The 1,081,270-nt window shown below is 45.8% G+C and overlaps 1 protein-coding gene, 2 long non-coding RNA genes and 2 other non-coding genes across 7 annotated transcripts; 4 read left to right on the top strand and 1 right to left on the bottom strand.

Annotated features, from left to right (window-relative positions):
* Positions 1–364,615: 364,615 nt before the first annotated feature.
* Positions 364,616–523,425, top strand: LOC135319740 (uncharacterized). The gene is made up of 3 exons (XR_010378576.1): positions 364,616–364,804; positions 475,072–475,168; positions 523,214–523,425. It is a non-coding gene; the product is annotated as an uncharacterized LOC135319740 (long non-coding RNA).
* TRNAV-CAC (transfer RNA valine (anticodon CAC)) lies at positions 421,094–421,166 on the top strand. Its single transcript has one exon. It is a non-coding gene; the product is annotated as a tRNA-Val (tRNA).
* LOC116150009 (uncharacterized) lies at positions 504,254–989,995 on the bottom strand. Of its 2 annotated transcripts, XR_004133645.2 has the most exons (9): positions 989,932–989,993; positions 983,773–983,881; positions 910,147–910,221; positions 908,397–908,533; positions 813,600–813,757; positions 723,510–723,609; positions 598,137–598,355; positions 515,851–515,979; positions 504,254–504,448 (listed from the first exon to the last, which is right to left on the bottom strand). It is a non-coding gene; the product is annotated as an uncharacterized LOC116150009 (long non-coding RNA). The 2 variants fall into 2 exon arrangements; XR_010378575.1 differs by lacking the exons at positions 504,254–504,448; positions 515,851–515,979; positions 598,137–598,355; ... (3 more) ...; positions 910,147–910,221; positions 983,773–983,881 and adding an exon at positions 986,390–986,650 and having other exon boundaries at positions 989,932–989,995.
* TRNAA-UGC (transfer RNA alanine (anticodon UGC)) lies at positions 965,302–965,374 on the top strand. Its single transcript has one exon. It is a non-coding gene; the product is annotated as a tRNA-Ala (tRNA).
* Positions 989,996–990,118: 123 nt separating the features above from the next.
* Positions 990,119–1,003,599, top strand: TBX3 (T-box transcription factor 3). 2 transcript variants are annotated; one of them, XM_031442849.2, is made up of 8 exons: positions 990,119–991,086; positions 992,682–992,949; positions 993,886–993,945; positions 994,212–994,358; positions 996,357–996,433; positions 997,520–997,677; positions 999,090–999,766; positions 1,001,528–1,003,599. In XM_031442849.2, exons 1-8 carry the CDS (start codon positions 990,698–990,700, stop codon positions 1,001,987–1,001,989), a joined length of 2,238 nt encoding a protein of 745 aa, XP_031298709.1. In that variant the 5' UTR covers positions 990,119–990,697; the 3' UTR covers positions 1,001,990–1,003,599. The 2 variants fall into 2 exon arrangements, with proteins under 2 accessions (XP_031298709.1, XP_064337238.1); XM_064481168.1 differs by lacking the exon at positions 993,886–993,945.
* The last annotated feature ends 77,671 nt before the right edge of the window (positions 1,003,600–1,081,270 follow it).

Raw genomic sequence — 1,081,270 nt, 5'->3', positions numbered from 1 at the left:
CCATTTGCACTGCTCAGATTCCACAACACCAGTTCACCCCCTCCAACGATGCCATCACATAGCTTTATGTTCCTATTTGGGAAGTCATGGAGCCAGGGATTTGATCCCAACAAATCCAACAAAAATCTTTATAAAAAGTACACTTTGCCAATAGAAGTTTTTAAAGGCAGATTTTTCATATTATCTTGTTATGTTATATTGATGTTAAATGATTCACTTGTTTACTCCCCCTTGACAAGAAAAGGTCACTTTAACAGTAATTATTTCGTGTCATTAATACCTAATGAGAGGCCATTAGAAAACTCTGTTGTGCCGGGTAATTGCATGGTTGTTAATGTTTGCCCTGGGCACCTTACTCTGCTTGGAACCAGATTTACCAGCCTCCCACCGCTTCACTTACAATTCTCAGGTCACAGTGAAAAAAAGTTAAAAAATAAAATTCTCAGGTCAACTTTAAAAAGAATTTTTGACATTGAGCACTTCTGGCAAGAACTCCAAAGTAATGAAGCAGGTAAAAAACAGAAGTTGATGAGGAGGAAAGTTTGGATAAGGAGAAAGGTGCTTGGATAAGACTAAAGTGTTGATTTTTCTCTCTAAATGTTATTTTCTCAACGAGCATTAGTTACCAGGGAAATGGGAAGATGCAGACAGACACTGGGGGCAGTCTCTTTTTTTTTTTTCTTTAAACAAGCATGGAAGTAAGAAAAGCACATTTTGTTTTAATAATCTAAAAACAGCATTTGTCTGGGCTGTTGTTACTCAACGCTCTGTTCAGATAGAGGAGTTAGTCTGTTGAAGTGAGCTTAAAATCACCCAAACAGAATCGCCCAGTACTTAGAACAAGCAAACACGCTGAAATTAGCAGCACTTTTCAGCGTTTCTCTGGCTGGCTGCTGCCTATTTTATGCCTTCGTTGCCTTGCTAGCAGGTTAGCCATGTTTCAGTCTACCCATTTCATGAAACCACACGATATTCGAGAAAATTGGCACCGCCAGAGCTCCTATCAGAGCGCTGACAAGGAAATGTTTGCTGTGGGGGTAGTCAGTTTAACATGTAAGAGAGCAATTGTTTCATTTGAGCTGGAATGTGTCTCTGTAAGCATTTACAAGTTAGCTCCTCTTATTTAAATCTTACTTTGTTTACTTAGAGGTCTTGATGTAGCCCTTATTAATTTATATGCACTATTTACATAAATAATTTCCTATCTGCCTCCCTTATTTAAGTATGTGACTTTTAACTGTAGAAGAGGGAATGTACAGTTATACGTGCACACACCAATGTGTTTCTTTCCTGTTGGTATCTCGTATCACCGCAAAGCTTAGGAAGTTAGCGCCCTTATCAGGTCTAGGGATCAAGGTCATTTTTGTTTCACAGCATGAACTGATGACCTTCCAGTCGTTTCTGTGACACAGGAGAGTTAACCCCATGTGACAACGACTTGAGATCGGGCTGACTATGTATCTTGGTGTTGATAAGAGCAGGCGCCCAGGAAATACTTGTTTTACATAGATTGTTGAAAGGGTGGATCGCACCTCAAAAATCTGAAATTTACCAGCAAATTCATGACATTCTGCTGCTTTTGGGGGGAGCAGGAAATCTATATTTTATGTATTAGAAAATATAAGAATTTCTTTATGTTGTTGATTTAGGTTTTCTATTTCTTATGTCAATTTTGGCAATTTGGATTTTTACAGGAAAAAAAATGAGTTTTTCCAGCATATTACTATGCAATTGTGCAGAGTAGTCCCCTAATTCTAAACCTGTTTTTTTTGTTTCTTTTTTTCGGTAATGTATGCTTCTTCTCATTTGTTTCTAACTATTTATGTGTTGGTTGTTTTTTTTTCCTTGATTGATTATTCTAGCAGTTGCTGTTTTTCAGTTTTGTTTGATTTAAAAAAAAAAACAACAGCTCTTGGATTTAACAATTCTGTTGTTTTTATCCTGGCTTTTAATCTTGTTCCTTTTCCTAGTTTCCTTGAGGGTTTTGTTTTATTGTCCTTGAATCTTAATTGCCTGCTTAGTTAATTTATTTTCAGTTTTGATGATCCAGGCATTTATAGCCTGAGGGCTTCTGGATTTGTGCAGCCCTCCTCAAATTATACGCCACATTCTCCAAGTGCTTGCGTTTCTCTGGGGGAGGGGTCTATGTATCAGATTCTCAGAGGTATCTGACCCTAGAAGGGATAGACACCACTGCTCTGGGACTGTGTTCAAGCTGACTGCATCCTACAAGTTTTGATGTTTAATGTTTTCATTTTCATTTTTAGACTCAGTGTTTTCTTTTCTGATCTGCCTTTTTTTTAATAAAGGAAAGTTCTCTTTGGATTTCAAGTCTCTTGGACTGTAATTGTCTCTTACAACATAATCTATTAATGATTGGGTTTTGTAAACATTCTCTAAAACCTTCAAAGCAAGTGTCTTGTTTCTTAGGGCAGTACTGTCCAACAGAAACGTGTGAGCCGTAAATGTAATTTTATATTTTCTAGTAGCCACATTACAAAAGGTAAAAGAAAACATGTGAAATAAGTTAATATTTAACTCTATCCAAATTCTTATATTTCAACATTAATATAAAAATTACTGATGAGATACAGAGCATTCTTATTTTTGCAATGTCTTTAAAATGTAGTATTTATGTTTACAGTATACCTAAATTTGGATGCTAAATTTTCAGTGATTAAAGCAAAATGTAGTTGTCCTGAGACAATTTGGACTTAACAGGAAAAAATATTTTACAGTTTCACATTATAAACAAATTTTAATTAAAATTAAATAAAATTTAAAAGTTAGTTCTTAGAGCTATGCTAACACTTCCAGGTGCTCAACAGCCAGCCACACGGCTATCCTACTGTACAGTGCTAGCTCGTACAATCTGAGATGGATTAATTCTTCCTCGAGTGTATTTTCCGTATCTTCTGTGCCCTGTCTGCTCCTCAACTCTGTCTCGGGCAAACAGTAGGAGTTAACATTTCCCACTCCAGTCTGGGGCTGGCCTTTCTTCTTTTGTCCTATAGTATTGGTGCATAAAGGCTCATGATGTATCCCTGTTATGTAATTTATCTCTATGTAATAGCCCTTTATTCTGCATAATATTCTTGCTTTAAGTTATCCTTGGATGTGAATATTACCACTCCTAAAGCTTTGATTAGAATCCCAGTGTTATCTATAACCAATCATTTACTACCAACCTTTGTCATTTTGTGTTAGATGTTCTTTTTCATACAAATTGTTGCGTTTTACCACTCAGCAGAATTATAATCTTTCAATAGGGTAATTTTTACCATTTGGCATTTTCTGTTCTATGTTACACTTTGACTTGCCAGCCAATTCTTATAAATGCACATATATATTATTTGCTTCCATTTACTTTTCAGTTTTTCCTTTTTGTGTATAAACTCTGCCATTTAATTCTATTACTGATAACGTTCAAACAGTCCACAGACATCCACAGTGCCCTCCATATTTGACATGAACCCATTCTAATAAAAAAAGATCTCCTTATCTGCCAGTCCCACCTCCACCCCATCCTCTCATGACTCACTGTATTCATTTCCTGGCCCGGGGAAAATCTGTGAATCAGAGCAGTATTTTTGTTCATCTTTGTCCTCCTTCTCCTCGGACACCACCCTTCAGTTTTAAGCAGCTCCCTTAGATGCAGGCTAACAAATGCAGAAGCCACTTCACACAGGAACACCTTGCCATCAGCCCCCTCAGAACCACGCGGTCCTGTCACAGAACCGTAACATACTTGAATGTTAAGAATGAATGTGTTGATGCCGCCAGCAGACACTCCGTGTCTCTAAGGTGCCAGGCCCTGTGCTGGGGGAAAAGGCAATAAAACCCCCACTCAGATCCTAAGGGCCGAGGAGGTCGGCTTCTCAAAGAGCCCCGCAGAGGAGCGTGCGTCCCAGCCCAGCCTGGACGATGGGCAAACCCATTCCTGTTTCTAGCCCGAGGCTTCCAGGCTCTGCCCCCCTCAGCTTGCCTCTGTCCTAGGGGCACACTACTCCCCTGTCCAGTTCTGTCACTGCAACTGAGCCAGCCGACCCCTTCAAATCCTCCCCCATGGGTGAGTCTTCATGCTGCTTGGTCAAGTTTCAGTCTTTGATCCGCTAGGAGCTGTTTAACATTCAGGTTCCCATCCAGCCAGTAGGGGCTGGGGCCCAGAAATCTGCATTAAATGCCTTCCCTGCCCCAGGTGACTGACACAGGGGCCAGTGGGCCGCATTTTGAGAAATACTTGTCCAACCCACTTTTACTTTCTACTAGGGCAATATGGCCAGGGAGTTGGCAAAGGATACCTCAGGACATCAAACTGCCATTCCTGTGTTAAGACTGGGAATATTTTTTCTCCTACATATTTGTTAGATATCCTCATTCTGCCCCATGACACCCCAGTCTGTACTGTGGATTCTGTTTCCATCTGCCAACCAGATACCTCCACCAGGAAATCCGGTCACTCCAGAGATGGCCTCAGGGCCATCCTTTCTTCAAACGCTTGTTCTTCTCCTCCTCCTCCATCCTGAAACCTGTGTCATCCTCAGCTTCTCTCTCTGACCCCTCACCCACTATGTCCTGTCGCTCACTGATTCTGCATCCAAGTCACTACGTCTCCTTGGCTGGGCATTGGGATTCTTCAAGAAACAGGACAGACACCATCCCTGGCCTTATGTAGCTCACGGTAGTAAGACAGACGGGAGAAAACAGGCAAACCTACTGTGCTCGCATGTGCAGCATGTGCAGGGAGGCGGTCGTTTCAGTGAGGTCTGCAGAGCCAATGGGAGAGGCCGGTGGAGGGGAGGGGCCGGCGGGGGCCGGCGGGAGGGTGGCCAGGGGACCAGGGAAGTGCAGGATGACGCACAGGTGTGAGCCTGTGCCTGATTCTGAGGTGCCAGGTAGGCTGGGGTCGGTGAAGACTCAGGAAAACGTGGACTCGCTAAGGGGTCGTCAGCAAGTTAAACGCTTGATCAGCTTGACCTTTTAGAACAGAATCGTGGCTCTAAGAGAGTAAACTTGCAGGTAAGGGTGATGGGTTCAGGGCTATTTAAACAGAATCAGAATGGTGACGAGGAGGCAGGCGAGGGGCGTAAAGAGCGGAGTCAAGGACAATGAGGGTTTCCAGCCTCAGCAGTCGGGCAGGGGCAGCCCCAGGGGCTGTGGTGACAAGGGGGCTACTGGTGAGCAGACTGAGAACACCCCGGGTGGAGGGGCAGGGACCACGCTGCGGCGTTGGTGGGAAGGAAGGAGGGAGGACACAGGTGGCTGGGTGGGAAAGAGGGCTGGGTGGGTGGTGGCTCTGTAATTTTGGAGAGTCTTGAGTGTGCTTAGCTGCCAGCACAGAGCAGAGGGCAACTGACAGAGAAGGGTCCAAGAAGCAGAGATCCAGCCTGAGGTTAAGAGAGTGCCTCGGCTGATGGCTTTGCTTTCTTGTGCAAACAAGGGGAACAAGAGCCTGTGCAATGGGAGTGGGGAAGAGAACCAATGAGAACAACAGGAACCAGTCTGAGACCAGGAATTCATGGTGGCACCAATCTGCCGGCTCATACTATGTCCCTCCCCTGCACCAGGATCCATCCCTAGACATCAGTTTGGACACCAAGACTGAGGTGTCTGATTCCAGAGCTAGAAATAGACCTCTGATCTTCTCCCTGTAGCTCAAAATAATTCATCAAGTTCACCCTCAGCATAGCTCTAGGGGATAAGCTAGGAGATGGAAGACATCCCATCTTAAGGGAGGGCAGGAGAACTTCACACAATGATGGAGGAGAGCTGGTAGCCAACATAGGTGGTGATGGGCACATGGGCAAGAGCAGAGACCAACTTTCTCTGCTTCCAACTCCTGTGAAGCTCAGGCCATACTTAAAGTGTCATTGCCCTGACTACTCTTCAGTCACCATTTAGAAACCAAGATGGAGGTGGGGGACATCGTGGAACTGGTTTACCCAACACTCCCGTTCTTTGCTATGCCCTCTCACAGAGGCGTGCATTTGCAATCTGTGCAGGACCCAAACAATTCTTGCCCCAGGCATCCTGTCATCTGAGGTCATCATTCTCCATTGCCAGATTCTGCTGATGCCAAGTCCCTCTCTGATTCCTCGCCTTACCTCTTACCTGGACCTCACCATAGCCTCCCTGCTCATCCCTCTGCCTCCAGGCCCACCCTTTTTAGTTCACTTCCCTAAGTATTTCAATCAACATGATACACCACATCAACAAGAGAAAAGACAAAAATCACATGATCACCTCAATTGAGGCAGAAAAAGCATTTGATAAAATTCAGCACCCATTTATGATAAAAACGCTCACCAAAGTGGGTATAGAGGGAACATATCTCAACATAAAAGCTATTTATGACAAACCTACAGCCAGCATAATACTCAACAGTGAAAAGTTGAAAGTCTTCCCACTAAAATCTGGAACAAGACAAGGATGTCCACTCTCACCACTTCTACTTGCTATAGTATTCAAGTCCTAGCCATAACAATTAGACAAGTAAAAGAAATAAAATGGATCCAAATTGAAATAGAAAACATAAAATTGTCACTATATGCAGATGACATGATACTATATATAGAAAACCCTAAAGGTTCCACACAAAAACTATTAGAGCTGATAAAAGAATTCGGCAAAGTAGCAGGATACAAGATTAACGTAAAGAAATTCGTTGCATTTCTGTATACTAAAAATGAAATATCAGAAAAGAAAAGAAACAATCACTTTTAAAATTGCATCCAAAAAATAAAATACTTAGGAATAAATCTGACCAAGAAAGTGAAAGACTTAACAGACTTACATGGGAAGAACTACAAAACACTGACTAAGGAAATTAAAGATGACCTAAAGAAATGGAAAGATATCCCATGTTCTTGGATTAAAAGAACTAATATTGTTAAAATGGCCACACCACCCAAAGCAATCTACAGATTTAATGTGATCCCTATTAAATTACTCAGGACTTTCTTCACAAAACTAGAACAAATAATCCTAAAATTTATACGGAATCACAAAAGACCCAGGATTGCCAAAGCAATACTGAAGAAAAAGAATAAAGCTGGAGGAATAACCCTCCCAGACTTCAGACAATACTACAGAACTACAGTAATCAAAACAGCATGGTATCAGTACAAAAACAGACATACAGATCAATGGAACAAAATAGAGAGCCCAGAAATAAACTCACAAACTTTTGGGCATTTAACCTTTAACAAACGAGGCAAGAACATACAGTGGAGTAAAGACCATCTCTTCAGCAGGTGGTGGTGGGAAAACTGGGCAGCTGCATGAAGTTAGAATACTCCCTCACACTATACACAAAAATAAACTCAAAATGGCTTAAAGACTTACACATACAACATGACATTACAAACCTCTTAGAAGGAAACATAGCCAAAATATGATCTGACATAAATCTTAGCAATGTTCTCCCAGGGCAGTCTACCCAGGCAATAGAAATAAAAGCAAAAATAAACAAACGGGACCTAATTAAACTGATAGGCTTTGGCACAGCAAAGGAAACCAAAAGCAAAACAAAAACAACCTAAGGAATAGGAGAAAATATTTGCAAAAGATGAGACTGACAAGGGCTTAATTTCCAGAATATATAAACAGCTCATACAAAATAATAATAATAATAATAATAATAATAATAATAATAATAATAATAATAATAATAATAATAATAATAATACCAAAAGTAGGCAGAAAACCTAAACAAGCAATTCTCCAATGAAGACATACAAATGGCTAATAGGCACAGGAAAAAATGCTCAATATCAGAGAAATGCAAATCAAAACTACAATGAGGTATCACCTCACATCGGTCAGAATGACCATCATTAAAAAGCCCACAGACAATAAATGCTGGAGAGGGTGTCGAGAAAAGGGAACCCTCCTATACTGCTGGCAGCCATTATGGAAAACAGTATGGAGATTCCTCAAAAGACCAAAAGTAGACTTACCATATGACCCAGCAATCCCACTCCTGGGCATATACCCAGAAGGAACCTTAATTCAAAAAGATACATGAACTCCAATGTTCATAGCAGCACTATATGCAATAGCCAAGACATGGAAGCAACCTAAATGTCCATCAATAGATGACTGGATAAACAAGTTGTGGTATATTTATACAATGGAATACTACTCAGCCAAAAATAATAAAATAATGCCATTCTCAACAACATGGATGGACCTGGAGATTGTCATTCTAAGTGAAGCCAGAAAGAAAAAGGAAAATACCATATGATATGGCTTATTTACAAAACAAACAGGCTCACAGACATAGAAAACAAACTTATGGTTACCAAGGGGGAAGGGGATAGGAAGGGATAAACTGGGAGTTTGAGATTTGCAGGTGCTAACTACTATATATAAAATAGATAAATAACAAGTTCATACTCTATAGCACAAGGAACTATATTCAGTATCTTGTAGTAACTTATGGTGAAAAAGAATACGAAATGAATATATCTTTGTTCATATATGACTGAAGCATTATGCTGTACAGCATAAATTGATATACTGTAAGCTGACTATACTTCAATAAAAATATTTTTAAAAAATGAACAAAAGGTAAATTTAAATAGCAGTGATTTTAAAATGAGAACTATGAGATATTTTTTCTTTTTAAATAAAGTTAACCATGCCCATTGTCCTTCATTCTGAAACTTTTGCCCACCTTTTTTGGTGTTAAAAATGTACTTTCTTTAAAATGAACAAATGATGATTTTTAAATAGCAGCAATTTTAAATTTTTTTTAATATTGCCAAAACAAAGAGTTGAGAACTTTGTATTAGTCCATCTGAATTTTTCAAAAATTTGCACTCATCTATATAAAATGCCAAAGGCTGGGAACCAGTGTACTGAGATATTATAATAGTGCTGCATTTCACCTCCCTTGCCCACGTCCCAGAAAACTACATTGAGTCAGATTCTAAAGCCCTGTATGATCTCATAGGAAAATGTGCAATGACTGATTAGTGATGTCTGCACGGGTGCAGGAAGTCAGAGTACAACCTGGGCTGCCATGTGCTTGTCATCTTTAATCAGCATTATTATCAGCAAATATGCATTTCCGGGTCTGATCTTGAGATCCAGGTGGTTCCACTACCACAGAGCACACAGCCTGCTTACAAACAAGCCCTAAGGCCACAGGAGAGGGAAACTGGGCACATGCACAAACAAGTGCTGCAGAGCACAGCTTCTTGGAAGGACCTCAGAGATGGCATCAGACAGGAGCAGTCCTGTGATCACACAGTAGATCCTGCTTCCCCACAGGAACAATGTTACCATTGGTGCACCTGGCCAATGACTGCATCCCAATCCCAAGCAAATCAGAACAGGACACAAAGTGGCCCCATGCATACATTTATAAAATGTAAATAGCAACAAAGATCTTGTTAACCCTCACCACCATGCCAGAGAACCAATTTTTGCCACACTGAGGATGGTAACGCCCTTTTTCCATGTGAACACATGAACTAACCAGGTCAGGAATGACTCACGTGAAGCCGCCTCCCTCAGGGAGAGATACTGATCGCTGAGAGTCTGGGGGGGGGGGGGTAGGGAGGTAGATTCACTTCCACCGTTCACCTTTGGAGCCCTTTGAACTCTGTACATTACCTATTCAACAATAAGTTTCAAAAACTTAAAACCATCGCCACTATCGTTTCATAAGAGAAAGGCCATTTGCTAATTACCAATAAAAAATTAAAAGGACACCGTCACAGAATATAAGACTATCTTTCCCCATAGAGAAGAGGTGACTTTATCCTGAATAAGAAACAAATGTATGGTCATATTTTTGTGGGGTCTTTTAATGCAAATATATAAACTTTTATTTTTCAATATTACATTGCATGTAATTGTCTTCTTAATAGAATGTTGTTATTTGGGGGGAACTTGTGGTATAACTTGAATTGTAACTGAGCAGGACCCTATGAGGCCTTCTCGGGACAGACCCCTCCCCCATACCCTCTGCTTTAGCTCCTCTCTGAAGTACCCAGATAATAGTATCTGATGCATATTTCTTGACTTTTTCAGATGCTAAAAACCACCACCAAATGGAAGAAATTTATAGTTTATGATCAGAAGCATGTAGCCCCCAGACCTACTGGAGCATAAGGATTGATAATATTAATCCCTGTGACCCCGCCCTGTTATCTCACCATCTACCAATCAGAGAACTGTGCACGAGCTGATCACAGACCCTGGGATTCCCCTCCCTCACCTTGCATTTAAAAATGCTTTGCTGCAGCCCTTCTAGGAATTCGCTTTTTTTCAACTGTCCCCGATTTCTTGCTTGGTGCCCTGCAGTAAACACTGCACTCCTTCACCGCAACCCAGCGTCAGTAGATCGGCTTTACGGTGTGCAGGCGAGCAGATCCAAGTCTGGTTCGCTAACAGTTTTGGCACCTAACGTGGGCCCCAGGCCCAAGTGGACGTCTCACCCATGGCACACTGTCCCCCAGCCTGTGGCGGCTCCCAGCCTATGCAGGAAGTACCTGAGTGCCTTTGCTTCAGGGCTGGCATCACTGACCCACAGCGCTTTTGATTCTGGTGGTGAAGGAAACAAGGCACTCACATTGGCCAGTTGTATCAGGCCGCCCAAGATGGCTCTTCACTTGCTCTTTGTACACCCCCTGCTGGACCAGTCCCTGCTTCACTTACATCGGACTCGCATGACAGGCCCTCCCCCTTAATTCTAGAGCCTAATCAGGAAATACCTACGCACTTGCCCCTCCCTTTGATAATTTAACAAATGGAAGACCTCTACCCTTGAAGGTACTTGGCACGAGGGGCTAAGAGGACCAAACCCTTCTGCTGCTTTCCCTGGTAATAGCTGGGCCAACCTGACATCAATTTTCCCAACAACGGGTAGCCTCTTCATTGCCCCCTGCAGTGAGGACAGCTTCTGCTGCATCCTGCCTGCAGTCTGCCGTCCAGAGTGGGGTGCTGCTCCAGGACCCTTCCGCTTCAGACATGTAAGGTCTCCCATCTATTAAACTGCTGATGTATCTATCGCTGACTCCGGACTCTTTCTTCAGTCTTTAGGATGGATGAGCACAAGGCCTGCAGGCCTGCGGGGTGCAGTCCAACAGACATCTTTGGTGAGTAATAGAGCTAACGTGTGATGACTTCCCTCCTGCGCTGGTCGAGATTTTCCCTTCTAGCCTTGGTCTTTGATTCCACTTCATCTCTGATGGGGCACTGGTTGGGGTTCTCCCCTTTTTGGACAGATGGGGCATTGGCTGGGAATCTCTTTCTGGGGCTAGGGAACTGTGACCCTGAGAGATGGTTTTGCATTGCATATATTTGATAACACTGGTCGTGAATAACTGGTTATAAGTAATCAGAGCTCTGTTTCATCTTAGAGTTCTGCTACGGTGTATTTTTCAAAACTGGGAGAACTTCAGCTAGGCTCCCATCAATGAAAGAAAATGATATTTTATTGTAACATGGTGTGGCCTCAGTACTCCATGAGATCTAGAGAAGAATGGCCCCGAATGGCTCTGCTATTATATCAAAGCCTTTTGCAATTGCTCTGGGTTTTATCTTGGGGGTGGGGAGTGGTGTGAGTGTGTGTGTCTTGGTACCTGAGTCCAAATTGTGTTCTCTCTTCCTGGTTTTGCTGAAAGTGAGGTATCTAAATGTGAGCCAATGAGATTTATATATATAAAATTGTCTATTACTGTTACTTGTTTAAACTGAATCTACTATTCAGAAACCTGGGGCGGGGGTCATGGTTGGGGGAGGTGTAATTGCTGGAAATGGCCAAGATAGCTGGGTTCTGTATAAGGCAGTTTTCAAGGAAAAATCTGCATTTCTCTTCCATGCATTTGAGATGTAAGGGAACTACCTGGGCTTCCAAGGGAAAAAAAAATAGGCTTTTTTAAACTCAAGCAGAAAAATTAAGATATCTGGTTCTGTCTTACATAAAAATTAACTTGTAAATGAGCTCTATTTAATTGACTTAAAGTGCTTACAAATTAAATACTTCTAAGTAAATGCTAGCCAGAACAAATTTCAGGTTCACATGATTCTAGGAAAAATATTCCATAATAAGTAATATTAAAGCTAGCTGAAGCTTATTGGTTTAATCAATACAGACATGTCCTTTATTGTACCTGAAGTAAACATAAGTTTATGTTATTTCTGTTGTAGAGTCTGCCAGGGAAAAAAAAAAAAAGCAGTAATTTCGTTCCAAAGCTGGTTGTTTCTGGATGGCAAAATAAAAACAAATTAATATGGCTAAAGAAAGTTCTGGAAAGTTTGTAGAAAGGGAGCCCTGAAAAGAGTTTTGTGCATGGTTTGGCTGAAATTAGATTAAAGTTAATTAGGTAAAAGGATTTTGTTATTAAAAGCAGGCTGGTGCAGGACTAGATTTGGTTTCTTTCTGTTAAAAAAAAAACCACATTTACTTAGAATGCTGATAGCAAATTGTGTAAACTTTACCTTTGCTTTTGAAAAGTTTTGTCACTTTGGTTAAGTGAATAAATATTCACAGCTACCTTTGATCTTACCTGACCAAGTTGTTTGGAAATTTTTTGATATTTTTGACAAACTTCCTATCAAATTTTAATTAAAGTTCTTATTTTTTCTTTTTTATTGAAGTATAGCTGATTTACAATGTTGTGTTAGTTTCTGGTGTACAGCATAGTGATTCATACATATATATATTCTTCTCCATTATAGGTTATTACAAGATACTGAATATAGTTCCCTATGCCATACAGTAAGACCTCGTTGTTTATCTATGCTATACACAGCAGCCAGTATCTGCATATCCCAAACCCCTGATTTATCCCTCCCCCTCCTTTCCCCTTCGGTAACTTAGATAACTTTGTTTTCTATGTCTATGAGTCTGTTTGTTTTGTAAATAAGTTGATTTGTGTCATTTTTTTAAGATTTCACATATAAGTGACATGATATTTATCTTTGTCTGACTTACTTCACTTAGTATAATAATCTCTAGGTCCATCCATGTTGCTGCAAATGTCATTATTTTATTCTTTCCTATGGCTGAGTAGTATTCCACTGTACAAATATACCACAACTTTTTTAACCAGTTATCTGTTGATGAACATGCCTTGGCTAGCCATGCCTTGGCTATTGTATATAGTGCTGCTATGAACACTTGGGGTGCATGTATCTTTTCAAATTAGAGCTTCCTCCTGATATATGTACAGGAGTGGAACTGCTGGATCATATGATAAGTCTATTTCTAGTTTTTTAAGGAATCTCCATGCTGTTATCTATAGTGGCTACACCAAATTACATTCCCACCAGCAGTGTAGGAGGGTTCCCTTTTCTCCACACCCTCTCTAGCATTTGTCGTTTGTGGACTTTTTAATGATGGTCATTCTGACCAATGTGAGGTGTTATCTCATTATAGTTTTGATTTGCATTTCTGTGATAATTAGTGCTAGTGAGCATCTTTTCATTTGCCTATTAGCTATTTGTATGTCTTCATTGAAGAAATTTTTTTTTTTTAGGTCTTCTGCCCATTTTTTGACTGAGTTATTTTGTTACTGAGTTGTATGAGCTGTCTGTATATTCTGGAAGTTAAGCCCTTGTCAGTCCCATCATTGGCAAACATTTTTTCCTGTTCCTTAGGTTGTCTTTTTGTTTTGTTTATGATTTCCTTTGCTGTGCAAAATCATGTAAGTTTAATTAGGTTGTATTTATTTATTTTTGCTTTTATTTCTATTGCCTGGGTAAACTGGCCCAGAAAACATCACTATAGTTTATCTCAGAGAATATTTTGCCTATGTTCTCTTCTAGGAGATTTACAGTGTACTGTCTTCCATTGAAGTCTTTGTCAATTTGAATTTATTTTTGTGTATGGTGTGAGGGAGTGTTCTAACTTCACTGATTTACATGTGGCTTTCCAGCTTTCCTAATTAAAGTTCTTTTGATTTCAGCTAACTTTGGAATGCTTCAGAGGGCCCATGAGGCAACTTAGAAATTTTTTAACTAGGATTATTTGGTGTGTTAAATTACACAGGAAGCATTTTCAAATGAGTGATAAGCCTCCTCACATTATATGGTATGGATAAATGTTGTTAGTATAGACACTCTGGAAACTGTATGAAGTTTCTAAAATTTAGGTATGTCCTGGTATAACGCTGTCAATCATAATTCTAGGTGTTATCTTAAAATGTTGTGTCACAGCACCGTGATTAAGCTTCTTGGTCAAATACCTTATACTCAGATCTTTAACCTTGCCTTTTTAAGTCTTTCATCTTTGCTGGACAGGCAAGCTGATGCTTTTGCAAAACTGCTTCATCTTCAAGAAGATTCATAGGAAGGACTTTCTGACAAGTCCAGGTCTCTATTAATTTCAAATAATACTGCTGACCTCCGTAAGAAATTTAAAAATCCTAGGGGAAAGCCTGATGGCTCCATAAACAGTTAACAAAAGGACTGGTTACTGCGAGAACTGATGAATATGATTATAATTTCTTGGTTTTGTCTGAAATGTTACTGGTTTTCAATCTGTCTCTTCCAGATGTAGGGAGACCCTTCCCCTTAAGCTCATTATGATGTGTGCTAACTTGATAAATTATACCTTTGTAAGTAGAATTAAAACATTTATTCTGTCTCTCTACCTGATACCTCCAGAAACTGGAAACTCGTAATTTCCCAGCAGCTATATCAGGTAAATGAGAAAGGCCACCTCCTGACTGGTGATATTTTGGGAACCTCAAAAGGGAGGAATTCACCCAAATCTGTCAGGCAAAATCTGGAACAAGCCTTTGGTGTAGATTTCCTGGCCCTGATAAGTCTTTTTAAAGTTCAATCTGAAATTGCTTATGAAAAGTTTTAGCACAGCTAATTTAAAGGAGCCTATATGGACAAATGGCCAATAGACACATGAAAAAATGCTCAGTCACCAATTATCAGAGAAATGCAAATCAAACCTACAATGAGGTGGCACCTCACACCAGTCAGAATGGTGATCACTAAAAAGCATTTATTCATGAATGATAAATGCTAGAGAGGGTGTGGAGAAAAGGGAACCATTCTACACTGTTGGTGGGAACATAGTTTGGTACAGCCGTTATGGAAAACAGTATGGAGATTCCTCAAAAAACTAAAAATAGACTTATCATATGATCCAGCAATCCAACTCCTGAGCATGTATCTGGAGGGAACCTTTATTCAAAAAGATACATGCACCCCAATATTCATAGCAGCACTATATGCAACAGCCAAGACATGGAAACAACATAAATGTCCATCAACAGATGACTGGATAAAGGAAGCTGTGGTATATTTATACAATGAATACTACTCAGCCATAAAAAAGAATAAAACAATGCCATTTGCAGCAACATAAATGGACCTACAGATTGTCATTCTAAGTGAAGTAAGCCAGAAAGAGAAAGAAAAATACCATATGATATCACTCACTTGTGTAACCTTAAAAAAAAAAAGGACACTATGAACTCATCTACAAAACAGAAACAGATTTGCAGACATAGTAAACAATCTTACGGTTACTGGGGAAAGGGGTGGGTAAGGATAAATTTGAGAGTTTGAAATTTGCAAAAACTAGTATATATAAAAATAGATTTTAAAAAATATTTCTTCTGTGTTGCACAGGGAAATATATTCAATATCTTGTAATAACCTTTAAGAAAAATAACATGAAGACAAATATATGTATGCATATGCATGACTGGGACATTGTGCTGTACACCAGAAACTGACATTGTAACTGACTGCATTTCAATAAAAAAATTAAAAAAATAAACAAGCCTATATGGTACACCAGAAATTGACATAACATTGTAAACTAACTATACTTCATTAAAAACATATATATAAAGGAGCCTATGTAATCAATTAACCAGACTCATGTGGCAAACAAATCAGTCTTACTTTGGCTCTAGTGGAAAAAAAATGAGGGTAATTTCAGAGAGAAAGACTGTTTTAATAGACATTAAATTCTAGTGTTGTTCACTGTGGTCACTATTTACTAAGACTCACTGTCCAGATGGCTCTTTGTTGCTCTGTTATGTTATTGTAAGTTCTGGATAATTTCTGAAGCTTACCAAAGCAATCTACAGCCGGATAAATCTCAGATGCCCCAGGACGTGCAGCCAGGGGATGACGCTTACTGGAAAGGGAATCATTTAAAGACTGGTCTGTCTCCAACCCAGACAACAGGACCCCTGTCAGGTGCTCTTCACTGACTCCTGTGCCGTGAGCCTGAGTGGAAGTGGCTCGTGGACTCTTAACTTCCCACTTGAGCAGGGCCTCTGCATCGGGCTGGTCTGTAAGACCCAGCACGCTAGTCCTGCTGAACTGCTTACCCAACGTGTGTCTCCCCATCAACACTGAAAGTTACTGTTTTATTTCTAGCCACACTGGTGCCCCAGCGTTTAAGACAGAAAGAGAATTCTCTGATGGAGGTGTCACAGGTCTAGCTGCCCACGTGTGTAACACTGCTTGCTTTAAGTCTACTGCTAGAGGCACACTGACGATGCTTGTGTAACAACTGGGTGTAAGTGATAAAATGTGTGGCCTAGAGGTGTTTCCCCATTAAGTGACACCCCTCGCCCTGTTCACGATATGGGATTAGTTCTCCCCCAACATGGATAACCAGGCAAATGAAAAGGAGGCCTCGCTCCGAGGGACATGATCTGAACCTGGGGCAGGAGCCACCACCGCAGCACTGAGGGACAGATATTTTGATCAACAGTGCTTTCTACTGAAAGACTTGCTATCAAAAGGGAAAATGATGGGAATATCTGTACACACTGAGGTATGGGGAAGTCATTCTGGCTTATACATGGTCTAACTTCAACTTTACTGAACAAAGCATCCTGTTCTTTGGCCTTTTGGAAATGCACTGTACATCTGCTTTGGTCTTGAGGAGGAGAATGCATTTGAAAGTCAAAATGGAGTGGCTGTGGTTCAGACATTCAAGGTAAAACTAGGTGGTCCTTGTGGACATGTCTGCAGGCACATTCCTGTATGGTTGAGAACTCGAATTTTCTGAGCTGTGTCCTACTCAGGACACCACCAGCCATTCTCAAAGCAGTGTCTGTTGGCAGATAGCAGCTGCACCCTTATAACCTCAAGGTCTCCTCTAGTAACTAGTAAATTTTTAGACAGTAAAACTGCTTTAGATCATATGCTGGCAGAAGAAAGGAGATGTGTAATGGCCAATAGCTGTTGTTATGTTCATGTTAACACCACATCGTAAGTTAAAACTGACTCAGATAAAAGTAGACAGCTGACCACAAGTCCCCCCAAAGTACCAGTTCCAGGCTGGTTTTCAGGCTTATTCCCCTGAATTCCTCAGGGAATGAGATCTAGTTTGTCTATTAAAATTCCAGTTGCCACTCCTCCGATTACTTCTAACTGGTGGACAAAGGGACTGAGATCTTAATCATACAAGACTCGGATCCAGGACTTGGAACTCGGGAATATCTTAAACTCAGTGTCCATTCCCCAGTTCTAGGAATTGACTATGCCCTGTTTCAGCAGGAAGTAGCCAGAGCGGTCATCACTACAGTCCCTGAAAGATTTGGGGGAGGATGAAACAGGATTGGTGAGTGAAACCGAGCTGCCCTAAAACCGAGCTCCTCTGCTGAGTTGATGATGAACTTCTCCACCCCAAACTTTATTCCCTTCCTTGTCCAACCTCTTATCCTCAAGATCGAGGCATATCAAAGAAAAGGGGTGGATTGTAACCGAGCAGGACCCTATGGGGCCTACTCGGGACAGACCCCCCTCTCCTATGCTCTCTGTTTCACCTCCTCTCTCAAGTACCCAGATAATAGTATCTAATGCATATTTCCTGAGTTTTTAGAGGCTAAAAGCACCGCCAAATGGAGGAAATTAACTACCTGATGACCATATGGACGTAGCCCCCAGACCTTCTGGTCCCTAAGGATTAATCACCATCAACCAGAGAACTGTCAGAAGCTGATCGCAGACCGGAGGACACCTCTACCCACCAGGCCTTTATAAAAGCTCAGCTGAAACCGGTCCAGGAGTTCTGGGTTTCTGATCATGAGCCACTGTTCTCGTAAGCTGTGCTTTCCTTCACCACCACCCCATGTCAGGTCCCAGTTTGGTTTGGTAACAGAAGTAATAGTCATCTAATTTCTTCCAGCCAATTATTTTCATATCATTAACTGAAAATCTGCTTTCCCCTTGATTGTGGGAAACATTCACAACACCTGATCTTTCAGAGTCTTAACTATTCTGGGCTAAGCCTGGAAAATTAGGAACCAAGCCTGTAGTCTCTGGCTACTTCTCCTGCCCTCTCACTCAAGGGCCTTAAAAAGACAAATAGTGACTGAGTTCTAATCAGCAGGTATTACAACAATTACATATTTCTTGAATGAATATATATAAAAAACCTACCACCAGACACTTTAAGAGCCTATTAAGGCCTCAAAACGGCCATGTGAAGTACATACTACATCACCCACTTCAAAGGAGAACACGAAAACTCGGAGCAGTTAAGTGACTCACCCAGGAACACACAGCCGGAAAGCAGTAAAGACAAACTCAAACCCAGCTCAGCCAGGTGGCCAGCCTTACTCACTCAGAATGCACGCACGTGGTGCTCGCCCAGGGCTGGCTGTCTTCCCGAAGGTTTACTCCCGCCGATGGGTCCCGCCAGGAGAACGCCAGCTGAGGGAGAGGGGACAGAGTCAGGAGACACAGGCCTGAAGCTGTCTGGGCTGCGGGTGGGTCAGACACGGGCCTGTCTTTGGACTTGGTGCTGCTTCCAACACACAGCCCGAGTCCAGCTGGGTGTCTCCACAAATACAATCCCCTGTCAGGCACCCTGGTCCAGGCACCAGTGAAATGCAACCTGAAGAAATGACTCAGGGGGACGCCAGGACCCACAGGCCTGAGGAGCACAAGGGGCCCTGGGACCACACACGCGTGCATTCAGAACCCACTAGGCCAGGCCCCGTCTGCAATTCCCTCCACCCGCCCCGAGCCGGGAAACCATTTCTTAAATATTAAAACGTGGCCTCTAAGCTGGGAGATTAACCGAGACGCGGCCTTCTTACCTCAGGCAGGACTTCCAGAGGCCCTCCTGGTGGAACCGTAACAAGATCCCTTCGTGAGGGGAACTAATCACCGTGAAAGCTTTTGAGGGTGGAGGGAAGCGAGGGGCAGACAGAGGTTCCAACCAGCCCAGCCCCACGCCCCACAGTGACCCAAACAAGAGCATAAATCTACCTGCTGCGAGCCCGGGGGCTCAGTCCTCCCCGCAGATGCAGAGCCCAGAGCAGCAGGCGAGGCCACGAGTCATGGCCGGACCCGTTCCACAGATGGGGCTCATTGAGCCGTCCAGGGCCACAGACTCGGGGGTCCCCTTCACTTGTCATAACCAGTGTGGCCAGCCCCTCGTCCATTCTGAAAGGTGACCCAGGGCTGCGCTGGGCGCTGCGGGTGAAGAGTCAGGAGTTCTGGGAGTCGGTTGTGGAGCTGCCCGGAGCCTGCGCTCAGCCTCGTCAACCCTTCTCCAGGCAATTTCTTTTCTGGCCCAGGTTGCCGTCGTCCTTTCCCTGTGAAACCCCGCTGCCCGGGTTATCGAGCTCCGAAAGCAGAACGAGGTCAAGGAAAGAATCCAACCTTCAGAACCCAGAAGACGCAAGACTGTGTCCCTGCACCTCAGCGACTGACGAGCCGCAGGCATGTGCACGAGTCACGTGACTCCTCTGACCAATCAACTTGCGAGCTGCAGGCGCGTGTGCGAGTCATGTGACCCCTCTGACCAACCCCGTGCTCCCGAGCGAGAGGGCGCGCGTGTTCTCCCCGTGAGGCAACGCCGAGGAGTAAACGAAGTAAACATGTGGAAGGCACGCTGCTGCCGCTTGTTAACAGGCCTCACTGGCTGGTAAAATGTCAATTTTCTGGCCTGTCTCCCCACCAGACTGTGAGTCCTGTAAAGGTGGGGTCTGAACGTGGCACACAGTAGGTGCTCAGTGAGTTCTAGCTGAGGGAAATGAGCGCCAAGGGGTTAACAACTGCCTTTCCACCCCCACTCTCGCTGCTCTCCCAACTGGCCAGGTGAGGCCACTGCCTGGGCTCTCAGCTTCCTGGGGGAACCTGGGGAAAGGATTTGCCCTCCTTACAGAGTGAGGGAGTGACAGCCAAGTCTTGAGGACTCCTAGCAGCTGTTATGTGCCAAGGACTGTGCTAAGCATATGGACATAAAAGTAAATGACACATATTCCTTGAGACGCTCCTAGTGTAGTGAGGGCATCTAAACACACTAGGAAAATTGAAGGTTCCCTTTACCCTGCAAAAGACAAACCCACAGGAATGAATCTCTAATGGTGGAAATCTGGGACTAGTAGAGGCCAATGGAGGAGCTATTTCAGCACTCTCCAAAGCATACATAGGAACAAATTATTTTAATCAATCCCTGTCCCCCTCTTTTGCAGAAGTGGAACACTAGGTCACAGGCGATGGAGTCAGGATACTGAGCTGGACCTCTACTAAGGGGCCAGAATCCTGGTGACAGATTAATACCAGAGGATATGTTAGTAATCAAAGTTCAGCCCATTTCCCAGATGAGAGAACTTGTCCTCAGCCTTCTGCAAGAGGGTCCTCAATACACACTGCCCAGGTCAGGCTGATAGGGCTAGTGTGACCCACGGCCACCATCCTCCTCTTCATGACCATCTTCATTTGGAATTAACCTCATTGGCCTTATCCAGAACTCACTCTGAACCAGCCCCAAGTCCTTGATTTCTTAAACCAAAGAAGGATTATTGCTCACCGCCCCTGTCCCAGCATTGCATTTTGGGCTTGGGACATGCTTGCAAAGGTAAAAGCCACCCTTCAACAGCTCACAGAAGAGGCAGGTTGATGTATAAAGCAAACATTTCAACCTGGTGTGATAAAAGTGCCACACTGGCGGTAATTTCCACTTGGGAGGAAGCACAGAGGGACAGGGATTCCTCTTGCCTGGGGAGGTCTTGAGAGAGAAGTCAGATGTGAGCCACAAAACCTTTCACCTGAACCCGCAGCCCCATGGTTCTCAAAGTCTGGTCCTGAAGCAGCAGCATTTTTTCCACTTGGGGACTTGTTAAAAATACAAATGCTGAATCTCAAACCCTGGAGTGGGTCCTGGCAATCTCTGTTTTACCATCCCCTCCAGGTAATTCTGATGCTCGCTGAAGACTGAGAGCCTCTGAGTGAGGCAGGAAAACTCAGAGAAGCCTGTAAATTGATGTTTTCTACAAGCATCCAGTTGATTTTCCGTGATCCACGTGTCTGGAAACAGTACTTAAGCTGAAATTACTGAGTTTTCTTTCCATTCAAATTTTACATTCCCTTTTCCTTTTTTTTGCCTCAGCATAATTATCTCATCTTAATTCCATGAGTGCATTTGTTCTCATAGACTGTCAGAACACACCAAAAAGAATGAATGTGGTTAATTTCATTCTGAAACCAGTGCTCAGTGTCCTCCCCTCTGCCCCCAGGGGAGTGAAAAAATTGGCAGAGTGTGAGATGGTCAATGTGCCCCCTATTGACCAATTGTATCGTATGGAATTACAGAAACGTTTATCTGGTGGGTTTTGATAACAGATTATGGGCCAGGCTGTGCTTGTCCATCAGGAGGGGGCTGTTAGGTGGATTACAGGAGACCCAGGCGTTGAACTGCAAGGCAGCCATTTAAAGAAAGGGCTAGATCTGTGTATTAGCATGGAAGCATGCCTGCGATGCATTGAGGAGCAAAAAAAAAACTGGTCTGTAAATGTGTATGTGAACATGGCTTTTCTATTAAATTTGGGAGGGTTAAACACCAGTCTGTTAAAAATCATAACCTCAAGGATGAATGTGTTACAGAATGCAGACAGTGTCATGTGCAACCTAGACGTCATTGATATTTGACTATATTACAGTGTGCACATGAACATTTTGTAATAAAACTGAGATATTTCCAGTCTGAAAAATGAATGTATGAGATGCACAAATAGCCTTAAGGCCAGTCCAGTCCCCTCTCCCAGCCTCAGTTTTCCCATCTGTAAATGGGGATACCTTCTCTTCCTCATGTTTTATCTATTTAACAAATTACTGTAGAAACTGTCTCTGTACCAGGTAACCATTGTGAGCACTTTATACATATTAAGTCAATGTTTATAACAAGGCTACGATGAGGGACTGTTATTAGCCCCATTTTATAGAGAGGAAAACTGAGGCACAGAGGGGTTGAGCGACTTGGCCAAGTTCAACCAGCTGGTAAGCGGCAGAACTTGGATTCAAACTCAAGTGGTCAGGCTCCAGAGCCTGGATTCTTAAGGTCCACACAGTGTCACAAAGAGTCAATGAGGGTGTTTGTGAAGTGGTTTCCATACAATATGTGGCAGTGATATTTGCTGGAAGGTGAGACTGCCTCTCAGGGTCTTCCTGACAGTGTGTGGTCCTCACAATCACCTAGAGCAGCCCCAGGCCCAGAAAAGCACTCAGGACCCAATGGCTAAATTAATGATTGTGGGAATGAATGAATCCACAGAATCTGGATCACAGCCTTACTTTTCTGAGCAGTTTTTTTTGCATGGCAGCATCTAGCCCAGAAAGTAGCACATACTAGGGCTAAGGGATACAGGGGTGGAGAGAGGGAGGGTGAGAGGAACAGCATTTGGCACACAGCAGGCTGTCAGAAATTACTGATCAGTCATAGCAGGAGGGTTTTTCTTCTGCTTCCTACAGCCTCATTCTGACTCTCCCGCTAAACCGGGAACTCGGAGGGGACAGGGGCCCTGGCAGCCAACCCAGGACCTGGCACACAGTAGGTGCTCACTAAAGGCTGAAGAAGACCTTGCTGATGAGAGTGGGGCCTGAAGGAACAGAGGAGTCAGAGCTAGGGGAGCCTCAGTCCTGAGGCTCAGGAAGGGTGACCCCAGGAAGCCAGCCCCCAGCCCCCATGGGCAGCTCAGAATGGTGCCAGGGGGTGCCCTGAGGGAGAGGCAGCAGGATTGGCCTCTGGGAAGAGAAAGGAGGGGAGGGAGAGTGGTGAGGGACATGGAGAGTCCTGGGTCAGGCCGGGGCTGGGGGTGACATCTGCTGACCGTCACCCATGCGTCTATGGCCAGGAGGAACTTCTCCCACCATGTCTTCTGGGGACACCTCCTCCCAGTTCCCTCCAGGAAAAAAGCATCCTGACCAAAGGAAAAGACTCCTGAAGGAAAATTCATGCAGGCTCCCCTCACAATTCTTCCTCTTCCTCCCCTCAGAATGCTCCAACGCCCACCCTGTAAGTAACCCCACCCCAGGAAGAGTCTCCCCCTGCCTGAAGCCCCAGAAGCAGTATTAAAACCCTGCCTTCCTCCCCCTGTGTGCCTGGACCCCACCCACCCCCCGGAAATCAGTCCCTTTCTGCCTCCTCCTCCGCCCTCCTGGAGAGGAGACACCTATCACAGATTTTCCCAAACGTCCACGTGCTTGCCAAGAACGTGTGGTCTCTAATGGTGCGGTTCTAGGCACGTCCATTAGAGCAGGACTGTTAATGGTGGTGTCCCAGTCTGCTCTGTTCTTACTTGTTACACGGCTCTCAGGACTGGGAGAGGCATGTAAAATCTTCCACTGTCATTGGGAATTGGGGATGTGTTAAGTAGATGCAAGTTTAAAATTATTATAGCTTCTAGTGAATTAAGTCTTTTCGCATTATGTTGTAAGCCTCTTCATTTCTGATGGTGCTCTTTGCCATAGAGAAATTATATTAGGGATAATTAATTGCATTAGGGATATTAATATAGTCATGTAAGCTTGCTCTTACTATTTGCCAGATTTTTCTCTTTTTTTGAGGGGGAGGTAATTAGGTGTATTTATTTATTTTTGGAGGAGGTACTGGGGACTGAACCCAGGACCTCCTGCATGCTAAGCTTACAATCGACCACTTGAGCTATACCCTCCCCACCGACTTTTTTATCCTTGAAATTCAGATCTTTCTGCACCCTCACAGTTTTAGCTGCACCTATTACAATGTACAGCTGATTATTATTTTTATTTTTGTTCTTAATCCATTAAGACACTGCTTCCTATTGCTTACTGGTATACTTAGATGTACTGAGACTGATGATATATGGGAATCTATATCTTACGTCTTCTTTTTACACTGTTAACCTTTGTTTTTCTTCCCTTTTCTGCCTTCTGCTGGATTCCCTGAGTTTTCTCTATTTCCTCTTTTATTTTTTATGTTGGAAGTGGTACATTCTGGTCCAATTGTATTCATGTCGACACTTAACAGATTTTTAATTCTTCCCCTTGGCTTCAAACTAATTGTAGGTAATTGAGTTATTCAGTAGCTATACCTTCCTTTGCAGCAATATGAAAACGCAGAACACTTTTATTCAGATCATCCTGGGACAGGATTTACTTCCACATGGTTTCATAGCCTCAGAAACACTCAGTGTCATTGTTGTTTTATTCAGTTTGTGCATTTTGATTGAGCAGAGAGAAGGAGTCTGGGTGAACTCCTGCTACGTGCCAGGGGCTGGTCCCAGTGCTGAGAGAACAAGGATGTACCAGCTGTGGATCCCACCTCTGGGGAGTTCACAGCCCAACAGGCGACAAGGCCTCCTTCATGAAATGGGGAAACCGAGGCTCCCAGGTGCTCCCTCAGTTGTTAGCAAGCATAACAGGTGCCCTCGTGGGAGGTGCCTGGTGCAGAGGCGGCTTCTCCACACCAACAATGCACACGGGCAACGCTCTTTGTAACTTACACTTTGGTTTCATCCTCACAACAGTCCACTGAGTCCACCCTTTTAAAGAGGGGAAGCTGAGGCTCAGAGGGCAAGGAGTGTAACTTCTCTGTGCCTCAGTTTCTTCATCTGTCCAATGGGGATAATTGTGGTCATTATGTCTTTGGGCTGGTGTGGGAAAGAGATGAGTGGATATATGTGAACTGTGTTCAGCGGTGCGGGAGATAATCATAAGAGAAGATGCCACTCAGTGTGAGTGACTAACATTATCCACACGTCACCCCACAGTCCAAGCCCCCACTGCCCCTCCCCACACTCTACCCCAGTGCCCTGTGTCATTTCCTTACAGCACGTGTCCCTGTTGGAAATCACACATTCACCTCCCTGGGTGCTGGTTCCCGTGTCCCCGCATAGATCACACGTTCCGTGAGGACAGGACCTCGCCTGTTTATTCACCGAGCGCCCCGGACGAGGTGGCACTCCGTAGATCTTTTCTGAGTCTGAGAGTGATGAAGAAACTGATGGAGGCTTGATCTCAAGGAATCCCCTATGTTAACCTCGTCCCAGGCCAGCCACTCGCTCTGAACCATAGAAAACAGCTTCTGAAAGGCCCACACCTGGTCAGTCACAGCCACGCTTAGAGTCAGTGTCGCCACGTCCAGTCCCGCCTCCTCCAACGGCATCCTCATCCCTGGGCTGCGTCTATTTTCTGCTCCTAACACGCTCTGCTTGGACCCCTGTTTGTAACACGTAGTGGCTGTTAGCAATTTCCTGCAGAGCGGGGGAAGGGTCTCCTAGGCAGGGAAGAAACTAGTTACCCCTGAGTCTCCAGCAAGTGCCAGGCATCTGGATGATGTTCTAATGAATAAGTCAATCAGTGAATGAATGTTATATGATGCCAGGATAGGGTTCCCAGACATAATGTAAGACAGCTAGCTAAAACTGAATTTCAGGTAAATAATGGCTATTTTTTAGTATAAGTATGTCCCAAATATGCCATGGGATATACTTATACTGAAATTCATTTCTTGGCTTTCTGAAACTGAAATTTAACTGGACATCCTGTGTTTCTGTTTGCTAAATCTGACAGCCTTAGAGCAGAGGCACCTGCAGTGAGGGACAAGAAAGGGTGACAGAGGTCAGAGGTCACTGTGGGGTGGGGCGGGGTTTGCTGGGGAGACGGTCACAGCGGGCAATGCAGCTGCAAGAACAGTGGGTTCTAGGGTTTGGCCTTGAAGTAGCTGATCCAGGGAAGGTGGCCAAGGGCCTGGGGTCACCCCCTCTGCCCCTGCCCTCGTCCAGGGACAGTCAGGGCATCCTTCGGGAGGACGGCGGCAGGAGGGACAGGGAAATGTCGGGAGGTCACTTTGGAGGAGAGGGACGCTCGCATCTCATTGGCTGCACGCTCAGCATCTAGCATCTAGCAGGTACTCAGGAAAGGCGTGTTCAGCTGAGAACAGCCCCCCCCCGCCCCCTCCCAAAGGCCAGCTGCAGTCTGCCTTCCCCAAGCGAACCAGGAGCTTCAGAGATGAGTGGGGCGCGAGACGTTTTGCTAAAAATCAGGGAACCCCGCTGTCTGCCAAAAGTCATAAACAAGGAAAAAAATGCCCCCACATTCCTACAGAATGTGTTAATTTAACTTTACTATTAGGAAAATTTCAAACATGAACAAAAGTAGAGAGAAGACTGTCACGAACACCACCGTATTGGTGATCCAGATTTAGCAATCAACGTTTTGCCCCCCCCCACTTATTTCCCTGATGAGTATTTTTAAAGCAAATCCCAGACATCATATCGTTTTATGCAACTTTCCAGTTTTAAGGCGTTTACACACCCACCAGCTCCTCTCAAGAGGTGGGTGTTATAATCCCATTTTACAGAGACAGAAAGTAGAATGGTGGTTACCTGGGGCAGGAGGGGGAGGGAGGGTGGGGTAACGGTGTTTAGCAGGGACAGAGTTTCAGTTTTATAAGATGAATAAGTTCTGGAGATCAGTCGTACCAAAATGTGAACATCCTTAACACCAGTTAAAAGTGGTGAAGATGGTAAATTTTATGTTGTCTGTTTTCTCCCACTATTAAAAATTAATATTAAAAAAATGCACCCATTTTACAGGTACAGTTCCTCGAACTTTGCTATATAGAAAATCACCCTAATCAAAACTGCCCAGCCAGGAGTCTGTCCCTATGTGGCGGTTCACCCAAGGTGGAGGGGGGCTCCCCTAGGAAAGTAAACTCAGACCAGCTTTCCTGAACGCATCCCTGCCCCATCTCAGACTTGACCTTTTGCTTTCTCTCAAACTCCCTGACTTTTGCCTGTGAAGATTGGGCGGTGAAGGTCGCCCTCTTGTGGAATACCTGGGACATAACAAAAATGTCTTGCACCTGTGGTATTTTGTTGAATTCATTCAATTCAAAATATTTGGGGAGGGGGGAAATAATGACAGTGGAGCAAGCAGGAAGACACCGCCTTGGCCAAGTGATCAAGGTTAATGTCACCTGGAAGGGAACAGACAGACATCGTGTCCTCTTGACTGAGAAGTAGTAAGGGCCTAGAGCAAAGTAAGGAAGGTGGGTGTTTGATCTTGCTTGGTGCTTTCTTTGGATAAGAAGCCCACCTCCGGACCTTTGCACGCCCTGTTGGCTCCATTGAAAATTTTCATTTCTTCTCCTCCAGGCCTGTGGTCAGTGATCACTTGCCAGAAAGGCCTGTGTTACACGCATGCTCTTTTTAAAAGCACATGCACCCCCCCCCTCTCCCCTGCTTCTCATACAGAGCCCTGGGCCCCATTGGACACCTTCTGTTCCTTATTGACCTCATGCCTCCTCCTCCCTCCTGGAAGGTAAGCACTGCGGGGGACGCAGGAATTTGCTCACTGCTGTGTCCCCAAGCGCCTGGCACACAGCGGGCTCTGGAACAATAGCTGTTAACTTAATGACTGAGTCTGAAGGGCTCCCCCGTCAGCCACTCAGGTCCCTGCTACTGAGTCATCTCAAGGGAAAGCTTGCCCCTGACCCGCCAGCCACCAGCCGAGCCCCCAACACTTTATCCTTCCTTATTTTGTTCCCCAGCCCTTATTCCCGGACAAAGATGCAACTGTTTGGCTGGTTTCTGTGTTTTCTCTCCTATAAGAATACAAGTTCCATGAAGGCCAGCATCCCCCACTTAGAGACCAGTGCCTTTCATATATGCAAGAAAGCCCACAAATACTTTAACTTTTTATTTTGAAATAATTTCGAACATTTTGAAAAGCTTTTGATATTTTAGGCTCACAGAAAACTTGCAGAAGTATTACAGATGTGTGGGTAAGAAAACCTCACAAGGGGAGTGCCCTTCTGAGTGTATCATGTCAGGTCCCCTTCCAGGTGACATTAACCTTCATCACTTGGCCAAGGCGCTGTCTTCCTGCTTGTTCCACTGTCATTATTTCCCCGCTCAAATATTTTGAATTGAATGAATTCAAAGAAATACCAAGGGTGCAAGACATTTTTGTTATGTCCCTGATACTCCACCAGAGGGCGACCTTCACTGCCCAATCTTCACAGGCAAAAAAGTCAGGGAGTTTGAAAATTAAAAGGTCAAGGCTGGGATGGGGAGGGGGTGGCATTCAAGGAAGTTGGTCTGAGTTTACTTTCCCAGGGGAGACCTCCACCTTGGGTGAACAGCCACAGGGGACAGACTCCCAGCTGCGCATTGGGGCCAGGTGTAGGTGTGGTTTTGAAGAGCTATCTGGCTCCTACTTGGCAACTTTAGCGCATAGGGGAGTGAGCAAAGGCTGGGCAGGTGTATGTGTGTGTGTGTGTGTGTGTGTGCACGCGCGCGCCCGCACATGCGCTACTTTCAATACCTGAGCAGCCCATGAGAAATTAAGAAGCCAAAGCCAACATCTTTTCTTTGGTCCCTCCCATCTTCTCCCACAGATGCCTTCCAGGCCCAGGTAGGAAGGAACCCCGGGTGGGAAACAGCTCCTTGCAGCCACAGAGATTTGGGCTTGGCCCAGACCCCAGGGCAGTGGGGGTATAATTCCCAGTTAATTGATTTTTAAATCAGCAGAATATTTAGAACCAGTAGAGACTGCAGCCAGGCACAAGAGGACACACTGGGCTGAGGAACTGTTTCTATTTTGACTAGGGAGATGTTCTATACAGCAAAGTCCAAGGAACTGTACCTGTAAAGTGGGTACATTTTTTTAAATTTTAAGTTTTAATTGTGAGAGAAAACAGACAACATAAAAATTTACCATCTTCACCACTTTAAAGTGGTGTTAGTAAGGATGTTCACATTTTGGTACAACTGATCTCCAGAACTTGTTCATCTTATAAAACTGAAACTCTGTCCCCACTAAAACAACAACACGCCACCCTCCCTCCCTCCCGCTCCTGCCCCGGGTAACCACCATTCTACTTTCTGTCTCTGTGAATACGACTGCTCTGGGAGCCTCACATACGTGGTGGAATCATACAGAATTCGTCTTTCTGTGACTGGCTGATTTCACAGAGCACAATGTCCTCAAGGTTTGCCCAGGTTGTTGTAGCCTGTGTCAGAATCTCCTTTCTTTTTAAGGCTAAATCATATTCCACAGTTAGAATAGGTTTGGTTTGTTCATTCGTGGGCACTTGGGTTGCTTCCACCTTTTGGCTAGTAATGCTGCTTTGAATCTGGCCAGATGACGATCTCTTTGAGACCCTGCTTTCAATTCTTTTGGGTAGGTACCCAGAAGTGGGATTGCTGGACCATATGGTCATTTTAAGTTTTCGAGGAACATAAAGAGTTTTGATGTTTTCCACAGCAGCTGCACCCAAATGGGTGTACTTTTTGAAAATAAATTATACCTCAATAAATCTTTGATTTTCAAAGGAAGATTAAAAGAGGAGGCCACATTAGACAGCGCTTGGAGCAGCAATGGAAGGCATCTTGTTTTCCTCCCCAGTTCACACAGATCTTCCCATGTCCTTGTCACTTCAGACTCACTTCTGGCTCTAATTTTACTCTCTGAGACCAACAGGAAGATTGAAAGGCATTTTTTAATGTCTCCCAGGCCTGTAGGCCCCCAAATAAAAATAAACCTCCCCGTCCTGGGCAAGCCCCTTGCATCTGCTCACTGTCTCCCAACTCTCAGAGCCATTTCCAGGATCGCACACCTTGGTGGGATGTCGCCTTAGAGACAGTTGGCAAGGACACCCCAGCAGGCTGGCGACCCTAACCCCTTCCATTCCAGCCAGGGAAACGGCAAGTTAAAAGAGCAGGGGGGCCTTCCTGTGGAGCTGGCTCAGAGGGACAGGCCTCCAGGGGCCTGAGCTGGTGGCCCTTGGGAGACTTCAGGTCAGGTGGCTGGAGTGACAGCCCTGCTTGCTTCCCTCCGAAGTGGAGAAGCCTCTGTGCTCCGTCCAGCCCCAGGCAAACATCTGGCAGATCACAGGTTCCAGGCTAGCAGCAAAGTTGCTTCCCCAGGGGGAATCCTCGGTCCAGACCCCCGCAAGCTGAGGCTGGCTTCTCCTCTCATCCGCGTTGCTAACTGTCCCATCAGCCTGTGGACTTCCAAGGGTGGAAGGAAAAAACCGGCCCAGTGAAGTGACCCCAAATAACCTCTGTGCTGCTGCAAGTTACTAGCGCGGTGTCTGCAGTGGGAGGAAGGGTCTGTATGGAGGGCGGAGATGGCACGTGGTGGCCCTTGGGCCTAATATGGCCCCTGGCCATGTGAGACAGGCCACACAACGCTTTTCTACAACTTTGCATTTCTAACCAACATTTCAAAATTGGGTCATTCACATATTTTAATGAGCAGATTTCTAGCTTCTTTTGAGTAATCGTTTCTATCTGGGAGCAAGTTGGTTTCCACCTGGCAACAACTGGCTGGAGGAGAGATGACCCCAGCCCATCCCCTTTGAGTCCAGGCAGCACTCTCCGGTTGGCTGCAGTCCCCACCGCTCCCTGGTGTCTTCTGCTGGCTTTTGCTTTGTTCAGTCACATTACCTGCCCGGCCCTCTAAATCGAGGTGTTTGTGAAACCTAATGTCTGACTTGCACATTTTTTAGACTTCAAAGAGCCTTTAGTGACTGACTAGTCCGGGGCTCAGCCACCTACAGCTGGAGGGCCAGATCCACCCCACTGCCTGTTTTTGTAAATAAAGTTTTATCGGAACACAGACACTTCCACTCAATTAGATCTTGTCTACGGCGGCTTTGACGCTTTAGTGGCAGAGTGCGGTAGTTGCAATGGAGATTGTGTGGTTAGCACAGGTGAGGTGTTTACTGTTTGGGCCTTTAACAAAAAACTATGTTGACCCCTGCTCTAATCTGAACTTCTTTGATACTGATGAGCAGACTGAGGCCCAAGGAGGGCAGGATGGAGGGAGATGATTTTCAGTGGCAGACACTGGATCCTGAGTTGAGAGCCCTTCCCACTAGACCCCACGTGGAGGGGGTTCAGGGCACCTGGACACCTTGAGGGCCACCTTGAGATCCTTGAGGAACCAGGAGCACCTGCTCTCACCTGACACATATTCCCGATTGTGTTGGCTGCCCCGGTGTGAGAAGCCCCAGGCCCTGCTCCTGGCCTTGCACCTTCTCCTCCCTCAGCCCAGGGGCCCGAGGTGTCTGGTTCCCATCAGGGCTGACAATCAGCCCTCTGCACCCCAGCTCCGGCCCAGAGCTTGTCTGTAAACCTGACATCACCAACACCCCATCAATCGCCTTGCCTGAGCCTGCAGGCGAGGCCTCCATCTGGAATTCGGCCCTGGAAGAGATCAAAGTCTGGTCCTTGGACCCCTGCCTCGGGGAGAGGAGGAGGGCTGCCCGGGGGCCTCATGGAAGGAGGGGGGTCTTAGGGTCAGGGTCCTGACAGCGTGTGCCAGCCCCACTGTGCACCTCTGTCACTTTGGCCAAGAATGTCACCTCTCTGAGCCTCAGTTTCCACATGTGTAAAATGGGATTACAACACCTACCTCTTGGAGAGGAACTATTGGGTGTGTAAACTCCTTAAAACTGAAAAGTTGCATAAAACGATATGATGTCTGGGATTTGCTTTAAAAATACTCATCAGGGAAATAAGTCTGCATGTGAGGAAGGGGAAGGCAAAACGTTGATTGCTAAATCTGGATCACCAATACGTGGGCGTTCGTGACAGTCTTCTCTCTACTTTTGTGGATGTTTGAAATTTTCCTAATAGTAAAGTTAAATTAACACATTCTGTAGAAATGTGGGGGCATTTTTTTCCTTGTTTATGACTTTTGGCAGACAGCGGGGTTCCCTGATTTTTAGCAAAACGTCTCGCGCCCCACTCATCTCTGAAGCTCCTGGTTCGCTTGGGGAAGGCAGACTGCAGCTGGCCTTTGGGAGGGGGCGGGGGGGGGCTGTTCTCAGCTGAACACGCCTTTCCTGAGTACCTGCTAGATGCTAGATGCTGAGCGTGCAGCCAATGAGATGCGAGCGTCCCTCTCCTCCAAAGTGACCTCCCGACATTTCCCTGTCCCTCCTGCCGCCGTCCTCCCGAAGGATGCCCTGACTGTCCCTGGACGAGGGCAGGGGCAGAGGGGGTGACCCCAGGCCCTTGGCCACCTTCCCTGGATCAGCTACTTCAAGGCCAAACCCTAGAACCCACTGTTCTTGCAGCTGCATTGCCCGCTGTGACCGTCTCCCCAGCAAACCCCGCCCCACCCCACAGTGACCTCTGACCTCTGTCACCCTTTCTTGTCCCTCACTGCAGGTGCCTCTGCTCTAAGGCTGTCAGATTTAGCAAACAGAAACACAGGATGTCCAGTTAAATTTCAGTTTCAGAAAGCCAAGAAATGAATTTCAGTATAAGTATATCCCATGGCATATTTGGGACATACTTATACTAAAAAATAGCCATTATTTACCTGAAATTCAGTTTTAGCTAGCTGTCTTACATTATGTCTGGGAACCCTATCCTGGCATCATATAACATTCATTCACTGATTGACTTATTCATTAGAACATCATCCAGATGCCTGGCACTTGCTGGAGACTCAGGGGTAACTAGTTTCTTCCCTGCCTAGGAGACCCTTCCCCCGCTCTGCAGGAAATTGCTAACAGCCACTACGTGTTACAAACAGGGGTCCAAGCAGAGCGTGTTAGGAGCAGAAAATAGACGCAGCCCAGGGATGAGGATGCCGTTGGAGGAGGCGGGACTGGATGTGGCGACACTGACTCTAAGCGTGGCTGTGACTGACCAGGTGTGGGCCTTTCAGAAGCTGTTTTCTATGGTTCAGAGCGAGTGGCTGGCCTGGGACGAGGTTAACGTAGGGGATTCCTTGAGATCAACCCTCCATCAGTTTCTTCATCACTCTCAGACTCAGAAAAGATCTACGGAGTGCCACCTCGTCCGGGGCGCTCGGTGAATAAACAGGCGAGGTCCTGTCCTCACGGAACGTGTGATCTATGCGGGGACACGGAAACCAGCACCCAGGGAGGTGAATGTGTGATTTCCAACAGGGACACGTGCTGTAAGGAAATGACACAGGGCACTGGGGTAGAGTGTGGGGAGGGGCAGTGGGGGCTTGGACTGTGGGGTGACGTGTGGATAATGTTAGTCACTCACACTGAGTGGCATCTTCTCTTATGATTATCTCCCACACCGCTGAACACAGTTCACATATATCCACTCATCTCTTTCCCACACCAGCCCAAAGACATAATGACCACAATTATCCCCATTGGACAGATGAAGAAACTGAGGCACAGAGAAGTTACACTCCTTGCCCTCTGAGCCTCAGCTTCCCCTCTTTAAAAGGGTGGACTCAGTGGACTGTTGTGAGGATGAAACCAAAGTGTAAGTTACAAAGAGCGTTGCCCGTGTGCATTGTTGGTGTGGAGAAGCCGCCTCTGCACCAAGCACCTCCCACGAGGGCACCTGTTATGCTTGCTAACAACTGAGGGAGCACCTGGGAGCCTCGGTTTCCCCATTTCATGAAGGAGGCCTTGTCGCCTGTTGGGCTGTGAACTCCCCAGAGGTGGGATCCACAGCTGGTACATCCTTGTTCTCTCAGCACTGGGACCAGCCCCTGGCACGTAGCAGGAGTTCATCCATACTCCTTCCTCTCTCTGCTTTCAGCCATGGAAAGTCCCTTCCAAAGGAAACATCTTTGAGTATCTATCAAGTTATCTGAATTATCTGTGCCAGTTATCCCCATCCCAAAGTCCTGCTCAACCAGGGCTAACCGAGAGCCAGGCTCGTTTGGTAGCTGAGGCCTGGGATTTTTCTGACTCCATTCCTGTCCTGCTAGACCTCTCCACCAGCTAGGGGCAGGCAGTGTTGGAGACACACTTGCACCTCCAAGAGTGATTTTGGATTTCCCCCCTTGGCTATCCTGTGAACTTCCAAACCAAAGAACCCTCTGTTTACAAAATACCTAAAAATTTTGGATCATATAGTAAAAACCAAGCAGGATACATAAAAATAAATCCACATCATAATACAACTGCAGAAAACAGAGCCAAAGAAAGTATTATAATCAATTGAAAGGAAATGTTTCCAGGGAAGGCCTGACACCACACTTCTCAACAGCAACAACAGAAGATAAAAGTCACCTTCTTCAAAGTAAGTGACAACCCTGAATTCTATACCCAGTGCAATTATCCGTCAGGAATGAAAGCTCAGGAGACATTTTCAAATGAACAGGAGAAAAGCTCTGCTCATCAGCTGATGGGCTGAAATACCTTATCTTTCAGGGACACAACCTTCAGGAAGGAGGAGACCAAACACAGGAGGAAGTGGGGAGTGTGGGAGGCAGTGGTGAAGAGAAACTGGTGAATATGCGGGCCAATCAAAATGCACAAACTGAATAAGACAATGACAGTGAGTGTTTCTGAGGCTATGAAACCACGTGGAAGTAAATCCTGTCCCAGGATGATCTGAATAAAAGTGTTCTGCATCTTGGTATTGCTGGAGAGGAAGGTATAGATACTGAATGACTCAATTACCTACAATTAGTTTGAAGCCAAGGGGAAGAATTAAAAATCTGTTAAGTGTCGACATGAATACAATTGGACCAGAATGTACCACTTCCAACATAAAAAATAAAAGAGGAAATAGAGAAAACTCAGGGAATCCAGCAGAAGGCAGAAAAGGGAAGAAAAACAAAGGAGTAACAGTGTAAAAAGAAGACGTAAGATATAGATTCCCATGTATCAGCAATCTCAGTACATCTAAGTATACCAGTAAAGCAATAGGAAGCAGTGTCTTATTGGATCAAGAGGAAAAATAAAAATAATAATCAGCTGTACATTGTTGGTAAAAGATGCAGCTAAAACTGTGAGGGTGCAGAAAGATTTGAAGTTCAAGGATAAGAAAATACATATAAGTCTTGGGGAGAGGGTATAGCTCAAGTGGTAGAGCGCATGCTTAGCATGCAGGAGGTCCTGGGTTCAATCCCCAGTACCTCCTCCAAAAATAAATAAATACACCTAATTACCTCCCCCTCAAAAAAAGAGAAAAATCTGGCAAATAGTAAGAGCAAGCTTACATGACTATATTAATATCCCTAATGCAATTAATTATCCCTAATATAATTTCTCTATGGCAAAGAGCACCATCAGAAATGAAGAGGCTTACAACATAATGCGAAAAGACTTAATTCACTAGAAGCTATAATAATTTTAAACTTGCATCTACTTAACACATCCCCAATTCCCAACGACAGTGGAAGATTTTCACATGCCTCTCCCAGTCCTGAGAGCCGTGTAACAAGTAAGAACAGAGCAGACTGGGACACCACCATTAACAGTCCTGCTCTAATGGACGTGCCTAGAACCGCACCATTAGAGACCACACGTTCTTGGCAAGCACGTGGATGCTTGGGAAGATCTGTGATGGCTGTCTCCTCTCCAGGAGGGCGGAGGAGGAAGGAGGCAGAAAGGGACTGATTTCCGGGGGGGGTGGGGGGTGGGGTCCAGGCACACAGGGGGAGGAAGGCAGGGTTTTAATACTGCTTCTGGGGCTTCAGGCAGGGGGAGACTCTTCCTGGGGTGGGGTTACTTACAGGGTGGGCGTTGGAGCATTCTGAGGGGAGGAAGAGGAAGAATTGTGAGGGGAGCCTGCATGAATTTTCCTTCAGGAGTCTTTTCCTTTGGTCAGGATGCTTTTTCCTGGAGGGAACTGGGAGGAGGTGTCCCCAAAAAACATGGTGGGAGAAGTTCTTGGCCACAGACGTACGGGTGATGGCCAGAAGATGTCCCCCCACCACCCTCGCCCCACCTGACCCGGGGTACCCCACCCCCCTCACCACTCTCTTTCCCATCCCCTTCCTTTCCCCTTTTGATAGCAAGTCTTTCAGTAGAAAGCACTGTTGATCAAAATATCTGTCCCTCAGTGCTGCGGTGGTGGCTCCTGCCCCAGGTTCAGATCATGCCCCTCGGAGCGAGGCCTCCTTTTCATTTGCCTGGTCATCCACGTTGGGGGAGAACTAATCCCATGTCGTGAACAGGCCGAAGGGTGTCACTTAATGGGAAACACCTCTAGGCCACACATTTTATCACTTACAACCAGTTGCTACACAAACATTGTCAGTGTGCCTCTAGCAGTAGACTTAAAGCAAGCATGTTACACATTGTGGGCAGCTAGACCTGTGACACCTCCATCAGAGAATTCTCCTTCTGTCCTAAACGCTGGGGCACCAGTGTGGCTAGAAATAAAACAGTAACTTTCAGTGTTGATGGGGAGACACACGTTGGGTAAGCAGTTCAGCAGGACTAGCGTGCTGGGTCTTACAGACCAGCCCGATGCAGAGGCCCTGCTCAAGTGGGAAGAGTCCACGAGCCACTTCCACTCAGGCTCACGGCACAGGAGTCAGTGAAGAGCACCTGACAGGGGTCCTGTTGTCTGGGTTGGAGACAGACCAGTCTTTAAATGATTCCCTTTCCAGTAAGCGTCATCCCCTGGCTGCACGTCCTGGGGCATCTGAGATTTATCCGGCTGTAGATTGCTTTGGTAAGCTTCAGAAATTATCCAGAACTTACAATAATATAACAGAGCAACAAAGAGCCATCTGGACAGTGAGTCTTAGTAAATAGTGACCACAGTGAACAACACTAGAATTTAATGTCTATTAAAACAGTCTTTCTCTCCGATGTTACTCTCATTTTTTTCCACTAGAGCCAAAGTAAGACTAATTTGTTTGCCACATGAGTCTGGTTAATTGATCACATAGGCTCCTATATATGTATATGTATATGTGTATATATATATATACATATATATATATACACACATATATATATATATATTTTTTTTTTTAAAGACGTATAGTCAGTTTACAATCTTATGTCAATTTCTGGTGTGCCATACAGGCTCTTTTAAATTGGCTGTGCTGAAACTTTTCATAAGGAATCTCAGATTGAACTTCTAAAAGGCCTCTCAGATCCAGGAAACTCATACCAAAGGCTTGTCCCAGATTTTGCCTGACAGATTTGGGTGAATTCCTCCCTTTTGAGGAATATCACCAGTTAGGAGGTAGCCTTCCTCATTTATCTGATACAGCTGCTGGGAAACTAAGTTTCCAGCTTCTGGAGGCATCAGGTAGAGAGACAGAATAAATGTTTCAATTCTACTTACAAAGGTATAATTTATCAAGTTAGCACACATCATAATGAGCTTAAGGGGAAAGGTCTCCCTACATCTGGAAGAGACAGACTGAAAACCAGTAATATTCCAGACAAAACAAGGAAATTATAATCATATTCATCAGTTCCCTCAGTAACCAGTCCTTTTGTTAACTGTTCATGGAGCCGTCAGGCTTTCCACTAGGACTTTTAAATTTCTTACCCAGGTCAGCAGTATTATTTGAAATTAATAGAGACCTGGACTTGTCAGAAAGTCCTTCCTATGAATCTTCTTGAAGATGAAGCAGTTTTGCAAAAGCATCAGCTTGCCTGTCCAGCAAAGATGAAAGACTTAAAAAGGCAAGGTTAAAGATCTGAGTATAAGGTTTTTGACCAAGAAGCTTAATCACGGTGCTGTGACACAACATTTTAAGATAACACCTAGAATTATGACTGACAGCGTTATACCAGGACATACCTAAATTTTAGAAACTTCATACAGTTTCCAGAGTGTCAATACTAATAATGTTTATCCACACCATATAATGTGAGGAGGCTTATCACTCATTTGATGACACTTCCTATTCACCATATGGTATGGAATTACCACTACGGTAATTCACCATAGCAAACAATCCTAGTTAGTTTAATATTTCTCTCTTAGATGCCTCAGTGGCCCTCTGAAACATCCCAAAGTAAGCTGAAGTCAAAATAACTTTAATTAAAATTTGATGGGAAGTTTGTCAAAAATATCAAAAGGTTTCCAAACACTCGGTCAGATAGGATCATAGGTCACTAAATATTTATTCACTTAACCTAAGTGACACAAGATTTCAAAAGCAAATGTAGACCACTTAAAGGCAAGGGAATTCACATAATCTGTTATCAAATGCAGTATTCTAAGTAAACTTGTTCTCTTAACAGAGAGGAAGAAACCAGATCTAGTCCTGCACCAGCCTACTTTTAATACCAAAATCCATTTACCTAATCGAGTTTAATCCAATCTCAGCCAAACCATGCACAAACTCCTTTTTACAAACATTCCAGAACTTTCTGTTTCCATATTAGTTTGTCTCTTATTTTTTCCCATCTAGGAACAATCAGCTTTAAAACCAAATCACTCTATTTTCCCTTAACAAAATGCAATTCCATTCCTCATATCTTCTTTTACTCAAAACATATATCCTACTTTCCTGCTGTATACTGAAATGTTTCCTTTATTATTTTTAGTAGCTGTAATTACATATATATATATATCTCATTGGCTCACATTCACATGCCTCACTTTCAGCAAAACCAGGAAGAGAGAACACGATTTGGACTCAGGTACCAACACACACACACACACACACACACACACACACACACACACACACACACACACACACACACCCAAGATAAAAGCCAGAGCAATTGCAAAAGGCTTTGATATAATAGCAGAGCCATTCGGGGGCATTCTTCTCTAGATCTCATTGCAGTACTGAGGCCACACCATGTCACAATAAAATATCATTTTCTTTCATTGATGGGAGCCTAGCTGAAGGTCTCCCAGTTTTGAAAAATACATCCTAGTGGGACTCTAAGATGAAACAGAGCTCTGATTACTTATAACCAGTTATTCACGACCAGTGTTATCAAATATATGCAATGCAAAACCATCTCTCAGGGTCACAGTTCCCTAGCCCCAGAAAGAGATTCCCAGCCAATGCCCCATCTGTCCAAAAAGGGGAGAACCCCAACCAGTGCCCCATCAGAGATGAAGTGGAATCAAAGACCAAGGCTAGAAGGGAAAATCCCGACCAATGCAGGAGGGAAGATACCCTGGTGTCCTCACTTGGGAACCCCATTACTCACCAAAGATGTCTCAACTGGCCAATGAGAGTCCCTTGTTTCTTTCACCACCAAAATTCAAAGTTCCCTGGGCCAGGGACACCCGCCTGTCCCGGAGACAAAGGGGCTCCGAAAGACAGCTGCTGGACAGGCCCTGGGAGCCACCGCCGGCTGGGATCGATGTGTCATGGGCAAGACCTCTACTCAAGACAGCCCCATGTTGAATACCAAAATTGCTAGCAAACCAAACTCGGGTCCGCTCGCCCATGCGCAGCCAATCTACTGACACCGGGTTGCAGCATTTATCAAAAGATGCCAATAGGAGGAAGACAGGTGGCTTGTGCTCAAAAAACCCAGACTCCCCAAGGGGTTAGCAAAGTATTTTCAAAGGCCAGGCCAGGGAAGGGTGCCCCAGGGTATGTGATCAGCTCGCACACAATTCTGATTGGTTGACGGTGATCAATCCTTAGATCTGGGGGCCATGTGCTCATGATCATCAAGTAGTTAATTTCTTCCATTTGGTGGCGGTTTTAGCATCTAAAAAAATCAGGAAAAATGCATCAGATACTATTATCTGGGTACTTCAGAGAGGAGCCACAGCAGAGGATATGAGGAGAGGGTCTGTCCCAGGAATGCCCCTACAGTCCTGTGGAGTTACAACGCGTATAGCTTTGGTTCATTTATTTTTCTGTACCATGTGGTGGTCCATTCTCCTGTGGATAACCTGTCGTTTCCGAATCTCAAGACAAGGAACATCAATGTAGCAATAAACTTTCTCTTAAGAGAGGAATTGCGGGGTCACAGAATGTTCATTTTCGATGTTACAGTCAAGTTTCAATAATACTTGTAAGTCCAACGGCCATGAAAATGAAACCATTTTGCCTATGAGCTTTGCTCATGAAAGTGGATCAGAAATAGGAAACTTTAAAGATGATGATGACGAGGATTACAAAATTTGGGATGGGATCAGGCCTGCTGTGGAAAAGTTGTGGAAATTATAATTTGAAACTTTTCTTCAGCATTTTATGTTTTTAGTCACAGTAAAGCACATAGATAAATGTCCACTTAGGATGACCAAGTCCTAGTTGGCCCCAAACTTAAAGGTTTTTAGGACATGGGACTTTCGGTCTTAAAACAGGACTGTCCCAGGCCAATGAATGGTTGGTCACAATATCCCGTATTTGACCACATTTGTTCTTTCTGGTGTGGTCTTGATGGTCTATGAGAACAAATGCACTCACGGAATTGAGATGAGATAATTATTCTGAGACAAAAGAAGAAAAGGAGAATGTAAAACTTGAGTGGAGAGAAAATGCAGTAATTTCAACCTAAGCACTGTTTCCAGACACGGGGATCACAGAAAATCAACTGGATGCTTGTTGAAAACACGGATTTACAGGCTCCTCTGAGTCTTCCTGCCTCACCCAGAGGCTCTCAGTCTTCAGCGAGCATCAGAATTACCTGGAGGGGATGGTAAAACAGATTGCTGGGACCCACTCCAGAGTTTCAGATTCAGCATTTGAATTTTTAACAAGTCCCCGAGTGGGAAAAAGGCTGCTGCTTTAGGACCAGACTTTGAGAACCATGGGGCTGCGGGTTCAGGTGAAAGGTTTTGTGGCTCACATCTGACTTCTCTCTCAAGACCTCCCCAGGCAAGAGGAATCCCTGTCCCTCTGTGCTTCCTCCCAAGTGGAAATTACCGCCAGTGTGGCACTTTTATCACACCAGGTTGAAATGATTGTTTTATAATCAACCTGCCTCTTCTGTAAGCTGTTCAAGGGTGGCTTTTACCTCTGTAAGCATGTCCCAAGCCCAAAATGCAATGCTGGGACAAGGGTGGTAAGCAATAATCCTTCTTTGGTTTAAGAAATCAAGGACTTGGGGCTGGTTCAGAGTAAGTTCTGAATAAGGCCAATGAGGTTAATTCCAAATGAAGACGGTCATGAAGAGGAGGATGGTGGCCGTGGGTCACACTAGCCCTATCAGCCTGACTTGGGCAGTATGCACTGAGGACCCTCTTGCAGAAGGCGGAGGACAAGTTCTCTCAACTGGGAACTGGGCTGAACTTCGATTACTAACATATCCTCTGGTATCAATCTGTCACCAGGATTCTGGCCCCTTAGTAGAGGTCCAGCTCAGTATCCTGACTCCATCACCTGTGACCTAGTGTTCCACTTCTACAAAAGAGTGGAGACAAGGTTTGATTAAAATAATGTTCCTATGTATGCTTTGGAGAGTGCTGAAATAGCTCCTCTATTGGCCTCTACTAGTCCCAGATTTCCACCATTAGAGATTCATTCCTGTGGGTTTGTCTTTTGCAGGGTAGAGGGAACCTTCTTTAATTTTCTTAGTCTGGTTAGATGCCGTCACTAGATTAGGGGCATCTCCAGGAATATGTCTCATTGACTGTTATGCCTGTATGCTTAGCACAGTCCTTGGCACATAATAGCTGCTAAGAGTTCTCTAGACTTGGCTGTCACTCCCTCACTGTGTAAGGAGGCCAAATCCTTTTCTCAGGTCTTTGTTCTCCCATGGGGAAAGTGAGAGTATAGATAGAGGGTTTTATCTGATCTCTGCCTACTTCATACCACAGCCATTACGTTCCAGCTCCTGGGCCTTTTCCTCTCTTTAGAAAGCCAGGTGCCTTCTTACCTCAGGGCCTTTGAACATGCTGTTATCACTGCCTGGATTACTTTCACCCCCTTTCCATGGGGGATTTTCTTAGTTTCAGTTTTTTAAAATTTTATTTTATATATATATTGTTTCCAGATTATTTTCCATTATTCTTAGTTTAAGTCTTCCCCTTATCTCCTCAGAGAGGATGGTCTGATACCTCCCCAACTAAAGTTATTTTGTATCTGACCAAGGAACTCGCATCTTTTTCTGTCTGCTTGACTTCTCCACATCTGAGTTTTCTGGTAGTCTGCAGATTCCTGAGTGGTATGGGACGGTGCGAATCCCGGACACTTAACACCATACCCAGCACATAATAAGTGCTCTAGAATGAATGGGAATTAATTTGTTGAACTGAGGCAGAGGTCTGAGCAGAGACTGTGAACGTCCGCAGGAGGCCAGCAGGTGTCGCCACAGACCGCGAGGAGGCGAAGCTGCGCGGTGGGCGGGCCTCCCACTGGCGGCCTTACCTGGGGGCGGCCCCACCTGGCGGCAGTCGCACCTGCCCGCCCCGCACCCCGCGGAAGCCGAGAGCCCGGGCACTGGCGTCACCTAGGCAATTGGGGAAAGCAGCGCCCGGAGCCACGGGGAGGGGAGATGAAAGGCAGGTGGCGGGTGTGGGCCGCCTGTAGCGCCAGGTGAGAACCGACAGCCCTGCCCTGCGCCCCGGGGAACAGGTGAGTCAGGCTCTCTGACCCGCGGGTGGAGGGAGGTGGCCAGGCTTGAACCCGGATGCTCGTGCTTCTTGGCTCTCTACCCTACTGGGTAACTCTCCTCAAGTTCTTTCCCTCTCTGGGCCCCAGCGTTTGTGGTCTCCATAAAATCCCTGAGGTTCTCAGTGATAGTAACTTCCACTCCTCAAGCAATGTGTGCATTTCCTATTTGGGGTCAGGATAGCTTGCTGAGGTCGGTAGTTTTCTTACCTCCATTTTGCTGAGGCACGATAGAGGATCAGAGAGGTCAGGTCGATTTCTCAGGGTCACACAGCACCCAGTTAGCAAGTTGCAGACTGAGGATTTGAGTCCAGGTTAGAGGCCGAGCTCTGACCCTGTTCCTCCCTTTGCTTACCCACAAAGTTCTGACCTTTCGAGAGACACCTCCTATTTTTAATTGAATTACTTTTTATTTATTTATTTTCATCTGTTTTTGGTAAAATACACATAACATACAATTTACCATTTTAAAGTGTACAATTCAGTAGCATGTAGTACATTCACAGTGTCATGCAACCGTCACCCCAATCTAAAGGCCAAACATTTTCATGTCTTTTTGGAAACTCTGACCCACTGAACGGTCCCTCCCCATCCCCCCTCCTCCCAGGCCCCAGCACCCACTCATCTGCCTTCTGTCCCTATGGATCTGGCTCTTCTGGATATTTACTTTAATGTTGGATCAATATCTTCATTCTATACCAGGCCACTCTCATGCTATCACAGAAGGCCAGGACATTGCCATCCTTACTCCCAAACTTGGTTGCAAGTAGGAATCACTGGGAGACTTGAAAAACAACAAAACAAACAAACAAAAAAAGCAGATGCCTGGCTCCCATCCCCAGACTTTCTGATTTAATTGGCCTGCAATCTGATGAAGGTATCAGGAGTTCTGGAAGGTCCCCAGGCATTTCCAATGGGCAGCAGTGGCCAAGAACCCTCTGCCCAGAACCTGGTGTTTGGGGGAGCATCAACCCTTACAGGCGGGAAAGCTGAGGCCCAGAGAGGGCCTTGCTCAGGCTCACACAGAGCATTTGTGGCTGAGCCAAGATGCAAACCTAGAATTCTTGCCTCCCACTGACACAGCCCTCCACTCTACTGCTCTTCTATGTATTTAATATCTCATGCCTCAGTTTCCTTGTTTGTGACATGTGGGTTTTAATGGTACCTACGGGTAGGGAGGTTGTACCTGGGATGTGCTCAGTGTAGTGGTTGGCTTACAGCAAACGATATGCATTCACTGTTGCTGTTGTGTGCTCGGGGTACAGAAACAAGCGGGGTGCCCGAAGGTCCGTGAGCTCAGTGAGGGCTGGGGCTGGGGTTCCTCTCTCTGTACCCAGATTTGGGGCAAACACTGACATTTCACAAGTGTTCTCAATGTGGGAAAGAGGCCCTCAGCTAGGATGGCTAACCCCTCTCTGCCTGTGCTCGGGCTGAGCCCCTTGCCTTGAATGCCCTCGCCTGTTCCAGCTTCCCTGGTCTGGCTCCCTCTGCAGGCCAAGGGCACTGAGACCCACAAAATCTGGGCAGCCTGGAGAAGTTGAGGGTCCACTCTTTAGACAGTTGTGTGTCTTGTTTCTACGACTTCATTGTCCTTTAGAGGGCAGGAGCCGGGTCTCCTGTTCCCCGATGGTGTCAGGCACAGGACTGGGAACACAGTAGGCATCTAGTAAGTCCCACCTGAGGCCTTGATTGACCTCAGGTCCTCAGGGCATTGGGGATGGGATCCTCTCTGCCCTGCCTTTGCTCTTCCCATGTGTGTATCCAGGGAAGAAGATCATGGTGGGGGCACACCCAGCCTCCTCCTTGGTGCTCTTGCTAATGAAATATCGTTGTTTGGGGGGAACAATGGGGAGTGTCTCCTCTCCAGGGGAGGTTGGCCCAGCCCCAGGGGATAAATCATTAAGAGTCTCTAAGTCGTGGTAAACCGGCTCCCTTCACCAGGGCTTCTTTGGCTTTTGGGAAGCCATGTGACCCAGCTCTGGCCAGGGGGACCCAATGGCAGCTCTGTGAGGGGTTCTGGGAAATGTCCCACCTCTCCGCCTCTCCCCACTGCTTTTGGAGGCTGAGCAGGTGAGGACCACGGTGGAGTTGGGGCCATGAATTGAGGTCAAGAGAGTTGCAGTGATATCCACCCAGAACCTTGGCCTCCTGAACTCCCAAATCTGGACTTGTTAGGTGGGAAAATTAATCTTAGTTGTTTAAGGTGAGATAGTCTGTTCCTTGCAGCTAAGCACATCTTAACTAACATGCTCTTCCCAGCACGGGTCCTTTCCCCGGTTGAAGACAGAAGGAAGCCCAAACCCCAGGGTTTCTTTCATCACTTTTTTATCCTTTTACTTCAAGGCACCTGATGATAATACCTCCCAGGGTTCATTACCACTAGTAACAATCATATTGCTAAAGACTAACATTTTAAACCCCTCCTCTGTGTCAGTACTTTACGGTAGCTTATTTAATCTGATGCTCACACAATTCCATAACATGGAATCCTAGTACATTTTTACAGATGAGGAAACTTGGGACTCAGGGAAATTCTTTAGCTTGATGGTTTAGAGCTTGGTCCTGTCTCCTCAAGCAGACACATCCTGTTCCCTTTGCAAATCTGCCTCCCTCACATCCAGAACACCCCAGCTCCTCCCTTTATCACTATTTTTCTCAGTATGCGAGTCCTGGACATATTAGGTGTTTGATAGAGACAAAGTGCGCTACTCACCCTCTGCTGTTTTGAGTCACCAGCCATTCCCCCATGCAGTACGTGCTGAGCATCCCATGCATTTAAAGGAGTCTGTGTGTGTGTTGGGGAGTGGGTGGTAGAGTTGGAGAAGAGGCGCCTTGACCTCAGTAAAAATAGCAGCTTCCATTCATCAAGGGCTTGCTAAGTACCAGGTACTGTGCTCTGTGTACTTTTGTTTAAAGCCTGCAATAGCTCTGGGGGTTTTGTCCAAAACTCAAGGCTCTGTAAAATCAAATGATTTGCCCAAAGGCCCCTAGGGTGGATGGGGACCCAGGTCTGTCTGTCTGGAGCCTGGAGCACAGAAGGTAGACGTCCCTGACCAGAGGGCGAGTTAACAAGCCGCAGCTGCATGCCTTCCACACGTTTACTTCATTTACTCCTCAGCGCCGCCTCACGGGGAGAACACGCGCGCCCTCTCGCTCGGGAGCACGGGATTGGTCAGAGGAGTCACATGACTCGCACACGCGCCTGCAGCTCGCAAGTTGATTGGTCAGAGGAGTCCCGTGACTCGCGCACGCGCCTGAGTCTCGTCAGTCGCTGAAGCGAGGGGTCACGGTTCTGCGTCTTCCGCGTTCTAAAGGTCGGATTCTTTCCTTGACCTCATTCTGCCTTGGGATCTCGGTAACTCAGGCAGCGGGGTTTCACAGGGAAAGGACGCCGTCAACCTGGGCCAGAAAAGAAATTGCCGGGAGAAGGGTTGCCGAGGCTGAGCGGAGGCTCCGGGCAACTGCACAACCGACTCCCAGAACTCCTGACTTAACCTGCAGCACCCAGCGCATCCCTGGGTCACCTTTCAGAATGGACGGGGTAGGGGGAGGCCGGCCACGCTGGTTATGACAAGTGAAGGGGACCCCCCGCGTCTACAGCCCTGGACAGCTCGCTGAGCGTTTACTCGATGAGCCCCATCTGTGGAACGGGTCCGGCCATGACTCGTGGCCTCGCCTGCTGCTCTGGGCTCTGCATCTGCGGGGAGGACTGAGCCCCCGGGCTCGCAGCAGGTAGATTTATGCTCTTGTTTGGGTCACTGTGGGGCGTGGGGCTGGGCTGGTTGGAACCTCTGTCTGCCCCTCGCTTCCCTCCACCCTCAAAAGCTTTCACGGTGATTAGTTTCCCTCACGAAGGGATCTTGTTACGGTTCCACCAGGAGGGCCTCTGGAAGTCCTGCCTGAGATAAGAAGGCCGCGTCTCGGTTAATCTCCCAGCTTAGAGGCCACGTTTTAATATTTAAGAAATGGTTTCCCGGCTCGGGGCGGGTGGAGGGAATTGCAGATGGGGCCTGGCCTAGTGGGTTCTGAATGCACGCGTGTGTGGTCCCAGGGCCCCTTGTGCTCCTCAGGCCTGTGGGTCCTGGCGTCCCCCTGAGTCATTTCTTCAGGTTGCATTTCACTGGTGCCTGGACCAGGGTGCCTGACAGGGGATTGTATTTGTGGAGACACCCAGCTGGACTCGGGCTGTGTGTTGGAAGCAGCACCAAGTCCAAAGACAGGCCCGTGTCTGACCCACCCGCAGCCCAGACAGCTTCAGGCCTGTGTCTCCTGACTGTCCCCTCTCCCTCAGCTGGCGTTCTCCTGGCGGGACCCATCGGCGGGAGTAAACCTTCGGGAAGACAGCCAGCCCTGGGCGAGCACCACGTGCGTGCATTCTGAGTGAGTAAGGCTGGCCACCTGGCTGAGCTGGGTTTGAGTTTGTCTTTACTGCTTTCCGGCTGTGTGTTCCTGGGTGAGTCACTTAACTGCTCCGAGTTTTCGTGTTCCCCTTTGAAGTGGGTGATGTAGTATGTACTTCACATGGCCGTTTTGAGGCCTTAATAGGCTCTTAAAGTGTCTGGTAGTAGGTTTTGTTTGTTTGTTTTCTTTTTTTTAAAAATAAATTCATTCAAGAACTATGTAATCATTGTAATACTTGCTGGTTGGAACTCAGACCTGTAGTCATGATATTTTCCTAGGCCCTTCAGTGAGGGGGCAGAAGTAGCCAGAGACTACAGGCTTGGTTACTGAATTTTCCAGGCTTAGCCCAGAATAGTTAAGACACTGAAAGATCAGTCCAGGTGTTGTGAATGTTTCCCACTTTTTGAGGGGGGGAAGTGGACTTTCAGTCAATGATATGAAAATAATTGGCTGGAAGGAATTGGATGAGTTTTACTTCAAGTTCTACCACTTAAGAATTCCCCCCAAATAAGAACCTTCTATTAAAATAACAACATTTTATTTACATGCAATGTAATATTAAAAAAGAAAGTTTTTTTTTTTGCATTTAAGAAAATACAAAAATATGACCATACATTTGTTTCTTATTCAGGGTAAAGTTGCCCCTTCTTCTCTATGGGGAAAGATGGTCTTATATTCTGTGACGGTGTCCTTTTAATTGTCCGTTGGTGATTAGCAAATGGCCTTTCTCTTATGAAACGATAGTGGCGATGGTTTTAAATTTTTGAAACTTGTTGTTGAATAGGTAACGCATGTACAGAGTTTAAAGGGCTCCAGAGGTAAATGGTGGAAGTGAATCTCCCTCCTTTTCTCCCCTAAGTGATCAGTATCTCTCCCTGGAGGAGGCAGCTTCACGTGAATGATTCTTGACCTGGTTAGTTCAAGTGTTCACATGGAAAAAGGGCGCTATCATCCTCAATGTGGCAAAAATTGGTTCTCTGGCATGGTGGTGAGGGTTAAAAAGATCTTCATTGCTATTTACATAAAGAAAAGTTGCTATTTACATTTTATAAATGTATGCGTGGGGCTACTTTGTGTCCTGTTTTGATTCGCTTAGGGCACAGTCATTGGCCAGGTGCACTAATGGTAACATTGTTCCTGTGGGGAAGCAGGATCTACTGTGTGATCAGAGGACTGCTCCTGTTTTTGATGCCATCTCTGAGGTCCTTCCAAGAAGCTGTGTTCTGCAGCGCGTGTTTGCCTGTGCCCAGTTTCCCTCTCCTGTGGCCTTAGGGCTTGTTTGTAAGCAGGCTGTGTGCTCTGTGGTTGTGAAACCACCTGGATCACAAGATCAGAACTGGAAATGTATATTTGCTGATAATCTCATTAAAGATGACAAGTACATGGCAGCCCAGGCTCTACTCTGATTTCCTGCACCTGTGCAGACATCACTAATCAATCATTGCATACGTCCTGTGAGATCAGACAGAACCTCGGCATCCTACTCAATAGTCTTCTGGGATGTGGGCAAGGGAGGTGAAATGCATGGACAGCACTGCTATAATATCTCAGTACATGGGTTCCCAGCCTTTGGTATTTTATAGATGAGTGCAGATTTTTGAAAAATCAGATGGACTAATACAAAGTTCTCAAATCTTTGTTTTGGCAATACTAAAAAAAATTTTAAATTGCTTCTATTTAAAAATCACCATTTGTTCATTTTTAAGACAGTACATTTTTAACACCAAAAACATTAGAAGAAAGTTTCAGAATGAAGGACAATGGGCATGGTTAGCTTTATTTAAAAAGAAAAGCAAATCTCATAGTTCTCATTTTGTTCCACACAAAATCTTCATTATGAATTGACACCAGTTGGTGGCCCAAAGTGGATAAAGAGGGAAGCCCACCTCGGAGACATACAGTGTGTTTAACTTCCTCTCGAGAGAAATCTTTCTTAGAGTTTTGTGAAGATTTGGGTCTGAGGGACCCAAAGATACTTCAGTTAAAAATCAACATCTTTACCTTGGTGGATTGAAAACGTATATATGTCAGTTCCTACTAGACTTTTGCTAAAAAAAAAAAAAGATAGTGAAATAATCTTTAAGAGCACAAACCTACACATTCAAAGAGAACAGGAGAGAAGAGATTAAGTTACACAAGACCATGACTCTTATCTTGTGTTCTTCCTTGCTAACTTCCTCCCCCAGAGACATCCTCAAGGAATTTCAGAAGTCTAGTGGTAAAACAGAATGGAGATCAGCGAACTTTTTCTATAAGGGGCTGGGTTATAAATACTTTAGGCTTTGCAGGCCACACACTCTCTGTTGCAGGTCCTCATCTCTGCCATGGTAGCAGGAAAGCAGCCATAGATGACCTGTGAAAAGTGGGCATGGCTGTGTGCCAGTGAAACTTTAATAGCAAAACCCATCAGTGGCCTCACCAAGGTTGAAGCACTGACTCTCCTGACATGGTATTGTCTAAGCTAGTGGTTCTCAAAGAGTAGTTCCTGGTCCCCTGCCCCCCATCATCAGCATCACCTGGGAACTTGTTAGGAATACAGATTTTGGGGTCCCACCGCAGACTTTCTGAATCAGAAACCCTGGGCTGGGGCCCGGCAATCTGTGTTTTAACAAGCCGTCCAGTTGATTCTGCCGCATGCTCACGTTTGAGAACCACTGATCAAAATTCTTGCTCCAAATGAAACTTGGCCACTCCCTGAGGATACCTTCCCCTTACATCCCTCTTCAGCGAGGCTGTGAGTTCCTCCCAGCTCCCAAAGAATTCAGCACCTGAAGATGGGGTGTATGTTCTCGTTGCTTCCTATTGACAGTTAGAAATGGTCTCTGCTCCTTCCTCCACCAAAACCCTCAGCTAACACGAAGGGCGTGTCAGTCACCTCCAGACTGGCTTGGCAGCTGGATCTTTCTCCCACATACTACCCCTTCTCTTCCTATTGAAGACCAACCCTCAACACTCTTCCCGCTCTGTTCTTAGACCTTCTTGGCTCAGGCGTTTATTTTCCTTGTCCCTCAACAATCCACTTAGTTGTCATTACTGAGAACTTGACTTAAATGTCACTTCCTCAGAAAGGCCTTTTCTGAACTAGCTAGTCCCTTTCCTCAGTATTAGCATATTGATCTTCTTCCCAGCACTGCGTGGCACCTGAAAGTATCTCATTTAACAATTCACTTGCCTGTCTGTTGTCTGTGGTCTTATAGCTAGTTCCGTGAAATCAGAGTCAGTGGTGGGACTGTTACCCAAGTGATTTGTTAAGAGCGTTCTCCCAGGAGATGAAGGGGGAGGCATACACGGTAAGGCAGGGGAAAAAAAATCTAAGCAAGAACATGACCTCCAGGATGGACAGATAGATCAATGCAACAGATTTGCCATATAATTTTGGGCAAATGCCCAGATTCCATTAGGAAAGGGAAGTCTTTTTAACCAGTAGCACTAGAACTGGATACATGTTTGCAAAAATGAATCCTTATCCTTACTTCACATTATACACAGAAACTAATTGGAGAAGGATCATAGATCTCAGTGTGAGAGCTGAACTATAAAACTTCTCTAAGAAAACATTGCGGAGTATCTTAGCAGTCTTGGAGGTGTAGGCAAAAGACTTCTTAGAAGACATAAAATGCACAAACAATAAAAATAAATAGGTAAATTGTACTTCATCAAAAATAAAACCTGCTTACCAAAAGACCCCTTAAAGAAAATGAAAAGGCAAGATTAAGAGAAAATAACACACATATATTTTGTGGATTATATCAAGTATATTGAAAATACTAACAAATCAGTGGTGAAAAGACAACTCAGTAACATGGGCAAAATACTCAAATAGGCATTTTGGAAGAAAAGATACATGAATGGCTTAGAAACACACAAAAAGGTGCTTGACATCATTATCTACTAGGAGTATGCAAATTGAAACCACCATGAGTTATTTCACATCCACTAGAGTGGCTAAAATTAAAAATCTGACCACAATAAATGTTGGCAAGGATATGGAGCAACTCGAACTCTCATACATTATTAGTGTAAAATGGTACAACCACTATGGAAAACTGAAAGGATCTTACAATGTTAAGTTATGTGTGTGTCTTATGACTCAGTTATTCCACTGCTAGGTATTTACCCAAGAGAAATAAAAACATATGCTCATAGAAGATCTTGTGCAAGAATATTTATAGCAGATTTATCCATAATAACTAAAAACCAGGAACCCAAATTTCCACCCACAGAAGAATGGAAAAATAAATTATTGTATGTTCATACAGTTGAATAGTACTCAGCAATAAAAAAAAACCCTTTAATATACACAACACAGATGAATCTCAGAAATATTATGTTGATTGGAATGTGATATATACAAAAGAATCCATACTGCATGGTTCCATATATATGAAGCTCAGGAATAGACAAAGTGATGGTGGTAAAAATTAAAAAAATGGCTGTTAAAAAGGTTGGGATTGATGGGAAGGGAGCAGGAGATAGTGATGGAAATGTTTAATTTTTAATTGGGATGTTACATTGGAAGACATTTGTCAAAACTCATTGAATTTAATATCTGCTTTTTAATCTCAAACACAAAGCATCAAGAAGAAACAGCTGGATACAACTTGCAGTCAATCCCACGGGGGAATTCCGGAACATAAATTATGTTACATAAAAATAAAGCATGGAGTTGGTCCCCCTTTGAGGCTAGGGGGCTGGGCTTTTGTACCCTCATGCTGTTTAGTCAGTCTCCCCCATGAGGAGGCTTGCTTAGCCTCCTGGAGGAGGTGGCTCCAGCTTAGCTTAGGGCAGGTATCTGGAGAAGGGGATCAGCTGTGAGTTGCATTCAGCCAACAACAGTGCAGCTGGACGCAGTCCAGGTAAGAGGATCTGGATGGGACATCAACATCGTCGGCTACAGTCTGCCCCTGGCACAGCCTGGAGCCTCTTGCTTTTCCTGTATGTTCATTTCATCCAGGTGTGGTTTCTGCAGGACTCTGGTCACAATTTCTGAAGAATTTCTAAGAGGAGGGGTAGTGGGTTGAACGAGAGCCCCCACTATTGTAGGTGGTTTCCATGTCATCATGAATGCTCCTCATCTTCCTCCCCGCCAGTGCATTCCAGATTCCCCTCCCCCTCCACTGGTCTGAGCTGCTGGTCTGGTGGGGTGACCGAGACCCTCATCCTGGAGGAATCTGAGTCCCAGTTACCGTGTCCTTCTCGGACTGGGGTGGCTGTACTGCCCATGGACAGTTACTCCCAGGCATGGAGGCACCAAGAGATGCCCCTGCAAACTGCCTGAATAGCAGGCAGTTCCCTCCCTGTCTCCACTGTGTGGCTGCAGCCCTGCTTTCTGGTGACGATCAGGGTCAGCGACCTACGCCAGCACCGTGATGCCTTGCCGTCTCGATGACTAGCATGAGTTATTCAAAGTGATCAGGAGGTGGCCATAGACTTGAGTTTAGTGGAATTATTACTGAGTGCTGTGATGGAAGCATCCTTCCTCTGGGTACTAGGGTCTTGAGACCCACAGGCTTCCAAGTCAATCACATTCCTCAAGCGAGTTCCTGGAGGGCGATGTTGGACAGAGATGCTCTTCCACTTGTCTTCCGGCCATGAAACTGGCAGATCTTTGAAGTCAGTGGCTCTGACTATTCACCACTGTGTCTTCGGAGCCAAGAACAGTGCCTGACACGTGTTTAGCACTTGGTTGATACTTAGACTGAGTGCCAGAAACTGACTTGATGCTTTATGAGGTATGTTTAAGGAATATCAAACAATACCCATTTTCCCTAAGACGTTCAACTTATTTTATGGTTATGGAGTTATAAATGTTCATCAAAGAGAATTTAAAATACAGAAAAATGTGAAAAAAAAATCAAAATCACCCAGAGATAACCTCTGTTAACCAGAACTATGCCATGAACTTGGGCTACACCGTGGCCTTCAAGCAGCTCTCTGGGGCACTGGTGTTTCAGAGCAGGTGTCCCAGGAATTGTCTTGAGAGAAAAGGGGAGAGTGTCTCCCTCAGAACAGGAACCCTTTTCACCATCTGATTGAAATTTTGCTTGAAAAAAAAATTGCAAGAAAAACAATAATAATAATTTTTAAAACGAAACCCGCTAGTCTACACTGTGGAGCTGGTGGTTTTCATTCAGCTGATATCTAATTTCACATCATCATCATGTGATGATCCAGGTTTTCCTATCGTACATGGCAGTTACTGGCATTTGACCAGCCCCTGGTGTAGACTCCTCTCGTCTTAAGAACACTGCAGAGTTATATGACAAAGGGAAACTTTTACTGCAAAAAACCAGATGTTGTCGACTGGAAGCAACCAGGGGTGGTGGAAAACAGAACCATGAATGAGTCATGTTCAATCATCTCAGACAAGCATAAAAGTATATAAAAGATTAGTGCAAAAGAGAATTTAGACCAGGCTCTGTGCTGTCTGGGAACATGATTTAGATTAAAAGAGGGGGAAAATATATCTCTGAGCCACCTGGAGCCCCACAGTCAGAAGGCTGTTAGGATTTGGGTTTCAGTATTCATCATTGTAACCTCTTAGGTTATTTGTATTTTTTGAAAGCCGTTTGGATGCCTATCAAAACAACCAGACCTGCGTTCAGGGAACATGTCAGAGAGAGATGATTGTCCTGGTACCGCCTTGCTCTCCAGACTCGAGATTCAAGTATACAGCTGTGCCCCTTTGGTTTGGTGTGGAGGCCAAAATATATGTCCCTATTCAACTGTACTTAGGTTTATTGCCTTCATGGGGAAAACTAAGCTGGATGAGGGGCTCTGGAGGGGGAGTGGTGAATTTGCGTGGTGTCTGCTCGGTTGATTTGAGGTCTGTAGTCGTCACTGTGGTCCTTGGTTTCCTTTGGTTTTGGTGAACATGGTCAATTTCTCATCCAGTAACCTGACTGCTACACAGCTTGGCTTGATGAGAGAGGGACGCTGTGGTGTGACATTCTCACCAACACTTGGCATTTTCCAACTTTTCATATTAGCCATTCTGGCGGGTATATTGTATCCTATTTTGATTTTAACTAGCATTTCCCTGGTAATTAATGATGTTCAGCATCTTTTCACATGTTTATTAGCCATTTGGAGAAATTCTTTTACGACCTTCTTGTTAACCCAAAAGTCTATTAGAGTCGAATAGAAAATTGGGTATCTTTGTGCTGTGGAATACTATACAGCAATGAAAACACGAGGCCCAGGCCTTTATACTCCGGCATGGATCAGTCATTGAATGTGGGGCACTCTGTATTAAGTATGTCTTTGAATTCTGATGTTTTGGCATCTGGGACCTTGTTGACCTTGCAGGGACTGCCCCTCTCAGGGCTAGCCACTTCCTAGAGATAGTAAATGACCCATCCATCTATGAGCTCATCTTTTATATGCAAACCAATCAGAGTCCATACCCTCCACAGCCTCTTTTCTAGGGCTCTCATAATCTGGGCTACTGTCTATGATAAGCTATCTTTTCAGTGACAGCCGTCTCCTGATCGGTTGGCCTCCCCTTACCTGAACAATAACAAAAATCTATGTTAAAGAGCACACCCTGGGAAGAGGTGGGACCCTGAAGGAGGCAGTTCCCTGCATCTAGGGCCATCCCTAAGGGGGCTGACAGCTGGAGGCCATCCATCAACAGCACTCCCAGTGGCTGGGGCAAAAGGCCTTTCTTTAGGGGGTGGCTGGTGTCCACCCCAGATTTCTCGCATCAAGCTGTAGATGACCCTTCATCTCAGGGCCAGGACTAGGTGAGATGAGCAAGGCACTGAGCACCTCCTTTTTACCTCTTGCCCCCTTGGTGCATCGCTTGCCTCACCCTAGTCCCTATCCGAGTGATTCTGTGTCTCTCCTCTGTCCAAAACCTTCCCAGGGCTCCTCTCTCCCTCAGGGTGGAAACAGGCCTTCCAATCCCTATGAGGCCCTGTGGGATCTGCCCTTGTCTCCCACTGGCCTCTCCCCTTGCCCTGCTGTTGCCACACTGGCCCCCTCCCCCCCTTACTGTTCCTCCCCAGGCACAACCCACCCCAGGACATTTGCACATCCTTGGCCCTCCAGTTGGAATGCTTTTCCTCCAGACCTACCCTTGTCTCACTCCTTCACTTCCTTCAAATCTTTGCTCATCTGTCACCCCCTCCCTGGCCACCTGCTCTAAAATTCCAGTGCTCCCTGCATCCCTGGTGCTTTCCATCCCCTTCTGTGTTTTATTTTTCTCTACACAAGGTACAATGCATTGTACTTACTATTTCATTTAATGTCTGTTTTCCCTACATGAACGTAAGCCTCGGGGGAGGGGAGGGGAGGGATTTTTGTCTCTTTTGTTCATCACTGGATCCCCACTGCTCAAAACCGGGGCGAGCACATAGTATCAAGTGATCTGTTGGTTGAATGCAAAGGCGCACATCCTGGAGAAGGTGTTCAGGTCTGCTCCCGCTGCTCCTTTGGATAAATGCTGATCCAACACCCAGGACGTACAGTTTAACTACAGATGCATCTTAGTCTCACCCTCTCTGCTCTCTCATATTCCTCTTTCATGTCTCTCCCCTCCCTCTCCTCTCCCATACGCACTTTCTTTCTCCCACTCCTTCCCACTTTTTGGTACTTGATGGAATCACATTAAACTAATAAAGCTTTCATTACTGGGTTGGACCCATAATTACGCACACTGAGAGCCGGGTTTGTTTTGATTTTCTGTGGAGTTTTGGTTGCTGATGCTTTTGAACACTTGCTTTTATTCTTCAGTTGCCACTTGACCCACCCCCCCCAACCTCTGTTTTAAAAAGGATGAAAAGCTTATAAAAACATCAGAAATATCCTTTTATTTTTCCTGCAAATTGATTTGGAGGGTTTTGTTTTGATTTCCCTCTTGGAGATGGTGGGTGTTAAGAAAGAATCACATGTTTCGAAACTGGACGCCTAGCTGTGAATTCTGAGATGGGAAGGAGAGAAAGTTTATCATTTACTGGGGTGGGGGGCTCTGAAAAAATCCACACTAAGGGGAGTTTGGAGTAATCCCTACATCTCCATGGAGGCTGGAGGAGGTTGGATTAAAGCAGAGCCTATCCGTCACAGCACTAGTGACATTTGTGCCTGGATCAGTCTTCTGGAGGGGGGATGTCCTGAGCATTGTAGGATGATGATGAATTTTGATAGATGTCTACACCTATAAAACCACCACCACAATCAAGATAGTAACATTTCCATCACTCGCCAAGGAGTGCAAATTTCGAACTCCTAATTTATCCATTCCCCCACCCTTGACTCCCTGGTATCCATAGTTCTCTATGTTTGTGAATCTGTTTCTGTTTTGTAGGTATGTTCATTTGTCTTTTTTTTTTTTTTTGGATTTCACCTGTAAGTGATATCATTTGGTATTTCTCTTTCTGGCTTACTTCACTTAGAATAACAATCTTCAGGTCCATCCATGTTGCTGCAAATGGCATTATTTTATTCTTTTTTATGGCTGAGTAGTATTCCATTGTATAAATGTACCACAACTTCTTTATAGAGTCATCTGTTGATGGACATTTAGGTCGTTTCCATGTCTTGACTATTGTAAATAGTGCTGCTGTGAACATTGGGGTGCATGTGTCTTTTCGAATTATGTTTTTCTCTACGTATATGTCCAGGAGTGGAATTGCTGGATCATATGGTAAGTTTATTTTTAGTTTTTTAAGGAACCTCCATACTGTCCTCCATAGTGGATGCACCAATTTACATTCCCACCAACAGTGTGGGAGGGTTCCTTTTTCTCCACACCCTCTCCAACATTTATTGTTTGTGGACTTTTTAGTGATGGCCATTTTGACTGGTGTGAGGGATATCTCATTATAGTTTTGATTTGAATTTTTCTAACAATTAGTGCTGTTGAGCATTTTTTCATGTGCTTGTTGGACATCCGGATGTCTTCTTTGGAGAGATGCCTAGGTCTTCTGCCCATTTTTTGATTGGATTGATTTTTTTTTATAGTAAGCTGTATGAGCTGTTTATATATTTTGGAAGTTAGTCCCTTTTCGGTTACATCATTTGCAAATATTTTCTCCCATTTTGTAGGTTGTCTTTTCATTTTGTTGATGGTATCCTTAGCTGTGCAAAAACTTAAGTTTAATTAGGTCCCATTTGTTTATTTTTATTTTTATTTCGCTTACTCTAAAAGCTGGTTTGAGAAACATTGCTATGATTTATGTCTGAGAATGTTCTGCCTATGTTTTCCTCCAGGAGTTTTAGAGTATCTGATCTTACGTTTAGGTCTTTAATCCATTTTGAGTTTATTTTTGTATATGGTGTTAGAGAATGTTCTAATTTCAGTCTTTTACAGGTAGCTGTCCAGTTTTCCCAGCACAACTTATTGAAGAGACTGTCTTTTCTCCATTGTATATTCTTGCCTCCCTTGTCATAGGTTAATTGACCATAAGTGAGTGGGTTTATTTCTAGACTTTATATCCTGTTCCATTGATCTGTGTGTCTGTTCTTGTGCCAGTAGCATACTGTTTTGACTACTGTAGCTTTGTAGTATAGTCTGAAGCCAGGGACCCTGATTCCCCCAGCTCTGTTCTCCTTTTTCAAAACTGTTTTGGCTCTTCAGGGTTTTTTGTTTCCATACAAATTTTAACATTTTTTTTTTGCTCCAGCTCTGTGAAAAATGTCATTGGTAATCTGATACAGATTACATTGAGTCTGTATGTTGCCTTGGATAGTATGGCCATTTTAACAATATTGATTCTTCAATCCAAGAACATGGTATATCTTTGTTTATGTCATCTTCTATTTCTTTCATCAGTGTCTTATAGTTTTTGGAGTAGAGGTCCTTTGCCTCCTTGGGTAGGTTTATTCCTAGGTATTTTATTCTTTTTGGTGTGATGGCAAATGGTATTGTTTCATTAATTTCTTTTTCTACTGTTTTGTTTTTAGTGTATAGAAATGCAATTGATTTCTGTATATTAATTTTGTATCCTGCAACTTTACCAAATTCATCGATGAGGTGTAGTGGTTCCTGGTCACTTCTTCAGGGCATCCTTCCTTACCCAGCCTTCATCCCCTCGTGGCTGGTTTTGGCAGTTCATTTCATGATGGAAGTCATCTTGGTCTCAAGAGTGTCTCCTACGAATTTATGTCGGAAGTCAGGGGAAATTGGGACACTGGAATTGCACAAAACTCCAGATGCTTTTCCATCATGGAGACTCTGGAAATTCTAACGGATACTTGGGGACTAACTTTTTCCTCCTAGGCCGTGCAGGGCTCCTCGGAGGGTTGATGATTTCGGGTGAGAATGGGTCTTTGGCCTGCAGTCTCTGGGTTCTCAGCTCTTTGTCCCCGGGACTCCTGCCTCTCCTGCCTCCAACCACCCAGCCACAGGTAGCAAAGTCCTAGGTAACCTCCCCCGTGTTGGCATCTTCCTGGTAGAATTAACAAGGCTATCGAATGAAGTAAGAAGCTACCTTTTCCATTCACGAGCTTCCCATGACAGGAGATGTGAAAGGAAAGGTGTCCCCCATTGAGGAAATCCATTGGTTCACTCAGTAAACACAGGCCAGGCGCTATCCTTCTAGCACTGCGGAGGAAATTGTTTTCATGATTCCTTCTGACCAGTGGAGTCTCTAATTCTAGCTACATTGAGATAACGGTAATGAAAGTAATAGGAAAAGTGACAATATGACAGTTGCAACAAGTGGAGTGAGCATTTGCTAAGTGCCAGCCCATGTGTCAGGCTCTCTTTTAAGCCTCAAGGATATTATGGCATCAGTCGGAAAATAGGTAGTACATTGAAAGGGTTTAGTTGAGGAGAGTTTATTTAATAAAAGATTTCTCTCTCTCTCTTTTATTTTGTACACATATGGCCATTTTTCTTAAAAGAAAGGATGCCATCTTATTTTTATCTTCATGGGACTGTGAGAGGCTCTGCACTGTCCTTAAAGATTTTTTCTGATACTCTTGTGGTGCCTGTCATGGGATCAGCACTGCAGATGCCGGGCCCAGTGGGGGGAGAAGAGTAAATAAAGGCACACGTAAAATCAGACAACATCACTGGCTCGGCTGCCAGCTTCCGTGGCCCCAGGTGCACAGGGTACGGGGCATCATCTTGCCTTTGGACTGCAGTCAATGGAGCAGGCAGGAAATGAGAGGAAATTAATTTTTCCCCCCTCTTCTCTTTTCCTCCCCTGCTGTCCCTCCTGTTTTTAAACAAGGGCCTTTTAAAATGTTGGTTACTCTCTGATTACAGCGCAATAGAGGTTCGAAACAGCCTCTTCTGGACTAAACTCCCTGTGCCCTTAACCAGAATGATTGGCCGGTTGCCTTGGTAATTGTCCTCATTCGCTGTGTAGAAGCCACAATTATGAAGGTTTTTCTGGGTACTGATCCTCTTAGTGCCTTTTTCTTATAAGTTCACAACAAGATGGGACAAAGGAGACCTAATAGATTTTATTGCTCTGGCTCCTTGGGGTACTCAGAGCCCATGACATGCGGACATGGGCTGTGAGTGCCATTTAAATTGGTTGGCTTTGCCCCGGAGATAAAGCTTTACATTCAAGAGAGTGGCTGAGGTTCTATTAGCTGGAGGGTCAGGGCCGGAGAATGAACTCACAGACCCAGTTGCTCTACCTCCGCTCATAATGGAAAACCTAGATAGGCATCTGAGGCTGAGGGCTAGGGCACTTAACCTTTCACTGATAATCGAAGAAAATGGACATGTAACTGCTCTCTCGAAACTCAGGCATGGTTCAGATCCAAGGCAGGAGAGCTCCGTGGGTTGTTGAAGAACCCAAGCTGGAATGTTTTGGGCTGAGACAGCTTTCTAGCCTCTAAAGAGAAGTAGGACTCCATTAGCTGGGGTAATTGGAGAGAAGAGAAAGGGGGAAAGATGATGGTTATGATGATGTGGATAATCACGATCACAATAATCCTATAATTTAGCTGTGCAGGGTACAAGATGCTCACGGTCCTTACCTTAGCTGGTCCTTGTAACAGCCTGGGAATTGTATGCTCCTTTTTGTAGATGGGAAAACGGAGGCACAGGAAGGTAAAAACAACTTGTCCAAGTTGGAAGTTGTGTTCGGAGAGATGGTATTCAAACCCAGAGATATCTGATTGCTGGAAATCTTCCTATGACATAGAACCTCCTTTGACCGAAGTAAACACAATTCCAAGTTTTGCTAGGGATAAAGCATAGAGCCTTCTGAGTGGTAGTTTGTAGACTGTCCCACCTACGTGTTCCAGGGGCTAATGTGCCTTCAGTCGAAAGGCTTTGCATCTTGACGAGTCCCCAGCTGGAACAGAAAAATCTCAGAAAGTGGTCAAGTCTATGGCTATTTCATCTGGAGAATCAACTCGTTTGCTTGATGGTAGCTGTGTTGAGAAGGATTCTGAGGCTGTGTCTGGCTTTGCTGAGAAAGGATGCCATCTTGATTAGTAATGTTTGCTGTGAAAGAAGGATGCAAAATCATGTTTCTTCCTCTGCAGGCTTAACTGCTCATTTCCTACTGGAGATGAGTTCATGAGACTGTATTTCAGGTGAAACAGTTATCTGAAAAGCCAGAACGTGCAGGTGATAAATATAGTTAAAATTTGGTTTCAGGCAGCCTGACTCTAGCAACCAGACTTTCAACCACTACTTTGTTCTGTCTTTGAGACATAAATTGAACAGTGTGGTAGGTAGCAACAGATAGGGTAAATAGCCTATAAATGATTCAGTCATTGATTCACTGATTTGTTGATAAATTCATCAATTTATTCATTGTTTCATTCACTGGTTAATTTATTAATTGATTCACTCAAACATTCATTGATGGAATCCATCCATCCTTCCTTCCTTCCTTCCATTTATTCATGCCTCTTGTGGTCAAGACATTGTGCTAGATTCTAGGAATACAACAGTAAAACAAGCAGATATAGTTTCTGTTCTCATGAAACTTACTGTTGAAGGCAGGAAGACAGATAATAAAGAAGCATAATTAGTGTTATGAGAGTAAAAGTATAAGAAGTAGGAAAATCGAACCTCGTCCAGAGGGTAAGAGAAGGCTCCCCTGACAAAGTGGCATTTAAGCCAAGTCCCACAAGCTGTGCGGAAGTTAGCTCAAAAGAGGGAGGGGTAGCTTCTATGTAGGAAAAAGAAAAGAGAGCTTCCTGGAGGAGGTTGCCTGCCAGCTGGGCTTTAACGTGTGGATGGGATGTGAAGATTCAGAGGTGGGAGAAGCATTTCCCAGGTGAAAGGAACATCAGAAGCAAAGGTGGGGCAGTGGAGAGAGTCCATTAAGGGACTAAATTGACCATTTTGTCAAAATTCTCCTCGCCACACAGATTTCATCAGTGGTCATCCATGTCCCTGGGACCGTTGATGGAGAGGCTGTGAAATAATCATAATGCAAATGAAATACGTTGAGCATCTAGAGCTTTCCTTTTCTTGACTTGGTCCCCCAGATGGGCACCGTGCAGCCCTACCATGCATCTTTTGCATCCAGAGACAATTGCTCCTGAAAGCTTTTCCACCGAAATGTATTGTCCACCACAAAGCAGCTGCTGTTCTAGGTGCTGGGCTTACAGTCGTGAACAAAGCAAAAAAAAAAAAAAATCCTTGGGGTTGTGGAGGTTGCATTCTGCAATTTTAATTTGTAATTTGGACTACAAGCTTATTTATAATTTACAAAAAAGGGGCATTTTGGAATTGACGATCCCTCTGGTTTGAGAACAGTTGTCCATGCAAAGTGGCAGGCAGGTGCTCTACAGTCAAATCCGGAGCAAATCAGCCCCTCCTCTGAGCCTCAGTTTCCTCATTTGTCAGATGAAGTGGCTCGGTGAGACCTTTAAGACCTTGCTAGCCCTGAAATTCGTGGATTCTACAAACCAGAAGAGCAGACGCACCCTGGGAACCGCAGGCGTCTGTGTCTGGGCAAACCTGGCCCTTTACTGCTTTTGTTCCCTGTTTTGACAAGGGGCTCCGGGGGCCTTTCCTGACAGTTCACCCCTCTAGGGCTAATCAGAATTCTCTTTCTGTCTGCCTTGGTTTTCTGCACTTCGACTCGCATCATAAATTATTCTTTCTCTAAATGGCAGGCGTAGGTAAGTTACCAAAAGGTCACTCAGAACCCCAATCAATCCCAGCTGCTTTAATTACTTTAGTGCTGTTTGGACTTTTGTGTGTGTGTGTGTGTGTGTGTGTGTGTGTGTGTGTGTTGTAGCAGCAAGAGAGAATCAAGAACCATTTTTCTCAAAGGCGATGGCATTTCTTTAAGGAAAGTTAATTGGGTTCTCCTGTATGTGTGTTAAGAGAATCCCCATTCGAAGAAGCCTGCGTTATCTACTGTGTTAAAAAAACAAAAGGTAACGTATTTGTGAAGGTGTCACTGGTCTTTGACAAGCTAATGGCAAATTCTGGAGACTGACGGATGGAACAAATATGAAACCAAGATTAAAATCAGATAAAATGACCTATTTATTAAAATAGCCGCCCTCCTTTCCATCCCATAGCTTTGTCTTAGAGTTCTCACAAAGGTTCTAGATGATGTGTTTCATCTCTAGTAGGAATTTAGAGGCAAAGCTAAGTGTGACAAATACATTTCAGCTTCAGACCTTGGTTTCAGTGTGGCTGTCTCCTGGCTGGCCTGTGGGTGCAAAGAAAGACATTTTATATGCAGTGTCTTTGGCGAAAGGCTCAAGTTTTTATAGCATTTGAGACAGGCAAGGCTCTTGGTGGTGTTTTCTTTGCTTGTGAAGGGATTTTTCACTTTTACTCTGTTGATTCAATCTCTTCTCTGGGAGAAACATAATATAATAATAAAACAATAATTATAATTTACTATGACATTATAACAAAAATAATAATTCAGACTAACTTTTGAGTGCTTTTACAGGCATTAGTCTAAGCATTTTGCATTACTTGTCTCATTGAATTCTCACCACTGTTACCATTCCTGTTTGACATGTGGGAAACTCAGGCACAAAGAGGTTACATCACGTGCCCAAGGTCATCCAGCTGGGAAGGGGTGGAGCCATGGTCAGAATCTTGGCAGTCTAGATCAGACAGTAGTAATAGCTGACTTCTACCCTGGTGGACTGAGTTGCAAGAACGCATGAAATAATTTGTATTTAAAATGTGAAGATTCTTACAGAAACATAGTGAAGCTGATGCTATTGTTTTTCTGAATTTTCCCGTGAGGAGACTGAGGCTCAGAAAAGTAAGGTGACTTACGCAAAGACACACAGCACAATGCAGCTGGGGCTTCACGGCTATTCCATCTGGATACGGATCTGGGGTTGGTAAACTTCCTGCCCAGGGGCCAAATCTAGCCCACTGCCTGTTTTTATAAATAAAGTTTTATTGGCACACAGCCATGGTCATTTGTTTCTGTATTACCTGTGGCTGCTTTAGCACCACAGTGATTGTGCGGCCTGAAGAGCTGAAATAGTTACCATTTGGTTCTTTACAGAAGTCTGCCACCCCCTGCCCCAGGCCCAGTGTTCTCAGCTTACCTACATCTCCTGCTTTTCCATGTACCATCAAGGCTGGTGCTTCCAACAAGCTGCTCTGTTACTGGAATGCAGCCTGGTCTTAGCCCAAGATGGCGAAAACCATCCCCTGTGAATTTCTGCCACTACCTGGAGGGGTGTCGAGGTTCTGAGGATTCTAACTGATCAGAGTGTGCATGTTTTAAAGGGTGACTTGAACATGACTTAGTGAGAACAGGAAAAGGGCAGGGATCCTTGGAATTGCTCCAAAAACACTGCTTCTAATTGTAGTTTTACCAGCAGATACTTGTAAAAAGCTCAGTCTCAGGACCTACTGAATCAGACCGTCTATGGGTGGGTCTTCAGCTGCATTTTGACCAGCTCCCTAGGTAGTATGTATTTGCAAAGCAGTCTTCCTTAGTCCCCAGGTGGGCCTGAGGCCCCAGGGGAATCACACAGCGCACTGAGTCATTCTCTGAACAGTGGATAGAGCTGAGCTTCAATAAGCTTATGACTTTTTTTTCTTTTTTAAATTTTATTGGCGTATAGTTGATTTACAGTGTTGTTTCTGGTGTACAGCAAAGTGATTCAGTGATTCATATATATATAAATATATTCTTTTTCATATTGTTTTCCATTATGGTTTATTACAAGATATTGAATATAGTTCTCAAGAAGGTCCTACTGTAGAGCTCACAACTCGCATCCCTTAGTTCTCACTGAAGATTACTCCTACCTCTGCCTTGAGGATTCTGACCCGATGCTCCAAGATCATTCTCAGTTCACTAAACTCTTCTTCTCCCCACAAACGCCCAAAATGAATTTTTTCAAAGAAAGACTAGGGGGCTTTCTTGCTTCCACCAAAACAATGGAGACTCCTACTTTATTTTTTGGGTTTATTGCCTGTCAGGCCTGGTGCTCACTGGTTTACAGGCCTTTGTCTCATTTACTTCTCTCTCCTCCTCTCCGAAGTGTGGTCTGCTGTCAGCTCCATTTTCCAGGTGAAGAAACTGAGGCTCTGAGTTGGGAGTGTCGTGTGTGGGGGCGCGACTGGGTTTAACTTAGTGATCCTTGTGGTTTTGCTCTCAGCCTCCGCTCCACGTCACCACCTGTGGCGCTGGCAGTAGAGACCCTCTCGGCAGGCTTCCCTTGGACATTTCTGAGACCCAGGGCAAGAGGACATGGGGAGACCCACCTACTCAGATCTGAAATTTAAATGTTACAGTGCCAACTAGCAAACTGTTAAAATATGTTCTGGGGTCCAATCTTGACAGAGGCAGCTGGTAACAACAAAGTAAAAAAGAAATTTGTTTGTCCTAATATGGTTTCTAATAACTGAAAACCAGCAAGATAGCAAAGATGACTGAAATTAATTATAATCATGCAAGGTTTGGTGTTCTGTTGATGGTTGGTGATGTTTGAATGAGCAGTGAGGACGTATATAACTTACACATTGCTGTGCATTCATAAGGTAACCATGTATTTTCTTTTATTTGAGAAAATGATGAATTATGTGGTTATAATCAGTATTTTCAGATAACTTGTGATCTATCAATGATACTGCCGAATTAGAAAAATCTTTCTTCAGGCATGGTACTTCTTAGGTAGGTTTTTTTTTTCTGAAATGAATTTTTATTTCTTTTTTTCCGATTAGGGTATAATTTACATGTCATAACACACACACATTCTAAATGTAACATTTCAATGAGTTGTAATAAATGCATGTACTTATCCAATTATCACCTGAAGTAAGATTTCCATAGTTATTTAAAAATTAATTTCATTTTGGAGAAACTGTTCTGCTGAGGAAATAGTTATTGGAATTGTCAATAAACATTTTAAGGTACTTCTCATCTTTGGAAATAAACCATGGATTTCAAATTTTATGTTTAAACTTTATAACTGAATCACATATGATAAATTATTGTATTGCAGAAAGTGTTATATATTTTACTTTCTGCTCTTTCCGTCTCCTCTTTGTTCTGCTGATAAGAGTGTGAGTTTCTTGAGGACAGAGGTTTTGTCTGTTTTTTTTTTTTTTTTTACACTAGGAGTATCTCCAATGTCTAGAACCATGCTGACAGTAAGTAGGCTTAAAGGTGTCCTGAGTTTTATGTGATTCTATCTAATCTCAAACAGGACACCTTCATTTTAGAAAAGTATTTATAAGCAAAGTTCACTCTGCCTTTAGGAGAGAAGACATCACATTAGATCACAAATCACATGCCTATTTGTATTTCAGAATGCAAATCCATGCCTCTGTTCAGTGCTGTTCAAAGACGTTAGGCTTGCTGGTGCTTTCCAGCTGGTGGCCAACCTGGTCCGCCATGTTGGAGGGGATCTTAATGCTACAAGTCTTTTGAGCTCAAAAGCATATGCATCCTCTTTAAGGTGCCAATAGTAGAAGCCTTTGCTGAAGGTGAAAGTTCAGCTAGTGTGACAGACAGTCTCTAAGGGCACCCCCCAGTGACCCCCACCTCCTGGGATTCACACTCTTTTGTAGTTCCCTCCCCTTCAGTGTGGGCAGGACCTATGACTTGCTGCTAACCAAGGGAGTATGGAAAACACAATGGGGTGTTACTTCCATGATTATGTTATATAAGATGATAACCTCTATCTTGCTCAGACTCTCTCCCTTGCTGACTTTGATAAAGCAATGTGTCATGTTGAGAAGGCCCAATGTGACAGGGAACTGAGGGTGGCTGTGGCTGACAGCCAGCTGGGAACTGAGGCTCTCAGCCCAACAGCCCAGAAGGAACTGAATCCTGACAACAACATGAGTGAGCTGGGAAGAAAAACCTTCCCCTGTTGAGCTTTCAGATGGGACTCCAACTCTGGCGAATACTTGGATTTCAGGCTTATGAGACACTCAAAAAGAGGAAACCCAGGTAAGTTACTCCTGGATTCCTAATGTGCAGAAACTGTGAGATAATAAATGTGTGTTATGGGCAGAAGACCTAAACAAGCAATTCTCCAAGGAAGACATACAAATGATCAAAAAGCACATGAAAAAATGCTCAGTATCACTAATTATCAGAGAAATGCAAATCAAAACTAGAATGAGGTATCACCTCACACCAGTCAGAATGGCCGTCGTTCAAAAATCCACAAATGACAAATGCTGGAGAGGCTGTGGAGAAAGGGGAACCCTCCTACACTGCTGGTGGGAATGCAGTTTGGTGCAGCCACTATGGAAAACAGTGTGGAGATTCCTCAAAAGACTAGGAATAGACTTACCATATGACCCAGGAATCCCACTCCTGGGCTTGTATCCAGAAGGAAATCTACTTCAGGATGATACCTGCACCCCAATGTTCATAGCAGCACTATTTACAATAGCCAAAACATGGAAACAGCCTAAATGTCCATCAACAGGTGACTGGATAAAGAAGTAGTGGTATATTTATACAATGGAATACTACTTAGCCATAAAAACCGACAACATAATGCCATTTGCAGCAACATGGATGCTCCTGGAGAATGTCATTCTAAGTGAAGTAAGCCAGAAAGAGAAAGAAAAATACCATATGAGATCGCGCATATGTGGAATCTAAAAAACAAAAACAAAAACAAACAAACAAACAAAAACAAAGCATAAATACAGGACAGAAATAGACTCACAGACAGAGAATACAGACTTGTGGTTACCAGGGGGGTGGAGGGTGGGAAGGGATAGACTGGGATTTCAAAATTGTAGAATAGATAAACAAGATTACACTGTATAGCACAGGGAAATATACACAAAATGTTATGATAACTCAGAGAAAAAAGTGTGACAATGAGTGTGTATATGTCCATGAATGACTGAAAAATTGTGCTGAACACTGGAATTTGACACAACATTGTAAAATGATTATAAATCAATAAAAAATGTTATAAAAAAAAGAAAACCAAAAAAAAAAAAATGTGTGTTGTTTTAAGGGGTTAAATTCATGGTGATATGTTATGCTGCACCATAGATAACTAACACAATCACGGAGAAGGAAGATTTTGTAAAAAGAGGTTCCATTTATATTGATTTAGACCATATACTTTATTGACAGTACTTTATGAAATCCATACAACTCTAAGAACAAGTTGTTTCTATTCACATTTTACAGATGAAAAAAAAAAAGGCTCATAATTTAAGGGACTTGTCCAAAATCATACAGCCAGAAAGTAGCAGAGCTGAGATTTAAACCAAGTCTTGTCTGATTTAAACACTCTACCATGCTCAAACATTTTCTAACATATATTTCATCCGGTTCTGTAAAGACTGGGGACTAATGTCTTTTTCTTGGATTAAGTAGAGACCCAGTGTACTGAGAATACCATGATGCCATTTAAATTCAATTTTTGCTGTTATGATTACTTGGACATTTATTAATGGAGGATATAAAATATGAAATTCCTAAAGAAATTTTTTATTGAAGTATAGTCAATTTATAATATTGTGCTCATTCTGACACTGATAGCATAATGATTTAGTTATACATCTATATATATTTCTTTTCATATTCTTTTTTCATTATAGGTGATTACAAGATATTGAATATTGTTCCCCGTGCTATACAGTGGAACCTTGCTGTTTATCTTTTATATATAGTAGCTTATGTCTGCTAATCCCAAGCTCCCAATTTATCCCTTCACCTCCCCCTTTCCCCCGGTGCTCAAGTTTGTTTTCTATGTCTGAGAATCGGTTTCTGTTCTGTAAATAAGTTCAGTTGTCTCATTTTTTTAGAGTCCACATATAAGTGATCATATGATATTTTTCTTTCTCTTTCTGGCTTACTTCACTTAGAATTACAATCTCCAGGTCCACTCATGTTGCTACACATGACATTGTAAAAGATGAAATTCTTAAAAAAATTTTTTCTCCTTAAGTTTTGATGCACTTGCTTTGCTGATCCTTTAAGTACTATCTTTTTAAACATTGGAATTCACCAGAGCCTATCAATGCCTAGCACATTGCCAGCAGTTAATAAATACTTGTTGAGTGACTGTCTGGGGAACTCTGTGTTCAGGACAGATTCAGGTTGCTGCTACCTATACAAGACTGGGTTATATACAATAAGCCTAGAATTGGTTTTTAGTGAGAGGAGAATCTATTTTGGAAACCAGGTCCAAACTTGGACTTGAAGAACCCCTTCATGGTATGTAGGCTTCCTCAAATGTGTGAGTCCAAAGATAATCTAGAATTTATTTGTAAACCCCCAGAGGGGAAGGACCCTACCTTTAAAACTGAGTGTCCCCTGAAGCTGGTGGTTCTCAATCAGGTTTTGTTGATTTGAACTGCATTATGGGAGGAGGCAGGAGACCATGACTTTGGGGCAACAAAGCTATGAGCCAATGGAAGGTTTGCTTCAGCCTGAAGAATGCTGTCCTGGACGGGTCCTATGCACTCTTGTGGCAGGGTGGTCAGGACCCTCAGCACTGGGGCCGCTTAGCCCATGTTTGCATCTTGGCTCCTCCCATTACCAGTTGGGTGACTTTGAGCAAATCACGTGCCCTTCTACGGAGCTATCTCCCTCAGGGTATGCTGTGAGAATCAAGAGATGTCAAGCACACAGGAAGCATGTTCTAAATGGTAACCTCTGTGACTGTCCACCATTCCTGTTTCTTGAATCTCTCCTTGTCTTTCCCTAATCTCTCTCCTGTCCCCCTTATCCACCTGCTCCCTGAATATCCGACGCCCCCTAGATGTCCACTCGCCCCTGAAGCTCCCCATGTGTAAACCTAACCAAAGCTCATTACTCTGACTCCCTCATGTGTCCCCAAACCTACCTTTAAAAAAATACCCATCTCTGTGAAAGATGCTGACATTTACCTGCTCACCCAGAAATCTCAGCATCATCCAAATTTCTTCCTTGTCCCTTACCTCCCACATCCAGTTGGTATCCAGGCATCCCCACGTTTCCCAGCCCCTCCCTGTATCTCTATAGCAACTGCCTTAATTGGATCAGTAGCCATTTCTTGGCTACCAGCTTCTTAATTGTATTCCTTGCCTTCCCCACTTCTCTGTCCTCCTTTTCAACCCAGAATGATTCTTCTCACACTCAAGCCACGTTGTTGCTCTTCTGTGTAAACATCTCAGTGACGTCCCTCCCATCCTCTAGAGTCCAATTTCCTTAGCAAGGCATACACAGTCCTTCAGATTAAGAGCTCTCACTCTGTCACCTCTTCACTCCTCTCTCTCTCTTCGAATTGTGGTATAATTTACACGTAATAAAATGCACCTATCTTACAAATTTGATTTGATGCATTGACAAATTTACACACCCATGTGACGACTGCAGCAATCAAGATGTAGAACATTTTTCATCACTGTAAAGCTTCCTTTGTTGTCTTTCTACTGACCCTTCCCCCACAGAAGCAACCACTCTTATTTCTCTCATTTTGTTTTCCTGTTCTGGATTTATTTAAATGGACTCATACAGTATATATTTTGTCTGGTTCTGGTTTCTTTCACTCAGCATAATGGTTTGGAGATTCATCCATATTATTGTATATACTATTTGTCTCTCTTTATCACAGCATAATATTCCACTGTTGCAATTCCATTTCCAAATGACACCACAATTTAAAAAAATTGACTTACCTGATGATGTGCATTTGGGCTTTTCCCCTACTTCATAATCTAGCCAAGTAGACTTTTTTGCTGTTTTTTAGAGACACAGCGTGCTTCATAGCTCTCCCCTCATGCTGTTCCCTCTATTGGAAAGCCTTTCCCTGCCTTTGGTAAACTGCTACTCATCTATGAACACACAGCTCAGACAACATCTCTTGATAGTCCTTTTCCAACCCAGGCTGTTCTTTGCTTCCTCCTTCACTAAAGCATTTTCATACTGTATTAAATTCTCTAGGTATGTGTGTTTCTTTGATGAACTGGTGAGTTCATAGAGGGTGGGCAGAACCTCTCATTCACACAGAACCCCATGAGAGCTTCATCAATGTCTGTGAATGAGTGCTATTCTGTAAAGGAAGCAGAGCCTAAGTGTTACAAGCTCAGATTCTGGAGTCAGACTACGTTTTAAAATCTTATTTCCACCATTTACTAACTGTATGATATAGGCAACGGACCCAACCTCTCTGAGCCTTAGAACGTGTCATGAGGCTTTCGTGAAGACTGAACAGTGTTGTATTTATTGATATATAAAATGCTTGGTCTGGAGCTTGACACATACTAAGCACTCAGTAAAATGTTGGCCGCGTTTGTTATTATGGTTGTTACTGTGGTTATTTGAAAAAGAAGTGTTCTAGGAGCCAGGAAGCCAGTAATCCCAGTTCATATTTAGGCAGGATATTTTCCATCTGTGTCTCAGTTTCCACATGTATAAAATGAGAGTTTCTTCTTCTAAGATACTAGCCAGCAAGTTTCCCTCCCTGTGTTTTCTACCAGCTATAAAACATTCAAGTGGTGAGTCATCCTCTACCTTCTGAGTCCATCACAATATTACCCCCAGTCTGACCAGTTCAGCCTGTCAGGGCACCTTCTCCCCACAACTGTGTTGGGAAAAACAAACAGTGAACAAAAATACACTTTCTTTCCAACTTGGACCACACTAAGCTTTCTGCCGCAGCACCTTTATAATTCCCATCTGCTAGATGACATCCATTTCTTCCCTTTTCTGTTAGATGAGGCCAACCTAGATTTAGAGACCTGGGTTCAAATTCCAGCTCCACCACAGAAGTAGCTGAATAACTTTGGGTGAGTGACTTAACCTCTCTGAGCCTCACCTGTAACAGGGGAGGGGTGAAAATAAGTACCTCTTAGGGTTGTATGAAACGAGAGAATGCAGATAGTGTTCAGCAGAAGTGGGGTGCACGCAGGGGATTTTCAGAGGCTCAGCTTGTTAGGTTAATTCCTTATTCCAGCTGTTTGGAATTAGAGAGTCCCTGTAAAGATCATGGGTCCTGGGACTATGCTGGAGTCGCATCTTGTTTTACTGCCTCAGTTTCTCCCAGGCAGTGGTTTTCCCAAGAAAGTTTCTCTAAGGTCTTCTCAGTTTCCCCAAAGTCAAAGGGATTCAGGCAGAGCTTCCGACTAAGGGCAGGTCCCCAAGGGTTATTGGCCACCTTTGGCTGGAGAGAAAGATCATTTCCTAGAGAGGCTCACCTCTGACCCATGGGTCCCCTTCTCCTCTAGGACAAAGCCCATTTTTGGTGCATTTAGAAAACCATGCTCATCCCTGGAAGCTCTGTTGATCAGAATCCCAGCTGATTGCCTTCCCGGGCTCTCAATTCGTGACCTTTTAAATGCCCTGGAGCCAGCCTGTCTGCTGCTAGTGTCCAAAGCTCCACTAATGGGTAAACAAGGCATTCTGATATAAGAAGGATTGGGCTGGATTCCATCCGAAAAGACTCCCAGCCTCCGTGAGCACCTCTGCCCCAAACGACACTGAAGGATCTGCAGTTACCGGGTGGCGGGGGTTGGGGTTGGGGTTGGGGCTATTCGTTCTCACCTCAAGGATATGTAGCTGGAGCTGGAAGAAGATGGAGAGAATGTTTGTTTTCTGAGCAGGGTGGGAAGTTGTGGCCGCTGAAGGCTGGGAGATGAGAATACCTTTCTCCAACTTGGCTGCCTCATCCAGGTGCCACAAAACAGCGACCTGTAGCTGTTAGAAGATCAGGCAGTGATGGGTATCTTTGCGTTATGTGGGGGAAACTGTTTCCTGCCTCAGTCAATGATTAGACCCTCCTAGGGAATTGTCACTTGAATTTTCCCTGTATTTTGTAGAATACATATAGCAGCCTGCTCTGTCTAGCAAGGGCTTAATAAATGCTTTGTGGGTCCGAGTACTCATGTATGGGGCCTGTTACAAAAATTGGGTTTGGAGAAGGCTGTTTAGAAACACATCAGAATAAAGACCAGCTCAGTCTGTTCCAGTGAAGGCATCACACATCTTCAGTACCTTTTAAGATCGGGGGCCAGTTTTCCTAATGATGACCATGGATGCAGGGCACCCTCAAACTGGAGGGTAAAGGGCTAGTAATTTTGGGTTAGAATCTAGTTCTCAGAATCCTGTGTTGGAGTTTGGAGCTCTCTCCCAAGCTGGAAGAATGGCAGTGTGCTCTGAAAGCCATCACCGAGATAGGTGAGCAGAACAGAGCAGTTAAGAATCTGTGCTTCGATGTCCAGAAAAACCTGAGTTCAGTTTCTGCTTTTCTCATTGAATGTTCTCTGAGCCTGTCTACCATCATCTGGAAAAAGAGGATATTACCTTCCTCCAATGGCTGTTGGATGGGTTAGACGAGGTCACGTGTTTGTTAAGTACCTTGCCAAGTACTTGCTGCAAAGTCTGTCCTCAAAAGGTGGTCAATACAGTCATGATATTATAATTTCTATCATTACCACCAATCATTATGAACAATTTATTATTATTATTATAGTTTTCCTAGGGTAAGTGCTGTGGCCATGCCCATCCAAGAAGCAAACCGCAGTCCCCTTCTCTAGGATTCCCTAGGCCAGTGGTTGGATGTCGCAGTGCTGCGTGGACACCAGAAGCCAGGAACACGGTCCTGACATGAATGGAGCACAGTGCCTTTTGCTGGGGCTTAGTCTGGTTACACCTGGCACCTCATGGTTTCCCACCAGTGCCTGCCTACGGTTTCTGTCTTCTGAGTAAGCCGTCTTGTGTCATCTTCTGAGTCCCACTGTGTTCTCATCCCCGCCTCCCATCGCTCCTTCCATCCACTGCATTTTGGCAGCTGGGTGAGCTCTCCCGTGGGCAGGGAGGGATGAGGGGGAGTGCATGGGAGATCGTGGTTCTGGGGGGGAACGGGGAGGGGGGCAGAAGTTGCTGAGCTCCTGGAAACAACCCCTGGATTGGAAATAGAATGATCAGGAATGTTCAGCTGTTTGTGGGTCACTTTGACCTCCTCCCAGGTCAGGTCACATGTGCTTCTCCGGCCACATACGCCGGCAGACATCAGATACCAGACACACTCCTGTTCCTACTGCCAGGACCTGCTCCCTCATCCCTCCCCAGTGTGTGCTCGTCACTCTCCCTCTCTTCTCTCTCCCTTTCCCTCTTTCCTTCCTTCTCCTCCTCTCCTTCCATCTCTTTCCCTCTTTCTGCTAGGTATGGAATAAAATGCCACTCAGCTGCTTAAACCTCCTCCATGGCTCACTATTGCCCCCAGGCTCTTGTTCCAGTTCATCTCCACAGTCTGCAAGGCTCTGCATGACCTAGCCCCAGCCTACCTGTCCAGCCTCCTCTCTCACCACTCACCTCCAGCACCACACTCCAGCCAGCTGAGCTCTTTGAAGCTGTTTGCGTGCCCACGGCCACTTGCTCTCCGGCCCTTCCCACTCGCTCACTGCTTCTTCCTGCTCATGGCAGCTGGGTCTCCCTTTCCCGGGAAGCGTTCCCAAATGCCCCAAAGCTGGGAGCTTTGCCCTTCCCCCAGAGCTTTCTTTGTCGTTGTGACTTTGCCACTGCCTATCTGCTTCTCTGTGTCCTCCAGGACACTTGGAGCTGGGAGGGCTGGGGGCCTTGTGTGGCCGTAGGATTAGCTTATGTGTTCTTGTGTGAAGTCCTTTCACTTTACATGCCTAGTGTTTGCTGTTGTCAGAACTATCACTGTTGGTCACAAACCTGAGAATAGGTCGGGGTGCAGGAATCTCAGGTGTTGGGGTCCCTGAGGAGCCAGGTATCTTCCGTTTGCCCCTCCAGATCTACTGTCCGGGCTTCCCCATCCTGCCTTGTGCTCTGGGGCTGACCTCCATCACGGCACCGGCCAGCTCTGGTGCTGTCTGGCTTCCTGGGGGGTTCCTCCAATGGGACCATCAGCAGGGGATCTGAGGGAGGGAAGAGAGTGGGTTGGGACATTTGTTCGAGGGAGTGGGGGTGACTGTGGGCTGCTGAATCCCTTAGCTTAAGGTGACAGCTCCTGACAAGCAGCCCTTGTCTGGACAGCCCTTGCTTGAGGTCCCAGGAACCACTCCCTCCCCTGGCCTTTCAGGTCTTAGGGTTCGTAACAGCGCTCTCCGGAGCTGGCCCTGTGGTGCTCTCCCATCTTTGTGTTTCCCCCAAACTCTGCCCACAGCTTTGTAAATCATGCCTTCAAGAAATTACCGAGTTCCTGCCTGTTATTTCTTTGTGGCTGGGATGCTGTAATACATGTAATAAAGCTGATAACTTTGATCAAACTTTGACACATCCCTCCCTCCTCATAGTGCTGTTAAAAGCATCAGATAAGAGCAGGTGTGTCATGTGCGTTTGTGTGTCATCTGGCAAACAGGAGATGTCCAATACATGGTGGTATCTTAGTGTCCCAACTCCTTTGCTGATGTTCCTTAGAAGTTTGTAGATTCACAGTTTTTCCCCTGAAGCTAAGAATGAGTTGTGCTTGTCAACCAAGGCTTCTGGAATTTCCAGAACCCTTACAAACCCCTAGAAATGTAGTCATGGGTAGGGACTGAGAAAGCTGAGGTTCACATCCTGATTTTGAAGCTGCTGCTTCAAGGAATGCTGAGCAAGTTTCGTAGCATCTCTGTGCCTCAGTATATTCATCTGTAAAATGGGGCTAATAACAGACTCTACCTCATAAGGTTGTTGAAAGATCTGAGAGTAAATACCGAGGGCTTAGCTCAGTGCCAGGAACAAACTGAGTAAGGAACAGTTGTATCTATAGTCCTTAATATTGCTGTCATTGTTTTTAACCCTCTCAGCTTAACATGTCTCTGATCACTGGACAGGACTACCCGAGTCTATAGACTTTGAAGATAGAATTTGTGGGTGGCTGTCTTGGCTGATCTGGGGCAATTTTAACCTATGTTTGACTTAGTCTCCCAAGTAGTCCTTGCTCTCATCTTCTTAGGTAATAAACAGGGTAAACTGTCTGGCTTTAGCTTTCAGGCTCGAGGGATTTTCTCCTTGCCTCACCCTCTTTATCTGTAAAATGGGAACATTTTCCCATTCCAAGCACCCTCTCCATCAGTGGGAAGCTCTAAAAAAAATAATTAACAACATGGGGGATGAGGAACAGGTAGGGTTAGAGGACAGATTAGCCCCTTAGTAAATATAAAATGCTAAATAATAGCTTTTATCCATTTGCTTAAATAACTCCTCTTATTTGACTTGGCTTAATGAGGCCATTGAGCCTCAAATGAATCAAGACATATGTTCCTAATTCCAAACTGAGAAATTTCTTCATAGTTCAAACCAGACAGAAAGTCTTTGAGTCTGATTTTGAGGCCTCCTCTGACATCTGTGGGTTTTAGGAGACCTGGGAGGTGCTTCGTCTTTCCCTATTTTGAGTTAAACTTCTTATCACTCTTTGAGTCCTTCTCATATAGGTTGTTAGATGTTAGGTACTTCTTGATTTGTGTGGAATGGAAAAAGAAGGCACAAGTGCTCTGACACAATTTGATCTTGGATATCTCAAAGCACCTATAAAGATTAATTGATTAACATGGCTAGGTTCAAAGACTTCCCAGGCCAAGATGACTCAGAGAGACCAAATGAACCTCAGAAGCTCAGAACTAGAATAATAGTCATCTGTCCTAAAGGTCTTTTGCAAGAAATTCTGGGAAAAACTGTTCTCCTAGAAAGAGGGGACAGATGTGGCATGTTCCTCTTTCACTTTTTTTTCTGTCTTAAATTTAGATGTGATGGCTGGAGCTGTGGCAGCTCTTTTGTCAAAACTTTGGTCAGGACATGGTTGAGCTGCTAAGCCAGTACATGTAGCTAACCACCTCCAGAATTCGTATTATGTAAGAAAAATGAATGCCTAACATTTAAGGCACTGCAGTGAGGTATTTTGTTACTTGAAACTGAGTATATTACTAATGGATAAAAGGATATTTCCAAACCTTTCCCTCAAATGCAAAATAAAATCCCAACAGTTATAGGCTTAAACTGACCCAGTCCTCCTACCCTCAAAGACTTTTTAAGACTTTTTATTCTTTGCCACAATAAAACATTGCTGTACCCATCTAAAAGATGATAATGCAGAGGAATGAGGAGCAGAGATTTGCCATTCAAAATTTCAAAGTGGGTCCAAGAGCCTTGAAGTACATGCTGTGGCTTCCATTCAGAGACCACATGCTGTCTCTCGTTGGCTTAACACACTATTCATAACCCTTGGAAGGATGAAAGCTGCCAGAACCCCAGACACTGGTTCCAGGGAGTCTAGAGGGCTGAAACCCAGCACTTAAGGCTTCCATGCTGTTCTTCTGGCTTGGAAATTTATGCCGCAGCTTTGAAATCCTGGGATTCATTGCATGGTGATTTGTGACTGTAAGGCATGCTTAAGCGGTGGAATTGCTTGCATCTTCATGAAGAGGGCAAATACCAATCCGAACCTCCCAACTGCTACCATCCTGAATATTATCTACATACACACGCCCATCAGTGCTCAGGCAGGGCCATTATGCTGATACAGAATGTCATTGAGAGCAAGGGGATAGAAAGGAAGACCTACCAGGAAATGTCAAGATATTTTCTTCCCCAAAGGAAACCACCAAGTCATTAATTCCAAATGTTGAATACAGTGGAGCTTTCTCTAACAAAGAGGCTGACTTATATTCAGGCTTTCAAGCCTAAGTCCTTTATGCATTTTCAGCATCTTTTTACTTAGTCAAACCCATTTTAACCCAATTTTGTTAGCTATAAATATCTTGGTCCAAAATGTAATCGTGTCATCATAAGACCCTTTGCTTTCAGATTTGTGATTTCCCTTTGTTTTTTTCCCCCAAAGCTTTCTTTGCTGTATTTTATTGAAGATGATTCTTACATTGCACTTTCCCCAGGCTCCTTTAGCCATTCCATTTCTATTTTGTGCTATTTCCAGAAATTTCCTGTCCTTTATAGTCATTTTTTAGAAAAAGCTAATTCTTATATAATCTTTGCCATATATTGGGCACTGTTATAATTGCTCTATATGCATTAACTCACTTAATTCTCACAACACCCTATGAGGTAAGTACAATTTTTTATCCTCACTTTACCCGAAGAGGAAACTGAAGCACAGAGAGGTTAACTCACCCAGTGACACACAGCAAGTAGGTAGCCAGGCCAAGAATCAAACTGGGCAGTCTTTGGCACTTCCACTGTCAGTTCACAACTGGAATGCCCTCTCCCCTCCACCCCACCTCTTTGCCTGGGTCATTCCTGCTTATTGCCTTTTCTCTGGATAGCCTTCCGTGTTACCCCCACAGTCTGGTTTAGATGCCCAGCTCTGGGTGTACATTACCATGTACTGTAATAGCTGATTTCCTTATCTGTCTCCCCACCAGACTGTGAATTCTTCATACAATATATATTCATAGTAAAACACATTAAAAACACCAAAAAGTGTATAAACTATAAGGAAGAAAACAAAAAACACCCCAAGTCCCTGGTAACATCTAGACATCTCTTATTTCTTTTAATATATAATATATATATAATAGATAATGTAAAATTTACCATTTTAATCATTTTAAGTGTACAATTCAGTGACATTAAGTACATTTACAATATTGTACAACCATCACCACTATCCATTTTCAGAACCTTTTCATCATCCCAAACAGAAACTCTGTACCTGTTAAATACTAACCCCTACTTCGCCCTAACCCCTGGCAACCTCCATTCTACTTTCTCTCTGAATTTTTCTCTTCTAGGTACCTCATGTAAGTGGGAACACACAGTATTTGTCCTTTTGTGTCTGGGTTCTTTCACTCAGCATCAGGATATTGAGTATACTGTGCTATATAGTAAGACCTCATTGTTCATCTAATTTATATATAGTAGTTTGTATCTGCTAATCCCAAACTCCTAATTTATCCCTCCCCCACCCCGTTTTCTTTTTGGTAACCACAGGTTCGTTTTCTATGTCTGTAAGTCTGTTTCTGTTTCATAAATAAGTTCATTTGTGTCATTTTAGATTCAACATATAAGTGATATCATATGGTACTTATTATCAATATCATCTGGTATTTCCCCCCTGGTAAACATACGTTTGTTTTCTATGTCTATGAGTCTTTCTATTTTGTAAATAAGTTCATTTGTGTCATTTTTAAAAATTCTATATATAAGTGATATCATATGATATTTGTCTTTCTGTGACTTACTTCATGTAGTGTGATAATCTCTAGGTCCATCTATGTTGCTGCAAATGGCATTATTTCATTCTTTTTTATGGCTGAGTAATATTCCATTATAGACATATATACGACATCTTCTTTATCCAGTCATCTATCGATGGACGTTTAGGTTGCATCTGTGTCTTGGCTATTGTAAGTATAATTTAAATATAGTAGAATTTATCCATTTTAGTGAACAGTTCTATGGCACATATGTCTAGTCTGGCAGCCACCCTGTATTAGTTTCCTGTGATGATGTAACAAATTAGTACAAACTTGGTGGCTTACACAACAGCAATGTGTTGCCTCACAGTTCTGGAGGCCGGAAGTCTGAAACCAAGGTGTCAGCAGGGTCTTGCTCCCTCTGGAAGCTCTAGGGAAGGACCCTTCCTTGCCTCTTGTGGCTCCAGGCATTCCTTGGTTTGTGACTGCATCACTCCGATCTCTGCCTCTGCCTTTCCACGGTCTCTTCTGTGTGTACCAGATCTCCCCTGCCTTCTTCTTTTGAGGGCACTCTTGTTGGATTCAGGATCTACCCTAATCCCGGATGATCTCATCTTGATCCTTGTCTTAATCACATCTGCAAAGACCCTGCTTCTAAATAAGGTCATAGTCACAGGTCCCATGGGTTAGGACTTGGCCATATCTTTTTTTGTGGGGGACACAATTCAACCTATGATCCTTGAGGGCACACTCAAGATAGACAACAATTCTATCACCCCCCTCCCTCAAATTCCATAATTTTTTTCTTTCAAAAGCAATGTGGAGCCATGTGTCCTTACTGTTTTACACCCTGCCTCAACCATGCAGTGATGGACTGTCCACACCCTTTGAATGTTAAGCAGTTCAGATCAAAGGGCTCTATCATCATTTAAAATAAATGCATTATTTATAGATGTGAATTTCTCAAAGGACATGTTGTACTGAACTTGAACCCTCAGGGCCTAGCCTAATGCCTAGTGCATAGTTGATGCCTGCTCCATGTTTCTTGAGTGACTCAGTGAAGGAATGACCCTCCAGAAAGTTGTGGGGATGACTCCCGAGGCTGTGGCAGGCCTGGGTTCTCCGCGTCTCCAAGTTCTCCTTGTCCTTTCAAAAGAGGTGAGGCTTGCATTATCCAGTCCCACATCGGACCAAAATGACTTGCTTCCCTTGCCTTCTCTAGAAATTCCCAGAGACTTTGCAGCTGACTGCCTGGGAGATCAGAGGTGTGTTTCTCCCCACTGGGGACACCCCCCACCCCCCCGAGGGTTTTCATTCCAGAGAGGACTAAGTCAACTCTCTCCAGGTTTTATAAGCTGATAGAACAGGGCTGTCAAATGCTTTTTATGGGAGAAGAAACAGGAAGATGGTTTGTTTTGCAGACAGCAGGTTATTGGGTAATTACATTTTTATAGAGCTGTTGTGGGACAAATCACGGCCCTGCTGTCTCCTTTGATGCTAAAAGGCAGACGGCCCCATAAAGATCAGAACAAGAGAAGGTGAAAGGGGTCAGGGACAGAGCTGCCCCTTTGGGGTCAGCTTCTGCCTGGAAGCCCCCCCACCAGGTGCTCCTTTAGAAAATGTCCTCTGCCCACATGTTTTGGTTAGAGTCGTATTTGTGCCAACGTCTCCTGCCTCCTCCTCTGACTATGTATAGAGAAAAGGAGAGACAGAAGAAAGGTGTGACCTGTAGGGCCACCCCCGAAGGAGCCATCCCTGTTCATTCCTAGTGTTTCACTTACTTGTTAACTCAGTCACCCATTCATCCATTCACTCACTCATTCTCTCATTCATTCATTCTTTCATTCACTCACTCACGCGTACAGTAGAGTGGCCACTTGCCTAGGAGCCTGGGGTATACTCACATCTTTCTGAAGTTCCATGTATTCATTCACTGCACACGTATTGGTTGAGGGCCTACTATGTGTTGTGCCCTGTGGCCCTCAGGGTGAGCATGGCCGAAGGAATGGAGAAGGAAGGCTGTGGACCGTCACTCCTGTACCAGGTGTGGAATGCCAGCTGTGATGAGCAGTGTGCCATCTGGAAAGAAGGTGGGTACAGGAGAGCCCATCGCAAGGCATCTGAGCTTGTCCAAGGGATCAGAGGCGGGTTCCTTGGTGGACTGAGCTCTGAAAGATGAGACAGTGGGGATGGTGGGGGATGGTGGGGAGAGAGTGTTCCAGGCAAAGTGAGAAAACCCCACACAGGGTACACGGAAGGAGAGAGCATGAAACTTTCAGGAAAGGAGAGCAACGGGGCCCAAGGCAGCCTGGCTCTTGGAGAAGCCCCATCCTAGATGCACTGCCCAGAGCTGTGGCCAGGAAATCCCTGTTCAGACCCTGTCTTGGCTCCATTCCCAAGACAGCCTCTCTTTGTAGAAACAAAATGCGCTGCTCGGCTACCATCTTAGCCCTAGCCGTAAATTCAGAGGGAGCTGCATGGGGGCAGGTCTGAGGGGGAGCTCAGGCTGTGCAGCCAGCATGGTGGCCTGGAGAGGGCCTTTCTTTCTGCCCTGGAAGGCTCTAGAAAGCGGTTCATTGCTATTCCTTTCCCTGTGTGGTTTGAAACCAGGCCGAGGGCCTGGGTTTTCACTGGTCCCATCTGGAGATGAGTGTTTCAAATCAAGCTTTTCTCCCCCCTCTCTCTTAAAGATGTCTGCCCTCTTCTGGAGGCTCTCCGACCCACATGCTGGTTTCCTGCTGCGGAGACAAGTACCTTAATAACCAACTATTTATTTGGCCGAGTGGCCCTTCTGTGTGTGTGTGGTTTCCTGCTGAGACCTTCAGCCAGAGTCCAGAGGTGTCTTTCTTAAAGGCCTAGAGAGGATGCAGGCCCTTTTCAGGTTTTTTTTTTTCTGTTTATTTGCTGTGAGCTGTCAGTGCCCCACTAGGCAGCTTTGCTCTGGGCAGGCATTCCACCCCCACCCCAAAGTCTTTCCCTCATCTTCTTAGATGTAGGCCCTCCCAGGCCCCCCCCAAGCTGCTGGCTGGGACTGGCTGGCTGGAGCTCTAGCCTTCGGGGATGAACATAAAGGCAGCAGAGGCCCCAGGGAAGGACAAGGGGGTTGAAGAAACGTTTGGATGACTTGTCAGCCCAATGTGTTTTAGCCCAGCTTCTAAGGAGTCAGTGCTTCAGAGTTTTTGGTGATAAGCAGAGGCCGTTTTCAGGCTAATGGAACCACCTGTGGCTCCCTGCTGGGGTCATGCTCTGCTCCCTGCTACCATGCCTTTGCTCAGGCTGTGCCTCTTGCCTAAAACACCCCTCCCTCCCGCCTCTGGGGAGAGCTATCATTTAAGGGGGGCCTGCAGGGTGAGAGGTCCTGTTCTAAGGTTGAAGATGCAGCGATGAACAAAATGGAGCATGTACCTGTTCCCCATTAAGCTGATGTTTAAGGATGAGAAATGAATCCGCAAATAATAGACACAAGGTGGTGACAAGTGACAGTGGGAAACAACCCAACAGGATCAGGATGTGGGCAGATCTTACTCATGCAAGATCTGAAGCAGCAGAGGGAGCCGTGGGGATATCTGTGGGCAGAGCCTTCCTGGCAGAGGGAGCAAAGCATCCAAAAGGCTTGCAGGCAGGGCGGAGTTTGGTAAAGTGTTGGAGGGACTGCTGGAGGCTGGCTGATGGACAAGGAGTGAGTTAAAGGATGAGACCAAAGTAGGAGGTAGCTGGACAATGAGGCCATTGTCAGATCTCATGAGCTCCTCCCTGTAGGATTTTGGTTTTTATTCCAAGTGAGATAAGAGCCAGGGAAAGGGTTTGAGTGATGTGACTTGATTTATGTTTTTAAAAGGCACACTGGCTGCAGCAGTAACACAGATGAGCTCATCTCATCCTTACAGTTTCCTGTTGTCAGATGTTTAGTTTTTCAAAAACTAAAAAAGATGGATAAATTTGACTGTTAAGATCAAGAATTTTGCTCATCAGCAGACACTTAAAAAGATGAAAGACATGTTACCAACTGGGAGAAAATGCAGTACACACAAATAACAAAGACTATTATCAGGCATAAGTAAAAGGTTTTTAGAAATCAATAAGTATAGCTCAGCAACCCAGTAGAAACCTGGGGAAAATACATGGACGTTTCAAATGAGGGAACATATGTGGCTAATAAATACATGAAGAGATGTTGAACATCACTAATCACGAGACACATCAAGACCAGAATGAGATAGTATTTTATACTCATCTGTTTGGCAAAAATTAAAAAAAAAAAATCTGACAAACCAGGATTAGAAAGGGTATGGGGTGCAGAGAAAATGCAGACTGGTGCAAGTGCTTTGGAAAACCAGCTTAATGTTATATTGTCATGTTGAAAATTCATACATCCTCTGATCTAGTAATTCTTCTCCTGCATGTGTATCCAAGAGAAGTAAGAATGTCACCACCCACTGTTCACAAAAATGGCTAGAAACAAACTAAATGCCTATTGGTGATACAGTGATCAAAAAAGTCAGGTATTTTCAAACCATGAAACATAACACAGCAGTCAAAAAAAATGAAGGATGGTGACAATGCAGTGAACTTCAGTGCAAGTGATACTGTGGGCACCTGCTTTACGTGTGACTGTCCTTACATCTTCAGTGCCACCAGCTGAGCCCATTTACTCTGCCACCTCCATTGCAGGCTGGAAGCGCCTGCGAAGTAGCATCCCTTAGGGAGTTCTCAATCGTGGACTGACAGGAGTTGGTGGGTTAACACCTCAGATCCCTCACTGCTTGGGGAAACATAACTCTGAAATGTGTGTACCACAAACCCTGAGTTTCCCCCAAAGATATTAAGGTTCCAGGCAGTTTAAGACATTAAGAGATTAAGTTGTCCTTAGTGTGGTTGGTTTGATAATGCACTTGCAAAATTCATGTAACAAGAACTAACCATTTGAAAGTGAACAGTTTGGTGACATTTAGTGTATTCACAAAGTGGATCAATCACCACCTCTTTCTAGTTTGAAGACATTCTTATTATCCCCAAAGGAAATCTGTATCTACTAAGCTGTCATACTCTGTATGATGTGCTTTTTATTGGCTGTCTTCCCCTCTGCTATGGTCTGAATGTTTGTGTCCCTCCCCAAATTCATATAATGAAACCTATCCACCCCTGACCATCCTCCTTCCCAGCAGATGATGGTATGAGGAGGTGGGGGCTTTGCAGGTGGTTAGTTCAAGAGCGTGGAGCCCTCACAGAAGGGATTAGTACTCTCTCACCAGAATCTGGACCATCCTGGCTCCTTGATCTTGAACTTCCAGCCTCCAGAACTGTGAGACAGAGATTTCTGTTGTTTATAAACCACATAGTTTAAGGTATTTTGTGATAGCAGCCTGAACAGACTAACCTCTCTCTCATTTCTCCATCTAACCCGACAAAATTACTTGCACACAAATCCTGTCCCCACTCTAGGGGAACCCAAGTCAAAGTGCTTGGTAATGTCACATTAGGTTAAAAAAAAGTCCCAAGAAGTTACATACAAATTGGTATTCCTTTTTAAAGTTAAAAAACTAAAGTTAAAGAATACTTTCAAGGAATGCATGTAGATGTAAAAAGACGGCGTAAAAAAATGCAGGCAGGGGGTTGGCTAATTAATCCAGGGTAGTGGTTACATCAAGTGAGAGGAGCAGGAGGGTGGGCTGGGGAGACCACAGGGTTGGATGTGGGTTGTTGCAGGGTCCTAAGTTTTGTTGTTGGTGGTGAGTCCCTATAAGCTAATAATATTAGAAAAACCACTAGAAAAATCATTAAATAAAAGCACGGACCAATGATAAGATTGTGTCATGCCAAGCATGATAAAGAATCCAATTCTGCACCAACATGCAAGGAAAACTGACATCAGTGGAATCCACGTTAGGAGAGGACAGTGTTTAAATTTTCTGAGTTACATGTGGTAGGCTGAAGAAAGAGTTTTAGAAAGTATATTTTATGTTGCTTTTATTTTAGAAGGGATTTAATACACTCTTCCTTTCCCTCCCCTAGAAGGTCATTAAAAAGATCGTAACCCAAGTGCCCATTAATAGGAAATAAATTATGTGGATGAATACTGCTCTTTATGGAATACAATACAGCCATCCAGAAGTCAAGTTAGAGAGAGAGGTGTTGATATACAAAGACGTCCATGAGTCCTTATTAAAGAAGCAAGTCGAAAGATAATGTTTTATATGATCATATTTTTGAAGAATTTTTTGTCATAAAAATGTGACGTGGAATTTATTGTATATGCTACATTGAATTATATGTATATGTGAGTAACCTTTTTACATATGGACAAACATAAATAATTGCATATCTATCTGCACAGAAAAAAAATTGGAAAAGAACTTAACTTGATACTGTTGAAGGTATTTTCTCCATGTTATAGGACAATGAAAAGTTCCTATTTTCTAATTTATGCATGTCTATACAGATTGAATATTTTTAGTCAGTAAAAACAATAAAGATGAAGCGTCAAAAATTATATATTCCTTAAATATATGTAAAAATAGTAGTCGGTTCTTTTATTTGTGCTAAATTCTGCAAAGCATGTCCTCAGTCATTCTCTATTCTGTCTATGAAGGCGGGTAAATCCACCCCTGTCCTTTAAATTATGTTGCTTTCACCCCCCAGAATCCACATTTTATCACCAAGGACTCTTTCCTCCTCATCTTTAAAGCTCTTTGAAAAACATTTCCCTGTCTGCTTGCTTCTTTTTTCCACTCTCTTAGCCAAGTCTATGTCCTTTGGCCTAAAGTTGCATTAAAAAAAAAAAAAAAAAAAAGACCAGTTGCTGTAAAATAATGATGTTCCTCTGTGACGCAGATGAATGTTAATGGCTCTGTTGTCCAGTGTATAATTTGATGGCAGGGTTCTGGGAGATTCTGTATGTGGAGAAAACTTCTGCCTCTAACATTTGAAAACCCAGAGATGTAACAATTTTAGAAAATTGAAAACATGAGTAGCAACAACAGAAGAGAATGAAAATTACTCCATGTCTTGGGCTGAGTGGTCAGTCTTCCCTGCCTCATCCTGCCTGAAATGATGTCTTCTTCACATGTCTTTTTGCCAAACCTTTATTCTTGTACCTTGACATCGAGACTAGGGCTTTTCCAGTGGCTGAATTGGTAAGGAAATTAAACACAACTGTATTTCTTTTTTCAAAAATTACTATTATTCTGCTAAAATATCCGTGGCATAAAACTGAACATTTTTAGTGATTTAAAATATCCGTTCAGTAGCATGGAGTCCATTCACAGTGTTCTACTACCATCATCACCATCTGCCTCCAGAACTCTTTGATCATCTCAAACTGAAACTCTGTACTCTGGGAACACTAGGTCTCCATTCCCCTTTCCAGCCACCCCACCCCACCCAGTCCCAGACAACCACGACTACTTTCTGTCTCCATGAATTTGACTGTTTTGGGTCCCATGTGTGAAATCATACAGTATTTATCCTTTTGTGTCTGGCATATTAGCATAATGTCTTCAAGGTACATCCATGTGGTGATGTGTGGTAGAATTTCCTTCCTTTTTAAGACTGAATAATATTTCACAGTATGTAGATACCACATTTTGTTCATTTCTTCATCATATGAAGAACATTAAGGCTGTTTCCACCTTGTGGCTATTATGAATAATGCTGCTAGGAACATGAATGGACAAATATCTGTTCCAGTCCCTGCTTTCAGTTCGTTTGGGTCTATATGTAGAGGTGGAATTGCTGGATCCTATGGCAATTCTGTGTTTAATTTTTTGACAGACCACCAAACTGTTTTCCACAGTGGCTGTACATTTTACATTCTCACCAGGGGCAATGCATGAGGTTCCAATTTCTCCACATCCTCCCCAGCACTTGTTATTTTCGTTTTTGTTTTTGTTTCTCTGTTTTTATAGTAGCCATCCTGATGGGTGTGAAGTGATACCTCATTGTGGTTTTGGTTTGCATGATACTTATTTTGAATGCAGTTTGAGGACCTTTCTTCCTGTGAGTGTGGTTTTAGGCATCTTACTGGGAACTTGGGAGGTGCTTGTGCTTAGAGAATTGAGTTCAGATAGAGTGTGTTATTAGAACCCTGATACAATGCTGGGGGTATGCAAATTTCTTTTATGACTTAGTTTTGAAATTTTACTCGTTTTGTACCTCTTACTCCCCAACCCTTATTTTGCCCTTTCCTCCCCTCCACTGGTAATCACTGGTATAGTTTGCTCTCTGTAACTCTGAATGTGCTTCTTTTTTGTTATGTTCACTAGTTTTTGTGTTTTTTATATTCTATATATAAGTAATATCATATGGTATTTGTCTTTCTCTGTCTGACTTATTTCACTTAGCATAATATACCTCCAAGTCCACCCATGTTGCTGCAAATGGCAGTTTCATTCTTTTTTTATAGCTGAGTAGTATTTCACTGTGTATATGTACCACATCTGATAAAATGATGGGTGTTCAGTAGACTTATTGTGGTTATCACTTCATGATATATGTAGTCAAATCATTATGCAGGACACCTTAAACTTATACAGTGCTACATGCCAGTTATATCTCAATAATGTTCGAAGAAAAAATGTAAAAAAAAAAAAACCCTTAAAAACTGAAAAGAAAAACCCTATTAATGACATATGAGGTAAGTAGAAACCTGAACACTATGCTGGACATTTGATAGTATGAAAATTATTGTTAAATTGTTAAATTCGGGGCTGTGATAATGGTATTGGGTTATGTTAAAGCAGAAAGTTCTTATCTTTTAGAGATACATTCTGAAATACGTGTGAATGGCTCGGTGACGGATATCATGTTTGGGATTTGCTTCAAGATAATGCAAGAGATGAGGGAGGGAGAAGGGTTGTGTAGATTAACAAGAGTAGCCAGGAGCTGGTAATTGTTGAAGCTGGGAGGTGGGCAGGAGGGGCTCATTATATTGAATGAGGGGCTCACTTGAATTAGGTGATGAGTGTACTACTGAGCAATCGTACTTGAGGACATGGACTTGGGGGTCACATCACCCTGAGTTCGAGTCTGACCCTGACTGATCTCAGATGATCAGTTCCGTGTGGGGCTGGGACAAGTGGGGGGACTGGTGTGTGGGGCTTGGGGAGAATAACTGGGAAGTGCGTAGTGCCAGCAAAAGAAGCTTCGTGAGTCAACATACAGAAGTGACAGTGGGCGGGAAGAACAAGGCTTGCGGCAGAGAGACTAGTTTTGAGGCTGATTCAGCGTTCCTCAGAGAAACAGAGCAAATAGCTTGCACATATATAATTTATGCATATAAATAATCCATATATTTTATTATATATTATTTATATTATATATTATGTATATATAATATGTTATAACTTGTGGATTATAATAATTATATATATTTTGATTGAAGTATAGTCAGTTTACAATGTGTCAATTTCTGGTGTACAGCATGTTTTTGTCACATCAACATACATATATTTTCTTTTTCATAGATTACCTCAAAATAGTGAATATAGTTCCCTGTGCTATGTATATAAACTTGTTTATCTATTTTGTATATATTAGTCATTACTATGCATAACTTGTAATTTATGAATGTGTATATAATTTATATATAATTTACAATTATATCAATATGTGTTTATATAAACATATAAAAATATTTATAAAATGGACAAAAATATCTATGGAGAGAATGAGACAGAGAGAGAGAGAAAGATTTTAAGGAATTGACTCATGTGATTGTGGGTGTTGATAAGTTCAAAATTTTCAGGGCAGGCCAGAAGGCTGACTAGGGACCCAGGGAAGAGTTACTGTTGCAGTTTGAGTCTGAAGACAATCTGGAGCAGAATTTTTCTCTCCCTGAAGGAACCTCATTTTTTTCCCCCTTAAGGCCTTCAACTGCTTGGGTGAGGCCCACCCATATTGTCGAGAGTAACCTGCTTTACTGAAAGCCTACTGATTTAAATGTTAACTCCCATTTTTAAAAAAAGCCTTTATGGTGACATCTGGACTGATGTTTGACCAAGTATCTCGGTACCATGGTCTAGCCATGTTGACACATTAAACTAACCATTGCAGAGGCCATTGCAGTGCTCCAGACAAGATGCACTAAGTCTTAACCAAGATGTGGGCAGGGAACACAGTGAGGAGGGGACAGACGTGAACGATCTTGAGGTGGTAGAATTGACAGCACTGAATAGGGGACACAGGAGTAGACCCACTTTCCAGCATGAGTGCTGGGGTAAATGGTGGTAATGTTTAGCAAGATGGGAAGAAAGAGGATTCTAGGTGATTCAAGGTCATTACTGAGCACCTGGTATGTTCCTGGCACTGTGCTAGTTTCTCAGGATGCTAGGTTCTCAACTCTGAAGGTCAGATGTGGCCTCACTGGGCTAAAATCCAGGAGTCAGCAGGGCTCTGTTCCTTCTGGAGGCTCTAGGGAAGTTTCTTGAGGCTGCCCCGATTTCCTGGCTCAAGCCAGGGTGTCAGTGGGGTTGATTGCTTCTGGCAACCACAGAGGGAGAATCTGTCTCACACCTGTCCTCAGGTTCTGGTGTTGTTGGTGATCTGTGGCATTTCTTGGTTTGTGGCTCCATCACTCCAGTCTCTGGTTCCCTTGTCATACAGCATCATCCCTGTGTGCCTGTCCTTCTGTCTTAGATTTAGGGCTTATATCCAGTAGGACCTCATCTTATCCTGATGATATCTGCAAAGACCCTGTTTCTAAATAAGGTCACATTCATGGGTAACAGGGATTAGGATCTGGACACGTCCTTTTGGGGGACAAAATTCAACCCACACCAGTGCCTACCATATCTGTTTGTCATAAATATTTGATGAATGAATGGCTGCATGGATAAATAAATGGATTGTCTGGGAGTCTCTATTTCTCTAGGAAATGTCAAATCTAAATGGCACGTGAAAGTTGGTATGTAAAAGTTTCTGTGGAGAATGAAGATGAGGAAAAAGAAGTGTTTGAAAGCGTTTGGGTGAAAACATATTCACACACATACACACTCTCAGCTTCCCAGCAGCAGGCTAGGAGTGGTGGCCCTTGGGTGGGACCCTGTCCCCGCCGTCTGTCCCCCAGGGCCACGCTGTGGTGGGGCCCAGGCACCATTTTATTAGTTGTGATCTATTGTGGTTAATTCCCTTAATCTAGACTTGCTTGCCCATAAAGCCCAGACCTCAGGTATTGGATTTCCTTGATCAAAGGGCGGTGTGTGGGGGGCGCTGCCCAGGAGGGCTTGGGGAGGCTCGTAAACACAATCAGCCCAGGACACAACATGCACCCTCCCGAAGATGGACCGATCAATTTCTGAAGCAATCCCATGTGAAATATTACTACTGCTTAAATGCTGCTTCTGGGATTTACGGCTGGGTATTAATCTGCCTTGCTTGATGCATTGACCTTTGCTCTCCAGCAATTCAGGGAATGGTGCTGGTGGGGCCAGAAGCTAATTCCATGGATTGAAGTAGAAAGATCCCCCAGCATTTGGAAGTGTCAGGGACAGTTTAAACCCCAGCAAAATGTCTATGGCTTTCCCCATCACAGCAGCTGGGAGTCGGGGCTTTCTAGCAGGCTACCTGCAAGAGAGAGGAACGTACCTTTTGCTCAGTGCCATCAATTTTTCTGGCTTGTTCAGGCTTACATTTATGTAACCACTCTCCCTTCCTAGCTCCAGGACTTGGCACATCTATTTCCTCCCTCTGCCATGCTGTTTCTTCCATGCATTTTCAGATCTTGCCTTGGATGTCACCTCCTCCAGGAAGCCTTCCTAACCCCCAAGTCTTGTTCATCTCCTCATCAGAATCCTAAGATTGTCTCATCATTGTTATGGTGATTTTTCTAGCCTCAATCGTCCAGCAGACTATAAGTTGCTGGAGGGCAGGAGCTGAGTTGTTACCCACATCTACTAGATACAGAGCCAAGCTCAGAATAGACATGCAATAAGTATTACATGAATGAATCAAAAGAAGCCCAGCAACAGCCAAGGGTGCAGTTGAAAGTTTTTAGTGATGTTGTAATTGCATTTGGTATGTTATGTCTTTTGACTGTACAATTCCTCTCTCCATATCTCAGTTTCCTCTTTACTAAAATGGGATTAAGAAGAGTACAGATTACACAGGACTGTCATTTGTTCACTCATTCAATGAATTTTTGTTGAGCATTCACAATATGCAGGTGTTGATCTAGGCACTTGGGACTTAGCAGTAGACCAAATAGACAAAAATCCCTGCTCTAGTGGGTCAGTGACATTCTGATGGGGGAGACAGATAGAGGAGTTGGTGTTGAGTGGCAAGGAGTGAAAAATAATACAAGTTGGGTATGAAGTGTTTGGATAAGGGTAGGTTTGGAATTTTAGGTAAGGTGGCTGGGTCAGGCCTTATAGACAATGTGGCTTTTGAGGACTAGGAAGCGAGGGAGAGAGACATTGAGGCTATCCAGGCCAAGGGAGCAGTCAGTGCAAAGGCCCTGGGGCAGGAACCTTCTTGGTGTGTTTGAGGAATAGAGTGGGATGTAAGGAAGTGGATCAGGGGGAATGAAGACAGGTAACCGAGGTTAAAATAAGTTAATGCATATCAGTTCTTGGTGCAGGGATGAACTACGCCATGGTCCATTCATACTCGGAAGTTCTATGCAACTGTAAAAAGCAGTGAGGTAGATTTGGATTGCGCCAATATAGGTAGATCTCCAATGGGTAGATCTCTGAGACTTGTTTTTAAGTGGAAAAGCACATTTTAGAAATACACATATGAATGAAAAATACTCTATTTTTATGGTATTAAAAATTGGAATATATGTCTATATATACTCTGTATAAACGCACAAGAGAAAATCTAGAGTAATATGCACTAAAATATTAATGGTATCCGCATCTGGAGAGGAAGTGGGATTGAGGGAGGTGAAGGGGAACCTGAAATATTTCACTCTTTATGCTTCTATTTTTGCTTAAGGCTTTCACAGCAACCACCTACTTGGATGTTTCTTGAATGATACATTTATTTTTTGAAGTTTCATAATCCTTTATGGGAGTGACAAGGCAGAAGAGGGAGAGAGGTTTACATTTTCCTTTTAACCTTATCTTCTTGGATGGGTCAAAAGGACCAGTGACCCACCTACCCATTCTGAAATTCCAACAGAGTGTGCATTCCATGGGGAGCTTGGCAGAGTCATGCAATAATGAATCAGGGCCCTTGGAACTCTTCAAAAGTGCCAGGGTGCTTGGTAAGCCCTGGTGTTTGTGCAATTTGGGTAACTTACCAACTTGTGGTAACTCTTAATAAGTCATCTTGCAGATCATTGAAAGAGTTCTTAGTTTTTGGTGCAAACAAAGGCTGTGGCATTTCATATTTTTGCCCATAAGAACCAAGTAAGTGACTAGAACTTTTTGATCATTCAAGGTCCATCAGAAGCCTAGAGGGACCAGTTCTTGGAGAGCCCACAGGGTTTATCTCCATGAATGTTCTGCCTAGAGATTTAGGCAAACTTATCCTAGGGAGTCAGGCAAAACAGAGCATGCTAACACTTCATTATGATACAGAGAGCTTAATGCTATGTAGACCTTCAGTGTAGTGTTTAGTCTTTGAGGAGGGCTGTGGGATGATCTCGTTGGTGGCTGCCTAGTGTTGGCTTCATCTTTCTTTTGATGTGTAGCAGCCTCCAGAGTGGAAGGACAGAGCCCACCATCTGCTCCAGGGTTGGAGCAGGATCCTGACTGGTCCAGGTCACACTGTGGAATCCCTTTCTTCTTGCTAGTGATTGGATTAGATTGAGTGTATGACTAGAAGTGCCACATCTGAGTTAGGACTCTTTTTGTGACTTCAGGGGTATCTAGCCTTAGGATAAAATTGATACTGGGTAATGCAGAGTCATAGAAAAAAAGAGACTGGATCTTTTACAATGTTGAGTGCCTGGATCAAGCTACACCTGAATCCTTCCCTTCTGTTTTATTTTTAAACAGAGGCCAATACATTCTCTTTATTGTTTAATTTTTTCTTCCTCTTACTTTAAGATTTCTCAGTGATGGATCTGGACAGTGAGGTTCAGAAGGTAGGGTGGTAGCAGTTTTTCTTTTATTTCTTAATTGCTGAGGGAGTTTATGGGAAACCATTCCTGTCCAGGATTCTGGGGCTTCAATTCTTGTCCCACCTGTGTCATCAACTCACCATGTGAGACCACATGTCATTTCTTCTGTGTGACTCTAAAACAGAGGGTTGGGGGAGAGAGGATCCTTACAGAGTTTACCCTTTATGACTTTCTGTTTCTCCAAAGGCATCATTCAGAATGTTGATACACAAACAGGAAAAACTCCTAAGGTCCAGGTTGAACCCAAGATGGGGCCTGGAAGAAGCTATAACTCTGCCGTGATGGTTTGGAGTTTGGATGAACCATTTGGTTTGGCGTTAAGGAGCTGTCTCCTTATGTCTCAGGGTGCTGGGTGGTGGAGGCAAGGCTGGCCAGGCTCTACCAGTGGAGAGGGCTCAGGATGGGATCTGTCCCATTAGTTGGTGAGAAGTGAGTGTCCAAAGAAGGCATAGTTCTTGGATGATCTTCTCTACATGATCCTTGACTTAGAGGAGGAGCTTCCAGGACGTCTGTTGGACTGAGTGGTAGAGAGGCCTTCTGGGAAAGGCTGGATGGGCGCAATGCCTCCTGGGAGGGCAGGGTTGATTTTGGCCAGGGCATGGTGTCTGCTCCCTGGACTGAACACCTGGTCCAGCCCATGAAACTTTAGGACAAAGATAAATGCAATGGACTGAATGTTTGTGCCCTGCCCCAGAGATTCACATGTTGAAGCCCTAACTCCCAATGTGTTGGTATTTGGAGATGGAGACCTTGGGAGATAATTAAGTTTAGACAAGGTCATAAGGATTGGGCCTCATAATGGGAACATTGCCCTTACAAGAAGAGGAAGGGACCCTAGAGCTCTCTCTCCCTGACCTATGAGGACACATCCAGAAGACAGTGCCTGTAAGCTAGGATGAGGGCTCTCACCAGGAACTGAATCTGCTGGCACCTTGACCTTGGACTTCCAGCCTCCAGAACTGTGAGAAATAAATGTCCATTGTTTAAGCCACTCAGTTTATGGTATTTGGTTATAGCAGCCCCAGCTGACCAAGACAACAAGTCTGTAATAAAGAATGACAGAGCAACTGAGATGTCCTTCAACAGGTGAATGGAGAAACAAGCTGTGGTACGTCCAGACATGGAGTATTATTCAACAAGAAAGAGAAATGAGCTATCAAGCCATGAAAAGACATGGACAAAAATGTCCATGTTTCACTAAGTGAAAGAAGCCAATTTGAAAAGTCTGTATACTTTTACCTTTTCCAGAATTTTATCCTTGAAATCGTAAAGTACAGAGACAGTGAAAAGGTCAGTGGTTGCCAAGGGTGGATGAGGGGAGGGAGGGATGAATGGATGGAGCACAGATGACTTTTAGGATGGTGAAACTATTCTGTACGATACTGTAATGGTAGAGATATGCTGTTATACATTTGTCCCTTCTCATCTTACATGGGAAGGCCTCAGGCTTTCAAGCGACAAGGACTGGCATGATGTACCAGCTTTGCCACTTATCAGATTGCTACCCCAGTAAATTAGCTGATCCCTCTGACCCTCTCATCAGTAAATTGTTAGTGGTAATTTTTACTTAACTATATTATGGAGAGGATTAAAAAGAGGTTATATTTATCATATTCCTTCAAAAAGTATCTGAGTGCCAACTATGACCCAGGCACTATTTAGGTGCAGAGGACACAGCAGTAAATGAGGCAGACAAAGCCCCTCATCTCAAGGGGTGTACCTTCTGGTTTGGGTAGCCAGACAAGAAATAAGTGATGGGTACTATAAAATCAATTAAAGTAGAATATGGTTTTTTTTTTTTTTTTTATAAATATGGTAGTCATGGAAGACCTCTCTGATAGTGACATTTGGGTGGACACATGTAGGGAGTGAGGGAGTGAAACATGCAAATATTGGCCTAGAGTGTTTAAGGCAGAGGGATTTGCAAGTGCAAAGGCCCTGGGGTGGCCTATGCTTGATATAGTCAGGGAACAACCAGGAGACCTGTGTGGTTGGAGCAGAGTGATGGAAAAGAGGGGTAGAAGATGAAATCAGAGATGTTGAGGGGGTGTTATCATGTAGGTAGACCATGGTGAGGACTTTGGATTATATGCTGAGTGAAGTGGGAGCTATGAGGTGGGTTTTTCATAGAGGAGGGACCTGACCTGACTTAGCCTTTAGAAGGCCAACTCTGGTGGCTGTGCTTGAGTGGACTGCAAGGTACAAAGTTGGAATCAGGGAGACATGAGATTATTGCAACAATAATATACATTTTTATTAGCAATGTTTTAGAGAAACAAAAGCATCACTATATCAACTGCACACATCAATTTTAATGCATATTAGATTTCAGATTTTTTTTTTGAGAATCAAGAAAATAGGGCACTGAATGTTTTTAATTGAGAGTCTGTACTGGGAACTCAGTGTTTGTTCCCCTTGTTTCCAGGTTTGGTCTCCTTTGGAGCTTCTAGTAGGTTGACAGTAAACATTCTGTTTCTGTAGCATCATTGGAGTTGTATTACATAATACCTGTATTATATATATGTGTTCACATGTATTAACTCAACTGATCTATAAAGAGAAATCTCAAAGCCCAAATTACTAGGGTTTTGTGACTACGTCAGTTGACTGGAAATAGGAGATGTGCTCAGTGATGTAATACTGAATATGGGATTCTGGTTATCCAATGTCCTGATAGACTAAGCTTTATGCTTTACAGTATTTGAAGATGACCCCTTAACTCTAATGATGCTAAAGATGGAGTGGGAATTGGACCTTGAAAACATATCCTTGGTTCTATGACACTCCCTGGATCCTCGCTGCTCTCTGTAAATGTCTGAGTACCACCCGCATTGGTATCGCTTGGGACTTTGTAGGAAATGCAGGCACCAGCCAGGATCTGCATTTTAACAAGATCCCTGGGAGGTTTATATGCTTTTTAAAGCATGAGAAGTAAATGTTTTGTTTGAGGGGTTTGCCTAAATGAATGATTCTCAGCCCTGGCTGGACATCAATATCCCTGTGGTAGACAGATTCTAAGATCCCCACCCCTCCTGCCATGAACCCTGCCTCCTGAAATTTATAACACGGGCAGGACATGAGACTTGCTTCCATCTGCTAGCACATGGCAAAGGGGATGGGATTTCACTTTGGTAATGTGTTACTTAAGTTAGTAACTTCCATCTTGCTAGCAGAGACTCTCTCTTGCTGGCTTTAATGATGCAAGTGGCCACATGGCAAAGAACCAAGGGCAGCCTCCCACCAACAGCCAATAAGGAACCAAGGCTATCAGTCCTACAACCTGCAAGAAACTGGATCCTGCCAATGACACAGGAGTGTGGGACTGGATCCTGCCCCCAGATGAGCCTTCAGATGAGACCTCAGCCCTGATCGACATCTGGATTGTTGCCTTGTGAGATATACTAGAGCAGAGGCTTCAACTGAATCACACCCAGATTCCTGACCCATGGAAACCACGAGATAACACGTGTGTTGTTTTGAGCCCCTACGTTTGTAATAACTAATTATGCTGCAGTGGAGAACCAACACAGTCACCTAAGGAACTTACAAACACAATTACAGCCACGAACATCCAAGTCCGACTTCTGGCCAATTAAATCAATCTCCAGGGGTTTGTCCAAGCAACAGCACTTAAGAAACTCTTCCCATGTGATGTTGATGCACAGTTGAGGCTGAAGAGTCCTGCCCAAGATGCTGCATTTGGAAAATAATCTCCAGTGATTATAGGTTCACTGGACTCTCTGCCCCTACACCCTCATGCCAGTATGTGCCAGTATTTGAGCTTTTTGATTGCTCACCCCTGGGCTAGCAGTTTAATCTTTCCCCCTGTTTTCTTCTGCTTGACTCTGGGGTGAGGGGGTTCTGGTGCCCTTTCTGTCAGAAAGACCTTTTAGAAGATGGTGCCACTGCAGTGATGTGTGAAGTGCCATCCATCCATCCATCCATCCATCTATCTGTCCATGAAAAGGAGCTTAATGAAGAGCCTGGGGCCCAAGAGGCTGGATCCTCCATCCACAGGGGCTTTGAAATTGGAGCATTCATATCATATTCACACACCTGAAGCACATCAGAAGGTGAAGAACAGCCATGGGAAAATGGCTCAGAGGGATCTGGCAAGAATGGGAATAGAGAAGACCTCTAGTGACTTCCCCATGGCATCTCTCTGGGTCAGGCCTTTTTGCAGGAGGAGGGGAGTGTGGGCTGGTCTGCTGCCATCATCCAGCCAGAATGTCAGAAGCATCGCCCGGACACCCGATGTCCCCTGGCCATCTGCTTTATGACTTGGCCTGCCAACCCTCAGCCTTACTCCAGGTCATGTTTTCCAGAGATAATCAGTTAAGGGGCACATCAGAGACGGGGGATTTATGGCTGAGAAACTCAACTTCCCTGGCCTGGCTGTCCCCTGACCCTGCCTGGGGCTGCCAAGACTGACCTATGGAATAGGATTTCCAGGAAGCAGGGCTAAGGGTGGGTCTGCACCTGACAACGGTGCAATGTTTAGATCTAGATGGGGCTGGGGTGTCAGTCAATAGGGTTGCTGAGCCAAATGGTCTAAGAGTCTAGGATCAAACAGCCCATGGTTCAAAACCTGCCTCTACCACTTGAGCAAGTGACTTACCCAACCTCGGTGTTCTTATCTGTAAAATGGGAGTAATAAGAATGTGTGCTTCAGAGGATTGATATGATGCTTAAGTGAGATGTGCTGTGTGTCAATGTGTGTAAACACTAGCATGGGCTCTGGAGAAGAATAAATAATCAATAAAAGGTAGTTGTTAACCCAGTTTTTCTTTTCATAGACAGGGGAGCTGAGGTGTCCAAAGGGATATAGCATTCTTGGGCTATTACTGCAGGGAGGAAGGGGGCACATGAAATATCCCAGCAGAAGTCTGTCTGTCAGCTAGCTTACAATTGTGTGAAGAGGCTGCTCCCCAGATTTAAGTTCATATACACTTTTCCCCCTGATTAATCAATGATCCATCAGATAACTTATTTTCTGTTGTCTTTCCAAAGCTTGTTTGTTAAGGGTCTCTCCAAAATGGCCCGATGCCTTGTCTGGTGACTGCATTTGACTCTTTACAAACTCATTTGTGGCTCTAATCCTCATTAGAGCCATGGTGAAGGTTAGCTCTGCAGAGCACAGTCTACACACCAGGTGTTACATCAGTGTCTTCACCCAAGTTTTTAATGTAATTGTCTACCTGGGGGTCTTTTGACAAAAGGAGGCTCAGAGAGGTAAAGGTAAGCCTAGCCAACATTGCAGATGTGAAAAATATGAGACTGAGGATGAAAATATGGGTCCAGATTTATAAAATGTTACTGAAGAAATGAAATATCTGAGAACTGTTTCTTTTATCCTTTGACACTTGAAGGGAGGGTGTGGAAACCAGATTAGAGTTAATTAAGGCTCCTACTGAAAGCATCCTTTTCCAGGGATGTCCTGTGAGTTTGCAAGGATAGTTTTAGCAGGGGATGGTGTCTGGGATGAGGCAGTTGGGGCAAAGGCACGTAGTTGTCCTGGAGGGGCAGTTGGAAGGAGCTGGAAGGAGCGCTGGTTTAGAGGTCAGAGAAGTGGAGTTCACATCCTGGCTTTAGCACTTATGAGCTCTCTGCTTCATAGCAAGACATTTCACTTTTCATTGCCTAAGTTTCCCCTCTAGGAAAATGGGAATAATACTTACCTTGTAAGTTGAAGGGAATCATAGAGAAACAAAAATGCTGTGTGGATGCAAAGTGATGATAATATTCTGAACCACCTGCCCAGCCTGGGAACTGTGCTTGAGTCCTCCCCCCACTACCTTATTTCAACTGCCTTTCCAAAAACCCTGCTTATCTTCCTTTTGTGTATGGAAGCAAATAAAGAAAACAAGGAGAAGAAGCAAGATGGCAGAGTAGAAGGATGCTTGTAGCTCACCCTGTCCCATAAATACACCAAAACTCACATCTGCCTTGACCAAGTGCAGCATCTGACTGCAGCATCGGGAGGGGGAGTGACCCGCCTGCCTACCGGGTAAGAGCTTAGCACCTGACCCAGTGTTTGGAGGGGGTGCGATCTGCTAGCAACAGCCACTGGGAGCAGCACAGACAAGGGCGCCAACAGAGGACCTCTGGAAACAGCAAGCTGAGTTCGTGAAATAGGGCAAAGACACAAAGACCTCTTGATAAAATCATTAAGAGCACACAGTCTCCAGGAAAACTAGATAACTAATACTCCTTAAGCCACAGTGCCAGAGAGATGTGAGCAATATGAAGAAGCAGAGGAACCACTCCCAATTAAAAGATCAAGAGAAATCCCCTGAAAGTACGATCAAGGAAATAGACATTGATGGCCTACTAGATCAAGATTTCAAAAAAGGAGTGATCAAAGTACTGAAGGAACTAAAAGAGATAGTGTTTAGAGATATAAAATATGTCAAAAATGAAATAGAAGCTATAAAGAAGAACCAAGTAGAATAGTAAACTCATTTGCTGAGATGAGAGCTGACCTAAAGGCTGTACAAAGCAGGCTAGATAATGCAGAGGAATGAATAAGTGACCTAGAAGACAGGACAACAGAAAGCACCCAATCAGAACAGCTGAGAGAAAAACAAATAAAAAACAATGGAAACAGTATAAGGGACCTATGGGATAGTATAAAGTGTGCCAATCTATGCATAATAGGGGTTCCAGAAGGGGAAGAAAGGACAAAGGGGATTGAAAAAGTATTTGAAGAAATCATGACTGAAAACTTCCCAAACCTAAAGAAGGAATCTGATATCCAAGTACAGGAGGCTCAGAGGGTCCCAAACAGGAAGAACCCAAACAGACCCACAGCAAGACATATCATAATCAAGATGACCAGAGTCAAGGATAAAGAAATGTTCCTAAAGGCAGCAAGAGAAAAACAAAGAGTGAGTTACCAGGGAACCCCCATAAGGCTCTCAGCTGATTTCTCGACACAAACACTGCAGGCCAGAAGGGAGTGGCAAGATATATTCAAAGTCCTGAATGAAGAAAAGATGCAGCCTAGGATACTCTATCCAGCAAGGCTATCCTTTAGAATAGAAGGAGAGAGAAAGAACTTCACAGACAAGCAAAAACTGAAGGAGTTTAACAACACTAAATCCATGCTAAAAGGAGTATTGACAGGTCTACTCGAAATAGAAAAGAAGCAGGATGCTACAAAAATGAGAAACTCATAACTGAAAAGGTGATAACTACCATGAACTGCAAGTAGAATAAACACAAAATTGTGAAAGAAGACATCTAAATCATTAAGAGTGGGAGAGGGAAGCAAGGAAAGCCACTGTGGAAAACAGTATGGAGATTCCTCAAAAGACTAGGAATAGACTTACCATATGACCCAGGAATCCTGCTCCTGGCATATTATCAGAAGGAACCCTACTTCAAAATGACACCTGCAACCCAGTGTTCATAGCAGCACTATTTACAATATCCAAGACATGAAAACAGCCTAAATGTCCATCAACAGATGACTAGATAAAGAAGAGGTGGTATATTTATACAATAGAATACTACTCAGCCACAAAAACCGAAAACATAATGCCATTTGCAACAACATAGATGTTCCTGGAGAATGTCATTCTAAGTGAAGTAAGCCAGAAAGAGAAAGAAAAATACCATATGAGATCACTCATGTGGAATCTAAAAACAAACAGACAAACAAATAAATAAATACAAAACAGAAACAGACTCACAGACATAGAATACTAACTTGTGGTTGCCAAGGGGGCGGGGGGTGAGAAGGGACAGACTGGGATTTTAAGAAGTAGAATAGATAAACATGATTATACTGTACAGCGCAGGGAAATATATGCAAGATCTTGTGATAGCTCACAGCGAAAAAAAATGTGACAATGAATATATGTATGTTTATGTATAACTGAAAAATTGTGCTCTACACTGGAATTTGACACAACATTGTAAAATGACTATTACTCAATAAAAAAATGATAAAAAAAGAAAACAAAAAACCAAAGCCTCAAGTTAAAATACATCGAGGGCTTTCTCTGCTGCTTGAGCCAGTGATGAAAGCTCCTTGACCTGGGTTCTCACCTGTGAAATGGAGCTGAGCCTGTTGTGGATACTGGCAGAGTCAGTCCATGCAGAGCACTTGGCATACTGCCTGGCACCCAGGATGTGCTCAATAAATGTTAGCTCTTTTATTAAACATTGGTCTTTTCCAAAGCATAGAAGACCCAGCAAATCTACCCACTGCCCCCTTCCAGCCCTATCTTATTCCTTTTTCTACACAAGCCCTTCTGCCTCTCTGTCCTCCAGCAATACTCCCTGTGACCATAGGGCCTTTGCACCAGCTGTTCTGTTGCCTAGAACCCTTCTCCACTTCCCTCCTGGCCTGCTTAATTTGTGTTCATTATCCTTCAGCTCTTAGCCTTTCCCAGTCAGTCTCTTCTCCTGAACCCCATGGTTAGATCCCTGCATAAACACTTCTCCCAGGGTTACTTGTCTATGGTTTGAAATAATATATTTAATTGTACAATAAACAGAGCTGTTAGCTTTATGATGGGAGGGACATTGTTTATTTTTCCCCTTGATCTTCCCAGAGCCTGGAACATTTCCCAACACACAGAGATGCTCAGTAACTATTTATTGAAAGAGTAAATTAATGAATGAACAAAGGGAGTGGTCTTTCTTCTTGGGTCTGAGGGCACAAGGGAGCTTGTGAAGTCTCTGTCCTGTTTCTCAGCTGAGCAGCATGACTGATGAGCTAGAAGTCACTTGGGAGATTTATGGCTGTGCCACCACTGCTGTTGTATTTCTGGGAAGCCAGGACCATGTCCTCAGGGCAGATTCCCATGGTGCACGTGTGGAACGACTTTGCCCACAGTGGGCTCCTCCCTTGCAGTCCTGAAAAGTCTCTGGAGATGGGTAGATGCCTCTAAGAAGGATGCTAAGGAGAACGTCTGGGAGCTGATTGAGACTGAGGGGGAGGAAAAAGAATGGTCCCTCTGCATCTTTCTACCACAGTCAGGGAAGCCCACAGCTGACACAGATGTTCCTAGTTCACCCAATAATAATAACACAAATGAAAATGATGGGGGAGTGTTTACAGAGTGCTGCTTACATGCTTAGCTTGGTGCCTGGCCCCCAGATGGGTCCAACAGTTATGGGCAGAATGAGTGAATAGATAACAGGCATTTTCTTTTTATTTTGTAGTTCAAATTCTTATTTTCAATTTAATAAATACGTGTTTAAATACAAGTAGATATTCTTATGTAGACTGAAATGCCAGGATATATACTCTATTAGGTTAAATATAATAGTTCTTAAAAATTCTATTTTTATACAATTTTAAAGGTTACTTTTCATTTACAGTTATTACAATATACTGACTATATTCCCTGGGTTGTGCAATACATCCTTGAGTCTGTCATACGTCCAGTAGTTCATACCTCCCACTCTCCCACCCCTATATTGCCTCTTCCCCCATTCCCACTGGAAACCACTGGTTTGTCCTCTATATCTGTGAGTCTGCCAGGCGTTATCCTAAGCGCATTCCACACCAATGTTCATTTTATCCTCAGAACAATTTTGCAGGAGAGATTCTATTATTATCTCCACTTTATGGAAAAACAAACTGAGGCTCAGAAAGATGCAGAGCTGTGTCCCAGGTCCTCTCAGAAGCATCAGAAGGGATATGACTTTTTTTTTTTTTAAGTTCTCTATTTCTCCTGCCTGTCACTGGGGTCCCTTGCCTCTCCATGTCATCTGAGGTCTTCTCTGATTTTATCCTGCCCTTCCTAGCTCCCACCTCTGATGTCTGGGGCTGGCCCACAAGGCCGACGCATTACTCCCTCTTCTTCCCTTTAAGCATGCTAGACAGCTGTCTGAGGGCGTGGGCCTAGTCTGTTCATGGCTCTCCCCTCTGTGCTTGATGGGCTTGTAAGATTTACAATGACTGCAGCTACTATATACGAAGCCCTGTCCTGAAGACAGCCTCTCATCCGGTCTTCCTGCTACCTCTGAGAAGTAGATATTCCTATTGTACCCATTTCAAAGGTAAGAAAACAGAAGCCTAGAGAGCATCTGTTGTTTGTTTCTAGGACTGCCAGACTTGATGGCTTAACACTATTGAAATTTGTTCTCTAAGTTCTGGAGGTGAGAAGAAAAAATCAAGGTGTCAGCAGGGTCACGGTTCCCTCTGAAGGCTCTAGGTGAGCATCCTTCCTTTCCTCTTCAGTTTCTGGTGATGCCTGGCATTCCTTGAATTGCAGACTCATCACACCAGTCCCTGCCTCTGCCTCCACATGGCCTCCTCTGGGTTTCTCTGTGTGCCTTCCCTTTTCCGTCTCTTATAAGGACACCCATCATTGGATATAGGGTTCACCCGAATCCAAGATGGTCTCACCTTGAGATCCTTACCTTAATTACCTCTGCAAAGACCCTTATTCCAAACAAGGTCACACTCTAAGGTCCCAGCTAGACACAGCTTCGGGGGGAACTGTTACTTTACCTACTGTAGCGTCTCTGCCAAGTGCTAGAGCAGGGAATTACTGCCACATGGGACCAACTCCACAGCCTCTGCATTTAAGTGACCCATGATACTAAGATTGTTCCTCACAATGGTAGTAGCTTTCTTTAACTTAATGGAGATCTGGGACCTGTGGCTTTTTTGCCAGCTTCTCTTTTTGCATGAAGTTGTGTCAAACACAGAAGAAAAGAAACTTGACTTTGCATTCGGATTCGCTTTCCCCCGTCGCCACTGGTCGCCCCTGGTCCAGCCACTCACTAGATGCGTGTCTGAGCTATTTCTGCCTCCACGCCCTAACTTCTTCCACATCCGCAGCTGCCTGTTCATCTTACCTCCTGTCCCAGGCAGAAGCCATTATAGTAGCATTTTTTGGCTGGAACAGAGGGGAGGGGAAGGGAGGTGCTGAGGTGACCTGTCTTGAGAATGTTCCATTTACAACAAGCCAATCACATGCAGGAAATCAGAAGAAATCAGTGCCCCCCCCCCATTTCTTCCATAGAAATGTCTATTTGGGTCCTTTGCCAATTTTTAAATCAGAATTTTTTTTTGGTGTTTCTGTGTTTTATGAATTCCTTATATATTTTGGATGTTAACCTCTTATCAGATATGTGGTTTGTAAATAATTTCTCCCCTTCCAGATTTTCACTTACACAAGGTGAGTAAGTTCAGAAGGTCTAATGTATGGCATGATGGTTATAGTTAACAATACTGTATTGTATACTTGAACTTTGCTGAGAGAGTAGATCTTAGGTATTCTCATCACCAAAAAGAAAGAAAGAAAAATGATAACTAGGTGAGGGAGGTGATAGATACCTTAATGAACTTATGATGGTTGTTCAGATCATATACATGCATCAAAACATCATGTTGTGCACCTTAAATATATACAATTTTTATTTGTAAATTATACTTCCATAAAGCTGGGGGAAAAAAGACATTAGATAGTCTAAGAATGAAAGGGAGATTTGTGCTAACCCTGTTTGCCTGGCTGGGTTTGTCAGCTATAAAAATAATTAAAGAGTTGGTGGGGGGTTGGAGGTGGGGGCAGGAGAGACGAAGGAACAGCTGCATCCTCTCCCGACAGATGCTCTTAACACTTGGCCCTGTCCTGGGCGGAAACCGGGGACAAGAGCACGACTGAGGAAAGAGAATGTTGTTAGGAAACACTGAGTTTTGACCCACCAGGAAGATTTCCATATACTTCATTCACTCATTCACCCAGTCCAAGCATTTATGGAGTCTCCAGAAGGAACTGACCCTACTGACATCTTGATTTCTGACTTCTGGCTTCCAGAACTGTGAGAGAATATATTTCTGTTGTTTTAAGTCACCTAGTTTGTGGTCATTCGTTATGACAGTCCCAAGAAATTGTTACAGAGTCTTAAGACACAAACCCCACTCCCATCCTGGTGGGGAGCAGGTTGATACATAAACACTTGAAGGTATAATAAGAACTTCAGTAGGCATGTCAGCCCAGTACTAAGGGAGCACAGAGACAGGATCACAAAATCTTCCTAGAGGCAGGTCAGGAAGGCTTCATGGAGGAGGTGTGCTGCATTCTCAAGGGCTGCTTTTTTTTTTTTTTTTCAGGTAAAGAAGAGGGAGAATGGTAATATAGGCAGATAGGGAGTGACCCTATAAAGAGCATGGTGACTTCTTTGTGACTGGAGAGCAAGACACTTGGAGGGGAAGGTGGGAGTGAGGAGGGGATTTTATTCAAGCTTGGAACATAAATTGGATTTGATCCAGATTTTGAAGAATCTTGTGAAGGAGTTTAGTGTTTCAATGGCAAGAGGGAGCCACAGAAGTTTAAGTAGAGTAGTGCATCAGTCAGAGTTCAGGGTTGCCAGTAAGAGCATCTATTTTATCTAGTTTAGGCAGAAGAAGATTGTGTTGAGGGTACCAGAAAGCTCACTGAACTTATTTCCAGGACAGAAAATAAGGCTTAAAATATGCACAGTTTGACTTGTAGCCTGGGTTGCTCCACCAGATCTGGGCCCTGCAACTTGACCCACTAACACTACTGAAAACACCACCACTAAGATGTTTGTCACTGGTCCCTCTGCAGGCTGGATGTCACCCCACAACAGTGTCAGAGTGCATTCTGGGCCATTCCCTTTCAGCCCAGTGGATGTCACACCTGAACACAGCTGATTGGCTGAACCTGGATCACACAATTGGGTTCTAGCTGCAAGGGAAGCTGGGAGAGTGAGTTTCAGGCTCTACATCTAGGAGACTGACTTCATAAAGTGGGTGTGCCTTTCTTTTTTCCCCATTGGTCCTTCCATATCCTCTTTCTCATCTTGGGAAGCTGTCCCAACTGGACTGCATCAATGGGGTTTTCTGCATTCTGGCTTTGGTTGGATATAGCTTTTGGGAGGAACCAGAGAGGAGATGTGGAGTTGGGTTGCTTTAACCCAGGCTCCTCCTGCCAGGTTGATAATGGCCCTCCATCTAAGCTCAGTGTTCTCATCAAGGCTGCCTCAACCAATTGACTTTCTTCTTTTAGGTTCTAATAACCACCTTCCCCCTTGCCTCTTGAGAACCAGGGTAGTAATGGCTCCCAGCTGTTGCCAGCCCCTGGGTACCGCACTATCCCTTGTTTCCCCTTGACCCTTCGAAACCTTTGTAAATAATCCCCTCAGTAACCCAGATAAAGTGGGTTATCTTTTCCTTCCAGGACTCTGATATATGGTAAGAGTCAATCCATCTGTTTGGGTGATGAATTTATATTGTAGATTGTTTCCGTTTAGGGTTATAGGCTCTTTTCCTGTATCTACCTTCCCAATAGCCAGAAAGGTGACAGAAAAAAAAAATACCAGTGAGGATCAGGAGCATGTGAGGGGTCAAACAGGGTCTTCAGAATGAAGAATAAATTGATGGTTGGCTGATCCTCAAACTTACACATCCTTGACCCAGACTTGTTCTCTCTTGGAAAAAGAGGGTCAAAACTGGTACCCTTTTCTAACTTCTCTGAGGTGGTACAGGGCTGTGGTGAAAAAATCAGGCTCAGGAATCAAACAGATCTGAGTTGGAGTCCAGCCTTCTGCCTTACTGGCTGCGCAATCTTAGGCAAGTGACTTAACGTTTCTGAGGCTTGGTTTTTTTCAACTGTATATAGCAACTGTTACCATCAGGCTGATGGTGGGTATTCAATGATCTGATGGAGATAGAATTATTCAGCACAGTGCCTGGTGCATACCCAGCACTCAAAAAAAAAAAAAAAAAAAAAAAAAAAGATGGCTCTGACTAATTACCATCTCCGTGCCATACACACTTCTTCTCCTAGTCATTGCCATTTCATTTCTCCTTTGAGCTTAGAGTGTGAGTGAGGCCATGATTCATGCTCTTTCTCCCACTCATCCCACTCAAATAGGGCAGCTGGCCCGAGTTCCCAGTACCCTGTGTCCCTGTGCTCTGATCCCATCCTGAGTCTGTGCCACTCGTCCCCATCTCCCTGCGGAGCACACAGCTCTTTCTCTGCTTGTTTGTTCTTTCCTGTTTGCTGAGAGATGATGTCATTAGTTTAATGCATGCAGGCTCCCTGACATCAGGGTCTGCGTCTCTGTAACTTGTTTTGTATTTATACTGCAAGAATGCCTAATAGTGTTTGGCGACGATGGTGTATGACAGCTGAGTCAAGAATGCTCTCCCACTGGCTCGAATCAGCCCAGGGAGGCTTTGAATCATCATTCGCACCACAAACAGATGTTTAGCACATAATAAATGCTAGGTAGGAGGGAGGTGGGAGGGAGGTGGGAGGGAGGTAAAGATGGTTAGGATAGGTCTCTCTCTTGTTTATTCATCTGTATAATCTGAGCTTTTTGAGGTCAGGGACCATGTTTGCTCACTGTCACAAGGTCTAGGGCTTAGCATAGAGTCTGGCACGTAATGAGTGATACATCCATGTTTGTTTTAGCCATTGTTAACTTGAGAATTATTTTTGAACAGTCTACTATAGGTGAAGCTCTGTGCGAGACTTTAGGATATAACAGCAAACAGAAAGAGGTGGGTGACAGATGTTTAAATGAGTAATTAAATTCATAATGAAAAGTTTTGGAGTAGAGGTGAGATGGGACCACAGAGGACAATTAGTCAGCTCTACCTGGAAGAGTTGCAAACTACGAGTATTTGAGTTGGGTCTTGGTGGAGGAGTGAAGAATGGTGACGAAGGTGTTCTGACAGAGGTGACAATGTGTGCAAAGTCATAGAGGTGAAAAAGCGCCTGATATTTTAGGAAATAGCAAATGACTTGTTATGGCTGAAGTGCAAAGGACAAAGAAGGGAATGAATCTGGAAAGATAATTTGAAGGCAGTGGTCAGCTCTGGAAGGATTTACATGGAATGCCTTATTCAGATTTGTGTTTTCTGAAGACTGTTGTGGAGGTAAAATGGAGGATCGATTGGGGAGGGTAAACAGATCCTTCTCTGATCTTCTTGGTGAATATGAAAAAAAAGGTCATAATTTGTAGCTTTTGCCAATTTTCATGTGACTACCCCACTATGGCCGATTTCAGCTCCCAACATGAAGTCACCAAATGCGGAACAGAGGAAGAGATATGTGCCCTCTTAGTAAACATGGTGGGAAATATCAGAGTAAAAAAAAAAAAAAAAAACTTTACTCTGTCCCTTACAGAGCCTTTGTATGGTTACATGGGGATAATGTGTGGGAAAGACCTTTGAAATTGTAAAAAGGTAACCTAAATGTGAGGTGGTGGCATGAAGTGGGTATACCAGCATTCAGTCCACTCCTTCCCTGCTAGCACTACCTAGAGTTTGTCTTTGCAGGGATTGGTCCCTCTTAGCCACAAGGTTTGGGTGGGATGGCCCTGACAAGCAGCTCCCAGGTCAGACCGGTGCAAGCAATGGGTATATTTCTACCCAGACTGCAACCATTGGCTCAGGGATAAATATCTAGTGAATTAGAGCCTGTGCAATGCAGGAAGATATTTGTTTGGGTTTCTGACAGACAAGGTTCCTTCCCCTTCTGAGGGTTCTACCAGTGGAGACCCTCTTACTTCTTCAGAATGGGAGAGGAGCCATTGGCAACCATGCTTCTTGAGCATCAGAGGGTCTTGTCCAGAAGTCCCATGGTGAATGAACACTATCTAAAACCATCACTTTCCAAGACAGAATGGAAAGGTGGAGAGCATCTAGGTGTTTGTTTTAACTCCTAGGTCCTTGTTCTTTTAACTTGCCTGAACTGACATGGAGTTTTTGGTTAGGTGGACCAATACATCCCTCCCCCCTTTTTTGATTAAGCTAATTAGGGTTGGGTTTCTTTTCTTTCTAGCTAATAGTATGATTCCCACTATCACTGGCACCCACCACCACCATCATGACTCAGTTTATGAAACATCCAACCCTGAATGCACAGCCTGTTTAGAAGGCAGATCAAAAGTCTGTAACTTCAAGGAGATTTGTACAATCCACCCCATTATTGGGCAGATAGGGCTGTCTGTCCACTCCAGTGGGATTGTAGAACACATTGCTTGGGTTTTAACTTCATTATTATTTATACAAATATGTATTAGTATCTACTAAGTTTTAGGGTCTGTTCGAGGGATTAGACACACGGCAGAGATAGAAAATAAAGTCTGCCTTTATGAGGTGTACATGGTTCCCCACCTGTTTGCTCATTTGGTCTTCAGGTGACCAGCAGAGGTGAGCAGGGGAAATCAGATGACCCTCTCTTGCAGTAGAGGAGAGTCATGAATTGTAGACAACATGAAGCAATGTAGTATAGTAAGTCTTTGTATCTGAGGAGGAATTGCAGATCTGGACTCTAGAATGTGACATGTGGAGCAGGCCCCATGACCTGGGTGACCACTGGTACAAGGAGGATGAAAGATACTTGAAGTAGATTTGAACTCAATTCACAGCCTGGAGCCCACAGACGGAATCTGGAGACTGAAGTCTGTTCTTAACCTCAGCTGGTTGTACTCAACTCACTGATCTGTGAACATAATACCTGATTGTCCTTACAGTTCATTGCATTTGGGGATATTTTGTTATGCAGCATTGTTGTGGCATGGCTGACTAGTACAGATGGCTTGGGTCACTTGGGCACTGTTGGATCATCACCCCTTGTTGCATTGTGTTTTCTAAATCCGTCAACTCTCCCATTCCAATTTTGCAATCCCGTGCCTGCCCAGAACTCCATGCAGACTTAACTCTGTCGTTTCTTTTCCTGATAACCCCTGTGCTCCGTGGTTGATGGGGTTTGTGAACATACCATGGGAAACAAAACCTATGGGATAATGAATTAGAAAATCAGAAAGTCCTTTCCCTCACCACCTTTCACCACATTTCTGCTGCCCACTAAGCCATGCAATTTAGGATACCTCAGAGCTTTGAGTGACTTACACTTTATTTGGGGGAAGGACACACGGATGGTGACATGTGGAAGAAGTTACTTAACCAGCGTTGATGATGTCATTGAAATGGAGGAAGACAGAAGCCCGCCAAACCAGTGTGGGACATTTCCTCTAGGAAACAGCATGCCTTGATGTATTGAGTGTTTGGCTGTGTTCGGCACGAACACAACTTAGCTTTTCTTTTTATGAAAGCAATAAGCATTTATAAAATTCTACCCCTTCCACCCTTCACCTAACTTAAGAGCCCTTTAGCTATAACCTTCTTATGACCCGCAGCGTATATAGACCCAAGTCATTTAAAACTCCATCCAAAGTGAAACACGTTTCAGCCGTGGTAAAATTAATTCCCTCACTCTTCATTGGTCTGAGACCTCATGGGGGAATCTGTGGCTTAGAGGGGGCTGGGGGAGAAAAGCAAAGAAGGAGAGTTTTGTGAATAGAAAGAGGCTTCTAACAGGAAAGATATTTATAAAGCTGCATTTGGGTACTGTTCAGTTTGGAAGGAATTTGTTATAATGGCAATATATAAATCTTTGAATGGTCTCATAAATCATACCTTCATGCCCAGCCAATCAGAAGCCACGAAAACCTGGCACTTTGGAACACTCAGATCGTTACTAGAGAGATCCTGTGTGGCTCCTTGGAAGTAGAATCGGAAAATCTGGCTACATTTTTGTGTGTGTGTGTGTGTGGGGGATGGAATGTCTTGAATTACTTTTCAAACATTTTAGATTTGATAAAACCCAAGACACGGCTTTTCCAGCCCCATTTCCCTTCGCCCCCACCTCCAATAATTATTAAACCCATGTGTACATCAAGAGAAGCTTAATCCATGTGTTTCTGATTCATTTACACTTAACTCATCACAATATTGTTTTTAAAGGGCTGTTTGTTGTCCAAAAAGCCTTTTCCCCTAAGCTTGAAAGCCTTAACGTCGCAGAAGCAGGAAGCTGCTCTTTGCCAAGAGTAAATGGGTGAGAAGTCCAAGGGATTGGGTTTTTGAAGTCTGTGCAACGAATGTTCAAACAGGTTCTGAACGGAGCCAGATCTACTTTCCTATCTCGGAGCCATCTCGGGAGAGCCATGAGGCGGAAGTTTCAGGGAACATCATTTCTTCCCAAACCGCGTGAAATTGCATTCCAGTGAGGAGCATTGCCAGATCGACTAGAAACACAAAATGTGGGAATGGAAGGAGACCAAGGATGGTGACCTTGTGAAATGACAGAGCCTGGCCTGGATCGTTAGTAAAAGCCACATGTTTTTTGTCACAGCAAAGTCACTCATGTGCTTATTTTGGCCTTCCCTGCCTGAAGAGCTGACCCCATTGTGTTCTTGCCCTGCTCCGGGCACCAGTGTCCGTATTTTCCATGTGTATTAACTTGCCGGATGCCCTGATGAAGGAGGTATTTTATTCCTGTTTTACAGAGGGGAAGACCAAGTTGTGGACCAAGATCATTCTTCTAGGATGGTGTGGAAGTGGGATTCCAATCCAGTTTGTCTGCCTCTGATGCCTCACACTAAACTGTTTGTGGCTAGTTTGTGACTGGTTCATTCATTGAATAAATAGAGTTAGAGGTCTTACTGTGCGCTGGTTGCTGGAAATACTATATAAAGAAGACAGTACAGTCCTTAAGCCATGGAACTTAATCAACATAAAACAGAGAATTGGTGTGAGCTCTGAGGAGGGCTACAAGGAAAAGCACAGGTGTAATGAGTGTAGTGTGGGGAGTGGGGTGACTAGGTCTGGAGAGTCAGGAAAGACTGTGCTGTGTAAGTGACAGTTTAATTTGCAGCTTGAAGGGTGATGTTGTGGGTTGACTTGTGTCCTCCCCCCTCCCCACTCTCCTAATTTATATGTTGAAGTCTTAACCTCCAGTACCTCGGAATGTGACCTTGTTTGGAAATAGGGTCATTGTGGATGTAATTCGATAAGATAACGTCATCCTGTACACCAGAAATTGATGCAACACTGTAAACTGACTATATTTCAATTAAAAAAAAAAAGATAAAGTCACCCTGGAGTAGGGTGAGCCCCTAATGCATCATAACTGGTGTCCTTATGAAAAGGGGAAATTTGGAGGATGCCCTTGTAAACATGAAGGCAGAAATCAGGATGAGGCATCTGCAAGCCAAGGAACTCTGGAGATTGGCAGCAAACCCCCAGAAGCTGGGAGAGGGGCGTGGAACAATCCTTCCCGAACACCTTCAGAAGGAGCATGGCCCTGCCCACCCCTGTTGTTGGGTGTCTAGCATCTAGCATTCTGACAACACCAGAACTATGTTGAGTTTGTGGTGCTTTGCCAAGGAGACCCTAGTGAACTCATACAGGTGGGAAGGTGTTTGCCAGGTGAAGAGGGAGTGAGGAGTAGGAAGGAGGGGAGAGGACAAGAAATCCAGGAAGAAGTGTGGGAGGAGGGAACTTGAGGTATCTGGGGACTTGGAACCAGGGAGCGAGGGAGATAACAGGTGGAAGATGAGGCAGATTGAAACCAGACCCTGGAATCTCTAATACCTAATGTGGCATCTATAGAAGGGACAGTTTGGAACCAGTGAAGGGCTTTACGTAGGGGATGGACATGATTGGAGGTGAATTTTAGAAATAGTACCTGAACTGCTGTCGGGAGATTGAACTTGGGGGTGGTGAGCATGAATGGGTCTAGAAGAACCATTTGGAACCTCCCTGTGTCATGCCCCAGAGTGTCAGCTTAATTGTTCCTTTGTAAAGGCCATTTTCATCAAGTAGTTTCCCCCCTCCCCCGCAGGCATCATGTGCCTGAGGAAGAAGGATAGATCAGGCTATGGAGGGACGGCCAACCATATATTCTGGACACTGTGGCTCCCCTGACTTCAGCTTGGAGCCCTGACACATCCCCTGCAGGGCGGACATCTGCGATTTCCACCTGCTTGGCATCCATTTCCTCTTCTCCCCAGTAACATCAGTCTGGTTGTGCTTTGGGGAAGCCACCCCTCCCCCAAGGTGAGAATGCCAGTCAAAGTTGCATCCTTCCCTAGTCATGGGGTGGTCATGACACTCAGGGAGGCCAGCCGGGTTCTCCAGGAAATTGAAGACTTGAGGGAGGACTAAAAATGGTTGGAGCTGGTCCATCCAGACCATCGTACCTTGAAGAGTGTCACCATTAGTTCCTGCTTTTGGCCACAGTGCTCTGCCTTTCTTTCCTGAGTCCATTCTTTAGGATGTATGAACCACATGGTAGTCTTCCAAGAAGGTCCGGCTTTGCTGTGGAATCCCAAGTTGGCATCTGTTGCTTACAACTGAGAAAACCCTAAATGAACACTCTTGTATATAGTCATGGCTCAAAGATGGATAGAGGGACTTAATCCACATGGGTCATGGAGCCCTCCCCTTGCCAGCTTCAGAAAGTGGTTGTGTTTGAATTGGGTCAGGTCATGGGTGAGTCATGTGATATAGGGCACCGTTCAAAGAGGAGGGAACCATTGAGCTCATGGGGTTTGAGATGTCGCAGCTCTGAGTCCCCAGGCCTAAGAGAGTCTCATGTTTTACTTGTCAGACTCGTAACTCTGAGATGGAGAAAGTTTTCTTTTTTTTTTAAAAAAAAAAAACAAACCTCAGTCCACTCCCTGGAGGCCCATGCCAAATATTTCCCTGCTATGGATTATTTATCTTTAGAAGCTCCTGGGTCTGGATCTTTGTAAAAATTGCCCTCTGCTAATGGTGACATGCTTATTTCTGAACCATCAAAGTCATCCTGCACAGTGAGATCATTAGGCAGACCTCTTAAAAAATTAAACAACTCCAGAATTAGGCTGCTACCTTCCCTTTTCACTTTTCCTAAGATGGGAAGCATCTCTGTGGAGTCTTCCTACCTCCTTCCAGCCACCACCAACACCATTCCATCTTCGGTGCCACAGGCTTTTGAAAAATTCAGACAAATGGCAGCTCATGAGTGGGCTGTGTTCCAAAACTTAATGGTAAGTCAGTGGATGGGAATGAATAAGCATTTTACCATAGAAGCAATGTCACACCTGTGCAGAGTGGTATGCACAGAAGGGTCTCTTTTTTGTTACCCCCCCCCAAAAAAAAACCCCTCATACACACACACACATATTCATATATATATATATACATCCACGTCTATATAGAGATATATGAAAAATAGAATACACACCAGATTGCTAATGTAGATATATTTGAATAATGGGATAATAGGCAATTTCTCTTTTCACCTGTTACTTACATTAAAAAATTTTTTCCTTTGAATGAGCATGATTAGTTGACTAATTAATCAGCAAATAAGTACAGATACCTGTGAAGAGAAAATGTATTTCCAAAGGTAATGCATGCTCTAGATGAGTTCTATTCTAATAATTTGCAGTGGTTTTAGAATATTAATATTTATAAACAAACACAAACATAATGCTGATTCTGTAAGGAAACTTATTTAAAAAATGGTTTCTCAGTAGAGCACTAGGTTGGCGGTTCATGACTGTCAGGACTACGTGTTTGTGTATGGTGTCCCTAGTTACTTAGCACATGTTAAAGGGAAGGCAGACAGGAATGGAGGACGGGGCCATGTGGTATGGTGGAGAGAGTTTAAAAAGATGGGAATCAACATTTTAGGCTTTCAACTTAAGCTGTGTTTTGACTGAGGGGTGTGGCCTTGGGCAAGTCATTTCCTCCCCAGCCTTGGTTTTTCCATCTGTAAAATGATAATTTAGGACTACACTGTTCTAGATCAAGGGCCGGCAAACTCTGGCCCATGGGCCACATGTGGCCCCCCACTTGTTTTTGTCAATAAAGTTTTATTGGAACAGTTCACGCTTATTTCTTTACACATCATCTATGGCTGTTTTCATGCTACACTGGCAGTTGAGTAGTTGCTACAGAGACGTTATGATTTTCAAAGTCTAAAATATTTACTGTCTGGCCGTTTACAGAAAAAGTTTGCTGACCCCTGGTCTAGAGGACTCTGAATTGAATCCATATGGAACTTTGTGTTGCCTAGGTTTTGGTTTTCCACTCCTGTGACCTTGGGGGTAGGGTTTGTATTTTCCTCCCTCATTATTCACCATCTCAATGCAGTGATGGGAAGGGAGTTTGGCAAGGGTGGCCTTTGAACTCCTGTGAGCCATGCTAGTGCAGAGTTCACCCCCTTACTCTCCAGATCTGCTGCTGGAGGGTGGTTGGAATCGCCTGATCTGGGAGGAGGTATTTGAGGGGGTGGGAATGGAAAAGTCTGCCTTTCGGATGACGCTCCTCGAATTCGAAAATTGCCTGAGTAATTGACTGTGCTGTCAGCACCTTTAAACGATCTGTAAAATAGATACTCAGGGCCTTCCCGTCCTGTCTCTTAGGCCAGCTTATGGACGTTTCTGAACAGTGTCCTTCATCGATTCTTGGAAACATTTTCCCTTCCTGTGCAAAATAATCATAATCATTTTTCCTGAAGACGTTCAGGCGACAGAGCCCATCCTGCACGTGCGTGTGCTTTTCCCTCTGATGTAGCTCTCCTGCTCTGGTTGGGCTCGTGAATTATAGATTATATTCTTCTCTTTGCCTTTTAATTTGACCCATGGAAGCTGAAACCATTTCAACTGACCCTGCACTTTCCCCTCTTAGGGCTTTGTAGGCAAGACAGCCCTAATTTTCCGGGCAAATGACCCCTTGCTGCACCAGCTGTGTCTAATCAAATTGCAGGGCCTCCTCCCCACCGAAGATAACACGGATTCAGAAGTATCCACAGTCTGATTCCTCGGGGAAGACAGACCTCTGGGCCCGAAGTCTTGGAGACTCTGAAGCAGCATGTAACCAGCGCTGGTAATTGCTCCCCTTTCTGGGACATTACAAGAGCCTGTTACAAAGAGCCTCCCACTAAAAGCACACTAGTTATGACTCAGTGTGGCTGTTTGGTCCTGGGTTTTCTCAGGGGAATCTGTCCCCATTTGACTCTGATTTCTGGGATAAGCTGAATAGAAAACGAAGACCGAACATTTCTGAGTTTCCTCCCTTCCGAGCCCTTCTGACCGATGAGCCCTTTCCAGATTCAGATCTTTTTTCTGAACTGTGCCTCTGCATCCCACATGGTCATCTGCATTTCTCCAGGGCTATTAAAAGAAGTTATAATGAGTCAAAGATGAGAGAGAGGATAACATAGTTATATTTTGCCTATGGGTCCATATCTTTTAATGTCTTTCTTCCCAAGATGAAATCAAATGATACAGAGTGTTTTGTAGAGCCATGACTCTCAACCTGTAATGTTCACATGAATCTGTTAAAAATGCAGACTCTGACTCTGTAGATCTGAGTGGGGCCAGGGATTTCACATTTCCCACCCAAATGTTGCTGGTCTGAGGACTATACTTTGAATAACAAGGTTGGGTAACATTAAAAGCTTTGAATAAATGGCATCCAATTCAATAAATGAGTTGGATGTACCCTTACAAGTACACTAGACCTCTAGTAGCCCCTTAAAGTAACAAGAGATGGGGCAGGGATCCAAGCCCAGGTTGGCTGAACCAGCCTGCTACCAGGGACTTCTGGTATACCTACATCAGCTTGAGTGGGTAAAGTGAAGATGGCACATGATTGAACAGGTGAGTGGTTCAGCAACAAATAGTTACTGAGCACGTACTTTTTCCTTCAAACCCAGTGATAATTTGAAGTTTTGGCTGGAGGGGCTTTTACACACCCTCCTTTCTGTCTCAGGATGTTTACACTTGTACCCTCTTCTTGAAATGCTCTTCTCTAGGTCTTCCTGTTGGCTGGCCCCTGCAGGTCTTTTAGGTCACAGCTAAAGTGTCACCTCCTCTTAGAGACCTTCCCTGACCTGACCATCCAATCTCCAAAGTACTCCTCCCATCATGCTCCACACTGATTAGTTTCCTTTAGAGTCCTAGTACTCTTTGATACTGTGTCATTCACTTGTTTATTTTTGGTCTCTGTACGTTAGAACATCAGCCCTATGAGAGCAGGATTTGTTATGCTTTGTTTACTGTTGCTTCCCTGGGGCCTGGGACAATACTGGGTACGTGGTTGTTGCTCAGCAAATGTTTGTTGAATGAATGAGTGACTCAGAGGAGAGTTAACAGGGACAGTGCTTAAATTGCTTCCAATAACCCCTTCTGATTATACCCAGCAGGATTTATAGGACATTTACTAATATACTGATGGTGAATTCCTTTTAAAGGGCCAACAACAGCTGCTCCCATCAAGACCTTCGAGGTACATCAATATTAGCAGAGTCTCAGCTAATAAACATAGTTGAAAGCCACGAAACCAGATACGCTTGGTGTATTACTCTGCTTGGATGACTGTAACAAAGTACCACTGACATGGTGGCTTGAAAAACCACCCTGAGGTTTTTTTCTAACCGTTCTGGATGGTAGAAGTCCAAGATCAAAGTACCAGCAGGGCTGGTTCCCATTGAGACCTCTCTCCTTGGTTTGCAGATGGAACCTTCTTGCTATATCTTCACATGACCTTTTCTCTGTGTGCCCACCCAGAGAGAGAGCTCTGGAGTCTCCTCCTTTTCTTATAAAGACACCGGATCTATTGGGTTAAGGCCGCACCCTTATGACCTCATTTAATCTTAATTACTTCTTTAAAGGCCTTATCTCCAAATATAGTCACAGTGGGGGTTAAGGCTTCAAATAGGAATTCGGGGGACAGGAAGACACAATTCAGTCAATAACACTTGAAGAGATTCTGACTTAGACTAACCGAAGATATAAGGGCTCCTGATGGGAACTTAAGGGGTATTCAGGAGGGCTTCTTGGTGGAAGGGGCCCTAGGGTCCTCAGAAGCTAGTCTGTGATTTATGGTCTAGTTTCTGCCATCACGGTGAGCTGGCTCTTTACTGAGCATCTGCAGTGAGCATCCACTTCTTTCCATCTCACTTCTTTGCTTAAACCACTTTATTCAGGTTGGGTTGATATGCACAAAGCTGTACATATTTATTGTACAACTTGATGAGTTTGGAGGTAAGTATGCACCTGTGAAACTGTCACCACCATCAATGACATGGTCATATCCATCACCTTCAGAAGTTTCCAGTGCTTAACATAGCTCTGTCCTCTTAGTGAAATTTTAATTGTATAATACAGTGTTGTTAACTATAACCATTGTGCTTTAAGAGAGAGCTCTAGGACGTAATTGTCTTGTGTAACTGAAGCTTTGTACCATTTGACTATCACCTCTCTGCTTCCCCTCCCTCCAGCCCTGGAAACCACCATTCTACTCTGTTTCTCTGAGTTTGACTACTTTAGATTCTACATATAAGTGAGATCATGTGGTATTTGTTCTTCTGTCTCTGGCTTATTTCACTTACCAAATGTCCTCTGGGTTCATCCATGTTGTTGCAAATGGCAGGATGTCCTTCTTTTCAAAGGCTGAAAATATTGTTGTACGTATATGCCACATTTTCCATTCCTCTGTTGATGGACATTAATGTCCTTCCATGTCCTGGCTATTGTGAATAATGCTGCGATGAACACAGGAATGCAGGTATCTCTTTGAGATCCTGATTTCAATTCCTTTCAATAGATACCCAGAAGAGGGATTGCAGGACCATGTGGTAGCTCTATTTTTAATTTTTAAAGGGACTTCCATACTGTTTCCTGAAGTAGCTGCATCAATTTGCATTCCTACGAACAGTGCCCAACAATTCCCTTTTCTCTGCATCCTTGGCAGCGTTTGTTATCCCATGTCTTTGTGATAGTACTCATCCTGACACGTGTGAGGTGCGATCTCTGTGGTTCTGATTTGCATTTCCCTAATGATTAGTGAAGCTGGACACCTTTTCATGTACCTGTTGGCCATTTGTATGTCTTCTTTAGAGAAATGTCTTTCCAGGCCCTTTGCCCATTTTTTAATTGGATTATTTGATTTTTTTTTTTGAGTTGGGATATTCCCTTGTATATTTTGAATGTTAACTCTTGATCAGTTAAATGGTTTGATATTTTCTCCCATTCCAAGGGTTGTCCTTTTACTTTGTTTATTATTTCTTTTGCTGCATAGAAGCTTTTTTGATGTAGTCCTATTGTCTATTTTCTCTGTTTTTGCTTTTGTAGCCTGTGTTTGTCTCACTTCTAGTAACATCCTTCCTCATCACCAGTAACACTTAAAATACTTTCCCCCTTCACAAGTCATAACACCTTAACTGCTTTTTTTTCTTTTTTTTTTTTTTTTTAATTTCTAAGCTCCCAGGGGCAGGGAGTTTGCACAGGACTATTTCAGCTTTGTTCCTTGCTGTAATTTCAGAGTCTCAAGATGAGCAGTACTTTTTTTTCTGGCTTAAAATGACCATTCGATTTAGTGCTACCATGGAGATTTGCATTGGGACACTCCAGAGCTGAAGGCATTACCTTGATTCTTTCATTTGGGAAACCAGTATTTCTGGAGTGTTTGCTCCATGCCAGGCACTTGCTAGGCTCTGGGGATACTGCAGTGACAAGAAAGCCCTTGTAAGGTTCCTGCCCTCATAATGTTGCATTTTATTAGGAGAAGACAGATAATACACCAGTAAACAAAATAAACAAATTGCAAGATAATTTTAGATAATGACAAGTTCCCTGAAAAAGGTAAAACAGAATCATGTAGAGTAAACATGGTGGGCATACAGGGCTTATTGAATGAGTGAATGAATGAATGAAATAAACTGTACTCAAGGCTTCCTCACTGCTGTTTTCACTTAAGCTATCTGCCAGCGCCCTGCAGTATCATGAGACATACTCATTCGGTTTCAGCAGTCCTGTGCTGCTTTTTAAATGTTTACCTTTTTATCAAAATATAAACATCAGAAAAGTGAACATCCTAAGTGCAAAGCTTGAGAAAATTGCACAGACTGGAACATATCTAGATAAAGAAACAGAACGTTCTCAGCACATCAGGAGCCTCCCTTGCGTTCCCTTCTCATCCTTATGAACACCATCCTGATTTCTAACTTTTGCTGGATTTTAAACCATTAGGGCCCCAAATATTAGAGTTGAATATTAAACTAGTGTGACTTCCTATATGTGACTGGATCCAAACCAGGACATTTCATAGAATAATAGGAGTTGATTCTGTCCCAGAAAGCTTGTTAGTGTGGTCCTGTCCCCTCTCCTCACATCTGCTTCATGAGTCCTACTCTATTTGGTCTTGAGCTGAGCAGACAGGCTTTGACAGATAAGAAATTCCAAGGATACTCTTGAGTGCGAGATGCCTTAGCACTCAGTGTAAACCTTCCCCCGCGTAGCAGGGTGTGCTAGCATCAAAGCTGATGGGGGTTTTGCATTTGGTTGATTTCACTAAACACCCTTTGCCTTATTGCTTTTGTTTTCTTTTTCGTTTTAAATCTTGACTCAACCCAGCTCTGCCAAGATTGGCCAGAAATGCAGAAAGATTTTCAAACCACATTCCCCACCTGTCTGGAATCTAGGAAAAATCCCACAGAATGTTGTATCAAAGGCCATGTGACTAGTTCATTTCTGGGAAGGGTTCGATATATGTGGAGAAGTGCGTTTTCTAGCATCTACCTTACCTCCCAACCAGGGCTTGGAGCCTGCCCTCAAGTCTTAGCCAGAAGCCCCAGGGTTAATCTTCCTAAATGACAATTAACAGGTGGGACGTCTTGAAATCCCTGTGGCGAGACCTCTGGGTCTATAAATCTGCAATGGGACCAATGCTCTGAATTCTTAATCAAGCCTGTTTCCTTTATTAATCTCCAAGAGAGGCAGTGATTTATAAGATGGGCTTCCATTTGGTCCAGAAAATGAAATTCATTTCACAAACCCATAAGTGTGGTCCAAATCAATTGGCCACGAGACTTTCCTATTTCAGGCTCTGCGTCACACTGCTCTTTTAACTTGATTGTTCTATTACCAAGTATTCACTTAAAAGCCTCTGCTGGGTCTCTGTGTCTGACAAAAGTGTCAGCTCCAGTGCAATGATGATTTCGGCTTACTAAGATGGGGCTTTCAGATGACTGCAATTGGAAAGGAACAGGGGGTGAGCTGAGAAAAGGCGGGGAGCTAATGGAGACTTGAATCATCTGGTGCTGATGGAGAAGGGAGTGATCCTGGGGGGCCCATTCAATGAGGGCTTCTGGGTCCCACCCACACCCTGCCAAATCAGAACCTCTGGGAGTGGGAAAAGTTAGCTTGGAAATCCTTCAGGTGAAGCCAAAGATTCTAGGGACACAGGGAGTTTCTCCCTCAATCTAGCAAGACCAGCTTGTTCATTCATTCAACAAATGTTTCTTGAGCACCTACTATGTGTCAGGCACTTTGGTAGATGCCTGGGATACATCAGTGAACAAACAATATAGCGGCCACTTAATTGACTATGGAGAATATAATGATTATTAGCACTTGTTGAATATTCACTAGAATACCTTATTTAATCCCCAGTATAGCTGTAAGAATTGGCAAGTGCTATCCCCTTTTTAGGGATAAGAAAACTAGAAAGGTTGAGTTACCCAAAGTTACTGCCAATAGGTCGTGGTGCGCAGATCTGGACCCAGGTCTGCTGAACCAGCCTGCTGCAGTGCTCTGTGGACTGTATGTCTGCATCTGCTTCAGAGTGTCAAGTGAAGATGGTCTGTGACTGGTTCTTCTGTTCAAGCAAGGGTCACTTACTGAGCATCTGCTTCAAGCAGACCCCTTCCTCAGAGGAGGAGACCCAGAGGTGCATGAGATAGTGTGTCTGGTAAATGGGAGGACTTCATCAAGGCACAGTACAATGTAGGTGGTGAGAGCTGCAGTGGGGTTATGGGCTGCTTACCCAGGGCACACATTGCAGGGGCTCCTGCCCAGAGTTGGGGAGGTCAGAAGAGGATCTGCGGAGGAGATGGACACGTGGGAGCTGGCCTGACCGAGGGAACGGCCTGGGCAGTGGGGAACTGCTTGTCTGATAGCTCTCAAGTTGGCAGAGGGGTTGGTGGGAGATGTAGCTGGTGAGGAAGGCAGAGGCCTAGTCATGGAGAGCCTGGTCGGTGTTCTCACTGAGGAGTTTGGACTTTCCCAGGGGCATTTGGAACACATTGAATAGTTTGATAGCTCTGCACTTAAATTTCAAAAAAGAGACTTTCTGCTGCAGTGGATTTGGGAAATGATTTTAGGTGAAGCGAGGAGCCCACTGAGCCAAGTCAGAGGTAATGGGAGGAGATATTCTCCAAGGAGATCTCAGCCTCGCACGTGTGTGTGTCCATGAGCTGGAAATGTCTGGGAAACTCCTTTCTGGAGGAATGGTGCTAGGGTACCACTCAGTGGGGGCTAGCCATCTGAGAAGGATTAGTTACACTTTGGAATAGCTTCCAGGAGTCAAGAGCCAGGATGAGGCAGGCGCTGGTTAGATGATGTCAATACTGATTGCCTGGAGCCTTGTCAGTTGCTGTTAATAAATCCAGATAATTTGAACCCACACATCACATATTACCCAGGCAATGATCCACTTAGTTTGGGCAAAAGGCCATGAGTGAGGAACACATGGTGTTCATGGGGGCAGTTTGTTGGATTCAGGGAATTTCTGCTGATATCAGGAGGAAGTGAAGAACAGGGACGTGTAAGCAGAACAAGTGTTAGCCCTGCTAATGGGTGCCACCTGGTGACCTTTCGGTGATAATGGTGTCAGGCACATGATAAAGACTTGTGGTGGCAGGAAACACCCTATGTTTACGGAGCAATTTTCTCAGCATGGGTTCAAAGTGCAAATTGCCTGTGTTAATTTGGAAATCCTCAGAACAGCTCAGAAAGGTGAAAGGATGTCTGTGTTAAGCTTGGATGCTGTTGCTGAAGGGCTGGGTGCCACATCATATCTCATCGTTGTCATCATCTTCACCATCACCATCAGCATCTTCACCATCAGTATCAGCATCTTTACCATCATCTTCATCACCACTCTTCCACTTCTTGGAATTGTCTATGGGACATGCTGTGCTAATCATTTTATAGGCTTGTGTCCTTACGGTGGCCTACAGGATCTGACCTTTTGTTTCTTCTCTGTCCATCTCCTTGCTTATTCTTCTCTAACCACAAACGCAGCTTCCTTGCAGTGTTTGACTATACCAGACACATTCTCACCTCAGGACCTTTGCACTGACTATTCTCCATGGCTGGAACACTCTTCCCTCACTCCTTACCCTCTCACTCACTGTCTCCAGATTTCTGCTCAGATATTGCTTTCTCAGTGAGACTCATCCTCACCATCGATTTAATACTGGAACTTTTCTCTCCTCCTCTCCTAGTTTCTACTGCTTTGCTCTACATTTCCAACCTCCTCCCCTATAGAACTTATTTTTTAACACTCAAAATAATTTACTTATTTCTTAATGTCTATTGTCTGTTTCCCCTCCTAGAATATAAGCTCTATAATGGTGGAGAATTTTGTTAATTTTATTTCTTTTTGTATTCCCCATACCTAGCACAGTGCCTGGCAAGTGTAGATGTTCAAATGATGAATGAAAGATTAATCCTCAGAAAAATCCTATATATTAGAGGTTATTTAACCTCATTTTATGGATGAGGATATAGAGGTTCAAAGAGGTTAATTCAGTAGCTCCAGGGGACATGGGAGAGCTGCTAATCTGAACACAGCTTTGACTCCAAAGAAGCTTTTACTCACCATTCTTTGTTGGGTGGAATCAAGTGAGGGGCTTAGAGAGGCCACTGGGTTTGATTAAAACTGCTCCTTGAGATGACGAAAGAAACCCATCTTTCTGGAACCCAACCCCACATGTTCCCAATGGGATCAAGGCTCTTCTCACTAGAAGTTGGTCTTTGATGTAACATTTAAGCCACAGTTAAGCTAAGTTGGAAATCGAAAAGAATCAGCAGACTTTAGAATATCAGGAAATGGGGTTAAACTCCAGAGGGGGACTAACCTGTCCTGATGAGGTCTTATGGGAATCATTTAAATTAGTTCTGCCTCTGTACTCACCTACCACCGGGATCTAGAATTTTCCATGTAAGAATCAAGAACACTTTACTGCACTGTCTGTTTATGAGTCTTGTAGGGACCTTCCTGTTTACCTGCCCAGAATCTCTTCTTCATCTGGAAGCAGCTCTTGGTTTCTCTTTGGAGGACCACCCCCTCCATTTACAGGTCATGTGGCTTGGGTGGGGGAGACCCCCATCATATTCAAAGCTGGGCGTGAGATTTAGTCTGCCAGTCCGGCCCCAGTGATTGGTTGAGGGATGGGTGCAAGATGGAAATGGGTACAATGAGAAACAGCTCTGGGACTTCTGGAGCTCTCAGGAAGGAGTTGTTCTCTTTCCAATGGGTTTCTAAACTGGCAGAATGCAAATCTGGAGCTCCTGGTGGCCTTTTTCAAAACTATATGTGGAAAGCCTGTCTAGGAATGATGTCAACAAGAGGGAGGAGAAAAACTGAGAGCTGGAAAAAGATTGTTGGCCATATCATTTGAGCTTCTGGATCCAGCCATGCCTGAAACGAATCTTCTAAACCTCAAAGCTACATGAGCCAGTAAGTTTTTCTTTTGCTCAGCCTGGTTTCAATTTGATTTCTGTCATTTGCAATCAAGATTTCTGCTTAATACAAACTGGCTTGGGTTTCAAGTTGGAGAAATAAACGAGTGGAATTACTTGTATATCAACACAGTCCTGATAGGAAAGTCCACTAACAGGTAGGGGATGGTTTCAGACCCTCCTTAATAGAAATGAACAATACTGAAGTCACTTTATAGCTACCTATGTGAGCCTGTGCTCGTATTCCTTTAAATAGGGGTTTGAACTGGAAGTTCACATTTTTCTGCATTTGAGATCCCTCTCAGTTAAAAAGCCTGGGGCCTTTTCCCTCCTCCTCGAGTATCTTCCTTCCCTTCCCAGTGAAACCTGCTGTGACCCAACCGTGCAGAGTTAAATGCATGTAGCATTTGACATAGCATCCCTCAGCCCTCCTTCTCTCCAGACACTTTTATCTTCTGAACATACCCTTGTATGTTCTGTTCCCAGAGCCTTAAATAGCGTGGACAGACTAACTCATACTAAAGTGTAAATGGCTAACAACCCAATATTTTAAGTGGGATATTTGGATAGAGCAATACTTTAATCCAAAGATGGAAACAGTAGGAAATGTTAGAGGCTGTTAAACGTGATTCCGTTTGGAAGGAGTGTGGAGATTTCCAGCACGGATGTTCACCTATTCCACCTGTATGGGCATTTAACCCTCTGGTTTTGGAGGATTGTTGGCGGGGGTTGGGGGGGGCGCATTTCCCAAACCTTGTGTGCTGTAAAAAGTCAGCGGTGTAGAGGAGCCATGACAGTCCAGCCTGGGCCTCTGCATTTCTCCCTGCACTCCCATCTGAAGGGGCTGGGCGTTGACACAATGCTGACCAGCGGCCGAGAATAGCCTGGCGCTGGTCCCAGAGGCCCTCCTCCCTCATCAAGGACTCGGAGGACAGAACAATCCATGCCCTATAGCAGTAGGGCTTCCACCTAGCACCTGATAAGCTGGAGCTGAGTTTAAAGAAAGCCCATCAGATGGGACATGTTTTCAGGAATAAGACGCCCCTATCGGTCCCAAGTGGGGGGTGATGGAGACACTGGTGGACTTAATGCATTGCTGGCTCAGACCCAGGCTCTGGCGGCCCATTCCTCTCAAATTCCTCTGTAATCAGCTAAATTAGCCCATTGATAGAACAGCTCATCAAGGGGCAGCTTGGAGGAGGGATTGATGGACGGTCACCTTTTCAAGGAGCTCAGGACTGGGGGATAAATGGCCCATTTACTCATGAGGTTGCAATCGAGTGCTCTCCCTAGGTCAATAATTTTTCCTTTCTTGCCCTCACTCTTCCTGGTCCTGGGCAGAAAGAGGCCCATGCCATGTCAGGTCTGACTCCTTCCCAAACTGGAGTGCAGAGCTCGAGCTTAACCCACTCATTGCCGATAGAACACAGACATCCTTTTAGAGCAGAGGTCTTTCCTTTATATACCCTGCACGTGCCCAGCTGGAACGTGAGAGGCTCCACCCCATAATTATCCAGCAAGAGAAGCAGTCGCAAACTCTTATGTCCCTGTGGGGTGTCTCAGACGATGAGGCGTTCCCACAGTGATTTTCTTTAGACTAGGAAAGTCCTATTTCAGAATGATTTGGATAGCAAATCTAGTTCTCTGGAAGATTCCAGCATTCACCTGTCAGAACCAAAGAGGCTGAATAGTAATTCCAGGAGCCTATGCCTCAGAACTGCCAGTGTTGGATGCCCTGCTGCTAAACAGGCATCCTGAAGCTCACTTTACAAACAGCTCTGTCAGCAGTGGCATTGCCAAGGCCAGGACTAGACACCACCAGGATGAACCAGGGGGAAAACACAACTGTCTTGGCTGTCACCAGGCTATGCATACCACTGCTTGTGGCCTGGAGTAACGTTGCCCCTGATGGCACATTGCAGGGGTTAAAGATGGCGGCATTTTAAAAGGATTTAAGCAGAAGTGAACTTAACATGAGCTGGAACGCCGTGGGAGATGGTACAGAAAGTGGCTTTCTTAAGATAAAGCTGCAGGCAGAGAGTTTGAATTAAGTTGTTTCATGATACATGGGAGTGGGAGAAAGTAGATTTTCTACTTCAGTGTTATTTTATATTGTATGTGGTTTAAAAACACATGTCAGACTCAGTAAGTTACATATAAGTAAACATTTGCCTCCTTCATCTAGTCTCTAAAAGTTTGTAAACTCAAGTTATGTGTGTATATATATATGTACATGAATATACTTACATATATATAATTTAAAAATTATTTTTAGATTTTCCCATTGGGAAGAGCATGGGCTCATCTTATATGTGGGACTTCCTTGTATTTGGAGTTCTCTTATATTCGGGTATATAGTTAAGGATCTTGAGTTTATCTGAAGGCAGAGGGATGCTTTTGGGAGAGACCTGAATAATTTTTCGTGTGGTCTTAGATTTAAATGTGTTTAAATTTTTCTACTGTTTTTAATGTACTTGGAAAAGAAGGTGTGTTTGTTTGGGGATAGTATTTTCCGAAGTGAATTCTGTTCTGGGAGATGCATCATAGAAAAAGGGTTCCATGATCAAATAAGTTTGGGCAACGTTGTACTCAGTAGCATCTTCTTGGGGAGTCAGATGCACTTGGCATATCAAAGGCTCTGACAAGTCTTGCAATTAGGGAACATACTGAATAAAATGAACTTAAAACTCCTTAAAATCACTAGATCTTGTTTTAGAAAACACTTATCACCATCACACAAAACAAAAGACAGTGATATCCCAGAAACAGTTTGGGAAACCATGAGCTTGGACTGTGGTAAAAATTTCAAGGGGGGCATGAATTTGAAATATTTTACATTCCTCTTTGGTATTATTTAGATCATAGAGGGCATCTAGGCATTTAATTGACAACGGTAAGAGTCCATCCCCTTCCCTCTGACAGAGTACACAGGTAGTTATTCTGCACCCCATGGAAGGTTTAGGTTTTGTGGCCAGGCAAGCTTAGAATCAAATTCTGGCTTTGCTGGTATTAGCTGTGTGTCCTGGAGCAAGTGTCTTCACCTCTCTGAGCCTAAGTTGCCTCCTTTGTAAAATAGGGGCCCAATCACTACCCACCTTAGAGGATCCCTATGAGAGATGAAATGAGATGGTACAGAAGTACTAGCATCAAGCCTGATGCTTTTAAGGACCCAGGAAATTATTGCTGCTGTCGATAATTTCCTGAAACCATTGTAGGTTTGCTCACTTGGCCCAGCTTTATCGGGTTAGCATGCTTGACTTGAACTGAAAAAAAGAGGGATTGTAGTGATCAAGTTAGGGCAGGCTTTACTGCCAAGGCATGTATCTTGGGAGTATGCAAATAACCTTGCCTGTTCCCACCGAGAGATTTGGTAAGACTCGCTCTCCTATCCTCCACCCCACAGAGAAGACTGACCCCAGGAGTGCAGCTAGCTCCCTAGAGATGAGGCTGTTGGAAACCTCAGAAGTCATGCAATTTCTTTCAGGAGAGCTGAAATTTTTTTAAAAATTCAATTTTATTGTATTTCAGTGACAAAAGTCAAATACACACATGATGGAAATTCAGATATGACAAATATATGGCATAAACAGTGAGAGCCTTGCTGTCACGGATACTACTCTCCAGTGGTGGACACTGAAAAATTTGCCAGGTTTCCTTATAGACCGTTTTCATATCATCCTCCTCCTCCTCTTACAAGCATTGCTTGAGTGCTTAACATGTGCTAAGCCACTGAATATCCTTTCTATGCATCTTTGTCACCCTCACACCAAATTGTGAATGGGATGGGTACTGGGGTTTCTTCTTCTTTTACAGGTGAGGCAGTTGGGGCTCAGAGAGGTTAAGAAAACCCAAGGTCACACAGCTAGGAAGTAGAGGAGCTGGGATGTGAACTCCAGTTGGTTCGGCCAGGGTCCATATCCTCAGTGATTATAACACACAGACACACACACACTCACAGACACCCCTGCCCCCCCCCGCAATTTTCTATCACCAGATAGGATCATATCATCCCAAGTGGTCTGCAACTTGTCTTTTTTCCTTAGCAGTACATCGTGAACTCCCTTCCTTGACAGGATCTACAGCCCTAGCTCACTCTTTTTAACAGCTGCCTGCATTCCATTATGGGGATGAACATAATTTATTTAACTAGTTTCCCACTGATGGGCATTTGTCCATTTGTGACCGTTCCCTTGTCCCTCCTTGGCCCCAGAAGGGCTGCGCTTCCTCCAGCTCTCTGGCTTTCAGAGAAGAATCGGCGTCGGGTCTCCATCAATCTAAGCTGTGTGGTCTTTAAAAATACATAACCCAAAAAATAAGGCTCCATTAAACAACCTTATAAAATATGAATAGTTTGCTTACCCTGCCCCCTGTCCGAGAGCATAAGGGTCACTCCCCCCACCCCGGAACTTAGGAAAGTAGAGCTTCTCCGCTCTCCCTCCCTGTGTTTCCAAGATGGGTGTCACCCTGTCAGGTATGGGGTCTTGAATCCAATTAAGCTGTGAACCTTAAATGGAAAGGACTTAAGTAACTTGCTGAGCCATGCAGCATGGCTAAATGTGCCTGAGTGAGTGTATGTGTGTGTATGTGTGTTCATGGACGCTATCAAATCATGCACTAAACAAAAAATACGTTCAGATAAACACTTAATAAAGCAGTGAAATGACCAGGTGTCTATGGAGAGGCCGGGTAGCTTTGTGGTTAAGGCCATGGATGTGAAGCCCTGGTTTGGAGGCCTGACTGCCGCGTGCCAGCTTCCACATCTCGGGCGGTCACTTAACCTTGCTGAGCCTTGGTTTCCTCATCTGGAAAATGGGCATAGTAACAGTCCCTGCCTTCTGGGGTGATTGTGAGGATTAAGTGAGTTCAAATAAATAAAACAGTAAGTGCCTGGCACACAGTTAGTACTATGTAAGAGTTAGCTGTTATGATAGCATAAATCTCTTAGAATTGCACATGACTGCTGACAAAGCAGTACTGATCAGCAAGAATTGGGAACCACACTTTTGCTCCCGCAAATCACCTGTACTCCCACCATCTGGAAAGAGCCAGTGTGAACACTTTGGTTTGTAATATAGTCCAAACGTTTTCCTTTGTGGGTGTGCACTCTCTCACACACTGACACACGTACCTCCCCCTCTGCCGCACAGTCACATTAGATGCATGATTTAATCACACGAAGCTCATGTCTTTGTACTCTTTTATAACTTAAGTTTCTCGCCTAACAAATTATCAACATATCCACTGTATTTGTTTATTAGGGTGGTAATAACAAAATACCACATACTGGGTGGCATAAACAACAGATATTTATTTTCTCACAGTTCTGGGGGCCAGAAGTCTGAGATCACGATGTCAGCAAAGTTGGTTTCTTCTGAGGCCTCTCTCCTTGGCTTGTAAACGGCCGTATTCTCCCTGTGTCCTCACACGGTCTTCCTTCTGTGTGTGTCTGTGTCCTGATTTCTTCTTATAACCACACCAGTCATATTAGTTTAGGGCTCACCCTGGTGAACTCATTTTACCTTAATCACCTCTGCAAAGATCCTGTCTCCAAATGCTGTCACATTCCAAGTCACTGGGGCTTAGGACTTCAACATACAAATTTTTGGAGGACACAGCCCAGCTCATAATACTCGTTATGGGAACATCAGGCATTCTCTGAATCAGAGATCACAGATACATTTTATGTTGTATGATGATTCCGGTCAGCTGCTATTGGTAGCCTGGAAGGTTCAGTGTTGTGAAAGATTCCGAGGTCCTATCTGGGTACAGTGAGAAAGATTAAGATGATATGTGCTGTAGGCAAAGGCCTGGGGGGTGGTGATACGCATGCAGTGGGTTGTCCTTTTGGCTGAATCCAGCTTCAGCTGACCTGCTCTGTGATTTGTCTTTAGTCTGCCTCATTACAGACTCGTGTTGTGTGGTAACTACACCTGGAATGTGACTTTGCCCACACTGGTTCCTCCCGTTCTGACCACCAGGGTGGTAATGATGATTGAGGAATGGGTTGAGTGGACACGGTTGAGTCCATGTGGCTGGCACCACTGGCCATGTAACTCTCAGCTCTGGGGAAGTACCTGCAACTGGATTGACTGGATTTTGTCCCCTCTGAAATGACGGCATGCTTTGGATCAGCAGCTGGGGTTTATTCTGCGTGTGGTATTGCTAACTAAGGCCTGATTTGGGGCAAGGAAACAGTCCATGTGTATCCTTCCTTGGCTCACAATTTCTTTTATCAATATATATATTTTTATTACATCCTTCCGGTGATTTGGAGATCAGCAAGGAAAAAAACTTTTGGAAATAGGCTTTCTGTGTCATTGATTCATTCATTCATTTAATGTATTAATTCAGCAGATATTTATTGAGAGCTTAAACATACAAAGCATTATGGCCCATTTAAGAAGTGCAGGAAGTGAAGCAGTGGAAGGGTTAGAAACTCTCTTGTATTTGATGGTTAGTCTATTTTTCTTGACTCCCATCCCATTGTTCTTTCTCTTCCCTCGGGTACAGAAATGCTGTCATGTTAAAGACGCCAAGAAGACCCTTGCACTGAAAAGAGAATAGAACATGTCAGCCTGGGGGTGGGGTGGGGAGCTTTTAGAGATCAAATTTAGCTCCTGTATTACTCATTTGGTTTAATTTTGCGAGAAATTAAATAATTTGTCAAAGTCATGTAGGTTATTGGTGACAGAGCATGGTCCTGGAGCCAGGTACCCTCATCCTTGGCTTGATCTCATTCTTGGGTACCCCAAATTTGACTATTTGGGTATCCAGAAACCCCCAAATGTGTAGAAATCAAGTTCTTGCTTTGTAAACATTTGTAAAGAAGAGTTACATTTGGGACCTCCCCACCAAAGGGAAATTGCTGAACATCCACCTGAAATGTTTCCAAGAAGTCTTTCAACAATTTACATTCCTCTCACCTAGGTCGAAGAGTGCTTGGTCTACCTTATCTCCATCCTCATCAGATGTAGCCATTCACAGTAAGAACAACCACAGAAACAAAACTCTGCTAATCTGACAGTGGGAAAGATGACATCAGGGTCATTTTCATGTTTACTTCTTCGATTTACAGGGTTGTTGGGTATTTTCTGATGTGCTAATTGCCTATAGATATTTATTCTGATCTGAGTTGCCTATTCATGTTCTTTGCTCATTTTTTTTATCATAAGGTTTTTTTCTTATTCATTTGCATGTGTGCTTTATATAGAAATGTTAGTGACTATTTTTATAGTTAAAATGTGAACCTTGTGGATGCTGCGAATATTTCAGCAAACGTTTTTGCACATGATTAAGAGGCTTTGCTGTTTTTAAGCTTTGCCATCTCTGGTTATTCCACCAACTCTCTTCCTTCTAATTATGTGTATCTTGTTTATCTTTTTCTTGATTAAACCCCTTTGGAGTTTTGCATCTTTGCTTTGGATTTTTAAAATCTAAACTCACCTATTTCTCTTCTCTTTGTTAATAGTTCTTTGTTTTTTTTTTCCCCTCTCATTGTTCTGTTTTTCTTTTCTAACTTCCTGAGTTGATACTCAACTCATTTATTTGTCTCCTTTAGAAGACAATAACGGTAGCATTTAATACTATGACTTACACTTCCGATTACAGCTTTGGGCACTACCCATGTGATTTTTCAAATACAGAGTGTTCTCATTATTGTTATTTTCCTTGTTGTAATTGTTGGTTTCAATTTCCTTTTTGTCTAAGTTATTTGGGACTGTGCCTTTACATTTGCAAGTTGCCAAGGTTTTTTAAAAACAAAGTAATTTCTAGTTTTATTACCTGTGGTCAGACAATTCAATTTTGAGCCACTACTCATTGCTTGACATCTTGAGTTCAGAAGCTCATGTACCTGAGACTGGCCTGAGATGGCCTCTGCTCTTTGGGAAGCTTAAGGTCAGAAGATCTGATCTGGAATGGAGTTGAAACTCCAGAGAGTTCCTGTCTGTATCCCTGGTTCAGATAATAGTGATGGTTGTTGAAAAGTCAAGGGTTAGAGGGGCAGCTTCAGAATTTGCTTTTTTTTATCTGCCCGCCACCTGCACTGTACATTTTAAAGCTGAAAGGTACCTGGTAATATCAGAATTTTCTCCTTTTCAGTAGATGAAGGTGTGAAAGATGTAGAGCATAACCATGTTCCTTCACTGCAGAGACTTAGGCTTAGGAGCTGTGTGTGCTGCTTCACCCAGAGAGCCTCCCAGGACTGAGCATGTTTCTTAAGAGCCTTACCAAACCTTGTGCTGGGTTCCCACTCTACCCTCGAAGAACTCTTGGTCTAGCTGATGACTTGCTACCCATAAAGTGGAGCTTTAAGACGGGGGGGCCTAGCCCGTTGGCTGAAACTACCTTCTTGAGTCACTGGAAATGCATGCTGTTGAACCATGGATTTTCATTTGAAGGAAAAAAGTGTCGCCCATTATAGCATCCACTTAAAAAATAGAGCAAGGGAGAGATTTTTATTTCCATATGGATTATGTTAAGGAATGGGTGTGTGTGCGTGTGTGTGTGTGAATGTGTACACATACGTAAGAAAGAGAAATGGCCCTATTATGGGAAGCCTCATTAAAGAGGCCTGGAAAAGGTTAGCCCATTTGCAGACTATACATCTTAATCTCCCCGCGCAGCGCATGAACCTGGAGGGAGGGAGAGAATCGACGGCCAGGGGGACCCTGGCTTCATTCCAAGCCCCAGATCAAGTCGACCTTGCCTTTTCCCGCTGGCCGCTCCCCCTCATTAGCACTATATATTAACCTGGAGAAACTGTTCTCCCAAGGGGCTCCAGGAAATGGGGGGACATGGAAGGCAGTACAGAGTGGGGAGACTGTGGGCTCCCCTCTGGCTGCTGCTCGTTTGCTGGCAGGTGCACCTGGGGATTGGGCCCCTGGAAACTGGGGAGAGGAAACCAGGAACGTGCTGTAGCTTCAAGCCGTGCTGATAGGTTGGGCGGCCTTTCACCTGTTGCTGGCTGGTTCCCATCTGTGTTAACGGCTTCCAACTGGCCTCATTATTGAAGAAGCCGGAGGCTTTTGGACGAGCGCTCTTAAGCTGGTCCTGCACGCACCCCCAGATCGTCTCGGGTCCCCTTTCTAGTTCTATGTTGCAACCCGGAGGAGTGGAAATAGGCAGGCATGGGCTGGCTGCTGGGATTCTGGCTAGACTCTTAACCCAAAGTGTAACCTGTGATGGGTTACTCATCCTTCTGAGCCTCAGTTTCCCTACGTGAAAGCTGTGTGTGTGTGTGTGTGTGTGTGTGTGTGTGTGTATGTTGGGTTGGGTGGGAGGTGGAAACAGCAATCCCACCTACTTCTAACATAGGAGGATTAAGGGGAAAAAGAAAATGGGCACTTTAAATGTATTTTTTTATATCGTGTGTCAGGCTTTAGACTGATGGGTTCGTGCAGATATTCAGAATGTCACTCATTGCCCTTCCTACCCTGTCCTATGCAGTGCAGCTTCCTCTCTCCATAGTACCTAGTTTGTCTGTTATCTAGCCCCATGATCCCTAAAATGAGCCAGCATCTGGGGCATCACCTGGAAGCTTGTTAGAAATGCAGAATCCCTGCCCCACCCCAGATCTATTGAATTAAGCTCTGCAGTTTGACAAGATCCTCAGGTGACTCCTGTGCACCGTAAGGTCATCAGTGCTGCCCAACAGGCTCTTCTCTACTTGTGTGCAAACGTTGGTAACGTTCAGGAGGCTTTCTCTGTAAGTAGCTTCTGTTCCGGGCATCAGCATGAACAAAGGAGGCACTGAATATGCCAATCCTGAAGTGTAGGCACGAAGTGGGCTGTGTTCTGGATACACAATGTTCTCTTTTTGTCAGTGCTCTTCCAAATCTCCTGATTATATCAATAAGGGAGACTCTATCTGGGGCTCATCTGTCCTGGAAGCCTTATATAGGGTTCCTGAATCCACAGGCAAGAGCAGAGACAGCTGCTCAATCAAGGCTAAAGATGTTCTTTGAAACTGAAGACAAACCTGGGAGAAGTGGGCAGGAATCATTGGGAGCATTTGAGGCTAACAGTCTGACATCCAGATGCGTTTCTGAATGTCCCATCTTCCCAGTTAAAAGTAAGCTCCTGTGTTCAAAGCTGTATTTTGTATGCTCTCTTTGAGGTATTTACAAAGTGTGCTCCAAAATTTATTGCCTTGACTTGGATTTTAGTATGTTAGAGCAGGAGGGTGTCATTGAGATGTTCCATAAGACACACATTACAAACATGCTCCTTTCCTCCTTGCCTATAGCCAGAGCAGACATCACCAGTCAGTTATCACAGTCTTCTACACTGAGCTCAGATCTGGACGCAGCATTGTAGACCATCATCAACTGATCAGAAATGATTTGGTCTGCATCAGCGCAGTTGATCTTAGTCCAGATCTCCTCAGTGCCAGAGAAGCTGTCTGGCAGGTCTGTTTCTGAACAACCCAACTGTATACCTCTACGAGCTAAGCATTGGTAATGGTGATGCATTTAATGAGGATGATAAAATTACTCTGATCCTTTGGAGAGAGCAAACGTTCCTTGAATGTGGAATTGGATATCTCAAATAATTGGTTCCTTTAGCAGAAATGGGAAATTCCAGCATCCATCATCTTATTTCCTTCCGGAAACCCCCACTCTTAGTTCTCTTGGTTGAGGTAGGAGGGACATCACCTCCCTGCTCTGGGGGCTTCTATGTGACCAATCAGAGCACTTCATCCCTCTGGCCTCAGTGACCAGTTCCAAGGAGGGCACGCAACCCAAGCCAGGTGTGGTGGAGTAGATCACAAGGTTTAGTTCAGGTTTGAAGGTGGACAAGAGTAAGTCCTTTGGACTTGGTGGCTTTTACTTTTTTGTTTTACTGTTAAAGTGGTTGATAAGCAACATAGAGGATATAAAGGACATAAGCCTGTAGGTGGGGAATGTGGGTCATTATCTCATTGAGGCATCTGTGACCTTTGATGTCTTAGCGCAGTGGGATGTTGGCCCTGTCAAAGATGACAGAACAGGGACTCGTTGCCTTGTATATTGCACCATGTCAGCACCCAGGCACAATATTTATTATATGTAAGGCAATAATGCTCTGACTCAGAAACCACATGTTCAAGCTCTGAGGTCCTAGGCCTTGAACTCAGCACTGGGGCAGTGTTCCCTTATCTGATTCTTTGCTGAAGGCCTAGGAGATTTGCACTTAGGGCTTTTCAGCAGACAGGTCGGGTCATAGCTTGTCATCTCAGGGTACTGAGATTCCATTCCAGGACTTGTTGGACTGTTGGCAAAGAAGTTCTTGCTTTCTACTGGAGTTGGACCTGACAGGAAGTAAGCTTAGAAGTGGAATAAATACTTCAGGGAGAATTTTCCTGAGGTTGAATTAAAGATAGAGCTCCAAGATATGAAGAGAGAGAGAGATATCTCAAGCCCTATTGATTTCATTTGAGCTCCTGGATCCAGCCATGCCTGAAGCTTGTATGCCACTAGATTTTTTTTTTCAGTTAATTGAGCCATTAAGTAACACCCCCCCCCTTTTTTTTCACTTAAACCAGTTTGAGTCAGGTCTCTGTCACTTCCACAAAAACAGTTCTAACTAAGGCAGACAGAAAGTGAGGGTCTATGGAGTGTCCTGTTTGACTTGTGTTGCTATTCAGAACTCATCATTGGGAAAGGTAATAGTATGTGAGCCAGGAAACCTCCACCTTTGATCATCTCCTTACAATTACTCACCTTCTTAGAGTAGCAGCTTCTGTTTTGTGATACAAGAGAGTTTTGCTTGATGGTTGCTTAATGTGTCTTGTAAAGGAGACACCCTAAAGGCAGAGGAGAAATTCCTCAAGAGCAGCCAGGAACAATCAGATAAGCTGCATGACAATAATATTGGTCACTATTGAGCATAGAGCACTTAACTCTGTGCTGGATGTTGTAGTCATCAGCTCACTGAGTCCTACCAACAGCCGTATGAGGTAGGTACTTCTGTTAACCCCACTTTACAGATGGTGAGACTGAGGCACTGATGAGGGGGAAGTAATTTGCTTAGGGTGACCTTGCTAATAAATAGCAGAAAGAAAGGGAAAGAGAGAGAGGAGGAGAGAGAGAGATGGTGGAGTGCTTTGCCTTGCAAGCCCTTTTCCACATGCATGAGCCTGGCAAGTTACTGGCCCTGGAGTAGGTGACTTGTCACCGGGGGTAGGTCACGCAACAGTGCTCATCATAAAGGAAACAACGTCTTCTACGGTGGGTGCATATCCCTGCACCTAGCTGGCTAGTGTAGACCCCAAGTTAATCTACCAGTCTCACTAGCTACTGCCTGTTTAATCAGGTGTGCTTTCTCCACATTTCAAATTATATTTTAAAAGATGCTGCCTCTGACGAGATCCAGGGATGGGTACTGAGACAAACAGGCCAAAGTTTGAGAAGTAGGGTATTTGCCTAATCTAAATGGTAGTATCTCCTCCAAGATCTTTATCAGTTACAAAGGGGGGTAAATCATAACTTTAGAATGGAGAAACCTGGCAGACACTCATATTAACCAAGTGATCAAGGTTAATATCACTAGTAAATAAGACATTACAACATCTTAAACCTCTGACACAATGCACTAAGAAGGAGGCAGCATCATTTCTGTAGCATTCTTGCCCCAAATACAAAATCTCTGTGCAATCATGGGAAAAATCAACAAATCTAAGTCAAGAGACATTCTACCAAATAACTGGCCAGTCCGCTTTAAAAGTGTCATGAAGGGCAAAGAAAGACAGTGGAATTGTTACGTATTGGAGAGAATTAGAGACATGACAACTAGATGTAATGTGGGATCTGGAAACAGAAAAAAGACATCAGTGAAAAACTGGTATTAACCAAATAAAGTCTGTACATTAGTTGGTAACAGTGTACCAATGTTAATTTCCTGGTTTTGATAGTTATACTATGATCATGGAAGATGTGAACATTTGAAGCTGGGTGAAGGGTATATGGGAACTCTCTGTAGTATTTTTGCAACTTTTCTGTGAGGCTGAAGTTATTTAAAAAGTTAAAAAAAAAAAAAAAAAGAAACAACTCCTGATGCTGCTTCTTTACTTACCTGTAAATCAAGGATGTGGAAAAACTGGCATTTTCACACACTGCTGGTGGGTTGACAAACTGAGAAATAGATTTAGAGGCCTGAGAAATACGTATCAAAAGTCTTAAGCATGTGAGTCCCTTTGACCTAGCAATCACACTTCCAGGCATTGACTTTAAAAAAGAAGAAACAAGAAGGTGGTGCAAAAATGTATGGATGAAGATGTTCATTGCTGTGTTGTTTATAATACTGAAAAATTGGAAGCCACCATATCTTATATTTGTTCATAATTTTTTATTGAAATGTAGTCAGTGTACAACATTGTGTCAATTTCTGGTGTATAGCATAATAGTTCAATCATACATATACATGCATATACATACATATATTCATTTTCACATTTTTCACTATAGGTCAGTACAGGATACTGAACATAGTTCTCTGTGCTATACAGTATAAACTTATTGTTTATTTTATATATAGTAGTTAGTATCTACAAATCTCGAACTCCCAACTTAGCCCTTCCTACCCTCTTCCCCTCGGTAACCATACATTTGTTTTCTATGTTTGTGAGTCTGTTTCTGTTTTGTAAATAAGTTCATTTGTCTTATACTATCTTATATTTAAGTGAAAACTGTAAATTACAAAATAATATGTGTAGTATAATCTTTTTTATCTAAAAATATCTTTAAGGTCTGAAAGAACACATCAAACTGATAACTGTAGATATCTGTGGGAAGTGAACTGAAGGAAGCATTGTAATTTTCTTTATACTGGAATTTTAACACACATCAGATATATTATGGGGACAAATGCAGATGTGCACTTTTTGAGAAACAGGCATGAAGGACTGCATCAAAGAAATGAAGTCAGCCCCTCCCTCTGCTCCCTGGCAGTAGGGCTTGCCACGTGTGATTCCTCCCTTATCAAGCTCTTTATCTGCCTCCACCGGCTGGAGCTGTGATTCCGGCCAACCGGAAGTAATATGCCTGTAAGAAAAGCTGCAGAATTGCAGGTGCTTTCTGCTGACTGTGAACTCAGAGCAAAGGTTAAGGCGTGGGTCTGTCTGGGTAGTCTCCTGGCAGGAAGTGGTCTGGTCCGCTTGGATTGGGCTCCCAAAAGTAGTAGACCACTGCTTCCTGGGGACCCCCGGCAGAACTCTCTGCAGGGACTCAAGAACAAGAATGGGGAAGAAGGAGGGAATTTTAGGGGAGAGGGAAGGAAACAGGAGAATTCAGGAGTCTGAATTCCAGGGATGGAGCATCTTTATTTTCATTGTCTACCGGAAGATGGTGAATAGGAACTTTGGGGGACAGGTGAACTGACAGAGGGGAAATTCCGTAGTAAGGGCTAGCATCCACCTGTAGCTAGAGCAGCAGAGGAAGTACTGAGACATAGCTGTGGAGCTTAGCTCCCCTTTGATGTTTGGGGCAAGTCATATAATCTTTCTAAGCCTCAGTTCATCTGCAAAATGGATACAATACTATTCCAGAGTGTGGCTGTAATGATGCAAGATGTAATCATGCAGATACATTTCTCTCATGGCTCCAGTCAACTGGGACACCCCCCTTTCCTTATTAATGGTTTATACCAAGTACTTTGGCTCTCAATTATGTATTATCTCGGATAGTTATTTAACTTTCCTGCATGTGGAGAATCACGTTCATGCTGCTTGTGAGTTCTATCTGAGTTGAGATCCTGTATTGCACTTCTGATAACCAGATATGGTGGCAACCATAAAGCAACAGCCTGGCCAGTAATCATTTGATAAAGTGGTTGAAATTTTTTAGTTTCTGGGCCTCTTGAGGTGGGGTGTCCCAGGTCTGACTTGCAAGCTAAAGCTGAGTGTCTTCTTAAAATGTAGAAGTTTCTTAAATCTCTCTCCAGAACAATCCCTTATGAGTATTGGCAGGTGGAGGAGCCAGATTTTCTGGGGACAAACAGTGTATATAATCTGAGAGGCCCTTTTAAATAATTTGAACACAAGATTATTATTTTTTATTGAAGTAGAGTTGATTTACAATACTGTGTTAGCATAGTGATTCAGTTATACATACATATACACATACTCTTTTCCATTATGGTTTATTACAGGATATTGAATATAGATCCCTGTGCTATACAGCAGGACATTTTTGTTTATCTATTTTATATGTAGTAGCTTGTATCTGCTAATTCCAAACTCCTAATTTATCCCTCCCCCATCAAACACAAAATTATGATTGCAAAATTGCTAGGGCCTTGCAAGTAGTGCATTCGGGCATGTGTGTGTGTCCCCATACACCAGAACCATCCAGAGTTTGTCCAGGGATGAAGTTGGTACAAAAAGAAGCTGCCTCTATGTGTAGGTCTGGATGTATATTCACCCACTCATGAGTGAGTGAAAACTGCTGTCAATTGTGGCTTTGACCCTTCTCTCTGCCTCTTGTTGTTGTTTCCTGGGATCTTCTGTCCACTTCAAAAACCCCATGGGAGGTTTCTCTCTCTGGTACCAGGCTGGGTGCTGAGCACACAGCAGAGAAGGAGGCATCAGTGCCTCAGGCCTCATGAAGCTCATGGGTGGAGGAACCCTTGGGATTGCTGAAATCCCTGGACCCTCTCAGACCTGGGACTTACCAGAGAAATATCTTGAGCATGGGAATTCCCTCCTAAGGCCCAGGATATCGCCAGGTAGACAGAATGTCATCACCTAATCCCTTCATATGACATGAGGCACAGAAGCATGTGGAGGAAGATGGGGGGGGGGGGAGTGATAGAGAGCGGCAGGGAATTCCACCACTTGCTTCACACACCAAGGAAAGGCCGAACCAGTGTGACAAGGATGCCAGTGTGGGAAAGGAAGGGACATTGGTGAGGAGTAGTGACAGTGAACTTGGTTCAAATTCTTGCCGTGTACCAGGCTGATGATTGAACTTGTCTAAGCCTCAGTTTCTGTCTCTGTAAACTGGGTTCAAGAACAGGGAACATCTCATAACTTTCAGGAAATTAACTGAGATAAAATAAGTCTATAGCACAATGCTTGGTGCTTAGTATATACCCATTTATCCCCCCTAAACAGGGGAAGCAATTCTTCCTCCAAGAAAAACACATGAACACCAGACTGTGGTTGGCTGCTAGGTTACATACTGTTGTTGTTAATACTCTATCTCTAAGGATCTTATCCATCTCTATCATTTATGCTTTGGAAAATATATTTTCAGTTGAGACATGGAAGAAGAGCTTCTGTAGTGGTCGAATGTGATTTCAAATTGCATGGATGTGGAATAGAGTTTCCTCGCTGGCAAAGCTCTCCTTGTGGCTCCACTAAAGTTCTTTAGACACTCCTACCAATGTGTTTGTACTGTGCCACCTGCACCTGATACACCTTTTCCTTCTCCTTCAGTCCAAATTCCACTAATCTTTAGGGCCAGCTTTAAATACACCACCTCCCTGAAGCCTTTGAATGTTCTATCTATGTCTTCTTCAAAGCCTTGTATTTCTGTTCTTCTATGCTTTTAATTGCATGTGTCTTACCTCCTCTACCTATCTTTGAGGTCAGAGAGGTGAGTCTTTCCTCATTGCTGCAGAATGGCTGTAGAGGCTCCAGACAGCACATCCTCTAAGGTTAATGTCCAGAGGAAAAGAGAGCTTTGAGCTTCACTGGCCTGACTGGGTCAAATTTTATCTACGGACCAATCGTGGTATCCAGGAAATGGGTAGGGTGATTAGTTCAGACTGGGGACTGGCAAACTTTTTCTTCCAGGGCCAGATGGTAAATATTTTAGGCTGTGAGCCATATGATCTCTATTGCAACTACTCGGCTCTGCTATTATAGCATGGAAGGAGTCATAGACCATATGTAAGTGAATGGGCATGGCTGTATTTGAATACAACAAGTTTTGTTATTTACAAAAGTAGGTGACTGGCCCATGGGCTGTAGTTTGTTGACTCCTGGTTTAGGCCCATTAAAGTCCCATCCCCAGAGCGAGATGGACCCAAACCAGATGGACTGAGTGTGTGGAAATTCTGCAGAGAAATTCAGTGTACTATTTTGCCATGAGAAACATTTAAGGTTGACGGGCAGAACAAAAAGCAAGTTACTGACTGCAAGGTCATTGCCAAATAAGGGTCCCCTGGCCAGCAATCAGTTTTGTGCAGCGTGTTTAAGTAGCAGGAAGAGAACCAGGCTTATCTACTTAGAGAACCTCCTTACTCCCAAGGACTTCTCCCCAGTTCATCGGGAGGAGGGAGTTGGCTAGGAAGCCCTCACATTTATGTACATTGTATATCTCTCCAAAGCACTTTCGGATGTATGATTTCAAACTCTTTCTGTGTATTATCCTCATTTTACAGATGAGGACATTTAACCTCTAAGTATGAAATGGAAGACTTGAAGAAAGAAACAATACACTGGCCACGCAAGAAAGGCATCGTCCCCATCCCAATCTCATGGCAAACCTCAGTAACCCACGAGTGCTTATTATCTCCCAGAATCCATGCGCATCTCATTTATCTTCTGTAGAAGAGTTCTAGGTAGATGTCACAAGTGCCGTGGTTCCCTGTTCCACATCTCCTCCAGTCAATTCTGATTTCAGCCTCTGCAGCGGTGGACAGTTCCCTGTGAACTCAGACACACCTTACATTGACAGTCTCAAGGACTTGTTCCCTGGATTTCTGCATTTGCCCCAGGACCTTCTCTAATGCTCTGAGAGCCTGCTAGGTGGCACTCAAGCTCTGTCTAGAAGTGCAGGGACCTAACCAATGGACAATCCATTGAATAAATACTCTGTGCAAAATCTAAGACCCTGTTGCCTACTGCAGAGACCTTGATAATACACTTATAAAAATGGCTCTCCCCCTCCTCATTTGCTCATTTCTGCTTTTTTGGGATCACTTTCCAAATAAATTACCTGCCTATAAATTCATGACGTGGGGTCTGCTTTCGGGAGAACACTAACTAGAACAAGTAGGGTAACAACCAGGACAACTATGGGTCCCCGCTTTTGCCTGTTAGAAAACTAACTCTAAGAATTCAGGTAACTTCCCCAAGCTGGTCTTTCTGATTCTAGAGTTAATGTTCCTACCCACAAAGTAGTACCATTCTAACAACAGGACTTCAGATCACAGTTGGGCACCAAGCGTTGTTCTGGTGCATTCAGTGCTACATTTTGGTAGGTGAAAGAAGCTAATTTGGATTTGACAGAGAGGAAATGAGCCAGTTTTCTCTCGTATAACTAGCCTTATTTCCAGTCATCCCATTCAGGAATGGCCGTGTTCACCCAAGGAAACACCACTAAGGTCTCAGAGTTTCTAGATAATTGAAGCGCTTCCCTAAATCAAACCCCATGAGAAGAGTATGGCAAAGATAAGCATTTCAAAGCCTACAAAATGGAAATAATGAGCAGGAATCCCTCTGTCCTTTATTGTAGCAGTTTCAATCCAGGTCAGTGCCTAGGTACAGACAAGGGTAGAGGATGTGGCAAAATGACCCTCCTTAAGGCACCATGGGAAATTCCTGGCTAGCTCAGTTGAGGTTGAAAAATGTGCCTTTTGTTGACTGTTTAGTTCACTGCTTGGTCCAGCACACTTGGTCCTGTGTGGTTGGATCTTCTTTCTGATGGTCAGTAGGTACCCAGTTGCAACTCTTCTGCATAGGAAGAGGAACCCTGGGGATGTGGAAGCAGATGTGAGAAAATGTTTCCCAAAGCATTCTCCTCATGTCCCTTGCCAGCAATACCATTCACAGTAGTAACTGGAGCAGCTGTTTAGCAAAGCGCAAAAGCATTCAAGCTCCGGAGTCTGAGAGGCTGGCGTTTACATCCTGATTTTACCATTTACCAACTCTGACTTTGCGTAAGTGATGTTACCCCTGAGATTGAGTTTCCTCATTTGAAAATTGGGAATCACAGATCTGACCTCTTAAGATTGTTGCGCCGATTGAGACACTGTCCATGAAAGTAAACAAGTGCCCGCTGCATGTTAAGGACTTGATGATTCTGAGTACCGTTGTCACTACTGTATACAGGTATACCAGTTGTCCATACAGCTCTGTCTGTCAGAGTGAGCTCCTTGCAATGTATACCTGTCTCATTCATCTTTTTGTCCCCAGTGCCTCAGAAAGTGTCTTGTACTTACTCAATACAGGTGCTCAATACAGACTTGTTGAAATCATGATAATGTAAAGACATTATCACTTGACCACCAAAATCTGCTTCCTTTTCCTCTTGGCACAAAGAGAGACTTTATTTCCCAGCCTTCGCTACCATTGGGGCCATGTCATTGAGTTGTGGCCAGTGGAATGTGGACAAAAGTGATGTGTGCTTCCTTCCAGACTAGGGCATAAAACCCCTTGTGGGATCTTCTAGTTCAAGGGTCAGCAGACTTTTTCTCTGAAGATAAATTTAAGTATTTTTTGCTCTCTGGACCGTGGGATCTATTGTCACAACTACTCAGGTCTTCCTATTGTAACGTCAAAGCAGCCATAGACAATATGTAAACGAATGAGCATGACTAGGCTCCAACAAAACTTTATTTCAAAAAGAGGTGGAAGGCTAGATTTGGCCCATGGGCTGTAGTTGACCTCTGTTCTAGTCTCTCTCCATCTTTCATGGAGATGTTGGAGACCAAGTGTCTTGGCATTGCCACGACTGAAGAGCCTGAGTCTCTGAATGACACTAGGGAGCAGAGTTCCCCGAGCCTGCCACCAGAGTTCACCATGATGTGAGCCAGTGAGTTAGACACTTTCATTGTAAGTTAGACACAATGGTTGTTTGTTACAGCAGAAGACCTATCCTGACTCATACACTGAATGATCCAGAGACCAATTAGACTCACATCCATAGCTGGGAAGAGCAAAATATAAGAATTTAGTTGGGATTGCTGTCAGAATAACAGTAATTACAGTAAAGAAATTTTCATATATTCAGCACATTGTGCTTTTCAAACCCTAACCATCATAAGTTGGTCTCATTTTAATCTTTACCCCATCAGGTAGACTCAGCAGAGGTTATTATCTGTACTTCATGCATGAGGAAGCTGAGACCAGGGAGGTGACTGACTTGCCCAAGGGCTGCTGGGAAATGACAGAGCTAGGAGTCCCACCAGCCTCTACTCCCCTGGTGCGCCTGTTGCCACCCCATGCAGTATCCAGGATGCTGTGTCCTTAGTTTAAATACAATTTCAGAAACCACCAGTGTTGACTGATTCCCACCAAGTGCCAGAGCCTGCCCTGAGCATTTTACAGATATAATCTCCTTTATCCCTCACCATAACCCAATGAAGTAGGTTCATTTTTAATTCTAGTTTAAAGGAGAAAACCAAACCTCAGAGAGGATAAACCACTTACCCAAGACCACAGAGTTCTTAGGTCCCAAAGCTGGGATTTGAACTCAGTTCCCTCTAAATTGAAATTTGGTTCTCTGTGAACAAAAATAAGAATTTTTGGTGGGAGAAAGGTTCAGCTATTTTCCACTTGATCTGTGGGGAAAGCAAGGTTTAAGAGCTCTTCTTTCATCTATTCAAATGTATTTATTGATAATCCACCTGTGGATTGTCCACCTGTTAGGTGCTGAGATCAGAACGGCGAAGCAGACAGATCTGTCCTTCTCTGTTGTGTTTAAGATCAGAATGGCAAAGCAAACAGATGTTTCCGTCCCTGTGGGGTCTCAGTGATAGTCAGCTCAGCCACGTTCCAAGCTCAAGTCACCTGTGGCTGGAGTAGGAGCCCAGGATAGCCCCACCCTATCTCCACTGAATGCGTTCTCCAATGGAGGGAGGATTTTTTGTTACCAGAGAAGAGAATGATAGGAGACCAACAAGACGGCACTGTTATTTATAGATGCTTAACACTGTTGGGGAAGAGGGATCAAGAGAGCTCCCTGAAGAGGTGACATCTGTGCTGAAGGATGAGCGAGAGGGAGGCAACCAGTGAATAGGCAAAAGGACACTGATGGTGTCCAAGAAAGGAGAGGCAGCAGGCTTAAATACCTGGGTGCCAGGGGGCACTGAAAGAATTTTGGTAGAGCCACAGCATGGATTGGAAAGAATGGGGTTGGGGAGCAAATGAGAGAGATGAAATCGAACAGGCTGGACAATGGAATGCTTTGTACACCATATTAAGGGCTTTGGACTTGATCCAGTGGGTAATGAGGAGCCATTGAAGGTTTTAGGCAGGGAGTATGACATGATCAGATCTGTGGTTCAGAAAGATGGTTTTGGGAAAGCTGTCTTGTTCATGGCTGTGCCCTCAGTGCCTAGAACAGAGGTGGGCACATAGTAAGTTTGAATTAGAGAGCCTAGGAACAGCTTGCTATGGGTCATCAGAACCTCTCCCCCCCCACCCCCCGGATGAAAAGTCACTCTGTATACAGATTTAAAAGTGCTTTTGGATTAGGGATTCAAAGCAGTGTGAGTGACAATATTATCTCTCATTTTTCTCATCTTCTCTGCTTTCAAAGGACTCCGTCCTGCTTTATTCCATCCCCATCAGCCACCCTTATTTTCATATCTTCGCTTAACAAGTTGGCAGTCCTAACTGCCTTCCACACACAGAGACACTGATTCCTGGAAGTGGAGGGAGGCTGCTGGATGCTGGCGGCCACTGCCCTGGGGCTATTTCCTCTTAGGATCCAAACTACCTGCAAGCCCTTACGCTGCTGAAAAGAAACATCCCCATGTATCAGGATACGCCTGGTTAATTTCAGGTCTTTGAGGCTCAGGCAATCCCCTTGACATATCAGAGCAGAAAGAAAAGACGGGCAACTCCATTGAAAGTGCCAGCATCCAAACCAATGTGTCATTGATGGAGAAGACAGTTGGCTATAGTTTAAAAAAAGAGAGGGGGATAGACTTTAAAGTTATAGGGTCTTTGTTCAAAACTCCAGGCTCTGTCCTTTATTAATTGTGTGGCAATTTAATTGCTCTATGGCTCAGTTTTCTCCTCTGCAAAATGGGCATCACTTTTCTATTTTGCAGGTTTTCGTGAGGACTAAATGAGCTGATGTAGAACGAAGTGGTAGCTGTTTGGGAAAGAGTAGCTTTGATTTGCTGGGGAAAGTCAAGCCCAGATGCCATCAATGCATGAGCTTTGATATGGGTCAGAGACTGAGCCAGGATTGGATGGGAAGGACACGGTGATTTGGGGTCTGTTTTCTCTCAGTAGTTCTTCCTTGCCTCTTTTTCTCCCTTGCCCTTTTCCAGGTCTGTTTCAAAGTTCTAAGTGTGACGGGGGTATAGCCACAACTCTGCAATGCCAGTCAAAAAATTCTCTTAGTTAGAATTCTGTTGATTTGCAAGTGACAGAAGTGTCACAGTTCACTTACTGGCTCAGTAACTGGGAAGGACAGGTGTGGAGTTGGTTGCAGGAGCCCATCCATGGGGTGACAATTCCTCTCTCCCTCATTCTCATTTTCACTTCTCTGTTGGCCACATTCTTCCCTCTGACAGGGGGCTTCCCTTTCATGGTACGGTGGCTGGGGTGGTGGGGGCGCAAGGTCACAGGAAACTCTAAGCTTTATCATGTCAACTTAACGGCTCTAGAGAAAAGAGCCTCTTGTTCCCTACTTCAGACTAGGGGAGGGCTGTGATTGGCTGTCTTGGGTCACATGTCCACTACTTGAACCAGTCATCAGTCACTGGGACCAGGAGATGGTGTACTCTAGCACTATGATAGGGCAGGCGTGGGTCATGTGACCTAGGTCCCATGTGACTGCTGCCCTTGAGAGGGTTGCGTGATTGGTGGTCCCATCAGAACTACATAGATGGCAGAGAACATCCCCTAGAACTCTGTATATGTGTGAGAGACACCTTTACTAGAAAGAAAAAAAAAAGGAAAAGAGAAAAGGAAAGAGGGAGGCTGGTCAGACAGTAAACATTCCTTTTCCTTTTTTCTCCCTGCCTCCCATGTTAACTAGGGAATCTACATCTGTGCTCAATAAACACCAGCCCTGCCAGGACCTGCTAGATTTGTGAATAACGGAAGGGGAGGGTGGATTTTGGGTTTAGACATGTCTGAGATCAAATTCCAGCTTTTCCCTTTTCTGGCTGTGTTACTTTGGGCAAAGTACATCACTTCTCTGAGCTTCAGTGTCCTTGTGTTAAATGAATATCATAGATCTACCTTATATGACAGTTGCAAAGGTGAAATAAACATGCTTCAATAAGAGGTAGCTCGTATAAGAATAATAATTATTATTATCATAATTATCATTAATATTTTTGGAATTGAGGTAGGTGGATGGGAAGGGATTCCAAGAAGAAAACCTAAGAGAGACACTCACAGTGTTAGAATTGGATTAGATGATTGAACCCAATGACTTCACTTTACAGATGGGGAAACAGAGGCCCCGGCAGAGAGCCTGGCCTGTGTTAGGTACATGAGGGTGAACTGAGGAACTGCAAAGATGAGGGCTTTGCAGGAGACTGTGCCTGGAGTCAGTTAGCCTTGCCAAGAGCTTTCAGAAATTATGAGGCCACAAAAATGCTTTTTGGCTGGAAGCATCCAAATGGGCTCCACCCATCTTGCTTACAGTCAGGCCTCCTTCTCACTACTGGACCCAGTGTTGCCAGACTGGTGAGTCTGGATTTTTTTTTTTAATAATTTATTCTTGAAATAATTTAGAATCTCTGGGGTTTTTTTTTGTATGAGAATTAGAACTTTGAAAATCTTGGTTATGGCATGACCTTTTCTCAGTACTCATGTAAAGTGTTCGTTCGTTCGTTCGTTCCTTCCTTCCTTCCTTCCTTCCTTCCTTTCTCCCTCCCTCCCTCCCTCCTTCTCTCCCTCCCCTTCTCTTCCCTCCCTCCTCTTGCCCAACATTTAAACCTTCAGTGCATTGTGCTGGGCACTGTGCCAAGGGTGGGGTCAAAGAATCACTCATTTGTACATTTACAGTACTTCTCAAGTTCATCTATATGCCTGGCATTACGCCAGGACCCTGAGCACTGGGGATGCAGCAGGAAACAAAACACACGTTGTTCTTGCTCCTATGGAGCTTACATTGTAGTGTTTCCCATTCTAGACACTGGATGTTTAGTCTGGGTTGAGTGTCTTCAGTGAGAACGGCTGGCATGGGGTAAGGTGGCGAGGTGGGCGAGGCCAGAGCATGGTGAGGGGTTTGGAATTCATTGTGAGGGCAAGGGGCAGTCACTGAAGGTTTTTGTTTTGCTGGTGAGGGTCCCACTAAGACTCATGTTTAGGAGGAGGCACTGCATTATCTAGCACCACTCCTTCCCGAATTCTCTGGGCTCTGGTCCCTCTGACCTCTCGTTTTCAGCAATGTGCTGTGCTTCTGCCTCTCCGGGCTCTTTGAGAAGCCATTCCTTCCACCTGGTAGCCCTTTCCCCTCTTTATCTAGTTAACTCCTCATCCTTAGGTGTTCACCTCCAATGTTTCTTCCCCTGGGACATTTTCTTTCATTCTTACCCCACCTTTCCCGACCAGGCTGAGTCCCTAATCTGCGCTCTCAAAACATCTAGGATTTCTCTTTGTTGCAGTGACCACAATTAAAAAAAAATGAATTGTGTGATTGTTAAATTAATTTTTTTCTGTGAGACAGTAAGCTCCATGTAGATAGGGTTGAGTCTGCCTTGTTCATTTTTATAGCTCCAGCATCCAGGACAGTGTTTGGCACATAGGATGCAGAATAAGTATTGGTTAAATTAAAAAATGAATGACAAGGGGAATGAGTGAATGAATGAATGAAGGAGTAAATGTTTGAAGGAATGAATGAATGAGAAAATGAATGAGAGAATGAATGAATAAATGAGTGAGTGAATGCATGGGTGGATGAATAAATGTGTGGATGACTGAATGAATGAAATATCATCCATAATGTTTGTTGTGATTAGACTGGGAGGCCTAAATCTGTCTGTAACCTCTTCCCTGGCCTAGTCACTTTATGGCTTTTTCAGGAGTCGCAAGACCTTATGAATCATTTCCAGTTCTCGCTCCCACATGCTAAGAGGAAATCGTTTTCATCCCTGTATCCACTCTGATCGATTGCTCATGGCTGCCTAGAGCTGTGTGAGAAGCCTTGGGAAGCTGCTTTGGGCTTGGTGGAGGATGCCACTATCTGTTAGTAATATCTGCATGGGTAACTTAAGGAGAACATTGTCATCTATTCTTTCTATTTGTTAGCTTTGGGCTCTTAGGGCAACTGTCCCCTGATAGTAGGGCTCCTTTGAATTTTAAAACTAATTTCTCTCTCATTGGGAAAACTCAGAGATCTTTGAGGATGTGCACTGACCCAAAATATATCAGTTCTGCTAGTATTTGGCATGAAATATGTGATTTTACCTCTTATTTTCTTCTTTCTCTTCAATTCTGGTTTCTCACAGCCTTGATTACAAGCCCCTTGAGGGACCACTTAGCTCCATCTGGAGAATTAAACCGACAAATTCAGTAGGTTGTTTTGTCCCTTGGGTTGAAACCAGAAAGTAAATTAGTTCCCTCCAGGAGAATTTCTCAGAATGCAGTGTTGGACCAGCTGCAATAGAATCACTGGGAGCTACTGGTTAAAACGCAGCTGACTAGACCTCGCCTTCTTCCCTTACCTCTCAGTTAAACATCAGGAGGTGGCATCATCCATGAAAGGCAGTGAATGAGGTCAGGTGAGGACGAACTGATTTCTCTGGCATTGTAAAACGAGCTGGTGGCGGAGGAGAGGCCAAAACCACACTGATTCTCAGCCACGACCTGACCTGCAGTTCTCAGTTTCCTTCAGCCAAATCCTACTCCACTTATTTTTAGCATGGGGCAACAGACGAGGCAGTGGGCCAGCCCTGGGGAGACAGATTTCTACTTTTGGCTAGGCTGGTTATTAGCATATAACTTTGGGGCCTCAATTTCCTCAGCTGCTAACTGAGTGAATTAACATCATCACTGTCATCCCTTTCACTGTTAGAATCATCAGCAACACCATCACTACAGTCGTCAACAGTATCACTGTCTTCATCACCATTTTTACCATACCCACCATCATCATCATCACTATTGGTACCGTCAGCACCCACCGTCATTACCGTTGTTCTTATCAACCATTCACCACCAGCATCATCATCCTTATTCTAGGTAACACTTACCCAGCATCCCCAATGTTCCGGGCACTCTGCCCTTCACTGTATAAAGCATTTTCTTATCTAACCCTCACAACCACCCTAGGGAATATGTGTTTACATGTGTATTATTAATACTATTATTCTAGTTTTGCTGGTGAGGCATCTGGGGCCAACCTTCCTAATGAGTGGTAGAGCACGAATCACATCCAGGCTACTTCTGTTCTTAACAACTTAATGAAGCCTCTCTAAACAATTTCTTAAGGTCCATTCTAGAATTAAATAAAACAGAACAAAACCCTCATGTCTTTTCAAGTTTTGCCATCTCTGGGTACAGACAGAATGTCTGATTTTTTCGAAAACATGTTCCTTAGTAGAGCCAGGAGTTTTGAATGATAAGGTTATTTTATGGAGCTGCTGTTAGAGGACCTCTCTGAATTTGTCCAGAGAAGACTGAGGTCCAGAGGGACATGCCTTGTCTCTGGCCAAATAGCAAATTAGGGCCAGTCTTGGAAGCCATTCAGTTTTCCCCTAGGCAGGAAGAAAATTGGCAACAGGATCTCTGGTTAATTTTCCCAGTGCTTGTCAAGGAGAGGACTAGGAAAGCAGGGTTTGGAATGCATGGGTCTGGGTTCAAAAATCTTTGTTTTCTCCACTATTATATGATCTCGCTCAGTTGGCAGATGATTGGACTCTCTGGGCCTCAGTTTCCTTACCAGAAAAATGGGGCTCATAGTACCTCTTCCACTGTGGGACCAGAGGATTAAATAAGATAATGGATTCAAAGTACTTACTTAACACGTACCTAGGACATAGTTATTGCCTTCAACATCATGATTATAGTGACTAAATTATTATTATATAATACAGTTTATAAACATACAGCATATAGAATATATTTTTACTATATCTTGTATTGAATTAATGCTCACAGCTTTGTTTTCATTCTCTGTATATCATTTCTCTCCACTATACTATTTCATTGAGATGAAAAGGCTTAATACAAATGAACTGAACCTGAAATTCCAGGTTTAACTCAGCCTACAAGATCTTCAAAGCAACAAGGTATTGCTAGAATTATGTAACAAGGAGCCTCGAGATTTCTCCTAACTTACATCTGTGTGCAGCTCTGAAATTGACTTATCCCCCCCACCCCAGTCAAATTATTAATTAGTTGCCTTATTGACTAATTTCTAAGCACTCAGTCAAATTGGGTAACCAATCCAATTAGGACAGGGGAACAGCAAAAAGCTTTAGTTCATCCATTTTTCAATTGGGTGCTTGTCATTGTGTGGAAAAGAGACTTGGAATCAAGGCCTCAAAACGTCACTTGAGGTTAGAAAATCCAGGGACAGTGATTATTGAGCAGTTTTATCTTATCTTCATTTCTTCCTCTGCTTGATTTCCTGTAATAAAAGAAGGGCAGGGGGTAGGGGGGAATCTTTCTAGTTTAAAGGTGGGAAGAAAGAGTTTGAAAGGCTATTATTTCTATTAAAATTAAATCAGAGCTATTGAATGCCTACTCTGTGTTGGGCACTTTTTCTTATTAGTAATAATGATTAGGCACTTTAAATGCTTTCTCTAATACTCTTTGTCATCCTAACCAACAGGATGTCAGAAATAAAATGAAAGGTGCTGTCATAAAGTTAAAAAAAAAAAAAACTCAGTATTTTTATAGAGCTACTAGCTTTTAAGGATCCCCAAATCTTTTGTAAACATCTTCTCCGGCATCTTCCAGATGGAAGGCGGTGGATTTTGCTGCTGTTTTACAAAGGTAAGGGTATTAAGGTGCAGAAAGTCTCGGCTGTTTTCTGAAGAGTAGCAACCGCTTCCACAGCCCTTTGCGTTGGCAGAGATCCTAAAACAGCCTTTGAGAGGGAAACAAAGACAAAAGAGCTACCGGCTTGTCGACCTGATTGAGAGGCAGGTACTTTCTCTTTCCTTTCTGGGTAATACGGGGAGAGGCGTTTGGTCCACCGACAAGAGCCAACACATCCCCCACGTTCCCCCGTGGGAGTCCGACCCAAGTAGGGTGACCCAAACCCTGGCTCCCTCTCTGAAAATCTTTCTCTTGGGGAAACCAAAACAAACAGCATGGAAAACTGGCTTTCTATTTGGAGGTTGTGGTGGGGAGGGCTGGCACCACCTCTACATCCCAAACAGGCTTTGGATTTGGTTTTATTGGCTAGTGAAAAGAATCATTTAATATTCAAGAGCCAAGCAGTGACAAAGAAATTCAGGTAAATTAGTTTCAGTCCTTATGTAGATAATCCTTCTTCTTTGGAATTAGAGCTTTAGAAATTAAAGCCTCCTTCCCACTTATTCCCTCTACCAGCCCTGTCCTCTAAGCTTTAAAAAAAAAAAAACTCTCTCTTCCCTTGCTAAATCTCTTCAAGAAAGAGTTTCTTTTCTTTCATTCAGAAGGGTTGGGGGGAATTTAATTCACCCAAATATCCTACCATCAGGGCACGCAGAAAGTTCAATGAAATCCAAATTAGGTGCATTAAAAAAAAGTTGTTTTTTTGCTGGGACCTTTAAAATATGCAGACATACACCAAGAGAGGGCTTCAAAGCCCATTTTAATAACTAACTACTTACCTGCTCAAAGCACTTACACACAGGTCCCTCTTTCACCCCAGTCCCAAACACTTAAAATGCAGTTAAAGGTTAAGCTTTTAGCCTCGGAAAGTAGCAACAGGCACTTGCACAGAAGCGGTGTCCATGAAATCGACGTGCCGGGGTTTTCCATTACTCCGTTGTAATTAACAATCCAGTAGTAAATTAATGATCTGGAATCCACAAATGGTGTGGAACTTGAGGGCTTAAATATTTAGCAAGGGCCCCTGACAGCATGTTGGGTTCTATAATTTGATTTTGCAACTGAAACTTACACAAAGGCATGAGTCCCTGACGATTAACGATTTTCTAGGCACAGCCCCAAAGAGCGCCATTGACGCAATCTGGGGCCCCCTTAACCCCAGTTCTCCACCTTTTCATTTGATTTGTCTTTTCCTTTTTTATTTGTTCTGGATCCTCAGTTTCTCTTAGCTTGGAAACCCCATGATTCTACGATTCTTCTCCTCTCTTGTTAAATACCCTTCTCACTGAAAAAAAATTCAGTTTCCCCAGAAAGCGTATCAGTCACTGGGGTTAAAATGCAATATACCGTATAAATTTCAGGTGATATGAAACAAGAAAGGATCAGCAAAGATATAAAATATACATGGGGAAATGCAAGAAGCAAAAAAAAAAAAAAAAAAAGCAACCCTTCTAAGGCTGGCTGATGTTTAAATAACAACTTGATATTTAGACATGAGAGGCTGGAAGTCAGGAAATTGGAGGTTCCCCCAGACATTCTGGGCTCTTAAATCTGTTGTCAGTAAAGGGGCACAATGGTGTGAATTTTTAGCTGAGCATCAGTCGGACTTCGAATTTCCTGGGTTTTTGTTGGCTCCTATCATAGTGAAATATTATATTCTTTTTCCCCAAATATATATCTAATTTCCTTTGCAAAGAGCGAAAAAAACTTTTTCCCACCAAGTTATAAGAAAACACATGTTATCTTTCCCAATAAGGCATTATCTATTATTGGAGGTTTTTGTGTTTGTTTGTTTAGAGAGCTAAAAAACATGTACAAAAATAATGTTTCAAACCCATTTATTGTGTTTTGTCAGATTAAAAAAAAAGCTGAGTTTAATTTATTATTTCATGTAGATATTTTGTAGACGTTCATGTTTGACATTTCCTGAGAGATATTTCCGTCTCTGAAGTCTTAAAAAAATGCATATTTTAAAAGAATTTAGTCTTTTTTTTCTATGTGTGTATGTGTGGTGGCAGATGGCAGGGTACTTTTAAGGTTCTTCATGTTTAGGATGTTTATTAACTTAAAAAATTTACTGGGAAATTATAAACTTTATAAAAGACAGACATCTCTTGAGAGTCAATTGCTTCCAACAATCCTTTTTTTTTAAAGAGGCATTTTCTACTCTTTCTTCCTATAATTACAGAATGTTTTAAATGTGAGTAATTATACCTTGACGTATCTCTTGATTTAAAGTGGACCTTTGAGAAGGATAGCAAAGTGGTTTCTGCATTTCATAGTTGAATAAAATCAAAAGCAGTTAAAAAAAAAGTATACAACCGGATTTGTTATTCTTTCAGAATCAGTCGTATATATAGGACTTTTGGGGGGGTGGGTGAGGGTGGGTGAAATTTCAGATCGGAACGAAGTTATAATCCACATCAGGAAAATCAGCCCTTTAATGAAAGAAATGGAAAAGACTTAATCACCAAGACCCCTCCAACGTGACACTTCAAATCACATCAGAACTCTGCCCGGTAATGCAAAATGAGAGCCTTTCATCTGAAAAATGAAATGCTTAATGATTTCAATGAGTTCGTACCTCCCCAAATTCGAGATCTGTATAAAGCCTGGATTCTTTTATATCTGGGAATATGTATGGAAATGATTCTTTCTCTTGTTTTTTCCACTTCCCTTCTTGGCCCCCAACATGAAGGTAATTTGTTTTCTTTGGAAGAAGAGTTGGCGGGTGGAGAAGAGCAGGGTAGTTACAGAAAATACCAAATGGCATTTCCTAGCTATCTGAGAATATTAGTGTTTGCGAGGGTTAGATCTGCCCAGGGCAGAAGGCAAAACTTGAAATCATTTTCTTTCACAGCTGAGTTTTGGTGATTACATGTATTTGTCTGGAATGAAAAAAAAAAAAAAAGGAATGAAAAGAAAAAAAGGAAGACTTAAATTTACAGAGAGTACCTACCTAATGAACTAGTTAACATTCTTACTATCAAGAAAGTCTACCCCATTCATAAATAAACAATTTAAAACCGCCTTTTACCCACATGCACACACTCTTGCTTTGAGCTCCTTTTAGCAATTTGGAGTACAGGAGATTAAAGTCTTTTGGAAACTTCCAAGGTCAGACCTCAACTAAAATAGGATTAAGGGGGTAAGGGGGAAGGAAAAAAAATGAAGAGAAGGAAGGGTTTTATTCCCTCCTTCCCCTTTCCCCGAACTACCTGAAAGAAATCGGAAGTTATTTCTCAAAATCCACCTCTGCCCTGGCCAGTGGCAGCTCTTCAAAAGGTTCTCAGATTGTTTCAGAATTTTCCAATCCTCTTCTCCCTTCTTCCCCTACCCAGGGTAAGAAAAACAAGTGAAGAGAAGTTGAAGGGGGACGTTAGGGTCCCTTCCCCGCTGTACTCCAGGGGGCACTATGACATTAACAACTTTTGCTCAAAGAGGCTGCTAGTTTGATCATTGCTGAAAAGCGAAAAATCCCCCAACTTTGCGACCGTTTTCTCTTGAGATGTTCCAAGCCAGTATTCCAACAAAGGAAATGAAAAGGGGAAGCCAACTATTTTTCCCCTCCTTTTCTCTGTGTTCCATATTTAATGTTTAATTTCTGCACCAAAGACACAGGGCTTTGAATAGGGAAACATTCAAAGAGAAAACAGCTAGGTAAATATTTCTTTCTCTGTCTTCCCCTTCTTCCTTCCTTACTTTCCTCTCTCTTTCCTTCCTTCCTCCCCTCTTCTCTCTTCCTCGCCCCTTCTCTATAAATGTTTTCTTTTTTCATTTTCCTTTCCATCTCCTTCCTCCCCGTTTCCTCTCTCCTTTCCTTCTCTTTCCTACAAGAAAACAACAACAGAAACCACATCTTTCTCTCTACCTTGGTTGCATTTCTCCTGGTCCTTCATTTCCTCCATCCTTAAAGAAAGTCTTCCTAGACGCTGCTTGCTGTTCCTTCACCAGATTTAAGTCAGAAGCGCTGTTCTCTCAGTACATGTTGGGAGATCTTAACAGTAATTATGTAGCAACTTCAAAGCAAAACTATTCATGTGCTTTTCTCTCGTTTTCTGTATCTTTCTCCACACGTACACTCTCAATCCTCACCCCCCTAAACCCAAACAAAAAATCTTTTTCAAACAGGGCAGAAAATTGGGTTGAAGTTAGCAGCTGCTATTCCAAATGTACAATGATTGCAAAAACCTCCCCCAAATTTCTGGGGAAATAATGAAAGGACCCTGAAAAGGAGTAAAACTTGAAAAGGAAAAAAGAAAAGAAATAGAACTTCTTAGTTGACGAATTTCAATTAAAATATTATTTGATTATGTCTTAAATTTTCGTATTTTAGACTGGGGACCATGAATAATACACAATGATAAAAAATAAAACAAAAACAAAAAAATCCACGCTGAGACATACATTTACTTAGAATATGCTGGAAATGAATCTGGTGCTGACATACCCTAGTTCCTCAAGTGACTAATTTGGTCCTAGGAAACCTGTGCCTTTGGAAAGGTAGTTTTACGGCAAAGAGCAAGCATTTTAAATAAGATTTTTGCATCTTTAAAAAAAAAAAAAAACCCTCCACCCAATTCTGCCTTTGTGTCTGCCTTTAAATAATCAGAGCCGAGTTTCCAGGTTTCAAGGGGGAAAAAAAAAACCCTTCATTCAATAAAGTAACAAACAACAAAGCTGGATGTTTCATTGACGAAATGTTTTCCAGGGATTTTGACTTTATTATAAATGAAGTTTTATCTCAGGAACTAAAAATACTAGAAAGGAAGGAAATCAACGAAGGGGCTGAAAATACTAGGAACTATTAACCAAATCCTCCCCTTGCAGTAAGGACTGTGGCTTGTAGGTGCCTCTGGAAGTCTGAGCAGAGCACAAACAAAAGAACTGATTCGAATCCCAATGACTTGTTCGGTGCAGAAAGCTTACACACATCCAGCCAGAGAAGAAGTCTCCAGGGTGGGCATTCCCAGGCGTGGCAGATGGAAACGTGTGTGTGTGACCTGTACTGTTTTCCATATATTTGTCTACACTTATGTAGATGATCATTTAGAAAAACTTGCACATGGTGCAACTGGGAAGAGAATGTCTGATGTTTGTATGTTATTGACACACTTCCTGGCGAATATGACAACTAAAAATGTGTTTCGAGTCCTTGTAAAGAAAGACGCCCCTTTCCCTCCTGTCAGTTTTGCCAGTTCACTGTCTAATTTGAAACCAGAAAGAATAGAAGCAAAAAAAGTAAGCTCTCAAAGGAGCACCTTTAGGCATGAGATTTTCTCTCGAAAGAAGTACATTATTTAAAAGGGAGAACCCTCAGTGTTTTCTCTGGATTTTAGGAGACTACAAAGACTGTAATAGCCTGGAAAAAAGACGTGAGCCTGTTGGATCTTAAATAGAAATGCTTATTTACACATGAAGCATATCGGCCTCCTCACAAAAATATACATTCATTAGCTGTAGTCTTGCTCCTTTGGAAATAGGCTCATTCATTTCAGTGTTACTTTTCTTCTTTTCCTGTATTTTCTTGCCTTTGTTGTATTAAGGTCTCGTAAACTTACGGGGGATCGTAAATCCCTTTGCAAATGGCGATACGCTGATTTAGGGGGTCCTGATTACGAGTGTGTAAAACTGAATTTCCTAAGAGTTTATTATTCTTCACCAATATAACACTCTAACAACAACAAAAACAAACAAAAAAAGCAATTATAAGCAGAGTTGATCTCTCCTGGATTTCTGATTTTGCCTTTGAGTACTTAAACCCTCCTTCTCTTTTACTATTTTTTAAAAATTTCTACATGCCTATTCTCAATAACAGGATATTAGTACAGTAAAAATCATTTGTTCCCATGCCTGAAGCGATCGTCAGATTCTTTCCACAGCTTTGAAATGAAGGAACATTTTCTAGCCTGGGCTGAGCAACGGAAAGCTGTCTTATCAAAATGGCCAGCAGATGGCACTCCACCCCTGGTTACCACTCCTGGATCCTATTTTGGCGCTGTTTCTGTCTTTTGGACAAGGGTGTGGACAGGCACTTGGGGGCTGATTCTGGGTAGTGAGCAATAGCATTGAGAGACCAAGAGCAAGAGGAAAGAGATCAAGCCAAGGAGCTGTATTTGCAGGTTGTGGGGCTGTCTTGCCTTTGAGACACTTGCTAGAGCTAAAAAAGAACCATTTGTCTCCGTGTGGGTGGATTTTGGTCTGGCACCACTGAGCAGAAAGCAAGACTGTGACTTTGTAGGATTATCCAAATCCTTTCAGGTATTCAGGGAAAAAAAATGATTTCTTTGGTTAGTGGTGTAATTATACCACCTTCACACAACCTGTGGTGATGAAAGCCATCTTTGTTTTTTCTCAAACCTCTTCACCAAGATTTTCATTGAGCATAAGTAATGATGAGGATGCCCACCGTGGAGGGAGAGAAGGGAGTGACCGTGTGCGGTGTGTGGGTGCGTGTGTATGTGCATTTGTGTATGTGTGTGTGCCATTGTTGGAAATGGGGAAGGTGACTTACAGATGAAAATAATGGTTGGGTGATGGGGGAAGGAGGTTGGATGGAGGAGAAAGTGAGCTATATCATGAACATGGAGTCAAATAATCTGAATCGAAAGGGGAAATGCTCAGAACCAATGAAGGATTTTTCTGGACCACTTCTCAGTGTGAGAGGCAAGGCAAAGAATTAGAGTTGAGATGCCCAAATGCTATAATTTCAGGGACAACTGATAGTTTCGGAATTGTTGCTACAGAGCATTTGAAATTGTTCAGTCCTCTGCATCTGAGGGGTGTTTGGCCACCACCCTCTGGGGAGAGAGGGGAAGAAAAGGAAGTTTTCATTTTCGTGGAGGCTTCAAGGTTTTCATAACATAGCTTCCAAATGCAGTAAAAACCTCAAGAAACTGGAACTCAGCCAGTCAGCGCCAAAGAGGCAAATAACCAGGAAACAAGTGGCTATCAGGAATGTATTAACAACAGAAATAACAAAACTTCTTCATGATACATCCTGGAGTCAATGCAAACCAGCTCTTTGTCTCGTGTGCATTTTCTGAGGCTCAACATTTATAGAAGACAGAGAAATCTATTTTTGTTTATTCCTTGTGCTTTGTTAGGATTACTGAATCTGAGTTGGAAAAAACAGTGGCCTCATGGAAGTCCTCATTCAAGAAGGGAGTTCACTCCAGTGCAGCAGTAATAATCACCAATGATGGTGCTTTGTGGAAGTCAGGGGCCACGCTTGGTGCCTCTCCTATGTCCTCTCATTTCATCTCCACAAACATTCCTGAGAGAGCTCTATATCACCCCACTTTACAGATGAGTCTCAGAGAAGTTAGGTCACTTGCCCAAGATCACACAGCCTAAATGGTGCAATGATAGAGTTCAAACCCCTGGGAGAGTGTGCCTCAAACTAGAATATTTAAGCATGGCCCTTAAGCACACCTTTTGAGGTAAGAAAAGGTTTTTCCAGAAGCAAGCTAAATGTTCATTGACAGATGATTGGGTAAAGAAGATGTGGTATATATATGTGTGTGTGTGTGTACACACACACACACATATATATACACACACAACTGAATGGTACTCAGCCATAAAAATGAAACAGTGCCATTTTCAGCAACATGAATGGACCTAAAGATGATCATACTAAGTGAAGGAATTCAGACAGAGACAAATACCATAAATCACTTATACGTAAAATCTAAAAAAATGACACAAATGAACTTACTTACAACATAGAAACAGACTCACAGACCTAGGAAACAAACTTAGGGTTACTGGGGAGAATGGTGGGGTAGAGATAAATTAGGCGTTTGGGATTTGCAGATACAAACTACTATACACAGAATGGATAAACAGCAATGTCCTACTGTATAGCACAGGGAACTATATTCAATAGCTCATAAAAACCTATAATGAAAAACTATGAGAAAGTATGTATATATATATGTGTATGACTGAATCACTGTGCTGTGCACCAGAAGCTAACACAACATTGTAAATCAACTACAATTAAAAAAAAAAAAAAAAGAGCTTGTTCAAAAGGAAGACCTATTGAGCCTGGAGTTCTCTTGCAATTTCCTTAGAGTGATGGCCCAGGGAAGAGGGAGATTTGAGGTACTGAGAAATAGAAGTATAAACTTAGTGTCCCAAAGAGATACCATGTAGGTGGAGGCTGAGAGAAGCAAATAATTCTTTTTCCCAGTGGGCTTTGCAGCACCACTCTCCTAGAGCAGAAAAATACCAAAGCCCACTTACTTGACGACGTGCTCTGTGGGACAGAGGAAGTGAAGGGTAAAATGGAGTTTTCCCCGAGACTCCGAAATTTGGAAGGAAAAGACTCTTCCAGTTTTTAAGAGTCTTTGCCACCCATTTTCCACTGTAACTTTATTATTGAGCCCTGGATTTTTGGCAATTGCTGAACAGGAATATAACCAGAACCCAAAGCCAAGCAGAGAGACCATTTCTGTCTAAGAATCTCTGTCTTCCTGGCTCTGCCTTTTCTTCTCATCCCAACCTTCTCCGTGACCTTGAAGGCTCATTCCAAGTGGCTTGTCTGGGAAGCCGAATTCTCTGGTTCAGGCTGTGGGGCAAAGTGAGCTTGCTTGGAGAAGCAGAAGCAGACCTGTTTGGCTAGAATTACCTCCTAGGTCCAAGCTGATTTCTTTGTAGGGACCACGGTAGGGGGGATTTAGTTTTCTGGGCGCCCTGGCGTTGGGGGTAAGGGTTGCCGCCGTCCGGATCATGTACAGCATGCCGCAGCTCAACCATTTTAATGAGAGAAATTCAACTACTTTCTTCCTGATGCTATGCTCCTTCCCTTGCCCTCCCTCCCCCATTTGTGTATTTATCAAGTTCACTCAACTGTTCATTGAAGGCTTAATATATGCCAGATTCTGAGACTCAGCACTTAAGGGATTCAGGTCCAGAGAGTAACAGAAATAAATGGGCATTTATAATGTGGACATCAGTGCTGGAGAGGGTAAGCTGTGATAGTGCTGGAGAGAACACTTGATTCAGTTCTTCCAGTGGTGGGTGGAGGGAAGAAGCAGGGAGGGCTTCCTGGAGGAGGTGACATCAAAGCTGAGACCTGATGCTGAGTAGAATGAACAAGGTAGAGCAGGTGGGACAGGGAGGATGTTTTAGGAAGTGGTAAGAGTACTTGCAGAAGTGGGGGTGGTGAAATGGGGAGACAGGATGCTGGAAACTGCAAGAAAGTTACCTGGCTGGGGTCTGGGAAGGTCAGAGAGCAGAAAGAACTGAGGGCAGTGAGTCATGCTGAGGCATCCATTTCTTATTCAGATGGCAGTAGGGGAGCTATGCAAGAGTTTAGGGCAACGGATTGATTCATCCCACTCCAGCTATACCTCAGGGGATCTCGAGAATCATGTTTTCTTAAGGACCATCATCTTTCTAAAATATTGATGCCATCTGTACTCCATAGACACTGCTGCCCCAGGCTCTGGGATACAGGGACTCAAGAGAAGGCTCAGGGTTTCTATTCAAGCTAAGTTGTTAATGGTCAAACCAAGTCAGACAAAAGAGCCAAAATGCACATCCAGGTAGCCGCAAAAATCAGGAAGAAATAAAACAAACCTACTGAGACCATATCTTATAGGTTGTTCTCGATACTACTTTTGGGAGTGGAAGCTAGATCTCAGTGAGAAATAATTTTTGGTCATTCACAGCGAGCAGCCCTTGTTGACCAAGGAAACATTTTGAAAGATACAGATTAAAAAGGTATAGTTTGTTTTCCCCCCTCCCTCAATAAGACCTTACCTCACAAGCATCTTTTTTACAAAACATCTTGCCTGTTGTGACCGATTTCCTGTCTGCTGGGCTGTCCTTCTCCAATGGAAGTAATTGGGGGAGAAAGGTCTCCGAGCATAAGCTTTGATGTCTGGGGGAAGGGCACCTTTTCAACAAATGTCCGCCGCAGACACAGTGATTGAGAAAGGCACATCCGTTTTGGAAAATGCCTGCTAATTAAATGAATGTTTTCAACTGGAAAGCATGTCTGAGCTGTTAAGATACATCCCCAATGAAGTTGGAAGGAATGCTTTAGATGTTGGTCTGAAACGAGAGTCTTGTATACCTTCCTCAAGTTTCAGATATCCTATCTCATTCATTCATTCATTCATTTGCTCACTCAACAAAAGTTTGGTGAGCCCCTCTGTGCCAGCTGCTGGATCTTTAGTAATGAACAAGGCTCTTTATGGGATCTAATGCAAAAGACAGATCTTTTTAAAGAACTCTTTTGTGTCAAGTGTTCTTACCTCCAAACATGAATAAAGGAGGGATAAAACTGGGTCTTTAGAGACCAACACACATGGGTCCCAGTTCAGTCTCCCCTGTTTATTAGCTGTGTGACCTTGAACAGCTGCTTAGCCTTTCCCAGCCTCAGTCTCCCCATGTACAAGATCGTAATTACAACAGTACCTGCCTTGTAGGGTGAGAGTGAATATTAGTTGAGATAATGCATGGAAAACGCTTAATTTACTGTTTGAGCCACAATGAGAACTTGACACAGGTGAGTTACATTTATTATCAAGGCCAAAGACCAGATTATTTTTGTAAAGTAAATCCATTTTGTAAAGTTTGTGAAAAAAATCAAACAAAAATAGAAGCTCCTGGAATTAAAAGTGGAGGTTGTCCACTTACCCTACCGGCCAGTGCCACCTATGCATTAATGAAGGCTGCAGGTCACTGCCGACCTCACCTGACTGCAGCATGAAAGAGGGATCTATTTACTTACTAGGCTACAAAGTTTAGGGTAGAGATGTCTTCACATGTAGCTAGATCCAGACCTTCGAAGCAGACCATCAGCCATTGTTAATCTTTCAGCTCTGTTTCTTCTGGGTAGGGTTCTGCTTAGATAGCCTCTCCCTCTTGGCCTAAAGGTGGCCCCAAGTTACCTCCAGATTCACTTCTCCCCAGAATAAAGAGAGCTCTTTGCTCATAATTTTAGGCAGGGACCTGGATTGACTTTGATTGGCTGGCCTGGGTCATGTGCCCAACCTGACCAGATTGGGGAATACTGTCCCCTTATTGTCCAGGCCTGGGTCACATGTCCATCACTGGAGCTGGCAAGGGGAAGTACAGTCAACTCCATCCAAAATCATGGACTGAAAGAGGGAGAGCGGAAATCAGGTTGTGGTTCCCTGAAGATGGAGTCCCAGGTTGTCAGGACCAATAGATGTTGATTACATAGTACCCAGAGGATGTCAACCTTGATTACACGTTGGTGTGTACACTTCTAGACTTTGTCTTTGTATCTTTATATGTTAATATCTATTGTGTGTACATCTGCTTATGTATGTGGATAATCTATGTATGTGTATATGTATATAGCCCCCAAATGGGAAACTTACTTTATTCTTTAAACAAGTATATAAATATACTATGGCCACCAGAGTACATATAGATCAGTTGTGTTATTTTAAATAAGAATTTTAAAATTCAAAGGATCCTTGAGCTCATTTACCTAAGATGCTTCCCTTTTCCAAGTGAGAAGTTCACTTGGAAGTTGAGAAGGTCTTGCTCAAGGTCATACACTAAGTTACTCTCTTCTGACATTTGAGCCCTTGGCTTCCCTCCCTCCTTAAGCTCATTTCCAATGACTTCAGTGCAGTCTGGGAAGCTGGGGGTCTATGAGGGAGTCCTGCACATAAAGTATTGAGCGCACAAGATGAGAAAAGCTAAGTTTTTCTTTTAAGAGAGTTTTTTTGGGGGAGCGTCTGTGCCCTGCCTTAGCTGACTTTTGTCTTAAACTAAGAGGTGTAGTACTCTGGGCATGGCAAACATTGAGCAAGAGACTCTTTGACGAGCCTGGAACTAAATAGTAATTACAGGTAAGCTCAGATTAAGAAAAAAAATCTATCAATCATCTATCCACCTGTCTATCTACCTATCTCTAATTATGTGTGTGTGTGTGTATATGTATATATACATATATATATATTTTATAAATAAAACTCCAAACTGATTTAATTGTGGGGGATGAGTAATCACATACACAATAGTGTGTAAGGAGCCAAGAGTTTCCTTAACTAGGAGTTCAATTCCTTGAATTTTATTAATGGAAGAAGGGCATATTTTACCATTAGTACTGTGTGGCTATTTAAATTAGAATTAATTAAAATAAAAAATTCACTTTCTCAGTTCCACTAGCCTCATTGCAAGTGGTGGTAACTATGTGGGTAGTGGCTGCTGTGTTCAGCAGTGCAGATCCAGAACTTTTCTGTGATTGCAGAAAGGGCTATTGTGCTGCCTTAGACCAGCATTTCAAAATAAATAGCATTGGCTCCCTACTTGCATCTTAATCACCTGGAAAGGGAGTGCTTGATAAAATGAAGATTCCTAGGCTCCACACCAGGCAGACTGCAACTGAAGTTACTGGGAGATGGGCTGGGAATCTGTGTTTTTCAAAAATACATTCCCCCGATGTTTTGGATGCACATTTAAGTTTGAGGAGCACAAAGAAGGAGAAGGATAAAAGGATGGGGCGTACCAAGAGGCAGGCTGAGAATATTTGATAGGAATCACTGCTCATTAAAGGGCAGTCAGATATGACATACTCAGTTGGTCTACAAGGTAATGGGTAAATAGTATTTGAGGTCCTAATACTCCACTGCACAGAAGTTTTCAAGGACATACTGACTGTGAAAAGTTCATTTAAAGGATGTGCTACATGGATTTAGGGGAGATAGTGTCGTGAAAAGTTGGAAAGAAGGACCTAGTCAATGGCTTATGATTTTTCACTCAAAAGTTTTCTTGCCAACTGTCACTATTGCTCATGTTTTCGTTCTTGGTATCAAAAAAATGAAAAGAGATTTTTTTTTTCACATTCAATCCATGAGTTATATGTCAAATGTGTTTCAAAGTATAGCATCAAACATTAGTTTATAAAATATTCTACATCTATTATCCTTTACGTATTTCCTGCGAGTTTTGATCCTAAGGATAAATCATCTTTAGATCAATGTTATACTTATCTACCCATCATTTCATCTGCCCGTAAGTTTACCTTTTCATTTTCGTGCCACACCATTCTCCTCCAGGATGTTTTCCCCCTTCTTCAGTGGCTGGAACTCATCCAGTCCTTTGCTGTCTCAGGCGTTTGCACACTCTGTTCCCTCAGCCTGGAAGAGTCATTTCCCAGCCATCCTCTCATGGCTGATCCCTTATCATCTTGCTGGCATCTCCCTTAATAACTTGTCTTCAGAGAAGTTTTCCCCTACCAGCCCATCTAGGTAGGATTTCCCCTGCCTCATTCAGTTTTTTTTTAATTATTTTTAAAAAATTTAAATTCATTTTAGTTTTAAAAATTATAATTTCATTTTTTATTAAAACATTTTAAAAAATTCATTCCATTTTTGTTATTTTCTATCCCTGACCTTGGCTTTTTTTTTTTTTTTTTAATTGAAGTACGGTCAGTTACAATGTATTAGTTTCCATGTACAGCACAATATCCTGGCTCACTTTTGTTGCTTTTGAAATAAGAAAAAAATTTTAAGAGAGACAGATTTAGAGAAATGAAGTCAGAGGCAGAAAGAGAGAGAGCAGGAAGACAGAAACAGAATGAGAAAGAGGGACCGTAAAAGACGCAGAGAGACATCCTCCTCCAGTACTCAAAGCCAGAGTGCCCCAAAGATGAAAAGTGGTACTCCATCCTAGCTTCCTGAATGGTACCTCTCCTCTGAAGCTTAGACTTTTTATTACTCGCAGGGTAATACGATGCAAGTGCCCGGGGGCAATCCCTGAACTGGCATCGTCTAGAGCTATGCATTTCCAATATGGCAGCCACTCATCCTCTGTGGTGATTCACCCCAAAATGACATGTAATGTAGGTGTAAATAAAGCACACACTGGATTTTGAAGACTTACGGTAAAAAGGATGTAAAGTATCTCATTAATAGTTTTTATATTGATTATGTGTTGAAATGTTAGTATTTGGGGGTGTTTTGGATTATATAAAAATACCATCAAAATTAGTATCACCTGTTCCCCCCCCACTTTAATGTGGCTCCTAGAAAGCTGAAAATTATAAATGGGGCTTATGTTATTTTGAGGGGGGGTGCCGACAGAGACCTTCACATGCTCCAGATCTCCATGACTACAGCTGGGCAATTATGCATAAAACGGTAAAAAAAAAAAAAATAGCAACAGGTGTTTGTCCCTCCTCTCTTTCTGGAGAGAAGCCTCAGTTCACCCCCTGGCACCTTGCTGCACCTTCCTGGGTAGAGGAGCCCAATCTGTGGCTCATGACTTACATGGTGCCACCTCCATTAGCACATTAAGTGGCAGTGGGTTCTGAGCCCCTCCAAGGTCACCCTCCATGACACCCAACCTGGTGCCTTAGGTGCCTACTGTCCAGGGCTGGGGCGCCCTCTCTTGGCCTGGAACAGCCGCTTGCCAGGTGATTCTTTGTGGCTCTGAGTTCCTAAGAGCTTCTTTAGAAAAGCAGAAGATGTTTCAAGTGAGTTTGGAGAGATGAGTGTATTTACCGGAACACACATTTTGCTCTTTGTCAGCCGTTGATTATATCTGACTGCTCTTTCCTCTCTGAATGGAGTTGGGGAAAAACAGTTCATTTAAAACTTGAAAATACTCATCTTCTCTTCCATTTTGCACCAGCCTTTCTCTTGCCCTAAACAACAGCAGTTGTGTTTGCCTCCTTTCCCTGGTTTGTTTTCCAGAAAAACATTGCTTCCCTTTGGCCTTTGCTCTTGCCCTGTTTCTGTACATTGGTTTACCTTGCTATAATAATAGTGATCTAGAGTATCAGGGAAATGCTTGCCTAGAGCCTTCACTCATCTGACATGCATGAAATCTTTGTGAGGTGGGCTGGGGAAATGAACTTCACATCTGGTCAACACGGAATGGTGTTGGATGCTACGTGCTGGATGCTGTGTGAGGGTGTTGCTATCATTATCTCACTGAATACTTCCCACAGTTTCTCAAGTACATGCTGTCCCTATTTTACAGATGAGGAAACTGAGGCTCAGGGCAGTAAAGTGATTCACTCGCGACCTTTCAGCTAGCTAGTAAGGGAGCACCAATTTGGATCTAAGTCTCTTGACTCCACAGTCTATGCTTTTAACAATTCATGCCTTCCTCATGTGTTCCTACAGTATGGCAAACAAGGAAACTGAGGCACAAAGCGATTAAGGGGCTGCAGCCATTTGTAACCTTTCAAGTACGAATGTTAGTAGACCAGCTGAGACTGGATTTCACACAAAAGGGAATTTAATGTAATTGAAAGTTTCACTGTAGGGATGACTTCAGGCAAGTCTTGATCTAGGTGCTCAGTGTTTCAAAGAACCTGATTTTACTGTGTTAGTTCTCTGAGTCACTCAGTGAACACTTGTAGCCTTGACTACTAACCCAGTGCTAAATTCTGATTAGGGATAAAGTCTGGTCCCAGTCATAGAGGTGTCAGCTTCCAGGAGAATGGGGGGTGAGGGGTACATTGATAGTTAAAGCAGAAAATCCCAGTAGAGCTTGATATCTGTTCTCTCTCTCACATACTTACTTCAACACAACATTACAGATATGGTTGAGTGTCCATGGGGAACCCTTTCCTAGCACATTCCCCTCCCTTCTTTCCTAATATATAAAAAGATATGGATGGAAGTGCTCTGGATTCACTGTGTTCAGAAGCCTGCAATCTCACTCACCTAGCCTCTGCTCTTCTGCTCTGGGGCCCCTCTCCCTAACATGGTGGTCTTTGAGGAATTCCATGTGGCTCTCTGGAGCCTATGAAACAAAATTTTAAAACTACTCTTTTTCATCATTAAAATCTTTTTCATTGACTATAATATGTATGCAGAAGAAATGCACATATTATAAAAGTAGAGTTCAGTGAATTTTTACAAAGTAAAAATATCCTTGGAAATAATACCCAGATCAGGAAGTAGGGCTTTCCAGCCCATTTCCTAGTCTCCATCACCCCGACAAGGATGGTGTATCCAGATTTTGACACCATAGATTAGTTTTGCTGGTTTTCTACTGTGTACAAACAGAATCACATAAGTGTGTATACTTCTGGGTATAGTGTCTGTTGCTCAATATTATGTTTGTGAGATTTCTACCCTCATTTTAATGGGCACACGATACTCTATTTTATGAATATCCCATGATTCACTTAACTGATCTTATATTTTTATAAGTAATTAGGTTGCTTGTAAATTATGCTTATTTATTTTCTTTTTGGTTTGGTTTTGTTTATTGGGAACTAATGCATTGTCCAAAACAGTGATAAAGAAATTGGTTAGACCATATTGTTTGGATGCAACCGAACCAACTCTGGCTTACTCAGGCAAAGAGAGAGTTCATGGAGATGCTCACAGGACTGAAGGGAGGGGCTGAGAGACCAGGCCAGGAGAGACCACAGGTAGCAGGGCAGTATCTGGAAATATACAAGAATAATTCACTGAAGGGAAATCAGGGTGGGCAGAGGCTGAGCAGTAAAAACCAATGTCCTTTTAGGTGGACTTTTTAGCCCTGGAGGAATCTGAGCTTGAAGGAGATGTTTTGTGGGGGAAAAGTTCTTCCCAGTAAGCAGGAAACACTGTATGGACTGGTTTACCTATTTTGAAGATGGACCCTGTGTTGTCTCATTGAGGCTTGTTCCAGGATTGAGATACTGGGTAGGACAGAAGTTCTCAAACTTTTCTTCTCAAGGAACCTCATGCATATCAGAGAAATGTGGACATGAATCTCTCTGATGGTCCTTGGGATGCAGTTCTATGGGTCTTCAAACCTTGGGATTTATTTTAAAAATTCATGTGAACTTTTCATTCTACTCCTTATATAACCATTTAACATGACACAAAAAATAATTATATTCTCTAAATCCCCAAACAAGTAGATACTCTAGGTGTCTGTTACTTAAGTGTGGTCTGTGGACCAGAAGCATCATTATCACCTGGAGCAAGTTAGAAATGCAGAATCTCAGCATTTTAACACGTTTCATACAATTCTTAGTTGGTTCATATGCATATTAAAACTTGAGTAGCATTGCTCTATCTTTCATCCATCCATCCATCCATCCATCCATGCATTGATCCAAAATGCATGAAGCATCTGCTATATACAAGGTACTGAGTTTACTGCAGTGAACAGAAAAGACAAAGTTCCTGACTTCATGGATGTCCAACCAAGTGGTGAAGACAGACATTGAATACGTACTTCAGAGGAACAAAAGGTACAAGGATCCATGTGAACATATATGTCTGGGAGGATGGGGGAGACCAAGGCAGGGTCCTCGGAACAAAGGGAGTTTCACTGGAGTCCAGGAGGATAGGTATATTGTAGTGAGGCCAAGGGAGGGCGGCAAGGAGTCAGAATAAGAGTGCTAGTGCACTGGGCAGAGGATACATATGTGTCAGGGCCTCAGGAAGGAAAGTCTGGCTTACCAGTGCAAAACTACTTCATTCATTTGTTCATTCATTCATTTGGCAGACTTAGATAAGATGCCTATTACATTTATAGCCAGCACTTTGCTTAATGCTGGGGAGGTGCTGATGAGGGTGATGGAGATGATGACAATAACAAACACTTAAATAGCCAGACATTATTCTAGGCACTTTATGTATATTAACCCATTTAACCATTATCATTAACAGCCTTATGTGACAAATTCTAAGATATTCCCCATTTTACAGGTTAAGATACTGAGGCAGGGAGAGGTTAGTTAACTTACCCAAGAGGATGCAGCAGAGCCTAAATTCAAATCTGTGAAGCCCAGCTCTGAAGTTCCTGGTCGTCATCATTAAATTCTGAATAAGACAAGAGTCTGCCTTCCAAGACCCTGCCTACTGCCATTTTAGGCACACTTTTCCCTACAAAGTTTCTAGGATCTTCCATGCAAAATAAACATCTGGCTGTGAGTTTCTCACATCTAATTGTCCTCTTGACAGATTTGTTGAGGACACTAATAGGCACGACTCTGTGGTTTCAGTCTCTGAGGTTGGCTCTGAGCCCTCCCACCCTCAGTCACTCTCCTCTCTGCTTCCCCACACAAGTGCCTCTTGCCTGGAGAGCCGAGCTCTCCCTCCATCTCTGGTCCCTGTGTCTTTATGCTCATCCTTGTGGCACTGTGTTTCCTGCTCCTTGTCCCTCTCTTCTTGCTTGGCATTTAGTACATTTTTTCAGATTCCATGCTGGCTCAGAAAGCTCTTGCTAACTCACACACACACGTGCACACACTCACTTTCACTCACATGCACACACACCACAGGGACACCCCACACCCATTCATAGCCCCTTACTTATTCACGTACACTCACTCACACACAGCATGTACATACACATATCCAAAATGCACTCACTCACACACACACTTACTCATACACCCACTCAAACATACACACAAACATACTACTTTCCTTCACACACTCATTCAAACATATTAGTACATACACACATACACAAACACCCCCCCACCCTGCACATATGTGCATGCGTGCGTGTACACACACATGTACACACACACACACACACACACACACACACACACACCCCAGCAGATTCTTTATGACAGACACACACTGGGGCCTTGTTGGCTGCCGTGTACCAAAGAACTTTGCAGTCATGTCAGAGAGGAAAAGTTCAAATGAAAATCAGATCCGGTAATTACAGGATTTTCCACACACACGTTTTTTTTTTTTCCAGGCTGGACTTGAAAACGAAAGAGGCCCAGGAGATGAGAGCCTTTCCTGGGGGTTGGGAAGTATGTAAGCAAAACCACATTTAAGGGAGTGAGAAAAGCTCCCTAAACTCTTCTTAAAAGCTGCTGGGTGGAGAAGAGGACTCATGATACAACTTGCTTGTCAGATGTTAGGTCTGACTTTTATATCTTGGTTCAGTGATGTTTGTGGGTTTTTCGAGGACAACATCATGAGGCCTTTCCCATTCAAAACCCCATTCCAATCTAGAGCAGGACATTAAATGTCATCCAGATCAACTCACTTTGGCAAACATGTACTGAGTGTTTAATAGGTGCTGGGCATTGGGTAAGCCACTTGGGGTACACAGATAACTCGGGGGTGTCCAGAATGGTAGGGGAATGAGGTAAGCATTAGCTGGGTGTGAATTCTTTGCAAAGGACAGAAAAGGAACTTAAACATCTAAGGGCAGCTGGCTTCAGACACTGCTGGATCCAGGGGCTCAGACAGACTTTTATCACATAATCACACTAAAGGTGTGACACGGTCAGATGTGGTCACTTGAGCTGCAGGGTGAGTAGAATGGAACAAGAGTAGGAGCTGTAAGGCCAGTTTCAGGGAGCAGAGCATGGCAATAGTCCAGGCAGAAGAGCATGGTGGTTTGAAATAAGCAGATGTGAGTCTGGGAAGAAGTGAATGAGAGAGAAGTTGCAAAGACTTGGGGTTGGAGGATGGAAAGCGTAAGGAAAAGAGTGGTATCAAGTCCTAAGTTTCTGGCTTCTACATCTTCATGGCTGGCTGAGATGGGTTATTTGTCTTACCTTAACCAAGAAATGCGTATAAAAATTCTGACTTAAAAATAATGGTCCTTTTTTCCCCTGGCATGGTTGAGCTATAATTGGCAAATAAGATTGTAATCTATTTAAAGTGTACAATGTGATGATATGACATGTATACACTGTGAAAGGATTTCCACCTTTGAATTAATTAACACATCCATCACCTCACTTTTTATCTTTCCTTTTTTTTTGTGAGGGGGTGAGAACATTTAAGTCCTACTCTCTCAGCAAAATTTAAATTATGTGATATGTTATTATTAACTATAGTCACCATGTTATCCATTATATCCTCAGAGCACATTCAGCTTATAGATGAAAGTTTGTACCTTTTCTCAACCTCTCCCTACTTATCTCACCTCCAGCTCCTGGAAACTACTATTCTACTCTCTGTTTCTAAGAGCTCAACTTTTTTCTTTTAAATTTAGATTCTGCATATAAGTGAAATTGTGCAGTATTTGTCTTTGGCTTATTTCACTCAGCAAGATGTCTTCTGGGTTCATCCATGTTATTGCAAATGGCAAGATTTCTTTTTTTTTAAAGTCTGGATAATATTCCATTGTATGTACATACCACATTTTCTTTATCTGTTCAAATGTTGATGGACATTTATATTTCTGGGCTATTGTGAATAATGCTGTAATGAACATGGAAGGCAGATTTCTCTTTGAGATAGCAATTTTGTTTCCTTTGGATATATACCCAGAAGTGAAATTGCTGGATCATATGGTAGCTCTCTTTTTAATTTTTTGAGGAACCTCCATACTGTTTTCCATACTGGCTCCACCAATTTGAATTCTCACCAACACAACGCTAGGATTCCCTTTTCTCTGTATCCTCACCAGCAGTTTTTATCTCTTGTCTTTCCGATAATCACCATCCTAACAGGTGTGAGGTGATGTCTTATTGTGGTTTTGAGTTGCATTTCCCTGATGATAAGAGATGTCAAGCATGTGTTCATGTACCTGTTGGTCATTTGTATATCTTCTTTGGAAAATATGTCTGTTCAGATCCTTTCCCCATTTTTAATTGGCTTATTTCTATTTATTTTTTGCTATGAAGTTGCATGAGTTCCTTGTGTACTTTGGATATTAGCCCCTTATCAGATATGTGATTTGCAAGTATTTTCTCCCGGCCTGTAAATTGCCTTTTGACTGTTTGACTGTTTTCTGTTTGACTGTTGACTGTTTCTAAGTGTCTATCAAACCAGATAAGCTATGGTAAAACTACATTAGCGAGCAACTTTGCTTTACTTTCTCCCGCACAAGAATCACAAGAGTCAGAAATTATTATTATCATTGCATACTTAAGGAAAACTGGGCTAAGAGAAGGGTATTTATTGGTAGTGGTAGCAATGGTATCCCTAGAAGGCATTATTGCAGAGCTGTTAGGTAGGACAAGATTTGGAGCTAGGCTATCTACTTGGGTACCAGTCTCAGCCCAACTTTTTACTAGCTAGGTGACCTTGGGCAAGTGAATTTACTTTCCTGTTCCTCAGTTTTCATATCTTTAAAGTGGGGTGAAGTTGCTGATCTTCCACAGCTGCCCTAAAGGTTAAGTGAGACAGTATGTGCAAAATGTTTAAAGTCATTTCTGCATATAGGCAGCCATCAGTAAAGATGAACTGTCATCATCATTGTCAGTGATGCTTTCCTCACAGATAGCAGGATGCTGTGATGGCGGAGGTCATCGATGCTGCTGTTTCCTGACCTTGTTTTGGAGGGTTTGCACTTCCCTGAAGCTTGGGGTTGGGACTGGCCATGGCCAAATGACTTACTTTGGCTGTGAAATATAAGTAGAAGTGATATATCACTTTGGGTGGACCTTTTCAGAGCTGACAGGCAATTTACCACATCTGTCTTTCTCTCTGCTGTGGTGCCAGCAAGGTTCCAGATGTTGGATGCTCTGTCAGGCTGGTACCAGAGTAAGGGCATGGGGCAGAGCCCCCAGTTGACCTACAGTAGCAGTGTAGTGTGAATGAGAAATAGAGCTTTGGTGTTTTAAGACCCTAAAACTGAGGGTTATTTGTTACTGCAGCAAAATTCATCGTATCCTGACCGATACAGTGGAGGGCACTAGCAACTGAACCACAGGAATCTTCATTATTCAAATAAATATTTCAGGGGTTCACACTTCTATGACATTGTACAGTAATCCCATTGTGCAGATCCAAGTAAAGTCAGGGGGAGAAAAACTTCTTTTGCTTTTGGAGAGAGATTCTCCTCAGCTCTGAAGTGCGCTGAAATGGATTCTTATTGAAAAAAATCTGGGCTTGATGGGAAGTATAAGCTTTTATATATAATGAAAATGAAAGTGGGTACCACTGTACATGTGAAAAGGAAATCTATGAAAACCACAGAGCTTTTTAAGGGGTTAAAGGTAAAAGCAAATGGGCTTATTATGTATCAGTTAAATAAACAAGGGCTTCTTGGTCCAGAATGGGAGGGTTTCTGGTCACCGTCCAACTTTTCAGAGATGTATTTAAAATATGGCATTAGATGCATGTGGAGTTTTGTTTCCGTTTTTTTGTCGCCATTCTAAACCAAACATATAAGAACAGAGAACTGGATGTAGAAACTGGGAATTTTAGATGTCTCAGAAAACTGCAATAAAACCTAAGTTTCTAGGAGGGTTTGCCGATCTTGGTAAACTAAGGAGGGTTTAACCTCAATAATGATCTATAAGTTTATTTTCTCCCAACTTCAGAAATACATTGAATGCTTCAGACATATTTACTAGGGACCTTAGAAATGATGTTTATGGGGGTGAGACACTCTCAGTCCAATTTCTTGACAGTAGGTATTTTGGGGTGTGTGGTTTACATAGAAATTAACTTCCAAGTTCTTCTGGCTTGGTTGTGGATGTTGTCTGGGAAAGGGGTGGGACAGAATACACAGTCCCCCAGGCTCTCACATGAGCTTGTCTGTGGTTTCATGCTGTGATGTCAGTGGCAATGTGATATGCTGGAGCCCATGGGTGCAGAGCCATGGCCTAAATGACGGTAATGGTAAAGGGCCCATCCTTGGCAATGTGTACACCTCAATTTGTGTCTCATTTCCACCTTGAGCAATTTATCTTCCCTTTCTAAGCCTCAGTTTACTCATCTGCAAAATGGATACACTGGTGCTTTTAAGGGTTGCTGTGAGGATAAACTGAGACAAATGTAAAGTAAGTCTCATCCTAGCACATGGTGTATACTCAGTAAATCTGAGTGATGATGATGAACTGTCATGAGATGGTGACCTGTGATGAGGTCAGCTCAGACCTTGGTCTTTGGTGACATAGTTTCCCTCAGTGGAATACCATATCCAAGAGTGCAGTTGAGGTGATCCAGTGACCATTGGAAGTGGTATCTGGGATTTTATTAGCCAATCCCATAGCTGTGGTAAAGCCAGGTGCTTGCTTACTTCCAACCTGAGCTTTTCTGAGCTTTTTAATTTATTTCTTCTTTTTAAAGCATCATTTTGATATATAAAGATTGGGTCCATGAGAAGGCTGGGTTCAAAAGCTCTTGTGAATGTTCAGGAACCAAATTTCATATAGCTGCCTTCTTGTTACTCTACATACTGTAGTCCCAGTTTTATTTGGAGCCTCTGTTTTTCAATTGCTCTCAGTTGCTCCTCCTTGCGCATTAAATCAAGTCCAAACTCCATGTCCTCACAGAAAATAACTCTCTGTGATACACCCTAAGTTTGCTCTTCAGTCTTCTTGCTTAATCCTTCTTTAATATACTCTGTACTCGGCATCTTAGAAGGGCAAATAAAGGGTACTTGTGCTACTAGGCTCCAATCTAGCATCCATGGCAGACATCACTAAGTGATCTTCACTTTGACTTCTTGCCCAGTCTCATCATTGTCCTCAACATAGTGCCCCAGGCAACCACTCTCAATTGATGAAGCACAGTGTATGAAATAAAGCTGATTCACCACCCCTGACTTAGGCACACTGGCTTTTTTCTCTGAACCTTCTAGGTTTCCCTTATACTTATATCCTTCTAAGTGCTGGCCCTTTTACCCAGAATTCCTTTGTCTCTGCCTAACTAAGCCCCAATTCATCATTCAAGATTAAATGCAGCTCATCAAGTTTTTACAAGCAGCCACAGTATTACAAAATCACAAATACCGTTTCCTGAGTTTATTTGAAATCCTTTATGATAGTTTTTCCTGATGATGCAAACTCAGTTGACCTTACCTTGTCCTGATCTCATATAGCATATATTATCTGAGTATAATCACATCAATTGTATTTTATAGCTTATGATGAATAATGTTTTGCATATCCGGACTCCACAACTAGTTTCTTGAGGGTAGGAGCCATGTGGTTTTTTTTAGAGTAGTCAGATCTGAGTTTAGATCCACTTCCTAGCAAAATGGACTTAACCTCACTGAATGTCAGGTTCCTTAAATGAAAAATGAGCAGGATAATGAAACTTGCCTCCTGAGGTTTGTTGTAAGTCTTCAATGCATGTGAATCCCTCAGCCCAGTTTCTGTTTCTGAGAATAATAAGGGGAACATATAATGTTATCTTTACAGTCTGTGTAAATCACAGTGAGATGCAAAGAGCCTTGGAACAAAAGTCCCAATTTCAAACCCAGGTTTGGCCATTGATTAGCTTGGAGAGGTCACTTCAGAGTCTTACCTTGTTCATCTATCGTATGGCCTTGGTGACCCATTCTTTGGTCTGCTCCTACTTTGTAGTATAAGTGGGATGTTAGAGGCAAAAGCAAAGGTGATATCCAAATTGTTTATCAATCTGTATAGCATGGGGATGGACCAGTTGGAACAGCTGTCAGACAGATGCTGGCTCTAACAAGTAGGCTGGCCACTCTGAACATCCACCCTTGGTGAAGGCATTCTGGAAAGCATGAAGCACTACCCAGATGTGACAACTACCTATTTTCATTGATCTATGGGTAAAGGGAAGATGGAAGTGGTTTCCACAAGTCATAGGTAGTTCAAAATATTGTGGGAACTTCAAAAAAGGCTGGCCCATTCAGGACTCTCAGCTGAAAGCAACAGAATCCCAACTCAGTGAGGTAAGTGAAAAGGTAGATTTTAATTTAGGTGTAGCTGCATCCAAGGGCTCAAATGATGTATTCAAGACAGTTGTATTCTGTTTGCTCTTCATTCGTGCTTTCCTCTGTATGAGCTCCACTCCACTCTTTCATAATAACATGACAAGCTGGCACCAACAGTTCCAGATTTATATACTGTTCTCCCAGCTTGAAGTACACCAGAAAAGGAGCTTCTTTTTTCCCAATCATCCCAACAGAAGGCCTAGAATTATTCATTTCTTTGATTGCCTGTTAGTTGTCCCTTGCCCATCTTTAAATTGATCACTGCCTGTTGGGATGCATTACTCTCACTGGCGGTGTCTGTTTCATATAGGCACTACAGGGACTAGGGGCTTTAACAGCATGAACATCCCCAGTGGGCAGAGGTACATCCTCACTGAAGGGGAAATTGGGTACCAACCAGACTCAAACAACAGTTGTCCATTACCATGATGTCATGCAAACAAGCTAGGGAAGTACAAGATGGTACTGTTCTTACCCAGTCTTGGTCACTTCCCATTCATCATGAATACATGGCTCTCAGATTGAAACAAAGAGTGTTGTGTCTGAATTCCTTCCTCTGAGAATCCAGCTAGTCTGTGAGACTCTGCTTCCACTCATTAATACATGAGAACATGGATCTGTCATCCCACTTCCTTCTTGCCCACAGAGGACAGCGTGGAGAAGATGCTTCAGGGTAGGGTATTAGTGGGATGTGGTGGTTGATGTCACATGGGTTTGGCATGCTCTCTAAGACTACGAATTTGCAAAGTCTTAGAATCATGAAGGAAAGGAAAAACCACAATGTGATCATCCAGGCATTTCTTTCCTTCCTCTGATTTTTCCTCAAAGCCTTGGTGCTTCGAGGGAAATGTAATCCTTATGTTTCTATTTAATTTGTAGTATACTTAGGTCATCAAAATAGAGCCTTTAAAGAGCCATTTGATGTCCAGGAAGAATTATGAGCTTGTATATAAGCCTCTTAAAATGCGTGTGTGCTTGCGCATGTGTGTGTGAGTGAATGTGTGTATGTATGTTAGCACTTGAGATTTACCCCTTCAAAGTTCTGCATTCCATTAAGTTTGAACTCATCAGAAAGTGAAGTTCAAGCCTCTAAGTCAGATAGAAAGTTCTGTTAAGAGACTTTCTTTCCTTTTTCAGAGCCATGCGTGGAATAGTAGTAGCATAATGTATGCTTCCACAGACCCATATAACCCAGGGTATAGGTATCACTCTCAGTGACAGCTTTTGGATAGAATTCTCTATACTTACTGTTTCTATTCTCTCATAATTCCTATTTTGTCTCTTAACCATCCCATTCTGATTTACATCCCCACCTCCCACCTGCCCCTGAATCCCTACAGGTGGACTTTGAGGGTCTCCCTGATGTTGCTAAATCCGATGGGTACGCTCATTTTACTATGCGATGGATATTTTTTGTCACACGGTATGTGATTTCTCAGCAGCATTTGGCACAGTCGAACACACTTCCCTCTTGACACAACCTCCTCACTTGGTTTTGAGTAATTTCATAATCTCCTGATTTATCCTCTCTCTCTGGCTGCTTCCCTTATTGTTGTCCTTATCCTTATCTCAGCCTTATCCCCCTCCTCTACCCAGCCACTAGGATTAGACGTCTTCCATCCAGGCTTAGTCCCTATGTGTTTCCCCCATATTCTTATCCATTCCCATGCATTCAACGCCATCTGGATACTAGCGATTCTCAAATTTATATGTCTCCCAGGCAGCTCCTTTGAGCTCTAGAGCATGTAGCCAGATGCCCTCTAACCATCTCCACTTGGGTATCTCAAAGACACCAAAAATCTAGCAAGTTCTGGGCTGAAGTCATCAACTCCAGTCCCCACCCTCCCAATATGTTTGTTCCCTGGTGTTCTTGCCTTAGTGAAAGTCACATCATAGAATTTCTTTCATTTTTCTATCTTCATCATCCTAGTCCAGATTACTATCATTTATTATCTGGGCCACAACAATGGCCTGGATTCTTCCAGGTTGGAAGTGTTGGTCCCCAAAGGAGACATCTTCTTGGGGCACAGCAAATGTCCCATTGGACTACAGGCTACAGCTCTGGCCAGGGTACTTTTGATTCCTTGGGCCCAGAAATAGGGCAGTGAGAGGAGGAGGTACCATATTAAGAGGAATTGTTGACCCTGAGCTGCAGGAGGAGGTAGGGTTTCTTTACCTGATGGGGACAGGGAACTCAGGAGTGCAGAACTCAGGTGTGTAGAACTCACATAATCTACTTGAGGCCTCTTGGTACTTCCTTGTCCCATTGTAAGTGAGAATGAACATCTACAACAATAGGGCTTGAGAAACACCTCAAATACATATGGAACAAATGAATGAGTAAATAAATCTCAACTTCTGAGACCACATTGTCCACTTGGGTAGCTCCCAAAATGGTTAGGGGTAAACCTTTGGTGAAAATGTTTTGCCACAGTTCCAGGACTCATTGTTGAGTTCTGGAATTCTCTTCATTAACTCCCTTCTCCCAACTCATGGAATCTTGGTGGAAATAAGACTCCAGAAGCCTGCTGCAATTCCATTGCTCCGGATTTTGGCATGCAGATGAAATTTCCCCAAGAACTCTCTCTATAGAATCCAACTTTTAAGCTAAAAGAGACTTTATAAGCCTTCTAGTCCTTTAGACTAGGTGGGAGAATGGAGAACCGGAAAGATTCGGTGATTTGTCAGAAGTCATCGTGAGGTGTTTTAGAACTGATTTTTACTTAAATGTGTTGTAAATCTCAGAGATTGCTCTTTCCTTTACCTGGTTAGTTTAAGTGCTAAAGAGTGGCCCCAGAGTATATAATACTAGTTGTCCAGATTATCAGTATTGTCATCATCATGATCATTATTGGTATTAAAATGGTAACATACTTATTGAAGGATTGGTTTGCGTTAAGCGCCATGATAAGCATTTGAACTCATCTAATGCTTTCAGTAGCCCTGTGAGGTAGATATGAATTCTATTCTCTAATTTCTGAAGTGGAGAGGGAAGGTTGGGGAGGTGAAGTGATTTGCCCTAGTTCCCTGTGTTGGCCAGCAGCAGAAAGAGGATGAAAAGAAAGTCTGTCTCTCCAGGGTGGGAATTCCTAACCACTATGCTGCTTCTATGAACAGGTTGAAGTTTGAATAAAATTACAATATTTAAAATACTCTGTTTTAAAATTAAACTTTGCAAGATAAAAATTACCGAATGCGCCACCTACTGTATGAATACAAAAAACATCAAAGTACCATTGCACACTGTAAGTGTAACCATGATGGCCTCCCAAGTCATCTCGTTTGACCGGCTGGGCCCATCGTCACTCCCATCTTTTCAGTTGGGGAAACTGAGTTTCAGGTCCCTTGAGGAGCCCGTGGGCATTGCCGGGGGCCATCACTCAGGCCTGAGGCGTCTCTGTCAGGGTTTTATTGAGCAGAGCTGCCTGCCGCCATATGCATTTAAATAATGAACAAGGATCAATACCTGTCTCTGTTCTTGTCCACATTCCCTTGGTGATGGCCTAAGAACAGGAGGCCAGATTCACCACGAAACTTCAGCCTGCAGTAGAGCCTCATTATAGCCTTGCTGGGGCTAAATTTTCCTTGTCGAACCACGAGAGATATTGAAAGGGGTGATAGGAAAGGTCAGAGGGAATTCACCGGGATCTAAATCTTGAATGCCAGTGAGCTAATGCGGCTAAGTTTCCATAAACAGACAACCATCCATCAACAAATGTTTATTCAATAGTCCACATAACCCTAGCTGTAAGGCAGGATAGCCCAACAGTTAAAGTGTACTCCGAATCCAGGCAGATCTGGGGTCAAATTCCATTTCTGCTGTTTACTAGCTGTGGGGATTTGTGCAAGTCCCTTGGCTTCCTTCCCTCCCTCCCTTCCTTCTTTGCACGTTTATTTAGGTATAACACAGAAAAAGTAAAGTGAGTAAAGTACACTAATGCCAAGTGATTATTGATATCTATCTATGTATTTACCTAATTATGTGCGTGTGTGTGTGACCACCCCCCAGGTCAGGATAGAGCACCCCATAATGTTCCCTCATGCTGCTTTTCAATCTGTATGCCCATTGGGAGGGCATAATCTATCCTCCATTGATAGGTTCTGCCTGTCTTTGAAATTCACATAAATGGAATCAGACAGAATATACTCTTTTGCATCTGGCTTCCTTCACTCAAAATAGTATCTGAGATTCATCTATATTGCCGTGTGTAGCAATAGTTTATTTCTTATTTTGACATAGTATTCTGATGTATGACTACAGTACCATGTCGTCATCCATTCCTCTCTCGAGAGGTGTTCATACCATTCTGAGTGTTTGGCTGTTATAAATAAAGATGCTGGGAACATTCTTGTGCTTGTTGTCTTGTGACATATGCCATCACTTCTGTTGGGTAGATAGCTAGGAGTGATGGGTCATTTTGCCTCTGTTTTTGGAGCCTCAGTTTCCTTATTTAGTCTGCTTGGATTAAGTAAGGTACATAGTCTAATAGATAATCATCATCCAGTAATCATAGGAGTTACTCCAATTGTGTGTTTTAATGCTGTCTTGACCTAACCTCTTCTCAAAAGCAGTGCCAACTCACCATTCTGTACCTAGTGCAACCATGATGAAGTTGGGTTGAGCATGCAAGGAATTCTCTGTGTGCAAGTTCTGCCTGGAAAGTTGAGGCAGAGTACTTACTTCCCACCTGCCAAAGTTAACAGTGGGTCCCTCCCACCATTATTTATTCAGTGGAACACTTCTTTGCCATTTGCTTTATTTCACTGGACCACAGAGAAAGCCAATAGACCATGACCTCCAAAGAACTTTTTTGTATTTTTGATTTCTTTTTTTTTTTTAAATCATTGCCCTAAAAAATGATATCTCAGTTAACCAGACAAGCTTATGAAAGATGTAGGAAACAAAGCTTGGTGGGAAGGACTCTGAAGACATGTGGAGTGTCCCCCTGGCTTCCAGAGTAGGGCCAGGCTCAGAGCAGGACTTGTGAGAATCCCCAGGACCCTTCTTCCAGTCCATGCCCTTCAATCCACATGAGCAGAAACTTGCGCGGACCCAAACGGATTGTGGTTAGAGCTAGAAGACAGCCTCAGAGATGCAATAAATCAAGGACAATTGTAAAGCTGCTTTGTGTTCTAGGATGTTGAAACCTCTCTCTCTGTCTAACGGAACCTTCCCCAAGGCGCTATTAACTGTAGGCGTAGGATAACATGAAGAGCCTCTCTCTGCCCTATCCCCTTTTTCTTCTGCAAATAATGGGATGATGTTTCATCTCCAAAAATAGCCCGTTGGGCTTGGAACACTTTCCTTCCCCTCTTAGGGCTCCATGGGATTATTGGATTATGAAGCAAAGGGCTTTTTCAGGCTGCCTGGTGTGGCTGACTGGTGTTAGAGGGCAGAAAGCCAGTGTTAGCTGAAGTGCGTGAAATCTTTCAGGTTTAATAATATTAGACACCGATATATTGAGCACTTAACTAAGCTCCAGGCACTGTGCTGGATGTTTGAAGATCACAGCTAATTCTTACAATGATCTTATTATAAAGTAGATTCTTCCTCTCTTGTCTCCCATATTAAGACAAAGAATCAAGCAGGTTATCACCCAAGACCGTGCAGTGAGACAGTAGCAGAGCTGGGATGAGAATTCCATAGCCCATATGTTTAGTCTGGAAAATATGTCATTTGGAAATGGGCATTAGCACGGCTGAGTTTAATTTTCAGATTCCTAGCGTTTCTTACTGATGTCTGTTTATTTTTCTAACAAGAAAATAGAATTAGTTCTGAGAATTTTATTGTTCTCCTTACACCTAACCGAATGCCTGACAAAATCCAACCATAGTAAATTTTGGCCAAACTAACCTTCAACTCATGATCTGCAAAATAAGTAAATAAGATGATACTCGCTAACCTGACTCTGGATGTTCTCTTCCCAGCTGAAGAATCTACTTTACGCCCAGGTTTCCCACTTGCCTTCTAGGTGAAAGTAACTTTTATTTACTAAGTTGCACCTGTAGCTTCTATTGATTGTCCTGTCGTTTGGACTGCTCTTGTCTGCCTCATGTCATTTTAGTGGGACTTCACACCAGGGGTCCCTTTCTCTCCTCCCCGACTACTTAGCCTGACTATTTAGGGGATTTATTTCCATCCCCTTGGATGTGATGGATTAGTTCAAGGTGAACATGTGAGTCCATTGCTGAGGTCAGGGTGGATTCTGGGATAGAGTGGATTTCCCTCTTTGAGAAATTATGAGCTTCTCTAGGAATAATCTAAGCCTGGTGTTGTGTCAGTTGAGCCCAGAAGAGATAGGAGGACATGAAGCCACTGGAGAGAAAAGGAGAGATGAGAGAGAGATGTGTGTGTGTGAGAGAGAGGGAGAGGGAGAGGGAGAGGGAGAGAAATATAATGACATTTTCATAGAACTTTGGATCGAGCTATGCCTGAAGCCTCTCTCTCAGCCTCCTGGGGTACCAAGGGGATTGCCACTGTGAGTAGCAAAGTTGGAAGCCCCCAGTGTTCTGCTGCAGCTTTCACTCTGAAGCCACACTCTTCCTGGGTAGCTCCAGCCAATGAGTGAGCATGGTGGGGACTGGGTAGAGCAGGGCCATTTCTCTTTACACTAGTGCTTCCCATTGGCTTTACTGACGCTTGATTGGGGCTGCACTGTAGCTTGAGGCTCTTTCTACCAAATTCTCCTTCCTTTCCTCCTCTTCTCCTAGGTGTCAGACCAGTGTCACCATCTGAAGCCTCTCCCCCATCTCCTCTTGCCTCCTCTTCCTTTATCCTTAGATGGCATCTCCCCCAATAAATCTCATGACTGTCTAATTCTATCTCGATCTCTGCTTCCTGCAGGAACTGAACTAACATGCTACCCAATACATTCCATTGTTGCTTAAGCTAGTTTGAATTGACTCTCTGTCATCTGCAACCTAAAGAATCTTATTACAGAAGTGAGATCTAGTATGGAAAGCTGCTTTGGAAAGCATAGGTCCTGTAGGGATATTGGTAATAGTGATTATTTTTCTCACAATTGTCTATGGAGAGTTAAATGACAAGAGATCAAGGGTAACCCCTCTGGACGGAGGTGGGGTTTGCATTTTCATAGCAGACCCTTGAAGATGGACATCTTCCAAACATGGACAAGATGTGAAGGTAGTGAGAGGGTGGCTGGGTCTCAGTACAAAGTTAAATATTTTCTGGGACAGCCTGTATGGCTGGTGTTGAAGTCTAAGTCTGTTATTCCATATCTCTCCTGGACTTCAAATCCATCAATCCTAAAACTTCCTGCATATTGGTACTTGCGTATCTCTTAGGCACTGCGGACTCTTTAGGTCTAAAATGCAACTTTTCATTTTTCCCCGTTACTCCTCTAATTTCCTCTTTCTCTAGTGTTCCTTAGGTTACAAAATACCCCACAGCTAACTCAGTGGTTTAGGACAAAAATCTGGGAGTCATTCTTGTTCCCTTCCACTCCTCTCCCCCTATCCCATCAATCACAATTTCTCCCTTATGAAAGGACTCATTACCTCCTTCCCACCCCCTAAATAAGGCACACAAAGTATGTTAACCTGTGCCTGCCCTGTGGAAGTTACTCCCAAACATTAAATGTTAATTTCCATTTCTATTACCTCCAAACCTGGGATCATATAGGCTTTCGTAAGTCAATAATCAGCTTTTTAAAAAGTGTCAAGATCGTTTATTTTCACTGAATTCAGAAGGCAGCTTATCTTCCTATTTTCCTTTTAGAAGAGTCCCCATTATATCCAGAATAAAAGAGACAACCCTTGGAGAAAAATCCACTTCATGTGCCAAAGTAGCACAAACTTTGGAACGTCACAAACAATGAGATTCTAAAACTCGTTGGAGGTTGATCTGGGTTGCCAATATTTTTCTTTTGCCAAGTTAAGTAATATTTTTAAAAATTGCTATCTGAAATTACAGTTTGTCAATGCATAAATCAATTAAAACTCTGACCCCAAAGTTCCATTCTGAAGTGAAGCTGCTTTTAAATAAGTCCAAGTCCAAACTCTCAGCCCCTTCTGCAAGGTTTTAACTTTCTCCCCATCTCTGGTCTGCCCCTTCCCTTCCCACCCTACTCCAGCTCTGTGTCACCCAGATTGACTTAACCTCCGACCCTCTCAGTCCTTTCCACTTTCCATTCTTCTTTCTGGTGGCAGTGTTGTCCTCCCTTTCTCTGACCCAGCATCAGAAAAACCGCCTCTCCCGATTGTCCAGCAAAGGCAGACCGGTTCTCCAGAGACATGGAAGTGGGGGACACTGGGCAGTAATAACCCGAAGCCTTTTTGCTGGGAGGCATTAATCACTTGTGTTCCATTACTAAAGAGAGAGTCTTCTCATAATAAATATGAAGAGAACAGAATCCTTGTATAAAGGGCAGTCCTTGATATTGAATACATCTACCTGTGCAAACAACTGGTGATACTCTCTTTCCTTTTCAGTTTGCCATGGACTAATGGACACTTAGGGGGCACCTAGTTTATCTTCCCTGGGTGGTTTCTGCCTCTTTCTTTCCCCAGTGAGCAAAGCCCTTTCAAAGCAAATGAATGATCTTCCCCTTTGAGGGATGGGGAGGGAGGAAGGGATCGAACTTCAAACCCTGTCTCCATCTTCTTGCTGTATCACCCACCCGTGTTGGAGCTCTGCACTGAGCCCTCCAATTACAGGAAAACAAAGTCGGTGTCACATGGGAATTGTTGAGGAAAACAAGGAGTCCACCTCTCTGATCGTGTAACGGACTTCCTTTCTGATCCAGAGAAGGAAAGACAAATGGAAAAGAAATACAACAAGAATCAAGACTGGAGATGGAAGAGAGCTTTTCACTCTTTCCTGCTCAGACTTGCAGACTCACCTGAATTGCACTGTGAGTACAGCCGTCCTCTGCCACACACAAGGTCCTCTTCTTGGGAAATTACATCTCTAACAAGTGTGTCTTCTTTGTACAGCTGATCATATTAGAACTCAGAGCATTTTTCCCCCACAATGAAAACAAGAGATCTTCATTTTAAAACTTCTTGAATATCTTAATTTCTCCAGAGTTAGCTTCTCCCCTGCTGGCTCAGGGATAGTGAGCTGCTACCTCGCCTCTAACAAAACTGTTTTTTGGTGTGAGTGGTGTAGAGAATAGACCTCTGTAATGGTCTTGGGTTTAATAGTGTGGTGATACATTTACTGAGAGCCTAGCAGTGTTGGCCATTGTACTCACATGATGGCAATTCACCGTCACAATAAATCTGAAAAGCGGGCTTCATTACCTATATTTTTCAGATGAGGAAACTGAGGGTCAGAGAGGTTCAGGTGCCCGGCTGGTGAACGGTAGAGCCAGCTCCAAACCCACGTTTGCCTGATTCTAAGACCCGTTCTCCTCCTGCAGACATCATGCTGTGACCGCCATTCTGAGCAGCACCTGTTACCTCTTGTCTCTGACTTACATCCGGTTTGGCTGGCCCTCTGGCTCAGATGATACGAAGGAAGCTGGGCATTGGAGGGGAAGCTTACTACTTCAGGGGATTACGTATGGAGGTCACACTTTCAGTTTCATCTCTATGACTTTTGCTAAGGCACCCAATTGACTGACATCTTAATTAAACTCTTTCTTGTCTCCATAATTTAGATCTTGCTCAGGTAAGCCCTTCCAGGGTGGTAGGGGTGGTGGAGGAGGTGGTGGTGCTGCTAATGGTGTGGAATTGGTGATGGTGGTGGAGGTGGTAATGGGATGGTGAGAGTGATGGCAGCAGAGGGGGTCTTCGTATTGGTAATGATGATGGTGGGTGACGGTGGTCCAGTTCCTCTGTAGGGGCAACACATCCCAGAAACTTGATTTGATCAGTGTAACCAAAGTGATGAGACTCTGGGAAAGTGACACGTTCTCACCAAATTTCCACCAGACTGAGACAGAGACTGGACTCTAAGAGGGTAATTTCTGGTGCATCTTTATTCTTTCTTATCACATCCCCTTGGCTCTGCTATCATGGACTTCCTAATTCCTGAGATACGGAAACCAAGTTAGGCTCAAGGTTGATCAGAGAGCGTGCAAGGAAAGTTGGTCCTCTGGTAAGCTCTTGTACCTTCTCATCCTAGAGGGAGGCATACTTGACAGGACAGTTTTCTCATCTGACAGATTTGGAATCAGATTTTGAACTAACGCGTTATCTTATCTGAGCCTCAGTTTTCTAATTTTTCAAATAATGCTGAATTTTCTGAATTATTATAAGGATCTAGTAGAATAATGTGTGTAGATGATTCAGCACACTTTCAGGCAAAAAATACACTCAGCTGTTTGAATCTGAGAAATAAAATGTCATTCAGTTAATCTTCATGACAATTCGCCTGAAGATCCGTATTTTAAAGCTGTGTAAACTGAGGCATGGAGGAACTAAGTAACTTGTCATCATAGGTACCATTTATTAGGCACATATAGGTGTCAGTTACTGTCCTAAACATTGCTGCATTCAATCATAATGACCATGTGAGGGTGTGAGGTTGGACCCATATTCCCCCCATTTTATGGGTGAGAAAACTGAGGCACACAAGGTTTGCCCACGTGGAGAGGGGCAGATGCAGGATTTGTATTTGAGTTATTTCCAAATCCTTCTGCTTAACCAGGGGCTGGGATGGTGGGAAGGTTGTGGAGAGTGTTGATCACGCAGGGGGATGGCCCTGCTTGGGGATCAGGAAAGAGGCTCCCACGGATGCAGCCTTCACCTCAACAGCGTGTCCTTTTTGCACCAGGATTTGCACAGCCCACACCTCCTTGCTTCCAGGGGTTGTCCTTGACTGTGTGGAAGTGGGATTCTGGGCCAAGCCCTGCTGCCTGGGCAGGGATGTTTATAGAGGGGACAGCTCCTCCACACTCAGGAGGATGTGCTTCTTACACCCTTTGGGCTCCAAGAACTGGCTCCAAATTCATCAGCCATTAAAAAAAGAAAAACAAAAAAAGTTCATGCTTGCGCTCTTAGTGGGGTGGGAAGCAATGAGAAACCTCTCCCATCCATCTGTAACCAAATGTATTTTGTGCTTGGTTTCCTTGGGCGGCCTTCTCTTAACTGCTTCTAATTCATAGAGACAAAAAACATAAAACAGTTTAAGGCATTGGCACACTGAGCTTGGCGAGGCAGTTTATTCCCCGGGGAGCAGTTTTTGGCAGGGCCCTCCCGAGGTTGGCTTAGCTAGGAGGCAGGGAGGCTCACAGGGTTGGAGGAAGGAAGGTTTTTTGCTTACGCTGTTCCCTGCTTGCCGAGCTGAGAGGGACTTGGGAGAAGTGGGTTGGCCCGGTAATTATCCAGCTGGTAATTACAGCCAGTTGTGCAGGAATACTGTACAGAGCCCCAAACGGTCGCCACAGCAGCTGGGAAGAGCCCTCATCCAGTGATGGATTTACGGCAGCGCAGGGTGTGTGTTTTGGCTTGTGCGTTTGAGCACAGCTTCTCTGTCTTTCTTTGCCTCTCTCCCTCTCTTTAATCTCAACTTCAGAAGGGAAGGAGTCAGTCATTAATTCATACAGATTTAGAACCTGGGCTTTTTCATGTGAAAGAGGCAGATGCCATGAGGATTTTGTGTCACGTATCCTGTGTTCACTTCATATTTACTGAATGAAATACGTGTGTTCATAATGAGTATTATATAATATTTATAGAACACCTTCCGAAATGCCAAAGCCTCATTATAAATACTTTCCAAATGCCTTGTGCAATGGATTCTCATTATGATCCACATTTATTACAGATGAGGAAATTTGCTGGGGCTGAGAGGTGGTTGATTTACTCAAGGTCACACAGCTAGAGGGTTGGAGCAGGTACTTAGGCCTAGGCAGCCAACCATGGTACTATATTGTGGATGAACGAGTAGAAGGCTTGGCACTGGGTTATAGACGGATGACTTGGAGAAATTTAACCCCATCTCATCTGTTTTCAGTGGTTCAGAGAAGCACCCAAAGGAGTCTAGTTTCAAGCAGCGGATTTGTGGCAGAATGAGGTCTCTGACATGTTGGGCAGAGTTCCCGTCTCTCTCCCTGTTGCCTTACAGAAGTTTCTAAGCCCTAGAAGACTGACTAGAGAGAGATTTAAACTTCCGCTCCCTGAGGCTGGGTGCTCTGAAGGAAGCAGGGACACCGCCGTGACCCCAAGGAGGGTGAACCACCATCCCGGTTTGCTTAGGACTGAGAATCTTTCTAGAATGTGGGACTCTTAGTGTGAAAACCGAGAGAGTTCCAGGAAAACTGGGGCAAGCTGGGCCCCCTGTGCCCACATGACTTGGTAAAATCTTATAAATAACACTTATTGAAGTCTGTGTAATGAGGCATCTTAAGAATGCCATCCAGTGTGGGGGCCAAGGCCCTGGGCCCTGGCATCAGGCAGTTGTCATCATCTGTACCACTTCCTTATTAGCAAGTCGTCTTGGGCAAGTTCCTGGCCTCTCAAGCCTCAGTTTTTTCATCTGTCAGATAGGGCCGATGCTTGAATTGACTTCATGGTGGTGTTATGAGTTTGAAATGAGATAATGCATACCAGATACTCAGCAGAGGGCATCTGAAAATGTGACACCAAGTCCCTAAGTAGGTCTCTGGCCACATAATTCTGGTCAAATATCAATGGTAGAGTCTGAAGCGATGCTTGGTTGGCTGACAGCTGATCTTACCAGGTGCTCTTTTCTGTGTTATTTTTCTGGGATTGCAAACTCAAAAACGTAAAGGAGCCAGGAGGATCCACTCTGCTCAGATCCTCCCCATGTGACATTTAGGAATGATGACTCTCATCCCTATTTTCAGACAAGTAAACCAAAAAGAGACTCGCCCAAGGTCACTCACGTAATAAGTGGTAGAGGTGGGATTTGGACCCAGGCAGCCATCTGTCTCCAGGCTCTCGACCACAAAAATGCTCACCTTTTAATGACAGCATTGAATGTTTTTGTGTGGGTTTAACCCACATTATTTAACCCATCCCCCTTTCTTGCATTAAAGTATTTTTCATTCTTCAATTTTTTTTTCAATTTTATTTGACAGCTCCAGAAACAACACGGGATGAATATCCTTTTATCTAAATCAGAGTTTCTCAGGCTTGGCATTCTTGGCATTTTGGGCTAGATCATTCTTTGTTGTGGGGACTGTCCCATACATGGTAGGATGTTCACTACCATCCCTGGCTTCCACCCACTAGATGCCAGTAGCTCCCCTGACCCACAGCTGTGACAGCCAAACAAGTTGCCAGACATTGCCAAGTGTTCTTTGGGTGGGAGGAGCGAAATTGCTCCCAGCTGAGAACCATAGGTCTACATCTTTGTAATCTGATGTGATCATTTCCTGGATCCAAGTGTATGTGCTATTTTTTTTTTTTTTTGAAAGGTTCTTGATACACGTGACCAAACCATCTTCCCCAAGAGTTGTACCAATTCGTTAGACCACCTGCAGGGCACGACAACGCACCTTCCTCACACGCTTGCTAAAGACCACTGTTACCCAGTCAGGTCTTAAGGAGTCCTTGAGTGGTACTTAACCTACTTGTAGATGTGTGGAATGAAGAGGCCCTTATGGGTGACCCAAACCCATCATTTCACAGAGGGAAAACCAAGACTGGAAGGGACAGTGACTTGCCCCAGGTCACACAGTGCGTGAATGACCAAGTTGGGCTTGAGTGTTGATGAATTGCAATCTGTAATTGTAACTGGGTGTCCCCAGTAATAGCCTTGATTGTTCCAAATCAGATTGATTCATTAAAGTGAATCTTACATCCCAGATTTGCTCCCAGATGGTGTGGGGTTCCATAACTTTTCTTTCTTTCTTTCTTTCTTTCTTTTTTTATTGTGCTGGCTATGGATAAAGGCATTGCTTTGGTGGCGAGGCAAGGAGTGCTGTATTCTAGGCAGTTGAGGGGCCGGTAAAAGTTTATGAGCCTGCAGCCTGCCACAGAGTAGGTTTATTGTCTTTGTAAATTCCCCACCATTTTTTCCCCTTTGAAGATGGGAGTGATGGAATCAGTGGGCTAATTGGTACAGGATGGGAAGAGGCTGGTGATGCTCACAGAGATAGGGCCAAATTGCTCCTGCAACTGTCTGCGGTTCAGCTCAAGGGCTCCTCAAAGGAGAATGATGTGTTGGCCCAACTCAAGTTAGAAGAAGCTCAAGCCCCTCCCCAGGGTCTTCATGCTTGACCTGCACCCAGCTCTCTGACTTTGTCTCCCACCTCGCCTTCAGGCTTGCCATACTGCAGCCATGGCTGTCTTCTTTCCTTTTCTTTGAGAGTTATATCTGTCCTACTCCAGGGCCTTAGCATCTGTGGTTCCCTCTGCCTGGGACTCCTTTTCTCGAGTTCTTATGGCTGATTCCTCTGATTGCTTGAGGCTCCTGCTCATGTTCCACCTCCTTAGAGAAGCACCTTTTTCAAGGATGCCCCCCATTCACTGTCTACTATGTTGTGTTCATTCATCTCCTTTCTGGTACCATTCACTATATGAAGTTTTCTTAATTGTTTACTTGTTCATTATATGGTCCCTCTTCTGTGAGCAGGGACTTGGCATATCTTGTCCACAAAGCTTATTTATAGTGACCAAAACAATGCTGGACCCACAACAACTACTTGTGAACTGAGTGAAATAGGTAAGGAGGGTCTACTCCATGTAAGATCTGAGAAGATATAATCAAAGCAGGGAAATAAAATATGGGCACATAAAATCACCACAAGAAAGATGATGTAGGTGGTGGTGTTGAATGTTAGTGGTGTGGTTAATAGACAGAGGTGCTATGACAGTTCTGAGGAGGGACCTCAGGGCCCTGGAAGCTTTCCTACAGGAAAACCGGACTTAACATTTGAGCTAGACCTTCAAGAATGCAGAGGATTTGGGTGGATGGGAAGGAGTGGGCAAAATATTTCCAACTAGGGATTTTCTGGGGACTTAGTGAAAGGCTGAGGTCAAGGAGATAAAGTGAAGCAGATGACACGTGGGACTGAGTGTGTATGTTGGACAAGGTTTTGGGACTTGAATTCACATGAGGATTTGAAAGGTGTGTAAGGAAGGGTTTGAAGAGCAGGAGAGGTCTAGAGTGAGATGGAACTGAGGTTACAGTCGGTGTCCTTGGGCAAGTTACTTATCCTCTCTGGGCCTCACTTTCCTCATCTATAAAAAGGGGCTAAGGAGTATATAACATCTCATAGAGGTTAATCAGAAATTAAATGAGAAATACACATAAAAAACTCAGAATGGTGCCTGGACCAACGGGGCTGAAAAATGGTAGTGATGGTAGTTAATATTAATAATGTTACCTGCATGAATAGGATAGTATCATTATCACTACCGTAATTGCAGGTCTGTGTAGCAAGGGGTGAGCCACCCCATTTTACAGATGGGAAAACCTAGGGCTAAGACAATCAGTGCCTTGCTCAAGGCCCTGGGTTTATTAAATGGCCGAGCAGGGATTTGAACCCCCAGCTCCAGCTCTTGCCCCTCATGGAGTTTTGTTTGAACTCCCGGCACGGCCATCTCCAGTCAACATCTGACCGCTCCATCTTGCTCAGCCACTCTTCTGTCTGGAAGGTGGTCAGTGACCTTTTCATATCTCTCTTGCTGATGCCCCATCCCATCCCCATTCCATTCAGAGAGTTTGGGATTGATTTTGCTTTCATTTCTTGCCACCCTGACCAGGTCCCTCCATGCACCTCACCCTTCCTTGCCTTCCTTTGCCCAGGGGCTGGATACCCCTTCCTTGCTCTTCACTTGGCCGCCTCCTAACCGCTTTTTAAGACTTAGCCCCACTCAGGGCTGCCTTCCAGGCAGAGCTTAGTTCCTCCCTTGGGGGCTCCCGCACTGTGGAACTCACCAACTCTGCTGGCATCACGGACCCACGTGTCTTTCTGTGAGCTCAGGCCAGGGACCATTTCTTATGTGTTTGTTTCTGTATCCGCCATACTCAACCCTGTATCTGTCATAGAATAGGAGCTCAGCATGTTCATAAACAAGTGAATGAATGAACTGAAGATATTGGTAGCTCCTAAAACCACCCAGAAACTGTGAACCTGGGCAAAATCAAAATCTGGATCTAGCTCTGTGTCCTCTCATCTTCCAGCAGCACTTAGCACATTCACTGAACGTAGGTGTGGCCCGCCGCTGGAAGATGCTAACAAATAGAACCTCCAGATAATCGAGAACTTTGAGCTTCTTAAAAGGAGACCAGACCTTTGCTTCTCTTTATTTTCCCTTTTTGGGCGCATAGGAGGTGCCCCGTCAATGTTTGTTGAATGAATGACTAAGCATTTGTGTGAACGAAGATGGCTGTGCAAAAACTGCCCTGGTGCAGTGGAGAGTTGTGAGCTCCTCAAGCGAAGAAACTGATCAGTGGTCCATCTTGTATCCCCAACTCCCGGGACAGTGCCTGGTACATAGTAGGTCCTCAGATTCCAGGAGTCAGGAAAACTGACCATCAGCCCTTGAGCAGATCAACCCACAGCTGTGGCTTGAGCATCAAAAAGAATACAGCTGTCCTTTGTACTCGGGGTATAGGGGGCACTTTTTCTGCCTTTGCAGGGTTCTTTTCACTGCTGTGGTCTGAAGCCAGTTCCTTAACATTGTGTAAACATGGTTTTGTGCGGTCGAAGATGTATTTTAAAAATGTCTCTAATTACCCAATGGCCTGTAACCACTCTTCAGGACCATAATTGGTCTGTCATGTAAATAACCTAATTAGGGGCCTTGGAGAATGAGGTGGATGGGAGGGCCAGTATCCTGAGGCTTCCTGGCTGCTTCTCTCTCTGGAGGCGCAGAGGAGACACTGGGGTCCCATGTGTCAGTGGCCGGCGGAGGGAAGTTCTCAGGCTGCATTAGGAGCTCTGGCCCCCTGCATGGTGCTGGGGCCGGCATGTGATCGCACGCAGGGAATTCTCAAGCTACCAAGTTTAATGGGAACCAACTGCCCCAGCCCCTCCTCCATCCTCCATGCCCGGCAGAATGTGTTCATTTCAACTCAAATGACTCACAGATGTGTCTCCAGTTCCCAACTTTCCTTTTCTCCCCAAGTAGGCCTAGTTGCTAGGGTTCTGTCCTTACTATAGAAAATCTGCTCTCCACCATGAGTTACAGAGTCTAGATGAGGTAGGCAATCTCCCAGTTGAATCTATTTTCAAGGATTGAACATAACAGCTCCCACATCTCACACTTTCCTCATTGATGCCTCAAAGGACAAGGGCAATGTTTTGTTTGTTCTGGGTAAAAACACCTCTTTTAATCCCAGATACAGTTTTGTTTGGGTACCAATTTTTATCTGCTTCCTTGAAGGTCTCATGTTACGACCTCCCATGTGGGAAGGGCAGAACTGCATTGATTGCCTGTGGTCAGACAGTAGCTGTCATTTCAGAGATCTGGCAGAAAAGTGAGCAACGCCCCCTTCCCTTATGCTTGTTCTGCTTCAGGGTTTTCCCTGTAACCAGACTCCGGGCTTGGTGGTAGAGGGGTTTTCGAGAGCCGGGGCTACCCAGGTCTGGGAAGGGCTGGACAGCAGCCCTTTGGACAGCAGACACTTTGTTTCCCCGTACTGGAGGTCATTCTCTGTGCACTTGAGGAGACTTTCTCTGGGAGGTCAGAGCGGATGAGAATGCCCGTGTGACAGCAAGAAGCAGCCAGGTTACGTACCGGAAGATGCTGCCTGGTTAAAAGGGGAGGAATGGCACCATTTATTAGGGGTTTACTAAGTGCCTGTATGATTTAGAGATTTGGGGGTGGGAAGAGAGGGCTGAGTGAGAGTCCTGCCTCTACCTGTGAGCTATTCCAACCCTTTACTCTTCTGAACCTTGGTGTTCTGATCTAGAAAATGGGTATAATAATGAACCAGTTGGGGGAATTGGTGTAAAGATGGAATGAGGCCAGGGTCTAGCTACAAAGTGAGAGTCCCACCCATGGATCACTATGACTTACAGGTCTGTCTTATCTATAAATGTACTGGATCTGGGGAAAAATAGCACTTACTGTATTGGATGGTCTTGAGGTTTAAATGACTTCATGAGTGTCATGCACTTAGCACAATGCCTGACACACCCCAGGCAGTCAGTGCATGTTAAGCATTAATTTGGCTACTCCATTACTACTCTGAATTTGTTGTTGTTATTCTTCATCTTCCCATTTAAGTATCTTGTCTATTATCAGTCTTGGAAACTGCAGCACAGAGGAATGAAGGGACTTGCCCAAGGTCACAGAGCTAGGAAGTGGCAGAGGCAGGATTTAAACACAGGTCTACGTGATTCTGAGTCAGTGGTCCTTGCTTCGCCCCATCGTCCTGTCTGGGTTCACACAGAAAGGACTAAAGTGGTGGGCAAGTGATGGTCACGAAGAAAGATTTTGTGTGGCCAGGAGGGTGATGTTGACAAGAGCAGGGAGAAAATAGACACATAGTAATAGAGCAAATATTTTAATTTATTGTGCTGAAAAGAAGTCAAATGGTGAATTAGGGAGCCTGATATTTTAAATTTTTTTGTGGGCATTTGTTTTGCTTCCATGATGATGAAACAATGATAAATGTATACAATATTTTAATACTTATTATAATAGTACTTGTAAAAACAATACCCAGTGGATTCTTTCTCCTTGATGTCTTTAAAAATGTTTCCTTGCGGTGAGAGAATGCTATTTATTTATTAAACAATGCATTGACTGACTCTTACTTTTTTTAATCAGACTGACTCATAATTTTTTAATTTGGAAATTTAGAAAAATAGAATTTTTAAAAAAATGGCTCATTGTCCTCCTATCCAAAAGTAATCATGCTTAATATTTTAGTGTTCTCATTTTTGGCTTTTTTTCTAATAGTTAAAAAAATCACCTAATTTTAATATTACGGTAACAGTGCTATTGTAGCGTTCATATCTTAACATAGACGTTTCTCCATTACTGTAAAAGTTTCCACGAACAAATTTTTAGCAACCCTTCAAAGTAGGGATGGGCCCAAGTTAATCACTCCTCTAGTGTTGCTGTTCCGCGTTTCTGTATCTATATCAATATAGTGAAATTCTTCACTATTACAAAGGACACGGCAACGAACATCATTTTTTTTTTTTCCATGGAGTTTTTCTTTCCTTTTTCTCTCTCCTTCTCTCCCTTCCCTTCCTCTTTTCAAAACCCAAGCTTTGGACATTTCAAGTTTCTAGATACGTATTAACTTTTTTTTTTTTTTTTTTTTTTTTTTTTTTTTTTGCTGAGACATTACACGTGACATCTTGAGATCCCTCCAGTTTCTCAGTTTCATAACTATGGGGACAGCATATAGTCCTTCATTATTCATTTGACAACACCTCTTGAGCTCTCACTCAGCAGATGGCTCAAGGAGTTGTTGGTGTGCTTCTCAAGGCGTAACTCTTGGGCCTTCCCATCTATGAGTCAGAAGTCACAAAGAATCAAAGATGTGACAGATCTCAGAGTTTTCAACTTTTCCCTGGGAGCTGGCCCTCAGTGGTCTCCAAGGGGACCCGTGACTCTTTAGGGGGTGCCCAGTGGTCCAGAGTCATTCCAGGAATGCTGTCCCGATGTGTTCTAGCACCCAGCTTCTGTGGGACAAAAGCAGCAAATGCTCATTGTTTGAGCTCCTTGGAGCGAATACTTAAGTGTCCCCGTAAGCATGAAAGCACTCTGCTTCCTCCCTACCTCTTCTCTCCGACAAAGCTTTTATATGGAGCACGAGCGCCCATAAATAACAGACTGACCTATAAATAAATACAGCTGGGAGCCCACAAAAGCCCTTGACAAATGCTGTTTATTTAATTCCTCAAGTGTGGTCCATTTGAGATCCAATTGGAAAGGCTCGCTAAGCTTTTAAAAGGCCAGCTTATGTGCTTAATCTTGAGTCCCCCTTTGAGGAGCCATCCTGCCATCTCCCCCACACCTGCTTAGTTCAGAAAAGTAGCACAGTTGTCTACAGGGGCAGGGATTGGGGACAAAGAATGATTTCTCAGGTCCTTCCCAATGAGGGGCACTCCATTCTGGACAGGTCAGAGTCACACCATCAGTATTAATCTTGCTCCAACCTAGCCAGTTTGCTCCATCCTTATTATTCATTTGCTAGGTGGGAAGGCTTGGATCTTCCTTAACTGCCTCCAGAGAAGTGGAGGGAAAAAAAAAAAAAAACAGTGGTAATAGCCATGTGGAGCCAGTGTGGGCCTCTTGCTATGAAGTGTCTGAATCATTAATTATTTCAAAGGCAAGTAAACAGGGCAGACATCACAGAAGCAGAGTGTGTTCTTACGAGCATCTAAATGCCACACTTGCCCCTGTCCGTCCTCTGCTCATGCTCTTCCTTCTGCTTGAGATGCCCATCTCGTCATCCTCACTGGACTAACTTGAGCCCATCGCTCAAGTTACTGAGTATCTGCCACTTCTTCCGAGAAACCTCTCGGATATCTGCTCTCCTTTCCCCAAAGAAACAGACTACCAGTCTCCTTATTATACATTCTGATAGCATCCTGTACCTCTCTTGTATTTCAATGAAATTATTCACCATGCAATTATTTATTATCTGTCTTGCTCACTCGAATATCATGTCTCACTGGTACCCCCAAATCTGTACCACCATTGCCTCTCACCTGAACAAATACAGCAGGTTCCTTGAAGGTCTCCTTGCTTCTCCCATCTCTGCCCCTGTAGTCTCTGCTTCCCGCAGCCCCCAGAAGAACTTTGCTTTGAAAACATGGGTCCTATTAGGTCCTTCTTCTGCTCAGAACCCTCTAGGAGCTTCTGTCTGACCCCAAGGGAAAGCCTGAGCTCTTACAGTGACCTGGTAGCCTCTACAAGATCTGGCCCCTGTGACCTCTCTGGCCTCATTTCTGGCCACTCCCCACGCATTCACTGTTTCAGCCACACTGGTCTCTGTGGGATTCCAGAAGATTCTGAGCACACTTCTGTTATTCCTTCAAATAGCTGCAGGGCTGTCTTCCTCATTGGCAGACTCCTACTCACATGGCTATTATCTGTGAGGTCTTCCCCTCCCCATAATCCCTTTCCTTTTCCTAGCTTCATTTTCCACATAGCATTTATCCACATGTCATGCCTTGTATTAGTTCATCATCGGTCCTCCCCTGCAAAGGATGCAGGCCAAGCCTACTGCTCTACCCCCAGTGCCTGGACCAGCCCCTGACGTGTACGAGGGGCTCCATTAAAATAATTGGCATATATGAGATGTCATATTTTAAATGACACAGGGTCTTGCCTGGGTTTGGCCAACAAGTAAGACAACTGAATTCTTTTATTTTTTTTTCTTACAAAGTCCTTTTTTTCTTTTAACATTTTTTATTGATTTATCATCATTTTACAATGTTGTGTCAAATTCCAGTGTAGAGCACAATTTTTCAGTTATACATGAACATATACATATATATTCATTGTCACATTATTTTCTCCGTGAGCTACCATAAGATCTTGTATACATTTCCCTGTGCTATACAGTGTAATCTTGTTTATCTATTCTACAATTCTGAAATCCCAGTCTATCCCTTCTCACCCCCTGCCCCCTTGGCAACCACAAGTTTGTATTCTATGTCTATGAGTCTATTTTTGTTTTGTATTTATGCTTTTTATTTTTATTTATTTATTTTAGATTCCACATATGAGCAGTCTCATATGGTATTTTTCTTTCTCTTTCTGGCTTACTTCACTTAGAATGACATTCTCCTGGAGCATCCATGTTGCTGCAAATGGCGTTACGTTGTTGGTTTTTATGGCTGAATAGTATTCCATTGTATAGATATACCACATCTTCTTTATCCAGTCATCTGTTGATGGACATTTAGGCTGTTTCCATAAGACAACTGAATTCTTAAAGTGGGACTTTTTGTTCTTGTACAGGGTTTATCAGCAGATGTCAGTGTGTCTTGTTTTTCTTTCCCAGCTATGGGCAATACTTTTGCAACAAAGGTCTTAGAGATTCCCGACAGAATATGGTTAGACGGCAGGGATGCACGACCCAGGGAAGACCCAAGATGGGGAAAGAATGGAGCCATCTGGAAAATAGAGGCCAGTAAGAAGTGGTCATCCCTGGGCAGAGAGCTGGGATGCTGCTTCAGGTCAACTCATCATAAGAATCTAGGGTGTGTGGGCTTGTCTGTTGGCTACTGGGGGAACTGCATGGGGCAGTCAGTTAAGTCAAGTTTAGTTCAGACTGAGCTGGAGCATCCAGTTTTGGCCACCACCATATTCCATGAGGGGCTCTTGAATTAGCCGTTCTGATGGTTGAGGTCTTGTTCACCTATGTGAAAAAGTCCCATTTGGTACTTCTCTCAGGGGGCAGAATGGGACAGTGGAGGGAGTGTGGGCTTTGAATTCAGATGATTGCAGGTCCAAGTCCTGGCTCTACCACTTGCTAGCTAGTTTCATGACTTTTTTGAGTTTTATTTTCCTTAAAAGTAATCATACCTCCCTCCAAGGATTGGCTCACATCCCAGACTTCGTCTGGCACCTCTCTTCCTCTTACTGTGCTCCACTCACACTGGCTTCTCTCTAGTTCTCTAGTCTGGCCTTGGGAACTTTGCACCTGCTCTTCCTCCTGCTAGAGTGTTTTGCTTCCAGTCCTGCATGGCTGGTTCCTCCTCATCTTTCAGGTGTTGGGTCACATATCATCACCTCAAGAGGTCCTCCTTAACTACCTCATTAGAAGTTGCCTCTTGATACCTAGCAGGCAGTCCCTCTGGTATGTTTACCTTAGAACATTTAGCACCATCTAAACGTATCTTGCATATGTCTCCCTTCATTACTGTTTGTCTCTTATCTTCCATGGACATTATGCTTCATGTGAATAAGGACTTTTTCTTGTTCACTACTTGTATCCTCAGCACCTGAAACAGTGCTGGGCACATAGGTACTCAATGAATATTTGTTGGAAGAATGGATAAATGATTTGTTATAAGGAAGAAATGGGTTGTGGTAGCATGATTGCAAAAACGACTGCAATTCTCCACCCTTTCTCTACCTTGTGCAGTGATTTTGCAGCTCCTTCCATCAAAAGTGGGAGTCAATGACCACATCCCTCAGTCTAAGCTGGGCTTGCGACTTCAGGCCAATAAAATGCTGCAGACATGACAGCTTGCCAGCTCTGAGTCTGGGTCTTAGGAGTCTTGCATGCTTCTAACCTATCTCTTGAAACTCTGACTTCGTTATGAGAGAGACATGACCTGGTCCCTCCAGTCACCCTAACTAACAGCTGATCAATGGCCAGACACACGAGTGAGCTCCTACTACACTAGCAGCCCCTAGCCAGCCCACCAGTTCAATATAGTTGCATGAGAGGACCCAGCTAAGATCAGATGAGCCTGGCCCAGATCAGCCACACCAACCAGCTAAGCCATAGACTCATGAAATGCCACTGAGTTTTGGGGTATTTGTTATGTAGCAGTAGCTAACCGATGTATAGAATGCATACACACATACATACAATGTAACATGGCACATCTCAGATGCTCTGTATATGGTGATGTGATGGGTATCTATTGATGTGATGGGTATGCGTTATTTGGTAGTCAAAGGGGCCTTTTCCATCTGGGGAGTTCTAAGTTTAACAATGAGATGTGTTACCATATGACCAGGAGAGTTAGATCCCCACTAGGCCCTGGGCAGCCCGTTCCTGCTCTTAGCAAATATCCGTCCTTGCACTTGGTCCCTTGACCTCAGGGTCAGAAGAACTTTGAGGAGACTTATGTAGATTGGGCTCTTTGTTTGACCTGAATACTACGTGCATTTTCCTTTTCTATGATGTTTTTAGGCCTCTGATTTATGGCCATGAACATGCCCCTCTGTTTGCCCTGGCTTTTGTTAATGACCTATCATGAATTATCCACGGAAGAAATGTTAAACGAGCTAATTAGGCATTAACCTTACATTATAGATCAACTGCACAATTGGATCCTTCACAGCTATGAAAGTGACAGCACAAAGCATTAAGTATTGATGGTCCCAGGAAGGGCCAAGAGGGTGGAGGGGGAGAAGTGAAATCCAGTGGGGGAGGGAAGCAAGGAAGGTGCTGCCTTTTAAGCTTGCCGGTAGGAGGGGAAATCAGAGGGGTGGAATCAAAGGGCCTGGGGATTGAACCCTGATGTATCCACTTACTAACTGTGAGATCTCATAAAATGAGGAATGATAACAACTCTCTCATAAAGCTGTAGAGAGTAAGTGAGGCACTGTATCATAAGGACCTGCCATGGACTTGATCCTTGAAAGATACTCTTTTTCTTCTCTTCCATTTTGGAAAATTTATCTTTTAAATCCTAGAATTAAAGATTAATTAGCCTACATCGGGGGGCCACTTGGTAGAGTGCTTAACTGCTGGTCAGATCAAGTTAGCACCCTGAACAGGAGTGATGCAGACATTAGTCCAGACGAATGAGGGACTGGTATGAGGGGGCTTGAGACATTGACTTTTCAAGTCAGACTCCTGGGTGTCTAGAGCCCTGCATTGTGTGTCCTTGGTGTGCCATGGGGGCAAAAAGGACACATGCAATTTCATTGAAGAATAATACCCAATAGACCTACTGTCCTTTGAATCGGTTGGGTGACAGTGGAAGGGGTCAGGGAGCCTAAGGCAGACTTGCTGGTCCTGCTGGAAGTTATCCATGAACTCATGCCTTTGTCCACCATCATGGAGAGGCAGTCGGGTACCAAAGGGGAAATGGATGGATGATGCCATGGTGAATGGTGGGCTTTACAGGTGGCAGATGCTCCCCACCTGCACTCAAGTGGACGCCAGGCCAGGTCTCCACATCACATGGTGCTAGGTGTCCTTGTAAGATAAAAGGCTAAAAAGGCCCCTCCCTGTTACAGAGATCGGTGCAGAGATCATGTTACCCACCATGTCCCTGGAATCAGACACGTCCTCAGGCCAGATGCCAGAAATCTACATGAGGAAGCAAATCCTAATCAGAATGGTGGGAAATGAGTGCTGTCAAGTGAGATGGGGTTCTCAGTTGGACTCTGTGTGAATCTGTAATTGAGGAGGGTCAGCTTCATTCTGCTCCGTGGACCTGATGATCTGACCATTGTTATTCGAGATTTCCACCGCAAACTCTGGGGCAGGGGTGGGGGTAGGGGACAAAAAGCTTACATTCCAAGAATGGAAACTGTGACACGTCAATAATGCATTCTTGGTCGCTTTTGAATTTTATTAACACTGAAAATAAATTTTGCATTAAGGACAACTGGAGGCTAAATTTCATTTTGCAAACATTCGCTGCAGTTTTTTGTTCTTCTTCAGGTTCTTTTTGGGAAGAAAGCACACTCGAAACCACCAGATTACCCCATCATCTTTTCCTTTTTTGAGGCATTTGAAGCATTAATTAAGTGGGTGTCCTTGTACACTTGCGGGGAAGACAGGAATTCTCACTTCAGGTGTGTGAGAGAGGGGGTTAGCCTGTATCTCACACATGTTTAGAGATGAGAAAGTGGGGACTTCAGCAACTCCAGATTGTTGTGCCTACCTGCCTCCCTAAATACTCTCCCTCCTGGCCTTCCTTCTTCCTAACTCTGTTTCCCCCCAGCCTCTCTTTTCCTTTCCTTCTAGTCTGCTTTGTTGCTCTCCTTCCCTCTCTCCTCGCGTTTTTTTTTTTTTTAATGATAAAAAACAGAAGGCTTCTCATGTTAGCTATTTTCAAGTGTACACTTGTGGCATTAAGTACATCCACACTGTTGTGCAACCATCGCTACCATCCATCTCTAGAACTTTTTCATCACCGAGACTGGAACTCAGACCCAGGAAACGTAACTTCCCCTTTCCCCTCAGACCCTGGTACCCTGTCCCACCATGCGACTTCCTGTCTCTGTGAATTTGACTACTGTAGAGACCTCACATAAATGGAATCATACGGTACTTGTCTTTTGTGACCGTATGTATATATGATTTACTATAAGGAATTGGCTCATGCAATTATGAAGACTGAGAAGTTGTACAAGCTGCAGTTGGCCAACTGGAGACCTAGGAGGGCTGATGGTGCACATTCTAGTCTGAGAGCAGGAGAAGATGAATGTCCCAGCTTAAACAGTCAGGGGTTGAGAGAGAGAGAGAGAGAGTGAATGAATTCTCTTTTCCTCCTGTGGTTTTTTCCTTCTCTATTCAGGTCATAGTGTTTATAAGGTTAATCTATGTTGTATCATGTATCAGAATCTCAACCCTTTCTAAGGTTGAATAATATTCCATTGTATGAACACACCATATTTTGTTTCTCCATCCATCTGCTGATGGGCATTTGGGTTATTTCCACTTCTTGGCTTTCGTGAATAATGCTGCCGTGAACTTTTGTGAGCAAGCATCTCTTCCTGCCTTTGTTGTCTTCTCCAGAGAAGCATTTTAAAGCTCCCACAATGAGTAAGCATCCTTTCTCTGGAACTCACTCAGCTGCCTCTGGCTTTGCTCCTTTAGCCAATGACAAAATTGGCTCAGTCATATCAGTGTTGCCCATCAGCTTGGAATCTGGTTCTAGGGTGGGTGGGACAGGGGAGACAGAATAAGGAAAAGACCAAGTCCCTTCTAACGGTTAGGTGTCAGTCAGAGGTGGTCCCCAGTAGAGCGTGTGAATTCTAAGCATCAGGGAAGGAGACTGTAGAAGAAAGAGCTTGGGCTTGGCATTAAACAAGCTGGGGTCAAATTAGGCCTTACCAGCCTCAGTTGCATCATCTGGAAAATGGGGACAATGCCTCCTATGGTCCAGGGCTGAGGTGAAGGTGAAAGAAAACAACCCGTGTGTGCTAAGGGTCAGGTATGACTCTTCTTAGCGCCTTCTTTCCTTGCGTAGCACAGACCTAACACAGTACAGGCCCGTGAAGACCAAGAGTTCAATGGCTGATTTCCTTGTTACGTTTCAGATAGAGAAGTATTGGTGTCTGAAACTGGGGTTTGCTCCAAGCAGAGGAGGAGGGTGCGGTGACTTCAGGCCTCCAGTGGCCTCCAAGAATGGCTTGCTCGGTGGCTCCCTGCCCTGGGAGATCGTGTCGGCTTCCAGGAAGCTGTGGCTTGAAGTCCCTTCTACATCTTAATGTTCAGATCCTGGCACCGGCATCTTTGAGCTGGAATGCTGCCGTTGAAGCCTTTTGAGCAGAGCTGATCTTTCTCATTGTTTTTGCTCCCTCGCTCCTTTAGTGCACAAAAGGGGGGTCTTTCCTACCCAACACTGGGAAACTGGCCTCTGAATAGGAGTTCCACACAGCAGATGAAGGAGAGAGAAAATTCTGGGTTCCCATCCCCTTGATGACGGTGGGGCTTTCCCAGAGGTCATGGCCTCTACTTTCTTGTGTCCCAGATGGGGGAGCCTGAATCCGTTACGTTTTTCAAGTAGAGGGTGTGGTCCTGTCCCCGTGGTTCACCTGACGAAGGTTTCCTGAGCACTTACTACGTGCCAGGCTTTACATTGTTGTGTGTGTGGATGTAGCAATGTCAGTTTGCAGACCTCATGACACTCAAGAGTCTTGAAGGAATGAGAGAGACAAGTTAAATGACAATGACTCTTCAGTGGGATAAGTGGTGTGATGGTGAGCAGCACCAGGAGCGATGGGACCGGATAAAAGGGACATCTAAGGCAGGGAAGGCTTCCTGGAGGAGGGGATGTGACCTGAGAGAAGTGTCCAGGATGCAGGTGAAGTAGTCATATTAAGAAGTGCAGGGAGGGCATGCCGGGTGGAGGGAAAAGAACATGCAAAGACCTGGATGTGAAAAGGAGCATGGCTTCTTGGGAATTACAGGCAACCTTGGAGACATCGCAGGTTCGGTTCCAGACTGTGGCCATAAAGCGAATTTCACAATAAAGTCAGTCATGTGAACTTTTTGGGTTTCCCAGTGCATTCATATGAAAGTTATGTTTACACAGTCTATTGAGTGTGCAACAGCATTATGTCTTAAAAAAACAACGTACAGAGTGAATTAAAAATACATTGTTGTTTAAAAAAAATGCTGGCCATCCCCTGAGCCTTTGGCGAGGAGTCATCTTTTTGCTGGTAGAGGGTTTGAAATATTGCGAGAATTACCAAAATGTGACACAGGGACACATAGTGAGCAAATGCTGTTGGAGAAACAGCGCCAATAGACTTGCTCATTGTGGGGTTGCCGCAAACCTTCAATTTGTAAAAAAAATGCAGTATCTGAGATGCATCATGAGGCAAAGCACGATAAAAGGAGGGATGCCTGTGTAGGCAGTTACTGTTGTGAGGAGGGGGGCCATCAGGGGTGGGGAATGTGAGAGACAAAGCTGAAAAGGTGAGTAGGAGCGAGGTCAGGAAAGCTCCGAAATGCTGTGTTAAGGAGTTTGGATTTGATTGTAATACCACGGGAGCTGCTGAGAGAATTTTGCAGAAGAGAGAGACACAATCAGATTTGCATTTGGAAAGTTCCCCTAAGCTCCAACAGAGTGGAGGCTGGCTGGAATGGAGAAGGGAGTGCAGACCGAGAAACCATCAAAGGATAAAATCTGTCCTTTACTGGGGACCTCCAATCAGCAACAGAGGCTGGGCTCCATACATGGCTCAATTAACTCACTGCCCTGAACTCTTACTAAACACCAACTGTGTACCCCACACGGTGCCAAGCCACCAGCTGGAATGACAGACATCAGTTCCGAGATGGTTAATGCACGAGAGAGTGCCTATGTGGAGACAGGATGGCCAAGAGGAGAGAAAATAGATTTGAAGATGCAGACGGATGAGGGGGGGCCGCTGGAGGGGACGGGAGGGAAAGGTATAAAGGTCAGCTGGGGCTTCAGCTTGGCACAAAGATTTATAACCTCCCCGGCTCTTGCTCTAGCCCCCTCCCCATCCTCGCCCCCTTTCTCTTTCTGGCGGCATGTTCTAGAGACACACATTATCTCTATTAATACCAGCCACAAGGTCATTACTCAGGCACCAACTTTTCCTCCAGCATAAATATTTATACAGGACTGACCTGTGACTGCTGCGTTTTCCTTTTATTTGATTCCTGCCGCCTTTTGTGTCTTGCGAGTCTGTCGGCTAACGTGTTTAGCCCCTCTGTCTGGAACCTTCGGAGCCAGCCAAGTCTCTGGGAATGGAGCGGGGTGGGGGGGTGAGAAGGAGGAGGAGGAGGCAGGGCGGGTACCACTTGTCCGACACCAGTGAAAACCCAAATGGTAGGGATGTGAGGAACTCTGGATAGGCCGATGCATGACAGGCTGGCCAAGTTCTAAAGGAAAGGACTATAGTGGGGGCTCTTTTCCCCTCTCAACCCTGCAACACCCCGTACACCCCCCACAATCTAGGTCAGAAGCAGGCTTCCTGAAACTCACAAAGCTTATGCATTAGAGCCCTACCTTTCAGAAGAACCTCTTTTCCAAACCTGAGTGGGGACCTAGCAAAATGTTCCTGGGGTCATGGATTCTTACAAAATTGGCAAAAGTCAGATTTAAAACAATTTTTTAAAGGAATATGTGTATGTGTAACTGAAACACTATGTTGTGCACTGGTAATTAGTGCAACATTATAAACTGACTATACTTCAGTAATTTTTTTTCTACTGAATGAAAGATTCTTTAAATTCTATGGTGCTTTATAATTTTCAAAAGTTTCACATACATGATTTCATAGAATTCCATAATAACCCTTTTTCCCCCTTACCCCTATATTGCCCCGGTACCCTCTCCCCACTGGTAACCACTAGTTTGTTCTCTATATCTGCAAGTCTGAAAAGCCAGATACTTTTATATGCTTTCTCTTGAAGTTTCCCCAATTGAAGTGAGCTATAGACTCCACACCCACTGGTCCTGGATCTGCCTCTGTTCGGGGTGATTTGATTTACAAATGGTTCTTTTGGTTTAGAGAGAATATTGAAATGTAAATATTGTGTGAAATAATAATAATAGTAATAACAACAACAGAGTAGCTGCTACTACTTTCACAGTGCCTACTGCTCACCAGGTTCTTTTCATTTCCTTCTTGCTGTGACCTTGAGCCAGGCTTTCTCATCACCAGGACACAGACGAGGAGTTTGGGTCTCAGGGAAGTGAAGTGTCTAGCCCAGTGTCTCACAGTTAGTAAGCGGAGGAGGACGGAGGACCTGGACCCAGGGCTGGCTCTGTTTTCCTCTAAACCTCTAAAAGTGGGAGTAATTGGAATAATGTATAGCATGCCTGCCGCGCCCCAGGCGTTGAGCATACACATATTCATTTCGCTCCCTCTGTCAAACAATCCTGCAAGGTAGGAAGAGAACACTGGTTCTTTTTTTGCCAGCAAGAAACTAGTGGATGGTAACGCTGCTAAATCAATACAGTGACTACATCACGAGTCAGAGTCGGAGACCTGGTGCGCCTGACTATGCCAGCTCCATGATGGCAACCCTGCTGCAAACAAAGGTTGGCAGGGAGCACCCCAAAGTGCAGACGTGTGTGTGGTTGTGCCGTTAAGTGGGGTGTTTCCCTCAACATTTTCTTTTTGACAATTTCCTCAAGAAAGGTTTGTACATATCATAAAAGAAAAAATGGAGATGCCAGAGAATGTGTTCCTTTCCTCTACAGGCGGGCTGGATGTGAGGCTGAGGTGGAGACTGGTGAAACTGTGAAGTGGGGAGGCTGGTCAGGAATGAAGGACTGGTGTTTTAAGGAACTGCCTCTCCGCTCCTGGACTTGCCCCTTCCCCCTCCCACCTTGCAGCCCAGACGTCTGCCTTGCCAAGCCTGCTGAGAAATGCTAAACCACCAGCAGCCTCCTTTAAGACCGAGATGTAACCATTCCAGTCACAACACATCCTTAGCACCTAGCACTCTTCCTGGCAAAGAGTCATTGCATAAATGATTGGGTGAATAAATGACCTGCTACCAGGGACCACCTCTTAGAAGCATTTGACTTAATGAAAGCTCTGAGACTCAAAGAGGTTCTTAATGACCTGAGGAGCCTTGGTAGACTTCAAGGGACACTGACAGAGCACAACAGGAGAGAGCTCCAGATTTAGGGCTATTCAAATGGCCATCTTCCCCAATAACTAGCAGTGAGACTTTGTGAAATCATTTCTTCCCTCTGAGCTCCTGTCTCATCTAGAGATATAAAGGGTGGGCTGTATGAGTTCTAAGTGGCCAGGCAGGGTGGTGCTGTGAAGGGTGGAACACAACAGTGAGGAACAATAGCCAGACTTGCTTGGCTCAGGTCATGCCTTCATCAGCACTAGCTGGTGACTCAGCCTTTCTGTGCTTCAGTTTCCCCATCTGGAAAATGTGAATAGCCACAGTCCCCAACTCTTTGGGGCTGAAAAAGGATTAAATCGGTCAATATATATCAAATGTAAAGCTCTTAGGACAATGGCTGGCATAAAGGAAGTGACTGGTACATGCTGTCCATGAGGACTATCCATATCTATGAATTGGGAGGTATTATATTCAAATTATACTCATAATAGTAACCATAGTAGCCATCATTGATCGAATGCTTACACTATGCAAGACATTATGTCCCTTGCTCCTTGCAAAATTCTATACAGCGTTTACCTTTACTTTCATGGGGTCCATTTTGCAGCTAAGCCACTTGACTGAAGCTACATAGCCTCTTGATATAGGGACAGATATTAACCCAAGTGACACCAGAGTCTGGCTACAAATTCAGATACTTAGCAAGGCCAGGCAAGTAACTCCAAGGGGTGAAGGGGACTTGGCCTAAGGCAAGAGATAAGGATCTGCACGTATTTTGGTCAGGCGTAACACTAGCCTAGTTACATTGTCTTTTGAATTTATACTGATTCTCAAGCTTGGCTGTCATTTGAATCATGTGAAGATTTAAAAAAATAATGGTGTCAGTTGTCATCCCCAGAGACTGACATAATTGGCGTGGGGGGCGACACCTGAGCAGCAGGGCTTTTTTTTTTTTTTTTTTTTTTTTGAAGATCCCCAGTTAATTCTAAGGTAGAGTTAAGATTGAGAGCCCCTGTTAAAGAGTGCTGAGTGAGCCAAATAAAGCGTGCTAGGTGCCATATTCAGCTAGGGAACCGCCAGTCTGCAATCTTACATACAGAGACAGTGCCTTTGATTGAGATGAATCAATCTATCCATCCACTCTGATCTGCGTATCATGAGATAGCTGCCCCCACACACACTCCCACCATTTACCTTTCCAAATGTCCATTCTCCCATTCATTTTTCCTTCCTTCCTTCTTTCTGCCCATCTGTCCATCCACCCATCCATCCATCCTTGCAGTCATCCATTCGTTCATTTGCCTATCTACCAACCCACCTATATATCCACTTACCCACCAACCCACCTACACATTTGTCCATCTACCCACCCACTAATCTATCCTTTAACCCATCTATCTATCCACCCATCTGTCCCTCTCTTCTTTTGTCCCTCCATTTTCATATTTCCTCCCTCCCTCCTTCCCTTTTTTTCCTCCTTCCTTCCTTCTTTCTATGCATCCTGTCTCCTTTCCTTCCTTCCCTTTTTAATTCTGCCTCTTCCTCTCCTAGACCACAGCCTGGACTGACCCTCAGTGCAGGCCTGCTTGCAATGCCATAAACAGCTTCTCTCCTTCTCCTCTTCTCTTTTCCTAAAAGTTTCCCTTCCACGATTTAGGTGCTAGTGAGCTACTTGGAGGTGCATGGTGGAAGTGAGCCAGAGAAAGAAAAGAAATCTGTTTCTGGTTTTCCCTGGATGACCTTTCTTTCCCAAGGAAGTCTCTTATAAACACTTCCAGCACCAGCAGACGCCAAGACTTTTGAACGGCTCCTCCAAGTCGAAAGGCAATCTCGAGTGCATACCTGGTGTGTGATGATCTAAATCCAGGGGGAAGGTTAAGTGAGGCGCTGACCATGCAACCCAGGGCCAGCCCCAGGGGCTCTCCTCTTCCCCGACAGCTGGCAGGCGCAGCGGCAGTGCAAGGACAGGACTACAAAGGCTGTTCCTGAGTTCCCGACATGACTTTCTACTTCAAGAGTTTCTCCGTCGCAGCTCCTAAGTGTGTTTGTTATCCTTGGCACAACTAATTCTCTGGACCAGATAATTCTTTGTTGAGGGGGGTATGTCCTGTGCATTGTAGGAAGTTTAGCAGCAGCTCTGGTCTGTACCCTTTTGATATCAGTTGTACCCTGCCCTCCCCTACTGTCCCTGGGTTGCAGCAACCAAAAAATGTCTCTGGACATAGCCAGATAGCTTCTAGGGGGCAAAACTGCTCCTTATTTAGACCCACTGTTTTAAGCCAGGCTCATGGTAATTGGCAAGATGTCACCCAATGTTCTCTTTGTTAATAATGATTATTTATTGCAGTGCTAGCTACCAAAATCATTATAATACGCTAAGCATTATACATGTCACTCTCTCTAGTAATAACAATAATGATGTAATAATAATAGTAATGACAATGACTGATGGTACTCACCATGTGTTTGGCCTCAAATAGATGAGAGACATATGGTTCTCAACCATGGCTGCAGATCAGAATCACCCAGAGTGTTTTAAAATTCGCAATGCCCATGTATACCCCGGGTCAGCTCTCTGGAGGTAGGGCCCAGGCATCACTATTGCTAGAGTCCCCGGGTGATTCCAAAGTAGAGCTGAGCTGAGAGCCTCTGGCCTAGGGTGACTTTATGTCCAGGGTTACCCAGTACCTTCACCATATACATCTGTTATCCAGATCAGTAATAGCATAGACTCCTCTAAGTGCCCTGGTTTATACAATAAATTATGTAGTCACCCATCCTAATCTCATTTGATCTTCTTACCAGTTCTCACAGATGGGTGCAGTTATTATCCCCAGATATGCCTATGAATATCTGAGACTCAGAGAGAAGAAATTATTGGCTCAAGGTTGCACAGTGTGTAAATGGCAGAGTCAGAATTTGAACCCAGGACTGGTCTCACTCTGGTGCTGGAGGCTGCCGAAATTTACACTATACCATCTCTCGACGGCAGCCTCACCAGAAGGATGACTAGGGTTATTCGCAGAGGAGTATTGATGAAGAGTTGTCTGTGATAAGGGACGTTTTTCCTTTATAATGACAACATTCACAATTTTCAAGATTCTAAAGTGTCTTTAAGATCAGCACATGCCGATTTTTCCCTTGTTGGAATTTTTTTTCTTCTTTTTCTTTTCTTTGCATGTAAAAGCAACATGCTTTTTTTTTTTCTCCCATTAGGGTAAACTATATTAGGATGTGGTAACAAACACTTGCCAAATCTCAGTGGGCTTAAAAGTCAACAAAGTAAAGTATGTTTCTTTTTATGCTACGTATCCATTTTGGATCAGCACATGGAGCTCAGCTGGTCGTGGTCATTCTGTGACCCTGGCTGACAGAGCAGGCACCATCTCATACGTGACTGGTCTCACACTGGCATTTCAGTGCTACAGCTCAGAAGTGGCACATGTCGCTGTGCTGACCACTCCTTGGCCAGGACTAGTCTCATGCTCCTCCTCAAACGGAAGAGAGCCAGGAAATGAAATCTTGTGCCTAGAGGCTGGAGAATGAGACATGGTAATAGCAGAATTGACAATCACTTATATGTTCATTGAAGAACATTTGGAAAATGCAGAAAACTGTAGAGACAATTAAATGCCTGCTATAGACTGACTATTTATGGTTCTCCCCCATTCATATTCCCTCAAGGTGATGGAGCCTTTGGGAGGTTTTAAGGGTGATATTATGTCATGAGAGTGGAATCTTCATGAATGGGATTAGTGCCTTTATAAAAGGGACCCCAGAGAGCTCCTTGCCCCTTCTGCTATGTGAGGACTCAGCGAGCAGATGGCCACCTCTGAACCAGGAAGTGGGTCCTCACCAGGCACTGAATCTACTGGCACCTTGATCTCAGACTTCCCAGCCTCCATTGTTAGAAATAAGTGTCTATTGTTTAAGCCACCCTGTCCATGATATTTTGTTACAGCAAACAGACTAAGACAACACTTAATTCCAACTCTTAGAGGACTACCATTGTTACATTGTTAACATTTTGCTTTATATCATCTTAGTGTCTCTGTCTTTGGCTATACACACACACATTATGGAATTATAATTGTCCTGTGCATCCTGTTTCTCTTTTATATATTCTCATGTAATTTGTTTGATCCTGAAATATTTTTCAAGTAATCTTCACAGTTGAAAAGTATTCCATTGCAAGGCTACCTCTAACTTGATTTAATTGGTTCTCTGCTGCTGGACATTTAAGGTCACTTTAGACATAAACCTCTGTGTGTCCCTGATTATTTCCTTAGAATTAATTACTTGATCGGTAGAAGTATTTTGGGTAGAGTTGCTAAATTGCCTCCTGAGATTGTACCAATTCATACTCCTGCAAGCAGTGCAGAGAATGCCCTTTTCCCTGGCCCTCCCCAGTCTTAGCCATTATCATCTCTTTAAATCTTTGCCAATCTTAAGAAGGAAAAAAATTCTCTATTTTCCTGGCATTTCTTTGTTCATTAGAGCAGGTGAACGTTTTTTCCCCATATGCTTATTAATGTTTTGTAGCTTTTCTTTTATGAATTACTGTACGTTTCTGATTTTTTGTTAGAGCGTCTTATCCTTTTTATTGATGTATAAGAGCTCATTATAGATTAACTGTTATAAGTTAAACCTTTGTTCTCGTAACTTAGAAGTACACCCCTTCAATTTTGTCAATTGTCTTTTTATCCTTTTCCTCCTTTGAATGGTGCTTTTATTTTTGTGGATGATACCATGGGTTTTGATTTCTTCATGGAGTCAGATCCATTCATATTCTGCATTATGGTTCCTGCCACTAACTTGATGCTTTGGAAAGGCCGCCACTCATAGACCAGGAACTTTTTTCAAATTAGATTATTCATGAACTGTTAACTCCATTTAGCTTTGTGATCTTGGGCAAGTCATTTAACCTCTCTGTGCTTCTAATAGTAATCCAGTATCCTAACAACATCTGTTGAACCACCTGGCTTTCTGATTTGTCTCTTTTCTTTCTATTAGTACCACAGTTTATGTTATTATGGCTTTATACTGTTTTTTAACATCAAATGGGATAAGCCCTCACATATTCAGCCCCCAGCTTCAAATCTCTTAGCTGTTTTCATCCTTTTATTTATGTATTCTGGAAGGCAAGAACCCTTTTGTCATACGTACAAAATATCCAATCAGAGAATTAACAAGGATGAGAGGAGCTGGTGGGTTGTGGCTCCTTGGCTGCAGAACCTAAATCTGTGAAGACTAGATATTTTGAGGGAAGTCCTGCACACTTCAGAGTAGTTAACAACCCAAGATGTGAAGGCTCCTAGCAACTTTAAGGATGGTCCCTGGCCTTTCCTTGGGAAGGAAGATACCAGTGGGTGAGAAAGTCATTAATGTCTCCTGATCTACATTCTTGAAGGAACAGCATACTCTCATATGCTTTCCTTTCCACCAGTGTTTAAACCTTCCCTCTGCCTCTGGAAGTATCTTAAATGCACCAGCTTGACCTACGTTCCCTTTGGCAGGAATTGCTTTTGAATGAGAGGAGGCTGATATGGGAAAAATTCTAGGTAATGCTCCAAGATGGGGAGAGATTGAGTCCATATGTGCACAGTTGGACACTTTACTCCCTGCAAATTTCCATACTTAAGTTAGGTGCTGGTGAAAACCATGGGCTTAGAGTCAGGTAGACCTGGTCAGCTCCTGGTTCTACCACTTACTTGCTGTGTGACTTTGGTCAAGTTGCTTAACCTCTCTGTGGCTCCAATTTTCTCATCATTACACAAAGTATAACGATCTGACTCTCCTCACTGTGTTTTTGGGAGGCTTACATGAAGTAACATCCATACTTGGCTATTATTGTTGTTATTATGATCACAATTACCATAATTATTACTGATAATATAAATGATTGCAGTTATGGTTTTTATATTTTCTTAGAGGTCTTTCCTTAGGTGGGGGTCACCTATGAGGGCTATTTTGGAAACTCTGCATTTGTCCTGCAACTTCCTGTGCATCCCAGGGTCTCAGAGCAGCAAGCACTGGAACTGTCATCCATTTATAACTCATCCTAGGCTGACATCTTTTCCATGGGGCTGGGGTATTATAGGGAACTCTTCTGGCTTAGTAGCTGTAGTGGGTTGAATGGTGGCCTCCAAAATGATATCTCTAGATAAGATCACCCTGTATTACCTAGGTGGTCCCTAATTCCCATGATGGGTGTCCCTGTAGAAGTGAGGCAAAGGGAGATTAGACAGATAGAGTGGAGGACAGACAGAGACAGGGAGGAGAAGGCCACTTGAAGACAGAAGCAGAGATCTGAGTGATGCTGTCATAAGCCAAGGAATGCTGGGAGCTTTGGAAGCCGGAAGAGGCAAGCAAGGGTTCCCCCCAGAACCTTCAGAGTGCCACCACCTTGATTTCGTGCTTCTGGCGTCCAGAACTAAGAGAATGAATTCCTGTTGTTTTAAGCCACCTGGTTTGTGGTAACCTGTTACATCAGCCCTGGAAAATTAATTCAGCAGCCTCACCAGGAACAGCACTGTAAGTGCAAACTGGGGAAAGGAGCCTGGATGGAAGCCTAGAGACTGGTTCTAGGCTCAAATCTGTCCTTTGCTTCTAGGTGATTTTGGATAACTCACTTTTAAATGGAACATTGGCTGATTTGTGGGTGGTAAGCTCTTAGACAATTTATAAAAGTAAGTGAAGTAGCCTGGCTGGCAGCACCCTAGGGAGACACAGTGACTGGGTAAACTCAGGGGCCCTTAATCCTTTGAAGGGTGCTGCTGTCACTCAGTTCCTGCAAATTGTTGCCAGACAGGAATGCCGACTTAACGTCGCCAGAGCTTCTTATTTTTCAAGAAAAGAGAGATATCAAGCATTTTACGTAAAAATTTGATTTTTGAATGTTTGCGATTGATTTACATTTCTTACAAGCATGACATGGGCCAAGCAAAGCAATCCTGCCAGCCAAGAGTGACCTCTAATCTAGTTGATCTTCAAGGTCTCTCTCCAGCCCGCAGTGCTGTGATTCTCTGACTTACAGGAATCCCCATGGGTTCCAGAGCCCTGACGTTGGCAAGCCCTGGAGAGTAGACCACAGAGGAAGAGAGCGTATGGTGGGGAGAACTTGGGCTTATCCATTTGGAGCTGGGCAGGGCCCACTGGCAGGGAAACCCAAGTGGCTTGGTCCCTGAGTACCCAGTGGTTCATTTTTCCTTTCTGGCCGAGCTGCCGGGTTTCAGGTAGCAGGCTTGATTTTTATGTGCAAAGCTTAAGCCCCCTATTCAGCCTGGGCCCCTTGGTGCCCCATAAATCATAGGCTGTTTTTATTATTAATAATAAAATCCAGCTGATACTAGACGTGCTGAGGAAATGTGGCGTGGGAGAAGGAAAGGCTGGAAGGTAGATGAAGACTGGTCTTGCTCCCACGAGCAAATGATTTGAGAATTCAGAATTTTCCTTGGGAATGCAGGTTTCTGTTTGTTTTCACCTGTCACGTGTTTATGGAGTACTCCCTCTGTGCCCAGTACTGAGAGGATACTGGAGTGTATAAGACACACACCTTCCTGCTGTCATGGAGTTGAGTCTGCGGGAGGTGAGGCTGGATAATTAGATAAGCTATTCCTCGAAGTGTGGAAAAGACACTAATAGAACAGGGTTTGCCAGAGATCTATGGGAGGGGTCAAAGGATTATTCCCAGTGGGATTGCCATTTCAGCTCTCACCAGAGGGACGTGCGGAAGCCAGTCATACAAAGAGCCATATACACAAGAGCCAGAGTCCAGCCAAGGACAGTGGATCCAGGACTGGACCCCCTGTGTTGAAGAACCAGCGATGTGATTAACTTCTCAGGGCATCGGTATTCCCATCTGAAAAATGAGAGGGCCGTTCTGGACAGTCCCTCGGGCCCTACAAGCTCTGCAAGCACGTACGTCTGGGGTGACAAACTGAAACTGAGATGGATTGGGACATCCCGCCACACCTGTTTGGCCTTTGTCACCCTGAACGGTCATTTAAAGAGCAGCTCTGGAAGCTGTTGAGGGTAGAACAAGACTTCCCAGCTGCAGATTTCATCTCCATTATTGTGGGTGGCACTGACACCATCCACTAAATGTGCCTTGAGATTTGGCGCCAGATTAGAAGGCTTCCCGTTACTAGGAGTGCAAGTCATGAAATGGATATAGTCTATTTACCATGTGTTAATAATAAGCACATGCAGCCTTCATTTACATAACAAATATGTATCAGGTCCCTAGGGACTGGGGATACCATGGTGAATGAGATGGGAAGTTACAGGATGACACAGACCTTAGATGAGCAACAAAGTGAACTAGAAAATGCTGGCCAAGAGTGAGATGATGAAAAATGAGTATGTGTGTATATGCATGAGAGAGAGAGATAAAGAGAGAGAGGGGGAAGGGGAGGGGGCAAAATAAGGGTTATACTTGAGATTATGCAGTCACAGATGACCACCTTGAGCAGCTGACTTCCAAGCAGAGATCTGAAGTTGCCTAGACATCAGTCAGGTAGATCAGGGGAAGGGCATTCCAGGCACAGGCAACAGCAAGTGCAAAGGCACTGGAGTGAGAACATACTTGGTGTGTTCATGAAGAAGTGGGGAAGGACTAAAGCTCAGTGAGCAAGGGAGAAGTTGGAGGGATGTCAGGGCCAGAGCATGAGAGGTCTTCTTTCCAAGCACGAGAGCCTCCTGAAAGGTGTTAAGCAGGGGAATGACATGATCTGATTTATGCTTTGCAGAGACAACCTTGAGTGCTCTGTGGGGCAGCAAGAGTAGAAGCAGAGGGACAAGTTGGGAGCCTATTGAAGTTGTCTGGGCAGTGGTGGCTTGATGGCAGTGGAGACGGAGCAAGGGGTCATCCTCAGGACATCTTTTAGAAGTGAAACTGACACGATTTACTAAGGGATAGGCTACAGGTAAACAGGGAAGGAACCTGGAAGAATCAAAAGAGAGGAATCGAAAACATCCCTATGTTTTTGACTTGCTTGGTCCAGTGGACTTTCATATTTAATCCCCACAACTACCCTTTGAGATGGTTATTATTATCCTCATTTTATGGCTGAGGAAACTGAGGCATCTTTAAAGGTCAGAACTGAAACTCAAACCATGTCTGTTTGCCACGAGAGGCCATTTGAAATCCTCTCAGCTTGTGATTTTCTTTCTCTCCTTGTTCGCGTTGCTCCGTTCCTTCTTCAGGGACTGTCTTGCCACCCAGGATCTAGCCCTTTTCCCCTGGCTTGGGTGAGAGACCTGGTTGGTGTAGCTCAGTCGGGTAACCCCTGAAATGTCAGATCCTGTCAACTCTCCAGAGGCAGAGATCAGCGGGGCAGAAAGTGCCTCTGGAACCCGCTCTGAGAAGTGTGTCTCACCAACCCTTTGAATGCTACCCGGGATCTCTGTGCTCCCCACCCCGTTCCTCCAGTGGCTTCTAGCTTTCCACTGGTGACAGCTTCGATGATCTCCTGTGACAGGGGGAATATGCAGCCACAGGGATGCAGCTCCATGCCCGGGAAATGTCACCTCCAATTGATGTCACAGAGGAGAGAGAAGCAATTAAGGCGCCAGCCAATTCTTGAAGCTCTGGCTCCAGGCGAACCGTGGGGGTTGGAGAGAGAGATGGAGGAGGAAGGAGCAAGGAAGGAATAGCAGCAGGGAGAGGGCAAGTTAGAAAAAGATGCCCTTTTTCTGGCACAGAGTAGGTCCACAGTATCTGTTGAATGGATAAATGAAGACTATAGTGGGTGCTATGCTGTGCCACCCAGATCCCTCCACCATCAGAACCTTGGACTCACCCCTCTAGCTCCAGAGATAATAGATGTTTCTGGCTCACAGCTGAGTCTCTCTGCAGGACTTGCCTTTGTCTGAAGGGAGCTGCTTGCCCACTCTTCAGGGGAAGCCTACACTCAGTGACTGATGAACTGGAGTGTAGAAAGACCCAGCTCCTTTGCATTGATTTAAACCAGCTCTGATGGACCATCCCAGCTCCTGAGCTCCCTGTTAGATTGACTGAGACAACTGCATCATCACTGCCCACGTTCTCCTTCTGCCCAGTCGTGCTTCCTTTGCTTCCATGCAGGTGTTACTCCTGCAAGCAATCCCCCAAGGAACTCTTTGCATGCAAATCTCTGCCTCAGAAGACTCGACCTTAGACAAATACCTTACACGGACAAAAATCACTAGTGTATGGCCGTTTATATGTTCATCCCTCCTTCTAAGTTCTGTGAGGGAAGGATTCTTGCTGGATAGAACCTTGGGCTCCTCTTTGTTGTGGAGAATCTGGATAATGGGTGAAATGGAGAAAAAGATTAAAGAAATCACAGAGGATTTTGTATCTGCATAATAAAAATTCCCAGAGTTTAAGTTGAGGGAGAAAGCTAGAAAATCTGTGAAGGTGGAGTTTCAGAGATGGATATTTTAAGAGAGAGAAAGAGGGTATTTCCAGGTGTAACTAACATCTGAGTGGAGGATACTGAGAGAGGCAGAAGTGACAGTAGAATTTTAAAGATATTTACTGTACATTTACAATGCACCATCCCCTCCTTCCTTGGGGTTTGCTTGAGAGAGTGAGATTTGGAATACTTTCACTTTGTTTTCTGACTTTAGAGACTGGGTTGCATGGGAGGCTGAGTTCATTTGTGTTACAAGTATGACTGAATGGAAGGGGAATAAATGAAAGCAAAGGAAGAGAAGATAACTGCAAGTTAACAGAAGGCCATGACTTAGATCGAAAGGAAGTTGAAAAATACAGTCTTTTTAGCTAAGGTAGCCATGTGTCCAGTTAGACTTTGTGGATTCTATTACTTATGAAATAGTGGATGGATGGCTATTGAGGGGTAACTGGCAGTCTCTAACCTAGAGGTGCATCTGATGGTGAATGAATCATAGGCTGCCTGGGGCTGATGGAGTGACCTGCAGCCATCGCGGCCCATTTCAGACCAAACATGGATGGGGACTGCAGTTGGGGGAGGATTTGTGTAGTTGAGGTGGCCTGAGAATACCTTATCCCTGATACTCAGAGGGCTCAATAAATGCACCAGTAAAAGATTCAAGGCAAGATGCTCCAAAAGGGCTGAAGGAGAAAGGAAAAAAAAAAAAAAAAAAAGAGAGAGAGAAAATTAAAGGAGAGATGTGGCCATACATGCTAGTGAATCTCTAGAATATTGAGAGAAGAAGCTATTGCCAGTGACCTCCAAGGTTGTTCAGGACAGTTTGTGTGATAGAAGACATAGCTCTGACTTTGTCAGAAGATGCTTCAGAGGAAAACCAGGGTCATCCAAGAACATGTTAGGCAGCTTGCAGGTTAGACATCATGAGGGAAAGTAGAGAATGTCTTTTCTGCATGGCCAGAAGGACCATGAATGGGGCAACAACTTGCCATCCTGGAAAGAGCATCCAGCTGATGCCCCAGTTGATGGCTACATCCGGGATGGCACACAGCTGTCACCCCAAGGGCCGCTGTGACTTGTAGTGGCCCGTGGAGCAAACTTCGAGAAGGGCTCAGAATCCCAACCAGTTGAGATCCCCGAGCTACTCAGTCATTATTCCAGAACTTACTTTCTTCATTTTGCTCCCTGCCTCTGAAGAACTATTCCTTGGATGTCACTTCCCTTTCTGGAGTCTTTCTGGAGATGGTCTGCGTGTCTTCCTTGTCCTGTTCCTCTAAGAAGTGTTATGTCAAAAGGACAGAGAATGGTTTCTGAAACGGGGATTTGAACCTCGGGTTTCTCACTCAACCAACTAGGTATCAAAGATACGGTTTTCCTTTCTCTGAGCTCAGTTTCCCATATGTGAAATAAAGAGAATACTGTCTACCTGAGATGTGTGATCCCAGGACCAGATTCAACAGATACAACAGATACAGGATCTTGGATCTACATGCTCTGCATTTTGGTGGAAATCTTGAAAAGTTTTTCACTCTAGTTACTCCTGTCCCCAGGTCACAGACCACCCTTTGTTCTTACAATTTTATTTGTTTGTCTGTTCATTCACAGCTGTAGCTTTCAGCTGTGCTGGGGGGATAAAATTGTCCTCATCTCGATGTTCTGATGCAGATTCACAGCCACCCTTCTGGATGTTCCTGAGTTGGGTTCCTTTCATCCAGGTTTTTGGGAACTTATGCCATCTTCTTCTAAGATGGGTCATATTTGGACACAAGAAATGAATTCATGGCACTTCAAGGGCAGATCTAGGCATTGGCACTGAAAGTAACCCAAAGCGAAAAGTGAAATTAAACTCAGGAATGGCAAGAAGCATGTTTTTGCACCACATTTGAAGATCAAGATGAGGACAATGTTTTGTTTCGTTTTGTTTGTATCAGGCAATAGCTGGCACGGAATATAGAAAGCAGAGAGCAAGGGGGGCATTTGAAATGACTATTCTTTTCAGATTTTATACCCCTATCTAGATATTTCTGCTGAGAAGCAGGCCAGACAGCTAAGTTCTAGAAGTCAGCTCCTGATGGTTTTTTGGCAACGTTGGGCCTCTTTGGGCCAAGGGTTTAGTGCCAAGAGTAATTGTGATTTACGCCCCTAACCTCTTTGGGTGCAAAATGGTTTTGATTAGATGCATACCATGTTTATTAAGCCTTGCACAAAGCAGGCTGGGGGCTCGGCTGGTCTGCTGTAAGAGGGAAGGAGATTTACACGGCTCCCTGCAGGATTCATTTAATCTCTTGGGGATTTACTGACCTTCAATTAGAACTGTTAAGTACTGTTTACACGGTCCCTAATTCATACAAGACCAATGTAAGGCTGAATTTTGCTTTCATTAAGGACCTATGAATCAAGAAAATAAAAAATAAAAAGTCTTTGCCAAGCAAGATGTGTTTGGGTGAAAAACAAAAAAATTGAAAACAAAAAGCCATTAGGAGTTGAAAGCCTTTCTTTGTCATCATTCAAGAGTGGCCTGATACTAAAGAGTTGATACCTTTTTCAGATGAATTTAAAAGAAAACACCTGACTGGAGGTTATTTGAATAAGGGTTACCTTTAGAGTTTTAAAACTGTCTTATAGAGACTTGGGAAAAACTAGATCCTTGAATTCTTTTCTCTTGTTCCAAAATTAGGATTCCCTTTTATTTGCCAGGAGGAAGGGTGCAATTTATTCCTTATCAGGACCAAACATGCACACAGAAATTGCCTTTAGCTATGCCTCTAAACTGCAGTACATGGACTCCCCTGGGGTATACACAGGACACCAGGACCATATAAAACCATGAAACATCATCCATGTACACTATTCAGGGATTTGGGGGGAAAACACACATTTTGAAAGATGTTGGGAAAAGCACAACAGTATTAGATCAGACGTCACAAACCCAAATGTCCACAAGGAACAGGCAGGTGTGAGAATGAGTGAACTAGTCTGGATGGGCACTAGTTGGTAAAGAGCTCATGTCTCATCTAAAAAGATACCCACTGCTCACCTACAAGCTCAGTAAATACTGTTGGGTGCATTGCTCGAAAGTGTCCGCTCTTCCTCCTGGCTTTGGGATGCATTCTGTGCAAATCGTCAGAGCCACGGCCTCATGCCAGGAGAAGTGATTTGAAACCCTTCGCCAGTTATGGGCATTGCTCCATGGGCATCGCTCCAATGTCTGCCTTGCAAGCAGAACCTTTACACTGTGACGGCCTAGGGTTGTGCGAAACAAACTCAACAAGAGGGCAGCATGATAATCACAGTGATCTTGTCTACATCATGTCACTGGATGCTCCCAACGGCCCTGTGAGGCAAGTGTTATTATCCTTGTTTGACAGATGAGGAAACTGAGGCTCCACCCGGTGAAGCCCCCTGCTCAGGTCACATAGCCAGGAAGTGGCACACAAAACCTTATACTCAGTCTCACTGCCCAGAGCCTGTGTTCTTGGCCGTCACGAAACATCATGCAGAGACTGGGATGGAATCCTAGTGCAACCCTTTATTACACAGCTTGGGCTCCGTTTACAGTGAAAGCTGAGAGCAGATCTTCTGTGCACCCTTCCATCCACTAGCGTCTCCTCCTGTGGAATGAATTATTCTCAGAACGATGAGGAGTTTGGGGGCCAGTAATGGAGAAGAAGCCTGACAATTCATCGCAACATTTTCTACATCCTGAGGCCCACTAGTAAGACTGGTGACATGAATTTTTTCTCACTTTCCAGAGAACAGAAGAATTTCAACATTGGTTGAAAGGTTGAGTTAGAACAACACCCACTTGGGTGATCTGTGATGCATTTAGCTCTTGCCCAGATAAACTGCAGAGGGCATTTGATGGAGAAACTGCCATACCTGTACCCTTAGTGGCTTGAAGTCTCCATCATAGGTTGAGTTTTTCCAGAAGTAACTAGGATTAGCAGACAGATGGTATAATTGAGAACTGATTCCAAGAAGCACACACAGAGAAATCAGGAAGTGAAAAGAGGGTATTTATAAGCAAGTTGCAACCATGAGGTAGGGTTGCCAGATAAAATGAAAGACACCCAGTTAAATTTGAATTTCAAATAAACAAGTAATTTTTTAAAACAAGTAATTTTTAAATGTAAGTATATCCCACATAGTACATGGGACATTACCTATGCTATTTTGCAATGTTTTTCTGAAATTCAAAGTTAACTGAGCTTGCTTGCTATATTTTTATTTGCTCAATATGGCAGCCCTACACTTGGGACTTCTGAAAGGCGGTGTAAGCATACTTCAGAGCTGTCCCACCTGAGAAGCAGGGAAGCCAGAACATTCATCCTCTGTCTTACCGTTGTCCTTGGTTGAGGGTTACTGACGAGCTCTTCCACTGCCTGGCGCTGCTGGCCTGCCCGGCACAAGGCTGGACATGCTCCTTCAGGAAGAGAAAGCCCCAGGCTGGAGGATGCAGGTGCTTGCACCTCCGGGACTAGTGTAAGGTGGGTGAGGTGCTGAGGCTACAAAATTTAGGGAGGTGCTCGGTCTGGGAGTGCAGTTTCAGCCTCATTCTCCTCACCCTGGCCTGACCCTGGCTTGCAGGAAGAGGTCTTTGGCAAACGTGGAAGCCTTGAGTGGTGGGGGGCCAGGGGCCAGGCATGAGCAGCATCTGCTGTAGTCTTCCATGAGCCTACAGACGAGTATCTCAAGGTAAAGGATGCCAGGTAGAGATTCTGCTGCCTGCCCGAGTTTTCCTTTTGGTTCAGAGTTCCCAAAATATATGAAGACCTGCCTGTTTTATGTATGAAAAAGAAGATACTCTGCCCCTTGCCACTAGATTCCCAGCTCTCTCTATGACTTACTTATTTTCTCTTCTCTTTCTGTGGCCCAGTGTTACCTAGCACATCACATCTCTTCTATAATAATCATGTAACAACTGTCTGGTCCAGGAAATGGGACTGGCTGCTCTTCAGAGATGCCCACTTTTTTCTTGGAAGAGATGCTACAGATGAAATCCTGCCCATCCTGCTATTCATCAGTTAATGTGTATTGAGTGTCCTTTCAGTTCTGGATGCTACACTTGGTCATTTTATCGACAGCAGAGGTGTCAGCCTATTCTAGGCAACAGAGTGTTTTTGTGTCCTGTTTGCCATTCTCAGGAGAAGGTGTGGTTTTCTTTGAGTAGTGACCTACACTGTCAACAAATTCTTCATGTTGTTTAAAGTCCTCCTGTAACTGATAATTCTTTACTCACGTATCTTTACTTACATACTTTCATCCATATGGTAAAGTGGTTTCGAGCATGACCGTTGGACTTAGAAACGGGTGTGAAGCCTGCCCCCTACACTTGCTAGATGTGAGACCTAGGAGCCAGGCAGATCACTTAACCTTTGTGCTCAAGGTCTATGCCCACCGAGTGGGGATGAGAATAACATTTACCCCATAAGGTTATATAAAATTCAGGAGAGGCTAAGTCTTTTGCTACAGTCGTTATCAATCTCTATATCTCAATGGCTTAAACCAACACAGATTTATTTCTTATTATTTCTTTGTGTTCTTTGCACACCAGCAGGGGCCTCTAGCCTATCATCTCCACCTTTGGACTAAGAGTAACCTGGGAACATTTACAAAAACAGGACATATTTCAGGATAAGCAGGATTAATGGGTTAGATCAACACCCACTTCGTTGACCTGACAGTGAGTTTAGCTCATCTCTAGATAATTCTAAGTGGGATTTGCAAGAGCTAACCTCAGTGGTTTAAGATGGCTATTTCAGAGTGGGTAATCTCCAAAGCAACTAGGATGTGAGGCAAGAACATTTCTGGAGGACGTGATTCCAGGAAGCACTGATAGGGAAGTGAGAAAATCAGGAAAGAAGGGAAAGCAGCCATTAAAGGTTGTATTAGTAGTATGGTGATCTGGGCAACTGACAACTCAAAGCATGTGGTGACCAAGGCCCCAGCTATTGGAGTGGCACTTTTCCTGGTGGCAAAGGAAGATCATGTGCATCAGGGTCATGGACTGGCCATTAAATCCTCCAACCAGGCAGTGACAGGCATAATTGTCTCCCATACTCCCAAGTGGCCAGAATTAGTGACACGGCCCAACCCTAATACAAGAGACAGAGGGAAGTACAGTCGTCCTAAGGGCAGAAAGAGGACCAGGCATGTTATTGAACAGCCCTTACGTCTATCACAGGTTACTGTGGGATTCAGTGAGATGGTATTTGCAAAGCACGTGGTATAGAAGCCGGCACAGAGTGAATACACAATAAATGTTGGTTGCTCTTTTAATTGTGAGGATATATGTCCCGCTACATTGTGAACATGTGAGGGGAGGGACCCTGTCGGACTTCTAATAATCCTATTATTTGTCATTAAATACTTTCCATGTGCTGGATACTTTGCCAAATAGCATCCTCTCAACAACCCCATGAGGCATGTAACAATATTTTTTAATAAAGTTTTTTTATTGAAGTATAGTTGATTTACAATGTTGTGTTAGTTTCAGGTGTACAGCAAAGCGATTCAGTTATATATGTGTGTGTGTATGTATATATATATATATATACACACACACATATATATGCATGTTATAAAAGTGATATATATGTGCATATGATAATATAGTATATTAATACAATATAAAATATATATAAAAAACTGTAAGTCAACTATATATATATGTATGTATACTTTTTTAGATTCGTTTCCATTATAGATTATTAGAAGATATTGGATATGGTTCCTTGTGCTATATAGTAGGTCCTTGTTTATCTATCTTTTATATATGGTAGTGTGTATCTGGATAACTATTACCTTTTTTTTTTTAACATTTTTATTGAAGTATAGTTGGTTTACAATGTTAGTTTGAGGTGTACAGCAAAGTGATTGAGTTATACATATACATACATACATATTTTCTTTTCAGATTCTTTTCCATTATATGTTATTACAAGAAATTGAATATAGTTCCCTGTGCTCTCCAGTAGGTCCTTGTTGTTTATCTATTTTATATATAATAATGTGTGTCTGGGTAACTGTTAATTTCAATGTCATTTTACAGGTGGGGAAACGAAGTCTTAGTGGGATTAAGTAAACTGCTCAGGCTGATCTAGTAAGTAAATGGCAGTGCAAGGATTTAAACCCATGCCAAAGCCCAATCATGTGGCATCACACTCTAGCGCCTTCTGTCTTTGTACTGCTAGCATCTAGCACCAAGCTTTATGCAGAGTAGGGGCTCCATGAATATTTGCAGAATTGGATAAAATAACTTTTTTTGACCTTGTAAGGGCACCACAGACCTTCCACCCACCCCTTCCTCTAGTATGCTTTCTCCCTAAAGATGGCAGTGTGCCCACCTGTTCTACACTCTTGGCCCAAACAACCTTCCTGTTGCCATTTAATTACTGTTTGTAATTCCAAGATTCAGCACGCCTCATCAACTACCCTTTGCCTCCTCTTCTCTCCCTAGTCGACTCCAGAGACTTCTCTGATGCAGGACATGTCTGTGGGTAAGACTGCCATGACTCTTCTTGATATAAAAGGTGGGCAGAACATCCCAGAAATATCCAAGGCTACTACAACAACCTCCTTAAAGTTTTAAGTGCTTACAGTCGCCTAAAATGGCTCTTCCTTTAGGGTTCTGGTCTTTTTCCTATCCTAGTCACCTTAAAAAAGAAATGGAATTTCGTTTGGGGGGCCCTCTGGGAATCTGACAACCTCTCCTTCCTTTTATTCAGCTAAAGGCTGAAAATATCAGCTGGCTCTTATCTGACTCCTTGTCTCTTAACATCATCTTCTGATGAAAACCCCCTCGTGCTCTGCATTTCTTTCTTTTTTTTTTTTTTTTTTTGATGGTGGGGGTCATGGTATACAAGTAAAAATAATTCTGAGGTTATCTGAGAGCTGACATTCCACACAATAGCAATAAGAACATTTTCCAAATTTAAAACTCTGATGGAGGAAGTGGGTTACAATAGGAGCAACCTTTGACCCTGATCAGTCATAATGGTTTCCTGGATTCAGGGATATTATGGGCTGGAGCCAAGGGTTTCAGCAGAGAGAGCACAAGATGTGTTAAACTTAGAACACATTGTGTGAGTTCTGGGTGGGGCTGCTGGAGGGACATCTTTCTTTCTTTCCGGTGAAAGACGATTCCTTTCCAAACAAGGGCCTGAATCTTTCTCACTGTCTGGCTAGTGCCTGTTTATTTCTTTTGCTTCTGGTTTGAAGAATTTTACATTCCTTGAGATAACCAATGAGTCTGGAGGTATTCACTCTAGGGACCATTTTTAGGGATTATTCACCCCTAAATATTTATTGAGTGATGGCTGTGTGCCAGGCACTGATACAGACGTTGGAGTAGGGCAGGGAGAGTTGGGTCTTGGCAGTGGGGTGGGGCTGTGAGATTGCTGTAGTTTAAATGATGTAGTTGGGGAAGTCCTGGTTGAGAAGGTAACATTTGACAAAGACTTGGAGCAAAGAAGGAAGCTCTGTGGCCATGGAGGAAGAACATTCCAGAAGGAGAGACCAGCCAGTGTGAGTGGCTGAGCATGTGCTATGATCTCAGTACCACCAAGGGGATTCATATGACTGGAGTGGAGGGAGCTAGGGGAGAGTGCTCAGAGGGGAGGCCAAGAGGTAAAAGGAGGGGATGTTCAGACTATGCAGTGGGGGCTTTTGTGGCCACTATCAGGTCTTAGCTTTTTTCCAAGAGAAAAAGAAATCACTGTATGATTTTGAACAGAGGCATGATATTATATGTATTTAAATAGGACCACTCTGGCTGCTGCTGGGTTTAGAGCAGACTGTGTGGGGTGGGGTGGCCGGGGTGATGCAAGGAAAGAAGTAGGGCCATGGTAAGTCAAACCTTGTTCCAGGCAACTTACAGGGACGTGTCCCAGTCTGAGCCTGGCTAGACATCTGCAGGCTCCTCTGATCATCTTCCGCTGCTATTAAACATACATACACGGTGGCCCGTTGTAGCTGCCAGATGTGGTAGGTTATTGAGGGTAAATTTGAATTTGCCTTATTTTCCCTCTCCTCTTATCTTGTTAGACTCTGCCCCAGGTAATGTCCTGATTTTCCTTTTGGAAACATCATCTTTCAGGTAGGAGACCAGAGGGCCAAGCCATTACAGATAATTAATAATGTATGATAGAAACAATGAGCTCAAAGTTACCGAGCTCGTCTGATTTGCCAGATGCTGTGCTGTACTCATATTATGCGTTATCTTGTTGAATTTTGGCCACAACCCCTGTGAAGTGGGTACTCATGTCATTGTTCACCCCCCTGCCCTCCGCTGTCCAGATGAGGAACCTGAGGCTCCAAGTGTTTATGTGACTTCCCTAAAGTTTCAGAGCCTCAGACGTCATTGATGCGTGTGTGAGAGGGATATTCAGCTGACTGATGGAGCTTCGTCTTCAAAACTGTTCCCTCTCTGCCCTGAGATTTGTCATAGAGATGTTAGAGAAGAATGACAGAGGAGAATGTAAAAACCCATCTTTCCCAATTCTAAATCTCATCAGCCAGAAGCAGAGATGGTGATTTGTGGGTGAAGACAGTTTGGTGCTACCCCGACTTTGGTGGATGGGGCTGGGGAGCTCAGGCTCTGGCATCTGTAGACCCCGGTTCAACTCCCACACCCAGCACTTAGGAGCTATGTGATCCGGATCGGTTATTTTTCCTCTCTGAATCTCAAATTTCCTCATCTCTAAGTCTGGAATAATAATAGTATCATAGATGCTGTTGGTGTCCAACAATATCTCCTTGCCCCCTGCCACCTCCCAAGCCACCTGTAGCTTAGGTGGGCAGTTCCCAACTTGCTGATGTTCAGTCCCTCTGCTCAAGGGCTTTCTCTGACTTCCCAGGATGGGGCAGAGCAGAAGTACCAGGGAGTTGACACCCCCAGGAGTAACCTCAACCAATGAGGAATGAGATATGGTGGGAGAATTCTGAAGTGTTCTCACAGGCCCTCAGGAGGTCCACAGCTAAATGGTACCCCAGTTAACCTCAGCACTAGCTGCCCATTAATGCATCTTTTATTTCTGCTGTCTTCCCTGTCTCTCCCTCCTTCCTCATGCTTCCTAGGATCACCTCCCAAATAAACTTTTTGCACCCAAATCCTCCTCTCAGTATCTGCTTTGGGGAGGAAACCAAACTCCTTAAGATTTTTGTGATGGTTATGAGAAAGTAAGAGTAAAGTACTTAGCTTAGTGTCAGATGTATAGTAAATGCTGGGAAAAAAGGCAGCTATGCTGATGATGAAGATGAAGGCAATGAAGATTATGATGAGGAGGAAAAAGGAGGAGGAGGAGAAGAAGACAAAGAAGAAGGAGAAGAAAAAGAAGAAAGTGATGTTGATTATAATTAGAATGACAATGACCATGATGAAACTGAATCCCACAAGGGAAGAAGTAAGAGGCGAATTGTGGATTAACAGGGCATAGAGAGCTAAAGCAACTGCTCAGCCAGATCCATAATGTAGTCCTCTCCGTTCATATTCTCTCCCACCACCTGAGTTCATGGAAATTCCTCCCCATGGTCAACCTTCTCTAGAAGATAACCTGTCTCTTGAGTAGTTGACAGCCAATGAGTCAGTGAGTTCTTGCCAAGCACCAATTCTGTATAAGACATGATGGACCCAGAATTATACAGTGTGGTCCTTGTCTAAGCTGTTCCTCCTTCATGAGGAAAGCCAAATCTCCTCCTATTCCCAAAGGTCCTTCTTGCATTTTCATTCTTGGGCTTCACCTCGGATCCTGCTGCTGGACACACAAGCTTGGGACCAGCCTGAATGTATTGTCTTGAAACTGTTACTCAGCTTCCTGTGTGGGTTGGCTTATTTCCTGTCTTGCTCATTCATTTCAGAACGTCCTGTTCTTAGATCAAAAGCCCTGGAAGGTTCCAAGTCAACAAATGCCATTTTGAGTTTCGACTGCAGAAAATTTGCTGAATTCAGCTCTAACACTTCCCTGGCCACTAGGGAAGGGTTTCAAGTTAACTTTTTAGAAGGATGAATAGAGCAATGTTAGCATTTGTGGCTGGTGAGCTCTAGAAGGTCAGAGCTGGGAGACACCTGGGTGGTCATATCTTTGAAGCCTCATCTTATGGTAGGAAAATCGAGAGTCTCCTTTACCAGCAGATGCCACAAGCCTGGGGGTAACAGAGCCCAGGACAAAACACTTCTCTAGACTCTGACTCCATTGTTTTTCTTGCTCTATTATTACCTACTTCTTGTAAATCAAGTTGCCAGAAATGACTAGGGGCATCTCTCGGTCAAGGACAGATCTTTTTGTGCAGGGAACGTTGCTTTGTCATTCAGCTTTCTTAAGTTTTGATTTTCATTTATCAGATTTAAAAAAAAAATCAGAGCAACTCTATGCCTCAAAATAATGAAGCTGTAGAGAATTTCTATTTAACCTCAATGTCACAGAATCATGAAAAGCTGCTGGTTGAAATGAATGGTAGATTTTTCATTCTAAATAAAATGCAATTCACCTAATTGATTGGATTGAATCTGTGCATTCTGAAGCTTTCTTTTTTCCAAGTCAAGTGGCCAACCTGCTGAGCTATGACTGGAGGAAGGCAAGCTGGAGAGAAGAGAAAGGGAAAAAAATCAGAGCATACATGTATCAGAGTGTCCTCTTCAAAACACTAGAGAGAGCTCACAGAGAATTCAAGAAAACCACATTTTTGGCACCCATCTGAACTTCACATCTTACTTCATTTCTCCAGAAAGGATTTGAAGAAACAATGCCCTTCAGATAAGGTTATTACACAGCATTTATTGACCATTTATCATGTGCCAAGAACAAATACATGTTATCCCACTTAACTTGTTTATCACAGTTAAAGCAGCTAGGAAGCAACTTTCTTGTACCCATTTGTAGTTCGTTGATTGCTGCCCCCCCCCCCCCCCAAGATATGTCCACCTGGAAACTGAATGTGAACATCTTTGGAAAAAGAATCTTTACAGATATAATTAAGTTAGGGATCTTGAGATAAGATCATCTTGGATTATCTGGGTAGGGCCTTGAATCTAATGACAAATGCCTTTCCCAGGAAGAGAAGAAGGGACATGGAACTGAAGGCCACAAAAAGATGGAGGCAAGGATTTGAGTCAAGTGTCAAAGAAAGCCAAGGATTGGCCTCAGCCACAGAAGTTAGGAGAGAGGCGTTGAACAGATTCTCCTTCAGAGGCTCCAGAAGGAACACCCTTACCGACATCTTGCTTTAGAGTTTCTGTCCTCCAGAGAACTGAAAGAGAATAGATTTCTGTTTTTTTAAGCTGCCCAGTTGATGGAGATTTGTTACTACCGCCCTAGGGAACAAAGATTCCATTTCATAGATTAAGGTGCCGAGGCCCAGAAAGGTCCAGAAAGGTTCAGTCACTAACCCAGCCGTGAAATCTCAAGTTCTGTAGAGCTGGATTAAAATTCACAACTCTGTAGTTGATTCTGACACTAGGTTGGATTTTAAAAAAGCAACATAAAATGTATCAAGGGATACATGAAAGGGCATTCCCCAGATGTTGATGGTAGCTGTCTTAGGATGCTGGAGTTTCAGGATGCTTTCTTCATTATTCTTTTATATGTACTGTTCAGTTTTTCTACGTAAACAGTCTTGACTAATTTGAAGAAAAAGTGAAAGTGATTTTCCCTGGGGACAATGTACAAACGACAGAATCTGTTCACTGGGAAAGGTAGCACACGCAGTTGTAGGTGGTAAATAACGACTGTGGTTGTGTGTGCTAGTCAGTTCTTACCTCGATCATGTGAGGGAGGTCCTGATACCTCTCCAGTTTACGGAAGAAGAGCCGTGGTATATAAGTCTCCATTAAAGAGAGTATTTCCTTATGCTCCCCATCCCTTTGGACCTTCCTTGGACCTAAGTTAGACTAAAAGCACACCTTTTTGGGTTTCTCTCAGACTAATCAATGTTCAGATCTCCAGCGTGCCCCCAAGTTATGGGGGTGCAGAAGTAGTCATCTGTTTTCTCCACCCCTCCCCCCACCCCAAATCTCTCTAAGTGGAAAATGTGAATGTTCTCCAGTGTTAAAGACTCTCACCTGTATGCGAAGGGTGGGCGATCCCCAGTTCCACTCTTTGGAGAATATCTAGAGGAAACCTATTCTCTTAAGCTCACAAAGGAATACGGATTTTTTCCCCCACTGGCAAGTTTAAACCTATGATAAGCAGTTTAAACCTACAGTCTGGACCTTATGGCTGGAGACCGGCTTCTCCATAGCCCGTATTTTAGCCAAGAATACGGAGGGTTGAATATCTTCTGTTTTTTTAGATTTGAATTACATTGGGAACTCTGAGGATTTGGTTCTAGGACACCAGATGCAGGGAACTGGACTGGAGGGCAGTGCCTCAGCCAAAACCACCACCTTCTGAAATCCTACTCTGTACCCAGCACTTGGCCACACACTTTATATTTATTGTCTCATGGGGGCCTTAGCACAAACCTGAGTGGTAAGCTCTGTCATCTCCAATTTCCAGACAAGGGAACTGAATTTTAGTAGGTCAAGGAGCTTGGATGTGGCAGAACCTGGGGCTGAGCCAGAAATACCTGTCCTCAGGGTTTTTGCCCCTCCATGTGTGGATCTGCCCCTCCAGCCCTGGACATTCAGAGCCTGTGTACATGAATTCAAATCTCAGAGATTAAATATTCCTCTTAGATAGCCAGGAGGTCTGGACTTAAGAATTTGCATTATGTCCAAAGGAATTGGCTGTTTTATGGGGAAAATAATTCAAGGAAAAGTACAAAGGATAATGATACGAACAATCAATGTCAACACTGGATACTTTCTGGACCCCAGAGTACCTCTCAAAACAGAGTGACCCTGAAAAAAGTAGTTTCCTCTCCCCAGGGCCTCAGTTTCCCCATTAATGCATGAGGGTATTGTTCTAGGATCACCTGGACAATCTTTGAGAGATTATAAGTTTCAAGATTTATCTTGGACTTCTAACTCCTTATCTCCTGGGGAGAGCCTCTCTTTATTAGTTCATTAATTTAGCAGGCACTTATTGATGTTTACTGGATGCTTAGCTGCTGGAGATGAAGCGGCGTATCTGTCAGGGTGTCCTTGGGAGAGAGAATAGCCCATAGGCTAAAGAATAGGATAATCTGAGGAGCTTCATAAAGGCACTAAGCCAGGGATGTGGGTGGGATAGAGAGGAGGCATAAAGGACAGTGCAGACCTGGGGCTTTTATAACCCCTAGACCCAGGAACTAGCAGACCTGTATCTGGATGGAGAGAGGTCCTCCTTCGATGAGCTGTCACCTTCATCTAGAACAGGTTTTCTCAACCTTGATACTGTTACTATTTGGAGCTGGATAATTCTTTGTTGTGGGGGGTCTGTTCTGTGCATTGTAGGGTATTTAGCATCATCCCTGACCTCTACCCACTGGCTGCCAGCAGTGCCCTCCAAGTATTCCCGAATGTCCCCTGGGGGCACCATTCCCCACAGTTGAGAACCACTGATACAGAGATGCAGCCACCTTGTAGCAACCTCATGAGATGGAGACGACACCCTAATCTCCCACTCCCCTTTTCTTTCAGTCTCCTGCTAGGGTTTCCCATTGGCCAAAACTCAGAGGCCAGAGGTGAGGAAGGGCACTGATGTTCTCTGATAAGGCAGCTCTGAGGCTGGATAAGACCCTTCTCTGTAGGAGCTTACAGTCTAGGTGGGACCGGAGGAAGAGGCAGAGAATAAACAAATAGATACACAAGATGATTTCTGAGTGTGATTAGCAAGATGAGAACAAACAGCAAAAAAATACGACAAAGAATGGCTGAGCTCTCTGAAGAGGTGACGGTTATGCTAAGATTTGAATGATATGGTGGGGCCAGCCTCACCTGGGAGGGGAGATACTCCAGACAAAGGGAACTCCAGGCAAAGCATGTACAAAGGCCCTAAAATCTCCATTTATTCTTGTATGTGTTTGTTTTTGTGGTACGTTACTGGGATGTAATTTACCCGTACTAAAATATGCAGCTCTTAACTGTACTGGTTGATGAGTTTTTGTAAATGGAACTGCCCTTATAACCATTCTCCAGCTTAAGATACAGAACTTTGCCATCTCCCCAGAAAGTTCCCTTATGCCCCAAATCATGTCCCTGTATCCTGCTACTGTTCTCACTTTTATTGCCATAGATTAGTCTTGCCTGTCTTTGAACTTCATTTAAATGAACTCATGCAGTGTGTTCTCTCCTGTGTCTGGCTTCTTTCGCACAATACTAGATCTATGAGATTCATTCATGTTGCTGCATGTACCAGAATTTTGTTTCTTTTAATGACTGAATAGTATTCCGTTTTATGGATGTACCACAGTATGTCAGCCCATTCTCCTGTTGAAGGATATTTGGATCAGTTTTAGTTTGGAGTAATTATGAATAAAGCAGCTGTGAACATTTATTTGCTGAAATTTTTTTGTGGGTGTATGCATTCATTCTCTTGGATGCAGTTTTTGAGTCCTGGGATAGATGTGTTTTACTAAAGAGTTTTGCATTAGATTTTGATGTGAAGGTAGGCTGGAAAACCATCCTTAAAAAGTTTCCAGTGCTGGCTCCCAGTTTCACCAAACACATAGGTCTGTTACTTGGTCCATCATAGGATCATACCTCACCCTTACCCCTCAAGTACCACGCATCCCAGAGACAGCTGTCCTTGGGCTGGGTACCTGGGCACCCTTTCCCTGCCTGGCCCAGCTTCCCACCTCCTCCAGGGGTGCGTGTGTCTTAAATCACGGTGCAGTGGCTAATTCTTTGCAGCTTGCGGGCTGTTGCCTCCATGAGCAGACAGGAGGGCGCCCTGACACAGTTAAAGATCACAAGCTTTGATAACCTGCCCTTCTGATTTATGATAGTCCAGGTCTCCACGTTCTCCTAATGAGGGGAACTCAGAGTGTCAACCTGTTTATTAAATGCTCAGAACCATGTGTGAGCCGGATTGAGGTAAGAAGTCAATCCTATTTTCATTTATCCTGCATGTCCCCCTCCTGTTCATTCATTCCTCTCTCCCTGAGATTGTCTGCCTGCCAAGCTCTTTCTTTTCATCTCCAAAGGGGAGGACTTTAGGACAGATCATTGGCGGAGACAGCTGGGGTCCACAGTGTTTGCACTTTCCTACTGATTTCATAGGTGTTTGGAAGTTAATGATACTCAACACCTCATGATTCTTTCCTATATGTCAAACAAAGGCATGAAAGGGAAAGTGACCAGAGGCGAGAGGCAGGGGGCACGGGGCAGGGAGACAGCAACATATCAATAGCTTTCTCTTTCCTTCACCCTGACCCTGCAGAGATTGGGGAGTCTTATTGCAAATGGAAGACGGATTAATACTCCTGAAGTTGTCGGGATCTAATGAAGTCTTAATTCATCTCCCTTAATTCCCTTTGAAATAGAAAAAGGCACAAATCAAAATAACGGATGGCCCGGCTGCTTTAATCTCTACTTTTTCTCACCCCTTTCCCCTTTGCATCTTGGTCACTGTCACTTTCTTAATCTCCGGAGATTCCACCCCGATTCCTTTCAAGTGGCATCAGCTCTGTCTCTTAGGTTTGGTCTTCTGGATGTGGCATAAATATCTCTGCCTGTTTGAAGCCCCCGGCTGGATTCTGTCCTTGGACATGGCTGGGGAAGGGGGCCAAGCAGGCGACTCTGAAGTTTACTTGGCGAGAAGAGCTCTGGACAGCTTAGCCTGGGGACCCTCAAAGAGTTCAGAACTTCACATTTGATTGGGGAACTTGGTACAGAAAGCACTATTTGATGGAGATGCTGGTCTGTATTCTTACTTTGTCCACATTTGTGGACTCTTGTGATTGAGTGATACCCCTTGTTTCACTTAAAATAACCTCAGGAGTAAGCTTGGGAACAGTTTGATCTTTTCAATTCTTGTATCATGTATCTTGATGCTAGTGCCTGGCTTAGCATAGATGCTATACAAATGTTTGTCGAATAACTAAACAAGTGGATGAATGAGTAAACAAAATAACCCAATTGTGTGTTGTGTAATCTTTAAGTTTGGTCTTGATTTATTTTTGTGTAAAATGCATAAATATAGTCAGACCTGTGACATCCTGCCTGGAATAGCTGAACTCTATGGCAGAGATTGGTGGTACTTAGACATGCCCATTATTTATTCCTCAGTAATAGAAATTCCATGTTTAGCTGGGCACCAGATGCCTGGAATAAAGACTACTTCCCAGCCTACCTTCCAGCAATGAATGGTCATGTAGGTTCTGATTGTTAAGATTTGAGTAGTAAGGTTGTGTGCTCAATATCCTTAAAAAAAAAAAAAAACAGCCAGAACAAAGCCATTGCCTCTTCTTCCTCCCTTCCTTCTCCTGTATGGCTGGAATGCAGATGTGAGGGATGGAGCTCAAGCAGCCATCTTGGATTTTGAGGCAAGAAGCTAAGAAAGGAGGAACAATACAAGAAAAGCAGCTGGGGTCCCTGTTGATTATACAGCTGCCATGTCAACATGGACTGGTGGCTCCTAGTCTAAATTATGTGACAGAGAAGTGAATTTCTAGTTGGCTTAATCCAATATTTTGGGGTTTTCCTCATATACAACTGAGCCTAATTCTACAGGATTTGGCATAGTTTTGGGGATCTGGAACCTCACTCATTGATATGGTCAGCTGCTACTAGTTAAAACACCATAAAGATAAGATATCCAGAATTTAGGGGTCATAGGAAGATTGGCCTAGTCTGCTGACTGAGAAACAAACAAAAATGCTCAATTAAAAAGAAATTAGTTTGAACCTTCATTGGAACATTTGACACTATTTTCTGAAAAATGTATCAAAGAATAACAAAAAATATTGTCAGCCAGCAATCTAGGATTGATAGATAAGCAAGGGATTTATAGGGGACACACCAGGATGAGTATAAGCCTAGAGCACCTAGCACAGTACCCGGCATGATGCAGTCAGGTGACAGTATCCGTTCCCTTCATTCCAACCTCCTGTACCTTCAGTATCTGCATCCTTGCAAAGTAAGCAGAAACCAGATCTAGCAGGGCATATTATACAATGCTAAGGAGTTTGAATGCTATCCTGAAGCCAATAGGAAGAGCCAAAGAGGATTTAAGATTTTAATTTTAGACGTACATTTAGAAAGATCCCTGGGCTTCTGTTGCAACTATTCCGCTCAGCCACTGTAAGGTGAAAGCCGCCATAGACAATATGTAAATGAATGAACATGTCTATATTCCAATAAAACTTTATTCACACAAACTGGCAGTGGATTGAATCAGCCTATTGGTTCTAGTTTGCTGACCCTGGATCTAGGTAATTCCATGAGTGATAAAAATAGACAAAAAAAAAAAGGACAAGTACAGGGTGCGATGAAACACAGATCCTTTAGGAGGATGGTCAGAGAGGACTCACATGGAGAAGTGACATTTACTGAGAGCTGAGTCAGCACTTAACCTGCTAAGGAGGAGTTGTAGGGTGTTCCAGCCCCAGGGAAGAGAGGGCATCTACTCCAAGGAGCTGAACATGGTCCACATGGCTGCAGCATAAGATGTTGGCAGCTCCCAAGGCCAATGGGGACAGACAGTCCTGGATTCAGGAACTATATGCCAACACTAGGCCTGGTGCAGCCGTGGTGCTCAGACTGTTTCTCTGGAACTGTGTTTGCCTCTCAGAGGAGAATCCAGGGCAGAGAGTTGATGAAGGGAGAAGTGGGAATAGTGGCTTTCGGCTGGAGCTGCTTGCTCCCTCCCACACACCCTGAAGCAGGAGGCAGCCAGAGCTGCCTCTGCCAGGCTGACTGCTGGACAGAAAGGCTGTCAGTTTCTGATGGATCAAAGGAGCCAGAAGGACAGTGTCATTCCTGGTCTCCAGGGCTGAGCTCTCCACACCTCCTCTCCAGAGGCCCCTTTGAAGGGGGGCAGGTCACTTCATCAGTCCTGAGGCTTCTATTTTAAGATGAAAATAAACCCTACCCTTGGCATGCTAGCCTTTTGTAGCTTGGTTTCAGGCAGAATAGAATGTCTAAGCTATCCACCTCCCTTTTTCTCATCTACACCTCCACCCCATCAGTTTTGTATAGTCAAGATTCTATCCAAAAATACAAGATCTCCTGGCTGAGTCTTTTCACTCTCTTCTCACCTGTGTGTTCTGGCCATGTGGGAGAAGAAGGGTTGAGTGATATTTTGGAATCCTGTGTCTGTCTCTCCTCTTCTTGTTAATCAGGACCCTGAAGTTCTCTCCTGTAACAATAGTATCTTGCCTGTGGGTTGTGTGGTTAACAGCAAGCTTGTCCCCGAATCTGCTTCTTCTTCCCCTTCTGTGCTGTACTGTGTATCACAGGAAACTCTGGTTCCCAGCCTCCTGAAAAGAGTTGGCCCACTGGAAAAATGTTGGAGAACTGGAGAGTGACAGAAGGGGAGAAGCCAGGGTATTTCCACCCAACCCTCTGCTTCTGGGGCATCTCCTGCCTCTTCTCCTTGGCTTCATCTCTGCTAGGACAGCTCCTTACTCGCTTATCTCAGCTCCATGGGCAGCCCCTCCTGGGGCTCTAGCACCCACAGGATGCCCCAGCTTCTGATTCTGGCAAAGCTGTCTTCTCTTGTTATCCCTTGAGCCCAAGGGAAGTAGCTGTTCCTTGTTCTTGCCAGCCTCTGGGTTGCTTCCTCATTTCTTGCTGGCTTCTCAGCTCTTCCATCATTGGGGTCATCAGTTCCTTCTATTAAACTCCCTCTGTTTGAAAGACCTTTAGTGGTTTCTGTTTTCTGACTGGATCCTGACGAATAGATATAGCATTTCACAATTAAAAGGCGTTCTCTGTTCCATGATCTCATTTTGACTTTTATATGCACAACTTCAGGGATGACTTCAAGACAGGTACTACTATACCATTAACCAAACAATAAAAAAGATAGAGGGGCAAATATATCACCCAAAGTTCTGGATTAATGCAGCATGACTTGGTGGAGCCTGGTGCACTGTCATTTAAATCCCAGATTCACTGAGTATCTGTAAGTAAGGCTTCTGGTAACTCAGTTCTTAGGGCCTTCGTTTCTTCTTCTCTAAATTGATAATAATAAAAGGGCTGCCATGAAGGTTTTAAAGGATGTATAAAGCATGTAGCACTGTCTGATACATAGTAGAAATTCAACAAATGTTAGCGGTGACAGTAGAAACTCTCTTTACCATCCTCTGGTTAATTGATTCACAAACTTCTGGCCTTCCCCATTCCCTATGCAAGCATACTAACTGTTAGACAATGCTTGTTGTGCACCCACAGGTCTGAGATGCCTGCACATTTCTGCTTTCATCACTCAAGGTGCATATTTACTAAACATCATGTTGATTCCCAGACCTCTTTGCTATTTGACCCAGTTATGCTTGTTCTCAACATATTAGGCTAATGATGCTTAAGCTTCAGGGTCTCTCTTCTGCACAGACCTCTTCCAAGGTCCTGGGAGAAGCCCTAGCAACATGTCCACAGATCACAATTAAAATTTTTTTTAAATTAGTAAACATTTTTAGAGCCATTTTCTGTTCACTGCAAAATTGAGAGGAAAGCACAGAGAGTTCCCACATGCTTCCTGCCCCAACATGTGCACAGTCTTCTCCACCATCAACATCCCCCACCAGAGTGGTACATTTGTTACAACTGATGAACCTGCATTGAAGCATCATTGTCGCCCTGGTTTACATTCAGGTCCACTCTTGGTGTTGTACATTCTAGGGGTTCTGACAAATGTATAATGGCATATATTCACCATTCTGTTATCACACAGAACAGTTTCACTGCCCTCAAAATCCTCTGTGCTCCACCCGTTCATCCCTCCCTCCCCCATAACGTCTGGTAACCACTGATCTTTTTACTTTTCACTATAATGTCATATAGTTGGAATCATGTAGTATGCAGTCTTTTCATCTTGGCTTCTTCCTTATTTTTTATTTTAATTGAAGTACAGTCATTCACAGTGTGTCAGTCTCTGGTGCACAGCACAATGTCCCAGTCACGCACACACATACATATATTTGCTTGTACATTCAGCATGGCTTCTTTCACTTAGTAACATGGTAAAATTTTCCTCCATGTCTTTTTATGCCTCAATAGCTCATATCTTTTAACCTCTGAATAGTATTCCATTATCTGGTTGGACCACAGTTTATTTATCCATCCACTTACTGAAGGACATCTTGGTTGCCTCCAAGTTTTGGCAATTATGAATAAAGCTCCTATAAATGTCTGTGTGCAGGTTTTTGTATGGACATAAAGTTTCAACTCATCTGGGTAAATAGCAAGGAGCATGATTGCTAGATTGTATGGTAAGAGTATGATTAGTTTTGTGAGGAACCTCCAGCTGTCTTCCAAAGTGGCTGTACCATTCTGCCTTCCCACCAACAATGAACGAGAGTTCCTGTTGCTCCACATCCTCACCAGCACTTGATGTTATTAGTATTTTGGACTTTGGCCATTCTAATAGATGTATAGTGGTATCTCATTGTTGCTTTAATTTGCAATTCCCTAATGACATGTGATGGTGAACATCTTTTCATATGCTTATTTTCCATTTGCATATCTTCTTTGATGAGGTGTCTCTTAATGCCTTTGGTCCATTTTTTCATCAAGTTATTTTTTTTTAAATAAGAATAGGATTTTATTACATCAAGAATTCCATTGGCAACCTTCATTTTCTTTCTTCTTGACAGTTCTTTAAAAATCCATGGAGAAGGACAGGGATGAGCAGAAATCAGGAAAGAGGCTCTGAGTTACTATGACAGTGTGACTCTTGACCGTATCTCTATTGTCCATCAGCGCCTAACTCCCTGTTGGATTACTGCAGAGATCTCTGATGTTGGAATTAACACATGCTCCTAAACCTGAGGATGATTTAAAGCTGAGGAATAGCAAAATTTCTAAAAGTCAATGAGCTTATCTTTACTCATTGAGTTCATTTTTCTGGGGAGTTTTAAGGTTCTTTGTGTACTTTGAACAGCAATCCTTTATCAGATTTGTCTCATGATGCTTTTAAACATTTTTTGCAGTAAAATATTTTAATTGTAGTTGGTTAGGACTACTGTCTTTTCCCACTCCCCCAAATGTCAGGGGTCATTGAAGTGACTGCTAAGGGAACATTGATGGAGGGATATATTGAGACGGGATTGAATGGGCTATATTTGTGTGGTTTGGAGTCATTTCTGTGTGAAGGTATATCTAGCCATCCCAAGGTAGAAACGGCTTCCAGAAATGTTCCTACCACCCATTATGTCTACTTACTGATGTTGTGACCTACAGGTGTAGGATCAGAGAGCATATTTCAATATGAGTATGTACTATGATGCCTGATACCAGACGTGTGGGTAGTGGCAGAGAAACGAAGTTTGAAATACACAGAGCCAGGAGCTAGTCAACAGATAATTCTCTCAATTACCCGATGAATAAAACTCTTAGCAGGTGACTCAATTAGAATGACAACTAGTTAAAACAGAAGCTCTTTCCAATTTTGGAATATGCTTGAAAGTGCAGCTTTAACAGAGATACTCACCCCATAACCTCTCCTTTATTTGATGGAAATCATGTAAAATAGAATTTATCAATTCCTGTGAATCCGGGGCGCAAGTAGCAGCACTGTAGATGGTGAGAAGTTGCATATTTTGTGCATTCCACAGTAAAAAATGATTCTAAAGAAAATACTGAATTCAAGTCTTTCCAGAGAAGACATGATTACAAAATGATTGTCATACAAAGAAGTGATTAAGAATCTGTGGCCAGAAGTTATAGGATAAGAATATTTTAGCTATATGAGAGGTAATTAATTTATACAAAGTATTATGATCTCTTTCTCTGAATTTTTCGATATTTATAATGTTTCCACCTTTTTAAAAAGTGGAAAGTGGTGATTTCTCTTCTCATTGTGAATAAATACCGATGTTTGTGTCCAGTCTTCCATTTGTATAAGCTTTAGACCTTACAAAACCAGGATCTGTCCCTCCTTGTTTTTGTAATTATATAATTTAATAACTAAATAGAAGCCAATGAAAAGTGAGTGTGTGGGGGAAGAATTGCACCGATGGAAATGAAATTGCATGCTTCGGAAAAAATATGATTGGATTTGAGTTGCTAAAAACAATTGCCATTGAATTAAGCATGGGTGAGAAAACCAAGTGTTGAGGAAATATTCATCCTGAGAATCTAGACAGATTCTTGCCTTGGACTGCTTTGCAGTGACTTTAATTTCTCACTCCACACCTCAAGCCAAAATTGGACCATGCAGGGAAGACCTTGTGGATATGCATTGTAAGTTCAAGGATATATTGCACAGCACAGGGAATAGAGCCAACATCTTATAGTCACTTTAAATGGAGCATAATCTATAAAAATACTGAATCACTATGTTGTACACCTGAAACTAACATAATACTGTAAATCAACTATACTTCAATAAAAAAAAAAACCCTAAAGGTAGTATCTTCTTATTTAAAAAAAAAGTACCCACAAAAACAAAAACAACAGTCTGGGCCTGGTCTGGGTTACAAGACCTATGGTCTAAGTTACAAGAGTCACCAGCTGGGATGGAATAAAGATTTATTGTGACCCTACTGGAGGAAGCACCCTACTCCCAGTGAGAAATGGTTTCTACTGTTCCATGATTACGAACAGCCTTGGTCTACCAGTGAGAGCAGATCGGCGAGGGCGTGGGGTCGTCACACCCAGGGCTCTGGGGAAGTTGGCTGGGTTGTGTATTTGTGGTGGCATGGACACAGTCACCTGGACTTGATGAATTCTCTATTGCTCCCTTGTGAAGATAACAGGCCTGGGTTCAAAGATCAGGGATCAGGGGGCAACTGGGTGACAGCCTCCTCCTCCCTTCTTCTCCTGGGTGCTGGGAGCCTGAGCAGGTCTGTCTGGGGAACCCACTGTTTTCCTTTTGGAGACTTTGGCTGTGGCGACCTGTGGGGATTGCTGTTCCAGCTGTCTCACATAAAACCCCCAGCTCTGTAAAATCCCCAGTTAAAGCCCGAGCCCCAATAAAAGTTGCCAGGCTGGGTTTGGGACATGAGACCCACACCTTCGGCACAGGCTGAGGATGCTGTAATGGGGCCTTGCTGGGAAGCACAGGCCCTGTGGCTGGACTCCCAGCTCTAACTACACACAGGAAAACAAGCGAGGTGTTAGCTGAGACCCAGAGCATCTGAAAGGCAGGGCCAAGGAGCTGCACTGAGCAGCCATGGAGTCACACAGAGGAGTCTTTAATGGCCCCTTCACAGGAGATGAAATTCCTCAGTGGGAGGAGCTTGGATGCAGTGTGGAGAAGTTACAGTGCAAAGGCTTTAGGAGAAAAGATGAAGATTTCAAGGAGTAGAAGTGACTGCTTTCTGGCAGTTTCCCTGAAATGCATGCCGGTCAGACAAAATTCCTGGCACCTAGTGGGGACTTCACAGATATTTGTGAATTAAGTGAATGAACGGAATATGACTTGGCTTAGCAATGTGTTTCTGGAACTGATGGTCTGGTTGGTGATATGATATATCCTGCGGTGGGCTTGGTAGGCAGGCAGCCGGCACCAGGAAGGAAAGGACAGTTCAGAATACGTCTCGAAGGCTGCCCTTTCTTTGCTCTGAAAGTCCCATTTTGCAGAATATCTTTTAGAGCAGGACTTGAAACTCCCCACCGCCAGGGGCCAGCCAGGTGATGCCTGAGCGAGGTGGGTGAGGACAGAGGATGGATAGGAGTCTGGTGAGCCCTCATCCCCTCCCAAGGGACAGACACTGCCCAGCTCCTGTAACTGTTGCCGTGGAGGATTTTTAGGTCACTGTTTTCAGATCTTCTGGCTTTTCAACAGTTACCAGAATGCCACGGGGTTTTTTTTTTTTTTTTCTTTTAAGTGAAATTACTTACCTTTAAAAATATAGGCAACCAATTTAAAGTTTTAAAAATACCACGTGGCTGAACAAAACTCCTTTGGGGGCTGGATCTGGACCTTAGGATGTCAGTGAGTGAACCTGGGTTTAGCGTTTTGCTTCATCCATCTGTCCAGCATTTGCTGGGGGCCAGGCTCAGCCTGGGTCATGAAAGGCGGGCAGGACTTGGTAAGTGGGCAAAGGCAGACCAAAACAGATGCCAGGCAGAGGGCACAGCCCATGCAGAGGCAGGAAGGGATGCAAAAGCATGACATGCCAAGGAAAGTGAAAAGTGAGTGGGCCTGATCGAAACCTGGGGAGCGGTGTGTGCATGCCTTGGGGTTGGGGGGAGATGGGTGGTGTGATGTGAGCTGTAGGAGGGGTGACAACTCTGGTCGTGGCCTGGCAGGTGTCACTGGTTGCAGGAACCGTTTTACACTCAGTTATTTACCAGGTGAAGAGCAGATTGCTTTGACTGACGAGCAGGGAAGATTTGAAACATCTTCTGAAACATGAAGCTGGATGGGGGCACTTCCTTAAGCTCTAGCTCTGAATCCTGAGTGCCAGGGTTCAGATCCTGGCTGCCCCACTTACCAGCTCCGTTTCCGAGAGCTACATACCATCTCTGTAAGATGGAGATAATCACTGCATGTTGGATTTGAGGACTAAGAGTTAATTCCTGTGACTGGCACAGGATGATGCCCGGTGCATGGTGAGTGCTCAAACAAACACTCTCTCTTTCTGTTAAAATCTCTCTTTTCATTTTCACCTAAAGGGGCCAGACACATCTGTGATGTCTGGTACTGGCCTTGGGAAACCACAGTCCGTGAGTCATGGGTTTAAAAGCTCTTTTCCAGAGCTGAAGATTCTGACTTCTTAGCTGTGCAGAGAGGAAATAAAACCCTGTTCTTCTAAATGGACTGGGAGGAGTATGAAATTACGACTAAGTCGGTTTGGAGCTTTTGTGTAGGGCTTTCACGAAGAGATCAACCATTAATCATGCACAATTACTCTGACCTTGGGTGAACTACAGTCTCTTGAACATGGAAGATTTCACTCCCGGGGGTCCGGAGCTACAAAGATGTCTGCTCACCAGCAGAGCACAGAGAGCCAGGTCTGAAGTGGCTGCAGGTCCAGCAGGCTTGTTTGTCAGCCTTAGAATCTCCCCTCTTTCCAAGGCTCGCTTTCAAACCCAAATGCCATTTCAGAGGGAGCAGCTAGAGTAGGTGAAAATAAAGACAGATGCAGAATCGGGTAAAATTTGTCTTTGTTCAAAGTGTGTGACAGGTGATTTATCCTCCGTTGTTGCCTCGGAGTTTTCATCTTTAAATTGGGGTGAATGATGTCTGTCTCATCAGTTTATTGTATGAACTAAGAGACGTTAAGGGAGGTGCTGATGTGAAAATATCCCCTTGTGCAGAGGAGCCCAAAGGCACTGCAACTGAAGTCACTTGTGCATGGTCAGGATCCAGGCTGCTTAATCTGGGGTCTTGACACACAGTCATTGTTCCCCAGAAGACTGGGGCTATTGTCCAAGGCCAAGAACTTGCCTCCTTCGACAGTCCCACCCCATCCAGGTACTGGGGCAGAAACCTCTAGGCCTATCAAGATGGAAGGCAGATTTTGATTGATAGGTTTCCTCCTTCCCTCCCTCTCTCCGTTCCTTCCTCCGTATCTTTCTCCCTTCCTTCCACTCCTCTTTCTCAAACCCTTAAAGAACACCTGGTGCAAGCCAGGCACTGTGCCGGAACACAGTGTCATGCGAGAGTGTATCTCTCTTCATGTTGCACCAGGGTTTGACATGCATATTAACCATTTAGTACATTGCCTGTCTCTTCCACTGTGGGAATGAATGATCATTGAACTGATTCATCCATGAAAGGTCTTGCATGTTTTAACTCTTATTTTTTTTAAAAAAACAAGATAAGATGAAACATTCCTCCTATGCTAAAACAGATAGATTATACATGGTCCCAACTGAAAATTGGACTGAAAATGCAGAAAAGTTCTGAGAAGAATCTAATAATCACGAATACTACTGCCTGTCAATTTAACCGCGGCTTACATGTTGCTGGATTTCCTTCCAGTCTCTTTCCTGTGCTCAGACATATATTTATTTTCTGTAATCATTGAGTTTTTATTTGCATATTCTGCTTTTATTACAAGCATGCTTTCCCATGAAACCTTTACGTCTTCATTCATTCAAGGAACAAATACTTTTATAGTGCATACTTTGTGCTGGTAATTGTCCTAGGTGCTGGGAACATAGCAGTGAACAACATGGACCAAAACACTTGGCCTCTCAGATCTTGCCTTCTAGTTCAGAGAAATAGTACACTAAACAAATACGTAAAGTGTATATGTGTGAGATGGTAAGAAGTGTTACAGAGAAAGATAAAGCTGGAAAGAGGATAGTATATGTGTGAGTGTTTGTTGTTTCAGTTTTAATTAGGAGGGTTGGGGAAGGCCTTACTGAGATAATGACATCTGGGCCAAGAACTGAAGGAAGTGAGTAAAAAGAACATCCAGACAGAGGGAACTGCATGTGCAAAGGCCCTGGGGTGGATGTGTTTGGATGCATTTGAAGAACCTTGTGGAAGCCGTTGTGACAGGAAGCCAGTGAACACGGGGAAGCTGTTGGAACCCTACCAGATACCCTGGGTTCCCTTTTGCTGGTTGAGGAGGCCCATCTGCCAGCTGCTGTGGACACTGACGTTAATGGCTCATACTTCCAATCCTTCAGAAAATTACTTCTGGGCAACTGAAGCCATCTTGGCTGAAGGTGCCTGAGAGTTTATGTTCCCTTCTCAAGTTATATGTTCCCATAGCCAGAGACTGGCTTGCCTTGGGCTATGAAAGCCGAACCTCCTTGTCTCAAGGTGGAGCAACTCTACAATGCAGTTAACATTTCAGAGCCCTGCCGTGGGATGAGGCTGAAGCTAGACTTCACCTGAAACCACATCCTTGCTTGGCTTCCTCTACTTCCCTGTCTTATTTCTCCCACACTGGTATAGGTTTCTCTGGAGAGCCCTCTTGATCAATCACTTACATCTGAATCCTTGCCTCAGGCTCTGCTTCTGGGGAATCTGAGCTGACCTAAGACAGGGCCATCTGGTCCTATGTAGACTCAACCAACATGGAGTCTATGTGTTCACAATGATAGTGACATACCATTTATTTGTTTCTTTATTTATTTACTTGTCTTAATACCAGTGTGCTCTGATGCAGCTGATTTTCAACTTTATGTGGCACCTGCAGCCAGAATGATGGCCTTCCTAAAGGTAGAACATATGTGTGTAAGCATTAGAAAATGTGGGTTTGTTTGGTCCCTCGTTTCCCTACATGGCTAACTATACACCTGGGCTGTTCCAAAACCTCTTTGAACCTTGGTTTTCTCAGCTGTGAAATGGAGGCAATAGTAATGCCTATCCCAAGACAGGCATATGAAAAATGCTTCACAACTGTGAACAATTATTATTCACCATAAATATTGCAGTTAGTGATCAAAGTTGGAGAGTACTGATCTCAGTTTTTACTGGGTCTCTGAGATATGGTCCCACATGGGCCCTTTGGCCCTGTAAGATTCATCTATGAGGGATCTCTTTCCAATTCATAGGTTTCACCAAAAATTTAGATTTGGGGTAACTCACCATCTTTACTCAGTGGCTCCAGGTACAACATTACCACCAGGTGGTAGTGTGGTCATATGTCCTAAGCAAGGCAGTTTGTCCCCGACCTTCCAAAGCTACTGTAGAAGTTTTGTGGTATGTCCCATTCCTTACACTCCTGCTCTCTGAAAAATCATAATGAAGTCATGTGGCATTCTCCAGTGAATTTTGTGTACTTGCCAAGATATTTTTAAAAATGCGTTTGCAGAGTGACTTAGCAAAACTGTTGGAACAGTTGCAACCAGGCACTCTTGGAGCAAAAGCAATAAAAATATCAACAAAAGTGATAAATCATGGAATGAACGAATTGGGAGGAAGTGTCCCCAGATGATTTTGAGGAAGGTTTAGTGTAGGAAATGAGTGGAATCCAGGATATTGGATCCTTATTGAAATAGGAACATGTCACTTGCCATTCTTGAAATTCCATTCCATGCAGAATCTGGCTTACAGTAGGTGCTCAATAAATGTCCATGGAATCAGCCAATCAATGAACCCATACATGCATGAGTGAATAGTTAAAGGCAGTAATAAGAGAATGCATTTTTCTCTATAGGATGTGGATAAAGAAATTCATTCTGAAACAGACATGCCCTTTACCTTTGAGGGAAATTGGACTGGGTTTAACAAGCAGTGTAAATGGGTTGAAGTGCCCAAAGACCTGTGAACATCCTGTCATAGCTGAGCCGGTTGAGGAAGGAAATTATATAGGAAAGTCTGCTGAGGATTTTGAGGTCTCTCCAGGCCCCTGAATAAAATCAGTCTTTACTCTACCATGGTGTCAGGAAAGGGAGAAGGTCTTGAAGCCATGATTTCCTTTCCCCCAGGCTACCACTTTCCTTGGTCAGTCCACACTATCTACTCAGTGGTCTTACATAAGCAGATTCATAACTCTCCTTCCGATTCCTTGGAGAAAGTCTGGGACCAGGCCAGGCTGTTAAAAACCACTTCACTAATGTCTCTGGGATGGCACAGGTGAGAAACTGAGAACGCACAGAGTCTCATCTTTGTTGTGTTCATCTTGGCTTCAAGCATCTTTTGAGTGTCTTTTAGCCTATTTTCTGGCTGTTGGTAGAGCAGAAGGTCACATTTTCCTGCAAGGTAGACATGCTTGCAGATACCTCTAGGCTGTTTGAAGTTGAGATTCCATAGGGCTGGACCCAAGGATAGGAGGGACTTCTCTCTCTCTTGCATTCGTATGAGTTTGTATTTGTAGGAATGCAGATCTCTACAAATCATAGAAAACTTGACTACAGTGGTCGAAATCACTCCCATCCCAAGAAGTCTGTTAGCGGGTAGTTGTTGGCATTGGTTCAATAAGCCAGTTCTCCTGGGAGCTGTGGTGGTTCCCATGGTCACTTCCTGAACTCTCAGAAAGGGGAGAAGAAAGGATACACTGGGAAAGGCTTCACTAGTTACACCCAACTCTTTTTACCAAAAAACACTTTGCTATAAAGTTTCCAAAGTCCTCCCCAGCAGACTTCTACTTGTGTTGCTGAACCAGGACTAGGCCTATACCTGCAAGGGAGGCTGACAATGTACATGCACAGCTTTCTAGCCTCTACAGTGGGAGGTAGCAGAGAAGAAGGGAGTGGGAGAAACTCTTGGGTCTCCAAGCAACAGCGTCAGCCCACTTTCTACAGCTCACTTCGCATATTCCCATTTTTTATTTGGGGACTTGTGTCTCCTTCAATAATTTGTACCTGGAATGTCCACGTATGTGAGCAGATACCCTCCCACTTTCTATCACAGGCAGTGGCATGATACTAAGAGCCAGCACCACTCATACAAGAGATGCTCAAAGATGGTAGCTCATGTCTGCTAAGGACTCATGAGCCAGGCACTGTGCTAGGCACTTTCCATTTGTTAATTTTTAAAGTCCTTACACTGACTGCAGTGCTTACTGTTAAATCACTTCCATTGTACAAAGAAACCCAGGCTCAGAGTTGCTGGTATTTGTCTAAATAAGAAGAGACGTATTTGGGATCTGAACTGAGGCAATGCCATGCTCTTAGCTGCTACAGGCATGTGCTCAGCTGCGTTCATTCAAGGTTGGCCTCCCTTCGATAACAAGCGACCAGTGACAGCTTTCCCTCCTAGTCACCAGATGTGCCGGGGGTCCCTGCACCCCGCCCCACTTTCAGGGTCTGTTGATGCTATTCTTCTGGGTCGGCAGTAAAATGACATTTATGAGGATTTTCCCCTTTGAAGTGAGAGTGTTTGTGTAGTTCACTTTAAGGCAGGGGAAAAAACAAGAGCTCAAGCAGATAAATAACTAGCCTTGGAGAAAGGACATGACGCCCGTGGACTCACAGTCTCCGCTCGGTCATATCGAGTCATCTTATATGGAAAGATCTTTATTTGTCCCCTTTCAAGTGACTTTTATTAACTCCTTCCCCCTCCTGCTCCCATTTCTTTTACTTACAAAGAAACCAGCTAGGTGGTTTTCTCTTCCTTCTTTCCTTTTCTCTCTCTCTTCTTTTTCAGCCCTCCTTTACAACTAACATTTACTTCCTCTTCCCATTATTTTCTTTGGGGCTGGATAATATTCTTCCCAGTTCTCATATTACAGTATTTGTGCTGACGGGTTGGAATGAATTAGAATTTTGGAATAATAGTGCCACCACTTGCTAGCTGTTTGGCTTTAGTAGCAACTTCTCTGAATCTCAGTTTCCTCCTCTAGAAGTTGGGTATAAAAATACCTACCTTCAGGGTTGTTGAGGGGAGAGAGTCACTCTAGAATGCTGCATTTAATGAGAAAAAGGAGTGCGCTGTGTCTACCTTTTCAAGGTTAAGCTAAGAATCTCACTGGTCCTCCCTCAGGTTTTCATAGGGTAACATATATATTACGGATATCTTACCTTATCCTATCTTATTTTAGTCTACCCTTCCTTCTTTCCATCCATCCATCCATCCATCCTCCATCTACCTGTCCACCCACTCATCCACCAACCTATGCATCTGTGTATCTATCTCCAAAGATGTATGTAGACATACAAGTGTGTGTGTCCAAAATATACAACTTACCCCTTTCACTGCTCTCACTGAGTAAGTCACCACCATCTTCCTTCTGGATTACTCCAGTGGCCTCCTGACAAACCTTTGTGTTCCCATCTGCATCCCCCCCACCCCCACCCCAGGTCTATTCTCAGTATAGAGGCCAGATTTGTTCTGTTAAAACAGAAAAGCATGTCATTTTCTGCTCCAAACCTTCCAGTGGTTCCCGTCTCACCCACAGTAAATGTCAAACTGTTATTGCAATGGAACACCTTATATCTCAGACCTCATCTCATACTTCTCCCTCTGTTCCAGCCACACTGGCTTCTTAGCTCTTCAAACCCTCTGGACACATTCATGCCTCTAAGACTTTGCACTTGGTTTCCCTTTGTCCGGAATGCTCCCCTGTCAGGTATCCTCAGAGATTCCTCATTCCCATCAGGTCTTTGCTTGAAAGACACCATCTCAGGAAGAGCTTCTCTGATAGTCATACTTAATATTGCCACCCCTTTCTTACCCTGGTGATTCGTATCCGTCCCTCATCCTCTTTATTTCTCTGTTACCACTTATTACTGTCTAACCTACTATATATTTTATTTATTGTCTCTCTCTCCTCCACTAGAATATATACTTCATGAAGGCAGGAGTTACTGGGTGGATAGATGGATTGATGGATGAACATCTTCAAAGGTACATAAACGGGATGATTTTTCTGTTTTGTTCTTTGTCACATTACTTTGCTTACATTTCTAGCTCCTCAAAAAAGTGGCACATAGTAGGTCATCAAAAAAGGTTGAATGGTGTCTGTGTGTGTGTAACAGCCACTATTACATAATGCTGGAGGAAATAAATGACTTTTCCCAAGGGCAGTTTTATAATATGTACAAAATTTTTTGTAATATGTATCCATTTGGGGACATGATACTAGGCTTTCAAATATATCCTAAGAAGATTGTCATAGGATGTCTAAGAATTTAGCTCTCAAGATGTTCATCCATGCTTTTTTACAATGGTTAAAAAAAAAATTGGAAAACAATGGAGATGTCCAACAATTAGAGAATAGTTAAATACAGCAAAGAGTTCCATATGAAGGCATTAATGCAATGCTGTAGGAGTCTACTTATTGACATGGAATGTTCTTGTCACATTAGAAAGCACACAAATGCATGGAAAGATATCTAGAAGGCAAGGCACCCAAATATCAAGAGTGATCTATCTTGGGGAAGGAGTCTAATTTTTATCTATTTGCTTTGTTTTATCATCTTTCTATAAGAAATTCATACACGTTTTGTAATTTTAAAAATGAAGTTTTTGAAAAGAAATGTGGAATCATAGAATCCTTTTTAAAAGTGACCTCAGGCAGACGAGGGCCAAACTAGATCTGTGCTTAGAAAAGGGGTCATCATAGACACTGCAGGCTAAAGGATGTGCATTTTACTAGCTTCTCCTCCTATGAACCCAATGTCTGTTCTTCCCTCTTGCTCATATGTGTGTCTCCAGAGGTTAAAATGGAGAGAGCAAAGGCAATTGATGTACTTCATGCACTCAGACAGATTCTCTTTGTGGAGGAAGGGAAAAAAACACACCGTTTGCACACTTGTCTGACCGTAAGTGACTCAGGTTGGAGGTTTCCATGGATATTGTTCACCCCACGGCCGCCACTCAAGGGGTAAGATACAAGGATACTCTAGAGCAGTGCCAGGGGTGGGATAGATGAAGCCTTTCAAGTACTTTGAGTCCCTAAAATAACTCCGTTTTACCTCCTCCTTAGTGTGCAGAAGAAGGTAAGGTAGAGCAGGAGTTGGCAGATGTTTTCTGTAGATATTTTAGATTTTGCAGGTCCTAAGGTCTCTGTCATAAGGACTCAGCTTTGTTATAGCGTGAAAGCAGCCGTAGACAAAATGTAAGTGATGGGTGTGGCTGAGTTCCAACTGGACTTTATCTGTGGACACTGACATTTGAATTTTGTATAGTTTTCAAAGTACTCTTCTGATTTTTTTTCAACCGTTTAACATAGAAAACCGTTCTCATCTAGTAAGTCGTATGAAAGTCAGTGGTGGACTGGACTGGGTCTGTGGGCCATAGTTTCCTGACCTCTGGTGTGAGGAATAGAATGGAGATTTATACTATTGGAGTTATTATTTTTAATGATGTGGAAATCCTGATTTTTGTTTTTTTACTTAAATAACTCTACGCTTTTGATAACGTAGAGTACCAGATGCCGTGGAAATGTCTATTTCTCTGATGCACGACATGTAATTTTAAAACTGGCTAAGATGTTGTGTCAGATCAATTGATAACTGCAATGTATAAAACATATGAAACTAATTCCAGGAAATACTTTATATTTATGTCCTTGGGTCTGAGTTTCTGAGCTCTCTGTGTTTAGGGATGGAATTTGGTTTATTCAAGAAGTAGCAGGTTATATATCTTGATGGCTACATTAGCTCAGTATTTCCTCTCCATTCTGGAGCAGGTAAACTTTGCAGACTGTTTCAGTTTGCAGCAATTACATTTGCTTATCGCTATGAAACGGAATTTCATTTGAAGCCAGTTATTAATGTCTAAAATGCGCTTCCAGGAAATCGTTTTGAACATTTTATTTATTAAAAAGAACTCGATGTTTGTTCAAAGGCATTGATGTAATTTACAAAGTTCAGTATTCGATATTTTATGAGGCAATATAAAAATGCCATTTTCTAAGACCCCCATCGCCTAATTGTGCTGTGTTACAGTCAATGTCAGAATAAGGTGCTATGTTGTACTTGGTGGTTATGCCACTAATCAGTAAGGTTATTAAAGAAGCAAACACACAAATGAAAAAACTTCCACTTTCCCAGCCACAAATTATTCTGACTTGTGGGTTTATTTTTATGAAACATCTTCAAAGGTATACAAATGAAGCCACTTTAAACACTTTTAATGACTCCACTTTATGGAGAAAGAAGACATTTGGGAATTCGGGAACCTATGACAAATCTAGGATGCACACCACTATCACTGACCATCTCAGTGCCCCACCAATATTCCCTCAACACTCACCATTCTAGTACATCCCTATGTTGCCAACTCCAAGCACCCATCACTCTCCACTGCAAGGTTTTCTCTTGGCCTCAGTGAGGGGCAGGCTGAAAATCTAGGGGAATTAATGCCCCAGGAGTAGCCCTCTACCAATGACAGGTGGGTGTTGGAGAAGAAGTACCCCAGCTTTATCTCTCAGAGGGCATAACTCTGAACCATGCTCTGTAGGATTGAGTTCTCCCATGAGAGAACATACAATACTGTGTATCAGTTATACAGGGCTGCATAACAAATGACCCCCTGATTTAGTGGCTTACAGCAATAGATGTCTATTCTGTCACTGTTTCTGTGGGGCAAGATTTCAGGTATGGTTTAGCTGGGTGAATCTGGCTCAGGTTCTCTTACAAGGATGCAGTCAAGGTGTGGGCCAGGGCTGCAGTCATCCACAGCTTGACTGGAGCTGGAGGATCTGCTTCCAAGCATACTCCCATGGCTGTGGGCAGGAGGCCTTGGTTGCTCACTGACTGAGTCTTCCCGTAGGACAGCTTGAGTGTCTCCTAACATGGTTGCTGGATTCCCCTAGAACGAGTGTTCTAAAAGGGACAAAGACCAAGATGGAAGCTGGGGGGCCTTTTCTGAACTAGTCTCAGAGGTGACCCACAGTCACATTCACTAAATTCTCTTCATTAGAAGTGAGTCACTTCATCCTGCCCATTTTCAAGGGGAGGAGAGTTAGGTTTCACTATATGCACCTTAAATTGATTTCTTTCCCCTTTGCTGTCACTTCTTTGCTTCTCTACTGGTGCTTCCCAGAATCACCTCCCAGATAAACTATCCTTACCTCAGGGTTTTCTTTGGGGAAGCTCAACCCAAGACAGCTAACAGCACCACCACCACCAACAGAAACTACTTATTGAATCCTTAGTATATATCAGGCGCTGAATAAACCATCAGAAAAACCTTTGTTTTTCACGATAGTAAGATATTTTTGTCTTTGTTTTATAAATCAAATTCACAAAGATTAAATAACTTGGTACTCGAGGCATTCAGCTAATAAATGTCAAACCTGGCCTTCATTCAGTTATTCAGCCCACTGTCAGTCACAGTTCTGGGTATTATAGACAAAATAGTAAATCACTGCAGCAGATAAAATACTTCATACAAATATTATTTCTGCCTTTCAGCCACTTAACGGTCTGGAGGGAGAGGCAATTAATAAGTTATCAAACAAATAAATATAACATTAGGAATTTCAACAAGTGCTATTATGAAAGAAAAGGACCAAGTCTGTAAGAGATGCTAACCAGAAGATCTATTTTAGCTAGGAGGTCCAGGAGGGTGGTGACAGTTATTCTGATGCCTGAAGGATAACAAAAAGCCAAAAGTTGAAGAGTGTCAGGCAAAGCATTCCCAGGAAGAAGGAACCACATGTTCTCTTAAATCTAGACTCTTCAGCCTCCCATCTGGCCCAAGTGAGGAATACCAGGTCACAGGGGATCCCAAGGAGAAGCTGAAAGCTCAGAGAAGTCTCTGAGGCTGACCTGAGATGGTCCTTCCCATAACTCACCACCCAACAAGGCATTGGGGTCAAGGGGACATGTCCCACAACGCAGGGTGACATCCTTGTTGCAGAAGACAGTTTGGGGTTGGACCATGAGCCAGTATGAGGGTGGAAGCTGCCCTGAAAGAGTAAAGAGCTGCTCCATCTATGGGAAGGATGGACTAGTGGTACACAGCGCTAGTTAAATCTCCAGTGTATTCTAGGCACTGTCACAAATGCACACCCTGGGTAATCCTTGTCACTACCCTTCCAGGAAGATCACGTGTGTCTCTCTTTCCAAGGGAAGAATAGCAGCTCAGGGAGCTTATGCCACTTGATCGAGGTCACACAGGAGATACGTTAACGGACTCCAAAGCGTATGCCATTTCTGCTCTGTGGCCTGATGATCTTCCTAGAATACAGCAACAGCTGCCCGCAGAAACTAACCATTTGTCTTTCCTCCCAGCCTAGGACATTTTTGTCCTCTGTATTAGTCATGGTAGACTGGTTGCTAAAGCAACAACCACCACCCCAAAATGGCTTGACTCAAAACACATTTGTGTCTTGCTCATTTCAGGGCCAGCTGGCGGCAGGGGTCAGGTAGGGAGGACCCCGCTCCATGCCATCATTCAGGGCTCCAGGTGCTTTCTGTCTTGGACCCTGCCTCCTTTTATGCCTTAGCTTCCTCTCCATCCAGAAGGCAAATGGGGAATTGGGGAAGGGTGTGAGGCTTTTAGGAGGGCAGCCAGTCTTGGAAATGGCATGCCACACAGCTGTTCGGGTCCTCAGGCCAGAATTCAATCACGTGCCCCAACCTAACTGCAAAGGAGGCCGGAACTGTGGTCTGGTTGGGCTTCCAGGAGGAGGAGCTAGTGGATTTGGGGAGCAGCCAGTCTCCACTACATCTTTTAACTATCCTCCAAAAGAAACAGCAACAGCTAAAAATAATCTTTATCAAAGTGCTTTTCCATGTTCCGCCTTATTTTCGTCTCGGAACACTCTGACATAGTGACAGGAGCAAATGCATATGGAGCTGGTTATGGTCACTCTGGTAACTTCCTTAAACCTCACAGCACCTCTGTGAAGGGATACTATTATCACCTGCATTTTAGAGATGAGTGAGAAGACTGAGGCACAGAGAGGTTCGGTTGTTTGCTCAGGTCACACAGCTCATCAGTGGTGGAGCTGGGATTTGAACATAGGCTGCCCAGCTCTAGACTCCTTGTTTTTCCCCACAGCCTTAACATGCCTCTGAAAGGGAGACACCCCATCATTGCCGTTTTGCCTATAGGGAAGCTGAAGCCTAGAGAGTTTGAGTTTCTTGCTCAGGATCTCATAGCCAGAGTCTGGATTTGAACCCAGCTCCTTTGTCTTTTCTAAGCCAAGCCTGGAGGGCGACGCCCAGGACAGAGCTGGCCTTGTTTTGATCCTCCTTCAGAAGAGTGAATGTAATTGTGCTGTCCAGTGTGATAAAAATCTTGGAAGCTGCTGGAGCTGCAGGAGGCTCTTCCCAGACACCCCCCTTCCCTTTCCTAATGAGCCCGGAGACGCCGGCAGGATGGCGGGCGGCAGCCAATGGACAATTAACGGAGAGGGCTGTCCCGCTTGGGCTGGTCCCTGCATCAGGGCCCTAAGTGTCTGCTTATTAAATCACAGCTCTGCCTGGAGCCGGCTCCGCTCCCCAGCCTGCCCCTGGGACGTCACACACAGCCCACTGCGAGGCAGCCCCCTGGGATGCACTCAGCTCAGCCCACAGCATCCGGGGAAAACACAAACAGAGAAAGACAGGAAGACATCCCAGCCCAGCACAAAGACCTAGGCGTCAGCGGCTGGACGGGTGGGCACATTCCTCTGCTGGACAACAAAGGGATCACGAGTGCCTCCTGTGTTGTGCACAGGTCAAGCTTCTCACCTCTCTGAGCCTCAGTTTCCTCCTCTGTACAATGGGGCTGGTTCCGGTATCTGACCCACAGGCATGAAATGAAAGGATGCCCATACAGGGCCTAGCACGTGGGCTGCTGTAATCTGAAGAGTGGTCCTTTGTATGTAAAAATTGTTTTTCTCTTGTTGATTTTGAGATTCTCTCCTTGTCTTTAATTTTGGAGACTTCAGTTATACATATCTCGGCATGGGTTTCTCTTTGGGTTTCTCTTTTTTGGAACTTTCTGGGCTTCCTGGATTTTGATATGTTTTCCTCCCTGCTTAGAGAAGTTTTCAGCTGGTATTTCTTTCTTTCTTATTTTTTTTAGTTGAAGTATAGTTGATTTAGAATATTGTGTTAGTTTTATTTTAGGTATACAGCAAAGTGATTCATATACATACATATGTGTATATATTCATATTATTTTCCATTATAGGTTATTATAAGATACTGAGTATAGTTCCCCATGTTGTACAATAAATCCTTGTTGCTTATCTATGTTATGTATAGTAGTTTGTATCTGTTAATTCCAAACTCCTATTATTTTCTCCCACTTTCCCCTTTGGTAACCATACGTTTATTTTCTATGTCTGTGAGTCTATTTCTGTTTTGTATACAGCTCGTTTGTATAATTTTTTATCTTGCCACATATAAGAGATATCATGATATTTATCTTTATCTGTCAGACTTAGAGTGATAATCTCTAGGCCCACTCATATTGCTGCAAATGGCAATATTGCATCCTTTTTTTATGGCTGAGTAATATCCCCATATATATATCTTCTTAAGCAAATCACCTGCTGATGGACTCTTGGGTTGTTTCCATGTCTTGGCTATTGTAAACAGTGCTGCTACAAACATTATGGTGCATGTATATTTTCAAATTAGAGTTTTCATCTTTTCTGGATATAGGCCCAGGAGTAGGATTGCTGGATCACATAGTTTTTGCTATTTTTAGTTTTTCAAGGAGCCTTCGTACTGATTTTCCATGGTGGCTGCACCAGGTTGCATTCCCTGCACCAGTGTAGGAGAGAGGTGGGCAGTATTATTAACTCCCACTTTATAGATGAGGAAACTGAGGCTCAGATACATTACAGTCACCTGCCTCTGTTGGCAGAGCTAGGAGGTGGCAGAACAGGATGTGAACTCAGATCTGTTGGACAGTTGGGCTGTCTGCCCGGCTGAACCCCACTCCCACTGTTCACCACGCCCTGTCATCCTGGCTTACCTGCTGTGAGCGGTGGAAAGCAGGAGTCCCCCCAGATGGAATGGAGCAGCCGACCAACCCAAGGGAGAGCTGGGGCCACTATCAAATGCTGCAGCTCACGGCTGTGTTACCTTGGCCAAGTACTTGCTTTGCTAAACTGGAGATTCCCCATCCGAACAGTTAATCACACCTAATTCACAAATTTCTACTTTTTCTCAGTCTGCTAAAACCAGCCATCTTCGTCAAAGCCACATTCTGGTCCCCTCTCTCCTAAGACTGACTTTTCCCCTTCCTCATGAGCTCCAGTCTTGATCCCCTCAGGGTTATGGCTAGTCTCACTCTGAGCCCTACCTGAGGCCCATCTGCCTCTGGCTAACAGGCCCTGGGTGCGGAAAGAGTCCCATATTCCCTGGTTGCCATGGTATCACACATCACCCCCTGGATGTCAAGTCCCAGAGCCCCCCAATTCCTCCACCACGCAGTTCCACTCCCTGCAGGCAGGCCCTGCCTACCAAGTGCCTCACTAATTAGGAATGTGGATCCTGGCTCTGCCACATACTGGCTGGCTGTGTAACCGCACACAGTCACTTTCCCAGAGCCTTGGTTTGGCCATCTGTAAAGTGTGCATAATAGTGCTTCACTCAGGGGGTTTGTATGAGAACTGGAAACAGTTGCAAAAATGTGCACCAAGCATCATTCCTGGTGCACAGCAGAGACTTGTGCCTGAACTTGGCACCTTCTCTTTAAGCCTTGGAGTCAGAAAGACCTGGGTTTGAACTCTAGCTCTGTTTTCTACTAGCTGTGTGGCTTTGGGCAAGCAGTATCATCTTTCTAAACTTGTTTTCTCTTCTGTTAAATGTGGATAAAATGCCATTCCCTTAATAGGTGTCATGAGGATAATTTGAGATAGTGTCTATGGCGGAGAATGCTTTAGTGCTCATGATGATAGCCTGGATTCTCTTCCAGGACATAACTTCTGGACTACATTTCCCAGCCTCCCTTGCAGTTGTGGGGGGTCATGTGATAGAGTATTGTCCAATGGAAGATGGGCTTGGCCTCTTAAAAACTCTTGCACAGTCCTACACACCCTTTCTTCCCTCAACTGTCAGCTAGATGCAGAAATCTAGGGATTCGGATGCCCGGAAACCATGATTCTCAAAGTACGGTCCCTAGACCAGCAACATCAACATCTCCTGGGAACGTGTTAGAGATGCAAATTTTGGGGAACCACTCCAGACCTACTGAATCTGATACTCTGGAGGTGAACACAGTGATCTGTGTTTTTAAAAGCCCTCCAGAGGATTCTGATGCCTGCTCTGGTTTGAGACCACTGCCCCAGAAGATGGCAAAGACACAAGTGAGAAGGAACCTGGGGCCCCAGTGAAGCAGAGTACTCCCGTGCTGGCCATGGCTAAGCCACTGAGTTTTGAGGATTGCTTGTTACAGCAGCTGGCCTGCCCTGATTAATACTGTTTTTGTAGTAGTTGACATAGACCTGAGACTGAAAAGTAAGACCCTGTTATCCTAACTCCTCCATCCTTTCTCAAGGGTTCAGCCTAGGGGTTTGGGGTGAACATTGAGTGATGAGGCAATGATATAGCAAGGAGATATATACTGGGGACATGGCTGCATTTGCAGTTGGTGAGTGAAACACCTGCAGTTGGGAATGAACTTCTGTCTGCGTGGCAGAGGCTGGAGGTGGGAGATGGAGGGCTGTCGCCCACAGTGACCTCCCCGGGCAAGGCGGCAGGAAGCCGGAGACAGGCATCAGCCCGGCATCCTCCAATTAGCCGCCATCCCTGACCCCATCAGGGCTGGAGGAAATGCTGGTGCTTTCCGGCACTCAGGCCCACCTGCCTGGAGGGCTGGCAGGCTCAGCAGCTGGGGTGGTGACACCTGAATGTCCTGGCCTAACAGAGCCCCACTTATTCCAGAGGTCTGCAAAGGGTTAGTGTGTCAGGCGGGGCTGGGCAGCAGGGAGGAAGTGTCAGGGAGCAATCACATGGGGGTCGGGCTGACCTCTCGCCCACCCTCCGGGACAGACATGCCACGTGTGGGCCAGGCCAGACCTTGCTTTCTTGGAGTTCTGAGGAAGGAATTGCTCTAGCAGTTGGAAAAATCTGCACTTCCCAGGAACCCCAGTCTGTGCAGTTGGAGGCAAGGCTGCGGGGTCCTTGTGGCTACCTCTTATTTGGGCAGGGGAAGGTACGATGGCCTCAGGTGGTCCTCACCGTTCTCCCCACTCCTGGCAGAGCTCGTTTACTGACGGCGCACCAATGCCTTGAATGATGCGAAGCCCTCGTGGCACCTCATTCAGGGGTGTCACTCCTCTGCGTTTTACAGATGAGCGGATGGAGACAGAGTCACTCTGGCCAGTGTGGAGAGCATGCACGGAGAGACTGCAGGGTCTGTTAGGGTTCTGGTGCCTGCAGCTAGTTAAGGGAGCAAGTCCCTGTCAGGAGGCTGCCTTAGGCATCCTGGTGAGAGAGAGCATTGCTTTTGCCTGGAGAGAGTGAGGTGGGATGGAGCAAAAGCAGCAAAGTGAGTGCTGTGTGGGAATTACATTGTGCAGCACTTGATCATAGAGCCTGTGGCGGGGAAGGCGAGGAAAGACAAGGGATTCGAGCAGCCTTGGTTTCTTGGTGGCTTGTGTATTCATCCAAGAAACAACCACTGAGCCCTACTCTTTCTGGGACTATGTGGGATAATGAGATAGAAAGGACATTTCTTTTCAGATGTATAATTTTGCATAGAAATTAAGAAAGGGTCTCAAATTACTGAAAAGGGCAAAGGCAGAAGGTGAAAGTCCTAGTCAATGAGTTTTCCCAAAATGTCCTGAAAACTAGTGATTAAAAAGCTATTTTGATGCTTATAGTTCAGATGCCTGGGAATGAATGCAGAATTTGTTCCCTACTTGCTATGTGACCTTAGACAAGTCACTGCACCTCTCTGAGCCTCAGTTTCCTCATCTGTAATTGGAGGCAATTATGCGTTTTTCCTGGAAATGATGAGAAAAGTAAGATATATGTCTCATACACTTCCAAAGTCTGGAACATGTATTTTGGCTATTTAAAAGCGCATATATATATATATAAATAAAACTATATAGTTTTTTAGTTTTATTGCTATATATAGTAATAATAATTTATACATATATATATTTATACTAGCGTATTTTTTAGAAAAAAAGTGTAAGTAAAGCTAGCATTATAAGTTCTCAGAAGCTATTTGCTTAAAGTGAGATTAAGGAAAAAAATGATATGACTAATAGTCCGGCTGGTACATGAATATTATAAAAATGGGAAGATGGGTCCACAGCCAGCTGAGGTTTGGGAAGCACCCAGAGAGAGGATGCAATTGTGACCAGCCGCTTTGGGTGCATGGTGGGTGCTCTAGAAATGCTGATTGATGGGTGTTTTTGGAGAACGTGCCAGCTGAGGGTCTCTAGCTGCTTTTCTCTTGTCTCCTGCAGTATCTGCCTTTGGCCCCCTCCCTTCCTCTTCCCTCCCCTCCCCTCTATCCAGTCTTTACAAGTTGATGAAGACTGTTCTGCCCCCCTCAGGGCTCTGGGCAGGTCCTTGAAGAAGATTAACCTAGATGAATATTTCATGGCCCTTGACTGACAGCTGCCGAGGACCTGTTGTGGGTCTGGCGCCCACATCTAGTTAAGGAAGTGGGGTGGGCGGAAGATCGGGGGAGGAAGAGCCCACAGGCCGAGCCATTGATCCTCAGGGCCCAATCTGCACTGATGAAACTCTCTGCTCCCAGCTCCTGAGGCAAAGGCAGCAAGTAATGGGCTTTAAGAGGCACAGAGACCAGTGGCAGCCCGGCAACCCAGCCCCCTTGGGGCCGGCAGAGGCTCCACCAGGCCCCCAAAGAACCATTTCCCTGTCTCCAGCTGTGGCCCCCTCTGTCCTCACGGTGCCAGCCCAGCCGTCCTAACGAGCTGAACTCAGGGCTTCTGACGCCTACAATTCATCACCCCATTAAGGCCTGACGCCAAGCTCCCTCCGCCAGGGGACCCGGACGACAGGGTGGCGACGCGCCTGCTGTCCTGGGGACTCTAAGGAGTAGGTGAAGACCCCAGGTAGCCTCAGCCTGACCCCTGGAGATGGCTGTGACACCATGGAATTCTCCCTTCCATCTGCTCCTTGGTTGACGAGCCTTGGGGTAGAAATGGCTCCCTGGCGAGGCTGAGATAGGGATTTATTGCCCATCTGACCCAGCTTTTCCTACATCCAGAGCTGTTCGGACCACTTAACCCCACTTCTCTTCAACAGAGATGATTGCTAGTGAGAATGCCTCCCAGAGACTCACTCTAGCAAGAAGAAAAAGACTTTCTTGGTATTTCAGGCTTCAAAAATTTTCAGCAACAATAAAAAGCAAGCAGAGGCATCATGCATGGTTTGTGTGTTAGGAGTGTGATCGGTATATTAGCTTCCTACTGCTGCTGTAACAGTTACTCCAAACTTGGTGGCTTAAAACAACACACGTTCTGGAAGATACAAGTCCAAAATGGATTTCACTGGATTAACATCCAGGTGTTGGCAGGGCTGTGTTTCCTCTAGAGGCTCCAGCAGATAATCTATTCCTTGCCTTTTCCTGCTGCTAGAGGCTGCCTGTCATTCCTCATCTTCTGGTGCTCTGCTCCATGGTCAAGGCTGGCCATGGAGCATCTCCAACCTCTGACTCTGCTTCCATCGTCACACCTACTTCTCTGACTCTTTTAAGGACCCTTGTGACTGTATCAGGATAATCCAGGATCATCTCCCTATCTCAAGGTCTTTAACTTAGGTTACATGGCAAGAGTGACTTCCCAGATGCAACTAACATATGAACAGGTTGCAGGGATGAGGACACAGATATTTTGTGGTTCTGCCTATGAACAAACTTAGGTACCAACCCAACTCTGTTACTTGCTAGCTGTGACCTTGAGCAAGAACTTCATCTCTCTGAGATTCATCTTCCTCTGCCAACTGGGGACTCTTTGGAAGATGGAACAGTACATATGAAGGGCCTGGCACCTGTCAGTGACTTGTCACTCAATAGATACTTGTATTGATGGGCACTAGTAACTCCAGTGGATCAAGGCAGCCGCTCTCTGCCCTGGGGTGGAGGTGCTGGTTTACAGTCTGATTAAGTGAGCTTTCTAACTTGTAAATTTCAGCCATGCAAGTTTTTATCCATAAAGGTCAGTAGAGTTCATAGGCATTGCTCAGGCTGAAGAGCAGATAGGGGACCTGGTGGCCTGGTATTGCCCCCTTCCCCAGTCCCATGCTCTCTCCAAGCCCTTGGTGGAAGTTTGGAACCACAGGTCTAGAGAGGAGACACTTTTCTGACTCTCAGCTTTCTCATGGATAGATGGGTAAGAGACAGCCTCCGACCTTGTAGAGTATCTGGCAGAGAGTAAGCACATGGTGCCTGGGCATGGGCACCACTGGTACCTTTTCGAGGATTCTGATTCTCCGCTCAAATCCTAATTCTGCCCTTTGTGAATTATGCTCAAACCTGGAATGAATAGATGGTCTGTGGACTGAGCGCAGGGAACCAGAGATCTGGGTTTTTCTCCCAGCTCCAGCTAGGCTTGTTTTAATATAAGCCTGACTCCTTCAGAAACCACCCTTGCTTCCTGCCATAGAACAATGGATGCCACACATCTCCATCCATGAACCTGGGACCCCCCCCCCCAAAAAAAAAGGCTTGGAGAGAAAAGGACTCATCTTCCTGGAGAAGCAGTTCTTTTGTTCAATAGTCAGAGGGCACAGGATTTTCCCTCACTCATCCCTGGAGGAGGGACATGAATGAAAATGAGCACCATGGTCCTCCTCCAACTCTAACTCAAGGTGGTTCAAGGGAAATGGCCTTGAACTGAGAGGCTGACTGCCTGGGTGCAGATCTCTGCTCTGGACTCCTTTGGCTGTGTGTCCTTCTGATCCTCTCTCTGATCCTGAGTTTCCTGGTTGCAATGGGTGGTGAAGATTCCCAGGGACAATGACTGTCAGGGCTTAGCTCAGGGTCTGTCTCCATCGTATATGTTCAATAATTATAACAAATTACTTATTATTAGCTGGTAATGAGTATTATTAGCCATTGAGCAGAGGGAGCATAAAAAGGAAAAATGATTATAAAATGCACTCTGCTAAAGAAATACCAGAGTCTCTTTTCAGTGATACCTTGTGTGTAGAGAGCAAACATCCCAAATTCCACTGGGAGGAGAGAACTCCCATCTTTGCATCTCTGACTCCCCTGGAATCTCCTGAATCTTCAAGTTAGAAACTCTTCCTTAAGGAGGCACAAAAAGAGAAAGCAGGGTCAGTCTTGCCAGACATTCTCTAGGATGCTGCTGGGAACCAGTGACCCTTTGTGTGTGCCTGTCCTCTGGTCCTGAGCTCTTTCTTGTGCCCAGGTGACTCCTGACATAAGTGGGGACTCCCCAGCATTAAAAAAAAGCAGGGAAGAAGAAAAAGAGTAGAATAAAGAATTGGGGAAACTTCCTGTGAATTATGGGGATAACATCGCCTATTTAATGTTAATTAGTGTTTTCAACAACAATTGCTGTGTTGTTAACTTACAGCAGCGATCTTGGGGGCCTGCCAGGCGCTCCAGCAGACTAGATTGGGCAGCCAGTTGGTGCTGGGTGTGCAAAGTGGACTCAGATTGCAGACTGATTGCAAGCTGGCATTGCTTGAGCAGGATATAGGCAGCTGGGCGGTGGGGGTGGGTTGGGGAGAGGGTGCCTGAGGAGCAAGGCATTTCACTAAGTGGATATTTATAGCTGGACTCTTGGAATAAATGATCCACAGAGAGGGCAGGAGGGGTGAGGTTGCTGGAGGTTGGCCAAACCTGGGGTGTTGGTTCTTGCCAAGCTGAAATCTTAGTGGCTTGATCCACCCTAAAATCCTGGCTGCTCAGCAGTAGGGAAGATGGGAGAAGCCTGCTGGAGTATGAGGTTGTGGCAATTTCACTTCTCCACTCTTGCATGCCTAAATGTGGACCTTGAATGGATGGCTTACTCTCTGTGGACTTCATTTTCCCTAACTTTAAAATGGTGTAATGGTCTAACAGATAGTAGCCATCATAAGCATAGTTTTCATGTCTTTGTATTCATCACCTGTGGTCACCCACCTCCAAGACGTTCTGCAGTGACCCCACCTTTGCTATTTGTGCTCGTGTATGGTTCCCTCCCATACAGAACAGGGCTGACCTGGATCATCAACAGACATTGTGGAAATGATGTTGGTGGCTACTGAGGCTGGGCCATGAAAAATACTGTGGCTTCCACCTTGCCCTGTCTTGGGTCATTTGCTCTGGGGGCAGTCGGCTGTCATATTGTGAGGACACTCAAGCAGGCCTATGGAGAGGTCCACTTGTAAGGAACCGAGGCCTCATGCCATTTGCCACAATCAACTTGCCAACTATGGGCATAGACTACAAGCCAACCCTTCAGCTCCAGTCAAACCCTCTGATGACTGTGGCCCCAGCTGACATCTTAAGTGCAACCTCATGAAAGATCCTAAGACAGAACTATTCAGCTAATCCTCTCCTGGGTTCCTGGCCCACAGAAATGGTATAACAATATGTTGTCATTGTTGTTTCAAGCCATTTGGGGTTATCTGTTATACATGAATAGATGACTCATTCACCAACATATTATCAGCTCTTAGGCCAATGTCTGGCACATGGTGGACATCAAATAGCTGTTGGCGAATGGATACATGGTACTGCTTCATCAGGTTGCTTAGCCAGTTAAAGAGATAATGCAAGGGAGTTCTTAGCATGGCGCCTGGCATGGGGAAAGAGCTCAAGAAATAACTACCATTGGCATCCTCGTCATCTTCATCATTACTGATATTATAGTCCATGTAGGTCCAGGGCTGGAGGAAGGTAGGGTCTTTGGGTATGGGACTCCCAAAGAGCAATATCCAGGAGGAAGAATAAAGGGAGAAGCAGAAAATAAGAATGGGAGGGGAGATGAGAGTGAAGGTATGAGAAAGATGGATAGAGTAGAGAAGGAACTACAAGAGTAGTGTCTGCAGATGGTCCTTGGAGTGGAGAAAGCTGGATGGAAGTGCTGACCACGCCGTAACCATGGAGGTCAGGGAGCAAGTCCCATTGCCTCTCTGGACTTCAGTTTCATCACCACTGAATGGGGTCACTGTCCCCTGCTCATCCTCCTGGGCTAGTACAGTAGACAGAAGAGTTAGAACATCAGGTTCTGGCTCTGACTTTGACCTTACTAGGTTTAGGCAAGTCACCTCCCCCTTGGAACCTAGTTAGCATATTGTGAAATGAAAGATTTGGATTAGACAGGCAACAAGGGTCCTTCCAGCTCAGGTGAACTGGTTTCTGCATATGGGATTCCTGTGGGGACCCAAATGTGAGGGCTTTACTTGGGTAGAGGAAGTTAGAGAGAAAATAGACAGAGGTCTCAGCACAATGTCTGGGTACCCCTCAGGGTCTGAAGTCCCTCCTAGTGTTCTGAGACCTCCATATTGGAAGTGAGGCAGGGGGACATGTTTTCCTAGAAACATTTTGTTGGTCATGCTTTTTGTCTGTCGTTAGATTCAGTTCCAGTTCCCGAGTTCCCATGTTCTACTGATCATTAAAGATCTCACTTATCCTTTCTGCCAAGAAGGGATAGTTTAGTCTTCTACATCCTTTGTTGATGCAGCCAGGTCTACAGATTTAGAATTCACTGACTCGAATAATGGTTGTTGAGTGATTACTCTGTGCTGGAACTTGCGAATTTAATGGTGATCAGGATAGGCACAACCAGGGCTCTTTTAAAGCCTGAAATTTTGCAGGGAAGGGTTTTCAGGGATCATGAGTGTTGTAAATGGTGATGGCATGGGAATAGCCATCAGGGGATCTGAAGGTTGGAGGTCAGGAAAAGTCTTCCAGGGAGAAACTGTTGAAGAGCCAGTTCCTAGCACTTGGAGGAAAGTCTGTGTACCAAGAATGGCTTCCTCCAGGGAATCACCCCAGTAGTGATTTATGGTCCAGGACAAGAGAGCATTATGGCAGATCTGCAAGTTATACTGGTGATGTGCCCCAAGTCCCAACAAATTCAAGGTATTAGAGTGAGCTATGTGTTCTGTGAGTCTGTCTGGACTAATTCAGATGCACAAGACACACATCCCCTCAAATTGGCTTGAGCCCCAAGGGGGACTTACTGACACATGTGTCTGAGAGTCCAGAGGTGGGGCTGACCTTAGAAGCTCAAAGGATGGCACACGTCCTTACTGTCTCCCTATCTCTGAACTTGGCTTTGTGTTTGCCCTGGTCTCTTCATCGGTAGATGGGCATCTTGCCCGTCCACGCAGCCAAGAAGAGAGGAGAATGGCTATAGGCTTCATGCAACCCAGCGTACCTGGCCAAAGTGCATGCAAAGTCCTGGGGAAGGACTCTCATTGCCCTGGTTTGAGTCATCGTCCAGTTACTGGCCAAGGGTAGCAGCACCATCAGAATCACTGGGACTGATTGAGCAGGAGTAGCCCCAAAGACAGGGGGCATTTTTTATAGCAATAAGAGGGGAAGTGATGCTGAACTGACACTAAACTGATGAAAACAATTACTGTCTACTCAACCTGAAACTGCTGTGCTTAATACTCACTGTAGTAATAATGCTTGGCTAAGGAACATGAGTCCTTTGACCCTCTGAAATACCAAAACCCCTGATGATCTGCCTGGGTTAAAATGTCATTACTGCGTTTGAGGTGCGTCTGTGTTCATTTTCTGCATAAGACAGATGTTCTAAACAGGAAAATTCTTTTCACTGAGGTATAATTGACATATAACACTGTATTAGTTTCAGGTGTACCACATAATGAGTCAAAATTTGTATATATTGCAAAATATATTTGCATCATATGTATTGATCACCACAGTAAATCTAGGTAACATCCATCACAGTCATACAGAGTTACAAATTTTTTTTCTTGTGGAAAATTATTTTTTAAGCTGGATGATGGCTTCATGGGTGCTTCTCTGTGTACTGTGCACACCACTTATCTAGAGGGGTCTTGTTAAAATGCAGACTCTGACTCAGCAGGTCTAGGGCAGGACCTAAGATTCTGCATTCTAACAAGTCACCAGGTGATGCTGAAGTTGGCAGCCCCTGGACCACCATGCTTTGCATACCGAGGCTTTATATTAATCTTATTTGGGGGCTCGGGAGGGGGAATGGGAGGAAATATGGCTATTTTAATAGAATCAACTTAGAATACAGTCTCAGACTGGATAGACAATGTAGAGATCATTTTTCTCTCCAGAAGCTCTTGTCCAGTTTTTGATGGACAGCAGACACTTTATGTCTACCTGACTATAACGCCCTACGGGCATCTGATCTGTTGACTCCTGATGAATTTGAGAGCAGGACTGCAAAGTGGCAATCAGAGGGTCCCAAGAAAGAGTTAAACCCTTTGCAGAGTCCCACAGTCCCAGGCGAATGCAGAAGGGGTTGACCTGGCTCCAAGGGTTAATACTATTTTGTTTTCCAGGACTATTTGTTATATCGGGTTAGAGCAGGCAGGAGGTCAAGGGGGTCGGCGGCCCCCCTCGCCACCCCCTCCTCTCCCCTTCCCCCTGTCTCCTCCATTTGCAGCCTCACTGCCTCCTTTAATCGGATGACCCCAGACACTGAGCTTTCCTTGGGATTTTCCTGCCAGCGCCCTCAGACACGGTGCAGCCGACGCCAGCCGTCTCTCACCCTGGCCCTCGGAGGGAGGCGTGCAAGCTAAAAGGCACTTTGTGTGAGGGGAAACCGTCCGTTGCAATTTGTGCTGCGGTTTCTCTGGACAGGAGCAGATCAAGAAAAGGGTCCTTTGTCTTCCCTTCTTCATCCTCCCTATTCTTTTTGTCCTTTCTTTTTGTTGAAAATGTTTTTCCTTTCTTCCTTCTTGCAGTTCTCATTTTGCTTTTCCTTCCTGTCTCTCTTATTTGGTGTCTCCCTTATTCCTTCCCTCCCTCCTGCTCCCCTTGTTCCTTTGTTTTAAAAAATTCTATCTCATGGAACTGGACTTCTGATCGGCTTCAGTTCTGAGTTCTGGACCTGCACGAACGAGAACCTGATGCTGGGAGAGTTCCTCAATCTCTCTGAGCCTTGGTTTCTTCATTACAAAAAGAAAGTTAATAATCGCAACCATACGGCTTGATGTTCAGAGTTAATCTGAAAATACATGTAAAATCCAGGGTCTGGTTTACAGTGGGTGCTCAATAAATGTTAGTCTTTCCCCATCCTTAAACCTTTTCTCTTCCTTTTCCTCTCTTGTTCCTTTTCACCCTTTAGCTGAGTTTCTTTTAATAATCTTCTATTGCATTTCTGGAAGATTTGCTACAGGAAGAAAACCTCTATGCAGAAAGCATGGTGACATGATGACAAGGACCTGGGCCTGCCACTTAATAGCTGTGTTGCCTTGGGTGGGTTACTGAAATTCTCTGAGCTTCACTTTCCTCCTCTGCAAAGTGGGGATAAGAGTTCTGAGGTGGTGCTGGGGAGTAAACAAGGTAATGTGAGGGCATCACCTACCAGAGTCTGGTAACTGTTACTTAGTCTCTCTCCCACAACTTCCTCTTTAGCCAGAGAATCTATGCATCACCATTGCTCATATGGACAGGTTAACCTGTTAGAGCTAATCCCTCTCCTGCCACTATGCACCCATCCATCAATCATCCATCCATTCATTTATTTAGAATGGTTGCATAATAAATAATATTGGCCTAAATCATGCATTACCATAAAATTCTATTTGATAGCTCCAGAAATAGAAGGAAGAAATAAAAACAACAGCAACATAATTTTGGAGCCATAAGGTTCTTCCTTTCAGTCCTCTAATAAAGCAGGTCAGGGGGAGGGAAGGGACTTTGACCTTGAGGACAGGACACATGGGGTTGGGTAGCTCAGTGGTTTTCAAACTGGCTTCTAAAAATTCTGTGCTTGTGCCGAAGGGGTTACTGATGGGGGGGGGGGCTGCTGCTTCAAACAGAGCAGCTCTCCATCTTACCTGCCTTTTATATTGGTCTCTGTTTAACATTTAATTTAAGAAAATTCGAATTGTTTAAGAAAAAAATGTTCAGCTGCTAAGCACATTTTAAAAAAAATCGCTTGTATAACATTTTTATACTAAAGAAAACTTGAGAAAGAGCTCTCTTCTATCTTGTTAACCACAGAATAAAGAGGTAATCCCTCACTCGTATAGATTTTGTGGAGTTCGTATCATAAACCAGGCAATTAAATCAAGGAGTTCACTTAACTCAGTAACAACTCTGTGAGGTTAGTACTATTATTATCTTCATTTTTCAGATGAGAAATCTGAGGTTCTGAGACAGCAAGGTACTTGCCCCAGGTCACACAGCATTTAGACCAGTGGAGCTCAAATGTGAACTCAGGAATTATCACTGAAATGCACCCTGCCTGTGATAGGCTACTTACCTAGCAAGTAGTGGCCAAAGGGACATTGGGGAAGAAATACCAACAGGGCTTATGTTCTGGTCTCTTCTTTGGTCAGTTCTGTATTTCGTATTTCAAATTTTACAATGAGCAGCGGAGGGGATTATGGGGCTCAAACATCCAACAACCTGAAATTACAAATTCTTGGATTTAGAAGAAACTGAGGCTGATGCTTTTCAAGTCTCCCAGAGCCCGAAGATTCCCTGAGATTCTTCTGAGGCTTCCACTGGACACGATCAGAGGTCATCACTTCAACTTGGAGGTTAAACAGATCTGGCTTCATGTCCAGGCCTGACCAGGCACTGATAGCATGACCCTGTGGAAGTGACTTTCCTTCTTAGAGACACTGCTTCTTCATCTTTAAGAAGGAACTACTTAAGTCCTGAGGTTACTCTGAGAGCTAAAGAGAAAAATGCATCTAGATTGTTAGGTAGAGTGCCCAGCATATAGGGACCACTCAGAATTATTTGCTGTCATAGCCAAGATATGGAAGCAGCCTAAACGTCCATCAACAGATGACTGGATAAAGAAGTTGTGGTGTATCTATACAATGGAATACTACTCAGCCATAAAAAGAGTAAAATAATGCCATTTGCAGCAGCTTGGATGGACCTGGAGATGGTCATACCAATTGAAGTAAGCCAGAAAGAGAAAGAAAAATACCTTATGATATCACTTATATGTAGAAACAAACAAACAAGACACAAATGAACTTATTTACAAAATAGAAAAAGACTCACAGACACAGAAAACAAAATTATGGTTACTGTGGGGAAAGGGGGAGGGGAGGGATAAATTGGGAGTTGGGGATTTGCAGATACTAACTACTATATATAAAATAGATAAACAAGGTCCTGTGGTACAGCACAAGGAACTATATTCAATACCTTGTAATGACCTATAGTGAAAAAGAATATGAAAAGAAGGAATTGTAAATTAACTATACTTCAGAAAAAATATATTAGCTATCATCATCATCACCACCATCATCCTCCTTATCTGTGGCTTCATATGAGAATCTGCATGAGGAATACCACTAAAGCTGAAGAAACAGTTTGAAAACCAAAGACCCAAGACAACCTGTGTAAGAATCCTTGAGCTTGGGTTGAAGGAAGAGGATGATCAACGGTCCCCACAATTTGTTTATAGGTCTTAAAATCACTTACAAGATTCCCCTGGTGCTGACCCACATTGCTGGTGATAGACTTACAAAATTTCGTAGCTGGAATCTGGAATTGAGTTGGAGTCTTGCTGCTGTTCCTTGTGAGGATGACCTGGAAGCAGAAAACGTGGTGTGTTTATCCTTGCTTTCCTGATTGAGAAGAGTATGTGCATGACAGAGAGAGACAGGGGCAGGGAGAGAGAGACTTGGACAAACTCTCAAACCTCTCTGAGAATCCTTTGCTCACTGTGAAATGAGGCAAATACTTCCAAGTATGGCTCAATCGCAGGAGCTGGAGAGAGACTGAAATTAGAAAAGGCAACATTTGTAAGTGGTTGCTATAGCCCAGCCAGCTGATTTCGTATACATTATATCTCTTTATCATCACCACGCTCCATGAAATAGATAATATTACCCCACCTCACATTTCATGATGAGGAAACTGAGGTTCATGTAGGTACAGTAGTTTGCCCTGGGACAGGCAGTTAGAAAATATTATTCATTTGTTCATTCACCAACAATTTACTGTTAGTAAATTACTAACAATTTACTAGACTCTGCAATTCACACCCCTGTATATTTTAACTTAGGTCCTCAAACAAGCTTATGCAGAAACCAAACACCAATTTGAGATGGGAATGGAATTTCATGTTTGTGACTGTCTTGTTAGATTATTATTACTAGTAGTAGTTTGCAGTGTTACAACACTAGCAGTTTTTATTTCAAGGGTAGAGGTGAGTGAAGATCTCTAAGTTTGTTTTTAGTATTAAATTACACCACTACTGCTGCTCTGAGTAATCAGCATTATTTTATTGAGCATTAATCAGACACCAGTACTTGACTGAAGAGCTTTCCATGACATCTCACAAACACCTCTGTGCATAAGGCACTATTTTATCCTCATTCTATAGATAAGGAAACTTGAAGCAGTGAGTTAATGATTTCTGAAGCACCTACTATGTCCTATTCCAGACATTATGGGTACAGTGGTGACAAGAACAGAGCTTCTGTCCTCAACGGGCTTGGTTCTGTTTGGTGGATAGGTGGATGCAGATTAGGGAGACATAAATGAATGAGATAATTTCCAGCACTGGTAAGTGCTAAAGAAGAAAGAGGATAATACAAGAGAGGGTAGATGTTTAAGGTCAGAGAGGGAGGTGTCTCTGTGAAGGTGACACCTGGGTCAAATCTGAATGATGAAAAGGAGGCAGTGATAAAAAGCATTCTGAGCAGAAGGAGGTGTACATACAAAGGCCCAGGGACAGGCACAGGATGGATGGGAGTGGATTTAAGTACTTATGCCTCATAAACTGTTCTCAGCATTTGAGCAAAGGGCTAGCCCTAGAATGGACATCCTGAATCATCTTTTTCTCCTGCTTCTCTGGATGCTTCATCAACTGGCTAAGGCTGTAGCTGAATTTTGACCAGGATGGATATTGGCAGGAAAAATTGTCCAGAGTTGTCATTTCCCAGGAAGCAAGCACAACCCAGAGGATGCTTGCCCCAAGAAAGAGTTGAAAAACCCAAAACCAGGCCTCAGCTCTTGGTTGGCCAAAGAGTAAAACACCAAGGAGAGACTCATATCCTCAACAAGAAGTATAAACATGAGCTGTGCATCTATTATGCTTAGGTAGGGGGAGGAGGGGCTCTGGAGTGGTACAGCCAGTGCTTCTCAAACTTCTGTCTGTATCTGTACCTCCTGGGGATCCTGGGAAGACACAGACCTGGTTCAGTAGGTCTGAGGCAGGGTCCCAGGTTCTGTATTTCTCAGAAGCTCCCAGGTGAGCCCAGGCTGCTGCTCCATGGAGCATACATCAAATGAGGAAGAATATATGATGTTAAATATTCCAGAACAAAGAAAGAAGGTGACCATGCAATGATTGTAACAGCCACGTGTATAGGGTATTTACCACTCACTGAGTGTCCTTTTTTTTTTTAATTGAAGTATAGTTGATTTACAATATTATGTTAGTTTCAGGTGTACAGCAGTGATTCAGTAGTTTTGTAGATTATGTTCCATTATAGGTTTTTACTAGATATTGGGTATAATTCTCTATGCTATACAGTATATCCTTGTTGCTTATCTATTTTATGTATAGTAGTTTGTATCAGTTAATCCTATACTCCTGTTTTATCCCTCCCCCATCAAGTGTTCTTTCATTTTGCCCTTATAACTCCCACAGGCCAGGCATTTCATCATCCCTGTTTTACAGATAAGTAAACTGAGGTACTAGGAAGGTAAATGTCTTGCCAGTGGCACTGAACTAATGAGAGGTGGACCCCGGGCTGTCTAACTTCAAAGCGCATCCCTCCACTTACATCTCATATCCCTCCCTCCCCTTCCATCTGGAAGATGGAGCTTGGAAGTGGCTCAGAAGCAGCTCTCCCAGACTGGCTGAATTTCACTGTTGCAGTCATAGACTCTGCCCTGTCTCACTTTAGGCAGATGCACACTCAGAGTCGTCAAGGTCACCTGCCAGGTGGGAATGTTTGGGGGCATTAGTTGTCAAGACTTCAGATTCTTCTCCTTTTAAGGAAGTACCCAGTATTATCTTTTAAAGGAATTTTACATGCCAAAGGGGTCCACCCGCTGTCTGTCTTTCGGGAATCTTGAAGTTCTCAGCTAAGCAAACACATCAAACACATCAAAATCTAGTGGCTTGAGTGGATGAGAAGAAGGGTTTTTGGAGCAATGTGTCAGGGTTTGGGTTAAGTTGGCCCAGCGATAGTTCTGACCATCCAGGAACCCCCTGGCCATGAAAAGAGCCAGGTAATTAAAGAAGTACCTGTGATAAAGGGTAGTGGGGTAAGTACAAGGTCTTCTCGAGCACATGCCGGGGACCCCTTTACTAGACCTGGGGTGGGGCTGCTGAGAGGGTTTCATGGCTAAGCAGTGCTCTCCCTGCCCAGGGCTTCGGGCTGTTTGCTCTTCCCATTCACCCTCTCTGCTCCTCTCCATCAGCTGGAGCCTGGTCCAGGGTCGGCCCCTGTGGCTAAACCTTTGCCACTTTTCCAAGGCAGAAAATAATAATAAAATATCAGCAGAGGTTGCCCCACTGCCTCCCCAACAATGGGCACAATTTCCAAACCTAGAAAGATACAGCTGGAGAGGAAACTCAGAAGCATCAAGGATTCCCCTCTCCTCCCCCTCCAACAGCCCCCACCTCTTGGCCCCTCCCTGTCCTTCCTCTCTCCTCCCCTGCCCCCCTCCCCCAGGAGATTGGAGGAACTTGGCAAGCCATCTCGTCGCCAATCAATCTGTGGTGTAACAATTAGCACTTAGGCACCACTCTTGCTAAACACACGCTTAGAAAACACTTAAAAAAAAAAAAAAGGAAGAGGAGTCATCAGGAGCAGAAGCTGGAGCAGCGCGGGGGGAGGGGGCGGGGGATGTCAGGGAGCGGAGCCAGCAAGAGGCTGGGGAGGAAACAGATCGATGTGCTTCGGAATGGGAGGCATCTAATACCCTATTACTGACGAGGCCAAAGCACTTTGAGGCGTGTTTCCACCGTGAGCAATTAGTCTACGAGACCACAGGAGTTAAGCTAACACTGGTAGCCACCCCCCCATCTTCCCTTCCTCCTGGAGAACAGTTGGATGGCAGATTCATTTGGTAGCGAGCCCCCGCAGCAGTGGCGCCAGGCTGCAGCCATAATGGGGCCCATCCAAGGAAGGCCAAATGCTCCAGCCTCCCAGAAGGCCCCCCTCCCGCCCCCCACCTAACCTAGCCCCCTCCCCAGCCTCCCTCACCCCACTCCTGGTAACAGAATCCAGTCGACACAGAGTCTGTCTGCGCGCCTGCGAGCTGCCTAAATTGATTGTAATGGTTTTATCACGCGCAGAGAGAGCTGGCTGTTTTCTCGCCTCTGCTGTCGGCTTTCATAAACGCCCAGGCGGGAGGAAGTGAGTCCTCTTCGGGAGCAGTGGATCAGATGAAAGACAACTTTTGTTTGTGGGCGAGAAACTTGCAGCCTCTGCTGTGGCCTGTCTTCAGCCCCTGCGCAAGGCGGCTGTTTCTCTCTGGGCCTTGTGGCTTGTGTGCACACAGGGGAGGCTCAGCAAACCCCCAGCAAACAGCAGGGGCCAGGGGGAGGGTCCTTCCTGGAGCCAGTTCTGGATTCACCTCTAGTGGCTGGAGCTTTGGGGGAAGAGGGATTTGCTGGAGAGAAGGGTTCTAGAGGTTGACGATATTGATCAATAATAATAATAACAATGAAGATGGTGGTGCTCGGCAGCATCTTTAAGTGCTTGTCAGCACCCAGTTGCTGTAATGAAGCACTTTATGAATGTTTCATTGAATTCCCATGGCAACCTCGAGGTAGGTGTCATTTCCCCCATTTTACAGTTGGGGAAACTGAGGCACAGAGAGGGCATGAGACTTGGTCCAGGTTACACAGGAAACTGCTGGAAGAGCAAGGGGATCTGGAACTGAGTCCTGCTGATTGACATCCTGGTTCATTCTCCATATACCCTATGGCTTCCCTGACTTTGGTAGGATGAGAGTGATAGTGTCGTAACACTTCAAATATTGAGTGTTTCTCAGTTTGCCACCTGTTAAGATGGTCCAGGCAGGCGCCATGAGAACAAGGATTCCTTTGGGGGTGGATAGGGGTGGGGTATACTCTGTTGTTACATTTATCCCTTTTCCTTGCTTTGGGAACACTTCTTTATGTGATAAAAGTGGGCAGGATTATTAAAAGGAGGTGGAATGACAGTTGCACAGAGTAATCATCCATTTTACAGAAAGGACCAAGCCAAAGCAGTTGGATTCAACTGCTTTGGGAATTATCTGTGGATTTCACTATTGAGAGCATCCCTTAACGGCATTAGCACAGATAATCAAGTTGGGGTGTAACCGTGAAATTAGGTGCCTGCTGTGCTCATTTGTGCGATTGTAGGCAATAGATCTGTGTAAAAAAAAAAAAAAAACTAAAGGAACATGTGATTCTTTACATTTTAAAGCCTGCAACTGAACCAGCAGATACATGGAGTTTTCTGTCTGTTCTTAAAGATTTCTTTTCTTGTCTTCTCCCATCTCCTCCCTGCTTTGCTCTGTCCTTATCTCCTATTTCATGTTTTCATGCATCCATGTGTTTCTGTGCGGAGTTTGGGGTAAGGTATCAGCTGTCTTTGGTATACCCAGCACAGTAGGAGGAACTGTGGGAACCAACTGAAGGCAACCTCATAATCCCCACTCAGGGTGCCGACCCCCTGCTTGTCACAAGAAAGTACAATTGCTCCCATTAACCCATTGCTGTTGGTGGGGTCTCTTGCTTACACTGGATAAAATCCTTAAGCCTAGAATCTAGCCACAAACTGTAGAGATGGTATGAAGACCCTAGGGGCTGAGCCTAGGGTCTAGCTGAAAGAGAATGTGATGGTAGATGATGCAATAATAATGCCCTTTCTCCCAGAGAAAAGTGGGAAGGATAGGCTTTGGCAATCCCAAGGGCCGTGTGCTCTGCAGCCTGTCATTATTGTAGACTGGACATTGAATGGGACAATTCGATGTGCCCAAAAGCCAAGGGGAGTGATTGACCCTAAGGGTGACCTTCAACCAATGGGGGAGTCCAGTAGGGGCTGAGGATAAATGCCCTACCTTGATCTCTAGAGAGTCACCTCTGGGATGCATTCTGTACCTTAGAGAGAGAATCCAAGTGGGCTAATTTGTCATCAGCTAACATGGCGCCCCTTTGTAGGACAGAAGCTGTCTCCAAGACAGCTTATAAATGACTGACTCCTATTAGGAACAGAATTTTCTTAATTGCTTTTGGCTTAAATGTCAGTTCTTTGACTCAGGGGCCAGCAAACTTTCTGTAAAGGACCAGACAGTAAATATTTGTGGCTTTGTGCAGTCTGCCACAACTGTTCCATCCTATCATTGGCGTGCAAAAGCTTTCAAAGACACCACGTCAACAAATGAGTCCACTGCGTCTCGATAAAATTTTATTTACAAAAACTGGTGCCTTCAACTAATGGGTTGTGGCCGGGGTAGCAGGCCCACAGAGCACAGTAGTGACATCATTGTGCAAGAGAAACTGTGTCCTTCTCAGGAGAAAACTGTGTGCTTCGCAGATGTTGTGTGGCTCCTGGATCCCCTGGGGTTGAGCTAAAGACAGTAGGTTTGCTTCTCATGTGTAGTTTCTAAAAGATGTCTGGTGGTTTCCAGTGAACCAGGTTGCATTTATCTTTAACACTGTTTTTTTCTGGAGTTTTCCTTCTATTGCCACGTCCTTTTTGTATGTAACAGGTGTGAAAAATATGCCTGCTGTATTCCCCTTGCCTCACCCAGGGCAGATATCACTAATGGATCACAATGTCTGTGCCAGGTCCAGAATCCTTCTTAACATAAAACAGTCACAACCAACCACTCAGAACAACTGGCCCGTAAAATGAAACTATGATAGCTTGCTAATAGTAAGACAGAGAGAGTGGAAACAGAGGAAGGACATAAAAGTTTGAGAATAAAGTCTGAAATGGCATTTAAACTATGATTCCCGACTCCTCCATACCACTGGGCTCAGATCCTGCTTTGACAGACTTACAGTAGACAAACCCCAGGGCAGAGTGAAAAAACTCCTGCCGAGTTGTTCAGCCTTTTCCCTGTGTCAGCAAATGTTCTCACTCTTGTCATTCGAGGGCCCCTGGAAACTGGGTTCCAGCTGCTTCCTGGGGGAGATTTCTTTGCGTGGAGTCTGGCAGAGCTTTCCAGCTGAGCCAGGAGGAGCATTTCAGCCCAGATATTTGCGACCCTTTACGAAAAGTTTGAAGCCAGACCCGGTGGCACGTTCACTGCTCCCACGCACCAGGCCCAGAGCCCGGGTGGCAGCCCCCGCTGACTTTTTCCTGCTGTTTGAAATACGCTCTGCTCCTGGCCCACCCAGTGGAAACAGCACCTGGAAGAACATTGCTCTTAATGTTTCCCCTCTGGTCACCACCTTCCAACTTGCACTGCTCAGAGGAGGAGAAATCGGCTTTTAACACCATCCAGTGACCTTCCGTAAGCACCTTCTGCATTTCATCTAACAAGGTGGGGAGAGGTCGGTTCTGAGCCTTGGAAGAGTGAAAGCCTTGTCAACAGGTGGGAAGGGGGCTCATCAGAGGCCGGGCTGCTTGGGGCCGCCGGAGCGCTCACCTGGGAAATATTTCAGGAGAAGCTGTCACGGGCATTCTGAGTGCCGACAAGACGTGTCGGGGAAATCCACCGAGTGCTTTTAGGAAGCAGTCATTTTCTCTTGCAGAATCGTGCTGGCTTTCTCGTTAGGGGCCCAGAGGGAGTTGGTTGGCATTGAAGAATGAACCAGAAGAATTGCAGTGGCAATGGTGGGGAAATCAGCATCTCTGGGGCTGGAACAGGGTCTTATCCCCTTCTGCTCCCATTCCACCTCCCAACCTCCCCTATGACCTTAGCTAATGATTTGGCATCCGTGTTCCCCATTTACCAAGATGATACAGTGGTTAAGAGCATGAACTTGGAGCCCTACTTCTTGGGATTGAATCACTTATTAGCTGGATGACTTTGGCCAGGTTACTCAACCTCTCTGTGTCTCAGTTTCCTCATATGTGAAATGGTGATAATACTAGGTTACTTGCCTTATAAGGTTGTCATAAGGGTTCAAAGAGGCAATCCCAGGAAAGGGCTTAGAACACATGATAAGTGCTGTGGAATCCCTTTGGTTTATTTTTTTTTTAAAGTCAGATTTATTGAGTCAGATTTATTTAATTTACATCCATTGAAAAACGCCCTTTCACTGATGAGTTCACTGATGAGTTTGATGAGTTCCAGCATATACTTATGATCATGTAATCACCGCAATCAAGATATAGAACACCTCCATCACCCCTAAAAGTTCCTTTGTGCTTCTTTCTCTGCCTCAGGCTCCAAGTCTCTCACAGTCATTGATCTGATTTCTGTCTCTGTATTTTCACCTTTTCCCAAATATCATAGAAAGGAAGTTATTTAGTACCTAGCCTTTCCTTCCCCGTTTCTTTCACTTTCCACAAGGCTTTTGAGGGTCCCCCATGTTGTTGTGTGTACCAGTGTTTTGTTTCTTGTTCGTGGTTGAGTAATATTCCATTGTATAGAAATTCCACTTTTCGTGTATCCATTCATCAGTCGGTAGACAGTTGGGATGATTATGAATGAACTGCTATGAACATCCATGTGTATACATCTTTGTATGGACATTGGTTTTATTTCTCTTGAGTTAATACCTAAGAGTTGTATTACTAGGTAGCATGATAAAAGTACGTTTCACTGCATAAGAACCTGCCAATCTGTTTTCCCAAGTGGCTATGTCGCTTTGCATTCTGATCTGCAGTGGAGGAGGGTTCCATTGGCCCCACATCTTCACCGCTGCTTGATAGTACCAGCTTTTCCAATTTTTTTCATTTTTCATTTGGTCTTTCTGATAGCTGTGCAGTGGCATTTCTTTGGGGTTTTAATTTGACTTTCCGCAGGAATAGTAATTATGAGCATGTTTTCCTGTGCTTATTCAACAAATGTCTGTCGTCTTTGGTGAGTTTTTGGGTTTTTTTTTTTTTTTTTTTTTTTTGGAGTGAGAACAGCCACCCACTTCTCTGTCCTCTGTGATCACATCTATGTGTTTGGAATCTTTCTATTTTGAGAGACTGAGCGGGCCACATAATTGGAGGGTCCAGGTTGGCACTGGCTTCTGCTGTGTCTGTTTTTCCATCTCTGTGTTGGTTTCATTCTCCACGAGTCCCCCCTGGCAGCTCTAAGACCTCTTCTCGTTGAAGGAAGATGGTGTCAGTGCCTCAGGAAGCCCAAGCCCAGCAGGAAGGGGCATTGACTTCTCTGAGCTTTGCCAGCCAGGACCTTCTGTAGCAGATTAGGCATTTGGTCACCAAGAGCCAGTCACTGTGGCCGGGGGCTGGACGTGGAGACTGACTGGCTGACACCTGGGTTACATGCCCATCCGTCGGGCTGGTGAGGGAGCCCATGCTGGCTTCATGGACTGAAGGTGGGAGACACCTGTTTCAATGGGCACAGTGGCCTGCCTGGTCATGCTTTAGAGGGCTCTGCTCTGTCACTCTTTGGGTGGGGCCCCTTCCCATGAGAGGGAAAGTGCATGGAGCCTAGGAGAAGACTTTGCTCCAGAAACCTTAAATTTCATGCTGTAGTCATTCCAGGCCTTCTTCCAGGGTCTAGGCATTCCCTTCTGTGCTGGTCTTCCCACAGGGTGCTGATGCTCCTGTGTATGCCTGAGGGCGGTTGCTAAGGGCTGATGGAGTATGGCTGGAATTTGGATGTATAGACTTAGACTGGGAGGTCCACGTGTGTGCACTGAGGTCCTGGGGTGTTTGAGGGGGAGGGAAGGCAGGATGGGGGTGTCCTAGAATAACGTGCAGTCTAAGGATATTTGACAAGGCTATAAGAAAGTCCTCAAGCCAAAGTTGGCCATCAGTGGTGTCCCTTGCCTTCCAGAATGAACCCACCTTAGTGTCCCAGATATTTTCAGTCATTGGTTGGGGGCAGCCCTTGGGAAATCTGACCTCCAAGCAAACGCACAGATGGGTGTCAGAGTGCAGGGCTGGGGCCCTTGGTCAACTCCATTCTTGTGACGAGAGGTCTTCAAGATGCAGTCTCATGGCCTCCATACCCCAAGGCCCCAAGTGTTACAGGCAGGCCTGCCTTGATCCCCTAATAAGGGGCTGTTACTGGAAAAAAGTGGGAAGTGGATTCTGGGATGTCCTGCAAAGACCTCCCATGACCTAGGACATTGAGAATGTGCAGAACCCAGATGTCCTTGGCCTTGGCAGTGTGCCCAGATCTCCCCGCAGTGAGGCAAATGGGAATTACCAATAGCCTTGACCAGTGAAACCAAGGCAGTGCTTCCTCCCGCACCCCGGTCTCTCTTTCTGACAGATGAATCACCTGGGAATCTTGTTAAAATGCAGGTCTTGAATGGGCAGGTCTGAGGCTTTGGACACTGCAGACGCCTGGGCCACGCCTGCAGCAGTGAGGGTACAAAATCCGGCACCTGGTCAAGGGGGTCTGTGATCACTGCTTTTTTTTCCCCCAGAAGAGGGCTGTGTCGATCTTTCGCTCTGTCTCTCCCAAACATTCCCAAATGGGGTCACTTCTGCAGAGCAGTTGCCAACTCTGGAACAATGGTGACACGAGACCATGGCACATATGGGGTCTGATGGCCGCCACGTGCTTCCCCTGGCAGGTGTGGGGAAAGCAGGGCCAGCTGAAGGGGAAACCTCTAATTGGCGAGGGAAGTCTCCCGGCTTAAACAGGATGCAGGCAGAAGGCCCCATCCACGCTCCACTGTGGCCTTGGGATTGTGCTGACAAGGAGCGAAGGAGAAGGAAAGTGAAGCCAGGAAGTCAGGGCTTTCCTTAGGGCTGAGAAGCTGCCACTGGGCTTTCCATTACAGGAGGGAGGTACTGCATGCAGGGGCTTCTTCTGGAAAGATGCGTGTGCACTGAATCCTTTCTAAATAGCAACTGCTGCTGTACTGTTCATCTATCAGATTAAAAACAAATTATCTGTATTAACTTCCTAGCGCTCCTGGAACAAATCAGCACTAACCTGGCGGCTTCAAATAGCAGATGTTTATTTTTCACAGTTCTGGAGGTCAGAAATGTGAAATCAGTATCACTCAGTCAACATCAAGGTGTCAGTAGGGCGTCCCCTGGAGGATCAAAGGAATGAAGTCTTGCCTCTTCCAGCTTCCATTGCTGCTCGGCTTGGATCCGCATCCCTCCAGTCTTCAAGACCAGCTCTTCACAGCTCTTTGCTCTCTCTTCACATCACTTTCTCTTGACTGTGCATGTAAAATCTCCCTCTGCCTCCCTCTTGTAACTGCTGTGTTTAGAGCCCACCCAGAGAATCCAGGATAATCTCCCCATCTCAAGATTCTTGATTTAATTACATCTGTAAAGATCTCCCCCACTTTCTCATATAAGATAATGTTGCAGGTCCAGGGATGAAGACGTGGACCCTTTGCGGGGGAGTATTTCCCAGCCAATCACATTATCAGTCTCCTTGCTTTAGGATATAAGCCCCGTGAAGGCAGGGATTTTGTCTTCTTTGTTCAAAGTTATGGCTTCAGTGTCTGTAACAATTCCTGGCTTACAGTAGAGGCTTGATACATGTTGGCTGAATGAAATCAGTGACTGCATTTGTAAGCCAAAGGGAAAGGGGGCTGCTGTTTAAATGAACCCTGCTCAGAATCCGTTGTGAAGGGTGGTTTGATAATCTGAATAATTGCCTTCAACTCATGCTCTCAAACAGTGATTTTTTTTTTTTCACCATCACAGTTTCTTCGTGGCACGCTCCCTCCCTATGTATCTTGGGATGTTGTTTATAAGAAAAGCAGCAGTGAATCAGCCATGAGCCTTTTTATTTCAACAAAGTGAAAAATCAAAGCCCTTCACAAATGGCACAGTCCTTGTACTTTTTTCATACCTGAATTTCACTGGACATGTCCAAGTGCAGCCAAATAGACCAAAACACAGCCCTGAGTCCTGGAGATGGTGTTTAGAGCACAGGTCACCTGAGTTCAAATCTTAGGCCCACCGGTGCCAGCTTTGTGACCTTAGGCTGATCCCTTTCCCTCTCTGAGCCTCAGTTTCCTCATCTGTAAAATGGGATTGATCATCATACTTACCTCATTAGGTTGTGGTGAGGATTTACTCACTTGATAAATATTTACTGAGAACTTAGTCTGCGCCAGGCATTGGATCCCCATTGCGGAGACAACACACATAGTCCCTGCATGTCAGGAGCTTCTAGGCTCCCTGGGAGAGCAGGAGTGTGAGGGCTCTTCTAGACTGGCTCACATGATCAATGATCCATTACTGTTTGTGGTTACTATTATTATAAATAAAAATAGTCATCACCATTTTCCTTCCTCATTATTAGGCACCAAATCTGCAACTGGGATCATTTTTCCAATCTGTGACTTTAAGGAGGGTCACTGCACCTTGGAACTGAGGGATAGACCTGGGGATAGAAAGTAGTCTTGTCCTTGCTGGCCAGTATAGAAGTGAGAAGTTGCTGGGACATTAAATTAGAGAGAAGGAAAAAAACGGGACTGGTGACAGAAGTGGACATATGTATCAAAAGTGTGAGCCAACCTAAAATGGGTGATAATCTAGAAATTCTTTCATTGCATATGATCTGAACTCTGGAATTTGTACTAGTAGGAGAGGTGTGGCAGTACACACCAGAGCAGGGACCGTGGGTGGCTTCAGCTGCAGGGAGCTCTGTTAGAGTCAGGGGCTTCTGGATAAAGGAATGAGAAGAACCTTACGGGCAGGGTCTGGGCAGGAAATGTCCTTGTCTCCATTTCCCTGGATGGTGACAACAGAACCGTACGTACATGGCACTTTCTTTTTTTATCACATCTTTTATTTTCTTTCTCACCCCATCTCACTAGATTAGGAGAGGGGAAGGGCTGTCTTGCTCATAATTGTCACTTATATCAGGGGTACATTTGGCTACAATTATGAGAAAAATTCAACTCTTATGTGAGTGAAACAATTGCTTGTTTTCCTTACATAACAAGAAGTCCGGAGGGAGATGGATGTTGGAATCAGTTTAGCGGCTCCAGTATCCTTCTGTGATATTCTTAGCTTGCTTCTCTTCATGCTTAATGCCTCATGATTATAAAATGGCTGCTCTGCCTCCAGGCATTGCATCTGCTTTCCAAACTAGCAGAAGAGTAAAGGGACAAAAAAGCGTCAACTAGATGCACCCACTCATTTGGCTAGAATGGAACCAACAGGGAAGACTGAGAAATAAAGTTTTTTAAAACAAAATTATACTTGTACAGAAATCCCAGTGAAATAGGGGCTTGGAGATAGATCTTGAGAATAAATGAAGGAAGGAAGGAATTGGCAGTTGTCTTGAGGATGAATGAGTGAGCCATTTGGTGACTGAACGAACCCACAGTCCATCTTCTCAGCCCACAATAATGTGTCTTCCTGGTGCCCATGAAAATAATGCAGCTCCCAGAGCAATTAAGATCACTGGGCATTAGTAACTGAGAAGATGAGCATTGGGTGATGTTTGATTTTAACATGTGCACTTGCTCATTCATATTAAATAAGCTCCTCCTCAGGGTGGGTCCCTCATCAACATGGACAGAAAGTCTTACTTTTTGGTTCATCCAGGTCTCTTGAAGATGCCACTGGGGATGTCTGCAAAGAAACAAGTGAAATGTAGAACTATCAGGCGTCTCTGAAGTAAAAGGAGGCAGCGCTCGGGGTCCCTGTCTTGCTTTCAATCTTAATTAGTTCTCTTTTGTCCTTGCCCCGGCTTTAGGAGTTGGCCAGCATTTTGCCCTAGAGCCTTGAGTCCTTGCAAAGGCAGGATGGAAGTTCAACTAGATTGAATTGGGACACCTCTGCCCCCTAGTCCTTCTCTCTGGCCCTTGGGGATGTGTTTAGCCAAGACCTCGTCCAACTGGGGCATCTTGGCCCAACAGGCTTATGTGGGAGGCCCCTGGGGATAAGTGCCTGACCACTTGTCCAGAAGTGGAAACGGGGAGATGTGACCTTGGCCAAGTTACTTAACTTCTCTGAGCCTCAGTTTTCTTTTCTGCATTGGCTTGTTCAGAAATTCAAGTGAGACATGCATTTAAAGCCTCTCTTTGTAGCAGTTCCTGGCACCTAATGAGCGTGAATAAAAACAGCGATCCTCCTCTTCCTTCTTTTTATAATTATTACAGCACTATTAGTTGGGAAGAACTGGGTTTGAATATATGTTGAGTTGCTGATTCTGTAGTGACAGTTGTGGGGAGTTAGAAATGTGGCCAAGCAAAACCCATTGGTGCAGAGAAGATACACACATGGGATGTATGCGTGTGCACGTTAAGTGCTGAGTGAATGTTGGAGTTCAGCTTGAACACAGAGGGCAAGGTCTGCATTTGGACAAGAAGCTCACAGAGGGAGGAGAGGTCAGGTGAGCATTAAGGGAAGGCGGGAAAGATAGAGCAAAAGTTTGGACTTCGAATAATTAAAATATAGGGCAGAGGAGATAAATTCGACCAGGACTTAACAGAAAGATGGGAGCCGGGATGAGCCTGGAGCTTCTGGGGCTCCGGCTGGGGCAGGTGCTGAAAAGTTCCCACCCTGGGTTGGGCCACAGGCGGAGGCATCCGGGGCTGTTTCCCAGGGACAAGGAGGTGCCTGTTCAGCCTGCCCTTCCCTAAGATCAGCTCTCGTAGCTGGAGAATGAGAGGCTCTGGGGAAGGAGAGCACAATGGAAATGGCAGGGTAGCACGGACACCTCCAGGATCCACCTGCAGCCACAAGCTGAGAAGGTCACGTGTGCATGGGCTCCGGCCTGAAATTCCTCTCCAGGTCTCCTCCCTCACTGCCTTTTTGACTTCACGCTATTCACTTAGTCTCTCTGACCTTCTAGTGTCTCCATCTCTTAATGTGGAACGGCAACCATTTTTAAAAGCTCACAGCTACTGGTTCCTTGCATTGTATCTTACGATGCGCATCAGTTCTCTGCGCTTCCTCTGCTCACGTTTAACCCTCAGTGCAGCCCTGTCAGGGAGACACTCTTTTTATCCTCATTTGACAGACGGAGAAACTGAGACGCAGAGAGATTAAGTGACACAGCTGGTGTACCAACTCAGGCAGGGGGAGACCAGAGGTTCAGATCTTTGCCACTCAATTCTTAAATAATTGCACAAATAATTCACTGTCACCAAATGGGATACCGTCTAAGAAAGAGCTGTAAGGGACAACCCAGTCTTCCAGGGTGGAGGCAGGGGTGGAAAGGGAAGTGTTGCCTGTTGACAACGAGTGCTTTCCCTTGGGCACCAGTGCTTTGGGTTTCTGGTTTTGCGACACTCCCATTTTTCAGGTGGAAAAATTGAGCCGTGGAAATAGGTGTGGCTCCTTCATTGCATGATTTATCTGGCCCCAAGTTTTGGAAAGCCGCTGTCGGATAAATGGTCTAAGGGATTAAGTACGGCTTCGCTGGTTGCCTACCTTGCTGATGTGAAGCAGCCTGCTTGAGTCAAGATTGAATTAATTTTAGGAATGGAGCTGGAGGAAAGGAAAGGTTTATCTGTATCAGGAGACGATGCAGTGGTGGCCATGACCTCCCTTCACTGGGCCAGTCTGCTGTAGCCAGGCCAGGAGAACATCGCTGGTTCCTCACATCCCCAGACCTCATGGTGCATCCACAGGGGGCCAGCAGGTGCCTCGGCCCGCAGAGTGCGCCTTGGGGAGGTCCCACTGCAGGAGGCCTTGGCTGCTGCTCTGATGTTCACCTGCCACATTTGCATGGAAACCACTCTTCCCCAGGCTACTCCCAGCCGAGGACCACACACTGCAGGGGTGCTAAGGCAGGCCCATTTCTGGGAGACACAACTGCTCTGACAGCCAACTCTGGCTCAGGAACTTTATGCGTCCTTTGGAAGCTTCCTTAGACTGCATATGAGCTAGAACTCTCCCGCTCAACCTTTCCTCCCTCTCCCCGCCTCTCAAGGGCAGACTTGACTTCCATCTGACAGCTCCCCTTCTTCCATCCCAGTTCCCCTCTGACAGCCCTTTCCCCTCAAGTCCTCGTACGTTGAATCTCTCCTTGGTGCCTGCATCCTGGAGGGCCAGAGCTAATACAGCCAAATGAGATAAAGTGTCCCAGATGGAAGCTAGTTTCCCCCCTGGCTCCCAGTTCCTTGAGAAACACATAGAAGCCTTGAATGACTTTCCCCAAAGTCCACACTTGAAAAAGCAGATGATAAAGTATCACTGATCAGGATGAAGGCTGTGTGTCCAGATCATGAGTAGTCTATCCCAAAGGATTTTGAAAAACTCAGGTGCTTTTGTAGTATTTGGGCATCAGGCATACGTTCTTAGGCTGGTCGCAGCTTTTCCTGGCTGTGTACTCAGCCAGTAACTTGGGCACATCATGTATCCTGCCAAGTCTCAGCTTCTTCATCTGTAAAATGGGGCTGCTATAAGATTCTATGTTGAAAGGTAGCTGAGGGGAGCCAATGGTATAGTTCATGTGAAGTTTAGAGGAGTGCCTGGTTATATAGTAGGTGCTCAAAAATATTGCAATGACTGATTACTCACATTTGTCTTTGTATTTCATTATCCCCTCCAGTGACCCAGAAGGTAGAGATTCTCCTCTCCATTTAATAGATGAAAAGACTGAGGCTTGGGAGGATTGAAGACCCGCCCCTGGGCACTAGGGGGCAACATGACTGTGACGCATGGTGATGAAGGGGGAAGGGACAGTGCCTGGCATGTCAGAGATGCTCAAAGAGTTGATACATAAAGGAATCCTTCAAAACTAAGCCCACGTGTTCTCTCTGGGAAGACGTCACCCACCGTTGTCCTTCCCCGGCCCACTCTATGGACTTGAGAGCCTGCAGGAGCTTTGGGTCTGGCCACCACATTATCTCCACTGCTGAATGACTCAGTGCTGCCCTTTTGCATTGGGCCATCGACCAGCTCCCAGAGTCTGGTTCCAGGCTTGCATGTAAGTCACATCTCCCCTAGTCGGACCCTACGCTCCCCAAGGGCAGGGGCTGTTTCACTCACATTCACCCATCTTGCCATCTGGTCAGGTGCACATGGGGGGTTTGGCGCATGCCCCATTCTACTGAGGCTGCAGGCCAGTGGCAAGGTGACCCAGTGGCAGTTCTTGGGGGAAGGCGCCTGTTGGAGGTGGGCAGGGGGAGGGCTGCCTTTCCAGCAGACACCATCCCCTGCCCCAGATCTGCCAGCTCCTTCAGATTCCAGCTTCCACTTGACAGGGACTTTCTTATAGGCCTCTAGCCTCCACCTGGGATTAGCTTCTAAGTGATCAGAAAGCACTTAAAGGTATAAAACGCTGTGTAAAGTCGTAAATAATCCCCAGTAATTTCACAGGGAATTAACTCTTTCCTTAGGCTGTTGGAACATCCCTGCACGAGTTGCTTTGCTCAGAAGCTGAGTAATCATGGTGTTAGCAAATGTTAGGTCAGAAAGGAACCTGGGAAAGCATCTGGTCCTAGAGCTGCATGAAAAGATGGGGGAGACTGAGGCACAGAGACCGGGAGAGGCTTGTTGAAACACACACACCCCTAAACTGATACTGAAGTTAAAGCGAAAACCAACACGTGGGCTTGGGAAAGGCTTCTCCTGTCTGTTTTAAAGTTTCTTGCTTCAGATGAGGTTTCCAAGCAGTCTGGGCAGAGTCACATAATACTGCAGATTGCAGACTCCTGAGTGGGAAAGACCTATGCCTGCAACTTAACTGCTTGGTGATCTTGGAGAAAGAGTTCACGCCTTTGAGACTCAGTTTCCATGTCTGTGAAATGGGTTGAGACAGGAATGGAGTCAAGCTCTCTGAATACCTTTATGTAAGGCTTAAGCGGAGTGGTTCTTACAGTGCGGAGCACATATTAAATACCCAGTTAAATAACTAGAAAAGAGCTCTTAGGATTATTACCATCCTCACCCGCCCCTCCCTCACCGCATCGCCTCCCACTGTCTTCTCCATTCAGGTGCATCTTGAATCTTATCCTTCTGGTTGTTCAGGCATCCAAATTTGGATTCATCTCTGGCTTTTCTCTCTTTCTTATCCATCCTGAGGTTGACCTCTAGGAAGTCCTGCTGGCTGTACCATAAAATATATCCAGAATCTCCCCACTGCTTTTATGTGTGTTCCTACTCTCATCTTCCCTGTATTACTCAGAAAACTGGGGTTGATGAACTATAGCAACTGGGCCAGATCTGGCCTGCTGCCCTTTTTTTTTTTTTGTATGCTCTGAACTAAGATTGGTTTTTGTATTTTGCAATGGTTGTAGAAGAAAGCAAAAGAAAAATACTATTTCATGGCATGTGATGATTGTAGGAGACTCAAATTTCAGTGTCCATAAAGTTTTACTGGAACACAGCCATGCCCATTTGTTTCAGTATCAAATATGGGTGACTTCATGCTGTAGGGGCAGAACTGAATGGATGTCACAGAAAGCATAGGGCCTAGAGGGTCTACAATACTTGCTCTCTCGCTTTTTCCTGAAAACATTTGCTGACCCCTCGGGTAGACTCTTCACGGGTGCCCAGTGCCCCACCATCCTTTCTTAATTCTTGGGCCTCCATATCCTACTCCCCCTCTTTACTTCACTCTAGCCACCCTGACCTCTTTGCCACTCTTTGAATGTAACAAATATACCTCTGCCACAGGGCCTTTGCACTGGCTGTTCCCTCACCTGGAAGGCTCACTCCCTCACCTCCTTTGACTCTCTGTTCGAATCTCACCATCTTGAGAACTCTCCCAGTGTCCATTTAACCCTGCCCCCTGCTCACTCTTCTTGTCCCTCCTGATCCTTCTCACCATGCTCAATTTTTTTTTCCATTTTCCTACTGTACTTATTACCTTCTAATAAACTTGCTAATTTACTAATCTATTTTGTTTACAATTTTCTTACTGTCTCCCTCCATTAAAACGTGAGGTCCCTGGAAGGCAGTCGTTTTAGTTCAGATTTGTTCACTACCATATCCCAAAACACAGATAGGGCTGACTGCACAGATACACAACTGTGCTGTTGTGTAGGGCCGTGGGCTCAGAAGGTCTCCTGCTAGGAAGGACCCTGCAGTTGATTTAATGCTCTGTGCCATCGTTGTGAAGTTCTTAGTAGTTTTTGAATGAGTCTCATATTTTCATTTTGCATTGAGCAATGCCAATTTTGTGGCTGCTTCTGGCTGTAAAAGCATTCTAGGTACACAGCAGACCCTCCATGAATATTTGCTGAATGAATGAATGAATGAATGATCCACATGAAGATTTAACTCCATGACTTCCTGCTTCTCTGGACACTGCAGCCTCCACCCCATGCCTCCCCCTTTTCCTGCGTTTGGAAGGAGTGTGTATTGATGTAAGTGGACAAGGAGTCAGTCCCAGATCAGGGAGCCAGGGGAAGATCACCTGCAGCACAGAGAAGACACAATTACTCCAGCAACTGTCCATCCCACCAACCGCAGCTTGGAGCCTCCACTTAATGTAATTGAGTGTGAAGGCCGGCTGGAGACACAGGCGCCCCCGCTGCTCTCTCTCCATAATATAGACACTATTGGCTGCTAATTGGCGCCAGTGGGCTGGTGCTAATTGTCCTAATGCACTTGGCTTGATGGAGGAGGAGGCTGCGCAGGATGGGGGGTGGGGGGCTCCTTGGGAAATGGTGGGGGTGGTAGGCGCCCAGCAGTAGCAGACACTGCTACACGGCTCATAAAAGTTGGAACGGGCTTTAATTTTGCATCAAATATTTAAGCGGGTTTGGGGAGGTGTCTTGAGAGGGAGGCAGACCATTGAGCTTTGCTTGCGGTAACCCACAAGGGGCCCGAGGGAACAGGCCCCCTGCCATCCTTATCAATGGCTGTGTCCCCAGCATTGTCTAATTAATTGTGTGAATTTCTAATGACCCTTTTAGCCCCCTCAGCTCCCTCCCTTCCCCCCTCATTCAGGCTGTTCCCTCTTGTTCCAGCTGTTTCTGAATAGTGTACTTAGGGGATGCGACTTGGTACCATCCACAGAGGGAGGCAGCATTGAACAGAGAGATGCAAGTGCTGAGGGCAGAGAGGCAGAAGCTGGAGTTGGCCTTGAATCCCCAGCGTAGTCTCTGTGAACTCACTCACCTCCTCCAGGCCTCACTTTCCCTAATGAGTGACTGGCGGGCTGAGCTAGTGAGGATCAGATCGCTGCACCTCCTCATTGATGGACACCAAGACCTTTTAGGGAGTACAGGAATATATATATATATTCCACACTGGCAGCTGAGTTTGTTTTAGTGTGCATTAGGGGAAATACATTTATATTACATTCATACTAGACACATAATGTGTATTTAATAATTACACAAAGGTATGGCGTGCCGGTGAATATTTAGCCATCAGTCCTCCAGCGGAAGAAAGTGGAGCATTTGCTGGTTTCCGTGGTGTAAATATTCCTAGCTGCCGATCATCAAGCTGCCGATGTGTCATCAAACACAGAGTTGGAAAGAGAGGTACTGGAGTCTGCTATTAATACAGTGTTTACATCACACAGATACAACAGGTGAGAATAACCTCGAGGACACAGATCATAGTGAAATGCAGTAAAATAATTAGGAAGGGATGAGCTCTGGGTATTCATTACCTTTATCTTTGAAAAAACTTAATTGCAAGCTTATATAATTTAATTTTTTCAAATGGGTGCATTTCACAGCTGGCTTGCAAAATCCCTGCAAATTGAACACTGGCCTTTGGGAACCTCCCGGGCCAGCTCCAGAACGGCAGTGTGCACGCGTGTGTCTGTGGGTGTGTGTAGCACATCACCTGTGACCCCCGTGATTTCTCAGAGGGAATTATAGAGGACAAAATTGAGGTTTTTAAAGGATTCCACTTAACGTCAATTTAAAGAAAAAAATATTAAATGGATAATGGCCCAGGTGATTTGCACATAGAGCAAAAGTCACAAAGTTGGTGACTCATGGAACTATAATTTGGAAAGAGGGATCCAGGTTCCTGCCAGCTGTCTGCAGGGCAATTTGCTAGCGATCGTGGAAGCAGTTAGGGCGGCCAGGGTTTGCTGCCCTCTGTCTTGTTTGCTAGGAGGCATGAAATGGCCATTTCACGCTCTTTCCTTTTACCCTGACTTCATTCTTTGTCTCTTTCATCCCAAACCCAAGGCACCTACTCCCATGCCGGTGGCTGACCTGCTCTTGATCTCACGTTTCTAGCCCTTCCTTCAGCTGCCCAGCCTTTTCTCCCTACTCCTTTCTCGGGGCTTGGCTGCATTGCAGAGGACACTCAGTGGCCCTAGACCACCACGTCTTACCTACGATGTGCCTTGGGGAGCAAGTGCGAGATGGGCATGGGGAGAGAGGCCCCTGTCCAAGAGGCCTGGAATAAGGACCCGTTTGTACAAGGTGTAGGGAAATCAGGGGTGTTTTGCATCCCAGGCACCATTCTCCTCTTTGCAGACAAATTACCCCAGTGTGCTTTGCCTTAGATTTGTTTTCTGAAGCTGTCTGTATTTGTTGATTTTCAGTTGTAAATATGGTTTGTGGGATTGCAAACTCAAATGCCCAGAGGGGTTGGGCAGGAGTCATAAATGCAGGAAGCAGGCCAGTAAGGGGCTTTGGCTAACTGGGGAGTCTACCTTCTGCTTATGGGGTTGCCAGTAACCCATCAGCCAACAGGAGCTGTGGATGCACAGAATTCCTCACTGGATCTGAAAAATTCTGATTTGGACATGAACTTTCTTAAGCTTAAAATGACATAAGAGCCAGACAGGGCAGGGCTATGGGCCGGGCATGGCCTGTGAAAATCTTAGAAAACAAAAAATATAAAGAAGGAAAAAACTCAGCTTTCTAGCAACCAGTTATAGCATTTTGGTGTTTGGATCAAGCTATCTATAAAGTTTTTTAGCCAGGTTTTTTTTAACCTCAATCTAGCATAAACATTTATATCTCTTCATTAACATCATTTTTAGTGATGCCCTGACATTGCATCATGCATGACTACAGCATAACTGACTTGGGGGAATGAAAGATGGCTGCAAATTCTTAGATACACTTTCCAGGAAGAGGTGGGGACTATGGCCCATGCCCTGAACAGAGGCATGGTGTTCTGTGACTTCGATCAATAGAAGAGAGCAGAAGTTATGCTGTGCCTGGTTCCTGCCCCAAACCTTAAGAAACTGGCAGATTCTACTTTCTGTCCCTTGGAGTCCTGAGCCATCATTTAAGACATCAGGCTACCTTGAGGTTACCATATTGAAAATACTATGTCAAGAGACCACAGATCCACACTGTCCCAGCCCTTCGCTTTTTTGAGTTAACTCAGCTAAGAACAGACATATAGAACAGAGAGGGGGCACTCTCCCTGCAATCCAGCCTTGTCCACATGGCAGATTCATCAGCAAAGTAAAAAATTGTGGCGAAGTCATTAAGCTTCGGAATTTTTTTTTTAACATAACAAGAGATAACCAGAACACTGAATTAGTAAGACCTGTATGTAGTGATCCAACTGTTTCCTATTCTTAACTGTTAAACTTAAAACTATAATAAAATATTGTTGTGAAATTAGTCACTTTGCCCCCCCCCCCCCCCCATTTCAGAGTATTTGCTTAGGTGAGGTCTTTGCAGGCAGATTTGTTGGATTGAGAAGTTTTGACATTGTTGGGGCTTATGAGAACTACTCTGCCAAATTACTCTCCCCTAAAATTGGACCAGTTTACCCTCCAATGAGAAGTGATGCATTTAAAAAAAAAATCAGTTATGTGAGTGTAGCTTATTCTGAATTGTGGAAGGAAGAAGAGGAATTGGAGCCGGGAGAAAGCCTTAAGATCTCTGGTCCTCTGACCAGACAAACGTCAACTGATCGTGAAAATTTATTCCTCGTTGGGAATCTACCATCATTGCAGCTGAAGTACAGCTTCCGTCTTTACTACAGCCATAAAAAGGATTTGCTGAGTGAATCTCTTACACAAACGAAAGATCAATGCCTGACTCAGGTGGCTGTCTCCCACCTCAATTTATGTGTTCAGATGTAGTTTCGTTATATCTTTTTTGCTTGTAGTAATAATGAAAAAAGAATCGTAAAGCACAGCCACCAGCCTGTCCAGGCGTTTGAGCAAATGTAGGTTTGGTGAATGTCTGGGTTATAAGCAGCCAGGATTTGACTGGCGCAGCTTGGGATAGAAGTGCCCAGACGCACCAGGGCCAGGAAGCTCTGGGGGCAAGGCCTGCTGCCCAGGAGGGGAAGTGACCCAGAAAAGAACAACAAAAAACGTATGAGAGAAAAATAAGGAAGATTTTGCATCCCTCATGAGCAGAAGAACCAATTTACAGGTTCAGCTCAGAGAGGAAACAGTTTTGATCTGGTCGTAGGACTGGACTGTGTAATCAGTGACACCAGATTTGACAGCTGCTGCTGCTTTTCTTCCAGTTTGATTGAGATAAATTGACCTACAACACTGTAGGTTTAAGACGTACAGTACAGCAGAATCATTTGACTTGTACACCGTGGAATGATGACCACGATAAGTTTAGTAAACGTCCATCATCTTATCTAGATTGAAAATAACAGAATTTTAAAGATTAATTTTTCATTGTGATGAGAACTCTTAGGACTCACCTATGAAAGTTATTAAGCAAGTAACATACAGACGTGTTGCTTCTAGTAATCACGTTGTAGGTTACATCCTTAGCACTTGTTTATCTTATAACTGGAAGTCTGTTCTTTTTGACTCCCTTCATTCAATTCCTGCTTCTGCAACACCTGCCTCTGATAACCACGGATCTGATCTCTTTCTCTATGAATTGTTTGTTTTTGATGTATAATTGACCTCCAACACTCTTGTTAGTTCCTGGTGCATGATATAGTGAGTCACTATTTCTATACATTTTAAAATGATCACTATGATAAGTCTAGTTACCGTGTAACTACCATTCTCCTCTTCCTCCTCCTCCTTTTTTTGGGGGTGGTGGTGGTGGTAAGATTGATTGATTGATTGATTGATTTTAATGGAGGTACTGGGGATTGAACCCAGGACCTCGTGCATGCTAAGCGTGTGCTCTACCACTGAGCTATACCCTCCCCCACTTATTCTTATTATTGAAATGCCATCTATTGAGTACTCTCTCAATGCCAAGCACAGAATCAAGTCCAGCACTATCTCAGTTAATCCTTTGAGCATCCCAGATAGGAGACTTTATACCCACCTTACAGATGAGTAAACAGAGCCTCAGAGAGGCAAAGTGATGTGCTCCAGAGTTGGAGTCTGTTTCCCAAGCCAGACTGCAATGGGATGACATGGATGGCGGGGTGAGATTTCCTTCCTTCCTTCATTGCTTTCTCTTATTTTTCTTTTATTTCCCCAATTTGCTTCTACGTGGAAGGGAGTCTTTGTGAACACAGAGAAGAGAGACAGAGGTTCTATTAGCAAAATCACACATCCAAGTAACTTAGGGAGGTGGGTACAGTATCAGCTGTGTACTTCGTAGGGGGTGGGGGCAGGAGGTGGGTGGCACTGGAGCCCAGGATCCAACTCAGTGCATACTCAGTTGTCCACTGGAGTTCACTTACACCACTCAGTTCAGCATAGACCACAGGATGGTGAAACTCAAGCACAAGGCCCTTCTGGGTGTGAGCCCCTGTGCACTGGCCACGTGCCCATGAAATTGGCCCCGAGTGCATGATACAAGTGAGGGAAGTTTGTGTTCCTTAATATTCAGCCCCTTGTAAGATTTTTCCCTCAAGATGCTGTTCTGTACAGTTGACCCTTGAGCAACACAGGTTTGAATCATGTGGGTCCACTTATACATGGATTTTTTCCGATAAATATTTTGGAAAAAATATCGAAGATTTGTGACAATTTGGAAAAACTTGCAGATGAAGTGCCTAGCCTAGAAATAACAAAAGAATTAAGAAAAAGTTAGTAGGTGTGTCATGAAGGCATAGAATATATATAGAGAGATATGAGTCTATTTTATTGTTTGCTACCAAAAATATACACAAATCTATTATAAAAAATTAAGATTTATCAAAACTTATGGCCACATTTAAAGACCATACATGGTGCCTCCAATTATACTAGGCAACTACAGAGCAATCGATGCTTTTTCTTTGTTGTCAGTGCATGAATCATTGTGCCTGTAAATAAATGTGAATTTCTTTTTCACAGTATCTTTTTGTTTTTGATGTCTAGTGTTAGTAATACATACAGTATTTGCAGTGTTTTGAGTCATAAGACAATATTGACTTAGGTACTGACAAATGATACATCTTGTTAACAGATGACATAAACTGATGGCATTGATAAAATGCAGTTCAGTACTGTAAATGTATTTTCCTTATGATTTCTGAGTGAAGTCTTTTTTTCTCCAGCTTACTTTATTGTAAGAATATAATACATGTCACATACAAGATGTGTGTTGATCGACTGTTCATGTTCTCTGTAAGGCTTCTGGTCAACAGTAGGCAATTAGTAGTAGTAAAGTTTTTGGAAAGTCAAAAGTTATACGGGGATTTTTCGACTGTGTGGAGGGTCGGTGCCCCTAACCCCTGCATTTTTCAGGAGTCAACTGTACTTTTGATACAGCCCAGAAACAAGGATGTAATGAAAGGGTTGTTTACCTAAAGTATAAGACAGTCATATTAACATGAATAGTGCTGTGAATAATGATAAGTAACATTTATTGAGCACCTACTAATTGCCAGGGATTATTCTAAGGGTTTTACACCACACTGTGTGGTGAGTATTATTATTAGCCTGTTGCCCAGTGTGGACGCTGGGAGAGGCTAACAAACTTGACACCCAGGTCAGGCAGTTGGTGGGTGGTGAGCTGCAATCGAACCTTGAGTCACCTGACTCCAGAGCACAGGCTCACTGGGGTACCCGGCATCCCTCAGTGTTTGTAAAGTGACTGAATGATGACCTTCATCAGGGCTGGAATCCGAATTAGCATGGGAGGTGGAGAAACACATAATTGATTGTCAGTGCTGGCCTGATTATTCATGGAGCGCTGAGGCTGGGCAGGGCTGCCGGGCTGGGATGCCGAGAGAGAGAATGGTGAGACAATTAGAGGATCTGATGGGCTGAACATCCTGTTTCCCATTGTTCTGGAATAGAGCATGTGACGGAAGAGACCAGCATCACCTCCCCGTCCCCTGTAATAGTACAAGGGCCACAAATAGCCGGGCGAGGAGGGGAGGTGGGAGGAAGCCAGAGGGGCTCTCCCCGGGCTCTGGAGCTTAATGCTGGCAGCTGAGGCCGAGACAGGATTGAGTGGGCGGCACAGATGCCTCCTCACCCCGCCAGGATATCTGGGCGCCTGGGACGGGAGATGACAGCAGCTGGTGTGACCTGAGGGCGACACGGGTTCCCCTTCCCCTGCCTCAGCAGATGTGCCATTTAATCCTTTCTTAACACACCTTCCTGCCTGAGCAGTTCCCACCACGCTCCCTCCAGACTAACCTGTTATTACAATGATGAGGGTGACCATACGATCTAACCAGGGCTGGGCATTCTTCCTGTGCCTGGTCCTGGGCTTGGAAACAAGAAAATGAAGTAGATTGTACCATTCCTATTTTACAGATAAGGAAAACTAAGCTGTACAGACCCTGCGGCTAAGCAAAGGCTGGGCTTGAACCTGGGTCTTGCCCTGACTTCAAAGCTCATGCCCGTAACAGTTACACCCTGCTGCCTTCCAGAGCAGGGTCAGGAACTGGTTAAGAGCATGTCCTTTGCTCCCTACTCCTGGTTAGGGTGACCAACTGACCTGGTTTGCCCCCGTCCGAGAGATTTTCTAGCACACAGCTTTCAGTATTAAAATGGAAACATCCCTGAGCAAACTGGGACAGTTGTTCACCCAGCTCTTAGCTCTGCCACTCCCTAGCTAACCTGAGCAAGTTACTTATACCTCTTTGTGCCTCAGTTTCCTCATCTATAAAATGGGGAGAATGATCGTGACTCCAGTGTGCATAAAGCCTATTATAGGAAGTCTAGGTGTTAGTTATTTTTATTGATTCTGTTATTGCTGTGGTTACCAATTCAAACATGGAGAGGAAGCCTGAACTTGGTGGTTAAAAGCTCAGTCTTTGCAGATGGACCGCAAAGGTGCGCTCCTGCTTCTCCTTGGGCTGGCCCTGTAGTCTTGAGCCATGTTGCCCAGTAGCTTGGCTCTGTCATCAGATGGGGCTAATGGTCCAGGTGAGGCGAGTTGGGTAAAGCCTGGGCAGAGTGCCTGGCACATGGGAGCCCTCAGTCAATAGTGTTAGCTTTGACTGGTCCCAGCTGCCTTGCTGTCAAAGATCTTCCTGTTCCTCATCCCTTTCCATCTCTTACTTTGCCCCAGCATCCTTTCCCAGCAAGACTCTCAGGCCTCCATGCAAAGTCACCATGGACAGCAGAAAGAACAGTCTAAGTCTTGTGTTGCATTGGTTTCTTTCTCCCAGGGAGAGAGGGTTTCCAGAATCCCACCTTAACCATCTCTGCCCGTGCCCTTTTGGGGGCAGGGTTGTTTCTGGCTTGGTTTGTGCTGCTTCAGGGAAGTTGAGGTCTAGGAGCTCTGAGGGAATCCTCTGGCTTTCTCCTGGCCTTTCCTGTTTGAGAAAGTGATTAGGATGCTAAATTCTGGGAGAGGCAATGCCCAGATGAGGATTAAGTGAATTTTCCATTGTTGGCCAAATGGTTGTGGATCTCTTTAATGGCTAGAGTTTGAGTCTTTTTGAGGTGGTGTGCTTAATGGGGAGGGCTTAAATGTTTCGTTCGTTCATTCATTCGTTCATTCATTCATTCATTCACCGACTCTCTCATTCACTCATTTTCTTCATTACTACCCACTGTGTGCCAAGCCCTGCAGCGGCTCTGGAAACAAAGCAGATGATACCAGTTCTGCCTGACCGTAATGTGTACTCCTCTTTCCCCAAGGAGAAATTACCATTTTTTAAACAGCTCAAATGTACCAGCTTTTAAGTATGTGGAGATGAAATAATCAAACGTCTCCTACTATTTGATGTATTAATTGAGTTATAGAAACAATATTTCAAATCACTTACTGTGTTAAAATAATACATTAACTTAGAAATTGATGCCTTCCCCAACCTTCCCATTTAAAAAACTCTTTTCTTTAAACCCTTCCCAAACATCCCACCTGTGTCTCTCTCATCACTGGAGACACTTTCCCTGGCATCATACAGGAGGCTCAGAGCAGATCAGCTTCATTTTCATCTGTGTTATTTGAGACATGGCCCTTTTCCAAATACTGACCTTATGTTAGCACCATAAATTTTATTCTAAGCGATATGTTCCCACCCATTCACTTCCTGTTATGATAGATTTTCATTTGTTCTGTAGATTTATCTTTGCTCTGACCTACGAAGGCTTATTAATTTCTAACGGTTGTAATTGGGGGATCATATTTTTGTGATCAGTAGATATTCATATTCATTACGAATTGCACCATAGCACCTGTATGGTTTGCTGCTGCTCTACAACCTCCCTTCACAAAGACAGATGAATCTTTAAATTTATAAACATCATAGCCTGCACATCAACTCAGTCCAGCACCCACTGCCTGGTTTTATAAATGAAGTTTTATTGGGACACGGCCTTATCCTTTTGTTTACATCTTTTCTGATGGCTGCTTTCACACTATGAGGGACGAGTTGAACAGTCGTGAGAGAGACGGTGTGTTCCGCAAACCCTAAAATGTTTACTCTCCGGCCCTTGCCATAAAATGCTTGCCATGCTTGCATTAGACTCTTAGATGACCCCTTTCTTTCTGAGAGTTAGTTGGATGGATATGGGGCGTGTAGAGGAAGTCGTGGAAGCCCTTAACAGACTGACCGGGCAGACAGGCTGCCGTATCAACACCGCCGTCATTATTATTATTAGTAGTAATAGTAGCAGTAAACTCAGCAATGACAATACCGTAATGAAGACAGGGCTGTTTGGTTTGTATCACTGGGATGTGACATTTTAGGAAGAAGAGGCAGGTAGGATCTCTTCCCAAAATCAGGGTGTGCCCTGGAAAGGCTACTTGGGAAGTTCCTAAATTCCGAACGCCTCTGCCTGAGCTTGCGGGCAACTGGTTCTCTTTTTGCTCTGCCCAGGCGTCCAGCATGAACTGGAATGTTCCAAGGGCAGAACAGTCAGGCGGCGTAAGCCTGGGATCAACCAATGCAGAGGAACTAGCCCCACTTAGAGGCCACTGCAGGCAGGACCTGTGCTGGACCCCTCTGTGGAAGATGACATTTCATGCCCTTGCAGCTCAGGGACAGGTAATGTGCCCCCTTGTTTAAATTACTGGGATTAGGCTCAGAGAGGTGAGGGCTTAGTCCAGTGCCACACAGCTTTCTAAGACCTCCTTCCACCCGCTGGGCATCCCCAAATCTTTCTGTCTCCATCCCTTGTTGGTCTTAAGCACTGTACTCTGTTCTGCGGCAGGAATCACAGTTTGCCATTACGTGCTTAAAAACCAAATCACACCAACCCCTTATGTAGTGACTATCTCCCCCGCCGGATTCTGAGTTCCCCCAGGGAAGAATCTTCCCTCATTTGCTCACCGTGTGCCTGGAACCTTGCTGAAGGCCTGGCACACAGCAGGTGCTCACTAAATAGCTGCTGATGTTGAGTGACTGTCAGATGCTGATTTCTACTGCAGGTTCCAATTGAATGGTCGGGTCTCAGAGGGGATAGTGGTCTTCAGAGTTGAGACTGGGTTCCCTGTGCCCTTATCTGTGGGTGAGCATGGTTCCCCCGTGCCATCACAACTATCAAAACAACAGCAATGATGATGGCAGCAACAACAATAATAGTAATAATAATCCTGCTTTCAGGGAAAGAGTCCTCAAGCTCCCTGACAGCTGTGCTGAGGCTAACCCAGGCAAATGTCCCCTTTGTCTCTGACAGTGAGTTGACCTTCTCAGCCACTGAATCTCAAGTGGAAGGTATTTGAAAGGGTTTTGAATGGACCCTGAGGCTTGTACTTGGGAGATGGGATGCAGCATTTCTCAGTGCTCTGTCCAGAATTCTTGGTCAAATGTCAAAGAAAGGAGCAGAGAAGCCTGGGAGGGGAAAGAAATGCATCACTCTCAAGTACTGGGGACCAAAGATAAAATGATAATAGCCTGGGTGTCAGGCACTGCATTCAGGGCTTTATATCCATTATTTCCAAGCCTTGCGACCAGTCCACATGTATGCTTTTCGTCACTCTTTTTATAAAAGCTCAGAGATGTTGAGAGACTTACCCCAGGTCACACAGCCAGCAACAGGTGCAACAAGGGTTTGAACGGAGCTTGTCCAATTTTACATCTCATTCTCTTTTGGAAACGGGAACTCCACTTGAGCCCAGTCTCTGCTGGAGGCATCGAGGGCCTTCTGCTAGTTGCAGAAAGACAGGAAGTGTGAAAGCTGCCACAAGCCAGCCAGGGCTTCCCTCTGCCTCCCTCTGAGGACTAGGAGGCTGAGAATGACGGGGTGGCTGGTGGAGCCAAGGGGACACTTCCACCCGCCAAAACAGTTCAAATGAGCCCTGTGACATCTGGCAGTTAGGAGTGAAAATCCTTTGACCTGGTGATGGCAGTACTAGAAATTTATCGAACAGAAATACACGTGGAGGAAAACTTATATGTACAAGATGTGCCTGAAACATTGTGTGTTAGAGTTTAAAGTGGACACAGCCTAAGGAGCCAGCAAGAGGGGAGGGATTGAACCTCTCTGGGCACAGATTTGCATGAGAATACACCCAAGTACTAGTTCAAATCCTGACCACCTCTTTTAAATATTTAGAAGAGAGGGGATTTGAGAGGAGAGGAAGTGAAATACTATTTACTGTATATCGAACTAAGCCCTGAGGGTTGCTTACATTTATCACCTTGTCCTCAACACTCCAGAGAGGAGTTACTATCTGTACTGAACAGATGGAGACTGTGAAGTTCAGAGAGGTGAAGCGACTTGCCAGAGATCACACAGCACTTTCCTGGCAGAGCTGGGATGACAGCCAGGTCCCAGGTGCTTAACCACCATGCCCTCCGCCTCTCCTGCAGCTCAGAGTTCCTTGCTTCTGCACGGTGAACTGGAACCTGAGAATCACACTCTGCTCCTGGCTCTCTCAGAGCTGGGAGGAGCCAGAGAGTATAGAAACGCTCTTTGTTGTATCTCAAAGGCAAGTCACTTGGAGTTCCCAAAGTCGGGCCAATAAAGGCCAATTGGCTATGGCCACTTCAGAGGAGGTGCAGCAGGCGTGGACCCCAGCATTGGCTAGAAGAAGCCCAATTACTGTTCTAGGGTGGATTCACACTGTTTTGAAGGGCCAGCAGGCGCAGAGAGGAAACAAAGGAGCATTACAAATTCATTACAGCAGCTAACTGCTTCCATTCGTGTACGTGGCAGAGGGCTCCGTCGCCAAGTGAAATGCATTATTCCTTTGTGCATCGCTCTGCCCTCTGGACACCAGGCCACAGCCAGGCCACAGCTCATGGAAGCAGAGAAGGCGCATTGCTTAAAACTTAGGATCATAATTTGGGGAGGCCAAGGCTATAGTAGTGGTGGGGCCATAGCCTGCCTGCCCTTGAAGGGAGTGTGTCTTACTTAGAGTCCTCGATGCTCTGGGAAGCCATATTCTGTGCCACATAACCCCCACCTTGCTATTAGGGCAGGGTCCCAGGCACCCTGATTCACAGAGTGACCAGCTTGAGCAGATAACTAGATCAATTCGATTCCTGTTTGGGCAAATTGGATTTGGGAAAATGAGACACTGGGCCAGGAGAGCTGTGAAAGCTGAGTTGAAAGACCAAGAAATAGATGCCCAATCGGGCTGGCTGTTTTACACTTACAACTGATGTTATGGAGAAACTGACCTCAGTACAGGGGAAAAATGGCAGAGACACAGAGAGGAGCAAAGATGCCTTGATTGAGAGGCTGAGAAGGGAGTGAAAGAAGAAAGGTTACCTGAAGGGATCCTGGTAACACTTTAAAAAAAATTCCCTTTTCCTAAAGGTCACTTGCATAAGTGTTTTAACCAATGGAATTTTAAGAAAATGGCAGCCATCATTTTTAGCACAGGGCTCTCAACCCCATGCCCTTAGTGGCCAGGAAAATACCGTAAATGCCAGAGATGGGCTGGTCACAGAAGAAGTAGGGGATGATGAAGACTGGGATACCAGGACCACATGTCCTGGACAAGGGGGAAATCCTTAATGAGTTCCAGTCAGTGTTTGCCATGTGAGGATGTGGGCCCAGATGCTGGAAATCTGGAATTTATGTCAACCCTGTAATAATTAAAAAATGATAACTAATTAAAAAATATGATGAGGGCCAATGAACCACATGTGTAGCCATAGCTCACGCTTTGCAGACTTTTCTAGAATCTTCTCTACGGTTGAGTGGAGTTCAGCATGTGGTGCATTATGTGGTGCATGTGTCTGTGAGCTACCCACACGCGTTTGATTACTGAAAATGCAAAAGTCCTTGGTTAGAAAGCATTTTCCCCACTGTATAGACTGCAACTGGTATTAGTATGATTGTTTTTCATTGAATTGCATTTAATTCAGAACTTCATGGGTTTAGAAATGTTACTCACACATAGTGAATAGGATCCTTATGGAGTTTAAAAAAAAAAAAAAAACCCCAAAAACAACAACCAAGTGACTTGTGACTACTTAGAGTCATAAAGCCCAGCCTGGAAACTTACATTTGATGCATTGGTCAGTAAAGCAGCCTGTTATAAATGGTTCCTTTTTTTCGCTATTCCATTTTGCTTATTCCTACTTTTTTTCCCCCTAACAATTTATAAACTTACTGAACTGTATCTGAAAGCAATGAAACTGATTTCTTTCCAAATGCTTTGCTTTTTACTGATTTTTTTTTTCATAACTTCCCTTTTTCCGGATCTGATTTAATTAGATTTTGCTTTATTTCCTTGATTCTGTTGTGTTTTCCCCTTAGAGACTAAAAATTTCATCTTGTTTATTTGCTTACCAAGATGCCTGGGTGATGAACTGAAAGCATCAGTCATGTATGAAAGGCAATCTGCATCATTCTAGCAAAATTATTTAGCAATTAGAGTATACGTTCATCTGATATCTTCCTTCAGAGAGCAGTCCTAGGCTGACTTTGGAGACAAATTTTGAGACTCAAGTTTTGCACTTGGTAGTGGATGAAACTTACTCAGGTCCTTTTGTCTCATTTTTCTTATGTGTAAAACGAGGATATTGATGCCCCACTAGTTATTGTGAAAGTGAAAAAAGATAATGAATGAGAATACGATATGTTAAAGCTCAGTGGAAATATCAGATTCGAGTTCAATATTATCACTATGTAAATTAAAAGCATGACTTCTAGAAACTCAGGACATAGTCAATGTCTACATGATACTGAGTCATGGACTGGAGAAGACAGCTCAGCATGGAGAGGAGAAGACTTTCTATGACCTTCATTCATTCAGGAGATACTTACAACCCATCTTCTATGGCCAGTTCTTTTTTGGGTATAGGGCATCCAAAGTATCATGACAGTCATGATGCTTGTCCTCAGGGAGCTTACTGTCTGGTGTGATCCATGCTGTAATGAGGGAAGTCAGAGAAGGCTTCCTGGAGGAGGTGTCACCTCACTTGAGACCGGAGAATGAAATGGAGTCAGATGACATGGGTGTTCATTGGGAGAAGTAGGAGGAGTGATGCAGGAGTTGGGAACAGCATGTGCAGTTGCTCAGAAATAAGTCTATAGAGGTTTAGTAGTTATCCAGTGCTGTGTAACAGATGACTCCAAAATATCATGGCTCAAAACAACATTTATTATGTCAGTATCTCTGGGTTAGGAATCTGGTGTGGCTTTGCCTGAGTTTCCCACTGACTGCTGGCTGGAGGTATCAATTTCTTGCGACCTGAGCCCCTCCGTAGAGCTACTTGCAATATGGCAGCCTGGGGGCTAGGGAGAGGGAGAGAGAGAAACAGAGGGAGGGAGGGAGAGAGGGGGAACAATGGATGCCAGAATCTTTTTGCAACCTAATCTTGGGAGTGACATCTTACACTTTTGTCATGTTCTTTTCATTGGAAGTGAGTCACTGGGTCCAGCTTATACTTCAGGGAGAGGGATTGTACATGTGCTTCAGTCCTGGAACAGGGGTCATTGGTGTCATTTTAGAGGCTGCCTACCAGAGGCATATTCAAGGACTGAGAATTCAGTCCATGTGGAGTATACCGTGTGAAAGGAAGGTTGGTGCGAGGTCAGTCTGGAGAGGTGGGTGGGTGCCTTATAAGCTTATAGGCCACATTAAGGATTTGAGATTTTTTTCCCGAGAGTAATGGGGAAACTTTGAAGAGATTTAAGGAAAGCTGAAATATGATCAGATTTGAATTTTAGAAGGATGCACCTTGGGAAATAGATTGGAGGGAGGCCTTTGTCGTTGCTAGCAGACTGCTACAGTCATCTAAGCAAGCAAGATGGTAGCCTGAAGTGGGGAAGTGGTGGGGAGGATGAAGACAAGTGGAAGGATTCCAGGGATATTTAGGGTGCCAAGTAAGGAAGACCTGATGAATGGATGTGAGAAGAATAAACGAGGGAAAAGAAGGGGTCAGGGTTGATTCCTAGGATTCTGACTTGGGTTGTTGGATATATAGTGGTACCATTCCCCCTGAGGTGGGGACCAGTTGAGAAGGGGTGGATCTGGGCAAGGAGGTGTCAGGGTTGATTTGGGGGATGCTACATTTGAAGAGCCTGTGTCGTGTACAAATAGAGATGGCCAGTCGGCAGTTGGCCATTGGTCTTCAGGGCAGGAGGGAGATCTGAGCTGGATAGACTGGAGAGTCACCAAGTCAGGAGACCTGGGCTTCCACTAACCTGTGGGCTATTTAGGGCTAATCTCTTTGCCTTTGGGCCCTAGTTTTCCCCTTTGTCAGTTGGTGGAAATTGTTAGATTGGTTTGTGTTCCCCTAAAATGTTTCTAAGATAGTTGTCCTAAAAGATACATCTCAGAAAAAGATTCTATGCTCAAGTCAGCTTGGAAAACATTATCTACCCATCTCCCTTTTGAAATTTACAATGTGCTTTAGCCACTAAAGGCTCTGAAAAGTCCTGTAATGAAAAAAAATCACTTTATTTATGGTAGAATTTCCCATCTCCCTTCTCCCTTCCTTTGCACCATTTTAAATCCAATGCAGCCAGTGTTTTCTTGAACACATTTTTGGGCATGCGAGTGCTTTTCAGTTTTAGTACTCCATGATTCTGGAAATCTATGGAGATATTACTCTGTCCTGGCAGAAACATGTCTCAAAGTAAGTTGACCAAAGGATCGTCTCCTTTCACACGGTAGCTGACAAAAACAGTTATCTTCCCAGAACTTCCCTGCCCTTAAGCACCTGGAACTCTGCTGACAGCGCAGGGGCCTGGCACACATGTCACTCACACGTCTGCCAGGCCCTCCTCCTTCCCGTTTCAGAGAGAACGTTCCAATTTAATACATGTATTTGTGCTCCTCCATGCTTCCATCTTGGACTTCAGATGACGCCTGCTGCTGTCTCTGATCCAGTGGAATATTTGGAGTATTGACCATTAAGAAGGAATGTCTGGAATGTTTCACTTTTCTGATGCTCCTCAAGTGGGTTGAGGTTTCTTTGGTGTGTGTGTCGTATGTCATGATCTGTTTCTGCATGGAGATCTGTCCTTGACAGTGACTTCAGCTGAGTCATGTGTAGATGTTCTCCTGCCACCCCTGAGACTCACTTTAATAATCAGCTTCCCACTCTGGAGGAGGATTAAGGATGGCTGAGGAGGTGGGGAAGTGGTCAGGGACAGAGCGGTTGAAGATGGAGTTTAGAATGAAATGTCAGGGATTGGCTGATGGATCCAGATTGGGGGAGAGTAAGGTATGGGGTTCAGGCAAATTATGCTGGTGGCCTTGGCATGTCAATGCCTGTTGTTACATCCAGTCCCCGAGGAAGGGAACTCAATGCACTTTGGGAGGGGGTGCAGCTGCCTAGAGAAATGTAACCCAGTGTATGTATTGGCATTTCCATGGTCCTTATGGGTCTGGTGCGTGTGCCCAGAATTTTCCACATTTTGATTCTGTTTTCTTCTGTGTCTGCGCACGCGTGCGTGTGTGTGTGAATCCATGTATTCAACCATGTGACTCTTTGGTCCTTCAACTTACTTTTGAACTCTGAAGATGCAGACTTTTCCATGATAAATTTTTACCAGACTTTTCCAACATGCCTACTGTCAGAGGAACACAAGTTGCCTAAGATGCAGGGCCCTCTCATAGAAACATAGCCAGAAATAAAAATCCTTTGGAAAAACACATTCCTAACCAAAACCCACAGTGGTGGCTTTGCAGGTCAGGGGAGTTGGAGGGGAAACATTTCTTCAGAGGAGGTTAGGGTTTTGGACCCAGGGAAGGAGCAGAACTCACTAAGGAAAGTGTCAATGGCAAGACTCAGGGGACATGGAAATGGAAACAGTCTGAGAAGGAGACCAGGAGATGGACCCAAACAACGAGACAAAAAACCCCAACCGTCTCAGGAACCTTCCCCACGTGATGATACGTCAACTTGCAGAATATAGACTCTCAGGGTCCACTCTGGATCTGCTGATCCCAGTCTTCAGGGCTGGACCCAGGAATCTATTCTTTTACCACGTCCCTCCCCAGTGACTTTGTAAAGCCAGCCTGAAATCGTTACAGGTTAGCTCCATGCCAGCAGGATTATCCAGTTAGAGTCTTCTGAACAGCCTCCTCCTTCCCTCCAGGCTCCTAATCAAAACCAGTGGCAAGAAACACTGTCCCCATCACCAGGAGTGATGTGGGTCTGACCAGCGCTATTTCAGGACATTGCTTGGGGTCCATTTTCTAGGGCTGGTCTTTTCAGGGCAGGGCATAATGACTTTGTGTCAGTCGGTCTGTCTTTTGCTCTTCTCTCTTTTCTGGCTTCCTGACCGGATAACATAGAACTCCAGCCTTGCCTCTTAGAGACCGCTCCCTCCCCCTGAATGTCCAGGGTCAGTTTGCAGGTGAGGGAACACAGGGTGAAGGAGAGCTAGAGTCTGGGTTGACTTTGGCCAGAGGCTGTTTAGACTGCACCAACCTTAGAAAAGAGGACTTTCATGCGGTGCAACCCAGCCCAGGTGACTCTCCTGCCCTGCCCTGGGGTTTGGCACCAAAGCCCCAGTTAGTAACACAATGCTGTTTTCCTTTCCACTTGTCTGGCATTTTTCTTTGGTGATACCCCTTCAGAAAACGTAACTGTCCAGTTTAGGTATATCTGGTTCTCTATCCAGAATACTATTTTATTTTTACCCCCAGTTCAACTCAAATTTTTAAGGCACTTATCCAGTAATTGGAGGGAAGAGGGAAGTAACATTTGTTTGAAGTCCATGTGTCAGACGCTTTATAACCATCACCTCCTCTGACTCTCACCATAACCCTAAAAGTTTCGTCTCTTTTTTTTTTTTTTATTGAGGTATGGTCAGTTTACACTGTTGCACCAATTTCTGATGTACAGCATAATGTTTCAGTCATACATATACACACATATATTCCTTTTCATGTTCATTATAGGTTACTACAAGATATTGAACATAGTTGCCTGTGCTCTATACAGTAGGACTTTGTTGTTTATCTGTTTTATATATAGTAGTTACTATCTGTAAATCTCAAACTCCCAATTTATCCCTTCCACTCCCTTTCCCCCCTGGTAACTAGAATTTTGTTTTCTATGTCTGTGAGTCTGTTTCTGTTTTGCAGATAAGTTCATTTGTGTCTTTTTTTCTTTTCTTTTTTTTTCTTTTTTTTAGATTTCATATATAAGTGATATCATATGGTATTTTTCTTTCTCTTTCTGGGTTACTTCACTTAGAATGACAGTCTTCAGGTTCATGCATGTTGCTGCAAATGGCGTTATTTTATTCCTTTTTGGAATGGCTGAGTAGTATTTCATTGTATAAATATACCACAACTTCTTTATCTAGTATCTGTCGATGGACATTTATGTTGTTTCCATGTCTTGGCTGTTGTAAAGAGTGCTGCTGTGAACTTTGGGGTGCCTGTATCTTTTTGAATGAGAGTTCCGTCTGGATATATGCCCAGGAATGGGATTGCTGGATCATAGGGTAAGTCTATTTTTAGGTTTTTGAGGGATCTCCATACTGTTTTCCATAATGGCTGGTCCCTTTTAATTGAGATAGGATCTAAAAGATTAGTGACCTTTCTTTTTTGGAAGGCTGGTAAATGGCAGAGGAGGGATCAAGCCCAGGTCTGGGTCTCCTAAATACATATTCCTTCCTAGACTCCATACTTCTTCTGGAGGGCAGTTTCGTTCTGGCGGCCCTCAGGTTGCCACCCAGCTGAGCATGACGGGAAATGGATAAAAGGAGAGACTCGTGTGCTACCTTAAATATCTCCACGGCTGTTACAACGCCTTTGGGAAGGAACCATGCCCAGTTCCCTAACCCACCAGCATCTCAAAGTCAGATTAACCAGACCACAAACTGACTCATGAGGAATTTTTGCGAGGGTGGAACAATGAAGGTATTTTGGGTTTTCATTGGGGGTTGTACCTTATACCACATTGTCACCCGGTATTGACACAATGTTTTCATGTCATAAATTGGGAAACACATCTTCTGTGGACTGGCAGTTTGGGTGAGAGCTGGGACGAGCTTGGGAATGTGGCCCTGGCAGGGGCTTTGCTGGCTTTGGGTGTGGAGAGACAGGGTAACCACAGTGCAGTTTTGAGCATTTCCCAATTCAAAGTGTGCTACTGAATGGTTGCTTTTCTAGTTCTTCTTCCTCCAGGTCACTCCCAGGAGATGAGAAATGCCTTTCAGTGTCTCCCTTCCACTCTGAGGTGGGTTGTTGAGAAGTTTCTTGGGAAAAAAATTGGGTCTTACATTGTAATAGAGCCTCTTTCTTGAAAGTGGGGTGTAAACAGGTGGGGATCTTCCTGTCTTGGGTGTTGTTGCTTTGGAAACCTGCACAAAGACCACCAGTCCACAGTGTGAGTCGCGTGGATGCGTTTCCATGACGTGGTTAAGATCTTGGGTTCTTGGACGACACTGTCCAATAGAAATTTCTTTGATGATGGAAATGTTCTGTATCTACCATATTATGGCAGCTGCTAGGTTGCGTGTCATTATTAAGTGAGTGCTTGAAATGTGGCAGATGCGACTGAGGGATTGGATTTTTAACTTGAAGTACTTCAAAATTAAAGAGTCACGTGCGGCTAGTGGCTGCTCTGTGGTGGCACGGCCATATAGTCTGTCAGTTGCAAGAGTCCCAAGTCTACCTCATTATAACTGGGTGACCCTAGGAAAGTTGCTTCACCATTTTGAGCCACAGTTTTCTCATCAGTAAATGAGGATTAAAATGGTACCTCCTTGTTATTGTTGATGTGAGGATTAAGCAAGGTAATGTCTTGGAATGCTTTGTGTGGGTGACTGGTACCCAAGCTTTCAGTAAGTGTTAGAGATCAAAACGTGGGGAGGGAGAGGACCATGAGGGTAGAGATATAAGATGCTCTTTGTTGTCTGTTTAACAACCATTCTGTCCATTCTGCCTTGGAAATAGAGCTCTAATGTGTTTCATGAATCACTTGGTCAGTCATGTACTTCTCAAGAAAATGTAAAGCACCCCAGCTCCCATCCCACAAGAAGGTGGGTCCCTGAGTCATGTATGATCTGTGCCAACTGTGGCTGCTCCTTTCTGCTTTCCAGGGATTGGTTTGTGTGAGGTCATGTGATGTGGTTGTGACCAATAAAAAATCAGGGGAAATCTGTTGAGTAGTTCCTGAGATGTTTTCATCTCACTTTTGAAAATAGACACAAGAAATGAATGTCTCTTTTTCTACATCTGGAAATCGCTTTCCATGATGCCTGGATCTGAGCAACCTTTTGGAGCCCTGTTGGGCAGCCCAAGAGGATAGGCTAACCCTCAGGGCGTGGCAGAGCAGAAAGACAGAAAGACCCCGGGTTCCCGCAGATGTGACTGGCCCACTCCCCTTCTTCCTCAGTCTCCTCTTAACCTCTGCCGACTCTTGGTTTCCATCCCTGACTTTGAACCTGAGTTCCAACACCAACTGGATCTTCCCAATTTTGACCTGGATTTTTCTGCACAATTTCTGTAAGGTCATCCCACAGCCTTCTGATTTCCCCAGACTCGGGCAAGGAGGCCAACTATGTCTCGCTGAACTCCAGCCCAGGAGAGGCCACAAAGAGGGAAACATTTCCTACTCCACAGCTCTCTGTGCTGCCTACACCCTGCTGCCTTCCCAAGTGCGGTAGAAAGTGCCTCAGACACCTTCGGTCTAGCCCAGAGCATCTCAGGACTTCCAGAGAGGCCCTACCAGTGGGCACTGTACAGAAACTGATGGATCTGTTTGACCCTTTTCACTTTCATATTGTCCCCTTCCCTCATTAACTGTAACCCTAACGACAGTAACTCAACACCTACTGTGTGCTGCTGAAACACGGCATCTCCTTTGAGCCACACCACCTCCCTGGAGTGGATTTTCTCATGATCCTCATTTTACAAATAAAGCAACTAAGGTTTCCAAAATTCAGAGAACACACTCAAGATTCCACAGCTGTAGATAGTGGTCTAGAATTTAATCCCAGTCTTTCCAGCTCAGAACTCATGCTTACAATCATTGTACTATACTGTCTCGCATCTCCCGTGCTCCTTGGAAGTCTCCAGAATAGTGTGCTAAGTATTCTTCTAGTTACCCACGTTCCAAAGCCACACCAGCAATGATGTTTTGAGGGCAAAGAGGAAAGTATTTTTCCATCAAGCTCTTCTTCCTCTCTTTATCCAAATTCTGGTTCTGCCCTCCCTTCTCCCCCATCTAGTCCTTCCTGTTTTTCCTTCTAACCTCTCGCTTCATTTCCGACCAGATGACTATATCGGAAGTCATTGTGCGTGGATGGCTGGTGACGCCCAGACTCTCTGGGTACCAGGGTATTGGTCGTGGTGTCTGGAAGCAGCTTGGATTGCTAGATGGTTGGAGGCAGCCCATATCCAACTTCCCTCTGCTTTCTTCCTGGAGGAGGTGCAGGCTTTGAGAAGAAAAGGTTTTTAAATGGCCCAAGCACGGCTGAGTTTGTACTCACCAAAATGTGACATAATCATGGTGAAGCTAGCTTCCCAACTGGGCTATCAAGACAGGATCCAAGACAGATAAACTGTTAGGAACTTCCTTTTCTTGCTTTGTCCTGGGAGCCAACATCATGGGTGCCTGTAAGTGGAGGAAGTGAGTTTAAGAAGTGAGAACCCCTGGGAAAAGCTGAGAACTGTTTCATCTGCAATTATTTATCTACAAGTTTATTTGTTTTACATCTCAGAACCACCATTCTTCTCTTCGAATCCCAAATGTGTATAAAAAGTCAGAAGTTCACACTCATTGTAGTATCCGATGATGCTCTGTTCTATTAGTTAGAAACTTTCTCCTCAAAGGGAGGGGATCGTACAGGGTCATGAACACCAGGAGGTGGGGCTCCCTGGGGGTCATCTTAGAGGTCTATGAGCCACAGTTGTCAGGTACGTTGAAGATCACGTCCGCATCTCCCCTGCCAGCTTCTATTAAGGCGGACATTAGGTTTTGTAGACTACTGTATTTCCTATCCTTGGCGCCTGGCACATGGTCGGTACTCCCAGCATTGCTTCCATTCCATTTCTTCCATCACTCTGTCTTGTCTCACGTTCTCATTCCATTTTACATGGCAAATTTAGTGTAGAAACGAATATCTTCTTATGAAACACACTTTCCTGATTCAATCACAGTCAGCTTTGGGGGTCACTCCAGGTTCTGTGGGATCCTCATTGCTGCTGCCCCTTCGATGAAAAGAGTGAAAGCAACAGTCAATTATGAAAAATATTCCCCCCCCCAACCATCAGGTTCCTGGGACTGTAATTCACTGCAATTCCCTCTGCCACAGCCAATGAACTTCCCTAAAAATCCAGCTCATGCCCGCAGATGAATTTACTCACCTGGCACAGTGGTCCCCCAGAGATTTCTATAATTGAAATATAATTTTGCTTATGGAGTTAGTTGGAAGGGACCCCAATGTAAATCCTCAATGATCCAGGAACACGTATTTCCCATCACACCTTTCACTAAATCTCTATATTTGTGTATTAAAACAAAGCAGCCTTGAATATCTATTAAATCGTACAAGAGATCATAACCTAATACTGCAATACAATTTCTCCTAGTACCTTGGGGAGAAATAATTTATTATTATTTTTCTATATAACTCATAAAATGGGGAAATGATTTAATACACAGAGTAGAACTAAATTGTTTCCAAAGTGGCCAATTTTCACAATGTTTAGAACTACACGGTGCTCCCTAGCATGGTTTCAATATCCTTTGACACTTTGAAAAGATTCTGGGGAATGTCACCGAGTGTGGCTTGGGCCCTGGCCTCTCCACGTTTCCCTGCAGAGTTTCCGATGCATCTGGGCCCGGGAGAGAATTGTCAAGCCACCACCTGGAGCCCCGCCGCAAACACGTACTCTGGTGGTTTTGTGACCTGTAATCATTCCTCCAGGAAATCATCTTGCCGCAGCTCAGGTACCAAATTTCACTGAAAGCCTTTCAAAGTCACAAACATTAAATTTGGTTTTGTTTAGCATTTTGAGCCAGTTTCTAAGAGCTCTTGGGGGAATACAGGTGACATTTATAAAATGCCTAGCCTGCAGCCATAGGTAACACTTAAATGCTCCTTTCTATGTGCCTGTTTCAAGTGTTTTTATACAATAACAGCCTCTTTTATGCTTACAAACACCTTATGAGGTAGGAACTATTGTGATCCTCATTTTACAGTTAAGGAAACTGAGGCTGAGGTTCCCCAGCCCATGTTCTAAACCATGATGCAATATAGCTTCTCTAGAAAACTCTCAAGCATCCACAGTCATTCTACTATCTGGATATTTCTTAAGCATTTGGGAAACTCATCCAAGCAAGACAAGCAGGATAATACCCACAGACTCACGGTGGGCCTGTAATGTGTGCACCGGGTTTCCCACTCTGTTCCATCCAGGCACTGCTCAGTGCTAAAAAGAGCTCCGTGGTAAGTTAGTCTTGGGTAGTTCTCTGAATCTTGGACCAAAGTCTCTGGGAAGATTTACAGGAAGGGAACTTGTTTGAATTCAGTTAAAGAAACGTTTCTCAAACTCAGCTGAGCACGGAACGCTTTGGTCTAGCGTCACATCTACTACCTTACCCTCTCACAGGCCAGGGCTCCTCAGAACACGGTCTGGGAAATAGAGGCTCCATCTAGAAGTCAAGGAGATCAAGCCTTTCCAGGGAAAGCACGGAACTCTGGCTCTTCCAGGGTCTTGTAGAATGCAGGTGAATTTCATTGGCCCTATTGCACCTGGAGGCTATGTTAAGGTTCTTAGAACAACAATAAGAGTAACAGCAACCATGTGTAGAGCGCTTTGTAAGGGCTGGGAACCATGCCTAGGACTTTATGCATTTGATCCTTTGGTCCCAAGCAGAAAAGAAAGACACCAACTGGTCTTTGCTTTGTGTCCTTTTTTCCCCGTCTCCTTCAGAGGTAGAGGTGTCAGGCCTGCATGGGAGTATGAAGGCTCTCCCACCTTCTCCTGCCTCTTCCCCTTAACCCTTCACAGGCATCCCCCTCACTAAATCACTGCACATCAAACCCTGTTTGTGGGGACTGCTTTTCAGAGGCTCCTAACATAGCCTAGACATCCTTGGCTTCTGCTGTCACTCAGAGCTTGATGGCTGCATGCCAGGTTGGGGGCCTGCTTTTGTGGTGGGGAGTAGGAGTCGGCCAGCCACAGCCCTCAGGCCAGATCCGCCTCAGTGCTTCTTTTTGCCAATAAAATTTCATCCACACACAGCCAGGACTTTACACGTATGTATCCATGGCTGTTTCCATGCCACAACAATGCCCTTGGTTGGAGACCTTATGGCCCGCAAAGCCTAAACTATTTACTTTCTGGCCCTTTATAGAAAGAGTTGGCCAGGATGTGGTCTGGAATAACATATCTGGAATATGTTGTTGGAATAGAGTTTGAATAAGTAGCATGTTCCCTGACCTGGGTGTGCTTCAGTTTCTTTAAGAAATGAGGAATCTGAGAGTTGGGTGTTATAGTTGATTTTGACAAGTTATTATTGAAGACCCTCAGTGCTATTCAAGGCACTGGCACAGACATATTCATTGGTTCAACAAATGTTTACTGAGCACCTCCTAAGTGCTAGGTGTTCTGGTAAGTTCCAGGTTGGACACATTCTTTCATTCCTTTGACAAAGATTTACGGAGCCCTGACTGTGCCAGATGCGGGAGGAGAGACAAAGAGGATGATTACACGTGGTCCCCAAGGAGCATTTCTATGAGATAGTTGACCTCCTCACCATTTTTTTCTTTTTGCTAATAAAATTCCAGTTTCATTGAGGGTGACAGTGATCACAGTTTAGCTATGTCAATATCAGTCAGCTCCTTCCCCTGGGCCCATGATTGGTCTAGAGTGGACAAGTGACTCAAATCTGGCCAGTATGATGTAAGGCGGTGGCAGGTAGGGGTGCTCTGATACCAAGGCTTTCAGAAAATATTTTCTTCCCTAAAAGAAGAGGTTTGCCAGGAGAGAGTCTTTTTTTCACCAGTCCCCTTTCTATCCACTTTGGGTTTTCTCTTGTGAGGGCTTGATGTCAGCAGTGGCCACAGCCATTTTGTGACCATGAGGGGAAGGCCAAGAGAATCATGGATGTTGATTCTGCCATCATGAGCTACTGCAACAACCCTGGAACTGCCTCAGTCAGACTTCTTGCCATGTGAGAAAAGTAATCTCCCAGCTAAGCCACCGTCAGCTGAATATTCTTTTCCTTGCACCCCCAAAGGATGCTCAGTGATGCATTCTTCCAGGGGAGAAGACATTCAGTCTAATCCCGACAGCCAGTCTAGTTCTTTTCTCTCCATGTTCTCACTGGAATCTCGAAGAATATTGTTTTGTTGGCCAAAGCTTGGCCCAATAATTCAGAATATAAAGCAGACCAACCCAGTAGTCTGCAACCTTGGGAAGCTTCTAAAGAAGAGAAATCTGGTTCCCATTTGCACCTCGACACCTCCTCTTGCTGCTGGTAAGCAGCTCACAGGGCCAGGCAACTTTGCAAGAAAACCTGCTCAGAGTAAAGCCCCTGACAGCACCGTGGAGGCCCTTCAAAGATGAGACAGGATGGGATGTGAAAGATGATTTCAGATCCCTGAGACCTTGGCTGTGGGGCCTTGGGAGTCAGATAAGAGAGATGTGAGTTCTGGGGGCTGGTGGGGCAACAGGCAGTGCCACTGACATTCACCCTTTGAACAAATCACATCGTTTAAAGCGACAAGAACATTAACTGGTATGTAGAGACGTTTTGATTTTATTCTTTGTTTTGCCATCTCTGCAATGAGGAAAATGCCTTGAGCATCATTTTGCAGGTGACAAAACAGATTCAGAAAGGTGAGATGTAACTAGCTGGGCGCAGAGCTGCGGCTCCGATCACCAGGGTTTATATGAAAGCCCACGCTTACTGTACCGCCCATGTGTCCTCATATAATTTCAGAAGCTGCCCGAGTTTTTCTCTTTCATCTGGTTGCTTGAATCACAAGGACCCTGAAACACTGAAACCACCTCCAAACCAATGAGCCCAATGCCAAAATAATAATAATTACACATTAATAATAATAATGACAAAATGTTAATAATAATAACAGGACTGTTATGTAGTGAGTGCTTAGTATGCTCCAAAGTCTGTGCTAAGCCCTTTCTTTCCTTACATTCTCTGATTTAATTCTTATAACAGCCCACGGAAGTGGCAATTAATATTATTGTTTTAAATGAGGAAACTGAAGTTTCGAGAGATTAAGGGACTGACCTGGGGTCCCAGGACTTGTCAGTGGGAGATTCGGGAATAGCTCCAGGTGTGTCTGATGCTGGATCCAGGACATGTCAACTCCACCAGATGCCGCTTCCCTAAGAATGTTTCTCCTTTGTCTCCATCTCTCTTCATAGTGTTGAGCCACCTTTTGGCAATCCGTTATCTCCTCTGCCCCGAATCTCTCCACTGCTCATGCCGCGTCTACTTCCTTTGACCTCAACGACGATGCCAAATGGGCATGTGTCCCTGTGGTCATCGGCCCATTCTGTTTTCCAGGTTCTCTGCGCTTAGCATGCCTTGGGGGTGTTGGAAATAGGAGTGGAGGAAGCAGGGGGTCCCTGGGGAGTGTTGAAGGGGGATGTTATTAACTACAGGGTTTTCTAAGGGAGCCCATGTTAAAGATTATAAGCTGGCAGGTCATATCACTAAGACTGACACATCTGGTCAGCAGCTCACGGCTTGCAATTAGTAGCTGGGATTTTCCCCTCTTCCATGGAAAGGTGATCTGTTGAATCAAGGTTTAAAGGACAAATGACAGAACAGCACACAAAGCTGTGACAAACAGACACGACCTTTTGGACACCCTGGCAAGCCGCAGGTGGGATTGTTAACTTGTCCTCCTCTTCTGCAGAGGTCTGCTCATCCTTCCATCTAGGGGAGGAAGGGTCTGAGTCAAGCAGGCAGCCTCTTGTCTACTTCCACCCTCAGTAAGGCAGGGCTTCCTGGTTACAGACTGGGCTCTGGGGTCAGAAAAATCAATGCTGGAATTGCAACTCCGTCGCTGTGTGTTCTTATAAAAGTAGCTGTGTGTCTCTGAGCCCCAGTTTAGCCAGTTCTGAGATGGGGCGGGGTTGAGGTGGGTGGCGGCAGTGCCCATAAAGGGTAGCAGTGAAGTTTGAATGAAGTCTGGGAGATAAAGGTGTTGGCACAATTTTGGCATGTAGTAGGCACTCAATAAATGGTAGTAGTCATGTAATGGCACATTTTGGAGGAAGAAGAGTTTTCTGGGCATCCCTTGAAATCTTCCACTGTTTGCCCGAGTCCCAGAGGAGTATCTCGTACAAATCAACATTTTACTATTTACAAGATTTTAAATAAATGGACATGTTTGGATTCGTATCAAAGTCACCAAATAGTCATTGTTTAGGGGAAGAAAACAGAAATTGGAAGAAACTTCGAAGAATAAAACAAAAATCCTATGCAGTCTGGCCATCCCACACTGAACTCTTGGGTGTGTGTCCTTCCTAGTTGTCCTTTAGCACCGAGGTCAGCAGACTTTTTCTGCAAAGGGCCAGAGAGCGCTAGGTTTCTGCTTTGCAGCCTTCCGCTTTCTGTTGTAATTGCTCAGCTGCGCCCTTGTAGTGTGAAAGCCATAGGTAATCCGTAAAGGAATGAGCGGGGCAACGTTCCAATCAAACTCAATTTTTGAACACTGAAATTTGAGTTTCACATAATTTCCATGTGCTCTGAAACTTTATTCTTCTTTTGATTTTCTCCCCCTCAATTATTCAAAAATATTTTAAAGAAAAACATTCTTAGCTCACAAGCTAAAAAAAAGAGAAAGACAATGAACTAGACATTGCCTCCTGATGTAGTTCCCCAGTCCCGGAATCTGTGTCTAATATTTGCACATGTGGATGTATATATTATACATTTATACTCTAAGTATATGTACAGTTCAAAGTCCTGCTTGTTACGCTTGTCGATATAAGAATTTTCCCACGTGACCAAATCTATGAAGACCTGAATTTTACTGGCTGTTCAGTGTTCTCGTATATAAATGTTCATGATTCCTTTTAGTTTGCGGTGGAGGTTGTTTGCATTCCTTTGGCTATTATAGACAATGCTGTGATAAAACTTACGCTGTACCTTCTAATTTTTATTTATTTTTTTCATCTTTTTGTGGGGCAGGTAATTATGTTATTCATTTATGCTGTACCTTCTAAATGAAAAAAAAAAAAGTTTCCGTTACAAACCCTGAAGACTCCTGCAACTTTGTCTTTACCCCAGATCCAGGGTAGTCCTCACCCGTGGACAGCAGGGGAAGGGCTGCTCCAGCTGCATCTTCCTCTTTAAGGGATTGAGTCAATTTTAAGATAACTCTGGGATGTGCAGATGGTAATTTAGAAAACTCAGGTCCCCTCCAGTGAATACCTTGGGTCTTGAATTCCATCTTCCTGCTCTCCACCCAAGGAAATTTACAGAGGAAACTGAGGTCCATATTGGGTTAAGAAATTTGTTGAAGGTCACTCAACAAGCTCGTGGTGACATTAGGATTAGAACTCACAACACGTTCATTTCTAGGGCATGTTGGTCAAGTATCTTCAGCAGAGAAGTTTTACTAATAGAAGAATATGAGGAAAAGGAATGGGGACAACACTGCACGCAACACACACACACACACACACACACACACACAAGGAAGGAAAGAAAGGAGGAGAAAGAAAGGAAGGAAGGAAAGGAAGAGAGAAAGAGAAAAAGGAAGGAAGGAAAGGAAGAGAGAAAGAGAAAAAGGAAGGAAGGAAGGAAAGGAAGAAGGAGAAAGAAAGAAAGAAAATAAACACACCCCAGCCCATCCAGCCAGTGCTGATTTCCTCTATTGGGATTTAGCTTAATTCAACCTTTCGACTTGTTTTGCCGTGTACGACAATTTCCTTCTTTCCCAGAAACAAATCAAGGTGTCTCTTGAACTCACGTATACTCTTACTTCCCTTGCCTCCCTGTTTAACATTTTCCATATGTGTATTAGTCTAGCAGGACGCCAGCTCCCTCGTTCCCCGAGATACCTGATGCCTGGGTAATGTTCTCGAGTGTTTAAACCTCAGCACTGTGAAAAGTTGCTCTCTTTTCCTTCTGCCCTTTCATAAACAGGGGCATTTCTTGGGAATCTCATTTCCTTTGTGTGTGAGTCCAGTTCTTTTGTTATTAGTGCACGTATGCTGCCGGCATCTTGTTTCTGAACCCCTGAAATCACTTTGTCCCCACTGTTAAGAGTAAGAAAGGCCTATGGAATACCCTGAGATTCTGTCAATTGATAGAAATCACGGACCTGAGGGTTCCAGTTATTGGAATGGTGGTTTATTGGTTAAAGAAACATTGGAGATGCTTAGCAATTTACAAACTGGGAAACTGAAGCCCTGAGAGGTCACGTGGCTTGTCCAAGGTCACTAGTTTATGAGGGACACACATGGCTTGTCTAAGGTAACCAGTTTATGAGGAGCACACAGCAAACACTCTCAGGTGCCAGGATAAATCTAACTGTGGTTCACCCACACGAAAGAGCCAGCAAGAGGAAAATTTAAACTCATCCCCAGATTCCTGGTATTAATATGAGTAGCTCCAGGTTCAAACTTGCTTATTCGTAATTTCTTAACTGTCATTTGTTGTGAGCAGCTTATGGGAAAAAAATGCATAATGAAGTTATATATCTGTATTAACATCTCTGACACATAATTTATTTAAAAAAAAACAAGCAAAGAGTGAGTTAAAAATCAATGAGCATTTTCTTAAACATTTGAAGTTACAAGTAAATGATTCTTACATTATTTATTGAATGGGCAACAGTGAATTAAATATTTACATTGTTAAAATTCTCACTGATATCATCTTTAGTAGGTATGAAGTGTTTATTTGAGAAAATAATAATACTGGTAATAGAGAAGAGAGCTCACACTTGGTGAATTTCCCAACAGATATCAAGAATTTGAGGATCAGTTCCCCAATCTGTGACCTGTGACCATTAGTCATTGAAATTGAGCCCCATTATTTCTTTCAACCCACTCCAAGACTTTCTCTGCACATGGCATCCTGTTATTCTGTGAGTAGGCTCGAATGTCTAGATGAAAACATTCCTGCACAGAGGTTCACCTATTCCTCAGTCTGTTTATTATTCAACAAATATGTATTGGTCACCTAGAACGTGCTGGTCACTGGGCAAGAAGGCACATGAGCCTTGGCACCCACACTTCTCCACATTCGATCAAGTCTTGGTTTAAAGAAGTCTGTCCTCTTCTCAGTCACACCACTGACCCCAGCTGAGGTTTAGAAAGCATGGTCGGTACAGCTGGGCATGTAAAGTAAAGGAAAGCTGTGGGCTACGATGTACAAGCCAATGACAAAATCTATAGTGCCTTGCTCTTCTTCCGCCATCTGGAAAGTATCCCCAAAGCAAGCCCTTGATGGACTTTGGGACTGGGACGCGACTTCCCTTATGCCCTCATTCCAAGGTGAAGGTCTTTGTTCACTATCCTGAGTTCCACTCGCTGTGTAGATGCGGGGAGAGGAGGAGTTCAGCCCAGCCCCTGCTCTCAGGGAGGTTACAAGCCAGAGAGGAAGTCAGCCGTAGTTCCAGTTGTTACTACCTCTCAGCTCCAAACCCTGTGTTCTGTGCTGGGATGCTGAGGCTGGGACTCTGGGACCTCACTTCTGCCTCGCCCGTGGCCCTGTCTTGGGCTCCACCAGCAGTGAGAGACAGAGGGAGTCTGGAGGAGGTGAGGGGACTTGCTCCTTCTCGTCTACTGGCAGTTCCTGTGAGCATCACCTGGGAGTGTGCCATCCCCGCAGTGGTGATGCCTTCTTGTAGCAACAGCTGAATCCCATTGACACCTTTTCCAGTGGTTGCAGAATGAGCTTCATGACATCCCTCTTAAAAACACCAGCTGACAGTGCTCTTCCTCAGAGCTCAGGGATCTAAGCTGCACAGGGACCCTTCTCTGAGCTCACGGTCACCAGCCAAGGGTCAGTTCCATGGACTCCCTCCTCTAAGCTTCAAAGTTTTAATAATCACAACATTTTCCCTTTATTCCCCAATCCTAGAGATGGTAGCAACTCCTTGCAGTTGGTACCCCTGAGATAAACTTCTTGTCATCTTTTCAGCTGTCTGGTTGGCAATTCTTTATATTAATTCTCTTTGTTAAAATAACTGTGTGAATTTTGACTCCTGATCAACTTCTGACAGATAAAGCCAGTAATCATAAAATCATATCATCTGTCTACCTATTTATCTATCTGTCTGTCTGTCTGTCTATCTACCTATCTACTTATAATATATATAAAAAAATAATAAATGGTGGTTGTGTCATTAAGGGGAGGCTCAGGATGCCATGAGAGCATGTATGGGGAAGCTTAGGGGTCAGGGAAAGCATCCCTGAAGAAGTAGAGTAAGTGGGAGTTAAGTGAGGAAGGTAAGGAACAGTGTTCCAGATTAAGGAACAGCATGACAAGAGCAGAAAGAGAGAACAAGGCACATTGGCCTCGCTGATTAGTGGCTCAAGACAGTGAGTGCAAGGTTGGTGAGTCTGGTGGGGATACCTCTCCAGTGAGAAGAGCGGTGGGAGATATAGATGGAGAGAGGCAGGAGCCTGAGAATGAGATGGTGTCCAGGCCAAGTCATCATCTGGTTTTAGAGGAAAAGACATGGTTGAGCCCTGAGGCCTGGAGGAATGATCTGTTTTGCATTGAGAGAAAACACAGCATGATGGTTAAGACTCTAGCCCAGTGCTAGAGTCTGGTAGAAACAGAGTATGAGTTATGCATGTGATTTAAAATTTTCTAATAGCCACATCAAAGACATAAGAAACAGGATGAATTAATTTTAATGATATATTTATGGAACCCAGTATGTCCAAAGCATTCTCACTTGAGCATGCAATCAACATTAAAAACACAAGTGAGGAAATTTTACATTCTCTTTTTCAAACTTAGTCTTCAGAATCCAGTGGGTATTTTACTCACAGCACATCTCAGTGAGGATGTGAGGATTACACATTTCAAAAGCACAATAGCCACATGTGGCCGGTAGCTGCCACATTAGACAGCCCAGCTATGGGGCAAGACCACCTAGGTTCAAATTCCAGCACTACCACTAATTAGCTGTCGAACTTGGCCAAGTTCTTACATCAGTCTATTTTCTCATCTGTCAAATGGAAGTAACAATAGGGCTCACTTCATAGACCTATTGAGAGGACTGAGTAAGTTGAAACTCTTAAAGAGCCCAAAATATAAAGCAGCAACTATTTGAAAACAACCATCCCCCTGGCAAAGGTATGGAATCAATTGGAAATCCCAGGGTGGCAGTAGATAGACCAGTTAGACATTTGTTGTTGGCATCTTAGCAAAAGAGCTTTGAGGACTAGAAGAGAGGATGTTTGCAAAGATGTGGCTTGGGTCCCAGACCCTATAGGGTTCATGAGGTCTTAGAATACTTCTGAAATCTGGGATGCACTCCTGTCTTCTGTCTCAGCCCCTTTTTGGCATTTTGTGGGGGATCTGAAGCTCATTAAATGGGGAAACCGTAATCAAAACATGAACATCCCTCATTCTGGAACTGAGGCTTAGGAGGAAACATTCTTGGTTTGTAGAAAAATGGTAGTTTGGGAGGGGGTGCATTCCAGTCCACTAAAATCAAAGTGGTCTTTAAGTGGTGAGGATACTGCCAACACACCCAGCCTAATTCCAGCCAAGCTGACTTGCTTCTCTGGGAGCCATATTGACCCCTCCGTTTGAAAACTTGGGCAGCAATGGTACCAATTCCTCCTTGCTTCTAATCGAGGGATGTAGACACACACCCTTTGAGCCAAGGTCTTGGGACTTAAGGAGAACAAGGAATTCACTGGAATTTGGAGGGAAAATAAACTCACTCTCTCCACTTGACCCCATCTGGTCTCCCTCCTCCCTCCCCAGAGGTGATAATTACTGGAGGCTTAACACTTCTCCTGTATCGTTATATACCCACTCCTAGGTGGGAGATGACAAAAATTCCCAACACACTGCAGAGAACTTGTGCCCTGGGGCAGCATGAGGGGCCCCTGGGCAGGATGGAGGAAATTCCTTGAGTTCTGACTCCGTCTGGCTAACTGGAAGGAAGTGGATGAGGGCAGGCCACCTGGGACAGAGCCTGGAATCAAGACTCCCTGCTGATTCAGTCCACACAGTTGGGGATGGGGGAGCTCAGGCCTGGGGTGGGGCTTTTTAGAGAAGGGGAAGTGGGGCTTTTCACTTTAACTCCCTGAAATGAATGCCTGTCAGTGGCTTCTGTGGCTCTGAGGGTGAAGATGGGACTTCTCACCAGAACTAGCAATGCCCATCGGGGCCGGTTAGAACTGCCCATCTCAGACACCATCTGGTGTCCTGCTTTGCTCTGGGCAACTGCCATGCATACTTTCTTTCCAATTCATGGGCCTCAGGACCTTTGCATGTGCTATTTCCTACATCTTGACTCTGTTTTCTTTCCCTCCTCTCCTGACCTTCACTTTCTACCTTATTTTAGGTCTCCGTTCAAGTGTTACCTCCTTTGGGAAGATTTGAAATAACCTTAATATTTACGAATATGGACCAGTGCAATAAGTTAGGGTACAGACAATGGAACATAATGCTATTTTATAAGAGAATGAAAGTCTCTGTCTATATGAATAAGGAATGGTCACCAAGAAAAATTGGGTTAAAAAGGGAGGGAGGGAGAGGGAGACAGAGAAGAAGAAAGAGAGAAAGAAAAATAAAAGAAAGGCATAGAATATTGTGTATAGTAGGCTACCATTTATGTAAAACCAGGAAAAAAATATGGTATGTATGTGTATCTGTGCTAGGTAGTGTGTACATACCTGAATCCTTTTTGACACTTCCAATATATTAAGTGACAAAGCAGGTCACAAAAATGTATGTCAAATATTATCCCATTTTTACATAAAATCACACATACACACAGACTGGGACTGGAGAAATACATAGCAAAGTATCTGAGTGTGGTGCAGTTTCAGATGGTCCCTTTTCCCTTCTTTTTGTACTTTGAGGTTTTTTTTTTTTTTTCCTGATGAACGTATTTTATAATCTGAAAACTGAAACAAGACACAGAGGCAGTGAGGGGCAGAGCCCAGCTTAGAGATTAACTACTCTGATTTCAAGGTATGTTGCTCTAGTCTTGAGTCCTAGTTTGCTGCTCACTGGCTGTAGGACTTTGGGCACATAACTTAACCTCTCTGCGCCTCTGTTCCTTCATCAGTGAAAATGGATCTGATACTAGTGTGTAACTCATAAGGTGGTTGTGAGGGCTACACAAATGTGTGGGTATGTGTAAAAATACATTAGTATAGCTGTACTTGATGTAACTTTTATTATTCTTTAAAAATATTGGGAGATGCAAGTATGTTACCTACTTAAAAATACATAAAATCAAAAATAAACTGCATTTTAAAATATACAGTATTATAGTTAAAAGTATGCATGGTGTGTGTATAATTTTATGTAAAATATTTTTGATATACATTTAAAAAAATAATATTTGGCATATAATTTTACAACTGGCTCTGTCCCTTAATATGTTAAAAATATAAAAAGATATTTTTGGTATTCTCTGCCCCTCGTTTTCTCCTTGGAGGCAATCAGTGTCTATCCTGAAATAGTTTATAAATATACTACCAAACATGCACGCACGCATGCACACTCACATAGATAAGACATCAGTCTCCTCTCCTCTGACCTGGTCCCCAATGGGAATGTCTACTCCCCAAAGCTTGTAATCTCAACTGCTCTGGCACAGTGCTGTAGAAACCCCAGGGACAGATGACGACCTGCCACTGGACACCCCACACACCCCGGAGCTGTGAAATGTCAGGTGCCAGGAGCAAGTGCTCTAAATTCACCAGCGTGGCTGATGCTGTTCGATCTGTTTCTGTGGCGAAGGAGATGGAAGGCTTGGGAGATGTCTGCCCTGGCATCCTTCCACGGAGCCCCAGCCCGCGCCCGAGCGCACACTGACTCGGGGTGACAACTGGCTGAGCAGCTTTGATTAATTAAATATTTCACCCCGAATTTGCAAGACATCATCCCTGGCAAGTCCATGTAACGCCTGTAACACTGGGCTAATTAGCTTAGCAGGTCACCCGGCTGGTTTGCTAATGTCTATGTGACTCTTAGGCAGGCTGAAAAATAGCTGGTTGTAGAAGGGAGGGGACAGCTTTAGGATTTGGCTAGCATGCCATTCTGTATGTTCCTCAATGAAGGATTTCCTCCTAGTCACCTTGAAAATGTAATAATTCTGTGTGTAGGAACCTTACTATGTGTTGAGTACTTTCTGAGCCTTACCGTCTCACTTAATCCTGTAAATAAGAACAGCAGTTAAGACTGTTTTGGTTGCAAAGCTAGAGAACCCAACTCTGGTTGGCTTGTACCCAAAAGGCATAGTTGCAAATTATATACTTAATCAATTATCATTAGCTTCTGGAATTGAATAGCCCTTGGCTAAGCCAGCTTCAGGAATGACTGGATCTAGGACCCACTTGTCCTCCGGACCTGGCTGATACCACCTCTCCTGGGTTGGCACTTATGCATTGTCTCTCTTCAAGGTCACAAAATGGCTGCAACAACTCCAAGCTTTATTTCCTCCCAACGTTGAGCCCCAGAGAGGCTAAGCAAGGATCTCTTTCCCAGAAGCGTTGGCAAAAGTCTCATTATATCTCGTTGTCTCTCAGAGAGGTGATGTGTCCATCTCCAAGTTGAGAAAGAGGAATTAAAAGATGCATACACACACTCACTCACTCACATGCATATTGCCGCCTCTTTTAGTGGTTGAACCGATGACATGTAACCCTGAGCACTGTGGGGTGGCCCACTATGCAGTAGAAGCACCTGGAGTTTGTTTCCAGTTAAAGCGAGAGGAATAAAGCCAGCCTATAGAGAGAGACAGAGACAAGGAGTAAAGAAGGGGTTCCACTGGGTCCCCCCCCTTTTTTTTCCTGTTCTACCCCTTCCACAAGTTCAGCTGCATTCCAATCTTAAGATTCCTCAAGACTCCCTTAGCACTTTATAATACATGCTGCCTGAGAAACCTCGATCAGATTTCTGTCACTTTCAGCCACATAGCTTGGCTTCAAATGCCTGACTTCTCTGCCCAGAACTGGGTCAAGACTATGGGGCAAAGGAATGTTCAGGGGGAATCCCTTCTGAGCAGACCTTCCTTCTAACCCTCAGACTCAGCTGGAGCTGTGGTTTCAGACAGCAGCCCACAAGATGGCCAATCCCATCAGGGCCAGGTGAACCGACATGGATTTCTTCCCCTCCAAGGTCAGCGAAACCTAGCACAGTGATTTCCCTCTGTCAGCAGCCAAATTGATCATTTTCTTGGGCTGCCTGTGTAATGCCGATTCCTGAGCCTCAGATGTTCGCAGTGGAAACCTGTCTCTTCTCCTGGATGCCCTGGGGCCTTGTTAAACCTCTCTCTTTAGCTCCAGAAGTCAATGTCCAGTCTCAGAAATGGCCCCATCTCACAATCCATCGAGGGGAGCGGGCAATACTAAAATCCCTGGTGTCACCGTTGGAGTCTCACTGTCTCTCTTTAGGGTTGATGGTTAAAAATTCATGGTGATTTTCAAAGGAGAAAAAATGCTTAAACTGCTTTCCTATTTGCAGACGTTCCCTTTTTTGATTCAAAATCAAACTTTTGTCTAGACAGGCGAGGGCTTTTTGCTGACATATCTTGCCAGCTCAGAAACCTTGAGGTTTTCCAAATGCAACACCTCCGCCCCTTCCCAGCGGCTGGTCTCCAGCCATGTTCCTTCCAAACACATCCTCTGAGCAGTTCACAGCAAAGCTAACTGGATGGAAAAGCCCAAGATGGACATTGGCAGGTCTTCCTTTGGCTCAGCCATCTTCCTTAACAAGTTATCTACACTGGCAGCTGCTAGGCTAACTCTCTGGTACAGTCTAGCTTTATTTCAATGTTTGAAGCATCTATAAAAGGTCCCCTATTGCCCACAGCTGCTGCTATTTCTCCTTTTCCCCTTCTTTTCGTCTATTCCAAGTAACATGTGTTCGCTGTAGAAAAATTAGAAACTGGATAAACACTACAAGAAAGTAAATACCCCTCCCATAGTCTTAACCTTCTAAAATTTTTCTCTATATACATAGACACATGGATTCCTATATATGACTAAATTAAGAAGCCCCCAAATTATCCAAAATCTTTGCAGCTTAAGCAATACAAATCTATTATCTCATGGTTTCTGTGGGTCAAGACTTTGAGGACAGCTTGTGTGGGCAGTTGTGGGTCAGGATCTCTCATGAAGTTGTGGCCAGATGTTGGCTGGGGCTGCAAGTCTCATCTGAAGGCTCGACTGGGGCTGGAGGATCTGCTACCAAGATGGTGCACTCACATGGCTGGCAGTTTGATGCTTGCTTTTGGCAGGAGACCAGGTAGAACTTTCTTTTCATAGGCTGCTTGAATGTCCTCAAAATATGGCAGCTGGCTTCTCCCCAAAATGAGTGATCCGGGAAGGAGCAAAGCAGAAGCAAGAATGACAATTTTGACTTAGTCTTGAAGTCATACTTTATACTTCTGCCTTATTGATCATTCAAAGCAACGCTGATGCGATGTGAGAGAAAACTACCCAAGGGTGAGGAAGCAGGCTCTTAAGGGCCATGTTGGTGGTTGGCTACCATTATATAAATATATAACATTATAGCATACACATGCCTTTTTTTTTTTTTTGAAAAAAGTGACATTGTAGTATATATACCCACTTACCAGCCATGTGACTGAGTCACCTTGGAGCAGATCCCCCAGCTCCAGTGAAGGCTTCTGATGACATTATAATTCTCAAAATATCTGACTGCAATTCCATGAGAAGTTCTGAGCTACAACTGGTCAGCTGAGCCACCCTCAAATTCCTCACTCACAGAAACTGTGAGATAATAAACTGGTCCTGTTTTAAGCTGCTGAGTTTCCATGACTTTGCTGTTTTCTGAATCGGTGTATTATGACCATCTTTGATTATAAATAAATATAATTTTCTAGCATCTTCTTAGTGGGTCACTAGGGGGGTGGTCGAAGTGTGGTGTGTGTGTGTGTATTTGTGTGTGTGTGTGTGGAAGGTGATATAGGTTGTTACCTAACCTGGCAGATACTCCAGAATTGGGTAGGAGCCAGGTAAGAGCTGCTTTAGACGTTTTTGCTGCCCACCTGTGTTTCCAGTTCTCTTCTTTAGAGCATTTGACGGGGTTACACTTCTCCACTCACCTGAAATTAATGATGAGCATATGACTTGCTTGGCCAGTGAAATGTGAGAGGAAGTGACAGATGTTACTTGCAAGTGGAAGCATATAAATTGCCAGTGCTCAGCTTTTGTTGTTTTTGGCCATTGAGGTGCGAGATGTTTTTGTTCCTGCGGCATAACCTAGCTCACCCTGACGAACACAGAGTTAAAGGCAGAAGGTGGCCCAGATCTCCTTCAAGGTTGGGCCAGGACCTGTCTGCCATCAGATCCCTTTCCTCCCCATCCCTTGCTCTGCCCTGTGTCTCAGGGCTGGGACCTGCCTGCTGTGGTTCCCAGCTTTCTTATCATTCTGTTTCCACTGATGGGACTCATGACCTATTGGAGGTTGGGCAAAAGGGAAAGGCTGAGGTATTTCTTTTCCTCCATTTTTCACTGAGGTGACAACTCCAGCAGAAGCATCATCTTCTCTTTGTCACTGGCTCTTTCCATGAGGCTCGCCATAGTGCCAGCTTCCACCTGGAGACCCCACCCCTGGGCTGCAGTCAGTATCACCTCTTCCATCCTCCTGTGTCCTCCTGACCCCCTGCTATTGGTAATCTCTCCTTTCCTCACCATCTCCTTTGGTTTCTCAGATTTTCCATCCTTTGGGTAACTGATTCCCTGAATGGAAATCCCTTGGTTTCAAATACCCAGAGTGGCTTCTGTTTCCATGACTGGACCCTGTCTGATACCGAGGGCTGATCTGGGCTGGGACCTATAGAAAGACCAGGAATGAAGCAAAGAATGATCTGGATGTGTGTCTGCCCCTTGAGGACCCACACTCTGATGGGGAAGACAGATAGGGTGATGACTCCAGGAAGCAGCATTACAGAGTCCCAGGGGCTCTAACATAGTCTTGGAGGTCTGGAAAGGCCTCCTTAAGTAAGCAGCATTTTTAGACTGAGATCTGAAAGACAAACTGGAGTGAGGCATTGGGGACGCTGCTGACATCCCCAAGCCGGGAGGCAGGGGCCAACGCCTTTGCCAACTACCATCAGCAGCATCAGCCGACAGGGCAGGATTGGGCTGCTCCCTGTCTTCCCTGTTTCCTGGCACTGGTGCTCATTTTGCGTCCAGCGATTGATTGCCAGTTACCCACAATCTGGGTGATCTGGACCCAGCCACAAACATTTCTAAGCACCAGTTGGCTCTGCAGGTAAAGTGGCTGTAACTTCGAGAGGAATGTCATAATCACAGTGGGCTTTCGGCTCTTTAAAGAAGATGCCTAGAGAATCTGGAAAGACTGGCCAGGGAGCCTCCATCCATCTTCTATTTCCTTACACGTGTCCTGGCACCTGATTAGGGCCTGGCACTCTGCCTGGCACTGAGGTGGGAAGCGGCCACACAATCAAGTAAAACATTCTTCCTTTTTGGGAAGTACCCATAGTCTGATGGAGGAGGAAGCACTCAAGGGAAAATAATTACAGTGTATTTCTCAAAGCACATAAGAAATGAATAGGGAATGAGTGACTGCCTAAGTCATCAGAAAAGGTTTCTCAGACAAAGTGACATGGAACTGGGTACTGAGGGATGAGTAGGAGTTTGCCAGGTGGAAGATAAAGTACTCCAAGCAATGGAAATAGCACAAACAAAAGTATAAAGCTGAGAATTTTTTAAAATGGTAAACATGTTATATTCAGAGACTTGTGAACTGAAGTGTAGGGTGCTGAAAGTATAGGGTGCGTGCCTGGAAGCATATGAGAAGAGGGTGAGAGGGTAGGAGAGGGCTGGCTCATGAACAGCCTTAAATAGCAGGCTAAAGAGTTTGGATCTAATTATATTAAGAGATTAGAATAGGGAAGTGCTCTATCCAGATCTGGATTTTACAAAGACCAGTATGGCTGTTTTGTACAGGAAAGATCCATTTATTTGTTGAACAAGTATATATTGAGTACCTACCTACCAAGTGTAAGACATTCTCACCAGGTGTCAGGAACAGCAGTGAACAAGACCAACAAGCACCCTATCCTTCTTGAGTTCAGTCCAGAGTAGGAGACAGATAAGAAGAAAGTACATATATGGTGGTGCTAAGTGCTGTGAAGGAAACCAGAAAGGCAGTATGATTGTGACTGCTGGGCGCCACTTAGGTAGCCCGTATCTCGTCTGGGGGGATCTGGGGACAGGGAGGGTATTCCAGGAAGACGTTCCTTTGTGATCAAGTTGCTGTCTGTGGAAGAAAACGGGATTGAATTGGGGGCGGACTGGAATTAATGGGAACCAAGGTGAATTATGTAAGGGGATGGGAAGGTTTAGGAGGCAGGGGAAGGTGAAGCGCTCAAGGTTTGGCAGATTTAGTTTATGCCACTGAGCTCTGCTTTGTTTTCCTCCTGGACACGCAGCTAGACTACATCTCCCAACCTCCCTCGTAATTAAGTGAGATTGGGTGACTGAGTTTTGTCCAGTGGGATATGGGCCACATAATCCTCTATGCCTTCCCTTCGCTCACCTGGTAGCCAGATGCTCAAGACACAGTAGAGGACTCTGATGCCCTAGAACAGGTTTTCGGAACCATTACAATTGGGGACCAGATAATTCTTTGATGTGGAGGACTGTCCTGTATATCGTAGCATACTTACTAGCATCCCTGGCCTCTACCAATAAGATGCCAGATTTCCCTGCCTCCAGTTTGGACAACCAAAACCATCTCCAGGTGTTGCCAAATGTCCCCATTTGAGAACCTCTGTCCTAGAAGATAAGGCAGAAGCTGCCTGTGTCCCTAAATGCCTCCTGTTGATCCTCATTGGACTGTGACGTGAATGAGAAACCATGACCCTGTTAAGCCACAGAGATTGGGGTGGGGCGTGGGGATTGTTTTTAAAACAGCTTAACCTACCCTAATATGCCATTTGCATCTGGAGTTCAAATAGGTTTGAGCTGGAGTTACAGGCTTAGGGTTTAACATCAAGCAAAGCTGTGAGAGTCTAAGATCACCAAGAAAGTGAGTTGAGAAAGCGCCTGAGGCCTGAATGCTGAGGATTAGGAAGTTTTAAGATACGGCCAAAGGAGGAGGAGAGATCCCTGAAGGAGGCTGATGGCAGGAGGTCAGAGCAGAGTCAAGAAGAGGGTTGATACCATGGATGCTGATGGAGGCAAGATTGGGAGCCCAGCAGGGAAGATGGTCGTAGAAATGTGCTTGGGTGGCTGACTATTAGGTGAATATTAAATCTAGAGACTTAAGAATCAGGGCAAATAAGTAACAATTGACGAGGAACAAAGCCATCACAAGGTCAGGGAGCAAGTTCCAATCTTGGCTCATTTCTTGATTCTGGAGGCAAAGCACTCCACCCTCCAGGCCTTGTATCTTCTTCCATTAAAGGCTGTTATCTCCAACTCTGCAGGATAAATGAAACAACATCTGTATGTGGCTTTAAGCTAACTCCCGCCCCCTTTCAGCCCAGCCCTGGTCCCCAAAGAAAGGTGTTGTATAAATAAAAAATACTGTCATTCCAGTGTGCTGGACAAGTGTTTGATAAAGATCAGAGGAAAGCCGGGACCCTTAATAGCCACTGCAGTTGGAGGGAGGCCTGATTCCATCTTTGTGTTTCAACAAAAGTTTGTAAAGGAAGCCATGTGGCAGAGACTTGCTGGGATGGTTTAAAAAATGAAGGAAATTCCCCATTTCCTGGTTGTAAGAAAATATGGGTGGGACGAGCCTAACATGAGCTGATCACGGTTCCGACTTTGATGTCAGATGAATGACAATGATCCCCAAGGCAGGAACACAATGTAATGAACTCACCCCGCTTTTCCATGAAAAACAAAATCACTGAAGGGGCCTTGAGCTGGAAAACAAAGGCTCTCTGTGTTGGAAGACCTTGGAGAGGAAGACTTAGGGGTGTTCTTGAGCTGTAGCTAATGGGGAATAAAGACACAGAGCTCCTGGGCCAAAGTAGGGGGTCCGTGCTAGAGTTCATAGTGGTGTTTGTTGCTGCTGTTTGATTTAAAAAACACTGATGGATGCCCTCCTGTGTTTCTGGACCTGGATCTGGGTCTGTCAATACAGAAATCAGTAAGAAAGTTGGCAGTCCAGTGGGACAGTCAGAACACTGGATTCCTTTATCCTTTCCTTCCTTCTTTCCTTTCTTCCTTTTTCCCAACAATACTTATTGATGTGCTGGGCAATGGGATATGATGATGAATGTGATGGCATGGTTCTGGGAAGACAGAGCATTAAATGAGCCACATGATAATGTGCATTAAGGGCTATGATGCGGGGAGCACAGAGGATGTGGGTGCTCGCAGTAGAAGCATGGGAAGGGGGTGGCCAGTGAAAGTTGGTCAGTACTTAAGGAGGCAGAAGAAGTCAGGATTGACCCCAGAGAGGAAGTCGGGTTTCAAAGACAGAGGAGGGGATGGTGCTTAAGCTGGACTTTGAGGGTGAAGAGGAGCTCCCAGGTGGACAGGATGAGGGAAGGGCATTCCAGGCGAAGGGAACAGCAATGCAAAGGCATGGAGACTTGAAAGAGTGCCGTTCGTGGCAACTGTAAATAATTCAGGACTGCTGGGGAAGGAAGTTCAGGAAATGATGAGAGAGGACAATAAAAAGGGTCAGATCAGGAAGGGCTTTTTAGACCAAACTGTGAAGTTTGTTTTGAAGGCCACAGGGAGCTGTTGAAGGGTGGTGAGAAGGGAAGTGACGTGATCAGGTTTGGGTTTTGGCAAAAGCACTCTGGTCCCTAAGTAGAAGACAGCCTGGAAGGGGAAGACTAGAGAGATGAGTCCAGAGATGGTAACCCAGACACCTCCAGAGGAGGGTTGTGTGGCTGAGGCTGGGGGTAACTGGGTTTCAGTTTCTGCCATTGCACATAAAAATATGTAACCATGAGTCAGATGGTCAGAGTTACTGCTGGGTGGTTTCCTGGCCATCTGGGATTAGACTGGGGTTGAGAATAAATCTGCTACCCAGTTTCTCTGGTGAGTGATGTGGTTTTGTGTGCACATGTGGGCGTGAGCCTGGGCATTTCTGCCTAGAGGCACACAGAGGAGAAACTGACAACAAAAGTGAAAGTACCTTTAGTGGGTTTTACAAACAGTAGCTTCAAAAGAATGTGGAAGCAAAGCTTACTGGTTAAGAGCATAGGTCTTGATGAGAAATAGATCCAACTCTTGTCTTTTAAAGGTTGTACAACTTTGGGGGAACCTTATTCCTCTTTCTGAGCCTCAGTTTCCCTCCTCTATGTAATGGGCATAAATGTGGCATGAAGTCAGGGCTCATCCAGTATTTCCTGCTATGATGTGATATGTGCAGTCTGGAGAAACAAGATGTCCTTTTGGCTTTGCTTTGAGTTTTTCTTTATTGCACTCCTCAGTTTTCTCATGTCACTATCATTTTTTTCTTTTTTTTTCCTTTATCAAGTCGCACTCTTAAGCAAGTTGTCAACGACGCCTGGGTACATTCCTCTCTTAGAGTGAAGTTCAGCCAGGGCGTTTTCAGTCTGTATCAGCCAAGTTTCTCTAGAGAAGCAAACCAATAGGGTGTGTGTGTGTGTGTGTGTGTGTGTGTGTGTGTGTGTGTATTAAAAGATTTATTTTAAGGCATTGTCTCACACAGTTGTGGGCGCTAGCAAGTCCGTAATCTGTAGAGCAGACTCACAGGCTGGAAACAATCTTAGGCAGGAGTTAATGCTGAAGTCTTGAGGCAGAATTTAGTACAATTTAGTAGAAAGGACTATGGAATTTTAAAAAGGAACTGTGAGCCCACCAATAGCATTCAGCCCTGCCCAGCAGAAACAGGGTCACCTGTGTACTGAAGGACAAGCCGTGGGATGCTCTTAGCAGCAAATGACTTGAAACGACTTAAATACCCCACAACAGCACAGTGGGTAAATTAGTAGTGGCATAATCTCCCAGGGGATACTGTATAGCTGTGAAAATGAAATGCAGCTGCATCAACTTGGATACATCACACAAACACATAATATAGAGAAAAAGTATCCAGACACAAAAGAATAAAGCTCTATGATTCTGTTTATTTAAAGTTCAATGCTACAAACTAAAACTGCGGGGACGTAGGCAGAATAGGGGCCACCTAATGAGCAGGAGGAGGTGGGGCTGAGTGAGGCTGTGGGGACACTTGCAATGTTCCCTGCTTCCATCCTGGTGGTGGTGATAGGGATATGTTCCTTTTGTCACAATGGAGTTGTTCCCATGTTTAAATGCATTCACTTTGCTGTTTGTATGTTTTATTCAATTAAAAGTTTACACGAAGAACATTATTCTGGCGAGCAAAATACACCTGGGGGCCGGGTCTGGTCTCTAGGTGGCTAGTAGGAAACTTTGGTTTGTCATCTCACCTCACCGTTGACTTTATGGCTTCTTCTTCCTCCTCCACTTATACAGGGAAGGGCACGTCCACTTTACAGGTGGGGAAACTGAGGCTTTGGGTGTGTGACTGACTTTCCCAGGGGCCACCCTTAGAGCCGTTGTCAATCGGAGGGCTAAGTGTACCATTCCAGTAGTTTCAGTGTCTCTTCACCTGACGTTTGTTTCAATTCCCATTTAAATATTTTGTCCATTACAAGCTGGATGTATTTAGAAATACCTGATGAGCCAGAAGTTTGATCACCAAGTGGGTTTTGAACCTCTCCTTCACCTGAATCAGGATCTCTCAGCCTCATCGCTCTTGACATTCCGGGCTCGGTAATTCTTTAGGTGGGGGCTGTAGGTGTTCAGCAGCCTTCCTGGCCTCCACTCACTAGATGCCTGGAGCACCCCTACCCACAGCAGGACAAAAATGTCTCCAGATACTGCCACATACCGATGGGGGGCAAAACTGCCCCCTGGGTAAGAGCTACTGACTGAGATAATGGGCTCTTTAAGAGCCTGAACAAGGTTTTTTGTTGTTTTTTCGAGGTAGGGAGGTAATTAGGTTTATTTATTTACATACTGTTTACTTATTTGTTTAGTTGTTTGTTTATTTATTTATTTCAATGGAGGTACTGGGGATTGAACCCAGGACCTCGTGCACACTGAGCATACGCTCTACCACTGAGCTACACCCTCCCTCCTTGAACAAGGTTTGATTCATCTCTCTGTCTGGCATGCAGTAGGTACTCAATAATTTTTAGCTGCATAAAAACCAAAAAACCCCATGTCTTTCCATGGTGTGGGCACAGTCTCTGGAAAGCTGGATGCAGTCACCTCACAGAGGGCCACACACGCACGCGTGGGGCTGGATCCTAGCAAAGCAGCTCTTGTATCTCAGTTTCGCTATTTCAGCCGTTTTTCCTCTTGGGTAACTGAGTGATTAAACATCTCTGAACCTTAGGTTCCTCATTTGTAAAGTTGGCATGAAAACAGTGCCTATCGCTTGTGGTTTCAGTGTGTGGGTTGAGGGAATAAAGCCCGGGCATCCCGCATGTGGATTAATCAGCGAGAGCTGTTGTTACTGGGTACCAGGTGAGTGAGAGCTGAGTGACCAGATGAATTGTGAATGAGACTGTTGTCTCCAAAGAAAAAGGTATCAGTCCAATGCCGAGTGAGACTTTGCACTTTAAAAAAGTCTTTATACTTTGCAAAGGGCTTTTGTATCGTTTAGCTCACTGATGCCCTGAGAGTGGACATTTTTGTCCCACGTGGCGGAGGAAAGAATGGAGGTCCAGGAATTTCAGCGAGTCAGACTGTCAGTGTGTGGTCTTCTGCCCTCTCCCTCTGAACCTGACTGAACACACATGGTGAGACTTTGCAGGGGGACCCTGAGCCATGGCCAGGGAGGAGGAGCCTGACCTGAGTGGCAGACATAACAACGATGTATGCACTTTTAGCACCCACCCTGCCTTCTTCTGGCAGTAGCACCCTGATTTTTCCCATGGGATACTTTCGTCTTTGATGTTCAAGGAGAATGGACCTACTTCCTGTTCCAGATTTGGCCAGTCAGCACATTCCTTTTCCTCGTCCCCAGCAATACGTTCAGGGATGGTCATGTGACCCAAGGCAGTCGAGTGGGGACCAATACTCTTTGGCCTCTGCTGGAGTATTGGAATAGAAGAGCTCTCCTTTACAAAGGAGTTGCTGAACTGATAAAACATCTGTTGGGAGCTGCTAGTGGGCATCTTGCCACCATGAGAGATGCCAACAAAAGAAGCCAATGCAGGCAGGGCTGAGAGATGGAGAGGGGCTGGTCTAAGCCAATCTGAGTTGGTTCTCTATCTGGACTAGGGAGTATCTGTCTGCTCCCACACTCCCATCAGCACCTCGCTGGGTGGGAGCAAGGGAATGAGGATGCTAGGGAGGTGAGTAACAAGAGTTCATTCTAGGTTTCCTGACACTGCCCAGTAAGGACACTCGTAAAAATGACCTGAACTCACTAAATACCACTGAACTTTAGAAAGTGTATCTCACACCCCAGGCCCCACGTTGTCTCTCAGATCTCAGTTTTTCCTCCCACAAAACGGGTATGCCTGTACAGTGCAGCCCATCCCACTTGAGCAGCATGTTAACTTTCATTAATTACTCGTCTATGCTCCTGAACTTCAGTCTCCTAATGGTAATGAAACAGCTAAGGTGTTAGGCACTCGATATACATTAAGCATCATGTGAAGCACTTTGCCAGTGTCACTACCTCCCTGAATTCTCAGCATGCACTCTATGAAGAAGACGCTGTGGCTATGGCCATTTTATATACGGGTAAGCATCACCAAGGTCACTGGGCTGTCCTGTGGGGGTGAGCCTGGTCAAGAGTCTTAGTGAGATCTTGCTTCCAAATGGACATAGCGTCACAGTTTCCAAATGGCTTTCTTCTTCTCATTTGGTCCTTACCTGATTTGTTGAGCTGATTGTTTATTCCTATTGGATAGATGGGAAACTGTTTCCTCAAGGGGCAGGGAACTTGACTAAGGCAGCAGAGAGAAAGCTGATGATGATGGTGGTGATAATTGATACCCTGTAGGGAGTCCTTCACTGTGTCACAGTTAAATACACTGTAGGAGAGGGTGGAGCAATTATTATCTCCATTTTACAGATGAAGAAACTGAGGCCAACAGAATGCAGTCACTCCACCTAAGTTACATAGCTAATTGTGATGGAGCCGAGGTTTGAATGCAGGCAGTTGGATGAGACAGCCCATTCTTTTCAGCACTGTCCTGTGCCATCTTTCCAGAAGCTCCTCTGAGCCCCCTGGACCGCACGCTGTCCCACCATTTGGAAAGGAGCGCACTTAAGAGGAGAGCAGAGGGAGATTGTGTCCCGTGTCCCAACTTCATTGTTTCCCACTTGGCAGCCCCCTCTGGTTCAGGTAAATAGAAGTAATTCCGTCATTGTTTGTCCCTGGTCCTAATGACTTTCGTCTTTGTGTCTTCGGAGCCAGACCTCACCCTTGGGAAGCTGGCCTGGGGCCTGAGAGGCACCAGCCGCCCCTGTGAACAATGGCCTTTGTTCTTCACACTTTCCCTATCAAAGCCTCACAGCAGGGATGGCCTTCAGAGGCGATGGGCGCTGTGATAATTCCTGTGCCAGAGCTGGGGAGGGGGGAGCAGGAAAGGAGGGGTCAGGTGTAACTTTGACCCAGTTAAATTACTCTGGGGTCCGCTGTCATCCTCTGTGGGTGAGAATAAACTCTATGAATAGCTTGGGGTTATTAGCTCATCAAGGCTTGTGTGAATTGTTCTCTTGTTATCTTCTGGGGAGTAGCAAGTCTGGAAATGATATTGGTGAACAGGGAATTTCAATAGCAGCAACAATAGTAATCGTGATGACGGCGATGGTGAGGATGCTGGCTATATTTATCACGCACTTAGTGTGTTCCGGGCACTCTAAGTATCGCATCTACAGTAGCATTTAATTCCAACAGCAACCCTGGAAGGTAAAACAATTATTATGATGCGTATTTTTAGAGGAGGAAAATGAGGCTCCGCGAGAGTAAATAACTCGCCCGAGGTCACAGAGCTGAGCCTTGAACCCATGTCTGTGCGACATCAGAGCCCGAGCTCTTAACCTCTAGGTTCAAGTGGGTCTGTGAGAATGGACAGAGCAGCGGCATTGAGAGCAGCTTCTGTTCTTAGCCAGCCATGCAACCTGGCAGAATCACTCATCACTTCTAATTGCTGAATCACTTTCTCATCATCTGTAAAACAGGGTGTCCTAATGCTTGCACACCATTTAGGGTCTCTGCGGGAAGCAGAATCTAGCTGTGAGAGTTTAATCAAGAGGTGACTGATAGAGGGGTGGGCAGGGCTAAGTGAACAAACTAGGGATGCTGAAGCTCCTAGAGTCTGGCAACAGAGAGGAGCTGTCACCTTGAAGGAGCAAGACATGAGGGAAATGAAGTTTCAGGGGCCCAGGTAGGTCTGGGGTGGCAGTAGATGAGCCATCTGGCAGGAGCTGCAGTGGGGAGGGACAGGACCCCTGCCAGTGATGTGGTCCCAAATTAGGGAGAAAACAGGGAAGAAATACCCCAGCCTCTCTCTCCTTTTACTCACTGATCTCCTGCCACTGCCTCCCATTGGATGATCCCAACCAGAAACCAGGGCACAAGGGATTCTGGGAAGTGTAGTCCATAGGGGCAGGGGTCAGTCTCTGGGGCACAGAGAGGGTGGAGAGTAGGGGGAGAGGGCAAATGGAGAATAACCAAGTCCTGCTTTCCAAGGTCCTCCTGAAAAGGGAAAAGGGTGACTCTTGTAAAGCACCTGTTCTGTGGGAGGCATTCGACAGGTCTGTTTGGTTTGGTTACAGGATGAGGCATAGGGGTCCTTGTTGGTACTCAAAGGTGCTCTCTCTTCATGGGAAGCAAAATTGCATCCTGGAAAGGGATGTGGATTCTGGAGGCAAACGGCTTTGATCCAAATCCTGCTCTCCTGCCTTTGTTGTATGATCCCAGGGAATTCATTTAAACTCTTTGTGTCTCAGTTTCCTTATCTGTAACGAGTAGTACCTGTATCTCATGGTTGCTCGGGAAGGACGAAAGAGTTAAACATGGGACATGATGTCTGGCCACTGGTCAGTCCTTAGTAAATGCTGGCTCTTATGATATTTCTAGATGTTTACTTTCAAGACGGGCTGTCAGACTAATCAGCTAAGAACACAGTGATGTGTTTTCTCAGTCTAAGAAGTGGATATTGATTGGGGAGCAGAGACAGGAAGCCTGTTTCAATCAAGTGGGTCAAGGAAGCCTCCCTGAGGAGGTGATGTTTCAGCTGAGACCCGAAGGATGAGTGAGAAGCCTCCAGGCCTGAAGAAGAGAGGTTCAGCCAGCAGGAATAGCAAGTGCAAAGGCCCTGAGGCAGAAACAACTTGGGATGTTCAAGGGACAACAAGAAGACCATTGAGCCAGTGGGTGAGATGAGAAATCAAGGTCAGAGAGGTAGCAGGGGTCATGGAAGCCAGAGTAAGGAATTTGGATTTTCTTCCAGTGAGACAAGAAACTCTCAGAGGCATGTTATGCTGAGAAGGGATGTGACTCTGTATTAGTCTGGGTCTTCTAAGAAGCAGATACCAATATGGGATTAAATATGTGAGGATTTAATTAGGGGAGGTGCCTGATTGAGAGAAAACAGAGAGAGAGCCAGAACAGGCAGGGAGAGCTGTTGAAGTGCAGTGCAGGCCTAATTGTGAGTGAGGAGATGGGGAGGGAAGGCTGGATGGCAGCACCCCTGGCAGCCACGCAGACTAAGGAAGATTCAGGGATGCCGTGGGGAGGCCTTGAGCTGTCAGAGGAATTCCGTGTCTCCCTGGAACAGACCTGCCTTAGTGTCCTTGTCAGTTTCCAACACTGGCTGAAAGGCGGCCCCCAGGAACCATTGCCCATGGGAAACGTGGCCTCCCAGGGAACACAGGGTGGCTTTCAGGGTCCAGCAGCTGGGGCCCTCTGTCTACTGTGCTCCCTGCAGTTGCTGGTCGTGTGAGCACGACCGTATCCAGCTTGCATTTTAGACTTGTACTGGGACTCTGCCGAGAAGCTGGGAAGGTGTGCGAGGGGCATGCTGAGGACCCTGAAGGTTCAAGCTCCAAAGGCCCGGGCATGGGAGCTGAGTGGGTGACCCCAGATGGAACTCGCTGGGAGGCCAGACAGAGGTGTGCATCTCCCGTTGAGTCAGGCCCCGCCCGGCTCTGTCCCTGCCCACCCAGCCTGCGACACCCCCTGGATCCCCTGTCTCCCCGGAGGAAGTTAGGCCTATAGCCGGGCTTCCTGCTATTATGCCATTTTTACAGCCTGGACTTGATTTAGGTGTTACGCTATTGCTAAGAATATGCCCTGACACTTGAAAGGAACTTTTATTATTGTCCTAATTTGTGAAGAATTAGTTGTTGCCTTTTTTTTTTCCTCTCTCTCTCTTTCCCTTCTCCCCTTTCTTCTCTGCAGGGTCAGGCTGAAGCCCTGTGATTGTTGTTAAATTTAGAGCTGGAACTATATCGGGCCTGGGCTGTTGTCCCTCTGCTTTCACTTCTTAAAACAGGAAGGAAGGCCCCAGCTGGGGACTCTCTGAGAGCCAAGGAGCTGCTCTGAAGGCCTCGGGGAAGTGCGTCTCAGTGGAAACCACTAGATGTGCGTAGGAGGGACCGGATTCGGAGAGGGCCTCTGCGTGGTTGAGTTGAAAGATTTTCGCCCGACCTTGTGGATACCCGCAGGGAGCCAGGTCCACCTTCACGGTGGGTCAGAGTGTGGGAGGTGGGAGCTTTACTGGGTGGGGGGGGGAGGTGTCAGAATCCCAGCCCTGCCACTTCCTAGTTCTATGATTTGGGACAGGTAACATCTGCTCAGCTTCCTCACTGCCTCAGTTTCCTCATCTATACAATGGGCATCAGGATGTTACAATCTGGTTGGCTTGAACAACAGAAACTTAATCTCTCACAGTTCTGGGGGCTAGAAACTGACGCTCAAGGTGCCTGCAGGGCCGTGCTCCCTCTGAAAGCACCAGGGCAGGATGTGCTTCAGGCCTCTCTCTCTCTCTTAGCATCTAGTCGTTTCTTAGCTTGTGGCTACGCAACTTCGATCTTCACATAATGTGGTCCCTGGGTGCATGCCTGTGTCTGAATTTACCCTTTTCATAAGGATGCCAGTCATATTGGATGAGAAGCCCCGCTACTCCTCATCTTAATCAGTTGTATCAGCAATGACCCTATTTCCAAAGAAGGTCATAGTCTGAGGTACTAGGGGTTAGGCCTTCAACCTGTGAAATTTGCAGGGACATCATTCAACAAGAGGAAAGAGGCACCTTGTCATAAGGTGTTTTGTCCAAAGTGAACACAGCTACTAAGTGGTAGAGCCAGGACTTGAACCCCGGACAGTCTGATTCCATAGCTCATACCCTGAACCACAGTGTTGAAGGCCACAGTGGACCTGAGTGCTCAGAACCGGGTCTGAGTGGTGTGTGCTTGCTTCGAGTTGGCCTAGAAGGGAGAGGGTGGTTAAGGGTATTGAAAGAGGAGGCTCTTGGGGAGGCAAGTGACAAACATCCAAAGGGTTGGCTCTTCTTCTGTAGACAAATGGAAGGAGAAAAAAGCTTCCCCTGAGGAGGCAGCAAGAGGAGGTGCAGGGTTGATGGAGATTGGCAGGTGGCACTTCCCCTCCCCCACCCCTCCCCGCCTCCGCCTTCCCTCCCTGCTGCCCTCCACCTGGACAGAGTGTCCTCTGAGGGGGAGCAGAGCTGAAGGAGGATGCTGAGAAAGGAAGAAAATGGTTCCTTTGAGAACTTTATAGATTCCCCCTGCACAGAAAGACCTCCCCGTTCCCTCTGAAGGGTGGGGGTGAGGCCCAAGCAGAGAGATAAAGATCTCTCATCCTTTTTCATAATTCAGGAGCCTGTCAATCACTGGAAGGGACCAAGGCAAGAGGTCTGGTGATGGATGAGGGCAATGCAGAAGGATGTCTGGAAACACAGAAAGGATGCCTTGTAGTCCTGACTCCCTGCTCCACCCAAGTGATGGTACTGATGCCACAGGGAGCTTGGGACACATGGCACTGATACTCTAAACCCTCCTGTCTGAGGGCTGTGTGAAGACAGGCTAAGTGTCCAACATCATTCTAGATTTGGTTGGAATTTCATATTCATCTAGATTTTACTGAGCATTTACTTTACTCAGACATTGTCTCCTTGAATTTAATCCCCATGATTTCTACCTGTCCTGCCTTGGAAGGACCTGAGGCCAGATGCCTTCTGATGGGAAGCTTTGGACTACCTTGACCCCCAACCTCCCTGTCCTGCATCCCCAGGGTGCAGCCCAGCTCGTTAAGGAAATGAGACCAAGTCAGAGATCCTGGGCATTGATGAAGGGCCAAGGTGTCTGAGGCCAGGGATGCTTCTATTCCTGCAGAGGGAGGGGGAGGAGGAAGGACATTCTTATAGCTGCCCTTCTCAGCCCTCTCTGGGTCCTTGCGGTGCCGCCCACCCCCCTGGGAGGCTTCTTTCCGACATCCATCTGCATTTTGGGCTCCCACTGGGCAGGGAGCAACTGCTACCGGGAATCCCTGGGACATCTCAGCTGGCATTGTCATCTAGCCTGATCCTCAAAAGATCCCCAGGGACAGGGAAAGGGGACAGGGGTCTCCTCTGCGTGGCCACGTTGCTTGTGGCCGGGAGAGGCTGAGAGTTCACTCTTAGGAACAGCATCCCCATGGCTTTCTCTCCTTCTCCCCAGGGAGCGAATTTCTGTAAAAGAGAAATAAATCAACAAAAACAGCCAAACAAATGAAACCTCCCTTCTGACTCTAAACGTCTCAAGCCAAATTCAGGCATCCCTCCTCTTGTTGCATTTTGCTTTGTTGTGCTTCACAGATACTTTGTTTTTTACACGTTGAAGGTTGGTGGCAACCCTTGCCAGTCAAGCAAAATCAATTGGTGCCATTTCTCCAACCGGATTCGCTCACTTCCTGTCTCTGTGTCACATTTGGGTAATTCTCACAATGTTTCAAACTTTAATGATATTTGTTATAGTGATCTGTGGTCAGTGATTTGGAGGTGACGATTGCAAGAAGATTACCACTCGCTGAAGGCACAGGCGATGGTTAGCGTTTTTTAGCAATGAAGTATTTTTTAAACTAAGGGATGTACATTGTTTTTTTTTTTGGACAATACTACATTGCACACTTAATATTACAGAGTAAGCATAACTTTTATATGTACTGGAAAACCAAAAAGTGTGTGTGACTCACCTTATTGCGATGTCCGCTTTAATGTAGGGGTCTGGAACTAAACCCGCGGTATCCCGAGGTATGTCTGTACATACGTGCAGAGGCAGCAGGGTTCGTGGATGAGACAGACCTGGGTTGCAGTCTTGATTCTGTAGCTCACCTGCACCTCTCTAAGCCTTCTGTTTGCCCAGTGGTACAATGAGCATAAGAAAGCCTATCCTTGGGCTTGTTATGAAGAATGAGATCATCCACCTCTCTGTTGATTGCTGATAAATGTTTGCCAGTAAGATCTAAGGGAATGGTCTTTCTTTTGGTGCACTGTGATGGACAAGGCACCATTTGTGGACTTCTGGGATAAATTAGACTGAATTCTAAGCTCATTAAGAGGAAGAAGCAAGCACAGGAGAGTGTTTGGAGTGATGGGCTCTGGGATCAGGCAGAATTGGGTTTGAATCTGCTCTGCAACTTACTAGCTGGGTGATTTGGCAGCTGACCAAATCTTTGCGTTTTAGTTTTCTCATCTATCATATAAGGTAACAATGCTTACCTTGGAAGAAAGTCTTTAACACAATGCCTGGCACACTATTCGTGTCCAACATATAATATTTAACCACCTATTTCTGTGTCTTCAACCTCCTCTCTCTCCAGCTTTGGGCCCAGTCTGTGATAAATGATCCAAGGCTAATTCCCCAGAAGGAAGATGTTAGTTCTTTCTGGTGGGTCAGGGAAGATCTATGTGAAGAAGGAAGTTTCTGGCTAGGTAGGGTGTCACTGGGCACTGTAGAGAGTCTGCAGAGAGACTTTATGCCTTGCCAGCCTCCCTTCTATTTCATCTTTTCCACATCTATTTGATTCTTCTTGATAGTATGTTCAAGTCCTAGGTCCAAAGAATGGCTCCTCCACTTTGGCCACAAGAAACTCCAGTCTAGAACTCTCCATTACTGTCCGTACACAGCAATGCAGTTAACACAGTATGATAACTAAGAACACAGACCCCGGGTGCACCTCTGTGCCCCTAAAGGGTATGGTCCTTTGTGTGTAACCCCCCAGAGCTCTGTGTACTTCTCCCTCTTGTGCTCTCCCAAGAAGCCAGGGTTTTTCCACCATCGCACATCCTTAAACTTTTCAAGATGATGCCCACAGGTGAAACCTTCATGATCTAGACCAGAGGTTGGCAGACTTTGCCTTAAAGGGTCAGACAGTATTTTAGGCTTTGCAAGTACGGTCACCATCACAACTACTCACCTCTGCCTTTGTAGAGTCTCAGCACACAATACATACACAAATGCGTGTGATTGTGCTCTAATAAAACTGAATTGGTGGACACTAAAATTTGAATTTCATATAATTTTCATGTGTTATAGAATAGTCTTCTTTAAAAAAAATTTTTGGAGGGGAAATTAGGTTTTTTAATTAATTTATTTATCTTTGATGGAGGTACTGGGGATTGAACCCAGTACTTTATGCATGCTAGGCACACATCCTCCCCCCTAGAATGGTCTTTTTATTGTTTCCAACCATTTAAAAAAATTTTTAAAAATAACATTCTCAGTTCATGAGTCATACAAAAACAGGTAGTGGGCTGCATTTGGCCCACTAGTGACAGTGTGTAGGTCCTGGGTCTCTATACACAGCAAACTGGCTTCCCTCCCGGCCTCCACCTGGCGGGAGAGTCATGTGTTAGGGTGACTGGGCTAGCACTTAGACCTCTGGGCCTCCTCAGGGGGCCAGGAGACCAGCCCTGGATCCCTGCAGGGTTTATTGAGGGGTCCCTTGGCTGGGCTTTGAGGCAGAGATCTTGACAGCCGAAGACCTTGTGTTGAGAGTAGAATGGGGCAGACCCCCTGCACTTGAGTCCCAGCACTGCTGTCTACCAGCTTGACTACTTTGGACAAGCGACATCCCCTTTCTGAGCTTCAGTTTCCTCATCTGTAAAATGTGGGTGTTTATTGAACCTTCTCCCTAGGGCTGCTGTGCAACCTGCAAGACATGATCAGCATACGCTGAGTGTAATTCCCAGTGAATATGGAATGGGCAGGAATTCTGGTCATGTTCGTGATCATTCCCAAGCACATGTGGAGGGGAACAAAAATTTCTGCCAGACTGGTCTGGGCCCTTGTGATTCTACTTTGCTGTGATTGTCAGGTTCTTAGGTTACCTAGAAATGTAACCCCTGGTATTTCTCTTAGATTCCCCAGATAAAAATTCAGGTAATTACTGCCTTTGTCCCTTTAATGAGCTATTTCAGTGGCTGTTGTTTAAATACTGAGCAATTACCCATTAGTAATACTGGCCTCTGGGTTTCCATAGCTCCACTTTTCCAGGGTGGCAAATGGGGGCATCTCTCTGCTCCCCTCATTCCCCAGGAATGAGAGGCAGGGAAGGTCAGGCATCACTGAGGGGTCTTTCTTGGGGAAGATGCAGGCAGGTTGGGGAAATCTCCCTTCAGAGCTTAACCTGCAAGCCTGCTCCTGTGACCATGGCTTCTTCCTGATGGTCCTTCAACCTGACATTGTAACCTGCAGCGTTTCCCATGCCAAGGATTTAATGACATTTCCGCTGAACTCGTGACTTTTTACCTTGGAAATACTATTGCCCACCAGATAGCAGGACAATCATATGGCCTTACTTCATTGGGGCCAATAATAACTTAGAGAATCTGTTTTGTTCAGAAAAAGCTTCCTTTAAATCTTCCTCCATTGTGTCACTATCCTGCTCAATAACCTTTAATGGCTCCTTGCTACCTTGGGAATAAAGGCTAAGTATCTTACCCCAGAATTAAAGGCTTTCCATTACATGGTTTGGACCTACTTTGTCCTGTCCTGTGTCCATCTGTGTACCACCTGCTCCATCCAGCCTTGTTTCCTCACTGCTCCACCATGTCATGCCGTTCCAGCCCCCTGGCCTTTGCTCAGCAGGTCCTTGGTCCCCTTTCTCCTCCATCTGTCATAACTTGTCCTACCTGTTCCACTTGCTCATGGCACAACTTGAGCAAGCTGCTTTGCTTCTTGCATCAAACTTTACATCTGTGAAAGAGGGATCATAAGATGACGTATTCAGAGGGCTATATCCAAGAGTCAATAAGACGTTATGCGTTAAGGGCAGCACGCAGCGCCTAGTACACTGTAAGCTCAGTCAGTTGTCACTGCTCTTGTGATAGTTGAAAACCATTTCTCCCTTTAAGCCTTACCTCAAATACCACGTCCCCAACTACTCAGGCTCCCTTTGATTCCTTACAGCTCGGGGGGTAACCACCTCCCTGAAATTCCATCTAGCACCCAGGCACCATGAACATTTTCATAGCCTGCAAAGCAGACCAGCCAGCCCCCTCTGGTCCTAAATAGCTTTCCTTCTGAGAGCAATGGGGGGGAGTGTTGATTGCAGCTTCTGAAAGCCCTCATTAGTGTGCCTTGTTCCTTGTTCCTGTAAGGTGTCTTTACATGACCCCTGTGCCACCGTCATGATTCAGAGCCTGTGTTGACAGTTCCTGAATTCCATCTTTAAGATCGGCCCCTTAAACAGAAAAGTCATTGAGAGGGTCTTCAGAAGAGAAAGTTGGGAACAGTTGCTTCCAGGAAATATTCCAGTTTTGCCAGATCCTGTGGCATAAAAGGAGGCAGGGAAAATGCTTTATGAAGTACAGTGGTTCTTTATAAAGTATAAAAGCACATAAAGTTTGCCTTTCAGGCATACTCCATTTTAGATTCTGCCAAGCAATTACAGTCAAGTTATATTCCTCAATTAAGACTCCAGCACCACTGTGAAGTGAGTACTACTGGTGCAAACTGCAATTCAGAGAGGTTGAGTGAATTGTCCTAGGTCACACAGCAGGTATGTGACAAAAATGAGGCTTGAGTGGAAATTTTCTTCCTCATTATAAATACTTTCTAAGAGTCTGGACCTCTTGTGGTAGGAACCCCCCGTTTTTAGCTGGGCACATAGTCACCTACATTGCATTGTCCAACTTCTAGCCAGTTATGGGGATCTGACATGCTCTGGCCAATGGAATAAAAGCAGAACTGACATGTGGGACTTGTAGGAAGACTATTTAAAGGGAGGTGACCCAGCTGGGAGAAGCCTGTTTAACTCTCTGACTTCTTTCTTCGTTCTTTGTGGCTACAACTTGAATGTGATGGCTGGAGCTTCAGCAGCCATTCTGAACCATGAAGCAATCATCAGACTTGATCACCTACTAGAAAGTAGAACAAAAATATTGAGTCCTTGGTCCCTGATGTCACCACTCACCTACCATGTCAGCCCTGAACTACTACCTCTCAACTTCTAGAGAAATAAACTTCTACTTTGTTTAAGCCACTTTGATGTTGGGTTTTCTGTCACTTTAGCCTTCTTTCTCCTATATTTGTCCTGATTCAGACTCTTTATACATTCTTATGACATCCTGTATGTTTCTTTCATAGTACTCATCACAGTTGGAATGCATTATTTATTTTATAATTGTTATTTATTTAATCTATGCTCCAATAGTATGCAGCTCCATGAAGGCAAGGACTATATCTTTCCTGTTTGTTGTTACTCCCCAGCATGTGGCAGAGGACCAGGCTAGAGGAGGCACTGATGATTATAGGATGAGCAAGTATTTCTTGCTCTGAGTCCCTCCAGCAGGTTCCAGTCAGTTAATGCAGGGAAAGAGCTGCCTGTCTTTCCCTCTCAGGCTCTCACACTCATACTTTCTCTCTTCGTTAGGTTCCCTTTGCCTGCAAATGCTGGGATTATCAGGATGAGCCAACCCCACTGGGGAAAGCCAAATTCAATACACAGAAAATACATATTTTTCTTTGTCCCCAAGTCTATATCATGTGTCATCTAAGTCACCTCTATGTTCAGCTGTGAGAATAAATCCAAGAAAGATGAGAAAAGACAGAAGGGTCTAAAGGGAGTGATTTCTTTTTCTGATGTACTTTCAGTTCACCACTAAGAAACGAGGTGAAGTTCAGATGGAAAGAGTGTAGACAGAGGAGTGTAGGACTTACTGAGCTCATATTTCTTGCATCATGATTGAGATTCAGTATTTTAAGTCAATACAATCTACCTCTATTTCTTAAATCTGCTACTTTCTACCTGTGTGACCATAGGAATTCTGCTGACCTCTCTGAGCCTCAGTTTTCTCATCTGCAAAATGGGAATGGTTTTAATTCCCACTTCAAATGTTTGCTGAGGGGATTAAATGAGGGAAGTGGAGTGGAGGGCATAGCACTGAGTAAATTCCTTTAAACGGGGAACTATTTTTACATTTATATTTACTATAATCCATTTAGAATGACTTGCTTGTAACTCTGATCCCATTCTGGGGTTTTTGAAACCTTCCAGATGGGCTGCAAATTGACTGTGATGGATGATGGTGCCGAATTGGGAAGAAATAATTCATTCTCTACCATCTGTACAGATGACGTACAATGCAAAGTGCTCACATCCAGCCTTGCTCTCCCTCCCCCAATTAAGTTCTCTTATTCTTTTAGCAGGTGTCCATTACTTCCTTGCTGCACATCCATATAAGCAGGTCTGGCTTTATCAAAGAGCAGGGAGAGTCTGATGCTTGAGCTGCGGTGTGCACACAAGTCTTTTAACAGACAGACTGGCTTTCATGCAGCCTCGTGGGTGGCAAAGGGCTACTCCTTTTACCAGGCTCTAAGTTGAAAGGACTCTGGTGTAGGTTTAGTGTGGGACCCAAACATCTTTCATTTGCCTTGCAGATCCTTTTGTTTCTAAGTGACTCCTGCCTGCATTTTACTAAGAATCAAATCTAAGTGAAGGGTATAGAATAAAGGGCTTGGACACTTTGGTCTTTCTAGAACTCCAAGTCTTCAGCTATGCAGGTTACCCAACAGGAGATAGTGGTACCCAACTGATGCTGGCAAAAGCAAGTTGCATCTAACAAATGTGGTGAAACCCAACAGTTACCTGGCAGTGGCCAGTGGGAGTCCACAGCACTTAGTGAGAAAACCATAGCAGCCAGTAAGCTGAATGTTGGTTTGTTTTTAACGGAGGTGAAATTCACATACCATAATATAGCCCTTTAAAAGCATACAATTCAGAAACATTTAGTACATTCATAATGTTGTGCAACTACAACCCCTATTTAGTTCCAAGACATTTCATCACCCCAAAAGAAAAGCCTTTACCCATCAAGCAGTCATTCCGGTTTCTACTTTGTCTCTAAGGATTTATCTATTCTGGAAATTTCATATAGATGGAATTATACTATATGTGACCTTTTGTATCTGACATGTATCACTTAGCATAATGTTTTCCAGATTTATCTATGTTGTACAATGTATCAGAATTTCATTTTTATGAATGAGTAATATTCCATTGTCTGGAAATCTCACATTTTATCTATCTGTTCATCCGTTAATGGACATGTGAGTTTTTCCCACCTTTTAGCTATGGTGAATAATGTTGCTATGAACATTCATGTATAAGCATTTGTTAAATATCTGTTTTCAGTTTTGGGGGAGATACATCCTCAGGGGTAGAACTGCTGGCTTCTATGATAAATCTGTGTTTAACTTTTTGAGCAACCAGTTGGCATATTTTTGTGCATGTGTAAGACACTCCTGGTGGACTGTCAAAAAAACCTGGGGGCAAGGACAGCTCAATATACAGATAGCTAAGCTCTTGCTTGAGCAAGCGGGAAGCTTAGCCAAGAAAGTTGGGGTTATAATTGTTAATGCAAACTTCTTTGATGTCATAGGTACTAGGAAAGTCTTTACACTAGATTTATAGAATTTTCCATTTGGTACAAAGCTCTTTCTTTACCTCATTCTCATATGATTTCTCTAGAAGTTAATAGTGGGTAGAGAGCTGGAAAGTTTACACTAATTCTCCTGGGAATCTGTAGTTCTGCTGGAATGTCCTAAACATGATCCTGTGTGTTGCTCTACGAAACAAGTGTTTGAGCAAATCTTGGGTGCAGGTAACTTATGGGAACCCTGGCACTCTCTAAGTGAATACTGTTGGAAAAGTTACCATGCATGGCTTGTTAGAGGGTGGGGAAGCCACCTGCTGGGAATATCAAAGTTGGGACCTCTAATTATTGAGCTATGAGTGAATTTCCTGACCTGGGAGGGCTTCCTCAGCCAACATTCGGTACCTTGTCATATTAGCTGAGATTAGAGGAACTCAAACCAAGTTCATGGGTGAGGGTCATAGGAAGGGATAAGATGACCATTTAGTAGCATCTCTTTCTTCCCCATTTCCTCCCCTCAATTCCTATAAGCTCCTTAAAGGCACAGACCATATTTTCACTGTTTTTATCACCAGTGATAAGCATACAGCAGATGTTTAATAAATGGCTAGTGACTAAATGAATGCATGGATTAGTGACTTTTTAAAATCTCCTTCAAAAGCCTTGGAACAGTGAGGGAATAATACAAAATACAGTGAACGTCTATATCTATCAGGAGGAGATTCTGGAAAGCTCTGTGCTTCCAGGGTTTGCTCCTACCATTGGTTGTACAAAACTCCAAGCACTTAGGGTCTTCCCACCTGCTGTTTCCGCTACCTGGATGCTCTTCCTGCAGGAATGGTGCAAGCTCTCTTCTTCCCATCTCTGCTCAGATACCAACTCAACCAGGAGGCTTTCCTGACTACCAATGTAACCCTTTAAAAAGTTTGTCAGTTAATATTTGACATGCCCCAGAGAATATTATAGCACCTATGTAATTATGAAAGCCTGATCATAAAATAAACAGCTGCGAGCCCACCCACCATGTAAGAGCTAAAACACAGCTATGTCTATTGGAGCTGCCTCTGCTCTCTGCCCCAGTCCCATTTTCCTCCCTGACCCACAGTCCACCCATGCGTAACCACTGTGGTGGGTTTTCACCCTTTGCCTGGATTTGTGTATTATGTAGCATTTATCACCACCTCACATATTATATTTCTGTCTGTTTGTGCATTTGCTATCTTTCTTCCCCAAAATCTAGTCTCCAAAAAATTCAAGGATGTTGTCTGGTTCTTTATTATATCTACAGTGCCTGGCACATAGTAAACCCTTAATAAATATTTACTGAGTAAATGAATGAACGAACAAATGAATGTTGGTTGTAGAAATCCTTTCTTATCCATGGTAGTCATTTCAAGGTAGGGGATGAGGAAGAACTATACCCTGACTTTTCTTTAAACCCTGAGCTCTTGACATCTAATGCGAGAGCAATGACTTTGGGAGACGATAGATCTGGTTTGACTTGTACTGGGCCCCTTTGGTGTGATGTTGGGCAAGTCCATTTGGACTCCTTTCTTAGTAAAATGAGAGAAATGATGGTATCTACTGAGTGAGGGCCACATGGTCACTGCACAATAAGCAGTAGTCAGTTTTTATACTCAAGTCTTCCCCCAGAATGTTACTTCAGTGGAAGATGCTATGAGGGGGGTATTTTGAGCAGCACCTATGGCTCACCACTGCTGTGACTCTCTTCTGTAGGGAAGAGCAGTAGAAGGAAGAACTCTTCAGACAGCATCTGACCCCGCCCGACTCCCAGTCCTCCACCCTCCGCCCCTTTCCTGGCATCATGGGGGGTGGTCCACCTCTGGCTCGCAGGTATCTATATTTATTCCATTCTTTTCCTACAAGGTCTTCAAGCTCCCCGTACCTCCTCTTCCCCCAACACATACACCCATTCTTGCTTGGTTACCTCCTCTCCAACCTCCAAGACTCAACTTGGGTACCATTAGAAGCAGTTTCTCCTCACTGTGCCCAGGCTGGGTTAGGTGACTCTTCCGGGCTTCTCTCTCCCTCCCTAACATGACCATCCCTTTTTCACTGCATCATATTTATTATTTTGCTTTGCTCTTCATGCTACAAGCACTTTGTGCCCAGGACTTCCCTCCATCTCTGCATCTCAGCATCCAGGCCGGAGGGAGATGTCCCAAGCAATGTGGGGAGGGAATGGATGGTCAGGTGACTTCTGTTCCCTTTCATCACACAATGAAGAAATAGCTGGGGATCCTAAGAAATAGCAGTTTTCCAGCCTTAATATGAAGAAAAACTGTTCTTCTGAGCAATTGGCTTGGCTTTGTGCAGGCTTGGGAATCACACAACTTTCTGATCTGTCTTTTTTACATTGGCTTCCAGGAAGCTGAGAGCCAGGCAGGAATCACCCAGCAAATGGACAGCTCACCGTAGAGGGACTTCCACCTCTTTCTCTGCTGTTTTAGCCCTCAAACTCAATGGTCCTGTCTGTCTGGGGGGAAAACAAAATCACCCAATCCAGATACACCTTTGGTTATTTTTGTTGCATTTTATGTATCATTGAAAGTGGCTTCAAGACATCCCTAGAAGAAAGGGGAAAAGTGAGCTAAATGTATATATTAGTTTCTTTTTGCTGTTATAACAAATTACCACAAATTTAGTAGCTTAAAATAACATAAATTTACTATCTTACAGTTCAGGAAGTCAGAAGTCCAAACTGGGTCCTATAAGCTCATGTTAAGCTGTCAGCAGAATTGTACTCCTTCTGGAGGCTCAAGGGAGAATCTGTTTCTTGTTTTTTCCAGCTTCCCCCAGGACACCTGAATACCCCAGCTTATAGCCCTGCGTCACTCTGACCTCTGCTTCCATCATCACATCTCTTTCTCTCTCTGACTCTCCTGCCTCCCTCTTAAGAAGGACCTTAATGATTACAGTTAGGGCTCATCTGGATAATCCAGAATGATCTCCTTATCTCAAAATCTTTAATTGTTCTTACAGATCTCTTCTGCTCTGTAACATATTCACAGGTCCCTGGGATTCCAGGGACTAGAAAGTAGATATCTCTGGGGGCAGGGGGCTTTGTTCTACCTCCCACACCATCCAACCAACCACCCAGCTAATTAAGTTATTTCTGATATGAAAGCAATACAGCGTGATCCAGAGGTTTCATCAGGTAGTAATCGTCTTTAAAGAACTTTTAATTGGAAAAATGATGAAAAATGAGATGGAAATTTTACTCTTAAAGCTCAACCTTTCCAGGGAAATTGTGGTGTGATTCTAAGTGAGTTGAAGGAATAAATCCGTTCTGAGTCCATGTCTCAGTGGCCTCTTCCCTTTCTCTTCTCCTCCCTCCCTCCCACCCCTTCTCTCCAGCTTGTTTTACCAGGAGGTGCCTCCAGCCCTTAAGCAACTCTCACCTTAGATCAAAACCTATGAGGTTTCCCAAGCATGCCCTGAAGCTGACACCTCTCCTGGTGATTTCGAAGCATTGCTGACACCCAGTTTTAATTAACCAGCTGAAGCAGTGTTGTCTTGGCAGAAAGTCTAAGATATTTTGAAATAAGGTCTTGACAATTCAGCTCCCAAGGGAAAGCCCAGCTTGCCTTTCTAGTTTCCCGTGTTTAAACCTCCTTTTGATGACTCTGTAAAAGTCTGACCTTCTCGGGCACTGTCAGCCACGGTGCTTGGAACAATTGGCCCTTCTCCCTCATGTCCTGATTTTCTTTATAGTTAATGCTCCCCGGTTGCCCTCAGCAACACTCCTGCCCTCCCTGGCCTGGACTTACTTGCTCTGTTGAATCTAGTCACTCCAATCTATCAAGCAGATATTTCCTGATGTTGCAATCATATTCCAGGCTCCAGTGGGAACATAAAGCATCATACATTGTCTCTAATCCTGTAGTGCTAATTCTGGGCCCCGCTGCGATGGAGAAATCCAGTGGTTCATTTGAAAAACAAAAAGCTTGAAAACTCTGTTTCTCTTAAGCAACTGAACTTTTCCAGACTCTCTTTTGCCCTAAAGAGGGAAGTGTGGGGACAGGTTGATTTGAATCTCTTGCTTCACTTATTGGGTATATAACTTTAGAAAATCACCTGAACTGATAAATTTTCCAATTCCTTTATCTGGAGTTGAGGTGGGATCGCACACACATGCACACACATGCACACACACACACTTGGGCGGGCTACACACCAGGGCAAGTTTCCATGAGAGCAAAAATGCTTTCCTGAAACTTGAAGACTTTAAGTAAGTACATACAGAGAAGTGTGGACAAGTGCGGACAGGGGTGGGGGGAAGATTATAATCAGAATTATTGGGTTTATTTACGAGGTATATATTAGGCTTACCTTTCCTCTACCTTAGTTTCCTCATCAGTAAAATGGCCAGAATAATATTACCTTCAGAGCTAGTTGGGAGTTTGAATTAATTCATATGTGAATTAATTTGTGCCTGCCACATAAACAATAGCTATTATTACCATTGTTATCATTCTGTAAGACAGAGACAATCACTAGAAATCTATGGAAAGGGCTGAGTGCGGAAGGTGTTCAACACGTGAGCTGTTACTGTCCTAGACAATTGTCTGTGCTTTTGGAGATAGATTTAAGAAAATGATACCAGGGTTACTGTGGAAGATTGATACAAAAGACTTAATTTCACTAGTGTAGAGTGGTGGCAATGTTCATAGGAGTTTTCATGTAGGTATAAACCAACTGGTACAAAGTCCTTTAGAACCATGATTAAGGAGGCTCAATTGGATACTGTGGCAGAGATAAAGAATTACATCCGGGCATCTGAACCTCTGCACTGCAGGAGATAAATGATATAAGGAATTAAAGAAAAATTGTGCTAGTATGAACATTTTGCCTTTTAGCTCATCGAAAGCTAGTAGCGCTTTTCGTTGGTCAATATTTACCTCCTGAATTGAGAAATGGGAGTCAATACTTACTTCCTTTGTTAGTACGTCTAGTTTCTGTACACTACACGTAAGCGGCCTATACACACAGGCACCAATACATTAATAGCTATATCAATAGAAAATCAACAATAATCATTTATTTTTAATGGCCATCACCACTGAAACACCAACAGTGCAATCTGCTCAAGACAAAGAGGAACACTTAGCGTGATAGATGTCTGTGGATAATTGATTTAGGTTAACAACTTCCTTTCCTAATGGTGCTAATTGCGTTAATCAACGGGCTGATTTCATCAGAGGCTTTCAAAGGCCCATCCTGGAGGTTGCCGGTTCTCTCTCTGGTTGATGAGTTAGTTCCCCAGGTGAAGACACCCAGGCTGGATTTATAATCGTCAGCAGAACTGTTTTGGTGATGACTTGCAGTCCAGCGCATTAACCCGTTCATCAGCCCATGGCCCTGTTAGAATTCTTGGACCTGGTTAATTGGGTAGATCAGATCTGGTGCAGTGGATAGTTGGTGGTGGTGCTGGTGGTGTGGTTTTGGGCTTCCCAGAATTCTTTTCCTCTTCATGGGCACTAATTCATCTTCATTCTGTGTTGTTTTAGTGGACAATGATCTACACCAATAAACCAATACAGCAATAGACATTCTCTTGGAAATTTTAAATCTTGATCAGAAGGAGTCAAGGACAGAGAATTATGCTTAGAGCATATTAATTTCAGTGGAGGTGTGCAAACAAACCTGTCATACAGATACCTGCTCTCAAGTTCCCCCAGAAAATTCCTGGTTCCTGAACATGCCCTTCAACCATCTTGAGTTCTCCCACATCGTTTTACCAGAGTCCTTTGAAGCTTATGCTACTCAGAGCCATCTTCTGTTGCTTGCAATCAAACTGTACTAACTGGTTCAGTTTTCAGATTGGCTTTGTCACCCTTGCCAGTTCCAACTGATTGGTAGTGGCTGCATGGAGTGTTGTGTTAAGAAGGATTCAGAGGATTCATGCAAGAATTGTGGAAAGAACGTAGCACTCAATTAGCAATACCGGCATAGGATAAGTGGGGGGGGGGGGAGTTGAGGTGGGGTAGAATATTACTGATGCCAAATACATGCCAGGGACCTAAAGACACAGAACACAGTGTTTAAGGGAGGGGGCTCTAGGGCCAACATGCCTGAGTTCACATCCTGGTTCTCCCACTTCCTGGTTGTGTGCTCTTGGGCAAGTCACTTACTCTCTGTCAGTTTCCTCTGGAGCACAATGAGGATATCACGCCCCCTTATTCGGTTGCTATAAGAATGAAATATGTTAGTAACAATTAAAGGACTTAAACCATACTTGGGGCACAGCGAGGGATAAATAAGATCTTATCTGCTGCTATGGGTGTTGTGTCATTGTTACACTTGGAGTGTAGACACTGGATATCTGAGTAGTGAGCACATGCATGAATAAACAGAAGGATGGATAAGTTACAGTTTTGAGGCAAAACAATCAATTCCAGAATAGTTGGCACCTTACAGTCTGTGACCATTGCTCTCATTTCCTTGATTGGGTTCTCTGTGATTGTCATCTTTCTACCAGGCACCTGTGTGCAATTTGGTCTCAAAGTCCCTTTACTAGGTTGTCTGTAGGAGGTAAAATCACATGATCAAATTCTCTCTTTCCACTCCTCACCAGTGTATTTAAAACAACATTCCTGTTTAACATCTGCTATGTATTTTTCTTTAAACAGATTGTTTTGGAAAATATTTATTTCTAGCTACTTCCTTTTGCTTGTTACTAATACACATTATTATTGTTCTTGTTTTAATATCCCATTTTAGTCATCTTTCTGAAGCAAAGGCAGTAAAGTATTTTTTTTTTAAAAAGGACACCATAGAAGCTTAATTTGCCTAATTTTTTTTTCATTTTCATATTCTTTTTCATTAAAGGTTATTACAAGATACTGAATATAGTTCCCTATGCTATACAGAAGAAATTTGTTTTCCTTTAAACCTATCTTTATATATAGTGGCTGACATCGCAAACCTCAAACTCCCAAATTTATCCCTCATCCCTCTTTCCCCCAGGAACCATAAGATTGTTTACTATGCCTGCAAGTCTGTTTCTGTTTTGTAGATGAGTTCATTAGTGTCCTCTTTTTATCTTTTTCCTGGATTCCACATATGAGTGATATCATAGGGTATTTTCCCTTCTCTTTCTGGCTTACTTCACTTAGAATGATGATCTCTAGGTCCACCCATGTTGCTGAAAATGGCATTATTTTATTCTTTTTTATAGCTGAGTAGTATTCCATTGTATAAATGTAAGTGTAAATACAGCTTCTTTATCCAGTCATCTGTCAATGGACATGCCTAATTCTTAATAGGAAGCTTGTTTAACGAATTTTAATTGTGATCCAGGAGATACTTTATATATGCATCTAATACATATAGTATCTACCTGTTATTTACTAATCCCTTTTTCATTATAACAGCTAACATTTTTTCCTCTCCTATTGTGTGCCAGCCACTGTGCTGAACACTTTACAAATGTTTTCATCCCAAAAACCTAAGAGGGAGATTTTCTTTCTGCCCATTTCACATCTGAGGAAACTGAGGCACAGGACAGTGCAGCGACCCCACTGCTAATAGCAGACAGAGTAGCGATTTAGATCCAGGTAGCCTGGCCCTTGGGCTCCTTGATGCCCCACTGTTTCCAAGAACTGCTCATTTTCCAAACGTAACAGACAGACAAGGAGAAAGAAGAAAATAAAAAGCCATTCATAACCCCACCATTTTTTGAGCATAAGTTGAAGAAACCGTATTGCCACCTGTGAAGTTAGTAGTAACCAGAGGTGTTATTTAAGAGTGCCTGGCACAAGAACCATGCCAGACGCTTCATAGCATCATCTCATTTAATTCACATGGAGCGTCTCAAAGGTAGGAGCTATTACTATCTCCATTTTATAAATAAACAGAGGCAGACACGTCAAGTCTTTTTTTGGGGGGGGGGTCCCAGAATTGATCCTCTTACCTGAGACAAGACTTCGTGAAAGTGGTTGATTTGAGAGGCAATCCTAGGGCTCTGGGTGGGTAGTGGGGAGGACAGACGGGAAGGCAGTCGACTTAGAGGATGCAGTAGCAGGTTGTCTCCTTGGGCGACCAGGGTACCATCCCACTTGGGATGCTGAGGTGGTATTTAGCGCACACAGCAGATAAGGGACCACCTCCCACCAGCAGTTGGCAGCCACTGTGTGGGGATCTTCATTCAGGCCACTTCCTTCATGTCTAAGTCCAAGCAAAGCCTTCAGGCTGAGACCAGGTGCTGAGAACTGAAAGTCTGACTATTTGCATTGAAATGGTTGACCAAGGAGAGGTACAGAGAATGCTTGGGCATCTCACAATCAGGGTAGTTAACTTCCTTACTCAAGGTCATGCTACCCGCAGCCAGGTGAAAAAGCCAAGTCCTCAGTTGTTTAAATAATTCCAGAGAAAAGTCATGAAATTCCAATCTCCTTGCCTTACTTTTCTTCCAGCCCACTTCCTACCCTCCACCCGGCTCAGGTCAAATCTCTGGCCCCCGTCAGCTTCAGCAGCCCAGGAGGGCTCGGCTTCCTGGAAGTAGATCCTAAGAGACGGCTGCATCACCATGTTTTTCTTTTACCAATTTGGGGAGACTTGTCTGAGACACTGGCTCCTACTGACTCCTGATTCAAAAACGATTTCAACTCAGTTGCCTCCCTCCTACTGAAGGCGAGTGCATTACTAATAGTAAGAGTATTGATTTTTAAAAATGAGCCTGTGACTGAACCTATTTAACAGCTATTGAACTTCCCATCTTTAAATATTTACTCTGCACCATTCCAACCCGTTGGTCCTTCCTTGAGTCCTTGGTCCCTCCTTGGAACATCCATCTCTGCAGCTCCCTGAATAGAAGACTTCAAACATCACAATATTCGTTGGTATGTTCAGGGAACTGGGTGTTCAGCGAAGGTGATTTTTATGTGCAACTGCGATTTAACACGGCATCTTGATGTCTTGTGTGGGTGATCTTTGTATCTTGTTTCATCCATGGTGGCTATTCCTTCCTTCCTTCTGTGCCAGGCACATTGGAGAGCTGAGCTAGCACAGGGACGATAATTACATATTCCCTTGGTTTGTCTTAAGATCCATCATTTTTAATATCTCTTCTCAGCCGGATTTGAAGATGTAAGACAGTTTCTCAAACACTTGGCAGTCACAGATTCCTTTGAGAATCTGACGGAAGGCCATGAGCTTTCCCATGTGACCCCATCACTTTGCTTTCACTTTCAGTCCTGGGGTTTCTGGGAATCCATGTTTAGAACTTGGAAAATTATTTCTGAAAGCTTTGTCTCTTTGTTTACCAAACTTCTCAGAGAAAATCATTTCTTTTTCCTCCTCATTTGTTTTCTAAAATTTGAGCAGGATAACGGATATGGGTTAATGGAAAGTTCTAGCCACTTGGGAACTTACATTCTACGTGTCAGTTCTTTGTATTATTCAGCCATTCATAAATCCACTTTTAAAAAAAATTGTGAAATTTGAAAGTGTTTAATATCTCTCTTTCTGATGCAACATAGAGTATATTTAAACTGTGGGAAAATTACAAAATTATACACCCATATTGCTTCATCACGAGTATACCCGTATAATAGCTATCATTTATTGAGCATTCATTGTGTATTCTTTGTGTTATTTCTCTTTTTAAAATTATTTATTTATTTTATTTATTTATTTGTTTGTTTGTTTGTTTGTTTGTTTTTAATGGAGGTACTGGGGATTGAACCAGGACCTTGTGCATGCTAAGCATGTGCTCTACCCCTGAGTTATGCCCCCAGACCCTGTGATTTCTCTTAATGCTTACAACAGCTCTATGAGGCAGGTGTTGCTGTGAGCCCCATTTTTCAGAGGAGAGAAAGGTTGAGAGAGACATTTCGTTTTCCCAATTAGAAAGTGGTGAAGCCAGGATTTGATCCCAAGGTCTCTGACGCCAAATCTCATTTGTTGAACCACTATACTGTCACCATTACCCAGAGGCGACTTTTGTTGACATTTTGGTGTCCTTCTTATCCTTAATTTAAAAAAACTATTTAAAATAAAATTTTATTTTGTATTCTGCCTTCTTTCCTAGCATTGGAAACATTTTTTAACCCGTCAGTGAAAGCTTTTTATATATCTTTAATTGCTATTTGTTACTTAACCATTTTCCTATTAATGGACTTTAAAGATATTTCTAATTTCTTGCATTGTAAGTAACCCTATAAGGGATATTTTTAAGCATGAACGTTTATGTGTTATGATTTTGAAAATCAAGTGGTTTTCAGTTTTTTCTTTTCTTCTTTTCTTTCTTTCTCTTCCTTTCTTTTTTGTAAGTCATAGGGAGGCAAGCATTTTTTTTTTTTCAGGTCAAGACGAGTCTTTATATTTAACCATACTTCTATCCTGAACCAATTTCTTGAAGCTGGACCTTTAAACACACCTGACACACTTTCTTTTCTGTGCCTAAATAAGTTTTCATTTTATTTTTGACTCAAATGATATTCTGAAAACTTTTGGAATGTGGGCAATCTCATACCGTCTACATTGGAAGAGAATTGATGAGCAGACCATCCTAAGAAGCAGAAAGTCTAAATATTCTTGATGATTGGCTTTGGAATGTGTTATTACAACACAATTAGAACCACAATTTTACCTTGTAAGTTGGCTTTAGCTAATAAAGAAAAAATTATGCATTCTCCACGGGTGTGCCAGCTCCAAACAGGAGAAGGATGGGAGAGTTATTTGCTGTGTAGCAAAAACAAGCCCATGTGTGGGTTTGTTCAAAACCCCACCAGGATTTGGCTCTCATCACATAATTTATCACAGGATTATTATAGTTTCCTGTAGACTTGTCTTTATCCTCCTCTAGAATTTCAGGAAGCCATGAATATAGATCTGGGACACTGTAGTCTCCCCAGGGCCTTACAGTAATTGGCATTTGCTGGGCATTCAGAAAACTGTGTTAAAAGGAAGCAAACAAGTGAGAAAACTAGCCTTAGACAATCTTGCAAATAAATACTCGGGGAGTGACTGCTCATTAGGAACCATTGCAGACTGGAAGACTTTTGAACCCATTTTTCAAGTTTCCTAAGGGCGGGCCCTTAAGAACCACAAGACTTAAGGAACATGGCTCTAACTGAGGTGGCTCCAGGATGACAGCCTTTGACCGAAGAGGCTGGCATGAGTTCAGTCATGCTTTTAGGTCACTCTTCTATACATTCATTCTAGACCCATTCTGAGAGGGGGGATTTCAGTCTGATTTGAGGAAAACCTCCTCCTTGTTGAAAAAATGAAAGCCACCTATTTATTTCTCATTGGCTGAAAGGTGAACTGTGCGATGCCACGCAGAACAGGTCAGTCCAGCCCTCTTCTGTCCCTTCTCAGACAGGTTTCTTTTTTTTCCTCACAATGCCTGCCATGAATTCACAGAATGTCACAGACCATGCAAGATGGTCCGGGTCAAACCCTTCACTTGGTCGGAGGGGACACTCGAGGGGCTTCCTGCAACTCTGATAGCATCGCTCTGCTCTACCCATGTAGTTGTTGGTCTCTCTTTAGTTTTCACTTTGCCGTTCACCTCCCGCACTCGTCTCGGGCTCTGGAGGACAAGCATTAATTTATGGTGCTGTGAAATGTGCAGGTCTTATCACAGGATTACAGGTCAATACCCTCATGCCTCACCTCCCTTACCTTTGGTCCTGGAGACCATGTTTACAATGCAGGTTTGAACTTGAGGGAGGGGGCTGGGTGAGGAAGAAAGCAATTAAAAGGCTCCCAATTGCCTGCTGACCTGTTTGAAGCAGGTAAGACTCACGCAGGTGTGGACAGGGGGGCCCTTCACCCAGAGCCCTATCTCTCCAGGGAGATGAATTCGCAGTTAATAAAGATAAAGGGCCCCAGAGAAATGCTATGAGCTGGGGCTGCATTGGCTGCTGAGCCTATCAAAGCCAGTCATGACTAATTCTCTCAGTGGGAAGCACTGGGGAACAGAGGAGGTTTGGTGTCATGGAGCTGGGGAGGGAAATGGCTTTGAACCCTGCCTCTGTCACTCAATGGCCACGGGATCTTGGGCTGTTGTCCACCTCTTTAAGCCTCAACCTACTGATCTTTCTTTTCACACATTCCTTGGGAGAATGAACTATAACAATGTGCAAAAAAGTGAGTGGCATCATATTCGGCAAATGAGAATTCCCTCTTTCCCTATTCTTTCCTTTGACTCTCACTTTGAAGGTAAATAGACTAGGGGTGCTTCTATTCATTCATTCATTCATTCATTCCTCAGTCATACCGAGCACTTACTAAGTGCCCGAATCTAGGCTTGGCAAAAGGGTATGGCAGAAAAATATTAGATGCAAAAGTTGCCCTGATGAAGCTGTGTCTACAGAGGGAGAGAAATGTTAACAAGACTGATAGCTGTCACGTACTGTGTTCACACTTGCAACACGCAGCACTTTTCTTCTGTTCGCCGTGGAATCCCCAGAACAACTCTCTGAGATAGACACCATTATTATCCCATTTTTTTAAATGGGAAAACTGAGGCATGTGATTCATTAAGCAGCTTATCCCCAAAACAAGCCATGACTAGTGTCAGAGTGGAAATTGACACTCTGGGTCTTGTGTGGGAAACCACTCAGACGTACAAGAGGGTAATCGTTACCCATCTGCCCTTGGAGATTTACCCATTTGGGGGCTGTTGTTGGATTTGGTGGGTTTGGGTGCTTACACCTTCGCTAGTCTAAAACAGGTGGTCTATGAACTAGCAGCATTGACATTGCCTGGGAGCCGCTTAGAAATACAGATTCTTAGGTCCCGCCTCAGACCTGGTGAATCAGTCTCATTTTGACAAGCTCCCAGGGGATCTGTGTGCCCACTGGAATTTAAGAAATGTTTGTCTGCACATGCACATTAGCCTTTTTATGGCATAATTAACATAACAACTAGATAGAACCCGTATAAACCTAACCCAGTTATTGTATAACATGGACGTAACTGGGTTGTGAGGAAACTGTGGGATACTGACAGGAAGTACTCCCTACATGGTTTTGGCCCCTCATTTCTTTGACCCCTTAGGATTCTTTCACTTGCAGTGTCTTCCCTAAGCTGGTCAGTAGGCATCAAACCCTCCTTGGCATAGAATCTCCTGAGGTGCTTCTCAGGTAGGAAGATTCAGGACCCAACTCACAGAGGTTCATTCCACTGCTCTCCAGCAGGCCTGGGACTCTGCATATTTAATAAGCACCCATGGATTCTGGTGCCAAGGGTTCTTGGATCACATGGTTTGAGATCACTGACCCAGAGCCCTGTTTCTTCCTTTGGCTTGCCTGACCAGTGATGCTGACCTGTAGAGCACACTCTGTTGTGGGCATCAGTAGGGTTAGGGTCAGTTCCTGGTCTAATTCTGCTTTGTTTCTCTTACCCTCAAGGAAGCACCCTGAAATGAAATTGAGAGTGATGTTATTGCATGATAACCATAGATCTTTTTTGAACATCCTATAAAGGATCACTCAGCTCTGTAGAAAACCCTCCAGTGGTTTCCCATTCACTGACACTAAAATCTCCCTCCTTACTGTGGTCTGTAAGACATTTTATGATCTGTCCCTAGTCCCTCTTTGACCTCATTTTCTGCCAGCCTCTCTGGAGTCTCTCAATTTTAGTCTTACTGGTTGCCTTGCTATTCTTCCGGCCTACCAAGTCAGTTCCTACCCTCCGGCTTTCCATGAGGGTCTCCCCGAGGGCTTCACAGGCTTATTTGAGTTCAGATATCACCTCTTCAGAAGACTTCAGTGACCTACTCTTCATCGTCTTTGTGGCCCTCATCACTCTCTGCAGTGATACGAGTCCTTTAGTTGTTCACCCAGTTACCGTGTGTCTCTCTGTTAGACTGTCATTTCCAGGCCTGGACCATTCCCATCTGCATCTCTAAGATTGGGACAAGAGCCTGGAACATAGGAGCTGTTCAATAAATATTTGTTGGATGAATGAATAAATGTACAAGCCTAATTAAAATTTTTGAGTAAATGATTCTCAAACTTCAGCAGTTGAAAGATTATTAGAAATTAATCATGTATGATACTTCCACACTGACCAGCATTTCTGCAAAGTGAGCATGCATGCCTTAGAGGGCTGAGATTGGAGACTGGCCCAACCTTAGCCACGGTATTAGTTTCTGACTGCTGTTGTAACAAATGACCACAGACACAGTGGTTGCAAACAGGGCAAGCTTACTGTCTTACAGTTCTGGAGATCAGAAGTTCCTTCTGCAGGCTGTAGTGAGGATCTGTTTCCTTGCCTTTTCCAACTTCTAGAGGCTGCTCCCATTCCTGGGATCATGGCCCCCTTTCATTCTTCAAAGCCAGCAGTTGCATCACTCTGAGTCTGCTGGTCATCACTCCTTCTCTGACTCTGACCCTTCTGCCTCCTTCTTATAAGGATCTTATGAGTCCACTGGACCCACCCAGATAATCCAGGGTCCTCTCTCCATCTTAACATCCTTAAGTTAATCACACCTGCAAAGTCCCTTTTGCCACATTAGGTAGCACAGTCATGGGTTCTGGGGATTAGGATTAGGACATCTTTGGGGGGACCTGCCTACCATTACCACCTTTACTGGCCAAAAAAAAAAAAAGAGATGGTTTGAGGTGTTCTTTTTGGAGCAGTTGTCTGCTGTCTGGATCCGCCATCGCTCATCCATCCCCAGGTCTCTCTCTTTGTGCCATTTCTCTGTGGGTCTCCTCCATTTCATTTCCTCCTTCCTCCCTCCTATACCACCTTTTTTGGTACCCTAGATTCTCAGGCAGTTCATGCTGGACAAATATGCACTTTTATTATCAAAATTTTTCTTAGGGGAGCGATATCTATCCTTTACAATGTTAGTATTAATCACTGTCCATTTTTTAAAAAAAATTATTTGTTTGTTTAATTGAGGGGTTGGATAGGTAATTAGGTTTGTTTGTTTGCTTGTTTAATGGAGGCACTGAGGACTGAACCCAGGACCTCGTGCGTGCTAAGCATACGCTCTACCACCAAGCTCTGTCCTCCCACCTTGCTGTCCATTTTTGATTTGCCACCTTGACACCAGTAGATTCTCAAAGCACCGTGGGATGCATAGTATTTATTTCTGAAGGAGCCCAGATGGCTTCTTCTCAGGGAAGTTCAGTTCGTGTGACTTTGGCACCACTCACAGAGACATCTGAATACTCTCAGGAGGGTCACCAAACCAGACCAGGGTCTTAGGACGTCAGAGAATAAACACGGAAGCCATTCATCACATCCATTAGCTGAATAAATTGTTCCTTTTGTCCCCAGCCCACAAGGTGAATCCCAGGAGGGAACAGGAAGTGGCTTGAGAAAATAAACCCGGCTCTCTGGTCCTGTGGATAGCGCCTCCCCACGCCAGGAAGTGGCAAGCTGGCTTGGCAGAAACACGTCTTAGTGGACACCATTTTCCCTAGAATCCCAACGGGGCAAAACTGCAGTCCTGACTGGATTCAACGAAGAACGTAGAAGTAAGTAGTGGCACTAAAATCTTGCACTCAGGCCTCACAGGTCCAAAGTTCTGGAACCTTCATTACCTCAGGAGGTGCTGTCAGGCAGAGGCTTTGGAAAAGCCAGGTGAGGCTTTCTGAGAAGGCGTTAATCCTTACTGCTCTCTGGTCATGTCTCTTCATAATTCATGAGATACCTGGCTCCTGAGGACGGTGTCAGAGAGGGTGTGGTGACTGTCTCCTGCCTCCTGCTCGTGGTGCCATTGTACTCCGATTAGTATTAATAATTGATTTATACAGCACCTTTTACAAGCCTGTCTAAGGTTGGCCCCTGTGTGGACACACGCATCACTTCCCTTCACCCTCAGATGATAAGCTTCCACCCAACGGGGTGGGAGGTGGCGGCGGGCGCCAGTCACCTCCGTGGCGCCGATGACGTGACAAGGAGACAGTTTGATGCAGGAAGTAGGCAGAGCCTTATCTCCTCTGGCTGGAGTGGGGGAGTGGGCGGAGGTGATGCCGGGCCTGCTATTAATTAGTTGAAGGATCAACCTCTGAGAAACCCAGGTGACAGAAGTATCTTTTGGCCATGGGGCAGTGTCAGTTTCCCTTTGTGCTGATCTACCCCACTGTATAGATGAGGGGGAAGAAAACAAATCAAAGAACGCCAGCGGCAGAAATGGAGTAAAGCCAGAGCATTTGTGAGTCACATCAGCATGTTACACGCGGCTGCGTGCCAAGATGAAGGTGAAGGTGGAAGTGATTATCTAAGGTGCGAGTTGTTGGCTGCCATATTTGGTGGAGCTTGGGTTGCTTATGTTATGTTTTGAGGCATCCTAGGTTAGTGTTTGGAGCTGAGGTTTTTCAGGGACCCTGTGTGTGATCATTGTGATGTAGTTCTGCGAGTGTAAGTTCACTTAAGATCTCCAATTACTTGTATTTTTGACTGAGTCCACATCATGTACTTTACGGACATGGTTTCTGGATAAAGCCCATCTTATGGTGATCCATACAAATACGGATCCCAAGACTGACTTGCTGGATGGTTGTGGGAAAGTTCTTGACTCTTCTTGAACTTCAATTTCTTCATCTGGGAAATGGGCTACTGAGAGTACCCACTTCCCACAGGCGAAGCACTGTGCTGGCTTTGGTAAGTGCTCTGTAAAGATAAGCTATTTATTATTTTAACATCATGATGATCATCAACGTGTTCCTCATCTTCATCAAATAGCAATCCTCTCCTAGGAGAAATGAAACATCTTGGTAGATCAAAAGGGAAGTCAGTTTCCCAGAAAGGAGGCAGGAGCAGAGAAAGAGTTCTGTGGGTGTTCAGACTCTGGTGCCATGCTTCCTGGAAGGTCAGTGGGGAGGATCCAGACTCACGCAGAGGTAAAGGCCAAGTGCAGGAATGAATCAGAGCTCTTGGGTGGCCACATGGAAGAACTCAGAGACCAGGAATCAAGCCCTAGTTTCAAAGGAAGCCAGGTCATGGGGTGTAGACAGAAATGAAGCAGAAACTAAGGCTTGGTGCTAGATGAGGAATTTCCAACTCTGTCCTACCCAATATCAGTCCACTGGTTCACGCTCCATGAACAAAGGGCACCGTGACCACATGAGTGGGGAGGCTGCAGCACAGCCTTCCCCCCTCATGGGGAGCCACAGAGTTTGTCCATGTAGTAAAAGCTCTGAGAAGTCCTGTAGTAAAGAAATCTCCTTGGTTTAACTCATTATTTTCCAAACCTATTTAACACTTGAACTCCCTCCTCTGATTTGATTTGATTTCATAAAATAACACATACTTTCCCTGATTATGCTTTGGGAGGGATTGATGTAGACAGAATTTGGAAGAACTATCTTCTCCAAGGCTAGAAAGACAAAACATATATTTTTTCTGTGTTTTAAATGCATCCTACCTGAATATCATTTAAAACAAACAAACAAACAAGCAAACAAAAAAACCTTGTAAATAGGTTCACTACCACTTCTGAATTACTGCTAATGGGCCTGGAAGTGTTCATCTGAGATTCTGCAGCTTTTTTAAATGGCTTCCTTGAAGGACGGAGAATGGGAACTAGCTATGTTCACAATATATGAGACTACCAATGCTATTCTTCATAATGTCCATCTGATAGTCACGGTGGTCAGTCATGGCTCCTAGTTATGAAGTCCTGTCTATATGCTCTTCCTTGCACTAAGTAGGAGGCATATACTATCTCCTTTAGTCCTCCAAAGAGGAAACCAAGGCTCAGAGAGGTTCTATAGTTTGCCTAAAGTCATCACTGGAAAGTAGCAGAGCCGACATTTGAATCCAGGATCAACCCTCAGAACAAAGTGAGGGCAGTCCCATGACCACCCTGTGTGGCCTCACTAATCCTTCATTCTTAACAACATTGCGGATGCTCCCAGAGTGACTCAGGGGGTCACACCTCCTGTTGGAGCCAGGGCTGCCCTGAGTAGTTGGGAGCTGAGGCCCAGATCACTTAGAAGTCTCCCCATCCTCCTGCTTGGAAGCCTGAGTCACTGAACGGCTGTGCGTGGCCCAGGCACCGCCAGGGAGGGTGGAAGCAGGTCTCACACCCCTGCTGTATCACAGGACCCTTGTCCTCTGTGTGCCAAACCCAGCTGTGTGCTGTCCGGGAGTCGCTTTCGTTTTCTGAAACTCACACTTGAGCACACACAGAGTTCCATACACATTGATTTGTGTGCTGTATCGTACATGAAGGCCCAGGACGGGGACCAGCTATTCCGGTTTGCAGGAAGCTGTCCTGGTTTTAACACTGGAAGTCCGACATCCTGAGACGTCCCCTAGGCCCTGGCAACCCAGGACAGTTGGTCATTAAATAGGTCCTTTTGCCTAGGGATTGACAGGTAAGCCTTCTCTAACGGCAGGAGGCCCTCCAAAACAACCAGTGTGACTGAAAACTGCACTTGAAGGTAGCAAGGTCCACTCTGACTGCTAAAAACAACAGGGAAAATAACCCTCATTGGAAAAAAACAATCCAACAAAGTCTTCTTTATTAAACCTAGGACTTTCTTAACACAAAAAAAGCGCTTTTAAAATGATATCCTTCTTCTCCACTATTATGCACTATAATAATTGCAGTAAGGAAAGCTGTCATTTGGAAGTGTTTACCAAGCTCCTAGCTGGCCCTGGACAGAGAGCACTTTGAATTTGCGCTGCAAACCCATGAGGTAGGAGCTGCTTTTATGCACAGTTGGACAGATGAGGAAACTGAGGTTCAGGCAAGTTAGGTCACTTGCCCAAGGTCACAGATATTAGGTGCCTGCTGCAGGCAGCTAGGACTCAGGGAATGAGAGCAGATCCCAGGCCCCATCCGCTCGGCCATTGCCCTCCCTGTGACAGAGATGGATACTTTGAGAATGAACATCTTTGGGTCATAATCATGCCCGAGCATCAGCTTCCTGAGGGCAGCTTCTCTTCATCAGTGTATCCTCAGAGTACTGTGCATGGGGCCTTAAGTGTAGTAGATGTTCAGTTAATGTTTGCCAAGCTGCACTGAAGTGAAAAAAAACTGCTTCTCTGCACATAACGAAAAGTATTTTTCAGAAGCCCTAGTCTGTTTCAGATAGGCTGTTTTCTTTATTTCTCCTCTAGAATAAAAGCTATTTTAGTAATGCCTATCTCCCTATTAGATTATAAGCTCATATAGATATGTAATATAATATATAAATAATATATTTAAAATATTTTAAGGAGTGCAAACTATATATTTATACATTATTTATAATATATACTTATATATTATATAAAATATTTACTGTTTATGTATTATATATATTTTTATATTATATATTTATATATTATGTATTATATTTATTTATAACCACATATTTATTATATATAATATTTATATTATATAATTTATATAGTTATGCATTATATATGGTTATATGTTATATATTATATTACATATATATTATTTTTAATATACATAAAATTATAAGGGCAAGCCCATACTGTGTTATTCGCTGCTGGATCCTAGCTACTAGCACAGTGCCTGGCACAGAGTAGGGACTCAATAAATATTTGCTTAATGAAAAGATGAGTAAATGTAGGCTGCCCAACAAGAAAACACTGAATAGAGAGAGCTGTGTTGCTCCTAAGGAAAATTCTCCACCCACTTTTTAAAAAAAATATGGTGGAGTGGAAGCCACCCACCTTTGAAACAACAAATGGGTCTTGTCTAAGACCAGGAATTTTGGTACCAAGGACGGGGCTGCCTTAGCTACAAGGATATTGTCTCTGGGTTCTTGTTTCACAGCAGAAAAAATGTGAACCTATTGTCCAACTTTTCTTTAAGCCAGAGTCACCGGTAGCCTTTCCAGTTGGACCTCCTGGGAAAATGGCAGCTCACAGCCTCATGGGGATTCACGCTTGGGTTGCAGGCAGTATCTACGGGTGAAGAAACCGTCAACTACTACTGGAAATACACGAGCACACAGCACTTTACCATGTGCCTGGCACGCTGCTGAAATGTCATATGTAATTAACCCAATTATACTTCACAACCATTATGGGGTTGGGGCCATTTCATCACTTACAGATGAGAAAATGAAGGTATAAAGGGTTATGTAACTTGCCCAAGGTCACAGATCTTGTAAGTCTGGCTTGAGTCCATGGTCTTAACCCCTCTAAGGCATTTCTCACAACCTGTACAGCAATGAGTGAAGAGGTGCTCAGGTGGTCAGTTCCATAAAACCTACTACATAGTATTTATTGTGCAAAGGGCTGGCATTCCCAATTCCCAAAGAATAAGGAACTACAAATATATTAATATTAAAGAATTAAAATTGTATATTAAATATTAATAACAACAGTGTAGTTAATTGTATTACTATATTTATGATTGTTATTATATAATAGGGATATTAATATAAATATTTAAAAATATTGGATGTTTTATTAAATATTAATGATCAATACTAACAGCTACCACAATCGAGCATTCACTATATGTCAAACACCTAATGAATTACTTGTTTTTACAACAAGGAGGTAGGTGCTTTTACATTAAAATTTAAAAAATTTTTTAAATATTTCAACTTTTCTGAGTTGTAGCAGACAAATAAAATTGTAAGGTATTAAAATTTCATCAGGGTGACTTGACAATATATGTATACGTAATGAAACTCTTCCTCTCATCTAGCTAATTAACACACCCATCACCCCTCATATTTTTTTTGGTTATGAGGTGAGAAATTTAAGATCTACTCTTTTAGAAAATTTCAGCTCTACAGTACATTGTTATTGACTCTAATGACCATGTTTTTCATTAAATCCTCTGACTCTATTTGTCTTATAACAGAGAGTTTGTACCCTTTTACCAACCTCACCCTGTTTCCCCCACCCCCTCAGCCCCTGGCAACCTCTTTTCTATTCTCTGTTTCTGTGAGTTTAACTTTTTTTTTTTTTTTTTTTGGTGATCCCATGCTGTATTGGTCTTTTCTTGTCTGGCTTATCTCACTTAGCATCACGCCCTCAAGCTCCATCCATGTTGTCACAAGTGGCAGAATGCCCTTCTTTTTCATGGCTCAATAATATTCCAGTATATAGGGAAGAGTATTTTGAATGTGAGCTTGGAACGTCTCTCCGCCCACCTAATCTCAACTCTTCTTTGGCAACAGCAGCTTACTTGGGGAGAACATTGTTGTGGTTATTGCTCATGAATCTGCCTCCTCTACCAGATTGTGAGTTCTCTGCCCACATGCTGATTCTTTCTGATCTCTACATTTTTAACATCTGGGTCTGTCAACTTTGCTGAGTTGAATCAAAGAAGTTTCACAGGCAAATCTAAGCAGAGGCAAAGCTACAAAATCCTGGATGCATATACCTCATAGAAGGAACATTAATCCCTTGCTCCACCCTCACTGCCCCACTGGGCATTTGGCAACCATCCCATGATCAAATAATCCTTGCCATCAATCTCCATGGATGTGAGAGCCCCCAGGAGGTGACACTCAGAAGGATCATTGTCAAACCCATTTTAGCCTTTCTTTCTAAATTCCCAGACTTTGTCGTTTTGAGTTGTCTCCAGACCTTCCCAAGGGGGATTTTTCTTGCTCTTGTAAACTAGAGATTTATGTTCCTTATGTGGACTTTTCCCATCTTAGCTGAGTTCTCAGTTGTGGGTGTTTTCCTTCGGGCGGAAGTGCGTGAGGCAGAGGACGTTGGAAAAACTGCTTTGTAGTGAGATTCTTAGACTAGTTCTTACCTGCGAGGGGTAATTTGTGAGTAAATGTAGCGTGGGGTTTCTGGAATCAGAAAAACACATGGGCTTCCCTCTTGGAGCCCTGTGACTTTGGGCAAGCTATCTGCTCTTCCTGAACCTCCCCATGCCCTTATCTGTAAAACAGGAATGATGATCTATGTCTTGGGGGGTGCTGGGAGGGGTATCATGATTATGCTTCGCCTTCTTTTTCAATCCTAATACTTATCTTTGTTGCCATCTGTCTTCCTTCTCACCACCTTTTCAACGATTACCATTATTTCCATCCATTTTTGGTGCTTTTTGTGGATCCCATTCCTCCTTCCACTTGTTCCAGCTTTTTAATCTTACCTTGTTTCTTTCAGCCACTTGCCTTATACGCTGTATAACTTGGGTCTCCTTATGAATCTTTTTTTTTTAAATACCAAGTTTTGTCTATTTTGAAAGACAGTCTTGTAACTGTGGACATGAGTGCGCTTAATTAAAACATAGTCAGTTGAATCAATTCAGCTGTTGGAGTCAGGACTTCTGCTGGAAAATAGATCGTAATGTACATTTCCAACAACTTCCCTCCCCACTTTGGCGTGACTTTGACAGTTAAAATGATGTCAAGCCACAGTATGTGCCCCTGAATGTCAGCCGTGAATGGGTCCTGTTGATTCACACCTAATAGCTTTCTATGAGAGAAGTTAGAAAAAGAACATCAAAACAAACCAAGCAAATGTAGAAAAGAAGCGGTTAACATAAAATCAAGAAGTAAGGATTGAAAAATGACCAGTGTTTGATTAGTAAATTTAAGAGGTTGTTCTTTGAGAAAGAAACATATTTTAAGAGGACAAGTTATTGAAGACTTTAAAGAAGAAAAGGAAATGAGGAAACTTAAATATCCCAAGTTAGCAATGAGAAACAAGATATGAAGGTATAAAGGGGATATTTAGAGTTATAAAAGAGTGCTATATGTAACTCAGTGTCAAGACTTTTCATCTTTGTCACTATTGGGTTGGATGATTCTTTGCTATGTGGGCTGTGCTGGGCATTTCAGGATGTTTAGCAGCATCTCTGGCCTCCACCCACTAGGTGCCAGTATCGCCCCCTGCCCCCAAGTTATAACCACCCCAAAATGTCTCTACATATTACCAGATGTCCCCTGGGGGGCAAATCACCCCAGGTTGAGAAATCATGCTCTCTATTAATCATTTTAGAAAATCTTAGTGACATGGAGAATATTCTAGGGAAATATTAATGATTGCACTAAAAATTAATATATATGTACAGTGTATGTGTCTCTCTGTATGTATGAAAACCAGGAAAAACATTTGCAAAGTTGTCAACAAGTCTTCTCTAGAATACAGAGTTCTGGGTCAAAAGGAATTTTCCAGTGAGTTGTATTCCACACTCAAGAGATAATAAATTTTCATTCCCTGTAAACTGCCAAGGTGACCAACTGTCCTGGTTTCCCCGGGACTGAGTGGTTTCCTGGGATGCAGGACTTTTATTCCTAAAATTTGGAAAGTCTGGGGGAAACTGGGACAAGCTGGTCATTCTAAACCTATCCCATAGGTAATGGGGAAGAATACACCAATTCAGCACTAAAACAAGAAACCACAGGCCACGTTCACTTGTGAATATAATATAGACAAAGAAACATTGAAGTTAAATCAAGTGGTATGTAATAGTAGTATTTTTATTTATTTGCCTGTTTGCTTAAGAAGCTTTGCTAGAGTGAAATCATTTGCGAGGTCTTCATTTGCTGCAGCAAGGGTGGTGTGGGCAGCACCTGCTGGGTCTCTCTCTCTAAACCCCAACCTCTCCTTCTTTCTTCCCTACTTGTTTCCTAAACCCATGCCCACATATTCCCTGGGGGGCTCCCTGGAACCCTCCCAGTTCCCTCCAAAGGACAATTGGAAATTCAAAACTAGAAGAATAACCATCATGGTTAAGTAGGGTCTATACCAGAAATATAAGATGGTCCAACAGGATTATTTTTATATAGATCAAAAGATATTCAATAAATACAAAGTCTGTATGATTTAAAATAAAAATGACAACCAAGATTCATTACTAAACGTAGGCGTATGCTCCTCTAACAAATCTTATGCTTATCTTTTTTCAAATCACTAACAACCTCATTCATAATGGAGGCCTTCCCATTAAAGTCAGGAACAAGGAGTCCTGTACGACCCTTAACTTAATCATTTTTAAGAAGTTTCAGCCAATGCAATAAAGCAGAAAAAACAGATAAGAGGAAGATAAACTAGAAAGAGAGAGATAAAAATGTAATTATTTGCAGGTGACATGATTGAATCAACAGAAAATTTTAAGAAATAATCAGAGCATTTATTTTTTTTTTTTTTGCATTCTTATTTTTATTGAAGTATAGTCAGTTTACAACGTTGTTTCAATTTCTGGTGTATAGCACAATGTTCCAGTCATACATATACATACATATATTTGTTTTCATATTCTTTTTCATTGTAGGTGACTACAAGATATTGAATATAGTTTCCTGTGCTATACAGTATAAACTTGTTGTTTATCTGTGTTCTATGTAGTAGTTAGTATCTGCAAATCTCAAACTCCCAATACTTTTTATTTTTACAAAAGAACCAAAACCTTCTCTAGTTTTTTAAATTAACCTAATAAAATCCCCCCCCAAAAGGGTGTTTAAAAGAACTCATCAAAGTTAAGCAAAAGTGATCTCAAAGTTAAAATTAAGTGAGAGTAGCCATAAATTTTTATGTGAAAAATAAGAGAGGTCTTACACTACCAAATCTAAAACATATAATAAAGCTATAATAATTCAAACAGTATCGGCCTAATGCAAAATAAACAACTAGATACATGGAATTAGATATAAAATCCCTAAATACACCTAATCATGGATAAAAATATAACCCATGATAAAGGTGGAAGTTCAAATCAATGGAGAAATGACCATTAAGTGAAAAATGATGCTGTGACATACGGCAAATTATTTGACAAAATAATGTCAAACACTTACCTTATGTCATATGGCAAAATTAATTAAGTAGATTGAGTCACCTGTCAACAGTAAGACTATAAAAGAATTAGAAAGAAATAATGATAAACTTATATCTGAACCCTGGATGGAGGAGCTTTTTTTCTTCCTTTTAGTCATTAAAAGGGAGACATCATAAAACAGCACAGTAAAAAGGGCAAATTTTTCTGAATGCAAATTATAGCTCAATAAATCTGACTTTTGAAGATAAAAGAATAAAAGGGAGGCAAAACTATAAGTGATATATTATACCAAATAAAAAACCAAAAAGTACCATAAAAATCAAAAGATGACTAGCAGAAAATATACATTATAGGAGTAAAACGATTATTGGTTTTATTATGTGAAGAATTATTTTAAGTGAATAAGAAGATGAATGTATAAACAGGCTGGGGATATGCATGATCAATTTCCAAAGAAGAAATATAAATGGTGCATTACAATTGTGAAAAGCTATTCAATTGCATTATAATAAAATCAATGCAAATTAAAAGAATAAGATACTATGTTTTGCCTATCAAATGGGAAAAAAATAGAGTGACAATTATTGAGGTGGTGGGGATAGTCAGATGATAGACAGATAGGCAGAGATGTCACCAAGATAGATATACAAAGATGATCATAACAACACGATAGGGAAGTTAGCTCCTCAGCAATAGATTCTGTAACACTATACAAAGGGCAACTATATATAGTAGTTAAAACCATGGTCTTAAAGAAGAGGAGGAAATATTAATGATAGGTAAAATTTTTTAAATTATAGAAGAACATGCAGTACACGATACTACTTTTGCCAAAAACCAAAATACATCTGTATCCACACACCAAGAGAGTGTAAGGATGGAAAATATAGTGACAGTAATTCTCTGACTGGTGACTTCTATTTTCTTTCCTTGCATATTTCTATGTTACCCAAAGTCTTCTATGTTATTTCTTTAATCATAAGGAAAAAAGCGTATTAAATACGAAAATAATTTCAATATGGCTGATAAAGAGGCCGACTGTCATTTGACTTCTTTATTTTTAACACATCATCATCTACCAGTTTTCTTTCATGACTTGTCAAACTGTATGACAGGGATAGACAGAACATTCAGTGGGATGATGAGGACTCAGAGAGGTTCCAAATGTTTCCCTTTGGGGGCTTGGCAGGGCATTAAAATTGATTAGTTTAGATTAAGTATTGCCTTTCCCTTTCCTCTTTAAAAATCAGATACCTCTGAATGGGATAACAGGGCCTGAGCCCTTCTAGGGGTGCAATGAATGTTGACTGACATGAATTGAATTGAAGACAGAGGCACTGTAAGATGCCTTTAATTACATCAGATTTTATTCCCTGTAGCACACTCTAAACACAGAGGTCTTTTTAAGATTTGGCTCGTAGGTGTGACTGACTTTATCCCTGAAGTTACTGTCTAACTAGGACATGGGAAACAAGAGGGCACAGCATGTCCAGCATAAAGGCACAGCTACTGAAAAGACAAAGAAAAAGAAAAATGGAATATAGGGTACATAAAGCACATTGCTCTAAACAGATTTCTTTTCAGATCTTAGACTAGCCATACTCTTGGTAGATAGACTCTTGCCTGGTTGTTGGTCCAAGTAAGGCATTTACTCATTCATTTATTCATTCATTCACTCACTAATTACTGTAGGGCATCCATGAGCCTCATGGTTCAGGCTCAGGTCCCCCATCACTGTTAATAAAACACAGACAACCAAAAAATCATTTCCCAGTAACTCAAGCTCTTTATTTGTATCTCTTGGACACTGAAACGGACACAAAACCTGTGGACCCTTTTTATTTATTCCTATTCTCTCTTCTTGTGATTCTGTATAATTGAACCTGAAATCTCAGCAGGGCAACAGTTGAAGGTGAGTAAGGGAAATAAACAGAATAGGCAGACCAGTATTCCCCTTAGTATGTAGGAAGGACAACTTCCTGGCACCTGTGAAACTCTGTTGGACCTACTTCACATCCCTTCTTATTTAATTATCACACCAGTGATCCAGAGTAGGTAATATCATTCCTATTTTGCAGATGAGGAAATGAAAACTTATGTCCAAAAGGTATATAAACTTGAGTCTGAACTTGGATATATCTAATTTAGCTTAAAGATAAATATACTTCCCACTTGGCTTGTTTTAGTCTCAGCTCATGATTGTTGTCTCAGTGTAATTAATAGTGGTTCCTTGCACTCCTCAAAAGCATTCCTGTTTGGATGATAAATTACATTGTCACCTATTAGAACGCTATTGACTTCAAGTAACGAGAAGCCAAGATGCAACAGGTGAAGACAAAGGGGTCTTTATAATCTCACAGGTCAGATGTGCAGTTAGGATAGTACCAGGGTTGAACAACTCAGCACCTCGCCATCATCACTGAAGATGGACATTCCTTCTGTCTTTTCCTTTGCTAGCCTTCCTAGGTTGGTTCTGCTTCTGTTGCCCCTACTGTTTCAGGCAACTTTCTCACACACCAATGGCTAATAAAGGCAGACAAAGGTCCGTTTCTTCCTTATATCTCCTTATAAACTTTTCCAAGTAGCTCCCAGCACATGTCCCCTCATGAGGTCACATGTTCTCTCTTCAACCAATCACCAGCCAGGGAATGGGGGAAAGTCACATGATTAGCTTTGACCAATCAGGGTTTTCTCAGTCAACCTAGGTGGGGCCACTGGACAAGGAAAGAAAAACTGGGCTCTTACAAAAGGGAAGAAGTGGAAAGTGGCTGTTTTGGGTCAGCAAAGAATAGGGATGACTGGCACTAGTAGGTGGAGAGAGGCCAGCCAGTTTGAAGGACCACAGATTGCTATTTCCACTAGCCCAGCCTCCCTCTCTCAGACTGTATCTTCCAAGAGGTTATGTCTGCCAGTCAGAGGTGGGATTATGGCATCACTATTGGAAGAAGATGCAAACCTATAGCTGCAAAAAATGTCATGCATCTTGTAGGATCCTATGATGGCATTTGGGAAAACTTTCAACAAATAGCGGCTTTTGAACTGAATGCTCAAGCATGAAGAGGAGTTTGCTCTGAACTATTGGCAGGGATGGTGAGGGGCATTCCAAGCAGAGGGAACTGCAGATGTGAGCACCTGGGGATGAGAAAAAGCCTAGCACGTTCAAGGAACTGCAACAGCCCCTGGCAATGGCAGTGACAGAAGGTGGGATGAGGAAGGTGAGCCAGGGCCATGTCCCAAAGGGCGGGTGTAACATGCTAAGAGGAGACTTTTCTCTTAGGGAGTCACTGATAGGCTTGACACTTGGAAGTGGTCCGACTTATTGTTGCCCTGAAGAAATTCTATTAGCAGAGTGTCAACACTTCCAAAGTAGGTATTTTTATTTTTATTTATTTATTTATTTTTATTTTTATTTTTATTTTTATTTTTATTTTTATTCAAGGGGTTGGAAATACCAGCTGGCATAATGTAGAGAGGTTACTTAGGGCCAGGGATGAGGTGCACAGCTCTGAAAATGCTTAACTTCAGAATTGTTCCAGAAGAAGAATGTTTCTTTGCTCTATCTATGTATTCCTAATAGTTTGTGACAGCGAATTCACCAAATTCCTCTTTTTTTTCCCCTCCTGGGCGCTAGCTACCCTACATTTCCCAGTGTCTCCACAGGTTGGGTAAGAACATGTGGCTAAGTTATGTCTGTTAGATGGTGGGCATTAGTCATAGTCCCAATCCCCTAGGCCATCCACTATGCATTCTCTTTTCCCATCCACTTGCCAAATTAAGACGACTCCAAGGACATAGAGAAGGGCAGAGCTACCAAATGGAAGGAGCCGGATCTCTGAATGACTGTGTGAACAGAGCCCTCTGCTGACTCTCACTGTACTTAGTATCATAGAGAGTCAATCCTTCATAGTGATAAACCACTAAGACTTGAGAGTGTTGTTTGTTACAGCAGCTAGGCTAACCTAATACATGCCTCACAGGTACCTACACACTCTTGAAATACTAGAAAAACTGACAAAACAGCTCTGTGACAAAGTCAAGGAAAATGTACTGAAGTAGAGGGAGGGGAGCAGCATTAAGAATCCTGAAAGGGAGACCGTCTGTGGAGTGGGGACAGGAAGTCCTATCTTGCCTGGCTAAGGTGAGGACTCCATGACATTGTTTATGGAAATCACCTGGCAGGAGTTGCATCTTAACGGAATAAGTCCGGAAAAGTTTTTTTCAGAGTTGGTAGCTATTCATCTTAGAAATACCTGACAAAGGGAGAGAGTAAGAGTGAGGATGAAATGAGATGATGATTTTCAAGCACTTAGCAAAGGGCCGATCAGATAATATGGAGGCAGCTATAAGAGTAACTAGAGGCTCTTACTGACATTTCTACTGTAAGAAATGACAGGGCTGAGAGAGCACTGGTTTTAGGAGGAGGGGGCATTTCCTGCTGTGGGGAATGACATGAGCAGGAGTGTGGAGGTTGGAATGAGGAGAGGAGCTCCCAGAGACGGCACAGTGATCAAGACTGTGTTGGGATTGGTGTCAGTGGTGGGGCTGGTGTTGGTGATGGGGTCGTGGGGAGGGAGATGAAGGACACCAGGTAGAGGAATTGAAAAGTTCTGTTTATAGCTGGATGACCACGTCTGCCCAAACTGATCATTCCACTTGCCACCGGGCACACTTCTCTGCAGCACGCCGGCGCCTAATCATATCTCAAGTGCTATTTCCAAGAAGCTCAAAGGGCTTTCTGGAAGTTATCTGCTTGCTTGTCCCAACAGCCCTGCGTTATCACTCCCATCTCACAGATGGAAGAATAGGTAACCTACTTACCCAAGGTCAGAGTGTGACTCAGTGGCCCACGTGTAATCAGATTTCAGATTTCTCTGTCTTCAGGCCTCTTCTGTGGCTCCTCCAGGATAGCTTTGGGCCGCCAAGCAGGCGGCATTTCTTCTTCCTCAAAAAGAGCCATTAAACATCCAGATTCCTCATGTAACTCAGTTATTAGCTAGACCCTGATCTGTAACGACACGAAGTTTGGTTTACAAACTAAATAGTCTCTTGGAAGAACGAGAGAGGTGCTGGTTGACATTCTGTGCTTTTGTTACTAGAATTTATGTTCAAGCAAACAGAAAAAAGGAAAGAATTTTACAGTCAGTACCTGTGCACCCAGCAGCTAGATGCTACAATTGACGTTTTGTTCATTTTACTGTATCAGCTGAACTGTTGCTAAAGCGGTGAGGGTGAAGTTCTTTCCAGTGATGTGGAAGTGATGCTATTCAGAATCTTTTAAAATATTTGCAAATGATAAGGAAAAGCTCTTTAAAAACAAAAATCTTTACATCTTTCATCTCCTCACCATAGAATGTAGTATTTGCTACCACAGTGAAATTACAGCAGATTCCAAGACCATTTTCACACTGAGAATAGATCCTTTGAAATAAAATGTCATGCCATTTAACTAGATTTGTCTATTTGAAAAAAAATCCCTTTCCACACCTAAAAAACAAAAACAAAACAAAACAGGGATTTAGAACAGGGAGTGTGGCCTGCAACCCTGGAATAGGTACTTACTTCAGGTCTTTCCTGGGAGAAATGTGTGTAAGGTCAGGAGACAGAAAAGGCCTCGCCAGAGGAGCCGAAGCAATCTTTACATCTTATTATATGGAGGAGGCTCAGAGAGGCTAAATATCTTGCCTGAGGTCACACAGTGAAGGCCTTTCAGTAACAGTATTATACCAGTACCTTTTGATACTGGAGGCAGAGCTGATGGAAAGAACTGAAATGGCCATAACATTTTGTTAGTATCACTATCCACCCCATTCTGACTTTATTTACAGGCAGATATGTGCTTAAACAATAAGCAATCGTTGTGACTGCCACCACCAGAGTACGTGCTAGAAATTTCCCTTTTGGGGGAAAAAATGTTGGGAAAATTGGCTTGAATGTGGATTTAAATTGCCTTCGTAAGGCAGAGTTTTTGCTGCCTCTTAATATGCTTTTGGCATGGCCTTCTCTGCCCAGAGGCTTTGCCCTGGATCCAGTTCCTGAGTTGCCTATGCCTGTAGCTTCTGAGGCCTCTAGCTATTTACTTGCAAGTAATGTTTAGATGTACCGCCTGATCAGAAAAATGAATACCGAATTGAAGCCTGAATTCTGGTCTCCCTGACACTCTTAGTGATTTAGCCAAGAGCAAAGAGTCTGTGGTTTCACTGGGATCTCTGCTTGCCTCTTCCTGGGAGGCAGGAATACCTGCCTGGTAGACCACTGAGGCCAGGACCCATTCTGAGAAATCCAGCCTCCTCTCGACTCCAGGAGCGCTCTTAGAACCAGCAGCCCCTAAGCTCCCAGCAGAGACCCACACTGCAGGAAGGAAGCAGCAGAATCTCATGTCCCTGCTCTATCAGTTTATCATCTTTGTCCTGTGCAACCCAGAGAGACCTTAATCTCTTGGGCGTCAGCCGGGATTCTGTCCCCAGCACTAAACTCATTTAAGGGGGGGGGGGGTTGTATTAATAATGAAGATAACCAAACAACCCAGGCTGTGATACTCCCTGACCTGCCCCCAGGCTGGCCTTAATGACTGTTTGTGAAGTGTGTGGAGAGCCTCAGATGAAAGGCGCCCAGGTGAGCACAGCCCTGCCCACTGATGTCAGGACACCTGCTGAGCCCAGCCCGCCTGGGGTCCAGCTGTTCTGCCCCAGCTGGCTCTGAAGGCCTAGCTCCTGCAGGCAGGCAGGCAGGCAGGCAGGCATTGGTGCAAAGGAGAGAGAGAAGGGAGAGGGACGCTGAGAATGGGGGCGGGGAGAGGCCTGGTATGGGGGCAGGGGACCAGGCAATACAGAGAGAGAAAAGGAATGAGATGGCAGATAAAGGAAAGAGGATGAGAGAGAAGGCGGAGCAGGGATGACTCAGAAACAGGTAAAGGAGATGGGGGGGGGTCAGAGAGAGAGACACTGGGGGGATGACAGAGAGAAGAGGAGGGGACTGATTAAGAGAGCAAGGTAAGGAGAGAGAAAGTGAAGAGGCCACAGGGAGAGAGGGAAAGAGGAGAGAAAGAGAAAAGAGGGATGGAGTGATTCAGCGCTGAGAGAAATTAAAGAGGAGTAAGAGGGTAACAAAGAGAGATGGAGAGGATCAAGACAGTAAGAGAGTAGAGAGACACAGAGAGGGGAGCGTGAGACAGAGCTGGGAGTGATCAGAGACAGTTCTAGGGGGAGAAAGAGACTGGAACCCACACCCAGACGCACATGGTGGGGCGGGGACAGAGGAAATTGAGACGGAGCAGAGGGGCACAGACAGGAGAAAGAGATGAGCAAGGCAATGACTTTGGGGAGAGACATCGCGGGGAGCGCGACCGTGGAAAGGGCCGGCACCTCCCCTGAGCCCCGCGCCCCCCTCCCCGCGTCTTATCAGCGGCAAGCGGGCGGGCGGCCTTGGGCGCGCGGCGGCGGCGGCGGGGCCTTATTGCAGGTGCGCTGGCGCCGCCGAGTCTGCGGCGGCAGCTCCGTGGCCGGCCGGGCAGCGGGCGGGTGGCGGCGGCAGGCACGGCGAGCAGGGGCGCGGGGGTGCGGCCTTGCCTTCGCACGCAGGCCGGTGACCGCCGCTCGGCCGCGCGCCCTGGCCCCGCGCCCCCACCGCCCGGCGCCCTCCCGCCCCATCCTGCCCCAGCCACCTGCCCTGAACCGGAGGCCGGGCTGGCGGCTGGCCGGAGGGTTGTGCTGAGGGCTGCATCTTTCCGAAGCTTCTGCTTTTGAACAATATCTATCTTTTATAGCTCCATAAACCACCATTTTCCAAAGATGCTGGTGTTCACACCATACGTATGTCAGATACATTCACTGTATTTTCTTTGCTGAAGGTAGCAGGGCCTTTCAGAGTAGGGCCTAATGGGCTTCATGTCAGCTTTGCCACTTACGAGCTGTGGCCTTGGGTTGGCATCTTGCCCTCTCTGTGCCTCAATCTTTGTGAAGCGGAGGAATAAAATGGTGCCTTCACTACAGGGCTGCCAGGATTAAGGGAATGCAGAGATGTAATGCTTCAACCGTCCCGGCACATAAAAGTTCTTATTTAGGCTGTAGCTAGTGTTATCATTATTGGAGGCAGGGAGCAGGGGTTGAGGAGCAAGCTGGTGGAAATCTACCTTCTGCTAAGTCCCAGGATTGGTGCTTCTGAATCTCCTTCCTCTGGGCTGCTGAGAGAAGCCAGGAGTCCTGGGAGTGCCTGCTGGCCTCGCTGCGGAATGGACAAGCTAGCTCCCAGCGCAGAGTCTCACATTCCTCCCACAGCAGTGAGTGGGCCTTGGGCCGTCAGCCTCCACTCAGAGCCATCACTGTCTTTCTCCCAGGGTTGCTGAGATCCCTGATTTCCCTGGGGGGGAGTGGCTACACACACACACGCACGCACGCACGCACGCACGCACGCGCAATTGGGAGCCAGCTGATTTGGTATTGATATCTGGTTCCATCTTTAAGAGCTGTGCATGTGACCTTGGGCCATGTCACCCACTTTGCCGAGGCGGTTTCATCCTCTGGTCGATGACCATAGTAACAGTAGCTCTTCAGGTCCTGATGTGAGGATGAATGAAACAGGTGCCGCAGCAGAGGGGCTGGGACACCCAGGCCTCCCAGCCGTGAGGGAAGAGCTGGCTGACCTCTCCCCGCTGGCCCATCTTCAGCATCCCTCCCACCCCCGCACACTATTCACACTGAGGACACACTGTCCCCGGGCTGCTCCCCAGCCAATGACTGCACATGCCTGAGCTGCTAGGGCCAGGCCTCTCCTGCCAGGCTTGGGGCTCCTCTGCTGGGTGGTCCTTGTTGGGCACTCCCTGTCACTGTGGCTGAGACTTCCTGAGAGCTGTGGTCTTAGGCAATTCCTGCCTGTTTCTCTTATCTCCTTCTCTCACTTCTGAGGGGTCAGACCCACACTATGGTCTGTATGCTGTCCCTGCCTCCTCCGGCTCCCTGCCCCTGATCATTCACAGGCATTCCCAGACAGATCTCAGGTGCCAGACTTGAGACTCCATGCTGAGTTTACAGAACTCACTTGCAGCCCCTGCCTGCACAGAGCTCACTGTCCAGCAGGGGAGACAGAGAAGAAACAGACATTTTGAAGTTGGGCACTAAGAGCATGGATGGGGGAAGCAGACTGCTAATGGAAGCACAAAGGAGGGGTGCCTAACCTGTCCTGGAGGGGCAGAAAGGAGGAACAATCTGGGAAGGCTTCATGGAGGAGGTGACATCTGTGCTGCATCATGAAGGATGACTGGAGTTATTTCAGATAACTTGCAGGTATCCCTGAAGTCAGATATACCCAAATGAGTTAAACCTATAATAGGTCCAGGAGGGAAGTTTTCTGTCTGGGAGGGGTGAAGAGTCTTGTATAAAGGGTGACTTTTGACTTGTTACTGTAGAATAAATAAGACAGCAGTGCTGCCTAGGGGTTAAGTGATTGGGGGCGGAGTGTCCCCAACTATCTGCTCACCAGAGCCAGGCATGTCAGAGTGAGTGAGGTGGACAAGGGTGGACCTTCCTCATCTAACTGGGAGACACCAGCCTAGTTGGCTAGATTTTCTGATTCTTCAAGTGGTGCTGGACATTTTTAGGTGAAATTTCCCATTTTCTTTATCTTAAGCAATCAGTAAAAGAGCATTAAAAAAAACAGAAAACCAACAAACACTGGGCAGATTAAATAAAGCATGTCTGAGGTCCAGATTTGGTCCCGGGACCACCAGTTGGAGACCTGGGCAGGAGGCTGGAAGAGAGATGCCACCTAAACGGGACCCCAAATGGCCATTTGGCCTGTAAGCCCTTTCTTCCCCAAGTCTTAACCAGGCCTCCAAGCCCTCAGCCTCCCTTAACTTTGAGTACTTGTAGCGTCTCAGAATTTAGCTTTGAACTTGAACACTTCTTTTAAAGTCAGAGCCTCCAGGGATGGGTCCTGGGCAATGATCATTATAATTCCCAGTTCAAACTGTGAGGCCCAGAGGGTCCAGAGGCTGCAAACATCCAGGTCTGACCTCTTCCCTTCAGCTTTCTTTGCCTCCCAGAGGGCAGAAGGATGCAGAACCTTCTAGAACCTGAGGCATTGCTCCCGTGTCTCCCTCATTCAAATGATGGCTCTCTTTCCTTAATCCTTTCTTGGGTCGCCCCATCTTTTCCAGTTTTCATCATCATTAAAATGGGGGCATGCTGACCCACACGCCGAAATGAAGCAAATCAAATAAAATAGAGAACTGTCGAAGTCTTTGCATGACAGCCGAGGGGAAGTTCCCCCAAATTAAGGCAGCGCCTGTGAGCCCAGCAGTCAGAAAGAAAACCTTTTAGCTGAAACCAAGAACATTCCCGGCTGAGGTATTTCATTATAATAATGGTCTATCTTGGATGGGCAATTTAGGAGAGAGGTTAGCGTCTGAATACCGTTCAGACTAAGAATGCTGGGAGGTGGAAACGGGAACCTATCCATTCTTCAATTTGAGGCAGGGAGTTTGATTCAATCCATGGAGCTTTTAGGTTTATTTCCCTGGTTTTGAGGCCTTTGCATCATAGATAATCTTTGTTTTCAGACTTCCAAGGAAGGATTGGCAGTTCAAATCTGATAGGAGTCTCATTACTTCTAACCACCCATTAGTTAATTGCTCAGAGGAGGAGGAGCTGATTGGGCAGGGCCATGATGGTCCTCAGGGTTCCCTACTCCCGATGGGATTAAGCCAGTTAGATGAGGCAGATCCAAGTTTCCAAGCCCTTCTGAATTCACGGAGTCCTCGCTGTGTGTCCCAGTGAGAGAAGGCTCCAGAAGAATGGGCCCTGTCCGTGGCTGCGTGGTGGTTCTGGGGTAACATAAACAATGACAGGTCTTGATCACATTCAATGATGAAGTAGAAGACCTTGCAATCAAGTTGCATGTAAGGACTATTCATTGAGGGCCCACTGTGTGCTTCCCAAGAGTATGGTAGCAGGCAAGACAGGATTGATGCTCTCATGAGGTTGACACTTACCTGGCAGATGGCCATCAAAGACATACTGTAGCATAGTGTGTGCGTTCATTTCCTGGCTGTCATACCAAAGTACTGCAAACTGGGTGGCTTAAAACAAAGGTTTATTCTCTCACAATTATGGAGGCCAGAAGTCAAAAGTCAATATGTCAGTAGGGCCATCCTTTCTCTGAAGCCTAGATGGTAGAATCCTCCCTTCCAGCTTCTGGTGGCAGTAGATGATCCTTGGCTAGGTCACTGGAAGCTCTGCCTCTGTTGTCACATTTTCCCTGGGTGCCTCTGCTCATCTTCTTACAAGGGCATCAGGTCATCTTGGATTAGGGCCCACCTTAGGACCTCATCTTAATTTGATTACATTTGCAAAGACCCTGTTTCCAAATAAAGTTACATTCACAGGTTCCTAGGGTTAGGACTTCAACCTGCCTATTTTAAGGGACATAATTCAATCCATAACAGGGCATAATGGGGGAACTGATCTAGTATTGAAGGCTTTGTAAGACTTCTCTGAAAAGCTGAAGCTTGGAGCATATATAAGAAAGCAGTGTTTGTCTTTGAGGGCTGGGGAAATATAGTTGGAAAGGGTTTGGACCAAGCAATACAGGAGATTCAGGAACCAGGGGAAGATGCAAGGATTAATCCCAAAGTCTTTGCAACATGTGTCAGTATTTTTGTAACTAAAGTCCATCTTTCTGTATCAAACCGGAACTCCTAAGTGCATGTACTTTTATTTACTCCTAAGAGATTCCTTTATGCTCAGCTTATGTCTCACTTTGTACCCAGGCCCTCGGTAAAGAAATTAAAATCAAATCAAGATATAAAAGTTAAAATCAAGTTGACAGTGTTTTCTGTGTGGCCTGAATGGAAGACATTCAGGTAAAAGTAAGAGATGGGTCAACCAAGGGGGGTAAGAAATGAGGCTTTGGAATGCAGAGAAATGAGTTTGAGTTCTAGCTTTAGCGGCTTCTAAGCCTGTGTGAACTTGGCCAGGTAAGGTAACCTGTCAGTGCCTTAGTTTCCTATCAGCAAAATGAATTACTAATTCCTGTGTTTCCAGCTTATTGTCCAGAAAAGTCTAGTGAGTTTTGGCAGAGGACTAATTACTGGGTCAGACCCATAGAAAATGCCCAATAGATGGTAGTTATGATGAAGACTTGGGAAGTCAACTCAGGAGATTAAGTATCCACACATGAGAAATTAAGTCCTACAAGATTTAAACTAAGTATCAAGATGGGAATAGAAGAAATGTCACAAAGCAGAGGATGATTAATTGCCATTGAAGTTTTACAAATAGTAATTGGCATAAGAAAGAGAGTGAGCTTATAAAGGGGAGACCTATGGGTGAGATGGGCTTGTAGGATCAAGGAGGCAAAATGGGGGCATTCCTTGCAGAGATAATAGGGTGAATGGAGGATTAGAGAGAGCACACGTTGAGTGTGGTTTTAAAATAGAGAGTAGAACAGTTTGACTGGAGGCAGAGAGCCCTCTTGAAAAGCAAAATCCTGCCCCTATTATTTGAAAAGGAGTTCGCGGCTTGCTGTGGTTTTAAAACATGTGTACAAATTCTTTGCCACTCTTCCCATGGGAAGGTGGATATTACTTTCCTCGCCTTGAATGCGGTGATCCTTGTATCTTGCAAAGGAAATGATGATGTGTAACTTCTGAGGCTAGGTCATAAAAGGAGATTCAACTTCTGCCTGGCCCTCCCTCTTGGGTGACTCACCTTTGGAGCTCTGAGCCATCATATAAAATGTCTGTGTATTCTGAAGCTGCCATGCTGGAGGTGGCTCGTGGAGGGACCACAAAGAATGGAGATGCCTAAGGAGCTTGAGCCGTTCCAGCCCCCAGTGTTTAAGTCTCCCCAGCCCAGGTACCACATGCGCATGTGAAGAAGACTTCGAGATGACCCCAGCACCAGCCACTGTCTGCCTCCAAGAACACGAAAGACTCTGTGTTGCCTTGCTGCGTCCAGTTACTTCCCAGGGAGATAAGAATAATACATGATAGTAGTTTTATTTCATTAAGTTTGGGGTGATTTGTTATGCAGTAGTAGATAATAGAGCAGGAACACGCTGTAAAAGTCAGTTTAAAAGGTATGGATTTAAAGCTGTGGCCAGTGGGAGCCATGGGAGGTGTTTGAGCTGTGGGTAACACAATCACAGTAGTGCTTTAGAAAGATTAATCTGGAGGCTCCTGCCAGGTAAGAGTAGAGTAAGGAGAGATGGATGTGGAGAACAGCTGTTGAAAGGTAAATCCTTTGTCTATATTCTTTTTCCCGAATAGTCTGACCTATCCCTGGGAGTTGATGACTTGGCCAGGGCATTTGTCTGTAAGTAGGGCCCTGCCTGTCGCAGGGAAGGGAGAGTTCGAATTGCCCAAGGACAGATGACAAGGAGGAAGTCGAGGTGGGGACAGGGATTCGAGGAGGCATTGTGTGAGGTCCCTAGGCTTACCTGTAACTCTTCTAGCCACTCCCGGACTGGGAGTATGGGCATTAGTGTCTTGAGTGAGTTTAGGATTAAAAGGTAAACCTTGGTGAAGTCTTAAGTGTGTAATTTACCACATGAATCACCTGGTAGAGTATTAACATGAAATTTACAGCCTGGGGTGACAATTAACATAATTAAGCAGCCGAAGATGCTTCATTCGGACTTGGAGGCATCTCTGTACACTTTTCAGACAGAACAAAGAGGCAACCCAGCAGATAAACTGGAGAAACCTGGATGGCTCAAAAGCCTGGGTAATTCACAGGCTGGATTCATTAATAACAGCCACAGGATGTCCATTTGGTCCTTTGGAAGAATGTGGAATCTTTCTGGGGGAGGGATGGGCTCTGATGTCTTAGACTGTCCTTTCAAATGCTGTAGCAATTGGTAGAAGCCGGTTAAAGGGGGCATGTTCTCTAAATGCAGATTCCCAGAACCATCACATAGGAACTGCTGGGGAGGTTGGACCAGCGGATTGGTATTTTTGACAAGCACGCAGGTGGTGCCTACCCACTCTGAAGTTTGAGAAACCTGGCCAAGTGTTTTAGAGGAAAAGCCTTCCTGATTTTTAATCCTAGTCTGCACATGAAAAGAGGTGTTTTTTTTTTTTAATTACAAATGTAACACATGTTCACTGTAACCAATTAGGAGAATCTGTTCTGCTTTTAATAAGTAATTAAAGATGGAACATTCACAGAAAGATTCATGTGGAAATGTTCACTCGGGTGTTTTCCACTTACCAGCTTATATCTCTGGATAGTGATTAACAGCTACTTCAGCTAAAGGAGAGGGAGGGAAGAACACTTCCAGCTGGCCTAAGTGGCCTCGTACAGGGTGGCTGCCACTCCTGAGAACTCCAGCTGGAACCCTTTTCAAAGCTCCTACTACACACCAGGCTGGAACAACAGCAAGGCTATAACAGCAAGGGTGAACAAAGCCTGCCCGGAATGTTCTGAGTTATAGCCAGAAGCTCAGCAGATTTAGCCATGCAACAGTTATTTAATTGATCACCTACTATGTGACAGGCATTTCCTAGACATCAGGGACACAGCCGTGAACAAACCTGCCATTCCAGATCCTGGTGGGGCAAGGTATCCATGTAGTTTCAACCTGGCCCAGGGAAAGGTGGTCATCAGAAGGTTGCAAAGCCATATTCATTCACCCTTTCAGGAAAATCTTCCCCTTAAGAAGGACCTTCTTTCTACCTTGGACAAAAGTTTCATGAAGTGCTGATGCACATATTGGAGGATCTCATATGCTTTATAAAGCAGGGGTTGACAAACTGTGGCTCCCTGGCTAAATTGGGACCACTGCCTATTTTATTGGTATACAAGCCCCACTCATTTATTCGATTGTTTTTCATTCACCCATTCCTGTATTGCCTGTGGCTGCATTTGTGCCATAACAACAGAGTCAAGTAATTGCAACAGAGTTGGAAATCGTTATTATTTGGCTCTCTCCAGGAGAAAAGTTTGCCACCCGTGCTGTGGAGAGTTTCCTGTGGCCCTGGCATCCGGGTATCCTCAGCAGTCCACGTGATTGGGCAAGAGAGTAAAGCACGAGTCAGTGCTGATGCTCTGGAGTTCCGGAAGAGGTGGGACCTCTGTCCGCCTCTGCACCTTGCGTGCATCTGGCCTGCCGAGTGGTGTTCTCTGGGCTTGTTGGGGTCATCTAACAGCCCCATCAGAGGTCACACACCTTCTCTGCTCTGTGGACTTCCCTTCAGGCCCCTATGTAAGGTCTGGGAGTCTTGCCTTAATCCACCAACAAGCCCTGGGTGGGAATTTAAGCCTTGTTTGGTTCTTTAGCTGATCTGCAGATAACAAAACGGAGCAGCTTCCCCTGGAGCCAGGGCTGATAGAGATCAGGCAGAAAGTTGTTTGGAGAGGCCCAAGGTAGGGCCATAAACCATGCTGACAAGACTCCCATGTCAGTTACTGGTCGTATTCTTTCTTCCCCCCATCACCCAGGTTCCTGTTCATTGGGGGCTGTAATTACAGGTAGCAGGAATGCTAAGAGGTTCTTAATCCCCAGATATACGGGATGGATTTATGCCCGAGGTGCCTTTGCTCTTTTATTCTCCAGTCAATTGGCTGACTGTGCAAGAAGTCCAAATCCATGCTGCCTTCTGCCTCCTAGGAGGTGAGCAATGCTTCGTGGAGGCTGCCAGCTCCCATGGGGATGAGTGAACTGCCCTAGAGCTGAGCTTCCAAGAGTTTCCCAAGCTCATGACTCAAAGGGCTCTGACCAAGGACATAGAAAAGGGAAGGGATTTGGGCAGACCACGGCATGAGTTTAAATCTTGCCTCTGTCCTTGGAAACTGGCCGGGTCTGGGCAGGACAATTCCCTTTTAAAGCACAGTTTTCTCATCTAAAAAAACCACCTAAATGGATAGTGAAAGCATTGGATTAAATGCCATACACTGCCTGGCCCATTGTTGGTAGCCAGTTAAGGTGAGTTTCTTTCTCTTGTCCACTCCTCTGTTCCAGAGCCTTGCCTAGCTCCCTGCTACCAGCCCAATCAGAGCTGGGGAGGAGATGGAACCTGTGATGGGGAGGTAGAACAGTGTTTCAGGCAGAGAGGACAAAGAACCATGGGTATTTGTGGCTGTGGGTGTTTGAGAAACAGGTGGAGGGCCCGTGAGGCCAGCAACGGGAAGAAGGGTAGAAGTTTCGGCCGGGTCAAGTCAGAAGGGGCTACGTAAGGAGTTTCGATCTGATACCAAAAAAAAAAAAAAAAAAAAAAAAAAGTGGGGTCTTTTCAGCCGAGGAGGGATTTGATCTTGCAGTTCAAGATGCTGGCTGTGGCTGCTGCAGGGAGAATCTCTGCACGTCCTTCTTGAAAGCACTTGGTGGGTGCCTTTGTCTGTATGACCTTCCTCAGTGCCTGACTTTTCAAAAGAATTTGTAGGTCTGAAAGGGTTGGGGAGTGACTGAAAAGCCGGTTCCTTTTGAGAGTTTCCAAGGTCATGTCACGAACCCCGGGTCCTTGTCTGGTGCTGCATAAAAGCCCTGTTATTTTCCAGGAAAGAAAAGCTGCAGGCACAGGAGCTGCTGTCTTGCCCATGACCCTCATGCTGGTTGCAACTGTCAGGGCTCATTCAGTCCAGCGAGAAAGCAGCCTGCAGTGTGGGCAGGGACAAAATCATGCTGTGTTCCCAGCATCCTCCACTTTGAACTGCTCCTCTGCCATTGCCTAGCTAGAAGGCCTCTCTGAGTCTTGATTTTCTCATCTGCAAAATGGGAATAATAACAGTACGGCCTTTGTAGCGTGGGTCTGAACACTGAGAGAGGTAGGCTATATAATTTATAAGCCCATCACAGTCTCTCAATAAATGGTATGCATCGCTATTATCTTTACTATCTGCAAGACTGCTGACTGATTTTTTTTTGAGAAATAAGAAAAATTAAGTAGAAAGAGAATTATAGTTCCAGCAATTCCAATACCCCAATTTTGAAGAAGTGTTAATAGTGACAGTCTTAAATGTTTGTGTGTGAAGTCTCATGAGCTTGGAAAGGGTGAGCAGGGACAAAACTCAGATTTTATACTTAGATCGAGTTTGAATCCCTGAATCGGCAGCTGCCTTAGCTGTGTGACTTTGAGCAATTTACTGCGCTCCTCTGGGCCTGTTTCCTCATCTGTAAGATGGCAGTACTTCCTTCAGAACAGTGATCATTGGTATTAATAAGGAACTTACTGATGCTAAGTGTGTTTTGTTCAAATTCCTTGAAAAAATGGTCATTTGTGTATCATAGATGGCAAGAAAGTATGCTGTACATTTTAACACGGGGTCCTGTAGGCTGAGTGGCGTGAGCCCCGCCTGGCACATGGTAGATTTCAGGCATGTGGTCCCTTCCTTCCCTTTAGCGCTGTGCATTGAGCCAGGAGAACTCCCACAGTGCCTTGGCGCTGATGTAAAGGCTCGATGTTCTCTCGTTGACACCTAATCCTTGTTGAAAACTGAGCAATCTTTCCAGAAAGGGAAAGGCCCTTTGCTCTGAGTCACGGGGTGGCCAGGATGTCGGTATTGTCTCCTGGAGCCAGCGGACCTGAAAGAGGAACTCCTCCCTGGCTCAGCGCCTGGACCGCTGCCCAGGAGGATGTGTCAGAACGAGGGGCCAGGCCTGGCCTGGGAGGCGCTCCTCTGTCCAGTCCTGGCGCCAAGCAAGGTCCACTGGGGTCACTTGTGGGCCCCAGACTGATTCATCGGGGAAGACCTTCCTTCTGGTCCCCTTCACTCCTCCCATCCAGTCATGGAGGGAACTTTTGAAAACCAAGATCAGATTATGTCACTCACCTACTTTCAAACTTTCAGTGGCTTCAGTGAATCCTGGAATAAGATTCAAGCTCCTACATGGAACTCACACAGCGCAAAGCCACGAACAGAGTTGTCTAGAGCCCTGTCTTCCACATATTCTTTGCACCTCTCTCTAGACAAGTGGCTCTCACGAGGGGGATTGGGGATGGGCAGGGAAGGAAACTGAGGGGAGGGTGATTTTTGTCCCCCAGGGGACAATTTGGCAATGTCCCATTGTCACGACTTTGGGAAGAGGATGCCACTGACTGGCATCTAGTGGGTAGAGGCTAGGGATGCTGTTAAACATCCTGGCAAAGGGTAGCATGGCTCCCATGACACCAAGTTATCCAGTCCAAAATGTTAATAGTGCCTGGGTTGAGAAAGCGGTGTAGACCTCACCTCCTCCGGAAAGCCCTCCTTCAGTCCCTGGATTGAGTAGACGTCCTTTGGCTACCACAGACTTCTGATCTTATCGGTCGTGGCCTCCGTCACTCTGTGTGGCCCTTGGACTCCAGGGGAAGAGTCCGTATATAATTTTACCTATATCTTTGTCCTCCTTTCTCTCTAGCTTGTGAGTCTCTGGAGGTCAGGGACCATGACTTGTCCCCAGTTATGTTTCCAAGATCTGGCAGAGAACCTGAAGCATTGTTAGCACCCAGTAAATATTTGTTAAATATATGAATAAATGAATGAACGAATGGAACTGTAAGCAGAGACTGAAGACAACTGGTTTATCTTCTTCACTGCCCCCATTATGCTCCTGCTGGACGTGTGGCGACACTTGCTCTCAGTTCCAGTCTCTCCTTCCAAATTGGCTTAATCAGTCGACTCCCTGTAGCCTGGTCCTTGTGAAAGGCTTGTGTGGACGGAAGGGTGCTGAGCTCTTTGCAAAAGAGAAGACCCACCCTTTGGAACCAAGAGACTATTATTTTCATGTGTTCCCCTGATAGTATCTGTTATCCCTCCATGCTTAGGAAAGCCCTGGATAAAGGCTTTGTGCTGTGAACAGTAGAGCAACAGTCCCATGGATCGTAATCTCTTATCTATGACTTTATTTTGGAAAATCGTGCTTGCTCCTTGCTCCACCCTTTCCCCCTAGTTCGTGCTAATGCTTTCAGCATAGATCCCCGGAAGGGGAAATAGGATTAAGTTCACCCTAGCCAGGAATCTTCCCCCCCCCCACCAGCCCAACCCTGGAGTGGGTGGAGGGGCTAGTGGGTCCCACCCCCCATTCAATCTTGTTCTATCAGCAACCCACACACCCTTGAGAATCACCAAGTGGAGCTGAAAACAATGGGAGTTTGAAGAGGAAGAAAACAACAATAGATTTGGGGCTCTTCCCCTCAGCCAGAGTTTCCCAACTGCAGCAGTGTTGGCATTTGGGACTGGATAATTCTTTGTGATGGGGGGCTGTCCTGTAGGATGTTTAACGGGATCCTTTCTTTTTACAGTGTCAATGGTTGGCATTGGGAAGGGCATCGATCAAGATTTTCATCTGTGTCAATGACCTAAGGAGGATTAAATGTTGGGGTTGTAAGATGGATCCTGAAGTCTAGCCACAAATTCTTCATAAACCAGCTGAGTGGCCTTAGGGAAGTCAATAGACCTCTCTGAGTCCTACTGTCCAGATGGATAAATGAGATATCCATTCAGTCTCCACTCACTGATTCACTCATTCATTTTCACAGGTTCACCATCTAAAATCTGGTCATTGTATGTCTATTATGAATGTGGCTCATACAATGATATAATCCTCAGGAACAATTTATAAGTTTATCTCTTTGACCTCATCTCCCACTCTGCACCCTTTCACTCCCCCTTCCCAACTCCTGGCTACCCTACTGCTCTTCCAATTCACCAGGCATGCTCCCACCTCAGGGCCTTTACACATGCCGTTTCCTCTGCATGAAACATTCTTGCCCAGGTATCTGCATAGTTTGCTGTCTTACCTCCTTGGATCTTGTCTCAAAAATTACCTTGACAGTGAGACTTTTCTGGATCACTCCACTTAAGCCGCCTTACTCCAACACACACACACACAGAGTCTCACCCAGTTCCCCTTCCCTGCTCTGGTTTTTCTTCATTTAGCTTGCTATATAGTTTTCTTATTTGTTTTGTTCATGATCCCTCATCCTGAGCAAGGATGAGGGTGAGATCTGTGTCTGTTTTGTTCCCTGCTCTGTCTCCAGTGCCTAGGATGCTACCTGGTCCAGAATTACTGCTGGAAAAATATTTAAATAGGTGAGTGGATGAATCATGAAAACAAATCTTGCTATCCTTTGTTTTAACCTCAGAGAGGTTAAATCATTTGTCACAGCTAATAAAACAATTTGATTCTCCCTGTCCCGTGAGCTAGAGGGCCTTGCCGAGGTAACAGGCCCCCTCACCTGGACAGTGAGGAAGGCAGGGCGTAAAACAAGATGATGCATCGGATGACCTCATTGTGATTTTGCAAGACTTGAGGGTAAGTGTAGTTGTTCATAGAGGTTTCCTCAGAGAGCGGATTCAAATACCTAAGGGCTCTCTCTCTTTAATCTTTTTATTTTTATTATTTTTTTTAACAAATAAAGGCCAAAAAATCCTCCCCGGTCTCTACAATAGGCTGACTATGTTCATGGTCGTGCCAGATTTGGGTTTCAACAAAAGTCCAAACGAATGAAGGGAAAAACATCACCAGCAGCATATGTTTATCCTCATTGTTTCACACCGAACCAGTCCCAGCTTTCTGTTTTTTAAATAGACTTTCTGGAGAACAACAATACCCGTGTGCTGCCTGGGCCCTCACTAACTCCTCCAAAACAAAACGGCCAGAAATAGGACTTGGAAAGCAGTGCCTTGCTTGTGCTGAACCAGTATGAACAGTAGAAAGTTCAGCCACATCCCACGATGGCTGGTTCCTGGTGGAGAGCGTGTGTGTGTGTGTGTGTGTGTGTTGGGGCTGGGATGGTTGCTGGAGGCTTTTCAGTTACAGAACGAGTGCCGCCTCCCTTGTTTGTTGCTCGTGGGAGTGAAATGCTGGATTCCGGTGTATGAGGCAGGAGGCTCCAAGGCCATGTCACCAACAGTTATTAAGGGCAGCCTAACAGCTGACACACAGGGCTTTCCCGCCATGGGCACCTGATGCACCAGGCCAGGCCGTCCTTGGAAAACACTTGCATGGTGCGCTCTGAGGTCTTCAGGGTGCCCTCGCGGGGGGCACCTTGCGTTAACGAGGGCAAACCCACACAATGAGCTCCTACTGTTCCAGACACCTGGTACAGTACATTAAATCATTTAATCTTCAGTGCAACCCTTGGAAACAGATCCTTTTCCCATCACCTTTCGACGTTCGGAAAAGTGAGGGTCAAAGACGCAATGTAACTTATCTCTCGGCACAAAACTAGAAGTGGCTGCTCTGGGATTTGAATGCAGAGAGTTGGCTCCAAAGGTGGCGTTCTAAATCTCCATGATGCTCCTGCTCACATCCTTGGGCCACCCCTGACTCTTGTCTTGTGTTTCTAAGGCCCTCACCGTGTAAAAAAAAATGTCAGCACCCTGCTAATTCAAATATTTACTGAGTCCCTACTTGGATGACTAATTTCTGGAAACCTGCACATCAACTTTCAGGGACTTAATTAGCCATTTCCATGCCCTATTTTTCAAGCACAGAATCCACACTAAAGAAAGTTAAGGGACCATGATAGGATTCCATAGCCAGGAAGTGGATAGAATCAAACATTGAACCTCAAAATGTTTAGATTCAACTTATGAATGTCTGGATTGACAGCCTTTGCTCTTACACTATTCAGCAGTTTTACAGTCTCTTGCCTTTTGCCACTCATAACTAGCCCAAGGGCTGCTTTTGGTTTTCTCCAGGTTCTAACTTGTGATCTGAGTCAAATTATTTAATCTCTCCGTGCCTCAGTTTTCTGATCTGTAAAATGGGGCTGATACTATTACCTGCTTCAAAGGATCATTATGACAACTTTATTGAGCTCGCATAAACTTTAAAATGATAACCTGGCATGTGAGCAATTATTGTTGTGGTTATTGTTATCATTATCATTAATTCTTATTAGAAACTGTTTCTCCTTTTGTCTAATGCAGAAAAGTCACTACTGTCTCTGTCATTTCTACCTACCCATCTTTACTACCTGCTTTAAACACCTAATTCTTACTGTCATTTAAGAGCCACCACCTCCATGAAGCCTTCCTTGGTTTCTCCAGGTCTCATGGACTTCTCTCCCCTCTCCAAGTCACTCCAGCCTATATCAGACACCTCAGCACAGAACGTCTAGGACTTTGTTTCCAGAGTGTTTCCTTTTGCAAACAGGTACCATTCTGTACTGCTATGAGTGACCCCTAGTTCTTGAGAAATGGTCCTCTCCTGAATCAGGCTCCGATATCTAGACATTATCTTTTGTTGGCCCAGAAGGCTTAGAAAAATGCTGATGCCACTGTTGGATCTTGGGAAGAGTACCAGGCTTGAGGTCTGTCAAGGAGAGGGTGAGAATCCTGGCTGGATCGCCTAAACCATTATTTCCCTTCTCAGGTTGTGGTTCCTTGTTAGTAGATGGGGGATAATAATCCCTGCCTTTTGAGGGTGGCTAGGAAGCGATCAGTGGGAGAACAGACACACAAGTGCCTGTAACAGGTCCTAGCTCAGAGCTTTCTTACGTTACTAATAGCAGCTCAATATTGACCAGTCCCTTAATACAGGCCAGAGCCTGTGCTGAACATTTTACATGTCTCATTCTCCCGTATCAGTAATTATTCAAGTGACATCAAGAGCACAAGCAACAAAAAGAAAAATAGATAAATGGAGCTTTATCAAAATTAAAACCTTTTCATTTTGGTCACTATCAAGAAAGTGAAATGACAAACCACAGAATAGGAGAAAATATTTGAAATATTTAATATATAAGAACTATCAATATATAATTAATCATAGTTGATAAATACAAGATTATTTGCATATCTGATAAGCAACTGGTATCCAGAATATATAAAGAACTCTTACAACTCAATAAAAGACAAATAAGCCAATTAAGAAAATGGAGAGAGGATCTAAGTAGACATTTCTCCAAGGAAGTGATATGCTAGTAGCCTGTGAACATGGAAAAAGATGCTCGACATTACTAGTGACCAGGGAAATCCAAATCAAAACCATGATGAGATAACGTTTCACACCCGCTAGAAAGACTAGAATCAAAAAAGATAGATAATAACAAGTGTTGGTGAGGTTGGGGAGAAACTGAAATCCTCCTGCACTGCTGATGGGAATGTAAGATAGTGCAGCCCTCTGACAGTTCAGCAGATCATCAAATGATTAAACACAAAGTTACCACATGAGCCAGCAGTTCCACTCCTAGGTATTGGAAGAGAATGAGATGAAATGAGACAACTCAAGAGAAATGATAAGAGAAATCAAAACACATGTCCACACAGAAACTTATACAAATGTTTATAGCAGTATTATTCATAGCAGCCCAAAGGGTCAAACCACCCAAATGTTCCTCAACAGATAAATGGATAAATCAATGTGGTCTATCCATATAATGAAACAGTATTCAGCTATAAAAAAGAATAAAGTACTGGTGCATGCTACAACATGGATGAACCTTGCATACATTACGCTCAGTGAAAGACGCCAGTCAAAAAAAGACCACATATATGATTCCATTCGAACGTAATATCTAGAACAGGGAAATCTATGCAGACAGATAGTACTTAGTGATTGCTTAGGGCTTGGGGAGGGAAGAGGTTAGAGGAGTGACAGCTAAAGGGTACAGACTTTCTTTCTGAGGTGACAAAAATGTTCTAAAGTTGACTGTGATGATGGTTGCACATATCTGTGAATATACTATAAAAACCATGAAATTGTACACTTGAAATGGATACATTTTGTAGTATGTGAATTGTATCTCAATAGCATTGCTATAAAAATAGTTATTCAATGTTTATTCTCTAAGAAGCAGAATCAGAAGGGATACTGCTGTTAAATAGAAGAAGGACTTTCTTGACTCTTGGGGAAGAAGGTGCTGATAATGGCGGGTATCAGTTTCTTACTGCTTCCTACCAAATTCCCACAAACTTAGTGGCTCAGTACACTATAAAATTATCTTTATTTTATAGTTCTTTGGGCCAGAGGTCTGAAATCAGTTTCATTGGGCTGAAATCAAGGTGTCAGCAGGTCTGTATTTATTTTGGAGGCTCCAGGGAAGAATCTATTTTATTTACCTCTTCCCAGCTTCCAGGGTCCATCTGCATCCCTGGGCTTATGGCCCTCGAGTCACTCTGACCTCTACTTCCATCTTCAGATCTCCTTCCCTGACGCTGACCCTCTCTCCTCCCTCTTATAAGGACCTGGGGATTACATTCAGCCCACTGGGATAATCCAGGATAATCTCCCTCCCACTCAAATCCTTAACTTAATCACATTTGCAAAGTCTTTTTTGCCATGACAAGTAACATGTTTACAGGTTCTAGGGATTAGGACACAGACATCTTTCTGGGGAGGGGGAGAGGGGTCATTATTCTACCTCCTACAAGGTGTTAGAATCTCCATTCCTTTAAGAGGGGAATGGTCCCTGATCTGTCCCTTGTGATATAGTTTACCTGCCAAGACAGGAGATCTTCAGCGGTTCCTTCTGGCTTGGGGCTTCTGATGAGTTCTTCAAGTTTCTGACTTTTTTCGCTTTTATTCTTGCTTCCTCTTCTGGAGTGAGTGAATATGGGGAAAGGGGCCTTGGCTCTCAGACGAAGCTGTTGGAGTCTTAGCTGTACTACTTCCCTGCTCAGTGAATATGGGGGAATTAATTAACCTCATTAAGCTTCAGTTTCCTCATCATCAAAATGAGGATTGTAATATGCAGCTTGTAAAATTGATGTGAAGTGTAAGCAATGACCTAGGCGTAAAGAAATGATTTGTTAGTTGGTAGCTGTGATTGCGACATATTTTCCCCCATTCTCACCTCTGTCTCTTTACTTTCTATCGTGAGATTTTGCACAGTATATTGAAAATATCTCTTCTCTTGTCTGTCATTACATAGTGAGCTCCTTAAAGGAATGAATGAGGGTCTTCCGCCTCGAAGACATTGCAAAGGACAGATAGATGGACAGGTGAATGGATAAATGAATGAATGGGTGCATAGATGAATAAGTGATGGATAGGAGGCTGTGTGTATTGTAGGTAGGTAGACATGTAGTTATATATGCATGTATGTGTTCATGAATGAATGGATAAGTGCATGGATGGATGGATGGCTAGATGGATGGAGGAGTATACGTATAAACAGGTGAATGGATATTTGGATGGATGCATGGATGTATAAATGCATGGATGAGAGGATGGATGTATATATGTATGTATGACTTGATCAATGGATGGATGGAAGTTTGGATGAATGAATGAATAGATGGGTGAACACATGTATGTAGATGTATGAATGGGTTCATGTATGGATCCATGGATACAGGAATAAACTGATGAATGGATTTATTAATGAATGAGTGATGGAAGCATTCATGCATAGATGGATAGATGTATGGATGGATGATCGAGTGGTTTTATGGATGCGTGGATAAATGGGTGATCATTTAAGCAATTTCATTCTGGCACTCAGAACAATATTTTCATTCTAAATCTTTATCACCGAGAGTTCTGATTCCTTCCCTGAACCCAAGCATGGGAAAAGAATGTACTAGAACAATCTACTCTTGTGTCCCATAAAAGGAGGCCTGGTGAAACATGCCATTGTATTGAATGGATATGGATCAACATCACTGCAGAAGTGTTAACTCTAATCATCTCTAAATGCCTTCTCAATATGATATCCCAGAGGCTGATTCAAAGCTTGGTCCAGCTTCCTTTAGCATAAAAGGATAAGATTAGAGGGGAGCCTTGAGGCCATTTGTTTTGACCCTTTGATTTTTCTGATGTGGAAATCAAAGCCAGAGAAGGGAAGGGACTTGCCCAAGGTCATACAGCAGATGAGTACTAGACCTGGGACAAGAACTTAGGCGTCCAGACGAGGGCTTCTGCTACAAAGTGCTACCTGGCTTCATTTGTTTTGTCAAACCTCCCTGTCCTCAGATGCCTATCCCAGGCAACCTCTTAGAACATCCCCAAATAAAGACCTTCTCTCTCTTTGGCTCTCACACCCACGAGTCCGAGAGCCAACTCGAACTTGTTCATCTCCTGCGTGACAGTCGTTAACTTAGACGCCAACACCTGGCCCGTGCAGCAGTTGGATTTAGAGAACAAGGAATTTGCCTTGTGTGGGTACATTCCAGAGATGCCCTCTGGGGTTTCACCATTTAATGCTTTCCCCTTGTCTCCTGATTTTCTAAAGGGAAATCTTTCTCCTCTTTGTCTTTCATTAGTAGAATAAAAGGAAGGCAGACAGACACCCAGAACGAGTTTGCCCTAGTTACTCAACAAAGGCACCCCACAAAGATGTGTTTGTTCATCCCTGAGGCCGTGGGGCCCTATTAGTCTTCCTCTAATCTTCAGAGTGGCAGTAATGAGCTCCAGGCCCTTCCTGCTCCCAGGCTGGATCCTCCCTTCCTCCCTCCCTCCTCATCCCACCTTGCCTTTGGAGATGCGCGGGGAAGCCAGGTGACTGGATGTCGGGCAGAGCTCTGTCGTAGTGGTGTTGTAAATCAGCCCCACCTACCTCTGGGTTGCTCACTTCTCCAAACCCCTGTAGGCGGAGCCTGCTCACCTGCAGGGGTCACCTCCTCCTGCCTGAGGGCCCTGTGCTGGAATAACAACAATAGCCGCAACATCAGTAATAATAACCACTGCCTACAAAGAGCTGACCATGTGCCAGTCTCTCTTCTCACTCAGTCCCCACACCTGCTGTGAGAGGTGTGCCATATGCAGCCCCAATTGACCGATAGAGAAACTGAGGCATGGAAAAAGGCCAGCCAGCTTGGGTTCCAGCCCTGTGTTTTATTACTGCATTATACCAGGTGCTGTATATGGATAAACTCATTTAATCTTTTTTGTGGCCTAACCAGGTGATCACTATCCTTATGCCTGTTTACAGAGGTGAAGATACTAGAAACAGAGAGGTTGATTCACTTGCTCGGGGACACACAGCTGGTAGATGCCAGAGCTCTAGGCCGTCTTCCCAGTGGCATGACTTTTGTAAATACTTTATGAAATTATAAAGTCATAACTATTTGGGGCTGGATGGAGCTGTAAGGAGCATCTAGGTGAAATATTATAGATCAGGAAATGAGACCCAGAGAGGCAAAGTGACTCACCAATGATCATAAGGTTGATTAGCTGAAGACTTCCTAGAGTTGTATAATTATTATTATTATTATAACATAATTTTAAATATTTTAAATATTTAAATATACTATTACAATTTTAAGAATTGCAGTGGGCCCTTGGGGATCCTTTTGCAAATGTACAGTCTATTCTGTGAAAATCAAATTGCAAAGTCATTAAAATACTTACTTGTTAAGTAGACTGGCAGGGACATTTGAGAACACCATCCCTCTTAAACACCTACACACACACACACACACACACACACACACACAGCACAGCACATACACCTCGCTTCTTTGGGTGGTGCTTTGGATTTTGATATATGAGATGTGTGTATTTGTTTTTTCCACTTTGATGGCACTCAAGAACGAAGTGGTTGCGAAGGATCTGTTTCCTGGACTCAGAAGAGAGAAATCGTTGAGAAAGGGAATTTGGAGCTGAATAATGAGGGGGGAGGGCAGTGTGCAGCACAGAGACATGAACAGGGGTGATTCTGTCTGGGAAAACTGGGGTAATTGCATCTCAGCTTTGCAACCAAGTTGGGGCAGACCCCTCAGGCTCTGAAAGCTTGCATGACAGGGCCGGTAGAGTTCGGGCAGGATACCCCAAAGGTAAAAGATGAAATGCCAAAGACCCTCCAGATGTCATTGACCCTAACCACATATTTATTACCCAGAAACTGACCACATTCTGTCTTAAGGGATCTCCCAAAACAAAGTTTCTCAGTTTGGGAGGGACTTTCATGAGGTACAAGAACAGGGCATCACGTAACAATAAATCACCCAGTGAAAAACATGTTCCTGTTTCTACTCTTTCTCACTCCTTTGCATTCCTTCAGGTACAAATCCTCCTTTGGTGTTCTTACTGCTTTCCCTCCTGACACTTCCTAACCTCTCTTAAACACAAGGAGAGCTTCCCTCAGGCCCAGAACCCTTCCAGGGTTATCTGACTAGAACTTAGCATCAATAGTGTGTATTCTTCGTGTTTATTTTCGAAGTGACTTTCTATTTGGAGTCAAGGACCTAGGATACCAATGACTGGAATGCTATAATGTTGCCTTTTGAAGTAAATGTGTTTGACAACAAAGTGAGTTGGCATGAAGAACATTGTCAGTATTGTAGTCCAGGCAGTATATAGATGTCGCAAAAGTCATGAAGATAATAAGGAATGACCGGTGTTTGGGGAAATACCAGTCTAGATGAGAAATGGAGAGATGGCAGACAGGGTGAGCCGGGGGAAAGGGTGCCTTTTCTGATTCACACGAAGGTGCCGTACATGTCAGCTGTGGACCTGAAAGTTGGCAGAGGTGTAAGGGGAGGCTGAGCGGTGTAAGGCAGGATGAGCTTGCTGCTGTCACAAATAACCCCCAAACCCCAGGGGCTTCGCCTGGTGGAAGGCCAGTCAGGTGCTCCTCACAGGTGGCATGTCTTCCACCAGTGACCACCAAATGGTCCCTTAGGGACCTGAGTTCCTTCTCGGGCATTAGTCTCTCCATTTAGCTGGCAGACGATCCTCATGGGAGGTGTCTGTGGGCCAGGTCAGGGTGTGCACCTGTCGTTTCTGTCACATCCCATTGGCCACAACTCTGTCATGTGACTACACTAGCTGCAAAGGATTCTGGGGAATGGCATTCCTGTAAAACACTCTCTGTGTAATGCTTTATACATTATAAGTTGTTTAATTATAAAATATTGATAGTCCATAATTCATATAAAACTGCTCTTGAGTAGTGCCTGGCAGTGTTAGTGCTCTGTTAGCATGGGCTGGTGTTCTCATGGCTCTGGTGGAAGGACAGATGGAGATGGTTGGGGCATTGAAATAATTTTACGTGCCTGGGTGAGTGATGGTGCGTTTGGCCCAGATATGAAAGATGGGGCCCCACTGAGGGAAGGTTGAGGAGCTGGGTGTGGCTATTGCTGACTGCTTTTGACCACCCCCCAAGCCACATGTCCCCCACAGTGGGTGAGGGACTTACCTGGTTCCAACAAGTCCAAGGAATGGCTTATCTGGGCTTCTGGATATAGAAGCCTTACCAAGAAGCAAGACCAAGAGACATACACTCCTCTGCCGCCTCTCTGTACCTATTTGAGAAAGATCCCAGGGTCTAGGGTGCATGATGGTGGGGGACCTGGGGCAGCAGAAGGGAAGCATCCATTCCCACTCCTTCTCCTATCCATTTCCACATTGGAAGGTGCAAACGAGGTCATGTCACTCTCCCCTTCAAAGTCTCCTTTGGTGTCTCATTGCTCTCAAAATCTGAGCCCTTTCTACAGCCCCTCCCTGTTGGTTTCCCCTGGCAACAGACTCAGAGATGGAGTCCAGGGCACAGGATGACTTTTCAGGTGTGCCCTTGGGATCGACACCTGTGGAGAGGAGGGAGAGGAGAAAGCAGGAGCAGGTAGAGGGAGAAGTTGAGCTGGAGGCAGGCCTGACAGCAGATTTGGCCAAACCCATGGAGAGTTCTGGAGCTGAAATGGCCCTCAGAGTTGTTTCACATTGTGCTGCTGTGGGCAGACTTTTATGTTCTCTCTGTATGTATTCACATGGACTGGTCACTGGATGTGGGTGCCCCCCGAGAAGGAATGTGACCTTGGGCTGGAGGAATCCTTGAAGGGGCTGATGGCTGAAGGTCAACTCAAGTGCTCCCACTACTCCTGGCAGATGGGGCAACATGTTTTCCCCTAGAGATATCGAGAGAGTATGTCTCTGTGTCTACATCAATGGCCTGCAAGGCCCTGCATGATCTGAGCCTAAAGACCTCCCAAGTCGTCTCTCACTTAACTGCTATTTCAATCTCTGTGCTCCAAACGCACCGACTACCTCTCATTGCCACAAGTGCCAAATACTGTTTTGTGCCTTAGGGCCTTTGCACATTCTCTACTTGAAATGCTCTTTCTACCTGTTTTTATCTGACTGATATATATTTGTGTTATCAATCTCTATTCAAATGTCACTTTCTCCTAAAGCATTCCTTGAAATCCAGATGCATTCAGGATCCCCTGTTCTATACCAGCAGCACCCTGTGAACTTCCCCTCACCATCTGCAATTTCAGATATATTTGCATGAGTCTTTGCCCTCTTCCTTGCTCAACTGAAAGCTCCATGAGAAGCGGGATTTGGGGGAGCTTGGGCTGCCCACGGTGTCCACCTGGTCCGGAGGGGCACTCAAGAATGATCAGTTTCCTTCTCTTTCTTCCCACTGGGCTATAAAAGAACTCCTTTCTGGGCACAGTTTTAATGTTGACCCAAAAAAATGCATTCGTAAGTTCTGATATTTAGGATTTTCCAGGGGACACGTCCCATTGTTTACCCTTTTGGCTACAAGTTGAAACAGATTTTTAAAAATGGCTTCGGAAAAAGGCAAATCTGCCCTCAAGTCTTCATTCTGTCACTTGCTAGCTGTGTTACCTTGGGCAAGCCACTTCACCCCTCTGAGCCTCTCAGCTCTCCCTTTGGAAAATTGCTGTCTATTCCAACAGGATAAAATGGGGGCATTGTACTGAGCCAGTGTAGTAACTGGCACACAGTAGGTACTCAGTGAACACTGCTGGCTCCTCTTTTCTCAGATGCAGGTTAGATTCTTTCACAGTGCTGTCTGTCAAGAACAGCAGTGGGAGACAAGCCACAGACAAAGCCAGTGGCTTAACAGCCTCACCCTCCTGGCTGCTGACCTCACCGGGGCCAAGGCCTGTTTGCCTTGGAAGATGCGCTGATGGTTCCCAAGGTGGTTTGTTTTAACTGATGGCCTTTTAGGGCTGGGGTGAGGGATTGGGAGACCCAGAGGCTCCTGGTCAGCTCAAAGGGGCTCACCAGACAAGCTGGGACAGAAGCCTTGTGATGCATTGATCCAAAGTGGAGTTACTGGTTAATCTCTGTTGCTTTTGGAAAGATGGTTCAGTGTGCCACTTAGGAAGACAGGTGGGGTTTTTAAATTCCTTGGCCGTGGCTTGCGCGTTTAAACACTCCGGACAGGAGGAAGTCTGTTCATGAAGGTGGTGGTTTCAGGCAGTGACTTTCCAAGCCCAAAGGTTTCCTGGCATGTCATCCCCTCTATTCCAGATGTTGGATGGCAGATGTTGGTAATAGGGCTTTGGGTGACACATCTGGCCCTGACAGGCATATAACCACTTCCTTCTTACTCAGCACCTTCATTAATCATTATCTGACTCCCACGGTGCACTAAGCACCAAGATCTGGAAGCAGTGATGGTTGGGTTTACTCGTCACACTTAGTGTGTCCCTCATAGGCAGAGTGACAATTGAATGATAATAGTAGGTGAATCCAAGGAGCGTATTTAAAGGCGTCTTATGGGAGGGGGGAAGTTCTTTAATAACCAACTAATTATTTTGCTAAGTCATCATCTTTATAACTTGTTAATCACGTAAATGTAGCTGTTGCTAATCACCCATCCATCCATTCACCCTTTCATTCATTCATTTATTCATGCATGTATTCCTTTACTTATTTTGCTCATCATCCATTGATTTATTCATTTATTTACCCACTCATCCATCCAGTCATTCATCCATTCCCCCATGTTTTTATGTATCTGTCCACTACCCATCTATCTACCTTTCCATCCATACATCCAGCCAGCTATGCATTTATCCATCCATCCATCCATCTATCCATCTATCCATTCATCCACCCACCTACATATCTGTCTATCCAACCACCCAACATCCATTCAGCCATTCACTCATTTTCTTCTCTATTCTTTAATTAATTATTCCTTCAACGGACTTTTACGAGTACTCATTCTGTCCCTAGTCCTAGTCTGGGCACTGGAAAGGTAAGATCCTGGCTTCTCAAGCACATAGTCTCCTGGCAAAAACCAGCGTATCACTAGATAATTACCACCTAGCAAGATGAGTGGAAATTAGGGTTTCTTAAAGTTGGGTGTAGCTTTATGCCGAGTAACTGTCAGTGAAGTTCCAGCTCCGTGAGCGTCTTAGGACAAATTCCTTCACTTTTAAGGTGAGATGGACAGAGCATGTGACGCTGAGGGAAGAGGCCAAGTTAACTTTTCACTTTTCAGAATCTTTAGCCCCTTTTTCAGTCTGTCAGGTTTTCAACTGTTTTCCTTTTCTAGCAATCTCACTTCTAGAAATCAGCTTGGAAACAACCCAAGTATCCAACTACAGAGAACTGTTTAAATATGTTGTGGGACATCTGAACAATAAGGCACTGTGCAACGTCTCAAATGCAAAGGTTTAGAAGTTTATGGGCTGGTACGAAAAAGAGTTCAAGGTACAGATTTTAACCACAGAGAATTAGGCTGCAGAACAGTGTGTCTAGAATAATCACTGTGTGAGGGTGATGTGAGATCACGCAGACGTGACCACATCTCTCCGCTAATTTATCACAGATCTTTTATTTGGGGCTGCAAAGAGGAACTTTGTAGAAGAACCAGAACCTGCTTTTCCTCACCACTAAATTTCCCTCAAACCCAGAACAGTGTCTGGTACACAGTAGGCGTTCAGTAAATATTTATTGAATGAATAAATGTTTGCATGACAGAACAATAAACTGTCACTATTTACGTTGGGGCGTGGAATGAGAGGCTTTGTTTAGGACTTTTGGCTTTTCTTTTATTATATAAAATACATGAATGTTTTACTGCAAAACTTTCAAAAGTTAAAAACAAATTCCTCAGTGCATTCAGCCTTCCTGCTCTCCGGGAAGGGACTGCACAGTTGGGGTGACATGTCTCCGTGTATCCAAACTGGTTTTCATGTCCAATTAGGGGAGGGGGCTTTCTGTGTTTTCCAGCTTCCCCTCTCCCACAGGGGAAAGCCTGCCTGGTCGGAGAAAACAAACAGCAGTGTGTGTGTGTGTGTGTGTGTGTGTGTGTGTGTGTGTTTGGTATGGGGTGTGTGTGTGTGTGTTTTCCAGCCCAGGCGCTGAAACCCATAAAATCCCCGACCCCATTTCTGGGGTAGGAGCCGACATTAGGGAGCTGTTGACAGTCCCTCCGCGTGACCTCTTGCACAACACCAGGGACAGCTCAGCAGCTTAGAAAAAGGAAGAAAACAAACAAAAAAAGTCGGCGAGTCTGTTTGTTCTGAAGAAACTCAAAGAGGTGTTTGACAGTCAGTAAATGCCAGCTTGGCTGTTGTTTTTAACCTCTAACATGGGCGGTGGGAGGCCGGGGAGGAGGGTGATAAAGGGAGAAATGGGGAGAAGGAAGGGGCCCTGCTGGGGGAGGGGGCAGGAGCTCCTTGCAGAGTGCAGGCAAGGCAGGCTGAGTGGACTGGATAGGGGACCTCCGAGGGGACTAATGTGGGGCCTGCCCTGTGATCTCTTAGGTGTTACTGACTGTATTTCAGTCCTTTATTCACTCACTGATGTATTGATTCATTTATGTCCTCCTCCTTCTCTTCCTCCCTTCCCCTGCTTCCTCCCTTCCCCTCCTTCCTCCCTTCCTCCCTCCCTCCTCTCTACAAATATTGATTGAGTTTCTTCTATGGGCCAAGCATGGCTCTGGGTACTGAGGACCATGGGAGTTAATACATCAAGGAAAGACCTTGTTTTCATGATGCTTCTGTTCACGTTGTGGAGACATGAAACGAACAAATGTGTCAAGTATCCATAAAGACGAAGATGGATAGTAACGTCGGGTAGGGACCAGGAGAGTGATGGGGCCGTTTCCAATAAGGTGGTCGGGGAGGGCCTTTCTGTGGACATGAGAAGGGAGGTCTGGATGAAGTGAACGCGAGAACTATGCAGTTAACTGGGGGAAGAACATTCTAGACAGACTGGAGAGAAAAGGCAAAGTCCCAGAGGGAAGAACTGCCTGGAATGTTTGAGGGACAGCAAGTTGGTGGTGTGGCTGGGGCACCGAGAGCAGGGGGGAGGGTGGGGGTGACAAGGTCAAAGAGGTGAAAGAGATGAGCTGAAGACAGATCATGCAGGGACTGGCCCGCTGTGGTATGGGTTCCATTGTCATCTGATGGACAAGGACAAGGACAAGCAGGACAAGAGTATGACATGGTTAATGTCTTGGTAGGACAGATGTGCTTCTCACAAGGGTTTCATCAGGGCTGGAAGCAGAGCACAGACAAAGTTGTGGAGCAGTGATGGGGCCTGGGGTGCAGTGTTCCAAGCGTGTGGCCTGAGATCATCATGGTGGACCTCAGGCTGCATCAGAGTGAGGATGGGATTGATGGTCCATGAACTTTGGGGCCACCATGGGATGTTCAGGTGGAGACCTGAAGTAGGGTCATCTTTTCGCCTCCGGGTCCAAGTTCCTCTGAAGCCTTGTAGGAAACAGGACTGGAGATACTAGAATCAGACATAACTGCCTTTAAGCCCTGCCAGTCTCTTAGTCAGTCTGAGCTACAGTCTACTCATTTGTAAAATGTGTCAAGCAAGACCTAACTCTCAGGGTGGTTGTAAAGATGAGAGGAGACGCTGTGGTTGATGTGCTCAGTGCAGTTCATTCCCATAGTAAGTTCTCAGTACATGATACGATATTTTTGGTCACATAATAGGACAGTTACTCACAGTTTAATGTATTTTGCAAAAAAATTACCCTTTAAGTCTAACAATGTGTCTGGGTTTGTCATAGCTACCCTCTACACCTCTTTCTTTTGAGTTGTGTGAATTGCCTGAAAATTGGGCCACTTGTGAATGTTGTTGATGTACGTACCCAAGGGTTGGAGGAAATCATTTGACATTCACGTGGCCAGTTCTTCTAATGCAACATGGCACTATATCCCAATCAATTTATGGTAAATTGGAGGGAAAAAAGCCACTGCATCAAAAAACTACCACCACCACTACCACCAATAACAGCAACACCATCAACCCCAGCAGCAGCAGCAACAACGCCACCACTAAACCATCACCACCATCATCATCATCATCACCACCACCACAGCTACCTCCATCGCCACCAGCAGCACCACCGCCAGCACCGCCGCCAGCAGTACCTATCCACACAACACCGTCACCACCAATGCCATCAACACCTTTGCCAGTACCGTCAGCATCATCATCACCCCCATTAAAAGCAATAATACCAACAAAGTTCACAGCAAAGAACACCATGAAAATCTTGCTTCTCTGTCTCTGAAGATAATTCTTAGTCAGACACAAGGCACTGGGTAGAGAAACAAGGATGAGTAGTGAATGGTCATTGTCCACAAGGGTGTCACCCTTACCTGTCCAGTGCATGAAACTAAAACAGGGGCTCTGACAGGGCCAAGTATGAGTAGTGTCCAAATGGAGAAGCAGTATACACCTGATTAAGGACGGGGCTGCATGAAAGTGGTCCATTTTGATAGAGGAGGAAGAATTTGAGAAGGACTCTGCGTGCGTGTCAGATTTCCCCTTGGGGAGGAATGGCAAGTAGAATGTTACAGTCCAGTTCCCCTGCCAATGGTGGACATCCATAATCCACTGCAGGAGACTAGCTGAGCCTGATGCTGACCCTGGATTCCTAGAATCCACTTCATTGGAGGGGGGCTAACAGCCCAACCAGCAGCAGTCAGTTGGAACTGGTTCTCAAGATACACCGACTTTGCCTGCCCTGAAAGAGAGGGTAAGTGCCTCAGGGCAGCCGCCTCTCTTGCTAAGTGTTGTATCTCCGTGGCTGGGCCGTGGGCCTGCCGCAGGGGTGGCTTTGAGTGTCACTGAATGGGTGGATGAGTGAATGGGGAGAAGAGAGTGTCCCACATGGAAAGAAGAGCGGGGACAGAAGTGTGGAAGCAGGAAATGACAGCGTATGTCCCGGATAATACAAATGCAAGAGGGAGAAAAGCTCCTATTCGGGATGCACTTAGAATGCAACCACTGAAGACTTTTGAGAAGGAAAATGGCATGATGTGAGCTGTTTATATGACCTGGATAAAGGGAACGTAATAGTCCAGGGCCAGGTGGTAAAAATAGTCTGGAGATGGTAAAAGTAATAGCAGTTTTTGGATCCCTAACTGTGTTCAGTGATGACTTTTTTTTTTTTTTTTTGGTCCTTGGAGCAATCATTTAGGTGTTATTATTATTGCTATTTTATAGATAAGCAAACTGAGGCATGGGGAAAAGTAACTCACCCAGAGTCAGACATACAGTAACTGGTAATGAATACCTGAATGGGTTAAATCTGTTTCTGAATGAAATTCGGAAAATATCCCTTCCTTGTCCCACAGTGTTTTAGCTAAGTTTTCTTTATTTCCAGTTAGAACCAAAGGATTCGTTCCCTTCTCTCTGTAGCAGTGGGGGGCACGAAACTCATCTTTTATGAGGCTGATGACAGCTGTTCTTCCTCCCACCCAGCTGTCTTTGCCTGAAATAGGATAGGACAAGAATTCAAAATGTTCACAGATACCAGGGAAATAGCCCCGGGGTTGGAGATCTGAGTTTGAATCCCAGCCATCACTCTCTGTCTGGGTAACCCTAGCAACCGACATCACCTCTCAGCTTCAGTTCCTCATCTGTAAATGAAATATATTCTCTCTACTCTTGGTTCACATGATCTTGATAAAATTGGTGAGTTGTCTGCATGCATGAAAGCACCTTGTCTCCTGTGCATGTATGTGGAGCCTGCCAGGTATTTGTCCTTTGTGACAGGTACCATGTTCAGAATAACACAGTTATTTCTCTCATTCTTGTCATCATTTAATATCGGGCTGCTGAGCTCAGTTGGCAAGTCGTTGATGTGGAGACTTCCCGTGCACACTTCCAGTCCCCTGGTTTCACCTGTCTTTGACTCCACCCGCCAACTTGGTGTCCCATTCTGTGCAACGTCTGACCGTATTCCGCAGAGGTGCAATGCACCAGGCTTCACCTCAGCCCCCCTCTGTGTACCTCTGGCTTCTGACCAGGTCTTTTCTTCAAATGTCACAGTACAGGACATAGTGGACAACAACTCATCACTGAACTCGTCATCCTGGAAATGGCAGGAACTGAATGTCTGTTTGGGCAGTCCCTTAATCAGTGGAGGATGCAAACATGGGATGAAGCCTTCTTCCTCCTTGCAGACGGACAGGTCTGAAGCCCACTTTGTGTGGCTTCTCAGACTGTACTGCAGCCTCACCGTGGTCCACTCGATAGTGACGTCTTCTTGTATCGGCTCTCTTTCCTTCCCTGTTTGATTCCTCCACCCCTTACTTGCTCCCTGGGACCACAACTGGCCATCAGAGTACCAATGCAGACATCTCTGTGTCAGCCTGTTTTCTGGGGAACCCAGGCTTTAGATAGTGTTGAGTCTAGAATTTGAAACTTTGATCATTCCCCCATCACTCATGCTTGTACTCCCCGCTAAAGGACCTACCTAGCACAGAGTCTGAGGCATCGTAGGGGCATGACACATTCTTCGTGAGTGCATGAATGCATTAATGGGATGCTTGTATCTCAGGAACATCGTACAAGACAAGGTGGATTTATGGACCTTGGGAGCAATGCATAGTGGTGACGGGTGAGGACTTTAGAACTGATGGGCGAGATTCAAATATCAACCCTGCCATGAATAACTTGTGTTACCTTGCCTGAATTGGCCTCTCTGTACCTCAAGTCTTCTTGCTTGAAAAATGGATGAGAGAGTACATCACATATAGAAGGGTGCAGGGACCTCCTTTATGTAAAGTACTTGGCACACAGCCATAAATCCATCAATGAAATTGTGATTCTTCGAAATAGCAGTAGGGCAGATAGTACATGAGAACAAATATATTAAAAAGCTATAGGATAGGATTCAGAAGTCACACATCTGTGTGACTTCAGACGTATCCCTGAATGTTGCATTTCCGCGCCCCCCCCCCCATTTTAACTTTCTACAGGGTTAGTAATACCTAATCTTGCCACATTTTAGGTGATGATTTTGAGAGCACTTTACAAAGCATAAACAGTTCTAGAAATGGAAGGGACTTCTTTCCCTCTGTGATATCACTGGCCATTGGGACCATCCAGAAAGCATGTCGGATGGCTGGAGAGAGACCTCCACTTTGGGAAGATGGAAATTCATCTGTCATTTCTGAAAGGTGATCTCTCTAGCTGACCACAGGGTGCTCGCCCGCTAAGATGTAAATCCCCCGGACATGTGAAGGGAAACCCGGTTCCCGAAGTCCTGAAAGGTGAAACTAGCGCTATATTTCACATGTGGCTTAAGCCCGTTATTGCTGATGAAAACAGGGTTTTTAAAGGACGTGTTTCTTTCACCCCTCAACCTTGTTCCGTGGACCTTTGGTCAGGAGCTGGAGTGTTGTGTGCAGCGGAAGAATTCCTGGTATTTTCCCGTGATGTCACTGGACTGAAACACAGGAGGGATTTCTTTTTACCCCTTCTGCAGAATAGAAATAATTATGCTCCTCTTTGACAACATCGTATCGACTCAGTCTATGCAAAACATTCCTCTCACTTCATTGTACCGTATTGTGTTGCATCTTATTGTTTTGTGTGCTTTGTCTTCCCTCTTCCTTCCAATCCCCATTCTTGTCTCCCTCTCTCAGTAAAGGCATCTAGAGGTATTCACTTCCATATGTCAAAAATGCATCCGTAAATAGTTTTCCTTTAAAAACATATAGTAAGTTTATATTTTACGTAAGTCAGTAAGCTACAAATCTCATTTTGTTACCTAATGAGTTTATGCAACACCATGTTTTTAAAACCCTCCTTGGTGCTATATGAATATATTAAAATGTGTGCGTCCAAGTTACATGTTTGTATTTGTTTCTAACTAATGCATAGTGCACGCTCCCCACATTTTCTGGATCATTCCCCTAAAGATGGACACCTAGGTTGTTTCCAATTCCTCTCCACCACAACTAGCACTATAAAGATCTGTGTAAGGTTTTTTCCTGGAGGTAGATTCTTGGATCCTAAGATACACCCTGCTTAAATCAAGATAGATTCTATTTAAGCCATGTTGAAATAAAGATGCCAAAGCCACTTGGTGGTCAACTTTGCCCAAGCCCCTTGCTTTCTATGGATATGTATTTCCCTTCGTTTGTATAAAGAGGAGATTTGGATGAGGAAAGCTCTAAGGGCTTTCTTCACATTTAAATTCCACTACTGATTTCCAAGCCAGCTGTGTTTATCAAACAAAGGGAAGAAAATTTGGACAAAATATAGTAGTCCATCATCCAAATATTTGGAAGTAGCCAGATGTTCAGCATCTTGTAGACACCACCTAGAAGGCTTTTGTCAGCATTCTTAGGTGGCTATCTTAAGGGTATTTGTGTTCTTTTAGATTCCCAAGAATTCTTCTCTTTCTCTGAGAGAGCTAACTTAGATTTAGGTTTGCAGGGGTCCTTCAGTCCCTTAGGAATTTTGGTTTCAACTTGCTTCAGCTTAGAGTTGGCATCTATCCATCCATCCATCCATCCATCCATTTATCTATCTGTCTGTGATCCTGTCTACCCACTTATTTACAAGGGATTCAATATTTATGGGGTTAAAGAGAACATTGATTCAAATAAAACAACCTGGTTCATACAGATGTGCGTCCAAATGACTGGCTGTTTGCCCTTGGGCCAGAAACCACTTCTTAACATCTCAGTGTCCTTATCAACATATTATGAAAATGAAGATGATAATGCTTACTTAGCTGGCTTATTGTGAAGAGCAAATGAGACTATGGGTAGTAAGAACCTAGCCTGGGACCTGGCACAGGGTAAACTCAGTGGTAGTTTACCAGAAAAGAGAGGGGGAGCCACAAATATTTTAATACTCTTCTCATGAGGAAATGGGGTCTAAGACTAACCCTTCCAACTGAATCTGGTTGAGCTTGGGACTCTTTGACCAACAGACTATGGCAGAAGTGACACTATGTGACACCCAGAGCTAGGTCATAGAAGGGAACGCAGCTCCCGCCTTCTCCTCTGGGACACGAGCCACTGGGAAGGAAGTCTGACCACGCTGAGGCTGCCACATGGGAAGAGTCACTGGTAGGCGCTGCGGATAACAGTCGTGTCGGAATCCAGCCTTCCAGCCATCCCTGCCAAGGTGCCAGACACTTAGACGCAGGTCCTCTCGTCCCAGCTGTTTGAGTCTTTCCAGCTGACTTTAGACATAGCGAAGCAGAGACCAGTCATGTCTGCGCTCTGTCCAGATTCTTGATGCACAGAATACATTAGCAAAATAAAAGTGGTTGTTTTTTAAGCCACTATGTTTGGAGGAAGATGGTTATACAGTAATAATGGCTAGAACTCCCTGACCTGGTAGTAGTATTACTCCTTCAAGGCAACACTCACAAAGATTATGTCTTCTGAGAAGACATTTTTTTTTAAGCTTTGTTAAAGTATAACTGACTAATAAAATTGTAAGATATTTACAGTGTAAAGTGTGATGATTTGATGTACATACACATTGCAAAAGGGTTCCCTGCATTGAATTAATTAATACGTCCATCACCTCGCGTATCTGTCTTTCCTGTGGGGTGGTTTTTGTTGTTGTTGTTGTTTTGTTTTGTTCTGTTTTTGGTGAGAACATTTAAATTCTGCTCTTTCAAAAGCAAACTTGAGTTATACAATATAGTGTTTGTTATTGACTACAGTCACTATTTTTATACATAAGATCCTCAGACCGTATTCATCTTACAACTGAAAGTTTATGCCCTTTTACCAGCTTCTCCTTATTTCTCCCACCACCGCCCACCCCCAACCTCCAGCAACCACTTTTCTATTCTCTGTTTCTATGTGTTTAACTTTTTTTCTTTTTTTCAAATTCCATGTATAAGTGATACCCTGTGCTATTTTTCTCTGTCTGGCTTATTTCCCTTAGCATAATGCCCTCCAGTTTCATCCACGCTGTTACAAATGACAAAATTTCCTTCTTTTTTTAAGGCTGAATAATATTGCATTATATATATATCTCTCTCACACATTTTCTTGATCCACTCATCTGGTGATGGGCGCTTAGGTTGTTGCCATGCCTTGGCTATTATGAGTAATGCTTCAGTGAACACAGGAGTGCTGATATTTCTTCAAGAGAATGGTTTTGTTGGGAAGAGATGTTCTAACATGGGATCTAACACTTACCCAGTGTCTATTTCTGTGCCTGGTACTATGTTAGGTGCTTTACAGGTATATATTCATTTACTCCTCGCAACAGTGCTGTGAAGTAGGTCCTCTTTTATTTATAGTTTAGAGATGAAGGAACAGAAGCTTAAATAATTTCCCCAAGGGCATGTAACTAACAAGTTGCTAAACTTGAATATGAACTCGGGTCTTTCTGACTCACGTAGTGCATGTTCGCCTAACGATCCCTCTGGACGTTTTAATTGTAGAGACAGTGCTCATTTCTGGTTTCTTGGGAGGGCATTGACCATGACACTTGATCAAAGAACTTTCGTCCTCTACACCCCCCTTTTCCTAGTTCCCATTTGGAAACCAACCGTGTTTTGCCAGAGAAGCCACCTGATATAAGTCTCCCAGAGGTAGGGTTAGGGAGCGACACTTCCTGGAGAAATCCAGGAGAGAGGGAGCTTGAAGCTCCCATCCCTGGGAGGGAAGCCGCTTTGTGAAGGGATAACACAAGGCCTTACGTTTTCCAAAACGGCGAGAGCCCCCTTCCCCCGAACTGAGGGAGCGCCCCCCTCAGATCTGAGGGCACCAACCAGATGCTTTGGTCCGAGCAGGTCCGGAAATGGATGGAAGACCCTTAGGCCTCTTCCCCTGCCTGGTCCCCCGCCTTAAATCCATAACTTAAGTGAATATAACCATAAAGCCACTAATAAAAACATCCTCACCGGCTCTATTTACCCAGCTGCGTATCTCAGGATCTACCGCTGACATTTTTAATACACTTTCATTTCTCTGTCTTCCATGGGATTCATTTGAAGCAGCCCCCAGGGGAGGGTGTCGCTGAGGAAACAAAACCCAGACCCCCCAGGCCTCTGACTGAGGGGGTGGGAGCACGCTGGGAAAACACTTCCACCTGAGAAGCACAAAGGACCCCAGGAGGAGAGGAAGCTGGCCTGTGGCCAACCGGAGGTATCAGAGTGGCTGGGCCCAAAGAGGGAGGTCTGGTGATGGGGCTCAGAGCACTTACACTGCCCCCAGCACGAGGGCAAACCGTGCTCCCAGCTTGGGCTGCAAGGAGGGCGTTGCCCATTATGTCAGATTGCAGCAACGATGGGGGCCTTCTGATTTTTTTAAACGTTTTTAGGAATTATGGGGTGTCTACAGAAAAAAAAAACCAAATACAGAACTTAAACAAAGAACTCAATAAAATCACAAGGTGAACCCTCATCCAGCCACACCCAGGGCAAGAAATACAACATTGCCAGGCCCCCAAGATGTCTCCCTTCTAGGCCCTTCCAATCACCATACGTTACCCCTTCTCCCAAGGTGACCCCGATCTTAACTTTTAACACTTAAAGCTGAGTTTGCCTGCTTCTGGGCTTTATATAAATGAAGCTGTTCTCTTGTAGCGGTTCCTTGCACTCGAAACTGTTTGTGAGCTTCATTTCTGCTGTCTGTGTAGCTGTTTGTTCACTGTTGAGTATTATTCCACTGTATGGCTATAGCATGACTTACTGATTGAGTCTCCTGTTGAGGGGCATTTGCGTTTGAGGTTGTTGTGACGTGTCACCATGAGCCTTCTTCTCCCTGTCTCTTGGTGCATTCATTTTTTTTTTTTTAATTAAAGTATAGTCAGTTTACAATGTTGTGCCAATTTCTGTTGTATAGCATAATAGCTCAGTCATACATATACATACATATGTTCGTTTTCATATTCTTTTTCATTATAGGTAGCTACAAGATATTGAATATAGTTCCTTGTGCTATACAGTATAAAGTTGTTTATCTATTTTATTTATAGCAGTTAGTACCTGCAAATCTCGAACTCCCAATTTATCCCTTTCTGTTAGGTACATACCTAGGAGTGGAATGGCTAGAAACTGTACAATTCCTAGAAGAAAACAGAGGCAAAGCTTCCTGATAATTGTCTTGGCGATGCTTTCTTGGGTAGAACACCAAAAGCACAGCAGCAAAAGGGAGATAGACACGTGGGATTACATCAAACTGAAAACCTTCTTGCACAGCAAAGGAAACAATCAAAGCAGTTAAAGGGAGCCTACACAATGGAAGAAAATATTTGCCAGCCGTGTATGTGATGAAGGGTTCATAGCTAGCATACGTAAGAAACTTCAACAACTCAACAGCAAAAAGCAAATAACCTTTAAAATTATTTTAAAGGGACTGAATAGACATTTCTCCAAAGAGGATATCGAAATGACCGATAGATATATGAAAAAGTGCTCAACGTCTCCTAGAAATGTGCTAAAGGGTTCCTGACTTTCCCAGGTCTTGGCATGGTAGCTGGGATGTATGCACTCAACAAGCCTGGCTTAGCAAACAATGGTTCATCTCCGTTGTGGGGCAGGGATTTTGAATGCTGGTCTCTCAGATCTTTGCAGTGTGAGGGCTTAGGAAAAACCCCCAATGCTAAGATGCTTGCCTGGAAGCCTTATTCCGACAAAGTGAGCCTCTGGGGGAGGGGGGGATAGGGTTTACAACCCAAATGGGGAGTGTTTGATTCTCAGTCTGGTGAAAGAAAACAAGCCCTTTTTCTTGATACTTTCTATCTGGCCTTTGGAACTCTGGGTAAACAGCTCTATTTACTGGAGCTGCTGCTGTTTCTTGGCTTTAAAACAAGTTAGCCCTAAGCCTGGGTGTGTGTTTTTCACTCCTTTAGTCCCTTAATTCTGCCTTTAGCTTTCTCAGGTCAGCCTCAGAGATGCACAGACCAGCCAGGAGGATGAGTTCAGCTCAGCCAGCAGCTGAGCAGAGAGGGAAGGAGCGGTGACGTTGACATTGGTGGGTCAGGGACTTGCTATGCACAGTTAATAAAAGTAGCTGCCAACATTTATGGAGAATTTGTGAGAGCCAGGTACTGTCCTAAGCATCTACATCAGTACTGCCTTATTTAACCCTCTTCCCAGCCCTAGGAGATAGGCACTGATACTAATATTATTTTAGAGATGATGAAACTGAGGCACAGAGAGGTTGAGTAACAGACACAAAGTCATTCAGCTCTATCAGTGGTAGAGCTGGGACTTGAACTCCAAGCCAGTGCTCTTCACCAGCAGGCTGAAGTTGCCCCCCCTGTATCTGCTCCGTGCTTTTCCGGCTCCTGGCCTCATTCCTGCAGGAACCTCTCCCCTAGTTTATTCCCACCGTGCTGTGGCACCTGGGAGAAGAATCCATACCGTCAGAGGGGAACATGCTTAGGCTTGTCCCTTTCCTCCTTCAGATGTATCCCTGTCCTGTGTCTTGGGTTCATGGTCTTGTCTTGCTTCATGTCACACCACCTCACTTGGTGAAGCAGATGCTTCTAAGGTGATTCAGCCCTCCTCAGCTTTGTGAGTTTTCTGAACGCCTCTTCCTGTGAAATCCCTACTCTCCCTTCTCAACTCAGTTCCTCTACCAAGTCTGATAGAATAGTGACTCATAGCTAGGAGCTATCTCCTCCATAGATAATATTCCAACAAACAGGTGTGGCTGTGTTCCGATAACACAGGTAGAGGGTTAGATTTGGTCTGTGGGCTATAGTTTGCTGACCTGTGGTCCAGAATAATCCTTAGCACTTCCCTGCCACTCAGTAAACATCTATTAAATAAATGAATGAATTCTCACTGCCAAAACAAACTCCTGGAGGGTAATCTTCTTTATCTTGTCAGTTCCAGTGCTTAGCTTGGGGTGAGACCTCAATACACGTTTTAATAAATACATGAATAAATTATGAGAGCACACGGGTATTAATGAATGGGTATAGAAGGGAGTAAGTGAATGAATGAATAAGGGAATAAATGCTCTGCAGTCCTGATCATTTAATGTATTTCTCACACTAGCATCCATTTGTCTTCTAATGAGCTGCACTCTGTTCCAGTTACCATTGCTGCGTAACAAAGTACCCCAAAACTTAGTGGCATAAATCAACTGTTTTATTATGGAACAGATTCTTTGGGTCAGGATTTGGACAGGGGAAGTTGCAGCTAGCTTGTCTCTGCCCCATGTCTGAGGTCTTAGCTGGAAGAGTTTAATGGCTGGGAGTGACTGTAGCTGGGGCCTGGGCTTATTTAGAGGTAGCTTCACTCAGGACCCGTATGTGGATTCTCCATGTGATCTGGGCTTCCTCACAGTATGGCAGCCTCAGGATTCTTACATAGTGTTTCAAGATTCTGACGTGAGTGTCCCAATGGACAAGATGAAAGCTGTAACTTCTGAAGTCACACAGTTTCATTTCTGCCATACTCCATTGGACTCTGTTAGCCAAAAACAGTCATAGCCCTTCAAGATTCAGACCTTCTCAATGGGAGGATGGCAAGGTCATATGGCGTAAGAGCATATGGGATGGAAGATGTTGTCAAGGTGATCTTTGGAAAGTATAATCTACTATACAACTTGACCCAAAAAGTTGGTCTACAAAGAAGTTTGTAGCTTTGGAGAAAGATATTTCTCAGCATCCCTGAAATGAAAGTCTTAAGACGACATCCTGGAGAACCTGCCTACACCTCAGTTCTGTCTAGTGTGAAATTATTCCACCTGCATTCACGAATGGATATGAGATATGGTAGGTAGAAAAATGACCAAATAGGTCCCCACTGTAATCCCTGAAACCATGTTACGTTACCTGGCAAAAGGACCTTCATATATGTGATCATCTTGAGATGGGGAGATTAGAGGGCGGCAGGAAGTTCCGAGGTGAAGGAGGTGTGATGACAGAGCAGATCTGAAGATCTCTCTCTTTAACAACTACACATTTGGCTTTGAAGACGGAAGATGGGGCCACAGGCTGAGGAATGCTGGTGGCCTCAAGAAGCTGGGAAAGGCAAAACAATGGATTTTCCCGTAGATCCTGCAGGAGGAACGCAGCTCTTCTGACATCTTGATGTTTAGCCCAGCGAAACCCATTTTCAGACATCTGATTTCCAGAACTGTAAGACAATGAAATTGTGTTGTTTTAAGCTAATCAGTTTGTGGTAGTTTGTTACGACAGCCACAGGGGAAATAATACATAAAGGAAGAGCCATTAGCCTTTGGGCTGCCTTCGCCTCTTTTTTCCATGATGGTGCCCTTAGAACTAAGACAATAGACTCAATGCAGACTAGTTGCTCACTTGGAAGCAGTCTGAGCCAAAAAATCGGCTCCAGTGAATTCTAAAACTTTACCCCAAATACTCTTGATATCCAGGCGATAATATTTCTAATGAGAAGCTATCTGTGAGGGACCTCAAGTTTTCCTCCCAATGTTTCCTCATTGAACTGCTTGAGAATCTTGCTACTCAGTGTGGTCCCCAGACTAGCAGCTGCAGCGACGTCTCGGTAAGCCAGCACAGAAGGTGCGGAATCATAGAGCCTTCCTACAGACCTCCAGAGTCAGAATCTGCACTTTAACAAGATCCACAGGAGATGTCTGTGGGCGTTAAAGTTTGAGATGCACTATTTTAGAGATCTGCAGGGACCCACCTCTCCAGAAGTCCTCAGAGATGCGTGAGGATTGTTTCATTTTTAAAAATAAAACAGAGGAGGGCCTGAATGTGAGCAAGTGTGCAAAAGCAGAACGAGTGTCCCCAGTTACTGATGCTGGGGGTCTGATTCAGGAGACACATGGGGTTTGTCACTGTCACTTGATGCTGTTTCAAAGGCTGAGGGAAAACAGACACCTGTGTGTTTTCTCCAGCAAATACATACAAAGAAAAGTTCATGATGTTCTCGGAAAGGGGCCAGAGGTTTCACCCAGCTGAGGAGCGAGGGTAGAGGAGCAAAAGAATACTCGTGTTTCCTTCAAAATGGTCATAATTTAATTTCTGTCCAGTGTGGCCTGGGTACATTGCAGACTCTCAGAAGCTGTTTTGTTTTTTTTTTTCCCAAGTCATGCAATGGGGCTGTTTCAGTTTACATCCTCACTAAGTGAAGCCATACAAGGGCCACTTTCTAAGTGCACACACCCACAGGAACACACACGTGGTGCATGGCAGGGACATGGTTGTGTAAGAGAAAGAGATGGCAGACAGTGGGCCAGAGAAAGGCAGCCCTGAGACTTTTCAAGTTAAGACACAATTTGTGACTTCGGTTAAATTCTGCTTTGATTCCAGATCCAATGATTCTCCATTTTAGAAATGAATTTGGTGGGGAGTGTATAGCTCAGGGGTAGAGCACATGCTTCACTTGCAAGAGGTCCTGGGTTCAATCCCCAGTACCTCCATTAAAATAAATAAATATATAAGTAAATAAAACCTAATTACCTCTCCCTCCAAAAAAACAAACAAAAAAACCCCCGAACAAACAAACGAATTCAGGTTGAATACTACCTGAGAAGAGAAAGAAAGTATCAGGGAGCTGAAAGGAATTCCAGAGCATGCAAAGATGCCAGCATCAAGAGAAAGAATCATTCTTTTGTCTTTGGAGGGAAATTGCTTTTGTTTTCCATTTTTGTATTTCCTTAGGTGACACTGCCGGGAAGTAAGAGATCTGGATGCTCAGAAGCCAGATCCAAACAGAGTGTCTTCACTAAAGAGCTGTGGAAATTGGATAGCTGAATTTTTCACATTGGGTTTGCTCGTCAAGTTACTACCATTTGGTGGACTGTTATTTCTCACGGTCTGTAAATATTCAGAGTAATGGGAGAAAGATGGTTTGACTTAGGGTTCTTTTTAAAATGGCTTATTTTAGACAATGCCCTGCTAACAATCAATATAGGGTTTTATCTAACCTATTACACAACCAACCATAACCAACTAACTCACCACAAAGCCTGGTATGTAAGTTTACAAACTCTTCAAGATGCCAGAATTATAAATAAGTTGGAAGATACAGACAAATGGCAGATAGAGAAGCTTAGAGATCCTGGTTGTCAGGCAGTGGGCTGAGGGTTTTAGACATACCGTCTCCCATAATCCTCACCACATTCTTACAACATGTGGTGCTGTTTTGTATCAGTTTTATTGACGAACTGAACTGAAATGAACTAAAAAGGAAAAAAAAAAAAAACAATTTTTAAATTAAAAATTTTTTGATTAAAAAAAATGAGAGGAAATGAGATGAAACTCATTTCCCTGTGTTTACAAAAGTGGAGAAGCACAAAATTGGGATTTGAATTCAGATCTGTGACTTGGGCTTTCCGATTTCTGTTGTTTCATTGAATTCCTACCGCACACCCTTGGTTTAGTATTGTCGACCCGTTTTACAGATAAACTATGGATCAGTGATGGAGTCACTCAGCTTTTCAGAAGCAGAGTTGGGCTTTCAATGGAACTTTCAGACTGATTTCAACATTAGACCTTGCAGTGGATTAAAGTTGTCCACGTGAGGGAAGCACTTTGTAGAGATGGAACTCTTCTGTATTTTGACTCTGATGATGGTTACTCAGTTGCAGACATTTGAGAATATTTCATGGAGCTCTGCACACACATAGACACACACACACACACAGGAGTACACATGCAACCTGGTGAAATCTGAATAGGCCCTGTACCTGAATGAATAAACACCACAGTCAATTTCCTGTTCCTGACAATATACTGTGGTCATGTAAGATATTATCACTGGGGGAAGCTGGGTGAAGAGTACAAGGAACTCTCTGTACTATTTTGCAACTTGTGAGTCTTGTTATTTCAAAACATTGTCTTCAGATTCTTTAATGTTTCTCCAGTGGAGAGATGGAATCTCTGTTTCCTCCCACTGAATCTAGGAAGGCCCTGTAACTGTTTGCAGACAGAATACAGTGGGAGAGATGCTCGTGCCAGATTGCAGGCTCAAGTCTCAAGAACTTGGAAGCCTCACTCCCTGGATCTTGTTACACTATCTCTGGAAGCTCTGAGCCACCATGCATGAAATCTGACTCCCCTGAGACTGCCCTGAGGAGAGGCCGTGTGCAGGCATTCGATCACCAATCCCAGATGAACTCAGCATTCCCTTTACCCCTGCTAAATTGCTAGTCACAGATAAGAGATGTTGGCTTGGATTCTCAGACCAGCCTGTTCTCCAGTTGATTAACACCGAGTGACGTCCATCAACATCACAGAGGGCAAAAAAACCACCTAGCTGAGCCCCGCTCAAATTATTGACCCACAGAATCATGAGATGTAATGAGATGGTTGTCATTTGATGCCTCTAAGTTGGGGGTAGTTTGCTACACAACAATAGACTTTTCATTATCTGATAAAGAAAGGCAAGGCTGATGAAAAGGGGCTAGATATGCAGAATCAGATGATGTAACACCATAGGCATGTTCCTTCCCCTCTTTTGGCTTCAGTAAGACAGGCTTCACTTTGAACATCACTTCCTCCAGGAAGCCTTCCCTGATGCTACATATAGCCTGGATTAGATGCCTCTTTCATGTCCCTCCCTTTCTCCCCCTTGGTTAGCAGGCATCAGAAGTATCCTGATGCTATGCTTTGTTTATTTCTCTCTCTCTCCCACCAGACAGCAAACTCCATGAGGTCAAGGGCTAGTTTTGTCTAAATCATCACTGCTACACTCTGCCTACTTTGAAACCTTTAGTAGGTGGTGGTTGAATGGACAAACAGAGACACAGGGTGCTCTCCAAAATCCTGCTCAGCTCTGGCCTCTAGTAGTTCTTTATCTCTGGAGCTTTGGGGTAGGAGAGAAGTATCCAGGTATGCCTCCTGCATCTGTCAGACACCAGCTCTCTCTCTGGGACTCCCAAGATCCTAAGTCCACAAATCCATCTGCTGGGCAACAGCTTCGAAGCAGCTGGAGCTGGAGGGCAGAGAGGGGAGTGGTGTGCCTGCCAGTCCCCCACCGAGCTGGCGTCGCCCTGGTTTGCTTACTTTCCTGTTCAGCTGCTCTAGCCAGAGGAGGGCCACTTCCCTGGGCACCCACCTCGTAGGCTGTCACCATGGGAGCACTCTGGTCCCTCCTGTGTTTGCCTATGCAGCTTCCTCATTTAGACCCCGGCCAGGGGGGTGATCTGGCTCCTTCTGGGCTGCCCTTGAAAATTCCAACCCCCATGACACGACAAATATTTACTGAGAAGTCCCCTCCCACAAGGCTCTAGACTGGAGGGTATAGAGCCTCAGCCACCAGGAACTGAAACTTCCAGTGGTGTTTTTAGCTGGTGGAAACAGAGATGACAGAAAGAAAACCGAACCACTGGCTTGTTCCTGAGGAGGTGCAGTGATGAGCTGGAGCCAGCACTCAGGGGCTTGCAAAAAGCCAACTGCCAAGCACTCAGGAATTTTGTGAGCTAGTTGTTAAACCATTGGTGGCTTGAGACTGGCCACGGTGGGAATCCACACATCAGGAAAATCAGCCCACGCTAGAATCCAGCTCCCTCACACACCCGTGGGACATTCACTGCCCCTGTTCTGAGCCTGTTTCCCTATCTGAAAAATGGGGATATAAATCCTTCCCTTGAAAGATTTCACAAGTACCGGTGTAGTATGATGCTTGGCACAGAGCAGGTGCTCAAGAATTCCTAGCTCCCTCTCCAGCCGGCTCTCTTCTCCTTGAATTAATATTGAAAGTTAACAAGGGGTTCAGTTTCCCTTCAGATTTATGGGTTGATAAACCTCACTGAGTAGGAAAGAATTCACATTTAGGACGGAGCATGGGACTGTTACCCCAGGTGAGCAGTGTTACTTTTAAAAGCCCCTGAAGTTTTTCAGGATCTTTTTCTACCCCAGGATTGATAAGGGGGCAGGGAGAATAAGATCGGGCAGGAGGTGGGTCAACATTTGAGAGTCTGGGTAGTTTTGTAAGTTGCCCAGCTAGGGACAAGTGGGCACTCACAATACTTCTCTTCGGGCATTCATTCATTCAAAAATACATTTATCGAGCATCACAACAGGCCAGCTAAATCTCTGGGCTAGACTCTGTTTATGCAGCTATGAACAGGTATATTTGCTCTGCCTTTGTGGAACTGGACAGGTTAACAGTGAAGACAATCATGAAGCTAGCCCTTAAAAGTAAACAGGTGTAATTTAAAGGATAAATAGGCCACTGCATGGGCATGTATGGAAGGAAGCAATTTTCGTTGGAGGCTAAAGAGGTAACATAAAAGCAAAGATGGGAGGGAAAAATAACCTTTTGTCAGGCTAGATGAGGAATGTGCAGACTGACTCTTGGATCATCCCCCTGAGACCCTTGCCTCCTGCTATTCTTGCCCTGTGTAATCCTCTCCCCTTGAATGTGGGCAGGACCTCTGATTTCCTATGACTAATAGAAGGCAAAGGAGATGCGATGTCACATTCATTATTACTTTATAGAGGACAGTAACTTCTGTCTTGCAAACAGACTCTCTTTTTTGCCTTCTTGGCTTGCATGCATAGATGAAGTGACTATATTTGAAAATGTCCACATGACAGGGAATTGAGAGCACCCTCTAGGCAACAGCCAGCAAGGAACTGAGTCCAGTCAACAGCCCAGTGGTTTTGGAAGTGGATCTTTCCCTCATTGAGCTTTCAGATGAGAACTCAGCTCCAGTCAACAACTTGATTGTAGCCCTATGAGAGACCCATAGCAGAGGACCCCGCTAAGCCAGGCCCAGACTCTTGACCCACAGAGACTGTGAGACATCAAATGTATTTTGTTTTAAGCCACTGAGTTTGTGACCATTTGTTATGCAGCATAGCTAGCTGATACAAAGGGGGATGGGTTGTACAAGAATTTATTCCAGGTAGAGAGAACCATATGTGTGAAGGGGATGGAATAGAGTCTGAACATGAGAAGGACAAGCAGGCCAGTGGCTGCAGTGAGCATGGCATCAAGAGGATGCTGAGAAGTGAGGCAGAAAGGTTCACCCAGGTCACATTCTACAGGCCCACAGGGGCCACAGAACAGATTCTGGCATTTATACTGGGGACTCTGGGACATCAAGGAAAAATGTGAAACAGGGAGTTAGATGAAATTTGCTTTTCAAAATATGTAGGTAGATGTGGGGAGTACCCTTGTGTGGCTAGATGAGGCACCATGGTGGCTCAGACCAAGAGTTGATAAGTGATTTATAGAGAAGTGAATGCTTTCAAGAAATATTTTGGGGGTACGGTGAGCAGGATTTGATGACAAAGAGGATACAGGGAGAGGGAGAAATAGAGTCATGTGTTGAAATGGAAAAAGAGATTTCTGGTTTGAGCTTTTTTGAGGGAGTTAGAACATTCTAGATGAGTCTGGTTAGCTTAAAGGCTGAAGTGGGAATTAGTCTTTTGATCCCAGCTTCTGTCTGGGTTGTTTTGACCCCCTTAGGCAGGACAGTTGAGAATTTGCCTAGTTACTGAGCACAATTAACACACTGTGTAAAGATTTCATTAGCATCTGGAGAAGGCCTGGCTGCCGAATAAATCTCCATGTCATTTTGTTGATGCTAATTTTTTTCATCTGAAAACACTCAAAAATGTGATCAACTGTACACTGATCAGAGGAATTTGTTCATCTCCCCAGGGAGCCAAGTCAGAGCTCAAGATGGTGTGGATTTATTTCGAATGTATGAAGTCCCCTCCCATCATGTTGTAGGATTAATGAGGATGAATTATTGCAAGAAGCGTAGTCATCCCGTTCTATTTAACGAGAGGTGGGACATTCATTCATTCTCCCCTCATTTATGCATTCACACTACTTTTTCTTCTTATGTATAATTCATCTGCAAAGGTTTTGATAGTCACCCCAGAAAGTCGCTTGACTTTTCTGTGCCTTGGTTTTCTCCTGTTTGAAGGTTGGCTCTCCATACTGAAGGTCTAGCCATCTGGACTCAAATCTTGGTGGAGTCAAGTCAGCTTTTTTATTTTTTTACTAGAACGTAAGCCCCATGAAGGCAAGGTTATGTTTGTATTTCCACTGCTGTGTCCCCAGTGCCTTAGGGGACTGCCCAGATCATTAAGTGTTTGCTGAATGAATAAATGACATGGCATGTGTCTAGTACATGACATCTAGAAAGCCCCCAGAAAGTGGCAGCTGTCTTCTCTCTTTTCTTTCTCACTCCTCCTCCCCTGCTCTGTTGCTCTCCTGCTCTCTTTCAGCCTCCTCCTCTATATTCTTCCTCTTGGGTTCAGGATAAAAGAGAGAAAACAAAAAGCATCTCTCACTACTGAGTCTCTGATTTGCTGTTGGCTTCCCCATCATAGATACGATCATGTCTACTTATTTTTCTATTATGATATCAGAGGATTATCTTTCCTGGAGAGAACTGGTTAAACCTCAGCAGTAGGAAGCAGTGCTGTGGGACCCACAGGTCAGTTCCTCCTTGGAAAGGATATTTATATTTGGGGAGGTGTTGGTAAGTATCATAGCTGTTCCTTGATTTAGATGCTGTTTGCCTCAGCTCAGGGAAAATGACAAGTTACCCTGAGAACTGAGAGGATGACCAGGCTAGACGTTAATTCACTGCTTCTCTAAATGGAATAATCATCCTTCATCTGTCCATCCATCCATCCATCTATCCACCCACTCATCTGTATACATCCATCCTGTCACTCACTGACTCACTCACTAGCTCATTCATTTTTCTCTTAGAGATACTTCTTGTGCGTCAGCTATGTGTACCACATCGTGCTAGGAACTGGGGATGCCTTAGTGACCAAAATGGATTTAGGTTTCTGTCCCCAGAGGAACTTGTAGTCTAATGCAGGCAATTCATAGGCTATCAGGGAGTCAGAAATTCTACAGATGACTCAGATTGGAGAGGATGTTTTACCCGCATCCTACAGATGGTGAGTGAGGAAACTTTGGGGTGATAGACAATGAGATAATTCCCTTCCAGACATAGCATAAATAACAAGATACATAATATTCTTCTCTGCTACCCAGTAAACAGCTCCTTCTATTAAATTCTCTCTATTAAAGTAACTGATGGGCTTTCTGTCTCCAGCCTGGATCCTGACTGATAGACACAGCTCTGCAAAGGATAAATAACATGTGGCCATGTTTACATTCTAATATGAAATGGGTTAAAAAAAAAAAAACAGGAAGTAAAACTATCAGAACAATATGATCAGAACCTTAGTATTTTTTCTTAGTTACCTGTCTTTTTAAGTAATATTTTTCATTAAAAGTTAAAAAATTATTGATATATAATTGAGATATAGCATTATATTAGTTTCAGGTGTACAGCATAATGATTCAATGTGCATATACATTGCAAAATGTAGGCTAGTTAAGTCTACAGTTTTAACAAGTAGACAGTAAGTATCTAGTAGACAGTAAGTAACAAGTAACCATCACCACATGTGATGTGATTACAAACTTATTTTCTTGTGATGAAGACTTAATATCTACTCTCTTAGCACCTTTCAAATATGCAATATTATTTTTTTCATTTTAATTTTTGTATTGAAGTATAGTTGATGTACCATATTAGTTTCAGGTGCAGAACGTGGTAATTTGATAGTTTTATAGATTACACTCCATACAGCATTATTATCAAATATTGATTGTATTCCCTGTGCTGTACCTTATGGCCCCGTAACTTACTTACTTTATACCTAGTAGTTTGTGCCTCTTAATCCCCGTCGCCTATTTTGCCCCTCCCCCAACATATAGCCTTGCTAACTATAGTCAGCACCTTTTACATTTCACCCCCAGGGCTTATTCGTTTTATGAGTGGAAGTTTGTTCCTTTTGATCATCTTCACCCATTTTCCTGGCCCTCCACCTCTGGTACCACCAATCTGTTCTCTGTATCTGTGAGTATTTTAATTTTTTTAATGTGTGGAGCCAAAAGAATGAAGAATGTTAAAAATAAAAGTGACCAGTGGCAGCCTCCAATGGCCAGCACACACATCCAGAGTATAGAGAGTCCCTCCCATCCAACTTGGCTGAGTCTTTCTCTGCTGTGTCTCATGCGAGGCTGATGTGTCTAGCTTGAGATGCTGTGGAATTTTTCCTACTGGGTCTGTTTCCCTTCCTCGCCTGCCCTCTTTGGAGGCACTGTGGGGTCCTGGGTGCCATCCATCCCACCAAGGATCATGGAAGGGCTCCCTTTGATGTGGGCATGGTCAGGGAAGGAATCGTTTTAGGAGGACAGCCCGGCTGATCTCGGGTCCCATCTCTATGGCAACGAAGCTGCAAGGACTGAAAATCTGATTTTGTTTTGGGCTGCGGTTCCCGCTAATTATAGGCAGCTCTGTGTCCCTCTGCTCTTCCCTAGAAAGGTCTCTTATTTATTTGTTGGCAAGAGTTACTAACTTTTTTTTTCATTTTGGACTCTCTTCCTCCTCCTCTTCTTCCACTTCACCCATCAGGAAAAAAAAAAAAATCTTTGTTGCATCTGGAGGATGTTTGCTTTCCTGGTTGTTATGGAGATGGAAAGCCAGATGACAGAGCAGGCTTGGGAAGGGAAGAGTGGGCAGAAGGACCCCAGGTAGCCTTGGCCCAGCTGGAGGTGTCTGAAGGACGGAAGGGGCAGATGGGGGCCTAAGGATAACAAAGGAGGAGAAGAGAGAAGCCAAGAGAAGTTGGGGCGGGGTGAGAGGTGGTGGACAGCAGGCGACTCATACTTGAGACCCCAGGAGCTGATTCATCAGAAGAAACACAAGATGGCAAGGGGGTCCTTCTTCTGCTTGTTATCCATACATCTTCAGCACGTGTTATGATTTGCTGTGCTTTCTGCTTCCTTCCTTCCTAAAATTTGACCTGCGTACTTTGCTCCATGGAGGGCTTAAGCAGCCTCCTGGGCTTTGGTGAATCCTTCCAAAGAAAACCCCTGCAGGCCTTCCCGGGGCCACCCACCAGATCCCCTGGTGGGACTGTCCACACACAGGGTGGTGAGGGCAGGACAGGGCCTTACTTCCCCAGGCGCTGTCTGAGTCTGCCCTGCCCGTGAGGGTAGCCACGCACCACGAATGGCTGTTTAAGTGAATCAAACCAAGAGAAAATTGAACATGCAGTCCCTTCTTGGTAGGTTCTGCTCAGCATTTCCGTTCACCTAAAACCACTCTAACAATGAAAGTCTATGAATTAAAAGCAAATACAGTTTCCCAGTTGTGGTAGACACATTTCAAGTGCTCAGTGACCACATGTGGCTGGTGGCTACTGCATTGGACAGGACAGAGGTAGACGGTTGCTGTCATCACAGAAACTTCTGTTGGACAACTTTGGTCTAGGAAATAGTGTACCTTTCTGGGCTATTCCCTGCACATTCCAAAGAGTGAAAGGAAACCACAGCCTGATACTTTTTGTTTCATTCATTCACCCATTCATTCATTCACTGAACAAATATTTACTCCCTTGCAGGCATTGCTCTTGGTGCTGAGAATTCAGTTGAGACAGACAGTTCCTGTCCTGGTGAAGCTTATATGCTGGTATATGCTAGCAGATACTCTATAGATACAAATAGAGTATGCTAGGGAGGGAAATAACGCCGGGTAAGGGAGAATTCTGGGTGCTAGGGAAGTGGAGAGGGTTCAGCTGTATCAAAGGTAAGTCAGTCAGAGAAAGCTCTGGTGTGAGAGGGTGCCACTCGGTTTTGAGTAGATGAATAACACGATCTGGTTTAGGTTTTAACAGGATCCCCTCTGGCTGCTGAGTGGAGAATAAGCCAGAGGGGAGAGACAGGAGGCATCCCAGAGAGAGCCGCTGAAGAGCCTTTTGCCATATCCCGGTGAGAGGTGATGGTGGCTTGGACCAAAGCAGTAGCAGTAGGAGAGGTGAGGAGTCAGAGCCCAGGAGGTGTGTTGAAGGCAGAACAGACAGGATTTTCTGCTGGATTAATGCAGGGTATGAGAGAAAGAGGGGCGTCAAGGATGACACAGAGGTTTGAGAAAGTGGAAAGAGAGGATCTTCATTTATGAAGATGGGGAAGATGGCTGGGGAGCAGCTCTGAGATGGGGCGACCAGGAGTCTAACTGTGGACCTAATAAGTTTAGGATGCCTATTAAATGTCTGAGTGGTGATCTCAGGTTGAATACATGAGTCTATTCATTCAACAGATTGGATTCAAACGTATACCTGGGACTTAGTCATTTTGGGTATGAGAGATTGGCACTCAACTGAATCTTATTTCCAATTTTCTTCAGATGCTCCATTAAACAAAAAGAAGCAGATCATGTTATTTTGTACCAGCTCGCAAATCTGAAATCTGTTCTGAGCAGAGCATCCAGCTAACTGGCTTGGCCCCTTGATTATACCTTTTTTTTTTTTTTTCTTCAGTTCACTCAGTTCACAGCCAGACACTCAGGGATATTAAGATCATAAAATGCTAGCCCAGCCCTTGAGAAGCTGGCAACTACTGGGAGTGGTGAAGGAACAGAACAAAGCACATGGGCTTCGGACCCACCAAACCTGATTCCAGAAACTGGCTCCACCGCTCACCAGCTCCTTGGCCTGGGGCCATGCACTCAGCCTCTCCAAACTTGTTTGCTCATCTGTATAATGGAATGCCTGACACCTCGCTCTCAGGCTGTCGGCAGGATTAGAGAAAATGAGTATAAATCAACCAGCATAGCACCTGACACATATAAGTGCTTCTTTAATAAATGCTTGTTAGGATTAGCTTTATGTGAACGAGCGAAACAGCCATGAAATAGAAAAAAATTAGAATGTAGGGGGTTGGATGCTTTTAAAAACAGAAATGAAGGACGTGATGAGAGAGAAAAGCAGAGAGGCTAACACCACGGGCTTTGGAGATAAACATTGGTTCCAAGCCCAGTGCCTCCACTTATGCACTGGGTTAACCCTGGGCAAGGGCTTTACTATCCCAGGGCCTGGGTTTTCTGATCTGTAAAATGGGAGCAATAAGCCAGAAGTACCAACCCACAGGCTTGCTGTGAATTTAAAAGGGGTGGTATGTGTTCAGGCTTAGCACAGTTACAGGCTCACAAGAGTTGCTCAGTAAACGTCAGTTGCTACTCTTTCCAGGGGACACAGGGAACCGGAGGAAGCTTTCAACAGGAGAAAGTAAATCGGAGGAAACATGCACGTATTAGAAATTAGGAAAAGAAAAAACAAAGCAAAACAAAACAAACCCTTTTCTGGGTACATAGAAAGGCAGCTCAAGCTAATCTACTGTTGCCCTATCAGGTGTTGCCAAATGTCTTGTGTTGCCAAATGTCTTTGATGTTCCGAGACGGAATGCTGAGGCTCTCTAAGTATTTTTTTTTAAATTGAAGTATAGTTAGTTACAATGTGTCAATTTCTAGTATACAACATAATGTCCCAGTCATGCACACATATGCATGTTTGTTTTCATATTCCTCCTTTTTCACAAGAGATTGAATATAGTTCTCTGTGCTATATAAAAAAATTATTTTTTATCTTTTTTTTTTTTTTTTTTTTGCTTTTTTTGGGGGGATGGTGACTAGGTTTATTTCCTTCTTTAGTTAATGTAGATACTGAGAATTGAACCCGGGACCTCGTGCATGGTAAGCACACACTCTACCATGGAGCTATCCCCTCCCCGCCTTTAAGGTTTTAACTTTTCAAAAAAGAATCTTCAAAGTGTCTGCTTTGATCGAAGCAGGAACATGATGGATATGTTTGGAAGGATTTTGAAATGCAAGGGGTGAATGTGTTGAATATGATTTTTTGGAATATCTGGAATGTTAACCTTGTAACACAATTTGTTTAATCCTTCTGCTGTTACCTCGATGAAAACCAGGATCTATTACAAACAAGAAAAGAGCTGGGATATAGCACTGTTAAACAAGTCTATTTCAATTTTGAAAGTAAATTTCAGATAATTTTCTGGTGGGCAACAAAACACACCTCTCTGAATGCCATTTAGATCTGATTCTATGTTTCTTCCTCAATTTATGTAGAGAAAATCATATTAATATATCATCTAACAACAACAACAACAACAAAAAAGGCTGGATTTTTCAGGTGGGATTTTTATCAAGGAACCAGGGCTCCCTCTTCCTAAGCCTGCAGGAGCTCTGACATCCTCCTAGGTGAAAACTGTGGAACATCCATGGGTGGTGTAGGTCGTGGGCACGTGTTAATGTCCTCACCCGGGCAGTGTAACCAGTTTGTAGGAAAAGTTCTTCTGAGCTGATAAGTTGTCCCAACCTTCTCCAGCTGTGCAGTTAGTTATTCCTTGTGCTACCTGCAGGCTTGGCTTGTGGCCTGACCTACTTCACATTTACACAGGCCAGAGCTTACATGCCGATACCACCCGGGAGCCAGAGGTGAAGGGAGTGATTTGTCTCCATTTGACATGATGTGCTTAGAGTAGCTAATTTGCATGGTTGGGGGACCCCCCCCTTTAAGAGTTAAGCAGGCAGGGTGGGCCCTGCTCTACCTGCCCTCAGTGTATCTGTGGCAACCTACTGGGCCAGCTCATTGGCACAGCTTAACCAAGGGAAGCATAATGCAGAGAGCTTGGGTGTCTCAATCACCAATCAGGCAAACCTGGGGTATGAGCTCTGGGTCTGCTACTTACTAGCTGTCACCAAGCTGTTTCTGTCTTTATGCTTCCCTATTTCCTCTCTTGCAAAATAAGTTGTAGATGGGTAACATCTCTGAATAGCAGCATCTATGTCAAAGACTGTGTTGTGACCAGGACTGAAGACGATACTGTATGCCCAGTGCCTGCTCAATGAGTGGTAATACACTAAGACTTGCAGACCAGATGCTAGGTACTATTATTTTCTTTGGGTTTTATTTTTTTATTTTTTTAATGGAAGTATAGTTGATGTTAATAGTATATAAGTTACAGGTGTACAATATAATGATTCACAATTTTTAAAGGTCGTACTCTGTTTATAGTTACTATAAAATATTAGCTATGTTCCCTACATTGTACAATATATCCTTGTAGCTTATTTTATACATAACAGTTTGTACCTCTTAATCTCCTCCTCCTATATTGGCCCTTCCCCCTTCCCTCTCCCCACTGGAAACCACTAGTCTGTTCTCTATGTTTGAGTCCCCTTCTTTTTTGTTATATTCACTTAGTTTGTTGTATTTTTTAGACCCCCACGTAGATGTGATATCATGTGATATTTGTCTTTCTCTGTCTGACTTATTTCACTTAGCATAATGCCCTCCAAGTCCATCCATGTTGTTGCAAATGACAAAATTTCATTTTTTTTTTTGCATGGCTGAATATGCTAGTAAGAATGCTAGGAGCTATTCTTAGCACTGTACATTCATCAACTTATTTAATCTTTCCAAGGGCTCTGTGAGGTATTAACTATTTTGGTCCCCATTTTACAGATGTGGAAACAGACAGAGATATGAGGTCACTTTCCCAAGGTTACAAATTAAGTAGTAAAAGAAACATTCAAAGGATGCCTGACTCCAGATCTTATGTCCTTGACCTCTCAATAAATGATAAATGGTTGGTACTTTATTATTCCAGTCTTTACTGGGTGCCTGTGAGTCGTTTGAATCTCACTGGGAATCCAGAAATAACCACTGGTCTGGTTTTTTTCCCACCATGGAGAACAGTGGCCGGTCTCAGGCCATTGAGATCTGTGCAGTTCCATCTACTTATTTATAGCAAGACATAAGTAAATTCTGCCCATCCAGGCTCTCACTCCCTCTCTCTCTCTCTCTCTGTTACTCTCAGGGGGCCTCTTAGTAGCTTATTTGGAGTGAACACCATCCGGAAAAAAAATTTCGCTAAGAAAAACAGGAATCAAGATGTGAGGACGGGTTGCCGACAGGACCTTTGATCTGGCCAGAAATAAATACAAGAGAAGCTGTCGAGAGCTCTCTTGCCGAATTTCCATCTAAAGCAATAGAAATAGGCCTCAATCACTGAGCACCTGCACTGCCCCCAGGACTGGTGAGGGTGAGAGTGTGTTCTCCACTTTGCATTGGGAATCCAGTGGCTCTAAGAAGCTTTGCTAGTGCGCTCTGCCTTCCAAGGGTGGGTTGGGGAGAAAATACCCATTGCTCATTGCAGCATTGTTCACGATAGCCGAGGTACCTAAGTGTCTGTAGAAGGATGAATGGATAAAGAAATTGTAGGATGGATACATATATAAGATATATAATATACATACTATATAATACAATACTGATATAATACAAATTATATATAATATGTAATATGATGTATATTATATTGTATATTCTATGTAATATATTAGCATTAGTCAACCTTAAAAAAAGGAGATTCTGCCATTTGCAACAACATGAATGAACCTGAAGGACATAACGCTAAGTGAAATAATCCAGACACAAAAAGGAGGATACTGCGTGATCTCACTAACACATGGAATCTCAAAAAGTTGAACTCATAGAAGCAGAGAGGAGAACACTGGTTACCAGGGGTGGGGAGCTGGGGGGAACAGGGAGATGGTAGTTAAAGGGTACAAAGTGGGGGGAGGGTGTAGGATGAATAAGGATCTTACATACAGCCTGGTGACTACAGTTAATAGTACTGTGTCAAAACCTGGAAATTTACCAGGAGAGTAGATTTCAGGTGCTTCCACCACTTCAAAAAAGAGGTAACATGATAAAGAGATGGAGATGCTAATACATACGTATGTGTATGTACATCATGATACATATGGATCTGTTAATTCAGCATATGTATACATATATCATAACATCATGTTGTGCACCTTAAATAGATACAGTTGTATCGAAGAAAAAAAAAAAAAAACTCAGAACAGGAGAGAAGTTCCAGAGATGATCCAGACCTGTGTTCGGTGGGAGATAAAATTACATGGCGACTAGCTTGAACATTTGGGGAATAACAGCAGTTCCAGCAGGTATTTCTTCAGGTTCTTACCTACCAGACACTGCGCTGAGCACTTAAATTGTTACCGAGTCCAAACTCATTTGCACGATAGGCCAATACATCGGGAGGTGCTGGGGCAGGAATAATGACTTTATTCAGAAAGCCGGCAGACCTAGATGATGGCAGACTAATGTCCTGGAGAACCATCTTCTCCAAGTCAGAATTCAGGCTCCTTTTATACTAAAAGGGGGAGGGAGTGTGCCTGTTGCAAACTGCGTGGTGTTGGAATCCGTTGTTTTTGCAACTGTCTGCGTGGGTCAGGTCATGGCATCCCTGTAAACCTCCAACAAAACAAATGCTATCTTTCTATTCTACAACTTTTTGTCTGTACATGAATGCAAAAGTGTTAATGCCTTTAAAGGTCAGCGCCTTGGGAAGGGGCTGTCCTGTATGTTTCAGGCTCTGGGCAACATTCTTTTACAGAAGGTGCAGAACCAGCAAGGCTATGCCTAGGAAACCAAGCACAGGGTTGAAGCCAGAGGAGCAGATCTAATATGGATGCAGATTTGTTCTTTTCAATTACAAAACGTGTGTTATCACCCTTAATGGTCACAACAATTCTATGAAGTACTGTCATTTCCATTTCAAAGATGAGAAAACTGAGGTTCAGAGTGTTTGAGCAGGTTGCCCAAGGCCATGATAGCTAAGGTGTAATGGAACAGGAATCTGAATCCAGGTTCTGTGACTCCAACACTTGGACATTTAACCACTACTCTGTTCTTATGTAATGACTGGGGCTCAGAAAGGTGGTCCTAGAGCTGCAGTATGGTGGGATAGAGACAACAAAGTAAACCTTGGCATTTCCTGAGTACCTGCTGTAAGCTCAGCATTGTGTGAGGGGTTCCAGAGGCTCAAAGAGGGGGTGTGCAGGACAGGAATCAGGGGAAGGAGGGAGAGAGAGGACCCAAGGATGATTTGATTATTAGATGATGGAGATCCATGTATCTGCCTTGGGTGATGGGAGTGGGGGAGATGGTAGAGCCATTCATCAGATTAGGATACCAAAAGAAAAGCTCTGCGGGAGATGGTGAGACAGACATCGTGGTTACCAATCCACCAGCCAGCCCCTTAGCCCCTACAGACATTTTCTTCATGTTTTGGCCCGTGATCTGGAAGTGGGCGTGTGCCCCAATTCTAATCAGTGAGAGTACAGTGAAGGCTATGATGACTCTGGAAACGTTGCTCTGTTATTGCTCAAGAGAGAAACTGATGCCAGAAGAAGGCCTCCCCTCTCTCCTACACTTTTTGCCTTTGGCTGAGGTCATGGTACCTGGCACTGTGGCCGCCATCTTGTGAGCATGAGTTGACAAGCAGGAAGATAAGTGAGTCTAGTGGACCGCCCAGATGGGCGGAGCTTGCCTTGATGCTTGACTGAGTGTCTGCCCCAAACCTGGAAAACAACTACCTGTCTAACAGATGCCCAACTGTATCCAGATGAAGTATCTTTAAGGTTTAATCCACTGTGAACTGGCTTTTCTTGTTCCTTGCAGCTGAAGGAATCTTAGCTGATGTCCATTTTAGTCTTTGGGCTCTTAAACGTCGGAGAGGTCCCTTTGCAAACTTCCTGAGAAGGATAAAAGACGAAAAGAGAGATTTGTTGACAAAGTTGAGGGTGGATGTAACTTTATTCACTGGTACTGGGAGAACAGAGTGAGAGGACATGAACGTGGTTGCTGGAACGGATGCATAAAAGGTCTCTGAACACATGCAGATCTCCCACATGATGGCAGTTTAGATCTCCGTGGTCCACGTGGATGTCTGGCTCTCACACAGACCAGAGCAGGACGGAGCATTTTTCCTGTTATCTCAGGGAGGAATGGGGCCAAGTTATTTGGGGAGCAGAACATTACTCCCTGGGTATCTTCTCTCAAGATCTAATGTTAGGGTGCCAAGCTTGGAGACCTTGAAGAGGAAGGGCTCATGCAGTCATGACCAGCCAGGGCCACTGGGGTTCAGACTAGAAACTTGGGTGTAAGGAGATCTTCCGTTTTCAGAGCCCCTTCCCACCAGCCCGCTGGTGTTAGGATGCTCTCGGTCAAGGAGACTTTGCTGCTCCCGCTTGTTCAAAATCTTCTCCCGGGATTAGTAAATCCAGTTGTCTCTGCGCCTGTGCTTCCAGTCAGCCAGATGCAGTTTGCACAGCGCCAGCCTCTGCATCCCATCTGCAAGCATTTGAGTGTCCCTGCGCTCTGGGGATTGGAGACCTGACCTCTTCCTCCCTCTCCCTTCCTCTTCCCGCCCCCCTCTACTTCCTCCCGTGACATCTGAGAGGGGGCGGGCAGGCTTGTTCATCCCAGTTACCATCTTTGAAAGCCTCCGTCACTGCGTCCTCCTCCATTTCACTCCCCCATCCCCAGCCCGAATGGTCTCCCTGGCGCACTCTTATTTGTCACCAGATGTTAGAGGTTGCAGACCGACCCCCTAGCTTTTACATCTTCCTTTATTTTATTGGCCTCCCCTCTTCCTGTGACTCTGCCCACAACCCCCTATCCTGGCGTGTGCGTGCTGACCTCCGTGCGCTCCTGAGTCAACTGATTGCGCCTGAATCCACTTAAAGGTGAAAGGATAAAGCAATTTTCTTCAAGATGTGGCCTAAACTGTTTAGTCTTGGAGGTCTCCAAAGGGCAGGAATGAAAGGATGTCCCCCACCCCCCACCCCCAGTTCAGTCTCAGAGCACCCAATCTGGGCTGGCCTGGATCTGCGCAATTTGGAATAGCTTAATCTTCTGCCCCCGGGCGGGTGTGTCAGACCTCTGCAGAATTAGGCCCCCGTAATGTATGGACAATGTCAGCGACTGCCTGGTTAGCAGACTTGCAAATAAAAACAGAAGAAAAATTAGAAAGGGTAATAATCAATTGTTCCCACATCAAAAAGTCAGGAGGCATCCATCCAAATGGAGAAAGTTGTAATCCATCAATCCGACATGGGGACAATGGGCTGTGACTTGATGTTTTTAATTGTTAAGTGAGGGGACTGGGAGCCGGAGCTGGACCCAAAACAGCTCTCAGCCCTCTCTCCACCATAAAAGCATATCCCGCCCAGTTTGGCCCTGGAGTATATATATTTTTTCACTGAAGCATAGTTAGTTTATAGTGTGTCAATTTCTGGTGTACAGCATAATGTTTCAGTCATACATGTACATACATATATTTGTTCTCATGTTCTTTTTCATTATAGGTTACTACAAGATATTGAATATAGTTTCCTGTGCTCTTCAGAAGAAACTGGTTGTTTATCTATTTCATATATAGTAGTTAATATTTGCAAATGTCTACTGTTTTTGATCGAGGAAGGTTAGACTGTGTCTGAAGGACAGGAAGGCATGGTCGGGGGTGCTGCCTACTCCGAGGGTCCAGGCTGCACAGTCAGATCCCACTCACCTCCAGGCTCTGCTCCTTATTAACTGTGGCTCTTGAGGAAGTTATGTCTCTCTGAGCCTCAGTTTCCCCAAAGACCTGTTGTGAGGATGGATGAGGCGAAGCAGTTAGCCTGGAATTGACACCTGCCTGTTGCTGTTAGTCTTAACTAGCTAATGGGTCACCTTTTCCTGGCTGGGGTGCCAGCATTTGCTACTGCAGCCTGGAGGGACCAGAGAGACCGAGAGGTTTCATCTTCCTACAACTGATGGTAGGTTCCCCCTTTCTCCAAGTTGCCTTTCTTTTACAGCCTTTGTAAGGAGTCTGTGAAGCACACCTCACTGACTCCAGCACGCAGCTAATCCTAACTGTATGATAAACGCCAGGTGGTTTATTCTGTTTCTATCAGCAATAAGATTTCTGTAGGCAAAAGCCAACTCAAGCTAGCTCCGTGCTAGATCTACTTCTGGTAATTAGCAGAAGTGTGACTCTGGCAAGTGACGTTATCTGAACCTGTTTGTCCAGCTGGAAAATGAGACTCAGAAATCGTACTTTCCCCATAGATGTATGACAAGGATTAAATGGGGCAACCCATGCACAGTGGTTGACACACAGTAAGTCCTCAGCAAATATTTGCTGTGCTATTATCACGATTATTGTCATTATCCTTGAAGGACTGTCCCTTGAGTCTCAGAGATCCCATTTCCAACCAGCCAGACTACAGGTGGACAGTAGATTTGTTCCTTTATGGAATTTCTGGAAAATGTTGCATCCCGAGGGACCAAGGTGCTGGAAAACTATCTGTACGTGGTGCCAAGTGAATTTGGATCATTCTGCCAAATGCCTGCACAGACATTGCAAGCTCTATCCAGGATTCATGGTGGCTTAGACAATCCACCTGACCTCACAAAAACCACTTCAAGGCCAAATGTGTACACCCAGCAATTCCACTGATTTTTCTCCTGGAGAGACACTTGCACATGTTCATTAAGAAGCACATAAAAAGATGGTCATTGCCTCCCTTGTTGCAAGAGCAGAGAACTGGAGACGGCCTCAATGCCCGTCTGGAGAATACTGGTTAAATCAATCATGGCACGTCCTTGCAAGAGAGGAACGTCCAGCAGCTTCATGAGCATGATCTATGGAAGGACCCCCGGGACGCATTGATAAGTGAAAAAAAATGGCCCAGCAGCGGCTTCCATGTAAAAATAACATGAAAAAGCATGTATTCGTACACTGTATACATCTGTGTAGAGATGCCTGGAGAAATATCTGGAATGATGCTTATCAACCCAGTAACAATAGAGCTGAGTAAGTGGGGATGGGAGGAAGAAGAAAGGAAAGCAAAAAGAATGTTCACTGATTTTTTTTTTGTCCTGAAATGTCAGATTTAAGAAAAAAAAGAATATGATGCATGCTGGGGGGCAAGGGAGTAGCTCAGTGGTAGAGCACCTGCTTAGCATGCACGAGGTCCTGGGTTCCATCCCTGGTGTACCATCGTTAAAAAAAATTTTTTTAAAGAAAACTCCTAAAAAAAAGGTTAAATTTAAAAAAAAAGTATGATGCATTCCTATCATAAATTGGAAAGGGAAGCACCCTCAAAGATAGGGAAGGTCAAATTACAACTCTAAAGAGCAGAATTTCAGTCAAAGTCTGTGACAGTGGATGCATGCAAAAATGCCTCAACGCTGGGATGGAAAGAAACCGTGGCATGCTCACACAGTGGAAAACCACATGCTAATGAAAATTTTAAAACTTCAACTACACCAAATGCTGTGGACAAATCTCACAGACGTAATAATGAGTGAAAGACACTAAACACCAAGAGCCGTCTGTATAACCCCGTTGAGGCAAAGAACAGAAGCGGGCAAAATGAATGTAGGCTATGTTAAGTCAGGCTGGTGGCTGAGCTTACTGATGGAAGCTTCCAGCTGCATTCATGCTCTCTTCCGTGACTGGGGCACAGGTTACACCAGTTTGTCCAGTTTGTGAAAACAGCTTACACTGAACACTTAGGATTTGTGCACACTCTTCTGTAGGTAGGTTACATGTCAGTAATAGTTCAAAAAAAAAAAAAAAACATGAAAAAAAATTTTTATATGACAGGGGAAAAAGCCCTTTATCTTCCTAGAAAACCCACCATAAACCAGTCTTAACCATTTTTGGAGGCTTTCACACAAGTAAACAATCATTTATTTAATGGAAGGAGGAGTCCATCGCTTTCATCAGATTTTCAAAGGGAACCTTCACCCTCTAAAAGATTAAGAACAAATGCTATGTGATTTTGCAGGGGATGGAAAGGTGGAGGAGGGAGGTGATTGCAAAAAAAAAAAAAAATTCCCTTGGGAGCTTACTTCCTGCTCAAAAGGTATCAGCTATGAAATGCCACGCTAAAGGCTGCCGCAGGTTGGGGGGGTCAGGATGAGTTCCTCAGACAGCCACCCTTTCCAAGTTCACGGTCCATCCTGCTCTCTCTCTTGCCAGCAGATGCTCGCCTTGCTGTCCCCCGCACATCTGTGGTTTACGGTGGTGTGTGATGCTTGGAGGGAGATTTACAGCTGTAGGCTCAGGCTTGGGGAAAGGTTTCTAAAGGAAGGTCCCCCCTCCCCATTCGTTTGTAATTAAGGGCATTTCTTGAATTCCCCAGGTCATTGGCTGCTGGCAAAAAATAAATGTGGGTCGTTTCTGGGGTAGATGCTCCCCAACATATGTGTCCCGGTGAAGAGAGGTGATTGGTCAGGGGAAGTGGCTTTGCCCCATAAATCACCAAGCATTTGGAATAAAATTGTCTCTCCTTATGAGATATGAGAGAGAGAATCAGGTGGACTCATGTGCAGGGCGCTCTCACAGGAAGTGACAGGTTAGGGGGAGGGGGTGAGACTTTGGGGGCTGCCTGGGAGTTTAAAGCAGCAGTTGAAGCAGTTTAAAGCAGTTTTGTCCTGGAGTTGGCATGACACCACCAGGCCACATGGTGGACCTGTCCTTGCATTTTCAGCGTCTTTATTACCACCTGGTGTTGTGATGCTCTGTCTCTCTGCTCGATTCACTCACTTCCCATCTTTTGTTTGCCCGTCTGAACGGTGTTGGGGAGAGGAGAATGCAGACTTGAGTTCAAGTCCCAGCTCCATCTCTTCCTAGCTGTATGAATGTGGGCGTGTTACTTACACTCTCTAAGACCTAGATGCCTCCTCCAGAAAACAGAAGTTGTAACTCCTCCTGCCTTGGGATCTGGAGAGGGTTAAATGGGATGCTAAATGAAGTTAAAGGGGATTAATGTCTTCTGTGGCATTTAGTTGACTCTAAATTCATAGTAACTGCTAGTTTTTCTACTTTCCTCTACATCCCTGGTTCTCAGTGGAAGGTGCCTTTGCTCCCAAGAGATATTTGGCAATGTCTGGAGACATTTTTGGTTGGTTTTCAGGACTGGGGAAAGGTGGGGCTACTGGCATAGAGTTCAGAGAGGCCGACGGTACTGCTCAGTGTCCTGCAATCCACAGAGCAGCCCCCACTGCAGAGAGGTATCCAGCCGAAGCATCAGTAGTGCTGGGGTTGAGAAACCTTGCTTCAGGCTGTATGTTCTGTTCTTTTCCCTCCCCCCATAGTATACTTGGTTTTCCCATTCCCTTTTGCCTTTGTAGCAGGCTATGTAGCAAAACTGGTTTTCCCATTTCCAACATTATTAGAAATTACAACTGGGTACAGTTCTTGGCTTTGCCACTTACTGGCTCTGTGTCCTTGGATGAGTTCCTTAACCTCTCTGAGCATCAGTGTCCTCATCTCTAAAATCAGAGGTTAGTTATGAGGATTAAATATAGTAATGGCACAGAGTACTGCTCAAAAAAAGATCTGTGTATTCTCACAATCCCCAACAACCCCAAGAAGATGATGAATCTTGAAGCTGTGGCTCATTTCTGTCTAGTATGTATGCACAGGGAAGTGGTTTTCTTTCATCTCTCATCTCTCTCCTGACCATCTCTCCCAGTCCCTTCCTTTTGATTTTATTTCCCCTTTGCTTCTTCTCTTTCATTTTTTTCCCTCCCCCCCACCCCCCAAGCTCATGCCCAGGCAGGAACAGAGGAGGCCCTAACCTTCTCTGCTGTGGTTACACATGCACTATTTCAAAGCTTCCTTCTGAACACAACGTGACCTGTTTAAAGGCGGGTGGTTTGCTAGTCTGGTTTCTTTCTCTTTCACTCCCTGAATCTGGTTATTAAAGTTTGGTTCCTGTAAGAGGAAGGGGTGGACTTCGAAAGCTCGGGAATAAAACGCTCCTCGGGGCCTCCTTATCACGTCACCCTCACCCCCTGCCTTTCCTCCCTTGGTGGCGAGAGTTGAGGATCAGAAACTCCTGGGCGGGCTCCCTTCCTCACTCATCATCTGAGACCCATTCGCCCCGGTCTCCCTGCCAACAAACAGCTGAGAACCAGGTGCAGCCTCACCTGCCCAGTGCATCTGAGTGCCACCCGGCCAGCCTTCCCTGTGGGACCTGAGTGGCGAGTGAGTCTTCTGGCCTCTGCGTGTGCTCCTGCCTCACCTTCCTCCAGGAAGAACCTCAACCTGCTCAAGGGCGCTGTTTTAAACAAGCCTCATTTAAATCCAGGCAGAGGGCCCTAGTCAATGTTAACTGAGCATATTCTAAGCACTAGACATATTGCTAGAGTTTTTCATGCGTTATCTCAGCAAATCCTCACATCAGCCCAAGGAGTGGGCTGTGTCATTGTCCCCATATTAAAGGTGATGACAGAGATTAAGTGACTTGCCCAAAGTCACAAATTTGCTAAATGTCAGAGCTGGGATTAGAACCCATGTTTCTCTGATGCCAGAGTTATGGTGGGTGACCAATTTGTCCCAGTTTGCCCAGGACTTTCTCAGTTTTAGCATGTCAAGTCCCGAGTCCTGGAAGACCTCCTCAGGCCTGTAAAACCCAGGATGGCCTGTCATCAGGGGAAGATACAATGAGAGTGACCTTGATACTAGCAGTTCTGAGTGTCTTTTAAGAACTGTATTCCCTCCTTCCTTCCTTTTCCTTTCCTGTATTGTCTCCTGCAGGAGAGGAGGTTATTTAATTTTTTGGTCTGAGGATTAAGAATTCCTGAAAATTGATAGGGCCTGGATTTGGAGAAAGCCACCTCCTAGTGCTGAGGTTATGCACAAGAGATGACTTATGCCTCATGTGGGCTTAGGGTCTCCCCAGAACCTTCTCTAGCCCTTCCCTGGCAGTCTTTCCACTGTGGTCATGTTTCCATAGATCGCCTTCTGTTTTCCAAAAACGTCTCCTTTCAGGAGGAGCAGTGGGCTCATTCGATGGGATCCAGCCATGCAATATACACATAATATACAGAATTCTGACACTCTGGGCTCACGGAATCTCTTCCAGCCTTATCCATCTGTGCCAGAGTCTGGCCAACTCATCTCCAAATCTGTTTTCTCTTCTTCCTGGTGACCCAGCTAGTCTGCATTTCCTAGCCTGCCTGCAGTTAGGTGGGGTCATGTGAGTTCTGACCAAAGGGAGATAGATATAGATATATATGATGTTTACCACGTGGCCCATAAATGTTGTCCATGTGCAATCCACTGATGTGTAACCACACATACTCCTTTTGCTTCTGGGTGACCTCAGAAGATGAAAGAGACATAGGTTGGGAAAAAAGCGTTTCCAGAATCATTTCTTGACATTGAGCTGCCTGCTGACTAGTAATACCTGTTTTGGACTTTATAAAATATACTTCATTGGTTTGAGCCACTGACATTTGAGGGCTTATTACAGCCATGAGCATTGCCCTAATTAGTGTGGTCTCTAGTCACATTTCTCTCCACTCCAACATACAAAATTATATTTTGTATATTGTGGTCAAAGGAGTTCGTATACTTCTTTCCCCCATCCCTGCTTGGATGTCCTCTGCCTGGAATATTCTCAATTATTTTCTTCCTATTTCAGATGATATTCATCTTTATGGTCCAAGTTAAGTCCCCCCCTCTTTGGTGAAGCCTTCCCATATCATCCACCCTTCAAGAGACACATAGAACCTCCTGACTCTCATTCATTCATTCACTCATGCTCTTACTGTGCTTTGTGGGTACTTTCACGAGTCCCAGAAACGCCGTTCAATGTTGAGAAGAGGACAAATATCCGAGGGCACGTTATCTGAAAGTGTAGTAGGGAAAATAGATGAAACAAAAAACAGACGTCACAATCCGCTGTAATGAGTAAGGCAGTTAACTGGGGGTGGCGGGAGCACAGAGAAAGAATGACTAACCCAGTCTCAGAAGGGCAGTGCTCAGTAAATACTCGATGAACATTCAATAAAATATTAATAGCTATGATTATTTTGGCAAGTCCTGGGTTTATTCTGAAAACGTTAGCAAAAGTGACAGGGCAGTTGATGGTCCTCTGGGTGGCCCATCTTCCTACTGAATCTCTTTCTTTTTTTTACCTCATTTCCCATCACAAGTTACCCGGTAATGACAGTGTGTCACAATCATATCATTCACTGAAAAGCGAACTTGTTCAGAGAAGAGAATCCTTGAAGTGAATGGACATCAGGTTCAGTGAGAAGTTGGTGCTGGGTGTGGGAGGCAGTGGAAGGGAACCGACCTTTGGGTGATTACTTGTGCCATTCACACTATCCCATTTTAATTGGACTTGACCATCCCAGCAACTCTGTAAGTTGGGTATTTTTTGCATGCTTATTTCATAGATGAGGTGATTCCATTTCAAGGATATGAAATCACTTGCTAAGTTCATCTATCAAGGAAAGGGATGGAGCCTCTGAGTTTGAAGGTTTTCTGACTCCAGAAATTCTGCTGTCAACCACAAGGCTGGCATTGGTCAGGGTCCCCACAGGAGAGGAGGCTCACTCAACAGGAGAAACGGAAGTAAATGTACTTAAGGGACCATTTGCAAAAGTGTGGGCCAGGTTATAGGAAGCTATCAAGCCTAGTGAAATACACTGGGATTGGCAGTAGCCCAAGTCTTACCTGACTGAGGCCCGAAGACGCAAGCATGCAGGGGGAGATATTGCTAGAACACAGAGAGAGCTACAGCGCAGGAAGGACCTCCAGGCAGGAGATGCGCCCTTGGTCGGGGAACTCCGTCATCCAAGCCCAAACTTAGCAAGAAAAAACAGAGCGGAGAAATACTCCGGCCCCTCCCTTTTCCCTCCTGCACATCTCTTGCGAATTGGTCAAACCGAACTGGAATCCTGAAGGCAAAGGAGCCTGTTGCTGCTGACACACAGGTCAGCCTTCCAGGGCAGAAGATGGGTTGGAATGTTGGGCTGAAAGGGAAAACCAGGACAGCCAGCCTAATGACCTGCTGCCTCTCACGTGCGCCTCGTTTAAATGAGGGTGGGTTCAGCCTGCACTTCCCAGTTGCCTTCGTTGTTGTTTTGTACTGCCTTCATGCGACTGTATTTTAGTAGCAATAAAAGCATGGGCAAATTTAACAATGTCGCAACCTCAACCCATAAATTCTTGCAGTTTAAGGATTCCTGGAGCAGATCTCTCTGGAAAAATATGACCTGGAGCCAATGTGGTTATGGTGGACCAACCAAACTTCCTAGGCAGAAGGCGCTTCATTACAGTCTTCGTAAATCTAAGCTCTGTCATTTCTTGGATGGATTTAAAAATCCACACGCATCACTGCTGGGATAGGTGGTGCTGAGCACAAGTGTAACTGATTAAACTGGACAGAAGCAAACCTTGGATTAAATGAGAACAAGAAGAAAGCATCCCAAAGATGGCTTCTCCAGGAAGCAGAGAGGAACGAAACAGGCAGCCCGCTAGGATGTGAAGGCAAGAGCCTCAGAGAGAGCCCAGAGCCTTCAGCAGAAAAGGGAAACGGGAAAGAACCAGAAACACACACACACACACACACACAAAACAAAACCATCCATTTCTGATTTCCTGAGCTTTCAATATGGGGATCATTAACAGGAGCATTTCTGGCTAATCTTAATTGCTAGGGCTGAGGAAGGGAATTGCCAGGGTAATCAGACCCCAAAGCACACAGGGCTTTATAGATTAAAGCAAAGTTATCTCCTAATCCCATCAAAACGTCATAATCTTGTGTCACAGCGGCATCTAAACACAGCTGATTGAGATGCCACGAGCGCTGAATCTGGGATCCATCACAGCCCTGCCGTCCGGAAAGCAAATAACCCCAAACGAGAAGATTGGATTTAGTGTGGTCTGGAGATATTTACTACAGAGGCCTAAGCACCGGCTCCATCTCTCCCTCGGGCTTCACATGGGGAAAATTCTGGTGTCCCCAGATGCATTCCCCTTAAAGAAGAATGTCCCCAAATGGAAATAGATTCATCATTTTTTTTTCAGCTGATTGTAAGATTAATACGTGCCAGCTATAAAAATGCAGGAAATATAGAGAAACATGAAGACTAGAAAGCATGCAATTCCAGCAGCCAGAGCAATTTTTGTGATTTTGGTGCGTTCTCTCTCCAGAGCTTTCTTCTATGCAGGCACATATATATGCATTCTCTCTCTCTCCGCCCCCCACCCACCTCCACATACTTTCTCTGACCGTCTCCTCACATCTTCTTTACTACCCGCTCTTCAGCTCCTAAGATCTACTATCACCTTTGCTGGTCTATGGTCACCATGATGAACATGACGAACCCATAGCTCTGTGGTCTCCATCTGCTTGGTTTGACTGACCAGCATCTCTGAACCCCCTTCCAAATCCCGAAGAGAGAGGATCTGATGTGCCTGACTCCAGTCAGTTACAGCATGGCTATGGGGCTGCATATGCAGTGACAACACACATCCAGTAAAGCTCCCTTGTTGGAGGTGGGCAGCAGACAGTGGAGGACTGGTGGCACTTCTCAGGGGAGAGGCCTTCCCTGGCTCTCTGGACAGGATCTAATTCATTTTAATTGGTCCTAGCTCACGTCCTGCTCCCACACAGAGGAAGTGGCTTACAAGGTTCCTTCAATAAACGAGTGATCAAAATCTGAGATCAAGGGCTCTTCTTGCAAATGCTGGGGTCGCCCTGTCTTATCAGCCTCACCGCCATCATGACAGTGTTAGAAAGTCACATTACAAATAAGAAGGTGGAAATATGAAAAAAAAATTTTACATATAATTTCAAAGGGTTCAAAGATCTATTTAACCTTGAAATTCAGTCCATGGAGCCAATATTAGAAGCTTCTTTTCTAGAGGAAAATAAGACCCAGGCAGTTAGAACAGTCATCAGTTTCAAAGTACCTTCTCCTTGCCTTCAGCCGAAGAGAAGATTCTAAGTCTACTTGGAAATTGATGATATTCAGGGATCACAAGCTGAAAGTTTTATATATCTTCTGTTGGTCTTGATGCAGAAGTACCAGCTCCCACATCCCCAGCCATGGATATCTCCAGAAGACAGTGGTCTGTGTATGACTGGACAGGCTTCCAACAGCATCCGAGTTGATAGCTGTCTTTGGATCACTGACCTCATATCCATCTTAACCTTCTCTTCCTCCTCGAGTTTGTCTCTTTCTTACTCTACCCCTCTCCCTTCCTTTTTCCTTCCTTTATGTTTCTGTTATTTTTTTCTCATTTGAACACTCCTAATATAAAATGTATATTTTATACATCTTGTATATTTTATACATCTCTTTATGAATCAGTTTTCCTGACATCAGAAAGAGCTAATCATGTAGACAAAGCTCAATTACAATAATGGATGGAGAATCGACTTAGCCTGCCTTTTGCCGTGAGACCTGAAGTTCAATGTCCCAGGTTCAAGCCCAGCCTCTGACCCTCACGAGCTCTGTGCCTTCACTCATGTTCTTCCCTTTAGACAGACTATTTTCCCATCTATAAAATGGAGGTTAAAAAAATACCTCTACCTCACATGGATGTCAGGAAGCTTCTGAATGAGATAATGCATGACTTAGCTGCCACTAAATATTAGGAACAGGTAAGGCCAAAGCGGCATCTGACTTACTCCAGGTAGATCCAGAAGGAAGGTGAAATTGTGGGTGAAAGTTACAAGCAGGTGTAATTTGGCCCAAAGGAAAGGAACAATTTCCCAGAGCTGTCCAATCATGGGTTGGGTTGTCTCAGGAGATACTGAGTTCTCCCTCACAGAAGGTATCCAAGACAGGGCACAGAAACCAATATTCCTGGGAATTCTAGATGCTGTACAAGTGTGACTTCCAACTCCCTTTTTCTATCTTGTGTTCTTGATGAATCAGCGTTCTTGGATCTTCACATCATGACCTTTATTTTCAGTTTTCTTTTCGAGGATCATAACTGATGCTTAACTTCATGGAACTACAAGGGGAGGCAGGCTGATGTCGAGGTTAAAGACACTACAGTGTCTGACTTAGAAACATTGTTCTGTAGCAGTCAGGAAATTGCCTCACTTCTCTTGGGTTTAATTTACTCAGATTAACAAGAGACAGACAGGCACCACTCAGTTTCTCCACCTCCACCAATCAAGGTAAGGTGGGAATGCTCTTTCCAAGGTGATGTAAAGTTGGCTGAGCGCTGTGGTAGGTATAGCTGTACATACTTGGGAGTGAGTCTAGGACACGGATGAAGTGTACTGTGTAATATGGTGAAGAAGCATCTGATGCAGAAAGCAAAAAAATAATCTAGGATTCACATGGATGATGAGAATGGAGAGGACCTTTCACAGATGGTAGGATATGGAGGAGCCAACTTTAGAGAGAGGACTTGGCTGATGGGAAGTTTTAGGTAGTTTTTCACGAATACATGATATAAACACCCTCCTCCTTTTGCCCTGTGGACTCTTCAGTAAAACCTGGGCAGCTCACTCATGCTTTTGTTGCGAGCAGCTGTCTTCTGAAGCTATACTGGCATCAGCTAAAACAGAGAAACCATATGGGGCCAGCTGCCTTCTGGGTTGCATTTGTCAAATGAGGAAAATAGATGGTGTCTCCCTGGGAGATGGTGAAGACTCAGTGCAGACGACATCTAACACATAGCAGGTGGCGCCCCATAAATGCTCCTTGAATGTGCAGGTTTCCCCTGGAATATGAATGCTGTCTTTTCCCAGCTCAGTTGCATTTTTCTCTCTGAGAAATGCCCAGGCATTTAGGTTTTTCTGGGTTTCACATTGGGTTGGAGAGTGAGTCAGAAATGGTCTCTGCATCCCGGGAGCTCTCTGTGATTTCTCTTGATCTATTATTTTCCCACCCCTACTCCACGAAGACCTCAGGCTAATTTTGGGAACTTGCATTTTTCACTGCCTGAAATCCAAACCTCTAGAGAATTTTCTCGAAGGAGAGAAGCACTCATCAAGCTAGTGAATGGAAATGTCCACCTCTGAGAGGCTTTTTTTTTTTTTTTTTTTAAAGGCAAAAAGGCCATGAAGTCCTTCACTGAGGTGGTTTTTCCTTCCTTCTTTCCAGAAATCCTATGATATCACTGGGTCTCTCTCTCCCCTCACCCTGTCTCAATTTTTCTAAGGCAAAAAAAAAAGGTACATAGAATAGTTGATGACCAAAATGTTGTTTCCTGTTCTAAAGTAGTCTGCTCTGTAAATAGCTTTAGCAAACCTGTTGGACTCTTATAAAACCTTCACAGTTGTTAAGTCATTTAATTCTCACAGCGATCCCATGAGTAGGTACAAGTGATGTCTCTATTTTATAGATGGGAAAACTGAGGCACAGAGAGGCTAAAAAGGAGATATGGCCAATATCTCATGTAGTCATGACTAGGGATCCCTGGCGACAGGTAGCAGAACTCCTGGTTTATACGTGGGGACCCTGAGGCTGGGTCATTTGCTCAAAACTGCACGGCTATGAAGTGACAGAGGTGAGGTTTGAACTCAACACAGAACCATCTTGCCTCCTAGGCTGGCCTGGGGCAGTGGGCCAGCCAGACATGTTATCCATTCTTTAAGCTTCTTGCCATTATACCAGGCTGATCTCGAGAAAACACTTATGGTGTGACTGGAGGGATTTTTAGCACCCTGAGCATCTGCCATCTCCAGTGACCTGGACTTGGTGCTGGCGAAGGTAGCACACAGTCCAGTTTCACCCTCACAGGATTCTCTTCTCCCTTCTCCTTCCTCGCTCTCCCATCTTCCTTCCAGTACCTCTGAAAAGCCTCAGAGAAGGCAGTTTGGAGAGATTTGGGAAAAGATAGGACGGAGGTCAGTGGGGATATGATTAAGGTGGCTTTGGGTGCTAAGGAGGATACCCAAGATCCATGACTGTCCCAGCTTCTTTCCCCTGATCTGTGCCTCCACCTGTAGCAAGAATCAAATCATTGGATAAAGTCTATTTTTGTGCCCATTCTTGACCCCTTCAGGCACGTTCTGTTGACTCTTCCTCCAGTGCACACAATCTGATTACTGTAGCCAGATGACATTATTATCTGGAAAGGCAAATACATTCACCTCTGGAAAGAAATGATTGGTAAATCTCGTGCCTTTAGTCATCCAAACGAACCTGGTGATAGACTCCTTTGGCACACTGCCCTCGCTAACTTGCACCTCACAAAAATAATCACCGGTATTTTGTTTTAGCATCGCACTGCTTCTCAAACAATTGGGAGGAAGTGGCAGCTTTACAATGCTAGACCTCTTCAGTTAATCAAATCATTTTTATATGCCCTTTAGGAATGTGTAGTAGTTTTCTGCATGTGGGTATTACACATTTTATAAAAGTTTTTTTTCTAGGTATTTTAGGAAAATTGTTGCTATTGGGACTGAATCCTTTTTATTTTTCCCACCTCTGTTTGTTGCTGTTTAAGAAGCTATTGATTTGTGAATGTTTTAGTTGGTGTCTGGCACCATAACTGAACTCTTTACTGGGTTTTGACGTTTTTCAATGGTTTCCTTTGTGTTTTCAACATGGAATACTGTATCATCTGCAGAATGACATATTTCTCCTTTTTGTATCTATCTGTCTACTTATTTATTTATATCTCTTTTACAAATTCTTACACTGCCTGGACCTTTCAGGAAAAATGTTAAATGTTGACGGTGATCGTGAATCACTGTCTTATTTCAACTCCAGTAAAAATACTTGTAGTAAGTCACCATTAAATATTACCCTGGATGTGGTTGTGAGATAATCACTAGAATATTTTTAAAAAAAAAACTCAGCTCAGCTATTCTTCTGTTTCAAGTTTTCTGAAAGGTCTTGGTGAATGGATGTTAATTTTTTTTTTCCAAATGCCTTTTGTCTCTCTATTGAGATTATATATTCCTACTTTCACTATTAGACAAGCAATTTTATATTTATTCTTACCACAAGCCTTCCTTGGACATGGTGGATCATTCTTTCAATATTCTATTTAAAATAATTAGTGCGGATTTGAGCACTTATGATTCCAGATGAGATGAGTCTGTAGCTTTGTTTTTTGTGCCATTTATGTTATACATTGTTGTTACCAGGGTTATACTGGCTTCAAAGAGTGAAGTAAGAAGTGATTCACTTTTGCCTAAGTTTAAGAACAAATTATATGGCATGGGAATAATCTCTTTCTTCCTTGTTAAAAAACTGACTGTTAAGACTGGCTCCTGAATCCTTCTTGGAGACAGTGGTTTTGAATATTGTTCTCCATGTCTCCATTGTTATCTTCTAGCCTTCTGCTAAGTCAGTCAGTATTACATGGCCCAGAATGTTAATCATTTTGTTGAGATGTAAATTATAGTTACATATAATATATCTGTATGTATGTGTATATGTATGTTTGTCTAGTATAGTCTATTTTTAAAATAGTCCCCATGGAAGCCATATATCTGATAGAATGAATGTCCAGAATATATAAGCAACTCCTATAACTCAGTAGCAAAAACACAACTGGATTTAAAAACGGGTGGCAGTTGAGGGTGGGTATAGCTCAGTGGTAGAGTGCATGCTTAGTATGCCCGAGGTCTTGAGTTCAATCCCCAGTACTTCCATTAAGAAAGTTTTTTTAAATGGGTAGAGGAACTGAATAGACATTTCTCCAAAACAAAGACATATAAATGGCCAACAGGTACAGGAAATGGCATTAAACGTCACTAATCATCAGGGAAATGCAAATCAGAAACTCAGTGAGGTGTCATTTCACACATGTTAGGATGGCTGTTTTATTTAAATATATATTTATATTATATATATATTATAAAAATATTATGAATATATTTATTTATATATATATATATGTATAACAAATGTGAATGAGAATATGGAGAAAAGGAAAGAAACCCTTGTACACTATTGGTGGGAATGTAAATTGGTGACACCACTATGGAAAACAGTATGGAGGTTCCTCAAAAAATTAGAAAAGGAACTATCATAAAATCCAGAAATCTTACTTCTGGGTGTGTATAACCAAAGAAATGGAAATCAGGATCTTGAAGAAGCATCTGCATTGCCGTGCTCGTTGTAGGACTATTCACAATAGCTGAGACATGGAAGCAACAGGAATGCCCATTGGTGGATGAATGGATGAAGGATGTGTGCTATTTACAAACAATGGAATATTGTTCAGCCCTGAAAAAGAAGGAAATACTGCCATTTTTGACAATATGGATGAATCTGGAGGACATTCTGCTAAGTGAACTAAATCAGACAGAAGAAAAAATACTACGTGATACCACTTATATCAGGAATCTAAAATAGTCAAACTCATAAAAGCAGAAAGAGTGGAATGGTGGTTGCTAGGGGCTTGAGAAGGGATAGTGGAGAGATGTTGCTCAAAGGGTATAAAATTTCAGTTTTGTGAGTTGAATAGGTTCTAGAGATCTATATACATCACAGCGCCCATAGTTAAAAATACTGTATACTTAAAATTGGGCTTAGAGGGTAGAACTTGTATTCTCTCACACACAAATAATAAATAGAGAGGAAGGAAACTTTCAGAGAGGATGGATATGTTAAAGACATAGATTGTTATGATGGTTTCGTGGGTATTTACTTATCTCCACACTCATCAAGTTGTACTCATTAAATATGTGCAGCTTTTTATATGCCAGTCATATCTCAGAAAACAATGAAGTCCTCATTTCTCTATTTCTCCCTTTCACTTTTCTAATATTATTTATAGCTTCTCTATTTTCTCAACTAGACTTACTTAAAAAATATCAACATTGTTCAATACTTATGAATATCAATAACAGCTCCCATTACGCCAAATCCTATTTTCAGTTCTTGAAATATATGAATGCATTTGGATCACAGAACAACCTTATTAATTAGGTGCTATTATTTTCACCATTTTACAAATGAGTAAAAGGAGCCCTGGAGAAGTTAAATGACTTGCCCAAGGTCACTGAGCTAGCAAGTTGATGGAGCTGAAATCCGAGCTCAGATTTCCTGGCTACAGAGCCTGAGGACATAATACTTGATGTACAATGGATCAACGAATGTTTTAAAAGTAGAAGAATTTCATCTTATTGAAAAGGAGAGGGTGGGGGAAACAAAATGATAAGCAGGACTATTAAACAGTTCAGTGCCCTGCCTTCCACATCCTTTAGGGGGGTTGATCCACAGGACACTCACACTTAATCATTCACTCATTCATTCAGTTCATTATCAAGTCTTTATTATGCTTCTCACATGGATTCAGGCACTAACTGCAGGTATTTGAGATACATCAGGTGAACAAAAGAGGCAACAGTCCTGCCCTTGTGAATCTTGCATTTAAGCTAGTGGGATGGGAACAGGGGAAGAGCAGGGATTATAGAACTCCTTGCCACAAAATATAGAGTATAGCATGGCATTTGGATATTGGTTAGTTTCATTCAATTCTATTTTTTGTATTTCTAACCAGCAGTCTTTATTCTGTAGATGCTGTCATTCTATAAATATTTATTAAATAACTATTAGGTACTAGACCCCAGAGTAAGGGACCAGACAAGTGCCAGATGAGGGAATTGAGGCTTGGGGAGTTTCGATTGGTCCAGTGTCCTGTGAGTAGGTGGTAGAACCCTGGAAGTGCATCCTGATGTGATTCTCACGGAGAATTAAAATGTGGGTTCTGATGCATCCATGCAAGGAACCTGCACGGAGGCAGAATCAATCTACATTTGTTGAGTGAATGCATGATAGCCTCTGCACAATCCCAGGGAGGTGAAGAGGGGAACATTGTAGAGAAATGCGATCCTCCAAAAGCTCACTCTGAGAAGATGAAATCGACCTCATCGCCCACAGGAAGCGGGGACATTTAGCTGGTACCAGGAGACCTTTAAATAATGACGTGCACACTCCCAGCGCTCTCAGATTGAAAGAGACAGGCATCCCAGTGGCTTTCCCTGGGCCTCACCTCCCCCTCTGGTCATCAAGGCAAACGCGGGCTGCAGACGGGCCCCGCCGCCTTCAACACGGGCCCCGCATTAGATGTGTGTCAACAGAGATTAGCTCAGCCCCACATGCCGCCATTTGCCATTTATTAGGCCACCTTCACCAACCTCGTAATCTAATCTCGGCTGGAGCAGTGCCTCTTCCAGGTTAAATGTATTAAAGGAGGGGGGGAAGGGGGCTGCTCAAGGCGGGATGGCCTCTTCCTTTCTGACAAGCCTGACCCCAGCTCCAAACCCCTCTCCCCCTAGAGACGCCGGGGTCAGAGCCTCCTTGGTGTAGAAGCGAGCACAAGGCACACAGAGAGAGACGGGAGGATATTGGAAACATACTCTCTGGGCCCCTGTGCTTTAGAAATCCGAGAAGAACACAAGGTGACAAGTTAAAGCTTTCACTGCTGGAAATATTTTTCCCTTTCCAGGTTTCAGCAAGAATTGGATTAAGATATTGGTGGGGATAGAGAGGCGAGGAGGAAGCAGGGACAGTTCCAAAGCAGATGGTACCTGATGGAAGGGGAGGGAAATTTCAAGGAAATTTATGGGGGAACCCGATTCCATGGCCCTGATCTGTTCCTCTTACACGTGTCTTTTTAATAATGGGACATTTTTAAGGTGAATATATGTTTCATAAGCGTATCTCACCTTTCCATGTTCTCGTAGCTCCTCTAAAACCCTGGCTCCATGCGGGATTACATCCGTGTGGCGTGCTGCCATTTTCACTCCACTAGAACAGGGTTGCAATGAATGATGCTCCTTCTCCCTGTGAACATGTTTGTTCTTGTGATGTTTCTCCTGCCTCCAAAGCCCTCCCTCCTTTTGCCCCTGCAGATCCAAGCTTCACAGGTTTTTATCTCTTCCTTAGCATCTCCTAATGTCACTCATTTTAAGACTGATAATGACTGCCCCTGGCCAGCCACCACCATCTCTAATACGGTGCTGAACATGTTGGATTTTTTTTTTTTCCCAGTATGGTATATAACCAGAGCAGAGCAGAGGCTCTAAATGTTCCGCTGGATGAATTGTCACAAACTGGACACATCGTATACTCAGCGCTGATGAGAGATAACACCATCAGCCCGGTGGGCCCCTGCTCTCTTCTAGGGCAGCTGCTGTCTGGACTTCTAACACCATAAATTAGTTTTGGCTATTTCTATTCTTTACCTGAAAGGAGTTTTAAGGTATGCACTCTTTTCTGTCTGTTTGTTACACTCGGTATTATTTTTGTGAGCATCCTCTGTGTTATTGTGGGCAGTTGTGTATCGCTCTTCTTAAATGCTGCATGGGATTCACTGTCTGAATATGTCATGAGTATTTCTCTGCATGACTGTTAATGGCATTCTGTTAGGGGCTCTAATAAATACTACTGCTAGGAACAGTCCAGGTCGAATCTTTTGGTGAACATATGTGTGCACCTGAGAGTTCTTTTTTAAATCAGAAAAAAAAAATCTGATTGTTTTCTTCTTTCAAATGTTTCAAAAGATCCTCAGGGCCTTTAAGATAAAGGCCAGACTCCTTACCACAGCCTTCAAGGGTCTAGGGCATCTGGTCTTTGCTGATTTCTCCATCCATTTCAGAAGCATGGGTGTATGCAGTTAAAGCCTATAAATGAGTGAAGTGGGAGACAATAGGGAGGAGTGGGGACTGTGGCAAACTGGACAGATAAGGAGCAGCCGTTCCTGGGCCCCAGTGCATGGTTGACATATGCACACGTGGGCCCGGTATGATCAGACTTTTCCCACTTTAAAAAGAAGTTGGATATCTTTATGTGAAATCTGCTAATTTTTAAATGTGAACCCTTTCCTAAATGATCTTTACATGAGTCCAAAAAATACATGTGTATGGGTCACATCTGGCCTCTGGATCAGCAGGTTGGAAACCCTGGCACTTACTTACTTCTCTGACTCTTCACTCTTATTACTCCCTGCCCTCTATGCTGAGCTGCTCAGAGTTCCTGAAACATCCCTGTGTTCTCACCCCTGGGCTTTGCAGTCCCCATTTCTTCTGTCTAGAACATTTTACCCCTTGTATATTTTTTAGCTCTTACTCAGTCATCAATTTCCATCAGAAAGCCCATCCGAATCCTCAGATTGAGTAAAAGGATTCTCTGGTGCCTTCCCAGGGCAGCCTGCCTCACCCTCATCATAACCCATACCAGTGCCCGTTACCTAAACAGCACCAGGCACATCCAAGGTGCTCATCAAATATTTGGCAAATGAAGAAATACCACTTAAGTAACTCTATTGGGATTGCACTGACTTATGTAACTCCCCTATAAATGACGGGATGGATTCTGCCACTCCCCTGCTTAAAACCTGCTCCAAACTCCTTAACAATTTCAACAACAGAGATTAAAATCTCAAATGCTTACAGAGTTTGTGAGAGTAAGAAATGAGGGCGATGAGCTAAGGGCATCGGTAGGGAGTGGTGGGGACTGTGGTGACCTGGAGTGTGCCTGAGGGGTCCCTGATGGGAGGGAGAGAGTCTCAGCCTTCATTGCCCATCACAGAGCCTGGAACATGGTAGGTCCTCATTAAATGTATGCTACCATCTTTTTTTTTTTTTTAAAGTAAAGTGTGACCTTTATTTAAGATTTTTCACCTTCTTCCCATTCTTTAAAAAAATTGAGATATAATTGACATATAACATTCTAGTTCAGGTGTACAATGTGGTGATTCGATATCTATGTATATTGTGAACTGATCACCACAGTAAATCTAGTTAACATCCATCACCACCAGCTTTGCTACTTTCTTCTTCTTCTTTTTTCTTTTCTTTTTCCTTTTCTTGACTTAAAACAACAGCCATTTTATTTGTTCCGGATTTTTTAGGTTGGCAATTAGGGCTGAGTTCTGCTGGGCAGTTCTTCTGCTAGTCTCACCTGGAGTCAGTCATGCAGCCCCAGTTACCTGGCAAGCCAACTGGGCTGTAGTCTCAGATGGCCTCACTCGCTGGTCTGGTGGGTTGGTGGTGCTGGCAGCTGGCTGGGTTGTGCACCTCTAGGGAGACCTTCTTTTTATGGCAAGGAGCAAAATCTCACTCTGGGTTTTCAAAGAATCAGTGTAGCAAATTATGTGTGGGGCCCGCCTCCACTCTAGCTTGTTATATACCAGGGCTGGGGGACTCGAAGGGACGTTTGATAGCACAACTAAAGGCAGAGAGAGATGGACACCTGTCCAGTGTAATGACACAGAGTAGACAGGTTAAGAGGGACTGGAAGCCATGCTTTGGGAGGTAATTTGTTGCCACCTCTGTGGTCCCATCCCGAGATGAACGTGGGACAACTTCGCAAGTGACCACCCACAGCAGGGGCTGGGGAGGTGAGAGGGAACCCTGGTAAGGCGAGGAAGAGGATGGAGAGGACAGAGCCATGGGAGAAGGATGGAGGAGAGAGCCCAAAGTTATGGCCATGAGGCACATCTTGTTACAGGGGACCAAGATGGTGCTTTGAAATAGAGGAGCCAGGGAGGGCGTGGCTCTGAGGATGTGACTTTTGAACTGTGTTAAATAAGGAGAGACAGCCATGTCTCAGGTAAGAACATCTCAGCAGAGGGGCTGGAGCGGGGAACAGACCGAGGCTGGGCGGCTGGTGACCAAACCAGCTCTGAGCCCTGCTCCAGGGCGGCGTGGGAGGGAGCCTGGGGCCAGGCGGAGGAGTGCGGGCTCTAGTCTAAGTTAGGCAGGAACTTGCTCGTTTACTCTAGCTCTCCTGTCGTGGGGACTCAGCTGCCCCCTTGGTTGTTCTCTCTGACTCTTGGCTTCTGTTCCCAGAAGCACTGCACCCGCTCTTTCCTTCTACTGCTGGGCCCCACCCAGCGCAACGGAAGCACTTTCGGTGGGGGAGGGGCCGGTGTGCTGGTGACTAGAGCGCTGCCTGGGATTCTGCCGCGCAGTTAATGTGGAGAACGGGTGGGTCAGACCGGTCTATCCTCTGTCTGTCTATCGTCTATCTATTATCTGTCTATCGTCTGTTATGTTTCATGTGTCTAATATCTATTATCATCGTGGATCTATTATCTACTTATTATTTATTTATCCATCTACCCACCCATCACCTATCCTATCTGGTCATCTGTCTGTCTATTTACCTATTTATCCATATACCATTTTTAATTAGAGGGAAAAAAACCCCTGAAGAATATTAAAATGACATCTTCCTCTCTCTCAGTGCAGCAACTGAGACTTAATATTTACCAAAACAATAAAAGAGAAACATAGAGGAAGATTGAATGGGTAAGTCCCATGAAATACAAGAAAGACGTCTTTTTTGTATCATTTGCAACACTGCAAGGAATGACTTGGTACCTAAATATTCGTTTTCACATTCGTGTGAATTCCCTGAGGAAAAATTCCTAGACGTGGAATTGCTTAGTCAAGAAGTAAGAGGTTTTCAAATTTTTGGACACATATTGTCAAATTGCTTCCACAAAATTCCCACCAATTGAGATCTCCCACAGTAATGTTTATTTGCTTGTTTAAGTATATATTTATTTATTTAATTTATAAAGACAACTACAAGACAAGAGACATACTGGGAAGACTTTTAGCTACATATGTGTTAACCCAAGGGCTAAGTGCTCTTTTACATAAAGTCATCACAGAATAAGCAAAGCTCTAAAACTCAAAAGGAAAATAAAATGGAACAGGGACGTGGGCTAATAAGTGAGAGAAGGAAAAATTCACTAATGAATTTTTTTTAAAAAATTCACACACACATTAGTTACCAAAGAAACGCAAAGTTGTAATTGCAATAATATATTTTACTCTCAAATTTGCAATTAGAACCTATTTCCCATTCTTTTGAGGACATTCATACAGTGCCCATGAGATTCTGAATTAGAAGAGCTTTCTGGTGGTATTTCAACACTGTACCTCAACACTCCTGAAAGTATTCATAGTCTTTGGCTCAGGATTCCACTTCTAGGAATTTGTTCTAAAGAAATCAATATGTATGTGCAGAAATATTTGGCCACCTGCTTAGTCATCTGTACTGTTGAAAATAATTGCAAAATATAAAAGTTGAAACCAAACTAAATATTCAGCAGAAATGATTGGTTAAATACAGTGCAGAATATTATAGCCTGAGAAAATGACACAGTCTGTAAAACCCGAGGTGCAGACAACTCTTAGCACACAGATATCTAAAAGAAGAGAAGTACGCAAAACTCTGCGTACAGAATGACCTCCATGTGGAACACAAGGACACTCCCAGTTTATGCAATAGTTTTATTTTGGAAAGTTTTATGCAATTCTCATTTTGCATAAGTCCCAAAGGCTCACTTGTAATCCCTGCATATTTTAAGGTTACAAAACTTTTGATGTGTTTGTGTGTGCGTGTGTGCATGCATGAACTGTCACTTAAATAGTTTCCTTTTTATTGTTGAAGTAACCAGAGTTCACATGAAAGGAAGCAAAGAATTATCATATGCCTCCCATAGTACCTTACTTGGTGTTGGTTGCTTAAGAAGTAACTGGTTAAACACATGATGGATGGTTTTTGTAGGTAGGTCATGATAGTCTTATTGATGCTTACCAAGCATCCTGCCTCCCCATCTTTCCCAAATGCTATGGGCAAGCCCTAGTGCTCCTTGTGATTCGGTGGGATCATGTGACTAATTCCAGCCAACGAGCTTCTAACAGATGTAGCATGCATTGCTTCCTGATGGGAGCATTTGGTTGCTGGGGTGAGACCTCCCCAGAGAGCTTTCTCTCCTGCTGTTGTGAGCGTCCATATTCCAAATGATAGCTCCCCCTTTATCCTTGTTCTTAAAGTGAGGATGAGCCCTCCACTCAACTGTGATGAACAAGAAAGGAGTCTTTGTTGTGTTAACCCACTGAGAGCTGGGAGATGTTTGTTACTGCAGCATAACCTGGTCCCTTCACATTCAGAGGGTCACCTGCAGACTGGCTGCATTCGCCTCACCTGGGAGCTTATTAGACACGCAGAATTCTGTGCTCCGCTCACACCTACTCAGTCAGGTTCTGCATTGTGACAAGATCCTTCAAGGGATCTGTGTGCTGGCCCAGCCCATCCTGACTGATGCTCAGGTGCAGAGAGGCAGTTCTACATAGAAGTCAAGGGCATAATGCCATTTGCAGCAGCATGGATGGACCTGGAGATTGTCATACTAAGTGAAGTAAGCCAGAGAAAGACAAATATATGACATCACTTATATGTGGAATCTTAAAAAAAAAAAAAGGCACAAATGAATGTATTTACAGAACAGAAAGAGACTCACGGTCATAGAAAACAAACTTAGGATTCCCAAAGGGGAAGTGGGGAAGGCTAAATTAGGAACTGGAGAGTAGCAGATCCACACTACTGTATACAAAGTGGACAAACAGCAAGGTCCTACCACGCAGCACAGGAGCTCTATTCAGTATCTTGTAATAACCTATCGTGAAAAAGAATATATATACTGTTGTACACCCAGAAACGAACCCATTGTAAATCAACTATACTTCAATTTTTTAAAAAGGAAATAACAAAACAGAAAAGAACTTGTGCACAGAAGGCTGGGTTCCAGCAGGGAAGTCACTTAGCCTCTCTGAGTCTCAGCTTCCTTGTGGAGACCAACATGGGGCATCAGTGAACAAGTGCACACAGCGTGCCTGGCACCTAGTGAGTGCCCAATAAATAGTAACTGGCATTAACATTTCAGAAAAGGAATACATCGCCACATGCCTGGACTGGACACGTGGCTTTCTAAAGACCTTTTCCATTACTTCTGAAGCAGGAACGACGTCTCCTAAAGACTCAGGATGGCATCCAATATAAGAATTTAGCAAATACTGATGAGTGAACTCACCCACGGCGAGGCTCCTGTCAAATAACTTCGTCTTCCAGTGGTGTGTTTATTGACTTAATTCCTCTTCTGCCCTGTCTCCTGGGGCCACTGACTCTCAGAACTATGGGGAGGTGGTTCAGCAGAAGGGAAAACACACACACACACACACACACACACACACACACACACACACACACACACACACACACACACACACACACACACTTTTCCCATGTCTATCCAAGGCAGAGGGGAGGAAATACCAGAGGGTAAGCACAGTGATGATGACATTCTCTGCCGTGTCCTTTGCCTCTTGGGACTGCTCCACACGGTGTTTGTTCATTCCACCTAAATCTTCCCGTAAGGAAGAAAAAGCAGGGATTATTCATCTTTGTGTTACAAGGAAACACTAAAGTTAAGCAGCTCCCCTAAAGCCATAGAGTGTCAAGGGAGGAAGCGTTTGGTGCCGGGCAAGCCTGGGTATGAGGCTGGGGACCACCGAGGACGATCCCGGGGGCATCGGAACGTGCTGTGTAATAACCTCCCTGTGCCTCCCAGCTGGGAACCCCTCCCTCCTTCCCCGTGTGCACTCAGAAAAGCCAGTCTGAAAGTTTCTAAAATCAGGGGTGTTGGATGCAACCCTCTTTCTGGAACTTTCTAATCATGATAACACAGAGAACAAATTTTTGATTGAATATTATCAGAAGCCGGGCACCATGGATTTGCTCATTGAATCCTCTGGATGAGAGAAACAGACACAGAGGGAAGCAGAGTGGGGAAGAAAGGGTGAGGGAGGGGGGAGTGGAAAAGAGAGGAGCAGAGCCAAAGGGAGGAAAAGGAGACAGAACGAGAGCGAGAAGCAGCAAAGATGGAGAGAAGGAGATTCTGTTCCTGGCGGGGTTTTCTTCCAGCCCCGTCCTTACTTCAGGATGTCTCAGGGCCACGGTTCTTAACCTTTCTGGGTTGCAAACCCCTTTGAGAACCTGTTGAATGTTTGAACCTCTTCTCAGAAAAATATATATGCAATGACTTTCCCTTCCCTTCCCCCGTCTCTCTCTCTCTCTCTCTCTCACACACACATCTCATGCCTACTTCCAGAGGATTCAAAACTGAGTCACTCTTGAGACCACTTACATGTGGAATCTAAAAAATAATACAAATGAATCTATTATACAAAACAGAAATAGACTCACAGACCTAGAAAACAGACTTGTGGTTACCAAAGGGGGACGGGGAGTGAGGGATAAATTAGGAGTGTGGGATTAACAGACACACACTACTATATACAAAGTAGATAAATAACCAGTCTATACTGTGTAGCACAGGGGACTATATTCAATATTTTATAATAACCTATAATGGACAATAATCTGAACATATATCTGTATATGACGGAATCACTTTGTTGTACACTTGAAATTAACACAATATTGTAAATCAGTTGTACTTCAGTTTTAAAACCTGGATGAATCTATCGATAATCTCTAGCCAAAGTCCATCTACTTTAACATATAGTGGGTTATTACTATGTGTGAATGTGTGTGAAAGAGAGACAGACAGACAGAGACAGAGATACAGAGAAAGAGGGAGGGGGAGAATGGGAAAGAGAGAGAGACTTACCAGAAACTATTAGCATTTCATCATTTACCAATAATGAAAATTGTACATGAAGCCAAATTACACCTGGGAAATAGAAGCCCAGTATGAGATGGAAATGATGGTGAATCTCTGAAGTGGTGGCCAACCATCCCCGTATGCCAGGGACTAAGTTGCTTTCCCTGGATGGGGGACTTTTGGTGCTCGAACTAGGAAAGTCCAAGAAAATCTGGGACCCGTTGGTCACCGTTATCTAAGTAGACCACAGATAATACTACCAACTGGCCAGAAAGGGTGACACTTCAGAGGATGAGGGGCAGGTGACAAAAAGGAATTTGGCTAGACATTTCAACAGAGAAATCAGGACCCTCTTGGGGCACCCACCATCCTCCCAACTCATGCTGGGAGTTGCCTGAGCTGAGGTTTTCAAGGACTGGGTTGCTGAGAAAATGGGGGTGGGGGGAGGGTCGATGTTGAGGATGAGAGCACCGTGGGGAGAAAATGTGAGGAACCAAAGCAGATTAATTCCTTTAGGAAATGAGTGTCCAACAGCAGAACTTTTAAAACTAAACTCGAAACGGTAAATAGTGACTGCATCGCAAGATATTTTTGAAGAGAAGGGCATCATGTAATTAGAGAGGAAAAGAGGGCTAGGCCTTCCCTGGCCTTCCCTTCTGGCAGGGAGAAAACCAACAGAGCAACTTCATCACACGGATTCCTTCACGCTCTGGCAGGCAAGTGATAAAATCATCAGATGAGGGTCCCCGATGCCGTCTCCCACAGTCACTTTGGCCAAGTGTGCCGTGTCTGAACTAATGAAGGCAGCTTGATTAAATGTTCGCTGGCTGCAGCTGCCGTGCTAATTTGGAGATGGGTTTATTAGTTTAATGACTGCTCTGAATCATCAGAATTCATTAGCATTAGTGCCGCAACTTCCCTCGACATCAGCCCAAGGCTCCAGGCTGCCACGGTTGCCATTTCTCTATTTATATCACTCTTGTTTCTAGGAGAGGACGCTGTGTGTGTGTCTGTGTGTGTGTGTGCGCGCGCACGCCTTCGTACGTGCACAAGCTGAGATTTCCTATTTGCTTTATCTGCATAATGATTTCAGCTCTCCTCCCCCAAACAAAAAGACGCTGTAGCCCCTTTCTGTGCTCAGCACATCCATAAATGTACAAAGAGGGCTTCTAAAAGTGTTCTGGTGAATATTCTCTGCCGTTAGACCAAAGTATAAAAATCAAATTTTTTGTTATGACCAAAATGCTCTATGTCTTTCCTCACCCTCCACCTGCTGTTCTCTGATTTCATCTCTGACGTCTTTCCTTCCCTCCCTCCCCTCCAGGCACACAGTCCTCTTGGCTGTTTCTCAGACACATGGTTGCCGCCTCAGGGCCTTTGCATAAGCTGTCCTTCTGCCTGTAACACTCTTCCCCAGGATAGCAGCCTGGGACATTCCCTTACCCCCAAATGATTGCTCAAATGTTACCTCACGGAAGCCTATTCTGACCAGCCTGTTTAAAATTCCAACCTCACCAGTACCTCCCACTCCATTCCACCCTGCTTTACTCATCCCTTTCAAATATGCTGCGTAACTCACATAGTCAGTGCCACTATAACGTCATTGCTCTCTGCTTTGTCTGCTGCTACGGCTCCAGGGCCTAAAACTACCAGAGAGTCTATAAATAATTATTGAGTAAATACATAAGTGAACAAATCCATAAATAAATGGAGTCACTCGGCAGGAAATCAGAATCCAAAGGATCCTTAAGGACTCAGGGGGAAGTCATCTCTGTGTGAGGGTGCAATGCAGAAGGTTCTGGATATGACAGTCATGAAGGCAGCCACAGATCCAGGGACTGGCCAGCCCTCAGCCGCCCTCCTGGGCAGCCAGATTGTATACCAGCTGGTGATGTTCCTTGGTGCAGGTGGAGATGAGTTCGGCCAATGTGATGTTCTCTCTCCTTCTGGAACTCAGGTTGGAAAGCTCTGGGGAGGGGAGACTTGGGAACTGAGGCACAGCTGAGGCCACAGAAGCCCAGGCAGGTTGAAGCTGTGAGGACGATGATTCTATGATGGGGAGGGTAGATACAGGAGCAAGAAAGTGAGGAAGACACTCCAAAGAGAAAAGTGAGTGGAGGTGAGTTACATTAAGAAGAAAGGAAAGATTCCAAACCTCTGGACATGGGTATGGCCTCAAGCTGCCCAGTGTCCAGTATCTCCTCCCAAGAACTTTTGCTCTACCCTGTTCTTGTTTGGGGATTTCCTTGAGATTCTCCCGTGTGTCTCTCCATTTACCACCCTCTTCTAGTCATAGAGAGGGTGTCAGGCAGTCAAGACGCTCAAACATAAACGTTGGGAATTCTGAATTGCATTTGACATGATTCCTGGTTTTCTCATCTGTGAAATGGGTTCACTGTAGATAAAATGCTAATGTCTCCAGAAACAGTTTAGCCCTCAAGACTGGGAGGTCTCCAGATCTCCACCCCTAGGGATTCAAGCAGCGTATACTACAAGAAAGAGTGTAATGCAGAAAGATGTTTCAAATGCGTTTACTTTCTTTTAAAAATGAGCTGCTGATTTTCCTTTAATTATGACCAAAGTAGTATATACTTACTGTAGAAAACAGGGGAAATGTGGAGAAAATGAGCCATATTTTGATCCTCGCTTTTACAAAGATAATCTGCCAAAAGTACTTCCTTGATTCTCAGATGCACACACACCTTCCTGATTTCTGAGGTGACGGTGTAGATTAAATCCAACGTACTTACCCTCCCTGTGTCTCAAGGAATTTCTTAAATCCCATGTTTACTAGAATGAGCCCTGTGCTCTTCTCTATATTTACACGTATTTAAAGGACTGCCTCAAAGTGTGAAGGAATGAAGGTATGGACGTCAGAGGCCATTTCATTCTCTGTGGAGCCCGGTTCCCAGCAGAAAAAAGAACTCCATTCAGATGGTTACACTCAGAGACATTTTTAAAGGGGTTATTCACCGAGGTGTGAACCAGAAAGGGGTGGTAAGAGACTCGGGGACTTTGAAGCGCAGGAAGTTATTGCCAACATGGGAATGGAAGGGGCAATGGAAGACAACGGGGGTCTCAAGGTCCAGTGAGAGCTGGAGCCATGGGGGTGGGCCACCCCATAAGAGGTTTAGACACGGAGGGTCACAACCATTCTCAGAATGATGATGCAGAAGCAAGAGGGGATCGAGGCATCAAGACCCTAACCACCATCGTTCAGTCTCCTCCTCATGCTTCCCACTGGGCCAACTCAGCTGAAAGCCAGTGTCAGGGGAATGAGGTCTTACAGTCTGCGTGGTTCAGCCTCTGGGACACAGAGAGGTCAAACAGGGTGGAGAGTTGGTTTTGAGACTGAGGGTGGGCAGCAAAGTTGGAATAACCAACATCCTGGATTCAAGAGGCTAAGAGACAGGAAAATGTAACCTGCTCATTTCCTGAGCAGATTGAGTTGACAGAAAGGAAGTTTGTTGGGTGATACTCCTGTGCAGAGTCAAGGCTGAATCTCCCCATGCTTTGGCGAAACATGTTCCCTTCTTTCTTATCCATCTGAATTTGGTCCAAGTGGTAAATGGGGAGGAAAAATAAACAAAGGATACTGAGCCTTTGGACGTGTCGTAAAGCATAAAGACCTCGAGGATTTTTTAAAACCTTTTTTCATTGGGGGTGCAGGGATTGGGTTTATTTTTTTACTTTTGATTTTTTAAATAGAGGTACTGAGGATTGAACCCAGGACCTCGTGCACGCTAAGCACGTACTCTGCCAATGAGCTCTACCCTCCCCACCAAGACCTTGAAGGATTTTTTTAGTGAAGGGATGCATGTGCTGCTGATGTGGCAGCCAAACTCTTAAGACATCCGCAGCCATTCTCCCCTTCTGTAGTCCCCTCCCACATTGTACCGGTGTTAGTACTGCAGGAGTGATGGTGCATCACTTCTGAGATGAGGTGGTGAAAGGGATTGCAGCTCCTGTCTCTCTGTTTCTTTCTCTCACTTCCTGATGACTTGCTCTGGGAGAAGCCGTTTTGGGGACAGCCCTGTGGAGGGACCTCCATGGTGAAGAGCTAAGCCTCTCACCAATAGCCACACGAGTGAGCTTGGAAGCAAATCCCCCTCCCTAGACAAGCTTTCAAATGAGACTGCAGCCCAGCTGACAGCTTGACTGTAACCTCACAGGAGACCCGGAGCCAGGACCGCCCAGCTACACAGCTCCCAGACTGTTGACCTTCAGAAACTGGGATAATAGACACCTGTAGTTTTTCACCACTGATATTTGGGGTCATTTGTCACGCAGCAGCAGTTAACGAATGCAAACGTGGAGGCCAGAAGCCCTGGCTGCTTTTTAGCCATGACTGTTCCTGTGCATTGAGACTTTTAATTCGGTGCTCATCGCAGTCATTCTCCAGGCCTGCGGGTGGGGCACACTCTCTGCGAAGCAATGTGCTTATTAGTGTCTCTGAGCCTGTTTCCTTCCCTTACAACAAAGATCACAATAATGCCCATCAAAAGGGTTGTCCTAAGGATTCAAAGGAATAACGCATTCTAAGTGCTGGTTGTTAAACAGAGCAGCTACTCATTGTTGTCACGGATAAGGGGGAGAAATGGGTTTTAAACCCTGTGTATGATTAAGAGGATGACCCCAGTGAGACTCGATGTGATAGTTTCCTCTGCTGCACCTTCCGTTTCAGCTGTTACTTCTCTTGCCTTGAAGATGGTTCTGTTCTCTCACAAGTGCTGCAATGTAGAGTTTCCCAAAACAGCAGGCTCTCCTGCCAAGCCCAGTGGCCTGGAGCTTTGCAACATCTCCCTCCTGACCGTGGAGAATTAGCTGTCTCCACTCACGCCTCCTTGGCAGAATGGGGAATCCCTGATTTTCTGGATGTGCTCTGTCACTGCCTGGGTGAAAGCCAGGTTTTGCTCATGATTTCCATTCTCGGATGATTCAGTGATCAGTAGAGGACTGAGTCATAGGGAGCTGAGGGGGAGAGAATGGGGGGATAGTACAGTGATTATGCCGAAATCACACAGGTTTGGGGGGACCTCAGGAAATAACACCAAGCCATTCAGCAAGACTTAACGCTTCGTGGATGCCCTCATCAACAGATTACACTGAATAATGTAATTCAATTCAATAATGTAGTTCAACTGGCAAACTCGACTCCATCTCCATCCCATACCTGGCCATTATATAAAGACTCTAAATTTCAAAGTCAGCTTCAAGGAAGAGGATACAGAACATCAAAAAAAAAAAAAAAAAAAGAATGAGTTTAATTTCTGCCAAAGTAGTAAAGTTGGGCTTCAGATTAGAAGTTAAATTCATGCTATATATAAAAATAGATAAAGAACAAATTTCTTCTGTATAGCACAGGGAACTATATTCAATATCTTGTAATAATCTTTAATGAAAAAGAATATGAAAACGAATATATATGTATGTATATGCATGACTGAGACATTGCTGTACACCAGAAATTGACACATCATAACTGACTATACTTCAGTTGAAAAAAAAAAAAAGAAAAAACATAAACAAAAAAGAAGTTAAATTCAGAAATAAAAATGAAATGATAATTATTGTTCACCTGAAAAAAGAAAAAAGGAAAGAAAAAACAAAGCAGTGGAGAACGCTAGCCCGATCTCTGTCATGATTCCTGCTCAACCTGCGAAGAGTCTCCAGCTTCCTCTGTTTCTGCCAACTTGCCACATCGTTCAATCAGGCAAAGCAACTTCCCTCCCTTTAGAAATGGTGTGACGACCATCATCCCAGAGGGGCCATCTTGAAGCTGAAACTGGCATTCATAACAATCATCTCACCTTGGCGAAAAAAAAAAAAAAGGAAAAAAATTTTATCTCGGTTTTCAACCTTCCTCTGTCCCGGAGAAGCAGGTAGGGAAAACAAAACAAAATGAAACAAACAAAATAACAGAAATGGCAACAAGCAGCTGTAGAAAAATCTGCCAGGAAAAGGATGTGAATCCAGTCATCTAGTGGACAGATGGCAGGATCCCAGCATTTGCTCTTCAAGGCGATCAATCTTTCCAATGAACACATGTTCAAAGGAAGTGCACCTAAAGGAAGTCGAGGGTTCATAATAGTGAAAAACAAAAGGCTACAAAAATCTCCATTGGTTGGAGACTCATTCAGTCAATTATGATACTTCCAAGAGTGGAATATCCTACAGCCATTAGCAAGAAGAAACACGCCACACACACAGATGTATGTACATGAAATCCTGCTAAGCGGGTCACGCCACAGTGCAATAAGACTAATGTAGCCCCATCTCTGTTTCCATCTCTCATCTGAGTGTATATGTGCATATATGTATTCAAATAGGGATTTTAAACGTCTGGAAAGTTACACACCAAACTGTTAACAGTAGTTGAGGGTGGTCTGGATATGGGGAAAAGGGTCAGAAGAAAAACGGCTTTCACTTTTTAAAAATCTGTAGAGTTCTGTAGTGTTTGAAAGTCTAACAATAAATGTACCTGTGGATGACTTGTAATTTTCTTTAATGAAGCAGCTTAAGAACTCAGAGGTAGAAGGCAGGGGACCTGGGATCTTCTGGTTTCTCTGCCAGAAACCAGGCCTCTCTACAACTGGTTAGCTGTATATAGCTAGTTTGTGACAGAGAAACCAGAAGAACCCAAGTGCCTGCCTAGGGTGTGGGGACGAAGGAAGGGAATTTGGCAGTGGGAGAAGAAAGATCTGTGCGATTCTAGTCCAGGGGGAATTCTGGGGGTAATTCCTCAACTCTGGAATCACCTGGGAGTTTGTTAAAAATGCAGCACCTGGGGCTCCCGCTCTGGAGAGCCTGAGTTAGTAGGTCTCAGGGGGGCCAGGAAAACTGTATTTAATGTGTCTCCCAGGTGATTCTGATGAGAAACCCCAACCAGTGGGGTTAAGACCCAGCCCTACCACCACTTCCTGTGCATCCTTGGACGAGCTGCGGGGTCCTCCTCCCCACGGTCTGAGTCACTGGATCTGAGAAGGAGCCTAAGGATCTGTATTTCTAACAAGTTTGAATGCTACAGATCCCAGTGGTCTAGGAGCCACCCTTTTAAGGACCACCACCTGACCCTAAGAAGCCCCGGAGTGCTGTAAGGAGCAAAGGAGGTCATACATGAGAGACTGTTTTGAAATTAGAGAGGCTTGTGACATGGCGGTTAAACACACCATTCAAATCCTACCTCTTCAACTTGCGAATGCTACAATTTGGAGGAAAAAAAAAATCACTAGACCTCCTGAGACCTAGTTTTGACAGCTCTAAATTGGGTATACCATTTTACATACATGAAAACTTCTGTGAAATACACATAAATTATCTCATAGTTACCACAAGGGTGTGAAGATTAAATTATTTTCCGTGAATATAGCGTATTTAGTACAGAAGGTGTCCACCAATGGTAAACCTACAATAAATCTTTGTAAAATACTCAAGAGAGAAAGGAAAATTATTAAGCATTTATTGGATGCCAGCTGTATGCCAAGGGAGAGCCACTCCATGGAACATGAGGTAGCCGGCACCTTTTTGCCAAACCACAGCCAACAGGTTAGGTGTCAGGAGCCTGAATCCTGATGCAAGTGCATTGTGGGTAGAGTGGGCCACGTGACTCGATTCTGAGAACTCTTCCTCCCTCACCTGGAATTGGAACTCTTAGCACTTACCCTAGAGGCTCTTGGGAAATCAGCCAGGCAGCAGAAGCGGGAGCTCTTTGGACAGCCCGGCTTTCCCCTGTGGACACACTTGAGCCTCCGTCAGGTCCTTGTTCAGGTTCTGTGACTAGGTGGCAAGGTTACAAACTGATGCTCAGCTTGCTGGCGTCAGTACACAAGCCCTGCTCCTCCTGTGGCCATTCCAGCATGCAGGAGAGGGACTTAAGAGTTGTTGGGAGACGGGAGTTAACCCATAGGAATCACCTGGCACATAGTAGGTCTTTTCTAATGACATCTGTTGTTCTTAGCACTCAACCATGCTCATATGGTCACAGTCCCTTCCAAGGACACTCACGTGGCTCCAAGGGCTATCCTGCTATGGGTGCCACCTTGTTCCTCTCTGCTTAAAATGCTTGCCAGCCTTCCCTAAGACATCTCTGGCTTTCCAGCCCATGACTCATCAGCAGCATTCTAAACATGGTCCCTCAGCCCCTTCATCAGGGCCCCCTGAGAGTATTCATTTAAATTTCAGCCCATTTGTTTGAGATTCTCGGGGGGTGGGGGGTGTCCCACTGCGTTTTTAACAAGCTCCATAGATTCTCAGGCACAGTTAAGTTTGCTAATCACTGCCCTCCAGGATGTGTTGTCTGCCCCTGATGAATTGGCTCTCGGATGAACAACCCTGTCTTGTCACAGCTATTTTGGTACATGACAACAACAGCAACAGTGATTGTTATTATTACGCATTGGATAACAAGGTGCTGAATGCTGTGGGGGCAAACTGCAGCCTGCAGGCCAAATCCAGCTCATCCCGTTTCTGTAAATGAAGTTTCACTGAGACACAGTCATGCTCACAGGCTGCGTTCACCTGCTGCAAAGGCAGAGCTGAGGAGTTGTGTCAAGACCACAGGTCTGCAAAGTAGGGGGTACTGACTCTCTAGCTTTTTCCAAGAAAAAGTTTGCAGCCCCTGCTGTCAAAGGTACTTTGTCTATCTTTGTAGAAATTGTAGGCAGCCATGAAAAGTGATGTCACAGAAGAGTCATTTCTGCCACTAGAAAACGCTCATATGAGAGAATTAAGTAAAAAACACAGAGATGCTAGATTTTAACCCTGAGCAGTGACCTTCACCTCTCTGTGCTTCACTTTCCTTATCTGAAAAATGGCTATGAACAGAGCACTTCCTTTGGCCTTTGTGAGGATTGAATGAGACTGAAGTAAAGGGCTTGGTCCCCCGTCTAATGCATCACAAATGCTCAAAAAATCCGAGCCCTTTTATCTGCATGGTGAGGTTTGCATTCTCTCCACTTTGCTTGCCTGCCTATTTGAAATATTTTCCACTTTCTAAAAAGTTATGCATGTGTTTGCCTAACTTTACAATAGAAAAAGTAATCCGTTTGTCAATTGCCGTTCGTTTTAAAGATGCATCCTGTCTCAGGTAGGAGCTTTCCTCAGTCACCACGCATTGCTTTGCACCGGCACTTGGTTCTAAAAGCAAACCCCTTGTGAATTGCTCCCTGACACAGTTTCCAGTTGCCACCTGCAGTTGGAATTGTATATGCCTGTGGGTTCAGTTGATAACTAATCCCTTTATAAACCTCTGTGCCATTGTACTAGCTCCTTCTCTGCATCTCATCTGGCCTCAGTTTCTCTGCAGTCAGAGGAAAGGCTCTCCGAGTCCCTTTCCAACTCTCACATTCCTCTGCCCTGGAATTGCAAAGCAGCTTCACTAGTTGAATTCCCACCAGGTCCAGCCTCTGTGCTGGACTCCAGGGAGAACAAAGCCTGTGAAACAGTTTCCCTCTTGCTGGGCTCCTGGGCATGGTGGACTTTCAGCAACCCTGGGATCCAGATTAGGAGTTTGAGCAGTGCCTCTAAACCCTGCACTCTATTTAATTTCCTTGATTTATAGGGAGGATTTCTGACACCTCCAGGGGAGAGAGGCACTGCCATCCCTGCCAGCTTCCCAGGCTGAGCCTACAATCCCTCAGCCTGTTTATCCCACTGTCGCTACAACACAGCCCATCTCCAGGGACCTTTGCGTGTTTTTTAGAACATGGTGACATAGCCAAGCCCCAGGTCCTCTCCGCCCACTAGGACTTCCTCACGTGAAGTGGCCCTGGGTTGTGAGGCTACACATTTCATCACTGAGAAGGCAGCCCTAGGAATATGTGAATTTCATCAGCAGCCCTCGGTGGGGTCTCCTCTGACCCTCAAGACCCCATTTGGTTTGCCTGACCCAGGGGGTGGAGACCAGCATGGCCTCAGAGTGGAGCTCTGAGAAGTCTCGGGCATGAGATGGCTGGGGGATGTGTCCAGGTCGGCAGCGGGGAGCAGAAATGCTTGGAGTGGGAGAGTTGGTCCCAGACTGAGTGGGCAGTTCTTCTTGGTCAGAGGGAGAGTTGGAAAGGGGATCCAGGATCCAGTAATCCCAGGAGTGGGGCAGCAGGATGGGAAAACAAGGCCATTGGAGAGCTCTGTCCTCCTTTTCCATCGCTTTCTTCTTTAACTGGAGACAAATTTGCTTCCAGATTAGCTGGTGTCACCAGCTAGCTGTCACTGGTTTATAAAATAAAAGTTGGGCTGTTTAAAATACAAAAAAAAAAACCAAACCAAAAAACAACTCCTGGGAAACTCCAAACCCAGGTATATCCACCACCAAGTATGGATGGGAAACTCCTAGCTGTCGGGACAGTAGGTGGCCCCACGAACCCCTGAGGCTCAGCTCCCACTGGTCCTTTGCCCAGACTCCAGCACTGACCCCTTGGCAACTGTCATGCATTTTTTCAGGCATCTCCATCTCTCTCCATCCTCATCTCCCTTCTTCTATTGTCATCCGTCTTCCCAACTCTCCTGTCTCAATCTTTCTCTTCCCCTTTTCCCACATCCACCTCTCATTCCCCCCACCTCCCCATCGTCCTCCCCTCCCCTTCTCACTTCTATCTCCTCTCTCCTTTTGGTTCTCTTTCTTCTTTCTCTATCCTTTCCTATCCTCTTCCTCTCTTCTGTTGTTCTAGAACACTCACTCCCAATATGTGGTCCCCAGACCAGCAACAGCACCATGTCCTGAAAACCCATCAGAGACGCAGATTCTCAGATCGCACTCCACACCTATAGCATCAGATGCTCTGGGGTGAGGCCCAGCAATCTGTGTTCTAATAAGCCCTCCAGGGGATTGGATGCACACGAAAGTTTGAGACTCACATTCTTAGAGGAAAATGACAATGGGAAAAAAAAAAGTGTCTTGGAGTGCTGATCCGATAAGCCCTCGTTTCTAAACATGTAAAACCTTCCTCTGCCCATTAGCTAATTAGGACACTGGACCACCAGCCTGGCTGAGATGCTTTCAGGAACAACATAAGCCATTATACTCAAGTTCTCTGATTACTATCATGTTTCTAAATCCCTTCGGCCAAGCTGCATCTTTCCTGTCCTTGCATTCTGCCGCGATTCCTGCCCCTCTCTGGTTGCTCTAAGGAGTAACAGATCAGGGGGACACTGGACACTATGCCTAGCAGTTCACAGTTGGGGTCAGCATTTGCCAAAGTGTATGCCTCTGATATTGACAGAGATATGAACAGGAAAAGGATTCCATAGTCAAATATGGGTTGAGAATGCTAAGTAAACAGATTTCTTTATGGCAGTTCTTTTCAGAGCCCAAGTCCATGGTGGCTCTTAATCTGGGTGTCAGTGTAAGTACCATGTTCTGAACTTGACCACAGAAATCCACTTTCTACTGGGCATTGCATAGGATAACACCCTTGGGACATATTTTCTAAGGAGACAATGACCTTTCTCCCCAGGAACCTTATCTGAGTTGGCAGCATATGGCCTAGAGTGAAGCAGCCAAGATGGTGCTCAGGAGACCACGTTGACCTTGGAAGGACCTCGGCACGAAAGGTAAGAGCATGCTCAGTAGCTCCTGGGCTCCCCGGCATGCCTCCCTGTTGGTGTCTGAAAGGGTGATGAGCACCCTTTAGTCTTCAGACTCTGTGCAGCCAGCTTCCCTCCATGGTGTCAACTGTGATCCCATTTCCCCATAAGGAACAAGAAAGCTGTGAGCACGTTGTTTCTTAAACATGCCCCGAGCTGATCCCCAGAGCTTCTATTTAATAGACCTAGTGTGAGTGCTGGGAATTGAGACTTTTTTTTAAAAGCTCCCAGGAGCTTTGGATGTACAGTGAGGAGTGGAAGCCATTGGTTTACATGAATTCATGCATGGTGTTTATGCAGTGGTATATTCAGAGAAATATGGAAACCAGGGCTTTGTTTGTTTGTTTTAATCTTCGGAATAGACAATAAGGGAAGACAGCCAGCTCCTTTCTATAGGGTCATCCTTCGAGCCCTCAAGGGGGCAAATAGTCTACAGATTTGTCGTTGGGAGGGAGGCGGTGCTGACATGGAGATCAAAGCAGAGACAGAGCTGCTTGTTTGCCTATAAACCTGAGATACAAAACCATGGTTTAGTTCAGTGACAAGTCATTCTCTTTCTTTCTTCACAAGAGATAATTCAGGAAAAATAGAAATGTTTATGGCCTATTTTTTTTCATTAAAATTGAAAATAGTTTTGTTGAGTTCCAGAAGGGGAAATGCCTGTTCTTACTATTGAAATGACCTCTGGTCAGTGGTCTTCAGTCTGCTTTTAGGCATAGAAATCTTTCCTCAAGGGAAGTCTTAGAGTCAAATTCCAACATGTAACATTAAAGAAAGAGCCCTCTGGCTGACGAGTAGATGGAAGATCTGAAGCTTAAATAAGTGGGCCATTTTCCCATTTTCCCATTGATATTCGGAGGCAATAAAGGCATTTCTTGGAAACAGACTGGGAAACTTTTCACTTACTTTCTGGACCCACCCCACCCCCAAAAAATCAATGAGAAAATCGGCACTACTTTCTCCCTTCCAAAATATTACTATTCAAGATTATTTGATTAGTCAAAAAGATGTGGCTACAGCTTTCAAATTTGTCAACGTGATATCAAATCTCAGACTATATTTATTATTATAAATTGAGATTCCTAGAAATTGCACTGAAAGGGTCTCTTTAATTTTTTGAACTCCCTTTAATTTGCGTCGTTTAAACTTCTATGGAGACTTCTTAATTCTTTTATTCTGGATTCTGGTATAGAGTTTATGCCTCCCTTGCCTCATTCCCTAAAGACTACAGCTACCAGGAAGAAGACTTAGAAATCAATTACTCAGGTAGAATTATTTGAGAAAAGTAAATGGCAAAAATAGAAAAAAAAAAAAAAGTACCACCTGATTTCATTACTATAGTAATTTTAGTACTACTAACAGTCAGAATGACCTAGGCTGCCACTTCCTTGGTGTTTTTCTTGCCACGCTGGTCCTTTGAGCTTTCTTGACATGCAATTTGGGAGGGTCAGAGGAAGGCAAGGACATGCCTGTTTCCCCTAAGGCCAAAGAGAGACCTTTTGGGGGGAGTAAGGAGGAGAGAAGTCCCCGAACACATGAGGTGGAAGGGAAGCGAGGGGACGGTAAAAGGTTTACAGGAAGTGACGTCGGGCGAGTGATGAACTGGGTCCTCAGCGTTGCCTTTGGAAAGACTGAGAGAAAGAATGGAATTCCTTTTCATTGCATTGATTGGCTGTTGAAAGATACTTCATTTATTTTTCTCTGTGTGTGTGTGTGTGTATATATATATTTATATTTATTGAAGTATGGTCAGTTTACAGTGTTGTGTCAATTTCTGGTGTACAGCACAGTGCTTCAGTCATACTTCTGGAATGCTGCATCACTCAGATGTGGACATCAAAGGGCAGTACGGTTGTATTTAGAAGCACTAAACCCTTGCTTATCAATGTCTGTGATTTGACATTTTGTTAAATCAGAAATGGGGACGGACCTGCATATTTAGACACTGCTGGCTTTGCCCTACCTTGCTGCTGCTCCCTGTCAGTCCGAATGCTATGCAGCCCTAAGGGCCAAGTGGTCCTGGACCCATCCCCAACCTACCTGGGAGCCTGTTTGAAATGCAGATCCTCAGGCCCTTCCCTGAACTTACTGAATCAGAAGCTCTAGCGGGGGTGGAATCCAGCAATCCTGTTACAACAAACCCTCCAGGACATCCTGACCCTCCCTCAAATTTGAGCATCTGGTCTTTTCTAAGGTTTCAATGGCTGATACTCTGCCACAGACAACCCCCCACCCCAGCCCCTTTTTCTGAATCGCACTCTCTAGCCTTGAGCTCACCCTTAGTTATTTCACATGGAGGTGCTTTGGTGGGTCAGAGCTCAGGTTCAGAAATCAGAGTTCTGGGTTCCAGTTTCAGTCCCATCCCTGAACAGCAGGGCGACCTTATCCAAGTCACATAACTTATTTGTACCTTGGTTTCTTAACCTGTAAAATGGGAATAACAATAATAATAACGTCAGTCTATAATAGTGATTTGAACAATTAGATGACTTATCACTTTAAAGAGCCCGAACAGTGCTAGGCACTTAGGGAGCACTTTAGGCATGTTACTAATCGTGGTGACTCATCTCCCAGCTTTAAGTGGAGATGACACATCAGCTAGGTTGCTTATCCTCCAGGAAGTGCCGAGCAGCAGGTGAGACACCGTGGAGGCATCCCACCGCATCCCCTTGGTTACAGACGATCGTGGCTCAAGTCTAGATCGTGCGCGCTGCACCTGTTAAGTGGACAAGGCACGCTTTTCTTTAACTGAACACCTTATGTGTGCCAGGCCTTGTACAAACATTACCTCACCTAATCCTCACCGCCAGCCTAGGGGGAGGGGAATGTCCTGACGTAACAGAGTGGAGGGCAGACTCAGAGACGTTGGGTTGACTCCCCCAGTGTCAACGGCGGGCAGAGGGCAGACGCAAGTTAGAAAGTAGGTGTGTCCAAATTCAGCATCTAGGTTTCCTCCAGGGGAAAGGAGATCAGCTCTCTGAAGCAGACTGTCTTTCCCTTTCCCGGAAAAGGCTTCATCTTTATGGCCTTTTCTATTATAACATGATCTATATTTGTTTACAAATCCAAACCATACAGACATGTGGCATATCTAGCAACCGGACATTTTTTAGTTATTCTGCCCACCAAGCATAACTGTGTTTAGTAGTCCTGTGAATACTAGTCTGTTCTTTTTTTAATAGACGTACATATACATTCTTTTTTTTTTTTAACAAAACGTCAGATCATACTTTGCATTTCTTAATATCCTGCCATTTAAACTTGATACATTGGAGACATCTGTGTCAACACATATAAATAAATTTGACCCTTCTGAAAGGCTATATGGTATCTCCTCTGTGGATTTACTTTAATTGATTTAACCAGTTTCCTATCAATGAATATTTAGGCCCTTTCCAATATTTTACACTTGCAGACAGCTCTACAGTAAACATTCTCGCATGTAAATGTACATAGCATTTTGGAATATTGTTTAATTATTTCCTTAGGATGAACTGCTAGAGATGGGCACTGATATTTTTTAAGGTTTTAATGTGAGTCTTTCCAAATTTTCCTGAAAATGTGTCATACCCGCCTTACACCCACATCAGCAGTTTAAGTGTCGGTAATTCTATGAGACAGATGTGGGGATATCTCTTCCTCTTTTGAGGCCAGTTTATCAAAAGGATAAACCTCCATGATTCTCCGTGATGACTCTTTATGTGTGTTTGCTAAACATCACATGTATTTAAAACTAGATCTCTCTGCCCCTCCTGGCTTTGCCCCATTCCAAGACCATTTGCTTTATGCCAGTTGCCAATATTTCCCAGGCAAAAGCTGAGATTCTTGGCAGGGTTTTCTGTTTGACCCTGTGTTCCTCCATGTGTAAATAGGTTGTTCTGTAATTATAATTCATGATGTTTGCATGTAATAGAGGTCTTGCCCCAGAAGTGTTAACTTCATTGGATACCAACCACAGGATTTTTTTCTTCTTCCAAATCACCACCCCCTCCCAAAAGTAGAAAAAGGAAAAGAAATTACTGAGGCTACAGACAGACCTTTATTTCTAATATGTTGCCCGAGTACTTGCATTAAGTCATGTTTTCTCTGGCCAGAGCTACCCTTGTATTTTTTTTTTTTTCTGTCAGTTTAGTCTATAAATGAAGTGAAGTTACTGCCCCTATTAAAATGGAACACTGTGCCCTTGGTTTGCTCTTAACGGGTGGGAAAACCCCATTAAGTGTTTGTGAAATATGTCTTAAATACAGGAATTTTAATCTAGCGGTCTAATAAATCCCTCTCCTCTCCTCAAATGAAAGTCTTGGGTTTTCCGGCATCTGTTCAGTTACTTGTTCACCAAAACTTTCTTACACAAACCTGACCCTGAGAACTATGATTTGAAAACATTTCTTCCATTGAGGTTTTTTTTTTTTTTTTTTGGTTTTTTTTTTTTCAAAGAATTAGGAATGACAGGTGTATTTCGTGGTAAGATACTAGTTTAGAAACGTGCCTGGAATTCTTCCTCTTCTAGGGTAAAAGCCATGAAATCTCCATGACTGTCCCAGGATGTGACCACTCATAATATTATCAGACCTAAGACCTCATAATATTCGAAGTCCATTCTTCTGCTGCGAAGTTTGATGGCCATCTAAAAAGTAACCTTTCCTTTTAAAGCATATTTCATGGGAGTTGGAAAGTTTGTCCTTCGCACCAGCCACAGAGAACATCAAGCTGTACCTAAATATATTCATTCAGCTCTCCTACATAATTCTGTTTTCTTTCCTTTTTTCCCTTGCCCAGAGTGTTTATTAGGAAACTCTGGGTATATTTGATGGAGGTAAATTTTATCTTCATATTGGGAGCAACGGGGGAAGATGTTATTTACATTTGTGGACGAGGCAGATTTTTTTTTTTAAGCCCTGACTATTTTATGTTTATTTCCTAAAATCAAAGGCATTTCCCGTCATAGCCAAATTATGACCATCAATATCAGGAAACTAACATTGGTAACACTATTACCGTATGGCTCTCAAATCCCATTCAAGTTCCACCCAGTGATGTGTTTGTAGCCAAAGGATCCAGTTCAGAATTACCTGCTACATTTAGTTTTCCTGTATCTCTTATTTTCCTTCATGCTGGGGCAATTCTTTATTTTAGTCTTTCCTAGATGTCCATATGTGGCCATTCTGGTGCAGCAGAACGGGGCAAAATATTCTTCAAAATAAACAGTTTCAGTGGGGATCCCGCCGACACTGTGACTTTTAACACTGGATGGAAATAGGAATGGAGAGTTTTCGGCAGCCATCTGGGAAGAAGATGACTCTAAAAATTCACTTGCATCCACGGACACGATGTGATTCATTTCCTCTTTCCCCAGTGGTGGGTCTTGTCACTTACGGATGCATTTCTCTTTCTTTTTTGTATGTATTCATTCAAAATATTTCCGTGTCTATTAAGTGTAAGGAGAAGGAAGTCACGTGTGTATGGTCCCACTGAATCTGGACCTCAGAATCCTTCTCAACACAGCGTCATGGGCAGCCCTCACCCACTTCTCTCTTTGGCACTCTAGAGGAAACTGATGAAGAAAGCACATCTCAGGTGGCCAGGGATTCCCACACACCATGTGAGACAGAGCCCTGCATGCAGAAAATAGTTGTTGAATTGATGTAACGTGACGTGAAAATAGTCTTGCCTTTCAAGGTAGGAGTGGAGAGTAGTCAAAGAGGAAAAACAAAACAGAGGAGAATACCACATCCTATGATATTGAGTCAAGTATGTGCTTGTTCCTGTTGTTGCTTATCCTGAGGAGGAAAGATGCCTGGAAAATCTGAGTTGCTAAAAGCTGGGATGGTCCCAGATACTACTGTGTAGATAAAAGAGGAATTGGGACTGAGTTCTTGAATCGTGACTAAGAAAACCCTCAACGCTTTTTTTCAGGTTGTGATTTTAGAGAGCGTCCCTTCAAAACAGTGTGGCTTTGCCAGAAGTTCTCTTTCAGAGGCCGGACACGTCTCCCAAAGATGCTGTCATTATTCAGAGTATTTTTAGAAGTTCTTTTTTGGGGGTTGGGGGTGGGGGAAGAGGAGTATATACTTCAGATTTTTTCTTAAATTTTAGGGGGACAGTTTCTTTCTTGGTGGCCAGATGCGCAAACTTGGAAGGTAGCTTTTACCTTAGGGCAAGAGTCGAATATTATTCAGGGATAAGCATTGAGAATAATACGGGTAATTCACTTTGTTACACTCATTTTGGGTCCAACAATTAAGACGCAAACATGAATTAAAAAAAAAATGAGTGAACAGCAATCACAATACATTTTGTACTTGGCTTTGAAATGTCCATTTAGACATTTCCAAAGGCCATTCCCCACACAAGAGGAACTCCAAGAGCACTTGGGGTGATGGCTCCCTATTTGTTCTGAGAAAATACTCTTTCCGGGGACGTCTCTTGGGAAGTCATCATCCTGTGATGAACCCATTCTGGTAATGGAACTAAAAATCTCTTTGTCACTTTATCATGGCTTTATATCCCCCCTCGGCTTGTGCCTGGAATAGAGAGGCCCAAAAGAGCAAGAGAAGAATCAACAGTGAAGATAATTAATGACAAAAAGATCGGGGAGAGGAAAAGGCAGGAAAGAGAGCAAAAATTGGGTCCCGAGGGTATCTGGGGGAACCTGCCTTGGGCCACGTCCTGTTGCCTTTTGGCTGCGGCAAGCCTGGCGCTCCTGTGCGCGGAGTCATCTGACCTACGGATGGCCGGAAGCTGACCGTGACAGAGCCCTGAGATATTGCAGATCGGGTTGGGAAAGGGTCAAAATCATTAGTCACAGGAGATGAGAGGAGGAGGTGGGGAAGTGGGTGCAACAGAAACAGTTCCAGGGTTCGAGCCGAGAAGGCCAACTCAGAAGAATCTAGACCCTTCTTTCTCAAGTCACCATTCCCTCGGCATCCTCCTCACCTCTGCCCTCTCCACCACCCCCTCCCAGCTCCCTGTATCCTCTGTCTCTGGCCCTGCTGACTACCTCGCTTTCACTAGCTCTGTTTGTTTCTCTGCAAAGGCTTGATGCTTCCAGGCTGGACTTTTTCTCTGATCCTGATTGGGTGGGTTGGGTGGGAGGCAAGCCAAGAAGAAAGGAGGGACTTTTCGAAAGTCTTTTTATTACCTGTGTTGTTGCCCCAAACCTCCCCGATCACTCAGCCTACTTTGAAATTAATTAATGCAAAGTGCGGAGAATGCAGGCTTTATGTAATAAAACCTCTCCCTCGTTCTGCCCTGCCTCTGAACCCTTGCCTGGAGCATATTCGTGAATCTGAGGCTGTTGACAGGGGGTGGATTGACAACCCCTGATTTGGGAGGCCTCCCTCTTTGACTGAAGACAGGTAGAGACAGTGGAGGCAGCTGCACCCAAAACACTCCAGCTTTTTCTGTCCATCTCGGGGCCACACCCAACCTGGGGGGCAGGGCTGGGCTTAAATGCCACCTCCTCTGGGAAACCTTCTTAGAGTCCTGGATGCTGGTGACTCTCAAACTTCCGTGCACATTACAATCATCTGGGGAGTCTTAAAAATTCTGATGTCCAGGCCACACCCGGACCAAGTAAGCTAGAATCTCCAGAGGCAGGACCCACGCAGCAGTAATTTTTAAAACTCTCCAGGGGATTCCAAGGAGCAGCTCAATTTTAACACCACTGGTCTGGATGGAACAGTGCTTCTCAACCTTTAACTTGCAAAAGAATCCCGGGGATGTTGTTCAAATGCAGATTCTGATTCAGTAGGTTGGGGGTGGGATCTGAGCGCCTGCATTGCTCATTTGCTCCCAGGCAATGACGATGGTTCACTGACTGCACGTTGAGACGCAAGGTCCTAGAGCAGTGTGGTGTATCAGAATTGCCCAGAAGGCTTGTTCAAATACAGATTCCTGGGCTCCATTCTCAGAATTCCTGCATCAGTGGGCCTGGATTGGAGGACTGACAATTGGCATGTCCAGCAATTTCCCAGGCCGTACCGCTGCTTCTGGTCTGGGGCCGCACTTTGAGAACCACTGGCCTAGACTGCTCCCATAATGCCCCTCGGCTGGCCTCCCGGAGCTCCTGTGCTCACTTCATTGCAGCAGTTGCTTATCCAGCCAGCCATTCCTTACTGAGGGCGCCCACCATGGTCCGGGGCCGGTACTAGGCACGTAGTAGAGGGCAGTGCTAGGTAGTCATCTGCAGCAGGAGCTTTAAAGACGGAAGATGCGTTGTGAATCCCAGCCTGGACTTTCTAGCTTTTTAACTGGGGCAGATCGTTTTGTTCTCTGAGCCTTGCTTTCCTGACCTGTGCGATGGGAATCCTTGTAGTACTTGCCTCACAGGTTTGTTGTGAGGACGGAGTAAAGGAATGCACGTGAAACCTAAAATGAGTGCCTCGCATAGAATAAGCCCTCATTACGCTGTACCACTTACTGTAATAGTTGTTGTTATTGTTAGCAGCACAGATACGTCTTTAAAACCTTGTGTATATTGCAGTTGCCTGTTTGGGCATCTACCTTCCCAAACTCTGAGGTCAGTGTTCACATCCATATAGTCACCACCTAGTAAATACCTTGCACATAGTAGGAGCTCAGTGAAAAGCTGAGTGAATGATGAGAGAGCTGTCTGGCAGGAGCCTCTGTGTCACGGCTGGTAATCAGCGGGCATTATCAGCCCTCTCTGGGAATTGCTCCTGAGGTAGAAAGAGCCATTGCTATGATCTGAATGTTTGTGTCCCTCCCCAAATTCATATGTCAAAATCCTAAGCCCCAAAGGTGATGGTATTTGATGCATGGCTCCCTGGGTGGCACACATCAGAGAGACAGACAAACACAAGTCATGCGAGCTTTTATAAGCCTCAGCCTAGAAGTGGCACACATCATTTGCCTTCATAGACCATTGGCTGTAACTAGTCATAAGGCCCCACCGTAATTCTGGAGGATTTAAAAACATCATCCTCCCAGGGGCTTAGGAGGGAGAGGAGAGCTGGGGACGTGTGAGCACTAGAAGTCTGCCACATCTACTACTGAATTCTCCTTATGCCTCTCAATATTTGTTTTTTAACTCCAAAGCAAAACTTAAGGTCCAGTGGTAGAGCCACACATGCATTTTTTTCCATCACAAAATAACTATATAAATGCACTGTGGTCAGTGCTACAAAGGTCAATTCTAGGATGACATGAAAGTGTCTGTCAGAGGGTGTTAATTGCAGTAATTTAAAATAGCCAGGATTTTTTTGTCTGTTGTGTTCAGTCGTATCTCTCAAGTACCTAGAAGGGACTCAAAATATTGATGAGTAAATGTAAGAGTGAATGCTCAAAGAACTTGTGGAAAAAGTGAATACATAAACGGATAAATGGCATATTCTTGCAAACCCCATCTTTTGGTTTAAAAAAAAAAGAATGTTGACTCTACCCAGTAGCCATTACCCAATTTCTTTCTAGCTGGCTGTACTAGTGAGGGATCTACTAGAGAGGGAACAGAGTCTATCTATCTTTCTATCCATCCATCCACCTATCCATCTATCTCTTATATTTACACACACATATATTTGAGTATGCCTATCAGGTCCCAAATCTCTAGGGCAGACTGGAAGCCTGGGAACTCAAGGACACGAGCTGATGCTACAGTCTTGAGGCAGAAGTATATAGCACAGGGAACTGTATTCAATATCTTGTAATAACCTATAATGAAAAAGAATATGAAAAGGAATATATGTATGTATATAGATGACTGAAACATTATGCTGTACACCAGAAATTGACATAACATTGTCAACTGACTGTACTTCCGTTAAAAAAAAAAAAGAATGCAAAAAAAAAAAACAACCCCAAAACCTTTATAGCAACACATGGTTTGAGTGACTACCCTGGACTAGGGCTTAGCCAAGCTGACACATAGAACTAATCATCACACTAGCAGGACTCTGTTTACCTTCCCTCCGGCAGCCATGTCCTTCAGGGCATGAGTCACGCAAATTGGGTCCAGCCTGGGCTTGTGGAGAGAACTCCAGGGAAAGGCCTCTAGGGGCTGGTTTCTGGCTCCTGAAGGGAGACACAGGGAAGGAGATGGTCCCTTTTCTGCCTCTGTTCATGACATCTTCATGAGCTGGGAGCTACCTTGGGGCCATAAGGAGGCCTGACCAAGATAAACACGTTGAGAAATGACAGCAGGGAGAGAGAAATAGCACCTAGATGTTTGGTAATGTCATTGAACCACTGAACCCATCAGCCCTGGAGTTTCCCTTCCCCAGTTCCTCTTCTGTGAGGTAATAAATCTCCACAGGGTGGTTCTTATTTGTAGCAGAGGACAGATACCTCTGTTGATATGAGGACCCAAACTACACGTACCTGGCTATCTAATAAGAGCTGGTCACGACTGGATGGATTCTGCCATCTACAGTACTCAGAGGTCATATAAAGACACACACATGTGCACACAATCAGGCAGGTTAATGAACTTTTCCAGCTTGGAAGGGTGAGATCTTGGAATTTTCCACCTTGGTTGCACAGAGGAGGATGTGTGAGCAAGGAACTGTTCCTGTCGCTGAACTCAGTTTCATATCAGCGTTCTGACTCATAGGTCATGGAAGAAGCAGCATCTGATGAAGGCGTCTGGCCTAATCTTTACATGCCAACAACGCAAAGTAAATCAGTGAATGAGCTGTGTTCTGGGCCTGACACCATCACTGACTGGCTGAGCGATCTGATAAACAGTCCTCCCCTTGCTAGACCTCAGTTTTCACATCCACCTAAATGTGTGACTTGGCCTGTATCAGTGATTTCCAAATTCTTCTTAAGTTAAACCTGGTTTGCAAATAAAATCTTACCTCCAGCCCCTCCTTGACACAGCAAATAAAATCAGCGCATCCCAAATGACCTGTCAGTAGGACTAATAATCTCTCCACATGGGGTGGATCTTCACAGGGTCCACTTGGAAAACCCAAGGCTCCATTCAGTAATATTATTTTAAACCTATGGGGCTTTCATTCTTTTTCTTCAAAAAATATCTACTGCACACATGCTATATACCTAGCGCTGTTCTAGACGCTGGTCCTGGAGGAATAAACATGCATAAACACAGTCTAGGGGAGGACACAGAGTGTAAGCAAATGAATAATGTATCAGATGATGGTAAATGCTAAGAAGAAAAATAAAAATAAAGGAGTGGAATGGGCTCAACTGGGCAAGGAGGTTGCTACTTATAAAGGATGAGAGGGGAGGCCTCCATCTCCTTGATAAAGGAATCTTAGCAAAGAAAGCCAGGGTGCTCCCCATGGAAATATCTGGAAAAAGAGCTCTGGGGTGCCCTTGAAGGAGAGAGAGGTCGTATCTTGTCTTACTGATCTGGGACTCAGATGGATCTGGGAGTGTCTGGTAAAGTGTTAGGGCCCGAAGCCCACAGGGGTGATTTTGCTTGTGTTGGTTTGCATGAGAGAAAGGGAAATTTGAGGAGGAAGTGGAACATCATAGGGAAAAGATGAAAGAAGGGCAAAGATGGCAGAAAGCCTATTTCTCAGAAGAGAGAACCTTGGAATCTAGTTCTGCATCCTTGGGGCAGAGGAACAGAGGCAAAAGCTGCAGGAAGTGGTTTCACTAAGGCTTTGCGATCTGCTGGGTACAGACAGTTCTGACTTAGGTCCTAGGTTATGAGATGTGACACCATGTAGGCTGAAGGATCATCTCCTTATTCTTCCTGGAGCTCAACATGGGTCTAGCTTGCAGGAGAGAAAGGGGACAAAGGCACCCACATCGACACTAGCGACGTGTCACCTTTGGAAGATCCAGGAAGTTAGCTCTTGGCATTCGTATCAGTGTTGTCTCAGGAGGGAGGCACTAATGGTGTGCCATGTGAGTTTAGGTTAAGTTCTGCTGCAGTGAGAAGTGCCCCCAATCCCGTGGCCTCACAACAACAAAGGTTTATTTCTTCTCATATTTTATGTCTGTGCAACAAACGGATGGAGCCAGGCCCCCAGTGCTGCCCGATGGGATGTGCCCAGGGGGGCCATGTGCCCCTTCCATGAGAAAGCACTCAGAAAAAGTACGTGTGAGTTCTCCTTGAGACCTCCTCCCCTAGTCTGGTGACCCTAAAGAACTCACGCTGCAAATAATGCAGCTAACAGGTATCAGTGCTGCCCTCAGCCTGGGTCCTGGATGACTGTGCGGAGCAGAGCCCCTTGACAGCCTGCACTGAGCATACCATCTGAGTAAGAAATCAACCTTCATTACACGGAGTCCCTGGGATTCCAGGGAGATTGACTTTGGCACAGCCCGGCCTTGTCTGACCAGTGCATCTCCCAGCACACCAAGCCAGGCCCAGTCTCTCACGAGGATCTTCGTGAAAGCTGCCGTTCTTCCTGAATTGCTTCCCTCCTCTGGCAGTCCAAATCCTCCCCATCTCCCACAACCCATTTAACCTGTAACGCCTTCACTGGTGGCTCTAGCCAGCAGTGATGTTATCCTGTCATTCATTCATTTCACAAATGATTCTTGAGTACTTATATGATGTGCCAAGGGGATTCAGTAACAATTAAAGCACCCAAGTGCCAAGACAGACAAAGTACATGTTTCCTGGCTTCAGTAACTCCCTAGGACTTTTAAGTCTTTGATTACCTTTTTTTCCCCCTCAGCCTGCTTATGTGATCTCCTGTTGTGACAGTTTTACATGTTTTTGGCAGATGCTTCTTGTGCTTAAATAACCTTTCTTTCCCTTCCCTTCCTCCGCTCTCCCCTTCCTCTCTGTGAACTCGTTGCCTTAGGCTGTCAAATAAAACACATTGCTAGGAAGAACCCCCCAACCTGTAGGATCTTCCTCCCTGTCGAGAGGTTGGTTCATTCATCACTGGACATAATCATCGAGGAATGCGAGCGGGTGCTTTGCTCCGCACTCTGACGCCCATGGTGCTTGGACCCGGGCTCGGTCAGCTGCTTGATTTTCAGAAGTGAGGCTGACCCCTTGGGGCAGAGGAAAGCTTGTCCTGACACAGTCATCCCCTCGAGGAAGCAGTGTTTGTGTCAGTACACACAGGATCAAGGTGTTGAGGTGACTGTGTGGATGTGGTCCCCCCCAGGAAGGGCACCAGAGGTTTGGGGAGCCTAGCCTTTCTGTGCCTTGATGCTCTGCTCTAGAGGTAAAGGAACCTGTCACTTCTGAGCTGAGATGCAAACCATGGTGCTCAGAGCCCAGCTCGGGGAAATGACCTGCCCAAGATAACGCAGCCAGTCAGAGTTGGGGCTGGAACCAGAAGCTTGGATTCACGGCTTCTAATGCAATGCTCATCCTTTGATATCCCACTCTGGCTGTGCTTCTGAGGACAAGTTGCTTTTTTATGAGTCAAAATTATCTAAATAATAATAATTAATAGCCATAATTTCTATCTTATCAATAGTCTGCGTCAGTACAGGGAGGATTATGACACATACATTAAGAGTGCACGTGTCCTCGCATGAGCAAGGTATTATTATTACCCCATAATACAGATGAGGAAATTGAGGTTCAGGGAGCTGAAGCAGCTGACCTGGGATATTTAACTAGAAAGTGGCAGACTCAGGATTTAAATCCACGTCCGAGAACTCTCACACTGACCTTCCCTTCTGCTAACCTTGTGACTCTGAGGACTTGTGACTCTTGTATGTTTACAATCCATTTAGAGCTTTGAACTTCTTGCCTGAGTCCAGGGTGACTCAGGGAGAGGACTCAGCTTCCTTATCTCTGAGGAATAACAGGCCCACGGTTACCTTCCAAGTGGAAACAAGGAGTCCCAGTATCCCAGGGCAGGAACTGAGTAGGCACTTAAGAAACATTTGTTGCATGTGTAAGGTCAGTCGAGTCCAGCTTGGAAAGTTCTTTCCAGTCCTTTCTGCTTAACCATGAATTATTTCTTGAATTTTCCTCATTCAAACTGCGTTTTGACTAGGAGGAAATATGGAGAAGCATTCCTTATGGTAAAAAGAAAAGACATCTGGTCAGGAACCAGTTTTAATGAAAAGAAACTACCCACCCGACACTATTCATTGACCATCTCATACGAGCCAAGTTTGCGTCAAGTGCTAAGGATGGTTTCGTGAACTGACCTCTGCTCACCTCTTCAGGCTCATCTGTTGCTGGAACAATCACTCCTATCATCTCCAGCCACTCTGGTTGCCTTGATTTTCCCTAAATATGGCAAGGTCACTCCTGCCTCAGGGCCTTTGCACATCCCCGGTAGGATTTGCTCTGAGATCCTTAAATGAGAACAACTTCCTATGTTTAGATCTCAATATGTCCTCCTCTGAGGGCCCTTCCTTAGCACTCAATTGAGGTGCTCTTCCTCCCTCCCCCCCTCCATTACTCCATATCACATCTCACTCTGCTCCTTCTTTACAGTCCTGACTGCTATCTGGAATCATCAAGTTTGCTTTTCCCTTTTTTATTGTCTGTCTTCCTCGACTAAACTGTAAGTTTCATACAAGCCGGGATCTTCTCTGTCTTGTTCCCAGCTGTGTCCTCAGAATCAGAAACAGTGCACATAGACTACAGTTGGGAGGTCCTCAATGAATCCTAACTGGGCGAGTGAATGAGGGATGGCGATTAAGAGAAGGGGGTGGGATTCAAACTGTGGCTCCTACAGTCGCTAGCTGTCAAGATTTTAGCAAGTTAACCTCTGAGAGCCTCATCGTCCACAACTGTTAAATTGGCATAATAATATTTATAGACACTAAAAGGATCGAGTGAGGTAATGTGGACGAGCTTACTTGGCACGCAGGAGTGGGAAAACCATTATTACACTTACCTCCATCAGCATCAGTATCGTCATCATCATCATCACTCTTGCTTAGAGCAGAGAGAGGACCAGGGAGCCGCTTGTGATGCTGTTGTAATTATCCACTCAATACCTCCTATTACTGAGCTCCGTCTACCCGCCAGACCCTGTGCTAAGTGCCTGATGTGCAGTATCTCAGTTAGCATTGCTCTGAGACGTATGTGTACATCAGACAAAAGTGAAAGCAAGCAGAATTCAGCATCTTTTCCCCCACTTCAGCCAAAAAACCTGCTTCTGTCACTACGTTGAGCCTTATTCTGACACCCCTACCTTGTGGGGGCATTTGCCCAAACAAGAGAAGATTCTGCACCATAGAAACTTGATACGCTACTGTGAGTTTCATGGCCTGGGTCCCGAAAGAGTAGTTCCAGACACCATCTTTCTAGGAGATCATAGTTTTATTGCCTTTGACACTGAGGTTGGTGGACGAAAAACTCAGAGCTGTGTCCTGAGGCCAGGAACAGCTATGCCCAATAACATCAGCACATCAATGGCGGTCAGACCCATATTCTTTTCTCAGCTGGACCAGAACTGCTCTTTGACCAAAGTGGAATTGCTTTAGGGGGACGTCACTCTGCCATATGCCAGCCTCCCTAGGTGAGCCAGGTCCTGGATGGACTTACCATCACTGCTATGGCGTGGTGCAAAAACCTTCTGAGACCTAGCCACAATTTCACATGCTCCTCCTGAGGACTTCTGAGAGGTAGACAAATGCCTTCATCAGCTGTAATCTGAAGGGAAAATGAATCCCTACCAAGCGGGCAGGACTGAGCTTGGGTCTCCGAAGAAACCTCATGTAGGAGGCCAGCGAACCAACCTTCCCTGTGTTCTGATTCTTGGTAGATCTTACGGATCATCCAGAAGCATCTCTGGATCACTTTGAGGTCATCTCCATTAATTCCCCCGTGTCCTTCTGAAGTTTTTATGGGATAAAGGAGTCAACCAATTTTTTTTTTAAACTCGAGTGTAGTTTCTTATTTGGAAATCTTAACTCCTAGTGATACTCTTTTGAAGGCAGCTTACAGAGGGTGTGCCTGGAGGTATGAAAGTAAAAAGTTCCGTTACAAACTTAGAGTGGTGGGGACGTGAGCAGTTGCCCTACGTGAATACGGTGTTTGCACAGCATGAAGGACTTTGAGATCATCTGGTGTAGGAATGACAGAAGTTTCTTCTCAAAGTTTATATCTGATCAACTGGTGGTGGCTCCCTGAAACTGTGGGTTGAAATGGACTCTGAGACCATATCTGGGCTAAACAGGAAAGAATGAAAGGATCAGTTAGTGATGTCTGCTTTGGGTAGGACAGTTGAAAGTTATGACCCGTGAACCAGTCAGACACTCTCCTACCTCCAGTCCAGTTACCACCTTTTCCAGCTGGGTCACCTAAATCCTAAATAAAAGTTACTTGCCCAAATTATATACCATGCTACTATTTAACTCCAGTCCAGTGCCTTTTCCACCGTACCATAAGATTCAGCTCTCATCACCCACGAGAGAAGAAAACAAGCTGGTTGGTAAAGAACATGGGGTATACACTCATGATACGAGTTCACTTATATGGTTTCCACCAACATCTGATGTATCGGTGACTTACACAATGTGGTTTATTTGAAAGCCACCTCCATTTTTTTAAAGTTTGCAAATCGCCACAATTATTTTAATGGCCCACTTTGTACCAGTCTTTTACAAGCTGTGGGAACTTATTTTTTTTTTTTTTTGAATTTACACAGTTGGGTTAAGATTATTGTGAAACAGGGTGGGTGAGGCTTTCAGAGGGGATATCCGAGAGACGGGGGCTGCAGACTCGTTATCTGTTGTGCGATGGGCCTTCACCTCCCCCGCCAGTGCTTTGTTACATGGCCCTGCTGTGTCTTCTTCCATGGTGTCATCTCCCAGACCTGCTGGCACAGCTGACAAGTAGATACTGGGCATCCCTGGAGTATGGCGTGGGCAGTGGGAAGGGAGGAATTTTATTTATTCTCGATGCACCCTGGAGATCTCGACATTAATGTGTGTCTGCCTCTCTTCTCAGTCCCAGGAGGTGATGCTTAACGTGATCTCTGGTTTTTGTGAGGGAGGGGCCAGTGTGAGGGGAAATCGGGGATCCAACCCAGACAAATGGTGGGAAAGCAAATATCCTGACAGAGCAGTACAGGAAATTCTCCCTTCTTTAGAAGACAGATCTGTCCTCCTCCTTTAATCCCCAGCACAGCTGCACCACTCAGGGCACAGAGACACATTAAGTGAAAATGGATTCTGATTTGGGAATCGTAGTGGCAAATCTAATTTCAGATTACTCCTTTTCCACAGTCTTGCCCCACTGGGGGTTTGAGTCAAAACATAGAAAGGGGACGTTACCTGAAGCAGAAATCAGATACCTATATGATGGGACATGCTGGCTGTGGTTGCCTGCACCACCCCTGCCCAGAGTGGACGCCATTCACCCACTGCCTCCTGTATGCCAGGTACCCTGCACATCTTTTCTTTCATCTTCACAGCCACCTTGTGAGTTACCCTTCTCATCTTTCATTTCACGGTCAGGGAAACTGAGGCTCATCGAAGGTATTAAGTCAGAATTTCACTTAGTCGTTCACTTATTAAATATTGTTACACCCTTACTGGTGTACCAAGAATTCCATGTAGGTGGTGAATGAAAGACAACATTTTAAAAGATGAGCTAAAGAAAGAGCCAGCAGGGGCAGAAAGTTGGGAAATTTACGTTCCAGGTGGAGGGAACAGAGCATGCGTCTTTGAAGTTTCCAGTAATGGAATCCAGAAGCTACCTTAAGGGAAAAATAAAGTTCTACATCATCCCCCAAAGGCAAGGATGCAGGTGGGTCTGGGGAAAGGGTGAGAATGAGGAGCTCAAAAATGTGATTTACATTTTTTTCTCTTCTCTCTTAGCTTCATGGTTCTCTTTTCTCCATCCATATAGTGATCAAGGATGACCTCCACCAAACTCTTATATATAGATTAAGACAGTGAGATAATAGTGTCTCTCTCTCTCTCTCAGCCCCTAGTCCAGATTCCTGGGCAAGACGTTTTATTGGCTTAGCTTTAGTCAGTGTTTAACTCCGATCAAACATCAGGGGTTGGCAGTGGATGGACTCATCTTATACAACATGGCTTCTGAGGGTGAATCACTGGGGTGAAGGACTCCATGCAGGTGGTCATTAGAAGGGGGACAGGTAGCTTGAAAGTTACTCTATCCAGTAACAGACAGAGAAAGAAATCAGACCCAAGTGTGCCTAACTCAGAACACAACAGTGGACAACCAGCTTCTCACCCTGTATTGTTTCAAAGTCGCACAGAACTGCGCCCCTGAACTTGGCCATTTGTGCCTTCCGTGTGGTCAGCTCTAATCACCAGGAGGTCTGCTAAGCAGGGGCAGGTGCGTCACCCCCCTGCGGCTGCCACGTTTTGCTTATCTTCATACAGTGGCGTGCTTCAGAGGACGGACCCCAGAGCCAGAATACTTGGATTTGAGGCCCAGCTCTACCACTGTGTGACCTTGAGAAAGCTAACCCTCCCAGTCACGTGTGACAGTTTTCTCCTTTGTAACATGTGGATAATATTAGTGTCCAGCCCATGGGGTTACTGTGAAAGTCAATGAGCTAACACATGTTAAGGACTTACTGAACAATATTCAACAGACTGGTTATTTCAAGCCACCCAAGCCAAACACCAGAGAAGACAATGACTCGAGACCATCCACGTGAGGGATGGTGTGAGGTGGCAGGGCCTGAGGTATTATGGAAACTCAGTTGCCCATCATGAAGTGACAGGCCCAGGCGTGGTGGACAGAGTTCCTTTGCAGTCATGTACCAAATACCACATGGGATCATGGACCCAGATGCTGCCAGAATCTGCTGGCCCAGCTTGGCTTCATTACTCGCTCAAGATCACCCAGAAAGATCAAAGAAAACCCATCCTTGTCCAGCCAGAGATTGCTCAAGAGGCCAGTGCCTGTCCCACCAGGGAATGGAATTCCAGTTTGCCGGCATGCCTTGAAGAGGGAGGACATGGGACTGAATTTTGTCCTCCGACATAGATTAAGGACCAGCAATGCACGAAGGCTGCGAAGAGGTGCCGAGGCTGCAGAAATGAAGACCCAGTCACAGAGTTAAAGAACTAAATGTCCGGTGGGGCAGAGACAAGAACGTCCGCAGACCATTGTGCAGGAATGCAAATTTGTTTATTCTGCTAAGAATTCAGTCGGACTATTAAAAAAAAAAAAAGAACGAGAAAAACAAGAACAATGAAGAGAGAGAAAATGAAATGTAAAAGTAAAAATACATAACTGCAGAAAGAGGAGGAAGCAAGGGGAAAAGGGGAGACTAGAGAATACAATGTATCCTGTCTCCGGGGGTTAAAGCAGTTGCAGGGGGTGGTCAGGAGACTGGCTTTGGGGCTCTGGCCCTGCCCCTTCCAAGCGTCGTGAACTTGAGGAAGAGTCTGCCTTTCTGCGTCTGGTTCCTCGGTGGGAAAACGGAGACAGCAACGAGTGCGTGGGGACTTGGAGACGGATGCTGTACCACACGGCGCCTTCTGGCCCGCAGGTGCTTATTGGAGGTGGGAGTGAGGTTTCCACGGTGCGTGAACGGTGCTCGGCCTGAGCTCACGACGCATTGCCATTTGCCTCTCCTCCCAAGGAGGTTCCCGACAGAGGCAGCTGTTCAGACGAGCAGGAAGGAGGGCGCTGCTTTACTGACAGCTGATACTGACGGGTGACCCGGCCAAGACTCGGTGACACCGAGCGCTGAGTTCTCTGGTAGAGCCCTACTTGGGCTTGGGACACCAGTGAGATTCCTTTTTTTTTTTTAATGGAGGTACTGGGGATTGAACCCAGGACTTCAAGCATGCTAAGCAATGCGCTCTACCGCTGAGCTAGAGCCACGCTGGGACATCAGTGTGCTTCCCGCGCCTAGACCCTGGTAACAAGTTCCAGCCGGACTTGCTTCCTCATTTTGGATAAAGTGGAATCAGAAAAGAAAAAAAAAAAGAAGAGACTTTTTTTCAGGTCACCCCCCAGAGACTGACTCTTCATCTTCTTCTCATATGGAGGCAGGAAGGACAAGAGGCAGCTCACGGGGCTGAGGGGCACCCTACGCTAGTAAAATCTCACCCAAGTAAGAGGTCTGAGGATTCGATTATTTAGATTAGAAACTTCATGCCTGGAGCTTGGGTGAGTGCACCGGAGGAGGTCGTGAGAGTAAAAAGCGTGGAGACACGGGAGGTCTCCTGCCCTAAGAAGAGTCAGGGGAGACAGCTGGCAGCAGTGCGTGGCACCTCTTATTAAAGCCGGCTCAGCAGGTGTTGAAAGGCTGCACCTTTCCTCCAGCTTCCGTTCTCATTTCCATCTACTCGAATCACCTCCCAACAACCCCGCTCCCCCCAACCAAGAGTACATATACACCATTTCAGACATCTAGACAGCAAGAATCAAGACTGCAGCTTCTCTGGGTGTTAGGCTTGGCCATTAGTCTAAGTTTTGGCCAATAGGCTTTAAGAACTTTTCCAGAAAAAACAGCTGGATCAGATCTTGTTTGTTTTATTCATCTGCTTGTTTTCCTTTTTTATTTTTTTGTCTCTTTCTCTTGAATACACTAACTGCCACCGTGGCAGCCAACTTGGACTATGAAAGCATGGGCCACAGCCTCGGGACGGCCTAGCAAAACTCCGAAAGGAGCCTGGGCCTCTGGGGACATGGCGATGCAGAAGCCTCAGATTAGCTCTGGACCTCTTACCCTTGGGTTTATATGGGAAAGAGAAATACAGTTCTGCTTCATGTAGACTGCTGTTAGTTTGAACACTGTTACAACCCAACTTAACGCTACATTGATACATAAGACCGGGAACCATTTTTTAAATGTTAGAATTTAGAATCATCATTCAGTGTCGTGGGCTTTTGACAAATACACAGATAAGTCAGACAGGTTCAAAAAGCTTTCTGCTTGTTATGACCTCAAACCAAGGAGAGTCTCTGAGTCTCCTCTGGGTGTCAGCCACGGCGCTGGATGTTACCAAATCCAGGGACAAGTGAAATGCACACCCTCCTTTTTAAAGATTTGGAGGATAAGGCAAATGCAGAAGGATTTATTCGTGTATCAGATGAGGCTTTCTGCTTCGTGAAGGAAATGACATTTGGAATGGATGTAAGAGTGTGGGGATAATTTCAGAGAGAGAGATGTATTGAGAGAGAGGACACAGACTAAGAAGTATTGTTCCTTGGAGAATTCATAGTAAGACCGAAGGGCATGAGTGAAAAACCACTTTTCTCAATTTCAGTATTTCCTTTAGTAATGTCCTCAGTTAATAAAAGAATCTTCTCGGTTGCTTAATCATGGGGTTTTGATTCCCAATTCCTGTTCTCTATGTGACGCTGGGCAACTCACTTAACATCTCTGAACCTCTGTTTTGAATCTGGAAAATGGGAATAATGAAACCAGCTGAGGCAGAGACTATGATGTGTGTCCTCTTCTTCCTGGGTACGCAGCCGGACTACATTTGCCTGCCTCCCTTTCTGTAAGACAAGGCCATGTGACTGAGGTCTGGCCAATGGAATGTGAGCAGAGTCAATGCGCATCATTTCCAGTACAAGGCTCGTCTAAGCATTTGTGCTGCCATCTGCTTTCTTGTTCTCTTGAGAAAATATTCTGTTGCATAAATTCGGAGTGTGATGAGGCCCCAAGGCATGGAAAAGCTACAACATGAAAGGAGTCTAGGTGGATAAAAAATGGCCAGGATACCTGGTTGAATTCCTGCCTGAGTGAGAAAAAAGTTTGTAGGGTATAGAGCCACTAAGATGTTGGGATTTACTTCAGAGAGCACCTAACACTTTCATAACTGATATACTGGCCTTGCATGAGGTATAATCATCCCTTGGTATCCAGGGGGGGATTGGTTCCAAGACCGCTGGAAATACCAAAATCTGAGGATGCTCAAATCCCTTATATAGAATGGTGTAATATTTGCAAATAACCTACATCCTCCCGTAGACTTTAAATCACCTCTAGATTACTTACAATACCGCATACAACATAAATACTACGTGAATAGTCGCTGGTGCTTGGCAAATTCAAGTTCTGCTCTTTGGAACTTTCTGAAAATTTTTTTTTTGAGTGTTTTCAATCCGAGGTTGGTTGGATCCGTGAATGTGCTGACTGTGATTTATTTTAAAAACCTAATAACACACAGTCTAATGTGTCGTTCCTTCCTGGTAGGTGATGGACGCCGTTCCTACAGTTGTGAAATACTGAGACCAACACAAGCAGGAGAGTAGGGCCCACAAGTTACATCTTTTGTTATTTTTTTTTCCCCCTACTTGCTACATTTTGTCTCCATCTAAGTAGGACCCAACACAATCACCCATCCCCATTCTCCAGAGCTATGCTTATGGTCAAACAGGCTAGGCACTGAATGACTCTGGGCATGGTGGTGTCACATTGACAGCCTGCAGTGTGATTTGTACGCCCTGAGGGTGTGCAGTACACAACTCACGCAACCATCAGCTGACCCTCCACTCAGGGCCTCTGATTAGAGGAAAGCTAGGACACGAAGGGGTAACAAATGCCATTTCATCTGTCATCATTCTTCTGCCCAATCCCTGCATCCCCGTGGAGTGTCACCTCCAAGAGGGCAGGATGCTTGTCTGTTTGATTGACAGCTGTATTCCCAGTGATCAGTAACAGGTGCTCCATAAGCAGAAAGAATCAGTTGCAGAATTACTCATAGAAACACCTTCTTTCTGCCCTGGAAATGCTCTAAACACTTCCATTTCTCAGCCAGTCATTGGCACAGGGTCCTAAAGAAACCAAAGAAACTCTTGAAATGAGCAGAACAGACTTTCCCCTTCCTTAAACCCATTGCTGGTGTCTAGTTCTGTGTCCTCCTGCCATGTGTGCCCCCCCCACCCTGTCTCAGAGGTTTGAAGCATTCAATCATCGCTGGAGCAGGTGAGGACAGCCTGTTAGGACAGAACAAGGACATAGTGCTAACAGACCCACCTCCAGAGAGAACTGCGATCTGGCACCTGGGGACGACATCTTACCATGTCCCTGCAGCCTCAGGGGGACAGCGGCTGGCATGGAAATTGTGGCCCGAGGCTCCAGATTGCTGGGTTTGCTCCAGATTTTATTCTGTCTTGTATCCTCCAACCATCACGGCCAGACGGCTACCCTGAATCATTGATGGAGTGGAGTGTCTTTCTCCCCAGGGATGGAGATTCTTTTATCTTCTGTTAGCTGGTAACGCAGGGACACCCACTGCTCCTTGAAAAAAGTGTTTGCAAGTGAAACTTACACCCACTCACAGGAAAACACGCACTTGACTTTGACAGAACCCCTGTGATATGTCCCAGGTGCCGTGTTATGCACTGAACATGTACCATCCCGTCTATGCCTGGCCACCTGCCTGTGAATCGGGGAGAATTAGCTCCATTGTAGCCTCAGAGACATGAGGAAAACTTTGCAAGATAATACTACCAGCTAATACACACTGAGAACTTACTGTGTGTGGGGCTGGCCCTTTTCAAGATGCTTTTCTGGGCAGACTTGTTTCTTACAATAATCCAGAGTCAGAGGTTGTACTGCTGTGCCCATTTTACAGACTGGGAAAGCTGAGGTGCGGTTCTCCCAAAAGTGATGGAGCTATGATTTGAAGTCAGTCAGACGGCACCAGAGCCCGTGCAGTTAATCCCATCCTGAGACTGAGGTTTGACTCCAGGCCTGCCTGGCCTCCTTCAGGCCCCAGTGCCTGGAGCACAGTCAAACAGGTTTTACAAAGTCAAAACTTTCCAGGGATCTGGCATGCAAATGAGTGACGCAGGCTGAGAGTATGAAAACTTTGTTGTTCCTGAGACAGGAGGCCTGCTCAGTGTTCCTTTAGTTGTTCTCTATTAGTAGAGACATGGGTACCAGAAATGTTTTATGCTCTTCTTCATTCAGCTCTGAGTAGCCAGAAAACGATCAAATGTCTACGACACAGAGGCAGACTTTGAATTCAGGGAGCAGTTCCCTTTCCAAACAGTCTGCTTTTGGGAGCCGCTCGGGGTTTCCAGCATCCCAGTGACCCGTGCATCCAAGGCTGTGAGCGAGCAGGGCCTTTTAACTTCTTCAAGTTTTTGCCTCTTCCATGTAGAAAACGAAAGGAAGAAGATGATAACACAGTTGATGGCTACAGGCCTTTTCCAAACATGGTCTCTCCTTCCAGCAAACGGCCTTCAGGAGGCAGATGGGGTGGCTTGTGTCTCTGGCTGAGGTTCCGAATCCCGGCTGTGGTTCCACAACTGGGATGAAGGAACCAGACAGCATGCCTGAGATTTCTGGATTCCATTGCCCTTTGTGCTGTTTATCCCTCGCCCAACAAGGAACACACATCACAGGGCTGATGAAGGGCTCACCGACTGCCCGGACATGGTCCCGGGGGGACCCGCCCGCGGGGAGAGGCTGTCTCCAGCCGATCCCACAGTCCGCTGGCCTAGAAGCTAGGAGGGAAGGGGGAGACCCCGGCACAGCTTCTGGGAGTCGGTCGTATCTGGCATATTTTCAGCAGCTGTCTTCCAAGGAATAATAATAGAAATAATGATCGAAAAGAGTGGGCCCCAAACTACTATATATACAACATATGAACAGCAAGGTCCTACTGTATAGCAAAGGGAACTACATTTGATATCTTGTAATAATCTATAATGGAAAAGAACGTGTGTATCTGTATAACCGAATCACTATGCTGTACACCAGAAATGAACACAACATTGTAAATCAACTAAACTTCGATTTAAAAAATTAAAAAAAAAAAAGGAGTGGGTCCCACTTGTAGCTCTGCTGATTTGAAATCCAGGTTCCTGGTCCTACTTCCAGAATTCTCAATTAAGGACTATCTGGTGGAATCCTGTAACCTGTGTGTTTAACCATATCTCTGAATAATTCTTCATCAGCCGCCTTGGCAGCTAATGATCAAGTTCAGAAACCACTGATCTGAAAATGACAACGCACTGCAATGCACTGTTCGTTGGCATGTAGGACCGTTCCTGAAATAATAATTCAAGGATTTTCTGTGACAATGACACCTTCAAGAGGGCAACACCAGTGCAAGCAAATGCAAACGTGCTTTCATTTAAAATAGTCTAGTCATTTATTGAACATTAACTATGTGCCAAGCACCAGACAAAGAACTTAAGATGCATGACTTCACTGAATTCTCTAACAAGTCTATGGAGAGAACATTGGAAATGCACTCATTTCATAAAGAACTGTGGCTTGGAGAAAACAATGGCTGCCTGCGATCCCACAGCGAGTGAGCGAGCTGGGATTTGCGTCCGGCTGAATTTGACATCATTTGATGAAAACAGGGCAGGGATGATGATTCTGATTTTCCTGAAAAGGAGACCGAGGCTGAGAAGGGGATGGAGGTCTGTGTTCATCTCCTGTGACGACTCTTAACAGTTTACCACAAGCTTGGAGATTTGCAGCAGCAGAAATTTGTTTTCTCACAGGTTTGGAGGCCGGAAGTCTGAAATCAGCATCACTGGGTCACAATCGGGCTGTCGGCAGGGCATCATCTGCAGGCTGTAGGGGAGAGTCTGTCCCTGGCCTCTTCCAGCCTCTCAGGGCTCCAGGCGTCCCTCGGCTCATGGCTACATCTCTCCAGTCTCTGCCCCTGTCTTCACATCACCTTTTCCTCTGTGTTTCTCAAATCTCCTTTTGCCTTTTGCTTGTAAGGGGACTTGTCATTGAATTTAGGGCCCACCTGGAGAATCCAGGGTGATGTCATCTCAAGATCCCTAATTTAATTACATCTGCAAAGACCTTTGACCAAATGTCACATTTACAGATTCTTGGTGGACATATTTTGCAGGGGAACCAGCATCCAACCCGTGACAGGGTTCCCTAGCCAAGAAGTGGTAGAGGAGGACTTAACACAGATCCAGATCACCTCCTGGGTTCAGGAAAGGCTCACCGTTTGCTGTCAGTGCTGAATCCATAGCTCAGACAGGCTTTCTCCACCCAGCAGATGAGATGGCTGCCAACAGCCCAACACCCACATCCTTCTCTAGTTTGATCCGTGGAAAGTGACTTCCCTTCCCATTAACTCCAGAGAAACTGTCCTGAAACACTCTTACTGGCCTTGCCTTAACCACATGACCATCCCTGAGCCAATCTCTGTGGCCAGAGGGATCATTTATTCCACAGAAATAATAAATATATATATTGAGTAATTTCTATGTGTCAGGAACTCTTTGAAGTATGTGGAAATACACTAGAGAGCAGAAGACAAATTTCTGCCCTCACGGGGCTTATATTCTAGAAGGATATACAGACAACTAACCTATAAACAGATTTTTAAAACTACAGTTTGATTTCAGATAGAGATAAGTGCTAGGGAACAAACTGATTTTGAACAATGTGATAAACATGGCCAGAGGGCTCCTTCGGACAGGATGATCAGTTAAGACCTCTCTGAAGAGGTGTAATGTGAGGTGTAACTCAGATGATGAGAGGGAAGCAGCCATATGGTTGTGGAAGATCCTTCCAAGCAGAAGGCATAGCAGCTGCAAAGGCACTGGGGTAGGAATGAGCCTAGAGGAACAGAAAGATGGGCAGGCCAGCTGGACAGCAGCACACGGGCAGGAAAGAGCGTGAGATGTAGCAGATAAGCAGTGAAGCAGAATCTCCACCCCTAAAAGTTTGATTTGCATGTCCTCTGCTCTCAAATTCATCTCCATCCACCCCTGCTCAGCAGAGACATATCTCTGGTCACCCAGAACAGATCTGTACACTGTGTCACTCCTCTCACTGCATGGATAGGAGATTTTCTTTGAGCAATTGGAATATTTTAAATACCACACCACCTACCTGGTGGGTGCCTTTTGCTCTTCAGTAGGATTCAAGTGTGGAGCTAAATCAAGGGTTAACTGACTCTCTTAAGTTCTCATTGGACCTTCATCCAAACTCAGACTTAGCCTAAGCAAAGCGCTTTGGCAAAGTTTGCTTGGCTAGGATTTGGGGAGTTGATGAACCATGTTTTCTCTTTTCTTTTTCACTTTCATACGCCTCTGGGCTGATGGTTCCTTGCCAAGGTCAGAGGCAGTAAAATACCACAAGAAAGAAGACCTTTGAAGTGATCATCTGTGCAGCCGTTGGGGAGGCGGTATTGCCCAAAGGCTCACCCGGGAATGGAACCTTCTGGAGCTTTAGACTGAGTGCCTGGGAGGCCTCCAGAGACATGTGGAAGCCTCGGAACTGACTTGGCAAAACATCTGAACTTCTGGTTGGGGCTCCGAGCTAAGGCTCTAACCCTCTGGGAGCCTTCATTTGCTCTCAGCCAATCAATGGAAGCCACCTGTTCAAGATCTGAGCTGGCTGAACCACTGCCTTCAATTTCGGGAACCTCAGAGACCAGATGCTGAATGGCTCTTTCAGAATATACCCTGGAATCGCTTGTTCTCCAGTACAATGATTTAGACAGAGTTATTTCACCATGGGAATGACAGGTCTGGGAAAGTGGTGGTTTCATTGGAAGGTTCCACTAAACACTTGCTACTCAAAGTGAGACCCATAGGCCAGAAGCATAAGCATTCCCCTGGGAGAAATGTAGACTCTCCTGAATTAGAACCTGCAGTTCAGCAAGGTCCCAGTTAACTTGCACGTACAGTGAAGTTTGAGAAGGGCAGCGCTAAACAAACTTTGTCATATATGCAGAGTGCTGCCATTGCTCCCTTTGTGTCCTTGGCAGGCATCACTAATTAATCACAGAGTTATTTCCTTCCAAGCTCAGAATCTTTGCAAGTTATGGTTCCAGGTAGTACTGGCCAATCAACAGGAGTTGGCCCCAGATTAAATCTACCTTCTACACTAGCATCAACACTTGAAGATATCATTTTCACGATAGCTTCCCAGTGCTACGTACAGCAACACACACATTGTCAGTGCCTGATCAATGTTTGTGGAACGGCTGTATCTTCTTCTTGGCTTTTTTTTCCCCCGGGGTATTCATTCTACTCCAGCCCCCATCCCCAGAAAATTAGCGTTTCCATTGGACATGTGTGCAGTTCAGCGTATCTTCGAGATGTTGAGTTTTGTTGTTGGCAGTTACCTATTGAAAAGTTGAATGAATTTATAAAGATGGTAGGGTCTGCATGAAGACACATAGGAGCCTGTCTTGATTGCACAAGGACCTCAAACCATGCAAACTTTCCCAGGACATGGCCCCCTGTGACTGAGCCCTGAAAGATGGCAGCCACATGAACTGGGTTGCAGGCAGAGGTGGGTAGAGGGGATCGAGTAGGGAAGACAGAAACAGGCAAGAGGCACAGTTGGACCAACAGGGCTCCAAAGACAGAGCAATAATGATTATAAATAGCATCCTTTTGACGGCCGTTTGATGTACTGTCCAAGGCCAGGTGGAAAATCTTTCCTCCCTTGCCTTTCCCCACTAATCGCCTTCCTCTCATTTTTCAACAAAGATTCTGAGTCCGGTCGGTCGTTTGTCTGGAGCATTTGTTTCCCATTAGAATACCTTTTGCGATTTCAGTGTGTTATGCTAGATAATTGCTTTAATAACAAACCAAGGAAGGACTTTTGAACATTTTAGGAAGTAATTTTTTTTTCCTGCAATGAAAATCTAACAGACAGTGACAGAGGGCTTGGGAATAGTCAAAGAGGAAAAAGTGGTGGTGGGGGAGGCGGGAGAGGTACCAGAATTTATCAGCCAGCAGTCGCAGGTGGAGACCAGCATCCACGCGTCTTCTCCCACCGCAGGGAGAATTGTCAGAGGGCGAAGATGCTTGTGAACAGAGAGAAGGAGCTTAAACACTTGGCAAGCTTGGGGTGGGTAAGCATGGAGCAACATCTTGTGATTAACAAGAGGGAGCTCTAGGGGTACGTGTTAGTTTGGGGATAGAGATGGGACGAGAATGCACTTGGCGGCGGAGGAAGGATGTCTCTATGGAGTTTGCCTAGCGTGCCCAGGAGTACTCAAAAATGTTCTGCATGTGCGTAATTTGTTCAAAAGTGCTACATGGTCTGACCAGGGAAAATAACAAATATATTTGTTCAGAAGCAAGAGTGCAATGTACCTCAAGTAATGTACTTTGTCTTACTTAATTGCCCTCACAACACTTTGCCAGATGAAAACATCAATAATGGATAACACTTATAGAGCGCTCACTGCGTCATGCTTCACACTGTTGTAAACCTTTTCCATATATTAATGGGAATAAACTTTGCCATGAGCCTGTAAGGTAAATAAAAATTTTATCTGTTTTGCAGGTAAGGGCACTGAGGTGCAGAGAGGTTAAGGTTAAGGTTAAGTTTAAGAACGCACAAGGGGTGAGTGGCAAAGACCAACATTTGACGTTGGAAATCTGAATCCGGAGCTTGTGTGTTTAGCTTCTGTACATCCTGTTTCGGTCACAACTGCAGAAATGCCAGTGCTGGGCTACCTTGTATCGGTCCTCGGCTGTCAAAACAAAAACACGATGCAGTGTTTGTCAGTTGTCCCCCAAGTCAGGGTGCTGTGCTCAAGCCATTGGGAGGATAACGAGGGAAGGATGGCAGGAGCAGGGGCTGCGGCAGCTGCCCAGTGAGCACTGATGGTGTTCTGGATTCGGGAGTGGCAATGAGGGAAGGCAACCAGAATAAAATATTATTAGGACGTAAACACAACAGGACTCAGCAATCGATCAGATGCTCAGACCCGGGGTGTGGACAGAGTGTGACCACTGTACAGATAAGAAAAGCAATGGTTGACCCCTGGAGACAAAGTATCTCTGACAGGATCCCTCCTCTGGTTACTCCAGGAAGACCCACGTGGCACATAGGTTTCCTTGCTTCTGCCAATGCCAGTAGAATGTAAGGAGCTGGAGGGTAGAGATTTTGCATGTTATCTGGCTCCACAGTACCCAGCACAGTGCCTGGCACAGTTGAGGACCTTAATTGACAGTTGACAAATGAATGATCGGAAGTGGCTGTCACAAGGATTGGACTGCATCTGGATTTCTAGGGAAAGACTATAGGATTGTGTTCATGTTGGCAGCAGGTGTGAAATGGGGACATATAAGGCACATATTGACTGGTGTCCCCAGGAGACATTGATTCTTTTGTTCATTCATGGGTTTAATTGCTTATTCATTTTTTCAACAAACATTTGAGCACCTACTGTGTGACAGGTCTCTGGGCAATGCTTTGGGCATATGGCATGTAAAGCAACAGACATTGTCTCTGAATTGATGGAGAAGGTTGACCCAACATTTTCCAAGATCCAGCAGGATCTCAGTCTGGAATCCTGGGCCAATTAGCATGAGGTCACTTGATCTTATTAATGCCTAGAAGCCTCACAGTACCTTTCAGGAAGAAGCAGTACTCAGAGCTTCTGGGAGCAAAGGTCCTGGACCCTTCCAGCCCACTTCCCTTTGTTCCCTCCACAAAGGCGTGCTCATTTACATGCAAAACTTTAGAGTCCACGGGCAGGCACCAGGAATCTTATTTGATGTCTTCAACTGGTTCTGCCCTTCGTTCACCCTGTCATGTTGCCAGAGGTCAGAGCGAGTCAGCCTGCCCAGCTGTGGAATGGGCTCGTGCATGAGCACTAGAGGGGCTTGGAACACCTTGGCACGGGCGTCTCGGGGGGCCCGGAAGCTGTGGCGAGAATGATCGTAAAAACCCGTGATGTTTGTACAACCCTTGAGTCTTTTCAAAGAAAGTGGCCGCCCCTCAATTATCTCACCGCCTCCTGGGGAAGATAAAGTAGGGTTATTATCCCAAGTTTATAGCTCCAGAGGCTCGGAGAGGTTCAGGGACACGCCCGGAGCCACCAAGGAAAACAGATAATACTGTTTTGAAAGAACTCGGGAAAATGGATAGAAGAGTTAGGGTGAGATAGCAATGTAAACTTGTGAGTGTGTGTGTGTGTGTACACCAGTCAGGGTTCTTCCAAGAAACAGAACCAATAGGAGGTGGTATATAACAGATAGATAGATACACACATAGGAGATTTATTATAGAAGTTGGTTCACACGACTGTGGAAGCCGGGACCTCCCACTATCTGCTCTCTGCACATAGAGACCCAGGAAAGCTAAGAGTGTAATTCAGTCCAAGTCCGAAGTCCTGATCTGAATCCAGAGTCAAAAGGCCTGAGAACCAGGGGCACCCACATCCGAGGGCAAGAGAAGATGCATGTCCCAATGGCTTCCCTTCTTCTCACTTCCCAAGGTTCTGTGTCAGGGACTTCCAGACTTTGGTGCATCTGAGGACCACTGAGGGAAGTTGTCAGAAAGGCACACTCTAGGGCCCCACCCCATAGACTCAGATTCAGTACGTTGGGGCAGGACCCGGGACTCTGAATTCTAACGAGCAGCTAGTCTACAGATCACACTTTTAGAAAGATTGTGGTATGCTGACACGTGGCCACAAGTCACCAGTGATGGAAAAGTCGAGGTTGAAAAAAGAGAATAAAGAGAAGGCTGAGGTCTCACGCAGAAGAGCCCTGTGTCATGACAGCATCCTAGAGGTGGATATGCCCCCTTTCCATGCTCCCTTGGGTTTGAAAGTCTGCTTTCTACCAGCCAGCAGGGCCTGAGGAGGCCAAGCCAAGGGAGCTTTTTCTCCCCCTTTCTGATGTTGTTCTCCAGTGGGAAGTAGCATTTGGGGAAGGGTGGGGATGGGGAGAAAGCAGGGTCGGGAGGGGGTACACTATAAGAGGTCAAGAGGAAGAGGGAGCCAGCGCCACTGACCTCCCGAGGACCATGAAATTGTACGTATGGCCACAGGTTCAAGGGTCTAATATCTGTAGCTGGATGGTGGGCACAGGCTCTAGAGACAGACAGCTCTGTGTTCTAACCTCACAGGCCCATCCAGGCCCAGGTGACCTTGGACAGAGGATGTAACCATTCTCAGTCTCAGTTTTGACACTGCAATATGGGGAGCATTATAGAACCTACCTCATAGGATTACTATGAGGATTGATTATCCCCCAAAACATTTCACTTCAACAGGCCAGGCATGGCTCTAGGTTCTAGAGACAGAAGCGTGGCCAGCACAAGCAAAATGGCCGCCCTCTAAGGACTTGTGTTCTAGTGGGTGGGTATCATAGTTCCCTTGTCACAGACAAGGACACTGCAGCTCACTCGCTCCTGGCCACACAGCAGGTGAGAGACCAAGCTGGGATTTGATTTTGGTTTCAAGCTCCTTCCCTCCAGATTCTCCTTTGGTCTGGGGGCCGGTGGGGAGATCCAGCTCCCCAGCTGGGGGAGAAGAGTGGACCTCTCTGCGGAGAGGAAGGAGGGTGGTTATTCAAAAGAGTCTTCTCAGAGAGAGAAAACCAGCTGAGGCTGGCTTGGCCCATGGCCTTACTGCTCTAACAAAGCATTCTGTCTCTTCCTTTCCCTGGGAGACTTGAAGTTAATCAAGAAACCCAAACAGGGATGACCCAAGATTGAACTAGTCTGGCAAGGAGCAGTACAAGGAAGAAATGAGCCAAGGGCTGAATCCATTCCAGCAAACAAGGGTATTTCTTGGGCATCGGCCAGGATGGCACCAACTTTGAGAGCTTCTAATATGTAGTCCAGAGGGGGAAGGAGAGGAGCGGGAAACATATTTCTGATCTTGGAGCTCTCAAAGACGAGAAGGAACCTGGCTATTCTTAGCTGTGTCTGGGGGCTCAGCAAAAGCTTTCCTGCTGAATTATAGACAACCAGAGCATTTATTAACTCCCTCCCAGTTGCAGCCTGGCTGCTAAGCAGATTCCAGGAGATGCTATCTGGAAGGTGCATCACTGTGTATAAATATTTCAGAGGTCAGGACCCAATGCAGAGTTTGAACTTTTAAGGGCCTGAGTGTGTTTATCAAAGGATGCGTGTTTAGGCTTCATTTCTGCGTGTTGGGTAACCTTGCAATCACTTTGGATGGCTGCTCAGAGCAAATGCTGATTGTCTTAGGAGGTCGGGATGGGGTCCAGCAGAGCATCAAAAAAAAAAAAAAAAAAAAAAACTGCTTCCACGGGTAGTTGTGGCTTATCACCCTTAGGGCATCTTCAGGCAGGAGTTCTCCAACCAAAAGTTGAGAGGCTCTGTTTTGTGAGAATCTTCTAATAAAATGCTTCTTAAATTTTAGTGGTCATGGGAGGACTATCTGAAGACCTTGTTAAAAAGTGACTTTGATTAGGAGATTGGGGGTGAGTCCTGACTCCTCCCTTGTAAACAAATTCTCATGTGGTGCTGATCCTGTTGGTCCTTGCCCAATCTTTCAGTAGCAAGTTTCTGGAGTCTTCTGACGGGCCTCTTGTAGCCACATTGCTTATTATACGATATGGCTGGAAAATGCATTTGCATCAGAGAGGAATGAGTTCAGCTGCAAGTAACAGAACATCAAACCTCCGTGGCTTAAATTGATAGGGGATTTCAAAGGTAATGTGCACAAAGTCCAGAGGAGGGCAGCTCCTGTTCCTGTTAGTATCAGCGATCCAGCATCTTCCATGTTTTTCTTCTCCTCCATTCGTTTTCATGCTTGCAACCCCCTGGCTGCAAAATACCTGTCGTGCCTTCTGACACGTAGGTCTTTATTCCAGGTAGAGAGGGAACGTCAGGAAGTGGGGGCTAACGAGAAGCTTTTCCAGGGGCCCTCAGTTTATCTCACATTGGTCAGCACTGAGTGCCTAGCTGTCCCTCATTCCTTGGACCCTGAGGTCACAAATACCTTTAACTGCGCCCCTTGCTGTGCTGAGCACTAGGTAAGTTTTGTTTAGCCGAGGAAGAAGGGGTGGGGATGGATTCTGGAGGTACAGCCAGGAGTAGCTGCCTCCCTGCTGCTTAATCCCCTGGGCCTAAAACACAGAGAGCTACCATTTGAAGAAACTGGGCACTGATAACACTTACAAGAGTCTAACTCTCACCGCTGAAGACTTAGTACACGGTAGTGACTGTGTCAAGTGGATATTTACACAGGTTATTCTATTTAGTCCACAAAACTCTTCGAGGTAGAGTCTCTTCATACTCTTTATGGCCTTATTTCAATTTCTCAAATATGGCATGTTATCCTTCACCATGGGTCTCTCCACAAGCTGTTCCTACTGTCTGGAATGTTCTTCCTCAACCTCCCTTTGCCCAGGGGTGTGCTGGTAAATGTTTAACCACTGGCTCTCTGGAGGAGGGGGAAAAAAACCCAAACCTGATCTGTAGCATCTGCCAACTTCTGTGGTGCAAATACTCGATTTCAAACTATTAACATGAAGTCACTGAACACAGAGTCGGGAATAGGACTGCAGCACATCACTAGAGTATTTCCACCGTACAGCTTCAATTAACAGTCATCAATAACCCTGAGCGCACAGAGAACAGTCCCATGCAGTAAGATAATTAGGAAGTGATGAGTTTTGAGAGTGTATTGCTTTTTTAATAGCACATAATTAATTTTATGTTGATATAAATTCTTTTTTCTTTCTTTCCTTTTGAAAAAAAATTTATTGAAGTATAACTGCTGTCTGATATTGTATAAGTTACAGGTGTACAATACAGTGATTCAGTTTTTAAAGGTCCTACTCCATTTATAGTTACTATAAAATATTGGCTATATTCCCCGTGTTGCAGTGTATCCTTGTACCTTATTTTTTAACTAATAGCTTGTACCTTTTACTCCCATTACCCCTATATTGCCCCTGCCTGCTTCCCCCTCCCCAACTGGTAACCACTAGTTTGTTCTCTAGATCTGAGTCTGCTGCTTTTTTGTTATATTCACTAGCTTGTATTTTTTAGATTCTATATATAAGTAATATCATATGGTATTTATCTTCCTCTGACTTATTTTTCTTAGCATAATGCCCTCCAAGTCCATCTGTGTTGCTGCAAATGGCAACATGTTCTTTTTTATGGCTGAGTAGTATTCCTGTGTGTGTGTGTGTGTGTGTGTGTACACCATATCTTCATAGCCATTCGTCTGTTGATGAACTTAGTTTGCTTCCATATCTTGGCTATTGTAAATAATGCTGCTATGAACATTAGGGTGCATCTATCTTTTCAAATTAGTGTTTCTGGGTTTTTTGGATATATTCCCAGGAGTGGATATATAAGTTAACTCTTAATAATGACTGCGCTTAATACACAGCTTGCAAAATTCCTGAAAATCAAATGGTCAGCTCTCATGCAGCCTGTGGGCCAGGACCAGGTCAGCACAGTCACCACCCAGCTGATGTATGTTCTTCCTCCTGGTCCCATTTCAGTCACTTTCCAGGGTTGGGGGCCCTCCACAGAGTCCCCACTGTGCATCTTCACAGCACATAACTCACCTTAATGGGGTCTGTTAGAATCATGGTTTTGTGTTTTTTTGGTATAAGTCTTTGAATGATATCTGTTCTACCTGGGCAGGTTTGTGTTTTTGTGTTTGTTTTTATCATCATTATATTCTGGGCAGCTAAGTGTCTGGCATGTAGCATCTGTAGACAAATCATTGTCAACAGAATGAGGGTAAAGAACCAGACCTGGGTACTCAGGAGGGACATATATACTCAGGACTATTGTGTATACCTGCGTATATGTATGTGTGTGTATTATGGGATGGCAGTTGGAGGTGTAATCTGGCCTACACATTGGAATAAACAGCTACTAATTTTGATTGAGTAACTCAACACCATGGTACAGGAACATGTGTTCCGATTTAACATTTATGACAGTCTTTGGAACTTGATCATTTTTCTCTAAGATTAAGAGACTAGACATCTCGATTTGCTCAAGCCAGTCTCTTGCCTGTGATTGAACAGCTCAAACCAGTCTCTTGCCTGTGATTGATTAATGGAAAGCATGTGACCCTGTTCTAGCCAATAAAACATGAGGTAGAGTCTTGGGTGTTCACAGAAAGGATAATAATGAAGCAATGATTAATAGATTAATGATTAGCTCTCTGGAGGCAAGTGGGAAGGGAGAGAAATGTGATTGGAGGTGGACAGAAAGAGTCAGTAGTTTAATTAAGCCCTGTTTATTACATTGATTAGTTATATGAACATTAATTTTGCTATTCTTTAAACCTAATATATATATATAATATATGAATTACATATAATTCAGTAAAATCACATATGGATGTATATATCTGTATTTGTTTATATGAAATACTTTAATACAAAAATATGAGAAAATCCCAAACACAGGAAAAAATAATCTTTGTTTTACCTGGACATAATTGTGTCCAGATGGGATGCCCAGGAGTATGGCCACCATGGTTTTTGTTTGTTTGTTTTTTAAATTGAAGTATAGTCAGTTACAATGTGTCAATTTCTGATGTACAGCATAATGTCCCAGTCATACGTATACATACATCTGTTCATTTTCATATTTTTTTCCTTATATGTTACTATAAGATATTGAGTACAGTTTCCTGTGCTATACAGAAGAAATTTGGTTTTTTAAAACCTATTTTATATATAGTAAATATTAGCAATTCTTGAACTCCCAATTTATCCCTTCCCACCCTCTTCCCCGCCAGTAATCACAGGTTAGTTTACTATGTCTGTAAGTCTGTTTCTGTTTCATAGATAAGTTCGTTAGTGTCTTCTTTTTTTCTTTCTTTTATATTCCACATATGAGTGATATACGGTAATTTTTTTTCTTTCTCTGGCTTCATTAGAATGATGATCTCTAGAGGTCCATCCATATAGCTGCAAATGGCATTTTTATTTTTTATGGCTGAGTAGTATTCCATTGTGTGTATGTATGTGTGTATATATATATATACCACAACTTCTATATCCAGTCATCTGTTGATGGACAGACATTTAGGTTGTTTCTGTGTCCTGGGTATTGTAAACAGTGCTGCTATGAATATTGGGGAGCATGTATCTTTTCGAATTAAGAGTTCCTTCTGGATATATGCCCAGGAGTGGGACTGCTGGACCATATGGTAAGTCTATTTTTAGTTTTTTGAGGAGTCTCCATTCTGTTTTCCATAATGGCTGCACCAGAATGCATTCCTACCAATAGTGTAGGAGGGTTCCCTTTTCTCCATACTTTTTCCAGAAATTATCATTTTGAACTCTTGAATGATGGCCATTCTGACTGGCGTGAGGTGATACTTCATTGTGGTATTGATTTGCATTTCTCTGATAATCAGTGATATTGAGCATTTTTTTCATGTGCTTATTGCCCATTTGTATGTCTTCGTTGGTGAATTGCTTATGTCCTCTGTCCATTTTTGGATTGGGTTGTTTGTTTTTTGTTATTAAGTTGTATGAGCTGTTCATATATTCTGGAAATTAAGCCTTTGTCAGCTGCATCATTTGCAAATATTTTCTCCCATTCTATAGGTTGTCATATTGTTTTGCTTATGGTTTCTTTTGCTGTGCAAAAGTTTGTAAGTTTAATTAGGTCCCATTTGTTTATTTTTGCTCTTATTTCTATTGCCTGGGTAGACTGCCCTAGGAGAACATTGCTGAGATTTATGTTAGAGAATGTCTTGCCTATGTTTTCTTCTAGGAGGTTAATATTGTCTTGTCTCATAAGTCTTTAAGCCATTTTCAGTTTATTTTTGTGTATGGTGTGAAGGACTGTTCTAGCTTCATTGACTTCCATGCTGCTGTCCCGTTTTCCCAACACCACTTGCTGAAGAGACTGTCTTTTCTCCATTGTATGTTCTTGCCTCCTTTGTTGAAGATTAATTGACTGTAAGTCTGTGGGTTTATTACTGGGCTCTCTATTCTGTTCCATTGATCCGTATGTCTGTTTTTGTCCCAATACTACACTTGTTTTGATACTGTAGCTCTATGGTATTGTTTAAAGTCTGGGAGGATTATTCCTCCAGCTTCATTCTTTTCCTTCAGTACTGCTTTTACAATTCTGGGTCTTTTGTGATTCTATACAAATTTTAGGATTATTTGTTCTAGTTCTGTGAAGTCCTGAGTAATTTGATAGGGATCACATTAAATCTGTAGACTGCTTTGGGTAGTATGGCCATTTTAATTCTCCTAATCTAAGAGCACTGGATATCTTTCCATTTCTTTAAGTCATCTTTAATTTCCTTAATCAGTGTTTTGTAGTTCTCTGCATATGTCTTTCACTGCCTTAGTCAGATTTATTCCTAAGTATTTTATTTTTTTGGATGTGATTTTAAATGGGATTGTTTCTTTCCTTTTCTGATAGTTCATTGTTCGTGCAAAGAAGTGTGACTGATTTCTGTATGTTAATCTTGTATCCTGCTACCTTGCTGAATTATTTTATCAGCTCTAGTAGTTTTTGTGTGGAGCTTTTAGGGTTTTCTATATGTAGTATCATGTCACCTGCATATAGTGACAATTTTACCTCTTCCCTTCCAGTTTGGATCCTTTTTATTTCTTTTGCCTGATTGTAATGGCTAGGACTTCCAAGACTATGTTGAATAGAAGTAGTGAGAGTAGGCATCCTTGTCTTGTTCCAGATTTTAGTGGGAAGGCTTTCAACTTTTCTCTGTTCAGTATTATGCTGGCTGTAGGTTTGTCATAAATAGCTTTTATGTTGAGATATGTTCCCTCTATATGCACTGTGGTGAGAATTTTTATCATAAATGGGTGTTGAATTTTATCCAATGCTCTTTCTGCATCTATTGAGATGATCATATGATTTTTGTCCTTTGTTTTGTTGATGTGGTGTATCACATTTATCGACTTGCTTATGTTGATTATGTTGAATCATCCTTGTGTCCCTGGATGAATCCAACTTGATCATGATGTATGATTTTTTTTTCATATGTTGTTGGACTCTGCTAATATTTTGTTGAGAGTTTTTGCATTGTTCATCAATGATACCTGCAATTTTCTTTTTCTGGCATTGTCTTTGTCTGGTTTTGGTATCAGGGTGATGACAGCATCATAGAGTGAGTTTTGGGGTATTCCCTCCTTCAGTCTTTTGGAAGAGTTTGAGAAGGATCGGTATGAGTTCTCTCTTTGTATGTTTGGTAGAATTCTCCAGTGAAGCCATCTGGTCCTGGACTTCCGTTTGCAGGGAGGCTTTTTATTGCTGATTTGATTTCACTTCTAGGGATCAGTCTATTCAAGTGATCTATTTCTTCTTGATTCAGTCTTGGCAGACTATATATTTCTAGAAACTTGGTTATTTCTTCTAGGTTGTCCAATTTGTTGCCATATATTTGTTCATAGTATTCTCATGGTTTTGTTTTTTTTTTTAATTTCTGTGGTATTGGTTGTAATTTCTTCATTCTCCTTTCTTATTTTATTTATTTGTGTCCTCTTTTCTTCTTGGTGAGCCTGGCCAGAGGTTTGTTGATTTTGTTTACTCTTTTAAAAAAACCCAGCTCTTGGTTTGATTGATTTTTTTCTTTTTTTTAAAATCTCTATTTTATTTATTTCCTCCCTGATCTTTATTACATTTTTCCTTCTGCTGACTTTTAGGTTTTGTTTGTTCTTTTTCTAGCTCTTTTAGATGGTAGGTTATGTTGTTTATTTGAGAATGTTCTTGTTTTTTGATGAAGGCCTGTATCACTATGTCCTTCCCTCTTAGGACTGCTTTTGCTGCATTCCATAGATTTTGTGTGGTTGTGTTTTCATTGTCATTTGTCTCAAAGTAGTTTTTAATTTCTTCTTTGATCTCATCGTTGACCCATTGGTTTTCTTCAGTAGTGTGTTGTTTAGTCTCTATGCTGTCATTTTTTTCTCATGTTTTTCTGTGGTTGATTTCTAGTTTCACGCCATTGTAGTCAGAAAAGATGCTTGGAATAATTTCTATCCTCTTAAATTTGTTGAGGCTTCTTTTGTGCCTGAGTATGTGGTCTATCCTAGAGGATGTTCCATGAGCCCTTGAAAAGAATGCATATTCTGATTTTGGGGGGTGTAATGTCCTAAAAATATAAACCAAGTCCAACTGTTCTTGTGTCATTTAGTATCTCCATTGCCTTATTGATTTTCTGTCAGGAAGACCTGTCCAGTGATGTTAGTGGGGTATCAAAGTCTCCTACTATCATTGTGTTCCCAACAATTTCTCCCTTTATGTCTGTTAGTATTTGTTTTATATATTTAGGTGCTGCATATATGTTAACAAGTGTAGTAGCCTCACCTTGCACTGCTCCTTTGATCATTATATGGTATCCTTCTTTACCTCTATTTATGGTCTTTGTTTTAAAGTCTGTTTTGTCTAATATGAGTATTGCTACTCCTGCTTGCTCATCATTGCCATTTGCATGAAATATCTTTTTCCATCCTCTCACTTTCAGTCTGTGTGCGTCCTTCCCCTAAAGTGGGTCTCTTGTAGGCAGCAGAATCTTCTTCTATTTCAAAGTAAGAGATATTCTGCCAAAGGTCAGTAGGAGTTCTGTGCAAATTAATGGCTCTATATATGTAATTCTCAGTGCATTCGTGGGAGAGGGTGAGCTGTGTGTCCTTCTACTCTGCCATCTTGGCACCCCTCTGGCCACCATCTTGCAAGTACAGGGGAGCACTTGAGCCAGAATCAAATCTACTCTTTGTTTTCTCAGTCTTTGAACAAACTTTCTTTGAGTACCTGTGTGCCCCAGTGATGTGCTGACTGTAAGAGCACAAGAGTGAGTGACATCAGGGCTTCTGATGATTTGGTGAACAACTGGATGAACCAATACTGGGGTTGCTCTTCTGAGTGACTTGCTAGGCCAGATTTTATATCTCATAGATGCATCTGTATGTGAACATTCCAACACTGGGCATCAAGTTTAAGTTGACTTTGTTGCCTACAGCTGAAGTCATCCTAACACACGGGCCTTGGGAATGGAAGGGATCTGCTTAGCTTATGAGGAAATGCCGTCCCCCGTCCCTGACACATAGTTGCACGCCGGCAAGCTGAAGCCTGGTACATGCGCGTGATACACGCGTCCCTGTGGTTTACAGGGTGAAGGGACAGGAGGGCTGTGAAACCACCTACCACAGGCTCCGGGAGAAGCTCTCACAGGTCACGGCACAGAAGCAAATGGATGAGCTCCAGTTGCGTGAGACAGTTCAACACTGCATATGGCTTGATCAAAAGAACACATGCTCTCTTTCTTGGTAGGACCTAAAAAAAAACATTTGTCTGTTAATAAGTTAACAAAATCTGACATGTAAAGCCACTTGAATTGTAAACTACAAAACCGTAAAGTAATGAAGTAAAAAAAAAAAAAAAAAAAAAGCCCAGGCTTCAGACAGAGCCAGCAGGAGGCTCTCAGAATGCCTGTCTAAACTGACAGTGCGGGTTGGGTCACACTTGGCCCAGGCTTTCCTGCTAGTAGGTTTCAGCAGAAACTTCACTTGGCTTCTCCTTATCCAGGCTCCAGGGAAATGAGCTGACAAACCTGACTTTCAACGTTCACCTTTAACTTCCAGCTTGAGTGGGCCCTGGGGAAAACCCATACAGAGTCAGACAGAAACCCTGTGACCACTTTGCTGGGTCAGTTGATAAGCCTCTGCTGAGTACTTACTATGTGTCTGGCCTTGTTCTCAGTGCTAGAGCTACACCAAGAATAAGGCACATTCTCCCCTCCAATGATTGTGGCTAAAATGTCTTGAGTACTTCCTCCGTGTTAGGCACCATTCCAATTGCTTTCCCTTTATACTCCACAAAACCCCTGCAAGGTAGTAGAACTTTTGTCCCCATTTTATAGATGAGAACACTGAGGCCCAGAGAGGTAAAATGACATCCTAACCTCACAAACCAGCATACAGAGAACCAATAAGGGAAGGGGCCGTGTCCAACACAGAATGGTTGATCTTCCCTATGATACACATCTTGCTCCCAGCCCAACCCTGCTTCACCCACCTCACGAGGGTTTCTCAACCTCAGGACTATCGACATTGGGGCTGGATTATTCTTTGTGGTGGGGGGCTCCCCTGGGCAAGGATGTTTAAGTGTTCCTGGCATCCACTCATCACCCCACGTCCCCTCCCATCTCAGTTGTCAGCAGCTGCCGCTCTCCAGCCGCTCATCTCGTAAACCTCAGAGTCATCCCTTTCTCTCTCACCCCCCTCACTCCATCCATTACACGCTGTCAACCTGACAACTGCTCTCTCCTCCATGCTGGCCCAAGCCACTCTCATTTCCCCCCTGCATGATTTCATTCTCCTCCAACTGATCTTCCCACAATTTGTGTTATTCCAAGCAGTCAGTGTTGTTGAAGTATTGTTCTGAGTGTGTCACTTGTCAGCTCAAAACCCTATCCTGGCTCCCCACTTCCCTCTGAGTGAAAGCAAAATCTGTACAACAACCCACAAGGTCCTGGAGGACCTGCTCCCCCCAGCTTATCAGGTCCTCTGCGGAGGCACCTCTCTAACCTCATCACCCAATCTGCCCCAGGTTACACCAGCTTCCTTCCCCTTTTCCCAAAATACCAGATGCGTTAGTCTGCTCGGGCTGCAAAACAAGGGACCACGGGCTAGGAGACTTAAACAACAGAAATGTGTTTTCTCACAGTTCTGGTGGCTGGAAGTCCAAGGTCAAGGTCCCATCAGGATTGGTTTCTGGTGAAGCCTCTCTTCCTGGCTGGTAGATGGCTCCCTTGTCAGGTGCCCGCCCGAGGCCTGCCCTCTGCGTGGACACACTGCTGGGGTCTTTTTCTCTTCTTATAAGGACATCGGCCCTATGGGATCCGGGTCCATTCTTATGACCTCATTGGAACAATTACTTCCTTAAAGGCCTTGTCTCCACATACGGTCACACTGGGGGTTAGGGCTTCAATGTATGGATTTGGGGATCACACTTCAGGCCATAGCACCAGGCAGAGCCCTGCTTTTGTGCTTTTGCACTGACTCTTCCCTGCCCCCGGCAGTGCCCCACCACCAGTGAGCTGCGTGGGTAACACCCCCACTTCATACAAGTTCTTACTCACAAGTTGTCTTCTCTCCAGTGCCCAGACCGACCACGCCCATCCCATCTCACACCTCCTCCCGCACTCTCAGGCCCTCTTACCGTGCTCTGCAGTGTCATCTTTGCACAGCACTTAGACCTTCTAACATACTATTGAGTTTGCTAGTGTGTTATACTCATGGGTTACTGTCTTGGAGCTGCCCGCCAGTGTCTCGCCAACCATGAAGACATGGGCCATTGTCTGGTCTGAACACAAGTGCATCCAGGTGGCCGAGGATGGTGCCTGATCTAGGGTGAATGGTTAATAGTCCATGAACAAATGGGTGAAGTGGTAGGTCCAGAATTAATCTCAGGAATCGTGGTTCCAGGATCCAGTCTTCAGATTAGGGTGGGAAAGAGATAAGTAAACAGATAATTTCAAAACAACGTGATTAATGAAACAACAGAGTTATGTGCAAAATGCAAAGTTAGCAAAATGCGACTGTCTTTGCCTGCCTAGGGCATGTGTGTGGGGGTGCGCATGTATCTTACGGAGCAGGATAAGACTCAAGAAGAGTTCCCAAAAGAGAACATGAAGACACTTGCTCTTTTCAAACATCAAAAGTACCTTTTTATTACGATTACAGAAGAATTCATGTTGGCTGTCAAAATGTCAGAAACCACAGATAAGTGATGGGGACATAGTGATTTATTTTCTTTTTGCTTTTTTAATATGTTAGTATGTATGGTTTCCAGAAATATATTTGTAGTTTTTTCCCTTTAAGGTGGAATTGTACTACAAATGATAGCTTGTGTTCTACTTCCTCAATGGACCTATCTTCCAGGGGCATCTTTTGATGGGTCCTAAGGGATGAAGAGGAGTTCACCAGGCTAGCAGGGTAGAGGGATCTATGAAGAGTTGGAGAAGGATGGGATGACTTGTCATGCTTGAGCCCGATGGAGTATAAGCAGTGGATGAAAGGGGAGAGAGTTCAGGAAGACTGTGTTCCAGTAAGAGTGTGGCTTTGTCCTGCGGACAGACCGATGATTCCTTGGGTGTAGAACACAAACCACCAGTGGGATGGGGAAGGTTTTTAGGAGGTAATAAAATAACACTGAATCACATACAGGGAGTTATTCTCTTTCAGTCCTTCTATTTGAGTAGAGCAGGAATCTCAGTGACTAATATGACTTTAATGCTCCTCGAGAACTTGTGACTTCCCTCCTGCCAACAGGAGAGGAGCTTCAGCCTCAGAGCGTTTAACAAGCAGCTACTTAGAATGTTAGTAAAATAAGTACAATCAAGACAATTATTCCCTATCATCCTATCTGGTACGCAACAAATACTGAACACCCACGGTGTGCCATGCCCTGCTCTGGGTGGTTCTAATGTGTCAAATGAGGGTGGTGATACTGTTATTGTGATATGATTATGATTTGATATTTATCTGGGACATGTTATGGGCTGAACTGAATTCCCCCCAAATTCACATGTTGATGTCTTAACCCTGAGTACCTCAGAATGTAAATGTATTTGGAAATAGTGTCTTCAAAGAGGCTGGCAAGTTTAAAATGAGGTCTTTAGGCTGGGCCCTAATCCAGTATCCTTGGTGTCCTCATGAGCAGTGGAGGTTAGAACACAGACCCATCTTGAAGGAAGACCATGTAAGGACACGGGGACAAGAGAGCCCGCTAGGAGCCCAGAAGGGAGGCTCAGGAGAAACCAACCGTGCTGCCACCTTGATCTTGGGTTCCAGCCTCCAGGACCATGAGAACGTAAATTCACATTTAAGCCACGCAGTGGGTGGAGCTTTGTTACAGCAGCCCTAGCAGACCGACACAAAACATAAATCCAAGTTATACAAGCAAATACCTTTAAATGACTGATGTTAAGCAATCCTATTGGTGGAATGAAGATAAGGCAAAACTCACGAAAGCAATACGTGAAAACACAAGCCTGCCGTAAAATTCTTGGAAGGTGATAATGGAATAATTCAATTTGCAGAACACTCAAGAGGAATGGAGAGCCATGAATGAGTTTAACCCCAGGGGCCCATGATATCCAGCCTAAGGGAACTTGACTGCTGATCTTTTCCAGATGCAGTAAACTGTGCTGTAGTTAAGATGTGTCCCCACTGTCCTAGCCTTCAGTCACTGCCCAGTACGCCCGCTGTCAGGAGTTGTCTCTGACTCACAGTCACATAGCTCTACGTGAACCTTCTCCTCCAGCCAGACTGGTCCCACTGCTCCCTGATTCTGTGTGACATTCACCTACCCTGTCTTTGCTCTTGTAGATTCTTCCATGCGGCACCCATCAGTCCTTCACTGCACCCATTCAATTCCCAGTGTGGTAGAGTTAACATTAAGAAAGATCCCATCAGGAAGAGGACCAAATATATTTAATAAAGGGCCCCTCCATATGGGAGAATTATAAATGCCTTCCCCCAGCGAGTCCATGTGGCTTTCTTTGGCCAGTGAAATTTGAGTGGAAGTGATGCATTCCACTTCTGAGCACAAGCTTTACGAGCTCCTGAGTGGTCCATCACTGCCTGTCTATTATTCCCTTTGCCACAAGATTGAGACTGTCCCAGATAAAGCCTGCTCCTTCAGCCTGAGTCCAGAATAAAAATGGTGTAGAGCTGAGGTGAAGCTGACCCATGGTGGCCACAGCATGTGTGTGCCCCTAAGACGTGGAGATAGCTTAGTTATGCTGTGTAACAAGCAAACTGATACCCATCCTCACTCTGAAAGCCCTCCCTCCTGGATCTTTGATGGGATGAGTACATAATGAACTATTTCTCCATGCCTGGTGCTGAAGTAGTGGCTTTATCCACTTCCTCTGCTGTGATTCTGACAATACCGAAAAAGCCAGTTACCACCCCATCTTCGTTTTATAGACAAAGGCGCCAAGGTCCAGAGAGGTTTAGCAGCTCATCTAAGGTCAAACAGCTAATGAAAGTGGAGTTGGATATTAAGCCTCGGGCCAGGAACATATTCTCCTAGCAAAATGGGCGCTCATTTAGCAAGAGCTGAGCTGGGCAGACAGGCAGGGAAGGAGCTCAGATGGGCCCAGAGCATGTAGCAGGAGGGAGAAGGAGAAGGTGAGCCTTGAGAGGTGATGGGAAAGATCCTGGGCTGGAGATCTGGAGACCCTGACTCTTCCTTTACCAGCTTAATATCTGCCAGCTTCCTGGAGGGGCTAAGAGGCTGTTCCAGAGTCAGACTGCCTGGGTTTGAATCCTGGCTCTGCCACTTAACTAGCAAGTAACTTTACTTCTCTGTGCCTCACTTTCTTTATCTGTGAAATGGGAATCATGTTAATATCTGTCTCACAGAACTCTTGTAAGGAATAAACTCGTTTACACTTAGCGCAAGTAGATCGTACAAACTACTAAATATAAAATAAATTAGCTACAAGGATATATACACAGCACAGGGAAAATAGCCAGTATTCTATTATAACTATGAAAGGAGTATCACCTTGAAAAATTATGAATCACTGTGTTGTACACCTGAAATTTATATACTATTTTAACTCACCTATACCTCAATAAAAATAAATATACAGCAAATAGACAGTGCCCAACACAGAGCCCACAGGTATTATTGTTTTTGTTGCTATTGTTATTATAACTCAAGTAATCATGCTGGTGATGGTGGTGATACCTGAAATGATCTTAGATAAGTCATTTCACTTTTCTGGGACTCAGCTTTCTCATCTGTAAAACATAGGGGGAAATACCCAGCCATCCCAAGGATCTCTGTGATTTAATGGAAAATGCACAAGATGAGGTATTACGAGCTCTGGACTCTGCTCCACTTCTCCCTCTGTGGTACCTGAGGAAGCCCCCAAGCCTTGGGGACCCCAGTCACCATCCATGATACAGGACTAAAGCCAGCCTAGTTTATGTCACCGCACTGGCGAGGATCAAATAAGAAGGGAGGGGTGACAAGGCCAAGAAGTGGGAGTTATCACATGTAACTATAAATCATCATTTGCACAAGGGATCCAAAGTTTTTTTTTTTCCCTCTGCCTCACTCCCTGTCGATAACTCAGTTAAGACGGACACACCTCTGTTGCCAAAGAGAACAATATTACAAAATTGAAAGCAGCTTTAAAAAAAAAATTCCAACCCTATGCACAACCACCAGCCCCCAGCCCAACCCCGTCCCTTCAAGAATGATTTTTTAAGCCTAATTCCTGAGTGGGGAGAACCCTGGGGGTTGAGAAAGGAGATCACAGGTGCTGTTCGCTCTGGGGGCCCAGAAAGAGGAGGCCCCAGCTGCCCCATTTTGGAGAAGGTGCTTACAGTAATTTTGTTCTCTAAGCATCACATCACTGCAAGACACGTGGCCTAATCCCCTGAGATTTTCCACTGTCAGGAAAATAACCAAGTGGGATTTGGAAATTAAAGAAGCACTATTATAAGACATTTACTTCTCTGGGGACTCGGAGATGATGAAGAAGAAATTTTACTGCTACAGCAAATGGCTGGAAGCCATAGACCTTGGGCTTCAGGGCCCCCATTACAACGACCCCCCCAGCCTCCTTCGTTCTTTATTTGCCTTAAATAGCGCTTCCCCCAACGTACACACGTATACATAAATGCCGCATTAACTTCACGCACTGTGAAACCTGGCCCCATCCCTGCTGCCTCTAAAACAAGGGCTGACGTTCCTCAAGCGCTGACATTTCTGCCAGGAACTGCACCTAGAGCTTCACGTGTGTTAGTGTATTTAAGCTTCATCAGATCTCTTGACAGGTGGATATTTATTATTAGAGTCACCGCATGGAAACAAAAGCTCCGAGTGGTTGAGAAAGTTGGCCAGAATCACACAGCCAGTTAGGTGGGGAAGCTAGGATTTGAACCCAGGCAGTACCACTGCTAGGGCTACAATTTTCACCACCAAATTAGATAAAGCATGTCCCAGCGCATAACTCTAGGAGATGCTCACCACAGGACTGTTTCTCCAAAGCAGATGAGAGCAGTTTTTGACTTACTGAATTTCTGTTCAGCCTGGACCTTGGAGCCAGGGATCTTTCCCAGAGGGTCAGGAGGAGGGATCTTTGTACATGCATATATATGCATATATATATATACACACACAAACATACATACATACACATACACACACACATACATACAGAGAGAGCAAGAGAGATTGATTTTAAGGAATTGGCTCACAGGATAATGGAGGCTAGTAAGTCCAAAAAGATGAGTTGGCAATCTGGAGGCCAAGGGAAGAGCTGATGTTACAGTCAAGTCCAAAGGTTATCTGCTAGCAGAATTCCTTCTTGCTTGGGGGAGGTTAGTCTTTGTTCTGTTAAGGCCTTCAACTGTTTAGATGAGGCTCACCCACACTGTAGAGAGTAATGTGCTTTCCTCTACGTGCACTGATTAAAATACTCATTTCATTCAAATATTACCCTCACAGAAACACCTAGATTAATCTTTGACCCAATATCCAGGTGCTGTGGCCCAGATGATGCATCCAATGAACCATCACAGCCTGGCCCACGATGCACAGTGAGTAAGAGGAAACTAGTTTACAAGTGGGACATAGGTTGAGGGGAGTAAAATGCCTCAGTCAAAGGAAGAGCTATGAAGTTCTCTGATTTACCTTTCTGCCTGTCTCTCCCGCCAGAAAGCAGGCTTCACAAGGAATGAAGTTTTTATCTATTTTTTTTTCTCTGCTGAATCTCTACCAAGTAGAACAGTTCCTGGCACATAGTAGGCCTTCAGTCGATGGCTATTGAATGAATGAATGAATAATGAATAGCAAGTATTTAACTTACATCTCTTAAGTTTTTCTCATCTAAAGACCTCAAAACACCTTTAAACAGACAAACAAATGTCTCACTTTTGGCCTCCCATTCCTTGAAACGGGTCTGATGCTCCTATCCCAGGACAAGGAACTAACACCAGAGGCTTAATTTAAGCTCACAGGCACTTCTGATTTCTCCACATGCAGTTTTATGCAGCAGAAGACTTAGTTTAGATGTGGGGTTTAGGTAATTCAAAGTCTGGCCGATCCATGGCCCAGAGTGACTTTGGGGGTGAGCTCTGAAAAGCCTCAGTCATCCTCTGTGGTTTCAATGTGGCAGATCCCAGTGCTCTGAAACCACAGGAATCTCACTGCTTGAGCCGGGGAGGGGGCCGGACCTGTTTGCTAAATCCTCCTTCCCTTTCACACCTGTCTCTTCACCTCCTCCTCCCCGGGTACCCCTCCTACCTCAGCTCTGGGGCTGACGCCTGCCCCTCTGAAGCTGGGTATTAAGAGTGAGTGACAGGCTCCTAACTGGTCTCAGCTCCTGGCTCTCACCACACCTCATACCTCAGAGGCTTAGCACAAGTTCTAAGGTGTTTGTGAAGCTTCTGCAGGTTTGACCCCCACTCTGAATCGCTCCTAAAAACATTCATTGTTGAGTGCAGTAGACATTGTTACCTACCCCCTGATTTTGTGCCCTTCTTCTGTGTCAACATAATCTGATTTTGTAATGGTTGGTGCTCCCTAGATTTGGAGGGCATGTGGGACCCTCCCAGAGCCTCAGGGATGAGTGTAATATGTTCATGCTCCCTGCTTTCCAGTGACTAATTTTGGGGTGACCCTGGAACTCAGTACTGACCAATGAAAGAGGCAGCCAGGTGCAGATAGGAGGCTTCCTTCTCCATTAGGGTGGGGAGGGGGGTGGGGGGAACTCATGAAATGCCTTTGTGGCTCCTGCCCCTGCTTCCTGCAGTTTGCAGATATTATACCTGAAGCAGCTGCAGCCATCTTGTGACCATGAGGCAACAAGTATGAGCATAGAAAACCAGTATCGCAAAGGATGGTTGAGCAAAATGTGAAATCAATCTGGGCCCTAGAGGATGTGGTTGAGACGCTGAGTCAGCCCTAGAACCAATGAAGGGTGCCACAAAAAGCCCCATGCAAGGCACTGTGCGTGACAGTGGATGACCATCTGGATCAGGAGTTGGCAAACTATGGCGCATGGGCCAGACCCAGCCTTCTGCCTATTTTTGTAAACAAAGTTGTATTAGAACACAACCACACACATCCATCTACACATTGTCTATGGCTGCTTTTGCACTACAACCTCAGAGTCGAGTAGCTAGGACAGTGACAGCATGGTTGGCAAAGCCAAAAACAATAAATTTTTTGGCCATTTATGTAAAAAGTTTACCGATCCCTGGGACAAAGAGAGACTGGGGAGCAGTGTTGGCATATTTAAGGGGGATGGGCTCTGGATTTGGACCACTTAAATTCAAGTCCTGATTTCACCTTTCAGCAATATGTGACCTGAACCTCTCTGGGCCTCAGCACCCTTCTCTGCAGAAAGGAGGCATCATGACAGTGGTCCCCCCTCCCCGTTCACAGGTCTCTGGTAGACATTCAAGGAAATCCTGTATGTAAAGAACTCAGCACAGCGGCCGGCACTTTGCAGGTACTCAAGACACTTGGCTCGGTCACTGTGTGAAGACATGCTCAGGAGTCCCCATTTGACATCACATAGGGACGCAGCTGCCCAGCCACACTCTGGATACAACGGAGCACATTCCTATGATTCTGGAGCCCGAGCTCCTTGGCACGCTCAACAAATGAGAATGAACACGAGGCAGGGACACATTCTATCCAATTATCCTTTTCTACACATCTTTTGTCTTCAGGAACTTCCTGGCTTCTGGAAGGATGAAAGCAGTTACTCTGAGGCCAGCCATGGCCTGTGCCTGCCGAGCCCGCAGAGAGAAGGGCTGTCCTCCAGGAAAGCCACCCAAGCTGCTGACCCCTCTGTCTTCCTGTGTCCCCCAAACATCTGGGCAGCAGAGGGCTGCTAATTGGGCACTCTGGCCCCAGACGTCACAAATGATGCAACCCAGAGACTGAGCCCTGGGATTCATCGGCATTTAGTCCCAGGGAAGCCACGGGGAGGAAATCATTCCAAAGCTCTGCCTAATACACCTGCGGCCAGGCCATGTGGCTGGGGTTCCAGGGCCTTCTGTCTTGACAAGAACCATTTCTAGCACATGCCAAGGGTGTGACTTCCACCTCTGGAAGTCCCTCCCTGGAAGGCCCACCAGCTGGGATCTCTAAGTCACATAATATTGAGAACTGTGCTCTTCCAGTGCAGTGCTTCAAGCAGGGTTCTGAGATTGACCCTAAAACCAGTGAACTGCGCACTTACCCTGCAGTGCATACTGTGCTGTGTGAGAGCCCTTCCCCAGACAGCCTCAGCTCCACTCGCCTCCTGCTTCTTCCCCTTCAACCTCAGGGCTCTTGCACTTGCTGTTCCCTCTGCCAGGAATGCTCTTCCCCCCAGATATCCACACAGCCACTCACTTGCTTCCTACAGGTCTCTGCTCAAATGTCATCTGATCAGAAAGACCTTTCCTGACCACTTACTTAAGTCACATCTCCACCTATCTCTCCATCACCTTCCTCCCTACCCTGCAGAGTCTTCCTTCTTAGAGCTGATCATTACCCGATATGGTCAGTATTTACATGCTTCATGGTTTCTCTGTCTATCATTTTGTTCACACTGCCTCAAAATTCTGTGGGGCCAGGGACCTCGTCTGTCATGGTCACTGCTGTGTCCTCAGTTCCTAGATTGGTGTCGGGCACACAACAGGAGGATAAATAATTAGTTTTTGAATAGATAATTGCACAAAGCTGGTGGTTATCTTTTCCTCACACATCTTTTACTCAGATCTTCCACCAAGTCACATCAGAGCTACCTAAATAGCCAAGTGGGCTCTGCCACCATCATGGACGCTAATAATTACAGTTACAATATAGACTTTATATTAATAATGATGACTGTGTCAGCCACCGTTCTGCTCAGGTTCTGTGAAGCACCAGATTATGATTAAGATACAGCATGGCAACGTACAATGTCCTGTTATCTCCATTTCAGACGTAAAACCCGGAATCTGGAGAACGGAAGTTATTTGCGGCGAGCCGGGTCTGAAATGGCCAAGCTGTGCTTCAAACCCAGGCCTGCGTGACTCCAGCTAAGAAAGCATGTGATTTGGGAAGAAGATGGTAAACTGAGGGGTGGAAAGTCAAAGAAACAGAGACGAGAGAGGCGCAGGGAGGGCAAATAGTAGGAGAGGTGGCAAAACGCGAGGCCTGGAGACATGTACTAATTAAGAGCTTCGTCACCAGCTCAGTGATGCGTCAAGATGACAGTCAGTCAAGCAGATAAGGGAGATGAGTTAACATCTCCTGGGGGATGCCCAGGCCTGAGACTGGCTGGCAGACAAGAGCACAGCAGTGAAAAGGAAGCTGCCAGAAGGTTATTTGCATGAAATTGCAGTGAGGGATTTGAACTGTCTGCCGCCCTGACGGCTCTAACCATCTCTCAGTTAAGGCAAGTTCCAGTAGCCCTTGGAATGAATTCCTATCACTGGGCCACATGAGCTGATGTAAGGAGAGTGGGAATGGATATTTGGGGCCATATAGAAAAGCACGGAAAGGAAACATGAAAAGAGCCACAACAAAGACCTTGGAACCCTGGCTCTTACATACTTGGTCTTAGGGCAAATCGGAGGGAAACGCAACCTTCAGGCACTGCTGGATCCAGATGCCTAACATGATGCCGTCAAGAATGTGTATCTCATTCCCTCTCTTTCTCTGCACTAAATCTTCTGTGTTGCCTGAATTCTGAGGCAGACCCTTGCCTGATCGTGCCAACGTGGGTCTCTCTCTCAGAATCAGATTCTGAGGTAGGATTTAAGTGCAGGTGGTTTATTTGGAAAGTGGCTAAATGCACTCTGGTGGAGGAATAGGGAAGGGAGGGAAGGCGCAATCATGAGCAGGCTATCACTGTGGACGATTGACGTTCAGTGCCACTGAGACCTCTGGGAGATAATTCAGTCCACACCCCACTGGGGATAGACCAGAACACGTGTCCCATTCTAGGGATGAGGGAGCCGCGGCACTGATTCTCCGACCCCTGCCCGTGGTTGGCTGAGGGCTGCTCCCAGGGGCATTACCTCCAGCACCTCTGTTCTCCCTGTGCCGGGGCTGACAGCACTAGAGAAAACCCGCAGAGGAGGGTCTCCAGCCCCTGAAGTAGGAGCTGTCAGCAAGAAGGGCCACAATCCCTACTAAGGGAGATACGATGAGACGCCAGCAGGACCCCCTTTCCCTGTCGTTGTAGCAAAAGTCCTGGGACTAAATCTCACTGCACTAACTCAGGTCCTCTGCCCTTCCTTGAATCAAGCACTGTAACTGGGGGGAGACTCAAGCGAAGAGAGTCCACCTTGCCCAAGGCACACAGACTGAGAGCAAGGCAGGGTGAGTCCCCCAGTGAAAAATGAGAAGCCATTACCAAAGAAAGCACAGTGAGTGCTCATCCTATAAAACCAGCAGACAGATGTTGGCTTGTCGCTCAACAAGTGACATCCCTGACTTTGTAGCACTCCACCTCTAGTTTAGACCAAAGCCTTTCCCTTTGGACCATTCCTGGCCCCAGAGCAGCCCTAAGGGGGGTTGGGAGGGCAGATGTAAAAGTGTGTGGTTAGTCACTCTTAATGGCTCCAATTCTCATAAAATATGCACACATATGCTTACACATGCACATGTAGATTTTTTTTAACAGAGGCTTTGAAGACTCAGTACAAGTGTTCACGTGAGCCTAATGGGGCCAAGTCTCATTAATGCCTTTGATGCTGTTTGAGTTGGCTACAGGTTTTGGAGGATGGGTAATAACCACAAGTCATGTGCCCATGTGGCACTGTTCAGCCAAGGGACCTCAACACAGGGGGCTCGGAGTCCTCTTCTTCTCTTTGTAACTTGGCGTGTGACATCTGGGGCTATTTCCTCACATGGCCCTTTTGCATTAAAGTAGTTTAAGTACTTTGGGAAGGTGCCTAAATGATGGCCATTATGCAATTTTCCTTTAAAGGTAGAGGAAATGACAAAGAACCTGGGAAAGGGTGAGGACTTGTGCCTGCTCCGTCCTCCTATGAAAATGTCATAGAGGGCCCCCTTAACCCATGGTAATTGCACAACAAACAGAGCTCAGAGGTCTTACAAAGCGGGGACTGCTCTGGAGAAGGAGCAGGGGCGGCCAGGACGAGCTGGCTGTCTTGCCTACATATTGTTTTTGAAACCCCAGAGAAATGGAAAAATTTACCCCCAACAAGCAGAATATCCTACCTGTAGCTGGGAGAGACCCTGAGAGAGAGGGCTGAAAACTGGTGCTATTGATGGTAACTATGCAGCCTTGGTGCTTCTGGGTCCCATTTGCTTATCTATATAATGCGAATAACCCACATTTTAGAATTATTGTGAGGATTAAGTTAGACACGCTCTAGGTACTGTAGCAGGAGGTGCTAGCTGCTTCCAATACCCATTTTCATCTTCCTGAATAGCTCTGTATTACAAGTTGTACCTAGCACACAACTTCCTAGCATAAATATCATTTTCCAGCTCCCTCTGCAGCTAGATATGGCCATACGACTAAGTTCTGGCCATTGCGGTGTAAAGAAAGTGCCCTGCAGTAGCTTCCAGGACCTACCCTTAAAAGACAGCTGACGCATGGTCTTGGCCCCTTCTTTGTCCTTCCCTGGAACAGAGATGACCCATGAATGAGGTCCCGACATCAGAATGCCCATACCCGTTCTTCTGAATCTCACCCTTTCCTTTTAAAGCCACTAATAACTGGGAGTTTTCTTTCACTAGCAGCCAGTCCCTGACCCTGGGTCATTCACGTAGCATTTGGCCTACTCATCAAAGCTAGATCTTTTAGAAGAGCCACAAACTTAGCTGACACTGAAATTCAGCATTTCTGTTTTGTCTGTTACTAAGATGCCTCTCCCCGTACTAATTCCTCAGGTAGCGTTCAGTTCCTTGGAAAGTAGAATACTCCATCTCTCCCTTCCCGTTTCCATTCCAAGGTGGTCTCGCTGAGGAGGCAGGCGGGTGTGGCTCACAGGACTTCCTGGCGGAAAAGAAAGTCAAAGGCCCAGGCTGGCCTAGGATGACTTGCTTGCTGCGCGCCCTGCTTACCTTGAGATCCGAAGCCTGCCGCCAGCCCTAGCGTGATCTGGGACTGGGTCAGCTCCTGGTCCCTAGACGTGGCCTCACTGCAGACCTCATGAGTCTGCATTCGCCCACTCCCCACCCTCCCCTCGCCAGCAGGCAGTGCTGCCCACTCCACAGGCTCACGATTCATCTGTGTTCTTTGCCCTCAAGTGCTTTGGTCCCAGTCTCTCCACCCTGGAGCCAGGAACACCTCTTGGTCTACATTAGCCCAATTCTACTGGTCACGGAGTCGGCCTAGATGTAGCTTTTTCCCCAGCTGGTCCTGGGTAGCCCCAGAAGCATCTCTTCCTAGAATCCCCAGTGGGAATAATGCCTTTGGGGAACAACGATGAGCTGCTCAGGTTCCCTTCAGGAATTCAGGGTTTATCCCTCCAGTAGTCAAAGGACTGAAAAAATGAACTGCCTGCCCGCCCAAGGTCATGCTTCCCTCCAGGGTCACCTGCAACCAACCGCTGGTCAACTGGGAGTACAAAGGCCCAGGATTCCCATCTTCTCATGGGGTCAGCTGAGACCTATGCAGGGACTGCATCACAGCTCAGCGCTTCCCTCTGCCCGATCCTGCTCCCACCCCTGCCTTCCACAGGTGCTGATTCTAAAGGAACTCCGTAATAAATATCCTCACGCTGAGCTCCAGCTCCGTCTTTGTCGCAGGGAACCCAACTTGCAATAGGGCTGGACATCCCTCTTCCCTTGATCTTCCTTCTCCCCTCTGAATGCTCCTATTCTGGTTACTTCCTTCTCCACTGTCTCTTTCCACTGTCACTCACAATGCCCTGGGGCCGATGGAGTGAATTTTTTCTCCTCTTCTACATCACCTTTCCCTGTCAGCAGCAAGTCACAGCTCAGCTATCAAGAGTCAGATCCAGAACCAGAGCAGGGGCTGCCCGGGGGGGACTAGGACCATGGAGGGAGAGGCTGTCGGTGGGAGCTGCAATCAAGGAGAAGACAAAGCCACTACCTCGGCGAGACGCCTGCCAGAGTGTGGCAGGTCGGGGGAGAAACACCCTGGCCCCTCCCTTATTCTCACACTCTAGTATTTCACTGGTGCCTCCAGTGGCTGAAACTAGCTAGAAACCAAGGGAAGCTGGGAAATGTAGCAAAGGAGACTGAGAAATGTAGTTTGTAGGGACCAGTTCCCTCCAGTATAGAGCAGAGGAGAGGAAGGGTGGGGAATGGATCTGAAGGCAAGCAGGCCAGTGAGTGGCTGACACATTAGCATGGAAATCCCACGTGCAGCCAAGCTAGGACAGACGTATTAGTATTTCCCATACATAGCTGAACACAAAACTTTATGATTTATTTATCTATGTACCAACTTAGGATCTTATTGCATAAGACTTCCAGTGAAACCGTTCAGAGCACATACTGGAGCACACTGACTAAAACGATCCCCCCTTGTTGGGCATTTAGGTTGCTTCTACTTCTCCTCTTTTGTACTTGGCAGGACAGTTGCTGGATTGGTTTACGCAGACTCCCAGTCTCCTGCCCGCAAGCCCCTCTCAGCCTTAGTAGGGCTACTCGATCATTGATCTCCCCCAAGAAATCAATCCCCTGGAAGTGAAAATGTATCACAGGAAATGACTTGGAATAAATCAAAAGCCCAGTGTAGTTCCCCAAACCCAGGCCCATCTGGTACAGGATGATGTAAGGATGTGGTACAGGGTGCGACGTGCAGGCAGTGGGGTTGCTGGGTGGGCGGCCATCATTTTCAGACAAGGCAGACCCCTCTACTGCCTCCTCTCCCGCTGGCCCCTGGTGAGACTTTCAGCCTGCGTGGACTGGTGATGGAAGCCGACTGCACTCAGCCGGGCACTTACTTTTTCATTCCCTTTTCTACCTTCTTGCTCTTTGGAGAAAAACCTGGAGGGCCTAAGATGCCAAGTTCTTTTGCAGTATGAGTCAACAGGAAGAAAATCATTCTTAAATATGATGCAATGGCATTATATTAAAAAGAAAAGAATAAAAGAACTTTTCCTTGTAATGAAAAAGTGGTTCCGTAGATGCTCAGCGTTTGCTGGGGGTGAGTTGGGCCTTCCCTCCAGGTCAGCTGCTTGTTAGCATCTGTGAGTTTTTTGTTTGTTGGATTCTGGTGGTGAGAGTGTTAGGGCCTGTAAAAGGTGTCAAGCCTTTGGGGCTTCCGGGGGGAGGAGGTTAGCACCGGGGGATCTGCAGTCTAAATCCTTCTCTGCATTCTTTGCTAGAGCAGTGACATCTAGTCCTGGCCTCCGCAGGGTCAGTCACTGAAGAAATCTCCACTTGATACCGAACAGCAAGAGCATGAGTGACGGCGATACCGATGGGAGGCCTCGTGCCTGGCTTCGCACGAGGTTCGTTTAACCCTGACCACAAGCCTGGAAGGCAGGCTGCTATTATCATCTTTTCTAGATATTGAAGCTGATGCACAGAGAAGTTAATTCACTTCTCCAAGCTCACCCAGCTTATCATTTGAGAGCCTAAATTTGAACCAAGGCAAGGAGGCTGCAAAGTCCACTCCCAGCTCCTCACCTGCCTCTGTCCACCACTATGCCGTCTGTCTAGTGCAACAGCCTTGGCCGTGGCTTAGCTCTGCACCACTCGGCCTGCTCGCACGTGCTTTTGAAACTCCACACAGCATCGGCAGGCAAGAGAGCTTACAGGGATCACTCTTCTTGCGGTGGAAAGGACACTGGAGCTGGAGTCAGAAACCCCAGAACTGCCTCCCCATCTCTGCCAACCCTTAGTTGCATGGCCCTCAGCAGGCTTTAAACCACTCCAGCCTTGAGCTGAACCTCACCTCCATCCAAAACCCAGCGGAGGGTTTGTGCCAATAAAAATCCACAAAGCTGTAACGGCAGTTTGCCGCCTGGAAGCAGCACCCAGCGCGAGCTGGTGCTCGTTCCCACTTTACAAATGAGAAGAGCGAGGAGAAGGCAGCTCTGGTGACTGCCCCAAGGTCACACTGAAGTCGGGAATTAGGCTGGCGCCAAGAGCCAGGCCTTCGGACACTCTGCCCAGTCGCTTTTCATTATATCAGGATGTCCCAAGAGAAAGCAGAAAGAACACCATTCTCCTAAATGACCACCTCACCCAGGAGCTGCAGTGATGAGAGATCTCTGTCTGCCCTGTGACTCCATCGACGTCAAAACAAGCCAGGAGGCCTGCCCTCCCAGACCTGGCTAGCTCTGGATTCTCCAGAGGTGGGAAATGGGGGAAGCCGCATTTAGCCTCCACCTGCCATGGGTGCTGCTGCGGGATTTGGATAGTCAGAGAAGCGGCACCGCCCTGGTCTGACGTTCCCCTATCTCCGGGGCCCCTGGTCTCCGGAGGGCCTCTTCGTGAGCATGGTTAGCATCCTTAGCAACAAAAAAGAGCACTGTCTGGGCTCCCGTGTTGCGTTTATTTGTAAATGTATCCTGCTTTGTTTTAACCCCAGAGCATCAGTTTTCAAAGAGTGGACCGGGGGGGGGGGGCATGAAGCGTCAAAAGAGAAAGAAAGTTGCCAACGGATTGAGTTTGCAACTGGGTTTGCCGGCATGGTGGTGGCAACGCCCCGCCAAAATGCCTGACACGGCTCCCAACACACACAGGATGCGAGGCACTGGGACTCAAAGCCACCTCGGTCATGGTCCCCACCTGGCTGCTTGTCTGGTTCTAAGTCAGAACGTCAGAAGCTCTGGGCGGCGCGGAGCGTCAGTAGCGAACAGTTCACAGGGAGCAGAACCGGCCCCAGCACATAAAAGGAAGCTAAGCCCGCCTTTCCCCCACCCCTTCTCCAACACCCACCTCTCCTTCCATGTCTCAACTGCATACCTCTGGTCATCAGACATTCCTCTACCTCCACGCTGCAGGGGGTGGGTGGACTAGGGGCCTGAGTCACATCCAGCCTGCTGCCTGTTTCTGTACAGCCAGCAAGCTAAGACTGGTTTTTACATTTTTAATTGATTACTTTTTAAATGGTGATATAAGTCCCACCAGAAGCCTAAAATATTTACTCTTTATCTGCTCTTGGTAGGAAGCGTTCATTGACCCCTGATGTAAGTGAAACAATAGGTCATCAGAGCTGCCACGGGCACACCTCTTGAATTCATTCATGCCTTCAGTCATTCATTCAATCTGTGGAGAAGTTACTTATGATCTCTGAATTTTTGAGTCTTCAACTGTAGAGAGAAATAATCTTACCAAGTATGTAATGTTCATGTGAGAATTAAACGAAATAAGGCATTTGAAGCTGCTAGCATATACCTCCAGGCAAGTATCAGCTACAACTATGCACCGTGGACCGAATGTTTTGTGTCCCTCCAAAACCCACATGTTGAAATCCTAACCCTCAACGTGACGGTATTACAAGATGGGGGCTTTTGGAAGGTATTTAGGTCATGAGGTTGAAGTCCCCCATGAATGAGATTAGTGCCCTTATAAAAAGGACCCCGGAGAGCTCTCTTGCTCTTTCCGTAATGAGACACGAGAAGATGGGCATCTACACCCTGGAATAGGTTCATGATGTTCACAGTATATTTCATCATAAGCCAGGTGATAAAATTATATATTCTAAAGCCCATTTTAAAAATTATGTTTTAAAATACGTCAAAAAAAAAAAAGGGAACAAGAGATTTCACACCATCTAAATTAACTCCCCCTTCCCTCCCTCCTTCTCTTCTTCCCTTCCTCCGTTCTTTTTGTCTGAGATCTGCTTTTAGAAGAAAGATACAATTCAAAGAAAACAAGCTGTCATCTGATAATTTCTTCAACAATGAGAGCTTCCAGGGTGTGATCTCAACTGACTTCACGCACCGTCTACACCTCCGCTCCCAACCCCCTGCTGTCAGCACTGACTGGTGTTCCCCAAAGCTATCCCCAGACCCTGCAGGCTTCTCTGGTGTCCATCAAAGTCCCACTTGGTTGGCAAGATTCTACCCACTAAGACAGAGGAATGGACTTGGGCAACTCGATTCCACAGTGGCCAAGGTCAAGTGGAGTTTCACTCCAACCTTCAAACAACCTGAAAACCAAAGGGACCAATAGAGCCGCCTCACTAATAGGGACAACTGGACTTACTGCAGCAGCTCTCTATCCAGGGCCTCCTCTGGGCCGAGCGGGATTTGGGGAGAAAAGAAACCTGGTGCAACAAGATAGAGAAAGACCAGCTCTCATGGGGCGACGCACTGAGTAGACGGGGCTGCAGACGGAAAACCAGTGGATGGATGAACAGAGCAGTAAGTACAGAGAGTCATGTGTTGCTTTGAAGAAGACAATGCAAGGTGACAGTTCTCAACTGGGGGGAATTTGCCATGCAGGGGACACTGGGCAATGTCTGGGACTTTTTTGGTTGTCACAACTGGGGGCGGGTGCTCCTGGCATGTAGTGGTAGGGGTCTCGGACTCTGCTCAACCTCCTACAGTGCACAGGATGCCCCCTACAAAGACTCTGCCAACCCCAGATGCCAGCAGAGCAGGGGTGTCCTACCCTAGAGGGGGATCGTGGGAAGGGAAGGAATGGAGAGTTCTCCCTGAGCTGAGGCTCGGATGCTGCAGTCACAGGGACAAGCAAGAAGACAAGCTGATTGTGTCAGAGGACAGAAACCAGGGCAACAGACGGGGGAGGACCTGCTGACGGTGGCACCGTTCATCCACGTAGCAGACCCAATCAGTGTCCTCCCGTGTCCCCTTGGCCACAGCGAGGCCACCTGTCGCTTCAGGGGCAACCCCCCCTGTGTGATGGCATCTTCCCTCCAGGGCCTGCCTCTGTGCATTTCACTGACACCTGCTCGGCCCCCTAGAAGTGCCCGCGATGGGCGGAAACTGGAGGGTGAGCGCTGCGGACCATGCCCTGGGCTGGCCGAGCTCCGTGCAGTCTTCCAGGGGCCTCTCGAGGTCCCCTGCTCCAGGATGCCCCTTCTGTTGGTTTTCCTCCCTTTCTGCCTCTGCCCCCCTCACTCATCACTGCTTCCTGGGCTCACCTCCCAAAGAAACTACTTGGCCCCAAATCCCAGTCTTGGGGTCGGCTTCGGGATGAGCCCAGGTCCAGGCAGCACAGACCCCCGGTGACTGGCTCTGACTCTAGCCCCAGTGGGCTCGCAGGCCGGCGGTGGCCTGTTCCTGTCTGTTTTTGTCCAGAGACTGCTCCCTCCAGCTCAGGTCAGCAGCTGTGCAGCCAGTGACGTCACACGCAGAGGGGACAGCCTTGTGTCTCATTTGGACCCTGCCAGGGACCTTCCAGTCCCGTGGGTCCCTCCCCCAAGGCAGATGGAGAAATATCTCACTGCAAGTGGTTCTTGCTTTCTTTGCAAAATGCCCCAGGCTCGGAGTGTTAGTCTGCTAGCCCCACTCTGTCCCCTCCTCGGAGCCTGTGCTCTGGGCCATGTCAGGGGTCAGAGAGCCCATCTGCTTCCTGAATCGATGGTGATGACGTCCCAGAGCTGGTGGATTTTGCTACAAGACTCAGGCTGGTGTCAGGGGATCTGTCACCCAGAGCCCAAGGGACACACTCCATATGCCATGTCCCAGCCCCCTCCTGGCCCCCAGTGTCACCAGACCTCTGGGTCTGCAGTGTGAGTCTCCTGTGGGAATTATCCAAGGGCCCACAGGAAGGTACCGGCTTGGAACCTGGGCAGGGGTGAGAGGCTTGGAGCGAGCGACACAGGCTGTTCAGGGAGGTCACAAATGTCACAGGCCGGGAGACACTGTCCCCACAGACTGTGGGGCTGCGGATGCAGCCCTGTGCTGTGAGGACGGGCAGCTCTGGGTGGAGGAGCAGCAGCAGGCGGGGCGAGGAGAAGGCACTGGCCACCAGCATCACCCAGTAAGGTGGACGCGGGCACCGGTGGTGACGAGGCCACAGGGAGGGGCTGCTGCGAGGGGGACGAGAAAGGAGCCTGGGCCGCCACGCCCACACCCAAGAGGACCAGGGCCGGGAGCCAGGACCAAGCTGCCGTTCTCAGCAAGGATGGATGCTGTACTCGCTCGGTCTCCCTCCATCGGTCACCTGCGTGTTGGGGATGCTGTTTCGGCAAGTCTCTCTCCTGTGCTAACCCTCTTCTCTGTCCTCCAGCCTTCAAGTGCTAAGACACAAACACACGCACACAGACATTCACACACCCTACTGCAGAAAGAAGCACACCCAGAAACACACACACAAACACATATAGACATGCAAACAAAAGACATACACACAGAAACACCCATATAAACACCAACACAGACGCAAACACACACATACACATACAGAAACACAAAACAGACTCACATAAAAATACACAGAGAAACACAAACACAAAAGCCTACAAAGGCACATGCACACACACACGCACACAGACACACAACCACACACACAGAAACGCAGACACACATCCTGCTGTGTGCAGTCAGGCAGAGAACCTGCACCCTCCAAGGATGCCATTGCTACCTTGGTGCAAGTCCTTCCAGGGCTTTAGATCCTGCAGGAAAGACGCGATAACCCACGCCTCCCAGCCCCGTAAGGTGATGCGTGCAGCCGGAGCGCGGAGCGCCGGGATCAGAGCACCTAGGGCGGCCAGGCTGCAAGGGTTCCAGTCCCAGCTCTGCCACTAAGCGGTGCCATGAGTCCCACCTCCACTTCTCGTCCCACAAAACGGGGGTGATAACAACACCCCGCTGGTGGGGATTAAGTGCATCCGGCACAGCTCCCTAGACGGGGGCCCGATGTTTGACTAAGAAGCGCTTAGGGAGTATTCCTTCCCCTGACGCTGATTCTCAAATGCCACCATCCACCGGTTCCTGCCTGCACAGCTTGGGGTCCCCATGTTTAGTTTCTTGCAGATGTTCTGGAACCCCGAGAGGGCGCCTCACAGGTGCTCATGAAGAATAATCTGTTTTCCCAGGAGGATGACCTGCCAGTGAGGGGCTGCCTCCAAGGCCTGGGTCTCCCACCATCAGGAGGTCAGAATCCAATGCAAAGATGCTAATTCTCTGTCAGGACTGTTTCTTGATCCTCCCAAAGCTGCCAGCCCCTCGAAGTGCCAAATGATGCTGCCTCAGCCACGGACCCTCATCATCAGAGCTCTGCTGGGCCGGACAAAGCCAGGAGCAAACCATTCCTGAGTCCCTCTGATGCCTGGACTCCTAGCATAGCTGCAACGGCCCTTCTCTCAAAGTCCTTATGAATACATGGCACCCTCTCTCCCCTCCTGTCCTTGCCTCTCCCCTCCTCTTCCCTCTCTCTCTCTCCCGCTCCTTCTCTCTCTTTCTCACTCTCTCCTTCGGTCTCTGTCTCTTTCCCACCAACTTCCTCTCCTCCCCACCCCCCTCTTTATACTTGACCTAGGGCAGAGACACCCCTGCCTGCCCCTCTCCTCCCCACCTGTTTCTCAGAAGCACCCACCTCAGGCACAACACCACCTCCCAAGAGGAAGCTTCCACAGGGAGCAGAAGAGGGTATAAAACACCAGGGAAGGGGCACGGTGCCACCCAAAAGAAAGAACACTCCGGCTTGGAGCCAGACTGACCTGGAGTTGAGTCCTGAATCTGCCATATATTGGTTCAGAGTAATGTCCTAGGATGTACCACTGTATAAAGGAGGGACACAGCCAGCCATTTGTCCATCCCCATTATCCCCTCGACCTCGATACGGAGCCAGAAGACCCTGCCAGGTACCCTAGGGGGCCACTGTCCCATCCAGAGGCTGTCTGAAGCTGTTTTTACATCCCCCACCTCCACCCTGAAGCCCAGGGAGAGGACGGATGGAGAGACTTAGTAGTGAGGAGCAGGACATTCAGAGTTGGGGTGATAACCCTGCAACCACCACCCACCGGCAACACAAATGTGCCAGGAGTATTACTTGGGTGACCTTTTGGGAAAAAACTATAGAATTCCTCTAAACACTTCCCTGCACCAGGAGCCTGCTGATGTACTAGCTACAGCTTTGGGAGCCAGCCAAAATGACTCTGAGTCCTGGCCCTCGAACTTCCTGTGCAGGGTCTTCAACCTCTCTGAGCTTCAGCTCCTCCAGCTGGAAGATGCGCCTGCCGTGTCTCCTGCCCGGGGTGCTGTCAGGGACTTCACTCAGCACAGACCGGGCTGCTCTCGTGTGCGTGGCGTCGCTGTTACTCTCACAAGCTGACGGGAGGAGGAAGGCTAGCTCGGGGGATGAGAAAGGCCAAGGCAGGAGGGTGGGTGCCGCAAGGACCCGCTGCGTCTCCGTCTCGCTTCTGCACAGAGCTGCTCTTAGAGCTGCGCCTCGGCTCAGCTCCTGCCGCCTCTCTCTGCCCCCCAGCCCCCCTCCCCACCCTCCGAGGGTGCAGTTAGCATACCGCCGGGGTTAGCAGAAGGTACAAACTGGATTAGATGTTAAATCAATTTGGCCTTCCTCCTCAGGGGCGCCGCGGGCAGGTTCCATATGAATAATGATTTGTCTGAGGCAGCAAACTGGATTATTTGATCAAAAAGGGGAAAAAACAACTCATGTTCATTTTTTAATAATGGCTTTTGCATCCAGTCTCGGAGCTTGGCTGAGGGGGTAGGGGGAGGGAGGGGTGGCCTGGAGGACAGACAATAACAAAATCGCTCTTCCCTCCGGGAGCCCCCGCTCCAGCCCTGGACGAGAGCAGCCCGATTCCACCTCCCAGAATGGTCTTAGGTTTTTCAATCTTTGAGTACAAATCGGAAAAAGAATACTATTTACCACGTGTGCTTTACAACCTGGCTTGCCTCGCTCTGTGGCTTTGCATTTATTGCAGCTCATTTAATCTTCCTGTAGAGTTAGGTGGCACAGCCCAACTTAGAGGTGAGGAAGCGGAAGCTTCTAGAATGGGGTTTCTGACACTTGGGGCTGTAACTCTCGGCTGTAGGGGGCCGTCCTGTGCACTATAGGTCTTCTCCCATTACATGCCGGCAGTCTCCCCGGCCCCAAGTTGTGACAACCAGAAAGATCTCCAACCATCCCCTGGGGGACAAAACTCAGCGCTGGTCAACCGCCTCTGTTCTAGATGGATGAAGTAAGTCGTCAACAGTCACACAGCTAACGGCCAGGCCACCTAGAATTCCAAGACCCAGGAAGTCTTAGCCCAATGTCTCGATCCAAATTGCTGCCCCATATAAGAAGTCCCCCGACGACGGAGGTAGAGGGGTGCCAGAGAGAAACCCCACCGGCTGCGTGTTCTGCTGAGTTCCCAGGAGGGAGGAACAATGTTTCAGAGGAGGAAGGGAAAGCTTTGTAGAATGAGGCCATGGTTCTCCCATGGTGGTAGGAAACACGAATGTTGTTCCCCATTTATGCCAAGTGAACCCCCAGAAAAGACCCATTTTTCTCATTATCAGGCCTGTATTCCAAAAAATGCTCTCAGTCAGTACTATTAATTGAAAAGTGTCAATAAAATCATGGTGGAAACTTGTTTTTTCTGTGTACCTACAGCATACGCTCAGCTTGGCCTCTTGTCCACAAAGTCAGATTTACAGAAAGTAAACCTGGCCCTTTATAGAAACTTTGCTCACTCCTGGGCTAGAGGAACAACTGTGGGAACTTTCCCACATCCACTGGCAGGACTATTTGATGAGGCGGAGCCACGGGGTGGCTTTGGTGGCTGAACATAGACTACAGAGCCGGGGCCTGGGTTCAAATCCCAGCCCTGCCTTGTATTGGCTGTGTGGCTTTGGGCAAGTCACTTAACCTCTCTTTGCCATATTTTGCGCATTTGTGAAATGAAAAGAAACGATAATTCTTCCCTTGGCGAACTACAGAGAGTCCGTTCATGTAAGTGAACAGATATAAACATAAAGCCCTCAGAACACCACGCCTGAAAACAGGGCGACTTAAACGTTAACTCCTTCTTTCCTCATCACCGTTGTCATCGTCTTCTGAAAAGCCTGGTCCAAGCGACCTGTCAGGTGGAGCTGAGCCCGCCTGTGCTCCTGCTGGAGCTCTTCCTCCCGCTCTGTGGAGTTAGCCACTATTCACTTCTCTTTCCCAGCTCAGGGTTTGGGGCTTTCTCCTTTCTGCCATTTTTATCACTGGCCTCATCCAAGCCTTTCTAGGAGGGAGGGGATGGCCGGATCGAGCGGTGAGAAATAGTAACCACTGGATTGTATTCGCGAAAGGAACGCCTCTGGGTTGGACCCTCTCTTCGCTGTCAATGCATGAATGAAGTTGCAGTTTATTTTCAATAGGCCTGTTACAAAATGTGATGTCAAGTACATTTTGTGGTCCTCCTCTGACCTCATGCTCTTTGAAACCATCCCCTTCTCCCCTGCTCATCCTCACCGGAGAGCCCTAGAGATGCTCCCATAACAAGGCGGTTCTTCTGCCCCCATTGCAGGGGGTGTCCCTAGGGAAAGTTTTGAGCTGATCTCTCCAAGGGTCACCTGGAAGACAGATGTCTACGCCCCAGAATGAGGGGTTTGGGTCTGGAAACACCAGAGAAATAGTGAAAGGGAAACACTTAATACTTTTCATCTTTGTATTTACTGAGCAGTTACAAAGTCCTGAATGCTGTGCGAACTTCCTGGTATGTATTTTCTCAGTTCTTGCTGCCCAACGATAGGTTCTATCCTCAGTACAATCTTACTGATGAGGAAATTGAGGATCAGAGGAGTTAAGTGACGTGCCCAGGGAAACACAGCTGGAAACAGGCAGAGCAGAGTTTTCTGGCTTTAAGATCTATAGACTAGCTGCTGTGCATTGATTGCACCAATGTGATGTCATGGGTGAAACGGACACAGTGAAGGGAACACGGAACTCTTTGTCCTGCTTTTGCAACTTGTATCATTTTTTCAATACATAAACTTTTTGAGTTGATTAAAAAAAATCAGCTGAACACCTACTGGGTGCCCAGCCCTACACTCCACCTTTAGGAACAGACTCAAAATGAAGCGGTGGTTAACCCTGGCCTCCTGGAGCCTTCATCTCCCTCCAGGGTCAGCCAGCTGCTGCCTGCGGGCCAGCGCCAACCAGCTGCCTGTTTAGTAAGTAAGTTTCGTGGGAACCCAGGCGTGACCGTGAGCTTTCACACTACAGTGGCAGAGCTGAGCAGTTTCAACAGACACCGTGTGGTTGGAGGGCTAAAATTTTTGCTTTCTGGGTCCTTAACCAAAAAAAAAAAAAAAAAAAAAAAAGTTTGCTGAACTCCTTGAATTGGCCCGCTCGGGCTGCCACGCCAAGGGTTGCTCTCTCCGAGTCCTGGAGGCTGGAAGGCTGACATGCCTCTGTGTCCTAATTTCCTCTTCCTATAAGGACACCAGTCACATTGGAGTAAGGCCTACCTCGACGGCCTCATTTTACCTTAATTACCTCTTTAAAGATCCTATGTCCAAATACTCTCACATTCTGAAGGACTGGGGTTAGGATTTCAACATATGAATTTGGGGGAGATACAATTGAGCCCACAGCACCCCCGCTTTAGTGGGAATGGGCACAACGAGAAACAGCGTACAAACCAGGAAAAGTAAGAGGGTGTGCAAAACGCCCCTGGGCGGCTGGGGGATAGAGCCGCATCAGACTTCACGGTGGAGCTGACCTTTCCACTGGCTCTTAGGATGGGCTCATGTTCACCAAACAGAAAGCGGCTGGACATCCTACGGCAGCAGGAGTCAAGCTTGGAAGGCCCGGGACACGTAGGAAGCCACCACAGCTAGACCTACTATGCGCTAAAGTTCAGAACGCTGGTGCGGCAAAAGAACCCGCAGCCTGGATGCTGAGAAGACGCTACCGTCTGTTCTGCATCTAGACTCTCAGTTCCCATCCTGCCTTCTGTGAAGGAAGTGCCCAAGGAAGACCAAGGCGGGGTGGGGGTGGGGGTGGGGTTCAAGGAATTATTTCCCCAGAGGCAAAGACTTTCAAGAGGAGCTGGTCTAAGAGGTGGGGTCAACAGAGGCAGGTCTGAGAATGAGGGAGTCAGAATGTCTCCCCCAGCCCTGCTCCATCAGACAGCCTTGAATCCCAGCCACCTCCCGCTTCTGGGAAGCCCATTATCCTCCCTGGATGTTTAACAGGTCTGCCAGCCCCACGGCCAGGAGCGCAGACCCGGGGAAGCGATGGAACAGGGTCGGTTCTGCCAGCAGAGCTGCTTCCCCTCTGCTCCCAGGAGCCCTTAAACAGCTCAGCTGCCAGCCTCACCTAAGACGAGAGGCTAATGGCAACTTCTCTTCCATGTTCCCAGCCTGGCCTCCCAGAAGCCTACACATCGAGAGGCTCTGCCCAAGCCCCCTTTCACCAGCCCTAAGGAGCCTGGCTATTTGTTCTCTGAGGTGGGGGGTTCTTCCTCCAGTGCCCCTTCCCCCGGCCTCTTACCCTCTGTGCTGGCCTTGGTTCAATGACGGGACTGTAATAGCCTGAGTCCAGATTTTTTTTTTTTGAGCAAACTCAGCCAAGGATTTTGTTGGCTAAGTGGGAAAATATTTCATTCCTACTTTAGAAAGACCAGCAGAGGCCTGACAGCTGATTGGATTCCTTGTGGGAAAATCATGCCCCACTTGATATATTTGATCAAATACATCCCGGACCTGAGAGTATCTCTTTCTGCCATTTGGGGATTAAGGTTTTCTACAGTTCTTTCATTCACAGCGTCTACATCTCATCCAAGCGACGGCACTGCCCCATAAATCAGACCGCAGAGGACAGCCAAGGTCATGAATCTCCTTAAACTTCACCCCGTGCCCCCCCTTCTCAGCCACCACCACCTGGGGCCGCATTCATGGGGCTCACAGGCAGTGGCCCTGGGGGAAGCATCCAGAGGCAGTGAACTTGGTCCTCCTGTTCAGTCAGCCCTGATGGCTTTCTTAACCAGAAACAGAGGAGAATGGGGAACCGGTACTTTGGGAGGACTCACTACCAGGCGCTGAGTTGATCACTTTACATGTGACACAACCATCATGGGAGACCGCTGCCATCCCCCTTTTTACAGATGAGGAACTTGAAGTCAGACAGCTAAACTGAGGATGCTGGAGCTGGCCTCGGCATCCCAAAAGCCGTGATCTCACAGATTCACTCAACCCTCCCTCCCTTCATCCAGTGGAGACATGGTTACTAAGTACGTGCTGTGGCCCAGAAGCCACACTCATGCATGAAGTGACCTCTTAAGAACGGGGTCACGTGTGACTTGCACCTGCCCGGAGCAGACCTCATGGAGGCACCTGTCCTTCCTGGGGGGTTCTGTGAGACTGTGATGCGTGGTCTGGGTATAAAAATAATACCGATGGCGGTAATAATACAGATCACTGTAATCACGTTAATGACAAGGAGGAGGAGGCAATGCCCCATTAGCAAAATGGAAATATTATCTATTGTATTTGATGTTGATATACTCATCTAAAAAAAATCTCCGGATACAGGATGTGTTACAATCAGTGTTGCTTTCTACTTCAAGTGATTCACTTCCTTGCGGGACTGTTAAGAAGATCTGATTGTTTCACGTCTATAAAGAGCACAGAATCCAGTGTGCACTCTGCAAGTACTAACTGATATTTTGTCTGTTGACTTTTGGGGGAGCTGAGGTCTTCCCAGGTCCTGGGGCTGGTGGAGGGTCCTGGACACTTACATTTCTCATTCTTCTTTTCCAAGATGGCTCAAGGTAGACACTGTATCATCCTGGCATGATCCATGGGATCCTCTCACCTCTGTCTCTCTAGCCTGGCTGATGTCAGAGCCCCCCCCCCAAACTGCTCCCACCAGAAAGAGAGGCAGTGTCCACTGGGACCCTCTTGACCAAAGGGCTACTTGCCTATGAGGGCAGAGGGACTGGAGTTCTTGCCTGATTCTCTCATGTGATCTTGGGCAAGTCACATGACATGTCTCAGGGTCCTGGCAAAATGCAAAGAGCACACTCAAGTCAGGATAATCTGGGGAGAATTTAATGAAGAGCCTGTTTGCAAAGGGCAGGCTATAGGGAACAGAGCAAAGGATGGGGCAGAATCCCCGCAGGGAGCTGGTGGGGGTGGGGGCACATTGCCAGGCCCAGACCTGAGGGGCTAAGATGAGGGAGCAGGTGTATTACCTGGAGTCAGATGACTGCACTGAGAGGGTCACCCAACAGGATCTGTGCCCTTTGGTGGAGGGATCAGGGGCCTGCACTGACCCCACAGGAAGGGAGCAGGGGGAATAAACACTCCAGCCGTCCTCTCCTTCCTCCACCCAGCTCTCTCTGACCTGCGAGTGCTCCCACTGGCCAAATCCAGCCAGAAACCAGAAGGCGTGGGGTAGGTGGGGTTACTGATGCGGTTCCCACAAGGATGTTTCTCAGGGCACAAAGCTGGTGGGGAAGAGAGGACCCTGGATTGGGGGGACGAGGGCAGACAGAGATGTCTTACACCCGTCTCCTCTCTGATTGTCAACCCCCACCTCTGACAAATGAAGAGGTTTCAAACCCTTCATCCTAGCATGGAATCTGTCCCCCGTAAAGGGTGAATGTGAACAGTCACGGTGAACATGTAAGAGTGGTTTGCTCTGCTTCAGGTGGGGTGTCAGGACAAGGTCCCCACTTCCTAGCAATCCCCTCACCCCTTGGGGTTAAAAGTTAAAAAGTCCTACAAAAAGAGTTTTCCTGGACACGAACCAAATATTCCCAGGTTATTTTAGGATTTACAGCAGCCGCCCCACCTCAAAAGATTTCCTCTGCTGAACTTGCCAGTATGTCCAGAGTTCCCGAGTCAGTCTCTGACTTTAAAGTCAAGTTCATAATACCCGAGCATCAGTCTCATTCTATTAGCCTCGATCAAGTTTGGGCCCAGAAATCAATGCCCAGGTTAGGCTGTGCTGGGCATAATTGCCACCAAAGGAACATCTGAAATATCGCATTGAGCTGGGGGACACCCATTACTTCTCGCCTTCTGCTTCACCCACTATTTTCTTACTTCTGTTATGCTGTGGCATTTAAACCTGCTCTGTCTCCCCCTCCCTCTCTCCCTCTCATCTGTCTCTCTTTCTCCCTCTCTCTCTGTATTTAGACATGACCATATAAATGTATGTGTTAGAACTCACATCCTCTCTCTCTAGCTGCCATACCACGACTTATTTCTGATCCCAACTGTCCGTGGAATTTTAGCCCCACTTGAAGAATATGGACTCTGACATCAGAATAGCTTTGTCTTAAGAATCAAATAAGATAATGCATGTAAAATACTCGACACGGTTCCTGGCAAGCACTAAGCACTCAGAGCAATTTTAGTATTATTATTTTCCAAAGTGCAATATGCACTCTGTCTCTAGAGCCTCACGTCGCAGTCACTACTGAATTCTAAAATCGAGAGTCCCTTTCCACTAAAATATATAAATGTATTAGATAAAAAATGATCAGATACTTACTATATGCTTGATACAAGAATACAGAGATTTAAAAAAAAAAAAACCCAAAGACTTTGCAGTCTTCATAGGGCGTACTAGAGGAGGAGACAGACACGGTTCCAGGACGCCAGCGGCACTGTGAGCAGGTACAGGGGAGGGTAGTTCTCATTCTTCCTGGGAGAACTGGGAAAGTTCACCAAAGGGTGTCAAAGTGTCAGGTGTTAAGAATGACTGAGAGTGGAAAAACTTACAGGACAGGCAAGAGAACATTCCAGACAGGGGAGAGCAGGCACACAGTACGTACAGACCAGCCTCCCAGGACCTGAAGGTGGGTGGAGAAGGGTGGAGAATGCTCCGAGAGCACCATGTGTTCATGCATTTGTTAAAAAAAAAAAAACCAAGTATATTTTGAGTGATCGCCATGTGCCAGGTACCATGGTAGATGCCTGGTGAGGACGCAGCAATGAACCAACTTGATGCAAAAGCCCTGCCCTCCTGCAGCTTACGTTCCAGTTGGCAGAGGCAGTCATCACAGTGAATGATCAGATTGGACACGCATAGCCCCCAGGGATGTCCACATCCTAATCCTTGGAACCTGTGACCATGTTAAGCTACATGGCAAAGGTGAATTAAGGCTGCAGGTGGAATTGCATTTGCTCAGCAGCTGATCTTACACTAGGGTGATGATTCTGGCTGGATTCTCCGGATGGGGCCCAGTGTATCGACAAGGGTCCTTAAAAGCAGAAGAGGGAGGCAGGAAAAGAGAGTCTGGAGGCAAATGTGATTCCCAGAGAATGGGCAGAGACGGAAGACTGCTTTGAAGATGGAGAAGGGGCCACGAGGAATTTGGGCGGTCTCTAGAACCTGGAAAAGACAAGCGGATGGATTCTCCTCTAGAGTCTTGCTGACGCCTCGACTATACCCCCCCGAGACCTGCGACGGCCTTCTGAACCACAGAACTGCAAGGTGATACACTTGTGTTGTTTGAGCTGCTGCACTTACGGTAATTTGTTAGGGCACTCATAGAAAACGAATACAGGTGACAGCATACACCGATGGAAAAATAAAACCCCAAAGGAAGCTGGCTACCGGGGTACAGCACGTAGGTGGGCAGACAAGAATTCAGTGTTACCAGGCCTCTCGGGGAAGGGGACGTTTGCACAAACACCCGACTGAAGTGATGTAGAACACCACGCTGATGTCTCCGGGAAGAGCCTTTCAGGAAGAAGGACCAGCAAGCACAGTGACACAGGTGGGAGCGTGTCCGCCGTGGGCGAGGACACGGCGGGGAGCCCGGGGCGCTGGGAACAGAGCGGGGAGTGGAGAGAAGCACAGGACGTGGTGCCAGAGCACTCACACGGCGCCCAGGTCGGGAAGCAGTTTTACGCTGAAGGAAGCCACTGGAGAGCTTTGTGCAGACGAGACAGGGTGCGATCTAGTCATTAACAGGGCCTCGTGGGCTGTTCCGTCAAGACTACACTGGAGGAGAAAGCACCATTTGAGGCTACTGCAGTAACAAGGGGAGATGGCCGTGGCTAGCTCCAGATCAGAGCAGCAGAAACTGTAAGAAGTGGCGAGAACCGTGCCGATATTGGCAGGATTGAGTCCTGATGGAGGAAAAAAAAGCTGCTTGGGTTCTTTACGATGGGGGAAACTGAACTAATCTCAAAAGTTCCTTCAGTTCCTTTTCACGGATGATGACTCAACCCCTTTCACCTCTCCTGAAACTTGCGTAGGTTTTCAACCTGCAGCCCATCTCAAGACTCTCAGAGGCTGGCTGCCTTCTGGGGACAGCTGTGTGTCACACCACAGCAAGTGGGGTCCCTGGAGGGTAGAACAGGGGTAGCCAAGCCACATCCTTGCTAGCCGCTGCCTGCTATTACCCCGTAGTAAAATGTGGAGAGGCCCATATATTTATAACTCCCCCAGCTTGCTGGTCAGCATCTTCCGATGGACGCGTTGCTGTCCGCACCCTACACTGCTGGGAGTTGCATCAAGGAAATGCATTAAGGAGAATCAGCAGGAGACAAGGGTACCGCTGGTCAGCCTCCCTCCCTCTCAATTATTTATTGCTCATAATTTCCAGCAAATCGCTGGCTGTTCATTGGTGATCATTCATTATTGAAGTACTTCCTAGGGCCGGGGCCAGGTTTTCGGGAGCTTGAGCTGGGGCGTACTCTTGAAAAGCTGTTAGACAACCCCCAGGGAGACCGGGGTCTCCAGAGTGGCTGGTCATCTGCTGAGGGTACACCTTTTAATTGTTGGCTTTTGTGGGAGCCTGGGATTGGTCGAGCTCCAGCATGTGGTTTACCATCGGTAATTGACAGAGCCCTGACGTTTTGGGAGTATGTGTGTGTGTGTTAAGTTGTCTCGGGTACGGGGATGACGACGGACCCCCGATGGTCGTGAGCCTTTTGCTATTCCCGAGAGCTTGGTAGACCGTCCTTGGCCTGTGTTCCTTCAGATTCAGCTACTACAAATATATCAGTGCTGCTCCTCTCAACACTCTCAGGGCCAACAATTTGGCAATCAAGTCAAAAGGACTGGCAATTATAGGCCAATATATCCACCAGAGAGTTTGCCTCCATCCTAGTGAACAAGACTGTCATCCAGTCGGAAGCCTGGAGGTTATCCTCTCTCTCTTGCTTTTTTTCCTCCCCAGGAATCTAGCCCAGATTCCTCCAACCCATCAACAGGTCCTCGTGGCTCTACCTCTAATATATAACAAATATATGTGTCACACATTCCTGTGTCTCTGTCTTCCTGCCACTATTACTTTGTTATAAGCCACCACCATCATGTCCCCTTTAGCTGACTGCCACATCCTCCTTCCTAATCTTGTTTCTAATCTTGCCCCCTTTTCATCCTTTCTCCACTCAGTAGCCATAGGAGTATTCTAAAATCCTAAATCAGACAGCATTACCTTCATTCTCTAAAAGCCTTGAATGGCTTCCTGCTGCAGCCGGCATAAACTGCTTTGTCTGGTGTACAAACTACCACTTCACCACCCCCACAAGAATGTTCCTCTTCCGTGATTCCAACCTTGGTCTCTGGTCAGCTGCTTGATCAAACTTTTCCTGCACCCAGGATCTTCCCTTGTCTACAGATGCTCTTCTTCCAGACCCTCCTGTGGCTGTTCCCTTCTCATAACTCAAACCTGAGCTTTAAATGTCACTTCTTTGAAGAGTCTTTTCCTGGCCAGCCGATCCGGAGCAGGATGCTTTCCCCCACACCCTGCTGTTCTCCATCACTGGATTCTGGTTTCTTTCTTTGTAACTTTCATGTCATTTGCCAATGGTTTGTTTATTTGTTTACTTGTTTCGTTTTAAAATTCAGACTCCATCACAAATTGTGAACTCTGTAAGATCTTCACTGGGGCCTAGCACAGAGCTTGACACACAGAAAGTGCTCAGTAAATATTAGTTATTACATGCATGAATAAGTAAGGTAACCATTTACAATACCAAACAGTGCCCATGGATCCAGAAAGTGTGTGCCGTCTTCTACTACACTCCCAATCTCTGATGACCAGAGATCCTCTCATCCTTCATGCTAACAAAGATGCTCACATGGTAATAGGATCTTAGGTTGAAGGAGTCCAAGTAACTTTCTCTCCTGGAATAGGGACTCCAATGCAACAAGCCACGCAGACAGTCGCCCCTCCTCTGCTTCAGCACTGCCAAGCCACAGACAACTGCCATCTCAGCATTCAGGACTCCCATTGTTGGACAACCCTGACTATTTGAAAGGTGTTTCTTGTAATAATTCAGAACCTGCCTTCCTGAAGATGTCCATCATTTTATTTTCTTTTGCTTTCACGGTTCAATTAAGAATGTGGACTCCACAGTGTGCTAGACTGGAGTTTGAATCCTGGCGCCACCGCTCACTTAGCTACACAACTTTGGACAAGTGGCTAAACCTCGCCCTAACTCAATGCCATTATTTGTGAAACAGATAACAATATTTTCATCACACCAGGTGTACACACGAGACAGCGCTTATCAAGTGCTTAACACACAGTGCCTGACACATAGTGAGCCCTCAGAACGATTAGTGATTGCTATAAAAGTGAGGCCGAACAGAAAGGAATTAAAAACATACACTCTGGGGCCAGACTGGCGGATTTCAAGTCTAGCCTGTCTGCTCGCTTCCTGAGGGACCTAGGCAAGTGGCTTTAATCTCTCTGAGACTCAGTTTCCCCCTCCCTAACACAGAGATAATAGTAATGCCCATCCAGCTCATCAGACTGTTTTACGAAGTGGTTCAATACACGTGAAATACTTAGGGCCGGGCATGCAGTAAGTACTCCATAAATGTGAGCTGTCATCGGCTTCCCGGTTATAGATCTCCCACAACTTATCTTGAATTTCACTATCCTGGATTTTGCCCTCCCCTTCAGAGGACTCCGAAAGAGCTAGGCATCAGCTAGACAGAAGTCAAGCCTCCCATAACCGGGAGGCACCATCCATGATGCCAGACAGCCGCACCTCTGCTACGTTTTGAAGGCAGAGACCCCGTGGAATACCAATGGAAGCAAAAGAATCTGTGCTCAGAAATGCCTGAATTGCTGTGTTTGATTTTTTTCTGGCCAAGTTCACTGGTTGCTGGTATATTCAGTTCAGCATAATACCTAATTGCATTCTCTGGAAGGAAAACAGGGAAAAATAAAAAGGCTTGTGGATGCAGCGTGGGGTGTGTGTGTGTGTGTGTGTGTGTGTGTGTGTGTGTGTGTGTGTGTGTGTGTGTGTGTGTGTGTGTGTGTGTGTGTGTGTGTGTGTGTGTGTGTGTGTGTGTGTGTATTCACATACCGTCTGAGAACTCTTGGCTTAACCAGCTTAAACAGATGTTTTTATTGCAGGACTTCTTAGGGGCTTTCATACACTAACGTGCACTGAATATCGCCAGAAAGGAGACACGCTGTGCAGGAGTTCCAGACTGATTTGGCCGTGGGACATTTGTGCTTTTGCAACATCTAGTAAATGTCTATTAATGACTCATCAAATTAGACTTTTGCAGGGCAGAGATGAGGAAACTCTGTCCTAGATCAAACCACTGGCTTAAACACCCAGGAGCCAGGAACGCTCGCTTAGTCATTGCCTAATTCAACTCAAGGATGCCTCACAGCTCATCTTAAGTTTTCATGGTAAACAGGCTGCATTCCTCCTAGACCCCAGACTATTTTGGTATCAGATGTCCCTGACTTCACAAGCATGATGGAGCTCTGCTCCCTCACTCCGGGGAGAAGCTCTCACCTACAGGGTCCACGGCACTCAGTAGGACCTCAGAATATACAGAATATGTGGAATAAAGGAATGAAGAAATGATGGAGGGCCGCTGGTACCTCTTCCATGTGTTCTTCCTACCCGCATCATATAGGTTCCTTCTTGGAGAAAATAAAATCTAATCACTTCAGTGTGCTTGTGTTTCAGAAATAAGAAATATTCTCCAAAATAAGAATGTTAAGCAAGATGTTCTCCTGAGAACCTTCCAAACATACTGTTCCAGGAATGTTTCAAAGGCCCAAGTCACAGCTCCTATAATGATAAGTGTTCGCCTTCATTTTTCTTACTCATACCGGAGAGACTCTATGGGGCTTTGCTTAACAGAGCGAGGATGGCAACTCCAAGAGTAATTAACTCCTTGGAACATTTCTATTGTTTTAGAGATCTTTTAAATGTCTGTGTAATTTAATGAAAAAAACACAAACTCCATTAGCCAAATTGCATTCTCCTATGAAGGCCAGGCTCAGAAGAAAACAAATGAAATTTTTCCTTGAAATTCTTCTTTTGATCCCTCCCACGTTTCAGCGAGAATTCACATGTTGACTACAAAGGTTTAGTCTTTAACGTTTTGTTGAGTCTGCATCTACGTGATGCAAAGGTGCCCGTGGACATTCAGATACAGTCTTATTTTATCATTGGGTAAGACAGTTTTACCCTGGATCAGAAAGTACAAACCCCCACCAAAAAAAAAAAAAAATTAGCATTGATAATTGATAGCCAAAGAGAATACTAATTCAAGAATTAACTAATTGCTTTTTTTTCCCAATTAGCTGATCTTTACTCATTGACTAGAATCCTGCTGTTTCCAGTTAATCATGTACTGATGGCTGATGACGGCAGATGAAGTAGCCTAATTTATTGTGAAGAGATCTTTTGATCGGAGCCCTGTCTAAACTCCTGTGAGTCCCAGGGAGAGCCCCCAGTGACGTGAGGAATCTGGGCCAACATAAAAGGAAATGAGCATTTTCCAAACACGCACGAATGAGTGGGGTTTGATCATGCAGCCAGACACGAAAGCGTAAGAACTCCAACCCCAAGTGTTAACACTCTGTCCTCATATCTTCCACTGTGGTTTTGTCATGTTTCTGGGACGAACATTCCCCAGAGTTTATCTCATTTTCTTCAGCATGTTCAGGAAGTGTGTTAGCTCTGACCTATGACTCAGAGCCCTGCTCATTCTCTCCCAAAGCAAGTGCCCTGGGCCGGTCACGGACCTACGGAAGACTAGGAGGGACAGGGCATCCAAAAGCTCGATTGTCCTCAAAGATCCCTCCAAGTCCACTGTTACGAATCAGAAGGTCCAAGACCTGGGCCAGTGGGTTGATGGAAAAACTTGATCGCTCACATCTGAGCATCATTTCTCCATGGTCTTGGTTTCATGCCACCTTGGGCAGGTACCTGCCCATGTGCCTGCGTGGATGTCTCATTCGTTTATTAAGGCTCCATCCCATAATCCATCCATCACCTCTGAGCTCAGTCCTTGACTTAAAACACTCGGGTGGCTCCATCTAGATGCCGTGCGATGATGCATTTGAGAGCCCTGGGTCTGGACTCAGATTCCGTGTTTGGATTTGTTCACCAGCTGTGACGTGCAGTGATTTCCTACGGAAAACCAAACTTGTGCTGACCAAGTATGAGCTGTGGTTTAGGCTAGGAAAGCTGATGGGTTTAGGGGAACAGCTTACCAAGGTTTGCAACTTATATCGAAGTGCATCAAAAAAAAAAAAAAAGCTGGATGGGTGGAGGACTAAAGGTACAGAAATGTGGACAGATGTGTGAAGCTCGTGTAGCAATGCGTCAGCTGTAGCGTCTAGGCAGGGGGTACCCAGATGCTCACTGTAGACTTACTCCAACTTTTCTGTATGTTTGAAGATTCTCATGACAAAATTTTGAGGCTATAAAACCAAACCATGCAACTGATTATGTTGAACTAACTAAACAAACACACACATACACGCATGAGGGAATAAATAAATAATCTGGTACATTCACTTGTCTGCTAAAAATCCTTGCGTGAATCCCAGTCACCTACAGGGCGAATTTTATGCTCCTCCCCGAGCCCTGAACAGGCAGCGATCTTTGTCTCTCTCCCGCATCACCTCTGTTTACTTCCTGCCTCTTGGTACGTCCGTTAACAGCCCCCCGGGGCTTGTAGACCCCCACGCCCCCTCCTTGCACGTTACTTCACACCCACACCAACTGGGCCCTCGTCCCCTTTACCTGGCCCACTTGCTTGCACCCCTGAACGCTACCCCTGACCTTGGGCTTTTGCACCTGACATTCTGAGCAACAAACTTCGCTCAACGTAGGCCACTTAACTCAGTTCATCCTTTCGTCTGTTTGCTATCCTGGTCTGTTTTCCAAACTGCCAGCTAGTTCTTCCAACTGTTGGGCCCCAGGAGATACAACAAAGTGTATTCTGGTTTTAACCAATTCACTGATACCCTGGTGAGCAGGCAAGGCCCCCATGGTCCAGATTCACAATCACCCTCCTGACTGTTTCCGACTCTTTGGTCATTGCCATTGCCTTCGCGTTATTCAACCCACAAGGATGCCTGGGGTCGGTTCAGACAGGTAGCCGCGACCCATCTTTCCCCAAAACACGTTATGAAAACCCATCCACCAGCTCGTCAGAAATCAAAGTGGACAGTCTGCCATCTCCCCCGAGATCCAAAGAGAAAAAATGAGGCCAGTTTAGCAGAATGTAGAAACCCCGCAGGGCCCCTGCTAGCCACTGCTTCATTTGCCAGGACCTGCCTGATCCCACACTATGGCTGCCTCCCGTGTTTTCCCTCCACTCCCCTTCCTCCTCTTTGTCTCGGGAGGCTGACCGCCATGGACCCCATCAGCGCCCCCCTCGCTTCCTGGAATCCGGTTGACGCCGAGCGATGGGAGGCACTGCAGGAGAAGAAGGGGGTCAGGGATTCATTCCCTGGTTTCCTCCCTGCCAGGCTGCTGGGGTTGGTCCGTCCCCCTCTTCCAAAGCCTCTGCTTCCGTCTACTCGGATCTCCCCCTCTGGCTTTCCTCCAGGTTGGAACTGCTTCCCTCTACTCCGTCACACCTTTACAGGTGGCTCCTGTATGAAACTCACCTTAAGTTACCCAATTATGTGGCCCACCTGTGTGCACTGCTAAGCGTCTGACCTACGTTCTGTCCATTTTTCAAACCAGCCTTGGATTAGTCTCTCAGGACTGGGTATATCCTGGAGATGGTCCTTGAGCAGTGTGTGGTTTTGTTTTGTTTTTTCGAAAGTGGGGTGCTGGTCAGCGGTATCATCTCTTTGCTTAAGACCTGATCAAACTTCAAGTCAAAACTCATTCTGCACTTTCTCTTCTAGAGGAATTTTGGAAGTTTCAACAAGGAACTTATGTCGTGCTCTGCTCTGCGGAGTCTTGCAGAAACATTCAGGGTGTTTTATAGAGTAAGGGACCTGTAGAGGCGGCACCAGGAGAAGGCCTTCCTGGGACTGACCTCCTGCTCTTCTTCTTTGGTGCCAGGGGCTGCTGGTTAGGACGCTTGACCAAGGTTAGAGGCTTAAGTTAATTAATGGGTTTCACTTTGGGGCAGGACGGTCCTATAGATGAAGAGTACAACCCGCCCACGTAGCTTTCTCAAGCTAATCAAGTCTTTACTAAAAATTCCCAGGACTCCAAAAGCTGAAGCAGCACTTGTGAACATTAATACCTTTATGTTCCCTTTTGCCTTTATTAATGAGACTGTAAATATGAAAGTATTCTGTAAGCCGGGAAAGATATTTAAATGAAATAACTGTAAAATTAAAAAAAAAAACCAATTCTGAGGGTTCAAGGGCCTCTGTCTTGCTGGATGACTCAGAACCCAGGTGTGATGACAGCGGATGTCCACACACAGTGCACATGCACTCATTCAACAGATATTTCTAGACTTTCTGTGTGCCCAGCAGTACATGAGTCAACATACAGGCTACTGATACGCATCCAGCGTGGTCGGTATCCTAGAAGGATTCACCTCCTTCTGTATGTGACAATAAGGCAATGTATTATGTGCACAAAGAAAAAGAAACAGAGTGCATTGGCAACATAGCAAAGTAAGTTGCTAACTCACTAAAGAGAGGTGGGAATGGAGTGGGAAGCTTAACAGAGATATGGGACATTTGGCCCAGGTTTTGACGGATAAATAGGAGTTTTTCAAGGAGAAGTATTCTATCCAGAGGAAATGACATGTACAGAGGCAAACAGATATGATTCTGCAAGTCCCAGCTAATGGTGCAGAGATGGATACAAGATTAAAAGAGGTCATTAAAAGATTGACTCCCAAGATTTGTATAAGAGCTATCTACAGAGAGCCTCTTTTCTCCTGGATGGTATGGGCTGAAGATGTGAGGTCTAGAATTAACTACAGCTAGTCTATGGGAGATCTAAGATTACCAAGGGGTTGTCACGTGATGTCTGACACACAGAGGAAGGGAAACTGGGCCCTCTTTGCTGTTGTTTGAGCTGCTGGATCAAGCCTTACTTGAAGTCCATGTGTTTCTTGACTTCCCAGTTACATAAGCCAATGTATCCTCCCTGCAGGTTACTGCTATCTACTGTTAAAACATTCTTAATTAATAAGTCAAGCTGGACCCTTCCAGGGATATAGAGGAGAGGTGGAGCTAATATCCTCCTAGGCACAGACAGCAGTGGAATGTGACATACATGGATGATAAAAAGAGAGATGAGAGTTTTGATGAGATCAGAGCTGTGGATGAAAGAAAGGACAAGCAGGAGATTAAAAAAAAAAATGCTTGAGCCAAGTTCTGAAGGGTCTTCTATTCCCTAGGTGGTAACTTGACTTTTCTCCCCTAGGCAGTAGGGAGCCGTAGAAGGTTCTGTACAGAGACTACCAGCAATGGGACTGCATTTCAGCACAAACAGGCACCTGGATGTGAGAGGTGCTCCGGCTGGTTTGGCAGACTTCTTCCTCCTCCCATGTTTTTCTCCCTTCGCTGAGCCACATAACCACCTTACTCACAAGAAAAAGGCTATTAAAAATGTATTTTATCGATTATCCCTGGCCTACAAAACCTTGCTCCAAGGAGAAACACTTTCCCAGCCAAGTCCTCACTGGCTGACATGCCAAGCCTCCCGGTTTTCTCAGGAAGAGTTTGGGGTGACAGCTGGGTATCAAAACGAAGAGTGCCTTCTCCTTTGTGAGGTCAGGACAGAGACAGGAGGCCCCCAGAAGCGCCTCTCCTGAGATGGCTTTTCCCCTCCAGCCGCGGAAGGTGGTTTCCTGTTCTAAATATTTAACGCGCTGCCTTCGGTGTGTCCTCTAGAGGATGAGAGCGTGCAAGGTGATGTTTATGCGGGGGGAGGGCGATGAAGACCAAAAGACACACACTCAGACAAATCCAGCCAAACAACCTTAATCCCACCCCCACTCACAGAACCAGAGGAACGCTCATGATTTATGACCCTGCTTGCAGAAGGGGGAAAAAAGCTCTCCACTTCCCTAAGAGGGGCTGCAGCTAAAAGAAGCAGCTTTGCTCGGGCTCCCTTTGAAACCAGAAACCCCACTCCCTTTGCCCTGACGGCTTCTGAGCGGAGCCAGAAAGAATGCCCCACGTACACTTTTAACCTTCCTCCCCTCCCCGAGAGAGGGTTCTGGAAGTCCTCTCCGTGGACTCGCCTCCTGGAGGGAAGGGGGACCCTGCAATGGGGAAGAGGCGATGGTTGGGTGTCTGCTTTGGGGGAGCCTGGGAGGTGTGTGTGTGTGTGTGTGTGTGTGTGTGTGTTTGAATCTCAAGGTCAAACAGCAATTTCAGAACCCCAGCACTGTGCTGGAACTCGCGGCTCATCACCATCCTCTCCCTTCAGGCACATTTTCTGGGGACAGAGGAGAGATACTGAAGTCACGGACTAATATGAGAAGCGAGCTGACGGCTAGGACAGGGTCTGAGCTGCGTAGAGGGTCCCCTAGAGAAGAGCTGGGCTTCGGCACTGGGAGAAGGACAGTGATGGGTTTCGAGACAGGACAGTCGAGAAATAGGGAGTGGTCAGCAGAAGTGACATTCAAAATATCTAACAACGGCACAGACGCAGGCCGACTGGACAGGTGTCAGCTGTAAACTGTGCCTACTGCCTCCAGCCAGCGCTGCAGGTTGGAAAACGTCTCTTTTCTAAAGGGACAGCAGCACTACTGGCACGCAAAGGAATCTAGACTAATGTCATTTCAGCACGATGGCAAAAAAAATCACTTATGAACTACTAGATGAGAAAACGGTCTAACACCAAAGTCCCCAAGGTGATTCCACAGGGAAAAAACAAAAGCTCAACAAGGCAGTCAAGAGGGGTTTTTGTTTGTTTGTTTTGTTGTTTTGTTTTGCTTTGTTTTTGGCCAAATGAGTTTGGAGAGTCTTGGGTTCAACAAAGACCCAACTTTTTTTTTTTTCTTCTTCCAACTGCAGGACTTCTCAGAGCCTTTGACAGGGCGGCGGGCGTTACAAATATCCCTAAGGAAGGGGAAGATGAGGGCATGTCAAACTCCTTTCTTGAGGAGCATTTTCTGGAAGTAGTGGTACTTGGACAAGACTTTGGGACACACGGCACTGAAGATGACTGCTATTTTTCTAGAAAGGACTGGGCTTCCTCAGGAGCCAGTGAGTTCAGTCAGTGGAGATGGTAAATGGAAGTAGACAGGGCCACCAGGCTTTCTCAGAGGGGGTCTATGCTGAGGGCTGGATGTTGGATTAGGCAAATTCCAAAGCCCATTCCAGCTCTGGGGCTCTGGCATCTGAGACAGACTCAACTGCACGGACAAGGAAAGCCAAACCCCATGCGCTCATGACTATTACACTGTTATTCAACAAAAGGGATTCATTGTCCTTCACAACCCACAGTGGTCTTCTCTTTCAGATACTAGGCAAGGTGACCAGTATTATTACTGGTAGTAGTTAATCTTTATAAAGTGCTTACCACACGGCTGGGCACCATGCCACAAGTATACGTACCCCACTTAATCCTGTCTGCAAAGTGGCAAAGCAAGTGCCTCTTATCTTCATTCTACCCCTGAAGCTCAGAGAGGTCATGAGACCTGATTGATGTTGAACAGTTAATAAGTAGCAGAGCGGACAAGCAAATCTACCTCTGACTCTAGAATCCAAGGTTGGAATGACAATCCTGGAATCAGGGTTGGAATCTGGAATCAGAATAACTTATCACTATGACTCTACCATGAACTTGCTGTGTGACCTTGAGCAAATTACTTAACTTCTCTGGACCTCACTTTTCTTTGTTGTAAGAGGAACCAACCGAAATACGTTTGACGCTCTTGGATTGCATCAGGAGAGGCATAAGGGACTAGGATAAGGGAGATACATTCACTGATTCATTCACCTGTCCAGTCCGTATCCGTCCATGAATGACCGCACCTTAACACTTAATACTTAATCTCGCTATTATTTATAGAAATCCCTGATGCACGTGAGGCACTGCGAGTCTTATTAGGTGACGGGGAGATTTTTTTTTTCTTAGCTGGAAGTTCACACCCAACTCTGCCTTTACTCAAAACTCAGTGCGTGACAAGTCACTTCTTGGAGCTTCAGCTGCCCATCTATAAAATAAGGGCTTCAACTTAACGTGCCTTCCAACTCTAACCTGCTCTAAAGCAGCGTTTCCTAAAGTGGGTGCCATGGAGCAGCCACATCAGAATCACCAGCGATGTTTATTAAATAAATATTTCCTCGAAGACATAATTCAACTTGAACATCTGGGGTGGGAACTTGCATTTTTAACGAGCTCTCTGGTTAATTCCTTACACTCATACTCCGAAAGCATCGTTCAGAATTGGTAATTCAAGGACAGCATTTCTCAAAGCCATTTTGTCTAATAACAATCCCTTTTTTTTTTTTCAAAAGGGAGTCCCAGGGCCCAAATGAGTCGGGAAAGGCTAACATTCTAAACCCCTGTTGGAGATCTGCAATGTGTAGTAGCATACGAAAGGATCTAAAACTGCTATGTCGAAGAAAAATTTAACTGTTTCCCAAGTGTATCTTATATTTGGTGATGAAAAATCTGCAAAGAAGTCCCCATCGCAGCTGCCTGTGAGGCATGCTTGAACATTAGTGTGCTGCAGAGCACCTTCTGAGAAAAAAAATAAATCTAGGTGATGGATAGAAAATGCCTCAGAGTCAGAGCTCAATAAATAGTAATGGGTTGGTTGCCCAATAATGGAAATGAAAAATAAATGGGTTCTAGCTGGGAAGGTGTGTGAGGGAGTTAATGGGAACCCACACACCTCTGCTGGAAGCTCTCCGAGGGAGCTCTTAGGATCTCCCCAAAATAGCACACTTAATCCTTTACGCCTGAGTCAGGCCAGGGGAAGGCGACGGCCTGGGTGATTCAGCCTTCTGCTCCTTTCTGCTCCCTGCTGAAACTGTTGACTTTGCCATATAACCTCTCTGATGGTGCTGGAGTCAGGACTTTGCTCATCTCCGAGAGCGCAGATTAGCTCCATGACTCAGCGGTTTACCCTGCTGCTTGCGGGTGTTATTCCAGAACAGAACCCAGGTTGGCCCCACCACGTGTGAAATTCCTCAGTGCCACCCAGGCCCAGCCCTCAGGCTCAGTGCTTCTCATCCCAACTCTGAAGCTCGCAGCCCAGCTCCAGTGTGGACACCGGCTGGTCTGAGTCACGATGATGCAAACCCCGCTTCCTTGTTCTCCCGTAAGTCCTCCTTCTTTGTCAGTCCCATGGGTCAAGTTCCTAGACTCAGAGCCGATGGTGGGGTGCAGGGAGTGAGGGCTGAGTCAACCGCAAGAGCTCCAGGCAGCATCTAGTTCCCAAACCCCTCCAATGTGCTAGCATCTCAGGGAAAGCAGGGCACGCAAAAGCTGCCTCTTGCTGCTGCAGAATTCCTCCAGTGTCTCCTCGAGGATGAATATCGATGATGAGTGATTAAGGAATGGACTCAGAAAGGACGAATCCAACCTTAATGTCACAGTGAGATTATTTTTTAAGGGGACACAGGCATCAGGTTGGAAGTTAAGAGACTTGACATTCTCACTTTTCCTCTCCAGGACATGAACCCGTGTATTCAAGCCAAAGTGCAGACTCTCACTAGGATGCAGGCTTCATGGAAGCAGAAAGCTTTTCTGGTTTGTTCATCACTCTATCCCCCAGCACCTAGACTAGTGTCTGGTACAAAGCAGATGCTCACAAATAAATATTTGTTGAATGTATTCAGTCAACATTTTGGTAGCCTGAAGGTGATGGTAAACCCTTTACGACACATGTCCCATTAAGAGGTCATGTCTTCATTTGTTCTCCTGAACCTGACCTCTGCAAATAACCAACAGAATATGGTGGTTGGACTTCATATATGGTGGCTCAGGGCTCCAAGAAATCCAGGAAAAAAAAGTAGCAAGGATTCTTATGACCTAGCCTCGGAAATCCTAGGACATTACTTCCACCGTATTTGATCGGCCAGCAAGTCACTGAGGCCATTCCAGATTAACGAGGAGGGGAAACAGGCTTTTCTTCTCAATAACACAAGTAGCATGTGGCCCACTTCCCAAGGACTTGACTGTCTCCACAACAGGAGGACGGGCAGGCTGAGCCAATGGAGAACACTGGCGAGGCACCGTCTGTCGCCATCTTTCATCCACCACAGCCACCTTTCAGGGTTGTTAAGAGGATTACGTATGATGACTTACACGAAGTGCCTGGTGTGGTTTTGCACATAAAGACACCCCTTCCTCTGGGTAGGTACAGCCATCCGGCTGGCAGAGACGGCAGAGACTTAGCTCTCCCCGAACGGGATGCAGCCTGTACCACCGTACAGAGCAGCCCTGCCTGACCCACGGAGAGCTCCAGTCAGTGTCCTCTGTTGTGAAAACACAGCCCATATCGTCACTGCAGCGGGCGTCCCTGCTTTGGCCAACTTGTATCTATTTCTTTTCCCTTCTGCTCTTAGCATTCTGATTTCCCCTTCTGGGAACCACCCCCACCTACTCCCATCACATGCAGTCTCAATGGGACAGTCCATCCGTCACCGCCTGTCCTTGGCCAAGGGGCCATGTGACTCAAGGTAAGAGAATCAGACATTCTCTCTTTGGAATCTGAATCTGAAGCAGAGTTACTCTCAGGCCAAAGATTAGCGGTTTATTCACCCTGAAAGCAGTTCCTGGGAGGGACTGTCTATCACTTCCTGCTACTCAGACAACTTCCCCGTCCCTTCCGACATCTGGCTACACGATACTCTTCCAATGATGCCATTTCCGCATATGTTAGCGGAATAGGTTTCTGTTGCTTGCAGTCAAGTAACCTGACAGAAGCACCTGTCAACGGTGCCTTTGTCCTGACCATAAGGATGTTTCTTCTCCTTCATACTGCCACAACCTTACCACGTGCCTTTTCCCATCACCTCTCTGCAGCCGGTAAAACATTATCACTAGCTCTTGGCTGGTATTTTCTCTTCTGGGTCAAACCATCAGGAAGTGGCTCAGGGTGAAAAAGCACATGTGAGTGTGGGAGTCACTTGGGTCAAAGAAGTTCTAAGTCCACGCTGTGTGACCTTGGTCAAATTCACTCACCACTCAAGTCCCTATTAATTTATCTTCAAAATGAGAATCATACCTGATTCTCGGGTAGGAGGTCAGTGCATATTGGTTTTCTTCCACTTATCATGAAAGTCTCCTTCTGCCCAGCCTGGAGCTAGGCGCTGGGAGGGAGACAGAAATAGAAAAAGCATAAACCTTACCTTTGTGGCATTGAAACTGGGGAGAGTGGACAAAGCCACACAAAGCAGATTGGCAGCCATAATGTGGCCAGTGGGCACTGTGAGCAGAACGGTAACCCTGTATGTCCCGCAATGATATGGGCCAGCTCAGTGCCGAATGCTTTACGTGCAGGCTTCACTCTCACTGCGACAGCGCAAGGGAGATTCGATGCTCATCCCCACGATGCAGATGTGGGGACTGGTTCTCTGCGGTGCAGCTGGGTTCGAATGCAGATTCATCCGACCCTAGACCTGCGCCCCCAGCGGGCACACCACCCTGCTCTGCACTGCGTTGCCTTCATGCTCCATCCCACGCCCTGATGAGCTTAGTCTCCAAGACTATTTCAGCTAGAATGGGCCTGGGTGGTCCTTGTGACAGCGAGTGATCATCTTGTGTGTCAGTTCTCCATAACACATAGTCACCACCTGGACCACCAGCTGGGAAGCTGGCTGGAAGGAGATGGTACTCCTAACCCGGGTAATTCAAGGACAGGCAAGTGCAGGACTAGGTGCAGAGGCATGGGGATGGTTTCGGCGGCCACAAGGGATGGTGCAGTACCGTGAGGCTGGCGAAGTGGGAGCTGTTAACACTCTTGGGCCAGAAGAGGTGAGAGGAGGGAGAGGTTATCCAAACACAGAGACAGTGAGCATCTGGGAGAGGGCTGTTAATAGGAGCCACGGTCCTTGAACAAGAGACACAGCCAACCCACAGCAACCCTGCAGGGAGGGAGCGGGGCGCCCGACACCCTGACCTGGCTCTCTCCCTCTTTCTGGTTTCTCGCCAGTGTTCTCCATTGGCTGAGCCTGCCCAGAACCCACAGGGCATGGAGGTCCATCAGTGCGGACCGTGCAGGTCAGCCTCGCAGAGCACAGAGCACAGGTGGGACCAAGAAAACGCCCAGCACAGCATGCAGCCACTGTTTTCCCCTGCGGGAGCAGAGGGAACGGCATGGGGGGCCGATGGTCAAGCCTGACGCCCTCAGAGAGACGCAAAGCGGAAGGACGTGTTCCAGGTCACAGAGCCAACAGGGAGCAAGTTCTCGTTCCAGAAAGTCCTGGAACCCAGGTCTTCTGACCCCAAACTCTGCATTTGCCACTGCACCCCCTTGTAATCTGTCACCCAGGTGTGAGGGGGACTGAGACCACGGGTAAAGGACTGGTGTCCAAGCTGGGAAAGACAAGACCCCACCAAAGGAGCCTTTGATACAAGACGGCTCATTGCAGTCCCTCCCTGTCTGCAGCATTTACCGAGTACCTACCGGGTAATGATGCATAGAGCACGAACCCCGTCCCCAGGGCTTCGACTCTGGTGGAGGAGACAGACGAGTAGGCACAGGTGTATATTTAAAATGAATAATTCCTATGATACAAGTGTGGACAGTGTCTAGTGGGGGAAGCTCGGAGGAGAGGCAGACACTTCTACCCGGAGGTCAGAAAGGGCTTCCTGGAGGAGACGATGCTAAAGCTGAGTCCAGACACAAGGGGAACTGTCCTCAAGGAGGACTGATTGGGAAGGTCATTCCAGACAGAGAGCGCAGTCCAGGCAGACACGGGGGCTTGCCATGGCTACAACCATCCAGGGCTGCAGCGAGAGTCCAGTGCAGCTGGAGTGGAAGGTGCTCGATGGGAGACAGGGACAGAGAAAGAAATGAGGCTGGAAGCATCGGACGAGGTCACCTCTTGGAGATGCTCTGAGTCATGCTGAGGACTTTGGGATTTATCCTGAGAGTGACAGGAGGCGTGGCGGAAGCCTGTCACACCCTACCCCGCATCCCCGAGATCTGATGTCAGCGCCCCACGTCCATCAGGCATCGCCTTGTCTCTGCTTTGCATTTTCCAAAGCTGCAGAAGGCTTGCCCAGCCATGCACAGGCTCAGCCTAGGAAGGCAGAGAAGTGAACACCCTTGGAGGCGACGCTAAACAGAGGATGGGAGAAATCTACCAGTGAATAAATGCCGTCTCCTCCAGTGGGGAAATTCAGCTGCATGAGGCGTGCTCTACGCAGATCTCCTCAACTCCCCGGGGGACCGCGCCCTGGGTGCCCGCAGGAGTAGCCCGCACTTTCACACACGCTGTTACCTCCCCTCCCTCCTGGGGCTCCCTGTTCTACTCCTCCACTTCGCTTTCCTGCTAGCATCTCTCAGAGAAACTACCTGCATCCAGATCCCTGTCTCCAGATCTGCTTAGACGAGGAAACCAAAGACAAGGAGACACTGGGAGGTTTTAAGGCAGGAACCAGAAATAATGATTCGTATTCGATGATGATCAGATCAGAGGCTCAGAAAGGTCATTCCAGGGGTGGCCGGCGTGGAAGCTGGATTAGAGGGAAGAGGGACGTGGAGTGAGAGGAGGGGACAAGCCCGGGGGCTCTCCGGAGCAACCTGAGGAGGAAGAACCCAGGACAGAGCCAGGGGAGGGGAGACGGGCAGAACAAAGGTATTGAGAGCATCCACGTTTCTGTTCCCAAAACAACAGAAAAACATCCCTCTGGTCCTGAACTGAGCTGGCATGTCTCTCAGCACCCTGGAGCCACAGTAAATCTCAGAGCTACCGTGAGTGCCTTTCTGAGCCCCCGACTCCAGAGGCAGAGCGTGGTAATCCCTTCAGAAAAGTGTTTGGGAGTAAGAGGGTGGAGCACGAGGTGCTTTTTACAAGGCTTAAAAAAAAATTAAATGAAACACACACACGCACATGCATACACCCTCAGCTATGCCCATGGGGGAGAGCACAGCAATTACCATTTATCCCAAAACTCTGGAGCGATTTGTGGGTTGGGGAGGGAGGGAAGTTATTTACAGCGTGGGGTAGGAGGAGCTTTCAGCTCCTGTCTCTCCCCGAGAAGTGACAGCCAGCCTGAGAGAAGTTTTCTCTCCTGGCAATGGACTTGCTTCCACCAAAGAAAGGTATTTGAAGAAAGCAAACTTCACAGACGCAAGAGAAAGGAGATCGATCGATCGATCGATCGATCGATGGATGGGTAGATAAAAAGGAGACGGGGTGAGGGGGAGCGGTCTCCGCTGGTTTTGTGCTGTGTTTTGAAGTCTTAGGACTGGAACCAGTCATAAATTTACTGGTGTGAGAGACAGATAATAAATGCCTCTTCTTATCATGGGGTTTTTTCCTCCAGCTCCTGCGGCATCCATTAGCACCCAGGAAGCTCCCTCCTGGACACCCCCCCAGCCTCCTCTAAGACACCCCGTATTTCCAGAGCAACCTATTCACTGCCATACTTGGCCAGTGGCCCAGAAATATGTTTGCTGAAGCCACTGCCCACTTCTCACTTGCTCCAGGATGTTCTTACAGCCTCTGCGGCCACACACGTCTGGGGACATGTCGAGGGGATACCCTGGGTGGGATTAGCCTCTGCTGTGTGACTCGGAGCTGTAACTCAACCTCTCTGAGTCTCGATGGCCTCATCTAGGCAACGGGAATGCTCCGATGTTGTAAAGATTAAGTGAACTCGCTTACGGGTTGGAAAGGGGCTGGTATACATCAATACACGCTATTAACCCTCTTACCCAAGGAAAACTCAAGGCAGCCTGACTTTTCCCCAACATACTCCCTTGTCCAAACATTGCATTTGCCTCGTAAAGCAACGGCTCCCAACCCAACCTTCTCTTTGAATCAGAATCAACTGAGGACCTTAAAAAACTGCTGATTCCCGCCCCCACTCCCCGATTCTGGTTCACTTGATCTGGAGAAGGACCCAGCCGCTGGAATGTCCTCAGAGCATCCCAGTGATTTTAACACGCAACCAGGGCTGAGAAAGATTTCTTAAGAAGTCATCTAGCCTAGACGTTGCCAAACCTGGCTGTCACCTGGGATAGGTTCGTTCTCCCCACCCTCCACGTCCTGGGCCAGAATCTTTAGAGGAAGTGCCTGGGAGTCTGCATTTTGAGATGTTCTGTGGGTGGTTCTGATTTCAACGGAGGTGTCCCTTGTTCCGGGAAAGTCTCCCTGGAGTTCGGAGACCAGGTTGGGGAGCCCTCTCCTGGGTGTCCATGTTCCTTCTGCGTGGTCCTCTGTCATAGTTTATCATTTACTCTGTGCCCACATACGTATGCATCTCATCACAGCAGCGATGTTCCACATTATTTCCTTGGTTCCTAGCCCAGTGCTGGACACACAGTGGGGCCCCAGTAAGTACTCCTGGAATGAATCAGTGGGTAGGACCCCTTCATCTCTCCACCCCAACTTCCCACAATGCACCCCAGCAACGCCCAGCTACCCCCAGTCTACTTCCGAGTGTTTGCAAAGGCAGCGTCCTCTATTTGAGGTTACTTGGAGGTGATGCTCCCGGGGTTGGCTAATAATGATCATCCCAGGGTGACAGAGTGCAGGAAGGAGCGTTAACTGTGACCTCTAGTCACCCACAGTTCATGCATACCATGGGAGCTATCGTGTCTTTGATCGACAGCTGTCCTGCTCCCCGCCCATCCCCCAGACTGACAGTGATAGAGTGTGCGCTCAGGGAGAGAGCAGAGACAGGAGTCAGGGAGCCCTGAGTTCAAATCCTGTCACTTACTAGCTGTGTGATTTTGGGAAAATCACTTAACCTCTCTGAGCTCTAGTCTACTTTGGGGTTCAAATGGCAGGGCTGCTGTTAGGACTGCCTGAGATAGTAGGGAACACTTCACAAGAGGCTGAGAGTCTGCTTTAGGCGCCCTGTGCTTGAAACTGGAAGACAGTCCTGTAAGGTAGGTGTCAAATGCGCTGCATTTTACAGGAGGAAATAGAAGTTCAGGAAGGTTGAGTCACTTGCCTGTCTCCAGCTACTTATTAGTGGAGCCACCCCAACGCTGCCTCCCAAGTGTTTGCGAAGTCCCCAGTCCGGACACCTGGGGCACCGCAGGTGCTCAGTAGCCGCTTGCCCCACTCCCGCGCCAGGACTCCTCCGCCCATCACTCACATCCCGGCGGGCGGGGCAAAGTGACTTCGAAAAGAAAATCAAATTCCTCAGGCGCTGATAACTAAGAACAGAGGAGTTTCTCATCCCAGGATGAGGAGTTTCTCCTCTCTCTGAGCACTTACCCTGAACACCACCGCGTCTGCGTCTGCATCCCTAAGCGCGGCCAGGAAAGACGCAGAAGAGTTTTGCTGGTCAAGCGGGGACCAGCTAATGGAGAAGGGGCTGTTTCTTCCCCTCCCTCCCCGCCCCGGTCGATCTGCATTGATCCCAGTTCAGCTGAGCGAGAGCCGTCTTTCAAAGTTTATTCTGGTGTCAATTTTTATAGTTCCCCCCACAGATCAATACCACGCAGAAACATTAAGGCAAACTTTGTGAAAGCTGATCGTTCAATATGAGTTTTATGAATGGCTCCCAGCCCCGGCTCTGAGCATTTGGAAGTAAGTGGTACCTTTAATCAGATGAGTGATAGAAGCCACTCAATAAGGGCTGATTTCTCAGCCCTCGGAGGAAGCGGGCCGATGCCTCCAACTCCCTTTATCAAATGCGTTTTTTTTGTTTGTTTTTCTGAGCTGGAGAAGCTGGCTGGGTGCACAGGTAAAGAGCTCAGACCCAAGTATAACCAGACTGATTTTTAAATACGGAACAAGGACCCGAACAGGCGTTTCACAGCAAAAAGGAATCCAAATAGCCAATAAATACACGTAACGATGTCCGTTCTCACCGATAGTCAAGTAAGTGTCCGCGGGAACCCAAAGGAGAGGTGGCTTTCCGTACGCATCTGCTTGGCAGAGGTTGAAAACCAAATGTAGTTGAACAACAGAGGGTGTCGGGCTCTGCTACCCGAAAGCTCAATTTGGAGAGCCCTTTAGAACCGCCATGTGAAGTACCAACATCGGGTAACTCAGCAATCACACTCCTGAGAATATACGCGCAAGGCTCTCACGCACGTGTGCCCGCAGACACAGACGGAGGTGCCCGCTGCAGCATCGGCTCCAGGGCGGAAAACGTGTGCGCAACCCGGGTGTCCGTCACGAAGAGAATGGCTACCTTCATCACCGTGGCATCGTGGGATAAAATCCCGCCCGACAGTGGAGCACAGGGCTGTGTGTATCCACGTGGACGCGTGCAGGACAGAACAGTTTGAAAAGTTGTTGACGAAGGAGATACATATACACACGCATATATATAGATAAGGGCATCGTGTATGAAAAGTTCTAAAACATACAGAGCAACATTATACACGGTGTCAGCGAATAAATGTGAGATAAATGCCGGGAAGTAACTGCAGAAATTAGGGTTATGTTTATGTCCCAACGGGGAGGGAGAGAAATGGGAGAAGCCAGAGCTACATAGGGGGTTTATACTATGTTAGTAATGATGTCGTTCTTAGGGGAGAAAAACGTAACGCAAATACGATAAAGTGGAAGTTCCGCGAAGCCGGCGCTGTCTGTTTGGGCGACTGCTTTACCCTCAATGCCAAGCACAGAGCCTCGTGCACAGAAGGAGCTTAATAAATATTTGTTGAATGAATGAATGATCAGCTTGCAATTTCTGGGTGTCGGATACACGGCGCCCTTATGTTTTTCTCTATAATTTTATTTGCTTGCAATATTTCATTGGGAAAGGCAGGGAAGGGAAGGCAAGGGAGATGAGAGAGATGGGAGACAAACCCGGTTTCAAATCCTAGCCCTTTTAACGAACAGCATCCTGTCCTGAATCTGTTTTTCACTGACTTGTTATGGGTGCGGGAATTTTGGTGGGGGGGATTAAGGGATGAATGTTGGGAAGCAAAAGATAACAGTGACATTGTGTGTTTTTTAAAGCATCTTGCATGCACGAGCTACGCATCATGATCCTAAACCCTGAGGCATCGCAGGGCCACCTGAGCCTTGTCACACATGCCCCCAAGTGGGTCCCACTGCCTGCCAATTACTTCAGACTCTGGAGGGCGGGGGCCCGGCACCAGGATTTTGCCTAATCTCCCTAGGGGATTCTGATGCCCACTAAGGGCTGGGACCTTGTCTTGGTTGCTATGTCCTACGCTGGGACACACTCCGTCTTTTTGTTCATCCCTATATCTCTTGTACCTGGGTTTTAGTAGGTGATGGAGTGAGCATCTGTCAGATAAAAAAAAAGGAAATAAAAGCATAGCTGACCCTCAGGACATGCCTATGACGTGGACATATCTCCATCCCTCAAACAGACAAACAAATTGAGACGCAGTCACCTGTCCTCACGCAGACACATGCTGCAAAAGGAGGGGAGCTCAGGCTGCAGCTAAGCAGAATCTGGGTATTTGACTGCTATTCCAGAACACCGATGTTTTCCTCTCTCCCTGCGTCCACCAGCCCAGGGAACCTCTCAGAATGCGTGGTAGAGTTCCAAAACTCTCCACCACTTCCCTTATCTTGTCCTCGGCACGTTTTCTAGTTTGAGCCGCTGTGATGTGCCAAAGACAGCAGATTAGACAGTCCTCTCCCCGTCTACAGAGGCAGACCTGCAGGAAGACAGGCAGCTGGAATCCAGCATGTGCCCTGGTGGTGGTCTGAGAGTTCTCCTTTGGCGCCTTCTGGTAAGATTAAGAAAGAACTGTCATCCAGACTTGCAGGATGGGTGTCAGAACCGTGGAGGAAAAGACTAGAACTAATGGAGAAGCGCTTTCTTAAGACGTGCTGCAACACCCACGCCCCCGCTGTGCCCATCAAGGATTGAACCCTAAGAAAAATTAGAATGTCAGCAGCTCTGATTTAAAGAGTGATCCGGAAGACTTGGCCTCGGAATTGGAAAAGTCGTAGGAAAGCCCAAATCAATTTATTTTGCTTAGAGATCTCCCTTCTTCAGTTTGTGCCCGAGTGATATGTGATGAAAAGACATGTCAAAATAAGTCTAAAAGAGCTCTTTCGATGAGTCTGAAATAAGAATGCTGAGTGATGGAGGAGGCACGAGTCAGAGCTGAGTGACGGCGTTGTTCCTCTTTCCTTAGTGGGACAGGAAGTAATCTACGGCCAGTGGTGCCTCAGGGTCGGCGGAATATGGTTAACTGACCATCTCCCGGAAGGCGCTGGTCGGCCAGCCTGCTCGTTTAAGGGCTGACTGACACGTGGTCACCAATCCAGGCTCGTCCGTTACAGCATCAGAACAGCAGGTGTTTCAGTTTGCTTTACCGAACACCTACAAGTGCAACCTCAGTTACGGGGAAAACCAAGCCGTGTTGTCTGCCCGCTGGGAGCTCAGAGTCTCCAGAAGACTCTAAAACAAGGCAAAGCGGCTGGGCTTCAAAGCGCAGAGTACAGATAAGGCGCAGAGCGAGGGCAGAGAGGGAGAGAGAATTTCTGACTGGGGAGAAACAGCCCTGAAAGGAGGTGTGGTTTTTTTTATGAAAATAAATAAACATTTATCCATCTCACTAGAGGCTACTGAATGGATGCCAACACCCTCCAGATCTCACCTGGCTCGGGTCCTGTTGGATCTCCAGCAGGTACGCCAGGGCCTTCCACTTGTCTCCAGACAGTATCGAGGGTTTTCAAAAAAATGAGGTGTCATGAGGGGACACTTAGCTAGGCTATCCCAAGCAGGGGATGAGAGTTTCACAGGGACCACGTATCGGGAGACGATTAGGTCCACAAAGATGCTGGGTTTTCCAACCAAATTGAAAAATTCCAGAATTCAAGGCCAACTAAGGGAAGGGGACATAACACGACGCAGCCGTGTGTGTTTGGAGGAGATACGTGTCCATTTCGTATGGGCACACCCGTGTGACGTGTGGCTTCACACGGATAGCCATGCCTGGCAATGCACATGTGTCAAGACATATTTAGACATGCGTGTTCACATGTGCATATGAGTGTGGACGTGTGTGCACGTGTCTGGGTGTGGGGTCCATGCTGCCAGAAATGTGTGCATTTTACACCTGTCTCTGTGTGCAGGGCTGTGTATGTATGTTGTCCTGCAGAGGAGATGCCTGTCTCTCTGCATGGGCCCAGCGTGCCTGTGCATCTGAGTGCAGATGTGTGCAGGTGTGCACGGGTGACGATACGTATGTGAACATCTTTCTCTCTGTCGGGGGTGTGTGGGTGTTTACACATACATATGGCACCAGTGAGGGTGTGCAGTGATGTTTTATACATGTGGACACATGTGCAGGTATGTATGTCTATGTAGGAAATATGTGTGTAAGTTTGCATGACTGTGAAAGTGTTTGGATAAGTCTGTAGGTAGATGAGCTGGGTGTTTATGCCACATTCCATTGCCTGTGGGAGCAGATTCGTGTATGAGCTGCATCAGATTGGAGATGCGTCTGTAATGTGCACCCAAAGCTGTGCTGTGGGGAAACGTGAACATGAGTGCCCATGCACATACAGATGCATTATGTAGGGGTGTGTGAGGAGTGTGTGGATTCGCAGGTGCGTTTGTGTGCAGCCCCCCCACCCGTGCGTGAATGCACCTGGGGGGCAGGAGCCTGGTGTGGGGTGGCCAACCTTTCAGGGAGGGCTGATGGGACTTAGGGGGTCATTGGCCTGAATGCAGATGGGCTGTGTCCTTCCGTAATGGGCTCTGAGGGGGCTGACTTGGCTTCCTTCTGAAGAGTGGTGAGGCCCAGAGGGCAGGATGGGACAGGGACGGTCCATTAGCTGGAAGCCTTTGGTCATGGTAGGAAGTGGGAGCGAAAAAGAGATGGAGAATCAGCCCAGGGTTCACATTCTGACGCTGCCACTACTGGGTCTGTGACCTTGGGCAGCACACATCACCCTCTCAGCAGTGCTGACCTCACCTGTAACGTGAGGACAGTGGGTGTACCTGCTGGGCTACCAGGAGGTGACCAGTAAGCCATCTCTAGCAAAATGCCAGTCCTCCACCAATGGCACTCATGAGAGTATACACCCTCATCTCACCCTCCAAAGAACCTTCACTGCCGGAGCCCATGAATTCCCTAAAGATACCACAGGCAGGCTTTGGATTCAGCCAGAGCTGGGTGCGAAGTTCAACTCTTTCACTTGTGAGCTGTGTGTTCTTGAGTAAATATCTTCACCTCTCTGTGCCTCACTTTCCTAATTCATAAAATGGGTCAGTCATGGTACTTAATCCACAGCAAAATGAGAGAATATATGCAGAGTGCACAGCACCCAGTAAATGAGAGTTACTGTTTGTTTGTTTTATTATTTCTTTCATCTACATGTGCAAATACTTAGAGTAGTTTCTGGTATACAGTAGGGGCTCAATAAATGTTTGAAATTACTATGATTGTTACTTTGAATATCATTATTTCTCCCTTTCCAGATCGTCTAATGAACTCATCCACAAAACAAAAACAAACTTGCAGACATAGTGAAAAAAAAAAATCTTACGGTTACCAGGGGAAAGGGGGTGGGAAGGGATAAATTTGGGAGTTTGAGATTTGTAAATGTTAGCCACTATATATAAAAACAGATTTTAAAAAACAAATTTCCTCTGTATAGCACAGGGAACTATATTCAATATCTTGTAATGACCTTTAATGAAAAGGAATATGGAAACGAATATACGTGTGTGTACGCACGACTGGGACACTGTGCTGTGCACCAGAAACTGACACACTGTAACTGACTAAACTTCAACTAAAAGAAAAACAATTCAGACAAGTGAACATTCCACAGGGGAAGGGAGGAAGGCTGGGAGATGGGACAGGACGGGGGTTAAGAACAAGGTCAGGAAACCCTACAAGCAGTTTCAGGAGTCTGGCCTGAAGGTGGAGGAGATGGGAAGCCAAGGACAGTTTCCAGCAGGGGGGTGGGTTCAGTGTCCCACCTACACACATAATAGAGAAAAGTAAATCCGATAAGTACTCTGCAGAGAATGAAATGGGGGGATATTCAGCATTGACGAGGACACAGCGGTTGAGACTGTCATGCGTGGCAGACAGGAAGGTAAAAACGGGACAGTCACTTTAGAAAACAATTTGGCAGTTCCCTTGAAAGGTACACGTACCGTACGCCCCAGCAGCCCCGCCCTAAGTCTCCATCCAAGAGAAATGAAAGCGTACATCCATACCAAGACCAACCTGCACACAGGTGTTCACAGCAGCTTTGTTCAGAGAAGCCCCAAACTGAGAGCCACCCGAACGTCCATCAGCTGGCGGACAGATAAAGAGGTTGTATAAAGTCACACCACACCACGCCACTCAGCCACAACATGGAACAAACACGTGACCAACCCGAACCCCGACCCCGACCCCAACCCCCAACCACACGGATGCATCTCGAAAACATCACGCTGAAAGGCAAACACAAGAGGTGGATGTACTGCACGACTCCATTTATATGGAATTCTAGAAAAAGCAAAACTCTCTTCACAGAGAGCAGACTGGCAGTTGCCTGGAGCCTGGGGGATGGGGGGGGTAGCTCAGGGTGAGGGAACTATTTGATATTCCTACTGCGGTTGTGGTGAGGTGGCTGGGGCCAGTACCAAAACCCACTCAGCAGTGCACTTTAAATGCGTGGATTTTACCATATAGACATCAAAACTCAATAACGTAAAAAAGAGGGAGCCAGCAGTGTGGTGTGACACAAAGTGACTAGGGCTGTCTCAGCTGGGGGGTCTGGGGAGGCATCTCCAAGGACAAGGGGACACATTCAAGGGTTGGGTTGGCCTCCCCCTCTCTGGCCTGGAGCCCAGCGTGGTTTCCAGGCTCCAGGAGGTCCCTGGACTGCCTTTAACTTCTTCCTGAGATTTTCCTCCTCAGGCAAGATGCTTCGTTTCCTGAATCTCCCACCCACGGGTCACTTAGTCATTTCCCCCAGTCAGGACCCTTCCAGTCCTGCTCTTCCTAATAAATATTTGAGTGCCCGTGGAGATCAATGGTGCATCACCGATGGGAAGTTGAATGTAAATCACCTCGGCTTTGGCGTCACCCCAGAAATCAATGTTCACACATTAGGGCTATTAGTTCATTAGGAAGCCTTTGATGGATGGCAGTGGGAGCCAGGACGTCACACCTGGAGTCCCCCTTCCTCGTCTTCCTGCACTGATGGAGCCAGGTGCCTGGGGAGGGAACATGCTCTCAGAGACTGACTCTCTTCTCAGCATCAGCAGAAGGTGGTCCTCAGTGGGGCATTCTATTCCACATCTTCTTTCCTAAGCCCTGTGACTTCCTTTGAGATTTCCACAGCTAGAAGGAGGGAGATTCTCAATGTGTGGGTGCCCATTGTTCTAGAGCGGGACTGACGATCGATTGGTCACCAGTGCATTCATTCAACAATCATTTATTGAGCACCTATTGTGTGCAAACACAAATGGCGGCTGAAGCCAACAAAATGTGAATTACCCTTTGGCTTATTTATTCCTTCTCTTCCTTCAGGCAAAGAAACATGCATACAACTTTGGCTAAAAGGATGCATATGACAGTTTTGTTTGCGATGGACAAAAAGGATCTGCACGTTCGCCAGTGGGGGATAGGTCAGATGATCCATGGTTTGCCCATACAGTGGAATACTCTGCAGCCAGTGCCAGTGAGTGTTTGAGACTGGAGCTGTTATCTGAAGACAGAGGGAGGGTTTATAATTGATATAGCGAGGGGGAAAAAAGTACAGAACTGTGTGTAATTTATGGCTCTTCTGTGGTAAATTTCTTACTTTGAAAATTTGTACTCCCACTCTGATAAATTTACTTTCGATATTTTGAAATACATTCAAGCATTCGTTTGTAATATGTACTGATGTCATGTCATTATTCAGTCACTCAAATAATACATTATATATCTGCAGATACACATATACACGCATACACGCGGGTATGTGTTCGTGTATTTGCCGGGTACAGAGTTCATGGTGGTGGCTAATACCTAAACCATTCTTGCTCTCGTGAAGCTTATATTTTAGGACACCTGTTTGAATGGGAAAAGACTAGAGAAAAATACACAGTAGATTAACAGCGGTTATCTCTGGGTGATAGGTCCATGCATCATTACATCCATAAAATAATATAGTCCATATATGTGAATTAGATACAAGTGTATTATTACATGTGGTATTATATACTATGATACTATGTTATTATATTATATGTAACCAAGTATATATGTGTAAAGGTTGTGTCTCTGATTTCTAGCTTTTATACAGATACATATTGCTTCTCTCTGATTTCTGGATTTTATAAACAATGAACAAGCATTATGCAAATCCAGGGAAGTAAAGGTTTAAAGATAACAGCCCCCAGACTGATGGAAACAGACACAAATACCACACAGATCAAAGGACTCGTGCTCATCTCCGTGAAAACATAGATACGCCCGTCCACAGCACAGCCACGCGCGCACACGGCCACGCACCATGGCGAGTACAGCTCTCCCAATGTCCACACGGACGCCCAGACCCACCAACCCTCACGCCCACCTGCGTGCGGACACGCAGACACACGACCCTAAGGCCGCTGGCCCACGTGCTACGCTGAGTGTCTGAGCTGGGCTCCCTCCCCACCTGCTAGTTCTCTCCGTGTGGAAAGAGACCGAGGATGTGGTGGGAATTAGGCGGCAGCGGTCACAGAAGGCCAGCTCAGAGTCTGCAGGCTTGCGGGGGGACTGCTGCCCCCGCAGCCGCTCCTTGGCCCTGAGGGCAGCCAGCCTGGGAGCCGGCTGATTCCAGCAGAGATGCGGGTTGCCCCCCGCTGCCGGAGTTGGCTGGAAAAGGGCACCCTGTCCTCCAGTCTGCACATGTCTGGGACACTGAACCCCGGGGCAGCCTCTGTGAATCTCTCCTGCCCTCGGAGCAGGCTGGGAGGCCCAGGGGAACAAGCTCACTGAGATTTCCAGAGCTTCCTAGTTGCCGAAACCAGCCCGTTCCCACAAATCCCAAAATAGAGTCCCTGGCAGAGACGTGAACTCTGAAATGCAGAGACAGCTGCAAAGAAAAATAGTGGAAAGGAGCAGGCAGGAGAGCTGTCTGCCTTCACCAGGAGTCTCAGAAGGATCTCAGGAGTGAGCAAGGCCATCGGGGGTCTCTGTTCTCAGTACCACCCCTAGTCTCCGAACAGACCTAAATTTATGCCTCGTCGAGTGTGTACGCAGAGAACTCTAGGGAAAAGCAGGACATTTCCTTTGGAAAAAATAAAATCACTCTTTCTCTACCGTCCCTGGAAGTTCTTTTCCGAGTCTAACTTACAGCCTTCATGCTACAGCTATATCTCATCCTTCTCTCCTGAGGAAACCAAGTTCACTTTTATTTTCCAGTGCAATGAGTCAAAACAGATTTTCAGTATATATTTGCTAAGCAACTATTCTGGGCAAGGCACTGTGGTGGGCCACCTAGAATAGCCAGACACAGACTCGGCCTTCAAGGAGCCTTCAGCTACCTAGGCGCTGACAGCTATAAACATACAGGCAGGCCTTGCTTTACAGCGCCTCACTTTGCTCCCCTCCCCAGATGCTGTATTTTTCACAAATCGTAGTTTTGTGGCAATCCTTCATCGAGCAAATCTCTCGGTGTCACTTTTTCAACAGTATTTGCTCACTTCATGTCTCTGTGTCAGATTTTGGTAATTGCAATATTTCAAACTTTTTCATTATGACTGTTTTTGTTAGGGTGATCAGTGATCTCTGACATAACTATTGCAAAAAGATTATGACTCACCAAAGGCTCCAGTAATGTTTAGCATTTTTTAGCAAGAAATGATTTTTTAAATTCAGGTACGTTGTTTTTTAGAGATAATGCGACTGAATATTTCATAGACTACCGTATCTATAGTGTAAGCGTAACTTTTATATAAACTGGGAAACCAAAAAAACTTGGGTCTGACTCATTATTGGAAGTTTCACTTTATTGCAATGGTCTGGGACTAAACCTGCAATATTTCTGAGGTCTGCCTGCACCAGGTTATCAGAAACAAGAAAAAGGAAGAAAAGAGAAATGGATTATCTGATATCTTACTGAGTGCTGACTATGAGCCAAGCACTGACCTTAGCAATCTGCAAACATTGTATCAGTCTCCGTGAAATGACCCTGTAACCATAGTAACTGTTACCATCTCTAGTGTATGGATTAGGAAAACTGAGGCACAAAGAGTAAAAGAAACTTTTAAAAGTAAAAGGTCAGATCACCAGTGAAGCCACTGCTCTCCTGGGGGTGTGGTCACTGCCGTGACTGTTACCAGCAGGTACTCAGAGATGCCACGGAACCACAGAGGGGACAGGACCAAAGGGAGCTTCTTGAAGAAAAGATCATTTCATCATCAAGGGGCTGGAAGGCCAAGCAGGATTTTGAATCTAGGTGGGCAGCGATTCATAAAGGGAGGATTTCCAGGTGGAAAGAATAACTTCTGCTAAGACAAGAAGGCAGGGAGAATAGATGTATAGATGGCAGGGGGAGGAAGGAGAGAGGCTCAAAAACAGAAACACAGGCATCAGGAGATAGCACGTGGGTTATCATGGGAGAAGCAAGTGATTAAAAAGAAAAAAAAGTGAGTAAGACCTGAAGAATGTCAGTATACACGAGGATGAAGTGGTCTGGAGAGACCAGACTCAAGGAAGGTAAGGATTGAGGGCAGCATGCGGAGGCCAAAAAATGGAGCACAGACTCCTCTTCGAAGGCACTTAGCAGTGAACGGAAGGCTGTCAGCATGCCCATTTTACAGACGCAAAAACTGAGGCTCAGAGAAATTAACAAACCCAAAGTCCATTACTGAATTAGGCAGTTGAGCTGCAATTCAACCATCACACCCTCCAAAGTGCCCTCAAACTCACTAATGGTTTTCCTTTTGAAAGGAAGGGCCTGGAAGCACAAAGTCACGGTCGCACATGGGAAAGAGCACCGCCGGGTACACAGGGGAAGGGGAGGGGATAGAGGACAATGCAGACAACACCACCACCATGTCCCCAGGAGCCGGAGCCATCTATAGGCTGTCTCGGGCTTTCGGCCACCACCCTCCACTGAGCAGGCCCCAAATGCGGGGCCCTCTTCCCTCTCAGAGGTTTATTGGCAAAACCTGCCCTGGGAATGGCTCCACCCCCTCCCACCCCGCTGTCTGGGGCTCAGTACCCCCTCCTCCAGCCTCCTCCTTGGCTCCACGTCTAATGGATTTCTTTTAAGACAGCATGTAAGCCCAGGAGCCCTGCCTGGGTGGGGTCTGCCCTTTTAGCTGAGACCCCCAGAAGTCTGGCGGCTGTCCGGGGCCAGGGTGGGGCTCAGCAAGGCCTCCTTGAAGCAGCGGCTGCTTCTGCCACTAATTCAGCTGAGAAGGCGGCTCTCAGCAGGTCTGAGGCTTGCTGACAGGGTCACAAAGGAAGGGGAAACTCTGCCAGCAGTTTTGTCTGCCTGGAGTTCTGGTCTGGGGACGGCTTGGCCCCCTGAGCCCAGGGGTGGGGGCGAGGGGGTGACAGAGCATGCCAATGACCAGGGCATGGGACAGGGCAAGAGGGAGTGACAGGAGGAACATAATGCATGCACGATATCTGGTATGCAGTAGGCACTGAGTAAGTGTGTGCTGGCTGAATGAACAGAGGAAGAGAGGAAGGGAGGGAGAGAAGAAAGGAAGGGGGAAAAATGAGGACAGAAAGAAGAGAAGGAAAGAGAAAGAAAAGCTCTCTGGCTGTCAAGTCAGGATCCCTGAGCTGTATCACAGAGAGAGTACGCTTGCATGACCTCAGGGTCTGACGACAGTTGGAATCTGAAAAATCAGGTTCAGAAAACAGCCTTTAAGCAGGCTATCGCAAATATAAAAGTCTTTAAAATACTAAACCTGAAAAATACTAAAGACCAGCAAAGTATAGACTCAGAATCCAGACTGCCTTGGATTGATGGCTCTGCCATGTGTCAGCTGTATGCCTCTGGTCCAGCCGCAGAACCTCTCTGTGCCTTTTCATCTGGAAAATGATGACAATACTCATCCCCACCTCAGTGGCTGGTTGTGAAGATCAAATTTTTCAATGCTTGTGAAGTGCTTAGAATAGAGCCTACCACAAAGTCAGGTTTAATAAATGTTAGTAATGGTTACGATCAGAGAGGGTAAGCAACTTGTCCAAAGCCACACAGCGGGCAGAGGCAGGATTCCAACCTAAGCCTGTTTGATCCCAAAAGCCACACTTTTTCAAAGCACAACCCAAGCAGCAGAGATGGAAAGAGGCCCTTTATTTCTGTGCCCTCTTTCCCCAACCCCAGCCCCCCGCCGGTCTCTCCCAGGCACAACCACCCCACCATGCCACCTCCCTGGTCGGGGCTGAGAAGCCTTCCATCGCTCTGTTCCCAGCTGGGGCATGTTTTCTCTTCAGCCCCCCGCCCCGAGATGGGCCAGAGCCTGTGTGCAGAGGGGGGAGAGCATCTGCAGATGGGCTTGGCCACCCAGCCTTCTACGCTCTGCGAGATTCCTTCCTCTCGGCCTTTCTCTGTATGTCAGGGTGACAGAGACCAGCCCAGGCCTGGCGGACCTGGAGACTGTCTGCCCCAGCCTTGCCCAGAACACCCTCAGGGCAGGCCTCCAACGCCAGAGGCAGAGATCCCAAGCAACAAGCGGACGGGCTAGCCGCCGGTAGGGCAGCTAAGAGTAATCATAATGGATGGTATTGTTTACTACACGTTATGAACTGGGCTCTTTACAAAAAAACACCCTGTTTAGTCCTCACTTCATTCCAACAAGGGCTTTCTCATTGGTTCTTTTTTTTTTTTTTTCTTCAGGAAACTGAGGCTCAGAGAGGTCAAGGTATTTGACCCAAGTCACACAGTTTTGAGGGGCAGAGCCAAGATTCAAAGCCAAAGCCTGGTTGTTAATCCATGCTACAAGGTCTTACCTGCTTGGCTGCTTTGAACACTTTTTTCCTTCTTGTCCTAATACCAAGGGCCAGCTGAGAAAGAAGTCATCACTGAGCAAAGCCACTGAAAGAACACCAAGGCCACCTTGCCCTGCTTCTCACTGGCCCTTGTGTGGGTCAGTATAGTGAATGCAAATCACATGCAAATCACATGCAGAGTGGCCTGTCAGTTTTCCGAACCCCCAAGGGACTTGGAAGACTCTGGACTGGCATTTCCCAAATTTTAGATATTTAAATGCCATTTGTCAATTCATAAAATCCACATTATTACTTGCTAATATTTTTTAAATATTGATTTATTTTTCTTTACTTAAATAAATTTGCTCCAAAAGAGGAAAACTGAAATTAGAACCATAAAGAGGAAACAATTACCACTTGCCACAAATAGAAATAAAACCTAGAGGAAAAAAAACAAAAACAAAAAAACCAATGACCACCCTACGGTGGTACTAAATCCTACCTGGATATTATAACTTGCCCAAAGCTTTTGAGTGGGGAAGGCCTTTCTCACTCACTCTCACTTTTGCTCTCTTTTTTGTTTTATTTGTAAAAAATGGAATACGTGTCAATTAAAACTGTTACATTACAATCTGCAGATCGGAAGTCTCGGGTGGGGCAGGGCTCAGTTCTTTGCTGAAGAATCTGGGGAGAATCACTTCGTTGTTCTTTTGGGTGTTGGCAAAATTCAGTTCCACGTGGTTGGAGGACTGAGGTCTCCATTTCTTTGCTGGTTGCCAGCTGGGGACCACACGTACTTCCAGGAGGCCTCTGTCCGGTCCTCACACATGTCCTCCTCTCTCAGGACTGGCCACAGGTCACTCGCCACCTTTCTGGTTCTCAGCAGCCAAAGCAAGTTCTTGGATTTTTTTTTCTTTACATTAACTTGTTTTAATTATACACATTTCTTTAAAAGGTAACTGTGTAGCTCACCATACAAGTAAACTACTCCACTTGCAAATTCTTGGATTTTAAGGATGCATGAGAGATTAGATTAAAAGTCCCTTTTGCCAGGCAAGGTAACACAGTCACAAGTGTGGACATCTTTGGGCCCATTATTCTGTTTCCCACAGCATACTAGCACCAGAGACGTTCTTCTTCGCTGAGTCAGAGAGGGAAGGAGGGAGGGAGGAAGAGAAGATGGTAGGAGGGAAGGAGGAAGAAAAAGAAGGGAGGGAGCTATTTGCTGAGTGAGTCTGTATAATTTCTAATCCTGTTTATGGGCCACTTAAAATAATTCTGTGCACAATGCCCTGCTTGGTAAGTCTTGCCCGGCCGTTATTACAGCTGATAAGCTTTGGAAGCGCTCCCACAGCCAGCCTGGCTCTGGCCATGCAAGTTTCCATCGGAAGGAAGCAATGAAATGTCTCAGACAGACTCCTCAAGAAGCTCTCACTCAAGGCTCACACCTTCCTTTTAGGCTACCTAGAGATCACCCCGCAAAGCTCTCCTGGCTCAGACTTGGCGCCTTCTGGGTTCACTTCCTGCCTGGTTCCAAAGGAGCCCTTCCAGCACCCTGCTGGGCTGAGATGCACTGCTTCCCCGTGCTGCATGGAGACATTAACAGCAGACCTGGGAAAGACCAGCCGGGCTCGTGGAAGGCTCTGGGTGGCTGGCTTCTTTCTCTAACAGGCCTGGTCTCTCGCCCTTTGCTAATTACTTTGATCCTTTGCACTTTGTATAAAAAGCCCCACAACACCAATTGGTCCCCTCTGGCTTTAACCTTGCAACCCAGTTGGCTCTTGTAAAAGTGGGGGTGGGTGCCAGAGAGAGGCCAGGCAGGGGCGCGCACAGGCTCACCCCTCCACCCCCACCCACCCCCCCCCCAAGATCTGCACGACTGCCTCGGGTCTGTTCCTTTAATGATCACTTCCCAGGGCTCTCACAAAGAAAGGACAAATAAAAGCCTTTTTACAAGATGGCAGGGCTGCGTGCAAGACTGACTCCATCAACAACCAGTTCATTCGTGAGTTTCTTTGCCTGTTAACATACTTCCTTTCCAGTTCGCTCTGCAACTGTCTTGCTCACTCCAGCTTCCCACAGCTCTGGATAGCCTCCTTTCCCATCCTTAGCTCCAGCCTCAGCCCCTGCCCTTGGCAAATCCTCACTGTCATCTATTCTTGCTCCCTTTCCCCATTCCATGATACTACGGGTGAAGCAAAGTGACTTTGCCTTCTGGGGAGACAGGGGGCTGGTTTGCAGGAACTCACGAAGCTGGAAGTGAAAAAGCAGCCCATTGAATGAGACGAGAATTGGGAAGACAGCCCTGTAGGCACGCAGAAGTAGGAAGCAGGGGTTGCTTTTTTTTTTTTTTTTTCTGGAAAAAGCATAGATATGGCCCCAACCCCCTGACTGTGTCTTCGAGAGTAGATTCTCCATCTCAGACTGACTGAAACACACGTGTGTATCAGAATCGTTATCTGAGTCCTAAAAGTTGCAGACTGTTTACTGCTAAAAAATGTAAATTTCTTAATTCAAGGTGATCCCTATTGTAGAGTGTGTACAGGTCAGCTTTTGCTGCGTGACAAGCTACCCTCGGACTCAGTGGCTACCAAAACCACCATTTATTTAGTTTGTGACTCTTCCATCCAGCTTTTGGGCTGGAGTTCAACGGGCAGCACTTCTGGTCTTTGCAGGACTCACAGATGTGTTTGTAGCCAGCTGCCAGGCTGGCTGGGTGACGGCTGATCCAAGGGAGCCTCTGATGGGACTTCCTTGCCAGCCTTTCAGGCGGTCTTTTACTTCCAGCAGGACAGCTCAAGTTCATTTTCATGATGCTGGTAGCCTTCTAAGCGAGAATGAAAGCAAGGCCCCTTGAAGCCAAGGCCCAGAACTGCCACCCTCCTATCTCACTGGCCAAGTCAAAAAGAAATCACAAGAGCAGCTTCGGTTCAAGGATGGGGAAACCCTCCCCAGGGCTCGATGGGAAATGCTGCCGTCACACCACAAAGAGCGTGGGCTCTGGGAAAGGGAAAGAGTGCGGTCATTTCTGCCATCTAACGCAGGTTATTTCCCATTGCCATTCTCTGGAACTCTAGTCCCATGAGAGGATCATGGGGATTACAGGAAATAACAGAATGTGTGATCACAGAGTTTGTGAAAAATTGGTCTCAACAGCTTTAATGCAGGACTTGTCAGAGCCTTTAATCACCAAGGTACCTGGTGAACCTTCAAGAGTGGGAAATGGCAGGCAGTCCCAGTGCTGGCCAGAGTCCCAAATGGGTTGTTCCTTTGGAGGGAACATCTCCCAGAATTCATGTGCTGTAAAAAGTATTTTGGGAACTACTGCTATGATAACGTAACTCATGCTAATTTGCATCAGATACGTCATTCTGTGGGAAAGATAAAAGGGGAGGCTTCCCAGCAAGTTCCTTCTTCCCTGGCCCCGTCTCAGAGGTCAGCTGTCATTAGACAGACTGCGAAGAATCAGAATGATGCTATGACTACAGGGATTTACTCCCAGCATATGTGTGCTGGGAGAAGAGCTGTGCAGTGAAGTTGGTTGGTGATAAATAAAGCAATCGCCAAAGACTCATCCCACCCCAAGGCAAATGCTCTGCAGTGACGACTGGGAGTATTTCCCTCTGGTCATTTCTCCCCCTCGCGCTCTATATTTTTTATGTGATTGACCTCACCCAAGTTTCTGCCATTAAAAAAATAAAATAAGATAACATTATACCAGAAGCATTTTTAAAAAAAACATCAGTTCAATGGTAGTCTAATATTTGGCCATATGGATGTAATATTTTGCCTAATAACAGCCCCTCCCCTATGTTGGCTATTCATTTTCACCCCATATTTCATTATTCGGAATCAGAGCTTCTATACCATAAGAGAATCGAGTTGGTTTCGTTTCATTCTTTTGTTTTGCTTTGAGAGCAGAAGGGGTCACCGGGAAATGGAAGGCATCAGAGTCTTTATTTTCCTGTTTGCTCTTCGTGGCCCGGCAAGCGTGACTGGAAGGGCTGGGAGATCAGGCCGGTTCTCAGCATTTCCATTGCTGGGGTCCCAGTTGGCTGTAGGACGAGGAGGATTCGTCCCGAGTTTTCAGATAAATTGCACTTGTGGTCTCGCCAAACTGCAAGCAGGAGTCTGAGGTCTCACTCAGAGCTGTTAAATCCGCCCCAAACCACAGGCCCAATGATGGCGTGTGGGGGCTCTGAATCATTTATTTCTCTCCTATTTTCTACCTACCTTGCATCCAGAAATCAGAAGAAAATCTATTCTTAGTAAATGAGTTTTCTGGTTTTTCCGAGTTAAGAGAGCTCACAAGAAGGGGGGAAAGAAAAACAAAAAAATATAGCTGGGGTTGAAATTAGCTTGCATAGAGTTATTTTTCCCCCCTTGGACTAGATCTGACTTTTTTCCATAGTTCCTGAAAAGTGTGTTCTGTAGAAGTTTTCCACAAGCCTGATCTGAGGAAATTAGATCTGAGGTCACAAACTGTGAGCCTAACGATTTCTCTCAGCTTGTATCATGTGAAGGCAGGTCTCGGCAATCTCCCAGATTGCTCCTCGGTGCTTAGACGCCTTCAGGATGCAAGGCCAACAAATCTAAGTGCTCTGAGCCTCAGTTTCTTCATCTGTAAAATGGGGATGTGTCATATGTAAACTGGGTTAAGGTGCCAGGCACTGTTCTAAGTGCTTTAACAATGAAAACTCTCACTCTTCACTTGTTATGGAACAAGCCCTATGGTGATCCCCATTTGGCAGATGAGAAAATGTAAGTCACAGAAATTGTAAAAAGTACTATGCATTATAAATCAACTACATTTCCATAAAATACATACATACGTACATACACGCATACATACAAAAAGTATTGTGCACGATTTGTGGCCCCCAGGGAAACTCAGTATATTAGGTCCTCTCTAAGATCCTGAGTTATCCCATTTGTCATGGTGTACTGTCATTGCTTGTTCAACTGCCTGAATCCCCCACCCCACAGGCAGTAAGCTCTGGGAGAACAGGGGTTTCACCCAGTCCCCCATTCACTGGGTCCCCAGAACCCAGTCCAGGTCCTGGCCAGGAATGGATGCTCCAAAAGTGTTTCTTGAATAAAGTGAATGAATGAATGTATTCCAAGGTGGTAGCCACCCGGTTCCCCACCCGCGGCCTGACCAAAATCCCACCTCATCCCGCCAATCCCTCACCTGTCAGGTATTCAGGGCTTTGCAGGAAAAAGAACTCATACAAAGTCCAAAAGAAAAGGGGGAGGCAGTGAGTGAGTGGGAAAGTGGACCCCATTTAGATCTGGGCAGCGAGAAAAGAATTCCCACAGAAACTGCTTCCATGATCACTCTCCAATCTCTCTCTCTATTCTTGCTCTTGAAAGGAAAGAAACTGGATGCAAACTCCCCATAAACCATAAACTCACGGAGCAAGTCGGATCAAATATCAAATAACGAAGGAGCCCGGACTCATGAAATCATTTGTAGAACCAAAGTGATTGTTCACAAAAGCAAGCAGAGGTTTCCGAAGACATTGCAGAAAACACATGTTGAGAAGCACCATTCACTTTTAAGCCGAAAAATTCTAGACCTAAGATGCAGCCAATGAGGAGAGCTAATTTGGTGGTTCTGGTGTAGGGGTGGCATGCAGGAGGGGACCCGAGCTTTAAAGCAGAAAACTCCAGCAGAAGTTGGTGGCAGAACAGGTTGAATTCAACAAATACTGAGTGAGTGTCAACTGTATATATGACAGTCACTGTGTGACAGGCTGAGTTCAGCACAGTAAATAAGACACACGGTCTCCCTTGCTCTTTGAGGGCCTAGATCTGATGGAGAAATTTGGAGGTAACTAGAATTTGGACAACCTTATAGAAAACCTAGGAACATACCTGTTGACATAAGTGAAAAATCTAGCCACAAAGTTCAAAACTGAAGAGACAGTAAAGGATAAGTTTGAAAGTAATCAGTTATTCATTCGACAAACACACGAGTTAAGTCTTAGCCATATTGTGAAGTGGGAAAAGATGGGCCTTGTCTACATCCTCTTTCACCACATTTGTATGGTCTCCTGATTTCTCTCCCTCTCACCTCACCAAGTTCTCAGTTCTTTCTGGCCTCATCTCCCTCGACCACACATCCCACAATCTGAAAGTTCAACCTCAGCTCCTTGTAAGTAGGAAAGGAGTAACTAACTCACAGGAAGGTGCAAATGACTAAAGGCAGCTCAACGCATTCTGCAGCATTAGTCATCAAGCACAAACCAGCATCTGCATTTCATCCCATGTTTGCTTCTCCCAAAGAAACAAACCTTCAATCACGGAATTTCCAAAATAGAGGTTTTGCTGTGGGAAGACACAGGAAATGCAACCTTTTATAGCTACAGATTTCTTTTAAGGCATTTAATTCTGAGTCAACAGTTTCAGCAAACCATTTATTAAGCTCCTAATACATGCCAGGTGCTTGAGTAAGTGCCATTTTTGCGTGTTCCCCGCAGTGATCTCAGCCCCGGCCTTTGAAAAGATAGGAAGGGTGTACAGAGCGGGGAGAGGCACTCTGTGAACAGGCTGCAGTTCTCAGCTAGGAAGGGAGTCACGGGGGGGGGGGAGGGAGTGGGCATGGGGGTTTGGGGCAGGAAGGGGAGAAAATAGTAGCGGAGCATGAAAATAAGAACCAGACAGTGGAAAACAGCGGTCACAGTGACGGACGTGTGTGAATCAGTGAACTGGGGGCCAGGCCCTGACCTACAGCAGCCCCCCTAAGGCGCACGGCAGACATCAGGATGGAGGCACAGCTCTCGTCACCATGCCTGCAGGACAGCGGAAGAGACAGACTCTCAGACATAAGTAACCCAATGCAGGCCAGCAAGCAGGACACCCAGAACTCAGCCCGAGGCTGCCGACTTCGAGCACCCACTCACTGGGCCCCAGGACACTTTGACTTTCTTCTGGAGGGGAGGCAATGGGGAACTCCCAAACGGTATTCAGAAGGTACCCCCAGGTCAGTCTCCTGGCATGAGAACAAATCTCAGAGTATGGTTAGAATGATGCCTCATCTGTAAAGGTCAAGGAAGAAACACTGTCTTTGTCTAACTGACAAAGAAATACTGTACAATGTCCCCCTTAAACCTTCAAAGCAGCTCACGGGCCTTGCCGTGTGGAAAAAGCCCACGGAAGGGAAAAGTCTTGACCAAGGTTTCAAAAAGATCTGGGTGAGACCTCAGCCCTCATTAGTTATCTCCCTCCTCCCACACCAAGAAAAAGTGTTTGGGGGGGGGGGGTGTTTGGTTTTTTCCCCTGAGATTCCAACAGGGCGGGAGGACAGCAGTGGGGGACCCAGGCCCAACGCAGAAACCCTCCACCCAATGTTGTCGGGTCCTGAGCTCCACTACTCACAAGCCGGCTTCACTATTAAGTCTTTGTGAACCTTCAGTCCACACAGAAGTTTCCCAGCCTGGGCGACTCCATCCTGAAATGTTGTCAAACACAAGGAGTCTTAGTTTATTTCCAACCACTTGTGTATGTCAGTGATTATCGTTCGATGCCTTTAACTCCTAACAATGACATCATCCTCTTTCCTAAAGCAGCATCAGGCTCTGAGTTGGAAAAGTGACTTCTCGGGGAAACCTCCGTGGGTTTGGGTAATATTCAAGCTGTTCCCTCGGCCCCCAGGTCTGAGGCCGACTAATCAGGGAGGGTGGATAACCTCTGGTATTGTCGGAGATTCCGATCTCTGAGCGGAGATGAAAAGACCAGACCGGTCTCCATTTCCCTGGCTCAGTGGTCAGTAAGAATGCATCTCATCTCACAGGAGCCATGGGAGCCCCAGGCCTTGGACAAACTCCAATGCGGTGTGTCCTATCTGGGCCCCAGATGGTATCGCAGACTCACCCTAGGACATCAGAGGCCCCTTTGAAATCAAATGGCCCTTGTTCTACATGTGGGATCCCTTCGGCTCCGGGAGGTTAAGAGCAGCATCAGAGGCTAGAGAGTCACTTGTTTGGTTAAGTAACGTGTGCTGAGTTCTTGCTGGGTACCAGGTCCGTGGTGGGCAACGCCCTCGAGGTGATGGACAAGCCTGACCCCGGACCTGCCACCTGGAGCTTACTGGCTGGTAGGAAATGCAGAAATTCAACGAAATATTAAAATAATGAAGTAAATCGATATCCATGTGCACAGGGCAGCCAGGGAGAGGTTGTAGGGGCTGGAAGGGGGGTCTCTGTCTGGGGTGCAGTGGGGCGTCTTTAAGGAAGGCCTTCCTGAAGGAGAGATGCATGAACAGAAACGTGAGGGAGAGGGAGCCAGGTGATGGCGGTATTTGAGGTCAAGGAAATGGTCTGTGCAAAGGTCCAGGGGCAGGAAGGGGTGCCACATAGAGCAACCAGAGAAGGACCTGCATGGTTGGAAGAGAGATGCCAACAGATGAGGCCAGGAGAACTCAAGAGCCATTCGAGAAGTGAAATGCAAGGCCCCTGGCTCCTACCTGGAATACAATTAATGACAGAGGGGAAGCAAATGCAGAGAGAAAACTGAAAGGTGGACCCCATCAATGTGTGAGATGAGAAAGCTTTCCCTGAGGGTCTTCCCACTCCCCTCTTCACCACCAAAGGCACTGATGAGCACACAGTGTTACAAGGGACTGTCAAGGTGATTACAATTCAGGCCACTGGGCATTCCTGAGGCAACGTGCTCCAGGCACTGCCCTTCTCTGGCCTGCGTAGCGCACGTCTGTAGAGAAAACCTGACCCAACTCGTCACCTCTGCACAAAGCCGCGGTGACTACCCTTGCGAGAAACTGTGGCATCCTGGCCACAGTACCTAATCACCTTGGAAGTCAGCTGGATGGACAGACTGCTGCCCTGGGATCAGCGCTCCTCACTGTGTAACAGGGCCAGGACTAGGGTAAAGCAAGTGATGCACTCACCCTGGGTGTGAAATTTAACCTGGGGTGGGGGAAAAAAACCCCACCATAATTGGGAGAAATAATATTTTAACGCAGTATTTCAAAAATCAAAACGGATGCCAAGAGTCCACAATAAAAACAACTTCAAAAGTTTCAGTAAAGACAGGCTTCAACCCTGCCTGTGTACAACTCAGCCTCGCTTGACTCACCCCTATCCTGGCCCTGGTTCCAATAAAACTTTATTGACAAAGTCAGGTGGGCAGCCTACAGGACACAGCTTGTCCATTTCATTTTGCCAAACGATTGCATTAAACTCTTACTTGTCTTGATTACTGAGGTTTTGCGTGCTGCTTACATTTTGCATCTAAGGTAAGCGCCCCCCCTCTTCTCAATGGAGTCCTGGTCCTACTGTGTGAGCTCAGGCAAATAACTTCCATCTCTGAGCCTAAATACACGCGGTAATGGTGGTCCCAACTGACAGAGCTGTAGTAAGGATCACCCTCATAAAATGCCATTTGCACAATTACTAGCGCTTGATATATGGTGATTGCTTTAGTAAATATTGCCTTGGTATTGATGTTGCTTTTATAGGAGTTCTCTCCAACGAGAACAAACTCTGGGCCTTCAGGGGACTTCTGAGGACTTGGCATTCTCTAAGGATGTGGCAACTTTCTGACTTAGGAACAAGCCTCCCTTTGGCAACTTGGAGCTGCCTGAAAAAAAAAAAAAAAAAACGGTTCAGCTGAGGCCAGAACCACTTGCCTCGTGGGCTCCCAGAGTTCAAAACCCCATCATGGGGTGGCCCAGACTCTCGCTATGAATTTGAACTTGTCCTGCAAAACTGAAGTGTTTCAGGACCCAGGCACGCAGCATTGTAAAAAGGGGCAATTAAACCTATAAAACCAAGGTTTACAGGGGGATTTATAGTGTCAGAGGCTTTTTATAGCTTTTTTAGATTAGTTTAAATAGAGGAAAAAAGAACAGGGGAAAGAAAAAGAAAGGACTTGAAACTTGAGGAGACTTGAAAGTTCAGAAAGAAGCTTTTAGGAAGCACAGAGGGGTCATAATCAGAGGCACGTTTTCCCATCTTGGTATCTCTTGAAAATTGAAGCAAAAAAAAGGCAAGAACTGCTGTCTCCCACCACTCCTTTTTCCTCATCCTTAGCAGTCTGAGAAGATTTGCAGGGGCTGGGGAAAGTCCTGCGGAGGGACTGGAGAAAGAATGCAGGATTTTGAGGGAACCAGCAGGTCCCTTGGTCACACGAGCATGTGTCTCCGGACCCCGGGAGGCAACAAGCCTCCCTGTACCAGGCAGGTCCGTGCGCTGAGGAGCTGGTCTGCAGTGGTGGGAGTTTGTCATAGGAGATGGTAATGTCTTCATCAGCCAGAGGGAGACTTTGGGCTTCAGAACACGGACCACATGGCGAATGCAAGTGTGAGTTCAAAGTCCTGCAGAGGGTGGTCTGAGAACCAGAGTTCCCTCTGGCTACCATCTTCCCTCTTCTCTTCCCTCCACCCACAGCAGCCTCCTTCCTCTTTCTTGGAAGCATCCGTGTCCTTTTTGTTTCCTCTGCTAAGACTGTTCCCTCTGCCAGGAATGCCCTTCCACCAACTTACTTCAAGTTCCTCAAACTCATCTCAAAGGTTCACTTCTTAGTAAAAGAGTTCTCCAAGATATTAAACAAAAAGTTCTCTTTTTCCATCTTAAGTTGCCTTAGAATGCCAGTTTATGGTATCTGCATTTTCATCTTTAGATAGTCTTTCCTCGGCCAGAATCTAACACAGAGAAGATACGGGGGAGGAAGAAAAGGTCATAGTGAAATGCAGGCTCCTGGGTCCGTTCCAGCTCTGCTAAGTGTGTGGTCTCAGACAAGTACCTGAACTTCTTTATGCTACCGGTGTTCTCATCTGTAAAATGGGCCCATAACAATGCCTGCCTCATAGGGCTCTGGTGAACTTTAACTGAGTTAACACATGTCAGGAGCTTAGAACCACAGCCTGATATACATTAAGCACTTAAGGAATGTTAGCTCAAAGCACTCTTCAGTAACATTTGAAGAGTCCTGAGGGCATGGTGACTGGCTGACTTTCTTTCCAAAGCTGATCTAACTCCGTTTGAAATTTTGGTTCTGCCACAAAAATCAAATTCAGTTCTCCCAGTGAAGGAGCTTAAACGTTGCTATTTCCTGTCCTAATTACAGGCTTGTTTCAGCTGATGTAACCCTTGTTTTCCATTAAATGTACTCAGGAATGTCTGGGTTGATTATTTCTTTGGCTAGGTCCTTAAAAAGTATTGAATATTTATTGGGTTCCAGGAATTCTACTAAATGCTTAAATACATTATTTTATTTCACCATATTTAATCATAATCCTGATTCTGAAATAATCATTTTTAAAAATGTATCAAGCCACAGTTATTGTGTTAAGTTTCTTAGCTCATTTAACCCTTGGAAGGGCCCCATAAAGTAAGACGTTATTATTACGTATGAGACCGGTTTACTTTTTCAAGATCACAGAGGTGGTCACTGGTGGAACTGTGATCTGAATCCAGGGATGGCTGATGCCAGAGTCTAAAGTGTGCCTCCAGCTCTCCCCTCTCCATCCTGCTTATGTAATCATAATAAAAATGTAAATCCTGATTTATGCAACAGCAATCCATAAACTTCATACTCAAAAGTTATCTATGACTTGCTGGAGAGTGAGGGGACTGACCATCACAACTCAGGCAGATTATACCCCAAAGCGTGTGGGTGTTTCCTTTTTCTCACACATTTGCTATTTCCATGTTATTTTATTCTTAATCAAAGGTTAGACTCAGTTGCTGTGAATCACAGATGCATCTCCACCTTAAATTTCTTTAAAAACTGTGCATTTGGGGGGGGGGAATTAGATTAACATTTTTAAGTAGTGGGTTTAGCTCTTTTAAAAACTGTATTAAAAGAACATGTGTCACTCATTTTTGGAAAAGTAAATGAAAATACAAGTAGAAAGTTCAGCTATTTAAAAAAACGATAGTGAAAAAATTCGTATCACTCACATTTTTTGTAAATTAGGTGAAAATTTAAGTGGAAGATTTAGCTAATTTTTTTTTAAAGTTATAGTGCATTCCTGTGGGGAAAGTAAATTTTTTATAATGTGAATAATCATCTCTGTATGTCACCCCACACATATCTATCTGAGTTTTACATTTGGATTTTCTTGTATTGAGCACACCGTCTACACATCCTGGGAAACAGATGAGTTAGGACGACAGGACTCATTACATATTTTTCTGTACCTCCAGGGCTCTGCAGTATGATGGAATGAAGTTCCGAGTATATATCCTGGTAATTCAGGCCAGCCAAATACACACGTTGATTTTGATTCTTTGTGGTTTCTAATAGCCTTCCCTTCATCCTGCACCTTTTTTTTTTTTTTTTTTTTTCTGGGCAGGAAACCCAAAGGGACAGCAATCAGGAAGAGGATTCCATCCTTGCCTTCTCCCTTTCAGTGGAAGGGGAATAATTCAATCAGTCCACATACACAGGGCCTCATCAGCCAGCAGGGGAAGGCAGTCAGGGTGCCGAGTTGACTCAGTGTTCATTGTTTTCCTCTCTTCCTCTCGTCTTTTCTTCCTTCTAAGCTAAATCTAATGGAAGACGAATCAATCCACACCGAGAAGGGAAAAAAACAAAAAATCAGGCTTTTCCCTTGCACCGCCGCCTCCCCCGAAAAATTTTGTGTGTGTGTGTGTGTATGTGTGTGTGTGTGTGTGTGTGTGTGTGTGTGTGTGTGTGTGTGTTTGGATCAGAAACACAGGACTTCCCAAATCAAGTTAAGTGAGTCCCAGATGTGGGCTCATTTCAAATGAAAAACACATCCCATCATTTCAGGCAGAACTCTGCTTGAGGAGACCGGTGATTGCAGGGCCTGACAAGAGGATTTCTCTAGAGAGTTTGTCCCAGACTGTGGAGAGGAAGAGGGATGAAGGGCCTGCGGAGGAGAGAGGCGGGACTCAGGCTAACGAGCTGGAGGGTCGATGGGAACCAATCAGAAGAGTGGAAGGCATCTTTGGATAGCTCCCAGGATGGCGAGAACTGAAGCTGCCACATGCTGAAGGCTGGGTTTATTAATGAGAAGGCACTAAATCTCTATTACACATCTTGGACATGTACCGCGGGAAACAAACCAACCCAACCCAACGAGACATGACAGTGATGCTCACACTTGTGGTCATTCTGGAGAATTCTTTTTCTGCGGGAGAATGGTAGCTGGCAGCCGGAATGCCAGGAACTGACGTGATGTGCAAATTAATAAATTTCTTTTCCAGGCCAAGAGGAGAAAAGGGCCTTTTGACAGCCTTTGATCCGGCCATTAATTTTCAAAGATTGATCAAGACACTAACAAGTCACATGCACTTTCTTCTAGCATTGCACCAAAAAAAGAATGCTGAACCATGTAACCAAAGACATCTCTTGGTGAAAGGTCTTCCTTTTAGCGACTATAATTCACATTTTCATCAATGTCATGCTGCACGTAGATGAAAACAGTCATTTAAATGTGTTTCTTCTGTCTTCCCCTAATAGGTTTGATTTAACATTTCTTGCCATCTGGTTTGTTGAACAGAAATATGGAAGTACTTTTATTCTCTACATGGTTCTTATGGGGCTTAGTCTAAGATGTGGCCTTTTTCTTTTTCACTCAACTGGACTCTAACCCAGATTTCCACCCCCAAACAGGCCATTTGGGTATTTTGGCAAGGCTCCGGTCCTTCCTTAAGCAGCACCGTTTAACCCAGCATAATTACTTTATGATGAACATCTTGGCCATTTCTTCCAGAGCACATGCAGCATTCCACCTCGCTCTGTATCCCCTCAGCATCACGGCAGAGTTTATTAAACTAAATTGAGTCGGATGAGTTAATGTAGCTTTCCAATAATTGTATTTCTCAAATTGGTCCCATAATAGCAATAATTGCTAGCATGTATTGAACGCCAGCCCTCTGCTCAGAGCTTTACATTCACCGGCCCACAGATGCCTCATCTCAACCCTATGAAGTTAACAATGGGCCCATTTTACAGAAGAGGAGACCAAGATGCAGCCGAGTGGCAGAGCTGGGATTTGAAGCAATTCCCGCTTACAGACTTCCTTGGATTTCGCTTGTATCTTATACTTTGGCCCGGTGCTAGACTTTTAATGGAGCGCTGATCCTGGGCGGGAGTGTGGGCAGACTGTGGAGGGGAAGGCTGGGAAGGGCTTCGTGGTAGCAGGTACCGAGTTCCCGACGAGGTCACTTGACCGTGGGGCCTGGCCTTGGATGGAGGCACAGGACATCAGAACACGGGTGAGCGTGGGGCGAGGGACAGCTAAGGAGGTGGGCAAAGGACTGAAGCTATGACGGTTCCAACTCATACAAAGCCAATGCCCCAAACACACAACTTTCTCACATCTGTGATACGAGCCTATCTTATTAGCTTCCTGGGGCTGCTGTTACAAATTACCACACATTTCGGTGGCTGAAAAACAGCAGGAATGTCTTTTCTCATAGTCTGGAGGCCAGAAGCAGCCCAAGGTCAAGGTGCCAGCAGGGCTGCACTGCCTCCAAACTCTCGAGGAGAGCGCCTGCTTGTCTCCCCAGCTCCCGGCGGTGCTGGCTTCCTTGGCCCGTGGCTGCAAAACTCTGGTCTCTGCCTCCACCTTCCTCTGTGTCTGTGCTCTTCTGTCTCTTGCAAGGATGCTTGTCTTTGGGGTCAGGGCCCAGCTGGGTAACCCAGGACGACTCCGTCTAGAGCTCTTTAACCTAATCACATCCATAAAGACCCTTTTCCCGAGTGAAGTCCCACTCACAGGTTCTGAGGGTTAAGATGGGGATGTACCCTTTGGGGGGGTCCACCATTCAACCCACTACCACCTGTAAATCAAATACTAAATAAATGGAGTCACTGAACCCTTAGACTTGTAAAGTGGAATTTGGCTGAAAAGAAGGCAAAGACCATGAACTGGAGCTTATCTCCTTCCCGTAAGCACTTGGCCCCATGCCCAACACCCAGGTAAACAGCTGGCGTCCGAGGGCCAGCGTGGCCCTCGGTAGGAACAAGAGTTGCAGCAGACCCTGGTTTAAACACAGACTCTGCTGTTTTCCAGTTACGGCTCTGGTAAGTCATTTTACAAAGTCATTTTACATCTCTGAGTCTCAGTCTCCTCCTCTGCAAAATGTGGTGGCAGCTCAAATGAAATAGGAGATTCCAGGAAAAGCAGCCGCCGGCCTTAGCTCCCAGTAGCCCGGCACCCCCTCACCAGTGGGGGGGGGGGGGGGGCTCTGCCACTCCTCCTGCACGCTCTCCCTTCCTTCCCCAACTTCAGCACCCCTTAAATACTCCCTTCATGGGTTTGTGGACTCCCACTGCTGCCAACAAGCCGGAGTGTGGCGGCCAGTGGGCCTGAGGCCCGGGCTGCCGCGAGGCACTTCTGGGGTATTAGCGTTACTCGTCTCTGGGACCGGAACAGACTACAAGTGCATCTGGTGATGGAAACAAAATGCTGGCTGGAGCAAGTTCGGGCGGCTACTTTCATCCTTCCAAACCAGACGTCTGCACACCAAATGCTCCCCGGAGCCAGGCACCTAACCAGAATGAGCGAAGCGGGCCAGGCGGGGCCAGCGGCAAAATCAAGAGTGTACGCCTCTTCTAAAGGGCCAGTACTGCTTGGCCCCGTCGGGCTGGTGCTACCAGATCTTCCAGTTCTGTGCAGAGAAGTTAGATCTCTAAATTCATACAAAATATTTGGTTACAACGTGTTTGCATTTAGTTAAAAACTAGGTAAACACTGTCGTTTTCACGGGTGTTATTTACCAAATATGTCTAGAGCCGCCCCTGCCCAGGAACGAGATGGACATGCACTTTCCTTGTCTCCACTGAAGGTAGTCATGGCCACGTGACTCACTTTGGCCCATGAATGTCAGCAGAGGTGACACACATCACCTCCAGGTAGAAACTGTAAAAGTCAGCACACCATCCCCTCAGACTCTCCTCATTTCCTCAATTACAATGGAAGCACACAAAGAGATAAGGACTCTGCCTTGGTTCTCGAGTTATTATAATAACAAATGAGCAAAGTAACCCCCACGGATCCCACCAGCAGAAACAGGATGAACACGTTGGAAGAGCAAAAAAGGAATGTTTGTTATTTATGCTCCTAAAATATGTGGGGGGCTGTTTGTTACTGCAGCACAATCAAATTTATTGTGACTGATACAAACACGATAGAGATGACACAAAACAAGTCTGTGGCTATTTCTCTGATCTGCAATTTCAGATGAATTGTTTTTCTCCTCTTTTTCACTTCCTTTGTTTCAAACATTTCCTTCTTTCATCATCTCTGTCAGTTCAGCTCATCCAGCAAACATTTATGAAGACTTCTATAAAGGGAAAACTGCTCTAACCATACCATAGCAACCATACCATAGCAACAACAACAATAACAGCAATCATTATAAAATAGAGGCTGCAGTCCTCAGACCACCAGCTCATCCAGTGCAGCTCACCCTTTTTGGTCCAACCGGCAGAGGCAATCCAGACCCCAAAGTAGTCAGACTCCAGAGTATTCCCCAACCCCCAACCCACCCTAACTTCTAAATGCTTCCATGATTTCCAGCAGACTCTGATCTATAAGAATCATGCTTACTCTCAGATCCCAAAAGGATGCTTGCATCTCGTTTTGCAGAACCGGGTGACTCGTGGCAAGCAGGTTGTCTCTGGAATCGGGCTGACCTGATTTTATTCCCTGCTTGGCCACTTATTAGCTGTGTGACTTTATGCCCTGATGTTCTGTTGAACACAGTACAGTACACCTCCAATTTGGCAGAGTTATAAAGAGGATCAAGCATAACATATAGCAAGTAGCCAAGAGGGTGGCCCATAGCTGGTGCTAAGTTAATGGCAACTTTTGGGGGAAGAGATGGACAAAACGAAGCAGAAGGGGTATCTGGAGTCACTTTAAGTTACAAGCTACAACTCAGCGTGCGACAGTGAGTTAAGCCGATGGGCTCTGGAGCGTGGCTGCCTGGGTTCAAATCCTCTCACACCAACTGTGTAACTACGAGTAAGACACTTCCCTGCTCTGAGCCTCAGTTTTCTCAGCTGTAAAATAGGAACGATAACATGACAATAATAATAGCATGTGATTCCTAGAGTTGCTGTGACAAGTGCCAGGCACACAATAAAGAGAAAACACAGATGAGACCTTCATGTCCTTATTATGTAAAAATCTGAGAGCAACACCTCATTTCAAGTCCGGTTTGGCCAGTGGCCCACATCTGGCCTTAGGTGAAACCTCAATCCGTGGGCTTGTGCTGAAGGAGCGTCCCCCAGCCCAGCCCTCTGGAATCCACCTTTCAAAACCAGCAGTTTACAACGTCCCACAAGGCTTCATTGTTTTCCCCTCGGCGGGGAACACGTGTTCCCTCCACGCGCGCGCACTTGACTTTGAAAAACACTTGGTTGCGGTCTCTCTCACAGGCTTTTGGTCTCTGGGACTCTGGACAGCGCAGCAAGGCAGCCTGGGGAAACCCGATCTCCCCAGCCCTCAATTCTAATCGTGCTGTTTCTGAGACTGGGGCTCACCTATAAATCATTTTTAATGACAGTTCGAGAAGCAAGACGTCGCAAAGCAAATCTTACACGACGTTCTCATCACCAACGGCATTTAATATCCTAAATCAAATGCTTTATGGCGTTGCATCGCGGGCCTCCGGCGGAATGAAGGAGGGCTATTATTTTTTGCCTTTTGTGCACCTTTTGTGTGCTTGGGGTCACTCACTTTAGAGAATGCCTGGCTGTTATGCTTGGGGGATTTGTTTTGGGGGGAGTTAGGATGGTTGCAGGGTCCACAGGATTCTTGGGGGACCTTTACACAATGAGGCCGCCTGTGCGGTGGTATCCAGAGCTGGTAATATGAGAAAGTTATGAGAATATAAGCCAGGCCTGATCTGGGGTTCCTCGCCATTCACCTGAGGGGCCCCTTCCCTTGCAGGGAAGTCGATACGGTGAAAATCAAACCAAAGCGACAGCAAATAAAAACAGAGCCTAGCTCTCCTCTCCCCAAACCCCAGCCAGACTTGGGAATTAAATGCGAACATCTATGCACCAATTTGCTTCCATCTGACCAAGGTTTTTGGAGCATTTTCAATGTGCCTACTATGCGCCTGGACAGGAACTCACAGGGGTCAACACCATCCTTCTCAGTGCAACCTGATCATTTTCAACCGTCAGTGTCCAAGCACCGACAGGACGCAGGGAGCCCCACTAGCTGCCGGTGGAGGAGTGGCTGCTCGGGGGTCTGTCCCAGGCAGCAGCCTTCAAACAGTCAAAAGACACACAAACGTGCAAAACGGCGAGATCAAAAGCTGCTGGATGCACGTCGAACAATCCCTGCTCGATGAATGGTTAGTGAGTGAACTGCTTGACCAAAGAACAAGAGAACAAAGCGATCAGAATAACACAACTGTGCGTGACAAGCCTTTGCTTCTTTCTGGCCCCTCCCTTCCCTCCCCGACACACGTGCTGTAGTCAGAGGTCCTGGCGTAACCTCTCATCAGACTCACCCATCGTGAGGGGTCATCCGTGTCTGCAAGGGAGACGTGCTGATGGTTCCCAACGTGACTTCTGGAAGCCTGGAGTTCCCCTCCTGCCTTTGGTTCCCTAGGACTGAGCCACGGGAAGGTTTTCTTCTTGCCTCGCCTGTGTTCCCTGGGCCAGGAGGAAGGTGGCTTAACTCCTGGTGGCAGGATGTACTGTGCCCTCCTGCTCAGATGCAGTGGCTCCTGAAAGAAGGGTCACAAGAAAAAAGCCGACATTAGCTGGGCTTCTACTATGTGCAGACACAGAGCTCAGACCCGTGCGGGCATCAGCACTGAGTAACTCCTGTATCGGAGTGGGGCTGGGAGCAGAAATTCAGACGATGGGGTAGAGTGCTTGGCACAGTGCGGTAACACACTAAATGCTTAAGAAATGGCAGTTTCTTTGTTATAGCCTCCATGATAAGTGAGGAAACTGAGGCTTGGAGAAGGGGAGGGAGGGAAGGAGCTATGAGTGGAGACCAGGGAGGTAACATCATCCAGGGTATGCGAGCTTCCCGATGTGCTAAGGGGCTTATCCTAACACTGGAGCTGGATAGCTGGGGTCAGTTAATTCACCTCTCTGAGATTCCAACAACAACAACAATAATAATAACAACAATAGGTTGAATCCTATGAAGGTGCCAGTTTCACACTTCAGTGATGTTTGAATGTCAGTGATTTCATTAGCTTCAGTTCAATAAAAGCAACTTTCTCATAGAGTTCCTGTGAGAATAATACATTCCGGAAAAGCTGTGCAGAGCACCCGGTAAACACGAGTCTCTCAGTCCGTGGGAGTTAGTTTTTAGTTATCTTCCCCACGGCTTTCTTGGACAAAGGAAGAAGCAAGATCTATTCATATCAGCACTAGAAGTAAAACCGCTACCATGTCTTCCAGCCCTGGGAAGCCCATGTCATGGGGGCCCCATCCCCACCTCCAGGGGAGGGTGATAGGGGATCAGTAATTTCCTTCATCCAGCCACACGGGTAAATGATTTACCAGCTGCCCCTAAGCCCCCTCCCCTTTCCACCGCAGGGCAGAGCTCTCCAAGCCCGAGCACCCTCCTTTGAACCAGAACTCTGGAATTGTTGCTGGGGAGGGTCTCAGTGTCCTTTCTTTTCTTCTTGAGGGAGGGGGGACTGGGCGATGGGGCAGACGGCAGGTGTGTATTATACATACAGCCGGATGGGGGAAAGGAGGCCATTTCCAGAAGTCTGTGTTAATTAGAACGTGGCTTCCCCAGAGCCAAGAGTCCCTCAGAAACATCTCCATCCTCATCCTCATCATTGTCAGCATCACTGATGTATCATCATTGGCCACAGCTTCATCACCCTTTTCTTTTCATCAGCTACTGCTACTGCTTCCTTTTCACGCCTCTCCTCCTCCTCTTCCACTGCCCCCTTCTCCTCCTCTTCCTCCCTCCTTTTTCTCCTTCTTTTTCACCGTCAGCCAAAGCCACTGGATTCCAGGCTCCCTTCTACATTCTGTTGCCGTCTTCCCCTCCTGGGTCCTCATTCTACCCGAGGTTTTGGGTTTCTCCTCTTCCCCCACCTCCATCATGATTCAACAATACTCAAAGCTTCAGACCTTCCCCGATCCTGCTGTCCCTTCACCCCTGCGACCCCTGCCACAAAAACCTACCTATACCTGGATGCAGTGGGCTCAGTGGCACCCCTTAGACTGCAGCTCTCAGTGAGTGGGCTCGAACCTCAAAACCTGCAGCTAGGCAGGCATGCTGAGAGCAGACTGAACCCTTGTTGGGGTCTTCAACAGGTGAGGGGGTGGGTTGAGGAACAGATCAAAGTAGAGCAGAAGAGAACCCTCCACTCTCCTCAGTGCTGTGCCATCAAAACCAAACCAGAGAATACTTCAGAACTCTGGGAGTGTCTGCCTTGCTCATACCCTTAACCACCAATTGCCAACAATCAACAGGGACTGGATCCCAGAAGGTCCACACCTAACACGGCCATGATTAATTAGATCAGAATGAGCCCAATCTGGGCAAATTAGAGTGCTTTTCCATGGAATTTGGATGATGATGATGGTGATGATGATAATGGTGATGAAGATGATGTAGACCAGTGTAATGATGGTGATGACAATGGTGATGGCTGTGGTGTGGTGGTGACAATATCTCTATGTCAGCCACTTGAATGGTTTACCTACATTGCTCCTTACAACCTTATACAGTAAGGAGGTAAGGAAGTAATTAATAATATTCTTATTGTATAGATGAAAAAAGCAAGACAATTTCCCAAATGCACAGAGTTGGTAACTGGTGGAGCAGGGAAAGCCATTCAGCTCAGAAAGAATAATGAAAGTAAGTGTGAGTAACAGAGGTAGAATTCTCTCCAGGGTCCCAGTTCTAGAACTTTCTTCACCCTACTTAAACCCCTGCCCTTGGGTTCTTTGACACCCCATTCCCATTTTTCTTAAGCTTCAGTTGATTTCTATTCATTTCAGTCTGACAAACACTAATAAATAAAGCCACTGAACTTTCTTTGTCTCCACCTAAGGTGTATGGTGATTCTTTTAAAAGTGACTTTGAGTCAGGGCCAAGATTAAGGTGAAACAAATTGTGTCCCTAGGGCACACAATTTAAGGAGGCACTCAGTCTCAGGATCAGGCAAGTGAGGGTGGGGGGCATTCACACAGATCTGAGAGTAAGCGCCTCCTTAACGTTTTGCACCCTAGGCGCCTTGCTTCCTTCACTCTAAACTCAGCCCTGCTTACACAACTCCCTTTCCTTTTCTATCATGGTTTACCCAGCTATAAAATAAGGACACTGAACCTGGAACTGCAAAGAGCCATCTTGGGTGTAATATGCTGATTCTGGCAAATAAATGACATACTTGCTACAAGCCCCACATCCCATGTCTGTGGCAGACATCACTAATCAATCATGGCTTTTCAATGAGCCTGGACATGTCCTCAGAATCCAACTCCACATAAAGCCACGAGGATCTACTACCAAATATTTAGAATTGGCAAGTAAGAGGAAACTTTTCAAGGGCAGGAACAGGGTTTTTTTCTCTCTCTCTTTCTCTATCTCTCCAGCACCTAAAATGGTACCTGATACAAGATGAAGGTCTGCGTATTTTTTTCAAATTCAACTGAAAGTTGATCAAGAATGTGCACAGAGAATTATGTGCACAGGTGGTTACTGTTCAGATGAATACCCAGACAAACATGGATGTTCGCGTGTGCACGCACACACACACACTTCCATGCACCATGTAATACAGCCTATGTATAAATGGGGCCAGCTTAGGCCCCAGACAATGAAAAGATCATGTTCCCTCCAACTCTCTTAAACTTCAAAATAATAATTTTAAATCCAAATAATAAGGGTCCAGAAGTCCAAAAAGTTCTGGCAGTTGTCACAATAATTACCTTAATTTTTCTTCGATATCAAATATCAACATCATTAAAAAAGGAGGAGGGAATTTGGAGTCTATGATTTCCTTGTGCCCCAACATGTCTTGAGACTCTTGGCGGATCAAGTAGCACTGAAAACAATCTCAAATACTCGTGAGTGTGGACATGTACACATAGAAACGTACGCACCGTCACACGTGCACAGATGTTCACAATTACACGTCTAGGCTTGCAATCTCCATGCACTATTTACATATATATACGAACACCCACACTCTAAACACACAGGCACGTGTCCCCTTGTGTTGTATGCGTGTATGCACTTGGCAAAGCACACATACCCACAAATGCACAAGAGGACACCTACATCCACCAGAATATACGTGCACAGATACGCAAGCACACCCTCTGTGGTCCCCACCTGAGTGTATCAGTACACATCCACACACACACACACTCACACCTGCACAAACACGCACGTGTGTGCACGTGTACACACCCCAGCATCTGCACACTGGCTGGGTCCTAAATTCTCCCACATCCTATGCCCTGCACCCACACGCACACACTCAGATGCTCACGTTCTCACACACACACACACTTATACACCCATGTTCATACATTGACACAGACACACGCGGACACACAGTCTCCTGCAGTTCCTCTCTCACACGCACACGCGCACGCACACGCATGGTCTGCCGTCCCTCCAGCCTAAGACCCAGGTCGGCGGGCCTGCGCTGTCAGGGAGCCTGGTAAGAATCAGCAGGGCAGCTCGACAGTGATAACAATTTCCAGAGCCAACAGAAGGGAGCTTAATCCACAGTGAAAAGCTGACAGGGCCGGCGCCTCTGCATGCTTCCTGCCAGCTCCTACTCACTCAGCCCAGCGTGGGGAGGTGGCAGACTCTTGGTGCCCTCAAGCCATGTCATCTCCTCTCTAATGATGCCAACATTTTGACAAAGCTGAGCAACACAGCCGGCAGGTGTGAAGTTGGAATTAATTTCCTTTCAGAAGGTCAAGTGCTTCCAGCCATGAGCATTTGGCTGGCTGGTAGAATCGTTCTTCCTTTTCTCCCTTTTTGCAAAAGGGAAAGAGGAATAAAAGGAGGAAGGGACACTTTCCTGGAGCTGTTTTCTTCTTTTGCTTCTCCTCCCTTCAGAAGACTTGGCCCCTTTTCCAGAACCCAGTAAGGAGACCCCGTGGGCAGACAGATGGGCTCAGACATGGCCTGCTGTGGAGCACTTAATTCCCCCACTGCACCAGGGAATTCTCGGCATTAGACCTGCCTTGAGGGGCAGGGAATAAGCAAAGAAGAACAAAATATATATCTCAGCCTTTAAGGAGTTTCAATGGATACAAAGTTAGGAAAAAAAAAAAAGGGTTTCATTGCACATGCCATTTCTGATTGATTAGTAGTGGCTGCCTGGGGCTGAGAGGGAAAGAAATGAGCAGTGGAGGCATCTTTGGGCTCAAGGGGCAGGAGAGTTGTGATCGATTAGCAATGTCTGCCTGGGGCATCGTATGGTGGCAGTTGCAGCATACACAGAGCTATTAAAAAAAAAAAAAAGAAATACCTAGAATTCAACAGGTTAAGAATAAATAGAAAATAAGTATGCTGAAAACCTAAACAAAGAGAAAGAGCCCATAAGAACGCTTAAGAAGAAGCTACATGTAAATAGGAATTATAAACTCAAATGCTTTTAGGAACCAGGTAGGTGACATAATAATTCATGTGGCCCAGATGCAGCTTCTGCTAAGCTCTAGAGTGTAATTCTCATTCAAAGAGGGGAACTGCTACTTCATTCAACCAATTCCTGCCATAGAAGAAGGTGAGCCAGATGTTATCACATCCACCAATTTTTTTCCAAGAGAAATGAAAAATGTGGGTAATTTTTTAAATGTGAAATTTCCCGGGTTTTACTGTTGCCAAAATTTCTTTTTAAATTAAAAAAACATTATTCTGTAGGCCCCCAAATACCTAAAACAGAGGCCAGTTGGAGCCTCTGTTTTAGAGCAAGATGGGAATATAGGAGAAAGCTCTGGTGGTAATCAGTGTGGTCTCTCATCTGTTTTCCCCACCAGACTTCATACTCACTGAGGGCAGAGAGAACGTGTGTGTGTGTGTGTGTGTGTGTGTGTGTGTGGGTGTGTGCAGACTCATGACTCTGCACCCAGCACCTGCACGCTGGCACACTTTCACACTCAAAAATACATATTAAATGCACTGATAAAAGGATCCAATCCCACTCTGACTTGTGTAGAGCCATTTCAGGGTGTCCAAATGTTTCCCAGTGTTTAATGACACATCACCCTCTCTTCTTTAATTCTTGGAGATACAGAGCATTCTGTAATCCCTTCAATGACAGGGATTCAATCTGTCTGGATTCCAAGTCCAGTTCTGCCTCGTCCTAGCTGTGTGGCTTGAGGCTAGTCACGTCACTTCTCTGAGTCCTACTTCCCTCCCTTGTAACAGGAGGCTGATAGCAGTATCTGCCTCCCAGAGCGGTTGTGAGAAGTCAAGCAGGTGAACCTGAAATTCATCTTGTAAACCAGGAAGACTGTGAGAGTGAAAGGTGACCCTGCAGATAACCGTTCTGGGGCACTGAGTATAACATGGCCCAGTAGCTCGGCCATCTGGTCACCCCGCGCTAAGTAAGCTTATCCGCATAAAGCACTTAGAGCAGTGGCTGGCACTTAGGGCCCAAGACTGACAGGTGACATCATGAGAAAACCACCATCAAGTTTCTGTCTTACCCTCTCTGACTCCTCTGTGGTTAAAGTGACAGAATCAGCTTGAACCTTGACGTTCAAGGTTCTCAGTTCCCCCACCTTTAGTTAAGCACCTGTTCAGAGGAGGCACACGTTGAAGGGGGGTGATGATTCCATCAGGTGACATGTGTAGAGACAGAAAAAAATAAAGAACCTTCAGGCAAAAAAAGAATAGCTTAAACCAAAGTTCGGTGTCCCATTCGTGGGCTCCTGGGTATGATCCAGTTGGAACCACAGCCTCAAGGACCGCAGGTCCACAAGGTTCGTGAGTCTGAGAAATCAAGAGATGGTGTGTGTGGGCTCTGAACACATTTGTTATCTGCTACACCATCTGTAAGAGACCTGCCAAAAGAGGGCTGTGCACCAAGACCCCAACGTTACAACAACTGATTTTCCTGGGAAGAATCTCAAAGACCAGTGACCCAGTTACCAGGTCACATTTTAGAAGGATGTTGTAAAATTCCCCTTAAAAAGGAGGATGGGAGATAGCCCCCACCATTCCCTTTTTTTATTACTATTATTACAGAATGTCATGAGCAGGGAAGGCAAACTTTAAGAAAACAAGCCTCTAAAGAAAAGAAAGCCTTTTTTTTTTTTTAATCGGAGAAAACTCCGTGGGATTTAACTGAGATAAAGTTCCAGGCTCCCATCTCAGTGACCCTCCAGCAATTGCTTTGCAAGCATGACATGTGCTCACGTCCATCCTCCGCATTCCGTTCATCTGTTCTTGTCTCCACAGAACAGGAGGACGCTGACGGGGCAGACCCGCAGCTCACTCATGATCAGAAACAGCTGGGTGCTCCCCAAACCCTGCACCTCCAGAAGAGGATGCCACTGGGGGCTGTCTGACTTGCTTTCTTCCAGGTCACCGTTTTCTCAGCAAGACGCCAGCCCAAGAATCTGGGATCACCATTCTTGCACCTTTTCCCAAAAGACATCTTCTTGCCCCCTTCTTAGTCAGGGCTCGATCTCCCCCTTCTCTCACTGACAGTTGCAGGCTGAACAGCTTACGCTGTACCATGGCTCATTTCAGTTCATTTCTGGCTCACTGACAGCAAGTGTTTGATGAGCACGTACGAAGTGCCAGGCATTGTCCAGGCACTGAGGATGCAGCAGTGAACGTGGCAAAGCCTTAACCTGGTGGAGTGGACCTTCTCAAACGAGATACACATCTCTCTTTATCTGCTTGATGGGTTCTTCCTGTAAGAACCCAAGATCCAGCTCAAAGACCTTGACTGTTCCCCTAATTTATCCCATGATCATCCCCTTTGGGGAAAAGAAAAACACCTCTATTCTTCTTAGCCCTGCTTCCCTGGCCTCTTTCGTGCTCACAACATTCTGCCTTGCAGTACAGTGAGCAGCCAGTGTGCCTGCCCAGTAGGCGGGGTGTGTAACTTGCTACTGAGAGGACAGGCTCTGGGTTTGAAGCCTCGCTTCTCTACTTCTGTCTGTGTAAACTTGGGCAATCGACTTAGCTTCTCTGTGCCTCCAATTGCTGATCTGCAAAACAGGATCCATGACCACGCCAACTCACAGGGTTGCCGTGAGAATGAACAGAGATGGTCGATAAATCATCCATTTTGCACAATGCATGGGGCATAGTAGAGGCTCAAGAATATCTACTAAAAGACTACTTTCAGTCTTTTATGGAGCAAATATTAGTTTACTCCTGTGGCAGGTATGACTATTATCATTGGTGGCTGGTGTTCCTTTAGGCGTCTGTGCTTTCTATCTTCTTTGCAGTTAGGAACAATCTTATGATTAGTTGTGACCAAAGAAGGGGTAGATGTCACCACTAGGAAAATTCCCTGGATGGCACTCCACAGCTAACCTTGCCCTGCCGCAGAAATCAATGAACTCCACGTGGTGAACCTCCTTCAGCTTGGATCCTTGAGTCACTGTATCGATCCCTGAGTCACTATATGGATCCATGAGTCACTGTATGGATCCCTGAGTCACCGTATGGATCACTGAATGACTGCATTGGACAGGAAGTGTGTGTGGAAAATAAGTCTTTGTCAATTTAAGATACAGAGATCAAAGGGTAAGTGTATTTGTGAGGCAGAGCCTAGCTGGCTTTGACTAATACAAGTACCAACTACACTCCAGGCCCCGTGCCAGGCTCAGCAGTCACATTCTTGAGCTGGAATCACACTCAGGGACTTCCAGGACCTTGCATCTTGGGGACTACAAATGCTCATGCTTGGATGAATGAAGACTGACCATGGCTGCTGAAGACTCAACCTTGTGGTTGTCTTCATGCCAGATACTCATCAGCCTGAAGGCAGACTTTCATTACAATCCCGGTGGCCCAGTATATGTCTATGGGCACCTTTTGAGGTTAATGCCAGGCTCCTGGCAGTTCTCTCCTCCCTAGAAACATCTGACATTACATTTAAGATAACGCTAAGTGATGCATCACATGACCCTGCTCATCTGATCACAGCTGATTGGCACCTGTCTAAAGCTGAGCCAATCAGAGTCTTTCTTGGAAACTGGTGACTGAAAAGATGAGAGGCAGGCTTGTTGATGGAAGCATGGTGGATGAAGGATCACGAACCCCTCCTACTGAAGACCCCAGAGCTGCCCTTGTCCCTTCCTTTCTTGAATCTTGGCTGTCCAGCTGTATGTTGACATCCAAGATACCTCCCTGTCATCTCAGTAAATGTCTTTCTTTTTATTTTCCTTAAGCTAGCTGAAACTGAGTTATGTAGTTTGCAACCAAAGGACCTTACCAGCATACTAACACGGCACATTGTAGGGCTTCCATTAATACAATGTGATGAATGAATAATGTGTAAAAGAAAAGAAGCAAGGGGAGGGAAAGGAATCAGGGAGACAGAGAGGAAGAAAGGGAGGAGAGAGAGAGGGAGGAAGGACAGAAACAACTGATTGCAAATTCACAGGATTCATCCATTGGAAATAGAACCTGGGTTTTCATTTCTGGCTTCAGTTTCTTCACCTGTATAATGGGATGGAGGAGGGGAATAGTAAATGACTTAGGTGGTCTGTTCCAGTTCTGTTGTTCTAAGTGTGGCTGGATTTGGTAAATGGCTGGAGGCCCACCCTTGAGGGCACCACAGTGCAGCCCCATGGTATCTGATCCTGGCACTGCAGGAGCCTGAGGAAAGGAGACTCATCTCCTCACACAGCAAACACCTCCAACGTGACTCAGCTTGACCGCTAAAAGCAAGCACATGCTTTCCAGGTGACAGATATCAGAAAGGAATTAAGAAACACAGTCTTTTCTCCTAAGGAAGAGGATAGACCCAAAGGAAAGTGCACAGGTCAACGGGGTTACCACAGCTACTATGTTTTAGTCACTTTTTATGCATCAGGAATATTCGGAAAGTTCTTTACAAACTTTATATTATTTTATTCATTTCTCACAACCACCCTTACAGGCATCAATGTCCTCACTTTGCAGATGTTGGAACAGGCTTGGGTGGAGGAAGTCAGTGGGCCAGGTGGCTGGCAAGTGATGAAAGTGAGTTCAAAACCAGGCTTGTCTGAAGTCCAAGCCCCCTCACCAGTATTTCTTCTCTGGGACCAGCTCCCTAGAAGAGCAGGTGAAGGAGTCCTTTAGGAAACAGATCACGGGGCACACGCAGCTAGGCGTCAGAAAGGAAGGATGCAAGCTCAGACAATGGACAGAGCCTGCTCGGTGCAGCTCAACTGTCCTCACGGTGCAGGGCTGCATCAGGATCGCCAGAGAAGCCGGTTCAAGCTACAGACACTTACCCCAGTGCTTCTGACTCAGTAGGTCTGGCTGGCAAAGTGCTCAGACATACAAATATCAAAAACGCTCCCCAGGTGATTCTGAAGGGCGCCTCTAATTAATGACCACTGGAGGCTTTGGGATCTTAAAAACCTAGGTTCCAATCCTGACACTACCCTTGCCTAGCTGTGTGACCTTGGGCAAGTAGCTTCACCTCTCTGAACCTCTATTTTTTTTCATTTGGCAAATGAGCCCATAAAGCCGTTCCATCTTATTGTGAAGATTTTAGAAAGGATGTCTAGGAAAGCACCCACTATGGTTCCTGGTGTGTACTAATCACCAGGGAGTCATGAGTTCTCGTCTCTCCTCCCATTGGGAGGGAGCACTTTCCACCCTCCCCTTTTGCCTCCCTTGATCTTAAGAAGCCCAGAAAAGGTGACAGAGCTCCTTTTGAAAGGGTCTCCTTTTTGGCAGCCAACTCTGAATTTCTCAGCTATTATTTGGAGCTTGGAGTTCACACATCTGTGATGGATGAGCAGGGAACACAAACACCTCGTTAGTGTTTGAAACCACTGGTTGGAACTGGGAGAGAGGACAGCCCAGGGTCCAGCACCTTAAACAGAGAAATAAGACACGCTTCCCGGAGAATGAAGAAAGGTGGGCGGAAAGGGGGAGCTGCACAAATCATCCCAGGATTCTTTGACCTGCTTGAAAACTGTAATTGCTGGTAATGGCCAACCTGTTGGGTGGTATTTTATTAACACTAATAGATTTTTATAGGATATTTCTCACGTTGCTCTCCGAGAGCCTCGGGAATTCATTAAATATTAAAAGGCAGTGCTCTGGACTGTTCAGTTAAAGATGCCCTCCTGATGAGGTTTCCCGCAAGTTAGAGACCTGGAGAAAGCAGGCAGGCACAGAACGGATGTTTGCTGTCAGCATCAGCAGGACAGATAATGAATAATACTAGCCGTGAATGTTTACTGGGTGCTTACTATGTGCCAGGCACTGAACTAAGCCCTTCACGTGGTTTCTTAAACACATCCTATAAAGAAGGTACTGTTAGCATCCCTGTTTTACAGATGGGGAAACTGAGGCTTCGATTTCAAAGCGAACGTGAACGGGAAGGGAAAGGAGAAATAGTAGCCAAGCTTTGGAGTTGGGCACAGGACGGCTTTTCTAGACGCTCTTGCTACCTGTGTGATCTCGAGCAAGTTACGAAGCCTTTTAGAACCCCAGTTTCCTCTTTTACAAACTGGAAATCATCCCCATTTTTACAGGTGAAGACACTGAGACCCAGGTCACAGAGCTAATAAGTGGTGTGGCCAGAACTTATTTGATAGTCTCGAATTTGGTCCAGTTACTGCATGATCCACTTGCTACATGACGAATAACTCCAGAACTTAGTGGTTTCAAACCGCCACTTCATTTTGCATATGACGAGCAGGGCAAGAATTTGGGAAAGGCTCAGTGCGGTACTTCACCTATGGCCTATGTGGCGTTAGCTAGGGATCCACTTCCAAGATGTCTTTTGCACCCACATACACTTTTACTTTTCTAGATGGCATCTCATCCTCCAGGACCTCTTCATTTGCCTCGGGCTTCCTTACAACATGGTGGCGTAGAGCAGTTGGACTCCTTATATGGTGGTGGGTTTGCCCCAGAATTAATGTTGCAAGAGACCAGAAGGGGAAGCATCACTTCCACCGTAACCTATGAGTCGAGGCAAGAACATACCACCAGTCTCTCCTGATTCGACAGCAGGAGACGTATCCCCCCACCTCACAATGGAAGAAGAACAATCAAAGAATTTGCAGCCACCTTTTATCAGTCTCACAGGCATGTAATAGGAAGCCAATAAATGGTAACTTCTACTTAGAAAAAAATCTGTAAAATGGGGCGGCTAGTACCCACCCCCTCAAGGTTATTAGGAAGATTACGTCAGTGACTGTAGAACACAATGCTGAACACTTGGCAAAAAGCAGATGCAGAATGAGAGTAGGCACCTTCCCTTTAGTGACCCCTGGGACACCCCAGCCAGGGAGGTGGCATTGTCTCAGGTGTAGGGGCACCAGACAGAATACGAGACATCCTGTTAAATTTGTGTTTCAGAAAAACAATGAATAATTTTTTGCACACATATGGCTGCTGCAATACTGAGGACATACTTACACTAAAAAGTTACATGTTGTTTATCTAAAATTCAAATTTAATTGGGCATCCTATGTTTTGTGTGTGTTTGTTTGTTTGTTTGTTTGGATAAATCTACAGTCCTACCAGCACATAGATAGAAGAGCTGAGACCAAGAATTCGGATTTCAGCTTTTGGCCACAGAGCCAGCCGAGGAAGACTGAAACTTGAGTTATGTGCCGTAAGTGGTTTGTCCAGCCTTGCCACTCTCTTTCCTCCAAACATGCCAAGAAAGAAACAGAAGGGGGAAAATAATAACAGAAGTCTAAAGACTTCCCACCTTCCAAACATCAGTAAGGGTGGGTGTCCAATATTTATTATATTTATCCAGTCAGGGAGCTCACTGCCAAGTCATGGAGCCCTGGAGAAGTGGCTTAACTCAGTCTTCACATCTGTGAAATGGGGATGATAATAAAAGCAATTCAATCCAAAGAGATATTGTGAGGAATAAATGAAGCAAAACTATAAAGTGCTTAGACCAGTTCCCGATCCATGGTAATTGCTCAAAATGAGCTCTTATTAATGCCAGTGGAGAGGCAGACATACAGACATACCAAATGTGACAATAACCGAACCATCAGTAGTGGAGAAGTAGTGAAGGACGGAAGAGGGAGACAGTGGGGAGAGCTTTACAGAAGTGACAGCTAAGGAGGGTTGTGACGGATGAAGTGGAGTTTGCTGAACAGATAAGAGGGAAAGGCTTCTAGGCAGAGGAAACTCAGGACATGTCAGGAGATGAAAGAAGCAATGGGGATGGAGAGTGGAACAAAGTTTGAAGTTCTAGGGGCAGAGTGATGGGAGATGAGCCCAGAGAGAAAGCCTCTGAAAGGTTTTGGATACCACATGGGGGGATGGCTCTTTCTGGGACCCTAAAACAAGTCTCAGTAGAGGAAGGAACCAATGAGTTTTGCATGTGGACCAAGTCCAAATGGTTGTAGTAGGGACGATCAGAGGGCAAACTAACATCAACAGATGACTGGATAAAGAAGTTGTGGTGTATTTATACAATGGAATACTACTCTGCCATGAAAAATAATAAAATAATGCCTCTTGCAGCAACATGGATGGACCTGGAGATCATCATTCTAAGTGAAGTAAGCCAGCAAGAGAAAGAAAAATACTATATGAAATCACTTATATGTGGAATCTAAAAAACAAAAAGACAAACAAACTTATTTACAAAACAGAAACAGACTCACAGGCATAGAAGATAAACTTATGGTTACCATGTGGGGAAGGGATAAATTGGGAGGTCGAGATTTGCAGATACTAACTAATATATATATTTACATATAATAGATAAACAGCAAATTCATACTATATAGCATAGGGAACTATATTCAATATCTTATAGTAACCTATGGTGAAAAAGAATATGAAAACGAATATCTGCATGTTCACGTATGACTGAAGCATGGTGCTGTACACCAGAAATTGACACAACATTGTCAACTGATTATACTTCAACAAGAATATATATAGACAAAAAAAAAGACTGAGACAGAAAGACTTCTACATTATTCCAGATGCAAGGCAGGAGAGGTGAGGATACGCATCAGAAAAACTGAGAGAGAGATTTCTGATGTAAAGGGGAGTAGAGACTGGATTTCCGGCTCCTAGATAGAGTGAGAAATTTAACCTACACAGTATAACACGAGAAAAATACATTATGCCCCCATATCTTCTTCATTCACAGCTTGGGTATGAAAATAATGCCTACAATTAAGGAAAAGATCACTTCTCTACCCCTGAGAAGGATGGGAGCAAACATCCCCCTCTAATGCTCCTCTGACTTTCCAGCTGAGGGTGCTATGAGGTCATCCCCAAGGGAAGCAGGAAGAAGTAGCCAAGAAAGTTGTAGTCTGTAGTTGTTGTACTCGTGGTTTCAGGGCTAAGGCTAAAAAGAAAATTTTAATAATTTAACCTCCTGACCATCCTGAATCCAATAAGAACTACCCTGTATTAAGCCATTGGTCTGTGCCAAGCACTGAATTCAAAGTTTTAAATATATTATTTTACTCTCACAGCAATCCACTGAGGATGAGTAAAGTCATATGCATTTTACAAACGAGAAAACTGAGGCTTTAGTTTTCCTACTCAGTCACTCATCCTGTGAGTGGGAGAGACCCAGGAACCCAGGGAACTGTGACCGTTGGCTCCACGCTCTTAAGCACCACGCCAGAATTCAACACTTCCCAGGTGCCCGTGCCCTGTGGGCTCCAACTGGACTACACTTCACTTAATATTATTTTCAATTAAGTCCATTTTGACTTCTCTTGAGTAATACTGTGATAAATATCGAGAAATCCACACACACTAAAACACAGTATAACCATTCAAATACATACTATTCATACAATATGATATACTGAGCAAGAGAAGTCAGCACAAAAGAGGACTTTCTATATGATTCTATTCGTATGAAGTTCAAGATCAGGCAAACTAGCCTATGGAGATAGAAATCAGAATAGTAGTTGCCTTTGGGAAGCAGAAGTGAGTGGACACACAGAAAAAAGACGTGAAGAAACTTTGCAGGGTAATGGCAATGATTTAAACGTTGATTGGGATGTTAGTTACACGGGTGTATACATTTGTCAGAATCATCAAACTGTAAACTTAAGATCTGTGCATTTTATTGGATGTAATTACAGTTCAATCAGAAAAAAAAAAGAGGCCTGAAATGTGGGCTTTTAAAATTTTCTTCAATTGAAGTTCAACATAGACTCACATAGACACACTTCATATAACCTTCAACAGGGGAGCCTCTTCTAAACACTTGCTATACATAAGGATTGGTTATTTTGTATACAGCATGACTGTTTGGTGTTGCATTTTTCTGTAAATATTTTCATGTGCCAGGTGTCAACATTTAAAATAGGCTGCATTTTCTGTTAAAAAGAAATGGTTTGCTAGAATAAGTTCCAGATTCTCCCTTAGAAGCTGCATAACCTTAAGTCAGTCCCATTTCTTCTGTTTGAGTTCCTTTCTCCATCACATGTGTTGATAACAATGAACACATCCCAGGGTGGAGTCACAGCCACATACAAATGTAGGTGATGGTCAAAGCACCTTTTTAGGTAAGAAGATGTTCTAGGGATGTGGTTAATATTATAGCATATAAAGTGCCTTCCTTACTTAAGAGCAATCTGATGATCCCAAACTGTGACCTTTCATTCCTTCACGCATCCAGCTGATACGCATTGAGTGCCCACTCCGTGTCTGGCACTCTGCTAGGTGATAGGTACACTGCAGGAAAAGTGATGAGGGAGGTGAACTGATGATCGTGTACGGAAAATGCTGAGCACTTAGTCTGCGCTCCATCAAGGGTGGTTATTATTATTACTATCAATCATGGTAGGAAGGAAGCAAGTCATCGAAGACAATGAGTCCCACTTCATCTTCCCCTCACTCATTAATCTCAAATACTCCCCCTTTCCCTTAATCTTCCATCCAAGTGTGGAATTATTACATGAGCCAGAGACCTTCCTTGAGGCTCAATCACCATTCTGAACATTTAAAAAATCTCTGCCTTGGTGGATATTACATTAGTGGGAGGAGAGAAATACTAACCAAATACGCAAGCAAGCATGTTGACTGTCCCAGGGTGATAAATGCTATGGAAAAAAAATAAAGAATGGGAAGCTCATATGGAGAGCTTGGGCGAGGGGTGCACGGCAATTTAAAATAGGAGGGTCAAGCAGAGCCTCACTAGTAGATGAGCTTTAAGTCAAAACCTTAAGGAGGTTGGAGAATAAGCCATGTCGATATTTAGGAGAAGAGCGTTCTAGGCAGAGAGAGGAGCAAATGCAAAGGCCACTAGATGCGAGCGTGCCTGGCATATCTGAAGACAGCAAGGAGGACACCGGGGCTGGAGCAGAGTAATCCATCAGAGGAGAGGGGAAAGAAGATGTTGGGAAGTGTCGCCAGCACTGCCCTGCTAGCTGACCACCTACTCTAGTGCCCCACCTCCTCAGCTCCTCCTCATGCTTCCCCAGGAATGGAGACCAACAGAGTCAGCTTATAAGTAAAAACTGTGCAGCTTATTTGGGTCTAGAACTGTGGTTCCCAAACTGTGTTTCAAGGACTTCTGGGATGATTCATAAAATTCACAAGGTTTGCACAACGTATTTTGAATTTTTGATGGAGATACAGAGATGCTTAAAATTTGTCGGATACCACATGACCTGCATCCATCAGAGAAGTACAGTTTTAACGTTAGATTGCACTACATTCACTTTGCTCTGAGGTCTACCTCCTCCAATATTAACATAGTCACTCCTCCTTTTTCTCGATCAGCGTTGTCATGATACTTCTTGTGCCATTTTTTACTTTTAGTCAATCTATCCCATTGTATTTTAAGTCTTTATCTTTTAATGGATGTATCTAGACTATTTACACTTAATGTAATTATTGATATATTACGATTTAAGCCTGTCATCTTACTGTTTTCTGTTTATTGCGTTTTTCACTCCTGTGTTTTCCCTTTCTTATCTTCCTGTAGGACTTAAACATTTTTTGCATTCTACTTTAATTGATCTGTAGTATTTTTTGTATATCTCTTTGTGTAAATTTTTAGTGTTTCCTCTAGGAATTTATATATATACACATATACATATATAATATTCAATATTCACATGTGTTATAATTGTGAATATATTAATAACATATTCATTTAATATATTCATATATTACTGTCATATTCATGTATTAAGTGAATATATTGTTATATAATATATATGTATGTTTAATACTCTACTAGTATGAACATTTTACTGCTTCCAATAAACACAGAACATCAAAATCTTACCAATTATATCCCTTTAACTTTCTCCCTTTACAATATAGTTTTTGTAGATATTACCTCTATATACATTGACAACCACAGTAGATTCTGCTATAATTTTTGCTTTCAATCATTGAACACAGTTTTGAAAACTCAGAGGAGAATAATCTATTATATGTTTCCAGATGCTACCATTTCCGTTGCTATTTCTTCATTGCTGATGCTCCAAGTTTCCTTCTGTCGTTTCTTTTCTATGTAAAGAACTTCTTTTAGCAATTCTTTCAGAGCAGATGTGCCACTGCCACATTTTCTTAGTTTTCCTTCATCTGAGAAGGTCTTATTCAACCTTCATTCTTGAAGGATATTTTCTCTGGACACAGAATTTGGAATTGACGTTTTTTTCCCCCAGCACTTCACAAATACGACACTTCCTTCTGGCCTCCATGATTTCTGATGAGAAATCCACCACCATTTGAATTGTCACCCCCCTATTGATAATGCATCACTTCTCCTGGATTGCTTTTAATTTGCTTAAAAAAAAAAACTCATTAGATTTCATAAAATTAACTACAATGCATCTCAGTTTGTATTTCTTTAGAGTTTTTTCTGTATCGTATTCACTTCGTTCCTTGAATTTGTAGGTTTATGTCTTCTGCAAAACTGGGGAAGTTTTTGTCCATTATTTTCTGAAGTATTTTTTCAGCCCTACACTCCTCTCCTCTGGGACTTTGGTAAAACAAATGTTAGATTTGTTGATGTTCTTGCTGTTATTTCACAGGTCCATGAAGTTCTATTCCTTTTTAATTTTTTCCCAATCTATTTCCCTCTCTGTTCAGATTGGCTAGTTTCTATTGATTTATCTTCCGGTCCACTGAGTCCTTCCTCTGTCTTCTCCATTCTGCTGTTAAGCCCACCCCGTAAGGCTTTCTTGTTTTGTTTTGTTTGGGCTAGTGTGTTTTTCGGTTCCAAAATTTCCCTTTGGTTCTTCTTTATACTTTCTCTTTCTTTGCAGAGACTTTCTATCCGGATTCCTTTTGTTTCAAGGTTGTTTGTAGCTGCTTGTTGCAGCATGTCTTATGCTGACTGCTTTAAAATTCTTGTCAGATAATTCCAGCATCTGTCTCATCCTATTGTTACCATCTCTTGACTGTCCTTTCTCATTTGAGCTGAGATTTTTCTGGCTCTTGGTATGCTAGGTGATTCTGTACTTTATCTTAAACATTTTGAGCTGCCTATGACGCTGATTGCTACTTATATCTTGTACTTTAGCAAGCAGTCAAAATGCTGAGGTTCAGAATGTACATTCTGGTCCACTTTGGGGAGAGGGGCTCTGGTCTGAATATAAATCTAGTTTTCAAAGCCTCTGCAACACCATTCTAGTATGCCACACCTCTGTGCTACCTAGAAGCCATTCTGAAATCTGAGTGGTATTCCCCACTATAGTTTAGTTCTTAAAAGTGCGTATGTGTGTTGATTCTGGTGAGTTTCACGCATGAATTACTTGAGGATATGCCCAGGAATTTACGTACAGATTTAAAGAATCCCTTTCTTCCACTCCCTTCTCTTTGTAATCCTCATTCCTCTTTACTTTAGTTGGGAGAGGATGATGTATCACATCTTTGCCATTATTCGGGGATAACCAACAGGGCGTCACCCACAGTCACCACAACGTTTAACAGGAAGGGGGAAGAAGAGCTTCCACTCTGGTGTGGGATGAGGATGGTCACCAGGGCTCTTCCCTTTCATCTCTGCATCTTCTCCACCTGGTGGGAAAAGGGAGGATGGGGCTTCCTTCAGAGTGTTCACCGAGACTAGAGCAGGTATAGTCAAAAGTGATCTGTCCTGCAGGGCTGTCATCTCCCCAGTCCATTGACTCAAGAGTAGGTTTTTCTTGGGTACCAACATCATCCCAAGGTTTCCGGGCTGTAAGTTACTCTAATACCCAATTGTGAACATATATGAGTCCTCTGTCTTCCCCTACCTTTGAGAATCTTTTGATAGTTGCCTTCTGTACATTTTCCCAGAGATTTTAGTTGTAATTAGCAGGAGGAACAGAGTGGGATGAGATCACCCCATCTTGTCTCACGACATTCATTTCAACAATTCCATGTCTTTGAGAAGCTGGGTTTTTGAGGGTGGGTGTGTTTTAAAAAAACCAAGTATTATCACGAAAATCAACGTGGAAGATGAAATGAAAGTAGCAGCCATCGATCTGATTCCGAGGTTTGAGAAATCACGCAGTGTCCAACAGACACACGTAGCCCATGAGTAAGAAGCTGGGCTTACTTAAGTATGAAATAATACTTTTTTCTTTAAATTTGTTTGTATTATTTTTTTCAAACTTGTTAGGGCACAAATACTAACTTTTTTGAGGCTCATGACTTCATCAACAGAATTGTTAAAGACATAATGAAAAAATGGCTGAGATCCTAAAGTCACCGTGAACTGAGAAAGTTTGGGAGCATCCAGTCTAGAAAAGAAGACCTATTCAAACCCAGAAGCAAACAAACGAATTAACCCGGAGAGAATCTGGAGGGCAAACACAACTTGGCACTTCTCTGGAGTGTAAGGGGGAGAAGAAACACAAAAAACACAAAACAAAGCCAATGTGCTTGTCCATTCAAAAAATAAAAAAATAAAAAAATCCGCTTTGAGCTTTGTTAATGCAAAGCTCTTTAGCTGAGGAGCTCAAAGAGGTTTATTACAGGTAAATATCCTTGTCTCCAGCTGCTAATAGGAGAGGCCAGGCCCTGGGAGATTAGGGGAGAATACCTATTTAAGGTCACATAACAGTCAGTGACAAAGTGGAGACTCACAGAGTGGTCTGTAATGGGATTTGTCTCCAGTCTTTATTGTATCAGCCTAAGACGCTGGGCTCCAATGCAGAAGCCTGCAGGAGACTGGGCATCTTAGAATGGCAGAGTCCCGCTGCAGAAGGGACATTGGGGGTCCTGGTGTACAACCCCCTTTGTTTGCCAGACCCCACCGTGAGGCTCTGAGACGGCCAGCGATTTGCCCAAGTCCGCACAGCCTTGTCAGAGGTAGAATGGAGGACTCCTAACATCCACCTAATTCTCTCTTGGAGTTTTCCTGGCTCTCAAGTGATTTGTCTAGGAAAACCTATTAAGGAAATTCAATTTCTCTAAAGCTGGCTCAGTGGAACTTGAGTTGGATCAAAGCTGGTGTGGATTTGGATGGAATTAGAGAAAAGAGGTGAAGCACACGGTGGGGTCAGAACCCTAGCTCTGCTGAGGACTAGTGTGGGACCAGGGGCAAGTGACTGTCAGTCTCTGAACCTCTGTGATCAATAAGCAATATTGATCCTTAAAATGCTCTAGCCTTAGTAAGATCCACTTATTGGTTGTAAGATATCCAGACCTCAGTTTTCCATTCTGCAAAATGGGACACTGAGAGTGCCCACCTCATGGAGTGGTGGTGAGCCACAGAGTGCCTGCATGTAATGTATTTATCTTGAGACTCATGCCTGGAATGACTCAATCAGTGCTGGCTATTTTTATTCTCAAGGTAGCCACAGGAGAAGTTTGCTCAGACACCTTGAAATATTTGGGCTGGATCTACCCATATTGTATAATTTACCATTCTTTTATAATTTCTTCTAAAGCCACATCCATTGTTCAAACTTTGGGTCCAACTGGGACTGCCAGGTAAACTACAGAACATCCAGCTAAATTTGAATTTTAGATAAATAAAAAATTTCCTAGTACATCAGAAGTATCACATGAGCTACAGTCAGACATCTGATATCATTTATCTGTATTTAAATTTACCTGCTATCTTGTATTTTTATTTGCTAAATCTTTAAATCCTCACACTGAGCCAGATTTGAGTCTCAAAGTTTGGTTCTGGAAAAACAATTTTCCCCATCTTTCATGATCCATCTGGAGAGTTAAAAGCAGTCAGGATTTAATTTGTGGCTCTGAATTTTTTCATGTAGTGGAAACAGGGCCAGTGTCATTCCCTCACAGTAGCCCAGCCATCCTGGGGTTCAGTTTCCCCAAATTTACCAGGGCAACAGGTTTGAAGAAAGGAAGGAAGGGACTTCATAACATAAATGACTCTTTTTGGTTTACAGGCACGATATTTGAGCCCAGTTCCAGAAACTGCTGGGAAGAGAACCCAGATAAAGAGAATCAGAGATGCGATGCCAGAATGATCTGGAATTACAAAGACATTAAGATTCATACTGATAAGACAGCTGAAGAGAAGGTCTGTAGATGTTTGAATTCCAAGAGATGCAGCTAAGTAGCTAGGTCTGGAAGGTGCTCTGGCTTACAAACGGAGGATGCTGAAATCTTTCTGCATCAATATATTGTTCTGTCAAGTTGGGTAGCAATACCTGAACACTTCATCTTTCTCTCCTTAACCTTAAAAAAAAAAAAAAAAAAAAAAAAGGTCTCTAGGCTGGGAGTTAAAATGACTGTCTTCTGGCGCTGGAAACCAGGAGGCACTTGATAACTTTTAGCTGCTATTATACCCAAGTTAACCGCCTGTAATCTTCTGGGCACGCCCCAAAGTCTAACAGTTTGTTGTATCGTGTGGCTTCTTGAACAAAGTGCGGTGAGTTCTTGGGAAAACCACTTGTTCCTCATCCAAGTCTACAGCCTGGCTGTACTCGCCCATCTCTCTCTAACACACTTCCAACTCTCATTTTAGAGAAGAGGAGGATAAGAATATGAGAGGATTCAGACGCAATATACCTGAGGGCAGACAGGATTAAAGCCAAATGGCAGATGGGAAAATGAAGAGGCCGAGAGCCCAAGTGGGAAAATCGCCTCTGTGAGCCTCAGTTTCCTCATCTATAGAATGGGGCTAACTATGCCATTTGCAGGGTTATTCTCAGCCACCTGCCGAGATGCTACATGCATAGCTCTTAAGATGGTGCTTCACTGAGTTAATTAATGACAACTAGTGTACACGTGTAAATAAATAGGTTTCTTAGATCCCTTTAAAAACTAAAGAATCTGTCAAATAAGAGCAAAAACTGAAACTCTATTGTACTATTCCTTATATCGATGTACCATGTATCTATCTGTAGACAGAAAAGGATGAATACATATATTTGCATATATATGTGATATTGCTTTTGTCCTCTTAGGTACACAGTAAATTCAGTAAGTATATTAAATCTACGTATGTTTAAGCACATTGAACAGATCAGTGCATTAAATAGATCAAACAAAAAGAGGCATGCAGATGAACTCCAAGTTCATTCCCTTGGCTTCTCTGGTTCTCATGTCCCTACAGAAGTGCAGTTGGGTACAAAACAGCTGTATTTACTGTCTCTGCGGTTCTCACCTCCCCCCCTCCCTGCCGTCCCTTCGACCTTTGTTTCTTTCAGCTTCTCCTCTCCTGGCAATTGGAGACCATTTTCCCAGCTTGACCCCTGGGGGTTTTCCAGAACCTTTTTACTTAAGCATATATTGACCTAGGCCTTACTTCCCTGGGTGAATTATGCCACAGGCGGCAATCTGCAGGTCATAAATTAGCCTGCAACCCCATGCAACTGTCTGCTAATGATGTGGGCGCTGAAACTGTGTCTTCACAGAACTGGACGGACAAGAGTCCTCTAAATTCTGTTGGCTGACAGTTCCCTCTCTCTTCCTCACCTGGCTGGCTTTTCCATGCCTCTCTGTCTGGTTTCATCTTTTTCTCCCCTCGTGTATTCATGCCAAAGATAAAGGGACTCCATCAGGGTCCAGGAAGCCAGGGAAAGAGCTTGACGTCAGCACCTGACACAGAAGAGGTGCTCTGTACATATTTGTTGAATGAACTGATGCATAAAGAGCAGGGCAGGATGCCTGCTTTGAGGGTTATTACTGTTCTCACGGTTCTGGCATCTTAAAGCGAAGCCGGAGCCTCATCCATCCTGGTTTCCCCAGAGTCTAGGACAGTGCCTGTCATTCAAAAGGCTATCCATCCCCTGGGAGATGGATGGATGCTGGGTGCATTCTGGGGGATCAGAGTTTCTTCTTTCTATGGACCACTTTTTCTTTCTTCATCAGTGCCTTTGCCTGGCAACCTTCTCTCGAGCTGCTTAGGTGTGCTGAGTTGGGGTCAGATACATGGATGGCCTCAAGGAATATTCAAGTCCCTGTCCCTTTCCCCTCTCCTTTGAGATCTGAAGGAATTGCTTTATGTCGGTGTTATCTTCTCCTTCCAGGAAGTCAAGGGAGAGAGTCCTTGAACGTGGGTTTGACTTGATGAATTTTGTGAACCATTAATTAGCACCATACAAATATTTGGGATCAGTAAACCACAAGAAGCTAGTTCTCTTGGTCTCACACTTTCCGGAATTTCAAGGGAGCCCCAGAAGCCTATGGATTTGGAAGCCGTCCAGCTCCAGACCAACAAAACTTTCTGTGTCACGGAACGATAATCAGACCAGAGGCACACATTCATGGCGTCTGCAGTTGACAGGGCCCTCTCCTTTCCCTTAGCTTGGCTGTGCCTCCTGATCATGGCGGTGTGCTGGCAGGACAGGGCTATCTGTCAGGGCTACTTCAGATGAGAAAACTGAGGCCTGAGTCTATGAAGTCTCTCTTCTCCTGGGACTCTTTCCTGGGGCAGGATCAGAAGAGGTTGGAAGTCACGTTGTAATAATGGCCACCAGCCACGGAGCCACTGAACGCTCGAAGTGCTTCAGCTCCTGTAACCCTCGCAACCACGTGGCTGTGGGCTAGAGGCTACCGACAGAGAGACAGGGGTCAGGGTGATTAGGTAATTTGACTGAAGCGGGAAGAAATGGTCATGGCAAGGATTTCAACTCAGATTTGGCTAACTCCCAGAACAGCCAGTATTCTGTTCTGATGGTCTTTAAAGGGTTCTTAACCTGAATCCATGGATCCTCAAGGAACCCAGGGATGGGTGCCGGAGGGCTGGTGAGCCCTTTGACATTGCATTCACAAATTTCCCTGTTTGCACGCAGTATTTTTTTGAGAGTCCATAGCTCTCGACAGAGTATCAGAGGGGTAAATGATACTCAAATGATAAACCACAGGTTAGAGCAGAAACAGAATTGGAACGTCAATGTTAAGAAGCATTCAAACGTCGGAACCGCCCAGCTGATTAAACCGGTTTGTCCTCCACCACTGGGATACAGAGTTCTTTTCGTTTTTTAAAATCTGGTCATTGGCCAGACTCTTGGCCATTTTTCTTTAGACAAGACTGAATATGCAGAGGAGCCATTTGAAGCTGTAAATATTAGCGGAAGCACGAAGCCAAGTCAGTGGGGCCCAGCATTCCTCAGGCCTGGAAGAGCAGGAATCACCCCGCTTGCCCTCGGATCAAAGGGACGAGGGAGAGCCTTCATCACTGGGCTTCCACCCCGGCACGGTTTAGAGCAGGAAGATGTCAAGGGGGAAGGCTTGCTTTGAAGTGTCAAGATAAGAACCGTCTCCACCTCCCTTGAGTGTGAAAGTGATTCCTCCAGGAGCCAGGGGAGGGTGTGAGGGGTCTGGCTGTCTGTACCAGAGCTGGGAGGAACTTATCGACTGAAGCAGACACTTCTGTGGCTCCAGGTTGTGTCTGGACCCAGCCAAAGATCTCCAGTGAGCACCAGTCCTTAAAAATATATGAAATGCTGACCCACGTAGCCCTGTTTCTAACGATACCCCATCTAGGGTTGTGTCTACACTGGTTTTAGCATTAAAAAGTTGAGTGGATAGAGTCCTGCATGCACTCGGACTAGTGAGACTTTGCCCCTTCTGCTGGGTGAGCTTGGGCAAGTTACTTACCCTCTCTGAACTTCGGTTTCAGTGGGCTTTATAATAGCAGTCCCTATATCTAGAGTTAATTTGGGAATGAAGTGCGTTTATACAAACCAACCATTTCCTTTCCATAATACCCAGTACGTAAGCACATTTGAAGAATGTTAGCTGATCTTTTTCTTTCCTGTCTGGCTCAGTACATCTGGTCCAGGTGGACTTGAGACTCGAAATGTCAGATTATGTGATAGTCCTTCCACCAATATTAATTCTGATCAATCTGAAGTGCTGTGAGTTGAAGGATGAGATGTCACTTATCTTCCTTTTCCAACATGGTCGGCATGCTGTGACAGCCGAGAGCAGACGGCCAGCATTCACATCCTAGTCCTACGATGTAGTAACCGTGTGAACATTGAGAAGTTACTTAGTTTCCCTGTGCCCCAGTGTCCTCATCTGTGAAAGGAGGGCGACTTGCAGATGTTTATCATTAGGATTGAGTGAGTTATCATCTTAGCAAATAGAACAATGTTTGGCACTTAGTTAAGTGTTCAGTAAATACTAGTTTTAATTTATGCCTCCTTCCTCCACCAGCTTCCATAGATGCCAAAAACTACTTGTCAAGTGAAATTTATTGAAAAACTGAAGCGTTCCCAGCCTTGGGATCTAGGATTTAGAAGCATCCATTGGCCGGGACCCTAAGATGCTTACATTTTAACTAAGGAATTATATATTCATGCAGTCACTCATTCAATCAGAAAGTGTGAGGGCCAAATACAGGCTGGGCAGTGATTCCCTCGATCACAGGGAAAGCTTTGATGCGCCAACCTTTGGCCTTCATGGGGATTCCTTTCTCTGCCAGGAACATCCTGAGATGCTAACTGCCTGCTAATGTTTTCAAATCCCAGCTCTATCCTGGAATTTGACACGACATTGTAAAATGACTATAACTCAACAAAAAATGTTTTAAAAAAACATAAATACAAAACAGAAACAGAAAAAAAAATGCTACTTCTTCTTGAAAGTCATCTCCAATCCTAGATTAAGTTAGGTCCCCCATCTTATGTCCCAAACACCCCACTTCCTTGTTGATTTAATGCTTGACTTCAACATTCTTCAATTCCTTGAGGGTAAAGTTTCCTATCTGTCTTTCTTTTATATCCCCAACATCTAATGCACTGCCTGGGGCACATACATGTACTCAAAAAATATTTGTGAAAAGACGAATACAAGAGGGAATTTCCGGATGTAGACTTCCCCTGTTTGGAAGGTATTATTCATTGTCTTAGGTCATCCCAACGGTAAATGAGGCCGCCACTTTGTGGAGTTTGGTAACAGAGAGTTCTGAAACTTTCAGAGCTTGCAAGACCCTCGGAGCCCAGTCTCTTTGTGTTTCAGGTGGAGAAACTGAGCCCGGGAGCTGAAGCTTATACACCCTGTGCTTCATGGGCAGACCTGGGACAAGAACTCCGATCTTTGAACTCCCAGACCTTCAAACTCCTTTGCCACAACAGCAACAAAGAAGTAAGTTCAATTCTCTCGTTAAAGTCTCCTATTTGTTTAGTATGCAATAATTAAGACACTTCCATTGGATATGGAGGACTTTGAGACATTCAATTGCACAGAGTAGCTTTCTCATTAAAGGCAGGCATTGGGGGATAGTAAGAAAAAAACATTAAAATATGGGCTAAAGAAAACTCAGGCTCAAGTCCTGCATATCTTAGGATATTCCCTAAGGCCTTCATTTTTAAATGGACACAATGACGTTTCTCATAGGAATTTTGGGTGTTGGGGGTAAGCATAGCTCAGTGGTAGAGCACATGCTTAACATGCATGAAGTCCTGGCTTCAATTCATTTAAAAAAAAAAAGAAATTGTGTATGTTATATGAAATAATCCATGCATTGTATAATAATTAACTTGATAGACCTTTGTCCCTGGGTTTGAGACTCTAAATCTTTGGGATTTCCTGAGTTCTAGGGGTACCTTTACTATTCATGAGTTCCCTAGATGACACCTGAGTTTATGCTGAGTTGAGGTAACTCAGGACAGGAACTGGTCAACCAGAAAGACCATTACAGGAGTAGGGGTTTGAGCCAGGCGGGTCTGACGGAAGAGGGAGGCGGCTGGAGAATGAGTTCAAATACATGTCTGGTGATTTCAATCAATCGATCATGCTTATGTAATGAAACTCCAATAAAAACTGTAGACACCAGAGCTTGGGGGAACTTCCTGTTCGGTGAGCACATCACTGTGCTAGGAGGGTGAACATCCTGATTCCACGGGGAGAGGGCATGAAAGCCCTGCCTCCGGAACCTTCCCAGGTCTCACTCTGTGTGTCTCTTCAGTTGGTTAGTCCTGATTTGTATCCTTTATAATGAAACTGTACTCATGAGCATAACACCTGCCTACGTTCTGTGAATCAGTCCAGAGAACTATCAAACCCAAAGAAAGCAAGGGAGCCCTCAATTGAAAAAAAAAAAAAAAAAAACAGATGATCAGAAGTATGGTGATCTAGGGGACCCCTGGGTTTGTGACTGACATGTGAAATGAGGACAGTTTTGTTGGGGAGTGTGCCCTCAACTCGTGGGGTCCACATTGATTCCAGGTGGTTAGCAGCAGAGTTGCATCTGTAATAATAAGAAGTGCCCATAAGAGGCTGTGGCCACAATGGTCTCGTCTCTGGCAGGCCACCTTCCTTATTCCCCTCCCTCTGGTGGTCTCAGAACCCCTCTTCTCTCCTGGCAACCCACCACAACAGCAGTAGACACTTAATGAAAACCAAATGATTCAAGTTCCTGCAGGACCTTTCCCTAGGAGCTGGAGAGTGTGCACGGTGGGCCTCCATCAGTCTACCATCTAGAGGAGTCGGTCTGAGTGATGGAGAGAAAGAGGGCCTTACGAATCCATGAGACCTGGGTCAAGGAGTACTTTGGGGACTTCCCAGCTACATGGGCCAACAAATTCACTCCTATCATTATGAGGTGGTTTTTTTTTCTTTTGCTCGTTTGAACTGGATTTCTGTCACTTGCAAACAGGATTCCCAATTAATCTAGCACCTACTATCGTGACCTATATTCAGTAAATAGTCACTGATGGTAGCTACATTGTAAGACAGGGAGAGTAGTATTGAAACGCCCCAATTTTTCTTTTTATTTGTAGCCCACAACCACCCACACGGCTCCCTTCAGTGAATAACGAGGCACATGGCCACAGATCCTTTGCTCCTCGTCTTTTGAGGAGTAGGGTCTAATTCCTCTATCCTGGAACCTAAGTTGGCCTGACTGACCTGTTTGACTGACAGAATAAAAAAAATAAAATAAAATAAAAAAAGTTCTGGGACTTCTTAGACGTGACCATAAGAAGCCTTGATCTTCCAGGCCCAGTCCACCGTGACGCAGGAAGTCAGGCTACCTACCCTGAGACCTCTGTGCTGGAGGGACCACCTGGGGAAGCCTGGGGATGACATCAGAAGAAGGCAGTGCCCAACCAGCCCCCCAGCCAATTCAGTCACCCCAGTGGAGACCCCACGTGTGTGAGACAAAGAATGAGCCATCCCACCAAATCCTGCCCAAATAGGAAGCTCATAGGCAGGCTCACATGCCCCTGCGTTTCAGGGAGGTTGGTTATGCAGTAATAGGAAGTGTTTGCTGCTGCTGCTACTAAGCACTGAGTAACACCAGTAAACACCTGCTCCGTGGTTCCTACGCACCAGGTACTTAAGAGGTACCATCACGTTGATTCACCAGAGCAACCCAAGGAGGTATGTACTATTACCGTCCCCATTTCAGAGAAGAGGAAACTGAAGAGCAGAGAGGTGCAGCCACGGGCACAAAGTCACACAGCTAGGATATAACAGAACCAAGAGCTCAACCACTTGGACTCCAGAGCCCGATCTGTTGACCAGCACATTCTATTGCTTCTCGACTATGCTGTGAAAAGCAGCAAGCTGGGCCCCTTCTGGAATTTGGCCACAGCCACAGTTTCTGCCTCAAACAGAGCCCTGGCCGGACCCAGTGTACACCAAAAGGGAGTGTTTAATTCATAACCCTGTGGGCAAAGTTAAGAGAATGGAACCAGCAAGGGTGCAGAACCTTCTGGAAAAATCGGGAAGATGGTATCTATCTATTCCTCTTCTGCCTCCAAGGTTATCAGAACTGGGTGGGGGCTGAAGCTGCAGGAGAGCCACGAGAAGAAATGTGGCTTTTCTTAACCCAAAGCAGCCTCTGCAAAGCTGCCACCTGGAAATGAGGGAGCCACAGGATGAAACACTCCAACCTCTCTCTCCTCCCTCCCTCCACCCTTCCAGCTGGTGCCTCTCATGAGCTCAGCCCAAATGGAAGCCACAGGGCAAGGGGCCCACTGAGGCAGCCCATGCAGGTTAGTTTCCCGGGCACAGAGCAGGGTGGAGAAGGACACGGTTCAGACCTGGGCAGACAGCATAGCTCTTTGCATGTGTTCCCTATTTCCCACGCTTGGTACAGGTGGAAATGAGCCATTCCAAAAGTCAGATGAAAATGCATGAGATATATTGTCCTCCTGGGGTTTCTGGAGTAACTAAACCCCAAACTCAACTCCATTGGCTTCTGTCACCTTCCCCGAGCTCATTTCCAAAAGGAAATAACACCTGCCCCAAAGCTCCACCTGCCGCGGCCACCTCTCTGAACCTCCAGCTGCCAGGGGCTGACAGTAAGTCACAGAAGCAGACTGATTTCTCAGGGGAGAGATGAGCAGAGTGAAGGCAGAATTCCTCCACGCCCGGGATGAAAACCCTTGTGTGGGAAGGCAGATGAGGGAAGCTGGAAAGGGGGTCGGGGAGGGTGGGATAAAACCTTACCTTTTCCAAGAACCGGAAACGATCAAAAGAATGTTCTCTATACTGACCACAGTCAACAGTCAACTAAAGAACTTCTGGGCTTTGCCTCTGCCTTCATTATATGCTTTTCGATTTCCTGGGCTGGCAGACTTCTATTCATTAGTTGTTGTTCAGGTTAATCCAGCTTTTCATTCATGGACTTACCTTCTCCCACTTAGCGTCCAAGTTCAAAATGTCACTAACAACCTAGATAATTTAGGGTCCAAACCCTCAATGGTCAGGGAATTATAACTAATGAATAATATGTTCAACCAATTTAATTCCAGGAGCGGCTCGTTAACATATCAAAAGACTTTAAAATGTGCACCCTCTTTGACCCTAAAATTTCCTGTCTTGCAAATACGAGTTTTTTTTTCTTTTTTGCCCTAAAGAAATAATTATGGACGTGCACAGATATTCAATTAAAAAGCTGCTCACTGAATTATTGTTTAGGTTGGCGGAGACTGAGAACAATGAATATTTAACAAAAAACAATGATAATGACACTTGTAACGATAACAATTAACGTGTTAAATAGTGTTTCCCACGTACCCAGCACCATTTTAAGCACTTTGTCTGTGTTAGCTCATTTCATCCCCCACAACGACCCTATGAGGTTGGTATTATTTGTTTGGTCCATTTTAGAGCTAACACAACTGAGGCACAGAAAGGTTAAGCACCTTATCCAAAGTTACACAGCACGTGAGTACGGAACCACAGAAGCTCATGTGTAACCCTCACTTGTCAGACTTTGGGGCAAGAGGGAAAATGGAGGCTTACAGACCATTTGAAAAGTTTTACATCAAGCTAACCAGCTGTGAAGTCCTGTGTTTCCTATCCTCTGGTCTGGCACGTATACTTTCATTATGACCTAAGAGGTCAACCCAATGTTGAATCCCCAGACTCCCTGGAGTTCTGTGCCTGGATGGGCTGGCATTACTCAGCCCATGGCCAATAGCTGCTCACTTTCTCTTCCCACCCCTGGCTCCATCCCATGACATCAAAGGCCACATACAGATGCATGTGGACGTGATGCCAGCCAGCACATCCAGGCTCCACCAAGACCCCTCCATCTACACAGGGGCCCCCGACACCTCTCAGGTCCAGGGATGCACACACGGGAAGCACTTCCTCAGGAAGATGCCAACACAGGCCCGAGAGGCAGATTCAGGGCCGTGCGAGTAGGAAATTCCAAAGTCCCAGGTATCGGGGGTGTGGTTCGCAAGGGGACATCATGGGTCCCAGAGAAGTATATCTTCTCACTCCACAGACTCCTCACCCATGGCAAGAGATGGGGTGGGAGGAGGATCAGAGCAGAACCCTCTCGAGTGTGGGTCCAGAGGATGGATTTCTTTTCTTTTTTAAATTGAAGCATGGTTGATTTCCTGTGTTGTGTTAGTTTCAGGTGTACAGACTGAATTCTAAGTGAAGTAAGCCAGAAAGAGAAAGAAGAACACCATGGTATCACTCATATGTGGAATCTTGAAAGAAAGAAAGAAAGAAAGAAAGAAAGAAAGAAAGAAAGAAAGAAAGAAAGAAAGAAAGGAAGGAAGGAAGGAAGGAAGGAAGGAAGGAAGGAAGGAAGGAAGGAAGGAAGGAAGGAAGAAGACAAACGAACTTATTTACAAAAGAGAAACAGACTCACAGACAAAGAAAACAAACTTATGGTTACCAGGGTGGGGAAGGAGGTGGGAAGGAATAAACTGGGAGCTCGAGATTTGCAGATACTGGCCACTATATAAGAAATAGATAAACAGGTTTATACTGTATCGCACAGGGAACTATATTCGATATCTTGTAGTAGCTTATGGTGAAAAAGAATATGAAAATGAATATATGTATATTCATGTATGACTGAAGCATGGTGCTGTAAACCAGAAATTAACACAACATTGTAAACTGACTGTACTTCAATAAAATAAATATTTTAAAATTTAAAAAAAATTTTAAAAAGTACAGTTCATGCTTCCCCAGATAACAAAGAGATCATACTGGACTTTCTAGGAAACATCAAATGTGAGAGATAACAGAGTATGGTGGGGGTGCAAACACATTTCCTACGCACATGGGAAAACTGCATTTCCCAGCTTCCCTTGCAGCTAGATTGGAGACAGGTGACTGCATTTTAGCCAATGGAAAGTGAGCAGGTCATATACGCTCTTTGCACACCCAGCCCATAAAACTATTCCATGTGGCTCTCTAGTCCTTTCTCCTCCTGTTATGATCTCAGAAGCCACGTGCTCCAGAAGGCACACCTACATAATGGCAGCAAACTACCCAGTCTTCAGCATCACTGAATGAGCAGGATGAACAACATCCTGGTTTACTTGGGACTCAAGGAGTTCTGAGTCTCAAGATTTTCAGTCCTGAAAACTGACAGCTCTGGGGAGAACTGGGACGAACTGGTCACTTAAGCGAGCGAGAAATAAGCTTGCGTTCTGCTCTGCCTCAGCGATCTTTACATTAACCTGGCACAGCCGCGGAGCCCAGGCTCTCCAAACGACTACAACAGGGAAAATTCAGTGCCTAAAGGTTGGAATGTCCAGCCTAACGCTTCGTTCCAGCGCACTATGCAACCCTATGACTTTTCATAGTTCCCTTTAACTTTCTGGACCACAGTTCTCTGACCCATACAAAAGAGACAAGAGTAGAGCCTGCTCTGGAGTATCACTGTGAGAATTAAATAAAATGCGGTTCTGCAATAGTGAAAAAATCTTTGAAGTTATACATCACTGTGCACACGTGAGCTTTACAATTATTAGGACAGCTCATTGGAAGATAACAGACTTCAGAATTTCCATCACGTGGCATTCACCATGTGCAGGACACCGTCCCAAAACCCTCAAAAGACAAACCAAGTTGGCCTGAAGTGAGCCCTCAGTCCCTCGTCTACCTCACAAATATCTATTTGGCTCTTCCTGTGTGCAAAGCATGCTAGACGCTGGGGATGCAATTATGAACCCAGATGTGCTCACTCATTAAACACACACTCGTTAGGCTCCAATGGCAACGGCATGTCAGATGCTCCACTGGACTGGCATACAGGTGTATCTTATTTTATTGTGCTTTGCAGATACTGAGTTTTTTTGGTTTTTTTTTTTAACAAATGGAAGGTTTGTGGCAATCCTGCATCGAGCAAGTCCATCGGCACCACTGTTCCAACATCTGCTCACCTTGCATCTCTGTGTCACATTTTGGCAATTCATGCAATATTTTGAGTTTCTTCATTCTTACTGTATTTGTTACGGGGATCTCTGATCAGTGATTTTTGATGTTACTATTGCAAAATGATTACAACTTGCTGAAGGCTCAGATGATGGTTAGCATGCTTTTTTTTTTTTTTTTAGCAATAAAGCCCTTTTAATTAAGGTATGAACATTGTTTTTTCAGACACAATTCTATTGCACCCTTAACAGACTAAGCATAATGTAAACATAACTTTTATATGCACCGGGAAACCAAAAAATTTGTGTGACTCACTTTATTGCAGTGTTTTGGCACTGAACCCACAGTATCACTGAAGTCTGTCTGTACAGAGATTAAACATGAGGGAAAGCATCTTAGCCTCATGCAGCTTGTGTTTTTGCAAGAAAGGCAGCTATTGGACAAATTACGACAGAATTAATTCATTAATGCCAACTGGGATGCATGTTATGAAGTTCAGGGGAAGAAATGATCCAGCAGACTTTTCTGCCAGCATCCCCAGGGAGCCTGAAGACTTGTTCCATCTTGTTAGCACTTGAATGGAGACAATTGCACTGAACACATTTTGGCCTTTCACTCCTTAGTCGTCATCCAAAGGCCCTGGAGCTTTCACATTTGTGCCTTTCACACATTCCTTTGTATTAGGATTTTTTCTTCTTAAAGAAGAAAAGCAAGACAACAGGAAACACACACACACACACACACACACACACACACACCCCTTACACCATCCTTTTTTCTTCCAATGATTACATAACTGCAAGAAAGCTTTCCAAGACTTGCCGTGTAACTCTACCAAACCTATAAACTTCTTGAAGCTTAGTTGGCAAAGAAGTCGATGCCAACAGTACATAAAACCCTTCGCGGCTGGGTGTTCCAGCAATCTGAATTCATATAAAAATGTCTGGGCCCTTAAAATCTACTCAACAGAAGCTGCTAGCTTTGACATCGGCTCTCCCCAACAATTACAGATTGCAAATCCTCGCTGGAAGAGTAGGGTCATCGTGGGGAGGGGAAATGGGGAATTAGGTGGAGAGGGACCCAGGGGGACGGGGTGGGAAAAGAAGAGGTGTAAACTCCAGTTGTGAGGATTGCTTGGGGGAGAGAGGGATTATTTCCAGGAAATTGCACCGGAAAATGTAACCTCGAATAGGCGGCTGATGGTAAAATCAGTTTTTAGTGTGGGCAACCAGCTAGACTCAGGAGGCAGAAGACGTGTAAAAAATGAACTCTGAGTCAGAGGCTGCAAGTACCATGCCAGGCATCTTGGGTGGCAGGACAGGGGCGTGAGGTATAAAAACTGGAGGAGGAACAGAGAAGACGTCTGGAGAAGGGAGGGAAGCGCAGTCCGAAGGCACGCCCAGGGAAGCCGCTCTCCTTTGCCGAGACAGCAGCCTGTGGTTGGGGACCTGTGGATGTCAGCTGCCTCCGCCCCTCCCTTTTTCTTAGCCCCACTAAATTCACAGGGTTTGGGGAAGCCACCACGGGAACAAGAGAAAGGAAGGTTCTACCAGACACAGAAAAGGATGGCACCTTACGTGCCTCTCCCCTCAACTCAAGGGGTGTGGATGGAACCATCTGATGGAAAGGAGAGAAAGCTACTGACGTGTCCAGAGACCTCTCAGCTTTCTCACAATCGGACCAGAAAGCAGAAGTGAGATTGCCAATCGACAGGAAAACCAGAGAGAACTTGCAAGGAGAAAGAAAGAGACTGTTAGAATTCCACATGGCGACCCGGAAGCCATTGGGCTTTGATCGAGAGCCTCTGTGTAGTTTCAAATCCCTGAGTCCCCTGTGCGCCGCCCAGACCTACCCGCTGAAATGCACAGAGGTCATGAGTTAGTGCTGCCGACCATGTGCAGAATGTGGAGGTCGGCGGAGCCTTCAGCCCCGCCCTCTGGGGTTTAGGCCAGATCTGTCCAACAGGAGGGGTTCCTGGCTGGGCAGAGGACAGAAGGGACTGGGAACCAGAGCCCAGGGCTGTCCCACGGGGCCTCCTATGTAATGAGAGGGAGAATGCTGACTGTACAGGGATACTGGAAGAAGGGGATCCTTCTTTTCCTCCCAACTTGAATCAGACTCAATAAATAACGACGCTGGGTGTAGAAGGAAAGATAACGGGTAATTTTTAAGATAATCTTGTCAACAGGTTGACTAATAGCTAATAATAATACCAATGATAATAACAGACAGCTAACACTGAAAGCACAGATCAGTACTTCTGGTGCACACCCACGTATATTTAAATAGGAGGAAAGAGACATTTACATATTTCCTCCTACGTGCGTACGATATTGCTAGAAGGAAAGATAAGAAGTCAGTATAACCAAATGGCTCAGAGAAGGGGGGAACTGCGTGGCTGGGGGCCAGGAAGGAAAGACTTTTCACTCTATGCCCCCTTTTACCTTGTGATTTTTTGTTTTTTTTTAGCCAGAGGAATGTTTTTCCTCTTCAAAAATGGGTTTTTTTAAAAAAGTAAGTGCTAATATTTACCAAGATCTACAGTGTGCCAGGCACAGCGCCCAACACTGAGATTTAGAGATGAAAAATATGAAATTACTGCCCATAAATATCTCCCGGGCTGGCAGGGGAGGTGGCTGGCGTACCAGTGGCTGTGAGGCATGGCTAAAGGGCTGAGGGCAGAGGTGCTCGGAGCAGAGTGCTTGGCAGATAAGTTGACAGAGGGAGTTCCCAGAAGCCTGGATCATTAACTTAGTTTGATGCAGGAGCTTAAATAAGTTGTTATACCTCTCAAGACGTCTGTTTCCTTGCTTACAAAGTGAGAATAATGATGATGGTGAAGAAGAAAAAGGAGGAGGAGATGGGGTGAAAATGTGATGCTGATGTGGATGACGTTGGAAGAAAGAGGAGGAGAAGGGAAGATGGAGGAGGAGGAGAGGATTTCAGTGGATTGCTGTGGGTATTAAATGAGATGATGATTCTAAAGTTCTCAGCACAGGATTTGATGCAAACCCTCAAATCACTGAAGGCAATGATTACCAAGAGTAACAGGAGCGGCTACGAGAGTGTTACTAAGGGAAGACTCGAAGAGTGACACATTCTGGTGTGGAGGATTGGGGAACGCTCCATGGGGGTCAGGCATCTGAGCCGGATCTTAACAGGCAGAAGGATGGGTCGAATTTCAGCATCGGTCAGGGGACAGTCAGCAGTCAGAACAGCCCAGGCAAAGGCTTGTAGCTCGGCTGGTGACGCTGAACTCTCTCTGTTGGTGGAGGTCCACAGAGCGAAGCTCTGATTCAGGTGGGAGGAGGGGCAAGGGAAGGGAGATTGAAGTTGGAAATGCCAGATCATGGGGCACCTTGGAGGTTTTGATAACGTCTTCTTGCCTCTCTGTCTCTCCATCTTAACAACCTGGTCGTCCTTTTGTCAAATCAAGTCCATCCACACTTTGGAGGAAGGTTTCATGTATGCAAGACACACGTAAACTCACAATGCAGGAAGCAAATAGGGTGATTTTTTTTTTAAGGACACAAATCATGTTATATTTCTTCTTTCTGCCTTTAAAAATAACGTGTAAGATCATTATATATCTTAATTGCTTGTGCTGCTATTGGTCAGGTTTTCTGCTACTTGAATCAAATGCATCCTCGTGGATAAGTGGTAGTATTAATTCATTTGTGTTCTGTGTGTTTGATTTGTTTTTTTTGGAGTTTCTGCTGTTTTGTTTTGTTTTTATTTTGTGCATAGAGATATCTTTGTGACTAGGATTTGCCTTAAGACACTGAGTGGCAATAAAAACTGAATGTAGACCATATTATGTTGGGATAACATTTCATTATGGGTGTTTATTGCACTGAAAGTAAATTTCGTTACTTCTTAGCTAACTTACACATACAACAAGAAATAGTTACCAAACATTTTAGGGCTGCAACTCTAAAACATGGATTTCTTCTTGTCCTTTCACTCATATGGATCAGACTGACTGAAGAATATCCTGAGATTTTAAAGTACCCTTTTTTTTTTCAATGTTACCATTTGCAGTTACTAAATGTCTCTTAATCCATAGTGTCCTGACATTGTGACAACTAAGAACAAGCTGAATGAAGTTGTACAATGTCATAGCTAATATCTGATTTCACAGTTTACGTTCATCACAATAGCCACATTTTCCCAGTGTCCGATTTTGTTTGGTATATATTAACATTTGAATGTCATAAATTGAACCTGTAAAAAATACTAATTGTTATCTACTTTCTATATGGATGCTCCCCATAAGGTTGGTTTGTTTATTTTTTGAAGAAGGATTTGTTTTTGCTGGATGATGACAATGATGATGATGATAATAAGAAAGTTTGGAAAGAGTGAATATTAACAGGTCTTTCAGGCCTGGGTTCAAATCCTGCGTCTGCCACTTCCCAGCTACATGACCTTGAGTAAGTGAGTTAACCTATCTGAGCCTCAGTCTTCTCATCCTAAAACTGAAGTAATTCCTCCTACGTCTCAAGTTTGTTGGGTGGACGACAAGCGGTCACATCTTTTCATCAACTCTGACTCTTTAGTGGAGGCTTCCTGGAGAATTATCTTTAAGAGGTTTGAGACTTAGTCCAAGCTCACCAGGAAAGAGCTCAGACATCAATTAGTAATGTCTGCTGTGGGTACAAGAGGGAGAAATGGTTTCTCAAAGGCCCCAGATCTACTGAACCTGATGTAGAGAAAGGCAACTCTGAAAGACTAAATAATTCACACATTACTAAATATATATGTTTATATATGTATATACATATATATATTTCACATATACCACACATTCATATATATGCATAAATATGCAAATACATGTATGAATATCTGTATTTATCTCTCTCTTATCTACCTATTCGCTCTCTCTTTCTCTTTCTCTCTCTCTCAATTTCAAAGCAACCTACTAGCATGAAAAGATAAATTTCCACAGAAGCACGGTTCTAAATCCTGTGTTAGCAACTATTTGCCAAGCTGACGTCATCCACATTCTGCTGGCTTCTGGACACCCCCATCCTCAAAGAGTCTTCCTGCATCTTTTTGTCCTGGTCCTACAGTTGTGGTCCTCCCTCTCCCTCCCTCTGAGACGGGGCTATTCTGGCACACAAGCGTTTGGCTGGAAGCCTTTAGCTGGAAAGCAAAATTTCCTTTTGCCAGGTTGATTAGGTGAAGAGATTCATCTGACTTAGTTTCTTTGGTGTTTAGAGATAGTTAATGCTTAGCAAAATGTAGCTTCCTTATTCTTTAGGAGAAGAAACTGTTTTTTGTGTGTGTGTGTGTGTGTGTGTGTGTGTGTGTGTGTGTGTGTGTGTGTGTATACATTTAATTAATATATATTTCAAAAAACCTTTCTGGACATCCAATGACTCTTGCAAAACAACATGTTGATGAGTTAAGTGTAAATGAATCAGAACCATGTGGCTTGAATTTTCTTCAAAATACCCTAGGGTTTAAACTGAAGGGGAAAAGGTACTTGGAGAGAGGAGGAAAAAAAAAAAAGTTTTGGGTCTTGCTGAACCTAAATCATTTGAAAAATAGTTTAAGATGTTCGCTAAATCCAAAAAGCAGCTTTGCTCCCACCACATGGCGATGTCAAAGGGGCTCTTCAGACGAGCTTAAGCCTAATTTTAATTTCTTGCACATGTGGTTAAAAAAGTCTCTGAGGACTCTCTTAAGCCACTGTTCGAGGGAGTGCTCAGCGTTTTTTGTGTGTGTGCATCTCATTTGCATAACAATGGCCTCCGGCCCAGCTTTCTCCCACTCTTGTTGCACAAGACAGGGTCTGGTCTGCTCTATTCCACCCATTTCTTGGGCCCTGGTCCTCTTTTCTCTCCATGCTGAAGGCCTTGAGAGCTGGCCCCTTACCCCCACTCTTACTTGTTTTCACTCGGGGGGGGGGGGCTGGCTTTTGCTTGAGGGTATATATGTGGGCATTTGCAATATTATTCCCAGGTCTTCTCGGAATTTCCTTGGAATCCGCTCCCAAGTAAATCCCTGCAGGACGCTCCTTGTTTAAACAGACTGGGCAAATCCCCAGGAACTGGGGTTATTAGGCATAGCTTCCAGGGGTTCAGAATATCCCACGGCCCTTTGGGGTATCTCTCCAGCTGTACAGACTCAACCAAATAGTCCAGAATGAACCTGAGAAAGGTCCAGAACAGTGGTTTTCAATGACAGTAGCATCACCCACTAAGGGGAGTGTCAGAAATTTGTGGGGACATTCCTTAACTGTCTCAGTGATTGTGAGGTGCACTAATGACATTTAATGAGCAAGGGTCAGGGTGTGAGATGTCCGGTAATAAACAGGACCCTATGAAAGATTGCCCTGTATCTCACAGGACTTTTCAATGCATCACTAGACATTTCTGTAGGTGAGAAATATGTCAATAATTATTGGAGCCCAGAACCTAACCCTGATTTTATATATATAAAAACAGAAGTCGTTTTCCTCAGTTTTGACATACCCTGAATTTTCCAAACATGCCACCTGCCATGCCATCCAAGGGAAAATCGGACTTGGCTGTGTTCATGGCTAGATGGAAAAATGTGTCATTCATGTCAATGCCATTAACAGGATTTGAGTTGCCCACACACTGCACACCCACATCAGCTGCTCCATTCCCAGCAACTGGACACGTAGGGCCGACACAGGACGATCTGTCATGCCTCCTCCTTGTCCTATTTCTCATTTATGCTGCAGTTACATATGTGTGTGTAGGCAGGTTACCTACCTATAAATTATATATGTGGGATTTACAATCTATCATTTTCACTTCAGCATAGTAAAGGGAGGTTACATAACATTTGATACAAAAGGTGGCATTAATTTTGACATGAGAGAGAAATCGATATGATATGGATGAGGAATTAGTGTCAAATAATGAAACACATGGAATCCAGAGTTCAGAACCCTGGGTTCTCATTTGTGTCCACCACTAGCTCATTGTGTGATCCTGGACAAGTCTCATTTTCCCCCTGAGCCTCGGTTTCCTCACCTCGACCATGAGCACATTAGACTTGATCATTGGGTCGCCAACTTCCTCAAATGTCATGAGTAAAAAGTGCTACATGTCTGCTTACTCAACTCAGAAAAAAAAATCCCATTCTTCCTTATATTTCATAGTGAAATGTGCCCTCTATCATTTCTTCACAAAACACGCAACAATTTGAAACAATGTTTAATTTTACCTCTTTGTACAGGGACCTCACCACTGATGAATTTCCCTGGACTTGGAGAGTCCAAGTGCAATGACTCATGACTAAGACTCGGCTTTAATGATGACGAAGGGGGAGAGAGAGAGGTAGAAACTGTGCGAAATACATCAGCTATTTCTTGTCAAAAAAAGAAAAAGGAGGATCCACTGCCCAGCTCCTGCTCAATGGTTACTTAACATGCATGGTTTATGTCCCCAGATCTTCTAATCATCTAAGATCCAACCAAAAGCAAATAACAGTTGAATTTTTCTGCAGGTCTTTAGAAAAAAGTTCAAGATCTCACCCGATAACACATTTGGGTGACTCCTTTTTCCATCCCAAAGAGCAACTGCATTAGTACTACGTCTGTCCATTTCCTTATTTACCCACGGGTTTTATTTTTATTGTTTTTCGAGAACTAGTTGGTAACAAGGAAATATGAAAAGAACAATTTGTAACATATGCTCACACTGGCTAATGGGGACGTGGGAATGCCTGTTTTGCATTTAGATTTCTGATATCATCTCGTTATAGTGTCTGGAATATCCCCTTTGGTCAAGGCAATGCCAGAAGTCTTGTTGGGAAATGGTGAGAAGTCTTGAACCTGCCAGATGCCTGGTTGCTGGATTAGCCAAAGCAGCCCTGGGAAGGGAGACGCCAGGGTGCAAGGCCAGCCTGGTGTCCCAGCCTGGGTATCGCGTCTGCCTCTCTCCCAACAGACGCGTGCCTGGGGCAAGTCACTTAACTTCTTAGCTGTAAAATGAGGACTATGAGCTAATCTATTTCAAAACATCTACAATTGCCTAATTCCTAAAATTCCCCCACCCCGGCCAAGCCCATTGACCCAGAAGAGAATTCGAGAAAAAGTTGTACAGTGATAGGATCCAAGACAGGACTAACTGAATGAGTGGGTAACCCACCTCTGCATTTTTATACACCCACTCTCCACTCCCCTTTCTCTGCATAACAACACCCAGCATTCCCTCTGAACCATCACCTGTCTCCTATGTTCAGGCCACATGGCAACCGTGGGCTGACTCTGGCCATTGTATTCCAGAGAAGGCATGTGACCTAGTTCTGGCCACTCAGAGCATTTCTTCCTCCTGGCTAGTGATTGGCTCAGGAGTGGATATGTGACTCACAACAGATCAATGGGAGTCATCCCTGGGAGGTTTGCTGGAATCATGGGAAAAGTGACTTTCTCTGTCCAGCCTGAATTGATAAACTAGGAAGATATAAAAACTGGAGCTTCTACGTAGCCGTCGTCATCACGGAGTCAAGGTCTGCTTCAGAGTGAAGCCAGCTAACAGAAAGCAGAGCTGAGGGAGGGAGAAGGACTTTTTTCAGACAACACGGCTTCAGCCTCTGAATGCAGTCAATGGCTAGAGCTCATTCTATCGCATGAAGAGCCTTCTTAGTTTATATGAGAAAATATTCCTTAAAAAAAGAAATCCACGTGATCTTGAATAGAATTTTGGGGGTGAGGGGGAAGGGGGCAACCAAAGGAGTCCTGAACTGAGTGTCAAAATAATGACGTGAGCACAAACTGCCATGGATTTCCTCGGCCACCACCTTTAGTGGGACAAAGAGGTCAGGCCACGGGGGACCTTGCCTCTTGTCTCAGCTTTGCAGGACTAACGATGTGATGGAGCAGGGGGTTTACCCACTCTGCGCTTCAGATACTTTTTCTATCAAAGAGTTGAACTTGAGTAAGGTGGTGAAAGCTCAGAGACGATACCTTGCTCGCTTGCTTACAAGAAGCAGAAACCCACTGAAACTAACTGAGGTCAAGGAGGACTTATTGGAAGCCCTCAACTTGCTCCAAGTAAGTAATAAAAGCGGGCCTCACAATCCTCTCTCTTCTGGATGCTCAGGAAATCTCCAGTCACCACGCTTCCTTTCCTCAAGTGTCTCCTTGCTTTCTTTCCCCTCGTTGTAGGGAGTTATTCTTTAATGCTCTCCCCAAACGTGGCCATCCTAGTCTCAGCAAAGCCAAGCCAGTATCTCAGAGTCCCCTATTCCAGATTCCCGGGACAGAGAAATTGGATTGACCCAACCTGGTCTAGGTGTCCAAGATATGCTCAACTAGTGAAGGTATGGCCGTCCTTTCTTCCAACGGAAGAGTAGGTAAGAAAGAGCCTCCCACAATAATTATGGATAGCAGGTACTTAAGAAATACCATTATTTCTTCTCCTCTTCCTCCCCCTCCTCCTCCTCCCTTTCCCTCTCCTCTCTCTCTTCCTCTCTTCCCCACTCTCCTCCTTTTCCTTCTTCACCTGCATATTCGTATCAGTGGTACATAGATTCATTTCACCACTCATCCTTTCCCAGAAATTTCTTCCTCAATTTTCAACGTGAAGAGAAGAGAAAATAATTTACTCTCTAAACATGAATTCTAGAAAAAAGCCCCTTTAATGCTTAGTTTCATCTTTAGAATTAATCTAACGATATCTGACCCACTCACCTAGCAAAGCGGCTGGAAGACAATAATGGATTTAAAAGAGCTCTGACAATGTGAGCATTGTCGTTAACGAGGACATCCCCCTCTGCTCCCCACCTCCGTGAGGTTATTAAAGGCAACACAGTATTCAGTCTGTTTTTCTAGTACCCAGAACAAGAAGGGCTATCACAGAGCTAAATAATTTCTCAAAAGAAACACTGCCGACAAATCCCCCGTTTCTTCAACAAGAGATTTTTCTCCAAAAGATTTAATTTGGTCATGGTTTCGCAGGCCCTAATAAAGGCCCTAAAACTCTGCTCTCGTCCCTTTGGAGTGGCATAATCTGTGAAACCCAAAACAGAGACGTGCTCCTTATGACACTGTTATTTAACCTGGATTCTCTCCAAACTTGGCCCTTCCAGGCAGCAGCCACCGGGTCCAGCAGAGTGGGTGCTGGGAGGCTGGCCTCAGAATAAACACCGTGTGATTCCTGGAATCTGGAGGCAGACTCCACTGCCCTTGGACTCCCTTCGGCGGCAGATCTGGGGTGCCGGGCAGCTTTATTACAACCTGGCGTGGCCGAGGCAGCCACTCAGCCTGTCAACAGCCAGCAGCCAAGAGGTGAGCCTTCCATCAGGGCCGGACACCTCGCCAAATCCCCTGGTGGTTGCGATGGACCGCTTCCCCGGTGAGAACAAGGCCTGAACAATTGTGCTTTTGTGCCGGTGGTGACCTGGGTGCTGCCTGTTCTGGGTTTGACCGGCTGGGGCATGGGAGATGGGTGGAACGTGTTGATGTTCAGAACCCCTGTGCCAAGGGCTTCTTTATGGAGGAAGTTCAGAGTCAGACAGACTGGGTTCAACTGTTCCATGACCTCTGGGGCCGCACTTAACCAACCATTGGATCTTTCTCTGAAAAATGGACACACCACCTACTTCTCAGGGTTTTCTCTGGCTTAGGTACAGTTCTGTATCAAAGCAGCCAGTGAGAGCCGGGGACGTACCAGCAATTCAAAGGTCACCAGCTATCATTCCCATGAGTGAACCCGGGAGGCAGGCCCACTCTTCCTTTTCTGTTTCATCACACTCTATGCTAGTCAGAATTTTGAACTGCACACATCGAGTGCACGTATGGCAAATTTATAGTTAGCCAAAATTCAACTTTTTTAAAACAGTGTAACATACTTTTAGAAGTGTAACATACAAACACAAAATATGCACACATGATCAGTTTAACAGTGAAATCAGAGATACATATGGCGAAAAAAAATAATGCCAACACCCAGAAGCCTCCAATGTCACTTCTTGATTATAAACACCTGCATCCTATCGAGAACTAACCAAGAGTCTGATTTTTATGGCATTTTTCTCTTGCTTTTCTTCATAATTTTGCCACCTATACTTGCATTAGTCAACAATGTAGTTTACTTTGCTTGCTTTTAAATGTCAAAAAATGAATCATATGTTACGTGTCTTTTGTATCATGGTGAGGTTTGGAAGACTTGTCAATGCTTTTGCATATAGCTGCAGTGTCTTCATTTTCATTGCAGTAGACTATTCCATTAACCCGAACTTACATTTGGAAGAGTTGTTATCGGGCAGCCTGCTACCTCTGCGGTACAAAGTCTCCAACAATGGTCGCCATGAATCCTCCCCATCTCTATGAGTTGGACATCTCATCCAAAGGTGGAGTCTGCTTTCCCCCATGTAAACCTGGGTTGGACTTTTGACTTGGCCTGACTGACAGAAGATGGAGAAAATGGGAGTCCTGGGACTTCTGAGTCCAGGCAGCTTCTCAAAAGAAGCCAGCACCAGCTAAGAGGTCCTACGACCCCAAGATCATCATGCTGCGAGAAAGCCCAAGGAACCCAAGAGAAAGTGGGGAGACAGCACGATGGCCAAGGAGACCCCAGCCATTGCAGCCATTCCAGCCAAAGCACAGGTCATGCAAGTTTTCACATTTATCTCAGACATTCCCCCACGGAGCAGAAGAGCTGGACAGCTGAGCACAGCCCAGACTACAGAGCTGTCAGAAAAAGTAAATTGTCCTTTTAAGCCCCTGAATTTGGGAGTGGTTTTTATACAGCAACAGATAACTTGGGAGCAGGCCTTTCTAAGGAGTCAGCTGGGCAGAATGTTTTGCCCTCCCCTTCAGACTTCACGGCCCACATCTTTGCAAGTTTTACCTCTTTGCACTTTGCACATCGTATTATTTACATCTTCATACATTTTAAAATACATCTCGCTTTGCCTCCTTTTTCATCATTCTCTCAGATTCCCCTTTCAGCCATACACACTTGTATGTGCTTGTGAAAACAGTACTGGGTTTAGGTCAATAGATGCCACTATGAAAGAAAAAGACAGGAAAAGGAATAAAAGCTGTTGCTAATTGCAAAGATTTAAGGTCCTGTTTTATTAGTGTGTCTTTTTTCCAATCGATGACTCATGTAGAGCTGTACCAGAATTGCCAGGTAATCCTCTTCCCGTGAAAACATATTTTGAGATTAAAAACATTAATTTATTTGAGTAAGCAAACATGGGTTTGACTTCGAAAAGAGAGGTGTCATCCCGTTACGTGGATAACAGCGGTGGTGGGGATAACCCTGGGGTCTCTTTGCTGCCTAGAACTCTGTGATCTGAAAGTGTTAACAGCCGTCCGTCTAGTTTCTAGCCTCAGAGTGTGGGGTGATCAGAAGAAGCAACACGCTTTTCTGCATTTGCACAAGCGTAATTGCTTCTAATGCTACTTAAGGGTGAAGAAGAAGCCTTAGCATTTTCCTTCCCCTGGAGCTTTCAGGTCTGTTTCTCCTTTCAAAGGCTGCATGTGTTGAATGTTCTATAAGAGGAAGAATGTAGGGGGTGACAAGGGGGAGAGGCTAGGAAAAGTCACAGCTTTGCAACATAAAAATGTTACAGTGTGATAGACTCATCCCTAATACAATGCAAAGAAAGTGGGAGTTGAAGGTGTGTGCAAAGAGGCAGGAGAAGCTGGTTGAAATAAACAGAACTGAGTCTGAATCTGGCTCCACCTACCTACCAGCAGTTGACTCTGGGCGAATAGCCTATACTTCCTGAATTTCAGTTCTCTCACCCATTAAATGGGGCTAAGGAAAACTTCTAGCACTGAAAAATCAAAAAAGAGATAATCTGCGTAAGGGGGTTTAGTCCCATGTCTGGCACAAAATAGATCCCCGATGAATGCTGACTCTCTACCATATAGATAATTTACAGGAGGTGGTTTAGGAAATGTTGGCAGCTCCTGTAGAGGACAGTGGATGGAGGAAATCATTTCATGAAAGAAGTCAGAAAGATCCCAGAGAATTCCTGTAAATCATCATCCTCTGGAAGAAGATATGTTTCATGTCTGCCACAGCCTCAGTGACAGTGCCTGGGGCCTTGGGCATAATCGGATTTTATTGAGCAATCCTGGAAAAGGATTCTGTTGTTTTTGTGGTTCATTTTAACTTCTACCAACTGGAGACAAAGACCTAAGGGGAGAGAGTGAGGGCTTAAGAAACTTAAATGAGAAAAGCTCAGTAACGAGACATTCATTAGGACAGTAGATGAACGAACATAGAGATCATGTCTAGATTTTTTCCCCTGCCTTTCAGATGCAGAATGAGGCTAAGAGAACTGGAGTATATTGAACAGGATCATTCATCTACAAAAATCTCGGGGCCAAGATTTGAATCCAGGCCTAACTCTGAAACCCATGATTTTAACCAAAGTACTCTCTTGCCTCACGGAAGGAAACCAGCTGGATTAAAGACGGGACAAAGTGGGGAGAGGGTAGAGAGAAGTCTGGGAGTTTGTGCTGTGATTAGAATACACGGGTCAAAGTTACACCCAAAGGAAGAGTTCCATTGGGGGATTAAATGAGAAGGAGGGAGGCTGAATCGGAGTGAGGAAGGGGACCCAGGAACTCTTTCTAGGAAGGTCAAGACAAGAAAGCAAGGAGCAGGTTGGGAGCCTTAGAGCTTAACAGCAAATTAAGGCTCGGCGTTCAAGGAAAATCATTCAGGATTAAGACCACGGGGGACTTCATCTTGAATTTGTGCGTTGTGAGGGCAAATATGACCATATAAAGGATCTATGTAGGACCACTGAGAAAGCAGGCAATGGCTCCTGAGGACTCCAAGCACCAAACCAAAACTGAATTTTATGACCCTGTTTTGAGATAGGCACCCAGGAAAGAGGTGAGTGTAAGCCTGGATCACCCCAACAGGGGATCAGAGATACGGATGCCTATGTCAGATGCAAGCAGATTCTTTAGTAGACATTTATGCCACCTGAACTTTCCTAGGTTCTCTTTTTCCAGCTTCTCATACTCCCCTTTTTTTTGGGGGGGGGCAGTGCCTTCAGGCAAAAATAATTAAGTACATATGAGTACGTCAAAGTCAATCACTTTGCTGCACAAAAATTTTTGACAGCTCCCCCACCTGACAGCTCCAAAAAAAAAAAAGTTCAAACTTAAGAGTTTTAGAATTAGTGTGAAAATCAAGACCGAACGTAATCTGATCCAATCACAACTTATCCAGACTCACCGTTCACCCCTCACCCATCCTTTCACACGTCTAAATACATGAATTATTGCCCATTTAGGGAATTCTTGAAGTCTTCTGACCACTCGAGACTTGTCAAAGTTGGCTTTTCATTAGAGTATTAGGTACATATTTGCATCATGTCTGACACAGGTATTGAGATGGCTGGGGGGGGGTCACAATTTACACTGGATTTCATCTCTCCACTCCACCCTTGGCAAAGGTCTTGACACCGAGGAGGAGCCTACAGATTACTGCGTACCCTTAAATGGGGGAAATAAGTAAGTAAAAGATTCCTGGGGCACTTCCATCCGTGGTTTGGATTTAACACCACAATGGTTTCAAACTGAGAACCAAGAACTGACTGATCATCATGCTTCCTGAACTCTGTCTTTACATCTAAAGAGATGCTTCATCCACTCATTTCTCAGGTCAGGCTGAGTTCAAAACACGTTTGCTGACAGGCACTGTACCAGGCTTTGTGCTAGGCACTGGGGATGTAAAAAGGATTAAGGCGCAGTCTTTAACTTGAAGAATCTATAGTCTAGTGAGACAGTTAAGTGTGTAATAAAATATTAAAATAATATATTAATCATTTGCTGTACCCTGAGACTCCATCAGCATTCTGTTATTTCATTCTCAAAACCCTGGGAGACTTTTGATTCCAGCCACGGTGGACTACCTGAGACCAGGCTCACCCTCCCTCATAAAGAAACACATGAAGCAACTGTTTGCAGACACAGGAAAGCAGACAGGGAGGAGCTGTGATCTCTGAGTGGAGGTTAGCACTTCCAGCTCCTGGGGTGGCGTCGCTCATCAGCTGCCCACTCACAGGAGAGAGAGGTGGAGACCAGAGAGACAGCCAGGGTCTTGCTGGGTAGAGCAAACAGATTGGAATTTGGGGTTACTGAGGCAGCTGGAGTTTGTGGGACAGGACAGTGGAAACAAGAAATCGCACTGATGCGAAACAGAAGAAATCTACGTGGAGGTCCCCTTACGTCTTGGCCAAACACTTGTTTGTTATGGACGAGGCAAGACTCTGAAACTTAGCAAAGTTACCAGCAGAGGTGGGGAGGGGGTGCTGTGAGTTGAACAATGATTCCAGAGGTTACACGGGTCTCGGAGACACTGGCGTTCTGGCCAGGAAGAGAGTGCATGGTGTGACCCAAGCTTTCATGTGATACACTCAGAAAGCTTGTGCCTTGTGGATGAAATGATTCCAGCCCTACAGAAAAAGCCCCTCTTTATCTACCATGACAAAGCCTGAGCAAGCCACTAAGGTTCACCTAGGCAGACAGTAAATTAACTACCTGCCGAAACAAAACTCAATTCTCTTTTAAAGAAGATCAAATAATTCATATTTTCCAACAATACAGCCTCCACTGCTTCCAAAATGCAATTTTTAAAAGTTAGTAGCTATACACAGGGTAATATCACCCAGAACCAAAAGGAGACGGACGACAGGGACACACTCAGAGGTGACGTAAATGTTAAAATGAGTACCTGGGACCTTCCAGTATTTATTTTAAATATGTTTAAGAAAATAAAGAAAAGATAAAAATAGTGAGTGAAGGAACAGGGAATCTCAACAGAGGCATGGAAATTTTTTTTAAAGCAAAATGAAATACAAGAACTGAAAAATACAGTGTCTGAACTTAAGGAAAATTCACTGAGTGGGTTTTAACATCAAACTGAACACTCCAGAAAAAAAGATTACTAAACTTGAAGACAGTTCAGTACAAACCATCTAAATTGAAGCACATTAAAAAAAAACAAAAGGCACTGAAAATAGTTAATAGAGCCTTGGTGACCTAAAAATAATATCAAACAGGCTAACATATATGTGATTGGCATCCTAGGAGAAGAGGACAAAGAAGCTGGAGTAGAAACAATACATGAAGAATTAACGACTGAAAATACCCCAGATTTGACTGAAAATACCAACCCACTGATCTAAGGATCTCAACAAACCCAAGGAAAGATGAACAAAGAAAAACAGACCTGGTTACCTAATAGTCAGACGGCTGAACACAAAACATAAAGAAAAAAATTACAAACAACCAGAAGAAAAAGAAATAGGATGTGCTAAGAATAATGTAAGAATTACTGCTTACTTCTCACTGAAAACAGACAGACAATGGAAACCAGAGGCAATGGGTTGACATCTTTAGAGTAGAAAAAAGGGTTAACTTAAAAATGCTATATTAATTGAAAACATCCTTCAAAAATGAAGACTAAGTAAAGACAAAACAAAGATAAACAAACTGAAAGAATTTGTCACCAGCAATCCTGTCTATGAGAAACGTTAAAGGAAGTTCTTTAGACAGAAAATCAGATCAACACAAAAGGATGAAGCATGTCAGAAGTGGTAAATACATGGGCAGATACAAATGACTTAAAAAAAAAACCATATATATATACTTCTTAATTTCTTTAATAGACAACTGATCTACAGTGAAACACATGAATACGTTGTGGGGTAACATGTAGAGTAATATGTAGTGGAGTTTGTAAAATGTATAAAAGTTAAAAAAATACTATTTCTAACACAAAGGACAGGAGGGAAAAATTCAAGGGCATTGTAAGATTCTTATTACATGAGTGGCAGCACTTAAAAATGAATTCAGGCTATGTGGTGGTAAGTAAAATATTACTTTTATGTTACAGATTACATTGTGGTAAGTTAAGGAAGCATATTTTAATCCTCAATGCAAGTGCTAAAAATCCAATAGAGGAAATCAAAATGCTATGCTAAAAATATTCAGTTAGTACAAAAGAATGTAGGAAAGAGGGGGAAGGGGAAAAAAAAAAAAGACAGCTAGGATAAATAGGAAAAAAAAAAAAAAAAGGAACCGAGGTGGTAGACAAACCCAGCCGTATGAATATTTACATTGAAGGTAAATGGAATACTCTGATGATGAGACGGAGAGCATTGGACTGGATAAAAAAGCAAGAGACACTGTGTTACGAAGGACTGTGTTACAAGAGATACACCATCCATGTAAAGACACAGGTAGGTTAAAAGTAAAAAGAAGGAAAAGATATATATCATGCATGTAGATATATTACATCATGCTAGGTAGGCTGTATTCATGTCAGATGAGGCGGCAGTCAAGACAAGGGGTGTACTTAAGAGATAGATGGAAGCATACTATGACGATACAAGGGTCAGAAAAAAGCAATTCGTCAAGACAACATAATAATCCTTAATGCATATTGTGGTAGCATCTCCCAAAAGGGCACCATCAATTCCTCTCTTCCTCATATGTGCACGCCACGCCACATGTCAAGAGATGGAATCTGTGTCTCCTTCCCTTGAATGTGAGCTGCCCAGTGACGTACCCTGAGCAAGTGTCTCTTCTTGGTTCCAATTCCTGCAGAGCAGCCCTGGCCATGGACCGAATTCCTGCCAGCCAGCCCTGACGCTTTCATTAGTTCCTCCAGCCCGAGGATGTGAGCATCTCACTTCTGCTGCTGATCTGTTGCTTTGCCATTGACTGTTTGGCTTCCACACTCTTCCGTCACCTGGGTAATTCATTCTCTATATTAAATTCTCTCCATGTTAGAATGGCTTATATTTTCCTGGCAGGACACAGACTGAAACAAGGAACTAAAGAAGCTTGTTATATCCACTTGCCAGATGAGAAACTGGGGTTCAGCACTGTCCTGAGCTGCTTCTTACCAATCCTGCTCTGGCAGGCTGGACACACATCTCCTTGGCATTCACAGGAACTCACGGTCCAGCAAAATGTGGGCAGAATTTCATCTGCCATTAAAAAATGACTTTTACAAATGGAAAGCCTTTTCCATCTGTATGACTTAAACAGAACAATCAATGTTTAAATAATAAATGTCCTCGTTTTGGGAAATCTGTCCTCCACTGGCAGCTTTCCGGGGCTTGTCTGGGTCAAACTCAGCTGCCTTGGGTCTCTGCCTTTACCACCTCCCAGGCCTTCGGGATAGTGTAAAAGCTACAGCATGATTTACAATGGCCAAGACTTAGAAACAACCTAAGTGTCTGTCCATGGATACATGGACAAAGAGAATAAAATTAAAACATAAAAATTACTTCAAATAGCAGCTATATCACATTATATAATATACATGTATATATTCTTGATACATACTAGAATATTACATATGATTATTATATATAAATTATTACTTATAATATTCATCATGATTAATATAATTACATATAATGAAATAGTATTCAGCCATAAAAAGGGCACAAGTGAAAACATGGATGAAACTTGAGGGCATTATGCTACATGAAATAAATCAGACAGAGACAGATACTATATGATAGCATTTTTATCTGGAATCTAAAAAATCCTGACTGTTAGAAAAAGAGAGTAGATTGGTGTTTGCCAGGGGCAGGGGGCAGGGAAGGGACTGGATAAAAGTGGTCAAAGGATGTGACCTTCCAATTATTAAATGAGTTAAGTTCTGCGGAATCTAATGTACAACATAATGATTATACTTAACAATACTACCTTATACACTTGAAAGTTGATAAGAGACTAGATCTTAAAAAGTCTCATAAAAAAAGTTTCAGTGAGATAATGGATGTGGTAAGTAACCTTGTTGTGGTAATCATTTTGCAATATACGTGTATATCAAATGGTCACATTGTATACTTGAAACTTACACAATGTTGCGTGTCAATTATATCAATAAAGCTGAACAGTAAAGAAATCAATTAAATAGGAACACAGAAATGACACTGTATGTGTACCCATGATATATGATGCCCGTTTTAACAATACATTTTTATCTATTGGTGCATTTTGCTTGCAAATAACTTCTTTACTGATCAATGAAGGCAGCTTGCTAACTGAGCTGGCCTTGATTCTGAGATCACAGGAGACTTATGCAGTATCAAAAGCAGATGATCCTAGTCAACTCAGTGAGACGCATGCTTCCAACACCTTTCCCTGCTCTAGGCTGAAGGAAACCTTGCTTTTGTGGAAAAAAAAAAAATGGTTTTTTTGAGCTAAATTCTTTTCAGTTCACAATAGCTTCTTTCCTTTCTCTCTCCCACTATCAACTTTTGGCTCTCGCAAGCTCATTCGACACCCTTTTCCTTTGACCGAAACTAGCTCAACAGATGCCAAATGCATCTTCACAGCGCTGAGTCGCAGCAAGATGAAGGGAGAAGCTTGCCTGCTTGAAGGTCCATGTATTTTCTTTTTGGTTTTACAAATGAAATACATCTTCTTTTCACACGAAAGGGTAGAAAACAGACTAAACTCCCCGTGTGCTGCACGACTTAGGCACATAAACTTCCATGCTCACAGTAACCCTAGGATTTAGATATTCATGTCTCCACTTTCCAAGGAAGAAACTGAGGCTCAGAAGCCATAATTAATTTGCCTACATTCTTGATCAGCTTACAAGAGGCCGAAGAGCCGGGTGCGAATCAAAGTTCATCCGCCTGAGGAATCCTCATTCTCAACTCCTGTGGGATAGAACCCCCTTTCTCAGAAAAACGAAAACAAAAACAAAAACATTGTCTATTGAAAGCCAACTGTGTACCAGCTGCTTTATGATCTTGCTTATGTCTAACAACAAACCTGAGAGTCTAATATTTATTCCACTCGACTGATGGCGTGAATAATACCAAGAGAAATCATCTATTTAGTGATGTTTCCATGTCAAGCATTGTCCATTATCTCATTGAAATAAAAAAGAACGAAATGAAAACTGATTCCACACCTACCACCTGAAGATAACCACTATTCCTACTCTGGTGTCCATTCTTTGTGGTTTTCCTATGCATTTATTTATTTATTTTTCCAAAATGGGACCATACTCTCTAGAGTGCATTATGGCCTCATTTCCTAACTCAAAAATGCATCATTAACGTCTTCCATGTCATTAGAGTGGTTTTTTTTTTTTATAGCATCAGTTGGTAATGGTTGAACATTCCACTTTCTAGAGATAGCACAATTTACTCAATAATTACGATTGAATTAGACATTTGGTTTTTCCCATTATTATTATTGCAGATATCATGGCACTGAAGATCTCTGTAGCTGTATTTCTGTGTTCTACCCCTAAGAAAATTCCTCGCAGTAAATCTGCTGCTTTGAAGCTCTGGCAAATGCTTGATTCTTTCAGTAAGTAAAGGTTGAGCAATGTTCTCCTTCCCTCACAGCTTATCCTGTGGTCCATTTTCCCAAACCCAGCCCCAAGCCGGACATTTTAATTCGTTAAAAACAAAGAAACAAAAAATCGCTACTTTGCTTGGGGGGAAACATGATAGGTTGTTATGCTGTTTCCATTTTATGGCTGGGGAAGTTGAATATTTCATCATGTGTCTGATTTGCCCATTTGAGATCTGTAATTCTACAGCTAGACTGGCCTCCTAATATAGAGGTGACAATGCATGTTAGGGTAAAGGTTAGGTGGAGCAAAGCTTATCAATTTAATATGAGCAGTAGGACAGAGCAAACTGAAATCTCTCATTGTGAAATTGCATCTTTTCAAACTCTATGTGTATGCAATTCTTGTTCAATGAGCAAGCCATCAACCTACCCAGTGCCATGTTATCTGTTCCTAAGTCAAGAGCAACACCCTCTCTGGAAAGAAACTTACCAAGTTAGCAAATGATATGGTCACAGGCCGTACATGCCAAAGCCACTAAAGTTAATTATTACTGGAAATTCTCAGCCTGCAACTGACAGAAGCTTGCAACGCCAACTCCTTGAAGACATCAGTCAAGTCTTGTTCATCTTTGTGTCCCTGGGTGTATCCCAAAGTATATGACAGGTCATGTTTGTAGCAGAATAAATGAATAATAAATACAACATAGGCAGAGGAAGAAATAGGCATGGATTTTGCAACTGAGAGGAAGAGAGAACAACCCAATGTGCTTAATTAAAAATGTAAAGACTTCGAGTAAGGAAATAAGGGTTCTCACAGGACGCAGCACAGAAAAGCTGGCCAGGTGTTACGGACCGAATCATGTCTCCCTAAAACATTCAGATGTGAAGCCCTAGCCCCCAGTTTCTCAGAATGTCACAGCACTGGGGAATATGATCTTTAAAGAGGTAATTAAGTTAAGGCTATTAAGGTGGGTCCCTGACCTAACCTGACAGTGTCCTTATAGGAAGAGAAGAGGACACCAGAGATGCATGCATGTGGAGAGATGACCACTTGAAGAGACAGTGAGAGGGTGGTCATCTGCACGCCAAGGAGAGAAGCCCATAGAAGAACCTTGGACACTGGACTTCAGAACTGTGCAGATTTTAGCATCTCTTAAATCCCTACTTCAAACTCCCCAGAGGAAAATCCCATCGGCTCTGCTGAGTTGGCTTAGACATGGACACTTGGTCCAAACCATCTTAAAATGAAGGCAGGGTAATATCCAGACTGCTCAGTGCCCTTCAGGACACATCTGCCTACTTGGATGTTTGTTTATCGTGTGCTTACCTACTGTCTCCCTCAACTAGAATGCAGATGCCATAAGGACAGGGAATCTCCCCCTGTCTGTTCCCCACAGTCCCCATAGCATCCAGGGTGGTTCCTGGTACACAGAGGACACCCCGGGAATCCTTGCTGAATGAGAGAGGAGAGTTGCACTCAGGCGAGACAAGCTCTGGAGCTGAGGCACTTCACATTCTGACGTGCGGAGGACCTCAAGAGGAGTATACGTTGCTTACGGAAGAGAAACTCCTAAATTTCCATGACTCAGAATCCTATCCAGACCAAATCTGCATATATTTGTGCTGGTGGGAATAAAATTTAAAAAAAGAAGAAAAAAAAAAGGATGCTGGGGCAGAAGCTACTATGTGCTCACTAAATCCATTTTCCTTTTGTTCTCAGCGCTGTTTGACATTTCCCAGACTCCTCTGTGGCCAAGGAGGGTTCACATGATTTGAGGTCTGGCCAATGGAAAACAGGAAGAGGTGATACCCACCACCTCTAGGTCTGCCCCTCAAGAACACTTCCCTCATGAACCTCCATACTCTCACCATCTGTCACAGAGGAAGCAAAGTATTTCAAGAATTTGGGGGATGGAGGAGGTAAGGAAGGAGGAAGAGAAGGCAAGCAGGCAAGTGGGCACTTGAGTCTCTGAGTTGTTAAGCACGAAGAGTCATGTAGAAGAGCCACTCAATCAAGTTGGACCATTGCATCAGCAGGATATAAGCTGTTACGGTGTTAAACCGCTAACCTCTGGTGCTGTTTGTTACAGGAGCTGGTGTTACTCACCCTGAATAACTCAAGCATCTGGAAGAAAGTCAGTCTGGGCTGGGAAACTGGGCTCCTGCTGGAGCAGTTGGAAGGATCTGGAGACTGTTCGATTGCTGTTTCAACAGCCAGCTCATTCTCACTACTGATAACTATTATAAAGGCACATTTTGAAATTACACAGTTGACAGCTTTCACTCCAGGCTCTGCGAGGAAGGCGGGGCAGGGCTTCTGATGCACAGTTTACAAAGTGGAAATGGATCTCTCTTGGTGTTGGAGTAGTCTTACCCAAGGTTTCCAGCTAGTCACAGACACCTGAGCCTGACATCGCATGACCCGGTGCTCCTTCCCCATGATGATGTGCTGCAGGAAAAGTGCAATGATGTGCGACATTATGTCTGCACAGGGGGCGTGACATGGATCACGGCACACCAGGCTCCTTCACCGCCGCCCTGTTGACATTCTAGAATGGGCTTTGCCGTGGGGGGTGCCCTGCACATTAGAGGATGCTAGCAGCATCCCAAATCCCTACCCACCAGAGGCCAGAAGTACCTCCTCCCCGGTTCTGACAACCAAGAACATCTCCAGACATTGTCAAATGTCCCCCAGATGATAAAAGTCACCCCCGGATAAAAACCACCACTGCAGAGATTCCTGCCTCTGTGCAAACATTTCGCTTGCATGTAGTTCCCCTGGAATGGAAATACGGGCTAGAAAGCAGTTCTCCCCGCCTGTGGAGCTGGGTGACACAGAACAGGAGATGAAACTGAGGTGGAACGTATCACCTTCCCGTGTTCTGTTCACACAAGGAGATCGTATGTGGGAACGGTGTGAATCTCACACCACCATGGTTCTTTCTTTATTTGTTTACAATGGAACTTAATTCCCATGTAGATCCCACTGGGTCACAAAAGCTTTGTTCACTCAGGCCAGTTACAGTCAACGCAGGGTTTTCTTGGGCTGTCTGGAGCCTCCTCACCCCCACGCTTCTCTGGGGTGCTGGCTAAGATTAACAGGCTCTCTGGGCCAAGGCTAGATTGTGGGGGCACCCCGACTGGCTCTCAGCCACTGTCATTCAAGCATCCCAGCAAACGCTGAGTTGATCTCAGTGCCGGACAGGCCTTCTGGATCGGTCCCTAAAAATCACGCCTGCATGGTCCCATCACCAGGGCGTATCTGAGCCCTGCCACCTTCCTTAGGTACTTCCATGCCAGTCTTGAGGCCATGGGAGGGCTCTGGCATTTCCCAGGCCCACCTTCATGATTCTGTGACCTTGGGCCCATTAGCCAAGGTGACCCAGTTAGACTTCTCTTCAGGTCCCTTACCATGCCCAGTTCAGGTGAACTGTGGGAGGCCTGCCACCTGCCTGGGCCCCCCTGCGGAAGGGCCGTGGGCGCCTAGGGTGAAACTCTGAAGGAGTAACTCACTCTCAGATACTCATTCCCATTTGCATGACCTCAAGATTGAGGGCCGTCTTAGGAGTGAAGCACCGAGGAAAATGGATCAGTGACTTAAATAGATGCTCTAAGACCACATGTCTCTTAGAAGACAGCATAGGAGTAAATCTGCCTGACTTCAGATTTGACAATGGATTCTTAAATATGATATCAAAATCATGAGCAATGAGAGAAAAATAAGTAAACAGGACCTTAACAAAATTGAAACTTTCCGCGCATCCGCGGACATTATCAAGAAAGTGAAACGGTAGAAAAGAAAAAGATAAATGAACATAAATACAAAACAGAAACAGACTCATAGACATAGAATACAAACTTGTGGTTGCCAGGGGGGAGGTGGGTGGGAAGGGACAGACTGGGAGTTCGAAATTTGTAGATATTGACAGGTACATATAGAATAGATAAACAAGATTATACTGTATAGCACAGGGAAATGTATACAAGATCTTGTGGTAGCTCACGGTGAAAAAGAATGTGACAATGAATATATGTAAGTTCATGTATAACTGAAAAATTGTGCCCTACACTAGGAACTGACACAACATTATAAACTGACTATAAGTCAATAAATGAAGAAAGGAAGGAAGGAAGGAAGGAAGGAAGGAAGGAAAGAAAAAAAAGAAAAGAAAAACAAAAAGGGCAGCCTATGAAATGGGAGAAAATATTTGCAAATCATATATATGGTAAGGGTTTAATAATTCAGATTAGAAAGAGAACTCCTAAAATGCATTAAAAAGATAAACAACCCAATTTTTAAAGGGACAAAGAATTTGAATAGATGTTTCTCCAAAGAAGATAACAGATGGCCAATAAGCACATGAAAAGATGCTCAGTGCCATTGCTCATCCAGGAAATGCAAATCAAAATCATAATGAGGTACCACCTCGCACCTACCAGGACGGCTATCATTTTCTAAAAATCTGAGGAGAATAACAAGTGTTGGAGGGGATGTGGAGAAAGTGGAACTTTGCACATCGCTGGTGGGGACACAGAACAGTGGAGCTGCTGTGGTTAAAGACTTTGACGCCTCCTCAAAAAGCTAAATACAGAATTACCATGACCACATGACCCAGCATTTCCACTCCATTCCACACAGAAGAACTGAAAATAGAGACACAGACAGACACTTGGGCACCACTGTCCACTGCAGTGTTATTCACAATCTTCAAAAGGTGGTGACAACCTAAGTGTCCGTCAACAAATGCACGGATAAAGAAAGTGTGGTATATACACACACTGGAATATTACTCAGCCATAAAAAGGAATGGAATTCTGATCCATGCAACAACACTGAACCATTTTAATCATTTTTTTAAGGGTGCAATTCAGAAGGATTCAGTTTTTGAAACCAAGAAGCCCAGATTCCTACAAAGCAAGAGCTCTGGGTTTGAAAACTATTTTCTAGCATCCCTAAAATGCCCCTGGGACCACAAATGCTGCCACTGGATGGCAGATGGCTGGCAAGGAGGACTAGGATGCAGAAGAAAGTACCGGTCTACTACATACTGTATCTGGCGGGACGCAAGGACTGACTTCCCCAAATCAGGCCAAACTTGAGCAACCTTTGTTAAACTTATCCCTCCAACACGTACTCAATGGTGAGAGGGAAAGGCGTTAACAGTGATGAATGAGAAGTTGTTACATTAATACGTTTCAGTATCACTTACAATACACCCTCTCCTTCTAAACTAGAAGCTCCCTGAAAGCAAGAACAAATTTTGTCTTGTTCCTCGCCATATTTCCCAGGCCTTTCAAAGGCCTGAAACATCGTTAGGACTCAATAAATAATTGTTGACTGAACAAAAAAGCACATAGGCTTTTTTGTCTGAGCCCCCAGAATAACACTGTTTTATTAAAAAAAAAAAAATCCCTGTTCTATAGAGGCAGTATGAAGGCACACAGCTGGGAAGAGAGCAAATCAGGAGTTGAACTTGTACTTCCCAGCAGCAAGTGACTTGGGACTGTCAACTCACCTGCCAAGCCAAACACCCCACCACGGGGGTGATGTGGAATCCACCGTCCTTCCCTGTAAGTCGTCGGAACCAATATGCCTTATATTTTATTATGAATAATGCTAACAACAAAAAAGGCAAACCTGCAGTGTGTATAAATTATACATACGATTTTAATCATCAGCATAACCATGGGACAGGCAGAACTGGTTCCAGGTGACAGGAGAGGAAGGTGAGGCCAAAGGGGTGTCATTCCGCTCCCACGCAGCACGGCAGAGATTCAAACCCAAAGCACCGTGTGACCCCAAAGTTCATGACACTTCTGAGCCATAAGAGACCTCGATGGGCCTCTAGACCACGTGTGCACCCGACACCGTCCTGGGGCAGCCACCTAACCCTACAATCCATGGGAACCGCTGGCGACTGACTTTGGGAAAACAAGTGTGTGTCTTCAGTGGCAAATGTCCATGACACTTGGGCTCACCCAAGCCGCCGGTGTCTGGGGGAAAGGGAAGAGGGCAGTCAATCATCTTGACATTCCGTCATCTGCTTCTGGGACCTTCGGGATCCCGAACAGCCTGAGTTGGAAAGTGCCATGGTCTTGTTATCCAGATGTTTGAGGCTGCACCGCCCCGCCCCACCCCGCGTCTATCAGAGCTCCTGGCTGACAGACAGCGACACTGATATCATTCTTGCTACTACGCCTAGCAGACTGCCCTCTGCTCTGCGCGCCTTCAGTGTGCTGGGCTTAATGCAGACGGTTTTATGTGCCTTATCTTAGTCTATGAATTGAGGCTCTATCAGCAGCCACGATTTCCAGGTGAGGTCACTGCTAGGGTTCAGCACTGGGTAAGGGACACACCCAAGGATGCTTGGGCAGGACGCGATCATAGTGGGGTGAATGGTGGCTCCCAAAAGACGTCTCCACCCAGAACCTGTGAATGTGGCCTTACTTGGAAACAGGACTTTTGCAACTGTAATTAAGGATTTCAAGATGGGATGACTCTGGATTTGGGGGGCTCTAACGCCAGTGATTGGTGTCATTACAAAGAGACAGGCAGAGGGAGATCCGAGGGGATACAGAGACACAGAGGGGAACACAGATGGAAGCAGAAATTGGAGGAACGTGTCTACAGGCCAGGGAATGCCAAGGATTGCTGGAAATCACCAGACACTAGGTGAGAGGCAGGCACAGATCCACCTGCAGGGCCTCCAGAAGGAACCAACCCCTGCCAACACCTTGATTTCACCCTTCTGCGCTCTAGAACTGCGAGCGAATTTCTGTTGGATTAAAGAAAGCAACCCCACTGGTGGCTGTATGTTCTAAAAGTCCTGGGAAATGAATGGCTGAGATAGAATTTGAACTTAAGCATCAGCCCAAACTCCTTACCGGCAATCTACGAGTCACACATTTTGAACCAGCTCTCAATTTCTTCATGTGCCCAAATTCAGAGAGACCGAGGGCACTCGAACTCTCAGAAAAATTATACAAGGGCACACGCACACTCACACACGCACTTCAAAGAGGTGAAATGACCGAGAAGCCTTCTCAACATTTCCCTGATACAATTACTAACTCTCAAGAAAAGGACAAGAAGAAGACATCCAAATTGCCACTGCAACTCTGATCAAGCAGACTGTGGAGAAAAGAAAAAAAAAATAAAACTTTAGTCACGAAACGTGAAACCAGAGAATTGGTCCTTTTGGGCATTCATCATGATATTTTATTAACATGGAGCCTTTTATCTGTGGATTGCAGACAACTTTAAAAAGTCAGCGAGTGCTGTTCTGGTCCTCACTTGATGTGGCCATGGGGGGGGGGGTGGAGATGGGAGGGAGCACTGAGGTTAAGACACTTGCCCTTGTTTTCCGGAGCCAGCTGACAAACCAGAAATTGTCCAGACTTCTGGACCTCCACGTTAGGGTCTTCTCAAGAGTTCCTCTTACTCCAACTGACTGTTCCTTGATGAAACTGCCTCCCCTCTTTCCAGACAATCCACAGAACTCCTACACATCCTGTAAGCCCCAATTCCCATGAAGCCCTTCCCTGGCCTTCCCAGCTCCATCCTCTGCCACAAAGCAGCGCTGAGTCTCTCGCTCCGTGTACACATATTCTAGTTTGTATGTACCTCAAATACAGCATTCGTGATACGTTATACCTTTGGCTCTTTATGGGTCAGTCTTTCCCTGTAGACAAGGGATTTTTAACCCAAGAGTTTAAGAAAGCCAGTGGAAGGGCTTCAGAGGAAACTGTCCACCCCTTTGGAACTTTCTGCAAAATTTTACATGAATGTGCACCTTAGAGGATAGTTACTCCATAGCTTTCCTGAGTGTTTTTTTTCAAGACTTCAACACATTTCAAACTCACTGCACTAAAATCTAACTTGTCTGAGTTTCTTGTCCCTGTGACCTGGCACAGTACCTCATCCAGCACAGACACAGGAAAAATGTCTGTTGCTGCATCGTGGCGCAAAACTTGGATGGAAATGTAGTCAGAGGGGTTCTGAGTTGCTCTGCCTTTGTGTTGGAATCACCATAGCTCTGAGTGAAGAACTTCAAAAGCTCTGACTCTGACTCACAGCGAGTTCTCTTCTCCAAACCACGAAGGTCAGGTGCCTGGTCCATGCAGGTGCCTACTCTACAGCTTGCTCTCAGAAACTGCCTACTTTCTAGTTGTCTCAGCAATCCAGCACCTACAAACGTATCCTACGGATACACTGGCATCAATGTACGGAAACACACGGATACAGAGGTAATAGCAAAATACATAAGCTACAAGAACGTACAGTTTACTATGTCTGTGATTCCGTTTCTGTTTTGTAGATAAGTTCGTTACTTCAACTAAAAAAAGAATATGTTGTACAACACAGGAAATAGCCAATATTTTATAATAACTACAAATGGAGCATAACCTTTAAAAACTGTGAATCACTATGTTGGACCCATAAAACTTACATAATATTGTAAATCAAGCGTACTTCAATAAAAACAATAAAAAAGTAGACTCAATCTGAATGTGTATTATCAAGAGGTGCTACTATCCTTTAGAAGAAAGGCCAGCAAAATATTTGTAAAGAGCCAGGTAGTAAATATTTTAGGCTTCTGGGGACCTATAGTTTGTGCAAATGTATCTATTCGATGCTGCCACTGTTGCAGCAAGAGACAATGTATAAATGAACAGGTGTGGCTGTGTGCTGATAAAACTTTATTTACAAAAATCAGGCAGGGGGCCGCAGTTAGCCAGCAAGTCTTAATTTGCTGACCCCTGTCTTAGAATACTAAACAGCTGTTAAAAAAAGATTTGTGAAAATGTCCAAAACTGTTGTGATTTACTGAGCAATGCAGCTAGCACAAACATAACATGTCCTCTGGGATTGATTCTGTTTTAAGCACTTTACCTGGGTTATTTTATTTAATCCCCACCCACCTCTATTTACCCGCTGCACCCATTGCTTTGTACAGGGAGTGGCCAGCTCTGAGAACTTGGGCAGGTGGCTCAGTCTCTCTGAGCCTCAGTTTTCCAACCAGTAAAATGGATGCAAGAGAGGGCTGTTGCTATTTGTATAAAGCTTGTCCATTAACATTGGCTGAGTCACTGTCACACAATGGAAACATGATTAAAGTGAGTTCTCCATCTCTTAAACTTTCTTTTTTTTCCCAGTGAGGCGCTGCTCAACTAAAAGAGAACATAAAGAATGTTCTTCATGCTTCCTTTCCATTCTGAACGTTTTCTCTGAGGGTACAGACATCTATTCAGACACAATTAACTTGAGGTTGTTTTTTTTTTTTAACACATGGTGTGGTGGGATGGCAAAGTCTATTATCTTATGTGTGATTAATGAAAGCTGTTAATATAAACAGTGAGAACACAGGCACTCTGATGTTCCCAGTGGCTACTAATTAAGGAGGTGCTGCTCATTCTCAGGCTTAAAAGGGAATGGCTCTGTCTTAGCTGTCTGTAAGAATTTATCAAGAAGTGAGATTTTAAGGACATGACCCAGAAAGAACATGGTAATAAAAAAATCTCTCTTTTCCTTATAATAATATGAATAATTATGACAATAATACTAGAAGGTACTAGAGGCTGCTATGTGCCAGGTACAAGCTAAATGTTTCGGAGATGTACTAAATCATTGAATCCTCCCGTCTTTCCTGGTAAATACGTCCTTGTTCAACTTTCAGATGCGCTAACCAGTCTTACAGCAAACGAGCGATGGGCTGTGGAAATAATGCTAAGCATGACCTAGTTAAGGAGGCAAGTTTGGTGTTTTGGGGAAAGAATTCTGTATTGGGGGTGGTGGTTATGGGACTAAGGATGGAAGGGAAACTTACAAACACACGTGCACATGCACACGCACACACGTATATAATGGTACGCTCAGGAAAGAGTGTGTATTTAATGAAGTGTAAAATCCATGAGCCTGTAGGAATTCTGATTCTGAAGTGTTGCTAGCAGTAGAAGGCAGGTGCAGACACAAGAGCACACGGCTCTGTGTGGTGTGTCTCCACGTGCGCATAGATAAAGAGGAGGCACCCAAGGTACAGCCCGCGACTGGCTTCCAGAAGCCGTCTGCGCGCTGTCATTTACCCGCGCGTGCTGTGCGGGGACGGCGGGCGAGGATGGGCTCGGGGACTGCACGGGAAGGAAAAGTCACAGGACTGAATGACTGATTAGGTGGGGCGAGCGCAGAATGAGATGAAGCTGAACAGGACTCGGAGATTTTTCTAGTCTGATTGAGGGGATGGGTGATCACGCCACAGATGCGCTGGAAAACTGAGGGGCAAAAGCAGGTTTAGCGGGGAGGTGATAAGCTCTGTTTTGGACATTCCAACCTTGAGGTGCCGGGGGGACGTGCAGGAGCAGATGTGAGGAGACAGATACGGGTGTTGATGGGTCTGAAGCTTAGGTAAGAGGCATGTTAAAAGCTGACGGGTGAACCGAGGGTGAGCCCTGGGACATACTCATGCTGAGGAGAAGCGCAGAGGAAGAGAAGTGAGTGGGGAAAGTCTGAGAAGGAAGAAAAAGAAGGGATTTGACAGTTTCACAGAATGATGGCACGATTAAGGGGAAGGAGGGTCTAAATGGGGTGTCTGTAATGGGACACAGCCCATGAAAGACTTCAGGAGCCTTGGAGTTAATTATGGTGGCCAAGGTCACTTCCCATAATCGAGGCTGGAAGACTCCCTTGGGCTTTTTCCCAAGATAGCTCAGTGTTTTGTGAAAGAAGGGCTTTGACTTAGGGAGACCTGTGTTGCAATCTTGGCTGTACAACTTCCTTGCTGTGTGACTTCAGTTAAGCTTCTTACCCTCTCTGAGCTTCAGTATTACGATCCACAAAATAGAACTCACGGTCCACATGTAGCTCAGACAGCTGTTTGACGGGGACATCTTGGCACGTGATACAATCTCAGCGTCTCTTTGCCTTTTCCTCCCCTGTCACTGTACGTGTTTCCACGTGTACGGGGTGGGTGTGTGGTTGCAAGTGACGGAAAACTAAAGACAAAGGGATTTTCTGGGCTCAGGTGACTGAAAATTCCAGGAGAACAGAGAAAGCCTGGACTCCGATGAGGTTGAATCTTGACTCGTTCTTTCTCTGTCCCAGCTCAGCTTCCCCGTTCTGTCCTCAGCTCCTTGCTGAGCAGAATGTCAAAATGGCCACGTGCAGCTCTCAGCTGCCTTCTTAGGCACAGTCACCAGAAAGAGCGTAACTCCCCATCAGGAGTTCAAAGAAGTCTCGGCATCCAGTTTCCTTGGGTTCAACTGTCCTGACTTGTCACATGCTCATCCAGAACCAATCACTGCCAGCAACACTCTGATTGGCTGGGCCCGACTGGGTCACATGACATCCCCTGCACTCAAACCCCCAAGGCCCCAGAGTGGGCAAGGTCTGGCGCTTGCGGGGAAAATCTGGTTCTGTCAGCAGAAGACCCATCGCTGGATATTAGATCTACACCCTCTATAAAGGACAACTCAGTGTGTGTGTGTGTGCACGCATGCATGTGCACACAAATTCATCCCGGTTTTTTAGTACCTAGACATGTTAGGGCTTTTTCCCACCCCATTCTCTCTTTCCCTCGTTTGTGAATTCAGCAGAGACACACGAAGCCTCTATTCTGGGCGGAACACAGCTCTTGCTGGGGCGGGTGCTACCGAATGGCCTCACCCAGGATCCCCAGCTCCAGACTCCCTCCCTGGGAACTTAAGAAGGATGCCTTCAGCCTCTGCTGACTCAGCGGGTCAACAGGGACCTCTGACACCCCCTGGCCTTTCCCGGAACCTTACGAAGGAAGGGGAGAGAGCCTCAGAGGGCAGGTTTAAAATTAGAAGGGAGTGCAGTGCTGCCTGTGGTTCTTGAACGTCAGCCATTCGGGAGGAATGGGAGATAAGGTGGACAAGAGACAGGAAGCATTTATTTAAGATTCCTATCACACTGGGAAGCTGGAGGGGGAGTTTAGTTCAGGGGAAGAACAGGATGTTGCCAGGATCCGGGGCAGGGCCAAGGGCAGGGGGCCATGGAGGGAACGGATATTGGAAGGGGAGAGCGAGGCAGCCAGGCTTTAAGGCGAGAAGGTCTGGAGAGGTCCCAGGGAGGAAGTCAGCCCAGAAAGAGGCCCCTTGGGAGTTCAGGTCTCTTCAGTGGCAGGAGGGAGACAGATCTGCTCTTTGAAGACCTTGGGTCTTTGCAAGGAGGCTGGTGTGCTTCTGGGTGGTCCAGGAGGGGGCCTCATTTAACTCCCGTGCAAGCTCTCGTTCACAGTCGCCCCTGGAGTCTTTCTGCTGGTCCCCTAGCTTGGAGGCCACCATGCTGGCCTTCTCTGAAAAGCACCGCCCTGCAGTCCTGCCCTGACTTAAAAACCAGACTGGCTGATGGGGTGCCTGTGGTCAGTTTCCATCCCATCCTCCTTGGGGGTGGCGGGTCGGGGCGGGGGGGCACGCGGTGCTGCCTCCCAGTAGGCCCCTTGTCCCTCCAGGGACACACACAGTTTCTCCAGTTTTCAAGAAAGGCTCTCTATCAAAATGAAAATCTAGGGAAGGAAGTCCACTAAGGGGCGACTTGCAAAATGGAGAAATACAAATGACCTACGATCACCAAGGACAAAAAAAGTAATCGTAACTCACGTAAGCCGGAACTGTACTGTTGGGGGCAAGCCCGACACTGCCAGGAGTCTCGGACAGCCGCCGCCCTGTTTCAGTCCTTTCTGACAGCTCTAAGAGGAATTCTCTCCGTGCCACAAGAAGCCCAGGCACACAGGGGTTAAGTTCCTTGTCAAAGAGGACGGTGCTGACCGCCTAACTGGCAAAACTGGCCTTGACTAAGTGACTTCACCTCTCTGAGCCTCAGTTTCCCTACTCTGGAAAATGGGGATAAAACAGGACTGATGTGGCAGAGCTGCAGGACATTTTTAGCAAGAAAATACACGTTTAGTACGGTGCGTTAGTATTTATTTAAAGGGCAATAAGAGTAAACTTCTCTTATTGTTGATTTAGAGGCCCCAAGGACCCACCATACTGGCTCTCCCTGCCGACATCTGTCCAGAGTTTTAAACGGTCCACTCGTGACAACAGAGGCCGGAGGCCCCACAGAACAAGGCTGAGATGTGTCCCACCCCCGCCCTCCCCGTCTGGCCGGCTCGGGCAGGCGCAGCTGACAAGCTCCCGAGGGGACCTCCCACTCACGCACATCCAGGCCTCTGGGGAAGCATCTGGACCACAGGGGCTGATCAATGGTGGAGTATTTGCTCAGCTCCACGCCCACGGTCCAGCTGGAGAGACACCCTTGGGTTCAAGGCTAAAAAGGCTTCCAGGAAATGTGGCTGGGGCTTGATGCCATCAGTCACTCAGTAACTGCCCCGCTTTGTCCCCGGGGACAGTCTGGAGCTCCCCCTTCTCACTCCCAGGGAGCCCATCTGCTTCCTCTTGCTCTCTCTCAAGCGGCCGCCGCACACCATCACCATTATGGTTAGCATGTTCGCCGCCGCGGACAGAGCGTTCACAACATTCAGGGCCCTGTTGCTTACGGCTTTACCTCCACTCCCTCATTTCATCCTCACCAGAGCGCTGAATGCTGGGGAGTATTTTTATCCCTATTTTATGCCCCACTCAAAATAGAAGTTCACTTGGCTGAGGTCACACAGCTGGAAGCTGAAAAACCTGGGTTTTCAATCCAAGCCGCCCAGCTCCAGGGTCCATGCTTGAAGCTGTGACCCTTGTGTGCTTTAATGGGGGTTCTCCTGCCCAGGCCTAGTGGCCAAGCCAGAGCAGCCTCCCCTCCCTGGCTCCTCCTTGTAGGAACCAAGGAGTGGACATTGGGTGGTCAGGTTATAGGATTCATCAATATAAGAAGACAGCCACGGTCACACAGATTACAAATGTGGGGGAGTCACGCAGCTTGCAGGATCTCACAAAGGAAGTGGGTGAGAACTATTTCAGCCAGAGGGCACAGCAAGTGCAAAGGTCCTGAGGCAGGAACAGACTCATCTTGTTCACATTTGCTTCTAGGTCTCCTTTGCTGAGATGTTCATCTACCATCCCGTTCTCCACTCACTCATCCTTTGGAACATAGTTACATGTCACCTCCTCCAGGATGCCTTCCTTGAACCTGAGCAGGGCAGAGTCCCCTGTCATTGCTCCCATTGTCCCATTCTTCTTCACAGACTATTGCACATTTATGTTTACCTAACAGCCTGGAGTATTTGCTTACTGTTGGTCTCCCAGGTGAGATGATAAACTCTAAAGAAGGCAGTGAGGGGGGGGGGGTGTTTGTTTTCTATTCTCTACGCCTAGAACAATGGCACATAACCAGGTCTCCAATAACTTTTCATTGACTGGCTACTCCGACAAGACCACATTTAGAAGATTGGATTCAATTCTGGGTACCCTTGTTTATTAGCGAAAAGAGTACACATCACTCCTCAGGGAGGGAGTGGTGTCACCCTTGGAGCAACTCTTATAGTTGTGCACAAGGGGACAGATGTCCATTACTGAATTATTTGTGATAGAAGCAACTGGAATTAACTTAGATGCCCATCAACAGGGGACTGGATATAGGTGACTCCGTGCAGGCACGTGTTTTAAGGCTGGGACCAAAGTAGACGCACCTGAGCTGTTGGCGTTTACAGGGAGATTTCTCAAAAACTTGACATGGAGAGAAAATTCTGGTCACGAAGTGACTGATATCCCATTTAATAAATTAAAAACACCCAAGAGGCCCTCTATATTTTTAAGGATTTGTATGTGAGTATGGAAAAAATCATATGTAAATGGGAGTTTATATTCTAAGTTCACGACCATGTGTGTGTGTGGTGGGGCACAAGGCACCGGGACAGGGTGACAAGGGGAATCTGGCTTGACTGAGATGTTCCAGTTGTATGTAAGAATGATGCATTCATGTATTACTGAGTAATTTAAAAATTCATAAATATTTTTTAAAAAGGGATAGTTAGATAAAAGACCAAAATGTTCGTACGGTCAATTCTCGATGGTAAAAATATGAGTGGATCTTGTTTCCTTCTTTCTATTTTTTTCTAAATTCTTTGATTTCAGAGAGCATGGGGGGAGGGAGGGAGGAGAAACAGGAACACGTACAGTGAGCAACAGGAAGTAGGGAGCCTAGAAACAGGTAAAGGATCAATGGTTATAGGAACGGTGGGTTTTGATCCAGGAAAAATGCAAACTCCACCTTTATATATTTTCAGGGGGAGAAAAAGATAGGGTCAACTGAAGAAGCTTGAGATAGGGCAGATCCCAGTACAATGTAGTAAGAAGAACTTCTCATCAGAGACTTTCAAATAAATGTTAATTACCTAAACTACGTAGTAATACACTGTCCTTAAGAACAACCTTTAATGCTGCAGATAAATTTAGAGCTGCTTTCTCTCCTGTCCCGGCCAGAGATAACCACTGCTGTCAGTGTGTTAATTACCCCTATCACCCCCTTCATATACCTTTGGGTACATATATTTACCATAGAAAATGTACAGCTTGTTTGTGTCGATTTTTTAAAACATGCATAGTATTAGGTACACTGTATGAAACATCCAGCAGCCGGCTCTCTTCATTCACCATGGTGTTTCTGAGATTTATCAGTAGAGATGTTTAGATGGAGTGTATTCTTTTTCATGACTATATAATGTTCCATCAAAGGAACAGAATACATTTTATGCATCTTCTCCCCTACTGGGGGACACAGAAGTTGGCTCAAATGTTTGGCTCTCACAGTGTGGCTGTGGATTCATGTGCACATACTTCTTTGTGCATCTCTGGGCGGTAGAAAGAACACATTTTCTATTTCAACTGATTCTGTCAATTTGCCCAAAAAAGTACTAGATAACTGTGAGCTGTCCTGAGAACAGATTAGGCCCCTTTGCAGGAATAAGTTCCTTGTCTTTGCAAGCGTCTAAGCACTGGCTGGAGAGCCTCTTGGCAAGGCTACAGTGGAAGGGGATGCTGGCCCTAAGTAGCCATTACGTTCCCTTCCAACTGTGCGATCCTATGATCTCTCATCTCCCTGCAGCGGGACCTCCACTTGATACAACTCACGCCAAGAGCCCCAGCTGCAGTGAAGAGAAAAAGTCATCTTTTCTACAGATTTGGAGTAGCTGGAAGGGACATTTTTGCAAAACCCCATGTTTCTTGCTCCGATTGGTGTGTTACCTTTCATTCTAACTGAAGACATCTTAACTAAATCCCTTGTGTTCTGTTGGAGTTTGGAATGAGTAGGTCTGCATCGAAATCCTGGGTGGGTCCCAAGGAGCTGTATGATCTTAGACATGTTGTTTGACTTCTCCATGCCTCAGTTTCCTCGTCTGTAAAACGGGTCAATTCATAGCTTCATACCTCTAGCCCGCTACTGTCTTGATGATCCCTCTGGTTGACGATCTAATGGCTGGGGAGCCGCATGGCTCTCTAAGCGGGGCCAGGAGGAGGAGGGCTCACGGTGCAAACTGGCTGTCCTAGAGATGCAGAGCCTGGGAGCAGTCTTTGCCCTTGGACAGGAAGGAAGTCCAAGGTTTAACCAATCCCGTGGCCAGCACAACCTTTCGTTTGGCGTTTTATCTTTTTCAAAGCATATCCATTATCTCATCTGCTCATCAAAGGCCCCTGCAAGGAAGTCAAGCGGAGGATGGGCCCAAGGAGAGATGACTCAGGAATCTGAAAGTCAAGGCCAGAAGCCTCTCTGACAAGCAGCCCACTGGGCTGAGTTCCTCCACTGATCTTGGCCTGGGAGGAGGGTGAGGCTGTCCAGGTCAGGCCTGAAATACCCACAGAGACATTTCCTTTCCCCTGGCCGCGGACTGGGCTTCTCAGCCCAGCCAGATGGGCTGCAGATGTGAGCTCTGGGCTGCCAGCGAGGCCAGGGGAACAGGCAACACTCATCCCCCTGCGTGGAGTGTTAGGTCCCATGACGCCAAAGAGCACCACGCTGAGGTCCCTGAGCTCAAGTTTATAGTGTTTCGGAAACAAGGAGGTGGTGCTGGAAATACTGTCATGCTTCTGCGATGCTCGTGGCCGTCAGAGAGCGTCTCGGGGACAGCCACCCCATCTCACAGCCTTCAGGTCAGCTTGGACGTAAGCTGCAGCCTCACGCCAGCCCTGCAGCTCCGGCCAGCCCCGCAGAGCCTGCTAGGTTACCGCGCGGCTGCTTCTCTCCAGGAACCGCAGGCCCTCCCTCGCCGCCTGCCTCTTCCGCCTGTTCCAAAATTCAAGGTCTCTTCCCTCGTGCCGTCTCTTCAGAGTAGCCGATATTGACTTGGATCCCAGGGGACCAATTGCCACTGTCAGCCCATTCAGAATGGAACTGGAAGTAATAGTTCCCCGATTCCGAGAGAGACCGCAGGGACTTGGCTTCTGGATACTGGTTGAATGAAGGGCTCCGGCTCAGCCAGACCTGGGTTCTGCCATCCATCGCTGTGTGACTTTGGAAAAGCCACATCACCTCTCTGATCGTAGGCTTCTCATTGGTAGAAAGTGAGGGGGTTATCCTGACCCTGCAGCGCTGTTGGGAAGATTCAGGAAAACACGTGCAAATCCCTGTGCCTGCCGCGGGGTCCAGGCTTCCTAAGGGACTTTGCTGTTATTCTGGTTATTATTATGGTTGCTGTTGTTGGTGTTGCAGGCGCTAAGGAGCTGCCTCCCTTTGGTCCGCAGACCCTCACTGCCTCTGTAGCCAGCATCACCTTATAGCTGTGTGGCTTTGGTCAAGTTACTTAGCTTCTCTGAGCCTGCCTCAGTTTCCCCACCAGTAAAGAGAGGTTTAGAAAGTTTACATGACTTCCCCAAAGTCACCCACCCAGGAAGGAATATCAGCTCAAATCTGCGTTAGTCCAAGAGCCCTGATGGCTTCGCCATTACGCAGCTACATTTTGATCATACTCTGATTTTCCTTAAACAAGGCCACTCACGCCGTTTCTTAAACCTGGCCCGCCACGAGGGCAATCTGAGAAAAAGATCTCTTCCTCAAATTCTAAAGTTCTGTCTGAAAGTCCACGTCCAGCCCACCGGGCCACCAGTTTACCCTGCCCAGAAAACAAAGACAAACAAAAAAAAAAACTAGCCAAAATAGTGTGCAAGAAGTCTTTGGACTGTGTGGGGAATGTTCACCAAGGGAGGGGTTGAAGTGGGCAACTGAGATTTGCCCAACTCCAGGAAGGACCTTGGTGGAATCTGCACATCAAAGGAAGTCCAAGGCTTCAAAGGCAGGCACTCCGTCCGTTCTGCCCTCCTAGTCACCGGTCACGGCTAACTGGTTCACATGGGGACAAAGCCAGAGGAGGCAATGTGAGGAGTCGGGGGTTTTGCGACAAGAACCTCGCAGTGGTCAAGTGTGTCCTGCTCAGCCGGCCGTGCTCCCCTCAAACCACCCCTCACCAGCTCAGGGGGCCTCACTCTGGGGCCCCAGGCCCCCATGCTTCTCTGAACTTGGCCAGGAGGAAAATATACCACATCTTTGTTGTCACCAACCTCCAACTGAAAGTTAGCATCTTCCCATTATGATTGCAGATAATAGATGCGTGGCAGGATCGGCAGTCCCTGCCGCTAGGCCACCCATAGAAGTCACAGATGTTGGCATGTCACCGAGAATTTAGCATCCCTTAGTTTCTGCTGTCAGGGCTCTTATTAGAACGGCCTCGATGACTTGTCATTTCAAGAGTTGATATAGAAGCACAAATGTCACTGTATCTTTTTTCCTATTTGCAGTGGGTGTCATTTGTAATCCTGTGTATGGGTTTTAAAGCATTATTCTGAGAAGGCGTTTCTAGACTTCACCATATTGCCGGAGTCTATGATGTGTGCTCACACATGCGCACAGGCACACACACACACGCGATACTAAGTACCTGTTGTAGCCATTCAGCTCCCTCAGCCTCAGTTTTCCGGTCAATGAAAGGGTCATTAAAATTTCCCCCTTTTAGTGCTTTGGTGAAGATCCCGTATTGCATGCATGGAAGCCCCAGGCATGGAGGGGATGTTCAACCAACATTCCCCTCCCTCCTTCCTCTCGACAGCCACCCTCTTACCACCTGGAGCCAAGCACGGGTGTATTTACCACCTGCCTTTGGTGGCCTCCCACGAGTGGCCTCTCGCCCACCGCACATTGGCTCACACTGATCTCCAGGACTAGAATGCCCCCCCCCCACTCCGCCACGACACACGTCCAGTGAGACGGAGGTTGACAAGGCCACAAATATTTGAACTACCCTTGGGATAACACAGGGCACTGACCCCACGGTATGTGCTACATCGGCCGAAAGTTTATCCTAGAATAACAAACGTGACAGCTAGCAAAGTGAGGGGAAAGGGCCCGATAAGATAAAGGGCACCCATGGAGTCCAAAGGCACCGCCTGGGCAGGGAGGAGGAAATTCAGGACCCAAAGTGGCAGCAGGGGAGTAAGGCCACAGAGTCTAACAGTCCACTTTCTAGAAAGTTCCGAGCGCCTGCACGGGACATGGTGCAGGAGTACGTAGAAATCTCACCTGCTGCTGGGTGACCCTGAGTAGCTGTGACGGCAAGATGCTAACACGACTGTGCGGCTGAGAGGTCCCTGCACAGCCCTCAACAGGTGCTTGGACCAGAGCAAGGTCTCCACAAATACTGCTACTCTCACTACTGACATCATTAGACTGATTCACGGAGTCCAGGGGTTAACCTCCCAGTCTCAGTGCTCAGAGTGTCTGCTCTGACCATTAAAATTAGGTAGCCCTGGGGCTGCTTTGTCCCTTTGTGCTGGCTCCTTCCCCGTGCTGTGGGAGAGTGCTGGGACCTGGGAGGGCAGCCGTGGGAATTCACTGAGATAATACGTGGGAAGGGCTTAGGCCAGAGGCTGACCCAGAAACACACAAAGCATACACATACAATAACCATCAGTATCGTTATCACCATCCTTATGTGACATTACAAGCTGGACAAAGAGAAAGGGAGGCCTTGGAGAGAAACGAATTAAGGTAAGACAGGTATCTAGACCAGGGGTAGGCAAACGAGCTGGTGCGTGTTTTTATAAATAAAGTTTTATTGACACACAGCCACGCCCATTCAGCTATGCATGGTCTACAGCTGCTCTCATACACCAGAGCAGAGCTCAGTGCTTTCCGGAGCTTTGAGAAAAGGTGTGCCATCCCCTGGTGTGGAAGAACGGTGGTATCTTGACAAGATGCCCCAGGATGGGGGTGCAGTGGGGATATGAGCCATTTGACATAAGTTATTATTTTTCTGTGTTGATTGATTCAGCCTGTTAGGAAGAACAGTCCTTTCTTCTATCCATCCATCGGTATGTCCATCCACTCATCTATTTATTCAAGAAACACTTAGATGCTGCACTAAGGGCTCAGGATAGAGAAACGGACTAAGTCTAACAGAAGAGGTGGACAAGTGAATGGATAACTACAATTCAGTGTGGCAGAAACTGGAGAGCAGTCAGGACCAGCCCACACCATGCTTTTTTTTTTTTTTTTTTTTAATTAGAAAAAAGGGCTCCATCTGAGAAGTCAAGGTTGGACAAATCATTGGATCTCAGACCCCGTCTGCCACTTTGGCCAGACCATTTGTGCAGTGCCCAACCTGCACAACCTTGTGTGGCAGCCCTGAGAGCCAGTGTGTAAGTGGAATTGGAGGAAGGCAAGTTAACAGGGAGGAAATTAGTATAGCAGTGTCAGGTGAGGGTTCATGGAAGAGGAACAGGAGCTGAGTCTTGAAAAGGGATCGGGGGAGAGAGAGATAAAAGAGGACAGGGAAAGCCTTCTTAGGTAGAGGGAAGCATGTGAGTGGAGAGGGGGTCGGGATGAGGGTGGTAAGGGTCTGGTGGGTTCTGGTACCAGAAAGAGCCCAGTGTGACTACATCGTAGATTTCTACCAGGGTAATTTCAGACCACCATCATCTTATCAAGTCCCCTCGATTTTATATTCTGACCTAACTCAAATCTGCTCACTCGTCTCCATTCTCACTTCCACCCTCTAGACCAGGCCACCAAGGCCTCCCACGTGGACTACAGCCAAAGCCATCTCAATGGTTCCCCGCAAACATCTTTGGCTCTGCAGCCAGAGGGATCATTCTGAAATCTGTCTGATCATGACACTCCCTGGCTAAACCACCTTCCATGGCTCCTCTGTGCTCAAAGGATGAGTCCAAACTCATTAACATGCGTTCCCAGCACAATCTCTGCTTCCCTTCCCCCGACTCTCCAATGCTTCCCCAGAGACGCTTTTTGTCCCCTCTTATTTTATCTCTTCACACACTGGAATTTCTGCTTCTCTCTCTTTTTTGTTGCGTATATAGATCTATCTACTGAGCTATAAATCTATGTGTCTTTTGGTCTATTAATAGATCAATAGATCGATCTCCAAATAGACACTATATAAATACTTCTCTATATATGTAAAGTCCATCAGCTATCTCTCTACCTATCCACAATATCCATTGCACTAACAATATCCATTGCATACAGTTATATGTAGGTGCATATAAGGAGAAATACAGATAGATGATACACAGATACAGATAAAGATAAAGATATCCTTCAAGCCACCTCACTTTAGGGAAGCCCACCTAGAAACCTCCGAACTGGTCTCCTAGCTCCTGCTTCCACCTCCCACAATCGATTCTCCAAAAAGCAGCCAGAGGGATCCTATTAAAACCTACATCCGATCATTTCACTCCTCTGGTCAAAACCCTCCCACAACTCTCTGTCTCACTCAGAATGGAAGCTAAAGTCTTAAGTCTGCTCCATGGTCCGCAAGGCCCTACAAACCCTGGCCTGCAAGATATCTCCATCTCTCACTGGCCCCTCCCTCTCCCACCTCAGGACCTTTGCACTGGCTGTTCCCTTTGCCTGGAAGGCCCTTCCCACAGATACCTGCACTGTCTCTCTTGCTCCTTCAACTCTTTCAGGACTTTTACTTAAATGTCACCTTCTCTTAGACATCTTTTCTTATACCCCATTTAAAATTGCATACCACTTCCCAACTCCCTAATGCCTTCCTTTCTTTTATTTTTCTTTATTGTACATTTTAAAACACAGTGCAATTTTATCATTCTTTTAAAAATATGTTTCCATTACCCTGAAAACTCCATGACAGCAAGGATTTGTGTTTTTTGGTTTGTTTACTGTACTATCTCCAGCAACTTCAATAATCCATGGCACAGAATAGATGCTCAATTAATACTTGGGAACAGAATGAATCACCTCCTTTACTGCAGTCAGGATAACTTTATTAATGCATCCACAGGTCATTTTGATGTATGTTTTAGCCGTGTCACACTATTAGAGTACAATGAAGTTTCAGTTGTCTCCAACACTGTGGTTTTTGTTTCTCTATGTGTGTTGCATATCATTGTAATGACTCAGAGGAAATTCCTGTACTCCCATAAGCCAACAGTGCAGACAGGGTTAACCCTAGCCCTACCCACCCACTGGGTGTCCCAGAGATCCTCCTCCTGTCCTGACTTGTTGACTTTCTGTCTTTCTTTGGCTTTGCTGCAGTTTAACTTGGACTGTGCTTTCTCTGTTTTCCCCCCTGGGCCTCTGGTTTGAAGTCAGCCGCCCAATGGCCTCGACACTGTCACCTCACCTCCAGCCACCAGCTGTGCCCTATACGCCACCAACACTTTGGCTGGAGGGAGAGGACAGATGGCTCAGTCATCTCATTGCAGGGCAGCACCCAGCCTGGTGGACAGTAGTATTGACAGTGTGCCTGACCCTTGCTCAACAGGCTAACGTTCCCCATGTTTCAAAGACTGACGCTGGAGGCGTATCAAAGAGACTGGGAGGTCACCAAGCAGCTAATTAAAGCAATAAAGAGAGAGGAATAACTAAGTGGTCCCTGTCCCCCTTGGGAGCCTGAGACCCCTTGTAGGAACCCGCATGCTTCCTCTTTCCCTGAAAGTATAGTTCAAGAAGATATTGGACAAGGGTGTTGCCAGGGTCAGAAAAGAGACAAGGATAAATTGCAGACACAGGGTTCATCTGCTGCTCTCGATATAGCCCATCTCCAACATCACTTCAATTCTGGGGGAGTCCAATCTGAGCTGTGCAAGATAAGAGTCCCCAAAGCTCGTTCCTCTGGAGAGGAGTGTTTGGATAGAGGCCACTTGGACTCTGATTGGCACTGATCATGACCAGGCTTACATGACTGAGGGCCATCGGGAGTGAGACTGAAGGTGTCCAGGGGGCCAGCTCACCCTGGCCACCTTGGCTGTAGAAAGAGCGCCGAGTTTGGAATCAGATTTCCCCCAGGCGTGGATCCCAGCTCTGTCACGTGCTAGCTGTGTGGACTTGGCTTCGTTCCTTAGCCACCCTGAACCTTGGTTTCATCACCTCTAAAATGCAGGTGCAAATAGGGTTGCCCTTGGAGAATTATTGCAAAGATGAAACCAGCTGTTTCTTAACTTCAGTCTCACATTAGAGTCACCTGAGATGCTTCTGAAACGCACCTTTGTCAGGGCTCAGCCAAGGCCAACTGATCCAGAGCCTGGGGTTGGGTCCTGGGCCTCCTGCATCTTTTCAAAATCTCCTTGGGTGGTTCTCACAGGCAGGCAGGGCTACACATCACCAGAGTGAATAATATTAAATGACTGCGAAGCTCCCTGCAGGGCTGGCAAGTAGGGGCTTCATGGAGATGATCGCCTTCCCTTCCTGCTGGTATCTGGCCTCTCTCACACCTGCTTTAAGGGAAGCACGTGGGACGTGACATTGAGCAGCCCTCTCCAAACCACCCCATAAAAAAGAGTTCCAGCACAGTCTTACTCCTGAGGGCTGCTACTGGTGTGTTCTGAACGGGGTCTAGACTGTTCCACCATGATCTTTTCCATCATTCTGTGCGGTTCCCTCTCAGCACCATTTTTGGACATAGCCCAAAGAAACTGCTGGCTTCATTTGTCACTTATGGCATCAAGGGTCCCCAATTCCTACTTACTCTGGATGTCACAGTGTCACCACAGCCCTGCCCTAGGAGCCTAAAGCACATGTCCTAGGTGGGCAAGTGGAAACAAGTCCTTATTGGACCAGACTGGAAAAAACGATGGGGACATATTTGCAAATAAGTGTGCATGTGCTCGAGACAGCCCACCAAAGAGACGGGGGCTGACGCCCTGTCTTATTTATCTCACCTTGGAGATTGCCATCTGCTGATCCAGGCTGGGTATTGACCAACCATGAAATGATGGAGCCATCTGTCCCTCCCCCTAGCCAAATACTACATGCTATTTATATATGTATGTGTATGTGTGTTTGCATATGTATACCATCTTATCCAAAGGTATATTCACCTTGCATGCATATATTTATGTGCCTGTATGTTGTTTTTTAAAGCCTAAAAATTTAAAATTACAAAATTGCTAAAAAGGAGATATTATAGCCATTCGTCCAGGATTAACATTTATGGCTTGGGTGGGTTACCGAACCTCTCCAAACCTCAGTTTCTTCATCTGTGAAATGGGCATGTTGATGATACACCTCACATAGTATTGTTGTGAGGATTAAATAATGCATCACACATAAAGTGCTCAGAATCAAGTCTGGTAACTTAGTCAGAGCTCCATAAAGACAGCAATTATTTAACACGTTTTAACTGGATGCTTCCTGCGCATCAGACAGCAGGTAGACCTGAGAAGTACAATGAGGAGGAAGACAGAGGCCCTGCCTTTGCCTTCCTCGAGGTCTAGTTGGGGAGACAGACGCATAGAGAGGCAACAATGATAAAGGGTAACTGATAGGTTTTAAGGGTCCACTGGGTGCTGGCATCATTATGAGCTCTTGAGATGCACCAGCGAGCAAAACAGACAAACTTCCTTGTCCGCCAGGACCTTATATTTGAGCAGGGACAGAGAGAGACATTCAATGAGAAAAATAAAAGAGAGAAAATATAGAGAATGTTGGACAGTGATAAGTGTGATGGGAAAAGGAGGATTCGAAAATGAGAGAGGATAAAAGATTCACTGAGAGGCTAGAGGGTTGAATGGCGGCCCCTCCAAAGATGTGTCTGCCGAGGACCTGTGACCGTGACCTGATTTAGAAGCAAAGGTCTCTGCAGATGGAATTAAGTTCAGGTTCTCCAGATGAGATCATCCTGGGCTATTCAGGTGGGCCCTAAATCCAATAACAGGTATCTTCAGAAGAGAAGGGGAGAAGACACAGAGGGAAGAAGTCCACGTGAAGGCGGGGGGACAGGTTGACGTGACACAGCCACAAATCAAGGGACACCTGGGGCCACCAGAAGCTGGAAGAGACAAGGAAGAATTCTCTCCTGGAGGCTTTAGAGGCAGCATGACCCCGCTGATGCCTTACTTTCAGACGTCTGCCTTGCGGAACCGTGGAAGAATACAATTTTTGTCGTCTTAAGCCACAAGTTTGTGGCCATCTGCTACGGGACCCCTAGGAAGTGAACAGGGAGCAAAGAGAAAAGGCACTGCTCTCCATGGGGGAAGGAGTCAGGAGGTTGTTCCCGGGTCCCTCCCTGGCTCCCCCTCAGCTTCCCGATTCAGAGAAGGAGCAGGAATCCCTCCTCCCAATGCACAGACGGGAAAGCTGAGGAAATGGGCAGGTCATGATTTCATCACGGTCCTCTTGGGGATTTGTTTGTCGACTGATCCAGAAACATAAACTAGATTACGCACCCGAGTTTAGCTCTATCGCTTATCAGCGGCAGCTTGGGGGAAAATCACTCCCCGTGGTGAGTCTCAGTGTGCTCCTCTGTAAAAAGGAGGCGGTAGCACCTTACGTGTACATACACAAGCAGCTAGTGCGGGGGTCTGGCCAGCTCGTGTCTCTGCGGCACTTGGCGGAGGGTCCTGTATGCGGCAAACACTCCAAGGATGACACTTGAATTTATTTTTCAGACTCACTGCCTAGTTCGGACTCTAACAAATGTCCATGTGAAGGGGTGTGTGTGTGTGTGTTTACACATACAATCTCATCTAAAGGTGTTTACTACACACACACACACGGGCACTTGTACATGTATACTGCATACAGATGTATACTGCATGTATATGCACACCGTCTCATCCAAAGAGGATTATATGTGTGTACGTAAATGTGTATACACACGTGCGTATAATGCATGTGTGTGCATGTATATGCACAGGTTGTATTATGTTGCATGTATCTGTGTGGGTGTGTGAGTGCATATATATACATAGTCTATCCAAAGATTATATATGTGTGGGTTGCATGCGTATGTAAATGTGCACACATATGTGTGTATAGACATTTAGTCTCATCCAAAGGTGATGTACGTGTTTGTATACACGTATGTTCCGGTGCATGGACATACTCATCCACATGCCTATATACCGTATACATGCAAGTATAAGTGTGTGTATATATGTGTGCATGCATGTATATGTGTGCACATGTCTGTGTGCATACACACACACACTGAGCACTTTCCCAAGCTGTCTTTCTCTGCAGGAGCAAAGAAGAGAAAGCATCCCACGGCCACTATGATTTCCAACATCCCAGGCATGGCAGATAGTACCTGGTGTGGGCACCCAGCTGTGGCCACCTGCCTGGCTGAACCCCAGAGCCCAGTCGTGTCTGAGGTCAGGCAGAACCCACTGAATCCCACAGCAGGGGACAGAACAGTGAACAACTAGAGTGGAGAAGCCTGAGACAAAAATGGGTTAAAATACTTGATTTTTGCAGCCCCATAAGGTCACACTCAGCTTTCAGTCCTTCTCTCCCTCCCTCGCTCTCTCACCCTCTTTTCCTGCCTCTCGATGAAAAATCTGCTCGGGCTTAATAGAATTACCCCCAGAGCCATCAATGCAAACGCTGTTTCAGGGCAATCTCATTCGAACAAATGTATTTTTATTTGAACAGTGTTACTTGGAAAATTAAATCGCGGTATCTGTCCGTTTCCCCTCCCCCCCTCAACCATCCACACAACCCTCATGAGGGGAAGGCAAGGAGAGCAGAGCCGAACCTTTTTCAACTGAATTTGATCTGATTTAATGATTCCTCTCTGCATTAATTAACAGTGAAACCAGCCAATACGGTGTGTCAATCCCAGATGTATCCACAGGCACCCATATTATTTTTGGAAATGACTGTATTGCTGTTTGAGTTTATTGCCTTTGAACAGTTCACAGCTGGGTTTGAGAGGGGCTGCTGGGGACGTAGGTTCTCAGCAGGGACACGTGGGTGTGGATTTGTGTGGGTTTGGGCATATCTGTGCTCAAGGGAACTGAGGAGAACTGAACTGCCCAGAGGTGGGAACCTGAGAGACCAGGGTTCAAATCCTAGCCTGAACTCTCAGTAACGGCTTGATTTGGGGCAAGTCCTGTCACCTCCTTCTGCCTCGCTGTCTCCCTCTGTAAATCGGGGGATGGTAATTCCAACTCACGAGGAGCTTGTGAGGGTTCAAATGACTGTAGATGCCAGGTGCCAAGTCTGCCAGGGCCAGGAGACCAAAGATGGATCAGCTCCTGCATCTCAGAAGTCAGAGGTTGGCTTCCAGGGAAGTGAGAATGCAGGAAAAGTCAGGGAAAAGCTTCCCCCTGCCAATCCATCCGGGAGGTTTGCCCCTCAGTTATGTCACAGAGTCAGAGCTGGCTTCCCCGGGTATGCAGGCTGCACCAGCCTCACCGGACCTGCACTCCAAAGGGCCCTCCCCTGGCTTAACGAGCTTCTGTCACCACCCGAACACCCCGATAGCTTTATCTGTGTCTTGTAAGTGAAGTCTGACGGGTCAACGAGCAGAAGAAATATATGTGATATTCACAGCCCCCGCCATTTCTTGCTCTCCATTTGCATGTAGCATTTGCAATATCTGGACTGGGTTTTTTTTAAAGTAGAGTTGATACACAATATTATATAAGTTACAGGTGCACAATATCGGGATTCACCATTTTTAAAGGTTATATTCCATTTACAGTTATTATACAATTCTAAAATACTGCCAATATTCCGTGCATTGTACAGTGTATCCTTACAGCTTATTTTACAGCTGACACTTTGTATTTCTTCCTCCCCTCTCTCTACCGGTAACCGCTAGTTTTTTTCTCTAGATCTGTGGGTCTGCTTCTCTTTTTGTTATATTCACTAGTTTGTCGTATTTTTTTAGATTCCACATGTAAGTGATTGATGTCTTACAGTATTTGTCTTCCTCTGTCTGGCTTGTTTCACTTAGCATAATTGGGCTGGTTTTTTTTTTTTTTAAGAACAAGGGACCCCCTCCTTCCCCATTTTCATTTTGCACCAGGCCCTGCAAATTACGCAGCCAGTTCTGCCCAGAGAAACTGCCCTTGGGCGACATTATTTAAAGGAGCTGGGCGCATACTTAAAACATGATTATAAAGAATGCGGGGAAATTGTTGAGTGCCTGCTGCGTGCTGAACCTCATCCTTGGTATCACATCCTGCTCAAGCTTTGCAGGAAGTTTTCTAAAGCAGGTATTTTATTCTCATTTTAAAATGAGGGAACCGAGGTTTGGAAGAATGAAGGCGTGTGCTTAGCATCACACAGCCAGGAAAGGATGGCTCCAGAGGACACTCTGTCCATCCAGGAAACACGTGTTCCCCTCTCTCCTGTGCTGTCTCTTCTCTTCTCTTCCTTCCATCCTCACCCCTGCTTCCCTCCCTTCCTTTCTCTCTGTCTTCCTTCCTACACGCAGGAAGTCTTCGGGGAGTGCCAACCGACCTGAAGGAAGTGGAATGAAGCTAACGGAGGTGTCATGGTTAGTCAGTTAATGTTTGAAACCCCTCTTTCGCAGGCATCTGCACTTCCTGGGGCTGAGATCTGAGCTAAGCGTCAGGCACCAAACACCCATCAAGAATGAAGAAAGAACCAGGTTGGCGGATGAGCAGGAAACTGATGGGTTTCATGCCAAGAGATTCCCTGACAGTTCAGCAGGTAAAAGGAAGCAGACGGTTGTGTTAAAGGCAGGTTTTTTATCTTGATGACTCCAAATCGAGGCGTTGCTTCCACTTAGTGCCTTTTAAATACACAAATGGAAACGCCTTTCTTGAAAATGTATACGGAATCATAGCAGGTTTGTTGTTTGATCTTTCGGATCCCTAGAACAATGCCGCCTCCATAAATGTGGTGGAAATCAAAACATGGATGAGTCCGTTAGAGCGACAACTCTGCTCTGTTTTCCCCATAGAAAGGTATGTTTTTTTTCAGACAATTTTCTGGAGACTGTACCCAGAAAAGACAAAAGAACAGAGCCAGGCAAAGAATTTGCAGTTACGGAGCAGAGTAATAATGAACTCTGTTTAGCATCTAATAGGTGCCAGGCACTTTAAAGACTTTATCTCATTTAATCCCAACAATAGCTGTAAGTAGATACTATAGTTACCCTCATTTACCTGAAAAGAGATGGAAGCTCAGAGAGGGCAAGTAATCTGTCCATCATCACACAGCAGGAAAGGGGACACCTGGAATTCCTAGCCAGGTCTTTTAGATTCCAGAGCCCATTGTCCTCTCCCACTATTCACTCTGAACTTACTCTTTGAAGGGAACGCTGAATGGCTGTTCCTAAGGAATCAGAATTGATGACTGGTAGACAGAACATCCTTAGACGGGAGTAGGACCATCATTCTGGGAAGGGGACTGGGATGTCAAGAGGCTTACTGGGCGTGCTGCCTGGGGGTCACGAGGAGCCAAGCAGAAGGTTCCTAGGAGCATCGTGGAACGAAGGATGCTGCATTGGGGCCAGTTAATGGCTGGACTCGGGTGCTCATCTAAGGGCTCTGACTTTTTCTACACCCCCGGTGAGTTTGGACTAGGGGAGTGCAGTCACACAGCCTTCAGTCAGAAGGCCCGGGGTGTTGTTACCCCAGAGAGCTACTGTGCCAAACACAGGAAAGCACTAAGCTCCCATCTGTCAACGGCCTGGGACCCTCCCGTCTGGTCTGCGGGTCTTGAGTGCCTTCCCGCCAGCTTCTATGCATCTCTGTTTCTAAGAACTGCCCTTTTGACGCTGTGAGCAAGACTGGCCCTCATGTTCTCAGAAGTTCTGTATCCACACTGAGGAGAGAGCGGGACCTGGCTGGGGGCTCTGTCTGTCTGGCACAGCCCTCGGCCGATCCCTCACTCTCTAGAACGGCAATAGAAACATCCTCACCTGGGCAGGAACAAACGCTGACGTGCGCCTTACGCCCCAGAGCCACCCCGGGGGGCCCAGGACGACGCTGCCTCCTGCTGGACTTAGCACGCTGGCTTTCCTTGTGCTGCTTTCCTGGGAGCACTTCCTTCATAAGTTACCTGAACTCAAATTTCATCTCAGGGTCTGCTTCTGGGAAACCTTAACTTAGGTAAGAATGAATCACTGTTTTAGGAAAACAAATCCAGAAACAAAATGAAAGATGGAATCAAGTGAATGGAGTTTTGAGAAATGGAGAGGGGTCTGATCTTATGCAATATTTGGGAGCTGTGGTAGGACCCTGACTCCCCTTGAAAGCAGTCAAGGCTCGGTGTAATTTGACACTCTCTTGGCTTTCCATCCACATCATCTTCCACTTCCCCCGAAAGCTCTGTGTCAGCTTAGGCTGTGCTGGGAGCCTCCCAGTCCCTGTGGATTTGCCCATTCTCTTCAGCCCACTTGGTATTCTATTCTCCTCTTCTGTATCTGGTAAACTCCTATTCATCTTTCAAGACCCAGCTCAAATGTGCCCTTCCCTACAGCGTTCCCTGCAATTCAAGGGAACAATAAGCCACCCACTCCACAGTACTCTCTTATGGCTTGACCTCAAGTCTTCTCATGGTCGGCTGACACCACGGTTTGCTATATGCCGCTTTCTTTTGTCCCCCCAGACTTGTCGATCCCTGAGGGCAGGAGCCGGAATTTACTTATCTCTATAATGGCAAAACTGAGAGTGAACACTTATATTGTGATTAGTACTTGCCAGACACCGTTGCAACTGCTTTGCCCATGAATATATATAACTCATCAAATTCTTACAACTGCCCTTAGGTGAAGAAACATCTCGTTACGACAGAGCTGGGATCTAAATCCAGGCACAGCCAGGGTCCAGAGCCCTCCCCACCCCACGCTCTGGACCAGGGTTTGCAGACCCCAGTGACGCTTGCTTTTTGAAAATAAGGTTGCATCGGTGCTTGATCGGAACACACTCATTCATTTACATATTGTACATGGCTGCTTCCTGCTACAGTGGGTCCAAGTTTAGCCACCAAGGTAATGGCAAAGCAAGGACTTGTTCTCAAGGCAACTGACCCCAGAAAGCATGTCTGTAAACTCTGGGCTTCATCAGTGGGCAAAGAAACACTGGGGCAGCTGAGCAGTTACCTCTCTGAGGAGAGATCCTGTCGGTCTGCAAGGCTGGCTGTTACTGATACAAAGTGGACCAAGCCTCTATTCCCGCCCTGCCCCGCCCCCCACCGCCCACTGGGCTCAGTGGCCACTTAATGCCTAACCCCCCTTCCCTCCCACCGTGGGGTCCCTGATCTCTCTCAGCTGGAGTGCTGTCAAGGAGGGGAAGACCATCCATCTCCCAGGGAAGTTACCCCTCCCAGCAGGACACTGCCTCCCCAGCCTTTGCAGCAATAGGACCCTGACAGGCGTGATGCATTCTCCACGGGTCACTGTCCCTGTCCAGGGCTGGGCTCCTGTGTAGGGAGTCCTGGAATCCAGAGCAGCAGGGACGGGGGAACACCAGGCAGTCGTTTGTAATGAGTGGGACAGGGGCCGGTGCAGTAGGATGGAGACAGAACAGGCTAGCAAAGTGCATCTTCTCTGATAACAACAACAATAATAATAGCAGCAAACTCAGAGTCCTCACTGCGGGTCAGACTCAGTTCTCAGGGCCTCACATGCATTAACACGGATTAACATATATATCGTCTCATAATGACCTTAATGAGGTAGGACTGTCTCTTATTATCCCATTTTACAGATGAGAAATAGAGAGGTTGTCCAAGACCACACAGACAGTAAGGGGCAAAACCAAAATGCAACAAGCTCAGGCAGTCTGACCGTGAGCCTCTCGAAGTGCTGTAGGTTCCTCGGAGACAAAGATGGGCCAAGCACCACGGGCAGGAAACCGCAAGCGCTAACCCGCCTTCACAACTGCTTTTGGTTCTGTCTTTCCTGGAAGCATTCGGATGCTTACAAAAATTTGAAGGGACGATGAAGCACCGGAAAGGGTTATGCCTGTCTGTTCATTCATTTATCCACAAGTATGCATTGAGAACCTCTGATGTACCCAGCACGCTGCTATATTTCCTGGGGAGATGAGGGGAAGACCGAGCGAGCTTCCTGCTCCCAAGGGGCTTAAAATCTAATGATGCAAACAGACATCCATGCAAGGCTCAGTGCATGACTGTAATCTTGACGAGAGGGCAGGGATGCTCAGCGCTCTGAGCACCTGCAGTTGCGAGGGTGGGGTGGGGGTGGTCCGGGGACTTCCCTGCAGGAGCGGTAGTTGCACTGAGATCTGAAAGAGGTGTAGGGGTGAACTCAGGGAAGGAAAAGCAACCCAGGCTGAAGGAACGGCATGAGCAAGGGCCTGGTGACTGAAGGCACATGCTCTTCAAGGAACTGAAAGGCAGTTGGGACGGCTGGAGTCCTGACAGCAAGGAGGCTCAAGGCACAAGATGAGGGCAGAGGGGTGGGTGAGCCCCCCCCCCCACCAGGACCGTGGGGGCTCTGGGAGCAACAGGGAGCCCCCTTGGAGGCTTTGAAGCTGTTTGGTCACAGGCTTGAGCAACAGATCCTGCTGGCTTGTAAGTGAAGCGTTGGTTTGGGTCTCCCTGGCCTAGACAGTCAGCATCCGCAGCCTCTCCCATGGAGGAGACTCAGGACAGCCATCGGGGGAAGGGTCGGAGCCAGAGACAGGCAGGGAGGAGAGGGCCAGGCTGGCAGAGAGAGGGCCCTGGGAACGCCAGGCCGGTCACGTGGCAGATAGAAACCTCAGAACCCACAAGCAGAGTCGGACGCACTCTTCTCGCCCCCTGCCCCAGTCCTCTGCCCCTTCTCCCTAGGGGCCGAGCTGAGCTCCCTGGGGGAGTCTTCAGGGCAAAAGCAAGGCCGGCCACCTTTCCTTGGGTGCGGGCTCAAGTCTGGAGGAGAGGGGTCTGGCAAGAGGGGCAGAGGGCAGCTCAGACCAGCCCAGGGAGAAGCAGCAGATGAGGTCTCGTCCCCTGAAGCTGGCGGGGGCCGGTTAGCAACTGCATCCCCACCCCCACCCCGACCCACCCGCAGAATGTTCCTGTGTAACTGGGACGGCTGCTGGGTTTCCACACAGGAGCTGCCTCTAGCCTCCTCCTGCGACCCTGATCCCAGGGGACAGTGGGGGAGCCTGGGACTGCTCCTTCGTGGGCTGTCCATGCCAAGGGTCAAGACAGCGACTTCCCCCCAAAGCCTCCTCCTACCTCTCGTCCCTGCCGTTGGCCCTTTCTTTCCTAAGATCATCATACATTAGGCTCCTGGGGCACAGAGAGGTTGTATGACTTACCTAAGGTAACACAGGGAACAAAATAGAATTGGAAAAGGAGGGGAAGATGTTTTAGGATAAGAGTCAACTGTGGCTCTCCCTGCTTTCCAAGGGGGTGGTTTTGTTCAACACTTTGTCTCTTGGGATACACAATACATAATGGCAGTTAAGAAGAAGAAGAATTAATCATTGCCCCAGTTGCTACTGAGGGATAACTAATCACACCAAGACTTGTGGCATAAAACAGCCATTTCAATGATGCGCACTCATTCTGCGGGTCAGGGATTTGGACAGCGCACAGTGGGAGCAGCTTGTCTCTGCCTGTGATGTCTGCAGCCCCAGCTGGAAGATGGCTGCGGGCTGGAACCGTCTGGGGGTGTTTTCACCCACATGTCTGGCAGTTGACAGTGGCTGTTGCCTGGGACCACGACTGGGCTGTTGGCCAACAGGAGGCATCTCCACGTGGGCTTTTGGGCTTCCTCACAGTATGGCAGCTCACTCCCAGAGAGAGCCATTCAAGAGGACCAGGAGGAAGGGCAGGGCACTTTTATGAGCTAGCCTCAGAGGTGCCATGTATCACTTCTACACCGTCGGTCAAGGCAGTCACAAAAGCTCACTGGCTTCAGAGAGACGTAGTCCCCACACCTCAATGGGAGGAGTACCGAGGTTACATTATGAGACAAACATGAGGGATGGGAGGGATGGTTGGGCCAGCTTTGGGAAATACAAAACGCCAAAGCAATCGCAGCTAACACCTAATCAACACCAGTGACAGTTCTAACCACTGAAATACATAAAATAACCCTACCGGTAAGATGTCATTATCATCTGTATTTTACAGATCACATGAGACAAAGGGAGGCTTTGTGTGTTTGTGATGGAGCAGAAAGACCCTTTGGGTTGAAGAAGGGGAGGCCACGGTGAGAGGGATGGATGCTTGGGAGAGAGACAAATTGCTCTGCATCTCCCGAAGTGGCTCCCAAAGTGTGGTCCTGGGACCAGCAGCAGCAGCATCCCACGGGAACTTGTGAGAAATGCAAATCCCCAGGCCTGCTGAATCAAGAACTCTGGGGGTGGGTCTCAGCGATCTGTATTTCACAAGGTGAGTCTGATTCTGGTGCAAGTTCAAGTTGAAGAGCCCCCGGATCTACATAATAAAAGAGGGGGCTTTTAGTTTCTGCAGGCAGTTCAGAGATGGGAGGTGAGGACCAAGGATGGCTTGAAAAGATGAGGAGAGGTTGGAAACAAGGGGCCCAGAGGACATGGTTGGATGCAGGAGATAATGGGGAGGTAGGGTGAGAGAGAAGTTTTCTGCAGCAGGCACATTGGTTAGAAGCTTCAAGTTGTTTCCAGCTTCAGGCTTTAATGACTCTTGGTAAAGTCCCGCTACACCGAAAGCCGCCGGTGCTTCTGTTCCCTCCCTTCCAGCCACACGTGCCTTCCTTGCTTTCTTTCACTGGACCTTGCTTCTCTCTTGACTCAGACCCCGGCGTGTGTCACACCCTCGAACTGGAAAACACTCTTCTCAACCCCCGACCCCTGCCCTCGGGCTGGTTGAATCCTGCTCAGCTTTCTAATCTCAGGAAAGAATTAGCTTGTGTGACAGCCAAGTCCCAGAGAGGGGGCTACCTACAGACCTACAGACCTACAGACTTAGAATATTTTTCTCTCTCTCGCAGCAAAACCAAGATTTGCACATTTCTTATATGTTGGCCCATTTTTTTTATCCTGAAAAATAGTTCTCCAAGTGGCTAGAGTCAAGAAGGTCTATGTGCAGACGGACAGTTCCATCCACGTTCACATCCTTCTCCAGGGAGGAACTCCAGTGGGCTCTGTTTGGGTCATGTGCCTGTCCCTTAGCCAATCAGCGCAGCCAGAGGGATGACCAACTATGATTGGCCCGCATGGGTCACATGGCCACCCTTGGGACCACGGACGTAAGGGTGCCAGATACTACCAGCAGGCCTAGCAGGAACCACATGATGTGGAGAAGGGACAGCTCCCCAAAGAACGTGGGGAGCTTTGGGTGGGAGAAATGGGGAGAAAGATATTGAACAACAAAGAGCGAGCAGACATCCATGTCAGGAGCTCTCACATCTATAATTCTCTGTTTGAGTGACTACTTACTTGCCCACTGTCTCCCCCACTTACAGTCCCACACAGAAGACCCATTTTTCAGGAGGAGAAAAATGGAGTCATTCAGTACACAAGAGGGTGGGAGAACCATGATGTGACGGAGGGGAGAGAGAGAGACGCTTCAAGTCCCAGAAGACCAAAGGCAAGTTCCCCAAGCAGGAGAGCCAGGCAGAAGCTGCAGTGCGCTCCTCGCCTACTGGAGAAGTCCAAGAGCATCACTTCTGCCATATTTGATGCACACTAGAAGTGAGTTGTCAAGCCTGGCCTGTATTCGAGGCGGGGGGTGGAATTAGATTCCATCTTCTGATAAGAGGTATGTCATGAAATTTGCGAACATGTTTTAAAATCAGCACACCTCCTGCTGCCCCTTCCTCCTCCCGAGGCCATGTTCCTATACCCTTTCCAAGGCTGATGTACCTTCAGAAGCAGCCAACGTCACAGAATCCAGAGCAGCTGCAAGTCATTCCTGAGAATCTTTTTAGTATTATGCACAGAAACACTACCTAATTCTGACCAGGAGAGAGGGTGAACAGAAACAAGAGATAAGGTCCCTGAAACTCTTTCCGGCTCCTCCCGAGAAAGTGAAAAGAAGTGAGCGGCTACCTCTTCTGTGTGCAGACACACCGTTACAACTGTCATTATCCATCACATCCAAACAGCTCTGTGAGTTGGGCAAGGTAATTGTCCCCATGTCCCAGAGGAGGGAGTGAGGCTCAGAGGGAGAGAATGACCAATGAAGCCTGGATTCCAAGTCCCCAGCACTCTAATTTGGGGGGCGGGAGTTTGGGGGGGGGGTGTCCATCCTCTTGTTTCTAACCTGGTGTTTCTCCATCCTGTGAACTGTTCATGTCTCTTAGTTCAGAGAGGAGAAGTGGGTCCCAGCAGTGAGGTTTACACCCATCTTAACTGCTCAATAAAACCTCATGAGACTTCCTTGAATCCAGAGAAGTTAAGTCCTGACACTTTAACAGCTCGTTGACGATACACAAACCAGATGGACCTGAGCCTTGAATCCATTTCGCACCATGAGGCAGCAATCACGTCACAGGCTCCGTGCCCCGGCCGGGCTTTGTTCCGTCCGCAGACACCCTGGGGCAGGGGCGGAGGGCACCTATTTCCTGTCTCGCATCTGTTTATAAATGTGCCACCAAAGAAGTGGGGCCATTGGTCTTCGCCTCAGGATTTAAAGCGCACTTTCAGCTCTTCATGAACTAAGACAGGTAAGATTTTTAGGTAACTGGCATCCTCTCAAAAAATTAATGAGGAGGTCTCTTTAGTGAGAGATAAAAGTGTGGCCTTTGGTTTTTCCGCTTCGAGGAGAGAAATGGTGTGGTTTAGATCATGGACTCTGGACTCATGAAGACCTTGGCTCGAACCCCAACTCTGCCACTCACTGTTGATTTAACCAGAGACTAACGTCTTAGTCTCCAAGGCTCCCTTTTTTCAAATTGGTGAGATAGGATCGCACAAAGTTGTTGCATCTAGGGTGTTCGAAGGCGTGCTCAGTGTGTGGGTGCAGCTAAAGCTCCAAGAGGCTCAGTGACACAGCGGAGGGGACAGGAGGTGACCTGTTGTTGGGCACTCCACTCAGAGACGCATACAGCTCAGTGCTTCCCAAAAATATGATCCAAGGTGCACTGGTTTCAGGAGATACTCTGAGAAGGAAAATTACATGAACAAGAGGGTCTGTTTTCAATTCCGTTTGGGAAATGTCAGGTAAAACGGAAGCAAACTGGCTTTGGCTAGCCGGGTTTGTATTTGCACCGCCGGGCCTTTAATATGCTAACACGCTCTGTGTCCAAGCACGTTAACTTCCCCAGTGGCCAAGGTGGGGGCTATGTTAGGGGGTGTGTAGGATGGGGAAGTAGGTGGGCTCTCAGCACATTTGATCACAGAAGATAGACGATGGAAAAGTGGATGGATGGACGGACGGATGGATGGATAGGTGAAAAAGATAGGTAGGTAGGTAGGTAGACAGACAGACAGACAGGCAGATGGATAGATACACAGACAGATGGACGGGCGGACGGGTAGACAGGCGGATAGACAGGCAGACAGGCAGATGGATAGATACACAGACAGACGGACGGGCGGACAGGTAGACAGACAGGCGGATGAATGGATACTAACGTTCTCCCTGTCAGAACCTCCTGTGACATGCGCGGGCCACAAGCGTTGCGCAGAAGACAATTTGAGAAAATCTGGCACAAACGATGCCGCGAGGTCCCTATAAAAAGTTGAGAGAGGTGATACAGATGCTCAAGTAAAGGAAGTCCCTGTGTCCTGGAGACGAGACATCCCTTTTATTCTGACAGAAGGAAAGGAGGAGATGCTGGAACTTTAGTTACGGTTGGGGGTAGGATCAAAGTAGAAAAGGGGGAAGGAAGGAGCCAGGAAGTCACAGCTTTTGCTTTCTCCCTGAAGCAAGATGCAAGGTGGCCTCTGAGCACAAGACAAGAGGGGAGAGGGACCTTGGAGCAGAGGAAGGGGTTGGGGGAGCCGCAGAGCAGAGGGAAGGCCAAACACAGTCCCTTGAGTTTTCAGAGAATCGCCATCAATTTTTACCCATAACCAACCCTATATTTTTAGTCCTCTAAGAACTTATTTTGAAAGAACTTTACAAAATTGAGTGGTCTGCATTTTCAAAAATGATAACTTTCTTTTGGCTACAACGTATAAATAGAAGTGCACCGAAGTCTTTCCTATCATAGATACTGAGGTTAATTAGAAGAATCAGAAATGGCGTCTAACCCCAATAATAGCAATTATTTACTTTTAAAAAGATACACCTACAGTAGACTGACGAAAGCCCCTCAAGATATGCACATCCTTGTCCTTGGAACCTGTGTCTGGCAGACCTTATATGCCCAAAGGGGCTTTGCTCGTGTGATTAAATTAAAGCTCTTGCAATGGAGAGATTATTCTGGGTTACCTGCCTGGGCCCTAAATGTCATCACAGTATCTTTATAAGCAGGTGGCAGAGGGTGATTTGACTACAGAAGAGGAGAAAGTGATGTGGTGACTGAAGCAGAGATGGGAGTGATGCAGCCACAAGCCAAGGAACGCCGACAGACAGCAGAAGTTGGGAGCGGCAAGTTGCAGGTTGTCCCCTGGAGCCTCCGGGAGGAACCGTCCCTGCTGACATCTTAATTTTAGCCCCAAATGATTCATTTTGGACTTCCAGCCTTCAGAACCGTAAGAAAACAAGTTTCTGTCATTTTAAGCTACGAAATTCACGGTCATTTGTTACAGCAGCAATGGGAAAAAAATACATTATACCGTACGTATGAATGCACGTGTGTATGTGTTTGCACACAACCCTACGCTGGGGACAATTCTTACTAACTCGACTATGCACGTGAGAAATTAAGAAAAAGGGAGTTTAGCTATTTGGCCTCAGGCCAGAAAGAGGTGGAGCTGGGGACTCATGTCCCAGAGCCTACACTCATCCGCATACGCTGCCCCTCTTGGCTTCTGTGAGTGTTGAGGGAGGTAGGGGAAGGAGGGCTGGACAAGAAGTAGAGAATGGATGAGGTGGTGTGAGGAAGGAATGGAATCACAGGATGCCTGGCATCTCAAGAACTGGCAGGATGGATGGAGTGCTGGACGCAGCCTAAAATACTCAAGAATGGAAGACAGGTTAGGTACCCCGTGGCCCCCGACACTAAGAGGAGGAGCACTGTGAAGCGCCTGGGGGCTGCGTTCGAGCTGAGCTCCCATCTCCACCCAGCTACGAGGCTTGGGGTAAGTGGCTTCACCTTCACCAGAACCTCAGTCTCCTCTTTTGAGAAAGCCGCAACATAGCAGCAAACACCTCACAGGGTTGTTGTAAGGATTAAATGAGATTATACATAAAAAGAGCCCAGCTGAGGGCCTCGCATAGACAAACCCTCCATGATAAGCTGTGGCTAATAATTTTCTTATTATCACATAATACCATCACATAATCATGCCGGCTTTTTATGCTAAAATTAATTATGACATATTAAGTTGAAAAGTAGGTCAGAAATTAGTAAACTCAGTGTAGAGATCAGATGCAGAGAAAAACATCTCCATGGGAAAAAACTGTTTCCTCTGGAAGATGAAATTATGATTTTTCTCTTTTGTAGGTTTTTTTTTTTTTTTTTTGGAATGTGATGAAATGCATGGAATAGAAAATTTACCGTCTTAGCTATTTTTAGGCATAGAATTCAATACTTGACGTAGATTCACATGGTATCTTCTGTCTTTTTTCTTCATTTTAAAAATTGTCTGCGTTTTCCTACAGTGAACACAATTGCTTTAAATTTTAAAAACTTCTCATCTCCTCTAGATTATTTGGATATTGTTTTTAATTTACAGCAAATATACAGTCCTCCTGCAGTACCAAAAAAATTTTTTTAAGTTTTTAAAGCAGAAGAAGTGGCTAATAAAAGAGATACAAAAGAAAATAAAGGAATAAGTTGGGTGAAAATATTTGCAACATATAAGGTAGTCAAAAGGATGCTAGGCATAATCTGTATTTTAAAAAGTTTACAAATCAATTTAAAAAGTCAAAACGCTGATAGAAATAAATGGGTAAGAGATATGAATAGTTAAGAGATAAAAGAAGAGACAGGAATCTAAGTGGACTAGTCCTTGACAAATATTTCAAAGTACTTATAACCACTGGTGGACGTTGAATCATTTTCTGTACCCCTTCACCAAAATTAGGAGCGCTCTCCATCTTTCCAGAGAGCAGGTGCATTCTACCCGAGAACATTTTAAGTTTTCTTCGCGCTGGTGGCTTCACTTCTCAAAGTCTGTTCTAAAGAAACATGCTCACACACACAGAGGGACATAAACCCTCGTGGTTTACAGCAGCACTTTTTGTATGGACAAAATTTAGAAGACAACCTGAAAGTACATCCTTTGAGAACTGGTTAAACACATTATGGCGCATTCAAATTATGGAATATGAATTATGGCCCCAAAAAAATAAAAATGAAATATGTGTACTGACCCGTGATGTTAACGGGAAAAAAATACAAATAATCGGAACAATGAGCGCAGTATGTGCCTGTCTATGCTAAAAAATAAAACTCATACAAGGACTGCTGTGTGTGTATGTGTGCGTGTGAATGCACATTCAAAAACGCCGATCAAGGTTTTCCCCGAATGCTCACAGCAGTTATCCACAGAGAAGGGAGAGGGTTTTGCAGAGTGAAGAGTTGGAAGCTTGCTTTTTATTTCATTCTCATCTAGATTATTTGGATTTTGTTTTTAATTTACAGTGAACATATAGTCCTTCTGCAGTACCAAAAAAAAAAAAGTAAAAACACAAAATCCGCTGTCAAAGGCAAGTTTTATCCTCGCTGAGCATTTGGGAATGACCTCGGAGCAGACGCAGCTGACGCGCCGTCTCCCGGAAGGGGTCAAGGATCCGCGCAGACAGGCTCGCAGACCAGTAACTATCCATCTTGGTCTCCAAATCAGGAAGTCCCTTCCACCACCTCTCTCAATAACTCATCCCAGGGCTTAATAACCTTCCCTTGCAGGAAGTTCTTCCTCTCATCACAGCTAAGTCCTTCCTGCTGCCCTGTCAGCCCTAATGGATGGGTCTCCTTCCCCTCCCCAACTCTTTGGAGCCAGGGGCCAAGAGTGAGGAACAGGACAGGGACCACGTCGATTTTCCACAGGTCACTTCTGCCCCAGGCCGCGGCAGGGCTCTTAGGATCTTGGCACGGCAGTGACCGTGACCGTCCACTGTTACAGCCGAGACTGTCGGAGCTCCTCGCCGCAGCCCAACGGGTCCCCAGGGGCCCCCCGTCTGCCCATCCCCGCCACTGGATGCTCTCTTCTGCATAAACTCTGCCTCCCTGGCCTCTTTCCTGCCATATTTCATGCATCCCGATGGTCACTCAGGCCAAGATTTACGGAATTCATATCCTTTCGAGCTGGAGGAAAATGGGAAACGTAAGATTTACTACCCCCCTAGGAAAAGCTGGAAAAACGTGGACCCAGGAGTTGGAGAGGGGTACGGAGGTGAGCTGGAGAGACAAGCATTTATTTGCTCACAGACTCATCAAGGTGGGGCCTGGGAATCTGCCATCCCTGACAGCAAGCACGTTTCTGCCAGAGCCTCCTCGCCTCTCACAGGCTCCTCTCGGGTATTGGGCACTGGACTAGGGATGACAGATGACAAAAGACCAGTAAGACAGAGCTCCTGCTTTCCAAAAACTTGGGATTTCTGGAAGGGGATACGCAGGTACATCAATAATTCCCATCCAAAGAAAAGACCTCTCCTAGGACAGCGATGAAACATCCATAGCTGGAAATCAGTGGAGTCCTCACTTTGTAGCTTCCTAGCAGAGATATTTAAGCAAGTTATATAGCCTGGTTGCATCTTTGTCTCCTTATCTGTACACTGGGATTGATAACTGTATTTTGCAGGGATTGTGTGTGCATTGAAGGAAATGGAGCATGTGATGGGCTTTAGAGCCAGACCATCCAGGTTTCTTTCACAGCAGCGTGACGCACCTGCTGTATAACCTTAGTTAGGACACCTGATGTCTCTGTGCCTCAGTCTTCACATCTGGAAAATGGGGATGATCATAGGAGTGGCATCAACTTCATCGGGCTAATGTGAACGAGAATATGTGAGATGCTCAGAATAGTGTCTGGACCATAATGAATATCATATGGGTTTGCAATTGGTGTTAACCAACGGGTGAGTATGCGTGGAAGATAAATCTGGAAGTGTAAAACAGCATCAGATCGTTCTGACCACATCAAACTGGGGATTAAATTGGCTTGGCTGAGCGGGTGAACGGCTCAGGTTTGTCTGTCTAGTGGCAGTGCATACACAGGCATGAGACTGCAGCCTGCAACCCATTAACTGCATTAACCCGTTAACACGTGTGCACACTGCTGTGTGTCATACGCTATACCTCGATGAAAAATAAAAACCTCCGTAAGGATATTTTTAAGTGAAAATAAGAACGGCGCAGGCTTTGGAGTCAGATGGCTTAGACGTGAATCACAGATCCACGACCAGCCGGCTCTCTGACCACGGCCGAGTCACATCACCCGTGCGCCTCTCTTTCTGAGTCTGTGAACAGAAATGAAGTTAGTGTCTTCCTCACAGGGTGGTGGGGGTTAAACGAGGTAATACATGTGAAGCCCTGAAAGGGCATCTGACACTGTGCACTCAGTGTGATCCACTTTACTGGAAAAATTAGTGGTTTGAAGCTGGTGTCTTAGGTTTGCAAGAGCTCAGTCTCTCCCTAGTGGGACAGTCACGTCTCCTTTCTTAGCCTCATATTCCTGCATCATCACAGAAGTGGCAAAGTTGGGGGAAGCGTACATATAACCGCACTGACGCGCACCCAGCCCGAGGTAACTGACCCTCATCGTTGTCGCCATCATCTTCTAAACTACACCAACGTCACCATCATCACTATCTTTGGTCGGGAGGGAGTTAGTCCAAGTTCATCAAGAAGGCAGCAGGTGCAGGAAGCAAAAGGAGGGCTGGAGAGGGACTGAAGGACCCGCTCCCCCGAGCTGTGCACTTTTCCCACACCATCCACTGCCACCTCTTTACCCGTCAGTCAAAATTTGACCCAAGGAGGGGAAACCAAGAGCAACAAGTGATGTGAACAGCCCTGGAAACAGGGTGCCATGTGCCTCGCCGCCTGGCTCCTTTATCAGGATCTACAGGACCCACGTACCCGCTCAGCGGTGGAGCTGCCTTCTCCGCCTCTGGGGGAATTCAAGAGTCCCAGACTCCTCTGCTCAGTAACTTGATCACATGCACCTCCTGGACTGAGAACCAACTCAAGTCACCGGACATCTCGGTGAAGTCCAAGGAGACCTGGTCTGCAGGTCCCTATGAGATCAAAACAGTTGGTGCCGGTGTCTCGTGCTAAGAACTGTGCCTGGTCTGCAGCGGGCATTCAGGGAACATTTGGTGAACGAATAAACGGTCCCCTCCTTCATTTAGAGAACACTTTTTAAGTGCCAGGCAACATTCTAAGCCTCTCACACACGTGATCTTAAGTAAGCCACATGGCCACCCCCCGAGCGGCCGCCTATTCCTATCCCGATTTTATAAATCAGCAAGTTCGGTCTCAGAGAGGTGAAGTCACATCCCCATGGTGCCACAGCCAGAGAGTGGCCAAGCCAGACGTCAACCCAAGTGGAGGCTGGTTTCCCAATCGGTGCTCCTCCAATTGGCCTCACTACCTGTGAAGTGGCTCCTGCTTTGTCAATTCACGTGCCGTCCGCCCGCCACCCCTACCCACCAACCCGGTACTCACCCACGTGTCCCGACCCGACCAGAAGCGCAGCGGACTTTCAATAACCGCCTACTGAATGAATGAACAAATGTCACAGACCATCTGCTGAAGCCTCCCCGGGACCATACATCTTTTTCAACTTTCTAACGAGTTGAAGCGTCTTTCCTCCCCGGCTCCCTGGGGCCTCTTAAAACTTTGGGAGGATGCAGCAGCCCTCAAAGCAGACTCTCTGTCCCAGAGCCAACAATCAATGGGAGATTAACATCCATAAGTTACAAGCCACCGTGATTATTTTTCCTATTCCGCTTAAAGCCCCAGGATCCATAATGTTTTCTAGACGTGACCCCAAAACCAAGTCACTTCACGGCCACGGGCTCTATTACTGCACCTGGAAAGGAGCAATGGCACACCTGCCCGCCTCCCTCCCCGGGGTGATGTGAGGCTAAAATGAGAACAGCAGTCACGATCGAGTGAGCCTGGTGTCAGAGGGCCATAGTTCAAACCCCGACTCTGTCCTTGACCTGCCTTCTGACCTTGAGCAAGAGAACCTTCCAGCGTCTGCATTTCTGCATCTCAGCAAAGCAGATAGTCAGCTGTCGATGTGGATAATGTTAGGAACACTGGCTTTGTGGACTGCTGTGACAATTTAGGACACTTGAAAATATTCTATATATTAAATCAATGGAAGCTGTTTCCGCCCTCTGTTTTATTCAAAGACCTGATGGATTTGAAATCTGCTTTTGTTCATTCAGGGAAATAGGAGACGTGGCCACCTTAACTGTGCACTGGGACTGGAAGGCACGTCTTGGTCTCAGAAAAACAGAATCTGAAAGGTGGTGTGCCCTGGCATTTAGGAGAGGGGGCAGTGCTACTAGCACGATGAATAGGAACGCACTTTGCCGACTACAAAAACAGAAAAGCAAGGAGGGCAACGTAACCAACTAAAACAGGAAGGTGAGCCTTCTCACAGCCTTTATGGGTCACGAAACAAAGACTCAGAGAAGTCAGTCACCTGCCTTAGGTCACACAGCAAGTGCCTCCACTCAGGTTTTTATTTCATTGTATTTGACTTGATTTACTTTCTGTTTTGTCTTACTTTGCTTTGTTTCACTTGATTTAACTTTATATTTTATCTTATTTTTTTTTAACCGTGCCTGGTTCTCCAGTTGGGTCTTGGTTAAATCTCCTGCTCTGGAGGAAATGACATCACACCTCCTATTTATTACCTGAGCCAGGGTTGACCTATCGGTCCATGTCCTCGTCTTCATGCCACTGCTAAACAATGGGAAGTGGCTGCCTTGGAGAACTCTGTCGAATATGGTTCTGAACTCACGCCTGGGCTCCCCTATCATTATCAGCTGGTGATGTCTGTCATGGGTGCCCCTTGGGAGCATGACATCGAGTGTGCCACGAATCTGCTGTGTCTGAAGCAGGCAACTGAGATCTCTAGAGAATAGAAAGGGCCTTTGGAGATGGCCTGGCCCATCCCCTACATTTACACGTGAAGAGAAGACCCACAGTAGGTGAGTCCTTAAGAAATACAGAGATGTGTCCAGAATCAGCCAAGCATCCTGCTACTTTGTGACAGATTCACGAAAAGATTACCGATCACAGGTGCTGGCCCATCTAAGGCAGATCCGTCAGCAACAGGCCTTTAACGAAGGCCACCCAGAGAGCCAGGGACCCCGTCGTGGCCTCTGCTTTCCGATGTGGTCACATCACCCCCTCCTCGAACCGTCATGACCACACAGAGGTTCCCGCAGGGGCGGGGAAGTCTCCCCCGACCCCCCACCCCGGGCAGAGGCTCCTGAAGGGAACCTCTTCTCTTCTCCCCTCTTCCAAGCTCTGCCTGTGTTTACTCTGTTCACAAAGTGGCTTCCTGTTTCGAAGAGGAATGAGCTTTTTAAAGGGTTATAAATGTGATTCAAAAAGGCTTTTTGGACATCAAATGGCTCATAAAAAAAGGGGGGGAGGGTAACATTGAGATGATTTCAGCATAAATGAATGAAAAACATACGGTCTGTGCCTCCGACTTTTTTGTTGTACCAAAATGTTCTGGCAAGAGAGAAAAAAGCAGAAGTGGCGAGTGGTTTGGATTTCTCTGTATCTGCGACTGGCGTTTCCTGAGTCCAAAAAAAAAATGCAGTTTTTAATTGCAGACCAGGGCGTATTTGAGTAGAGAGGTTGCCTCGTATTAGTACTAACTACAAATAAAGATAAAATAAGGGAAAGTATTTCCAAAGACATTTTTAAAAGTCTGTTCTGTCTGGCTGACTCCGTTTCGGTCACAGGTACCACCTCAGTCTCCGAAGGCTGCTTTCTCACTGTGCACGCTATTGACATTTGGGCCAGATGATCCTTCATGGTGGGGACTGTCCTGTGCATTGGAGGACGCTATGCAGCATCCTTCATGTCTACTTAGATGCCACTAGTGCCCTTCCCCAAGGTGTGATGATCAGAAGTGCCAAAGGTCCCCTGGCAGGTAAAACTGTCCTCCTTCCACTGGGGGGCAAAAAAACCCCAATACTTCTCTAGAGTTGTAATTTATTTACCTAGAGTGTTCTAAATTCAGTAACGTTGGAGTGAGGATGGAAACAGGTGACTGGATGACCTTCAGGGAAAGAGAAGGAAATTAAATCCTAGTAGGAAAATTAAAATTAGATCATTTAGTTTCCGGATTTCCGTGCAAGTGATGTGCAAATTATCGTTTGCAATGTTGGATCCTTTGCACTAGAGTAATCGTGACGGCCACCGAGCCAGCCCCATAAATGTCTTGAAACACAAGCAAAAGCCTAAGGTCATTGGCTAAACTGCCTTCATGCAGCCATAAGGATGGACAGAAAGTCCAGGCCCTGGAGATCTTCACTCTGCTCTTACTCTGGGTCTAGCTGCATCATGTTTATTTGAAAATTTAATCAGCTTGATGAGCTACTTAGGTCAAAAGCAGTGTGTGTGTGTGTGTATGTGTGTGTGTTGGGGGAGGTGAGAAATTTGAAGGATGGGAGACAGAATGACCAACTCTCCTGGTTATCCTCAGACTATGTGATTTTAGTTCTGAAAAATCCTACGTCCCAGGAAACCCACTGGACTCCAGCAAACCCCGACAGTTGCTCCTCAGGTGGAGAACAACACGGCTTTTAGAGGCAGCCTTTACATAGTACTGTTAAAAAAAAAAAAAAAAAGGGCTATTAACAAAGAGGAAAAAAGTGAACTCTGAAAACCACTCAAAGGACAAAGCTTACCCAACCAGAGACACTGAGTGTAAGAGATGCAGCCCCTGGAATGGACATCCTTGAGTTTATCCCAAAACCAGACAGTAACTGCGGTCCAGGAGGGCCCCTCGGTGCACAGTAAGTATTAAGTATTGGGGAGTGATGTCAACAAAAATGATAAAGCGGGTAGCTCCCAGGACCTGTCACTCCACAGAAACACGGAAAAGCAAGTAAAAACTGGCAGAATCAACTTCTTCTGGACTCTAGGGAAACAGACAAAGGTTGACAACAACTAAGCAAAGACTAATTTTTTTTTTTTTTTAAAGGCAACTTAAAAATGGCAGGAAAGCTTTGCGACTTTTTAGTCCCACTCCCTTCCTCTGCTTGGTGGTGGTCTTGAAAATGGCAGCTGTATCCCCAGCGTAGGACCCTGGTCCCTGGGTCTGGAGGATGCAGCACTGTTTAAGTCAGCTCAGGTCACCCTAACAAAGCACCGTAGACTGGGTGCCTTCAACAACAGGAAGGTATTTCTCACAGTTCTCAGGGCTGGGAAGTTCAAGATCAGGGTTCCATCATGGTCACGTCCTGCTGAGAGCCCTCTTCCCGCCTTGTAAACGTCTGTCTTCCTGCTGTGTCCTCACATGGTAGAGAGAGAGGGGTCTCATCTTTTCTCTTTATGCAGACACTAGGGCTCCATCCTCATGACCTCAGCTAAACCTCATTACCATCCCACTGCCACCGGACACACAAGATCATAGTTGAGGCAAACAACAGAAGTGCTGAAAGCTTGGGGAGACACATTAGAGAGAGAGACTCTTTGGGAAATTAGGGCATTCGAACACCACCACATATACTGGGGATCTAGAAAGACACACACATGCCCAGGGCAGGACGCATGCTCAGAAAAGAGCTGAGATGATTAGAAATTTTTACCTCTTGGTACAAACACAGTGAAAGCCACAGCAAAGTTATAAACAGTTTGCTGTGTATCCAAAGTGCACCCCAATGTAGAGTCAGTCTGCAGGACTGGGAGATTTTTGTTATGTTTGTCTCCCTTTCCTTTTTATTTCCCCCTTTCTTTCCTTCCCTCCTCCCCTCCCTTCTTCCTTCCTTCTTCCCTTCTTCCCTCCCTCCTTCCTTTCTTATCTCCTTTCCTCCTTCCTTCCTTCTCTTTTTCTTTCTCTCTCTCTTTCTGGGAGTCCAAGCATTTAAGGAAATTTCTCTCAAAACACTAACTGAACACAACTTAAACGAACAGTCTTCAGAGACCATACATGATAAAGAAGACAGGATTCACAAACATAGTTTAGAAAAGCCACTGAGCAAACACACAGCTCTAGCCCAAAGCAAGCAACACAAAGAAACACTGAGGGGGAGGAAGAACTTGATTTCTAGAGCTGTCACATTATAATATTCAAAACACCCAGTTTTAAAGCAAAAATATAAGAGCTAAAAAACCATAAAACTCTTAGAATAAAACATAGGGATAAAACTTCATGACCTCTGATTTGGCAATAGGTTCTTAGATACAACACCAAAAACATGAGCAACAAAAGAAAAAAAAAACAGGTAAATTGGAATTTATCAAAATGTAGAACTTTTGTGCATTGAAGAGTATTATCAAGAAAGTAAAAAAAAAAAAAAAAAACCTACAGAATGGGAGAAAAGAGCCACAAATCATGCATATGATAATGCATCTAGAATATATAAAGAACTCTTAAGTCAACAACAAAAAGACAAATAACCCAACTTTTAAATGCGCAAAGAACTTGAATAGATATTTCTCTAAAAAAGATACGCAAATGGCCATTAAGTACATGAAAAGACACTCAATATCATTAGTCATTAGGAAATATAAGTCAAAACCCAAAGATACCACTTCACATCCACTAGGATGGCTGTTTAAAAAAAAAAAAAAAAAGGAGAGAGAGAGAAAGAAAGAAAGAAAGGGAAAGAGAGAGAAAGAAAAAGAGAGAAAGAAAGGAAAGAAAAAGAAAAGGAAAGAAAAGAAAGAAAAGGAAGGAAGGAAGAAAAAAGAAAAGAAAAAAGGAAAAGAAAGAGAAAGAAAAGGAAAGAAAGAAAGAAAAAGAAAAGAAAGAAAAGGAAGGAAGGAAGAAAAGAGGAAGAAGGGAAAAAAGGAAAAGGGGAGAGCAAGGAAGAGAGAAAGGAATAAAGGAAGAGAGAAAAGGAACAAGGGTTGGAAAGGATATGGAGACCCTGGAACCCTTGTACATTGCTGGTGGAGATGTAAAATGGTGCAGCCATTGTGGAAGAAGTTTGCTGGCTCCTCAAAAATTACCATATGACCCAGATATTCTACCCAGAGGTATATATATCCAAAAGAATTGAAAATAGATACTCAAACAAAAATGTTTAAACAACTTTCAAATATGCAATACAGCATTATTAAGTACAGTCGCTGTGCATCCCTGTGCATGACTTATTTTATAACTAGAAGTTTGTACCTTTTGACTCCCTTCACCCATTTTCCCCACTGCCCACACTCACTACCTCTGCCAACCACCAGTCTGTTCTCTGTATCTGTGAGGTTGGTGGCTTTTTTTTTTTTTTTAAAGATTCCACATATAAGTGAGATCATATGTATGTGCTCTTTCTCTGTATGACTTATTTCACTTAGATAATACCTTCAAGGTCCATTCGTGTTGTTGCAAATGGCAAGATTTCATCCTTTTTTATGGCTGAATAATATTTCATTATATATATATATATATATATATATATATATATATATATATATATATATATATATATACACACACACACACACACACACACACACACACACACACACACACACACATTTCCTATCCATTCATCCATCAAAGGACTCTTCAGTTGTAAATAATGTGGCAGTGAACATTGGGGTGCGTACGTCTCTTTGAGTTAGTGTTTTCATTTTCTCTGGAACAATACTCAGAAGTGGAGTTGCTAGATCATATGGTAGCTCTAGGTTTAATTTTTTGCGGAAAATCCCTACTATTCGTTGTCCTACGAAACCCACAAACCTTGGTACGCTTTAAAACTTCAGAACATCTTGGCCAGTAGGCATTGTAATCTGACATTAAACCCATCCCTGCTCCTTTGACAATATCACTGCAGGCAAAAATACCACTTGTTCCAGAGCTTCACTATCTAATACAGTAGCTCCTCACCACATCTGGCTATTTAAATTTGAAATAATTAAAATTAAAAAAAAATTAGTTGCACTTGTCACATTTTAAGAGCCAAAGAGTCACATGTGACTAATGTCTACCATACTGGACCGCTCAGCTAGGGAACATTTCCATCACTGCAGGAAGTTTTAGTGAACAGCATTGCCCAGAAATGTTATGCCTCCAGAATTCTGATGTTAGATTGACGACCATGTGGCTCTTCTCTCCTAGCTACCTTCCCATGTCTCGGTAAATGTGTGTGCGGTTGTCAGTGGTGCAGATCATGCCTGAAAAAGCTGGGTTAACAAACAGAGCTTATCCACAGCAGTTCTGATCAGGGATGGCACAAATACTCCCAGCCCCGAGTTGATTTATCTTGATGTTTGGTTGAATTCCTCGCATTTTGGGTCTCCCTGGCAACCTTTTCACCCCGTTCTTTTCTAAGGTGGCTAGCTGGCTGTTACAATTCATCATGAACGCATCTCACTCCAGCCCTGGCTCCCCTGACAGAAGGAACAGCCGGTCTCCAAGAGGTCAAAGACATTTTTCTCTCTCCGTCTTTCTCAGTTTCCAGCATAGATTTGTCACTCTGAGAAAGCATGAATTCTGGATTTGATGTACTTTAATTGATTTCACCCTCGACAAGTCAGACTGTCCATCAGCTTGTTCCCTGGGCTTCCCTGAACTTTGCTAAAGGCTAAGGTTTTCATCTGTCCCTGGACCCAAGCTGTCACCAAGCAATTTACTCCCCACTCCAGCCCCCAGGAGCCATCTCATTTTCATTCCTGTAACTCTCCTGAGGGAAGAGGAAGAATCGTGGGATGGTACAGGGGAGAGATGGGAAATGAAGGAAAATGAGGACAGGATAAAAGAGAGAAGCGTGGACGGGGAAATCCTTGTCAACTGTCACCTCTTCTGGTGAATTTCTCCGATTGCTTTGTCTGAATTGTTAATGGGGTGAAATCAGGGGGAGAATGGATGTCCAGACGGATGGATGGGTGAACAGAAGGATGTATGTATGGATAGACAGACAAATGGATGAACAAACAAATGGATGGATGGACGGATGACGGATCAGATGGCTGGCTGGCTGGCTGGCTGGCTGGCTGGCTGGCTGGCTGGCTAAATGCACACACTGTGATTAATTTATGGGCAGGCAGACAGACACACAGATGAATGTACAAATTAATGAAAAAAATGGCAGGCTCAATCACTAATAATTTGATACACCCAGTAGATCCAAGTAGTACTTGTGTCTTATCTTGCATATGCTAGAAACTGTGACACATGCTTGAAGGATGAAAAAACACGCGTAGTCCCTGTCACCAAACAGCTTTCACTTAAAAAGGGAAGAAGCAGCCACAAATCAGTTTATATTAAGGGAATTTACAATATAGTAAGAATAAAGGAGGAGGGGTGAGTTTTACAGACACCTCATCGAAGCCCTGTAAATAATCAATTACACTAATACATTAATAAATACAGGACTGTTTTCTGGGAGCAGAAGCCCAAAGAGCCTATTCAGGACTGTCCTTCAGTCTAACTGTGAAGTAAAACATGTGGGTCACCCCTGAATTCCCTCGGTGTCCTCCTCATTCATGCCAAGAGTATGGGTTCATCTTGACCTCTCTCTCTTTTCATGAAGAAACATTAAGGTAGAAGGGATTGATTAATTGTATTACTTCTCTCAGGCATTTGTGTGTTTTGAAAGAGATTTCTTACACCAAAGATTGCTCCTGGTGGAGGACTTAGGGCATCACACAAAGAATTATTGGAGAGACCAGAATCATATATTTAGTTGCACCTTCAGTGTGGTTCTAGCAAACTAAAAACACCCCGTGATCCAGAAGCACAACTGATGATTTGCTTAGATGACGCCTGGTGGAGGTTGACAAACCAAGTCAGTGTCAGGAATCCCATGGTTAGTGATGTAAAGCGGTTACTTCAGCGTAAACCTCCAGAGAGATCAACTCGTTTTCTCACCCACAAAGCCTGGTATGCGATCTTTGGTTTGGTTCATGATGGAAAGACTCTCCACCACCTTATTCCTGAAACCTGGGTGCTGTCCATGGTTCTAGATGAATTCAGGTGTGTTACGGGTTTCTACTGTGAGAAACACAAAGGGCACGATACATGGCAGCGATCTCGCACGAAATTCTTCTAAAGGGACAATTATAGATGGGCTGCCAAGAGTTCCATAAAGGATGATAACTTTGGATACGAAGATAACGTAACTGAAGAGAGATGGAGACTCAATCAAAAATAGGCAGAAGACCTACATAGACATTTCTCCAAAGAAGACATATCGGTACATGAAAACAGGTACGTGAAAAGATGCTCAACATCTTTTGACCTAATTATTAGAGACATGCAAATCAAAACTACAATGAGGTATCACCTCACGCCAATCAGAATGGCCATCACCAAAAAGTCTACAAATAATAAATGCTGGAGAGGGTGTGGAGAAAAGGGAACCCTTCTACACTGTTGGTGGAAATGTAAATTGGTGTGGCCACTCTGTAAAACAGTATAAATGTTCCTTAAAAAACGAAAAATGGAGTTACCATATGATCCAGTAATCCCACTCCTGGGCATATATCCAGAGAAAACTCTAACTGAAAAAGACACATGCACCCCAATGTTCACAGCAGCACTATTTACAACAGCCAAGGCATGGAAGCAACTTAAATGTCCATCAACAGATAAACGGATAAAGATGTGGTGTACACGTATGTACACAATGGAATATATATATATATATTTAGCCATAGAGTGAAATAATGCCATTTGCAGCAACATGGATAGACCTAGAGATTATCATACTAACTGAAGTAAGTCAGACTTACTTTCTCTAAAGATAAACATCATATATCTCTTATATGTGGAATAAAAAAATGACACAAATGAACTTATTCACAAACCAGAAATAGACGCACAGACATAGAAAACAAACTATGGTTACCAGTGGGGAAAGAGGGTTGGGGGGAGGGAGAGGGTAAATTAGGAGTTTGGGATTAACACAGACTCAGCACTATATATGAAACAGATAAACAACAGGACCTGCTGTATAGCACAGAGAACTACATTAAGTATCTTGGAATAACCTACAACGGAAAAGAATAAATACATGTGTATGTATAACTGAATCACTGTGCTGTACACTGGAAACTAACACAACACTGTAAATCAACTGCACTTCAGTTAAAAAAGAAAAAAGAATGGGGATGTGATAATAATATTCCACATTCATCGGTGTACTAGATGAGAATGAGGTAAGTTAGCTCCTGTAAAGCATTTACAGCAGTACTTAGCACATACTGAGCGCTCATTAAGTGTTTGTTGTTGTTTGCTGTATAGGATCATTTCCACATTATGGGTTTGCACGTGACTGGACCCCTTCCTAGGAGATCTGGCTTTATCAACAGTGTTATTCCTTCATTCATTGACTCAATTCAGAAAATATTTACCAGATACACTCATGTCCCTAAATTCTCCAAACAGCAGAAGCAAATATTTATAGGGTAGGACTCCCTGATAAATATCGACCAGATCAACGATTAGACTTCATTAACTTTGAGGACTCTTTCAACTTTGTTTCCACAAAAGGAGTTAAATTGGACTGAACTGAATTAAACTGAATGCGCTAAATGCATCCGCATAGAGTCTGCAAGTTACCTTCAGTTCTGCTCACATTTTTTTTTCTTCTGGTTTTGTTTCCTACGTTCTTGACTTTTTCTTGTGGGTCTCACTTCTAGTAAGATCTTGAGAATTTTAAAACTAAATATCACCCTAGGCGTAAGTTGAGTTTCCTCCCTCTGGTCCTGAAACACAACAGGTGAGCGGCATATACGTTCAGTGCAGACAGGAGCGGAGGATTTTAAATTACACTGTACTTTCTCTAGTGATGTTTATTTCTCAACCATTTTCAGACGCTGGGAGCAGGAGAGCACTGGTGGTTGAGTAACTCAAGAAAATTCCAAGTTGGCTTTTAAAAAGGGCAGGAGGGCAGGGAGCTAATTAATCATACCCCCAAACCCTCCTTCGTTGACTTCATTATTTCTTGAGTCTTCAATTCAGGGAGTAAGCCATCCAGTTTCTTTCCTTTAGGTCAAAAAGCAGCCCCACTTTCCATAGGGACAAAGCTTTGGAATCACTAGAATGAATAGCTCTGGCTAATTGATGAAGCCACAGTCTGTCTGTCTGTGTGTCCCTCAGCAACTCCATCTGTCTGCCTTTGCTTAAAAAGGCACTTCCTTTAACTCATGCCCTTTGTGCCTTTTCCATGAAATGGTTCTATCTTTTGGGGGGAAAACAACCTGGCTGAACATTCCCATCTTCTTTCTTGTTTAAAGAAGAGAAAATCATCTCAGTCAACATGGAGAGAGGTGTCTTTTAGGAAGATCCTACGGACCCACCTTCTGCACCACTGCAAGGCATCCACCGTGGGGTGATCTGCAATTGCTGAGTCTGCAAGATGCTGTCATGGAAGTCGCAGTCTAGGCACTGGTGGCAGTTTTTAATGTGTCTTGATGCTGGGCTGGCGAGCTATTGTTTTTTAAGCAGATTTATGCCACATTTTAAAAATCCATTATGCTACATTATGGGCTTATTGTCAATCCAGATAATGTTGATCAATTTCAGTCCTCCAAAATCTGCATTTATAATTGTGTCATGTAATCAAAATTATTTATGTATGTCTACGTTGAGACATTATACAATTACACATTGGAATTATTTATGTGTCACAAGATACTTGATTATTTTGGATGCCCCATTTATACCAGCACACGTTATTTTTCTCTTCGCAGTCTGTAAGTCCGTCAGGTGACTGCACCTTTCTTTACAGAAAATACTTTTCAGACAACTGAAAATGAATATTTGACAGACTATTTTAATATAACACATTTTATTAGGTATGTTCACAAATGGTAGGGTTTATTAAAGAAATGTTGGCATTTAAAAGAATAGACTAAGGTAAAAAAAAAAGTAATATCAGCCCTAATTGCACCCCTTAGAGATAATCACTGTTATTTGGGTCTGTTTCATTCTTGTCTGTATGTGTATATACAGGGGCTGTGTGTGTATGCGATTTGCCATAACTTGGATGGACTTTGAGGACATTATGCTAAGTGAAATAGGTCACACAAAGAAAGACAAATAAATACTGCATGATCTCACTCATATATGGAATCTTTAAAAAGGCCAAACTCAGGTAAACAGAGAATAGAATAGTAGTCACCCTGGGCTGGGTGGTGGGGGAAGTGGGGAGGGACTGAGCGATGGATACAAACTTCCAGGTAGAAGATTAACAAGTTCTGAGGATCTAAGGCACGGCATGGTGATTATAGCTAATAATACTCCTTTATATACTTGAAAGTTGTTAAAAGAGTAGATCTTAAAATGTTCTTACCACAAAAAAGGAAATGGTAATAATTTGACCAGGCGGTGGTGTTGGTTAATGCAATGATGGTAATCATTTTGCAATACATAAAGGTATCAAATTAAAACACTGTACACCTTAAACTGACACAATGTTATACGTCAATTATATCTCATTAAAGCTGGTGGGCGGGGAAGTATATTGAGCACAAGCAACGCAAAATGCAACATTCGAATGTTTTAATCCATATTTGTTACTCTGTAAATAAGTCCGTCCATTGCTTACTGAGCATTTACAATGAACCAGATCCCTGTTCTGGATACTGAAGAAACAGCAATTGGGCAGGATGGCGAATGCAGCTGACATTGAAGTCAGGGAAGCAGACAGGAAACAAGTACGAAAACAAGAAAGTATTAGTTACTGCTACGTATTAAAGAGAAAATTAAAAGAGGGGGTGTAGTAGGCAGTGATGAGATAATGTGAGTGAACAGCAAGGAATAACTCTGTTTCCTCAGAGCTGTGGTTCTCAGTGTTCATTGGGTCTCCATCACTGCCTTTTAAAAGGTGGTGGATTCTAGAACATCCCCCCCATCCCCCTGAAAAAATACATACACACAAAGCCCACACACCCTGCTCAGATTTTCATGAGCTTCTGCTTTAGGCATTCATCTAAGCCCTGTCCTTGGCACATTCTAGCAGCCAAAACACAAGTGAGAAATATTGTCTATTGTTTTTGTCTGAATAACCAAAGCACATCACCTCTCTGAGCTGGAAAAGCAATCGTCTGAACTTCCAGTGTCAGCATTTTTAGACATAGAAGCAGTATCCCATGTTACCTCTGGCAGAGGCTGTGAGCTGTCCACTAGAATTCACGCTCCCTCTACCACAGTGTAAAGTCATGATTGGGACGTCACTGCCTGGACAAACACTACAGTTCCCAGAAGACCTCATCCCGGTGGTGCCGTCATGTGACTAGTTCTAGCCAATGAAATGTGGGCAGAAACTTCTGGACTAAATCTTTTCAGAAGCCTTTTCTCCTTGCTGTGTTTTCATCTCTGCCATCTGAACCTAGGGTGGGGCAAAGTTACAAGGTGGAAGAAATCTGATTTCCTGGATCACTACTTGAAGGAGAACCACCCACCAAGCAGGGACCTTCACATTTGTTATGTGAGCAAAATATGAACTCACAGTGTGTTAAGCTACAGATATTTAACATTACTCTAAATCAGTGGCACCCAAAGCGTGATTCCTGAACCAGAAGAATCAACGTCAGCTGGGAATTTACAAGAAATGCAAGTTCCTGGACCCATTTTTCAGATGGACTAAATCAGAAACCCTAGAGGTGGAGTAGAGCAATCTTTGTTCTAACCAGCCTTCCAACGGAATCTGGGAACTACCAGATTTAGAATCTGGTTTCCTGGGGTTAGATCACGGCCCTGGAACTCATGAGCTAGGGGGGCCCTGGGAATGTTACTTAACTTCCTAGAGATTCAGTATAATGACAGTGTGGATGCCAAGGGGCGGATAACAGTAGCACTAACTCACAGGCTATGACGTGGGCAGGACAGGAGATCATTTACGTGGTGACCTGAGAACAGCGTCTGGCACACAGCGAGTACTCAGAAAACTTCACCTGTAATTAGTACTTATCCATTTGGAACCAAATCTTGGCCTCAAAGTTTGCAGAGTGGCCTTTCTATGTCTCCCCTCTGCTTAACGCGATTCCCTGACGTGCACAAGTCCGTGGACACATCTACCATGTCAGGCACTCATTTCAGCAGCAAATGATTACTGGGCTCCATCCATGAGCTATGTAATTATGATAGATCTGGACCTGCTGAAAAAAGAAGGTAGACTGAATGCCTGCCCAGGACAGGCCACCGACCTGGCAGACATCAGTGTGGCCAGACCATCAAGGACAGTGAGCAAGCAGGTGGCTGAACTGAGCTCCGAAGGAGTGGGACCAACAAGTGTTTCCACCTTTAGCAAACTTCTGGCTGATCTTTCTTTCACCCTTCTGGGAAGATGCCCTTGCTTTTTCAACAGCCGCCCTGTGTGTGAACTAATCTTTGAATCTATGTTCTCTAAGCTGCTCTAAAATATGAAGCTTGGTGATGAATCCAAAAGCTGTAGAGAGAGCTCTGATGCCAGGTGGACGCATATTTTTTGAAAGGGGGGAGTACTTTGAAAAGTAACCTTGGGGGCAGCCAATTAAATTTCCCCAACAAACAGTGCATGGACAAAGGGCAGGCTGGATGCTTCTGCTTTGATTCTTGCTCAATTCGGATTGGTCACAGGGCTGACAATTTTGTTTCCTTGACCAAATGGTACCTGTCACCTCATTATGAGGACTTGCACTTGCTCTTAAACAGACCAAAGCTGCCAGCTCCCCTCACCCTTTTTGAACATTCCTGATCAGCTTTAATTCTTAAAGCCCCAGATTTTGTCAGCTTAGCTTCCCCACCATTTGGTGGGCAAAGGGGTGTGTGCTCCAAGCAGCTTGCCAGCTTCACCATCACAGCTGCAACTCTCCACAGATGCTCTGCTGAGGAAATGCAAGGAATTTCACAAAATAGTCGCCCTAACCTCCCGTAGTCTGTGAACTCTGTATCCCTCCTGTTCTTTCCTGTTCTTTCACGGAGATCAGATTTCTCTCCGACTCACTCTGTCAGGGTACAAGGACAACAGAATGGCTTCTTACACTCCTAGAATCCCAGATGTATATAGTAGTAGGCAAGGAATGGACACACACACACACACACACACACACACACACACAAATCTGTGCCCATGGCAAACATCAATAATCAATCACAGAATGTTTGTTCCAGGCCAGGATCCATCCTCCAAATTTTGGGGCGTGCTCAAGACAATCATCATGGATAAATCTCAGTGGACCCCTAAGACCTATTTGCCATTCTGATCTAAAGCAGCCCCTTTACATAAAATAAAAGGCCAGAGAGGAGAAATCATCTATCAACCTTCAAATCACACGGGTGAGTCAGAGCTGAGATTAGGACTCAGTATCCCCAATTCCTAGTCATATGCCCTTCCACAGCAAGAGTTCATCATGCCCCTTGATGTCGCTATAGATCCACCCCTCACTCTAGATTAATCAGGTCTAAAAAATGACCTTTGTAATGTTCCAATGGCCAACTTTCATCTCCCACCAGCATGCAAGATAAATGATGTATTAGTCAGCTATTGCCATAGCAATGCTGCCTAACAAGTAACCCCACAATCTAGTGGCTTATAGCAATAGTGTTTATTCTCACATTCACGGATGCACAATCAACTGTGGTTCAGCTAACATAGCCTTGGCTTGGCAGCATGACTCCATGTCTGCTCCACATGTGACTGTCTAGAGTACTGGATAAAAGGACAATAACTAGCTAAATGAAGAGAGCTGACGAGTCAAGCCAATACACGCAAGCATATTTAAGGACTCTGCTTATACCATGTTGTGAGCAACACTGCCGTGACCCAAACAAGTCATGTAACCAAGCCCAAACTCAACAGCAGGGGAAAAATATTCTCTGTCCACAGTAGGAAAGGGAGAGGAGTGTATGTTTGCTGAAAAATAAGATACACTATTTAAAAATGGCTTTCAAAATTATAATGAAATCCTTCAGTGAGGGTTGGGATACACAGAAGCCTTTTTTGACAGCCAGATTTTACCAGGCTCTCACTAGAGAAAGTTGATAAGCTTCCATGCACCACACTTAATTTCTGAGAAAGCTAAATCATGTATTGTGTTAATATTGGCTCACTGGTTTTGTTGCTGATTCTCCTGCTTTGAGAAAAGCCTTATATGGAAATTCTCATCTGATGAAAGACAGATCAGGAACATTTTAATGGCTACACAGTGAATTCCCTAAGAAAAATCTTTGTGTCTCTTTTAATACTGCTTTACCTTTCCTGGAGTTTTTTTAAAATAGTTTGCTTCTGAAAGAAAGTTTTGAGCATCTTTTCTTTAAATGGTGGTGAAGATTATGGACATTGGAGAGAGGGAGAGAGAGAGTCAGGTTCAAAGTTAAAGCCATCACCTATTGGCTGGGTGACCTTAGGGCACTTGTATAATTTTTCCAATCTTCAGTTTTCCACTCTGTGAAATGGGCATAATCATATTTATCTTCCAGGATGCCTATTAAGTACGATAATGTAAACAAAATGCCTGGGCAATGCTAAGCAATAAATATATCCTAGTTTTTTTTTTTTTTTATCCGAAAGATTCTCTTAAATTGCTGAATTTCCTGGGTGCAGTAGCCAACCAACAGGGCTACTCATCAAGTATTTCTAACACTCTACTTTTCAGGCACTTGGAAGAACTGTACTTCCCTGTCCCTTCTGAAGTCCGGCATGGACAAGTAACTTGCTTCAGCCAATGAAATACGTACGAGCAAAAGGGACACATTTCACTTTGAGGCTTTCAGAGCCAGGTAAGCGATTCTCCATGTTCCTTTCCCACTGCTGTAGTGACCATGGAAGCACATGTCAAGACAAACCCTGTATCAGCCCTCTGAAAGATTTCAAGGGACAGAACCTCCATCCCCACCCCCAGGCCAACATGTGTCATACACATAGCATGGGAGAGAAAGAAACTCTTGTTACATAAGCCACTGAGGTTTGGAGGTTAGGGATTGCAGCACAGCCTACCACCACTGCCTCCTCCACTTGATATTATTAAATACGGTCTATTTACAGAATGTGATGGACATCCTTTCAGAAAGACTTATATTGCATAGAATCCAGTTATACTTGCCCATTAACCAGTGCTTCTCCGTATCTGCAGGGTATCTAAATAACTCAAAGGACAGAAAAAGTGGCCTGGGGGTCAGAGAATGAGGGTTCTGACTTTAGAGTGGATTGACATTAGCTTTATGACCTTGGACAAGTCAGTGTCTCTATCAAATCATCCTATAAATACAAGTGTTTTGGTGAGTTGCAGAAGAAGTTGCGGAAGGAGACGGTAAGTAAGGGGCAGAAACTAAAGCTCAAGATTTAGAAGGGCATTGGGAATACTCTACTGTATCAGTTAGCTATTGCTGTGTAACACAAACTCCCAAAGCTTAGTGTCTTAAAATGAAACTATGTATTAGTTTCCAATGAGTCCATGAGAAGGCTGGATGGTCTTGTTATTCTGAGCTGAGTTTGGGTGGTTTAGGCTGGGTTTGCTTTTGTGAATACAGTCAGCTGGGGGCTTGGATGGGGACTGGCTGATCTAGAATGGCCTCAGGTCACCTCCATGCATTAGTCCACAAGGTAACGGCAGGGGCCCACGAGTGGGCAAAATAAGCTGACGTCAGCTAGTGCTTTTCCAAGTCTTGGCTTGTATCACATCTGCTAAGCTTCCGAAGCAAATTACATGGCCAAGCCCAGAACCAAGGTGTGAGGCAAAAGGTCTTTGCTCTAAATTGGAGAATTGAGGGCACCAGTGCAGTAGGTCTCCTGTAAATCCCCATGATGGGTAAGTAAGAAGTAACTCTGTCTATGATCAAGACTAAATGTCTGCTGCTCTTCCTTGGAGAAGGAGAAACAACAGAGGAGGAAAGGGAGAAGCTATCCCCTACGCAGCACGTTAGAGGAGGAGAAACTAGGGTTGTGACTTAAGAGACCTGACCTGGGAACCCTGCTTCTGTCACACACTCATTTTAGGTGATCTTGAAGGGACAGACCACTTCCCTTTCCTGATTTGTAATTCTCTCCCTGGAAAAATGATGGAGACACAATGCTGACTGTCAAAAACAGAGGCTCACAGGCTGGATCAAGCCTACATTTTCTTTTGTTTGGCTTAACTTTTTTTTAATTTAATACACATTTAAAAAATTTTTTTTAACTTGGGGTATTTCAGGGAGAAGTCTGAATTTCCAATTTTGCTCTAAAGATCTACCAAAGTTGGGACAGCACTGCAACATGTCAACAACGGACGCACTGGCTGTGGGTCCTCGTGGGGGAGATGGGTTGTTCTTTTTTTTCCACCTGATGCACTGGTCTCCCCGATGCCCTATGGTCTCCCAGACACTAAGATTTTTCTTTCACTTGGTTGAACTCATATATTCACCTTTGGTCACTGTAGATATTTGAATTGAGACCCTTCGACAAACTAATATGGTGCTTGGGCTTTGAGTCCATGGCATTTTTCCTTGGTGCTTCAGTTTCCCAAGTCAATTCAGAATGTCCCCTTTCAACTCCTCTGACATTAAGCCAGTGTGTCTTCACCTTACGGAGACTCAAATCCATCTGAAATTCCGATGACATCCATGCACCTTCCAGCCAGGAACACGCCCACATGAGCACACACATATATAGCGTAGGCGCACACAGCACGCGCACACACACACACAGAGACACAACATCACATAACGTTTGGCCTGCGAACTTCCGTCCATTTAGTAAGTGCAATTTGTCTGTCCTGCAGTCTGTGGTGAACCCCAAGTGCTCCATCAAAATCCTCCCGCCACAGCCTGGCCTAGACAACTCTGACACCTATTCAGGACTCCAGAAAAACACCCTCTCCAATGAATTTCTTGGAGTCAGCGGTCACCGTCTGGCCTCGGTTCCCTCCCCATCTCCTATTTACGCTTTCAAAGAACAGAAAGGAAAACAAGCAAGCCACAGGCAAGTGACCCACACCGAGAAGAGCGCAGGGGCCAACAGGGCCCTGACCTTCCTGTGTAGGTAACAAATTGGATGCCGTGTTTGCGCCGGGCCCTGGAGGGAGGGAAGGAAGGGGGAAGCGGGGAGGAGGGCAGGGTGGGATGGAATTGGGGTGACAGGGGTCAGCAGACTTTGCTTTAGGCATCCACACAGCAACTCCGTCCACCCCTTCCCAGGAAACGGCCACCGCTGCAGGGCACGTAGAGGGTAGCAGCTGGAGGTCAGCGGGGGCCAAGGCGTGCGCACACAAGCGTGTGTTTGTGTGCTTGTGTGTGTCCATACGCAGCCACGGGCAGGGGGAGTCACTGAACAGGACGCTTTTAAGACATCTCCAAGGACCCTCTGACTCAGTCACCAGTTCTTAAACACATACGGTGTGATGGAATTCTTTTGTTTTTTTCCAGCTATACCAGAAGGCGGTGCCGTTTGGCCTTGAGGTGCATAGTTCCCAGAGCTAAACTCCCTGGGTTCAAATGCGACCTCTGCCACTTAACAGCCATGTGACTTCGGGAGCTCACGTAGCCTTCAGGTGCCCCCAGTTTCTATTTTGAAAGAAAGGAAGATGGTACTCATGACTTCCTCGTGTATTTTTGAGAACTCTGTCAGTTAATGTCCATAAAACACTTAGAAAAATAAGCACAAACTGTACATGATTTGTTCAACAGACACGCACAGAGGACCCTACCTATGATGTATTAATTTTCCTGAACATCTGCTTATGGGCAAAGCAATGTTCATTGTACGTACGTTATATCATTTAATTCTCCCCCAAAACCGTGGCAAGACAAAAGCACTTTATCCCCATTTTACAGAAATGGAGGTTCGGGAGGCTGGGCCTCCTGCCGAGAGTTACCCCAGGGAGGAATAGTGGAACCAGCCATATCCACTTCATCCCAAAGCCCCGGTTGCTAATCAATTCACTATGGTCTCCAGTTTGCCCTTGGATTTCAAACACCGAGGTCAATGTCTCACATATGAATGAATGAATGGCTCCACCCTTTCCTCTCACTTAGAATTTCCACCTGAACCCTCCATCCAGAGACACATCTCTCCCCTCCTTCCTGCTCCCTGGTCCTCTCCCATCAGCCTCCATCTTCACCACTCAACCACCGTCCATCTCTCCTCCTGGCTTCCCCTCTGAATCAAGGCCCCAGATATTTCTCTGGCTCTGGAGGAAACTCATTCTTTCTGGTTTAATTTGCCCCGTCTGGCCTTAATTGCTTTGCCCTGTTGCAAAAAGAGACCTCCCATGGCGACAACCCTGAGGATGGGCTGCAGCCGGGTTGGGGGTCGGGGAGGCGGGGCGTAAGCCAGAGGACTGGGGAGGAAGTCGGGGCGAGCTGCTGAGTGGGGAGTGGATTAGTCAGAGGCCAACGGGGCAACCGAAGTCGGGGTTCTCTGAGCGGGCGGCTCCAGACCCGCCCTCGGCTGTGACGTTTACGATTGAATTTGGGCAGGAGCCTGTGTGTGGGGGCTGCGTCGGCCTCCCTCGCCTCTACCCTGAGTGTTTGGTCCTGCAGCTCATTAAGCAGTGACACTTAACACATCGTCAAACTGCTTTACAGGCCTAGGCCACACAGCTCCTGGCCCCTGGAGTCCCCAGGTAGTGGGGGACGATGACCTCCCAGCGCCTGGAGCTGGGACTCGGTGGACACCCAAGGCGATCAAAGCTCTCATGGGAAAACCAGAGCAAGAGCTGGATTAGGGCGCCAGGACCCTTGACCTTCCACCCTCAGCACCGATAAAAACTGAAGGTGTGTAGAGAACAGGGGGTCCGGGGCTGGTGTCACGGGACAAACATGGCATCTGATGTCATGTGAACAAGGCTCAAATCCGGACTTGTCACTTCCCGGCAGCTGTTGGACATCGGCAAGGTTTTTAACTTCTCTGACCCTCCATTTCCTCCATGAGGCTCAGAACAGCCCCAGAGGGCGGCTGCGAGAAGCACTGGGGAACCTCAGACAAAGTGCTTAGCAGAGGGCGGGCGATAACCAGCACTCATTTGAGTTATCTGCCGTTTCCCCACTCTCTGGGGAGCGAAGGGCTGAGTCGGATCAGGCTGACAATTCTGAGTTTCCTCCACCCAAGCTGTCTTCTAATATGACCAAAAATCACAGTAAGGAAAGCAACAAAGGGGAGGAGAGTCCTGAGTTATTAGCAAGTGCCCACTGTGAACCGAGCTTTAAGTGTGCACATCGCCTTACTGTGCTTTTGCCACACTGTGAGACACTTACAGTCACTACTTTTGTTTTACAGACGTGGACGCTGAGGCTTAGATGGGAGAAGTCATTTGTCTCAGGTCTCCTTGTGGCAGAGCCGGGATGTAAACCTGGATCTGTAGACTGAGACCCGGTTCCTTCCGACACGAGCTAGATCTCAGCAGGGCTGGGAGGAAGGAGCAGGGGGGTTCTCTGGTGCATCCGGGTTGGGGAGCAGGGGGTGTCCCCGGTCCACACCTCCTGCCCTGAGCTCTCAGAGAGGGCCATCGGAAGGGTCCCTGACTTCCAGCCATTCTTCCGGAGTCTCAAATATTTCCTAAATCTCCTGGAAATAGTCCTGGCCAAGAAGGGCCTGCTTTCACAGATGATGTGTAGTAATGAGACAGGGTTAATGCCTCATTAGGTCACGGTGCCATTTTGCATTTCATGGATATTCAATAACACAGGCAACAACAAACAGACGAATTCCTGGGCCCCGCGTTCCGTGGGGGCGGGAAGCACAAGACAAGGCCCCCCCAGACACGGGCACGGGATAAAAGCTGGTGCCTGGTTCTCAAGATGCGTGGAGGAGATGTCTAGCTCCAGGGGTTGGAATCTGGGGTCCCATCCTCCCTCCCACCTCTGAGCCCCTTTTTAACATGTGGGTGAGTTTCCGGCTTCACGCTGTGAGAATGAACATTTCCCTCTGCCTGCCTCAAAAAAGCGCGTGTTTTTTTTTCTGTATGGATGCTGTATTCGTTTGCTAGGACCGGCAGAACAGATTATCACACACCGAGTGACTTAAGCAACAGAAACTTGTCGTCTCGGGGTTTTGGAGTCTAGAAGCCCGAGATGGGGGTTTTAACAGGGCTGGTTCCTCCTGAGAGCTGTTTTAGGGGGGGATCCCATCCACTCCTCTCTCCTAGCTTCTGGGGGTTTTCCGGCCGGCTCTGGGGTTCCTTGTCTTCCAGACGCATCGCCCTGACCTCCGCGCCATGTGCACATGGCCTTCTCCCTGTGTGCATGTCTGCGTCCACATTGCCCCCTTTTTAAAGGACACCAGTCATCCTGGACTAGGGTCCACCCTCATGATCTCATTTTCACTTAATTGCCACTGTCAAGACCCTATCTTCAAATAAGGTCCCATTCTGAGGTCCTGGGAGGAGGATTTCAACATAGGAATTTTGAGGAGACCGAATTCAACTCACAGATAGACACACGACAGCCAGCAGGGCAGGACACCCACAGGAGCCCGGGAACCAGCAAGGTGACAGCAGACACGGACACACACCTGCTCCATTATCCATTCTGCTTTTTTCTTGCGACCAGAATCCCAATTCTGTCCAGCACTTACTACGTCAAAGGATAAATGACTGAAGAGGAAATGTTCTTTGTCCTCATGGAGGGAAGACAGACGATGAGTGATAGTTTAGTAGATTTACAGAAAGGTAGACGGTACACAGTGGTTTTAAAAGTAAATATAAAGAGCAAAGCTGGATGCGTTGACTTGAATGGTGTTCCCCCAAATTCAGGCCCATCAGAATCTCAGAAGGTGACCTTTCAGAAGGAAGGTCTTCCCAGATGTAATCTGAGACCATACTGGATGACGGTAAGCCCTAAGCCAATGACTAGTGTCCTTATACACAGAGGAAAATGTGGACAGAGACACACGGAGGCACATGCAGAAGACCATGTGAAGACGGAGGCAGAGGTTGGAATAATGCATCTATAAGCCAAGGAACACCACAGATTGTCCGAAACCACCAGAAACTGGGAGAGAGGCATGGGGAAAGGGTTCTCCTCAAGCCTCCAGATGGAAACAACTCTGCCAACACCTTGATTCTGGGCTCCAGAATTGTGAGACTATGCAGCTCAGTATTTTAAGTGCCTCAGTTTGTGGTACTTTGTTACAGCAGCCGCCCACCGGAAGCTGATGCATGGGTAGGGGAGACCAGGAATGAGAGGGGTGTTACAGGCTGGCCCGATAGGGAAGGTAACATTTAAACAAAGACATGATGGAGGGGAGGAGACCATGTGGGTGGCGGGGAAGAGCGTTCCATGTAGAGGGAACGGCCGGTGCAAAGGGGCAGGAGGGGGACCCGGGAGGCCAGTGTGGCTGGAATGATAGGAGAGAGGGAGTGAACAGAAAGGGCCTAGGTCAGAAATGACACAGGAGCCAGATCTTGTAGGTCTTGCAGGCCACCATAAAGGATTTAGCTTTTACTCTGAGTGACACAGAGTGACATGGTCTGAGATTTCAGAGGGTGACATGATATGACTGCACTCCAAGCCAGACGGGCCATGATTAAACTAAAAGAGCAAACATGGCAAACTGACCCTTCGCTTTCACAATCTTCCCCGCAGCTAGCCGAAGCTAAGAGATGACCAAGTAAAGACCAATAAGATATGAGTCCATGGAAGGAGGTGGCATTCTCCAGGAAAATGTTTGCTTTTCTAATAATAAGGGACTGACAAGCCGACACAGCCCTTCTTCCATCCCACTTCTTAACCTGCAACTTGGGTGTATGTCTGGTGCTTCAGCATCCATCTTACACCATGAGGCAACAACCTTGGTATAAAAAATATCAACCCATATGATGGGAATGTAAATTGGTGCAGCCCCTGTAGAACACAGTATGGAAGTTTCTCAAAAAACTAAAAATAGAACCCATATGACCCAGCAATTCCACTCCTTGGTATATATCCAAACCAAAAAAAAAAAACCAAAAACAAAAACAAAAAACACTAACTAGAAAAGATACATTCACCCCAGTGTTCACAGCAGCATTATTTACAATAGCCAAGATATGGAAGCAACTGAAGCGTCCATCAACAGATAAATGGATAAAGAAGATATACACAATGGAATATTACTCAGCCATAAAAAAGAACAAAACTTTGCCATTTGCAGCAACATGGATGGACTTGGAGGGCATTATGCTATGAGAAATAAGTCAGACAGAGAAAGAGAAATACTATATGATATATCATTTATATGTAGAATCACAAATGTGAATACAACAAAAAAGAAACAGACTCGCAGGTCTAGAGAACAAACTAGTGGTTACCAGTGGGTAGGCGGGAATGTGGAGAGGTAAGACAGGGGCAAGGAAGTAAGAGGTATGAACTATTAGGTACAAAATAAGCTACAAGGATACACTGTACAACGTGAGAAATACAGCCAGTGTTTTATAATTTTATAACTATAAGTGGAGAGTCGCTATAGTGTACACCTGTAACTCATATAAAATTGTACAGCAATTATATGCCAATAAAAAAATCAACCCATAAAGCAAAGATAAAAAGAGCCTTACCTTCACCGGCATCACCAAGCAGTTGCACCAACATAAACCACCACCTGCCCTCTCATGTCTTGTGATGTAAAGGAAATGTATGTTTAAGGAGCCATGTATTAGGTTCCTTTTTACTTGCAGCTGAACACTCTCCTAATGGCTACAGCAGAAAACCAGACCTCAGAGAGTCAGTAACCAGAAGGTCATTTAGAAGCCAAGGGGATTTTTACTTGGGTCAATCTTTACTCCAATGCTCAAAAGACAAAGTTGAACAATTTCTGGGGAAAAGCTCTCATAGCGGGAAATGATGAAGCCGGTATAATGAAGTGTCATGAATGATCACTCAGACTTGAAAGGGAGTTCAGGATAAGAGGAAGCTGGGTGTAGGAGGAGCGATAGTCACTATTTCCTTTCTCTGATAAGTGTGACCAAGCTCTGTGATAAACAGTCGATAGGAAAACAAAATCAGGCGCTGAGATCTGACTGTCCCTTTGGGCACCTGCCGGAAAAGGTGAGATGCTCATCTCGTGTCTTCTCCAGTGCTGGACTACCTAAAACCAAAATGGGTTCCATTTTAGGGCCTCAGCAACTGGTTCTTAACAGGATTGGCTTTTGGACCCCTAGGTCAGTGTGATGAAATCTGTGGACCCAACACCTCAAGTCAAATCACAGACACACACGCATAAAATGTTACATGATTTCAGGGGGTTCATGGGCTTCGGAAACACAAAGTCCACATCTGTCCAGCTGAACCTCTGGCAGGATGCTCTGAGGTCAAAGAGAGCAAAGTGGGGGGTGGGTATGGTTTGCGAAATAAGAAGGTAAGTTCAGCCTGGGGACCTGAGGAGTTGAAAGTTCAGTATTACCAGATGGCATGTTACCAGGACAACATCCAAGTCCAACCTGCTAGCTTGAGAGGGTATCTGCGGCTTCAAATCCAGACTCCTTTATTTCTTCTTGTACTTCTCTCTTCTTTTTGCCCCTCAAAGATTTCATGCATGCCCAAATACAGCAGTCTCTGCGCTAGGAGCCAAGGACATTAAAAAGAATAGGAACATATGTGTCCTCAAGGAGCTCACGGGCTAGAGAGACCGTCCAAGGTGGGAGGGACGGGGAAAGCCTGAGGTGTAACGCGTTAGGTCACGTATCAGAGGACAGCAGACCAGAGACAAGGAGTCTAGCCATAGGAGTGCGTGTCAGATTCAGTGACGACCGCGTGTAGCACAGAACAGGGAGGATACAATTCATGCTGCAAAGGAGAAGTGAGGATGACAACCGTCTTTCCATTTCTAGCCCAGCCCTCTCCTGTTTTCAGCCGATAATAATTCTGGTCAAACTAAGCCCACTGTTTGAATCAGGAGAGGGTGTGATTCCAGGCCGGCCAATCAGACCATCCGGTGCTTCCGAGACCAGTGACTGGTTCAGGAATGGTCGTGTGACAAGTCAGCTCCTTCGGAGCAGGTGAGGTGGAACTCTGGCACTTTGGTTTGGGCTTCTGGCAAAACAAACTCTGTTCTCTCTGAATGAAACAGAACATGGGACTGGAGCCACCAGAGGAGCTTGTGTCCATGAGGAGATGGGACATTTGAGAGCCAAGGAAACCAAAGGAAGGCAAAGGGAATGATGGATGAGCGAAGACAGAAACCACAGCTAGCTCCTGTCTTAGTTACACGAACACATAAACATATATATATATATATGAACACACATACTAACATACTTATGTAGATATACATGTAAGTATATGTGTGTAGTATATGCACGTGAAGACACTTTTAATTGGGTTTTCTGTCACTTGTTATCACGAAAGTCCTGATGTAGTACCTTCACAAGGTCAAGTGGAAGGCCACCGACTCAGAAAGGGATGCTCAGAAAGCAGGCGAGGGAATGGAGGAGTTACTCAGGAAGAACATACAGAGAAAGGAGGAATCATGCTTGCACAGATGTGCCACGAAGATAAACAGGATTCCTCGACAGAGGCAGAATGGGGGTCACTTACAACCAAACGATTCTAGTTGAAGACAGTGTTGCCACAGCCTTGTGCAGGTGAAGACTCGGGGTCCCAGGTGGATTCAAGTAATTGTTAAATATCTTACAATCAACCAACCAAGCTGAGCCAGTAAGAATACGTTCCATGACTTCTACTGAAATAGTCTGAAAGGGGGAAAAACATACTCTTTTTCACTGCGGTTGCTGAGTTGGATAAAAGCTTAGAATTACTGGCCAGCAATGTACCATCACATGGGAAGCCCCGCCTAACAACAGAGCTAGTGTTGAGGGGGAAAAACCCAGTAATGAAATGTTATAGACCAAGTCCTGATAATGCTCCATTAGCCCCTGGATCTAACTATACCTGAAGCTGGTCCAAACTTAAAACTTTTCAATCAACAAAGTCTATTAGTTCTTACCCTCCTTGGCCACTACTGTGGATGGTGCATCCATATCTCCTTGGCAGTCACCTTTACATGCTGACAATTCTTTACAGAAAACATCTGTGACTCTCTCCCTGAAGGTCCCTCCTCCAGCCCCTGGCCACAGGAGTATCCTTGGCATCGTGCAGGAAAAGCCAGGAAAGCCAGAGAGATAAAACTCCAGCAGCAGTCCTCAACCAATGACTGCAGGATTGAATGGATAACGTCCCCAGCTCCCTTGCCCCTCAGTTGAGATAACCTGAAAAGCTATTCTACGGTATCACCCAGAATTTGGAGCAAATGAGTGAAGCTCCATCCTTTCACACTACAACGAACTTGAAAATGAATCGCCTTTATGAGCTTTCTTCTCCCTGCCTCACGTTAACATCACATAACCACGGTCTCCTGGGATCATCTCCCAAATAAACTATCTGTACTCACGCCTCTTCTCAGTATCTGCTTCAAAATAAGGCCCGTATATTTGAGACCAAATCCAAAATAAGACCCATACTCCGTTAATTTGTTTGTTTGTTTGTTTTTGTTTTGTTTTTCAGTCTTAGGCCAGTGAGAACTCTGCTTCCATATCTCACACACAACAGAGCCCTGGCTTAATATACCAGGTTATGAGTGAAATACCCAAGCACTTGAAGTCACTGGAACCATGTTCCGTGGATAAAAGACCTCAACATCCTTATCATGGACAGAAACTTCTCCATTCACGGGAGAATCCGAGCAGGCACCCCTGATCCACGAAACCCAGTGAGCAGACATGCCACACTCTTCCTTCCGAAGAGGGACTGGCGTGTTAACAGGGAGCGGGGAGGCGCCTGGGTCTCCCCAATGCGTGTCGACCAAGCCTGTGGAGAGCAGAAACCTTGGATCTTGTGAAAGGTCCCATTTTCTTTTCTCATAAATGTTGCAGGCTCCCTGCTCCATATATTGCTGCTAATAAATTATACCCCACCCCTCTTTTAAGGCCCTTTTGTTATAACTCCGGCTCCCAGTTCCATTAACTCTCCATTACTCGAACACTTCATTATGACATTTTTTTTTGCAAGAGCAGGGCTCGTGACACCCTCAGCCTGGCAGGAGGCAGAGATCAAAATGGCCCATTAAGTTCCTGTGGGCAATGCACATTTTTTTTCCAGAGTTTATTTTCTGCTGCTTTTAAAATAATGGATTCAAGTGTTTCCCTTCTCTAGCAAATCCCCCAATCGCGTGCCGAGGACAGAGCCCGAGACAGAGAGGTTAGAGGCCTGAAATGTAACTGTTTCTTCACATCCTTTCAGTTCTCCTACCACAGGGGAAGGTTTAATCCTCCTCAAAGTGAGGCCACACTTTGGGGAAATGTGCAACCCAGGCCATGGTGACTCACGCTTTAAAGCTCTAAGTGTTTGTCTCAAATGTACGATTGCAAGATGTCGAGTAGGAGGAGGTGGGCACTGGAAGGTTGGGAAAGATAATCCCTCAAGGGTCTTCCAAAGCCCAGGGTTGTCCAACGCTATGCTCCCGAGATGCCACCTTCTATTTTTTGTTTCCGGTGGCTGATTCGGGGAATGCAAGCCAAACCACAGGGAACAGAGCAATTTGCCAAATATAGAAGAAACGACAACACGGGCACAGGGCATTTGCACATGCTTTGTACATGAAATACACAGAAACCAGAGAAGCACAGACATCACTGGTCCACAGAGGTCTGTGCTCTATGTGCATTTCCCCCATTCAATCTTCCCATCAACCCTAGGAAGTAAGAATTAATATTATACCCATTTTTCAGAAGGAGAAGTCAAGTCACAGAGAGAAGTGACCCATCCAAGATCACACAGACATTAAGGGTTCAAGTCTGGCTGTGGCTTTGAGCAGCCTTCTCAAGATCACGTGCTTATAAACATATTGCTCTGCTCGTTCTTATGTTTTCACTTAAGCAGAAACTGGAGCACACGGGTACCACCCTCATCAAGGGTTTTCACAAGCATCACACACCCATGACTTCACTGCCCGCACCTCAGATGCACTTTGCCTGTAGCCCAGCTGCAATGCTTTCCACTTCGGCAGCATAAAAATAAGTCCTTTCATTCGGGCAATGCCTTGCCGTTTACAAAGCACTTTCATATACATTAACTCATCAGCGCTGAATTCGCTGACAGGGCCAAGACGAGAAATGGACAAGGGAAGTGTAATACATCATTGGCCAAAATAATAATGTGGCCCTTCAGATAGAGAGGTTTCCATCCAAGGATAAATTACATCTTTTAGCCACATACAAGCAAGATCAATAGCCTTATCATCTTCATCCTGGAAGGGATCTTAGAGATAACTGTCTCCCATAACAAAATACCATAGGTGGGTGCCTAAAACAGTAGAAAGTTACTCCTTACCGTTCTGGAGGCTGGAGGGCTGAGAAGAGGGTGGCAGCTTGATCACGCTCCGGTGAGGGCTTTGCTTACGGCTTGCCTACAGCCACCTCCTCGCCATGTCCTGCCACAGCAGAGAGACAGAGAGAAAAACAGAGGGCTCGTGATCTCCTTCTAAACCTAATGACCCTCCAAAGGCCCCATCTCCAAACACCATGACACTGGGGGTCAGGACTTCAGCGTATCTTTCATTTCGGGGGAAGGGAGGATGATACAATCCATTCCATAACATACTTAACCCATGTTCAACCCATAACTCAACAGAGATATGAAGACAGAGATGCAGTTGGTTTCTAACTCCAAAAGAAATGAGGGGATGAAATCATACAACCGATCAGACTGGCCACCGTGCAATCAACTAACAGGTCACTGGGTTCCTGCTCACCCTACTTGACTGATCATTGAAGTCAGTGGTCATAATCGTACTTGCAATCAGTCCCTCTTTCCGACTTCCCCCACCCGCACCGCCCCCGAACACACACATGCCATTTTCCCCAAGCTTTCTCAAGAGCTGGATCCGACAAGAGAAACGGGGAGGCTGCAGGGTCAGAGCTCAGCTGCTTGGATGGTCCGAGGTACAGCTCATTTCAGTGGTTCTGTGCTGACCACCAAATGTCAAGGCGGGCCACGTCTGTACACAGCCCAAACTGACATGTCTTTGTCTAAGTATTGTGGCGTGATTTTTTTTTGGGGGGGGGGATCAAATTAGCGGTTGCTTTTGGTGCCTTTGATCAGCACGCTTCTGATCTCAATACTGCCCAAGCAACCGACCGGTTTGGTTCCTTCACACAAACAGCCGGTTAAAAATAAGTCAACCACACCATCCATGTGGTATTGTGCAGGCGAAAGAAAATAACAAACCCCTGAATTTTACATGTGGCTTCTTTTTACTCTCCCTCTCCCCTCGCTCAACCAGTTGTGTAGACACAACCGCAGAAGAATTGCCATCCTGGAGGGAAAAAAGACACACACACACACACACACACATACACATGCACGCACGAACACAGGCTACAATTCCATCCAGGCATTCGTGAGACCTTGAAGTTTGTCCCCAGTAAGCAAAAACCTGCTGCCTTCATGATGCACAACACGGTTCAGACCAGTAAGAATGTGTCTGTTCTGTCAGCCTGGGCTGGGGCGACGAAGGGCGAACTTGATTGGGGGCAGTAAATCAGACTGAAACCCGTTTCTCTCCCGGGCTGGGTCCAGCTTCTGAATTCTAGGATTCCTCAAACCTCAAAACTGAAATCACTGTTCTCTCAAGTCTCAGGGTGGCTGGATTCCAAGGTCCTTGCAGCCAAAGCCTAAAACGTGGCTTTACTTTGGAGAATTCAAATGTGGCTTTGCTTTTAAGCATTTGGCCCCAGCGTGATGGGGATCTGGTGAATCACTTGGAAAATCGAAAATTGAAAGGTCTAAGAGGCTTGCACTTCCCACCCAGGCCCCACGGCAAACTGGCCTGAGCGGCCGGCCTGTCTATCCCGAGGGTGTCTGCCTGGCCTTCCAGATGCCTCCCTTTAGGGAAACAGGCATTGCCCACTTTTTGGGGGGCTCATAGGGCCTTTGAACTCCTTCCGTTTCCCCAGTGCAACCTTGAGACGAGGCCACAGCTGTTTATGTGCTTAACTTTACTTGAGATTTTTTTTTCCTGAGGCCCCATTCCTCGCTTGGCCCAACGAGGGGTACTAACCTCTCCAACTTCCCAGTGTCTCTCTGCACATGGGCCATGTACCCACTGTGAGAGTCCAGAACCCCAAGGAAATTAGAAGGCTGGCTGAGAAACGAGGGGCGCAAAGCTTTTACTAAAAATAAAATTAAATTAAAAATTCCAACGATGACTTTGGAAAAAAAAAAAAACAAAACAGCTGCGGGCTTCCTGATCAAAATGTAGCCTTCTGGGGTTATTTCCAGGCCAGGCTGCCTGCCAAAGGCTGTGATGAATTCTAGGCTCCATATGGTGCGTCCCATATTACAGGGACTTGGCACCAATGCGTCCCAAACGCTAACCTGCAGTTCCAAGGCCTGCCCTCCTAGAGCGGTGGCTTGGTTACTAAGGGTTGGATTCCAAGACCGTCTTAGACCAGGCTTCCTTCCTCCATTTTTGAAGGAAGATGCAGACCTCTTACTTCTACTGGGGCCTAGTGAAACATCCTGAGCTTTGGGAGCCATGAGTTGCTGGGTTCAGATCCTCACTTTTTCACTTACTGGCAAAGAATATTCAAGCAAGAAAGTTAACTTCTCTGAACATCAGTTTCTGCATCTACAAAAGCAAAATTATCGAGCGTAAGCCACAGGGTCCCAGGAAGTTACAGACGATCTAATTAAAGTGGGCTGGTGCTGGAGCCGACACATACGAGGCCCTCACAACCTAGTACCTTTCCGTAGGACCACATCCCCTCCACTTTCTCCCAGTGGGACATGAAGCCAGTTGTCAGTACTGGGTGCCTCCTGTGGGTCTCCTGGGGGCCCACGGCAGCATCTGGGAAATCAAGATTCCATTCAAGAAACATTCCTTAAGCATTCCTGTGTGTTGGGCCCCATTCAAGGCCCTGGGGCTACAGAGATGAGTCAGACACAGTCCCCGTTCTCAACGAATCACAGTGAGAAAGAGAAAGGCCAGTGTAACGCCGGGAATATCTGTGGGGGTGCGTGTTTGACAATCTCTTGATGTAGTTCTCCTCTCTCTCTCTCTAATTAATTCCGCTCTATCCCTTCTGCCATTAAGTCAAAGTCATAGAGAGACTGCCCCGAGTATGGGCAGGTGGTCCCCACCTAGAATCAAGAACTCAGTAGAGTAAAAGAGACTGGGGCATGCGGGGAGCCCTCGTTAGACAAGAAAGGGAAAGAGAAAGTTTGCTCAGTGCTGAGCGCTCAGAAGTGGGAGAGTCTTTGGTCAACCCTCAGTAAGCACTCCATGCCCTGCAGGAATCAGGGGAGGCAGAAACGTCCAGATGCTTTTGGGGGAATCTAACCACATCTGGGATTGTGGCTCCAGTTCACTGCAATGGAGACTGAAAGTCACTCAAAGAGCATCCCCTTGCTGGTAGCCTCTGGTTCCCCCGGGTCCAAACGTAGCATCTAAGGAATCTGAAAGTCCCCATGTGTCCCAGTAGGAAGCGCAAAGAGTCTGGAAAACCAGAAAAGAGGCCTGGGATCAGAGGAGGGTAGTGACAAGGGACAAGGCACCCAGGGGACAGGCAAGGCCAGCCAACTACAGCAGAACACAGCGAAGACACAACCGAAGCTGGTCACCCTGTCACTACACCCAGAAGCTGCCTTGGAAATGAGGCAGAGAAGCTGGGACATCTTGAGAAGGAAGACATAACCCTTGCCAGGAGTTTGAATTCTGAATTGGCTGAATGTTTACTAAAGAAATCACTGCCTGTAATTGGAAAATTTGAACTTTTTCTGCCATTCATGGAAATGGAGACTCAAGGGCAAAATGAAACCACTTCTCGAAAATGAAGAAATTTAAATTATTAAATTCATCTGGGCACACCTGAATCGTAGCATGTGACACTGAACCCTCCTACACATGAGTCCCTCACAATACACAGTGACAGGTGCCGCCATGTGAGTAAATAAAGGGGTAAGTGGGAGGAGCTTTTAACCCAGACTTGGGACATTTGCTCTAGGAAAGCCTCCTGGAGGAAAGGGAGATCTGAGTTCAGTCTTGAAGCACTCCTAGGAGTGGGAAGGAGAAGGGGCAGTTAAAGAGTGGGAGAGAATTCAAGCTAAGGAAAACAGTGTGGACGAAAGTTGAAACAGAAATACATGTGAGGGAGACCAGTTGTTCCGTTTGAAATGGGTGGACCCAAAGTGCAATTTTTTTAATGATAACTGATCACCTACTGTGAGCCAGGTGCACAGTAGGAGGACCCAGAGGATACGGACATATGCCAAGGAAGGGAGCCTGGACTGGGGTCTCAGGAGACCCCAGGACCCTTGAGAAATGGAATGGGAAAGTTGTGCTACCCAAAGTCACCTTGAACTCCAGGAATGGGGCAGGAATGCACGATGGAGCATCTTACATCTCCATGTAGAACTTGTGGGTGCCCGGATGTGCATCGTGGTGGGCTGGGCTGACTGGACCGAGGAACATTCCTGTCTCTCGGAGCTGCCCCTGCTGACTCAAACCACCCGTTAAACCTAGGGCACTGGCTCCTTTCTCGACGACATCCTCCTCTTTCCTGGATGGTACCCCTTGCCCACCAAGGCCTGGGTGTCTGCCAAGCCCTGCCTGCCACAGGACAGGTTCAGCCAACCCCACACAGGCACAACTCATGCAGAGCAACCTGGGAGCTGAACTTCAGTCTCTCCTGTGAACGCCCTTCTGCATCCAAGCCTATCCAGGCCCAGATATCGCTTAAGGGCACCACCCTTTATCCATCTAGAGCTGGGAAGCCATGGAACATTTTGACTTGGCCACATTGATATCGTATTTCAACTCAAGAATTTAGATACGACTGAGAAATAATAGTAAAAATAACTCTTTTTAAAATTACTTTCATAGGCAATAAAATGCCTTTAATTGATCTTTGAGCCTCTTACCCGAATTGTCTACACTCCAGGAGTAGGGGTCAGGGATGAGGTGACATTCAGGCAAGAAGTAAGATTAAGGTGAAGGGTGACAGGGGGTGATGGGTCTGAGAACTCATCATGGATGTGTCTCTTTCTGGCTGTGTGGCTTTGGGCAAGTCACATAATCCCTCCATAAGATGAGGACTGGAATGCCCGATGCATAAGGTTACTGTGAAGGGTAAACACACAGCCACTTGGCCCCAGGCTTGACACACAGCGAGTGGGAACGATTATCACCAGCTAAGCTTGTTCCTTTCAAGAGCCACACACCGCCTGAGCCTCCTCCCATCAAGAGATGGGGTCCACACCCTTCTCCCTTGCATCTGGGTAAACTTGTGGGTTCTTTGACCAAAAGAAGATGGCAGAAGTGATGCTGTCTGGTTTCCAAGGCTAGGTCATAAAAGGCCATGCAGCGTCTGCCCGGTTTGCTAGGACACAGGAACGGTAGGTCACGAAGGCAGTATGACTGCCTCGGGGCCGCCATGTTGTGAGGAAGTCCAAGCCCCAGAGAAAGGCCGCGTGGGAGCCCGCTGACAGGAAGCCCCAGGAGAGCCCGGGCATCAGTCACGTGAGTGGAGGACACTCCAGGTGCTTCTAGCCCTCAGCGTCTAAGACTCTCCCCAGCTGAAACCTGGCCATCCCAGAGCAGTGACAGAACAGCTCTACTCTGCTCCATCCACCTCCTGACCCACAGAATCCAATAAACGAGTTCTTACTGGGGGAGACACTAAGTTTAGGGTCGTTGATTAAGCAGCAAAAGATGAGTGGAATTCCAACCATCATCATCACTGCCATCATGGCTCTCTGTTCTGGGCACCATTTGGCAGAGATGTCCATCTGATACATTCTTACCTACCAAGTGGTTGCACCGCGATACAGTATCAAATCTGGAAGTAAGGACTCCCAAGCAAATACCAAGTTTCTTTACCAATATCCACACGTTCACAGAGCCCACAAACAACTGATAAAATGGTAACTTCTGGGGTTGCAGCTGCCAACAAGTTCTTGCAGGATGTCTTTTTATAAGCTATTAGTATAATAACAGGTTTTATAGATATCTGGGGCATATAATTACGACCGTATTGTGTGTCACCAGCTTACTGCCTGAACTTACTGCTCCATTAACAAGAATGCTGTGGATTTTACATTAGTTGTAATGGGGACTAATGACTACTTCTGAGCACTTTTTATCGGCAAAAGGACATCTTAGACCCAATTTTGTTTGCCTGTCAAGGAACAACAATATGAAGCCATGGAGATGACATAAAGGAGGAACTGAGTATTATCTTTCTTTCCCCCTCTCCCAGGGCCTAGCACATAGTAGGTGTGCGTGTAGTAGTCACCAAAATGCGATGCTTAGATCTCCCTTCAAGACAGAATTTACCAGTCAGCTGCTAGTGGTGCCGGTAGCAGACAGCATCCAGCTGTAGTATTTTTGGACTCCATGCCACCTTTTAAGTCAAAGCCACATCCTTCCTGGGAAGCCCCCATCTAAACACAGAGCAGGACCTGGCCATTTCTGCCCAGGGCAGGACTCCTCTGACGGACGATCTTGGCTCTGGACCTCCCTGTTGAGTTAGCGAAGATGTTCTCTGATCTTTCCTTGTGGTCCGAAGCTCTTCCTATCTAATCTCACTTCTTTCCTCCTTCACCTTTCACAGGCATCACCCTCCGATTAATCTCCAGCACTTCTCACTCCATCTTAGCATCTGCTTCCCATAAGACTCAACAGACACCAGTGGGCTGCTCCTCAAGTTGAAACAGATTACCTAAGATGAATATCTATTTGGGGAGATAAAACTGTGGGAAGAGAATCAAATGGCTTTGTCCAGATCCAGGGGATGTACTGCTGGTGGGTATAGAGTTAGATGCCACATGTCTCCTAAAATAACCATCTGTGTTGGGTTTGGGGTGTTGACATGGTTATTGATCTGCCCCCTCAGTGTCTATTCATGTCTATAAAATTATATTGGGAGAGAAAAAGACTCCGGGGGAAGGAAGGAGTGACGCTCTGCAACAATCACTGTTGGTGGCCTAGCCGGCATCCGTCTCCCCCGTTCTTCTCCCTAATAGGGTCTCAATTTCGTCCACGCGTCCGTCCCTCCTCCACACAGCTCGCGTTTCTCAAGGGATGTCAGCACCACCCCCAGCTCCCCGGCTCAACCCCAAGAGTAGCTTGGTTCTACTCTGAGTGATTCCCTCGGGAATGGTCACCTGATCCACTGTGGACGATGCGACGCAAGAGGTTAACTGGGCGGGGGCTTCTAGGAAAGGTCTTTGATCTTTGAGTGGAGTTTCCAGCAGCAGTCCACTCCCTTGTTCCCCCGAGTAAGGCCACGTGTAGACAACAGAGCAGGGGCAACAGCCTTCCTGGCAGCTGAGAAAAATGCTGATTCGTGGAGAAGAGCGAGGTGGAAGCAGCTCAGAAAAGTCAAACCAGAGATGTTGTGGGCATTGTCAATGCATTTCCTTACAGTTCAAGCCTGTTCCCACTGAATTTTCTATATGCATCCTACACTTTAATGGACAGAGAGATGCCTTCCTCCCCTGCTAAGCTGCAAAGACAGTGACAGTACATTCTGGAAGACTGGCGTGGGCTCTAGCAAGGTCAGGTGGTAGGAAAGCACGATCAGCTCCAAAGGAGAACTTGCCACAGGGGAAGGGGAGGTGGTCGGGGCAGTTGCCCCAGCCTCAACCCCATGCCGAGGTCAGTGCAAGGAAGTGCTCTGGGTACCTGTGCACCTGCATTTGGAAACCTCTGATGCAGCCTCGGCGACGATTCAAAGAGCTGTAATGTTGGATGCCCCCGGACTTCTACAGTGGCTGCCTTTAAGTGGCACAAAAGGAAAGCAAACCTTTCCTCTCTCCCTAGAGAACGCAACCTTCCACATCAGGCTCCACCATGAGAAGCCAGAATGAAGCCCCGCGGTGACCAGCAGGCAGAGCTGGGGGTGGAGGGGCAGGGTGGGGGGTCAGGGGTGTCACAGCTCACATTTCCTCTCTCCTCCCCCTGCAAGAGGTAAGAGGCAGAGAAGAAGAGAAAGCAACTCTGAGATTCTTAAGAGTATTTGGGGAGAGGTTCCCCCAACCCTGCCATCAAACTGACAGGAGCTTGTTTCTGTCGGGAGAGGCTGGGTCATGCCAAACGCCCCCCAGATTTCAGTAGCTTAACCTATCACCAAAATATCACCAAAAGATCTCTTTCTCGAAGTTCATATCCACTGTGGGTGGGTTCACTGTAGGATCTGATAGCAAAATCAAGGAAATGGACGATGCTGGGCAGGCAGTTCTCAACATCAGTTACATTTGGAGATGACACCCTTTGCTCAAAGTCAATGACAACATGTTTAGCAAGCCTCCCACCCCTTCTTCTAAAACTCCGGATAAGTTCCTAAACGAGAGCCTTTCTTGTGTAACCAATAGGTGGTAATCCCAGAATCTGAGTTTCCTCCACGTATAAGCTGCCTTGGGAATCGTCTGTTCCATCTTTGATGTGTCAAATGCAAGGAAATTACACAGATAAACCAGGAGAGAAGAGCAGGAGACCTGGAGACCGCTAGACCTGGAGTTCAAATCCTGTCCCCCCAGCTTACGATCAGTAAGATTTGACCAACTTATGATCGATAAGATTTGGCCTTATCTCTCTGTCCCCCAATACTCACCTGGACGGAAGGGGCGACTCAGAATACCACACCGATTTGTTGCAAGAACGGAAAGAGATCATTACGAAGCGCTTAGCACCAAACCTGGCACGTGGCAAACTTTCAACTCACGGTAGCCATAACAAAGAGGAGAAAGAAAGAGGATGAGGAGGAAGGAAAAGGAGGAAGAGGAAGACAAGGATGAGGAGGACGAGGAGGAGGAGGAGAGAAGAGGAAGAGAAGGAGAAAGATGGCCAATGTGGGATGTGGCTTTGCACCAAATAACAAACCAGAGATTCAACTCGGAGAACTGGACTCCCATTGTGCCAAAAGTCTCCTGTATTCCTCTTGGACTGGTGTCTGTTTACTGAATTCCTCCGTGTTCCTATTTCTTTTTTTTTTTTTTTTCTTTTCTGAGAACAGCCATGCTGACCTCTCTGGTGGAGCAGCTCCGGGAAGGCTGTAGGGACACTTTCCACTTCTTAAAGGCTGGGGGGAGTCTTCGTGTCCTCATCTACTGCTGGAGTCTTGAAAGAGGTCTTTGGTAATCATTTGGAAAATGAATGAATGAGTGAATGAGTGAGTGAATGAGCAAGTAAAGCTTTTGCCAGCCACGAAGCAGCCTTCAGCTGTTCAACAACAGCACAGCAATTAGGAACCTTTGGAGGGCCTGCTTCTTGCAAAATCCACGTCTTAGCCACAAGGAAGGACGCCTGGGAGTTATTAGAGAGACTTGTTTGTTTGTTTTGCAAATGAAAATCAGAGTGTAGGAAGCTCTCTGCAGCCAGCTGCAGGGTTCAGTGTTAACCCCTTCAGCCTGGGGGGAGCCAGCGTCTGCTCTTCAGAATTACATCCTGAGGGGGATGGGCCCCAAGCCCTGGGCGAGTGGGAGACTGAATTTTCCGGAGACCTGGCTATGCCTTGAAGTAGCTCTGGGGTCATCAGAAAAATCCCTTAATTTCTCTGCATGTTAGTTTCTCTGCCTAAAAACCAGAAGCTCAGGCCCCTTATGCTCCAAGCACCTCTCACTCTCTCCGCACCAACACCATAATCAATTAGTCCCTGGGGTAGAATGTCTTCTGGCTCAGAGTGAGGGTGGGGGTGGCACCTGTTGATGGTGTCTGCACCACACTAAGAGGTTTTCCTTCTCTATTTAATAATCATCGTAACAGCGATGTTCATGGTGATAACTATTTGTTGAACCTGTGCTGTGCGCCAGACACTATCTTAAACCTGTACCTGGCTTCTGTTTTAATCCTCCCTATGACACCATAAAGTAGATGCTAGTATTCTTCCCATTTTACTGATGAGAAAACTGAGGTACAGGGAAATTAAATAACTTACCCAAGACGTCATGACCCATAAGTGGTGGAGCTGTGATTCAAACCTAGGAGTTTGGTGCAGGATGCTTTAGCCCCCACCCCTTGGGTTCCCAGCTAGCTGTTCTCCCAGGATTGCCCAGGTCTGTTCGGAAGTGCCTCAAGCTTTCAGGGAACTGGAGAGACAGTGGAAAAGGCCAGTCTGAGGAAACACAGCATCCAAACTCCAGTTCTGGCCCTGACCATCCCCACTGCTTTGGGTCCTTCCACTCTTGCGTTTTGGATGTCAAGTTCCCCCATCTGCGAGTTAAGAAAATCATCCATGGATTTATCCAGAGATGTTCCTGTTGTGATTAGCGGACGGAGAGATCTTGAACTAAGCTCAGAAAAGACCTTCAGAGGGTACGTGAACTCCAAGAAATTGCAGGAAAAAATGGGCAGTGTGGGCATTTAGCTTGTGGGGGTTAAGTGGTTCGTTGTTCCCATCAGTTTCTTCAAAAGGACCGTCCAGGGATCTGGAATACAACACAGCCATCAATGAAGACACCCAAGAGCACGTGATCCGAGGCAGGTCACCCCTGTGGTCTTGGTGTCAGGGTCTTCGATGGTGTCCAACAGCTGGCTGTTTCCAAAAAAGCCAAACGATTGGGTTCATTCTGTCTACTTCCAATGTCTAGACATTTCCAGAATGGAGAGAAATAGTCTAGCATCCTTGGGCTCAAACTCTCTCTCTGCACACAGCCTCTTCTTTAACCAGGGAGGAACGTCCCCCTTGCACTCATTCCCTCCAGAGGAAGCCAGAAACACTCTGTCCCCCTCAAGGATTTCCAAGGGGACCCAGCAGAGAAATATCAGTTGGATGAGGTGTGTGAATGTGGGGCCTGCAGACACAGTCAAGATTCAGAATGTTCTCATTCAAATAAACATGCTCCATGTACGCGGCGGCGGCGGCGGCGGCGGTGGTGGTGGGCGAGGGCTTGCGGATAGTTGACACCAGATGGAGAGTCAGCCAGAAGTGGGTGGGAATCCCAGCCCCTCCCCAATCAGATCTGTCACTTTCCACAAGCTCCTAACCTCACTGAGCCTCAGTTTCCTCCCCGTCAAATTCCAGCGATCTCCCAGGGCAGCTGTGAGGACTTCAGACAGTAACTCACGTACCAAAGAATTCACGCATCGCTGCTGCCCCGTGAACAGCAGGAGCTCAACCTACAGCTTATCTGGATGCCCGGAGGACCCTGCACGAATCCTTTTTGTTATTGTTTGTTCCTTTCTAAGCATCAATTTCTTCATCTGTAAGATAGAAGGGGACTAGCCCAGAAGGTTGACTCTTTAAGCTTTCTTTTTGTTATAAAGCTCCCACCCCTCAAAAAACAAAATCTCCTAGGGAAATCCAACACACACAACTGCTCCAGGTTCCAGGAGAAGCAACAGCCTCCAGCAGACAAGAAACTTTTTCAACCACCCTCTTCTTGGTAAATCTCACAGGCGCTGGACTCCTGTGAACAGTCGGAAAACCAGCACACCACACCAGTGACTCCCAGCCGTCCTTTGTCCTTGCAGCAAGCTGACCACGGTCACCACGCCTGGGTACCACCCGTGTTAGTTACTTACTTAGTATTTTTCTCAACTCAACCACTTGTGGTTGGCTTACATTTTCATTCAATCCAGAAGGAAGCTATACATTGTGACCATAAATGAAAGACTAGTATCCATTTTTCATAAATAGAAGGTCACCTGGGTCAGACATGCAGTCAACCATCGGTAGAGCTGCCTGCTGTAGGTTCTGAGCTGGAGGGCTGTCCTCGGCCTTCCTTAAAAAGGACGATTAGCAAGTGGGGAGAAGGTGTTCCAGACACAGTAGCTGCTCTCCTTGCCAACAGTCAGGAGTAAAGAAGTCAAAGGAGAGAGAATCCAGCACAGCATCGCTCCAGCTGTGCCATTTTCGATGGACTTTCCCATGCAACATTGTTGATAAACACTCTATGACCACTGTAATGGATTTAACGACCCTCTCCACCAAAACGAAACAAACAAAAAAAAAAACCAGGTGTGTCCAAGTCCTAATCCCTCATACCTGGAATGAGACCTTATTTGGAAATAGGATCTTTGCAGATATAAGAATCTCAGGGTAAGATTATCCTGGATTTGGGGTGGGGGGACCTAAATCCAATGACAAGTGTCCTTATAAGAAAAAGAAGGATATTTGACACACAAGGATATTTGACCATGTGAAGACAGAGGCAGAGACTGGGTGATGCAGCCATAAGCCAGGGGACGCCTGGGACCACTGGAAGCTGGAAGAGGCCAGGAAGGGTTCTCCCCTAGAGTCTTTGGAGGGGGCGTGGCCCTGCTGACACCTTGATTTCAGACTTCCAGCCTCCAGGACTGTGCGAGGACACACGTGTTGTTTTGAGCCCCCTGGTTGGTGGCGATCTCCCGCGGCAGCCCTGGGAAGCTGATGGCATCACCCAACCCCTTCCCTAGGTGACGCCTGCCAGCAGGACGCAAGGAGTCTTTTCTCCTTCCTCCTTCACCAGGGGTCACGAGGTGCCTTTTCAGAACAGGCTCTCTCTCCTCGAAGAGTTCGCCGCTCCCCAAGCTTGGTTTTCCCTAAGAGGGAGGGGGGAGGACGTTGGACAGGGCCGGCTGGGAGGTGAGCCTGTGTTCTCGGGACTCCCCGCCTTGGGAATCCTTCATCTCCATCCCCATCTGCTTTCCCCGTGTCCCACCTGTAAGAGCAAAGGAAAAGGAAAGATGGGTCGCCATCTTGGGACCAAAGAACCAAAGCTCAACTTTTGGTTGCTATTTAAAAAAAATTTTTTTAACTCATGAATAAACCACGTTTTGCAATTTAAAAAAAAAAAAAAAAAGGTGGGGGGGGCCATAACTCCAGAGCGAATCAATGGTTGGAACTTTCCAGCTTAATGTGAGCCAGACGCCTGCCTCCTTGTTCTCTTTCCCTCTCCCCTGCCCCTCTTTTCTTTCTTTTGCTCGTACCAAAAGCTGTCTGCTAAACTTCTAAAACACCCTTTGCCTTTTTGACCCTTCAACTTGTCTTGAACTTCAGAAAAAATTGGGGAAATGGCACTGAGTGAACTATATATAAGTCCTGGGCGTGTAGGGAGGAGGGGGGTGGGGGGGTATGCGGGGGAGGAGGCTCACCATGAACTTGGGGCCTCAGATACTCGCTTGGGGAAAAGAAAAAAAAAAAAAAACCTTCTTCTGTTAATGGAATTAGTAAATATTTGTTGCTCTGTTCTAGGCCGGTGCCCCAGGGGGATATCTGGAGGAAGGGGAAAAAAAAGAGGGCAAATAAAAATAAAAGACAAGCTACTTTTCTGCTCCTTTCCCCTCTCCAAAGACACTAAACAGACAAGTCGGAGGATTAGAATGAGGCCTTGTGTGGCTGCCGCGAGCAGGAAGTCGTGAGGGGGCTGTGCGGCGGGGCGGGGGCCCTGGTCGGGGAGCAGCAGGCCGGCTATCTGGTAATGGGAACGCCATTCCTGCTTAATGAAATGATTGCTGGCAGGGTTCCTAAGTTACGGCGCAGTCTGCAAAGTCTGAGACCCCCGGCTGGGGCTGGGGCTGGTGTGCAAAGCGGGTTCCGTGAGACAGGGAGAGAGTCAGAAGGAGACAGGGCTGGAGGGGGTGAGGCGGGCAGGACGCTGCAAAGTGGGGCAGAGGAGCAGAGGCCCGGCGCTGAGTCGGGGGCAGAGGCGTGGGCAAGGCAGCGGAGGATGCCAGAGGGAGCAAGTCGGCCGCGGAGAAAATGGCAGCGACAGAGAGAGAGACGGAAGGAAAACGGAGGGAGGCCAACAGAGGAAGAGGCAGGGCAGAGTCTGTCTCAGGTTCGAAGCGGGGGATGGAAGAGAGAGGCCAAAATTAGGAGAGAGAGTCAGAGGTGTGGACGGAGCTGGGGTGAGGCTGCCAGGTGATGAAGACCTGGACACAGAGCGATGGAGAGAAGGGATAGAAACGGAGAGCGAGGAAAATGAAGACACGGAGACACAGAGGGAGAGGTGGACCACGGCACAAGTCCTGTTGCTAGAAAGAGGAGACGAGGAGGAAGGAACCAGGAGGTGGGGGAGACACACCTAGAGACAGAGTTTGAGGCAGAGAAACAGAAGGGGATAAAGGCGCAGAGGAGAAAGACTGGAGGCAGAGAGAGAAGGCAGTACCTCTGTGTACCCCCAGAGTTAAGTTTCAATGAGTCCATCTGACTCCATCACCTTGACACAGAATAAGGTCCAGATAGACACTGATGATGAAATAAAGACCACAGGCAAAGACAGCCAAATAAGGAAGGGACAGGATGGGAGACTGAAAGGAGCCAAGGTCCTCTGGGGCCACTAACTCTCTGACCTTCTCCATCTTCCAGGAGATCTGGGGACCAACACACCAGTGGACCATTTTCATTTCCGTACCTTGTTTCTGGTCATCCAACAACCCTCCAGGGAGGTTTTAGGAAGAATTCGAGAATCAGGGAGGTGAAGTTACTTACAAGGTAACACAGAGAGAAAAGGGACTCTGATCTGGCTGGGACAAAAACAGTATAAACGCCAAAAAGAGTAGAGGGTGGAGGTTAAGAGTTCTGATGGCTTCATTCTGTTCAGGATGAGGCCAGATGAATTATCATGATGATGACAGTGATTAATCAAATGTGTCGTAAGAATTGAACACTGAACATTGAACACAGTTTAAAAAATATAAAACTTCTAAACAAGGAGAGGGGGAAAGGTTGATAGAGAGGATGAGGTAAAGAAAATCCTGTCAATTTAAGACACATGAGAAAAAGGAGAAAGAAAGAAGCAAAGATGAAAAGAAAAAAATATGAAAAATATGATAAGCAGAAATCTTAGATGATAAAGCCCAAACTAATCTGTAATCACATTCATTATAATGGGATTAAACTCTTAGGTTAAAAGACAGAGACCTTCGGAATGGATTATGTTTTTTTCCAAAGATCAGCTGTGTGCTTTTTCCAAGGTATGCATAAATGAAGAGAAGAGGTGAAAATGAAAAAGGGGGGAAAAGAAACTCTAAGCAAACATTACCCAAAAGAAAGCTGGTGGGGGAAATATTAGACAGAATAGAGTCTGGGGCAAGCCGGCTCTCCCTCCGCACCCAAGCACCCATGGGCTCTAACTACCCACCCTCGTGTCCAGGTCCCTAACCACCCTTGAGCCCAGGCGGACTCTCCACAGCCTCGCGGGCAGGCTCTGGACTCAAACGTCACGGCCGGGTTTTTACAAGGCATGTTTTGGGCAGCCACTTTCTTGTACCCTTTGCCTTTCTGGTTTCCCACCCTGAGCTTCAGACATATTTTTCAGTAATGATGTGTCACTGAAGAGACGAATACAGGAAAACCATCCAGTGGGCTGGTGAGTCACAGAGGCAGCAGAGAGAAGCGGGCGGGAACAGGTTTGAGGGGTTCAGGCCAACTTCTCCCCCTCCCCCCTCAACCAGAAGCCTGCTTTTCATGGCAGTGAAACACACCATGCTTTCATGTTTCCCGCCTCTCCTCCTCCAGCGACCTCCTCTTATTTCCTCCATCTGAAAATGTCCAGGCTGCCGTGAGTGTGGGCAGCAGCTTCCTGCTTCTTGTTTTTATTAAGAGGGCAAGAGCCTAGTGTCTTGTAAAAGGTCATTATTTGTGGGTTCTTGTATTCAATCAAGGGCCAAGGAATTGGCAAACGTCAGCCTCCCACCTCTGTACTGTGCACTGTGCCCGAGACGGAGGAGAGCCCTGGAGGGAGCTGGAGAGAGAGCTGTGACTGCTGACAGTCTGTCCCCTGCGTGCATCCCCAGGCTCATACCACCTTCCAGCCTCAACGCCTCTTTCTTCTGCAGCATCGAACAAGAGTCTCCCTCTGCCTGAAACGCCTTCCATGTTCGATGTGTGCCACCCGACTTTGTTCTTTTCATCGCCCCTCTTTTCCTGCCAAGAAGCCTTCCTAACCTCAGAGTCTGAATTAAAAGCCCCTTCTCTCAATGCTCCACGCTCCTTCCTGTGAACATGCTTTTCATTCGGTGTTGTAACTGACCATGACCTTCTCTTCACCTTCCCAATGCCCTTTTCCAGAAAATAAAAAAATCTGAGAGTGGAAAGAGCATCTCTCGTCTCCTTCTATCCCTTGTACTCAACACCAGGCTGGGTACGCAGACAGGGGCCCGACATGCAGCAGGATGAATGATGGAAGAAGTCTGCAGTCAAGGATTTTGCTAACTTGGGCAGCAGCCCCAAGTGTCACTCCTTAATGCACAGAGCTCTGAGGGTTTCCAGGGACTAGATTCTCAAAAACAGCCAACAGCGAAGCTAAAAAGCAACTTGAGTGAAGCTCTTGTCTCTCTGGTTTGTCAATGAGTCCTGAAAGTTCCCAGGAAGTATCTCAAGGAAGCAAATGTTGGCTCTGTGAGCGTGGCCTTGAATCCTCCCCCTTCACTCTGCATCAGCACAGCGATCCCAGTTACCTCTTGTTTACATATCAGGTTTCGTCTGAAGAAAGAGTCCACAATTAAAAACATAAAATCCCTAAACCACCACCAATCTGGACCAAAGCACTCTCTTTATGGGATGGATCATCAAGGTCCAGAGAGAAGAAGGGATTTGTGGCATGTCATTTCTTGCAGCTACATCTCATCCCTGCCACTTACAAGGTGTAAAATCTTGGGGAAGTGTCTTTATCTCTTTAAACCTTAGTTTCCTCATCTGTAGAATGGGGAGAAGAGTGGACCTGTCTCATCCAGGGTTTTTGAGGGGATCAGTGAGGCGAGTTAAGTCAAGAGTAGAAGCACTCAGTGAGTGTCACTGTGAGGATGCTGAAGATGCTTATTGTTAATATCATCCATCATCACCATCATCCATCAACACCATCTTCACCATCATCATCATCACCATCATCATCATCACCATCATCATCATCACCATCACCACCATCATCACCAGCACCATCATCATCACCATCATCATCATTTGGCATCCTTCTTCTCTCTCTATCCAGCGCTTTCTACTCTACACTGCTGGCTCTGAGACATACTATAACGAGCCAGCACCCCAGCCAGAGGGTGAGGAAATGAAACACAACCCTCCTGGCAGCCTGGTTCTCCAAAGACGGCTCCCCCATTAACAGCAGATCCATCTCAGGCTGGACCTTCTCTGTCTCCAGACAGCCAAGCCTCAGACCAGGGACACTTAAAATGCCAAACTGCTCTAGAAGGAAAGATGAACAGAATCTTCCTACAAGCCAGCTGGAGGAAACGAACTCTCTCTTCTCAGTTTGTTTCTCCCCGCCCTGCCTCCTGCCCTCCTCAAGAGCTTGACTCTCACTCTGATCTGAAACCTCCCTTTCTGTAATGAGGTGAGGTGATGGCAGGAGGAGCCCCCAGCTTCCACCCCTCCCGCAGAAGATGGTGAGGACAGAAGAGGCACAAAGGGGCCAAAGAACACCTCTGCTTAAGAGGTGACAGCGGGTCAGTGTAGTGGGACCCAGGCTGAACCCACTCCCTTGCCCAGGCATTAGCCCTCACCAAAAACTTGGACCACCTACCCCGAGGCCTTCAAAGTTGCACCCACAACACAGCAGCACATGGCATGAATGCTGGTGGCAACGGTGGATTTTTTTTGAAAATTACATATTTGTTTTCAGGTGTACTCAAAAACCTATAACCAGCACATTAAATCCTCAGTTTAATAAACTTGATAGCTTTGGACAAGGTTTATGTAAGTTGCAAATGTGTGATGATTTACAAAACAAGTATATAATACATTTGGGCTGTTGACAAATCTGGAAGTGTCTGGGAAACTGTGTTCTCATTTTATAGATGGAGAAAAAGACGCAGAGAGTAGGGAAGACACAACCCGAGGTCATCCTGCAGAACTGGAGCCGAAAGCCAGGTCTGTCTCCAAGCTGAAGTTTGGGGTCCATCTCCCCCTATCCTGACTTCTGTGGGACAAATTCTACTGAGGCAGGATGCAAGTATCTGAGGAGGTGCTGGACAGCCGTGGAAGTGTCTGAGATGTGGGGATGACTGCCCAGAAGGTCTGAGTCTTAGCTCAGTGCTGTCTGCCACCCACAGCTTCATCTTCCTACAGAGTCAGGCTTTCAGCCCAGGTCCTGAGCACACCATGCTCATGCAGGAGCCGTCAATCTAGTGATGGAGAGAGTGGGGATCGGGGCCATGCTTCCTGGGGTCAACACAATGTTCCACCACTTTACTAGGTGTGCAAATTGGACAAGTCACGTTCACTCTCAGTCTCTTTTATCCTCATCTGTGAAATGGGCATAAAATGGAGATGATGACACCCTTTCTCAAACTCCAAGGAAAGACCTAAAATTAATAACAATATGAAACTGCTTTGGAAAGGTTAAAGGAAGAGAGGAAGGAGAGAAGGAAGGATCCTGCAGATGCCATGAGACACCAAGGGGAGGAAGACTCTCTGGTCCCTGCTCAAAGTCTGTCAATAATGAAACTTATGGGACTCGAACACATCCATGGGCTATCCTAATGGAAAGGTCTTGAGAACTTGTTAATAAGCAAGTTCTCAATGCCACCATCACCCAGTGGAGCCCCTTGGAGAATGACTTGGATGAAGGTTTGGCCAATCCGAAAGCCATCCTCTGCAGACCTCAGGGTCCCTCTCCTTGTCTTCAGTGATTTCCTATGGAGAAATTCCAATCTGAAGTTCCTGGGTCATTGCATCAATATTTACATCCACAGGCACTGGCTGGCCAGGGAGGAGTGACTTCTGTCCCAGGCAGGACCACCAGAGCCTGGGGACATGAGAAAAGGCATCTGGACTGTGCAGAGGGTTATCTTGATGGAAAAGAACCCCAGCACGGTCTCAGCGGTTCCACCAGGTTCTCCGCCGGCTGACAAACCATTGTGGAAGAATTAAGGCACCAGATCTCAGATCTGTAAGTTTCTGCTGTCACTTTTCCCAGGCAAATGACATAACCAGGAGGCTTCTGTGTGGGTAAGTTTGTGGCAGGGACTGGCTCCTTTACACAGCAGCGACATTGTTCCCTGGTAACCAAGAAGCCGGTGGCTGTTGGCACCAACACTGGGGCTGCTCCCTGCCTTGTCTACGCTGGCAGTGAGGAGAGTGAACAGATCAAACTATGGGGCAGGGTCTGGGCAGAACAGGCCAGTGAGAGGAGGGAGAGGGAACCACAGATGGTCTGAAAGGATGGCAGAGTCCTCAGGCTCAACTCTCATGTGAATTAGCTTTAATTGATCACTCACTGCGTACCAGGCGCCGGGCAAAGCTCTTTAAGTACTTTACCTTGCTCCCTGCTCATGATCTCGTTTTTCTGATGAGGGAAATGACGCTCAGAGAGGGGAAGTGTCCTCCCCAGCGACTGAGTAATTGCTAAAGAATTTGAACCCAGGTCTCCAAAGCATAAGCTCTTAATCACCAGCTCCGCGGTGTAGCCTGGCCGATTTGCTTAAGTTGAACAAGTTTGAAAGTGACCTCAGCTTGATCTGATGTCCAACTAGGGGTCTGTGTTGCATGATAAGATTATGCAATAAACAAAGCAGCTCAAGAGATTTCCTGTTTCTTCCTCGCCCTCTTTCTTCTAGCTCCTGCTTCCTCCTTGCCTTCCTTTTCTCCTTCGTTCTTTCCCTGCCCATTTACTGAGCCCCTAATGTTGTGATGGACACCGTGGATATTGAGAAGCTTGTACCATCAGTCCTGTCCTCTGTGTACCTTCTGGGAGACGGGCTCTTAGGAAAGCCAGGCACAAACAGCCAATGGTTATCATGCCGTGGGGCACGTGAGGACGTGAAGACTGGAAGAGAGCCCCATGGGAATGCAGAGAGGTGACTTTGATGCCTGGAAAGACGACAGCAAGAAGCCATTTCAATTTAGACCTGATGGATAAAAAGGGAGCAGAGAACAGGAAGCAGGGCAAAGCTGGAGGACGGCACGGCACGGGCAACGCTATGTCAAAGGAAAGAGTTTGGTAGGCTGGGGAAAGAGTGGGGCTGGGTGGAGGCTGAGGAGGAGGAGGAGCGAGGAGGATGGCCAAGGCTCTGGAGAAAGACTGTTGAGCTATGACAGGTCTTGGATGTCACGCTAAGGTGTTCCGACTTGATCACGCAGGCACCAGGGAACCTCACCAAATATTTCAGGGGTCAGGGTGGGGGAGGGGAGGATGTGGGCTCTGTATTTTAGAAAGATCACTAGGCAGGCATGTGCAAGATGGGCGGAGGACAGGCTGGAGTGATGAAGAGACTGGGGTCTGGGGAACCAATCCACAGATCGCTCCAACTGTCTGGGTGGAGGAGATGAGGGTCTTCTGGTCTCCATTTCTCTTGGGGTGTCCGATGCCTCTGATAACCTCTCCCTCCCAGAGCACCCGGGATGGCACACTTCACCTCCACGAGCACCTGCTTTTGGAAAGGATGAGACACAGGGGGCAAGGCTGAACTGAACAGAGGGACTGGATGGTGGACTTCCAGGCTGACAATACAGGGCTCTGAACACACTCAGAACCCATCACTTATTCTAACAGCTATTCCTGGGCTGGTATCTTTGTATTTAACTTTATCTACACCCAAAGATTTCACCCAAGTTCAAAAGGCAAATTTTGGCTGAGATCTGAGCCGGCCCTTCATCCTGGTGAACAGACCCGTGGCTGGTTTTACCCCAAAGTCCTAGAGCAGCGAGGCAAGGGTCTGGCAAGTCTCTCTCTCCCATAAAAGACTACTTGGCTGGCGCTGCGAGCTCTCAATTTCTCCAGCCACCCTCTCCAGCAGAGTCCCAGTCTCCATTAATACCATTACGTGGGATGACATTTCCTCTGACTGTCGTGGTCTCTTTTTTTTCCTCCCCCTTAATTCTCTAATTTGTCCTAATATGCCCATTGCCTGCGTATCAAGTCATCCGTGAAGCCGCCCCATTTCCAGGTTCCTTCCTCCCCATCAGGCGAGTCTCCGTCTCCCACAGAAATTAGAGGGAGGCGGCTGCAAGCCCGCGAGGGCAGGAAATAGAATTAGGGGACGTATTAATTGGGACATCAAGTCGGATTTCGTTCCAGGCACTTCCTTCCGTTAACCACTTTGAAGCTTCCCCTCCGTGGCTCTGTTTCTCATTAGATGGAGCGCTTAATGGTGAGCGGTGTTTACGCATGGTGCAAATATGTCATGTCTTAGCCTTCAGACTGGCAGGCCCAGCTGATTGGTGAGGGCAAGAGAAGGAAAAGGCCAGCCACGGGGGTCAGGCTGGCCAAGGGTGGAAGGGATGCTGAGAAACGGCAACTTTTCTGTGATGCGCAAAAAAAAAAAAAAAAAAAAAAAAAAAAGTGGTGTGTTTTAGGCTGAAGAGAGAGGTTCCACCAAAGCGCCTTGATTTTAAACTTTCCCTGATGTGCCATTTCCAGGGTCTGCAAGTTCATTTGCAAAGCAAATCCCTTTTGTTCTCCTTTTTTTGTTATAATTGTGCTTTTCCCGGGGCGGGGCCACTGTGGTGCTGGCTGCCAGGATTCAGAACGCTTTTACCAACACCTAGGAAGCTGGCTGAAGTGAAAGTATTTGGCCTGATCCAGAGAAAGGTGCCAGGACACCCTGTCCCTCCGTATCGTCCTAGCTCTCAGTTTTGACAGCATCACCATTTAGGGACACTCAGCGCCCCCTCTGCCCCCAGGCGGCTCCACCCAACCCGTCCACCCGCCTCTCTGAGGTCTTCTCTCTTCAAAGGTGTGGCTGGCTTGCACCTTTGCGGAATCCCCACTCGGAGGTGTTTTTGCCAACACTAATTCAAGGCTGTGAGAAGAACTTATTTGCGGAAGGGCATTTGTTTTTCCACCGAGGCAGCCAAAACCACCAGCCTCCCTTGCAGAGGAGGAGAGAGAAGAAGAAGTTGTGTCTCATGATCTCTAGCAGAAGCCCCGCAAAACAAAACACTTCTGGGAGACGGCGAGCAGGTTTTCCTGAGACTCAGGTGTGGGTGCACCCTGTCCGAACCCCCAGGACAAGGAACCCCAGGAAAGGAAACTGCTGATGCACAGAAGACCGGGGTCAGGCCCCTGTACACTACCCCAGCAACTCAAACAGCCAACACAAACACTGCAGCCCTGCCTGGACGCCCATCAGTCCTCCTGTGCGACCAGAAGCCAGGATAAAGCAACCGAAACCCACGCTAAACGCAGGGCAGACGAACCTCAGCACGGAAGGGAAAGCGAATCAAACTCCCCCCCAACCAGCTGAACGCGATGAGGACAGAGGTGTTTCATTTTTTCTTTCTTCTATTTTTTTTTTTTTTTTCATCTTTAAGTCCCAAGGAACGAAGTAGCAGGAAAGGAACAGGGAGCAGTGACAGAGAGATCCCGTCTCTCCTCACACAGACAAGGAGCGGGGGGTCTAAAGCATCTCCTGCCTGGACATGTGCATGCAGACCGTCTGGGATGGCATGACAGTAATCAGCGTGTGGCAGCTCGGGGAAAGTCAATGAGGAAATTACGAAGCTTCAGGGTTATGTCCAGGGACCAGAAGATTCAGGAATCCAGGGAATTCTCCTTCTCCATCTCTCTCTCTCTATTTATTCTTCTGCCATCTATTCCTTCTTCCTTTTCTCCTTGGTGAGGGAAAGACAGCTCCCCGTAGGTGACATGAGTATTATCACAGGAAAGACAGCGTGGACAGAGAGACTCTCAGCCTCAGCTCTTTCTGGCGAAAATGTTTTGATTTGTCCCCTTGGGCTGGATGGCACTCCTGGTTCAGACAACTGTGATCAGAAGGGACGAGTCCCACTGCACTAAGGCAGGTACGGAGAAACCGCCGCGACGAAGTGTGGGAAGGCAGCCCGGGGCACCACCGCTCACAAGCAGACACCCCACGATTCTCTCACGCAGTCAGCCTCACTCATGTAATGTTATTGCATCCTGGGGGGATTCCTTTCATTCACTTATTCATTTATTTGCATATTCCTTTATTTATTCATCAATATTTGTAGAGTATCCGCTCAAGGTCTATCATTCATCCTTTTTTCACTTATTTTGTTCCCCAATTTTTTCAATATTTATTCAATAACTATACCTACTGTGCGCCTGGAGTTCCTAGGATACGCAAGGCACACTGGTAAGTAAGTAGTTACTTCTAACTTCCTTCTAGCAAAGCAATTCTAACCCTTGCACTGAAAAGGAAATTTGCCTTCTTGGGCCGGCCTCAAACTGGAACACAACTTCTGTACCGCCTCGATCCAAAATGACTTGACCAGAGAAAAAGAAACACCCTGCCTGTTTAATTTGCCTCCTCCTGGAAGCCCAACGGGAAGCCTTTCCGAGTTGTAACATGACAGGGTCGGCAGCGCGGCTGTGAGGATCCCTTCCTACCCCGGAGTTGAAGAATGTTAAATCAAGCCTGTCCATCAGACTAATGACAAAACCATCAGCCAGCAAGCAGACCGACACTTCTCAGCGGACACGAGAGTCTCGCAGCATCTCCGAAGCACAATCCCTGTGGAAACGAATTGGGGGCGGAACTGGGATAGATTCATCACCCCTTCTCATGGGAGGGGGCGATGGATGTGATGCCTTCACCCCCGTTTCTTAAACATCTCAAAGAGCTGACGTGTAAAACACCAATGTGATGACTAATCACTAACAGGTGCTCCTGAAACATGAATTACCTAACAGACACTGATGGGTTTCCACCCTGACAGGCCGGCTGATGCAGAAGACAGACGGACACCTTCCTCTTCTATAAGAAAGATGGGTCAGTAGGACAGAACTTCCAGAAAGTTATGATTGGCCTGAAGTCTCCAGGCAAAAACTCACCCAGCCAACATTTGCCAGCACCTAACGCTGCAACCGGTCACCATGCTGGGCGCAGTCTGCGAGAACTGAAGACCCACAAAACAGGACTCAGCCATCTCTATTTGGGTTCAGAGTCCGTAAACACACCTTACAGTTCAATGTCCAAAGGAAGCCAGCAGAGGAACAAAATCCATCCCCAAACTGTGCACATAAAAGGGGGAAAAAAATTCCACGGAGCGATGGGATTTTCAGCTGTGCTGTCGGAAAAACGACTTCCTCGCTTCCTCTCTGTGGGGCTTTTTTTTCTTCCATAAACCAAAAGTCATGGCAAAGTGGCCGCGACACTCAGCCAACGTGGCAGCAGACGCGTGGGCTGCTGTTCCTTTGAGGAACTTTTCACTTTTAACTCTTTCCTGTCTTTGCCGCTCCACCACCTCCATGTTACCCTCCTTCTCAAGACTCAGGAGACAACACAGGAAAGGTAATATAAGGTCTCTGAACCCTGGAGACCTTTAAGAAGGAAGCCACGGAGAGCCGGCCGGGCAATGGCAACGCGGAGTTACAGCGGCAGCCGTGGTGGGGTGCGTGTTGATTAGAAACCCTAATCGCAATCTCAGTTTTTTTGCTTAGTACCTAATGTCACTCAGTGTAAGGTCCAAGTGGGCGGGAGCTGTGTTTGCCTCATTTTACTGGTGTGGGAGTTCCCAGAGCTCACCCGTCCCTGGCACGGAGCAGACATTAAGCCACTATCTGTTGAATGAATGGATCTCCGTACGTTTGCCCGATTTAATGCTCCCAGCAAGATCAGGCACCATCGTCCCCATTCTTCTAGTGACAAATTAACTTCTCGCACCTGGTAGGTGTTAGGAGCCCACATTATAAGTCAGGAAAAGTGAGGCTCAGAGAAGTGAAATAACTCACCAGAGGAGACAGAACTAAGAAGGAAAATGAGAGACTTTGCTTATGGATGCTGCCCTCTTTGCAATTACCAGGTGCCTGCCATGGAGAAAGGGCTCACGAAAGCATTTTTAACACATGAAGTAAATACAGGCACAGAGTTGGGATTCAAGGCATAGATGGTTCTCTGCACCACACTGTCCCCTCCATGGGCGCCATCTCTCTACTAATTCTCCCTTCTGCTTGTCTTCTGCCAAGAACCACAGAGAATGCAAGGGTCACTGCACCCCTGAAGCAGCTGAACTGGCTCAGGGCTCAGACTTTGGGATCAGATAGATGTGGGTTCAAGTCTAGATTCCACCATCACAGGACCTTGGACGTGTTGTTTTTAACACCTCTGATTCTGAATCTCCGTGCGTGACACTTTTAAGAGGGAGCCCAATTATGACTTCACTGAACTTGGGGGGATGGAGGGGGCTGTCTTTTGGCTTTCGAGACTCATTATGTCCCAATAAGAAAAGACGTTTAGAGGCTTGGCCGGCTGGGATAATGACCCTCTCTATTGGAGGAAAATAGAAATTCTGATTGACAACAAGAGTCAGAGGAATGCATGGAACTCAGGAGATGCCCCAGTGAGCTCCCACCCGCTCATAGCCATGCCTCGCGGCCAAAGTGAACAGAAAACTGGCAACTTTGCACGTGCCAGGACACCAAGGGAAATCAAGTGTCTGAGCAGCCGAGATTTGGGTCATCTCACAAGGCAAACGCCCTCAACCAGGGCGCATGGAGGGGGCAGTGAGGGAGAAATTAATATTCGCTCCCACCTTATGGGTCGCTAAAGAAACTGATTATATTTGTGCCTTGTTTGTGTGTGTCAGATACATATTTATATATTTCTTAAAACATTGTTTCTCTTGCTTTCCCCCTTTCACCGCCCTGTCACCTATGGTAGTGGTGAAATTTGCCCTTTCATAGGTTGCAAGACATCAAAATAGAGTCATGAAAGAACCGAAGACAACTCAACACGACCCAGGAAACTCACGCTCCTGGCTGCCTCCGTTCCCCGCCAAGGTACGAATTACTTCCCTTCAGGGAGAGGGCAGATTTGTCTCTGTTTGTGCAGGGAGGTGTGACTGTTTGGATAGTGCATACTTAAAAGTGTGCACTTGGAAAAACTGAAGTTGGGTCGGCGAAGGGATGGACTGTACTAGCCATACAACGTTCCTGACTGCCTGCCATCCACTGCTCCCTCCTGGATAATTCCACCCGGGGATAGCTTTCCTAGAAGCGGAGCCGAGATGAGAGTGCTTGTGCAAGCTACTCCCCAGGGGCGTGCTCACCACCTGCCAGGGAGTGAGGGGAGCAAGATGGGGAAGGAGAAAACAGCAAAGATGGGTTTTCAAACACAGCGTAGCTTCAGCCTGATCCCGCGGGGAGCCCTGGAGTGTCAATTGCACCACGGAGTCAGATATTAGCAGCAGGTTATGCTGGGGGTGGAGGAATGAGGAGACGTCGCTCCCAGGCACCATAAAAGCACCTGCAACAGCCAAGTGGGTGAGACACTGTTACAGTTACCTATTGTTGTGTAACGACTTGCTCCAAAACTCAGCTGCTGAAAGCAACAAGAAATATTTATTTTGCCACGTGGTTGATATGGGTCAAGAATTTGGGGGCAGCTCAGCTGGGTGGTTCCAGCTCAGAGTCTCTCATTAGCTGGGGCTGTGGCCTCACCTGAAGGCTAGACTGGGGCTGGAGGATCTGCCTCCAAGATGGGCCACTAACAGGCTGGCAAGATGCTGCTGGTTGCTGGCAGGAAGCCTCAGCTTCTCCTGCACAGGGTCCTCCCCACATGCCACTTGAGTGTCCTCATGCTATGAGAACTACCTCCCCTGGGGGAAAGCAAGCCAGGAGACCAAGGATGTTTATCGACTAATTCAGAAGTGGGGCATAGCTTCCTCTGGCGGAATCTACTGGTCACACAGACCAGGTTGGATTCAGTATGGGAAGGGGTCTATACCAGTGTGTGACCACCAGGAGGTGAAGACCATGGTTCCCTGGACAAGCCTGGCCGCCGTGGGCATCCACGGTGTCTGCTCCACATCTGACTTTATCACAAGGGATGATCTCAGCCTTGTTGTGCACTGGTGGCCAGGCAACTCCAGGAGTCCACCTTTCACTATACAGTCGAGAGAGATAACTTGGAAACAGTCACCTGACCTCAGTTCGCCCAAGACTTTGCACCCTCAGTGTATTAATTTTCCAGGGGCACCATCGCAAAATTCCATGGACTCGATCACTTAAAACAACAGGTATATATTTCTCACACTGGTAGAGGCTGGAAGTCCAAGACCAAGGTGCCCACAGTGTTGGTCTCTCTCTCCTTGGCTTGCAGATGGCTGCCTTCTCACTGGGTCCTCATGTGCCTTCTTCTGTATGTGAGCACATCCCTGGTGTGTGTGTCTTTTTTTTTTTTTTTTAAAGTATAGCTGATTTGCAATGTGTTAGTTTCAGGTGTACAGCAAAGGGACTCAGTTATACATAGACATGTACCTGGGGTCTCTTTGTCCCAGATTCCACATCCCCTCTTCTTATAAGGGCACCAGTCAGATTGGATTAGAGCCCACCTTAGTGACCTCATCTCGACTTGATCACCTTTTTAAAAGCCCCTCTCCAAATACAATCATAATCTATAGGGGGTTAGGGCTTCAACAATATGAATTTTGGAGGATGTGATTCAGTCCATCACACTCGGTGAACGCTGCGCTAGGAAGAGCAGTTCCGGGTCCTTCACCCCGGCAGGAGTGTGCTGAGCTCAATCTCCCTACCGCGACACCGTAGCTAGGGGTCCCTGCTCCCCTGCCTCCTACAGTCTCCACAATTCATTCCCACTTGCTCAACCGAGTTTGCAAAATCTCCTGCCAATTCTGAGAGCTCCAGACTCTGCATCGAATAAATTAAATTTTGCTTCCGCCAATCACAGTGGGCTTATGTTTAAGAGTCGTGGCCCCTGACCGATACATTGCTTTTTCCATATTTTCTGGAATGACTCTATGTTTCTTTTATAACTCGGGTGGGGGCAGGGTGTGGAGAAAAGTCATTCTGAAAGTCACTTTTTTTTTTTAAAGGACTCAGGCAAAATTAAAAATCTTCCTAAGCACGTCTTTCTTCTCGCCTGAATAACATATTTCTCACCTCATTCAGACACAGACATACACAAATCCACTAAAGTTAAAAAGAAGGGGGAAGGTGTAATACCTGTGGGGTTTTGGCAGTGAGTCAAATTACCAGTCAGTTGATTGTTACCCGGTATTATGCTTTCCTGACCACTGGCAGAGCCCTGCTCACACAGATGCCTGGAGATGGAATACAAAATCCCAGAGACATGGGAACAGCCGTTCAGCCCCGTGTCCACCCTTCTCTGAGAGATGCTCGTGAGACTGAAGCCGGAAGCAGCTCAGGCAAATGGAGCTGTGAAGTCTGTGGCTGGCTGGGATGCGAGTGCTCGGGAACTAAACCCCAGTGAGGTGGTCCAGTGTCCACAGTTACGATGAGAAAATCCAACTCGATGCCGTGGGGCAAGGAAGACCAAGGAGAGAGAGAGAGCTGAAACAGAGAGGGCTCTGAGCACGTGCCCCAGAGTGAAGTAGGAGATTCGAGGGAGAATTTGGTCCTCGTTCAGTTAGACCGAGTTCCAGTGCCCTCCTGGTACTTCAGCATCCCCCCAGGCTGGGTGTCATTCTGGGCCTCAAACACAACTATTTTTGTCCTACAATGTGCCCCTTAAACACAGTCAGCTCCTTCTCCCGGCTCTCAGCACGGAAAGAGATCTTGAACGGTGGAAACAAAACTGGATCTGGGAGGGGGCAGTTACAGAGAGAGAGACATTGGTCTCTATTAAGGCAGCATCCTTACAGGGGACACTCAGGGATGTTTCTTCCACGCACATATCACCCTGCGCCTTCACTCTGTGTGGAGTTAGCCCCCACGGAGGAGGCTGCTCCCCTGTATGGTGGTGGTGGTGTTTTCTTGTGTTGTTTTTTCCTGATCTGCCCCAAACTTGTAACGTGACTTTGCCAGCCCCGCAGGGACCACAGACCAAACGGAGCTTGATTGAGTACTGGGTCTCCCCTGCCCCACCCTCTGCTGACCTGGAGTGTGCTCCCCCCCTCCACCTTTCTTTTGCAAGCTCACACTGGACCCCAAGAGGCGGGCGATCCTGAACTCGATAAGTAAGGAGAGACATTCCTCCCTGCTGGAATGACAGGCTGCGAAAGTTAAACACAGTTTGAAGTAGAGAGAGATAATAAAGTTCAGTTTAAAGAAAAAGAAGAGGGAGGGGGAGACAGTGGGGCGGGGGGAGGGGAGGGGAGAGGGAGAGAGAGAAAGAAATATAAAAATATCCCAGGGCAACTGAAAATGGTCATCCAAACAGATGAAAACGTTCCAGATAGTGTACTGATAAGCGGGAAATTGCTGGAAAAGCCAACAGTCATAGAAGGAGAAAATTGCAGTTGGAAGGGGGACTGAATTGAGCTAAGTGTCTGTGTCATAAAGTTTATTATTTTATTAGTTTTAATAGTTGGGTAGATAAGCTAATAGCAATAGGATTTACTTTAAAGATCAACACCACACACTCCGCTGTTTATTATTCGATAGTAATGTGTCTCCAGTGAGGGGAATATTAAATCTCATAAAAAGCCATTCCTGCAGGCAGCCTGGGCCCTCTCTGAGTCACACACACACAGATTTTCCCCTATCAGTTCACATCTCTGGCAGGGGTTTTGTTTGGATGATACTTCTGGGGACACTGCTCCCTGGGAATCCGTGAGAGCCCTCTCGCCTTCTAGTTTGGGTCCTACTCCAGTCCTACCTGGAACTGGAGTTCAACTTTCTAAGCATTCTTTTTCCTTTTTTTTTTTTTTTTTTAATTTTTGTCTTCAAACAATTTTTAAAGCTAATTTTCCATTTACAGCTATTGCAAAACTTTGGCTCTATTCCTCATGCTGCACAGAACATCCGTGAGCTTACCTTACACCCCGCAGTGTGTAAGTCCCCAGTCCCCTGCTTCCCTCTCCCCACTGGTAAGCACCAGTTTGTTCTCTAGACCTGTGAGCCTGCTTCTTCTTTGTTATATTCACTAGCCTGTGGCATATTTTGGATTCCACATGTAAGTGATATCATGCAGGACTTGTCTTTCTCTGTCTGACTTATTTCACTCAGCATGATGCCCTCCAAAGTCCACCCATGTTGCTGCAAGTGGCACTGTTTTATCCTTTTGTATGGCTGAGTAGTATTCCACTGCATAAATATACCACAGCTTCTTTATCCAGTCATCTGTTGATGGACACTTAAGTTGTTCCCACGTCTTGGCAACTGTAACTAATGCTGCTAGGAACATTCTCAGAATTCTTTTAGCAAGAAGTGATTAACTCATTTGGATCCTGAATATACTGTATAATGGAGATGAAGGACTGAGTCTGAAAGATGGGACAGGCACAGCTCTGAAAATGACTGTGAGAGTTAAAGGAAATAACACATTTCCCTACTGAGCACAGTGCCCGGTGAATCCTGACTAGACGGCAGCCACGTAGGGCAATGATCAGTGCAAGCACATGGTTGTGACTTGTGGAATCAGACAGCTGCCTTACAAGTCCTGGCTCTGATCTTCATGGAATTTGAAAGTCTTTCCCCACAAGACACTTACTAATTACAAAGGGAAAAATGGACACCACCTTAACTGAATGAGCAAAGCTAGCAGCACCAATCACACGACAAATCTTGACGTCCCCAGCCTCCCGCTGTAATACACAGAGAAGTACACATCACTTGTATGGAGCTCCTGTCGAACGCACAAAACGGAAATCTAATGTGACATCCACGTGGTTCAACGTTCTACAAAATAAAGGGTCTGTGCTCTTTAAAACTGTCAATGGCGTGAAACACAAAGACTGAGGAACTCTTCTGGGTTAACAGGCTCAAGAAGTAACCGAACACACTGAGTGATGCAAAAAATTTTTCCTCTTTTTTTTTTTTTTTAACTTTTACTTTTTTTTTTTTTTTTTTTTGCCTCTATCCTCTCTTCTCCCTCTTATCATTTTGTTATACAGGACATCACTGGGACAATCTGTCAACTGGTAAAACAAACGAAGTCTGCAGACTTGATAGGAATAGTGTATTTGTATCAATACCAATTCCCTGATTTTAATAGCTGAACTGAACATAAATATGTAAGGGACCATTCTTTTTTCTAGGAAATTAACCCTCACGTATTTAAAGGTAAAAACGCATTAGGTCTGTAATTGACTCTTAAATGGTTCTTTAAAAGGAGGGGAGAGAATAAAGCCAATGTGATGAAGTATTAATATTTGGGGCACTGGGTAAAGAGCATACAGGGATTCTTCACAGCTTTCTGTGCACATCTGAACTTACGTCAAAATACAAAGTTAAAGGAAAAAAAAAAAACCAATCTCAGCTCTGCCACTTTGGAATGCTGCATAATTTGACTTCTCTGAGATTTGTTTCCTCATCTCAAAAGTGGGGATTTTTGCACCCAGAATGGAGGACATATTCTTTAGGGCAACATGGCCAAAGCCATAAAATATCAAACCTTTAAGCTTTTTCTTGAGTGTGGATGGGCTACAGAGTCAAGAACAAGATAGAGTCTGGGGCATCTACCGCACGTTTAGTAGTAAGAGCCGTGATTTTACGCTTGGCCCTGGCTCTTCCCTCAAACGAGCTGTGTCAGGTCAGACAGGAGAAGGATCCCTCTTGAAATTCTGCTTCCCTTTCAAGACTGTCGTGGGAATTAAATGAGATCACCTACAGAGAGGGTGGACCGCAGTGCCCGGTGCAGAGCAGGCGGTTAAGTCACAGGAGTAGACGTTGCCGCCATGATCTCTGCTTTCATTCATTCATTGGCGTCGTGCTAGTTTGAGTCATGGTTCCTGGAGAACAGGAAAAGTCCACTCTGAGCTTGGCTCCTGCCTGGTGGTCAAGTGGAAGTTCCTTCCAGAAAGTCAGGTTTGCCACTGAGTGGCATTCTGGCCACAGGGCCAGCCAAACGGTCCCACCCACCGGCCTCATGCATCTCAGCTGGCTGGCTGCTGAAGCCAAGACTGGGGCTCAAAGCACTTTTTTTTAAAAAACCCCACACAACCTAGTTCAGGGTTCACGGTGAGTAAGTCCAAGCCAAAGTGACTGGGGAAGGTAAATGGGTATGAAATTAACAGGGTCGTCATCCAGCTCTTCCGAACCAGACCTCTGAATTCTTCTGCCTTTGGTAAGAGTTGCTGGTGGATTTCTTCCTGCCTCTTCCTCATCAGCTCCCCTGATCCCCTGCCACAGCACGCACACATCCTAGACATCTAGACTCTAAAAATTATTTACTTGCTAAAGTAAGCCTAACCCTAATTTCTCGAGCCCCTATGTTCCCAAAAATCCTCTAAGAAAAGTGTCTCCTCACCACACTGCAGGTGGCTGTCACCCCCCACCCCCGGCATTCCTGGGGGAAGTCCATCGAAGCTCAGCACCGTCCTACACCTGTGTCCCGCCCTCTGTCCGGAACATAGGTCACCGCCTTCCTCACCTGACTGACCACACTTCCTCTTCTTCAGGACGCACTTTGTCTCGTTAAGCCCTCAACTGGATTCCCTCCTACTGAGAAGCACTCCCACACCCTGCGCTTCCTTATACGGATGCCCATTATACCTAATTGTGATTGCTTACATAACGAATTGACTCTGGGGCTCTAAAAGCCACGACTAACGCGTACAGAGCCACGTTCTTTGCATGTAGTGACTGCTTCGATCCCTCAATGACCCTTTGAAATTGGTGCTGTGGTTATTACCCCACTTTAAGGATGGGGAAACTGAGGACCAATGCGGTGTAGTGACTCACCCAAAGTCACATAGAGAGGAAGGGGCTGGCCCCAGGCGTAAAGCCAGGCTGTCCTGTTACAGTTTTGCATGAACATCCTCTGTACTGTCTATGTTAACACATCCCGGGGGAAGGTGCCGACCCTCAGAATCTGGAAGGAAACAACGAAATCGGACCACACTGGCTGGGAGACAGAGCAAATGACCACGGTGCACGGTGAGCCTCTGCGCTCTTTAACAACTCTCTCCATTTCCCGCTCCTGTCACAGGAAGGGTCTCACTGCCTGGGCCCTTGTGTTGGGCGGGGCCGCGTGCCTCGTTCTGGCCAATGAGCTGTGAGCAGAAGTCCCACGCGCCATGTCCAGGCCCCAGGACTCAACAGCTGATGTGAGAACTTCCAAAATTCTCTTGCTTTCTGCACCATGAAAACTGACAACGTTTGATATCATGGCCGCTCCCTCAGCCCTGGTCTCTGAGTGATTCCAACGAGCAGATCCGCCCCCCAAGATCCATGACAGACAAGCTGTGTGAGTATCAAATGTGTTGTTTTTGGCCACTGGAGTCATTTTTTTTTTTTTAAGGTCAGCATCATCTAGCGTGTATCCTGTCTGACACACGATGAAAGCAAAAACAATGTAATTAAATGATAGCTGGATGCTTTTAATTATATTAAAGTTAATATAATTATATTAATATTATATTTCAAGCCTCTGAACCCAAGCTCTGCTCTCCGTTTGTCAGAAAGGGATATAGCAGGTTAGAGAAAGGAGTTAGAATGTTAGCACCAAACTCCCTCCAGGTATCAGACACGCGAATATCCCTGAGTTGTGGGGCACCCAGGTTGCACAGCCCAGAGCAGCGTCCCTTAGGGAACGTCACGTGACCACCCAAATCAAAAGCATCCAGGAAGCATGTGAAACAGATTCTCTGACCTGCTGAAGCAGACTCTTCTGGGTAAGACGGACGGGGAATTTTTTTTTTTATCAGGTTCCTGGTTTGGTCGGAAAAGAGTGAGCCAGGCTTCTGGACATTTGGGGTAAAGCCTGGGTCCAGCCCACCTTGAGGATATTGTGAACAGTCGTACATCGGCTCCCTGGTTTCCGAGGAGAGCCAAGGTATCCAGGTGAACAGGACATCGGCGACACACATGAAAGCCCTTCCCTTGACAGGTCACATCTCAGCTTCTGGAGGAGGGCTGCACAGATCAGCCAGTCAGCACACAGCCTTCCCTCATGCGCTGGCGTTGGTCCGGGAGTGAACGTCAGGCTCAACCAGAGGGAAGAGCTGCAAGGGTTTTCACTCTCTCCTGAAGAAGAGGGGGGAGGAGGAGGAGGAGGAGGGGGAAGAGGAGGAAGAGGAAGGGGGAAGAGGAAGGAGGAGGAGGAAGGAATCCAGCAGAGCCGAAAGACAGAAAGCACTGAGATTCCTGGTTGCATCACTGATCACACTGGAGCTGGAGCTTGTCCTTTCTTTGATCCTCCACATATGAAAGGTAAGAACTTCATGTATTGGTTTGAGTTGATTTGACTCAGGATTTTCTGTTATTTGCTGCCCAAAGCATCTTTCCTGACATTTACTGTCACTGTCACCAGCAGCAGCACCATCTAAGGGCTAGGGTGCGATCTCCTTTTCTCCACGGAAAGCAGGAAACTTAGTGGGTCCTTACTTGGGACATACAGCTGTTCAGCTCTGGAAAGCGGACCCTGCCGTCTGGAATGTGTTTTGCAAAGGAAAGAAAGCTAGAACTCGGGACTGGTCCTCATCCCAGCTCTGCTACTGACACTGTTGGGTGTGACTTAAAATGAACCCCAAGGTCCATTTTTCCCATCTATAGAATGAAGGGGTAGAGTTAAGCACCCTCTTATCTACTCCAAGGGTCTTATCTGAGGGACCACAAGTGATTGTCCAGGGCCATCATTAGCGGTCATATTAAGAAGGGAGAGGAGAGAGCCCCCAGACTTTTAAAACTGTGCATTAAATGACCATCTTTCTGAAAGCAGTCTGCTCGTGAAAATCAAAGGTTTTAGATTCTTTCGACGAATCAGAACATCCGTCAACACGGGACCCACATTTCCATATGGCGGCCAGTGGCTTGAGGTCGGCAGCTGCTCCCTTTAATGGAGGCATGTCCCCTGACTCCCCTCACCTCTGTCTCCCAATACTGGATGGAGCATCAGACGCCCTTCATCACCTTACACTCAGCTCACTCGGTAACTCGTGTTTCCCACCCGGCCTGGAGGGACGTGGACTTCGCAACCCCAGATCTAAGACATGAGTCTAACGCTTCTGGGATCCAAATTCTCTGGGGCTTTTCAAAACAGACAATTCTTGTCTTCACCTGGCACCCTCATCCAGAAAGCAGGACCCCAGTGGCCTCGAGAAACCATCAGGAAACACTCCCCCTGACTCCGCTCACCCGTGGTCTTTCTTGAGGGTCAGCTTGTATCTGGGTTGTGTTTTCCATGTCTTCTCTGGACACTTCTGTGTTCTTTCCTGCTTTGAGGTCTGTTTTCCAGCTCACGGGTGGTCAGTTCCTTGGGCTAGGTGAAGCAGGATTTTCTGTAATCGCCACCTCTCCTGAGCCAGTCTGGAGTTTGGGGTTTGCATTTGAGACATTAAGTTATTCACTGCTGGGGAGTTGGCACTTTACAAACTTGCAGAATAAACAAACACGCCCGCCTCTCAAGCACAGACTGCAACAAATGTTCTGACTCCAGATACTGGCCACATATATTTTTGCCTCACAACAACAGTCTCAAATAATCAATGTGTTCTCTTCAGTTATTCGAAGCTGTAATTCACAGTCACTGAACTGGAACCTCCTAGTCTTGAGTTTGGGTGATTTGGTTGCAAGCATCTGATGGACTTCATGGAAACCCACAACATCCATCACTGAACTGGACTTTGGGACACATTCTGCATTTCTCATCTAGACTTGAGCAAACCCTTTTTGGTGTTAACCTCAGCTTCCCCCCTCTTACAAGAAGGGGGGTAGACTAAATCGATGGTTTACAAAGTGTGTTTCAATAGAACCTCAGACTTGTTCAAGGGATCCCTGCAGAAGCGATGGGGAAACCCAGTACACGAGACCCGAGTCTACGCTTTACAAACACGTGTGCTTCGCCATGTTCTGTTCGGTACGTTACGATGATTTATTACGGTGTAAAATGTGCTGTTAAATGAAAGAAGGGAAGGAGGGAAGGAGGGAAAGATGAAGGAAGGAAGGGAGGAAGGAAAGGTGGGAGGGTGGGAAAGACTAGATAAAATAATTCTTCTAATAACGGAAGATATGGGGATGTTTTTTCCTTCTTAGAACTATTCAGTGGACGCATCTTTGGTCTATCCCAAAGTAGAGCCAGTATGACACGGTAATGAAGAACGTGGATCCTAAAACCAGGCTTCCTGGGTTCAAAGCTCTCGCACCTAATATCTGTGCGGGCTTGGGCAAATCACGCAGCATCTCTGTCGCCCAACTGCCTTCCCTGAAAAGCATGGTAATAATACAAGTATCCACTAACGATGAGTCCTGGTGCGTAGGGTGCCGTCTTGGGGCAGCCTGTATGGACCCTGTATGGTCAGGTCTGGCTTCACCAACCATGAGTTTCCACTCATGTACTCATTAGAGCAAATATTACCGAGAACCTAGTCTGTTCCAGGCACCACGCAACCTACTGAGAATGCCAAAATGGAAACAAGCATGGCCCCTGTTCCTAAGGCTCCACAGTCTGGGAGGAGGAAGCGAAGGGCAGGAAGTGTTCCAGGAGCTGCTTCTGCCTGGATGGAGCACAGAGAGATTAGGGAGGGGAGGAGGGAGTCAGCCAAGGCTCGGATACCAGCTGCAGACCCTGTGGATACTCTATATGCATCTTCACAACAGGCCTGTGATGCTGGGGTTACTCGGCTATTACCCCTACTTTACAACTGAGAAAATGGAGCTTGTGACTTCATTCTGTTAGCAAGCAGGAGGGCTGGGGTTCAAATCTAAGTCATGCTGAGACCTAATCCTGTGCTGATTAACTCTGTCAGGAAGAAACCTAAGGCCCAAATGGCTATTGGCTGCTAATATCTATTCTCCTATTCCTCTTAAGGACCCCTGGATGCTTAACCAGGCACATGGATACTGAGAATAAAGACTACATTACCCAGCTTCCCTTGCGGTGGGGCCTGTCACGTGACTCCAATCCGACCAATGGCTGTACCCTTAAAAGGAAGGGTCATGGCTTTCTTCCTGTCCTTTCTTCTACCTGGAAGATGGAGGTGGCTATGTGCCATCTTAGGCTAGGAGATTAAGGGCAAAGTCTTAGAACTGGCAGGGCAGCAAGACAGGAGCCTGGGTCTCTGCATGGCCTTATGGAGTAGAAACTGCCCTGCTGTAAGAGCAAAACAAATGTCTGTCTTGCTTAAGCTCAATAAAAGAGGTAGGTTTAGTGTCCTAATAATATAAAGATATTTGGGCAGTTTTTTTATTGAAGTGTAGTCAGTTTACAATGTTGTGTATATGCATGACTGAACTATTTAGTTGTGCATTTTTTTTCCCTTTAGGTACACTGCGGTTTCAAGGAATTAGGAGTCCAAGTGCATCTTGGGGATGCCCAAGAGGGGAGCTTTGGGATTTATATGGTTGGCATCTAGCCAGCCTAGAGTCTACAGAATCTCAATTATCCAAGAGTGAGAAGTGAGTTACCATGAAGATAACTTCTTCCAAGTCATAAAACCACTCTGCCCACTCAACAAAGTTTTGTAAGGCTTTTGTAGCTGCACCATAGGGAGCCGTGGGCATAAAGAACAGACTGTCAATCGAGAAATACTTTGCACAATGTCAGTACTGCTCCCCCACCAAGTCCAACTGATCATCTTTCATTACAATCTTATTAATATAACCATTATTATTGATATGATGGCTGTCACTTGCTGAGACCCAACTTTGCATATCCTCTGCCATATTATAGTTTCATATAAGAAGCTGTTTGAATCCCCATTTTACAGTTGGTGAAACTGAGGCTCAGAGAGGTTAACTAACTTTCTCAAGGTCACAGAGTTGGAAGCAAAGCTTGGAACCCAAATTGTTATGATGCCAGAGCCCTGCCCCCTTTACGAAGGAATGTCACCCAGGAAGATCTAAAGAGACCAATTCCACCGTCTCTGACCACTTTCAGGAAAGATGCAACCAGCCCGAGGTTGTTGGCGATTGGCTCTCTGCTAAAAGCTGCCCTTTATCCCCAGTTCCCTGCCTCCTGGACTTTCTTTTTTTTTTTTTTTTTTTTTTTAGAAAGAGAATGTATTTTTCACTTTTGAAATCACTGGGTGTGTTGAGAATGGACCGAGGTCTCTCTCATGTCTTAAAGCCAGGTAAGTCAAATTTAAATTCTTTATCTTCATGGTCTCTGGACATTCGTGGACCAAACCCAGCTGGCTGGACTTGGTCCCAAGGTTCTGCTCCTTTAGTCCTCAAACCTGGCCCCGTCCCATGAAGATCAGGCCTGGCAGGCCTTCTGGAAGACAAGCTGATGCAGAATCCAATCCCACTCTACTCCTCCTCAACCCTTTGGCCCACGATGGACCCCACGCCGGCTTTCTCCACGTAGCCCAAGCCCCCAGCAATGACATTAGAACAGCCACCCCCGTTCCTCGCTGCTCATCTTGCCTCCTGGCCAGCTCTCAGCCTATAATTCTTTCCAAACTCGCCTGTATAAAATAATCATGTACATGAAGTAAAACAGGAGTCTCATATACACACTTAATAAGTCTTGTGTACTGTACAAGAGGGAACTCCCTTCATATCCCCCAGAGCTTTCGAATGGTTCTCATTTAGCCTTGCATTCCTGGCGCACGCTCTAAAGCTCCTCCCTCTCTGCCCCAGCCTGTTGCTGCCTTTTGAAACTGTTGTGTCTCCAGATTCCTTGGGACCATTTCATCTCCATTTCTGCTTCTAATTGGGGGATTTAACTATTGCTATTTAGCCCTAGAGCTAAATGTCAGGGTTTCACTTAAAACCCCATATTTTGGGAACTGAGCACATTGTTCTGGGGAAGCTTCAAGTGTGAGCACGTCAAAGTAAATGGAGTTAAATGGATCAGCTAATCCTTCCAGCCACGAGCGCAATCACAGGGTGCGAAAGTGGGTTCCCTCCCCTGGTACTTGACAAGTGCCCTGTGTGACCCTAGCCACATCCTTGGTCCTTTCTGGGCATCTTTCCTTATTTATTTTTTTTTAATTGAAGAAGAGTTGATTTCAATGTGGTGTTAGTTTCAGGGATATAGCAAAGTGATTCAGTTATATTTATAAATGTATATATATGTAATATTCTTTTTCAGATTCTTTTCCAGTTGGTTACCTATTTTATATATAGTAGTGTGTATCTGTTAACCCCAAACTACTAATTTATCTCTCCCCTCTCATCCTGTCCCTTTTGGTCACTATAAGTTTGTTCTCTATGCCTATGAGTCTATTTCTGCTTTGTAAATAAGTTCATTTGTATCATTAATTTAGATTCCACATGTAAGCAGTATCATCTGATATTTGTCTTTCTCTGTCTGACTTACTTCACTTAGTATGATCATCTCTTGGTTCATCCATGTTGCTACAAATGGCATTATTTCATTCTTTTTGATGGCAGAGTAGTATTCCATCACACACACACACACACACACACACACACACACACACCCCCTACAACTTCTTTATCCAGTCAACTGTCGATAGACATGTCTTGGCTATTGTAAATAGTACTGCTACGAACCTGGGCACCTTTCCTTAAAGAGAGTCCTTCAATAGCAGGGTGGCAACTCCTCTGCATCTCCAGGCAGTCAGTCAGGCAATATTTATTGCCTAAGTCTTGGGTTTTTAGGGGGAGAGTTAAGATCCAATGGTGTCTTACCTTGACCCCATGGATACAGTCACACTTACTAAAACAGCAAAAACAGTACCTGGGGAGTGAGGGAGGGTAATTAGCTTTGTTTTATGAAATTTGCATAAACAGTGACACCAAAGATTGTGAAGGGCAGGAACCAAGGGATGCAATTAATTAATTGTATAATCTAGGCATTTAGCAAATATCCATGGCTACCTGGTCTTAGCCCAACACAGCACTCAGCACTGAGAAGACAGATGAGCCGGATGCAGCCCTCTGCATCAATTCAGTTTCATTCCACTCCCTGGCTTGCTGTACTCTGGCTGCATGGGCTTGCCTTATGTTCTTGGAGTGCACCAATGTTGTTCCTGCCTCAGTGCCTTTGCACTTGCTGTCCCCTCCACCCAGGATGCCCTTCCTTCTAGTTGTCAGATGGCTTTTGGCTCTCAACTCAAATGGTCCCTTCTCAGTAGAGACCTGCCTTTACAATCCCTCCCCTTAAGGCTCTCACTTTTTTCTCGCTGTCATATCACCTTCACACTGTGTGCCTCTACGTGGAATCATGTTCCTTATGTGACTGCTTTCTGGTTTATTAACCAGTATTCTTCCCTCCCAAACTGTAAGCTCCCTGAAGTCAGAGACTGTCCAGCACACTTACCTAGATCTTCAAGGTCTAGAGAAGAGCCTGGCATATAGACATTCTGTAAGTATGGAGGAATGACTCCATAGTCAGAGGAGTTTTAGAGCTACATTCCCCGCTAAAGCACTTCTAGTTAATCTGCCGAGCCCAACTTTGATTGTTCCCTTCAACTGTATCAACATCCTCCAGAGATGCAATTCCTTCTAGAACAGTGTTATTTCAAATGTGTTAGCGACACATAGCTCTCAGTTTGAAAGAAATCCTAATCAGTAAAGCAGTTACCGTGAAGGCAAGGGTGCTCTGGTTGAGGCGAGGGTTGCGGGTCTGGAATCCTGTCCATTTTCCCCTCTCCCCAGGCCCGCCCTAAGACACCTTCGTTGCCCCATGTGGGACAAATTTTGCTATTTAGGTTTGAAGGAAGCTTTTATTTTTGCAAATGCTGGTAGTGTGTACTATGGACTGAAAAGGAGCTCCAGTGGCCAAGTTTAGGAAATACATAATTATGTTTAATAAATATGTATCAGTAGACACTACATCCCAGACACTGGCTAGTTTCTGGGATACAGTGGAGGGAAAAAGGCAGAAATAATTCCTCCACTCACAGACCTCATCATCTAGGGAATTAAAGAAAAGTCTACTGGGTTTAAGAGAGTAAGTGGGATTCTCTCCTCTTGGGTCACACAGTGCCTCAGTCCTAAGGCACACTGGGAATATACAGACACACATTTTGCCCCAAGTTACCAAGCATGTCATGGGTCTAGTGTTCCACAAAGCAGACTTTGGGAAACGCCTGTCAAAACCAACTGCCTTGAGCCTCATCAGAAAACACGCTCTACCCCCATCACCAATTTTCAAAGCATTCCGATATTAAAATACACATATAATTCTGGATGACTCAACTAATTTGATCTCTGACGATTCATAAGGCATTTGAGAACCCCTGTGCCTTGATCACCCTCTGGACATGGGTTATTCTTGTACTTGGGGCGTGTGGACATATCCATGAGGAGAACCTGCCATCTGGCTGGTCAGCTACTGGAGGGTCCTGTTTTGCATTTACATGGGTGTGGGGTTGTGTGTTTGCAGTCATTTCCTATCAGAAAATGAACTTCTGACACTAGAAATGCCTGTAGAGAGATTGCAGCTATAAAATATACACTCTCCCCACACACAAATCAGGCAGAAAAATCCAATCAAAAGAGAGATCCGCTTTCTCCCATCCCCGCCTGGGGACATAATTAGCTGCCTCTTCCTATGCGTTTCCAGAACACTGTGCGGGTAACTATCCGTAGCATTTATCACGGTAGTTATTATTCACGACAACCGTGCAGGGCTCCCTATCTCGTGCCAGGGACTTTGCCAAATATTTTCTGGGTATTATTGCTTCTTTCTCCAACAGGCATAGGCAGTAGGAACGAACATCATTTCTGTTTTAAAGATAAGAAAACCGGGACTCAGAAAGGTCTAAATAACTTGCCCCAAAATACACGATGAACACCGAAATCTGAATCCAAGCTAATCTGAGTCCTAAGTCTACACCCTCTCCTCCACATTTCCCGATTGATGGCTTACGGGTCCATCACCTCCAGCCTAGATCTTCAGTTTCCTGAGCGGTATCTGCATTTCAGACAACACCTAACACAGTTCATGGTGTCTCAAGAGGGCTCAGCAGAGACTATATGAATGAACTGTGAGAGGCAACATGGTATCAAGGAGAGAGCTCTGGGTTAGAAAGCAAGAAAACTGGATTCTTCTCCAGGTCTTGTAACTAATCCATTATGTGCCCTTGAGCAAGACCCTTCCTCCTCTCTGCACCTTTCTCTTCCCATATGTAAAATGGGAGAATTGGAAGAGCTGGCTTCTAACACGATCCTTCTTTCTAAGTCCAAGTGACCGAGTCCAGTGTGAGCTGGTGTCACATATTTTTTTTTAATGGCAATTCCCAAGAGGACAGAGATGGTAGTGTCTATTCCCTCATCCTCAGCACTTACCAGAGTGCCAGGCACAGAAATGTTCACTTAGTCCTCACTGAATGGATGGATGGATGGATGGATGGGGTGGATACCGACACTCACTCTGCTGAGAATAACCTATAAACCCTTCATACGCCCCAAATACCAGAAAGAAGCAAAAGATCCATAGTGAACCATGGCACTGACCCAAGCCTTCAAGAATGAAGCTGGAGGCCAGCCAGCAGGGGCGGACGGAAGCTGGGGCCGGGTGGCCTCTTGGCCCCCCATCACCACCCCACACCCCGCATATGAACTTCAGATTCCTGGGTCCAATCTTTCATCAACAGCATGGAGCCTCTGGAAACACAGACAAGGAAAGGGCCAAGTCTAGATTTTTGCCAGGCCTTTGCCCCGTAGCTCACCCTCCCCTGAAACAGACGAAGAAGAGATCAAGAAGGCAAGAGACGTAACATTCTAAAAACTCCTTTGTGTGAAATAAAAAAATAAAGAAATCGATCCAAGGCGTACTCTTTTTTAGTTATAAAAACATGTTTTCCTTGCTTTCTGACCCTCTAGCATTTTGGAGTTTGGGGAGTTGACTGGGTGCCTAGTGTCCATGAACACTTGGAAAGTTCATCACCCTGACCTTCTTGGCTGTGAAATCTTAACACTGGTTGCTGGAAAGAACTTTGGCTTCAAAAAAAAAAATCTCATCGCTGAGCTCACACTTTGGGACTTTGCACTGAGTTCTCTCTAATAGCTTATAGATCCCCAAACACATTGCCAGAGTTTCCCTTTTCCCACAGACTCTGGGGAATTCACCTGAAAACTTGGTGATTATTTATATTCTAAAGTACTTTCGGTCAAGCCACCCAGGACTTCGTATCCACAGGAAAACTGACAAATCCAATCAACTCTCCAAATACAGTTCTGTAAAGTCTTATTCATTTGGATGCCCTCAGCTCAGAATTTTTGGATAATTCAGACAGTCTGGATGGAAGTTTCTTTTTGCATGGCTTCTAAAAAAAAAAGGTTTCTTAATGAATTGATAATATAAAGCAGACTATTGGAACTGAGAATGAACTGTCTTCAAAAGTTCTTCAGCACAGCATTCACAGTCAAACAATCAACAATTAATTACAACTTATTTTTATCAAGTAATTAAAATGAATTACAGGCAACTCACCATACCTCGGGAGTAGTATAGGATAAAGGCCAAAAAAAAAAAAAAAAAAAAACAAAAAAACTAAAAAACCCAAAATGGGCTTTTAATCCATCACGCGTGGGCTCAGATTGCAGCTTTGCAAGTCGTGAGTTTCAGTTACTGTGCGTAAGCTACTTCGCTTCTCTGAGGCTTAATTCCAACATATGGAAAAGTTTGCAGGATGGATGTAAGAATGGGAAATCACATAGGTAGAGACAAGACTTTCCAAAATTATGCTCAGGGGGATTGGAAGTCCACAAGATGGTAACAGATACTGCACGGAAAAGAGATCCATGGTTGAATACGCTGGGGATAAACTAGGCTAAACGCAACTAAGTATGTTTGCTTGCTTTTTTTTCATTTGCTTATTTGTAGGCTTTCTCAAAGCCTTTAGTATCGTATTGTGACTTTCCAAAAGCAGGACGTACTATGCATTTTTCTCCTAAATTTCTCTCACCAGGACCCCCTTTCTGTTGGAACCGTTTTTGACCACGTAGAGAACTCCCGCAGCACACAGTTTGAAAAACGAGGCCCTAGGACCCTGTGGTTTGAACTCTGTCTCCAGTAGGGGTATTGAGCCCTAATGGGTCCATCCATCCACACCCTATCCCCAAATCCTCCTGGGACCGAGGCCAGATCTTGAGAATAGAGTTCATGATCTAGAAACTGGATTTGGGTTTATGAAGCCATAGGCCTACAGACTGCCCACCAACCACCCTAGGAAAGGCAGCTCCTGGGGTTTCCTCAGATGTACCTGAAAGCCATTCTATCTGGATTCAAGGATCTTCAGGGTCACTGACCCAAGGCCCTAAAAGTTTCAGAAGATTAAAGAGGTGGATTGGAAAAAGAAAACATGGTGGGGAGGCAAGGAATCTAATTCCTGGCAGCTGATAGGGTGTTAAGTAAAGGAGTGTTAGTGAAATCAAGTTAAAGTAATGGAAAAATAGAAACCATGGAAGTTAAATTAGAGTTTTGTTCCCCGTGTCCTTCTGGGAACTCTGGTGCACGCAGCAGTCATCATCCTCAAGAGACAAGGAGAAGGACATCGACAAGGAACTTGGGATGGCATTAAGGCACAGATGCAAAAAGCACCAAGATTAGCCTCTACCCTAATAAGAGTGAGAATGGAGTCACCAAGAGTGGGTTCTCACCCTCACAGTGAACACTAAGACACAACTCACTGCCAAGAGCTAAATGAAAGTTCTGGACAGGAAGCTGTCGTTCATTCATGTCCTCACTTATTCAAGCATTCCAGACTACCATGTGTTCAGCATGGGACAGGTGCTGGGGCGAGAGGGGCGACCGGGCTGAATCAAGCCCCTTCTTTCAGGGAGCTCACATTCTAATAGGGGAGCGTGGCAGAGGCAGGGGCGCTCACCAGATCTCCACGTGTTCCTCCACGTTTCCCAGCTGCCCTTGCAGTTAGGTTGGGGTCACATGACTGGATTTTGTTTGATGGGAATATGGGCAGAAATGGCCCAGCCTTTAGAAATACCCTCCATGTGACTCCCCAGCCCTTTCTGCCTACACTGTGACGACTTAGGGGGTCACGTGCTCTTTTGGAAGAGCAGAAAGACACAGGAGGGCTATCCAAGCGCACAGAACTATGACATGAGAAACAAACTTTTACTGAGTAAGGCACTGAGATGTGGGGGTTTGTCTACTGTGGCAATTAGAGTTAACTGTCCTAATAGAAACAGAGAATAAGCACATACATATATAAATCTAGGAGGGAAAACATAGCAATGGAGAGGATCAAAAATTGGGAGGAGACGGACGCTGTGTTAGTCAAGATCTCAGCAGGAAACAGCACCCCTGAAACATGATTCCATACAGAGAACTTACTTTCAAAAAGACTATTTACAAAGGCCTGTAGTTTAGGGAACCGCAGAGGACAGTACAGTCACCCAGGGCTCACAGCAAAGAGCTGTTACGACAGCTGCCTCTGATCCCAACCAGGGCTTCTCATTGGTCAACCCCAACCAGAATCCAGAGGGCAAGGCAGCCCAGTGGTGCTGCCCATCTAAGTCTGTTTCCAGAGGCAGAGAGTAGGGTGAGAAGGGTTGAGGGTGATCTGGGGGAGCAGGGCAGGGAACAGAAGATGTTCGGGACTGAGACACTATTTTAGAAACTGTAGTCAGAGATGATGTCTATGAGAATATGACATAGAATGGGAGACCTGAATGAGGGGTCTCAGGGAGCCTTACAGAGCAGTGGGGAAGGGTGTTTCAGAAATAGGGAACAGCGAACGTGAGAACCTTCGGTGAGAGTAGCTGGCCATGGTTAAATAAAGGAAAGGAGGTCAGTTGTGAGAATGAACAGGTGCGGGGAAGAATATGAGGAAGTGAGGACAGGGCTAGCATGAGTCCAGGCAACGTCTTAAGAATAAGATGTTCATAGAAAAGAGAAATTCCGGATGCCTCAAGTTGCAGGTGAGTAACGAGCTTGTGAGACAGAAGCCCACCATTTAAATGCATGGTAGGGAGGGCGTCAGAGGCAAAAGGAATGATGAAAACAGTGACCCACAAGCAGGACTTCACCCTGCAGGTTGGGGCAACTGGAAAGAGACCCATCCACTGGGGGTACAAATCATTCGTTCCCCAATCTCCTTTCTTTTCTTTTAACTACTTTATTGAGAAATAACTTAAGTATCATAAAATGTACCCATTTAAAGTCAACAACCAAATGGTTTTAATATGTGTACAGTGCGAAGCAACCATCACCACCATCTAACTTTAGAACTCTTCCATCACCCCAAAAAGAAACTTTGTGCCTATTTGTAGCTACCCTTCATCACCATCCCCAACCCCAGGCAACCACTAATCTGCTCTCTGTCTCTATAAATTCGCCTCTTCTGGACATTCATATAAACAGCATTACTCAGTAGGCACCTAGCTTCTTTTACTTCACACAATGCTTCTGCGGTTCATCTCCGCTGTAGCACGAATCCATGCCTCCCCCTTTTCATTCCCCAATAGCCTCCCGCTGCATGCATACACCACATTTTGTTTATCTGCTCTCCAGCTGATGGACATTTGAGTAACTCTCACTTACTATTACAAACCTTCTCGTACAAGTTTTACGTGGATGAAGGCTTCCTTTTTCTTGGGTCCACACCTAAGTGTGGAATTACTGGCTCACAATGATTAAGTCTGCGTGTAACATTTTGAGAAGCTGCCAAACTGTTTCCCAAAGTGGCTACACCATCAGCTCCCTTTCTTTAAGAATCTATGAACCGTACGAGACTTCCTCTCTGTCCACAGCTGACTGGACCAAACAGGAACACAGTGACCCAGGCTGGATCGATCAGGTCGTGAGACCTTGGTACCGGGACACACGGGTGCCTGCGTGTGTGTCTCTGTAGTCCACATGAATTAGTGAGGCCATGTCTGGCCCACGTGCAAGTGAACGGAGGGAAACAGAGAGGAAAGGGAGAAGCAGACACACAGAGGCAGGAAACCGAGGTGAGAAGCCACGGGAACCACAAGAGATAAACGAAGGCATCTTGGGTCCTGAGTTTTGGGGGTCCTGGTTCCAGACCCTTGTGAGGTCTTGCATGTATCTTTGCCCTTGTTTTCGTCAACATATCCCAATATCCTCCTATACTTCCATATTTTGGGGGTACAATTTACAGCAAATTTTGCTGCCAACAACTAAAACGTCCTTGATGAGCTCAACGCATTATGGCTGGAGCAATGAATGAGTACACGGACGGACAGTCTTACCTCTCACGCCAGAACAGAAAGGGCATTTACCTATAGGGCACTGGTAAAAGCACGGCATTCCCTGGCCTTCAAGTAGCACGCGGTAGGCTCATAAAAGTTTTAACAAATTGTAACAGAAGGGGCAGAGAAGACCATTGAGGAGATTAATTTTAAAAAAATTAAAATAAAAAGGCTTTTTCCTAAGTGTTATTCAAGTAGATCGTTTTAACAATTTAATAAGAAAAAAAATAATAATGTAGAGTGAAAAACTGCCAAGATTACAGAGTTAGGACTCATTATGTGCTGAAAGACCTTGAAATAAAAGGCACCTCTTCAATAACAGGCCTTACAATTATATGCTACTTTAAAGAACCACAGTCCATCCTCCGGCTGACTCATCCGTCAAGAACTGGAGACGGAGAAGTCATACAAGTACTGGGGAATTGCCTCCTTCTGGGACCTGGCGGTGGCTCCCTCTCCCAGGGTCCCCCAGGAGCCTGTCTCTGTCTGTAACAAGGGGGACTTCATCACAGGTCTCTTCTTTGGATCTCCCTAATCTTGCCTGGGAGGGAACAGGAAAACAAAAAAACAAAGGAAGAAGGAAAAATAGTCTCAGAAATAACTGAAAGATCACGGGAAGGAAAGCCAGCAGGTCAGCTTCCTAACGGAAGGACCTGCATGAGCCACTCTTCAAGGACCCAGTACCTACTGGCTCCTGTACTGGACAGTGCAGATACAGAGTATTTCCATCAGTGTAGAAAGGCCTTTCTAATGGACAGCATTACTCTTGGTGGTCAAAGAAATCTACAAACATTGAGGATAACCATGTGTTCTGCCCTTTTTATATTCCCCAAAGCAATGATGAATGCATGAGAGATGTCAGTAAATGATTGTTGAAAGAATAAATGAATGGCAGTGTTGTCACATTACAGAGATTGGAGGGTTTAGAGAAAACTTGACAGAAGGGACATTTAGGATAGGTCTTGATGGGTGAATAGAAGTCTGCTAGGCAAACAGTAAGGTAAAGACAGAGGAAGAGCCTCATGCCTGCATGCTGGACAATGAAAGGATCTACTATGTTGTTAAAAGCATCATCTTGTTGTTCATTTGTTTTGCAAAATCAAGATGAAATCAAATTTTTTCTGCACTGCTTTCCAGCTAGGTGTCTTTGGAAGAACCATGTTAACATCTCTTAGTCCTGGTTTCCTCATCTGTAAAATGGGAGTGCTAATTTCATTAGTTTTGAGGTCTAACGGGGTAATAAATGCTGAGCGTTTACCACTGTGCCTGGTACATAACAAACGGTCAAAAAATGTTAAGCAGTAGTCATGAACATGTCCGGTGTTTAGTGACCAGTGGACTGTGCTGGGACAGCAGGGTGCCCCCTCTGACATCTCTCCTCCTCTGTCTTAGCACCCTAACTTTTAACAGTGGAGTTATAGCCCAGCTAAAAGCCAACTTCTCCCAGCCTACTGATCGCCAAGAGAAGCCATGGGACCTAGTTTAGGTCAGTCAAGCTTAAACAAATGGTTCTGTGTGTTATTTTGAGGAAGTTTCTTAGTGGGAAGGGGTTTCTGTCCTGCCTTCGTCCTCCCTGCTGCTCAAATGCAAGTAATGTGCTAAGTTTGGCAGAGCAGGGAATTAGAAGGAATGTGGGTCCCTGAAGAGTAGTGTGTAACTCGAAGTGAGAGAAGCAGTAGGTAGCGTTTCTAGCCTTCCTGGACCTCAGAACCTGTCCGTCGAGGACCATCTCTTGGGATGGAACAAAGTTTGGGGCACATATTTTCGGGGACTGGGAGGGAAGGGTTAATGGCTGAAATTTCAGTGGACAGTGGTCTGTCTACAAACACCTGGGATGCTGGAGGGATGGTGGCGTTGCATCAGAACCAACAGCCCCCTCCAGCCACATGGCCGGGCTGCTCATCGCTCTGTGAAGTCAAGGGGACTGTAGGTGATTTTCAGCCAGCGGCAGTGATGGTTTCACCATATGGTGTGGGTTTGTAACTTTCCTGCTACGTCTCCAGCTGCGTGTTTATTGTGGTTCTTCTGCTGATTGTCAACTGACATTAGACACTAAGGAATGTTGCCGTGTCTCTTAAATCTATTGTGTAAACTTGTTTGTTGTGGCTGAAAAACTGGATGTCGGAATTTTTTTCAGCCTGTATTTTTGGAGCAGACCTTTGATGTTTGGAAGAGGACACTGGCTTGTGTGTTTTTAAACCATCATAAATGGGAATAAAGTCAATAAGTTACTCCTTACTGTCCTTCAAAGAAACCCAAGCCTGGCTTTGGACATCCTCTGCCTTAAATACTCTACCAAAACTTGGTACGCGAAGCCAAGTAAACTGGAATTATTCACAGAGAGGAAAGTATCTTATAATCCCCAACTAGGTTGTGGTAGTCTCTGTAAAAAAAAAATAAAGGCACTATTCCAGAGACTCACTGTGCGCTTCTGTTACTGTGAGAACTTAAGTGATTCTATATTCCTGGAGTCACTTCCTTATCCTGGAGCACAGGCCAGAAATCGGATTCCTTGACCCACTGCCTGTGTATGTATGGCTTTCAGATGAAATGAGACAGATCCATCAGGCCCCTGTATTTGCTGGGCAAACTGAACATTTAGGTTATAAAACCTCATGTAAATACGAGGTTATCAATAACTTGAAATTACTATTGTTAATTATAAGTATGACAATAATTTGTGAATAACCCTGACAGCTCTGTTTCCTTCATGCCGAGAACAGATATATCCCATTGGCAACTTCCTATAAGGGTGCTGCTAAGTGCTTTGTGTAAGTCATCTCAAATCTCCCAACAATCCTAGAGGCAGGAATTGTTATTAATGGCATTTCACAGAAGAGGAAACTGAGGACCAGAGAAGTTAAGCAGTTGCTCAAGGTCACACAGCAGAGACCAGTGTCAAACCCAAGCCTGCTAGACTCTCAGGGTCATGAACTCAACACCTTATGATATGCTGTGATTACTGCTTAATATTTACTATCAAACCAGGTAATGAATGTCTTCCTCCATCAGCAATTCTACTGTTTAATATTACTCCTTGGGCAAGATATTTGAGAAGATTTTTTTTTCTTCAATGCTTTAAAGCAGTATGTTCTTAGACCTTGCTTTTCTCATCCTCAAAAGGGGGGGTTGACTTCAACAGTTTGTTGTGAAGATTAACAAGGCAATGGATGAGAAGGATTCGGAGCGATGGGAGTAGAAGCCTAAGTCTCAAATAAAGGGATAGGAAATGGTAGATATTTTTCTCTTCATCTGAGCCAGTTCCTTGAATGTGCATTTGGTTTCAATTCAAAGGGTGGGAGAAATACATTTGCAAAATGGCACCCAAGGCCGCTCTCCTCAATACTTCCCATATCATTACAGGCTGCCCCCAATGAGGTTGGCGGTCCCCAGTTATCCACAATTAATTCTGTTAACCATGTGTGCGTCAAAAAAAATACAGCTGCCAAATTTTGTGAGCTGAGATGTTCCCAGTTCCCACCCATAGCCACGCATATGTGGAAACTCCAAAGAGGGTCTCCAAGCACAGCTGAAACCTCTCAAGTGGGGCGACCCTTGGGGACAAGGATGATGCTGGGCCAGTCCACCCTGGTTTTCCAGAAAGCATTTGGGCTTTCCAAGTCTTGGGCAAGATTAGCCAAGGATTGTTTATCTGTTTTGATTATTGCACTCTTTCCAAGTTGGAGACATCTGTGAAGTGTTTTCTTGATTGCAAATATGGACCCTGTTTAGTTTGCTTATGTGTGTTTTGTTCCATCTCGAAGAATCACCAAAGAGAATAAAGGTCATCTAGAGGGAAAAGAAGCTCCCCCAACAGGAAATAAAATGAGAAGGAAAAAACAGCCCAGCAGGAGTGACGTTGTGTCCACCATGATGTGCTCTGCCCACTGCCAAGGGCCACGTGTGCAGGACTGGGTGACAGGAGCTGATGGAACCCGGAGAAGGAACACGTGCTAAAACCAGCCCGAGCTCTGCTAATATCCCAGCTCTGCTCTCATGAGCCGTGTGACCTCGAGCTAGTCATTTCACCTTTCTGAGTCTCCGTGGCCTTTTCTGAAAATTGGGAAGACAGGTGGTAAGTGATCATTATTGGCGATGTTGTTGAATGTTTACTGTGTGCCACTAGTCTTAATTCTCATGGCAAATCTCTGAGCTCAGGAATAGGACCCGCATTTTATAGAAAACGAAGGCTCAGAGATGGAACAACTTGCCCACAGCCGCAGAGGGAACGGCAGAACCAGCGAAGGACCCTACGCTATCTGGCTCCGGAGAATAAGCTCCCAACGTGGTTTTAACAGAGGGTTGATGTGAGAACTTAGTGAGAAGATTCAAGTAAAGGGCCTCCTCCAAACAGAATCAGTCACCGAAAATATAGGCAACAGAAGCAAAAATAAACAAGTGGAGCTACACTGAACTCTGCACAGCAATGGAGAATCAACAGAGTGAAGAAACAGCCTACGGAATGGGAGAAAACATTTGCAAACTGTATATCTGATGAAAAGTTACTACTCAAAATACATAAGGAACTCCTACAACTTGACAAAGAAGAAACACCCAATCTGAAAATAGGCCGAGGAACCGAATAGACATTTCTCCAAAAAAGACATAGAAATGGCCAGAAGGTGCTCAATATTGCTAATCATCAGGGAACTCAAAACCACAAGGAGGTATCACTTGACCCCTGTTAGAATGGCTACTGTCAAAAAATAAAATAAAATAAAATAAAATAAAATAAAATAAAATAAAATAAAATAAAATAAAATAAAATAAAATAAAATAAAATAAAATAAAATAAAATAAAATAAAATAAAATAAAATATAAAATAAAATAAATAAAATAAAATAAAATAAAATAAAATAAAACAAAACAAAACAAAACAAAACAAAACAAACAAATGTTGGCAAGAATGTGGAGAAAGGGAACCTTGCACACTGCTGATGGGAATGGAAATTGGTGCAGCCACCATGGAAAACAGTATGGAGATTCCTCAAATAATTAACAATAGAACTACCATGGGGCCCAGCAGTCCCACGTCTGTACAGCAAAGGAAGTAATCAACAGAGGAACTGGAATCAGCTCTCTATGCGATCTCTGCCATCCCATGTTCATCACAGTGTTATTCCCAACAGCCCGAACATGAAATGTCCACCACTTGGTGAACGGATAAAGAAAATGTGGTATTCACATACAACAGAGTATTTATTATTCAGCCTTTAAAGAGAGGGAACGCCTACCATTTGTGACAACATGGATGAATCTGGAGGACATTAGGCAAAGTGAAAAAAGCCAAACACAGAAAGACAAATGCGATAATGACGTCAATTCTATGAGGAGTTTCACAGAAACAGAGAGTAGAATGGTGGTTCCCAGGGGCTAGAGGGAGGTGTCAGTCAAAGGACGCAAAGTTTCAGTTATACAAGATGAATAAATCCTGGAGATCTACAAACAGTATAGTGCCTGGAGTTAACAAGGCACCCCTGTATATTCAAAAACTTGCTAAGAGAGTAGGTCTTACATTATTATCTTATGAATAATGAAAGAAAAGGAAGGAAGGAAGGAAGGAAAGAAGGAAACTTTTGCCGTGATGGTTTCACGAGTATATGCTTATCCCCAATATCATCAAGTTGTATATATTATATATGGACAGCTTTTTTGTATATCAATCACACCTCAGTAAAATTGTTTTTCAATAAAGGTTCTAATTATTTACATCTCCCCAACAGGTCCTACCTCCTAGGCATGACACTCAATTAAAATAGATCAATGGCTATACAGGTAGCTTCATTCACACACACACACACACACACACACACACACACACACACACACACACACACAAAGAGAGACTTCCACCTCCAGAGCTAAGGGAAAAAAGAAAGGTGAGTAGAAAGGAATTTTCAGATAATGAGAGCTTCCCACTACAATAAAGCCATTGATATCCAACAATGAAAGGTCCGAGGGGGGCAGAGATGTGATGGAAATGTGATAGATGTGGGAAAAGACTCATAAAGCCTCTATTCTTCCAGAGACCCTGGCCACTGAGGCACCAGGATGTGACATGGATTGAACATCAGCTCCCAGGGGGCCAACAGGTCAAGACTGTCAGGAAATTCCTGTGGGTCAAACGAACAGATATGTGGAGACCCTTCCACGTTAGAGACTGACAGTGAGCAGATGCACAGCCACAGCTGGACCCCTGGGGTGAGCTTTGGGATCGATCCCTTCTTAGTCCAGATTCCCAGAAGGCACCTGCACTCACAGCCGGTTAAGGGCATCATCGTTGACTGTTATCCCAAGGCAGGGGCCGTGGGAAGCAGGAATGTGGCCACCAGCACCATGGTACTGAGAACACAAATGGGGACAACTTCAAATCCATGTGGTGGAATTAGAAATAACAATGGAAAGAAGGTAGATTGTCAAGTGTACGAATGACAGAACACCATCTACACAGAAACACTATAAAAAAGGGGAAATCATATAACCCTAGTTCTGACTCTCTGGAGCCTTCAACTAACTGGAATTCCTTTCTCCTATCTCACTGTCAGGAAAAAAAGAATGAAGTCAAAAATAAATAAATAAATAAATGAAGGTGGGTTCAGACATTTAGTCAGAGGAGGAGCTCAGAACCTATTCAACTTAATTCCCAAATCCCTGGGCATCTTGTTCCTCTGTATTCACTAGACTGCAAGTCCCATGGGGACAGAGGCCACATTTTTCCATTCACTGCTGCATCCTTCATACCTAGTAGAGTGCCTAGCACTTCGTAGGAATGTAGTAAATATTTATTGAATAATGCTGACCCCCCAGCCCACCCAAATGTCCCCCAGATATTTAAGCACCAAAGGAAGATTTCAACTGGGATCATCGTTGGCTAAGGCAAGCAAGAAGATGCAACTATTTTGGAAACTTTTTCAAAAAGGAGGTGTGGTAAATTCAAGATGGCCATAAATTATTTGCTGCTCCTCCCATTGAGAGATGAAAATGAATTCCTTTCCTTGGAATCTGTACAGGTTCTAGTGAACTTTTTACCAACAGACTCTGGCACAAAGGATGTTCTCAAACTTCTAAGACTAGGTCACAAGAGGCCTCCTGAGTTATACTTGGGCCCCTGGCAACATTCCTTCTAGGAGCCCTTAGCTGCCATGGGAGCCACTCAAGTCTCCATGCTGGGCAGCTGGAAGCGGTCCAGTTAGTAGTCCTAACTGAGCCACACTTCCGCCAGCCCCTCCAAGGGACCAGAGAAATGAGTAAAACAGCCCTGGACATCCCAAAGCAGAGGCCAGAACACTCTCTCTATAAAATGCCAGACAGCAAATGTTACAGGCTTTGTAGGCCACACCGTCTCTGTTGTGATGAATTAACTCTGCAGTCACAGTATGAAGACAGTCACAGACCGTATGGAAAAGAATGGGCATGGCTGTGTACCAATAAAACTTTATTTACAAAAACAGGCGCTGGATTGGGCCTGGCAGCCCATAGTCTTCCGACCTCTGCATTACCCCGTGTGCCTCTGTCAATGCTGCATGGAACAGAAGAATCACCTCGCGGAGCCCTGCCCAAATTCCTAACCTGCAAAAATCATTAAAAAATAAATAAATAAAACAGATTCTGTTTTAAGCCACTAAGTGTTGGCAGTTTGTTATGTAGCCATAAATAACTAGAACAAAAGAAATGGAACAAAAAAAAAAAAGTGAGTGGGTGGGAGGGGAGCAAACTCTCAGTCTATCCTCTCAAGCAAACTGTTGCTGTACATGAGGACTGAGAAACAGAAAATAAATGCATTATTACCCAGGACTGGTTTATCTGACCCAGAAGTAAGGAGATTTGAGCTAAGAATTAAAGAAGGTGTTGAAGATGAAGGAAGGGCACTGGCAGAGGAGTAGAGGGTTGTGCAGTGGTTGCAGGACATCCTCACTGCACAACTCCAGGGGGCACTGTTCACATTCTCATCCATGCGAATGGTGCCCCTGGGAGACGCTCATCACAACAGCCCTAGTTAAGAAAGAGCAGGAGGTCATCTATTAAATAGGCTTTGGAGTCAGATGGACCTGGGTTCACATCTGGCTCCATGTCTTACCAGTGGTACCATCCTGAACAAACTATTTAACTTCTCTGAAGTCCACATTCCTCACTTTAAACAGTCCCTAGTTCATAGGGTGTTTGTGAGCATTAAATGAGGCGACATGAGCTAAATTTGGTACATAGTAAGTCTTCAATAAACAGAACTTGAACAGGTATGTATTTGTGTATGTGTGTATGCTCCCACACATACACATACATTTATAAATAAAGAAAAAACCTACAGGTGCAAAAAGATATCACTGAACGGAGCCAAGTGTAGCTGAAGTCAAGGATTTTCCAGAGCATGCGTTCATAGAAGTCATCGAGCATGCGTGGAGCCCTCACTCAAAAAAATGTGAGGCACTTTAACACATGATCTGATGTCAATGTGTTGAAGAATCACCTTGGGGTCCTTGCTGAAGCGCACATCCCCTTCCTCCCCTCCCTCCCCTCCAAGGGATTCAGATTCAGCAGATCTGGGCTGGGATCCAGGGATCTGAGTTGTTAACAAGCGCCCAGGGTTTTGCACATCCAAAAAGTCATCTGGTCGCACTTTAAGAAACTTCTATAAGCCTCATGCCATGAGGAAACAGCTCAGAGAGGTGAAGTGACTTGCCCAAGGTCACCCAGCTGGACAGTGGTACAGGCAGGTCTTTTAATCCACATCCTGTACTCAAGGCCCTACATAGCATCTGCCTACAAGCCAGGGGTGATGACCGTGGCTGCTCTTTATTGTATCCCCAGGTCTCTAGTTAGGAGAAAAAAAAAACCCTGGCTCTGGGACTCTTCCCACCCAATCGTCCTATTGTTCAGATGGACAAACTGAGATTCCCATGGTGGAAAGCAGTTACCCCCATTTGCCCAGAGAACAAAAGCCTGGATTCTCAGCCCAACACAACTTCCTCTCCCCAGCGGCAGACTCTGCACGAACCGATACACTAAGTAAACCTGGCATGCACTCCGGTCATGGTCAGCTGAAGCCAAGAGTGATCAAATCCTACCTCGTTCCCAAGACACGATCAATCTCGCCAATAACGTTAAACGTGGCGGAGCAGCAGCATCACCGAAAGCATCGTGAGATCAGTCCTTTCTTGGTCTGGCAAAATCAGTCTCAGCCCATCACCCCAGTATTCCACGTTATGGCCCTGAGCTCAGTCTAAACAATCCCTTCTGTAATTGAAAAAATATATATATTCCGTTGCTAATGTCCCCAGACCCTTTTAGTGAAGGGGCAGCCGCCAGGTGGGACAACAGAACGCTGGACGTGAGAGATGGCTCAGGCCTGGAACACAATGAGCCGTTACCAGACCCGTTTATTTTATTTGGACAACACTTCTTACAAAAAGGGAATTAAAGACGGGAATCTGCACCCTCAAAACTTTTCTGGACAATGCACGGTTCATCTTTTTTTTTTTTTTTTTTTTTTACACAAAGGGTTGTTTTGCCATCCACCTACAACACACACACACACACACACACACACACACACCCTCTAGAAGTTTATGTTACGGGTGGAATTTGTCCATCAACTGTATATATTTAAGGCCAGCTACTGTGTGTAACTCTGGATAAAATAGAGAAAAGTACTCAGGTTCAATGTCTTAACCCCTAAAATGAGAAGAAGAAAAAAAAAAGCACAGTATCTATAAGGTTTTTGTGAAGAGTCAGTTAAGTATAAAGATTTTGCAGGATTTCCAGCACATAGAAGATGTTAAATAAATCACAGTTGGTCGTGACAGCAACAGGGACAGGAGGGCAAGGTTTTGAGATGCTCGGCATCCGGAACTAGGCTATTTGGGTCTAGCTGCCACACTGCTTAGCTCGAGAATTCAGGGGAAATGCCTTAGCCTCCAGGTACCTGGATTCCCTCGAATGCAACACGGGGATGTGAGAAGCGCATCCGCCTTCAGGATGCGGAGTTCGGAAGGAATAACCCAGGTGAAGTGCCTGGCCCAGAGTAAGTGCTCATGAGTATCTGGGGCCACACAGAGCCAACCTGGAAATGGGGTTTCTCATTTTGTTCTTCTTCAAACTATAAACCCAAGATCTATAGGTTGTCCAGTGTATTTTCTGTGTGGCTGTGTCTGAGAAAACTGGCTCAGCCTGTTTCACTAAGGGCCCTCAAACAACCACTGTCTCTCTTCCAGCAGAGAACAAGAAACCCAGAAATCTGTCCCCAGACCACTCTAGGAGAATGCTAAAGCTGGAAAGGGTTATGCACTGAGCAAGCTGGGTGATTTCCGGACCTGGCTTTGATTTAAGAGCCACCTGGAGAAGCCTGCTAAAAATACAGGTTCACGGGCCTTGGGATGGAGAATCTGACTCCCTGAGGATGGAGCCTGGGGAGCTGCACTTCAGTGTCTTTTGCCCCTGGTGACTCGAACATGGAATCATCCTAGAAGGACGTTCTAGGATGGCCTTTGGGAGCCCCTGATCCAACTCTGTTGTAACAGATGAGGAAACAGAGGCTCAGAGAAGAGAAAATGACTCGTCCGAGACCAACCAGTGGTGCCAATGGGACTTCCACCCAGCCTTCTGAATCCTCTAGACCCTCCCCTGTATTTTTCTCTCCAGTTGACTTTGTCCTTAGAACAAACATGGGGAATCTCAGCCCCTTTTATTCAATCTCCAGGTCACAGAAAATCCTGCAGCCTCTCACGAGAGACCAGCTGGGCCTCAGTTTTCCCAGAGGTACCCCCTCCCATGCTCCATCCTTCTCCTTGCTCGAGCAGCAAATAGCTGAAACCAAACTAAGAAACTGAAGCAGGATGGGTTTTGTTTTCTGAGTTTTTTTCCGCTTTTGTTTGGTTTGGGTTTTGGGGGGGGGGTTTGTTGGGTTTTTTTTGTTTTTTTTTTTTTTGAACATTTGTAGAATTAGCCATTAAAATTATTAGATCATGAACACTGGAATGACTGGGAAGTTTTTTCTTTTCCTTTTTCTTTTTTCTGGATACTGAAATGACTTTAATATCTCTGGTTGCAGCTGCAGCTTGGGGATACACCCTGATATTTAACTGCATCTGCTGGTGCAGCAGCTTAGTTAAATGGCTCTGGGACCTTCGATGGCTGGGAACCTCTCAGTGCTATCAAAATCTTTAATCTCGAAAAGCCACAAGACAGGGCTCTTTCGCTGCTTCTTTGCAGGAGGTTACGCAGGATTTAGGAGCAAATGGGATTAATGTTTCAAAGCTTAAGGAGATATTTGGATAAGTACACCTGATAGTCTAGATTCTGGGGGCTCAGGAGACAGAGAGCTTGTGTGTATGTACTTGATTATGGCCTCCCTAATGGAGGTTCCAATCATGGCAGGAAATAAGATTGTATACAGAATCCGGGACATGGGGAGGGTATCTGGTGACAGGCCATTCTCCCAGCAAAGCTGGCACTGGGGCAGACGGGGTGGGAGGGAAGAATGGCTAAGAGCTCAGAGTGAGAGCGTGACCTCTCTCTAGTCTGTTTGCTGACCTCCACTAACACCTTGGTAATGAAGTAACATTACAGATGCTCAGTGGGTGTTTAGCAAAGTTCAACTCATATCTCTGTCGATTCTGTAAAGAATTTCCAATTCCTAAGGCAGGAGCGGTGGAAAGCTGATGTTGACAGCCCAGAATCAGGAGACAGACACACCTGAGTTTGGTTGCTCATTGCTCATGAGCTGTGTGGCTTTGGGCAAATTGCTTAACCTCTCTGATTTCTGATGTGTCCATCTATAAAATGGGGTATAGTGCCCAGCGATATATGGCATGGAAGCATCCGATACATTGTAGCTGAAGCTGTTGCAGTTTTTATTTGGACACTGCAAGATCCCAGTATCTCAGATGCCTATTCCCTAGAAAGGGCGATCCTGGAGTGCTGGGGCAAAGACATCATTAATGCTTTAATTAGGACTTTTATGTCTCCTTAAACCCAACTCAAAAGGGTTTAAAGAAATCAAAATAATATATTGATTCACGTAATTAAAAAGTCTAGGAGTAGAGCTGTCTGCCTTCAGGCATGACTGGATCCAGGTATTCAAAGGGTGCCATCAAGAGTTAGTCTCTCTCCTCACCTCTTGGTTTTATTTTCTTCTGGATTGAATTTACTCTCAAGATGGCACCTTCCTTCCTACACCCCACCAACCTGGCAAGTCCAGCAGAAAGAGAACCCCAGCTGTCCAATATTTCCAGTGACAGCCCAAAGCCCTCCCCTCACTACCTCCCATCCAAGTGGCAGCCTGGATCACGTGCTCAGCTTTGTCCCAATCATCACGGCCAAAGGGAAGTGGAACTCTCATTGGCTGTGCTGGGTCAAGTGCCTGTACCTGAAATCCCATGGGCTCAGTGGAGAAGAGAGTTCTGGGAGGAAAATCAAGGTACTTTCAGTTACAGAAGGGAAACTGGATTCTAAAGACACAAATGCAAGCGTTAAACCCTCAACAACACTTCAGGTGGCTGGAACAACTCTCACTCAAACACTGAGACAGTTCCAGAATCTCAGGAGCAACTGCAGAAGCAGGGTTTTAAGGAAGGGCCAGCACAGCCAGACCCAAGTCTTCACTCCCTGCTAAAGCCAGACTCAGAGAAAATACCCAGGGCACCAGGAGACAAGACAAAAGGACCCAAAGGAGAAGAGAGAAGCTAAAGTAGGACTCTGATTGTCATGTGACCATTTCTGTGCCCAAAGGATTTACAAAGAATATTAAACCTTCTGGATCTGTCGGATTCTCAAGAGAAACAGGACCAATGGAATGTATTGATAAAGAGATTAACGAGGTTTATTACAAGGAACTGACTCACACAGCTATGGAGGCTGACAAGATTTACAGGGTGAGCTGACAAGCTGGAGACCCAGCTGTTTAGTTCCAGTCTGAGTTCAAAGGCCTAAGAACTGGGAGAGATGATGGTCTAGTTTCCATCCATAGATTGGCAGGCTCAACCCAGGAAAGCCAACGTTTCAGTCATAGTGCAAAGGCAAGAAAAAAGGTGATGTCCCAGTTCAAAGGCAGTCAGGCAGGAAGAATTCTCTTACGGGGCAGATGGTCAGCCTGCTTGTTTTATCTAGGCCTTCAACTGATTGGATGAGGCCCACCCACAATCAAGAGGGCAATTTGCTTCATTCAGTCTACCAATTTAAATGTTAATCTCTTCCCCAAACACCCTCACATAGGCACCCAGAATAATGCTTGATAAACGATCTAGACATATCATGATCCAGTCAAGTTGACACAAGAATTTAACCATCCCACTTCCCAGAGGAGGCTGTATCCATCAGGGGTAAACAAGAGAAATATTCAGTAAAAAGTATTTATCAAGGGATTTGTTGCAAGGAATTCGTTTACATGATTGTGGGTGCTGGCTGGGTGAGTCTGAAATCCACAGGGCAGGCCATCCAGAAGGGCTGGCTACAACTCTTGGTTATAAACAAAAGCTCCTGTCCATAGACAGAATTTCTGCTTCATCAGGGAAGTCTCAACTCTGTTCTTAAGGCCTTCCTGTCTGACTAAATCAGGCCTATCCAGATTACCTAGGATAATTTCCCTTAAAGTCAGCTGATTATGAACCTTAATCACATATGCAAAATACCTTCAGAGCAGCACCCAGATTAGCAGTTGAATATATCACTAAAGGCAATAGCTTGGCCGACCTGACACATAAAACTGACCATCGCAGAATCTTAGATTCTTAGAAGGACAGGATAAGAGAGCCACTGGGGCAGTCAAAATGTTGGATGTCTAGGGAACAGGGAGAGAGAAGAGGAGGAAAATATAAACTAAGTGCAGTTCTGGAGTGGATATACAGGTAGGTGCCACCTGTCTTCCCAAGCTGAGTAATCCCGCTGTTGTCACCCCAGTGACTCTTCAAGAGCCTGTCAGCTTTGAGACTGGCACAAGCACGACTCAGTAGAATCAGTGAGCCTGTCCTCTTCATCTCTGCTACAACTGCTCTAATTCAGGCCTTTATTATATCTTCCCTGGTCATCCTGCCTCTGGCCTCGCACCTTCCCCTCTCCTCTAGTGACATCCCCAGTTGGTACTCTGCCCACGTCCCCACAGTCCACACCAGAATCCCTCTGAAGCTTCAGTGACAGCCCCTATACCTGTCTTCCTACCTGAGCCACCTTATCTCTGGCCAAGTGTGTCCTCTGGCTCAGAGGATGCTCAGCCCACGAGGGACATAAGGCAGTGCCAGGGAGTGGATGCCCCAGGAGCATCTCTCAGCCGATGATGGGGGTGGGGAGCCAGTGCATAAACACCCAGCTGCCTCGCCCACAGTGGAAGCAGCCTGAGATTTCCACAACGCCTCTCAGCGGCCCGGAGGAATGGAATCTTGCTTGCCCTTCAGTGCACCCTTTATTGGCTTTCTCCCCTTCCCCGACTCACTTCTCCACCCACTCACGGTGCTTCCTGGGACCACATCACTTAAACTCAAATCCTTGTCTCAGGGTCTGCATTTGGAGAACCCAAACTAGGTCACTACCAAATCTAGTCATTGAGAAACACAATTTGGGCCTTTGCAACCCCCATGTAAAAGGCATCAGCTGTCCTCAGAAGAGGCAGGTCCCTCAATAGGAGGGTAAGGTTCTCCGAGCCCTGGTCCTATGACTCCTTTGGCCTCATCTCCTGATCTCTATTGCTCTATAGACTTCCTGGAGTGCCCCAAAGATGCCACAACAGGTCCTGCCTCTAAGACTTTAAGCATGTGGTTCCATCTGCTGAGAGCTCTCTTCCTGACCCCAGCACTCCCATCACTCCCACCTTGATCTAGTGAACTCTAACCACTGACAATGAATTCCAGGATTTCCTTATCTTAAAACCTCTTCTGAATGCTGTCCCCCACCTCCAGCCTTGCAAGCAGGGTTAAGTATTTAAGTGTCCCCCACTTTCCGTTCAGATACCTTGATGAGAACTCCTGCTGCCACTCCAGCGTCTTAAATGTTTCCATATACATCTTTCCCATCAGACAAAAAGCCTCCCAAGAGTAATAATAACGTCTTATTTTATCCTCAAATCGTAGTACAGTGACTAACACATTACAAGCAATTTCACAATGTTTGTTGAATGAATGAATGAAGCAAATACATCTGAGTAGCCCAGGAAATAGGAACACCCATCCCTACCTCTCTGCCCAAACTTGCCTCCTAAACCAGAAAAATATTTTATTTTTTTTCAAAAGGGCTCTGAATTTGACAGAATGTTGATGTATTAAATGTATATTTGTAAACTGCGACCCATTGGCTGGGAAGCTGACACAGAGTCACAACTATGAAAGACGCTTTGTAAACTGCTGAGTACCAGGGAAATCCGGAGTTGTTTTTGTATTACAAGCAATGTCGACAATTCAGAAACAAGAAAAGTAAGAGGCTTAGTGCCTTGTCATTCAAGGTCATTCGAGAAGGAGGTAGGAAAGACAGGATTCGAATGAAGGTTCTGACTTTCGTCTCCATATTATCTACATGTAAGTGGGTATCTTCTTCAGGCAAGAAGAGGATGAACTCATGGCCACAAGTGTGGGGACTGTAGACAATTCAACCCCTTTCCTAGAGTCTGGAAACTGAAGGATTAGAATTTCATAAACTTTAAGAACAATTCCCATTTGAGTGCCCTGGATGAGGTCCTTTATATGCATTACCAGCAAGCTTTGTGACAACAATTTTTGATTGAGAAGTTCTCCAATTAATAGATGAGGAAATGGAAACTCACAAGTAACCTGGTGAAGTCACTCATCCGAAAAGAGGTGGAGCTCGGATTCAAAGCCAGAAATGGCCAATCCCAGAGATGACCGTCTCCTACCTCGAGCACCCCTCAGAAAATAAGGAAAGATGGTGTTGTTGAAAAGCTACTGTGGACCAGGCACTTACTCTAGTCCTCCTGATAGCCCTGCGAGGGGGTGCAGGAGGCTTCCGTTATAACTTCCCCAATTTTGCAGACAAGGAAACTGCGTTTCCTACCAATTAAGTCACTTTCCCAAAGTCAAAGCTAGAATGAGATCTTGGCCCTTTTGGACAGCAAAGGCCATTTCTTTCCAGCTCTTTCCATGTTTCTTGGTTCCGATCACCCATCAGAACACACAAGGAGCTTTTCAGAAACTGTAAAATCTCCAGATCCCATCCCTTGAAAGTCCGATGCAGTAATTACCACCGGGAAGAAACAAACATGAATACGTATTAGGTGGATGAACGGTGAAGGAGAAAGGACTGTTCTGTCCAAGCTGCAGCACAACAGAGAAACCCACGTGGATTTCTGCAGACGTGTACCCACCAGCTCAGTGCTGACAAGGCTGCAGACGAGGAAGCGGAAAACCGAGACCTCACTCAACTCGTGTGACCTGAAGACAGCAGAGTGGGGGCGTCACGAGAGGGAAAATAAAGCAGGAGCCTACCTGAAGGTGGGGATTTCAAAGCCAGTGCTCTTGAACTGGTTAAGTACGTGATAACACAGCTACGCAAATGGCTACCTGGCAGCTGTGAAATGCAATGAATTTTTTCTAAATTCATAGACGTGGAAAGATATCCAGGTCACGGGGGAAGAAGGCAGAATGTAAAACACCACAGAGTTTGGTTCTGTTTGCATGCATAGTTTGAACGTACTAGCGTGCTTCTGCTAGTACAGTGCAGTGCATTTATTAAGGTACAATATGTACAATATATGTAACGTATGTATGTATGTAGACACATATACAGTGTACATGTATGTACACCGTGAATATATACGTTCATGGTAGCATATGGTATAGTATTATGTGTATAAAGTATGAGTATATTATTATTATATTATATAGAATAATTTTGCTCATATACATAGTGTGAATATACATAAATGCACAGACGGACATTCACTGAAATATTAATAGTGATGGACTATGGGGGGTTTCTTTCCCTTCCTTCCACAAGTATTTAATGAGTTCCTACTTTGTACAGGACACCATCTTTCTTCCTCATACCTATTTTCAAATCCTTGAAAAATTTAAAAACATGTATTAATGCATACCTTGCTTAATGTGAAAACAAAAGGGTCTCCTGTCAATACATACCCCAGTAATCCCAGATGGGGACGTTGGTGACATTTAGAGGAGACCCAGGAGGAGAGCTAAGAGACGTGGAGACAGAGAGAAGTCTAGGATAGACTCCCTGACCCTTCCTCTGCACACTAGTTATTTCTTTTTTTTTTTTTTTGTCGGGGGTCACCATCTGCAGATTTGTTCTGCACAAAAATAAAGCCATCCATCTCCCTTACCGGGGTGTCACGTAAGCTCAGGAAAAGCTACAGCGCTCAAGAGGGGGCCCTGGGTGGGAAAAACACTGATCTGCCTCAGCCGGGTTAAGAGCTCCCCTGAAGGCATCCTTCCCTGGGCTCAGGGGGTGGGTTTTGTTTATCCCCCTGGCACACAATGAAATGTCAGGAACACATGCTCAGGGTGAGGTGGGGCCTGGCGAAGGTTAAAAATGGAACAGTGGCTTTGATCCCCAGCCAACACCAATGACGCTGGGGGTCGGGGCCAGAGTAAGCCCGCATGTTCCTTTGCTGTCCCCTGCAGAAGGTGCAGGCGGTCCCCTCCTGACTCCAAAAGCAGACAGGGCCCCAGAGTGGAAAAGGGAGGGAAGGTTCCAGACAAGGAGAGCGGGGAGAAGCAGGCTTCCTGCGGGTGGGCTGGGGGACCTCCTCCACGTCCAATGGGAGGCCTCAGTCAGCACTTCCTTATCGGATGGCGCCAGGGTCTGGAATGGAACCCACGCTGGAGGGCCACCTGGAGAGAGGACCAATGTTAGCTGGCCAAGGAACCGCAGGCCCCCTTCTAACTCATCTGTGGCCGCCATTCTGTCATCACTTCCCTAGACTCTTACTATGGTACTCAGGACTTCTGTTCATCTCTATCCTCCTCCCTCCACCAGCAAACGTGTGTTGAGAGTCTGGTCCATTCCAAAACTGGGCTGGGTGCTGAGGATCCAACAGTGAAGAACCCCCAGGTTCTGTCCGTCCAGATCGTGAAGTCTGGTGGGATGAGGGGCATGGAACAGGCAGTGCAACGTGACAGGTTACACGTTCTGAGGAGGATGAGCATACAGTGCAGGAGGCCGCACTGCGGGAGGTAACCCAGGCTCGGTGCAGGAGGGCGGGAGAGAAAGCCTGGAGAGAGACGGAGGTATCCAAACTGAGAATAAAAGTAAGAGCATACCGTGTATAGGAAGTGAGGGAAAAGTGTCCAGGCGGAGGGAACAGCATGTGCGAAAGCGCTAAAGAAAGACAAAGAAGAGACTGGAGGAGATGACAGCACAAAACACTAGTGTGAAGGGAGAGAATAGCTTTTTCTCTAAAGTGCAGACGGTTTGCAACAAAAATTAACTGGCTGCCCCCGTTCTTGGTTACTTTTACTATCAAATGGACCAACTGACTCTCGGAGGCGGGGGGGTGGTGGTGGTGAAGAAATCGTTGTTCTAACCAGAGCCGTCACTTCTATTATTATTACTGAGCATGTACTATGAGCCAATAACTCACAACCATAGGATCTCATTGCATCCTCACCAAAAAAAAAAAAAAAAAAAAAAAAAAATTCACTGGCTGGATAATCTGAAGGTCAAAGAGGTTACTTACGCCCACCAAGACCATACAGCAAGTCAGTACCTACGGCAGGAGGGGTCAGGATTTGAACCTAGAGCTTTGGCCTCCACTTACAGCACTCATTGCATTTTGGTAGAGACGGGTTTCCTTACTGAGGTCCACTATGGTGACTGAATCAACCCCCAAGTCAGAACTGAAGACTTCCACATCCATCCAGCCAGCCATCCGTCCACTCATCCATACAATCAATTGTTGCAAATTCACTGGTGCCGACCATGGAAGGTTCTCATCCTTCTCTACGTCGCCTTGCCTGTATCTCAAACTGACTCCCAGGATATTCTTACACTCAGATTATCAGAGACTGTCTTAGTCTTCTTCAAAACAAGACGGTACCTCAGAGACGGAACCATTGAAAGGTTTCCTCTGCAGCTCTACTAGGGTCATATTTCAGACTTCACTCAGTTGCCTTAGCTGCTGTTACACATCAAAGACCATTTTGGAAGCCCCTACGGGCTGGCGCTAAGAACGCCTTCATATCATGAGATGGTTTCAGGTCGAAGGCATCAACTTGAAATTTTGGAGCAGAAATGAACTTTAAGATTATCTTGTTCACCTTCTGGTTTCACAAATTACACAATTTAGGTATGAAAAGAAGAGGCACCATTTTTAAAGCCTATGGATGTTTGGTACAGATGTTTACTCATAGGATACTTGAGATAAACTTTGTCACAATCAACCAGTTCTTGGTTTAAGAAAAATTCCTAGGTGTGGATATTCAGACTCGTAAATATTTTAGAGAATGAGGAACTAAGGCAAATCTTTTCATTTTTCCTTTTTGATAAGAGTGATGATGGAAGTCTTCATCCTTTCCCCTTATTAAGTCTCTAGAAATGTGAGAAGATTGAGTCGTTTTTAATAGCTCTTAAACCCTGTAAGACAGAGTAGTGAATAGGCTATGTTACAGTTATCATTTTGTAATGAAGATCTGAGCTACACGGGGGAAAAAGGAAAAGGACACGGGCCTCCCTCCATCACTGAATACTCGTGCATAAAACAGAAGGTTAGAGCTAGACTCGACCATCATGTCAGGATGGAATGCAAACTTCAAAGAAGATTTGTTATCAGAGACTTCACATCACCTCCGAGTGCCGAGATATGATGGATGGTCCAGAGCTAACGGGGTTCATCATCGCCGTCATGGTCAGGGAGTCTTCTGGGCCAGAGAATTAAGCTTTCAGCTGACACCATGTAAGTTTGAGAACTGAGGAGCCAGCAGAACTGAGGAAGAGGACATGGTGCAGAGGGATCCAAAGCTCATGCCACGCAGCGCATTTTCCCTGATCCCCGAAGTTAAGACCTCCTTTTATAAACCCCCTTCCTACTATACACCCTTCTTCACTGGACTCTATTTGTTAAATTACTGTCTGGATGTCTGCCCTTCCCAGTGGCTTCTCACCTCCCTGAGAAACAATGTCTGGTTTGCTCTCATACATCTCTGCCTATCGCATTGCTTAATAGGGAGTAGGTATTCAGTGCATACGGTATTTATTGTACTTATTAGGGTTACACATGAATTGAAGGGTGTCCCGAAGGAGGATTCTAGAATATTCTTCTCCACAATTTCAATATTGGTCTTTTGTTCATCATCAGGGTTTTTAAATTTTTTATTTATTTATTTATTTTTTAGGTTTTTCCTTTTTTTGGTTTTTTTTGGGGGGGCAGTTTTTATCTTTTAAAATTATTTATTTATTAAGTTTTCTCTTTTTTATTCTTTGTGGGGGGGAGATTAGGTTTTTATTTATTATTTTAACGGAGGTACTGGGGATTGAACCCAGGACCTCATGCATGGTAGGTACGCCCTCTACCACCGAGCTATTCCCTGCTCCCAGTCATTAAATTTTTTTTTTAAGTTTATCATGTTCTTCATATTTAACATTGTTTGCTTGGTTTACGTAAAACTAGTACTCATGCATCTGAGGGTCTGTAGAAGGTAGGCAGATAAACAAGAACGCTGGCATGGTGTCCTCAACCCCAAAATTCTGGTACAGGGGGAAAGAGGGGAAAAAAAAAAAAAGTATCCTTCATTCTGGTTACCCCTTCCATGAAAGCAGCTGGGCAGAGTCAAAACCTCGCTGTTGTGCGAAGCCCCCTGTCTTAGGAGCAACAGGCAGAAAGATGAAATCACAGAAGCCACGAGTAACAGGTGTCTTAAAACCCCAAACCTGTCTCGGAGGGTGGCGTTCACAAAAGAAACCTGGAAAAGAGCCTAAAAAAGCCTGCAACATGCTAGACAAGAGGTCAGTGGCTCCAGCAGGGCTGTCATTCAAAGAATGACAACACGACTTTCTTTGTCTCCCAGTGACAGGTGACACCATCCCACAGGCACCTCCCCAGCAAGGAGTGGATCGCGTCATATTCATTCTTCGGTGGCTAAGCCACCGTCAGCCTTTTTAAGACAATACCACTTTAACACCCAAGGAATTTGGCTTTAGGGGAAACCCTTACATACCTTCTATTGTAGGAGCTGGGTGGCAAGCAAGCAGGCCAAGGGCTACGCTTGAGAAAAAGAAAAGTGGGGGGGAAAAAAATTGGAGGGATCACCCAAGAAAAGGATTCCCAGCCAAACTGGGAGACAGGAAATTACTGGTCTTCGGATGGTCCGTGGCTGGGTACGTCCGGGCTTTGTACATTTTGAGCTTTCTCTGGGCTGGGCGCTCGGCTGGTCTGCAGGGAAGACCAGAGAAAGCCAAGCGAGCCTCCTGGGGGGCCAGCGCCCTCGCCGCACCCCGCGAACCCACCCTGTGCACTGACGGGCCGCCACCTTCACTGGATCGAATTAAGCCACTTCTTTTGCCTGTTATTCTTAATGTTCCTTCCTGGGGAGACCGGGTGGGCACGTGCGGTGGGCCACCCACTCTCCGACACTTTCTGGTTGTACCACTTTGGGCAAAAAACTCTGTCGTTTCTTCAAGTCCCCACGTCCCCCATCTGTGACACAGTGTTAATCCCAACACCACTGGGAAGATCTAATGAAATAAATTATGTAAAGGGTCTGACAGGAGGCAGCAAATATTACTTTCCTTGGTTTTTTTCCCTCTGTTCCTTCCCTAAATCCATATTCTCCTTATGAACGGACAGGAACAGCTTGGTAAAGATTATTTTAATAGTCCAAGTCTGAAAGTTGAATAAAAGAAGAATTTCTCTTGCAGCAAGAGACGGACAATCATAGACCTGGGAACTCAGAATTTAAACAGCCTTCTTGCACTGCTTGGGGTGTATTTTCTTTCTCGCACTAATCAGAGCCATCATGGCAAGAATATTCTACATTTGAGAAGCTGCTGTGCTTGAAAACCACTCCTGAAATGTTTGGAGATTTTAACAGAAAGTCTAAAAATTCTGGAAAAAAAATAAATAAAAAGAGGGACTGAAAGATTGGGCCAGAAATAGGGATTTCTACCTTATGAGGAATTTTCAGTTTCGTATAACTGGCATGTAAGTGGATAATAACAGTCATAAAAATGGAAATAACCAAAATAATAATAATAATAATACATAATAATAATAACAGCTCCCATTTCTCAAATTCGAAGTATGTGCTGGGCATTCTACTAACCACCTTGGGTCTATCATTTCATGTCATTCTCAGGGCGAGCCTCTGAGAAAGGTCTTGTTACTGATGTGCGTTACTGAAGAGGAAGTTTTAGAACTCATACCAGTCCTTCTCAAACTCTTCCAGATGATTGAAAAGGAGGGAATACTCCCAAACTCATTCTATGAAGCCACCATCACCCTGATACCAAAACCAGGCAAAGACACTACAAAAAAAGAGAATTATAGGCCAGTATCACTGATGAACATAGACGCCAAAATCCTCACCAAAATATTAGCAAATAGAATCCAACAGCACATAAAAAAAGGTTATACATCATGACCAAGTGGGATTCATCCCAGGGAAGTTTTATCTTGAAGAGGTGCCTCCCCCTCAGTCGTGGGCTGGGGGGCGGTGGGAACAGGGTGAGCATCCAGATCCTTCTCCCTCCTTGGGGATTTCAGATTCCCTGGGAGACTGTCTTCATCTTTGCCCTTTTGGAACGTCTAGTACAAACCTCTCTGTCTTATTCTGTCTGTGACATTCTATTTCTGTGTCTCTCAGTGTGTCTCTGAGTCTTCCTGGATCACACACACACACAACATACACACCACAAGACCCTCACGCCACATGCGCAGATACACAAATACACACATGTAACATTTATCCACACTGCAGACACACAAACACACCACACACACACGTGCATCTCACATTCTTCACTCTCAGACGCTACACTCGCACACACACAACATGAAGTTATATACACAGTTATATATGCAACACACTCACATACACACACACACACACACACTGCAATGGCCAGCAGTCTGGCGGGCACGTTTGTTCCCTGTATTTTTAAAACCCCAATTTGCAGGCTGACCATGATATGGTAAAAATAAATGATGACAAACATTTCTAAAATTTCTATCAAACATTCTGTGTTTGCAGTCCTTATGGTATGACTCTTGGCCAAACCTTTTAAAACTCCATAAGTTCTATCGGTCAGCTTTGAGGGTGGTTTGCATTTTTGGAACGATTCTCTTACATCTGAAGGTTGTAGATATTTGTTTTCTCTAAGAACCAGACGAGCAGGGCTCCGGTTCCAGCTCTGGCACTAACCAGCTTGAAAGTCCTCAATGTCTCGCTGGGACTCAGTTTTGTAATCCAGACAATGGGAAACCTGCATCCCTCCTTTCCTCCCCTGACTCCCTGGGCTTGCTCTCCAGAACCCTGGACACAGCCTGAAAATCCTGAAATGAACAAGTCCCCAGGTCCCTCCTCGTGCGGCAATTCTGCAGCGTTATGATTTTATGTGAAGCTAATAATAATGATTAAAATAACGACGTTGAATATGGAAAACCCGATGCAAAAAGAAACAGGCATTGCACACAGTCCAAAACCAAAGATAAACGACACCTTGAGTATTCATTTTTGTATTATCTGTGTGAACATGCATCGCAGAGGACATGGGTAATTGGGGGGTTCGTGGTGTGGCTTTGATCAGCCTTCACTAATTTGTACTTTTGCATCCACAAACGCAACCGTGGAAACACCCCAGATCCTAGTCATCTGACCTCACATCAGAATTACTGTCAGGAATTAATGGCTGGAGCGCTAAGCCTAAGAGGCAGTCCCCATTACAGAGTGCATTATATTCTGTATGTAAGATATTCTTTATCAGAGCGCAGGTGCTGGTGCCCTGCAGAGTTTCTCATCAGTGACCAGCAGTGCATTTGCAGGGACCGGGGGTCACCTCTGAATTGGTCTCCCCCTGGTTTCATTACACAGCAGCTTATCTCCCACATTCAGCCAACTGCTTTGGCATCTCGCATAAGAAGGTAAAACAGCCCTGTGGACTCCTGTATAAATAAACGAATTTGCACTGGGCTAGACTGGCGAGCTAGTGGCACCCAAAGGGAAGAACCAAGTCAAGGAACCAGAGAACATATTCCTGGTCTGAGAACTTCAGGATTGGAGCATGCTACCTTCTTCTCTGGTCTGGCCAAAGCAATGGTCCATCCGAGCTCTTATGAAAAACCAGGTTGGTTACAGTTAAATTGTGACTGCAGGTAAGGCGAGAGACTCTCCGACTCAAAGTCAAAATGGCGGCGCTTGAAGTAATCAGTCAGAAGAACCGCAAGCCATATGCTGAAGGCAGCGCCTCAGAGCGAAAACAGGTGGACTAATGCGTATTGATCTCCAATGGCTTGTTGACACCCTTTTGAAACAGAGTCAATAAAAGGCACTGGGGGGGGGGCTTTAAGTGGAGAGGGGTAAACCATGGGAGACTAGAAAATCTGGGGCAAGGACTCTTTGGCTGAACTCTGGACTTCAATTTAGAATGTCGCCCTGAAGTCTTTTTCAGCCAACAGCTGGAACGAAGGGAAGATGCCTGGGGGAGAGGGGAGGGCGCCTCCGTCACCACCTTACCAGTTTCCCTACTGTCACACGTTTGTTCTTATTCTTTCGTTATCTCAGCTTCCCCAGCTCCTTGAGACTTTGGATGCATCAACAGCAAAGACACAAGAACACATTCCCCACAGGCTATTTGCGCAGGATCTCAGCCTTCCTCCCAAGAAAACGCAGCCGACCTTTTCTTGTGTGTCTCAGTTGGGGTTTTCTTACGGTGTCTCAACTGGGATGAGGGGGTCACACAACCCAGGTACCACAATCTCCCTGCAGGCATTCCCGACGCACTTTTACCATACCCAAGGGACACTGCCACTTCCCTCCTCCCCCGTGTTCTGGAGCCCTTGAAATGCCAGTATTAAGGGAAGGGCTAGAGAGGCGTGAGGCAACATTCCTCAGGCCCCCTTCTTTTATGTTACACAGTCAACAAACCATGCCTCTGGTCCAGGCTGGCTGGCTTACAGATGGCATGGGATACTAAGCCATCCAGGAAAGGGTGAGTGCTGTTGGATAAGCACTTCCCAACCTAAAAAAAAAAAAAAAAAAAAAAAGAAAAAGAAGCTCCTACAATGGAAGGAACTACAGGTAGAGTTATCCTTATGGAAATCTTTAGGAGTATTAATTTCAAATCGTAACTATCATGGCCTAAGTCGGACTGGGGAGAGACTTCGATCACCCTTTCTGTTTCCATCCCTTCTTCCTGGTTTTTTGGGGTGTTTTTTTTTTTACCTTACCCCTTCCATGATGGCTGATACAGGAAGACAGTTCCTTTGGTCTTTTGTCCATTGCTGTTTCTGAGTATCATCAAGTGGTTACCGACGGGGCCAACAGGTATTGCCATGTGGGTTAGGAGGTCTTGAAAGAAGGTAGATGAGCTGGGGGAGGTTGGGGTACAGCTGAGAGTTAAATTGCTGACAAACACGGAACAGGCTGTACATATGCGTTGGGCAGAGGATGGAGAGGAAATCTTGGAACTTCCCAGGATGACAATATCCCCTAAGGAAACTCAACACGTCCAGTCACCTCCCCCCAACTCCAGACCCCTAGGGCTTATTCTGTCATTTGCTTAATGTAGGGCATCCCCACTCAGTATTCAGGGACGAAGGTCTCTCTGGGCTCTCCTCTCTCCTCATCCCTCACTCAAGGAATTTTGCAAATGAATCACCACGTTAATCCCCTGGCCTGAGAGTTACAGGCTGTGAGAAAGCAGCCCATAGGAGGGTAGTGTGGAGATGGGACTTAGGGAGAAAAGGGAGCCCTGGATGAGAAATGAAGGATGAACTCACAGATGGGCAGCCCTACTGTCAGGACGGAGCTTCCAGAGAGAGAAGAGGGGTGACCTTGGAGAAGTGGGGACAGGGATGGTCTGTTCAAAACAACAGGAGGTGAACAGCCAAAGAGAGAGGGTTCCACCAAGGGGGAAAGGGAAAGAAAGAGTTAACGGCTTAAGGAGAAGATCAGAAAGGGAAAAGAAAGCTCTGTCCCAACTCCGGGTGAAGGGAGGAGGCAGCCTTACTAGATCTGATGTGGCCGCTTCAGGCTTACAAAGTGTTTGCTCCTGGGGGAAGAGGCCGGCTGGCAATTACGGCAGAGCCTGGCCATCGCCTTCCACCCCGTCCTCCCAGTGACAAGTAGGCTTGCAGACTCCGTGCCCCTGGTGTGGAGCCGGTGAGGACAGTGGCTCCACGGCTGTGGGCTCCTCTCCACTGATCTGGTGACTTGGGGCTCGGATGAAGGGATGCCAGAGAGGTAAAGGCAGGAATTCTTGCCTCTCCTTCTTTACTGGAATTCTCTGCCACCGTTGGGGGTGTGTGTGTGTGTGTGTGTGTGTGTGTGTGTGTGTGTGTGTGTGTGTGAACACGATGTAGTTCAGAAACACCACATGTCTGTTTCTCTGACACTAACTATTGAGACAGAAGATGAGAAAGACAGGGGAAGCAAGAGAGAAAAGAACCGACAAAGAGAGAAAGGGAATGGCACAGGCTGAACTCTGTACACCATTCTATTCCGTGAACATCTTACACCCCAGGGAGGGCTTCAGGTCTAAGATGTGCCTCTGTTGTTCCCATAACCAGTCTGGTTCCCCCTGTGTTTCTCATCATGGGCCAACTCAATCGATTTTTCAAAGATAATTCCATCTTAAAGAGATTTTTCTTACCGACTTTAGAGCAACTCCACCATCTGTACGTACATGAAGACATGCTGAGTGTATACAGCTGTGCTCTGCGTTTCAGTGGGCGCACACCTGTTGTGGACATGGGCACCCACACGTCTGGCTATCGTGTGCACCTGTTAGTGTATGCGTGTGAGCAGGTCGCGTCTGCGCATAGGTGTGTGTTCTGTATACGCCGTTAGATTATGTGCCTTGCGTGTAGATATTCTGTTGGTTGGTTGGGTATCTCTGTGCTGAGGGTAGAAATAGAAGGGTTTAGCGCTGCTCAGTGGGGCCAATTCAGAAGAAAGAAATTCCCATGAAGCTCTCAGATGGATTTTCTCTCCTCTTCTGAGCACTCAGGTGAGTTCCTTCGGCTGAACTGATTCTCCAGGGCTGCCTGGAGCTGCCAGTTACAAGTGCAACAGGAGTGTGTGTTTATGTCTGGATGTGCACCTCTGAGTCTGGGGCTGTGAATACGTATGACTTCCTTAAGTACGTCAGAAACTGACACGGAACGCTGGGATGTGCCTCTCAGACCCCTTTTCATAAGTGAGGACTTACTGTCACCATGGCTTGGTGGTGCCACTGCAGGATGGTCCTCAGGGGTCAGCCCTCTCTGGGAATTTCCAAGATGGAAGAGGGTCAAGACGGTTGGGGTCCACACTCAGTGGCTGATCAAGATCAGGGTCCTCAGCCCAACATGGGACATCTGTGAAGGACCACCTCGGCTCCAGAGGCCCCCGGGGCTGGATGAGGCCCTCCCCGTGATTGCACTGCAGCTCAGTTTCTTCCTCCACCGAGTCCTCGTTTCTTCCCCTCCCTTCCACAGCTCTTGACCCCAAGAGTTCCCTGTAATAAACCTCTGGCGTGCTAATCTCCATCTCAGAGGCAGCCTCCAGAGAGCCTGACCCACAACGACACAGCAGGAACCAAAGTCTGGGACTACTGAGTCACAATGTGGAATGGATCTTAGGGGTCTTCTATTTCAGCCTCGCTCCCCTTCGTTCAAACTGGCTCATTACCGCAGGGATGAGCTCAGACTCTGACGTCACACACTTTACTAATGCTAACCCTCCACAGCCATGTGAGAGTGGACAGGCTCCAACTTCCCTGAATCTCATCTTCTAGGAACTAGGATAATAACCATGCCCAGAGTCTGGGGTTATTATAAGAATCAAATGAGATAAGGCAGGCAAAGCCTCCGGTCAAGGGCCCCGCACACAGTGAGTACCCAGTAAATATGAGCAGCTTTCCCTGCCTTGTTCTGGGCTTACGTGTGATTGTCGGTGGGGAAACGTCTAAGTCTCTTGGGAGGCTTAACGATATCTGATGTGATATTAATCACACAATAAATGCCGTGCCCACGCTCCTCTGTGTCAGATGTGAAATTCCCTTAAAGGAGGATTTGGGCACCAGAATCCTGGAAGCTGAACGGCAAAGGACATCTGTGCTTGCCGACGCTGTCTCTTCCTGCTACTTCTCCGGCTACAAGCTTTAAGCGCTCCTAGCTAGCTTGACTCCTATTTAGTAAAGCAGAGGAGGGGGACAGGTGACCAGGACTCAGCCTCCCAGTAACACTGAGATGCATCAGGATGTGTGGAGGGGAAGGGGCCGGGGCAGCAGCAGATCATTACACTGCAGAAAAAGATAGGAAAAGAGGTCCCTCGGCAGTAGCCAGCCTCTGAGATGGGCGCCAAAGACCCTGGCTTTTGGCATTCACACACTTGCGTGCTCCCCTCCTATGCTGAATAGGGCTGATCTGCAGAACCAACAGGATACTGCAGAAACAGAGTGTGACTTCCAAGACTAGGTCATGAAACGTAACGCAGTGTCCTCCTCGCTCTCTCTTGGATCATTCCATTCAGAGGGAAACCAGCTGCCATGTTATGAAACACTCAGGCAGCCCCATGGAGAGGTCCATTTGGCGCGTAACTGAGGCCTCCTGCCAACAACCACGTGAGGGCACCACCCTGGAAGTGGAGCCTCCAGGCCCAGTCTAGCGTTCAGATGAGATGGCAGCCCCCAGCGGACATCTTGACCACAGCCTCAAAAGAGACCTTGAGCCAGACCCATCCAGCTAAGCAGCCCAAACTTCCAACTGACAGAAACCAGGAGGTGCTAAATGTTTGCCATTTTAAGCCTCTAAGTTTGGGGGTAACAGATAACTACTTTACCATCACTTCTTTCTCAAGAGAAGATACAATTGATCCAAATTCACTTATTAGCTTCAACTACATGAAATTGCCAATATTTGACCATTTTAACCCAAGAAAATGGCAACTGCATATGGTACAACCTCTACCACGTCCCAGGGAGGAACTCAAGGGCCTGGATAAATGCAGGCCTGTTTATGGAGCTGTGGACCTTTTGTTCCCATAAAGGCCTCAAAGGGGCTGTGTTTCTGGAAGCCAGCGCCCTGGGAGAGCACAGTCCTTCCAGCTCTCCTGCCTGTACACGCTCCCCTCACCCCAGGTAGGCCTGCAGGCAAACGGGGGGGACTGCAGAGGTCCTCCCGGTAACTCCTTCCTGGTCTCACAAGGCTGCTTCCTACAAGGCCCCAAGTTCAACAAAGCCCCAAGTCCTAAAAATGAGTGGAAGGGTGTGTCGCAACAGACAATTAGAGAGATTGGTTCACGGGCCCTGGACACAGCAGTCCATCCAGCGGAGCCTCAAAGAGTCCCCGGTGAACCATTTGCCGGCTTTAATTTCTCAGGGGCTGCTTCAGCAGGTGGCCGCCAGCAGGTAGTCAATAGGGACCTTCTGGCCGAGGCCTGGAGGCTCTTTGGAAAGGTCAAATCCAGAGGCCAGAGGGCACGGCTCAAGAGGGCACGAGGTCGGGACCCGTCACGGGGACAGATGAATCTAAGCGTGTCTCTCTCTCTCTCTCTCTGGAAGCGGGGCCAAGCCCCTTGAGACAGGCGAGGTGGGCGGGGTGGGGATGGGCTCACAAAGAAAGGCGAGCTGGTGTCTGGCCGGCACCTCTCAACTGGTCTTCATTAGGCGGCCCGACAACCCTCTCTTCTGCCGCCCTCTGTCCCTCACTGATGGGGCGCTGTCTCCAGACCTCTCAACTGTTCCTCATTAGGTGAAACAGTGAGCTTTTGTCCTGCATGAAGCCGTCTTTGTTCCGCCAGCCCAGCCAAGCTAGAAAGCCAGAAACTGATACAAAACAATGCCACTCTATCCTGAGGGGACCCCCCCTCCCTCCTCCCTCTTCCTACCCCAGCCGGACAAGGAAGGGCGACTGTTCCCCCGCCCCTGGTCCCATCCCTGGATGTCTAGCTGGGAACGTGTTTGCTGGAGCAGGAGAAACGCATCTAGCCTAGACCAGTGCTTCCCAAACTTGGCAGCACACAGGAATCATCTAGAGATCTTCAAAAAACACCAGGCCCCCATCCCTAGACATTCCGATTTGACTGGTCTGGGGAGCACCCAAGCATCAAGGCTTGTAAAACCTCTGCACATGACCCGAACGTGCAGAAAAGTGTGGGGAGCACTGGCGAGACGGAGAACTTGTTATCAGCTGTCCCTGCCCACCTACCACCTTTGCACACTTGACAATCAGGGGTGGTCCACAAAACACGTCACATCTTGCAGGGTGGGGTGATATCCATCAGAGCCTGCACTTGCTGGAAACAAGCAGGAAGGCCACACCTGGATGTGCCAGGTGAAGACCAGCTCTGCGGGAGAAAGCGATGTGGACACAGTCCAGACAACCGCAGGGGCATGTTTCAATCCTGGCTTTCAGCTACACAGATGCCTTGGGCTTCTGCCTCTCTTCCTCCTCCCTGATCCTTACTAATGTGCCCTGGAGCAAACGTTAAGAACTGTTGGCACGTTGGTGTGACTTAATTCAACTGGTTTGCTATGTGCTTAGGCAACAATAGTTTTTGAAGGAATGGGGTCTTCCAGGTGGGACAAGGAGGTAACAATTTTGACTTTGGAAGGCCACTCTGAGAAGGATGCAAAAGCCCCAGCAACAAATGGAGGAAAGAATGTCATGATTGATTAGCAATGCCTGCCATGGATCTGGGATGGAGAATAAAGGCATGCAAGCCACATATTTACAGCCATAGGTCAGATTTCTAACGATGTGTAATTAATGGGATCATTAGGGGTGCTGAACTCGGGTCTTTTTTTTTTTTTTTTTTTTTGATGAGGAAGAAGAGATGGAGAAGCAGGGTTTATCAGTGAGTATGTAAAAGAAATGGAAATTTGGCTGAATCTTTTAAAAAGAAAAGGAACTGTTGACTACATAGAGAATATGCTTTCTCCTTCTTGACCTTCTGTTCCTTGCTCTGCCCTTAAAGCAGTTCACCTGATGCCAGGCACCCAGTAGGTACCTGACACATGAGCACCAACTCAACACTCCACCCCTTCTCCCACCAGGCAGATCACGAGTGAACTAAGGTCACGCGATGGCACAACCGTTGAGCCTATAGAAAAACTCTTGAGGCCTTCATGTCATTGAGTTTTCCTGCTTTCCCGGAGATCTGAGGTCAACGTCCTCACCCACGCACCGCCATTCTCCTGCAACGAGGACCACGGCTCCTTCCCGGCTGCAGACATTGACCGGAGAGGAAGTCAAGAGCCACCCTGGAATGGGAATGCCCACCTCTGTGCACATTCCAGATGGCAGAAGGAACCCATCCATCAAACTGTGAAAATTCTCCCCCGCTCCCCAGGAAGAAGGACCATGAGGTGCTTGTAAATACATGTCTTTAGGTTTAAACAAACTGCATCACTATTTTTATTTTTTGAGGGCAGTCCATGTGAAGGGAACAGAGGCATGCCTTGGTATTTGTCCTGCACACAATACAAGCCTGGGTCTCCTGCCGTTTCCGTATCTTCTGCCCAAGCCAACTGGCCAGCCCCACGGCCTCTCGACAGGACAGGGGTGCCAATTCCTAGCATTCTATTTTCATATTGTTTGATGATAAAAATCGCTCCAGTGGGACAAATGGCAGCGAACAAAAACAGGAAGCAGCCCCCTGATTAGATAGGGACAGGGTAGCCGGTGGAGTGAAAAACAAAATGCCTAAAATGATAAATGAGTGCACCATGGACGCTGCCATCCCCTTCCTGAACGGGCCAAGAATAAATGGACAGAAGAAACCAGGGAAGAAATCCTGACTTGGGCTCTAAGTCGGGGGTGAAGGAGGCTTGCCCTGCGGCGTCCCTCGGCAGGTGCCTTCTTCAAGTTGCCTCTTTGATGAAGGCCATTGGGACAACCAACTGGTTTTCAGCCACTTCCTTTGAAAATCTCGCCTAGGTGATTTTGCACTTTGCTTTGAATTGTGGAGGTCCTTTGAAATTTAGGGTCTTAGCCAAAACTGAGTCAGCACCTGTGTTGTTAAATTATTACTCTAGGACAGTGGTGTTCTGCCCTCCGGGGGATATCTGACAATATCTAGAGAAATGTTTAGCTGTCATAACTGGTGGCACGGTGGGTGGGGGAAGAATGCTATTTGGTATCTAGTGGGTACAGCCCAGGGACGCTCCTGAACACCCTATAATGCCCAGAACAGCCCCTAATGATAAAGAATTATCCAGTCCAGAATGTCAATAGTGGCAAAGTTGAGAAACCCTGTAGGATAAGTTATAATACAGATAAAGACATTGATACAGATGCTTTAGCTATAGGTGTAGACATAGATGGAGGTGCAGGTATATGTTTATAGGTGCAGAAATGGATATGATATGGACATGAACAGAGATGTGCTCAGACATACTGAATTCATTCTGCAAAGAAGGAAGAAAAAAAAAAGACTGAACATCATTCCTGATAGCAAAGTCTTCACAAGGATTAAGTCATGAGAGCAACAAAGCTTAGACACTTCCTGATGAAGACTCAAAAACTCCAGGTCTGCTCTAAGTGCCGACCTCAGATGCTCACCCCACCCAGGGCCGTGTGGTGGGGGCAAATGTTGAAGTTCCACCCACAACACTTACTTCCTGCATAGACTTTGGGCAAGTTACTTATTTTCTCCGAGTCTCAGTACCACAGCTATGAAGAGGGCAGCACAATTTCTACCTCATTTAGCTACGATCATAATTAAGTAGGATTACGTGAGTAGTAGAAACCTGCTCAAACACGAGACGGTCAGTAAACCGCAGCTGTTATTAGCGTCACCACCATGATCACCACCATCACCCTCATCCCCATCTTTGGATTTGAACATGTATTTCAGATATTCCTCCTTCACATCCAAAGGGGTTCCTTGCAATCAGGAAGCATGACTGAAGGGTACCAAGATGCTAAAATTGGACTCTCTCCCCGTCTCAGTTTCGAGCTGAGGTCCCAGGGAAATAAGGACCCATCATAAGCTAATCATGCGGTTTCCTTGGAGTCCTCTCACCAGGAGAGGCTGACTGAGATGGAGCCAGGAGACACGCCCACTTTGGATAAAGACCTGCAGGTCCAGTGGTGGGGGGATGGGGGGCAAAGAACGTGTGAATGCTGCCCGTGGAGCAGATGTGGGCCAAGTGGATCGTGTGGGAGGGAGAGTCTGCCTGGAGCCTTGACACACCCTTGTGGGCAAAGGATTGGAAGCATCATTTCCACCCACTCTTTGGAGGTCCCTTCCAGGCACTCAAAGTTTTAGTGCCTCCCTTTGGAAGGTGGAGATGTTCAGACTGATGGCTTTTGGCTCTTGGCCAAAAAGAAAGTCCCATTTTAATACTTCTAACAGTAGGATGAATTAAGAAGAACTGAACTCACGTCATGACAGAACACTCTATGTTTTAACAACACTTCGAATTTTAAGTGACTCAGACGACAAGTAATACACAGATACAGGGTGGGTCTAGCAGCCACGACCCAACCCCCGTCACCACTATTGTGGGGAGGGCTCAGGTCGATTTGGGAGGCCGCAGACCAGGCTGAGTTCTCCAGCTGGAGCCCCCCTGGTGGGGTCCTTGGGCGGGCTGGAACTCTTCTGGTCCTCGTTCCCTCACCTACAGTCATGACAGCAGCAGCTCCTTTGCAAGGTCATTGTGAGCACTGCAGGGCGCAGAATGAGCTTTGTAAAAGTACAGATCCCTGTGGATAAATCACTACGCGAACATGAGCTGTGATTCATAGGCATGCTTTGTCCTGCACCGCTGTTGACATTGCAAGGGCCTCAGAGGGTACTGCTCTCCGGAGTACCTCCTTCCTTTACAAATGGATGAAAAATCACTGGGCTGTGTTCTACAGAGGGGGTATATGCCTCTGGGGTTTTAGAAGAAGGAAAGAATTTACCTGTGACTAGTCTTAGTGATGGACAGGGTGCCTGGCACATACCTAGCCTTGACTATACATTTATGGAACTGAGTGACCATCCAGACCTTGCCAGCTGAACTGGAAACATACTTTCTATTTTATTAAAAATGTGGGTCACACCGGGCCAGAGTCTTACTCTTAATTGTCTGGAGTAAGAAAGGTTGTGGACGAATCTCTGCCCACAGCCTCTAATGAGTAGACTGCCGGCCATGGGCTCCCCCAGTCCCAGGCCGGTCCAGGGAAAGAAACCCGACCCACAGAAGACCATCTGCACGTCGGCCAGTCATCCGTGTGTCATATAAGGCTCTGTCCACCAAGATGAGATTCAAGCCATAAATGCTGCTCCAACAATTTAGGATCAGTAAACCAACCTGCCAGTTGATGGGATCCCTGGAGGTAAAGAGGTCCTGACGGGGAGTGAAAAGACCATGGGCCCAGCCATCCAGAGCAGTGGCAGGTAAGTCAGGGGCAAAAAGAAGAATGGAGAACATTCCAGAAGGGAGCAAAGATGAGACAGGCCACAGGGCTCCACAGACGGAGAGAAACAGTGGCTTTTGCTTCCCGGTTCTCAATTCCAGATTGTTCAAAGAATCCTTCTTCTTCTTGCACTGGGGAGAGGGGTGGGTTCTGAAAATACATCTATTATTAATAATAATGCTAACAATAATCATTAATATGAATAGTATTCCCTGTTATTGAGAATAATCTTATAACTTAAAAGCCTTTTAACTTGAACTTGTTTGAGTGAGCATATATTCCTCAAACCCCAAAGAGCCTTGATTAAAGTAGCTGCCTATGTGAGCGTCACCCAGATGACAATCACTCAGTCTTCAGAGAAGGGGACTGTGGGAATGATAAGCAGCAGAGAGATCCGTACCGGACATCCTCAAGGCAGGGAAACTAGTGGACTAACCTAGAGTATTTCCATAAAGGAAAAAAAAAAATATATATATATATATAACCTATTCCATTTGATAGGACCTGAGAAGACTTCCAGAATGAGTTCCTGTGTCATCAAGACGTCTGTGACTCACTTATGTTTTCCCCTCCCCAAGCAGGGCTCAATTCTATTCTATGAGATGGTTAAGCTCTGAATACAAGGAACATTGACTCAACTCACGTCCCAAAAGAGATTCAATGGACTCGCTAACGTAGCCCAGCCCAGCTAGAGACCCAGTGACTGTTTCTTCTATCGTGCATAACGTAGACTCCTGAACGCAGCCACTACACAAAAGTCAAAAGTTACAAGATGGTGGCATAAAAGGCATAATGGAAGCTGTTATTTTTGTCAGCCTAGGCTTCCATGCCTAACCTGTCTTCTAGCAACAGCATTCCCTCTTTTCTATGGGAAATCCATTCCATAAGGTTTTGATGGGCTGAAAATCACCAGTTATCCCAGCCTCCTGCTCACTGGTACAGGTAAGGCCACCCAGACTGGGTATAATAGCATCCCATCCCAATGGCCAGGAGGAGGATGGATTAACACAAACTAGCCAATCATATTCCTCGTCTGGAATTTTTACAAAAATATTAGAGGAAAAGGAGGGTTTTGTTTGTTTGTTTGTTTGTTTGTTTAAATCTGGAATTCCTAAGCTTGGATAATATAAGCTTGAAATTGCTTAGGACCATACCTCTCCTTCTCCACTCCCTCACTGAAGGAGGAAACACATTTGCTATTGAAGAAAATGATTTCAATATAGAAAGAGAAATGGAGCTAAAGATGGAGAGAAAGGAGGGAGGGAGGGAGGAAGGAAAGAAGGAAGAAAGGGAAAGAATAAAAGGCTTTGGACACTGATCAAGAGTTTGTTGAGAGGGAGGGATAAAGCGGGACTTTGGGATTAGCAGATATACACTACCATATATAAAACAGATAAACAACAAGGAACTACTGTGTAGCACAGGGAACTATTATTCAACATCTTGTAATAACCTATAATGGAAAAGAATCTGAAAAAGAATATATATGTACACACACACACACACACACACACACACAACTGAATCACTTTGCTGTACGCCTGAAACTAACACAACATTGCAAACCAACTATGCATCAATTAAAAAAAAGTTTGTTGCTTGTTTCTGGGCCATTTCGGGCTAACTTCCTCATCCTATCCCAGTTCCAGAATGCCAAATGCATTATTAACAACAAATGATGCCGTACCCTCTGCTGACATCAGTGAGAAGGAAGAGGTGAGTCAGTGGGGAGGGAGGACATGGAGCATTAGGGTGGAGGGAGATATTCTTCTGGCCCTTTTTTTTTTTTTTCCAGTTACTTCCAGTTCAACAAGTTAGCAATCCCTCTGTGTCTGCCATGTGCCAAGCACTGGATGACACTCTAGTGATACAGAAATATACAAGACACACTCCTTATGTCCAGGAAAGTCTAGTCGGAGAGATGGACAAAGAATGATATTTTAACACAGGGTGGGTACCTTCAGGAGGGGAAGGGAAAGCTTCCTAGAGAAGAAGATAGCCAGGATGCCAGGAAAAGGGAAAAGGGCACTTGGAGTTTATGGGAAAAATAACCAAGCCCACCCCAAAGCTATCCATGTTTTAGAACTGCCAAGTCATGCCATCCTGAGGATCCTCTTCTGTATGTACCTGCCGCTGCCCCTTCCGGTGGCCTTCCAAAAGCCACATGGTTCAATTTTGCTACACAACAGCGATCAGTGGAAATAATTGACATAGATTAAGCTATGGGCAGGCTGTATAGATCATGGGCCCAGATCTAATTCCCGCCTGCTCCACTCAATCACGCAGGAGCGCCTTACTGGAGAAGCAGGTGTAGTTACTGTAAGTAAGTTCAACTTTGGGCACGGATGTCGTCGGGTAACTGCATTTGCCATGCTTGGGTGATACATAAGGAAACCATCAAGAGAATGACTGTTGAGTTAGCAGAGACATGGCCAGCCTCTCGTGACAGAGCGGCATCTCAGTGACCTAAGGGTGTACTTGCTGCGAAAACCAACTTAGTGTTCCCTTTGTTCACACGGCTAACTTTTAAACTGGTAGGGAAATACGCACGAGTAAATGAGTGATTGCCTCCACCCACAAGACTGTAAGACAGGCGTCAAGCAGGCTTACAATGACCACGGGCGGTGAGGCGAGGCTGGGTAAGCAGAACAGAAGTTCTGGGGTCAGGCGTAATATTAGAGCTGTGAGGAAGGATGTTTACTAGCTGTGTAACCTCAGGCCAGTCACTCACCCTCTCTGAGCTTCACTTTCCATATCTAAGAATGGGGTTAACCATTCATTTCTCTATCACAGAGCCACAGTGGATCTGACATAAGAGAACAGGTGTAAAATCCTTTGTATTTTGCGACATGCAGTACATATATGAACTACTGTGAGCAAAACTTGGGAGAGGTGGTGAGAGATGGGGAGACTGGCTCGATTTGGTTATGAGACTGTAAGGAAAAAAAAAAAAGCATCAAAATTATTCTGAAGTACAAACTTCAAGCTAAAAGATGAAGTCACTTTCCCAAGGTTAGCAGCCAGCTAACATGCCCATCCTGATTGATCCGGATCTCAAAATCATGCTACTGTGTCTCCCAATTATTTTTCTATGTTTGATCAACTTGCAGGAATCAAAAGGGAATTTAGCATAAAGAAAATGTGATATATGCATACTATGGAATATTATCCAGCCTGAAAAAAAAAAAAAAAGAAGGAAATCCTGACACATGTGACAATATGGATGAACCCAAAGGACATTGTGCTAAATGAAATAAACCAGCCACAGAAAGATAAATACTGTATGATTACTTTTACACGAGGTACCTAAAACAGCCAAACTCGGGGCAGGCCGGGGTGGGGGCTATAAAGCTCAGTGGCAGAGTGCATGCTTAGCATGCATAGGGTCCTGGGTTCAATCCCCAGTACCTCCACCAAAAAAAAAAAGAGAGAGAGAGAGAGAAAGATGTGTTTCAAATAAAATTTAAAAAAATAAATAAATACATGAAATACCCAAACGCAGAAGCAAAGAGTAGAAAGGTGGGTGCCATGGGCTGGAGGGAGGGGGAAACTGGGAGATACTGCTCAGTGGGTATAAATTTTCAGTCACGCAGGATGAACAGGTTGTAGGGATCTGCTGTCCAGCATCCCGTGTACAGTTAACAATACCCTAATGTCCACTTAAAAATTTGTTACATCATGTTCGGTGTTCTCACTACAATTTTAAAAGGAAGGAATTTAAGTCTTCTAAATGTTGAACTTCAGTGGCAAAAGATGGGCCTTTGCTAAACCGTCATCACGTCAACTGTTAAACGGGGATAGAACAGTAGTTACCTGACAGGGTTATCTGGGGATTGAAAGACATTAACCCACTCAAAGTGGCTGGCGTCCTGCCTACAACATAATACGGGCCCAATTAATGTTTGTGGTTATTCTTTTTGTTATCAGCATCGTCCTTATTACTCCAGTGCCCAGACAGTGCCAAGAATGGATGGTCCCCCATCACATGCTCCCTTGCCCCGCAATCCCTTCCAGCCAGCTCACGCTGTATGACCGACAGGCAAGTCAAGCTCGCCATCCCCACCTGGGAAGAGGGAACGGCCAACAAACTCCACCATCTAACAAAACATTCAAGCGACCCTAAGGGGTTGAAAACTCTTCAAACTGAGAATCACATCCAAGCAAGTTATTTTATGTTATCTAACAACAGTCCAGCCATAATGTCAACCCACGTTCTAATTCTCAGAACGAACAAAGCTTGGATCAAGTTTTGGCAAGTTTTCTGAGACCATCTAGACAGACAGATAGGTAGGTAGATAGATAATATGACACCACAACATGACACTTCCCCTTCGCGTATGACTTTTTGCGGCAGGAGCATAAAGAGGGTCATTTTTCAGAAATACTGGAGGGCCCCATCAATTTTCCAAAGGGCTTCTCGTAATCCTTTGATACACAAATCATTCTGGTTTGAAGCACCTGCCCTGTCAACTGGCCTGATGCTACCACATTCTCATCCACCAAATGCTATGCTTGTAACGAGAGCCGCTCTCCGGCAAAATTTTCATCCACTTGATGAAATCCTGCATCTTTTGCAAGATTTGCAATTCTGCTTTGCCAGCATTTGCATTCTGTTTGCATTGGACTGTTTGATACTTACAGCCTCTGGCCATCTTTGGGGAGGGTGTCCAATAAAGATGCTGGTGCACTGGTGGACAATTATGCCTGTATAAAGTGTGGGGGGGGGTATGTGTGTAAGTCATGAGTTTACTGGTAATTATTTTTCACATCATGACAACGTTTGCTTCCCTACACAACTCTGGACACCATGAGACAGACAATGAACTCCCAGTTAAGAGGATCTCCTCAACTTTGTTTTCTAACCCTTGAATACACAGGATATCATGCAGTGTATGCTGCATTTAATCCTCTTGGCTTGAGCTAGACTAACTTTCTGTCCACAAAAACATTCTTAACTAAATCCTCCAGACACTTGAGCTCTGACACTAATTTTTTTTTATTGTTTCATATGAATTATTTAGTTCAGACTTGCTGAAATTGTGTAAATGTCCAAAAATTGAGTTGGGTAATATTCTCAGTAATAATTCCTAACAGTTGGATAGCACTGAGCATCAAACGAAGGGTGTTTATAGGCTTGGGGTCTTCATTACATTAGAATTTATTATCCGCTCTAATGCAGTAATGAGGTTATATCTGGAAGCAAAAAGCCATTTATAATATAAAGAAGAATTCATAAGTGGATGGCCACTTATAAAATTAATTCCCATTCAAACCTCGTTTCCCACAAAATTGACACAGTTGATGACCTAGAGGAGATAATTTCAAATCCTTGTCCTCAGTTGCCTCATGTGTCCATTGCAGACAAAACTGGCCCAAACTGAAGATTTGTACGTTACCTAAGATGAAACATGGTAAAGCTTTTCAAAATTAAAGTCAAAAGAAAGGTGTCTGAAAGCAGACCACAGCTGTCTTTGAACGTCAGTTTTTCTTTTCTACCGTGTTGACAGAACAGTCGGACTCGAGGTGGGCTGCCCATTTCCAGCCTCCCTTGCAGCTAGGTGGGAGTATCTAACAATGGGAGTATCTAACAATGGGATGGAGACAAATGTGTGCGATTTCCCAGCCATGCCGTTCCAGCCTTCACTGTCTTCTTTCCACCAGCTGAACTACAGGCTTGGTGGTGAAATACCTTGAAAAGTGTCGACAGTGAAAACACCCTAAAGGATGGTGATGAGAAAGAGACAGAAGGAAACCGAGGCCATGAAAACTCCAAGGTTCAGAGTTGCCACACCAGCCAGCACAGTCCCTTACATGCAAAAGAAATATCTACCTCATTTAAGCTACCGTTATTTGGAATTGCTCCTTAAGCAGCTGAACTACATCCTACCTGAGATAGTGTCTTTTCCTTTTACCTGCCACACGATTGAATACACTTGCATTATGCAACTCCACGTGCAAGACAAACAGAGTAGAGACAGTGTCAAGATGTGGCTCAGTATGTGGGTTCTGAAGTCAGGCTAACTTTCTCCAAGTCCAGCTCCACCACTTCCTGACAATGTGATTGATAAGCAAAAGTGATTTAACCTTTCTAAGCCTTGCATTGCTAATCTATAAACTGGGTATAATGAGAGTAGCTACCTCATAGGGTTGACGCAATGCGTTTTAATGGGATAAGGTGGAATGAGTTATTGCACAGAAAGCACTCAGGACCAGGACCTCTCAAGCATTCAAAACATGTTAGTTCTTATTATTACAGGGAAAGGCGTTTTCAGAGCTGGAGGAAGCCCCAGTGCTAAGTTCAGTTTGGGGATCTAAAGCGAAGGGGATGCCACTGTGAACTCATTCATCAAGTTTTTACTCATCCATTAAGTGGATTTCTTTCTGAAACATGAACTTACTTTATCTTTGGCAAATTCCCAAATTTTCAGATTAAAAGAAAAAAAATTGGAAGGCCATGATCTCTTACTCACTTTGATTTGGGAGATGGGTGTCAAGAACATAGGTGGTGCCAGGCAACAGTCAGCATCCACAACTTTCCAGGAAAGCAAGGACCACGCAGGCCCCGTTTCCACTTGTGCCAGCCCTGAACCGCCTCCAAATCAGAGGGAACTACGTTTCCCAAGCTCCTTTGCCTTCTAGCTTCCTGCTAGGCTCAGCCAATGGGAGGCACTGATGGAAGACTAGGGGGAGGGGAGAGGAAGAAGCCCAGGGTATTTCTCACTCCACCCACCCATCCTGCTTTGGCAGCAGCAAACTGACCTTGGCCCCACTTGGAGGTCTTGGCTCCTGGGTTCTAGTGACCCAAGCTTCTCTTCTTGTCCCTTTTCCCTAGAGGTAGTAGTGACTTCCTACGGTTAGTAATCGCTGAGTTGCCTCACCTTCCCATTTGCCTCTTCAGCTCTTCCATCACCTAGGGATTCAATTCCCTGCACTAAATTCTCTCTGTTTGAAGAACTTTTCATGATGTCTGTGTTCAGTCCAGACTCTGACAGATACAACACACTAACTCCAGTGCTGAATACATAGCCTTGTATGTGCAGGGGATTCGATGCACATTTGTCAAATGAATAAATACTGGGAACAGAAAGAGGCTAATATAATCACTCTGAATTTGGTCCTCTGACCACTCTGAGGAGCTGCGAGGCTAAAAGCACCTCTTATGGGGAACTCACCTCTGCTCGCAAAGGCTCTCGGCTGGCTAAACCACTGAATATATCAAACCATTCATCTTTCAAAACCCTAATGATACTCTCCTCCCTCAAAGTTAGTAAATCCTGAACTTCCAAAGGCAGTGAAGAATTTCTTCTGGAGACCTTCTCATTATAGGATGATCCAGCTGAGAGCAGGACAGATGATGGGAGCAGAGGAGAGGATGTAGGGGGGAAAAAAAAAAGCACAACTTCTCTGAGAAGCTATTTATCTCCAGACAGCTACGACATGACTGGGGATCAGCACAATATTTCAGTATTTGTAAATATCTGTTTGGCCCCAAGAGTTCTCTCCCATGGAAACAGCTAATAAACCAAGCCGCCTGAGTTTATTCCTTCTGCCAAGGCACATTCCAGAGTCTGATTACACTGCTGTTTTATTATGAAAAAGAAGAGAGAGGGAGAGAGAAAGAGAGTGCGAGGGATCACGGAGGTGACGGGAAACTCAGAGTTGAAAGCAGGAACGCTAGTCTTTCAGGTTAATGAGGCTTTTCTCTTTAGAGAGTCAGAACAACGAACGAAGACTGGAATCAGCCCCAGCCCTTGACTTGGAGTTCCAGATTGTCTCAGCACATCTGGCCAAGCAAGTGGTCATTTTACCAAGTCGCCAAACAAGACCCGGAAGAGGTAAGGAGAAGGCGCTCTCTCCAAGAAAGAGTCCCCAGACGATTTCAGTGCCGCTACTGTCTGCGGACCACACTTCAAGTGACAAGGTGGTTTTTTCATCTCTCGTCTATGTTTGACAGTCAGGAAGCCCAGGACCCAAGCACTGTGGTGGTTTCCATACGGTCATAGTTAATGCACATCCCAATAGGACAGGGGTCCAACCCAAGTTCCACCAAAATACGCCACCTTTCCAAGACAACACATTTCCTCCAAGTGCTCAAATGGGTTCCCTGGAGTCTTCCGGGAGGATTATTTGACTTGTCTTATTAATGATTTGCTTTTTTTTTTTTTCTTTAATTTCTCCCAAGCCAACAAGCCCACATCACTTTTTACTTGCAATATCACTATAACTAGAATCACAGACTTTTAGACTTGGAGGTGACTTTGACGTTCAACCCCGTCTATAACAACAACAACGGTATTTGCTATTTATCGAGCACCGCCTGCATGCCGTATGCATTGCCCTACGTCTTTTGCCTAGTTTTTCTCATGAAGCAGCCCTGACTGAAGTGTTGCCCACAATGCTGATCCCACAGCGTACTCCACAAACTGAAGATCCTATGGTCCAAAGGAAGTTGCGTAACTGTGACCTACTGGATTCTTCTCAGGGGCGATAAAAATCACAAGATGCCTGTGCACATTTGACAGGCTCCGGGAAGTTCTACAGTTCAGAAAACCACTGAAGTGCTTTATACAAAGTTATTTCCCCAACATCTCCATCTATGGAATTCTTATTTCCTGAAACCCAATGAGCACCGGGCCACCACTCTAAACCAGCAAGAAAGCTCCGTCTTGTATTATACATTCCACAGCAAGTTTAACCAGGATGGAGAAGGCATCTAGTATCTTAGAAAGAGCTTTCAACAATCCGTTACTATTGAGGAGCTGCCTAAAGCTTTCTTAACTGGGAAAAAAATGACGGTTGAGAATCCCCCACTCTGTTAAGAGATTTAAGATGCTCTAAATGAAGTTTCCAAGTGGATGTATGGAATCTCTTCAAACACATCACTCACTCCTCACCCCCCGTCCAAATCAGCCTCAGATGCATTATAATTGATATTTAAACAACTACAAAGGTGAAGGCTGACCCCGAGCGTCCTTCCCGCGCTTCCCCACAGTCCATTCGAGATATTATCTGTGAGGAGTAAACAGGCCCGTCCCGAAGCCTCGGCCACCCTGGTGTGATATCACACAGCTGCTCACAGGCTGTGGCTGCAGCTCCCATATTTCTCCCCTCTCCTTACTTAGAACAAGTCCAGCTTCCTGGTGGGGGGCTTCTCTTTGAAGTTCAAGGGAGCGCTGTGGATGGCGTGTGTGGGAAGGAGAGCCCACTCCTCTCTCATGGAGAGCATCTCTTCCATGAGGACCCAATCTTCCAGGAACAAGAGGTACCACTCAGCACCTGAAATAATGAAGGCAGACACAACAGTAACCCACATGGTATTTCCAAAGCACTTACTAGGATCAAGCCTGGTACCAGATACCGTCTGGTTCCGGGGCTTACTGGAAGGTAAGAATTGTAATGGTTCCGTTTTTACAGATGGGCAAACTGAGGCTCGGGGAGACTTTGTGACATGTCTGAGGTCCCAGTGCAGGGGAACGGTGGAGTTAAGTTTTCATTTGGTTCAGGACTGATATCTGAGTTCCAAAACTGGGGCGAGAGCAGGTTCCTTTGCCAACCGAGGGGCAAGGAATGGGTTCTCCAGGGGTCCCCCTTACCCTGGAGAACATGGACTTGGTAGCTGTGAGCAGAAGGAAAGCGAGCTCTCACCTGTCCAAGCAGGGGAGGCAGGCGCCGACGAGGGGTGGGGCAGGGGGAGAGGGAGGGAGGGGCTGGGTCCTGGCGGCTGCATGTCCTCGTGGAGCACGAGTTCACTTCACCAGCTCAGGAGAGGGAACCCTGGGGACTGCAGGTGTAGCAGTGAAGACACACAACACAAAGTCAGGACTGACCAAATAAGGTGGAACCTCCAAAAATAACGCAGAGGGAGCCAGACACTTTTGTGATGCATTGTGCACGAACCAACACATCTTTCTTGAGTGCTCCATGCTACCTGAAGTGACCCAAGAGAGAACAAGGTGGAAGTTGCAGTATACGGCAAACCCTGGTTATTTTCACAGCACCCTACTGCACACAGAGGCCAGCTCCACCCAAGAGCACGAACACCAAAAAGCAAGGACCATCGGGGGGCTGTCCTGGAAGCTGCCTACAGCACACACCTACTAGTGCCACAAACCATGGTAGGTGACTGAACAATACAGAGCTCCCAGTCTAGTGGGGGGTGACAGCCATCACTTACATAATCACACAAAGAAATATGTGATTATGCAGGGGACTTGGTGCTAAGAGATAAATTACACGATTCTCATAGAGAAGAAGCCCAGCCCTGCTGGGAAGGTGTGGCCAGGGTTTCAGTTTCTGTCACTTATTTTTCTATATGCCTTTGGGCAAGAATTCAGCCTCTTTCAGTGTCATTAGCCTCAGCTGAAAAACGGGGACAACGGGGGACAATGTCAGTGGCTGCAAAACTATCGGACACACCCCACGTTACAAGATGGCTATTTCTAGAATGCATGGTAACACAATTAAAAAGCTTTCAGTGTTTCCAGAGAGTATTTTGGTGCAGGCAGGGCTGCTCTCAAGGCTTCCTTTGCTAATTTTGTCATCAGCTTTGTCAGAGCTTTTATGTATTCATTCAACAAACATTTATTGAGCATCTATTACATGCTCTGGCCCCTAATTCCCTCAGTCAGGCACTGGTAATACATTGGTGGAGTTTACGATCTTTGTAGGGCCAGCATATGGGGGAAAGTAAGATTCAGCCAACTTGGCCTAAGTTTTCACTGAGGGTGTCCTGACATCGCAGTAGATCCCAGGTATTGCTCAGCATAGTAGCCAAAACCGGTCAGAAATTCCAGTAACAGAAAAACTGAATAAATCAGCTATTAACACGGAAGCCGGCGGACAAGGGAGCGCGTGGGCAGGGGCATCTCCGGGCAGTGGGTTGGTCCCCTGATCTTCTGCCAACCTGTAGCATCACTGCATCCCCACTTAGTGTCGGCCCTGGCTGCAGTTAATCCCGGTCCCTGCTCTTGTTTCCTCAATTTCTTCCCCACTGAAGCCACCGTGGCCTCCAGAACGGAGTGAGAATAAATTTCAGCTGTTTTATGCCACCCACAATACGGTTCTTTATCACAGCAGCCCCAGGAAACAGACACAATCCACAAAGTTTGGAAAACAACTTCAGATTGATTTCTCACCCAGTGTTTCCATTTTACTGATGGGAAAACAGAGGAGACCCAGAGTGGGGAAGATACGTGCCCAAGGGCACCAAGGAAATGTGTGCCAAAGCCGGGCCTGATCTCCCAGCCCAGGGCTTGGAAGATAACAGTTTTCGTTTTTGCTCCTTGTCATCACCCGGCCCCGGCTGGCCTCAATGCTGTTATCATTTATTATTTCTGCAGGAAAGAAAAGGCTCGGAAACCTGTACGTTTTTCCAGCTCCGCCAGGCGGCCTGTTTTTGCTGGCTTTGCATGAAAACAGCCAGGCCGCTGGCTCGGCAGGGTAACGGGCTGACTCAGGAGGTGATGTGAGTCGTAAGTACAACGACAAACGACTCCGGGAAGGGCGCTGGGCACGGCCTAGCATGTGGGCCAGGACACCGCAGCGTGTCCAGAGCGTCTGTGAGTGCTGTGCGGCCTCCCAAGGCAGCTCGCTGCCAGGGTGCTGCTGAGCCCCGTGCAACCTCCACGGCCTCTGCACCACTCCGTGAAGGGGAGGCAGAGGGGAAGGAGGGGAGGAGGGAGCGTTTCTGCTCCAAGACCTCCGTTTTAGGACACGTAATTACTGCCTTTCCAGCCAGGTCTGATTCAAAGGTGCAGAGGTCTCGACCTGCCCCCGAAAACATGAGGGATGACCTGGGTGACAATGGGGGATGGAAGGAAGGGCTGAGTCCCGCAGCCTTTAGGACTGGAACCAGATTGGAGGGGACCAGGGCTATGAGTCAGCCCCTTGGAGGGGGCCCAGGGGGTGGGCCCCCAGGCCAAGCACTGACAATGGCCTCCCCTCACCTCCAGCCATGACGCAGACCTTAAGGAAAAGAGACAGAATGTGCCTTCTGCCCACCCTTGTAGCCTGAGCATCTGGTTCGAGGCACTGGGACACTGCCCTTACTCGGGGCAACCCAGGGGACCCCTGGGCAGGCCAACGGAGCGCAGCGTGCTCAGGCTGACCCCAGCTTCCAAGTCAGTGGCAGCCAAGCTGCAATCCTAGAACAGAGGCTACTTTGTTGTGGGACACATTCCATTCTCCTCTCTAAACTTCAGATACTGTGTTTGTAAATGGGAGAGAGATGCCTTCCCTGAAGGGTCACGACGCGGAGCCCAGAAGATTTCGTGGTGGACCCTGAAATCAGACCACCAGTGGACCTTGCCGCCACTTGCCAGCTGGGGAAGCTCTGGGATGACTCCAAACTCTCTGTGGCTCAGTCCTCTCATCCCTGACACGCACAGGCAGCGGATGCTGTGTGGACATGCCCGCACCCTCTCCACACCAGTCCCAGGCAGCCCAACCCAATGGCTTCCAACTGCGAGCATCTGCAGTCCTTCGCCAGAGAGGTTTCTTTGAGCCCAGGGACCCACGTGGCTTACACATGGGGTAGGCTAGGAGCGCCAGGAATTAAGACTCCGAGAAGAGCCCTCCACCCACCATGACGGCTAGAGTTGACCCAGAACTACCCCCAACGTCCTTGCTCTCTGGTGAGACAACACAGTGCATCCTGTGCGCTCCTCCTAAAGACCCCATGGAGACGTCGGCCCAGGTGCCCACTGTAGGGACACTGATACTGTCAGGCAAGCCTTGTGGCTTCACCGGCTTCTTCCCTTTGCAGTCTTACTTTCTTACGAAGCATCCTGAGATCTCCCAAATCGACCACTGACACTCAAATCGTGTCCCAGGGTCTTTCTCCAGCAGGATCCTGATCTTAGCACTGCCTCATACTGCCGTTGTGAGGATTAAATACATGAACAGACTCAAAGTTCTTAGAAGTCATGATAACGCTGGTCTGAGCCTGGAATAAGTTGGCACGTGGCACGTATCAAGCATCCTAGCATAGTTAGCAAACACTAAACCATGGCTGTGTCATTGTACAGATGTGGAAACTGAGGCTCAGAGGTCATAAGTAACCTTCTCAGGGTTGCATTCAGTAATGGGTGGAGCTGACATGGAAACCCTGACTGGTCCAGCTCCTCATAACATCTTTATCGGGAGTAAAGAGAGGCAAGACAGTGGCCATTAGGACAAAGGGTCATGTCCACCCCAAGCCTCTCTTCTCCTTGGTCTACTGAGAACCCGGAAGCTTGAACAAAGACAGCTTTGGCGTCTCAAGCCCGGCAGATAAGGGGCACATAGAAACAAAGCTGTGTCTCTAAGTCCTGGCCATTGACCCTTCCCCCAGCCATCCATCATCCTGAACGGGAATTTTATGCGCCCTATACGCCAATCACCTCTTCAATTACCTCTCGGGAGGAGGGAGAGGCCCAGTGGCATCTGATGTCACATTTGATTTAGGGTAAGTCACACTTAAGAGGGCATGTGAGGTTAAAGAACAGGGAATTCTGGGCCTGTTTATAAATCAACAGGCTTGAGGTTTTCATTATTCACCTTCTAGAGCATGGAGCAGCGTGACTCACTGGATCATAAAAGAGATCAAATAGCTCTGTTGCTAATAATTCTTCCCCTGACCCATTCTCTGGCACATTTGGTTTGTAAACAGAGTTTTAATGGCATCCCTTGGACATAATAACATCATTTCTTTACAGCACCTTGGCCGCCTCGCCACTCTTGGCTGTAATTGGGTTTAGGTTTAAACCTCCCTCATTTGTGGGAGCTAATGTTGTTTGGTGTTTTAAGGACTACTTAAGGCCAGGGGGATTGCCCTCTGAGAGGGTGGAAGCAGCCCGTTTCAGAGCACAGCACTCTGGCGAGTCTGGCCTGGAAGTCATAGCCTTCCCCCCAAAACCATCCTCAGGACCTCAAACTCTGAGATTCGTCTTTCCTCCCCTGACTCCACATCTCCAGGGAAACGCCTTCCTGCGAGGGTCCTCGGCCACCTCCAAGTTGGTCTCTAAAAGCGTCAGGAGTGTCAAACGAGCGCTTGGCGCCAGATATGGTTTTATGGGTAAAGACAGGATTGTTCATTAACTAACCATCACGCAGAGATGCTCTGGGCTCTGAGGCAATCAAAGGGCAGCTTGGTGATCACGGAGCAGAGCAAGGAAGAGAACGAGAAAAAAAGAGTTGCCGGATCATTAAAGGGATGGAAAACACATTCTTTTAGGACGGGTTCTCCCCAACTTCAGTCATTTCTGCAACCCTCCACAATTTAAGCCAGATCTGAGCACTCATTGTATTATTATTTGCTTGGTGTTTTCAGTTTTTTGTTTAAATTTCACCTTATACACTTAAACGCTTGCCATAAATAAAAGGTAACCAGAAACAAGAAACACGGGTCCACAATCCCTAATCCCAAAGCCCAGGGCCAGATGTGTTTCAGAAGTCAGAAACTGCCAGACTTTGGAAACAGAACGTGGCGTCTGCAGCCCCAGGACGGCACCTAGGATTAAAAACGCTCATACCTCTGTGTTATCACCTGTCAGCATACACCTTAAATCGGATTTTTAAAAGGCTCTCGTGAATCCCATACCTGTCTGGGTTAGGCATGGCTATTGCATGCCTTCAATTTTCAACAATCTATTTTCAGAGAATTTTGGATTTGGGGATTTCACACACAGGCTTATGAACCTGTACAGCGGGGCAGGATCAGCGGCGCATGTACTCCAGCCGGAGACGGCGGCGAGTGGGAAGTGCAAAGGAAGAAGCCGGGAAGAGCATGTCTCAACATCCCAGTGGAGCCTCTCTCCTAGATGCAACGGGGAAGCTTTAGAAGAGAAACAAAAAGACGAGAACTCACTCAGGATGGATTTCAATGCTGCTTGAGGCCAGGCAGGGACCCCCTCCATCATGACCAGAAACCTCAAGTTGTGCTTACTGCACAGAACAGGGCAGCGGCCATCCATAAGGGCTGTTCCATAGCACTAGCTGAACAGCATGGTAACAGCGAATGGTTTAGGCTTTTTGAACCATTCTGTCTCTACTGCAATTCTCAGTGCTGCCCTTGTAATGCAAAGGCAGCCACAGACCACGTGTCAACAAATGAGCCTGGCTGGGTGCCAATAAAACTTTATTGATACAAACAAGCCATGGGCCATAGCGTGTGGATCCTTAATCTAACCCAATCTATAACTTTACATGAGGAAAGCCACCTGAGAAAGAAGTCATTTATTTGCTCAAGGAAGAATCAGCAGCAGAGCCAGGACCAGGAACCAGGTCTCCTTTCTACGTTAAGAGGCTGGTACTCTGACGAAATCAAAAAGGAGAGAAAATCTTAGCTGCTGTCTTCAACCCTGGGAATAATTTTAAGGCAAAGACTCTAAGAAGTCACTTTCCACAGCCAAACAAGACGCAGGAGGTTTAAAGGTCAGCCGAGATGGGGAGCAGGGATGGACGTTTAGAACATACTCAGGGCCAAAGATAAAACACTTGAAAGGGCAGCTGAGTAAATCTGAAGTCTCTCTCTGCACATCTTGAGCAGGAAAATCCCCAACTGATCTAGCTGGGGATTTTCCTGCCCCAAATAAAGGTGGTTTCAGGCTTCCTCGTGGCTATAATCTGATCCATTTAGGGAAGGGTGAGAACAAGGGCGGACTTAGTCTGAAAGACCCTGATAAGGAGGATATCTTTTCTCCATTTCATTGAATTCAATAAATACTGACTTGTCTCCAACTATGTCCTAGCCCCTGTGCTGGCCCTGGTGACGATGTAAAAACGTATGAAATATGGCGTCCACCCATACGACACTTACAGTCAAGGAACAGGAGAGCCACTTTTCGTTCTCAGGGAATAAGGTGACAGAGTGGTAACAGTGATCAAGAAAAACTAGTTATTACACTTTCCCAAGAGGGAAGACACCCTTTGAGGTGCCATGTTCATGGCAAAGAGAAGAGAGACGAACGGGGTGGGGGGCAAGTCCTGGGTCACTCCCCAATCAGAACTACACAGGCAAGCAGCTCTTGGTAGCGTCAGTGGCTTCCCCAAAGCATCGTCCTGTCAATGCTGAAGGATGCATGATTGGAGCCTCATCTCCCAATGTCCTTCCAGCCCCCACCAAGAGCTGGTGGCGACAGACAGAGGAATCCGTCATGTCAGTCCAGAGAAGAAGCTTCCGTGAGAAAGATGAGTGAGGGGTAAAAGGAGGGAGATAAGGAGACAGGCAGGACCCCAAGCAGAGAAAGAGTCCCAAGGAGGAGAGAAATAATAGACAAAGAAGAAGGGGTGGGAGAGTAGGAAGAGAGAAGAACCTGAGATAAATAGAGGCAGCTCCATGGGAGGCACCAAAGGCATTTGTTCCTGTAGAGAAGGCACCAATGGGCTGTAAGTGGGAGACTGGTGTCATTCCATTTATACCAGAGGAAGATCTCTGTCTTCTCAGAAAAGGTGGCAGGTGATGCAGCGAGAGCATCAAAGAGGCTGCTGCCATTGTCTGAAGAGAAAGACAGTGGGTTAGCCTGGGGCAGGGCAGGCAGAGATAGAAAGAAAGGGGGCAGAACCGAGAAAGCACGAGTAAGTCAGTCCTTGGACAGTGATGCGCTGCGGGACTTAAAAACGACATCCAGCTTGCAACCCCTGTTCCCGGACCCAGGAACCTGGCGTTTATCGGGATGGGAAGCACAAGAAACAAAGCAAGACTCTAGGAGGAAAAGAAGCCCCACAAGCCACGTTGGATGGGGAAGACAGCAAGAGGAGAAGTGGAAATAAAACAAAGTGCTGGGCACTGGAAGACATACCATCTCATCACCGCCCAACAGTCCTGTGTGGTCAGCACTCTATTCCAATTTTATGGATGAAAAAAAAAAAGCAAATGTCACGGAAGGTAAGCGGCTTGTCCAAAGGCTCACAGCTGTGGATCTAAACCATCTTCCCAACTCCCAAGGCTGGGACCTTATCCCTCTATCAGAAATGCACAAACTGAGAGATACACATTTCCCATGCCTTCAACCCGAGGTGCCACAGACGGGAGGGAGGGAGGAAGGCGTGGGTATAAATGAATCCCAGGTTTCTGTGGACACCAGATGCTAAACACCTGGTCTCTGGCTCTAAATCCAGGTCTTGGCACCAGGTGGGACCCTCTAAACTAGGATCTGCAGGGATTCTGCCTTTCATCATTCCAGGAAGAGGAAAAAGAGAGGCTGTTTCCAGGCTGCCATGCACGGCAGGGCCTGGTTGGCATCTGGGAAAATCAATCTTTCAGGAAGGAAATGAGGCAGGGCAAGCCGGGTTCCCTAGATTATAGCCCTCTCACCTGGGAGCCTTCTGCCAAATGACCCCAGGGAAGAGTCAGTCCCATGAAAGGCAGGCTCCCTCTCCCTGAGTAAAACTCGCTTCTGGGGCACCACGAGTCCCCGGGAGGCTGAGAGAAGCCATTCTCGAGGGAGGCAGAAGCAGCGAGAGGAAACCTGAGGTAGCAGGGCTAATGACAGCTCAGCTCCGCAGCACCTTTCATCTGCACATCGCAAAGCCGCTTACCGCCACCCAATTAATTTCCTCAACACCCACTACACCGCCAGCCCCCAGAGAAGGTGTCATTATCACTCTTTTATGAGCAAGGCAACTAAGAGGTTAGCTGGCTGGCTCAAAGCCACAGAACAGCTGTAAGGCAGAAGCCACATTTGGGGTGATTGCCTTCCTCTGATCACAAGGAACTGGAAAGAAGAGATTCATTTGTTGGAAGGGCCCTGATTACCACTTTTCGTCATTCATTTACTCATCATCCATTCATCCATCCATCCATCCATCACTCCTGCCTTCCATGCGTTTATTCGTTCATTCATCCTCCCATTTATTCATCCAATCATCCACCTGTCTCCATTCATTCAATCATTCACTCAGCAAGCACTGACTGACATCCTGCCATGTGCCAGGCACTGTGCAAAATACTGAGGGTTAAAACCATAACCAAGACAAAGCTACCATCTAGTGATTTTCCAAATAATACATTTTTTCCCATTTCTATAGGACTTTGCAGTTTACAAATATGTCCTCCTTTGCAGATTCTGTGAAATAGAGGTTTTTATTTCCATTTCCCAGATGAAGAAACTATGACTTGGCCAGGCCAGGCCACTTCGCAGAGCTAAGGTCTGGACCAGCGTTCCTGAAGCCCTCCCACACTCTGAAACATCCCTATTAAGCAGGTCTTCCTAGCTCCTGGGGAAATCTCCACGGGACCAACTTCGATGAGGTGAAGGGGCTCTGCTTATGCAGAAAAAGGGCATCTGACCAAACCCTCTGAGTTGGCTAATGAAATAGACTGATGAAGGTACTGGAGTGGACTTTCATGGGAGCATGGAAATAAAACTTGAGTTATACCATCAAAATGACCAGGGTGTTCAGGTGCACGAGGCGAACCAGCAGGTAAGGCTGGAGGGCAGATGGCATCGTCAGCTGGCTCAGCAATTAGTTTTGCTTCTCATTTTGTTCCTGCTCTCATGGGGTCAGTGATGATGGTCCATTCGTCGACAGCTCTCCCCCACCTTTCACAGGTGGTCCCATCTCCCTCTGCTGCAGTCTTAGCACCAAGACAGTAAATGAGACAAGAGCTTCCTGGTCACTCCAGCCTGTGTGCCACTGAAAAACAGGGCGGGCGTCCCTTGATGGTGTCCTAAGTGTCTAGCAAACCACACACCCGAAGGCGGTCACGTCAAACTTCTCTCCTAGACTGTGAGCTCCTTGGCGAGGGAGCCATGTGTCTTGTTCAGCCCACTTAGGGTCTAACACAGCGCCTGTCACTCAGGAGGCACTCCACCAACAGCTGCTGAACGAATTAATCAGTGAAAGCAACATCAGAGCATGCAAAGCCCACGTTCTCTCGCAAGAGCGGAATGTATCTACGTGTCCACGTCTTCTCTGATTTAAGAAGTGTCTAGGAGAACTAGCATGCTTACGCTAACCAATCAACCCATCCCCTTCCCTTCAAAGGTATGAACCAGGAATGAGCTTGGTGCATAAAATATAAAAGCAAGAGGATGCAGCCTGGGTAACGATCCATGACTCTTGCCAACTCCCTTCACTATGGAGAGAAATATTGCACATGGATGCCCCAGGCATTTGGTTTTCCATTCTTCTGGACATGCTGGGAGACCCCATTCATTCATTCACTCATGCATCCAACACTGACACTTTCTTGCTCTGACACCACTTCTAAGTTCAATGTGGACACTGTATCTTTTTTCAAGTTTTTTTGGTTTTGTTTTGTTTTTTAAACCAAGGCTCATTTCCTGCTTTCACTGAGATACTCAGTGAGCCCAGAGATACGTGCTAGTGAGAAATCTCCTGAGCAAGTCCCAGGGAAGCTTAAAGCATATACTGAAGGAGTAATTACATTACATTCTTTTCTATAGGTATGAAATGTTTCCTGACATAAAAATATATTTTAAAAATGCTCAGCTCATGACGGACACTAAGTCACACGACAAAAGCTCACACCAACAGTAATAAATACATAGCCTTGTTAGGTTGTGATGAAAACGGCGATTCACGTCTTGTGTCCAAACCTGCAACCCTAGTCTAATCGTAAGAAAGGTATCAAACAGACCCAAATTTAAGGTCATTCTACAAAATGTCCGAGCAGTACTTCTCAGAACCGTCAAGGTCATCAGAAACAAGGAAAGTCCGGAAAACTTGTCACAGCCAAGAGGAGCCTAAGGACGTATGATGACTAAATGCAGTTCGGTGTCCCAGATGGCATGGTGGGACAGAAAGTGGACATTGAGGGGAAAAAACTTAGTGAATGTGAATAAAGGATGGACCTTAGTCATGATAATGTATCAATACCTGTTCATTAGCCACAACAAAGGTATCACACTCACAGAGGACGTTAATAACAGGGGAAACTGGCCGTGGGATATATGGGAACCCTCTGCACCATCTTCACCATTTTTTTGTTAACCTGAAGTGATCCTAAAATGACACATTTATTTAAAGACAATCATCTGTGTGATGGGACTCTGTAATAAAGAGAAGCTGGGGGCGGGGGGATGAGTTTGTTAGTTACAATCCCATACACGCTGTGCCTTTCTGAGACCGGGTGAGCACGACTGTCTAAAATCCATCATCCCCCATCCACCCCACCTACAGGTGGCTACTGAATGTTCCGGTTTCACACTTACTTGGTTTCCAGGATCTTGGGATACCCAACCTACTGCCTGTCACTGCCTCTCCAACGGAGGCACAAGCTGTGCTGGGGTGAAGCTGTCTTAGGGATCTCAGCTCATCCTGCTCTTCCCTTCCTCTTACTCCTCATGCCCCCACCAAGCACCGTGCATCGGCGGAATCCCAGCTCTCAACGTGGAAGGACAGACCACCACCAAGGAACAAGGTGACATTCCCTGTGCAATGACATTGTGACCCGTTCCCTCTGCTGTCACTAGTCGGGCCCAATATGGGGGGGGGGGTGCCTGCCCTGGTAAGAATTTCCTGAGTCAGTGGTCACTGTGGAGGCTGCCAAGTGGGAACCATGAGGGATCCTAAATTAGGCCTGGCAAATGCCTCGGCGTTAATAGCCCTTGGCACTGCCCTCGCACCTTTCATCCAGGGAATCTCAAAGAACTTGTCCAAACGGTAATTAATCTGGCCCACAACACCCAGCTATTATGAAGCCCATTTTACAGATGAAGGGAAAAAAAAACCACCAAGTGATGCCAGTTGAGCAATGAGTTGGTGGCACCATCCCCAACCGAATGGCAGGCTAGGGAAGGAAGAAGGAACTGCAATCCTCACGTGTGCGCGGATATCAACAGTCCGGCTTCTAGTTTCTGGACAATCTGGAGAGTCTCGTTTGGGACACAGGGGACATAGAGGTTTTGGATTCAGACAGATCTGGGTTTGGTGACTGTGACTTGACTGTCCACGTGTTGTGTGACTATGAGGAAGATGCATAACCTCTGTGTACTGCCATCTTCCCAAACGTGAGATAGAGAGCAGAAATTACCTTGCAGGGAACTGGGGGCAGATTCAGAGAACAGCATAGGTTTGGCCAATGGGGGACAAGAGGGAAAGGAGATTCCTGCTGAACTTTGATATCTAGGAGCCACACTTGAGCCTAATGGGGACAGCTGAGGGGCAGAAAGACACAATGCTCCTGGCACAAGGTCTGCAGTGTGGGGCACAAGTGGTAAACCTGAGGGACAGAGTTTGGGGAATGGTTAAGGGAGGTCAGGTAAGGTTTGATCAAGCCTTCAGCCATCAGTAAAGAGGTGGACTCTGGGAACAATGGCGCCAGGAGGAGATTCTAAAGGGCAGCTGTTGGGAGGAGACAGTTCCCGGGGAAGAGGGGCTTTTTATTTTGTACCAGTTCACACAAACACACACACCCCTCAAGCAAGGACCCAAGCAGTCAAAAATAAGAGCAAGTTGGAAGCTTTTCCGCAGAATAGACAAATGCTCGTGCCCTGCAGCTGGTTCCAGATGTTTTCCATCCCAAGAAATCAAAGAGGTGCATGGTGGGCTGAGGCGCCCTCCTCTTGACCACTTTCAACAGTGAACTTTCCACTCCGGCACAGGACCTGAAAAGCAGGCTCCAGCTCTCTCCCACCTGGCTGCGCAGCTCACTGGCCTTCCTCTGGGCGGTCATGACAGCCGCCTCCTCTCTCCCTCACCCCCTGTTTCTGGAGAACCATGCAGATCAGCAGATCCCAGACTCCAGGGAGGAGGGAGGCAGAAATGGGGGAGAGGAAAACACTGTGCCAGTTTCAAAAGAGACCAGGAGGGTAGTTCTCTTGATTACCAGCACCTTTCAAATAATAGATCACAATAAATGATCCTTGAATCACACTGAGTCCTGAACGATCCCTCATTCTTCGACCTTCCCAGGACCGGTGCAAAGACTCTCCCCAGCCAGATCTGGCCTGGATGTTCTGCAGAGCCAGAGGAGTCCTGAAGGGACTGAAAGCAGAAAAGCAAAGCCAAGGCTGAAGGCACCAGGTCAGGAGGAGAAGGCAAATGATGGGGCCAGCTGAGACTGTGAATGAGGGAGCGGGGTGCATGAGAAATAGGAAAGAAGAGAGAGGGGAAAGTTCCCTGATCCATCATATGGGGTAGTTATGAGAACGAAGCAAGACCGTGCCTGCAGCACCCTAAGCACCAGGCCTGCCGGCTACCAGTGGACGCCACGTAAATGCTACTGACTGCTGGAATCGGAGTGGCGGCTTTGTGTCCGGTGGCCACCCCGGCCCGATTGAATCCTTAAGGTACATTAAAAGGGGGCTGAGGATGAAGAGGCAGAGCACACAGGGCTTTTAGAGCAGTGAAAGGATGCTGCAATGACAGACACATGTCCTGATGCATCTGTCCAAAGCCACGGAACGTCCCACACAAGACTGAGCCTCAATGGAGACTCTGGACTCTGGGTGATGATGTGTCAACGGGGGTCCATCGATGATAACAAATGTTCCACTGTGGTGGGGATGTTGATGGTGGGGAGGCCCTGTGTGTGTGGGGCGGGGGGAAGGCAGGGGAGCAGGGGTATCAGGGAACTCTCTGTACTTTCTGCTCTTTTGCTGTGAACCTAAAACTGCTCTGAAAAAATAAAGGTTATTAAATTTTTTTCTTTTTAAAAGGAGGAAACTTGAAATGGAACAGGCAGGATCTGAGTCAGTGAGCTACGCTCACTGAGCACTCAGGAACTGGAAACTTACCTGGGCCAGGTATGGGTCAGGTGTGGATGTACAGAAGTGAACAAGCGGGGGGTGGGGTGGGGCAGGGGGCAGAGAGACACACAGACGTGCACAAATAAATAGGCAGGGTGACTGCACAGAGTGACAACTGCTATAGAGAAAAAAATTAGGCCATGGGGGCAGAGACTGGTGACCAGGTGGGGTGTCAGGGTGGCCAGGGACGGCCTCTGAAGAGGTGATAAGGAGGAGCTAGTGGTGCAAGACCCAGGAAGAGGGTTTCGGGCAGTGGGAACAGCAGATGCAAAAGTGCTAAGACCAGAACAAGCCCGGAATGGCCAACAGGCGTGGGGGGAGGGGAGGGGAGTCCTGAGTAGTCCCTGACTCAGGTGCTGGTAGCAGCGACCTTGTTCCCATGGCAACCTCAGGGCAGGCTGGTACCCTACTGGGTCTGAGGCGTGAGAGCCGGACCTGGGAGGGTGGGTGGTGCCTCACTGTAAGAACCTGAAGGCCAGGGAACAACTCCGCTTCCAATCTTAGGCACAACGGCTTCCCACATGGGCGAAGGGTCTAAATTAACACCGTTTGTTGCAGAAGCACAACATGGCACTCTCTCTGTTTTAAAATCTTGAATGACAAAAAAAAAACCAGAAAGCTGAATCCCGTGAGCCGGGGTACCGTTTGAGACAGGGCACTGCCGCAAACATGATGTGGCCACTCTGGGGTTCCAAGCAAGATAATGATGCTGGACTCTTTGTTTCACCACTTGGGGAAGTGAGGTAGAAAGGATGATACGATGCCTAGTTAAAGAAGTAAAAAAAAATTTTTTATAACCTCATTTAAAAGTAAACTCCGCATGCAACACTGCAATCATGTGCCTGTCTCTGGACCAAGGCTAATGAGTAACATGTAGAAATGAACACATTTTTGTCTTTGGGTGTAAGGATTATGCGTGACTTTTTTTTTTTTTTTAATATTGTCACACCATCATTCTAATTTAAAGGAAAAAATGTTTAAACACGCTCTGGCAAATCCAAATCTCTCCCCGGAGATGAAACTGCGGCAAGGAGGCCGTTTCACAGCTTGCCTTAATTTTGTTCCATTCTTCTATACCCAAAGGACGGTCTTCATCATTACCTGGCTACAGAATTGAATAGGTGAGAAATCCAAGCTGATAGCAATACATCACTCCCTATTGAACTTCAAAGCTGAGGCCAAACTGCCTATAAAAATAGTTTTCATACCGGGCCTTAATCTCTTTCATACATTTTGCCTTTTTTTTTTTTTTTTTTAAGTTTTACCATCCCTTGGGTGAGCACGAGGTGATAGCTTAAACACAGCATGGCCCCCACAAGCCAGAGTTCCCAAAGTGTTAGTTTTGGGTCATCACGAGTCCAAGTCTGAATGTTTTCAGAAAATTTGATCAGAGATATTGCGAACAAGGTTCTAATGAATAAAAGTACACACTCATGAAAACCACAAAAGGGACTTCTCACTAGAAATGTGTGAACAGTATTTATCAACTCCCTACTAAGAACACATCATTGACCCGTATTAAAATGTATTGTTTCCATTTCTACTGTCTTCAGCCCTTAAGGGCGTGCAGCAAAGACTCTAGAAAGAGCCAGGGGTGGGGGCCCTGACTGCAAAACTTCCTTTTTGTAAGTAACGGTCTTTGCTGAGGGTGGGGGGGGGGGGGGTCCATGTTTTGCCAAGTTCTTGATCCTACTGGAACTGATGATGAATGAGAGGGACAGAACATGAGCTTCCGAAACTGAAGAGACATTTTCACTAAAAGAAGAAATCAAGGAGGGGGTGGGGTAGAGCTCAATGGTAGAGCGCATGCTTATTAGCATTCATGAGGTCTTGGGTTCAAGTCCCCCTACCTTAAAAAAAAAAAAAAAAAAAAAAAAAAGAGGAAGCCAAGATTTCCATATACAAATGTAGGAACAAGTTGTGAAGAAGGGTAATAATAACAAACAACAATTACACACCTCTGCGCAGTGTCTGGTGTGATGTGCCAGGACCTACTCTAAGCACTTCCGTATTAATTGGTTTACTTCTTATGAGGAAGTAAATCTTATCTTTTGAGGAAGATACTATCACCTTTTTTCAGTCAAGGAAACTGAAACACAGAGAGGCTGGACAATTTGCCCAAGGCCACGCAGCTACTGAACACGGGAGATGCGGTTCAAACCCACGCAATCTTATTGAACGATTCTTAGAAGGACTCAGTCTCCATCTATCACCATTACAACTGACGTGTGCTGCTGGCCACGTCCTGGCTACTGACGCACACGTGAGGCAGGCTACAGACACAAGGGGAGACGTTTTGGCAAATCTGTCTTGTTGACCTCACTGAATGTGACAGAGATAAACTAAGCAGAAATCACGTCTTCATTTCACCGATGAGAAGAGTAACACCCCAAAAAAGGTTCAATTAAGTTGTAGTCCTGCTCGGAAGCTTGTATTCAGCTCCCCTAATCCATCTCAACGTCACAAGACTTTGGGCCCAAGATCAACGTTATAATGACGTTATAAGGAAATAAATCTTCATTTTCCTGGTTGGACGTGTAGAAAGGAGGCAGGGAAGTGCAAAATAAATTACACTGACTTCAAACTAAGAAAAGGACGGAGCCGGAAAGGGACTCCTTCCCCCAGGGTCATCCATTTCCAGATGCGATCCAAAATGGCGGCCGCCGCCAGCACACCCAGAGGCAGCACGCTCACCCTTCCACTGGCCAGTTGCAAAGGGTCAGGAGAAAAGGGCTGAGAAGGAGGGTCTGGAGACAGCCTTTATGCAGTGAGTAATTGCTGTGCGGAGTGGGCCGCTCCCCCGGGAAGAAGAGAAAGTTGTAACCCTGAGCAAATTTGAGAAAGAGGGAGACAGGCACTTACAGGAAATAAATGATGTGTTCTTGGGGCGTGAGACAGGCTTATATGAATGGCAGAGACTTCTGCTTTCCGCAGATGCTGCTTTTAGCGGTGGAGAGGGGCTGGAACTAACATGCCCAGAAAAGAGACAGGCTCAAGTTGATGTCCCCTTGTTTTTGAGTCCGTGTCCACTCCCTTGAAAGCACTGTCACTGGCAGAGATGAGCCCAAAGCACTTGGTTTGGAATAAAACCCCCTTCTCCACCTGCCCTGCCAGCTTCCCCTGCTCTTACCCCGTGATTTCCACAGTCATGCAAATCTGCTGTTCCCCCCCCCCCCCCGTGAGCCACTTCTTTCTAGTTTTTTCCCCTTTTTACTTGCTGTACCCTCTCTCCACCTCACCTCCACCTGCAATAACGTCTCTCTCCTCTGTCTCATTACTCAAGGAGTGTCTGAGTTGTCACCATATCAAAAAAAAAAAAAATCCTTCCGCTATTTCCCTGGGCAAAGTAGTATGCTTTCTCCTCCATCCCCGCCCAGCCCGGCACCCTACGACATCCTCAATTTAGCATATTCGTGTCATCCCATTGCTCTTTGGTCTGTCTCCCCCGCTAGACTGGAGAGTCTGAGGGTAACAGCCCAGCACGGCGGCGCAGTTAAGAGCACAGACTCTGTGGTCAGACCACCCACACGGCCTCAAACAAGATTCTTAGTTTCTCTAAGCCTTGACTTCCTCGTCTATAAAATGGGGATAATAATAGTGTTTACCCTTACACAGTCGTCGTCAAAATCGATTGAGGGCGTGTATTTTAGGAAAGCATTTAGCACGATGGCTAGCTGCGATTGGTATCAACTTATCTGTGAACCCCATGTCCAGCACTGTGATAAGCCGAAGAAAACACTGAATACGCAATATTAAATAATTAATATCTAAATAAATAATAATCCTTACTAAGTACTCAATAGATTTTAGTACTTAAGAACACTAAGGGCCATTATTCCCTAATTGTTGGCATTTATTTTAGCAGAACACCTTTTGTTATTAAGTTATATTAAAACTTTTAAAAACAGAGAATTAAGAGCACCAATTCTCTTGACAAAGCCAGAGACCTCAGAAGCCCCTGAACCACTCTCGTCCCAACTTTTTTTTTTTTTGTTTTTTGATGTCAGTCCCCCTGGGAAGTTCTACAACAGCTCCTTCTGAATCACCTCGTGCAGTTTTGTGCAAACAGTAACCGGAGCATCCAAAGACATGTCCTAGAGCGGCAGAAATGGTCAGTGAGGTGACAGTCCTGAGAAGAAGTGGAAGGGAGCAAGGGCACGAAATCCAAGGAAGACAAAATCTTGGTACTCACAGCGTAGAACTGGACTGCCCACAACAGACGGAACTGTGACAAACAAAAACAGAAGAGCGCGCAACTGGACACAAAGGAGCATTAAGTACCCCCAGTGACAGCACAGAGCTACCCATCTAGTAAATTGTACGTGTATTTTTGAGGACGTTGATTACAAAGAAGTTAAAGAATATATTCCTTGCCGTCGGGGGATTTATAATCCCAAACAAAAGACAGTATCAGTGCACTAAAAGGGCTGTGAAAGGCAAGGTGTTGCTGGGGAAGAGTAATGGACTGAGAGTTGGAAGCCCTGGGTTGGAATCCTGGTTCCATTACTTAATAGCTAGGTCACCTGGGAGAACCGACTTAACCCCTCTGAGCTGCAGTTTCTCCACCAAAGGCTTCAGTGAAAAGCCAATCAAAGCATGCATGGCAACGTGCCTGCTTAGCAAAGTACCCCATTTAAAGTAGACATCAAATAAATGCTTCCACTACTGCTCACTGTGGTTGTAATTAATAAAGCACCAGAACGATGCTTGGCACAAAGCCAGGAGGGTTAAAACACGAAAATGGGCTTTGGTAAAAGGATGTGATATTTCTATGCTTGGAAAAGCCCAGGAAAAGACAGAAAAACATCCACTCTGGATAGCTTAGAGGACCACGGATGCACTGGAATTCACGGACCTCCTGAATACTAAGTGTCCTTAGACCCTGGGTTACAAATCTTTAGATTAAACTTTCATCCCATTAAAGATAAAGAATGGACCACCGAACCTACCCCACGCCCCAGACTAGGATCAAGCACTCCATCTTATCACATGGCTTCCTCTTTCCTTGTCGCTCCTAAGACGTCGTGATTAAACAACCATTCGTGAAATTATTTATTTACTGTACCACACACTAGGCTCTCACTCCCCACGAAGGCCAAGGCCAAGCCTGCCTTATTCCCCATCATCTCCCCAACATCGGGCCCCAATGGCCACATTGCATGCTCTCAATAACGCATTAGCTGAACTAATTAAGTGATCACTTGATGGAGTTTCCAGCTGTGGGTTTCCAGGCTCCCACCCCAACCATCTGACCAGAATTAAGAACATGAACTTGATCCCAGGCAGAGGTTTCCAGACAGCAAAACATGTCGGCAGAAAACCCACCAAGCCAACACTAGCGCTCCCTGGTGTGGCTCCCGGGTCCCACGATCCGCACGTGTTTTGCACATGGAACCCCATTGACGTCAGTGGGAATGTCACGGATGGAACACATGAAGAGGCAGCGTAGACGTGTGCAGCAGGAAGCTGTCAAGTAAAGGTGCTTTGTGACCAGGAGACCAGAGAGCCGAGAGCCTGCTGACGGGTGGTGGTCCCCGGCCGGCCTTCTGGAGCGCCCGGAGGGCCGAGCACTCACTCTGCCGGCTTGGCCCCGCGAAGTCGGAAGCTTGGGTTGGGTCCCTCACAGCGGCTCGGCTCCACTCTCCATCCTGCCGCCCCCCTCCTCAGCCCCGGCCCCCGCCCGCCCACCCGTCCCCAGACAAAAACAAAAGACCCATTACGGAGTTATTAGCCTCGTCTCGCGTATCCCGCGGAGGGAGGCAACTGCCAAGCCCACTTCGACTTAAAATGTTTAACAGATTTGCCCACATCTAATTTCTGTCACTGTGTTTACAGTACAAGGAACCCAGAGAAGAAAGCCGTGGAGAAAAGTAGTAGGGTTGGGGTTGTGGGGGGGACAGGGGAGGGGGCAAAAAATAAATGCCAAACGCCTTCAAAGGCGACATTCCTCCTTGTGGTTTGCAAACACTTCCTCTTTCCCCAGCCATCCTGTAATCACGCTCCAGCGTTCACCAGAGGAGTGTTTACATCCAACACCATTACCGGCAGGGGAGACAGGCGAAATTAAGGCCTCTGGTCTCTGTTCTCTGAGGCCCCATTATCTTTTCCCTCCCTTTACCTCCGTTCATCAAACGCCTCCCCTATATGAAGGGGTAAAAGCCTTTAATGGGATTTTGAAGATCTTAAAAGCCAGGCGGTTTGTTTAAAAAGGAAAAAGACCACGGGTGAGACATCGCCTGGGATCCCTGGGTCCACTTCTTGCAAAAGGGAGCAAACTTTGTTCTCTGTTCTTCCCCCTCGGCTGCCAAATCAAGTGTTGGGTTTGAGGTTTGTCTTGGATGGACAAGCAGACCACACAGAGCTGCCAGTGGGCAGCCCTCCTTCCAGCGAGGCTGAGAACTCCCATCCACAGCCCTCCCCGGGCCTGGCACCTTCCCTCCCCCTCCCTCTCTGAGCACTGTGTCCACGGTCCAAGCTGGCACCAACATCCTGGTCGTGGTCAGCAGAACCCAGTGGTGGCGGAGAAAACAACATAAAGGGGCGATGATGACAGTCAAAGTCAGGGGAATTGTTGCATGTTGGCAAATTCAAAAGAGTGGATTTGGGTTTCTTCATTTCCCCAAAGCTGGGAAAACCCCAGTCATACGTGGCCACAAAATTGGGTTAGGATAGAGACTGGGTATTCCAAAGAAATAGTTCTATCTGGTGTTCTCTTTCCATTGCCCTGGGCCAGTTATGCTTCGCTGAATCAGCACTGGACAGCGTGGGTTTGGTGAGCCGGGGCTGTCTCGGGGAGCCATGCTGGGGTGAGAGTGATTTATGAGTTACACTGCACTTGAATGAGACTCTGTGTTGAGCTGTGCTGGGTTGAAGACGTTGGTTTGTGTTGTAACATAGGAGTGGAACATTGGCGTATGATCTTGCCTTGCCATCTATCATTTTGATCCCTGGTGCCATGTTGGCTGTGGCATTATTTCAGAAGACACACTGGTGTGCAACGCGGTGTTTGCTTACGGGCACTGTTGAGTTGGACTATGACGTAGCACTGGAGTGTGGTGTTGTGTTGGGAAAGCAGTGTAGTGAGACCATCCAGCGTGGATTTTGTTCGCCCACAGAACTGACTCTCCTGGTAATAAAACTCAGGCTCTCCTCCCGAGGTGGCCATGTGTTTCCCCTGCACAAAAGCTGAGGGCTTTTCAGGAAACTTGAGACAGAACTATGTCTCCTGAATTCTCAACGAAGACCTCAAGGTCATCACAGTATAATTACCCACACCGACCACTGGCTGAACACCAAGTCCCAATCCCCCACACTCTTCTGCAAAGTGCAACAGGGTCTTTAATGACCACGTTCCCTGATTTCCCTCATTGCAACAGCCTCCCCTCTAACTACACGGAGCTTCCAGCCAAATCTCAGGTCTTGCCCCTTCCCCTGTGCACTTCAAAGACATGTCCTGAACTCAGTAGAACTTAGGGTAGAGGTGATCCAGCCAGGAGAGCTAGAGGTGACAGAACGTGCCCTCCTCCTTCCTTCATGAGAACACTGCTCTCTGCACACCCGCAGACACGCTTTCCTCCCTTGTCCAGAGTGACGGCCAGCAAAGAGCCTTATTCTGGGGTAACCGACATTTCCTACATGGTTTTTTTTTTTTTTTTTAATGGAGCCAAGTTGTTCCACCTCCAAAGAGAATGGCAACAATCACAACAAGAGTCGCCAGCAGGCCTGGCCCGCTCCCAGAGGGCCAGATGCTACACTAAGCACCACACACGCCTCTTCTCATTCCCTCCTCACGGCACCTCTGGGTGGGAAGTATTACTAGCTTTGTTTGGCAGATTCAGTCAACAAATATTTTCAGAGCAACTAGTATGTTCCAGGCACTGTTCTTGGCTCTGGGGGATGCAGCAGTGAACAAAACAGGTGAAAATCTCTGCTGGCCTGTAGATGTAGTCGATGGGGGAGCTGAGTCTCAGAGATGTTAAGACGGCTGCACAAAGCCACACAGCTGTCAACAACAAAGCTCAGGCTCCACCCTGGGATCGCCTGACGCCAAAGCCACCGTTGTACCAACGACATATGCTTCCTTCATAAAAGTCACTAATGTGTCCTTTCAGGATGCACCGACTCACTTTGGTTTTCTGGTTTTCGCTTGTCTTTTTAATATCAGCTGCTCTGTTGTAGATGTCTGTTGCTTGGCCATTGTCCGTCAGATGGAAACGCAAATATCACAGCAGTACGTTCATGGAGGGATGGAGGTTTTGAGTCCAGAAAGAAAGAGCTGATGGAGAGGAAGAGATAGAGTTTCCATCCCTGGTTAGGTGACAGCTGGCTTCTCTGACATCCAAGGGTCGTTGCCAGCGTGTGAGAAGGAACAAGGACGAAATCCTGGCTAGTACAATCCATTCCCAAGCCAGAGAGAACTGTTTTAATGGAAAAGACAGCACTTTATTTTTTAAATTAGGGACAGTTTGCATAGGGGGTCAGGGCTTCCCTTCCCCCTGGTAACGTAGAAAAGAAAGAAGGGTTACATAAGAAAAAAGCCAAGCTTAAGAGACCCAGGTCTAAGTTCGCACTGCATGTTTTCTGGAGGCTAGGCTGGTCATTTTGCCTGAGACTCAGTTTCTTTGTCAGTTAAATGGGAATATTCTTAACACCTAAGTGACAGAGCTATGATGAGTGATAATGAAAATATTTATGGGAAGTGCTTTGCACATCACAAAGAGCCACATGAGCATTAGATAACCTACCAGCCTGGCAGGAACCAACTCTCATCCTAGGAATTACAACATTACCAGCCTAGGAACACTGCCAGGAGAACTGAGGTCTTCAAAGCGGAGAAGATGGTCAAGTTAAGATTGTAGGGGAAAGAAACTGGGGTTCATTTTGACATAAATGATATATTGCAAGTCATGTAGTTGGTCTATACATATGTGTGTATATATGTGTGTTTGTGTGTATGTGTGTGTGTGCACACGCACGCTTCATTTTGGGTAACCATATTATCCTCATTTTATGAGTAAATAAATAATGTTTCAGGAGGTAAGCCAGCATTCCCAATGTCACCAGGCAAAAAAAATGGAAACACAGGGATTCACATTTAAAATGGCCACTCTCCAAACCCATATTTTCCCCCCACTTTGTCACCTCATTTGCCCAGAGTACTCCCTAAAAGAAAACCTATTCAACTGGATTTACATTTAAAGGCCTAACCTGTCTTTAGTACCCGTTTCCTCAAGATAAACAGACCCCCCCCCCCCCCCCCGCAACCTTACAGAAGCTGCTAAATGCAGTTATTTGGCTGCCTCTGTCTGAGTGGCTTCCCGGAGCAGGGCAATGAATGAAGTGACCCCCTCCTGACCTTCCCTCTCCTCCTGTCCCCTGGCCCTTCCTAACACACACAGGGTCTGCAGGGGACTGCACACACGAGGCACCCTTTGCTGTATCTAGAGTCTGTATCTAGCCTCTCTCAGGAAAGGATGGCATTCTTCACATGACAGCACTCCAATGTGTGCTGTCTGGGCGCCATCCTCAAATTCTGGCTCTGCTTTCATCTCTCTGCTTACGGAAAGGGCTCTCGTTCATCATAGCTTGCTTCTCCCAGACTGTATCATAGACTCCTGGGTTGAGTGTTCAAAATCTTGCCTCCTCCACTTCCCAGCTGGGTGACCTGGGACAGGTCATCTGACCGCCCCTTCATCTCAACACACACCCCCACCCTCCACCCAACTGGCCAAATCAGCAGAACAGTCTTGAAGTTCCTGTCCCTCTAGCTTTAAATCTTAGTTTTATCAACCCAACCTCCCAAAGATTCCTCAGATCCATTCACTTCCCTCCACCCTCACTGCACCAGCTTTCACCATCTCTACCCTTCTCTCAAACTGGGTCTTACTTCTTCCACCCTGGCCTTCTCCATTCCTTCTCCTCACTGCAGACAGAGCAAGCCTCTTAAATACATGAATCCATTCATCATGCCCCCCACCTCCCTTACAAAATTCTTCAGTGGCTCCCTAGTGCTATGACGTCATGGGTCAAAGTGGTGAACCAGGCCAGCTCTGCCATCTGGGTTCCTACCAGCCTCATGATCTCGGCCAGATGGCTCAACTTCTCTGTGCTTTGATTTTGCAATCCGCACCTATGGTTCAGGGTTGTCGCAAAGATTAAATGAGTTAACAAATAAAAACTACTTGGAAAAGTGTCTAGTGTACAGTAAAGACTCAATAAACCCCACCGATTTTATCATCTTCATCACCATCACTGCTACTGTTACTATGTGAATAATAACCCCTTAGCATGGGATACAGGGGTTGGCAAGATCTATTTCCTGCTTACCTATCCAACATCACCTCTGGTCTCATCCCTTACGTTCTAGGCACCAGCCATTCTTAACCTCTTTTTTTTTTTTTTTTCATTCAACATAGGGACAATGATTTATGCATAATGATGGTCATCACAGTGATGTTTATAACAATAAAGTTTTTCTAAAGCTAAATATCCATCAACTACAAATGCCTAAGTAGGCGGGAAGGTAATAGCGCAGTGGTAGAGCGCATGCTTAGCATGCACGCGGTCCTGGGCTCAATCCCCAGTACCTCCATTAAAAAAATAAGTAGATAAATAAACCTAATCACCACCCCCTTTCAAAACATCAAGCAAACAGAAGTAAAGTAAATAAATCTTAAAAAATGGTTAAGTAAAATTGTGGTCTAATCAAGTATTTCAAAAACATTTTAAATTATGATGCGAATGAATATTTAATGACAGGAGTAAATGCTTATGAGATGACAGTACGTGAAAAATGACTTCCAATTGTTTCTACAGCATTATCACAAACCCGAAGGAAATAAATCAATATGTTTACCAGTGGTGATCTCTGTGCTGTTAGATTATAGGTGATCTTTTTTTCTTCACACTTGGCCTATTTTCCAAATTTTAGAGTCACCATGTTTGCATTGCATGTGAGGGAGAGGGAGAAAGAGAGAGCAATTTGCCTCCTTCTCTTGTTTCAAATGTAACTGTTCTGGTATTAAAAGTTAATTTCATCCAAACTCACTCCTCAACCCACACACGTGCAATTGCTACCATTTCCCACCCCACCTCCCCGTCCATGAAAACAGTATTTTCAAATCTGGTCTTAAACAATTGTACTGAAAAAACTTAAAGAAAAATCAATGCCCCTCCACAAGCTAAAATCACTTTCTAGGCTCCTATCCCAGGATAAAAGAAATCTTGAAATGAGGGGGAAAAAAATTACAATCTGCTCCATTTTAAAATGAAATCCAAAACAGATTCAGTCACAGGGGACAAACACATATTAAACGTTTTTAAGTGGAGGCAAACAAAACACTTTAATCCCAGGATTTTGGAGTGCTCTCCCTATTCTTAGAAATTATTACCTGGTCAACACTCTGCATCTCTCAGGAGCTCAGATATTCCTTAATGTATCGTCTGGTGATAGCAGTGGGATGTGGTATAATGTGTGTACACAGCTTTTTCTCCTGGGTCGACCAGATGTTCTGACAAGTACAAACTTAACTCTGTGTCTCCAAGATGCTGAGTTGAGTAGATGGTAGATGTCTGAATGTGGTTTTGTGTGTGTGTGTTTACAGGCAGAGAAAGAGAGAAAATAAAAGGGCACAGTACACTCACTTTTTTTTTCTTTTCAAAGCAACTTTGGTAACTCCCCGTTCCAGTAAGTTATGACTTCCTCCCAACCTGCTTCCTTGGTGGGAACGGCAGGTTCCCATGCCAACTGAGATGGAGGAAGGAGGAGGGGTGTGAGAGCCATTTGATGGTTTGTCAAGATATGCACTCCGGCACCTCATTCTTTTAAAAATGTTTTTAAATGAAAAAGCTTTGCCGCTTAGACAAAAAAAGGAACTGATATTCTTGCAGAGAGGCAAAGAACCTCATACCAAAGGGGGGCGGGGTAACGGTCACTGATGCATCATTACGAGCCCCTAATGAATGAAAATATTACTCACATTTTCCTGTGATTTTACGCTTGGTTATGAAGCATTTCAAGAGGAGGGACTGAAAGAGACAAACACTGTGGCTGGCATCGTCGCTGTGACGTTTCAAGTAACTGTATTTATGACAGTATTATACAGTCCATATATTTCCCTCTAATGGTGCCAATAAAAAGATGGCATCTTCCCAGCGTCTGCTCCCTGCTCATGTTTAGTATCTTACATTCCTCAAGGGTCTGAATGCTCGCAAGCAAAAGAACTAATTTTTCACAGCATTAGAGGGGAAGGGAAATTGGCTTTCTGTCTTTCGACCACTCAGCTGCTACTTTCCTATTAGCCCTCACAAGGCAAAGTGTTGTTCTTTTTCTTTAAAAAGAAATGTGTTCCACCCCTCCCCACACATGAACATATTATAACAGCTCACATTTTTCAGAGTTCTTCCAACCTACCCAGGACCTGGGTTTTACACCTATCAGTTCAATGGACCTTCAGGACAAGCTTCTGAGACAGGTACTCTGATTGTGCCCATTTTAGGGAGGCACAGACTGAGGTTCTTAGAGAGTAAGTTCCCCAAGGACACTGAAGATGATCCAGGACTCAAAGTCAATGCCCCAGGCAACACTCTTTCACTTTTCTGTTCTTTTGATTTTCTCTCGCTGTTCATGATGGATAAATATGCCAAGTGGGAGCACAGAACTCAGTCTCGCAGAGCCTTTAACCAGGCACATACTCTTTTGAGGAAGGATGAAAAGGCCAATTACCTTCCCTCAATAACACTTCCATGGATTAGCTGTGTGAACTTGAATAAGTAACTTAACCCTCCTGAACATCAGCTTAATTCGAAGAGACAAATATCATAGCTTAGCATAGACACAGGATGTACGCTTAAGAACTACGATACATTCACTTAAATAATATTCACTCACCCCTTCTTAGGTGGCCAACAAGATGCTAGGTGCTGAGGGAGTAGCCACGAAAAGGATACAGCCCCCGCCCTCTGGAAGCATACAGTCTGGTGCTTGAGGTGAACATGCAAAGAGACCAACACAATTGCCTGTGATGTTAGCACCATATTGTTGTCTTTAAGTTTCTGACAGCACCTGAAGCAGTACAGGCAAAGTAATCTCAAGAGTTATCCAGACATATTTCATCATAAACACTCCCTCCTAAAACCGAAACAAAAATACTTGGAGAAATCCACAGGGCTTTCTACTAGGTGACTTAAGGTATGAACTGTGGACACAGAAATCAAACATACTTTTGGAACATCACAGCAATGAGCAAAGATTATCATGTCAGCGAATGACTACTCCTGTCGATCAATATCTTTTTTTTTATATAAATACATACCTTCATGTCTATGCTCCAATCAGCAAAGTGGAAATGTGGGCAAGCTCACTACATGATGGGCAGTCAGTGAGGAAAAAAAATATTTTCAAGTACTCAGCAAGACTGCACTCTTAAAGACATCCTTAGACCCTCTCTACCTTCAAGTCTCCATGAGTCTCCCGGGTGCTTAAAGCGACTTCTCAGCCTGGCACTATTGACATGGTGGGCTGGATGATTCTTTGTCCTGGGGAATGTCTTGCGCATTATACAATGTTTAGAAGCATCCATGACCTGCATCCACTAGTTCCCAGTAGCAGAGACCCTCCCACTCCCATGACAATTAATAATGTCTCCAGACATTGCCAAATGTCCCCAGAGCAGAGGGTGCCCCAAATCACCCCTAGTTGACAACCACTGGTCTAACACTAAACGCACGTCTATATTTCAGAGGAGTTAAGATCAACTTCGGAGCTAGCCTGGCCTGGCCCCTTCGAAGATTATCTTTTCTTTCTTCAAATCAGGGATTGGAAGGACATCATCAAATGTTTCTTTCATTCATTCATTCATTCATTCATTCACTCACGTGCCTACTTACTCCCTCGTTCAGCACACACTGGCGGCACGACCCGGTGCAAAACCACTAAGCACATTACAGATGTCCAAGCACACAGAAAACAAACTGTGGTTACCAGGAGGAATGGGCGGTGGAGGGGGACAGATTAGGAGTCTGGAATTAACAGACACATATTAGCATATATAGAACAGATAAACAACAAGGACCTACTGTATAGCACAGTGAACTATATTCAATTTCTTGTAATGAGTCATAATGGAAAAGGAATGTAAATATATATATACATGTGTGTATGTATATATATATATACACGTATAACTGAATCACTTTGCTGTCGACCTGACACTAACATTGTAAACTGCCTACATTTCAATAAAAAATAAGAATTAAAAAAAAAGAGATCCAAGCAAATACAATCCAGGACATGATCCAAACTACCGAAGCTCACCAGAACACTTGAGTTCTTACCTTCACCCTGACACTCTCTCTTAAGCCAGTGGCTTCTCCTTAGGACTCAGTTTCATCACCTGGAAGATGGACTTACTGTGTGTTTCCCAAACACCAATCCTTTGGATGCTACCTTCAAAATGCTTGCCCTCCTCACCATCTGCATAATCATTTTTCCTTACTATACTTTTCCTTGAATCAACCCTATTTATTTACTCTCCCAAGGAAATTGTATATCACTGTTATGTCCATAAATCCAGTACCACATCCATAAATGAAAGGTAACCTTAAAAAAGAAGTACAGTGAAAGCAAACAAAGCTATCACACACTAGCTGTACGCCGCTGTCAGAGGGAGGTTCTAAGCACAGTGCCTGTTTTCTCCATATTACAAAGCGGGGAGCAGAGAGTGGTGGAGAGATGTTTAAAAGACACACCAGGATCAAACGGGAACTTTCTCTGGGCCAGTGAGAACTGGAAGAAGCCTGCAAAGGGAAAAACTCTCACGTGGGATTCAGAATCATTTATTTCCAAGTTCTTGGACCATCCTGGACCATCCACGTCTGCCGGCAACATGCACACCACCTTTTGGGAAACACAAGATCAGCTGTGCCAGTCTAGTTCTCAATGCCTTGTTTCACTGGCCTCACCGTGTGGCCGCATGTAAACGACTTACCTACTCTCTGAATCTCAGTTTTCTTATCTATAGAATGGAAACACCATAGCTGACCCTCAAAGCCGTTGCCAACAGTTAATGTATTTAACCTCGCTTTGATTTCCAAGGTTCTCCTTTAGATCTAAAGACCTAGAGGAAAACAATTGCACCCCGATAATCTTTGGGGATGGCCTTTTGAGTCATGCTTAGGACATGGCATAGCAAAACAAAGCAAAACAAAAAGTCTTTAGAGTTGTTTCCCCCCTGCCAAAATTCATATGTTGAATCTTAACTCCCAACGTGATGGTATTTGGAGGTGGGGCTTTGGGGAGGTGAAGAGGTCATGAGGGTGGAGCCCTCATGAATAGGGTTAGTGCCCTTACAAAAGAGACCCCACAGAGCTGCCCAACTCTTCTGGCAGGTGCGGACCCAGACAGAAGATGGCCATCTATGAACTAGGAAACAGGCCCTCACCAGACCCCATATCTGCCAGCACCTTGATCTTGGACTTCCCAGCCTCCAGAACTGTGAGAAATAAATTTCTGTGGCTTAAAACTCACCCAGTCTATGGTATTCTGTGATAGCAGCCTGAATGAACTAAGGTAAAAATTCGCCGCCTTTGAGCCAGATGCTTCCCAGCCAAGCACTTAGGCCCTGAGAGCCTCAGTTTCCTTCCATATAAAATGGAAATCAGAAAGGCTCTCCCGCCTGCCTGCCCCTGTGATTAAAAAAAAAAAAAAAAAAGCACATGGAATAATGCGAATTCTCTGTAAACGGCCAGGTGAGGGGTACACATACCGGTACTGGTTTCCGAGCTACAGGAAATCAACCAACAACAGCACCTTTCCACGTGTTCTCAACTGCAGGCGGCAGGCAGAGAAGGAACGGCTGAGGGCTGTGGCTGCTGAGGTGAGGTGAGCAGCTACACAAGATGGGTGTTGTAAGGGGGTGCAAATGTTTGGAACTGGGGTAAAAAGTTCTGCAAGTAAACCAGAGGGGCCACGACTTGGAGGTGGAGGGGAGAGGAGAAATGGAAGAAGGTGTCAGGAGTGAGGAAGGGGTGACTTTGCAAATTTGCCCTCTGGCCTCAGGATCCTTGGCAAGATCAGCACTTTTGAGGTTCAAGTTTGTTTATTCTTGGCAAAATGCAACCGCCTGTTTCTAAGAGAAAAGTCTTTAAAAGGCTTATAAAATCTACTCAAAAGGCTTTCTGGACATCAAATAGCTCATAAAAAGGAACATTTTGATGAGTTAAGTGTAAATGAATCAGAAACATACGGATTCCATTTTGCTTAATCTGCCCATGGATTTAGGAACGAAGGGGGAAAACTGCTCCAAGCCGAATTCTTTGGGGGGCTTTGTAGCCCCCTAGAACTTTGAAAGCTGTTGGGAACCTTGAAGCAAATCCCATGCAGAACTCTGCTTTGTGCTCCTGAACTGGGGTCTCCAAGAAAGGCCCTGGCTGGAGGATTCATTCTGCATGAGAAAAGGAAGGAAAGGAGTAAACACAGCCCATTCACCAGGGCTGGAAACTCTGCACTTCACAGCAGCTGCCACTTGCAGAGCCCCCTCCCCCCAGGAAGAGGACACATTTGATGTCATCCAAGAGAGGGGATGACACAGAGGATGGCGACACCAAGGAGACGGGTGCTAATTAATCCCAGCTCCCCCAACGACCAGCTTTGTTGCCCTGGCAATGTTAAAGTAATGTATTCAGGCCTCAGTTTCCACATCTGTGAAATGGAGCTAGAATCATCCTAAGGGTTAAATTTTAAAATTGTGAAACATCTCATACAGCGCTCAGCACGTAATAAGGAGCCGGTCAAGACTGGCCGTCATTATATGCCAACCCTGTCGAGTGGGCACTGATGTTATCCCCATTTTAAAGTCCTAGAAACTGAGCCCAAGATGATTCAGAGACTCACCCCAGGTCCCAAATTCACTACAGTAGTAGACCCATGACTTCAACCTACAGCCTTAGGATTCCACAACCAGAGGTCTTGTCAGTACACTCCACGATGTCCCCAAAAGACGCAGGAGTTTAGCAGAACCGATCAAACTCCAGACCTGGAATTAATTTCCCAATATAAGGCTGGTGCCGGTGGCTGGAGGTGAGCTCAGACGGGCCCTCCTCCAAGACTCCCAAGGACTCTCTGAAGCCAAGACAGAACTAGCCCCGCACCCTCCATCAGAGGTGTTGAGAGATATTCCTGGCTCCAAAGTTTTGTTTTCTTGGTGTGACGGGTTAATGGAATTACAGGGAAGACGTCGAAGATGAAAGGGGAGAGAGAAATTTGGAATCACGCTACATTTTCCGTTCACTGTCTCTCTGACTGATGCTATGTAATGTGGCTGTAAAAACAGATGAAGCAAAATCTAAAGTAGAGGGGAAAAAAAAAAACAGTCTATGTAAATGGGCCAGGTGGATAATACTTGGCGTGTTGTACATGTTTCTGCACATGATTGTATCAAAGGGGATAATTACAGCATATGGAAAATAGGACATATTGTTTCCATATGAGAGATAAAGAGAGAGTGTTACAAGTGATTAAAGGACTTAAGGGTGTAGAATGTTCTCATAATGAAAAGAACTGCTCATGTCCCAGAATTAGAGTGGTGGTTTTTTTTTTTTTTTTTTTTAGCAAGAATTGCAGAAGTCTTCCTAGTATTCTTCAAAGGGAAAGGCCTCTAAATTCTTTGCGAGTTTGGCTGAACTCAAAAAGTTAAACAGAATCACCCAGGCAGCCTCTCTTCATCTCCTGACTCTAGGATTATCCAGGCAGGTCTTTGCATCTGGCTGCTTCACCCATGGGCCCCAGAGCAAAACAGCTCATGAGGTCAAGAAAGTCTGGAGCCTGACCACAAAAAGACGAACCACCCAAGTGAAAACTGGGCAGAGGACTTCTCCAAAGAAGATACACAAATGGCCAAGGAACCCGTGAAAAGATGCTCCACATTATTAGCTGTGAGGGAAATGCAAATCAAACCCATAATAAGATACCGCTTCACATCCACTAGGATGGTTGTAATTAAGAAAATTAAAAATAGCAAGAGTTGGTGACGATGCGGAGAAATCGGGAGGTTTGCACATTCCTGGAGCCGTCACTGTGGAACGCAGTGTGGCAGCTCATCACGTGACCCAGCAATTCCACTCCTAGGTGTGTACCCAAAGGAACTGAAAGCAGGCATTTGAACAAATTCTTGCTCACCAAGTGTTCACAGTAGCAAAATTCATGGTAGCCAAAAGGTGGAAATGACCCAAGTATCCATCAACGGTTGAATGGATAAACAGAAAGGGGTCTGTCCATGCAATGGACTCTTACCCAGCTACAAGAAGGATGAAGTATGGACACAACCTACAACATGGGTGAACCTCAAAAACACTGCACTAAAGTTAAAGAAGCCAGACACAAAAGGGTACATACTGTATGATTCCATTTACATGAAATGTCCAGAACAGGCAAATCCACAGAGACAGAACAAATTAGTAACTGCCAGGGGTTGGAGATGGGAAGTGGAGAGGGTGTCAAACGGGGCGAAATACTACTTAACGGGATGGGGTTTCTCTTTGGGGTGATGACAGTGTTTTGGAACGAGATGGGGTGGTGGCTACACAACACTGTGAATAAGTGAACTTAAATATAAAATTTGAAATGGTAAATTGTATAGATAGAGTCAAATCAATCATCTTACAGAGTGCTGTATGTCAAATAGGTCTCAATAAAGCCAAGGGAAAAAATTTTCATGGTTAATCTTATGTTACGTGAATTTCACCCTGATATAAATAAATCAACCCATAAAAAACAAGGGCTGGAGCCTGCTTTCCTTCCCTGCACCTGCCAAGACCAAGGCCAAGCTCTTGGCCTCCGGCTCAATGCCCATAACTGTAGTTCCCCTAGAGTTGGCCTCCCTCGAACTATTCCTCTCCTAGCATTAAGTTGAGTGGGCTCTGATGGTGAGTAACCAAACTGTCTTGCTTCTTGGAAGATTTTAATACTATATAGCTGCCCAAAATATGGAATTTTTTTTTTCTTTGGCAACCATTTTTCCTTGTATCTTTTCCTTTGTTATCCTCTAGGAAAATAATTCTGGCCCATAGAAAGAGTGCTGGCCATTCATAGCCTTGTCAGTCTCAGCTGCTGAGCAACCTGGTTTGATTGACAAGGAAATGAGCATCCATTAAGAATTGTGTGTCCTTACAACTTGGAGGCGACCTGCCTTGATGTTCTTATAGTAATAGATATAGATTCAAATCTTTCTTTGCCCCCTTCTCACTCTGAGCCCCTGGGCAAGACATTATCTCGGCTTCCTCGTCTGTAAGATGGAGACAGCTCTACCTCAGGATGTTGTTGTGAAGTTAACGTGGCATTCATACAGCAGTTGCTCAGATAATATTCCTTTTCCTTTCCCACTATCCTGGCCTGGTCTGAGAGGTTCAAAATGGGGATTATGATGCCCACCAGGGAACAAGACGGATGTAAAAGGGCATTTAAGGTGTGACATTAGCTTACTGATGGTGTCCATCCTGATAAATCTGGAAATGGATAGGATCTCTCTCTCCCTCCACACATGGGAAAACTGCAGCCCAGAGAGGTTCAGAAACTTGACAGATGTCACACAATGAATCAGCCACAGAGCAAGAATTACAAGTCAGGTGTCTGAAGCTCTTAAGCTGCTCACTAGGCACTGGGGTGTGATCTATAGATGAGAATTCAGATGCCTCCCTCCAACTGGGTAGATGCCAACTCCTGCATGACATTCGGCATTATATGCTCCGTGGTATAGGCCCCCACAGGGTCACTTATAAGGTCAAAAACAGTATCCTGGCAGACTAGAGAGAACCTTCCAGCTGAGAGTCACCAATTTCCTACATGTCTCTGGTACGCACGAAAAGGAGGATTTTTTTAAATTATTCTTTTTCTGAATATATATATTTCCCAGAGTTTGTTCATTCAACAAGTATGTATTGATTTCTTGCTGTGTGCCAAGTTCTGTTCCAGAAGCCAAGGTCCCTGTGAACAAAAAGCTTACATTCAAGTGGAAAAGACAGGAATTAACAACTCAGAGAAAAACCAAGAGAATTTCAGATTTATAAGTTCTATAAAGACACTAAAATGAGGAAACACAATAAAATGTGCAGGGTAAGCTAATTTTAATTAAGTGAGCAGGAATGTTCTCTCTGAGGAGGGGATACTTGAGTTGAGACTGGAATGCACAGAAGAAGCTGGCAATGAACTGAGGAAAGAGTATCTCAGGCAGCATGAACAGCAAGTGCAAAGGCCCTCAGGTAGGAATAAATCGGACATGTTTAAGAAACAGAGACACTACGTGGCGAGGGCAGAGCAGCCTGGGGGAAGACAGTGATGGGAGGTAAAAGCAGTGAAGCAGAGGCTTGAGGCCAAATCATGCAGAGTCTCACTGAACTTGAATTATATATGAAACATAATCTCTCCATAAACAATTTGACCATGCAGATAAAACAAAAGATTGAAACAGATAAAAGTCACTTGTGATTCCAACATCTAGAGAAAACTGACCAATAATACTTTGGTGCATGTCCTTTTAAACATTTTAGTTCATATGCTATCATATAAATATATGTTCCCACGAGTAGGAGCCTGTAATACATCCATGAAACCGGCCTTTTAATGTATTTTTATTCTGTATTTATTACTTAACGTATCATGAACGTCTTTCTGTGTCAGTTCACTTAGATACAACACAGAGTTCACGTAGACACAGTGCCCGGGACATAGCAGACACTCAACGAATGTTTGTATAAGGAAAGAATGAAAGAAAAGGAAGGAAGGACGGAGGAAGAGAGGGAGGGAACGAGGAGGGGATAATTTTTAACAGCTGCTTCATCTTCCAGTGCGTGATTAGAGCTTAATTTCATAGCTGGTCTCCTCCTGTTGACATTTAGGGTTTTTTTTTTTTCCCCCAGTTTGTTTTTTTTTTATTGCCATCAATAATGCTGCCATGACATCACCATCTCTATCCTCACATCTCTGGGTATTTCTCCAACTACACCCTCAGGATAATCTCCCAGAGGTGGAATTTCTGGGACAAACAGTGTGTGTGTTTTTAAGGAACTTGCCCTCTGGAAAGATTTATCAATGTGCCCTCCCATGGGCAGTGTTTGAGGATGGTAGGTTTCCGTCACTGACATGAGCAAAATGTCGCTTGGGGCTGGGGGTGGGGCGGGGAATAGTTTAATGAGCACTGCTGGATTTCTAAAAGGTTCACTCAGTCATGTGGGCATCTTTTCCTACCTGGAAAACGGAGAACTCACCTTGCTGAGCCTCCCTTCTCCTTGGCATATTTCCAACATGAAGCAGCTCAGACTTCAAGAAGTGAAACCACTTGCCTGGGGGAACTCGTTTCCATTTCTGGGTTTGGTGTCACCAAAAGCCCTGCCCCAGATCAGATGCTTCCTTCTTGCCGCAAAATTAAGAGGTGCAAAAAGATTCCCAGCGCTGATTGCCAGGCCCTTTCATAAGCCACTGGTTTTAATATTGGTTTGGCAGCTCCAATAATGATTTCTTTTTTTTTTTTTTAAAGCACAGGACTTGGAGGCAAACTGCAGAATGTGGCCATGAACTTGGCCAGGAACCTGGCCATGAACCCAGCTATGAACCTGGCCACGAACCTGACTATGAATCCAGCTATGAACCTGGCCAGGAACCTGGCCTGAGCTATGATTATTCACAACACTTCACACGTCCTTACCATCTTTTCACCAAGACCCCTTTCCACAGCCGTTACCTGGGTCTCCTCATCCTCCTACAAGGAAAACCTCAAAGTTCCCAAATTAGAGAGGAAAGGAAACCGAAGGCAAGGCATGTCCCATCTACAAATACACAGATTTGATAATACTCAGAAGAATGTAGTCTTCGATTATCTTTCCAAAAAAGATTTCCTTTAAAATCTTTCCATGTAGGAGAAATACTGTCTTTCCCAGTTTAGAGAAGAGGTCCAGGATAGAGTGATGTCTTTGGCCCTGGTCACACCGTGGTCAGCGGCGGAATCTGGAATCAGGACTTCTGGCTGTCTGGTCCATATTGCTAAGAGAACATCTGTTCTCCTATGTGCCTCCAATGTTCTCTTCAATATGACCCTTCCTCTTTAGCTTCGAGGAACTGGGAAAACAGAGAGCCGACGCATGAATTTGCTGTAGACGTGCCTGGAAAAGCTAGACCCAGGCGGAGAGAACGGAAGGAAAGGTCGAGTCTGCCATTTCCCAATGACCTGTCCTGAAGTAGCACTGGTCTACAAGCAGCTTTCTTCCTTTGCTTTCTGAATGTTTTGCTTTTAAGGTCGCGTCTGTCTGCCACAGACCCAGCAGGAATGTGTGATGGGCGGGGCGTGGTCCATCCCAGCTCCAGGAGACATCTCCACATCCCCTGCACTGCTCTGAGATTCCAGCTGCGCCCTGAGCCTGGCAGAGCTGGGAGGGCTGCCATGGCAAGGACGCAAAGCTCTGGGAAAGACACAGCCCTGTTTTCTTTGGGGGAAGAATGGGGACTTCTAAATTTTAAGCTTTATCTGCAGGGCTCGCAGGATGCTGGAAGGGTGTGGACACAGAGCGAACACAGCGTCAAGGCTGTGAAGTGCCTATGTATGACCAGGGCCCATAGAAATGCCTAAACACTCCGAATAAATAAATCAAAGCAACCTCCTCCTTCCTGTATTAGAAAAAAAAAGGAAAGAAAAGAAAAGCAAGGAAAAGGCCGCCCTTCAGACCCTCCAGCCCATTAGTCTCAGTTATTTTCCTGCAGTTGGCTGGCCTTGCCCCCCATTCAGTGGCTCCTCCGCCCACGTATTTACCTGATGTTTATTATCTATACCTGAAAGACCAGAACGCGGGCCTTTGTTATTCGATGCACCTGTAACACACACTCGCTGCTGGAGAGGCTGGGCTGCCTTTTCACTGGCTCTCCCCTCTCAGTCCCCACTCCTCGCCTCACCCCCCATGTAACCAGCCAGCCAATAGGCAACTGCACATGCTAGGAATCAAGCAACACACGCGGTCCGCATAACAGAGCACCAGCAAAGAAGAACCCAGGTGAGCGTCCTCTTTACCTAGCCCCGAGGAGGAAGTGAGTATGCAATGAAATTATCAGAAAATGCCAGAAGAGTCTTTGGAAGTATTCACCACCTTCCTTAAGAGAGCTGCTGTATGTTGTGTCTCTGACCTGGGGACCCTGATAGCTACAGAAATATGACCTGACCAGGAGCCGTGGCTTTGATTTTAGCCTCATTTTATAGATGAAGAAACAGACGTGTGGAGAAATTAAGTAACTTCCCCAAACCTCACAGCAAACAAGTAGCAGGGCCAGGATTGCAAACCAGGTACTCAGACTACAGACAGCCTGTGTCCTGGAGTTCCGTGATCCAATATGGTAGCCGCCAGCCATGGGTGGTTGCTGAACACTGGGAATGTGGCTGGTCCAAACTGAGCTACACTTAGGTGTAAAACACACACCGGATTTTCAAGCCTTAGTTCATCCAAAAAGAATGCAAAATATCTTTTCTACTTTATTTGTATGAATATTTTCTTTCTTACATTGGTTTTTATATTTTTACATTGAATTGAAATGGTATTTTTGTTGTATTAAGTAAGACAGATTAAAGTGAAGGTCACCTACCTCTTTTTATTTTACTGATGTGTCTACCAGAAATTTGTAAATTGCATATACAGCTCTCATATTTCCACTGGACGGTGCTGGTCTAGACCCTCGCTACTCAAAGAGCGGTCCCTGGACCAGCAGCACTGGCATCACCTGGGAACATTTGAGAAACGCAGACTCTCAGGCTCCACCCCCAAACTACTGAAGCAGAATTTACACTTTAACAAGATCAGGAGATGAGATATGTGTGCCCTTTAAAGTGTGTGAGGCTTTGCAAGTCCATGGTTTCACCAAGTGGTTTCCACTGGGATCAGTGCGAGGTATGGTTTTATATTTTCTGAAAGGCACAGCGGGTGTTAGGGAGACCCATAATTCAGTTAGTTTGGCAAAGGTCAAACTGAGCAGAATCAAACAGGATTCTTCCCTGCAGGACACACCAGGTCTCTCACAAGGCTGGTGTGCTTGGCGAACTCCCATGAGCAGCACACAGAACACAAGATTCTCCCACGGTGTTCTGAACTTGAGGATGTGACTTCCCCTCTCTGTCTTGGTTCCCTCGTCTGCAAAATCAGGACCATCCTGCTACTGACATTCTCTTAGCCAGCCTAAGAAGTCGATTCTCTTACAGTCCCAGAGGCGGCATCAGAGGGTCTGAGAGGTTAAGATACCTGCCTCAGGTCACACAGAGGGGAGCTGGGATTGCAACCCAAGTGTTTAACCCACGTTCTCATTGATCTCATCTCCACCGGCCCCTCCCTCCTTGGAGGCAGCCCCCAGATGTGCCTGTTCACAATGACAGCTGACATTTAATAAGCCCTTACTACGTTCTGGGCTCCGGCACTAGGACTTCGGCATGTATCCCATCTCACTGGACCCCCACAATAACCCCAAGAGGTAGCTATCTTCACACTCATTTTTAGCGATGAGGAAACTGAGGCACGGAGAGGCAGGGCACATCCCCTAGGCACACTGTTTCTAAGCAGGATTGGAATCTAGGAAGTCTCGCTCCTGGTCACCCCCTTTAAACCTCTATGCCACCTGCCTCCAGTGGTCCCTACCAGAGTGACAGCTGAGCCTCTTCTAAACTCTTGAACTCTTAGACGAGATGTGGTGGAAAGAGCTGGATTCTAGCCCCAGCCCCACCACTTCCCAGCCAGGCGAGGCACGGTCCCTCCTGGATGACAGCCTCTCCATCCACTACGTGAGAACCTCGTTATCTCATCAGGGTTTCACCACTAGCTTTTGCAACATCCTCGAAGCCAGAGAGGGAGAGGACGGCTTCCTACCCCTGCCTCACCCAGGGCCACTCCTGGTTGTTCTGTTTTAGATATTGTGTTACCAACCTTGTTTGCTGGGAGGGAAAAAACAACGCTGGAAAACCACTAAATGAGGATATTCAAGCTCCGATTGCCTGCAAGGCGAGTGGAGAAGACAGGGAGGAGGTGGTGGTTTGGAGATGGAGCCAAAAGGGAGGGGGCTGAGATCTGTTTCTGGGCCATCCATCCAAGTCAAACACCAAGCGAGTCTGTGTTTGGAGCAATGAGAAGATGGGAACATGGTTCAACCAGGAGGAGGTGAGGAGGGGGCCAAAGATAGTGGCATCCGGACAGAGGGACCTACGAGCAGAGGAGAAACCAGAACCGTGAACCATGCCATGATCAGCTCACAGCATCCTCAGCCTCAGCTAGCCAGCCCTCCTTCCATGCCCACCACCCCATTTAGCAGATGATAAAAGTGAGCCCCAGAGAAGATACATGACCTCCCAAGGTCACTCCTCCTTTCTTGTATCCACTCCACATATACTCAAGGGGCACTATCCAGGTTCTCAGAGGTCCCAGAAGACTTGGGTCCCTTTTGTATTTAGAAGCTCTTAAGAACATTCACAGATGAAGAAAGGTCAGGACAGGATCACACACAAACCAGGGTGCGATGTAACGTTTACATGTAACAAATTAACATACTGAACACCACCCCAGGAGCAACAAAGCGGATGTCCTTGTGCTATTCATGGAGCAATTCAACGACGTATTAAAAAGTAAAACGATGTTCACATATCGACAGGGGATGTGTTCCAAGCACAGGGCACAAGTCAAGAGTTGTGTGACAAATGCTACCTCCTTTCAACGCTGTTGGGACATTTCTATGTGTGGATACACGGCCGCCTGGGGAGAACCTCAAACATCTAAATTTGCAACCTTTCATGAACTTGAGGCTGAGATGAAATGACCTCTCGGGCATCTACTTTAAACCAAGCCTGGCTGCACAGGGAGAACACGGGGAACAGGGCAGGCTTCTGGGCTCACTGAGCACCCAGTCTATGGGGGAGGCTCGCAGGTACCACTCAGCAGAGGTGATCAAGGATGCTGTGATTGCGGGGCGGGGGTTGGGGGGAGACAGACGCTGTGCTGGACCGGCAACAGCAAACCAGACGAAGAGGCAACTCCCAGCCCAGAAGGCCTCCCTGCACACAACGCAGGCGTCCTGGAGAAGCTGCTTCTGCCCCCCTGATGGGCTCCGAGCTCCCGACGCCCTGTGGCCTCATGCTCCCAGCGTCTGAAAGCATGACGAGCTGCAGGACCCAAGGGAGAGACCTATGGGGAGGCCAGCCCTGACAGTTTTGCAGCCCCGTGACTCAGCGACCATCTTGCCAAGACACAGGCTTCCTCCCTGAGGACCGGGACCCCCGCGCACCCCACGTCAACAGAGTCAGAACATATTAGAGCGAAGTTTTGCTCCCCAGAGCCTCTTGTCTCAGCAAAGCCAACTAATTCAGATTTAACCTCCTTCCTAATAGGCCGAGTTGCCGAGCCTTCTAATTAATGCCACATGTTTCCCTCAGCTGTCATCCTGAATAAATGTTTACAAAGCTATTAACGTACTGTATTTGTAAACCAGGACGGCTCGGCTTTGGGGAGTCATGTGGTATGCATTTTCTCCTCAGAGATGGAAAAGGCTTAGCAATAATAAATACATTGTTTTGCAGGGATGGGAGCAAGGCGTTGCCTGAAAAAAAAAATTTATTGTGAGCTTCCTGAGACAGCATGGCTGTGTGTACGTGAGGGATCGACGCTTTTCACGAGTTCAGAAGAGCTGCGAGGGCCCAGATTGGGGGCCTGGAGTGGAAGAACTCCAGGGACAGAAGAAAGCACTGGTGTGAGATCCAGAGACTTGGACTCTGTTTTCAGCTGCTTGGCTCACCAGCCTTGTGGCATTGGGCCAGTCACTGCTCCAGAACTCAGTGTTTCCATCTGGGAAATGGGAGGTGGGGTTCTCCAAGAATTTACCATCTTGGATCCAGGACTCTAGTCTGACTTCCCCTCTGCGCTGACCTTCAGGGGACACCTGGAATGGTCTTGCGTAAGCTCTTCAAAGGGACCCCGTGACCCTAAAGATAAAGTCCTAACATCCTAACATCATGTCCTCCACTTACTCCTCCAGCATCATTTCCGCTCAGAGCTGCTTCAGGCTCCAGCCATGCTAAACGGACTGTCACTTTCCCACAAGGAGCCCCACCGAGTCTCCCGTCTCAGCCTTTGCCTATGCTGGGTTCTCTACCAGGGGGTCCCGCTTCCCCTCCATCCCCTTTTACCTGGCCTATTTCTACACATTGTCCAGGCCTCCACTGACGTCTCTCTTTCCCTTGGAAAGCTTTCTGGAACTCTCAGTCCCCTCACAAAGGCACACACAGCACCCAGAAGGTCCCCTGCCCTAGCGTGGCCCTGTAACTGCTTCTTTATGGGCCCGCCCATAACGCACAAGTGTCCGCTCCGAAAGAGCAAGGACGGTGCCCATTTTATTCAACACTGTGTCCCCGGTGCCTCACTGACGGGGAGGACTTCCAATCAGGGTTGCCGATGAGTGTGAACTGAAAGGTGATGGGGGTAAGTTTCCAGCCCAAAGGATAATGCAGGGATCTTTCAAACGCTTTCCAGCTCTGGGACTTTGGCCCAGAGATATGTCATCTTGTAATGTTCCTTCCAGTCCTCCCCAGATTCACAGCGATGGGCTCAGAGAAGTTAAGTATCTTACAGATATAGTCTGGAGCAGGATTTGAACCCAAGACCTTTAGTCTCTAAAAGCCCAAACTTTAAACAGCTATGTTATTCGGTCCCCCTAAGAGTGCCACCAGCAGCAGGGCCACCGCCACCACCCCTGCCCACCCACCCACTCACCTAACTCTGGCCTGATACCCCACACTTGCTGATACAATTGTCTTCAACACCATACTCTGTTTCTTTTCCACATATTTGTCATGCCAGTTACCTGAGACATGTTCACCAGAATCCCGGTGTAAGTGACAGAAAGTCAAGTCAAACTGACATTAATCAAAGTGGGGAAGCAGAGGGACAGTATTTCTCCTACCAAACCACCAGGGATACCCAGAATCAAGGACTCAGACCCAGCTATCCTCTGTCAATGCTTTCTTTCTTTCTTTAATTTTTTTATTTTGGGGGGGAGGTAATTAGGTGTGTGTTTTTTTTTAAATGGAGGTACTGGGGATTGAACCCAGGACCTCATGCATGCTAAGCATGCACTCTACCACTGAGCTATATCCTCCCCTCTCAATGCTTTCTTTCAAAGCCAGCTCCCACCAGAAAGCTGGAATTGCAGCTGCACTTGAATGAACAACAAAATCTACCCTACCAGCCCCAATGGAAAAATCCTAGGGAAGCAATTTGATTGGGCAAGCCTGAGTCACATGCTCATGCATGGACCAATCACTGTGGCTGGGAGGCAGGGTGCAATGCAATGATTGGCTGTTCCATCCAGAACCCGTATTTGTTTGGAGATCATAACCCAGGTCCTGGGCTCATGCTGGGGTACAGCCCTTTGCTCTCTTGAGGTTCATCGTTTGATGAAGAAGAGATGCAAGTCAGTACACAACTAAAGCCCAATGCACACCAGCTACCACAGAGGAAAGCAAAAAGGGGCGTTGTTTCCAAGTGAACTTTGTAGAGCACCGTCCAGGGGAAGGGGCAAAAGAAAAGCAGGGGGGTGGGGATCTACAGAGCAATGAAAGACTGGATGCGTTTGGGTTTGCTCGCCACGGCATCAAGAGCGCCGAGGACAGAGCCTGGCACATAGTGGGTGATCAGTATTAGCCGAAGGGATGAGTTCATGAATCAGAGCAGTGTGTCTTGGCTAAGAATATGAACCTTGCTTTATCACAAGGTTCAAGAGTCAGACCAGCATGGTTTCAAATCTCAATCCCAGCACATCCAAGTCGTGCAATTTAAGGAAGTCACTTCATCCACTGGAAGCCCGGATTCAGCCTCTACAAGTGGGAAATAACATACCTGCCTCCTGCTGTTGAGAATGGAATTAAATAACCTTTCCCAAACACCTGCGATGCTGCTGGGACACCCGAACTGTCACATTTGTGGCAGAAAATGGGTGATGCTCTTTCTACAGATGCCCCACTCCCTTCTCATCGGGCAATACAGCTTGAATGGTCATTAAATAGCAGTTTTACGTATTTACTTGTTTCAGTTCAACATTTGGAGCACAAGCAGCAAAAAAAACGAAGACAAAGATTTTTGCAAGAGCTAGTGTCCGTTATAACAAAACACGATCTCCCTACAGCTACTCGGTGATGAATTGAAAATGGCTTGAACTGGGTTCCTTCCAAGCAGCAGAAACCATTGCTGCCGACCTCACGGCTTTTCCAAGGGAGAGCTGGCCCTAGTGTGAAATACCAACCCGGCTGAAAAAGCAACACTTCCATAATTGTTGCCGATGTCCTATAACAAAAAACCCAAGGAACATTCGGGGTCCCCTGACACTTGTGCTAAGCACTACACACGCCCAGGATTTGGCTCTAGGAAGCCAAGAGCACGAGTTTTTCACAGATATTGGCAACCACCTGAAGGTAACAGCAGCAGCCAGGCCAAAAAGGATGTTGAAACTATTCTGAGGGTTCTATAAATCCACATTAAATTCCCCCCCCCTTTTTTTTTGGGATCTATCCTATCTCCCCTGCCTCCCCTACCCACCTCCTGTTCCTCCCGGTCTCTGTAGCCCTCCCTCTTCTATGACAATGGAAGGAAAATATTTATCCCTGCACGTGAGCATTAACCACACAGAGCTCATCCCCAAACAAACGGAGAGACACGTTACTCCCGATTCGGCTTTGGAGAACATCCTTCTCTTACACTCCTCCTGGTCCCGCTAAGGAAACTGTCTCTGGAATGTGTCTTCTGGCTCGCCTGGGTTCAGGATTCCTGAGCTACAGGCTCAGCGAGGTGTTCTTCTGGCTTCATGAAGACCCCGTACTTCACATCCAGCCTTCCGAGTCCTGGGTGCCCCTTGAAGGTTGCTAAGAAGGAGGCTCCCAAAGTCCTTTGCTCCAGGAACCTGGGCTGAGCTGGCCGAGGGGTCCTATTAAAACAGCATATCCCCTAGTCTGGACTGAGGCCAGCTTCACGGGAGTGTGACTATCCTGCACTCAGAAGGGCCCCGAGCTTGGTTTAATGCTCTGCCATCACTGTCTTGAATTTCTTAACTTTTGAAGGAGTGGCCTGGCGTTTTCAATTTTGCACTGAGCCCACAAATTATGTGGCCAATCCTGCCTGAGACACTTACCACTCATTGTACAGGAGATGATTTTAGGTGCTACAGAGTCAAGGCTTTTCTCCATTTAAGTCATTACATACACATTTCTGTATGTGTTAGGACAAGCATGGAATTAGGTCGACACACCCCTGCTTTGGGGACTTACTTAGGAGGGGGTTCAATTTATTTATGGAAAAAAAATGAGCCTAAAGAAAAATAGGAAGTGAATTAACTGCACATGCTACTCAAATGTGGCAATACAAATAAATAAAAGGGAAAGAAGCAAGTGAATAAGGCAAATTTGAGAATTGCCAATTTAAAGAACTCCCAAAGATTTCTCACGACCACCTCCACCAGCAAACCTCTGATCCAAAACTATTCCCTTCACCAACTAGCCACAGTGCCTGGAGATCTCGCACTGCCGCCTCGCAGAAGGTAGTCTAATTCACTGTGTGCCTTTAGGCAAGCCCCTCCATCCTCCGAGCCTCAGTTTGTCCATCTTTAAAATGGGCCAGTTCTCTCACCCTGGGAATCTTGAGGTGTCCTGAGTTAAACCAATGGTTTGAAAATGCTGGCCCCCACACCGGCTACACCTGAACCACTGGAGGAGGTCATAAAAAACACCTGTCCCCGGACTACAGCCTTGGAGATTCTGATTCAGCAGGTCAAGAGCAGAGCCTGGGGATAACTTTAACCAACCTCCTCAGTGATTCTGATCAGCATCCCATTTGGAGAACCACTAAGCTGAATGATTGAAAATTGTGCATTCTCTTTCTGGCTTACTTCACTTAGAACGACATTCTCCAGGGACATCCATGTTGCTGCAAATGGAGTTATGTTGTCATTTTTATGGCTGAATAGTATTCCACTGTATAAATATACCACATCTTCTTTATCCAGTCATCTGTTGATGGACATTTAAGCTGTTTCCATGTCTTCTCTATTGTAAATGGTGCTGCTATGAACATTGGGGTGCAGGTGTCTTTTTGAAGTAGGGTTCCTTCTGGATATATGCCCAGGAGCGGGATTCCTGGATCATGTGGTAAGTCTATTCCTAGTCTTTTGAGGGATCTCCATACTGTTTTCCACAGTGGCTACACCAAACTGCATTCCCACCAGCAGTGTAGGAGGGAAAATGTCATATTAAGTGAAGTAAGCCAGAAAGAGAAAGAAAAATACCATGTGAGATTGTTCATATGTGGAATCTAAAAATAAATAAATAAATAAATAACAGAAACAGACTCATAGACGTAGAATACAAACTTGTAGTTGCCAGCAGGGAAGTGGGTGGGAAGGGACAGACTGGGAGTTCGAAATTTGTAGATACTGACAGGCATATGTAGAACAGAAAACAAGATTATACTGCATAGCACAGGGAAATATACACAAGATCTTGTGGTAGCTCACAGCAAAAAAGAATGTGACAATGAATATATTGTATGTTCATATATAACTGAAAAATTGTGCTCTACACTGGAAATTGACACAACATTGTAAACTGACTATAACTCAATTTAAAAAATGTAAAAAATAATTAATTAAAAATTTTAAAAAAAGAAAATCATGCATTAATTATTCAACAAACATGGGCCAAATGTCTCCTCTGGGCTTTGCCCAGTTCAGGGTAACAGAGAATTATAAGATCTCAGCCCTCTGAACTTGAGATAACATCAACTTCCTATGTGCCAGTTCCTATCAGAGATGCGTACAAATCTTTAATATCACATACATACGTTAGTATGTATGTTAACTGTGACACATTGGATTTCCTGAAAAATGACCACAGCATATTGCCAGTCCCACATGCCCTTCCAGAACTTTGCCACTCTGCCATAAACTAATGGAGTCTTTCTGCCCCTCCTTGAAACTGGGCAGAATTTTGTGATGTCACTGATGAGCAGAAAGCAGCAGCAGTGACCCTCTGTGGCCTCCAAGCGAGGTCACAAAAGGCAATGAGGATTTATTCCACCTGACCTCTCTCTGGGGGTGCTCATCCTTGGAACCTCACCGCCATCTTGTAAGGAAGTCAAGTGGTCACATGGAGGTGCCATGTGGAGGTGTTCTGGCTGTCTGACCCAACAGAGGCCTCACTTGTCGCCAGACATGAGAGTGGGCAAGCCTCCTGATATTACAGCGCCCAGCCTTTCAGCTGGGCGACTGCTCCAGCTGTCACGAAGCAGAACACAGAGGTCGTCCCCACTGAGCCCTACCCAAGTTGCAGATTTACGAGAAAATTAATGTAACTCCCTGTTTTAACCCACTAAGATTCAGGGTGGTTTGTTACGCAGCAATAGATAACATAACATGAGCCCATGGAAGCTCCACGACCCTCCAAAAAATGTACCATGTCCCCCTCTTGACAGATGAGAAAACAGGCTTAGCGAGGCAAAGCCACTTGTCCCACTTCACACAGATAACAAGCAACACACAGCCAGAACTCGAGCCAGAGCCTGTCCAACCTCAGAATCTACACTGTTTGCTGATGTGGTGGCCAGCAAGTCAGTCTAAAGAGTGTAGAGTGTTTGAGTTGGGGGGATTAGCGGAGGAGATAGGCCAAGAAATAAATGAGCTTAGAGAAAGAGCAGGGCAAGCCGGGGAAAAAAAATAAGCAGACTGGCCATTGGACTTAAAATCATTCAAGGTCAACCTCTAACTGGGTCAGGGTCAGCGAGGGATGCTCCCTGCTAGGGAATCCATTGCTAGAGGGGAATCCATTGCTTGGCACTCAGCACCCAGGTCGGAGGGCTCTTTTCATCTTCTCACCTCTTCCTTCAACAGGGAAGGGGGTCTCATCTTTGAAATCCTGCTTCCTCCTGCCCTCCCCATTCCCAAGTGTTCTCCCCCAAACACGCAGCGCCCGACTGACACAGATGAGATGCCAAGGAAGCAGCTACTAGAGAAGAACATTCTAGTTACACTCCATTTCTCTCTCCCTCTTTCTTGAAAGATGGGGCCCATCCACATTTGGACTGAGAAAATGAGAGTTTCTCATATTCTGGGCAATACTTCTTTCTGGTTTTCACTCTTCCTCATGTCCCCTGCATCACCCTTGGGAGATGTTTCGTAAAGATAATCATGATTTATTAAATGCCAGGCACTGAGTTAAGGGCTTGACATCTAGGATTATATCTGCTCCACTTCAGAATGGGCCGTGGTGGAGACTGAATGGCCCATGGCACATAAAACAGTCCCCGGCCAGACACTCAGAAGATAACTTTATTGACCACCTGAGGCTTTGCCAATAATAATAATTCACTATGACGATTGCTTAGCACAACCACCCTATATGCTAATACCGCCTCCTTTTAGGTCCTATTACATGCCTATTTCACGATGAGGAAACTGAGATACTGACAGCATTGGTCCACGGTCACACGACTTACCAATGGCAGAGGCAGGGCTGAAGTCCATGCTTGGAAGCAAGGTGGCTCCTTGCCCATTTGCTCCCAGGTGCCCCCCATGCCCCCAGCCCCCACCGCACCTTCCCTCTCATCTCCTGGCTTCCATGATGGCATTCTTTGCCCTGCGACACACCAGATCCCCAGCACGATCCCAAGCCCTTTGCACTTCTTCGACCAACAGCCTCGTAATACTATTACTGCTGATGGCTTTTCATTCCCGATGCCAAACCTGATTTGGAGTTCACAAGGCTGAGGGTTTCAATCCAGGCCCTGTGGACAGGCTCCGGGAGGCCTAAGTGACTGGAGCTCACAGACAATCTAATTGCTATTGACATTTGTGTCTGATTGTTTATCAAGGAGGAGCTGTCTTGTAGGCCAAGTCATTCTATTAAACCCCCGCCCCCTTTCAGCCTCCCCACTCAAGACAAAACACGTAGGCACCATCAGGGTCAGGGTAATCAATTGTAGTATCACTCTACATCTATCAGAGTCACTTTTGTGGGCTTGGGTTTAGGGGCGGATGGGAGAAGAAGGAAATGGGGAGATGAAGGAGTGGATGAAAATTATTCTGCATTGAATCTGAAATGGACGCATTTATGCAAACAGAAAAGAACAGATTGCATTACAAAAGATATCCATCTATCTATCATCTACCTATTAATAGATAAATGTCTACTTGTATTTCTCCATTTATAGATAGATAGATAGATGGATAGATAGAGATAATTATATCTCTGGACCCCCACCACTTGGGAGGGTAATTATTAAGAGGCATGTCACTTATCAATTCATTCTGCTTGGTTGAAGCCCAGTGTCCCAGGATCGTGTCCCATTTTATCCCAAAGCATCCTTGATCATAATCAATCCCAGAAGCTGATGCTTTACCTTGCCCCATCCCCCTAAAAAGCAGCTGTCATTCTTGTCATAAACCTTTCCCTCGTTTTAATTCTGTTTTTCTACCATCTCCCATTGGCCACACCTCCCTCTTTGGGGTTATCTCGAGAAAGCTGAAACTATCAGCCTCTGCCAAGTGTTGGCTCCATCTGACTTCAAGGGCTTTCACAATTCCTCTTCACTTCCAAGAATGTGTGAAGACTGACGTCGGACAAAGGTCACTTTGCAAGGAGTGGTAAAAGTTTCGCACTGAGCCATCTCTATTTTCTTGGACTCTGAACAATGACACAGTCTTTCAGAATGACTGGCACATTAGTTGGTTACCATGATGAACCTCACCTACTCAGCAACAGCACTGAGCTAACTCACAGAGATCAGGGCTCTTTTTTGCACAAAAAGGAAAAAAAATGGCACATTAAAACCAACAATGAGTGCTACACACTATCAGAATGACAAAAATTTAAAAGACTGATGGTCCCAAGGGCTGGTGAAGATGTGGGATGACTAAAGCCCTCCTGCCTCATTGATGGCTGTGGTGGGCTGAGTTGCGCCCCCCAAAATTCATACACTGAAGCCCTAACTCTCAGCAACTCAGAATGTGACTGTATTTGAAGACAGGTTCTTGAGAAAGGTGACTGAGCTGAAATGAGGTCATTAGGATGGGTGCTAATCCAGCATGACCGGTGTCCTTACAAGAAGAGGAAATTGGACACAGACGTGCAGAAGGAAGACCACGTAAAGTCCCAGTGAGAAGAGAGCCCTCTGTACACCAAGGGAAAAGGAGGCTTCAGAAGAAACCAGCCCTGCCAACGTCATGCTCTTGGACTTCCAGCCTCCAGAATCATGAAGCAATAAATTTCTGTTGTTTAAGCCCCCGCGGTCTGTGGCCCTTTGTTATGGTGGCCGTAACAAACTAACACAACGAGGATGCAAAATGGTACAGCCAATTTAGAGAACAGTTTACCACTGATTATAAATCTGACCATATACTAACAACGTAACCCAGAAATTCCATTCCTCGGTATTTACCCAAGAGAAATTAAAACATGTTCACACAAAACCCTAAATTATGTTATGTAATAACATAATTATTTACAACAGGCAAAACTATTCAAATAACCCAAATGTCCATCAACTGATGAATGATGAAACAAATTGTGTTCTATCCATACAATGGAATACTACACAGCAAGAAAAAAGGAACAAATCATTGACACATACCAAAATGTTGGTGAATCTTCAAAAGCATTCATTCTATTAAGTAGAAGAAGCCAGACACCAAAAATTATGGAATATAATTTCCATTTATATGACCTACTGGAAAAGTCAGATCTAAACAAATGGAAAACAGATCTGTGGTTACTAGAGGCTAGAGGTGGGAGAAGGGAACTGATTACAAAAGAACACAAGGGAACATTCTTCAGCAACAGAAATGTTCTAGTTCCTGATTACAATGATGGATTCATGTCAAATTCATCAAAATGTATTCTAAAAAGGGTACATTTTACTGCATATTAATTATATTTATATTTTAATAAACTTCATTTAAAAATAATGAGCTATCCTTCTTTGCCTAAGGGGTACATTTTTTTTTTTAATTAATAACCTCCATTGTTGGTGAAGATGCAAGAAAACAATCACTTCCATGCACTCCTACTGGGTGTTTAAACTAGGAATGTCTTTCTGGAAAGCCAACTGGCAGGTCTCTATCAAAATGGGAAATATACAGTTTTTTGACCCTGCATTTTCACTTCTAGGAATACATCCTGGAAAAACTACTTGCATTATTATGAATATGTTCACAGCAGTGTTGTTTATAATGGCCCAACATAAGAAGCAACCCACAGGAAAAAAAAAAAAAAAAGGCCATCACAGAAACTCAAAGAAATACACCCAACTGTTGATGTCATTACCTCAAGGGTGGGGAAGAGGAGGCAGGGGTGAGGGTTAAAGAAGGCGCACGTTTTTCCAATATTCTTCTATATTATTTCAATCCTTTATACAGAGAATGGATTCATACATTGTGTCATATTTTTTTAACCCTGGGGCCAGGACTCCCATTTTTTAAAATATTTTACTTATTGTTGCATTATTTAATTTTGTTTCAATTTTGGTGGGGGTAGGGGAGGTAATTACACTTATTTATTTTTAGAGGAGGTAGTGGGGATTGAACCCAGGACCTCATGCATGCTAAGCATGCGCTCTACCATTTGAGCTACACCCTCCCCCAGGACTTTCATTTTAATAGTTAATAAAATGCAATCGTGTCTCACTCCATCATCCGCGTAAAGTATCTCTTTCCCTGCTCTCTCTCTTCTTTGACTTACACACAGATTGTTCCACAAAAATTAGTTGAGATGCGTACAGACAGCTCATTTCTTCTAGCAGACTCTAGGCAAAGAAATTCTTTTTTTATAAAACACTAGGTGCTAGGTTCTACTCGTTACCAAAATAATGACAACAATTAAAAGGAATCAGGAATCAGCCTTAGGTGCAGACCTGAAGATCCAGAGTTGGTGAAGGTTTTCTCTGAATTGGCCCAATGACAAGAACAAAATTGGGAAAAAAAAAAAAGGACAGATGAAGCCATCGTGAGCCATTTACACCAGGGAGGAGGGATCAGAAACGCTTAGGGGAGGAACAGACGGATTGATGTTAGGTCCAGGTTTCCCTGACCTTAGAGGGTAAATATAAAACGAATCAACTTCAATTACAGTGAAAAAACACCGAGTTCCTTTGAACGAGGCTATGATCGGGGACTTTGACTCTGCAAATACCTGGTGTGCTTGCAACACTCAGCCTCCAAGGCCGCCCTAGGAGCAGGTGCAGCTTGGGCTGACCAGTTCTGGGCTTCCTCCGCATCCCACTCCTAGAATTGCTGAATTCACCAACCTTGATGAAACCAGAAATTTGCTTGAGTTATGGGAACGGAGGATGGAAAGCAGGTGAAGTCCCTGAGTTATCATCTTTCCCTGCCGCCGTTTCTCCTCCCCAAAGAGAGACTTACATCTCCCCTTGAGGGCCCTTTGAATTTTTCCAAGTTGAAGCTTCTAGGAATGATGATCTCACTGGACTACTTCTTAGTAAGTTTCAAGCTGGAAACTTTCAAGCTGGAAGTGGAAAATCCAGGAATGAGGGGAAAACCTGTTTACTATGAAAGTCCCTAACACAGGGCCATTTGGCATCTTCGTGTCTTTGCCAAACCCTGTGATTATTTTCCCATTTCATGTGGTGAGAAGGGATCCCATTAAATTAGGGACCAGCAAACTTCTCCTGTAAAGGGTCAGACAGGAAATATTTCAGGCTTTGTGAGCCCTATGGCCTCTGTCACAACAACTCAGCTCTGCCATCTAAGTGTAGAAGCAGCCATGGACAATACGTAAAGCAATGGGTGTGACGTATTCTAATGACACTGAAATTTGAATTTCATATGAATTTCCTGTGTCACAAAGTATTTCCCCTTTTGCCTTTTTTTTTTTTTTTTTTTCAAGCTTTACAAAAACAGATGGTCTGAACTGGGCTCATGGGACCTCGTTTGCCAGCCTCTTCACTAAATCATCTAAATTGTCATTTCTGTTTTAGGTTAAAATATATATTTCTATTTTCAAACCTCCCTCTTACTACATAGTGTCTTAAAAGATACACGGATAGATAGGTAGAAAATTGATGACTGCTAGGTCAATAAATAGAAATTTTTTTAAGCAAAAGAAATGGTTGCTGTCCATTTAGGATATCAGAATAGAAGCCCCTTGAGGGCTGTGCTTGGCACAATACACAGTTACTAAGTTTTTCCCAGATAAATGAACAAATAAAAGTCAAAGAAAGGAGACCTGAGTTCCCATCCTAAAAATACTAGCAACATTCCTTTCTCCGAGCTCTAAGTGTTCCAGAAGAAAGGTAGAGGGGAGGTGTAAAAACTGAAGGCTTAAGTAAGGTTAAGGAAATAAAAATAAATCACAGGCAGTTTCTCGGACAGAGGTACACTGCAACATCAGAGCTGAAACTCAACAACAGACCAAGATGAAAGTTTGGAAAAATTATCACAAAAGGAAGGATATGTTTAGATTGGCCTTACTAAAAGGAGAGGTCCACGCTGGGTGAGAGAAAGAGAGCTAAATCAAGAGAAATAAGATGCCAGATGATATTAGCTAGGTATTTAAGCCCAACTATGGTAGCTTAAACACTTTTTCACTTTCTCTCTTATAAAAGAATCCCTGAAGTGGACAATCAGGGAAATATGACAATTCCAACCAAATTTTCAGGGAGGTAGAGGCAGGCTCCTTCTATCTTTGTCCTCCATCTCCAAGTTACCTCACAGTTTAAAGGAGCTGCTGGAGCTCCAGCCATTACATAAACATTCCAGATTGCAGATGCAGAAATGGGGTGAGGGGGACCAGGGGAAGGGTACACTTATCAACTGAGTCAACTTTCTCAGTCAGTCTTCCCAAGGCATCACAAACATTTCCACTTACCCATCAAGGGTTGAAACTTAATCATACGAACATATTTAGCTGCAAGGGAAGCACCGAAACATAGCTTTTTGATTCGTGCATTGCTATTTAGGTAAAATTGGTGGTCTATTTCTAAGGAAACAGAAGAGAAAGGATATTGCAAAGGCAACTAGCTCTATCTTTCTTAGCAGTTTATGAATTCACTGATAAATAAACATTTATATGATTACCAATCTTACCAAACAAGGTTATAGCAGAGAACAATGTAAGTCTCTGTTCTCAAGGAGCTTAAAGAAAGAAGAGAGGCATTAAACAGAATCACGGAAAATTAATTTTTCTAAAGTACAGGTTGCTAAGGGAGCATATAAACTGGGTGACCTAACCCAGGGGTTGACAAACCATCTTCAAAGGGTCAGGTAGTAAATGTTTCAGCTTTCTGTGCCACATGGTCTCTACTTCAACTCCTGAACTCTGCCATTACAGTAAGCACAAAAACAGCCATAGGAGACATGTAAATGGGTGGACAGAGTTGTGCACCAATAAAACTTTATTTACAAAAGCACACAGTGGGCCAAACGTGCCCCACGGGGACCCCTGATCTAGGTCCATGTGAGAGGTCAGATCGTGCTGAAGGGGTGCTTCATTAAGAGGAGACATGCAAGATGATCAGAAGTTCATTATGAAGAAAGCAGCAGGACTGACCTAGGGTCGTTCCAGGGAAGGGGTCCAGCATTTCAAAGACTGAGTTGCAAGAGAGGGCAAAGTATTCACAGTATTTAAAGGAATCCAAACAGGATGGAGGAAAACAAGGAAGAAAGTTATAAAAGTTGAAAAGGCAGGAGGCTGAAAACCGGGCTTCCAGGAGGATCTGTGCTTTACTGTAAGGACAGTATCGAGGGACCGAGGGCTTTCAATAAGAAGTGACATGATTAGACCTGTGTATTTGAAGTTAACTCTGGCGTGGGATAGAGTGACGATACCAGAGGGGTCAAAGATAGAGGTGAGACAGCATCCGAGCAGACAAAGCTAGAAATAAAATCCAACATCATTAAGGGTTGGTGAACCGAACTCACAACACTTCTGGCACCAAATGTGTGAGTTTTTCCCTCACAGCAACCAATTCTCCAACGTGGGGTCCTACAATTCATTTCAATTCAGAACCTGTGTCAATACTCCCCAGGCTTAAGAGTTCAGTCCCCCAAGACGGCCCTCACTTCAGTCACAAGTACTGGGTCCCCGAGGTACCACACACATGTCTGACTCGGCTGCCAACTGGGAGTTCCCACAACCCGTCTCCCCCATGTTCGGTAGTTGGCTAAAATGGCTCAGAGAACTCAGGAAAACAGCAAACTTAGGTTTACTGGTTTATTATGAAGACACCTCAGGAGCAGCCAAATGGAAGAGGTGCACAGGGCAAGGTTTGGGGTGGGGTTGGGGTCCAGGGAGCCCCCATGCCCTCTCCAGGCACACCACCCTCCCAGACCTCCATCTGGTTCACCAACCTGGAAGTTCTCCAAGCCTTGTTCTTTGGGGAATTTTATGGAGGTGAATTACAAAGACATGCTTGGAGTTCAAGGTTTTAGGGGGCAAGAGCCACCCATTCTCCCTGCTCAGCTCTGCAGTAAACCTTTCTCTGCTCAAAAAAAGGGCATGCTTGATTTAACCACTGGCCATTGGTGACTAGCTCCATCCCCAGCCTCCCTCCCCTCCCCAGAGGTCGAGAGGCGGCGAGCTGAACGCTCCAATCCTCTATGTCTTGGTCTTTCTGCCGAGCAACCTTCGTTCTGAAGGTCTACTTATCTCATTAGATACAAATGAGACAATCACCACTCCAGAGATTCCAAGGGTTTTAGGAGTTGTGCCCCAAGAACCGGAGAACCGGAACACATATTTATTTCCTATTATATCACAGTTGGCAAATAAGTGGACACCCGAGGGTATCTCATAAACTTCTGATGGGAGGGGAAAACTGGTCCAACCACTTCCGAAAACTGGGAGTTTCTATTAAAGCTGCATCCCCTTCTACCTTCAGAGCCTAAGCCTCTACTCCTAGGTAGGTGCCCAAGAAAAATGCAAAGATACACATATGCAAACATCCATAGTCACCCTATTTGAAACAGCCAAAAACTGGAAATAATCTAGACATCCAGCCAAGTAGGATGGATAAATAGTGTTACCCTTATACAATACTATAAAATGCAACATTGACAGGGACCAGTCTACAACTACGTGTGGTAACGTAGGCGACTTTCACAAACATGAGATGTGCTGAAAGAAGCCAGACACAGGAGGGGACAGTCAATTCAACTATGATGCGACCTATGCATACCTAAAAATCACTCCCCTACGCAAAACTGCTCAGTAAAAACCACAGGGCTTATGGGGAAATGGGGTGAGAGAGACAACACTAAGAAGAACAGGAAACTAGTAAAAATGGTAAAACAGTTTTACAAACGTTAAGTGTTTTTCTTTCATTCATAAATACTACAATAAATACGGCACTTTGGAAGAATCCTGAAGTTTGCTCATGGAAGTGGCATCAGAGGGTCTGCAGCCTGTGGGTTCTTGTGGAGTGATGGAAGGGGGTTGTCTGAAACAGGAAAGTCGTAACACCAGGTGTGGATGAATGTGGCTCATTACAGACAGTCAACAGAGGAGGGAGCAAATGCTTGGGGTGAGTGCATTTTGTGTATTCTTCTGCTGGGGGCAGTTTTCCACCTTTATTTGGTGCTTCACCCAACAAAATCACACGTAAGTCAATGCAAAACATTGACGCACACGCTGTTCTCTCCTATATTAATCACGCTGCAACAAATGTGCAAGTTCAAAACAAGCGTTATAGCAGAATCGACTGTACCTGTTGGATGATTCCACTTTGTATAAACTTCAAAACCAAGTAAAGCCCTATCTGTGTGTGAGTCAGGAGAGTGGTTACCCTTGGATGGAGTAAGGCCACGACCAAGAAGGGCAATGAGGAGGCTCCGAGGGAGCTGGGGATGTTCTGTTTCTGGGTGTCAGTTTCATTTTATGAAAACGTTACCGAGCTGTGATCGTCACCATACTTGCACTTTGCTATATGTATGTCAAACTACAATAAGACATTTACTATGGATGGATGGATGGATGGATGGATGGATGGATGGATGAATCAATAAGAGAATCTAAACAAAGCAGCAAGAAAAGACGACTAAGTGAGAAACTGTCCTCATCTTCTCATGGAAGACAATGGTGGCCCAGACCAGGGTGTAAGCAGAGTGGATGGAAATGCTGCCTAGAATGTAGATGCCATGATGTGACTGATGGAGGAAAACTGAGAGGTTAATAAGAGTCCAGGGTAACCCCCAAGTTCCTCTCCGGGATGAGGGACCAGACCAACCTCGAGAAGGGAAGCACCCATTTTAGACAAATCTCTTAGTGCTTCATACCCGTCCGATTTCCCTGCAACTTTGGACAGAACTGATCAACTTGGGAGCAAGCTCACTACATCACTACCGAACACGCCGATACTTCATCGGGTCCCCGGAAATCTGCCGCCTTTTTTGAAACAGAATAGTGATAAATTTATGTAATTTTTATGGACATAACTTCATGATTTCACTGAGCACGGACCACAGTGAGAGAAGTGGGGTTTAATGGGATCTTGGCATCTTTTGCTAGAACAGAGAGAATGTTCGTAAGTGTGCCAAACTTCCAGGCAAGGTGACATCCGTTTGTACTCCTCTCTCCACCTTTAGAAAGTCATCACCCTGCCTGACCCGTCCCCATATGGTAACTGGTCTGGATGGTAAAGTCTTAAAGTTGGAGACTTATAAAGGAGGACAGGAAATCAAAACCACCTCTGTTTCACAGTTTGTGATGACGATACTGCTCCACGGTTTCGAGTTTAGAAAGAGGTCTTTTGTTTTGTTTTGTTTTGTTTTTAATTAGTTTTTAACAGCATCTGCTCTTATTTTCTATACTGAGAAAAACTCTGCAAAGATTCAAGCTCAGCCTCTTACTTAATCATCTTCTTGATGGGAGGAATAAATGACTTTGGAGTCAACGTGCCCGGAGCATCCAAACTCTTTCTCAGCTGGTGCATTTTGAGTCTGAGTAACTAAAACTCGCAAACTCCCTGGGGGCCCAGGACTTATCTTTCGTTATCTCCTGTAAAGGGCTGAACAGACTGCGGGTATTCAACAAGTAATAAATAACGCTGTATTATATATCAATACCAAGTGCAGTCTGGTTGGGAAAAGCCGATTCTGATAAAATCAAGGCCCACGCATCACCCAAGCCTTGGATTTCATCCAAATGTGACCTCGTGGGAAGACTTTTTGAAAATTGAGAGGAGGGATGCGCATGTTGCCTTGAATTTCCTGTCCATATTCATGCCCCTTAGAACTGGAAGAGGAGGGTTTTCTGTAACAGCAGAAGGATCTTTTTTCTTTCTACATATTGCTGATGATTCCCTAGGTCTGACAGCTAATTGGTCTTCAATTAACAGCTACTGAATAAATAATAATAGCTAATATGTATGAAGTACTTATTTTGCGTCAGACACCATGATAAGGCTTTACAGGAAGTGTCTCATTCAACCACCACATCAATACAGGGGGTAGGTTCTATTACTAGCCCCATTTTACAGATGGGAAAACAGAGGTTCAGAGAAGTTTAGTCACCTGCTCAAGGTCACTCAGCTAGTGAATGGTACAGCAGGATTGTAACTCCAGCTCAGAACCACTCCACTGTACTATCTCTGTAAATCAAATGTCTCATCAATTGAATATACCAATTTTTGTGCCTGAGTTTAGCAAAAAAAAAAAAAAAAATTCCTGAAACTCAAGAGTTTAAAAAAAAAAAATCTAGCCAAATGATTCTAATGAGCGCTTAAGTCTCAGAGGAAGTGGTAGATATTCATGTATCTCAGTTGCTTTGCCCTGAACATAACTAACTCCTTAATGTCTCAGAAACTTGGAATTGGGCGTTAAACTTCAAAGATTAGTTAGTTCAATCTCTTACCCAACAGCAGACTCCCTCCCATGGAAAGGTGCCGCCTCTGTTTACATGCCTCCAGGGACGGGAGGCTCACTACCTCAAGGACCTTAAAGCACTGCCCAAGGGGGAGGTTGCTCTTTCCCCACCTTTTAGAGCTAAACAAGAAACTGAACCCTCCAGAGCCTAATGCTAAGGGAAATAAGTCAGATAGAGAAAGACAAATACCACGTGGTATCACTTACATGCGGAATCTAACAAAGCCAAACTCACAAAAATAGAGTTGAGTGGTCTTTGCCCGCAGCTGGTGGGTGAGGGAAAAGGGGAGATGTTGGTCCAATGGTACAAACTCCCAGCGATACGATGAGTAAGTCCTGAGGACCCAGTGGACAACATTGTGACCAGAGCTGACAGTACTGTCTTACACTCTTGAAGGTTGTTAAGAGACTAGATCTTAAGTGTTATGACCAGACATCAAAAAGAGGTAACCAGCTGAGGGGATGGAGGTGCTCACTGACCTGAGTGTGGCAATCATTCCACAACATTTACGTGCCTCAAATCATCACCTCGTACACCTTAAACTAATGCGTGTTCTAATGTCAATAATATCTCAGTAAAGCTGGGAAATAATAAAGCAAAATAAAATAAAATAAATCAACACACAGCACATAGATTAACATATACAAATCATCAGACAATAGACAGAAAGACGGACACCCAGACAGCCGCGCAGACATTTGTACAGACACATGCATGGACCCACACACGCAGAGACACACACAAAGACACACAGGAAGCAACAGCAATCCCACAACTATGGCTCTGTTCCCTTGCATGCAGCCAGCCTCCAACCCTCCGCACCCCAGAGCCTCCCCCTCGCCCGACAACCCCCAAGTTCGGAAAGTTGGGCCGGGGAGGCGGTTTGATTGGCCGAGACCCCTTCGGTGGTTTTATTTTTCCGAGTGCGGTTTTGAAGAGACATGGGAAGTAATGAGAGGAAATAATTTTGTTCACTGTTGAACAACCAGAGGACACCGTGGCAATGTGTCTAACAGATGTGTGTGTGGGGAGAGGGTTTCTAGGCATGATGCTGTGCTCCGTTCTCTCTCCAAAGATGGGGAATTCAAATTGGCATTTTTTTTTTTAAGGGAAGGAAGCAGGAGGAGAGCTTGAACCCACTCCAGGGGTGCATTAAGTTGGACAGCCCCGAAGCACTGCTTGCAGCCTGGTTTCTCCAGAGAAGAATCACTGGATGCAGGCTGATGTTAATTCCTCGATTTATATAATATCACGGAGTCGGGTTTTCTCTCCCCTTGACCCCCAAAGAACACAAAAACTTTGGACAAAATGAAAATCACTTTATGGTGTCATCCAGATGAAAGCGGAATTCTGGCTGCCTTTGGCTCAAGAATGTGGTATCAGACCTGTCCGGGCTTCCTATAAAATCCAGCCTCGGTGTCCCTTCCGTGACAGCCCCCCCCGCCCCCGCCCTCGCTGCCTGCTAAATGTCCTCCCCTTCCGATGCAGTCTTCCAGCTCTGATGTTTTAGGTCAAGGATGCTTTATCTTATCTTTGGTCTTTCAGCTCAGACCTCACTAAAGAGGCTTCTGCCAGGAGCCAAGGTCATGCTCTTTCTCCCTGGAGAAGCCAACAGCTTCCTTTAGTCCACAGGCGTCAGCTTAACCGAAGATCACAACTGGCTGCGTGCGAGCTGCATCCAGCCCCTAGACCTGTTTTATTTGGCTCGCAGAATGTTGGCTCAGACAGATATATTTTTTAAAAACTGAACCATTTGCCAACATTGAAAAATCAGATGGTTTCACAGAAGAATTCTAGTTTTGCAGCTTTTCTTGAAAACTTGAAAGTTCTGGCAACACTCGGCCTGCACTCCTACAAGGTTATCTTGGCTGGAGCTAGAGTGGCGGGTGGTCCCTTGAGACAGGATGCTGCATTTTGCCGCAGTCCCCACCACTCCCTATTGTCTCCTTACACTGTGTCTCAGTGACCCTCGCTCTTTATCACTGATCTCTGACTGTTGTTTTGCTTACAGAAGAATTGAAGGGATGGTAACATAGGTCCTGTACCCACTTCTCTTTCAAAAGTAGAGAAATGAAGGATCATGATGGTGTAATAACAAAATAAAAGCTTAACACTTTACTTGGGATAGTCTAAGCTCATTATATGACTTAATGCATTTAATCCTCTCAGTTCTCTAAGAGTTGGTAAATGGATGTTATTTTGTTGGTACTGGTGATATTGCTGTTGTTAATTACCATTTTAGAGAATGAGAAACTAAGAGAAATTAAGGTAATCAAGGCAGGCCATGTTTCTCAGGGAATATGGTGTCTATTTCTTTGTGGAAATGAAACTATCCTATATACCATTTTAAACCTCTCGCATTTGTCCTTTCAGATCCACCCTTGCCCACCCTACTCTCTGCCCCTGGAGATGGATCCTTATGGATCTGTATGGGTTCCTTCTTTGGCTTCAAGTTGGACTTGGCCAACAGGAGAAATAGGGAGGAAATACGGGTATGAATGAGCCTGGGGTATGCATTCCCCAGCTCCCTCCCTGCAGGGTCAAAGAGTCATTGCAGGTTGGCTGAGTCCCTCTACCCAAGGTCAGGGCTCCAGTCCAGGTCCTCTCCATAGGATCGCCCTCTTCAGTAACTTCTCTTTCAGCCCAGGGGAGGTAAGTGCTCCCACGTGTTACTAGTCTCAGGGTACATCACTACTCCTCTTGGTTTATCTTCTACCTCATGAGTTCCCCCTTCATCCTTCTCAGACGTCTGTAAACAGTCCCTTGAGTAACCTCCCATCCGATGACCCAGTCGGAGAGTGCCACCTGTTTCCTGCCAGGATCCCATCTGATACATCTTTGATCAGCTCCATTCAATTGTTTTGCTTTGTTTTAATTTTTTCACTTTAATTTTTAACTTTTTTTTTTCCCTTAATGGAGACACTGGGGTTTGAACTCAGGACTCCATGCATGCCGACCATGAGCTCTACCACGGAGCTGTACGTACCCTACACTCCCCAGTTTCATTCATCTGTGCTCCCTGCCTAGGCGTAGGACATATTTGAGTTTGACGTCCCTACACTAGACTTAGATTTTATAGAGCACACAGAAGGGGCCCAGTAAGCTTATCTGTGGCTCTCAGGAAACTATTTTTTGTCTACCACCAGAATTGGTAAGACCATCTTTGACTTAAAAAAAGAGCAATGTCTAGAATCATATCCTTGGGTTGAGAGATCATATGGGGTAAAGAAAAGAGCAGTGGAATCGGAGGAAGGAGCCCTGGGTTTTAGGCAGAATGCTCCCTTTCAGAAACACGGTCGCTCCGTAGACGCGGGGAGAAGGCGTGGCGGCCAGCTGGGACTACCCCAGACGCGGTCATGCAGTGCGGCCACAGGGTCTTTCCAAGCCCTGCGCCAGGAGGAAAGCATCTTGCCCAGATTACTGTCTTTCTACTCTGTTTCCCTGTTCAATACCCATCCCCGCCTCCCCTTAAGCCTTGGACAAATCTCCCTTACGCCCCCGAAATTTCCAGTTGTGCATCTCTGGCATGAATGTTTGTTTTTCAACAAAACTTCATTTAAACACTGTCTATGTGGGAGAGGAATGAGCGCCTATTTTAACAGAAAAAGCCATCAGTATTGTTAATAAACAAAGCATGTTATTTGGCATCACTGGACCCTACAAGTCCCACCGGTCACTTGGCATTTCTATAGAAATATGTTTCTGGGTAACCCCACCGCCCCTGGCCAGGCCTCACTCACCAGCCTCTGAGATTAACGTTAACAATAATCCCATCGTCAAGCAGTGGATGAGATCAGGACTGTGTAAAGGAGCCCTTGGAAATGGAATCCTTCCTTGGCCAGAAGCAGAAAGCACGGGACCATGACTTCTCTCATTCTTTACTGTATGTTTGCTAAAGGCCCTCTCGTCGCCAAGCCCAGACCTGGGTCCCGGAGCTGCAGAGGGCAAGTGAGAGAGAGTCTCCTGGTTCTCTGGGGGCCCATGTTCTGGATGGCACCCACACCCCCAAGACCCTGCCTTGATGAAATTTCCAAAGTGCAGGGGAATCCCAGACAGAATGACCTCCCACAGTGATCTGTCCCCCAGCCTCGGAGCGGGGGCTAGGCAGACATGGGAGAAGAGGTGCTAGCAGCAGTGGGAACAGCATGTACAAATGCAGAGGTGGAAACAGCAAGTGCGCCCAGACGTCTACAAGAGGTTCCATATTGCTGACGGGCAGGTGTTCTCAAGGTCAGGTCCGTCATCCACCCACATTAGAACACAAGCTCGCTGAGGGTAAGGATCCTCTTGCTTTGTTCATGACTACGATGGCTGACACACACTAACTAGCTGCTCAATACATGTTTGTTAAATGAATGTATCCGCACATCTACTGAGAACTTTCTAGGCGATATATTCTAGTAGGGAGTTCACACTGGACAGAACACAGGTCCAGCTCTCCAGGTGTTCACAGGCTGGGGGAGAGGGTTACAGGTAAGGAAATGGATAATTATGACACAATGTGATAAATACTGAAATATGGGAGCTGCTGGGATGGACATTGGGTGAATGAAGTAAGAACCCTGGAGGCAGTGACATCTCAGCAGAATTAACCAGGGATGGGGGGACAGGGATGGACACTCAAGGCAGTGGGAACAGCCCATGCAAAGGCCTGGAGGTGAGAAAAAGCAGGATAGGATGGACGGATGGAGACAGACGGCCACCGGAGTACACATGTCACAGAGAACGGTCATCCAGCCAAGGCACAGAAGATAGATCGACTGATGGACAGATGGACCAAGACTGACAATAAAAGTTCAATCACTATTAAGAGGTCAACTCCAATAACCAAATCAAGAGCCATCAACCTGGCCCCCAGGTGTTCTTGCTTGATAAGGACACATCACCTTTATTAATTACCAGCCACTGGGCTCAGGCGCTTACTTTTCAGCCCTAAGATGTGGGTCCCACTTTTATCCCCATCGTACAGGTGAGCCAACTAAAGTGACTCCCAAACAGGAAGGTTCAGAGGACCCAGCCACACAGACAACTGAGATCTGAACCCAGGACCACGAGAGCAATGGAGGCATCTTGTGGCCAGAGAGGGCAGGCAAAGAAAGATGAAGAGGGGTGAACTGAGGAGGGCGACAAGGAAACTGGGTTCCTTTACCCACCTGCAGGTCTTTCTGGCTCATCAGATGCAAACGAAGCCGGGGATGGAACCAGCACAGGTAATTAAGATGGAATGAAGGTGGGGATGGGGGAACAATGAGGCGCATTCTCCACCACCTGGGGCATGGTGGTTGCCATGGAGCCCAGTCAAGGTGATGCGGCCAGAGATCAAAGGCCTCCCCGTGATTTTCTTCTCTGTTGGAGTTTTAGGATCAACTGTTGTTAAGTCCTGAAGAATGAGAGAACACAGCTAGTTGTCCCAGCTGGAGGACAGACAGTTTCTCAGACCTGCTTCTGAAGCTGGGATGTAAGATGTGGCCGAGTGGGGACTATTTGTGTCCTTCAGTGATTCTTTTCTGTTACCTTTAATTTTCCTTACACCAAGCTTGTTGTCAAAAACTCCAGCGATGGCTACGAAACAGATATGCATTAAAAGGAAAATTCTCTTCCACCCAGTGGAAGCCTCTGATAATTTACTCTTTCTAAAAAGAGACCCAAGAAATTGAAAGCTTTGCTTGTTCCCTGGGACATCTGGGTCTATCTTTGGACAAGGGGAGGAAGGAATCTTCACTGTATATCCTTTGATACGTTTAGATTTATTTTTAAACTTAAAAATATCAATAAACTAAATAAAATAATAAATAGAATTTTTTAACTAAGATAATACACACAAAATTAACGACCTCTGAAATAGGTGGTTATGTCTTTTACAGAATGCTTTTCTCTTTGTATATAGAAACAGAGATATGCAGCGTACACAGTTGTTCAACAGTGAAAATCTATCTCATCCTTGTTAAAGGTTTGGTGAAACTCCGTAAGAGCATGATCTATTTAATCCATTTCCTTTTCTGTAAAAGCGAGACTGAAACGCTGCTATTCCAGTTTCATGTTTCCACCAGGGTCATTCCAAACGGAAAAGGACCAAAGTAGCTCCCTCACGATTTCAACCCAGGTCAACTCAAAGCCTGAACATTTGGACAACTGAGTCAGGCAGGCTTATAACCTGGTGCACCGACGCAGGAGCTCCATAATCAGTCTCCTTGGGCTCAAACCCAGGCTCAACCCTTTACCGTCATGGGGTCTCAGGCTAAATCTCAATGTTCTTATCTTTGAAAAAGGCACTGGAGTGCCTACTTCATAGAGCATTCCTTGAGAAGTACATAAAAAAAATCCACACACAGGACCTCAGCTGTTGCCTGGAGGAGAGAATTTAAGTGCCCGGAAAATGATCAGCATCAGTGTCATGATCATTATCACGTGACTTCCTTTAGGATGACCATGAGCCCCCTCTTCTCCAGCCACTCACTCAACACATGTCAACTGAGTGCCTAGGACGTGTCCAGCCGGGGTCCACCCTGCCCAGGGAGAAAGGCACACATCAAAGGGAAAACTTCAGCCAGCTCTGGCTCCAGAGCCCAGGATTTCAAGTTACACCTCTGATCTGGGGCTGCCCTAAATCGGCAGGGCCCTTCCAAAGAGAAAAGGGGAAAAAATAATAGTAATGATAAACTCACCTAGGGTTCAAAGCCAGAACACAGTACTTGTTTGCAGATTCTATGCTCAAGAGGTTTCCGTGCATCATCTCATTTCATTGTCAAAATAAGCCGAAAGGCATGAAGTGTCAAGATCTACAGGATACTGAGGAGCCATCAGAGGCTCAGAGAGGTCAAGGGGCTTCCCTGAGGTCACACAGCTAGTAAACAGCCAGACCAGGAGTCAGACCATAAAGAGCATGCTCCAGAGCACTCTGCCGCCCACAAGTCAAAGAGCAAAGACCCCTCACCCCTGGGGAGGATCTGGACTTCCCTTCTCTAAGTCCTGGCAAAGGCCACCGCACAAAGCACGTGCAGGAACAACAGAAGACCAAAAGTCCAGTGGTTAGCTTCCGCCTGGGTGTGCTCTGGGGCAGCGCACACAGGCGGCAGGACGAGGGGACACAGAAACCCGAATCACTCAGCATGCGGCCTGGGACACAATGGATGACATTGTAGGTGGAGGCAGCTGAACCTGAGTGCGCCGGGGCGCTGGCCACATCTCTCTCATCGGACCTGAAAGCCACATTCCTACAGTTTCCCCAGGTTGCAGCGAATTCCTCCGGCTTACGAAGCAGGTACGACCCATCTTTTTGATATAAAAACAAGAGGCTGCGTGCCTGGGCCAGGCTGAGACCTAACAGAAAATAAAAAAGTCAGCAACACAAAGGCTATCACCTCAAACACACATCTGGAAAGCATTTTCTATTGATAGAAAAATGAATGTGTGGATAATGCATATGGGTATTTATGAATCTGGTGTATTAATCACAGAGGTCACAGCGAGAAAGAACCATTCTTACCCCAAAGCCAGCCCCCTGGATGCGCTTTCGGATGACTCTGGGGCTGACCTAACCGAGGCCAGTGCTTCAAACACACACCCTCTTCTCCACCAATCATGACTCCAAAACCCAACCAGGCTGAATACTGACTCGTTTTCTCTGCTGTCTTGGAGCGAGACCATTCGAAAATAGAATACGCTTGTGAGATCTGTTGATTCTGGTCCCTCCTAATGAGAGCTCTTACTTGACCGAAAGCCAGATTTCTTGGAAAACTGTGTTTTGGAAGAGAGCTGGTTGGTTTGCACGGCTTCATTAAGACAGGCAGTAACACAAGGAGTGGGTGGTAGGAGAGAGGGGTTTGGGCTATGAAGTCACAAGTCAAACAAAATCATTGTTGAGTCTTTTCCTAGACGTTCCTCGGATCTAGGATAGAGGGTGACGGTAGCAAACTGATGGGCTCTTGCAGCCCATCACTCTGTTTAAATAATATTATGCTCCATTTGCTGGACAGCCAGAGCATCAAGTGAAAAATGATGAGATGTCTGAGATAGTCTTTAACTACTGGGTGATGTAGGAGAAATTCAGTTAGGTGGACGCACGGTGTCTTTCGGAACAGCTTTAAGCATTGAAATTCAGTGGAGCTAACTGGCATGTGCATGTCTCAAGTAGCAGACTCTGGAGCTGGGAGCAAGAGAGTTAATAGGATCATCGTGAGGATGCCTGAAATTTACTTTGGGAGGGTGGCAGGGGCAAGGAGATACAGACCTTCAAAAAATGTACAGTCATTCTTCAGACTAAAAAGCCAATGCTCACTGAAAGGCTAGGTAACCTACCACAGATGTTAAGGCACCATGAACAAAAACAAACTCATGGTCACACAGACAGAAAGGGATTTTTCCATCAAGCTGCTTCTCACATGAGTAACTTTATTTGGTTTGTTCTTGGGCAAAGAGCAGCAAGGAGCTATTTAAGAAAGGTTGGTTATTGTATCAGTTAGGATGGACCAGGTTGTGCTACAGTAACAAAGAATCCCCAAGTATCTGTGGATTACATCAATAAAGTTTTATTTCTTGTTTTATCTATGTTTTCTTTTGAAATTAGCTGGGAAATCCGTTTGGCATCATCCACTTTTGGGGACCCAGGCTGAGGCAGGAAGTAAGAAGTCAGAAGTCACTATCAAAAACATTACAGGTCAGCAGTGACCCATCACAGACATCACATCACGTGCTTTTTAATGGCCAATGCAAGTCCTATGGCCACTTTACAGGACTGAGAAAGCATCCTACCATTTGCTCAAGAAGAAGGAGCATGAAAAATACTTGGTGGGCAACACTATTTTTTAAAAAACAACAATAACAGATGATTTTTTCAAGAAGATGACCTGGTAAGACCCTAAGAATCATGCCTAGCACTTACATACCGTTTTACAGTTTATGAAGCACTTTTACCAATACCGCATTTTACACCTCAAAGCACTTTTTCAACATGGCAATTTTTTTTGTTTGTTTAAAGGAAGAAAACCTCACTAAAGCCAGCTCAATTAAAATATGTATCATTTATTCATTCAAGAAATATATTTCAAGCACCTACTAGGTGCCAGTAATCGTTCCAGGTGCGAGGGATAAAGACACATGAAGTCCTGTCGTCTTGGAGGTTATAATTTAGTAAGAAAGACATATGATAAGCCAATAAATAAATAAAAAACAGAGTATCATTGTGATGGACACACTCTACGTTACCCCGTCCACGATTCCTGCCTCCCGAAGTTTACAGTTCTGTATAATTCCCTCCCCTCCAGTGTGAGAGGGACTCATGACTTGTTTCTAACTAGTAAGAGACGACAGCAGTGGTGGAATGTTATTTCTGCGCCCTTACAGCAGATCGTCTTGCTAGCTGACTCACTCTGAAGTGAGCCTGCTGGCCTGATGGAGCAGGCATCTGCGCGAGTCAACTGCAGGCAGCCTCCAGGAGCCGAGAGTGACCTCCAGCTGACACTGAGCGAGAAGCGGGGGCCCTCACTCTTATGACTACAAGGAAATGTCTTACTCCAATAATCTTAGAGAGCCTGGAGGCAGATCCTTACCCAGTCGAGCCCTCAGATGAGAATGCAGTCCGGCCAACACTTGAATGGCCTTAAGACCTTAACCAGAAGACTTAGACTCCTGACTCTAAGAAACTGAGATAATAAATGTATGTTGTTTTAAGCCACTATGTTAGTGGTCTTTTTTTTTTTTTTAATACAGCAATAAAAAATTAGCACCATCACTACAGATAGTAATAAATGCTATGAAGAAGAACTAAAGGTAAAGGAATAGAGTGCGGGTGGAGAGTGCTTTTGTGGAGTGGTCCAGAGATGGCCTCTCTGATTAGGTGACATCTGAGCACAGATCATTAAGAAGCTATGTGGAAAATCTGAGGGAACAGTGTTAGGAGGAAAGAGAATGGCAAACACATGGTTTCATTAAGGAAGAGGAGAGCTGGTGTATTTGATGAACAGCAAGGAGGCAAAAGCGGCTGGAGCCAGCGGTCAAGGGAAGGGTGGCAGGAGCCAATGAGTCAGTGGTAGGATCATCCAGGGCTTTGTGGTTCACAGTGAAGACTCTGGATTTTATACTGAGTGTATTGGGAGGCAATTAGGAGGATACAATAAGGTTCATGTTTTTAAAGAGACTTCTCTGGCCACTATGCTGAGAAAAGACTGAAAAGGAGGAAAGACGGGAGGCGTGGAGACCAGACAGGAGGCTGTGGTCATTGCCTCTGTGAAGCACTGGCGGCCTGGACTAGGGTGCAGCAGAGATGAAGAGAAGCTGTCTGAGTCAAGGTTTTCTAAAACATTCCATGCCGAATGAGGTCTAAAGAGGGCAGTTTTCTAGGGCATCTCATGGAAACCATGAGTAGGATATTTAGTGGGGCCTTGGGGAATACTGGGGGCATTGGTGTCCGCTTTTTGGCCTCATAAAATACAGCTGCTATGAACATGTGTATACAAGTCTTCCTTCTCACACACGCCTTCATCTCTCCTGGGCAAAAACCTAGGAGCAGAATGGCTAGGTTTACATAAGGTAGCTGTGTGTTTAACTCTTTAAGAAACTCCCACCCTGTTTTTCAAAGTGGCTGCGCCATTTTACATCTACCCCTGGCCCCGCCAGCAGCATATGACAGTTCCAGTTCCTCCACATCCTCACTAACACTTGGCATGGTTAGTATTTTTCACTCATTCATATTTAAGGACTCAAAATGTAACTGATGGAAGAGGGGGCTGGGGAAGAGAAAAGTATTTCTTCTGCCATCCCAGAGGCCCAAAGCCACGGACCACGAGGGCTAAGATCTGTTGAATTTAAGGAATTTCAGGATACCTAACCTGGTGTATCAGGACAATGCTACCTGCTGTAACAAATAAAGGGGAAATGCTGGTGGCTTAACGCAATGGGATGTATCTTCTGTTCACATACAGGTCCAGGGTGGGCATTTCTCCACAGGTTGCTTCAGAAACCCAAGCACATTGCATCCTGTGTGTCTACCACCCCTCAGTCCCCTGCAGCCCTTCACTGCACAGAGGAAAAGAGTGAAGCCATTCCATTGCTTTCTAAAGTCTCTGGTCCAGGAAGGACACACAGTTGCTCCTACTGCATGGGTAAGAGCCAGTTTCCGGGCCCTACCTGGTTGCAGAGGGGCAGGAACAATCAGCCCTCCTAGTCACCTCCAAGTGACAACTCCTCTCTACAAAAATGACAGGAAGTCACAGATTTTTGTGAGACACCTGACCATCTCTGCCAGACCCACACCTGCCACATCCCAGCCCCAGGAGGACTGAGAAGCAACCGTTCTTCTGGACTCCAGGAGCCAAGCTCACCCAGAATCAGCCAGACACCGCACATTGCAGGCATAGCTTTCCCATGACTACACTCGCAGGTCTGCCCAGCCACTTCCTGCTGGCTCCCCCAAGACTTCTCAGTTCTCCCAAACAATTTTAGGGGCTCAACCACAACAATTTTACAACTCTTGACACAACCAGCTCTTGGGGCCAAAACTTTGTGTTAGTGTTTTCTGTTCACAGGAAAGTGGGTGGGTTTACGTCAAGTCCCTACAAGGTTGGGAATGAATTCGTGTTTTGGTAAGCGCATTGCGGGGGAAGTCCTTCCAGAGGCAGGGATTTCCAGATTCCCTGAAAAGGTGAAGCTGACTAATAATAAAATGCAGTCCTGTACTGTGCTGAGCCCTCGATGTGTACCTTTGATATTTTTTTGCAGTAATGCTGCATCACTGCACCAATTTCATGGGTATATGACAAAGCCTAGTAAATTGACTTTTCCAGTGGTCACTTGGCCACTAGCAGCGCCAATTTCTGACCCAAAGCCACCTCTTGCTTCTCTCTGCTCTGACTCTTTCTCTAAGTAAACAAGTATCCTGGGCATCTTCTCAGCCTGCTTGGAAGACGTGGTCAGACTCTCTGTTTGCCAATGAACTTGTCAGGGTCTTTGGGAAACTTTGATGTCCTACTTCTTCAGTCTCTGGTCAATATTTCACCTGGAAGGTGGAGGGAGAACCTGAGAGTGGCCACAATACAAGCATTTGAAGTGGGTATGACATCGGTGGGGCCGAGGAGGAACTGAAACTATCCTGAGTGATACCTCAAAGGGTTGCAGGGCGTGAGGAATCCTCTTCTAGATCCTGAAAGGGCCCCGAGTACATCCCAGCTGGAAGAAGTTTGGGATACATGTGGCCACTGCTGGCCTGACTCAACAATGTCCCCAAAGGAGGGACACCCTGGGGATAAACCCTCTGAAATTCAATGAAGGATGATGTAAGGACCCAAGGAGGTGCCATAGACACCCCAGACACTCTAGGAGTCAAAGGGAGATACTCACTCTGATGCCACCTTCAGTTATTCTCAAAGTCCATTAGATGGTAAGATCCATGCATTTCAGGAACTACCACCCTAATCGTTTCCTTCAATAGAGTGGGTGCTTAATAAGTGCTGACTGAGTAAAAGAAAAAAAAATGTTCAAAAATGTATGAGTAGAACTCAGCAGCCAGCTGAGGACTGACAGCTCCTATGTGGAAAGTAATAGTAATAGACAGCAGTTTTAGGGACCTACCATGTTTCAGATACTATGCTTCATGCTTTACATGCACTAGTTCATTTAATATTCTAATAACACTGTGAAGGGGGGACTATCACTGAATATACTTTACAAATGAAGAAACTGGTGATCCAGCAGGTGAAGTCATGTGCTCAAGGTCACATAGCTAGTAAGTGGCAGAACTTCCTAGGATATGAATTCAAAGCTGCCTGTCATCCAAACCTCTGCCACTTGGGTTTATAACTGAGTGAATGGAATCTTACTTAAATCCCTGTATTCCTGCCTGTGACTTGAAAAGTGGTTTGTAACGAACAGACACTCAGGGGAAAGAAATCTCAACAGACATCAACACCAAAGAGAGTAAATAGGCGGGATGGGGGCTGCCACTCCTCCCTCTCATGCACATGGCAGACATTGCTAATGGATCACCGTATGCTTTTTAGTTGCATTCAGTTTGAACCTCATATCCCTCGCAGATACATCAGTGAGGGTCTCCACTCCATCTGATCAGAGTTTGCTTTTGCATAATTTAAAAAGCCAGCCATGAGCCTCATTGTTGTTCGTTTAAAGGTAATTTGCCTTTTTTTTTTTTTTTTTCCTGACTGCTTTTAAGATCGTCTCTCTGTCATTAGTTTTCAGAAGTTTCATTATGCTGTCCCTCAGCGTGGTCGCTTGTACTTCATTGGCTTTGGCTTCATAGAGCGTCTCAAATGGATGGTTTAATGTCCTTCTCAGTTTTGGAAAATTCTCATCCAGCATTTCTTCAAACATTGCTCCTGCCCCATTCTCTCTCCTCTGTTCTAGGGTTCCAATTATACGTATCTTAGACCATCTCCTGGTTTCTACAGGTCTGTTAACACTCTTTCCTGTATTGCTCATCGTTAGTTTTCTGTGCTCCAACCCTGCATACTGATTTTCCACTGATCTCTCTCTTAGTTTACTAGCCCTCTCTTCAGCTGAATCTAATCAACTATTAGAAAGGCCTATGCAATTATTATTTCAAATATTACATTTTTTTCAGGTCTAGAATTTCCCTTTGAGTTTTCCTTTTACAGATTTCAGAACTCTTTTGAAATCTGGTATCTTTTTATCAATTTTTAAAATACATGTATATACATATTTTTATATACAGCTACTAAAGTCCCGAATGGATAATTTCCCCACTTCAATCATATGAATCATATGAGTGTGTAGGCTTATCTGATAACTTCATTATCTTAATTACCTGTGGGTTTGTGTTTATTGTTTGGGTGTTTTTCCCTCTTGATTTTGGTCATTGGGTACTTTTTTTTGCATGCTTTATAATTGGGGGTTGTATGGTGGACATCATGTGTAAAAAAACGGTTGAGGTCCTGGCTAATATTAACTTCCCGCAGAGAAGGTAGAAGGCAAATAAACCACAAGAAAACAAGCTTGATTCTATAGAGGGTTGGTTTTAGACTTTGTTGGGTTTGTCTAATTCAGTTTTTCTCTTTGTCTTAAGCTGTGGCATTTCCTCACAGTTCCGGACCCTCCTGAAAGTCAGGTGTGTTTACTGGGTCTCCTTCACCTTGGCAGATACTGAACCCCAACATCTGTCTCCCCCAAAGCACAATGTCTACTGCTGTCTGTGCTCAGTGCTTCAACGTCCCAGATGCTTCTGTCTTCTGGGTTTCTGGAAGTCTTGCTCCATATTTACACAGCTTGGAAGTCAGCAACCGTCTCAAGGAGAAACTGCACACACAATTTTGGGTTCACGTCTCTGTGGTTCCCTCCTTTCCACAATATGCCTCTCACGTTCCAGCCACTTTGGAAGCTCCAAAGTCCAACCTCCGTCTCCTCGGCCCAGCAAGATGGCCAGTTTTTGCTCATCATCTATTCCCCTCTACCATGAATGAACCAGCCTTTATTGAAAAAGCTGGGTACATTAAAGATCTTCTCTCTAGCATCTTATGCCCACAAATTCTATCTTGTGCCAGTATATTCCAATTCTTATAAACAACTGTTTCATGTACCTATGTCCAGCTTTTCTCAGTGTTTCTGGACGAGAGTTATTTTAATACAAGCTACACTGGAACTGGCTTTTTCCCTGAAGTCTTTCCATGCCTGGTTTGAATCCATCCCTATACTGTAATGGTCATGAACCCAGACTCTGGAGTCAGGCTGCCCGAATTCAAATCCCACTTCTGATACCTTCCAGCTCTGAGTCTGAGATTAATCACTTAGCCTCTCTGTTTCCTCATCTGTAAGATCAGAAGAAAAACAGTTCCTATCTCATGGAATTGTGAGGGTTAAGTAGGACAATGCACTTCCAGCATGTGGGGCATTGTCTAACACATGGTGAAGAATTTATGTACGTGTCTTTATTGTTATCATTTCTCTAGGAGATGGGAAAGCAAGACCCACCTTGATACGTAACAAGTTAAAGGCAGAACTTAAGGCTCAAGTCTCCTAACTTTCTGTCCAAACATATGGAAACACATTGGCATGGAGATAGTATCTGCAAGAATATGAATTCCCTGGAACACCCATCAATATTATCAGTATAGAGCAGTTCACCTCTTTGGTAACCTTTCTCCAAGAGAGTAGAGTGTTGATGGTATGGGAAATCAAATAGGGAAATTCTGCTTGAGAAAAGATAAAGGAAAAGTCTGGTGCATAGGAGTGAGGTCTACGAAGGGACTCTGATTAGCCAGGCAGAGCAAAGGCCAGTTTCTCATCTCGTTCCTATTTTGCCACGGCCTCCATTAGGAGAGTTCATTTCCCTCGACTTTGTAAAGTTTACACTTAAGCCTCACTTAGACCTGGAACCCTGGGAGAAAGATGGGTCCCAGTGGGTTCCCATTTCTGCCCAAGCTCCCAAGTGCCCAGGTCCCCAAAGTGCTCTGAAAATGGAAGAGAGCCAGCCTCTAAGACTGTCTGTCCAATTTCCCATCTGATTCCACTCCTCTGCCCACCAAAAGAGAACCAGGAGGCCTCCGGCCAGAAACTCGGAGGCTGCCAATTCAAGCCTGGCAGCACTCGCGGCTCGCTCCGTGGTCCTGGGAAAATGACGGGACTCCTCTGCACACTCGTTCTCTATTGCCAGAAGAGAGACAATAAAACCCGCTTCCCAGAGAGCCAAGGGAATTAATTACTTGCGCGTTTATTAAGTGCTTTGAAGATGAAATGTGTGAAGTGTTCACTTTTTCCCTGACTTGCCCTCAGGTTTTCCTAAGCAGGACAGGGAGTCACTAACAGCCATGTCCACAGCTTGCATGGAAAGTTCAGGACACTTCCTAAGGGCACAAGTAACATATTAACTCTCCCTTGAGTTTCAGCCTGTGCAGCAACAGGGGTGAAGTGGGTTTGCAGAAACTCTCCCAGCTTGGCTGAAATTCTCCTCCAACAGCAGGTTGGAAACTTTCACAGAGCTGCTTCCATCGCTTTGTTCACTTATTCAACAAATATTTATCAAACACCTTCTATGTGCCAGGGATTCTTTGGGGCCCGGGGAACACAGCAATAGACAAAACACCAAAAATCCCTTCATTATAGAATTTCCACTGGGAAGTTGTGGAGGCAGGAACAGGGAGCACACAATAAACGAAAAAGAAAAGTGATACAGAGTCTGTGAGATGGTGAAAAGTGTTCAGAAGGAAAGTAAGTGAGAGGTAGGGAGGAGTGGCCGTTTGATGAAGGGCAGTCAGGGAAGATGACATCTGAGTGAAAGCTGGGAGGGAGGGAGGGAGCTGGGGGATACTCAGGGGCAGAGCAATCCAGGGATCAGGAACACCACGCAGGAAGGTGCTGAGTTTATCTAGAGTAGAGGAAACTGGGGGAAGAGTAGAGGGGAGATAAAGACAGATGGGCAACGTGGGAGGGGACTGGTGCAGGTCACGGAAGGCCTGAGAGGTCATTAATACTTTAGCTTTTATGTGAGTGTAGTTAATAAACTCAGTGGAGGTGGGTGGGTGGATGGATGCAGGGGTGGATGGGATGGAAGGATGGATGAATGGATGGGTAGATGTGTGGATGGATGATGGATGGATGAATGGATAGGTAGATGTGTGGAAGGATGATGGATGGATGGATTGGATGGATGAATGAATGAATGGGTAGATGTGCAGATAGATGATGGATGGATAGATGGATGTCCTTGCCAGAGCAGTCAAGATTCTTGGTTGCAAACAACTAACCCTAATTAAGGCAGAAAATAAAGTGTTTGAGATACTGGGTAACTAAGAATCTGTAAGAAAAATTTGAGATGAAAAGTGACATTATTGTGCAGGGTGTCTTCCATTTGGTCCTCTGGATCCACTCTTTCTTTCTCCATCCTGCTCTGTGCCCAGAACACTGACCTGTATGGGCCAACACAATGTTTTCTCTAGCTCTGGCATGAGATCAGAGGGAGGAAGGAGTATGTTGACAAAGTATTTATCCTCTGGTCTCCTCCCTGCCATGTCATCACAGGTTGACTGTGTCCCTCTACCCAAGGCCACAGCTGTTGTCAGGAGGCCTCTCCACACACTGTCTCTGGATTCTAAAAACTGCTCCCCTCCTCTCACCCCCACAGGCAGTATTATGTCCAGCTCCAGAGTACTGAACCATTCCTTTTCCTAGACACAGTCCATGCTTTTGTTCATCGTTCCTTTGTGAAATGCTCCTCAAATTCCCTCATTTGAATATGGCATCTGTCTGTTGCTGCGTCCTGCTCCTGTCCACTTATTCTCCTTGGCATATGCCTAGCGCCCGGCTCAGTGTCTGCTGTGTTACAGAAACAGATGGGTAACTGATGGATGCATGGATACATGGCCCTAACAAGAGTGGTCAGGATTCCTGGTTCCAGACAACTAACTCCAATGGAGGCAGAAAACGAACATTCAGGACAGTGGATCACTCAGAGAATCTGCAAGAAGAATAGTGGGGCAAGGAACAAGGGAGGCGAGGAGCCTGGAACCCCAAACAATGCTTCAGCACCACAAGAGCCAAGTTAGGACGCCCCAGCTCTCGTCACCACCACCACTGCCCACTGCCCCTGGGATAAACGCTAAATACTTTCCATGGACTCCAAGACTTCTATCTTGAGCAGAATATCGAATTGGCCCAGCACTAGTTTCTTGACATACCCTAGTTTCTAGGGAATGGGGGGAGGGTATCTGCTCCCCTTGGCTCATGTAGGAGACAGGGACTGTCTCCCACCTATTTTGGAATTTCTCCTGAAGAAAGATATGTAGATGGTAAACAGCAAAAAAAAAAAAAGAAAAGAAAAAAAACACACACATACACACACACATACACCATAGTGAATAACTAGTCCTGAACTTGGCTCACCAAACATCACTTAACAAGCGGTTTTATGAACAAACAGCCCTATGAAGAAGATACGACATAAGGCTCTCTAACCCTCAACAAGCTTTCTTACTGGTGGATGAGAAAGAATAAAGACAGAAGAAATAGGTATTAGAGATTTAAATAGACCTGAGAAGGCAGAGTTTCCAAAAGTGGACATCCATTAAATGAGTGCCTTCTGATACTCTGTGATGGGGAAAAATGGTCCATGATCAATACTGCATTCTTGACACCCCCTTAGAGATTCATAGTAAGCATGGGTGTATTAAAGGCTCTGAAAAGTCTGGCAGAATTTTTAAAATCTTCTGGGTTTTCTTTAATTCCAAACTGCTTCACCATGGAATCATTTTTCATACAGCAGCCTGGGGGCCTTAGCGGTTTGTGAAAGGAACGCTCTTATCAGATGTTGGGAGACCGTGGGGATAACGCGGATGGGGTGATGGAGTGGAGCCCTACTGGAGAACACTTCATTTGTGGAACGTGATCTTTCACTGTCATGGGGGGACAGGGGAGCCAGAACCACAGCCTGAGAAGATCTGGGTTGACAACGACACTCATATTTGAGATGCAAAGAGGGAGACAGGAGATTCTGGAACACGGGTATGTCAGGTAACGGTCACTTTCCTTGTTGGACCTTGTTCACTGCCATTGGTGATGACTTTAGGGGGCCTGGGGAGAGACTGAGATTCCCCAAAGCCAGTCTACTCCCTGTGGAAAACGCAGACAAAAGACTCAACCGGTGGGAGTTCAGTCCAACTGAACTCAAACTCAAAGAACATTCTAGACAAATCCAGGGCATCTCAAAACCAGAGTCCTGTAGCATTTCAGAACTCTCTCGTCACTGACTTCTGGCTGTCCCACCGATGGAGAAACAGGGACTTAAAATTAAACAGCACTCCCTGACTACAGGATCTCCGAGTTTTTAATTCACAAGTGATCTTTGCCCATCTTCAGTGAGGAAACCGAGGATGCACTATATCCCTGATTTATGAGACCAACAACCTCCTCCCTTTTTTTAATGAAGCATCTTCCAGAATAAGCACTCCATACAATCCACTTTTGAAAACCAATGACGACCCAGTTCCCTCAGCTTTACAGATGGAGCAACTGAGACCCAGGGAAGGAACTTAAACCTGCCTAAAGGCAAACATCACGCGGACAGGAGACCAGAACCCAGGAATCGCGTCTCTTTCCACCATGCTGCGCGGTGAAGAGGCCTCTGCTCAACGGCCTTGGAGATCAGCGCCAAGAAATGAAAGACAAAGAAGGTTGTTTTTTTATTATCATCATCATCATATGCTTATGGATTAGGGCCTGCAAAGTGCACCCCCCAGAAATGTGTTTTTTGAAAGACAATGGAATTTGGAAAAGTTGCCAACCCTTGTCTAAAAGAACCCAGCATAGAAGGGAGAGAAGAAACAGTTGTGAGCAGATGGCTGCTGAGATTAGACAAGTGTGGATCCCCACTCGGGTGGAATGATTAACGTTTTATGAAGGCTGGAGATCACCAATTAGTTTTTTAAATAGATCCATCTCCTCCCCTTGCCCACCGACTCCCTTCCTAAGGCCTTTAGCACAAAGCTTCAGCTTCTTTCCCCCGGGGCCACTGACATCAACACCCTCCCTGCCCAAGGGCTCCCACTCAAGTTCACATCAGATGATGTCACTCCACAAGACCGCCAAAGCAAATGCCAAGTTCCTCACTAAAAGAATATGGGCCCAGCCGAGATTTCAAGGCACATCTCCCATCACTCATCCCCTCCTGCCTGACATGAGGACCTTCTCACCACCTCCTAAACCCCATCCACTTTCAGAGCTCCCCCTGTGCCTTTAGAAATGCTTTACGATCTGCCCAGAATGTGTGCCTCTGTCTTCAGTGGGAGAACTCCTCATCCGTCGCAGCCCATCTCAGATGCTTCCTCCTCCTTGAAGTCACTCCTCTGGCAATGAGTCCACCCGTACCTAGTGAGGCCTCCATTGTATTTACTCGTTCATGAGGCCAGGGACTCATTAAATACCTGCTACGTGCAGGTCACTGTTCCAGGTGTGGGGGATACAGAGGTGAACGGTCCCTGATCCCATGAAATTTCAAATTTACTGGAGGGAAGAGGCTCAATCAACAGGTAAGCAATTAAAGAAGCTATTTCAAACTCTTTAAAAAAAAAAAAAAAAGCCCTCTGCCATCATGTTGTAGGCAGACAATGTAAGTACAAAAAAAGCACAATTAGCTGCCTAACTGCGCCGCCTCCCCCAGGCGGGCCTGAGAAGGAGCCGATTTGGGGGCCAGGCTCCGGGTTGGTTTGTGGCAGTGCCTGGGGTAAGTCCCTCGCTCCTCTGGTGCCCCAGTTCCTCCCCTGGGGCAGAAAATATCAAGGTTAACAATGTGGTCTCCAAACCACAGGCTGGGTGGAGCTGGGGCCCAGGATCATGATTATTAAGCTCTGCCTGATGCCAGGATGAAAGGCAGTCTATAAAAACACCGGTACTATTAGGGCAGAGGCGGGTCAAGTCCAGGCTACCGCCGGTGGCTGGAGAAGGCCTGGGGGTTCTTCTACATGAAAGTGTCACTGCAGAGGTGAGCTGGGATCAATCAGTACTGTCATTAGTCCTCCGTTTGCCAGCTTGCTGGGTGTTCCCCAGGAGGACAGCTTAGAAGCATCCTCCAGTGCATCTTAGAGAAAAATCTCATGGTCCTAACCCCAAAAAGCCCCAGCTCCGGCCCACTATTCTGATTCCTCTGGATTAGCAGGAATTGTAGACCTACTACGTGCCAAGCACTTCCCCCATGAGGTGTGCAATAGACCGTTACAGCAACAACCCTGAAGGTTCAGTGCTCTTGACTGGTGGGTTCTCGACTGGTGGGTTCAAGAAACAGAAGCCCAGGTCGGGGCAGTGGTGGGGGTGGTTAACCAAGCCAAAATTCACATGGCAAGTCTCAAGTTCCTTCCCCCACGTTCCACACTTTCGGGGGCTTTCCTCACATACCATCTCCTGAGCAGTGCTGATCCTTGAGTGGCAGCTGAGGCCAAGAAAGAGCAGAAAAACCACCACTTAGGAACCTTATCCTCTTATGTTTTTTCCTCCCCTCTTGCTCTCTCTGATGGATTCATCTCCTCTGTTTCTCCAAGGGCCTTCTGGTTTCTGCCGCCTGCGGAGACATCCCACATCTTTCTCAAGATCACAAGGTGACAGGATCTTACCAGCCCTCAGAGAAACAGCACTTTTGAGGGTGCGAGGGCTGGGAAGAACGTGTCTGTGTACAGACTCAGGGAACACTGCGGAGTTCCAACTTGAATTGTCCTCAATTCACCTGTCAGATGCCCCAAGGCTGCCATGGCTACTGGGAACACCCTACATTAAGAGCCGTGCTGCCTGGGGTTGGAAGGAGGCCCTCCCATCTCTTGAGAACCATAACTCAGTTTTCTCATCTGTAGAGGGGGAACAACTAACTTCCTTAAGATTGAGAGCAAGAGAAACAACAAGGGCCTCCTAGACAGCACAGGGAACTATATTCAATTTCTTGCAATAACATATAATGGAAAAGAATCTGAAAAGAAAAAATATATACGTATGTACACGTGTAGCTGAATCACTTTGCTGTACACCTAAAACTAACATTGTAAATCAACTACACTTCAATTAAAAAAATTTTTTTTTAAAAAAAGCATGAGAAAATGCTTCTTTCTCTTTCTAATTTTTTAATTGCCTCAAGCTGGAGGTATTCAGCTATGGCTGATCAATTCACTCATTTATTCAATAAATATTTTATTTTGAGCCCCTACAGTATGCCCAGAGCGGCCTTAGGCCCTGGAGATAAAGTCGAGAGTAAGACACATTAAGTATCTGTGTCCAGAGAATCCCCAGCTCCCTCCAGATTCTCCAAGAGTTCTATGAACCAAAAAGCTGCAGTAAATCCCTTCTGACCCACAGCCATTATGGGTCCCTCCTGCCTCTATCTCCCCATCTGTAAAATGGGATTAATGACAACCCCCAAGGATAGCATCAGATTAATAAATGAAGAGACCAAGGTGCTTTGAGCTCCCTGAAAAAGGGAGGGGCCGGGAGCTGTGGGGGCAGAGATGCGTCTGCGGCCAGCGAGAAGGCGGCTTTCCTTCATATTCCCGGGAGCCCACCGAGTCTGAAAGGACTCTCTGGTCCCCTGGAGCGAGGCCTGAACAGACTCTGCAAAGGGGCAAGGTCCCGGAGTTATGGACTGAAGGCGGAGAGAGGGTGATGTACACGCATTTACCTCCGGGTCACTGATTCCAACGCAGCCTGGCAGATCTCAACCGAAAGTTACTGCCATCTGCTCCATGACCTCAATCCATTTGCTACCGTGCACATTGCAACTGGCAGCCCCAGCGGGCAGGCTGGCACTGACCGCGGCTGAAAATGGGTCACTCCCAAGAGTCCCAAGGGCTGTCCTGGGCCCTGGATTGGGGTTGGGAGTGAGCAGGGAGGGGCCTGGAACTTTCCATCTGAAACAATAGCTGTAAGAGTGGCATGGGTGAAGGTCTCATCCACCAGGATGCTTTGGAGAGGCCACGTCATTGCCCCACTCGCGGGAACTGGACGTCAGACAAATCACAGCAAAGCGTGATGGGGCCTAGGGCTCATTTCACAGGACAATAAAAACTGTTTATTAAGGACCGACCATGTGCCAAGCACATGGAACTGGGTTCATTACCCGAATCACCTCATGCAACTGTCAGCCCAAATCCAGGAGCTACGTATTCTTACTTTCAACTGACAGATGAGAAAACCGAGGCTCAGAGAGGCAAAGATATTGCCCAAAGCCACACAGCCATAGGTGGTGGGCTAGGATTTGAACTCAAGAAGTTTAGTGGGTACAGAGTTTCACTTTGGCGTGATTTTAAAAAGTTCTGGAAAGGGATGGTTGCCTAATTATGTGAATGCACTTAATGCCATGTAAAAATAATTTAAACGGTAAATTTTGCTATGTGCATTTGACTACAGTTTAACTAATTCATTAAAGATATCATTCCCAAGTGAAAAAAAGAGGTAAAATGTACTTTCCCTTGGGACCTGGAAAGTCCACTTTGAGATATAATAATGAACAAGTGGAAATAACATACATGATCATCCACAGGGGAAGAACTAAATGGGACGTATTCATCCCACAGAGCACTACAGAGCAGCAAAAACACAACCGGTCTGTATTACTAATATGAAAAATCTCTTAGGAATGTTGTTAAGCAAAAAAGAAAAAAAAAAGCAGACATCTCTATACAGTATGAATCAATGTATGCAAACACACATATACACTCAGAAAGCACCATTTATTTTCTGCAAGTTGTGCTTGTTTTGCAAACATAAATTTGCTCCATCATGATTGATGTATTTGGGAACAATCTGAGCATAACCGAATTTTGTGTTTGCTCATGCATGGTTTCATGCACAAGAAACACTGGGTCAACGCAGAAAATTGCACCCAGCTGAACTGACCACACAGGAACACACGAAACAAACACCCCCCACCCCCCCACCCCCACCTCCAACCCCATCCAGCTGCCTCGGTGCACCGTGCGTGCTGGAGCCACACCCATCCACACCTGAGCTACCACTTTCTGATTTCAGACAGCCTCCTTCTACCCATCCACAAGAATTCACAACCTGCAACCCTCCTGGCGTCACTTCCACAAGGGAAGTTCAGGACTCTGCCAGAGTCAAGTTCATAGTTGTTACAGCATTTAAGTCCTTCCTAACCATTTAACATGTGTAAAACTGCACTATCGTTCTTATAAGCGTCCTTTTTTTTTTTTTTTTTTAACGTGTTACTGACAAGGTTTTTGAGTGTGGCCCCCTTCCCTTATTCTTTTCATAAGCCCTGAGGTTTGTACTGCGAGATTTTGCACAGTGCCGTAACTTTAGGAATACACATGCTACGTTATAGCAGAACTGACTGTATGTACATTTTTTTCTAATATAAACACACATATACATACGTGTATGTGGATAAATTAAGTCAAAATTGATAAATCGATAACAGTGAGCTTATCACTGGGGTGGGGAAGTCGGAGGAAGTGGTTAGAAGGATGTGACTTTTCTATGTATAGGTTTGTTTTGTTTTGTTTTTGACAAGAAATGTCATTAATTTTAATTGTGTAGCTAAAATTTTTCATTTAAAGAAAAGGGATTCACTGTTTCTACACCCATGATCATAACACCACCACACACAAGAGCCAAGAGGTGGAAGCAACCCAGATGTCTACTGATGGAGAAACGGATAAACAAAATGGGGTCTATCCATACAATGGAATAGGATTCTGCCTTAAAAAGAAGGAAATCCTGTCACATGCTACATGGATGAACCTTGAGGACGTTATGCTCTGTGAAACAAGCCAGACACAAAAGGACAAATACTGTCTGACTCCACTTCTGTGAGCTTCCTAGTGTTATCACATTCAGAGAGAAAGCAGAAAGGTGGCTAGCAGGGGTCAAAGGGAGTTAGTGTTTAATGAACACCAAGTTTCAGTTTTGCAAGATGAAAAGAGTTTTCAAGATCTATGGCACAAGAAGGTGAATATACTTAAAACTACTGAAAATGATTAAGATGGTAAATTTTATGTGTTTTTTTTAACACCATTACATTAAAAAAATCCACATTGACAAACCAATATACTACATGAAAAGCTGCAGTGATAAAGCTACACAGAAAGATATGGAATGGCCCATTTCCTGAAGCTTCTAGAACAATGCTCAGTCCCTGCAAAAGAACGTAAAAGGAGCTGGTTGACTCTGGTTCATCCGCTCACAGGGCTGGCTGGCTGATTGATTGGCGGAGGCACGATGCCCCACCCAGGGGCTTAATTTGAGCCTGGAGTCAGGAGGGCGCCATAAATAACGCGTTAACCACCGACTCCTTGACTCCTCACAGCGCCAGGCATCCAGCAAAGTGCTGCGTGGCTTTGTCCCTCCAGATCTGCTGTGAAACCAGATCCTGCCTGTCATCCACCAAGACGGTGCCCAGAAAATCTACGACCAGGCACACAAGCGGAGAAGCACCGGGGCTGCGGGTCAGCCAGGGCTTCCAGACTCTGTCCCCCTCGCCACCCGCAGATGCCCTCGGTGGCCCTGCCAGCTGCTCCCAGAGAGGCCCAGGGATGAAATGGCACTCCTGCGTGTGTGCGCTGCACAGCGGGGGGACGCAAAAGGCCTGCGCCCACACCCCAGAGGCAGGTGTTCCGCAAGCCTCCCACGCAGGCCTGCCAAAGTCGTCCCCCCTGCCTTCCTGGGGCCCTGAGTGATCCTCAGACGTGCCCTGGGCGACGGCCACTGCTTTCAGCAGCAATCAAACTAATGGCCCGCATCTGCCCACCCTGATGAGCGGGTGGGTCGAGGCGACAGCACTGCCAAGCATTCGTGCTCCCAGCATCTCTGAGCCGTCAGAGGAAGGAAAGAGCACTCTAGCCAGCTCCGTCCCTGCCAAGCGGGCTGGGAAGTGTTGTCTCCTCACTCAGAAACGCCCTTCCCACCTCTTGGCCCTCCTGACTCTCAGGCACTCTTCAAGATTCAGTGAATGCCTCCTCCTCCAGGAAGCCTCCATGATCGCAGCTCTCCTGCCTCTGCTCTGCCCCATGCCGGGCCAGACAGAAGCCCTTTCAGGCGTATCCCCCCGTACCCAGCCCCCTGCTTGGCACAGAGGAGACTGGTTAACGGATGCTAAACAAGAATGGGAAGGAAGATGAGGTCTTCTCAGGGCTGAGAGTCAAGAGTAGGAGGATCTTAAAGCCAGAAGATATTTTAGTGGGACCTATGGGCATCACCATTTTCTATGCTGCTTACCCTTTCTTGAGAATCTGATCAAAAGCCATTTCCTTAAAGGCACATGTTCATTCACACTCATACACAAAATGTTCAGGGACCATTCTGACAAAGTTGAACACAGTTACCACGCGATCCAGCAATTCCACCCCAAGTTACAGACCCAAGGGACATGAAGGTACACGTCCACGCAAAAACGTGCGTGTAAATGTCCGTAGCTGCATTATTCACGCTAGCCAGCAGGTGGAAATAACCCAAACCTCCACCAACGGATGAACGCATAAACAAAATGCAGTGTATACATACAACAGAATGTTATTCAGTCCTAAAAAGAAATAAAAGTACTGATACGTACTTCATCGTGGATGAAGCTCAAAAAACATGATGCTGAGTGCAAGAAGCCAACCACAAAAGGCCACATATGGTAGGAGTCCATTTGCGTGAAATGACCAGAATCGGTAAATCCACAGAGATGGAGAGCAGACAGGTATTGGCCAGGGGCTGGGGGGAGGGGCATGACTGCTTGAAAATATTTGCTCTTAAATACTCAGGAAAAAAATATTTGGAACTAGACAGAGGTGGTGGTTGCAAAACACTGTGGATGGACTAAAGGCTACTGCATTGTTTTAAAATGGTTAATTTTATGTTACGTGAATCTTCCCTCAATTAAAAAAAAAAAATCCAGGGACCTTCAAGTTCATTCCTATAGGCATCTTCTCTTCCAGACCCCCAAATGAAGGACCCAGAGTAACATCATTCTTTTTCTTTCATGGTTGGAGATATGAAAGTCCAGAGAGGAAACAGAAGTTGCTTCTGCTCTTAGATCTGGAACTGGGGGTCCCTGACTCCCCATCCACTGCTCTTTCCGCGTCTCTCCAAGATGTTTCTCACGCCCTGCTCACCTCTCAGACACCTGTGTTCCCTGAATGTTTTCTTTCTCTAAACCTCAGTTTCTCCCTATATACAACTGGAAGTTTGGCCAAGACATATTTATTATATGTCTGATGGTAGTATCTGGATGAGCAGTAATTCATTTTTATTCTAACAGTTGTCGTTTTTAACAAGCACAGGAAAAAAAATACACTGAGCAAATCAAACCATAAGTAATAGAGACTAAAGGATGTGTGTATAAATGTTTCCCCCTTTTTCTTAACTTTCCATTAATGCTTGTTTTTCTTTTCAAAAAGAAAAAAGAAAAAAAGCTCACATTTGACACACAGAAGCCAGAGGGCTTGAAACTGCCCGTATCCTTTATTGGTAAGGAAACTCATGTTGGCTAGCCTTAAAATAGATTTTTTTTTTTCAAGTGAGTCAGTTTAGAGGAAAATATTAAGAAAATAATCCTACAGGTGGTGTAATCATGGACAAAAGGGCTAAGAACGAACGTGACTAATTACAGTTCAAGACTGGCTGAATGGCAGCTGTGACATTCTACGACCCCATGACAAGCTCTGGGCGTCCCCTGCTCCTGGCATGGTTGTTTAGGGTTTCGGCCTCAAACACATCAGTCGAGACTGACAAAGAGGCAGGTGGGGCCCTGAGAGGCCTTCTCTCTGGCAAACATGCGAAGCTTTGTCTCCGAATCGCTCCATGCTCCTTACTCTGGGTGATCCGCAACCTTGGGACCCATCACTGACCTGCCCACTTCCCCCTGCTGGCCCCTCTTCTTGCCTCCCAGGATACCTGGACCATAAAGCCGTCCTTCAACGCCAAGCAGTGGGCCAGCTGCCCCGCTGAGAGGGAACTTTAACGGAAGGGTATAGGTGTATCCTATTCTGGGGGATGTCTACATTTAAACCGTGTCCCCAGAAAGGTCTTTAATTGAAGCCCCGGGGCATACCTCTCTGATGGTGGAATTTGAGGCCATGTGACAGGTGGTACGGGGAGACATTTTTGAACTGCGGGGGCCTTGCCAACATCTTCCAAGCACACCCCCGAGGCAGCTGCCGTCTTGTCCCACATTTGGACAAGCACGTGGTCCCTTTCCTGGACAAATTCATCTGGTGGGAGGGGGGCAAGTTCAGCCTGGCTGAGCTGGCTGACAGCTCCCAAGTCCTCCGCAAGTTACCCTGCCACACACCCTCTCCCCTCCACACGTTCAACCAAGCTCTTGATGGAGCTGAAAGAACACAGACCTTGGAGCCAGAAAGACCTGAGTTGAAGTTCTGGCTCTCACTCCCCGGCTGTGTGGCTCAGGGTTCAGCCCTTCACCTCTCTGAGCCTCCGGACTCCTCACCTCCAACACGAGGTGAGTCATCCCAACTTTGCAGGTTACGCTTAGCACATAGTAGGTGCTCGGTCAGCAGTTAAGTATTATTTTAAGGAAAATATGAATTCTTTTTTAGACAGAGCCCCTTGAACTGAATGGCTTGGGAACTAAAAATAGACACAGACCAACAAAATATAATCTGTGTGTGTATGTATGTGGGGGGGGGGGTGCTGAGCGACAGGAAAAAAATTAATGGATGGACTGGAAAACAGAAAAGAACATCTCTCTCAATACTTGTTTGTACTTTGGGGGACTGAACCAGCCAACAGTATTACTTACTCCAGAAATTAAATTCAAAGCTATGCATCATGTAGCCCAGGGCCCAGGTCACCTCTCCCCCGAGGACATCCCCGCCTCCGCCCCTGACCACAAACAGGGGCACCTCTCTGTCCCGCCTCTGAATTCAGTTTGCAAAAGAGCCCAAGTGAGAAGCGAAAAGGAGGGCAACTTCAGAACAGGCTGTTAGATTTAGCCAAGCAACTGGTCTCCCCCCGTCGCTAATTAAGTTAATCTGGTGGGTTTGTCTTTTCTTTTTCTTGCCTGATTTCCTCCCACGGAATCAGCCTGGACATTAGAGAAGAATGTGCCTGGTAACACCACCACGCAGGCCTTCCCTTCAGCTGACAAAATGCATTAGCGCCAGAGGGGAGGAGACGTCTCCCCCGTCTCCCCCGCAAAAGGCACGCACGACACGAGTCATAAAAACCCTGTTTTGTTCTCAGCTGACCAGCCAGTGCATGTGCCCGGGTAAGGAGATAGACTTTCTGCAGGGCTCCCCCTCCCTCTCCCCCAGCATCTCCACCACCCGCCCCCTTCTCATGTTTGGGCCGTTTTGATCTGTCATAACATTGTGTCTGTTTATCCGAAATATTTCCCCTCAAAACGCTTGTTTCTTCAACCTGACTGACATGTTGATACAGCTCCTGACAGCTGAGTGACTCCGATTGAAATAAAATGTAAAGTAAACACATTTGCATACAGTTTACATACGGCCTGGGTCTGAGGAAGGAGAGGAAGTAAGGAGATTGAAATCGGAATTTCTTATCTTGCATCGCCTGGCCTTGGGGTCCCTCCCTTTTCTTTTTTCCAGCTCTCTGCTCCTGGAATGCCCCAGGACGTCAGGCATGGGCCCGCCATCGGGGTTGGAAAAACTTCCTCGGGAGTTCTTCCTCGGTGGGTACGTTTGAAGGCCTTGGCAATTTTCTTTGGAAATGTCTTCTCCGATGTTTCTCCAGATCTGAGGGTCACAGTCCGAGTGAATGTGAACAAGGGAGTTCTGGGCGTTTTGGGTGGCAACCCTCCCTTCTTTGAAGCTGTTTCTCTAAAATGAGGGAGTTGCACTGACAATGATCTTCCATGTATACCTTCTCAGATATTCACAAATGCCACTCTTAGTCCTTAAGATGGCCTGTCACACCCTGAGCCTCACTTCTTATCTCCCCCTACGCCCTTAGGAAATGGACTTCTGACTTCTTCCTGTCTCAGCCTGGGTCCCTAAATGTGGATTTCCCAGCTAATTGCAAAAGAAAACATAGATGAAGCAAGAAATAAACCTTGGCTGATGTAATCCACAGATACTTTGGGATTATTTGTTACTGTAGCACAACCTGGACCATCCTGACTGATACAACAACCAACCTTTCTTTAACAGCTCCTTGCTGTGCTTTACCCCAGAACAAACCAAATAAAGTTGCTCATATGAGAACTCTACCTAACTCCTCACTCCTTCTCTGCTGTCACAAAGGAAATCATAAAGTAGCACTCAGAACATCCAGGGATAGCCAATGCCTCCAGCATAAGCCTGTGGCAAACACCATTAACTGAGTATAGCACCTTTTCTCACGAAGCCTCACACAGCCTCAGAATCCTACTCAACACAGCCCTCCAAGTACCTGCTACAATGATCAGAACTGACTCTCAAGACGCCACTTGTCAAAGGGGAAAGGGTGGGAAGGGATAAATTAGGGGTTGGGGATTAAAAGATACACACTACTATATATAAAATAGATAAACAACAAGGACCTACTGGAGAGCACAGGGAGCTATTATCAATTTCTTGTAATAACATATAATGGAAAAGAATCTGAAGAGAAAAACTATATATGTATGTATGTATAACTGAATCACTTTGCTGTACACCTGAAACTAACATTGTAAATCAACTTCACTTGAATTAAAAAAAAAAAATGCCATTTGTTTCCAGTCTCTCATCTCACCTAGTGTTTCTCAAAGTGGGGTTCCTGGAACAGAGGTGACTGTTGAGCAGGGAACCTGTTAGAAATGCAAATTCTCAGGTCCCCTCAGAGACCAACTGAGTCAGACACCTGGCGGGTGTGGCCAGTAACACCAGCCTGCACTGGATCACTAGAGCCACAATGGGAATATTTACATGGACACTGGCGAATCATCAGGGCTTCTCCTCCACTACCCCCACATCAATCACAGGAAGCCTGGGATTAAGCATTTACCAGCCCACCATTGGATGGAGCCCAGAAATTTGTGTTTTAAAATGTTCTGCAAGTGATTCTGAAGCACACAAACGCTCAGCAACCAATGCCCTGGGGGTGGGGGTGGGGAAAGGTCAGCGGGTAGAATGCGCAAGAAGTCTTGGGTTCAATCCCCAGTACCTCCATCAACAAAATCCAAAAAACTGGCATAAAAAAGAACCACCGCTCTACATAAAAAAAAAAAAAAAAAAAAAAAAAAATCAGTGACCCTCAATTGGAATTATCTGGGCAGCTTTTAAAAATATACTCATGTTAGGGCCCCGACATCTCAAACCAGTGAGATCTGAATCTTGGGGGCAGGACCCTTGGGAATTTCTCATGCGCAGTCAAGTTTGAGATCCACCAGCCCAAACCGTGCTTCTCAAGCTTTAACACGTGTGTGCAACTCCTGGGGATCCTGTCGAAAGAGCAGGTTCCGATTCCCCAGGCAGCTCGTGCTGTTGGGCCGAGGACCGCACTTCAAGTAGCCAGGCTGTAAACCCCCCCTTCTACTGCCCCTGCTCCCGGCAGTCATCCTCCCCAGAGCCCATCTACAGATGCACCTGGATCCTTCACCCTCATCAGGACAGCCCGGGACGACCACAGAGCAGGTTTGACTCACCTGCCCACCATGTGGGCGCATCTCAAAATGGGTATGTACATAGCTTGTAAAGAAAGTCCTTTTCCAGGACCCAAACTGCCCTCCAGGTGATCAGAGCCACAGTCACACCACGCCTGGAGGTTGGCAGAGGTTGGCATGGGGCAGGCGGCCACCCTGCGGATGCAAAGCCTGGTCAACTAACCCTCCCTGCCCCACCCCGCTTCCTGCTTCTCTTCCAAGGCCCTCTGCTCATAGGTGGGGCCGGGTGGCAGGGAATTTTTTCTACACTCTGCCCACTCTCCAGGGACCAGCTTGCAAGCAGGATGGACAGCCAGTAGCTGGTCTTACCATCACACCACTGGCCGGAAACCTCTCTCCTAGGAAAGGAAGGTGAGGGCAGCCTCAGACCCTGTGAGCGACACCAGATGAGAAGGCAGAGAAGGGAGGTCTGAGGAAGCATTCTAAAATTATTTAATCATGCCATCAGGAATGTGTCAAGCGGTCTGTGCCTGTCACACCTCCTGGCCTTTTCCCGTGCTGCTCCCCGAGCCCAAGACGCCTTCCCAATTCTTCTCCTACACCAAAATCACCATCCTCATCCTCATCCTCATCCTACCAAACAGGAACCAAGCATCTTAAATGGGCCACAGACTGGGCTGAGAATTTTACACGGATTAGCTCACAGCCATGCCACCAGGGATTACCGTTGGCCCTTTATAACAGATCAGGAAGCAGGGGCTTGGTGAGGAAAAGCGGCTGCCCAAAGCTGCATCACAAGGCTCAGAGCCAGGATCTAAACCCAGGTCAACTGGATTCAAGGGTCAATGCACTTACTAGAGCCCTAGAAGATAGTCCAAGCATTCTCTCTTCTAAGATTTTTTTCCAGGGTTATTCACTCGCAAACACACGGGCCCTCCTATGTGCTCCCACAGCCCAGTGTGTGTTCTCTCTCTCACGGCCCTTGCTGCACGACCTTACTTTGCACCTCAGGGCCGTTGCACTTGCGGTTCCTTCCACTTGGAATGGAATGTTCTTCTCCAGTGAGACTTAGGGCTTCACCTCATCCAAGTTGGTATTCAGTTTCCTAGGGTTGCTGTAACAAATGACTACAAACTTAGTGGCTTAAAACACCACCAGAAAACTATTCTTCGAGGAAAGAAAAAGAACCAGACGCACAGAGAGAAATGAAGACATGAGGCCACATGGTCGTAAAGAGACAAAGTAACATCTGATCCTGAACTGCAGTTCCTCATTCTGATCTGTTCTCACCTTGCTACACAGCCTCAGTTTGTTGGGGATTTTGTTTCTTATAAATAAAAAACCCTGATTAAGACGTTAATGATTATCTCTGGAGTAGGCTGGATAAATCTTACTTATGTCTGCCCAGGAATCTTTTCCATCCCATTTCTTCTGGCCCCTTGACTGTCTATTGGACACATTCTCCTCCAGGCCTGGTCCATCATAGGCCTGATCCACACAATGATAGTAACTGGCAAGGAAGGTCACATGACATGCCTAAAAGGGGGCCGGTCAGAGCCCTTCCCTGCGATTCACACACCGATGCTGGGAAGAAGACTCCTTCTCTTCCCATGAGGATCAAGGAGCTGTCTGAAGACACTGGAGGCCATTTCTCCCACCACATGGGTGCGGTCTACACTGGGAGCCTGAGAAAATGACCCAGGCAGAGACAAACACAAGCGAGAGAGGAAGAGGGGAAGGCAGAAAAAGAAAAGGGGGAAATTAATTCTGATTTCAATTCTAGGTCCTGATTCCTGCCTTTCTTCTTCCCATGATGTAAGGTATCCTAGTCTCCTTTCAGGGATGAAAATGGTTAAATCCTTTTTCAGGACTTAACGCTGATGGAATCTGCATTTCTATTCATTCAAACAGGTATATTTGTACACAAACGTTCATAGCAGCATTACTCATGGTAGGTAAAAGGTGGAAACCCTCCCCCCACAGTGTTCATGGACAGATGAATGGATAAACAAAATGTGGTATTTATGTACAACAGAACACGTACAACGGAATACACACACCAGGGAAGGAGAAATTCTGACACCTGCTACAACATGGATGAACCTTGATGTTATGCTAAGTGAAATTAGCTGGTCACAAAAGGGCACCTACTGTATGATTCCACTTGCAGGACGGACCTAGTGCTGTCAAGTTCACAGAGACAAAGGAGAAGCACGATGGCCGTCAGGGGCTGAGGGGAGGGAGGGGTGGGGAGTTCGTGTTTAATGGGAACAGGCTTTCAGTTCCAGATGACAACAAAGTTCTGGAGATGGTTGCCCAACAACAGAAATGTACTTAATGCTACTAAACTACACATTTATAAATAATGAAAATGGTAAGTTGATGTTATGTATACTTGACCACCATTTTTTTAAGTAAGAAAAAAAATTCCACACATACATCCATCCATGATCCACTGAACTCCTAACACCAAATGCCCTCCTGGCAGTCCCCCCCACTATGGCTCACCCCATGGGCAGAGTGGAGGGAGAGGCAAATGAGGCCCCCTCCGTGGCTGGCCCCCAAGACCCGCATCTTCCAAGAGCACTCTGGGTTCAGCCAAGCCCCAAGCCCATTTCGCCTGCAGCCCTCCATTCCGGCCATAATGAAATTACGTGTGCGCGCTTACAGGGAAAGGGAGCGGGTATGGTTCTCATTTATTTGCGCTCAGCGCCTCAGAACCCAGTGGGGTAGTCGCTGTTTGATGTCGGAGGCACCCCGCAAGGCCTCTGCATCATCAGCCTCCATTTCCCTCAGTAACAAGAAACCAAGGTTCACTCGGACTAAATTGTCTTGAAAGTCGGAGCAGAGAAGGGGTTCCAAACATGCAGCTTGCCAAAGAAATGCATTCCCTCATGCAAAGTAGGCATGAAGTAAGGATCTGGTTCCTGGGACCCCAGGGCTTCCCACGGAATTCAGAAATTCAGACATCTCCCCCAGATCTCAGGAGCACTGTGGTACAGAGTCATTTAGGAAGAGAACACACAGAAAGGACCTTGACCAAGAACTTACTATGATGTCTGGGACCTGACAGGTGGTTGCTCCATAAAACCCCTTTTTCCTGCTGGGGAAACGAAGCTCGGAGAGGTAAACAGAATGGATTAAGGCGTTAAGTGGAGCTTCAACTTGGATCGGGCTGATGCCAGCGTCTATGTTATCTCAGCTTAAGCACCTGTTGGAGTAACTGTGGCTGTCACAAATCACCCCCAGCCTGTCACGTAAAACCACCACCATTTCGTGATGTTTGCAGATTCTACGAGTCAGAAATTTAGAAAAGGTAGAGCAGGTTATTATGAGTTGAAATGTGTCCCCCCAACAAAGAGATATGTGGAGGCCTTCACCCCCAGTATCTCAGAAAGTGACCTGATCTGGAAATAGGGGCTTTACAGAGATCATCAGATTAACATGAGGTCGTTAGGGACATCTTATCAATAGGACTGCTGTCCTTATAAAAACAGGAAATTTGGTACACTATTGGTGGGATAGTAAATTGGTACATCCAGTATGGAAAACGATATGGAGGGTCCTCAAAAGTTAAAAATAGAACTACCAGATGGTCCAGCAATCTCACCTCTGGGTATTGACACAAAGAAAACAAACACTCTAATTTGAAGAGATATATGCACACCAATGTTTGTTGAAGCACTATTTACAATAGCCAAGCTATGGAAGCAACCTAAGTGTCTGCTGTCAGATGACTGGATAAAGAAGACATGGGCTATATATACACAATAGAATATTACGCAGCCATAAGAGAAATTAAATCTTGCCATTTGTGACCGACATGGATAAATCCAGAGGGAACCACGCTAAGTGAAATAAGTCAGAGAAAGAAAAATACCATAAGGTCTCGCTTCTAGGCGAAGTCTAAGAAACAAAAAAACAAATCAATACCCAATGACTCGGCAGCAGTCTTAAGAATGCAAGTGTTCTTTCCTGCTGCCACTTGGGAAGAAGGCCCAGGCAGCGTGGGGACAGGCTGGGATCTTCCCGGCAGGTGTCATTCTGCGTGGCTCCACTTCAAAAGCGGATTTCCCCCCATGGGGCCCTCTTTTCATCACTGCTCCTGAGACTAAAAGGTGTCCCCTTATTGCATCAAGCGCCCAGGCTCCAAGGCCAACGGGCACGAGGGCTGGGCCGCCCCGCCCAGCCGTGACCTTACGGAATGCCCTTTTGCCGAGGTGGGAGCTGGCAGAGCAGGCCCAGGGCACAGGGTTAGGCCCTGATAACCTGAGATCAAAGCAGCCTGTCAGCAGTGTCAGCTGAGAGGCCGCCAAGACAAGCGACGCAGGCAGCTTTATCTCCCGGCTGGCCCGGGAGCCGGGGCGGGCAAAGCACCACGGTTCCCGGAAACTATTTCTGGAAGGGCCAGGAGGGAGCCGACGGTGCCCTTACTCGCGGCCCGCTGGCTCGGGGTCTGTCTGCTGCAATCTCGCTCACCCCGCGTGGTTTCCTCCGTCCCACGTTTTAGTTCTTTCCTGCTCTTTCGGCCCCAGTTTTCCATTCTCGTACGTCCGCGTGCACACACGCAATAAAGATCGTTTTCTCTGCCCGCAATTCCTGCTCTCACTTTCCCTCGTTCACACACAGAAGACGGCGTTGCCCTCGCCTCCCTGCCAACACACACACAGCTGCCTCTTTCCCTCCTGGCCTCTTCCATTCCCGCGCATAACCAGTTCTCTCCCACCTTTCTTTACACCCATGTGCTTCCTCACACGTGCACACGCACACACTCACACCTGCCTGGGTTCCAATCTCCAAACTCTCTTAAACCAGAATCCAAAGACAGCTGCCAATTAAAACAATAAAAAACTCCTCGCCTTCCTTTCAGTTATTATGAACTCTGGGACCATTTCCACCAGCTGATGCCTGGATTTTTTTTTTTTTTTTTTCCCCTTTCCCCTTCAAGGTGTTGACCTCTTTGTTTGCAGCTGGAAGAAACCCAGCCACTGTTCTTGCTCCAGCGGTGGCCTCTGTCAGCTGGGCGGCCCACAGGTGGCCGGTTTCAAACACGTCAACTGTAGCCCAGTTATCTCGGCGCTTTTTAAAAGGAAAAGGGGAGGGGGTGATGTCTACCCTCCCAAAATATTATGAGCAATTCCAGAAACTTCCGCACACCTAAAGTTTGAATTTCCCTCTCTACGCTTAAACTCATACTTGGTCTCTTCCCCAGGGCCCCAGCCTGGCTGCAGGAAGACAGAGAGAGAGGGACGTTGATGTGCTTGCTACTTTCTGCCCTAAGCATCTGTAGGCTTCAGAGTGCCATCAGGGCAGCTGGGCTGGTAGAATGGGAGACATAGCAGGAAGGGGAGACAATTGTTCGGGGAGTCCCGCCACTGCCCCAAGACAAACGGAGGGAAAGATGCATCTACCGAGCCCCTGCTGTGCGCTGGGTACCTTGCCAACCTGTGCTGGGAGATGTTGTCCTTTGAGAGGCAGTGGGTCCCGCCCTCAGCACAGCGCCAGACGCACACTAAACACTCAATACTTGGAAAATATGTTTCTCTCTCTCTTCCACTTATTTTTTTTTTTAAACCATCTTCCCAACCCTCTTGGATGGCTATCCACATTTGGTAAATGAGGAAAATGAAGCTCAGAGGGGTTGGGTGACAACCGCTTAAAACACAGCCTGTAAATCGGCCCGCGTCTCCCTCTCCTCTTTCTGCCCACCAGGTAGCAACACGGTGCACTGGGGGAAACCGTGTTACATCCTTTTGCTTTTTCCACAGAAGGATGCAAACTCCTAGTTTTGGAAATGGGTTTTTCCTAGCTTCTTTCAGACCTGGTTAAATCCAAATTTCCGAGTATAGACCCTGAAAGGGCTCGCACAGATACCTAGGACCCAATCACCCGGGTTGTAGAGCAAAAGCAAACTGCACCAAGAGCAAGAACAGAGGAGCTGTATGATTTTTACCTACCCTCCTCAGGGTAACAACTTCTCCATGTTGCTTTGGGGAGACGAGCCTTCTTTTACTGGAATATAATCATAGCGGAGCGGTCCGGCATGACGTCACTACCGGAGGGCGGAGCCTAGGGCCCAAGCTCAGCCAATCAGACGCTCCCCCCAGGAATTCACACCTGAAACTGCTTCTGAAGTTCGCAGCCCCTTGATGGTCTTCAGCTGAGTCTATTAATTCCTGCTACCCGGCGCCCCTAGCTCCTGTGTTTTCAGAGACTTTGTACCCCCCCCCCCATATCCTTCCAGTAAATTCCTTCTTTGCTTAAGTTAATGAAAGTCACTTTGGGTGCTTGCAGAGAACTCTAAGTGCTACAGGAAGGCACGCAGCCAAACTCACCCAGCAAGGCAGTGGCGGAGAGACTGGAATCTTCTGAATCCCAGTTCATTCCTTCCTCTAGTGCCTGGAAGGATCTGAGTGGCTTGATTCTTTCACCCTCCACATTGCGTAACAGCTCTGAGCCTCAATTTCCATAACTGAAAAAAAAATGGGAATATTAATTAGATCAAACGCTATGAAACTGCAAGTTTTACAGCTCAAAAAGGTGGGGGGGGGGCAAATATATTGGCAATATCATACTAAACGTGTCCAGATCCTAATTCCAATTCATTGGGAGGCAGGTTTCCCCACACCACCAAGCAATTCTCTGACACCAGCTGGGTGTCCTACGATTTAACTCAATTCTACGCAGAGACAGGGTCAAATTCCACAGGTTGAGGGCTCAATCCCACAAGACTCCCCGCCCCTCCCCCTGCTTCAGGTTGTTACTTGGGCTTCTGATGGACCGGCTACAAACTGGGGGTTCCAACAACCCCCTCCAGCTCAGAATCCTAATCTCAAATCCAGGTTGTCACCTGTACTTTTGACCAATTGGCTATAAATCAGAGGTTCCCGCCTCCCCCTCTATGGGTTCGCTTAATTTGCTAGAGCAGCTCACAGAACTCAGGAAAACCCTTTACTCACTAGATTATCAGTTTATCCTAAAAGCATGTAACTCAGGAATAACCAGACGGGAGAGATGCGCAGGGCAAGGCATGTGAGGGGAGGCCTGAGGCTTTCGCGCTCTCAGGAGGCACCCTCCTTCCCAAATCTCCATGGGTTTGCCGCGCCAAAAGCTCTTGGAACCTTCTTCTCTTTAGGTTTTTATGGAGGCTTCACCACACAGGCATAATTCATTAAATCATTGGCATCTCACTTCACTCTCTAGCCCCTCCCCACTGCCCTGGAAGTTGGTGGGTGGGACAGAAAGTTCCAACCCTCTAATCACTAGGTTGGTCCTCCAGGCAATCAGCCCCCATCCTTAGGTGCTTCTGAAAGTCACCTTATTCACATAACAAAAGACACCTGTATTGCTCACATCACTGCGGAAATTCCAAAGGTTTTAGGCAAACCGGGAGGAAGACCAGATACATATTTCTTATCATAAATCAGAATATCAGTCACCTATGCCCCACCTTGCCTCACTGCGTGCTCATTCTCAATGGTGTGCAGCTCCTCTCTGAGATCTTTGTCAGAACTGTGGGAATGCAAGGACTTCTGTAGCTCAAAAGGCCAGGAGTGAATTCCAGCCTCAGGCAGGGCCGGAGCCTTTGAGAACCTCCCTCCCTCTCCCTCCAGGTCTCCAGCTTCACATCTCACTTGGATGACTTCCTTCCACACACTCACGCCTCAAGGTGGCAAAGAAGACCCTCAGAAGCTCCAAGCGGACGCCCTCCCAACTGAACCACCCCAGCCAGGAAGGTGTCCCAATTTCTCAGCCATCCTTTTGAGTCCCAGGAATGAATCTCACTGGTTTAGGTCAGTCACATGGCCACCCATGGGCCAATCACTTTAGCCAGGAGTCAGAATGCTCAGATTGGTCAGGCCTTGGTCATGCGCCCACCGTCCTGGGCCTCGGGGATGAGGGTCAGTTTCGCCCAAATTGTCTGGACACAGAGCAGAGGAGGAGCAGTTTCCAAAGGAAAAAACAGGGGCTGGGAGGGAGGCCAGACCTTGAGGCGTAAAAATTGTAGAAGCCCACGGCCTGTGTCCTGCTGGTTCACAGTGGCATAGCTGCACAGTTGAACGCCCAGATCTGGGTTGTACACACCTGCGTCTGAAGCTGCCTCCATCACTTTCCAGAACCCGGGCAAAAGGGCATCTTGTTGACCATCAGTTTCCTCATCTGTAAAGTGGGTAGAAAACTAGTATCAACTCACAGATTTATAAAGATTAGAAAAAATGTAATAAATAGAATCGGACATTTATCACAAAGAAGGTGCTAATAACACAGCTAATAATACTGGTCCTTTGAGAAATCTCAGTTCTCAATGCCCATAAATATCCCAGTTCCTGGCTTCTGGATGAGATTCTCTTGTTTTCCTCTGTCCTGTTTCTTCCTCAGTTATTTGCCACTTTGCCTTTTTTTCCTCCTTGCAAAGATTAAACACACACACACAGACATACACGAGTCCAGCCCAAATAACCCACTCACATAAAACAGAGGAGGAAGTAAAGATCTGTGGAATTCATTTAAATTTAACTATGAGCAACCAGAGACTCGTGTGGTGGAAAACATGCAAAAGGCTTGAAGGAGGAAAGAGGATATTAACACTGTAATTTTCCCAATCATATCGAGACATCTCTTTCAGCCCTAATGACAGGATGCATAGCACATTTGTCAAAAACTGCTACATCTCCAAGCAGAAACCTAATAAATTGAGTTTCTGCTCAGTGACAGGGTAGGCTGAGGTCGCTGTTGGTTTTGTTCCTTTTTTTTTTTTTTTTTTTTGCCTTTTTCTCTCCAAGGCAGTTTGTGTTACCATCTTTGTGGGTTTTCCACCTTGTTCTTCCTTCCACGTGAGTTGGACAGGACCTGAGTCTGCATGGACCAGAAAAGTCCACGGTAAAGCTTCCAGCGGCCCCACGCAGGCCAAGACTGGTTAGGCAAAGAAAGGCCGTGATTTGGTGTCCTACGTGGTCTCTGGTTGAACTGACTTTGGCCAGTGGTGGGCAAAGGGATGATGAAATCTATGGCCAACAAGTGAGAGGAGGACCAATTTCAGGGATATGTCTGGGCACTTCCTTGGGTCTTAAGAACCTAACTTGGAAGCCAGTCTACGATGATTTTCAGTCATGAGCTTGTTCCTGGAATTTCCACTGATATCAGCAGAGCCCCAACAGTGGAAGCTCAGCACCATCAGGGAGCTCTCTGCAGGATAACTTACCCACCTGCCTTCAGGTGTGGCTCTCCTTCCTGCTCTCCAGGGCAACACGAGGGCACCAGCCTCAGAGACACAAGGGACAGCCGGGCTTGGAGGTGTAACGAACACACTAAACCTCACATCCTTGGATGGATGGGGCATTCAAGAGTGGAAAATCTGAAACTGAGTCAGAGGAGCTTGGATCAATTAGATGCAAGGAAGAGACAGCTGAGGAACTGTTTAAAATATTTTCCAAGCCAGTGGCAGGAGATGAGCTTGGAGAGGGAGATGCGGGCCAGATCTGGAAGGATGTGGGTAGCACTCTGTGAGCATGTGGGGGCCCCTGAAGGGCTGAGAGCAGAACCGTGATGATCAGAGCTGCATTTCAGAGGCTCGCTCCGGCTGCGGGGTAAAGAATGGATGGGGGGAGGGGAGAGTGGAAACAGCTGTCAGAAGGCTCCTGTGGAAATCTAGAGAAGAGAGGGAGGTGGCCTGAGCCAAGACATTGGGTAGAGAATGCAGACAAGTCGACAGCTCCAAGAACTATTCAAGAAATCGGGTTAGAAAGGAAGACCGTCTTAGACAAGAAAGACAAAGGCTGTGCACTTAAAAAGTTTCACCCTAAGGAGAGTTAGTCTAAACTATTTCCCCTACCTTTTGTTCATCTAACAGAAGGGCACGTTGAAATCTTTTTTTTTTCCTTTTAAATTGTGCTCCTGGACCAACTGTGTCTCCAAGTGTCACCTGTTACCATTTTTGTGCGTAGTGCTTAAGCTAGCAGGTTCTGAAATCAGGCCGCCTGGGTGCGGTTATACTATTTAGAGTCTTCATTAGAAGCAGGTACATCTAATAGCTCTCTTTGATGATCTGCTCAGTAGGGGAGAAGAATTAAAGGGGTGAGATTCTCCATTTAGCACGCCAATGTCCTGCCCTAAATTAAAAAGGATGTGATCTTAATGCAGCCCTTGGCAGTGGAGTCAGAAAAGCAAAGCTGTGACAGAGAGATGTTGTTCTGTGCAGACAAGAGAAAAAATATTTTCAGGAACCTAAAGCTTAGGGCTAATCTTGAAGAACCACCGAATGGTCCCCTGCCCGCCAGCAAAGGGCACACTTCTTTGCCAGCATGTCCTCAAATACCACCTAATCAACAATACAAGTTGCTAAGATCGTTCCTCCCATGGATCTTCCCCAAACAGGCCGTCCTAAGGCTGAGCAGGGCAGAGATAAAGGGGTAACCATGGTGGGTAAACTCACCATCCTGTTATCAATTAAGAGCTCACCACTCAATCCAGACCCCAAATGGAAACGTTCTACACGGACATGGACTGCCCTTCATGAGTAAGGTGACTGACCATCCCAGTTTGTCTGGGACTTCCAGTGCTAAAATGGGGAGACTCCTAGGCGAACTAGGACGAGATGGTCACCCTGCACCTGAGCCCCACTTGGAGCTCATGTCACCATTTTCAACGGTGATTTCAGAAAACCATATTGACCAAAGTGGGGTCCATTTTATTGGGAAGGAAAAGAAAATCAGTTTGCTCCACTGTATGTGTTCCGCCCACTGTTTCCAATGGAAAGGAAACTGGGAGAGCCACAGTGGTGAGCGCAGGCTCTGAAATCAGACGCAATGGGTTCAAATCCTTGCTGTCCTCTGTACAATGGGAACGTTCCTAATTCATGCCTCCGAACTAAGAAAATGTGTGGAAAGAGCTGGACCCAGTGTCTGGCTTGTAATAAGTATTCGAAACCATGAGCTGTTTTTTTATTATTAGAACTTTCCATCTAACCCCACCCCAAGCCCAATCCTCTTGATGGAAAGCTACTTAGAGCTTTTAATCTCTCTCTTGGCATTTCCCATTTGACATAAGCTTTGAGGAGCTTCTGTAACTCAGCCCCCTTCCCGGGGGCCTTAACTGATAGGGTCCATTTACCAGGTTCCTCTTTGCAAATTTGTAACTGAGACGATTTGGAAAACCTTTGACTGAAGTGACCAACGTGACTGAATGTGAAAGAAAAGCCTGACCATCGTGCCTTTCCCTAAGGACAGGGTTATCTCTAAGGGAAGGGAGGTTTCTCAGCTCTGAAGATGTTTGTTAACTGAGATAATGTGTATAAAAAGCTTAACGTGGTGGTCCAAACAGTGCCACTGCCACGTAATTCTCTCTTCCTCGAACAATTGCAGTAGCCTCCTAGTTTGGCTACTGCTTCTGCCTTTTTGCCCAAGAATGTTTTCCACCCCACAGCCGGAGGGAGGGATCTTTTAAATGTAAGGCAGCTAAAAGCTAGAAACTGCCCTGGTTATCCATCAACAGGAGAAAGGATACACTGTGGTATATCCCTGCAAAGAAATACTACCCCACAATTAAAAAAAAAAATGTACTGGTCCAAGTTACAGCATGGGTCTCAAACATACTACGCCGAGTGAAAGAACCCTCACACAAAACTATACCCTGCACAATTCCATTTATATAAAGTTCTGGATCAGGCAAAACGAACATATGGTGAGAAAAATCAGAACAGAAGTCCCAGGGGGCAGGGAAGGAGGGAGGGGTGCAGTGATAACGGTCTCTATCTTGATAGGGGTGTGGGCTGCACAAGTATGTCAGAAATTGTCAAAATTCGAAGAATGATACACTTAAGATTTGTGAATGTGACTGTATGTAAATTTCCCCTCTAAAAACAAATATTGAACTCTGGTCAGTGATATGCATGCCAAGGGGTGGGGATGGGATAATCTCACATCTGCAGCTTACTTCTGAAATGCAACAGAACAGTAAGATGCAGTGATAAGTTGGAGAGAGGGAGGAATAAATTGAGTAGATGGGTGATGAAGCGGAACGTGGTGTGGAATCCACTCGGTGGGCATGTAGAGGCTCTCTCTATAACTTCTCCACTTTTCTATATGCTTGAAGTTTTTCATAATAAAAAAATGGAGGAAGGGGTGCGGAGGGAGAGTAGAAAGGGAGATAGGTCACTCCTTTGTGAAACAGCTTCCCCTTTTATTCAGATGCAAAGCCAAAGCATTTGGGCTCCTCCCCACTCCCAACTCTCTAGTTTCATCCCCTGCCACCTTCTAAACCACATCCTTTTCAATGGTGATGGAAGCCTCCCAGCTCGCTTTACTTCCAGCCGTGGTGGCCCCCTTGGTTGTCCGCAAACATAACAACCATGTTCTGGTCTCAAAGCCTTTACACTTCTGTTCCTTCTGCCTGGAACACTGTTCCCCCGGATTTCACAAGCTCGATTCCCTGACTTCTTCGGTCTCTGCCCCGACACCACCTCCTGAACTTCCTTCCTCCCATCACTGTCCGGCCCTTTGCCTGCTTTAGGTGTCCTGGTTTTTCTCACCTGCAGCTACGATACTCATTTGTTTACTGTCCATCTCCCCTCCCAGCGGCAGAGGCACTTTGCCTTGTTCCTTGTGGTGCGTCCGCACCTGGAAGACCGCAGCTCTCAACCGAAACTTGTTCAATGAACACGTCTATGAACAAGCGAGATGCTGACACTAACAACGGTCATCTGAACTGGGTCCTTGGTCAGCGCTGGCTCTGTGCTAAACCACGGACTTCCACGGTCTCAAATAGCCTAGTGCTATTTTTATAACTGAGAAAAATCGGAGTTTAGAAGATTAATTTATCCTAAGACAGGGGTCAGGGCTGGGAAAGTCCAACCCAGTTCTTTGGTTTCAAAGCCCAGAATCTTTCTGCCTTGCCACCAGGCAGGGAGGGCCTAGAGGAGGGAGTGGAATGGGAGAGAAGGTGTCAGCATGTCACCAGGGCTGCCCTAACTGCAGATATAAAGACCCAGCTGCCCACACATCCAGGGACATCAGACTCTCCATCATCAAACTTTCAATGACACCTGGTGCCCTTAGTCCCCGGTCTACCAGGGTCAGCTGGGCTGACCAGCATTATTCCTGGGCTTCCAATTTGATCAGCTCTTCTACATCATGGTCTGTGTTAAAAAGCTGCCCTCAGGAAACCCTCCTACACTGTTGGTGGGAATGTCATTTGGTGCAGCCATTATGGAAAACAGTATGGAGGTTCCTTGAAAAACTAAAAACAGACTTACTCTATGATCCAGCAGTCCCACTCCTGGGCATATATCCAGAGGAAGCTCTAATCTGAAAAGATACATGCACCCCAGTGTTCATAGCAGCACTATATACAATAGCCAAGACATGGAAGCAACCTACATGTCCATCAACAGATGACTGGATAAAGAAGTTGTGGTGCATATATATACAATGGAATACTACCCAGCCATAAAAAAGAATAAAACAATGCCATCTGCAGCAACATGGATGGACCTGCAGATCGTCATTCTAAGTGAAGTAAGCCAGAAAGACAAATACCATATGATATCACTCATATGTGGAATCTTTAAAAAAATGACACAAATGAACTTATTTATAAAACAGAAACAGACTCACAGACATAAAAAACAAACTTATGGTTACCAGGGGGTAAAGGGGATGGGAAGGGTTAAATTGGGAGCTCAAGATTTGCAGGTACTAACTACTATATATAAAATAAATAAACAAGTTTCTTCTGTATAGCACAGGGAACTATATTCAATATCTTGCAGTAACATATAATGAAAAAGAATATGAAAAGGAACATATATATATACATATGGATGACTGAAACATTGTGCTGTACACCAGAAATTAACACAACATTGTAAACTGACTATGCTTCAACTTAAAAATAAAACAATAATTTTTTTAACTGCCTTTCAGTAGCAAAGATGACCTTAACCCCCACATCCAACATCTTTCTTCTGTGTTTCCTCTTATATACAGGCTCTATCTATTGACCTAACACAGAGCGATTTTTTTTCTGCATGCTGAAAAATATTAGTTCTCTCCATGATTAACTAGTCTATATCTGATCATCAAGTTTAACATATAGGGGAAAAAATGTCAAGGATGTTTGCAATTATTCATATATGATCAGTCAGTGGCTGGGCATTCAGGAAGTGAGAGGCACATCGCTTGTTGCTACACGTGTATACTGAGCACCTATTATGTGCCAGGCATGTTATCAGACCCTAGGGGATGAGGAAGGTGGGGAATGAGGATGTCTCCTGCAGCGCTCAGTCAGTTACTGTGTGACCTTGGCCAAGTTACTCAAGCACTCTGAACCTCAGCTGCCCCACCTGAAAAGTAGAGATAACTGTACCTTCTTGAAAATGCTGTTATTGTAAGAAACACAGGAGACAAGGTGTAAAACAGGGTCAAACACAGGGGCCACAACACAAGAGCCCAGGAAAAACATGCTAGTTTTGTGCCCACATCTCCCTCCCCTGCTCCCTCCCACTTCAAAGAGACCCTGAGACATACTTGGGGAAATCTGATGTCCGGGCAGACCTGGTTAAGTGCTCTGAGTGAGGAACTGACCACAGACTAGTATTTAATTCAAAGGATACTCACAAAGGAGGTACTTCTGTCCCCACATTACAGATAGGAAAACTAACGTTCAGAGAGCAGAAGTAACTTGGCCAAGATCATGCAGTTTTTAAGTTTTAGACGCCTCCTAGTTCTTGCCTCGTTCATCTCACGGTAGAGAGAGATGGATTCCAACAAGCTGCGGAAATCCAAGAAGGCTGCCTGAAGGAGACGGCCATTTCAGAGTCTATCTTCACAGCATGAGTATGTTTCTCTCTACTACCAAACTCGGAATTCCTCTGGGAGTCTGCATCCTGGATTCCATAACCCAGAGTTTTGCCACTTTCGTTCCAGTTTTGGCTTTAGCCCAAGTGGGCATCAGCACAAAGTCTCCTCCTCTGAACACAAGTCAAACATTCAGATTCCCAGAGACCTCCGCCTGACACCACCCACCTCCTTCCCCATGGTCCCCACTTCTAAAGAGATTTGAGAAAGCCGCTGCCCTCTTGGAGAACTCCTCCCCACTGGCTGGTTGTATCCGACCTACTTTTTGTCATTTGGTGATAGGGTTCTTTAAAAAATGGGGGGGAAGAGGGGGAAATCCAGCAAATACTAAGACAGCATCCTCAGGTTGGAGGACCCACCCGGCTACAATTTAAAATACACATGTTCTGATTAATTACAATTACCTGTTTGTTTTCTCTTCCTTCCACATCCCCTAGCTATGTATACAGTGAGAAGGATAGGGCTGGGCCTGTCAGGGTATTTTGTTTTTTTTTTTTTTTTGGTTTTTTTTTTTTTCCCTCCGCTGTGTTTATCCACCCAAGAAAGTATTTTAAGTACTTTGTTTCCATTATGCTATTCTGAGCCCATTACTTGGTGGGGTGATTAAAGATTGCTTTTGGCAAGAGAAGAGAAAGCAAAGTGTTTGTTACTTCCATGACAGCTAGCCTTTCCCAGGCGGTCTTCAAAGGGGAAAACATAAACACATGGCATTCAGAATACATATTGGCTTCATACTGGGAGCCACAGAGAACGCCTGGCCCTTCACCTTTGCCTGGAATCCGAGCAGCTGGGTCAGGAGTCACGAAAAGGGCTCTGGCTAGGCCATCTTGGAGGCGACCAACTTCTCTGGGGTCTTCTGTCTTCCTGCTCACCTGTGTGGTCCTTCATCCTTTCCCGTTGGCTGGGGTCATCTTGGTTACTTCTCCACCCTTCCACTCATATTTGGATCTAGCCACGGACAAGACAGATGAGTTCTCCACTTACACGGGGCTTAAAGTTCTGGCGTGGTCCACAGACCTTAATCACAGAATCCCACAGGTATGTTTCCGAGAGGTGGTAAGTTTCACGATGGGGGAGTCCAGAGCATGTAATGGGCATGGGACTAGGAATCTGAAATTTTCCTGGGGTCCAGGAAGACTTCCTTGCATGTGCAAATCTGAAAGATACGCAGGAGTTGGGAGGGAAGGGGTCTTTTCAGCAAAGGCAGTGAGGAGAGAACACAGCCTTTTCAGAGAAGGAAAAGAAGGCAAGGTGGCTGGAATCCAGAGGACAAGGGCAAGGTGATGTAAACAGGTCAGAGAGGTCTTGGGAGCCCCGCCCCCCGAGTATCACCATGTAGCAGGTGCTAAATACCAGGCAGTGAAACTAGAAATAGAAGGAGGAAGTGTCACAGGTGAATAGAAGGAGCCAATCCCTGCTTTCTTATCTTAATAGCTGGGAGGCCCTTGGGCAAGATATTTTATGTGGTAAGCCTCCATTTCCTCATCTGTCAAATGGGTATCATTAACCCTACTTCACAGGACCAACAGTACCTAGTTGGAACTTATCTTTAATGAGCTGCACTTTCCTTGTTTCACTTAGTATCTCAGGGGGGATGTGCACAAAGTTAAAAAAAAACCTCCTTACCCATCTCTGATTGACTGCTCACTTGAATGAAGGCCCAAGACCTGCTGGCCAGGGGACCTCACTCATCCTCCATCCCTCCAGTCAGATGGCATCTCTTTGAAGTCAGCAGCTGATCTCTCCCCAGCATCTTGGGGACCTTCGTATCTCCCTGGCCTATCTCCTAAACTGTTGTGACAAGCCGATGAGATAAAGGGTGGGTGAGGTCTTTAGAGGATTCCTGTTCCCCTCCCTGGGCTGGGGAGGAAATCTGCTTTGGCCTAGATAGGGTTACAAGCTGCACGAAAGCATTTTCCCTGAACTCACACCCTTAAGTCAAGGGCCTCTCGAATTCAAAATGGCACCGGCAGGTTCAGGCTTGTCCAGAGCGCTTAAAAAGTCTAGGAATCTCTCTCTTCTGGAGCCAAGTGGGCAGCTTCAGAAACTCTGACTGCTTGGGCAAAGTGAAAGCAAAGGCTGGGGCAGCCCACGTGCTTCCTCTGCTCCACGACCTCCTGAGTGTTGGCTCCACGCTGGGTGCTTTTCTATGCACCCCTCGTCATTTCATCATCTCCACCATCCCATGGGAGAGGCATGAGCCTGTCCACGGCGACAGAGTCAATCAACTGGGAAGTTTAGTGGCTTGCCCGGAGCCTCAGTTATGAGATGGAAAAAACAGAACTCCTGATTCTGAATACACCCAGTTCTTTAGCCTTCAATGGTGTCTTGATGGTGGTCCTCCCTCCAACCAAAAATTAGATTATATGGGACCCAAGGAGGAACTGGAAGGATGCTCAGGTGGGTGGGGGCCTCCAGGTCGGGGTGGAGGTGGGGTCTCTGCTTTGAATGTTGAATTTGGATTTCCAGGGAGACTCCCGGCGACCAAGAGATCACTGACATCCTCCATCGTTTTGGTCCTTTTCCAATCCCGACCCCTCTGCTGGCCTCACTACAGTTCTCGAAGGTACGATCACAATCATGGTCATCATCACTGCCCCATTTACTAAGCACTTTCTAACTGCTAGAGGCTAAGCCAAGCCATATATACTTCACAGATGAGGAAAAAGTCAGGCTCAGAGGAGGAGAAGTTCACCCAAGGTCACAGCTAGTAAGTGGCAAAGTCAAGTCTGAAACTGGGTCTGGCTGACCCCCAAGCTCTCAACCATCCACACAGCGCCCACTCTTCTGCCTTCACCCTTGGACAAAGGTAAAAAAACGGCACCAAAATCCAGTGAAATCTTTATAGGTATGTATATGTATAACTGAATTGCTTTGCTGTACTCCTAAAACTAACATTGTAAATGGACCACACTTCAATAAAAAATAAGCATTATATATATAAAAAAAACTCCAGTGAAACCCTGTCCTGACTAAACCTGAAGCCCAAACCTGGCTTGCACGTCTCTCTCGCAAGCTCCACCCCCAGGCCTCAGTTTCCCCACCTGTGCAATAATAGGGAGCTGAGTTAGGTGAGCCCCTAGGTTGTACTCAAGTCCTGACAACGGCAGTTCAGCCCAGATGCAGCATCCCCTATGCCTTCCACCCCATCCCAGTCCTGAATCCTCCTGAGAACCTGTCTTCATAGGGAAGATAAGTGAGGGCTTCAAACTCGCCCTGTTCCTCTCGCTGACTTCCAAGGAGGTGGGGAAGATGCCTTAAGTCCGAGCTGGGCTCCTTCGGGCCCCACAGCCACATTCCCTGGGCTTCCCCTCAGGCTACTCCCATTCTGGGAGCTTAACTGGGCCTTTCTCATGCCTGGAATTCTCCCTGAGAGTCTAGCTCCTGAGGCTGGAAACAGAGCCCTGCCCTCCGGGAATTTAGCCCCATCTTGACTGTAAGCTTTGAGAAGAGGCAGACACAAGTCTTTAGAGCCAGAGAGAGCTGGATTCACATCCCCGTGCTGCCGTGAACTAGCTGGACTGTCTTCGTCCGTGTGGGAGACACTTAGGGACTCGGTGTTTATGAAGTTCCTACTGTGTGTTAGGAACTGTGCTACAGGGCACAGTGCTGACTAGAGAAACAAGATCCCTGCCACCTTGAAACTTGCCTTCTAGTCGGAAGAGTGGGGAGAGGGGAGGTAAATAGTGAACAACTACATGTGAGATTTTCAAAGGTAATTAAAACAAGGTAAAAGGATAGGAAATGGTGGGGGACCACTTTCAATGTGCAGTAAAGGTCTTCCTAAGGAGAGGACACTTGAGGGGAGACTTGATCACAGAGATTGTAGTATAAAGGGCCAAGGAAAGAGCATGCAGGCAGAGGGAGCAGTGAGGACCCTGCTGTGCTTCAAGGTCAGAATTAAGGTTGATGTGGCAGAAGGGGAGTGAACTCAGGGGAAAGGAATTCAAGGCAAGGTTGGAGGATGCCAGGTGCCAGGTCACAGAAGGCTCTGCAGGTCAGAGAACAGTCTGAATTTTATTTCAGGGCTGTGGGGAGCCACTGGAGAAGTTTTCCCCCCACTCTTTTACAAAAGAAACTGTTGGAAGAATTTGTCACTCTCCCGAAGCGGCTTACCATTCTGCGTTCCCACTGGGCATTCCGGTTGCTCCACATCTTTGTCAACACTTGGCATGGTGACTCTTTTTCATTTCAGCCAGTGTTCAGTGTGTAATATCTTGTTATTATTTTCATTTTTATTTTCCTGATGGCTGATGGTGTCGAGTACTTTTTTATGTGCTTTTCAACTGTTCACATACCTCCTTTGTTTTTGCCCATTTTTAAATTGGGTCATTTGTCTTCTTACTAGTGAGTCATAGGACTTCTTTTAATATTCTGGATACATATCCTTTGTCAGATTAATGATTTACAGATATCTTCCCCCAGACTACGGTTTGCCTTTTCATTTTCTCAACAGGGTCTTTCAAAGAGCAGAAGTTTCACATCTTAATAAAGTCCAATTTATCACTGACTTTTATTTTATGGTTTATGCTTTTTACGTCCTAACTAAGAAATCTTTGCCTAGTCCAACATCACAAAGATTTCCTAGTGTGCTCTCTTCTGTCTTCTACAGTTTCAGCTCTTAGGTTTAGTTTTATCTTATATTGTTTACATTAGGTTAAAAAGTTAAACATACACTTGCCATACATCTCAGCAATTCAACACTTAGATACCCACCTAAGGAAAAGAATTATACGTCCACAAAAAGACTTACACGCAAATGTTCATTTCAGCGTGTTATTCACAACAGGCCAAAACTGCCAACGACTCAAATGCCCATCGACAGGTGAATGGATATACTGTTGGACACCCAGGTAATGGAATCCTACCCACCTGCAAAAAGGAGCCAACCAAACGAACCACTGATCCATGCAACAACACAATGGATCTGCAAAACACGACCTGAGCAAAAGAAACCAGACCAAAAAAAAAAAAAAAGGAGTCCACAGTGGATGATGTAATTAATATAAAACTCTAGAAATGATCAAGTTTATCTACAGTGACAGAAAGCAGATCAACAGTCACCCAGGGCCAGAGCCTGTGGGTGGAGGAGGGCAGCTGACTTGGAAGGGGCAGGAGGGAACTTCGGAGGTGAAGAAGAATGTTCTGTATCTCGACTGTGGTGGTGGTTACGTGGATGTGTGCACTTATCAAAACACACTGAACTGTACACTTGAAGTGGGTGCCTTTTATTTTGTGTAAATTATACATCAATAAAGTGGGATGTTAAAAAATAAAGTAAGAGCAAAACAGATGCTGATGGAGAAGATGTCCAGAGAGTCTAGGCCCAAGTGTGCAAGGGCCCGGACTGGCAAACATACCTCCACTGTCCTCTCCCATGTCCCCGGCAAACATTACTAATGGATCACAATACTCTTTCTCACTGATCTCAGGCTCAACACAGGGCTCCTCCAGCCAGTCTCCACCAATCAATCCAAGCCAACACCTGACCTGTAGTCTAAACACATGTGATCTGTGGCCCTACGTCCCCTTTTAGTAGGCAAGGAGAATGGGGCTAGAGAGGGAACTGGTTTCCCAATACCACATGCAAGTTCACGTGAGAGCAGGGACAGGAGCTCTCCTCCCCCAGCTTAGCACTGTTCTCCCAACCCCTCCTGGCCTCTGGAGATGAGCCCCTCATGCTGTGCGGTCGGCCCACTCTCAGGATGTCTGGAGAAAAGTACACTTGTGAAATGAGACCAGGTGACTCATGGAAGGCTCTGAAGACAATAACAACTTAGGATGGCCCAGGGGACTGTCTTTCCTTTTTAAAAGTTGTTCAGAGACAACTCCAGCCTTCATCTCTTTCCTGTGAGTCTAGCCAACTACCTGCATGCCACGTGTTCCCCACCACCACAGAAATTCAGTACCCAGGAACGTGGGCTGCAGACCCTCTAAGGATGAGCAGAATTTCCAAACTGAAAAGTGGAAGACCCTCCAAGACACACGTCAAAGTGCAACACCCCACTTTCTCCTTTTTCAAAAAGTACTTTTAAAAAAATTTTTTGCAATAATTGTAGATTGACAGGCAAGTTGCAAAGATGGTACCAGAGTCCCCGTTGACTCAGGGGGATGGTTTCCCCTAATGTTACTATCTTGCCTTACCATGGGATGTTCCTCGAAATGAAGAAACCAACATGGGGACATTATCATTCACTGAACTCCAGATCTAATTCAGGTTTCACTCATTTTTCTGTTCCAGGACCCAGTCCAGGAGGCCCCGTTGCTTTGAGCGTTTTCCCTTTTTGATAAATCCCCTCCCTGGCTTTCTCTCTTTCTGATGCCAGCGAACTCCCCCTGGCACCCAGAAACGGATGTCTGCTTACTGTTTCACTCTGCTCTGACTCATTGTACGGATTAGGGTTTGGGGGGAAAGCGCGTCTGATTATTTCTAATATTGTAAATGACCCTTCTTCAGCACATTCATTTTTCCTCTGTTTTGAAGTCTAGTTCACATCATCAAAATGGCCACTGGCACTTCCTGAAAAACTTGGCAGAGCATTTTACAGTATTTCTAAAAATAAAAAAAAAAGTTCTGCTTTTTTTTTTCCGGCCCCCCCTACCCCCAACCTCAAACTTCGTTTGTTCTTTTATGACTAAGGATATTTATCTCCTGCCTGCTTTGGAAGTTTATGGGCAGCTTTTCCTTTGAATTCCAGGCCAAGGTCAGTAGCCTTTCAGTTGTGATGTCACAGTGCGTTGCCTTGGTTACCGCTGTGACATCATCGGACAAACCTGGGGGCCCGATGGGGTGGCGGAGGAGAGAGGGTCTTTGAAACAAACTCTTTCATCTGCAGCTCGTGAGGAAACTGCCCCCGGCTTTTGGAAAAAGCTTTGAGATATTGTCAGACGTTAAAGGGAACAGTTAATAAGATGATTTACTAACCCCCCTCAACAAAATGCCGCAGACCCCGAAAAGTCAGGCCACAATCAAAGGCTGCAGACTTCTGAAGGGGAAAAAGCTAAAGGAATAAATGCATTCCTAGAAGCCAGAACCCTGTATTTGTAAAAAGACCATCAGTTAGCCACAAGAACACACACACACACACGCGTGCACACATACGTGCACCCATGCACATACGCACATACAAACTATCAACGAAATTGCCTCGAGACGGAATGCATTTCATGAGGTGTCTCTTGGTCTTTAATCTAATCTAATCTGTCTCTCCCTCAGCATAAAAGCGAAAGCAAAGAAAGGAATTACAAGCCAGGAATGCTGGGCTTAAAAGGCTTTTTAATAAAAGGAGAAAAGAAAAAGAACAAAAGCAGAGTGAACGCTCAGCAGACAGTTTCCATGCCATTAAAACAGCATCTTAAAAAATGTTCATCTTTTTTTTTCCCTTAGGGTCAGGGGAAGGGGGGAAGAATGTGTTTTTATTGTGAACATGTGTCAAGAGGACGCCGTCGCATAAACTCGGGACCCACAATAAGCATATTTGTGTAGTAATTAATGTGAGATCAGAGACGCACATTTTGCCAAAAGGCCATTGTCAGCATGGGACGTATTATGTGGGTCAATAATCGAGTTTTCCAAGTGCGTGTACACCCCGCTCGGTGTAATTAAACACTGTGTCATCTAACGACAAAGCAAGAGTGATTCTCCAGTGGGATTATACCTAAAACACAGTTTTTCTTCTTGGCAAATGTTTTAAGGAAATTCTGCGCAGGAGGAATGTCAAGACATCTGTAATTAGATCTTGGGGAAAAGGGTGGAAGGCTGGAGGCCAGTTTTTATTTTGTCTCTCCAAGAAACCCCATGTAATTCCTAGCTGTCGAGGGCCTTATCCATGAGTCCTTGAGTCGTCTGTCTTTGCCTGCACTGTCTCCTAGGATGCCAAGTACCCCTCGGAAAGCTTACTGCGGCAGCTGTGAAGGTACAAACTGTGACGGCTCCAAAAGGTCTTGGGCCAGGACCGGTGAGATTCTGTTTCTGAGGGTTTCTGCTTTGTTATGGGCCTGGAGGTCTTATGAAGAAAGCAGGATGGAGTGTGTTTTGGGTGGGCCCCCAGGCTGCGATTTGAAAGATATTTGTAGGGACAGGAAAATGAGCAAGAAGAACCCATTCATTTAAAATTTCACAGGGAGGTGCATGCGTCCTGGGGTGGGGCTGCATACCCTCATCCTGGTCTGATGGTGGACATGGGTCTGCGTCTGTCTCCAGTTTTATATGTTGCATTTGAACATGCTTCCACATGCCTGTGGGTCTTAGGCACATGTTGCAAGCATGTGATGCCTCTCTGTGCATGAGATGGGAGGCTGGGAGTGGGGGAGGTCGCTGAGTCTGTTGCAATGTGTCTCTCAGTGGCTCCTATGTGTCGCCACACGCATGGGGTCCTCTATACCCGCGACATGTTCTGCATTCATTATCCATCACACCCCTCTTTTCCAGCCAACCCACTATCTGCAGGCCTCTCAGCTCTTTATCACCCAAATATGATCTTAGGGTGTTCGAAAGGCGAAACACATCATAAATCTCAGGACTGGCTAGAACCTGGAGAGTTAAAAAGAAAGTGGGGAAGGGGAGGGAGGTGGGAGGAGGAGGGGGTGGCGAAGGGGCATTTTGATGAAGCACTTCTCCCCGACTCCGACGTAGAAGTAATTTTCTCTTGGCACTGAGTGGGCTCAATCCGAGTGTTTGGGGTTTCTCCTCCGGCCCGACCAACCCCCCTTCTCCATGCTAACAGGCGAGAGCAGATGTGCCCCACTTTATAAATGCTGACCAGCTGGGAAGGCTGCAGCGAGCGTCCACACGGCTTTTCCCAAATGCTGATGCCCAGGGAGGCCTCTGGGGAGAAGACTGGGGGTCCCTCAGACACATCTTGCGGCCTGCTTGTTTCCAGAAACTTCCTTGGGGTTCCCTGAAAGGGGAGTGTTCAAGAAAACAGAGTCGGCCTATAGCCTTTGTTTTTGGCATCCCCGGAGCTGTGTTGGTTCCTCGCGTCCTGCAATGCCTGAAGGATGGTAAGATAACCTAGGGCCCCCTGGACTGAGATGCAGCTGGTGTGGGTGACCCAGATTCAGGGAAGAAGTGCAAGGCCACGCCTTTCCTTTCAATGGGTGAAAAGGGGGGAGCTTGAGCCTTGCACACGTAGGGGATTTTTTTTTTCCCCTCCCGAAGATGAAAAGGGCCATTTGTTTTCAGAAGTCTCAGCCCGGCCTCTTGGTTCATGTCACATGTCAGTTTGCAGCGTGCTCCCCTCCGTAGGGCTGCTTGGGGAACACAAAGGCAGGAAATTCAGGCCCGGTGACATCTCTGTTGGGGGGGGGGGGTGTAAGCGAGTGTGTAGAGGCCGACAACGTGTTCTCCTCAATCAGGTCATTGCCTTGTAGAGTTACTGTTCTGCTTTAGAAACAGCTGGAGGAATTCTTGAAGAATCGTTTAAATAAAGCTGCTCATAAACCATCCACTGCAGGATTTGGGAAGGAGATGAAACCTGTCTCATTTGGATTTTTTTTTTAATTTTTAAGACGGTTTTCTCTGATTCTCTAAACATGTGCATTTAATGTAAGTTTCCCCCTCAACACACGCACACACAACTTTTGATTCAGGTATAAAATAACGTAGAGAAAAGCATATAAGAGTACCCAGCATCCAGATTAAAAAGGAAAAAAAAAAAAAAAAAAAAAGACGTCCCCAGAATTCCCATAGCGCCCCTTTCCAATTTCTTTCTGTCTCCTGCTCCCAAAGGGGCAGGCACCGTCCTATGTAGCTCCACCCTCTTTTGCACTTTGTATAAATAGAATCCCCCAGTATTACACTTTAGTATCTGGCTCCTTTGGTTCAACATGGAGTGTGTAAGACTCGCCCCTGTTGCTCTGGGAATCAGCAGGTCAGTCATCTTCCACCGAGAGCGATTTGACGGCTGTGTTGTGCCTGGGGACATTGTTGATTGTCAGCTGGTGGGTCCAGGCCAGGGACGCTGCTCAATAGCCCACAACGCACAGGACAGCCGCCCACCACGGGGGAGCATCTGGCCCAGGAATGCCAACAGAGACGAGGTCACACACCCCAGTCTAGGCCTACCCTTCTCGTGCCTGTCCTTTGATTCCTCAGAAAAGCCATTTTTAAAGCTTCCTGGATACTAACCCAGGCCCAGTGGCGTTAGCCTAAACTAAACTCCAAGTTCAAAGCTTCGACTCAAAGGCGGGTTCACTGACCTCTAGTTCTCGGGCCAAGGTGGGGGCAGGGCGGGTAGTGAGGGATGGGGGGTGGAGACCAGCTTGACACAGAAAGGGTCGTCCCCAGTGATTTCTTAATCTTGCCTGGTGACAAATTTCACCTTAGAAGGTCTTAGCCAGCCACCCATGCTTCCTTGGCAAGCAGGGGAAGGAAATGACAGAGAAGTTCTTACGAACAGGGCCACACTGATGTACACAGACATAAACAGACAACCGCACACGTCCAAACACATACCCCCCACAGCTCTGAGCACAGACACGCACACACGCACGTGCGCAGACACAACCCACCAGCAGCCCCACGGCTCAGACAGAGGAACACAGTAAGACTGAGGTTGTTCTTAAAGGGACCCCTCTCCTAGTCTGGCTGCCTAGAGAAATAGTTAAGACTATGAGGGAACCTAGCCCAGGCAGGGACCACATCTATCCATCCTTCGGGTTTTGGGTAGGTTTCTCAACCTCCGCACCACTGCAGTCTTGAACTGGAGAATTCCTTGTTACAGAAGCTGTCTTGTGCATCTCAAGATGTTTCGCGGCCTCTCTGGCTTCTGCTGAGTAGAGGCACCCCACGCTGTGACCACCAAAGCACGGCTAGATATGGCCCAATGTCCCGTGGGGACGCTGCCCCTGGTTGAGAACCCCTGACGTAGCCCAGTGCTGGATTCACAGAAGCAGCCTCCAAATGAAAGGTTTGTTGACTGAATGAGTGACCCACTCTCATTCTTTCCTGAAAATAAGTGAACACTTGTAAAACAAACTCAGCTGACCTCTCCTCCCCGGCAACCACTCTGGAGTTAAAAACACAGACAAACAGAGATGGCCCTGGGCCCCACCTACACCAGGGACCCTCATCTCCGAGGCTCAGGCCTGGGCAGGACAGTGAGGGATTCTGCTGGGCTGGGGACCTTCGTTGCCATCCTGACAGCCCTTGAAGAAGTGGCCCCTAGAGGGACGTCTACGCCACACGCGCCCTGCTGTTTGACTGAGGGACATTAATGCACTTTTCCGGGCCCTGATTGGGTTTTAATTGTGTTTGGGAGACTACGCTCCCCACACACCAGCTGAATTCGCTGTCGCATTCAGAATTGTTTTCACTTCTCCCTCCTCTTTTCTCTGGCACGTTCGCGGAGCCTCAGTCGGTGGGGGCAGGGAGGGGCAATCTGGACCAGAAAGGACATCTGTGGAATTTTCCACCCATTAGCCCATCTGAGGTTTCCTTTGAGCTCTAAACTTTCCAAGGACACATGGGTCTGTGGACAGGCTGGGAAGTGGGCCTTCAGGCAGACGTAGGTGTGGGCTAAGGTATCTACTGTTTGCACGTAGAAGACAGTACTTAAAGATTACACATTCATTCAACGAACATTCTCCAAATGCCAGGCACTGAGGCTGCTGAGATAAAAGATGTTTCTTGTCTTCGAGAAACAGAAACAGCTCAGTTGGCATTGATTAAGTGCCCAGCACTGTTTTTTCCACTTTGTAAATATTCACTGAAAGAATCCTCAAAATAAGCCTCTGAGGTAGGTCCGACTGTTACTCCCAACTTACTTACAAGTGAGGAAATTGAGGCTCAATTCAGTAAAGGGACTTGGCCAACAGGACATGGTTCTTAAGTGGCAGAGCCAGGACTTCAGCAGTCTAGCAGAGATTCTCAGCTAGGGACAAGGTAGGCCCACAGGGGACACTGAGCAACGTCTGGAGACATTGGTGGTCACAGCCTGGGACAGGGGAGCTATGGCATTTGAGAGTGGAGGCCAGGAATGCTGCCAAACCTCATACGATGCCCTGGGAAGCCCCCACAACTAAGAACCATCACCCCACATGGCAACAGCCCTGGGTTAGAGGGTTGACGTTCTGTCCACTGAGCTACTGCCCAAGGCTGTGTTTAGGGGGCCCTAGGAACACACTTAGCCAATCAGAGGAGCCCTGACAAGCGCTCTTCAATGGACCCAGGGCAAGCATTTCTAAGTGAGGACACAGCCATTGAAATGGATAAGTGTGTCACCACACTGGCTTGAGTCCAAACCTTCACTGTGCCCTTTTAAGTTAGTGGACCTTGGGTGAGTGACAGCCTCACCCCCTCAACTGTTAACCTGAGAATATTAACCCTTCTCTCAAAGAGATGTCGTGATCATTCGATGAGCCAACTGGACATAAAGAACCCCATACGGTGCCGAACACATCACAAGCACTCAGTGCCTGCAAGCTACTCTCGGGCAGAATAGAGGAGGCTACATCCCAGGCAGGTGGAGTGGATCTAAGGGCTGCTTCAGGTCAGGGAGACACTGCATGTAAAGGTCTTTGGTGAACACCAAGTGCGAGCTGGCAGCATATCAGTCGCTACCTTCAAAACCTGGATTGACCCCAAAGTCCACTGAGGTTTATGAGAGGTTCTGCTAAAAGGCTAAAGGCTGGACCGGCTGACCTCTCAAAACCAGGATGACCCCACTCTAGGAGGAATCACCCAACTTTGCCAATAATATTTACCCAGTCGACTTGCCCATGACCACCTGTGTGTTTAGTCCAATAGCTCACAGCCTCCCAGCAAGGAGTCAGTTTCTCCCTCAGTAAATTGCTTAGGTCGCACTTAATCGGCTGCTAATGATCTCTTAGCCAGAAATGATCTCATTTCTTCTTATTAATACAGTAAATGCATAATTTCAATTACAGAACAGGCTCCTTAGTCCATAAGCCTGGGTTCAATCCTGGCCCTACATCATACTTTCTGTGTTTTCTTGGACAGATCATCCAACTTTTCTGTCCTCACTTTTCCATCTGTAAAATAGGGTTTAATTCTCTCTACCACCACCCCTCTGGCACTCTTAAAACCCATCCTCAAATTCGTTGACACTCATTGCACCCAAATATGGGTCCGTGTCCCTTCCCTTTGAATTCCGGTGGTCTGTGACTGTTTCAGGCAAGAATCCAAGGTAGAAATCATGCTGTGTACCTGTAAGATGGGTCACAAAAGGTGATTCAGCTTCTGACTTGTCTGCTGGAACACTTGGCCTTCACGCCCTAAGCCACCACATCAAGGCTACCCCGAGGCAGCCGTGGCGGGAGGAAGCCCAGGCCACATGCAAGGGCCCATGGAGACACTCTGATTTGCAATCTGAATCTTCAAGATATCCCAGCTTCAATCCTTCAGATGAAGTAAAAGAGCTTTCAGGCAGTTCTAGTCTCCAGCCGTCCAGTCACCACCCATCAGAGGGCCTTCCCATCCGAGGCCTCTGCATAGTCCTTACAGAGCAGAGACAAGCTACTCCCACTGAATCTTAGCCTAATTCCTAACAGCAGAATCTGTGAGTTGTTTTAAGCTGCTAAATATAGCGGTAAGTTGTTACACAGCACTAATAACCACTACATTGCATCAAATGAGAGTTGCAAGAATTAAGTTAGTTGTTATATGTCAAATGCTCTCCCTCAGGGCCATGGCCCAGAACAGGCTCTCAAAGAAAGCTAATGCTCTTCCTTCTTTATATTTCTGTCTTTATGACCATTCATTTTCCACCTCAGTTTTCTTTGACAAACACTGGGAGAATAGCTTCTTCTACCAAGTTCCATCCTGCCTAGACCATGGATTCACTCTGGTAACAAAATCATGAAACGATCATAGTGGATCTACATCTGGCTTTAAGCTGCAGATTCACAACAAGCCTGATCATAACCTCTCCACACAACTTCAGACTTCACCTATCTCATGATCTTTGGGGTTGCAGAAGAAAAAGAAAACCCTCCCAGTGGAGAAAAGGGAACCCTCCTACACCGCTGGTGGGAATGGAGCTTGGTGTAGTCATGATGGAAAACAGTATGGAGACCCCTTAAAAAACTGAAAATAGACTTACCCTATGATCCAGCAATCCCACTCCTGGGCATATATCCAGAGGGAACTCTAATTTGAAAAGACACATGCACCCCAATGTTCACAGCAGCACTATTTACAACAGCCAAGACACGGAAGCAACCTACATGTCCATCAACAGATGACTGGATAAAAAAGTTGTGGTATATTTATACAATGGAGTACTACTCAGCCATAAAAAGAATGAAACAATGTCATTTGCAGCAACATGGATGGAGCTGGAGATGGTCATATTAAGTGAAGTAAGCCAGAAAGAGAAAGAACAATACAATATGATATCATTTATATGTGGAATCTAAAAATAAAAGACACAAATGAACTTATTTACAAAATAGAAACAGATTCATAGACACAGAAAACAAACTTATGGTTACCAGAGGAAAAGGGGAAGGCGGAGAAATAAATTGGGAGTTCAGGATTTGCAGATACTAACTACTACATATAAAATAGATAAACAACAAGGTCCTACTGTACAGCACAGGAAACTACACTCAATGTCTTGTAATAGCCTATAATGGAAAAGAATATGAAAAGGAATATACACACACACACACACACACACACACACACACATATACACACACACACACACACATATATATAACTGAATCACTCTGCTGTACACCAGAAATTAACACAACATTATAAATGGACTACACTTCAATTTGAAAAAGAAAGAAAAAAAAACCCTCCCAAGAGAAAGTGGACTGTGGTACAACTCAAAGGTGTGCCATGATATTTGTCACAAAGCAGAGTTCTCAAAGATGCAGCATCTTGATGCCACAGAGCACCTCCTCCTGGGAGAAGTATCCAAAATCAAGAGTTAGCCACAGGCCAGCGAAGAAATGCACCCTGGGAGAATCTCACTCAGGCCATTCTTTGTCAGCTCTGCTTCTATCAGATCTATGGAATCACTAGGGTTGAAAAAGATGCCCCACTGCCCTCCCTCTCTTTGAGTTTAACAAGCATAAATTAGGCCAAGCCCCTCGCTGGAGGCTGGGAATTCAGAGAAGGCATTCCTGGCCCTGGCACTGAAGAGCCCAGCACTGAACCCATTTTCACATGAACCAATCCTCCCGATAACCCAGAACTTTACAGAATAGAAAGCATTTTGCCAACATAGGCAAAGCTGAGTGCAAAGTCAAGCCCAGCACGCGGGACTCTAAATGTGTCTCCCAAACCAAGAAGCTAGACAAGAATGAGAAGAATTGGGAGCAGGGACTGAAGATCAGAAGAGTCAGGTGAGATACAGGAAGTTGGAGTGAGTGGGGTCAGGGATGGGTAAGTGGAGTGGGCCTAGCTATTGGCGAAAATGATTTAGATGCTCTAGCTAAACCACTGGTTAACTGACCTAACATCTTCTTCCTTCCTGCCTCCTATAATAGGGTCTAAAAAAGAAAGATTCACTTTCCTGGCCTCTTGATAGCGAAAACAGTCCACACTGCACAGTTTGGGCCATTAAAATGTAAGCAGGGTTCGGCTGGGAGGATTTAAGGGAGACTTTCAATTTCTTATCAAGGAGAAAGGCTAAAGAGGAAAGTCTTTCAGTGCCACTCCTTTCTCCGTCCTGTCTTAATGCAGACGTGATGGCTGGAGCTAACACAGCCATTTTTGAACATGAAGAAGGCAGGAATAAAAAGCCAAATGCTATAGACAGCAGAGTGATCAAAGACAAAGCCAGATCCTGAAGACCTCAGAGGGCTCCTGGATCAACACCAGCAGCAGCCCACCTCTGGGCTACCTACTCATCAGGTGAGAAAAAAACCAACCAAACAACCAAACAAACAAACAAAAACTCTACTTGTTTAAACTACTGTTAGTTGGGCTTCTTGCTACTAAAAGTCTCCTTAGGGGCTTTGAGTTTGTCTCGCTACATAGAGTTGCTGGTGGGAGTGGAGCACCTTTGCTTGATGGGCTGTGGGTGGGACACACATCCCACTGCATAAAGTGTTAGCAACACATCAACTAATCCAGGAGAAGAGCTCTTTGTGAACAAACGGAAATAATCTAACTGCCCAGAGGCAGGGGATGTGTTAGCTAAACCGCTGCGCATCCTTTTAATGGAACACAACTCCACCCCTGAGAAATAGTGATGTAGAGACAAATTTATTGACATGGAGAGGCTCATTCTATGTTGTTAAGACTTTTAAGAGCAGGTTACCCAATATTACGGAAAAAGATCTCTAGAAAGATGTTCACCTGAGGGTAAATAGTGGTTGCAATCCGAGTTTTTGTTGGTGATGGTTTTGTTATTTTTTTATATTATTTAAATATGTTACAACATGGATCTATAATTTTTGCTAATAAAAACTGTCATTAGCAGCACATGCAACATCTTTTTTTCACTGAAAATGCACATGCCATACACAAAAGACTAGAAAGATATGCGGTAAAATATGAATGCTGAGCCCCATGTGGTAGGATTACAGGTAGTTCTTTCCTTATCTGCCTTTTCTACTTTTTTCACTAACGAATATATATGACTTGTTTGATTTTTCAAGGTTTGTTTTCGAACAGCTACTCCTCTCGTTCGATTTGCCAAAGCCTCAAAACCTCCCCCTTGGGAAATCATTTAATCCAGTCAAGATCTTCTTGTCCTGGCCACAAACTCTGGGCCTGGGGCACTGTGATTTTCAGTAACTAGAAGGATGTAAAATTAGGGGAGGGCTGAGTCCCTCATTTCTGGTCATTGTCAACTTTACGAAGCTAGAAGCCCAAGGAACTCCCTGAATTGCTTAATCCAGCCAGTTACTAGTGCAAGTAAACCCCAGGGCACAGGACAGAGTGATAAGAGGGAAATCCCACCTTCTGATATCAGAGATAAGAAATTCTCCTTCCCTCCTCCTTAAAGATAAATCACGCTGACCCACCCTCCTTGGAACCTTTCTTGGAAGAAGAGCCATTAAAACTATGGCAGACCGAAGCATCTGCCGAAGGATGATGGAATGACATAATGACGGGAAAATATACGGTCAGTTGAGCAGAGGTGGCTGTCAGTCTGGGGGCTCTCCAGAGTTCAAGCATGCCCGGAAAAGAGCTCAACAACGCAATGGCTCCCCCGGGAGAAAGAGATCTCCCTCCAAATCCAGCCTGTCACCTCACATCGGCGAACAGGAATGCCCCGGGGGGGCAGGAATTGGTTTCTCTGCGCCTTGAAAGAGCCAAGGATGGAAGGAGGAAGGCCAGAGGGGTGGACAGAGAGGCCTCCTCTAATGATTTAGGGCTCTGGGTCTTCCCTGCAAAGTCCTTCCGGTGCCCGGAAAAGTCAGCCCAGAGAGGGGCAACCATGGAAAACGAAACTCCCCAGGCTTGGAGTGGGAAAGACTGTCGAGGGGCCAGTTGCCGCTGTCGTGTGGAACTCACACACTGGCCCCGAACACGCGTGACCTCTGGTTCACATCCGCACCACTGACCACAAAGCAGCAGCTCATGGTACCCTGCCCAGGCCCCCTCTTCCAGGGAGGATTCAAAGCTACTCGCTTCATGGCTGGTGTGGCTTCCATTAACCCAGAGGTTGGTTCTGCGGACTTCTCCAAAAGTTGAGCATCAAACGTAATGATTCACGAGAAACCAATGGCTCAGGCCAGCCCAGTGACCTTTAAAGCAAGATAATATTGCTCAAAAATGAACATAGTTGTGGAACCATTAGGACAAACAGCATGAGTTCAAGGGCCCTTCAATTCTGACCACAGACAACAGAGATGGAACTCCCCTGGTCCCCTCCCCGGCTTCCTCCGGCCCCCACCTCCTTGCTGGGCTAAGCGCCCTGCTTTCCATTGTCTCCCAGATAAACTGCGAGAAGGATGCCACACTGTAGGGTGGGGAAGTGCAACTGCTTAAGAGAGTATTTTCCATAATGAGATCCTCGTCCACCCAAGGATGTACAGCATCAAAGGCAATGAAATGTTCATCTTGGTTTCCTGCCCATGGCTACGGACCCAAGTAACTATCAGTCCCCCCTCCCCAGAATCCACCGGGGTTCAGAAATACACTGGACCATCCAAAAGATGGTGTGTGTGTGTGTGTGTGTGTGTGTGTGGACATGTGCATTCACCCCCTTATTTTCTCATTATTCAGCTTCTGCATTGCCCAAAGTTTTGCATGGAAACAGATACAGGGTATTTTGAAATCTAGACCAAATCCTCACTTCAAGAAATCAGATCAGTTTCAGGCAGTGCCTGGGTTCAGCGAGAGGCCACTTTACCCAGAAACGTAAACCAATTCCAGCCAGGGCTAGGTGAATACTCACCAGACAGACGTACTGGCCCCACGTAGGCTCAGCTCACACACACACACTGGAACGTGCACCCCCCACACACATACACGCACGCACACACACATGCACGCATGCACACACTCATTTTGTGCTCAGCTGTCATAAAACTTAAGACACTTATATGGGGGTGAAAGGTCAGGAGGGGGGAAACATTATTTTCTGTTATTAATTACACCTTATCCAGTCTACATGTGCTGCATTCGTCTCAGATAAAGTTACAGTTCTATTTTATTAGGAAGCCTCCAGGATCATGTAGAGGGGGAATTTTGGATTGAGACAAAGGAAATCACAAGATGGGGTGCAAGGGGGAGGTGGGCAGGGAGAGCTCATTTGTTCCCCTGCTCAGAAGCCAAGCCAGCCTCCTTCTAGGCCACTTCCAGGACTGAATCTGCACATTCTTGAAATAGCTCACTCTGCAAATGTTAAATGAGCCCGGTCCCCAAATCGAGTCAGTCCTGAGCGGGCTGTGGGTTTCCTGAAGGAAAGGAGAGGAGGTGAAAGGGAGGGAGGAAGGTGACCACGCCAGCCTGGCTGCTGCTGGGTTCACAGACAGAAGTGAGGCCAGCCAAGCGGGGAGCTTGGAAGTTCAAGTCCACATCCGGGTCATCCCTGCCCATTCCGCCATGGGCAGTGGCTGGAGGGAATTCCCTCCTTGCTGGGAGCCGCCACGAGTGGGAAGAGAGGGCGGAGATGGAGTGCTGGTTGGTTAGGCAGCTGGAGGGCCTTGATCTTTGAGCCCTTCAGCCTTGTCTGGCAAGAAGAGAAGTCTGGAGTGTCCACCACGGGAGGGGAGGAACCAAGACTCCCCAGCACATGGAGGGGACAGTGGCAGCGTGAAAATGAGACTGACCAGAAAAGACCCAGGAGGACAGAATCTGGATTTAAATCCCAGTCCAACTCCTTCCCTGGGCAAGTTATTTGCTTTCCCTGAACCTCAGTTTCCCCTACTTGGAAACTAGAGGAACTCACATCAATAATGACACAGATCACACCACTGTCACTAACGGCGGTGATTACATTAGCAGGGCTGTGCCGATCATCAGGAGAACCCGCCCCTCCCACGGCACTGGGGCCATAACATAATGGGAGGCACATCAGAGCCATAAATCACCGTGCAGATATAATTTATTGTTATTAATATGATCTGCCCTGTCCTTCCCCAGCCCCCCGGGCTGCCAGGAGAGTCTGTGCTCTGTCATCATGCACTTGAAGACAGGTTGCTTTGTCCCTTCTCTCCTCTTGTTTCTAATCACAATGTTCTAATTCTCCAGCTGAGGTTGAATTCAATTCTCGGCCGGAGCTCAATGCCATATATTACCCCCTGTCCGGGATAGCAATCTGGCTTCTGTCTCCTGGAGCCGCCATGTGCCCCGTGCGTGCTCGGCACAGGCGCTGGGTTCAGCTGAGCACCGGTGCGGGCGTTTCTAGCCCATGGCAACCCAGTGAGCGGGATTTCTGTGATCCCCATTTTACTGATGAGACGACGAAGTCCCTACAAAGGCAGCTTGATTTCATCTCGAATGTCTTGCTCCAAACCGGCACGTACTTCTTGCCTCCTGAACACTTAACATCATTTCATCGGGTCTTCGGACAACTGCCTGTTACTAAATTGTTCATTTCACACACAAGGGAACTGAGACTTGAGAACTGGGGTCCCTGAGGGGAGCAGACCCCTGCTGTCTCGGGTTCAATGAAGCATTCGCCAACCCTCAATTCTGATTTCAAGAAACATGCAAGAGGAAGAAGAGGGGGAGAGAGGGAGGGAGGAGGTGGCCTGTGGTTGGAAAGTCTCTATCTGCCCATCAGAATGTTTCCCGGGGGTTCCGCCAGGAATTCAGGCCTGTGGGCCCCACTGGGAGTCCTGCCAATGAATCCAGGGCCCTGGTTCCCTTTGATCTTTCCCACCGTCCATACCTCCCCTGATGTAATCCTGCCCTGCAGCCCTGATGTCTAATTTGTGATATCCCAGCAGTGTCCCTGAGGGCACCAGGCCAGCCGGGGACTTTGAAGGCCTGCAACACTGATAGGGAATTACATGTTCTGGGAAAGAATCAGGGTCCCAAGAACCCAGCACCAACTACTCCAAACCATGACATTTCCAGCATCGTGTCTGCCCGCTCATTTGCTCTGTTTCTTCCTCCGTCATCTTTCTCCTGTGGGACTGTGTCTGAGGGTCTCTTTCTCTTTGCAGGTACAGCCTGGCATTTCTGACCTCTGTGGCTCCCTTCCTCTGTATTTCAGGGGCAGGTTGGGGGGGTGGTTAATTCTCTCTGTCTCTCTTGCTTTTTTTCTCTCTTCTCCGTCCCTTTCTCTCCTGTGTTTCTCTCTCTCTCTCTGTCTCTCATCTCCCTTTGTCTCTCTTTGGGCTTTTCCCAACTCTGCTTCTCTTTCTCCCCATGCAATCTGCCTGCCGCCTTCCCTGTCTCCCAGGGCACCAGGAAAGCCCAGTCATTCCACAAAACAACTGAACAGAGGCAAGACCAGCAGCCACGGAAACGTGCCTCAGGTAGGGGAGATCCCCCCCCAACCCAGAGCCACAAACAGGGTGTGGATGAACCTGTGCAAAGCCTCGGTCACCTTCTGTCCATCACTGAGGAGGAGTCTGGGGTCACAGAGGACCCAGGTCATTTCAAGTCTCCAAATGCGTTGTTGGGAGACAAAATGCTGCTGATGGGGGGAAACCTAGGAGGTTTGTTACGTGGGGGTGAACAGCCTCCCCTCTCCCTGAGAACCTTCCAGATGTGCTAATCAATTTCCCATTCGTTCTTCCAGCAATGCTGGGGGCCACCAAGCCCACCCTTACAGGCTGACCTCCATTGCCAGTTCCCCACCAGTTATGACAGCCAAAAATGTCCCCTTGGCTAAATCTTGGAGTTCATCTATACTGTGAAGCTGTGAACCAAATGATCCACACACACACGATGCACCAGGGTCTCCCTGCTACAGAACTGTTCCACCTCCAACACATTGTTACACATCCGGTGTCTACCAAACACCCAGCATTTGCTGAGTTATTTCACTAACCCTCCTTCTTTTAATTTAAACTTCTCAACAGACCAGTGAATATCACTAATCCTCTTACTATACACTGAGATCTTAGAAAAGTGAGTTTTGGACAAACACAGTGACTTGTCCAAGGTCATGTGGCCAGTAGGCTGGGAGCCTGGCCGAGCTTCTATTTTCACATGTAAGAAAGACAGTGGGAAACCAGCCTGAGCTCTGAGCTGATCTGATTTTTTTGCTGACCCTCCTCTGCCTGGGTGATTGCATCAGAGCTGGGTTTTGCTTCCACTCCAAGCATGTTTGATCATTTAGCTTCCAGAACCCATCCCAGTGCAGCAACAGAATTTCTCTTCTCCAGAAAACTGCTTTATTTATTTTTTTTTTTAATTTTGGCTTGAGAAATACTATGTATCTCCTCCACGGAGGGGCAGGAGGCATTCGGGATATTTAGCTTTGGGAAGGCACATTTGGCATCCGGGATTGTTTTCTGCCTTATTAAACTTTTCAGAAACTGTATCTCTTTTAAACAGCCTGTGGGGGCTCTCCCCCCACCAAGCCCCCTCCCTCCAAAGGACCCTCTCCATCGGCCCACAAGTTTCCTCTTCCCATCTGTCAGAGGCCGAAGCCAAAACACGTCCCGGGAAAAGCCGGAGAGGAAGGGGCGAGGCGGGGAGAGAAATGTCTAATCATCACAAAACCTTTGAAACGTATCTTGAGCAAATCGAGTTTGTCTAAAACGCGTCCAGCATTTAACATTTAATAGGAGCTGATCAACTTAATGCACCACATGCCGTGGGTAAGCGGATCCTTCCCCTTTAAGGGTCTGTTGACGTTAGGTGAAGGAGAAAAACAGTTGTTATGATTCAGAAACTCAGGATGAACCCAATTAATCAATGCTGAGATGATTTGAATCATGTGGCAAATGCTTGGTCACCTCTCTGATATCCTATCCCCGTCCCCGGGAAGATGCAGACATGATTGATGTCACCTGTGACCACCACGTCCCCAGGCAAGACCCCCCCAAACCTGGCAGACAGAGAAACAAATTAGATCCAAAGGCCCAGGATCAGTTTCAGAGGGGACAGGCCTCCGGCTGGGGAGGGGGTCGTCTCTGGGGGGTGCCTGGCCTGGCCTGTCTGTCACAGGCGGGCAGAAGATAGAGGCCAGACCATATGGGGGCTGGGAGGGGAGGCGGGCCCGGGCTCAGGGATGGGGTGGCCAGGGCCTCCAACGCGTCTCAGAGCCCTGAGCACGCCCGTATCTTGGAGGGCTTTAAAAAATTTTTTTTTTTAGTGTAAAAATAATTGCTCAAGCTTCCCCTGCCTCTTAGAGTTACATTCACGCGTGTCTGCCCCGGGCCTTGGCTGGGAGGAAATGGGTCTGAGAGGGAGAGGGTGGTGATCAGAGTTCTTTTGATTGCTTTGAAAGTCTCTGCCTGTTACACACTTACACACACACACACACACACGCCATCGCTTTTTCCCTGGCAGCCTCTGTGACTGCCCTCAGTGATACCAACCTCCAGCCGCGTCAGCTCCACATCCTCACTGTCACCACTTTTTATATCAGCCTCCCCTGCCTACCTCCTCCCCTAGGAGAGAATGGACGGCAGGGTGGGGGCCTCTTCTGTGGTCCTGGACGCCTTGGTTTCTAAGAACAAACCCTAGAATTCCCTAGGGCATGACTCCTGCCTATGCACATGTGCGCGTGCACACACAGACACACACACACACAAACACACACGTTGTTTTTACCCCTACTCCAAATAGCTTCTAGAGCTTATAAACCACGCAGTAGGCCTGGCTGGCTTTTTCCTTCCTTTCCTGTCTCCTGATTCATTCTTTTTTGTTCTTTCCTCTCTTTAGTGTCTCTTCCCCCGCCTTCCTCTCCTAACCACTCTACTTTCATTCATTCCACGAACATTTCCAGAGCTCTGTGGGGGCTTCCAGGAAGAAGGAGATAAGGTTCCGACCTTCTGAGTGTGCAGGAAAGATAAGCAGAATGAGAGAGCAGGGATTTCCCCACGTCCTCATTTTCTCACCTTCTCCCCAAAGGCTGTGCTGCAGCTACACTGTCAATGCCTTCAGTCCTGTTTCTCAGTTCCTACCACAGAGTCTTTCCCAACACCAGCCTTCCACCCGGAGCACTGGCCCGGAATCCCTGTGGATAATTCCCTTTTCCATCAAGCGTAGCCCTGAGATGCCTCCCCACAATGTCTTCCTGAACCTTCCAAGCATCATCCAGCTCTTCCTCCTCTGAAGTCACTGGAAATACAGGCTGTCCCCCTAGCATCCAGGCCCTAGCACAGGGCCCAGCACACAATGGGTGCTCTAAACATCTGCTGAATGACAGAATGAAGAGGGCTGCACCCACTTTCCACTGGACTTCACCTGGCCGACTATACAGTGTGCTCATTTATAAAAAATAATTACACCTGGCCTCCTTCCAGAAAGGCTGTTTACAATGCAGATTCCTGAAAAGGCAGATTCCATAGCTCAGGGGTGGGGCCCTGGACTCTGCATTTTAACAACCATCTCAGGGGACTCCGATGCATGCATTCCACCGACCACTTTCTGAGAAGCACTATTGTGGATAATGGGGAGCCACTGAGGGTATAGGAGTGAGAGCATGACTCTGCAGGGCTTAAAGAAGGTCCTGTTGGCTGCAGTCTAGAAGATGAAGCAGCAGACCCCGGGGGGTGGATGGGAGAGATGAGTTAAGAGACGGAAGTTTCAGAACTCTCTTGAGAGCTTAGAGGCAGAAATTTCTTAAAGGGGGGTTTAGAGGACTTAGGGCACGCTTATTTGGGGTATTTTAGGAGAACTAATGGGGATTTCCAGAAGGCTCCCCAGGTTTCACCTCTTCCTGGGAGGAAAAGCCATTCAAATCAAGAAATTGGCAGGTCACAAGTTTAGAATTTGCCGAATTCATGGGAAAAGAGTAAGTTCGAGAAAGGACAGATGGGCCCCCTTTCCTTCTTCATTTCCTCCCCTTCCATTTCTGAAAGCCCCTCCATGGCCCCCAAATCTCCCATGGCAGCGGCACCCCCGCCCCAACTTGTAGAGTCTGGAGGGACCAGACTCCAGGCTCCTACCCTCCCAGGGTTCTCAAAAGAGCATCTGGCCGCAGACCCAGGGCTCTGGCCAGCGGCATCTGTTTGCAATGTTTGACTCAGTAGTTTTATTTCTGCTCGGCGGTATAATATAAACTATCCTGTTACACGGCAGGCAGGCTGGGCGCAGAGCCGGCCTCTCTGCAGTCCTGCAGCGGGACCAGGGCGAGCCGACGGGCTTGGGCAAGGCCCCTAAAGCAGTCAGAGGAAACGGCTGCTCCCTGGAAAGTTCTGCACAGCGCGGGCCTCTGCTGGTTGAATCCAAGGGCAGCTCCTGGCTGACCCCTGGAATCTACACCACCGACAACCCCCATGCACACAGATGCACACACATCACCCCACATTTTGCCCATTTCCGGAGGCTGCAGAGATAGGTCAGGCCCCTCTGCTCCAAGGGTGGATGTTAGTTAAAAGCTTGACTTCTGGAGTCGACCTGCCTGGGCGTGAATTCTGGCCACGATATTTTGGGCAAAAGCTTTCACCTTCCCTGGCCTCAGTTTCTTCATCTGTACAATGGGATTCACAACAATTCCTCCCATGTCGCGGGGCTGTTTTGAGCCTTCCATCAGGTAGTATCTGCAGAGCGCTTAGTGCAGCCCCTGGTGTTGGGGGCACTCAATAAACACTGGCTGTTACTCCAGTCATCTCGTGAAATGAAATCAAAAGAAAGGCTGGCAGGCACTGGAAGCCACAGCTGGGTTTGGTCACTACCCTCAGCCTATATGGAAAGAAATGCATGCCCTCCCAGGATGCTGGGGCAGAAACCAAAGGAATCCAACCTTTTCCCCACTCCTCACAGGCTCCCCTTTGGGGTAGAGGTTGGGGTATCCAATCTGGGAGTAAGGGACAATCTCCTATGCCTGACTCCCCAAAGAAACAGACATGGGGGGGCAGTTCTGAGACTTGATGCAGGGACAGGACCCCTGGGCCACAGAATTCTCATACAAACAAGAACGCTTTGGGGATGGAGAAAGGAAGAATCTATCATCTGGGAGGCTCCAAGGTCACCCCAAACTCACCTGCGTTAAGGTGAATGCTATGAGCCCTGACTCCAGAGGGGAGGGGGGTCGAACCTCTCTAACATGCCACAGACCTTGACGCTGAACATTTCCAAAAACAGAGGGCCAGTCCCCGTGCCCGGTGACCCTGCAGCCCCCTTGGTACCCCCGCCCATAGTGGGAGATGGAGATCCCCTGCACTCCCTTGTGTTCTATCCTTACTGCCTGGTCTCGCACTTCGCATGTGGAAGATTCACAACAAATATTGGATGTGTGTGTTCACACGTGTGTGCTGCAGTGAATGACCTGTGTGTGTGTGTGTCTGCTGGACTTGTGTGAGGGTGTGTGCACACATACGTGATGAAAATGCTTGTATCTTGAGGTTGTATGAGCCTGTGCACACACGTGTGTGCACACAAGCGTGTCTCTGCAGCTGGATGTAAATTCCCTTAAGGCCCTGATGAGTGTCCATCGGGGGTCCAGCCTGAGGGCAGACAGCTGTGGGCAGCACACCCTCGGATGCCCACTCCAGGGGTGGCAGGATGACACTTAAAAATCAAAGCTGGGGTGCGCTGGGGTCGGGAGGTCACTAAAAACCACTTACAGAAGCCACTTTATCTGGAAGGCAAACTAACCCCATTACAAACTGTGGCCAAAGTCCCTTACGTCGGGGGCTGGGGGAGGAGGCTAAATGTCCCCTGACCCAGGACTAGTTGGGTTAAGACAGCCAAGGACCCACAGCACAGAGAACCTGAGATCCTTCCTGCCAAAATGGATTTGCATCGATTTGGTTTTCTGTCCACTGTCAGCAGCAAACCACATTGACTGGCTCTGCCATCTTACATATCTCTGCTCACTTCCTCTGTTTCTCTGTCTCTCTGTGTCTCTGTGTCTCTTTCTCTGGGTCTGTTTGTTTCTCCTTCACCCAATGTCTTTCTGTCTCTGTCAATTCGGGATCTTTATTTTCTCTCCATTTTCTCTCCATCCCCACTCCCTTTTCCCGGTTTAGGCTTCCTTCCCTGTCTTTCTGAGTCTACTTCTCTCTGTCTCTCCCTCCCTGAGTCTCTCTGTCTCTGTCTTCTCTCTCCCGGTGTCTCTCTGTGTGCCTCCGTATCTGTCTGTTCCTCCCTCCATCCTTCCACGTCCCAGCCCGCCACCATCTCTCTTTTCTGTGTTTCTCTCTCTCCCGATTTCTCTCCATCGATCTCTGACCTGGGTCTCTCTTCCTGTGGGTTTGAGTCTCCGCACCTCCCTCCGTCCCCGCCCCGCCCCGCCCCGCCCCCTCCCCATGCTTTCCCCACCCCCGCCGCCCCCGCCGCCAGCCCCACCGCGAGGGCCTGTGGATCGTCACTCAGCGGCCCTGCCTGATCCAACGCGGGCCCCTTTGTTCGCAGCTCCCTCCTCCCACACTCCCCCCACCCCCGCAACGCCCTCCAGGCCCTGCTTTCCCTGCCTCCTCTCCAGGCCCTGCAAGCTGGGCCCTCTCTCAGCCCACAATGTGGGAAAATGCACAAGTGGGCCTAGGTGCACCCCAGCCTGGGAGGCTGAGGCTGAGGGTCAGAGCTGGACCACCGGGACACCACCGCAGGGGCCATTAAGGAGACACCCCACCACCACTTCCTCCACTCCAGGATCCCTCCCCCTTGCGGCAAGGTGCTGCGAAGGGCAAGTTCCAAGCCTCATCACTGACTCCATCCCTGACTCCAGAGTGGCCTTGGCCAAGGCAGTGCTCCTCTCTGGATCTGTAAAATAATGCCCAAAGCCTCATCGGACCCTAACCAGAGGCACAGTGGTTTTTATCGACGGCTGTCTGCCCCATCCCTCCAGCCCCGAGTCAGGGGCCTGGGCCCCATTGTAGCTGATACACTGACTGGAAGCTCTGTGCCAGGGAGGCTCCAACCAGCCGGGCCCTCAGGCCACCTCCACCTGCCACCCTGGGCACTAGCTCCTACCTTGGCACACTTTATCCTCCCATCTCCTGGGGTAGAACAGGAAAGCCTGGGATTTCTGTAATGAAAAGCTGCACTCCCCCACAGAGTCACCAGGCACATCAGCCCCAAAGCACACATCAGCCAGCACATCTCTGGAGCTGTTGATCACAGTGTAAGGGATACCCCTTCACTGCAGGAACAACCCACTTCTGGGGACTGTTCTGTGTCCCAGGTGTCTTTGGATGTCTGTGAGCATATCAAGGATGGTCCAGCTCAGCGTCACATTTAGGGCAGGAAGACGGGAATTTTCTCCTCTGGGTCACAACGCCTGCTTCCCCCAACCTCCTCTCTCTGCTCTCTCTCCTTCTCTGTCTCTGGGCCGCTCACTGGCTGAGTGCTTTGGGCAAGTGCCCTCACCTCTCTGACTCTCAATGTTATACTGTAAATTGCAACACAGGGGGGCTAGGAAAAGGGCAGCCCTTAAATAATAGCAAGAAGAAGAAAGGGAAGAGGAAGAAGTTGAGGGTCGGCTGAGTGGAGGTGCGCCATGTCTATTTGGGCCTAAAATCGGTACTCACATAAGTCGCCCTGGTTGGATGTATGTACAGGCATTAGCACCAGAGCATCTGTGTCTTAGAGACCCCCTAGGCCAAGCCTAATGACTCCAGCCAAGACCTTCACCCTCCAGCCTCCCACCTTGGGCTCAGTGCATGACCAGGAGGCCTCAGAGGAATCCCAGTGATGGGGTTATAATGCACTTCTCATGTAGAAACTTGGTCCCATCCCTGGGCTGGGACCAAGCAGCCTTTGGGGTGCCTGCCAGAGAAAGGGCACTTCTTCAGCGATCCAGGAAGCCTCCCACTGCCACCCACCCTCCAGAAGTCTGGGGAGCCTGATTTCATAGAACCATGGGATTGTGACCTCATTCTACTTGACTCTGAATCTGCTTTTAGGTTGCGGCCTAATGAGTGTCTAAGAACATTATCATCACTAATGGCTTAGCAATTAAAGATGCTAACCACTGCTCCACCATAATTTTGCAGCTGGAGTAAATGAGGCCCAGAGAGGTCTTCATTTAAGAACAAAGTCACATATTGAGGACAAAAGGAAAACCAAGGTCTGTCCCTGTGCTCTCAGGCCCCTCCCTTGCTTCCTTCCTCAGGGCTGTGGCAAGTACCCCGGCCTGGGAGGGAGATGGTGAGCTCCAGACCACTGGGTTCCATCTTTGTTTTCCCTCCTTCCTCACCAGGCCTGCCTCCCCATCTGAATGGATAGCGGCTGGACTGACTGTCCTGAGATCCTCTCATTCTGTTTTGCAGCTTGTATCAGAGAAAATCAGAATCCACTTCCACCAGAATGTGCCAAATTTACACAAAGGGAGCCCCCACTGACAGCCTCCTCCCTACTGGAGTTCTGAACCCATGACTTTACTGGCTCCGTGACTATAAACAAATGGCTTAACCTCTCTGTGCCTTTTAAAGGGAATAACTGAAAAGTCGCTACCCATCGGGCTATACACGTAAGAAAAGAACCATGCATCGTACACTAAGTGCTCAATAAAGGATGTCTGCTAGTATTTTTACTCTGATTATCAAAACCTGGTCTCTGTTCCCCCCACCTTCAATTTCAAGACCCATCAGTTTACCCTCAGTCTCCATCACCGGCACAGCCCCTGGACTAAGAAGAGGTAAAGTGAGAGACAGAGGGTGGACAGCCGTCAGCCTGTAGACAGGTGTCCCTGGCTAGCTGCCCAGAGCCAAGGCTATACATCCCAGTGGTAGCCTCCTTTGAAGTCACCGCCTTATGTAACCCCCTTGTCCCACCTCCATCTTCCTGTTTGTCCCCAGAGCGACCTCGGGGAGGTCAGTACGCCCGGGAGTTCTTCCATGTGACTCAGGGGAGAGCTTGGAAATGCTCTCCCAGAGGCATGATACTGGTGGTTAGGAGCACCTATGCCTGAGTTCAAATCCCAACTACAGCTTTTCCTTGCTGTGTGAGTTTGGGCTGGTTACAACTTCTCTGTGCCTCAATTTTACTGTCATGGAGAAAGTACATAATTCATAGAGTCACTGTGAGAAACACTTGTGAGAAAGAAGTAAACAGCTTAGAACAGTGTCTGGCACATAGTAGGTGCTTAACAAAGGAAGGGCAGTTGTTACAAGTATTTAATAAGCCACAAGTACTGATAATTGTTATGAAGAATATTTGCTCAAAATTGGATTTTAATCCCAACAGCGTGGCTGAGAAACTGACCTCATGGATCAGCCTCAGTTTTCCTCATCTGTAAAATGGGGATAACACCTCCTTGCCAGGAAACCCGCTGAAAATGTGAAGGAGGCAATCAATGGAGAGAAGAGTGCAAGTTTACATCACCACAGCCCTAACCCTTGTGCACCTCCACTATCTTCCTTCCCAAGACTTCAAATGTAGATTAGGGAATGTTTACACACACACACACACACACCCACAATCCTTAAGTAGAGAGGCCAGGGGGGCAGCTGTTTGAATGATTGCCCTCCCCTCCTCCAATTCGTCCTATGGTCTAAGGGCATCTGCTGAAGGGCTCCAATCCACTGGACCTTTCTGGGCAACCGCCTCCGCCTGCCCTCGCGAGTGTAGACCGAGTTTCGCGGGGACCGGAGAGAGGAAGAATGTTTGTGCAGCCTTCAAACGACTTGGCAGCCTACAAGAGGGAAAAGGCCGCTCCGGGGAGAGTTCAAATTGAAATTACACGGAGGGAAGAACGTGCAGATCAGCTCTGAAGCTCATAAAACAGAGCGAGGTGACTGAGAAGAACAAACACGCCTCCAGAAGGAAAATGGAAAAGTTCGTAAAACTGCGCTCTTCAAAGCCTGGCCGGGGGCGTGGGGGAGGGGACGGGCGGGGGCCGCCGGGCAGGGCCGCTTCCCCCTGGGCTGTTCAGATGCCGCGTCTGGGAGGGGGAAATTGGCCCAGCCTCCATCTCCTCCAACCGGGAGGTCAGCACCCCTTCTGGTTCCCTCCTCCAACGAGACTGGCCCGCTGGAAACGAGAGGGGGTGGGGAGGCTGGTCCGAGCTCAGACCCAAGCAGGCAGGCCTTGGATCTTGGGGAAGACCCTTCCATCTGGATGTGGCGGGCAGGGACATCATAATAGCTCTGTCCTGAAAGGTAGGCAGGCGCTAGATCGGTGGCGCATTGGATATTCACTGGAGGTCGGCGCATTGTTCGGGTTTCACTCAAAGAGCACTTGGAAAGCCAGCCGACCCCCCCCCCCGAGTCGTCATAATAGCCCCCTCCGAACCCTCTTCCCGCTCCCCATCATCGTATTTTCCTTTCGGCTTGGGAGAAGGCCGAGGTCGACTCCGAACCCGACGCGGTGCGCCCTGGGCTCTGCGCTCCTGTTCTGTGAAAGCCCTGCGCCCCCGCGGGGTCCCCGCAGAAGCGCCCCGGCTCCCCTGGGCAGGGTCCCCACGCTCAGCCTCCTGGGAAGTTCATTAGCCACAGACACCCGTGTTACTCGCCAGGTTACTCGCAAAAAGCCTGGACGTGAACCTCACGCCCCGCTTGCGCTGCCCGACGGCACCGGCACCGTTAACCTCACCGCCGCAGCTCCCGAATCCCGGCAGCGCCTCGCCGCCGGCGGGTGCCCCAGCCGACGAGGGAGGAACTCTCCATAGCCACTTACTAGAGCACAAAGCCGGAAACTGGTCCTGATGCGGGACCTTGGAGCTTCCCGGGTTCTTCTACAGCTTCCAGCCTCAGTTGCGCCTCAGGGATCCCCAAGATCCGGGAAACTGAATCTCGGAGAGGTTACGGTGCCCCCCACCCCCCCCCCCCCCAGTCAGGCTACCTGGACGAGAAGCAGAGTGAACCCCGGGTTTACTCGTTTCACATCGAGGCTGGGCGCAGCCTGAGACGCCTTTCTGACCTCCCCGAACTGGGGTCGAGCGCAGGTGCCGCGGAGGGATTCGCCCTCTGACCTCCGAGGCCGCGTCGGGGAGACGGCCGGTGATTTTCCCTGGTCGTCATCCTCACCCGGCTGGGGCTAATTTTCCGACCCCCACTCCGCTCCTCTCCTCCTTTCCACCGCCACCCCCCCCCCATAGAGCTCCCGACAATGTCTTGGTCAAAGTCTCACAACTAGCAAGGGAAATGAAACCTGCCTTCTCACTCCTGAGCCTGTATTCTTTCTCTCAGTGGCTCTAGAAACTTCGCGAGCATCCCAGTCACCTGGAAGGCTTGTTCAAACCAGATTGCTGGACCTACTGCGGTGGAGCCGGAGAACTTGCATTTCTAACAGGTTTCCCGATGCTGCTGGTCCCCAAATACGTTTTGAGAACAGCTTCTCTATGTGCTGCGTGGATGCTAAATTCCTCCGTGCGTAACAGAGATACCATGCGCCCTCCTAGACTAAAATCCCCGTAAAGGCGAGGAAGCCAGTCTTCGCTATGCATTCCCAGCACCTACCACAAGACTCTGCATACAGTAAGTGACTCATAAGTGTTTGGGCTTAATCATCATTCCTGCAGATGTCACCTTTAACAGATGTGTACTACGTGTCTGGTGCTTTTCTGGGAGCGCTAGGTGTGGCAGTTCACTTAATGCCAGCAACACCCTAGGAAGGTAAGTCACTATCTCTGTTTTACTGATGCCAAAACAGAGCCTCCAAATGGGGATGCCAGGCCCTGAGATGGAGAGAGAGGAGACTCACGGAAAGCCTTCTTGGAAGCCAAGGTTTCCCAAGAATCAGCCACCTGTGTCTTCCTCTCTGCTAACCTGGTGAACCCGTCTTAAAGGGATGGTCAGGGAGAGACCGGCTCTCCCAGCAGGTAATGGTAAAAAATGGGCAGCCTCGCCATCAAGGGAAGACCTGAGCCTCCAGGATGGTCACATTCTAGAAGGTGTGCCCCTCACACCCCTAACACCTGCCTTGCAGTGCTTTGGCCCATCCGTCCACGTGCCTGAGACTGGGGAATACCCAGGGCCGGCAGGGGCGTGGGAGTCCACTTTCTGCCCTGGAATCCACCGCAGCCCACCCCCCACCAACCTTTCCGAAATTTCCAGAACCTGGCACCAGTGCTTAGGGGTTCTCAGACTCTGGAGGGTTCCACAATTTAGGGTCAAGAGGGCTATCTATCCAGCCAATGGAGGAGGGGTGGAGGATCTTGGCCTTCCAGGCAGGGCCATAGCCACACCTGGAAGAAAACTGTCACCTAGGTGGCAGAGGGTCAGGGAAGAGCCGAGGGCACCCCCATCTTATACCCTCCAGGTAGTTGTGGGGCCCATGCTTCTGTGTTCAAACTAGTTTGTCCCTGAGTTCTGCACACAGCTCGGTGTGCCTGGCCCATGTCGTAAAAAGATTTACAAGACGATGTTAAACTGGCAGTAAAAACAATTAACTTTAATGGCACCTCGGGTGGGTGGCTGGGTGGGACGGAGGGAGGGCCCAGGCTTCCTCCTTGCCTGACCAGGAAGCCAGGTGAGAGAGAGGACCTGCTGTCAAGGCAGCCCTTGGGGTTCAGAGGTTCAAGGTTAAATCAGAGTAGAGGGCTGAGCAGGGGAGCCAGAGGAGAGGCGTTCAAGTCCCACTTGCGGGCTCTTAGCTGAGTGATCCTGCACACGTGTCTGAATCACTCTGACATTCAGTGTTCTCATCTAGTAAATGGGAATCTGTTGAATGGGGATGTGTGAAAAAGTCTACTCAAATATGAATTGTAAAAACAATAAATAATAAAAATAAAAGTCTCCCTCTCTGGGTTGTGAGGATAGCAAATGATATTTATTTGGAAGTGCCTCCCATATGCCTGAAATATATAATATACATTTATAAACATGCATTTAAAAAACATATATAAATATAATATGCATTTATTAAGCATATGTGTGAGTGTGCATGTTTAGTAAATGCTAGTTTCTGGAGGACCCAGGCTCCCCGGGTAGAAAATGAAGTGGAGACCAGTCTATTGCAGAGGCCAGAACTCCCTGGCTCAGAGTCCTGACCTAGCCAGCATCACTTACATGTAAGTTTCCTGCTAAAATTGACCTGCTTGTCCAGCCAGTGACCTCGGAAGCAACCCCATGCTCAGGCAGGCTGCAGCCCCAGGCTTTGAAACTGACCTGGATTTCTGGAAAGCTGGCAAGGAAATGAGAGTGCCCCGGGGGCAGGGGCAGGGTCTCTGCCTCCCTTGTGCCCTGGTCCAGTCCGGAAAGCTCTAATTCTGTAGGTCTCCTTGGCCTGGAGACAATTAACTGTCCATTTCAGAGATACCTCTGTGTCTGTGTGTGGCCCTCTCGGCCAACCAAGACCAGACAGAGATGCCCCAGTAGGGGTCAGCCCATGGGAAGAAACTACCCATTGGCGTGTATTTCTTCTTTGGGGAATCAGTGGGGAAATGGGAGAGGAAAGTTAGGCTCATTCTCCATCCTCCTCTCCCAGGGGCCAGCTCTCCATGCTGCAGGAGATGCTGGCCCTGCCTGAGACCTGCACCCCTCTCTAGAACCTCTTCAGGCCCCACCCGTGAGCCCCGGGCTCTGCTCCTTTCTGGGCCAGCCACCTAAGGTCGCATCAACAGACTCAACTTAGCTCTGGAATGAAACCACTGTCATTAGCCCCAAGGAAGCCATTTGACATCAGAGCATGCACTCTACCTTTTTCACCTCTGGGTACCCAAAGGCAATTCAGGCATAGTTGCATTTATTTTGTACCCTTCTCCCCCAGCAGATATATTTTCCCCTGCTTACTTCAGGCAGTTAAAAAGTGTAAAAGTTGGAATGATCCAGAGTTAGGTGATGTGATGGTTAATTTTATGAGTCAACTTTTAAAAAGTGTAAAAGTTGGAATGATCCAGAGTTAGGTGATGTGATGGTTAATTTTATGAGTCATCCCATAGGCTAAGGGATGCCTGGAGAGCTGGTAAAAAAATTACGTATGGGTGTGTCTATGAGGGTGTCTCTGGAAGAGATTAACATTTGAATCAGTAGGCCCAGTAAAGCTGATGTCCCTCACTGGTATGGGGTCGGGATGAGCTTCATCCAATCCACTGAGAGTCTGAATAGAACTAAAGGTGGAAGAAGGGAAAATTTGCTCTTTGCTTGAATGGGGACATCTGTCTTCTCCTGTCCTTGGGCATCAATTCTCCTGGTTCTTGGACCATTGGACTGGGACTGGGACTTACTTCATTGGCCCTCAATTCTCAGACCTTTGGGCTTGGACTGAATGACACTACGAGCTTTCCTGGTCTCCAGCTTACATCAGATCATGGGACTTCCCTGCATCCATAACTGCACATGCTAATTTCCATAATAAATCTCCTCTGTATCTCTCGATATATCCTATTGGTTCTGTTTCTCTCGAGAACCCTGACTAGCACAGATGGACAGACTACTAACCATGTCAGGAAAAGCTCAGTGGTACAAACTTGGCTACAAATCCTGGTGCTGCTACTTGGCACTCTTGGGACCTTGGACTTACATTTCACCTCTCCGAGCTTAGTCAGTATACCTATAAATGGTTCAAATCTGGCTCTACCACTTACTAGCCAGCTACATCCAGTTGGTGACTTAACTTCTCTAGGCCTCAGTTTCCTCATCTGTAAAATGGAGATAATAATAGTACCCATCTCATAGGATTGTTACAGGGATCAAGTGAGTCGATACATGCAACATGCTTATAACAGGGCCTGGCACCAAAATGTAGACATGAACACCAGCCAAAGGTAATCTGGGAGTGAATGTGCTCATACAGATAACAGAGGGCCAGGCCTGTAGGCCCATTGGACTCAAGAGGTTAGCACTGTGCAGCTCCTATTTACAATAGCCAAGTCATGAAAGCAACCTAAATGCCATCAACAGATGACTGGATAAAGAAGTTGTGTTGTATCTATACAATGGAATACTACTCAGCCATAAAAAAGAATAAAATAATGCCACTTGCAGCAACATGGATGGACCTGGAGATGGTCATACTAAGTGAAGTAAGTCAGAAAGGGAAAGAAAAATACCACATGATATCACTTATATGTGGAATCTAAGAAAACGGCACAAATGAACTTAGGTACAAAACTGAAACAGACTCACAGACATAGAAAACAAACTTATGGTTACCAGGGGGTGAACAGGGGGTGGGGGAAAGAATTGGGAATTTGGGATTTGCAGATACTAACTGCTATATATAAAATAGATATGCATCAAGGTCTTACTATATAGCACAGGGAACTATATTCAGTATCTTGTAAGTAGCTTATAATGAAAAAGAATATGAAAAGGAATATATATATGTGTATAATGAGCAACTATGCTGTACACCAGAAATTAACACAACATTGTAAACTGACTATACTTCAATTTAAGAAATGAAAGAAAGAAGGGAAGAAAGAAAACAGAGCTGGGCAACTCAGACAGAGGCTGGGAGTGCAGATGGGCACCCTAAGATCCTTAACACCCAGATTACTACTCCCTCTTACCATACCCAGAAAAACCCCAACCAGTGCTTCATCAAGATTTCATGTCCAAAAGGAACCCCACACAATACACACACCCCGCCACCATCAACTTCTCTTTCCATTCCAATCAAAGAAATTAATTTCCAGAAAGCAAGGCTGCCAACAGCAGAAATAAATCACAACCAGGCAGAAGATGAACATTATCCAAAGAGAAACAATTTAGCAAAAATCTCTCCCCGCCAACGCCCCCTCCAAACCAATAACAATTCGATTATTCAGCCATCACTATAAATGATGAAGCAGCCGCATGGCATCCCTGAGTGGGAAGGAGGAAAGCTCTGGGAAAGGAGATGAAAACCAGCCAGGGAGACATAACTGAGAAGCAAAAGGAGGGGGGTGCCCCTCCTCGGGCCTGTGGGAAGGAATAACAGCGCTCATCCTCGTGGTCATTGGCATAAGTGTTACGTGATGCTCTTACGTCTATTACTGCCTCTGACCCTCCGAGAAAGCCTCAGAGGTCGACTGTGGCGCTCAGAAAAGCATCAGGTGTGATGGAAAGAGCTCCCAATTTGGAGGGAGGAGAAGTTGATTTGTTCATTTATTCCACAACTGTTTTGAAAGCCTGTTATGTAGTCAGTGCAAGACCAGGTTCTGGGGACACATCAATGAAGAAAGTAAACCAAAAAAATCTATGGAGCTTAGATTTTTGATATGAAGAGAAATATAACGTCAAAAATAAACCCAGGGAGTAAGGGCATTAAATGCTTCTTAAAAGGCAAGAAAGGCTATGATTAAAAAAAAAAAAAAAAAGAGGCAAGAAGGATGAGGAGGAAGAGGGCTGCAGTTCTGGGTAGGGTGGACAGCAAAGGACTCGGTGAGAAGGGAGTATATGACCAAAGGCTGCAAAGATATGGAGTGAGTCCCATAACAGTTTGGGGAAAGAGCCTTGCTGGGGAAGGAAACAGCCGTGTCCAAGGGTGGAGGTGGGAGCGTGCCTACAGGTCCTAGGACCAGCAAGGAGGTCAGTGTAGCAGAAGCTGGGCAAGCAAGGAGAAAGGGAGTCGTAGATAAGGAGGTCAGAGAGGGAAGATGGGGCCCAATTAGACCAGTGTAAGGACTTTGGTGTTTACTGCAAATGAGATGGGATCCATGGGGGCATCTGGAGCAGAGGAGGGAACTGATCTGATCTAGGCTTTAGGAGGATCCCTCCAGCTGTGGTTGAGAACAGCCTGTAGCAGGGAAGCTAGCCAAGAGGCTACTGTGGCAACCCAGGTGAGGATGACAGTGGCTTAAACCTCAGTGGTAGAAGTAGATGTGGGAAGACACGGTTGAGCTATGAATATATTTTTGAAGCTTCATCCAATAGGACCTCTGCCTGCCATATCCCAACACCTAGAACAGTGTCTGGCACCTGGTAGGCTTTCAATAAATAGTTGTGGAATGAATACATTGGGCAGTTGGAGAAGCTCTCTTGAAGGAGATGTGCTAAAAAGCTGAAGTTTAAAGGATGATTAAGACACAAATAAGGAAAAGGGGGTTGGGGATCCAGGCTGGGGGTGGCCCCAGTGATTCTTGCCTCCTGGCATTCACACCACATGTAGTCTCCTCTCACATCAGATATGGCCAACCTGCATAACAAAAAGGATATTGCAGAAGGGATGGTGTATGACTTCCAAGGGTAGGTCATAAAAGACATTGTAACTTCTACCATGCTCCCTCTTGAATCTCTCACTCAGGAGGAAGCTGACTTGTCATAAAGACACAGCCCCTAGAGAGACCCATATGGAGGGAAACTGAGGCCCCCAGCCAACAGCCAGTACCAGTTTATCACCAGTGTGAATGAGCCATCTTGGAGTTGGATCCTCCAGCCCCAGCCAAGCCTTCAGGTGACTGCAGCCCCAGTCAACATCATAGCTGCAGCTTCATGAGATCTTGAGCCAGATCTGTCCAGCCAAGACATGCTCAGATTTCTGACCCAGAGAATCATGTGCGATCACAAAAGCTTATTGTTGTTTTAAGCTTTAAGTTTGGGATACTTTATTATGCAGCAGTAGCTAACTGATACAATGCCTAGAGTTCAGGAAAAAAGACCAGGATGGCTTAACCTTATCCATATGAGAAAAAGAAGCAAGAGATAAGGACCAAGAGCTTAGCAAAAATCAAATCATAGAAAGCCTTACTAGGCACATGGAGGGGTTCAAATTTTAATTTAATTGCTCTGGGAAGTTATGAGAATTTGGGGTAGGGGGAGTCACATGACCTAGATTTACACTTGCAAGATATTTGTGGCTGGTATAGTGATAACAAAGAGGAGAGAAGCAGAAGGAGAAATCAGGAAACCACAGGGAATCCAATTCCACCACTTACTAGTTGCATGATCTGCAGCAAGTTTACATCTAAACCTCAGTCTCTTCATCCATTAAATGGGTATCATGGTCGCTGGAGTTGTTAACAAAGATTATGAGATGATGTACGTCAAATGCTTCCCAGGGTGCCTGGCTGGCAGTTTGTGCTCTGCAAATCTCATTTCATCCCCCACTCCCCGCCCCTCCTGCAAAAACAAGTTCCACTAGGTACCCCCCAACCCATCAAATCTGTGTTCTAGTCCCAGGAACTAACTACAGCACAGTCAAGGCCAGGCATCACCACCACACTGTGTTCCTTCTAAGTGCCCGGCACCACGCCAACCTCTTTCCCTATGCTGTCTCATCCGTCCTCCCCGTCACGCTCTGAGGCCAGTAATTACTGTCACCGCGTTAACCTCAGCCTCTGCGCTCTCAGATTCCCATGACGTCACATCGCAAAGCAGGTCTCAGCTGTCACTTCTAGTCCCCTAGGAAAGAGGCCACAGATATGCAGGTGGCCCAAGAGACTGCAAGAACTGAAGGAAATCCTGGTCTAAGATACAGAATTCTGGCCCTGGAACGGACACTGGACAAAGAAGAGCCTTCCCCAGTGACCTGTCTGAGCTGAAGCCCCACATGATCCCACTCCGGTGTCCCAGCTGGACTCACCAGTCTAGCCAGAGGCAGTGGAGCACCGTGGTGAAGTGCACAGCATCTGGAACATTCTGCCTGGGTTCACAGCCCGGCTGTGCCTACTCGCTAGCATGTATGACTAGGGGGAAGCTGTGCAATTTCTCAATGCCTCATTTTCCCCATCTGTAAAATGGGGATAATGGTCACACCTCCTTTATAGGGCGGATCTAAGGATGAAGTTCTTTGTATATGCAAGAGGCTTAGACCTTGACAGCCACAGCTCTGCTGATAAGCTGGCTTCCCCTCACCAGAATGAGAAATCTCTGTGAAGCACAGATTATCCAGGGTAGAGGAAAGGAAGGAAGTATCGAGAAAGCGAACTTCCCTTTCGCAAGAAACACAGGCTGGGTACGGATACGCGCTGTACCCAACCTGTGTCAGAGAGTCAAGGACGAGAAAGGAGGTTGGCAGCCCAGAAACATGGCATGGGTGACAGCCAGGAGAGACCCAGCTCTAGACCTGATTGTGGTCCTAACGGGTTTCCTTTTTCCCGCATGCTGGTTTTCTTGCACGCTCACTGCTGGTGTTCACACTGCGATGTTGCAGTGCTGCTAAAGCCAAGAGGAGGTTCATGTGCATTCGTGCCCCACGGGGGACACGGGACAGGCTTCAAATGAAATCATCATTGTTGGAGGTCACTAGGTCACAAAGAGTTAATTATCATCAATTTCACAAAGCTCAACCTCATCTAATTTTGGAACTAAAATAATAATCGTAATTCTAAAGAGTTTGTTATGGGCTGAAGCGTGTGTCCCACTACCCCTTCCCTGACCACCACCAAATTCATAAAGTCCTAACCCCCAGGGGTGGCAGAATGTGGCTGTATTTGGAGAAGGACCTTTAAAGAGGTGATTAAGTTAAATGAGGTCTTTAGGGTGGGTCTTAATCCAATCTGACTGGTGTCCTCTGAGGAAGAAGAGGGGAGGACACCAAGGCGTGCTTCCAACCTCTAAGCCAAGAAGAGAGGTCTCAGAGGAAACCAACTCAGCCACACTTTGATCTTGGACTTCCAGCCTCCAGAACCGTGAGAAAATAAGTATCTGTTGTTTAAGGCCCCTAAGTTTGTGGTATTTCATTATGGCAACCCAAGCAAACTAATACAATTTTTTAAAAATAGACTATTCCAAAAAAAGACGGCTACAGTTCCAAGGAGTAATTCCTATGATATTCGCCAGTCTCAAGCATCACTTCCTGTTCTCTGTGGTCCCTCACGCCTCCTGGTTCCTCCACCGCTCAATCCGTGGAGAACTGGCCCATCTCAAATAGGAAGAGGACACCCAGATCTCATCCTTAGTCCCCTGGAGTGTAAGGAGTGCGACTTGGTGTTGGCGATTATCTTGCCACAGGCACGTTCAAATCCAAAGAGCAGGGTCCTGGCCTCCCGTGGCTTTGCCTCCCTTCCCTTAGCACATCCTAGGCAGTCATTAAAGGGTCTACCCCAGCCCAGCAAAAACCTGGGCTTCCCTCTTGGTCCTGCCACTTCCTAGCTGGGTGGCCTTGGGCAAGTTACATCTCTAAGCCCCTGCTTCTTGATCAGCACAGAAGGCATGGAAATACCCATCTCCTAGAGCTCTGTGACAGTTAGAAACCGAATCTATCAAGAGATCGTCATAGTGCACAGCACGTAGAAAGGATCCAGTGACGTATGGATTCCATTATTTTTTTCTTATTGAGTTATAGTCAGTTTACAATGTTGTGTCAATTTCTGGTGTACAGCACAATTTTTCAGTCATACATGAATATACATATATTCATTGTCACATTCTTTTTCCACCATGAGCTACTACAAGATCTTGTATATATTTCCCTGTGCTATACAGTATAAACTTGTTTATCTATTCTGTATATACCTGCCAGTATCTACAAATCTCAAACTCGAGTCTGTCCCGTCCCACCCCACTCCCCTCCATTATGCTTCGTTTTGTGTTTATCCAACTTGGGGAAGGGATATCCACGTTGGGGCCTTTCTCTGATCTACATTGTCCATCCTCTGTGACGGAAGAAGAAGGAAGAGGAGGAGGATATAACGGAGAAGAAAAAGAAGTACCCGTCTCTGTGCGCTTAAAAGGCACCTGGCACTGTTCTCCGTGCTACACTTCGAACTTCTTACTCAGTTCTCATTATAATCCTCCATTTTACAGGTGAGAAGACTGAGACTCAGAGAGGTGACATGACATCCTCAAAGTCATGCAGCTGGGAAATGATAAAATCAACAAATTACGCGAATAAACACTACCTTTAAAATCAGACTCACGTTAAAGGGGGGCTGGAGGGGGCTGGACGACGCACACGCTCCAAATTCCTCTCCAAGTGCGACAGGGACACACTTGAGCCTATCTGGGCGCTGACAGGTGGAGAGAGTGTTTCGTGCAGGGCTCGGGGAGCACGCAGCGGCTCCAGGAAATTCCCAGCACACCTAGTGAAAAGTACCCAAGAGTCCCCTTTCTTTGAGGAAGACAAGTGTCAAGGTCATTGGATGTGTTCCCCCCGCCGCCAGAGGGGATGGGGCCACGTCTGTGCTTTTTCTCTACCCCTTACCCCTCCACACACAAAGAGATCCATGCACCATCTTCTCCGCTGCTCCTGGTACCCAGGGAGTGGCCCTTGCAGATGCATCCCCATCCCCTGGCCTCTGGCTTCCGACCGGGCTCCGCTGATAGGCAGCAGCCAGATAGGAGGGAGAGGGGATTAAGAGGTCCTGTCGGGGTATCTGTTCCCTGCCCCTCCCTGAAAGCCACCCACCATCCTGCCTTGACTGGAGCCCATGCTGGGGAGCTTAGCTCCATGGTTCCAGCCCTCACTGGCTTCATGTGCCTCCTCATGGTCCTTGTAGCCCTAAGGGTAGTGATGGCTCCCACTGTCACTGGCCCCAGAGAGCTTCAACATCACTTGTTGGCTTCCTTAACCCTGATCACCTCCCTAAAAATAGCCCTTGTATTCATTACAAAATATAAAATAGGTAAACAAGGACCTGTGCATAGCACAGGGAACTATATTCAATTTCTTGTAATAGCATATAATGGAAAAGAATCTGAAAAGAAAATATGTATGTATGTACATGTATAACTGAATCACTTTCCTGTACACCTGAGACTGACATTGTAAATCAATGAAAAAAATGAAAAAAAACTACAATGAAAAAAAAAATTTTTTTTTTAAAGAAAGAAAGTATTAAACTCCTCCTGGTTGAATCATCTGGGATAAATTCTTCTGTTTCCTACAAGGACTTTGCCTGATCTAAAGTCAGGTGTGGAACCAAACAGAAAAGATCCTGGTTTCTTTTTGTCTTTTAATTTTTATTTAATTTTTAAAACTGAGGTATAGTTGACACACAATATTATAGAATTTTCAGGTGTACAACATAGTGAATCACAATTTTTAAAGGTTATGCCTCATTTTTAGTTGTTATAATATATTGGCTTTATTCCTGTAGGATTTTTTTATTAAAGTAAAATTGATTGCCACTATTTATCTACTTTATATATGGTAGTATGCATCTGCTAATCTCATGCTCTCAATTTATCCCTCCCCTTCTTCCCCTTTGGTAACCATTAGATTGTTTTCTATGTTTGTGAGTCTGTTTCTGTTTTGTAAATAAGTTCATCTGTACTATTTTTTTAGATTACACATATAAGTGATATCATATAATACTTGTCTTTCTCTATCTGACTGACTTCATGTAGTATGATAATCTCCAGGTCCATCTGTGTTACTGCAAATGGCATTATTTCATTCTTTTTTATGGCTGAGTAATATTCCATTGTGTATATATAAAGCACATTTTTGTTATCCAGTCATCTGTTGATGGACATGTAGGTGGCTTCCATGTCTTGGCTCCTATAAACAGCTCTGCTATGAACATCAGGGTGCATGTAACTTTTAAAATTAGAGCTTTTGTCTTTTCCAGATATATGCCCAGGAGTGGAATTGCTGGAAAAAATATCCTGCCTTCTGTCTCTCCAAAACCAGCTTCAGGCAAAGGTAAAGCAGAAAGAGTCAGAAGATCTTACATGGCCACAGACTCCAGCTCTCTTCCTACAAGCTCAAACCAGTGTAAAGAATGGACTAAGTCTGGTCATTGTATCTGGAAAGACTTTGGTTCAAATCCTGACTCCATCACAGCCTGGCTATTGAGGTCTTGGACATGCCATTTAACTTCCCCGAGCCTCAGTTTGCTCATCTGTAGCATGGGAATAATGTCCACCTCGTAGGACTGTTGAGTGGACAGGACAGCAGATGGAAAGCGAATCACACAATACCTAGCACCATAGTAGGTGCTCAAGAAATTCTTGGTCTCCTTCTCATCTCTCTTCTCTGACTTCCCTCTTCCTTTACCTAAATTTCTCTCCTTAACCCAATCAATAAGGAGGTAAGGGATTTAAAAATCATCATATCCACACATTAGGATTGCTTCACGGCTCACGAAGAACTTCCATGACTGCCATTTCATCCCTGCAGGCAAGTCAAAACTCTTAGAGGTGAAAGCAGCTTACAAGTGCCTCCAGCCAGCTGGATCCAGAGCCGAAGACATCAGCACTTGGATCAAAAAGGCCAAAGAATCAGGATTTCTAGGAACCAGAAAACCTCCATTAGTCACTCTGTCAATTACTCACTGCTCTGAAACAAATCACCCCAAATGTAGTGGCTTCGAAGAACCAGGGCATGTTATTTCTGGTGGGTGAGCAGGGGATGAAGAGTCTGAGGGATGAGTTACCCCTGACAGCCTCTTCCATATATCTGGAGCTTGGCAGCAACAGCTGAAGGCTGGGGCCTGTCTCTTCACCTGTGTTCTCGAAAGTCAAGAGTCAAGCCAGAGCATCTTCCCACAGCACGTGGACCACAACAGGGTGAGGACAGAACTCTTTGAAGACCCAGCCTCAGAAGGCATGCGGCATCATGTTCACCACATCCTATTGGCCACAGCGAGTCACGGGATTAGCTCAGGTCCAAGGGGAGGGGAAACAGTCCCCGCCTCTCAGGAGGAGGGGCAAAAGCACAGTGCAAAGGACTGTGGGGGGAATTTTTGCAGCTGTCCTCGAAATCCACCAATCCATCTTCCTGTCCAATGAGGCTGGCAGCCAGCTTTGCTGTCCTTCACTGGTAGCTTCAGTTCACTGCAAAGTTTCATCTCAGTTTTATGCACCTCTAAAGGCCATGATGAATTCATCGCTATGTCTCATATAGACAGCGTGGCAACATTCAGCCTCTGGTCTAACCTAAATCCATCCTCAGCATCACACAGCAAACTGGATATTTCTCTGTAACTTAGGGGGAGGTTAAACTTCCAAGCAAATAGGCTTTTGAGACAGGAACCCTACCGTCTGTTACACCCAGCTCTCTTCATTTGTAGATCAGGAAACCACCGCCCAGAGAGGTTGAGCGATTTCCCTTAGATTGCACAGAGAAAGAGAAATTGCACCCAGACCTCCGTGTCTAATCTCTTTCTCTCCCTTTAAGCACTTGATACTCAGGAAATCACAGTTCTACCTCTGTTCCTTCCACAGAGAGCCTATTTCCCCCATCTGGCTGGTGAAGTTGGTCCTCACCTCCCCCTACACCTTTCTCCCAGGTGTGCCGTGATCACTAATGAGTTAATGTCTCTAAGAGCCTACAGAACCTCGCGTAAGTTATAATTACAGAGAATTACCATCCGTAGTCTTCTGGGAAGGATTTTGTCAGGGAGGAGGTAAATAAATTATATCCTGTGGTTCTCCCTTCCCACGGGCTGATTAACTCTTCCCAAGAACACTCCCCGGTGATTGAGGTGATGGAGCCCCTCTGCCAACCCAGCCTCCCACAATTCCAGGCCCCCTTCTATCTCCAAAGACTCCCTGGACTGCTCTCAGCCTAGAAACCCATCTCCTCTCCCATCCGATTCTTCTCAGGATGAATTCAAACCTTGTTGGCAGCCCACGTGGATCCCTTCCAGCTCCAGCCCCAGGTGAGCAGCAGGGTTCTAAGAGTTAATCACCCTCTGTAGAATTCCTGGGTAAATACCATCCAGGCTGCCAGATTTATTGCTTTTTAATGTCTCCCGTGTGGTTCCATTAGCCCTTCCTTCTGGTACCTCTATCTTTTCCACCTGACTTCGCCCCACCCATACTCCATCACCCCAGGTTATGGATTTTCCCATTAACTCCTGCACTGAGGCCCAGGCATTAAAAAAAAAAAAATCATTGGGCTCCCCCATCACCCCCCACCCCTCCCCCCACCCTGGCATTGACTTATTTTCTTAGATCCGTCTTATCTTTTCCCGAGCATCTCCCAGCTTCTCTCATTTTCTCCCACAAGCTGCCAATCTCTCTTCTCCCACTTCTGAGAACTTCTCAGGAGAGCCGTGACCTTTGGTTAAATTGACCTCTAACTAGGCTGAGTCATCACCTCCTGCCTCGAACCCCATTTTTTTTGTTTCAATTTAGCCAGCACATGCTCTGAGCTACCATTCCTAACCTAGTTCCCACCAGTTCCACGGCTGGCCACTGCGCTCCAGTGTGTAAAACCGTCCATGATTTGCCTTTATTCGAGAACACTGTCCTGACTGCTCAGCTCAGCATTCCATATCTCTGATCAGTGCCATGAAGGGTATATATTAGAGAGTTTATACCTAACCCGAGCGGTCAGAGATGGCTTCTCAAGAGAAGTGAGCTTTGAGCTGAGATTTGAAGGATGAGTAGGAGGTACTCAGGTGATAAGGAGAGGACCACCACCCAGGCAGCAGCATCCTGGGGCCAGTAGCAGAGGAAGTGGTGACAAGGAGTGGTGAAAATCAGGGTATCTTGTCTCAGTCAGCTACTGCTGTGAAACAAGCAACCACAAGACCTCAGCAGCAATCACGAAGAAACATTGATTTCTCATGTGTTTTCCGGTTGGCTGATCTTGGCTGGGCTCAGCTAGGCATCCCTGTTTCAAGCTGCCAGCCTGACAGGGCTTAACTCCCAAATGCAAGTAGGCATCCATTCTACTCCATGTGTTTTCACTCTGGGTGGGAGCCAGGCTGAAGGGGCCACAGCTATTCAGGGAGAGCTCTTCAATCAGTGGTAATAGACTCACAAGAGGACAAGTGGAGACATGCGTGCAATGCCTGGGGTCAGAATTGGCCACTGTCATTTCTGCCCACTTTTGATTCACTGAGGCAGGTCACATGACCAAGCCCAAAGCCCAAGGCCAGGGAGACCACCAAGACGCCAGGCAAAGGGCATGGATACAGGGGTGTGATGGCTCGAGGTTCACTAATTCAATTGACCACAAGGCAAGAGCAGAAAAAAATGACTGAGAACTTGGGACAAATGGAGCTGGAGAAAACCTCACAGGTCTATTGAAAATTTTTTACGTTTCTCTTAAGAACAATGGAAAACTATTGGAAATATATACAGCATGGTGGTGAATACTGATTTGATTTGGATCCTAAAGTCATCCTCTGGCTGCCGTAAGCAAGCAGATTGGATGGACAAGGGCAAGAAATGATGAAAATCCCACATGCCCTATAGCTTTCAATTCTGCGTGTGTTTGAATGTGCGTGAGCGTGTGTTTCTGCCTCCACACTGACACACCCAGTTCATCCCCGGAAACTGTGGCCCTCTAGGATTTATCTTTCCACACATCTGAAGAGCAGCTTATCTGTACATTGACTGGAACAGCAACAATTCTATTGCTCCATCTCTCAGGCTCCCTCAGATTCACACTTTCACAGCAGCTCGGAGAGCAGGGGGATCCCTGAAGGTTTTACAAATACCAGTTCATTTCACTCCCAAGAGGTGTCTCCCTCATTGTTGTAGCTGCCGTCGTAACAAGTCCAGCTTCCAAACATTCTGCACTTTAAGTCTGGTGAGGGTTTTATCCCCGGGCCTCTGGCGATAGGGCAGGAGGCTTCAGCCCCTTTGATAGATACTGAGGGTCAAAGAGGCCACCTAACTGACTTGTTTGCAGTACGAGGACTAGATGACTCTGAAGCCAGTTATTTGCACTTAAAAACCATAGCTAGCTTTTCAGCCAGCTTGCCTGTCTGACCTCGTCGTGATATTCCAGTCAGTCGGTCCAGCCTCTGTTTTTCTAGGACTGTTGGACCGGGTAGGGCAGTGGCTATCCTAAGAGGTAGCTTCAAAAACGGGTCTCTACCCAAGTCCTGGGCTTCCTCCAAACATTCCTGGTTTCCCTCACTCAAGGGAAACATCCATCTTAAGGGTAATCAGCCAGAAAAACCTGTTTGCCAGCAAAGTTTCACCATTTTTCACAGAGACACAGAGGGAGAGGGGTCGTGTAATGTGAACAGCCGTCAGCCGGAGTAGCAGGGAATACAATCTGACTTTCTTCCATCACGGCGGAACCACACATCAGACTCCATGGCTTAAGTCGGCCCTAGGCCACCATAGGGGAGAAACACGGGGGAGACACAGGATCACGCATTGTCGAACTCAAGAAACAAGGCCAGCACAGCAGGACCGCAAGTTTGCAAGGCCAGGGTGAAAACTCAAGCTGTTTCTCCCTTGTCAGCCTTTTGGAATGAGAGGGGAAGATTTACTGCTAGCATCCTCGGCTGATAGCCTTTTACAGCCATTGCAAATGGATTTGAGACAGCAGAGAAGTAGGCTGAACTGACCACGGAGGGACTGTTGGAGGCTCGTTTTAAGACCGATCCAATGTCACGGGCACCACAAAGTGGCACTCCTTGCCACCACAGAGCACGAAGGATTCAGCCGGAACCTTCAGGGGGCCAACGCTCTTACACACATAGCCAAATGACTGAGGGTTTCAAGACATAAATGTTTTCAGGATACTTGCTTAGCCTGGCAGTTTCTGTCCACTTAGCAAGACCTGCCTGCCATGTCGGCAAAAGTCCTGAGGTCCAGTTGATGGGGGGCTGCATTTATTATTGATAAAGGCAGAGGAAAAATGGCTCGTGTCTGGCTAACACCTGGCCCAACAGATTTACGGTTTCTGTAGCGGATATTTGTAATTGACCCCTCGCCGCCATGTGCTACCATTTCCTTGTGGAGTGCCCATTTTTGTCTACCTTAAAGTCTCTCTTTTTTGATCAGGACGGTTCCTTATATGTTGGATGAAAAAATAAATTATTAAAAGGCATTCCACATATATTAATTTATGTAAAAAGTAATGCTTAAAAACACATTCTGGCATGAATAATACATCTCAAAAAAAAAGAAAGTGATGCATCTGTCAAAACTATACATGGGGGGCAGGGTATAGCTCAAGGGTAGACTGCATGCTTAGCAGGTGCAAGGTCCTGGGTTCAATCCCCAGTACCTGCATTAAAAAAATAATAAAACAAATAAACCTAATTACCCTCCCCCTCCACCATCCTGGAAACCGTTCCTTATTAAAAAAAAAACTATATATACACTTTTATATATACACACACACACACATATATATATATGTATATTAATATACTTAGAAAGATACATGTTGTTCTCTGTGGTCACTTATGAGGACAGGAAGTAAGAGAGTTATAGGAGAAAGAATTACATTTTACTCTACCATTTTATACCTCTTAGATTTGATACCTGAGGGGGAGGGTATAGCTTAGTGGTAGAGCACATGCTTTGCATGCAAGAGGTCCTGGGTTCAATCCCCAGTACCTCCACTAAAAATAAATAAATAAATAAATAAATAAATAAATAAATAAATAAATAAATAAAATAAGTAAATAAATAAGCTTAATTACCTCCCCCCCCAAAAATCAAAATATTAACATAAATAAAAAATTTAAAAAGATTTAATACCCTGTTCAGAGACACCTAACCTATTCAAAAGGAAACAATACTTTTATTTCAACTCTATGTATGGGGGGAGGAAGTGATTATTACTAGAATGGTTACTCAGTTTTTCTGTAGATCTCAGATTGCTACCAAGAACATATTTAATTTTTTTATCAGGAAAAAAAAAACCCCAAAACAAAAAACATGTGCTTCTTTGCTCCTTTGTTAATGGGTCATGCATCCGTAGGTTACACAATTTCAAAGAGTTTACAACTGAAAGTAGGTTCGCCTCCAGTTCTGGTTTCCAAGTTCAGTTCCCCAGAGGAAACCAGTGTCTCTAGATAAATAATAGGTCGTTGTTGTTGTTTTTGAGAACATGAGTCCAGTGTGTCAGTTTGGGAAACAGGGTGATCAGACGTGTATATGAAAAGGGGTGGAGGTGTGTGAGGAGGTGAGGACGGGGCAGAGGGAGCACATGATAGCACTTTGAATACTTGAAGGTAGTCTGAGCCTGCAGCTCTGCGCACGGGGCGCCCCACCACCACCACCACTAGTGCGCCCCCAGGCTCAGCTCTGCAGACACCAACCCCCCCGTGGCTCTGGAACCCAGGACAAAGGCAATGGGGGCGGGGGGGGGGGGTGCGCAGAGGGCTTCGCCTGGGAGGGAACCCGAGACTGAACAGTCCACACTGTCTTCCTTCTGTTTTTTTTTTTCCCTTCCCTCTCTATAAACAAGTGATTAATGCCTTGCAAAAAGGCACAGACACACCTTCCCTGCAGCAAGCAAGCCGCTGCCGGATTCGCCAGCCTTAATACTGCTGTTAACACTCCTCAGGGGGAGGGGTGAAGAGTCAGTCCCTTCCTTCGAGAAGCAGACCTGTGGGCAATGTGGTTTGTTTAAAGTCTCTCTGCTGAGCAATCGACCTCCCCTTTGCTCTGATGGAACGAGTACTTTAAAATTTTAAAAGGAAAAAAACAAAAACAAAAAACTCCCCTTTCTCTAAAGCAGCTTCTGGTTTGTTAACCTCTTTGCGCAGGACGCTCCCAAGTGGACCCGACTGTGGCAGAATCTTCCTTTCCTTCTCGAAGGGCCGGTGAACTGTGGGGGGATCCGATGGTTCAGCCTTTTCAGAGAGTTTCCCAGGCACCATTTCCCATTTGGTTTGCAAGCAGCATCCTGACTGAATTAAGAAATAGCTTCCTGATGAAGTCGTATACACTCCCCGGATTTTGAGCGGACTGACCACTTGAGTGCAGGAAGAATTTCCAGGCACATTTAATTTTCAGTGTCATCTCTTCTGGTTTCCATTTTAGCGCAGTTCAATTACGTATACTATGTCACATTCAACAGGTATACTGTTTATAATTGTGAACATATGAACGTGTATGTATAGATATTGGACAGTGTCTTCTCAAATCTTAGTGTTTAATGATGTGGTGTCCTCTCAAGGAATTTGGTGGGAGAGGGTATAGCTCAGGGGTAGAGCATATGCTTAGCATGCACAAGGTCCTAGGTTCAATCCACAGTACCTCCATTTAAAAAAGAAAGAAGGAAGGAAGGAAAGAAAGAGAAAAATCTCCTTCTAACCACAAGGTTTATAGGAAATACAGGGGACATAGAAACATAATAAATGACACTAAAGGGATGCAAATGGCAAGAGCTAGGATGATTCCATGATTTCCACTTACAATTTTTTTTAGGGTGAAAAAAAGTGGGAAGTGGATGTAAGAGATAAATAATGAAACACAATATAGACACACAGTCTGCATCTCAACTGGAACAAGCCAATGGTAATAATATAAGAAGAATGGAGGTGATCCGGGAACATCAGATACTAACTGGACATATTTCCTAAGATTACGGAAACATTGCTTTCGGGGGGTGGGTGATAACAGTCTTGAGGCTGTTGTTTTGTTTTGTTTGTCTTTTGGAGATACACATTGACGTATTTACCAATGAAATGTATGGTGTCTGAATTTGCGTTAAAACAATCCACTGAGAGTATAAATGAAACAAGATGGGCCATGAGTTGATAATTATTGAAGCTGAATAGTGGATCTATGAGAGTTCCTTCTACCAGTCTCTCTACTTTTATGTGGGAAATGTTTTATTAAAAAATTTTTTTTGGAGACCACTAGCCTAGACCATGAAAACCATGTTGTCCTTACTCTGGGCCAAATGGTGCCAAGGAGCAGGATGGCTGAGGAGAAGTGAAGAAATCTAATATTAATTGGGCACCAATTCTGTGCCAAGCATTAGAATGCATTCTCTCTCCTGAGTGATCTTGTCTTTCCAGATGAAAGAAAAACTGAGACCTGGGTTCCAATTGTAACTCTACCTAGGTAGACCTTGGTGAGTCACTTAACCTCTCTGAGCCTCACCCTCCCCGACAGTAAAATAGGGACGAAAATAAGAACTCCCTTTGAGTTAATGAAGTTGAGCTGGAGTGATGGAGACAATGGACAGAGTGTGCCCAGCTCAGGATCCAGGATCCAGCAGATATTCAAGCACAGGTGGGTCTCCTGCCCCCGCCTCCTCTCTCACACCTCTCCTGTTATCCCCATGGCTTTTTTCCACCTCCCCCAGGTCCTGGCTGAAATGCCACCTTCTCAGTGAAGCCTCCTCTGACCACCCTTTAAAATTAAACCCCACCACCCCCCATTCATGTCTCCCTTTTCTGATTTATTTTTTTCCCTGTAGCTCATCACCATCTAACATTTATTTTTCCCGTTTATTTTGTTTCTCACTATCCTCTCCCCCATTAGAAAGTCCCTGGGGACCATCACTTTCCTGTGCTGCTTGGCTCCCTGCTATGTCCTTGGCCCCGAGGCACATGATAGGCCCTTGGCAAAGATTTGCTGAATGAGTGAATGAATGAGTTGAATGAAGGAATATTAGATCCGGTCACAGTACCTTTAAATAACACAAGCAAAGAACAGGGTATAGGTCTTGCACACTGGTCCATAATACCTTGGTCCTTATTTTCCCAGGACACCAGAATTCCATGAGGTTACCCTGCTCTAAGCTACACTCGATTTCTCTGAAGGTGTTCTGACAGTTTCCAGCTTTCTTCTTTCTGGTTATCCTCTAAAAAAAGCCTCCAAGGGCCTGTCCCAGTAGCTCAGAGTCCTTTAAGCTGTACTTCACCAAGGACAGTGAGGGCTAATGTCCTGGGGCCATTTGCAACTTCCCTTCCCTGGGCACAGATGTTTGCCTAAGTGCTTTGTGTTTCAAGGCAGAAAATGCATCAGCTCCCCATATCTTAACCTTTATGAGGGGGTTACCCAATGCTAATTAAGATAGGACTTGTCCACAAATCCTTTGGGGCAAAAGAGCTGTGCAGGTATTATGATAAAGGTGGAGAAGATAAAAGCAAGGCTCCATCCTTTATCTAGGTGGGAAAGCTGAGCTTTTGGTAGGGCCAGAGCTTCCCCAAACATCATCCTGGGGCGTGGCTGTGTTAGGATGGAGGTACTGATGGGTACTCTGGGGAGAACTTTCCCCTCTCTGAGCCGGACCGTCCCAAGCCAGACCTCGCATCCCTCTGGGCCTATTGAGAAATAGCCCTTGAAATATTGATAATGGCTTTCCCCCTAGCTTGTGGTATCTGCAGATTGCACCAGCATTCAAAGCTGTGCCTGTTTCCCGTAAGAACCTTCCTCAGTCCCTACAGAGACCAAGAGCCCAATGCATTCCCTCTACACTGAGGGGTCCTTACCCTGGGGTCTGTACAGGGGTGTCCACGGACAGAATTCGGGGATCTATGAACCTGGATGACTTGCAGTGAAATCAGGATTTCATATGGGTGACAACTCACAGGAGGACGTGCAGTGACTGTGACTCAGTCACCAACAGAATCACAGGTATTTTCATATCGTGTTACAGGTGTGATGGAGATCCCTAAATGTTGTTCAGCTCATCCTGACTTCAAAGGTACAATATCAGAGCCACGGCTAGACTGTGGGACACAATGCATTTGTAAGGAGCCTATATGTTACTTTGCTTCTGTATTTGTAATAAGTTTTCATGTGAAATTGTAACCCTGTGTCTTGCAAAAAAAGATTATTCTCAGGCGGTATCCACAGACTTCAGGATTGCTCAAAGGGTCCAACAGCCCAAAAAGGTGGTGAAACTTTTCCCGGTGATGGAGAAAGTGAAGAGAGGGCTTGAGCCACGATTCTGAGACTAAGGGAGCAGCAGAGCCAAGAAACCCAAAATCCAAAATCAGGACACAGGGTCCTGGATGCTGCAATACATTAAAAAGCTCTAGGTAAGCACTCCCTAGAGCAGTGCCCCCCAAAATGTCAAAAGGGGTATAAGGGTGGGAGCTGAACGTGCCTTTATATGGACCTAAACCCCCAGGGAGAAAACAGTTCCCACTTCACTTCTCTCTCAGACCTTCCTTCTAAGTCCATCTCAGGTGAGCGCCAACATACTGGTCTTGACTCCCCTTCTAACCCCAGCCTTCCAGCATCTTCAAAGAGAGCCTGGACCTCCAGCTCACAGCCTTGCAACGTTGCTTGGTTTCCACCACTCACCATTTTCTCGTTTCCTTGTACTTCCGGGAAGTGAGTTTGATTTGCAGGACCAAGATAAAGATTTCATTTTCGACAGATTAGGTGTTTTGAAAAAGTAAAGAGATGACTAAAATATACTTTAAGGAAATCATTCTGAAGTGATACCAAGATGGATAGAACATGAAGTGCTGTATTACCATCTCCCTCCCCAGCCACTCCCAGTTCTACCAATAAGGGAATCGAAGCCAGACACTTGCCCAGGGCCTGCTCTCAGGCAAAGTGCCCAGCTCTCCCCCTGTGGCTTCTCTGGCAGCCAGTGGCCTGCAATCCACTCCCTCTCAGCCTCCTAGACCTCTGTGGGGCCGAGGGGAGAAAGTCAGGGACTCAAAGTTCCCAGCATGGGTGTCAAACATGCCTTCTGAGTGCCCTGGCTCCAGGCTCCCCCGTCCTGAAGGGCCCAGCTGAGTGGGCCTTTCATCGGCCTCTGAGAGGTGGCAACGAGTGTCAGGGCAGAATGCCTGCTGCCCACTGCCCCCACTTCTGCAGACCAGCCAGAGCGCTGGGAGGACTGGAAGCAAGATTCCAGAGGCATCTGGATATTATCAGTGGCTCAACTGTCTGGCCAGTGGGCTGGGGCGGGGCTGGTGGCAGGGGGCAGACACTGGCTGGAGGGGAGAGTCAGGAATCCCACACAGATTCCTGGGGCCAGACCCAGCTCCTGGGGGGAGGGAGGAGGGAGGAGGGAGGAGGGTGGCCACTGCACCCTGCACCCTGCCCGGCCCTCATTAGGCGGTAGCACCAAAGGGATCTAAAAGTCAAATGATGATATTTGTCTGACAGGGGAAACAGACGGAGGGAGGGGAGGTTGGTGGGGGGAGGGATGGGGGCAGCCCTGGAGGACAGCAACAGGGAAGGGGGGGTGGGAGGGGGTGGGCAGAGCTTGCCCTCTGGTCCACTTGAAGATTCCTGCTTCAAAACTGACCCTGATGGCTTCCAGACAAGTCGGCACCAAGGGTCATTTCTGGAGGCTGTAAGTGTTGTTGATGGCAGCTGTAAGGACAGGTGTAAATCTGTCCCTGCATTCCTCCCTGCTCCCCCTCCCAGCTTTCTGCACCTGAAGGAGGTCCCATTTATTACTACAAACCTGCTCAGGAGGCCTAAACACACACACACCACACATCCACAGACGCACGCATATGCACAGTTAACACTTGGCCTGCCCTGTGGGTACAATTTTTTTTTTTAGTGCTCTTTTAAAGCAAACTCTATCAGCTGTTTGTTAAAGCAAAGCAAACACAAGCCTCGCAAGAAGAAAAAGCAGCAGCAGCAGGAGGAGGAGGAAGAAGAAAAGGAAAAGAAATCCTTTTCTTTGCTACCATTAAAATGTCCTTTTAAAATACCTTTCTCAGCCGACTGGGAGGCCAGTAAGGGAGGAGGCAGAGCAAGAGGGAAGAAGGTGAACTGTGGTTTATTTGAACCAGTGGGAGTGATGAGTCGGGGAGGGGGATCTTCACTCTCATCGGGCTCCTCCTCACCACTCACCAGCCTCCCCTGGCTGAACAAAGAGCTGCTTTCCCAGGAGTACCTGGGGATGTTCCCCACCACGCCCGCCCGTCGCTCTCCAGGGAGAGCGTCCAAGAAATTGCACGCACAGCCCCTCTCCGTCGCGCCAGATGCACTCTGGGAACCTGGAGGACTCTGGCTGAATGTGTCCTCTTCTTGGCCAACTTGACCCTACCACCCAAACCTTCCTTGTAGGTTTGAGCAGCTGTGCACTGGGGGAGGGGGAGAGGCTTCTAAGCCAAGCTGATGGCAAACAGAGAAATGCAGTGTCTTTTCCTGCACTGACTTGGAAGCTCTCAGCCACACACTCCCCCCCCACCCCCCCACCTCCCCACCCCAAAGGCCTTGTAGGGGGCCCCTGGAAACCCCTAATGAATGATAACTTATCTCCTAAATTGCTGGTATCTGATGCTCTGTATGGTTTTGAAAACCATATTCCCTGGGGGCTGGAGGCAACTTCGGGAACTGGTCGGCTGGAGTAGCTCAATCATGATTTAATGGAGGCATTCATACTGCGCGAGATAATCTGCTAGCATGTTAAGTAATACAGCGGGCGCGGGGGCGGGCGGGCCGGGGGAGGGGCTGCGGCGGGGCTGCCCCAGGCCTCGCCGGTGGGGGCTGTCATCTCCCCGCCGGCTCTCTTCTGTCGCCTTGGGGGCATTCGTTTTGCATGCGCTTTCCTTCTGTCCCACTTTTTCTTCTGTTGTCTCTACTTTGTGCCCCCAGTTGCTTCTCATTTTGTCTCCTGTGTTTCTCTCACTTGGCCTGTCCTAGTCTCTCCAGGTGTGAAAGGGTCTCTGTCCATCTCTCAGTGTCCGTCTGTCTCCCTCCCTCGGTGTACTCCTTCCTCCCTTCTCCCCAAGCGTCCCCCCGTCTCTCTGGCTCTCACTCTCTCTCTGCGCACTCCCTGTCATTGTCCTTTTCCACCTCTCCATCTTCCCTTTCCCATCTCCCCCCTCCCCCACCGGGCTCTAGGGCTGGCTGGGAAGGGTTCCAAAGGACTGAGGCAGGGGATGGTGTTTCCTGCTGCCAACTAGGAGTCTGGGCCCGGGAGTAGGACCCTCACAGCTACACACAACTGTGCTGAGAGTCAGGAGGCGTCCAAAACCCTCCCCAGAAGCCTGAAATCCCTTCGAGCCCGGGTCCCACGCAGTCCCCTCTTCATTTATAGACCCTCACTGGGCTCCGCCCAAACACGCTCCAGGCGCCCAATCACGTTCCTTCACTTTCCACAAGTGTGTTCCCTCCATTGATTTGAGAAACCTACCCCCGCCCCGCGCCCACCAGGTCAGGAGATGGAGATAGCCTGGGGCAGGTGGGGGAGGGGTGGAAGAGGCACTGGATCCCAAGTCAGGACACCTGGTCTCAGAGTCCACCTGAGACCCTAACTCCAGTGCAAGGGGAGGAAGGGGGCACTTTCTCTGTGGGTCACTTGCAGTTCTGAGGTCCTGGGATTCCGGAAAGGAGCCCATGGTGGCATTAAGCCTGGGGGAGGGGGCTTGAGGAAGGATCCCATTGCGCTATCAACTTGGGAAGCGGACAAGGGGCAGAGCTTCAGGTGGAGCTGGGAACAGAGCTGGGTAAGAGATCAATGCTAATAGGAGCTAGATAGTCTTTTAAGGAAAAAAAATGTTCTTAAAGATACTCTAAATATATATAGTATATATTTTTAGTATAGCTGTGATATACTAAGTATATACTTAAAGTAGATACATACATAGTATATACTAAGCATATTCTAAGAGTACACATTATATGTAGTTATATCATATATATGTATCTATATCTATATAAATACATAGATATATGGAGAGAGAGAGAGATTAGGGTGCCCAGACAGCTAATGCTTAATGATCACTTACTATGTGCCAGGGGTTAGACTGGGTGATGTACACACATGATCTCATTTACTCCTTGCCATGGTTCACTGTGGCAGGGCCTCTTACCTTCATTTTTCAGAGGGGGCATCTGAGGCTCAGAAGGGTGAAAATCCCCTGTTAAATGTGCCAACCCTTTGCTGGAACACAGCTTGTCGCGAGGCTGCAAATGTACCAAGGCCAGCAGCAATCCCAGTGGATCAGGCAGGCACGAGAGGCACCAGCCCTGCACACACCCGAGCGTGCACCTGCTAGCTGGGACCTAGCCTGTCCTGGCCTCCAGGTAGCCGGGCACACCCACCCACCAGGCCAACGGAGCTCCAACAGGCTGTAGGTCGCGCTTGGGGGAGACTGGGATCGTTAAGGTGGATAAAGTCCGTGGAAAGGGGGAAGGGGCCGTGGTTCCAGTCCTGCCACCACCCAATCTGTTGGCCATTCCTCCTCTTCCAGTTGTTTCGTCCGTCTCTGCTCCGATCTGAAAAGGGCAGGGAAACTGAGGCCCAAAGCAGTTTGTGCCAAGCCCGTGTGCGAAGCTCGCCAAGTTCTTGCGTGCGCGCCTGGCAGGGATGTGGCGAGCGGAAACCACAGACCCAGGGCCTCCTGCTTGCGGCAGGAAGCAGAGCTAAGCGCGGCGCAGGCACCTCGGGGCCTTGAGTGAAGTCAAAGTCGGTCAAGCGGGCAAAGAAAGAAAGAAAAAACGCGGTTCTGGGCTGCTATTTGGAACTCAGGCATTCATCGAATCAACCGCTGGAGTCTCTCCTAGGACCTCGTGGATGCGGCTTGGGGAGGGGCTGGGTGGTGGAGTCGGCAGAGCAAGGAGGGCATGGAATGGAATCTAATATGCTTCTGCAGCTCGGATCCTGGCTGGCGGTTGGCGACAGACAGATGTCAACCCAGCTCCAAGCTGTGAGATGTGGGCAGCTACCTGGATAACTGGAAGAAAGTGGAAGAGAGTCTGACCTCAACTTCCGAGTCAGGATTCCAGAGGGGAATGAGGAGAGACAAAAAGCCTGGTGGGTGGGAGGCCAAAACAGAGACAGAGCTAGGAAGACAAAGAAAGACATGAAAGAAATAGAGTCCAAGAGAGATTCGGGCCTTAGTGCCAAGCTGGAGGAGACAAGGTGATTCTGGTGACCCTTTTGCTGTACATAAATATATTCGGTGCCAAGCCAGGCCAGCAGGACCTCTGAGGACCCCCTGAGCTCTTCATGTGATCAAGGGGCAGGCACCGAATGCCTGGCTGAAGGTGAAACCCTCAGCCTTGCCTCCCCTTTGCTGTGTGACTTCAGGAAAATCACTCCACTTCTCTGAGTCACCAGCTCCATCCCTTTTTAGCTCAGAAAAGAGCACTGGACACATGGCACAAAAAGGCCTTGAAATAACTGAGTTTACTATTTGTAACTCCTCTCCCTCCCCTCCAACAGAGCTGCTTTGGATGAAAACCCTGGGATCTTCCTTGCCTGGGTTGCTGCAGAGTGACTGGAGGAGGTGATGGAGAGCAAAGTAAGGCAGGCACACCACAGGTGCTCAATAGTTGCTTATGTGTTGCAGGTGTGCCTCAATTCTAAGTCCTCATCGCGTGGGGACACAGGTTATGGGTTACCAGACCCTTTCAAAGCAGAGCATTATCTCAGAAGGTTCTCCTAACCGCAGTCAGGAGCCAGGATCCAAGGGGAGTCAAGGATGGAGAGTCTTGCACCCAGGACCATACAGCAGGCCTCAGGGCTCCAAAGCCAGTGCTCATTTCCACCTTGTATCCCCAAGTCAGGGATTCTCAACATCCCCTAGCACCGCCCCCAAACCACCCAGCCCCAGATCCTGCCAGACTGAGGCTGGGACTTTAGAGGGAGACGCCGGGATGGAGAGCTTGGAGAGACGCAGCAGGGAAAGGGGGTGGGAAACCCTGAGCAAAGTTCAGGGAGCCTGAGAGAATCGGAGGGATGGGACGGCCGAAACCAAAAAGGGAAAAGAGAAGCGAGACGAAAGAGACAGAAAAAGGGAAAGAGACGAGGGAAGCTAGAGCCCGCGGGAGCGCGCGAGCCCGCTCCGGGACGCAGGGTGCCAGGCGCCGGGCGCAGGACCGCCCGAGGCGCCCAAGCTGTGTTCCCCGCGGCGCCCCACCCGGCCCAAGGGGAGCGCCCACCGACCAATTTGGCTTGCACAAAACCCGCGCCCCAGGAGCCTTTGCCAGGCCGCTGGGGCTTGATTCATTTCTTGACTAATTAACTGGAAGCTCCGTCGCCCCTTCTTTCAGGGCCCAATTAATTCGCCGCGGGCGGTGGGGCGGGGGCCATGCGGCCGAGGCGCCCGCCTGGAGCCCCTTTGTGAAGGGCTGTCTGGACCATATTGATTCCACGTGTACACACACACACACACACACACACACACACCCTCCTCCTTCCTTCGTACAAAAAAAAGGGGTCTTGAAAGCTCTGGATTTCCCAGTTTAAAAAGGTTTGTCAGATTCCAACCTCTCCCCCCACCCCCCTTATATCTGCTTCCAGAAGGAAAGGACCAACGCATCAAGGCAGTTTCCAGATCTGCCTGGAAAAGGGTTAAATGGAATGTCTCCTCCCTAAAGGGCAAAAGTAAAGGAAATGCATCTCTGCTGTATACCTACTGTGTGTGCACACCTACTGCCTTGCCTTGTCGTTAAAAGCCAGACAATGAGTTACAGATTCCCCAGTTTGAATCTCAGCTCCAGAAAAGACTAGCTTTGGGACCTCGGGCAAGTCCGTATTTCTCAGCATGACTCAGTTTCCTCACCTGGGAAATGGAGGTCACTGAGAAGGCGCCTGCCTCCTCGGATTTTTTTTTTTAATTAAATTAATTTTTTTTAGGGGGGGAGGTAACTAGGTTTACTTATTTTATAATGGAGGGACTGGGGATTGAACCCTGGACCTCGTGCATGCTAAGCACGCACTCTACCACTGAACTATACCCTCCCCCTCCTCGGACAGTTTTATTTAATGAGCTGACATGAGGAAACATTATCATCCTCGTTGGGTTTTTCACAAATATTCTTTCCAATAAATAGCATTTCGTAACAAACCCATTTCTTAAGTGAATAACGGAGGGCTAAGGAGAGCAGACCGGCTGCACAGAGACGCGTGTGTGTGATTTCAAGGCGAGAAGCGCCAGAACGAAATTTACAAGAGCTTTGAGAGCGCTTGGTGGGCTGGGTGGGGTGGGGCTCCCGACCTGGTGTTCCCAGAGGCTCCCCCGGAGTGAGGCTTGAGGCTTTTTCCCCCGCCCACTACCTCCATCCTCTTCCATCTTCTGTAGTTCAGTAACGACATCGGGGAGCGAGAAACCCTAAATCCCTGGGTTTGGGGGGAACCCAGCGCACAGCAATGAAGGCGATTTCCGCGTGGTCGTGGAGGACCCCATTGATTGTATTGACCTCGCGATGGGTCAGCTCGTCTCCTCCATCGATCAACCCAACGAAGTCTAGGACGAAAATATAGACGGAAGGAAATCACAGCCGTCTTTGTAAAGCTGGTGGGAAGTGGCCTCGCAGCTGCGGGATGACACGCGAGTGACCCAAGTCCGTCCCACCCCCACGTAGGGAGTCTGGGAAACGAGCTTCTCACCCCACTCCCCTTTATTCGATCATTGGTTCATTTTTTAGTTTGTTCTATTTTTAAAACAAACACACAAAAACAAACAAGAATTAAGTTTGTTCAATCAACCAACATTTGATGAACGCTCTGCTCATGCCAGGCTGAGCTGGGCATTGGGGTACAAATGAAGGGAGGGGTCTGCACAGAAACGTAAAAACCTTGGCGGGGGCAGAAGTTTCTTTGCTGTCACTTTTTAGCAATGTGAACTTAGGCAAGACTCTCTAGCTATCTGTCCCAGTTTCCTGTCTGTAAAGTGTGGGAGTGCTGCTTGGTCGTAAGCAAGGTGTACTCGTTGAGTGGAAGGAAAAAAAAAAAAAAACCCAGATAGGGGAGTCTAGAGGTTAGATCCCTCTTCACAGCCCTAAGGTCGGATCTGGGACTAGCAGATCTGGGAACGGCCTTTGCGCAACCGTAGCGGGATATAGACTTCTGTTCCCCCTAAGAAGGGCTTCATGGTGACCTGGCCGGCAGTCAGTAGCACCACCAGGATTTCCAGGGCTCCCAGACGCTGCCTCTTCCCGGGAATGAAAGTCGCCCAGTCTTCCCTCTGCCCAGTGCGCAGAAGAGCTGGGCACTGGACTTTAATTCAGCCTTCCTGCCCTAAGACCTTGAACTTAAGCCCTCACCCATACCACCCTTCCTGGCCTCAACTTTCCTCATCTTTAAAATGGGAATTATTTACTTTTTCTTTTAAACTGCAGTGAAGAACGCTGAGGCCCATAAGCATCAAGCTGGCGAGGACCCATCTCTTTGCCCACAAACTCCAGAGCTTAACAGGGTACCCAGACAGAGAAGCCTCTCAGTCAGTACTTGTGGATGTCTAAGTGAATGCTTCTATCCATTACACCAGATTTCTCTTCCCACTACCATCTTTTCACCGTCCCACTTTATATATCAGAATCTCTCTGGGGGAGCAGCTAAAAATTTGATGCTTTTTTAAAAATGCGCTTTGGAAGTGGTCATTTGTTTTTCATATACACAGAGAATCCCCTCTAGTGCCTTCTTTCCCCTTTTTCATTCACTTTCATTCCTGTATTGAAAGATTATTTACTGAGCACTACTGATTATCAAGCACTGTGATCGGAGGTGGAGATATAATGAGTCCCCCTCCTCCAGAAGCTTACATAGTAGAGAACTAATATTAGGCACTCTTACCCAGACCATGTAGCTGATTAACTTCTTTGCTTAAGGTTGATTTTTTTCCCTTTCTAGCTCTTTGAGTAACTTTTGACAAGATTGCAACGTCTAACGCCATGCCTGGTACATAGTAAGTGCCCAGTAAGTGTTGCATGAACTTATTCTTGCCAAAATTGTGGTGCTCAGATCCTCTTTTGGCTGCAGAGCAGCCAGTCTGAGCTCTCATTTGCCTTCAGAGAGACACTCCCAGATGAGGTCTCAGGCAGGTCTGGCAATGTGCAGTGCTGAGTCCCCAAGGAGCCCGAGAGCAGCATGCACCCTAGCCCTGAGAGTCCCAATGCCAGGCACAATTCTGGCTGGTAAAGCCAGCCACTCCAATTCGATGGTGCATACTTGGGCTGGGGGAGCATCAGATTGGCCTTTGCAAAAAAGAGAGGGGATAGTGAGGTTCTGCAAATCGTGAGCCCTTTTCTAATCTCCATACCTATCTGGCTGGTCTCCTTTCCAGACCACTCCCTTCCCTACCTACGCACACACACACACACACACACACACCTTTCCCGATAAACAGGAGCTTGTGCAGGTGGCACCTAAAATGAGGCACTAGTTCACCCTGAGAACCATCTTTCCCCGCATCTTAGTTCTTGCCCAGTCTCCCACGGTCCAACTTCCAGATCCGACAGACTCTGGGGGACCCTCTCCCACCCCAGCCTCCAGGAACAGCTCCAGCCTCCTGGTACATCTGGAGCTGCCACTCCACTGCTGTAGTTCAAAACTGAGGTTCCAACCCCCTGTGTCAGTGGAGATTCGCTCAGGCTTGCAGGGTACACAGAGGATGACTGTCCGCCAGCCTCCTCTCCCTCCAGCGCCATCCAGCGGCGAGACGGCAAGGTCACCCTGGACAGAGGTTCCTGACGAGTCTCTACTGAAAACAAGGTGTGGAGGTTTCCAAGTGGGAAGCGGTCTCTTCTTCCATCCATTCCCCGTAGCCCTGAAATTAGGGCACACCTATGTTCTACACCTCCCCACGTTCTCCCCGCATTGCTTACGGCTGATTCAGGTTCATCCAACGTTCAATCCCCCCACCCCTCCTTTTATTTATGCCCAGGATATGCACTGGACAGGGAAGTTTTTTAGAGGAAGAAAAAGAGAAAAGAAAGAAAAAGGAAAAAAAATAATGTCTGCACCACCACTGCTTGGAAACTTCCTCGTGGCAGCTCGGGGGTTTTGTCCCGAGCGCGTTTGAGTCTTTCTCTCTTTTTGCTGTGAACATGTTAAGTCCTGTCTCCCTAATTCTATACCTATGACCTTATACTGGTTGGAGCCAGGCGCCTTGATTCCCTGCCCTTGCATGCAACCCAGGCTGGAAAGACTCCTTCCCCGAGATCCTCGTGGGTGTCAGTCCCCTAGTGATGGGTGTCCAGAGGAACAACTCACCCTGGACCGAATCTTACATGCAGTGGGAGAAAAACACCACTCTTCATACACCCGCAATGTTATCGCTAATTTTTTGGAAAAGCGCCTGTGTACACACATACTACATATATTATTGTGCGGGTTAGTGCAAGACTAAAAACACTGAACAACAGTTGGGGTGGGGGGGCATATTCTCCAATTCCCTGCTAATTTGTAACAGACAGACTTTATTGCTAAGAGAGAAAGGGAGTAACTGTGTAGCTGCAAAACAAATTTAACTGTCTCTATTGATCAAATGGGAGTCTGCCTGTGAGGTGTGATTGCAATGTATTTTTAAATCTGAGATTTAATTTCGCATTTGGGGCTATCTGGAAGGTCCATATGTACACACTTGTATCCACATAGAACATTGTAGAAACACATGCATATCCTATTATGTTTAAATAGTGCAATGGAATATAGCCTTGAAATGGGGCCGGTACACTGCCCAGCCAGCTCTCCAAACTTTAGGAAGATCTAAACTGAAGCTGTCAAAAGTGTCGAGGCTCTGCTCTCTGAAAGCCAGGCCCCCCTCTTTTCCAGATTCAATTTGGGGCAATGTTCTGATATTCCAACTAAAGGGAATTTCCTGTTTTTTTTTTCTTACCCCTCCCTTACCCAATGTCTACAACTAAAAAACTTTATAATAATTCAACTCCAACATCCCTGTTATATAGAAATCTGTCTCATCCCCGCCCACAAAAAAGAATTCATAACCCACACTCAAAAGGCCTTTCACTGACTGCAACAATTCTCAATTCTAGACGGAGAAATGAAATAGAGGAGTCTGTCTTGGTTATCCCCGCATTAATACACGGACATAAAAGTGAGTGCAACATCATATTTTAACTTGTCTAATAGAAAAATCCTAACTGCTGCACCGTCCTTCCTGCCCACCCCCCACCCAATCTCTCTAAAGAACTAGAGTCATGCAGGGGTGGGGTGGGGGAGCTAGGGGTGGAGGTGGGTGGGTGAAATGAAGTCGTTTGGAATGGAAAAAAAAAAAAAAGCAAGGCATTATTTACACCTGCAAACTTTGGATGGCTGTATTCGGCCCCAATTGGCTTAATTGTAAATCTATTCCGCATGGCCCCAACTCCTGGATGGAGCGTCTGGGTTTAATAACGCGCCCTGGCACCCCAGCAGGGCCAGGCTGAATAAGACAGAATCCCCGCCCCACCCCTACTCAGCTCAGAGGTAATTAGAGCAGCCCCTCCCCCGCCCCCCAACCCACCCCCAACTACCCAAATCCTGCTTGAGGTACCAGAAGACCAGACTCAGACATGTGGGGAACTCATATTTTACCGTCTAAAGACAGAAGTTATTTCAAAAGCAAATACACCCTCCAAGTCAGAAGTGGGGGGGGGGGGGTGGCGCTCCCCCCACCCCCGACCCTGCCATGCGTTTGCCTTGCATGGGCGGCGAGTGGGAAAGAGAGGCGTCTACACTGGAAGCCAGAGACAGACTCAAACTCCCTAGGCTGGCAGCGTAGGGCTGACCTGTTTATAGAACTTGCTGCTAAGAAAACATGTAAAAACACACCCCAGCGGTGGGAGAGGAGATGGCTCCCTCCACCCCTCCCTCCCTCCTCCTGAAGAAAATCTTCCTGGTTCAGACTGGTTTTCTCCCAGGAGGCTACCTCCTTGTAATTGTTTTCCCATCACTTTTGAGGGACAGAGAATGCAATATTCCTCTTTTATTTTTGGTACCCAACCCCCGACCCCGCCAAGGTCTTTACTCTCCACCCCGCGATGAGTCCTTTGCAGCCGGAGAGGAGCGGGAGATAGGACTCATCAATGCTGCAAAAAGACCCATCGGACGTTGGGGAGGGGGTGGTGAGGGGGCTCCTAACTGGAATCCCTGAGATCTTAGTTTTAGAGGGAAGACGCGAGTTCCGCGGGCTGGGCCGGCCGCACTCCCGCCCGGGAAGCCGGCCTCGCCTCGCCCCGCCCCGGCAGCCGCCGACGGAAGGCAGGTAACCGGCGCGGGGAGCCGGCGCCCGCGGACGCGGGTTCCCGGACCTGGCGGGACCTTGTCGCGACCGAAGGCCGGGGCAGCCCAGCCTGTCAGAGACCCCACTGCTTCCCCGCGGGCCCCTGAGGGCGCTGGGCACCTCCCCATCCGAGCGCCGGCCCCCTCCATCCTCAGGGGTGCGGGTGTAATCCGAGGCCGAGAGCATCTTTGGTTCCGCGCTGGGTGAGGCCTGGAGCCGCACCAAGGCACGTCCACAGCTTCCGTATTTGGAACCGGGGTAAGGGGGTGGGGTGGGGGGGTGAGTAGGTTAAACTCCCTGGGTCAGAAACCATCCCCTAAAGGACCTTATGGGGAGCCTTGGGTTGTTACGGTCTCCCACCTTCTTCCTGGGACCCAAAGTTTTCCTTCCCCAAGCGAAAGGCGGAAAGCCAGGGGGCAGGTTGGTTCCTAGGTCCGGAAGGCCTCTCCTCTCTGCCTGCCCGCCCGCTCCACCCCCTAACCCCAAGGATTTTTAATATTTGGCTTGGAGGTGAAATGAACCGAGGCCTGGGCGCCAGCAAAAGCAACGCTTAGGAAAAGCTCTCTCACAATTCCAAACATTCCCTCTTTCTATGTATGTGTGTCTGCCTCCCTCTCTCTTCTTCCTCTAAAACATAAATACAAATTGAAAAAAAAAAAAAGGGAAACTTTTCTAGCCCCCATGTATTCCGAACCCAAACTGGAGACTTTGAAAGGCTTCTGGTGTCTCAGAGGTCCCAACTTTCACCCAAGCCTTCAGCTCAGGTTGATAGCCGGAGGACTGGACGTCTGTCCCTCCAGTTCACAGGGTTCGCTCCCTGGATAGTCTACAGGACTCCGGCAGGGCTCGCGTAGTATTTGGAGGCAGGGATGGTTGGGTTGGGAGCAAGGTATCTCCAACTTGAAATGGCCTCTTAATTTACTTTACCAAGACAGAAGAAGAGGCTCCCCAGATCAGGTAATGAAGACACAGAGGTGCAGCGACCCCTGCCCAGTTATCTGAGCGGCCATGGTACAGGGTCAGTGATCACAGGAGGCAGACGGGGTGGGAGAAGAGCTGGTGCTTGATTCCAAATTGTTTGGCTGGGGAGTTGGCAGCTGTCTGAGGACAGCCAGGCTAGGCCTGGAGTCAGGATTCTGCACCCACAGCCCAAATCCTGGCCTTGGCAGCAGGTTTTCAAGTCCCCTACCTGCCAGGCATGCCAGAGGGGCAGATGAAATCCCCTCCCAGCTGCCCTGGGTCTTGGGACTAAAAAAGGTTACATTTTCCATAGGCTTGTACAAGGGGGAAGGGATTTTTTAAAATCAGTTTTCAACGTGACAGTGAAGCCTAGACCTTTAAATGCACCCCCAGTCCAATCCCTGAAGCCTCATGCCCACATGGGCAAGGAAAATCCCTTCCCAAAGCCATCACTCCCCCAGGGACATCTACTTCTCTTGGGGGCTTCACTGGATATGAAAGAATCTCTATGAGTGACAGCTCCTTCCCTATCTCCTCAGCCTATTGGATTTGGGAGGCATGAGAACATTACCTTTGGGAACACAGGCAGACTGGCAAAGAAGAGTGGCGAGGCTTCGAGAAAGAAAGGGAAAGAGAAGAGGAAACACTACCCCCACACACACAACTTTGGTGCTCACTGGTCCCTTTCATTTATCTCCTGCCTTCCGTCTCTGCTCCCACCCTCTTTAATTGAAACCCAGTACGGGAAATAGTAATGGATATTGTGCTCAAATTGAGAAAACGTGTCTGTGGCTACCAGGGGCCAGTTAGTTCAGCAGATTTGGAGGAGCTGATCTTTCTTTGCCCCGTCAACCTCCCTGACAGTAGCGGTCATTTGATTTGCCATGCACTCTGACTTACAGATCTCCCTGCTCCCGCAGGGCAAGACCCCACTGCTCCCACGCCCCTGGCACCTAAAAACAACACCAGTAATAATGGACAGAAACAGAAACAGGAAACCGTGGAATTAAGGGCTTCTGTTCAGAAAGCACCCTCAATCTGCAGCTGGAGATTGGAAAATATATCATTATAATCCCCTCCACCCTTTCTAAGCATTCTGTCCCCGAGATTCCACCCCCACCTGGGACAAATCACTGAAGGGCCATTTACACCTTTACCTGTCTCCAGCTGAGAATCTGGGAAGAGGACGTTGAAGGAAGATCAGCCGTGGTCGTGGTCGGTGGTGCCCAAGGCCGATGTCAGCTCTGCCCCTGTGCCTTGCTGATTCTGGGTCAGATAACATGAGAGAGAAAAATTCCCAGTCTCTTCCTAGTGAATTCATTTCTGCTGGACTAAGAAATGTCCATTGCATGATCTTGGTTTTTTCTTTAAGTAATTGTGCAAAACACACAAAGAGAGCATTGAAAATGTAGATTGGTTTGAAATTAGGAAACCACAATTAGTTCCTTTTCCTGACCGAGAGGAAAAAACCCTTCACAGATGGATAAGAGGCACTCTCCCCAGACACACATACTTCCTTCATCCTTCCCTTCCTTGCTTCCCTTCCAACTTCTCTAAATCACTAGCCGTTTACAAATTTGTCATTTTGCAGGGCGATCAGCTTTGATGAAAGGTGGGTGCTAATAAGAATAATGCAGAGGGTGAAATCTTTTCATTTTGCCTCTGCCAAAAACCTATTTACATTAAAAGAAGGTATGATAAGCATGGATTAAGTGTATAACGAATGATGCTCTAGAAACTGCGTAAACCAACTGGCGCCAAAGTGAGCCTCTGTACTAAAAATACTGCTTCCCCAAGCTAGACAACTTTGACAATCTTCTCTCTCTCTCACATGCTTCAGACTCTTGCACTGAATCGCCCTGATCAATAATTTAGAGGGCTGTCAGAGGACAGGAAAATGTGCCTTACAGGAAAGCCCTGTGCTGCTGGGGCGAGACAGAGGCTAGGAGCTGGGGCTTTAGGGTCCAACATGCTGTCCTTTACCCTGGGCTCCAGGGTTGGAAAGGGGGTGGGTGCGAGAGGGAGAAGAAGAGAGAGGATGTGAAATCAGAGCATTGGAACAGGGTGAGAGCCAGCTCTGGGGGAAAAGGGTGACTTTGGAGATACCAAAAGCAGAAAGTGATACTTCCAACCTACACAAATGGGCCCAACACTTTTCTATCTCTCAAGTCACCTTATCTTCCTAGCCAAGGGTGTGGGTGGGTGGGTGGGGGGAGGTGTTTGCTTGAACTTCAGGAAGAGGTATCTCCTGCTTGTCATGGTTCCTGGAAAAGATTGGGGCGGGGTGGGGGGAATACAGAGATAATCTAGAAATATAGAAAGGCAGGAGGGATTCAGAGAGGACCAAGAAAGCCAGAGAAAATAGAAAGGGGGGAGAGGAAGAAAGAATAGAAAAGAGAGTAAATAAAAAACAGAAAGAACAACAAGTTAAGGGTTGGGCAATAGAGACAAGACAAGAAGGAGACATACAACCCAAGAACAAGACAGATGCCAAGAAGAGAAGAGAAAGCAAAAGGAAACGGAGGAAGAAAGAGCACAGATTGGCAGTCACAGAATCTTCAGAGATGGGCAGAGAGATGGGAGAAACAAAAAAGAAAAAGAAAAAAATCGTGGTGGAGGGGAGAAGAGAAAAAGAAACAGAAGTGGGTCCCCTGTCTGGTCCAACCAAGAGGCTTGTACCTACTACCCTAGAGAATTAAGATGCAGAAACCGACTCTCCATCAAAGAAACTGATCCCAAAGCCTCTAGACCTGAGAGGAACTAGGCTCTTAAAGCAAGTTAGTTGGGGGGGGAGGTGGGGTGAGAAACTCCAGGAGAGAAATCAAGCCTCCCCTGTCTGTGAAGTCTTCCACTGGCGTCAGAACTACCTGTGGGAAAGTCAGGTTTGGGGTAGCATGGGGGTGCTAATGTCGGGAGGGGGGTGCAAGCAGCCAGCTGCAGGAGCAAACTCCGGCTGTACAACCTAGGCACTCCCGAGGGAGCTCCCTCCCGGAGGTCTGGCTGAGAAAATCACGTCCCCAGTCAGGGGAACTGAGCGTGAAGGAGGGTGCAAATCCTGAAGCGGACACCTACCTAGTCAGTTTCAATGCTTGTCAATATCAAAAGAGCCTGGGATCCCATGCGCGTGGGGTGGGGGGGGGTGGGGGGGCGCCCTGGGCAGAAACAGGGAGCCATCTCTGCTCAGAAAGCCTCTCCCCAGAAAAAGTTTACGTCTTGACCGACCTCCGTAAGAAACTTCTTAATTAGGCCTCAGACCCCTGGAGAAACACAGCAGTCTTCATGTCAACAGAGTTCCCAATTTAGCGACACCTCGGACTGAAAAAAAGCTCCGCGGCAAACGGTGGGTGAAAGTTTAAGAGGGAATAAGCGTGTAATAGTCCCTCGCCAGACCTCACACACGCTGAAGAGAATATTTACAGCAAACTTGCCAAAGTAAACGACCCCGCCTTTCCCCTCCTTTCCCCCTCGGCTCCCCCCACTCTTTTTGTAAACTTCAGATAAACACCATTCGGTCACAAAAGGGTCGATTTGCCCCCTTTAGAGTTTGAGGCATGCGGTGCCACAGGGGAGAGTGGTATCAGCAGAGGCTCCCGGGGTGATTCTTCCGCAAGGCTAGCTTCTCTGCCGCAACCATGGCCCGGGCTGAGGATGGGCGATTTGGTTTCGCGTGTGTCTGGGTGTGCGTGCTGGACATTTATTCTCATCCTGCCCCTTCCCCACTTTAACATCCCACTCACACTACTTCTTCGCCTTAAACAATGCAAACATTACAGATTTGGAGAGGTGGGGTTTTTTTTTTTAATTAAAAAAAATCAGGCCTGCAATTAAGTGAACACTCTTTGCAAAAGATGGAGGAATATCTGGGGGACACCAGAAGTTCTGCAGATCCTCTGGGATTCAAAAGTTGGCCTCCTTCTCCTGTTCTTTTAAAGCACCGTTTCTCCAGGCTCTGCCGAAGGGCAGACTCCTTCAGTGTTTCCCGTTTGTCTTTTGTTGAACGTGAGGCGGGTAGAGAGACAGAGAAGATCAAGGGGTCTGCATGGAGGGGGAAAAAAAAAAAGACCGTGTAGAGCCCCGCGGCTGGAGCCTAAAAGCCCCGGCTGGGGACGCGCTAGCCTGTGGATTCTGCCGGCCGCCAGGCCTGGCACAAGGCTTCGGAACACGCTAGCCAATGTTTAACCCCAATGCGGTGGCCACCAGGCCGCTTTTGTTTGTTCGCAAATTAATCACCCAGCGCACGGCCGGCGCCAGAGTGGGTTTATCACCCACCGGGAGGGGGGCGCGGCGGCCCCGCAGAGACAAAGAGGAGTTCGCACCTTCCCGCTTTTGATCCCAAGTTACAGCGGCCTCCCTGCATAATACGAGCCTCCTGGGGCCGAGTCTGGGAGGTCAGTCATAATTGGCGGAAGTTTGCAGACCATTAGCAAGATGTCGACATTTTCGATTCAGAACCCCGCAAACTTTCCTCTCCCCCCCTTCCTTTGCGCACTGGAGTGGGAGTGGGGGTCAGGAGTGGCGACTTGGGTGACCCCAGGGTTAAGTTAGAGCTACGGGCAAAAGCAGCCACGTGAAGGAGGGGGCCGTGTGAGGCGCAGAAATCAGGCTCCGTCCACCTCCACCGTTGAGGCCAAAGGAAGGTCGAGATATTTACAAGTAAAATCAGTAAGCTCCCATCCCACGTCCAAAAGCGAGGGGAGGCCAGAACGCGGAGTAAAATGTGTCTCTCCTGGGCATCTGGACGCTTGGGGCACCAAGTGGGTGAGGAGAGGGGGTTAATCACCTGGTGGCTGCAGAATTACTTTCCTTCCACTCGGAGCGGCGGGGCAGAGATTGGCCAGCAAGTGCGGGCAAAACCAGACCGCGGGGTTTGGGACCGCTCCTGAAGGCGCTGCGATGCAGCCCCAGGCTCAGGCGGCCAGCAATGTGGGGGAGGGGGCGGGCTTCTGCCTCCAGAGACTCCTGAAACCCTGCGGTGACCTCCGTGGTCGGTGTAAGGAGGGGGAAGGCCTGGCTTCTCGCACCCTTCGGGATCGGCCCTCAAGGGACGCGGGAGGGGGCGTTGTGAGCCGACACCCTGGCCCTGCTGCCTCTTGCTTCACCACTGGAGAGAGAGAGAGGCCGAGAGGACGCCAGAGAAAGACCGAAAGGGAAAGAAAGGGGCGAGATGGCGAGCCAGACGGAGTTCGCAGAACCACTCTATTCTCTCTGGTGACTTCAGGGAATTCTTAGCGCTGGCGCCAAGCGCTCTTAACCATGTGCGTCAAAAATGCGAGGCTGGAAAATCCTGTCGCCTCAAAAGTTCCGCCCCTATCTCGGCGCAGTTGGCCCACAATGGAACTGCATTTTCACCCTCCACTTGCTTCCACTTCGGAGCCTGGGAACTAGGGGCTTAGGGGGTACAGCGAGGCAAAATGTAAGAGAGGACTGGGCTGGCGATCTGCACACAGACACACATCCCAAGCTTGAGGTCTCTTAACCCCCTAGGCCCCACAACCAGCCCTTTCTCCGTTCCCTTTCCAATCGCAGAAACTCCCAACTCAGAAAAGGTCAAAGAACCTTGTCCCCAAGATTCCCCTCCATCTAAGCAGGTAAGGCCCAACCCCTAGAAGCGAGAAATGTGGGTTTGGCGACACCTTTCACCGGGACAGGGACCTATAGTAACAGTTACCAATTCGGAGACAGGTCTGATAGTTAAGATCCGATTGCCTCCCTCCCCTTTACCCTTGCTGAGTTCCCCCACCACCCTACCTGAACTGGAGACGGTCACCTCGCCTATGGGGTGGGGACGTTTCACGATTTGTTTTACAAATTCCCCCCCTCCCCCGACTTCTGGCGAGATAAGTCCCCGGGTGGAGAAAGAACTGAGGCACCGAGAGATAAGTGCGATGCCTAGATGAGATACAGGGCTGGCGCACCTCCCCCTACCAGCCTGCCCACCCCTTACCCAGCAGCTCCGCATCTAGCCGCTGCCGACTGGAGGGCAGCGGCTGGACGGGGACAGGCCCAGAACCTAGTCCCTCGCTGCGCCCACTTTGTTCAGAACTCCCATCTCCCCTCTACACTCACATACATTCAGGTGGAATACCGGGAGCCCGAATCGAAACAGAAGACGAGATCTAAGAGGGCTGGTAAATGCCTTTCAGAAAAGCCCGAGTCCGCCTCTCGGAGTGAGCTGAGCGTAGACCCGCGCGGACGCGCAGGCTGTGTACGTGTTTGCGTGTACGTGGTTTTCGCGGGTGGCTGGCGCGTGTTCACAGATGTGCTGGGGGATTTTGGGGTCTCTGCGCAGTTTCGGGTGGGGCACAGTTGGGAGAGAGTCCCCACCGCGTGGGCTGAGATCTGGCTGCGTCCGTGTGCTCCAGAGCCCGCGAGCCCTGCTGCCAGGGAGACCCGCACCGATAGGCACCCGGGCTCGGGAGCCTTTGAGCGGCGGCCGGGCGGAGTTTGGCTCCACGTGGGGCTGGAAAGCGCGCAAGCCTGGAGACTCCGCGGCGCTGGCCTCTCCGCGGCGGCCGGATGGCAGCTCGCGGGAGCCTCAGCCGTCCGCCCGGCTCGCCCGCGGCCGAGCTAAGAGGGTGAGGAGGAGAGAGCAACGGCCGCGGTGGCCGGAGAGGAGAGCCGAGCGCGCGAGAGGCGAGCGCCCCTGCCCGGCGCCCGGCGCGCTCTCCGCCTTCCTGGCCCGGCTCTCTCGCTCCCGCCTCCCTCCCCCGGGCTCCCTGGCCCTGCCTCCTCCCTCGATCCCGGGCTAGATGACTGAGGCATTTCAGACGTGGGCTGAGCCAGAGCTAGCGAGCTCTGGGGCTGCGGCGATCTCTCGATAAGCCACCTAGAGGCGACTCGGTGCGCGCGCTCCCCAGTGGCTCCCCGCCCTCCCTCTGATCATGTTGACATATTCACAGGACAGGCAGTAGTACCGATGCGGCGCTGCGACGTTACAGTTTCCGACACCTTCTTTTTATAACTCGGCTCTATCCCCCAGCACTCGACCTGTGAAAACCACGCCTATGCAGCAACACAATTGGTCCGAAAGCGTCAAAGAGCCAATCAAGAGGCCTCCGGCTCCCCGCAGCCCACAGCAGAGCCCGACCTTCTAGAGCCTCCGAGCAGACGCCCGGGGAATTCTAGAGGCGGAGGAGGGTGGCGAGGAGCTCTCGCTGGCTTTCTCTCGCTCCCTCCCTCTCCTCGCGCTCCCTCTCCCACTCCGTCTCTCTCTCTCTCTCTCTCTCTCTCTCTCCCTTCCTTTCATTCCCTCCTCCCCTCTAAATCCTCCCTGCCCTGCGCGTCTGGACGCAGATTTAGGAAGCGAATTCGCTCACGTTTTAGGACAAGGAAGAGAGGCGCGGGAGAAGAGCACAGCGAGATTCGGATTGAAACCCAGACACCCTCCGGAGGCTCGGAGCGGAGGAAGGAGAAGGAGGGCGAACGGAAGCCAGTTTGCAGTTCAAGTTTTGATAGCGCTGGTAGAAGAGGGCTTCAATCAGAGATTTTTTTTTTTTTTAAAGGAGAGAGACTTTTTCCGCTCTCTCGCTCGCAGTTCACGCCGGTCTAGCGCAACTGCAGACGCCTCCTGCGAGCCAGAGGGAGAGGCAGAGAGATAGGGGGGCGGGGGAAGAAGCAGCAGCAGAGAGACAAGGTAAAAAGTCTCCTAGGAGAACCATTCGCATTTGCAACAAAGAACTGGGGGCTGGGGAGCGATTCCTGGGACTAAGAGCTGAAGTGTCTATTTCGAGCCAAGCGGCAGGGCTCCGGCCAGAGTTCAGACCCTGCTCGCTCCTCTCGCCTCGGAAACCGACTTCCAGGAGCGGCTTTTTGAAAACGCAAGGCACAAGGACAGTCACCCAGTCGACTATGTCTCCCGATTTCTCGCTTTGCCCTCTTTAAAAGCGGCATTCCCCTCCCCCAAAAGACACTTCCCCTCCTCCATTTGAGTGCTTTAGTTGTGATTTTTTTCCTTTTCCTTTTTTTTTTTTTTTTGCTTTTTTCCCCCTCCAAACTATGTGCTGTTGTTAAAAAACAAAAACAAAACAAAACAGCAGCTGCGGACTCGTCCCCGGCTGGAGCCCAGCGCCCCGCCTGGAGTGGATGAGCCTCTCCATGAGAGATCCGGTCATTCCTGGGACAAGCATGGCCTACCATCCGTTCCTACCTCACCGGGCGCCGGACTTCGCCATGAGCGCGGTGCTGGGTCACCAGCCGCCCTTCTTCCCCGCGCTGACGCTGCCTCCCAACGGCGCGGCGGCGCTCTCGCTGCCGGGCGCTCTGGCCAAGCCGATCATGGATCAATTGGTGGGGGCGGCCGAGACCGGCATCCCTTTCTCGTCCCTGGGGCCCCAGACACATCTGAGGCCTCTGAAAACTATGGAGCCCGAGGAAGAAGTGGAGGATGACCCCAAGGTGCACCTCGAGGCCAAAGAACTTTGGGATCAGTTCCACAAGCGGGGCACCGAGATGGTCATTACCAAGTCGGGAAGGTAAGCAGGCAACAGTCCCTCCTCCCAAGCTACTGGAGGTTTCTTTCTTCTTTTTATCTCTCTCCTCCCAGAACAGTTATTCCGGTTTAGAGGAAAACTTAGTTCCCAGAGCTGTGTACAGAGACCTCCTGGGCCCTGTCTTTGGGGCAGGACATTTCAGCTTACCTGGGCAGGTTTTCCTACCTGAGTCTACATCCTGGGTTCCCTACAGGATAGACAGACTTTTTCAATGGCACACAGACATCTCTGCAGGAAGAAAGAAAAGCACCCCACTACAGAAGTTCACTGTTCAAAACCTCTCTGGGACGTCCTTCTGTCTTTGTTGATGTTGTATTTTTGTCTGTTTCATTTTGTTCTCAGAGAGAAGCACTTCCAGCCCTTTTTGTCTGTGTGGTAACGGGAGGCCTGGCACGAGCTGTCCTTCCCCTGACTACCCTCCAGCCTCGCCTCTGGGTCTGCAGGGGCCCTGAGCCTGGCCCTGCGAGGGTCAGAGAGAAATCGAAGGGCATTTGGGGTTTGTCCACACGACTTTGTGTGCCTGTAATCTGAGGGAGAGTTCAACAGGCAGTTTTGGATAATTAGGATTCTGTTTTCAGACCGAAGGAGCCAGTGGGGGAACACATCCTGCTGTTTTATGTGTGAATATTATCAACCACATTTTACCTAGTGTTTAGAGGTTCTTGCCTGCCCAGACTTTGCCTGTCACCTAAAATCACTGATTTTTTTTAAATGGCATTGAAGTCTATGAAGGCATAAAGCTGAAGGAATAAAAAAATCCCTCTCAATTTTAGCTTTGAGTCTTTCCAAGCTAAATGAGGCCAAAGTTTGGCTTAAAATCCTCCAACCCAGAAGATACTCGGTCAGTTTCACAGTGAAACACTCCCTTTTAAGTCAAGAGTACAGAATGCCAATGCTTCTGGGAAATAAAAAGCAATTTGGTGGTAGAGGCTTGCAGTTTGGGACTGTCCTGAGCAGCAGGGGGAATGCGGTTAGCAGCACGCTAGGCAGACTGGTGATCAGGCCTGGGAGTCCACCCCAATCTACAAAATTCGTTTTGAGAACTCACCAACCTCCAGTTTCATTTCGCCAGCAGCGGGATTGCTGTTCCAGAGCAGGGAGGGGTGCAACTTGACATTTATTTTCTTGATATGTTTTTAACATTTTCTCATCCGTGACTGGTGGAGGATTCTAGCCTTGACTAACCGAACTTGACTACAATCCTACCCCAAGGTGTTTAGAACCCCCAGGAAAACGCACAGGCAAGAATTTCTCTTGAAGGAGGGCAATCTGTAAAGTCATACAGAAGACCAAAACATTACAAAGAAATTACTAGAATGTAGAGCAATCCAGTGCCACCATTCACTTGTTTGGAATCTTGGGACATTTTAAATAGAAAAACGGAGCATATTTAATCTTTCTGTTGTGGAAGGAAACAACTTTGCAGCCAGTCGCCCTACTCTGAACGGTATACAAGCTCACCAATTGCAACAGAAAGTTTAAAATTTGATTTAAATAGCTTAAGATTCAATAGGGAATCCAACCCAAGATTCTGGGTGATTTTCTTTTTTTTCTTTGTCTCTTCCCTCCTGCTGTAGGCGAATGTTTCCTCCATTTAAAGTAAGATGTTCTGGCCTGGATAAAAAAGCCAAATATATTTTGTTGATGGACATCATAGCTGCTGATGACTGTCGATATAAATTTCACAATTCTCGGTGGATGGTGGCGGGAAAGGCTGACCCCGAAATGCCGAAAAGAATGTACATTCACCCAGACAGCCCTGCTACCGGGGAACAGTGGATGTCCAAAGTTGTTACTTTCCACAAACTGAAACTCACCAACAACATTTCGGACAAACACGGATTTGTAAGTTTTATTGCTCCCTTTGGTAAAACATGTTCTCTTTCTTCTCTCTAGCAAAGGCAGTGCCTCCCCTTTTCATGTAAAATCGTGAGTGTCTCCCTGACTCTCTGTTGGGGAGCATAGCAAACTTGTTCGACCCCGCAAACAGAGCCGGAGAGAGAGAATTCCAGGGTGTTCCTCTTCGGAGAATGGAAGGCCTGGCGTTCTAAGAGAAGTGAGGGCAAGAAAACTTGACCACCTCCTGTTCTGTGGCAAGTCTAGGTCTTGGTAACTGCTTGACCTGACAGGGGAGTTCAAAAAGCAATCGTGCAGATATAAAATCAGTGTTAGAGTGATGTGTTCATAAAGGACTCGTCTTAAGATATCATACTTCTATTTTGAAACTAGCCATGGTATTTCTTGGGAGCGTTTTAAGGTTCACAACCTTGACTGCATTGGTGAGAGGGTGTGAATATATTTTTTGAAAGAGTTTTTTTTTCCCCTTTGACCCAAAAGGAATCGGGCTTAGGTGAATATCAGGTTTATTAGAAACAAGACTTAGATCTCCGGGATAAAAATCGCGTACATGTTGGGCGTGTGTATGTGGATTCCGTAAGGGAGTACTGAGAAACTTTTAGGAGACTTAGATTGCTTGTAAAAGTCACGCAAAAGACCTTTTGCCCCCTGCCCCTACGCCTCCCCAACATTTCAATAAAATAAACAGAGTGATAAGTGAGGAATAAGCAGAAAGATTAGGCCCAGGAAGACGTGAATGGCGCGGAAACATCTCCAGCGGGCAGGAATTGCATTTGAAGCCCTTGATTTGATTAAGGCATAAATATTCCTCTCTCGAGTTCAGCCTTTCAGGGCTTTAAGTGGATTGGGCTTGTCAATTAGTGGGCGCTTAAAGGACTGAATCATTTTGTAAATTAAAATGCATGTTTCTCTCTATCTTTTAAGACTTTGGCCTTCCCAAGTGATCAAGCAACGTGGCAGGGGAATTATAGTTTTGGTACTCAGGTAGGCTAGGGTTCAAGGTATGAATCAACCTTAGATGGCGAGGGTGGGGGGGACCCTTTGGAAACGGAGGAGCAATTCGGATTCTCCAGAAGATAACATCTGTGGCGCTGAATGTGCCCACAGAGGTATTCTGAGGAGGTGGGCTCCTTTACCAGCTTGATTCCCTTCGGTGGGGTAGACGCCAGCCTGGCAGGGGTCCGAAGAGCCCCTCGTGTCCCGCTAAATCCTCCTGTGATGTGTCTCTCTCCTCTTCCCGGCCCTTGCAGACGATTCTGAATTCCATGCACAAATACCAACCCCGGTTCCACATTGTGCGAGCCAACGACATCCTGAAACTTCCTTATAGTACATTTAGGACCTACTTGTTCCCTGAAACCGAATTCATCGCTGTGACGGCATACCAGAATGATAAGGTAACTGAAGGCGCTCTCCTTTCTAATGGTGATAATATCACCCTCCCCCTCCACCCCGCCGCCTGCGAGGAGGAGAAAGTTCCAAGAGCACTAGAATGGGAGTCTGATTTTTCTTCTGTGATTTGACCTTCAGTAGAGCTTTCGGGGAAATGGGCACTGGCACATTGCAGAGGCAGAAGGTGGCGGGGGTTGGGGGGGGGGTGACCAGCTAGGAATCCAAAGCTGAGCTGGGGAAAAAAAAGTGCCAAACTTAAATTTGCCAGTGAGGAGCTCCTATAACCGCCTGCCCGACCGACCTCCACCCTGGGATTTCTCCTGTTTGTTTCAAGGTTCATCCTCTTCCCCTTCAGGAAGAAGGATGAAAAAAAAAAAAAATCAGGTTTGAAAGGAACGAGCTAAAAATTGAAGGCAAAAGCCGTTGGGGATCTTGGGAGGAGAATCACAGTGGGGACCAGCTTTTCTCCCCTGGCCAGAAATCCCGAGTAGCTGGTCTGGTTTTTATTACCTTTTATGCTGCTGTGTTTTTTTTATGGGGTGTGTGTGTGTGTGTGTGTGTGTGTGTGTGTGTGTGTGTTTGGAAAAACCTACTCTGATCACAGGCTCATGCTAATTGAGTTGTCTGAGGCTTTTGAGATGAGGGGACCAAAGTCACTGCTTCATTTGAAGGTTTTTTTTTTTTTTTTCCCTCCCTGGGGACTGAGACTTGGGATTAGGAGTACCCCCAAATGGAACAACAGGCAGCACCTGGTGTGTAAAGTTATGGTGGCCTGAAGGTCATGGGCATGTGCACAGAGAAACACAGAGAAAGTGACTTGTTGCTGATTTACCAGTTGCCAGCTTGGCTGTTATCAGGCAGTTAATGGGGCCAGAGGGTGCGGGGGGCAGAGAGGGGGGACCTGAGGACCCCTGCCCTTCAGCTTCTAAACCCTGGACCTCCATGCCAGCCCAGCTCACTGGACAATGCCTTACGTTTTGAATTCACCCTTCCTATGGGTGGGTCCTCTGTGGCCCACCGATGGGAGTGTTCCAGGTATGTTTCCTTAGTCTGGAGACTGAGGCATCAGGACCTTCTCTCTCTTCGAGAAGTGTATCCAGGAATTTATTCCAAGAACAAGAGTCCATCCAGGGGGCCCTCTTCCCACCTCTAGCGAACTCTGTGTATGTACAGAATCATGCCCCTGACCCCTGCCACCCGAGGGAAGGGATTTGAAAGATTACATACTATGGCATTGTTTCTCAGCCTGTAAAATACATGCTCCCTCTAGATCCAGAATCCTGTGAATCTAAGTTGTTAATGGAATAATAAAATATAGCATTTTTTTTGATTCAAGAGGCCACGGGCCTTCTCTACCTAATGGCGGAGGCAGGGCATATAAATGAAAATAAACATTTCCAGCAGTCATTCAGTCCTTTTAAATCTGTAATTGTCAATATTGTAATTCCTCCAACATCCCCCCAACACACACACCCAGCAAAAAATCAAACCCACTCCGGTACAAGGGCAGTGAAACCCATAAATCATTTTATAAGATTTGCAGGAAAGGTTGGTGTGGGTGCTGTGTGTAGGGTGTGTGTGTGTGTGTGTGTGTGTGTGTTTGGGGGCAGGAAATATAACATTTTATGATCAATTGCACTGTATAAAAAGAATCAAAATGAAAGCATAATTTTAAGACCTACAGGTGGCCCTTTCGACAGCTTTTCCATGTCTAAGCCCAAGCTGATGGCTGCCCAGTCAGAATCATCTGGGGCCTGGAATCCCTGGTTTGGCCTCCTATGGGAGATGCCCACCTTACACAGTCTCCTGTGTCTCCTCCCACTCCCCCACCTCCAAATTTCAGCTATGATACCCTCTCCCTTTCTTTTTAACCTGGTATAGCCAAATGACTTCTCTGGTTGGCAGTCAGATTTCTGAGTAGATTGTTGACTTGGGGGAAACACTCCCCAGAACATTCTAGAAAATGAGGCCAATGTCTCTCTTGCTTGTGTCTCCTCCTCTAGATAACTCAGTTAAAAATAGACAACAACCCTTTTGCAAAAGGTTTCCGGGACACTGGAAATGGCAGGAGAGAAAAAAGGTGAGACAGTTGTTTCGCAGATAATTTAGAAGATCACTTTTCTAGGTCCCAGATCTCAACTGTTAGAAGTGGGATGCGGTGCGTAGATTGAGAAGGGTGGGGGAAGGGCGAAAAACAAGGTACTCCCGCTTGGCCAAGATCTGAGGGGTTACAGTAGACTGCTTCTTCTACCTCCTCCATGTTACTTTAAGGGCAGTTAACTAGGCCACACCATGAATATCTCAAGAAGAAAAGTGTCAGGGGTAACAGATTCTATACAGATGCCTATTAATTCCTAATTAATTTAAGGTCATCCTGGGCAAGTCCCAGGAAAGGGCCAAGTCATTCACAAAATGCTTTGGAATTTTTGCAATCTTGTCTGGCAAATACCCTCCGAAGGACTGGGTCCCCTGCAGAAATCTATGGCTCCCTCCTTCTGTGGGGACATGGATCATTTTGCATTATGCAGACAGCTGGATAGTATATAAAAGACGCTCTCCCCTCCCCCACCCGCTTTCAAAGAATTTGGAAAATCCAGAAAATCAGCCCCAGTTTTTAACCTTATCCCCTTGGGGAGGGGGTGGGCATTAAAAAATAATTTCTAACATCTAAATTGGTTTTTTTAAAACTCCGATTAATGTGTTGGTGAAACGATTACAGTAAAGTGCACCATGAAATAACCACTTCCTCTCAATCTTAGCAACCGGTCTGGAGTCTGTAGGCTGTTTGTGTTCACTGGTTTGAGTCCTCAGTTCCCCTCCCTCTGTAAGGCCGGCTGTTCAGCTGTCTCTGGCCAGCTCCAGCCTTTTCTCTTGCACTTTGCTTTTAAACAAGATCTCACAGCCCCAGCCAATGCCCCTTCCCGAATGAAGCCCTCTGGTCTTGAATAAATGGGACCAAAGCCTATTCTTCCTTCCTCCCTCTGCCTGTGCCACACTCTGCAGCCCAGTTCCAGGGTGCAAAACAATGCTTGGGTCTGTGTGGCTGCCCCGGGCCCTGCAGATTGCAGAGAATTAGTGTTGTCCGTGGGCACAGGCAGGTGAGGTGTGTGGGCGCCTCTTTGGAGAGGGGAAATTCATGTCCTGTTGTGTAACGCTGGTGCCACAGAAAGCAGCTCACTCTGCAGTCCATGAGGGTGTTCGAAGACAGACACAAAAAGGAGAATGGCACCTCTGATGAGTCCTCCAGCGAACAGGCCGCCTTCAACTGCTTCGCTCAGTCCTCCTCTCCAGCCGTCTCGACTGTAGGGACATCCAACCTCAAAGGTGAGCCTGCCTGGCCACGGCCGATTCTTCAGATTTCTCCAGGACTTGGAGGCCCAAAGAGTTGAGGGTGGGGACACCGACCAGGGAACCTACCCCTGACAGGCTGCAGACCCTTCTAGAAGCTTGTAAACAGGAGCCTAATCTCAAAAGGGGTGATCAGGTATGTCCCCCTCCCTAAACTAGTCTGAGAACTCAGAATCCCCCCAAAACATGGATTTGGCAGGGAGGAAGGCACGGTCCCTCCTCCTGTCAATTCCTGTATCCCCTCTGGGTGGGGGCCCGGGTCACCTCTCTCTCTTTCTTCCCACCCCCCCACCTCCAACCAAGCCACAGCTGACTTTTTTTTTTTTACTGTCTTTGAACTTTAGGTTAAAATGCCTCAGGCTGGAGGGAGGCGAGGGGTTCTCTGCCACCTGGAACAGGGAAGGTGGCCAAGAGGACATCCAGCTTTAGAGCAACAGTTGACCTGGGAGAGGAGGTGGGGCACAGGAATCCCAGTGGAGAGAGCAGAGGGTGGGAGGGGGCGAGATGTTCAAATCCCCAGTCACTTTTCTGTTTCAAGAGCAAGAACTATTTCTTTGGAAAGACACACACTCTCAAACGGGAAGAAACTTGTTGTTTCAGTGAAATAAAATGAAAATCCTTTATGTCTTCAATCCATGTAAGCTTTAGACATAAAATGGGATCCCTTTTTTCTTCTTTCTGGTAGGACACCCACAGAGGGTGTGGTGAGAGCAAAAGAGAATCTCTGATTGTCTCCAGGCACTGAGTGGGCCGCCTGTCACCCGTCTCTGTCTGCAGAGACCCGGGCAGACAGAGAACGCTCAGTTGAGTGTGTGTGTGTGTTGGGGGAGGGGTGTTCATTTCTGCCACTACCAAGTTAGACGTCAGGGTTCTCTCCAAACAAGTCCTTCTGAAGGAATCCACAAAATTGTGGAAGGTGCTGATCTCAATCACTCACTGAACAAAGAGAGTTAACCAGAAGGTGTTCCCGCAGTGAGTTTTAGTGTAAGACAGTTTTTATTTTTACAAAGTGGATTTTCCAACGAATGGGAAAAGTCCAGAAAAGACTTTGACACAGTAGGGGGTCAGCTGATGCTTGCAAAAATAAAAAAAAGGGAAAATTCGCTACCCATTTGGGGGAGGGAGGAGGGGTTCAGCTATATCGAAATACTGGAAGTTTTTTACTAGCTTATTTAATCCTTCCACTAAGTGATAACTAAAGTTTGAGATACCATCATCCCCACTTGGCAGATAAGGAAACTGAGGCACAGCGAAGTTAAGGGGCTCGCCGGGGTAACACAGCTTGGAAGTGGCCCGGCTGGGATTCAAACTGGGCAACCGGAGGGCTACTGGCCCGGATTTTAGAGCTAACGCCCTTCCGCTTGGCTTCTGTTCCCCTCCTCCCATAGATCTGTGTCCCAGCGAGGGTGAGAGCGACGCCGAGGCCGAGAGCAAAGAGGAGCACGGCCCGGAGGCCTGCGACGCAGCCAAGATCTCCACCACCACGTCGGAGGAGCCCTGCCGGGACAAGGGCAGCCCGGCGGTCAAGGCGCACCACTACACGGCCGAGCCGGGCGGCCGGCCCCGGGACAGCGGGCGGCTGGACAAGGCGTCGCCCGACTCTCGCCACAGCCCGGCCACCATCTCGTCCAGCACCCGCGGCCTGGGCGCCGAGGAGCGCCGGAGCCCGGGCCGAGAGAGCGCGGCCACGTCCAAGGCCGAGGAGGCGCGCGCGCTGCCAGGCAAGGAGGCCTTCGCGCCGCTCACCGTGCAGACGGACGCGGCCGCCGCGCACCTGGGCCAGGGCCCCCTGCCCGGCCTCGGCTTCGCCCCGGGCCTGGCCGGCCAGCAGTTCTTCAACGGGCACCCGCTCTTCCTGCACCCTGGCCAGTTCGCCATGGGGGGCGCCTTCTCCAGCATGGCAGCCGGCATGGGGCCCCTGCTGGCCACCGTGTCCGGGGCCTCCACTGGCGTCTCTGGCCTGGATTCCACGGCCATGGCCTCGGCTGCCGCGGCGCAGGGACTATCCGGGGCTTCCGCGGCCACTCTGCCCTTCCACCTCCAGCAGCACGTCCTGGCCTCTCAGGTATTCATCAGCCACATCTCCAGCCCCTCCCTCCACTCACTCCTGTATGCCTGCCCTTTGATATCAGACCCTCAGCCAGTCCCCCTGCCTGGAAGCTTTCAATCATAATAATTCTTATTACTAGGTGCAAGGCTTATCTCATCGATTCATAACCTCGCACTCCCTCCAAAAACTTAAAAAAAATTTTTTTTTCTAAGCCAAAGTCTGTTTCTAGCAGAATACGAGTTACAGATAGTAACTCTACACAGCACTTACTATGTGCCAAGCACTCTTCTAAGTACTTGATCTATTCTGACTACAGTGGTCCTATGATCACCTCCAACTTCTAGATGAAAGGGCAGAGCTCAGAGATGTTGAGTAACTTATCCAAGATTGCACAGCAGGTAGGTAGAGGACCTGAGACTCTACCCCACGCAGACTCCAGGGCCAATTCCAGGGGCCATGATTTGAGCTTCAGAGTTGAAATGTCTCTTAAATGTCTCACAGCCAACCCTCCCCTAGGGATTAGACCAGGGAGAGACCATGGCCTGGGGAAGGGAAGTGACTTTCTAGGGGTGAGTTGAGTCTTGACGCTGTTTCCTGCCCACCTCCACCCCAAGCAGGCCAGCCTGTTCCCCAAAGGGTTAATGGTTTGTGCACATGTGGGAAATGTCAGAGGAGAGGCTGAGGCTGCCTATGTATGGCTCAGACAGCTGTGCTGGGGCTCCGGCAGCTGGGGAGAAGTCTCAGGCCGCTGGAAGTGCTCTGAACCCAGGAGAAAGGTTCTAGGGGGCTTTTTGCACGCCCTTGCCTTTTGTTTTGTCTGAGCACATTCGTCTCCCTTCCCCGAGCCAAGAGGCAGGACTGGCCTCCCTCTCTGTGGGGAGGAGGGGACTGAGAAAAGGGTTGGCTTCTGGCCTTTCTCCATTCCTCCCATTTCTCTGCTGGCCCTTTCTGGAGACCCTCCTGTCACCAGTGGGCAGGTGATAGGTGGGTGAGGGGGTGCCTGGACAAACAAGTACTAGCAGTGCCCAAGGAAATGGGTCAGAGAGGAGTGGTGGAGGCCAGGGTACCTGGATTTTAATCCTCCTGCTGCCTGCTAGCTGAGTGACCTCCTGCCTGCTGGGGCTTAGCTCAGTCTCTCCACCAGTAACACCAGCATAGGCTAGGTGATTTCTTTGTCTCTCTTCATAGCAACACCCTTTACTCTCTTTACTTACCCTCCAACTGCACACACTACTCACCCCCCATGCCCTGCAATTTCCTTAACGATCTTCCCCAGATTTTTTTTTCATTTGAGAAATTTCTAGAATGGAGTAGGAGTGCTGAGGAGTGGGGTAACAAGAATGAGAAAAAAATGTCCAATATCTTATCCCCTCTGGTTTGCACCCAGCTCCTTGTGTGGGGTAGACTATGGCCCCCTTTAACAGGTGGAACAACTGAGTCTGATGAGAGAATGTCCAGCAGTCTCATTAGCCAGCATATTGCAGGCAGCAGCTTATTTAAGACCCGCAGAGTCCCTAATAAGTACATGAATTATTGAACACCTCCCTGGTTTTTGTCATATAGGAAAGCTGAGGCACAGGGAGTGAACACTTTGGCCTAGGGTGGACCTAGAGACAGAAGCCTGAGTGTCCGGTTTCCGGAGCCCCCAGGGAAGAGAGGTTAAGGATGAGCCCAAGGTGGGGATGGGTGGGGGAGGGGTGACGGATGAGGTCGGCTTCTCCCATCGCGCTGCCCCTGAGTGGCTGACTCTCTGCCATCATTCTCTTCCCCTCCCAGGGCCTGGCCATGTCGCCCTTCGGAAGCCTGTTCCCCTATCCTTACACGTACATGGCCGCGGCAGCGGCGGCGTCCTCGGCGGCGGCCTCCAGCTCCGTGCACCGCCACCCATTCCTGAACCTGAACACCATGCGCCCGCGGCTGCGTTACAGCCCCTACTCCATCCCCGTGCCGGTGCCGGACAGCAGCAGCCTGCTCACCACCGCCCTGCCGTCCATGGCCGCGGCCGCCGGGCCCCTCGACGGCAAAGCCGCCGCCCTGGCCGCCAGCCCGGCCTCGGTGGCCGTGGACTCGGGCTCGGAACTCAACAGCCGCTCCTCCACGCTCTCCTCCAGCTCCGTGTCCTTGTCGCCCAAACTCTGCCCGGAGAAAGAGGCGGCCACGAGCGAACTGCAGAACATCCAGCGGCTGGTCAGCGGCTTGGAAGCCAAGCCCGACAGGTCCCGCAGCGCGTCCCCGTAAACCCCTCCCCAGGCCAAGTCTCTTCATTCCAGTCCAGTCCAGTCTGCAGTGCACTTTGTTGGATGTCAGATAAACCACAGGCGTGCAGCGAGGTCAGCCCTTCTTTGTGCAGCCCTGTCTGGGAAGGGGTGACAGACTCCCTTGAGAGAATGTGCTGGAAAGCCCTGTCTTCTTGGCGTGGTTTAAATATCGGGGTTCCGGCTCAGAAACGTCCGTGGCATTGAGCTCTGGAGAGTGGGAGTTAAAAGTGTTGGCGCCCAGAGCACCTCCTTTGAGGCTGGTCTGGGAGCTGTGGGGAGATGAAGGTGGCCAGGCCCCAGGAAGGCAGGTGTGGAAATGCTTCTCTCTCAGTGCAGATTTATATTTTTTTTCCTTCACCGTGTCAAGTGGAATTTAAAAAAACAAAGAAAGAAAATGGGGACAAATGGATACATTAACCCGATTCTGTTTGTGATGATTAAACACTTTCGAGTGACTTGTGTATCAGTTCTAAATAAATTACTGGGCAGCATTGTTTGGGGAAGGCTGTCCCTACCATCTTTGTTTAGTCTCTGTTAAGGAAATCTGTGTCTTCTGAATATTCTCGTGATGTTTTAAGAGCCGCTATAGGTCTCTTCTTGCATGTTCCACAGTCATGTATTTGTGGGTTTTATTTTGAATGCTTGCTTTTAGAGAGAAAAGAACATGACCCCTTACCCTTTCCTCAATTCTCTACCCTCAAATTGGCAACCCCAAGGGGGGATGATTTAAAGGGAAGGGGTGGGGAAAACACACAAAAATGAATTTATTTTATCTACGCTCTGTAGCAAGATTCATGGCCCTCCGGCTGTTCTTTCTCTTTCCTGTATATGCAATAACAAGGTTTTAAAAAAAATAATAAAGAAGCGAGACTATTAGACAAAGTATTTATGTAATTATTTGATAACTCTTGTAAATAGGTGGAATATGAATGCTTGGAAAATTAAACTTTAATTTATTGACATTGTACATAGCTCTATGTAAATAGGATTGCAGCTGTCAAGTTTTTGTTTTCCTATAGTCAGTTTTATTTCAAGGTCACAGGATTGCTTTTAAAAGTAGAAAACACACTTTCTGCACCAATGCCAACACTTTTCAAAAGAGTTGTCCGCAAAAAAAAAAAAAAGTTTTCTTTTTTAATGTCCAAAACTGCGGGAAAGTGCTATTGTATCTTTTACCCAAAATTGGGGAGGTGGTGCCACTTTCCAGCCCCACCTTAGGTTCCTTAAAATGCAACATCCTAAGAGTGGTTCTGAGATTGCTTGGGGGGTGGGGGGGAGGTGGGGAGTGCAGAGGCTGTGGTTTGACGTTCTCATTTTTCTTTCGTATTTGTACTTGCTAGTCTCTGATTTCTTCAAAACGAAGTGGAATTGACTACTTACTGTCTCCAATGTTGATGGTGTTTTGAATTGGTGCCTATAGAGATATATTCACAGTTCAGAAGTCAGGTGCTGAGAGATGGCTTAAAGACAAAAATTCATGAAGGTATATTTTGTGTTATAATTGTTGATGAGTTCTTTGGTTTTCTGTATTTTTCCCCTCCTCTCTTTAAAAACATCATTGAAATTTCAATAAATTTTTATTGAAATGTCTTCAGGCCTCGTGTTGAGTGCTTTCTTTAGGGAACTTTCCCGAAAGTGGAGAGTCTGTCCCTTTCTCTCCTGGCTTCCTTTATTCCCTTCCCTTTGCCTTTAAATAATTAAGACCGCCCCCACTGAACCAAAATGAGATGTCACTCAAGTTACAAAGCTAAAAACAAAAGTCCCTTACTCCGGAGAAAGGAGCCGCTTCAATCTGAAATTACTTTTCCTTTAAATTAGGAAGCAAAACGAGAGACGGAAGGGGGACTGATTAGAATTGGATAGAATAGCAATTTCAAATACTTAAGTTTTAATGGAAAAAGAATGCTAGCTCCCCAAGTCAGTGTTTCCCACACGAATTGAACTGAAAATACATTTGAGGACTGCGAATGTTTTCGTTTTAGGCCCGCTTTCCCTTTGCACCTCGATCTGGGAAACCCAAGTCAAAAATACTTTCTTTAAATATAAAAATAAATAAATAAATACCCCCCCCCCCAAATCTTCTTGCCCCAGTGTGCAAAAAGACAAGAAAAAAAAAAAAACTTAGCAGAATCTCCTCGCGGCCAGCCCTGGCAGGGGATGAAATCGAATGTCCCCCTGCAGTTCCTGGTGTCTCAAATTGGACCAGGCTGACCCAAGGCACCCCTCCGAGGCCCCAGTCCGAATTGTGCCTGCTAAGTGCGGCCAGCTCTGGCAAACTGTTGAGTATTGCGAGGGAGGAGGGCAGTTTTTCCTCGCAAGGGAAAGGTAATTCCAGGGAGCATATTTGACCCCCTCCAAGGGAAAAGTCACCCAGGAGGCTGACACCCTCCTCTAGGACTTCCCTTCGACCAGCCTCCAGGCTGTTTGGGGAGTTGCCTTTTGAAGTTCGATTTATCTTTGAAACATTCAATAAAAAATGGTGAGGCCATGACAGTCTTTGGTCTCCAGGCCTCCCCACCCTCAGCCTCGCCTCGGAGGTGTGTGTTAAGTGTGTGTGTGTGTTGGGGGGATGGGAAGGTTCTCCAGGCCTTTGCTTGCCCCGGGGGCCTTGACGTGAGGACGCAGCCGGAGCCTGCCTGGCGGCTGCCTCCCCCACCCCCACCCCCCATCCCTGGAGCCCGCCAGCCCGGCCCCAAGTCCCTGTCACCTTCGGGCCTCTTGAACAGCCCGTGAGGAAGACGCCCCCTCCCCTCCCTCATCCTGCACTTGGGGCGGGGGAGGGGGAGAATCGAGGTCGAGACCCTTTGGAGAGGGAGGCACATGCCCTTCCATCTCCAGCCAGGCACGTGGGGAGCCCCACAGCCTCTCCTGCGCTATCGCCCGGGGAGGGAGGGACAGCAACCAAGGTCGGAGGTGGGTGGGGTGGGAGGGGCTTTGCAGGGCCTGGGGACCTTTGGGGTACTAGCTCCCCCGAGGGCCCGAAGATTTTCAGGGAGCGCGCCCCAAACGCCGCGGCTACAGCCGACTGGGCCACTTGCTGGCCCAACTACTACGCGCGATGCCTGCGCCCCAGGAAGGTGGCAGTCGGCTGGGGGCGCCCAGCAGAGCTCTCCGGATGGGAGGGGGAGAAAAGCCTCGCCTTCAAGGAGGGAAGGAATGCTTTTCTTTCTCGGTCCAGATTTACTCACCCCCCCCACCGCATCACCCCCGAGATTCTCGGACGGTGCTCAGACGTGGGTCCAGCCTCTCCCACTGCTCGCCTTTTTTTTTTTTTAATCTCCCGTGTATCTTATTTGTATACAGTGATGTTAATGAGTAACTCTTGTGGCGCTGATGGACGGGGGGTGAGCGGCTCGCAATCTCTCTGGATTTCGTTGCCTATTACTCACCTGGCGCCGGTCGCAATCTCGCCGCGGGCTTTATGGTGGCGGCGGCCGCCGCGGAGGCCACTCGGGGCCGGCGCCTTCGCCTTTTTTCCGGGCTTCGAGTGCCACCTATCTGTCTGGCCCACAAATGCGCCCCAGTGGCCGCCGCTTGCTTGGGTCCCCCAGCGCCTCCCGGGTTCCGGAGCTCGGGCCTTTCACCTCTGCCCCTTCTCATCCTCGCTACCCCCAGCCGAGGCTCCCGTCCTCCTCTACCCACCCCCCAACCCACCATCCCAGCATCGGAAGACGCGGCCTTCCTCTCTTTCCTGGATATCACTTTCACTCCTGTTTGGGCCTCAGATGAGAAAAACAGTCCTTCTCAACTCTGGGTTTCCGAAGAGCCTTCGGAAATTCAGTGAGGGAGACTTTCCTTCATAATTTTCTCACCAAGTACCTTGCTGTTCCGTGCAGAAACCTTCGGTAGCACCCCGACCCTGTCGGGCAGGGGACAACCTGAGCTCATACAGAGTAGACGGTGAAAGAAAGGATGCCCCTCCCCAGTATACACCATTCTCACTCCACCCTGGGTGCAACTCTCCTGTGCCTGATGCTCTTTCTCTTTCTCACTAGACAACTCTGGATTTTACCGGATTTACAGTGGCCGCGTCTACAGGGGACAAAAGCCGTGGCTCGGCTCTCGGCTCTCGGGAGCAGCAGTCAGTAAGGGTCTCGGCCGGCCGGGGTCAGCTACCGCAGCCTGCAGGGCCGAGCGACTTCGTGATTTGTAGATTTAAGGCGACAAATGCGGGTGCCCGCCTGCGCCCTCCGGCCCCCGCCCCTTGGGAAGGTCGGCTCCAAGCCTGGCTGCGCCCTGGCGTCTGAGACAGGCGGAGGGGGAGGGGGTGGGCTCGCCTTTTGCTGTGCTCTGAGCCGCGGGTGCAGGCGTCCGGGTTCCTGCTGACCTCCCGGCGCTAATTGCAGGGGCCGAAGGGCGCGCTCCGGCGGAGGCCGGGGTCACGACCCTGCGCTCCCTCCTCCCGGGTCCCAGCCTGCCCGAAGGAGCCGGGTGTGTGCACGCGGGCGGGCGTGCGTGCGTGTGCGAGTGTGTGTGTGTGTGCGCGCGAGTGTGTGCGAGTGTGTGTGTGTGTGTGTGTGTGTGTGTGTGTGTGTGTGTGTAGCCTCCCTCTGGATCTGCGCTGTCCTGGAACCCACCCCTTCTTTGTGGGGAAAGTTCCCGGCGCCTAGGCTCTTACAAAAATTCCATCCAAGAAGGAAAACCCTTCTTCTGACCTTTCTCCTAAGCCAGCAGACAGCCAGCCGCCTTCGGGGGCTGCAAGAGGCTTGAAACGCTTCGCGTCCGCGCGCTTTCTGCCTCGCTGGTTTCCAAATTTGACCTCACGGCAACCAGCCAAGAGAGTGGCTGTTGGGGTGTAGACGCAAGGCCGTGGTCGCGACCTGGCTCTTACAGACAGCGTTCTAGAAAGTTCGTAGCCATGGGCAGCTCTTCCGGGGTTTGCGTTCTGGGGCCGGGAACTACAGGTGTTAGAAGTAGACGCGTGTGTGTGCGCGTGTACTAGTGCCTGCTCCACCAGTAGACGTCTCTTCCAATTTGTATTTCAAAGTTCCTGCGCGAGACAGTTCCGGATGTAGATGCCTTTGGTTGTTTTATAATCAAGATGCGTATAATCAAGATGTATATGTTGCAGATGTTGGCGTTCAAAGTACACGTAACAACAATAGTAAAAAGCTGGCACCCAGGGGGCACGTGCCAGGCGCTTGGTTCAGCACTCCACAAAAAGAGATCTCCTTTAAGCCTCGCAATTAACCCTATAGTGTGTATACGATTTTTACCCTTCTTTTAAAGGTGGCAACTGAGGCACAGAACAGTTAAATCACTTACCCAAGAGCACCCGGGATTCGAGCCGATGTGGGCCCCAGAGTCCTAATTCAGGTGGAGGTTGTACATGTCTGCGATGCAGATATCCCGGATGTAGAGAAATCTATGGGCGTGTTCCGGATTTGGTGTGCGTCTCAACGCGCTTTTCATAGGAGAGCATTTTAATTTCTGCGGGCGTCTGTCGCGTAGTGCAAAAGTACAGTTTCCATTTCGGCGTCCCATTTCCCCTGCCCTCTCCCGGGCGCCGTCGGGGAGGAGACCGCACGTTTGGGGCCATGGTTCCCAGGCGGACGAAGCGAAGGTGGGCTGGGGGCAAAACCCCATTTACAAATGCCTGCGGCGGGGGACGGTAGCAGATACCGTGTTCTCGTTCGGATCCGAGTAGCGAGGGACAGGGAATTGCAGCCGCACCAGCGGGCGGGCGCCAGGGCGGCAGGGTGACCACGCCAACTCCAGAGTTCCCCTCTCCCGTCGGGTGGGAAAGCCAGACTCAGGCTCTGGGGCTCTCGGGCTTTTCCCCACCGGCCTTCCATCCTCCCCTCCTTCCCTAGCTTTTGCGGTGCTCCAGATGCCCAGGCGCGAAGGCCAGGGACTGCAGGTGGGGACTCTGCCGGCGCAAGAAGGGTTTGTTCTTTCCTGGTTCGACCCTCCTCAGCTTCCAGGAACCTAAGAAAATTTAGTTTCCCCTGCCTTCTTTTTCTCAACTCTTTGGCCCCAGCTGGGAGGCGAGGGGTCGCCTAGTGGGGAGCTAGATACGCTGAGAAGCGGAACAGGGGGTGCCGAGGATTCATCTCCGCGCGGGAAAGGGGGTAACTGGTTATGCGACAGCTCGGCCCAGGTTCCCCATCCAGGGCAAATGTAGGCCCCACGCATCTGGAGAGCCAAGGCCCGGGTCTGGCTGCAGGCTGGGCGAGAAACAACATACGGCTTGGGTAGAAGATAGGGACCCCTCTTTCCTGCGCCCAAGACGCAAGGCGCTTTCTGCCCCGCGGCTGGGATGGAGTCGAGCGCTCTTTGCCCGTTGGATTGACACAGCTTTGGGGCAGTGCTGGAGTGGGGGGCGGGTGGGGGCTCAGAGAGCAGACCTTGGTACCGTCCGGCTCTCCGACCCCCAGCCCACCCCAGTCCGAAGATCCCAGTCAGTCTATCTGAGCTTTTGAAATGCGATCTCCCGCGCCACTTCGGTTTCCCGCTAATGACCCGGGCTCTGGTTTCGGGTTGGGCAGTTGCACCCGGAGGAGAGGGCTGCTTCCTCAGGTCCACGCCAGCCAGCCCCTGCCTAGGCGCCCTTCCCGCCAGCGCGGTGGGCCCAGGAGGTGCGCCCTCTGCCCCTTCGAGGCCCCCAAAGCGTCGAGGACACCTAGGCACGGAACTGACACTCCTCCGCCAACTTCCTTCCTGACACTTTTGCGCTTTGCCATCCACCCCAGTCCCCACCGCGGGCATCACTGACGGAACTTTTTTCTTTTTGTGCGGAGACCAGGCACCCCTCACTATACAGGGGAGCCCCAGCTGTCATGGGTTGTTACTTTAGTCACCCCACCCCCTAATCCAACGAGCCCACCAGGGCACAGAGACTGAGGTGTGACCCTGTTATGGAGCCAGGCTGGTATGACCGTGTGTCTGCCAAATAAGAGTCCCCACCACCCCAATCAACAGCCAGCCTCCTCCTCCCTACCCGCCCCAACCAGGCCCGAACCCGTCAGCTAATGGCCATTCTTTAGGGTGGCACCTCTTAACTGAAGAACAGAGCTGTGACTTCAGCAGATCCCCAGAAGTCATATACAAAAGTTTGTTCCTGGGTACACATGCAGATTTGGGGGGAGTGGATAATTTTCCTCAGTTTCTCAGATGCCTATGAACCTGTCCAAATGAAGACCCACTCACTGCTCTGGGGACACAAAGAAATAAGGGGGGGGATGGTTTAGAGTGGTTCCTGGAGGCTCTTGTCTCTGCCAGATCGAATTTAGCTTTAGGGACCGTCCATCTCGCTCACCTTCTTGAAGGACCCTGTTTACTTGCTTCTTTTGAAGCTGAGCCTCTAAACCCGGAAAGCCTCAGGCGTGGTCTACTTAGCTGACTAATTAATGATATTAACTTATCAACCAAATGATTATGAACAGTCATTATCGTTCCCAATGAATTCTGTGTTAATTTCCTGTTGCTAAGGTCACCCCCACTCGACGACCGCAGGTAATAAAAGGAAACCACTTTTCATAAAACAAAATTACTTTTTACTACATACCCTCCTCCCGCCTCAAGAACTAGGACAAGGAGAGCCACAGAGGCATCTCCTTTATGAAGGGACTATTGGGGTCCAGTTTGGGGGTTCCTGGGCATCTACAACCCCCCCCCCCACTGGCCGCCTCCATGTCATCTGGCAGATTTCATCTTCGTACAGATCTTCAGAAGGACTTTTTTTTTTTTAAATTAAAACCACAGCTGGTGGAATTGGGGACCTGGATTTTGGCTGATAGATGTGTCTGTGTTGGTGGGGGATAGTCTGGGGTCTGAGGGTCACCGGAGTCTTTTCCCTTGGGCAGAAATGAACAAGGTGGAGGCTGGGACCTCTGTCGTTGCAGACTATTTCCTTTACCTTTACTGCCTAGCAGAGCCTAGAACAAAGTAGGCACCCACCCAAAACCTGTGTGAGGCCAGTCTGAACATGCTCAGGAGCCCCATTAACTTGGAAGGCAGAGGTTATAGTAGATGCAGTTTAAAACGTCGCCTGCATTTTTCTCCCTGTCATGTGTCACTCTTTTTGTTTTATTCAGGCAAACACACCAGCCACACAGGAAAATCCACAAGCACTTAAAAAAACAGCCTAGACATGGCAGAACGTTCAAGGAGAGAGGCAAAGGTCCTCCTGTCCCCTTCTCTCTGATAAAATAGGATCCCAGGGGAAGCCCCTCATCACCCCACCTTTTTGCCTAAATAAACACTTCTTTGGCCGTACGTGGCCACTTAGAGATGGATCTCATACAAAGGGACGTTAAGTAGAAGCTACCTACTCCACCGCCATCTCAGCCTCCCTAAATCAGCAAATGCCCCACCGATCTCTACGTCACGCCAAACTTTCCCCCAAGACTTTTTCGCAGGCACGTCACAAGACACATGTGGATGGTGAGGCCAGTGTTTGGTGGCAGTGTGTGCCTGCCTCAGGGAGTTGAGGACGACGCTGCGCTTTTTTTTTTTTCCCTTCTTCTTTTCTATTTGTCGATAAACAGGCCACTTCTGCAACTGGTTTGATTTGACATAAAAGCTCTCCTGGTGTTGTTTCTCCTGATTTATTGATACGTCCTGGTCTCTGAGTTGGAGCAGAGACCTGAGGTGAGAGAGAGCGCAAACAAAAAAGGAGGGGAGGGTGTAGTCCATCAACACTAACTCTTGGTTCCTCCCCAGGGGGAAAAAAATTCAAGCTACCTGTTTTGCAGAGATCAGGGCAGGGAGGATAAGGAAGTAAACGCAGCTCAGTTCCAATTGTTCGCGGGCGCCTTTGCTTGGTCGTTACTTTGCCGCCATCTGCTGGTGCTTTGGGGGAAGTGCATGGGGACTTTTTCAAAACCTGGCAAGGCTGAGGGTCACTCACTCATTCACTCACTCATTCATTCATAATTCATTTATTTATTCAGCAAATAACCGTGGCTGAGGCGCGGTCTCTGTTCTCACGACATGTGCATTCCAGCAAAGCCAGCTTCCTGGCCATCCCCTGAAGGTAAGGTAGAGAGATAGCAAGGCATCAAATGACAGAGCCAGGTCCAAACTGCCACCTGCTTTTATGTGGCCTACAAGCTAGAAATGGCTTTTACATTTTTGAACGGTTGGGGGAAAAAAAAGTCAAAAGAAGAATTTGTAATGCCATGTGAAATTGACTTGATATTCACATCTTAGTGTTCAGAAATAGTTTCATTCGAATCCAGCCACACTCAGATCAATTACATAGTCTCGCCAAGCTGCCAGAGTGAATTCTTTCAACAGAGTCTGCGTGACTTGCAGAATCAGACATCTTTATTATCTGGTCTTTTGCAGAAAAAGTTTGCCTGCCCCAGGTCTACAGGAAGGCTACGGCCGTTTTTCATAATCGCAATCTGTGCCACAAATCCCAAGAAAGCCAAGAGGGCTTTGGGGGAAACAAACAAAAAAAATGCTACCAGGGGCCCAGTCACTGGAAGGCTGGACTCGCGGAATGAGTCCAAGGAAGCTAATGATAATAATTTAAAAGTTGCCTTGAAACGGAAACGAGCTACAGCACATGAAGACACGCAGGACTTAGTAGGACCTCAATAAAATACCCATTCACAGAAGGTCATCCCCCTCCCCACGCCCCCCACCCCCACCCCGCCAGAGCAGGAGCACAGGATTTGTGGAGAAAAGACACTGGTTGCAGGATGTAGACAGTTTCAGTTTAAAAAGACTCCAACAGCAGGGAGGGTGTGACTCAGTGGTAGAGCACGTGCTTAGCTTGCCCAAGGTCCTGGGTTCAATCCCCAGTACCTCCATTAAGAGGGAAAAATTTTAAAAATAAAAAGAGACTCCAACGAAGGTTAAAAATAACAGACTGTGAGGAGTCCAAGGAAAGGGGATGGTGTGGGTCAGCTTCGTTTTAGAGTTTACTCTCAAGGAAGGAAAAGGCAGAATGTCTAGAGTTGCCAGACAAAAGCCGAGACCTTGCTGTGAAGCTGAACGACTTTTTTTGTGATGGGCTTTTCTTCCGGGCTGAATGGAGGAGACATAAGGTCATGTTTATTCCTTTCTAATGCGGTAGCCATTTAGAATGCAAAGGAGGCCCCAACCATTTCTGCCTCTCTCTCTCTTTCCTCCCTTCCTTCCTCCCTTCCACCCTATTCCAGATAACAGCCTCCACTCTGAGGGTCAGGGGAGGAAACTGAGGCTTTGAGAATGTACGTGATCAGCTCAAGTTTCTGCAGCCAAGGTGTGACTGAATCACCAAGACCGGAGCTTCCCGGTCTGTGCGTCTGTGTCTTTTCTATTAATGTCGCCTTGCCTTCCTCTCTGCCTTGGGCCACATGAGAGCCTCCTTCTTTATCATTGTGAAGCCCCAGGATTTACAGAACCCAAATCCAAGCTGAAAATGGAGGCAATTACCCAGATAATTTAGGTAAACGTCGAGGTTGTGTTGTGTTTTAACATCCGTGCCTGAATTACTGGAGTAATTGTTTCCACTCCTGCGTCTCATTGTGACCTTGAAGAGGCAATTCTCCCGACAGCCCCTGTTTGTTTTGTCCGGGTTGAACAAGGCCCGGTAGCAAAGGAGAGGAGGCTGGAACAAAACCCCGGGGGCGGGGGGGTGGAGAGAGGCCAGCCGGGCAAACTCGAGGGGGCCAAGCCAATTTGTGTTTGAGGTCAATAACCTTTGTGTTTCCATAAAAACCCCATCCAGGAGGTACACTCAACTGGCACAATTCTACAGCGAAAACGCTGTTCCAACGTATGAAACATCAAAGCAGCAACAGCATGTGCTTGTATCCGTGTGCGTGCGCCAAACAAGGAAATTAAGCAAATCGAGGAGAATTTGTTAAAAACGGAAAATGCACCTTCTATAATTTCTTAGAAAAAGAGAATAAATTGTGGAGTCATCTTGTCCCCTCCCTCCCCCACCCCATGCCCCAGCCACCCTCTGCTCCTGTCCCCAGGCTTCTAATTTGCTTAAGAGGAAAAAAAAGTTTAAGCTTCTGGAACCTGAATTTCCCACCTCTTAAAAGAGGGCTGATAATAATCCTTGCTTTATAGGGTTTTGGGAGATAACACTGGTCCTACACAGCGTCCGGGGACTGGCCTATAGAAAGTTCGACGCATCCCTGGTGTTATTATCAGGGATGGGGTCTGAGATGCTGTCTGCTAAAGTGAACACAGTCACACACGTTTCCAGAAATAAGGCAAATTCTCCCAGCCGGTTTCTTTCCCGGTCAGCATACAGGGTGAAACAGGAAGGCTGGTGCCCCCATGGACACCCAAACAATGGGAAATCCATGCATTAAAGTTTTATAGACGGCAGTAGAACTAGTTCAAAAGAAACAGGCTCCGGAGAAAAGCGAGCTGGTCCAGTGACATCAAGTAGAACCAGGAGCCACAAGTACATAAGCTTCTGGCCTCTTTTCTTATTTATTTATCGCCAGGCAGGGAAATGGGAGGTTGGCAGGCTTACCCCTCGGTTAGAGATAAGGAAATAGAAGCTCGGAAGGTCAAGGTTTTATGTCAGGACCTAAAGCCATTTCAGGGCCAGAGAACTCAGCGCTCGGTTAAAAACAAGGCCAGCCCAGGGAGCAGAAAGGAGTATAAAAATGTGCGTTGAAACGTTTGCAGACAATAAAAACCCAACGGGTGTATTATTGCCAGTCACTTCTTGTCTGGGACAACCTTTCCTTTGAAACAGGGGCTCTCACCCCAAATCCACACCAGATTTACCTTGGGAGCTTTGAAAGGATCTTCATCAGTGCCTAGGTTCCAGCCTCAGACTGGTTGAACCAGAGTTTGGGGGAAAGGCCCTGGTCTGGGTGTTTTTTTTTTTTAAGTTTCCCCAAGTGTTTCCAAAGAAGAACGAAACCATTTGGAGCACGGATAATCCCTACAGGGGATTGTCTCAATTGTATGTCATGTTTTGGAGTGAAAAAAGAACAGTCATATTTCCTACCTTTTTGAATCAAAAGAGGCTTTGGAAAAGAAACAAGAAAGAAGGCTTTGAACCTCAGCCCTAAAATTTGGATTATTAAGTTTCTTCCTCAGGGTCTGGTTTCAGTGGATTCATGATCCCCCAAAATCAAGTGCAGAGTTGGCTGGTGACGCATAGAAGGGCATTTTTCCCAGGGAGCTGGTCCATGGTGTTCATCAGATTCTCAAAGTTAAGTGGGTAGCCATGTCCTTCCCAAGTTTAAAAGTCACTGCTCCAAGATTAAGTCAAACGAAGGATGGATATTCCAGGAAAGGGATTGTGGAGGCATCAAACTACATCTCACGGCATTAAAGCCACTGCTGTCACGTTCAACCCTGGGTCAGAGCTGCTCAAGGTCATGGCCTTATTTTCTTTACTCCTCCTGACTTCTGTTGACCTTGGTGACCACACTTCTTCAATGCCTGTTTCCTCCCTCAGTTCCCACAACCCGACAGCCCTCTGACTGTCCCCGCATCTCTGGCCACCTTCCCAGCGGTGAACTTGTAGGTTCTTGTTCTTTGCCCATCTCTTATATGACATGACCTCTACATGGTCATCTTGGTCCTCCTTGTTCCCTAACCATCACCATGCTGGCAATTTCAAAATCGGTCCTTCTTCTGAGCTCCAGGCCCGTGGGCTTACTTGGCATCCTACCCAGACACTTCCATCACATCTTAAAGGTAGTCTATCCAACCTGAATCCATGATCCCAGCTCCCCACTGCCCCATTGCTGAGCACGTCCACCCCCGCATTTCCTGTACCATTGACTGATATCCATCCTTCCATCCAACAACCATCTACCAAACCCCTCCTGGGTGCCAGGCGTTACACTAAGTGTTAGGAATACAGAGGTGTGGGTCACACAGTCTGCAACACAACCACTCAATTCTGCTGCCACAAAAGCAGCCACAGATAGTATGAGAAGGAACAGGTGTGACTGTGGTCCAACAAAATTTGTCGACACACACTAAGATTTAAATTTCGAAGGATTTTTCCATGTCATAAAATAGTATTCTTCTTTTGACTTTTTCCAAGCATTAAAAAACACAAACAACAACAACAACAACAAAACAAAACGAAAAACCACTCTATGAGGACCACACCCATCCCCGTGGTGGCAGGGAGATGAGTTAAATAGGTGGCAGGCTACATGTGACCCAGAGACGGCAGTTTGACAATCCTTGCTCTCCAAGAGCCTACATTTTGAGGATGGAATTAGCTCTCTTCTGTAGTAAAGTGCCAAAAGCATGATCACCCTTCTGAGAGACATTAAGGTGATTTGGAGATGTCTCAGGAATAACTGAACTGTGGGTATTTCTAGGTATAATGGGGCTGAATTTTGCCCTCCTAAAATTCACATGTTGAAGCCCCAACACACAGGACCTCAGAAAGTGACTGCATTTGGAGACAGGGACTTAAAGGAGGCAAGCGACAGTGAGGTCGTGGGATGGGCCCTACTCCAATATGACTGGTGTCCTGACAAGAAGAGGAGATCAGGACACAGAGACACGCAGAGGGAAGACTATGTGAGGTTACAGGGAGAAGACGGCCGTCTGCAAGCCAAGGAGGGAGGCCTGGGAAGAAACCAACCCTGCCCACCCCTTGATCTTGGACTTCCAGCCTCCAGAACTGTGAAATGATAAATTTGTGCTGTTTAAAGCCCCGCAATCTATGGTTCCTTCTTACGGCAGCTGAGCCAACAGCCACACTCAGTGCTGAGCGTGCTGGTCACACAATGTCCTTCTCCTCTTTTTATTTTATTGAAGACTAGCAGATTTACAATGTTGCGTTCCTTTCTAGTGTACAGCATAGTGATTCGGTTACACACATGTACACTCTTCTCCATATTCTTTTCATTAAAGATTATTGCAAGATGTGGAATGTAATTCCCTGTGCTACACAGTAGGACCTTGTTGTTTGTCTATTATGTATCTGCTAATTCCAAATGCCTAATTCATCCCACCCGCTCCCTGCCTTTCCCCTTTGGTAACCATAAGTTTGTTTTCTATGTCTGTGAGTCTCTTTCTGTTTTGTAAATAAGTTCTTTTTTTAAAAATATAGATTCCACATATAAGTGGTATTATGTGATATGTCTTTCTCTGCCTGACCTTACTTCACTTAGTATGATGATCTCCAGGTCTAACCATGTTGCTGTAAATGGCATTATTTCATTATTTTTTACGGCTGAGTAATACTCCATTGTATGGATACACCACATCTTCTTTATCCAGTTACCTGTTGATGGACATTTAGGTTGCTTCTGTGTCTTGGCTATTGTAAATAGTGCTGCTGTGAACATACGTCATTCTTAATCTTCCCACTAACCCTGTGAGGGACGTATAGCCCCTCTTCTTCCTAAGTGGGAAGACAGAAAATTGGTTGTCGGCCCAAACTCACAGCTACAAAGTGGATTCAGATTCCAGAGCTCTGCTCAGCCTCCCTGTATGTCACCATAGAATGGAATTCCCTATTTGTTTCATGTAGAAAATGCGACATACAGCGGAAAGCTTTGGGCAGAAGAAACCTGTTGTAGAAGCAGATGACGGATGTGAGGAGTCCGGAGTCTGCCACGGGGTGAGCTCAGTAAGCCCCTTCTTTCCTTTGGAAGCTCCATGTTCATCACTGTGAAATGGGCACATGGGACCAGCGGAATTCCCAAGGCCTGTGGCAACATATCACAGTACGAGTCAAGGCCAAATGTCTTGTGCATTTCAGTTAGCTTGTTTTTCTAGAAGATTCCTCACGTTGGGCGCCAGAATCCTGCCTCACCAATGGAGCTACCACACTGAATTGGCTGAGGGCCGCGAGACCGCTGAGAAAATGGGGAAGGCACACATTCATAACCACGGAACTCCATAACCGTCATCTGCTCTTTCCTCTCGACTTCCAAAACCCCCCTGTTCCACTTCCCTTCTGTGGCGGTATTGGTTTTACGAGCTCAGAAGGGACTGGGAGAAGGAACGCCAGCATTAGCTTCATTGTCGGACGTCAGGCTTGGTGCCCGCGGATGAGGGTGTCTTTGGCAGGAGGTTTAATGAGTTTCCCATCTTGGGGGTGGTGGGTGCTTCTTGAATCCACACCCGCTGTCTCCCGGGCTTGGACCACATGCTCTGCCGCCAGGCAGTCCCGGAGGACAATCCATTCTTTCTGGGTCTGACCTCGGTTCATGGGAGTGGGGAGGAAGTGGCCAAGAGCAGGGGCGGGGGCAGAGCCTGCTGACACGGGGGAGGCCACAAAAGCTGGCATTACAATGTCAGCCCCTCCAATAGGGGCCTTGTTCCTGGTCCCTTGTCTGCGGGTCGGAGGGAGCCAGACTGAGCGGAAGTCGGGTAAGAATGGTTCCCCATTGTCCACGGCCCGGAGGCTCGAGTGGGTCCCCGGGGAGGCCCTCCCCCAAGAAGGCTCTTGAAGACCACTTCAGACAGACCCCCTGAGTCTTCAGGGATGAACAAAAGGCAAGTGGGAAGTGGGTGGGAGGTGGCAACCCCACCCCCACCCCCCGACGGCTCCTGAGGGCTGAGGCTTTGACTGAGAATCAGGAAGCACCCACACTGTTTACTCTTTCTAAAAAATGTCCACTTTGTTTCCAGAAAACCTCCCCCTATCCTGATCGCAGCCTTGACCTCCCAAAACACGAGGCGTTGAGGCCAAGGAAGAGACTGGCTTGGTCTGAGGGACCAAGTTCATCCTCTGGACAGAAACGGTTGGGTGTGTATTCAAGGTGGGACCTGTGGATAACCTTGGTCTGGATTTGGGAGGGGTGTGGCACCCACAATGGCCATGCCTCAGGCTCCCATCAAGTCAGACATAAAGGAGGGTGCTGAGCCCCTGGCTGAAGCAGGCAGTTTAGAGCAAACATTCTCCACGGGGCTGAAGACTGATTTGGGCTGGTGGTGGGGAGGGTGGCTGCGGCGAAAATCTTACTCTGTAGAAAGCAAAACTATACACATAGTACCTACGTAGATATGCAGTGTTTAATATCACAACATCTGTGATATTAAAAATTTCCTGGGGTGGGGCTCTTAGGAAAAAATGTCTAAAAAGTTTCCTTAAGGGGAGCCATAATAAAAAGTTTTAGGAATGCTGCCTCGAGTCTATAGATTCTGTCAGAGGGTCTGGATTCAAAACCCAGCTTTCAGGGAGGGTGAGGGTATAGCTCAAGAGATAGAGCACATGCTTACAACACAGGAGGTCCTGGGTTCAATCCCCAGTATCTCCTTGAAAAATAAATAAGTAAACCTAATTATCTTCCCCTCTGAAAAAAAAAATCTAAAAAAAAACCAAAAAACCCAAAGAAACCCCAGCTTTCTAGGTTCCTCGCTGTGTGTCCTTGAGTCAGTTACTTAACCTCTCTGAGCTCAGTATTTACACACATAAAGCGGAGGCTACGCTACACGGCTATCTACAGACTGAAAGCCTTAACACAGCTAAAGTGGCTAGGACAGCGTCTGGCATCTAGCAGTTGGTCGCTGTGTGTTAGTTCTATTATTAGGAGCGCAGAGAATCAGAGCCTCGTCACTCTTTGTCGTCCAGGATTTGCCTGTAGGATGATCCAGGCCAGATCCACTAGCCTGGAGTCCTACGTTGTCACCCCAATAGCTCAACATCCAGACCTCAACTAAGAGGCGCAATCATTCGGCAATGGTTGATTCAGGTTTTAATATCGGATGTGATTTGCTCCAGGCACTCAGAGATGAGGACGTGTCTGTCCTTAAGGCCTGCGGGGTCCCGTTCTGACTCTATTAAAAATGTGGTCCTGGAAGGGCCACCCCGGGAAGATGCGGTTCTATCTGTCACCCATCCATTTACTATCACCCTCCTTTTGTGATTGAATTTCTTTCTTTCGGACATTAAGAACACTTTTTCACGTCCCTATCCACGACGCCCCTCTCCCTCCATCATTTTAATACTTGCAAAATCTGGAAGAGACTGAGTTTCATGGCTGCCTCACCCTTCTGTCCAAATGAACAGATATTCCATCTGCAGCTTCGCTTGCGATGTTTTGGCCCTTCACCCCTGAGAACGTTCACCATAGCATTTTCCTCTAGTGGCTTCCCCCCAGGAGAAATTCCAAGAGGTGGGAGGGCAGGAGGGAGATAAGCATATTCTTAAGGTTGAGGATACCTTTCACCAAGCTGACCTTCACAAATTCACATTCGCATCAGCCTGGAAGGAGAATGCCCAAAGAGACCTTTCTCCTCTCCTGGGCAATCCCAGTTGGCCTGCTGGGAAGGACTGCCCTCAGGGATAGCCATCTCTTGTCTTTGTGAAGACAGCTAGACGCCAGTGGGTTGGGGACTCCCAGCCTGAGGATGAAGATGCTCCTTATTCATTGAAATGCAACCCCGTTTCTCCGAAAACAAGGGTGGGATGACTTTTTAACCGACAGGGGGACCACAGAACCAGGGTCTTAGAAAAACAAAGGTTAGAAGACCCCTAGAACCCAAAGCTGCGTCTGGGGCCAGCCTGGCCAAAGATCTACTAATTTATTCATCTATGGCCTGGTGCCTTCAGGAATTTTAAAAGAGCAGAAAACAAACATTTCTTGATTCATTCTTCTTCTTGTCTCCTGAGATCTCAAACCACCTTAAGGTCTCATGATCCCGAGAAACTGACTCCATGAAATATTTCAAACTTTACTAAGCAGGGAGGTCTTTTAGAGGGATGACTTGAGGATGAAATGGAATTTAAGGCATAAGGGCCTTTTTACATGAATATTTTGAAAAATCTGGAACACGTCCAAATATCCAAATATAATGAACCCTCTTGTGTCCAAGAGACAAGTGAAGAATCATCTAGTGTCAAAAATTATCACAACTTTGGGTAGGGACCTTTGTAGTGTTCTGACTTTTGGGGGGACCTCACCCCACATCTTAAAACACACTCACATTATGTAATAAATGCAATTTTGTACAGTTCCGTGGGTTACGGTTTTGGCAAGCTGACATAAAATTACATTTTGTTGACATTTAGCATTCATTCATTTTAATCTAGCAAGTTTTTCTCCCTCCTCATCCCCACGCTTTGTGCCCCAGCCACATTAGGGTCATCTACAGAAGGGTGTCCATTGCCCCAATGGCCCAGTGGTTACACTGGCCCTGCATTCGATGTGCAAAGTGACACCCGGGCCGTTAAAAAGAGCAATTACACTGACTAGGTCTGGAGGAAGAATTGTCAAAATTCAGCCCAAGCTTTCCCCTTCCAATGAAAAATAATCAAAGAGGTGAGATATTTCTTTTTTTCCCCTTTCTTTCTGCTATCCTGTCTTGAGTGTTCCTTCTGTGTCCTGGATTGTGGGAAGCCCTTGTCATTAACACGTGATAATCACTGAACATCATGGTGCTAATGGATATTATTAATCTGCCTCCTGCTTAATGAGCCAGTGTTATTCCTATCACTCACTTTCATAAAGAAACACAGGCTCAGAGAGTTAAAGGAACTCATCTAAGGTCACACAGCACCTGCTGGAGTCTGAATTCAAGCTCTGGTCTTATCCGGTAGCCGATAGGATCTCCTGTGATCGCTGCAGCCAAAAACCCAGCCCCTGGGTGCAGAATTTTGTCTCCTCTCCTTGCAGATAAATCTGTCATCCATTCTACCTTCTCCGAGTTTTAGTGTTCCCTCTTGTGAAACAAAGATAGTAGTGATATCTGCTTACTCGGGGGCCACGGGCTTACAGAGGGAAACATGTGAGCAAGTCCTTCGTAATCAGCAAAGTCTCCCCTAGATGTCAGGTACTCTTCTGTGTCTACTGCTCTTCTCAAGGGAAATGATCACCTGTGAATGCCAACAGGCGACGTTTTAACGTCCCCCTCTGGGGTCCCCAGCACTTGGCTCACTGTCCACCAGGCGCCTAAGAAGGGCTCACTAAATATTTCCTGGAAAATAAAAAGGAATAAACTCTTAAGTGAGAGCACGGGTTCGTAATCTGTGAACCCCAGGGGCTCCGTGGATGGGTTGTAGGGGTGGCTGTGAGTTCCCTTCTGGGTTCTGAGTATACACATTTCCCTGGGAGGAGAAGGGCCGGCATTCCTGGGGTCTGTGATTCACAAAAATGTGGGATAAAACCCCTCCAGCAATGTCCACCCACAGAATTTGCCTCCTGGTAAAGTTTTCCCCAAAGGGCAGAGCGACAGGAACTGGGTTTTGGAGATAAATAGATAAGTATAAACAAACAAACAAATGTAATCAAATAGGTGTGTGTGTGTGTGTGTGTGTGTGTGTGTGTGTATATATATATATATATATATATACCCTCTGTAAGCCCATATATATATATGCATAGATGTAATTAAGTAGCTATATATGTAATTAAATGGCTATAGATGTGTGTATGTATATATGTGTCTATGTTGGTTCCTCCAACCCTAATCAGCTACTCTTCTATATTTATATATAAATGTTTTACATATATTTCATTTCTTACAGAAACAAGACATATTGGACCATGTGCAATTCCACCAAACATTTCGGTGGAAGCCTCCACTTTCTCTTCCAGCCTTGCGTTCAGGAACGTTGACTTGGCGTAGCTAGAATTTTGAAATTTACTTTCTGTTTTTGTTATTACTCAATATAATGTGTCTCCCATGTTGCTAGACAGCTTTTCTAGATAATTATTTTAATCATTATCTAAACAGTCCACTCCCTTACATAATTGCTCATTTTACTACACAGGCTGTTGTGAGAATCGAATGAATGTACGAAATGGTCTTGGAACAGGGTTTGGCGCATCCTAACTGCTCAGCGAATGATAACGTTATTTTAATTTCATCCTCTCAACAAGTTTCTGAGGTAGGTTTTAAGATTATCCTCCTCCTTCTGCAGATGAGAAAACTAAGGCACAGAGAGGTTAGGTAACTTATCCTGAGCCACACAGCTGGTCAGGAATGAAGTCCAAGAAATGAGGGAGTTAACAATTTCTGAACTCCTGGATCTTCTGTCGGGACCCACCTCCCACCTTGGGGCAGGATTACTTACAGTACAGGGAGCCTAGCCTTTGATGTGCTAATTCCATCTGTTTGCACGGAGATCAGGAAGGGATACTTGGATTTAGTTATGTAGTCCCTGACTCCAAAAGGCCCCTTGAGATTAGAGAGAGGAATTATTTAATTGTATTGCTGGGTTAGATGATTACCCCCCACGGTCAAGACTCTCCGGCTCACCTGCCTGGTTTTATGACCTCAGGCGACACATTACAACTTTCAGTTTAAATCTCACTTTCTTCTTCTCTTAAATTCCCTTCCCAGAAGGGACTGCATTGGCCCCAACGTGATACAATCCAGCGGACTCTGGACCCCTGCCCCCTCCCGCTCCAGCCATCCAGCACCCCAAGTTCAAATTTGTATCCCAGAAACCCCATTCTTGCCTCCTTTCCCCCAGTCCCTCTCCTCTCCTGAGTAACCGACAACGGTTTCCTGGAATCTCCGGGAGCAAATCTACTTTTCCTCATCTCTAAATTGAAGAGGATACTACAGTCCAGGTCAGATTTTTTTTTTTTTAATGAAAATTCAGTGACAAAATATATTTAAAGCACAATGTGCCACACAGAACCACTACTCAACAATAAATGTATTGTTACTCAGCCATAAAAAAGAACGAAAATTTTGCCATTGGGGCAACGTGGACTTGGAGGGCATCATGCTAAGTGAAAGACGTCAGACAGAGAAAGACAAATACTGTACGAAAGCACTTATACATAGAGTCTAAAAAAAAATACATCAAATTAGGGAATGAAACAACAAAGAGGCAGACTCACAGATCTAGAGAACACACCAGTGGTTACCAGTGGGGAAGGGGAGTGGGGAGGGCAACAGAGGACAAAAGGTGGGGGATTTAAAAAAACAGGAGTAGCTCTAAACTGTCCTTAGAAACAATGATCAGTACATATATGTAAACTTTAAAAATGTGCAGTATACTGTATATATGTGTTTACATGCGATACATTGTATATGTGCTGTCAAACTGTTAACAGTTCTACCCAATAAAACTGAAAATAGGGGTATTATGGGATTATTTGAAATCACGTGTGTGAAACTTCTGAAAATTGTAAAGCACTATAGAATTTAGAGAATCTTTCACTCAATAAAAAAAAATAATAAATATATTATCACCATTCATTGTTTCTGTTGTTAGTGAGAACAAATGACATGTGCAACTGGTTAGAGAACTGGTACCAACTGGATTGATCTCTGACAATTTCCAAAACGCTGCTGACCCAACAATACTTATACCCAGTTGCATTCCGGATGGGGAAGAATCTTCTCTTCTGCTGAGAAGGAAAAAGCAGGTGCTGGTGATGGGGCTGAACGGGCCATCAAAAAGTCAGATTCTAAAGGAGGCCACGAGATGGCTCTCCCTTGACTCCCAGCTTTGTTCATGAACAACCTCCCTTCCCTGAGAAAGAGCATCCTGTTTAGGTTTTTGGGAACCCCACCACCACCACCACCAAGCTTCTCAGTACATTTGCCCCTCAGAACTGGGAGGCTCCTGAGAAATCTTCTCCATCCACTTTCTTTGTTTCTCCCGATTTCTCCCTGGACTCACATCTTCTGGGCCCAGACATCCACTGTCTCTCCAAATGTTCTCCATCCACTTTCTTTGTTTCTCCCGATTTCTCCCTGGACTCACATCTTCTGGGCCCTGACATCCACTGTCTCTCTGATTTGAGTTGCTTCAGGGTTTCCAGCCTGTGCGTATGCAGAGAGAGTTCTAGATAGCTAATCTGGCCCCTCACCAGCCCCTTTCAAAGACAACATCAAGAGAGAATCCAGGAATCACCCAGTCATCCCAAACCTCAAAGCCAGTTAAGCTGTGCTAATGAAGGCAAGCCTCAGCTCGCTCTGTTTTGGGTGTTCCCGGCATTCCGGCTGATAAGGAACAGCCTCTGAGAACCCTAAATGCCTGCCCAGGAGGCGAAGTGGGTGGAAGGTGTAACAGTGATCATCACCTCTTACAAGAGCAGGTACCAGGCATTTTCCAGAACTCTCTAGCTTCCATTGTCTCTCTGGACTTTTACAACAGCCTGCCACAGCTGACAGGCAGCAGACTCTTCTGAATAGAAGAAGATACCGAAGTTCAGAGGGGTTAAGCGACATAGCCAAAGGTCACCTAAGTGGTGGAGCCAGGAAGCCCACCCAGAATGTGCCACAGGACAGATGGGCTCCAATTTCTGGTCCTGAGTCTAACGTGTGACAACCAACCCCCACCCTGCCCCCAGTTGTCCTATGTTTAAAATCTGCTGCTGGAAACCAGGAGTTTCATCTTCTGCTGCTTCTGAAGTAAACAGGTCCCAAGCTGTTTGTGAAGGACAAGGAATTCAGCGACTGCAGTGTCTTCACCAGGCCTCTCTGGCCTTGGCACATTCTCAAAGATTCTAGAAAGACTGGGATGGTTTGAAGGAGAAGGCCTGTACCTTAAGGTTCACGTGCAGTGACGGTTGGCTTGCTTGCATTGGACAAATGCAACTTCAGAACCATCTGGAAACAGTTATTAGGGAAATATGAGTGCACACTTTTCCTGTACACCACCCTCTACCTACCCAACGTCAGGAACCTGAAGATTTTTTTTTCTTAAATGGCAATATGGTCAATTTTGCAAACTTTTTGAATTTTGCCAGAACCTGTATGAATCAGTGCCCGGAAACGTCTTTAGAGACTAATTTGTTTTGTTTTTGTGTTGTATTTTATTTCCAACATCTGTTTTTGTTGTTGTTGTTGTTTTGCCATTTAAAGATGTTTCCCTTAATTCGACACTTTCCAAATTGTATTCTTTAACAGCAAAAGTAACACATGTCTTGCTATTAAAAATTTAAAAAATTAAATCGACCAACCCCCAGCCCAGGGCAGTTCCCTACAAGTAACAGTTGCGTGAGTGTGTTTAAAGGAATTTTTTTTTAAATCTGGTGAATTCTCTTGAATATCAAATTTTGCAAATGTTCAAACACCTTCAAGATCTCGGACGCACAAAAAGAAAAAAAGTCTAGATTCTGATCATTTGAAGACGTTGCTTACATCTCCACAATTTCCCCTCATTTCCACTTTTTTTTTAAAACTAGCAATGTTTATCAAGTGCTTCTTCGTGTAGTTTATCCTTCTCACAAGCCTGTGAAGTGAGGACTACCATACTCTCCCATTATGCAGAGAGGGAAACTGAGGCTTGGAGCGGTGAAGGGATTTTCTCACGAGGTCTTAGCTGGGAGGTAGCTGATGGAGGCTCTGATCCCAGGAGTTTCCCAGTCTCCGAGCTATCAGCATCTTGGATCAGAGGCTTCCTTGTTTGTGGTCAGGGGACTGTCCCGTGTGTTTGTTGTAGGATGTCTGGCAGCACCCCTGACCTCTAGTCACTAGATGCCGGTAGTAACACCCTCTCACCTTCTTTCTGACAACAAAAATGTCTCCAGACACGGCCAATGTGCCTGGGGACACGAGAACAGCTATTTTAACATCTCATTCCCAAGCTGTGATCGAAACATCCTAGGCCAGGATGTGCCAATAATTGAACCTTGACCTGGTTTACGAGTGTCTTTCTCACTCCCGTCAACATCTGCACTTGCCTGCCTTCACCTTCTCCAGAAACCCTGGGTCTACCGATGGGTTCCCTCTTCTTGCTAATCTGGCAAAAGCATGTTAGTTTTATTTTTTAGCCTTTCCACACTTAACTCCAACTCTTTGGGTTTAAGGTCATGTTGTGGCCGCATCTAACCCCTCCCCACCATGGCTAGACCCCGGGAACGCCTCAAATTCAAAGGCTTCGCAATCATCTTTTCCTTCACACATCTTTGATCCCAAAGCGAAGTGCAGGGCCTGGCACAGAACAGGTGCAAACATCTGTTTGGCACCTGGAAAGAAGGACACATGGGAGGAACCAGTGACGACATCTGGGGAGGGCAGGGTTAGGGACTATGAGTGAGTTTTCTCTTTCATCTGCATATATTTGGGTATTCTTTGAATTGAAAAGAAAAAAAGACAAGTGCAAGCTACTTTTATACTAGGAAAAGATACATAAAATATACAACAAGGCTGGATACATAGGATGCTCCCAAATTAATTCTAAAATATTTTTTTCTCATTTGTTTAAATTGGAGTATTGTTGATGTACAATATTATGTAAGTTGCAGATGTCCGAAACTGTGATTCACAATTTTTGAAGGTTATATGTCATTTTTAGTTATTATAAAATGTTGGCTGTATTCCCGTGTTGTACAGTGTATCCTTGTCACTTATTTTAGACCTAATAACTGCTACCTTGTAATCCCTACCTATATTGTCCCTCCGCCCCTCCCTCTTTCTATTGGTAACCACTGGTCTGTTCTCTAGATCTGTGAGTCTGTTTCTTTTTGTTATAGTCACTAGCTTGTTTTGGTTCTTAGGTTCCACATATAAGTGCTATCATACAGTATTTGTCTTTCTCTGTCTGACATCTTTCACTTAGCATAATTCCTTCCAAGTCCATCCACGTTGTTGCAAGTGGCAAAATTTCATTCTTTTTTATGGCTGAGTAATATTCCATTATATATATTCCATATAATATATATACACACATACATACACACACCCCCACATCTTCTTTATCCATTCATCTGTTGATGCACACTTAGGTTGCTTCCAGATCTTCGCAATTGTAAATAATGCTGCTATGAACACTGACGTGAATGTATCTTTTCTAATTAGGGGTTTGGGGTTTGGGGTTATTTTGTTTGTTTGTTTTTGTTTTTGATATATACCCAGGAATGAAATTGCTGGGTCATATGGTAGTCCTATTTTGCAAATTAATTAAAAAAAATCTACAAAGACCTGGGGGGAAATACGGTGAAATGTTGACAGGGCTTGTCCCCCGAAAAGCTTCCTTTTGCTTTTATGCCTTTCAGGGGTTCTCAGGTGATGCATTAGAGGTATCTGCCCAGGCTCTGGAATGGAACCAACCCAGCATCATACCCGAGCTCCACTGCTCCCTAGCTGCGTGATCTTGGACCGGAAAGGTCATCTTCTAGCAGAAGATGTCCCGGCAGCATTTGGAATGGGTAAAAGAGATAAGGACTGAAAAGAAAGAGCTTTAACAGCAGCTCCATAAATGGCTGCAATTGTCATTATCTTTTTCATCGAACAGTATCCTTTCTCTATTTAACATGAAAAGAAGATCAAAGCCAAAAAATGTTATTTGTGAAAAAAAAAATCCTGGGGGAAGGTTATCAGAAAATCCGCTCCCTCCTCCCACCCGCCTCTCCTTCTGGGTCCTCCCTCCAGGACAGCTGGGCCACCTAGGGCCCCAGGGAGGCCCTGAAGAAGCCCAGGGGCCAAAACAGAAGAGCGTGCCTAGCTCCAAGCTCAGGGCCAACTAATAAACCAAGAGATTGTGTATAAGTCCCCCTGCACTCACAGGGAAAACAGCGCTGCAGAGAATCCCCCAATAGTCAAAAATCTCAGATGAGCCCTTTTTTTTTTTTTTTTTTTTTTTGTCTTGGACGTCAATTCTATGATGTTTTGTTAACCTAGTCGTTTGGCTCAGGCTGATAAGGAATCTGTCGTTGCCATTCGTCAACCCTGGTGGAGTGACTCGGGCAGCTGGGGATGGACATGTAGAGGAGATGAAGCAGAAAAAAAAAAAAATCAGGGCTCTCGCTGGCTAACTTCTGCTGGCCTTCCTAAAGCTTCTTAGCAACCCTACTGAGATCTGTACTGTGTCACGCCTTTTGCAGGCGAAGACATTGAGGCTGAAGGTGGTAATGAGGCTTAACCGGGGGGCCACCAGCTGATACATGATACCGCCAGGGTTTTGAATCGGGTTCAGATGATTTACATGGACTCAGGTCACTTTTGGGATCATCAGACACAGCCTGGCCCAGTGCCAGGTAGAATCATACTGCTACTCAGACTGTAATCCAAGGACCAGCAGGAGAGCCTCACCTGGGAGTATGCAAAAGTGTACATTCCCAACGGAAATAGAATTACGTTCAGAACTGGCTTTGTTTGCTGTTTTCTGTGTCCCGTTTCCGTGTCTACACTTCCGTGGCCTTAGACAAGGCCTCTGTCATCTCTCATCCGAGTCACCCCAAGAGCCTTTAAACTGCTCCCTCTTGCTCCTTCTAAAGCCATCTGACACCCCTTACTCTAAATCCATCTGTGGCTCCCTATGGCGTCTGCATGAAGCACATGTTGTTCTGGGCCCCGGCTTCTGTGGTCTCCTCTCCCCTCTCCCTCCTCCACTGTGGCCCACACTCTGTGGTCCAGTCTTATCAAGGACCTGCCCTCCCTGGTATGCACCCTGCCCCCAGGGCTTTGCATGTTCTAGTCTCACTGCCTGGAACATGCTTGGTTTTCTCCATCTCCAGATTAACCTTACTTGCCCTTTGGTCCTCATTTGGGTGCTGCTTCTTCAAGGAAGTGCTCAGCCCTCTGAGCTTGTGCCATCATAGGTATCAGCATGTGACACCATGGTCCCTGCCCGTTCAGTTGTCCCCTTCTCGATTTTCAGCACTTCGAGGACAGAAATCACATCTTCCTCATTCAGGTAAGCTTCAGTGCTTAACACTAGGTCTGGAACACAGTCCACTGTCCGTAGCGGCTGGCTGAACTAGCATAAAAGAACTCTTAAATCTTGCCTCTTACACCTGTGCAGCTGATGTGACGACCCCTCATGTTAAGGCTTTTCTGGTGGTCCTGCAAGAACCATCCTCCGTGAGATGCTTTAGGCCTTTTATTTCATAACACGTGTTTCGTTTTTGTGCTTGATTTGCGATGCGTAACTGTGTAGGTAACCAGTTCTCATAAAGTGAGCCTCAGTGTTAGCTGCATGCAGAACTCAGCACCCCAAAACTCCCTGAGCACCACTCCCTCCCCGTACAAGTAACCACTGCCCTGGCTTTTGGAATAATCCTTTTGTTGCTTTTCTTTATAAATGTGAACCCCCCACATAAGCATCCTGAAGCAATACAGTTTAACGTTGCCTCTTCTGCTTGTGAACTTTATGTAAGTGGACTCGTGCTCTATGAGCTTCTCAGGTCTGGCTTCTCTCCCTCAACATTCCATCTGTGAGACTCGCCTGTGTAGCCTCGCCAGGCTGTGCGCCACCCAGTCCTACCACGGTGTCGTCGGCTGTGTGGATATGCCGCCATTTACCCATTCGACTCTTGTTGAGCTTTGGGGATGTTTCTAGTTTGGGGCGATCGTGCAAATGACGTGTGAACAACAGTCTTAGCTATGCCTCCTGCTGCCTGTGCACCTGACTTTCTCCAGGGAACAACCCCAAAAGTGGAACCTCTGGGACGGAGGGTATGTATACATTCCATACACCGACTGCCCTCTAAAACGACTCTTGGTCCTCTGCGTAGGAATCGGAGGTACTGAGATTTTATTTTTTCCTACTTCCTATCTCAATTTCTCCAAAAGGGTCCATTATAAAGAAAAAAGAAAGAGAAGAAGAAAGAGAACGAAGACTTCTAGTCTATAATCTCAAATTGCCCAAAGGGCTTTCTGTTGACCTCCGGGAGGCAGGAGCTCCGAGAGGGAAGTGTGCTGGGTGGAGCGCACTCCTGACTGATGCCTATCTGAGCGAGGCTGGAATGGCATCTGGGCTTCTCCACTGACTTAGCTGGGAAGATTGCTTTGGGGCTTCCACTTTCCTTCAATAACAGAGGACTCATTGGGTCTCTGGGTTCTATTTTATCATTTTCCCCTCATGGAAATACCTTGCGGTCCTTTCTAATCATGAAGATGATTTTTTTTTCAACTCCAGGAAGAAAAAAAAAATTCAGAATTCCAAAAAGTATAAAAAAGGAAGTGAAAATGATCACCATTTAGAAACATACATGTGTATGTATGTTTGTGAGTGTGTATGCGCATATATATGTACGTATATACATTAGTGGTAAAATTCACGTGGATGGCATATTAGATAACAAAACTGTCCTGTGATGACTCAAGAGAACATCCTTGCTCTAGGAGATAATGTGATGAAGGACTGGGGTATAAGGCATCTTGCTACCGGCAACTTGCTTTCAAATGGTCCCACGAAAGTAACAATCATAACATGCCTGTAGACAGAGGTAGGTATGGATGTGGATATAATTACAGGCACAGTTGTAGACAGAATGCAAATGTAGCAAAATGTCAGCAATTCTGAATCTGGCTAAAGGGAACACGGGAGTTCATTGCACTTTGCCTGCAGCTTCTCTGCCCAGCTTGAATTTTCCTGCATCCTCACTGAGATACAATTAATATAGAACATTGTGAAAGTCGAAGTGTATACAAAGGCCATGCAACGTGATGATTTGATACATGTGTCTATTGAGAAATGTACCACCATAAGGCTAGTTAACGCATCCATCATCTCACACGGCCACATTTGTGTGTGTGTCTGTGTGTGTGTGTGCTGTGAACATCTAAGATGCACTCTCTTAGCAACTGTTGAGTATACAGTACAGTCCTGTTAGCTGTGGTCACCGTGCTGTACCTTGGACCTCCAGTGCTTACCCATCGTATAACTGGAAGTTCGTGCCCTTTGACCAACATCTCCCCATCTCCCTCCATCCCCTGCCAACCACCAGTCTACTCTCTTTTTGCTATGAGTTTGGCTTTTCCAAGACTTCACATGTAAGTGAGATCATAGCATATTTCTCTTCCTCTGTCTGACTTATTTCACTTAGGATAATGCCCTCAAGGTCCATCCATGTTGTTGTAAATGGCAGAATTTTCTTTTTTTTTTTTTATGGCCAATGTTTCATTACATGTAAATACCACATTTTCTTTATCCATTCTTCTATTAATAGACACTTAGGTTGTTTCCATATCTTTCTATCGTGAACATTGCTGCAATGAACATGGGGATGCTATGAACCCACTTCTTGTCTTTTTGATAATAGCCGTCTTAACAGGTGTGAAATGATACCTCACTCAGGGTTTGAGTTACATTTCCCTGATGGTTAGTGATGTTGAGCATCTTTTCATGAAACTGTGAGCCATTAGTTATGTCTTCTTTGGAAAACTATGCAGATCCTCTGCACATTTTAAAATCAGATTATTATTGTTGTTATTGTATTTGGAATCAAGTTGTATGAGTTCTTTATATATTTTGGATATTAACCTCTTATCATGGTTTGTAAATATTCTGGCCCATTCTTTAAGATGCCTCTTCATTTTGCTGAATTTTTTTTTTTTGTCCTGAAATGCAAAGCTAAAAGTGACCTCCAAATCCCACTAACCGAAATAGCCACTGTTTATACCTGATAAATTCCCTACACAGCTATTTAAGAATTTACCTACGTGGGCAACACAGATAATTCTGCATACATGGGACTGTACTACACTTGCTGGCTTGTAACAATTACTTTTTATTCAGTAATACATTATGGCTCTCTCTTTATGTCATTGCCAAGGTCACCCACCCCATGCTGAAAGGTTGTTTAGTACAGTCTATGATATGAATGTTCTTTTGTTCACATAACCAATTCCAGTTGGGTTGGTTTTCTCTATTGTTGAACTTCTAATTTTCCGCTATTATAAACAATACTGCATTGAACATCCTTGCACAGAGACCTTTGCTCTATCTCTCAGTAAGTTCTTCAGCACAAACAAGTAACCATTTTTCTTAAGTTTTAAAACTTTTAAATCAAATTCTTCACTGTGTGCCTATTTTTAATTTTCATTGTGACAGAATTTTAATTGAGTTTTCTTGAGATATAATTGACATATAGTTTTGGGTGTACATCATAATGATTCAATACATGTATAAATTATCTCGTGATTAATATCCATCACCTCAGAGCTGCATTTTTTTTCCCCCTTGGGATGAGAACTTTTAAGATCTACACCTTAACTTTCAACTAGACACTATGGTATTATAGGTAACTATCTCGCCTGTGCTTAACTGTTTCGAATGATTATTGGGTTTGCATCCTTACTCTGCCTGAAGTTCTTTGCCTGACGTTATCTTACTCAGTTTTTACAACATTGCCATGGGGTCGATACTGCCATTATCCATAGTTTAAAGATGAGACTAAGGCTTAGCAAGGTTAATGACTCATCCAAAGTCACACAGCCGCCTTTATCAAATCCAGAAGTCTGGGGCCCTGAAACAAGCCGCTTTGCTCAAAGCAAGATGCACCTGCCATTTCCTTCTATGATCAAACCACGCAAAGGCAAGGCCTGATGAGACGGAGGTTCCCAAATAGGCGCCGCCAGAATTGGGTGGAGGGTGGTGAGAGCGGCAGCTTCTGCTGGGGCTCTGCTGCCCCCTGGTGGCGGTACTTTTTCATTGCTTGCACAGTCAGTCCCTTAGCAGGGGCCAGTTATTGAATTCACACCCTTTAGGCAACAAGATGACTGGCAATATAACAGTCATGAACTAAATATTTTCAAAGACCCTGCACTGAGAGTTACATACACTATCAATCCAACCTTTGCAACGTGGCAATTATCCCCACATCACAGAGAAGAGAAAAGGACTCAGAAAGGGTAAGCTGCCAAGGTCATGTGGCTTTCTAGCGGCAAAACTCAAATTCAATTCTAGCTCTCACTGGTGCTTAACGGAGCCCCATACTTCTCCCAAGGTGGCACAAAGCAACATCCTTGAAATCTTTCGGTACATTTAATCTTCGCCCAAAGCAGTATGGTAGAGAGATTTAGAGGATGGGTCTAGGAGCTAACAGTCCTAAATCTTAGCCCTCCCTCTGACAGCTTCTAGTTCTCTGACTTTGAGGCAGTCGCTTGACCTCTCAGAAGCTCATGTGAAAACAGTTAAGATGAATGAGTAACGCAAGTGAAAAGGCTCAGCCCAGGGTCTGGCGTTTAAGAAGCAGTCAATAAATTAAAGCTTCATATCAAAGCAGCACAAAGACTCCTAGCTTTGAGGATCAGAGTCCTGGATTCAGTTCCTGACTCTGATAGGGACAAGATGTGAGCAGGTCCCTTTGCAAGTCAATAAACAAGTTTTTGCAAGAATGTCTTGGAGGAAGAAGGAAACAGAGTTTCAGTGAGCAATCACTGCGCTGAGTCTTAACAGTTTCCTCATCTCTCAAGTAGGAAAAACAAAGAAAGCAAGATAGAAAGTGACCATTTTTCGCAGTGTTCCTACGAGGCAGCAAGCACGCCAGTTCGGTGTAAGTGGCTGTTCTGTTAATGATACAGGTACATGGGGCCAGCTCTCAGCAGTCAAGGTGCTCGAGATGTCCCCAGGGAGTAAAGACTTAAACTGATGACTAAACATTTTCCAAACGCTTAGTATTTGCCAAGCACGCTTCTCTGTGCTCACAAACATCCAGCCAGTCCCTGCTCACATCAGCTATATGATGGAGCCCATTTTACTGGGTGATACGAGTGACGAGTAGGGCATGTGATCCAGATCTAGCCAATCACAGTGTTCCATCTCCCCGGCCTCAGTGATTGGCTCCGGAAGGGCCACAAAACCCCAAGTCTAACCAATCAGATCCTTTCTTGGCATTATCTATATGGATGCTGGGAATTTTTTTTTTTTTTCTCTTAGCTCCCCAGAGCTGGAGTGACGTCAGCCTAAGGTTGTCCAGAGTGATGCTGTGCCCTGGAAGAAGCCAGGTAAACTGCATGAGAATGAGGCCAATGCAGAGAGATGAGAGATGAAGGAGCATTAAGAAAAACTGAGTTGAGCCCGGCTAATATAATTTACGTCTTGGTGTCCACTTTTTCTCTTCCCGGGACAGGAACCAGTGCATCCAATTTTTTCCCTTAAGCTAGTTTGTTGGGATTCTGTCATTTACAACCAAAAGGGTCCTCACCAATGTACATACAGAAATAATTAATCGGTATGGCCACCAATGCAATGATACTGATCATTATGGGTTTTGTGATGAGCTGAGTGTCTGCGTCCCTCCGCAGCCCACTTCTAGCCTTTCATATTTTGAAGCCCTAACACCCAAAGTGATGGCATTGGGAGGTGATTAGGTTTAGATGAGGTCATGAGGGCGGGACCCTCATGGTTGGAATTATGCCCTTATAAAGAAGAGGAAGACAGATTTCTCTCTCCATACATGCACACCCAATAAAGGCCACCTACAAGCCAGAAAGCGAGCCCTTGCCAAGATCTGAATCTACCAGGACCTCAACCTTGGACTTTTCAGCCTCCAGAATGTCGAGAAATAAATGTCTGTTGTTTAAGACACCTCAGTCTATGGTATTGTGTTACAGCAGCTGAGCTGATTAAGACAGTCTTCTAGATTAACACCACCATCTCTGAATCCTTCTTGGCTTCCTCCTAGGTGAAATTAGTCACTTTATCACAAATGCACTTTCCATCATCATCATGTTTTTTATTCTGTAGAATCGTAACATCACATATGCCTTGACTTTAAGTCTCCCTGCTTTTGCTTACAGTTTCTTCCATCTGGTTTGCCCTCGCCTCCCCACCCATAGGGAGTTAATCTTGCAGTTGTCAGGAACAGCAGCTTCTGAATCTGGCCGAACCAAATTCAAAGTCCACCTCTCCTATTTCCTAGCTCTCTGATCTGAGTCAAATCCCTCACCTTCCTGAGCCTCGGTTTTCTCACCCATAAATTAGGACAGGCTACCCAAGATTGATGCGATCAAATTAAATCACAGCATGCCTATGTGTTAAGTTCTCAAATAAATGTTAGTGAATTCTTCAACAGTACTTTATCTTGTGAGGCTGTTTTCTTGGTGGTGTTTGGGGCTGTGATCAGGGTTCAGTGGAGGGGGTGGGTTGGAAGAAATACTCTGTTTGAATTTTCCCATCATAAACCTCAATCTAGGTTAATCAGCATGTATATATCAGTAGTTCAGCATAAGCCACCATTTATCCCCAGAGATGAAGGAATTCCCATAAAACCTTAGGTCTCCAAACAAAACATCTTCCCACACTCAGCACATCCCATTCCCACAATCTTGGGGCTCTCCAAGGACTAATTGTGGGAGGAAGGACGTGAGTGAGTCGCGCTGTGGAGAGACACTTTGCAAGATGTTCCTTGCTGAGTTCTTTTTGCGGGGGGGGGGGGGCGAGGTAATTAGGTTTATTTATTCATTATTTTTAATGGAGGTACCAGGGATTGAACTCAGGACCTCGTGCATGCTAGGCATGCGCTCTACCGCTTGAACTGTACCCTCCCCACTCCATGCTGAGTTCTTATTTCAGAAAATACGTCATCGCATAGTGCAATATCTACATCTGCTTAATTCTTTTAGGGGACTCTCCTTTGGGGATCCTAGCTCTGATGGCTCCTGAATAATTTTGATTCTCCCCAGCCTCATCTTTGGTAAGTGGTCCCCCATCCAAAGCTTGTGGGGTTTGCAGCCAGAGAGAACTGGGCAGGAATGCTGGCTTCTCCACTTACCTGCTATGTGATCTCAGTTGTCCCCTTAACCTCTGAAGTCCTACCTCTGCATCTGTAACACGGGGTACATACCTTGCATAGCTGCTGTGCAAGATGAAATTAGACAGTATCTTTGCCAAGTGCTTTGATACCCAGGTATTTATAGCTTTGGGGTAAACCACCTGAAAACATCATGCCTTTAAAGCAGCAGCATTTATTTTGCGCACAGGTATTCAGTATGGCAGACGCTCCACCCGGCATTGGTTGGGCGGTTGGAAGGCGGGTGGCTGGGATCAGCAGGTAACTCACTCATGCGCGTGCCTGGTGGCTGGTGCTGGCTTGTGGCTGGTTCTCTGACTGAGGTCATCAGCCAAAACCCTTACATGTGGCCTCTCTGTATGGCTTCGGCTTCCTTACAAAGTGGCAGCTAGGTTTTAAGGGTGGGTTACCCTAGAGGAAGAAAGGCGAAGTGGAAGCCACCTTGTCTTAAAAGTCAGGCATCTCTTCTGCTACATTTAATTCACTGAGTCAGTCACAGAAGCCTGTGTGGGTTTAAGGGGAGGGGAAATACCGAGGCTCTGGAAGAGAATGTGGGGCCAGAAATAGTTTTATGGCCTATTGGGGAAAACACAAATTGCCTCATCTAGTAAAAGCTAAGGAAAGAGCAAGCTTTGTTTGTTTGTTTTCACTTTTCATTGTCTGGAAAGCTTTCCCTTCTAGACATTTTTTTTCAAATTGAAGTATAGTTGATTTACAATGTTGTGCAAGTTTCTGGTGTACAGCATAGTGTTTCAGTTATACACATATATATAGTCTTTTTCATTATAGGTTATTACAAGATATTGAATATAGTCCCCTGTGCCATATGGTAGGTCCTGGTTTATCTATTTTATATATAGTGGTGTGTATCTGTTCATCTCAAACTCCTAATTTATTCCTCAGATCAAGTCTTAAGACCATTCTCCAATCTGTAAGACAGGAAGACACAATACCTACTTGGCGGAGAAGATGAAAAAATCTCAAATGGTACATGAAAAGTTCCCTGATATATAGCAGGTGCTGAAAAAATGGGTCATTATAATATTAACTTTTAGCAAGCCATTGCCAGGTACCAGGCACTCCCTTCAGAGCACTTCATTGTGCTCTGTTTCGTTCAGTCCTCCCAAAAATCTTCTAATGTAGGTTGTATTATGATTCCTGTTTTACAGAAGAAGGGATTGGGGGTTAGAGAGGGTAAGCAACTTGCCTAAGTGTCACACAGCTGGGTAGTAGGATTTCCAGGATTCAAACCCAGACAGTATAACTCAAGCCTGAATGCTTTTAAACATAACACCATACTGCCTCTTAGTCACAGAAGTAGTTGTCCTCTCAGTACAAAGGTTTCCAGTATCACCCAGTGGAAAATTCTAACTCCACCAAGCCAAGAAATGGAAGCCACTGGAAAAGTTGATTAAAGGTTGAGACTTGATGGGCACCCGGTGCCAGGGAGGCAAAGGCTGAGGTTTAATTGTTTGCGCACCCTCCTCAACAGCTATAATATGTAGGACCCACAAATGACATCCTGACTTTCCAACCATGCCTCCGGCAAATACAAAGACTGCAAAGCCTAGAAATTAAGGGCCGGACGAGAGACAATGACTTGTTTCAAAGGGATAGAGTCTTTGTAATAGAGGATAGGACTTGGTAGAAACTAAGCAAACAGAAGGAGAAAATGTTTTCTCACTACTAGAGCCTCAAGAACTAAAAATAATCTTCCTAAGAGAAAGAAAGAGGCTGGAGGAATAACTCTCCCAGACTTCAGACAATACTACAGAGCTACAGTCATCAAGACAGCATGGTACTGGTACAAAAACAGACATATAGACCAATGGAACAGAATAGAGAGCCCAGAAATGAACCCACAAACTTTTGGTCAACTAATCTTCAACAAAGGAGGCAAGAATATACAATGGAATAAAGACAGTCTCTTCAGCAAATGGTGTTGGGAAAACTGAACAGCAGCATGTAAATCAATGAAGCTAGAACACTCCCTTACACCATATACAAAAATCAACTCAAAATGGATCAAAGACTTAAACATAAGACAAGATACAATAAACCTCCTAGAGGAAAACATAGGCAAAACATTATCTGACATACAACTCAAAAATTTTCTCCTAGAAGAAATAAAAGCAAGAATAAACAAATGGGACCTAATGAAACTTACAAGCTTCTGCACAGCAAAGGAAACCATAAGTAAAACAAAAAGACAACCTACGGAATGGGAGAAAATTTTTGGAAATGAAACCGACAAAGGCTTGATCTCCAGAATATATAAGCAGCTCATACGACTCAATAAGAAAAAAATGAACAACCCAATCCAAAAATGGGCAGAAGACCTAAACAAGCAATTCTCCAAGGAAGACATACAAATGATCAAAAGGCACATGAAAAAATGCTCAATATCACTAATTATCAGAGAAATGCAAATCAAAACTACAATGAGGTATCACCTCACACCAGTCAGAATGGCCGTCATTCAAAAATCCACAAATGACAAATGCTGGAGAGGCTGTGGAGAAAGGGGAACCCTCCTACACTGCTGGTGGGAATGCAGTTTGGTGCAGCCACTGTGGAAAACAGTGTGGAGATTCCTCAAAAGACTAGGAATAGACTTACTGTATGACCCAGGAATCCCACTCCTGGGCTTATATCCAGAAGGAACCCTACTTCAAAAAGACACCTGCACCCCAATGTTCATAGCAGCACTATTTACAATAGCCAAAACATGGAAACAGCCTAAATGTCCATCAACAGGTGACTGGATAAAGAAGTAGTGGTATATTTATACAATGGAATACTACTCAGCCATAAAAACCGACAACATAATGCCATTTGCAGCAACATGGATGCTCCTGGAGAATGTCATTCTAAGTGAAGTAAGCCAGAAAGAGAAAGAAAAATACCATATGAGATCACGCATATGTGGAATCTAAAAAACAAAAACAAAAACAAACAAAGAAGCAAAAAAAAAAAGCATAAATACAAAACAGAAATAGACTCATAGACATAGAATACAAACTTGTGGTTGCCAAGGGGGTGGAGGATGGGAAGGGATAGACTGGGATTTGAAAATTGTAGAACAGATAAACAAGAAAGATTATACTGTATAGTACAGGGAAATATACACAAAACCTTATGGTAGCTCACAGAGAAAAAAATGTGACAATGAATATATACATGTTCATGTATAATTGAAAAATTGTGCTGAACACTGGAATTTGACACATTGTAAAATGATTACCAATCAATAAAAAATGTTTAAAAAAATTTTAAAAAACTAAAAATAATCTTCCTTGACAGATAATGAGCTCCCTGTCACTGGAGGCATTCAAGTACTTGTGAATTATGTAGAAATTGTCACCTTATTTCACTGAGGGAAGCCTGCATTGGAAAAGAGGTCCCTTCCAAGGCTGGTCTTCGAAGATTTTTCTTTTCCCCAAGGAAGGAAAATTCCAAGGGCTTGATGGATTCAGATGAAAAACCAAGAGGAAAGGAAGGAACTAACTCACCCTTCCAGTTTAGGATTTTAGCTGAGTCACAGAGAGGGCGTTGGAAATAAAAAGAGTCAGAGTTGTTCTACTTTGGATAACAAGCCAGCCTATCTCTATCAGCCCGGAGGGGCTCACTGCAACTTTGTTTTGTTCTCAAAATAAAGTCCAAAAAAAAAAAAGGAAGGAAGGAAGGAAAGAAGGAAGGAAAGAAGGAAGGAAGGAAGGAAGGAAGGAAGGAAGGAAGGAAGGAAGGAAGGAAGGAAGGAAGGAAGGAAAAGAAAAGGAAAAGGAAAAGGAAAAAGAAAAAGAAAAAGAAAAAAGAAAAAGAAAAAGAGAAAAGAAAAAGAAAAGAAAAGAGAAGAAAAAAGAAAAGAAAAGAAAAGAAAGAAACTCAGGTGGAAGAGGGTTTCTTTTCTCCGTAGACTAGTTCACTGGATCCTCATTGCTCCCTGAACTTCTCCTTTATGGCACTTACTGCATTAACTAAATTCTTATTTACCTCAGCATTTATGGTTTTTTTTTAAATAATGACGCTAATCGTATTTTCTTGCAACTTGCTTTTTTTCATTTTAAAATATATCCTTCTATAATACTGCATTGAAATACTGAGTCTCACAATATGACCGGGCCACAATTTATTTTGCAAATCCCCAGTTGCTGGACACTGAGGTTGTTTCCATTTTTCTGTTGGTTGTAAACAGCGCTGCTACTTACTTTGTTGTACCCATATGAGTATTTCTGAAGGACTGTTTTTTTTAAAAATAAAGTGCATGTAATTTCTTATTAATTTGCCATTTTTCTTTGCTTCCTTTGATGCCTGAAATGCCCTTTAAAGGCCTTCCTTTAATTCCTGCTTTTGATTTCCTTTTTCCAGCTCAATAAATTGTTTATTATAATTTAGCCATCTATGGACCAAAAATATTCTTTAAATTTCTTTAATATAGAAAATTTCAAATAAATAGAAAAGTCAAGAGAATAGGGTTTATTTTTTTTAAATCAAAGTTTAACTGACAAGAGAATAGTTTTATGAAACCCCAGGTACCCACCAGTCATAAGTTATTAACTCATGGCCAGTCTTGTGTTTGTCTATAATTTCATCAAGATGAACGCCCACCTCCCCAACCCCCTGCCCAGCCAGATTATTTTGAAGCAAATCTCAACAGATATTCAACACAACAACTACTAATGATATAATAATACTGATAGTGGAGACTTTTTCTCCAGCCCCTGGCAGAGAAGGAAAGAGAGTGGGGCTATTCTCAACCACCATCCCTGGGACACCCAAAGGCGCATGAGCAGGAGGGAGTCATTGCCAAGGGACAGGGAGTGATGCTCGAAACTGTGGGGTCTCCAGGCTCAAACAAAAGGTACGTCTCCTGGGGACCGTGTTGAGAGAAATGGGCCATCAAGGCCTTCAGTGTCTCTCCCACCTCCTCTCACCTACGGCTTCAGGACTCGCTACAGACAGACAGACAGTCGCTGTGCCATAGATCGCAAACCTTTAGCTTGGAAGGGTTTTCGATTCCCCTGCCCTCTCCACCCTGCGATGTTGAAATTTGTTGCTTTGCTTCATGTTCCGACTGTGGGTATAATTACTGCCAAGGGACCAGCAATTAACCTTCCACAGAGTGGCCAAGAAAAGCTCTCCAGCTGAGGGTCCTGCGGCGGGATGAGGCAGCTTGTTGAGGGCCAGCGGAAGTGCCTGGAATGTCTGCTCTCAGGCAAGGGGGCGGCAGGCTGGGGACAGTGGGGCCACAGAAGGGTCAGTATTTCCCTCTGGTCTCATCAGAATTGGAGCGCAGTAAGGAATTGGAACTTTATAAGGGAGAATAATACTACAACCATTTGTACCCAGGATGCTGGAAAATGTCCCCTTCCTAATTTTCTCTTAGTAAGTCCTTTACTCACTAACACATACATCTCTGCCACCTAGTAAACAAAAACATATTTCATTTTCTTTTTCTTTATATTGAAGAATGACTTATATACAAAAAAGTGCACAAACATGAAGTGTGCAGCTTGGTCATTTTCCCAGGTGTCTACACCTGTATAACTACCACCTAGCTCCACACCCCCACCCTAGCAGGCTGCAGTCTCCCATATACCACCCCCCAGTCAATTCTCTCCCCATAAAGGTAACCACTATTCTGACTTCTATCACCATAAGTCATCTTACTTATTTTTAAAATTTCTCATAAATAGAACCACTCAGCATGTTCCCCTTTTGTGTCTGGTTTCTTTTGGTCATAATATGTCTGTGAATTCATCCATGTTGTTGCATGTAGTCAAAGTTTGTTTCTTTTTCGTGGCTGTATAGTATTCCACTGCATGAGTATACCATGATTCATTTATCCATTCTGTTCCTAAGGGACATTTGGTTTATTTCCAGTTTGAGGTTATGGCAAATAAATCTGCTGTAACTATCCTTTATAGCATGTATTTTCGTGTACAAACACACTCATTTTGGAGGGAGTATACATTGAAAAGTGGAAATTCTGGGTCAGGGGAACATATAGATGTTCAATTTGACCAGATACTGCTAAGCAGCTTCCCAAAGTGGCATCAATTTCCATTCCCAAACCAGTGTGTGAGAGTCCTCTACAAAATCACCAGTCCATAGCACCGAGAGTCTTTAAAATTTTACATATTCTGACGAGGGTAGGGGAGGTACATGACAAAATCAGAATCTGTGTGTAACAGAACACGATAGAGAAAATCATACATGCATTGTATTTACAACCTCTGAGGACATTTTTGGTTCAGGCTTTCAATTCCTCTCCTTGTTTTTGAGTTTCAGATTTTGACAATCCCTGGGAATTAAAATTGGAGGAATATGGGAGTACTTAAAGGTGGCCTGGGGTGAGGGTTGGTGGATTTAATTTGTTTTTAACAACAAGACACGTACCACTTTTGCAGTTAATGGATAGAATTTGGAAAGTGTCCAATTATGGGAAACATCTTTAAATGGCAAAACAAACAAACAAAAAGAAAATGAAATACATTCAAACAAAATTTTTAAAAAATTAAACAAATTAATCTCTAAATATGATTTGGGCACTGAATCCGTGGCTCACTCAAAGTTTTGAATGTGTATGTATATATGAATTTATGTACATAATTGCATATATATATATATATATACACACAGACACACATATAATGTGTTCCACATACAACTTCAGAGCCAACCCTCCTTATCTATGGTTCTGAATCCTCAGACTCAGTCAACTTCAGATTGTTGTATAAATACTGTAGTATTTAGTACTGAAAGAAATCTATGTATAATCTATGGATTCATGCAGCTCAAAGCCCTGTTGTTCAAGGGTCAACTGTATACACACATATACACATACATATATATGAAGAATCAGGTCAGAAACTAAATACAGTTTACATAAAAATATATACGTACAGATGCATTTCTACTGCATGTGCATATTAGCAATTATGTGATCAGCCTTTGTCATGTGGCACATAGCAATTGTGTTGATTGAAAGGAGAGGTTAAAAAGCATCTTTCAAAAGTCTAGAAGATGTCCCAGTGACCTCCAGAGCAAGTGTGATGCCGCCTCCATTGTAATCAAAGCTGCAGTTCAAAGAGGCAGGTGAGATCATAGTCGGGAGAGCCAGGATCTGACAGATTTGGGGTTAAAAACCTGCTCCCCACTTACTAGCAATGGGATATCAAGACTCTCTGAACCTCATTCTCCCTTTTTTTGTAAAACAAGACTAGCAATACTTCCCTCTTGGGATTTTTGCACACGTAAAACAAGGTGTTCAGTGCATTAGGCAAGTGATGAGTATTAACTACATTCATCACATCATCCTTCGTGGACTGGCGCTTCATTCCCCACTCAGGCTGCTGCATGGGAAGTGGGTCAGAGTGTGTTTCTGGCTGAGCATTGAAAGCTCTAGGGATGGAAAGGATGTCACTGGGTAATGATGACCCGTGAAATCTGCCAAAGGACTACCCAGGGGCCTCTGCCTCCTTTCTTCCTGTATGGGGGCAAAGAGGTGGGAGAGTGTCTGGCAGCAGGTGCCTAGCAGACAACAAGAGGAAAATAGGGGAGTGAATCAGTGAGAAAGATAAAATCTTCCTGTTTGTGTGCATGTTTGCTCTCTTCCTGGGTGATGCAACTTCAGGGGCCATAAGACTCTTCATTATATTAAATATCAGGGGGCACTGAACCAGAGTTGTACTATAGAGTGCTGGGAAATGCCATGAAATGGTAGGTTATTGGTCAATAATGAGCCCTTCTCTTTTCTTGAGAAGTCAACAGGACTCTCCAGGTGTATCATCATCTCTTGCCTTCTGTGACCTCGTCATGACTCCCGTTTTTATGATGGCAGTGAGCTCAGAGAGTGGGGGAACCTTTCCAATCTGACAGCAGGGAGCCCCTGGTAGGACCCAAGCCCAAAGTCTTCATTCATTCAGTACTTACATCCATGCAAGGTCCCTACAACTCTGCCTCACCTTCTGGCATCACTCAGGAGCAGTATGAAGTTACGTACTGAGTTAAGAAATAATTCCCATTCACGGGTGACTTAAAATGTGCAGCATGGAAATAACCTCTATGTCCAGCAGAAGGGGATGAGTTGAACCATTATAGTATGTTTATAAGGAATATTATACTGCCCCTAAAACAATGCTGAGAACCTGTGTTATGGACCCAGGATGACAGCTGTAATATTTTAAGTAAAAAAATTGGTTAGAAAATGGTATATTTAATATTATTATAAGAAAGTACATGTATGCATGATTTAAATATTAATAGTGTTTATCTCTGGGTACGAGATTACTAGGTCCCTTTTCTTCTAATTGCACATCTGAATTTTCTATTTCTCCTACAACAAACTTGCATTTCCTGTGCAATTAAAATAACAAAAGCAAATATAGACAGAAAAGTAGAACTTCTTAAAGATGTATCAGGTTTAAAGAAGAAGGCTGAGGTGGGAAGTCTTAGTTGGTTTCCGACATGCGGTTTAATGACAAATTATACCCCATCAGTTGGGAAAGTGAAACGGATCAGTTGTTAATAATGGACAGCTTTCAACTTTCCAACTTTTAGTGTGTCTGCTATTTGGTAGAGACTAAAAGTAAGTCCCAATACGAAACTATAAGAAATTACAATAACGTGGGTTGAGTACTTACACTGTGTCCAATGTTTGCCTAAACTCTTTACTGCAATAATTAAATTAATCCTTACCCGAACTCTAGGTGTACCTGTAGCTACTGCCACCAGCCTTTATAAATAAGGAAACTAAATATCAGAGAGTTAAACAGTCTTGCCCAAGATCACACAGCCAATGATCGTGCAGAAGCAGACAGAGATAGCGGTGTCAGTGAAATGGGCGTGTTAAGAAGACATTTTTCTCACCAATTTGAATGAAGGATTTTTAAGGCTGGAGAAATTTTAAGCAGGTGTAGAAAGTTGTAAGCTGCCAATCAGGAAGCTGTAGGCTGGCCAAGCCTGAGGCAGTCTGGCAGCTTGAGGAAGCCCAGATCCCGTTTCAGAATCTTGTGGGGTTTTGGTCCTTTATTATTTTTTTATTTATTTTTTGGTGGGGAGGCAATTAGGCTTATTTATTTATTTAATGGAGGTTCAGGGGATTGAACCCATCACCTTGTGCATGCTAAGCATGCACTCTACCACTGAGCTGTCCCTTCCCACCACCCAGAACAATGTTTTCTAGTGCAAATCTTGAGCTCCCAACTTATCCCTTCGCTGTCTCTTTTTCCCCTGGTAACCAGAAGTTTGTTTTCTATGTCAGTGAGTCTGTTTCTGTTTTGTAAAAAAGTTCACTTGTGTCTTTTTCTTTTTATTCCACATCTAAGTGATATCATATGGTATTTTTCTTTCTCAGGTTTTGACAGCTTTCTGTGTTAACTCATTGAACTGTCTCAACAACACGAAGGCAGATACGTAACCATCCCCAGTTCACAGATGAGGAAACTGAGGCCCAGAGAGGTTAAATAACTTGCCCACCGTTTATCAGCGAGGATTCAAACCCAGGCACAACTCTGCTCTGTCGCCTCCAGGTTAGCATGAATAATGATCTGGTATTACTTTCTTATTTCCTTACTTAGATCTTGCGTGCCTCCCCCAACAGAATGGAAACTCCACTTTGGAAAGCTTTTTGGCTGGTGAACTGCTATATTCCAGGGTCCGTTGCATTGCTTGGCCTATGAATTGGCATTCTATATGAATTTTTGGAATAAATGGATAAAAGAACAATCGCTGGGGAAGAGGTGGTTGGGAGAAGACCTGGGAAGAGGACCCAGGGAAGAATACGAGACACAGCGAAGGGCTTTTGCCAGGCAGGGCTACGAGGAAACACATGCAGTGTGGTCTAAGATACCACACCAGAGTTGGAAGGACACCTGGGGAGCATTCAGTCCACCAACGTATTTATAAGCGGGGAAACTGAAGCCCAGATTGACATCACGAATGAGGGACACAGTCCAGGCCAGATGCTGTCTTTAGATGCCTGTGACTTGTGTTTTCAGTCACATCTCCAGGTTCCTTCTTTCAAGGACCAGCTTCATTACATCCACAAAACTTGCTCAAGTCTACCCTTCAGTGGGGACCACGGAGGTGCCCTTTCCAACCACAACTGCTCCTGCGCCCTGCCCTGTCTGTGGGCAAGTGATGTTGAGACCTGGCCGTGCAAGGGGCCGGGAGAGGAAGGGGGTCAACCTTCTCGTTTTCATAGCTGGGCGGGGAGAAGGGAGGCAGATAAAACCCATAAGCATCACATGCCATGGGTTTCATTTCCTTTCAAATAATTCTCTCAAGCTGTATAAACTTTCTGCCTGAAAAATAAATGACTCCCCCACCTTAAAATAAACATTTACGCCATCCACTTGCCTGCGTTCATTGCCTAGGAATGAGGCTTACCCATTACTGTGCCCAGAAGTGTCCACCAAAAGCCTGCAACCTTCTCTTTTTCTCCGTGACCCCCACCAGCCACAATTATTCAATCACGTCCCCCAATTCCCTATCAAGGAAAAAGGCATAAAACTAGATCTGTGTGGAAGCAGGGATTTCAAACTTGAAAGGAGAAATCTGAGACAAAGGTGAGTGGGTATCAATACTTCTGTAGGACAGGTAGTCTGTCTGATGATGCGTTGAGGTGGGGTTAAATCACTGGGCAATAAATGACACGCATGAGATGAGAACCACCTGTCGATGTCACTCATGGATTCGTCCACCACTAATTGAGCCTCTACTCTGTGGCAGGCACTCAGTGGGCACAGTCTCATTGCTACAGTCCAACTGGACTGCAGTCACTGGATGGGTTACTGTGATTAAGTCAAGCTGGGTTCTGGGAACTGCTACGGTGCTTAGCCACCATGAGAATCCCAGAGATGGAAGAGGACCACAGGACAGGGTTATGTGATGGGTACAAATAAAGAAGTGAGCGAGTGGATTAGTGGCAACAGGTCAGGCAGTCACTCCATGCCCCAAGCTGTCCTGGAGAATTAAGTATGCAGCAGGGACATAGCTAGGTGGGGCCAGGGGAAGTCATGTGAGATCAGGGCAACCCTGGGTGTTCACTCCAGCGGCGAGGAGCATCTACCATGTGACACAGGAGGTCAGGGGGCAGAGAGGCATGGAGAGCCTCTGTGGACCATCATTCAGAGGGATCCAGAGCAGAATCCAGGATGGAGGGAACTCCCAGCTGCATGGACCAGCCTGATGATATGCAGGAACACCTCCGCTTCCTTGCAGATTTGTGGGGTGTCCAGAAGTAGACTTGAGTGAGTGTCACAGGCACTATCCCCAGACCACTCATGGCTACACACGGAAGGCTGCTTAGTGCGAACGCCTGTGACTCTCTCCCTGCACACTTTTCTATCAGGAATTCTGAAGCAACTCAGCCTGGGCAGCAAGCAAGCCCGAAAGTGTGGGCGGGGACAGAACAGCCAGCGGATTGACGCCTCTGGGAGCAGCCCTCAACCAATGACGGTGGACCATGGAATGAACACGTGACCCAGCAGGGCCAATCAGAGCTTATTCCTGGGGATTCTACAGAGACACCAAGAGGTGGGAGACCTCCATTCACACTGCAGTTGTGAATTGAGAGGACGTCAAGTTGCAGCTGCCTACAACCATGCTTCCCCCTCCTTCACCACATGGAGGACACACATCTGAAGAAGACGAGGATGAGCTGACCCCAGGGAGAAGCAAAGCTAAAAGAGGAGAGAGATCCCAGTATCATGAGTTGAGCCCCAGGATCCACTGTCTGAAACTAGTTTCTGCTTCAACCTTTCCAGCCACACAAGCTAACTCTTCCCACGTTTGCCCAAGAATTCGTCTTGGGTTTCTTTCCCTTATTTCCAGGAATATTGACAAATAGAGACTGGAGGGAAAATGCCTTTTGTTTTGTCTTCTCTGAGATGGCATTCGACAAGAGAGTCACCTCGACCCCAGTTATTCAATCCTTTCGTATCTACCACCCAGCAGAGTGACGGGGGCTGCTGACTGGCTTTCTGAATTTCTCCTTGTGGTTTTGATTTGCGTTTCCCTGGCGATGTTTTTGTGATGTTGAGCGTTTTCTCATATAAAGACACACGTGGGTAGGGTGCTGTGTGTATTTTTTTGGGTGGATGTGTATGAAGGGTTTTAGATGATGGATCTCAAGAGTTGTTAGTCAAAGAAACAAATACTTAATATGTTTATAGAGTTGGCCAAATTGCCCTCCAAAAATTTCTCCCTCTTTATACTCTCAGCAGCACGGATGTGGACCTGTCTCCCTGTACCTTTGCCAGTTATCATCAGTGCTTTAACACTGCCAGTCTGAGAGGTTAAGAGCGTGGTGTGTGGAGACAGATTCCCCAGGTTCAAATCCCAGCTCTGCCATTTATTAAATGTGTTAGCTTGGCCTCAGTTTTCTCATATGTAAAGTGGGGATAAGAGAACCACAAAGCACAGAGTCACTGTACAGAGTAAATAAGTCTTTTTCCCCCCAGTGTAGAGCCCTTAGAACAATGCTTAGCACAGTAACATAAGTCACATGAGTGTCTGCTGTTAATATCATAAAGCCCCAAATAGTACCTTATCATTTTAAAGTACATTTAATAATCATTACTGAGAATGAGTGTACTGCTTTACAATTAGAAACGGAGAAGCTATCTTTGTGAAAATCAGAATGCCCAATCTTGAAAAAAAAGAGACTATAAAAATATGCATTTAAAAAACTCCAACTAAACTGGAAGAGGCAGCATGCCAGTGGTTGATATCTTTGGGTGGTGAGGGACGGGCTCTTTTTGCTCATGCTATGAGGGGAGTATCTAAAATCAGACAGCTCAGAGAAAGCTCAGAGTCAGCTGGTCTGTTCCCCTGCGTAGGGGCTGGGGGTGGGTAGGGGGTGGCTGGCCAGCCCAGGGGGCGAGAAGCTGTTTCAGTCTGTGGGTGGCTCCCCCCCGCAACTAAGGAGTTGGTTGTTTCTGGGTCATAATTTTGCAGGTGTGAGAAGTGGGGGGCGAGGCAGAAGAATTAGCCTGTGTGTCTCCATTTGGTTTAGTGCCTGCTCTGGGCAGTGCTGCCTCCCTTAACGGCCGCCCACCGCCCTGGGTCAGCACACCCACCTGGGGGCAGCCCCCCTTGGGTGGAGAGAACGCCTCTGAATCACGCTCTGTAAAACAGAACTAATAAGACTTACAAATCTCTCCACCAGCCTGGAGAGTTGTTCTTGTCTGTCCGTGGAGAGCAGGTGGGTGGCACGGAACACCAGACTCTCCCTTCCCAGAACATCCTGGAAGCCTTTCCGTGCAGCTCAGCTTGTGCAAGTGAGCTGGGGCATCCCTCACACTTATTCTCATTTAGACGTTGTCTTTCTTTTCTTTTTTTTTTTAACTTTAGTCACAAATCACTGAACGATCGAACAGCCGAACACGAGATCCTACTGCATTCACCTAGCCACGCATCTGGTGGTGAGTTTGGGCATGACAAATATTTGTCCTCTTATTGCTGAATTGGCACTGGGATTTAAAGAGACAGCTAAACGAACAGCGATTGCTATGAGCCCTCCAAGTTACCCAGACCTTCCTTTATGATTCAAATTCTTGCTGCAACTATTTCTCGCCCTCTGATTTCTTTCTGAATGCCGTTTCTTCGTATGGGATGGTAAGTTTACTCCATAGGTTCGCTGCAAGGATTAACTGGCAAACATATAAAAAGCTCCTGGAAAGGGGCATGGCCCACGTCAGACCCTGGATAGGTGATAATATTATTAACTACCAGTGACAGAGTGCTTCCTATTTGCCGTGTAATTTACACAACTGTCTCTATCCATCCTCATGACGACCCTTCGTGGTAGGTATTTTTGTTTTCTCTGCCACACAATGAAGCTAAAACAAAGACTCAGAGAGAACAAATCATTTGTTCTGGAGCCCACAGTGAGCTGGAGCAAAGCCCGGATGAGACAGCAGATCTTCACGCACCTGAAAGTTGCAGTGAATAGCACCCCTTTTCCTTTCCCACCCTCTACGCCAGATACCCACTACTCTTTGGCCAAAGCAGGGATATCTGTTGGTCACTTAGAAACCAATCTCTTCTTGGGGGAGGGTATAGCTCAGTAGTAGAGTGTGTGCTTAGCATGCACGAGGTCCTGGGTTCAATCCCATTTAAAAAAAAAAAAAGGAAATAAAAAATGCATGCTTTTGGTACATTGACTTCACATATTCATGCAATAAATACTGAATGAGTGCCTACCATGTGCCAGGCACAGAAACACCGAAATCACACCAACAGACAAAAAGGGCAAATGTCCGTGCATGCATGGAACCGAGTGTCAAATCCTCCCAAACGCAGGCAAATTACAAATTCACAGTTGTGGCTCTCTAAAATTCACTTTGCGTCTCTCTTTTTTTTTTCTTTTCTTTTTTTAAACTTTTCATTTTATTTAATCAGTCTTTTTTGGGGGGTGGGGGAGGTAATTAGGTATTTATTTTAATGGAGGGACTGGGGATTGAACCCAGGACCTCGCGTATGCTAAGCATGGCACTCTACCACAGAGCTACAGCCCCACCGAGTTTCTTTCTATTTAGCCTAAAATCGTGCTTCCTAAACACTGCGGACATCTGATGAAAAAGCAGCTAAGCCTTGTGAAGGTCACTGCCCCGAGAAACACGCAGAGGGGTGAGGGAGTTGGGTAGGGGACTGCCTCTTTTCCTCATTTCATTCATGGCGCTTGTGGTATTGTTTCTAGCCTTTTCACCTTATGGATATGTTATTTTACTAAATTTAAAATATTTTTACAGACTCTGGAGTAGGGCTGCCGGCTTTTAAATCTCCCATCTTCTGTCATTTTCTAGCTCTGCGATGTTGAGAAGCTAATTCCATTCTCCTTTACACTCAGGTTTTAAAGTCTTGAAAGTGGGGACAGACGAGCATCTCCCTGACGAATGAGTTGGGATACTTTCATGAAATCATGTGTGTAATGCGTCGGACATGATATGAGCACCCAGGAGGTGTGGGTGTGGGCCCCTCTCCTTCAAGTGCCAGCTGATGTGTTATTTTCCTGACCTCTCTGTCCGCCCCAATCCCTCTGCCCCTCACCGATACCCTGCTTGTGTAGTTACTCGTTTAATGCCTGCTTTTCCATTAGACTGAAAATCTTAGGAAGGAAGTCATCAGGTCTGTTTGTGTCCTGCCACATCCCCACGGCCCAGGAATGATGTATCCTTTCCCAGACTAGGATGACTCAGGCTGGAATAAGTGAACCCTGTTCCTAAATGAGAGACACCAGATTCAAAGCTGGGGTGACCAGCTGCCCCGGTTTGCCAGCGACTGAGGGTTCCCACATGCTGCATTTTCAATGCTAAAGGCAGCAGAGTCCCTGGCAAACCCGTTGGTCACCCTCTTTCAAACCTAGGTATGACTGGACACCTGGGACCAGAACCCAGTGACTTGCCCTCTCAAGATGTTGGTATATTGAAAATTTTTTAAAATGTTGACTTGGCCAGAAAATGGGAGGTCTCACTGGGTAATGAGAGAACATACTGAGGAAACAGAAGCAGAGTAGAAAAAGGACAAGAATCTTCTAGTAGCCCTGGCTGCTTCTACAGCTCCAAGCCAGACTCCAGCCAAAAGGTGTTCAGGATGAACAAATTCTTGTGTGGGACGGGCCTTGGTGTTCTTGGGTCCAAGGTCCTTGGGAAAGCCAAGTTGGCTGGGTACCACCTCATGTCCTGACAGATATTTATCACTTCACTGTTGAAATGATGGTCTTTGACAAACACAGGGAGGACCAGGTGTCCACTTATACTGGAACAGGCTTCTGTAGCTCAGATCTGGGGCAGAGGTAAAACAACTCAAACAGTAGAGAAAAGTCTAGACGAGAAAGGCAAACCAAACACATAAACAAAAGTCCTAACGGCAGAAAATTCGTCCCCAAAGAGAGGATCTCTACTGACACATGGATGTGTATTCATCCAGAATTCTACTGTCTCTCTCTCTCCCCTTTACACACAAATTTTAACAACCACATAGCATTTCACTGAAGAGAAGATAGCTTATCACTAATTCAATTGGCTCCCTCTGTTGGATTTTTCGATCGTTTCTAATCTCTCTCTGTTACACACAAAGAAATGCCGTGATGAACATTTTTTTTTTCTAGAAAACATTTCCCTTAACTTGAGAAATTATCTCCTTGTGATAACTTAACTAGAAGATAAACCGCTGGGTTGCCCAATTGTCTTCTAAGGAAGATTTATCTCAAAAAAAAATTTTTTTCGGGGGGGAGGTCATTAGGTTTTACTTATTTATTATTTTTTGATTTAACTGGAGGTACTGGGGATTGAACCCATGACCTCCTGCATGCTAAGTGTGCACTCTACCACTGAGCTGTACCCCCCCAATTTATCTCAGTTTTTACACCTGCTATTGATGCTTGAATATGCTCATTTCTTTATACTTTTTTAAGGTTTGTTTGTCTGTTTGTTTATTTATATTATTATTTATTTAATGGAGGTACTGGGGAATGAAGCCAGGACCTTCTGCATGCTAAGCACGTGCTCTACCACTGAGCTATGCCCACTCCTCTCATTTCTTTATACTTTTATCATCACCAGGTTGCAAAAAAGTGTTTTAACTTTTGCTATTCTAAAAGGCAGCACATTCAATCTCTTCGTTATTCCCCTTTTGAAGCATAAGTTTGTGACTTGTCAGCTCCCCAAAGATCTTGTGGGTGGTCACATGGAATATATGTGCTCTGTTCATCCCATCTCTTCTGTGGGTGTAAGTTCAAGAGAGACAGATTGTGTGCCTGTTTTATTTTGTGTCACCTCAAGAAAGTCTTAATTTACTCCTTGCCAAAATGAGACACAGAGACTAGATTATCATTAAATCCTATTATTCTATATGCAGTGGGTTTGTTCTCTTCTGAAGTTCAAAGCTGGCAATGGCCTGGATTTGGTGGGGGCTGAGCTGGGCAGTCTCTTTGCATGGCAGATGGGTAGGCTCCTACTAGTCCAGACTTTACTGAAGTTGATCAGACAAAAAAAAAAAAAAAAAAAAAAATAGAGAAGATGCATTCCTTCACGTAACTGAGCAGTAGGAAGGGCAGGAAGCAGGTAAGCCTCAGGGACAATTAAAAATCAAAATACGATAACTACCATCTCTCTGCCCATTGGTTTCATACATTCACACTGGATTTCAACACGTGACTTGACCACCAGCTACTCCTATGTTCACACCTCATAACCTCACCATCAGACAGAGACTGAGACTTACTCTCTCTGATTTCCAGTTGAAAAATCCTGAAAAAAAGAAAAAGAAAAACCCTGGGACAGAGCTTTAATTGTTAGCCAAGTTTGTGTCTGGTGCCCATCTCTGAAGAACTAGAAAATTATGGCACTCTGATTGAGACAGAGGTTGTACTGATTAGTTATTGCTGCAGTCCTGCTGTGTAACAAACCCAGACTCAGTGATGCAAGGCTTTCTGGGTCTGAGGTTCACTCCTACTTCCTTCCTCTCATCTTTCCTTTCATACATATCAGATTAGCATCAAAGCCGAAGCCTTCCCCTGCCCAATGCTGTTGCTCCTTTTCACCTTGTATAGATAGGACTTCCTTTTCTCTACATCCTCACCAAAACTTGTTATCACGTGTCTTTTTGATCAGCCTCATCCTAAGAGGTGGGAGATGGTAGCTCGTTTTGGCTTTGATTTGCATCGCCCTGATGATTAATGATGTTGACCGTCTTTTCTCTTGCTTATGGTGGCAGGTTTTGACCCTTGCTTGAATCAGCTCAGACATTGGCAAGGCCAACTGCTCAGATTTGCCTCTGAGATTACCCAGATGTGGCAATCTGAACTCCCATCCTTGCACCAAACTACACTTAATCTCTTTTGGGTCAATCAGAAACCAACAAGGATCATGAAGAAACTTGGTATGAGAACAGCGTGCACCTAATCTTACATCCCATCACAACAGATTAATTCCTTCACTTAGCAGAAGTCACACGAAGACCTTTCACATCCTCTCCCTGCAGCAGCTGTAAAGCTCTGTTACTCAGACACGTCTGCCTTCACGTGGCCTTCCTCCCTCATTGTCTCTGTGTCTAAAGTTCCTTCTTAAAAGAACACCGGTCATTGGATTTAGGCTCCACTCTAACTTAAGAACTTGATTACACAGTAACTTGATTACAACTGCAAAGATCCTATTTCCAAGAGGTTCCCTTCGGGTTCTAAGTGGACATGAAATTTTGGAGGACACTATTCAACTCAGAAGAGTAGCCATCAAAATGATGTTGAAAGTCGGGGAGGGTATAACTTAAGAGGTAGAGTGCACGCTTAGCATGCACAAGGTCCTGGGTTCAATCCCCAGTACCTCCTCTAAAAATAAATAAATGAATAAACTTAATTACCTCTCCCACCAAAAAAGCAAAACAAAAACAAGAACAAAAAACAAATGAAAAGTGCCCACAATTTATTATGCAAAAAAAAAAAAAAACCTAGACTCTAAAATAGACTGTTTTATTTTTGTAAAAAGAAAAAAACTGCACGTGTGAGTATTCATGTTGCATACTCTTTTCTTCCAGCCTCTGGTTCCTGTCGTCTTAACCTGAGGAAGGCCTTCAGGAGACCACGGAAAAGTCACTGTCTTCTTAGAGTCCTCAAAAAGCCACCTCATTACAAATGGTAGGAAGTCTTTTGATAAAAATTGATTATGTACCTATGAAACAATTGATTCTGATGGAGAGGCACGGGTAGGTTCAGAATGGACAGCTAAGTAAAAATTCTAAGGACAAGGAGGGGCAGCAAACATGCCAGAAACATGGCTGGATAGCTAAGTAAATCAGAGAAACTAACTAAGAATCTCTGGAAGGTAGAAACAGGAGGAGGGGTCAACGATGGGGCCAGGAGCATCAGCACCACGATACGGGCGTGAAGCCAGCACTGGAAGCCTGAGCTATCTGACTTTCTTTTTTAATTGAAAAATACTTGCTGTACAATATTATATAAGTTACAGACGTACAATAGAGTGATTCACAATTTTTAAAGGTTATACTTCATTTATAGTTATCAAGAAATATTGGCTGTATTCCCCGTGCTGTACAATATAGCCTTGCAGCGGTTTGTACCTTTTACGCCCCTCTCCCCCGCTGCCCCTCCCTCTTCCCTCTCCCTACTTGAGCTACCTGACTTTGGGGGCTTCCCTTCTCTTTGCGGTGTCAAAATGGGCTGGGCCACAGTAACTGGAGCCTTCAGCCAGAGCTCCCAAGGTTCTATTACCTTGTGAACCCCAGTGGCAAAAGTAGTGTGTGTCTGTTAATCCCAAACTCCTAATTTATCCCTTCCCCCTGCTCCGCCCCACTATCCTTTCTGGTAACCGTAAGTTTGTTTTCTATGTCTGTGAGTCTGTTTCTGTTTTGTAAATAAGTTCCTTTGCATCATTTTTTAGATTCCACATATAAGTGATGTCACAAAGTATTTGACTTTCTCTGTCTGACTTATTACATTTTACTATGATAATCTCTAGGTCCATCCACGTTGCTGCAAATGGCATTATTTCAGTATTTTTTATGAGTGAGTACTATTCCATTATATATAAAGAGCTCCCACATTTTCTTTATCCAGTCATCTGTCAATGGACATGTAGGTTGCTTCCATGTCTTGGCTGTTGTAAATAGAGCTGCTATGGACATTGGGGTGCATGTATCTTTTTGAATTAGAATTTTCACCTTTTCTGGATATATGCCCAGGAGTGAGATTGTTAGATCATATGCTGTCTATTTTTAGTCTTTTTTTGGGGGGGGGAGGATAATAAGGTTTATTTATTTTAATGGCAGTGCTGGGGATTGAACCCAGGACCTTGTGCATGCCAGGCATGCACTCTACCACTGAGCTATACCGTCCCCTATTTTGAGTTTTTTAAGGAATCTTCATACTGTTCGCTTTAGTGGCTGCACCAATTTACATCCCCACCAACAGTGTAGGAAGGCTCCCTAGAAAAGGTGACTTTTTAAAGTCAGAGATGTGTTTCATTCCTTGCCTTCCCAGCAAGGGAAAAGGCTGCTGTTTACTGTGGATGGAGAAATCTAAAGACATTTTCTTTTCAGAGACAAATGCCAGGGCTGCTTCTTAATCACTTGAGAAAACTGCTGAGCGAACTATAAATAATCAAAAGAAAACCCCATGAAGCATTTATGCGCCTGGTCTCCTCTTAAGTTACCAGCCCCAGCATTTGTTAAGCTCTCTGAAATCTCTGTTCAGCATTGATGGTGCAAACACTGGGATCTAAGATAGTTGGATGGGGAAACGGGAGGATGTCCCGGAGGCCAAAGTAATAAATAGTCACTTCGTAACACCTTGATCCTACACATTTCTTGGAACCATCATAACTGCCTGTTGGGACATGAATTTCAGTTTAGGCAGAGCATTGTAGGGGAGACAGATCTTTTTCCCAGAGGGAAATCTTTCTCTGCCTACCATTCTCTCCTTTCATGTCCCTTAGATTCCACCCCATTTTCCCAGCACATCCCTAGCTCTGCGTCTGGAACATCCTCTTTCTCACTTCCCCCATCTCCATCCTTCAAATGTCCCGGAAGGCAAATTTGAAAGCAATTGTCAAAGAGTCAAGAGCTTAGAGACGCCTGCTTCCATTTTAAACGGCACATTGTAGCTTCTTAAACGAATGTTTTCCAATCGAAGCTTTTTATTGCTTGAAACGTAACTACTCAGCGAAGGATGAGCTGATCTCACAAAGAGAGAGGACTGGGCTGCAACTTTTATCATCTAGGCACCACCATTAACTCGACGTGTCATTTCAGTCTTTGCTAGCATTTTTAAAGCAGTACGCCTTGTGTTTGTATCAGGGACATATGGAAGAAAAACAAAGTCAAGAAAAGAATGAAAAAGAAAATCACTGAAATTCCACCAATGCAAGTTTTACACCATTAAATCTTTGGTGCGTTTCCTGCCCTACCTTTTAATGAAACTTTGTTAAAAAAAAAAAAAAAGAGTGAAATCATGCTGAAATACTATCTTGTAACCTCCTTCCACCCCCACCCCCCATATAACATTAATGTGTAACCAGGACTGTTAACATTTGGGGCTGGATAATTCTTTATTGTGGGGGCCTATTTTGGGCAGTTCAAGATTCTGAACAGCATCCTTGGCCTCTGCCTACCACATCCCTGTACCACTTCCCTCTCCCCTTCGTTGCAACAACCAAAATGTCTCCAGACATTGCTGCATGTCCCCTGGCGGGGGGTGTGTGTGTGTGTGTGTGCAAACTCATCCTTCATTCACTCCTCACATATATATTTATTTTTATTTTTATTTTTAAATTTTTATATATTTCTATGTTTGTGGAATTTTTCACATCTGTCTCTCTTACTGGAATGTATGCTCCATGTTGGCAGGGACCAACTTTTTTTCTGAAGGGTATGGGGACAGAAGCATCATTAAATTATTCGCTATTACTGAGCTTCAACTCAACTAGAGTTCTCTAATGTTTTGTTTTGTCTTGTTTTTCTCTCCAGTGTACCCTGTGCCATCCATCCTAGCTCATCTTTATTCAGTTAGACTGAACAGAGTATTTGATATTCGGTCTCAGTGTTTTATCTCAGCCATGTCCATCCTTTCTGAATCTCCCCCACGCTCTGTCTACTAGTTTCACACACCTTCTCTAGAACACACTGCAAACTGCCAACTGGGTTATTTTGGGGGTGGGTGGGTTGATGAAGACAGCGGGTTTTAAGAGACCCATGTTTTCCTCTACACGATGTATTTCTGTGTGTTCTAACTTCTTCCAACGAGCGCACATCCATGTTTCCATTAGGAAAGACACACAATTCAGGAAATAAACCAGATAAAGACATCTATTAAAAAAAAAAAAAAAACCATCCCAATTCTGATGTCTAGCTAGACCTTTACTAAGGAATGTTAAATCCACAAACCACTGAGCGAGGGAGTAAAGCATCTTTCAAGCCGACTACGCTGGAGACGTTGACAGCACCACTTGTGCGTGTGCATCAGAGTGTGTGTTTACACACATGCAGCTCTCACCACCACCTCTTGCTTCTTATCTAAGCCATTCGGGCCAAGTGGTCACCCAGCTGCCCAGGACAGACTAAACAGGACATGGAAAGAATGACAGTAACACTTCGAGACCGTGTGGGCAAAAAGCTGAAATGAAACGAATTGTTTCACTTTAAGGAACAAAAAAAGCGCGTTCAGTGGTAGAGTGCATGCTTAGCATGCACTAGGTCCGGTGTTCAATCACCAGTACCTCTGTTTAAAAAAATAACAAAAAATAAAAACCCGAATTACCCCCCAAAATTTAAAAATTAAAGAAAAGATAAGCTCAAGGATGCATTATATAATATGGGAAATATAGCCAAAATTTTGTAATAACTGTAAATGGAAAGTAACTTATAAAAATTGTAGCACAGGGGAAAATATTCAATATCTTGTAGGCACTTATGGTGAAAATGAATATATGTATATTTATGTATGGCTGAAGCATTGTGTTGTGTACCAGAAACTGACACAACATTGTAAACTGACTATACCTCAACTAAAAAAAAAAATTTTAATTTAAAAAAATTAAGTAAAAAAAAAGATATAAATTTCTTACATTTAAAAATAAAAAATAAAATGCACAGAAAAAAAAAAAACAGTACATGCATGACCTCTGGGGCTGCTGATGGCCCCAGATCACCTGGCTGAGGGGACACTTGTCAGGTTCTCTGCTGTAGAGTTACTCTTTGTCCCCCTGTTCCTTACCAAAATCCCTGGAAACAGGTGACTATGCTCAGACCACACTTAAGGGATGGGAGTTATGCTCCCCTGCCTTGGCAGCAGCATAGCTACATAAATCCATCGGAAATCTCCTGCCTGGGAAATGTGCCTCTTCTCCCTGGCATGTGACTTTGCTTCTTCTGCGTCCCCTGGCATTGCTCACAGAAGCCTGTCAGAGTTCGGCACCTTCCACCCTGGTTAGCATATTCCCCAGGGAGGCATCTCCAGCAAGCTTGAGAAACAGGCTGAGCTTGGCCCTGGAGCAGGCAGTACCCTGGCTAAGGGTCAGGGAAGCTGGATGCTAGCCCAGGTCTTACTACGGCCCATGGATGTCCTGAGCCAGTCACTTCCCCTCTCTGACTGTGCTCTGGTGTGTCACAAAGTAGCCCAATTCTTAGTGGCTGAAATGATTTGCTGTCAACTTTGTGGGTCAGGGATTCCAGATGGCTCACTGGGGCAGTTCTGACTTGGGGGTCTCTCATGCTGGGGCAGTGGGATGTGAATGAAAGATGCAGAGGTGACGGACGGTGCAGTTGGGTTGGGTTTCCAAAATGGCGCCTCACATGGTTGGCTGGGCAGTGGCTGCCTGGCTGGGTTGCAACCAGAGAATCTCAGCGGGATCTGACCAGCAGGGCAGTCTCAGGGAAACTTGCTTCTTATGTGGCATCTCAAGGTCCAAGCAAAAGTGTTCCAGCAAAAGATGGAAGCTGCTTTGGTACTTATGACCCAGCCTCAAAAAAACCACACAGCCTGACTTCCACCATCTTTTACTGGTTTTAAGTGAGTCAGTAAAGTCAGCCCAGATTCAAGGAGAAGAGACACCATTTCTCTATGGGAGGAGTCTGAAATGATTTATAGCTATCAAAAAAAAAAAAACCAAAAAACCACCAAAAAACAAAAAACTCTCCAGGGTGTCAATTTCCCCATTTGAAAATTAGGGATCTAATTTAACTAAGTGATTCCTAAGGATTCAACCAGCCCCAATGTTCTTTAAGATCTTGCTCTCTAGACGAAAACCTAATGTTCTAATAGTTTCAAGTGATGGACATTCAAGTTTATTCATTCTTCTCATTGACCTACTATGTAACAGTCCCCAGGTCCAGCATGGGGGCAGAGTTGTGAATGACGGGTTCTCACAGACAGGGAGGTGGAGACGCACGGTAGCCAGGGGTGCGGACTGTGGAACCACAGCACCTGGGTCGAAGACCAACTTTGTCATTTTCTTAGAGGACTGACTCTGGGCAAGTAATGTCCTTATATTTTGTCTCAGTTTCCTCATCTAATATTACCTATCTCCTAGGGTTGTGTGAGATTAAAAATAGTAACAGATAAAGTGCTTAGCACAGTGTAAGTACTTAACAAACATTAGCTTTTATATTTGCCATCAGCGGGTGTGAGCCCCACTGGCCTTATCTTTTTACAGAGGAGGAAATTGGTGGCAGCACTGGGCACGTAACAAGCCTGAGGTCACCCTGCAAAGCTGGAATCAGAGCCAGGATTCGAAACCCGAGCTTCAGATATCAGGGCTGGTGCATCTTCCTCCAGGTTGCAAGCCTTTGCAAAGGGAAATAAAGTAGGTGGCCTCTGACATCAGTCACTCTCAAAACTCCCCAAATGGCCCAATTCATTTCACAAGGCAGAGAAGGGCTTTCTGCCTCCCATTTATTCAATCAGAGCCTCGTTTCTCGTTTTTTATGCAGTTTCCTCTGTAGTGACAGTGTCTGGAAATTAAGATCTTTAGGAATTAGCTAAATTGGATATTTTATTCTCTGGACTTGGACTTGGCAGGAAAACTGATTCCATTTCGTTGGGATGAGAAAAACATAAAACAAAAAACCCCGTGGCTAGAGGTCTCAAGGGCGCCATCTACTGAGAAAAAAATGGCATAGGATGTGGAAGTGGTGATTTCTCAAGCATCTCGGTGTTTTCTCAGCTTCTGAAACCATTTCCTAAAGTTAGAGCCTGCACCCCGCACCTGATGCAAAGACAGAGCATTTCCACTTGGGCTCTCTGGTCAGCCAGGCTCAAAGATATTCTTTAATAATAGTAACTAGTATTCTATTAACACGTTTGAGCATTTAGTGTTCTAGCAACGTACATTTTCTTATTTAATTTTTACGGTAGTAGGTACTAATAGTACCCGCATTTTATAGACAGGGAAACGGAGCTGCAGAGATTTAAACTCACTGTCCTTACACACAAATATCCCCATCGGTCTGACTCAAACCTTCTCACACTTGATTTTTGTTAGATACAGATTACTACACTTATACAGTAAACTATGCATTCATTTGCCTTATACAGGTCTCTCTTTCTCTCTCTCTTTTTTTAACCGTGGATGTAAAACTTCCTCTCAAGCCAGATTTGAGGCTAGGACCGAGCTGTTTTTTCACTCTTGTCTCGGAATGATGGACACAAAATAAGTTAAATTCACTCATCATTTCTCTGCTTTTGACAAAGAATTATAGAGTCACATTACCTTGGACATTTAGGCAAACTGTGTTTCTCTAAATATGCTACAGGTTTTGTTTTTAAAATGACAGCAAAAAATATAGCAACTCATAATTGTCACGGCATAAGTAAATATGGATTAGTGAGATTCATCGCTCATCTCCCATCACCTGGAAGACAAGAATTTTAAGTCTATGGTTTTGGGCACCTCTGACGAGATGTGAATAGCTGAGTGGCATTCCACATTGTTTTCCAATTCACCAAAGACAAAGCCATTTGTAAGCAAATCTAGTCTCATCACTTGAATGTTCTAAATACAGTCAGCCCTCGGGCCCTCCCCATCCTCAGATTGGGTTGGTTGATTCAGTGGATGTGGAACACGAGGACAGGAGGGCCACTAAGGACTTGAGCATCTGTGGATTTTGGTACCTGCGGGGTATCCTGGAACCAATCTCCCTGTGGATACTGAGGGGTGCCTGTATGGTTTTCAAGTCTAGTTACAGAGGCCACGATCCCATTTCCCTCTCTTTTCTACTTCTTTCTTCCCAGCAGCAGAACAGTGTCAGAAAAAGAGCCCTGTCAAATTAGGAGTTAAGATGCCTGTTGTTTTTTTTTTAATCTCTAAAAATTAGGTAATATACATACATTTGGAAAATGTACCGCTTAATGCCTTACCACAAAGTCAACACCCATGAAACCATCACCCAGATTTTGTGTGAGATTCCAGGAAAGTCATCCCCTCCAGACCTTTGTGTCCCATCCGTTAGTAAAAAGGATCTTCTCAATTGTAACATGTCATTTTTAACTGCAACGTTTCACTTTATCAGCTATAATTTATCAAATTCTGGACTGTGGGGTGTGGTTTTTTTGTCTTCTTGTTATGAAGAACTCATCCTCATTCCTACTAATATCTATAGTGATTGCTTAGCAAAAATTTCTACAAGTGGAATTTCCAGGTCAAGGAGGATTGCTTGATTTTTAGAGCCTCTGAAAGGCACAAAATTAGCATGAAGAAGAAAAATGACTTTGCCAGAGAAACTTGGGCAATGAAAGACATTTATGAATATGATGATGTTGCTCTGGGGGAGAGGCAGTCAAGAGGAAATCATGCAAACACAGACAGAATGGGCTACTCTGAACGCTAACAGATTTCCTCAGAAAAATTACATTTTGCCATTTTCAAAAACTGTAGTTGCGTTCAAACTCACCAGCTTCCCCAAGAGGATCTGAGACAGCTTACAATGAGAGAACCAGTGTCAAGGAGTCCGAAGCCATTCCTGGTAGCGCACCAAGACCACAGACAAGTTAACAAAATAGCTTTTCAAAAGCACTCAACACCCAGCTCAGGGTGAAAAATCTCTTTGAGAAGTTCAGCCATACTTCGGCCACTAGAGGGCACTAACGATACGTATTTCTAGCTCATACCAGCACTGCAGGAATTGGGGTTGGGTTATCTGTTCTTTTCCATCCTATGGCCCCGAGCTTCCAAAATACTTGCTGGGAGGGGACTTCCATCCTCCAAACCCTAAGAACCTGAGTATTCTGTGAAACAGCTAGTAACTTTAACCATGAAAGAAAGCCCAAGGGTTTAAACGCGGGGAAAAGTCAGACTTTGCTCAAAATAATCTTCTTTTTTTAGGTTCATTATTTTTTTTTTCCACCTCTAATGAATGAGATTTATCACTGAGTGACTTGCCACTTGTTAACTTTCTCTCTCTGCTTCCATTTGGCCTCTGATCAGGTACTCTGGGGTTTTTACTTCCCTCACGTTTGAGGAATTTAATAACATCGACAGCCTAACACGTAACCAAATATCATACCTAGTTCCTGAAAGTGGAGTAGTCCATAATTATTTATAATTAATATGAAACAGCCACCAGCCTTTGTGAGGCCGCCCAGCAATGATGCTGTGGGTCTTGGACTCTGAGACGCAACCACAAACCCCTAGGCTAATAGGAGCTGAGAGATGGGTGGTGCTTGGTAATGGATCAGAGAAATCTGGGTGTTTCCCAAGTCTTCAGAATGTGGCCTTGCTAATTGCCATTCACAAAGCCCTGATTCTGTGTTTCTCGCCAAACTGCACACCCAGGTTCACCTAGGAGGCCAGAAACACCCTCCAAACTTTTATCAAATTAGAGCAGAATCTCTCTGGGCAGAGTCTAGGTTTTTCCTACTGACAAGGCTGTCCATTCGAGGAGGCTCCACCTCGCACTTCCGACGAGCTCCCTCCCAGGTGATTGATTCCAAGGCTGCTGGTCTGGGGACAATGCTTCTGAGATGGTTTCATCATAAAGGAATTGGAAATCCTGGGACTGGAGACCCCTGGGTCTAGGGTGGTAATGACAAAACTGTGCCAAGCAGTGAACAGTGACAATGGTTCAGAGCGTTAATGTTTGCAAGGACGTTCTGCAGAAGAAAAGTTGGAAGCTTAGAAAGGTGAAGAGATTTGCCCAGGGCAAATATCTGCATCCCAGGTCTCCCAACTCAGGCGGAGGGCACCCTTTTATAGGCTGCTAATGTAAATCTACCTTAACTGTGAAATATACAGGTACCCCTTTAGGCCTGGACCTGATAAAAAGAAAACACAGGGGGAAAAATGGAGCAAAAAAAACCCCCCAAACCCATTATCTTTTAAATTATAATAGTGATATAGGCTTATTGCAAAAACAAACAAACAAACAAAAAACAAAACAGAAAATAGAGAAAAGTATAAAGAATATTTTGCCAAGAGAAAAAAAAATCATTGCTAATATTTTAGTGTGTATCTGTCTGGTCTTTTTTCCCCTCTGATACACATACACATTTTTGCAAAAATGGGATCACACACATATTGTTTCATGATAGAGCTTTTTTTCATTTCTCATTATATTGCGGGCCTCTCAACAGTCATAGAATAAACCTACAGCTTCATTTAAAAAAACAAAACAAAACTGAGACTCTCTCTCCTCAGTGAGCGGAGGGGAAGAGAAGAAAGCAGTCATTGGTTTTAAATTGCCTTCTCAATTTTACTTCACATAGTCTTTTCAGTTGATAATATATCTATTTAAAACACTGCAGTATAACTGATGTAGAAGTGATGGTATGCACTTCAGGTGTGGCTCACGATGACTTGGTATATGTCTGCACCACAAAATGATCACCACGGTAAGCTTAGCGGAAATCCATCACTCGTGCCGTTACAACATTTTTTTTTCCTGTGATGAGAACTTTTAAGATCTATTCTCTTAGCAACTTCCACATATAAAATAAAATACGGTATTGTTCATTATAGTCACCCTGCTGTCCGCTACATCCCCAGGACTTACTCATCTTATAGCTTTTTGACCACCTTCATCCATTTTGCCCACCCACCACCCAGTCCAACAGATTCACAATCACCAATCTGTTCTCTGGATCTGTGATTTTGGTTTTTGGTTTCTTTCTTTCCTTTTTTTTTTTTTCTTTCCTCTTCTAGATTCCACGTGTAGGTAAGATCACGCTGTATTTGTTTTTCTCTATCAGACTTATCTCACTTAGCATAATGCCTTCAGGGTCCATCCATGTTGTCCCAAGTGTCAGAATTTCCTTCTAGCTTTTTTCTTCCTTGAAAAGGTGTCTGAAATTCCAAGGCTTTCCGCAAAATGAGGCTTTAAGAGCAGATGCAATTAAAGGAGTCTGAGCCAAGAATTGGACAATCGGGGTGCACAGCCTTTTCAAAGCCTCTTTTAATTAGCAAATGGAATAGCGCCACATCCAGAGAGCTTCTCCTTTCCCTCCCTCGTGGCTGCAAAGCCGTATGTCTTCTTTTTAATGGTCTCCTCATTTATCCTCCAGAAGCTTCTGCCCCTCTGAGGTTGAGCCTCTTTGGTTATCAGCAAACCACAGGGGCCTGATAGCTTCGGAAGGGGCACATTTTGAACGGGAGGCACCTATCTTCATAACGTTCCATCGCGGAAGAAGAAAATACTTTGGCCAAGATAAATGACTCTGGTTTTAATTCGGACCCTACATCCATCTTGGCAAAAACTAAAACCAGCGTGGAGAGATTAAAAACATGGCACGGAGGTTCGACAGCCATTCCTGCAAAGGAAACTCTGTGCAAAGACACGTCTGGTTCTTGGGAGCCCGAGACGTTCTGATGGCTAACACTTTGATTTTTCTCAGATCCTTTTCTTTCTTAAGAGACATTTGTCCTCTACGTCTTCCTTTTCTTGTTTGATTGTTTATCCACTGAAAGGCTTGGTTATTTAAACCAAGAACAAATCTCTACTATTGTTCTTGGCTGGAAACTTCTGAGAGAGAACTCGACAGAGGCTTTCTTCAGAAACCAAGCACGTGAACCTTGAAGCGACCATGCCGTACCTCTAGACCCCATTAGAGCACAAAGAAAAAGAAACACATTTAATCAAAGAGCCTCTGCCCACACCCTCCCCTCCTTCTCCTGCCCAGTGTTTTGAATCCACTGAGTGTCGTGTCAATGTTGGTTCCTAAGTTTGTGGTTTGTCGGGGGAGTTCAAAGGCAGCGCCTGATGTTTGGCTGTAGCGTAACCCAATGGAATGTCTTGATCGTGTCTCTCAGAAATAGGCTCTGTGATGAGGCAACAGGTCAAGGATGGAGTCCGGAAAAAATCAAACACTGCCCAGATTCTTTGGGAGAACTTTGCTCACAAGATTGGGCTTCCCACCCACTGGCCTCAGGAAGCCATCTTGGTGACGCTGGCTTCTCTCCTCCCCTTTCTTGGATGCCATTTGAACCTGGTCATCAAAACTTTCAACAGAGAAGTTCCCAAGTTATGGGCTACAGAGGATGTTCATATAAATTCAAAGTTTGGTGTATCTTCAGCTGCTGACACCTAGAATTGAATGCCCAGTAAGTCCACTGGGACCCGGGACCTGAGAATGATATAAGGAAAAAGCTACTGAAATGGCCTATAGGGTCAGGTAGGTGTTCAACTCGAGGTGGGCAAACAGACCTGAGATGCAGGCACAGAATCTCGAGAGCCAAAGCGATCTGCCCAGTGCGCTTCCTGACTGCACATGGTGGTGGTGCTGATTGTGCAGCCCCTCCTGTGTATCTCTATTTTAAAATAATCCAGCTTTAAAAATCTCTATCACGTGTCGGATCCAAATTGATTCCCACATAACCTTCACCAACTGTACAAGACGAGGTTCTTTTTTCTTCAACAACATAACCCTCTAAGGATTTGCAGGCTGCCATCTTCTGTCCCCAGGATTCACAGACACAAGCGACTTCATCTGTTGGCTCCAAGGTCCAGGACGCCTTCATCCTAGTGTTCCCTTCACAAGCATGAGCACCCCAGACATGAATCCTTAACCAATATCCCAACCAAACGGAACCTTGGCTGAGATGCTATTCCATGAGCAAACCCTAACACACCCCTGAGTTATTTTTTTTAAACCACCTCTATTGAGATATAATTCACATGCCATACAATTCACCCATTTAAAGTGCACAGTTCAGTGATTTTCAGTATATTCACAGGTCTACGCCACCATCGCCCAGGCCAATTTTTGAACATTTTCATCAACTCCAAAAAGAAATACTGTACCTCTTGGCTATCATTCCCCATCCCAGTCCTGAACATTTTATATGAATGAATCACATAATATGTGTTTTTGTGTGTGTCTGGTTTCTTTCACCGAGCATAATGCTTTCAAGGTACATCCCATACTTCAGCTTTTGTGAGTACTGCATTCATTTTTGAGGCTGAATAACATTTCATTGTGTGGATAGATCACATTTTGTCTATCCATTTGTCAACTAATAGACATTTGAATTGTATCCCTCTGAGTTACGTGGACATCATTTACTATTGGTGGGTTTCAGTAACCTACACCCCCAAGTCACCATCACATCCACCACGTTAAAGCCACGTCTCCATCCTACGTTTTCGCATCAGATTCAAAAATAAAAATACATCCCTTAATATTTTGTCCAGCAATAATTAGAATTTTAAAATCATCCAAATTTGGGGTGTCCCTTCCAGTCTGATGCCCTGCTCCAAACAAGGCTGTCTTTAAGGTCATTATCAATAATAAAATGGACAGAGAGGGTCCAAGGACAGAACTTGACACTGAAACGATGTTTTCCCAAAGTTCCCTGGGTATCTGATTTCATGAGGTATCAACAGATGGCATGAGAAAGGGGGTCAACCACCAAGAGGGCATGGACCACTCTGCAGACGCAGTTCATTTCTACCCAGTGACCATGCTGTTTTTCTAAGGCGTCAGCGTCCCATGGGTCTGAGGAGATGGGGATACAGGCTTGCACGAGGCTAGGTCAGAGGCTGCTCCCCAGTCTCCCTCTCCCAGGGGCACAGATACAGCAGCTGCAGAGAGAAAGCCTTGGGTAGATGGAAGCTTTTTGGAAAGAGGTCTCTTCTCATTTCTCTCTCTGGGTCTTGGGACACATCTTCCATCATCCCACAGAGGCCAGTGCCAGGGTCCAAGGGGACTTTGGCCCGGAGAAAACTAGAATCATCTTCCACCCAACTAGGGGATGGAGGGTGGGTGTGTGTGTGTGTGAGAGCCGCCCCTTCCAGCCCCGACATCACCCGTTCACTCACCCCACTTCTCTTTGCTTTGACAGAAGGAAAGTTCACCCCAATAGCAGAGAAGCCAACTTGGTGACGGTATTCTCCAGGAGGTCTTTGTTGCATTTAAGGTTTAAATCAGAAGGGATCACACAGGCTCTAAGACCCCCGGCTGTCTTTAAAAAAAAATTTTTTTTTTTTTAAGTAAAAGATCAAAGATTCAGGACCTCAGGGGAAAAGGGTATGAGGGAAGAATCATGGCAGAGCTTGGAGAGAAATGTTCACATAGCTTAGAAGGCAGCCAGCTTAATACCTTCTTTTCTTGTTATTGTTTTTCCCAGTCGTAGACCTCAAATGTCTCCTCATCATTATCTGATGATTGCAACATTTGGAAAGTACATTGCAACAGTTTATAAATCGCTTGCACATACATATATTCTCTCTTCTCTCCCTCCCTCCCTCCTTCTTTGCTCTGTCTCTCCATCTCTCTGTCTTTCTATCTCTCTGTCTCTTTCTCTGCATTTAGACCCTCACAATAACCTTTCAAAGGACATATGGAACTTTTTAAAGATGAACAAAATGAGATTCGGGAAAGGAAAAGACACTCCCCTCCTCCCCAAGCTAGTAAAGTGACAGAACTGGGCTTTTCTGATTGGATCAGATGCTAGGACTTTCTGTCTGCTCTACCAAGTTAGCTCTTGGGGACAGAATTCTGGAGCCTCTGGGCAGTGGGGTTCGGGGATGGGGATCGGCTAGTTATTGAGACAAAGACTCTCACGGAAGACTGAGTCTTAATTCTTAATCAAATGCCTCACCCCCTCCCCATCCCAAACCAGCCCCCGAGAGACAATGATCTGATATTATTTTGTTTTCTTTTGTCTGTTTGTTTGACCTGCTTATCTTGCCTGTTTTAAGTCAGCTTCTAAATGTGCACATTAAAGGTGATTAGAAGATGTGGGGACATCCTCTGTCATTAGTTAATGCTTTAGAGAGGGTCTGGGTTCCAGCTCACGTGCACCGGCCTTTGCAACATACATCACTGACTGCCAACAGGCGGCCAGGCCCTCTTGCTTCCCTCGCCAGCATCTGCCCCCGAATGGGCTGCAGATCGGAGGGGTCGGAGACGAGTTTAATTTAAAGACAAGCCCCCCTTGCGCTGCCAAAGGAAATGGCGTGTCAGCTACATCAAAAATAGATACTGTTGTGCAGATATATGGACGGGGAGGTGGACACCGCCCCTGTCATTCATTACCTGGATTGCCTTTAAATGTCAAAACAAATCCTTCTCCGGTCCTTCTCTAAAACTTAAATCATCAAGAGAGACAGGGTCAGCCTCTGCAGCTTGGAATGCTGGAAGAGAGGGGGATGGGTGGACAACGAGGTGGAGGGGGGTGAGTGAAGGCTGCCTGTGCATCTGGGGGTCTGCGTGTGCATACCCTGAGCGATGATTTCCCTTGCTCTCCTCTGAAAGATTCTGATGATAAGAGTCCGCCCCCACTACCTGAGACCTACTTCTCCATTCCAGACATATGCCCCTCACCATGTCAACATGGATGTGGATTGGTGTAAAAGCAGCCATGGATACTGTGTATCAGCATTAACAGCTGATGTGAACATTAGTAGCAAGTGGAAGCCTGACACACATATAGCACAAATGACACCAGGTTACACCAGTCAATGTTTTTTCTGTGCGAGGCCCCGATGTTCGTCTTATTTAATATTAGAGCAACCCTAGGAGGCAGACTACCCCCATTTTACAGATGAGAAGACTGAGGCTTGGAGAGGTTGAAGTACCTCCTATTTCAGGGTGCACAATACTGCTAAGGGGTGGGACTCGAAAGCCCCCAGTCTTGGGCTCCACGTTGGGCTGGGTAGGTGATCAAAAAGCTTAAACTGTAGCACATTAGGAGGGAAATACAATGCTTTGCTTACACTGGCAGGGATCTTTAAAACCAGGGAATAAACCAGCTGTGATAAGTAAAATGAATTTGTATTGACTGAAAAAAAATCGATGCATGCATTAGTGGTCAGGGGGCTGGGAGTCAGAGCCAGATTCCCTGAATATTTCTATTCCCTAACCACGGGCCCTTGGGCACATCAGTCATCTGTTTGGTCCTCAGTTTCCCCATCTGTACAACAAGGATAACAGCATCACCCTCCTCACAGCGCCGTCAAGAGAATAAAGGCAGTTATTCCTCTTTCAAGCACTTTCCTAGTTTCCGAGCACAGGATAAACTTTTAATAAATATTAGCTACTACTAAGCATGTGTGTGTCTAGTTTATTCTGCCTTTGGTCCTTTTAACTAATTTAATTTATGGCTTCTGCATTAAAGAATTCTAAAATGCTGAGATTCTCCTGAGATTATGGGGACATCAAATACATCCACAGATACAGGATACATTTTGCAGCATTTGCATAGCTAGAGGAATTGTTATATTCTGGGTCGTATAGGTATCTAGGAAAATACTAGTGTTTTTCCACATATAATTATAAATATATTTTTAAAAACACATTTAAATGCATTTGACAGAGCCCCAAAGGGAAAACAATCCCACTGGTGAATAGATTCATAAAAATGTGGTGTATTCATCGCATGGAATATTACTCAGCAGCAAAAAAGAACAGCACATGGCTACTAATCCTGGAGACTGCACAACTCCATAAATTTACTGAAATAGTATTGAACTGCATACTTAAAATCTATCAATTTTATGGACTATGAAAACATTTTAAACTTATAAAAGACCAACTACTGCCCATTCCACTTTTGTGGCTGGTATTTCTCTGCTCCTAACAATAGTACACATTTAAGTATACTTCTTCTATTCTAGGTTTGTAATTATTATTTTATTTTTACCAAATATTATCACGCTAATGCGTGGTTGCTGTAAAAAAACAAAAATCCCAGCCTACGCAGAAATGTAAAGTAAAAAAGCGAAATTCACCTTTTTCCTATACCTTTTCTTAACTCCTTCACTCATAACCTAATGCATCTACTCCCAGACTTTTCCTAGAAATAGATGATATACACTATACGTATACACGATGCGTGATGTATGCTGTATATAATGTACGTGTGTTTGCATTATACGTGCACACGTGTATGTATATATGTATACATACACGAAAAAGACATTCTTTCTGTCATTTTCACAGAGGCATGCTCACAGTATACAACCCCTCTGTGACTAGAGGTCTAATTTCACCCTCTAAGCAATCTCGGCACAAATGCTCTTGACCGTGAACCCACCGCAGTCTCTGTCTTGGGCACCAGCCCTCCTTGGAGTCCGCTCTAGCTCACCAAACCCTTGCCTTGCTCATTTTTCTGTCCCGAAGTTCAGGATGACCAGGCTCCGCATATGATTCACATAAGATGAGCTCGGGGTTAACCCTGAATGCACCAGACTGAGTTCCTGTAGGGGGTACTCTCCTGTGTGTCTCTAGCTTGTCACAGACTGGAGAGCAGGGAGGACTTCACAGACAGCCTCTACATCACTTGCTTCTCAGCCTCAGCACTACTGACATTTGGGGCTGGATAACTCTTTGCTGGGGGTGGGGGGTGGGGCTGCCCTGCGCATTGTAGGAGGTTTAGCAGCGTCCCTGTCCTCTACCTACAAGATGCCAGTAACATCCAAGAACTCCCCCATCCCCTCCCCCACAGTGGTGACAACAAAAATGTCTCCAGACATTACTTGATTTCCCTGGGGAAGAAAAAAAAAATCACATACCCCCGCCCCCATCCCCCACCGCCCCTCTGAGATTCACTGTTCTAGAGAAATCATCTCTTGTTTGTTTTTTCCCATCTCTCATCTGGGTGCTTTCAGGGAACCTGTTTACATCACGTGGCCAGCGGAATCTGGTTAGCCAAGGGAAAAGTCCTTCTAAGGAAATATTTGTATTTTCACTCAGGACAAAATCACTTCCTGTTGACAGATCCTCTATTGACCAGAATGTATGAAGTCTTACAAAGAAAACAAATTTTTACTGTGTGATTACAAAAGCATTATATATTTTTTGTTTGTTTAAGAAACAGAACATTACGCCTCTGTATGGTTTATACAGTGAAAGTTCCTAGAAATTCCATCCCCTCGGAAAACCACCATTAACATCCAATCCAAAAACTGCTGTACACATGCACACGTGAACACACACATGTGCCTCCACTATGATCCATATTTAAACACAAGCTCACCATGCACATTCCTTAGCAACATTTTCCCCATGTAATCAGGTATTAGTCAGCTCTTACCACTGTAATGCTGCGTAACAAAACTGTCCCCCCAAACTCAGAGACTTAAAGCAACAATCATTCACTCATAAGCTCACACAGGCCTGTAGGTCAGCTGCCCCTCAGTGGGAGTTCAGGCTTCAGTTTGAGTCCAGGTCTGGGTTCCCTGGACCATCCAGGGCATGTGTCTCCTTCTGGAGCCCAGGCTGAAAGAACACTTGGCCATGCTCTTTTCATGGAGGGCCACCAGCGTGCAAGAGAGCAAGGCCAAGTGCACAAGCACATCTCAAGCCCCTGTGTATCTACCAGCATCCCACTGGTCAAAACAAGTCACATGGCCACACCTCAAGCTCACCTTGCCCACCTATGTATGTAGTCTGAGCCCACAGACAGCAAGGGTGCCCAAGTGTAATATCACCCCAGGGGACCATCATAGATCATCAGGAGCAGTAATTTAATCTACAGGACTTATGAGGTGTGAGCAGACATGGATGTGTCTCCATGTCTTATAATCAATCAATGGTTTCAGACCTTGCCTGGCTTGGGGCTCACATCAGCCGTCCCTCCCCAAATACTCTATTTCTTTCCACCTAGCTTCACAGTCAGTATTCGTACCCACAGAATCTCTCTTCAGAGATTCTCTTGTCTCTCTTCTGAGACGACTTATATGACATTGGGCAAATTATTTCACATCCGTGTGCCTCAGTTTCTTCATTCAAAAAATGGATATCAACTATACCTAACTTGCAGGGCAGTTGAGAAGAATAAAGGCGAGAACTTAACCACAGTTCCTGGCACACAGTGCAGGCTCAAAACCTGCAGATGTGATCATCATTTTGATGTAAAATAAAAGCCTCTGGACCTGGTATCAGGATGCTGTGGAGTTACTTCCTGCCAGTAAGCAGCCTTGTCACCCAGAGCCTGTCGCATCAGTTTCCTCATCTGTAAAATGGAAGTAACATTCCCTGACCTGCCTCTTTTCCTGGGACCAATCAAGAAACTGCATGTGATGATGAAAAGATACTTACTATGTAACTACTCAACATACACATCAAACTATTACGTGTATCATTTTCAACCCAGCTTTGTTTTCATTCACAGCGTCCGACAAGTTAGCTACTAGCCAGAAGCAGCTTGAAAATGAAACACATATATGTAACTTGGAGAGAGAGAAATTCTGTTTGTCTTCCTTGGGAAAGTATCAGAGAAGTGCAATTAGCAATAAGGACCAGTGGTAAATTGTGCTAGTCATTTGTATCCACTTGTTAACATCCTTTCATTTCATGTCATGTATAACCACCGTGCCAGGGGCTGGAGAACCCACGGTGCACAGGAGCAAACGGAGGCACGTACGGTTTATAGGAGAATGAACAGGCAATGCCTGCTGCCTATCTGAAACTGCCTCTCGCTTGAGATGGTCTGTACCCACCGGGAAGCAGATCTGCTATGAGGTCTGGGGTAAGGAGTTTGTCAATGGGTAAATAAAGAAAGATCTGGGGGACGGAAGGTCCAGGAAGAAGTTAGGGGATCCTAGAAGGAATCACCAAGTGGATGAGCTGAGAAATCACCTGTGTCCGGCCACAATGGGGCTCTTGAAAGGAAGCTTGCGGGGGGGGAGATGGTGATGGTGAGAGAGGTCAGTGGGAAGATGTGCCTCTGTGTGGCTATGGTCTCTCTGGTTGTCCAGCTCCAAACATCTGCTGGGGAGCCTGGGGCTGTCAGTATTTGAGAAGCAGGACTGGAAACAAAACACAAATTTCACTTCTGGCCAACCTCTATGAGCCTCAAATATGAGCCTATCAACTGTGTATGGAGAACCACCCTTGGACACCTGTACCTTCAAAATAAGCCTCTCTGCTTCACAGGAACCCCTCCTATGCGGGGCATATGGGTAAATATAAACTTCCGTGATTATCGTCCCTCACCCTAAGATTTCCTTGTGACATTTATTATTCAATTGAATTATGTTTATTATAGAAAACAGGGGAATAAAATACAATTTTACTGGGAAAATTTTAATAACCCAGTTCCACCATCCCGAGATAGCCCAATAGGCTTATTAGCATACAGCCAGATAGATGCACATTTTTCCTAACAAAACTGGGACCATACAGTGTTTTAAGCCACCCACACCCCACTTAAAAATACGACTACCCACGTTCACTCTTAATGATGTTTTCTAAGACATTCAATATGTGATACAGTCTAGTCAACCAGTTTTTCTATTGTTGGAAACTTGGGTTATTTCCAATGACTTTCCACCATAAATCACACTGCAATGACCCGCCTGCATCTAAACATCTGTACAGGGTTCTGAGTATTTCTTTAGGATGAATTCCTAGCAGCGGAATTACTGGGGCTCAAGGCTTTTTGAAACATGTTTAAAATGTTCCCTCCAGAAAGGCTGATGAACTTGTGCTCCTGTCCTGAGCATGTGACAATCACTCCTTAAGTTTTACAAAACGAAAAGAATTTCAGAGCGAGCCGATATTTTCAGTTAGCAGCAAAGTTCATCAAAACCTTAAATCAACAGTTTATTCGCTCAGTAAACGCTGACTGAGTGCAACTCTGTGTCAGGCCCTGGGGACACGGCAGTGAACGGAGCACGCAGAAATCTTCACCCTGGATATTTAATGTCTAAGGAGCATCGAGCATTGAGCGGCTGGTTTTTAGGTTCACCTGGGCTAGCCTGGCTTCAGCTCCTTGGAATCCCACAGCAGCTACTCTGCTCGCCAAGAAGGTCCGCTTTCCCTGTTATCTGCAAAGAACAATTGTTCTCACTCTAGAAACCACAGAGTAAGGAAGTCAAGGAGGTAAGCAAACTCTTCCAGTGAAAAGCAGTCATCCCAACTCCCCGCCCCGCAAAGTCAAGTGAAAACCCTCCAAGAAGTAGGTCAAATAAATTGGGAGCTGCCCCACCCGACCCACCCAGGAGACGTCTCCTGAAGGGGTGACTTCATGAGCCACGGAGCACTGGGCGGGGAGTCTGCGATGATGTCACGTGGGTGCTGGGATGTATTTATGGCTTCATGCCCGCAGCTACCTTTCACTTCTTCTCTTTGGGCAAATACATCAAGAGACCATCACCGTAAAGCCGGAGAGTGCTGGCTGAGTGCTCTATGGTCGTGCCTAAGCTGAGAGGTGTGTTTGCAGACCTGCCTGGCAGATCCCTAGGTGTGAGTTTCTAAGACGCTGGATCCTGGATCCAAAACCCAGGGTATCACGGAACCTGCTTTTGTCTCTTTCAGGATGTTTCCTGCCCCTTTGCGTCCAGCCCCTGTCTTCGGTGTCAGCAAAGCCTCTCTCCCCCCCACCCCCACCTCTCACCACCCCCCATCTTTGCTTTCTTGAGTAATAGCCAAAGAAAGATGCAAACCTCTTCATCAGCCTCCCTGGACCAAACTCAAAAGCCCTTCAGCTCACACCAACTCTGCCGACCTTTTGGCTTTTGATTTGGGGGAAACTGAAGGTAAAGGAGGCATGAATCTAACAACTGAATTTGACCTCTTAGACAGTTTGGGGAGTAGTGCGGAGAGGTTCTCAGGAGATGGCACGGAGATGCGGGGAGAGGGGGACCACCGGGGCAGACCTCAGGGATCAGCAGCTCCTCTGGGAAGACCTTGCTGCCCCCCCCCCCATCCCAAGCTGGCTTAGGTCTCCCTTCTCTGCGCTTACCTCTGTCACAGCTTCTGTCACACTGCAAAATGACACACTGGGAGGTGCTCAACAATGGGGACCATAGGCCTGGCACACAATAGGTACTCGGTAAATGCTTTTTTAAAAAAGTGAATACATAAACGAATAAACACAAAATTCTCCCTTAGCGCCAGAGTTACTTGATCTCTTATTTAACCCGGCAGTTCTGACCATTCATTCATTCATTCATTCATTATTTCAGTAAATGGCAGGGACCCCTGACCACACATCAGGCACTAGGGCTAAACATTGACTCCATTATTCATTCAATAAAATTCACCCAGTGCCGGCTGTGTGCCTGCCAGGTTCTGGTTTGACTCTACAGCTAAAATGTGAATGCTGAGGAATGGAGGAAAGACAAACAGGCAGTTTCAGTTCTGCCATGAGCGTACCACATGGTGAGGGATCTCCACTCCTTAAGCACAGAAAAGGGGACCCTGGCTCAGATTTTGAGGGGCACGGGAGGCTTCCTGGAAGAGAAGAGAAGGTGGAGGCTTCTTATAGACTTGTTTAGGAGAAAGACTGCAAACCACCTGTCTGGCTCAACTGTCAACGCCCAGAAGTCCCTGGCTTGCAAATAAATCACATGGTACTCCCAATAACAAGACTTCTCAACTATGACTGCTGCCACTTGGCAAAACCAAGGGTTGGCAAGGATGTGGGGCAACGGGACCACCCAGCCCCTGTTCATGGCAAGATAAAATGGCAAAACTGGTTGGACAGCAAATGAGCAATAGCTAAATAGCTCTAAGGAGCATAAACATTTCAACCCAGCAATCCAACACTTGCTAAGTTCTCTAGAGAACCTCTGACACACGTGCACAGGGAGCCAAGCACAAGAAGGCATTGTTCGTGATGCTAAAACCCTGGGAACTACCAACAAGGTCATAAACGGGAAAATGAGTGAACAAATTGAGGCACATTCATTCATTCAGTGGGATGCTCTCCAGTAGCTAAAAATAACCAACTAGAAATGCACATGTCGACATAGATCAATCTCAAATACAATGTTGGGCACAATTTGCACAAGGATATGGACAGCGTAATACTATTTCTATGAGGTTTTAAAAGGTGGGAAATTACCACGTATTACTAATACCACTTATTACTAATACCGTATATGGTTTAAGGACGCATACATACAGACATGGTAAAAGTGTAAAGACACACATATGTAAAGACGGGCATAAAGACGTGATGAACTTCAAAATTGGGGAGGCGGTTCCCTTGGAGAGGGAGGAGGAGGAATGCAGCTAGAATTACTTAGGAGAAACAGTGCCTGCACGATTTCATCTCTTAAGCTGGGTGTTGAGGACACAGGTGTTTATTACATGATTCTCTGTTCTTCTGTGTGCCTGAACTCTTCCAAGAGCCAAATCAAAAATGCTGCCCCAGGCATACATCACATCCTGTGCTCTGCCTGAAACCCTGTGGCGGGGGAGCAGGGAGGTGTTATTTTCCCCTCCCGGCCCTTCCAACCTTCTCTGTAATTTTGGACATGGGGAAAGAGTTTCCCAGCGTCTGGGAGAAATAATAACACTGGTAAGATTAGGTTCTCCTTGGCCTGGTGGGGATTATCTCAGGAACCTCACAGCAGCACTGTGAGGCAGTTATATTGTCCCCATTTCACGGATGTAGCAACTGAGGCTCAGAGAGGGAGAAGGTTGCAGAAGTCCCCTGGTGGTGGAGTGCTGGGACAGCGGGGTTTGAACTCACAATCCAGGACTCCCCTGCCAGGGAGGCACAGAGGGGAGGGCTTCAAGGGTCCCCTCTGGAGCCATACTCTAGGCTCCAAACTCCCAGCTCTATGCTTTAGGCAAGCTTGCCAATCTGTGCCTCAGTTTCTTCACCTATAAAATGGGTTTAATTATGGTACTTCCTCAAAACGTTGTCACAAGGATGTTAAAAATTCTAAAGAACTCAGGATTGTGCCTGGCGCACAGTAAACATTACTACACAAGTGCCCACGGAGAATGCTTTTCATTAAAAGCTGGAGCCTTACAGGTCTCAGACCTCAGGAAGGCAGACCCACGTGACCTTCAAGCCAAGAGGCTATGATCAGCACCGCTCAGGGCTGGGTGATGGTCGGGTACTGGCTGGCCAGCTTAGGGGACTAGGAGACTTTCAAAGGGGCACATACTTTGGCCAGCAGATGAAAAAGCGTCGGTGATGGATTCGTGGACCAGGCACTCCCCCGCCCTCCTCGGGCTTTTCAGCGTTTCCCCTCACCATCACTCACTGGCTCTATAAACAGATTTCCCAGTAATCGTTTTCCTTCCCTTTGAAGTCTCCCCATCCATTCTCTCCCCACTCTTAGCCCGCTCCCCTTCCTCTCCAAGGAGGACCGCAAGTCGACAACAGTTTCCAGCCTGCCGGGGTGGAGATGCAGTGCAGAACAGACTTCAGGAGGTCAGTTCAGTTCAATCCGATGCATCTTTTCTGAACACCTACTGAGGGCCTCTGAAGAGCTTTGCTGGGAAGGGAGGACCCCGAGGGACAGAAGGAAAAGTTCTGACTGGGTTGGAAACTAGGTTTTGTCAGAGGGTACCCTTGGGGAGCTCCACCATCTCTCTGAGCCTCAGTTTCCTTATCTGTATGGGGATGATGACAATGCGGACCTCACAGGTGAGTGGGAGGAGTGACACTATGTGAAGCACAAAGCGGGCATCCAGCTACTGGAAGTTTCAAGCTTCTGCGGTGGTGACTGGTGTGACAGAAGGACGAGACGTGAGAGATGTCCAGCTTCTTGGTCTGGAAGATTCGGTGGGTGGAGAAGCCATCTGCTAAGATGAGGAGCCCAGGAGAGACCAGGATTTGGAGACGAGAAAGTCAGTTCAAGTTGGCACATGTTGAACTAGAGGTAGTAGCGGAGTGTGGACCCCATGGGGACGTCCAGGAGGCATCTGGCAAGGCAAGCCTGGAGGCTTGGGGCTCAGATCACGGGACGGTCATCATTCCTGAGATCTTGACCCCCTACCAATCACACACCTATTCAGAGAGGTTGCCATCCCTTGAGATTCATGGGGGGAAAGCCTCTCCCCAGCCACCTAAAGCTGCATGCACAGAAATACACGTCTCTGAGCCAAGTTCCAGGGCTGTGTCGTTCAAAAGAAAGAACCCAGTTCAGAAAAATGACCAACTCTAATTTGCTTTTCACCAGAAAACAAAATCTAGCCTCATCCCTGAACTAGGGAAGGAGCAGACGTGATGTTTCAGACGAGACTTCATTCTGAAGCTCTTACAGCACACTGGAGATATATAGCTCACACATGGGACTCACACCAGTGTAGTCCAGGCGTTTATATAGTGTCCAGTAGTTGCCAATTTCAGAAGAGGGGGTGGTCTCTGGGTGGGATGCCCCTTGGCTCCGAGGTCTCAATCCATGAGAAGGGCGTGGCTGGAGGAGGGACAGTGGGACTCCCCAAGGACTGACACTCAGGGCGGAACTCCTTCCCCCAAGCCTACGGGTCTAACTACACATCTGGATATGAGGGAGGAGCCTCCATCAACTAAAAGCCATCATAAAGCTCATAGCTTGGAGAAGCACTTCTTCCTGGTCAGCCACACTCTGATCACATGTGAAAAATCATGATTGTGTGGGGACCAGAGAGCAAGGAAACAAATATTTGATCAGCCCCCGTGGAGAACGGTGGGTCCACTTTCCCTGCCACTTCAAAATATTTTAAAATTCAATTTCATTTTCTAGGATGACTTTGTTACTTTCCTAAAGACCTTAAGGGATCATTAGTAACATAATTTCTTTCCATGAAAAAAATACAGACCCATGAGCAAAAATGTTACCATACAATCATCTAAGAAACAGAAATGAAAAATGTTGACTTCCTATGCACCTCCAGTTCCCAGAGATGTCCATCATCGACACTTTAGATCATTCCTTTCTCAGTCTTTCTCCATGGTCAACACACAAGAAAGCTTAAGCTGAAAGCGTGCAAGAAATACAAAAGGTTTTTAAGAGTTCCTGCTGGCTCTACAGCTGTGAGAGGGCAGAAGCAATTGGCCGTAAACATGTGTACTGGCAAATAAAAAAAAAAAAAATTTCCCAAACAAAGAATGGTACTTTGATGCATTGCTTAAGAATTTATGGCGCGTCTGTTCCACGCGAGGCAACATGTGTATTTATTTGTGCACAAAAGAGCAAGAAAAGGGCCGATGAGGACTGGGTTCCCTGCCAGTGTCCGCACATGGCTGTGCACACGGCATGTGTAAAGGGGACGTTCATTTTTTATCCCAATTGATTCCTTACCCTGAGTCTGCTGGTAGCTGTTTGGCCCGATGCACATCATGTGCCCATCCACCCAAGCCCCTCATCTTTATGGGACTCCTTGCTCTTTTTTTACCCCCTTCTTTGGAGATTTTATTTATTATCTGTGGGGAAGTGTATTGTTTGGAGATTCTGGTTTTTATTTCTCTGCTGGCTTTGACAGATACTCGGGGGAAGGGGGGCAAAGAAAGCATTTGGTTTTGTTTTATGATATGCCATGGAAGCTCTGTTAAATTCTCCTCTGGGCCTGGAGGACCATGTGAGTGAAAAGGCAATAGTGGTGGTCAGGAGGGTTTTGGTGGGAGTCAATGACGACAACAAGGTGATGGACATTATAAGACTGGGTTTAAAACGGGCAGTAATTTTAACAGTGCTAGTGATAAGCAAGCAGGACCCGAGCCTCCACCTCTGACAGCAGACTGCAGGTGTTTGGCTCTGGGCTCTGCCGCTGACTTCCTCCCTGCATAACCTGAGGCTAGTTCCTTGGTCTTTCTGAACCTCAGTTTCCTCCTCTGCAAAATGGGCGTGATGATAACCACTGTTGTGGCGACCTGTAAAAGCCCAAAGCACTGCCTGGATGGTTAGGACTAAAATAAATGTTTTCTGTGGCTTCCAGGCACAGTGCATCCTCTCTGTAAGGCTGCTGTGGGGAGGCAATTTAATCTCTTTTTACGGATGGACCAACTTTTATTAAACCATGTCTCCTGGAGAAGGATTCAAATCCTCGTTCTCATGAACCCAACATGCTCCAAATTGAAGTCATTTCTCTCTTTCCTCGCTCTGCCCAAACCGGCATTCTCGGAATTCCCTAAAAGGTTCTCTGGACATGCCTCGTGTATCCCAGCAGTCTCCAACCTCAGCTGCGCATGTGCGTCTGCTGGTACCCAACCCAAAGGTTTTGGTGGAGTTGACTCGGTGTGAGGTGCAAAACGGTTCCAGCTGGGGGAAAAGCCCTTCCCCAGATGACTCAAGCGCACAGTCGGGGTTGAGAACTGATGAGATCACAGCTGCCCAGGGGAGAAGCAGGCTCCTTCCCCTGAGTCCCTCCCCATTCTCTGGAGCCCTGTTGAACCCACCACCCAGACGTTCTCAACTCTCCATCCTTGGTCCTAATTTGCCCGCTCATCACTTTTCACTTGGGCTGCGGCGACACAAAACCTCCCTGCTGGCTTCTGGGTTTTTAGTGTAATCCCTTGTCAACGGTCAATCCATCCACCATTCTAAGCCTCCAAGTGTCCTTCCGCAGTATGCTCCTGATCACAGCCCTTAATCCCCAAGGGTGATGCAGTCAAACTGTCCAGCCTTCATTTAGAACCCCTTCCGACCTGGGCTCAGTCTGCCTTTCCAGCCTCATCTCCAATCTCCTCTGCTACCTGAACATCCCCTGTTGGATCGTGTCCTTCTTTCTAATGTCCTCTCTGTCCTTCCCTAACTGGTAGACTCCTGGGCAACCCCCAGAGCCCAAGCCCTCATCCACCTCCCAGGCAATCTGGGTTGCTTCCTGGGGACTTCACCGCCTAATGTGACACATGCAGTGGAAGTCTGTTTAGGGTGGTTTTTATTTACATCTCCATCTCCTCCATTTGCCTCGAGAATTTCTCACGTCCAAGGAGTGGGTCTTGTTCATCCACATGCTTATCTATTACCCCTTCTTCTATCTTCTCCTCCAGGGGGACCCTATCTAGTTGCCCTTCTCTTGAATCTGGGCAGGCTTGTGACTGCTTCTACCAGGAAGATGGGGCAGAAATGATGCCGTGTGATGTCTAAGGCTGGGACATAAAAGTCGATGCCACCTCAGCTTTGTTTCCTGGAAGGATCAAAGCTTGGATCGCTGAGGCCAGCACGATGGGAGGAAGGAAGGTGGGTGCTCTGCTGACAGTCCCAGCTGAGCCCAGCCTCTAAATGGTCCACACTAGGAGGAAAGGAGACTCCAGAAGATGCCAGCCCTCGCCATCAAGTCTCCTTCAGGCATTTGTATCTCCCCAGCTCAGACCTCAGACATTGTGGAATGGCAGTAAGCCATCATGACTCTACCCAGACTAAATGTCTGACTCCTGGAATCC

This window comes from Camelus dromedarius, chromosome 31 (genome assembly GCF_036321535.1).
Source record: "Camelus dromedarius isolate mCamDro1 chromosome 31, mCamDro1.pat, whole genome shotgun sequence".
Classification (NCBI taxonomy): Eukaryota; Metazoa; Chordata; class Mammalia; order Artiodactyla; family Camelidae; genus Camelus; species Camelus dromedarius.
Note: the sequence above shows the minus strand (reverse complement) of the source record. Positions and strands in the feature narration are given on the sequence as shown.

Bases quoted from the DNA above. Each gene is read 5' to 3' on its own strand.
- TBX3 (XM_031442849.2), top strand. From the start codon at position 990,698: ATGAGCCTCTCCATGAGAGATCCGGTCATTCCTGGGACAAGCATGGCC. The intron at 994,359-996,356 runs GTAACTGAAGGC...CTCCTCCTCTAG, and splicing joins CGGCATACCAGAATGATAAG to ATAACTCAGTTAAAAATAGA. The intron at 996,434-997,519 runs GTGAGACAGTTG...CTGGTGCCACAG, and splicing joins AATGGCAGGAGAGAAAAAAG to AAAGCAGCTCACTCTGCAGT.